The following is a 1,153,433-nucleotide window of genomic DNA, read 5'->3' on the forward strand; positions in this document are numbered from 1 at the left end:
TGAAGCTTGACCACTACCTCACACCATACACAAAAACCATCTCAAAATGGATTAAAGAACTAGACATAAGACCTGAAACCATAAAATACATAGAAGGAAATATAGGCGAAACACTACGTGATTTGCACATCAAAGACATCTTTACAGACACATCACCCAAAGCAGTGATAGTGAAGGCAAAGATAAACAGCCGGGACTACATCAAATTAAAGAGCTTCTGCACAGCAAAAGAGACAATAACCAAAACAAAGAGAAACCCCATGGACTGGGAGAACATTTTTGCACACAACAGTAATGATAAATGACTGATCACAAAAATCTATAATGAGCTGATGAGACTCAACAAAAACAAAGAAAATAATCCAGTCAATAAATGGGCAGAAGAGCTAAAAAGAAATTTCTCTGAAGAGGAAATGCAAATGGCCAACAGGCGTATGAAAAAAATGTTCAACATCACTTGTAATCAGGGAAATGCAAATCAAAACTACAATGAGATACCATCTTACACCAGTGAGAATGGCACATATTAAAAAAACTAGCAACAACAAATGTTGGCGAGGTTGTGGAGAAAAAGGAACTCTCCTGAACTGTTGGTGGGAGTGCAAACTGGTCCAGCCACTATGGAGAGCTGTGTGGAGATTTCTTGACCTACTAAACATATGATCCAGCAATTCCACTCCTAGGTATTTACCCAAAGGGCACAGAAACATCAATCCCAAAGAGCACCTGCACCCCTATGTTTATAGCAGCACTCTTTACAATAGCTAATCTATGGAAACAACCCAAATGCACAAAAATAGATGACTGGATCAAGAAGATGTGGTACATATACACCATGGAATATTATTCAGCATTCAAAAAAGATAAACACATGCAATTTGCAGCAACATGGATGGCGCTGGAAGGGATCATGCTCAGCGAAATAAGCCAAAAAGAAAAAGAAAAATACCGGATGGTCTCACTCATAGCAGGAATCTAGAAAACTTAAATAAGGGACCAGGAAAAAGAATAACTATAAGAAAGGAAATATCAAAATCAACAAAAAACTGTGAACCAGAGACACTCTATGGGTGGGGGGGGGGCGGGGAAAGGAGGGCTTGGGGTCAAAATAAGGGGGTTGTAATTGTATGGGGAATATAAAAATAAAATTTAAATTAAAAAAACATAAAGAAAAGAATTGCTTATCCTGCAAACTGCCCTTCTTATATAAGGAAAAAATAAGGACATTCTCAGACAACCAAAATCTTCAGAAATTCACTACTACTAGCCCCCACTCCAAGAAATATTACAATGAGCATTAGAATCTAAACCCACAGAGGAATGAACATGAAGAACTGAACAAGATACTGAATAGAACCACAAAACAATGAACAAATGGCAGTAACAGACTTGTATGTATCATAATAACCCTAATATTGAATGATCTAAACTCACCAATAAAAAGAAATGGAGGACCAGAGACACTCTAAGGGGAAGGGCGCTAGGATGGGGAGGGATTGGGGTCAAAATAAGGGGGTTGCAATTGTATGGGGAATATAAAAACAGAATTTATTTTTTAAAAAAAGTGTTTTAGCTGAACTCACAATGTAGAATTCAGTATATTTTCTTGATATGTCTACTTTTATACTCATTCATTTAGAATAATGAAACAGAAATCTGGAAAAAAATCAAAAAAAAAAAAAAGAAAGAAAGAAATGGAGGGCTTCCCTGGTGGCACAAGGGGTTAAGAAGCAACCTTGAAGCTATCTGCAGCCACTGCACCACGAGTTCGACCCCCAGCCAGGGAGCTACTCACATGGTGCAGCAGACACTCCTGACTTGCCTACTGCTCCCCTTAGCAGCGTATTTCAGTCAGTCTGCCTGTTGTGCTCCCCACTCTCTCTGATGAATCCTCTCAGGCCCCCCCACCTCTGGCTTGTACCCCAGTTCTTGTATGCATAAATAAATAAATCTTTTAAAAATGATTTCAAGCTAAAAAAAGGTGAAAAGAGACATAGAGGGATACTATATAACAATAAAGGGGAAAATACACCAGAAAAATATAACATTCATCAATACATACTCACCAAATGTACGAGCAACAAAATAAATTTGACAATTACCATAATCTCTGAAAACAGACATTGGAGAAAATACATATGTGGTAGGAGACCACATTCAACACCTCGTTCACACAAGTGGAAAGATCTGCAAGACAGAAAGTAAATAAGGACACAACAAATCTATACTATATGGGCATAACAGACACCTATGGGACACTGCACTCACAAGAAAACCCAATATACATTTTTCTCAATTGTACACAGGTCATTCTCCAGCACTGACCACATATTGGATCAAAAGACAAATATCAATAAGCACATATAAATCAAAATCATACTAAGTATCTCCTCTGACCATCAGGTATCAGACTAGAAATCACAAGAACAATGAGGATATTCCGCCATTATGTGCAGACTGTAAACACACTGCTGAAAGATGATTGGGCTAATGAATAAATGAAGGAAAAATTTAAAAAAAAAGTACTTTGAAAAAAATAATGTGGATATAACATTCCTGAATGTTTGGGACATAGTAAAAGCAGTATGTAGAGAAGAGTATATATTGGGCCTTCCAGGTGGTGCAGGGGTTTGAGCACAGCACTCTGAAGCTGTCCGCAGCCTCTGCAGCATAGTTTCTATTCCCGGCCAGACAGGGAGATACACACATGGTGCGGCAGACCTCTCCTGTCTCGCCCGCTGCTCCTCTCGGCAGTGCTTTCAGTCTGTCTGCCTGTTCTGTTCCCCTCTCTGTCTCTAGTGAATCCTGTCACCCAACCATGCCCCTGGCCTGCACCCCAGTTCTTGTATAAATAAAATTAAAAATCTTAAAAAAAAAAAGAGGAAAGTATATAGCAACATAGTCCCACATCAGCAAACAAGAAAGAACCCAGAGAAATATTCTCATCTCCATTTCAAGGAACTAGAAAGTGAAGGGGGGGAAACCTGAAATAGAAAGTGAAGGGGGGGAAACCTGAAAGCCAATAAAAGAAGGGAAGTAACAAAAATTATAGCAGAAATAAAGAAAAGTTGAATAAAATCAATAGTTGCTTCTTTGAAAATAAATAAACAAAACAGACAAACCCCTAGCTAAGCTCATAAATATAAAAGGAGAAAACTCAAATAAATAATATCATGAACAAAAGTGGAGAAATCACAACAGATGCTACAGAAACCGGGAGGATAGTAAGAGATTACTATGAACATTTATATGCAAACAATTTTGACAATCTAGTTGATATGGACAAATTCTTAGAATTAAACAATCATCCAAAGCTGAGTGAATAAGAAATGGAAAACTAAAGCAAACCAATTGCAAGCAACAAAACTGAAACAGTAATCAAAACCCTCCCAAAAGACAGAAGTCCAGGACCAGATGGTTTCAAAACTGAGTTCTATGAAACATTCAAAGATGAATTGGTGCCTACCCTACAAAAACTCTTTCAAAAAATTAAGTAAGAAGGAATCCTACCAAATAGTTTTACAAATCCAACATCACACTAAAATCAAAACCAAACAAATATAAAAAATAACATTATAGACCAATCCTCCTGATGAACATTGATGCTAAAATCCTCAGTAAAATCTTAGCAAACAGAATCTAACAATGCATCAAAAGGATTATTCACCATGATCAAGTGGGATTTATACCAGGGACACAGGACAGTTCAACATCTGAAAATCAGTGAACACAATTCATCACATCAACAAATAGAAAAATAAAAACCATGTGATCATATCAATAGATGCCAAGAAATCATTTTTTAAAATTCAGCATCCATTTATGATGAAAGCCCTTGAAAAACATGAGAAAAAGGAACATATCTTAACATAATAAGAACCATGTATCATAAACCTACAGCTAACATCATCTCAATGTAAAAACCTGAAACTTTCCCATTAAAATCTGGAACAAGACAAGGATGTCCACTCTCTTAACACTTTTCAATATAATGCTGGAAGTCCTAGCTAAAGCAATTAGACAAAAGAAAACTATAAAAGGAATCCAAATTGAGAAAGAAGTAATGCTATCATTTTCAGACAACATAATAATATAGAGAGAATTCTAAAAATTCCATGGAAAATCTAGTTAAAACAATAAACCAGGTTAGTAAAGTAGCATGTTACAAAATCAATACACGAAAGTCAGCGGCCTTCCAAAATGCAAACAATCAATTAGAAGAGTAAGATATGAAGAAAACCATTCCATTTACAATTGAACCCAAAATAATTAAATACTGGAAATATACTTAATAAAGTTGGTGAAAGAGCTTTACATGGAAAATTATAAAACATTTTAAAAGAAATAGCAGACATGGCCTCCCCGGTGGTGCAGCATGTTGAACGCAGTGCTGTGAATGTGTTAGCAGCCTCTGCAGTGCGTGTTCAACTCCCAGCCAGCCAGGGAGATTCCCACATGGCGTGGCAGACCTCTCCTGTCAATGCCTGTTACTCCCCTCAGCAGTGCTTTCGGTCCGTCTGCCTGGTCTGCTCCCCACTCTGTCTCTGGTGAATCCTCTCACCCTCCCATGCCTCTGGCCTGTACCTCAACTATTGTATAAATAAAAAATAAATCTTAAAAAGAAAAGAAAAGAAATATATCACTTCATTTAAAAAGAAAAAGAAAAAAAGAAACAGAAGACACAAAGAAATGGAAAGACAGTCCCTCCTCATAGATCAGAAAAATCAACATTATTAAAAATGACCATCCTCACAAAAGAAATAACAAATTACAATTTCAATAAAAACCTCATTGGCATTCTGCAAAGAAATGGAGCAAATATTGCTGAAATTCATATGGAATAACAACAACAAAAAAAAGCCAAAACTCTACTGACAAAAAGGGGAAGAAGGGAAGCATTACACTTCAGTCTTTAAACTATACTACAAATTTGGAGCCTCCCTGGTGGCGCAGGGGTTAAAGACAGGCTATCAAGCTATCGCCAGCCACTGCAGCGTGAGTTCGATCCCTGGCTGGCCAGGTAGCAACCCACATGGCACAGCAGACCTCTCCTGCCTCGCCCGCTGCTACAATCAGCAGTGTATTTCAGTAGATCTGTCTGTTCTGCTCCCCACTCTATCTGGTGAATCCTCTCACCCCCTGCACCTCTGGCTTGCACCCCAGTTCTTGTATGCATAAATAAATAAATCTTTTAAAAAATAAACTATACTACAAAATCATAATAATAACAACATGGAATTGGAACACAAACAGACACACAGACCAATGGAATAGGAATGAAAGCCCAGAAATAAAACAATACATGCATGTTCAACTAAGAAAAGCCTATTCAGTAAGTGGTACTGGGAAACTGGATTGCCATATGAAAAAGGGTGAAACTAGATTACTATATTACACCATACACTAAAAGGAAATCAAATTTTATAAAAGACTTGAATATAAGATCTGAAACTAAGTCTTCCTTGTGGTGCAAGGGGTTAAGCACAGCACTGTAAAGCTATTCACAGCCTCTACAGCACAAGTTTGATCCCCACCTGGCCAGGGAGCTACCCACATGGCGCAGCAGATCTCTCCTGTCTTGCCCATTGCTCCCCTCAGCAGCGTATTTCAGTCAGTCTGCCTGTTCTGTTCCCCACTCTGCCTCTGGTGAACCCTCTCACCGCACCCCCATGCCTCTGGCCTGTATCCCAGTTCTTGTATGCATAAATAAATAAATCTTTTTAAATAAAGACCTGAAACTATAAAATATATAAAAGAAAGCACAGAAAAACATTCCATGACTTAAACCTCAGAAATATCTTTGAAGACTCATCTCCAGAAGCAAGGATTCCTTTTATGTCTTTCTCTTCTCAAAGGAGAAGATAAATCACTGGGACAACATCAATTTAAAAAGCTTCTGTACAGCAAAAGAGACAGCAGCCAAACAGTCACCGTACTGAATGAGAGAGAATATTTGCGTACTATAAAATTGTTAAGGGATTGATATCAAGAGCTACAAAGAATGTACACAACTCAACAACACAAAGCAAACAACCCAATCAAAAGATGAGCAGAAAGCTAAAAAGATACTTCACCAAAGAAGAAATGCAAACAACTAATAGGTATATGAAAAAATGTTTGACATTACTTATCAGGGACATGCATATCAAAACCACAATGAGATGCACTCTCACACCTGAGAGAATGATCCATATTAAAAAAACAACAACAACAACAACCAAGCCAAAACTAGAAACAGCAAATGCTGGTAAGGATGAGGTGAAAAAGGAACCCTCTTACACCACTGGTGGGAATGTAAACTTGTGCACCACCATGGATTTCTGTGTGGAGTTTCCTCAAGACACTAAAAATGAAGCTACTGATTCCACTCATAGGAATTTACTCAAAAAACACTAATTCAAAGGGAAATGTGCACTCCTGTTTATTGAAGCAATATTTATAATAGTTAAAATATGGAAACAATTCAAATGCCTCCATACAGATGAGTGAGTCAAGAAGATTTGGTATATATTCATAATGGAATACTACTCAGTAATCAAAAAAGACAAACTCACACCATTGGCAACAACATAGATGGAACTGGAAGCGATTATGCTAAGTGAACTAAGTCAGAAAGAAAAAGATAAATATCAGATGCTTTCACATATATGTGGAATATAGAGAAATAAAGCAAAGGGTGAGGAAAAGACAAAAGGTGCAAGCAAATCATAGATCTTAGGCATACAGCAGGGGAGGGGCAAAGAAAAGGGGTCAAAATAGGGGAGCAAAGAGCACACAGACTAGGGTGATGGATCACAGGTGCTATAGTGGTGGGAAAACTATGGGGACTACAACTGTGGGAAGATATCAAATACTGTCCAAAATTTAACAATAATGTAAGAAAACAGGGGCCTCCCTGGTGGTGCAAGGGTTAAAGACATAGCGCTCTCAAGTTATTCCCAGCCACTGTAGCACAAGTTCGATCCCAGGCTGGCCAGGGAGCTAACCCACATGGCATAGAAGACCTCTTCTGTCTTGTCTGCTGCTCTCCTCAACAGGGGAGCTGTGTTTCTCCCCACTCTGTCTCTGATGAATCCTCTCATCACCCCGCCCCCCACACCTCTGGGCTATACCCCAGTTCTTGTATGCATATATAAATAAATGTTAAAAGATAATGTAAGAAAATAAAGTTAATTAAGAAAATTTCTCTTCTATTTCATTTTTTGTATAAATAAGTGATTAATTTTTGTGTATTGATTTTGTCACCAATCACTGTGACGAACTGATTTATTGTTTCAATTAGTTTTTCTTGATGTCTTCAGTGTTCTCTTGCATATTATCATATTGTCTGTGAATAACTTCATTTCTTCTCTAATTAGCATTTCATTTATATCCTTCTCTTGTCTAATTTCTCTACCTATGACTTTCAGTACTATGTAATAGTTGTGGTGAGAGCACACATCTTTATTTTGTAACAGATGTTAGTGGAAAATACTTCAGTTTTTCAACAGTGAGAATGATACTAATTGTGGGTTTGTCATGCATGTCCATTACCATGTAGAAATATGTTCCTTTTATCCCAAGTTTTTTGAGGGCCTTTATCATAAATAAATGTTGGATATTGTCAAATGGTTTTTCAGCATATATTTATATGATCGTGTGGTTTTTACATTTTCTTTTATTGATGTGGTGAATCATAAGTGTGTTTAATAGAACTCACTTGTGAAAAACCATCTGGTCCTGGGGTTTTATTTTCTGGGGAGTCTTTTAATTTCTGTTTTAATTTCTTTGCTTGTGATTGCTCTATTCATGTTTTCTATTTCTTCCCTATTCAGTCATGATTGATTATATAATTCTTAGAATGTGCCCATCTCTTCTAGGTTATTGTACTTATTAGTTCATAGTAATCGCTTGTTATCCTCTGAATTTCTACTATATCTGTGTGACTTCTCTTTTCTTTCTGATCCTTTTTATTCCTCTTTTTTTAGTGCTCTTAGTTAAATGTTTGTCTATTTTGTTTATTTTTTCAAAAAAACTAGCTTTTCTTTTCATCAATTCATTGGACGGTCTTTGTAATTTCTATTTCATTGTTTTCTGCTATATTTTTATTAATTCCTTTCTTCTGTTGGCTTTTGGTTTCATTGTCCTTTTTCTAATTCCTCAGATTGAGAGTAAACATTTATTTGTGGATTTTCTTGTTTCTTGACATAGGCTCTACTGCTATACGCTTTCCTCTTATTACTGCTTGTTTATGTCTCATAAGTTCTGGAGTGTTATGGCCTCATTGTCATTTGTTTCAAGGTACATTTTTATTTTGTCTCTGATTCCTTCATTAACCCAGTAGTCTTTCAGTAGTGTGTTGTTCAATTTCCATGGTTTTCCTTGTACTCTTTTTGTGGTTGATTTCTAATTTGATAATTTTATGGGCAGAGAGGATGTTTGGTATGGTTTCGATCTTTTTGAATTTGCTGATACTTATGTTGTGACCCAAAATGTGATCAGTTTTGAAGAATGTCCCATGAACACTTGAGAAGAATGTTCATTCATTCAGGATTTTGGGTGGCGCAATGTCATATAAATATCTATTAGTCCCCTGTGGTCTAATTACTTTATAGGTTATCTGTTTCTTCCCCCTAACAGCTTCAATATTCTTTCCTTGTCTTAAACCCTTGAAAAATTTAGTATACTAAATGTCTTGGGGTAAGCCTCATTTGTTTAAGTATCCTGGGGTTTTTTTAGCTTCTGGATTTGTACATTTGTTCCATTTTCTAGTTTTGGAAAGTTTCTATGTTATTTCTTTAAATACATATTTGTTCCCTTCTTTCTCGCTTCTCCCTCTGATATTCCCGTTATTCTTATATTGTCTATCTTCATGGAGTTAGATAATTCTCAGAGTGTTTCTTCATTTTTTCACTGTTTCTCCTTTTTTGATTTCTACCCAGATTATTTGCATCTTCAAGTATACTGATTCATTTTCCATTTTGTCCATTCCACCACCATACTTATTATATTTTTCATCTCTTCTAATTTTCTTTTTTGCACTCTGAATCTCATTCCTTTTTCCTAGTTAAAACTTCAATTTCTGTCTTCTGTTCATTGGTCTTATTTCTCATGACATTTACTTGCTTTTCTGTATTTTCTTTGTAATCTTCCAATTCTTTAATTTTCTTTATCACAGCAAATTTGAGTTCTTCGCTGGTAAGAAGATTATCTCTTCCATTTTTTGTGGTTTGTTTGGGAGATTTGTTCTCTGTTATGTTTTGTTCCCCTGAGAACATGTGTAGCACTTTGTTGTTTTTCCCCCTCCCAATTTTTAGTTTTCATGTTACCTGGCTGTGGATGTGGTTTCTGCTCCTCTTTCTCAGCTTGCTGTGCTCTAATCAGGTCCTACTCCTCTGACTCTGGGTTTTGTGCTAGTGGTTATAGTAGGAGATTCTTATAATTCCTCCTAATCTTATGCCATGTTGTTGGTCTCACCTGGTGCCTTGTAGGGTGACAGGAACTACCTGCAATAGGAGCAGTGGGAGGTGGAGGAAAGGAGATACTGACATTTCCTTCTCCTGTGAGGTCTGGCATGTAATGCTCACTTGGCACCCTGTGGATTGGAGGGATTCAGGCAGCAATGGCAGAAATGGTGGGGGGATGACATTTTTTATTTTGCATATTATGCTTTTCATTTATTTCAAGTTGTAAAGATAATATGTCATTACTGCATACAAATCAAATAATCTATAAAATTATGTAAAATAGTTTTTCTTTTTAGGTAAAGCAGCATGTGACTGACTTCAGGTCTGGCAGGAGTCAGTAGCAATCTACTTTTTTTTTTTAAGATTTATTTATGCATAAGAGCTAGGGTATAGGCCAGAGGTATAGGGGACTTGGGGGGTAGGTGGTGGAGGGAGGTGAGAGGGTTCACCAAAGACAGAGTGGGGAACAGAACAGGTAGATCTATTGAAATACACTGCTGAGGGGAGTAGCAGGTGAGACAGGAGAGGTCTTCTGTGCCATGTGGGTAGCTCCCTGGCAGGGGATCTGTCTCATGCTGCAGTGGCTGTGGAGAGCTTTATAGTGCTGAGGCAACCCCTTAAGCCACCAGGGAGGTCCCCAGCGATCTACTTTTATTAACATATTTTAATTAAAAATTCCTTCCTAGAAGAAGAATCAGTGGAAAGGTGTTTTTAGTTTTCATTTTTAATATATTACCCGTTTCCATGGAGACCAAGGTGAAGCTGCAGCACATGTTTTTCTTGCAGATGCCAAAATGACATCATATGCCTTAGAAGGGATTCACACCTCTGTCTTCCTGCTTCCTTTTCAATCTACTGCCCTTCCTTTCATCCCATCCAGGAAATAAGCACCATGTTTGAAGATCAAGATTCAGACACTACTGGAGTGGGTGTTGGGTCAGAGCCAACAATAATTTGCAGGACATAATGCAAAATAAAAATGCAGCATTCTTGTTCAAAAATCCATGAAAAAGGTGCTATTAAAAATGCTAAAGTAGAAACCTTTATCTTTCGTTTCACAGTCCCTCTCTGCTTGTAATAGTGCTTTTTTTTTATTTGCAATTTAAGATTGTTCTAAGTAAAACAAAATTAAAGCTTAAAATTAATAGGATTAATTAAACTGTTTATCTTCATATCATTCATCTTATTGTAGAATTACAGTTTTAAAAGCAAACAAAAGAGAATTTAACTAATACAGAGTCACATAGATTTTACAATTTTTTCATAGCTCAGGCATACATGAGATCCATGTATTGTCTTATCTGAACAGTAGAAAGGCTGCACAAAATTAACTCAATTGTCTCTTTTTCATTTCTTGGTATGTGCTCATTTGACCAACACAACCTAGCTTAAATTTAATGATGAGGAAGGAAAGGTAGAAAGGAAAAGAGCTACAGGTTGTCTAATCTTTGTCTCTTCTTCTATAAAATAGGACCCTGAATCTCCACCACCACCCCCATTTGCCATCCTACACCCCATTTTCCTATTCTCCTAGTCAGCCTCCAAGAATCACAATCACTAGGTGTAATACCATTTTTTTTTTCCTCCAGGTAAATACAGGACCATTTTATCTCCTGACCTTTTAATTAAGACTCTTGCAGTGAGCAATAGAAAATTCTTTCAAAGATGTCCATTTTAAACAAAACTTACTGCTCATCTACCCAAAGGACTGATAAACCCACATAATATTCACAAGACCCCCATGATCTGTGCAATGCATAGTACAAAAGGTGGCAAACTCAGGAATGGACAAAGGCACAGTGGCAGAAATGGTTATCGTTTATTAGCAGGACAATACAGAGACTACTGCTTCACCATGTGAGGTTTTAGGTGACAAATAGCCTCACTGTAGGTCACAATGAAAATATCAAATCATGCTGTCATCCAAACTAGCTTCTGGCACTAGCAGCATAAGAGCCTGAAAGGCTTTTTTACTTTAAATCAAAACAAAATTCAATTGAAATTTCTTACAGATTAAACCTCTATACAACCGAATTGTTCAATTTATTTTTCCCTTCTCTTTGACTTGCAATGTAGGTAAAAGCTACTCCATCTTAAACAAACTAGTCCATTGGGCAAAACTGTAAGTGCTTCAGCAGAAGAAAATCAGTAAAGTAGGTTATTTGGTTCCCTCTTGTAAAGATAAACACTGATTGACTGAATGTTTCACTTTAAAACCAATTGTAGAGAACCCATGTAGACATAGCTTAAGATTGTTGTTTGCCTATGTCCCTTCTCAGCTGGTAATGCCTTCAGAATACTAAAACCTGTTTCAAAGTAATCAATACTGAAAAACGAAAAGGATGGTGATCGAGTAGAATGCATTCCCTTTGCACAGTTCCTGATTTAAGCACAGATTTGAAATTCGATCATCATTGAAAATAGAATCTGTGGCTGCCCACTTCCCCAAATAATGATTCTTTCTTAAGTCATGTGGGAGAAATCACTAGAAGAATTCTTACCAATTTGGCAATAAAGATTGTGGTTTTTCCTTAAATGCAATAGTTATGCTTTCCTTGCAAGTGTGTGGTATATGAGTTAAGGAAGGGGTGGTGATTCATAAAAATTATTGCATAATTAGGAGAAAAACAAACCCCCAGGCAAACATTTTTGGGTGCATTGTGATGATAAACCTCTTATAGTAGGACAAAGATTAAACCTTCCATGAAACCCTATTTAGGTTATTATTAACATAGCTTTACTACTTACATAGAATGGTGATTCCTTTGCACCTCTGTACTTTTGTTGGAGAAGAGCAGTAGTTAGCTATCAAAACTACAACCATAATTTTGCTCCTTCATGCTATAACGTTTGACCTTCATTCATCTAGCTATAGACTTAAAGCTAAAATTTATGGGAAACAGAAACACAATAAAGAGAGGCTTACTTTTATAGCTTGATTGTACTATTTTCCCAGAGTGAAAGTTATTATCTCAATAAATTTCTGAAGTTTTGTTTTAGTACTAAATAAATATTGTGAATTTACAAATACTGACTTGGCAGAAACTTCCGTAATGCCATACTTAGCTTGTATTCAAATCTGATGGTTTTGTTGCCAGTTTGTTCTTTTGGAGAATGTTACATAACTGCATTTACTCTATTTCTAGGCTTGTAGTAGCAGTTTGAAGTTTTATAATAATTAAGTCTAAGTACCCTGTAACAGCTGTTGGATTATTTCATTTGCTCAATGCTTAAATTTCGCCCCAAATCCTAACAAATTTCCTATTCTTGACAATGTTTTTCTGACAATAAAGAAGGACCATTCTTTCAACAAATATTGATCTCCTACTAGGTGGAGTTGCTATTTTAAATATAACAGGATATACAAAGATGAAGAAAATAAAGTATTTTATGTTCTAGTAAAGGGAAGCAAAATAAATAAGTAAACAAATTTATTAATTTCAGATAGACATAAATACTATGAAAATAATATGGGGTGAGTTTAAAAGTGGTTTTCAAATGTGTTCACATGATGATATACATAAGACTTGATATACATAAGACTTGCAGAGAACTGAAGTACAGACACAATACTGAACATAACTGGAAACAACCAGTCCTGGACCCTGGCTTCCCTATACCTGCTTAGGGCTGGCTACCATTTTCACTCATTAGCAGCACACACATGCATAGAGGTTCCCTGGTCAGGGGAAGCTCCCCTCTAACAGGTGAGTAAGGTGGGGTGCGTGGTTAAGTAGGATAGTCAAGGAAAGTCTTTCTGAGGAGGTGACATTTGAACTGAAATGATAAAGAACATCCCAAGCAGAGGATGCAGCACATAAGAATGCCCAAGGCAAGAAAGCAATTGGAAAATTTAGGAAAGAAGAGTAATCTGCTGAAGGAATGTGAGCAAGCTGGGAAGCTGTAGCCGGAGGTCAGTTCACCCAAGAGCATGTAAACCATTGCAAGGACTAGGGACAGATCAGCCCCACAATGGGGAAGTATTGGGGAGTTTCAAAGAGAGAATGAATGGTCTGATTTATATTTTGCAAAAGTACTGTTGTATGGAAACTGGATTTTAAAAGGACAAGAATGGAAACTGGGAGACCATCTAGTAAAAATGAACACTCAACTCAGATAATATGGTTTTTAATCCTGTCTCCTCTATAAAATTTGTCCAAGTTACTTAAGTACTAACTGTATGTTTTGTAAAATGGTAATAAAGACAATTATGTATATATCATTTAGGACTATTGTTAGAACCAAATGAAAGTTTATAAGTGGGAAGTTCTTGAAAAGTATAAGACATTTCATTCATCTAAGGATTGAGTCATCCATTTCAACCTCTTGCAGCTTCTTGACACACCATCTGACACTATTTCTTACTCTATACTCATCGAGACCCCTATACATGAATTCTTTTAGAGATGTTGTTAGGTACTATAATAATTTATAGCAGAAGGTATGTGCTGGAAAAACATAATCATGAAACACAGTCCCAATTTGCATTGCTTAAAGTATGTCTCTGCCAGGAAGTTTCGTGTTAGTTTGCTTTACAATATAAAATTTGAGATGACCCAAAAATGCCATTCTGAACCATAAAATAATGGGAAACATGTACATTATGCATACATGCCTTTATGTACACAAATGTCTTAGAGATCCATAAAAGTAAGCATAACTGAAATCAATTGTGTAAAATACAATCCAGCAATCAAAAAAATTCATAATGCCTGTCTTAGTTCTGTCACTAAGCCATACTTGAAACTCACTCATCTGCAGTTTTTTCTATTCAACTATCATTAATTTGGTGACTGTTTTGTGCAGTATACTTCCTCATTTAACTTTCATATAACCCTCTCGTGAGTGACATAATTGTCATTTTCTCCAGGCAAAAGCAACAAAGCTTTCAGGAGACAAATGACTTGCCAAAATATCTGGCTGGCTAGTGTACTACTATTGATAGTTACTGGTAGAACTGAACTTCACTTTCAGGTACCCATGACCCAACTCCAGTGTTTGACCTTCTGGAAGATATAGAATACACATCTGTAGCTTCTTGTTTCTACTAATGGAGGCAGGAAGAAGTGTCAAGCACCTCAAAATGAATTTCAAAACAAAGATAAATCGAAACCACAGGAAAACTAAGATACAAGAGTTAGTCATTGAACCAAACACGTTCTATGAAGCCAACATTACACTAATACCAAAACCGAACAAGGACAACACAAAAAAGGAAAACTACAGGCCAATCTCCCTAATGAACACTGATGCAAAAATCCTCAATAAAATTTTAGCTATCAGAATCCAACAATGTATCCATAAGATAATTCGCCAAGACCAAGTAGGATTCATTCCAAGGACACAAGGATGGTTTAACATCCGAAAATCAATCAACGTTATCCAACACATCAACAAAAAGAAATATAAAAACCATATGATAATATCAATAGATGCTGAGAAGCTTTTGACAAAGTGCAACATCCATTCATGATAAAAGCCCTTGAAATTCTTGGGATACAAAGAACATACCTCAACATCATAAAGGCCATCTATGACAAGCCAACAGCCAGTATCATTCTCAATGGTGAAAAGCTGAAAGCAATTCCATTAAGATCTGGAACAAGACAAGGATGCCCACTCTCACCACTGCTTTTCAATATAATACTGGAAGTCCTAGCCAGAGCAATAAGACAAGAGAAAGACATACAAGAAATCCAAATAGGAAAAGAAGAAGACAAACTATCACTATTTCCAGATGATATGATAATATACTTAGAGAACCCCAAAAACTCCACAGAAAAACTAATTCAACTCATCAATCAGTTCAGTAAAGTGGCAGGATACAAAATCAAAAGCAAAAGTCAGCAGCCTTCCTATACAAAAACAATAAATCTGAAGAAGAAGAAATCAAAAAAACCATCCCTTTTATTATTGAAACAAAAAAATCAAATATTTGGGAATAAATCTAACAAAAGAGGTAAAGGACCTATACAAAGAAAACTATAAAACACTGTTAAAAGAAATAGAAGAAGACACAAAGAAATGGAAAGACATCCCCTGCTCATGGATTGGAAGAAACATTATTAAAATGGCCATCCTACCAAAAGCAATATACAGATTCAATGCTATTCCAATCAAAATTTCAATGTCATTCTTCAAAGAAATAGAACAATTATTGATGAAATTCATATGGAATCACAAAAAAACCCGAATAGCCAAAGCTCTCCTGAAAAAAAAAGAAGGGAATGGAGGCATCACACTCCCAGACTTCAAACTATACTACAAAGCCATAATCATCAACACTGCATGGTACTGGAACAAGAACAGACATACAGACCAATGGAATCGAATAGAAAATCCAGAAATAAACCCACAGATTTATGGTCCACTTATCTTTGACAAAGGAGCAAAGACTATGCATTGGAGCAAAGAAAGTTTGTTCAATAAATGGTGCTGGGAAAACTGGGTCGCTACATGCAAAAGAATGAAGCTTGACCACCACCTCACACCATACACAAAAATCAACTCAAAATGGATTAAAGAACTAGACATAAGACCTGAAACCATAAAATACATAGAAGGAAATATAGGCGAAACACTACGTGATTTGCACATCAAAGACATCTTTACAGACACATCACCCAAAGCAGTGATAGTGAAGGCAAAGATAAACAACTGGGACTACATCAAATTAAAGAGCTTCTGCACAGCAAAAGAGACAATAACAAAAACAGAGAAACCCCACCAACTGGGAGAACATTTTTGCACACAACACTAATGTTAAAGGACTGATCACAAAAATCTGCAAAGAGCTGATGAGACTCAACAACAACAAAGAAAATAATCCCGTCAAAAAATGGGCAGAAGAGCTAAAAAGAAACTTCTCTGAAGAGGAAATGCGAATGGCCAATGGGCATATGAAAAAATGTTCAACATCACTTGCAATCAGGGAAATGCAAATCAAAACTACCATGAGATACCATCTTACACCAGTGAGAATGGCACATATTAAAAAAACTAGCAACAACAAATGTTGGCGAGGGTGTGGAGAAAAAGGAACTCTTCTGCACTGTTGGTGGGAGTGCAAACTGGTCCAACTACTATGGAGAGCTGTGTGGAGATTTCTGGACCTACTAAACATAGAGCTTCCATATGATCCAGCAATTCCACTCCTAGGTATTTACCCAAAGGACACAGAAACATCAATTCCAAAGAGCACCTGCATCCCTATGTTTATAGCAGCACTATTTACAATAGCTAAGCTTTGGAAACAGCCCAAATGTCCAAAAAGAGATGACTGGATCAAGAAGATGTGGTACATATATACCATGGAATATTACTCAGCATTCAAAAAAGATAAACACATGCCATTTGCAGCAACATGGATGGCGCTGGAAGGGATCATGCTCAGCGAAATAAGCCAAAAAGAAAAAGAGAAATACCAGATGGTCTCACTCATAGTAGGACTCTAGAAAACTTAAATAAGGGACCAGGAAAATGAATAACTATAAGAAAGTGAAAATCAAAATCAACAAAAAACTGTGAACCAGAGACACTTTTTGGGGGTTGGTGGGATGTGAGGGGAGGGATTGGGGTCCGAATGGGGGGTTGCAATTATATGGGGAATATAAAAATAAAATTTATTATTTAAAAAAAAAAGAGTTAGTCATTGAAAAACATTGCTGTGTATTTCTTCACTGATGTGCAGAGTACTGTAAGAATCTAAAAATGAATCAACCACATTTACCCAGCTCTTAAGAAAATGTAATTTACTTTATATTTCCTGCATTCTTCTTTCAAGTGAATGATCACAGGGAATAGCTTCATGAAACAATCCTGTGCAATTGGGGTTGATATTAGGGGTGGATATTAACCAAACTTTTCAGGATGGAGAAGATTCTGCCAATAACAGCCTGCCTCCTGGCACTGCAGTGCTCAAATGCCTCACCTTCTTCAAATTTCCAAAGTGAGAAGCTCACAGATGCAGAGATAAATCAAGAAGTAAAGTTTAACTTCTGTAGCTCTGCTGCCCTTTTTTAGTTACATCCCATCTGCTCCCAGGGGCCAGGGACCTCCATTTTTAATGTGAAAGCAGAGAAGAACTGAACACTCATTCAAATGGAGTCATCAGTGACAAGCAGGTTTAAAACATGAGGTCTTATCAAGTCTCCTTCTTCTTCTTCTTTTTTTTTTTTTTTTTGCTTTTTCAGAAATCAGACACTTAAGGGAAATTGACCAATAAGAGGGAAATGATTGAGCATAACTGAACCCTGAGAATAAAACCATGATGGTGATGTTAGTCCTTTTCTGGTTTTGCTTACCTTGCAAGAACAGAAAAGCAGGCTTGAGAAAATGAAATATTGAGACAAAAATAACCCATTTAAAAAAAAAACAACAATTTTTTCATAAGTTGACAATTTGTTTTTCAGAACACAGGCCCAGAAGACAAATCGCTGTCCTCTGGGTAACCTCTCACTACCAAACAAACAACTACAAAAAAAATAGCCATAGAAAATGGAACTAAAATTTCCAGTTCATTTTTAAAGAATAACATTCAGAAGTGAAGAGTGTTCAGCTTTGTTGCAGTTCTGGACCCAAATTCAATTTGCATCATGACTCAGCAGAAAGCAACCAGCCCAGCTCTACCAATTAACAGTACTTTTATATATTTTTTGCTCCCCAATCCCTCAAATACTTTCCAAAGTCCCACCCTCAGGGAGGCAAATTGGAGGTTTCTCTTGCATCTTTGCCAGTTAGCTTGTAAGAAAGCTCTCTTTTATTTTTAAGCCCTGGTGTCATACAATAATCAGCTATTTTCACATCATGCAACAAACTCATTGCTCAGTAACAAAAACACTGTGTTAAGTAGTTGCTCTGGATAATAATCCATAGACCAGCATGTTTGAGATGCCCATTTAAGGAGACAATTGCAGGATTACACAGTTCCTAAGATTCTTCTTAACCATCTGCCTAAATCTGTTGTATAAATCTTTTTTTTTAAAGATTTATTTATTTTTATACAAGAGCTGGGGTACAGGCCAGAGGCACGGGAGGGTGAGAAGATTCACCAGAGATAGAGCAGGGAGCAGAACAGGCAGATGACAGAAATACACTGTTGAGGGGAGCAGCAGGCATGACAGGAGAGGTCTGCCCCACCATGTGGGATTCTCGCCAGCCAGAGGGCATAGAACCATCACTGCAGAGGCTGCGGGCAGCTTCACAGCGCAGCGTTCAACCCGCAGCATCACCAGGGAGGCCCCCTGTTGTATAAATCTTTCAGAAAAATAAATTCTTCAGAAAAACAGAGGAAAGCATCCCTCTCTTGACATCCCCTCCTTTCCCTTCCCATACACACTCATACAAAATCATAGATATGTTTTGGGAAAAAACTAATTTTCCTCTACCTTACTATGTCCGTATGGTTGGAAAATAAGTTGACAGAAAACAGATTAACAGGAGAAAAAGACCAATTTACTATTATACACATGGAATACCATGCAAATAAGAGATATCAGATCTGAACAGAGAAACACTCATAAATAGTTTGAAGTATTTAAGAACAAAGAAATTCTTGACATTTTTACTTTGAACATTAATTCAGTGGGCTTAAAATCTTCATCTGTAGTGATAAGATGTCTCTTTCATGGTTCTTCCTCCTTTCAGAACACCTGCCATGAAAGAGATTTATTTTCAGTTTGAGAAGAAACAGAGAAAAGGGTCATAGAAAATTTCTACTACAACTATTTCTAAAAGAAATTTCAATTTAAAACAATCAAGGTGCCATATTTGGTAAATTATGGGGTGGCTTTCCCTAAGCCCTGACAATACCAAAAGTGTTTCAAGATACGCAAGTCTATGTTACTTCAAAGTACATTGATTAAATTTCTCCAGAGAAGAGGAAAAAAAGCAATCAGTCATCCTATTTAGTTTTTTCACTCCTAGACTACACACCTAAATATTTTAAAATTGTACATGCCCTTGTAGAGAGCATTCATCATTTTGGCCATTCCAGAATTATTTTAGCCTTTAGTATGCTACATAAAATTATCTTGTAGAGTTCACCACACTGACGTTCCTATTTCTGACCCACATTTTTTCACTAGTACTTTAAAGGTGATGAAATTTAAAAATAACCCCAAAGACCCAAAAGACTGAAAACTCGATTATTTTGCAGTAATATGTTTGCTTAGAGACTGAATTTCTTGTACCGGTCATTTAAAAGGATATCCCTCTCAATGGAAGTTCTGCCATTAGTTAGGTCACCTGGGATAATTGTGTGAGAACAGTTAGTACTGAGTGTTTGTATCATTTGTGTGAAAATGTTTCTGGATAATCAGTACTATACCTGATATTTCTTCCCACCCTCTCTAACTAGTCCAACAAATATCTTCCATTTAATATTTTTTCAAGTTTCCTTAAATAATTTTTATTGGCACGAGAGTGATTTTAGCTGTACATACTTTCTCCTCCCAAGTCAAAGACACCATTTTTTCAAGAGGAAGTTTAACCAGAACAATATACCATCTGTCCTTGGACCTTGTTTTTCAAGTCCTTCTACAACCTGCACTTCCCTCGCTATATAATTTACCCTCTTTTCACTTAGTTACCCCAAGAAATATTTTATGGGCACTTCCCATATAGCAGACTTTGCACAGCTGTGAACCATGAAAACTAATCATCAATGATCTTTAGACACTTAGAGTCTAGCAAAGGAAATAGATATGAAACTACCCAAATAACACAGCACAACTAAAGAAGGTTGTGCCATGAGATGCACTGGGACCACATGAAGAAGAAATCAACTCAGCCTGGGTAGGTCAAGAAAGTCCTCTCAGAGGAGGTGGTGAGAGATTTTATTTATTGTGAAACTGAGGAAAACATGGATATTTACCAAGTAGAAATATGGAGAATGGAAAGGGAACCAATAGTGATTGGTGATAATTACAGCCAGTCACAAGACATTCTCACCACCTTAGTTCTAGCATCAGACCAAATACCAGGTGGTCTCTACCAAGTCATTGCACTTGTCTAAGTCTCTGTTCATTGAGACATTGAGAATCATGGATCTGCCCTTTCAGGAAGCTCCTCATTTAAGCAGGAAAGGGCTGCCTCTCCTGCTAGAGAGAGCAAGCTTGGTTTTTATTCTCCCCTTTTCTTCCTACTCTCCCTCAAAATAAAACAAAGCCTTCTGAAGTATCCTGAGTCTTAACTTGAAAGTTCCCCTTCCCAAAAGAAAAGCATCCAGGGCCTCCCTGGTGGCACAAGGGGTTAAGACACAACCTATGAAGCTGTCCACAGCCTCTGCAGCATGAGTTTGATCCCCCCAGCCACCAGGGAGCAAACCGACTTGGTGCAGCAGACCTCTCCTGTCTCGCGGGCTGCTCCCCTCAATAGTGTACTTCAGTCAATCTGCCTGTTTCACTTCCCACTCTGGTGAATCCTCTCACCCCCCACACCTCTGGCCTGTATCCCAGCTCTTGTATGCATAAATATATAAGTCATTTTTTTAAAAAGCTTTAAAAAAAAGAAAAAGAAAAGCATCCAAACATCTAAAGATTTATAAGAAACAATAGAAGCAATATGTCAGCAAGAAATGTGTATAAACTTATAAGAGTATTCACACTATCATATTTAGAAATAAAGAAAAAAACAAAATCTAACCAATGAGATACTTTTTCCCTCAAAATCACCAGTACATGTTCATAGCCAACTAATATGATTCAGGAGAACACAGGATAGAATACGCCATCCATGGCCAGAGTGTCAAATTCTAGGACAGTAGTTCTCAGCACAGACTCCACACTAAAACCACCTGGGAGCATGTTATAAAGAATGGATGCTTCAAAATAAGGGAAACCAGACTCTAGAAATTGGGTCTATGATTCTCCCCAGGGAGAACTGGTCCTGAGGTTAGTGGGGTACCATTGGTCTTAGAGAACACTGGCCCAGGAGTGAGAAGGCCAGAAATATGCTGCTGTTCATAAATTGATAATGCATAAACCCTCCCTTTCTGTTGAGCACAGGTTTCCTGATATGTAAAATGGGAAGATATCTAATAGTTTACAAGGTTATTGTCTGAGTCATAAGAGAGAGTTAGGTAGAAATGCTTTATAATTGTCAAAAATCCTTTAGAGAAAAGGGGGCACTGTTAATCTGTAACAACCCTTTAAATTTATGTCTTGGGACTGGGGACAACAATTGCCATTACTATTTCTAGTATGATTGATCCCCAACTTACAACCGTCAACTCTTCAATTGCATAAAAGTGATAAGCCTTCAATAGAAATCATAATTTGAATTTTGATCATTTCCTGAACTAGCTATCTGATGCTCTCTCAAGATGCAGGGCAGTGGCAGTGAGCTACAGTTTCCAATCAGCCATGTAATCACCAGGGTTGTTGTCATTTCTTATTCAAGTCCATCGGCAAAGTTGAGAATTAAAAAAATAAATAAATAAACATCCAGAACTTACAGAATTTTCTACACAGCCTCCTAAAATCCATTCATTGTTGCACCATCAGGTTGGGCGGGCTTTGTTTATACAATTAAAAGAAAAGATCCAAGTTACATTGAGATAATGGTTTTTGAAACAAGAAGCTCCAACTTTAGCAGCAGCTCCACAGCAAGGAAAACTACTTCTTTAGAGTTTTCCATTTTTTTTTTTAATTTTAAGATGCTAGATAGTTTAAATGCAAGTAGGAGGCATAAAGAAGTTTATTTTGTGGTGGAAAAATCCAGATAAATACTTAAATGCCTTTTCCATTTTCTTTTACCTGGCTAATATCTTATTCATGTTAATGCCTCTGAAGATTAATGTCAGCAAGAAAAAAGTTAGTCTGTCTTACAGATGCTGTAATTTACATACCTTGAAAGCCCTAAGCCCACACATTTCTGAAGTACCTGAAGCTAGAAATGTTGGTCACTGAGACTGAAGTCCCCACAATAGGGAGCGAGGGCCCTAAAGTGGACAGAGTGGAGTGCCAAGAGATCAGTGGGAGGCCCAGGGAGAGGAGCTCCCCAGTGCTACCCAAGCTAAGCCTGGGGACTTCAGAAAAGAAGGAACGTCTTCAGGATGCTGCAGTATCCATTATCAACCAGTCACAATAGTTTTTCAGCTAGTCATGCATAGCCAGCTAGAGTTATGAGATGCTGTGTGCATTGCTGAGGTTTTCTATAGAAAAGATGACACTTCAGTTGAGAAAGGGTAATTAGCTCAAATCACAGAGCTAAAGTGATGGAGGCAGAAAGGAAACCCCAGGTGTCCTATGATGGTGTCTATGCTCTTGACTCACTACTCTATTTTGGATCTTTTTTGGCTATATTGTGGGTCTGCTAGACTTAAGCAGCTGTTAGACTTCAGCGGCCTGTTCAGCCACCATTACAGTTGCCTGAAGTTCTGTATTCCTACATAAAGGTCAGAACTGCCCAGTCACAGTCACATGAGCCAAACCTTACAAGGTGGCTTTCATATCAATCAAGAGCAGAAAGCTTGATCACTCTGGGAAGAGTATGTATCAAGAAGTATGACCAGGAACACCCGGGGAGCTGAGGATGGATGCATAAACTTAATCCTGACTTACACATCATGAGGTATGACCGGGAATATCCGGGGGGCCGAGGACCAATGTATGATCAGGGACCCCAGAAGCTGATCAGTGGAATGCCTTGTTAATAAGATCAGGACCATGGCCGGGAGTCTGCGGTCTAGTTTTGATTACATCACCTGGTCATCAAGCTGATAACATGGTCGGCAGACTCATGTCCCCCAAGCCTTAGATAACATTCTTAAGTTTCACCCATTCTTTTCTCCTTGTCCTCCTAACACATGAAGCTGATGCTCTATGATTATTCGATCAATAAAAATGGCCAGGATCTTGCTCTCAGCAGCATCCTGCCTTGTGCAGCCTGCTCCACGACTCACGTGTCTTTATCAGTGTGGTGTTTCATGACGCAACACTATATAGAATTACTGGTTATTCTAGATTTTACTCCTTGGAGTTTCCCTTACCTTGCATTTGCTTACATCAGTCCCCAAAAACCTCTTCCAAATCTGGCTCAACTTTCAAAGTCAGAGTCAAATGCCACCTCTTTTCATGCTCAGCCTCTTCCAGTCCCTTAAACAGTACTCTGTGCTCTGTCTCTTTCTGACTTCTCAGCACTTTACCTCACTCACTATACAAGATGGATTCTGCTTGGCATGAAAACTGGGTAGATACATCCAGTCTCCTCTACTAACTGAAGTTCTCCAGGGCGACTTTTTTGTACATCTTCTGCTTTCCCCCACCCTAACACACATACTACCTCCACCACCACCAGGATATTGCCTGTAACAAGCACTCAAAAACAGACTATAATTAAGGTCTGGGGATCCAATGAACAGCCTGGTGACTACAGCTAATAATGCTGTATTGTGTACTTGAAATTTGCAGAGAGAGTTGATCTTCAGTGTTGTTATCAGACACACAAAAATATAGTAGCCATGTGAGGTGATAGCTGTATTGATTATAGTAACCATTTCACAGTGTGTACATTATACAATTATCACATTGTATACTTGAAACATGTGCAACGTATTTTTGTCAATTGTACCTCAATATAGCTAGAAGGGAAGAGAACTATCTATTGAAACTTCAAACAATCACAAAGCCACAGCTTCAGAGGAAATGACAGGAGTCCATGCTCCAGCTTCCGTCCCTCATGCTACAAGTAAGCAAGTCTGAGACAACCAGTTTCGCTATCTGTACAAGAACAGTTAATTTGTTATCTAACTTAAATGCACGCAAAAGAAACGGGAATGAAGACAGTCTCTGTGTTGCCCTGGTGGAATCAATAGAATTTACCGCATCTACTGTGGTAATTTACTGCGGGGCCAACTTGGTAAAGTACACACGTTCCCAACTTCACATGCCTCCAGCTCCTTTTCAGCAGTGCCCAGCGCCCCCTCGTGGCAACGGGGTTAAATGCTTGCTTCTGAGGAGAGGCACCTCTGCTCTCCTGCCCCTGGATTACTGCAGCTTCTCAACTTCCCACACTCTGAGTCTCAGTCCATGGAGAACTCTACCTAGTTCGGGAAGTAAAGTATCTTTTTTTAAGTGTGGGAAATGGAGTACATTTAAATAAATACTACATTATACCTCATTAACTCTTGTCAATGGGCTGAAAAATGGTGCCTCTGAGAATGTGTTCCACAAAGTCAGAATGAAAACAATCTGAGTAAGCAACGTCAGCCTCAGTTTAGTTTAATTGTGCTGCTGTTAAAGTTACACATTCATTTATAGGGTTATTGCAAAATTGCAAGACAAGAAATAACCAAAGAAGTGAAATGAAGCTTTACACTGGTGGGCAAATCTGGATTTTCACAAGGGCAGCAGCCTCTCAGTTAAGTGGGTTCAGGCAAACCTCCTGAGCCCACATCATAGTGCTGTGTCTTTAACCCCTGCACCACCAGGGAGACCACATGAAATATCTACTGCTGGTGAAGTTGTATTCTAAGAGTTTAATGAAACATTTCTTAGCTCAAAGTTCTTCAGGTAGATGTTAATTCACTGTTGTTGCACTCAGCTTATATCTGGTGGATATAGGTTTATGCAGAGATTGAATTCTCTCATCCTTTTATTTGCTTGGAAATGTCAGGAGGTAAATGACTTTTTTGTTCACAGAGTTGTTCATCAATGACTAACCCAAATAAATCAGTTCTTTATTTCCAATCTCTTTCAACTCTATCAAAAATATTATACCAAAGCCCAGTAACTGGACCTCTACTCCCTTGAAAGGATATTTTTCATAGCACACTCTCAGGATTACCCATAAACCATCTCCCAAATTTAGGATTAACTGTTTGTGAGGGTTCCAAGCAATTGCTCTAACAAAAAATCTTATTGCCTATCTAGATTTTCTCGATAGATACTCCTTTGGTAAAGAGAAAGGAGGCAAACCAAAGTGCAATTGTGGTTTACAGTTCAAGTCAGAGCTGCAGGAAGTCTTAGCTTGTAGGCTGTAGTGGCTACAGAACTCAGAAATAAAGAGAAATAAATGAAGTTAAATAGTCAGGAACACATGGTTGGAAGACTGGACTTGAACTGAAACTAGAATAATGAACAGGTTACAGGTCAGCAGAATAGTATGGGTGAAAAAAATATTCTAGGAGAGGGAGATATAAGGATGGTAAAGAATTTAGTGAGTTCATAAGACTATGAGAACATCTGAAAACTGAAAAGGGATGCTGTTCCATCATAGGGAATGAGTTTTGGGAAAAGAGCCCAATTCAGAAGTATCTTGAAAATGTTCTTGGTGATTTAAGGTAGATATATAGACTTTTCAAAGATTCCTCATCTCTTTGCCCAAATGGAGACATTTTTTACATTTTTATCTACTTTTTACATTTTTATCTAGTTATTTTTTAACTTAAATATCAGATGCCTAACTAAAACTTTAGAAAACATTTATTGAGTGCTACCTGTTAGGTACCCAAGCCAGGGCTGTGAATTCATAGGTAAGTCCTGATCAAATGCTCAAGGAATTCTCATGTGTATGAAGGAAGTCACATCAACCATTTACAAGCAGAGGTTATATTTATGTGGTAGACTTACAAGTAGTTTTTATTTTTTCATTTTTAAGTTCCTATTTTTTTGCAATTTTCTGCAAGAAAAAAGATTATATTGTTAAAATAATGTCTTCATGAATTAACTGGTGTTATGAATAATATAAAGAATTAAGAAATGGGTTGCTTGGGAAAAGGGGATGACATTTCCCTTACACCAAGAACAAAAAATAAAACTGAAAAACTTGAGCCAAACTATTTTGGAGATGAGATTATTTTCAAATATATTCATAGGGAGATACCATAGAGGAAGATTCTGAAGTTTCCCAAGAGAAAATGATGCAGGTGAGTGCTCTCAATAAACAAGTCCCTGAAACAGTGCTCCATGGATCCACCACTTGTGCAGCTCGTTAGGCCTTTGATCTCACTGTGAGAAGGCAGCATGTGAAGGCAGAGACAGAGTCCTTATTTCCTTTCTTCTCCTTGTTCCCCTGGAAGCAATTTCTTCCATTCATCTGCCTTCTTACAGCAATCTCTAAACCCAGAACTCTCTATATCACATCTTGCCACAAAGTCTCTTGACAATACCTGGAATTTCAAGAGGAAATCACTTTCAAAGAATGTCTTCATGTCTGTTGCCCACTCCCTTTCCTATTCTGTCTTACTTTTCTAGAAGCAAAAGAGGACGCTAGGTTTTAGAGTAAGGTTATTGGTGTTAATGAGTGGGGTTCTTAGATTCCCTCTGAAAAAGATTTCAGCAGAGTTTCCTGTTCAGTTGCCCATAGTGAAGTTATTATGGCATGGCAAGTTTCTAAAGGAAAATGATGTTTGCATAGACAGAACAGGCAAAGGCTAAATTTTAAATGGCAAATTTATTAGGAAAAAGAGATATCTGCATAGACACAGGCAGGCGAAGAGTCACATTTTAAAGGGGCAGGCTTATTAACAAAAAAAGATACATGCATTGTCTTAGGACAAGATCTGCATTTTGCCAGAGCACGAGGCCTCCTTATGTAATGTTCTTTGCAAGTATTCATTCCTTTGTTCAATTTTATCACTTTGGGGTCAGGTTGGGTTGGTTTTCTGTAATGACAAATGATCCTTTCTGGCGCGCGCGCGCGCACACACACACACACCCCTTTGATTCCTGGAAACTTCCATGGTTTAATGACTCATTAATCATCCATACTTCCACCTCTGGTTTTTGACCTTGTGAAAATTTCCATCCTAAATTTTCTACCCTAACTTTCCATCAACCTCCCCAATCATATTCAGCTCAAAATAATTTGGGGAGTAGAAGCAGGGGATGTCAGTCTTTCACAACTGCTTCAGGCCAGAGCAGAGACTAGAGCTTTTGCTACCTAGGGACCTGGGATATGGTCTTTCTCATGCTAGCCCCTGAACTGACTGGTAATTGTTTCTTCATACTGGTTCTGGAAGCAGGTATAGGTGGAGTCCAAAAGTGTTTTGACTAGTTGTCATTTCTCTTGGAGAAAGAGTTGGAATTTAACTTTCTCTAAATACGAAGAAATAAATTTAACAATGAAACTGAATATGAAATGTCCAAAGAGGAGAATAAGAAATATAGCAGTTCAGGCCCCAGAGAAGGCAGTATTCATAGGGATACTTGAGGCTTTGTGTTGGACTTTACCTGTCCACTCTGCTTCTCATAACATTGCTCCTCTAGATAAAGTCATGTTCCCACCAGGTGGCATATCTCACTCGGGAGGAAACCCATTTCTCAGGTGCTATGTTCTCAAGAGGAATCCAGCAATTCCACTTCTAGGTATTTACCCAAAGGACACAGAAACATTAATTCCAAAGGGCACCTGCACCCCTATGTTTATAGCAGCACTATTTACAATAGCTAAGCTATGGAAACAACCCAAATGCCCCAAAATAGATGATTGGATCAAGAAGATGTGGTACATATACATCATGGAATATTATTCAGCAATCAAAGAAGATAAACACATGCAATTTGCAGCAACATGGATGGAGCTAGAAGGGATCATGCTCAGCAAAATAAGTCAGAAAGAAAAAGAAAAATACTGGATGGTCTCACTCATAGCAGAAAAAGACTAATTAATAGAAAGTAAAAATGAAAATCAACAAGCAGCTATGGACCAGAGACACTGCAGGTGTGAGGAGGGGGAGAGGGTCGGGGAGAGGAAGGATTAGAGTCAAAATAAGAGGGGGTGCAATTGTATGGGGAATATAACCAAAATGAAAATTCATACATTGTGCAAAAATGAAAAATGATGCAAGAATTATATAAAAAAATATATATAAATATATATTTTTTTTGTGGGACCCTCGCCAGCGGCCAGGGAACGAACCGACACTGCAAAGGCTGTGGGCAGCCTCGCAGCCCAGGCTCAACCGTTGCACCACCAGGGTAGGCATATAAAATAAAATATTTTTTTAAAAAAAGGAATGTAGGTGGGATATTTGCTCCCAGCAAATGGGAGCTGTTTTAAAGTAATGAGTCGCTGGCAAGGGCAACACCCACCAAGGAGCTCTGAAATGCTGGAGTAGAACATAAGACCACAAATTCAGCAGGAAATTTCGTTTGCTGTCTGCTTAGGTTTGAACACACCAGAGAAAAAGATTAGCTCCCAGTTTTGTCAGGGACAGAAAGAATATCATGAGCATGGGCCTCCCCGGGTGGTGCAGCGGTTGAGCGCTGGGCTGCGTAGCTGCCGACAGCCTCTGCAGTGCCGGTTTGATCCCCGGCTGCAGGCGAGGGTCCCACATGGTGAGACAGATCTCTCCTGTCTCACCCACTGCTCCCCTCAGCAGTGTATTTCGTCATTCTGCCTGTTCTGTTCCCCACTCTGGCTCAGGTGAATTCTCTCACCCTCCCGCGCTTCTGACTGTACCCAGTGTTTGTATAAATAAATAAATAAATCTTTAAAAAAAAAAAAAGAATATCATGAGGAAGGATTATTGTGATCTCTGCTTCGGGAAAGTTTGGTGAGCTTTAAAGCTAAGTCAGAAGTAGGGACTTCAGGCCACTTTCTTAAATGGTGGGGTTTTACACAAGTGTGATGAATCCAAGTTTTTCTTCCAATTTTAGGACACAATATGTGATAGGAAGGACAATATAAGGTCCTCCTTATGCCTCAGGATGATGATACAGGCCAGTTTTCAGAAGTACCCAATCATCAGAGAGTAGTTATTCAAAGGGATGTCTGTGGGATGTGCAGCCTGTTATAAGTAAACTTATGCAAAATATTTAGATATTAAAATTGTTAAGATCTAGTCTTATTTGTTGACTCAAGGGAACAAAAAAAAACTGATATTGAAAGTCACTGAAACAGAACTTTCTCTCCACCTTCACTCTAGTACTGCCAAACAACGACAGTAAATTTCATTTGCAAGTCTAATTTTAGTAAGTAGACATTTCTTTTGCAAAAGCACAAGAACAAAATATAGCTATGTGCTTTTGAGAATAGATTTACAAAGAATCTCAGGCTGAGCTCTTAACAGTTTGCTTCTCAGGGCAGGAGACTGTGGTCTCATCACCAGATCTTACCTGTAAATTACCTGCATCTTTGGGTAAGTTCCTCTCCTCAAGCTTCCAATATGTCATGGAGTCTTTGTGTCTCTCAAGTGGAGGTGACATTCTTTACCCTCCCTGGTATACCCATAACTCTAAAGGTATTAGGCTGTCCTTTGTTCATAGGCGCTAAAATTTGTAGATTCCTGAAAGCACACTGGTTTCCAGTCAAAGTGTCGGTCATTTTACTATAGAGGAAAAGGAGGCTCATTGGATTTATGCAAACAAACACAGTGCCGTGAGGGAGTACCATTAGTTACTACAAGTTTATATTTTGGGGTGAGTGATAGAGAAAACAAATGTTTCAGTTTGCTCATAAAAAGATGCAATTTGCCGTTGCTATAGACCATAGCACAGTTCAAAGAGAAACCTTCTGAAAATAAAAGCAAAATATTAAAAGACAAAACTATTTTAACAATAACCAGTTATTTTTTAACATTTATTTATTTATACAAGAACTGGGGTACAGATCAGAGGTGCAGGAGGGTGAGAGAATTCACCAGAGATGGAGCAGGAAGCAAAACAGGCAGATGGACCAAAGACACTGCTGAGGGGAGCAGGTGCCATGTGGGAATCTCCCTGACTGGCCGGGAATTGAACCTGTGCTGCAGAGGCTGTGGACAGCTTCACAGAGCAGCGCTCAACCCACTGTGCCACCGGGGAGGCCCTAAAAGACAAAAATTTTAGAAGTCATTCAAAATTATATTAGTCATTTTCAAGGAACTCATACATAAATATAGTCATATTTAATTCTGTTCACATTTTTTTTAATTTTCCTCAGTTCCATGACAAATATGTATTACAAATATTATTGTCAGTTCTTTTTTCTGTGATTTTTTCTGATTATAAAGTTTAGTAAGTAACCTCTGCAAATAGCAAAAAGACTTCAATAATAACCATACTTAATTTTTTAGTGTAAAGCACTAGACAATGATTATTTGTTTAATTTGGTGACATAGATATTTTAGAATATTCTGAATTTGACAATAACATTATACCAGAATATATTAGGTTTTAACAAGTCTTACATAGGGCCTCCCCGGTGGCGCAGAGGTTGAGTGCTGGGTTGCGAAGCTGCCCGCAGCCTCTGCAACACCGGTTCGATCCCCGGCCACCTGCAAGGGTCCCACATGGCGCGCAGACCTCTCCTGCTGCCCACTGCTCCCCTCAGCAGTGTACTTCGTCAGTCTGCCTGCTCTACTCTTCTCTCACCCTCCCGCGCCTCTGACTGTACCCAGTGCTTGTATAAATAAATAAATCAATCTTTAAAAAAAAAGTCTTACATATTTAAAAATACTCCTATTAATTTGCATATATGCTGAAAGGTATAACCATTTCTTCCTATAACAATACTTATAATTTTAGAACTTTGATGTCAGGGAAATTTTGTTACAGGTTTAACAAACTTATACAAATTAGTGTAAAAATTATAAATTAGTGTAATTACCCAGAGTAACAAATAAAGGTTTCTCTGAGGAAGCTCATCAATGCTGACAGGACTATATTTCCCTCAGTTAACCAAGCCAATTGCAGCTTTGGTATTTTCTAGGACTGGAATTTCTAATTTAAATATGGGGCATAGAGGAAATCACCCTGTACTCCTAAGTTATTATGGGTTGGTGAATAATGAAATAAGCATTAGACAAATTGATAATTTTTTAAAAAATGTAGATGCTTAAATATTGTGTATATCTCCTCTCTCTCTCTCTCTCTCTCATATATATATATATATATATATATATATATGAGAGAGCCATTATGACTGAGTAACTTGTCCATGTGACCTTAGATGCCATCTTAATTCCTTAGCTTAGACAAGCAGAAAGAAAGGAGCTAGTTAGGGTGTTTACTGGGAAAAACAAAAGTAAATAGTTCTTCACTCTTCCAGATAAGAAACCATTCCTTAAATTTGCATTTTTAAGAATAAATTTTTTGTTCTAAAGATGGTATGGGAAGTTTTAAATTAGTTTTCTAAGGCCAGAATTTTCTTAAATCCCTAGAAGAGGCTTAGAGTCACACCTTAATAACTTGGTTTAAAAAAATAAGTTAGGTTTTAGCCCTTATGTAAAGCTTAATATATATTTTTAACTAAGTTTGGGCTCAAGGGGACCACATAAAGCCTTAAACCAGCACAACCCAGAGGACAGTCCACAGGGATGGACTTGGAAAATCACATCATGGATAAGTGCCTCATGCAGAGTGGGGGGTGGTCACGGGTATGCCCTTCAGGGGAATCTGCCTATTACTGTGGGCATCCCCACTTGAGGAGCAACTCAGCCTGGGCATCCGCAGAATTTATTAGTTGATTCCCTCCAATTGTCTCTTCTCTAGGGAGAGGGGGATTGTAATCTGAGTTTAGTGTCCAAATCCCCCCACCCCCATGATCATAAGAGCAGTCTAAGAGCAAAGGAAGATTTGCTGACTGACAACCTTCTTCCTTAAATCTAGATACTCTTTGATTAGATTTAATTTACATTCGGTTCATGTGTGACTGATCTTATTACCAGCCAATGTGTAGACTCTGTAGCACTGGACAAGAAGGCTTAGAAGACAGTTCTAAGAGTCTGCCACATCAGGGTCCAAGGTGTCTGTGAGGAATTGTTCCTGTCCTTCTAGAGTTTTAAAGTTAAGACATATCTTAAATTAAAAACTCAAGCCCACTCATCAACTAAAGAGAGAAAATCGGGTCCCCACAATAAAGGAGAGTATGAAAAACCAGTGATTGAGGAAAGGGCTCAAAAGCCACAATGCATCAGGGAAGGAGTCAGAGGCATAGGGTGCGCAAGGGAGATTGTTCTTAGCACCAGAGAAAAAGAAGGAATGAGTGCTACAGAGAAACCGAAAAAGGTAAACAATCCACAACCCACACATAGAGAAAAGAGGCAGAGAAGGCAGGTTTTGTACTAAAATTCTAAAAATTGGAAAGTCACAGAGTGGGAGGTCATGGAGTGTTTAATACAGTTCCTGAGGTGTTACGCCCTTTGTCTTCCAGCTGGCAGGACTAGAAGTAACCTGAGGTGAAATCAATTTATCCTGTCATGGGAGTTTTCTAGAAAGTGACAGCTTCTCTAACAGGTTTTAACTGGCTTTCCTGTGCCCATGATTTTAGTGGCAAAAGACACCTGTTGTGAGAAAAGAAAAGTCTGGGAGTCTAACACATTTTCCAGGAAGAGGGAGGGAATGCCTGTTCTCCTGAAAACCAAGGGAGCTTGGAGAGGTAGAGAAAGCAGGTATTCACCTTTCTTGGGCTGTGGACAACTGAAAGATAAGCCCTTGCTCTCTGCAATCCACACAGAGTAGCTACAGCCAGGAATCCTCAGTTCCAGGGGAGCAATCAAAGCGTTATTGAACACCAGCTGCCTCCTGGAAATGGACAAGCAGCAATGGGCCCTGGCTGCCCTCGCTGCATTCCTTTCAACAGAGTATGGGAAAGGACAAAGAAACAGACAAAAGAGGCTTAAAACTGCTGTCACCCCAAGTTGAACACCAGATGTTGGGGTTCAGTGAGTGGGATCCCCAGGTTCCTTCTGAGAAAGACTCCAGAAGTTTCCTCAGCAGGTTGACTAAGGACAAAGAAACTTGCATAGACACAAAGGCAAAGGCTGCATTTGCAACAGGCAGGTTTATTGGGAAAGAGGTACCTGCATAGACACAGGCAAGTGAAGGCCTGCATTTGAAAGGGACAGGTTTATTAAGAAAAATAGATGCTTGCTTAGATTCAGGCATCCATTCCTAGGACAAGATCTGCATTTTGCCAGAGCAAGAGGTGTCCTTATATAGAGTTCTTGGCAGCTAAGCATTCCTCTGTGATATTTTATTGCTTTGGGATAAGGTTGGGTTGGTTTTTTGTAACAACAGATAATTATTTCTGACCCCACTCCTGATTCCTAGAAACTTTCAGTTTAAATCAGTTTAATGACTTGTTAATCATCCCTACCCCCACCTCTAGCTTTTTACCCTGTGTAAACTACCATTTTTTTTTTTAAAGCTTCATAAAGACTGCTTTGTGGCTCCTCCCTCTGCTGACTCAGTGAACATGGGCTACTTATTAACGTCTCTAAGCCCCTTCTACTTCATTTTCACTGTCTATAAAATGGGTGTAGGAATAGATGGATACATTGACTAAATACTACTAAATATTCTCCATGGTTCTGGGAGGACATTGCAGCACAATGCTCAAAAGGCCAAGTAGCCTCCTAATGAGTTTGTTCCAGGGGAAATAGGTAACGTGGGTGTCAGGCCTTACCCACACATGTAAGAACTTGGAGAAAACCCAAAAACAGGCACACAGAGAAAGAAAATTTGAAGGTGTGTTTACAAGGAGAATAGAAGAGGGAGAGCTGAGAGAGAGAGAGTTTAACTGGTGGACACATCTCACTGTTATAGGGAAGCCACAGGTGACAACGGGATGACATAGATGTAAATCCCTACCCGCGAACTTAAGAATTCAGTTCAAGACACAAAAGCAGACATGCAGAGAAAAAATTCTTAAAAGGTTTATTTACAAGGGCAATTGGAAGAGGGAGAAGAAAGAAAGGGGACAGGGGAGGGAGAGATTACTTGATTGATGCAATTTACCAGTAGCCTGTCTGAGCCCCCAGGATACAAGCCAAAGTCAGAAAAACAAGAAAAAGAGACCATCATGTCCACATGTGTGCAGTTTTACACCAACCATGGCTGCTTAACTCCACCTGAGTCCCCACAATCCCCCTTCCACAAATCAGAGTCATGACATGCTTGGAGTTATAGTCTTCGGTGCCTTATACTTCTTCAATATGAAGATGTGAGTGAAATTCATACAAACATCAGGGGGTGGAGTTCATTCAGGTCAGACAGTTCCTCCAACAATTTCACCCTTTCAATTTTTGTCACCGTTTCTATGGTGATGAAAGTCAAATGTGTGGGTGCTGGGGTGAAGGCTCATAAGACAGTCCTTTCTGGGATTCCAGAGTATTCAAAGGAAAATAGCAATCAGTCAGAGGGTATTGTCCATGGATAGCAAATGTGGCAAAGTCATCCATTTTTAGAAAGCAGTCAATCAACTTAAGAAAAAAGAATAAAGCTACAGACATTAGTCAAACAAGTAGCAATCAGAAAACCTCATAAGAAAAATCTTAAAAAATGGATCTAAATAAGGGACCAGGAAAAAGACTAATTATAATAAAGTAAAAATCAAAATCAACAAGCAACTATCCAACTATAAACCAGAGACACACTACTACAGGGTCAGGGGAGGGGGTGTGGAGGAGGGAGTAGAATCAAAGCAAGGGGGGGTGGGAATTGTCTGGGGACTATAACCAAGATGAAAATGCATACATTGTGCAAAAGTGAAAAATGATGTAAAAAGTATATAAAATTTAAAAATAATAATAAAGAAAACAAAATGATAAATCACAGACTGTGAGAAAATATTTGCAATAAGTATGTGATGGTTAATTTCATGTGTCCTCCTGTTTGAGTTCAGATAAACCCAAATAATAAAACATTACTTCTGGATGGGAAAAAAAAATCATTTTCTCTCCACCTTCATTTCAATTATATTTTACATAGCAAAATGTTTATGTAAAATGAATCTAATTTCAAACCATTTGATTTGTTATTGCTTAAAATCACAAGGCAATTTTGTTAGTTTTGTTGGAATTTCTCTCTGAGGGACCTTAGATTGAGCTCTCGATCTTGGGCATGAATGGATTTGAGGAGCCAAACTATGGTACGGTCTTACCAGACTGTGCCTCCAACATTTGTATCTTTGGGTAATTTCGTCTTCTTAAAGTCGCCAAGGTTTTTCTCTGGAGTATCCAGCCCTTCAAACTGAGATAACTTTCCCTTCCTTTATTGGAGGTCCCTGAAACCCTACAGCAACAAGTCAGGCTCCTTTCAGCATGTCTACTCACTTTCAGTTCCCAAAAGACACTCCAATCAAAGCTTGGCTAATGAATCATGTTTCCATTTCTCTATTTTAAGGAGAGAAAAATAAAATTAGCTATTGAAATTACGCAAAGATAGACACATTGCCCTGAGTAACAAGAATACTTATTACCATTTTTCTATAATATAATGATATCAAGGAGAGAGATAAAAATGTAAACACAAGTTAGTTCTGCTTTCAAAAATACAAGTTGACATTGCTGCTAGTCCAAGACAACAAAAGAAAAAGTATTTATTTCACTCAAAACAAAACAAAATAAAAAATGTATCATTTCAAAAACTTATCCAAATTATGTTTATTTCTTTTAGTCCATTCAGTCCTATATAGAATATTCTTACTCTTGAGTTGCATTAATAGCATTAGTCAAGATCTTTCTTCTCTTAATTTCTCCAGAAACAATTTCTGCAGATGCCAAGTCTTTGAAATACCCAAAATTAATATCTTACAATAACATAACAGACAAGGAAATGTTTTCTACATTATAAGTGACAATATTACAGAACAATATCAATCAAAATTGACAAGTAATTTACATATCAGACATTTGAAAGTTTTCATATAAACTTTAGAACAACAGTGTTAATATCTATGTATATGCCAATAGTAAGCATTTCTCCCAAGACAATGTTTCATATCAAATTCCACTTTACCAGATAAATACCAAATAAGTTGATTTCATCTAATATATTTCCCGTAAGGAAAGGGTAAAAGTTTATGGAGAAGCTCAGAAGCTCTGCTGAAGTCCCATAAAATTTTATCTGATTAATCAAATAAAAGTCTACCAATTTTTAATTTCTGCTTCTGTGAAGTTTTGTCATAAATATTTTTAAAACCCATTTAATTATAATCAATATTGACTGTCAAAACTTAACCTTTTATTTTGATCTCATAACTGTAAAATTTAACTTTTGAAATAAAAACTCCCATTTTACCTGACATTAAATGACCCAACATCAATAATCCAGATAGAAGAAAAAATTACACTCAGTAAAACATTATATAAACAGGTATTTCAAAACAACACATTAAATTCCAAATGAGTTCTTATTAACCCAAATTGCCCTACATCATGCTTCCCGTAAGCACATTTTTCAGTTCCCAATATATTTCTCAGCTCAGAATTTCTATCAGTGTCATAAAACCAATTTTAAATATTCTAGAGCCTACGATAATTAGATACAAAGTGTAAGATACATACACATACAACTTATAAATACAGGCAGCTCCCTTAGTTTTCATTTAATCCACATGAAATATCTGATGCAACTGTGCTTTACTCATATTCACAAAGACCCAAAGCTATTTCCTTTCTTCCTTAAAAAAACACAAAATTTCTTAACCACTGCCTCCTAGAAATGCAATTCTACAACTTATTTAAACGATCAGGTTTTTTGGTCACCTTAACCACACATGCACCTGGAGAAAAAAAAAAAAAAAAGTCTGCAAAAGGAGAAAAGAAAACATAAGCCAAAAAAAGAACCTCATAAAAAATCAAGACAGCAAGCAATATCAGGAGTTAAAAGGACAAAATCAAGACCAAGTTCATTCCATGAAGTCAAAATAAAACTACTAAAAGCTGTGAAGTGTTATCAGCAGAACCCACAGGGTCCCACATGACATGTTACATATTTGAGACTTTGGGAAGAGAAAAGTTTAGTTAGGGCAATTAAGAAGGGAGACTCATGGTCTTATTCAACAACTCAGGGTTTCTGACAACCCCCCAGAAAGTTAATCCTGGGAAATAGTGAAGCAATAGCTGGAAAACAAACAGATAACATTTAAGTTTTGCCTTTTTCTTAAACAATCTCTCAGGTCTTCCACGGGCTCGCAAGACAAATAGTTTTTAGGTCTCTGAGTCATTGCCTTCTGGATATTTCTTCACTCTGGAGTGATGCAATAGTTTTACCTCTGCCAGTTGAAAGAAGAGGGAGTGCTAAGCAAACCCTCATAAGGACCAGACCTTGTCTCTGTCAGTTAAGCTTGGGTATCTCCACTCTGCTGAGCCTTGTGTAAGATACAATCAGCAGGATTGGGGCGGAGCAACATGGCGGCGAGGAGACGCTGCGAGTAAGATCTCCCATTAAAAAAAGTTAATAGGGAGGAAAAGCGGCAGGTCCCAGTGAGAACCGGGACACGAAAGATAAAAGGGTGACGCCAGCAAACTGCCCGAAGAAGAAAGTGGCCATAAAAGAGGACCAGAAGGGAGGGAAGCGCAGAACCCTGCTCCCCTCCCCCGCCCACAGAGGCGGCACTCTCCGACGGCAGAGAGGAGGGAAACAACAAACCAGAACGGCCAACAAGAACAAACGACGCAGCAAGCGGGACTGGGAGTGGAAAGGAACTATTGCAGCCACCACACCCTGTGAACGGAAGCTGTGGAGAACCCTGCAGGATCCGCCGCGAAGGTGAGCTCCAGGCGCCATTGAAGAGAGACCCCGCCCCCGAGAAGGAGACCAGCCCCAGCACACAGCCCCGGGCCTCCCGGTAAGCCTGCGGGAAAAGCGGCGCGCTGGAAAAGCAGGCGCGGATCGCGGTCAGGATTGCACGGAAAAGCGGCGCGCTGGAAAACCAAGTGCGGATCAGAATCGGGATCGCGCGTGGAAAAGCAGTGCAGTTGAAAAGCAAACGCGGATCCAGATCGCAGCTGCCCAGGTCCCTGCGCCTGCGACCTAGGCTTGCGGGGAGACGCGCGGAGGCCCTCACTGAGTGAGCAGGAACCAGGCGCCCAGGCACGGGAGCGGGATTCAAAAGGCGCCATTCCCGCGCCACTGAACTGGGCTACAGCCTGAGTCCTGGAACGGAGGGCTTTGGAACTGACACCCGGGACACGAAATTAGGGGCGTGGGTTCCCCACGACGGTGGGGCACAAAGCAGACACAGCACCCCAAAGCCGTTGAGGTGTACCCTACCATTCCCGCTCTATTCCCTGTCCCACGGGGTGGAAAATCAGCTCCCCAAGGGCTCCAGGAGAGATCTCTGGCGCCACCTAGCGACTTGAAGCCAGCAGAGGAGCCTAGAGGAGCCAGTGGCCAGCTGGGGAGTTAGCCCATGCCGGGCCCCTTCTGACCAGTAGTCTGAGCCCACAGGGGGAGAGAGCACCCACAGCCGGGGCAGACCAGGCGCGCAGAAGAGTGTGCCTGAGACCGGACGTGCAGGGAGTGTGTCCCACATCACCATCTTAGAACAGGGACATTTCTTCAGTAAAGACTACCTGCAGAAGGCTTCCTCAGGAGCCAGAGGTGAGCGGGGGAAGTTCGCCCACGCCAGACCCCATCTGGCCTGCAGTCCAAGCCCAGAGGGGGAGCAGGAACCCACCACTGGGGCAGACCAGGCGCACAGGGGAGTGTGTCCCCACATCGGCATTTTAGAACAGGGACCTTTCTCCAGTAAAGACTGCTTGAAACTGACAGATGACTCCTGGAGGAACCAGAGGAGAGCAGAGAAGCTCACCCAAGATGCCGGCCAGTCCCAACTACACAGTGTCCCAACGCATACGGCAAATTAGAAAACAGACAGTAGGGAGGAGAAGAACCACACGCAACCTAGCAACTCCCCAGGGAAAAAGCACACCACAAAGAGAAAAGCAGCCCCCAGATTGCAACGACAGTAACTTGGAAGAACTTCTGAGCCTTCCAGAAAGAGAATTTAAAATTGCCGTGATTAAAAAACTGACAGAAGTCATAAAGGAAAACAATGATAAGGGAAAAATAATCAACGATCAGAAGAATGCAATTGAGTCCCTAGAGAGGGAAAACAATGGTCAGAAGAATGAAATTGAGTCCCTAAAGAGGGAAGTAAAAGAAATGCAGGAGATCAAAGAATTAATTAAGAACTAAAGAATTCTGGGAAAAGCAATGAAAGCAGAAAGATGAAATGGAAGAACGAATAAGTAATCTTGAAGACACAGAAATAAAAAGAACCAAAACAGAAAAGGAAAGAGAAGTACGAAGGAAAAAGAACGAAGAAAGACTTCGGGAACTATCTGACTCCATGAGGAAAGGAAATATAAGAGTTATAGGAATACCAGAAGGAGAGGAGAGGAACAGAGAAAATATTCAAAGAGATAATTGAAGAGAACTTCCCAAATGAGAAGAAGGAGCTGAAAATTGATATACAAGAAGCAAGAAGAACACCAAACGTCCACGACAAAAGGAAAAATACAGCAAGACACATAAGAGTAAAGCTCCCAAGAATCCAGGACAAGGAAAAAATAATGAAGCTGGCAAGAGGGAAGAAACAGATAACATTCAAAGGAAAACCAATCAGGCTGACATCAGACTTCTCCGAAGAAACACTACGGGCAAGGAGAGAGTGGAGGGACATAGTCAACAGACTCCAAGAAAACAGATGCCAACCAAGAATTCTCTATCCCGCAAAGCTCTCCTTCCTCTTTGAAGAAAGAATATGGACCTTCCCAGACAAACAGAAACTCCGGAATTTCATTACAACTAAACCCTCACTCCAAAAAATACTACAAGGAGTCCTAAAGCCAGAACCTCAGAGGGACGAATAACAATGAAAGAAGGCCAAAAAAAAAAAAAAAAAAAAGTTATTAAAAGAATAAATAAAATCAAAGGAAAGACAAACACAATGGCAAATACAGATGCTAACATATCAATATTAACTCTAAATGCAAATGGACTAAACTCTTCAATAAAAAGACACAGAGTTGCAGCCTGGATTAAGAAACAAAACCCAAACTTTTGCTGTCTCCAGGAAACACATTTAGCTACAAAAGATAAAAATAGGCTCAAAGTTAAAGGATGGAAAACAATCCTACAAGCAAATGGACCAAAAAAGAAAGCAGGAACAGCTATACTTATATCAGATAAAACAGATTTCAAACTCAAAAAGATAAAAAGAGACCCCAATGGTCACTACATTATGATCAAGGGGACAATACTTCAAGAAGAAATAACACTCATTAACATATACTCACCAAACGAAGGAGCACCAAAATATATCAGACAACTGTTGTCCTCTCTGAAAACAGACATCAGAGAAAACACATACGTAGTGGGAGACTTCAACACACCACTATCAACAATGGATAGATCAACAAGACAAAAAATAAGTAAAGAAACCAAAGCTCTAAATAAGGACCTAGAGCAATTGGGCTTAACAGACATCTATAGAACACTAAACCCCAAAAAAATGGAGTACACATTTTTCTCAAGTGCACACGGATCATTCTCCAGGATCGATCACATACTGGGGCACAAGACAAACATCAACAGATACACCAAGATTGAAATCATATCAACCATCTTTTCTGACCATGAAGGCATCAAACTAGAAATAAACCATAAAAAGGGCCTCCCCGGTGGCGCAGCGGTTGAGCGCTGGGTTGCGAAGCTGCCGGCCTCTGCGGCAACGTTCGATCTGCTCACCAGAGGAGGGTCACATGGCGCGCAGACAGCAGTGATCTGCCTGGCTCTGGTGAATTCTCTCACCCTCCTGTGCTTCTGACTGTACCCAGTGCATGTATAAACAAAACAAACAAATAAAGAAAGAAGAAAGAAACATGCCTCTATATAAATAAAAGAAATAAACCATAAAAAGAAGACAAGGAACTTTCCTACCTCATGGAGATTAAAAACCACACTACTGGAAGACCACTGGACTAATGAGGAGATCAAAGAAGAAATTAAAAAATTCTTTGAATTGAACGACAAGGAGGACACCAATATCCTAAATGTATGGGATGCAGCAAAAGCAGTAATAAGAGGAAAATATATAGCAATAGAAGCTCACATCAAGAAACAAGAAAGAACTCAAAGAAACAACCTAATCTCGAAGCTCAAAGATCTAGAAAAAGAACAACAAAAAAACCCCAAAACCAGTAGAAGAAAAGAAATAATAAAAACAAAAGCAGAAATAAATGAAATTGAAACTAAAAAAACAATCCAAAAGATCAATGAAACCAAGAGCTGGTTCTTTGAAAAAATCAATAAAATAGACAAACCCCTAGCCAGGCTCACAAAGGAAAAAGGGAGAAAGCACAAATAAACAGGATCATCAGTGAAAGAGGAGAAATCACAACGGACACAGCAGAAATCAAAAGAATAATCAGTAACTACTATGAACAGTTATATGGAAACAAGTTTAACAATCTAGAGGAGATGGACAAATTCCTACAACTCTACAATCACCCAAAGCTAGATAAAGAAGAAATAGAACACCTAAACAGACCAATTACAAGCAGCGAAATTGAAATGGTAATCAAAAACCTCCCCAAAAACAAAAGCCCAGGACCTGATGGATTTACAAATGAATTCTACCAAACATTCAGAGACGAATTAGTGCCTATCCTTCACAAACTCTTCCAAAAAATTGAGAAGGAAGGGACAATACCAAACACGTTCTATGAAGCCAACATTACACTAATACCAAAACTGAACAAAGACAACACAAAAAAAGAAAACTACAGGCCAATCTCCCTAATGAACACTGATGCAAAAATCCTCAATAAAATTTTAGCTACCAGAATCCAACAATGTATCCATAAGATAATTCACCACGACCAAGGAGGATTCATTCCAGGGACACAAGGATGGTTCAACATCCGAAAATCAGTCAACGTTATCCAACACATCAACAAAAAGAAATATAAAAACCATATGATAATATCAATAGATGCTGAGAAAGCTTTCGACAAAGTGCAACACCCATTCATGATAAAAGCCCTTGAAATTCTGGGGATACAAGGAACATACCTCAACATCATTAAGGTCATCTACGACAAGCCAACAGCCACTATCATTCTCAATGGTGAAAAGCTGAAAGCAATTCCATTAAGATCTGGAACAAGACAAGGATGTCCACTCTCACCACTGCTTTTCAATATAATACTGGAAGTCCTAGCCAGAGCAATAAGACAAGAGAAAGACATCCAAGGAATCCAAATAGGAAAAGAAGAAGTCAAACTATCACTATTTGCAGATGATATGATAATATACATAATATACCCCAAAAAGTCCACAGAAAAACTAATTCAACTCATCAATCAGTTCAGTAAAGTGGCAGGATACAAAATCAACACGCAAAAGTCAGTAGCCTTCCTATACACAAACAATAAATCTGAAGAAGAAGAAATCAAAAAACCATCCGTTTTATTATTGAAACAAAAAAATCAAATATTTGGGAATAAATCTAACAAAAGAGGTAAAGGACCTATACAAAGAAAACTATAAAACACTGTTAAAAGAAATAGAAGAAGACACAAAGAAATGGAAAGACATCCCCTGCTCATGGATTGGAAGAATAAACATTATTAAAATGGCCATCCTACCAAAAGCAATATACAGATTCAATGCTATTCCAATCAAAATCTCAATGTAATTCTTCAAAGAAATAGAACAATTATTGATGAAATTCATATGGAATCACAAAAAAACCCGAATAGCCAAAGCTCTCCTGAAAAAAAAAGAAGGGAATGGAGGCATCACACTCCCAGTCTTCAAACTATACTACAAAGCCATAATCATCAACACTGCATGGTATTGGAACAAGAACAGACATACAGACCAATGGAATCGAATAGAAAATCCAGAAATAAACCCACAGATTTATGGTCAACTAATCTTTGACAAAGGAGCAAAGACTATGCATTGGAGCAAAGAAATTTTGTTCAATAAATGGTGCTGGGAAAACTGGGTCGCTACATGCAAAAGAATGAAGCTTGACCACTACCTCACACCATACACAAAAATCAACTCAAAATGGATTAAAGAACTAGACATAAGACCTGAAACCATAAAATATATAGAAGGAAACATAGGCGAAACACTACGTGATTTGCACATCAAAGACATCTTTACAGACACATCACCCAAAGCAGTGATAGTGAAGGCAAAGATAAACAGCTGGGACTACATCAAATTAAAGAGCTTCTGCACAGCAAAAGAGACAATAACAAAAACAAAGAGAAACCCCACCAACTGGGAGAACATTTTTGCACCCAACACTAATGATAAAGGACTGATCACAAAAATCTGCAAAGAGCTGATGAGACTCAACAACAACAAAGAAAATAATCCAGTCAAAAAATGGGCAGAAGAGCTAAAAAGAAACTTCTCTGACGAGGAAATGCAAATGGCCAACAGGCATATGAAAAAATGTTCAACATCACTTGTCATCAGGGAAATGCAAATCAAAACTACCATGAGATACCATCTTACACCAGTGAGAATGGCACATATTAAAAAAACTAGCAACAACAAATATTGGCGAGGGTGTGGAGAAAAAGGAACTCTTCTGCACTGTTGGTGGGAGTGCAAACTGGTCCAACCACTGTGGAGAGCTGTGTGGAGATTTCTGGACCTACTAAACATAGAGCTTCCATATGATCCAGCAATTCCACTCCTAGGTATTTACCCAAAGGACACAGAAACATCAATTCCAAAGAACACCTGCACCCCTATGTTTATAGCAGCACTCTTTACAATAGCTAAGCTTTGGAAACAGCCCAAATGCCCAAAAATAGATGACTGGATCAAGAAGATGTGGTACATATATACCATGGAATATTACTCAGCATTCAAAAAAGATAAACACATGCAATTTGCAGCAACATGGATGGCACTGGAAGGGATCATGCTCAGCGAAATAAGCCAAAAAGAAAAAGAAAAATACCGGATGGTCTCACTCATAGCAGGAATCTAGAAAACTTAAATAAGGGACCAGGAAAACGAATAACTATAAGAAAGTGAAAATCAAAGTCAACAAAAAACTACGAACCAGAGACACTTTTAAGGGGGCGGGGGTGGGAGGGGAGAGATTGGGGTCAGAATGGGGGGGCTGCAATTGTATGGGGAATATAAAAATAAAATTTATTATTAAAAAAAAAAAAAGATACAATCAGCAGGCCTGAAAGAATGCACTGCTTCATATGGAGGCACAGAAAACCTAGAAAGCACAAAGGTATGAGTTACAGCTAGAATTTGCTGGATGTTTTACAAACAGTTTGATCCTACATCCTTGTTCTGTATGTGGTGCAGTATTCAGAATGGTCTTCTGAAAGCAATTTCAATAGGTCTCAAATTTCTAGGAGCCACTCTCATCCAAAAAAGAATGATGAACGAGATCTGACCCCATACAGATGGTTTCCTTGGGAGAGTTTCACCCAGGCCTTCTTTAAATTATGATATTTTGCCCTTTGTCCCATAACTTGTGGTCTCCGGGCAGCAGGTAACTTCCAGGCAATCTAAAACTTTACTCAGTGACAGACTTCTAAAATAAACATAGGTCCAGTAGGGCAGTCCAAAACAAGGAAACATTTCTTGCAGCAATAGATTTGCAATCTCTGAAGCTTTTTCCATCCTGGTGGGAAATGCTTCCATCCATCCTCAGAAGGTATCCACAAAGAGACCAAAAGACACTTATAATTGCCGGCGGTCCTGGATATTCACATAAAATCCACTTGCCAGTCTTCAAAAGGGCACATAACCAATATTGAAATCCCAGTAGCTTTAGGGTATGAGTCAGTCTTGAGGTTGTTCTTGGTGCATAAATAACAACCTTGGGTGATTTGTTGCGCTATTCTATATAAATAGGAACCCTTTGAAAATGAGTGCATGGACTCTAACAAGGCAACTTGTTGCCTTCTGCAATTTCAGACCCATCCTTTTGGTGACCAGAACAATGTGTCAGCTCTATGGCTAATGGCAAAGCTACTGCTGTTAGCAAGACTAAGATCTCAGGGTGCTTAATGTCTTTATTTCTGGCTGTGAGGAGCCCCCTTTCTTTCCATAAGCACCATGGGGATGTAGTATCATGATTAAATATTTGAATAGTAGTATATTTTTGCCCTCTTACCTTGAGATAGTTGTAGGTGTCTGGTCAGGACTATCAATTCAGCCTGATGTTATGACATCACTTCTGGGAGGGCCTTGGCTTCTATAATGTACTAAAGCATCCCCACTGCATATTCTAGATCCATAACACTGCTCCCATCTATATACATAGCTATTCCACCTGGATATGGCAGGGTCTGGTCAGAAATCAGGTTCACTACCATATAGTTTCAATGGTTTCCAGTTATATGTTAAAATGCCATCCATGACATGGAAGCAAGATAGCTTGATTTAAGAGTTAATAAAATGAAGCCACACATAAGGACTATCTAATAGTGCTTCATGATATTTTCCAGGCATCCAACAGTCAACCAAGTCCACCCTTCTATACTAACAATGTCAAGCTTTATACACAGTGGTGGGTTGACCTAATGTAAACATCTCTGCTTCATGTAGAAGATCACAAGTGACAGCTACAGCACACACAGTTGGTTGGTCCACTGCTGCGCAGATGCATCATGGGCTGCATCTCTGGTACTACAATTGGATTAGTACCCCTAGGTAAACTCATGCACAGAGTTTGTAAGTTTTCCTTGGGTCTGACAGCCCTAAGGCTTATGATGAAGTAAAACTTCCTTTTACTTTGTCAAAGTCTTGTGGGCATTTCAGACGACAAACCAAGCGTTCTGAATCCAGGAGTTCAGGGACTTGGTTCAGGAGTTTGCTCTCAACCCAAATCAGGGATCCAAATTCTACAAAACCCAGTCATTCCCAAAACCCACATAATTGGCTTTGATTGCCAGGGACTTTGAGTGCTGAAATTACCTGTTTTCTCTAGATCATGAGCTTCATTTGCTTTCTTGTTATCAAATCCCAAGTATGTCACCTTTGCTTACAAAGCCTTTTGGGTGACACTTTGTAACCACATTCTGCCAGGTGTTTCAAGACCAATATATTATTCTCCAGACAAATTCGGAGTCCAGGTTGAAATTAATAAATTGTGCACACATTGGAGTAAAATGTCCTATTTTAGTTGGACTATGATCCCCTTTATTTCCCTGAAAATAGTTGGGGAATTCTTATATCCTTGCAGAACAGTCTGGTAATATTGCGGAGTGCTTTTGGATGTTGGGTCCTGACACTCAAAAGAAAAGATCAGATGATCTTGGGTATATATTGGGATGGGAAAAAAGGTATCTTTCATGTCCAATACTAAGAACTAGCCAAAGTCCCCATCTATGGCATTTAGTAGTGAATAAGGACTTTGCACACTTGGATGTATGTCCTGGACAATGCTATTAATGACCCTCAAATCCTGATAAATTGGTACTCATTTATGTGAGTTTCTTTACTGGTAAACAAGAGGTTGTAGGGGAGTGGCAGGGCAGAATGAGGCCAGATTGAAGACTTTTGCAGTACTGGCTGAATTCACTTCCAGCCTTCCTCATTCAAAGGATACTGCTTCCTCCTGGGGGTTTTGTTCTTTTACACCATTTCTAAACTCTCAAGATCCGTGTTTTGGCACATACTAGGATTCCTCAGTACTTGTAGGTGCTGTCTCTGGACTTGAGTGAGAAAGTAATCTGTGTATCCTTTACTTAAAAATCACAATCAAAGAGGGCAATTAGATGATCTTCCATATATAAGAATCAAAGTTAGATGCTTGTTTTGCTAAATTGGCATTCCAGGGGTTGTAGGAAGACTTCCTGGTGTTCTTCCACAATGCCATGAATGGTGCAGTCTTTGTGTTGACTTGAGCCAATTTAGAATCAAAATCTAATAGGTTTCTCCAGTGTCTACCAAAAAAAATCAATCAGATGATTCCCCCATGATCAGTGTTACTGGTCTCCAAAGGAGTTATCCTAATGGGTTTTATCAGAGTGAATGAAGCCCCCCTATTCTTCATGTGAATCCCCACTCTGTAGTACATTTATCTCCTTTCCTTCCTTCCAACTTGCATCTTCATTCCTCTTACTCTGCCTGTATTCCTTTCTGTGACCCCTGCCTGAATCATTCTGTGCCACTATCTGCTTCCTTTGCTTCCTTTCCTTTCCTCTTTTCTCATTCCCTCTTCTCTCTCTTGCTTCCATTTTGGTACCTCTGTGTCCAGAGCCGTCCGGAGCATGCGCCGTGTTGCACATGCGTGCCATGAGTTAAGTTTCGCTTTACCGTTTCGCTTTCAGAAAACCACAGGTTTTTCCTGTAAATCACATGAGACTGGGAGGTAGTGGGGAGGAGCTACCAGGATATAAGAGGAGAACAAGGCAGAGAGAGGGGTGACGGAAAGAGATTTAAGAGGAGAACCGCGAGAGAGGAGCGTGAGGCGAGAGGAGCAGAGAGAAGACCAGGGAAGAAAGAGAGAGAGAGAGAAAAAATAAAGAAGAATCTGCTAGTGTCAAGTTGTCTCAAGCCCCTCATTTCAATCCTCAGCCCTTCTCTTTTCGTGCCTACGAATCCCACGGGTCAGGACACCTCTGTCCTTCCAATGTCCCTCTTCCTTACAATAAGCACTCTGATTGTACCTTAGGAGTTCACTTCTACTTCCTCTCTACCTCCTTTCTCTCTTCTTCCTAAACTCTGCCCTGTATTCTCTCTGAAGAGTTGCTGGCTTAGATCTTCCTTGCTCTCTGACTTTGCATACTCTACAGGTTATATCCACCAATTGGGAAGAACTCATCTCTACAGCACCTTCTACCCTGGCTAATTTCCTCCTTAAATCCAGAGTGCTCTGCTCTGTGAATGTCATTTTAATCATCCAAGCATTCTCTAGATTCACATTGGCGTGAGTGATTATGTTTGGATAATCTTTTAAGAAGCACAGATCCTCATTGTCCTTTTGTTGGAGTTCTACTATCTTACAGCAATTCTTATGCTTCAGTATTCATTGCCACAGCCCAACAAATAAGCACCTCTTATACTGTTCTAGCCTTTCCACTTCCTCATTATTGAGGTTCTAGTTAGGATATGCCATTGGGACAGTCTCTTCTGATTTCAGGGTTGCCAGATCCTCCTGGTGAAGACAATGAGTTGTCTTACTAGCCTTCCTTAAAATTATTCTCCATTCATCTGATGTTAGCATTGTTGTAACATGGATTATATATCTGTCTAGGTAGACTGATGGGAGCCAAAAATAGAACCAAACATATTAAACATCCTTCTCTGATCCCGCCAGTGTTGAGGGACAGAATTTCTCTAATTCAGGATGTTCCTAGTGGAAAGAGTGTCATGTGACCAATGTATCTGACAAATTGCCCCTATCCATTTAATCCATACATTGGGAACTGGAAAATTGAGAACTGTCCTACCTCAGAGCATATCCTTTAACCAAATTGGGTGCCCCATCTGGCACGAGGAAACCAAGGGGTGTCAGCAAGGCCTATGGAGCCTTTGCAACCTGGGTGGGAAGCACTGGCTTCTTGAAAGAGATTATTTCCTGGTTTGTACAAAGTTTCGAGTAAATGATGGGCCTTCTCTTCTGCTCTTCCTTTACACGGTATCAGGATAAGGGAAAGGCATCTCCCCTCTTCTTTCTTCCAACAAGTAGGCCTCTGCCCTTTATAAATCTAATTTATGGCAGTCTAGATTCATTCCTGCAGATTCTCAGTGGTTAAAGTAAAAGGCTCACCTCGCCTCACCTTAAACCAATGTTATGAAACACTTAAACACACCCCAAAAGGACCCCAGAAGCACAAGGTCTAAACTAGAGTTTAAAAATGAGCTCCATACATATGTCCAGAGGAACAAAATAAATTCCCATATACCAGACTTTATCAGATTACCCACACAAAGAAAACTTCAAGAAAAAGATGAAGGAGGAGAACTGCCTAAATGAATGGTTGGAACTTTGGAACTTTGTTTAAATGAGAGAGAGAGAGAGAGAGAGAGAGAGAGAGGTTTATCAAAGTAAAATCAATTACCTCTAAATTAAAGACAAAAAAATCCCATTGCATATCCCACAACTGTTATATGCTTACAGTAACCAACACAAATTAAGGGTCCTTTGGGCTGGTCAACCATGGGTTTAATGTCCTCACATTTTGTGCCGTGATATTGCAGGACAGCCCCAAAGGGGAAAGAGGTGACCTGGACATGAGTCTCATCTATGTGCTTAAGAACTATGGACAAAACAGTCATGCAAAGAGAATTTTTTTAAGATTTATGAGATGAGAAGAGGGAGAGCAGTGAGAGAGAAAGCAGAGTAACTGATCAACACATACTACCAGTAATACCATCTGAACTAAGATATCTTTTTGAAAGTTGCAAGCTGGAAAAGTAAGAGTCCAAGCCCGTATGTGTTTGTTGTAAGCCAGTAATGGTTGCTTAATGCCACCCCTAGTTCCCAGCAGCACTCCCATGAGGATATCAGATTCACAGCGTGCTAGGAGTGGCAGTTGACCAGTGTCTGACATCTATTCATCATGGAATTGGGGGAGCAATCCACAAATCTTCCAGGGAAGAGCTCATTGAGGACACCATTCATGGGCTTGGATTTTGCTCCTTACACCAACAAGTTATTTTCATTTTGTTGTGTTGTGCTTTATCACACCTATTGATTTTCTTAGGTCCCAACAACATTTTTTAGCCAAATGTTTCTATTTTATAGGATTCTACTCCTGATTCATAGATACAATACATTTTCAAAATCTCTTTTAAGTAAATTAACAATAGAGAATTTTTTATTTGATTTTATATTTTCTTTTCCTTATATGGAAAGATTCTATGCCACTTTAATTTTCTTGTTTATTTGTTCCTTGTGCCTCTTATATTTATATTTCATACAATAATGCTAAAAAATAGAGCCAAATATCTGATGATACTTAGCATTCTTTGAATGTTTAAGTGGGGATAAAAAATGGGTGAGAAATTTATTACACAAGGCAGGCATTTAACTAAGCACATAACTATGATCGTATACACAAGTAGATTTATTGTGACTATTTCCTTGGGAAGTTCCATTTTAATATTTTATGTCTTCTCTTAGACTAGCAAAATTCCCCCAGTGAGAGGTTTCCCAGTATCCTGACTGAGAGGCATTGTTAGAGGAACAATCCAACCCTGAAATTTTTAGACTCAGCCCCTGTCTCCATGCCAAAGAGATCTCAAGTACATAAAATTACAAATCCCAGAAGGCCATGAATCTGACTTCTTGAATGGTGGACGGCTGGGAACGAGGGGCAGAATTAAGTGGATGTACTTGGCTTATAAATACACACATGTGTGTATTTGTGTTCTCTTGCTCTTGTGGCCCTGAATTGCACCCTGCTATTCCTTGGAGTATACACATGGAGGACACATATATATAGATACTTGGACACATAAGTATAGATATACATATGTAAAGACATGGGGAGTCTGCCCCTGCTCCTTGTAAGAGACAATAGCAGTGTTTATCTTGACCTCATGTTGGACTATGTGTTATAGTTTGAGTTTTGAGCCTCCTGTTCCAGGTCTCTGGATCCTGCCTAACCCCTTTCTTGTGGTTCTTTGCAGAGGATATCATAGACTGTGGCAAGGTTTCAGTCCTCAGCATCCCAGTTTAGGCCAAGTCTGTTTGGCTGTGCATTTGTCCATGAGGGGATAGGTAATTAGGAAACCATTATTTGTAATCCTTTCTTCTCCTCTCTCTCTATGCATACAAGTTCTATTATAATCTTTCATTGAGTCTTCCTCTTTTGCCTTTATGCATGTAGAAGGTCAAATCCCTTTTAAAGCATGTACCCCTTAACAGCTTGAGGTCCTTGGTACCCCTCCCTGGTCACACACTAACAAATTTGGTTCCCTGACTGGGAAAAAGCCATCCACAGTAAATAGGTCCTATGGGGGCTGGATTTCCCTATGGCACTGACTACCAAAATCACAAGTGTATTTTGTTTTTTTCACTAATGTGTTTGTAGGCATTGTTGATTCAGATATGTGTGATTTTTCTCCAGATGCTTAGATTAGAAAAATTGCCTTTTACCTTGTGGAGATTTTGTACAAGTACAATATGCTTCTAGGGTCATTCAGAGCTTGATTTTATGGAAATTATTCTGTTTGGGAGTAAGTGGATTTTGTGTTCTTTCTCTCTAAGTTCTCTCAGGATGTGTTTGAAACCACATGGGTAGGTCAAGGATGTACCTTACAAAGTAACTTGTTTTTCCCCTTCAGAGTTGTAAAGTCTTCAAAATGGTGTCTGAGGCCACATGCTGGACATCTCTAAACTTGGAAGTTTGATTCTTTCCCCTTTGGCTTCCAAATATTTTTGCTTTTGAGCTTCTGCCTTTCTTTGTTAGCATATGTTAAGCGTCTGTGACATTGGGTTTTAAGTGTGACTATCACCTGATCTCAGATCTAACTACCCTAATGGGATTTTTGCTGAAGATACTATTGGCTGAAGCTGACAATGGTACTTTGATAATTTGAATTAGAAAATTCATGCTTGGGGTTGGGAGTAAGTCAGGTAGATGAAACCTCAAGGTTCAGAGGTAGTTGGTGATTGTTATGACAGCACTAAATGAATTTTAAAGTGACTGGGTTTTATGAGGTCTGGATCAGAAAAAATGAAGTGTTTTTATCTGGATTAAATGTGAAGGGGAATTTTCATCTAAACCATTACTAAGAGACATTTGTCATTTGAATTTTTGGATTTGTTTACCAGTGAATGACAAGAGTATAAATCCCCCGCTCCCTACTAAGTAAAGTCTATTTGGGGAAGCACTCTATTTGATTTGATTAAAACCACCTGGAGGCACCAGACATGCAGTCCAGAAGCAGATCTGTAGCTGGCCACTTGTGACATATTCTAGCATGAAGGAGCTACACCTGGTGTGATAACTATATAGCATGATATGTGGTTGGATATATTGGTTTTAATAACTATATAGTGGTTTGGTACTACCAGGCTCAAGACAAAATTTATGACTGCTGCTGTTGCCATGCCTAGTTTTGGGAAATGAATTTGTACTTTGATTTTGATGTTTGCTCTTACAAACTCTGTTCCAGAACATAGCAGAAAAGATGGATATTGGGACCCCTGAGAGGTTGAATGAGGCCATGAGTCTCACTTGAAAATTGATGTAAATAAACTTTTTTTTCTCTTTTAAAGTCTAAGGTAGGTAGGTTTTTACAAGTTCCAACTCAAAAGAGTGGTTCTTTTCCTTCTAGGGAACAAATTCAGGGAGACAAGGTATAGTTTAACTAAGCAAGACTTTATTAGACTCACGCATGGGGGAGCCATGTGGGAAAGGAGAATTTTGCCAGGTTCCTTGAAGGGAAAGTCCACAGGGCAGAGAACAGCCTCATAGCTTGTGCTGGGTTGAATTACTCCAGGACATGCACAGACTGCTTACACTGTGACTGAGCATGTGGGTTCTAGGCCCCTCCCTCCAGAAAACTGTGAGATAATAATTAGTCAGGATCTAAAGGTTTTTCTCTATCATGGTGTCTCATGGTCAGGTCAGTGTCATGGCCAAATTGTTCGGACAGAGCTTGCCAGTCCATGATTCACTTCACTTGTTCAACAGGATGTGGGGTAACATACCCTACTAGCTCAAAATTTTTTTTATCTAGGCTGTCTCTAGATGGCATCTGGGAAGGTATGAATTCTGCCTATAACACAGTCTTAGTCATTCATTTTGACTCAACATCATGCCTGTTTCTGCAATAGAGGCTAAATAGTTCAATTGTTCTCAGACCCTAAAGAACAAGAAAAAAAAAAAAAGCTTATCTATTTTCTGGGACCATGGGTCCATGGGTCTCTTTACTCCAGGGGTTCTGACAGTTACTCTCATCCTCCTAACGGTGGGGTCTTCTCTGCAGCAGCTGCACACAATGGCCTGTTCAATGTCTGGAGGCCGATGTCTCTCTTCTCCTTCTCTCTCCCTCTACCCCTCCTTCTTTCCTCCCCTCCCTCTTTCTTCCTCTCTCAGGCTGAGACAGAACTTCACTTCTCACACCTGCAGATAGTACTTCAGCAGGAAGTAGCTACAAAAGGTTGATACTAAAGCTCATATACGCCTTTAAGCAAGAAACAGGGTGAAAGTTCTCTTAGGGGAAATGAGGCAGGAAGGGTCCCTTGACAGAGCTAGAGGGAGAGGGCTCAGTGATGTAACTTTGCTTTTCCCATTGTTATTTTAGACTGGTAAATAAGAGGTTAAATAAATGTAAAAGGAACTGAAATCTCTGAGGGGAGAATGATATAAATGGGACTCTCCCCATCCAGTAACTCTGTAATAACATCTGTGAATTTCTGGGACAAGATAACTCAAACTCTACTTGTCAAAACTGCCTGTATCTTGTTTAACCTCTGAGGTTCTGTTATGGTTTAACTGTGTTGCTAAACAGAAACCTGGTCAGAAGTAGTTAAAAATGCCACATGTGAGCCCCTTACTATACAGGCGAAAGAAAGAAAGAAAGAAAGAAAGAAAGAAAGAAAGAAAGAAAGAAAGAAAGAAAGAAAGAAAGAAAGAAAGAAAGAAAGAAAGAAAGAAGAAAGAAAGAAAGAAAGAAAGAAGAAAGAAAGAAAGAAAGAAAGAAAGAAAGAAGAAAGAAAGAAGAAAAAGAAAAGAAAGAAGAAAGAAAAGAAAGAAAGAAAGAAAGAAAGAAAGAAAGAAAGAAAGAAAGAAAGAAAGAAAGAAAGAAAGAAAGAAAGAAAGAAAGAAAGAAAGAAAGAAAGAAAGAAAGAAAGAAAGAAAGAAAGAAAGAAAGAAAGAAAGAAAGAAAGAAAGAAAGAAAGAAAGAAAGAAAGAGGGCCTCCCTGGTGGCGCAGCGGTTGAGCCCTGGGTTGCAAAGCTGCCCGCAGCCTCTGCGGTGCCGGTTCGATCCCCGGCTGCTCCCCCGCCACCGGAGAAGGGTCCCACATGGCGCGCAGACCTCTCCTGCCGCCCGCTGCTCCCCTCAGCAGTGTACTTCAGTCCTTCTGCCTGCTCTGCTCCCCGCTCTGGCTCTGGTGAATTCTCTCACCCTCCCGCGCTTCTAACTGTACCCAGTGCGTGTATAAATAAATAAATAAATAAATCTTTAAAAAAAAAAAAAAAAAAAAAAAAAAAAAGAAAGGAAGGAAGGAAGGAAGGAAGGAAGGAAGGAGCCTCAAACCCAGGGCATGATTGTCCCTTGCGTCTGCTCAGTCTTGCTCACATGTGTACTATCACTTGCAATAAAATCTTCATTTCTATTTCACCCACTCTGATCCCCACATGAATTCCTTCATGTCCAAGGTCAAGAATCTCCAGGATCACTCACAGCCCAGACCCCCAACATTTCCACCTCGCTTCCTTTGTACTTATTAGTCGTTCTGTCGGGAAGGCTTTCTCTTAGATCTTTGGCAAGCTGCTTTCGGTCATTCAAATCTCAGTTTAAGTGGCATTTCCTCACAAAGACATTTCTTGATCATTAAATCTAAAAATCTCCAATTACTATTAACCCTTCTTTTTTGAATTATTCTTTGTGAATCACATTTTTGATCTTCATTGGATAACTTTCCTTTCACAAATTTGTTTGCCATCCCGACCCGCGGGATTCAGAGGCACGAAAAGAGAAGGGCTGAGGATTGAAATGAGGGGCTTGAGACAACTTGACGCTAGTGGTTGCTTCTTTATTTTTTCTTTACCTTCTCTTACTTTTCTGGACTTTTCTCTCTGCTCCTCTCGCAGTACCACCCTCTCTTGTGGTTCTCCTCTTAAATCTTTTTTCTTCTCCTCCCCTCTCTCTCCCGCATTCTCCTCTTATATCCTGGTAGCTCCTCCCATCTACCTCCCAGTCTCATTTGATTAACAGGAAAAACCTGTGGTTTCTCAGCAGGCGAAACGGTAGTGAAACTTAATTGATGGCACGTGTTGCGCAACACTGCGCATGCTCCGGACAGTTTGCTTTGCTTATTATTAGAACCTAGCTTAGATAGAAGTTGCCAGTTTCAACTCAGTAATCCCTCCTCATGCTCGGCAAAGCCATTGAACTAGACAAGAGCATTAGAAGGGAGGGTTTGACACCTCTGAATTTAAGAAGGTAACTTCTGCAGGAATGAAGGAGGCCTTCTGAACAGAAAAGACTTAAAATAATTGAAGGGCCTCCCTGGTGGCGCAAGGGGTTAAGACGCAACCTATGAAGCTACTCACATCCACTGCAGTACGAGTTCGATCCCCAGCCAGGGAGCTATGCACATGGCACAGCAGACTTCTCCTGACTCGACCACTGCTCCCCTCAGCAGTGTATTGCAGCAGATCTGCCTGTTCTGGTCCCCACTCTATCTCTGGTGAATGCTCTCACCCTCCACACCTCTGGCTTGTACCCCAGTTCTTGTATGCATAAATAAATAAATCTTTCAAAAAAATAAATAATAAATAAATAAATAAATAAATAAATAAAATAATTGAAAATGTTACTTCCATGCTACCATGAACTAGAGTGTGGACAGCTACCCCCCACAGAATTCACCAAAACTACCACCAAAGGATATCTCTTTCCATAAGAGACGGGAAATGTACATCTAGGGAAAGCAACTAATGGGCAGGGCAACTCTCTCCCATGATGCTTACAAACTGATGTGCCATATAATCAGTTCCTCTCTTCTGGGTATCTTGTTTAAAGGAATTCTAACCCTTAAACCTGTAAAAGCACTGATCAAAGCAACACAGTCTAGGCACAGTGATAATAATGTATAAAATAAATTGTGATGACAAAGATAAAATGAAGCCTTGTTGGGGCACAGGGAATGATGTCTTGAACAGGTCCCACCCCCATGTCCATACCAACATGGGGCCATAACACTGTGGTTGTGATGTCAGGCACTGAGGACTAAAACTCACATGGCATGAACCTGATTTCCTGAACAAGGGGCCACTGGGAACTAGGAGTGGAGATAAGCAGCCATGGTGGACTTAAAACTAAATACACACATGCTCTCACTCTTGTTTTTTGTAGCTTCAACTCACACCTTGGTGGCTCAGGGCAAATGGCATTCCTGGTAGGTAATGTGGGCCAATTAATTGCATACTCTCTTTTCTCCTGTTTTCACTCTCCTTGTAAATAAGCATTTTTAAAAATTTCTCTCTGCATGTCTGCTTTTTGGTTTTTTCTTAAGATCTTTCAGAGTATGGATGAAGACTCACAACCCAAATCACCTTCATTTCCCCCCAGGGTTGCTCTATAAAAATTTGGCACCCAACATGGGGCAATCACACTTGTGGTTGACCAGCTCCAGGGTAGGACTGGAATGACTTCTCCTTCTCATATCATACAGGGCACCCAATTTGATCGAAGAAGTTACCATGAGGAGTAGTATAGTTTCCCCTTTGGCAATTCCTAGTGGGTGGATTGAACAAATGGGCAAACCTATGCAACACTATTGGTCATGAACTTCTTTTTCTACCAGTGATGTCCTGAATTGCAGAAATTCTATTCCTCCACAAGACCTCCCATAAGACTGAAATCAACTTCCATAGACCAGGCCTTTTAGACAGGATCATAAAAGGATGGTGGACTTTTTTGCATCTGTTTTTGCATCAGGTTACCTTGTGGACGCATATTGTTAAATATGCTGTGAATGTCAGATAAGCAGAGAATGGTTTTTAGAGAAGGTAGGGAAACCTAAGTCGATTGACAGGCCTGGAGTCCCCAGAGAAAAGCCGAGGGACCTTGAGCAAAGGAAATCTTTTCAAAGTAACAGATGTTGGAGGTGCAGTCTGGTGATGAGACCCTACCATGGCCCATCTCACAAAGTCTGTATATGCCAAATGATCAAAGCTCAGACTAAGGTCCCTTATGTAATGTTCTAACAAAGCCAATAAAATTTCTTCTTGGTTATTATACCCTTTGAGTTTATGCAAAAAAATGAAATTGATTGAAATTAGTTTTAGTTTACAAAAAACATTTTCTGTGCTATTTATAGAATTTGCATGAAAATAAATAGAAAATTATTTTTAACAGAACTATTTTTAATACTTTTATTGTTTCTTCTCAGTTTCTGATAATCTAATTTCTATTTGTTTGACTAAAGTCTCTAGCTTTGTTTTTTGTTTGTTTGTTTTTTTGCCTAAACTAATTTACTATTTTCTCAAAATACAGGACTTTGCCACATTCACTATCGATGAACAATAACTCATGACCAATTATTATTCTTTTGTATAAACTCTAATCCCATTAAACACTGCCCCATTAAATACCTCAGTACCCACACATTTGGCTTTTATCATCACAGAAATGTTGACAAAAAAATGAAAGGAAGGAATTTTTTAGAGGAACAGTAAGGACCAACTCTGAACCAGTAAGTAACATCTTGAAAGAATTCCATTCCCTGATGACTGAGAGACTTCACGTCCCTTCTTCATGCTGGTGAGATATCAGGAGCCAAAGGAGGAATACAAATTCCATAAACATAACTCCCTGGGTAGTTGGCACTGGGAACAAGGGGAGACTTATGCAGCCATGCTTGGCTTATAATTGATCACATGTAGGCTCTGACTCTTTTGCTTTTCCAGATTCAACTTGTACCCTGATGTCTCAGTTCACAAGGGTTTGTTTAGGAAGTGTCCATTAATTAATCTTTCTCTTTGTTTGCCCTCTTCTCAGTCTGATAAATAAAACTTAAAATTTTTCTTTCATCTATGTGTCTGCTTTTGGAATTTGTTCTGGTTGTTTAGTACAAAGATGAGAACTCATAACTGGTCATCACTGCTGTCCTGATTTGCCCTGTAACTATTTTCCTTTGGCTCATTGAAGGTCAAAATAAAGATCTCTCAGTCAAGGCAAGAACAAATATTAGCTTTCTAATGTTTATTTCTAATCACCTGATGTCACTGCTTTAATTCCATGAATTTGTTTAGTCTGTTTGTTTGTTTAGTCTCCATGAATATTTTCTTCATGGGTACCAAATGGATTGTGATAAAAAGTCTGAAACATGAGGCAATCTGCAATCACCAAATTCAGCAATAGGAAAACTTACCTAAAGAGCAAACCCCATTTGCATTTCATGGTCCCTTTAGTACCTGCTTGAAGGTTTTAAAGATGTAGAGCATGCTGCTATTATTGGCTGTTGGCAGGATTTTGCTTAACCAGTCATTCATTAGGAAAGGTGCAAAGACCAAAAATCACTATAGTCTGGACTTTGGAGACAGAAACCACCCAGGGAAATGGAACTTAGCTAAATGCTGTGCCAATGCTAATGTTTCAGGTCAGCAGGTCAGACCCATTGGTGACTCAAACCTGAATTAGAAATGGATGCATGAAAGTCAGTGAGCATCAAAAAAAATTGTGGAAAAACTGTTTGAACCAGGGCTGTCATTTAAACCATTTCATATGTCCAGCTGAATGACTGACTCTTGTCATAGTTAACTTGTGTGCATTTGCAGTGTGTGATTAAAGGGAGGATAGGATTAATGTTGTTTGACAACACCATCCAGCCATATGAGACTAAGGTATATTTCTTAAGAGTATACTATAAATCTAAGTGTGATTTGGTGTTGACTTTCCAATCCAACTGTAAACTTCAGGAAAAGCCCATCTAAACTTGGTAACAAATACCATCTTTGCCTTGAAGATACCAAAGTCAGTTCAATAGTAGTCAGGGAGGGGGCGGAGCAACATGGCGGCGAGGAGACGCTGCGAGTAAGATCTCCCATTAAAAAAAGTGAATAGGGAGGAAAAGCGGCAGGTCCCAGTGAGAACTGGGACACGGAAGATAAACGGGTGACGCCAGCGAACTGCCCGAAGAAGAAAGTGGCCATAAAAGAGGACTAGAAGGGAGGGAAGCACAGAACCCTGCTCCCCTCCCCCGCCCACAGAGGCGGCACTCTCCGACCGGCAGAGAGGAGGAAACAACAAACCAAAACGGCCCACAAGAACAAACGACGCAGCAAGCAGGACTGTGCGTGGAAAGGAACTATTGCAGCCACCACACCCCGTGAACGGGAGCTGAGGCGAACCCTGCAGGATCCGCCGCGGCGGTGAGCGAACGGCTCCGGGCGCCAATAGAGAAGAACAAAGACCCCCCCGGGAGACGCGCACCCAGCCCAGGCTGCCGGTAAGCTGGCGCGGAAACGCGGCGCACTCGGCGCACTTGAAAAGCAAGTGCAGACCTGGATCGCGGCTGCCCAGGTCCCCGCGCCTGCGACCTAGGCTTGCGGGGAGACTACCTAGGCTTGCGGGGAGATGCGCGGAGGTCCTCACTGAGGTGAAGGTCCCTCCCTGAGTGAGCAGGAACCAGGCGCCCGGGCACGGGAGCGGTGCAAAAGGCGCCATTCCCGCGCCACTGAACTGGGCTACAGCCCGCGTCCTGGAACTGAGGGCTTTGAACTGAGACCCGGGGCACGAAAATTCGGGGCGTGGTTTCTCCACGACGGTGGGGCACAAGGCAGACACAGCACCCCAAAGCTGTTGAGGTGTACCCTACCATTCCCGCTCTGTTCTCTGTCCCACGGGGTGGGGGGAGGCGAAAAACAGCCCCCCAAGGACAATAGGAGAGATCTCTGGCGCCACCTAGCGACCAGGAAAAAAAAAAAGTCACTAACACCCTATAAAACAGGACATTTCTTAAGACTGCTTGAAAAGGGCAGAAGGTTTCTGGAGGACCCAGTGGCCAGCCGGGAAGTTATTCCACGCCAGGCCCCTTCCGACCAGCAGTCTGAGCCCACAGAGGGAGCAGGCACCCACGTCCGGGGCAGACCGGGTGCGCAGAAGAGTGTGCCTGAAACCGGAGGCGCAGGGACTGCATCCCGCTTCGCCATTTGAGAACAGGGACATTTCTTCAGTAAAAACTGCCTAAAACCAGCAGAAAGCTCCCCCAGAAGACAGAGATGGCTCCTGGAAGAGCCAGAGGGGAGCGGAGAAGTTCACCCAAGATGTCAGTCAGTCCGAGCAACACAGTGTCCCAACGCATACGACAAATTAGAAAACAGACAGTAGGGAGTAGAAGAACCACACGCAACCTAAAAACTCCTCAGGAAAGAAGCACACCACAAAAAGAAAACCACTCCCCAGATTGCAACGACAGCAACTTGGAAGAACTTCTGAGCCTTCCAGAAAGAGAATTTAAAATTGCCATGATTAAAAAAGTGATAGATCAGAAGAAGGAAATTGAGTCCCTAAAGAGGGAAGTAAGAGAAATGCAGGAGATCAAAGAATTAATGGAGGAACTAAAGAACTCTGGGAAAAGCAATGAAAGCAGAATAGATGAAATGGAAGAACGAGTAAGTAATCTTGAAGACACAGAAATAAAAAGAACCAAAACAGAAAAGGAAAGAGAAGTACGAAGGAAAAAGAATGAAGAAAGACTTCGGGAACTATCTGACTCCATGAGGAAAGGAAATATAAGAGTTATAGGAATTCCAGAAGGAGAGGAGAGAGATGTAGGAACAGAGAAAATATTCATGGATATAATTGAAGAGAACTTCCCAAATGAGAAGAAGGAGCTGAAAATTGATATACAAGAAGCAAGAAGAACACCAAACTTCCACGACGAAAGGAAAAACACAGCAAGACACATAATAGTAAAGCTCCCAAGAATCCAGGACAAGGAAAAAATAATGAAGCTGACAAGAGGGAAGAAACAGATAACATTCAAAGGAAAACCAATCAGGCTGACATCAGACTTCTCTGAAGAAACACTACGGGCAAGGAGAGAGTGGAGGGACATAGTCAACAGACTCCAAGAAAACAGATGCCAACCAAGAATACTCTATCCCGCAAAGCTCTCTTTCCTCCATGAAGAAAGAATATGGACCTTCCCAGACAAAGAGAAACTCCGGAATTTCATTGCGACTAAACCCCCACTCCAAAAAATACTACAAGGAATCCTAAAGCCAGAACCTCAGAGGGACGAATAACAACGAAAGAAGACCAAAAAAAAAAAAAAAGTTATTAAAAGAATAAATAAATAAAATCAAAGGAAAGACAAACATAATGGCAAATACAGATGCTAACATATCAATATTAACTCTAAATGTAAATGGACTAAACTCTTCAATAAAAAGACACAGAGTTGCAGCCTGGATTAAGAAACAAAACCCAACCTTTTGCTGTCTCCAGGAAACACATTTAGCTACAAAAGATAAAAATAGGCTCAAAGTCAAAGGATGGAAAACAATCCTACAAGCAAATGGGCCAAAAAAGAAAGCAGGAACAGCTATACTTATATCAGATAAAACAGACTTCAAACTCAAAAAAATAAAAAGAGACCCCAATGGTCACTACATTATGATTAAGGGGACAATACTTCAAGAAGAAATAACACTCATTAACATATACTCACCAAACGAAAGAGCACCAAAATATATCAGACAACTGTTGTCCTCTCTGAAAACAGACATCAGAGAAAACACATATGTAGTGGGAGACTTCAACACACCACTATCAACAATGGATAGATCAACAAGACAAAAAATAGGTAAAGAAACTAAAGCTCTAAATAAGGACCTAGAGCATTTGGGCTTAACAGACATCTATAGAACACTAAACCCAAAAAAAACGGAGTACACATTCTTCTCAAGCGCACACGGATCATTCTCCAGGATCGATCACATACTGGGGCACAAGACAAACATCAACAGATACACCAAGATTGAAATCATACCAACCATCTTTTCTGACCACGAAGGCATCAAACTAGAAATAAATCATAAAAAGAAGACAAGGAACTATCCTACCTCATGGAGATTAAAAGCCACACTACTGGAAGACCACTGGACTAACGAGGAGATCAAAGAAGAAATTAAAAAATTCTTTGAATTGAATGACAAGGAGGACACCAATATCCTAAATGTATGGGATGCAGCAAAAGCAGTAATAAGAGGAAAATATATAGCAATAGAAGCTCACATCAAAAAACAAGAAAGAACTCAAAGAAACAACCTAATCTCGAAGCTCAAAGATCTAGAAAAAGAACAACAAAAAAACCCAGAACCAGTAGAAGAAAAGAAATAATAAAAACCAAAGCAGAAATAAATGAAATTGAAACTAAAAAAACAATCCAAAAGATCAATGAAACCAAGAGCTGGTTCTTTGAAAAAATAAATAAAATAGACAAACCCCTAGCCAGGCTCACAAAGGAAAAAAGGGAGAAAGCACAAATACACAGAATCATAAATGAAAGAGGAGAAATCACAACGGACACAGCAGAAATCAAAAGAATAATCAGTAACTACTATGAACAGTTATATGGAAACAAGTTCAACAATCTAGAGGAGATGGACAAATTCCTACAACTCTACAATCACCCAAAGCTAGATAAAGAAGAAATAGAACACCTAAACAGACCAATTACAAGCAGCGAAATTGAAATGGTAATTAAAAACCTCCCCAAAAACAAAAGCCCAGGACCTGATGGATTTACAAATGAATTCTACCAAACATTCAGAGACGAATTAGTGCCTATCCTTCACAAACTCTTCCAAAAAATTGAGAAGGAAGGGACAATACCAAACACGTTCTATGAAGCCAATATTACACTAATACCAAAACTGAATAAGGACAACACAAAAAAGGAAAACTATAGGCCAATCTCCCTAATGAACACTGATGCAAAAATCCTCAATAAAATTTTAGCTATCAGAATCCAACAATGTATCCATAAGATAATTCACCACGACCAAGTTGGATTCATTCCAGGGGCACAAGGATGGTTTAACATCCGAAAATCAATCAACGTTATCCAACACATCAACAAAAAGAAATATAAAAACCATATGATAATATCAATAGATGCTGAGAAAGCTTTCGACAAAGTGCAACACCCATTCATGATAAAAGCCCTTGAAATTCTTGGGATACAAGGAACATACCTCAACATCATAAAGGCCATCTATGACAAGCCAACAGCCAGTATCATTCTCAATGGTGAAAAGCTGAGAGCAATTCCATTAAGATCTGGAACAAGACAAGGATGTCCACTCTCACCACTGCTTTTCAATATAATACTAGAAGTCCTAGCCAGAGCAATAAGACAAGAGAAAGACATCCAAGGAATCCAAATAGGAAAAGAAGAAGTCAAACTATCACTATTTGCAGATGATATGATAATATACATAGAGAACCCCAAAATCTCCACAGAAAAACTAATTCAACTCATCAATCAGTTCAGTAAAGTGGCAGGATACAAAATCAACACGCAAAAGTCAGTAGCCTTCCTATACACAAACAATAAATCTGAAGAAGAAGAAATCAAAAAAACCACCCCTTTTATTATCGAAACAAAAAAAATCAAATATTTGGGAATAAATCTAACAAAAGAGGTAAAGGACCTATACAAAGAAAACTATAAAACACTGTTAAAAGAAATAGAAGAAGACACAAAGAAATGGAAAGACATCCCCTGCTCATGGATTGGAAGAATAAACATTATTAAAATGGCCATCCTACCAAAAGCAATATACAGATTCAATGCTATTCCAATCAAAATCTCAATGGCATTCTTCAAAGAAATAGAACAATTATTGATGAAATTCATATGGAATCACCAAAAACCCCGAATAGCCAAAGCTCTACTGAAAAAAAAAGAAGGAAATGGAGGCATCACACTCCCAGACTTCAAACTATACTACAAAGCCATAATCATCAAAACTGCATGGTATTGGAACAAGAACAGACATACAGACCAATGGAATCGAATAGAAAATCCAGAAATAAACCCACAGATTTATGGTCAACTAATCTTTGACAAAGGAGCAAAGACTATGCATTGGAGCAAAGAAAGTTTGTTCAATAAATGGTGCTGGGAAAACTGGGTCGCTACATGCAAAAGAATGAAGCTTGACCACTACCTCACACCATACACAAAAATCAACTCAAAATGGATTAAAGAACTAGACATAAGACCTGAAACCATAAAATACATAGAAGGAAATATAGGCGAAACACTACGGGATTTGCACAGCAAAGACATCTTTACAGACACATCACCCAAAGCAGTGATAGTGAAGAGAAAGATAAACAGCTGGGACTACATCAAATTAAAGAGCTTCTGCACAGCAAAAGAGACAATAACAAAAACAAAGAGAAACCCCACCAACTGGGAGAACATTTTTGCACCCAACACTAATGATAAAGGACTGATCACAAAAATCTGCCAAGAGCTGATGAGACTCAGCAACAACAAAGAAAATAATCCAGTCAAAAAATGGGCAGAAGAGCTAAAAAGAAACTTCTCTGAAGAGGAAATGCAAATGGCCAACAGACATATGAAAAAATGTTCAACATCACTTGTAATCAGGGAAATGCAAATCAAAACTACCATGAGATACCATCTCACACCAGTGAGAATGGCACATATTAAAAAAACTAGCAACAACAAATGTTGGCGAGGATGTGGAGAAAAAGGAACTCTTGTGCACTGTTGGTGGGAGTGCAAACTGGTCCAACCACTATGGAGAGCTGTGTGGAGATTTCTGGACCTACTAAACATAGAGCTTCCATATGATCCAGCAATTCCACTCCTAGGTATTTACCCAAAGGACACAGAAACATCAATTCCAAAGAGCACCTGCACTCCTATGTTTATAGCAGCACTGTTTACAATAGCTAAGCTTTGGAAACAACCCAAATGCCCAAAAATAGATGACTGGATCAAGAAGATGTGGTACATATATACCATGGAATATTACTCAGCATTCAAAAAAGATAAACACATGCAATTTGCAGCAACATGGATGGCACTGGAAGGGATCATGCTCAGCGAAATAAGCCAAAAAGAAAAAGAAAAATACCGGATGGTCTCACTCATAGCAGGAATCTAGAAAACTTAAATAAGGGACCAGGAAAATGAATATAAGAAAGTGAAAATCAAAATCAACAAAAACTATGAACCAGAGACACTTTTTGGGGGGTGGGGGGCGGGAGGGGAAGGATTGGGGTCAGAATGGGGCGTTTGCAATTGTATGGGGGAATATAAAAATAAAATTTAATATTTAAAAAAAAAAAAAAAATAGTAGTCAGAAGGTAAAATACCTCAGTGCCTCTTTTCAGACCATAAGACTTTGAGCATAGAAACGCACAAACAATTGTATGGGAATATAACCAAAACAAAAATGCATACATTGTGCAAAGATGAAAAAAGATGTAAGAATTACATAAAATAAAATATTTAAATTAAAAAAAAAAGAACAGGATGAAAAGCAAGGACTAGCTCTGTTCTTCACTCAACCCCTGACATCTGGCACCTATCCTGGCATGTAATAAATACCCCACAACAACTAAAAAATAAATGATTATAATAAAAGATTGGGTAGAAAATGTAAATTATTTGACATTTATGCTAAAGTTTATTTGAAAGTTTAATAGTAAAGTAAAATCCAAATACTTGTATTACTTATTCTTACCTGAAAAGATTCCCTGAGGGTAAAGAAAAATATGAGGCACTATAAGGAGAGAATATGACACCTTGTTCTATGAAAATAGGCCTTAGTTTTGTCTGGTCAAAAGCAATGCTTTTCAAATCCAGTAACCACTAAAAAGAACAAGGGATATTTTTTAAGAAATAGATTCTTTATAACACCCACATAATCTTAACTTACTGGTTTGCAATGTAACCCATTAATTTGAAATTAAAAAAAAAAAAACTCTGACATATTATATTAAAGAGTTCGATACTGGGAACTACTGATTTAATATGGGCCACCTTCCCAAAGAATGTATATAGAGCTCTGTTCTGTTTTGGGTTTCTTTGTTTTTAATCTGGGCAGTGGCAACATTTTAACACTAATAGGACTAAGGATAAAAGACAAGTAGATGTTAAAGTGAAAGTTATAAAATAAATGAGATCTGTCTGCTATATCTTGCTTCCTCTTTGTTATGTGTTGGCTTAGGATTCTCTTCCAGCCTTATGCATGGCTGTATCTTCATTCTCATCCTAGATTGTAAACAATTTGGGGTAGTATTCAAAGCCAAATTATCTTATTTACCAAGAACAGAAATTCTAAGACTGGACCTTATCACTTAGCTACTTGTTTCCCTTGCTTTTCCCAAATGCTCAGTATTGTTCTACAACAGCCAGAGTGGGTACAAGTAAAAATGTTGGTCTTAATGGTCTAAGTCCGAAAAAAAATGTTAATTATGAGGTTTTGGTTCAGAGTAGATTTCATTTTACATTATTTTCTGCTGTATTATAATATATTGAATGATTTGTGCTACCGTGATCTGATTAAGTTGTTTTTCTCATTATGCTTTTGATTTAAAAATGAAATAGATGAATCATGGGAATAATCTAATACATGGTTTACAGAATGCCAGAGAACTTGAATGTCTATGGAACTTTTGTAATTAGATAATTGTGCTTACACAAGGTTTAGCGTGTTCATTAAAATGTTCCTTTGTTTTGTAGTTTTATTCTTTTCTAAATTCATCGCTTTTGACAGAGTTGCTGTCTTATTTGGATTACAGAATTCAACTGTTATTCTGCTTGAAAGAAAGGGAATGTGTATTATTCAATGTTGTATTCAAACACTTGGCACAGGGCCCAGCACAACAAGATACTCATGGATAGTTATTCCACTTATTTTGGAATTCTAGGATATTTAGCTCCTTCCTGAAGTCACCTAGAAAAAGTAGATACTGAGCCCCGTCATAGGCTAGTGTCAGCAGTTCCCACTTATATTTTTATGTTTGTTGCCTTGTATTGAATCTTTAAATTCATCTCATAATTTCAAGTCATCAGAAAATCTCTGGACCCTCTGGTGGCATGAAGAGTTTAATCTGAGAGCAAGTTATGTTCTATACTCTCCACTGGTATGGGAGTAACTCATTGAGTCTGTATTCCTGAAAAATAGAATCTCTTCTTATTCAACTTCGTAATTATTTGGCACAGTCCTGGGTATGCAGCAAGTACTCAATGTGTTTGTGAATGGCAGTGAATGAAATCATGACCAGAGAAGGAGATATAGGAGTTATATTGGTTCCATGATTGCAATTTCTGGAGCAATAAGTAGTCAAACTTGTAGAGATTTGCTTCTTGCACAAAGTTGGCTTCTCCATATTGTTGTTAGATGGTGAAAATACTGTCTAGAAAAGTAGCCATTTAGGGGACTAAATTTCATCAGTCCAAGGTGATCATGTGGTTTCCTGGGGTTGAACTCCCTTCTTTTAAATAGGGGGGAAAGCCATTTGCTTGGAGGATACTGCTCGAAAGGTTCCTCACTGTGTCAGTGATAACAGGTTATTTTGGCCATTTCCAGAATCTGCTACAGAGATCCAGCTGTCTGACTTTGAAAATAAAAATGTTCTACAACTCTAGAGGAAATTTTTGTAGGCACGATCAGAACAAGAACAAGTCATCTTTGTAGTATGAACTGTCATGATGCCATGATCAGTGTGGCAGTCCCCAAATACCCAATAATATCTCCCCTGTGCAACAGACTTTGCAACTGTGATATTTAAGTAAAAGCAGTTAAACCCATATAACAAAATTTTAGTTATGAGGAAATTTATGAAATTTTTACTCTTCTGATTTTATTCCCTTAAGCATGCATTTTGTTAATTTCCTCCTTTCTTTACCCATAAAACACTTATTAACCAGTCTCAGAGGAAATATAAGGAATGAGTCACCTACAAAAAGGAGATACTGAGCCTCATCACAGGCTAGTGTCAGCACTTAAGAAAAAAAATTGTGACTCAGACAATGGGACAAAGATAATACCAAAAAAGTGCAGCATGGCAAAAATACATCTACTTCCTCATTTCAAATCTCTTTAAGTTTCCCTCTCCCTACCCTGAGGTTGAGATCATGTATTGGGGCACTAATGCTGACCCTAGAAAAAACCTGATTTTCTTTTCCTTTTTTATAAGATTTATTTATTTATTTTACACAAGAACCGGGGTACAGGCCAGATGCTTGGGAAGGTGAGAGTATTCACCAGAGACAGAGTGGGGAATAGAACAGGCAGACTGATGAAATACACTGCTGAGGGGAGCAGTGGGTGCAACAGGAGAGGTCTGCTGTGCCATGTGGGACCCTCGCCGCCAGCCGGAATCAAACCAGTGATGCAGAGGCTGGGACAGCTTCACAGCGCGGTGCTCAACCGCCTGCGCCACCAGGGGAGGCCCCCAAAAAACTGATTTTCCTGACCTCCTTGTTATGTGACTGAGGTTCCCAGGGGCACCACATGTTAAGGAGTGATGTTCTAAAGTGTCTAGCCATCTACATGTACAAAGACAGAGTAAGCATACTCTTAGCATGAAAGGTTTTGATCTCCCCACATGTCTCTCACTAATGTGTCTCTCTTCCAGGTGTCTTTCCTCCAGGTGAGTGTCCTCAACATCCAAATCCAAAGCCATCCCCTGAAAAGAAATCTATGCACCAAAATCTCCAATGAATATTGGTGGAAAAATCCTCAACAAAATATTAACAAGGTGAAAATAGCAACTAATACAAAGTATGACATACTAAGACGAAGTTGAATTTATCCTAGGAATACAAGGTTGGCTGAAAATCTAAAATCAGCTTATGTAATAAACCATATCAAAAGAACAAAAGCAAAATGTACACAATCATCTTAATAGAGATAGAATTTGACAAAATTCAGCATTCTTTCATGATAAAGATATTTTACATATGAGCAATAAAAGGGAGTTTATTCAATGCGATAAAGGACATTTATCAAAACATTTGCAGCTAACATCATACTTAATGGTGAAAAACTATATGTTTTCCCCTAAGATCAGGAAAAAAATCAAGGTTATCTAACTTTCAGCATTTCATTTAAAATTGTGCCTGAGTTTCTAACCAGGGAAATTTGGCAAAAAATGAAATAAATGCTTTCTGTGCCTGAGCAGTCTAATCCGGGTAGGTTGGTAACAATAGTAGTTTTATTCATAACAGCTGAATTTATCAAAAATGGAAACATCCAAAATGTCTATCCGTTGATAAATGTATAAATAAAATGTGGTTTATCTATAAAATGCACTATTTGGCATAAAGGATGCTTAAAAACTACTGACACATACTAAAACATTATTAAGTGAACATTAAAGACATTATGCAAAGTGAAAGATGTCAGTCATGGAGGACCACATATTATGATTCCATTTATATGGAAATGTGTAGAATAAATAAATCTTTAGAGACAGAAAGACAGAAAATAGATTAGTGACTGCCTATTGGTGAGGATGATGGAAGAATTATAAAATGATAGCTAAAAGGACTTTTGTTTCTCTCCCCTCCAGGTACTTTATACCTGGGAGTCTTTTTTCTTTGTCCTTTCTTTCCTAAATAAATCTTTCTTTACTCTCTTAAAAAAAAAAAAAAGATAGCTAAAAGGCATTAGTTTCTTTATGGAGTGATGAAAATATTATGAAATTGATTATGGTAATAGCTGTGTAACACTTAATATACTGAAACTTATTTAACCTTACACCCTAAATGGGTAAATTGAATGGCTTACAAATTATACCTCAGTAAAGCTGTTAGTAAAAATAATAACTTGAGAATTTAGGGATTTAAATAGAACTTACTACATAAATAAGTGTATAGATCACATCATACAAATCCAAATTCTGTAACAGAGTAATCTACATAGGGGCGGTTCCATATCCCCTTATCCAACTAATGAAGGGTAAATCTGAGCAGAGAGGAAGCTAAAGAGAACTTGAAAGAGGAGACTAGGAGAGAAGACTTAGAGGAGGCATGTGGATCGAGAGAAATGTGAAGAAGAAGCCACACTTGCTTAGCAGCCTTCAACTTGCACCAGGGATTTGGGGGACATAGAAGGTGACACTTGGAAAAGACACGGTGAGAAGAGACCCATGGGGAAGCTGACTACGGTAGGCTTTTATCTTGACTTGCACTTTGATTTTGCTCCTTTCCTTCCAGACTTGCCTGCCCCCTTCTACTCTTTTCCTATTGTCCCCTACTAGAAGGTACCTTAGACTTGTGGCAACATTTCAGACCTCAATTGACCCCACTTTGGCTGGCATTTACCCAAGAGGGGATGGGTAAGTTTCATTGGGAAACTGTTATCCTTTCTCTCTCTGTGTGCTATGCACATGAATTCTATTAAATTTCTCTTATATTCAAGGTCTTACACACTAAGAACAAGCTTTGTCTTTATGCAATAGACAGGAGAACACATTTAGAGCATGCAAAGTTTGGGGGTCCCAGGGTGCCCCTCAGTCTGCTTGCTAACAGTTCCACAAGAAATCACAAGTTTCTCCGTCACTGAAAAAAATCATCTATCAGAATTGCATTATATTTATTCAAAAGTCATTGTCCAACACTCATATTCTATGGAAATAAATTTTAAGCAAGAATCTCTTATTAGCCAATATTGAAAAAAAGTAAAACGGCATGATGTATTTAAATGCATTTCCAAATGCATTTCGACTTGACTAAAACTGTGACAACCTTTTAAATTCATACAAAACAGAGCTCCCTGGTGGCAGAGTACAGCATTCACTGGACCATCAAGCTGACATCCAACAACAATATTTGAAAAGCAATTTCAATATTATGAATAATTCCCTAAATCATTCTTAATACAGAGCATTAAAAATCTCTTTTCAGTGTTGGGACTCAAAGGAAATCATCCCAGATCCCTCTGGGTTCTACCAGGCTAACAAAGAAAGAAGCATCAGACAGATTGATGAAAAAAGGCAAAAAAAAAAAAAAAGTTTAACAATAACATATATGCCTTCTATATACCTGGGAGACACAATATGACAGAGGTACTCACCCATATGCCTTTACATACCATCTTAAACATCTTAGCTAAGACAAGAGAGGCAGGGGAAGAAAGAAAAGTTAAGGACAGTTAGAAAAGGAAAAAAAAGATATGTACATTTAAATTCTGCATTCTCCATTAAATAGAGATGAGCAGATAAGATTTTCCTGGGAGAGGTCCATACAGAGAGAAGCTTAAGTATAAATATCAGAAGCAAATTCCAACCAGTCTTCAGATCCTCTTCCATTAAATAAACTTCTCACCAATGCACCTGTGCACCATCACCTTAGTCCCCTGTGCTTCTCCCTCCCTCCAGGAAACTCTATGGGGACTATACCTGAGGGGGTGGAGGGAAGCATATATTGTTTAAAAATGAACAATGATGTAAAAAATAAAGAATAATTAAAAATAATAATAAAGCAACAGAACAATAAAAAAAATAAAAAATAAACTTCTTGCAAAAAAAAATTATTTTGATGAGCATATTTTTGCTCCCCTTCTGTCAGCAACTCATGAACATGAAAACAATTCTAAAACTGTTTTTCCTTGCCTCAACTTGCTAACCTTTTTCCCCTCAAAAGCTTTTTCTAGTTGTTAACTGAAAAATAAAGACTCAAGAAAGTTAGAAAGGAGTTTATGAGATAATTAAAGTTAGCATTTGAATCTGGGAAGCAGCCTAAAAGGTCTTATTCTGTGAAACTCTTTTGACAAACTTAAGATTGAATTGAGTTTATATAGCTAGAAACAGTGAGTCAATGACATTAAGAATGTAATTATTCTTGATAAGAGCAACTTCTTATTCCAAATTGTCCTCATTTAAAGATATGCTGATGCTAGGGGAAGGCAATGAAGGATTTAATCTCTTCGTTCTTTCTGAAGAACGCCTTGCAGAGCTGCAGAGTCTGACAGACACTCAGGCAGCAGATCCCTGCAAACATGCTTAAGCAAGGAAAGATGTGTTGTCGGCCAGATCACATTGGGGTCCCCAGAAAATTTTATATTATGATTACACAACTCTGCCCTGATGACTTTTGCTTCCCTTCCCATCTTATCTTCTATTCATAGTCTATACTCATAGACCAACAATTTGCTGTCATTTCAGTGTAACTCAATCCAGCCCCTACAATGAATTCACTTAACAGGCAAAAGAAGGGAAGAGATTGCTATATCATCTTTTCTGGTTACGTTGCCCAACACACCTAAAAATGTAGAGATGACATTAAGACTTCTGGAAAGGGAAAGACGCATGACTCCTATACTCACATTTGTCATCTCAATTGGACTGACCCCAAGACTTTAAAGTTCACCAAATTATAAAGCATCTTTTTTTTTGTTTGATGTAATTCCAGCTGTTTATCTTTTCCTTCACTTTCTTTGTTATATGGATGGATCTAGAAGAGATTATACTCAGAGAAATAAGCCAGAAAGGAAAAAAATATCAGATGGTTTCACATATAGGAGGAATACAGGGAAACCAGAAAAAGGATCAGGGGAAAATAACAATAATAATAAATTTTAAGAAATACAAAATTAGCAGGCAACCATAAATCAGAGACATTCTGCAAGGGAGGGGGAGGAAGAGAGATGAAAACAGGGGAGAGAAGAGCGCAAGGGACTGCGGTGATGGTTCATGGGTGAATTGGTATTGGGCATTTTACAGGGAATACACCTGAGAGGAGAAAACATACAAGCATACACTGTACAAAAATGAACAATATATATATGCAGAGCGAGAACTAAGGAAATTGTTAAGAAACTAAAAGAATCTAAATGACCCTATTCTGAGGTTAATTTTTAGGTTAGAATGACACTAACCAGAGGAGTATTTTGATTTTTCAAATTACTTGCATGTCAATGGCCTTTATTGTGTATCAAGCACCAAATTAGACTTTAAATTGCAAGTTTTGCAGAGTACACTCTGTGGTGGAGAGAATCTGAGTGAGGCCAGAGACAAAGGGGTACAAAAATTCACCAGAGACAGGAGAACAGAAAAGGCAGATTTATTGAACACACTGCTGAGAGGAGCAGCAGATGAGACAGAAAATGTTGTTTGCTCTGGGGGAGGGTCTTGAGCCGATAGTTATACTCTGACTTTCTAACTCAGTTTATACCAGTGATCTGCCTGGATGTCTGCTCTTGGGTGCTGGCCTTTGAATGTGTACTGCTCCTACTACTGCATTCCTGGAGCTGAGCTGGCTCTTTTGGTCAAGGTTATCAGTCTTATGATCTGGTTCCCATAGCAACCTTATGGATCCCTTTATCTATTCAAGACTCACAGATGTGCATGCTGGGCAAGGATTGGAGGCATGGTTTTTAATAATGATACCCCAACACTGTCCCCCACCTCTTGGCAGGGTAAGTCTATCTTTCTTTGCAAACAAATTGCATCTAGGAATTTCCCAATATTCTGCATGCCTCTGCACAAGAGTTAAAGTGGTTGGTGCTCTAATTTCACATAAACAGATAAAGCAGCCTGTCTTCCCATTTTGGCAGAAGTGATGCTCCAGCTCTTTTGAGAGACTATGTCAGTAGCCATCTTTTTTGTATTTTTTTTATTATTATTATTATTTTAATTTTATATATTTTTACATCATTTTTCATTTTTTGCTGCATTTTCATCTTGGTTATAGTCCCCATACAATCCCCACCCCTCCCTTTTGATCCTACTCCCTCCCCCGCAACCATAGTGTGTCTCTGGTTTATAGTTGCTTGTTGATTTTGGATCAAGAAGGTGTTGTACATATGCACAAAGGAATATTACTCAGCAATCAAAAAAGATAAATTCATGCAATTTGCAGTAACATGGATGGAGCTGGCAGGGATCATGCTCAGCGAAATAAGCCAGAAAGAAAAAGAAAAATACCAGATGGTCTCACTCATAGCAGGAATTTAGAAAGCCTAAATAAGGAAAAAGTCGAGGAAAAAGACTAATTATAATAAAGTAGCCATCTTGACACTCTGCTGGACTCAGCTTCTGAAGTACATCATGGACTTAGGCTCTCTCTTTCTCTCCCAGCACTCTGGGCCCTCATCATTCTCTTGCTGGTGTTCCCTGCCATGAAGTGCCTTGAATTCTTTCTCCTGGTGTCTTCGCTTTTGGGGCTTGGCCACCCCATGCTCAGCCTTGTCTGTCAGGGTTTTTGCTGATGAAGGGTATAGGTGATTTCAGAATTTGATTAGGAGTCTATATTTAGAAAATCCTTCTCTCCCCCACTTCACTTCTCCCTCTTTTCCCTCTGAACCTCCCAGCAATTAAAAATCTATGAACACACTAGAGTTTTATTACTTTGCTTTAATGTATGTGAGTGCCACAAAGCCTTAGAATGGGCAACATGTTTTCCTTCTCAACAGATTTGGGTCCCTGGGCACCCCTCAGTTTTGCCTGATACCAGTTTTGGTTCCCTGACAGCTTTACCTATTATCGATATTAGTTGTTCTCTGAGAGAAGATGCCAGCTAAGGTGCAATCAATCAGTTAATTCATCTAAAGTCATTTGGTATTGTCTGGGCACAAAGGAAATTATCCCATGCTACTCTACGTTCTTGTTGGGCTGGGCAAATAATCAGAAGAGCACCAAATGGGTTACAAAGGAAAAAATCAATTTAGTAGCAGATGTATGAAGAATTAGTATAACAGGTTGGTCCCAGGAAAAGGGAAGGTTCCGGGTTCCCTGCCGCACCCAAAGGAGGATGGAGCTGAGCAGGGGGGAGAATAAGCTGAAGAGGAGACTGGAGAAGGAAGGAAGCAGGATGGAGAGCCAGAAGGAGACCTGGAAGAGGCATATGGAGCAGAGACATGTGAAGAAACTGCACTTGCCTTTTGGTTGGGGGCTGGGTGACACAGATGGGGGTGAGAGACCCAGGGGGAGGTGACAATGGCAGTATTTGTCTTGATTTTGATTTTGCTCTTTTCCTCCCAGACTTGTCTGGCTGATTCTGACCCTTTTCTGTGGGGCCCTGCCCAAAGGTGCTTTAGACTTGTGGCAGGCTTTGGAACCTTGCTCTGGGCCAATCCCATTTGTGGGGAATTTTACCCATGAAGGGACAGGTAACTTTGGGTGCTTGATTTAGAAATTACATTCTTTGTCTTTTCTGCATTGTTCACTAATTGTATTAAAATTCCTTTCCATTGAAGGTCTTATACGTTTTGTCTTGATGCGGCAAATGGCAGAACCTATTTAGAGCAGACAGGTTTGGGGGTTCTGGGGTGCCCCTCTCCCTGCCCTGTAACATTAGCATAGCTGAAAATTCTAAAGAATAATGGAAGAGACTGGAGATATTTATCCTGCATTTAGGAATCTAGGGTGTCAAGAAGAGAAAGGGAGATACTTTACCTGACAGGCAAAAAAAAAAAAAAATGTTATCTCACTTTTATTAGGAGAATAAAGATGAGAGTCTTTATTGAAGATGTGAGGAAGAGGCACGCCTCCAATTACATTTTTCTAAGTCATAAAAGGAGGGAGGGAGCAGTGACTGTTACTTTGAACTTGATGATCTCTTCTCCTATTAGGGAAGGATTTATGCAAAGACAGAAATTTCTCCTATACTCAGAGCCTTCACTACTCTTAACTGAAATAATCTGTCTTCCTTAAGTAACAAAAGATCCAGTGGCTCACAGGACCTCAATTTGTTGGGGGAACAGTATGTCCTGAATGGACTCCACCCACTGATGTTTTATGGACTCCACCCCCACCTCATGCCAAAGAGAGCCCAGTCACCAAAGGCTAGAAATCCCATCATGCCATGAATATGCCGTAATTCCTGACTTCCTGAAGGGGGAATTGCTGGGAACTAAGGGTGGAGTTAAGCAGCAGTGCATGGTATATAAGCAAACACATATGGGCCTGTGATCACTTGGTTTGGGCTGTCTTCAGCATGCACCTGGGGTCCCAGCTTAGAGAGCATTACTGGTGGGGCACATTGACCAATTATCCCTCCCTATCTGGATTCCTCCTCTTTTCATTTACTTTGTAAGTGAATCCATTATTAACATTTTCTATGTGTACCTGCCTTGGGTCTTGTTCTGAGGTGTTTTTTAAGTGTGTGGGTGAGGCCATCATACCACACCCAGGCCATCCCATGTCCAAGGGTTTGCCCTGTAACATATTGACTTCCTGTTCCTATACCAAGGTAACAAGTGCCATTCTCTGGGCACATTGAAAAGAGCCTATCTGATTCTTTTGGGGGTAACCAAGCCCACTTTGTTTACATTTATGGAGAAAATAACTTTTTAAGGGGAAAGTAATAACTACTTTCCTTTGAGCTCTTTTATCTTCTATTTTCTTTCCTTAACCCCACACTTGGCTGTTTTTGAATTTGTTAGCATCAGTGAATAAATGTTAAGGGAAAGGAAGAGAAAAGCATATCCTGCTAGTCATACTCAAGTAAAATGTTATGGGAGGTATAATTTGAAACATGTGGGAGAGTTAAAAAGATACCCATGACTTTTATGCTTCAAGTGTTTGGATAATGAAGGGCAGCAATAAGTAGCACAACTGAGATATCTGACTTTCCATGTTGGTGTAGGCCACCATCTGCACATTGCCGGGCTTATTTCTCCCAGAAAATTTTTGTAAATCTTTTGTATAGTGCAGGAATGCTACTTTTATTATCTAAAAATGCCTAACTGCTGGAAAATTTTGACTTACATATCTCTCATATTATTTGCTTAGCAGATTTTTTAAGACCATTTATTTTTATTATATTTTTACATTCTATTTATACATATATATATATATATACACACACACATATATATACAAATTTTATTTTTGTATTACTGAAGTAAGCTCAATGGGTTCATTGTTCAGAAGTGTCCAAATAGATCAGAACCAAGTTTTGTCAGAAAGAGTTTGTTATCTGCAGATAATGTGGACAAACACTATGAATTTCTTCATAGACTATCTTGCTGGGTAAGGCCTGAAAAGTTCCTTAAGGAGAAGGAAGGTAAATGGAGACAAAGGAGATTTTGATGAGAGGGTGTTAGAGACCCTGCCTTTGTTGGCCATCTGCCAGGTATCTAAACATGCTCAAATGGGGTTCAAGGGTCCACATATATCACATGTTCAGAAAACAGCAACTCAACTACTCTACTAGATGGAAATTTTAGTATGATGAGCCTGATGTCAATTTTTGAATCATAAAGGAAGGCTTTGCATAAGCTCTGAATCTTTTATGGCCAGTGGATTATTCAAACTAGTAGAGGGTTACTTTGACAGACTGAAATATGTGGTTTAGTTAAACAACAGTGCTTTTGAGTAAATCACATAAGAATTCTACTGCCCTGCTGGACTCAGCAATGAATGGCCTTAACCCTTTTTTTCCTGGTATTTTGAGATCCTGTAATTAAATGTCTTAACTCTTTGTTTTCCAGTTATTTGAGGTCCTGGTTTGGCAATTATTACAATCTACATATAACATTATTTTACTTTCAGGTATACAACATAATGAACCAGTATTTGTATACATTGCAAAATGATCTGCTATAAGTCTATTAAACATCCATCACCACACATCTACTCTTACTAATTTTCAAATATACAACACAGTATTCTGAACTAGTCACCAAGCTATAGATTACATTGTCATAACTTACTTTAGAACTGGAATTTTGTGCATTTTCACCTCTGTTATCCATTTCTCCAAGGGAAATTTATACACTAAGAGGTTCTACTTTTAATGTCCGTAAGTTGAAATGTGCCTTGCTTAGCCTTGATGACTTTAGGAAGTAGGAGGGAGGAAAGCATCTGAGAAGGAAGTAGAATGAATCTCATATTCAAGTCTAGTGATCTTGTTTCCTTGTCAAAAAATAGAAGGTAAAGCCTTATCTGCAATCCAGCAGAAACTATCTTGGTAGACAGACTTCACAACTGGAGGCTGGATATCAAGTTAAATCATTCCTGTGAAACTTCTCAGCTGCCTGAACAAGATAAGATTCTATATAATTGTAAAGTCCAAGCCCAAGGTAAGGGCTGATTTATGTCCCAAATTGTGCTTTTCTAACATCCCAAGAATTTTGACCTTGGTTGGATGTGCAATGGAAAAATAATGGTGTTAAATCTTCAGGTCTAATAAAATAGATGTCACAGGAATTAAGTTGCTGGGAAAATAGGACATTCTTTTTTAATGACTATAAGATATGTCTTGGTGAAATAGGAAGATTATTAAAAAAGAAACTTGTCAAAATTTTAGAACAGACAAGCAGTTTTTACTTTTGGGCACTGAACAAGTTTTGCTTGGAATTAGGAAATATCTGGGAGAGATTGCACACCGATTCTCCTTCATATAGTAGAATATGAGCAGCACGGTAGTGTGAAGTACACTGCAATCATTGCGAATGTTTGGGTGTTGCCAAGGTAATGATTATTCCTTCGAAATAGTCTGTGTTCTGGGATCAGGAGGAGGTAGGAAGAGAGAATAAAATTATTGCAAAATATTTGAGTGCTTATCATGACTCAAATGACTCAAATGTGTGGGTTTGTTTTGGGGAAGTTGATATAGTGGAGGGAAATCACAGTGTTATTGTTGGGGTTCACGTGATAAAGTTCAATGTGTGGGGTTTTTAGGTCCCTCTGAGAAAAAATTCAGCAATGTTCCCATTCATCAGCACGTGGCATGTTTATTAAGGTAAACGGAAAAAGGAAAAGGAAACTTCTGCATAGACACAGGCAGGCGAGCTGCATTTTGCCAGAGCAAGGGGTGCTCTTTTAGAGTGTTCTTGGATGGAATTATTAGGGAAATTATCACTTAAGGTCAAGTTGGGCTGGTCTTCTATGATTGATAATTCTCTGCCCCCACTTCTGGCTAATTACCTGTTCTGATGCTACCTTATATTGCTTGAAACTTCCATAGAGATTTAGTTTAAGTTAAGATCATCCCTATCCCATCTCTGGTGCTTGCCCTTGTGGACCTTCCATCTTAATTTTTTCTACTCTAGCTTCCATCATTATCATGACTGTCCTGTTATATTTCCCATTCCCACAATCACAAAAAGGATCTGTATTTTCTAAAGCACTTTAAAATAAAACACATGATTTCTGACAAATGCTATTTCGATTTTCCATAATGTGACTAACACATGCAGACTACTATAGTTGATTAATAGCTACTTATTATTTCTAAGAACATATAAAATAGTTAACTTTATATACCTAATTAGTATTATATAACTATTTGTAGGATGCCAAATGTTTTATTCTTCACAATTTTATTATTGGTTATTGCCTAGATTCACTGTAGGAATTATTAATTATTAATTAATTCTTAAATATTTATTCCAGCTATTATAATATATAAGCCACAGCATGTGTTCTCAGGAGCTCATACTCAGGAGAGGCAAAAAATGGACAAATAACCTATGCAATAAAGAAATGATGTGCTAAGAGTATGAATAAAGTACTGTTCAAAGTAAAAGTCACAGGAAAGTTGCTTCCTAGGGGACTTAAATGACTGGAACTCTCCATTGAAAACAGTATGTAGGAATGCCTGGACCATCAGGGAAGAATATTTGCTCATTCAGAACATAATGCTAGAATCCTAGCTTCCTCACCAAAATGCCCAAGTTAGCATTGCTACTAATCCTGATCAGCTAAAAGAAGAAAAAGAAATTTTCCTTGAATTAAAACAACAAAAAGTGACATTTCAAATAGAAACTTAACAAATTATGTCCATTCACTACAGTCCATTCATGGGTCTTTTCCTCATCTTGGTCAGGATATTCAGTGATGAACTGAGATAAATCCATGAAAGGGATGAGTGTTCCCCAGAGAGCAGGATGAGTAGCAGCCTTGGCCATAGAGTTGGCTGCCTTGTTGCCTTCTTCAATTTCAGACCCATCCTTTTGGTGACCAGAACAATGTGTCAGCTCTATGACTAATGGCAAAGCTACTGCTCTTAGCAAGACCAAGATCTCAGGGTGCTTAATGTCTTTATTTCTGGCTGTGAGGAGCCCCCTTTCTTTCTATAGATTTCATGGAGATATAGGAGCATCAATGCATATTGTCAGGTAGTGTAAATATTTGCCCTCTTATCTTAATAGAACTCAGGCCTATAATCAGGGCTATCAATTTGACCTTGAGTGCTGACATCTCTGGAGAGGGCATAAACTTCTGTGGTGTCCTGAATTGTCACCACTGCATATTCTGCACATCGGCAGCTCTCTTCAATAAAACTGCTCCTATCTGTAAACAGTTCCCTCTCTGGATTTGATAGGGGTTGGTCAGTCAAATCTGGTTGGCTAGCATGCACTGTTTCAATAGTTTCCAGAAACTTATGGGTTAAGTTTCTATCCTCAAACCTCTCTACATTGATTAGGAGCAAAAGCAACCTGTATTTAAAGAGGTAATGACTGAAACTACAGATTATCTAATAGAGCTGCTTGATGTTTCCCCATGTGCCTAGCAGTCAACCAAAGTCCACGCTTTTGTTCTAACAATGTCAAAATCAGGTGTGGCAAATATACAGTGATGAGCTGAACTAAAGTAAATTTCTCTGCCTCATGTAGCTACAAACCACAATCACAGAGGCCATCCCTTAGTGGTGTGGGCCTGTTGTATGGATAGGTATACAGTGGACTGCATTTTTGATCCTAAGGAATTGTTTAATTATTGAATTAAAACTTAGGCCAACCCCATTACTTTCAAGCACATAGAGCTGGAAAGGCTTCCTGGTATCTGGCAACCCTAAGGGTCTTTCTGAGAGAAGTCTTCCCTGTATTTATTCAAAAGCTTTTTGATGTTTCAGAGTCTAAAATCAATGCTTGCAGTCCAGACCTTTGAGGGTTTTAGGAGTTTAGATATTATCCCAATTTAGGGATCCAAATTCTTCAAATACAGTCATTCCCAAAATTCATGCAATTGCCTTCAATTGCTGTGAACTTGAGAGCTGCAATCACCTATTTTCTCTCAGTTTTGAGGTTTGCTTTGTATTTCTTAATCTCAAGTTTCAAATATGTCACTTCTACTAGCATATCTGAACCTTCTGAAGTGACACCTCGTAATCACATTCTGCCAAGTCATTTATAATCAAGATGGTATTCTCTAGGCAAGATTCATAGTCAGGACTGTCAATTAGTAAGTCATCCACATATTTGTAGTAGGATACCTTGTTTTGATTGGGCCTTTCTGAGATCCCTGGCCATATTACCTCCCAAAAAATTGGGGAATTCCTTATAGAAGCAGAGTTCATCAATATTGGAGAGTGCTGTTAGACTCATCTGCATTTCTAAACCAAAGAGAAGATGAGCCCAGGCATCTACTGGGATGCAGAAAAGGTGTCTTGCAAGTCCAATACTAAGAACCAGTCAAAAACCCCAGGTATGACAGGTAGGATGTAAGTTTTTTCACAGTTGGATGTATTTCCAGGCAATCTCATCAATGACCCTCAGATTCTGAGCTCATTTGTGTGGGGTTTCTTCATTAGCAAAATTAGAGTGTTTAAGTGGAATGGCATGGACAAGTGAGACCAGACTGAAGACACTTTTGCAATACTGTCTGAACTCCCTCAAGGCCTCCTCTTTCAAAGAGTACTGCTTCGTCTCTGGGGCACTGCACCTTCTACCACTTCTATTCTTATAAGACCTGTATTTATGGCACATAAATTAGCCCAAATGACACTTACTCTTTCAAAGATTTCTTGGGGTAGCACTTCCTCTTTGGGTAGAATATCCAGAATGTCTACCATCTGAAATCACAGGGCATCTTCTGGGGATATTGGTAGGGGCCATCTCTAATCCTGGAGTGAAAAATATTCTGTGCACTATGTTTAATAAAGAGGCCATGACCAAGAAGTTGTATTGGATGCTATTTCATGCATAGAAAGCTATGATGGAGGTTTTCATTGCTAAACTGGCATTCCTGTGGTTGTAGTAAAGCTTTCTGTATGGCCTTTCCATAACTCCTGTCACTTGCAGTCTTCTTGTTGACCCAAGACAATTGAAAATTAAATTGTTCCAGTGTCTACTGAAACATCAATCAAGAGGTCCCCCATGGTTAGTGTTACCTGAGGCTCCAATGGGACTATCAGAATAGACTTTTTCAGATCAGGTGGAACCCCTGGGCTTCCCTCCACTTCATACAAATTCCTCTCTGGACGGTCATTTGTTTCCTTTACACTCTCCTTGCTTCTTCATTCCTTTTATTCTGCTTTTGTTCCTTCTGCAACCCTTTTCTGAATCCTGCGCCAACATCTCTTGCTCTGCCTGGGCTTTCCTCCTACTTTCTCATTCCTTTCCTCTTTCTCGCTCTCAGTCTGAGAAACCTATCTTTCCAGTGGCCTCTTCCTTGCAATATGCACACTGATTCTTCCTCAAAGTGTCACTGCTCCTCGACCTCTCCTGCCACCCGCTGCTCCCCTCAGCGTGTACTTCGTCAGTCTGCCTGTTCTGCTCCCCGCTTTGGCTCCGGTGGATCCTCTCATCCCCGCACCTCTGATCTGTGCCCCAGCTCTTGTATGCATCAATAAATAAAACACATATTTTTGTTTATATATATTTTACATCATTGTTCATTTTTAAGCAATGTTTGCTCCCCCGCCCCCAGGTAAAAAATATATATTTTTTTGAAAGAACTCAGGAAAAGATCCAAAAACAGACATAGAGAGAAAACATTTTTTTAATTTATTTACAGGTAGAATGGGAAAAATGGGAAAAGGGAGGAGAGGAGGGAGAGAGGAGGAGAACAAGGAGGAGGAGGAGGGAGGGGGAGGAAGGTGGAAAAGGAAAGAGGAGGAGGAGGAGGGGGAGGAGGGGGAAGAAGGAGGACTAGGAGGAGGAGGAGGGAGGGGAGGAGGAAGGGGAGGAGGGAGGGGAGGAGGGAGAAGGAGGGGAAGAGGAGGGAGGGGAGAGGGGAGGAGGAGGGGAGGGGGAGGGGAGAGGGAGGAGAACAAGGAGTAGGCGGAGGGAGGAGGTGGAGGAGGAAGGAGGAGGAAGAGGAGGAGGAAGAGGAAGGAGGAAGGGGGAGAAGGTGGAAAAGGAAAGAGGAGGAGGAGGAGGAGGGGGAGGAGGAGAGGGGGGAGGAGGAAGGAGGACTAGGAGGGTAGGAGGGGGAGGAGGGCGGGGAGGAGGGAGGAGGAGGGGAAGAGGAGGGGGAGAGGAGTGGGAGGAGCAGTGGGAGGGGAGGAGGGGAGGGGGAGGAGGAGGGGAGGGGGAAGGAGGGGAGGGGGAGGAGGGGAGGGGGAAGGAGGGGAGGGGAAGGAGGGGAGGGGGAAGGGGAGGAAGGAGGTGGAGGAGGAGTGGAAGGGGAGGAGGGGAGGGGGAGGTGGGAGGGGGAGGGGAGGTGGGGAGGGGAGGGGAAGGAAGGAAGAGGGGGGGAGGAGAGGAAGGGGGAGGGAGAAGAGGGGAGGGGAGGGAGATGAGGGGAGGGGGAGGGGAGAAGAGGGGAGGGGGGAGGGAAGGGGAGGGGGGGCTGTCTAGTCAGGGACACCATCTCCGCGGAGTCCCGGGCGCGGGCCACGCTGGGCGTCGCAGCGGGCACACGTCACGCACAACTCAGCCCGGCGGGGACGCCTGACCCGGAACTCGTCCCGGGGCGCCCGGCCGGCCGTGGGCCCGGGCGCGCTTGGTGTCCCTCCGGCCCCGAATCCCAGCACGGCTCAGAGCCTGCGCCTCCCCGTTCCTCTGGCAAAATGACTGCCCACGGGACACGGGGGACACGAGCGTGTCCGCTGTGCCGGGACCTCGCCTGCTGCGCGGTCAGTGAGAGGCTTGTCTGCCCACGGCCCTGATGTGATTCAAATCCTTCTGCGCCGCAGACGGGCTGGCCCCGCGCACGTGAGGGCCTCCCAGCGGGCGCGGGAATCGGGCCCTGAGCAGAGATTGGGACATTCACGCCCAGCCTGCGAGCTTTGAAAATAACACGTTGTTTTCCATTTTAAAGCCCCACTTACTCGGCAGAACTCGTAACAGTAAATTATAATAATAAGGACCTGCCCTCCTAAGGTAGAAAATGGGCAATTGATAACAAGCACAGACACTACTGCTAGTTAAATTCATTTATTTTCTAATCTCAGTATCCTTTAATTATCAGAGCTTGGACTCAGGAGAATAATAAGGTCAAAAAGATAAAAAGAATCGTCAGCTGAAATTACACAGGTCTATGATGGTAACAAAACAGCAAAATATGCTCCCTGTCATTTAATATTCAGAAATGCAACTAACAATCTCAAGGATTAAACAAGTTAGGAAATATTGAAGATGATTAACATCTCTGTGAACAAATGAATTTTATTATGACATAAGATGGTGTGATTATAAATTGAGGAAATAAACTGCATTCACATATCCCAGTTACAGGGTTAAACCTGGGAAGCAAATCTCCCCATATTTGCGTTTTTGAGTGCAATGGGAGCTTACAGTAGAATAACTGCCTAGTTTGGGGGTTTATTTTGGTTTTTGTTTCTTTTTTTTAATTACAGGAAAAAGAGAAAGAGAATGGAAAGGAAATAAACCAAAGCCCACTGTTCTTTGAAAGGCAGTTCACAAAACATACAGAACAATGTTTTTCTTGGCTGTGTCAATTTTTATAGAACTAAGCACTCATGAGTTTGACTTTTACTAAGAAATGTGTCAACCTGCCTATCAAGCAGAAAGAAAAGAAAGATTTGTTTAAGAACCTGAGCCATAAAATTTTAAGTCACATTTAAAAGAAATGTTTTTTAAAGATACTCAGTTTTCATGTTGATTCACCTACATGGACAATGATCCAAGTAGCTCTCTAACATTTTTTCCTGAAACTTCTTAAACCAAGGGCAGAGGATTAGCATTCAGGATTGTGAAATGAACTCTACAGGGACTTCCACTCTGACTCAGGATGTGAAAAGTCAAAAAATAATGTCACTCCCTCCCCAACAACGATAAGCCATGGGGCTACAAAAGAGTGACATCTCTCAGCTTCTCAAAGAACAGAGGTTGTAAAATATCTGAATGATTTAAAATCATGCTGCTGCAAGAAGAGAAAACATACAACTATCCACTGCTTGCTGGTAAACCATAAGTGGAGACAATGGCAAAAGAACAAGGAAAGAAGCCAAAACTCCAGTAGGTTTGGTCAATATTTCAGAACTTCTCATCAAGCTAAACTTTTCAAAAAATCTGTTAGTCATTGACAATTGTTTATTAATAAATAATAATAGCCGATGTTTAGCATTTTCTGTGCAAATTTTGCACACTTTGTGACTTCCAATTATTGATTCAACCTCTGCAGTAGATAACCATTCTTTAAAGGTAAGGAGGTCAAAATGTGGCCATAGCTAAGTAATTTTCTCAGTGGAATCCAGATCTGCTATTCTGGAAAGTCTTTATTTAGTCTTTGGAAATGTCACTCTTTTCTACCTGCTTAAGATCAAAATGAAGACCAGGAAATGCTAAAATTTTCTGAATACATGGAGCAGATTTTCATTTACATCCTAAGAAATCACAGTGACAATCACAAGGAAATGAAAAAAACATGAAGTTTTGAAACATATGCTTTCACTGACTAAATCATCCAAACTGATTATTTTAATTCCTGAAGGAATTGTGCAGGAAAATTAAAGATACATGAAGACTAAATGTTCCTTGAAAGAAACATTTGGATGTCTCATTGCATAACCCGTTTTGACTTTTTTTCCCCTACAGTGGTACGTTTCTGAAATTATTACAAAAACTATTTAAAGTTGGTAGAATTTAAGATGTAAATACTTCCACATGTTTTCTAAGGAATGTTACAAACATTTAAAAGAAGATATAATTTTATATAGTTAGTATTTAATACAATTTCTTTCAACAAACAGGATCAGGATAGTATCATCTGCTCTACTCACATAAATAAGTTCAAATGATAAAATATTTCCTAATATAGATTCAAAACAAATATTTTGTGCCTGTTTTAAATGATTGGCATATTTTTGCAGCTTTATATCTTTATTAGTTTTATAACTTCCTCCGATTATTTGTTGGGAAACAAGGACTCAGAGATCCTGAATGGGAATTACTGAGAATGTGAGTTATCTTACCACTGATTATCTACAAAGATGATGTTGGCATCTCACTCAAAGCCATCAGTACCTCAGAGAATGATGCTCCCCACCTTGAGCCCCACAGGGCCTGGTTCTATATCAGGGACCTTCAGCAAGCCCCCTGTAAGCACTCCTGACTCTTCATCCACACACCAGCACCTCAGGACATAAGCCCCAGCACACCTCAGTCCTCACTGTGCAGAGCTTAGGCCCTCACTGTAGGCATCTAGACACACCCAGAAAGTTCATCCCACTCAGAGTTCAGCCACCAGCACCTCAAGAACATATGAGTGCCCCAACATGGGGCACGCAGGGCCTCACTCTATATCATGGTTCTTCAGCAACCCTCTAGCCATTCAGCCTCTGAAAACAGTCCCAGAACAGGTACATGAGGTCCCAGAAACTCAGTCTTTTAAACCAGCACTCCCTTCCATCAGCCATCATAAGCACCAGAACTGGGCCCAGAAGTGCTTTGAGGAAAGCTCTAGCATCACCCCAGATCCTACAAAACCATGGTAGTTGTGCCCACCTTAAGCAAATGGGAGAGAAGTAATTCCATACAACAAAAGCCCAAACTACAGCAGAGCAAAACTAAAGCAAACAATGGGGAGAAAGAAAAAAACAAGTGTCCAAACAAGCCCGTAGGGGAACAGTAAACTACAAAGAGAAAAAAAAACAGACCACAAAAACATGATAGAGCTTTTTTATTTTATCAGAAATAGAATTCAGGGCCACCCCTGGTGGTGCAGGCAGTTGAGCACCATACTGTGAAGCTCTCCGCAGCCTCTGAAGTGCCGGTTTGATTCCGGCCAGCCAGCAAGGGTCCCCCATGGAGCAGCAGACTTCTGCCGCACCCACTGCTCCCTTCAGCAGTGTATTTCATCAATCTGCCTGTTCTGTTCCCCACTCTGTCTCTGGTGAATCCTCTTACCCTCCTGCACATCTGGCCTGTACCCGGGTTCCTGTATAAATAAATAAATAAATAAATCTTAAAAAAAAAATAGAATTCAAAATAGCTGTGATTAAAAACATTAAAGAAGTGGAACAATGCAAAGAAAACTCAGAAAAAGGAAATAAATACTCTGAGAAACACAATCAAGAAACAAAAGATTGAAATTGAAACTTAAAGCTAGTTAATAACAGATTTGGAGGAGGAGGCAAAAAATTTGGGAGAAATGGAAGAATCAGTAATCTCAAAGATGAAAAATGGTAAGAAGTAAAGTAGAAAAAGAAAAAGAGATACAAAGGAAAAAGAAAGAACAAATGCTTCAAGAATTGTCTGATAGTATGAGAAAATGAAATATAAGAACATAGGAATCCCAGAAAAAATAAATGAATAAAGACAGTAACTGAAAAAATATTTGAACAAAATATGGAAGAAAATATTCCAAGCTTGAAGAGGGAAATGAATATAGAAATACAGAAGGATGAAGATTACCGAACTACCTAGATTTAAGGAATAACTAAAGCAAAACACATAACATTAAAATGTCCAATATGCCAAGACAAAGAAAAAATAATGAAGCTTACAATAACCTATAACATACAAAGGAACACAGATTTGGCTAACATAGAGCTTCTCCGAATTAACACTTTGGGCAAGAAGAGAATGGAGCACCATATTTAAAAGACTCTAAGGAAAAATAATGCAGCCAAGAACACTCTTTCAAATTTCTTCTTTAAGTATGAAAGAAAAAGTGCCTCACTGGTAGTGCAAGGGGTTAAGAGATGCAGCCTATGAAGCTATCTGCAGCCACTGCAGCATGAGTTCAATCCCTGACCAGGGAGCCACCCACATGGCGCAGCTGACCTCTCCTGACTCAACCGCTGCTCCCCTCAGCAGTGTATTTCACTTCGTCTGCCTGTTCTGCTTCCCACTCTGTCTCTGATGAACCCTCTCACCCCCAACACCTCTGGCCTATACCCCAGTTCTTGTATGAATAAATACATAAATCTTTAAAAAAAAAATAAGTATGAGAGAAAAAAATGACCTCAGACAAAGAAAATTTTAGGGAATTTGCATCTAAAAAACTCCACTGCAAGTAATATTTAAAAAAAGGAAACAACTTTATGATTTAGACCAAAGAGAGACATGAGCACAAATAACTGAATAAGGAATTAAATAAAAGCTAGGAACACTGGGCCTCCCCGGTGGCGCAGTGGTTGAGCGCTGGGTTGCGAAGCTGCCCGTGGCCTCTGCGGTGCCTGTTCGATCCCCGGCTGCTCCCCGGCCACCGGAGGAGAGTCCCACATGGCACGCAGACCTCTCCTGCCGCCCGCTGCTCCCCTCAGCAGTGTACTTCGGTCCTTCTGCCTGCTCTGCTCCCGCTCTGGCTCTGGTGAATTCTCTCACCCTCTCGTGCTTCTGACTGTACCCAGTGCTTGTATAAATAAATAAATAAATAAAATAAATCTTTAAAAAAAAAAAAGCTAGGAACAAATTGACAATAATGGACCTTTACCTATTGATAATCTAAACATCAGTGGACTAAACTCACCAATAAAAAGACACAGAATATCTCATTCCACCTTCTGTTGCTTCCAGGAAACACACTGAAACACCAAGGATAAACATAGACCAAAAGTAAAGTGATTGAAAAAAACAATCCTACATGCAAATGGCACCCAAAGGAAAACACAAATTAGACTTCCAGCTTGAAAAGGTTAACAAAAGACAGGGATGGACACTGTATAATGATCAAGGGAACAATACAACAGAAGATATAACACTCATCAATATGTACTCACCAAACAAAGAGGCACCAAAATAATCAGACAACTACTGTCAAATTTGAAAACACACATTGGAGAAAATACAAATTTGATTAGAGACTTCAACACCACACTCACCAATTGACAGATCAATAAGACAGAAAATAAATAAGGACATAATCTCCCTAAGCAAAGAAGTAGGCCACATGGGTCTAATGAACATTTAGAGAGCACAGTACCTTAAAAAAAAGCTGAATACACATTTTTCTCAAATGCACGTGGGCCATTTCCTGGGATTCACCACATACTGTATCATAAGACAAACTTCAACAAATTCAGGATTGAAATCATACCAAGCATCTTCTGAGATCATTTAGGTACAGAACTACAAATCAACTACAAGAAGAAAAGAAGGATATACTTTAATAGGTGGAGACTGAACAATACACTATTTAAAGACCACTAGGTAACAAAAACATCAAACAAGATATCAAAAAATACCTCCAGGAAAATGATAATGATGATAAAACATTTCAAATGAATGAAACACAGCAAGGGAGTTCTAAAAGGGAAGGATATAGCAATAAAGGCCCACATTAAGAAACTAGATATAGCCCAAACAAAGAACCTTGTTTTTCATCTCAAAGAACTAGAAAAAGAGCAAAGAAATCCAAAAGCCAGTAGTAGGAAGGAAATAATAAAAATTAGAGCAGAAATAAATGAAATAGAAGTAAAATGACAGTCCAAAAGATCAATGAAACAAAAAGCTCTTTCTTTGAAAAATTAAACAAAACAGACAAACTATTAGCTGCCTTCCTATATGAAAAATGAACTAAAAGAAGAAATTAAAGAAAGCCACTCCATTTATAATCACACTGTAAAAAATCTAAATACCTGGTGATACATATAACAAATGAGGTGAAGGAAATTTACAAGGAAAACTATAAAACATTGTTCAAAGAAATAGAAGATGCAAAGAAATTGAAAGATAGTCCCTGTTCATAGATAGGAAGAACCAATATTATCAAAATGGGCATCCCGCCTAAAGCAATTTATAGTTTCAATGCAATCCCAATAAAAATCTTAATGGCATTATTCAAAGAAAAAACAAAGATTACTGAAATTCATCTGGAATTAAGGGAACCTCAAAAAACCCTGAATATCCAAATTTCTCCTGACTAAAAAGGGGAAAAACTGAAGACATCATACTTCTGGACCTCACACTCTACTACAAAACCTTAATTGTTAAAACAGCATGGCACTGGAAGAAAAACAGACCCACAGACTAATGAAATCAAACTGAAAGCCCAGAAACAAAACCACACATTTATGGTAGACAACTAATAATTGACAAAGGATCAAAGTATATACAAGAACAAGCAAATAAATGGTATTGGGAAAATTAGAGAGTCACATACAAAAGAATGAAACTAGATCACTATCTCACACTATACATGAAAATCAAATCAAAATGGATAAACACTAGGATGTAAGAGCTAAAACCAAAAAGTTCATAGAAGAAAACATAGGTAAAAGTCTGTATGAAATCAACTTCAGAAACATCTTTGCTGACTCATCTCCAGCAGCAAGGAAAACAAAGGAGAAAATAAACAACTGGGAGTATATTAAACTAAAAATCTTCTGTACAGCAAAAGAGACAGTGATCAAAACAAAGAGACACTCTATTAAATGGGAGAAAATATTTGCATACCATACATCTTATAAAAGCTTTATATCTAAGATTCACAAAGAACATATACAAATCAATCAAAAGAAAACAATCCCAATCAAAAAATGGGAAGAAGAGCTAAATAGGCACTTCTCCAAGGAAGACATGTAGATGGCCAACAGAAATATTTTAAAAAGCACTTATCATCACTTATCATCAGGGAAATGGAAATCAAAACAACAGTGAGATACCACCTCACACCTGTGAGAATGGCCCATATCATAAAAACCTGAAACCACAATTGCTGGTAAGGGCATTAAAAAGAAAAAGAACCCTATTGCACTGTTTGTGGGAATGTAGATGGTCCAGCCCCTAAGGAAACTGTGTGGAGGTTCCTCAAAAGACTAAAAATGGCCCTACCATATGACCCAGAATTTCCTCTCCTTGGTATCTACCCAAAGAACACAAAAACACTAATTTGAAAGGAAACCTACACTCCTATGTTTATAGCAGCACTATTTTCAGTAGCCAAGATAGGGAAACAACCTAAATGCTCCAAAGCAGATGAGTATATCAAGAAGATATAATATATAGGGCCTCCCTGGTGGTGCAGGCAGTTGAGCGCAGGGCTGTGAAGCTGTCCACAGCCTCTGCAGTGCGGGTTTGATCCCAACCAGCTGCAGAGATACCCACATAGCACCACAGACCTCTCCTGTCTTGTCTGCTGCTCCCCTCAGCAGTGTATTTCAGTCAGTCTGCCTGTTCTGTTCCCTGTTCTGTCTCTGGTGAATCTTCTCCCCCTCCTGCACATCCAGCCTGTACCCCAGTTCTTATATGCATAAATAAATAAATTTAAAAAAGAAAGGTTTAAACAAACAAAAAAAGAAGATATGCTATATATACACACAATGGACTCCTACTCTGCAATCATAAAAAGATAAACTCATGCCATTTGTGGCAATACAGATAGAGCTGGAAGGGATTATTCTCAGTGACATTGCCAGAAGGGGAAAGATAAATACCAGGTGGTCTCACTTGTATGTGGAATCTAGTAAAACCAAACCAAGGATTAGACAAAAACAAACTGTAAGAAGACCCTTGATGGCCTTCCCGGTGGCACAGCGGGTTGAGCACCGCACTGGAAGCTGTCTGCGGCCTCTGCAGTGCAGGTTCGATTCCCAGCTGGGCAGAGAGAAACCCACATGGTGCGGCAGACCTCTTCTGAATCGCCCACTACTACCCTCAGCAGTGTCTTTGGTCTGTCTGCCTGTTCTGCTTCCCACTCTGTCTCTGGTGAATTCTTTCACCCTCCCACGCCTCTGACTGTACCCCAGTTCTTGTATAAATAAATAAATCTTTAAAAAAAAGAAGACCCTTGAAAGCATACAGTAGGTCTGAGACATTCAGGAGGGGAGCAGGATGGGGACAGAGAGGGGGAGAGTGGAAAACAGGGGGAGAAGAGAGCACAATGGGCTATGGGAGTACTGTGGGTGCTCTGTTGGTGGGAAAACTATAGTGACCACACCTGAGGGAAGAAATCCTATACTGTGAAAAAATAACTAAGGATGTTAAAAAAATAAATTAAGTTAATTAAAATTAATAACTTTTTAAAAAGAAAGATAATACTGATGGTGAAGTAAGTATTGATTATTATCAAATATTCACTAAGTGTGTAATATTAGATCATCTTATTTAATAGTCACAGTGGCTTTATGGAGAAGATATTATGATTGTTACTCTAGTTATACAAGTGCCAAACAGAACAGAAAGAATTTACACCTGTTGGTCAAAAATCTCACAGGTAAAGAATAGTGAGTGATTCATAGAAACAAATCTAAGTCCAACAGCAGGGCTATGTCTTTACTCCCCTAGTGCTTCTAAGCCACTGGAGCTCACCATAATGAACACAATCTCTGAAACTTCTTGTGGTAACATGTTAAATGAGAATTTTGGACTACTACCTCAAGATTCTGGGATCCTAGCAAACACTATCCATGAAAATAAAGGGTGTGGAGAAGTAAAATACAATGGAATTGGAATAATCCATTTTCTTCCACCAACTGAATCAATTGATCAGCAAGCACCAGTATGGAGCCAGCATTGAGGGAGTCCTGAGGAATAGTCCTAGCTCAGGTCTTTAGTATCTGCTTAGAAATAACCATTTTTCTATTGTTCTGTAAATTAGAGGTTAGTAGGAGCTACTTTCTTAGGCAAGCCCATGCCATCAAAACAAAAATCAGACATCAAAAAGGAATTTTTTGAAGCATAATTCTGTTCTTTAAAAGGAATATAAGGGCCTCCCCAGTGGCGCAGGCGGTAGAGCACTGGGCTGCAAAGCTGCCTGCAGCCTCTGCAGCGCCAGTTCGATCCCGAGCCGCCGGTGAGGGTCCCACATGGCGCACAGATCTCTCCTGCCACCCGATGATCCCCTCAGCAGTGTACTTCGTCGGTCTGCCTGTTCTGCTCCCAGCTCTGTCTCTGGTTGATTCTCTCCCCCTCCCGCACTTCTGACTGTACCCAGTGCTTGTATAAATAAATAAACAAATAAATAAATAAATGGAACATAAAAACTTGAACAGTTATCAACTGATGTCCGATGTTGACCTGCATAGCCACCTGCTCCATGCTGCCCCACTCTGGATCATTTTGAAGCAAAGCTTAGATACTAAAATATCTCATTTGTAAATATTTCAGCATTGATATGAAGTCAAGAAAAAAAAAAACACAGAACTGAACCTAATTAATACACTTAAAATAAATAAATAGGTTATTAACATCAAATGGTTGATCAGTATTCAAATTTCTCTGATTGACTCCTATTTTTTTGTAAAATTTGTTTGAATACCATGTTCTTCTTTATAGTATTTATAGGTCATCATTTTCTAAAGTGCCTTCCTGACACATTATCTGTTGCTATGCACTTTAAAAATATATAATTTTTTTTTAAATAATAAATTTTATTTTTATATTCCCCCATACAATTGCAAACGCCCCATTCTGACCCCAATCCCTCCCCTCCCGCCCCCCACCCCCCAAAAAGTGTCTCTGGTTCATAGTTTTTTGTTGATTTTGATTTTCACTTTCTTATAGTTATTCATTTTCCTGGTCCCTTATTTAAGTTTTCTAGATTCCTGCTATGAGTGAGACGATCATGCTCAGCGAAAAATATATAATTTATGAAGCAATAAATTTAGCAAAACCTGATTAAACAAAGTTAAACAGATTTCTTTACTGCAAGCTGTTCTTACCTTTCATATGGTAATGTGCTCTGAGGCCCTCCAAAAGAGGGACCTGCTGCAGTATCATCAAATCTGTTGGGACATGGATTTCTTTTCCTGATAAACACCTAGGAAATACTACCAGAGGCAATTCAATTAATATATGTGTCAGTTTTCTTTCCCCTGTGAACTTTAATGGGGTTGGTTTTCTCCCCCCAGAAATGTTAATGGGGATCAACATAGTCCTCTCAAAGCCTGAATTCTGTTAACTAGCTGAATTCCTAATCTATGATTACTAATAAGAGGTAGTATGTGAGCAAAACAATGACCACAACATAGTTGGGGGGGAAACATTTAATATATGTTGGACTAATCCAGGGTCTGAATACATGGCCTAGCAAAAGTGCAGAGAACATAACCAGCCCTGTTCTTGGAATTCATGAACATGAAGTCAGACTTTCTGATAAAATGAGGTTATATCAGGGAAATAGCCCATTCCCTGCAGTAATGTCCATGGTGACAATGCTTTCCAAAAACTAATACAACTCATCATATTAAAAAGTTTTGTGTCAGGCCTCCCTCATGGTGCAAGGGGTTAAAATGCAACCTATGAAGCTATTAGCAGCCTCTGCAGCACAAGTTTGATTCCCGGCCAGGGAGCTACCCACACGGCACAGCAGAACTCTCCTGTCTTGCCCACTGCTCCCCTCAGAAGTGTATTTCAGTTAATCCACCTGTTCTGCACCCCACTCTGTCTCTGGAGAATCCATGCCTCTGGACTGTAATCCAGTTCTTGTATGCACAAATAAATGAATCTTTTTAAAAAAAAAAGTTTTATGTCACAAGGAGTTGGAGAGCAGCTATTTGAGTAACATAGTATCAATTTTGCAGAAAAGGATTATCCAGGACATTTAATCAGTTTATAGGACAAAGCAGAGCATTTCAAATTAGAAGTCTCCAAGAGATTTGAGAGACACTATTTTTTAATGAGCAATGGTCACATAGACTTACCTCAGCACTTCTCTGTTGCTCCTGAGTTACAGTCTGTTCTAACACTCACCCATAATTCTATTAGTGATGTATAGAAAAATTGATTCAAATTATATTTCCAAATGAAGAAGGGGGCATCAGCACCAAGAAAACTATTCTTTCCATCTCTTGGGACTCAGGGACAGAATGGAAAGCAGAGAATATTGGATTAAGATTGCTCATAATTGGTCCAGGTTACCCTAATGTTTTTATGAAATCCACAGAAACTCATGCTCCACCAAGGCTAATCTTGGAAATACCTATATAATGGAATGGTGTATACCTGCCAAGAATCCAAAAATCTTCATATTTTAGCACAATAAGAGTTCAGCACCCCAGGGGATACATCTTGCTTCAGTATTCACTTAGCTGATTTGCTTCCACTTGGGCAGAAGCAGCAATCAACATGAGTGATGCTAATTGGAATACTGGCTGACTTCTGTTTTCTTTTGCCTTAACTGCTCTGGGAGCAAAGTTAGAAGGGTTTGTTTTTGCTGGCAGTCATCAGGAACATGACTACAATTACCACCCACTGGTTGCCAGGGCCATTACGAATGAAGGATGTCAATACCTCCTTCCCCTCCAGTGATACTTTCAGAATCTCTAGTTTGTGTGTTTCTCTCCTGCCTCCTAGATAATGACTACAGAGCTGTAAGGGGGCATTACTGCCAGAAACTTTCTGGGTGCAGGCACCGCGCTTGGTGTAGGAGCTCAATGGGTACACACAATTATAAATTGTTCTGCTTGTAATCCCCTTTCCCACTTTTTATTATGAAAAATGTCAGCAGTCAGAAAAGCTGAACGAATAATATATACTGAGCACCTAAATATTCATCACCTCCTTAAAAAAAAACATTCCCCATGACTTGCCATATGTGTGTTTGTATATAAGAGAGAGAGAGCAAGGTTGCTGGACAGTTTGAAAGTGTTACATATAGTGACACTTAAAGCCCCTAAGTCAGTCATTTCTCTTACAAATAAGAAGATTCACCTGCCAGTTAGCCATAGCATTAATACCATATCTAAGAAATCTTATAATAGTTCCCACCACGATCTAATATCCAATGTTTATTTTAATAGCCCAATTTGTCCCCCAAATTTTTTTCAATGCTGTTTTTTTTTTAATTCTAGCCAGGATCCAATTAATATTTATGCACTAGATTTGATAGTTATGTTTCTTTAGTATTCTTCAAACTAAAATAGCTATCACCATCCCTCCTTTTATTCAAGTTTGGGTCACTGACTTTTTTAATAAATCAGGTCAGCTATAAGAATGTCCCACTTTCTGGAATTTTCTGATTGCTTCCTCATGCTGTACCTTAACTTTCTCTCAGTCAGTGTCTCATGTAAACTGAAAGATAGGTATAAAGGCTAGACTAAACATGTTTGACAAGTAAACTTCAGACTTTTATAAATTGCTGTTATAAATGTAAGTCCATATAGCCACTCTGGATAACAGTCTGGCACTTCCTCAAAATATTAAATATATTAGGAAATATATTAAAATATTATTAAATATTTAATATTAAAATATTAAATATATTAGGAACATGGTAAATATGTCTGCTCGCAGTATTCCTTTTCAGCTTTCTACTGGAAGTCCTAGCAACAAGCCAAGAAAGGAAATAAATGGTATCCAGATTGGAAAGGAAGAAATAAATCTATCTTTGTTCCCAGATGACATAATCATCTATGCAGAAAATCCAAAAGAATCAACCAAAAAACTCCTGGTGATTTTAGTCAAGATTCAGGATACAAAGTTAAGACAAAGTCTATTACACTTCTCTATTGCAAAAATGAACAAGCAGAATTTGAAATTAAAAACATAATACAATTTAAATTAGCTCTTTCCTAAATAAAATACTTAGCTATAAGTCTACAAAATATGTATGTATGTATGTATGTATGTATATATGTATGAGGAAAACAACAAAAACCTGATGAATGAAATCAAAGAACTAAATAAGTAGTTATTCCATGTGCATGGATAGGAAGATTCAACATTGTCAAAAGCTCAGCTCTTTCTAACTTTATGTATAGATTTAATGCAATCCCAATCAAAACCCCAGGAAGTTAAAGCTACTCTTTCAGGGATAATTCAAGTTAGATATAAACAAACTGACGCTATCTTATTTGGAATAGCTAATGAAATAATGAAGTAGAAGAACATGTTGAAGGACAGATGCTCCTTGACTTCAAGACTTCTACAAAGCTATATAACCAAGGCAGTGCAGTATTGGTGAAACAAGGACAAATGGATCAATAAAATAGAATATCAAGCCCAGAAATAGACTCATAAATATAGTGAACTGATCTTTGGCAAACACATGAATCAAGCAAAGACAGCCTTTTCAACAAATGGTGCTAGGAACAGCTGGACATCTACATGCCAAAAAAAAAAAGAAAAAAAGAATCTAGATATAGACCTTACACCTCTCATAAAAATTAATTCTTAACTGATCATGCACCTTAATGTACAATGCAAACTATAAAACAACTAGAAGATAACATAGAAGAAAGCCTACATGAGCTTTGGCATAGTGATGTTTTTTAGATATACTATCAAGACATGATCTAAGAAAGAAGTAATTGTTTTAAAAAATTAAAATCCAAAATATCTGGGGTCTCCCTGGTGGTACAAGGGGTTAAGCACAGCACTGTGATGCTGTCTGCAGCTTCTACAGCACGAGTTCAATCCTGGCCAGCCAGGGAGCTACCCACATGGCGCAGCAGACCTCTCCAGTCTTGCCCCCTGCTCCCCTCAGCAGTGTACTTCAGTCTATCTGCCTTTTCTGTTCCCCACTCTGTCTACGGTGAATCCTCTCACCTCCCTCACCTCTGACCTGTACCCAGTTCTTGTATGCATAAATAAATAAATAAATCTTTAAAAAAATCCAAAACATCTGCCCTATGAAAGACAATCTCAAGATAAAAGAGGACAAGTCACAGAGTGGGAGAAAATATTTGCAAATGACAGTTCTAAAAAACAACTGTTAACCAAATTATACAAAGGACACTTAAAATCTAACAAGAAAATGAATGACACAATTAAAAAAATAGATAATTAATACATTCCTCACCAATGAATATATATATACAGATGGCAAATTCTTACATATAAGAATATCCTCCACCTCATATAACAGCAGGAAAATGCAAATAAAAGAACAGTAGATACTTCTAAACACCTGTTAGAATGATCATAATCCACAACACTGACACCACCAAGTGCTGGCAAAGAAGTGGAATAACAGGGAGTCCCATTCATTACTGGTGGGAATGTAACATGGTATAGCCACTTTGGAAAACAGTTTTTTACAACAGTACATATGACTCAGCTATTGTGATCCTCAGTAATTACCCAAAGGTGTTAAAAACTTAGGTCCTTTAAAAAATCTACATGCTTAATAGCAACTTTCTTGATAATTGTCCAAACTTGGAAGCAATCAAGATGCCCTTGAGAAGGTGAATGGATAAATAACTGCAGTAATCCAGACAATTAAATATTATCCAACGCAGAAAAGAGGTGAGCTAGCAAGCCACAAAAAGACACGAAGGAACTTTATTTTTTTAAAAGATATATTTATTTATTTATACAAGCACTGGGTACAGTCAGAAGCGCGGGAGGGTGAGAGAATTCACCAGAGGCAGAGCGGGGAGCAGAACAGGCAGAAAGACCGAAGTGCACTGCTGAGGGGAGCAGCGGGCGGCAGGGGAGATCTGCGCGCCATGTGGGACCCTCCCCGGTGGCCGGGGATGGAACTGGCGCTGCAGAGGCTGTGGGCAGCTTCGCAGCCCAGCGCTGCACCACCAGGGGTGGCCCCATGAAGGAACTTTAAATGTGTATTACTAAGTGAAAAAGTCCAACTTGAAAAGGCCCCATACTATATAATTCTAATCATATTAAGAATATCAGTGGTTGCCAAGGGTTAGAGGAGAAGAAATGAATAGTTGGGGCACAGAAGATATTTACAGCAATAAAAATACCACGAAGTTCCTCCCCTGGTGGTGCACGATTGAGCACCGTGCTATGAGGCTGTCCAAAGTCTCTGCAGTGCTAGTTCGATCCCAGCCGGCCAGTGAGGGTCCCACATGGCACAGCAGGCCTCTCCTGCCTCACCCACTGCTCCCGTCAGCAGTGTATTTCATCAGTCTGCCTGTTCTGTTCCCCGCTCTGTTTCTGGTGAATCCTCTCCCCCTCCCACACATCTGGCCTGTACCCCGGTTCTTGTATAAATAAATAAATATTTTTTTAAAATACCATGTAATACTATCAATATAATGATGTATGCATGTCATTCATTATACATTTGCTCAGTATATTGAATGTATGAGACCCAGAGGGAACCAAAATGTGCACTATGGACTTTGTGTTAGTAAGGATAGTCAATTTTTTTTTTTTTTTTTTTTTTAAAGATTTATTTATTGATTGATTGATACATACATACATACAAGCACTGGGTACAGTCAGAAGCGCGGGAGGGTGAGAGAATTCACCAGAGCCAGAGCGGGGAGCAGAGCAGGCAGAAGGACCGAAGCACACTGCTGAGGGGAGCAGCGGGCGGCAGGAGAGGTCTGCACGCCATGTGGGATCCTCCTCCGGTGGCCAGGGAGCAGCCGGGGATCGAACCGGCGCTGTAGAGGCCGCGGGCAGCTTCGCAACCCAGCGCTCAATCGCTGCGCCACCGGGGAGGCCCAAGGATAGTCAATTTTAACAATGTATTGATGTTGTATGGAGGCAAGGAGATATAGAGATATATGGAAAATCTTTTAATTTTGCTAAAACTGCTGTCTTTAAAAAAATACTGTAATAATGTACAACATTAACAGAATAAACAAGAAAAATGTTAATTCATTCAAAATGTGTATATATATTATATATATATATATATAAAAAACATACAGCTACTATATACAATCCAGCAATTCCAAGCTGAGATAAAAACCCAAGGAAATGAAAAAAATATGTCTACAGTACAATTCATATTTGAGTGTAGAGTCACATTATTCATAAAGGCTAAAAAGTGGGTCCAACTCAGGTGTCCATCAGCTGATAGAAAAACAGAATGTGGAATTAATGTTTCTATGTCCTTTGGGTAAATACCTAGGAGTGGAATTGCTGGATCATATGGAAGCTCTATCTTTAGTAGGTTGAGGAATCTCCACACAGCTCTCCATAGTGGTTGGACCAGTTTGCACTTCCACCAGCAGTGCAGGAGAGTTCCTTTTTTCCACACCCTCGCCAACATTTGTTGTTGCTAGCTTTTTTTAATATGTGCCATTCTCACTGGTGTAAGATGGCGTCTCAATGTAGTTTTGATTTGCATTTCCCTGATTACAAGTAATGTTGATCATTTTTTCATAGGCCTGTTAGACATATGCATTTTCTCTCTGGAGAAGTTTCTTTTTTAACTCTTCTGCCCATTTTTTGACAGGATTATTTTCTTTGTTTTTGTTGAGTCTCATCAGCTCTTTGTAGATTTTTGTGATCAGGCCTTTATCATTAGTGCTGTGTGCAAAAATTTTCTCCCGGTTGGTGGAGTTTCTCTTTGTTTTTGTTATTGTCTCTTTTGCTGTGCAGAAGCTCTTTAATTTGATGTAGTCCCAGCTATTTATCTTTGCCTTCACTATCATTGCTTTGGGTGATGTGTCTGTAAAGATGTCTTTGAGGTGCATGTCATGTAGTGTTTCGCCTATATTTCTTTCTATGTATTTTATGGTTTCAGGTCTTATAAGGGCACCTGCACCCCTATATTCATAGCAGTACTATTTACAATAGAAAAGCTATGGAAACAACACAAATGCCCAAAAATAAATAACTGGATCAAGAAGATGTGGTACATATACATAATGGAATAATACTCAGCAGTCAAAAAAGACAAACACATGCAGTTTGCAGCAACATAGATGAGCTAGAAATAAGTCAGAAAGAAAAAGAAAAATACCAAATGGTCTCACTCATAGCAGGAATTTAGAAAACCTAAATGAGGGACCAGGAAAAAGACTAATTAAAACAAAGTAAAAATCAAAATCAACAAGCAACTATAAACCAAAGACACACTATGGGGGGGAGGGGGCAAGGAGAGGAAGGATTAGGGTCAAAATAAGGGGGAGTGCAATTGTATGGGGAATATAACCAAAATGAAAATGCTACATTGTGCAAAAATGATAAATGATGTAAGAATTATATCAAATAAAATATTAAAAAAATAAAAATGGGCAAAAAAAAAAAACCAGAATATGGTACATAACATTCCATACAATGGGATATTATTAGAACATAAAAAGGAATGCAGCAGATATGTTGGTGAACCTTGAAAACATACTAGGCAAAAAAAAGTCAGTCACAAATATCTCATATTATCTTTTTTTTTGAAGATTTATTTATTTATAAAAGAACCAGGTTACAGGTCAGATGTGTGGGAGGGTGAGAGGATTCACCAGAGACAGAGAGGGGAACAGAACAGGCAGATTGATGAAATACACTGCTGAGGGGAGCAGCGGGTGAGACAGGAGAGGTCTGCCCTGCCATGCGGTTATCTCGCCAGCTGGCTGGGAACAAACCCATGATGCAGAGGCTGTGGACAGCTTCACAGTGCTAAGCTCAACCGCTTGCACCACCAGGGAGGCCCTCATATTATTTTATTCCATTCTATGAAATAGCCAGAATAGTGGTTTACTAAGGCTGGGGGCAGAAGTAAAGGAATATGGGGTGACTGCTAATGGATACAGAGCTTCTTTTGGGAGTGATGAAAATGTTCTAAAATTAGATTCTGGTGATGGCTTATAATTTTATGAATATGAAAAATTTTGAATTCTGTATGTTAAGGGGGTGGATTATAAGGCATATGAATTGAATCTCAATAAAAATTTTTTAAAAGAGTAAATTTCATAGATGATTTTCCGCATTTCATATTGTATTTCATTAAGAGGGTGATAATTTCAGGTTGTTCCTGATTTAACAATGCTCAGTTTGACCTCTTGGTTAAGACGGTGTTCTCAAATCCTAAGTATGCTTTCCCTTTGCAAATAATAAGTAATCTGTGGAGTAATAGATTAGAAGCATACAAAAACCTATCCCCAAACACCTTTTCACCTAATGCTTCAGTATACGCTGACAAGTCTTGCCTGAGTCAATACATTCTTGCAGAAAACACAACGCTGCTTTCACAGACTGAAAAGTTCAGCTGGAATAATGATTTCCAGGGTCACTTGGCACAACAGGAACTGGCCAGGCTCTCCCTTTTGCCATTGCTCATGCCATTGCCTCAGGCTATACTTCACCTAAGTGTACAGAAGGCTTATGCTGCAGTGAGGGTTAGGAAAGGGCTATATGAGGATCTGCTAGGACCTGGGAGAAAAATTACTACTTTACAACCAAAAGGGAGTCCAGGGAGACTTTTGGTTAGATTTGCCATGGGTCCTAAAGTTAATTAAGAGTTCACAGGAGTCCAGGCTGGGGCAGAGAACAAGCAAAGAACCCCTTAAGCACAAAAAGGAAAAACACTGTTGGTGAGCATAATTACAACTAGTAATAGCCTGGTGTTAAAGAGCGTGAATTGTAGATCCAATTTGCTGGGATTTGAACACCAGCGTTGGCCACTTACTAACTATGCAAACTTAGGCAAGTTATATAACCTTTCTAAACCTGAATTCCTAGGTTGTAAAAAGAGAATCAAAATAAAAACAAGCTCATTGGCTTTTTGCCAATTCTTACTTTATCTGTAACTTAACTAAAGGAATATTTGGCCAGAAATCAGAATTTATGGGGGAAAACTAAAAGTCTTTGGTTTCACTATGGTTTCTTTGATGCTCATAAGTACATAATAAGAAGCATAGCTAAATATATTAATTGTATGATTGAGAGACATCAGGTGGAAACCAATAAATTTGGTGTACTCTCAGGTAGACATTTCATATAGAATGGGAAAACGGGCTGGAAAGATGTCTCAAAGCTTATCCATTAATAATAATCATTAAAGATAATGGCAGATATTTTTCTTTTTCCTTCTGACTTATTTCACTGAGCATAATCCTTTCTAGCTCCATCCATGTTGCTGCAAATGGCATGAGTTTTTGATGGTTTCACTAAAAGGATGAATATAGGGGAATCAAGTAAACATTAGGGAAAAAGTAACAGCTATAAATAAAAAAAAAGGAAACTATAAATCAGAGACATTCTCAATGGAGGTGGAGGTATCAAAACAGGGAAGGGAAGAGCACAAGGAACTATGGCAATGGTGCAGGGGTGAGCTGGTGGTAGAAATTCTATGGGGACTACAGCTGAGAGGAGAAAGCAAACATTATACAAAAATGAACAATGATGTAAAATATAGATAAATAAATTAGTTAGATTTAAAAGATTTAATGACAGATATATACTGTTTAAACTGTTTGTTGTTTTCTTCTGGACCTTCAGTACCAGAACCGTATCTAGTGCAGAGGGTCCTATGTAAACAGGGCATGCTATGATAGTTTTAAAATACATCCACAATTTATTTGAGGCTTTTCCTTTCAAGAGGTGGAACTTAATTCTTCTCCATTTGAATGTGGACTGGATTTACTGACTCACTTCTAATGAATAGAATAAAGCAGAAGTGATGGTGCATGATTTCAGGAACTAGATCATTAAAGAAACTGTGACTTCCTTCTCAACCATTCTCTCTGGAATCCCTCTCTCAGGGTGAAATTGGCTGATATGTCACAAGTAGCAGGACTGAGGGACTCTTGCCAGCAGCTTTGTGGGCATGCAATCTTAGCATTGGGTAGTCCAGCCACAGTCAAGCCTTCAGATGCCTGCAGGCCAAACAACATCCTGACTGCACCCTCATGCATGATAGACTCTGAGTCAGTATCATTCAGTTAAGTCATGCCCAGATTCCTGAACTTCAGAAACTTTGTGAGCTAATGAATATTGTAAGCTACCAAAGTTCAGAATAACATTTTATTTAGCAGTAGGTAACTAACATAGATGCAAAGTGAAGAAAAAATCTTTTGCATATAAAAGTACTGGAGGGGAGGGCAGATCAACAGGGCTATGAGGAAACACTGCAAGTAAGATCTCCCATTAAAAAAAAGTTAACAGGGAGGAAAAGCGGCAAGTCCCAGTGAGAACTGGGACACGGAAAATAAATGTGTGACTCCAGCAAACTACCCAAAGAAGAAAGTTGCCATAAAAGAGGACTAGAAGGGAGGAAAGTTCAGAACCCTGCTACCTTCCCCCACTCACAAAGTCAGCACTCTCCAACCAACAGAAAGGAGGAAAAAAAAAAAAAAAAAACTGAAACATCCAACAAGAACAAGCTACGCATCAAGTGGGACTGTGAGTGGAAAGGAACTATTTCAGCCACCACACCCCGTGAACTGGAGCTGTGGAGAACCCTGCAGGATTCGCTATGGAGGTGAGTGAACGGCTCCAGGTGCCATTAGAAAACAACAAAGACTCCTGGAGACCTATAAATAGCCCCAGGCCAGCTGGTAAACTTGTGCGGCAAAGCAGAGCTCTTAAAATGGATACGAGGATCACGGCTGCCCAGGTCCCCGACATGCGACCTAGGCTTGCAGGGAGATGCGCAGGGGCCCTCGCTGAGGTGAATGTCCCTCACTGAGTAATCAGAAACCAGGCACCCAGACATGGGAGCTGGGTGCAAAAGGATCCATTTCTGCGGACACTGAACTGGGCTACAGCCCACATCCTGGACCTGAGGGCTTTGGAACTGAGACCTGGGGCACAAAATTGAGGGTGTGAGATCCCCACAACGGTGGGGCACAAGGCAGACACAGCACCCCAAAGCCATTGAGGCTTTCCCCACCACTTCCACTCTGTTCCCCTGTCCCACGGGGTGAAAAAAACAGCCCCCCAAGGACACTAGGAGAGATCTCTGGTGCCACCTAGCGACCAGAAAAAAAAATCACCAACACCCCATAGAATAGGGACCTTTCTTCATTAAAGACTGCTTGAAACCCTCAGAAGTCTCCCTGAGGAGTCAGAGGAGAGCTGGGAAGTTCGCCCAAGCCAGGCCCCTTCTGACCAGCAGTCCGAGCCCAGAGGGGGAGCGGGCACCCGGGGCCGGGCAGACCGGGTGCGCAGAAGAGTGTGCCTGTCTCCGAATCACCATTTTTAGAACAGGGACCATTCTTCAATAAAGACTGCTTGAAATGGGCAGAAGGCTCCCGGAGGAGCCAGAGGTAAGCTGGGAAGTTCAACCAACACCAGGCCCCTTCTGGTTAGCAGTCCGAGCCCAGAGGGGAAGCGGGCACCCAAGGCCGGGGCAGACTGGGCGCGCAGGGGTGTGCGTACATGCATCGCCTTTTTAGAACAGGGACCTTTCTTCAATAAAGACTGTTTGAAAACGGCAGAAGGCTCCTGGAGGAGCCAAAGGGGAGCTGGGAAGTTCGCCCAGGCCAGACCCCTTCTGGCCAGCAGTCCGAATCCAGAGGGGGAGTGGGCACCCAGGGCCGGGGCAGACCAGGTGCACGGAAGAGTGTGCCTGTCTCCAAAGTGCCATTTTAGAACAGGGACCTTTCTTCAATAAAGACTGCTTGAATATGGCAGAAGGCTCCCCGTGGAGCCAGAGGGAGAAGGTTCCCTACGCAGTCAGAGATGAGCTGAAGGCCCCCACAAGCCTGGTCCCACCTGGCAGGAAGTCGGAGCCCAGAGGAGGATCCAGAGATTTGGAACCCAGAGTGCAATACAGCTGCCCCACCTCCAGGGAAGTCTGTGGGACTTCAAGATGCACTTTTGTAACTAAACACAGAAGAAGGAGAGATTCTGTGACAGTGACCATTAACATACTCAAAGTACCATTGTCTCACTAGACTCTGGCATAACATTTTTTGACTCATTTGGATTGCCAGTTTCTGAAACTCCCAAAAGAACACACCAAAAAAGATGTCAGCCAGTACCAGGAGCACAATGTCCCAACACATAAGGCAAATTAGAAGACAGGCAGCAGGGAAAAGAAAAACTACAAGCAAAGTAGCAATGCCTAAGAAAAAAGACACACCACAAAAAAAAAAAAAAAAAAAACCCCACCTACCAGCTTGCAACTATGGTGACTTGGAAGAACTTCTGCGCTTTCCAGAAAAAATATTAAAATTGCCGTGATGAAAAAACTGATGGAAGTCATTAAAGAAAACAATGGTCAGAAGAATGAAATTGAGCCCGTAAAGAGGGAAGTAAAAGAAATGCAGGAGATTAAAGAATTAATGGAAGCCCTAAAGAACTCTGGGAAAAGCAGTGAAAGCAGAATAGATGAAATGGAAGAACAAATAAGTACTCTTGAAGACACAGAAATAAAAAGAATCAAAACAGAAAAGGAAAGAGAAGTATGAAGGAAAAAGACTGAAGAAAGACTTCGGGAACTATCTGTCCCCATGAGGAAAGGAAATATAAGAGTTATAGGAATCCCAGAAGGAGAAGAGAGAGATATAGGAGCAGAGAAAATATTCAAGGAAATAATTGAAGAGAACTTCCCAAACGTGAAGAAGGAGCTGAAAATTGATATACAAGAAGCAAGAAGAACACCAAACTTCCATGACGAAAGGAAAAATACAGCAAGACACATAATAGTAAAGATCCCAAGAATCCAAGACATGGAAAAAATAATGAAGCTGACAAGAGGGAAGAAACAGATAACATTCAAAGGAAAACCAATCAGACTGACATCAGACTTCTCTGAAGAAACACTATGGGCAAGGAGAGAGTGGAGGGACATAGTCAACAGACTCCGGGAAAACAGATGCCAAGCAAGAATACTCTATCCCGCAAAGCTCTCCTTCTTCTATGAAGAAAGAATAAGGACCTTCCCAGACAAACAGAAACTCTGGAATTTCATTATGACTAAACCCCCACTCCAAAAAATACTACAAGGAGTCCTAAAGCCAGAACCTCAAGGGGACGAATAACAACAAAAGAAGGCCAAAAAAAAAAAAAAGTTATTAAAAAATAAATAAATAAAATCAAAGAAAAGACAAACACAATGGCAAATACAGATGCCAACATATCAATATTAACTCTAAATGTAAATGGACTAAACTCTTCAATAAAAAGACACAGAGTTGCAGCCTGGATTAAGAAACAAAACCCAACTTTTTGCTGTCTCCAGGAAACACAATTAAATACAAAAGATAAAAATAGACTCAAAGTTAAAGGATGGAAAACAATCCTACAAGCAAATGGACCAAAAAAGAAAGCAGGAACAGCTATACTTATATCAGATAAAACAGATTTAAAACTCAAAAAGGTAAAAAGAGACCCCAGCGGTCACTACATTATGATCAAGGGGACAATACATCAAGAAGAAATAGCATTCATTAACATATATTCACCAAACGAAGGGGCACCAAAATATATCAGACAACTATTATCATCTTTGAAAACAGACATCAGAGAAAACACATACATAGTGGGAGACTTCAACACACCACTATCAACAATGGATAGATCAACAAGACAAAAAATAAATAAAGACACTAACGCTCTAAATAAGGATCTAGAGCGCTTGGGCTTAACAGACATCTATCGAACACTAAACCCAAAAAAATCTGAGTACACATTTTTCTCAAGCGTACACAGATCATTTTCCAGGATGTATCACATACTGGGACACAAGACAAACATCAACAGATACACCAAGATTGAAATCATACCAACCATCTTTTCTGACCATGAAGGCATCAAACTAGAAATAAACCATAAAAAGAAGTCAAGGAAATCTCCTAACTCATGGAGATTGAAAACCACTCCTACCAAAAGCAATACTCACATTCAATGCTATTCCAATTAAAATTTCAATGTCATTCTTCAAAGAAATAGAACAATTATTGATGAAATTCATATGGAATCACCAAAAACCCCAAATAGCCAAAGCTCTCCTGAAAAAAAAAGAAGGGAATTGAGGCATCACACTCCCTGACTTCAGACTATACTACAAAGCCATAATTATCAAAACTGCATGGTATTGGAACAAGAACAGACACACAGACCAATGGAATAGAATAGAAAATCCAGAAATAAACCCACAGATTTATGGTCAACTAATCTTTGACTAAGGAGCAAAGAAAGTTTGTTCAATAAATGGTGCTGGGATATCTGGGTCGCTACATGCAAAAGAATGAAGCTTGACCACTACCTCACACAATGCACAAAAACCAACTCAAAATGGATTAAAGAACTAGACATAAGACCTGAAACTATAAAATACATGGAAGGAAATATAGGTGAAACACTACATGATTTGCACATCAAAGACATCTTTACAGACACATCACCCAAAGCAGTGATAGTGAGGGCAAAGATAAACAGCTGGGACTACATCAAATTAAAGAGCTTCTGCACAGCAAAAGAGACAATAACAAAAACAAAGAGAAACCCCACCAACTGGGAGAATATTTTTGCACACAACACTAATGATAAAGGACTGATCACAAAAATCTACAAAGAGCTGATGAAACTCAACAAAAACAAAGAAAATAATCCAGTCAAAAAATGGGCAGAAGAGCTAAAAAGAAACTTCTCTGAAGAGAAAATGCAAATGGCCAACAGGCATATGAAAAAATGTTCAACACCACTTGTAATCAGGGAAATGCAAATCAAAACTACCATGAGATACCATCTCACACCAGTGAGAATGGCACATATTAAAAAACTAGCAACAACAAATGTTGGCGAGGTTGTGGAGAAAAAGGAACTTTCCTGCACTGTTGGTGGGAGTGCAAACTGGTCCAGCCACTATGGAGAGCTGTGTGGAGATTTCTGGGCCTACTAAACATAGACTTCCATATGATCCAGCAATTCCACTCCTAGGTATTTACCCAAAGGACACAGAAATATCAATCCCAAAGAGCACCTGCACCCCTATGTTTATAGCAGCACTCTTTACAATAGCTAAGCTTTGGAAACAACCCAAATGCCCAAAAATAGATGACTGGATCAAGAAGATGTGGTACATATACACCATGGAATATTACTCAGCAATCAAAAAAGATAAACTCATGCAGTTTGCAGCAACATGGATGGAGCTGGAAGGGATCATGCTCAGCGAAATAAGCCAGAAAGAAAAAGAAAAATACCGGATGGTCTCACTCATAGCAGGAATCTAGAAAACTTAAATAAGGGACCAGGAAAAAGAACAACTATAAGAAAGAAAATATCAAAATCAAAAACAACTATGAACCAGAGACATTCTATGGGGGATGGGGAGCAGGGTAAGGAGGGTTTGGGGTCAAAATAAGGGGGTTGTAACTGTATGGGGAATATAAAAATAAAATTTAAATTAAAAAAATAAGTACTGGAGGAATGTCAATAAACATACTTCTTTTAAATTATCATTTTATTCCTTATTATTTATTCCTTTATTATTATTGTTATTATTATTTATTCCTTATTATTCCCAGTTATATTTTTATTTGATTTATTTTATTGCAATCACATAGTTATTTTTGTGGCAAAACTATTAAAAGTGACAATAAAAATATAATGAACTATGATGTGATTTGATTAAGGCTGAGTTAGAGATGTGGAAAGTACAGCTAATGGGAGGAATGGCACTGAAAAATCACACTGACGAGAGACAAATACTTTCTCTGCTTTGTCTTTTCCACAGTCATGTATAAACTGTCCTCTTTTCCATCTCTATATAGAGATTAAACTTGCTTCCTGCTTCTTCCTTTTTGCTTAGGGAAAAAAAAAAGGCACGTTGCTGAATTTTAGCAGCAGCAGCCAACTGTAGAGTAAACCATATTAACTATGAGAAACATTAACATTTTAATCAAGGCTAAAATGATTTCTTTAAGGAATAGGAGCCAAATATATCTCAAATGGAATTTTCCAGGAGAAGAGCATATTGAGAGTCTAGCTCCCAAATTAGCTGATTGTCTAGTAGACTGAGAAGCCAGATTACTACTTATATCATTTCAGACTGGTGGCTAATTTGATTGGCTTGGCTAATAAATCCAAACTTTTGAGTTTATAATTGCAGTATTAGAGTTAACAGTTAGTGCTTCAGCAACAAAAAAAGCTAACCCCCAAATACATAATGGTTTGAACGTAAGAGAAGTTTCACATAAAGTCTAAACCACACGATACTGTTGAGCAGAAGGCTCTCCTGAGTCACTGACCCAGCACCTTCCGTCTTGCAGCTTCACATTTACAAACTTTAGTTTCCAGTTTACTGACTTGATCTGAGACAAGCTGACAGATGAAGGAAGTACACAAATAATCACATTAGAGAATTTGTGGCTCAGCCTTAACTGGCACATATCACTTCTCTTATTTTATTAGCTAAAACTCAGTCATGTGACCTCCTGACCACAAAAAGGGCTGATATGATAAGGAAGTAAAGGAAACAGATTTTTGAAAAACTAGCCATTGTCTATCACAGTTAAAACATTATTTCACTAATGCACATGCTCAATGATGACCTCCTTCACTGAACAATCCACTTCCCTTCCAGCTCCCCCTACCCAAGACAGATTAACCTCCTTCCTTTCTGCTTATAGAAAACTTTGCATTTATCTCCATTGTACTGAGTCCTAGGGCAACGAATAGCCTCTAGGGTCAGAATAGAATAGGAAAAAGTCTCTGAGGAATAAAGAAGGCTCCAGAGATAAGAGCAACAAATTCCAAAAGGGATTAATGAAACCCTTTCCAAAAGACACCCACACACATACACTCACACTCCACCCCCACCTCCCACACCCTTCCCACCCCCCACAAGAGCAATAAAAAAAGGACTCTAAAATAAGGACTGTGAAGCAAGATGTAATTCTGGGCACAGAGGCATTAAGACAGTGAGAGAGACCACCAAGAACTAACCAATCACAAAGGGACTGCCAGGGCCTTAGCATAATTAGGGAAAGAAGGTGTATATTCCCTGAGGCAGGAAGGACTCCACAGTTAGTGGCTTCCTTGCCCCTCCCTGGACCTGGGAGCCCTATTTTGTTTCACGTCTTTTTCTCCTTACTAAACTTTTCCTTATCTCTACTCTCTAAACGAATTTGCTTCCTTTTGCTTTCTTGCCTGAGAGTCAGCGAAGTTTCTTCTGCGGCTTCGTGAGACAGCAACCCGTGGTGGTCTAATGGCTGGGACTCAGCATTGCCACTGCAGCCTGGGACCAACTCTTGGCTGGGAGACTAGGCCTGAAAACATGAAATTATGGAACAGTATTAACTATCACCCAGTTACCATCATTTATGGGCCTGTGTTTCCACTTCTCCGTTAGCATCTAGAAAACATATCTTTTTTGTCTATGTATCCACATGATGTGGCTAAGAAGAGGGACTCATTTTGAACATTTTGAACAACAAATGATTAGACTGGAAAATGAATAAATAAAAAGAGTAATTTGCATGCCATGATCACTCTCTTAACAGAACGTGAAAAGGCAATAAAGGGAATAGCTCAGCAATTCCATGTTTATGTACAAAGAACAGTTTTTTTATAGCCCATCTGTAAAGTATTTATAAGTACCCCCAAACAATAAGAATTCTAAGATTTATTAAAGTTCAGTTCAGCAGTGGGCAATCTCATTTCAATACTCATGTTTTAAAAGGAGCCAGTATTTACTGCCAGAGGCCATGACAGGAAGAAAGTTGGACCCATAGGAAAAATTACAGGGAAGGGACTTGGTCGCAGTTTAAGAAAGGAAGGGACACTGGAGTAGATACCAAGATCTCTGAACTTTCAGGATTGACTGAACTTAACTAGTAATAAGCCCTTGGATAAATCATTTGATCTCTCTATTCCTCAGATTTCTTGCCTGTGAACTAACAAGGTTAAACTAATTGGTTTCTCATATCTAGGATTCAAAGATTCCTTGAACTAGAGCTTTCCAACAAGGTATTTTATGAGGTAGTTATCTTCCCATCTCTGAAAGCATTTGAGCAAAGATGAGATGATCTTCCTAACAATAATGTGTGCACTTTGCATTTTTTTGCATATTTTTCCTGGAGAATACTAGGAGGCAGGTACTAACATTACTCTCATTTTATAGATAAGGACACCAATGTTTACAGAAGTTGTCACTTCATAAAAGTCATTCTGCTGCGAGGGGTAGTGCCAAGGTCTGGGCCCAGACAAGCCCTGTAGCTCTGTGTCCTGGATTTCCAGGCTTAGCTTAAAAATCTGACTAAATGCCAACAGGGATGTTCCTTACTTAAAGATTTTATACAATAAGAACTTGAATGGCTGACTTAGGAAGGAGAGAGGGGAAAACTTTTATTAAACTGCTCTTATTTCTAGGGCCTCTAAGCACTCTATAAAAAAAAATCTTTTTATAACTGCACTTCGGTTATCAAGTAAGGCCATTATGGGTCTAAAGGAGCTTTCTCAGCCGGGCGAAGGAATTGTTCTGTCTCTCTAACAAATAAACCACAAGTGTTTCTGGAAAGTTTTCCGCTCAGTTACAGTATGTGAAGCAACCACACCTCAATTAAATTGATGTGAAACAAACAGGAGACAAATTGGCTCTATCCCAGCATTGTGTTTATTGGTTTATTTATTTATTTTACTTATTTGATTTTTTTTTTTAATAAATTTTATTGTTATATTCCCCATACAATTGCAACCCCCCCATTCTGACCCCATACTTATTTGATTTTTAATGAACAAAATTAACTTTTGAGGGAGCTACATAAGGTGACTTAGCAGCGTAAGCCAGGAAGAATCTCTGGTCCTGTGTATGTAAGGGTTCCTGCCACACATAAGCAACCCTTCATAAGGGAGGCAGTGACAGGGGTTTGTGAGGAGCCCAGGACCTGGTAGCTGCCTGGGATCGTGTTTGACTATGTACTTTTTGGCCAGTAACCTATCCTCTTGGTAACTCACCTTCACTAGCAAAGCAACAATAGTGACAGGACCAGACTCATTGGGGTTGTTACGAGGATAACATGTTATAAAACATGTAAGGTGCAACAAGACATGTCACTGGCACATAATAAACATTTATTGCCACCATTCCTTTCAGAAGGCTCAAGTTCTTGATTTTTTTTTTCAATTTAGGACCAAGAATACAAGAAAAAAAGTCATCTCAACATCATGAAAACTAAAGAATTATAAGAGTGGGTGGGCAAGAACTAACTCAGCAGCAGAACTGGCCCCAGAAGCTAGTATTATTCCAAAGTCACCTGAACTCAGCTTCACAGGCATCACTAAAGGGGTCAGTCTTGGTTCTAAGTCCCAAGCCCAGAAAGTCCTTCCAAACAGCCTCTACTTTGTGAAGCAATTCACAATGCAGCAGAGAGTGTTTTTAAAGAGTCTTCCAACAGAATATATAGCATTCTATTGAAACTGTCTTCATTATCTTATGGAACACAAAAATGTCTAGAGATGTATTAATGAATACTTGGATGACAGGCACATAGCTATAAAATAATATCAGTCATTATCTTTATATATTAATGCAAGTGAGTTTCAGAGACAGAGAACATTCCCAGAGGGAGCTGTCCCACTTTATTATTTTTATGTAGGTTCAGAAGTTATTTATTTCTTGGAAGAGGTGTAAAATGATACTTTATTCTGTCAAGCATAACCAAAACACACAAAGTCATCCCAGTTCCCAAAGCAATACAAGTAAATAGACCTACTGGCAACAAATGAAAATGTATTCTCTCTTCTCTCCCAGCTTTCTTTTGTAGAACAGAATTGGTATCTGTTATCTTAGACCATATCCTCTACCCCTAAAAGAACAAAATAAAATCAGGTCCTCCAGATATTTCAAAGTTCAGGGTCTTTTAATTCACTGAGATTTAAGAGGACTCAATAAAGGCAAACTGAAATAGTGTCAAAAGACAATGCCGAGGAGGGCCTCCCCGGTGGCGCAGCGGTTGAGCACTGGGTTGCGAAGCTGCCCGCACCTCTGCAGCACCGGCTCGATCCCTGGCTGCTCCCCGGCCACCAGAGGAGGGTCCCACATGGCGCGCAGACCTCTCCTGCCGCCCGCTGCTCCCCTCAGCAGTGTACTTCGGTCCTTCTGCCTGCTCTGCTCTCTGCTCTGGCTCTGGTGAATTCTCTCACCCTCCCACACTTCTGCTTGTACCCAGTCCTTGTATAAATAAATAAATAAATAATAAAATCTTTAAAAAAAAAAAAAAAGGACACTTAAGCTAAGGGTACAACTACAACAGGGCATATTTAACAAATAGAAAATTGAGAAAACAAGAATTTCTATGGCCACAAGTGCCTAGCTGTCTCACTCTAGAGTGTCCATAGTGTCTAGTAGTCCTAAAGAATGTCTGCTCTGGTAAGATGATGCTGCAGTGGTGAGGGCCTGGATCTGGTGGTACACCGGTGAACAGTGGGCCATGATACAACTCATGGTGGCAGCAGGAGGTGCTCAAAGGTAGAGCTGCTGAGGTGACACTGAGTAGCCTACAGCAACAACCAGAACACTGGGCTGTTCAACACCAGATGCTAAATAGGACAGCAATGGAGACAACGGCACTAGGAGGCAGTGTCCAAAAATGGTGATTAGTACTGGTCAGCAGTGCCAGTCACCACTGGTCACCAAGTGGCAGGGTTAGAAATGCCAGTCAGTGTTACTGCTTTTTGTGAGCTACTCACATAAACCAATAGCAACCTACAATTTGAGACACCTTGCTGGGGCCTGCAGTGCTCCTTGTAAGTGATGGCAAAGGCAGGGCTGGAGGCAGGTTCTGAGGCCAGGTCTCTACAAAGGTGTACAGAGGTCTGGAGGTGATGGAGATCTGGAGGTCTGTGGAGTTCCTGGAGTTGGCAGACATCATCTGCTTGATGCTTCTTCTTTGGACCCTATCTGCTGAACATTCTCCTCATTTCAGGAGCTGTCTGCTCAATGAATCAAGCTGGCTTCTTGCTCCTACTTATAGCCTCTTCAGGGTTCCCACCCTATAAGCCTGACTGGACCATTTTTCAATCCTGCCTGTTTGATTGGCACCAATCAAACTACTCCACTTTCAATTTACATTATGAGTATTATTAAGTCCTTGACTGACACCCGGAGACTGAGAACCTAACTGGTCCATTTACAACCCCAGCACCAGATACAAAAAGGTAAACTCCACCTACCTGTATTCAACCTGTACCTACCTGTACTCAACCTGCTCTGCAGCTAAAGCAGGTTTATGGGCCAAAACTGGCCTCGGTGAGGACAGAGGCACATTGCACCTGGCCACCCTCAACAGGACCAGGTTTAAGAATTCAGGGCCCTGCATCGGTGCTGGGACACAGATCCCAATGTCTAAAGGGTGGACTGCCGCTGGGAGTCAGCCAGATTAGCCCAGCATCCTGCAGGCCTTTTGGGAGCTGCAACACTGAGCTGCCCCAGCAGGGCCCAGTGCTCCTCCCCATGGCCACAAACCAGGAATTGCAGAGCTTGAGGGTATCCTCCAGTGTTGGACCTGCCAGGGCTGGCCTGGAGGCTGCTGCTGTGCAGCCCAGGCCTACGCCACTGGAGCCCAGGGGCCACCCAAAGCCATTAGAGCAGCTGGATGCTGCCCACAGGCAGTGTGCTTGCATGGGAGATGGGCTGCCCACAGGTGGTGGTCTGAGGCTGCCAAATCCTCCTGCCAAAGCCCCAATATGGCTTCTTGTGCTGGGTGAGGGTGGCGCACGTTGAAAATCCTGCCACTCCTGCCACTCTCAGAGCATCCCGGCACCAGCTGGTCCACAGGCTGTTTGCACCAGGGCTGGTGGCACCAACAAAGCCAGTCTTGCCTGCAGCTTGTGCACTGGGATTCAGTGTCAATTCTATTCAATTTTTTGAAGACTCAATGGAGATGATTATTTTGCACAATGTAAAACCAAATACTCAAATGTCAACCTTTATGCATTTGATACCATAGATATAAAGTTAAGAGACTTAGATTAAAACCCAAATTGGTGGTGGAAATTCTGTGGGGACTACATCTGAGAAAAGAAAGCAAACATTGTTAAAAAATGAACAACAATGTACAATATATATAAATAAAGACTTTAAAAAACCTCCAAATTTCTTAGTCCATTTTGAGCATTATTGTTGAGTAGTTAAGAGCCCCTGGGCATAGCCTGAACATTTTGAAATCTCAGTCAAAGGACAGAGCAGTAATGACATGACACTTATATAAACTTCCTTGTCACTTGGTCTCTTTGGAACTTTTTTTAGTTAGTTCTAAAAAATTCACTAGATTCTATTGGTAAAAACAAAAGGTCATATGATGGATTCAAGAAAATAAGTTATTCCCCAAATGGACCATGTAGGTCAGGAGTGGAAATAAATGGGAATTTCAATCCTTGCTCAACCCAATCTAAAGCAAAAACACATACAAAATTAATATCTATAGTTTATGTCATCCACTGTGCTCATACAAAAATGCCAAGAACTTTGACAAATGCTCACATGTGGACCCTTTTTTTACTGGATCAGATGCTCTGATATCTGAGTCTCATTGACATCCTCTGATTGAATCAATAATTTGATGTGCTGCTTTCATTGGCTCCCATGATAAAACAGTATGTAAAAATTCATATTTTTTCACACCAGATGTGGCTGTATTGTTCATAACCAATGTTTGTTTGCTGGCAAGAAATCCAAAAGCAGGCCTACAAAATATTTTTCATTGCTATTCTTCCACATTTTAGCAGCAAGAGAAATGTGAGTAGAAAGCAAACCTGTGACCCTACACCTAAGACCTGGTGCTACCAAAGGCCATCACTGGTAGGTTTGTTAATATGCAGCCTGAGAAGTACCCTGGGACCCCCAAATTTGCATACTCTAAAGAAGTTCTGCCATCCACTACCGAAAGACAAAGCATACTCTCAGTGTGAAAGAACTTTAATAGAACAGCGTGCATAGAGAAAGAGGAGAAGGGTAATAGTTTCCCAGTGAGACACCCAAAGTTACCCATCCCCTTATAGGTAAATGTCCAGTCAAATAGGGTTGGCCCAAAGCAGGGCCACTGAGGCCCAAAAGCTTGCCACAAGCCAAAGTTACCTTTGGGAGAAAACCGTAGGAAAGTGACAGAAGGGGCCAGGCAAGTCTGGGGCAAAAGGAGCAAAATCAAAGTAGAAATCAAGGTAATGGCTGCCATTGTCAGCCTCGCCAGGGGTCTCTCACCCATGTCTTTACATGTTCCAACTCCATGTGTCTCCTTTCATGCCCCCCAAGTCTCTGATGCAAGTCCAAAGCTGAGAAGCCAACATAAGTTCTTCACATCTTTGCACAGCTCTGTGTGTCTCTTCCAGGTCTTCTCTGGCTTCCCCTTGCCCATCACATCTCTCTTTGTGGCCAGGCAGGGAGCGTGGAATTTCCCCCTTTTTTTTTCTTTTTATTTATTTATTTATTTTTTATTATAAATTTTATTTTTATATTCCCCATACAATTGCAACCCCCTTATTTTGACCCCAATTCCTCCCCTCCCCAACCCCCCCCCACATAGAGTGTCTCTGTTTCATAGTTTTATGTTGATTTTGATTTTCATTTTCTTATAGTTATTCATTTTCCTGGTCCCTTATTTAAGTTTTCTAGATTCCTGCTATGAATGAGACCATCCGGTATTTTTCTTTTTCTTTCTGGCTTATTTCGCTGAGCATGATCCCTTCCAGCGCCATCCATGTTGCTGCAAAATGCATGTGTTTATCTTTTTTGAAAGCTAAGTAATATTCTCTGTAAGTTTCCTGCCCCCAAACAGGGTCAACTGTGGTTACTCGGAAAAACTGTGATCCTCCACTTTCTTCATGACTGCTTGTTGGTCCTTCAACTGGGTTTAGATACTCCTACCCAGGGAAGAAGGGGAAAGATTTCAGAGCTGAAATTTCCATTTTCCCAATATTCCCATTGCTCCCATTTTGCAAGTCCATGGGCAAAACATTCTGGACTTGGAGACGTTCCATTCCAACCTCCATCAGTTTCCCACTTCTTCCATCCTGGAGTGAGGGTGAAAAAGCCTGTCTGCTGTTGGTTTCAAGTCCTTTGATTTGTAAATAGGTAATCATATTTTCCCTCTGACATCAATTGCTTGAAACAATTCAGTTTTAAGTACTGACAGATCTTCCTTCCTGGATACACAAAAAACATAAGCAAATTCCAGAAAGAAGACTCAACTACTGAGTCTGATAAACTGATAGTATTATCTCTGTCCAAGCCTGCAAAAGGGGGACCACACAACTACTTCAGCCCCTAGCTTCTGTTTGCTCAGATACATAAAGCCCCTTCACCACTCAGGGATTTGCACCTAATTAGGGTGTCATTGTTTTGTTTTTATCTAATCTAATCACATTTGTCCTGTGGGAATATTCTCCATCCAGTGGGAATGTTCTCTACATAATATTGTCCCAGCCCTGATAAATTTACCAGGCAATGAAATGTATTTAATTTGACCCCTACTGGAATCTCCTTCTAAAACAAAAAGCACACAGCACGGAATGCTTCAAGATGGTTAGGGTCTGTTTAAATTCCCTGTGGTCCAGAGAACAAAGGCTCACCCTGACCTTACCTCCTTCTTTGCTTGTCTCTTTTTATTATCTTTCATCCCAGTGTCAGCCCTCAGATAGCCTACTGCTTTGCTACCTCCAGCAGGGTGAGGAATGGACTCTCAATCAGAAGTTTCTCCTGGGGGAAAAAAGCTCTTATCTTGCAATCAACATCTGTGCTTCTGGCCTGCCAGCCATTCCGTTGTAGTGCACCATGGTGGGGGGTGAATTATCTGAAGCTTTTAAGAATTTGAGTGAAATCACCTCTGACAGTGGGGAAGGGTTTTAATAAAAGAGCCGATCATCTTCTACTCTGGATTTCAAAGGAAATTTCTATTTTGCCTCTGAATTGGCCATTGGCAATAATAAAAAGTCCTTAGAGGATCCTGGATCTGTTAAAAACAGTTGGGCATTCAAAAGGTCATGGCTCACCTGGCTAAAGTGGGACAGCCCACAGGGCTACTGAAGCCAGGGGACTGGACAAGCCCAGGAAACTGTCGCAAATGCAGGAGCTGATTAACAGGAACTGATTAACAGGTAAGACAGTGGTAAGAATCTGAATCAAAACTTCCTGTGGTGAATACTTAGTATCCACTTACCCAACTTTTGGGAAAAGCCCCCATTTTCATTTAGAAATATACCATTATGATATATGTTTTTGAAGGCGCTATCTGTTTTTGTAAGCTAGCTAACTACCCCCACATCCTGATCAATCAGAGTCATTTGTCCTCTTGAACTCTGTGACTAACTCATCGATGCCCAGTTGACACCCTGAGAATCTATAAGACTCACAATTGTTGAGAATCTATGAGATGAGAATTGTAGATTTGAATTTTTTGCCAGACCTGAATCCCCTAAGTGTACAAGGTCAAGAGAGAGTCCCTGAACCATTATGTGACCATAGATTCAATCCTTTTTTGAGAATGGAACAAACATGTAAGAGAGTGCAACCAGGTGAGGAGGCTGAGAAAAATTGCTTTTTAGTATCAGAGTGTATGCCCTTATATCAAATCATGCTGTTACAAAAATGCTTTCCTGCAAAAGGAACATCAAAGGAGGAGGAACATCAAAGCAGAGTGAACAGCACCATTATCCATGCCCACACTCACATGCAGCTACCCTGAACTGCAAGCACCAACAAGGCAGACACTTTCTGAGTTGGGGGAAAAGGGGATGGCAGCTGGAAAGGAGTGAGGTACATAGATGGAAGTGGGACAAAAGAAACGGAGAAGACATGTGAAGGAGAGACTCGTAGAGTCACTTGGAAGAAACAAGTGGGTGAGAGCCACATGGAGAGCCTGAGACAATAGAAGCTGGTGTTGGCAGAGACAATAGAAGCTGTCTCTTGACTTCATGGTGAATTAAGAGGTTGATTTTGAATTTTGGATCCTTCCTTCTGTCTTCCCTTCTAATCCCTTTCTTGTGATTCCCCACCAGAAGGTAACTTCAAGATGTGGCAAGGTTTTGGGCCTCAAAAACCCTACTTTAAGGACCTCCCTGGTGGCGCAAGGGGTTAAGACACAACCTATGAAGCTATCCGCAGCCACTGCCTCACGAGTTCAATCCCCAGCCAGGGAAATAACCACATGGTGCAGCAGACCTCTCCTGTCTCACCTGCTGCTCCCGTCAGCAGTGTATTTCAGTCACTCTGCCTGTTCTGTTCCCTACTCTGTCTCTGGTGAATCCTCTCACCCCCCACATCTCTGGCCTGTACCCCAGTTCTTGTATGCATAAATAAATAAATCTTTAAAAAAAGAATCTCTACTTTAAGCTGAGCCTGTTTGGCTGGGTATTTTGGAGTTTTGTTGGGAAACTATTACTTGAAATCCCCTATCTCCTCCTCTCTCTCTCATTTTCTCTCTTTCTCTCCTCATACCAATTCCATTAAAAAATATTTCACATACTGAGAGTCTGATTTCTTTATCTTTGTGCACATGGATGGCTGGGTCCCCTTTAAAAGTATGTACCCCCTAACAGCTTGGGGGTCACTGGGTACCCCTCAGTGACCTGCTAATAACACTTGACATTTATTTATTCTTGAATGTTCATAGTAAACATTCTTTTTGCTTAAAACATTTTGGATTTGGTTTTGTTCACTCATAAGTAAAAGGACACTAAAGATATAAGAGAATGCAAGAGGAGTTTCAGAGACCTAGAAGTGGGGAGTGTTTACCAGCAGAGCCGAACAGAGAGCATCTGAAAGGTCTATGTTTAGCCTCCATACTCTCACTCAGCAGTGTTAAAACTTTAAAGAGCACAAGAGTCACATGGAGAGCTTAACAGCATAGAGTCCCAATCATTTCCACAGCCAATTTTGATCCACAAGTCTGGATCTCAGGGAGCTTTTTTAAAAATCAGTATCGAAGGAAAATAGAAGACATATGATGTAGGGAACACACTTTGATAAGAATTCCCATACTCTGAGTTAGGAATTAAAGGGCAGGTTTCTGGTCCTGAGGTGGGCAGTGGCAAGAGCGACATGAAAGAGAAGAACAGTAGGTGAGCACTCAGAACAGGATGGCAGAAATATGAACATGGTGCTAGCAGCTCAGTTAGTTACCTGTGGTGTACAGTTGGCCTCTGGCTCACAAGCAATGAATGTAGAGCTGAAATTTTAAAAAGCAAATTGAAGAAGTGAGAATAATGGCTTGATCATAAATGTCATGTGAACACATGACCTAGAAATAAGTAAACCAAACTGACCTTGAAATTAGTAAACTGAAAACTTAAAGCCTCTGGGTGAATACACAAATGCACACAGCGAACTATTTGAATAGCCTAGCAAGTCCTAGTCTGTCTGATGCTCCACATTTATGTTCAGGGCAGAGCTAGATCTCAAGAAATGCCAGCCCATCTATGACAAAAAGAAAGTGTATAGAAGGTAGCAATGAGTGAGAAGATTCTGCTCATCAGGACCAGCTACAAAAATAATTGCTCCACCTGACTGTGCAGGAATGCAGACCCACTTTCATGTTGAAACATACCCTCGTTAGGGTATGGACCCCAGGGGAAGGTAGGATGACCAGAATTTGGGGAAAATTCAGATAATTATTTTTTATCATTCTGATTCAGTCCCTGGCATGGGATGAGCCACATTGGAGCTCTTGATTCTTTTTTTTGAGTCGAAGAAATGGATTCTGCTCTCAGTAATGTTGAAAGTCAACCTGATCTTCAACACTGAGTACATAAAATAGATTTGGCTGTATAACATTTTCTTTTTAAATGAAAATATTGTAAAATCAATAATGAGTCAATATAAGGAAAATGTAATAATTAATCTCAAAATTGAACTCAGTATGATTGTGTATCAGAAGGTTTTATTTACAAACACATTTGTGGGCCTCCCCAGTGGTGCAGCAGTTGAGTGCTGGGTTGCGAATCTGCCCGTGGCCTCTGCGGTGCTTATTCCATCCCCGGCTGCTCCCTGGCCACCGGAGGAGGGTCCTGTGCGCATGGTGCGTAGACCTCTCCTGCCACCCGCTGCTCCCCTCAGCAGTGTACTTCGGTCCTTCTGCCTGCTCTGCTCCCCGCTCTGGCTCTGGTGAATTCTCTCACTCTCCCGCGCTTCTGACTGTACCCAGTGCTTGAATGAATGAATGAATGAATGATTAAATAAATAAATAAATCTAAAAAAAAAAAACACATTCGCTATGACTTTTTTAAAGATTTATTCATTCATGCATATGAGAGCTGGAGTACAGGCCAGAGGTGCAGGGGATGAGAGGATTCACCAATACAGAGTGGAGAGCACAACAGGCAGATCTACTGAAATACACTGCTGAGGGGAACAGCTGGCGAGGAGAGAGTTCTGCTCTGCTATATGGATTAGCTCCCTAGCCGGCAGGGAATCAAACTCATGCTGCAGTGGCTGCAGATAGCTTCACAGTGTTGAGACTTAACCTCTTGCACCCCCAGGTAGGCCCTGCTATGACATTTTTTGTGAAATGCCTTTTTATACATGTAGGAAAAATAATCACCAAAGTTTGCACACAACTGTGGAAGAAAATAAGCAAAGTTTGGAACATAGGGAAAAAAAGAACTTGAATGACTGATTCAGCATATCAGAGAGATTCACAGTGAAAAAGCACCCTGCAGACAGCTTTGCCCATCACCATCAGCCCTCAGGAGTCCACTGTTTGAAAATCTGGAGCCCTCTGAAACAACCCACAGCATCCAACTGAAACAGGTATTTCGTTATGATATGTTTTTTTATCATTAAAAGTTCTTGCCTTCCTCACACAGAGATTGCATCTATCACAGATATAGTAATACCCCAGTTTAAAGTATACATACATCTTTTTGTGTCAAGATGTTAGGAAATCGTCATATGTTCACAAAAACAAATATTGCATTTTTCTAATATGCTTAACTTAACATGACTTTTTTTTTTTTACTAAAAATAATTACACCTGTAAACACTGGATCCTATCTCATAGGAGAGAGGGTAGGAGGTGGGGAAGTGTGAGGGGGTGGTGAAGATAGCAGCTGATCAGGGCTATTTTCCCACCTTGCTACTCTCTTATGGGCTAATCCCCTTTTTTTTTTTTTTACTTCAAAATTAAAGCTTTCCTTTTCTCCACACTGTGGTGATTATCTTTAAGCTTACATATATTTAATATAATCACATTTTCATGTCAAATATTTAAATGCAAACAAATGTTAATACTTAAGTAATATTTTACATATCATTAAACAATATCTTATTGATAAATATTCAGATTATTTCTTTTTTGTACTACATTTCTATGTATCCTTAATTAGAAGAGAAATTCCTAAAAATTTTATCTTGGGGTCAAATGGCTTTGGTATTTTTTACAGTCCAGTTTTTTTTTTTTTTTTTTTTTTTTTTTGCATCCTGTAGAAGAGAATTATTTCCTGATTTATTTATTTAGTTAGCTATTTATTTTTGTTTTTTTTCCTTAGTTTTATTGTTTGCCACAAGTTTAAATAACTGTATAATTTGAGGAATACCACCTCACAACTCCATATGTGAACATGCCTCACTCACCATCCACCAAAACTCCAATGTCACATCCTGTCACCATTGTTCCCCTGTGACCTTCTCCCTCCCCCTCATTCCCTCTGGTAGCTTGTATATTATCCATAGAGTCTTAAGAATTATTCTTGAGGATTTATGGAAAAGATGGTATCAGAGGAGTTCCCTGCTCTACTCCCAGGAAGATAATCTGAAAGTGGTTCAGAGTGGCACTGAACCCAGAGGTTGCCATGACTTGAAGTGAAATGAGACCACTGCTTGGACATCAGAGACCAGCACTGACTGTCCCCAAAGGGTCAATGAAGACATTCAACTCCATAAAATAAAGCTGGGTAAAAAGAGACACCTAAAGTTGGCAGATGGAGCAAGAGCCTACAGAGTAAACCTCAGAGCTGTGCCCTGTGTTTGGTTGGTGGCCCTGTAGAGGGGAGACTGAGAGGTTTGAAGCACATCACAGACTGAAAGGAGATTATGTATGGAGGATGTGAAGTGTGCCATGTGGGCCAGGTTCCCAGTGAGAAAGACATGTCCCTGGACTATACCTCCACTGTCCCACCATGGGACAAGTACTAGTGAAGCACACTGTGGAGCACCCTGACAGCATGAACACTGCAGAGGAAAGGGATCTGGAAACCCAAGGAGAAGAACAATTAGATGTACCACAAACATTGGAAGCCCCCACAAACCAACTTTCACCAGTGTAGGGACCTCTCAAGGCCACTTCCTCACTCTGACTCAGCAGCTTCAGGTCAATTCTCCATGACATACAAGGGATGGAATCACCGAGATTGGAAAGCAGTAAAAAAAAAAAAATAGAGTGCCATCTGCTTGGAAAAAAAGGAAGTTATGAACCCTCTATCCTTCCATTGTACTCCTAAGGACAGTTTTTGAAAAAAATAGAAGACTATATAACTACAAAAAAGGGCAAATGGGAATATACAATAGATAGCACCTTGAGTCCTGGAGGAAATATGTCATCACAAAGAAAGCACAACTTTGCAGATTCCATCCACTAAGTACATGGAAGATATTTTTCTTCTTACCCAATACAGGGTTCAAAACTGTCATGATAATAAATTCACAGAAATGGAAGAAAACACAGAAAAGCTGATCAAAGATATGCAAGTAAACTTAGGAAATCAAAAAATGTCCTAAGAAATAAAATTAATGACCAGATGATAGAAATTGAAACTTTAAATAAGAAAATAATGTAGGGCCTCCCTGGTGGCACAGGTGGTTGAGCGCAGTGTTATGAAGCTGTCCGCAGCATCTGCAGTGCTGGTTTATTCCCTGCCGGCCGCAGAGCAACCCATATGGCACAGAAGACCTCTCCTGTCTCACCTGCTGCTCCCCTCAGCAGTGTATTTTGACCGGTCTGCCTGTTCGGTTCCCTGCTCTGTCTCTGGTAAATCCTCTCACCTTCCCTCACATCTGGCCTGTACCCTGGTTCTTGTATAAATAAATAAATCTTTTAAAAAAAAGAAAATAATGGAGATGCAGGATGTAAAAGATCAATAAAGAAGATAAAAAGAAGGCTGGAGAAAGCTATGGATGCAGAATAGAGCAAATGGAAATTTAAATCAGTGACCTTAATGATGATAATGCACAAGGAATCCAGAAGGAAGAAGAAAAAGAAACACAAAGAAAAAAATGAACAAACACTTCAAGAATTATTCACCTCCATTAGGAAAGGAAATATAAGAATGAGTATCCCAGAGGGGAAGAGAAAGAGAAAGGAACAAAGAACTTATTCAAAGAAATAATAGAGAAAAATTTCCTAAACTTTGGGAAAGAAATAAATATACAAGTCCATAAAGCTGAAAGAATAGTTGGTTACTTAAATACAATGAGACCTACACCAAGACACATAGTTGCATAACTTCCAAGAGTTCAAGAAAAGAACAGTATATTGAAGGTGGCTAGGGGGAAGAAGCAGATAACCTGTGACGGTACCACTACCAGGCTTACATCTGACTTCTCTGAGGAAATAGTATGAATAAGGGAAAAAATAGAAATATGCAATCAAATTTAGTCTAAGATAAAAACTGCCAGCAAAGAATATTCTATCCTATAAGAAATTTTTTCACATATGAGATAAATAAAGGCCTTCTCAGACAAACAGAAACTGAAGGAGTTTAAAAGCACTAGACCTTCCCACCAGGAAATGTTGAAAGGAGCTCTCCTATCTCAAAGAGAAGAACATCCACCAAAAAAACTGAACAGGGAAATAGAACTAGAAAAATTAGGGGGAAATGGCAGTAGCAGACACTCACATATTAATAACAATCCTAAATGTAAATGGACTAAATTCATCAATCAAAAGACACAGAGTGACTGGTTAGATTAGAAAACAGAATCCAACTTTCAGCTGTCTCCAGGAAATGCATCACAGCTCCAAAGATAAATATAGATTCAGAGTAAAGTGTTAGAAAACAATCATACAAACAAATAGGACCCGCAAAGAGACAAGGATGGCCATACATATATCAGATAAAATAGATTGAAGATTAAAAAAGGTAACAAGAGATAGTAATGGACACTAAAAAATGATTAAGTTCCAACCCTCTAATCATGTGGTTGGCTCCCCTGGCAACCAGCCTTTATCCTTGTTATCTATGGGCTTTCATAGAGTTACCTTATTAATAAGACCTAACAACACTTAGGAAATTCCAATGATTTTAGGAGCCCTATGCTAGGACCAAATATATTTCTTACTATAAACCACTCAGTTAAATTTCTTTTCTTGTGATGAGAAATTTTAAGATCTACTCTCCTACTAACTTTAAATATAAATTATTGTGACTATAGTCACTATACTGTACATTATATCCCCAGGACTTATTTACCTTATAACTGGAAATACATACATTTTGTCTACCTGTTTTAGTGTTTCTTTTTTTGTTGTTCTTTTATTCCTGCAGACTGATTCTCTGTTGGCGCCTTACCTCGTGGCATCAGGATACTTCCCCCTTCCGTGATTGGCTGTGCTTCTTTCAGCCCAGTGCACATGAGACCTCCGGCACACCAAATAAGGGCATGTGCCCTTCCGGGATTAGCTGTGCTTCTTTTGGCCCAGTGCGCATGACGGCCTCTGGCGCACCAAATAAGGTTATGTGTTTAATCATTGGCTAGGCACTGTTGGCCTGCTTCTTCCGCTTCCGGTCCCCAGCTATAAAGCCCCGCCGAAACCGAAAGTAAAAGAGACCTGCGATAGCTGAACCAAGAGTGTACGTGTCTCCCTCCGTGGCGTACCCCTGTTCTTCAGGTCGCTGCTCTCCCCTCGAGAACCTCATTGAACAGTCCGCGGGCTTGGACAGGTGGCGCCCAACGTGGCGCTCGAGGTACGAGAGATTTCCAGTAGACCCAGACGCGGCGCACAGCGCGAGTTACTCAGGCCCCGACGCACCGGCGGGACAGTCATTAGGTAAGTTTTGGCGTCTGATTTGTTTAAAAATGGGACAGGCACTTAGTGAGCACCAGCTTTATGTTTCCCAGCTCAAGAAAGCTCTTAGGACACGCGGAGTTAGGGTTAAGTCCAAGGACCTCTTTTTATTCTTTGATTTTGTACAAGAAACATGCCCGTGGTTCCCTAAAGAAGGAACTATTGATGAAAAACGCTGGCAGAGAGTGGGAGATGCTCTCAATGAGTTTTACCGAGTTTTTGGGCCTGAAAAGTTTCCCGTAACGGCCTTTTCATATTGGAATCTTATTAATGATCTGTTGGCTAAGCGAAAAACTGATCCTGGCTTACAACATGCTATCTCCCATACTGAAAATATCCTTAAAAGTGCCCCCTTCAGTGTAGCTGAGGCTCCCCCTTCCAGGGCTTGCGGTGAGGACCTAATTTCATCCCATAGTGAGGATGAAGAAATTTCGCCCCCAAAACATGCGACAGGGGTCCCCAACCCTTGTGATGAGACTAATCCCCAAAATAATGTGCCCCCAGTGCGAGATGGTGCCCCCCAACCTGCCGGCACCCCCGTAAAGGAGCCCCTTCCAAATACACTTCCCCATGCAAAAGCCTCTACCCTTCTCTGCCGCGACCCCGCCGTGGGTCTCCTCCGGCTTCCGAGGTGGACTGGGACGAGTTGGCAGAACAAGAGGGCTGCTATCGGCACCCCCCCTCTATTGCCAAGGACCCCGTAAAAAAGCCTGTTTTAATACAAACGCTTGAGACCTTGGGAAACCAAATTAATACTCTTGTTAACCGTTTTGATAAATTATGTGCAGCCTTCCCCGTGTCTGCTGACGGCCCTTCTGCTCCTCCCCCACAAGTTAATCTGCCGTCATTTTGTCCTTCTTCTGTTCCCGCCTTGCCGCCATTTTGCCCTCCTTCTTCCTCCCTTGTTGCCTTGCCGCCTTTTTCTTTGACTCCTCCCACTCAGCCGCCCTCTCCGTCCCTCCCTCCTCCTTCGCGTCCTGCTCCATTACATCTCTTTCTGGTGGTTGAAACCACCAACGCCCAGGGCTTGTTCAACGTCATCATGAGCCTCATAATTTCCGCAACGTTAAAGAACTAAAAGAGGCGGTGTCCCTTTATGGAGCCACGGCGCCCTTCACCCTCACTGTTTTGGATACCTTAGCCCAATCCTCTCTCACTCCGTCGGATTGGTACTCCCTGGCAAAGGCCACCCTTTCTGGGGGCGATCACCTCCTTTGGAAGGCTGAGTTTATTGATAATTGTAAGGTTTTTGAAAGACAAAACCCCTCATTCCTCGGCCCAGCTTGTAGAGCTTGAGGCGGTGATCACTGTTCTTTCTTCCTTTGCCCATCAACCTCTTAATTTATATACGAATAGTGCTTACATCACCCAGTCGGTCCCCCTACTTGAAACCGCCCCATTTATCAAAACATCCTCCATGGCTGCGACCCTTTTTCAATGCTGCCAGGAGGCCATACGAGACCGCACTGCCCCTTTCTTCCTCGGTCATCTTCGGGCCCTTTCGGGTCTTCCGGGACCCTTGACACACGGAAACAACTTGGCCGATGCGGCCACTCAGACAATTCACGTTCTTTAGGTCACCCAGGCCCAACAAGCCCATGACCTCCATCATCTCGATGCCCGGTCCCTGCGTGTGTTGTTCCGTCTCACCCGAGACCAAGCCACGCACATTGTTCGCTCCTGCCCAACGTGTGCTACTTCCCTTCCTGTCCCTCACTTGGGTGTCAACCCTCGTGGTTTGGCTCCTTGAGACCTCTGGCAAATGGACGTCACCCATGTTTCTGAGTTTGGTAATCTCAAGTATGTCCATGTTTCCATTGATACCTTCAGTGGATTTTTAGTGGCTTCTCCCCATGCTGGGGAGGCCACCAAACATATTATCTCCCATCTCCTTTATGCCTTCTCTGTTTTAGGCATGCCTAAGGCCCTTAAGACTGATAATGGACCGGGCTACACTTCCAAGGCATTTTCTGAATTCTGTGCCACCCTTTCCATTACTCATACTACTGGCATACCATATAATCCCCAGGGACAGGGCATCGTTGAAAGAGCCCACCAGGCACTCAAAACCGTTATTCACAAAATCCGCCAATCTTCCTGGTACCCCTCCCGGTTGGCGCCCTGCAATGTCCTGTGTCATGCCTTGTTTATTTTAAATTTCCTCCGCCTGGATGATGCTGGTAAAAGTGCAGCCGACCGCTTTTGGCACTCCTCCACCTCCACTCAGTTTGCGTTGGTCAAATGGAAGGACCCACTTACCGGCTCTTGGAATGGTCCAGACCCTGTTTTGATTTGGGCTCGTGGAGCAGTTTGTGTCTACCCCCACGATGCTGACTCTCCTCGCTGGCTCCTAGAGCGCTTGGTTCGCGCTGTACCTGCGCCACCCAGCACCACTACAAAACCTCCGGACGCCGCCGAGGCGCCCCGTCAACCCCTTCTGCCCAGGGTGGCTGAGTCCCTCTGAGGCGTCTCTTTTTGTTTCCTTTTCAGGATGCCTGTGGCCACCTGGATTCTCCTGGTTCTTCTACAGTACCCTGTCGCCCGTGTCTTAGCCGGCCTCGGACCCCCCGCCTCTCTTGCATCTACGTCTTCTTCCTTGGATTCGCCCTGCAACTTCAAGGCATTACCTCTGCCCTGGCCATGGGTGCCTCCGGTTTGGCCATCTCCATTTCCAGGAACTTGCAACCAACCCCTTATAGACTTGCCTTAATGGACTTTTGCCGTATTTGCTTCCCCTGTTGGGTCCCTCCTGTTATCTCTTTTATTGTTACTTGCTATAGGTCCTTGTGTTTTAAACAAAATTGTTGGGTTTGTAAGGCAACAAACACAGTCCCTTCAGGCGAGACCTATCCAGGTGCACTATCACCGCCTGGAAATGCTGGAAAGCGGGGCGCATATACGGATCTCCGGTTGCCGTCTGCGCCTGGCCAGTAGGTAGCACAGCCTACATGCTATGGGAGTCCCACCGTCCTGACCTTTGGCAGCCTTTTAACTTCAGTCATCATCCAGCTTCCTGGCTGGGCCCCCTTGAGGATGCTGGAATGGATAGCCAATGACGGGTAAGATGGAATGCGGGACAAGACCAACCTAAGACAGCCCGCACGCCCTTTCCATCTAGGACTGTCGGGTGATGACGGGTAAGGCTCGTCCCTGCAATTCACAACCTAAGACAGGCACATTCCTCCTCACTAATAAAGAGAAAAGGGGGATCTGTTGGCGCCTTACCTTGTGGCATCAGGATACTCCCCCTTTCCGTGATTGGCTGTGCTTCTTTTGGCCCAGTGCGCATGACGACCTCCGGCGCACCAAATAAAGGCATGTGCCCTTCCGGGATTAGCTGTGCTTCTTTTGGCCCAGTGCGCATGACGGCCTCCAGCGCACCAAATAAGGTTATGTGTTTAATCATTGGCTAGGCACTGTTGGCCTGCTTCTTCCGCTTCCGGTCCCCAGCTATAAAGCCCCGCCGAAACCGAAAGTAAAAGAGACCTGCGATAGCTGAACCAAGAGTGTACGTGTCTCCCTCCGTGGCGTACCCCTGTTCTTCAGGTCGCTGCTCTCCCCTCGAGAACCTCGTTGACCAGTCCGCGGGCTTGGGCAATTCTCTGCTCACTCACCCATTTCTGGACCCTTCAAAAGTTCCTCCAAAATGGCATTCTAACCACTGAAATCAGTAAAACCTTCCAGTCAACACCCCACCACCTCCCAATTCCCTATCATCAGGAGAAGGCATGTGCCCAAATCAGCTCAGGTGTCCATCCTGAATCAATCAAGAGTACTCAGGTATGGCTTACCAGGCACACATGGTTGGGATCACTGTTGTTGACAGAGCAGCTTCTTTAAGAAGAATAGGGTGGGGAGAGGAAGGACTAGGGTCAAAATAAGGGCGAGTGCAATTGTATGGGGAATATAACCAAAATGAAAATGCATATATTGTGCAAAAATGAAAAATGATGTAAGAATTATATTAAATAAAATATTTTTAAAAAGAATAGGCTGGTGTGGAAGAGAAGAGGTTAAAAGAGAAAACATTACAATTGAATGAGAACTGCCAGGTCCTTAGGGAGCCCATTTTAATACTTTGTCTTTTCCAAATTTTCCCAGCAGAGGACCTGTTTGAGCTTAATGAATAGAAAAATCTAGGGTAACCTCCTTAATGCTTCTTGACACTCATAGGAGCAGGGTAATCTGCCACACTGGTATGGAAAGGGAAGTGAGCTCACTCAGGTGAGAATATTTAACTCCTAATCTTGCAAGTTCCCCCTCCACAAACTTTTGAAAGCCATGTATGGAAACCACCACTTACAGGAGCCTTTTCTGAGAAATGGAGAGTGATGGACCTTTCTTTGTCCATTTGGCTCTCTCCCCTATGAGCCTATATAGCAAGCACTTTAGCAGTATCCTTTTTATCTTTTATTACTAATGGCTCTATTTTGAGTCAGGGCATGTAAAAATTCTTTTAAGATTCCAGAAGAAGATGAGATATACAAAGCACAATTATAGAATTATCATTGTTACCATTATCACCAGTCAGCAAATGATTCACAGTGACAGTGTCTAAGAGCTTTTTATGGGAAAAGTACAATCTCTTGTGTATATCAAGGGCTGCCAATACTGCTCCTTTAGGAAAACCAATGCGGCATCATCTACACCATGTTGTCCCCTGTATTATCAAACCAGGACCTCAGAAAACCAAGGAACAGATGGTTAAGACAATGTAGGGTAACGTAAAAAGTATCAGGCTTTTCTGCCCTCCCACCATTGGTATTGATGATGGATCCTTGCGGTCCTGAATGCATGCCTGATGGTGAGCACCTGGAGTAGGGTGTGGGCATATGTAGATGGGATTCACCTGGGCTAAGACTGGGCTTTTAAGGGCGGCATCACGGGGACGCCAGCAGAAGAACAGTAGAAGAAGAACCACAAGAGCAGCAGAGACCGCCAGAGAAGGCCGGAGAGCCCAGAGACAGTGAAGACTTGCTGGGGCCGGGAGGTCTGCCAGCCTCCTGGCTCCCCAGCACCCCTGCTTGCTGTGTACCTGGTAAATCCCAATAAAAGCCTGAAAAGCCACTGAGGGCTCCAGGACTCTCGCCTCCTTTACCCCATCTGCTCGGGTCATAGAGATCCTGCTCCGTGTCCTCCTGCCAGATAGTTGGGGCACTTCAGAATCCTAGGAAACAAAGGGTTAAAATTACTAGTTAACACAGCAGAGCAGTTAGAATTTACTGAAGACTACACTATTTGACTAATTTGTGTTAAACTGACTTCCCAAGAACAGTTTGAGACCCCACCTGGTTGCCCAATGAAGATTATATCACTATGCCACATCCATTTGACTTACTCAGAGGCAGAAATGTTTAACTGGCCCTTGGTCCAGCAGGAAGGACACAGTGAGCAAAGAGAGACAGAGGCCCTGAGGTACTAGGGGAGGGGCAGAGCTACAGCTACAGAGTGTCTGTGACTGAAGCCAAGAAAGTGAAAATGGCCACCAAATCAAGCTCCAAGTGTGGCCAACATACTGCTGTTGCATGTAAGTCTTGTTCCTGTGGCTGATAGGGGTTTGGGAGCAAGGAAAAGCACTGTACCTAGTATAGGAATCTGCATGCACACACAGAATAGGCTTCAGCCTAACACTGTGTGATTGATAATCTGTTTTCTTTGAACAAAACTCTTGTTTTGATCTGAGAGTCCTGCCCCAGTGATGCCCAAAGAAGTATCGACAAAGACACCATTGGAAAACAGGATGTTTTTCCCAGGCCCAGGAAAACCGGATCTGCCTGAGTCAAAATGACCAAGGAGGTGACATCAAACTCTGGGAATACGATGAAGGCCAGGATACCATGTGATAGGCTGGGAGCCCGCTTATATATATATATATATATATATATATATATATATAACTTCATTTTGTCCACTAGAAAAGGGCTGTCCTGAGATGAGACATCAGAACAGGTTTTTGAGTTAAAATACCCCCATTCTCTCAGATCACTGGTTTTCTGACAATAAAGTAAGTGTTCTAGATTCAATTCCTTTCTCTGTTTAACAGACTTCCAGCAGCAACAGGCAGCCCAGTTAAATGGCTACGTATTTACTAACAGAAAACTTTTAAATGCAAAACACCCAGAGAAAGCACCACCTTCTACAGAAAACAAGAACGAGGCCAAGAAAAGGTAGAGTTAGGCGAGAGAAGAAAAATTCTACAGTAAATAAGATTTTAGACAGCAGAAAGATGTCTAAAAGTAGCAGTCATTTAAATCATATCAGATGAGAAAGAGGAAGACGTGAAAATGCATCTACCAAAAATCATGAAGACAAATGAGAGAAACAGGGAAAAGGAAATTAACATCTATGCTAACCTCTATGATGTAAAGATTTTTGTGTTTTCGGTTACCTTAGCAGAAATAAATAGAAAAGTTATCAGTGGTTTTCTCTGATACGTGTCTGCAAAATATGATACAAGATTATATAAGCAAATTCTCAAACAGCTACGGACTTTCAGGAGCATTCTGACCACATTAATAAGGGTCATTGATTTTGTTTTGCTCTATCATTTTTTGGTGCCCAGGGGTTCTATGAGACCCCAAGGTTTTTGACTCTTCATGTAACAGGCTAGTGCCCAGGAAAAGGGCAAGTTCAGGTTTCCTGCCTGGAGGGTAAGGTAAAAAGTATCAGGCTTTCTGCCCTCCCGCCATTAGGATAGATGACGGAACACTGTGGTCCCGAATGCGTGCTTGATAGTGGGCACCTGGAGTAGGGTGTGGGCATATGTAGATGGGATTCACCTGGGCTAAGACTGGGCTTTTAAGGCCAGCGTCATGGGGACACCAGCAGAAGCAGAGAAGAGAAGCAGAGAAGAAGCTGAGAGGGAGAGAATGCCAGAAAACGCTGGAGAGCCCAGATAAAGACTTGCTGGGGCCTGGGAGTCCTGCCAGCCTCCTGGCCCCCCAGCACCCCGGCCTGCTGCTTACCCAGTAAATCCCAATAAAAACCTGCAAAAGCCACTGAGGACTCCTCCTTTAGCCTGTCTACTGGATCAGAAAACCTGCTCTGGCCCATTCCTGCCTTTACACTGTCCCACCCAAACGAGGGTGGAGCTGAGCAGGGAGAAGAAGCTGTAAAGGAAACTGAGGAAGGGAGGAAGCAGGATGGAGAGCCAGAAGAAGACCTGGAGGAGGCACATTGAACATGTGAAGAAACTATCCTTGCCTTTTGGTCCTGGACCGGGTGAAACAGATGCGGGTGAGAGACCCGTGGGGAGGATAACAATGGCAGCTTTTATCTTGATTTTGATTTTGCTGTTTTTTTTTTCCCCAGGCTTATCTGCCTGTTTCTGACCCTTTCTATGTGTCTGTACTTGGAAGGTGCTTTAGACTTGTGGCAGACTTTCAGGCATTGCTCAAGGCCAATCCCATTTGGGGTGACTTTCACCCACAAGGGGATGGGCAACTTTGGGTGCTTGATTTAGAAACTATTATTCTTTTTCTTTTCTGTATTGTTCACTAATCATATTAAAGTTCCTTTCCATTAAAGGTCTTACATGTTTTTTTTTTTTTAAAAAAAAAAAGGTCTTACATGTTTTGTGTTGATGTGGCAGACGGCAGAACCTATTTAGAGCAGGCAGGTTTGGGGGTTCTGGGGTGCCCCTCTCCCTGCCCTGTAATATACACAGGAAAAGGGAGTCAGAGAGTTACTATAGATGAAAGTATACACTCTAGAATGAGTGTGGGCAGATTCAGAGAATTGCCTTGGGTCTTAAGACTACTGAGATAAATACTTGCTTGGTGTGAGGGGCAGAGGCTCAAAGATGTGATCCTCAATGAGTTTTGACAACTTTTGCTTAACAAGTGTCAGGACTTTTAGGATGGGTGAATGGATTTTGTTTAAAAAGGGCAGGAATTTATAGACTGGGATGATGAGATTAGGCCAATTTTGTTTATCAAAAGCACCTGACTCCTAACCTCCTGTTAGACAAAATAGAAATTTTACAACTAGTGGTACCCGGTATGATATAAACTAATAGGGTTTGAGTCACTTTATTCTGAAATGTGCTAAATTCCTGTTCTACCTCAATTTTACTTCTGTCACATTTTGAGAAAACACTGTAGCTTGGACTGTCCTGGTGTCTCCTTGTTTACCAAGAAATATTGTCACTTTTAGTGCCAGCATGCATAGGGAAGGTTCACTATCAATTTGAGCAGATGGATAAAGAGAGTCCTGGAGCCCTTGATAGATTTGATAGGCCTTTAATGCTGAATCAGGGGACCAGGCACACAGGCACACCAGGCAGGGAGGCTGGCATGCAAGGAGTTAGGCACAGGCCAAGCGGGGCTGCTAGGAGGCAGTCAAGCAACAGAGACTCCCAGGCCCCTGAGAGTCTCATGTCTCTCATGGTCATGCCTCAAAGTGGTCCTTCCACAGCTGAAGTCTACCTGAGTGATGCTGCCGTGTTTTCCCTGGCCTCTGGGCACAGGTGCCCATACTTACACATGTGTACCCCGTGTTTCCTTGGGCCCAGGTGTCCACAATCAAAGGCACAGATGCCCCGAGTCCTCAGCCGCTGCATCCAGGCTAGTGACAGAGGGGTGGAAAAAGTCCTGATTTTTACTTCATTTACCCTACACACTAAATTGTATTTAGGATATACGTGTATTTACCCCCTCGCCCCCCAAAAATTCTGGATGACAGTTAAAGTATAAAAGGGAAGGGGTGGGAGTGGAAGTATGAAAAGTAGAGAAATAAAATGCTTGATAGTTTTCAGGTTTGCCACTGAAATACAGTATTTTAAATACTTTCAAAGGGAGTGACTTAAAAGACATGTATTTTAGAATTTTAGTAATAAGAGATTGCTTACATAAAGTTCATTTACTATTAATGAATTAATAATTGATATTTTCTTGAATGAACATTAAGACTATAAACTGTAAATTGTCTTAAGTTGATGTTTTCTTGGTCTTTATTTTTATGACTTAAGGTATGAAATATATTTTGGGAAATACTTTCTATATAGTTTGGAGTTTTGGGTGTTATATAAAAAAATTAAGGATTTATCATGCTTCTGATATAAACATCTTATTTCCTTAAATTTTATTTATTGGCCAAAAAAGAGTTTTGAACAAAAAATATATTTACTAAATGAAAAGTATAAACCTTAATATTAAAGCTAATAGCTTAAATAGTGTGTTATTATTACTGAATGCCACTCCCAGTTTCCCTCAGCCAATAAAAGGAAACCGTTTGAGGAGAAGGAAAGTAATTTAATTTGTCGACAAATTGAGGAGAGCTGCAGACTCATGTCTGAAAGACCACTCTTGGCAGAGGACAGGGGTATTTATCCAGTGTTATAAGGGCATTGAAGGGGACACTAGGCAAAGGTCAGCCTGTCCATCCTTGTAACAAGGATGGACTAAAATAGTCTCTCTGTCTTCGTTTGCTCATATTAATAATTTGGGTCGGTCATTCTCTATACTCCCACCACTCTACACATATTATTTGTGGTATTCATGAAGTGTGCTGCATTTATTAGGATGTACATGCATCCTCATAATAGACTAAGAACTCTTATTCATCTTCTCTTCCTAGCTCCTGGCTCAGTATCTGGAAATTACTTTTTACTAGAAAGAAATACCTCTTGAATGAATGGACTAAGTAAGAAAGATAGGAAATGTTTGAATGACAAAATGTAGGTCCTAACAGGAAGAAATCCCAGAAATTCAGTCTGTACCTCCTATCATCTCTCTGCAGTTAGGACAACCATGGTATAAACTGAAACCCCTAGTAAATGTCAAATTTCTGTTGGGCTCTGCAGACTGAATGCCCACACAAGTCTGGACTGTTAGACAACTCCTCTGGCCCCACACAAAGCAGGATGAAGCCTGAGCAATCATTCCAAGAGACTCTTGGCTCGGGTGCCTCTCTTTTTTCTCTTTATATACACTATTGTTCAGTTCCTGCCCCAAAATATCATTTGATTTTCAGAATTGACTTACCAAAGTCATGGTTTTCAAGTACTGTTCCAAAGAAGCTTAATTGCCTATAAAGTACACTGAAGATTATTATCAGATACCCTCTGATTTCAAGCCCTACATCCCCCGGTATCCATCAATGCAGGCATAGCAGCTCCTACAATATGCATTATTAATTATGGTCATCCATTAATGGTCATCCATTAATGATTTTATTAAGAAGAGTATTCCATTGTCATAGATTATTTGACCATATATGTGTGGCTTTATTTCTGGGTTTACAGTTCAATTCCACTGGTCTGTATGTCTTTTTGTTCTAGTACCATGCTGTTTTAATTATTATGGCTTTGTAGTACAGTTTGAAGTCTGGGAATGTTGTTCCACCATTCTTCCCATTGTTGATCAGGCAAGCTTTGGCTAATCAAGGTATTTTTTGTGATTTCATATGAATTTCAGCAACACGATTCTATTGCTTTGAAACTGGACTACTGGATGCAAACTGCTTTAAACCATACACAAAAATCAACACAAAATGGATAAAAAAACATGAATGTAAGACCTGAAACCATAAAATATATAGAAGAAAATATAAACACAACACTCCATGACATACATTTCAGAAACATCTTTGAGTACTCATCTTCAGGAGCAAAGAAAGAGAAGAAGAAGATAAACAGTTGGGACTACATCAAACCAAAAAGCTTCTGTGCAGCAAAAGAGACAAAACAAAGAGACAACCAGACAACCCACAGATTGGGAGAAAATATTTGCAATCCATATAATTGGTAAGGGACTGATATTAAAAATCTACAAAGAACTTACACAACTCAACAAAACAAAGCAACAACCCAGTCAAAAAATGGGCAGAAGAAACTAAAAAGTTACTTCTCCAAAGAAGAAATGCAAATGGCCAATAGGTATATGAAAAAATTCTCAGAATCACTGATAATCAAGGAAATGCATATCAAAACAACAATGAGATGCTGCCTTACACCAGTGAGAATGGCACATATAAAAAAAAAAAAACTGGCAACAACAAATGCTGGCAAGGATATGGAGAAAAAGGAACCCTTGTACACTGCTAGTAGAAATACAAACAGCTCCAACCACTATGGAAAGCTGTGGAGGACCCTCAAATTACTAAAAGTGGATCTACCATATGACCCAGCAATTCCACTCCTAGGAATCTACCAAAAGGACACAAAAGCATTAATTTGAAAGGAAAACCTGAACTATGTTTATTGCAACACTGTTTGCAAAAGATAAGATATGTAAACAACCTAAATGACCCAAAACAGATAAATGGATCAAGTATACACAATGAAATACTATTCAGCAATCAAAAAAGATAAACTCATGTCATTTGCAGCAATGTGGATGGAGCTAGAAGGGATTATGCTAAGTGAAATAAATAAGTCAGAAGGAAAAGGAAAAAATATCAGATGCTTTCCCTTATATGAAAATATAGGAGGAATATAGCAAGACCAAAGTGTCAAAAAAAAAAAAAAAAACAAGGACAAAACATGCAGGAAAACTATAGATCTGAGTCATACAGCAGGGGAGGTGGAAGGAAAGGGGTCAAAATGGGAGGAACAACACAAGGGACTATGGTGATGGTTAATGGGTGATGTGATGGTGGGAGATTAATGGGGTCTCCACCTGAGGGGAGAAATCAAATATTGTACAAAAATGAACAACAATATAAGAAAATAAAAATATTTAATCAAAAAAAAAAAAAAAACTGGGGCTAATAATAACCACCTTGAATGGTCTGAACATACAAACCAAAAACTTGATGATTGGATCATCTGTCAGTATAAAAAAAAAAAGAGTCCTGATTTTTTCATTGTCTTTTTTAACCACTGTGCTAAAAGAACATTATCTCATTGTCTCCAATAAATTGAAAGCTGCAGCTTCAGAAGATGAACCACTATTTACTGACCTCTCACTGCACTTTTTGTCCCTTAATCCTCTGAGGCAGGCATGAATATTCTCATTGCAGGCATCAGAACCAAGGCTAAAGAAGTTACGTTTATTTCAGTTTCAGGTGTGTCAGATTGTTGCCTATAGAGCTAGCATGGAAACCCGGGTCTAACACCAACAGGAATGAGGGGAAAAGAGAGCAAAGAAATAGAAATTCTTGTGTACAAAAAAAGGCATTGTTTATGGAGACAGCACTTTTTAAAAACAGTTTTTGCTTATGGATATAATCATTGAATGACTCAAACTTTTCTAGTAAAAGAAGATCTTACATTAAAACCAAGAGGTGATTTTTCTACTAACAGTGTGTGTACTTTTTGTGCCAAAAGGATTTCAAATAAGAACACTGAGGGCCTCTCCAGTGGCGCAGCGGTTGAGTGCTGGGTTACGAAGCTGCCCGCAGCCTCTGCAGCTCCAGTTCTATCCCCTGCTGCTCCCCGGCCACCAGAGGAGGGTCCCACATGGCGCGCAGACCTCTCCTGCCACCCGCTGCTCCCCTCAGCAGTGTACTTCGGTCCTTCTGCCTGCTCTGCTCCCCGCTCTGGCTCTGGTGAATTCTCTCACCCTTCCGCACTTCTGACTGTACCCAGTGCTTGTATGAATGAATGAATGAATAAATAAATAAATAAATAAATAAAATCTTTAAAAAAAAAATAAGAACACTGAGACACTCAACTCAAGCACAGTGTTGGACATTTGAACGTCACCTGTTGTCTGCTGACCTTTGCACAACTTCAACAATGGTTTCCAATATTTCCGTTAAAATCACTGGGGCTAAGGTATGAAATCAGTTCCCCCTAAAACTTCCCTGATGTCTAAACAATAATTATTAGCATAACTGTGACAGGGAGACTCTTGAATTTGAAATATATTGACCATTCACAACATATTTTACAAGCCATCTCAGGATCTCTTAGCAATAAAATTACGCTCAATCATTATATTCTCTTCATTCCAGACCCACCAGACAAGACTTAGATTTCCCCTGCCAGCTTAGTATGGATCATTCAAAATGATCATTTTTCCTTTGGTCCCAATGACGGGGTTCACTGAGTGGGGATAGTGGGTTTTCTCTAAGAAAGGTTTCAGCAAAATTTGCCATTCAGTGGCATATGGCAAGTTTGCCAAAATATGCCAAGTTCATTAAGGTCAAAGACATCTAGATAGAGACAAACAGGCAAAAGCTGAATTTTTAAAATGCAGGTTTATTAGGAAAAATTGGTACCAGTATATATACAGGCAGGTAGTGCTGGGGCACAATCTGCATTTTGCCAGAGCAGGGGTTAACTTTAGGGGAATTCATTCCTTTGTGAAATTTTTCATTGTTCTTGGTTTGCTGAGAAGATTATTAACTTTTTATATTCCTACCTCCAGTTCTTGACCTTGTGAAGTTTTCTACAGCTGGTTTAATAACTATGTTAATCATTCCTCTCTCCACCTCTGGCTAGTCCAGGAGGCAGGCAGTCTAAGGACAGAAGTCAAGGTCTTTGTCTTCTAGGGTACCTTCAGAATTAGATGTCTCGGACACCACTAACAACTCCAGAGGGACAGAGAATTCATTAAGAATGTAACACGATCAATTTGCACCAGGTGTGCATTTGGACCCAATAGTGGTTTCTCCTTAGGAGGAAATACAATTTGGTGGTCAGAGTTTAATTTTTCTGTTTCCTAAGTTTTCTGCTCTAAGCTTCCATCACCACTACCAAAACTGTATCAACAGCCAGATTATTTTCTTAGATGGGACTCAGTCATTGAATGTAAGATACCAGATAACTCTTCTGATATAGAACTCGGTCTTTTTCTTTGTAAAGCAGTATTTCTCAAAATACTTTGCTGAGAATATAATTTTTATCATGCACTACACTAAAAGAAAATTCTATAATGTAATGAATTTGGGAAGTTGCAAAATGTATTTACAGTAGCCACTCAGCTTATTACACACCACATACACACTGCAGTATTTGCCTATTTTTGAATGATATCTATTAGCATCTAGATGAGTGTTCTATGAAATGAATTTTGGAAAACCTATTATTAAAAAGTTTCTGGAGCATAAAATTTGCTTACAACAAATCCACTCACAAAATCCCACCAAATATCTGAATCATACAAAAAAATTCCTGTAAATATGTTGAATTAGCCACTGCAGAAATAAGGTGGTTTTGAATTAATAATTAATGCTTAGTGAACAACTATTATCTCATTTTATCCTAAGAGCCACCTCACAAAATAAGTGTTTGTTTGTTTGTTTGTTTGTTTGTTTTTTCCATTAAGCAGATGAGGAAAGAGGCCCAGAGAGTTTAAGTAATTCACTCAAGACCACACTGCAGAGAAGAATGCAAACCAAGCCATCAAATGCTGTACTTTTGTTGAACTCTCATTACTAGAACAGATGTTCCCTTGGAATAAAGAATGTCCATTCCTCAGAGAACCTGGCCAGGTCTCCACTCCAGGAGATATCACCAAACAGAGTGCATCCCTCATGTTCCTCCAGTCAAAGACGAGCCTGGGTGCTGCCAAGATTTCCCACAACTTTCCCTCCCTTGGACAATCTACAGTCAAGGTCCACACTCAGCAAATTCCCAGTGAAAAAGCAAACGATGAAAAACAGCAATCCCCTTTATCATGATGGGGAATAAGTCAGCAAACTCAAGAAAAACACACAGCATAGCTCAAGGCCCTGCTTAAAGCTCCTGGATTTTTTTATATTCATTGTATTCATGATAAGTTTCTTTTTCCCAGTCATCTTGCCCAGAGGGATGATGACCACAACACTCTTTATCATGCAATAAATACATAGTGAGCCCCGATTATATGTTAGAGACTATGGTAGTTACTAGAAATACCAGTGAATGTGACAGAGATAGTTCAGCTTTCACAGATCTTTTCAAATAGGTTGGCAGTTTGATAAAAGAGGCAGGAGAGAGAAAATGAGATGGGTGAACAGCCACTAAAGTCCCTTCTGGCACTAAAAAATATTTATTATATATTTTTGTCTGACACATCACCTTTAGAGAAGTCCAAAAAGTTATTAATAAGAATGTTTTCTATCTAATCTTTTTAGTAAAGAAACTGAGGCAAAGTAATGTGCTTACAAAGTATTGTGACTTACTATAGAAAATTAATAGTTATGTTGGTGATCAATGTGATTACTTATAAGGCAGCATCAGGAAAAACATGAAATCACTTTTGAAAAATAGAAGAGTGATTTCCCGCTGTTAAAATAAAGTTCATTATACTTGAAGCTTCCACTAATTAAAAAATCAGAACTAATGATATTTAAACACTACAGTTAAAATGGTATAACTCTAAATTGGCTTAATGAATCCCCGATGGAATAGACTCTAAAATGTTACCCCTAATAATCCATGGAATACAATCTTACTTGATATATTATGAACTTTACAATTAAATTTTTTAAGGTCACTATTTGCATTCTATTTTATAGATTGCTTTTTTGTTCAGAAGAAATCAAATTCTGCCTCCCTGACTTATATATGCAATTCATTAACCAGAAGGAAAATGTTTTATTTAAAATTGACAGTTATTGATGGTTTTAGTTTGATTTTGAGACTAAATCTTGATCATCGATAATAAAACCTCATATGTTGGTCACTCCCTTACCTACCTCTTCTCCTATCAACACCACCTCCACACCTATATTCTATACCCAGATAGCTACATGAACAAGATGTAGGCATTTCAGTTTCTAAAAGGCATTGGACTTTTCAGTTATTTATTTCTATGTAAAACCACCTAAAAACCAACCAAATGATTGACTTTTTACCTGGGTTCCCTCATTTGACTATGTTTGGTACAAGGGTTGATGGGGCGGGCAGGTCCAAGAAGACCTCACTCACTTGACTGGTAGTTGACTGGAAGACACAGTTCTCTTATATTGACCTCTCATCCTCCAGTAGGCTACACCATCTTACTAACAGTGAGTCTCAGAAGCATTTGAAAATAATAAAGGCAGAAGCCCCAAGGCCTCTTATGCTCTAGCCTCAAAAATCACCTAACATTGTTTCCTCCAAGTTTTATTGCCAAATCAAGTTGCAAGACTTACCCAGATTTCATTAAGTAGACTCCTTCTCTTAAAAAAGGACTGAGGGGAAGGTCACATATGTGTGCCCAAGAAAAGATATTTACAGACAAGTTTAGGAGGAAAATACCACTGCATTTTCCAATTTATGAAATGGAGATAAACTGAAGGATTCCTAAAGAGAAAAAAAAAAAATAAAAGGGACTTTGACCATTCCATTGGCCCTAATCAAATTCAGGAAGCTTATGAGTATGGCTAACCTGAAGCAGAAAGTGGGTCAAATGTAGGATAAAACGGACCTACATGGCTCACATATGAAGGTAGCATGGGTTTCTTAATAATCACTAGTCTTAAAGGGCTGTGAGCCAAGATAGCTACCAGGAATAATAGAAAGGAAGTAAACAGGATGTTCATTAAGTTTCTGAAATGTAATTAAATCATGCAGAACCGCTTTGAGATTTAAAACTCCCAGGGGTTAAGAAATGAGAGCAGTGTCACTCTCTGATGAGCACCTCAAATCCCAGACCAAGCTGCCAGTACTGTAGGAGTTTGCACACACTCCAGACAAGGTCACAAAAGGCCCTAAATGTCACCAGTGATGCACAAACACCCTCTGGTAAGTAACTGTTGCCCTGGGCCCAGACACCAGTGCCACAGGAGATGAAACAAACACCCCAGACAAGGCTGCACAAGGAGCCACCTGGCACCAGTGAGTCCCAGTCACCCACCATGAGATTCCTGGTCCAAGACCTAGCTGCCAATGATGCAGGAGGAGGCAAGTCTGCACAAGTCTCCACATTCACAAGCATCTGCTGGTGAGCTCGAACCTGATTGGTCAATTCACAAACCTCACTCTGGATTTAAAAGGGAGAACCCTGGCACCTGCCCAGACTCAACCTGCACTGAGGTCAAGACAGGCTCATGGACTGGTGGATTCCGGGTAGCCATGGCCAGAGCCCTGCTCACTGGTGCCAGGGACATACTCCACCCAGCACCCTTCAGCGGGGCAATGTGAACAGTGCAGGGTGTTCTGCGGCAGTGCTGGGACACAGGTTCCAGTGGCTGCAGGGCAGTCTGCCACTGGGTCCACCATGATGGCCCAGGACGTGAGGGGCTTTCCTCCCTGCAGCTTCAGGGAGCCACAGCACCAAGGCTGTCTCCACAGGGCCAGATGCTCTTTCTAGCAGCCCAAACCAGAAGATACAGGGTTCAAGGGTTGCCTCAGCTGCAGGAGCCCCAGGGTTAGCTTGCTCTGGGGCAGGATGGTCACCACTGCTGCAGCTGCTACAGCTACCCACTGTTGGGATGGCCTGGAGCTATCTACTCTGAGCCTGCTGAGGAAGCAGGTGGGGAAACTGTGCTTTTGGAACTCAGCACCTGAGGACAAAACTGAGACGACTATATGGGGGGAGAGAGGGGTCCCAATGAAGCCTGGTGGTAGATTATTGGGGCACTGGTGGTTGACCATGTGAAAATATAGGTTTGTTGAGGTTTAAACAATAATCTCTAGATACAATGGTATAAACCAACTTTATCTCAATAAACTTAATTTGAAAAAAATTAATAAAGTAAAATAAAATTACATCTACTTTTCTTCCCCACTAGATTTGGTTATTGTCTGCATTTCATCGATATCTGCATAGTCAACTTTAAAGTAGAATTTCAGCCTATTAGCAAATGCATTGGTTGATGGACTACTGAGCTTTGAAGCAACAAGTTCTACAATACTCCTAAAGCCACAATGTTAGGAAAACCTGAACATTTTGCTCCAGTAACTTATAAGCTTTCTTATGCCTGGGATCACATGTGAGGAGTGCTACTGTTTCCAGTAGCTGGATCAAAGCTAAGGGCTCTGCCACTGCAGCCTTGGAAGGCACAGCCCACTCATGGCTGGAGGTGACATTCTGAAATAGCAACCTCAACTCCACAGAATCTGGCCAGTTTATCAACCAATGGGTAGCTATCAACTTTGAAGTAGATATCAACTTCAAAGTACATTGTATCTGCCGAAGAGAAAAATTTTCACAAATTTGAGTGAGGGACCATATTTGGAAGAATTTTCCTCCCAGGAGCTGCTGCACCTCCTTGGAACTCTGCATAGCCTGTAGGACTCCAGAAGCTATAATATTCTACCTGCAGGGGGCCTAAAGGCTGGCTCCCACTTAGTCACAGGGTGTTGAGGGAAGAGACCTGTGCAGATCAGCAAAGCGTTTACCAAGTAATCATGTGAGATCTGCTGATAAGTACAGTGGCTCCTAGATGGATTTGCAAGTGCTTTTCTAACCTGGAGACATCACCTGGAAGAGACATTTTAATTCAATAGATACATATTATAATTCACAGATGTCAGTTTATCATTGAAGGAATTATTACCCTATCTATCCGGGGCCATGGCAGGCTATTGCATAGCTTGAAATGCATATAGTTAACAGGCAGCCAGCAAAAGATGCACACGAGACACTAGGGCCAAACAGAGAAAGCCACATAGCCCAAGCATGCGGAACAGGCAAAGCGCAGGCGCAGCATAAGGTACTGAAGGATAGGTGGAGAGGAAATAAAGTTCCTTTTTTGCAGCTTCTCATCAAGTGTGTCAGCCTCTCATCTCATCCCCAGCCCCTCTTCGTGCCTCTCAAATCCCGCGGGTCGGGACAGGTGGCGCCCAACGTGGGGCACGGACACGAGGGAATCGCTGAGGGACCAGTCTCCGGGTAGGCTGGCTGTGTTTTGAAGGTAAGTAAGGGGAGACTGGGAATCATGGGCACTAGTGTGTCCAAGGGGCAGCTGGTGCGTGCTTTACAGGTCTTGCTCGAAAATTATGGCAGCCCAGTTAAAGTGCGAGCTGTATGGCTCTTAGTTGAAACATTGAGTCAAACCAGCCTCTGGTTCCTGAAACAGGTTAGTGTGATGTTGGACAGTTGGATGAAGGTGGGTGGCGACCTACAGCTACATAGAGATCTGTATGGAAAGGATGCGGTCCCCCCGAAGGTTGAAAGTCTATGGCGACTAATTAGAGATGCCTTGCAGACGGGCGGCAGGGGGGCTTGCGCCGCGGCTACTGCTGCCCTTTGTTCTGCCCGGGAGTCAGAGAGCGACACCGGTGGGGCGCAGCCAAGACGGGCTCCTGAGGTGACAGGGCTGACAGAAAAAGGGCCCCGGAGGCCCCGAAAGGCGATCTAATCTGATGATTCCTCCTCCGAATCCGGTTTGGAGAAGGAATCAGATGCGGAAGAGACGTGGCCACCGCCCAAATTAGAGCCTGGGCAGCCGCCGCCATCTTATGTTCCCCCTCCGCATCAGCCGCCATTTGCCACACCTAGTGCAACCAAATCCCGACACCACATAAATCTGCGCAGCTGGTAGAGGCCGTGCCATTATCCACGCGCTGCAGCATTTTTCAAACACGCCTATGAACCTTTACACTGACAGTAAACATTTGGCCGTGTCAGTCCCGCTGTTAGAGACCCTGGCATGCATTTCCTCGCAGAGCTCCGTTCAATCTCTACTCCACGAAATTCAGCTTCTCGTAGGGGAGAGAGCTCACCCCCTCTTCATTGGGCACATTCGTAGCCGTTTGACCATCCCTGGTCCTCTCACTGAAGGTAACCGTATTGCGGACTCTCTCATTCATTTCCACTGCCTGGGTTACAGAGCGCGCTTGAAGAGCACAACCGCATGCCCACCAATGCCCGCTCACTGGCCGTTCGTTACAGTCTTACCAGAGCACAGGCGCTGGTGAGCAGTCCGCGCCCGTGAACAGGGTGCTCCTTATACTCCTGCCCCCCAGAGTCAATGAGGGGCAAACCCTCGTGGGCTCTTGCCAAATGATCTGTGGCACATGGACGTAACGCACTTTTCTGCTTTCGGCCGTTTGGCTTTCATCCATGTATCTGTTGACACCTTCTCCGGGTTCATTTTCGCCACGCTCCATGCTGGCGAGGCGACCAAGGATGTTATATCTCACTTGCTCACCACCTTTGTAGCCCTCGGCCGCCCTAGGGTTCTGAAGACCGACAGTGGCCCTGGTTATACCAGCAAGGCTTTTGCTACCTTTTGCAGTCAGCATGCTATACGACGTCGCACTGGCATTCCTTGCAATCCCCAGGGTCAGGCTATCGTGGAGCGCATGCATGCCTCCCTAAAGTCCATGCTTGAAAAACAAAAGGGGGAGTACTGATCCCCCACGGACAGATTAACTTTAGCGTTATTTACCCTAAATTTTTTAATGCTGGACTCTTCTTCCCGCTCGGCAGCAGATCGTCATTGGATGCTGGATGGCCAGCCTCCCTTACGTACCACCAGGTGGAAAGACCCGTCCTCAAGGGATTGGCAACCGCCCGTGCCGGTGTTAACCCAAACACCAGGCAGTGTTTGTCTTTTCCCTAGGTCGGCTGACCGCCCCTGCCCCCCCCCCCCCCGGTGATTCATGAAGATGCAGCCTGTGCACCCGCAGATCCTGACGTTGCTCTTGATGACCCTGACCGTGATGGTGTCGGGGGAGATCCGCTGGGCAGTGACACACCATCTGCCGTTCCTGCTTCCTGTCCATCTACATAGTGGCATGTTTCCCCAGATTTATGCCACAAACCTATCCACCGGCCTTCCCTCTGTTCCTTTTGACTCCTTGGCTGCAAATGTCACAGGGGTTTGGAACTTCACGAATGCCCTCTGCTTCCAGATGATGTTGCCTCAGGTGAACTGGACTGCAGACATGCTGATACTAATTCATCGCCCGCCGTGAAAGAAGAGCTGAATTGTTCCGATGTTCCGTGTCAGCTTCAATCATGCTGGAACGTGTCGCGAGGACAACTGGTGGTAATCATGAGGATCCCTGGCACACTGCTACTGCCAGTCAATGTCAGCAACCCGGCCACAGCGGTCATCATCCGTAACAAAAGGGATGTTGGCATTACAGCGGCAGTGGTCGTTGTTGCTGCCGTTGCTACGGCGGCGGCAGCGGGAGCAGCTCAAATTCTGCATCTCAAATTCTGTGGCCACTGCAAATGCCATCAATACCTTGTCGTCGGAGGTCGCTGCCGCATTAACTACCCAAAACGCACTCAACAATCATATTCATGTAGGGATGCTAAACCTGAATCAGCAGATAGCCTTGCTTCAAGAAGAAATTGATACGTTTATGTTGACCTCTCATATTGCATGCATGCCTACCTACCAATACTCTTGTGTTACGCCGGTTGTTTTGCATAATCATTCAGCAGTGGTACAAAGCCTTAATGCTGCCCTGCGTGGCCCCTGGAGCCAGCAATTTCTTAACTATACCTTGCAATTGGCAGAACAGGTTGTCACGATCCACTCCACCAGGGCTGAAGAAATGCAGCCTGGAATCTTCACGTCTTGGCTCTCGAAATCCCTGTCTTTTGCTAAGGTTTGGAGTGGTCTCGGTCTTTTGGCATCCGTGCTGTTTGGCAGCCTGGTCATAGCGCAATGCCTTCTTGTCCGCTATGTGTGTCGCTGCCCCATCCTGCGCCTTGCCTTATGGCAGGCGCAATGGGCCCCTGGACAGCAGGAGCCAATATGGATAAACATAGCTCTCTGCGCCCTGTGAGCCAATGACGGGTAAGAAGGCATTGCGGGCATACCAACCTAAGACAGCGCCGCTGTGCAGACACAGCGGTTGCGATGGTGGGTAAGGATGATACTGTGAACGCCTCAACATAAGACAGGCCAGGTTCGCACATAAATAAAGAACGGGGAGATGTCCAGGGCTGTGGCAGGCTACTGCGTAGCTTGAAATGCATATAGTTAACAGGCAGCCAGTAAAAGATGCACACAAGACACTAGGGCCAAACAGAGAAAGCCACACGGTCCAAGCATGCAGAACAGGCAAAGCGCAGGCGCAGCATAAGGTACTTAAGGTTAGGCAGAGAGGAAATAAAGTTCCTTTTTTGCAGCTTCTCATCAAGTGTGTCAGCCTCTCATCTCATCTCCAGCCCCTCTTCCGTGCCTCTTGAATCCTGCGGGTCGGGACACCTATCTATACAAAATGAAGTTCTAAATGAAATATAGGTGAAAAAATTTAAAAATCAACCTAAAAATATCCTCAGGTAATTTAGAACAAACATGGTCTTTATAACCACATAAGAGTAAAAGTGAAAGAAAAGTTGAAAAGATATGGGATTTAATGTGACCATTAAAAAAGTCACAAAACACTAAATAAATCAAGATGCAATTGGAGAAGAACTTGTAATTAAAAAAAAAAAAACATAGCAGCATTATTTACATCTTCCACATGAAAGCAGCCTACATGTCCAGTAGACTATTGCATCAAGACAATGTGTACATCTACAATTTGAAGTACTATTCAGTCATAATAAAGGATGAAATGCAGCCATTTTCAATAAAATGTAAGTAGTTTGAGAGAAACATGTTCATTAAAGCAAGTCAGAATGATTAAAACATTTAGTGTACATTTCTACATAGAGAATTTCATAACATAAGATACTTTCAAAAACTAGCGGATATTAATAAACCCTATGAAGACTTGGATTAAGATGGTGCAGGGGAGATAAAAAGACAAACAGGTATCAGGAACGGTGGTGGGGCAAAAAAAGAAGTCTTAGTATATTAATATTTGGAAACAATGCTCTAACAAGAACCAACTATTGGTTGCCTAGAGGATGATTATGTATTCATTTGTTGTTTCTAGTAGCTTTTAGATGGAGTCTTCAGGTTTTTCTACCTATAGCATTATATCATCTGCAATTAATGATCGCTTCACTGCTTTTTCAATCTGGATCCTTTTATTTCCTGTTGCTGTCAGATTTCTCTAGTTAAAATCTTCAATAAAACCTTCAATACTAGGGCCTCCCCAGTGGCTCAGCAGTTGAGCTGCCCACAGCCTCTGCAGCGCGGGTTCGATCCCCGGTCCCCCGGGCAAGGATCCCACATGGCGCGCAGACCTCTCCTGCCACCTGCTGCTCCCCTCAGCAGTGTACTTCGTCAGTCTGCCTGTTCTGTTCCTGGCTCTGGTGAATTCTCTCACCCTTCTGCGCTTCTGACTGTACCCAGTGCTTGTATAAATAAATAAATCTTTTAAAAAAAAAAAAACCTTCAATACTAACTTAAATAGTGGTGAAAATCGGCATCATTTTGTTGCTTCTGATCTTAAATGGAGAGCTTTCAGTTTTTCACCATTATATTCTATGTTGGCTACAGGTTTGTGATCTATGACTTTACTATGTCAAGGTACATTCCTTCTATTTCCATCTTATTAAGAGTATCATAATTGGGTTCTGAATCTTGTCAAATGCTTTTTCTGCACCTATTGATATTAGCACATGGTTTTTATCTTTGCTTATTTGAGGTATTATATTTTGCTGTATTGATTGTGGTTATGTAATGTATTGATTACTTACATATATTAAACCATTTTGTATCCCTGGAATAAATCCCACTTGATCATGGTGCATAACTCTAGTGATGTACTGTTGAATTCAATTTGCTAGTATTTTGCTTAATATTTTTCAGATCAATATTAATCAGGGATATTGGTCTGTAATATTCTTTTCTGTCTTTATCTGGTTTCAGTATTCAGGTAATGCTTACATTTCATACTAATTACTATTATTTTAGAAGTAATTTGAGCAATATTAGCATAATTTCATCTTTAAAGTATGGTAGAAATTTGTATGATCATCTGGCCCTAGACTTTTGTTTGGGGGTAGACTTTTGATTACTGCTTCAGTTCGCATGATGATTATTGCTTTATTCAAGTCTTCTGTTCATTCCTGATTTAGTCTTGGTGAACTATGTAGTTCTAGAAATGTGTCCATTTTTCAGTTTTTTAATTTTTTTGGTGTGTAATTATTCATAGTGATCTCTTATGATTCTATTTGTATAATTCTATTTAAGAAAGTTTTCTCTCTTCTTTTTTACACTAGCTATAGGTTTGTCAAGTTTTGATTATTTTTTTGAAGAACCAGTTTCTGGCTTCATTGCTCTTTTGTAATGGTTTATTTCCTGGAATAACCAAATCTTAGTTTCATTGATTTTTTTGTAGGTTGATTTTTATTTCTGTTTTGTTTATCTCCACTCTTATTTCTATTATTTCCTCCCTCCTGCTACCTTTGGGACTTGTTTGTTTCTCCAAGTTGATTTAGGTGTAATAGTAAATCATTTAGTTTGGATGTTTTTTCTTCATTCTGCGGTCATGTATTGCAATTATCTTCCCTCTGAAGATAAATTTTGCTGCATCCAATAAATTCTCATAGGTTTTACCCTCATCTTCGCTAGCAAAACACTTCAGTCAGAATGTCACAAAAAGTATCATTCTAGCATCAATATGTGATTGACCAATAGATAATCACATTGGGTGATAATTATAGCTGCAACAGGCTGACAAGTTGGGAGTTGTTCTCTTTACTTTTTGAGTATAGAGACTTGGCTTGTTGTTATGGTCCAGGTGCTTCAAACTCTAGTTAATTATAGTATTTAATTGTTGTCTCTGTTGGTCTTGGGTGGAAGTACACAGATGTTTTGTGTATCACAGTCACAGTCTGTGGCTACAAATAATAGTCTTCTGTAATGAGATAGGTGATTAGATCTGGCTCTCACATCCCATTCAGGCTCCAACTGTTCTCTCTTAGGAATCATAAGCTCAAGTCAATAATCACCACTTTGCATCCTCCCTCCTACAACTCTCCTGTGGTGCACCCTCTGTCCAGCACACCAACTCTTTTCACCCCTGTTCTGCAACCATCCCGAGTTAGGTAGGCTCATTGTCGATTCTCCCAGACAAAAAGAGAATTTTTGGAGCCCTCAGTACATTTTATAGGTCTAAAGTGCTGAATTAGGGGACAGATCAGCAGGTAGGGAGACAGCAACTGAGCCCACTAGACTCACAGAGAAGCTGCTGCTGTCCCTTGCTAGAGCTGAAGAACTCTTGTTAGCCCTCTGCTTGGCGCATTGTCCATATCAACATATGTGCACACCTCTTGCTTTCCCAGCCCAGGTGTCCATAGTCATAGGTGAAAGTGTCCAATGTCTACCCCTCTTGGTCCCAGGCATCCACACGCAATCCAGGAGTGCAAGACCACAGGCGGTGGGCATAGAGGCTAACAGCAGAAAGGTGGAAAGAGCCTGATTTAGCTCCATTTTCCCTACAACTCCCTTCTCCAATTTAGTCCCTGGTTGTTTTTTTATTTTTTAAGTCCCCAGTGTGGGTATATGCCCTTGAGTTAACAACAGCAGAAAGGCTCCATGTGGGAACCACTCTTTCCACCCATGGGTTGTACTACCCTGGCATCTCTCCAAGCATAGTTCAATTGCAGTTTTTTTCTATCCCTTTCCACCATGTCATCACTGTTGGTGTAAACAATAGTCATTGGTTTATCTTTTATGGGCTGCTGTTATTTTTTTTTAAGATTTATTTATTTATTTATATAAGCACTGGGTACAGTCAGAAGCATGGGAGGGTGAGAGAATTCACCAGACCCAGAGCGGAGGGCAGAACAGGCAGACTGACGAAGTACACTGCTGAGGGGAGCAGCGGGCGGCAGGAGAGGTCTGCGCCATGTGGGACCCTTGCCCAGTGATCAGGCATCGAACCGGCACTGCAGAGGCTGTGGGCAGCTTCGCAACCCAGCGCTCAACTGCTGCGCCACTGAGGAGGCCCTGTTGTTTTGTTTTAATTGTGATATGATTGTGAATATGTGGAGGAAGCAAGCCCTGCATCTTCATTGTGCTGTCATCTTCCAGAGTCCCCAGGTTGCTTTTTGAACCAGGGGTTCCCCTGAGCCTTAGTCTTCCAGATGATTTCATGCAGAGAACATATTCATTTTTCTTTTACTGCTACTGCTACCGACTCATTACAACTTTTTAAAATTATCTTTATCCAAGAACATACTTTCTAGAAATGTGTACCTGTATTCCTCCAGCCACACTGACATCAACTGCAGCAGAGAAGAGAAGCCTCAACATTACTGAGACATGGCAGGTTAGTGTATTGAGGTGAAGGTCTTTATAAAACATAAATTAAAAAATCAGGTCTTTTTCCTCCTTCCTACCATTAGCCTCTACAGCTAGCACCTGTGATCATGCACAGGCACCTGTAACTAGGGACACCTGGGCCCAGAGAGCATGGAGCATGCACATTTATAAATGGGGATGCCTGTGCCGAGGGTGATATAAGGACAGCATTACACTGAGCTGGGACTACAGAGAGAGGAGACAGTCAGGGAAATACTGAGAAAGAAAGCTGGTCTGTCCCCTGACTCAGCATTAAAGGCCTGTAAAAATCTACTGAAGGCTCCAAAATTATCTTTTTATCTGTGAGAACTGACAATAAGCCTACCTAGTCCGGGATGGTTGCAAAGCAAAAGGTCATGTAAATGCTATCAGGAAGCTACCTGGGCACCTGTATTCCCCCAGACACAATGAGACCAACTGCAGCAGAGAAGACTTGACATTACTGAGGCATGGCAGATTAGTGTATTGAGCTGAAGGTCTTTATAAACATGATTTTCTGTTGGTGTTCATTTCTGCTGTAGTGGCATTTAGTAAATATCATTATCAGAAACTGACCAAATGTGGCCATTTGACTTCATAAGAAATGAGTCTCCTTAAAACTGAGGATGCCTTTTTCCTCACATTTAGCACATTAGAAAGCAAGAAGGGGTACTTAATTATTATCATCATAGGAGAAATGCACTGATATGCCTTAAGTAACAGGTTTTTAAAAAAAATTAATAAATATCAGCATGTGTGTGTGTTAAATAAGTCAAGTTTCAGGAGAAATGTTTCTCCTGTATTCAGGAGAAATGTTCCTAAGACCCAAACAAAACAAAATTAAATGCCACTGTTGACAACCTCAGTATCCTCATGATTGCTTTTAAAGTCATTGCTTCCTTATGTGCCCATTGTAAGCACAAAACCATTTGGTTCCTAGATTTTGGTTCTTAGATTATCCTGTGCAAAATCTGGAAAATAATGACAAATATTCAATAATGACATTTCTCAGTTGAAAAGAACAAATAGCCAGGCCTCCCTAGTGGCCTAGGGGTTAGGTCTCAGTGCTATCACCACTATGACCTGAATATGATCCCTGACCAGGTAGCTAAAACACACATGGCACAGCAGACCTCTCCTGTCTCGCCTGCTGCTCCCCTCAGCAGTGTATTTTAGTAAACCCACCTGTTCTGCTCCCCATTCTGTCACTGGTGAATCCTCTCATCACCCCCACACCTCTGACCTATACCCCAGCTCTTCTATACAATAATAAACAAAATCTTAAAAAAAAATTTAAAAAAGCAGTTATCAAATTCTCAAATTGTTTTCTTGTTTCTCTTTAATCAAATATAAATATTTACTAAATTATGTTTTAAATTTTTTCTCCCAGGAAATAGATGCCTGAATCTACATTGCTGCATGGCATCCAGATCAGTTGTAGAATTTCATGTGAAAGTGAGTTTTGGTTAATACATCAATGTAAACTTGGAGGGGAAAATTTGGTGAAATGGCATAGGATTCTCCCCTTGATCACATGTGGTTTATGTTTTTACTGAAAGTATACAGAAATCGCAAGACTAGAAGATTACCTTCACTGGCATTATAAAGTTTTAACTTTGACTCTTAAACTTGTATGAAAAAGCAGATTTATCCAAATCTGGAAAAGGATGACTAGAAGTGAAGTCAGCACAGATTTTCCATACATAAAATTATGTATATAATCAAGGTTCCAATTTATTAAGTTATATTTAGATTTTTGCAGGAACAGGGGCTGAAATATTAGCATTGTCATGCTTCTAGCATTGCACATTTTCTCCCTGCAAATAGGATTATTTGGGATGTTGGGTCACAATCAAAATAATGTTTGGTGAGCAAGGAACCACAACAAGGGAAGTTAACTGGAAAAATTTCTAGAAACCTGCTTTAGCCAAAATAGCCTAAGGCAATGTCCCTCACAATAGGGATAAATCTGCCCAAGGGGATGGTAAGACTGAGACATACGAGTGACCTCTCTGCTCTGTATCATTTCTACTCTCCCACTTTCCATTAGCCTTCTATTAAGTCTCAGACAAGACCAGAGATGAATTTATCATTTTAAAGTGACTTTCCATATTCTTTTCTGACTCTGAGATTCATAGTGTTCAGGATACTATGTCAGATGTTTCCTGGAGTGGGTGGCTGTTCAGAGTTCATTATTATCATTAGTAACCTTGAGATCCTGATTCCTAATCAAGTTTCTCTCTGGAATTTTAAAACCGTGCTCTTAACACCAGGCCAGATCAGAGTTAAGAGAAATAAAATTCTTTACAAAAGGTAAAATCCAAAGGTTATGTACAAAAAAAATGCATGATTTTGAATGCATAAAAATTTCATAAAAACTGGTCCAACCACTGTGGAAAGCTGTGTGGAGATTTCTGGACCTACTAAACATAGAGCTTCCATATGATCCAGCAATTCCACTCCTAGGTATTTACCCAAGGACACAGAAACATCAATTCCAAAGAACACCTGCACCCCTATGTTTATAGCAGCACTGTTTACAATAGCTAAGCTTTGGAAACAACCCAAATGCCCAAAAATAGATGACTGGATCAAGAAGATGTGGTCCATATATACCATGGAATATTACTCAGCATTCAAAAAAGATAAACACATGCAATTTGCAGCAACATGGATGGCGCTGGAAGGGATCATGCTCAGCGAAATAAGCCAAAAGAAAAAGAAAAATACCGGATGGTCTCACTCATAGCAGGAATCTAGAAAACTTAAATAAGGGACCAGGAAACGAATAACTATAAGAAAGTGAAAATCAAAATCAACAAAAAACTATGAACCAGAGACACTTTTAGGGGGTGGGGGCGGGAGGGGAGGGATTGGGGTCAGAATGGGGGGGCTGCAATTGTATGGGGAATACAACAATAAAATTTATTATTTAAAAATAAATAAATAAATAAATAAATAAATTTAAAAAAAAATTTCATAAAGAAAATATCAAGAAATACAAAATATATTGAAAGAAAAATGATGGTGAGACATTACCCTAGTGTCTAATCCTATGGTAGACAAAGAAGGAACTGGAGAAAATAAATAGAGGCATATGCATAAAACTATATAGTAAACTCTATAACCAGAAAATGACCCATGATATATTTACAAAGTTGAATGCAATTGATCACCCTTCCAAAAAAATATATGAGCAATGTAAGGAGGGATATAAATGCTACAGATGTTATTCTTTGATAATTATATAATAAAGCTAAAATTTACAACATGGGAATTTCAGAGGTTTCTCAAATAATTCTTGTGTCTAATTAAAACACAATTTGCTCAGTAATATTCCATTGTGTATCATTGTGTATATGTACCACATCTTCTTGATTCAGTCATCTATTTTTGGGCATTTGGGTTGTTTCCAAAGCTTAGCTATTGTAAATAGTGCTGCTATAAACATAGGGATGCAGGTGCCCTTTGGAATTAATGTTTCTGTGTCATTTGTGTAAGTACCTAGGAGTGGAATTGCTGAATCATATGGAAGCTCTATCTTTAGTAGGTTGAGGAATCTCCACACAGCTCTCCATAGTGGTTGGACCAGTTTGCACTCCCACCAGCAGTGCAGGAGAGTTCCTTTTTCTCCACATCCTCACCAACATTTGTTGTTGCTAGTTTTTTTAATATGTGCCATTCTCATTGGTGTAAGATAGTATCTCATTGTAGTTTTGATTTTCATTTCCCTGATTACAGGTGATGTTGAACATTTTTTCATATGCCTGTTGGCCATTTGCATTTCCTCTTTGGAGAAGTTTCTTTTTAGCTCTTCAATGGAATATTACTCAGCAATCAAAAAAGATAAACACATGCAATTTGCAGCAACATGGGTGGAGCTGGAAGGGATCATGCTCAGCGAAATAAGCCAGAAAGAAAAAGAAAAATACCGGATGGTCTCACTCATAGCAGGAATCTAGAAAACCTAAACAAGGGACCAGGAAAAACAATAACTATAAGAAAGAAAAAATCAAAATCAACAAAAAACTATGAAACAGAGACACACTATGGGGGTGGGGGGTGGGGAAAGGAGGGCTTGGGGTCATAATAAGGGGGTTGCAATGTATGGGGAATATAAAAATAAAATTTAAAAAAAAGAAAAAAAGAAAATCTGATTAGCTAAAACTCTAATGGAGAGAAAAATGTCTTCTATCCAACATCTCTCAAAAATTGTTGTGGCTAATATCTATAGGTTACTCTCATTTTACTTAATAAAGTCAACTCTTGAAAAATGTAAAAAAAGTGTGTCAAAGTCATGAGAACTAAGGGAAACTGGAAAATTGTTCTATACTAAAGGAGATTAAAACTACATTAAATCTAAATGCATAAATCTCAACTTGATCTTTTTGATGCAGACGACATTGTTGGGACTATTGATGAAATGGAGTCTGAGGACTATTGAATGGAGTCTGAGGTGTGGATGGTAGAAGTAATTGAAAGTTAATTTCCTGATTTTAATGGTGGGTCTGTGGTTTTGTAGAATTATCTTGTTTATAGTTAATGCATGCTATTCAAGGATTATAAACTATCATGTCATATGAAAAAATGTTCAACATCACTTGCAATCAGGGAAATGAAAATCAAAACTACCATGAGATACCATCTTATACCAGTGAGAATGGCACATATTAATAAAACTAGCAACAACAAATGTTGGCGAGGTTGTGGAGAAAAAGGAACTCTCCTGCACTGTTGGTGGGAGTGCAAACTGGTCCAACCACTATGGAGAGCTGTGTGGAGATTTCTGGACCTACTAAACATAGAGCTTCCATATGATCCAGCAATTCCACTCCTAGGTATTTACCCAAAGGACACAGAAACATCCATTCCAAAGAACACCTGCACCCCTATGTTTATAGCAGCACTATTTACAATAGCTAAGCTTTGGAAACAGCCCAAATGCCCAAAAATAGATGACTGGATCAAGAAGATGTGGTACATATATACCATGGAATATTACTCAGCATTCAAAAAAGATAAACACATGCAATTTGCAGCAACATGGATGGCGCTGGAAGGGATCATGCTCAGCGAAATAAGCCAAAAAGAAAAAGAAAAATACCGGATGGTCTCACTCATAGCAGGAATCTAGAAAACTTAAATAAGGGACCAGGAAAATGAATAACTATAAGAAAGTGAAAATCAAAATCAACAGAAAACTATGAACCAGAGACACTTTTGGGGGGGGGGGGGGCGGGAGGGGAGGGATTGGGGTCAGAATGGGGGGTTTGCAATTGTATGGGGGAATATAAAAATAAAATTTATTATTTTAAAAAAATAAAAAATAAATAAACTATCATGTCAGCAGCTTACTCTCAAATGGTTCACAGTTAGAGTCCTTTGTATTATCATTGCAAATTTCTGTAAGGTTGTCTCTCTAAAAAGTGAGAACCTTCCAGGGCTTCCCCTAGTGGCGCAATGGGTTGAAAGTAGCGCTGTGAGGCTATCTGCAGCCTCTGCAGTGCAGGTTCGATCCCACCTGTCGAGAATCCCACATGGTGCAGCAGATCTCTCCTGCCTCGCCCGTGCTCCCCTCAGTAGTGTATTTCAGTCGTCTGCCTGTTCTGCTTCCCCCTCTGTCTCTGGTGAATCCTCTCACTCTCCCGCACCTCTGGCCTGTACCCCAGTTCTTGTATAAAAATAAATAAATCTTAAAAAAAAAAAAAGTGAGAACCTTCCAAAATGATGAAAAGTATCAAGTCAGAGATATCCAAAGGTTAAGATATTCATTTTTCAACATTTCTAGCTTTCTGATTCCCAGGGGTTATAAAGCTACATCGAAAATCTAACATTCCTCATCACAGAGCTCCTTGTGTTGAGTTAAAGAGAATATCAGACTGAAATAACTCTATTACAATATTTCAGCGTGCTTTGTACCCAGGATCAAATTCTTAAGTAAGACAAAAAAAGCAAACCTTAATATCAAGCAATAATTTTTCAGAGATAAGTAAAGCAACCATTGATCTCAGTTTGCTCAGGACAGTCTAATTTACATGTAAAATTCCAGCACCAACTTTCACTCTTATAATTTGTACTACAAGCTACAAGCTTACTGGTTATAGCATAGAGTAAAACAAAACTTTGAGGGAAAATTTTGTGTATATTTGGTAGTTGATATTTGAAGTTCTTTGTTTGGTTCATTGATTGTTTATTGTTTTCATGATTTTCCCAGACTCTGAAAGTCATTTGTTCTTTGGCAAACCAACCATTCTATGCCTTAGAGGAAGGCAGTGTGTAGATAGTTGTGTTCATGACACAAGCTTGGTAAATTATGGCATATTTGCCAGAAATTCAAATCAAGAATAAATGATAGGGAAGCTTTTGTTAGGCCTTATTCTGGTGGTGAGACTGACAACCTCCAGTAACTACCATACAAAGTAACTCTGCAGTGGTTAAACCTACTGGTCAAAATGGACTTCTTAAACAAGGTGTTCTTGTGTCATGGCTGGTCTGTGATGTCAGCTACATAACTTTTTGTAATTCTTGGATATTTATTTTTTGAGCTTGGTAATTTTATCTTTGCATCAATTTTAGAAGCTCCCTGATTTTCATCCCATTTATTTTCTTCTAATGCTCACAAGATTTGGTATCTATTATTTTTAACCAAGAAAGTGAATACATCCAACTTACAATAAAAAAAGAGGACTCATAACTTATTTTCCCTTCCAGCTCAGATCACAGATAGACACTTTTGTTTTTATTATTATTATTATTTTTTTTTTGTGGGACCCTCGCGGGCGGCCGGGGAATGAACTGGCACTGCAGAGGCTGCGGGCAGCCTCGCAGCCCAGCGCTCAACCGCTGTGCCACCAGGGGAGGCCCAAAAACTTTTAAATGGTAGTCACCTGGAATTTTAAAATTCATTCCCAATTAAGTACCATTAAGCACCATTAATTTCACAAATGTAATATTCTGAGACATTTTCATTAACAACATAAGATGGGAGAATTGATTCGTTTTGCTTTATTATTTGATTTCAGTTGTTTTATGTTGCTTGTTTGAGTCTTTACTAAAACATCCATAGGAAAAGGGAACATATTTTTCACTTTAAGAGGATATAAATCATCACTCTCTTCTCCCACCAGTGTACACACAGGTGCATGTATACACACATGCACATAAGAAATTTTTTAAAGACATTTGACTTAGGTACAGCAAGTTATTTTGGCTTAGGCAGATTCTAATATTTCTCTAAGCTGAAGTTATCTTCCCAGACAAAAATGCTCTCTCTCCATGGAACATAGATCTGTCTAAAGTGCAGAAGACTTCGTCTCCCATCAAAAATTGATGTCACTCTATCAGGAAATTCTCTGTGAAGCCAGAAAAAAATAGGATAAGAATTCTTAAACTGATAACACTTTCTAAATTAATATTCTGATATTGATTGTCCATCATAACCCTCTTGGTTAATCAAATTCCTCTCAAGCTCTCCACTTGTTCCTGGACTACTGAAAATACTCTGAGTATGTCTCACTTGCCAATAACTGTGGAAAGTAAGTTTGTTTTGAAATATGGAACGCTTCCATCTTTGGATGTTCATGACATTCACAGATTTTGAAAACAATGGCCTTTCTTCATATCTTATTTAGGTTTATTATCCTGTTCCCATATGATGTCATTCCCACTAGCAGCCCTTTAGAACTATATGAGTCCTGACACCCCCAATGTCCTGTCAAACAGCATAGTAGGAAAAGATTATTTCCTGTCTATTACACTAACAGCTAGTTTAGGACTTAGTTTCTTCTCGGCTCTTGAATCCAGGGTTATGTGATTTTTCCTCCTGTCTTCTATTCTGCCCCTCCTGTCTAATACAAATAAAATCAAGAGAAAGAAGAGGCAAAGAAATACAATTCATTTTCTTACAACATTCATTAGGCATAAGTTTCTTATCAAGGTTATATGATCATATTTAACAATATTATCATTTCTTTTCCAGCTACTATAGAAAGTACTTTATATATGTTAAGGTAATAGAATTTAATCTTCTTAACAACTCCAAAAATAGATATTATTATCATATCCTCATTTCACAAATAAGGAAGTGTTGAGAAAAATGTTTCATGTTTCATACAAGGCAGTTAAGTCTCTGAAATCCTTGTTCTAAACTTCCCCAGGCTATTCAGTATAACAAAAACATAGCGTGTGGTAAATGCTATATGTATGTTGGCACAAAGTACCACAGGAGCAGCAAAGACACTGTGCCCATTTTTTAATGTATATTATCTCTTGTAATACTAATACTAAGTTACTATTATTTTCATGTGCCAGGTGGAGAAAATAAGATTCAAGAAGCTAGAAATAGATTTCCCATGGTCACAGAGATAATTGTCAGAACTGTGACTCAGTTCTAGTAGAGGAAATGTTAGGATAGAAAGGAAATCATCCCACACCCCTCTAGGTTCTTCTTGGGCTGGATGAATAATCAAAACAACATCAAATGAGTTTGCAAAGGAAAAAATCAATTTAATAACATATAATTGGAGAATTTTTATCGTTGTAAATTATAATCAATAAATAGAGTGGACTGGAGATATCTTATGTTTTGGGACATGGGGTGTTAAGGAAAGAGGAGAGATTTCACATGACAGACAAGAAGGGAGTTACCTCATCCTTCCTCTGAGAATAAAGATGAGGTTCTTAGATAGAGAGGACATGTGCACAGATAAGCCTAAACTGGATAAGTTTCTCCCAGACTGCGTTATTCTAGAAAAAAAGGAGAGCAGTGATTGCTTCTCTGATTAGAAAAAAGAGCAGAGTCATAGGATACATAGGATACAGCTTGAGGAGACCAGCTCTAAAAAATCTTAGGGTCATCTGTTTTGGGCACCTTCTGAACAAAGATTATATTTATTTCAAACAAATTTCTTTCTGCCCACATTACTACTCATCGTGTTTGATGTGCGAATAGGAAAAAGTGCTTTATGATGATGTTCAACAGACAATGCAAAATACAATCTGAAAGTGAGATCTGGACTGCAGATTTAAAGAAATTAGTCCTCATCATCTGCATACAGGTTCAGCATGGCTGAACTTGTACAAAAAAAAACTAGAACTGCAGCAAGAACCCTGAGGACAGATTGTTTAAGGGATCGGACAAAGAAAATAAGGCAGTTTAAGAAGCCGAGGTATGCCAGAGACCTAGGGTAAAACACAAACCAGAGTCATGTCACATGTTAAATGGGAGTGTCACCTATGGAAAACCCTCACAAGCTTGTATTGGTGAAATATAATTACAATACGAAATCTTTTCACAACCCAGAAATCCTCTTCTCAAAGAAAGTATGGAAAGAAAATATTTTATTATTGAGATATGGTACACATTTTAAGCAATCTGATAAGCGATTGCAAAAACAAGAAATCTCACCATTTGATGAAATCAAGGAGATACAACTTGTTATATTATGTCATGGGGCGGGGGGAATTTTGCCATCCTTCTGGGGTCTTCTCAGGCTAGATGAAAAAATAAAGTAACAGACAGATTAGTGGGAGAAAAGTCCAAATTTAACTACAGACATATGGAGAATTTACATGACTATAAATTCTAAGTAAATGGGACAAGCCAAGGGTTTATATCCTGAACAAAGTAATGTAATGGGGTCTGGAGCATCAAAATGAGGGAAGGAATCTCAAGTGATGAGGAGGGGATTATTTTACATAACAAAACCTTTTTTCTAGAGTGCTCTGACCCTCAATATTTATAGGCCGAGGAGAGGGCTCATAGGTCCGAGGGCTCATAACTCCTAGGCCACAAAGCTGAAAAAAATAGTCTATCTACTCTTGAAAGGGATTTATAGACATTTCCAAGAAAACAGAAAGGACTTACAAATTTTCTAAAGTAAATGAAAAATATAAATAAAGGAAATTTTTTTTAAAAAAGAAGGGAGGAAAGTCTCTTATTTTCAACAGAAAAAAATGAACCTTTTACTTATAATTTGTACTTGTCCTTACATATGAATGGGAAGCCTCCAAGCAGTCAAGTAAGGTATAAACTTAAATGCTATTGGTATTTATATTGTTTTGGTTTGGTTTTGAAGATTTAGCAGTTAGAAGTTAGCAATTGTGTTGGGTTGAGGAGACAGGGGTAGGAGATTGAGAAAGAATGGAGAGCTGTGGCACTTTGCAAGAAGTTTGGTCAAGAAGAAAAATAAGAGAGATCACATTTCCACTAGACAGTAAGGTTTCTGGCTGCAACCAGCTGATAATGGCATGAAGGTAATGGACGAGACCGATTTCAGGGGCCAGGAGAGAGAGCGTATGGACGATGGTGTAGAGTTTTAGAGGGAATGAGAAGACAAGTGGCCAAAAATCAGGTAGAGGAATTCATCTTGGCCAGAAGGAGAAACTGATAGCTCTTCCTTTGAGTCTAGAATGTGAGGAATAAAAAGGAGAGGAGGTATGGGATTAAGCAGGGTTGAATGAAAATGTGTGCATTAAACATTCTCTATAGTCTTCAGTACACTGAAGAGAAAAATCTATATAGCTTGAGAAAGTTAAGGGCAGGCAGTATGGTACCTGTAGTTTAAAAGCCAAAGAGGGGCCTCCCCGGTGGCGCAGCGGTTGAGCGCTGGGTTGCGAAGCTGCCTGCAGCCTCTGCAGCGCCAGTTCTTCCCCGGCCGCGGAGCGAGGGCCCCACATAGCGCGCAGACCTCTCCTGCCACCCGCTGCTCCCCTCAGCAGTGTACTTCATCACTCTGCCTGTTCTGCTCCCTGCTCTGGTTCTGGTGAATTCTCTCATCCTCCCGCACCTCTGACTGTACCCAGTGCTTGTATAAATAAATAAATAAATCTTTAAAAAATAAATAAATAAATACATGAATAAAAGCCAAAGAGATGAGATTCCCAGATTGACATTATAGGATTGTTGCTATAGGTTCATCAGAGGCTGAAATTATGTGATGCTTATTGTATGTCCTGCACCACTGGGCAGTCAGGATGTTTTAGCTGCTAATGGTACTTGAAGTCAGACAAGCACATGCTGAAGCCCAAACTGGTCTATCTACCCTCACAAGGGCACAAAATTGACAAAAGTTCCACATGCCATACTACGTTTTGCCATCTGGGTGACCCAGACCACTTGTTTAATTTCTCTGGATCTCTGTTTCTTGCAAAGTGAGAGGATTTACCTATTGATCTAATTCTCTTAATCCTGTTGAATCTATTATTGGGTAGAAATCCATCAGCTAATCAGCAGAGGAGCACTGCAAGTAGGTACATGGTGATGATGGAAGCCAAAAGTAGAAAATTTAAGAGGGTAGGGGTAGAAATGATTAACATAGTCATTAAACAAGCTATGTAGAAAAACAGACTAACAGGAGGTACAGTCTGAGGTGCAGACCAGGTGGGGATATGAAGGTTGAGGGCCATTGTAAAAGAATCAACAGTCCTTCCAAATTAACCTAGACAAACCAAATATAGAAAAAAATCCTTAGGTGCCAACACTAAAAATAATTAATTTAACAGCATTTAATAATCCCACAAAGGAATAAACCCCTCCCAAAGAGAAGAAGACTATATCAGTGCAATTTCTGCACTGGCAAGAGTCAGCTCTTCTACCTGCCTGTGACTATGCAGGCCTCTCTTTTAACAAACCTGTCCCTTTCAGGGGTGGCTCTTTCTGCCTGCTTGTCTCTGTGCAAGCATCCTTTCCTTCCCTTTTTATAATAAACCTGACATTTTAAATATAACTAAACATTTCTGCCTCATGGGGAAACTCAGAGTGTGCAACTGAAAGGGAAACTGATGAAACTTTTCTCAGAGGTAACCCAAGGACCCTGCTCTCTGAACCCAACACCTCTCTGAATTGGATCAATGAGGCTTGTCAATCAATAAAATAGAGCAAAACAACAGAAACAAAGAGATCCTGGTGCAGAAGTAAACTCCCTTTGCTGTTCAGTCTAGACAAAATTGCTCATCACACACTATATTCTATGTACTCTGCCGGGAACTTTGTAATTACTATCTAATTTGATTCTCTCGGCCATATAAATTAGGTTTCACTATTTATTTAACAGATAAAGCACAGAAATAATGTGACTTTCCCAAAATCACTTAGCAAGTATGAGAGAATGAAGATTCAGACCCAGCAATGAGTGTAGCAATGATGTTATTTTTATGACTTCAGATCTAAGAAGTTTCTGTAAACATAATACAAAATTTTCTGGGGACCCTGCCTTAGTCTGGCAGACAAGCAAACAAAGAAATTTCATAGGGTACTTTCTGAATGCAGGAATCTGCTACCTAAAGGTGAGTCAGACTTTTCATATTAAAAATAATTAATAGGCACCCAGCCCTTGCATTTCTGTAGTACATTCATCAGAATGGAAGAGATTAGATTCTTCCTTGTATACCACTAGCATCAACATATCTTTAGATAGGACATCTTTGAATTAGAAGCCCCCCTTTCAAGAATAATTATATATTTTTTAATTTTATTTTATTTTTTATATTATTTTTATAGTCCCCATACAATTGCAAGCCCCTTATTTTCACCTCAACCCTCCCTGTCCCCCCTGCAAAGTGTGTCTCTGGTTCATAGTTGTTCGTTGATTTTGATTTTTTCTTTCTTATAGTTATTCTTTTTCCTGGTCCCTTATTTAGGTTTTCTAGATTCCTGCTATGAGTGAGACCATCCGGTATTTTTCTTTTTCTTTCTGGCTTATTTCACTGAGTATGATCCCTTCCAGCTCCATCCATGTTGCTGTAAACTGCATGAGTTTATCTTTTTTGATTGCTGAGTAATACTCCATGGTGTATATGGACCACATCTTCTTGATCCAGCCATCTATTTTTGGGCATTTGGGTTGTTTCCAAAGCTTAGCTATTGTAAAGAGTGCTGCTATAAACATAGGGGTGCAGGTGCTCTTTGGAATTGATGTTTCTGTGTCCTTTGGGTGAATACCTAGGAGTGGAATTGCTGGATCGTATGGAAGCTCTATCTTTAGTAGGATGAAGAATCTCCAGCCAGCTTTCCATAGTGGTTGGACCAGTTTGCACTCCCACCAGCAGTATAGAATAATTATATTCTTAATGACCCACTGTTTCTATCTTTCTAAACTATATTTAAACTTGTATTTACTGGAACAGCTTTCAGACTACTGCTTCCCGGGTTCAAATCCTCATTTTGGTTATTTAAAATCAAATAAATGAAATAACTATTGTTGAAAGTTTACTTTAGTTAACACTTCTTAAATAGTAGTTCTTGAAGAAAAAGTAACACATTATATGAAAGTTCAAATTAAGGCCTGGAGGTGATTGAAAGGGTGGGAAAACACCTGCAATAAAACACCTGCAATAAGTAGTACATTTAATATTTGCAGCTGTTAAAAAAATTGAGATTTACTGAATATCCTAACTCGCTAATCCAGCTGGGTTTTTCTCCAACTGTTATTGTGTTTGAGGGGTTATGTTTCAACCCTGTGGAGATGGAAATTAACTGTAGAAACCAAACGGTAATCAAATAATTCCCATCAAAGGAAATAAAAATTCTGTTCCAAGAAAGTGAATTGGCTACCCTCCCCCTTCATGGCAAAAAACAATTCATCCTTTTTTCTCTCCTTAAAGCAAACAATTTCTACATTCTTCATGACCTACTATTGTGTCTGTTACTTACATAACAATTTTCTGGTTCTCTTAAAACAATTTTTCTATTCTCATTAGTGAGTTAAAACCTTTAATATTTATGTATTCATTTTAGTATTTGTATGAGTCATGATTTTTTTCCTTTTAAAACTGTATTTTCATCCTTTGTAGTACCTATTTTCAAATTATCCCTAAGCATTACATTTATTGTACCCAAGTCATTTTATCTGCCTAGTGTCACATAAAGACATAGCCTGTGTGTCCAAAGTATGTGTCCCTGGAGAAAGGAAACTACAGAAGGGAATGGAAGAAGTAATCCTGATCTTTCTTCCATGATGAAATGGTAAAAAGTGAAGAGAGATGGATTGCGCCTGTCACGGGGTAGAGTGAGAGGTACACCCAAACCTGCCTTCTTTAAATAGGTTCTGCCAGCGGCAGCATCAAGAGAAAACATACTCTAGTGCGTAAGACCTTTAATGGAAAGGATCTTTAACACAATTAGTGTCCAATAAAGACAGGAGAAGGGAAAGAATAGATAAGATAGTTTTTCACATGAAACACCCAAAGTCACCCATCCCCTCTTGAATAAATGCTCAACCAAATAGGGTTGACCCAAAACAAGACCTCTGAGACCCAAAAGCCTGCCACAATTCTAAGGCACTTTGTGGTGGGGAACCACAGGAAAAGGGCAGAAGGGGCCAGAGAAATCTAGAAGAAAAAAATCAAAAGCAAAATCAATATAAAAGTTTCCATTTGTTAACCTCCCCGGGGGTCTCTCACCCACATCTGTGTCAAGTGTTGTCTTCCATGTTCCCCAAGTCCCTGGTTCAAGTCCAAGGCCAAGAAGCAAGTGCAGCTTCTTCACATGTCTCTCTGCTCCATGTGCCTCCTCCAGGTCTTTGTTGTGATCTCCTTTTCCTTTCTGCTCAGCTCCACACTTTCTTGGGTGGGACAGGGAACCTGGAACCTCCCCTTCACCTGGGGACCACCCAGTTACAATCTTAATGTGGGAATGGGACTGAGAAAATAGTGAGATAGGTACAAAAATACCTAAGGCAATTTGCCCTTTCTCTGCAGTATGAGTGAAAATCAACAAGTTTGGTATAACAGAAAAAAAGGACTAAGAGAGACAAAAGTCAGCAGATCAAAGTGAATTGCTGTGAAAGCACCCAGCAATCAGCCCTGCCCATTGACACAGATCAATAGAAATTCATGGAGCCTCTGTTACTCTGTCTGGAACTTAACACATACCCACATAAATAGATGTCCAAGAAATGAATCCTTTGTGTTTGGCTTCTATATCTATTAACAATCCTTGTGTTTGGCTCTTCCCCTTTTTCTGAGAAACTCTACCTATCTCAACACTTTTTAAGCCAAATCTTCTGGGAAGGAGGGTTTGAAAAAGGAAAAAAGTGACTGACTGGAAGATTTTCCACCAGTTTATTTTCCTAGGATTGAATCCTTTGATTATTTAATAATTACTTTGTAACTATCATTGACTCTTTTATTTCAGTTAATAGCATGATGGAGAGACAATTGTTTCCTGGAAATCTTGTGCTCACTTTCACAAGGGAGCTAGGAAATGGCACAGAGGAAGCAGAGGCTGGCTCTCCCTCCATCTATGCTTGGGGAGCTGAGGATCCAGAACTACGCACCAATCTCCATGAGGGAAAACAAAAATGCTGCGAGGTTGTCAGATAAAATATAGGATGATTACTAAAATTTGAATTTCAGATTGAAGGTATTTCAGAACAGGCCTTCCCTGAATTTGCTGCTATGGCATGAGGATTATTAAATTTTTGTAACCAATATGTATGCAGTATAAAGAAACAACTGTACACCCACATGCATTATGTTTGAAAGGTAAGAACTTACAATGTTATGACTTTGGGAAACATACTAGACCAGGGCACTGCTAAACCAGAGTTAATCCCATTGAAATGTTCTTACCTTGAAAAAAAGATAAGATATTTTCTATTTTTGCAAGAGCTTTTTAACTTGGTGTATTCCCATTTGTTTAATTTTCATTTCCCTTGCTGTTGAGGTTAAGTCCCTAAAGACATTTCTATCAGTGATGTCAGGTAATGTATCAACTATATTTTCTTCTTGTATTTTGTTTCTTTCAGGTTTTACATCCAAGTCCTCAATTCACTTTGAATTTACTTTTCTCCATGGAGTTAGAGAATGATTCAGTTTCATTCTTTCACACGTGACAGTCCAATTTTCTCAGCACCATTCGTTGAAGATATTTTCTTTACTCACTTATATGTTGTGACTTGTATGCATATGTATTTCTGCATTTTCAATTCTGGGTTCCATTGATCCATGTATTTATTTTCATTCTAATATCACATACTCCTATTTACTGTAGCTTTACAATATGATTTAAAATTGGGTTACGTGATACTTCCTTTTTTTCCCCTCAAAATTGCTGCAGCTATTCAGGTTCTTTTCTGGTTCCATAAATATTTTAGTTCTCATTTCTTGAAAAATACCCTGGGAATTGCTTTGAATCTGTACATTGTCTTTGGTAGAATAGTCCTTTTGAATAAGTTAATTCTCCCATTATACCAACATGCAATATCATTCCATCTTTTTGTGTCTTGTTCTATATCTATTAACAGTGTCATAGTTTTCACCTGCTTTGTTAAATTTATACCTAGGCATTTAATTCTTATGATGCAATTATAAATGAGATTATTTTCTTAATTTCTTTTCCTTCTCGATCATTATGAACATAAAGGAATGCAATTGATTTTTCTGTGTTAATTTTTAATTATACACATTACTGTGCTCAATTATTGCTTCTAGTAGTTTCTTGGTGGAGTATTTAGGGTTTTCTAACTGAATTATCATATTATCTGCAATTAATGATAATTGCACTTCTTTTCCAACATGGATTGTGTTTGTTTCGTGTTTCATTGTTCTAAGACATCTACTTCTAAATTAAAGAGAAATGGATATTCTTGCCTTGTTCCTTATTTTAAAGGAAAAGTTTTCAGTTTTCCACTGTTAAGTATGGCATGGGTTTGTAGCTTTGTAGTATGTAATCTTTATTATGTTGGGGTAGATCACATCTATCCATTTTGTTAAGTTTATTTATTATCCATAGCTTCTCTATCTTGTTAAATACTTTCTCTATATGTGATCCCATGTGATCATATGATTTTTGACCTTACTTTTGTTGATGAGGTATATTACTTGATTTGCATAAATTAAATCATCCTTGCAACCATGGAATAAATCCCACTTGGTGATAATAGATTATCCTTTAATATATTGTCAAATTTTGTTTGATAGTATTTTGTTGATACTTTTCACATCTATGTTCATGAAAGCTATTTGTAATTTTCTTTTTTTATTATGCCCAGTTTGGTTTCACAATTAGAATAATTTTGGCTTGCTAGAATGTGGCAGAAATATAACCTCTTCAATTTCTTTTAAAGAGTTTGAGTAAAAGATATATATATATGTATATATAATTGTTTGAGGTTTTTTTGGGTCTGATCCTATCTCTTTGTATGATTCCTCATTTCAACTGACTTTTTTTTTAGTTATATTTATTGAGGTAATATTGATTTACATCACAATATATCTCATAGTAGTACAGATTTATACCTCTATAATTGTATGTTATTTCACCACACCCACCATCAAAGCCCCAGTAATACTTTATGAGACACCCCTCTTCCCTTTGCTTCCATTACAACCACATCCCCCTTCTATTAGCCTTAGTCATAATCCAATGTATTATTTCCCCTACTGTTTTCACTCCTCCAACTCTCCTTTCCCTCCCCCTACCTTCTGGGATACCTCAACCTATGGTCAGCTTTCAAGATTTGTCTAACCTTTGTTTGGTTTCTTTATATTCCATATAGAAAAGAAATCATCCAGTATTTATCTTTCTCCTTCTGACTTACTTTGTTTAGTATAATCCCTTCCACCTTCATCCACATTACTGTAAATTGCACGAGTTTATCTTTTTTGATTGCTGAGTACTATTCTATGTGTATATATATCACAACTTCTTTTTTATCTGTAAAATATTTATTTATTTATATTTTAGATCATTGTTCTTTTTGTTTTTTTTTAATATTTTATATAATTCTTACATCTTTTTTCATCTTTGCACAATGTATGCATTTTCATTTTGGTTATATTCCCCATACAATTGCACCCCCCCTTCCTTTCCCCGCACCCCTGCTATGAGTGAGACCATCCAGTATTTTTCTTTTTCTTTCTGGCTTATTTTGCTGAGCATGATCCCTTCTAGCTTCATCCATGTTGCTGTAAACTGCATGTATTTATCTTTTTTGATTGTTGAGTAATATTCCATGGTGTATATGGACCACATCTTCTTGATCCAGTCATCTATTTTTGGGCATTTGGGTTGTTTCCATAGCTTAGCTATTGTAAATGATGCTGCTATAAACATAGGCGTGCAGGTGCCCTTTGGAATTACTGTTTCTGAGTCCTTTGGGTAAATACCTAGGAGTGGAATTGCTGGATCATATGGAAGCTCTATGTTTAGTAGCTCAAGAAATCTCCACACAGCTTTCCACAGTGGTTGGACCAGTGTGCACTCCCACCAGCAGTGCAGGAGAGTTCCTTTTTCTTCACAACCTTGCCAACATTTGTTGTTGCTAGTTTTTTTTAATATGTGCCATTGTCACTGGTGTGAGATGGTATCTCCTGGTAGTTTTGATTTGCATTTCCCTGATTACAAGTGATGTTGAACATTTTTTCATATGCCTGTTGGCCATTTGCATTTCTTCTTCAGAGAAGTTTCTTTTTAGCTCTTCTGCCCATTTTTTGACTGGATTATTTTCTTTATTTTTGTTGAGTTTCATCAGCTCTTTGTAGATTTTTGTGATCACTCCTTTATCATTAGTGTTGGGTGCAAAATGTTCTCCCAGTCTGTGGGGTTTCCTCTTTGTTTTGGTTATTGTCCCTTTTGCTGTGCAGAAGCTCTTTAATTTGATGTAGTCCCAGATGTTTATCTTTGTCTTCACTATCACTGCTTTGGGTGATGTGTTTGTAAAGATGTCTTTGATGTGCATGTCATGTAGTGTTTCACCTATATTTTCTTCTATGTATTTTATGGTTTCAGGTCTTATGTCTAGTTCTTTAATCCATTTTGAGTTGGTTTTTGTGCATTGTTTGAGGCAGTGGTCAAGCTTCATTCTTTTGCATGTAGCGACCCAGTTTTCCCAGCACCATTTATTGAACAAACTTTCTTTGCTCCAGTGCATATTCTTTGCTCCTTTGTCAAATATTAGTTGACCATAGATCTGTGGGTTTATTTCTGGATTTTCTATTCAATTCCATTGGTCTGTGTGTCTGTTCTTGCTCCAAAACCATGCAGTTTTGATGATTATGGCTTTGTAGTATAGTTTGAAATGTGGGAGTATGATGCCTCCATTTCCTTCCTTTTTTTTTTTTTGCAGAAAAGCTTTGGCTATTCGGGATTTTTGGTGATTCCATATGCATTTCATCAATAATTGTTATATTTCTTTGAAGAATGTCATTCAGATTTTTATTGGAATAGCATTGAATCTCTATATTGCTTTTGGTAGGATGGCCATTTTGATAATGTTAATTCTTCCAATACACGAGAAGGGGATGTCTTTCCATTTCTTTGTGTCTTCTTCTATTTCTTTTAACAGTGTTTTATAGTTTTCTTTGTATAGGTCCATTACCTCTTTTGTTAGATTTATTCCCAAGTATTTGATTTTTTTGTTGTTTCAATAATAAAAGGGATTTTTTTTTTATTTCTTCTTCTTCAGATTTATTGTTTGTGTATAGGAAGGCTACTGACTTTTGCGTGTTGATTTTGTATCCTGCCACTTTACTGAACTGATTGATGAGTTGAATTAGTTTTTCTGTGGAGTTTTTGGGGTTCTCTATGTACATTATCATAGCATCTGCAAATAGTGATAGTTTAACTTCTTCTTTTCCTATTTGGATTCCTTGTATGTCTTTCTCTTGTCTTATTGTTCTGGCTAGGACTTCCAGTATTATATTGAAAAGCAGTGGTGAGAGTGGACACCCTGTCTTGTTCCAGAACTTAATGGAAATGCTTTTAGCTTTTCTCCATTGAGAATGATACTGGCTGTTGGCTTGTCATATATGGCCTTTATGATGTTGAGGTATGTTCCTAGTATCCCAAGAATTTCAAGGGCTTTTTTTATTTATTTGAATTTAATTTTTATATTCCCCATACAATTCCAATCCCCTTATTTAGACTCCAATCCCTCCTTTCCACATCCCCCACCCCACATAGAGTGTCTCTTGTTCATAATTGTTTCTTGATTTTTTTATATTTTCTTTCTTATACTTATTCTTTTTCCTGGTCCATTATTTAAGTTTTCTACATCCCTGCTATGAGAGAGACCATCCGGTATTTTTCTTTTTCTTTCTGGCTTATTTCGCTGAGCATGATCCCTTCCAGCTCCATCCATGTTGCTGCAAATTGCACGTGTTTATCTTTTTTGTGTGCTGAGTAATATTCCATGGTGTATATGTACCACATCTTCTTTTTTTTTTTTTTTTTTTTTTTTTCAGGCAGACAACTTGACTTTTATTGAACTCATTACGGAGTTTCCCTGAACTGATCAACACAACTGCCATGGGCACTATGTACAGACAAGAGGGAGGAGTTTTATTTCTTGGTCTCTTCCTCCTTGGACAGAGTCTTAATGATCTCCTCCTTCTTGGCCTGGAGCCGCTCCTCACGGCGTTTGCGGGCTTCCTTGGTCTTAGACCTGCGGGCCTCAGCCTGGTCCGCCAAGAGCTTCTTGCGAGCCTTGTCTGCCTTCAGCTTGTGAATGTGTTCCATGAGAATCCTCTTGTTTTTGAACACGTTTCCCTTCACTTTCAGGTACAGGCTGTGATACATGTGGCAGTCAATCTTCTTAGATTCACGGTATCTTCTGAGCAGCCGGCGCAGAATCCTCATCCTCCTCATCCAGGTCACCTTCTCTGGCATTCGAGCATTGGCAGTACCCTTTCTCTTACCGATGCCCATATGCCTGCCCTTCCGGCGAGCCAAGGTGTTTTTCCGGCATCTAGCCCGGGAATGGACAGCTACAGGCTTCCGGATGATCAGCCCATCTTTGATCAGCTTCCGTATCTGCTGACGGGAGTTGGCATTGGCAATTTCATTGGTCTCATTGGGATCCAACCAGACCTTCTTTTTGCCACAGCGAAGGACACTGGAGGCGAGCCTCTTCTGAAGCCTGAGCATACTCATGGCTGCGGCCGCAGCGCCGAAAGGAAAAGCTGTACCACATCTTCTTGATCCAGTCAAGGGCTTTTATCATGAATGGGTGTTGTACTTTGTTGAAAGCTTTCTCAGCATCTATTGATATTATCATATGGTTTTTGTATTTCTTTTTGTTGATGTGTTTGATGATGTTGATTGATTTTCTGATGTTAAACCATCCTTGTGTCCCTGGAATGAATCCTACTTGGTCGTGGTGAATTATCTTATGGATTCTGATAGCTAAAATTTTATTGAGGATTTTTGCATCAGTGTTCATTAGGGAGATTGGCCTGTAGTTTTCTTTTTTTGTGTTGTCCTTTTTCGGTTTTGGTATTAGTGCAATTTTGGCTTCATAGAACGTGTTTTGTATTATCCCTTCCTTCTCAATTTTTTGGAAGAGTTTGTGAAGGATAGGTACTAATTTGTCTCTGAATGTTTGGTAGAATTCATTTGTAAATCCATCAGGTCCTGGGCTTTTGTTTTTGGGGAGGTTTTTGATTACCATTTCAATTTTGCTGCTTGTAATTGGTCTGTTTAGGTGTTCTATTTCTTTTTTAACTAGCTTTGGGTGATTGTAGAGTTGTAGGAATTTGTCCATCTCTTCTAGATTGTTAAACTTGTTTCCATATAACTGTTCATAGTAGTTTCTGATTATTCCTTTGCTTTCTGCTGTGTCCATTGTGATTTCTCCTCTTTCATTTGTGTTCCTGTTTATTTGTGCTTTCTCCCATTTTTCCTTTGTGAGCCTGGCTAGGGATTTGTCTATTTTATTTATTTTTCGAAGAACCAGCTTTTGGTTTCATTGATCTTTTGGATTGTTTTTTTAGTCTCGATTTCATTTATTTCTGCTTTGGTTTTTATTATTTCTTTTCTTCTGCTGGTTTTAGGGTTTTTTGTTGTTCTTTTTCTAGTTCTTTGAGCTTTGAGATTAGGTTGTTTCTTTGAGTTCTTTCTTGTTTCTTGATGTGAGCCTCTATTGCTATCTATTTTCCTCTTATTACTGCTTTTGCTGCATCCCATACATTTAGGAAATTGTTGTCATCCTTGTCATTCAATTCAAAAAATTTTTTAATTTCTTCTTTGATCTCCTCATTAGTCCAGTGGTCTTCCAGTAGCGTGGGTTTCAATCTCCATGAGGTAGGAGAGTTCCTTGCCTTCTTTTTATGGTTCATTTCTAGCTTGATGCCTTCATGGTAAGAGAAGATGGTTGGTATAATTTCAATCTTGGTGTATCTGTTGATGTTTGTCTTGTGTCCCAGTATGTGATCGATCCTGGAGAATGATCCTTGTGTTCTTGGAAAAATGTATACTCAAGATTTTTTTGGGTTTAGTGTTTTATAGATGACTGTTAAACCCAAGCATTCTAGATCCTTATTTAGAGCTTTAGTGTCTTTAGTTATTTTTTTGTCTCATTGATCTTTCCATTGTTGATAGTGGTGTGTTGAAGTCTCCTACTACATCTGTGTTTTCTCTGATGTCTGTTTTCAAAGATGATAATAGTTGTCTGATATATTTTGCTGTTCCTTCATTTATTGAGTATATGTTAATGAGTGTTATTTCTTCTTGAAGTATTGTCCCCTTGATCATAAAGTAGTGACGCTGGGGTCTCTTTTTACCTTTTTGAGTTTGAAATCTGTTTTATTTGATATAAGTATAGCTGTTCCTGCTTTCTTTTCTGGTCCATTTGCTTGTAGGATTTTTTTCCATCCTTTAACTTTAAGTCTATTTTTATCTTTTGTAGTTAAATATGTTTCCTGGAGACAGGAAAAGTTGGGTTTTGTTTCTTAATGCAGACTGTAACTCTGTGTCTTTTTTTTGAAGAGTTCAGCCCATTTACATTTAGAGTTAATATTGATATGTTAGCATCTGTATTTGCCATTCTGTTTGTCTTTCCTTTGATTTTATTTATTTATTCTTTTAATAACTTTTTTTTTTTTTTGGCTTTCTTCCATTGTTATTCGTCCCTCTGAGGTTCTGGCTTTAGGACTCCTTGTAGTATTTTTTGGAGTGGGGGTTTAGTCATAATGAAATTCCAGAGTTTCTGTTCATCTGGGCAGGTCCTTATTCTTTCTTCATAGAGGAAGGAAAGCTTTGCAGGATAGAGTATTCTTGGTTGGCATTTGTTGTCTTGGAGTCTGTTGACTATGTCCCTCCACTCTCTCCTTGCCCATAGTATTTCTTCGGAGAAGTCTGATAATGAAGTCTCATTGGTTTTCCTTTGAATGTTATCTGTTTCTTCCCTCTGTCAACTTCATTATTTTTTCCTTGTCTTGGATTCTTGGAAGAAAAGCAAGCTCTCTTGAACCAGTTAGTCACTTTGTGAATGCAAAGAAAAAAATTCTTGAAGGAAATTAAATGTGATAGTTCAGTGAGCACACCATTGATAAAGTGAAACAGTCTCGTTGCTGAGATAAAGTTTTAGTGTTTTGGATAGATCAAACCAGTCACAACATTCTTTTAAACCAAAACTTAATACAGAGCGAGTCTCTAACTCTTGTCAAATCTAGGAAGGCTGAGAGAGGTGAGGAAATTGAAGAAGAAAAGTTTGAAGCTGACAAAGATTGGTTCATAAGGTATTATTATTATTATTTTTTGGTTCATAAAGTTTAAGGAAAGAAGCCATCTCCATAACATCAAAGTTCAAGGTGAAGCAGAAAGTGCTGTTGTAGAACATAGTGGTAGCAAGAATTTTAGAAGATCTAGATAACTGATGAAAGTAGCTATCCTAAACAGGTTTTCAATATTTTCTAATTGCACTATGTAGATTTTTTACAAATAATACTGTTGCACATTTAGTATATTACAGTATAAAATAAATGTAACTTTTATATACACTGGGAAACTCCCCAAAATTGTGACTCACTATATTATGATATTTGCTTAATTGCTGTGGTCTGGGAACAAAACTTGCAATATATCTGAGATATGCCTGTACTAATTTTGAATTAATCCATTTTTCCCTGGGTTTTTAACACTTTGTGCTTTTTCATTTCTGAATAAAATGTATATGTACTACATTTTTTTTATTAAATGTTACAGATAATGACTTCTCAAACAGCCTGTTTTCCAAAGGGAAGGCAATGTGTGCAGAGTTCTAGCTAACCAGCGCTGGCCAGGTAGCATGAATCAGAAATGAACCTTTGTGTGTAAGTCACAGGAGTCATAGAGTAATCTATCCTAACTGATCTATAGTTGCCTTTTTACTGAATGATATTTCACATGCATCTAGCAAGAGTTTTGCATGTAGTAAGTCCCTAAGAAATATTTGTTGAATGAACAAATGTGTAGGAATGTGACTAAAGATGTGTCAGTAATATTTCTAATGCCCAAGTATCATCCCTCAGACTGATTTCTGAAGCTTGTAACTTTGTTATGAGATTTGTACTCTTTTAGGGTAAGCATTATTACCTATTAAATGTTTTTTTAAAAGTCTGCTATTTTTGAATTCATTAATATTTTTAATACAAAGAGTATGCTAATTCAAAACAAAGAGGGAAAAAAATATTTGAATTGTGAAAGAAACCCTGGTAATTGGAAAGAGGGAAAAAGAGTCATCCATTTGTAGGTCAGATTATATTGAAGTAAATACCTTTGTTCTAGACTCTGGAACATGAAAGAGTTGGGCATCTGTCTCTAAAATCTTATTACACAAATTATCTATGATCATGGAAATTCTGTCAGCATTAGCATGATTTTTTTTAGTTTTATTATTTTAAAATAGCTTTACTGAGATATGACTTGCATAAAATAAAATTAACTAATTTTAAGTGGATGGCCTCATAGTTTTTAATGTTTGTAGTCAATCACATAAGCTACCACAATCAAGATATAGAAGAATTCTACCCTCCATTTAAAGTTTCATAATGGATTTTTGCAGTCAATCCTCTTCCCCTACCCCAACCAAGAGCAACCAGTAAGTTTTTTGTCTCTGTATTTTACTGCCTCTAAAAGTTCACATAAAGAGAATCTTACTATTTATGTCTCTTGTTTTTGTTCTTTTGTTTAATAATACTATTTTGATAAAACCACACATATATGGTCAATTAATCTACAACAAAGGAGCAAAGAATATACGCTGGAACAAGAAAGCCTCTTCAATAAATGGTGTTGAGAAAACTGGACTGCAACATGCAAAAGAATGAAATTAGATTACTACCTCACACCATACACACACTCAAAAAAAAAAAAAAAAAAAACAAGTGAAGATGGATAAAAAACTTGAATGAATGACCTAACACCATAAAATATATAAAAGAAAGCATTGGCAAAACACTCCAAGACATACACCTCAGAAAAATCTTCAAGGATTCTTCTCCAGAAGCAAGGAAACAAAGGAGAAGAAAAACAGCTAGGACTATATCAAACTAAAAAGCTCTGTACAGCAAAAGAGACAATAATCAAAATGAAGAGACATCCTACCGAATGGGAGAAAATATTTGTAGATCATGTGATGGAAAAGGGACTGATATCAAAGATTTACAAAGAACTTACACAACTCAACAAATAAAAAGTAAACAACCTAGTCAAACATAGGCAAAAGAACTAAGAAGACCTTTCTCCAAAGAAGAAATGCAAATGACCAACAGGCATATGAAAAAGTGTTCAACATCACCAGTTATCAGGTAAATGCAAGTCAAAACCACAATGAAATACCACCTCACTCCAGAAGAATGGCCCACATTAAAAAACAAAAAACAAAAAACTGGAAACAACAAATGCTGAAGAGGATATGGAGATAAAGGAACACACTTACAATGCTGGTAGGAATGTAACTGGTCAAGCCACTATAGAATGCTGTGTAGAGGTTCCTCAGAACATTTAAAATGGATGATCCAGCAATTCCACTCCTAGGAATCCACCCCCAAGCACAAAAACACAATTCAAAAGTAAATCTGCACTTCTGTGTTGTCTGCAGCACTACTTACAATAGCAAGATATGGAAACAACACAAATGCCCCCAAATAGACTAATGAATCAAAAAGTTGTGGTATATTTACGCATGGAATATTACTCAGTGGTCAAAAAATTCAAAGTCAAGTCATTTGCAGCCACATGGATGGAGCTGGAAGGAATTAGGCTAACCGAACTTAGTCAGAAGGAAAAAGATTAGTACTGGATGGTCTCACTTATATGTTGAATATAGAGAAACAAACAAAAGGTAAAGAATAGGTCAAAACTAACAAGTTGACCACAGAACTGAGGCATACAGCAGAGAAGGAAGGGGGGCAAAAGGTAGGAGGAATGAACACAGAAATATGGTGATGATTCACAGGGATATGGTGGTGGGAAAACTATGAGGACTACAGAAATGTAAGAAAAATAATTTACTTATAAAAAATACTATTTTGAACCGATGGTATTTTTGAGTAATATATTTTTTTATTTTATTGCTCAGTAGTATTCCAAAGTATGCACTTGCACAATTTGTTTATACATTTACAAACAGATGAACAATTGGGTGGTTGATAGTTACTGTTTGATAACTTTAGTGTATTAAAATAAACATAACATAAAATCTACCCTCTTACCAATTTTCAATTATACAATTCAGTGACATTTACTACAGTCACAATGTTGTACAACAACCACTACAATATGTTTCCAGAAGTTATCATTGTCCCAAACAGACTATTATTTCCACTCTTTGATTTTATTATTGCAATGTTCAACTCTCTATCTAATAGGTAGATAAAATCGTTCATGTCTGTGGTTGGATTGTGGAGAATCATTCTCATCTTGTGTATTCCTTTGAGTCCTCAAGGTATCATGCATTATAATTTTTTGTCTGCCCATTTTGCTAATTTAGATTTCCTCATTTTAATTTTTTTAAAAAAGATTTATTTTATTTATTTATACATGGAACTGGGCTGTAGACCAGAGTTGCGGGGGGAAGGGTGAGAGGATTCAACAGCGACAGAGTGGGAAGTAGAACAGGCAGATCTATTGAACACACTGCTGAGGGAGCAGTGGGTGAGACAGGAGAGGTCTGCTAAGCCATTGGGTTAGCTCCCTGATCTGGGATAGAACTCACGCTACAGTGGTTGGTGAGAACTTGATAGTGCTGAGACTTTAATCCTTCATGACCAGGGAGGCCCTTTTTTTTTTTTTCAAAGTTTCTAGCAGTACCTTAGAAATTTGAAATACTTCCACTTTTCCAGTAGGTTGGATTTTTAGATTTTTTTTGGTTTTGTTGGCTTCTGATCCTGCAGCTGCTGAATCAGTTGGTGGGAAAGGGACCTATATAGGTGCCAATGTGCTGGGGAGGGACTGGCTTGTGTTTGTGGCCAATATCCTTGATGTCTAGGATTCTAGACCCAAATCATTGCCATCTGTGCATTATCACTGTATTTCATGAGGTCAGTGGAGAGGAGGGAAGCATACTCCAGTGCACTGTACTTGTTCTTTTTTTAATGGCGACTTGTCCTGTGGGGATTACCCAAGTTCCTCTGTATTTTTATCCCCTTTGTTTAAGGTGTGCACTTCCACACATTAAGCTTTCTCCTCCTCAGGGTTGTTGGCTGAACAATAGCACTCCCATATTTATGAAAGTCTCCATTCCATAACCACAGCATCCAAGAATTTCTCTCTTCTCACCTCTTGTTAGATGAATTTTCATGTCCTCCATGTACCCTCTTGTACAGTTTCTGCTAGTCTGTGATGTGCAAGTGGTGTCCCAGTTTTGCCACAAGCTATGGGACTCAGGGTGTAGTGTCCTTCTTGTTAACTTGTATGATTTTCTTAGGAGCAAGTAGTGGGTTGTCCTCTAATGCCATCTTCACCCTCTCTCAACTTCCGTATAAAATTTAAAACCCCCAAGGTCAGATGTCCTACATCCCTCTGTGCCTAGATGAATATGAGTGAACAGACACTGTGTGGAGGGCAAGTTCTCCAAGCAGCTCTCCAGTTCCTTGCACCATAGCTCCTTGAATCTTACAAAACACACTGACAGTACATAGGTGGCAAATGTTGGGTCTAGAATCCTAGAAAGGAGGGATATTGGAGATGTCATGGATATAATATTTAATTTCTTTTAGCATGCTCTTTAGGTTTTTTTTGTTTTGTTTTGTTTTTGTGCCCAAGTCTTTTGCCTGTCTGGTGATATTTATTCCTACATATTGTGTGTGTGTGTGTATATATATATATATATATATATATTCCTGTAATTTTGTTGAACTAATTTATTAACTCCAATAACGTGTGTGTTTGTGCACATGAAGCCTCTCGTGTTTCTACATATGTCAACATGTCATCTGCAAACAAAAATAATTTTGCTCCATTATTTCCAATTTAGATTCTTTGTATTTCTGTTTCTGACCCAACTTCTTGAACTATAATTTTGATACTGTGCTGAATAGAAGTGGTAAAGCAATAATCCTTGTTTTGTTTATAGTTTTTCACTGTTTTGAATAAAAATGGACATTTATCTTATGTGGGCATATATTTTATTTCTCCTGGGTGATACCTGAGTCAGATTGATGGGCCCATTGAAAGTATGTACTTAATTTCAAAATATGTGATCAGACTCTTTTCTAAAGTGGGTGCAACATATTTCTTCCTTACAGTTGGGATGAAATATTGTACATTCTCATCAGCTCTTGGTTTTGTCAGTCTTGCTTGGTTAGACAATTATAATTGTAAATTTTTGTTTTTTCAATAAGTTCTTGTGTCATATTTTCTTGCATTTCCTATGAGTTGTGATTCTGACCATATCATTTATTAAAATAAAACAAACAGGAATGGATATAAAATTGGGAACTTTTTTTGTCATGTACCCTCTACTGTGAGCTTTCCAAAAAAATAGATTTTTAGGTCATATTTTACCAAATTATTAGCCAATTTTTAGCAAAAATTAAGAGTGAACAAGGTAAAATTGTACTTTTGGTATTCCATTCTCTTCAATTCTCCTTTCCTTACCATTTTTCCTTGTTGTCCTTTTATATAAATATGATTTTTTTTGGAAATGTATCTTATTCCTTTTGTAAAGTAACTAGTTCTAATAGTTCTAAAAATTATTTTAAATTTTACATATAATTATAGAGTGAAAGATTTTTGCTTTTGCTAAAGAAATAGAAGGGGGAAAAAAAGGTAGAATGAATTTTGTTAAATGAAAATCATGCCGGGTATTGTGGCACAAAGGAAATTATCACATACACTTTTATCACACATTAATTGTATTAAAGTTCTTTTCTATTAAAGGTTTTTATTCGCTAGAGTATGTTTTGTCTTGATGTGGTGGATGGCAGAACCTATTTAGAGTAGGCAGGTTTGGGGTTCTGGGATCCCCTCTCCCTGCCCAGTAATGGTACCCACTGCTTAGGCAGCGATGGAGAAAGAGCTGGTCTTGCCTGATGGCTTGTGCTGTGAGGCTCTAGTTCAGAACCAGAAATATGGAAGCTAGGCATGGAATGTACAATGTGATGAAAGTTCTTTGATAGGGAGAGGCTGAGCATCCACAAATGCACTACATCAAGTTCTGCTTCTTTCCTGTGTTTTCCCCTGATTCCAGTAGATATGTTTAATTTTCCTTACAAGTCCTTGAATTGTTAAACATTTATTTCCTTACATTACACTTAGATGTTTATTTGAATCTCTTGTGAGTAGGGTGTGAATTGTTTTTAAGATTCATTTATTTATGCATACAAGAGTTCTGGGGTGTAAGCCAGAGGTGGGAAAGTGAGAGGATTCACCAGAGACAGAGTTGGGAGCAGAACAGGCGGATCCACTGAAATACACTGCTGAGGGGAGCAATGAGCGAGACAGGCAAGGTCTGGTGTGTAATATGGTTTAGCTCCCTGACTGGGGATCAAACTCATACTGCAGTGGCTGCAGATAACTTCATAGTGCTTATTTCACTGAGCATAATTCCTTCTAGCTCCGTCCACATTGCTGTGAATGGCATGAGTTTCTCTTTTTTGATTGCTGAATAATATTCCATTGTGTATATATACCACATCTTCCTGATTCAGTCATCTATTTTTGGGCATTTGGGTTGTTTCCAGGTTTTACCAATTGTAAATGGTGCTGTAATAAACATGGGGGTACAGGTATTCTTTTGAATCACTGTTTTTGTGTCCTGTGGGTAGATCCCTAATGCGGATTTGCTGGGTAATATGGTAGCTCCATTTTTAGTAGACTGAGGAACCTCCAGACAGCTTTCCATAGGTTTGGACCAGTTTGCACTCCCACCAGCAATGTAGGAGAGTTCCTTTTTCACCACATCCTTGCCAACATTTGTTGTTGCTTGTCTTTTTGATATGTGCCATTCTTCCTAGTGTAAGGTGGTATCTCAGTGTGGTTTTGATTTGCATTTCCCTGATTACAGGTGATGTTGAACATTTTTTCATATGCCTGTTGGCCATTTGCATTTTCTCTTTGGAGAAATGTCTTTTGAGTTCTTCTGCCCATTTTTTGACTGGATTGTTTATTTTGTTTTTGTTGAGCCGTGTGAATTTTTTGTATATCGTTGTGATCAGTCCCTTATCAGTTGAATGGAGTGCAAAGATTTTTTTCCCAATCAGTGGGGTGTCCCTCTGTTTTTGTTAATTTCTCTTTTTCTGTACAGAAGTTTTTTAGTTTGATGTGATCCCAGGTGTTTATCTCTGCCTTCACTATCACTGCTTTGGGTGATGAATCTTTAAAGATGTTTCTGAGATGTATGTCTTGTAGTGTTTTACCTATATTTTCTTCTATATATTTTATGGTTTCAGGTCTTATGTCCAGTTCTTTTTTTTTAATAGAATTTTTTTTTTTAGATTTATTTATTTATTTATATAAGCACTGGGTACAGTAGGAAGCACAGGAGGGTGAGAGAATTTACCAGAGCCAGAGCAGGGAACAGAACAGGCAGACCAACGAAATACACTGCTGAGGGGAGCAGCGGGCGCGGCAGGAGAGGTCTGCGTGCCATGTGGGACCCTCACCAGGCCGCGGAGGATTGAACCGGTGCTGCAGAGGCTGCCGGCAGCTTTGCAGCCCCATGCTCAACCGCTGCGCCACCAGGGGAGGCCCGAGTTCTTTTATACAATATGGGGAGAATTTTCTTGGCAGAGACAATGGTGGTTTTTATCTTGTGTATTTTTGTGTCTCTCCTTCTGTCCAATACCTACCTAACACCTTTCTTGCTGTTCCTAGCCAGAAGTTTCCTTAGATTTGTAGCAAGCTTTTGGGTCTCAGTAGTCCCAATTTAGTCTGAGCCTATTGGGTTGACCATTTTCCCACAAGAGGATGGGTAATTTTGGAAGTTTTATTAGAAAAGTACTAAGAAAATCCTTTCTTTTTTCTCTGTGCACATTAATTCTATTAAAGATCTCTCCCACTAAGAGTGTGCTTCCTTTGCCTTCACATGCATGGATGACTGAATCCCTTTTAGAGTCTGTACCTTTTAACAGTTTGTGATCGCTGGGTGCCTCTTGGTCACAAGAAAACAGGAATTGGAGTTAAGACTGGGGGAAATAAAAATCAATGGATTAATCTTTAACAGAAAAAATTCTTTTATTTTTTTTTTAAGATTTATTTATTTTTATACAAGAACTGGGGCATAGGCCAAATGTGTGGGAGGGTGAGATAATTCACCAGAGACAGAGAGGGGAGCAGAACAGGCATATGGACTGAAAACACTGCTAAGGGGAGCAGAGTGTGAGACAGGAGAGGTCTGCTGCACCATGTGATTATCTCCCTGGCAGGTAGGGAATAGAACCCGTGCCCAGCGCTGCAGAGGCTGCAGACAGCTTCACAGTGCTGCACTCAACCGCCTATGTCACCAGGGAGGCCCACCACAATAAAAATTAATAAAAGTAAATATAATGACTTTTAGAATTAAAAAAACAAAGCAAAATGTTTGGGACAGAAAAGTTCCATATTACTCAACTAAGACCAAGCAATGAGGTTTGAAATCAATGTCTTTAATTTTTTTTTTCTTACATCATTGTTCATTTTTGTACAATATTTGATTTCCCCCCTCAGGTGTAGTCCTCATAATTCTCCCACCAGCATGACTACCATGAACCACCACCAGAGTTCCTTATGCTCTTCCCTCTGTTACATTTACCCCATCTCTCCCCCTTTCCCCTGCTGTATGCCTCAGATCTATGGTTTGCCTATAAGTTTTGTCTTTTTCCTGATCCTTTATTTCCCTAGATTCCCCTTACAAATGAGACCATCTGATATTTTTCTTTTTCCTTCTGACTTACTTTGCTGAGACTAAACCTTCCCAGCTCCAACCATGTTATTACAAATGGAATGAGTAATATTCCATTGTTTATATACACCATGTCTTCTTTATCTATTCTTCTGTTTGGGGGCATTTGGGTTATTTCCATATCTTAGCTTTTGCAGTTAAACATATGAATGCAGTTTACTTTTGAATTAGTGTTTTTGTGTTCTTTGGGTAGATTCCTAGGAGTGGGACCACTGGGTAACTCCATTTTTAGTGTTTTGAGGAAGCTCCCCACAGCTTTCCATAGTGGCTTGACCAGTTTGTATTCCCCACCAGCAGTGTAAGAAGGTTCCTTTTTTTTTTTTTTTTTTTTTTTTGTGGGACCCTCTCTGGTGGCCTGGAACAAACCAGCGCAGCAGGGGCTGTGGACAGCCTCGCAGCCCAGCGCTCAACCGCTGCGCCACCAGAGGAGGCCAAAAAGTTCCTTTTTCACTACATCTTTGCCAAAATATGTTGTTTTTGTTTTTGTTTTTGATTATGGGCCTTTCTTACAGGTGTGAGGTGATATCTCATTGTATTTTTGATTTGCATTTCCATGATAATTAGTTATGTTGAGCATTTTTTTTTTTTTCATGTGCCTTTTGGTCATTTGAATTTCTTCTTTGTAATAGTGTTGCTTTAGCTCTTGTACCCTTTTTAAAAAATATTTATTTATTTATGCATACAAGAACTGGGATACAGTCCAGAGGTGTGGGGTGAGAGGATTCACCAGAGACAGGTGGGGAACAGAACAGGTGAAATGACTGAAATACACACTGAGGGGAGCAGCAGGCGAGTCAGGAGGGGTCTGCTGTGCCATGCGGGTACCTCCCTGGCCGGGGATCAAACTTGTGCTGCAGTGGATGCCCATAGCTTCATAGGTTGCATCTTAACCCCTTGTGCCACCAGGGAGGCCCTCTTCTACCCATTTTTTGATTGGGTTGTTTGCTTTGTTGAGTTGTGTAAGCTCTTTGTAGATCTTTGATATCAGTACTTTGTCAGATTATGTTGTGCAAATATTTTCTCCCATTCAGTAGGGTGTCTTTTCACTTAGGTTGCAGTCTCTTTTGCTGTACAGAAGTTTTTCAGTTTGATGCAGCCCAGCTGCTTATCTTTTCCTTTATTTTCTTTGCTTCTGGAGATGAGTTCTTAAAGATGTTTCTGAAGTTTATATCATGGAGTGTTTTCCTTTGTATATTTTATGGGTTCAGTTCTTATATCCAAGTCTTTTAACCATTATGAGTTGATATTTGTATAAGGTATGAGACAGTAGTTTAGATTCATTCTTTTGCATATGGAAGTCCAGTTTTCCTAGCACCATTTATTGAAGAGTTTTTCCTTGTCCTGGTGTATATTCTTTCCTCCTTTGTAATAGATTAGTTGACATTATATGTGTGGTTTTATTTCTGGGCTTTCAATTCAGTTCCATTGGTGTATGTCCATTTTTGTTCCAGTGCTATACTGTTTTATTATTAAGGCTATGTAGTAATTTGAAGTCTGAGAGTGTAATACCTCTATTCTTCCTCTTTTAGTCAGGAAGGTTTTGGCTATTTGGGTCTTTTTGTGGTTCCATATTAATTTCAGTTATATTTGCTTCATTTAATTGAAGAATGACTTTTTTTAAAATTGGAATTGCATTGTGTTGGGTAAGATGGCCATTTTGACAATGTTCTTCTGATCCATGAACAGGGAATGTCTTTCCATTTCATGTGTCTTCTATTTCTTTTAACAGTGTTTTGTAGTTTTATTTGTATAGGTCTTTCAACTTTGTTAGATTTATTCCCAGTTATTTAAATTTTTTGGGTACTATTGTAAAGGGGATGATTTTCTTAATTTCTTCCTCTTCTGACTCATCACATATAGGAAGGGTACTGCTTTTTATGTATTGATTTTGTAACCTGCTACTTTACTGAGCTGGTTTATTGTTTGGACTAGTGTTCCATTGATTTTTTTTTTTTTTTAGTGTTCTTTACATATTTTATCATCTCCTCTACGAATAGTGATAGCTTTACTTCTTGAATTTGAATTCTTTTTATGTCTATCTCTTGCCTAATTGCTCTTGCTAGGACTTCCAGTATTGAAAGCAGTGGTGAGATTGTACATCCTTACCTTGTCCCAGAACTCAATGGAAAGGCTTTCAGTTTTTCCACCATCGTGAATGATGTTAGCTGTGGGTTTGTCATATATGACTTTAATTATGTTAAGATATATTCCTTTTGTCTCAAGTTTTTTGGGGACCTTTATCATAAATTGATGAACTTTTATCAAATACTTTTTTAGTGCCTATTGATGTGATCATATGGTTTTAGTTATTCTTTTTGTTGATGTGATGAATTACATTATTGATTTTCAGATGTTTAACCATCCTTGTGTCTCTGGAATAAATTCCACTTGTTCATGTGTATAATCCTTTTAATGCTTTGTTGGATTCAGTTTGCTAAGATTTTATTGATGATTTTATCATCATTGTTCATTGGGGAGATTGGTCTGTAGTTTCTTTTTTGTGTGTTGTCTCTATTTTTGTCATTAGTGTGATGTTGGCTTCATAAAATGTATTTGGTAGTATTCCTTCTTTCTCAATACTTTGAAAAAGGGCCTCCCTGGTGGCGCAAGGGGTTAAGCTCAGCACTGTGAAGCTATCCACAGCCCAGCCTAGGTAGCAGGAATTCGATCTCTGGCCAGCCAGGAAGCTACCCACATGGCACAGCAGACTTCTCCTGTCTCACTCACTGCTCCCTCCCCTCAGCAGTGTAATTCAGTCAATCTGCCTGTTCTGCTTCCTTCTCTGTCTCTGGTGAATTCTTTCACCCCCCTGCACCTCTGGCCTGTACCCCAGTTCTTGTATGAATGAATAAATAAATCTTTAAAAAAGTATTTTGACAGAGTTTTAGCAGGATAGGCATTAGTTCATCTTTGAATATTTGGTTGAACTCTCTTGTGAAACAATCTGGCTCCAGGCTTTTGTTCTTTGGGAGGTCTGTGATTCCTGTTCCAATTTCCATGCTTATAATTGGTTTGTTCAAATTTCCTGTATGAGTCTAGAAATTTGTCTGTTTCCTCTATGTTATTGAATTTGTTTATATTAAATGTTTATAGTAATCTGTAATAATCCTCTGGATTTCTGCTGATCAGTTGTAATTTATTCTCTTTTATTTATGTTCCTGTTTATTTGAATGTTCTCCCTTTTTCTTTTCGAGCCTGGCTAGAGGTTTGTCTTTTTTTATTTTCTTTAAGAACCAGCTTTTGGTTTTAATGATCTTTTGTATTCTCTCATTTCTTTTTCATTTATTTCTGTTTTGATTTTTTAATTACTTTCTTCTACTGGCTCTTGAGTAGAAGAGTTTTGGGTTTTGTCTTGTTTTGTGTTTTGTTTTGTGTTGTTATAACTTCTTTGAAATGGGACATTAGATTATTTCTTTGGGTACTTTCTTGTTTCTTAATATATGCCTGTATTGTTATATTATATCCTCTTAATATTGCTTTTGTTGTGTTCCGTATGTTCTGGGAGGTTTGATCTCATTGTCATTAGTCTCAAGGGTCTCAAGGTATTTTTTTATTTCTTGTTTGATTTCTTATTAACTCAGTAATCTTTCACTAGCATGTTGTTCAGTCTCCATATAATGAGTGATCTCCTTACTTTCTTTTTGTGATAATTTATAATTTTTTACCTTTATTGTCAGAGAAGATACTTGGTATGATTTCAATCCTTATGTATTTGATGTTTGTCCTATGGCCCTGTACATGGTTGATCTTGGAGAATGATCCAAGTGTACTTGAAAAAATAAGAACTATTTTTTAGGGTATAGTGTCCTATATGTATCTATTAGGCCTATATGGTCTAGATCTTTGTTTAGGGCTATTGTGATTTTGTTTGTTTTCTGTCTGATTGATCTATCCATTATTGAGATTGGGGTGTTGAGGACTCCCACCACATATGCATTTTCTCCAATGTCTGTTTTCAGAGATGATAGTAATTTTCTAACCTATTTCATTACCCCCTCATTTGGTGAATATATATTGATAAATGTTATGTGTTCATGATTTATTGTCACCTTGATCATTATATGTGTACATTCTTGCCTCCTGTCATTTTTTGTAGCTTTAAGTTTTATTTAATGTGATAGAATTATGGCTGCCCTGACTTCTTTTGTGTATCTCTTGCTTATGGGTTTGTTTCCCAACGTTTTACTTTCAGTCTATGTTTATTTCTGGAACAAATGTGCATTTCCTGGAGGCAGCAGAAGTTTTGATTCTGTTTTCTAATCCAACCTGCTACACTGTGTCTTTTTATTGGTACATTTAATACATTAACTTTAAGGGTAAGTGTTGATGTGTAGAAGTCTGTTATTGCCATTTTGTTCATTATTTTGTGGTTCTATTTAATTTCTTGTTCAGTTCTTTATATTCATTTCTCTATCGGTTGAGATCCTAATATTACTTGGAGTGAGGGATTAGTTGTGGTAAATTCCTGAAGATTTTGTTTGCTGAGAAAAGTCCTTATTTTTCCTTCATAGATGAAGGAGAGCTTTGCAAGATAGAATATTCTTGGTTGGCATTTTTTTTGTCTTGGAGTTTTTTGAAAATGTCACTTCATTCTCTTCTTGTCTGTAGTGTTTCTTCAGATAAGTCCAATGTTAGACCAATTGGTTTTCCTTTATAAGTTATCTGTTTCTTCCTTCTCATCAGCTTCATTATGCTTTCTTTGTCTTGGACTCTTGGAAGATTTACTACTCTGTATCTTGCTGTAATTTTCCTTTCATTGTAATATGTAGTTACCCTTCTAACTTCCTTTATGTCTATTTTCATCTCCTTCAAGGTTGGGAAGTTTTCTTCAATTATTTTCTTTTATAACTTTTCAATTTCCTTCTCTCTCTTCTCCTTCAGGGATGCCAATGACTCACATTTCCTTTTCTCATGGAGTCAGATAATTCTTAAAGTTTTTTTTATTCTTTTTACTTTGTCTTTTTTCTTTTTTCTGTTTGTATCTGTTTCTTCAAGATTACTGATTCATTCTTCCATTTAGTCTATTCTGTTTTCATGGCTCCACACCCCCCCCCCAAGTTTTTCACCTCCTCCATTGATTTTTTAATGTCATACAGTTTTTTTTATTTTCTTATTTAACATTTCCTTCTTGACCTTCTGTTTATTGATTATGCTTCTCATTGCATCATTTCTTTTTTTTTTTTTTGCCTTTTCTCATAGACATCTAATGTTTTTCAAATTCTTTGACTTATTGACTTATTCTTCACCTGCCAAGCTGAATAATTTTTCTGTGACAGTTGGGTTCTAGAAACTGATTTTCTTTTTTTGATGTATTGTTCCCAAGCAGGCTTGCTTGACTATATGTATTTTTTGTCTTCCTTTTGTTTGGTTTCAGGTTTGTTCTAGCATGTGCTAGTCTTCCAAACTGCTTAGCCTGGTAGGCAGGCCTCCCATGTTTGCCACCTAGTGTCAGTGGGTGGGATTTCCTGGCACTCCTACTGAGGCCTAGGTTATCTGGGTGTCCAGGTCACTGGGGCTGGTGGGTGAGAGCTCCTGTGACTTCCTCCTAGGCACAGGTCCACCAGGCTGCTGCTGGTGGTGGGCAGGATAGCTGGGATATCTTACTGGGGCATGGGTAGTCCTGCTGGGTGTCCAGGCCACTGGGGCTGGTGCTCAGGTGCTCCTGTAGCTCCCATCTAAGTGCCTGTCCACCAGACTGCCGGTGCCTGTGGGTGGGATATCAGACACTAAAATCTCAATTATTTTTGTGTGAATTTGTATGGACTCATTAAAAAAAACCTTCATGGCCTTAACAGACATCAATAGAACACTAAACCCAAAAAAATCTGAGTACACATTTTTCTCAAGTGCACACGGATCATTCTCCAGGATCAATCATATACTGGGACACAAGACAAACATCAACAGATACACCAAGATTGAAATCATACCAACCATCTTTTATGACCATGAAGGCATCAAACTGGAAATAAACCATAAAAAGAAGGCAAGGAACTCTACTACCTCATGGAGATTGAAACCCACACTACTGGGAAACCATTGGACACAACTCTAATGGCAAGGACAACAAAAGCAAAAACAAACAAATGGGACTACATCAACTTATAAAGGTTTTGTAATGTCAAAAATACCAATATAAAAACCATAAGGGACCGTGTGGACTGGGAGATTATAGTTGCACATCTCACATCTGACAAAAGTTTAATTTCCAATATATAAAAATAAATCATAAAACTCAAAAACCAAAAGCTAAGCAATTAAAAAAAAATTGGTCTAAAATACCAAAGACTTACATAGATAATTCTCAAAGATGACATTCAGATAGCCTATGGGGACATGAAAAACTGCTCATCATCACTTATTATGAGGCCAATACAGATGAAAACCTCAATGAAATAACTTCTCACCTCTGTTAGAATGACCTATAACAGGGAATCTTGATACCACAAATGCTGGTGAAATGTGGAAAAATAGGCATACTCATTCACTGTTGCTGAGAATGTAATTTGATGTGTCATCTGTGGAAAATCTTATGGAGATGTGAAAAAATGGAAATACAATATAATCAATCAATACGACTGCCAAGTAATTACCCAAAGAATATAAAACACTGATACAAAAAGATTTATGTGTTTCTGTGTTCATAGATGCATTATTCACAATAGCAAATTCACGGAACCCACATAAGTGCCCATCAATAAATGACTAGACAATGAAATTGTGAAATATGCACTCAATGAAATACTACTCAGTTATTAAAAAAGATGAAGCCATACATTTTGAGACAAAATAGATGGATCTTGAGTTGAATATACTAAGTGAAATAAGTCAAAAATTCAAAGTTACTTGATGCTCTCGTTTATCTGTGCAATATAAATAACTGAAGAAAATATATGGACAAAACAACAAGAATAATTCTTAGACTCTGAAGAGTATACTGGTTATCAGAGGGTATAGTGGTGAAGGGAGGAAGAAATAGGGGAAGGCAGGTGATAGAATTGTGGCACTAGAATCTTGCTGGAGGGTGAATGAGGCATGTAAACATTTTGAGGCATGAAGCTCTACTCCCAAAATTATATAGTTGTATAAACAAGTGGCAAATCAATAAATCTTCAAAAAGGAGAAAACCCAAAAAAACTTTATATTCCCCTTTTTGTCATTTTTTCTAATGCTTTTCTATGTGATATGTAGCTGCTAGCCACATGTGGTTCCTTAAATTTAAATTAATTATAATTAAGTACAATTTAAAATTCAGTTCCATGTCACAATAGCCCATTTTATGTGCTCAATATATATATGTAGCAGGTAGCTTCTGTGTAGGAAAGGACTGCTCTCGTTTATTCAGGTCTAGAGTAAATCATTAACACACTTATGTAAATCCTTAGTAATGCAAATCTTCACAAATTTCTAAAATATGCAATGTAGTCACTATTATCCAGAATTATCAAATATCTTTGAGGACATCAATTTATTAATATTCATAAAAGCTTTGTGAAGTACTAAGCATAATTTCTTCCTGCAGAGAGGACCTCAGATGTTTTCATTTAAGGGACATTTTATTGCTGGATTTAATTTAATAGCTCAATTAGTCATTTTTAAATGTTCCCTGAGGTCCCCTGAATGATTATGCGAAAAAGCAACGAACATTCAAAATATAGACCATTTTCTAACAGAAAGTGGGGAAACCACATGTTTTCTGGGTACCCTGACAAGTACAAATAGGATTGGGATGTAGCATTTGCTTCAGATCTTGGTGTATAGCTTGAGGCTTGAGCACTCCTCTCAGTGGGTATTTGGCCTTGGTGTTAGGAATTGTTCATATTTCTACCTGTGTACCCAAATACACTTTTGTGGATGATGGCCAAGAATATATCGCCTATGTTTTCTCCTGTGTTTTATGGTTTTAGCTTTTACATATGAGGCTGTAATCCATTTTTCATTAATTTTTTAAAAGACTTGTTTATGCATACAAGAACTGGGGTACAGGTCAGAGGTGTGGGGGTGAGAGGATTCACCAGAGACAGAGTGGGGAACAGAACAGGTGGATTGACTAAAGTACACTGCTGAGGGGAGCAGCAGGCAAGTCAGGAGAGGTCTGCTGCACCATGTGGTTTGCTCACAGGCCAGCCGGGGATCAAACTCATACTGAAGTGGCTGCAGATTGCTTCATAGGTTGTATCTTAACCCCTTGTATCACCAAGGAGGCTCATTTTTCATTAATTTTTGCATATGGCATTAAGAAATATAAAGGGTGTGAGAACTTTGGAAATTATCTGTTAATATATCCTGTTTATAAATATGACTCAACTGAATAAAAGGAGATTCACTAAAGACTAAAAGATCGGTTGTTTTTGGAAACCTGCTGTTAAATACAAATAGGTTGTGAATGGAGGCCATGATAACTTCTTTTTATGGAACCAATATCTGTTAGTAAAAATTAAGTTTTCTTCAGTCTTTGTTGAACTTGAGTCTTAGCACTCTGACGCTCAGTCATTGGGTCCCACATTAAAATGTATTTCAAATCAAAGATGTAGTAGAAAGGACTATCAGTTAAGTTTAGCTGACATGGTAACCCTAAGCTTTAACTGCAGAGTAACATAATTACTTTTAGAGTCTAAAGATGACTCTGAATCTTAAGTCATATGTCATAGTTTTCTCCCAATGTTCTTTTTAATTTTTAAAAATTGATATGGAAATGTGTAGTCTAATGTATAGTAATAATTTTATGACAAATCTGTTCATTTCTTTACTATCTCCACCAGGAAATGGAATTTTATGGGCCTTAACAAGTTTTATGAAACTTGATACTGTAATTGCATTGGTATTTCAAAGCAAAAAAAGTACTGGGTTCAACTATGTTAACAGGACTTCTTTGACATGCCACATGGTGGCCACTAGATGATGCAAAATGCAACCAAAAGATTGACACAGAATAAAATCAAGTGACAAGGGTTTTCAAAAAATAACCCTATAAAGTGTGTGTGAGTTTTTTTTTAATTTAAAGTCAATTGTATTTTACATCTTAAATTTCTAAAAAACATTTTTATAATTATTTTTAGTAAAATTTTTCTTAAGATTTCATATACTGGTTTCTACAATTTATATTTGAAATTTCTCAGTGTTAATGTAAAGAGTGAAGGAAAGCATTGATTTGTTTCAAACCATAATGTTTCTATAACAAGCTTTTATGCCCTACCTTCCAGGTTGATCCTACCCCATTATCTTACAAAATCTTTTATCTGTAGATGAGAAAATCATTTGTTTATCTTTGAGTTATACTAATTAACAGTGCCAAATTCTTTTAAAAAGTAAGTCTTGTAAGAAAATGACATAGCTTTACACAGTGTATTGGATTAGTGCCAGTAACGACAAAATTATTTTTTTTGACTTGGTAGTCTGCATAATTGAAGAATTGTACTCAGTTTGGGTTTTTGTATATTCTTAAAAAGCTACTGAAGTTTATATTCTTATTAGGTCAAAAAATAATGAACCATAAGCTTATGTCCTCACTTGGACAATTTCTCTTTAAAAAGTTATTTTTTTCTTTATACAGATTTTAAAAGAATCTTCTCTTAAACTAGGTCTAATGCATGTAGTACTATAAAAATATTTTAAAATGACATTTTTACTAGTGCGAAAAAGTCATGTAAACATTGAAAAGTTTGGTAACATGTTAGTAAATGGGTATTGTTACCAAATGTTTTTGTTTTCCACCAAAATATCTTTACTAACAAGTGCTTCATGTAGTTTAACATCTAAGTGCCGTCATTTATTTTTACAAAACAAGTATCTGTGAAAAAGAGGTTTGAAAAATAGGCATATTTGAAAATAAAGCTATCAATTAACACTTCAGTTTGTGCCAGCAGTTATTCCATCCCTTGTTTGTAAGCATATATTTCTATACTGAACAAAGTTATTATTTTGTTTTAAATTGAATTTTGAGCTATAAAAGATGAATAATGTTTCATTTTAATATTGATAAAATCATAAGCCTAGTGCATTATAGTCTCAGTCATGTAAAACTTTATATATTTTCTGTGAAAGTTTTAACTACAAATTATCTAAACTTCAAGTAAAGGTCTGATTAATATTTTAAACATTAATGTGACGAGCAAATATTTTTAATGACAAAATCTTCATTTACTTGTCTAAGGAGTCAATTAAAAGGTTTTTAGTAATTGCCTCTAGCTATTTGCTTATTTTCTTTGGCGTATGAATCTTTAGTATGCAAAAAATGTCATTTTGTCCTGCTGTTGTGTGTATCAGTGTATATGTATAAAAAACTGAGAATTGCTACTTTATGGGCAATAAATACATATTTTCATTAAAAAAAAAAAAGAAATATTCATTTCATTTTTTTTGCATGGATCTGTTAAAATTTCCCCACACCATTTGTTGAAAAGCCTTTCTTTGTACAATTGTATAGCAGTTGATGATTAATTTTCCGTACTTGTGTGGGCTCTAAGTTTATGTTTTTGTCCCAATACCATACTATTTTGATTACTATTGTTGTGCAGTATAATTTGAAACCTGAGAAGGAAGGGATAATACCAAACAAGTTCTATGAAGCCAATGTTACACTAATACCAAGGAACATACCTCAACATCATAAAGGCCATATATGACAAGCCAACAGCCAGTATCATTCTCATGGAGAAAAGCTGAAAGCATTTCCATTAAGATCTGGAATAAGACAAGGATGTTCACTCTCACCATTGCTTTTCAATATAATACTGGAAGTCCGAGCCAGAACAGTAAGACAAGAGAAAGACATACAAGGGATCCAAATAGGAAAAGAAGTTAAACTATCACTATTTGCAGATGATATGATAATATACATAGAGAACCCCAAAAACTCCACAGAAAAACTAATTCAACTAATCAATCAGTTTAGTAAAGTGGCAGGATACAAAATCAACATGCAAAAATCAGTAACCTTCCTATACACAAACAATAAATCTGAAGAAGAAGAAATTAAAAAAAATCCCTTTTATTATTGAAACAACAAAAAAATCAAATACTTGGGAATAAATCTAACAAAAGAGGTAAAGGACCTATACAAAAAAAAGTATAAAACACTGTTAAAAGAAATAGAAGAAGACACAAAGAAATGGAACGCCATCCCCTGGTCATGGATTGGAAGAGTTAACATTATCACAATGGCCATGCTACCGAAAGCAACATAGAGGTTCAATGCTATTCCAATAAAAATTACAATGACATTCTTCAAAGAAATAGATCAATTATTGATGAAATTCATATGGATTCACCAAAAATCCCGAATAGTCAAAGCTCTTCTGAAAAAAAAGAAGGGAATGGAGGCATCACACTCCCATACTTCAAACTATACTACAAAGCCATAATCATCAAAACTGCATGGTATTAGAACAAGAACAGACACACAGGCCAATGGAATCAATAGAAAATCCAGAAACAAACCCACAGATCTATGGTCAACTAATCTTTGACAAAGGATCAAAGAATATGCACTGGAGCAAAGAAAGTTTGTTCAATAAATGGTGCTGGGAAAACTGGGTTGCTACATGCAAAAGAATGAAGTTTGACCACTACCTCATACAATGCACAAAAACCAACTCAAAATGGATTAAAGAACTAGACATAAGACCCGAAACCATAAAATACATAGAAGAAAAAATAGGCGAAACACTACATGACATGCACATCAAAGACATCTTTACAGACACATCACCCAAAGCAGTGATAGTGAAGGCAAAGATAAACAGCTGGGACTACATCAAATTAAAGAGCTTCTGCACAGCAAAAGAGACAATAACAAAAACAAAGAGAAACCCCACCGACTGGGAGAACATTTTTGCACACAACACTAATGATAAAGGACTAATCACAAAAATCTACAAAGAGCTGGTGAAACTCAACAAAAATAAAGAAAATAATCCAGTCAAAAAATGGGCAGAAGAGCTAAAAAGAAACTTCTCTGAAGAGGAAATGCAAATGGCCAACAGGCATAGGAAAAAATGTTCAACATCACCTGTAATCAGGGAAATGCAAATCAAAACTACCATGAGATACCATCTCACACCAGTGAGAATGGCACATATTAATAAAACTAGCAACAACAAATGTTGGCAAGGTTGTGGAGAAAAAGGAACTCTCCTGCACTGCTGGTGGGAGTGCAAACTGGTCCAACCACTATGGAAAGCAGTGTGGAGATTTCTTTACCTACTAAAGATAGAGCTTCCATATGATCCAGTAATTCCACTCCTAGGTATTTACCCAAAGGTCACAGAAACAGTAATTCCAAAGGGCCTCTTGTACCCCTGTGTTTATAGCAGCACTATTTCCAATAGCTAAGCTTTGGAAACAACCCAAATGCCCAAAAATAGATGACTGGATCAAGACGATGTGGTGCATATACACCATGGAATATTACTCAGCAATCAAAAAAGATAAACTCATGCATTTTGCAGCAACATGGATGGAGCTAGAAGGGATCATGCTCAGCGAAATAAGCCAAAAAGAAAAAGAAAAATACCGGATGGTCTCACTCATAGCAGGAATCTAGAAAACCTAAATAGGAGACCAGGAAAAATACTAACCAATACAAAGTAAAAATCAAAATCAACAAGCAACTATAAACCAGAGACACACTGGGTGGGGGGTGCGGGGGGGGAAAGGAAGGACTAGAGTCAAAATAAGGGGGGGGTGCAATTGTATGGGGAATATAACCAAAATGAAAATGCATACATTGTGCAAAGATGAAAAAAGATGTAAGAATTATATAAAGTAAAATATTTAAATAAATAAAGAGAGCTTGCTTTTGATATGCTTTCCTCACTAAACAATCATTTCTAGCTTTTGATATAAAGCAAGAGATATGCGACTCCTCTTTTCACTTGAATACTTAGAGGTTATTGTAAGATGAATTGACCTAATTTCAATATTGTTGTATATCAGGGAATAGGGAGGTCCAAGAAGAGGGAGTAAGACAAGGTGAAGCAGGCAGAATGCACACATTTATTGATGAAACTCGCAGTTTATATGGGCATAGTTAGTGGGGCTCCAAAACAATTACAAAGATCATTGATCATAGAATCACCATAACAGATATAATAATGATGGAAACGTTTTAAATAGTGTGAAAATTACCAAAATGTGATACAGAAACACAATATGATCACATGCTTTTGGAAAAATGGTGCTACTTACTTGAAGCAGTGTTGCGACAAACCTTCAATTTGTAAAAAAACAACAACAACAAAATATCTGCAAAGCTAATTGAAGTGCAATAAAAAGAAGTATTCCTGTATTGTTAAGTGATAGAATAAAAGGCAAAAGACATCATAGAAGAAGTATGGCAGACCATATGCTGAATCTAAAACTTCTGCCTGGAAGTGGCAGATAGAATGCACTTGTCATCAATTGAAGAATGATGACATCAATGTGATAGGCTATGTATAGTCCTCCAGGGAGTGCCAGAGAACATATCTGAATAGTAATAAAGTTTACGTGTTATATTATGTTATAATAATACTACTACTGAAGGAAATAAGGGTGTTAGAAAAAAAGGAGTGGATCAAAGTAAGGAGGATCAGGTTCAATGGAATGGAGCAAAAGGCAGTAGTAAAGAGCTCTCAAGGCAACCCTTGGGAGCTGGCCAAGCATGATCTGAGGAAGAGCATTGCAAAGAGATTGAACATCAAAAGGAAAGGATCTGAAGAACATGCCTGGAATTCTGGAATTCTGAATGGACTGTTAGGTAGTCAGTGTGACTAGAGTGGAAAAGAGAATGTAGTAGGATTGAAGGTGATAAAGGCCCTGGGGTGGGAAAAAGCACACGGGACTTTGTGGTAGTTGTAAGGATTTGAGCTTTTATGCTGAGTGAAATGAGGAGCCAGTGCAACGTATTTGGGAGAAAAATATCTGATCTGTCTTATGACCTAAAATCACTTTGTCTATTATACTGGTGACACAGGGAAGAAGCAGATAGATCATTTAGGAGATTAAGAATCCATGCAACTGATGAGTGCGACTCAGATCAGATTGGTAACTCTAGGTGTGGTGAGAAGTAGCCAGATTCTGGATATTTTCAAGGTAAAATATTTTCAAGGTAAAAAGAATTTTGCCATATATTGAATACAAATGTGAGAGAAAGAGACAAGACAAGGATGATTTCAATGACTTTTTGTTTGCTGGGCAACTGCAAGAATGGGTTTGTCTTAGCTGAGATGGGAACCCTGACTTAGGAGCAGGTTTAGTGTAGGGAGCTATGGGGTTTAATTTAAAACACTTAAATCTGAAATTTGATGGTATATAGGTAGATTTCTGTTCCACCCTGGCTAAAGCAGGCCTTACTTTCTTGTTGTCAACTACCCTAGAACTCCCACTGGACCACAGTCAACAGACCCAGATGGCAATGCTGGTCTTACTACTTAGAAGCTTTTTGACCTTGGAAAGTTTGCTCTGTTTTCCTCATCTATGAGTGAACAATAAAACTTATTTACAGGGTTATTATAAGATTTAGGTGTTACATTTCTGTGGCAAGCCAATTTAAAAATGAAATAAGAAGGAAAAATATCTCATTGTTCTAGTAGCTACTGAGATTAACATTTGGTATGAAACACACCAAATAAGTTCTACCAGAGTCTTAAGACCCCAGGTATCTTAAATCATAACTGGGAAACTGAGTTAGTGAATGTTTTTCTTCCTTTGATAGGCTAGTTTTTCTCTCCAACCTACTCCATTCTGGGATAAAACCCTGTTGAATGCCTTGAGAAAAGTAAGATCTTTAGATGACTCATAAAATCAGAAATGACAAATGCCCTTGACCTTGGCCAGAAGATGGCCAGCTGGCCACCAGGACATGGTCCCAGACCCTCAGCACTAGGTTCACACTATGCCCAAGTACTGCTGAGTCTCCCGCTCCATGTCCTGGAGAGGAGCGGGACACAAAGGGTGAGTCGGCACTAGTGTGGTCTGAGCAGTGGGAAGACACTGAGACAAATGGACCTGCAAGTGAGAAACTCCTTTCTCCTATAACCATTATGACTTGAGTATCCATGCATTACCTGGATTTTTTAATCTACTAAACAGATTATAACTCTATCCCATATATTCTGCTGGTGAAAAGAACCCTCTAAATTTCTTATTAAAGCTTAAAATAATTCTGCCAGTTATTTTCTTTGAAAACTACCTTACACAAGCCTCTTAGGGGTTTCCCGTCATTCTAGAAACATGTGGGTTTAGTGTATCCATGCAGGTTCCCTGTAATCTGAAAGATGTGCTTTCTCAGTCTTTCCAAGAATCCAATATGTATAACAAGTACACAGGTGCACACGTGCCCAGTATTGACATTTTTAGTAGGTTATTACAGCCATTTCTAAGATAGCTTTAACTGTAGGTTTTTTATTATGATCTTGAAGTATAAGCGAAAAAATATATATTCAGATAATTTGCTCTTTCTGCAACTTAAGAAGGGTGAATTTTGGCTACCTACATAATCCAAAGTTGAATGTTGAGATAAGAAATACAGTGTAAGCAAAAGCTGTCTTAATTAAGTCTATCATTATTAACCTATGACATAAAATATGAAGGCGAAATATTTCCTTTTCTGCTTATCATATTAAGAATGAAATAACCCTAATGAACTTTAATGAATGTACTGGCACACTCTTGAGGGATTTGGAGTGGATTTACCACTTCTCTGAAAACCAGGGCACAAATTAGTTCATATAACATTGTTTTTATTCATGCATATAGGAATGAAAATAATAACTAGTAGAGTTAAGTTATCAACATTGATGTATAATTCTGCTCCCTGAACAATCAGATGAGAACATGGGCTTGCTTAGTATTATTTCTTGTATGATTGAAAATGGATATATTTAGTGAGTTTTAACTTCTAACAATCAGGAAGATTGTCATTTTGGCAGAGACTACCTGTAAGGGCCAAAATGTGTGCCTTGCCTCACATCTTCTTGGTCCACCTCCTGCTACAGCCATTGCTGCAACAACCAGCTTTGAGCAGATGTAACCTGGCATACCTCCTGTCTGCTGCAGTATATCTTGCTTTTTGACACCACACCATGGAACACCTGCATGGGTCAACCCAGCACTCACACATGTATCACTTGAGTTTGCAAGAGAGTTAATTCTCAAAAGGACAACCTCTGAACAGTGAGAGGTACAAGCTAGTGAATAAATGTTATTTTACTGCTTTGAATATTATTATACTCCAAATCACAGCCCACACATCTTATTAGATGGTCTCAATGGGATCAAACCCCACTTGCCTATAAAGATGACACTCAAAAGAGATGGCCTAAGAGTGTTTCATTATTAAATTTCCCTCTTTTTTCTTGTTGCGCTCTTTCTAATACCTTACTCCTATTTCCTAGCACATTTCCCAAAATTAGAAAACTCAGCAAATTACAAGTCAATTAAGACAATAAACTAGGCAATTATGTTAGGTAACCACGTGGCTGGACTAACAATAGACTCTGGGAGAGGTAATCTAGTTCATCCCTTGCATCTAATTGAAACCACAGTTAAGCCATTGATCAAAAAAATGTTGCATTTAAAAGAAAAGATTCTCAGAAAAATGGAATTCTAAAATCTTCTTTAGAAATACCACTAGGGGGGCCTCCCTGGTGGCACAGCAGTTGGGCGCTGGGTTGCCAAGCTGCCCACACCCTCTGCAGCACCAGTTTGATCCCCGGCCACTAGAAGAGGGTCCCACATGGTGCGCAGACCTCTCCTGCTGCACCTGCTGCTCCCCTCAGCAGTGTATTTCGTCAGTCTGGCTGTTCTGTTCCCCGCTCTGGCTCTGGTGAATTCTCTCACCCTCCCATGCCTCTGATTGTACCCAATGCTTGTATAAATAAATAAATAAATATAAAAAAAATTCCACTAGATATTCAGATCTTCATTGCATACAGATTTTTTTCTGACTAGAAGGCAGAGGATAGAGAGGTCTGGGTATTGTAGGTCTGGTATTGTCTGACCTTGTGTCTATAATTGCAGGGGCCAATGAGTAAGGAAAGATGATTTTGATCTTTTCAGCCTTTTTTTTTAAATATTTTGTCTCCTTCAAGTGTATGACAGTAGCTCTAATTACTCACCTTGTTAGACATGCCAGAAATATTGTCAAATTCAATATTTTAACTTAATTGAGATCCTTCATGCATAAATCTAATGAGAGGAAACAAAACTATATCTTAACACATTCTTTTCAAACTTGAAATGATTCAGGTATATAGAAAAACCACAAAAAATAAAAAATTCTATGGCATACAGTCAAGATGAGGACAGTTATCAATACTTTATTTTATTTTTTCAAATATCTTTTTTATAAACAAATGCTATTTTAATAAAATACTATAGACTAGCTAAAGTTCCATCAAGGTCCATCTCTTTCCTTTGCTCTCCATCTTCATGAATAACTTTATATAGCAATTAGTATGTCATCCCCAAATATACTTCTGTACAACGGCACTAATATGCACCATAAAAAATATATTAGCTCCTGCATTCTAGATCTTATTTAGCTAGAGTTATTGAGAAGTCTAGTTGTAATTCTTGATAGAATCAAAGAACTCTATTAGCTTTGATTTTGTCTTTGACTTTGGTGTTCTATAATTTTACTACAAAGTAACCAAGTATTTTAGAAAAATGTGGCATGCTTGAGACTCATGATTTTTAAATCTCATGTCTAAATTTCTGGAAAAAGACCCTCTATTTTCTCCTCAAACATCTTTTTTCCATGTCAAGACACTCTGTTTCTGGGTGGCTCATGTAACAATCTCAGTTTTGACTTCCTACCAGGTATGCACATATAGCTTCCTTTCCCTGCATGAAGTAAAGGTCAAGAACTTAGTCATCAAGAACCAGTGACCAGTAAGCAAGAACACAGAATCAGTTCATCTTTATCTGATTCCTTTTTAATTCAGGTCTCTGGGAATTTGTTAATGCAGTTTTGCTATTAAAAATGTTTGTTAAATTTTGTCCAGTTTTTCTAGATTTAAAGGAGGAGAAGGATTGATATCACTATCAATATGGTTGATATTGCTGGAGTTAGAAGGCCAGGAAACATAAGCTAAAAATATAGCTTCTTATGGATTCCAACTGTTAAAGGAACAAACTCCAAGCCAGTGGGGGATGCTCCTAGATAGGGCAAAGCCTTTTGGACTTCATCTCCTCACCACCAAGATCTCATTACAACTCCCAGCATGCCATGAATCTGACTTCCTGAATGAGGTGGAGGGCAGATGCTGGGAACTACGGGTGGCGCTGAGAGGCCATGTTGAACTCAAAAGACTGAAAACATGTGTGCTCAGTCTTTCTTTTTTGGCTGGCTCTGAAAGGTACTCTTTTATTTGCCCAGCTGATGCCATTTGCAGATAAGACAAATTGCATTTGACAATGGGCCAACCTGTAAGTTTTTCCTCTATCTCTCAGCTCTCTTTTCTATTGTAAACCAATCCTTTTTGTTTCTCTCTCTGTCTCCTGCATTCTTAAGCAAGCAGGGGAGGACTCACCAACCAGATCATTCTCTTCATTTTCAGATTTGCCCTATTTCACTCTCTCCCTCAGGATATCTTGATGATGCAACCAGAATCTTAATAAAATGCAATAGCTTAAAAGTCAGAAGTGAAGTTTAGGAGTATTTGCTGATTCACTGGTTATAGATTATGAATATAAAATGCTGGCATTTCAGGTCAAAGCATCTTTCTCCCTGAAGATTTCCAAGTGGAACTGTTCAATGAATAACTAAAATCTATAGAACAGTTAGGAAAAGTGTTTATTAAATAATTAAAGTGAGGGTTTGAACCCAGGAAGCAGTTCAACAGATTATACTCTTAAAGCTGTTCCACCAAACACAAACTTGAATTTTATTTACGTAGGTAAAAAAGAGTGACTCATTGACATTAAGGATGTAAGTATTATTGATAGGAGGGGTTTCTGTTTCTAAATTGTCTTGATCTAAAGATATGCTGTTGTGAGAGGAAGGCAATGCAGGATTTAATCCTTCATTTTTGAAAAACACCCGGCAGAGATTTAAAGGTGCACATTGTTAAATCTTACATCTTCAGGCAGCAGATTTCGGCATACAGGATGGGCTTGTAAAGATGACTTGTATATTTGCTGCCAGGAGCTTGGAATCCTCATAAGTTTTTATATATTTACAGAACCTTTCTATAGGGCCTGCAATAAACTCAAGCTGGTGCCTAGAGGAGATATGGGTTTGGTTCCAGAAATTACTAAGTGACTGGTTGGGAGCATTGGGAGGAAAAGCATGAGGAGGACAAGAGTCCCTGATATTCGGAACTCTCTGCAGTTCAGAAACCTCTGAGTTGCTTTGTAAGCTTTGACAATTTTCTGTCAGGACTGATGGTGGATTAGAAAGCTAAACTTCAATGTGTGACAGCCTAGAAAGTTCCAGAAAGTCAGAAATTTTTTTGAATCCTTATTTGTAGTCCAGTACCAATAAGAGTGCCTACAGTAAGTATATATTCATTAAATATTCCCTGAATGAATATCTAATCTGGCACATTTTCAGAAGGCTGAAAAGTTTTGGCTTGAGAAGCGTGGGGAAAGGAAAACAGGGACAAGCTCAAGGCTGACTTACAGTGACTGCAAAAAAACTTTTGACATCAAGAGCTTCCACCTCCACTGGTCCCCTCGAAGCTCTGGATGGACCTAGTAATGTATCTTTTGTGTAAAATTTTGCAATCATCTATGTCTTTACATTCTCAACTACCATTCCCCAACCCATAATTATAATGTCGGATGAGGTCAGTGTGACCTTTGACATTTTGGAGATACTGATAAGGGAATTGAGTTGAGAATAAATTTTGTTTGGGTTTATTAGGATATAATTATGTGGTTCAGTCTTTTCTTTAATACTTAAGAGGCAGTTGTTGCTACCTGCTCCAGTTGCACATATACCCAGGAATGATCTCCAGAAATCCTCTTCCCAGCCACAGGCCCAACTCATCCTGCTCTGTGATGTCATGATGCAGATAGATACAAACATGTTCAACAGCACCTTCCACCAGCAAGATGTGGTAGGGAGAGAAATATAGTTGCAATGTATAAAGTTGGGAGCTGGCCTGTGGAATAGTCTATCAAGCATCTGATATATAAAGTGTATGTGGAGGAATATGTTTTCATTGACACCTAGTCAAAAATCATAATTTCTGTCATCAGGAATGTGTTTCTGAATGTATCACAAATAATTATAAATATACTACTTACTGGTTTTCTTTCTTTATGATAATGGAAAAAAAAAAGGAATTTATCAAATTCCTGGTCTTATAGGTTATGAACTTACAGTCATACTGCCAACAGTAAGTTCACCTATGTGTGAAGTCTCCTGAGCACCACAATGATTAAAAAGGTAAACTTGGTCTATCACAATGGAGGAAAAGCTAAAATATCTTTCTAGTAACTGTAGACAGTATTACTACAAAATTGTCATCACATGGAGTGGTCATTGAAGACACAGTCAAAAAATACTGCAGAGGTTTTTCCATTTTTCTGAATTTGTGATGATGTGGCATTTTTCTCCCAACTTTTGAAATTTGTAATTAGTTTTGCTCTTATTTCAATCTAAATAAACATTCAATTCAGTACCAAATTTTGCATTTGTGATTTTGTATCCCTTGTCTTTAAAATGGCTCCCTGAATAGTACAGGGCTCAGCTCACAAAACTTGTACCACTCCTGGCAAAGGCAGATTGATCCTGGGGTACTACTAAACCTAAACATACCTCTCCTCTCCCAACTCTCACCTGGAGCCTGACACCACCACCCTTGTGGCAGGTTTTCTGAGCATGCTCAGCCATGGAGGGAAGGGGGTGCTGAACAACCATCTCCTTGTGTGGCCACATCCTCCACGGTGTGCATGGCCCCTTCGCTTGCGCGCCTCAATACTCATTCTTTACTTTTGAGAATGAGGCAGCAGGCGAGATGGAGAGCAGCGCAGACATCAACCCTGGCTGAACGCTTAATTTGTCATCCAAATAAAGACACTCTAGGGAATGAGAGGGGCGTTACTACTAATTCTCCAAGACTGTCCTACATGAACTGTCTGGGCACAGACCCTGACTTTGCTTCTGCTAGCTGTGTGTGTTTGGTTAAGGATAAATAACCAAATCTGCAATGTGGCAATAAAAATTACCCACCACATAACATGTACGGGTTCCAACATAATAACATAAAAGGCTGAATCCTATCTATAGCCTTATATACACATATAAACTTATGGAGGGAGGGAGTGGGAAAGGAAGTGGGGGATGGGACATGGATTATAGCTAGCTAGTAGTTACCAGTTTACAACACATAAACTTGGATAGGCAAGAAATTTCACATTTTCTCTAACTAGTTTAATTTTCCTTCAAGTTCCCAGTCACTGCAGTGGGGAGGAAATTTGACCTCAGTCTGGTCTGAGATAGCGCCATCCCCAGGGCATGCTAGAGAATTCCACACCTTGTCTGCTGTCTATAGAAGTTAGCTCTGAGGGGACTACTGTCCTGGGAGTCTGATCATTTGGTCCTAAGGCTCTGCTGCTTCTGGGAAAGATCAAGTCAAGGGGAACTTTCCAGGTAGCTCTAGTCCCATCTGAGAAGACACACTGCCCTGTATTTTTCCTGGGCAATGTTGACACCTCCTAGGGTTCCCCCTCTCTGTAGTGACCCAGGGTCCTCATTTTCTAGTATTTTTAATTCTCTCTTTAAATTCACACTAAGGCATTTTGTCAAAGCCTGAGAGAATCTGCTTTGGTTCTCTAAAAATCACATAAATTACCATAAGTTCTTTGATCTTGAAAGCCTCCAAGCTAGAGAAAATTATCAAGTTTTGCTTTCAGTTTTGCCGTATTTATCCCAGAGACTATGAATTGGACTGGCCAAAGGGAGCAAGATGTAGAAAAACAAACTCTCATAATATTGCTATGACTACACAGCAGCTGCCATATAAAAAGTGTTTAGGAAGTGCTAGACACCACTACCTGGAAAATGGTGCTACAATCATTGGACACCCCATTTCAATTCAAACCACTGGTAGCGTTTATGGGGGCAAAGGTGCACTGAGAAAAATATGGTGAAGGGATAGAACTGGAAGATTTCTGGGGAAAGGAATTTAATAACAATGTATGAGTGAAAGAGTGAGGGTCTAGCTCATCATTTATTAAGGACAGGAAGAAAGGCAGATTTACAGTAAAGATAGCAAAATGTTTCTGCCACAGATCTGGGGGAAGAGAACCAAGTGTATAATATATGTACATCAGAGAATAAAAATTAATGGTAGGTAGATATTTTAGCAATCAATTCATCAATCCCCCTACCCCTCCATTACAGATGATAAAACTTAGTGTTGAAATCACTTTCCCAAAGCCAGTAATACATTATGTTGCAGGTTTTCCAATTCCACTGAGTGATTTTTCTACTATGCTGTCTCTTTATGACTGAAAATAAGGAGGATTAATCAGTTAAACTGGGTTTAAATCCTGAATCTAATGTTAATGATCCAGAACCTCTTATTTGCCTGAATGCTCTACTCTTATGAAATGGCAGTAGTTTAGTACAACCTGGTTAGAAATACTTTCTCACTAAGCACTATATTATACTTGTGCCTCAATTACTTCAAGTATGGATGAGGGAATTGAACTACATGTCTATTATTTTTATATCTAATATACTATTTTCTCAAAATTAAAAGAATATTCATCTTTAATGTTATATGCCTTAGAGTAGTAAGCAAGTTGTAAATTTATAGAAATGTTTCTATAATATTTTGATCCATTAAAAATGTCAAACATTTCAGTAGGTACAACTGTTCTAAGAGTATTAAATATTGAACAAAAGTTAAATTCCAGGTAGTAAAATATGCTAGACAAATTGAGTGGGGCAGCATGAAGCTCTTCCTTGTCAAGATTCAGGAAATGAAGCAATGGGGGTGGGTATGAGGCTAACAAACTGTATTTGAAGGAAAGAGGGGAACACAGGATGCATTAAGGGAAGATTAGCCAAGGCTTTGAATTGAGAGTTGGAGTTCAGATACTCAGTTGTAATTTCTTTGTACTGGTCATTCTAACATCCAAATAAAGCAAATTTCTCCACCTTTACTAAGTTTCACCTGCATAATGGGGGTCCCTCGGACATCTGACAGCAGCGCAGGATGGGAGAGGCCTTTTCGTACCTTACCTAAAACCCAGTGTTAAACTGTGCAATAAAAATGACTTTCAGATGCCTCAGGAGACTATAGGTCTAACTACAGCAAAGAAGGGAGTCAAGGGCACACAGTACATTGGAAGTCAGACCACACAAGGTTCTTGGAGACCAGAATGAAAATGTATTTACTTAAAGTTTATTAAGTGGCATGTACTTATTTTTAAGAAACTGTTTATAGGGAGGTAGCTATGTAAATAATTCACTGGGAAGTAAAGCAAAATGTGATTTGACATCAACTTAGTTTCTATCGTTATTCTACACTAGAAAGGAAAGGTCTGTAAAGCCAAGTTTATTCTGCTCACTGCCAGTTACCTCAGTGCCTCGATATGTTAGGCATGTAGTACATATTTGTTGGACAGTGTCTGTGCTATAAATGAGCACAGAGGTTATGTGATCACTTGGACTGGAAGAAACTTGGAATGATGATGTTCTCATTTTGCAGATGGTGAACCACATTTTTAATTAACGAGGAATGGATCTGAATCCTAAGCTTGTCTGGTTTCCTTTCAAAAGTTAAGATCTTGTCAGGCAGAGATAAAACAAGTAAATCCAAAGACAGATGGAGGCAAAATGGCATAGATGTTTGAATAGATTATTTTGGTGATTTAGAACAAATGTGTGTATATGAAGTGAGGGCAGGGAAAGTGTAAATATATGCTGTAAAGTATACTTCTTTACTGTGGCCCCGTTAAGTAAGGGAAGCTTTATGAAGAGGTTAGTGAACCCTGAAGAATGGAAGGAATGCAGATAAGCAGGAAGCAGGGGGAAGCAGCAGCAAGTGCACAGAGGGTTAAGAAGCTGAAGACTGTCAGGAACTTGTACAGAGACTATATTTTGCAGACACATAATAAAAGGGTTAGATAATGGAAAGCCTCCAAAGGTCAAGTTGAGAAACAGATAGTGAACAGTAACAGAGGCAGATATTAAAGATTCTTGAGTATGAATGATACGTGAAGAAAACGAATATAAATTGATAGTTCTCAAGTTTAGAATGTCCACGATATTTTAAATTTCTTTTTTGTTCCTCATATATAACAGTGACATAAATCTGTTTCAAAAGGCCATCTAAAAATAAAGCCTTGTGTGTATATATCAGAGAATGAAGCTAATTATATTTACTATAATTTGCAAAGAAAATATTTTTTGTTAGTAGAACCAGTATGAAATTTCACAAGTATCACATTAATCAGAATTGTAGGAGTACTTATTTTACTAAGCATTAGGAAATGGTGTATATAGTTATGTTATATAAATGAAGTCAGATGGTAGAAGAAATAAAATGTACAATCTTTGTATAAAGTTCCAGAAACACTTTATTTAAAAATGGAGTTGTGTAAATGCATAACAAAATAAGTAATAAATGTAACAAAAATAAATAAGGAGAATAATGTATTCATACAAAATAAAGACAACATAGTAAAAGGCCAAATGTTTATAATTAAACAAAACTGTGTAAACAATTAAGCGATAATGTAAGCAGAGTAGATGCTAACATGTTCCTAAACAAACTTCACTCTCTACCCCATGTGGATATAATCAGTACCCAAACATTAGTAAAAGAGGGAACAATGGTGATTATTTTGTTCTACTTTTTCTTCAAATGGATTGACCCTGTTTTAATATTTCATTTATTCCTTCAAAGCATTTATCTGTCCATTCATATTTTTTAAAACCTTTTTTAATCTTCCTTTATTATTAGATAGAAAGGGGAATTGAGTTTTATAAGGAGTATAGTTCATTTGCCATTTTTCTAATTTAAAGAAAAATATGAGCTCCATTATACAACAGGCGTTTGTTTTTATATCTCTAAAAATTTTTTTTCTTGCATCTTTTTTAACTGGCCCAACCATACAGAATTTTAAAAATCCTGTAAAGTTTTTAAGTGTGCAGAGTTAGTTTCTTAAAACAAATGTAGTATAGGATTATTGCTGAAATATTAAAGATTGTTTCATAGAAGTTGCAAAAGTTTCAGTTTTAACCTTTATAGACAGATGGGGTCATGGGGAAAATCTGAGTCTACTACGAATATTTAACTGAATTAATAGTCACCCAAATTATAGTGTTCTGGAAACACAAAGATAATTACTTTCTTTTAAAACTTACCCAAATGTGAACTTATTGGAAAGAGAAAAAACAAGTTTAGAGAAGATTTTTTTTCATAGGCTTCCTGTTTAGCAGTGTATGCCCAAAACCACTGTAGTCTTGTAGGGTCCTTATAAATGTAAAAGACAGAGAGGATTTACTATTGGGTCCTACAGGGAAATACACAGAAGCAATTCATTGCTTGGGAGTGAAACTATCAACTAATCTTATGACTACTAGTTCTCCAAATTGCCTAATGAAGAAAATTTTAACTTCATGATCATATCAAGAGAAAAAAATTTTAAACTGTCACATATAAACTCAGTAACACAGGACCAATATACATGTTTGTAGGTTTAAAAATATACTCCACCTAAACTATCTGTCTAATCATTCTAGTTATCATTTATCCTAAAATGAGAGACAAAAATCTTACTTCCATTAAAAAAAATTGAAAAAAGTGCCAAATTGATCTTTTTTTGAAAGTGGAGTAAGACATTGTAGAGTTAAAACAAATACAGTATTATGAATCTCCTATGTACAAAAAGATGGTTAGTCCTTATTCATATATAGATATGTCCACCTACTTACTCCCAGCAAATGTTAGTGCAAACATAATAGTTCATCTCTGTAAATCCCAAGACAATTTAATTTATGTAGCAACAAAGTTATATAAATCAAATATGTGCTGCAAAATTTTATAACATAAGAATGACTGTTTTGAAAGGTCAGTTTGACTGTGGGGAGTCATATGCAATTGTATCCAATGGTAATAAATCCTACTGTTAAGAAGCAAATAAGTGTTTAACAAATCTGTACAGATGAAGTCCACTTCAGGGAGCAGCTTGGCACAGGAGACATGGGGGTCAGAAATATTGGGTATTTAGTTTGCTTGTAGGTCACAGCGTGGCTTAAAGAAAGAAGAAAAAAGAAGATCTATGAAGGGAAAGGATGTAACCGTATATTTCTATTTGAAAATCTAAAAACCACAAAAAGTGACTGCCACAATATGCTTTTTCCTATATGTGCAATAAGTGGTTATCTAAATGGCTTAAAAGGATTAGTATGACACCACATTATAGGTAAAAAATAAATAAATTAAGATGACAGAGATAACAAGATTGTAGTTGACCAAGCTGTCTTATTTTGTGTAAGTCAACACTATGCTGCTTCCAATATTCCTAGTTATTCCACAGGTAATTATTTTCTAACAATCAAAAAAGAAAGTCATTCATGTACTGTAACATCTTCCTCTTCCCCTTCAGGGTTGAACCTATTAAAATGTATACTGAAATCAGCCTCAGATTCGGTATTCTCAAATTCAGCTGAGGCTGAGGTAGCAGCAGGATGAAGACCCCTAGCTTCTGGTTGGCAAAGTGTTGGTGTCTGACCCGGGCTGCTGTGGTTATTCACAGGACTGGTTTTCTGTTTTGGTGGAGATGGCAAGATGGCACTGGGAAATCCCATGTTGTTCAGAGCCTCCAAGGTTCCATCGGGGTCAATCATAGCATTGATTGCTGAAGGTAAGAAAGAAAAGGGAGATACAGATGTAACTGTAGATGTAATTAAGTTTGAATATAAACGTTTATGAAATTCAACCACTGATACTTGAGCTTAAATTTGGCTAATCTTTTCTATGCTGTATTTAAAACCCCATTCAATAATTCTGAAGCTGGTTTATATTGTAGATTAATCAGACCTGAATGCTTTCGTGGATTCCTTGAGTAGGCTCACTTATGGGCATTCTTTAGCCACTAGAGGACTGGGAGTTGGCAACGTGGAAATTAGGAAAGATCTCTTTAAAATTTGTTCTTATTGTGAGAGTACTGTGAAATATTGGTTATGACTGTAATAAACACTTTAAGGCATATTTTCCACTCAGATGATTAAAGATTCTTACTAGGATGAGATTCAGAGTAACTTGAGGGCTGAGGAGGCCAGAAGAATGAAAGTGCTATGTGTTCGCCATGTGCAAGTGTGTAGTATCACTGAGTTGTAAGGATCCCCTAACAGTCTAGATGAAAATATCTCACAGCAGCTCAAAAGTTCCTTGGGTAGATGAGTGAAATTTTAGGCAGTGATTTTTAACTTTGCAGTGGGTAGAACTGGGAGTTGGAGAAAGAAGGGCCATAGATGTAAGAATCATTTAAAATCCTTTTGAAAGTATATCCCCATTCTACCATCTAACAGTTACTGTAAGCCACTTTCACTCATGGTGTATATGATGACCATTAGCAATGCTGATGCTAAATAGTGTCAAGAAACACTTAACTAGGACCAACATGTTATGTCTATGATAATCAAGCAGTGAAGTCTGAGTAGAATTGGCAGTTGACTCAAATCTATGTATTGCATCTTTGGGGATATCTAAGTCAAGACATACGTAGGCATTAATGCATGATTAAAATTTGACACAAACCCAAACAATGTCACTTAAATTTAGAGGGCACTTTCTTTTCCTTCTTTCCCTCCTCTTCTGGTCACTATGGTCTATATGCACTCATATATTGTAGTATATCCAAACAACTATTACTGTATTAGAATGCAATATAATTTGGGTTATACCACAAACATAATTTAAGTATTGTCAAATCAAATAAAGAATGCTTGCTGATTATCAAACATTTTCAGCTACATTTTAATACATTATCATGCATTTTTATATATTAGCCTGTATATATATGAAAGATGATAAATGTAATATTGAAAATTAATTTATAGTATACTATATATTCGATGTTTAATTTTATTATCTTTTTTTTTCTTTTTAAAATACTTATTTATTTATTTATACAAGCACTGGGTACAGTCAGAAGTGCGGGGGAGGTGAGAGAATTCACCAGAGCCAGAGGGGGGAGCAGAGCAGGCAGACCAACGAAGCACACTGCTGAGGGGAGCAGCGGGCGGCAGGAGAGGTCTGCGTGCCATGTGGGACCCTCACCCAGCAGCAGGGTATTGAACCAGCGCTGCAGAGGCTGCGGGCAGCTTCGCAACCCAGTGCTCAACCACTGCGCCACTGGAGAGGCCCCTAATTTTATTATCTTTTAAAATTATTTATACTGAGTTTTAAAACTTGTTATGAGTAATTTGGATTATGGAGAACTCTACTTTTTTTTTTCTATATTTCATTACATTTAACCAAATAGCATCCTATAGTATTTTAAGCTATATCACTAATATCATTTGTCTTAAACTGTTAGCTCTTTATACTTAATTCATTGTCAGTTTACCTTGTAGCTGCTTTTCAACTCTTTTCAGCTCTTGTAAGATAGAAGAAATCTCCTATAGGAAAAGCAATGATAAAAATTAGCTCACTTTAAGACATTTTTATGTGATAAGAATGACTGTCACATTCATCTTATCTGAAATTAACATTGCTCCAAGGTACTATTTTTGTAGCAATAAGACACAAAGTAATTATCCTATCCAGTAAACAAAATTCAAATTTTGAAACTTTAATGTTAAAATAGAATTATTTCTTCAGTCAGGTAAGATGAAAAATTCACAACAATACAACTATAAAAGCCAAGATTCTGAAAAACTTGCATTGATAAAACTTGCAACAACTTGGTGAAAGTGTCTAAGGAAAGTGTCTTCAAGAAAATATATAAACCGCAACTTCAGTTTTAGAATAATTCCCTAAACCATGAAAACTGGTACAATTTTTTGAGGAGTGAACAAGGAATCTATCAAGTAAATGGAAATAACTTATATTTGCGTTTCCTTTTAAGATTGCCCTAAGTTATAATGGGTAACGATTACAAAAACAAGCATGTACAAAAGTGAAAAACATAAAAAGATTCCTTTTCCTTTAACCCTTTGCAACTTTGAAGCAATCAACATTTTTAATGCTCAGTAAGAGATAGCTGAAGACATAAAATTTCCTGAATTTGTGCATTTCTTTTATAATATTTAAAAACCAAACAGTTCAAAAATACACATATTTCTCCTGAAATAAGACCCTGCTATTAAAATGTTTCAATATTCAAGAAAAATTACCATACCATGCTTGAGGTTTTCACAATAGGGACTTCACTTTCAGCTCTTAACTTGCTTTCTATTTCATCCCAATTCCGATCTTTGTCTTTAAATAATATTCTATATATCAAAAAATATATGCACTTTAAAAATTTTAAAAACCAATTACATTTTAAACAATAATACAAAATAAAATATCTATTGAAAGCTATACAAGTATAAAGAAACCACTAAACTTTACATGAACTGCAAATCCAGTACTGACCTATTACTTCCAATAAACTCATTTACATGAGAGATCTGTATTTTAAAAGTGACTGGCAAGAACACATACACAAATCTTTTAATATCTCTTTACTGAAAAGAAAACCATATATAAACCAAATGTAGGTGATGTGTTATATCTAACAGCAACATTTTATCTAATAATTGCAATTTAACACATAAACCACCACTCAAAACAAAAACACAGCTATGCTCAGATAAAATATATGCATACTAAACACAACATAGAATTAAATTAAATTAGCTATGAGCAACTGTGTTCATTAAGATGTCTTTATACTAGAAAAGGCATCTTATTGACTGAGCAAAGTGTGAACATCATTTTTAAAGGTTGACAATTAGAGTACTTAGTGTGCTTTTTGGGAAAATCTTTATTCATGTTAGTTCATGTGTACATAAAAGACTATTAAGAGTTAAGACATTATCTTTTTGGGCCTCCAGGGTGGCTCAAGGGGTTAAGCACTGCCCTATGAAGCAATTCGCAGCTTCTGCAGCACAAGTTCGATCCCGGCTGGCCAGGGAGCAACCCACATGGTGCAGCAGACCTCTCCTGTCTCGCCTGCTGCTCCCCTCAGCAGTGTATTTCAGTCAGTCTGCTTGTTCTGTTCCCTACTCTGTCTCTGGTAAATCCTTTCACCCCCAGTATCTCTGGCCTGTATCCCAGCTCTTGTATGCATAAATAAATAACTCTTAAAAAAAAAAAGGGAAAAAAGGCATTATCTTTTTGATAAAAACAATTGCCAATAAAAATAAGGATACTTAAGTTAGAAGTTAAAATCAAATATGAAATAAAAAATTTAGATTTGTCTTTCAAATGTGGTATCCTTCCCTTCCTAAAACTTTGGAATCTGCAAGACATAATGCATCAGTTTTAGAGATGTAAATGTAAGACACCATTTTATGGTCATTATAGATCTTCAGAAAAAAAAAAAAATCATAGCTTTCTAGAAATCATCTTATTATATATGGATTCAAAATACTTAGTAGTTTGACTAAATGTCACCATAGAACACATTAAGTTCCAAAGCTAATTTCATTCAATTATTTAACTTTTTAAAAAAAGATTCATTCATTCATTCATTCATTCATTCATTCATTCATTCATTCATTCATTTATACAATCATTGGGTACAGTCAGAAGTGCGGGAGGGTGAGAGGGCTCGCCAGAGTGGGGAACAGAACAGGCAGACTGACGAAATACACTGCTGAGGGGAGCAGCGGGCGGCAGGAGAGGTCTGCGCACCATGTGGGACCCTCACCGGCGGCCGGGGATTGAAACAGCGCTGCAGAGGCTGTGGGCAGCTTCGCAGCCCAGCGCTCAACCGCTGCGCCTCCAGGGGAGGCCCCAATTATTTAACTTTCAAACTAAAATTTCTTTTTGATAAAGAAGTTGGTTTTAGGAAAAAAAAGTCTTATAACTAAGTTTTTCAACAATCTATCTACTGGCACTATTCGTCAATATATACAAACTAGGGGTTGCCAACTAGTAGTCTACCAATATAGGGCCATGTCCTGTTATTGTTATATAATTTGAGGGGGTAACTTTGACATGGAATACAATGAGAAAAATCACAAAATAGTAATTGTTTATTTTTTATTGAACCCACAGAAAGTAACTGAACAAGAGGCATTCCCATAGCCTTGGGTAGGCATTTGCATTTATACCTCTGGCACAGAGTTTAAAGACTAGATTTCCCCACACAACCTAGGCAATATCCTATAAGAGGGTCAGACCTCTAACCTCTTATAAAAAATTCTGCTTATCAAAAATTACTGAGGTATGTTTACTTATTTTTTATTTAACTTACTATTTTCTGAGAGCAAGGCCAAGCAATGTGTTCTTTGGTCTCACTTATAATTAAAATGTTAAAGATACAAAAATATTTTTCTTAGGAGGAAACTAGAGATGAATTCAGTGCAGATTGAGAAACATACTCTTTCATAAGGAAAAGTCAACAGAAAGAGAGAATACTCACTGAATGAGGATCCTGTTACAGGGGAAGGACTTGTATTTCAGTAGGATGAAATAACATGGGATGGCCATTTATAAGTAAGGAAACCTTAAGGTTTTCCAGTTGGCAGTTTGATATAATTACATGGTATTTTTATAGATAAATTTGGTATAAGAGGGCCCAAATCTGTTGAATTACCTTCCCATGATGTTTTATATTAAAAGTACAAACTCCTTAATAAAGTCTCCCTAAGCTGACCATTCCTTATCATTCCAGTGTCATCCTTATCATCTTAGACTTCATTACACCTAATACCATGTAGAATTTGCCCATATAGGTAACGGTTTACAAATTTACTCAGAGAAAAAAGAACCTGAAAAACAATTTTAAATGTTGCTTTTAAGGAGCAACACAGTACTCAAACACAGTACTTTAAAAAGATACTTTTGAGACAATTTTTAATTTTATCTAAAAGATTTTTCAAATTAGTTATCTTGCAATTAAATAAAAATGATGTCCTCTGTGTTTCTGCCACTATTACTGGCTCTCACTCGGATAAACATATACAATTCTATTTGAATAGAATATAACAATTCACAAACTATATTTGGGCATGGTTTTATTATGTTTCAAGATCCTAATTACAGAAATTAGAAATAAATTAAGCTATACTATATTAATTTTTGAAGTATATTTGCATAAAGGTGCTTTGAACTTTCTTTTGTGCCATGATCCTGTATATTTATATTCTTAAAAATGTACCAGATTCTCTGCTCACTTTTGATGTTCACTTTGTTCCTATTTTTTCAGTTTTTAAATTTGTATTTTACATAAAATACAGAACTTTACTTAAAAAATACATATCTAATATCTATCATGATTGTGTTTGTATATGCATTTATTATATATTTATTTTTCACCTTCAGGTTCATTTCTCAAAAGTTTATACAAATGAGATCATAACACATGCTCTACAACTTGGTCTTTTCACTTAATAAGATCTTTACTTTTTCAAAAAAAGTATCAGTGATGTGTAAGTCCTCCAAATTTGGTTGGAATATGAGGCATCATGCCATAACAGTTAAAAAGAAAATGAATGCTTAGCTTAAGGAGGCGCTATACATATACATAATTTTATAAATTATTTTAGTGACTACCATTATGTTACCATCCACTCTTTTTTTCAAGGTATTTTACACTTTATCAATTCTCACATATCCTTAAAATTTTAAATATATTTGGTTTCCTATAGAATAATAATCTAATGTTCACTAATTCAGAAACCATTATATTGTAAATTCTAGGTACTTTGTAATTAGACAAGGACACTTGCTCTCATGAAATTTACATTTTACCTCATTTATTTGAGAACAAGCCAACCTGGATTAAGTTTGCTATTTCTGTTAATTAAGTTAGTGGGTTTTGCTACCTATGTGATTTGCCTTAATTTTATTATCTGTTTTAATATTTTCTGTAATTTGCCATTAATAATTTCTATTCCATACAAGCACAATCATTTCTTTTTCTGTTTGCATATTAAAGCGACTAACTACATAGAAAATATAAAAAAGTATAACAACAATTAAAAAATATATAAATGTTAAGGTTCACATTTGATTTTAGAGAAATTAAATTAGTTGCATGTTATTCATAATATTTTATAATTTCTGTCTGGGATTTTATTGTAATCATACTCAGTGATTATTTTAGGTGAAGTATCATGTATATGTTCCCTTCATGATCACATCACTCCCAAGTTTGCCAGTCCTATCTTCTTTCACAAATAAGAGAGCTTTCCTTCACCGTGACAACCTATCCTCCTATATGAACTCCTAATCGAACCTGCGGTCACATACAGATGTAGTCCACCTTTCCTCTTGTGGGGGACTCAACTGATTTTGCAGGGGAGAAAATACTTAAGCTTACCCTATTAGTTATTACACGATTTAAGAAACTTGCTCCGTCTCAGTCATATACAGGCTTATTAGTACCAGGAACTGTGCCTCAAATTTGGTTCAAATACACAATGCAATTGAAGGTAACATATAAATCACTCTGAATTTAATTATACTAGAATTATATTCTAAAACTAGGGTGTACAAGGAGGATTATTAACAAAGAAATAAATAAGTGAAATAAACACTGATTAAAAGAACCTTATATGGAAAGTCTCCCAACTAGATCACCATTTGAATGATTTTTGACTAAATGTTATTTGTCCAGCACTGTTTTGATGCCCTCACAATTGAGGAAAGAAGACAGGCAAGTAAATAATAATTACAATTCACTATGATGAATACAAGAAGAGAAATATAGGATGGCATACTTTGGGAGGCTGCAGCAAAGGCACTTGAGGAAATTCAGAGCATTCTTGAGAAACTGGCATGCAATTTAAGTTCTGAAGAATAGGTACATGATAGACAACTGGGTCAACTGAGAGGGCTAGGGGATGAGATGACAATGGACATACATGAAAGGGAACTGAAGAAAATAAACTTTAATATAACACCGTCCCTATTTCACCCAAGATAAAGGTTACTGAAGGGGTAAGATACTAAAAAGATTATTATAATTACCACAAATAGCAAAGGAAAGTAAAAATCTAGTTTTCAACTATCTAATATTCCTTCATATAACTTTTCTGCATCTAACAAGGGTACACATACAGTCCCATTTACTGATGAGAAGGATGAAACAAGTTTGACATCTTATTTAAAAGAAGACCCAAAATCTGTTAATTCAAAATATTTTGTTTAAGAGAAAATTGTTTCTAGTTATTAATAAAAATTGATGTATGCAATTATAGTTATTAACTCTCATTTATGAAGGGGCTATTATCTAGTACACTTGTTTCTTTTTGTGTCCCTTTCATAGTCTAGTTATGACTACTGCTTATTTCTAAAAAGGAAGGACTATGGTTAGCAGAAAGATTCAATACCATTGACTTCACTAGTTCCTAATATCTTTGGTAGGAGACTTGAAAAACAGTAGAACAGCTGACTCTAGTAATATAAATTTGAGTACAAAATAATACCTGATTTTTCCAGCTGTTTTATCTATAGACTGTCTTATCTTCTTAGAGAACTGAAAAACGGATGACAGCAGCAGATTATCTCCCATGACCTGAAACATCCAAGGGAAAAAAGTACACATTAAAATATCACCTCTGTATTACCACAAACACTATCCATATTTATGGGAATTTAGTATTTATGCCAATTTTAGTGATAAATCAATGAAGAATATAATGTGTTATGCAACTAAATTAAGAGAAATAAACATCAACAAAGGAATTACTTTTTGTTTTTTTTTAAGATTGATTTATTTATGCATATAAGAACTGGGGTGTAGGCCAGAGGTGTGGGGGTGAGAGGAGTCAACAGAGACAGAGCGGGGAACAGAAAAGGCAGATCTACTGAAATACACTGCTGAGGAGAGCAGCTGGTGAGAGAGAAGAGGTCTGCTGTGCCATGTGGGTAGCTCCCTGGTCGAGGATCAAACTCATGCTGCAGTGCCCGGTTATAGCTTGATAATGATGAGACTTTAACCCCTGTGCCACCAGGGAGGCCCAGGAATTACTTTTTGTTTAAAAACTTCCCAAGTTTCTATATTATTTTGGTTATATCACTTTTTTCAAAAACAATCCATATTATCTTATCTTCAATTACTATCATGATACTGTCTTTCATACCTCCATTTCAAATTATCATAAAAGGGAGAAAGTGATTTAGAATACTAAGCTTATCATGTATTCTTTCATTAAATAATATAAATATGGGAGGCAAAAATAATTACAACCCAACCTCTATTTTGGAGTCTTAATGGGAGACATACATTTTAAAAATTAATATCGTAAGTTTTTATGATGAGGGTTAGGATCACTCCAGTTGAAACTCATAGACAAAACTGGGGGGTGGAAAACATCTATAAAGGGTCAGAGTAAAGAATTTAGTCCCTGTGGCTTCTGTCACAACCACTCAACTCTCACATCATAGCAAAAGCAGATATTGATAGTATGCAAACTGGTAGACATGGTTGTGTTGTAAAAAAACTTTACTTACAAAAACAGGTGGCAGGCTGGATTTAGCCTGTTAGCTGAAGTTTGCCAAGGACTAAATCATGAAAGGCATAGCTAGTGTAGAACGCTAGAAGAAGGACTGAAGTTGGGACTAGATGTGGGTTCCAAAATCAGCTCCTTATATTGTCAGAACTGTATTGAACTCTATAAGAAAATCCAGAAAATAAGATGTTGCCTTGGATGTTAAGCTTCAAAGACTAGTGGGGGAGATAATAGTAATATAAATAGGAAATATTTTATAAGAAAGAAGGTAAGTAAGTACTAAATTCTGTAATTCAGTACTATATGTATTCTAATGAAAGGGAGTTCAATGAGGGGTGGCATAAATAAGGAAGGCTTCATGGGAAACCAGAACTTGAGAATGACAAAGATTTTAATTTAGTGGGGGAATAAAGGGTTATTTAGGATATTGAAAAGCAACATAAAGGCAAAGAAGGGCTGATTAAATAAGTATAGTGGTATTTTGTGAACTGTGATGAACCAAGTTAAGAAGAATGCTACACATACTCATTACAAAGTAGTGAGAAAGGTTGAGATAGTCTAAGAAAAAAATTCTAATACAGAAAAGGGTATCTCTCATCCCTACCCTTATATATTATACCTTACAACATTGTAATATACCTTATATTAAAAGAATGTTATGAACCTTGAAATAAATTACTCTATATTTCCATTTTCTTTAAAAACATAAACTTCTCCCATATAATTTTACTACATTTGGAGGATTTATCTTTCCAGACCTCAGGACAGAATGAATATGGGAAATAGATAAGACTGGGCCCTTTCTGATACAAGAACAGTAAATCAATATGAAGCCAGTTCAGAGAAAGTGTGCTGTAAAACTATCTAATATGTTGCAAATGTAACTATGGAGCTAGCTAGCTACAACCTTTTCCATCAGGGAGATTTTTTTTCTACTGTGTGTGTGTCTAGACACACACTGACATACTATCTTTTAGCTCATTCCATAAATCCATTGATCCATAAATGCCAACCTATTACTGAATCCTCCTTTCTATATTCTCCTTCTACCCATTCCCCTAAACCTGTACCACCTCAACTCTCATTATAGCAACAGCTATAATATATTTTATTCCTCAATTAGTTCTTTCCATGATGATATTTGAAGTAATTTCTTTTGTGAATTTCATTATATTCTTCAACTTTTCCCACACTCACTTCATCTAGATTTCATTACCATAAGCCTTTCCAAAAGGCATCTTTCCCTGATTTCTCAATGCTATATTAATATTTTTTTAACAACAAGTTAATAACTTCTATCTGAATTGGTCCACAGGTTCACAGAATTAACCATAATTCTTGATTCATGACATACATCACTGGTCCAACTTGAGACTTTTTCTTCTTTCTCTTTATTAATATAACAAGCACTAATGAATCTACTACAAATCTAAACTAGTACCTAATAATAACCATTGTGACAGAACAGGTTAAAAAATACTCATTCTCCCTATTTTCTCTACACCATGCCTTTGACCTCAGCCATGGGTTTTATTTCATCAATGGGAAATATTCTTGGTACTTGTGTTATCTGACAACTGTGACAAAGTAAGCACAACTTAGCCCACAAGTCCAAGTAATATGGACACACAGAGAAAACCTGGATTAAATCCGTAACTTTTAATTGTCCAGCTGAGCCAGTTAAACCACAGATGTGTGATAAGTACTTAATGCTCTATGCTACTGATAGTTTTGTAGTTTGTTAGGAAGAAATAGCTGACACACAATCAATATCTAGTAATATGTTACCTTCTACCCTATATTCCTGCCTCCCTCTATCCAAGGTAATGATACCCAGAATTCCATTCATCACTGCTTTGCTTTCCTTTATCATTCATTGTATCTATTCCTGTACTAACTAATATATATATACATGTGTATATATTTACCTTTTTTAAATTTTATGAATGAACTATATAATCCTTAGAGAACTTTTTTCATTTAATGGTATACTGTTAAAATTCACACATATTGCATTTTGCTTTAGTTTTGATTGCTCCATAACTGTTTGATTTGTGAAAACAGCAGTTTATACATTCACTTTTGTTCTGATATAAACAGAGATTATTTTCAAGTTTTCATTACTGCCCATAGTGCTACTACTGTAAATATTCTTTTGCATGCTGTCTTGGGAGATTGTCCTTGGGCATATACTAGCAGAAAAACTGCCAGATCATGTGATATGTTTATGTTCAACTTCAGAAATAATGTTAAACTGTTTTCCAAAGTAATTGCATTAACTTAACATCCACAAGCATTACAGCATTAATTAGCCAGTATTACATTAACATCCACAGCATATTACTGTGAATGTACGTAAGAAAATCTATGTATTCGTATCTTCTCCAATACTTAATATTTCTATTTTTTATTTTGTTGCAAAGTGAATGAATATAAAATAATTCATTGAAGGCTTGAAATGTATTTCTCTGAACACTCATGAAGTGGAACAACTTTTTGTGTATTGTAAGCCACAGGAATATTTCAGTGAAATGTTCATGTCTTTGCATTTTTCTATTGAGTTGTTTTGCCTTTTTAATTTATTGATATACGTTCTTTATTCTCTATACTTATTCTTTGCAGGTGGCATGTTTTGCAAGTCTTTTAATTAGTCAAATGTAAAAATCTTTTGTTTTAAAGTGAAAACTTCAGGTGTCTTTTTTGTTTTCTCTTTTGAAAAACTCTTCCTACTTCGTTTAAATCATTACCTATATTTTTTACTGAAAGTTTTAAAATTTTGCTTTCATCCTTTAGGAACTTAATTCAAACGGAATAATTTGTTTACAATGTGATGTCAGGATGCAATTTCATTGTACCCATGAGGACAAGCTTTTCTTCCGAGTCCTATTTGCTGAAAAGTTTCTCTTTTTCCCACTGATGGGACAGGTCATATCTGCCATTCATGAAGTTTTATAAGTTTACTTACTTCATCCCTGCTCCATGTTCTCCGTCTTGTAATTGTTAAGTGATCAGGAGGCTCTGTTGATTGAGGCCTTAAATCATTAGAGTGACAGTTGTTTCCTTCTGGTGTTTTAGAATGAACTAATGGAGGGATCTTTCGGAAGTTGAGGCTTTCATCAAAAACACGATCAACCAACTACATAAGACAGAAGCAAATCCTTATGAGAATAATTTGTAAAAGTATAGACAGTGGCATTGTAATTTTTATTTTTATGATTAGACAGATGTCATTCCATTCTCAGGAATAAAAGCATGGTATCTTCAATAAACCAATTACTCTTTTTATAAACACATCAAAGGTGTCTTTTTATAGAAGATGTTCATCTGTATAGATTTTATTTTCAAAATCCAAAATATATAACTGTTAAATTCAATTCTTCCATGGATAAGATTTCCCCCAAATGGAAAACAGATGGTAAATAGAAAAAGCTGAGCCATGTAGATGGACAAGGAGCTCATTTTACTCACATCGCCTTACCAGTGTAAAATAATGTTTCTTTTTCGTTTAGTTTCCTATCTTGTTTTTTCCTCCCCAAATCCAGGTGCCAAATTTCTTCAGATAGATAAATTGCAAACTCCAATTAAGTTTACAAAAGGAAAACAATTTTAAATCCACAAAATAAACATTTTGGTGTTAATCAGTTACATTTTAACAATGCTACAGAAATGACATATTCCAGTAAAAGTGATAATACTGCCATCTATAGTGCAAAGTATACACACACAATACAAAGTAACTCAGGTTTACTGAAGAACAAGCTCTAGTACAAGATTCAGAAGTAAAACAAAAAGGAAAAATGAAAGTCTATTCAATGAAACTCTTGAATAATTTATTGGATCTTAGGTGAGTATATGATCATGTTAGGTAAAAGTTGAGAGCAGAGAAAATAATAACCTCTTTATTTTAAATGTACTAGAATTGTGTGTGTCTTGACACCAAGGAGATCCTTTTGTTTTTCACCAATAAGGATGATTTTATATACATTTACAATTGATCTATGTGATAACAAAATTCTACATAGAATGATGAAACCATTTCTCAAATTACACAATACATGAAGGGGAAATCAACAAGCAAAAAATGACCATTAAAAAACTTGGTAATAAAGGAATGTGGCAAAAAGCAACCAAAGAAAATATATTATTAGCACAGTATTAGAATTAAATTTACTAAAAAGGCTAGTCATTTTTGGCTACTATTGAAAGCATTATTTTGTAAAATTAAAGTAGTGGAATTATCAATACTAAAGGCTGGCAAATATTTTTTCTGCAAAGGGCAAGATAATAAATATTTTAGACTTTGTAACTACAGTCTCCCTCCAACTACTCAATTCTGACACTGTAGAACAAAGCAGACAGACAATAATTAAGAGTGTGGCTTTGTAGTAATAAAACTTTTCTTTTTTTTTTTTTTTTTTGGTGGGACCCTCACCAGTGGCTGGGGAACAAACCAGCGCTGCAGAGGCTGTGGGCAGCCTCGCAGCCCAGCGCTCAACCGCTGCGCCACCAGGGGATGCCCTGTATTAATAAAACTTTAATTCATTATTTCAAATATCAATTTTTTTGCTTGCATTTCTGAATTGACAGAGAAGGAACAGAGTACCTACCACTAATCCTACATGTTAAAGGAACCCACTCAAACAATGCTATGCAAATGGTGCCCTCTAGAGGTAGAAGGGTAACAGTCTATGTACGCTAACTTGCATTCCAGAGTTTACAAGAAAATACTAAAATGGCATATATATGTATTTGTGTGTGTGTATTTCAATTTTCAAAATACTGTATCCTGGCATATAAATATATTTTGTATATTCATTAACAAAATTATAGAAAGTAGTGAAAACTATGTACTTTTTTTCTTTGCTACTAGAGATAATCTCTAGTCAGCTAGCTATGAAAATATTCTTTAATTGCAGTTGTTTTCATAGCCAAACGTTTTTGAAACTTTGTATATTAATTTACCAAATTGCAGTTTGCTTTTCAGATATTATTTCAATTTACATTTTAAGTAAAACTATCAACCAATAATTATCAAAGTACTTATTCTGAATACTTTTATAGCTGTGTGTTAATAGTAGACCAAGAGTTATAGCCTTTATTACTTTTGTTATAAAAACATAAAAGAAATTTGTTAAAGCAAAGTTGGAAAATGCAAAGCTTCATGCAAACAGGGAGGGTGAAGAAACTAAAATAAACTAAGCAAAAAGCTAAAAGCAAAAGAAATAAAGAAAAGAAAGAACCTTATGCATTTCTCCATGAAGATCTCCTACCTCTTCTCTAGTGTCTATGGCAGAGCCAGGGGTGGTGGCAGCAGTGCTTACTGTGGTACTAGGGGCAGTGCCTGATGAAGTCACTGAATCTATCTCTCCTGCTACATCGTTGATTTCCCGAGCAATGAGTGCAAGATCTTGGCTGATCCTGGTAATAATTTTAAAAAACAAGTTTAATTCCTTTTAAATAACAGCTCTAGAAATGATCATTTATGACAAAATCAGTTACTTAAGTTGTACATCTCCGGAAAGATGTGTACCAGACCTTAAGATTCTTTGGCAATGCCATGAACTATTTTTATACTATGTCTTAAACTTTAATTTCAAAAATTAAGCGTACTAAATTCAACAAACATTACAAACTGACACATTTTGAAAAAATACAGGATATGTCTTTTAAAATGTACTATTAATGCTGATGATTAATATTAATATACTATAGGAATTTTTAAACTTAGGGATGGTGGACAGAATTCAAGGAGTCTGCAAACTTGAATAAGAAAGAACCTGTAAACTTGAATGAGAAAGAGTACTTTATTTTCACTAACCTCTAAATGAAGTACAACAGCAACAAACAGTAATGCTATTAACAATATTGGTGCTTTTTGTTGCCAACAGAAATTACATTACAGTTGCTAAAGGTATCGCCAAACATTTACAGTCATCACTACAAAATTACTGTAGTCATTAAACCCACAGCAGTAACATTCTATTTAGTGTATTAACAGGGAACCATATATTACTATACTACTTAAAATTTAATAAGTGCATTTCAGTATGATTGCACTTTGTTGCAATTCTAAGTATTTTTATGCTTATGCATTTAGAAACATTATTCCAAGAGTTTCGTAACCTCCCTCAGGTGACCAAAGAGGTCTAAGGTATCAAGAGATTAGAAACTCTGATCTAGCACTTTATACTACGCATAGCACTTGGTAGCATACACTATGCCATTTGAGGGCTGCAAAGTGATACAGCTTATTTAACTGACTATGAACATGGACATATTTTCAGAGAAGCTGAGTGGCTGCTAATAACCACATAACAAAAGTAGTAGCTAAGGTAGGGCCAGATTCCAGGTTTAGCATTTATTTCCATTAAGTTGTTTAATTTAGCTATATGGTTTGGCAAGTGAAAAAATAGCTATCAGTGATAATCAAAGAAGAAAACAGAATTTTCTCTTTTACTGCTATTTTTTAAAAAGGAATAATCTTATAAAATCTAACTTTGATAATCCTGTTTTTTCTCAAAATATTTTCAATGAGACTGGGAGTTTTCTAAATTATTCATCTGTTAAGCATGAATTTATCTCTGCTACTTCTACATGGAAGGTTGTGGGATGAGGTAACATTCTTTGAAGTATATGTGAAAGTTTCTGCAACTTTAAAATTCAAAGTAAATACAAAATATTATTTTTTAATGGGCAAAATGTGAATTTGAAAAACTTTCAAGGAATGTATAAAAATTTAACCACAAATTATAAAAAATTTAAGTATAGTAATTGTATAAAAAAATTAGAGGTTTAAAAAGAGTAGCTAAGTTAAATTGAAGCCTATGATATAAGAGAATCAATATGTGGTCAGTATATTTTGCATTTTCCAATACCAACAGGTACTAAGAACACCAATAAATGTTTCTTGATCCTCTTTATGTGCCAGGTACTATGTTAGGTCCTAAGGGCTACAATGTGAAGCAGACCTGGGCCCTGCCCTCATAAACATGCTAACTGTTGATAATTCTTTTGAGAAAGAGCTTAAAGTATTCTCTTAGATAATATCTTTAATTCTTACAATTCCTTGACATGAATGAACTAGGATGAGAATCACAATAACTTCAATGAGATAAAAAATAACTAAGTATTAGCTTATCAAAAATTGTTTTTTCCTAAAAGTATTTTTATGCAGACACTTGTACAATTAAGTTCCGATATTTGCAGAAAGCAACATGACTTAATTAGCAAAACACAGACAATGGTAAACTCAACATGTTATATAGTAAACATTATACCAAAATGAACAACTTTTATTGTATACACCACATGTATTGTTCAGTTAGCAAGAATCCAAAATGTTTCCTTTATTTTCCAGAATGTTACATGACAGATGTTTCTTTGCATGGCAATTTCTATCTTAAAGTCAATGCAACAATAGATGATTAAATTAACTTAAATCCACATTGTTTAGAAATCTCAGCACCTACTAAAACCAGTATTAGGGATTCTAAAAGGCATAAAAATCAAGAAAAAAAGTGAAATTATTAATATATTCAAGTAGAAGTAGCAGTGTTATGATTCAATATAGAGTATGGATCTTTAATGGATGTTAAATCTAAGCTAGAAATTAATTCAATAATGTGTCTAGATTATGGCTATTGAGACATTTTACGATAATGTATTACTTTCTAGCTCTTGTGTTTGTACTTTTTCTTTAAACTCCAAGTTTATAATCCCTGTTCTCATTCTCAAATTTCCACTGTGAGAGAAAGAATTCTAAAATGACAAAACCACATTTTATTTGGACATTTGCAATACATCTGCTCCCTTTGCAAAACTAGTGAAATTCCCAATCAGAGCAGTTGTATAAGGTACTCTTATGCAAGAGAATATGATGAAGACATAGCCTTAGGGAAAAAAGTCTAGAGACTAAAATGTAACTTAAGTTGAACTTGTGCACAAATGGTTTATTACAACTTTTGCTGCCTGGGTCTGGCCTAGCCCCAACAGAGTTAACAAAAACAAGTTGGGGAAGCAACATGGCGGCGAGGAGAAGCTGCGAGTAAGATCTCCCATTAAAAAAAAGTTAATAGGGAGGAAAAGCGGCAGGTCCCAGTGAGAACTGGGACACGGAAGATAAACGGACGACTCCAGCAAACTACCCGAAGAAGAAAGTTGCCATAAAAGAGGACTAGAAGGGAGGAAAGCTCAGAACCCTGCTACCCTCCCCCACCCACAAAGTCGGCACTCTCCGAACAACAGAAAGGAGGCAAAAAACAAACTAAAACGACCAACAAGAACAAACTACACATCAAGCTGGACTGGGAGTGGAAAGGAACTATTTCAGCCACCACACCCCGTAACTGGAGCTGTGGAGAACCCTGCAGGATTCGCCATGGCAGTGAGCGAACGGGTCCAGGCGCCATTAGAGAACAACAGAGACTCTGGAGACCTGCACACAGCCCCGGGCCGGCTGGTAAGCTTGTGCGGAAAAGCCACGCACTTGAAAAGCAAACGCGGATTGCAGCTGCTCAGGTCCCAGCACCTGTGACCTAGGCTTCCAGGGAGACGCACGGAGGCCCTCACTGAGGTGAAAGTCCCTCACTGAGTAAGCAGGAACCAGGCGCCCAGGCACGGGAGCAGGGTACAAAAGGTGCCATTCCTGCGGTCACTGAACTGGACTACAGCCCACGTCCTGGACCTGAGGGCTTTGGAACTGAGACCCAGGGCATGAAATTCGGGGCGTGGGTTCTTCATGACGGTGGGGCACAAGGCAGACACAGCACCCCAAAGCCGTTGAGGTTTACCCTACCATTCCCGCTCTGTTCCCTGTCCCACGGGGGAAAAAACAGCCCCCCAAGGACAATAGGAGAGATCTCTGGCGCCACCTAGCGGCTAGAAAAAAAAGTCACTAACACCCCATAGAACAGGGAAATTTCTTCAGAATAAGACTGCTTGAAAAGGGCAGAAGGCTCCCAGAGGAGCCAGTGGCCAGCTGGGAAGTTAGCCCACACCAGGCCCCTTCCGACAACAGTCTGAGCCCACAGGGGGAGCGGGCACCCACGGCCGGGGCAGACCGGGCATGCAGAAGAGTGTGCCTGAGACCGGATGTGCAAGGACTGTGTCCCACATCGCCATTTTAGAACAGGGACATTTCTTCAGTAAAGACTGCCTGAAACCAGCAGAAAGCTCCCTCAGAAGCCAGAGATGGCTCCTGGAGGAGCCAGAAGGGAGTGGAGAAGTTCACCCAAGATGCCGGCCAGTCCCAGCAACACAGTGTCCCAATGCATACGACAAATTAGAAAACAGACAGTAGGGAGTAGAAGAACCACACGCAACCTAACAACTCCTCAGGAAAAAAAAGCACACAACAAAAAGAAAACCACCCCCCAGATTGCAACGACAGTAACTTGGAAGAACTTCTGAGCCTTCCAGAAAGATAATTTAAAATTGCCATGATTAAAAAAGTGACAGAACTCATAAAGGAAAACAATGATATGAGAAAAATAATCAACGATCAGAAGAATGAAATTGAGTCCCTAAAGGGGGAAGCAAAAGAAAAGCAGGAGATCAAAGAATCAATGGAGGAACTAAAGAACTCTGGGAAAAGCAATGAAAGCAGAATAGATGAAATGGAAGAACGAATAAGTACTCTTGAAGACACAGAAATAAGAACCAAAACAGAAAAGGAAAGAGAAGTACTAAGGAAAAAGACCGAAGAAAGACTTCGGGAACTATCTGACTCCATGAAGAAAGGAAATATAAGAGTTATAGGAATTCCAGAAGGAGAGGAGAGAGAAGTAGGAACAGAGAAAATATTCAAAGAGATAATTGAAGAGAACTTCCCAAACGTGAAGAAGGAGCTGAAAATTGATATACAAGAAGCAAGAAGAACATCAAACTTCCACGACGAAAGGAAAAATACAGCAAGACACATAATAGAAAAGAATCCAGGACAAGGAAAAAATAATGAAGCTGACAAGAGGGAAGAAACAGATAACATTCAAAGGAAAACCAATCAGGCTGACATCAGACTTCTCTGAAGAAACACTACGGGCAAGGAGAGAGTGGAGGAACATAGTCAACAGACTCCAAGAAAACAGATGCCAACCAAGAATACTCTATCCTGGAAAGTTCTCCTTCCTCTACGAAGAAAGAATAAGGACCTTCCCAGACAAACAGAAACTCTGGATTTTCATTACGACTAAACCCCCACTCCAAAAAATACTACAAGGAATCCTAAAGCCAGAACCTCAGAGGGACGATAACAATGAAAGAAGACCCCAAAAAAAAGTTATTAAAAGAATAAATAAAATCAAAGGAAAGACAAACACAATGGCAAATACAGATGCTAACATATCAATATTAACTCTAAATGTAAATGGACCAAACTCTTCAATGAAAAGACACAGAGTTGCAGCCTGGATTAAGAAACAAAACCCAACCTTTTGCTGTCTCCAGGAAACACATTTAGCTACAAAAGATAAAAATTGATTCAAAGTTAAAGGATGGAAACCAATCCTACAAGCACATGGACCAAAAAAGAAAGCAGGAACAGCTATACTTATATCAGATAAAACAGATTTCAAACTCAAAAAAATAAAAAGAGACCCCAATGGTCACTACATTATGATCAAGGGGCCAATACTTCAAGAAGAAATAACACTCATTAACATGTATTCACCAAACGAAGGAGCACCAAAATATATCAGACAACTGTTGTCCTCTCTAAAAACAGACATCAGAGAAAACACATACGCAGTGGGAGACTTCAACACACCACTATCAACAACGAATAGATCAACAAGACAAAAAATAAGTAAAGAAACTAAAGCTCTAAATAAGGACCAAGAGCATTTGGGCTTAACAGATATCTATAGAACACTAAACCCCCAAAAAACAGAGTACACATTTTTCTCAAGCGCACACGGATTATTCTCCAGGATCGATCATATACTGGGGCACAAGACAAACATCAACAGATACACCAAGATTGAAATCATACCAACCATCTTTTCTGACCATGAAGGCATCAAACTAGAAATAAACCATAAAAAGAAGGCAAGGAACTTTCCTACCTCATGGAGATTAAAAACCACACTATTGGAAGACCACTGGACTAATGAGGAGATCAAAGAAGAAATTAAAAATTCTTTGAATTGAATGACAAGGAGGACACCAATATCCTAAATGTATGGGATGCAGCAAAAGCAGTAATAAGAGGAAAATACATAGCAATAGAAGCTCACATCAAGAAACAAGAAAGAACTCAAAGAAACAACCTAATCTCGAAGCTCAAAGATCTAGAAAAAGAACAACAAAAAAAACCCAAAACCAGTAGAAGAAAAGAAATAATAAACCAAAGAAACCAAAGCAGAAATAAATGAAATTGAAACTAAAAAAACAATCCAAAAGATCAATGAAACCAAGAGCTGGTTCTTCAAAAAAATCAATAAAATAGACAAACCACTAGCCAGGCTCACAAAAGAAAAAAGGGAGAAAGCACAAATAAACAGGATCATAAATGAAAGAGGAGAAATCACAATGGACACAGCAGAAATCAAAAGAATAATCAGTAACTACTATGAAATGTTATATGGAAACAAGTTCAACAATCTAGAGGAAATGGACAAATTCCTACAACTCTACAATCACCCAAAGCTAGATAAAGAAGAAATAGAACACCTAAACAGACCAATTACAAGCAGCGAAATTGAAATGGTAATCAAAAACCTCCCCCAAAACAAAAGCCCAGGAACTGATGGATTTACAAATGAATTCTACCAAACATTCAGAGACTAATTAGTGCCTATCCTTCACAAACTCTTCCAAAAAATGGAGAAGGAAGGGACAATACTAAACACGTTCTATGAAGCCAACATTACAATAATACCAAAAACGAACAAGGACAACCCAAAAAAGGAAAACTACAGGCCAATCTCCCTAATGAACACTGATGCAAAAATCCTCAATAAAATTTTAGCTATCAGAATCCAACAATGTATCCATAAGATAATTCACCACGACCAAGTAGGATTCATTCCAGGGACACAAGGATGGTTCAACATCCGAAAATCAATCAACATTATCTAACACATCAACAAAAAGAAATATAAAAACCATATGATAATATCAATAGATGCTGATAAAGCTTTTGACAAAGTGCAACACCCATTCATGATAAAAGCCCTTGAAATTCTTGGGATACAAGGAACGTACCTCAACATCATAAAGGCCATCTATGACAAGCCAACAGCCAGTATCATTCTTAATGGTGAAAAGCTAAAAGCAATTCCATTAAGATCTGGAACAAGACAAGGATGTCCGCTCTCACCACTACTTTTCAATATAATACTGGAAGTCCTAGCCAGAGCAATAAGACAAGAGAAAGACATACAAGGAATCCAAATAGGAAAAGAAGAAGTCAAACTATCACTATTTGCAGATGATATGATAATATACATAGAGAACCCCAAAAAGTCCACAGAAAAACTAATTCAACTCATCAATCAGTTCAGTAAAGTGGCAGGATACAAAATCAACACGCAAAAGTCAGTAGTCTTCCTATACACAAACAATAAATCTGAAGAAGAAGAAATTAAAAAAAACCATCCCTTTTATTATCGAAACAAAAAAAATCAAATATTTGGGAATAAATCTAACAAAAGAGGTAAAGGACCTATACAAAGAAAACTATAAAACACTGTTAAAAGAAATTGAAGAAGACACAAAGAAATGGAAAGACATCCCCTGGTCATGGATTGGAAGAATAAACATTATTAAAATGGCCATCCTACCAAAAGCAATATACAGATTCAATCCTATTCCAATAAAAATCTCAATGGCATTCTTCAAAGAAATAGAACAATTATTGATGAAATTCATATGGAATCACAAAAAAACCCAAATAGCCAAAGCTCTCCTGAAAAAAAAAGAAGGGAATGGAGGCATCACACTCCCAGACTTCAAACTATACTACAAAGCCATAATCATCAAAACTGCATGGTATTGGAACAAGAACAGACACACAGACCAATGGAATCGAATAGAAAATCCAGAAATAAACCCACAGATTTATGGTCAACTGATCTTTGACAAAGGAGCAAAGACTATGCATTGGAGCAAAGAAAGTTTATTCAATAAATGGTGCTGGGAAAACTGGGTCGCTACATGCAAAAGAATGAAGCTTGACCACTACCTCACACCATACACAAAAATCAACTCAAAATGGATTAAAGAACTAGACATAAGACCTGAAACCATAAAATACATATTAGGAAATATAGGCGAAGCACTACGGGATATGCACATCAAAAACATCTTTACAGACACATCACCCAAAGCAGTGATAGTGAAGGCAAAGATAAACAGCTGGGACTACATCAAATTAAAGAGCTTCTGCACAGCAAAAGAGACAATAACAAAAACAAAGAGAAACCCCACCAACTGGGAGAACATTTTTGCACACAACACTAACAATAAAGGACTGATCACAAAAAATCTACAAAGAGCTGATGAGACTCAACAACAACAAAGCAAACAATCCTGTCAAAAAATGGGTAGAAGAGCTAAAAAGAAACTTCTCTGAAGAGGAAATGCAAATCGCCAACGGGCATATGAAAAAATGTTCAACATCACTTGTAATCAGGGAAATGCAAATCAAAACTACCATGAGATACCATCTTACACCAGTGAGAATGGCACATATTAAAAAAAACTAGCAACAACAAATGTTGGCAAGGGTGTGGAGAAAAAGGAAGTCTTCTGCACTGTTGGTGGGAGTGCAAACTGGTCCAACCACTATGGAGAGCTGTGTGGAGATTTCTGGACCTACTAAACATAGAGCTTCCATATGATCCAGCAAATCCACTCCTAGGTATTTACCCAAAGGACACAGAAACATCAATTCCAAAGAACACCTGCACCCCTATGTTTATAGCAGCACTATTTACAATAGCTAAGCTTTGGAAACAGCCCAAATGCCCAAAAATTGATGACTGGATCAAGAAGATGTGGTATATATGTATACCATGGAATATTACTCAGCATTCAAAAAAGATAAACACATGCAATTTGCAGCAGCATGGATGGCGCTGGAAGGGATCATGCTCAGCGAAATAAGCCAGAAAGAAAAAGAAAAATACCGGATGGTCTCACTCATAGCAGGAATCTAGAAAACTTAAATAAGGGACCAGGAAAATGAATAACTATAAGAAAGTGAAAATCAAAATCAACAAAAAACTATGAACCAGAGACACTTTTTGGGGGTTGGGGGGCAGGAGGGGAGGGATTGGGGTCAGAATGGGAGGGTTGTAATTGTATGGGGAATATAAAAATAAAATTTATTATTAAAAAAAAACAAGTTGGATATAGACTCAAGTTATTTTGAACTAATAAAATAAAATAAAGGTATTTTGAACCAATTAAGCTATTTTGAACCAATAAAATAAAACTAACTGAGCCTTACTCCTTGATAAAGTAAGTTTTATCTCCATAGCCTTATCTCCAAAATAAAAAATACTTTAGTATTATCAAAGCTCACTTCTACCCACATTCCCAATGTGGTATATCTTTTAATTATATTGCAATTAATAGACTTTCAAACTAAAATAAATGCAGTGGGTAGGTATGTTTCATTATATTACTTAATAGATGATAAAGAAACCCACACCATTTATTCTGGCCTCTAAATCAAGCTGGCTTTAATCACACTCACACAAAATAAAACTGTTATAACTAACATCAGTAGTTTACTAAATATCAAGCAGTAGGTTAAAAGCATGCATTAAAGTTGGCATGGTTATGAAGTCCATTTGACATAAAAGGTCACTAAATAACAGTTACTTAACTTGTGCAGGGTCATACGGACCTTTGGTAGACCTGGGTTTGAACCTAGGTATGATTCTAGAGTCCATGCTCCCAGCAGTTTGACAATACTGCATCTTTATAATTTAGGTATTCCTCAGCATTCAGCACTATTCTCTCAGTTCACTTACCATTTCCTGGCAATATCATCTACTGCTATAGCTTCAAGAATTTCCTCATAATGTGATTTCCAAAACTATGATTCTAGCTCTCATCAGCTTCCTATGTTGAAGAGTCATTGTTCAGCTGTCTGCTAGACTTTTTGTCACATGGGTGTCCTATAAGTACCTCACAAATCCAGAACTTGTCACCGTCTTTCTCTTTGTCTCTTATGGTCCTTATTCATTAGAACAGTTGTGCAATCATTTTAAATTTTGCCTTACCATTCTGGGAATCATCAAATGTTGTATTGTATTCCTCCTCATCTTGAGGGGTTTGATCACATTTGTACCCTCACTAACACATGTCTCAGCTCTTCAAATTCCTTGCATATTAAATTTTGGAACAATCATTAATCTTTCTCTAGGCTCTCATCTCTTCCAAACAATTCTATACATTTTTTTTCAGAGTTACCTCCCTTTAGTATACATTTAGAGTTATTTTTCTGTTTTGTTTTGTTTTTTTAAAAAAACTTCTAAGCTTCAAAGCACATAAAGTAATATGCACAGTCCTTAGCTGGAGTCTTTTTTTATGTTGCAGGCTTTGTGCAAAACTTTGGTTCAATTTGGTCATCCATTAACTACATACTGTCAAGTCTTAAACTGGAGCATACCTTCATACTTGGATAAACCCTTTATATCTCCGCTTTATATCATTTATATACATCTTGTTTCCTTTTTTTGACTCTGAACTTTTTGAGGACATGTGTAATTCACCTCCACAATCCACTCAACCTAAACACTATATTATGTATACAGGAATTATTTACACAATGTATATAACATAAATTTGATCCAAAAGAAAACTGCAGGACTATACACACCCTGCAAAAGTATATTACCTTTGCAAACAACACTTTCAGTAAACATTCGAGTAAAATATGAGAGTCTTTATAAATTAATTAATGCTTACATCTAACATATCTATAATGGACTGAATAAGTCTTGAAACAAAATATTTGTTAACTAGAAATCTCTATCAAAAAATTTAATGTTATAAATTATATGTAATAAAGAATCCAAAATACTGAGTATATTTAAGTGTGTTTTGATTCAAGTGGAAATTATATAAACTTCCAGTGTAATTTTTAGGTTAAATATATTTTTATTTGGTCACCTATAAAGGTAAAGGTGGTGGTGTTAACTTTGCTTAACCTAAAATTCATAAAACCAGTATAATTCATCAAACTTTTACTAGAAGGAAATCTGCATCTATGTTGTAATAAAGAACAAGGAGGGAAGGAAGGACAATAGTCTGTGGTAGTAGAATATGGGTAAGTTGGCAGTGGGTACACTATGGTGGTATTAACGAATGGAGGTATCCCAATATTACTTCAGCTAAAAATAAGTCAAAAAGAAACAGAGGCAGGAGCTACAAAAAGCACATTTATCAGAGGTAATTGCAAAAAAGGGTTCCATTTCCAACTGAAAGGTCAAATATACTATATTTGCTTATAGACTTTATATTAAATAAACCTTGTTTTTGTGCCATAAGTTTCAATGCAAGTAAAAGAATATTGTGTGTAGATTTACAAAGTGTTGGTAAGTGATATAAGCTCCAACTCCTAAACAAAAAGAATATGCCAAAGCATAAAACATTTTGTAATAAATTAAAATGACCATTATACTTTTAAATAAAAATATCTCTACCCATTAACTCTTCAAAAACTATTTGATCTCAGATTGAGTTTTCCTAAATGATGGTGGTAGCTGTTTAAAGAAATAAAACTATTTCTTACTTTCTATATAGTTTGTGATTCAGTTATTTTAAAATAAATTCGCATGTTAAGCAACACATAAGGAACATAAAATACCAACATCAACTTTCTTCCACATTATCAAACCCTCCCCATTTTTAGTTCCTTAAAAAATAAAAATTGAATAAAAAAACTCATCCCTGGTTTTGAGATAAATGGTTTAAAAATGTACCTTGAAAAATTAAAATCCCAGAAGTAAGTTTTATTAGCAGTGTTATGGCAAATTTAAAGGCATAAAATCATGGTTAAATGACCTAGTCTTAAAAGACCTAGTCTTAGATTTTATAGATAATAAAATGTGTTACAGATAACAAAATGTTATAATTAAATACACATAAAATAATGAAATGCAAAAATATAACATACAATTCCTCTTCACTTGCTCCTTTGTGTTACAACTCTTTTCTGTTTGGGGGCAGGGAAATGGGTTTGGCTCAGAGGGTGTGTCGTCATTCTAGTTTAGGGTAAAGAGTTTGAGAGGAGAACAACCAAAGGGAAGCCGATACAATCTCTAGTTTCCCTCAGATTCCACTTGACCTTGTGCAGCAGGACATCTCCTTCATGAGGAAAGGCAAAATGGGACAAGAACAAATCTGCTGTTTCTAACAGTTCCCACATGAATTAAAAAATAGGTCAAGATTCTCTTACTACAAACATTTTGTGAGTTCATAATATCAACAAATCATGGATCCCAAAGCACATACATGTCCTTCCTCTAAGTAGAACTGGCTTACAACGCTTCAATAATTCTTCTCATAATAATGCCACTTGTATCGAAAAATGAAAATGTCTAAGCAAAACAATGTCATGTTCTCTAAGAATTTTAAACCAAAGCAATTACAACTGAAAAGTTATTTAAGACAAAACCTAAACATAAAACTAATGAGCCTGAATAAATACAGTTCACAAGTCAAGAGTAAAAAGATAAAACATGAAATTATGGTAAAAGCTTATTGTCTTTTTTTTTAAAAGTTCTTTAATAATGTGCTAAGTATAAAATTTGAAGATTCGGGTCTTTAAAAAGGCAGAAATAATTTTAGCACGTATGTAATATAAAAAGGTAAGATATGGGATACATCCACAAAATTTAATAACTTACAAACTTATCAAAGAACTTATATTTCGACTACTGTAGCATATGTTTAAGTATACAGCTTCTCTTTAGTTTTCAACCACAACAAGATATCAAATAAAAATCACATATGTGGAATTTTTATTACAGGTCTCCCCTACAATCTGAATGTAGCACATCTTATTTGGTATGATTTGGCACGCTATTTTGTGGTCCTTAAAAATGCCTGAAAATTTTTCCATACAAACTGATAGTAATAGTCTTCCCAGACACCCAAAATAACTTACCAAATCATAGCAAATGGGAATGTTCTACTTTTGGATAGCAGGGAAACCTGTGTACAATCTAAAGACTATAATAAACATTTAATACTCAAAATAATTGTATTTTGATTTAGTTATCAAGGAATTGAACTAAATACTTACTGAACTCCTAATTGAGTTTGTAAAAATCTACTTACTCTAATTCTCCCCAGAGAACATTAAAACATATCTCTAACAAGTATACTGTTACTTCCTTGGAAGGTAAAATAATATTTAGCTGCACGATTCCTAATCAAGTAACGCTGACACTGACAATCTTTCAAAAAGTATATGAATTTATCAGCAGCTCTACTAGAATAAGAAAAGGGGGACAGTAACTGAAATAACTCCATAGTAGTAGCACTGACATTAAAAGTACAAAAGGGAAAGAATGGATGGAGAGAAGCATTACCTACAAAACTAAATTCATGGAACTAAAGTTAACAAAAGTTAAACTTTGTTATCAGGTTGAAACATTGCAAAAAAAATTTCAATTATTAAAGATAATCTCAATAAACCAACCTGGCTATCTCTTCTCGATGAGCTGTCCAATCTCGGATGTAGTCTTCCTGCTCTTTTATCCGGTGCTTGAATGAAGAACTAGTAGGCATTGCTGACCCAGAGCTCTGCAATCGAGTCGTTTTCAGGGCTGGAGAAGTACGTAGACGAGTATGTTTAGGGGAATTACGGTTTGATCCAAATTCATCTTCTGAGGTGGAAGCATAATCAGTAGGAAAGCGCCTCCATCTTGAATTTACTAAATTAGTTTAATTATTAAAAAAAGAATTATTATTTTATCTTTTAGAGGAGATAAAAATAAAAATCATGATTTCAAAAACACTGTGAGAGCACACACAACACAATTTTCCATAACTGACATACACATAATCTCACAAAAACTGTTCAAGTCTACTATTTGTTAAACATATAAATATTATACTTTGGTGAATTAAAACAATGAATAATTAAAATAATCAAAAGATTGTATTCTTTTGTAGTATGGTGAATAAGCATTCAGATGAAAAATCCACTAATGATAAACAACTAAGCAAGCTCTAGCTGTTATTTATAAATGTTTAACTAGGGAACTTTTCCATTGCAAGTATTTCTCACTTGAGTGAAGATATGTATTTTATAAAAAATGACAACAATAACAAAAATAAAAATATGGGAAAAGATTTCCTCATGCCAAATGGAGTTTCAACATGGAAATGATAAAAGCCCTCTTTTCCCAACATACAAATGTGCAGAATTCCTACTGTGGAAATTATGTTTTTATGGCAGGAAAAAGACATTACCTCGTCATTCAACATCCTGTTATGCTATGATTGGAAAAAATCTTTTTACATGGTAAAAACACAACAAAGCATCTTCAGTACAACTTTCTGCTGTTTTGACACTGAAAGCATATGGTGAAAATAGACAATGGCAGAAAAACTACAAGGACCAAAACTCCAACAAGCAATTCTCACAACCATTGACATTTCAGGCACAGAAAATACTATGAATAGCCACATTAAAGAAAGTGGCAATCACTTTCTTATTTAAGGTTAGTAGAGACATTGAAAAATGGTACTGCTGACATATTTGAAAAATCTGAAGTTAATGCAGATACTTCACACTACAACTGTTAAAATGAGAATCATACAATTAAGCCAAGAAGCATAAATAGTGGCAACAAAGGGAAATAACAGCTAATTCATGGTAAACTTCACAGGAGCTGTACCTGTTTAATATACTAATGTATACCTTATACTTAGCAGAGTCTAACTAGAAATTTTCCACACATTTTCTTGAATAATTGAATTCCTGAATATTGACCATTTGCTCTACCCAAATTAGTAAAAATCTATTTTTAAAAATGAGATTATTTTGGCGATTAAAATGACAAAATCTTAGTATGTGTTCTGAGTTCCAATTATTGTTAATACTGAGATCCTTCTCTTCCTCTCTTCCCACCTCTCCAACTTTTAAAACAGAAAGTGAGACCTAAACTCCTTAGGCTGGTAAAGTTTAGAATTCCTTCATCCTACCCCACCAGATCTTTGTAACCTTCCTGTAGTTTCTTATCCTAAGTGCATTTTTGCCACGGCTCTATCAAGGCCCAGTTGGCATGTAGATAAAACTGATATACCTTGTCACTACAGTTGGCTTAAGAAACAGAGTAATCAGTAATCAGGAATATGTCACAAATCAATCTACCCATTTACTTTGACTAACATTCTTATGGGTATGAGAAAATGAAGATATGCAGATACTACACAGCTTTCTGTAAATGTACACAAATACATATACAGAATTCTAGGTAATTACTTAAAAGGGTTATTGAAGAGGGTGTTAAATAAATTAACATTGTATTTCATTAGCATAGAAAATACATTGCCATTGTACAGATTTACTCATTTCTAGGCAAGTTTAGGAACAATAGTAAAGAGAGTTGAGAAAACAGAGATAAGCAAGTCAATTAGAAAACTATTAAATACAGAAATATGGCCAAAAAAAATCTGTACTTTTCAATAAAGGCATTTCATTTAATGCTAAGTATTTACTTTCCCACCTATGGAAGGCAATTTCATAAATAAGAAAAGGATCATTTGTTAGATTAAATTTCCTGATTTTTGATTTGGAAACCTAGTAACTATACTGATAAGTAAAAATTATTTAACAAGAAAACAAAACTAGTAAGATTTGAATAAACTGAAAAAGTTATAAAAATATAAGCAAGTATATGGAACTAAGTAGTTAATTGAGAAAGAATGGCATCAATGGTTGATATATTTTATAAGCAGCAGAGTACATGAAAGCATATGATAAATTAAGAACCAAGTGTTACTAATGTATGCCCAGTAACAGGTGACAACATATAAGTAGAATCATATTAATTTTAGTAGTCTTGAAATCAGAAATATTTAGGAAAAAACAAAGACAAAAATTCCTTTTCAAAAGAAATTCATAAACTTTCCACCTATTTTTACAGGTCTAACTAGAAACCAGATAAGAATAGTAAAGTTTCTACTAAAATCTTTAAAAAGAAAAACATTCAAAGAATAAAGCTTATTTTAAAAACTGAAAGGTAGTGGTTTTACTTCCAGGCTTGTTCTTTTAAGATAGAGGACAAATGATAGATAAAATAAGTAGAGTATAGCAGAGATATGGAAATATGATTAATAAGTATTCAAATAATTAAGGATTATCTTTACCAATGGAAAGTATATCATATGCAGTGTCTATGAAGCAGAACTGAAGTTACCTCTGAATGACATTTAGACTGTGTAACAACAAAGAGTAGAGTTCAGACAAATTAAAAGGAAAGGGAGTGTAATGTCAGAACTGGCAACCTGTTATTTCAAAGGTCTCTCAATGCTATTTGTTTTCTTAATCTTTGCTTCTGAGCATAGAAGCTATACATTTTATCTGAAGAAAAGTCCCTATAATCTGCCAGTTACTGCAGAAGAAACTTCAAATCAGTGTTTTTAATAGAATTTTCGAACATAATGATCTTAGACACTGGATAATCTAAATTCTTCAATTTACCAAGAAGAAACAGGTTGGGACAGGCCAAGAGAGGTTTTGCTTTGTGTAAAGTTTAAGCCAGGTCTACTGACTTCCCAGATTCGAAAACTCATTCCTTGTTACTCCAACTGCTACAATTAAATGTTACAAAGTCTCTGCTTTCTACATTTCCAATTAGACTAATTTTTAAAAAAGATATCTTCAATTTCTCAAAATGATAATTTTTGTAATTTCTGTGAAAAAAAATTTTGCATCTTCCCTAGAGTTTATTCTGTTTAGTTAAAATCATTTATAGAATTAAATTTATCATTAGGTTTATTTCATATATTAGTACTATTAAGGCATTTTCAGGTATATCATTAAATTGAAAATTTACATTGACAGTATCTGAAATTCTAATCTGTAGAAGTCTTCTTTGTTGGCGAAAATACTAGATGGCACATAAAATTATAGAAAGTTCTCAGATGGGCTTAATTTTGTAGCTAACTGAAAATAATTTGTGATATTATAATGCCTATTTTAGTTATAAAATTATGTAGCTCTCCCTCTTGTGGAAAATAGTAAACCACTAATAAACACAGTACCCATGATGTAAAGAATTTAAAAGGGGAAAAGTTATTAGGATCATATTATCTGTGAATTCTTAGATTTTTTTTTTTTAATGTCAACCAAAACTCTTTGCCATTAAAGGACATCAACATGTACAGATGCAATAAATATATTTCAGAAAATAAGCAAGGTTTCTTCACACCTTATATAAGAATATTTTCATGGGAAATTAAACCACAAATAAGTTTTACATTTATATTATGAGCATGTAGCAATAAGATAATTAGGAGGGAAAAATCCATGACAATTCTCTGTATTGGTCTTTTTTCTAGATGAACAAATAACTCAAATCATGCATGCCCAACATTTAACTCTTACATCTGTTAATTCTGAGGATTAGAATAAAACAGGGAAAGCAAACAATCTAAAAATAAGTCTAATGATGGTACCAAGATGTTCTATTTTTTATAATGTGCACTTAAAATATAATGATAATGCTTTATCTTGACAATTCAGAGTACTTAGTTTGAATGTCTTATTTCAAAACCTTTTGAAATAAGGTCTTCAATAAGACCAAAGAGAGGCCTTTTGCCCTCTTTTTTTTTTTTTTGCATTCAAGATACTGTAACTATCAAAAGTAGAAAAGTCATAATATAAAAGATTCCTCAATTAGCTAAACAAAAAAAAAATTAAGCTTTTTTGAAACTACCTATGCTATGTAATTATTTCAGTATGTTACTAGTGTCTGAAAGATGCTGGCAATTGTCTTTCTAGAAATGGCAGAATACCATAAAATGGACATCGTAAGAGAATACAATCCTTGATTACAATGTGGTTTTTCCTGGATTACAATGTGGTTTTAGGCTCATAAGATGGGATAGAGAACCTGAAGTTGGTGCAGATCAGAATGAAAAGATAACAGTTGAATAATACCAAAATCTTTAAATTATGTATGTGCTTTGTACACATTACTGATGATAAATTCAGTAGTTTCTAGCTGCCCTTGGGAAGCTTGCGTACAAATAGAGGCTAATTCTCAGAGCTAGACTAGATGTGGTAGAAAAGCAACACGCTGGCAATTTAAAGCTTTGGATTCTCATCCTGTCTTTACCATAGCATGTGACCAGGGCAGGTTATTTTGTCTCTTGGCCTTGTTCACTAAACTAAATAACCCTTCCAGCTTTTAAATTCAATGATTCTAAATATTTAATATAATGTTATTAAGTATTACAAAGGCCAAAATCATGTACCTCAATTTGCCCGAGGGGATTTCATTTAACAATTCAAGTTCTTTTGGGACATTCTTAGAGATTTGCAATTTATCAAATTCTGTATCCAGAAAAGAAGAAAATACAATTTATCTTTAAAGACATATAACAACTTTTTAGAATTGTTGATGTAGTTATATTTGGTTTTTATCTAGAATAATTCCCTTATGTTAACCACTGAGGAATAAAGCCAGATTACTCATATGTTAAGAGTCATTACAGAAAGAATTGTTCCATGCTACTTGGTAACACACAGCTTATATTAAGATAGACTACTTAAGCACTTTTATATACTTAGAGATGAGGTAACAAAACAAGTGACAGGGCAGAAGAAATTTGCCAGAATACACACTGAAGATGTGGCACCAAGGAAATATGAATTAAAGAGGTAAAGTCATAAAGGACAACAGGATAACAACAATGGGTAAATATAACCCAAAATATAGTAATAAGTTTTAGAATACTGGGCAATAAATCCATCAATGACCAACCAAAGTGATGGGGAGTATTAGAGAAAGTGTCCCCTATTCTTTTTGGAATCATGATAAAATGCTATGTATCTTCAGCTTACATTCACTCCTATCACAGTTATGACCATCATCATCTTACCCACTGAACAGGAGAAAGACAGAAATGTGACTGGAGTGGAGAACAGTAGTAGTGAAGAGGAGGATAAAAAAGTTTAAAAATACATATGCAAAATACTATTAATTTTTGGTCTTGCAGGCTACATTGTGGTATATGTAAAAATAAAAGGTAAAGACTGCGTGATGGGGAGTATTAGAGAAAATGTCCCCTATTCTTTTTGGAATCATGATTAAATGCTATGTATCTTCAGCTTACATTCACTCCTATCACAGTTATGACCATCATCATCTTACCCACTGAACAGGAGAAAGACAGAAATGTGACTGGAGTGGAGAACAGTATTAGTGAAGAGGAGGATAAAAAAGTTTAAAAATACATATGCAAAATACTATTAATTTTTGGTCTTGCAGGCTACATTGTGGTATATGTAAAAATAAAAGGTAAAGACTGCGTGATGGGGAGTATTAGAGAAAATGTCCCCTATTCTTTTTGGAATCATGATTAAATGCTATGTATCTTCAGCTTACATTCACTCCTATCACAGTTATGACCATCATCATCTTACCCACTGAACAGGAGAAAGACAGAAATGTGACTGGAGTGGAGAACAGTAGTAGTGAAGAGGAGGATAAAAAAGTTTAAAAATACATATGCAAAATACTATTAATTTTTGGTCTTGCAGGCTATATTGTGGTATACGTAAAAATAAAAGGTAAAGACTGCGTACCAACTCTATTTCTTTCACTCTTAATTGAGGACGTAGAGCTCTTAGATGCTTGCTGACAATAATAAATCTTCAAATGTATTAACTCCTGGTCTACCCCTTCCCCCCACTGGCATTTTCAGCCACACCCACATATGAGGGTGATTATGAAGTAATGAGACTATGTTTATAGAGTATACAGCAATATTTATCTTACTGGCTTTAGCTCTGAATGTGAAGTACATGCCAGAAGTATTTAAATTCTGGTGGGGAGAAAATGGTTCTGTAATTATTATATTTAATGCCAGCTAATTACTATAGTTGTTAAATGATGGAACAGCATTTTATGAGATAATGTTCATCACCAGTAAATTTCTACAGCCCGGTATGACTGATCTGTGACTAGTGATTGTCTCACGAATCCATCTTCTTCCACTGAAATAAAGATTAATATTTACCTAATATACTTTTAACTGTTAGAAGTATATGAAGTGTTTCAAAATGGGGGAAAAAAGGTAAAATATAAATTTATTTATTTTACTTCAGATGATAAAGGCTTTGAATTATGAGACTATTCAAAAGTTAAAACACATCCTTTAACATGCACAGTATTAACTTCTAATTATAACACATAAATTCTAATAATTCACCAGCTAGCTAATTAAAGTTGAACTGATTTGTTTAACATACTTCTAATTTTGAAATAACTAATTTGCCTCAGGACATTAATTGGAAATGTGCATAACTTCTGAATTTTCCATTTTAAAAGCTTAAATAAAATAATTTTTGTAGGTAAAAAACCTTTGAAATATAACCTTTCAATTTTGGAAGCAATATTAGAAAACCATATATTTAAAAAGGGAATCTGAAAACATAAAAGAAATATACTAATATTATAAAAAGTCTGGATCCAATTTACCTGGAGAGCCATGTGCTGAGGTCATACTTTTGACCTTGGAGTCTGATAGTCGAGAGATACTGTTAGCTCTAAGCCTAGGAGTAAATTTATCTGAAGGTACTAATCTGGCTCCACTTCTAATTATGGCTTCTGCATTTCGTGAAGAGGCACTACTTCTAGAGATTGTTGCTTCAGAGTCACTGCGAGCTGATAATGAGCCAAGTCTTGTTCTACGAGGCTGAGCCAATAAATCAATCCTAGAGATATTACGCCTTCCTGTGGGAGGTTTTGATGTGGAACTTGTTGTGGAGACTTCAGAAGCAACAGATGCTTTGTCAGCATCAGCGAGTTCACTGTCTGAAGCTTCACCAAGTCGTGCTCTACGCAAGAGTGAAGTCCTGGTAGGTCGTGGCCTTGGAAGAGTGGTTGATTTACTGGATGAACCAGGTGCTACAGGAGAAGTCTTAGATTTAGTTGTTTTACTTCCTTCCAGTTTAGAATGTGCATGCTCATCAGTTGAGGTAAGTGGAGTTCTTCCATGAGATTTAGAAGAGTATGCTTCCTGATCAGATGACATAATATCAGAGATAGCAGAATGAGGTACACTAGAGGTTTGGTCATCATCTGTTAAATCTACTGAAGGCTGTCTTATTCTTCCACCAGATTGCACAAATTTACGACCATCTGCCCTTGACCCTATATCTGTGGAACGACTTTTTGTTTTCTTTTCTATTTTCTCCCTAGCACCTGAAGAGGATGATTTTGTGACATCTTTGGAAGGAGAACCTGTGGAACACCTATCTTTATAGAGAGTAGTGAAACTTTTTCGCTTTTGGGTTGACTTTCTTTCAGTCTCCCCAGTAACGAGACTAATTGTACTAGCTGTATCCACGTCAGATTCCGGTGAAATGGAGTTGTCTCTATTATAGCTGGGAGTATCTGGGCCTTCATCAGTTTTATTATCTTCACGCAGCTTAGCTTCTAAGAAAGCCATTACTGCTTCAGTATCTTTTAGAATGAGAGTTGTGTCCATACTAGAATCAGTATCCATGGAGTCACTTCTTTCTCGTAGTCTGCTGGCAGATGCTAATGCTAATGAAGCAGGTGTAGAAGAAGTCTGCTTATTTATATGAGGAATAAGTTCTATGGGTATGTTTGGGCTAGGTTTTTCTATGGTGAAGCTTCCTTGTCGCACTAATGACTTGGAAGCTTCTTTCTTGTCTCCTACCTTGGAAGTTTGACTTTTCAGAATTTCCTCAGCTTTTCTTCGCTTGCTCTCATTTTGTATTACCCTTTCTCCTTTACTTGTTGAATGTCCTGAAGTTTTTTCTTGTGGTTGTGACTCTTGTTTAAAAGATTCCTCCCTACATTTATCTATCTGACCTGCAATATTTTTTGAAGAAGATAATTTAGTAGGTGTCCATTGCGCTTGCTCCTTCTGTTCTTGCTGAAGTTTAGTTAATGCTTGCTTTACCAAAGAAGCTTCCTTATCAGTGTCATTTTTCTCCTTTTCAGAACTGCCTAAATTAAGCTGGGTTTTATTATCTACTCCAGTTTTGGAAGCCTCACCATTCACTGCCCTGTTCACTTTATTCAGTGATCTGTCAGCATCTTGGGTCTCTTTTTGGTATGCCTGTGTAGGTGCTTCTTTCTCCTGAAGTTCTGTATCCTGTTTTTCTCCTATCTCTGACCTCTGTGTAAGAACCTTTGCTCTGAAGCTCTCAAGAGATTTTTCTTCATTTGGAAGCTGGGGAAGGGTTCTCCTCCTTCTCTCACTCTGACTAGCCAGAGAAGTTGTTGAGCCAGTACTTCTCACTGAAATGCCAGATTCACTGATATCTGCATCTATAAAATAAAACCACAAGGAAGGAATTTATTGGGGAAAAAAATAAAAACAATATTATATATATTTTATTTTTTTAAATTTTTTTCTTTTTATTTATATATTTTTTACATCATTATTCATTTTTAATCAATATTTGCTTCTCCCCCAGTTGTAGTTCCCATCAATGCACCTGTGCACCATAGCCACAGTTCCCTGTGTTCCTCCCTTCCTCCGTCCCTCTGATCCTGATTGGGAAAAAAATCTTTGCACTGTATACAACTGATAAGGGACTGATCACAAAGATATACAAAGGACTCACATGACTCAATAAAAACAAAGTTAACAATCCAGTCAAGAAATGGGCAGAAGAATTTACAAAACCCTTCTCCAAAGAGGAAATAGGAAGTAGAATCCAGCAATATATTGAGAATTATACCATGACCAAGTGTGATTTACTCTAAGAATGCAAAACTGGTTCAATTTTCAAATACTGATCATTTTAATCCATATAAATAGGCAGAAGATAAATCACATGACCACATCAGTTGATACACAAAAAGCAATTTTGTTGGCAAAATATTATATATATTTTAAAAGTTTATGTTAAGAAATGGCTTAAGTATAAAGTAAAATTCCAAATAAGTCAGCAGTGTGACAAAGTAATTTAAAAAGAACAAGGCTAAGCCACACAAATGAACAGATTACTAAGAGAAGTGTCTAGAAAACAAATGGCATGAGATGAAAATTAGGGTTATCTCATTTTCAATTTACATTTCTTATTCTCTTTCATTTATTTTTTTAAAGATTTATTTTTATTTATGCATATAAGAACTGGGGTGTAGGTCAGAGGTGCGGGGGTGAGAAGAGTCACAAGTGACAGAGTAGGGAGCAGAAAGGTAGATCTACTGAAATACACTCCTGAAGGGAGCAGCGGGCGAGACAGGAGAGGTCTGCTGTGCCATATGGGTCAGTTCCCTGGCTGGGGATCGAACTCATGCCCCAGTGGCTGGCTAAAGCTTGATAGCACTGGGACTTTAACCCCTGTACCACCAGGGAGGCCCTATTGTTCTCTTTCTTTTAGTGTTTATGACAGGGAATTTCATTGTGTTCATTCTTGCGTTTAAGTTTTATCCCATCTTCAAACATCTGTTCAAGAAAACAGACTCTAACTAGATTACAGAATTGCACAAAGAATGCATAATAAACACCAATTATTTGCTACACTTTCAATTACATAGTTAAGAATAATACACTTGCTTTTTAATAAGCATTATCATCTACCTGAAAGAATGACAGGAAGCCAATGAATGAATATAGGCTAATTGAATATAGATTAATGAGAGTGGAATCTATTTCTTAGAAAAGGGATATACCTTTGTAAGGAAATATAAATTAACATATACCTCATTCTAATATTTGGTGACTAAGTGGAAAAAGAGATTAGATATATCTTCTGTGGGTCTTTTGTTGCTTTTTTAATTCTAAAAGTTTAGCATTTAGGGCCTCCCCAGTGGCGCAGCGGTTGAGCGCTGGGTTGCGAAGCTGCCCGCGGCCTCTGCGGCGCCGGTTCGATCCCCGGCTGCTCCCCGGCCACCGGAGGAGGGTCCCACATGGCGCGCAGACCTCTCCTGCCGCCCGCTGCTCCCCTCAGCAGTGTACTTCGGTCCTTCTGCCTGCTCTGCTCCCCGCTCTGGCTCTGGTGAATTCTCTCACCCTCCCGCGCTTCTGACTATTACCCAGTGCTTGTATAAATAAATAAATAAATCTTTTAAAAAAAAATAAATAAATAAAAGTTTAGCATTTAAATTACCTAACAACACAATGGATATACAGGAACATACCTATTAAACTTACTGATTTAGCTTTAATTTAGCAACTAGTAATCTTATATTTATATATCTTCTCTCCTTAGTGCTACTTGAAGCAGTTAAAATATTGATTTTCTGTTACTGGTTTTTTTTTTTAAGCATTCTACATGTCTTGCTTCTAACACATACATGCTCAATGACTATTTAACAAGAAGATTTTAGGATTTAAGTAAATTTAGCAGTTTATCTAAATAAATTCTTTAGAACATGATGAAACAATAATGATGAAGGCTAGGTGGTGTATTATTTTTTTATATCAAGGGTAGAAATTTTCTTCCACAGCTAATACTTTATAATTTTAGAATACATTTTTTGGTAAATTTATCTGAACCCTGTATGATTTCTTTGTTTCTCAGTGACCAATTCATGTGATTCAATCTGCAAATCACTTTATCTTTCCAAAAAATTTGTTAATACTGTCAATTACTTCAAATTTCTATGATAAATGGTAAGTTTTTATATAGTAAATTGCTGTGTATACTGCTCCATTACTTGCTGATATTACACAATACCTAACCTCGATTTTTGAGATGCCACAAAGCCAGAGACAAAATGTTTCCATTTCCAATAACAAAATTAAGAACATAGATTAAGTCATGTGCAAATTTTCCTTGAGGATTTTATTTTTAATTATAAATGTAACTAACAGAATCAAATAATAAAATAATTACAAAGTAAAAATCAAAATCAACAAGCAACTATAAACCAGAGACACACTATGGGTGGGAGTAGAGGGAAGCGGGGAGAGGAAGGATTAGGGTCAAAATAAGGGGGGGGTGCAATTATATGGGGACTATAACCAAAATGAAAATGCATACATTGTGTAAAAATGAAAAAATGATATAAGAATTATATAAAATAAAACATTAAAAAATTAGGACCATAATTTCACTTTTTAAACTTTTTGAATTCACAGAAATATAATTAAAAGGCAATAAAAATCATATTACACAGATTTGCATAAAATGTATTAAGTATGCATTAAGCAAATTTTTTTCATCGAATGTATGGCATAAAATGGTACTTTGACATTTGTTGTGCTAATGAATGGGATAATTTATAATAGTGTTTTGCCTATGATTAAATTTTCATTTATATATGTTATACATGAAAATTCATATATATGTATATACATTTGTGTATATATGTGTGTTCATTTGCAAATTATTTCCTCTAACTCCTGTTAGGGCTGTTAGGGCTAACTTTTGTTAGGGCTATATTTTGAAGATATATGCATTAATAGTGGAAATCAAATCATATATACAGAATAAGCATGAGAAAATGAATGTTTACTTAATTCTTCTCACTGTACAGATATAGCCTGTTTTTAAGGAACTGATGTGTGAGTCACAAAAGAAGTCTATAAAAGATCTTTCGTTAGTGTTACATTTTAATGATATACATTATTTGTGAAAATCAACTCATAATGTAGAATAAACATAAGAATATATGAATAATTATTTAAGTTTAATTCTTCTCAATGTATAGATTTAGCTTGCTTTTAAAAAACTGATGTGTGACTCCTAAAAAAAAAAAAACCCAAAGAAAGAAAGAAGAAAAATACCATTCTCTAAGGGAACGGTTACAGACAATTCCATTATCCTTTCTTCTTGATCATGCTTTGTGTGATTAGCAGCCAAACTAGCCCACTGTGAAACCCAACGTTTGTTTCCAGATGAAGATGTACCTTCCTAAAGGAAGAAAATACAGGAGAAAAATGAAGAGAATGAGCTAATATAATCTGGTGAAATCGGATTATCATGAAAAAGAATTCTGTTTAGTAATGTTATCCTACCAAATGAAGAAACATATGAACTTCACATTACTATAATATCATTTATTAAATTTCCCACATACATATTAAATACATAATAATGAAGATTCTCTAGATGGCTCTTTTAACTATATTTTATTGTCACTATAATAGCGTATAAATTTCTCTACTGATTAAATAATAACAATGATATTAAAATAAACTCTTGGAGCTAGATAAACTTAGGTATATTATCACAGTTTGCAGCTAAGACAGTAGAGTTAGTTTACTCTATTCTGTGAACAACAAATCTAAAGGTCTAGCCCCAAGCTAGTATATTTCTAGGAATCAGAGAAGTTCCAGAGTATCAAGGAGTATTAAATCTGTCAGCTCAATTCTTCAGGGATTTCAAAAATAAACCCATAATTTTCGACTTCTTTCTTTAATACCTTACTATTTCCAGGAGCTAGAAATCACTCCATCTTTAAGATATTTTCTCTAAACAGTCTGAGACTACACCTACCCATATTTAGATCTATGTTCTTTGAACCCTTACAGCGAAGTATGAAATGGAATTTAAGTTATGATGTTCCATAGACTTACGGACATATATTGGTATTTCTTAAGACCCCCCACGAGTAATCTAGGCATTTAATATGGAAGATCTAGGGACTATAGAAAAAATTGTTTCCTCACTAAAAATCTAAGCAAGGCTTAATATTGAATTTGAAACAACTACTAGAAAGGAATGGAAAGCAAATGAACAAAAATTTATTTGAATTATTCAAAACAATTTTTAAAATTTATTTACTTATTATTTTAATTGAATTATAGTGGTTATTTCATTGTATATGAATCAAAGGCATATCACACTTCTTCATATACATGTCACAATACCACACCCACTACCAACGTATCCTCAGCTGTCCAGCATATTCCATTGTGTCCCCTGTTTTCCCACTCCACATCCTATTTTTTAGCCACAATTCACAATCATATTTTTCAGGTTCAAAACAATTTTTAAGTGTCAGATTTATTGTAGGAATGATGACAAGCTAGATTATGAATAAATGTTTGATACACACTGTAAGTTATATTATTTCAAGAAAGATAGGTTAAAGTAGTACTTGTACATAATGAGGTACACACAGTGAAGCTTAAAGACACCAAAACCTGTTGAATCCTGGATTTTCTATTCAAGATTTTATGGTAGCTGCCCACATTTCTAAGCATCCACACCATGGTAGGAATACCAACAGAGTGGTTTACATTGACACACAATTATGTAGAACCAATCTCTGAAGATTGTTCTAAAGATCTGTTTAAGGTGACTTCTTTAAAGGCAGGTATATACTGGCCTTTTACTTGACATGCATATATGGTATAAAGAGAGGAGGTAGTCTGGTAAGTTCACCTTTACCATGACCATTCTACATTAAACAGAATACCAAAATATTGCCTAAAATAAGTATCACTTGTTTTTAATATGAAAATTAATTATTAGAAACCAGATATAAACAAGGAGATAAAAGGAAGATACAATGCAATAATTGTTTTCAGGAAAAAAACATAATGGGGCAACTTTAAAATTAATAAACAAATATATAGATGTATTTACCTGTATGTAAAAATATTTGATTTAAATGTCATGCAAGTGTTAACATATTATTTATATTTGGCTTTATTTAATATCTTAAGATTTTATTAAACATTTCATACTTATTTACTATTTGTATATTTTAAATTAACTTTTTTCATGAGAGGCAGTACAATATAATGACAAGAGACTCACTTAAGAAATCAAGGTTGCTTATTATGGTTCAAATTCTGGCTAAACAAGTCATAGTTTAGGACCTTGGCCAAGTTAACCTCTACATTAACTTAAGTTTCCTCATCTGTAAAATGGCACACAGAAAACTTCCATTAAATGAGAGCTCTTAGGGCCTCCCTGGTGGCACAAGGGGTTAAGCACCACACTATGAAGCAATCCGAAGCCTCTGCAGCACGAGTTCAATTCCCAGCCAGCCAGGGAGCAACCCATATGGCAAAACAGACCTCTCCTGTCTCACCCGCTGCTCCCCTCAGCAATGTGTTTCAGTCAGCCTGCCTGTTCTGTTTCCCACTCTGTCTCTGGTGAATCCTCTCACCCCCGTGTCTCTGGTCTGTACCCCAGCTCTTGTATGCATAAATAAATAGATATTTTTAAAAATGAGAGCTCTTATCTGAATAAATTATAATTAATACTTATTTTTTACATTTATTTTTGGCATATCAGTGTCCAATGAATTATATTATCTTTTCATATAAATAATTATTGAGTACATAAATCTCAGACAATTACTACATAGGGTGCTTTTACATACTTTATAAAAGTCTCCTCATAAATGGATTATATCAAAATACTATTTGTATATCTGAGAAAACTGAAGATAAGAATATGGATTGAAGTGACTCCACTCACAACATGGCCAAAGTAGGAAGGTTTGGATTACCTTCACCCCTAAAAAACAACTATAAAATAAAAATACTATTTGCTCAAAGGAAGATTAATTTGTTGCTTGACTTTCCCACAGAAGACTAATACCAAGGTTGCTGGCTTCTGCAGGGAAGGAGGGGAAGGAGGTAATGGGGAAAGTAGATACACCAGCCCACAGAGCAGGCTCAGAGATGGCCATGGGGCATGATGAATTTCACCAGTGGGACACCTGTGGGCACAGGAGCAGCCCAATCACTGGGGTTATATACTGGTGCAAGAAAGTTCCTCCCACCTCCCTCCTAGCAGAAAGAAAAGAAAGAGATTTCAGGAGGAGTCTTGCAGGACTTGGTCAGAATTCTAACAGAAGCGGAAAATATCACCACTCCCTTTGGGAAAAAAATCAAAGGGGCAAGTGGCAGGGCTTGCAGGCCAGATCCCTCACATACAGTGATGGTGGTTGACAGTAAATGGCAAACTAAGTCTAAAAGCTTGAGCCCTGTGGACCATGCCCAGCCCTCCTTGCCAGAAGACATAAGCTTGGTCAAAAGGATCTACCATGCAATGGGACAGCAAGAAGTTTGAGCAAGAAGTTTGATAACTGAAGCACTGAGCAGAGGTTGCTTTGGAGAAAGAAGAGGGGAGGCAGAGGTGATCTACTAGCATGTAGCCACTCTCCCTCCTCAACAAAACTGAGTATTTAAGCTCCAGTCTCCACATCTGTCCCCACCTCGTACTATGGCAAACAAAGAATAGAAACAAACAAAAAGCCTGTAGCACCCCAATTACAAAAAAAGCAAATAAGGTGACACAAGTGCCAGGGAAAAAAAGAACATCTGAAAAAAAGATGAAAAAATAAGATGACATATAAAGTACACAGAAACTGATAACCTAGCAAAGACATTAAAACAACAATATTAAAAATGCTAAATGAATTATTTATTGGAAGGTCAGTGAAAGGCAGATAGGCAGGCACAAGATATCAGAAAAGAAAAGAGATCCAGGAACAAAAAGAGTTCTTCGCTAAAGATATGAGACTAAAGATATGAAAGAACACAAAAGGAGACTGAATGAAATAAAGACAAATATAAAAGGCATTGTAAATAAAATTAAAATAGACAAAGACAAAATTTTAGAAATAGAAGACTCAAATGTACAAATCACCCAACAAGAAAGAACAAACAATATTCAAGAAAAAAGAAGAAACCTCTATGAGGAATATCATACTCAACTAGAAGAAGAAAAGTAAGGATAGTGGGTATTCCAGAAAGTTAAGAGAGGGTAGCAAAGACTCTATTCAAGAAATAATAGCTGAGAAATTCTTGAACCTAAAGAATGAAATTAGAAAGAATTTACAAGAAGCAGAAAGGACACCAACATTTCTAAACGTAAATTGACTTGCACCAAGGCACGTGATTGTTAAATTATCAAAAACAAAAATAAAGAAAAAATACTACAGGCAATCGGAAAGAAAAAAAGATAAATTGCAAAGGAGTACAAATTAGATTTTCACTCCAGTCATCCTCCAAACAAGAAGAGATAGAATGAGTGTTCCCAGTCCTAACAGAGAAGAACTGCCAGCCAATAATATTCTATTCTGCAAAACAATCATTCACATATGAAGGTGAAATAAAGGCCTTTCCAGACAAAGATAACTAATGGAGTTTACCAAGAGATCTGTTCTACAAGAAAGACTGAATGGAGTTTTTCAGCTAAAGAAAAAATATGAGACAAAAACCCCTAGCAAAGTGACACAGGTAAACAAAACTGGAAGTATAATAATGACTATTATGAGCCAACAACAAAACACTAAAGAGTAGAAAGAAAAGGGAGAATTAGTTAAGCACCAGCTCATAAGGGACTTTTTGGGAAATAATAAATTTGGTATAAGACACGTGGTAATCACCAACCAAAAATCTAGATCAGAGGCACAATGAAGAAGAAATGAAGAAACAGAGAGAATCAGTAGGGAAAGCAAGGCAAGTGAAAAAGAAGAGAGAAACCAATGGGCAAAAACAAACAAACAAACAAACAAACAAACAAACAAAAACAAAACAGAATACAAAATGGTAGTAAATAACTCCCAAATATCAATAATCACCTTAAATGTGAATGGTCTGAACTCACCAATTAAAAGGCACAGAATGAAAAATTGGGTAAAAAAGTCTCAGTGATCCATATATTGTTTACAGTGTATACACTGAAACACATTTAAAACCAAAAAAACTGAAACAAAACAAGATGCATACTGGAGCCAAAAAAAGGTAAACAAGGACAAAGATAAACACTACATAATCATCAAGGGTAAATTCATCAAGAAGCTATAACTGTCATTAATATCAATGTACCTAACACAGGGTCACCTAGTTACATAAAGCAACTATTAAAAGACTTAAAACAACACTGACAAAAAGACATTTATTTTCTTTTTCTTTTTCTTTTTTTAAAAGATTTATTTATTTATTTATACAAGCACTGGGTACAGTCAGAAGCTCGGGAGGGTGAGAGAATTCACCAGAGCCAGAGCGGGGAGCAGAACAGACAGACTGACGAAATACACTGCTGAGGGAGCAGTGGACAGCAGGAGAGGTCTGAGCACCATGTGGGACCCTCGTTGGCGGCCGGGGATCGAACCGGTGCTGCAGAGGCTGCAGGCAGCCTCGCAGCCCAGTGCTCAATCGCTGAGCCACCAGGGGAGGCCCAAAGACAATTATTTTCTGACGTAAAGGGCTGGATCATCTAGAATAAAATTAACAAGTAAATAAAAGTTTTAAGTGAAGTGCTGGACCAGAAGGACTTAACAGAGCCTTCTATCCCCAAAGAAATGAATACAAATTCTTCCAAAGTACACATGGAGCATATGCAAGAATAGAACATATGCTGGGACACAAAATACATTTCAGAAAATAAATCAAAATAGAAATATCAAGCATCCTCTCTGATCACCAGGGTATAGAGTGAGACACTAGCCACAATAAGCATTTGGCATAAAACAAAACATGCAGAGACTAAACAAAGTATTTCTGAAGAACTCCCAGGTCAAAGAAGAAACCAAAAAGTATCAATAGACTAACAAAAATGGAGAAATAAGATACCAGAATTTATGACATGTTCTAATCTAAAATCAGTACTATAAGGGAAGAAAATATAGGCCCACATCATAAAAAAGAAGAGGAAAATCTCGAATAAACAATTCAACTCTAAGCAGAAGGAAAAGGAAAAAAAGAACAACAAAAGAAACTAAGAATCATTAGAAAGATATAATATAAATTAGAGCAGAAATAAACAAAATAGAAAACAAACAAGTCCAAAAGATCAGTAAAAGTTGAACGGTTCTTTGAAAAATAAGTAAAATATTCAGAGGACAAGATACTATACATAGAGAACCCAAATAACTCTACCAAAATTTCTTAAAATAGTAAATGAATACAGTACAGTATCAGTATACAATATCAGTATACAATACAACAGAAATTAGTTGCATTTCTATACATAAACAACGAATTTGAAGATGGAGAAATAGAAAAATAACCCCATTTACAATCACACAAAAAAGAATGATTGGGAAGGCCCTGCTCAGTGAATACTCTAAGGTTCTGCCAAAGCAAATAAAAGAAGATACAAAGATATGGAAAGATATACTCTGCTCCAGGACTGGAAAAGAAACACTGTTAAAATGGCCATATTACCTAAAGCAATTTAAAGATTCCGTGTAATACTTATCAAAATCCCAATACCTTTTTTTCAAGGAAACAGAACAATTATAAAAGTTGTATGGCATCAAAAAACTCCTAAATAGTCAAAGCACTCCTGAGAGAAAGAAGAAAAATGAAAGTATCACACTTACTGACTTCAAATGATAGGGCACAGCAATAATAATCATAACATTAATGGTATTCACAAAAACAAAAACAAAGACTGATAGACTAGGACAGAAAGCACCAAGATAAACCCAAACAAATGTGGACAGTTAATCTTTGACAAAGGAAAGCCTCTTTAACAAATGACATTGGTAAACATGAATAGCCCAAGCAAAATAATGAAACTACATACACACTTAACTCCATATATAAAAATTAACTGAAGATGAATTAAGGATTTGGATTTGAGAACTGAAACTACAAAATATTTAAAAGAAAATAGAGAGCATATACTACAGGAAATCCACCACAAAGCTGTATTTGTGGACTTACCCCGATGGCAGGCGAAACAAAAGCAAAAATAAACAAGTGGGAATACATCAAACTATAACACTTTCGTACCTCAAAAGAATCCACCATGAAAACAAAAAGCAACCTAAAGACTAGAAGAAGATGTTTGCAAATCACAATTCTGATGATTTTCAAAATAAAGTACTTATTTCAAGAATAAGGTAACAAACAACCCAATCAAAAAATGATCAAAAGACCTAAATGGACACTTTTCTAAAGACAATTAGATAACCTACAGGCACACGAAAAATTGTTCAACATCCCTTCTTAAAATGAAAATTGAAAGGACAATGAAATATAATCTCATCCCTCTGAGAATGGCATGTATCAGAAGAGTGGAAACAAATGTTGGAAGGAGGTCAAACAAGTATGATTTAGCAACACCTCTGGTAGGTATTTACCAAAAGAATAACAAAACACTAAGATGGAAAGACTTATGTACACCTATGTTCATATCAGCAATTTCCATAAATGCCAAGTCATGGAACCAATCTAAGTGCCCAATGACAGACAACTGATTAAAAAAAAAAAAAAACAACTAAGGACTGAGGAATACTACTCAGTTATTAAAAGAAATAGTGCCTTTTGGGACAAAATGGATGGACCTAGAGGTGATTATGCTAAATCAGAGTGTGAGAGATTATGTTAAGTGAAAGTGAGGGACAGAGAGCAGATGGTTCCATTTATCTGTGGAATATAAATCACAAAAAATATATATTGGCAAAGCACAGCGAAAACAATTCTTAGACTTAGTGAAAAATATACTGGTTACCAGAGGAAATATAGGTGGAAGGAGAAGGGGGTAGGGGAAGGATGGAGATAGGGGCACTAGCATGGGAAGTTTGGTAGGTGAGTGAAGCATATGTATATATGGAGGAATATAAAATGCAACCTCAAAGTTTAGAGACATGTAAATGACTGACAAATTAACTAAAAATTGTAATAAAAAAAAGAGAGGAGAAGTGACTAACTCAAAGGTACTTGTTCAACTTGGCAGTTCCAGGCTTTGCATTCTGGTGTTTCCAGTTCTACTATATACCATTATGCCACTGAAACTACTGTCATCAAGCCATCCCCTTCATTAACTTCACATTAATCTAATTATATCCTGGGCTGTACTAGACTGTGAATTTTTTAGATATACAGTCTTATCTATCAAGTACAACCTTGCTTATATTTCCTGGCATGATAAATTTTTCTATCCCAAATGCTACAAGGTATAATCTTATATATTTTTTGCTTTATCTTGTAACGCCAATTAGAGCAGTGAACAATTAGAGCTCATTAACTGCCTATTTGAAATTTCACATTTCCCCTTATTGACAAAAGAGTATTAATTAAAAAGAATCAAAACCTGAATTGGAAGTATGGCAAAACTCCTTTAGGCTTTTACAAGAAAGATAATAAAAATTTAGTTTTTAGAAGTATTTTACAAGGTAATATATTACTTAATTACAATTTATAAAAATTTACATTTTGTGCATAATTTACATTTTGTGCAGAAGAGACATATACCTCTAAACTGTGAAATCCAGATATAGTCAGTGATTTTCTTCCTTCCATTCCTTCTGTAGCAGAATTGAGAGTCCAATCTTTTATCAGATCTTTATGTTTTTCATTGATAATAGGTCTATTATAATCCTGATTGTCATCTACTCCAAATACCTAGGAGGAGAAAATTATTTTATAAATGAAAACTTGATAACCATCAGCAACTTTAGAGGCAAATAAAAATATTCTAAATTAATTTAAATAGGTAATTTCAATAATGAGGATAACTTTAATGACAAGGTTACATCCAACTGGTATAATATGCTAGAGAGAAAAATTAGGCAGTGGACGCTTATGCAAGTGTAACTATCCTTTTCAAATATTTACTAAATGCACTCTTTGATAAAAAATAAGAAATATTCAGGACATAACATTCATTAAAAGATATTTATGATGTTAAACATTATAATAAAGTAGAGTACCAGTTCAGTTTCTCTTTTTTGTCTCTGTTGTTATTTTTCAGTTGAACTGTAAAAATATGCCTGATTTTGTGGTCCTTCCCTAACAAATGTTCAATATTTACGTGAGTTAAATTTACACACAGTAATTTCTAAGGTTCCAAATAAGAGATATCATTGTATAATCTTTGTAAATGGTATAGCCTAATTCTCTAAGCTCATTTGCCTAAAAACCATACAAAGGCCTTTGCTGGAAATGTAGTTCCTGGGTCTACTTATACAGATTAGCATTTTCAGTATCCAGGTTGTGTACGGTCTATATTCTGAAATATTCTAAATAGAAAGACCAACAATCATATACCTTTAAGGACAGGTCCTGAGTCTTACTTTTTTCCTAGTATATAATAGGCCCTGATTGTTGCACCAAATTACAGAAAGGTTGTAACCACATAAATTTTGACATTCCACTTTACTATTAAGTCTCTATTTGTTTTCAATGCTTAGTTTTTATAGGTATTAGTTGTGGATGTAATAATTATTATCAAGTAAATACTATGTGTACAAAGTAGCACTTTGTAGAAAGGATCGTGAGTCTTCGTTTTCTATAAAAAGGGAAAAATACCTTAAGTTAAACTATTTTCTAGAAAACTTTTAAATGATCCTAGAGTAGAACACTACCTGATGACCTCTGAAGTTCTCATCAGTAAAGCATTCATGCTATTTTCAAATCATTAAAACTTGGAAAATTAACCACTAGATAGCCTTATTGTTTACAATTTAATTCAAATATAACTAGAATTATGATTTTAATTCTGTTTAACTCAATGTTCAAATTATCACAGGAATTATTTCTAACTCAAGTTACTGACCTCCAAATCTATCAAAGCTTATTTGCTTGATTTTATAATTATCAGAAAAAAATTTAACTGGTTTGGAAGTATAAGTTGAAAACAGCCAAGTGATTATTTGCAAGTTGTTTCTCTATGGTATGTTAATTTAATTATTACCTTAAAAGATTTTTGCATTTGGCATTATTTCATTTTAATTTATATGCAAAATGTATTTCCAAAGTTTGATTTCCTCAAACATCTAAGAACTAGCAGTTTTTCAAATAAAATATAACAAATTTCTCCAAGTCACTTCTGACACTACTTTGAAATAACAACAAAAGACATGCACACAAAAGACCTACTGCTTTTGGGGAAGGGGAACTGAAGTTATATAGAGTACTCAAAAGACTTTCTACACATTACTTTAAAGCATTATAGATAGCTCAAATATATGGCAGAGAAGTAACAATCTTATCACCCATAAAAGTGATAAGGTGTGAAGCATTATTATATGGGGGGGGGGGAAGAGCCTTCAAATCCATACCTGTACTTTCTGTTACCTCTCTGTAAATTTAGTAATAGCAACGACTAGCTTACCTTTAAATCCATATCATCATTTTTGTGACTAGGTACAAAAACATCCATTTGGACAACATTCATGTGAAAACAAAGAGGGCATAAAGAGCTTATACTCTTATGCACTTTAAGCTATTATGCTTTTCGCGTTTAAAAAATAACATCTAATGAAATTTCCATCTAATGGCTGGAAACAACTTGAGAGATCTACAGATCAGGGACAAAGTTTGCTAGATTTTTCTGTTTTCATTTTAGATTTTGTCCCTTGCTTATTTCACCTTATTTCAAGGTTTCACTTCAATTTCCAACTTAAGACCGGTGCCCATCTGTCTGTCGTTTCTATTAGATGGCACAAGATATTTAAAATGCACTATGTTAAAGCAGACTCATGATTCTCTTTTCTTCCCCACTGTGATCTGGGCTCAAATATAACATAGCAAACACAAAAATCAGGATCTCTTATTCAGATAATGGTATGGTATAGGGTATGATAATTACTATTTGCAAGCTACTGGACCAGTCAACAATGGGGATTTAAAAAGAAATACATAACTAAGCTCTGACTCTAACGGAGCTTAAGTCTAACATAGGAACTAATGAAAAAGGAGAATGTCACCTGACCCATGCCAGAGTACTAACTCTGCAGTTAAACAAAATTTCTGTAAGAACCAGATTTTAAATTTGAATTTAGAGAAATTAAAAAGAGGAATCTGGCAAGATGGTGGAGGAGTAAAGACATTGTGTTCACTTCCTCTATATACGCACAGCTAGAGTGCTGTGAACAAATCCAAACCCCCCCACCCCTCCCACCAAGGGAAAAACAGATAATAACAGCACACACTAGCAGCAAAGGTGCAATGAAAAAGTGTAGGAAAACCTTTAAATGTTCATAGTGACATAGGGGCAGTAAAACCCATAAAAGGCAAAAGCAACTGCTGTTCAGAACTCCCCACACTTGTTGATTAAGGGACACAAGACAACACCAGGGACTAGAGATCTGCCACTGCAACAGATAAGGGAGTGTGTAGAATTGGCATCCAGGATAAGGGTGCACTGCTGGAGAGCTATAGGTGTAACAGTGCAGAGAAAGGATTACTGACTTTATTTTTTATTTTTATTTTTTTAAAGATTTATTTATTTATTTATACAAGCACTGGGTACAGTCAGAAGCACGGGAGGGTGACAGAATTCACCAGAGTCAGAGTGGAGAGCAGAGCAGGCAGACTGACGAAATACAATGCTGAGGGGAGCAGAGGGCGGCAGGAGAGGTCTACACGCCATGTGGGACCCTCGCCCGGCAGCTGGGGATCGAACCAGCGCTGCAGAGGCTGTGGGCAGCTTTGCAACCCAGTGCTCAACCGCTGTGCCACCGGGGAGGCCCTAAACTAAGGCTCTTAATATAGAATAGCTGGAGCCTGAACCAGCAAGGAGAAATAGGTCAGAACATCTATGTCACTATAGAAGAGGTTACTACTGAAAGCCAAGGGGACATATTCAAAACACCAACCACCCCTTGCTACAGGAATAAAACCAAAATATGGAATGAACCCTTCCATAAACTAGAGCTCAAGCACCTGTTAACAACAGGTGCAAATACCCCTAGGTTTTATACTAGAAAAAACAACTTCTGGCCTGTGACCTCATATCAACTAAAATCCTTGCCCAGCACTGCATCTAGTGCATAAAGACAGCCTTGATATGGAAGTGCATATAAGAATATAAGAGGCAGTAAGACCAAGGAGCTGGCCTACAGGAGGGGCTCACTATAGATGGCCACCACACAGCTCTGGTACACAAAGCAAAGAAGGGTATTTGAATCCCTGATGCTCCCTGGCTTTGATACTTTGATGCACTACTGTCCAGGTCCTCCTTATACCTACTGTGCATTAAAAAAGATAAACTCATGCCATTCGCAGCAACGTGGATAGAGCTAGAAGGAATTATGCTCAGTGAAATAAGCCAGAAGGAAAAAGAAAAATATCGGATGGTTTTGCATATAGCAGGAATATAGGGGAAAGAAATAAGACATCAATATAAAAAAAATAATAACAGTACAAAACACAACAAAGCAAAAACAGACAATTATAAACCAGAGACATACTGCAGGGGAGGAGGAGGGAGAGGGATCAGAGGGAGGGAGAGAGGAGCACAGAGGACTGTGGTGATGACGCATGGGTGCCTTGGGGAAGGAAATTTTATGTGGACTCAATCTGAGGGTGTGGGGGGAAACAAATATTGTCTTAAGTGTTTTTTTTTTAAATGATAAATGTTAAAATAAAAAATCAAAAGAAAGAAAGAAACAAACAAAACTTTAGCTAGGATAACAAAGAAAATATTTAAAAGAGAAAATATTAATAAACAGAATCACAAGTGAACAATGACAAATAATGACAGCACAGAAATACAAAGGATAATAAGAGATTACTATGAATGGTAATATGCAATAAATTGATAACCCTGAAGAAACTAATTTCTAGATCAATAAAGTCTACCAGGACTAACCCAAGAAGAAACAGATGAGCTGAACAAAACAATCACAATCATCGAAATTAAAGCAGCAATTAAAAAAATCTCAAAAATGAAAGTCCATGGCACGCAGACCTCTCCTGCCGCCCGCTGCTCCCCTCCGCAGTGTACTTCAGTCCTTCTGCCTGCTCTGCTCCCCGCTCTGACTCTGGTGAGTTCTCTCGCCCTCCCGCGCTTCTGACTACCCAGTGCTTGTATAAACAAACAAACAAACAAATAAATAAATCTTTAAAAAAAAAAAAAAAGTCCAGTATCAGACAGCTTAATAATGTCTATATTACTCAAATTATTTTTAAAAATACAAGAATAAAGAAACTCTCAAATACAATTTATAGTGACAAACCCTAATACTGAAACTGATAGACATTTGAAGAAAAAAAAATCATAGATAAATATCCCTGTTGAACATTAATGCAAAATCTTCAACAAAATACTAGCAAATTGAATTCAACAGTATATCATAAGGATTATACATCAAGATCAAGTGGGAATTATTCCAGGGATGTAAAGATGCTATAATATATGTAAAGAAATCAATGAAATATATGAACAAACAAAGATAAAATTATGATAGTATCCACAGATACAGAAAAAGCATTTGATAAAATTCATTTATAAAACTATAAGATAAAAATGGAAGGAATTCACCTTTAATATAATATAGCCCCTATACACCATAAGCCAATAACCAATATTATACCTCATGGTAAAAAACAGAAAGCTTTCCCCTTTAGGTCAGGGTCAACACAAGGATGCCCACTGTTACCTCTTCAGTTTAACTTAGTATTAGAGGTTTTGGTCAGTGCTATCAGACAAGTACAGAAAAATAAAGGGAATACAAGTCAGACAAGAAGTGTAATTATCACTATTTACAGATGATATGATGTTATATACAGAAAAACCTAAGGACTACACCAAAATTTATCAGTACCCAATCTATGATAAAGAAGCTATCACGATACAATGGAAAAAAGACAATCTCTAATAACTGGTGATGGGAAAATTGGAAAGTTACACATAAAAGAATGAAGTTGAATCACTGACTAAACACAAACACACACACACACACAGACCTCCAAATCGATTAAAGATGTACATATAAAATCTACAACAATAAAATAAATAGAAGAAAACACTGGTGATAGGTTCTATGCCATCAACAATAAAGATTTTTTTGTGACTCAACCCTTATGACAAGGGAAATAAAACCAAAAAGAAACAATAGGGATTTTTAAAATAAAAGAGAATATCAGATTAAAAGACATCTTAATGAAAGGGAGAAAACATTCACACAATATATACCTGACAAAGGATTAATATCCAAGATATATAAAAACCTACACAATTCAGGGCTTCCCTGGTGGCACAGGGTTTAAGTTAAAGACAGTGCTATCAAGCTATTGCCAGTTACTACAGCACAAGTTCAACCCCTGGCCAGCCAGGGAGCAACCCACATAGCACAGCAGACCTTTCCTGCCTCGCTTGCTGCTCCCCTCAGCAGTGTATTTCAGTAGATCTGCCTGTTTTGCTCACCACTCTCTCTGGTGAATGCTCTCACCACCTGCACCTCTGACTTGCACCCCAGTTCTTGTATTTACAAATAAATAAATCTTTAAAAAAACCCCACACAATTCACAATAAGAAAACATATGGGCAGCAGATGTGGACAAATCCAACGAATTTATCGAGAAAGTCAACAGACATACGAAAAAATATTCATTTCCAATAAGAGAGATGCAGGTTACAATCACAATGAAATTCCATGTCATGTCTGTGAGAATGGTACATATTAAAAAAGGCCTCTAAGAAGTGCTGGAGTATATGGAAAGAAAGAGGGGCTCCATTATACTGCATTAGGGAATGTAAAAATAGTGCAACCATTATGGAAAATAATCTGAATTTTCCTTAAAAAACTAAAAATCAAAATATCATCATCACCCAGAAATCATATATTCTTGGGCATATATACAGTGAATATGAAACTATCAACACAAAAGCCCCTTTGTTCCACAATCTTCATAGCAGCATTATTTACAGTAGGTAGCATAAGGAAGCAGCCTAAATTTGTCCAGTAGATGCTTGGATCAAGAAGATGTGGTACATCCGTACTATGGAGTACTATTTAGCCATATTAAAGGATGAAATTTAACCATTTGATTTTGACATCAGAATGACACAAACAATTAGTGGACATTTGCACTCAGGCAACTCAGTAACAAATACTTATAAAAAACAATTTTAAATAATTAATAAATATAGTGAGGTTCTGATTTTACGAGGGAGGGTCCAGAGAAAAGGACAAGAGGATAGAAGGGATTACGGTAGGGGAAAAATATAAGATATATAAAAATAAAGAAGCTAAACTTTCTTTACTAGATAAAAGACTACTAGGTACACTATATATCAAGTCTATGAAAAATCTGACTTTGGCTTTTTCACTACCATATTATCTTAATCATTGTCATTATTTAAAAGCTCAGACGGGGCCTCCCCTGGTGGCGCAGGCGGTTAAGCTCCACACTGTGAAGCTGTCCACAGCCTCTGCAGCATGGGTTCGATCCCAGCCCGCCGGTGAGCAGACCTCTCCTGTCTCGCCTGCTGCTCCCGTCAGCAGTGTATTTCGTCAGTCTGCCTGTTCTATTCCCCGCTCTGTCTCCAGTGAATCCCTTCACCCTCCCGCGCATCTGGCCTGTACCCCTGTTCTTGTATAAATAAATGAATCTTTAAAAAATAAAAATAAAAAAAATAAAAGCTCAGATGGTACAGAAAATATCCATAGTTTCTAATTCTAAAATTGGAGCATTAAGGAGACAGGAATAACAGTATATTAAAGCATGGGATACAGGATCAACTTTCATAAAGCTAAGTATCTCATCTACTGGATACTTGTAATGAGATGTCAAAATTAAAGTGGTAACATCAGATGTAGGTCACTTGTTTATTATGATGAAAATAGAGACCAGTGTGAAAAAAGGTGGGGGAAAGAGGACAGACGTATAAATATGGTAATGTAAATGTTGAGCAAAATGGAAATTAAAATAGCAAGTTAAATATTAGTTATAAAGAATTCCTCAAATCTTTGTATCTTGAATTCCTCAAATTGAAATTCAGAATCTACAGAATTTGAAAAACATCAACAGTAGGGTAAATATTAAGCTTTTGTAGATTTATTTTAAAATAACTGAAGAATCATGTGTGATCAGAATGCTGATGATATAAAAGTGTGAGAAAAAAAAAGTACTCAAGTTCTAACCTCAGATGACCAGTACATCTCTTTACTCACCGAGCCAGGGATTTTCTGAGGAGAGCAGGTCTTTAGCAGTTCAAATCAATATTAGAGGTTTGCATGGCCCAAGAAAATCATTTGATACATAAATACATTAAGAACAATGCAAAATCCTAGCCACTAATGTTAGGGATCAAAATCAGGATGATTTAACAGAGGAAAATTTTTTTAATCTGTAATTTCCCATCAAAGTACAATTTAATTTTTAAAATGAAAAATTAAAATCAATAAATACATGATTATGATATATGAAATTGCTATATGATATATGTGATATTTTTTTAAATTTAATATTCAGATAAAAGTTTTTAGGAAAAAAAGCTCAGAATAAGAGTGGACAGGCATTTTATAATTTATCATGGCATGTAAAAAAACAAGTACATTTATGTTCATAGTTGCATTATTCTTGATAGAAAAAGGATGGAAACAATGCAAAGATTCATCACTTGATGAACAGTGGTATATCTACACAAAGTTTTATTACTCACTCATAAAAAGGAATGAACACTGATATATGGTACAACATAAATGGGCCTTAAAAACATTATGTTAACTGAAAATAGCCATCACAAAAGACCATATATTATATGATCCCCTTTATATGACTTGTCCAGAATAAGCAAATCCACAGATGCAGAAAGTAGACTACTAAGTAGCTGCCAGGGGCTGAGGGAAGGGAATGCTTAGTGGGTATGGGATTTCTTTTTGAGGCAATGTAAATGTCCCAGAGTTCAAAAGCGCAGATGACTGCACAATTTGACTATACTAAATTGACTACACTAAAGCCAATGAACTGTATACTTTAAATGGCTAACATGGTGAATGTGACTTTTACCTCATTAAAAAATAAAAAAGCCCCATCTGGTGTTATCATATTCCCTATCGCCTGTCAGGGTAAAATACTCTCTCGAATTTTTGCCTTCTCCCTGAATCTATACTTTGTTCTTAATTCTTTCCATTATTTAGGAGTCTTTTATTCACAATCTCTTCCCTTCTTGTTAATTTAGCATTCTTTTTCTATTTGCTCATTCTTTTATATCTTCAAATTATGCTCAGGTCTACTCTAATGCCCCTACATTTAAATCATACAGTTTCCCTCCTGTTTATGGTTCATTTCCCTCCTTTCATCCTGGAATTAGACTGCACATTAATAGTTACTTCACCTTTTCCTTGCCAAGCAGATTTTTTTTTTTAATATGCAGTACTTTTTTCTCACATAGTTGTTAATTTTTAGACAATGTATGAATTCTCTCCCCAGGGGTAGCCACCACAGTGCCAAGCAGTTCTTTAAGCACTAAAAGGTGTTAATTAGGTACTTCTAGAAACAAGGTAGCACTAATTTTCAACTAATCCGAGGCAATTCCACCGGAACTTGCACATTTCTTCTGATAAATCCTAAATATTTTGTAGCTCTCATTCTTATTACAGAGTTAAGATTATAATACGTAGGTTTCAAACAATACATTTTAATAAGCTATTTTAGGAGAACTAATCATAGTGAATAAAAATATATAAAAATCTGTTTGTGCAGGCCTGGCTATATATAATTAATAAATCAGCTAAATAACCTAGCTAATAGATAATCACATTCACATATTGACAAAAATGAAAAAGGATGCCATATATTTTTCTTTCTTATTCATTCATTCATACAAAGGATACTGAGTATCTACTACATGCCAGGCACTGTTTCAGGTCTAAGAAATAAAAAAGTGTTCAAGAGAAATAAGATAATTCTACAAAAACTGACAGAAGTAAACTGGGTAGAAGTGAGTCCTTTAAAGATAGTAAGACAAGGTAATCTGATGGAGAAATACAAGAAGTGAATGCTCAGTGCTGAGGTAACCTTAGATTAGGTGGCTTACATAAAGCCTCTGAAAGTGAATTATGAGGAGGTAGGCAGGCAAACTCAATAATAAACATCTTATTGGACAAAGACACAGTAAGAAGAAAATTACTTAAGCTGGAAAATAAGTAAGATTTCACATAATAATAGAGAAAGGAAAGTGGAGGCAAACTTATTATAGCTTTGAACCAAAAAAAAAAAAAAAAAGGTAAAGCTATGGGAAATTAATATGAAGCTGTAGGAATATAGCAGGCATGGTTCCTATTCCTAAGAAGGACATGAGAGGCTAACAAAGAAGACAAGAAGAAAGGAGCATCAAACAGGTTGACCAAAAGTTCTGATAAAAACTTTTTTTTTTAATTGTCAGCTAGCAGAGGGCAATAAAGATTAGGATAACAATGGGGTGGGGGGGACAGAGGTGTCAGAATTCCAGTTTAGTACTGCTATATGCTTTATTAACTCAGATAGTTTTGGAATTGGCAAGAATCCGAAAAAAATGTTAACTCCAAATTAAAATGCCACCTATTATTAAGCTTCTCTCCTGCTGCTCGAAGGTCCTGTTTGACCTCCTGTTTCCACACACATCTCACTTTATATTTGAGTGGATTTGGACATACTGCCTTCCTCTGTGTTCTATGTAGCACTGTCTACCTGACTTCACTCTGGTTTATAAAGGGTCCCTCGGCTGTCAGAAAAAGCCAGGGGGTGGGTCTAATCTAAAATCTTGGAATATCCCATTCCCAAACTGCTTACACCTAGATCTAGGTTCTCTGCACTGACTTTCCTTGGGTTGAAGGACTCACTGCTACGTAAGTTCTTCAGTCCTTTTCTTTTTTCCCATTGTCCCGATTTATTTAATTTTTAAAATTTATTTTCTTACATCATTGTTAATTTTTGGACAATATTTGATTTCTCCCCTCAGGTGTAGCCCATGTAGCTCTTCCACCACTATAACACCTGTGATCTATCACCATAGTCTTTTGTGATCTTCCCTCTCCTATTTTGACTCCTCTCTTAGCCTCCCCCATCCCTGCTACATGTCTCAGATCTATAGTCAGTTTGCAATTTTTGTCTTTTTCTTGACTCTTTGTTCAGTTTCTCTATATTCCACCTATGAGTGAAACAATCAGATATCTATCTGCCTCCTTCTGACTTACTTTGCTTAGCATAATCCCTTCTAGCTCCATCCATGTGGTCACAAATGGCATGGGTTTATATTTTTTGAACGCTGAGAAGTATTCCATTGTGTATATACATCATATCTTCTTGATCCATTTATCTGTTTGGGGGCATTTAAGTTGTTTCTGTATCTTAGCTATTGTAAATAATGCTGCAATAAACATAGGAGTTCAGGTTTCCTTTTGAAGTAGTGTTTTTGTGTTCTTTGGGTAGATTCCTAGGAATGGAATCACTGGATCTAATGGTATATTACTTTTTAGTGTTTTGAGGAACCACCACCCAACTTTCGTTTGTGGTTGGACCAGTTTACATTCCCACCAGTAGTTAAGAGAGTTCCTTTTACACCTTATCCTCACCAGCATTTGCTGTTTTTAGTTTTTTTGATATGGGCCATTCTTGCAGTTATCTTCATTGTTTTTCTATTCCTATTATTATATTGCAGTTTTCCTGGTTCTGGATTCTTTCCTACCATCTGGTGAAAAAGAACAAGCACTGATAGATACAAGGACCCATCAAGGAAGAGAATATGCTAATCAGAGGCAGTTGAGGGGAGATACATTGTTACAGTGGACAGGAATCAAACCCAGGACAGGGTAAGTATCTAAAAGCATTGGTCTATGATATGAAATTTATGGAGCAGAAAATACTTTTTTCCAAAGATAGAGTCATGTCTCTCTACAATGACCACCTTTTTTCTTGTTAATTTAATATCTGTCTTACTGTTTTCACTACAAGTTCTTTTTCAGTTGGATTGGAAGGGTAGGAAGTAGTCCTGACAACCTACTCCTCTTTTGTCACAAAACCTGTTTGATGGAGGAGTGACTATAATGGGTTCTGGTACTATAATGGGTTCTCCAGGTAGCATAGAGACATCAAAGGATTGAGAAAGAGGGGAAATTATTACTATGGAAGATAATTACTGTTAATCTAGACAGCTAATGCATTTTCCTGTTATAGCAAATCTCCATATGAGCTAAGATATAAAACTTTGCAGGTCTTTATAAATAATAGGCATTTGTGTTAATACTTTAAGAAGTAAATTTGAGGACAATGCACAAAATAAGATTATTTACTGACAAACACATAGCACGAAAATGCAAACCAAAGTCCTGTAATCTTAAAATGTGGGCATTAGGGAGGGGATATCTCAGTATCTTTTAACTACAGCCACCACAGAAAAACAAAAATGGCATTTCAGGTTGGTCATCGCTTTAAAGAGATCCTATTTTAACTGTATGAAACTTCTTCCCAATTAAGATGCAAATATATGCTCTATTTTGGGCCTTTAAACCTAAAAATGTAATGCAAGTTTGGGAAAAATTGAAAAAAATATTTATTGTTCATCATATTTAACATCAGTGTATTCTACTTTTGATTCTAAGATGCTATTTTCTTTTGTTTTTTCTTTTCTGTTTAATATGTTTCAGCCTACTCTGTTCATGTTCATTTCTTTGACCACCAATGTTGATATTGCTAAGAAATTCCTATTCAGAAATTCCTATTCTGTCTCCACTCATTTAATACATTCTTTCTAGGTGATCTCATCTAATATTATGCATTCAGCTACACCCTATAAAGTCATAAGTTAGTATTTTAGCTCAGAGCTTTTACCTAAGGTCCAGATTGACTAATGAACATGTCAACAGCAGCTTTTTAACAGCCATCTCTGCTTCCAGCCTTAACAATTTTTAGTCCACTCTACATTTATGCCAATGACTAGATACTCACCACCTACCTTCACAGTATTCAGTGATTGTAATGCATTTAATATTAAAAAATCTAAAGTATTTAAGTTTGATACACAAACATGTGTGTATATTTATACATTTGCATACACATATCTACATATCTTCTTACTATGATACTTCAATATGTAGCCCAATATCATCTCTCTAAAGTAACTGCTCCTAATCTTTTGAACTAGTTGCTCCATATTTTTAGAAAATCCGCTTTACCATTACTTATTATTAGACTACTTCTACATATTTCAAAATGAGGAGAAGTGGCAATTAAATTCAAAAATTATCGAGGCCATTCTATGACAGGCATTAGGTTCATCTTCATAGTTTGGCCAGGCTATTTCCTTGCACTATAACCTACACACGGGGCTGTAAGAATCTTCTAGGTTTTCTCAGTACCTTATGTAGAGATTCATATATGAAAACTTTCAGTAAGAACAAGTAATAAACATAGTTAACATTTACACACCCTTTATTATAAGATAGATATTTTAAGTCCTTAACATATTTCATTCAATTCTTTATATAGCCGACTGAAAAGTATTCCATTTTAGAGAAAAAAAGAAATGAAGCCTTTTAACCAGGTTAATTTACTCAAAGGTACATGTAGAGTTCATACTTAATCCCAGCTCTGTCTGAGTACAAATGTCCATGTTCTTAAATAGTAAATATAACCCCTCACCGTAAAATAAATGTTTTAATATACATATATGAAACAAAGGCATAACAGGATAAAAATTAATATTCATCTGAATTTTAAAACCTCTTATCATTTTCTTTTTTTAAAATCTATTATTTTATATTTGACAGTATATTAAAGAACAGCATATTTGTTCTCAATAACAGAAGGAAAATTATGAACTTTTATAATCTGAAAGAAATGTCATCATTAATTCCACGATGAAAATATTTAAAATCACCAACAGTGGCTTTCTATTCTAACAGTGTGTCCATAGACATCCTTTCATATAATCAGAAAACTCACTTTATTCTTCAGTTTTTTAATTACTATGTTTCTCTTATTAACCACTATCACAATATTGCTCACTTAACATCTATTTCTTAGACTAATGAGTCTCCAAATGTTTGGAGTTGTAACCCCAACAGAGAAAATATTATGTTTTCAATAAATGTATGTCCAGAAATTATATATGTATGCCAATGTGAAAAGATTGTTTACACTACAGAACACACTTCTGAATGGAAATAAAAACTGTGAGATTAAAAAATAAATATAAATCCTTATAATTTTCCTTCATCCCAAATGGTTTCCTTGTCCTGTCCCCAAAACTCATCAGCTAAACTAGTGCATCTCAAATGGTAATGTGCATACAAATTACCTAGAATTCTTGTTTTTAAATGAGATTCTAATTCAGTATGTTTCAAATGGGCCTGAGAGTATTTATTTCTAAAAAGCTGCCAAGTGATACTAATGCTGCACACATGCTAAGTAGCAAGAACTTGTTTTAAACAAGAGATTTATGTTTAGCCAAATTTATGCTGCTATGTTCCATGGGGTAAAATAAACAACTGATTCTAATGTCAACTTTCACCACCATGGCAAAAGTGAGGAAAACTGCACTTTAAACCATACAACAATCATTATATACAAAGAACAATTCTGAAATGTGGATAATTATAAGACTGGGCGTATACTTGGCTAAACTCAGAATAACAAACTGATTTTGTTTTCATACACTTCTATCACCAAAGAGAGCAGTGAATAGAAATTAAGAAAACAAAATTGATTAAAACATGTAGTTTTATGTGCTTTCCAAGATGAAATTAGTAGGCAGAAACTCGTGGCTAATTATTATGAGCTAACATTTATGTTTATGTTAAGAGTAATTAGCAATCTGGTTTTTTAAAGCTTTTAAATAAATACAAAGTGAGAGTGGCGAAAGACTTTTAAAATCCTATTTTAAATTTACACAATTTTAACAGGTCCAAATAGCTTAAATTTATGGGACTGTATATATGGAACTCAGGTAAATTAGGAATATAGCAGAGTAAAATCAGAAAGCATTTTGGTCTTACTATTAGTTTTCAGTTCCCTAAAAATTCTAGAGTTCCAATAATAGTAACTGTATGAGTACATTTCATGCTGACTCTCCAATAATTTCCAATAGTCAAAAAACCACATTAAAACTAGCATCATACCCAAACTTCAGTTATTTACCTTGTCAATCATTTTTCTTGCTTCCACTTCCTCACTGTTGGGATTCTCTAACTCAATGGTATAAGTACCCTTGTCACTTTGGTCATCATCATTATCCTTTTCAGAAGTAGCAGAAGTAGCTTGATTTTTTAACATTTTATCCATCTCCTGGCTTGGTCTGTGCCCAAGACTCCCTGAACTTCTTAATAATGCAGTTTGTAGGAAGGGAATTGACACCGATGGCTCCTCTGATTTCTGTTTTAGCAATTTCCCATGTGGAACACCATGCCCCCCTCTGTGATGCGCAGAGCTAGTCTGTAAAGACAAAGAAACCACTTTGGCATCTGCTGTTGGAGATTTTTTTTCAAGTTTTGTATGTGGTGTTGAATAAGTATTGATAGTTTCCTGACATAAGATCCCCACATTCTGATTAAAAGAACATGACCTTCGTTTTCTGGAACTGTCTTCATCAAAGAATGCAATCATAAAAGCAGTTTGACTTACAACAGCTTGGTCTTGATGTCTTTCAGCAGCCTGGACCTTGTGAAGCTTTTTCTGTTCTGAATGGTGACGTCTTAAGTGTTCCTCAAGAGTTGCACGTTTGCTACAGCGCCTGTGAGTCCCAGCATTTTCTGAATCACTCTGTGTACCGTCGTCATGTTTATTTCCTGGACATAAAAAGGAAACAACATAATAAAGAAGGAAAAACAAAACCCATGCAGAAAATAAAAGCATATATGAAAGTGCTGTCTGCTTTGTCCCTTCCCATTTCAATCTAAAGTCTTATGTTTGTTTTTTTTTTTTTTTTCAGTAACAGGTTCTACAAACTCTCAATTGCAATGCTTACATTCAAATTTTATGAACCAACAATAAGGTCCATTACAAACACATAAACAGGACTATGTTTCCTACTTCAAAAATGACTTTATAATGACTCATCAATGACTTAAAGATAAAGCAATGTGATATCATCTGTAAGTCTCTATCAGTTACAAAAAATATTGATCCATCCTTTAAACTTTATACCTTATTTAAGCAATTAAAAATTTGTCTCTAGCATTATAAAAAAGAGGCAAGAGAAAGGGTGACAACATTACAGTTTATCACTACACAGGAAAAGGGAAGGTAAATGCCATAAAAATGTGATGAACTGATGAACATTATATACTTACAATGACATTCAATTAAAAGGGGGCATAAAAAAGATGCTATTTTTTTTATTTTCCATCAATTATTGTATAATTGTTTATAAATGTCTTCTTAGCCATGACAGATCTAAGAATTTGTATTTGTGCTCTCTGAATTCTGATGGCTGTAGAGTTAAATCTTGCTAAAAGGCCCAGCATGGAAAAGCAGTCTATGAAATCCTATATAAATCTTTTTTTTTTTAAAGAATTATTTTTATTTATTTATACAAGCACTGGGTACAGTCAGAAGCGCGGGAGGGTGAGGGAATCCACCAGAGCCAGAGTGGGGAGCAGAGCAGGCAGAAGGACCAAAGTACACTGCTGAGGGGAGCAGCGGGCGGCAGGAGAGGTCCATGCGCCATGTGGGACCTCCCCTCCGGTGGTCGGGGAGCAGCTGGGGATTGAACCAGCGCTGCAGAGGCTGCGGGCAGCTTCGCAACCCAGAGCTCAACCGCTGCGCCACCGGGGAGGCCCTATAAATCTAAGCATCTACTGGGCAAAGGGCATGGTGCTAAATACAATCAGATAAAAATCTGTCTTATCCATAAACCACATTGAGTCAAGTTAGAACATATCTGAATTTCAAAATAATCAGCTTCCTTACAGATTTTTTTGTTATCCTTCATAGTTCTATTAGGGATTAAATGTGAAACTTAGGGAAAATTATTTGATCTTTTCCACTGACTAGGTATTCTCATTATCTAAATAATAATTAGAATAATCAAATGATAATTAATATAACATGAAGTTATTCATAAGTCAAGCGTTATTCTATACATGTTTTATGGTTAACCACAAATATGGGCTTAAAAGATAACTTCTTTAGAAGAAAGATATAAATAATTCCAGTTTACTATATGAATTTCAATGCTTGCAGGACTAAATCTAATATTTACATTTTCCTGGGCTACAAATTTTAATATGAATATCTGCTGAATAATGTGGCATCATTAAGTTGATGATTGGAACTGAAAGACTTGGGGTATGAGAGGAGGCAAAGGACACATGTCCAAGGAAAAAGTTGAGTTTTAATACTCATGGGTTTCAAATGAATTTAGAGAATACCAATTGGTTCTAATGATTTCACACATAAGGACTAGTTGTAAAAATGTGTTATAAGAAAAGGGTGTTTTGGAAAGGTGGTACGGGAAGCAAAGGGAGTGAATAAGACCAAAAAGAGGGGTTTTCAGGGAGAACTCCCAGCAGTAACAGATGGTAATTATCATAAACATCACATATGACAAGAATAAATCTGAAAATTTTCTAATTTGTAACATTCAAAATGTAATCTGAAATGAAAAAAAAAAAAAGCTGTTTATTTATGGAACCTTGCCTCTGGACATTAAGCTAGAAATAATAGAAGGAACTGAAAACCAAACAAAGCCATTTATTCAAACACAACACTCACTTTAAAAAAAGGGCATTTCTAACCTATTTCTTGCATTGAATATACTGAAAAGAAATTTTGTTTGTAACTAAACTCAAATGTACTGGATAAGAAGATCATATAACCCACCTTACACAAACACACAACATAAAAACATCTTTAAAAAGTTTAGTAGTTCTTTAACCAATGCATCAAAGTTAGTTCATAAGTGGCATCAGGTCCTTTCAGCATTTTTTTCTTTAAGTTAAAGTTATAAAACATTCCTTTGTAGATTAGTCATTTTTTTAATGGAAATTATTATTCCTTCTTGTATTCCTCAGTATTACACAAGGTAAGAAATCTGATGAGAACTACAGTTTCTGTTTTCACTTACACACAAATAAAATTCAGTAGGAACCTCTCCCCACCAAGTCAGTCTTTCTTGTTTTGTCTATCATTAGCCATGCCTAATCTGATCAACTTCTTGTGGTAATTTTTAGGGTATGTTAGCTGTACCAAGTCAGTAGCTATAGATAAAAGAAGCTGCTGCTCTCCTAAAGGGTAAAAGTGTATGGGCTTTGTGAACATTATTTTCTTCACTGTCCCAAAACACATGCACTTTACTCTTGTAGGAGCAAAGATTTTTGTTTTTGTTTTGCTTTACATAATTACACTGAACTAAACAGTTACTAAAAGTCTACTATCATAAAATTGTTATTTGCTAAAATTACATTTATTTAGAAACTACACATATAATCTTGATAAACTAAATTTTTGAAAATCTTTAATGATGGCAGCTTTGACTTAACATGTGCATTAATGCCTATATTTGGATTTAGGTTTATTAATGGGCCTTGTTCAAGAACAGAGACTATCTTAAAATTATGACCTCAAAATTAACAGTTAATATAGAAATAGTTATAATAGCTATAAAAGTTATGATCAAAGGGTTTAATAAAGACATTTTTTAATTATAGCTTTTAAGAGAATCTTTTAACTAATTTTTTGTTATTATGAGGTTTAAAAAAGACCATATAACTTCTAACTTTTGAAGATTTACATTACCTATTATATTGTACTACAATATCAGTACTATTTATCCAATTCTAAAAATACTCAGTTTACAAATGGGCAGTTTTTATTTGTGAGTTTTAATCTATAAATACATATGTAGGTCTCAAATATGTATTTAGGATTACCAAACAGAAATCAAAGATATGTCAAAAGTAGACATTATGATTATAAATAAACAATAATAATAGGCCCCAGTGAAAAATTAGGTAATCATACCATCTCATCATCCTGAAATGGCTTAGAAGAAAATCAGAAATAGGGATGGGTTAAGCCAGGGTCAGACTTATTTCTGACAGTGAAGCCATTCACAGTTTATTCGATTTACTAAATAATCACATACTAAAATCCCAGGTGAAGTGTTTGGGCTACATAGGAATACATAGTAATATATATTGAGGTTTCTGACCTCAACAAGCATTTTATACAGCTTATTAAAACTCCTTGTATGGTTAACAGAATGGTCAGATTATTACGCACTCAATTCCCTTATCAAGAGCTTACTAACTAAAATTTAGAGTAATATAAATTTGTATTCAGTAAATTCTAAAATAAGTACAATTAACAAACCAGTAGAAAAATGATCAGCAATATGAAGAACAATAAACATTTTAATAATTATTTCATAAATTGTGATTTTTAGTTTACTTCAAATTGATTTTTATGAAAATCAACTATGATTATTTCAGAAAAGTCCTAACACTCAAAGGTTTTAATTTGATTAAATTAATCCAAGTAAGTATCTCCAAACAAAAAACTTTTGTTACATGAGTAACTGCTAAAAACAGTTGAAAACAGAAGCAAAGTCAAACTCCTGGCCCACTACCAAATGGCTTAAATTATTTTTCAAAATGTAGATACTGATATTTTATTCGAAGTGTCACACAGCGAAGACAACTGAATATATCTTTTTCTTAAGCCACAAAATCATGAAAATTGCCTTCTGGAAAATCTCACTTGAGAACTCAAAGAATCTTTTTATTTCCATTGGGAAAATAAACATTAAATGGCATAAATATCAATTCACAAAACCAATCCAGTATTGGTAAGAAAATGAAGACAGACTACTTTAAATAAGATGGATATGGCAGCATGGTCTGCTTTTTAGTTTTAAAATCAAATATAAACTTTGCAAAAGCAGAATTTTTCTACTGCATAATTATCTAAGTTTGGTAACTCTGAACAATGATTTTTTCTTTAGCATATATAGGAAGTTCTGAAATGATCAATTCACTTTACCTTTCAACCTTTTCAAGTAAACTGGAACATCACTTTTAATACTTTTGGAATCCTCTTCTGTTCTTTCCCATACCATTTGAGGAGGGTTGTTCTGTGCTAGCCAGTCAGCTACTTTGTTTTCTGGTGCCATCATTCCTGTTTGAATCCCTGGCAGGTCTTGAGTTCCAGAAGACTTCTTTGACTTGTGGCGCTGATCAGAAGTAAATTTTGTCACATGGTCTCTAATAGTTACCTTCCCTGGGGTACTATCATCAAATTCAATGGTAAATGAAGCATGCCCTGCACCTGTTGTATGTGAACTTGGTGTGTCTTTTGTTGGGATTTCATGAATAGTGCTCTCTGTTATTTGTGATGGTTGCTGAAATTCTTTTGTAGGGATTTCAAAATAACTTGGTTCCCTACAGAAAGGAAAAAGTACTTCTTCATTTGTAGCTGCAGACTGTTCCTCAGCTTGCTTGGCATCTATGCTGCATCCTAATGAAAAAATAAGAAAAAATTCAAAATACTTTGGAGCTTTTAGCACTTGATGGAGTATAGTAATGGCCATCTGTATTACTCCATGAGAATCAGAAGGCAGATCACAGTCTAGATGAAAAACAATGGAAATGTCATAGAGAAGAAGTAATTCTGATTATAAACATGTCAATCAGTTACCTATTAGGAAATGCAAGACAAGCAATAACAATGGAAAGGATAGCAAATCAGTTAAAGGATGGACCTCGCATGCCTAGGTACCTATTTTTTCTGACTTGGATAAGAAATCACCAAGGTGCAAAAGAACTAAAATCAAATATAAATGAAGATTCATGTTTACTGTACATAACTAGAGTGATAAGAAAAAATATGAATTTCCTTATCAAGTCAGGAGGATGAAGTATCTGAAATATCTATGAACACAATAGAGCTCCAAAGGAGAACACATGCTGAAATGAGGAAGTACACACAAAGTCAGTATGTAAGCAATGTTTTAGTAGTAACAATTTCACTTACCATTCTTCACCATCATATTCAGAGACAATACTTTAAGAATGGCAAAAAAAATAATATACTGATATGATTCTTGCAAGAGAGAGATACATTTTATAAAGAATGAATGATTAAAGATAAAACGTGTGGTTTGCTTGCAGCATTGCAATCCAAGCAGCAGTGTGAAAGAAATGAGGTAAAAATAGAAAATTCAGTAGCCAGCCAATAATTCCAGAAGAAAATTCGTGTACATTTCTATACAAGAGAATATGCACAAGTGTCAAAACTCTATGGAGTAAGTCTAAGATCAACAACAACAAAAGTTGGCAGGAAAAGCAAGCAATCCTGGAAGACTTTCACTATCTGCTGCCTCAGAAATAAATGTAAAGGAATAAAAATAAGGTATTTATGCATAAACTATGTACATGAAAGCAATAAATATATAAATGAAAGTGATAACTGACATTTTTCTTTTAAACATGCATTGTAATTGCAAATGTGAAATAAAAACAAAAATTAAACTTGCCTAAGTTTTTCAGGAAGCAAAGAAACATCAATTCTCAAGATGGTAAAGAATAAGTTCAAATGAATAATATTTCCCTTAAACTCAATAAAGTCGTCCGTTTTTAAGTACATTATTAGAAAAAAACACTGATAAGTAGCAAGAAAAGGCAATACAGGGAGACTAGGTAGTTTCTAATCATTTTCTAATTAAGTGAAGTATTTCATCTTCTGAAACACTTTTTAAAATATCAAATCTTGATGGGACTTTCCAACTGCTAAAATTTCTCAGCAGTACTGAGTATTAAACAGCCATTAAACTGTTTGCCATTAGAGTATAATGATGTGACAGCAAATCTATATAATTAAATGTATAGAAGACAAGCTCCACTTCCAAAAAGAGTAAAATAAAATCTACACAGAAGGTAAAGAGAATGTCTAACAAAAAGAATTTTCAATCTAAAAACTATTCTCTTTAAAATCTAATACCAAAGTTTTTCTTAGAACTGAAAACATTTAGAGAATACTAGAAATTGCACATTATCAAAGCAATAATTTTAATGCTATCTGAAGAATAGGTTATACAAGAATTTTTTTTTAAAGATTTATTTATTATACAAGAACCGGGGCACAGGCCAGATGTGTGGGATGGTGAGAGGATTCACCAGAAACAGAGTGGGGAACAGAACAGGCAGACTGATGAAACATACTGCTGAAGGGAGCAGCAGGTAGAACGAGAGGTCTGCCCCGGCATGTGGGACCCTTGCCGGCCGGCCGGGATCGAACCGCCACTGCAGAGGCTGCGAACAGCTTCACAGCACAGCGCTCAACCACCTGTGCCACCAGGGGAGGCCCAGTTACATAAGATTCTTAACCTGAAGTCACATTTTCAATTTCTTCATCAAAGAGCTCTTGATTTTTTCTTTATAATAAAATATCATATGGATTCTGGGTGTATACTCTGAAGGTCTATCACGTAAAATTTCCCTGAGTATAAAATGTATTAACCATTCCCCATATACTAAGAAACTCATGACTAAATGTTAAACATTGATTTATTTATCAGATACAATGAACTGTACTCAACCAATTTCACACAGTATAACTGGTCTATAAACCTGTCTTATCAGTCTTGTCTACCTACCTACCTTCCTTCCTACCTACCTACTTAGACACACACACACACACACACACACACACACACACACAACATTCTTTATCCTTCAGGTAACAGAGTAATGCTGGGGACAAGGGTGGAACTACAAAAGTGTGTGTAGGAAACTACCACCACTTGGATATCCAAATAAAATAATGTGGCTGAATTATGAAGCAAGAAACACGAAGAACTAGTCCAGGGTACAGCATTTTATCACCAATTGTCACTCATGAGTCAAAGAAACATTTACACATTTTTTCTCCCATGAGAAAGAAAAATTCAGTTACTGTTAACATACTTTCAACATGTTTTCACATTATTTAAAACTGCAGATTACCTGCATACCACTGTTTTGAAGCTTATCCTTCATCCTATCACAAATTACCTTTACTTCTACTTCTAGAAATCTGTGACTTAATATAAATTAATTCCTATTTTATCTAGAAATCAGTTATCTACAATATCACATAGCATAACAGTGTGGGAAGGCAGCATGTTATGATCTGATGATTTTATAACCAGACAACCTGGTTTTGAGGAAACGAGATAAAATTTGAAATCAGATAAATTATGGCTCTATCAATATTTAATCTTTATTTTCCTCACTGTAAAATGGGGAAGTAGTCCTATATATCCAGAAGCTTGTGAAGATTTAGGGAGATAAGTATTGAGATAAATTTAAGTTACCCAGAACAAAGCCTTGACAAAGTAGGCACACAAATCAACATTTCTCTTTTATTCCCCTAACTCTCCAACACAGCTACAAATTAGGGAAACCAAAACCAAAAACCTAACTCTAAAAAGCCCATCAGAAATGACAATGCCTATAATCTAATATTCATGAGCTTTACTAACAGAGAAGGTCCTCATTAAGAATCTTTTACTATGAGATTACAAATTTAGAGGAGTAGAAATGAGGATTAAGGGTCAGACACATTGCACTAAAAGTCAAGTAACAGAGATAAGACAAAATACGATGAAGAGTAGACACATTGTTTAAAAACACAGTCACCCAAGATCACTCAGCATATAAAGCAAATAGTCTTACATACTTCAAAGTCTCCCAAGGACATCAATATAATGTACCAGAGTTCAATGACTGATATTCATAATAATAATTCTGAATCATAATGCAAAACCTTAATTTATATTCAGACTTCTCTGCTTTAAAAAGCATTCAAGGCAATTCATCTAACAGAAATTCAGGAAATGGTTAAACTTCTAAAAACAACTATGAGTTGTAAAATTCAGTCATCTGTAAAATTCATTATACAGAGGAATTCATTTTTCTAAAGATGATAGAAACAGATTAAGTGTGGGTCTACTTGGGAATAAGGCCTAGTAGAAAATTATTTAATAGGGTTTTCTAAATTAATACAGAAAAATAAAATAGCTTTTCTCTTTCAGAACACTGATAGAACATACTCCAGAATTCATGGGTTTAATATTCTCTTCAAAACCAATTTTTACTAAATTTAAATAATACACTAATATTTCATTTTTATTAAATTATGTTATTACTTTCAATCATTAGATATTTAAAATTAATAACTGCCTATGCTAGAATTAATTGCATATATCTAAATCAGAAGAATTGGTGATAATATGCTTAGGTTAAGGTACTTTCTAATTGTGTGACCATTCAGGAATATTTTTAATATATCAATACATAATCCAGAGTGATACTTTCAACCTTCTGTATTAAATTAAGTGAAATACTGAACTAATTTGAGATGAAAATTATTTAATTATGAAGGTTTATTCTGCTTAAAACATCCATCCAACCCAGTACTCCAAATTACAAAGACTGGGAAATTCCTTTTGCTAATAAAGGAGTTACAAGGGCTTTCCTGGTGGCCTATGGGTTAAGTCTCAATGCTATCACCCCTATGGTCTGAGTTCAATTCTGGCCAGGGATCTAATGGCACATGGCACAGCAAACCTCTCCTATCTTGCCTGCTGCTACTCCCCTTAGCTGTGTATTTCAGTGGATCTGCCTATTCTGCTCCCCACTTTGTCTCAGGTGAATCCTCTCATCCCTGTCCTCTGGCCTACATCACCCTAGTTCTTCTACACAAAGAATAAACAAAAAAAGTGTGTTATAAAAAAAGGAGTTACAATTTCTAAGTTTCTAAATTTGGTTTGACTACCTTAAAAAATTAAGGTTAAAGAATCCAAAATCAATTCCTAATAGTTGCACACAACTTTTCAAATGTATGCAACACTTAAGAATCTTTCACTGTAACTTAAACAAATGTTTAAAACAAGCTAGCAGGTAGCAAGAGCACACCTGTAGCTAAAATAAGGACAAATTCCTCTTCTTAATAGGATTCAGAATATTCATACAATTTCAGGAGAACTTCAATGCTCTACTTTAAATTCTGGCTTCCAGTGTTTTTTATGCTATATGGTAAATCTAGAGGAGCTTCTGGAAACGTGGACCCATAGAGAAGAACAGAATAGAATTACTAGGTAGTAGATAATCTATCATTTTTAGAATGTTTACACTCCATAATTAATACTAATATTTTACATTCTATAAATCGGTAACCAAGAAGCAAAAGTTTCTTTTATAAATGCCTTTAATTTCAAAATGATCAAATGAAATAACATTTACTATACTTTTTCAAATATGATTCTATAATTTCTTCTGGCTTCATAAATTATTGCAGGTCAGTATACTTTTTCCTCATCTTATATCTTGAGAAACTTCAAGAGATAAATCTTAAAATGTCTTTACTGCAAAAATGCAGAAGAGACTTCTCATAAGGGTATCAAGCTGTTTAATCTGACAGGATAGTGTAAGCTATTTAACAGAAGACTTAAATCACTTAATTTCTTCTTACTCAAAAATAATCCCAAGATAATGAGACAGTTTTAGTCATTCAGTAGAAATTATAGTCAATGAGATAAGCAACAAAAGACTATAATCATTTAAGAATTTAATTTCATATGCATTAATGAAATTACTGCTAGATGCTTCACAGTTTGAAATTTGTTTTATTATGTTAAGATATAAGGGATCAATTTTTTAATGCCATCTGTTTTTAAGCCTTTTTAATTTGTGAAGTATATCCTTTAGGACTGACTGTGCTTATATGTGTGTGTAGTCACTGCTAAAACGCTAACTACATGTGGTAAAGAGCATGGACTCTGGAATCAAGCTACCTGGGTTCAAATTCTATCTCCACTATTTGTTAGTTGGGTGACCTTGGCTGGTGAATTCACATCACCGAATCTCTGTTTTCTGATTGACAAAATGGGGAAAGTGATAACAACTTTAAGTTACTACTATGATGATGAAAAGATTAAACATATGCAGGACACTGAGAAGAGTGTCTGCATAGAGTAAGCACCACAGAATTTGGCCAATCATTACATTCTGTTGTGTTTTCATTTGAACTACCCACCTAATTAGTACATTTTTCCCCCTTTCTCTCCCACTCTTTAGGGTGGTTCTAGTGCACAACAGTAATATGTAATCCTTGAATTAAGGAACTTAACATTTTAGATGATAAGGCATACTTATGATAAATCAAATAGTGTTACACTAGATATAGATAGATCATTTACAATTTCATATTACCTATGTGTGTGTGTACACAGGAATTAGTGTAATTTATGTGGGGATGTATGGGAAACAGTCTAAAAACAACTGGTAGTAGAACATAAGGCTTCCTAAAGAAAGTAGACAAAATTAGCAAGAACTTTGACATGAAAGACTTAAAATCTAGCTGGCAGACAACAGGCAGTCACTATAATTTCTTGCAAAAAAGGAAATAAAGACCGATTTATTTTGCAACATGAACCGTAGGGAGGTTGAAACTGGAAGTACGAAGTTCAATTGTGACTCAACAAGAGGAAAAAAGGGCAAAAGCAGCAGGTAATATAGTAGATAGATGAGGTAAAGAAAGGAATACACAAAGATTTTAAAGAGTAAACATTATTAACTCTTCCAATGCCCATTTTCTGTTTCTCCCTCCAAAAACAACTCCAACATTCCAAGTATCTACTCTTCTCTGACACCTGTGCCATAGGGGAAAACTAACCACCCTTACACTATTTCAGAGTGGACAAGATTCATTTAAGGATAATACCATTACCTTGCAAAGGATTGGTACAGAAATTAGCAAGTGACCTATCCTGAAGAACTTGTGAGAAGCCAATGAGATGAGATGCGTTGAGAGCATTTGGTAAAGTTTTGCTTCTAATTTCTAAGGAATCTTCTAGAAGTAACCTTTACTATTTTCTGTAATATGCATCCCTCAATTTTGCTGGCAGGCAGCCAATAAGAATGAGGGGAAACTCCCCCCTTACACAGCCACTACTGTGACTAAAAGGGCTAACAAAAGGAAAAGAAACTAGGAGGCTGATGATAATGTAGAGATTCTGTGTTAACCAACTCTGATGAGGTTATTTAAGACTTCCTGCTTAAGTTTCCTTCTAAAGTCAGGTAACACTCTAGTTATTTACATTTGAAGGTATAATAACACTAAACTCTTGAGCTTGGGCATGAAGAAAATTACTTGGTAACAGAAATAAAGAAGTCTTGATGAGAATTTATTTGTACAGTTGACACTCTTCACTTCGGGGCACTGAAAGATCATGTTGGTAAGGCCAGCTTCCTTTAACTTGTCTCCTGATAAAGTTAGAGTTATATTTAAAGAACCAGTGCTCTTATTCTCCCACTAAGAAAACTGTCTTATCTTGGAGAACTAGAATCACAGGTAGAAAACTGAGAAGATTTCTGATGGAATCTACCCTGACTCAAAGCCAGACTTAGAGTTCCACACTGTTCCCTGGTTTCTGCATTTTATCCTTCACTTCTGGCTCCTTTATTTGCCATTTCATGGAAAGAGGCTGCTTCATCCATCAATGTTGATGTCTTTGCCAAGTCTTTATGTGACAAATAATATCTCCATTTATTTCCTGGAAATTTTTATTTTTTTTATGGTTTGATTTATTATTAAAAGGCTCCAACAAAAGAATATGTTCCTTGATTATTAATTGCAGAAAGTGACTTGGAACTGCTTCTTCATTCTGGCTGCTGAATTCAGCTAATCTTGTTGTTACCATATCCAAATTGAGGACTTAAAGAAATTAAAACTTTCTATCACGTTTCTAAACACAATAGAAACTGTTTATTTAAAAATAATATTGTCAATTAATGAAAAAATTAACTTCTACCTAATTAATATATTTCAATGATATTTCTAAATAGTTAAAATGCCCAATTCTACTGTTAATCTAATTTCCAAGTTTTAAATAATCTCATAAGCGGGAAAAAAACATTTTATATAACTGTGATTTACAATAATTGGGATTAATAATTTCTGTGAGAATACTCATAAATAAGTTTCAATTAAAGTGACCATGTCATTGAAATATTCATCAACTATTCGTTTTTATCAAATTAAAGAGTAGTAGAAATATCTCCTCAGGGTAGACAGAATTTTGTTTAGGCATAAATTCTTCCCTTAATATCTACTTAATGTCATTGTCTGAGACTTTTTACCTGATGTTCCAGTTTCATGATTTTTTCCTTCATATTTCCCATTTGACTTGAAAGCTCGTTGGTCATCAACTTCATCATCCCCCCACCATGATGGCTGCCCATATAAAGGTGTACCACGAGGCACTGCAGAAACATCTGGAAAGAGGGAAAAATCTGTCTAAAGCATCTGAAACACAAATAATACACTTTTGCAGACTACTAGAATTACCTGGTGATTCATTAAATGAAAAACAAAGCATATTGTGGATTAATAGAAAGTATTTATAGCAATGTTATAAGGCCAAATTCAATGTTGGACTTGATTAAATAAATGTTGGACTTGACTAAATAAATAAATGAAATTCTACATTGGTTAGTATCTAAGTAAAGCAAACTGCTATATCCCAACAGCTTTTTTAGTTAAAGAGGAATCAGTTCTTTGTACATAGAAATGACTCCTAAATCTTAAATATGAAAGAGAAAATTAAAGTAAATGTTAATCAACTTAAAAAACGGCTTTTGTTGGAGTAGGGTTATTTGTGTAGAGCATATTCAAGCGCTTAGAACAAGATATAAATATTAATTATGATGCTGTTGTATTATTAGATATTTCTTTTTAATTCATTTGTTATAATTCAGATGAAAAAAGCAAAGGTGAAATAATGAAAATATTGTAAGGTAAACTACATTTACCTTTCTTAAATATTTAAACATATTAAACATGACTACATACAAATGCCACATATAATTGTGTGTTTTATAATGCTTTTTGGCTACATTACAACCTACTCTGAAATTGTCATTATTATATATTATTTTTAATAAGGACAGAGACAAGAGTTTTCAATTTTTTCACAATCAGACATATAGATACTATTTTCAAATAGATTAACTCACCCATACTTTTTTCCTCAGATTTCAGCGATTCAGTAGCTTTGTGCGGCACTTCTGTTGTCGTATCGACTATCTTTGAATCTATGCTTTTGGCACATGCAGATTTTGCTAGTTCTGATTCTGAAGATTTTTGGGACAGCTGCAGTTGGATGGTAAACTTCTCATGCTATAAAACATTTTAAAAATGGAAGTTAAACACCCATAAGTACAATCAACCTCAGTACATCACAGGTTTATCAAAGAAATAACTAAAACCCTTTTACCTTTAGAGCTTCTTCAGGGACTCTCATTTCTCCTCGAACTACAGTAAAAAGATTTGTATGTAAACAGAGCTAAGGAAAAATATAATTTCAAAATTCTGAAACTCAAAATGATCAGAGATAATTTAGAAACTGTCACATTTTTAAGAGGTAGTCACTGCGCAGGTAGTATAAATATTTAAATATTTAAACATATTAAACATGACTACATACAAAATGTCATTAAACATGACTACATACAAAATGTCACATATTTTAACAGTTGTTAAAATATGCTTCTAAATGTAAAATTGTTGTTTTTAAATATATTTAAAAATATTTAAATACATTTTAAACATTAAAATCTAGCTATAATTTTAACCATCAGTAATAATGGTTTTCAAGAAGCAAAAAACTGGGTAATTAATCACAATACAAAGGATATTTTTAGTTTTTACTACAAAGTAAAAACACCTGAATCCAAACATACAGATAACTGTCACAAAATTGTAAATGGAAGTATCTCTTGGCTACTCAGTAGTAAATCGTGAAGATATTCAAATAGTAAGACATCATAAGCATTGGCAAAAATGAAATTGTTTTGAAAGTACAAAAGAAATGCTATAATCGGGGTCATTACATCAACCACAACTATCCCTTTCTGCTTGGAATTGCAATCAGGGTCATATCGCATTATCAAACAACTGATTCTATAAAGAATTGAACCAAGTGCTAGATATAATGAATGCTTTCATTATGTGCCTGAAAGAACAATGCCTCTGTATATGAAAAAGATCTTTCACTAAACAGCAGAGGTCACATTTCCCACCATTACTAAGCCCTGGAATTAAAGAACTTTTGCAGCCCTGTACTAAATTCTAATCTTCTTTACTATTACGAAACACCCATTACTCCGAAGGTAGAAAGCTGTAATTACCACAACTACTTGGATAAAGAAAAGTGAACTTGTTAATGAGCAATGTATATGTCTGCTCGTTAAAATAAAAAGAATTATTTTAGATTTATAAGAAGTTTTGGGAAATACCCAGTTTAATTTAACCTGTTCAATTTCATAACCCAGTTTAATTTCATTAACGTTTTGTTAAACTAAGTTCCATAGAATAGAAACTTGAAGATTACAGGGGCAGAACCCAAGACAACAACCCAATCAACTGAATCCCAGTCTAGGCTTCCTTATCTTACATTACTTCCCATAGCTTTGAAATATTAAAAAAATCCCTTTTTCATTAGTGTGTGTGTATGTGTGTGTATATATATATATATATATATATATATATATATATATATATAGTCACACATATTTGTTCATAGATGTTTGCTGGCATATATGGAAATACTATTAAATATTTCATAACTAAGTATATTTAATAAAAAAAAAAGGTCGAGTCACTGTTTTACCCCCAAGAAACTCATTAACAGCTAGAATGCATAATATCCCCACATTTTCCAAGGAAAATACTGCATCTTAAAAAATTAAGAGCCATTTCTATTTTTTCCATAAGAAATACAAATGATTTTTAGCTTGCGGTGAGGATTATCTATTATTTCAAGTTTATTCCTGGAGTATTCAGATTATTCCCCAAGGATAGTGTGTACTATCCTTGTGACTTAGATTCCTCTAAACTCAAGGAACACTTGAGAGACTACATTCCTTAAGATCAAGCACTTTACCTTCCAAGAAGTCTCCTATGTACGGGACTCAAGAATTCAAAAAGCCTATTGATTAGATCATGAATTTACCTGAGTACTCATATGACCATGAGATTTTTCAGACTGTCCTAATACTAGCTTTTACTACCAAAGCTACCATTGTCATAGTGGTGCAAACCTAGGTAACTGCTTTTAACTTGCTGATTAAAAAAAATGACAAATTGAGGTACAATTACTCATGATGTCAATAAGTTAAAAATATACAATTAGTATTATTAATAATAATAATGTCATTTCTGAAAAACATGCAAAAATTTTAAATATTGTATTATTTGTTATTTCATTTTCTTACATAAGAAACTGAGTGCTATTCTTACTCATCCCTATGCTCAACTTATTTATGGAATGTGTATATAAAAGCAGGATCATTGAAACTAAACTTGCCTGCATATTAGCAATGCACTCTATGACATTCTACTTAAGGAGAACAAGAGAGCAAACTCTAAATGTTTTACTCTTGGAGTATGGCCTTAAAATATCAAGTGTAAAATATCATTGTGAACACATCTTTCAAAAATCATCTAAAAAATTGTCATTAGGTTGTTTCACTGGGGAGATACTAAACACTTAGTAAAACAAAGGTAAGAAATTGAAAAATATTTTCCAAATATTATATAATGAGTTTTAATTGCTTGGAAGGAGATTTTCTGTGTCACAATTTAGATATATATTAATACAACAGTCTCTGAAAAAGTATATTACTAAAAGTAACTATGGCCACATAAATGAGAATACTTGAATAAAATTATTTTATGCAATGAAAAAATGGGGAAAACTAATTTTCTAATTATATTTTGTATGTGCAATTTTACACATATGTGCATGTACATACATATGCAAATATATACATATTTATGAGGCTATTCTAAAGTTCTCCTTACCTTTGTTTGGCTCTTCTCACTAGGAATACTGGAAATTCCCTTTATTTCATTGTTTGATAATGATATATACAAGTGTATTAAATCAGATTCCAACTATAGTAACAAGGCAGATCCTAAGAAATGCCAAAGATTTAAAAATGTTAATGCTGGGCCTCCCCTGCTGGCGCAGGCTGTTGAGCACAGTGCTGTGAAGATGTCCACAGCCTCTGCAGCACCAGTTCTATCCCGGCTGGCTTGCGAGGGTCCCACATGGCACTGCAGACCTCTCCTGTCTCACCCGCTGCTCCCCTCAGCAGTGTACTTTGTCAGTCTGCCTGTTCTGTTCCCCACTCTGGCTCTGGTGAATCCTCTCACCCTCCTGCAAATCTGGCCTGTACCCCAGTTCTTGTATAAATAAATAAATAAATCTTTAAAGAAATAATAAAAATAAAAATGTTAATGCCAAAAAACAAAATTTGTATCTATTAGCTTAATTTTGACTATACCCTCAGGACAATAAGTCATTTTAAAATAACAATGACAAACAGTAATAGAGGACTACCTTATCCAATTTGGAAAGTACTTTATCCAGCTTGTCACTGTACTATAGAAGAACGTAAGTTTTAAGCAACAATTTTAACTTTTCTTACATCATTTTATTCTTTAACAGCTTCTTTTAATTTTTTAATTCAGTTCTTTCAGGATTTGAGAGATATGCTCTATCTTTGAAATTTGGAAAAATGTGTGTTATATTTGCTGTGGATATCAAATACATTAGGAAAAAACCATGGAATGGAGAGTCCTTAATTTTTAACTATGTTTATCCCTTCTTCCTGGCTTGATCTTTTAGCACTCATTATTTGTGCTGCCAAGTAAACTGTAGTATATGTAGTGTTCCACGCATAGATAATGACCTTTCAAGCTATGACAATAATGTTTAGCTTGTTTCTATGTGATTAACCCAATTATTTTGTGGGCCAATTTGGCAGAAGCAGACAACTTCTTTTTTTTAATAATTCTGTTAATATTTTTTTTTTAAGATTTATTTTTATTTATTTATACAAGCACTGGGTACAGTAAGAAGTGTGGAGGGTGAGAGACTTCACCAGAGCCAGAGTGGGGAGCAGAGCAGGCAGAAGGACCGAAGTACACTGCTGAGGGGAGCAGCGGGCGGCAGGAGAGATCTGCGCGCCATGTGGGACCCTCCTCCAGTGGCCGGGGAGCAGCCGGGGATCGAACCGGCGCTGCAGAGGCTGCGGGCAGCTTCGCAACCCAGCGCTCAACCGCTGTGCCACCGGGGAGGCCCAAGACAACTTCTTTGAGAAAAGATACAAATCCCATTTTTAAAAATTAAGGTTGTGGGCCTCCCTGGTTGCGCAAGGGGTTAAGATGCAATCTATGAAGCTATCCACAGCCACTGCAGCATGAGTTCGATCCACGGTCAGGGAGCAACCCACATGGAGCAGCACACCTCTCCTGACTTGCCCGCTGCTCCCCTCAGCAGTGTATTTAAATCTGTCTGTTCTGTTCCCCACTCTGTCTCTGGTGAATCCTTTCACCCCCCCACACACACCTCTGGCCTGTACCCCAGTTCTTATATGCATAAATAAATAAATCTTTAAAAAATAAAACATAAATAAATAAAAATAAAATAAAAAATAAAATAAATGAAAAATAAAAAAATAAAAGGTTGAGTATTTATAATGTCTCATATAAAGGAGAACAGTAAGAGGGAGAATTTAAGATTAAAGATATTTAAGTAATGTTTAAATCATTTTTTAATACACATGAAAATCATACCATACTGATATTTCTAGCTGATTAATGGTTCCGTTTACTGGTTTTTCATCTCACCTATCTTTTATATTGAAATGTAGCAAGTTTAAGTTCTTGGACCTCACAAATCTATATGTACTCTCTTAGTTATTGCAAGGTTTTAAATATTATTTATACAATGAAAAATTCCAAGTTTTTGTTTCTAGTCTATAACTCTACCCCAGCTTCAACGTGTATATTCCAAACATCCAAAATGAAATTTTTAGACATCTGTTTCCAGTATGACAGAGTAAAAGCACCACATTTACTATCCCAATTGAACAATCCAAAAATGTACAAAATAAGTAAACAATGCACTTCACAACTATCAAAATCAGGCAACAAATGACAGTGATTCCTGAAAGAAGAGAAATAAATCAAGGTGAGTACAATGACTGTTTCAATTCATTCCACTACCAGTCACTCTACAAAGAGATGTAACCCAGGTAGACCTGGCAGGCTCTCTAAGGTTGACTACTGAAGACACCTGCAGAGAAAGAGAATTCCAGAGATTATAAGAGAATCCTACTCAGTAAGATCAGTATTTAGCTGAGTACTGACTGCACATGCAGGTGAGAAAATTACTACCTAGGGCTAGGGTGAGAACCATCTGACAGTATTAAAGGTAATAGTTTCCAGGGCTCACACTGGGCTAGTAATAATATTTATTTCTAACAGCAAAGATGGAAAAACTCATGAATCATGAGTCATTTGGATAAAGCAGAGATCAGCAAATTTTTTCCTATAAAGAACCACATAGTAAATATTTTAGAAGTTTTCCAGTTGATATGATTTCTGTTGCAACAATTCAATTTTATTGTGGTAGCAGAAAAGCAGCTACAACAATATGTAAATGATTGGGTTTGACACTGTGCCAACAAAACTTTATTTAAAAATATACATTGAGACAAACTTGTCATTGGGTTTGCTGACTCATAGTAGAGTACACAGAAAAGCCTTGCCTCTGTATGGAGAGGCAGCTAATTTAAGCTAATCTAAGAAGCCTAACAAATCATGAAAGAAAACCCACAGAGATTAAAAAAAAACTTTTCAAGTAACCTATGTTATAGAACAAAGCTCAAAGGAATTCTTAAAATAATTAAAAATAGGGCCTCCCCAGTGGCACAGTGGTCAAGTGCTGGGTTGTGAAGCTGCTCGCAGCCTCTGCAGTGCCGGTTTGATCCCCGGCCACCAGGCAAGGGTCCCACATGGCGTGTGTACTTCGTCGGTCTGCCTGTTCTGTTTCCCGCTCTGGCTCTGGTGAATTCTCTCACCCTCCCGCGCTTCTGACCATACCCAGTGCTTGTATAAATAAATCTTTAAAAAAAATTAAAAATAAAATCAAGGCAAATTTCATAATGTATATCATACAATGAAATCACCATGTATACAAAATCAATAATTGAAACTGACCCAGAATGAACGCAGACATTAAATGTCAACAAAGACATTAAACCAATTCTTATAACCAGATTCCATTTGTTCACAAAGTAGAAACCTGGAAGGTATAAAAAAATCAAAATCCAAGCTGAGCTTTTGCATATGAAAACTATACTAGATGGGTTAACAACAGATTAGATATTGCCAAAGATTAGTACACTTAAAATTCTAGCAGAACAGTCAAAATTCAAAAAGAGAAGAGATAATTTGTTTTAAAAATTAGCGTATCAGAAAACTGAGAGATGACTTCAGTTAATTTACATTTAATTGAAGTCCCTGAAGGAAAAGTATGGAGGATAGAAAAACATATTTGCAGAAATAAATATTATTTTTTCTAAATTTGATTAAAACTCTAAATACAGATTCCAGAACCTCACCAAACTCAAGCACAAGAAATATGAACAAAACTAAAATACGGCATATCATAGGTGAACTGTTTAAAACCAAAAGCAAAGGGAGACAACACAAAAATACAGTGGAGGGGTCTCCGTAGTGGTGTAAGGGTTAAGTCTCAGCATTATCACCACTAAGGCTTTAGTTCCATCCCTGTCCAGGGAGCTAACCCACGTGGTACAGCAGACCTAACCTGTCTTGCCCACTGCTCCCCTTAGCAGTAAATTTCAGTCAATCCACCTATTCTGCTCCCCACTCTGTCCTGGGGAATCCTCTTAACCCCCACACCTCTGGCCTACATCCCAGTTATTCTACACATACAAAAAAATAGAAATCTTACAATAAAGGAATAATTCTTTAAAAAAAAAACAAAAAAACCCAAGAATACAGTGGAGCAAAATCTTTACTGAAAGAACAGAAATGTCACCTAAAATTCTATACCCAACAACAATAACTTTAAGTAATTTAGATGAAATATTTTTCTACAGATATAAACTCTGAAAGTATTCATCACTAACAAAGCCATACTATAAGAAATGTTAGAGGAAGCTGTTTAGGCAGAAAAAAATATATAATAGAGGAAAATAGGGATCTATAAAAGGAATGAAAAGTATAAATCATAGTTACATCAGTAAGTTATGAGTAAAAGAGGCATAAAAGCTTAAGAATCTTTTATTATTACTTAAATCTCTTTAAAAAATAATTGACCCTGCATCTCCAAGGCTACAGAGAAAATCAATGAGAAAATTATATGTGTGCATTTGCATGTGTGCATAATTTTATAATTTGATGTCTTTAAAAAAGTTAAATAAAATTGGATAAACCACTTAAAAAAAAATTGACTTCCAGGCCTCCCCTGGTGGCTCAGCGGTTGAGCACTGGGCTGCAAAGCTGCCAGAAGCCTCTGCAGCGCTGGTTCGATCCCCGGCTGCCAGCAAGGGTCCCACATGGTGCGCAGCCCTCTCCTGCTGCCTGATGCTCCCCTCAGCAGTGTATTTCGGTCCATCTGCCTGTTCTGTTCCCCACTATGGCTCTGGTAAATTCTCTCACCCTCCCATGCTTCTGACTGTACCCAGTGCTTGTATAAATAAATAAATAAATCTTTTAAGAAAAAATTGACTTTGTACTAATAATAATGTAGTATGGTGTTTGTAACATACCTAAAAATAAAATATTTGAAGGTCAGAAAGAAGAAATGAAAGTTTACTATATATTATAAGGTTTTTATACTATATGGGAAATGGTATAATGTCTTTTGAAGATATAACTTGAAATTAAAGATTCAATTATAAATCTTACGGTAACCGTTTAAAAAAAGTTAAATTTAAGTCAACAAAGATAGAATTATAAAATGTGTTCAAATAATCCAAAAGAAATTAAGAGAAATAGGGACCATAAAGTGAGGAGGCAAATAGAACTCTACTATCAAGATGATGGATATAAACTTAACCACATTTATAATTGCATTAAATGTAAATGATCTAAATAGTCAAATAAAGGCAGAATAAGACTGAATAAAAAGTAAGACTAAGTATATATGGCCTACTTTAAATATACAGACACAAATAAGTTTAAGTTAAAGGATATAAAAGATACATCAAGTTAACCCTAGTTAAAAAAAAATATCGGGCCTCCCCTGGTGGCACAGCAGTTGAGCGCTGGGCTGTGAGGCTGCCCACAGCCTCTGCAGCTCCGGTTCATTCCCTGGCCGCCAGCGAGGGTCCCACAAAAAAAAAAAAAAAAAAAAAAAAAAAAAAGATCAATATCAAGACATCAGAATTTAGAGCAAAGAATAGTATCATGGATATAAAGCAGGTTATTCAACGATGATAAATGGAGCAATAGGACACAATAATGCTGTATGTTTATATACTTAATAAGAGTTTTAAATTAAATTGAGTAAAAATGTCTACAAGAAGAAACAAATACCCAACTATAGTCTGACATTTCAATACCTTTTCAATAATTGATAGAACAAGTAGACTACGAATCAACAAAATACAAAAGATGCAAACCACACTATAAACCAACTTGGCCTAACTGACATTAACAGAACATTCAACCCCAAAAACAGAAGAAAGCATATTCACCTCAAGTATACATAGAATATTTACTAAGAAACACCAGATACATTCTGGGCCATAGAAAGTTATCAATAAATTTAAAAGGATTTTAGACATACAATATATGTCCTCTGACAACAGTGAAATTAAATTAGAAATTAGTAACAGAAAATCTCTGGAGAAAAACGTCTAAATATTTCAGAAACTAAATAATAAACAAATAACCTGTGACTCAAAGAAAAATCACAAAGTAATTTGGATATTAGGGTAGTACTGGGCCTCCCCGGTGGCGCAGCGGTTGAGCGCTGGGCTGCAAAGCTGCCCGCAGCCTCTGCAGCGCCAGTTCGATCCCTGGCCACCGGCGAGGGTCCCACATGGCACGCAGACCTCTCCTGCAGTGTACTTTGGTCTTTCTACCTGTTCTGCTCCCCGCTCTGGCTCTGGTGAATACTCTCACCCTCCCATGCTTGTATAAATAAATAAATAAATAAATAAATAAATCTTTAAAAAAAAAAAAAAAAGTAGTACTGAGGGGAAATTTGATAGCACTAAGCTCTAATATTAAAAAAGAAAGGTCTCCGACCTCCCTCGTGGTGCAGGCTATTGGGCACCTCACTGTGAAGCTGTTCGAAGCCTCTGCAGTGCTGATTCAATCCCAGCTGGCCAGCGAGGGTCCCACATGGCGCAGCAGACCTCTCCTATCTCGGCCGCTGCTCCCTTCAGCAGTGTATTTCGTTAACCTGCCTGTTCTGTTCCCCACTCTGTCTCTGGTGAATCCTCTCACCCTCCCACACATCTGGCCTTTACCCCAATTCTTGTATAAATAAATAAATCTTAAAAAAAAAAGAAAGGTCTCAAATGAAGGATCTCATCTTTCACCTAGAAGAAATAAATTAACTAAGACAGCAAAAATCAAACACAAAGCAGAATAACAATAAAGAAAAATCAATTAATGAAAAAGCTTGCTTTTGAGATTGTTCTCATTTTTTTTAATAAAAACTAATTCACAGAATTTTTTGTCATAACTGTTGACTCTGTTTCTCTAATTGTTCTCTATTTGTTCTATTCTTTTCTCTAATTGTTCTCTAATATTCCATAGTAAATCAGTTGCAAAATCTTGGGTTCATCATGACTCTCCTCCTTCCTAACTTTACACCCAATCTAATCAATACTGTATTGGTTCATTTAAAAAACACCCAGAAGCCTACTATTACTTACCATCTCCACTTCTTTTACACTGATACAAACCTCCATTGTCAATGACTTGCGACTACTGTACCGACTGTTAATAGGTCTCCCTCCTTTCAACCCCACTCAAGTCTACCCTTGTCTTTGAATAGCAGCCAGAAGGTCTTTTTAAACAAGTCATTACCATGCTGTTCCGCCAATCAAAACCTGCAATGATACCTCATTTCACTTAGAAAAAAAGTTAGTCCTTATAATGGCCTATTAGAACTGATACATTTAGGTCCCCCCACTCTACCACTGCCAATATTCTCCTATTCCTCACTGACTCAAGTCACACTCACTTTTAATAGTACTCCTCAAACATGCTAAACATGTTCCTAGTTCAAAGCTTTTGTACTTAAACTGTTTTATTGACTTGAAGAGCAATTTCTCCAGATAGCTATAGGGTCAGTTCCTTAACTTTTCAGACATCTTTGCTCCAATGTATGCTTCTCAGTGAGGCCTTTATAAATATCCTTTTTCAATTGTACATTCTCACTCAGCACCTATAACTCTCTGCATCCCATTCACATTTTTTCTCCATGTAAATTATCACACTCATTATCCTTTCAGTGTGTGTTATCAGCTCTCCAACCCCAATAAAGTATTAGCTCCAGGAGGACAGATACTGTTGTCTGCTTTATTCTCTACTGTAACCCTAGACCATGGGGACCATGCCTGGCACCAAGACTCTTAAAAAATAACTGCAAAATAAATTAATTTAGGCTTGCTTATCTGACAAATTTGTGGTCTCCTAGAGATTTAATAGTTCTTTGTGAAATTTATCTTGATTACTGCACATTTTATTACTCCTCAAGAGTTCCATGCTCATTTTTATTTATTTTTAAATATTTATTTTTTATTTATTTATTTTATTTATTTATTTATACAAGCACTGGGTATAGTCAGAAGTGCGGGAGGGTGAGAGAATTCACCAGAGCCAGAGCGGGGAGCAGATCAGGCAGAAGGACTGAAGTACACTGCTGAGGGGAGCAGCAGGCGGCAGGAGAGGTCTGCACGCCATGCAGGACCCTCCTCCGGTGGCCGGGGAGCAGCCGGAGATCGAACTGGCGCTGCAGAGGCTGTGGGCAGCTTCGAAACCTAGCGCTCAACCGCTGTGCCACTGGGGAGGCCCCCATGCTCATTTTTAAACCTGAATATTTCACGACTAGCTATTCTTCCAGTTAAAAAATATAATACTTTTAACACATACATTTTGCTTCCTACTTCTTTATATTGCTGTGGTATTTTCTTTAGTTTTCGATTCCAAGGTATAGCTGTTTGCTGTTTGCTGACTGCTAGTATTGATCTTATTGTTAATATCAATAAAGCATATTACTTCTTTTAGTATAGCTAACTACAAGTAAAATAAATAGTATTTTTAAAATTCCATACTAAATACTAAAGTTTTTCAATCACTGTAACAGCCCAGTGTTGATGTATGCATAATGCTCAGAAAATTAATCAATATGAGATGCTATTTTAAAATAGTAAAATTAGCTCAGCCTAACCAGAGGGTTTAAATTAGTAGTTCTGGTTGATACTACCTTATAACCCTTAAAAAGTTATTCCTCAAACATGCCTGTATAGAATAACTACATTTTAAATAAATATAAAGTGCTTTTTTTTTACACAGCTTTTTGTCATATATAAATAGAAGTATATTTATTCTTCTTCAACCAATCTTTCGCTTCTCTTCACTTAAATCCTATCAATGGTAGTAGGTAACACTCATGTCCCTGTACAATTCTTAAAATTCTGTTTTTCAAACAAAGTACTTTTAAATACACATTGAATGCATAAAGTACTTAAACAGGAAGCATGAATCACAGAAGACAAAGGATATCCAAAGTATGAAAAACAGGCAACAGAGATGGGAAGCATAAAATGCAGCAAAAGTAGGGATGGAAGGAAAGACAGGGTTAAATTCTTACATTTCTCCTAGGAAGTTTGTGCCATTATCATCCACCTTCCTCCTCCCCCCAAAAAAAACAAAAAAAACTTTAGCCTGGGCTAATATTAAACACTACCCAACCCTCTGCGTAGTTACACTCTTTAATACCCAAATTACATATGTAATAGCACTGCAAAGAGATCTCTGCTCAAACTATATACAGAGAGGGGTGGGGATATTTTAAGTTCATCAACTTTTTCTAAGATTATTTTTAGGACTAGTAACTAAAATAGATATATATTATTTTCAAGCATGCACTTTAGTATGGGAAAGCAGAGAAACTACTAGCATATCTATATTGTGAACTATCATGTTTCAAGAAATGTAAATTTACACCAGAGTAAAAATTTTTGAATAAATTTAATTTATGTACAAAATCATATAAGGATATCATATCCAAATCTCAGCTTATCTTCAAGTTTCAATGTTATATAAGTCTGTTCTGGGATCCTTACATCATTCACAAAAGTCTACAAAAAAAAAAAGATATAGGTTATATAGGAAGTATGAAATATTAAATTTCAGACAACCAAATACACATGTCTCTGACAAGCACATATTTTATGGTGGTTAATACAGCATACATCTTATATTTTGATAAATACATTCTAAGCCCGATATCAGTATTACCAGTAACATACAAACATCACCAAAACAAATTTAGGCACCTAAAAATGATGCCAGAAAAGCACCAACCAAAACTGGCAAATTTTAAAGGACATTTATCTCTCAATACATCATCAAGATTCATTAGACTCAATTTTAGCTTTTTGGAACAATTTCAAGTTTTTGTGAGGACTGATATTTCATTACTTTTATTATTAAATTATTCCAAAGACTGAAATGCATAAGTACTTTTAAAAATGTATAAATCTCGTTCTGTTTTATAACTACCATATGAGTTCTTTGTTTCTTTTTATGCATGTAAGATATTATGAAATTTTAATCTATTTTTCCTCTATCTTGAAATATTCTGCCATTTCATCATCCCATAATTCATCTTTGCTCATCAATATTTCTACCTATGCTGAACAAAATAATGAGAATGGAATTATCTAGAATATCATTATTCAACAAAAATATACTACAAGTTACCAAAGTTAGTCATACACATACTACTAATTTTTTAGTAGTCATATTAAAAGGTGAAAAGATTAGTGTTAATAATACATTTTTACTTTAATCTATACATCCACAATAGCACTATTTCAACAAATTATCAACATAAAATTAATAAGATATTTTACATTTTTTTATTTTGCACTTTTTTTAGACTACTCATAATTCAAGTGTTGGACAGCCACACATGGTAGCAGCTATCAAAGTGTAAAAAGTGCAGAGCTGGAAGGATGATGCAATCATGAATAAATCACAGCTTGTTGCATCAACTTTCAGTTATCTTACGGTTTTGTCCAAAATATTGTACCATATTTCCAAGAAGACATAAAAGACATCTGGAGACAGGAGAAACTATGTTTTTTTTCTTCTTTTTAGTTATAAAAAAGCACACTTAAGAACTTAGAATTTTTCACTTAATATAAAGGCAAAGAGAAGAAAACTGACAAGAAGATATTTCATAATTATAATAGGAATACAAAAAGACAGCTCTACTTTAGACTATAACAACAATGATAAAAGTGATAGTTAAAGTAAGCAACATATCAGAGAATGTATTTTCAAAAGAAATTAATCCTAAATGACTTTTCTCTGATGGAATAATTGATGACAGAGAGTATGTTTCCAGGGACAAAAATAAAAAGGATCTTTTATGTCCAACTAGTTATTCAGTAAGAATCACACTATTATTTTTCAACAATAACCTGAACAATTCTGTATTTTAAAAGAAGTTTTGACAGAGTATTTTCATTTATTGATGTTAAGGTTTTGACACTTATTTAATTTTTAAGAGGACCAATGCTCAAGAAAAGTATCCATAAAAAAGTAAATAGAAGGAAAGAGATGAAGTAGAAATGAAATTACTGTACTGACCACAACTTGTTATAAATCTACAAATAAAAAAATTGCAATTATAGAAAAAATAAGATCATCTTAATAAAATTTTAAGCTGTCAAAGTCTTAAAAGTAATGCAGTTTGACAATACAAGTGCAAGAAGTAGAAATAATAAGCTAGAATGAGCTAAAAGTGCATTTGAAATCTAGAATCAACATTTATAAATTAGATATTATCACAGGTGAATGCATGATCACTGATGGGCAGTTAGTGGCACTCAAAGATAACCATTTTGTGTACTATGCTTATTATGTACCTTGGAAACCAGGAAAATCTGGGCAAAATTTTCAAGTTGTTTTTCATTATCCTTTTATTTTTATTTCCATAAATTGTTTGTGAAAAGACTTAAAGGTTCCACTGAATACAAAGAGTAAATGGTGTCTACTTTGCTTGGAATTTTAATTGGAATTAAAGAACTAAATTTGCTAGATTTATAGAATATATTGATAGAACAATTTTTATATTTGACAGTCAAAAATGCCAATATCATATAAACACTCAACAAGTTTTTCTTAGAGAAGCTCTAACTTTTAAGTATTACTATACTCTTTCTTTTTGAATTCCATTTTTTCTTTCCTTTTTTCTTTTTCTTTTTTTTTTTTTTGTGGGACCCTCGCCAGTGGCAGAGGAACGAACCGGCACCAGCGCTCAACCACTGTGCCACCAGGGGAGACCCGAATTCCATTTTTTCTATCCTCTATTTTGTTGGATTTGAGATGGGAGTAATACCTTATATGGACATCTCCCTTCTATGATGGGGAAGTTTAGGAAAGTGCTGAATGATGGCAAGGGGGTTATGGTATTATGGACTCAATTAAGAAAAACTAGAAGCTGCAATCTTAATATCAAGCACATGTTAGGGCATTTTAAAATTTTTATCTTGATTTTACCAAATATTCTATAGATAATTACAAAACAGAAAAGGTGAGGAAAGTGATGGAAAAAAAATTTAAAAAAATAATTCACTGATTTTGGTGTGCAGAAGATAACCAAATACACTGTGTAAGAGAAATGCCACAGTTCTAAGTTAATTCTCAATACATCATGTTTACTCAAAAAACTTTTGCTGAGTCCAAATAAAAGTTTAAATAAATAAAACTTTTGCTGAGTCCAAATAAAGTCCAAATAAAGTTTAAGATTGCTTAAAGTATAACCTATTCCCCTAAATCATACACACTGTCAATAAACTAGTGTTATCTCAATAAACATTTATAAAAGTAAAAAAATGTATTAAAGCCAAAAAAAGCTTATCATATCTTAAAAATCAAATACTGTGTGTTTAACATATGTACTAGGTACTTTCAGATATGAAATAAGATATAAATTTAGCATGCTGGCATTTGTGACAGAAATATTCCCTAATGTCTAAAACTACTTATAAGTAGGATAGATGAACCAAATATAAAATTTCAGCTCACAAAATTGCAAATGCAAAATCTGGGGGTGAAAAAGTCTCCTCATGGTATAAAATACCTCATATAAATATAAAAGGAGAAGAGTACATTTCAAAGAGCAACAGGAAAAACATTTTAACAAATAAGCTATTAAGCAATTAAATGAATTAAATGTGGAAAGAAAATTAGTTTTCATTTCTTATATATCAACATTATTTGATGATCTTGACATCCATCTGATTTTCACCAAATGAAGGTAATGAGGCACAGAGAGTAAATCAATGATCAATATCTGATAGTTCTGAAATGAAATTGCTGGCTTTCAAGTTCACGTCTCTGAACTTTAAATGTCATGTTCTCTCCACATAAGGAATCTTGGGTCCCCATACCAGGTCAGCTTTCCAACCTACCACATTCAAACCACTAATTTCACAGAATCAAACCAAACTATATAAATACCTATTTAAGTCACATGAACTAAACTGTGTAAATGGTAATATAAAATTATATAACTATTTTGCATTATACTGAGAAATTTAAGCAGAGTGGCTATAAACACAACTACCTCAAAGCATGTTGCCAGTGACGAGTCTCCTCTTTTTCCCTAACCATTCACTTTACACATTGCTTCACTCTCTGCCACATTGGTCTGAAGCCAGTTGGAACTCCAGAGTGAAAAAGGGATAGAGCAGGGGCTGGGACACAGGGTACTGAGAGGACAGGCTGCGAACAAAAAACAGAGTTGGAATGGCTTGAAAGTAGTGAAGCAGCAGCTATGGCGGCTCTCAGAAGGACAACAGCTCCAGCAGAGGGAGAAAGCAGGATGAACTGAAGTCAAACAAAGAGAAAGTGAATTTTGAGGGGCTTACAGGGAAAGGACCCACTATGACACAGCTACAGAACCAGTTCCAGCCTTCCCAAAAAGTATAACCTCATTTCCGGTAGCAATAACAACAAGTGCAGATCTATATCCTTCAGTAGTAAAAGTAGAAGTAGTCACAGGAATTTGTATAAACTGAATTTAGTAGATTAAGTGCTTAAAAAAAAAAAGTAATAATGTATTCATTGAAACGTGTGTGTGTGTGTGTGTGTGTGGCGGGGGGCTACAGATGCTAACCTTGTTTTAAATACTTTTCTTACCATGACATGACAGCACTTCTTAAATGTTCACTTTATACTGTTCTAAGCATCTTAAATTATTAACTTATTTATAGTTTTACAACCTTCTGAGAGGAGTACAATTTTACTATTTCTATTTTAAAAACTGAGGAACAGGAAAATAATTTGTCCAAAGTTACATTACGGAAAGCATTCAGGCTGGACTTACAGCCACAACATTGTGTCTCCTTACTTTTGACATTACTATTAACCTGATGCCCTAACTTCTATAATATGAAGATTAAGAAAAAAGATTGTGAAAAACAGTCTAAAAGTTCTATGAATAAAATGCATGGCAGTTGGTAGTTTACAGACTTTGATTACCAAAATCCATTTTCGTATGTCCTACACCCATCCATTTAGGTAATGGTTCATTTGTCATCTGTGTAATGTTTTGAAGTCCTATAGCAGGTTCATACTCACATGCATTGTTGTCATTAATGCTCACAACAACACTGAAGAGCAGGAATTATAATTCTAAACTGAATTCTAAAACTGAAACTAGTCAACTAAATTTTACATTGAATCTTCACACTGATTAACTTCAACTCCTTACATTACTAAAGAACTTTGGAAACCAATATGAATATATAAGAGAAAATGGAATTTCAGGGAGGTTTTAAGTGATTTGTCCCAGGTTAGGCTGTTGGTAAATTACAGACTGGGATGCAAATCCAGATTCTGATTTCAAGTTCAAAATGCAGATGTTGCTCCCTATGAGTTATTATATTTCATAAAATTGGGTATAATCAAATTCTAAGAAAGGTCAATCTAGAGAAACATGTTAATCTGAGTTTTTTTCAACTAAGAATAAATAATTTTTATATCTGATCACAGTCTTTTAAAGGGCTAAAACACTAATAAAATTCTCATTGAATTTTTACCAAAATAATAATGTAAAGATACCTATAAACAGCATTGTGATCATAATAGAACTTTCTAGGCTTATAAACAGAATGTAACATTGTTAAAATAGTCCATGAACAGAACTAGATTAAAATTTTACTGTAAAATTTCTCTAAGCAAGCACTGTGATGTATATACAGAAGCAAAAGTTACATGTGAAATGTTTAAGAGGTCATAATCCAGCACAGTGACAGATGTGTAAAAGCAGATTATATGCAAGGTTTGCAAAACAGCCAAAATAAGAGACTTTGGAAACATTTGTTGGTGTGGAAAAGAAAGAGAAAAATTCAACAAGGAGGAGTTAGGGATCAAAATTGCTTAATTTTCAGAATTTCAATAGCATGTACAAACCAACACTATATTTGCTGATGTTAGCAGACTCTAAGAAAATGAAGAATGAAAACCTCAAGCATTCACTTGTTCTGTGACAATTCTACACATAGTCTAATATAAAAGAATATATATCCATTATAATTCTATTTATATTTATATCTTATGACTGTGGAAACTGAAGAATTAGGAAACAATTCACTACAACTATACAAAACTATCTTCAAAGTAGGAATCTAAGAAAATGAAAACTGGTATTTATTTAAATCACACACCATATTTGCTGCTAAGGTAAACATATGTGTTTCATTTCTTTTTAAACTTATTTAGGTTCACAGCCATCTGGCATCAAGCTTTGCTTCTACCTTTATTTTCTAAAGTTAACCCACACTTCTGTCTCCATGAGTGCTATTTTGCATTCTTATTGCTGTGGCTTTCTACTGTCCAGTCATTCAGTGAGGTCAGACTTTCACGTCTTAAAGAGGCCTTTTTTGTTTAAGACTTCTTGTCATATCAGTGTTGTATCAGTACAAATAATAACAACCAAAAACGTTTGAATTTCTATAAGCATTTATTGCCTACAGAGGTTCATGGGAACATACGCTATTTTCCTATTCTACTGTGATATCCAGAGTACCAACTGCTAATAAGCATTTAAATATAAAATGCAAACTGAAGAGAAAGAAATATAATATAAACAGGAAATGTAATCTGACTGTTTTTCTTATAATACTAAACATATTCAAATAAAACAAAAAATAAACAATTAACTTACCCCATTTAAACTGCCCAAATCTTTCACCAAATGTTCATCTGTAGAGGCATCATAATTGATTACAGCATGTTGCTTATCCACACTACGAGACTGAAAATAATTTTATAAATTTAATAAATACAAGAAAATACTAGAATAAGGAAACACAAAGATTACTGACCAAATACTTTGTTAATAGGATAGTAAGCAAACAGAGGGAAATATCAAAGTAAAAGTGGATTAAAGGAATTTAAACTGTGTTACTATGTAACACATGTTTGGCATCATTCCCCAAAGAAGAAAGCAGCCAAAATTTTAAGACAGTCTTTCTACCAAATTCATATTTCTACCTTTCGGAGAAATTACGTCAGCTGACATTGTTGAATATATCAAATGACAGTTTTTTTTTTTTTTTTTTACAATTCAAAACTTACATGGAAATTGTGTGAATCAAAATTTTGTCATGTTTTAAGTATCCCATTGTAAACGTTACCCTAAAGGATTTTCTTTTTTAAATACTAAAAACTGAACTTAAATTGTATTAGGAGTCTAATGATTTGAGGAAAGGGATACAATGTTGTATATTCCTGAATAAACTTATTCTCACTTAAAACATGAGTTTTAAAATTGGATTTTATGTAAGAGCCTATCTGAGGGAAAGAGAAAGTCAGATAAGTAGAAATAAAATGGCAAACAGAATTTTGAAAACTGCTTTCAGTCTCTTTAAATTTCTTTCTCATACTCTTGTTTTTCTTCAGATCCTATAAATCTTTAGCTTTTTAAAGTTCCTTCTTTTCTGTTCCCCTCCCTTCTCTTGCCCCTCTCCTCTCTATCTCTATACTTCCTTTCTCTGACTTAATGAGTTGTTTGCAGATGGAAGCAAATGAAAGATTAATGGTATGCCGATGGGCATATTTATTGCAAGGAATTATCACTTTAGTTATGAGAAGAGATAGTTTCAGACCCAATGAATCTAAACTCCATGACCATTTATTAGATGGTTACAATATGAACCTGACAGACTAAAACCAAAGGAAATATGCAAAATGGGGAAGAGATATATAAAAGAACATTTTTTTAGTCCTATTAGGGTGAAAGGAAAAGAAATCATTTGGATATACACCCAGAGCAGTCTGTATTCCTCATCAACTGCCTGCTGTCTAGGGAAACAATTTTACCAGAACTCATTACGTATGACTTTTACTAGCACTTTAGTGACATGGGGGAATGGAATACCCAGCTCCAGTCTCTTCTAGCCTTCTAGTCTTACTGAAGGAAGAGGGCCAAAAAAAGTTTCAGAAGTATTTGTGGGGGCTATAATCACTAAAAGAGTATTAATCATACCATTATATAATTCTTCCCCTCCCCACAAACCTCAGTTAGCATCACATCAACAGGGATTTACATATACACATAACATTGACAAAGGGTTACAATGGGAAAAAAATTGTGAAGCTCAGACTATTAAGAAGGAGTCTCTAGGAAAACTCAAAGAAAACAGGAGAAACAAAGAAACTAAAAGAAATGTTAATCCCTGACACTTTAGTTACATCTAACAGTAAATACAGTTTAACTTTTCGCCATATAACCAAAATGCGGAAATCAGTAATAAATAGTCAATAAAAAATGAAATTGTAGTTGAAACTATCCTTTCCAAGTATTACTAAAATTAAAACAAGTTATTAACTTAATTAAAGTTAGCTTAAATTTTATATTGAAAAGTTTTGGTCTTTCCTTCTAAAATACAAAACTCTATATTAAAGTAACTGACATAAAACTCATTCATCTTGTAAGTTTCAAAGGTTTTTTTTTTTGTGGTTTTTTTTTTTTTTGGTGTTACTTTCTTTTCTCTGAAATCTCAAATTTTTTCTAGGAGAGAAATTACAAATCTCAGAATTAAGAGTAACTTTAGGAATAGTAGTATTACTGCTACTTCTCTACAGCTTAGTAGAAAAACCATCTATTATGGCAAATTACAATGATACACATTATAAAACATCTGCATTAAATTTATTTTTTTAATTTTTTAAAATATTTTATTTTATATAATTCTTACATCATTTTTCATCTTTGTACAATGTATGCATTTTCATTTTGGTTATATTCCCCATAAAATTGCATCCCCCCCTTATTTTGACTCTAGTTCTTCCTCTCACCACCCCTTCTTAATCCCCCCCATCCCCCACTGTGTCTCTGGTTTGTAGTTGCTTGTTGATTTTGATTATTACTTTGCATTGATTAGTCTTTTTCCTGGTCTCTTATTTAGGTTTTCTAAATTCCTGCTATGAGTGAGACCATCCAGTATTAAATTTATAAGTTACTTATACTCTATTTTCATTTTTATGGTTTAACATGTTATTCTAAGTACTAAATCCAGTCATTAGGATGACAAGAAGAGAACACAGCACTCCTATGAAAATAGTTTATCTTATTATGGTTTTATTTGCTTTTTTCCCCTAAAGTTTTATTTATTTATTTATGCATATAAGAACTGGGGTACAAGCCAGAGGTGTGAGGGGATGACAGGATTCACCAGAGACAGAGTGGGGAACAGAACAGGCAGAGTGACCGAAATACACTCCTGGGGGGAGCAGCGGGAGAGACAGGAGAGGTTGGCTGCACAATGTGGGTATCTCCCTGGCCGGCCAGGGATTGAACTCATGCTGCAGAGGCTGCAGATAGCTTCACAGGGCTGTGCTTTAACCCCCTGCACCACTAGGGAGGCCCTTTTTATGGTTTTATTCAGTTGAATTAACCTAATGATAAAAATCTCTCTAGCTTGTAAACAAGTGAGATTTCACTTGTGTAGGCTCTTGACAAATGTTAAATGGATCTTGACAAATAATTTCTCAGTGGAGAAGAGTGTAGAGAAACATCAGAAATCCTTTACAGGGTCTCCCCGGTGGCGCAGCGGTTGAGCACTGGGTTGCGAAGCTGCCCTCAGCCTGTGCAGCGCCAGTTCGATCCAGTTCGATCCCCAGCTGCTCCCTGGCCACCGGAGGAGGGTCAGGGTCCCACATGGCCCTCAGAGCGCTTCTGCCACCTGCTGCTCCCCTCAGCAGTGTACTTCGGTCCTTCTGCCTGCTCTGCTCCCCGCTCTGGCTCTGGTGCATTCTCTCACCCTCCCATGCTTCTGACTGTACCCAGTGCTTGCATAAATAAATAAATAAATAAATAAATAAATAAATAAATAAATAAATAAACAAATAAATATCATTTAAAAAAAAAGAAATCCTTTACAACAGTGTACTGAAATTCAAGGGGAAAAATCTGAAGGAGTGTAGAGAAACAAACTCACAAAGAAAAGTGAAAAGTTCTTATATATGGGAAATAAGTCAATGGCTGCTCATGGAAGCCTGGAATAACCTGGAATAACCTGAATCTGACATGTACCCCACCCTCAAGCAATTTACGGGAAGGAATAGTAACAAGAACACCTACTACAAAATTTAGAGTACACATTAAGACATAAGAAGGACCGAGTCCTTTCAGTCTACATGCAGTTCCAACCTTGGAGGTAACTGAGCAAATCACTGAAGATGTTGTATGCGATCAGAAAAAGTATTTTTGCTCATTTTAAATTTATAATAAATAGATGTAATTTAGTGGGGAGCCAGTTGTTAAACATTTGCCAGAATACCAATGGGTTAGCTCCATGATTTTTTTTTTTTTTTTTAATACAGAGAGAAGAAGTTTTCAAAAGAATAGTTTTATGAGTTAAGGGAAAGGTTTCAGTTACGATTCACAAAACAAGTCATTCATATTTGTGTGACTCTTAAAAAAAAACTCAATCAAAGCAAATAAAAACTCAATCAAAGCAAATAAAAATTGATTTTTAATTATCAAATATATTCATGGGAGATATATGTTTCAATAGCCATAATGGAAAGAAAGCAGAAAACCAAGGCTATAGAATGTAACACTTCATGTGATTGTTCAAGACAAGTTAAGGGACTAAGAAAAGATTCATTATTTACATCTAACAAATAAGGATTAATAAAATCATTTTCATTTCCAGATCATCAAACTGATGTTTCCTCTAGACTAAACTAAGCCAGAAAAAGATGTTCTACCACTTAATTTTCACAACACATTTGGATATTTTGATGAAAATTCAATAATCTCTACAAACATGTAATTTAAACCCTGACAAAGACTATTAACTTCATCAAGTTTCTGATACAAATGGGAAAACTTTAGCTAATCCAGTTAAATCACAGACTCAGTTTCTATCAGGGATCTTACTGTTGTTATCTTTAAGCCTCTGGTAAGACTATAAGAATCTCAGACTCTTAAGTCACTGCTCCCTTATAGTCTATTGTGCCTCTAGAACTATGCTGCATCCCTCTTGATTTTTTCTTTGGTAAAAACCCTCCTTCCAATGCTTTGCACTGAACTGTTGAGAATCTGCCTTACTTCAGACTCCTCTTCATTCTCAGGCACAACTGCCTTTAACTTAAATCTGGCTTTCCCCTTGAGAAAATGACTTTCACTTTCTTTAAAGTGAAAGTTGTATACCTATATCCAACGTCCTATTTATTCACCCAGATGAATTCCTACTTCAGCATGACTGAGTTTAAATACCTATATAGATGACTCATAAAAATCTAGTCTTCTCAAGTCCCACAAACAAAATCCTTATCATATCTTAGCATACCACTCATATTGTTAGAGCTTATGTGAAAATGACTCTACCTCTGAAATATAAACCATGGTATTTTTCTATGACCACTTTCTCCTATTCTTCCAGTTCTCACAATTATAACACTTACTAGAGTACTACGCTTCCTTTCTTTGATAGCAGTAAGATACCTAATACTCTCCTTCTTGTACTCCCCCAAGCAGTTATAACATATTGTCCGGACTTTACTTCCTTCTTTGAATATTCTACAGACCTCTGGTTTCAGGTATCTCTGAAATTATACTGATAATTCCCAAATCTGTCTTTTGCTCAGATTATTCTATTGAGCTTCATATATTTATTTCCAGCTTTCTTTTTTTTAATATATAATTTTTTTTATTTTTATATTCCCCATACAATTGCAACCCCCTTATTTTGACCCCAATCCCTCCCCTCCCTTCCCTTCCCCTCACCCTCCATAGAGTGTCTCTGGTTCATAGTTGTTTGTTGATTTTGATTTTTACTTTCTTATAGTTATTATTTTTCCTGGTTCCTTATTTAAGTTTTTTAGATTCCAGCTTTTTTTTTTTTTTAAAAGATTTATTTATTTATGCATACAAGAGCTGGGTACAGGCCAGAGATACGGGGGGTAAGAGGATTCACCAGAGACAGAATGGGAACAGAACAGGCAGACTGACTGAAATACACTGCTGAGGGGTGCAGCAGATGAGTCAGGAAAGGTCTGCTGCGCCATGTGGGTTGCTTCTCTGGACGGCCAGGGAGCGAATTTGTGCCACAGAGGCTGCAAACTGCTTCACAGTGCGGTGCTTAACCACTTGCGCCACCAGGGAGGCCACCCCAGCTTTCTTTTGAATACATCACTCTGGATGTCTCTGAGAAACTTCAAACTCATGATCTTATTCCCCAAAAGTATGCTTATGAACCACTATTTTAGTTACTTTCAATGCCAAAAATTCTTAGATTCTTTTTCTCTCCCTCATTCATTCCTAATTCTCTTTTAATCATTCAAGAAGCAGATGCATTCTTCTTTAGAAATTCACAATCTCTATCTGGAAAATCCCCTAACTGCTTATCCCATTTAAACTTGCAATTTCGTAGCACTATTATAGAATAGCAGAATAAAACAAAGGTAGAGTCCAAAAAAGTGGACCAGTCATTTGTCAGCTGTGAGGTCTTCAAAAAAGTTAGAAATGTTTCTTTAATTATCTACAGAAAAAGATATACCTATTTCACACATTGTGTATGTATGTGAGAACTAAATGACAATGCATGGGAAGTATATGAAAGCAGTATCACTTTCATGACCAAGTGCTATGCAAGCTTCACTACCATGTACTCAATCACACGTTAATGTTTCAGAACCACCTACTCTTTTAAATTATTGAACTCACTCAGCTCTCAGCAACCAGCACCTCGGGAGCATACACAAGCCCCATTCTGAGCCTTAAAGGGTCAGACTTTTCACTGTGGGCACCCAGCTGCACTCCAGAAGTGCATCCCATTCAGTGCTCAGCAACCAGTTGAGCTTGGGAGCATAAACAAGAGGCAGTATGAGCCATGCAGGGCCTAACTTTTCACTGCTGGCCGCCAGCTGCATCTGAGAAGGGTATCTGACTCAACACTCAGCAACCAGTGCCTCAGGAGCAGACTCAAACACCAATCTGTGCCACAAAAGGCCTCACTCTATATCACAGTTCTTAGCAACCCTCTGCCCTCCTGCCATAAGAAACGGGTCCTGAGCCACTGATTCTGTGCTAGGTGAGGACCCAGTGACAAGCCTCTTGAACCAAAGCCTCCGTTATTCTCCCCCAGTCACAAGACGAAGGCCTGGAAGTGCCTCAGGTGAGGCTCAAGAAAACACCCCAGACAAGACCCCGGAAGCTGTGCTACCATCAAATAAACACCCAGAACAGTAGGAAAGAAGGACTCACACACAACAAAAGCCTCAAGTACAGCACAGCAAACTCAAAACAGTGGGGAGAAAGAAAATTACAAATGGCAAATCAAGCCCGCATGGTAATAATATATCACACAGAGAAACTAAACCCCAGAATCAAACCACAAAGACATGGAAGAGCTTCTTTACCTATCCATAGAAATCAAGATGACCATTATTTAAGAAAGCTAAAGAATTAAAAAAAAAAAAACACAAAGAAAACTCTGAAAATGAAATGAATACTGTTAAAAACAAAATCAACGAGCAGAAGATTGAAATTCAACCTTTATAAATGGAACTGCAGGAAAAGCAAAAATTCAGGACAAAGCCATGTAAGTAGATTAAATCAAATGGATGAATAAGTGCAGTGATTTCAAAGATTAAAAAAAAAAAAGGTAAGAAGAAAGAAACAGAAGAAACACTTCAAGCATGCTCTGATACCATAAGGTCAGGAAATACAAGAACCAGAGGAATCCCAGAAGGAGAAGAGACAAAGAGAAATGAGAATCTACACAGAAACAGTAGAATACTTCCTGAACTTAAAGAAGGAAATGAACACAAATATACAGGAAGCAAAAAGAACACCTAACTACCTAGATGAAAGGAAAACTAGAGCAAAATGCATGATAATAAAACTGCCAAAAGTCCAAGACAAAGAAAAAATAATGAAACTGATGAGGTGGAAGAAACAGATACCTATAAAGGAATTAGACTAACATCAAATCTATCTAAAGAAACAACAAGGGCAAGAAGAGCAAGGTATGACATATTCAAAATACTCCAAGAAAAAAATGTCAATCAAGTACACTCTATCCTGCAAGGCTCTCCCTTCTGTGTGATAGAAAGATAAGGACCTTCTCAGACAAAGAAAATCCTAGGGAGTGTGTATCTACTAAGCCTCCCTCCCCCCATCCAAGAAATATTAAAAGAAGCCTTAGAATCTAAACCAGAGAGAGGAGCAAACACAAAGATTTGAATAAGAAATTAAACAGAACCACAAAACTAGGAACAAAGTGGCAATGATCAACATTTACATGCCAATAATGACTCTAAATGTAAATGTTCTGACTCACCAACAAAAAGGAAACACACCTAAGTACCAAGCATAAACACACACTGAAAGAAAAGTGATAGAAAAGCATCCTGCAAGCAACTGGCACTCAAGGGAAGGCAGGAACAGTGATAATCCTACCAGATAAAATAGAATTCCAGCATCAAAAAGTAACAAAGGACAGGGATGGACATTACAAATAATCAAGGAAACAATACACAGGAAGACATAATGCTCATCAGTATATACTCACCAAGTGAAGGAACGCAAAAATAAATCAGACAATTACTATCAAATTTGAAAACAGACACTAGAAAAAATATGTGGTTGGAGACTTCAATAACCCACTCTCACCAGTGGACAGAAAATAAATAAGGACACAATGGCCCTAAACAAAGAAGTAAGCCACACAGGGATTATACTGTAAAAAAAAAAAAAAAAAAGATGAACACACATTTTTCTCAAACACACATGGGTCATTCTCCAGACTAACCACATATTGGGTCACAAGATAAAATCAATAATTCATGAAGGTAGAAATCAAACTAAGTATCTTCTCTGAAGTAAAAGGTACTGAACAAATCAACTACAAAAAGAAAACAAATATTTTAATGTGTGGAGACTGAATAATACACTACTGAATGAGGAAAGCAAAGAGAAACAAACAAACAAAAAAAATACCTAGAGGCAAATGATAACAAGGACACAACTTTTCAGAATGTATGGGACACAGCAAAAGCAGTTCTAAGAAGGATGTATATAGCAACATAGACCCACATTAAGAAACTAGAAAGAACCCAACCAACCAACCTTGCCTCTCATCTCAAAGAACTAGAAAAAGGGGAACAAAAAAAAAAATCACAGACCAGTAAGAGGAAGGAAATTATAAAAGGTAGAGGAGACATAAATTATTGGGTTGTCGGAAAAGTCATGATATATTTTTTCTATGTTGTTCAAGCAAAAATGCGTCGTTTTTCCAAACACCCAGTAAATAAATTCAAAAGACAGTCCAAAAGATCAATGAAACCGAAAGCCGATTCTTTGAAAAAATAAACAAAATAGACAAACATTTAGCTAGGCTCCTAAGGAAAAAAGGTAGAAAACTTAAATAAATAGAATAAAAAATGAAAGTGACGTTACAACATGCAGGAATTCAGAGGGTAATACAACCTAGACAAAATGAACAGAAAATTAGAATCACACAATTATCCAAGACTGAAAAAGAAAGAAGCAAAAAACCTGAATAAACCAATCACAAGAAAGGAAAGTGACAGTAATCAAAACTGTGCGGGTTCCATTTCCGGCCCTCCTGGGAATCTCCCACATGGAGATTCCCACATGGCGTGGCAGACCTTTGCTGTCTCGCCCGCTGCTCCCCTCAACAGTGCCTTAGGTCTTTCTGCCTGTTTTGCTTCCCACTCTGTCTCTGGTGAATTCTTTCACCCTCCCGCATCTCTGATCTGTACCCTAGCTCTTGCATAAATAAATAAAATCTTTAAAAAAAATACATGATATACAAAGTGAGATATATACTAGGAACACAAGGATGGTTCAATATCTGAAAATTAATCAGTGTAATAAACCACATCAACAAAAAGGACAAAAAAATAGGGCTATATCAGTAGATGCTGAGAGAGCATTTGGTAAATTTCAGCATCCATTTATGATGAAAACTGAGGATAAATGGAATGTATTTAACATAATAAAAGCCATATAAGACAAACCCACAGCTATTCTACTATCATTCCTAATGGTGAAAAAACTGAAAGTCTTTCCACTCAGATCTGGACAAGACAAGGATGTCCACTATCACCACTAATACTCAATATAGTATTAAAAGTCCTAGCTAGAGCAAATAGTCAAGAGAAAGCCATAAAAGGAATACAAATTGTGGAAGAAAAAGTAAAGCTATCATTATTTGCAGATGATAAAAGTAAAGCTTTTATTTGCAGATGATAAAAGTAAAGCTATCATTATTTGCAGACCTCTTCTGCCGTGCCCGCTGCTCCCCTCAGCAGTGTATTTCGTCAGTCTGCCTGTTCTGTTCCCCACTCTGGCTCTGGTGAATTCTCTCACCCTCCTGTGCTTCTGACTGTACCCAATGCTTGCATAAATAAATAAATCAATCTTTAAAAAAACAGCCATAATAATTAAAGAGCATGGTACTAGAACAAAACTAGACCCACAGGCCAATGGAATAGAACTGAAAACCCAGAATTAAAACCACGCATTTATGGACAACTAACATATGACAAAGGAGTAAAGAACATATATGGAAATAAGGAAAGCCTCCAACAGAATGAAACTAGACTATTATCTCACACCATACACAAAAATCAACTCATAGTGGATCAAAGACTTGGATGTAAAACATGAAATCATAAATATATAGAAGAAACACAGACAAAATACTCCATGACATAAACTTCAGAAACAGCTTTGAGAACTTGTCTCCAGAAGCACAAAAAACAAGGATTACATCAAACTAAAAAGTGTCTGTATAGCAAGAGAGACAATAATCGAAACAAGAGACACCCTATGGAATGCAAGAAAATATTTGCATACTAGACATCTGATAAAGGATGATACTGAAGATCTACAAGGTGCTTATATAATTCAACTAAGAGAAAACCACCCAATCAAAACATGGGCAGAAGAGCTAAGAAAAAGCTCTTATCATCACTTATCATCAGGGAAATGAAAATCAAAACCATAATGAGATACCACTTTATGTGATAATAGTCCATATTAAAAAACCCAGACACTAGTGCAGGCAAGGGTGTGGAGAAAAAGGATCTCTCTTACACTGGTGGGAATGTAGACTGGAGACCCTAAGAAAAAAGTGTGGAGACTCCTCAAAGAATGGATTTACTATGTGACCCAGCAATTCTACTCCTAGATATCTACCCAAACTGGCCACTCCTATGACTACTGCAGCACTATTTACATTAGCTAAACTGCCAGCATAAGTGCCCCAAACCAGATGAACAGATCAAGAAGATGTGGTGTGTATATATACAATGGAATAGTACTCAGCATTCAAAAAAGATAAACTCATGCCATTTGTGGCAACATGGATGAAGCTGGGAAGGGATTATATTAAACAAAGTAAGTCAGAAGGTGAAAGATAAATACCGGATAGTTTCTTTTCTATATAGAGAAACCAAACAAAAGGCTAGACAAAGGCCACCCTGAAAGCTGAACAAAAATCTGAGGCATCTAGGAGGGCATGGGGAGAAGGAGAAGGAGAAGGAGGAGAAGAGTGAAAACAGTAATGGGGAAGAGCACGCTGGACAATGACTAAGGCTAACAGATGGGGATGCGATGGGGTGGGAGCAAAGGGGTAAGGAGGGTTTACTAGAGGATTACCAAGGCTTTGGTGGTGGGTTTGGTAAAAAAAACACACAATTGTAGAGGTGTAAACCTACACTCCATATTCTGTGATGTAAATCAACTGTACCTCAATAAATAGAACTTAAAAAGAAATGTACTGATACATATGCTAAGGACCTAAAGAGAGAAAAAAACATTGTTACTGTGCACCATCACCATTTAAAAATCTTTTTAGGGCCTCCCCTGGCGTTGCAGTGGTTGAGTGCTGGGCTGCAAAGCTGCCTCAGCCTCTGCAGCACTGGTTCGATCCCCGACCTCTGGTGAGGGTCCCACATGGTGTGACAGACCTCTCCTGCCTCGCCTGCTGCTCCCCTCAGCAGTGTATTTCATCAGTCTGCCTGTTTTGTCAGTCTGCCTGTTCTGTTCCCCACTCTGGTTCTGGTGAATTTTCTCACCATGCCATGCTTCTGACTGTACCCAGTGCTTGTATAAATAAATAAATCTTTAAAATAAAATAAATAAATAAAAATCTTTTCTAAAAAGTACTATAGCTGAGGGGAGAGGGAGGTTAAAAAAAAAAACCACTACTAGGCCTCACCTGGTGGTGCAGCGGTTGAGCGCTGGGCTGTGTAGCTGCCCACAGCCTCTGCAGTGCTGGTTCAATTCCTGGCCACTGGTGAGGGTCCCACATGGTGCAACAGAACTCTCCTGCCTGCGCCCACTGCTCCCCTCAGCAGTGTATATCATCAGTCTGCCAGTTCTGTTCCCCGCTCTGGCTCTGGTGAATTCTCTCACCCTCCCACGCTTCTGACTGTACCCAGTGCTTGCATAAATAAATAAATAAATAAATAAATAAATAAATAAATCTTTTTTAAAAAATACTATTTTCTTTAAAAGCCCCATTAAATTTTCACAATCATACTAATAAATAGATGTATTCTTTGCCAAGTGTCCCAAAGAATGGACAAAAATAAGTCACCTATCTTCTATATAACATATTTCATTGTCATTTATCATATTAAAATTGAAATTGTAAACAAAATATAATTTCTCTATTCTTTTATTATGCAGCAGGACTAAAAAACGTTTTTCCCCCAAAATAAAGCAAAATCTAGCATTTGGTATACTTTAATTTTTATGAAAATTAGAATTTATAGATGAACTTTTTTCAAAACATAACTCTGTTTGTACATAGAGATATTCAAAATATTGTAACAAAAGTTTGACCACATTTATTGACATGAGAATTAAGTTTGACCACATTTATTCACATGAGAATTAAGTTATCAAACAATGCTATCTATTCTATATGGCAGGAGCAGAGTGAGGGAATGGATAGACACATCGTTTTGAGTTTGAACCAAAATTACCAACTTCTACTACTTAACAGTAACTAACTCTTTTGAATCTTAATTTTCTCATCTATAAATGGGGATGATAACTGCTCAGGAAACTATTGAGAGGAGTATATGAAATAATACAAATGGATATTGTGAATTAGAAAGTGCTTGTCATATGCAAAGTAATTTTAATAGCAGTAACATTAAATATGTACTACTCAAAACAAAGGAAGTACAATTTTCATGCAATATTAAATTTAATGCCTTTTATTCATGGCCAAGATTAATTTTTTTTTACATATTTATTATATGAAACACAGTATAATCATCTTTCATATAAACATATGCAAATTTGAGTCTCCTTAGCATAGTATAGCGTTTCTCAATCGTAACACTAATAATATTTTGGGTCAGATAATTCTTTTTTGTATGTATATGGAGATAGAGGAGGGAAAAATATGCTCTACATTGCAGGTGTTAGCAACAATTCTAATCTCTTGTTCTTTATCTACTAGATACTAGTAATTACCTCCAATCCCCTACCATTTGAAATGATCAAAATGTTTTCAGTTATTGCCAAATTCCTTATGAAGAGAGACAGAATTGATTCAGCTGAGTACTGAGCTAAAGAATAAACATTTCTAACCTAAGTGCTTGTTTATGGTTTTCATAAAACCATTCTAGATTGCTAGTATCTACTAATAGGATTAAATCTACAAAAATTTGGATATACATTTTTCTGCTTATTATCTTACTCAAAGATATCTTAAAAATATATTTTAAAGTAAGTACTCTTCTATAGACAGTTTAGTAAATACCAACAATCTTTAATTAAGCTCAAATTATTGAAAAGTGTCATAATGAGTATCTCTGAAGGGAACAGTAAAACTAATTTCAGTATCACTAAGGTAGTCACAATTAAAATTCAATTTTACTTCATGCTATGCTAATTTTCTGAATTACTTGAAAGTCTTATTTTAAAAGTGTATCATGTGAAACTTCGGCTTCAACTTCTCTGCACTGAGATCTCATTCTCAAAATATAATCCCTAAGACTTAAATTATTTACAGACAATTAAAGGGAGAGAATATTAATTATACTAGTAGCTAGAACTACAAGAGGAGGAGCCAGAAATTTCAAATCTAACTAGTGTTACTTTTCAAAGTGAAGAAAAATATTTTATAGCAATTCCAGCTGTTGAGCATAAACATATGGAAGGCTGATGTAATTACCTGCAACATGAGCTCACAGTCATCTCTTCCAACAAAAATCATTTCTCGTGGCAGCCTGTGGCGAGTGCCTCCACTGCTCACCAAAAACCAAGATGTTAAGCTCATTTTCTGCTTCGCTTCTAAGTCTTTGGCAAAGTTACATCATCCTGCAGAAAGATATTCAGAAAAACATACATTTAGATAATTTTAGTTTAGTATCTATTCACCAAACTTAAGTGCATTCAACATTTACTCTTGACTAAATAAATGCAGTCCACAAAGTCCCACCAAAGAACTTATCTACTAAATTCTTATCAGTAAAGTTAATCCACAGACTCTAATTATGTGTTCATCAAAAAGGAAATGATTAGGCAATTAAGTAGGTTGACAACATTCATGAAACTCCTGAAAGGTTTTAAACATAAAGTCTATAATCCTTAAGTAAAAAATTATATATTAACCTCAGTAAACATTAACATTAACATGTAAATATCAGGGCCTCCCTGGTGTTGCAGCAGGTTGAGTACAGTGCTGTGAAGCTGTCTGCAGCATCTGCAGTGCCAGTTCAATTCCTGGCTGGCCAGGGAGCTACCCACATGGTGTGGCAGACCTCTCCTGTCTTGCCCACTGCTCCCCTCAGCAGTGCCTTCAGTCCATCTGCCTGTCCTGCTCCCTGCTCTGTCTCTGGTGAAACCTCTCACCCTCCCGTGCCTCTGACCTGTACCCCAGCTCTTGTATAAATAATCTTTAAAAAAATATATGTAAATGTCTAATTTATAAATGGTTTGGAAAAGACAGACAAAAGGTCTTGTTTCTTGCAGTGATTCTGGATTAGTCAAGAAAACATGGTGTAGAGTAGATTTTTCTGAGTTATAATCTTGTACTTTCTAAGTGGTTCTAAGAAAATACACATTTAGATATCCTATCTGGAAAAAGAAAAAGAGAGATAAAATGAGATATAGATATAATATCTCATAGTACCCAACATTTAGGGCCCTAGCTGTTCATTTTCATTTCTTGCTCTCTTTCCAGTATTTTCTGCCAAATAATACCCTGAGGACATATTTTGAGACTGGTAAGAAATCTATCAGACAATGAACATATAACCTTTGTCAATACTCAAAGTATTCATAAGGGAATATTTTAATATAAAAATTATGACATACAATATGATTGATGGCCACTCATAAAATTAAAGTGTTAACTTTTATTTCATGCATATTCAATTCTCAAGCAACAAATTTAATGTGTCACTGATTAAAATTCTCACATTTTCTCAAAGAAACAGACTGCAGGGTAACAATGCGGATCTTAAGTCTGAACTGTATGGAAAATCATTGATTTGTATGAGGATTTCAGTTGTAGGCCTTCTTATGTGCTCAAATACAACCGGAAACCTTTGTCCTGTGACTCTGCAAGTCTTCTATTAAAGGCAGGGTATACTTTCCAACTCCAGAATTCCGGGATCTGCCACATGACTAGTTTGGGCAAATAGGATAACGATTGTAGCTGCGATGCAAGAAGAAGGTAAAGTGAACGTGAACAACTGGGCTTGCATTTTTTGCATCTCTGTTATCACTGAAAAAAAGAACATGTTCTAGCTACTCTTGGTTCACTGAGAATGAAAGATATGAAGAATAAGGAGGGACCTAACACAACTTGAGCAAGGCCCTGAGAATACCATCTAATATCAAGCAGAACAACAGATTTCTGAGCAAGAATAAAGATCACTGTTGTTCTAAGCCACTGAGCAATGTGGGGTGATTTGCTTCATCATTGACTAATGTACAATGTCTTAAAAAGTCATTCACAGTCCTATATACTCACTTGATTATTTTTAGAAATAATAAACAAATGGAATTTTTGTTGAAGTTGTCCCCCTTTCCCCAGTTTACTCTTTTCATGATAGTAACAACTATTTGCATAATTAAATGTAAAGATGTTATATATTACAGAACTACAAACTGTAAATGAGGGAAGCTCTCTGTTTAAGAATGAGCCTAACAACTATAGAATCCAGCAGTGGATTCTAACAACTATAGAATCCAGCAGTGGAGCCTAACAACTATAGAATCCAGCAGATGCAAAAGGACCTTATTTGGCAAAAAGGTCAACATTTTTATTTTTTTCTTCTATGCAACAGTTCAATTTATCCATAAGAAATCCCCCACTCTTACCCCATACTGGGCAACAAACACACTACTGCTGTTGTAGGAGCTGAGCCAAGGCGTGGTGGGGGGAATTCACCATTCCCTATGCATAGTTTCTACATAGTAAACTCCTTGGTTAAACACAGCATTTTACCCCAAGACTGAGAAAACCAAAAAAACAGCCTGGACAAGTGAGTTTATGAAGGCACGTGAGGAAAGTAAGGCCGAGGAAATGTTCACACAGCCAAGACCAGTGTTCTAACCCACACTGTCTGATTTAGATTTACTGGACAGCTCACAGCATCTTTTATTTGTCCTCTGCATCCTCCCAGCAGGAGCTATTGTCAATTTATTTGTTTTTGCAAAATAACTTGAAATTAAAAGCAAGTTACCCAATCTTACCCTCCTCAGATCTGATCCCATTTTTTAATGTTTCTTCTGATGATTACCTCCATCCTCATAAATAGAATTCGTATTCTATCAATTTTATTTTTATGTATTTAGCCTACAACGATCCTTTATATCCTCTTATCCTTTTCCTACCCCCACCCCCTTAACCTCAGAGCACTCAATGTTTTCTGATGTTCACTTGTTTTTTTAATTGAATCATCTATTTTGTAAATTTGTTCAATACTTGTTTTTACTATTCTGACTTGCTTTTCCACATATAATTCTCTCAAATTCTTTCCATTATGTTGAAAATGGCTGCATTATCTTCTCTCATACTATAAAGTGCTCCATGGTGTGAATATACCACATCTTCTTGATCCAAGAAATGCCTGCTGATGGGCATTGAGGCTGCTTCCAAGTAGTAACTATTTAAATGATGTATGAACACTGTGGAACATAAGGGTTCCTACGTTGATGGTTTAGTATCCTTCGGCTATATGCCAAGAGGAAGACTGCTGATGGATCATAGAATATTTGCATTTTTAGTTTTTTAAAGGTTAATCAAGATTGTTTCCCAGTTTACATTCCACCTAAGTGTACTTTATATGGACTTTTAACTGATCTTCTTTTCATTCCATACCTGATTCCTGCCTTCCAAGGTGGCTGGTATCTCATACTGCACATTAAAAGGATGGTTCATCATACAAAAGTCATAGTAAGAGACAATATTAATAGAATGTATAAAAAGAAGAAACTCACATGATAATTTCAACTGTTGCAGAAAAACATCTGACAAAATTGTAAACCCTTTCATGATGAAAACAGTAAACTGAAATTGGAGGGGACTTCCTAAACATGATAAAGGACAAATACTTTAAAAAGTCCAGAGTTAACATCATACTCAATGACTAAAGACTGAAACTTTTAGCCCTAAAATCAGGAACAGGCCAATAACATCTACTTTCACCATATCTATTTAACGTAACACTGGAAGTCCTAATCAGACTAATTAGGTAAGAAAGAAAAATTAAAGGCACCAAAATTGTAATAGAAGTAAAATCAGTCTCTCAAAGGAATTCAGAAAAGTGATAGGGTATGATATCAAGTGAAACATCAGTCATGTTTCTTTTTATCAGTAAAAAACAATCCAAAAAGGAAATTAAAGGGAAAAATCCATTTATAGCAGCACCAAAAAAGAATACTTAGGGATATACATACCGTAATGGCCCAAAGATTTGTACACAAAACACTGCTGACTATTTTGAATGTCATAAATTAATGTAAAGAGCTTTAGTTATCACGGATTTGAAGGCTTAATACTGTTAAGATGACAAGGCTACCCAAAGCAATCTAAAGATTCAATGCATTCTTCACCATATTCCCAACAGCACTGTTTGAAGAAATAGAAAAATGTATCAAAAAATTCATATGGAATCTCAAGGGAGCCCACACAACCAAAATCATCTTTAAAAAGAAAAACAAAGTTGAAGGACACATATTTTTTGGTTTTAAAACTTGCTACAAAGCTACAATAATTAAAATAGTGATGCTGGCATAAATGCATATGTACATATACACTAAGAGAATAGACTTGAAAGCCTGGAAATAAACTTTTACATATATGGTCTATTAATATTTGACAAGGATGCCCATACCACTTAATGGGACAAAGGCAGTCTTTTCAACAAATTGTACTGGGAAAACTGAATATCTACATGCAAATGAAATAAAGTTGGACTCTTACCTAATACTATGTACAAAAGTTAATTCAAAATGGATCAAGTTCTTAAACATAGAAAGTAAAACTGTCTAAAACTCTTAGGGAAAAAAAAAGGAAAATCTGCATGACCTTGTATTTGGTAAAACCTTCTGAAAGATGACACTAAAAATTTTAAAACTTTTGTGCAACAATGAACTGATCATGAGTGATAAGGGATTAACATCCAGAATATTAATCATTGAGGAAATCAAAATCAAAATGACAGATACTATTTCACATCCACTAGGATGGCTATTATCAAAAAATGAAAATATATGTTGGCAAAGATGTGGAGAATTTAGAATCCTTATGCATTTATGGTGGGGATATAAAGAGGTAAAGCCACTGCAGTTTTACAAAACAGTAAACAGAATTTCTGTATCATTCAGCAATACCACTCCTGGCTATATACTCAAAAGAATTAAAAAGCATGGACTCAGATACTTGCACACCAATGTTCACTGCAGCACTTTTCACAAAAGTTAAAAGGTGAAAGCAACCCAATACCCATGTACAAATGAATAAACAAACTGTGCTTACATACATACAATATATTATTCAGTCATAAATTGAATGATTCTGGAGCAGATTCTGCTAAGTGAAATAACTGAGATACAAAAGGACTCTACTTACATGTAACACTGAAATAGCAATTTCATACAGACAGTTAAGAAGGGGCTGGGGAGAGGAGAATGGGAAGTTACAATTGAATTTGTACGAAGTTTCCATTTGGGATGATGAGAATGCTGTAGAAATAGTAATAGCATTTGCACACTGTGAATGAATTATTGTCACTGAATTGTACACCTAAAAGTAGTTAATATGGTAAATTTTATATTATGTATATTATACCATGCGTAACAAAAAAGTGGATAAAACAAGTCACTCTGCCTTCATTTCTCTGTTTTGACGTTGAAGACATAAACAATTATTTTGTTTACTTTGGTATTTGTTTTTATAGTGAAGCAAACTATTCCAGAAATTCAAGTTTTTGATGAACAAAGAGTTTTTTCCCCTTACAGGAGGGACTGGCAACTTTGATCTTCTGCCTAATTTTGTGAAAAGTTTTACTGGAATACAGACAAGACTTACGCATTATCACAGCCAGCTAGAGTAGGCTTTTCTGGTTCTTTACAGAAAAACTTTGCCACCCCTGCATTAAAAAGTGTCAATGCCAGGGACTCCCCGGTGGCGCAGTGGTTGAGAGCTGGGTTGCGAAGCTGCCCTCAGCCTCTGCAGCACTGGTATGATCCCCGGCAGCCAGGCGAGGGTCCCACATGGCGCACAGACCTCTCCTGCTGCCCGCTGCTCCCCTCAGCAGTGTACTTCGTCAGTCTGCCTGTTGTGCTCTCTGCTCTGGCTCTGGTGAATTCTCTCACCTTCCCGCACTACTGACTGTACCCAGTGCTTGTATATATAAATAAAAATAAATCTTAAAAAAAAAAAAGTGTCAATACCAGTTTTTAGTTTTACAATTTGGATTTGAAAGTATTTTAGAACATATTTCATATTTACTCACCCTTTACAATTCAAAAGACTGAACATTATATTTAACTATTAGTGGCTCATGATTTGTACTATTACCACATTAAACTACCTTGTAAAAATCATGATCCTTATAACTTAGAAATATATTAAGTAAGGAAATGGATATATCTGTCCTAATTCTATCTAGTTTTACTTTTCTGAGACCCTGTACTCACATTCTTTATGTTTTTTCTGTCTTCTTCCTTCTTATCAGTAGTCATTATTCATTGTAATAACCCCACTACTTCCTTCAAGGCTTTGAAAACAACCTAGTAAGTATATTGCAGCTAGATTCAAATGTACAAATACAATCTGAATGAGAGGTCTTTTGAATGAACAATGTGTATTTTCACTAACAGCCTTTGAAATTCTGTCATGCTGATGGCTTTGGGATCTTTAGTTAGTAGGCAGAATTCCACAGGTGACACACTATTGTGAAAGTGGTATTTTCCAAATTAAAAATTAAATTAAATAATACTGGAATTCTTTTTTTTAAAGATTTATTTATTTATACAAGAACCGGGGTATAGGCCGGATGCACAGGAGGGTGAGAAGATTCACCAGAGACAGAGCAGGGAACAGAACAGGCAGACTGACGAAATACACTGCTGAGGGGAGCAGTGGGCACAACAGGAGAGGTCTGCTGCACCATATGGGATTCTCGCCAGCCGGCTGAGATAGAACCCGCGCTGCAGAGGCTGCGGACAGCTTCACAGTGAGGCGCTCAACTGACTGTGCCACCGGGAAGGCCCAATACTGGAATTCTTTTAATTAAAAGAGTAATTTGATATACCCAGGGAACTGTTATATACTATCGGACATAACAGAAGAATTTTATCTAATGGGGAATTTAACAGACTAAAAGATTAGCCAAAAACTTACAAAGTTTTCATGGATTAGACTGTACGGCATATGTTGCTCCACTGATCATGAAATATATAGTCAACATTTGTATATATGACTTAGGTTTAAAAAAAAAAAAACAAATTAGTGGCCTCCTTGGTGGTGCAAGGGGCCAAGCATCACACTATGAAGCAGTCTGCAGCCTCTGCAGCACAAGTTCGATCCCTGGCCAGCCAGGGAGCAACCCACATGGCAGCAGACCTTTCCTGACTTGCCCGCTGCTCCCCTCAGCAGCCTACTTCAGTCAATCTGCCTGTTTTGTTCCCCACTCTGTCTCTGGTGATTCTTCTCACCCCCTGCATCTCTGGCCTGTATCCCAGCTCTTGTATTCATAAATAAGCAAATCTTTAAATAAATAAATAAATAAAACAAGATTAGAGTCCTAATAATGTTGTATACATAATTCTGGGGAAAAAAAAAAAATCTCTAAATATACATGTGTGCTGGGTTTTAATTATAAATAGTAAAAATTCCATGAAATCTCACTTGAGAATTAGAAATATTAAAGACTTTCTATCATTGAGCAATTAATACAATTTTCTTTGCTTCACTTAAAACGATTAACAATATAACTAAAGCACAACTCCAAATTCTTTCATTTTCCACATCAGCAATCCTATTTTTTCTAACACTGTAATAACTCCATCTTAAAAGCCTACAATCTTAGATATGCAGACTAAATACGAAATTATATTAATGTCTACTTTCTGTGCTGATTGATTTCAGAATATAAGAAATCCCAGAATATGACAAAGTACAAACCTAATAGACCTTGCCTTTCTTTTAAGTCTTTCCCCTTAGTAGAGGAAGCCAGTCTTTTCTATGTGCCCTACAACACTTTGTTCAAACACCTACTACTACACTGTTTTTTAAACTACAATTTATTGCACTGATGATTTTTCATTTTTACTATATGGCTATGTCTCCAGTTGGTTAACGTTCTGAAGACAGGAAAAGTCTATCTTCCTCAAGACCCCCTCTCTTCTTTCAGTAAATACTTATTGAGAACCCAGTACCTGGAGCATTTGGGTTATAACAAAGATGAAAAACCTTGTCACAAAGAACCAGGTCCTTAAGAAATGCTGATCAGGGCCTCTCCTGGTGGCACAGGCGGTTGAGCACCACACTGTGAAGCTGTCTGCAGCCTCTGCAGTGTGGTTTCGATCCCCCACGACAGCGAGAGTCCCACAGGGCGCTGCAGATCTCTCCTGTGGTACCCGATGCTCCCCTCAGCACTGTATTTCGTCAGTCTGCCTGTTCTGTTCCCTGCTTTGTCTCTGGTGAATCCTCTCACCCTCCCACGATTCTGCCCTGCACCCTGGTTCTTGTATAAATAAATAAATCTTAAAAAAAAAAAAAAATGCTGATCAGTAGGTGCAATGACTAAGCTATGTATAGAGTAATACCCAACCAAAGAGCAACTTGTCATTACTCCAGACTGGGATAAGGACACTGGGGTATCATTCCAAGTCAGTAAAGACCTGAAATACAGAAACATTTGTTCATCTCTGTATTCACCTCTAGTGAGTGAGTGACAGGATTTTTTAAAAAATAGATTTATTTATTCATGCATACAAAAACCAGGGTATAGGCCAGATGTGTGCGGGAGGGCGAGAGGATTCACCAGAGACAGAGCAGGGAACAGAACAGGCAGACTGACCAAAATACACTGCTGAGGGGAGCAGTGGGCAAGACAGGAGAGGTCTGCTGTGCCAAGTGGGTATCTTGCCTGCTGGCCAGTATTGAACTCGCACTGCAGAGACTGCTGTCATCTTCACAGGCTGCCTGCGCCACCAAGGAGGCCCTGACAGGATATTTTCAATGCATTAATGAATAGTTCTGGAGCTGCTACAAATCTAGAGATAAGAATAATATGGAAATCACCAGTGAAAGAAAGTGAGAAATTGTTTAACCTTTGCTAAAATTAAATCTTGCTAGTAAGTCCTAATTATTCCTTCTGTTCAGCTGCCTAGCTCATATTCTTTATCTCCTTTTCACTTATGTTTCTCTTTAGAGCTCTTGAAAAAATGTTGAAGTTCTGACATTCGGAGGTTAGACGGAAAGTAAACTGGCCCAATGTAACAGTCTAATTTCCATGCTCCTGGTACCTATAATTAGCTTTTAAAATGGACTCCCCTGTTGGATCAGAACTCACTTCAGGACCCAGTGAACTAAAAATTTAATGTGCAACCTTTAAATTAAAAAAAAAAAAATTAAAACTCTATAGATTTTCAATGGTGCACACAGCTTGACTATACTTCTAAAGTTTCAACATTATGTATATTTTACTGCTGCTGTTTATATTAGAAAATGCTGTTTCCAGTCACTTATAATTCAGACTGACCCTTGATGGCAAAAAAGAGTCAAAATGACCTTAAAGTATTAAAATGTTAGAGCTGTGAGACAGTCAACAATGAGGCAGTAGACATAGAATAACATCACAATAGAACTTAGAAATAATGCATCACATAACACAAGGCAAAGAACTGGTTTTCTCAAATTATTAGCTTTTAGGGGAAAAAACTACTATATAAATGATCACCAGTGTATGCAATTATTGGAGCTAAAACACATGTTAAGGGCAGTCTATCCTTATGCTTCTGGCAATCAGTTGGCTGATTCATCGCCAGATGGCTTTACAAAGAATTAACTTCTTTCTACACCACAATTCCAGCTATTGCAGAGTAGGAATAACTGGCCTCACTTTAAGATTATGAAACTGTACAGGTGAAAATGCTTTCCTCTAACCTGTGCAATTCTTATTTTAATAAAATAGTACCTTTTTTAAAAAGATTTATTTATTTATGCATATAAGAACTGGGGTATAGGCCAGAGGTGTGGAGGGTGAGAGTATTCGCCAAAGACAGAGTGGGGAACAAAACAGGCAGACTGACTGAAATACACTGCTGAGGGGAGCAGCAGGTGAGTCAGGAGAGGTCTCCTGTGCCATCTGGGCCGCTCCCTGGCCGGGGATCGAACTCATGCTGCAGTGGTTGCAGATTGCTTCAGAGATCATGTCTAACCCCTTGCGCCACCAGGGAGGCCCTAAAATCATACCTATTTTTACATACATGTGACAATCTTTTTTCTAGTACCAGGAGGTATGAAAGGATGACAATAATCTCCAGGGTGTTAGCTCAGTCCCTAGCTGTTTCCTGAGTGAATAAATAATAGGAGAAAGAAGATATGATTCAATTAAGAAAACAAATGAAGGAAAAGTGAAAAACTCCACCTCCTGAAATTGTCACTTGAGCCAAGAGAAAGTTTATATATTAAAATAAACTGAACAATTACATCAACTACTATACAGGTCTTCATAACTTGTACCATGTCTTCTTAAAAAGTTTCCTTAAGGTTTGTTTTTATTTTAAAATTTACGTTCCCAAATATGTGAGGAGGGGATGAAATAGAGATTTCCTAATACCTTCAGTCCCCACACATACGTAGCTTCCACCTGTGAGCAGCATCCCCCATCAGAATAATGCAGTGTTTTATAATTATTGAAGCTACACTGATACAGTTATCACACAAAGTCTACAGTTAACATCACTGTTGGTACTGTGCATTCTATGGGTTCAGACAATTGTATGATGGTGGGTATTCACCATCATGGTACCAAGAGTATTTTCATCACCCTAAAAATTCTCTGTGCTCTGTGTATTCATTTCTTCCCCAAACAGCTTCCAATCTTTTTACTGTTACCATAATTTTGCTTTTTCTAGAATGTCATATAATTGGGATAATATGTAGACTTTTCAGACTGACATCTTTCACTTAGTAATATACATTTAGTATTCCTCTATGTCTTTTCAAGCCCTGATAGCTCATTTTATTTCAGCACTGAATAATATAGTTTATTGTTTAGATGTACTATAGTTTATTCATCTTGGTGGCTTTCAAGTTTAGGCAACTGAATAAGGCCATTATATATACAATGTGTTTTTATCCCAGCATATCAAGTACACAAAAGATACATGAATAAAATTGCAACAAATATATACATTCTGGATACAGATTTCTTATTTCACCCCTACCAAACTCCTAACAGAATAAATCTTCAACACTAAACAAAGTCTCTGAAAACTTCTGACAACATATTTTCCTGAACATGAAAAAAAGAATTGGGGTTGCATTTTAGCTAATGACTTCAGATAAGGAAGATGCATATATGACTGATTAATCATACTTATAAAAACAAATAGACATAATTTTTTATATTTTATGTATAAAAGGATATACTGATTATTTACTATCTGTCAGAAACTTCACACACACACACACACTCTCTCTCACTGAAAAGTTATGTAAATCTTGAAAAATGGATATAAACATTTTATATAGTACTAAGCCATATAGATAACAGGGAGATTGGTGATCAAGACAAAATATTCCTGATCACAGAGAACAAACAATTGCTAAGTAAATGAATAAAAAAAACTTCAGTAATAATGGAAAGCTAGGAAGCAACATGTAAAAAACAAAGGAAACTGAATGATGTAAGTTTTAGGGTGGTGCTATTCAGGCTGGGTGGTCCAAGGAGACATCTCTGAGAAATGACATACATTAGATTATATTTAAAAAAAAAATCAGCTCTGCCGTATAATTAACTTGACCTGGAACAGATAATAAAATACACTCTTGGGAAAGCATTCTTTTAAATCCTCACTCCCACTTGAAACTGTATGGTTAATCCAAAAAAACAAATGCACAGCTGTGCTTTTTTTGGATACCTACCAAGATGCTTATTTCACGCTCATGTGAATAAACTCTGTATTGGGAAAATTTCTGCTTCACATACTCATGGTCATTGTGGAATGAGTGTACCAAATCTTACCTCTCTCATTTACATGCATATTACATAATAATATACATTATTAATTAAATCCATTTAAAGAACAGCAAAGCAAACATGTAGTGAGGAAAATTTATAATTTACCTGAAACAGCATTAAAGTGCAAAAGATTTTTCCATTAAAAAAAAATAAAGATGGTGTGCTTAGGTGCCTGAGCTACTGAGGGTCTATGTCTGGGCAGCCGAAGAGTATGGTTAGCAAGATGAACAAAGATGCGCAGATGAGAGCAGCAATTAACCAAAAGTTGATAGAAACTGGAGAAAGAGAACGCCTCAAAGAGTTGCTGAGAGCTAAATTAATTGAATGTGGCTGGAAATATCAATTGAAAGCACACTGTAAAGAGGTAATTAAAGAAAAAGGACTAGAACACGTTACTGTTGATGACTTGGTGACTGAAATCACACCAAAAGGCAGAGCCCTGGTACATGACAGTGTAAAGAAGGAACTTCTACAAAGAATAAGAACATTCCTTGCGCAGCATGCCAGCCTTTAAGATTGAATTAGATTGTGTTGTTTTGTGGTTTTATTTCTGAAAGTAAAACTTGACATAAATTAGGAATCATTTTCCAAAATAAAATCCTTTTTTGTATAATGGTATACATTTTTCAGTAATGATGTATACATTGTATTGATTTTTTTCCCTAAATGTGTTATTTTAATAAATATCTCATGAATGAAAAAAAAAATAAAGATGACACCCCAAATATAAAGCCATCTAGTATTATATATCTGAGTTTATCATACATTTTCAAGGAAGAATTAGATTTATTGGGGATGCCAGTGATTTACCAAAGTATTACTTGTTTATAAAAATTATCTTATAAAGTATTGAAAAACAAGCTATTTTTTCCTGTAAATTAGAGAGGCATTCAATTTCTTGCCAAATTTTCTCTGTCAATTTGTGAAAAATGTAATGGTTGACTTGAATTGTTTTGTAGATACATACACCTTCTTAAAAGATAATTTGTATTACACCAACAAATCAATTAAGTTTTAGATTCAAACATTTATCAAGTACTTCCTTTGTACTGTTGCTTACATCACCATTCTTTCATTTAATTCCCAAAACAAACATAGATAAAACCTTTTTACTTTCAAGCAACTGAAGTCAACAGACTTACCCAAGGTTAAATCTAATCAAATGTCATCTGGATTCAAACAGTGTGTTGAGCTTTTTCAATAAACACCCACATCTCCTTCACATTTTCTCAACTATACCTTAAAACAATGGAAGTGATACTTCCCACACACAAAGATTTTACCAAAAAAGTGTGAATAATCTCTGAAACTGTCCTTTTGAAAAATAAACTAAGACTTCATGCAAAATGCAGACTATTTCCAATCTAATTCTTACCCTCTAAAATTGTCTCCCTGAGAAGTACATAGACTATAGGAGTCAATCATTTTTTTTTTTAAATTTCTTTATTTATGCATACAAGAGCTGGGGGGCAGGACAGGGGTTGGAGGGCGTGAGAGGATTCACCAGAGACAGAGTGGGGGACAGAACTGGCAGATTGAAATACACTGCTGAGGGGAGCAGCAGGTGAGACAGAAGAGGTCTGCTGTGCCATGTGGGTCACCTCCCTGGCTGGGGGTCGAACTTATGCTGCAGTGGCTGAGGATAGCTTCATAGTACCACCAGGGAGGCCCAGGAGTCAATCAATTTATATTAAAATTAGACACCAAAAATCAGCTAATCCATAAAGAGGAAAGAAGCAAATCACATAAATTAGGAGAGAGTCTGTAAAATCTAGAATTTTAAAGGCAGTAAAGTATCTCCAGGCTTAGTGAATAACTGTATATGAGAAATTCTATTAGGCCATGTATCAGTTGAAGCAGGAAAAGTACACAAAACTGTCTCAAAGAACTGAAAAAAGAATCTACAGAAGGGAGTGACAGTGGGAATAAAACAGCATGAGTTTAGGATCTATAAGATCCTGAAAACTAAACATTTTTGGTTCACCTTTCTTAATTCATGCTATAACAATTCTACTTTTGCCATTTGTCAATGACAAATTAGCATATCGCTACCTAATATGCCCACTGAAACTAGTTTCTGTTTATAATCACTACCTTTTCTCCTTCACTCCATACACATTAACTATTTGTGGGGTATGTATAAATTATGCCCATCACATGTATAAGCACAATGTATGAAAACTGAAATCAAACTTTAAAGTGGAGAATAATGATAAAGCCTGTTTTCAGCAAAGATATATTTTATCAATATATACCCAAAAAATCACTTATTTCTTAAGAATAAGTTGCTAATTATTAGTCAAAATTATGCAATATTTCTTTTTACCTTCATGTTAAACTATAGTGCACATAAATACCTCTATAGATTGAATACTGGGATCAAGATGGTGACATAACATGTTTCTTGCTTTGCTCCTGCAAGTATTAGCATCAATGAACACATCAATAATGAGACAAAATTCAACAAGGAATCAGAACACTTTATAGGACACTGTATCCAAATAATCTGAGCAGAAATTCTTAAGTGCACACAGAACATTCTTGAGGACAGACCACATACTGAATCACAAAACATGTGTCAATGAATTAAGGAAGCTTGACATTACCACTTACTAAGCTTGACTATAATGCCATCAATTAGAAATTAACCACAAAAGCAGGAAAAACTTGTAATATTTTGAAACTAAAAATTATTACTGAATGTCTACTTGTCATGAAAAAATCAAAAGAGAATAAAATTATAGCTGGAGCGAAACAATAAAGACACGAGCTACCAGAATCTATGGGACTAAATAAAAGGAGTGCTAAGAGGAAAGTATCTATTAAGCCCACATCAAAAAACAGGAAGAGCTCAAACAAATCATCTAAACATAAACCTTAAGGAACTATAAAAAGATGAGCCAAACCAAAAATTAGAAGGAAGAAAATTATAAAAATTAGAGATATAAGTGAGTCAGAAATAAAAGACAATCCAAAAGATTAATGAAATTAAAAGCTGATTCTTTGAAAAAGTGAAGGAAAAAAAAAATTAAAAAAAAAAAAAAACACCAGGCAAAACTCTGGCTAGAAACACTAGGAAAATAAAAAGCTTCAAAATTGAAGAAGTTACAAAAGACACCTCATAAGTACAGTGAACATAGGAGACTACCATGAAGGTCTTAATTTCAACAAACTGGAAAATCTGGAAGGAACAGACAAATTCTTAAAAGCATAAAAAACTCCAAGAGTATACCTGTTAGAGGATAATCCAGAAGAATTAACCAAGAAAAAAGGTGAATTAGGAAGAAAATTCTGAGCCCAGTACAAGATGGTTTCACAAGTGAAATCTATCGAACTTTCAAAGACAAACTAATACTTATCCCTCTCAAAAGCTTCCAAAACAAGAGAAGAGGAAATGCTGCCTAACACATTCTATGAGGTTAGTATTACTGATATCAAAGGCAAAAAAGGACATCACAAAAAAAGAAAATTAGACCACTATTCCTGAAGAAAATCTTTGCAAAAATACCCCATAAATTATTAGCAAACCAAATCCAACAATACATTAAAAGGAACCATAACAAAGTGGAATTTATTCCAGGAAGCAAGGATGGTTCAACATCTGCAAAACTACAGCATTCACCACATCAACAAGAGGAAAGATAAATATCACATGATTATATTAGCAGATACAGAGAAAACATCTGACAAGATTCAGCATTCATTTATTATAAAATCTCTTACAACAGGGCTACAAGGAACATACCTAAATACACGAATGGCCATATACAAGAAATCTACAACTAATAACAGTTAATGGTGAAAAACTGAAAGTTTGTACTCTAAGATCATATACAAGACAAGGATGGCCACTTTCACAAATACTATTCAACAAAATATTAGAAGTACTACTTGAACAATTAGGCAATAGAAAGATATAGAAGAAATCCAAGCTGGGAAAGAAGTAATAGCTATCACTATTTGTAGATAAAATGATAATATACCTAGAAAACACTACAAACACCACTGAAAAATTTTACTAGAAATCACCAGTAAAGTGGCAAGCTACAAAATCAATATATAAAAATCAAAGGCATCCCTATATGCAGAGAAAGAGAAAAAATAACAAACAAACTCATTTACAATCACACAAAAAAAGAAAAACCTGGTAATAAACTTAATAAAGGAGGTGAAATACCTACATAAGGCATAGTATATTACACTGCTGAAAGAAACAGACTACACTGAAAATGAAAATATATTTCCTCCACATGAATTGGAAGATTTTTTTTTAAAGATTTATTTATTTATTTATACAAGCACTGGGTACAGTCAGAAGCATGGGAGGGTGAGAGAATTCACCAGAGCTAGAGCGGGGAGCAGAGCAGGCAGAGGACCAAAGCACACTGCTGAGGGGACAAGCGGGTGGCAGGAGCGCTCTGAGCGCCATGTGGGACACTCGCCCAGCGGCAGGGGATTGAACTGGCGTTGCAGAGGCTGCGGGCAGCTTTGCAACCCAGTGCTCAACCACTGCGCCACCGGAGAGGCCCTGAATTGGAAGATTTAAGTGTTAAAATGGCCATCTTATCCAAATCAATATACTGGTACAATGCAATTCCTGTTCCTATCCAGTGCAAAGTTTTAAAGTTATGTTTCACAAATATAGAATTTAAATTGGAATGGAAATTCATATTAAACCACAAAAGACATCAAATAGCCAAAGCAATCCTGACATAAAAGAATGGAGGCATCACACTGCCAGACTTCAAACTATACTACCAAGTTACAGTAATCAAAACACTATCGCATTGGAATGAAAAGACATGCACAGATCAGTGGAACAGAATGGAGAGCCCAAAAATAAGCCACACTATATGAACAGTTAATCTAAAACAGAAGAGACAAGATTATACACTGGAGAAAAGAAAGTCTCTTTAATAATGGATATTGGTGGGCCTTCCCTGGTGGCACAGGCGGTTGAGCAATGGGCTGTGAAGCTGTCCGCAGCCTCTGCAGCACCGGTTCGATTCTGGCTGGCCTGCCAGGGTCCCACATGGTGAAGCAGACCTCTCCTCTCTCGCCCGCTGCTCCCCTCAGCAGTATATTTCATCAGTCTGCCTGTTCTGTTCCCCACTCTGTCTCTGGTGAATCCTCTCACCCTACTGTGCATCTGGCCTGTACCCCAGTTCTTGTATAAATAAATAAATAAATCTTTAAAAAAAATGGATACTGGGAAAACTAGACAGTCATATGCAAAATGAAACGAGACCACCATCTCACACTATATACAAAAATTAACTCAAAATGGATTAAAGACATGGATGGATTAAAAAACTGTAACCACGGAATATGTAGAAGAAAATATAGGCCAAAAAAAAGCTTCAATACAAAGACATCCCAAAGCCAATGACTCTAATGGCAAAAAAATAAGTAAAATTAAAGAGACTAAAAAGCTTCTGTACAACAAGAGAAATCATCATTGAAATGAAAAAACACTCCACCAAATGGCAGAAAATACTGCCTATTATACATCAAAGATACACGAAAAACTCATACACTCAACAAAAAGAATAACCCAATCAAAACACGGGCAGGAGAGCTGTATAGACACTTCATCAAAGATGACATCAGCTGTCCAAAAGGTATATGAAAAAAATGCTAATTAAATTAACACTTTTCATCATGAAAATACAAATCAAAGTCACAATGAGACACATCAGACCCATAAGAAGGGCCCAATCAAAAAGGCCAGAAACAACAAATATACAAGAAAAGGAATGCTTGTCCACTGTTGGTAGGAATAGAGTAGGTCAATCTCCATGGAAAACATTATGGAGATCTCTCAAAACAGCAAATATAGATCAACCATGTGATCCAGCAATTTCACTCATGAAAGATTCCCTAAGAATACAAAAAACCTAATTCAAAGGAACATGTGTACTCTTATGTTCACTGCATTATTTATAAGACCCAAGTTATGGAAACAATCTAAAGTGTAATGACAGTGGATTAAGAAGACATGCCATACATATAAAAGACTACTACTCAGCTGTAACAAAAGATGGTATCTTGCTATTTGATACAATATGGGTGGACCTAGAGGGCATTATGCTAAGCAAAATAATGAGAAGGAAAAAGACAAATGCAAGATTTCACTCGTGGAAATCAGAGAAACAAAACAAAGGAACTGAAAAAACTCAACCTAAGACATAAAGATATGACCATAGAATTAAGGAAACCAGAGAGGGAGGGAGAAGGCTAAGGCAAAACAGACACTGGTGAAGGATTATGAGTGTTTTGATGGTGGGTATAGTGCAGAAGCATACATCTGAGCAGGTAAGAACCTATACCTCTAAATCAAATGCAGTGTGATAAGCCATGTTACATCAATAAATATTATTACAATAGAAAATATCCCTATAACACTACTGTTCGAACTATGATGATGATGGGCCTCCCTGGTGGCACAAGGGATTAAGACAGCCTATGAAGCTATCTGAAGTCACTGCAGAACAAGTTAGATTCCAGGCCAGGGAGACATGGCAGAGCAGACTTCTGACTTGCCCGCTGCTCCCCTCAGCAGTGTATTTCAGTCAATCTGCCTGTTCTGTTCCCCACTGTTTCTAGTGAATCCTCTCACCCCCACACCTCTGGGTTATACCCCAGTTCTTGTATGCATAAATAAATAAATCTTAAAAAAAAAACACAAACAAGAGAAATATGATGAAGTAAAGTGTCTACATCTATAACGCCCAATACTTCAGCCACATGTGAACTATTAAACACTTGAAACATTGCAAATACATCTGAGAAGGCTTTTTATTTTAATTAATTCAAATTTAAATATTCACATAGTGGCTAGTGGCTAGCTCAGCTTTACAGAAACAGAAACCACATGGTTATTTACATTAACTGAGGATGGCTTTAGTTAAATTTTACCTACAGATTATAAACATGCAATTCATACCTACAGAATATAAACATGCAAAATATATTGATATAAAAATTTATGTTGGAGGGCCTCCCTTGGTGGCGCAGCGGTTGAGTGCTGGGCTACGAGGCTGCCCGCAGCCTCTGAAGTGCTGGTTCGATCCCCGGCCGGCCGCTGGCTAGGATCCCACGTGGCGCCACAGACCTCTCCTGCCACGCCCGCTGCTCCCCTCAGTGGTGTATTTCGTCACTCTGTCTGTTCTGTTCCCTGCTCTGGCTCTGGTGGGTTCTCTCACCCTCCCACGCTTCTGACTGTACCCAGTGCTTGTGTAGATAAATAAATTCTTGAAAAAAATTATGTTGGAAAGATAACTGTGATCCAATCAAAAGAACAGAAAGTTTTATCCTTATAAAGGCACATAACATTCATATAAATCAATAAATTACACATATTATCAAAAAGCTAACTCTAATGACAAAATGTTAAGAATTAAACCAGAAAAGGGAAGAATAAAAAACAATGGTGTAACTATTTATTTGGCCATGATATTTACTAAATTTTCTACAATGCACAATAATTCTGTAATTAAAAAAAAAGTATGAAAAATAAGGTGGTCTTCAATTGCCAATGCATTATTTATTCAACGGGAAGTATTTACTGGGAATCTAGAACAAATAATATCATACAAGGTCCTCAAGATAGATGTTGAAGTTAAAGTACTACTGCCTCAAAAAGCTTACCACAGAAAGCCCTCTATTTGCAATGTTCCTTTTTCACCAAAATATCTTACTCTTTCTCCTACATCATCATGTCAGGGCACTTCCTCAATTCTTTGTTTGCCCAAGAAAGGCTGCCTGGAGTTGCAGACCCCCAGTCAAGCTATTTTATATAATACAAGCTATTGTATTTTCTCAATTTTATATAACATACAGCAAACTTATCCAGTAAAAAAATCTTCCCAAACTAAAGCAGTAAAATAAAGAAAATCCCCCTTATTGATCTAGGAAAAAAAGTAAGTTGGCATGCTTCCTTTTTTTCTGCTTTCATTATTATGTAGACACTACTACAGAAATAAAAGATGAGATCAGCCTTAGAGGAAGTTACTATCTCCAGCATCTTTCCAGTGTCATGACCTTTCCACAATCCCCAACAATTCTTTAAGATGATGTGAAAAATGCATGAGGAATGGAATACACAAGAAGTAACAAACTATTTCTACAGTCAGAATGAAGAAAAAAAAAAAAAAAAACCCTTCACTCCAATCACAATATTTCTTCAAATCAAACACTATGAAGTGATACCATGGGGTCATGGGGGAAGTAGATCCCTCCCTGCAATTATACCTTTCATGTGTCTTTTAATCTACTTTGTTTTTTGTTTTTTTTTTTTAAAACCCTGAGGTAGTTGGACTATAACTACCTTTATTTTATAGATAAAGAAATTGGGCTTCTGAAATTAATTGAAATACTCAAGATCCCATAATTAGTGATTCTCAGGCAATACATGATCACTCTAATGCAACTTTTTTTTTTTCATGTATTTTTTAATTAATTTATTTATTTATACATGCACTGGGTACAGTCAGAAGCGCGGGAGGGTGAGAGAATCCACCAGAGCCAGAGCGGGGAGCAGAGCAGGCAGAAGGACCGAAGTACACTGCTGAGGGGAGCAGCGGGCGGCAGGAGAGGTCTGCGCGCCATGTGGGACCCTCCTCCGGTGGCCGGGGAGCAGCCGGGGATCGAACCGGCGCTGCAGAGGCTGCGGGCAGCTTCGCAACCCGGCGCTCAACCGCTGCGCCACCGGGGAGGCCCTCTAATGCAACTTTTGATAGCAAATTCTCAATGGTCAGTACTGTCTCCTGTTCAAAATTCAGTAACAGCCACAGTAGCAGCCAAGTCTGCCACCTAAGACAACAGCTGGACCAATCCATGAATAAAACTTTGTTCACAGCTTTAGATTTCGTAGTTTCTGGAGGAAATTGTGAACATCCCCATTGATAAACTAAATAAAGAAAACCTAATGCAGTTGTTTTTTCAGTTTATAAAGAAAGGATATTATTTGAATGACTACTTAAAAATAAATAAAAAATAGCAATACTCTACTATCACTATACTAATTTATTTTTCTTATCACCTATGCTAATTTGATTCTATGTAATTATACAATTATCCATATTCCCCATCAGTACAAGAGGATATAATGGTTTTTCTCCTTAATTAAAAACAAGCAAAAAGCATTCAAGTTTTCATTATCTTTGTGTGTCTATTTTCTCCAGCACATTTTATTTATATTACATTGATTCTATTTATAAATCTGCATGGCTTTGCCCTTAGTTATATCTAGTAAATGGCCGGGATAAAGACATAAGACGTTATATAAATGTTCAAAAAGTCAAGAAGGGAAGCTAATCCCCTTGAATGACAGAATCATGATTCAAAAAGTTATCAACAAGTTATCTAAAGCTACATTCATGGAAACAATATTTAAGAGTTAAAGATAAATTTTATTTCAAAAACATCATTTTTGTGTATATGGAGAATGGGACAGATCTTAACCTAAGAAAGATATGCATTTATGTAGACTACTGTCAATGGTTTCCAGAAATTTTTTTCAAAAAACAAAATGAGAAACAACATTAAGGCTGACAATTTTTTATTGTTATTTTAAAACACTAAAAACAAATGCAAGACAAAAATAGCACCTACCATTATACTATCATTTCATAAAGAAAGGTCACTTTAACATTAGAAAAGTACAAATACAGAAGCTCAAAAAAAAAAACCCTTGAATTACATAAATATAAAATGAAAAGTCACATATTTCCCCCTCATTTCCTTGTAAATAGCAAGGATATTATTGCTATAAAAGAGTTAACACACTTTCATATCATAAAAAGAAGTGAACGACTCAAATTAAGGAAATGGATAATTTCACTACACTATATTCAGATATAACTACAGAATTAATAATAGAAACCAGATCAGAAGAACAATAAACACACTAAAAATACTTACTGAATCTAGCTGACAAAGATAAGAAACCTAAAGGGAATGTCATCATATGTAATTGTAAGGGTTGTAATATTTAATTTAGGAAAGAGAAAAACTATCATGGAATATATTAAGTGAAACCTATTACTTCGGAAGACAGAAGTGCAACCAATGGGAAGAAGTTATATAGTAATGGAGATACTAATTTCAGTTCTATCAATACTTTTCATAAGTTATATGAACAATCTTTTGCCATTTGCTCATAGAAGTGATGTTCACAGAGAAGGAGGATCCAATAAGATATCAGTGACATTAATACTAAGTGGCACATTGTAAAAGATGACTTCTAAAGTCTCCTCCACTAATTTTAAAATTTTGTGAATCAGAAAGGAATAAATGTAGTCTTTTCAACATACTGAAAAATGAGTAGAGAGATTTCAACTAGAGTCAAAAAACAATGGTTCACCCACTGACTGGGAGAAAATTTTTGCACACAACACTAATGATAAAGGACTGAACACAAAAATCTACAAAGAGCTGATGAGACTCAACAAAAACAAAGAAAATAATCCAGTCAAAAAATGGGCAGAAGACCTAAAAAGAAACTACTCCAAAGAGGAAATACAAATGGCCAACAGGCATATGAAAAAATGTTCAATATCACTTGCAATCAGGGAAATGCAAAGCAAAACTACAATGAGATACCATCTCACACCAGTGAGCATGGCACATATTAAAAAAAACTAGCAACAACAAATGTTGGTGAGGTTGTGGAGAAAAAGGAACTCTCCTGCACTGTTGGTGGGAGTGCAAACTGGTCCAACCACTATGGAAAGCTGTGTGGAGATTCCTCAACCTACTAAAAATAGAGCTTCCATATGATCCAGCAATTCCACTCCTAGGTATTTATCCAAAGGACACAGAAACATTAATTCCAAAGAGCACCTGCACCCCTATGTTTATAGCAGCACTCTTTACAATAGCTAAGCTTTGGAAACAACCCAAATGCCCAAAAACAGATGACTGGATCAAGAAGATATGGTACATATACACCATGGAATATTACTCAGCAATCAAAAAAGATAAACACATGCAATTTGCAGCAACATGGATGGAGCTGGAGGGATCATGCTCAGCGAAATAAGCCAGAAAGAAAAAGAAAAATACCGGATGGTCTCACTTATAGCAGGAATTTAGAAAACCTAAATAATCTTTTCTATAGTATTCATTAATAATACACTTAAAAAGAATGAGTTGTTCCCCGCTACACCTCATTTTTTTTCCCTCCAAATTAAGTAATGAATGCTTGGGATTCTTTTCCACTTCCATGCTTTGCACAATCCCAATTATATATTTTTTTTTTCCCCCTCTCTGTTTCTTTTTTTTTTTTTTTAAGATTTATTTTATTTATACAAGAACTGGGGTACAGGGCAGATGCGCGGGAAGGTGAGAGGATTCACCAGAGACAGAGCGGGGAACAGAACTGGCAGACTGATGAAATACACTGCTAAGGGGAGCAGCGGGCGAGACAGGAGAGGTCTGCTTGCCATGTGGGTTGCTCCAAGGCCAGCGGGGATTGAACCGGCATTGCAGAGGCTGCAGACAGCTTCACAGCACAGCGCTCAACCCACTGCGCTACCAGGAAGGCCCCAATCCCAATTATATACGATTTTTGCACGGTTTTCTTTTCTTTTTTTTTTTTTTTATTGATACACCACTGGTTTACATACTGCAACGTTTACTTTAACATTGCTTTTGCTGGTTTCCTTCTACCTTAGTTTTATGTAGAAGTGGGATTAACCTTTAGTACATACTGGCTATGACATTTAATTTGACCCAAAAAATTAAAATGTTTTCAAACGTCATTTCAACTAAACTGAACTTTTTAAAATCTAGTTCAATCAACTATTGCCAGACAGATGTTTTGTTATTCTGTTTTATTGACCTCACTGGCTAGCTCATTGCTGAGCACATTCAAGAAATATTTGAATAAATAAAATCCATTTCACCAGAGTAGTTGATTTGAAATCTTAGCTATTAACAAAAGTTTATGAAATAAAAGTGGTTTGAGATTTGTTCCTTTAAAGAGAAATTCATTTCTTACTGAAACAAATCAATAGTTAATGGTCTGGCCAATATTATCGATCCACTAAGCGTTTTTCAGATGGTATGTAACTGTTCTTTTGTTAGAAATCCAGAATAATTTGCAACTGTATTTCAGTTGGCAATTCAGTATCAAGCAGTTACATAGTATTAGAATAGCACACTGCTTAACAGCCCAATGTTCAAGAAAAGGGGAAAAATCATTTAAGTAGAAAAATTATTTTTCAGAAACAGAATTTTGTTGAATAGAAAACATTGATAAGTTTAAACATTTACAGTATTCAGTGCTAGGTGAAACAGTATCTGATTACTATCAGAAACAACAATTACTTTTTTCAGTGATAAACTGATACTTGAAACAAATCACTTAGCACATAATTTTTAAAAGTACCTTGATATCTGCATTAACTTTCAGAATGAATGAGAACTTTATAGCGTAAATTTCACTACTCTAGTGCTAAGACAGAAAACAGAAGGTTATTTCCATACAAAGTAATTTTAGAACACCATGAAATTTACCAGTAAAATACATTTGACATTTGATTTAATAGAATTCCACGTGCTGAATTCAATTAAAAATTATGTGTAAGTTGGAATTTAAGAGATATTTATAAATACATATATGTGTGTATATATGTATCTATAAAACGTCTACTAACTATATATATGTATATATAAAAAGTCTACTAAGATACAACAAACACTGCTAAACAATCCTTGCTTTTACTTGTTTCGGTCTTTCATCAGTAGTTTGGCTTGGGCAGACAAATCAGTTAACTTTCCAAGTGCAGGATTCTTCAGTTTTAAAACTCCAACATTCTACAATATCAACAAAGTTGTGTAGTAGCCCTGAGTTTTACTTTCTAAAAAATTTCTAAAAATAATGGCAGAAAAAGATAAAATGGTTTGTAATTTGTAATATTTCAAAAGATGAATTCCTAAATCTCTGAAGCATACCCCGCTAGAGTTAAATGAGGAAGATCTAAATACTGTCTTCACAATGTGACTCCCCTCACACTATTCCTTCACCAGCTCCTCCCCACCCCTTTTCATTATCCCCACCCTCCTCATTTTAATGCCAGCAAACAGTAGTAAGCATTGTAAGCTTAAGAATCCTTTCAGTTTAAAAGATGTATTTTCCATCAAGTGGGTCATCTGCTTCATCACATTTCTCCCAAAAAGGGGAATTTTCACGAAGAGAATACCACTATGAATAAACAAATTCACCAGCAGATGTGTACTAGGCCTATTTTTTATTCTGATTGCTTTAAAACACAAAACGGAAAGAGGTATCTTCATCTCTTCACTTAGGAACAAGAATGTATTGCCCACCCAATAAAAAAAAACAAATCTGCTGGCTCACTTCCCTGCTACACAACAGCTTCGTTGTCAGGGCCGTCCCGATTCATTCTTCATCGTCACGTAGTAATTCAATATTGATCCCCTTGGTTGAGCCAGCACTGCCCCTGTCTTCCAGGAGCTTACGTTCTTCAAATAAATAAAACTCAACCAATTACCAGAAACTCAGCGATTCTGCATTAGGATACAAATCCCAAGTCTTCCCGCCCTGGGGTAGGCAGCTGCTAATATTTTTCTTTCCTTGCATACATGAAGGGAATAACCAAAATCCTACAACTGAACCTTAGGACAATGAAGTCGACAGGAAGGCACTTTCCTCCCCGGGTTTCCTAAGGGGCCAGAGCCAACGCCGGGTGCAGTCGCCAGGCAGGGTGCGTGACACCGGCTTCCACGCCCTCCAACCAGGTCCAAAAGGCCCCTCATCCGATCTCCCACAAACCGCTGCACATCCCCGAACCAACCACACAAAAAGGACAGGCACAGTTAGCTGCTCCGATGGGGGAAAAATCCCTTCTCCAGCGGAAGCGCAGCCATTCCAATGAGCTGCCCTTACCCCTCGAAAACTGCCATGGCGGAGGAGGACGCCTCACAAAGCAGGGAGAGCTGAACACGGTTCAAGACATGGAGGGGGCGAGAAGGCAGCCGCGGCGGGCCTGGGCGAGCAGCAGGCCACAGGCTCGGAGGGCTGGGGCTGGGGCGGGGGCTGGGTGGGGGAGGGGAAGGGCGACCCAGCCGAACCCTGGTCGGGTGCGGTGGGGGCGGCACTGCCGCGCGGAGCGCCCAGAAAGCGCCCCTTCGCGGCCCGGCCGCGCACCCCCGCCCCGCCGCAGGCCGCGCCCGCGTCCCGGCCGCGAACCAGGATGTGGAAAAGCCGCGGCGGCGGCGGTATCGGCAGCGCCTAACCCGGGCAGCCCAGCGCATCACTTACCCCTCACGGCTGAGAGGGAGCAGGACGGGGGGGGCGGGGCGCGTCACGTCCCGCGAGTCCCTAGCACGCCGTCATCCCCCACCGCCACCCCGCTGTCGTAGTCGCCGCTGGGATCGTCGTCGCCGCCGACGCGGCCGCGCTCCCGGAACCCTCAGCTCCGCTGGGCAATAACGTTATTCCACACACGCCCTACACATAGCGGTAACGGCAAAGAGCGGCCGCCCAGTGCGCAGGCGCCTGGGAAAAGGGCGAGGAGCCGGGCCTTATCCCCCTCCTCCGTCCCAGTCCCAACGATCTCGTACTGCGCAGGCGCTAAATAGAGACAATGAAAATGGGTTGTACGAGGGGTCTCAACCCTGAGGCTTTTCCAGTTGCCCACTGCGCAGGCGTGCCCCAAAGACTGGCTTGAACAATGAAGAGGACCCCGCCATTAGGGTGGGGGACCGCAGCCAACCAGGACTACAGTTCCCAGCGGGCATCACGCCAACTCCAAGGGGCAGTCGGGTTGCTGGGCATGCTAGGAGTTGTAGTGTCAGTCGCCTTCGTAATCTAGGCTGCTCAAAAGATTTAGAGCTTTTTCTTCATATTTTATTGGGGCAATTTGACAAATACCGTGGCTGACGGGCTCGGTGCTTGTTATTTGCGTCCTTGAGAAACTTAACGTTCAACTGCATATTAGCAAATTTAAAAGAGGAAGGCCTGTAGTGAGCCTTTTCTTTCTGTTAGGTGATCCCAACAGAAGGTTGGGGTGAAGGGTGGGGGGGGGGTACAGAAAAAGGGCGGGGCCTCCAAGCAGTCTACTGGCAACCAATCTGGCAACCAAACCGCCTAAGACTGCGTCTGGAGCGCGGTCCCTTCTGGGAATTGTAGTGTTGTTGGAAATGATCTTAAGAAGCTCCACACGGCAGGCCCTGGGCCTGCGGACTACAACTCCCAGCGTCCTCCCTGAGGGCCGTTGGGTGGGAAGAGCCTTCGCGAGCTCGCGCCTGGGTTCAACGCTCGCTAACGACAGCAACGGCTGGCGGGTGTTTCGCTGACTCTGAGTTGTTTGGGTCTCTGAGGGGGGAACACTGGACGTTTCCCCATGTAACTCCCATCTCTAGGTCCCGAGTCCGTGCATGGCGAAGTGCCCGGAGAACTCTACCCGGGAGGAGATTCTGGGGCAAGATCAAGGGCGTCCCCGGGGTGAGTTCCCCCGAACCTCTTGTGCTCGCCCCTACTACCAGGGCCCAGTGGGCAGCAGCTCACCCAGCTCTTCCCCTAACGCCTGGTTTTGGTCCCAGCCAGGATGAGGGAGAAGATGGATGTTGCTATGTTCTTTGAGGAGAGATGAAATAGTTTGTGTTTGTTTTTACTGCTTTTCGGCGTTGTTTTCCTTGACTCCGTAGTTACTTGAAGTAACTCGTTGGTTTTGACTTGGGCAGCGTTCTCACCCCAAGCCAGCAGAAACTTTTGGACGGCCCTTTGCCACTTCTGCCCATTTACCACACTTTGTTCGTTACTCCAAGAAGTTCCTAATTCACACTTGTTACACATTCATTTTATGTAATGGATTGAATGTGATTTGCTAGACCAAGGGAAAAAAGCACACTAATAATTATTTTAAACACAGCAGTTTCTATTTAGTGATCTAGGCTCTTTAGGGACATTAAATCATTTAAAACTTAAGCATATGAATATTCCTCTTTTCTGGGGGAAATCGAGGCGCACAGATTTTAAGTTACAGGACAAAGCCCATACAAACTGTCAGTAATAGAGCCAACCATTACATTTAGTCAGGCCTATCTCCTTCAGATTAAGCCTACTGATGTTTCAGAGCTATAGATATAGAAATAAGCATTTCTAACTTTTCATTTGAAAGCAAAAAAAAAAAAAAACTACAATGCATAATGATAATAAGAGTAATTTGGTTTAATTAAATGTACAAGCTTATTTTTATTAATCATGTCCCATTACTATTACTGAAACCTTATTTAGTCAATTCAAATTATGTGAATATCTGTAGCAGTGATTATGTGAATATCTGTAGCAGTGATGTTGGTATTTGTAAATAGCTGTGTCATTTCGAACATCATAGGTAACATCCAGAACTTGAGTTGTGCTATTTTAAGGGGTATTGTCGACAAGGTTATTGTGAGGGGAAAAAATGAAATAATCCACTTAACAGCAGTGATTCATACTTTTTTTTTTTTACCATTAGACATAAGAAATACGTTTTATAGGGGTATATGTATACAAACTAAAAGAAATGTTTCATTAAAGAATTTTTATTCTATTAGATGCAATAAACTTTTCGTTCTGTTGCATTTTCTTAACCCTGTAGATCATGACCAACAGTTTTAAGAATTATTTGAAACATTTACAATTGTGGCTCATTTATTCATCCAATGCCTACTATGTGTTAGACATACTTGGTACTGGGGATAAAATCAGAAACGATACAAAGTTCATGTCCCCATGGAACTTCTGGAAAGAGAAAGACAGTAAACAACTAGCCATTACTTTATATAATAGAAAATAAGGGTAAAGAAGCACTCAAGTGCTTAGTCACTACATTTTGTAGGGGCTATTATTTCTTTTCACATGTCAACAGTGTTAAACTGTCAACATCCTCAGTATTCAAACTGCAAGAGTAAAATAATTGATCTTGAAAACCTTCAGCCTACTGATGTTTCAGATCTATCAGATATAGACATAACTGCTGCTAACTTTTCATTTGAAAGCAAGACAACTACATGCACATGATAATATGAGTGATTTTTATTTTTGAGCATGGTGAAAATTTTTTTCATTATCAATTTCTTCTAATGTTTTCCCTCTTCTGACCTTATTTTGAACTTTCATGTAAGCATTAGAGCCTATTTAATACTAGGCATTTTGATGCAATAAAATGGTTCATATTAAACTCAATGGTAGTAATTTTAATGCCAGTGATAATACTTTCAGTAATTATGGAGTGAAGAGCTTTCACTTAAAGATAATACATTTTTAGATAGATTTTAAATTTAAAAAAATCTTAGCAATAGTTTTTTAAAAGTGAATAGAGATTAGAAACTAAAATTTTTCATGGGTTTTTTCAGACTTATTTATTTAGTACCATTTTCATTTTTTATGTGTTAATTTATTAAATAGCTTGTATAAGGAAACAAAACTAACCCTGAAATGAAGTACAATCAGAATTTCTTTGCTTCATACATCTAAATTACCACTTTTAAAAAAGATAATTCCCTTAAAGTCAGATTGTGTTTTTGAATAAACAAAGTATGTTAGCATTATTTTATAAGTGAAACTTTATTAAGTGCTTGTTCCTGAGACCCTAACAACTTGAGAATTCTATAATATGTAATCATATAAAATACAATTTAAAGTTCTTTTATCTTGGTTTGGTTTGGTTTTGTCTATTCACCATTGCTTCCCAAAAATGTCTTCCCTAGTACATGCTTAAAGAAAGGTTCCAGGGCCTTCCCCGTGGCGCAGCCGTTGAGCACTGGGTTGCAAAGCTGCCCGCAGCCTCTACAGTGCCCGCTTGATCCCCAGCTCAGGATCCCCAGCCACTGGGCGAGGGTCCCACATGGCGCACAGACCTTTCCTGCCGCCCGCTGCTCCCCTCAGCAGTGTACTTCAGTCCTTCTGCCTGTTCTGTTCCCCACTCTGGCTCTGGTGAGTTCTGTCACCCTCCCCCACTTCTGACTATACCCAGTGCTTGTATTAATAAATAAATAAATCTTAAAAAAAAAAAAATATATATATATATATATATACTTTTTAAAAAAAAAAAAAAGGTTACAAAACATTCTTGATCTTTCCCCACAATTATTTCTCTGGTTTTAAAAAACTGTATATAGCTTCATTTATATTTAGTGAGGAAGTAAACATATGAAAATACAAATACTTTAATAAACTTTCTTGATAATCCCTCATTTTTCTTTAAATATAATTTTGTAATTATGGTATATTAAGAATTTGAAGTTCTGGTGTCTAAAGCAGAGTAAGTACTCATTTTCTTGCTTTTAATATTTGAGTGAATTTTTTTCCTCTCCTTAACTGATGAGCCTAGAGCAGCCATGGTAATAGGATGCCACCCTTTACTTTCTTTTTTTTACATTTTTTACATATATTCACTCTTTGTCTCCTCCAAGTATACCTCCTGCTTTATCTATGCCTCCACTACAAGAAATTGGAGAGATTTAATGACTCTCCTTCAAAGTAGGAATTCTGGCAGAAAAACTAAACTTCATTGTCAGAGTTTTCTAAAGTTCTTACATAGCAAATGATCTGAAATTTTCCACTGGGCATATCACAATTAGATACCCCGGGAATCACAGAGTTTAATGTAGAACTGGAAATGACTTGGTAGGTATAGCAGTATGGTTAGTTGTTTATTTTACTCTGTAAGTGACTATAACTCAGAACTCAAAATGGCTGATAAGCTATGTTGGTAACTGGGAAAAACAGCAAATGACCCTCCTTTAATTCAAATTAGACAAATCATTATACAAAATCATGTGTTACAAAAGAAACTAGTTTAAGAGAGGGTCAGAAAAACAAGACTAACAAGTAATTCAGGCTGTTGTATGTTTTGGGCACTTAAATGTGAATATATGATTAGACAGGAGAGAACTTGCTAGAAATACATTGTCCGGACCTTAATAACAGAATCATCAAAAGACAAGTGTCTTTTGTTGCAATCTTGGTTGTGGAAATAGTTTACCAACAATAGCTTACCTGTGTACATGACTCCTCTATTCACCTGTCCCTAGCCACCTTTGCTTAGATGGGCATAAAGAAAATAAAACATTCTTACACTGTGACAGGAATATATCATTTATTTTCAATATACATTTTATATCCTGGCTTACCCTTTTAACATTTGGGTTGAAGTGTTCTAGATTGAATTTGTGGGAAAAAATGATGGAGTCGGAAAATACGCAACTAGTAGTCAGGTCAACAACCTTACTGTTGCTTTGTTGATCAACTGCTGTGCTACCTTAATTAACTGTACTTGAATTCTTGTTTCCTCATCTTTAAAATGAAAAGTTTGGACTAGGTGTGGGAATTATTGCCAGTAGATGATGAAGTGTGTGATGTAGTCAGTAGATGACACTAGGGAATGATGTTAATATAGGTAGCTTATGCTTTTTGTAAAAACATTGCTGTTTCTTTCTTGCTCCCTCCCTCTTTCCTTCCTTACTTTTTCTTTTTTCTTCTCCTCTGCACACTGGACTGACCAAACAAATTTCCCCTGAGAGCCCGATTCCCCCTCCAGGCACCATCCCCATTCCCTAAATCACTAATGTCCCTTTCATAAACATTGGACTGGGCAATGCAATTGATAAAAGTTGTTTCTAACTTATAAAAATGAAAGTGAGGAGTGCAGCTGGGTTCACAAGAGAGGTTGAATATTGGAGGAAAATATACAATTTGAAGGTAATTTTTTTTTTGTAAATTGATCTAGTTTGAGAAAAGTGAAGATAATGTTGATATTCTATATTTGTACACAATTGGCACATCTCCCCAGCTCTTCATGTTGGCTTAAATTGAGCAAAGGTAAGTTTATTAAAGAATTAAAACTGAGGATTCAAGCCCAGGAACAGCCTCCAGAAAGTTTTGGGAAAGCTGTCTGAATTCTGAGCCTCACAATGAGAATTTTTTATAGTCTGAAAGGATAGCATTATCTATTTTAACGAATTTTTACAGAGAAAGTCTGAGCATCTGGTTAATGTATATATTTGATATTGTCTATGTGTTGAGGGAAAGAAAGTTTATTAAAATTTACCCTGTCTATTTAAAGCCTTTTCTTTTGGGGACTGGGAGTTTTAGCAATGCCCATAAACCTTGAAGTCTTGCCTTTCTTTGAAATTACTGATTTGCCTGGAAATAACTTTTCTATTCTTGACACAGCTTCTTCACAAGCCAGTCCACCTGTGCCATTGCTCTTTGACTTGATTCCTTAGTTGAAACCAGTGAGAGTGGTACTTTTAGTTGTTGATTTTGTTATATACTAGGAAGTGTTCACATCTATAGGAGGCCTATGTTAATCATACTAGTAAATAATTTCATTACTGAGTTAGTCAGCAGTGATACCAATTGAACCTTTGTCAAACTTAAAAATGTATATGCATAACTTAAGTAAAAGTTTTTCTTTACTCAGTTTCACTCACCAAACTTATCTTTGCTATTTTTTTGCTTTTGCTGGTCTCAAATATGTTCTGAGTATTTTTTATACTCTGTGATATACAGTATGTGTATATATGTATATTGTATATACACACACACGGTCTCCACAGCTAATGTTTGCTGTATATTTTGTGTTATTATCAACCTCGTAGAGATGAAGACAGGCAATGTGATAAAGTCTCTGGAAACATTTCTTATGAAATGAGAAAATTATTCTCATATTTCAGTGCATACTTTTTTTTTTAATATTAGTAGTTTGCTTTTATTTATTTTTTAAAGATTTATTTATTAATACGAGCACTGGGTACAGTCAGAAGCACGAGAGGGTGACAGAATTCACCAGCGCCAGAGCGGGGAACAGAACAGACAGAAGGACTGAAGTACACTGCTGAGGGAAGCAGCGGGCGGCAGGAGAGGTCTGTGTGCCATGTGGGACCCTCCTCCGGTGGCTGCGGAGCAGCCTGGGATCTAGTGGGCGCTGCAGAGGGTGCGGGCAGCTTTGCAACCCAGTGCTCAACCGCTGCACCACCGGGGAGGCCCCAGTGCAAACTGTTTTATAGTTCTCATTACTAAAATTAAAGAAATGGAATGATTTGGCTATAAATAATTAAGATTGGTAATGGAAAATTAAATTTATAAACATCTAAGTTTATAATTTTGCTGATAAAATTTTAAATTTCATATGTTCATTTTTGTTTTATGTACTAATGACTTTTCTTAATAGTTTAAGAAAACTATTGTAGAGGCAGGACTGGGCACAGTGCAGGTTCTCTGATCCCATGCAGACCGGGTAAAGGAGGAGTCAGAATCCTCAGTAGTTTTGCAGGTGTTTTATTGCAGTTCACAAGGCATATGGCAGGCAGGGGTGCTGGCTGGGGGGCTGGGAGGCTGGCAGGCCTCCCAGCCCCCAGCAAGTCTTCACTCTATCTGGGCTCTCTAGCGTTCGTTCTGCTGCTTCTCGGCTTCTCTTTCGGCTTCTGCTTCGACTTCTGCTTCGGCTTCTACTACTACTGCTGCTGCTGCTGCTGCTGCTGGAGTCCCCGTGACGCCGCCCTTAAAAGCACAGTCTTAGCTCAGCTGAATCCCATCTACCTATGCCCACACCCTATTCCAAGTGCCCACCATCAGGCATGCATTCAGGACAAGGATCCATCATCTATCCTGATGGCGGAAGGGCAGAAAAGCCTGATATTTTCTTTACCCTACAGTCCACCCCCTCAGGGTTTTCTGCCATACAGTCTATACATATATATATACAATTTTCTAAGCAAACAAACAATGCAGCCATGGCCCACAAAAGCAAATACATCAAATATAACAAAATACAATATAACAAAATACAACAGAACACAAATAAGTCCAGGCAGGGCACCAACCTAGTGCAAAAGACAATTATTGGTACCAGCAGATGAGCCACCAAATCTGCTGAAGGCACTGCTCATACGAGGGAGGGGAACCATTCACGGCATCCACTATAACACACAAGGAACCATCAGGCTTCCTGGCCTTCTCTGGCTGTAGTCTCGACTACAAGGCACACACAGCATCCACCCCCAGGATGCACTAGCTCTGGGATTGGCAATTTTATTCTGTTGGGGGTAATCGCCAATCCTCAGGGTTTCTGTCTGCAGTCGCTCCAACACTCGGCCTTCATGGCCACCAATGCGACTCGCAGACCCCTGCACTCAAGCCAACCCACTGCACAAGCACATGGGTCGGGGATCCAAACTCTACATTTGGCTTGGGCTCCATCCCAAGCCACGTTCCCCACCCGTCCCCCAAGGACGGGTTCCTCAGCTCCTCACCCTCACTCAAGAATGAGCAGGGCATCACCCACAGGTGATTTTACGAGACTCACAGGGCTTCAGCATACCCAGGCTGCTTAACAGCCCCTTAGGGCTTCTCAGCTTAGCCTCAGTACCAGCTTTTTTGCCTTCTTAGTTGGCTTTTCTCCTCCACCTGGCTGCTGGGCATGCACAGGCTGCTTTTGGCCATCAAGGCCCACTGGCTACCCCCAGATTCTCAAAAAAAAAAACATAACCTGCCAAGGTCCTCCGCCTTCTGGCGGGATTGCCAGTCCAAGTCCATCAGTTCATCAGTTAAAGTCCATTGGCCTCTCCCTGCGTCAGCAGCAGCCTGCTGCCTCAGGGGTCATTGGCTGGTCCTTTCTGGTGTCGTTGCCTGGTCCTTTCCAGTGTCGTTGCCTGGTCCTTTCCGGTGTTGTTGCCTGGTCCTCTCGGGCGTCTCCTCCATGCGAGGTCTCGTCCCAAAGCTCCGGACCGTATCCACCTTCTGTGCTGCCATGGTGCCTCCAGCGTCATCACAGGCAAACAGTCTGTTCTCCTTAGTCCCTTCAGGTCTTCGGAGGGCTCCAATACCCGTCTACATGGATCCTGCCGACTACGCCAATTGTAGAGGCAGGACTGGGCACAGTGCAGGTTCTCTGATCCCATGCAGACCGGGTAAAGGAGGAGTCAGAATCCTCAGTAGTTTTGCAGGTCTTTTATTGGGGTTCACCAGGCATATGGCAGGCAGGGGTGCTGGCTGAGGGGCTGGGAGGCCTGCCAGCCTCCCAGCCCCCCAGCAAGTCTTCACTCTATCTGGGCTCTCTAGCGTTCGTTCTGCTGCTTCTCGGCTTCTCTTTCGGCTTCTGCTTCGGCTTCTGCTTTGGCTTCTACTGCTGCTGCTGCTGCTGCTGCTGCTGCTGCTGCTGCTGCTGCTGCTGCTGGCGTCCCCGTGACGCCGCCCTTAAAAGCACAGTCTTAGCTCAGCTGAATCCCATCTACCTATGCCCACACCCTATTCCAGGTGCCCGCCATCAGGCATGCATTCAGGACAAGGATCCATCATCTATCCTGATGGCGGAAGGGCAGAAAAGCCTGACATTTTCTTTATCCTACACTATTATGATCACTTGTTTTACCAGAAAAACAAAAAACCATTAGAATTCCAACTTTCCTTTCCTTCTACTGATGAAGAAAATATAGGCAAAATACAGGATTTGGCAACCAGAAAAGAGTGATTACAAGAACATGGTCTTTCTGGAATAATAGAGAAACAAAAAGAATGGTTCATTGTTATGAAATTAGAAGGACATTTCCACATATTCTTCGACCAAAAAAAGAGGGAGATTTTGTTTTTCTCAAGCTGTAGAGATACTGAGAATAATTATATCCTCTCTTGGGATGTTTAAAAGACATATGCTCTGACCACTACATCAGCTTGAGCTAAGAATTTCCACATTTTCAATTAATGATACTCCTTTCAGGGTCAAAAAGTAAAGAAAGTAACTTGAGATGTACTTGTGCACTTGCCATGCAACCTTCATTGTGGGAGTAGAAGTGGAGGCATCTACTAAGTAGAGATAAGGATGTATGACATAGCCCCTTAACACAAAGAATTATCAGATTCAAAATGTTAGTAGTGTTGGAGTTGGGAAACCATGACCTTGAAGTAACAAGACTACAAGAGTCATAGTTGAGTTATTTAATTAAGGATACAGGTTGTATTAGTTGGCGATTTAACCTACTTTCTGCCAGTCTAGCTAGGATTACTTATTTATCAATGAAAGGCGACAGGTGTATAAGTCCTTTTTTACCTGGTGCAAAAAAAAAAAAAAAAAAGTGCCAGGTGTTATCTCTCATGACGCATATTGCCAGTCTCCTTGATTTGCCAACATCCATCACCATTAATGATCTTCAGGACACTGCTTTAAGATGTCTTCATTCTTGTTTATTTTTTTAAAGATTTATTTACTTATGCATACAAGAACTGGGGTACAGCCCAGAGGTGCTAGGGGTGAGAGGATTCACCAGAGACAGAGTGGGGAACAGAACAGGCAGACTGACTGAAATGCACTGCTGAGGGGAGCGGCAGGGAGGACGGGAGATGTTTGCTGTGCCATGTGGATAGCTCCCTGGCTGGCCAGGGATCAAACTTGTGCTGCAGAGGCTGCGGATAGCTTCACAGTGCTGTGCTTAACCCCTTGTGCCACCAGGGAGGCCCATCATTTTTGTTTAAATTATCTTTCACTCCTGGTGTCACCCACTTTAACACTTTTTAGACTATTAGAGTCTTGCAGTCTTGCAGTAGTATTCTTTTTTTGGCATATATTTTCAGTTTCTGCATACAACTTTAAATCTCTTCATCGTTGTCATTGCCATTTAAAAAGTTTGTTTTGTCTGATTTTGAATTACGATTTTCTTATCTTGGGCATACTACCTGTCAGTCCCTAGTAAAGAGTGACAGCAATCTACTGAACTAGGCTGAGACCCAGTCAAGTGTGGATGGATACATATATCTCATATCTCGCTATGGTTTCATTTTTCTGATTGTCTGCCATACTCTTAGCTGTTTTGTGAACTGCAGTGCTTCTTGTGTGTCAGCCTAGGAAGTTATAGTTCATTGTGCGTTTTCTCAGACAGCTGGGCACTGCACAAGGTGTGGCTGCCCCTCCCTGTCACCAGGATAATTCTCATTCACATCTCCCACTACAGATGGAGAATAAGGAAATTAATAATTCAGAGTACATATATAAGTGATCTTTCCTAGACTGGGGCCGATTTGCCTTTTGTTCAAAAACATTTTAATGAAGAGATGCCCAATGGTGAGCTAGGAGTGAGAAGATAGGGAAACTGGGTTAAGAACTTAATTTTGTCAACAAACAGCAGCTCCATAACCTTTTCAGTGCTCTAGGTATTAACTTGTGTTTAAATAGTGGACTTACAGAAGTAACTGTCTCCTTATATTTTTGTGATTTTGTAAAACTCAAAATTCTTTTGTGTTTATATCAATAATTAACTTTATGTTCAGCCTGTGACTGTTGACAAAAAGAAGAAATCAAGATTCTTTGTGAAGAATCCCTTACTGTCCTCTCAAGAGAGAAGAGGAAATAAGTTTCATTGGAGATAGATAAAACTATGCCCATTAGCAGTGGGACAGGAAATAACTGTATCCTCCTGTCTAATCAATTTTCGTTTGTATAAGCAGCATCTAACTGCATTTGGCAAATAGTGTTCTTAATAGGGCTTATGGGGCTTCCGGTTTCAATGACTCTGGTTGAAGAGTGATAGAATTTCTTCCCTTTTGAACCATGTGTTACTATTCCTCAGGATTAATTCTGTTTATAGTAAGTTTATAGTAAGTTGCTGTGTATATATTTGAAAAGATTTAGCATGTTTTGGAACGTAGTATTGACATACTTAGAAACATCGCTGTATGGGCAGGACAGGACACTGAGCAGGTTTTCTATGATCCAGCAGACAGGGTAAAGGAGGAATCAGAGTCCTCAGTGGTATTTTGCAGCTCTTTTATTGGGATTTAATGGGCACATGGCAGGCACGGGTGCTGGGGGGCTGGGAGGCTGGCAGTCCTCCCAGCCCCCAGCAAATCTTCACTCTATCTGGGCTCTCTGGCATTCTCTCTGCTTCTCTTCTTTTGGCTTCCGTTCGTTCTTGGCTTCTGCTGGCATCCATGGGACACCCCCCTTAAAAAGCACAGTCTTAACCCAGGTGAATCCCATCTGCCTATGCCCACACCCTGTTCCAGGTGCCCGCCATCAGGCATGCATTCAGGACTGCAAGGATCCATCATCTATCCTGATGGCGGGAGAGCAGAAAAGCCTGACATTTTTTCCTTACCCTACAATCGCCTACCTCCTTAGTTTTAGTTTTTGGACACATTTCTTGCAAATTCCTTTTCTTCCTTTCTGAGGCTAGTATGTGAAGTCTGTGGTTGTGAAAAATCCCAAGTCTTGTATGTCACTTTTCTTTGGGATAGTTGTTGACTTTAGTATTCAGTATCTCAAATAAAACAATTTTGATAGTACAACTTAGAACATAATATTTAAATCTTACAAATTCTAAAAGATTAAACAAAAATGTTAGAAGAAGTATTAAATAGGCTCACAAAACAGCCAGTTTGTAATCTGATAAAAGAACTCTACTGTAGGGTAAGGAAAAATGTCAGGCTTTTCTGCCCTCCCGCCATCAGGATAGATGATGGATCCTTGCGGTCCTGAATGCATGCCTGATGGCGGGCACCTGGAGTAGGGTGTGGGCATAGGTAGATGGGATTCACCTGGGCTAAGACTGTGCTTTTAAGGGCGGCGTCGCGGGGACACCAGCAGAGGCGGAAGAGAAGCCAAGCAGAAGCTGAGAGAAGGCCGTAGAGCCTTCTCTATGTGAGGATTTGCTGGGGGCTGGGAGGACTGCCAGCCTCCCGGCACCCCAGCACCCCTGCCTGCCGTGTGCCTGGTGAACCCCAATGGAAGACCTGCGGGACCACTGGGGACTACCATTCCTTCTTTACCCGGTCTGCATGGGATCCTAGGGAACCTGCTCAGTGTCGTTCCTGCCTTTACATCTACCCATAGGGATTTTTAACTACACAGCTTTTTTTTTTTTAGATGCCCCCCTTCTCTTTCCTAAGAGCTTATTAGCTTCTAGTCTGGTTAGGTATAAATAAATTATCCTTTTTCTTAGTGGTGAAGTCATTTGACAACTCTATAAAACATATTTTTATTGTTAGTAAAACCCTCAGTTTCTTTTTTTTTTTGTGGGACCCTCACCGGTGGCCTGGAATCGAGCTAGTGCGGCAGAGGCTGCGAGCAGCCTCACAACCCAGCGTGCAACCGCTGCGCCACCAGGGGAGGTGTAAAGGCAGGACTGGACACAGTGCAGGTTTTCCGATCCCATGCAGACCGGGTAAAGGAGGAGTCAGAGTCCTCAGTAGTTTTGCAGGTTTTTTATTTGGGGTTCACCAGGCATGTGGCAGGCAGGGGTGCTGGCTGGGGGGCTGGGAGGCAAGTCTTTACTCTATCTGGGCTCTCTGGCGTTCTTTCTGCTGCTTCTCGACTTCTCTTTCGGCTTCTGCTTCGGCTTCTGCTGCTGCTGCTGCTGCTGGCGTCCCCGTGACGCCGCCCTTAAAAGCACAGTCTTAGCTCAGCTGAATCCCATCTACCTATGCCCACACCCTACTCCAGGTGCCCGCCATCAGGCATGCATTCAGGACAAGGATCCATCATCTATCCTGATGGCGGAAGGGCAGAAAAGCCTGATATTTTCTTTACCCTACAGTCCACCCCCTCAGGGTTTTCTGCCATACAGTCTATACACATATATATACAATTTTCTAAGCAAACAAACAATGCAGCCATGGCCCACAAAAGCAAATACATCAAATATAACAAAATACAATATAACAAAATACAACAGAACACAAATAAGTCCAGGCAGGGCACCAACCTAGTGCAAAAGACAATTATTGGTACCAGCAGATGAGCCACCAAATCTGCTGCCAAAGGTACTGCTCATACAAGGGAGGGGAACCACTCACGGCATCTATTGCAACACGCCAGGAGCCGTCAGGCTTCCTGGCCTTCTCTGGCTGTAGTCTTGGCCACAAGCCACACACAGCATCCATCCCCAGGATGCACTAACTCTGGGACTGGCAATTTTATTCTGTTGGGGGTAATCGCCAACCCTCAGGGTTTCTGTCTGCAGTCGCTCCAACACTCGGCCTTCATAGCCACCCATGCGACTCGCAGACCCCTGCACTCAAGCCAACCCACTGCACAAGCACATGGGTCGGGGATCCAAACTCTACATTTGACTTGGGCTCCACCCCAAGCCACATTCCCCACCCGTCCCCCAAGGACAGGTTCCTCAGCTCCTCACCCTCACTCAAGAATGAGCAGGGCATCACCCACAGGTGATTTTACGAGACTCACAGGGCTTCAGCATACTCAGGCTGCTTAACAGCCGCTTAGGGCTTCTCAACTTAGCATCAGTACCAGCTTTTGCCTTCTTAGTTGGCTTTTCTCCTCCACCTGGCTGCTGGGCATGCACAGGCTGCTTTTGGCCATCAAGGCCCACTGGCCACCCCCAGATTCTCAAAAAAAAAAACATAACCTGCCAAGTTCCTCCGCCTTCTGGCGGGATTGTCAGTCCAAGTTTATATGTCCATCAGTTGAAGTCCATTGGCCTCTCCCTGCATCAGCACCGGCGGGCTCCAAATCCTGGTCCTCTCTTCCCGACTATTCTTGCTGCCTCAGGGGTCATTGGCTGGTCCTTTCCGGTGTTGTTGGCTGGTCCTTTCCGGTGTCGTTTTCTGGTCCTCTCGGGTATCTCCTCCATGCTAGGTCTCGTCCCACAGTTCCGGACCGTATCCACCTTCTGTGCCGCCATGGCGCCTCCAGCGTCGTCACAGGCAAGCAGCCTGTTCTCCTTAGTCCCTCCAGGTCTTCGGAGGGCTCCAATACCCATCTACATGGATCCTGCTGACTACGCCAATTGTAGAGGCAGGACTGGACACAGTGCAGGTTTTCCGATCCCATGCAGACCGGGTAAAGGAGGAGTCAGAGTCCTCAGTAGTTTTGCAGGTTTTTTATTTGGGGTTCACCAGGCATATGGCAGGCAGGGGTGCTGGCTGGGGTCTGGGAGGCTGGCAGGCCTCCCAGCCCCCCAGCAAGTCTTTACTCTATCTGGGCTCTCTGGCGTTCGTTCTGCTGCTTCTCGGCTTCTCTTTCAGCTTCTGCTTTGGCTTCTGCTGCTTCTGCTGCTTCTGCTGCTTCTGCTGCTGCTGCTGCTGCTGCTGCTGCTGGCGTCCCCATGATGCCGCCCTTAAAAGCACAGTCTTATCTCAGCTGAATCCCATCTACCTATGCCTACACCCTACTCCAGGTGCCCGCCATCAGGCATGCATTCAGGACAAGGATCCATCATCTATCCTGATGGCGGAAGGGCAGAAAAGCCTGATATTTTCTTTACCCTACAGGAGGGCTCCTCAGTTTCTTTTTTAATGGATGCAATGAAGACTTAAGTGCAATGCATTCATAGACTTAATTGTAAAAGCTAAAGCTCTGTGATCTAAATTGCTTATCAGGTAACACTGATTTTCCTTCCATTAGTAAATTTCCTAGAAAATATTATGGAAAGCCATTGCTGCTTTATTTTGCTAAAACTAGGAATGCATCTTTTCTGGTCTTAAACTTCTGAAGAGTAAGAGAAGGCCAGGCTTGGTTATTAATCAACACTAAATTCCTGTCAGAGAAAAACCTGTGTGGAAAGAGGACTGGTGTGTTGCGGGGGGGCGGGGGGGGATTAGGGATACATTAACTGGGTCTCTTTTGTAATTGAGTAACAGAATTTCCTTCTTGAAATTTAACCTAAAAGACATATTGTCTTTAGTTTAATCAAGGTAGAAAATGAGTGGCTTAAAGTGAAGAACTTATATCAGATGTTTTGTACCACGATTTTTTATTTTAATTATTTTTATTTTTATTTATTTATTTATTTATTTATTTATTTATTTATGCAAGCTTTGGGTACAGTCAGAAGCGCAGGAGGGTGAGAGGATTCACCAAAGCCAGAGCGGGGAGCAGAGCAGGCAGAAGGACCGAAGTACACTGCTGAGGGGAGCAGCAGGCGGCAGGAGAGTTCTGCGCGCCATGTGGGACCCTCCTCCGGTGGCCAGGGAGCAGCCGGGGATCGAACCGGCGCTGCAGAGGCAGCGGGCAGCTTCACAACCCAGCGCTCAACCGCTGCGCCACCAGGGGAGGCCCTGTACCACGATTTTTTTAAATTAAGCTGTAGTTATTAATGAACCTGGAGAAAATGGAATCAAATCTGTTGTTTATAAATATGTTTCTATTCATGTTCAGTAATGAATATCATAGGTGTTTTTTAGCTTTCTTAGTGTTCACATATAGGTAGTAAAGAACAGGAGTTTTTTATTTTTAAAGATTTATTTATTTATGTATACAAGAACCGGGATACAGGCCAGAGGTGTGGGGGATGAGAGGATTCACCAGAGAGACAGAGTGGGGAGCAGCAGGCAAGACAGGTCTACTGTGCCACGTGGGTAGCTCCCTGGCTGGGGATCAAACTCATGCTGCAGCGGCTGCAGTCAGCTTCATGTTATGTCTTAACCCCTTGTGCCACCTGGGAGGCCCACAGGAGTATTTTCTTCAGACGACACAAGACAAATTCCCAAAGAATGCCTAGATTAGAAGAGAGTTAATAGCTTCACCGGCCATTGGTGTTAAGAGTTGTGACTCTATTAGGGATGGTACCGTCGCTTCTGATGATTTTAAGGCTTATTTAAATGAAATCTATTTTAAATAGTTAGATAATAGCTATATCTGAACTTTCATGGGAATTCATCCTTTTCTAACAAATTTCTGTATATGGATATTGTAATGGCAGGAAGGCAGTGAGCAGGTTCTCTGGATCTGAGCAGACGGGTAAAGGAGAGTATAGGAGCCCTCAGTGGCTTTTTCAGGCTTTTAATGATCTTTCCATACCATTTATAGTGAGACAACCAGGTGCAGGGCAGACCTTCCAGTCCCTGATGAATCTTTATCTCAACTCTCTGGTGAGTTTTCTCTCTCATGGCCTCCGCTGCACTCCACCTATTCTGCCAACCTTATATGTTCAGACTCTTGGTTCAGATGTACACACTCACTGTAAAGGGCAGGAATGGACACAGTGCAAGTTTTCTAGGATCTAGCAGACTGGGTAAAGGAGGAGTCAGAGTCCTCAGTGGTTTTTTGCAGGTCTTTTATTGGGATTTACCCAGTACACAGCAGGCAGAGGTGCTGGGGGGCCGGAAGGCTGGCAGGCCTCCCAGCCCCCAGCAAGTCTTCATTCTATCTGGGCTCTCCGGCCTTCTCTCAGCTTCTGCTTCTCTTGCTTCTCTCTCAGCTTCTGTTGGCGCCCCCGTGACGCCTCCCTTAAAAGCCCAGTCTTAGCCAGGAGAATCCCATCTACTTATGCCCACACCCCATCCAGGTGCCCACCATCAGGCATGCGTTCAGGACCTCAAGGATCCATCATCTATCCTGATGGCGGGAGGGCAGAAAAGCCTGACATTTTCTTCACTCTACACTCACACACACCCATACCACACTCCAGGTGTCCACCATCAGGCATACATGCTATGTGCCCACACTCCCAAGCGCCTCCTGCATTCAAGGCTGCAGGTGATAACCACAGAGGCCAATTGCGCAAAAGCCTGAACAATGTTCATTTACCTACGTGAAGGGTAAGTGATTATCAGGCTTTTCTGCCTTCCTGCCATTAGCATTTATGATGGATCCCTGGGTCCTAGATGCATGCCTGATGGTGGACACCTGGAGTAGGGTATGGGCATGCATAGGTGGGCACACCTGGGCTGAGACCAGGCTTATAAGGGCGGCATCATGGGGAAGCCAGGAGGAATGAGAGCAAGAGAAAAAGAGAGAGTAGCAGAGTAGAAGGAGAACAAGACAAACCAATGGAATGAAAGAACACTAGAAAGCCCAAACAGCATGTAGACTCGCTTGCCAGCCTCCCAATCCCCCAGCCCCCTACCTGCTGTGTACCTGGTTGCCATATCACATGTAAAAGCTCAATAAAAGCCACCAAGGATTCCAGGACTCTGGTTTACGCATCTGCTTGGATCATAGAGATCCTGCTCTATGCCATCCTGCCCCTACACTATAGGTACACAGAGATTTTTTAGAAATCTCATATATATAGTAAAAATTTAGTAAATTAATGAACTAAATGTCAAAATTTTAAAATAGTGACTGAAATCAAGGTCCCAACTCCAGTGCTTAAGGAAAAACTTTTGCTAGTGCTTTCTAGATTGGAACTGCTAAATTTAATTATAACAGGTTAACAATTGATTACCTGTTTTGCCAGTTGTCATACATTAAAAATAGTGTAAAATTGGTAGTAATATAGTTCTGTCATCTACATGTAAGACTTGCATCATTTGCTGAAAATGTTTTTGGGTAATGATTTCACAGAATAATTTTTTTTCTAATTTTATTCATTTATTATTTTTATTTTTCATTGATTTACAGCATTGTGTATGATTTAAGGAAACAGGTTCACTCATCACCCACAGTCCTTCACCATAGACCATTTGGACTCCTCCCCACTGTGTTCTCACCTCTACTCTCTCTCCCTCTAGTAGCCTCAGTTGTGCTAAGGCTATCTATTTTTGTTATTTCAGTTATCTATTGCTATGTACCAAGCCATCCTAAAACTTGGTGGCTGAAAGCAAGAAGTAAAAGGATTTTAGTATTTTTCACAGCTCTGTACAGTTCTTTGGGCATCTTTCTTGCCACTGCAGTTAGGTGGTCTTTGGGACCGGAGTCACCTGGGAGGCTCCTTTGGGTTTTGCTTGCAGCTGGCCTTCTCTCCTCGATGTCATCAATCTCATCGTCTCTTCTCTGTACATGACCTCGTCACAATCTCTCTTGCAGGGTAGTCAGACTTCCTACTTAGTAGCTTAGGGCTCACAAACAAGCATTCCAAGATGGAGGAAGCAAAAAATACCAGACTTTTAAAGGTGAGGCCTGATGTGGCATAGTGTCATTTCCACAACATTCTATTGGTTAAATGAAAATTGCAAACCCACTCACATTTCAACCAGATAGGCAGGAAGTTGGGTTATCTGGGGACTATTTTTAGAACTGAACTAATATAGTCATATACCTTAAAATTTCTTTTTTAAAAAAAGATTTATTTATTTATACAAGCACTGGGTACAGTCAGAAGCACAGAAGGGTGAGAGAATTCACCAGAGCCAGAGCGGGGAACAGAACAGGCAGACCGACAAAATACACTGCTGAGGGGAGCAGCAGGCGTGGCAGGAGAGGTCTGCGTGCCATGTGGGGACCCTTGCCGGCGGCCGGGGATGGAACCAGCACTGCAGAGGCTGGGGGCAGCTTCGCAGCCCAGCGTTCAACCACTTTGCCACCAGGGGAGGCCCAATATACCTTAAAATTTCATTTTAGACTGTTTATATTAAGTATATGCTGGTAAGCATAAGCTTCATTACAGATGTAAGTCAGGCTACTAGGAATTTCTGTGTGAAAATTTAGTTGGCTGGCAGTACATGACAGGACTGTGCTACAGAGGTTGCTGCATAAGTACTTAAGGTCTTTGAACCTTTATCAAAACTAGAATGTGTGCGTCACATTACCCCCACGGGGACAGGAGGGTTCCCTGGGCTGAGAGTTTGGTTTGGTGGGGTCCTTTCCCATTCTGCCCACCCACTCCAGTGTCCAGTGTAGAGGAGTCTTAGACATGAAAGGGAAGGAGAATGCTTCCACTTGGGGTTATTATTTGGGTGTGGGGCGGGGCTGGGAAAATATGGGATTAACTATCTACTCTTCCTTGATGGTAATGTTATGCAGAGTTAGAGATCAAGTCTAACCTCTGGAGTTAGAGATCAAGTCTAACTTCTAGGCATGGACATTATCTCTTAATTCCTCTCATACATGCCACAGTAAGCTAGAAACAAATCTACTTTTATCCATAAAGTATCAGAAATAATTGCTTCTCCTTTAGAAAATAACTTCTTACATAATTGTATATGTAATTGTCCTGGTTTCACTGCCCTGACTTTATTGCATTGTTGCAGACTGTGTGATTAGAAGCATTCACCCACTGGGATGTGCCCAGAGAGACAGTGATGTCACTTGGGGAAGATGCACTGGAGCCTTCTTTCAGCACCAGTGTAGGAAATGAGGACATTGAGACTACCTGGCATGAGCTGCAGAACAGCTCTGCTGGTGAGTGTGACTGTCAGTCCTAACCTGAGTGATACATAGTGAATTCTTTAAACACCACACAGTCATGTCTCCGTTCTGTTTCCTACTCTACTGCTAGGATTTTTCCCTAAAACGCAAATCAGCTAATATAATTCCTTTGCTTTTTAAAAATTTTTATTTGACTGCCAGTACTGTAGGCTATAGTCCAAACTTCTTAGTAGGTCATAACAATATTTTCTTAAAGTTAATTCAAGCTCCCTCTTCCCCCATTTTTCTATCCTTTCCCCAACCATCCAGCTTGCAAGCCATGTTATACCAACCTCCTGACTGTGCTTACTTTAGCATATGCCATGTATTCTAACTAGAATTTTTTGTATCCTTTTCTGCTTGACCTCTAGTGATCCTACACAGTGTTGTCTCCTCTGTGAGAATAGGCATCATTAGGTGCTTCCTCTTGCAGTACTAGTATAACTCTGGTTTACATATGAACATCCTTTATTGTTTCACATCTATCAGTGCATCTCTCTTGCTCATTGGGTTCTTAAGTGGTAGAGGTTTTCTCAATGTCTGTCTTCATAGCCACAGTCAATAGGACAATTCTTGATGCATAAGCTATGTGTAAGTAATACTTGTTAGGAGGATGGATGGGTGATGTTAAACTCAGGATCACAAATAAGATTAATAAATCTATTGATTTTGCTCAGTAGTTAATCAGCTCCAAGCTTTGTTGCGCCAACAATCAACTAAGGAAAGTGAAGTATCACCATCAAGAGGGCAAAAAGAGTCTCCTTTAGTAAGTATAAATTTTTTGCAAACTGACAAAAACATTATTTTTCTGGCTATGTTTTAACTTTATAGTGTCATTTAGTAGTACATGTTATAGTCAAATTCTGAGTATAGCATGCTAATAGCTAAAAGGGTTCAAAGAAATTATTTTCCCTTTGATTATTTTAACTGAAGAAGAGAGTCTTCTATGGCAAAAAGAATCCTAATCTTTTGATTTATGCTTTTATTATTTTTCACTTGAAAATATATGGTTATAACTTGATGTGCGAAATAAAAAGTTACACTGTATTTCTTCTGAAGTTGCTTGTTTTCTTATTGCTATTGCTTTGGTAGAGTGTGTTATTCCTGACTGAAGCAATGGCATAAGCTAGCGACTGAGATTGATGCAAGGGAAAGAGAGGTGTGAGGGGACGTCTTAACCAGGCTAAAATGCCAAAATAATAGTTAAGGCTTTAGGTCTAGCTAGAATTTGTCACATGCTCTCTAGAAGGGTATGATACCTTGCAGGATTTTTGTAATAATTAGATGAGATTGTAATGTTTAAAATTTTTTTAGAAAATATATGAAATGAGACAAATATAATATGTTGTAGTAGCAGTAATCACCTTGCATTTTCACTGTGAGTGACAGTTGGATACCAAGGCTACATGCTGAAAACTACAGAGACATATCACTTTGTTTGCCTCACAAGCTAAAGTTTTTTTTTTTTTCTTTTAAAGATTTATTTATTCATTCATACAAGAACTGGGATATAGGGGTATGACAGTACTCCCATGTTCACACTTCATTTCCACCTGACACATACTCTCATACTTAATTTCCACCTCGGAGAAATGTACTTAATATTCCAATTCAATGTTTATTGGTGTAAGTTACTGTTTTACTAAAGCATTTCATCATTCAGTTAATTTATTACTGTTGATACCTATTTTCTAGAATGCTTTTAAGATTTATTTATTTATTTATACAAGCACTGGGTACAATCAGAAGCATGGGAGGGTGAGAGAATTCACCAGAGACAGCGGGGAGCAGAACAGACAGGCGAAGTACACTGCTGAGGGGAGCAGCAGGCGCAGCAGGAGAGGTCTGCATGCCATGTGGGACCCTCGCCCTGTGGCCGGGGATTGAACTGGCACTGCAGAGGCTGCGGGCAGCTTTGCAACCCAGCGCTCAACCACTGCGCCACTGGGGAGGCCCCTAGAATGCTTTTAAACAAACACAGTGGGTGGAGTATGTTTAAATTTGTTATTTGAAGTTGCTGTACCTGTGAAATGCTGAGACTTGCTTAGCATTCTAAAGAAAAAACTGAGCAATGATATTATGGTGCTAATTGAACCAAGCTATGCAGTAAGACCTTCATCGAGAGCATCAGTTCATTATGGAGTTATATGAAAGATTAGAACTTAGACTTTAAAATCTATTCTGTATATGTAATGATTATAAACCAAGAGTAGTAAGTAGTTCTTGAAGACTGCAGCTTTTTAAATGGACTTTGATAGCCAATTGACACACACTTACCTCAAGAATCTTTTCTTTAGCATGCTATTCTGTGTTTTAGGTAGCAATTCTTTGTTATAGTGATTTCTTGAAGAGAATTGTCCCTTGATCTCTGCATTATTTAAGGGATGTCACATTTTCAGATGATTCAAATAGGCAGTCCTTCCCAATCCAATTAAACTACACCAGTATTTGCCCATTAGCCATGTGCTTTTTATCTAAACTTACTTTCACTTTCCATCTTTATTGAATGGTATTCAGATCCCCGAATCTTAACTATTTGCGGAATACAGGATAGAGAAATAAATACTGTTAGCCACATTGTGATCTAGTATTCTTTTTCTTTGACATATATGTTAAATTTATGATGGATATAGTGTTCATCAACCCTTTGCTAAATCCAAATACTTAATTTTTTTTTTCCTGTTTTGTAGAGGTCATTGGGATACAAGGAAACCAGTTTACTTACTATACAAGATTGTCTTCCACTCATCACGGACCATTCTCAACACATTCATAAGTTAGACACAGAACTTAATTTATACAAAGTAAGTTTATCATGAAGAATTTAAACTTATCTAAATTCAAGCTTGTATTAATTATACTTTGTATGAAAAGATGCTAGTTTACTGGTCTTCATGTTTATAGTGATACACTGATGTTTGGTGTTTTTATATGATTAAAAATACTCATGTGTTACAGGTTCTTCTCAGGCTTGGGAATGCTATATTTGACCTGGCTATTTTTGATTGTTTAATTTCCCAGTAGTCTGTGTCTAATAATTTGATGGTATGGCTTGTGTTTCGAATTTTCCCTTTCTACCCCATTTACTATAGCCCATCTAATGGCAAATGCTATTGGAATATTAATACCAATCATTCCTCTACCTTTGTCAACTTATTGACGCTGTGGTACAAAATCTCTGCTTAAAGATTGTTTTTTTTTTTTTCAGGTTTTTAAAAATATTTATTTTGTTATATCATTGTTCATTTTTTAATTTTTTATACATTTTTAACATCATTGTTCATTTTTAAACAATGTTTGCTTCCCCCCACCTCAGGTGTAGTCCCCATAGAATTTCCTTTACCAGTGCACCCATGTACCATCACCACAGTCCCCTGAGCTCCTCCCTACCTCCCTCTGTTCCCTCTTCCTCCTCCTCCCCTGTAGGATGTCTCTGGTTTCTAACTGTCTGTTTGTTTTTGTTTTGTTTTATATTATTATTTCCCCTGATGTCTTATTTGGGTCCCCTATATTCCTCCTATAAGTGAAGCCGTTGGATATTTTTCTTTTTTTGTATGACTTATTTCACTGAGGATAATTCCTTTTAACTCCATCCATGTTGCTGCAAATGGCATGAGTTTATCTTTTTTGATTGCTGAATAGTATTCCATTGTATATACATATACCACATCTTCTTGATCCAGTCCTCTATTTTTGGGCATTAGGGTTGTTTCCAGGATTTACCTATTATAAATAGTGCTGAAATAAACGTAAGGGTACAGGTATTCTTTTGAATCAATGTTTTTATGTCCTTTGGGTAGATCCCTAGGAGTGGAGTTGCTGGGTCATAATGTAGCTCCATTTTTAGTAGACTGAGGAACCTCCAGACAGCTTTCCATAGTGGTGGACCAGGTGCACTCCCAACAGCACAGTAGGAAAGTTCCTTATTCACCATATCCTCGCCAACATTTGTTGTTGCTAATTTGTTTGATATGTGCCATTCTTACTGGTATAAGGTGGTATTTCATTGTGGTTTTTATTTGCTTTTCCCTGATGATAAGGGACATTCAACATATTTTCATATGCCTGTTGGCCATTTGTATTTCCTCTTTGGAGAAATGTCTTTTAAGTTCTCCTGTCCATTTCTTGACTAATTGTTTACTTTGCTTTTGTTGAGTCCTGTGAGTTCTTTGTATATCTTTGTGATAAGTCCCTTATCAGTTGTATGGTGCATAAAGATTTTTTTCCTGATCAGTGGGGTGTGTCTCTGTATTTTGGTTAATGTCTCTTTTGCTGTACAGAAGCTTTTCAGTTTGATGTGATCCCAGGTGTTTATCTTTTCTTTGACTTTCTTTGCTTTGGGTGATGAGTCTTTAAAGATGTTACTGAGATGTATATCTTGTAGTGTTTTACCTATATTTTCTTCTATATAATTTATGGTTTCAGGTCTTATGTCCAGATCTTTTATCCACTTTGAGTTGAGAGGTAATGGTCTAGTTTAATTCTTTTGCATGTGGTGGTCCAGTTTTCCCAGCACCATTTATTGAACAAACTGTCCTCGTTCCATTGCATATTCTTTGCTGCTTTGTCAAAGATTAGTTTTCTATATATGTGTAGCTTTATTTCTGGGCTTTCTATTTGGTTCCATTGGTCTGTGTGTCTGTTTTTGTTCCAATACTATACTGTTTTAGTTATTATGGCTTTGTAGTATAGTTTGAAGTTTGGAGTGTGATACCTCCCTTCTCCTTTGTTTTTATCTGTAGGGTTTTGGCTATTCGTGTATTTTTTTGTCGTTCCATATGAATGTCATTAGTATTTGTTCTGTTTCTTCGAAGAATGCCATTGAGATTTTTTATTGGAATACCGTTGAATCTATTTCTTTTAATAGTATTTCTGCTTAAAGATCCTAAGCTATTAGACTAAATTTGCTCCTTTGTCTGTATAAAGGTACTTGCCATGACTTTGAATTATAATAAATTTACTGTCTAGCTAGAAGATAGTAATATTATCTCTGAACACCACAACAGCTATATAGAGAATATGATATAGTCCTTTACTCTATGGTATAAAGTATATTATAAAAAAGAAAGTTATGATAATACTAGAGTCTTTGGGAATATTTTTTTATGGGAGAGGAAATTCTTTTTTTAAAGATTTATTTATTTATGCACACAAGAACTGGGGTACAGGACAGAGTTGTGGAGGGTGAAAAGATTTACCAGAGACAGAATGGGGAACAGAATAAGCAGATTGACTGAAATAAAGTGCTGAGGGGAACAGCGGTTTAGTCAGGAGAGATTTGCATCACCATGTGGGTAACTCCTTGGCTGGGGATCAAACACATGCTGCAGTGCCTGCAGATATCTTCATAGGTTGCGTCTTAACCCCTTGCGCCACCAGGGAGGCCTGGGAGAGGAAATTCTTAAAAAGGAATAAGATAATTTAGATCAACAGAGGAAAATGAGAGTTTTGTGAAGAGAAGAGCAAAAATGAAAGGACTATTTCAGTGTGAATATGATTTATTTGTAGAGGTTAAGAGTCATGTATTCTAAATTTCTAGAATGGAATAAAAATAATAATGTTGAACTAGTAAAATAGAAGATTACAGAGGCATTAAGATCAGTGTAAATTTGAGATATAGTAACAAGGAAGTAACATAATAATGTGTAAGAGGCTTGGAAATATTTTATTTAGTTAGTTAATAGACTTTACTTTCTAAACCTGTTTTTGGTTACAAAAAAATTGAATGAAAAGTAGGTAGAGTTCCCATATACTTACTTTAATACCTCCTCAATAGTTTCCTCTGTTATTGTCATGTTATCTTTGTTGTAATTGTTAACCCAATATTGTTACATTATTATTTACTAACTTCCAATTAACATTAGTATTCACTCATTTTGTTATATATTATAGAGGTCTTGAAAAATGTGTAATGATATGTATACACCATTACGGTAGCAAAGTATACTTTCCACTAATTCTGTATATTGTTTATTCATCCTTTCTTCCGCACTCACCAAACCACTGACAACCACGGATATTTTCACTGTCTCCATAGTTTTGATCTTCCCAGGATGTCACACAGTTGGAATTGTGCAGTATGCATCCTTTTCAGATTGACTTTGTTCATTTAATAATATGCATTTAATAGCACCTCATGTCTTTTCCATAACTTGAGAATTCATTTGTTGTTATTACTGAGTAATATTCTATTTTATGATTATAGGATAGCTTGTTTATTCATTCATCCATTGAAGGAAATCTTGTGTACTCCCAGATTTGACAATTATCAATAAAACTGCTATAAATAGTCATGTATAGATTTTTTTGTGTACATAAATTTTAACTCATTTAACTCACTGGGCAAATACCAAAAATCACAGTTGCTGGATAACATGTTAAGAATATATTTAGTTTGGGCCTCCCCAGTGGCGCAGCGGTTGAGTGCTGGGTTGCGAAGCTGCCCGCAGCCTCTGCACCGCCGGTTCGATCCCCGGCCTCTGGGTGAGGGTCTCACATGGTGCGCAGACCTCTCTTGCCGCCTGCTGCTCCCCTCAGCAGTGTACTTTGGTCCTTCTGCCTGTTCTGCTCCCAGCTCTGGCTCTGGTGAATTCTCTCACCCTCCCGTGCTTCTGACTACCCAGTGCTTGTATAAATAAATAAATCTTAAAAAAAAAAAAGAGAGAGAGATCCTTAGGAAAGCATTTAAAAAAAAAAAAGGAATATATTTAGTTTTATAAGAAATTGCCAAACTGACTTCCGAAGTGCCTCCATCTTTTTGCTTTCTCTCTAGCAATGAATGAATGTTCCTAAAGTTTCCCATCCTTGACAGCTTTTGGTGTTGTCAGTGTTTGGTTTTTTACCATATTGGAAAGGATATTTGAATTTCAGTGAAATTCAATAAAATTAAAGATTCTAAGCTGTTAGAGTAAATTTGCTCCATTGTCAGTATAAAGTTACTTGCCATGGCTTTATAATAAATTTACTATCTGGTTAGAAGATAGTAATATTACCTCTGAACACCACATTTCATTGAAATTCAAATACACTTTTTCCCTAAAAACATATAATGTTAAGCCTTTTTAAAAAAAATAAAGCTTATTTTTCATTTATACGCCTCTTTTGGTGAGCTATCTGTTTAGTTCTCTTGCTTATTGGTTAATCAGGTTCTTCATTTTCTATTGTTGAGCTTAAGGAGTACTTTGGATAAGAGGCTCTACCAATAACATGTTGGAATAGGGATGGTTTGATAAACCTCTCCCCTAAGTACAACTAAAAAAAAATTATTGTTCACAGGAAATTTTGTGACTTCATCATTGACTTTGGGGGACTGACCCACAGATATTTCACTAAAGGTTGATGACTTGTTGTAGAAGTGAGACAGAGAGAAGGAGGAAGAGTTGTGGCCAGTGCAGCATCCATTGTAGTCAGCATAAAACTAGGTACCAGGGACAGGCAGGGAATTGAATCTTTTCATAAAGGGTGAAGAGCAAATCTGTATGTATGCACTTGGGCAGTGGGTCCTTCGATTCACTTGTGAAAAATCTGATTATGAGCCACTTAGGTAGCAAGTCCCATTCTACCTCCCTTCGGGGAGATAGGACAGAGACTTCTGCTGCAACCCAGCAATGACAAAGATGTGTGCACTAGAATCTGGGCTGTGTGCAATAGTGAACAGTGCTTGCTTTGGATTAAAGAGGAGAACAACCAGTGTAAAACTGTTCACATGGTATAGCACTTCCTCCCCACAGAGACTTGTACTAAGTATAAAAACTCTAGCTCTAGCTTCCCCTCTCTCCCTCAACCACAGTGAAGAAGTTAAGAAGACAAACAAATCTAAAGCCACAGTGCCCATATCAGAAAAGACAAATTAAGAAACTTGCCAAGGAAACAAGGAACATTTAAACACAAGATGGAAAAGGTGAAAAAAAAAGAAAAGTCCAAATATGTAAATAAATGACAAAATTCAAGGACATAACAGGCAGCCATTTTAAAATAGCAATTATAAAGAAACTTAATGAAATCCTAGAAGTTCAATCAATGACAGAAAAACAGGTTCAGGATTTCAGAAAAAAAGATTCAGTAACAGACTGAGGCCATAAAAAAACAACAACATAAAAATAGACACAGAATGAAATGAGAACACCATGGGAAGCATACTAAATAGAGTTAAGCTGATTGAAGAGAGAATTTCAGAAACTGAAGATACAAATGTACGAATGAATGAACTGGAAGAAGAGAGAGAATTAAGATCTAGGAAAAATGCAGAAACTCTATGATTGATATCAGACTCCATTAGAAGAGGAAGCACAGGATATCAGGTATTCCTGAAGGGAGAAAGAGGCAAGGGCCCAGGTATGGGAGGTAGATGAGAAGCAGAGACTCTGTTCAAAGAAATAATAGATGACAGTATCCCTAACCTAAGGAATTTACTAACTCTTAATGTTCAGGAAACCAAAAAAAAAAAAAAGAACACCCAAATTTCTAACTGCAAAAAAACTTATGCCAGGGCACATCATTGTTAAAAAAAAAAAAAAATGTAGAGAAAAAAGAAGGTAAGATACAAAGGCACCTTGATCAGACTATCATCAGATTTCTCAAAGACATCCTCAAGTGTACAATACAATTGCAAAATATTAGAATTACAAGCCAATAATACTCTATCCTAATTATTCAAATGTGATAGAGAAATAAAAACCTGCCCAGACAAAAACAACAATAACGAAAGCTAAAGTTTACTACCACCAGATGTACCCTATAAGAAATGTGGAAAGAAGTTCTTTAAGAAAAGAAAACATAAAAGAGTATAAAATCTTGACAATGGTGATGAATAGTAATACAAAATCAGAAGTATAACTAAGAATAATATGAGATAGCAAAAAGCATGTAAAGGATAGGAAGAAAGGGACAATCTGTATAGCCAAATGGCAAGAACTCAATACCAGCACAAAAAGGACTATTTCAAATATAGACTATTTGAAGCAATCCTCATAGTAACCTCAAAGCAAAAATCTGGAATCAAGACAATTAGAAGAAATGAAGGAGTTGAGAGAATCACCAGGGGAAACCTTCCCAATGAAGAGGCAATTCGAAGCACATGGAAAAAGAAATAGCAGAATGATAAAACAACCCCCCCCCAAAAAAAATCACACCCAAAAGATGAAATGGCAATAAATAAGACTCATCTAGCAATAATCACCATAAATGTGAATGTTCTGAACCCACCAATCAAAGGCAATCAAAGGTCACAGAATGACAGGTTGGATAAAAATGTATTACTCTTCTAGATTATGCATCCAAAGTCTTAATATAGATACACATAGACTTAAATTGAAAGACTAGAGCAGGAGGGGGCGGAGCAACATGGCGGCGAGGAGACGCTGCGAGTAAGATCTCCCATTAAAAAAAGTTAATAGGGAGGAAAAGCGGCAGGACCCAGTGAGAAGTGGGACACGAAGATAAACGGGTGACTCCAGCAAACTACCCGAAGAAGAAAGTTGCATAAAAGAGGACTAGAAGGGAGGAAAGCGCAGAACCCTGCTCCCCTCCCCCGCCCACAGAGTCTGCACTCTCAGACCGTCAGAGAGGAGGAAAACAAACTAAAACGACCAACAAGAACAAACGACGGGCTTTGAACTGAGACCCGGGGCACGAAATTCGGGGCGTGGGTTCTCCACGACGGTGGGGCACAAGGCAGACACAGCACCCCAAAGCCGTTGAGGTTTACCCTACCATTCTCGCTCTGCTCCCTGTCCCACGGGGGGGGGGGTTGAAAAACAGCCCCCCAAGGAGAGTAGGAGAGATCTCTGGCGCCACCTAGCGACCAGAAAAAAAAAAGTCACTAACACCCCATAGAACAGGGAAACTTCTTAAGAAAAGAATTGAAAAGGGCAGAAGGCTTGTGGAGGACCCAGTGGCCAGCTGGAAAGTTAGCCCACGCCAGGCCCCTTCCGACCAGCAGTCTGAGCCCACAGAGGGAGCAGGCACCCACGTCCGGGGCAGACCGGGCGTGCAGAAGAGTGTGCCTGAGACCGGAGGCGCAGGGACTGCATCCCACTTCACCATTTTAGAACAGGGACATTTCTTCAGTAAAGACTGCCTAAAACCAGCAGAAAGCTCCCCCAGAAGCCAGAGATGGCTCCTGGAGGAGCCAGAGGGGAGCGGAGAAGTTCACCCAAGATCCCAGCCAGTCCGAGCAACACAGTGTCCCAAGGCATATGACAAATTATAAAACAGACAGTAGGGAGTAGAAGAACCACACGCAACCTAACAACTCCTCAGGAAAGAAGCACACCACAAAAAGAAAACCACTCCCCAGATTGCAACGACAGCAACTTGGAAGAACTTCTGAGCCTTCCAGAAAGAGAATTTAAAATTGCCATGATTAAAAAAGTGACAGAACTCATAAAGGAAAACAATGATCAGTAGAAGGAAATTGAGTCCCTAAAGAGGGAAAACAATGGTCAGAAGAATGAAATTGAGTCCCTAAAGAGGGAAGTAAAAGAAATGCAGGAGATCAAAGAATTAATGGAGGAACTAAAAATTCTGGGAAAAGCAATGAAAGCAGAATAGATGAAATGGAAGAACGAATAAGTACTCTTGAAGACACAGAAATAAAAAGAACCAAAACAGAAAAGGAAAGAGAAGTACGAAGGAAAAAGAATGAAGAAAGACTTCGGGAACTATCTGACTCCATGAGGAAAGGAAATATAAGAGTTATAGGAATTCCAGAAGGAGAGGAGAGAGATGTAGGAACAGAGAAAATATTCCAGGAGATAATTGAAGAGAACTTCCCAAATGAGACGGAGCTGAAAATTGATATACAAGAAGCAAGAAGAACAGCAAACTTCCACGACGAAAGGAAAAACACAGCAAGACACATAATAGTAAAACTCCCAAGAATCCAGGACAAGGAAAAAATAATGAAGCTGACAAGAGGGAAGAAACAGATAACATTCAAAGGAAAACCAATCAGGCTGACATCAGACTTCTCTGAAGAAACACTACGGGCAAGGAGAGAGTGGAGGGACATAGTCAACAGACTCCAAGAAAACAGATGCCAACCAAGAATACTCTATTCCCCAAAGCTCTCCTTCCTCTATGAAGAAAGAATAAGGATCTTCCCAGACAAACAGAAACTCCGGAATTTCATTACGACTAAACCCCCACTCCAAAAAATAGTACAAGGAATCCTAAAGCCAGAACCTCAGAGGGACGAATAACAACGAAAGAAGGCCAAAAAAAAAAAAGTTATTAAAAGAATAAATAAATAAAATCAAAGGAAAGACAAACACAATGGCAAATACGGATGCTAACATATCAATATTAACTCTAAATGTAAATGGACTAAACTCTTCAATAAAAAGACACAGAGTTGCAGCCTGGATTAAGAAACAAAACCCAACCTTTTGCTGTCTCCAGGAAACACATTTAGCTACAAAAGATAAAAATAGGCTCAAAGATAAAGGATGGAAAACAATCCTACAAGCAAATGGACCAAAAAAGAAAGCAGAAACAGCTATACTTATATCAGATAAAACAGACTTCAAACTCAAAAAAATAAAAAGAGACGCCAATGGTCACTACATTATGATCAAGGGAACAATACTTCAAGAAGAAATAACACTCATTAACATATACTCACCAAACGAAGGAGCACCAAAATATATCAGACAACTGTTGTCCTCTCTGAAAACAGACATCAGAGAAAACACATACGTAGTGTGAGACTTCAACACACCACTATCAACAATGGATAGATCAACAAGACAAAAAATAAGTAAAGAAACTAAAGCTTTAAATAAGGACCTAGAGCATTTGGGCTTAACAGACATCTATAGAACACTAAACCCCAAAAAAAAACGGAGTACACATTTTTCTCAAGCGCACACGGATCATTCTCCAGGATCGATCACATACTGGGGCACAAGACAAACATCAACAGATACACCAAGATTGAAATCATACCAACCATCTTTTCTGACCATGAAGGCATCAAACTAGAAATAAACCATAAAAAGAAGGCAAGGAACTATCCTACCTCATGGAGATTAAAAACCACACTACTGGAAGACCATTGGACTAACGAGGAGATCAAAGAAGAAATTAAAAAATTCTTTGAATTGAATGACAAGGAGGACACCAATATCCTAAATGTATGGGATGCAGCAAAAGCAGTAATAAGAGGGAAATATATAGCAATAGAAGCTCACATCAAAAAACAAGAAAGAACTCAAAGAAACAACCTAATCTCGAAGCTCAAAGATCTAGAAAAAGAACAACAAAAAAACCCCAAAACCAGTAGAAGAAAAGAAATAATAAAAACCAAAGCAGAAATAAATGAAATTGAAACTAAAAAAACAATCCAAAAGATCAATGAAACCAAGAACTGGTTCTTTGAAAAAATAAATAAAAAAGACAAACCCCTAGCCAGGCTCACAAAGGAAAAAAGGGAGAAAGCACAAATAAACAGGATCATAAATGAAAGAGGAGAAATCACAACAGACACAGCAGAAATCAAAAGAATAATCAGTAACTACTATGAAATGTTATATGGAAACAAGTTCAACAATCTAGAGGAGATGGACAAATTCCTACAACTCTACAATCACCCAAAGCTAGATAAAGAAGAAATAGAACACCTAAACAGACCAAGTACAAGCAGCGAAATTGAAATGGTAATCAAAATCCTCCCCAAAAACAAAAGCCCAGGACCTGATGGATTTACAAATGAATTCTACCAAACATTCAGAGAGGAATTAGTGCCTATCCTTCACAAACTCTTCCAAAAAATTGAGAAGGAAGGGACAATACGAAACACGTTCTATGAAGCCAATATTACACTAATACCAAAACCGAATAAGGACAACACAAAAAAGGAAAACTACAGGCCAATCTCCCTAATGAACACTGATGGAAAAATCCTCAATAAAATTTTAGCTATCAGAATCCAACAATGTATCCATAAGATAATTCACCACGACCAAGTTGGATTCATTCCAGGGATACAAGGATGGTTTAACATCCGAAAATCAATCAACGTTATCCAACACATCAACAAAAAGAAATATAAAAACCATATGATAATATCAATAGATGCTGAGAAAGCTTTCGACAAAGTGCAACATGCATTCATGATAAAAGCCCTTGAAATTCTTGGGATACAAGGAACATACCTCAACATTATAAAGGCCATCTATGACAAGCCAACAGCCAGTATCATTCTCAATGGTGAAAAGCTGAAAGCAATTAAGATCTGGGACAAGACAAGGATGTCCAATCTCACCACTGCTTTTCAATATAATACTGGAAGTCCTAGCCAGAGCAATAAGACAAGAGATAGACATACAAGGATTCCAAATAGGAAAAGAAGAAGTCAAACTATCACTATTTGCAGATGATATGATAATATACATAGAGAACCCCAAAAACTCCACAGAAAAACTAATTCAACTCATCAATCAATTCAGTAAAGTGGCAGGATACAAAATCAACAGGCAAAAGTCAGTAGCCTTCCTATACACAAACAATAAATCTGAAGAAGAAATTAAAAAAACCTTCCCTTTTATTATCGAAACAAAAAAAATCAAATATTTGGGAATAAATCTAACAAAAGAGGTAAAGGACCTATACAAAGAAAACTATAAAACACTGTTAAAAGAAATAGAAGAAGACACAAAGAAATGGAAAGACATCCCCTGCTCATGGATTGGAAGAATAAACATTATTAAAATGGCCATCCTACCAAAAGCAATATACAGATTCAATGCTTTTCCAATCAAAATTTCAATGTCATTCTTCAAAGAAATAGAACAATTATTGATGAAATTCATATGGAATCACCAAAAACCCCGAATAGCCAAAGCTCTACTGAAAAAAAAAGAAGGAAATGGAGGCATCACACTCCCAGACTTCAAACTCTACTACAAAGCCATAATCATCAAAACTGCATGGTATTGGAACAAGAACAGACATACAGACCAATGGAATCGAATAGAAAATCCAGAAATAAACCCACAGATTTATGGTCAACTAATCTTTGACAAAGGAGCAAAGACTATGCATTGGAGGAAAGAAAGTTTGTTCAATAAATGGTGCTGGGAAAACTGGGTCGCTACATGCAAAAGTGACCCCAATGAAGCTTGACCACTACCTCACACCATAAACAAAAATCAACTCAAAATGGATTAAAGAACTAGACATAAGACCTGAAACCATAAAATACATAGAAGGAAATATAGGCGAAACACTACGGGACTTGCACATCAAAGACATCTTTACAGACACATCACCCAAAGCAGTGATAGTGAAGGCAAAGATAAACAGCTGGGACTACATCAAATTAAAGAGCTTCTGCACAGCAAAAGAGACAATAACAAAAACAAAGAGAAACCCCACCAACTCGGAGAACATTTTTGCACCCAACACTAATGATAAAGGACTGATCACAAAAATCTGCAAAGAGCTGATGAGACTCAACAAAAACAAAGAAAATAATCCAGTCAAAAAATGGGCAGAAGAGCTAAAAAGAAACTTCTATGAAGAGGAAATGCAAATGGCCAACAGACATATGAAAAAATGTTCAACATCACTTGTAATCAGGGAAATGCAAATCAAAACTACCATGAGATACCATCTCACACCAGTGAGAATGGCACATATTAAAAAATCTAGCAACAACAAATGTTGGCGAGGGTGTGGAGAAAAAGGTACTCTTCTGCACTGTTGGTGGGAGTGCAAACTGGTCCAACCACTATGGAGAGCTGTGTGGAGATTTCTGGACCTACTAAACATAGAGCTTCCATATGATCCAGCAATTCCACTCCTAGGTATTTACCCAAAGGACACAGAAACATCCATTCCAAAGAACACCTGCACCCCTATGTTTATAGCAGCACTGTTTACAATAGCTAAGCTTTGGAAACAACCCAAATGCCCAAAAATAGATGACTGGATCAAGAAGATGTGGTACATATATACCATGGAATATTACTCAGCATTCAAAAAAGATAAACACATGCAATTTGCAGCAACATGGATGGCGCTGGAAGGGATCATGCTCAGTGAAATAAGCCAAAAAGAAAAAGAAAAATACCGGATGGTCTCACTCATAGCAGGAATCTAGAAAACTTAAATAAGGGACCAGGAAAATGAATATAAGAAAGTGAAAATCAAAATCAACAAAAAACTATGAACCAGAGACACTTTTTGGGGGTGGGGGCGGGAGGGGAGGGATTGGGGTCAGAATGAGGGGTTTGCAATTGTATGGGGGAATATAAAAATAAAATTTATTATTTAAATAAAAAAAAGACTAGAGCAAAGTATTTAAAACCAATAACAGAGAAAAAAGGCAGAAACTGCTAGTCTCATATCTGACAAATTAGACTGCAGCCAAAAAAGGTATCCATTGCCATTAAAGCTCTATATAATGATAATTAGGACAATTCATAAAGAAAATCAGAAAATCAAGTTCTAATGTAGTCAACACAGGTGCACCCAAATGTGTAAAACAATTATTAATAGACCCACAAAACAATAATAGTAGGGGATCTCAAACACCACTTGCAACAATGAATGGATCACCCAGGCAAGAAGTAAATGAAGAAACAATGCCCATAAGAGAAGTAATGAATTTGATAGGCATATACAGAGTTTTGTATCCATAAAGAAATAAACACACATTCTTTTCAATTACATATGGAACATTCTCAACAATAGATCATATGCTGGGATGCAAAACAAAGTTAAAAATATGAAAATTGAAATTACATCAAGCATCTTTTCTGATCACAATGGCATAAAGCTTAAAATCTATCACTATAAGGAGCCTGGAAAAAATCTAGACATGTGGGGACTAAGCAACATGCCTTTGAATGATCAGTGACGAAATCAAAGGGGTAATAAAAAATTATGCAGAGACCAAAGAAGATGAAGAGATAGGCTACCAGATTTTATAGGATGCTCTAAAAGTAGTACCAAGAGGGAAATACATAACAGTACAGACTCCCCCATCAATAAACGACAAAAGTTTTAAATAAAGAATTTAAATTTAGATCTAAAGGAACTAGAAAAAGAATAACAAATGAAACAGAAAAAATTTGGAGGAAGGAAATAAAAATCATAACAAGTAAATGAAATAAAGATTATGAAAAAAGACTGGTGAAAAAAGAGCTTGTTTTTTGCAATGACAAACAAATTGTTAAAATTTTAGCTAGGCTGTCTATGAAGAGAGAAAACCCAAGTGAAAGAAATAGAAATGAAAGATACAAAATTACAACAGATACCATGGGAATACAACAGGAGACTGTTATGGACATGTATATACAAACAAGTGTTCACAAAGTAGAAGAAATGACTCTATGTTAGAACTATAAAAATTTCCAAGACTAAAACAGGATTGCAATTGTATGGGGAATATAAAAATAAAATTTATTAATTAAAAAAAAAAATTTGTGAAAGACGAGCATGAACTGAAATAGAGGGCATCCAAATGATTGATGTATATATCACACTCAGTAGTAGTTAGAACTATGTAAATTAAACCATATGTGTGTATATATATAATGTATATAAGATATAATATGTATATACAGGTATATATGTGTGTATATAATCATGAGTGCCAAACATTAAAATGTCTGTCAACAGCAAATGTCAAAAAAAAAAAAAAAAACAGGATAAAATAGCTTGAATAGACCAGTTACATGCATAGAAATTGATAGAGTAATCAAGTATACTTTACTAGTTCAACATTGTTCTGATCCCCAAAGCAGACAAGGACAGCACAAAAAAAGAAAACTATAGAATGATGTCCCTGATGAATATAGATGCAAAAATCCTCAACAACATCTTGGCAAATAAGATACAACACTATATTAAGAGGATAATATATCATGATCAAGTGGGATTCATCCCAGTGAAGCAAAGATGGTTCAAACATATACAACATTCACTAAATCAACAAAAAAGAAAGGTAAAAATCACATGATCATATCAATAGAGGCAAAAAAAAATCATTTTCCAAGCTGCTAAAACCTTTTATGATTTTAAAACAAATGTCAATAATTTGGAAATACAAGAAACATATTTCAACATAAATAAAGGCCATGTATAAAAGACTCACAGGTAATATACTCAGTGGTGAAAAATTGACAGTGTTTTCCCAAAGATCAGGAAGCAAACAAGGATGTCCATTCTCACCACTACTGTTCCACATAATATTAAAAGTCCTTCTGAAAGCAATTAGCAAGCAAAAGATGTGAAAGGAATACAGATTGGGAAAAGAAGTAAAGCTATGACTATTTTCAGATAACATGATAATATACAAATGTAATCCAGAAGATTCCAACAAAAGCAACAACAGCAATACACGAACAACTAGAAATAATAAAGGAATATAATGATTTGGCAGGATACAATATCACTATACAAAAATATGTTATGTCTAGATGTAAACAAGTTGAGAAAAGAGAAATTAAAGTAATCCTATTTGCAATTGTAACGTAAGAAGGAAATACATGGGAGTAAACTTTAAAAGAAAGCTAAGAACCTATACACTGAAAACAATCTCAAAAGAAATAAAAGAAGATACAAAGAAATAAAAAGGACCCCATGCTCATAGATCAGAAGAATAAACATTGTTAAAATGGCCATACCACCTAAAGGAATTTACAAATTTAGTGCCATAGCTATCAAATCCCAATAACATTTTTCCAGTAAATTGGACCAATAATTCTAAAATTTGTATAGAAACATAAAAGACTCCAAATAGTTAAACTAATCCTGGGATAAATGAAGAAAAGTGGAGGTATTGTGGGCCCTGATTTCAAACTATACTACAAAGTGATAATCAAAACACTATGGTATTATAATCCAAATAGAAACACAGACTAATGGAATTGAGAGCCCAGAAATAAACTCAAACAATATGGGTAGCAAATCTATGTGAAAGGAGCCAAGATTTGCAAAGGAAGGTTTCTTTAACAAATGGTGTTGTGAAACTTGGAAAGCCAAATCTAAAAACAAAAAAACAAACAAACAAAAAAAACTTGATTATTGTTTAATGCCATCAACAAAAAAAGTAATGCAAAATGGTTTAAAAATACAGATAGAGGACCTGAAACTGTAAAATGGATATGCTCCTGGACATCAACCTCAGAGATGTTCAGTAACATCTAAACATCAACTCTAGAGATGTTCAGAGAGATTCAGCTCCAACAGCAAGTGAATCAAAAGCAAAAATAAACAAATGGGACTATGTCAAACTAAAAAGCTTTTGTCCAGGGTCAATAACCACCACAAAACCAAAAAGGCACCCTTACAAACTGGGAGGATAAATATTTGTACATTATACATCTGACAAGAGGTTAATTTCCAAAATATATAAAGAACTCCTACTATTAAGTAACCAAAAAAAAAAAAATTAAAAGATGGACAAAAGTCCTAAGGAGACACTACTCACCTCTGCAAAGATGAAATGTAGATGGCCCGTAGGCACATGAGAAAAAAGTGCTCAGCATCACATTTATTTATTTTTAAAGATTTATTTATTTATGCATACAAGAGCTGGGGTACAGGCTGGATGAATGGGGGGTGAGAGGATTCACCAGAGACAGTGGGGAACAGAACAGGCAGATGGACCTGAAGTACACTGCTGAGAGTATTAGCGGGCAAGTCAGGAGAGGACTGCTGCGCCATGTGGGTTGCTCCCTGGCAGGCCAGGGGATCAAAGTCATGCTGCAGAGGCTATGGACAGCTTCATAGGTTGTGTCTTAACCCCTTGTGCCTCCAGGGAGGCCCAGCATCACATATTTAAAAGAAAATGCAAATCAGTACCACAATTGCCTATGCGAATGGCCTGTATCAAAAAGAGTAGAAACAACAAATATTGGAGAGGATATGAAGTAAAAGATGTGGGTTCTATGTGGAAATGGTATGGAGATTCCTCAAAAATAGAGAAATGTAACTACTACGTTATCAAGTAATTCCACTTCTAGGCATTTGCCCACAGAATATGAAAACACTAATACTGGAAGATATATGCAATCCTATGTTCACAGCAGCATTATTCATTATAACCAAGGTTTAGAACCAAACTAAATGCCATTGACAGATGACTGGATAAAGAAATTGTAGTATGCAAGTGAGATCTACCAAATATTCAAAGATGAACTAATACCAACCTTCCTGGTAGTGTACAGGTTAAGTCTCAGCACTATCATGCTATCACCATTGTGATCTGAGTTTGATCCCCAGCCAGGGAGCTAACCATATGGTGCAGCAGACCTCTCCTGTCTCACCCGCTGCTCCCCTTAGCAGTGTATTTCAGTAGATCCACCTGTTCTGCTCCCCACTCTGTCTCTGTGCATCCTCTCACCCTCTGCACCCCTGGCCTACACCCCAGTTCTTATATGCATAAATAAATGAATCTTAAAAAAAATAAACTAATACCTACCCTGCTAAAACTCTTTCAAATAATTGAGAAAGAAGAAATACTACCACATACATTTATGAGACCAATATCACACCAATACCAAAACCAAAGACAACACAAAAGACGAAAGCTACAGAACTATCTCCCTAGTGAACATAGATGCTAAAATACTCAATAAAATCTTAGCAAACCAATTCTAACAATGCATCAAACAGGCTATATATCATGGACAAGTGGGATTTATTACAAGGCCATAAAGATGATACAACATCCAAAAATCAATTAACTTAATTCACCACATCAACAAAAGAATTATTAAAAAAAACCTATGATCATATCAGTACATGCTGATAAAGCATTTGATGAAGTTCAGCATCCATTTATGACATCGGCCTTTGAAAAACTTGGGATAAAAGGAATACAGCTTAACATCAGAAAACTATATAGGACAGACCCACAACTAGCAGCATTTTTTTTAAGAGCATCTTTTTTCTTTCATTTGCTTTTACATAGAACTGGGGTGTAAGCTAGAGGTGTGGGGGTGGGAGGATAACAGTATTTATTTAGCAGAACAGGCAGATTTATGAAATAAGTTGCTAAGGGGAACATCGGACGAAACAGGAGAGGTCTGCTGTGCCATGTGGGTGAACTCCCTGGCCGGGAATCAAACTCAGGCCATAGTGGTGATAGCCCTGAGACTTAAGCACTGGACCACCAAAGAGGCTATAACATCATTCATTTTTCTTTTAAGATTTTATTTATTTTTGTGCAGAAGAACTAGGGTATAGGCCAGAGGTGGGGATGGGGGATGGTGAGGGGATTTACCAGAGACAGGGTGGGGAGCAGAACAAGCAGATGCACTGAAATACACTGCTAAGGGGAACAGTGGGCAAAACAGGAGAGATCTGCTGTACCATGTGGGTTAGCTTCCTGGCCAGGGATCAAACTCAGGCCACCCTTGCTGTGTTAACCCTGAGATTTAACCCCTGTGCCACCAGGGAGGCCTCTAACATTTTTCTTTTTCTTTATGCATACAAGAGCTGGGGTACAGACCAGAGATGTAGGGGGTGAGAGGATTCACCAGAGACAGAGTGGGTAACAGAACAGGCAGACTGACTGAAGTACACTGCTGAGGGAAGCAGTGGGCGAGACCAGAGAGGTGTGTGTGGGTTACTCCCTGACTGGCTGTGGATCGAACACATGATACAGAGGCAGCAGATTGCTTCATAGTGCGGTGCTTAACCCCTTGTGCCAACAGGGAGGCCCTCTAACATTATTCTTAATGGTGAAAAACTAAAAACCTTTTCACTAAGATGTGGGCACAAGACAGGATATATTGCTTTTCAGTATAATACTGGAAGTCCTAGCTAGAGCAATTACCAAGAGAAAGACAATAAAGGGATCTGAATTGGGAAAGAAAAAGTAAACATCATTATTTATAGATGATATGATAATATATGGAGAGAACCCTAAAAAACTCCTCATTAAAACAATAAACCAGCACAGTAAAGTAGCAGGTTACAAAATCAGTACACAAAAATCAGTAGCCTTCCTGTATACAATCAGTCTGAAGTGGAAGAAAGCAAGAAAATCATCCCAATTACAATTGTAACACACAAAAAAAACAAATACCTGGAATAAACCTAACAAAGGAGGTGAAAGATTTATACAAGGAAAATCATAAAACGCTGTTAAAAGAAATAGAAGATACAGAGAAATGGATACTGATCATGGATTGGAAGAATCAACATCAAAACGGCCTTCCTACCCAACACAATTTACAGATTTGGTGCAATTCCAATAAAAATATAAATTGCAATCTTCAAGGAAATGGAAGAAATGTTACTGAAATTCATATGGAATCACAAAAGTACTGAATAGCTAAAGCTCTCCTCACCCAAAAAGGAGAACAGGGGTATCACCTGTGCAGACTTCAAACTACATTACAAAGCCAAAATAATAAAAACATCATTGTATTGAACAAAAACAGATGCACATACCTGTGGAATGCTGTTTTTATACACTGGAGCAAGGAAAGCCTCTTCAAGAAATGGTGCTGGGAAAATTGGACTGCCACATGCAAAAGAATGAAACTAGTTTACTATCTCACACAGTACACAAAAATCATCTCAAAATGGATAAAAGACTTGGATGCACACCTGAAACCATAAAATATTTAGAAAAAAAGGTAGGCAAAACACTCCATGGTGTAAACTTCGGAAGTATCTTTGAGGACTCATCACTAGAAGCAAGGAAAATAAGGAGATCATAAATAGCTGGACTGTATCCTACTAAAAAGCTGTACAGCAAAAGAGATAGTGACTAAAACAAAGAGACACCCTACTGAATGGGAGAAAATATTTGCACACCATACATCTAATAAGAAACTGATAACAAAGATCTACAAAGAGGTCACACAACTCAACAAAAACAAAGCAAATAACCCATTCAAAAAGTGGGCAGAAGAGTTACACATGCTTCTTCAAAGAAGTGCAAATAGCCAACAGGCATATGCGAAAATGCTCAACATCACTTATTATCAGGGAAATGTAAATCAAAACAGCAAGATACCACTTCACACCCATTTGACTGGCACAGATTAAAAAAAATAACAAGTGCTGGGAAGGATGGGGTGAAAAAGGAACCCTCTTACATTGCTTATGGAAGTGTAAACTGGTCCATCTACTATGGAAAGCAGTGTTGAGGTTCCTCAAAATACTAAAAGTTCATCTACCATATGATCCAGTGATTCCACTTTCTCAGAACAACAAAAGAACTATTAAGACTCTGTTTAAAATATAGTGGTTACCAGAGGGGAGGGGATTGGTGAGTAGAAAATACCTTTAAGGTAATGTGCTAGGGTATTGATAATGGTGTAGAGTGAATGAAGCATTTGCACATGTTGAGATGTGAGGTGCTGTTCCCAAATTATATAGTTACATAAATGACAAATCAATAAAATTTGGAAAAAATGGAATGTGAAAATGAGTTCTTTATGTATTTTGGATACCAGTCATTTATCAGATAGTTCTTTTGTGATTATTTTTTCCAGTCTGTGGCATATTTTTTGATTCTTTTAACTGTCTTTCACAGGGCAAAAACACTCATTTATTGAAATCCAACTTAATTATTTTTCATGGATTGCATTGTTCGTGCTATATTTAATAATGATTGCCAAACCCAGTGTCACTAATATCACCCCCCCTATTTATGATTGTTTTATGATTTTCTATTCTATGTTTAGATCTGTGCTTCTTTTTAATTTTTGTGTCATGTGTGTTTAAGGTGTAAGTTTGTGTGATTTCCTTTTTTCTACATATTACTGACAGCATCCGTCCTTTATCTTTCTCCTTCTGGCTTATTTCACTTAGCATTATCCCTTCCAGCTCCACCCATGTTGCCACAAATGTCATGTTGCCACAAATTGTCACTGAGTAATATTCCACGTGTGTATGTATACCTTATCTTCTTTATCCACTTATCTGTTTTAGGGCATTTAGATTGTTTCCATTATTTGGCTATTGTAAATAATGTTGCAGTTAAACAGAGGAGCATAAGTCTCCTTTTGAATTAGTATTTTTTAATTTTTCAGGTAAATGCCTAGGAGTGGAATTTCTGGGTCTTATGGCGGATCCATTTTTAATCTTTCTAGATACTTCCATACTGTTTTCCATAAGGGATGGGTCAGTCTACTTTCTTACCAGCAGTGTAGGAGGAGTACCTTTACTCCACATCCTCACTAGCACTTGTTTCTGGTCTTTTTAATATGGGTCATGCTTACAGGAGTGGGGTTATATTGCATTGTGATATTGATTTCATTTGCTTCATGATAAGTGATGATGAACATTTTTCACGTGCCTTTTGCATCTGTATGTCTCCTTGTTTGATTTCTTTTTATAATTTATTTTCTTTCTTCATTTCCTTTAGTTCTTTGTCCATGTTTCCTCTTAACTTTTTGAGCATATTTAAAACAGTTGCTTTTAAGATTTTGTTTAGTAAGACTTACGTCTACAGTTTGAGGATGTTTTATCTCATCTCATTTTGTTCCTTTGAGTGAATCATGTTCCACTCTCTTTGTATATTTTGCAATTATTTTTGATGTTAAAATTAGGAATTGAATTAAACTATTACAGTGTGCTAACTCCAGTCAAGTATCCTATTTTCTAATTTCCACCAAGGTTTGCTGTCTTTTTTTTTTTTTAAATTTATTTATTTATGCATACAAGAGCTGGGGTGCAGGCAGAGATGCAGGTGGGTGAGAGGATTCACCAGAGACAGAGTGGGGAGCAGAACAGGCAGACTGACTGAAATACACTGCTGAGGGGAGCAGCAGGCGAGATAGGAGAGATCTGCTGTGCCATGTGGGTTGCTGCCTGGCCGGCAGGGGATAGAACTCCTGCTACAGAGGCTGCGGATTGCTTCATAGCACGGTGCTTAACCCCTTATGCCACCAGGGAGGCCCAGTTTGCTGTCTTATTTATTGAAGTCTCTAATATTCCTTTTGTCAAGATAGTTCTAAACTGTTTTTGTAAAGACCTATATAGCTTATCTGTATCACTGAAGTAATTCTTTGACTGGCTTATGCATCATATTCAGCTAATGTTTGATGCAGATATTCTTGAATCCCAGAAGCTAAAACAAACATACAACCAGTCACCCAGAACACACAGATCTCTGCATGCCATTCCTTATCTTCTGTAGCTTTTTACAATAGACATTATTTGATCATGCCATCCTCCTTTCATAAGAATTTCCTAAATATTTTCCATAAATACTCCAGTTAATTTCTGCCTGTTTTCAAAAAAATATTACCTAAACATAAATTTTTATTCTTTTTTATCTGGCTTATTTTTTCAACATTATATTTGTTAAATTTATAACATGTTGAATGTAGCAGAAGTTTGTTCATTTTCATTGGTGGATCAACTTATATATGAATAGAATACTTTTTGTGTCCTATATAAAAAGTCTTTACCTAGACAAAAGTTGTGAGGATATCATCTTATATTATCTTTTTTTTTAAGATTTATTTATTTATGCATAGAATTGGGGTACAGGCCAGAGGTGTGGAGGGTGAGAGGATTCACCAGAGACAGAGTGGGGAACAGAACAGGCAGACTGACTGAAATACACTGTTGAGGGGAGCAGCAGGCAAGTCAGGAGAGGTCTGCTATGCCATGTGGGTCAGCTCCCTGGCTGGGAATCGAACTCGTGCTGCAGTGCCTGTGGATTGCTTCATAGGCTGCGACTCTTAACCCCTTGTGCCACCAGAGAGGCCCGTCATCTTATCTTATAGAAATTTTATAGTTTTTCTTTTTATTTTAGGGGTTTTTTTGTTTTGTTTTGTTTTGTTTTTACTAGGGTACAGGCCAGAGGTGTAGGAGTGAGAGTATTCACCAATGACAGAGTGGGAGCAGAACAGCTTGGATTTATAGAAATACACTGCTATGGGAGCAGTGGGAGAGACAGGAGAGGTCTGTTGCGCCATATGTGGGCTAGCGCTCTGGTCAGGGATGGAACTCAGGCCATAGCAGTGATAGCACAGAGACTTAACCCCTAGGCCAGCCAGGAGACTCCTAGGTTTGCTTTTTAAATTTAGATCTATAATCTACCTGGTATTGTTTTTTGTACATTATAAACTATAGATGGCCACATTTTGTTCTTTTCCAATATGAATGGATGCACACACACACACATGTGCATCCCAGCACCATTTGTTGAAAAGACAATCTTTACAGTATTAGGTCATCTAATCCTTTAAAATTATATATCACTATGTTTATTGAAGTCATCTTTAATTTTTGGCAGTAACCTTTCACAGTTTATTAGTAAAGTTTTTGCACATATTTCATTAGACTTATTCCTAGATTAGTTATTTTTAATACTATCATAAATGGTATACATTTTGAAACTTTCATTTTCAACCTTCTCACTGCTGGTATAGGGAAAAGCACACAGTTTTCATATTTAGACTGACTGTCACTTTCTTTTAATTATTGTTACCTGCTGTATTTTCTTCTGTCTTTTTGTTTTCAACATATTTGTATCTTCATATTTTAAATGGGTTTCTTGTATATTGCATACATAATTGAGTTTGTTTTTTTTCCTCTAATCTAGCAATACCTTCCTTTTAATATTATGTTTATACAATTTGATTTAAATTTTACTGTCTTGCTTTTTGATTTACTGCCTATCTACATTGTTCTCCTTTTCTTCTTGTTTTAATGTCTTTAATATCAGTTGAATATTTTTATGATTTCATTTTACCTCATTTTATCAGTGAGAAAATCTTTAGAACCAGAATTCACCTGGTTGCTAACTCAGACACTCAGCGTTAGTTTTAATGTTCTTTCTCCCACATAGGTATTCAATCATAACATTCTATCAGTTTGTCTTTTTTATAGTTACATATGAAAGTCTTTTTTTAATTGATGTTTAATTGACTTACAACTTTATATTCATTTCAACATAATGATTTGTATATACAGATCTTGCTTAACTTAAAATGGCATGTTCTGATAAACCCATCATAAATTGAAAGTGTCATAATTCAAAACTGCATTTAATGTACCTAACTACAGAACCACAGAACATTGTAGCTTAGCCTAGCCTATATTAAACATACTCAGAACACTTATATTAGCAAACAGTTGGACAAAATCATCTAACACAGTGTATTTTGTAATGAAGTGTTTACCTCATGTGATTTATTGAATTCTGTCCTGAAAGTGAAAAAGACTCCATAGAATACTCTTGAGCCATGTGATGGTGTGAATGACTGGAAGCTGCTGCTGTCCAGGTTCAAGAGAGAGCATCACACTGCTTATCATTAGCCTGGAAACAAGCAAAATTCAGAATTTGAGGTGCAATTTTTACTGAATGTGTATCACTTTCACACCATCAGAAAGTCAAAAAAATATAAATTGAACCATTGTAAACTGGGGACTATCTGTATTTTGAAATGATCACCACAATATGTCTAGTTAGCATTTATCCCCCCCATATATAGTTACAAAAACGTTTTTTCTTGTGATGAGAACTTTTTAGATCTACTCTCTTAGCAACTGTCAAATATTCTTTCTTCTCCACCCTTTACTGCTTCTTTACTGTTGTTCATGGGATTATCTCTTATCTGGATATTTACAGTTCTTTTTTGACTGATCTCCCTGTTTCCATACTTCAGAGTGATTTAAGCTCTGATTTCATTTTATCTGCTGTATACCTCACTAGAGTAATTATATGTAATTGTAATTGCTCATATACCTTTGTTTTCTTATCTAATTTATAAACTCCTTGAGGTTAGAGGCATCTTCATCTTCAACACCCAACAAATATGTGTTGAATGAAATAATATTTAGATACCAGAAGAAACTCGTAGATAGAATATCTTTCATCATGTGATTTATAACTGTCCTTTTATCATTCATCCATGAATATTTTTGTCAAATATGCAGCAGTCACAATGGGGGAATCCAAGGTTTGATCCTTGCCCAATGCACCTTACAAGTTATAACTGATTTTTCCTAGTTACGCTTTAAAAATGAAACCTGATTTATGAAATTTTGAAAATAAATAGTAATCACTATTTTATGACTCAGTAGTTCTGCAGGAATTCACTTAGTAAAAATAGAAAACTTGGGGTGTATTATGGAAAGTGTAAGAGACACTGTTTTTCCTCTTGGTTTAAAAAATATTGAGGTTAATATTAATAATTAAAATTTGCTAGTAAAGCACAGGATATGAAAAAAATGTTCTTTTTTCCTTTTCTAAAGGAGAGACTAAAACTTATTTATGAGGAAAGGAAAGAAATCCTGGATTCTCAATTGACGTTTTTGAGGTAAAATATTATCATCCATTTAAAGTCAAAGCAAAAGTATTAAATGTATTTGAATGCTTGTTGAAATGCCTATTTTATTCAATATAAGAATTACTTGATGATATTTTATATGCAATCTGAAAAATTTCTGCACGTTATTAAAGCATAAGGGACATAAAATTTTAAAGTCCTTTCCCAAATACCATTTCAAAGAACTGTCCACTAAATTATCACTTGTATCCCTTCATTAGTTGCAAAACATGTGTGTTTTCTCATAAAGGTAAAAATCATTAGCTATTCTTACAGAAATTATGCTTTTAAATTAAATAATAAAAATGAAGCACTCTAGTTTTCAAATTGCAAGAATTTCCCTCTTCAGATATTCTTAATTTAATTTTAAAACTCAACAATAACTTTATAGCTTGAGTACTTTTGTATATGTAATTAACTTGAATATACATAATGGGGTTTTATATAATTTCTTCCCCCTTTTTCCATGTATTTTTTTAAAAGATTTATATATTTATTTATACAAGCACTGGGTACAGTTAGAAGTGCGGGAGGGTGAGAGAATTCACCAGAGCCAGAGCGGGGAGCAGAACAGGCAGAAGGACCGAAGTACACTGCTGAGGGGAGCAGCGGGCAGCAGGAGAGGTCTGTGCGCCATGTGGGACCCTCACTGGTGGCCGGGGATCGAACCAGCGCTGCAGAGGCTGTGGGCAGCTTCGCAGCCCAGCGCTCAACTGCTGCGGCACCAGGGGAGGCCCCCTTTTTCATGTATTTTTTGATGTTTTTTAAAAACCCTATAAAGTCTATATATTATAGATTAATTGCTAGTGATTTATTATATATTATGAATAGAAAAAGAAACCAGGTAATATTTTTTGTGTTAAAGGTTATTTTAAATAATGGTAATGAAATATTTTCAAATCAAACTTTAAAATACTTTTTATAATTTTACTTTAATAAGTCTAATTAGAAAAATGTGGGTCTCCCCGATGGTGTGGCGGGTTGAGCACAGCACTGTGAATCTGTCTGCAGCCTCTGCAGTGTGGATTCCTGGCAAGCCAGGGAGATACCCACATGGCGCAGCAGACCTCTCCTATCTCACCCACTACTCCCCTCAGCAGTGCTTTCGGTCTGTCTGCCGGTTCTGCTCCCTGCTGTGTCTCTGGTGAATTCTCTCACCCTCCTGTGCCTCTGGCCTGTACCCTCATTTTGTATAAATAAATAAATCTTTTTTAAAAAAAGAAAAAAAAACAAAAATGTATACAAAATTTTCCAAGTCATATGTTGTCTAGAGAATTAGCTAGAGCGATACAAAAAACCAGAACTCTTGACTTGTAGAGACAAGTTATTGTTCATCTATTTTAATATGTTTTTATATTTTTCATACCTTATTCTGATTTCTGTAGAGATTTTTTTATGAAGAAATCTAATATCTAAAAATGATCTATTGTTGATTTCTTTTTGTCTTGTTATATTTTAATAACCACTATGTTTTAAAACTTCAGTTTTTAAAGTAATATATTTAATAATACATATGGAGTGTGCCATTTTTAGTCTCATAGAATTTTAAATTCTATGAGAATTTAAAATTTAAAATTCTATGAATTTTAAATTCATCTTTAATTACATTAACTATCACCTTGCAATGAGCTAGACTTGTTCCTTGCAGTCTTCTATTTCTTTATTTTCCTTTAGTAGAAATAATCCTTTAAGATTATTAAAAGAGGCATTTTCTCACCAAAAGAAATAAAATTGCTACTCTCAGAAACTATAACTATTTCTTTTCAGTTTTTTTTGTTGGCATTTCAAATAATCTTATCTACTTTGAGTGTTTTCTCTTTACATCTGACAAAAATAATATTGGAGACCATTTGACTTCGGAATGTGCTTCTGAAGTTCTTTTCCCAAATCCTTTGAAAGTCAGAAAAGAATGAAAGCTTATTATGTTGGAGAAATTATCTTGAGTATGAGTATGGGGGAAATAAAGTTCCTTTTTTCCAACAACAAAATGTACTGGAGGTAAAGTGCCTGGCTTTAGTTGTTCAAGATTTTATTTTATTTTTTTTTATTTTTTTTTTTTTAAAGATTTATTTTATTTATTTATTATATAAGCACTGGGTACAGTCAGAAGCGTGGGAGGGTGAGAGAATTCACCAGAGCCAGAGCGGGGAGCAGAGCAGGCAGAAGGACCGAAGTACACTGCTGAGGGGAGCAGCGGGCAGCAGGAGAGGTCTGCGCGCCATGCTGCGCCATGCGGGACCCTCCTCCGGTGGACGGGGAGCAGCCGGGGATCGAACTGCTGCAGAGGCTGCGGGCAGCTTCGCAACCCAGCGCTCAACCGCTGCGCCACCGGGGAGGCCCTGTTCAAGATTTTAAGGTCAACTTTCTCCTTTTTCATCTATTTAGTATTTTATGTATATATTAATATAAGTATATGTATATTTATATATATATATCAATGTGGGAGGGTGTATGTGTATACACACACACACACACACACACACACACATACACTCTACAAAAATAATGTCTGTGCGATGGAAGTTGACTTTACCAAAACTTGCTTGGGGTGGGAACAGAAAATATAATGTATAAGCTGTATAATCCTTAAAAAGTCAACTTACAGAAAAATTTCATCCAAAAGCTATTCCATAAAAGTAAAAACAAATAAAGAAAACATGCAGGGCCTCCCCGGTGGCGCAGCGGTTGAGCGCTGGGTTGCGAAGCTGCCCGCGGCCTCTGCGGCGCTGGTTCGATCCCCGGCTGCTCCCCGGCCACCAGAGGAGGGTCCCACATGGCGCGCAGACCTCTCCTGCCGCCCGCTGCTCCCCTCAGCAGTGTACTTCGGTCCTTCTGCCTGCTCTGCTCCCCGCTCTGACTCTGGTGAATTCTCTCACCCTCCCGCGCTTCTGACTGTACCCAGTGCATGTATAAACAAAACAAACAAACAAACCAGCAAACAAATAAATAAAGCATGCCTCTATTAAAAAAAAAAAAAAAAAAAAAGAAAACATGCACATGCACATACACACGCATACACATATACTCAAGCAATTCCTCAACTGTTTTTCTTTAGCAAGCTGCACATTTTCACATGTAGCTAGTACTTAATTAACTCTTATGATGAACAAGTTCCATATAACTTTCGTAGGGGGCCTCCTTGGTGGCGCAATGGGTTGGGACGCAACCTATGAAGCTGTCCATAGCCACCACAGCACTAGTTCGATCCCTGGCCGGCCAGGAAGCTACCCACATGGCAAAGCAGACCTCTCCTGACTCGCTCACTGCTCCCCTCAGTAGTGTATTTCAGTCAATCTGACTGTTCTGTTCCTCACACCTCTGACCTGTACCCCAGTTCTTGTATGCATAAATAAATAAATCTTTAAAAAAATAAATTTTGTGGTGTTGGTCTTCCCAAAAGGGTCAGATAAGTTTTTCTCAATAGGCCAGGAGTAAGCATACCTTGGCACCTTGATGAGAAACTGGAGATCAGTCAAAACCCTGTGAGCCTTTTTTTAAATCACTTTTTACTATTACTTAAAGAATGCAGATTATTTTAGGTTGAGACCAGAGAGGACCCTTAAGGCTAGGAGGAGCTTCTATCCTTAGCTAAATCTTTAGAAGAAATACCGTGAAGAAAGTAGTTTGGAGGGTCTCAAACAGTTGTAGATTTATCAGTGAACATTACCTCTTTACCTAAACTCTCAGGTTTACTTTCAGAGTAAGGATGAGCTATGCACTCCCACCCCTTGTCTGCCATGTGAAGTCTCCTACGCTTTCTCCTTAACACTGCAGGTCCCTAAATGCAGGATCAATATCCCTGATCTCCTCCATTATTCTTTAGAATTGGCAACCATGTACATTCTCCATATGTATGTTATTAAATCGATTGTTTTTTCTTTGCTAGCTCACATGATGGTATTTTGATTATTCATTCAATCCAACAAAAACCCAGATGAATATATGATTTCCTTTGAGCCTCTATACTTTGTATAACCCGCTGTCTTTTAAAATGGTTCTTTGTAGAGCCTCCCCGGTGGTGCAGTTCGATCCCCGGCTGCTCCCCAGCCACCGGAGGAGGGTCCCACATGGCGTGCAGACCTCTTCTGCCGCCCGCTGCTCCCCTCAGCAGTGTACTTCAGTCCTTCTGCCTGCTCTGCTCCCCGCTCTGGCTCTGGTGAATTCTGTCACCCTCCCGTGCTTCTGACTGTACCCAGTGCATGTATAAACAAAAACAAACAAATAAATAAATAAATAAAACATGCCTCTATTAAAAAAAAAATTTAAAAAAATAAATAAATAAATAAATAAAATGGTTCTTTGTAGAACTTTGTGGTTAAATAATTTTTTTTAATATTTATTTTTATTTATGTATACACAAGAGCTGGGGTATAGGCAGGGGGGCGGGTGAGAGGATTCACCAGACACAGTGCAGAGCAGAACAGGCAGATCCACTGAAATACACTGCTGAGGGGAGCAGCAGGCGAGACAGGAGAGGTCTGCTGTGCCATGTGGATTAGCTTCCTGGCAGGGGATCAAACTGGTGCTGCAATGGCTGCAGATAACTTCATAGTGCTGATACTTAACCCCCTGTGCCACAGGGACACCCTGGTTAGATAATTTGTTAATTTTTTTTTAAAGATCTATTTATTTATACAAGAACTGGGATACAGGCCAGAGACGTGGGAGGGTGAGAGAATTCACCAGAGACAGAGCGGGGAGCAGAACTGGCAGACAGACTGAAAGCACTGCTAAGGGAAGCAGCAGGCAAGACAGGAGAGGTCTGCCGCTCTATGTGGGTATCTCCCTGGCCGGCCCTGTGCTGCAGAGGCTGCGGAGAGCTTCACAACTATGCACTCAACCCACTGCGCCACCAGGGAGGCCCTTAATGTTTTTTGTCCTGAAGAAAAACGGGCTATAGCAAATTAATCATGTATAAAATCCATGTTCTGTATCTGATCTATTAAGTACTCTTCACAAAGAGGTTTATCACTTCCTTCAATTCAGGGATATTATATAATGTTGCTCCATTCCTTAGTTAAAAGAAACATTTATATTTGAGGTTTTATTTTTGTTCTATGGGTAATGCAATGGAGATGAGATCCTACAAAAATAAAATATGATATGTGGCACCTCAAGACCCCCTAACTTTTATGCTCCAAAGAGGTTCTGCCATCCACCACATAAAGATAAAGCATGCTCTTAGTGTGTAAGATTTTTAATGGAATGATTGTGCATAGGAAGGGAAGAAGAGAAAGGACATAGTTTCCTAATGAAACACACAAAGTTATCCATCTCCTCATGCATAAATGCTCAGTCAATCAGCGGGGCTACTCAACCCCAAAAGTTAAGCTCCCTTCTGATGGGGAACCATAGGAAAGGGTCAAAAGGGGGTAGGCAATTCTGGGATGAAAGGAACAAAATTTAAATAAAATCAGGGTAAAGGCTTCCTTTATTAGCTTTCCCAACTGTATCACTCATGTCTCTTTCAAGTGTCTCTACGTGTCTTGACTCCACACGTCACTTCCATGTCCCCCAGTTCCCCGATGTAAGTTCAAAACTGAGAAGCAGGTGCACCTTCATTCACATCTCTCTGCTTCATGTGTCTCCTCTAAATCTTCTGTATCTTCACCTGGGTGCTCAGCATCACCCTTCACTAGGTGTGGTAGAGAACCTGGAACCTCCCCAATATGTGTCAAAATCTTATAAGAACTTAATCTAGTGTAAACAACCAAACCTAATCTTTCACTCATGTCCACTAAGCCAATGCATGAACCATAAGAATGTCTTTGCAAAGAGTATTGGCCACCAAAGGAGGATTGCCACCAAAGGAGTCCACAATTGGCTTAACACCCTAAGGAAGCCATTTCCCTGCAAGGCAGGAGTACTGTGATTATATAAGGGGGAGAAGGAATGTGAGAGAAATGTGGGGCTTTGCATTTCCAGGTCCAAGGAGGTGCCTGGCAGTTTAGGGGATATGAGTTAAAGTGTTTGACTTTCCCAGTAAGGCATTTTCTCAGCAATCAACAGATGTGTTTCTGCTGTCACTATCAACTTCAAAAGAGCACAGAGAATTTTTATTAGGATATAACACAACCAGTTTTCTAAGTTTCCAGGAGCAAGTTATTGGTTAGTCACAATGAGGTGCACAAAAAGAAAGAACAAAGGGTATTTAGAATATAATTTCACTTATTCCTAATTTTTAATCTAGAGTAGTTTTTGTGGTAAAATGGAGATGATCTGTCTCTATTAATTATTTCATGCAGTCAAGCCTCATATTTTAAGTGTAAATTAAAATAATCATACTTACATTTCAGGGTTGTGATAAGAATTACTGAGATAGTATATGTAAAGCACCTCATAAAGTAAATTAGATAGTTATCACTATCACAATGATCATAGTTTTTACTGTAGTGATACATTTGAAAATAGTGTACTTTTACTTCACCTTTTGCTGAAAATTCTCCTTTCTTTTAGGAAAGACTTAGCTGAGTATCAGAAAAAATGTGCAGATCTTGAAGAGCAACTAAGGCATAAAGAGTCTCTTCTTGTCGCTAATATTTCTAAGTCTGTTGGTGGTATTTGTTTGAAATGTGCTCAACATGAAGCTGTTATTTCCAAAACCCATAATAATGTTCACATGCAGACCATTGAAAGATTGACTAAGTAAGTATGCCTCTGTGGAATTTTGGCGTCACGGAAAAGTATGTTTTTCAAGAGATCCTTTTATCCCACATAAATAACATGAAGTTAGTTAAGCTTCATGTATAAATCACATGAAGTTAGTTAAGCTTCAGATAAGGTGAATTTTTAAAATGTCTTTCACTGTAGTTTTCTTAAAGATAGAATAGGTAGGTTCTGCAGATTGTGATGTGGGATTTGTTTTCCAGAAGGGTCAGATAGGCTTTTTCCAGATGTCCAGATAAGGTCTTTTGTAATACTTCTCACTATGATATGGGAAACTAAAGTTAATTGATGCCCTGTGGGCCTCTAGAAGAAACTTTATCATTAAAGAATAGAGATTATTTTGAGTTGAGAGCAATGAATACCTTAAAGACTAAACAGAAACTCATCTTTCCATATACTTTGTCCTTCCCTAATTGAAGAGGAGATCGTCACCCCCTAACCTTTTGTTCTTCCCTGATCAAAGAAACAATCACTGGTCCCTGTCTTATGACTTTTCCCATCATAAAATGACTAGTCCCCATTTTATACTCATTTTATACTCTTTTCTGAGTAAAAATGAGATTATTCCCTCCTTGTCATGTGAAGTGTCCCCCTCCTCTCTCTTCTGTGCCCCAGGATTTGTACTTTAGGAGTTATACCTCTTTCTCACTGACCAAAATCAGGTACTGCTTAATAATAATAGCTACCCCATCCTGGCATGTTATTAAATTGATATTCCCTTTGCTGACCCATCTGATTCTGTTTTGACTACTTGTTCAGCCTAAAAAGAACCCAGGAGATGGGGGATTTTCTCTTGAACCCTGACAATGGATAACCACATCATTTCAGACAAGTAACTTTTTCTTGCTTAAATGTACACATACTTTTGAGTGGTATCAATGTATTACTGATTTTTGTTAAATTCCTTTCGGTAGCTCATACTGCATTGGAGAAGTTTCTCCTTTTCAGAAAGGAGAAATGATTTCTACTGTATTATCCTGGTGAGACAACCTACGTAAAAGAAATTGTGAGCTGATAGGTTGAGTTGCCTCAGTTCTGTTTGAACAGGTGGACTAAGTCATAGATTGGCGACTTCTGTCCAAACAATTCAGCTCACCACCCTAACCATTGGGCACCATGCTAGATTATAACCCTTAGATGCTGACTAGTGATTATCTCATAATTTCCTGGAAGGAGAAAGATGAGAGCCCAAATGCGTAGTAGGAATGTAACCTATCTAAGCATTCATGGGTATAGATCCACCCAGAACAAGCAATTATGTTGCCCTTCTGCTGCCCGCCTTGTGAACATAACTTTTAAATATCTTCTGCTAACTCCCTTTGAGGAACCAGGTTATATTCTCCTTTCCCAAGCTGACACCCTCATGCATGAATCTCTCTAAGAAAGCCTTGCCTGGTTTAGCTATAACTAGTACTGCCTGGAGGGCAAAACCCCTGTAACACTGGGGCTTTAGTTTAGCTAGTAATTTGGGGGTGGCTTATTCATTCAGTTTTATAGTTGACTTTGAAAGACTATGTTAGAAACTTCCCAGAAATGAGGAATAAGGAAATGTTGTACTCAGTTTACTAGACTTTCTTTTTAAATACAGTGATACTAATAATACTTATTAATATACCTAAAAATACTTAAAACTGATAGCGGAGAGAAGTATGGAATAACTTAGGAACGAAAAGCATTTCTTAAGCACTCCATATTTCAAGATGAAGCTCATGCATATGTATCAGACCAGCTTTCTCTTTTCCTTATTTTATTCATTTGGCCAAGAATATTCAGGGATTTTCTCATTCCTTTTTGCTCTGTTTTTTTTTTTTTTCCCCACTAAGTTTCTTAAATACTATTGATACATGTTTGGAGTCTTTTTTTGTTCATTTTTCTTTTGTCATTTATTTCATTGAATACTTTGTGGAAATATGCTTTTAACAAGAGGATATGCAGACTGATAAGCAATGAAGAGGATTAAACATAAGTCTCCCATAAGAATCAAATGTGTTAGCTTTTGATCTTGTTACAATCTGTTTGTTAACTAGTTAATAAGCACCGAGCTTTTTTGTTAATGTGTTTTTTTGAAACTTTGACTTTGATGGAGACATAATATCAGGAATAGACAAGATAATCATTGAATAGTAACTTGTTTTTTGTAGGTCTTAGAACTTTAAGGAAGATGACTATATCATGCCCCTCCTTACTTATCTGTAAAGATTGTATTTTAATTTTCTTCTAATCTCACAAGTTTTAGTTGGGGTGCATGTCATCAACAAAGCTACTCCCCTTTTATGTTAATGTGATTTTTTGAAATACAAATAAATACAAATTCAGTTTTGCTTGTACTTAATTTATATTTTATTTAAGTAGAATAATTAGTCTTGCTTTGATCTACTTTTTCACATAATCATTTGAGTATATTTGATCAAAATAATTAACTCCTTTTTTCATTATCTATAAAACAACAAAAAACCTTTCTCAATTAAAAACAATAAACAGAAAATTCTAAAATGAAGACCTCTATGCTCCCATGAATTTTGTAGTGATCTTATTTACAGTTTTATGAACTAGTAATAATTGCAACTTTGTTCAATATTACATGTTTCTTACAACATGACTGCTTTCCAAATGCCACAATTTTTTTAAATTACTTTACCTCTCAGACATATTTATGTCATTGTCTTATGCTGAAAGCTTTTCAAACTCAGTTTATCATTTTTTCAATTATGATTCCTTAAAGTTTATTAAATTTTTAAAAACCACAGTTGGCCCTTTTCTGATAATTTTGAACTTGGCAATGAAATAGAAATTGCAGGCAGTTACTTCAAATGATTTTGGTTTAAAACTTGAACTCTTTAACAAAGCATGGAATAAAATAGCATAGTTAATAGTCCAACATTACATTTTTTGCCTTCTGTGTATAGAAAGTTTCCCACCCACTTTATATTTGGTTCTACGTCACTTTTATCCTTTGTGTAAGTTCCATATATCATATAATCTTTTTGAAATGGATCAAAACCTGTGGAAACTGGTTGGCCCAGTTGGTGAGTCCTTACCTGCATGCTTAAGAACACAGGGCATGACCCAAGAGTAGATACATGGTGAGAAACAACAACAATAGGATTTATTTACATAGGGAGTGAGTAAAGGGAGAGGGAACATTTAAAGGATGACACATGGCCAGATGCCCTTTGTCCTATTCCTGATAGCATTTGCTGAGCAGAGACTGACATCCCATGCTAAAGCTGCATGGGTATCGCCACAGATAGCCATCCTCACTGGTTGCCTAACTATGGAAGCCCCAGCCATTCAATTGCCAATCTCATGGATACATGCTATCTTACATGCTATGCTATAACATTTTGGCATTTGGTTCAATTATTTTTTTTTAAAGATTTTATTTATTTATTCATACAGGAACTGGATTACAGGCCAGAGGTGGGTGATAGGATTCACCAGAGACAGAGCGGGGAACAGAACAGGCAGATTGACTGAAATACACTGCTGAGGGGAGCAGCGGGCGAGTCAGGAGTGGTCTGCAGCACCATGTGTGTATCTCCCTGGCCAGGGATCAAACTTGTGCTGCACTGGCTGGAGATAGCTTCATAGGTTGCGTCTTAACCTCTTGCGCCACCAGGGAGGCCCTGGTTCACTTCTGTCCCCCAAGAAATAGCTTAGTTTAGGCTACTTCTAAGAATTACTGAGGAGCTGGTTTAGACAGTCATCAGACCCGTGGGCTTTGTTAAATTGTAAGCATTATGTATGTTACCAGGGCATTTGAGTAATTCAACATGGAAAGTTCTATCCATGGAAAGACAAAATCTGTTCCTAAGTAGGTGAAGAATTTAACTGAAAGAGAAGGGGAAAGGATATATTTGTTCAAGTTACTGAGAGGAGAATCAACAGCATAAACCAAACCTCAGTAACCCCTTCTTAACACATTTACTTTTACTTTGAGGTATAGTTTTTTTCTACTTTGTTGCTTTTTCCCAACATCCTCCTCCTCCCCACTTTATATTAAACTAATTTTCTGTTTTATGGGCTTTAAACTACAACCCTCCATGTGCTAGTCCTCCCCACAATAGGTTATTATCCCATACAGATACAGTTTTGCCATGAATGTGCATGGCCTTTCTGCCTGCCCCTCACCAAATGAGGATAGAGGATCTCCATAGTGTGTGTTGTAATATGTGCTATGTTGACTCATACTCTTCTACTGTGTATTAATGCATTTTTCTTCCTGACTTAAAAATATATAATTGTTTGATCATTTCTTGTTGTGAATGTTCTTTTTGTACTGACAGAGAAAGAGATGACTTAATGTCTGTACTAGTTTGCATAAGGAGCAGCATGACAGATGTGCAGCAAAGAGAAGCAAGTGCTTATAAGCAGGTGAAACGAGCTGTGCAAATGACTGAAGAAGCCAATTTTGAAAAAACAAGGCAAGTCTAATACAATTAAAATAAAAGCATGCCATAATTGCTCTTTTTTCCCCTGAGTATTTCTTTGATTGTTGTTCTGTAACTAAACTCCTTTTTTCAGTTGAACTCTTTCCACACAAAGTGAATACCAATCTGTTATGTTGACTTTTCTGAATTAGACAAATTTGCTATTTGGAGAATTCTTACTCCTTCTCAAACACGTCTGTTTATCACTATTCAGAGAATGTAGTACAATGTGGTAAGGTATTTTGAGACTTGTGTGCTTAAACTTGTTATTTGCTGATAGTTTTTGAAGCTGTGAATATTTTCATATCCATAATCACTTCCATGTGCTCCCCCTGGAAGATGGCTGCTGCACTCATCCCCCTTGTCTGGCAGATTCCCACTGGAAGTTCATTATATAAACCTTACATATCAGGTAGATCCAGCATACATGGGCAGAGTGAGAACAAGTACAGCAGTGTTTTTTCTGAAGAAGTCTGGGTGCTCAGATATTCTTGGGAAGATATGGGACTTCGCCAACCCAGATGATAAAGGGTTCTTGGACAAACAGGGTTTCTCTGTTGCTTGAGACAAGTGGCTTGTGAGCAGAGTGGCCATGAAGTTACCTTGAGCAATCTGAATTTGAATATGCCACCTCCTAAATTTCATGATAACTAGCAGCATTTTGATCATCACACTGCTGTCTACAGAAGCAAACTGGCTATGCTCAATGGACTCTTTGAAAGCCTGGTTGGCTCTCTGGAGATAATGTCAAGCCAGTCCATATGAACTCCAACCTGCCTCTTTTTTTTAAAAAAAAGATTTATTTATTTATGCATACAAGAATTGGGGTATAGGCCAGAGGTTGGGGGGTCAGAGGATTCACCAGAGACAGAGTGGGGAGCAGAACAAGCAGACTGGCTGAAATACACTGTTGAGGGGCGCAGCAGGCGGAACAGGAGAGGTCTGCTGCACCATGGGGGTAGCTCCCTGGCCAGTGGGGCATCAAACTTGTGCTACAGATACTGCCAATAGCTTCACAGTGCTGTGCTTAACCACTTGCATCACCAGGGAGGCCCACCAACCTACCTCTTGACAGCATAGGCAGTGTCTGGACAAATATAAGATTCCTCAGGTGATGCACTTAGTGTACCAAGCCTGTACCCTCCCTTCTGCCTCCATTCCTCATGCCCCCTTCAAGAGAAAGAACAAAGTGCTCTGGAGACTGTGCCTAAACTGTCAGCCAGTATACCACTGAAAGGCAGCCTGTGTGCCATGCCTTTCCAGCAGCCTGGAACCTTGTCTCCATAGTGCAGCATCAAGTAGCATAGCCCACAGTGAACAGTCAGTGGCAGACAATATGTGGTTTGACAAGCTGTTCCTGAAGACTAAGCTGGACCTAGACAGAAACATGAGTGGCCAGGGGGTGAAAGAGATCATGCATGCTGGCCTAACCCAGAACCTTCCAGCACATTTATTGGCCCTGGCTGGTACCAGCAAATGGGGAGATTAAGCAAAGATGAGTTTATATTAGCTATGTATTTCATTCAGCAGGTCAGTAGAACACTGACCCCCCCCCCCTCAACTCCTATCACAGAACTTGGTCCCACACTCAGAGAGAGGTGTACCCATATAAGAAAGCTCCAGTAATCCTGGCTCAGGGGTGGTCAGTGGTGTGAAGGAGCGGAGTGACTTAAGTCAGGAGGTTGCCTGGTTACAGAGAGAAATACTGGAATAAGATGTTAGAGAGAAAGAAGAGGTCATCAGTAAGAAAGCTAATGACATCCAGAAATAATAAAACTGTCTAGACAAGGAAACAAGCAGTCGCAAAAGCTGCAAGTTCAGAATCAGGACCACCTGGATGAAATGAACCAGTAGAAAGCCAAGCTCCATTATTTGCTGAGCGACACCAGGCAGAAATGCCAGGACCAGACCCAGAAGATATCCTCATTGAAGACCCAGATCAAGACCCAGGAATCCAACCTCAAGCTCCAGGAATTTGATCTGACAACCAAATCAAAGCTAAATATGGTGCAGAATTGAATTAACACAGCTGGAGCAGAGCTTCCAGGTTGGGGAGGTCCAGTTGGAAACTATCATCAAGTTCTTCAAATTCACGCAGGACAAAATCAACCAGGCAAGAAACAAGCTCTCCCAGCTGCAAAACACACACTAGAAAGCCCAAAAGCAGTTCTCCCAGGTGCTTGATACCCAAGGCACCAGCCTGACCAACCAATCTGACCTGAGCAAGGCCAACTCCCTGACAGACAGGGTCAGTATGGGAGCTGTAATCCATTCTTTCAAAAATAAGACATTATTTAGCAACAACACACAAGAATTGCATTTAGATCCTTTCCAAGCTAAAGATACCTTCAAATCCAACTCATGTAAAGGAGCCGATCCTTTTAAAGGTGACCTGTTCCAGAGTGACCCCATTGCAGAACACAGATGACTTCAACAGATCCATTTGGAGGGGACCCTTTCAAAGAGACTCTTTCGAGGTTCTGCCTCCATGACTTTGAGAAAGGCAAAGAATGACCCATTCACCTCAGACCCTTTCACAGAAAAACCCCATCATTACCTTCAAAGCCCCCAAGTTCTGGCCCTTTCATCTCCTTCTTTGGAGAGGTAGAATTATGAAATATACCTTTAAAAGTAAAACTGCCCAGCGGAGCCTGCTTGGTTCCTCAGACTTTGCTGAGCCTCCACCACCTCCTCTGATACCTCCCTCCGTTCCAGCCATGTGGGACTGACAGGAGTGACACATTACAAAATAACAAGGGGCTCTGGGACCCCCATTAGTGAAAAAGATCCATTTGCTCCATCCTCTTCAGCTAAACTTTCTAAAGCATCTTTCTTGGGCTTTGCAGACTTCACTTCTGTAAGTTGAGTCCCCCCTGCTTGCCACTCCTTATACCCCGCCTCCACTTCCAGCTTCTTTGGTGTTGCCCCTCCCTAGCTTCTGTCTCCTGGTACCTTGTTATTCTATATTGCTGCTTTCTGTAAGAAAAACCATTTCTTAATAAAATGAAATAAAATAAAATGGTTTAGATACCCCTTAAAAAATCCATAGTTTTCTCTATAGATGGGAAATTTTGAGACTACCCAAATATGCCATAGATAATAATAATTTTGTATTTAGTAGCATCTTTAGTTATGATTCTGTATCTATTGTAGTCCCTTCTTAACATGTTTATTTAACATATTAATGACAAATCAGCCATACTTTTTTTTTTAAATAAAATTTTATTTTTATATTCCCCCATACAATTGCAAAAGCCCAATTCTGACCCCAATCCTTCCCTTCCCGCCCCCAACCCCCAAAAAGGGTCTCTGGTTCATAGTTTTTTGTTGATTTTGATTTTCACTTTCTTATATTCATTTTCCTGGTCCCTTATTTAAGTTTTCTAGATTCCTGCTATGAGTGAGACCATCCGGTATTTTTCTTTTCTTTTTGGCTTATTTCACTGAGCATGATCCCTTCCAGCGCCATCCATGTTGCTGCAAATTGCATGTGTTTATCTTTTTTGAATGCTGAGTAATATTCCATGGTATATATGTACCACATCTTCTTGATCCAGTCATCTATTTTTGGGCATTTGGGTTGTTTCCAAAGCTTAGCTATTGTAAACAGTGCTGCTATAAACATAGGGGTGCAGGTGTTCTTTGGAATTGATGTTTCTGTGTCCTTTGGGTAAATACCTAGGAGTGGAATTGCTGGATCATATGGAAGCTCTATGTTTAGTAGGTCCAGAAATCTCCACACAGCTCTCCATAGTGGTTGGACCAGTTTGCACTCCCACCAACAGTGCAGAAGAGTACCTTTTTCTCCACACCCTCGCCAACATTTGTTGTTGCTAGTTTTTTTAATATGTGCCATTCTCACTGGTGTGAGATGGTATCTCATGGTAGTTTTGATTTGCATTTCCCTGATTACAAGTGATGTTGAACATTTTTTCATATGCCTGTTGGCCATTTGCATTTCCTCTTCATAGAAGTTTCTTTTTAGCTCTTCTGCCCATTTTTTGACTGGATTATTTTCTTTGTTTTGTTGAGTCTCATCAGCTCTTTGCAGATTTTGTGATCAGTCCTTTATCATTAGTGTTGGGTGCAAAAATGTTCTCCCAGTTGGTGGGGTTTCTCTTTGTTTTTGTTATTGTCTCTTTTGCTGTGCAGAAGCTCTTTAATTTGATGTAGTCCCAGCTGTTTATCTTTGCCTTCACTATCACTGCTTTGGGTGATGTGTCTGTAAAGATGTCTTTGATGTGCAAATCCCGTAGTGTTTCGCCTATATTTCCTTCTATGTATTTTATGGTTTCAGGTCTTATGTCTAGTTCTTTAATCCATTTTGAGTTGATTTTTGTGTATGGTGTGAGGTAGTGGTCAAGCTTCATTCTTTTGCATGTAGCGACCCAGTTTCCCAGCACCATTTATTGAACAAACTTTCTTTGCTCCAATGCATAGTCTTTGCTCCTTTGTCAAAGATTAGTTGACCATAAATCTGTGGGTTTATTTCTGGATTTTCTATTCGATTCCATTGGTCTGTATGTCTGTTCTTGTTCCAATACCATGCAGTTTTGATGATTATGGCTTTGTAGTAGAGTTTGAAGTCTGGGAGTGTGATGCCTCCATTTCCTTCTTTTTTTTTCAGTAGAGCTTTGGCTATTCGGGGTTTTTGGTGATTCCATATGAATTTCATCAATAATTGTTCTATTTCTTTGAAGAATGACATTGAAATTTTGATTGGAATAGCATTGAATCTGTATATTGCTTTTGGTAGGATGGCCATTTTAATAATGTTTATTCTTCCAATCCATGAGCAGGGGATGTCTTTCCATTTCTTTGTGTCTTCTTCTATTTCTTTTAACAGTGTGTTATAGTTTTCTTTGTATAGGTCCTTTACCTCTTTTGTTAGATTTATTCCCAAATATTTGATTTTTTTGTTTCGATAATAAAAGGCATGGTTTTTTTGATTTCTTCTTCTTCAGATTTGTTGTTTGTGTATAGGAAGGCTACTGACTTTTGCGTGTTGATTTTGTATCCTGCCACTTTACTGAATTGATTGATGAGTTGAATTAGTTTTTCTGTGGAGATTTTGGGGTTCTCTATGTATATTATCATATCATCTGCAAATAGTGATAGTTTGACTTCTTCTTTTCCTATTTGGATTCCTTGGATGTCTTTCTCTTGTCTTATTGCTCTGGCTAGGACTTCCAGTATTATATTGAAAAGCAGTGGTGAGAGTGGACATCCTTGTCTTGTTCCAGATCTTAATGGAATTGCTTTCAGCTTTTCACCATTGAGAATGATACTGGCAAATCAGCCATACTTAATTGTGGTGACATTAATAGTTAACATGTAGTGATTCAGATGGTATTCTAGGCCTTTTAAATAATAGGTTACTTTTGTGATTCATTGCCTTATGTAGGGGTCACACTATAATCCATTAAGTTATTTGTATTTTCCTTAGACACACTACCCACATTTCAAGTGCTTAATAACCACATTTAGCTAGTGATTATTGTATTGGACAGTAGAGATATAGAATATTTCCACCATAACAAAAAGTTCTTTTGTTTAACATTGACCCAAGCCATATAGCAGTGTCAGTGTTTTGTTACAACATTGGGCTATTCAATTCTATCTTAGGTCTTTCTTAGTCATTGTCTTAACATTGTCTTAACATTATTGCTAATGTCCCTTGACTTCTAAAACTTACTCTCAGTCCTGACCAAATCTGCTTAAATATTGTTTCCTCAAACACTTCTATTTTTTTTTCATTTGTACTCAGCTATAGCTGTCCATTGATGATATCATGACCCTCAAAACCTCCAGTGAATACCTTTGTACTGATTCCATCTTATCTAGCCAGGATGGGGTAATCAGCATTCACTTTAGTCCTTACTGTCATTTTCAGGCCTTTGCTTTTAATTTTTAACTTCACATTTACTGTCAGTTACTAATACTTTTTGAAATCTAGTCTCTCCTCATCCTAATCTTAATATAAACAATCTAGAGAATACTATTAAACACTTTTTTTATAAGACTTTTTTTTTTAAAAAAGTCTTTTTTTTAAAGATTTATTTATTTATACAAGAACCGGGTTACAAGCCAGATGTGCGGGAGGGTGAGAGTATTCACCAGAGACAGAGTGGGAACAGAACAGGTAGACTGACCAAAATACACTGCTGAGGGGAGCAGTGGGAGAGACAGGAGAGGTCTGCCACGCCATGTGGGTTGCTCCACAGCCGGTGGGGATCGAACTGGCACTGCATAGGCTATGGACAGCTCCACAGCTCTGCGCTCCACTGCCTGCGCCAACAGGGAGGCCCAAAAGTCATCTGTTTTATTATGTTAGTTTATAAAACAGTTGTGGGGTTGTTGATGCTTTTTAAGAGCATTAGCATCTGAACATTTTCCCCTTTATCTTCTCCATTCAGGCTGCTATAACAAAAATATAGACTGGGTAAACAACAAATATTTGTTCCTTACGGTTCATGCTGAAAAGACTGAGATCAAGGCCCTGGCAGATTAGTTGTCTTATGAGAGCTCACTTTCTGGTTCATAAACAGCTATCTCTCAGTGCCCCACATGACAGAAGGCAAGGGAGCTCTCAGGGGCCTCTTTCATGCAGGTACTAATTCTGATCATGAGGGTACCACACACCAATGTGTTGCATATAATAACAAGGATTTTGAAACTATAGCTGTAATCACCCACCTTCAAATACCATCACATTGGAGGTTAGGTTTCAAAATATGAATTTTGGAGGGGCACAAACATTCAGTTCTTAGTATCCTCCACCTTATCTTCTTTCACCAGCCTTAAAGTTTTATTAGTATGCAGACTGAGGGGCACCCTTGACAGAAGCCTGCATACTTTAAGGAGGTTCTGCCATCCCCTGCATAAAGACAAATCATATGCTTAGTGTGAAAGAACTTTAATAAGATAGTGTGCAGAGAGAGAAGTGAAGAAAGATAATAGTTTTCCAATAAAACACCCAAAATTATCCATTCCCTCATGGGTTAATGTCCAGCCAAACAGGGTTGGTCCAAAGCATGCCACTGAAGTCCAAAAGCCTTCCTCAAGTTTAACACACCTTCTGGCAGGGAATCCACAGAAAAAGAAAAATCAGTACAAGTGTAAGTAATGGCTCCTTTGCCAGCTTCCCCACCTAAGTCTCTTCCAATTGTCTCTTATGTGTCTCTTTCCATGTTCCCCCATTCCCTGGTGCAAGTCCAAAGCTGAGAAGCAAATGTACCCTTTTTCCTCACATATTTCTGATTCCCATGAATCCTCCATATTTCTTCCAGGTCTCTTCCCAGTTCTCTTCAGCTTCTCCCTGCTCAGCTCCACCTTTATTAGGTGTGGCAGGAAACATGGAAACTTACTTTTTATGGAGCTTAATTACACTGTTACATTTTCAACATCCTTTTGAAAATATATATGCAACATTTTGACTACTGTAATTCTAATCTTTTGGCCCTTACTCTGCCTTATGTAACTCTCACATGACCTGAAGCATCTAGATCTCAGACTCTGGAACTGCTTTCTCTGACTAGAAATTTTTCTTCCATCACCTAGTTAAATATACCCAGTATTCTCTTTCCAGACTAGTTTTTCAGCTTTCTCTCATATCTCTCTATCTTTTGTAACCAGACAGGTTTTCTTCACTTTCCATTTAAATATGAATTTTACAATTAAGTTTACTCCTCCAAAACTCTGTGTTTTCTACTCACTGAATGGTCCCTTTGTCCCCTAATGTTACAGGGCAACTCCAGAGGAGTGGGGGTGACCTGGATGAGAGTTCTCAACCCCAAGCTTATGAGCTAGGGCCTGAACACCTGAAGGCAGACCTGAAGGCAGACTCACAGAGAGAAATAAAGTTTTATTTACAAGGGGAGAGTGAAGGGGTGGGGAGAGAGAGAGAGAAATTAAGAGTTTAATTGACTGTGAACTGAAACACCAGGTTACAAGTCAAGGCAGGAAATAAGAGAAGGAGCACACTTGTTCAGTTTTAAAACAAGCATGGTTGCTTAACTCCACCCTAGTTCCCAGCAGGCCTCAATTCAGGAAGTCAAGCTCATAGCAAACTGGGAATTGTAATCCCAGGATATTTTGTTGGCATGGAGATGAGGGTGGAGTCTGTTCAGAACATCACTGGCTAGGGATTTGCTCCTTACTGTTCCTCTAGCACTAATACTCCCTGACCAGAAACCCGGTTGTCCATGTCCTTTCCTTTGTGCTTAATTTCCAACTAATCACTTCATTTCTTAACTTTTCTTAAATTCTTTCCCCATTGTTAGCTTTCTTATTTAGGCCTCTCTTGGTTGTGAATTACAATGCTTGATTCCCCTTCCCTCACTCTATTCCTCACACTGCAATCAGAAATGACTTCTTTCAATTTTTATATACTTTATTTATATATATTTTACATCAGTACTGATTTTTTAAAAGTAGATTGATCATGTGACTTTGCAATTTAAAATCCTTCTGTGATTTTCCCATTACCTTCAGTATAATCTCAAATTCCTTCACATGTTGATACAGTCTTTCAGATTATTCTTCCTTTACCCTTCTGTGTCAGTCTTTAGTACTCTCCTTTTATACCCTGTCCTCAAACACTGACTTGGCAAGGCAGTGAATTTTAGAGTTTGGACATGGGCTTAACTAAAGTTAGTAGCCATAGATTCAGCTTTCAGTATTACTTGCCTTGTGTATGCTAGGGTAAGTTATTTACTTCTCTGTACTTCAGTTTCTCCTCATCTGTGAAATGGAAATAATATCTGATTCATAGAATTGTTCCTAAAGACTACTTTTTAAAGTATATATTAGTTATCCCAGAGAAAAGACAAACAAAATGGCCAATACAGACGCTAACATATCAATATTTACTCTAAATGTAAATGGACTAAACACTTCAATAAAAAAACACAGAGTCACAGGCTGGATTAAGAAACAAAACCCAACCTTTTGCTGTCTCCAGGAAACACATTTAACTACAAAAGATAAAAATAGGCTGAAAGTAAAAGGATGGAAAACAATCCTACAAGCAAATGGACCAAAAAAGAAGGGCAGGAATAGCTATACTTATATCAGATAAAACAGATTTCAAACTCAAAAAAGGTAAAAAGAGACCCAGATGGTCACTCCGTTATGATCAAGGGGATGATACATCATGAAGACATAACACTCATTAACTTATAACCAAATGAAGGAGCACCAAAATATATCAGACAAGTATTATCATCTCTGAAAACAGACATCAGTAGCCTTCCTATACACAAATAATAAATCTGAAGAAGAAATCATCAAGAAAACCATCCCTTTTATTACTGAAACAAAAACCCAAATCTAATACTTGGGAATAAACCTAACAAAAGAGGTAAAGGACTTATACAAAGAAAACTCTAAAACACTGTTAAAAGAAATAGAAGAAGACAAAAAGAAATGGAAAGGCATCCCCTGCTCATGGATTGGAAGAATTAACATTATCAAAATGGCCATCCTGCCAAATGCAATTTACAGGTTCAATGCTATTCCAATAAAATTTTCAATGACGTTCTTCAAAGAAATAGAACAAATGTCAATGAAGTTCATATGGAGCCACCAAAACCCCAAATAGCCAGAGCTCTCCTAAAATAAAAAAAGAAGGGAATGGAGGTTATCACACTTCCAGACTTCAAACTATACTACAAAGCCATAGTAATCAAAACTGCATGGTATTGGAACAAGAACAGACACACGGATCAATGGAACTGAATAGAAAATCCAGAAATAAACACACAGATTTACAGTCAACTAATCTTTGACAAAGGAGCAAAGACTATGCAACGGAGCAAAGAAAGTTTGTTCAATAAATGGTGCTGGGAAAACTGGGTTACTACATGCAAAAGTTTGAAGCTTGACTACTACCTCACATCATGCACAAAAACCAACTCAAAATGGATTAAAGAACTAGACATAGCAGGAATTTAGAAAATCTAAATAAGGGACCAGGAAAAAGACTAATTATAATAAACTAAAAATCAAAATCAACAAGCAACTATAAACCAGAGAAACACTACGTGGGTGGTGGGGGGAGGGAATAGGATCAAACAAGGGGGGTGAAAATTGTATGGGGACTATAACCAAGGTGAAAATGCATACATTGTGCAAAAGTGGAAAATGATGTAAAAATGTATAAAATTAAAAAATTAAAAATTTTAAAAAGTAAATATTGATTATGCAACTGCATGATATATATTTAAGTTATGTATGCTAAACAAATGCCATTCTAATAAATGCCATACAAGAAAAAAAATAAAGTGTATATTAGTTATCCTATAGAAATTAATATGAAATGTTTCCTTCATAAATGGTGGCTGTGGTAGTGGTTATTAATCTCCTTGCTTATGCTATGCTTTTGTCATCAGTCTTTGTGCCTGCCATACAAACTCTTACTCACTCTGTTGTCTGGATACATTTCCCATCCTTCATGTCCTAGCTTTACATGATCCCTTCTCCAGAAATTTTCTGATCTTCCATGTGTAGAATTGTGTACTTTTATGCCTTTATAGAAGAGTTTCTCAACTTTGCAGCACTGACATTTTGGGCTATACACTTCTTTGTTTTGAGATTGTTCTGAACATTGGATGATGTTAGGCAGCATTTCTGGCCTTTACATACTGGATTCCAATAGCATACCTCCCTCCCCCAAGTTCCAACAACCAAAGATGTCTACAGACATTACCAAATCGCCCTTGAGGAATGGATTGACCTCACTCCTCATTATGGCATTTAGCAAATTGTTTTATTATTGCTTATTTCTACATAGTAAGTATTCACTGAATATCTACTAAGGGAATTGCAATCTTTTCTCAGTAATACTTTATAATTCCTTTATTCTTACCTTTCCAGGTTACATTCTTTGTCAACATTCAGTGAAGGTTAAACCCAACCACACATTATTTTTCTCTATCTTACTTTGCAACCTTTAGTCATTGCTGAAAGCCATTTAAGAAAGTCACTGAGGGAAGGAAGGGCTAGGGGAGAGGTAAGAACAAAAAGGGAAGGAAGCACAGTGTGTGGTGCAGTGAAATATGGGTGATTTATGGTGGGTGCACTACAGTGGTAATACCTGGTGGGGATACCACAATACTACCTTAGTTAAAAATAAATGAATTACAAAAGAAAAAGAAAACCATTGAACAAATTCCACAGGAGAGTAATACTGGTCACCTTCAGTATAAGCAAAAATCTACAACCCCCAAATAGAACTTTTTGACATAAGCTTGATTTCAGGGAGAGGCTGTGGGTTGCTTTGGATATAAACTTCTCAGCATAAGGGTCTCTCCCTCGAGAAGACCTAATTTTATCTTTTGTCCAGAGAGAAAGCAGAATTTAATCTGCATGCCTTTTGCTTGCTTGCTTTTCTTATAAATTCCCTAATTGATCTTCCCTTTTCCTCCAACTCCACTAAGCCCCTTCCCCCTCCACCCCTTCTATATGGTCTCCAACTTCTCCTTTCTTAGCTCAACTATTTAAGATGGTATCTAAAGCTATGTGAATGAGTTAGGCATGCTGGGTCTCTCCCATGTTTACAGGAGATACACATGTTATCATTAAACTTCTTTTTGGCTTTTGTCTTTGTCAGTCTGTCTGATAACTTGTTTCATTATTTGCCAGCCTGAGGTATTTCCTTTGCACACTGATAGTTCTGTCCAACAGTTCTTTTCTCTGCATAGTTATATACTTCATTAATCAGTTCCAATCTTAACACCTCACTCCCAATAGATGATATATTCTTCTGTGATGGTAAGCAGCTGACAAGCATCTCCTTAACTCTTTCTTTTGGCTTATATCTGTCTTCTACTCACTTTTTCTTGCTTATCTTGATGTCTTCCCAAGATGAGTCTTTTCTCTAAGTTCCTTATATCCCCTACTACAGGGGCTTCAGGGATCTTGAGCAATTTATCATCCCACCTTTCTTGTAACTTTTGTCTTCTCTACTATTTTTCTCCCTAGCCCTATCTATAGCTGTTATTTTATTTAATGAACAGCAAAAACAGCCTTCAATAAATCATCTTTCACTTAAATTTACTAACTTACCACCGTAATTTCACTGAAAGACCTTTTGAAACAATTGTCTACCCTGATAGCTTTCAATTCACTTATGAGCACATTGTAGTCATTTATGAAAATGTCTAATATCTACTTTCCCACTTCTCTGCAAGCTTTATAAGGAAATTGCATTGGTCCTGTGACTAACCACATTCCTAGGCCCTCCATTTAACATGTATTGGTGCTTAATGAAGACAGGAGAGAAACGTATAGGAGCAATGCTAGAAAGCATGAAAGGAATCATAGCATGAAATCTACTGTAAATTATAGTCTAATCCAGTAGTTTTGTAGGGCTGGTAGTTTTTATTTCCAAGATACAATGAAACATTAGCTTTATTTTCTTCTGAGCATGAAAAGTAAGTTGGCACATGAATTTAAATTTTAAAATCAACTATTTAGGGGCTATGAAATGGTTACTTTGTTTTTATGGTTCCTTGACATTTGTTGCCATCTAGTGTTCCATTTTGCATATTGCATACTAAATAAGGAGAAAGAATTATATTTGTCTACATTTATAGTGGCAGTGAAAACATCTGAGGATTTTATAATAATATCAATCTATAACTTTAGAAAATATAATGATGTGCATACATTCAGTTATGGAAAACTGCTCTGCCACTTTCTAGGTCTGTGATCTGGACAGTTACTATAATGTCTCAACCTCAGTTTCTTCAACTGAATAATAAGAGCCACGTAAATTTTAGTGAGGGTGTTAAGTAATCTAATGCTTACAAACTATTTAAGAAAGTATCTGATGCATAGTAAATGCTCAATAAATGTTTTCATTGTCTTTGAAAATTATGAGTTATTACAATTGGCACTAATTTTAAAAGAGAAAAAAAAAATGACCTGGAAGTGACAATTGAAAAATAAAAGCTTTCATAGTGTTGTCTTAGAACAGCTATAAGATGAAAGTGTTATCAAGGCCTTAGACCTGCCTCTTTCTATTTATGGAAATATATGGAAATTTCCTTCTATTTAAGGAAAATTATGACTTCAGCATGAAGTTACCTTTAGCAAGTTATAATAAGATAACTTGCTAAAAAAATTATTTTTAATATAGCAATCCATGAATAGATTGAACAAATATCCCCGATGTTTTTCCCTTATAGTTGTACAAATTATTCTTTTCTTGTAGTACAGCAGAATCAGAAAGTCAAAATTAGAAATCTGAATTGAAAAAGAAAATAAAAATGCATTGAATATTTGATTGCAGGCACAGTCAGAAAATAATATTTCTTGATATGTATATTATCTTTCATCAAAACATTTACAAGTCAAATATACTGAAAACAGGACTTAGGAGTATACCAAGATTCTAGTAAGTTTTTTATAAATTAAAAATTAATTGTTTGCATTATTGGTAAGTGCTTAAAATGTGTTCATAGTCATTTTTATTCTGTAAGCTTTATTTTGTAAACATACATTTTTATAAGTTTTAAAATTTGCATGCATAAGTATGAACTCTGTATTTCTCATGAAATGTTTAATTATTTAATCACTAATTTCATCACAAAGGTTACTAGAAACCTAATCCTAGCAATTTTGAAGGACTTTTATGTTTCCTAATATAGGTTTCCTATTTTAAAAATTGAGTTGACTATATGTTTTAGAAAATGTTTCGAACCCACTAAAGATATTAAACATAGTCTTTGGTTTACTAAAACTAGGACTAGGGATATCAAGTCCCTTAAATAATGTTTTTAAAAATGTGTTAATGTGGCCAGCATAAAATGACCGCAAATAAAGGAATTTCCTTTGAAGACTGATTATATTGGGTGGGAGAAAAGTATAATTCCCTAGTTTCCTAAGACCTACTTCTATTCCCACCAAGAAAGGTAAAGGGGAAAGCTACTGTCTTGGGAACTAATAGAAGAAATGACAATTGCAGGCCCAAAATTAATGGGTCACCCAAGAATATCTATCAGTTAATTTTAATTGCCCCTTTATTAACCCAGGCTTTGAGAATTCAATTATGCTTTTACTGAATGCTTAGATAACTATAATCAGGAATTACTGAATCAACTTGAATATATTGTACACTCAGAAAGGGAGCCCCGGAATTTAGTGGAAATAATGTACAAATATTTGTCTTCCAGATTTTGCGATCCATTGTAAGAAAGAGATCTTAAAAAGATCAATTTTTGATTTTGGTATTTTCTTTCTTATAGTTATTCTTTTTCCTATTCCTTATTTAAGTTTTCTAGATTCCTGCTATGAGTGAGACCATCTGGTATTTTTTTTTCTTTTGGCTTATTTCACTGAGCATGATCCCTTCCAACTCCATCCATGTTGCTACAAATTGCATGTGTTTATCTTTTTTGAATGCTGAGTAATATTCCATTGTGTATATGTACCACATCTTCTTGATCCAGTCATCTATTTTTGGGCATTTGTGTTGTTTCCAAAGCTTAGCTATTGTAAATAGTGCTGCTATAAACATAGGGGTGCAGGTGCTCTTTGGAATTGATGTTTCTGCGTCCTTTGGGTAAATAAATACCTAGGAGTGGAATTGCTGGATCATATGGAAGCTCTATGTTTAGTAGGTCCAGAAATCTCCACACAGCTCTCCATAGTGGTTGGGCCAGTTTGCACTCCCACCAACATTGCAGGAGAGTTCCTTTTTCTCCACAACCTCACCAACATTTGTTGTTGCTAGTTTTTTTAATATGTGCCATTCTCACTGGTGTGAGATAGTATCTCATTGTAGTTTTGATCTGCATTTGGGGGTGGGGTGGGGAAAGGAGGGCTTGGGGTCAAAATAAGGGGGTTGTAATTGTATGGGGAATATAAAATAAAATTTAAATTAAAAATTAGTAGTTCTTTAGAAACTAATTTTTGGCTAATAAATTAATCTGTTAATAAATAATAAATTAATGATTAAAAAAGATCAAATTTCTTTTCTAATTCCAACTGTGATTAAGCCTTAACATTTTCTTCATTGTGACTGGACATACAAAAAATAAGTAAATGCTATTTTATAAGGAATCATTAGTCACACACCAATGCTCATTAGTAACAAATTTTATTCTAATCTTTTTATTTAGTGATTCTTTATTGAATTTCATTTACTAGCTATCACCTATTAGTGGTGCAAACCAAGGTTTCAGGTATAGATTTGTTCATTGTTTTAGAATTTATTATTTATATTTTTTTCTTTATATCGTCTTGGCACTAGGCCTTTTATCCAGTCATCATCATCATATACTTACTGTCTTTGTTCTACAATTTATTGAATTCTTTGAATTGATCACTTTTGCCCCGATCTTTTTGTCTTTCAGCCACCCCTTCTACTGTTCCTACCCTTAACAGTGTTGACTCTTGAATTTATGTTCAATTAAAACCTTCTGACTACATATGTTAGCTTATATTCAATAGTCATTTTATTCTTTCATACCAGTAGTATTCATTATATCAGTGAAATTAAGAACACTGCTATTTATGTTCATATAAAATATTTTTCACAGAAACAATTGTATTTTGAAGCACAAAAGTCTTTAATTTGTATTTCAATTTCCAAGGACTAAAATTATAGAAAAGGGGCCTCCCGGTGGCGCAGCGGTTGAGCGCTGGGTTGCGAAGCTGCCCGCGGCCTCTGCGGCGCCGGTTCGATCCCCGGCTGCTTCCCGGCCACCGGAGGAGGGTCCCGCATGGCGCGCAGACCTCTCCTGCCGCCCGCTGCTCCCCTCAGCAGTGTACTTAGGTCCTTCTGCCTGCTCTGCTCCCTGCTCTGGCTCTGGTGAATTCTCTCACCCTCCCGCGCTTCTGACTGTACCCAGTGCATGTATAAACAAAGAAAGAAAGAAAGAAAGAAAACATGCCTCTATAAAAAAAAAAAAAAAAAAAAAAAAAAAATTATAGAAAAGTATGCTTTTTCATCTCTTTTGAAATCTAATTAAAGATTTGTCTTCTAAACATTCTCAACCAGAATTGGACTTGGGATTAATTCTCTAAGAGAATTATTTTTTAGTCATTGTTTTTGCTTATAAATTAATCTGAGACAATTGAATTTTAAAACCTCATACCTCATGTTTCTCATGTCTAGTAATACAGAAACTTTCAAAACGTGTTAGAGGAATTTGGATTTAATGCTTTCCAGATGAAGGAGGAACACTCACATATCCCAGATTTATTGTCTGTATTTATTATAGCTTTCACCAGAGGGAAGCATAACTATGCATAAAACTCAGTGCTTAATAAGACCATTTGCATCTCTGGTAGCAACAAATCTGTCAAATTTGTAATCACACAGTATATAAGTCACATGAGACTTGGATTTCTTTCTAACAATTCAGGGGAAAATAGAGGTTGGGTGAGGTAGCCCTCGAATAAGATTAAGACACCAGAGAAATGACTCAGATCTTCTTTAAGTACCTTAATTTGATGGGGATTTTTCCTTATAAGTGTGATTTTGAAGTGACAGTTTATTATTAGAGTATTGTAAATTTAATCAAAAGGAAGTCACAGATTTTTTTTTTTTTTTTTACTTACAACATAGAATGGAAAATTCAAAGTACAGGGCAATTAGGACTTTTAAATGATCAGAAATAGCAGATGAAAAATTCTCATTTTTCACACTAGGTAGTAAATACTGTTTTGAATAAATACTCTCCTTATCTAAAATACTGTTTTGAGTAAATACTCTCCTTATCTAAACATTTATTAGTTATATATGTAAGGGGAGTGAACTAAATTAGTATTAAATAACTATATATTTGTGCAGATATGTATATTACATAATGTTAAAAATAGATACCTATGTGTTATAATACATTTGCTATTTCATTTTAAAGTTTTGACAGTTATTCAAAATATTCAAATAATTTTAACATTGAGCAAATAAAAATTCAGATAAATTGGATACTTATGTGTTTCATATTGTATAAACATATACATAATTGAAAGTACTAGAGTACTTCATTTTTCTCATTCCTTTTCAAAATTCTGATTCATCTGTGCCTCTCACAAGATCTAGTATCTGAATTTTCTTAGTTGATTAGTTAATACAGCCCTAATTATGAAAAGTGAATATGTAAATAAATGTTATCTTTGAATACCGTTTTAGATCAGTGAGTGGGGTTGACAAACAAATATAAAATTATTTCAATGGACATTGCAGGAAGTTTTAACTATTTTAATAAAAGTAAGGATTAATTGTCTCATTTCCTCTTATTTTTCCCCAAATTCCAAGCTCCCATTTCACTCTGTTTTTGCAGGCTTTAATGCAGTGTAAGCAGTTGAAGAGTGAACTTGAGAGACAGACAGAGCGACTTAAAAAAGAACTTGCATCTCAGCAAGAGAAAAGGGCCTTTGAGAAAGAGATGATGAAGAAAGAAACTGAGAAAGAAAAGGAGGACATGGGATCAAAGGTACTTAAGAATTTAGTGTGTTATCCACCTTGCAGAAAAAAATGTTTGTGGTAATGACATTAATGATTTTCTAGGTTGCAATTCTTGAAAGAATTTTACATTTTAACACCTTGTCAAATTTCTTATAACTAAGAGCCTATAAAATATTTCTATTTTTCATGTATTTCTCAATAAAAGTTATATTGTCTGGCTTCCTCAAGTAAAATAATCAGAGTCTTATTATGAAGTTATGATATTTACTTTGATCATGGCATTCTTTTTTTTAAAGATTTATTTATTTTTATATAAGAGCTGGGGTACAGGCCAGAGGCACGGGAGTGTGAGAGGATTCACCAGAGACAGAGCGGGGAACAGAACTGGCAGACTGATGAAATACACTGCTGAGGGGAGCAGCGGGTGCCACAGGAGAGGTCTGTTGTACCATGTGAGACCCTCGCCAGCCAGCCGAAATCAAACCGGCACTGCAGAGGCTGCGGACAGCTTCACAGCACTGTGCTCATCCGCCTGCGCCACCAGGGGAGGCCCGGTCATGGCTTTCTGATTGATTCCCTCTCTCATGTTTGTCAGAGGAGAGTAGGTGGTCTTCAGATACTCAGACTTTATTTCAACTTCTGTTAAGTCAAGGAGAGATTACTACACATCCCCCGCTTCATCCCTGGATTAATTGTCAAAAATAAATCATTTGTAAGAAACTGAATAACCACATAGAAGAGATTATATGCACTGTGCAAAATTAGTTCTAACAAATTACATTATAAATAATGACTATAACCAGATGAATAATTGGAAGAGAGAACTGAAGGGCAAAAGGAATAAGTGACATGAAATGGATAGTGAAAAAACAGTAACAAACTAGAAAACAGAGTTGAGTGGAACCTTACTTTAAAGTAGGCACAACCTTGCTTTAAAGTTGATTCATATGTGGTCTATGAAGTAACCAAAGCAACATATTTTTAAAAATAGGGCATGTAACCTAAATGCTGTGTAATTATAATATTCCAGTGATTATTAACTCATTTAGTAAGTAACACAGGCTATCTTCTATGTGCAAGGTAATGTGCAAGTCTGAGTATGTGTAAAGAAAAGTCACATATTAAGCCCAGTGAGTTTTTTTTTTTATTAAAGATTTATTTTATTTGTTCATGCATACAAGGACTAGGGTACAGGCCAGATGTGTGGGAGGGTGAGAGGATTCACCAGAGACAGAGCAGGGAACAGAACAGGCAGCTTGACTGAAAATACACTGCTGAGGGAAGCAGCAGGCGAGACAGGAGAAGTCTGCACGCCATGTGGGTATCTCCCCGGCTGGCCGGGATTGAACCCACGCTGCCGAGGCTGCACACAGCTTCACAGCACTGTGTTCAACTGCCTGCACTACCAGGGAGGCTCCCCAGTGTGTTTTAACTCTATGGGTAATGAGACATTTACTATAAGCTTTCCTGTCCTTATATCATTTCTTAAAAATTGTGCCTGTTAGGCATATGAAAAAATGTTCAATGCCTCTTATAATCAGGGGAATGCAAATCAAAACCACATTGAGATACCACCTTACACCAGTTAGAATGGCACATATCAAAAAAAAAAAAAAACTAGCAACAACGAATGTTGGCAAGGATGTGGTGAAAAAGGATGTGGTGGGAGTGCAAACTGGTCCAACCACTATGGAAAGCTGTCTGGAGGTTCCTCAGTCTACTAAAAATGGAGCTACCATATGACCCAGCAATTCTACTCCTAGGGATCTACCCAAAGGATTCAAAAACATTGATTCAAGGGCCTCCCCGGTGGCGCAGCGGTTGAGCGCTGGGTTGCGAAGCTGCCCGCAGCCTCTGCAGCGCCGGTTCGATCCCCGGCTGCTCCCTGGCCACCGGCGGAGGGTCCCACATGGCGTGCAGACCTCTCCTGCCGCCCGCTGCTCCCCTCAGCAGTGTACTTCGGTCCTTCTGCCTGCTCTGCTCCCCGCTCTGGCTGTGGTGAACTCTCTCACCCTCCCGCGCTTCTGACTGTACCCAGCGCTTGTATAAATAAATAAATAAATATTAAAAAAAAAATTGATTCAAAAGAACACCTGTACCCCTATGTTTATTGCAGCGGTATTTACAATAGATAAAACCTGGAAACAACCCAAATGCCCAAAAATAGATGACTGGATCAAGAAGATGTGGTATATATACACAATGGAATACTGTTCAGCAATCAGAAGAGAGAAACTCATACTATTTGCAGCAACATGGATGGAGCTAGAAGGAATTATGCTCAGTGAAATAAGTCAGAAGGAAAAAGAAAAATATTGGATGGTTTCACTTATAGGAGGAATATAGGGGAACCAAATCAGTGTAAAAATAATAACAATACATAACACACAAAGCAAAACTGGACAATTATAAACCAGAGACATACTACAGGGGAGGAGGAGGGCAAGGGATCAGAGGCAGGGAGGAAGGAGCACAGGAGTCTGTGTTGATGGTGCACAGGTGCATTGGTGAAGGAAATTCTAAGGGGGGTGGGGGCAAGCACATATTGTTTAAAAATGACTAATGATGTAAAAAATTAAAAAATAAAAGAAAAAATAAATTTAAAAAAATCACTGCCTGAAAAAAAAAATTGTGCCGTTAAAACCCTGCTATAGGCCAATCTAATCATTTGTATTTTCTTCCCATCATTGGTGATCTCAATTTGTGAAAATCCCACAACCTTGCAGTTGACTTCATTGACACTACTCATCGTCTTCAGTATCTACTGTTCTTTTTGTGTTTTCTAGTAACCCTCCTATGCATTCCTCTTATTCCCATTCATAGATATAAATTGGAGAGCCTAGAAATGTGGTTGGTTACAGGACCAGCACAAATACATCATGAAGCTTATACACTAGCAGGAGAAGTAGAAATTAGACACATACTTCTATAGATACGTTTTTAATTGTCATTGTGATAAACACATGAAAGTATAGTGTAGAGTACTATAAGAATATAAACAGACAAATATGAACTAGTCTCGGCAGTTGTGAAAGATTATGCTAAGGAAAAGACTTTGAAAATGAGATTTGAAAGGGCTATGTAGCAGTGTAGCAGTCATTGGACGAAGAATTGAGGAGAAAAGAGTTTCAGACCTGGGAAAACAATACTCCTAAGACTTTAAAGCTAGTAGAAAGCATCATACTTACTAAGAAGCTAGAGAAGGCCCAGATGGCTGAAACATAGAAAGTAAGGGGCAGAGTAGTGGAATATGAGTTCAGAGAAGTATACAAAGATCAAATCATGCATGGCCTAAAAATTCATGTGAAGAATTTTAAATCTTATACCAAAAGTGATGGAAAACCACTGGATGGCATTAAACTGGAAAGTGTTATGATGCCATTTATAAATGATTCATTAATAGATGATTGGAAGGAAAACAATAAATGCCTGGGATAGATGGGAGATAATAATCGCACTCTAGGTCAGAAGTGATGGAATGTTGCAACCATTTTTCAAGGACTTTTTTGAATTACTTTTATTCTCCTCAAATTCCCTACATTATTGCCATTCCCCTCATGCTCAAAAGAGATCCTTACTTATCTAACAAAGAAAATGGACACCTCTAGGTGGTACCCACCTCAACTATTTATCTTCTCCTCATCTCTGCCTTAAAATAAATTGTCACCTGCATCCTAACCCTGTCAGAATGGAAGAGGTGTGATGCTAATCTTTTCTGCTTGCTCTGGGTCCCAACCTTTTCCACCACCTCAGGGACCTCATTATCTCTGAATCTTTAATCTTTCCATCATTCAGCCTCTTATGATCAGAAAAGTGCTCTCAAATGTTTAAAGAATAGTCTTTCTTCTGATCTATTGGTTCTCCATCTTGGCTATCCAAATATCTGAAAAATTAGCATCACCTCATCGACATTCCAAACAAATGGCATCGAAATATCTTAGGGTAGGTCTGGGTATCAGTTTAAAGTTGCCCAGATGATTCCAATTTACAGCCAAGGTTGAAAGCCACCTCAGTAATTCCATAACCCTTCTTATTCTTCCCATTAATAGTCAAGTTATTAGAAGGTTTGTCCATACTTATCTTTATTTTCTTACCTCCTATTCACTCTTCATCCCATTGCATTTCAACATTTTTGTCCATAGCCAGAAATTTAATTACCTCTGCTATGTTCACTGAAACCTTCTTTTGTTGTAGTTAGTAACTATTTTTTAGTTCATATTCTTAAAATCTTTCCTTGATTTCCTGAGGCTATGTTCTTGATTTGGGGGAATGATTATGTGTGTCTTTTATGTTTCTGTGAATTTAAAGTGCCTTTGAGACAATGAGGGAGGAAGAAGTTTCTGGAATTTATCAGAGAATTATGAATTGCGATCTCTTTAGCACTATAGTGGCTTTAATACCATATATAGTGTTGATACCTAAATCTTTAGCTATCTAAATCTTTAGCTAAAGTGATTCTTAGCTATCTAGTGAGTTCTCAAACTAGCCTCACTTCCATGATCCCTCTCCCAGTGGAACCACTTACCCAACTCAGAAATCCTGCTGTTTTCTGTCTTCTCCCTCTCCCTCACCCATATGTCATAAAGTTACCAAGTTCTAGAGTTTCAGGTCCCTAGGAATTTTATATTTCCCTGTCTCTCCATCATGGTGCTCCCCATATCTTACCACTGAATGATTCCTGGAACCGCAAGTCATCTCTTTACTTCCAGTCTCACCTCCATCCCATCTGTTTTCTAAACCACAGTCAAAATGACCTTGCTAAAATGAAGATATCAATATATCAGTCTCTTACATTAAAAATCTTTCATGTCACCTTGGATAAAGTTGAATATCATTTAGCATATCATAAATTTTGTATTTTTTCTTTTATATTCTGCCCCTCCTGAGCATGGGATGTCCTCCCATCTCATTATGTCACCATCTAGGTCCTTTAATCGTATCTCGTAGTTCTCATTTTATAGGTCTTTTATCTCCTTGGTTAGGTGAATTCCTAGGTATTTCTTTCTTTTGGGAGCAATTGCAAATGGAATTCTTTTCTTCACATTAATTTTTTGTACATAAATATGCTATGGGTTTTGTATGTTTATTTTGTGCTCTGCTTTGATGCATACCTTTTATTTTGTTAATATATTGCACTGGTTGATTTATGTATATTAAACCATCCTTGTATCCATGGGATAAATCCCACTTGATTGTGATGTACCCAAACCCCTATGATATATTGTTGACTTTGATTTGCTAGTATTTTGTTGAAGATTTTTGTATCAATGTTCGCTGGGAAATTGATGTATCAGTTTCTTGTGTTATCTTTCTGGTTTCAGTATTAAGGTGATATTAGCATCATAAAATGTGTTAGAGAGTGTTCCCCCTTCTTGGATTTTTAAAAGTAATTTGAGCAAGATGGGCATAAGTTCTTCTTTAAAGGTTCAAAAAAAATTTTTTGTGAAGCTGTCTGCCCTTCAGCTTTTTTTTGGGTGGGGGGATTGTTTTATTACTGTTCCAATATCCATGCTTGTGATCAGTTTATTCAGCACCTCTATTTCTTCTTGGTTTTGTTATGATAGACAATATTGATCAAGAAATCTGTCCATTTCTTCAGGGTTATCAAATTTATTGGTTTATCGTTGTTCAGAATAATCTCTTATAGTCCTTTGTATTTCTGTGCCGGTTGTGGTAATTTCTTTTCTGTTTATTAGCTGCTCCATATTGGGATCCTCAGGGGCAAATCAGTAGTCATCATTCTGTACTCCTGCTCATATAGACATATGGTAGTGTACCCTCTGTTTAGCTGCCAACTCTGTTTACCTACTTATCCAGTACAGTGATAGGTCTCTAAAGTCTCTGAAGAGGATATGGAGGGTATGTGTCCCCGAGTTAGCAACTGTACTGGATTCAGAAGCAACCACTCTTTGCTCTTGTGGGTTTTTCTGCCCCACTATATCTGTGAACACAATTCAATTAATGGTGTTTCCTGCTCCTATCTGCCAGACCATTGCTCTGATATACAGTCATACCTTTTACTTTCAGGGGTTATTGACTTTGTCCTGTTGTAATTTAGTTGTGAGTCTATGGAATAAATAGTTGAACCAATGTCTTCACTCTGTGGCTGTTTTGCTGGACTCCAAAAGAACCTCTTTCTTATATTGACAATTACTTCATGAATAAAGGTGGTGACAGAAATACAATGTATTTGTGAGTTTAGTCATTCCTTTGACCTCTACTTACACTTGGCTGATTTTTAATATAAAGGACCCACTCTAAATAAAGATGTATGAATAAAGCATGAAAGTAGTCCTAGTACTGAGGCAAATGCTCTCACAAGGAAATGGCAGAAAGTGGCTTTTCAGTAAAAGGATTTAGGGTTGAATTCAATTGATCTTTTTGTGACCTAAAACAATTCATTTAATCTCCCTAAATTTCAGAGGAGTAAAAAATTGAATTTGATCTACTTCAAGGACTTGATAGGATTATATGATATAATGTCTTGAAGGTTCTAATATAATGCCTAGTTTAGAATGGACATTTAATAAATTTTAACTTGTGGCTATTATCATTCTTACTCTATAGAAAGAGAGTAGCCTTACTGGATAGATTTCTTGAACCTTCATGTTAGTAGGAGCAGATTTGAATATAAAACCCAGCTTTAATTTTTATTAATTAACTTGCAAGAACTCATAGAAGTTACTTAATTTTTCTGAATCTCATTTTGTTCAACTGAAAATTGATCCCATATAATTCCGTTTCCAAGAGTATTAAACGGGAGAATGTACATCATACTGTCAGTTACAGCAACTTAGTCTAACAGAGAAACTGAACAATTAATCATAGTATTGCTCTGTCATAGTATTGCTCTGTCATTAAAGCATTCTTGCTTTACAAACTTTAAGGAATGCTATGAGACTTTCAGATTTTTCTTTCTTTTATTTATTTTCCTCTCTTTTTAAAATCTTGTTTGCGTGAAAAAATCTAGGAATGTATATCTTCTACTTAGACAGGTTTTGAGTCATTCCCCAATGATTAGTATTTGCTGTGAATTTATTATCTTCACTAATAGTCCACAGTTGCATTGGGCTCTAAATTTGTTATTTCAATCAGTCATTAGTATTTTATTGATTGACCACCGAATACATAAATAAAATAAAATAAATAAAATCCAAGGATTTTCCCAGTTGATTCCCTTGATAATAACCAGTTACTTAGAATCCTTAATTCTTGTACCTCCTGTATAGGGAGTACTGCTTAATACCTTGTTTAGTACACTAGGGACTGCTTTAATTAGGACTTTCTATGACACTCTCCCAACCTGGGCGTCCTTGTCTCTTGCTTGCCCCTGTCAAAGTTTAAAGGACTTACCTGATGTCAATGCCCTGGACATCCAGCAGTGTTGCAGCTGTCTGTGTTACTTCTGTGTCTGCAACAGATGTGGATGGAGAAGCTCCTGCAGTGTAATGTTGACTTCCAGATGGTGGGCATGGGGAAAAAGAAGGTGTGACAACAGGAGGGGAGGCCCTAGGAAATGGGTGACAGGAGGGAAGAGACAGCTACTGGGCAAAGAAAAAAAATGATGGGTGGCAGAGGGAGGTTATCGTATGGATGGAATATGATTTGTCACATGTCTTACAGTAGAAACTGACTCGGAATTTATAATTAGCAAAATAAGTGACTGCATATTTACTTTAAAAAACAGGCCATGTTACCATAATATTTATCTCTACATATTTTTTTTAATAAATGGTAATTAAAATTAGTTGTGTGGTTCTAGGAAAGCTATATTAATACATTGATAACATAGATACTTACGAACTTGAATTTTTAGTTAAGGAAATAACATTTTTGATTTATTATATGTAACCTCTTTGAAATTTAGTTGTATGTTCAGATTATTAGATGCTAAAGAATAGTTGGTAGATTAGTATTAGTAAAAGTAGTTCCATATGCAAATTAAATTTATAACCAATCTTTTGTTAAGAAGGACATGTAAGCAGCCATAAGCCTAATATATAATTTTCCATAGTGCCCAGCAAACATAATTAATATACCTGCCATCTAAGTTAGAATATTCTCCCATGGCTTGTTGTTTTCATATATGTCAACCTTAGCTAGTTATAGAATTCAAAGTCATTCTTGATGTTTTAGCACAAAACTTGATTGATTTTATTTATTTATTTATTTATTTTTTTTTTTTTTATAGAGGCATGCTTTATTTATTTGTTTGCTGGTTTGTTTGTTTGTTTTTTTGTTTATACATGCACTGGGTACAGTCAGAAGCGCGGGAGGGTGAGAGAATTCACCAGAGCCAGAGCGGGGAGCAGAACAGGCAGAAGGACCGAAGTACACTGCTGAGGGGAGCAGCGGGCGGCAGGAGAGGTCTGCGCGCCATGTGGGACCCTCCTCTGGTGGCCGGGGAGCAGCCGGGGATCGAACCGGCGCCGCAGAGGCCGCGGGCAGCTTCGCAACCCAGCGCTCAACCGCTGCGCCACCGGGGAGGCCCTGATTTTATTTTTTTAAAGATTTATTTATTTATGCATAAAAGAGCTGGAGTACAGGCCAGAGATGGGGTGGTGAGAGGATTCACCAGAGACAGAGCGGGGAACAGAACAGGCAGACGGACCGAAGTACACTGCTGAGGGGAGCAGCAGGTGAGAGGAGAGGTCTGCTTCGCTATGTGGGTTTCTCTCTGGCTGGCCAGGGATCAAACTCATGCTGCAGAGGCTGCAGATTGCTTTATAGTGCAGTGCTTAAAAGCCCTTGTGCTACCACGGAGACCCAAAACTTGATTAATTTTAATCGTCAAACTGAATTCACACCTATTTCAGAATATTTCAGTATACAGTGATAGATTTCAAATATTTCAAATACATTATCAGTTCTCATTCTGATTCAAAATTGGTAGCTATTCTTATGTTTGCCCTAGGATAAGGTAGCATTTCTTCTTCATTTTAATACTGCTAATACAAATATAAAATTAATAGCCTAAAAAATTTGATCTGTTGGAATAGAGTAAAAAGTAACTGAAAACATAATAGATTATACTTTTTAACCTATTTTTTTATTTACAGATTAAATCTAAGAGTTGAAAAACATTTTTTTTTTTTGAGAATTTTGGAGCCCATGGCATCATCATCACAGGTTTTATTTATTTATTTTTTTTAGAAGTCGGGTACAGGCCAGAGTCGTGACAAGATTCACCAGAGAGAGCAGGGAGCAGAACAGGCAGATGTACCCAAACACTGCTGAGGGGAGCAGCAGGCATGCCGCACCATGTGGGTTGCTCCCGGCTGGGGCTCGAACTCGCACCACAAAGGCAGAAGGCTGCGGACAGCTTCACAGAGCTGTGCTCAACCTCCTGCGCCACCAGGGAGGCCCAGAATTGGAAAACATTTCTAACCTCTGAAAGAAACTGTTATTTATTGAGTCCCAAAGAAAGCCATTTATTATAATTATTTATTCATTCATCTAACATTTATTGCCTCTCGAGTAACATGCCCTTGAGGAACTTCTAGTCTAGTGAGGAAACAGACAAAACTGGTGTAATAAGTACTGTGCCAGAAGTATGTAGAGGTTGGGGTGCAGTAGATGTACATAGAGCACATGCCAGATAATGAACAAAATATTGAATCACCAGAATAGCATGGGCGACGATCAATGAGGATAGATAGATCAATGAGGACAATCAATGACGATCAATGTGAACAGCTGACATAACCTAGTGCATGATAACTGAATACTAACACTGAATATAGGAAGGAGCTCTTATTTTGTGCTGGGATCTGAGAATCAATTCTTCCTGGAGTTGAGAAGATAACGGTTTTGTAGAATCTTAGAAGAGGAATAAAGATAACTAGATAATGGGAGGACAGGTGAAATTTTACAAAGGGAACTGCAGAGTCTTCTCTTTGTTAGTGTTGGTGGAAGGGAAATGGGATTCATAGTACACAAGTTGCTCTCTAAAAATGTCTGCCTTTCCAACTGGAGCAATAGATCTTGTATGCCATATATGTGGAAGAAGGGTTTAAGGGTTGTCTGACTGTAGTGGCAGGAGGGGCACTGAGCAGATTGCCTCTGATTCAAGCAGGTCGGGTAAAGGAGAGTCCTGGAGCCCTCAGTGGCTTTCTCAGGCTTTTATTGGGCATTTACATGTAATGCAGCAACCAGGTACATGGCAGGCAGGGTTGCTGGGGCGGGGTGGCCAGGAGGCCAGTAGGACTCCAAGCGCCCCACCCCCTTCTCTTGGGGAATATCTCAATATTGCTCCCATGGCCCAGAGAAGTAAACAACATAACTTAAAACAATGTTACAAAATGCAGGTGCCCCACCAGGCAGGGCAATCCTAATGGCAAAGGGCAGAAAAGCCTGAAAATCACTTACCGTACAGTGATTTTTCAACAATTTCTATTCATGCTATTTTCTTCCATAACTTATATGGGTGTCTGATATCTGTCACCTTAGAGTTTCAAACAAAGCTTATTTTTATTAGTGATCTTGTCCAGTGTTTTTTCAAAATCATGGGTAGAGATCAGAATAAATAAGAGCAAAGTACTTTCAAGTCATGGGACATGGCTGAGTTAAAGAGGTAGAGAAATGTACCTATGCAATCCACTGAGAAATTACTTATAACTAGAGCCCAGTGATCATGCTAAAATTCTATTAATAAAAGATACTGTAATATTTTTTCTGTCAAGTGACATTATCATGTAGGATTTTTACTTCCTCTTATAGATGTTGATCCTGTCTCAGAATATTGCCCAGCTGGAGGCCAAGGTGGAAAAGGCTGTAAGAGAGAAGATTTCAGCTGTTAATCAATTAGAGGAAATTAAAAACCAGCTTACTTCCCAGGAAATGGATGCCACAAAGGTACAAAGAAATAGTTTTAATAAGTACTGAAAAAGTTAGTTTGAAAAAATATTTGCTAATGTAGAGCTCAGAAGAAAGTTTGGGGTAGAAAAGTTTTATTATTTCAAGATAATAAAAATGTACTTAACGGTCGTTCCATAAACATTTACATAGTATTGGCAGGCCCTTTACAGGGTGCTGCAAATACAAGGATGAATTAAATACAAATAATGTCCTCAAAGACATTAAGTTTTATTAATTACCTAATATTGATGAAACTTGTATTTCTGAGTTTACTAAGACTATTAGAAGTAACATAGATTTAGTTTTCACAATGATACAAAAAGGTACATATTCCCAATATTAAAAGTATGCTTACTAAAAAAAATCCTCCACTTCCGAGCCTTTTCAGATCTCGTATCTATAATCAAGATTATCATACTACAACTTCTTATTTTTTTGGCCCTTGAAATTCATATTTTAAATACTACATTGTCTTCCCTATGGGTATCATAAACTTGTGAACCATCAGCTAAAATTGTCATAATTGTCTAAGTAAGGTACATATAAGAAACACTACAAGTTCATATAGATTTGAGTAATTGATTGCTTTTTAAATTGTGTCTTTCTTTTTTTGAGGTAATATTGTTTTACAACACTTTATGTGATTTAGGGGTATAAATTCACACCTCTCAAGATCTATGTCACTACAAAACACCCACCACTAGAGCAATTGTTTTAAAACAAAGAAACTAAATATGGGCATGCGCAATGTTATAAATTAAATTGAGTATGTTTAACCAATACATGCACAGATAATTTTGTTTAAAATGCATATCATTTCCATATTGTATGTTACTAAACGTTTTGTTATATTTTGGTACATTGTTAATGCCATTGTTGCTTTATAATTCAGAAATTAAAATTAACTTTATGTTTAAGGTAAGGGACCCTATCTTTTCTTCTCCTTACTTTGTTCCCTTAACTACAACTCTCCCTTTGCTTTCTAAAATTCAAGTTTTAGCTAATGTAGAAGTTTTAAAATATCCTATTTGCCAATATAGGTAATGTATTTGTATGGAGGTAGGAGTTAGAAATAAGGGAACTGATGCAGAGGGATGGAAATGGTTAACCTAGATTAATGGGTGAAAATTATGGTGAGAGCGTTTTTTTCTTTATAAGGGAAAGAACTTTCTATTGAAATGAGTACTCTTGTCTTTACAACTGTCCAAAATGACTCAGTAATCAGAAGAGTAACAAGGTTACTTCCAACTAAATAAAATATTCTAGTTCAATTTGATTTTTTGATTAATTTTAGATGAAGTTTAGTCTTATCGATAAATTTAGTAAATGCTAAACTGGAAGTAGTAAGATGAAGGAACATTAAAAATAAAATTAATGATAAAATAATTTTAACATAACCTATTGCTTAGACATTTATTACATATAATATTTTTGTATTGATGATCGTTTTTAAATACCATCATTGTATAATTATTATTTTTGATATTATCAATGGGGATTTTTTAATTCATTCATACATGTAAATCAGATTAGATTAGATTAGTGAAGAACTAAGAAAGAAAGCTAGTTAGTGCCCTTTTAGTTTTTTCCTTTACTCTTAATTTTTAAATTTTATTTAACTTTAAAATTAAAAATTTTAATTGCTATTTTTTAATTGGTACACTCAACTCACACATTGAGGTATTTGAATTTCAAATAGAAGTTTTTGTAATATTGTTTTTACGGATTTTTGAAGACCACTGTGGAGAAATTTACTGTTTTCACTGTAAGTTTTGAACCCAGATTAGCTTATTGGTCAGAGTATTTTTATTTAAACATAGGATATGCATATCTGTTGAGAAGATTCTAATTCTAAATTCTAATGATGAAACTAATTTATAAAGTTCTAATAATTTTTCTGCAACAACAAAGTTAAAGTTTAAAGCAAGTATAACCATTGGATTCATGATTTACAAAAGTTTGTATTTGTGTATTAGAAACTGACTTAGCAGAATTCTCTGGAGATTCTCAGAATTTCAGATAACATCATTCTATAGGTTCTCAGTAATTTCAAAGACTCATAGTTTTTCTATGTAGTTTTATCTGCTCATTCAGTTTTAAAATACATTTATCTGTTTGTATTGAAAAATAAATTGGGTACAGGATGATACACAAAACTTTAAGATACCATATGTGTATATTAATCACATATTAAAATCATTTCACTTAAATGTATATTGCCCTTTTATGTTAAATGCTTCGATATAAATGCAGTGTGTATAGTTCCTGTGACTTTTGCCAAACACTCTTTCTTAACTTAAAATATATATTATTTTGCATGATAAGTTTGATACTATTTACTAGTCTTATAGTAAATATTTGATACTCCTGTATACCTCAATATCAATAATATAATCTATCAGTAGAGAGAAAAATTACTTTATGTGCTTTAAATAAAAGTCTAACTGATAAAATCTTTAAAGGAAAATTTTATAATGTAGAGTGTTATTTAAATATAGCAATTTTGGGGTCTCCCCGGTGGCACAGCAGTTGAACGCTGGGTTGCGAAGCTGCCCGCGGCCTCTGCGGCGCCGGTTCGATCCCCGGCTGCTCCCCGGCCACCAGAGGAGCGTCCCACATGGCGCGCAGACCTCTCCTGCCGCCCGCTGCTCTCCTCAGCAGTGTACTTCTGTCCTTCTGCCTGCTCTGCTCCCCCGCTCTGGCTCTGGTGAATTCTCTCACCCTCCTGTGCTTCTGACTGTACCCAGTGCATGTATAAACAAACAAACAAACAAACAAACAAATAAATAAAACATGCCTCTATTAAAAAATAAATAAATAAATATAGCAATTTTAATAAATAATTACATTGGTTAATATTTTAATTAATAATTTTACCTAGTTAAAATTGAGATGATAGTGCTTTTTGGTGATAATATGCAATAGAAATTATTTGTTTATATTAGAAATCTTGGGTACATATTTAAATTTTCATAATTATGTACTTCTTTATCTGTAATTTTTAATTATTAGACACAATCCCAGATATTGCCTGCACATCTTAACAGAATGTGTTGAATAAACTAATAGAAAATGTCACTTAAGAAAGTGATCTTGTATTTTATTTATATGACCTCTAGGGGGCACTGAAAGATTTAATTGCAGGCTCTGTCTGCTAGATTCCAGCAGCTATTGATCTAGTTTTTATAATCTAACAGGTGTGTGGGGAAATGCGCTATCAATTGAATAAAACCAAATTGGAGAAGGATGAGGCAGAAAAGGAGCACAGAGAGTACAGAACAAAAACTAAAAGGAATCTTGAAATTAAAGATCAGGTAAGAGATGGCACAAGTGTAACTACAGCAGTTAAAGACAAAAACTAACGTTCTTTCTAAAGTTAATGTGGTTTTATTCCTAAGTCATTTATTTCTATTATATTGTTTCTAACTAATGGAACTATCCAGTTTATTCTATTAAAAGAATTTCATTTATAGTTGCCTAAAATTATCACCTTTCATATGAAATTGTGAGAATACAACTGCATGCATATAAAATTCCAATATGACAGGTCATAAATATACATTTGGATATGTGTATCTATTACTTACAAAAGTAAAAAACATGTTCTAATGCACAGTTTGAACCTAAAATATACGTGCATAAAGTTCTTGAAAGATGCCAACTGGAATCCAATTTTAAATAAAAAAGTTTAAAATTTGTAAGATGAGATGAGTTGATATGTAAATACGTCAATCAAATTGATTGTTGGCAGAGTGAAACCAGTTTTAACTAAGATAACCATGAATATGTTTCCTTAGGAAGCCTAAATACAGCGAAATTAGAAATGTTGGGGGGGGGAAATGCAGCTTACTTCAATTTCAGTTTGAACAGATGTTTTATGTTATATGTTTGTTGAGATCATGTAGACACTCCAATTTTAATTGGCATTATGGATAAAGTTTTCAGAAAGACAGTTCTAATAGGCTGACTTTAGATTTTCTATTTTTATGTTATAATACAGAAAGAACATTGAAGGCTTTTATTCTTTATTTTCAAAGAAAACATGTTGATAAATCTATTTAATTGAAATAAGACCTTTCTGCATTTTAATATTTTAGAGAAGTCACTACAATTTTAAAATGCAGATATCTACAAGTAAAGTTTACTGAAACTGTATTTCTAGTCCAAAGCTTTATATTGTATTTTCTAACATATTTTCCCTTTCAACAAAATCAATTATCTATGCAAATTATGCAAAGAAAATTGAGAAACCTATTGAAAATGAAAGTAATAGGTTTAGTATAAAAATGTTTTAAGACATAAATGAAATCCCTGGCACTAACTAAAATCTAAACAACCAAAATCAAATTCTGCTTTTGTACCACTGTATTTAGAGTGTTATAACAAGTTTTTAATTTTCAGAATATTTTCATTAACATGTACAAATAATGAAACTATTTTATTCCATCCAGTTGGGGGCGTGCCTGATAGTGGAATTGACGATTCTTTTTATCAGGGACTGATAGTCTAGTACTAACAAATCAAACACAGAACTTTCTTTTCTTGATGTATTACGACTTTTTAAAAAAACCTATGATTTTGACATGCTCACTAGTATTACCATATATCTCTCTACTATTCTGTAGTATCTGCCAACATAATATTTTGGACCAACTCAAAAAAAACAGCAAGGAGTATCTCTGACTTACTTAAAATTACAGTGTAATGTTCTGGAGGAAAAAAAAATGCACTATAGGAACAATAAGAGAATACCATTCACTTGTATATCAATTAGCCTATGTAAAAATATTTGTAAATTTCTCTTTAATTGCTATATGTCATTTTAATTATGATTTGGCAGACTAAAGTTGCAGTATCTTGAAAGAGTAGTTTTCATGTGTAAACATTTCCTGATAGTGAAACATTAACAATTTTCACAATGATTTTTAATGTTTTTAGATAGAGATGTGCCTTTAGAAGGTCACAGAGTTAGGAATAAAACCTCTGAACAGTTACAAGATGTTCATGATGTGATATGCTTGTTAATATTTTTTTCCTTGGGCACAATGTGAGGAAATATTATAGGTCATTTTTGTAACTATTTTGTATTGAACAGACAGTTTCAGAAAAGAAAGTCGTGGTATCTCATTCCATAGGTGATCTGGTGTAGCAAAGCAGCAATTGTTCTTTGGTCTTTCAACCATGACATGACCTTCTGTCTGTCAGAGTGAGGAAGTTACTTTGCTAGGCCACCATGTATATTTGAAAGAAATTTACATTTAACTTTTAAAAGCTGGGATCTGAGATACCCATAATATATGCAATGCATACAACTTTTAGGTGTTCTGCAATTCAGAGTAACAAGACTGTCTCTAGGTTTACAGCAAGGTATTCCTTGTAACAAGTCAATTTTTGTTCATATTTTTGTTAATCTGTCTACTTGATACATTTGTAAGTAGATGGGAAACTGAGATTAGAATTTTGTGAAAACAACTTTTTTGATGTGCACAAAATAGGGCAAATGGTTGGGCGCCAAAATTATTTTCCTTGTGACTCAAGCTTTGACTGGCATAATTAGAAAAAAAATATTGGGAAAGTAATAATGGCAGTGTCTTCTACCTACTTTCTCCTTTTCTTTTTTATAGTGTGTTAGGATTATCCTCCCATCAATTCATTTGTATCCCTTCTGTTTAGAAAGCTCCTGTCAGTCTCAGAGGATGCTTCTTGTATCAAAACAAAGTAGCAAATTTGTTATGGAGGAGAATGAAAACACTGTACCCTGATTTTTACTACAAATTTTTTCATAGGTTGCAAGGATACATTCACAAGCACATACAACACAATTATGGGAATTTAATATATATATATATATATATATAAGCATAAAGAGAATATTATAATGAATTCCCACATTTCTATAAGTTTCATCACTTTGCTCATTCTATTCTATATAACAGTTTTTCTCTCCTTTATCTTCACTTGTCATCTTCATCTTATTCATCATCTCTATTTTTTGTCATCATGTTTTTCTTCTCCATTTTCTTTTTGTCTTCCCCTTTCAACTCTTCTGTCTTGTTCTCCCATTTCTTCTTTGACTGAAGTATTTAAAGCATATCTCAGACATTGTTTTTCACCCATAAATATTTTGGTATGCATCTATGAAGGATATTTTTTCATCACTACCATATCATTATTATAGCTGATGATATTAGCAATAATTAATTTATCTCATATAATGCCCAACCCATATTCATGATTCTTTGACCATCTCAACAGTCTTTGCTGTAAAGTTGTTTCTATGAATCAGGAAAACATATGTTTTATATAAAATGTCATAGTATTACCTTCCTTAATAGGAAATAAAGGACATCTTAGAACTTTTCAAATTTCTTTGTCGTCTTTGTATTACTAAAATTTCATGTATAATGTTTTGATTATGTTTTCTATTTATAAGATACCATATCATCATTCTAAAAATATTATTAATAAATACTGTAACAAACTATTTGAGGGAAATGGCTGCCAGCCAGTAACCACAATCATATTCTGAACAGAGCCCATTAGAGCTGAAACTCAAAATACGTAATTTCCGAACCTGACATTTCAAAGTTAGGAATACTTCAAGAGTCTCTGTTATTGCCCTGGCTTTACAAAGGCTTTTACTTTGGAGTGAGTGATGCTAGCATGGAATTTTCTTTGTCAACTACCATTTGGTAAATTATTTTCAGAAGATGATTTTTTAATAGAACCTAACCTCTGTACCATTCTAACCAGTGCAAAATGGAAAATACAGGATCCTTTGTTCAAAAAGCAGGGGAAAAGTGATGTCAACCTTCAAAAAAAAGTTTTTATAGAATGTTTTCCTTTTTCTACAATCTCTGTTTCAGCCTGTCATGATGTCATGCTATTTAATGCTTGGGATCCTCCAGCACAGGGTTACTAGTGGGAGAAGGTAGATTCCTATAAGTCCCTATGTTGTGCACATGGTCTATGACTTCTCCCTACCATCAACCACAGGACCTACACTCAGTGCCCCATGGGAGAGGAGAAGGAGTAAGTCTTCCATGTCTGAAGATGGTCAGATGGGCAACTTTCTAGAGATTGCTGCCTGCACAAGGAGGCACACTTTGTAGCTGGTTCAGGGTGAGCAGACGCTCCATATGAAGTCTGCTGAGTTTGCTGTGGTGCTGTCAGCCTAAGGCAAGGATGGTGACTACTGTCACTTTCTCTGAGAACCTAGAAAAATACATTTAACCAAACATTGTTTGGGTTTATACCCAGGCTCCTGCAGGGACAAAAGACAATAGCAGAACACATGCCTCCACCTCATGCTACCATGACTTGGTCCCACTCAAGTCAGGGTCTGGCAAGAGGTAGCTGGAGGGGAATAAATATCTGCTTTTGCTCTGCTGTCATGTAGCAGTGGGGAGACAAGACCACACGTGTCATCCAGGGCTCCATTCTACCATCATATTTAACTTACAAAACACAAATTCCAATATATAATCATTAAGGATTTTAAGACATGGTCCAGGAGCATTAAACTGCAAGCTCAGAGCCCTTCTAAGCACAGGGACCTCAGTGACTACAGTGATCACATGCCCATGAAGCCTCTATGGCTAGGCAATATACAAATAGGGATTTGCACATGGGCTGATTCACATATATACAGTCTCACTTACATATACAGATATGTTTGCATGTTTAACATGCCCACATGATCCATAAAAGAGGACTGGCCAGCCACAGCCCATGATCCAAATATGACATGCTTTTTTTACAAATAAAGTTTCACTGAATTTACTGTCTGCTTTTGTGCTACAAAGGCAGAGTGGAAGTGATGTGGCAGAGATCAGAGAGCCCACGAAGACTAAAATATTTACTATTTTAGCCTTCGTCAGAAAAATTTGCCAAACCCCCCCTAAATATTAGATATATAGTTGTATGTTTTATGTTTTCTCTGCCTTACTAGCAAGTGGAACTTTTTGTTTTAAGACTCATCAATGTTAAATAACTTAGTGGTTTTAGATCATTTTTCAGTACAGCAAATTTGTCACATCCCTGGTCTCTTAATTACTTAATGGCATCGCCAAGTGAGTGGATTACAGGTCCTAGGGTCATTATCGTATTAAGCACACAGTTTGATAAATGGTTTGGATCTTAGTATAAATATTAAAAACTGGCTTTTATTATAATTTTTTAATTTTTTTAAAGATTTATTTATTTATTTATACAAGCACTGGGTACAGTCAGAAGCGCGGGAGGGTGAGAGAATTCACCAGAGCCAGAGCAGGGATCAGAACAGGCAGACTGACGAAGTACACTGCTGAGGGGAGCAGCGGACGTGGCAGGTGAGGTCTGCACCCCATGTGGGACCCTCACCCGGTGGCTGGGGATCGAACCAGTGCTGCAGAGGCTGCGGGTAGCTTTGCAGCCCAGCGCCCAACCACTGCACCACTGGGGAGGCCCCCATTATAATTTTTTAGACTGGAATTATTTTTTTCAGAGATAAGACTTATACTCACCGGTATTATATAAGTTGTAACTTTGGAGTTGTCACTACTATTGAGTAGGAAGCAGTGAGGTTCAAAATACCTGATGGAGTTGTCAAAGCAAATATTTAAGAGTAGAGAACATATACAAAAGAAATAGAACAGAACATTTTGGCTAGAAAAATTAATGCCGAAAGAGGATTTGAGAGTTGCTTATCTCTATAGCAATTTGATTCACACTTTAATACTAACTCTAAACTAAGGAATAATTTCCTAATTTCAATGAACGATTGTTGGAAAAAGTGCCTCTATTATGTATGGCTTTGTGTAAAGATGAAAGGAAATCCTGAAAGTCCTAAAACTAAGTTCTATCTATGACCAGAAAACAAAAGCATTTTTTAAAAGTGAGGGATTTTATCCTTTTTCTTAGAGGAGAGTGAAATGTTTCATTGTCATCTAGGATTTGACAGGTTATTTCAAAGAAAATGTTAAACACCTGTTCTTAATCTCAATATGGGAAGTCGGTCGAAGAGGACGGCCTTCCCCGAATAGAGACAGACCGGTCTTCGGTAAGACCGAGGGTATAGGAGTAGCTGCGCTCCCCTGCTAGAACCTCCAAACAAGCTCTCAATATGGGAAGAATAAGAGCAAAGCAACTTAGTCAAGCAACTCAATATCACAATAGGCTAAAATAAGAACTTTCTACAGTAAGAAGTTTGAAAGTTTGAAATAGATTGCTGCAACAACCATGATACTTTTTCTTCCCTGAAATTTTAGTTTTAAAGAGCAGCAACAATATGCTTTACCTGAAGACCCAGCTAATGGACCTTTGAGGTATTTCTTCTATTTGATTCTGTAAACATCCTTGAAATATTTCACTGTATCTGTTAAAGTGGCCAGTAGTTTTATTAGTCTTTTCTATTTGTAACTGAACACCCACAGATTAAAGTAAAATTCTATTGAGCTATATGCTCTGCTTTGTGTCTGTAATGTTGTGTACTTTCTTCAAAAGGCTTTTGAAGAATGTACTGAGATAATGAATGGCTTCATGAGACCTAGACTGCAGAGATTTATTCAACTACCACCTGCAGTCTCACATCTATGCCTAAAAAATGACTGGGAGAGGGGCCACTTGGGCATGCCGTTAGCACATGTAATCACTCTGTCCTGGTGATGACAGAGTTGCTCTCCAATGTTCTTCACACCCTCTTTAAGTGCTGAAGTCTTTGCACATTACTTTCCCTGCTCCTCATAGATAAGAGCAGTTCAAGAGTGCTTGGCTTACCCAGACCAGCATAGTAGACACTGTGGGAGTGATAACTAAAAGCCCCAGGTCCTGCCCTTAGGGAGTTTATATTCTAGTTGAGGAGATAGAGTACACATTCAAACATGCCTTAAAAATACTTGCAAAGCAGCATATCGGCAAGTGCAAATTAATGTAGTGTGAACTTCATTCTGGCTACAGCCCATGAGAGGGAGAATCTGGTTCCATGTGTGTGATGCAATAAAGCTTTTTTTTTAATAGAATCTTCTCTAAATATGCCCTAAAGCATTGTTCAGCATACTTAGATAAATTTGTGTTCTTATCACGGCCTAACCAAGAATTCTGAGAAAATTCTTCAGACTGGCGTATGTCTAATAAATTAGCCTCTTTTGTTCTTGTTCTGTATGATGCTGAAATGAGACAAATAAAATTATGCAAATAATTTAAAATATTTTCATTTAATAAAAGATGATTGAACTGACCATTTTTCTAAAACACTTTATGCCAAGTTAATTTCTTCACTTTAAATAATAATTGTTTGTAAAGTCAAAAAGTTAGCAGTAAAAAAGATAAGATTAGTTTTTTTACACAAATGAATAGTTCCAAATCAATCCAATGAACAATACCAAGAATAAATGTACACCACATTTATAGAAATATTGTAGAAATTTATATGCTCAAAAATGAGTCATTTTATTTTCTAGGAAAGGTGATTATGCCATTTACCACAATAATTTATGTTTTAAAATCAAATGTACATGAGAAACAATATACCTGAAGATAGAGATTTAAGACTATTTAGGAGATGAGGAAACAAGCCCACTTAGAAGTAATATACCTTATGGGATAAATATTTATAAATAAGTGTTTATTCCCTTGTATAAGAATGTAAAACTGTAAACTGAAATCAAGGAATGTTTTTGTGCTTTAAGGAAGTCATAAGATGAATCTATTACTGGTCGTGGAATTTATAAAGTCTTATAACACACATATATAGTATTATGAAATTATATGTTGTAATATAAAATGTTACAAATATATGTTACTATAAAGAAATATAATTTTTACTACATTTTCAATTTCAGTGGATGATAAGTAGTTGTACCTTAAAAATATTGCATGCTTACTCTGACTTTCAAAGTGGGACTCAAAAGGCCAACCTGCCAGTCTTGCAGAGTATATTCCAAGGTACTAAGTCTACAATTCTGAAAGTTTTAGGTAGCAACAGTTGTATGAATGTGTGTCCATGCAGGTTGGCATTAGACATTGCACAGCTACGTAAGCTTTTTCTTACAGTTCATAAACATTCATACTATATCCTGTGTAAATATTACTACATTACTACATGTGTATACATTTTAAAATATTTATTGTATAAACGTAAGCACATTCACAGAAGCCAATAATTTCATCTTCAAATTATTTCCCTTTTTGTTTTACCTTCCACTTTTTATCCATATGCATATGTAATATTTACAAGTAGTAAACATAGCCTAGACATAATTTTGGGTTTTGCTTTTTTCACTTAACACTGTCTTAAGCATTTTTATGTCCTATTGCCTGTTCTTCATAGTGATCATTTTTATATGGCTATTTAAAGAAAAACAACTCAGTGTTTAAAAAGAACAGATCTGGTTACAAACTTACAGTCTTTTTGTCCTGAACTTTACTTATTGCTTAAATTCAACAACTGTACATTACTTGCTCTATGCTAGCCTGGGATAAATCTCTGTCCTTAAAGAAGGGACTATATTAGACAGGTATGCAAATAAGTATATGCAAAGAGAACTTAGTAACTATCCTCAGTAAATTTAAAAAGGATATGGGGATTTATAAGAGGGAAATATGTTACATCCTTGAAGGATGGATAGGATGTTGCCTGACAAACATGGGAGAAGGTTTTTTGGCTGAAAGGCCCAATATGTTAGCATGAGTAAAGGAATGGGGGTGAGGGAATGGGAGGAAGAAAGATATGTTCAAGGAGCATATATATCTTTGGATTTCATGATATTTTTGTATGATTTGACCTCAGTATATCAATGTGTCATATCTTTTAAAAGATTGCCCATAGAAATTGGTCTTCTTCAAGGTTTGGAATCCCAGATTAATTGCCTACTTACTCTGCATGTCCTGTATTGAGGTATATAAATCATATTATATTGGGAATATTTTCAGAGGTCCTTTGTATTGTTTTATATGTAATTGAGCAATTTTTAGAATTTTAATTGCAGTTAACATCAAAAATACTATTTTACTAACAATACTAAAATCAAGTAGGACTAGTTATCTAGAAATAAGTAATTGGCAGTTATTTTAATGATTTATGATGACTAATGATGGAAGGTAAAAGACAGAGTATGCTATTTTACCTATGAACTGTGAGTAGAAATACTTTACCTCTTGATTTAGCTTTTCAGCTGTTGCTCACTTATTGAGCAAACCTCTTAGATCCTCATTTGTTTCCAAGTGAAGTGAGAAGCTTGGATAAGGGATAGCTAAGCTTTATTTCAACTCTTAATTTCCTATTTCTAGAATCAGTAAATATTTCTCTGTGTTAATATAAATTAAGTGTTAATAAAATGAATAAAAATACATAATTATGTATATGCATAATTATAATTATATGTAGTCTCAAGTGTTATTCCAAATTTTCTAGTTATTCACTGTTTTAGAAGAAGGATACTTTTGTTAGATGTAATAAATTTTACTGTCATCAGCAATTTTAGAACATTCTTTTCATTGTGATTAATTATAGAACAATAAAATTTTAAGCCTTTTAAATAGTAGAATTTAATTACAAGGCAGACATCATTTAATTTGCAATAAGTAGTAAAACTACTCTGAATTAAGAATTAAGTTCTACTGGAAAGATTTTAGGCAATAGCAAACTGTCCAAATTAGTATTTTGGAAGAATATGCAGCTTTCATGAAACTTGTGAAATTAAATGTTTTTAGTAAGGGTTTTAGATCCATGTGAAAGCATGATTCCCAGGAATACATTATTGTACTCCTGTTGAAGTAACTCAGCATAACAGTTAATGCTTTCACTTTAAATTTTCACTTGGTACTCTCATAAATGTAGATATATATGAAGTTGGGCAGTTCTAGATACCCAAGTTGGGCAGTTCTAGGTATCACAGATGACCCAGGATATACTGATATTTAGTATCTGGGTGTTTTTTTTTTTAAGCATCAGAATTAAAAAACAGCAACAACCATCCTTAATTCTAATAGGGACTTCACATATCCCTGGCATATTTTCCTGACTTTCATTGGAGTCCAGTGTGACAGACTGCCCTAGACAGAGATTCTAGATGTAATTAGGTTGCTCATGATTATTACAAAATTGCAAGGTGTTTAAATTTTCTTATTACTCCTCTTAACAGATGGTCAACATAATTTAATCCTTTTCAGTGTTAACATCTGTACTTAAGCAGATCAGTTACACTAACATTTAATTTTTAGAGGAATAAAAAGTAGCATATCCTTATTTCTGGCCTGCCTTCTGCCATTCCTTAGAGTTTCTGAATGAGAGTCATTCTTCTGCAAGAGAAATAGAAAAGTCTTTATATAAAATATCTCGACTTAGATCTGAAATTCTGATATTTTCTTTTCCCCCATCTTTCCTCCATGGTAATAAATTATACAAGTAATAGCATTTACCTGGTTTTAGGAATCCTAAGTCAAATTGGGGTTTGAAAGTTCCCATTAAATTGCAAAGGAGTGTTCATGTCTTAAAGAGAATGGCAGCCACAGCAAAATAAGCCAGAAAGAAAAAGAAAAATACCGGATGGTCTCACTCATAGCAGGAATCTAGAGAACTTAAATAAGGGACCAGGAAAATGAATAACTATAAGAAACTGAAAATCAAAATCAACAAAAAACTATGAACCAGAGACAGTTTTTGGGGAGTGGGGGGCGGGAGGGGAGGGAATGGGGGGTTGCAAATGTATGGGGAATATAAAAATAAAATTTATTATTTAAAAAAATAAAAAAATAAAAATAAAAGAGAGAATGGCAGCCAACAATACGAGAGGTAAAACATTGTAGTGAGATCTTAAGAATACAGAGGAGAAAGAATAGTTTATTGAAAAAAATGACCTATTATGTACCAATCTCAAATAGGTATATGGGTTTTAACAAGAAAAAAAAATAGATATTGTTCATTCAACTCTTATAGTCTGGTGAGGAAGTTAAATTTGATAAGGATTCAATAAAGTGGTGAGCATTTAAAAAAAGATTGTATTCAATAGTCAAATCAATTTTCAACAAGGATAACAAGAAAAATTAATAAGGAAAGAATAGTTTTTCTACAAATGTTGCTGGGAAAACAAGATATCCACATGTAAATGAATGAAGTTGGTCCCCTACCTATAAGTATACAAAAATCAACTCAGAGTGGATGAAGACCCAAATGTAAGACAGATAAACTTATAAAACACTTGAAAAAGAACATAAAAATAGATCTTCATGAGCTTGGATGAGGCAATGGATTCTTATATTTGACACCAAAACACAACACTAAAAATATATAAGTTGGGCATCATAAAATTAAAGAACTTTTGTGCTTCAAAGCAAATGGAAAGAAAACCCACAGAGTGAGAGAAAAGTTTTTGCAAATAGTATATCTAAAAGATTTTGTATCTATGATTTATAAAGGATGCTTGCAATGTTTTGTTGGAGTAAAATTGGTTGATAACATTTCATAAGTTTCAGATAGACAGCTTTATATTTAAGTATCTTTTTAGCCTACATTATGATCACTACCAAAAATCTAGTTTCTATTTACTACCATACAATTTATTCCTTTTACTTATTTTACTGACCTCCTGTACCATTCCCCTCTGGTGATTACCATTCTGCTGTCAGAATCTAAGAGTTTGTTTTTTGCTTTATCTGTTAATTTGCTTTGTTTCTTTATCTTGTAGCTAAGGGAAATCATACTGTTTTTGTCTTTCTCTACTTGTCCTAATCACTTTTGAATATGATCTTCTCAAGGCTTATGCATATGTTGTTGTAAATGGCAAGATTTCATTATTTTTATGGCTGAATAATATTCCTTTGTGGATATACATTATATAATACATATAGGCATATACCTATATGTATATGTACATATACAATATATGTGTATGCGTGTGTATTTATCTCACCTGTTCTTTATCCATTCACTCATCAATGGACATTTAAGTTGTTTCACTATCTTAGGGCTATGGTAAATATTTCTTCAGCAAGCATAAAGTTTTATTTTTCCTTTCAAATTAGTGTTCTGTTTTCTTTATATAAATACCTCAAAGTGGAATTGCTTAGTCATATGGCAATTCTATTTTAACATTTTGAGGAATTGTTATACTGCTTTTCAGTGTGGTTGTTCCAGTCACTCATCAACAATGCACAAATGTTCACTTTTGTCCACATCTTCATCAACACTTGTTATTACTTGACTTTTTGATAACTATTCTAACAAGTGTGAGGTGATAGCTCACTTGTTTGTCTTTCATTCCCTTGTTGATAAGTGATGTTGAACATTTTTTCATATACCTGTTGGCCATTTGCATTTCTTCTTTCAAGAAGTGTCTGTTTAACTCATCTGCAATTTTTTTAAGAATTTATTTCTTTTTGCATAGAAGAGCTGGGGTGTAGGCCAGAGGTCCTAGGGCGGGGCAGTGAGAGGATTCACCAGAGACAGAGTGGGGAGCATAACAGGCAGATCTACTGAAATACACTGCTGAGGGCAGCAGTGGGCGAGACAGAGATCTGCTGTGCCATGTGGGTTAGCTCCTTGGCCGGGGATTGAAGCTGTGCCACAGTGGCTGGTGATGGCTTGATAGTGCTGAGAGTTAACCCCTAGGCCACCATCTGTCCATTTTTTTACTGAATTATTTATTTTGCTTTTGTTGAGTCCTGTGAGCTATTTGTAGATCTTTGTGATCAATCCCTTATCACTTGTATGGGGTAAAAAAATTTTCTCCCAATCAGTAAGGTTTCTCTTTGTATTGGTTAATGTCTCCTTTGGTATACAGACGCTTTTTAGTTTGCTGTAATCACAGCTATTTATCTTTTCCTTCACTTTTTTTGTTTGGGGGAAGAGTCGTTAAAGATGTTACTGAGATATATGTCATGTAGTGTTTTGCTTATATTTTCTTCGATATACTTTATGTATTCAGGTCTTATGTCCAGTTCTTTTATCCATCTTGAGTTGGTTTTTGTGCATGGTGTGAGACAGTAATCTAATTTCATTCTTTTGCAAATAGTGGTCCAGTTTTCCCAGCACAACTTGTTGAACAAACTATCCCTTTTTCCACTGCATAGTCTTTTTGCTCTTTTGTCAGAGATTAGTTGTCCACGTGTGTGACTTTATCTCTGGGAATTCTATTTGATTCCATTGGTCTGTGCGTTTTTGTTTCAGCACAATACTCTTTTAATTATTAGGGTTTGTAGTAGAGTTTGAAGTTTGGGAGTGTGATATCTCCATTCTCCTTCTATTTAGACCGGAGAGTTTTGCCTATTCAAGGTTTTTTGTGGCTCCCTATGAATTTCATCAATATTTATTCTTATTTTTTTGAAGTATGTCATTGACATTTTTATGGGGATTGTATTGAATTTATAAATTGCGTTCAATAGGATGGCCATTTTAACAATGTTACTTCTTCCAGTCCATGAGCAGGGGTTGTCTTTCCATTTCTTTGTGTCTATTTCTTTTAATGATGTTTTATTATTTTCTTTTATAGGTCACTCACGTCCTTTTCTTAGGTTTATTCCCAGGTATTTGACATTTGTAGTTTCAATTGTAAATGGAATGTTTTCCTAATTTCTTTATCTTCAGATTGATTGTTTGCATATAGGGGGGCTACTGATTTTTGTGTTTTGATTTTGTATCCTGCTACTTTACTAAACTAGTTTATTAATTTAACTAGTTTTTCTGTGGAGTTTTTGGTGTTCTCTATGTATATTATCATATTGTCTGCAAATAGTGATAATTTACTTCTTCTTTCCCTATTTGGATTGCTTGTATGTCTTTCTCTTGTCTTAGTACTCTGGGTCGGACCTCCAGTATTATATTGAAAAACAGTCGCTAGAGTAGACATTCTTGTCCCTGATCTTAAAGGAAAGGCCTTCAGCTTTTCACCATTGAGAATAATATTGGCTGTGGGTTTGTTGTTTATGGCTTTTTTTTTTAATATTTTAAATTTTTTTAATTTTATTTTTAATTTAATTTTATTTTTTAAAAGTCTGCATTTTTTTAAAGATTTATTTATACAAGCCCTGGGTACAGTCAGAAGTGCGGGAGGGTGAGAGAATTCACCAGAGCCAGAGCAGGGAGCAGAGCAGGCAGAAGGATCAAAGTACACTGCTGAGGGGAGCAGCTGGCAGCAGGAGAGGTCTGTGCGCCATGTGGGACCCTCCTCCAGTGGCCAGGGAGCGGCCGGGGATCAAACCGGTGCCACAGAGGCTGCGGGCAGCTTTGCAACCCAGAGCTCAACTGCTGTGCCACCGGGGAGGCCCTATTTATTTTTACTTTTTAAAAATATTTGCTTCCCCCCACCACCTCAGGTTGTCCCCAAAGAATTTCCTTCCCCAAGGCACCCGTGCACCATCATCACAGTCCCCTGTGCTCCTCCATACCTCTGATTCCTCTCCCTTCTCCTCCCCTGCAGTATGTCTCTGATTTATAATTGTCTGTTTTTGCTTTGTTGTGTTTTGTACTGTTATTTTTCTTTTTTACACTGATGTCTTATTTGGTTTCCCTATATTCCTGTTATAAGTGAAACCATCCGATATTTTTCTTTTTCTGTCTGGCTTTTTTCACTGAGCATAATTCCTTCTAGCTCCATCCACGTTGCTGCAAATGGCATAAGTTTATCTTTTTGATTGCTGAATAATATTCCATTATGTATATATACCACATCTTCTTGATCCAGTCATCTATTTTTGGGCATTTAGGTTATTTCCAGGTTTTACCTATTGTAAATAGTGCTTCAGTAAACATAGATGGACAGGTGTTCTTTTGAATCAGTGTTTTTGAGTCCTTTGGGTAGATCCCTAGTAGTGGAATTGCCGAGTCGTATGGCAGCTTCATTTTTAGTAGACTGAGGAACCTCCAGACAGCTTTCCATAGTGGTTGGACCAGTTTGCACTCCTACCAGCAATGTAGGAGAATTGCTTTTCACCACATCCTCGCCAACATTTGTTGTTGCTTGTGTTTTTGATATGTGCCATTATTAATGGTGTAAGGTGATATCACAGTGTGGTTTTGATTTGCGTTTTCCTGATTATAAGGGATGTTGAACATTTTTTCACATGCCTGTTGGCCATTTGCGTTTCTTCTTTGGAGAAATGTCTTTTAAGTTCTTCTGCCCATTTCTTGACAGGATTGTTTATTTTTGTTGTTGTTGTTGAGCCATGTGAGTTATTTGTATATCTTTGTGACCAGTCCCTTATCAGTATGGCTTTTTATGTTAGGGTATATTCCTTCTATCCTGAGAATTTCTGAACATTTGGTAGAATTCATTTGTGAAGCTGTTTGTTTCCTTTGTCTTTCTCCTCACTTTCTGGGATTACTGTAACTCTTACATTTCTTTTCCTTATGGTGTCAGATAGTTCTTAAAGTGTTTCTTCATTCTTTTTCCTTTGTATTTCTTTCTTTTTCTTTTTTTGGTTATTTCATATCTGTATCTTCAAGAGTCTGATTCGTTCTTCCATTTCATCAATCCTGTTTTTGTTACTTTTCCCAGAGCTCTTTAGCTCCTCCATTAATCATTTAATATCCCACATCTTCTTCATTTCCTTCTTTCTTTAAAGTTCTTCAGTTCATTCCCAAAATCTCCACAGAAAAACTAATTCAACTCATCAATCAATTCAGTAAAGTGGCAGGATACAAAATCAACACGCAAAAGTCAGTAGCCTTCCTATACACAAACAACAAATCTGAAGAAGAACAAATCAAAAAAAAATCCCTTTTATTATCAAAACAAAAAAAATCAAATATTTGGGAATAAATCTAACAAAAGAGGTAAAGGACCTATACAAAGAAAACTATAAAACACTGTTAAAAGAAATAGAAGAAGACACAAAGAAATGGAAAGAAATCCCTGCTCATGGATTGGAAGAATAAACATTATTAAAATGGCCATCCTACCAAAAGCAATATACAGATTCAATGCTATTCCAATCAAAATTTCAATGTCATTCTTCAAAGAAATAGAACAATTATTGATGAAATTCATATGGAATCACCAAAAACCCCGAATAGCCAAAGCTCTACTGAAAAAAAAAGAAGGAAATGGAGGCATCACACTCCCAGACTTCAAACTCTACTACAAAGCCATAATCATCAAAACTGCATGGTATTGGAACAAGAACAGACATACAGACCAATGGAATCGAATAGAAAATCCAGAAATAAACCCACAGATTTATGGTCAACTAATCTTTGACAAAGGAGCAAAGACTATGCATTGGAGCAAAGAAAGTTTGTTCAATAAATGGTGCTGGGAAAACTGGGTCGCTACATGCAAAAGAATGAAGCTTGACCACTACCTCACACCATACACAAAAATCAACTCAAAATGGATTAAAGAACTAGACATAAGACCTGAAACCATAAAATATATAGAAGGAAATATAGGCAAAACACTACGGGATTTGCACATCAAAGACATCTTTACAGACACATCACCCAAAGCAGTGATAGTGAAGGCAAAGATAAACAGCTGGGACTACATCAAATTAAAGAGCTTCTGCACAGCAAAAGAGACAATAACAAAAACAAAGAGAAACCCCGCCAACTGGGAGAACATTTTTGCACCCAACACTAATGATAAAGAACTGATCACAAAAATCTGCAAAGAGCTGATGAGGCTCAGCAACAACAAAGAAAATAATCCAGTCAAAAAATGGGCAGAAGAGCTAAAAAGAAACTTCTCTGAAGAGGAAATGCAAATGGCCAACAGACATATGAAAAAATGTTCAACATCACTTGTAATCAGGGAAATGCAAATCAAAACTACCATGAGATACCATCTCACACCAGTGAGAATGGCACATATTAAAAAAACTAGCAACAACAAATGTTGGCGAGGGTGTGGAGAAAAAGGAACTCTTCTGCACTGTTGGTGGGAGTGCAAACTGGTCCAACCACTATGGAGAGCTGTGTGGAGATTTCTGGACCTACTAAACATAGAGCTTCCATATGATCCAGCAATTCCACTCCTAGGTATTTACCCAAAGGACACAGAAACATCAGTTCCAAAGAACACCTGCACCCCTATGTTTATAGCAGCACTATTTACAATAGCTAAGCTTTGGAAACAGCCCAAATGCCCAAAAATAGATGACTGGATCAAGAAGATGTGGTACATATATACCATGGAATATTACTCAGCATTCCAAAAAGATAAACACATGCAATTTGCAGCAACATGGATGGCGCTGGAAGGGATCATGCTCAGTGAAATAAGCCAAAAAGAAAAAGAAAAATACCGGATGGTATCACTCATAGCAGGAATCTAGAAAACTTAAATAAGGGACCAGGAAAATGAATATAAGAAAGTGAAAATCAAAATCAACAAAAAACTATGAACCAGAGACACTTTTTGGGGGGTGGGGGGCGGGAAGGGAAGGATTGGGGTCAGAATGGGGCTTTTGCAATTGTATGGGGGAATATAAAAATAAAATTTATTATTTAAAAATAAATAAATAAAAGATGTATTAACTGGAAAAAAAAAAGTTCTTCAGTTCATTAATTATATTTCTCGTATTTTTTTTTCCTTTTCATCTTCTTTATATTTTTTAACCATAGCAATTCTTAATTCTGTATTTGGAAAACAGAGATCTTCCATGCCATTGTTGATGAGTTTGGGGGCTGATTTTCTTTTTGTGGCATGTCCTTCCCCAGAAGGCTTGCTTGGTTATTTGTATTTTTCCTTCTCCATGTTGTTTGTTTTGGAATCTGTTCTATGCACTGGGCCACTGGGCCACTGGTAGTGATGGGCATTTCTTTGGGGTGCTTCTACAGGGACCTCAGGGACTGCTGGCCAGGTCTAATACTGCACTATCCCACCAGACTTCATAAAGATTGTGATTCTATGGATTGGTTGATTGGCCCTATCCCTGAAGATCACTGAGTCACTGTATGCTGCTTATCTATTCCCTTTCATGTGTGTTTTAACCTACAATGCTGGGCATGGTCTGTGCATATGGTAGGGGTTTATGCAGACTCTAATGCTGTATATGGGCCAAAGGTACTCTCCCAAGCAGTTGCTGCTCCCCATGGGGCCTGGGCCCTCCCTGAGCCTTCCTGACTTTACTTGCTGTTTCAGATGGGGTGCATAGGTGCAGGCAGACCTATGATTTCCTGTGACTGCTGCTTACCATTGTTTTCAGAGCCCTTCCTCTGCCTTCACTCAGTTCCAAAAGCAGGGCACAGGGTTGCCAGCCTCCAACAGTGCTGAAGGCAGAACTACACTTTCCTAGGACAGGCTGTTCACCATCAAGAGCCTTGTAGGAAGCCCGTGATTTCCTGGGACTAGCTGCTCACCTTTGTTTGCTGAGCCCTCACTCTGCTTTCACTCAGTTCCTGAAGGGGAACACAAGGTTGCTGGGCTCCAACTGCTTACCTTTATTTGCAGAGCCTGCCCTCTTCCTTTGTCCCCTTTTATTTTTTAAATTTATTGTATTATTTTTGAGTTAGTAGTAGTTTACAATACTGTAAATGGTTTGAGATATTAGTTTTTGCCTCTTTCTCTTCTTTTGAAATCATTTCGATGCAAATATTGTTCTTGATGCTAATCCCATAAGTCCTGATATTGTCATCATTTTTTAAAATTCCTCTTTCTTTTTGCTGGTCTTTTTGAATGATTTCTGCTACCCTGTCTTCTGTCTCACTGATTTGTTTCTCAGCCTCATAGAGTCTAGTGATGAGCCTCTCTATTGGATTTTTCTTTTTTTGAAAGATTTATTTATTTATGCATATAAGAACCAGGGTACGGGCCAGAGGTGTGGGGGTTGAGAGGATTCACCAGAGACAGAGTGGGGAGCAGAACAGGTAGATCAATGGAAATACACTGCTGAGGGGAGCAGCGGGCGAGTCAGGAGAGGTCCACTGTGCCATGTGGGTAGCACCCTGGCTGGGGATAGAATTTGTGTTGCAGTGGCTGTGGATATGTTTCATAGGTTGTGTCTTAACCTCTTGCGCCACCAGGGAGACCCTTTACAGGTTTTGCATTTCAACTTACATCATTCTTTCTCTCTGTGACTTTTGTTTGGAACTTCTTCATATTTCCCCTATAATTGTTCTCTGTTCATTTTGTTCATTGCTTGTTCTCTTTATTTCAGTGAGCATCGTTAAGACAATTCCTCTGATCACTGAAGTAGGGTTTTGTCTTGATCCATGATTGGGATGAATTCCTGTGCATCTTCATTCTGTTTGGTACTTTGTGATTGTTTCTATGACATAAAGTAGACCTCTTTCCTTCCCAGCCTACTGTAACTGTCTTTAGTTAAAATTTTAGATCAAAAGGTATTCACTATCATGTTTACCTTGGATACTCAGTTTTCTATTATAGTGTTGATTGAATCCACGTCTCCAATCAGAATAACTGGAGATAAGAGTCAGCTTGCAGGAGGGCTCCAACAGTCTGGCCTTCGCTGAGTGCACTAAGGATATAGATGTGTGGAGATTGCTGCCGATTTCCAATGGCCATGAGCTTCCCTCAGTGCTGCTGTGCCTGTGTGAGAGGAGGGAATGATCTGCATACAACCACTGTTGGTTAAGCAGATCAAGGTAGACTCCCCTAGTGGTGCTCCTCTGGAAGCCACAACCTGCAACTAACTCTGGCTATAGCCTCATTCTGAATTCTGCAGGTTTGGTGGGTAGTGCCTTTCCCTTGAGGCTGAGGCTGAGGTTCAGGTACATGAAGGAGTAGAGGGGGAGAGTTGTAGATCCCAGTGCCAGGCAAGGTACTATAGGTAGCTGTGCAATATGTAGCTATTCAGGCTGTCCAGGGTACTGCCAGAACCAAATAGGTCTAGCTGTTATTTTTCAGATCGCTGCTTGTAGCTCTCTGTAATACTGTGCCTCTTGCTCAGCAGGATGTTTTCCTGGGGAGTCATGTTCTGTCAGGCTGCACTGGCTGGGAGATGAAGCCTGGAGGTTGTGTAGGGAAGAGGTGGCACTTTTCCTGGCCAATGAGATCAGCCCTAAGTATCCAGGGTGCCCCTGTCTTAGCAGACTGTGATTTCTCCCCTCTCCCAACTCCCAAAGCCAGGCACAGGCAACCTGTTTACCCTTTGCTTAGCAGGCAGTATTCTTCAGGGGAAACTTGAACTATATTCTCTGGCTGCTCTACCTGGGAGCCACAGGGAAGCAGAGAAGTTTGGGGGGTTGGGTAAGGGAGAGGCAGAAACTGCTGATCACATAAGCCATGCTAGGTAACCTTTGCTCATCAGCCTGTGATCTTCCTAGACGACCTTTACTCTCCAGCCTTAGCAAGTTGAGAGCTTCTGAAATGTCTGATAGAGCATGTTAGAGGAGTTCAGAACCTTTCCTGACTCCCCAAACCAGCCATAAGCAACCCAGTTGCCCTTTTGTTCAGCAGGCTGTGCTCTTTTGGGATGCTTGCACTTTCTGACTGCATGAGCTGGGAGGTGGCCTAGAGGTCATTCATAGGGAGAGCTAGATGCTTCTCCTGGTCACTGCAGTCTTGCTCAGGAGACTGATTTCTTCAAGCACCAGCAGTCACTGACTATAGCAGGGAAGCATTAGAGATAGGGATAGGTGGGCACATCTTCTGACTCCTTAGGATGGACACGGACAACCTGGGTACGCTTTGTTTAGTAGGCTGTGCTCTCTGGGGAGGTTTGCATTCTCTGGCTGCGCATGGTAGGAACTACTAGGAAGCGCAGAAATTGCTTGGGGGCAGGAAGAAGATGAGTTCTTCTCTCTACTGCTGAAATTAGTTACAGACCACTCTTGTGCTCTTTGTTCTGAAGGCTATGCTCTCACAGGGAAGTGTGCACTCACTGACCTTGCTGTGGGCCATGGGAAAGCTTAGGATTTCTGATGGGTGAAGGACTGGTATCCTTCTCAGTGTTTTTGCGCAGTTCCTAACTCACTGTGTCTTAGTTTTAGTCTTTCCTACCCTTTCTGATTGTCTCTATTTCTCCTCCTAGCAGATACACTGGTCTTCCTGTCTCCAGATCTGCTGCAGATGTGGCTGCTCTCACCTGATGCTGATCCATTCCAGTGCTACCATTTTTTAATTAGGTTGTTATTTTGTTGTTGAGTTACATTCCTTTTTTGTATATTTTGGATGTTAACCCCTTTATCTGATATGTAATTTGCAAATAATTTCTTTTATTCTGCAGAGCTTTTTCATTCTGTTGATGATTTTTTTCCTGTGTAAAAGAATTTCAGTTTGATGTAGCTTCACTTGTTTATTTTTTTTTTTAAGATTTATTTATTTATGCATACAAGAATTGGGGTACAGGCCAGAAGTGCAGGACAGGTGGTAGTGAGAGGATTCACCAGAGACAAAGTAGGGAACAGAACAGGCAGACTGACTGAAACACACTGCTGAGGGGAGCAGCAGGCGTGACAGGAGAGGTCTGCTGCACCATGTGTGTTGCTCCCTGGCCTGTCAGGGATCGAATTTATGCTGCAGAGGCTGCAGACTGCTTCATAGTGCTGCGCTTAACCCCTTGCACCACCAGGGAGGCCCTTTAGGGTTTTTTAATATAAAATGTCATGTACAAACAGTGGCACTTTTGCTTCTTGCTTTCCAATGTTGCTATCTTTTATTTCTTCTTCTGACTTAATTGCTTTGCCTAAAAGTGTTGAGAGCTGGTATCCTTGTCTTAGAGGATCCTTGTCCTTAGTGTCTTAGAGGAAAATCTTCCAGCATTCACTGTTACATAGGATATCAGCTGCAGGCTTATCATATGTGGCCTTAAAAATTTTCCCTCTATACTCATTTTGTTGAGGATTTTATCATAAATGACTGTTGAATTTTGTCAAATGTTTTTTCAGCATCTGTTGAGATGATCATGATTTTTATCCTTTCTTTAATGTAGCATATCAAATTGGTTGACTTAGAAATGTTGAACCATCCTTTGCATCTTTGCAATAAATCCTACTTGATCATGGTTTAGAATCTTTCTCATGTATTGTTGAATTTTTTTACTAATAATTTGGTTGAGGATTTTTGCATCTATTTTTTATCAAGGATATTGACCTGTAATATCCCTTTGGCCTTTTCTTGTAGCTTCTTCACTGTTTTTTTTTTTTAAGATTGATTGATTGATTGATTGATTGATTGATTTGTACAAGCACTGAGTACAGTCAGAAGCCGGGAGGGTGAGAGAATTCACCAGAGCCAGAGGGGAGAGCAGAGCAGGCAGAAGGACTGAAGTACACTGCTGAGGGGAGCAGCGGGCGGCAGAAGAGGTCTGCACGCCATGTGGGACCCTCCTCCGGTGGCTGGGGAGCAGCCGGGGATCGAACCGGCGCCGCAGAGGCTGCGGGCAGCTTCGCAATCCAGCGCTCAACCGCTGCGCCACCGGGGAGGCCCCTTCACTGGTTTTTATATCAGGACAAGGGGCTTCATAAATAAATGAGTTTGGAAGTATTTCATCCACTTTTATTTTCTGGAAAAGTTTGAGAAAAGATTGGTATTCTTTAAATGTTTGGTAGAATTAATAAGTAAACTTCCTGGCCTTTTTTGGGGGGGGAAGTTTTTGATAATTGATACAATACCCTTAAATGTTCAGATTTCCTATTTTTCATGATTCAGTCTTGGTAGTTGTGTTTCTAGAATTGATCCATTTCCTTTAGGCTGTGCGGTTCGTTTTTTATATTGGTCATAGTGGTTTATGTTTATCCTTTGTATTTCTGTGATATCAGTTTTAATGTCTCCTTTTTACTTCTGGTTTTACTGATTTGAGTCCTTTTTTAAAGTGTGTAGGTAAGTCTAAAATGTCTGTCTTTTCAAAGAAATAACTTCTCTATTATGTTTTTTTCTTTATTTCATTTATTTCTGCTCTGATCTTGTTATTGTCTCCTTTCTACTAACTCTGGGAACTGTTTTATTCTAATTTCTTGAGTTGTTAAATTAGGTTGTATATTTGTGATATTTTTCTTTTTCCTGAGTGTTGGCATTTATTGACATGAACTTCTCTCTTAGAATTGTTTTTGTTGCCTCTGTCACCTAATTTCTGATATATTGTATTGTCATTTTTCCTGGTTGCAAGGTTTTTATTTTTTAATAGTATTTTTATTTCAGTAATAATGTTTGCTTGCTATGTTTAATGACTTTTTTATTTTATGTTTTGTGATTCTAAGAAGTATATAATGACATAATGATTATGGTTTTAGTTTGTATTTCCTTAATTTTATGATAGTATACATCTTCACACATGCTTACTTGCCATCCATTTATCTTTTATAGTTGTGTCCACTGTTGTACTCTGTCCAAGGTTCTTTCATCTTCAGTGTTATTGCAATAATGTCCAGTCAGGACTTCCCTTCTCCTTCTTCCCATTTTAGTCCCCTCACAACAAGTGAGATCCTGTTAAAAGCTGTGTCATATCTTGACACTCTTGATTACACCAATTTAGTGGGTACTATGATCTTGCAAGTCAATGCTATCCAGTGATCTATTAAGTGCTGAATAGTCTGACCCTCTCTGCCCTTATCTGCTTTTCTCTTCCTCACTATATTCCAGCTACACTGACTTTCTTGATGATTCTCAAATACATCAGATACACTCCTACTCAGGACCTTTGTATTTGTTCCACACTCCCCATGTTACCAATAGAACAGAAGTTCAATACCCTTAAGTCATTGCCCTGATGTCATATATGTGATCCCTTCCCTGACCACCTTGTTTTAAACCTACATTATTCCTCCAGTCATCCCTATCCATCTTTCTGTTATATTTTACTCAATACTGTATTCATTTGTTTATTCTCTCCCTTCCCTCGCCATAACATTAAATTCATGAAGGCATACCCCCCTCAGTCCATAGGTAACACATAAGCAAAAGTAAAATGTTAATTGAATTGAATTGTTTTCCCAATTAACAATTTGAAGTGACTTTCTCATTTACATGTATTTTTCTTTTTTTATGGTAAATCTTTTTTTTTCATCATTCTTTAAAACTTTACATTTAGAAATATAAATCCAGACTTCTTACCACAGTTTTGGAGACCCTGTATAATCTGTTTTTTTCTCTTCTCACCTATTTCTATCTCCATTCACTGGAACTTCCATAGTTTTCCTTTAGCTTCTTAAATAAGCCAGGGTTTGGGGCAGACATATACTTTACATATTCATATCCACTATTCCTGTTCTCATTATCTTTATTTGGTTTCCACTCAAATGTTCCCACTCTCTAACTACTAATGTATTATTCCTCTACTCCCTATTATTCATTTGCACTGCTTCTGTTACCTTCATGGAATTTGTTATAATTTTATGTTATTTGTTTAGTTTAAAATATCTTATTTCTGGGCATCCCTGGTGGCATAAGGGGTTAAGCACAGCACTGTGAAGCTATCCACAGCCTCTGCAGCACAAGTTAGATCCCCATCCTTCAGGGAGCTACCCACATGGGACAGCAGACCTCTTCTGTCTCCCTGCTGCTCCCCTCAGCAGTGTATTTCAGTCAGTCTGCCTGTTCTGTTCTCCATTCTGACTCTGGTGATCCTCATATCCTCCACACCTCTGCCCTGTACCCCAGTTCTTTGTTTTTAAATGTTTATTTATTTATACACGCAAGAACTGGAGGTACAGGCCAGAGTTGTGGGAGGTGAGAGGATTCACCAGAAATAGAGTGGGGATCAGAACAGGCAGATTGACTGAAATGCACTGCTGAGGGGAGCAGTGGGCAAGACAGGAGAGGTTTGCTGTGCCCTGTGGGTACCTCCCGGACCAGGGATCAAACTCATGCTGCAGTGGCTATGGCAAGCTTCATAGGCTGTGTCTTAACCCTTGTTCCACAAGAGAGGCTCTGTACCCCAGTTCTTATAGACATAAATAAATAGATCTTAAAAAAATAAAGTATCTTGTTTCTTCCATTTGACTATGTTATTTTAAGTTATATACTCTTACTTCTCCTTTGTATTCCAATGTTTTGAGTGCCTAACATTCATTTAGGTTCACAGTGATTAGATCTATTGGTGGGTGGGTGGATAAGTAGACAAGAGTTTAGGTCCTGAATGTAGACTATCTGAGATCAAATTCTCACTTCACTGCCTACTACCTGGCAAACTTGGGCAAATTCCTTTATTTCTTATTTCAAAAGGAGGTTAGATACAATTCCCATTTGATAAGACTTTGAAAATTTTGAGCTATCTGTGTTAACCATATATTATTAACAAATAATAATCTATACATATGAAAATTATTATTTTATTAAGATTTTTACTAATGTTATGATTATTATTCACACTCTCCATCCTCATCTCTCTTGCCAATGTTTTATTTTATTTACTTGCTTCCAGAGTCATATGATAGCTAAATATTATGTTTTGATATGACCTAACTGGTATATAGAAGTGGGACTATCAACTAAGCTTTTTACATTTTTCTGGTTTCAGTGCTAGTTGTCATTTGGGTTATGTACTTGTTGAAAATATCTCATTGTGAACTCTTACAGAGCTTAAATATAGTTAATATTCCTCATGGCATGTTTATTGTGTTGGATCTAAATACAGGTATTTACATTTATTCTTCGAAATGTAATCACTTATAATATGGACCTACACTTTTGGATTTTTTTTTACATCTTACCGTAATAAATCATTTGTTTTAGGTTTTTGTCAGAGGCAAGTTTTTTTTTTAATTTATTTTATTTATGCATACAAGGACTGGGGTACAGGCCAGAGGTGAAGGGGGTGAGAGTGTTCACCAGAGACAGGGTGGGGAAGAGCAGGCAGACTGACTGAAGTACACTGCTGAGGGGAGCAGCAGGCGAGACAGGAGAGGTCTGCTGAGCCATGTGGGTTGCTCCCTGGCCAGCCGGAGATCGAACTTGTGCTGCAGTGGCTGTGGATACTTCATAGTTTGCGTCTTAACGCCTTCTGACACCAGGGAGGCCCCTGTCAGAGGCAAATTTAATCACTGTATCATTGATGTCCTCAATAAAGTTTAAACAGTATAGGATAGGGCAGAGCCTTGTGACCTGTAGCTAAAGACCTCCTTATAAATTAAATATTCCATTCTGTCTTCCGTTGTTGTTTTTATTTTTTTACATGTGTTGTTTAAGAACTAGTCTATTATCCTTCTTCAGAATAATTAGTTGAATCAGGATATTTACTTTTGTAACTACTATATTTAAGTAGTGTACTTAGGTATTACTAACCCATGTAACCGAAGTTTGATGGCAAATAGTGATGATACTAGGTCTGGATGACTAAGAAATCAAAGTGTCTTTGTAAATATGGAGCAGATTTATAGTTGGCAGGATTTAAACATATGTTGGGAAACTCCTGACTGAAGGAAATGGTCTTGACTGAGATATTCCAATTTCTTCATCTAAGTAATCTGGATAAATGAATTATATTGCCTATTTGAGGACCTGGAGTCTCACTTTTTGAGACTTCTTAGTCTATTCATTAAATCCATCTACTCTCCTTTTAAAAGTGTTATCCATGTACATATGTCAAATGAGTTTTATATACCTAAAGTTCACTAACTTTATATTATGTTAATTATATCTCAATTTTAATGTGTGCTGTCCTAACCATTACTCTTTATTATGATCATAGCATATAAATTTTGTACTATTGATTAAAATGTTTTCTGAACTATGAAAGCTGTACACACTAAAGAATTGTTATGATGGAATAGATGGTCAATAAATTGAGCAGGTGAATTTATCCCTTTGTATGTAGATGCTGTTAATTTGAAAGAAACATTTATAATGTTAAGTAATGAAAGCATCTTTACATTGCATGATTCTTGCTGAAATTAATTAGAAAATATAGGTTATTTTTTAGTTAAAGTGAAATGCAATGAATTTTTTAATTACCCCAAATAGAATTTTACAGAAATATTTATATAGCCCACAGCTAAGTGAATTTTTTAAAAACTCCCCATAAGGTGAGATCACGTACACCATTGTCTCAGTACAGAAGATTTTTTTTTTTCAATCAGTTATATGTTTGAAAATAGACCTAGTTTTTTTGTTAAAATTTGCTTTTTCCTCCTCATATAAGAACATTTCATTAATTTTGGTGAAAACCTTCCAGCAAGATAAGGTTAAATTGTCCAGTTTTCCAGTGGAATAAGATACATTTTTGTGTAACCTATAGCAGCTAAGAGGTGAGTTGAATACAGACGTGCCGTTTTAATGCTAAGAATATTTTCAAACCAAACATAAGTGTTGCGAGGTGTGCTTTCAGTAATATTCCCTCTTATTCTCTTTAGATGGTTAGAGCCTGAGCACTGAGGTTGTTGTCTTGTCATCAGGAACACCACGGGTAACAAAAACTGAGTATCAAAGAGATGTTCCCTCACAGAGACTCAGTACTCTTTAGAGGCTCAGTACTATTAAGTGGTTTATACGTAGATACTGGTTTTATTAGTCATTTGAAACTGATTTAGTAAAAGCTAAAATGTGATTTCCTATAAAATGAGATCATTCCACTTGAAATGAAATGCTAGAAGATCTTGAATGGCTCTAAATTAGGTTTTCTTCATTTAAAAGAAAAATTTTATTTTGCCCTAGGATCTGTGCTTAACAGTAATATTGATAAAAATAAGGCCAAATGAAAAAAATATTTTTCTATATTAAGAAATATGTTTGGTCTTATAAAATGTTTATAAAAGGGGGGGTGGCTGAGTCTTACTACATTTGTTCTGATTGTCAGAGATTGACAGAATTTTACTAATAAGAAAGTGCACAGACCAAAAAGAAAAACCTCTCATTAAATAACAGTTGTCAAAGGAGAAACAGATTATGTGTTTTCTTTATTGTGCCTTAAAAATTAATTACTGCCAATAGAAACTTGTTTGTGCTTGTAACTGAGTTAGCATTGTGCTTTGGCATTATTCCACATTTGAATATAAATAGGTATCAGGAAGAGTCTGAAATCTGGGTTCTAGTTCCATTGAGTGGACATGAGGGAGTCCTTTAATCTCAATGGACCCAGTGTTTCCTTCTGTAAAAAAGAATGTAAATATGATGACAGAGTAATCTTCTATTCCTCAAGCTATCTTTTTGTGTTTAAACCTTTTGGTATTTTTATTAAGTAAAGTGTTAATGTAAACATGGGAGTTAACTCCCAAATGTTTTATGGTCTTCCCAGATGTTTTAGCGTCCTCTCGGTAGGTACACCGAAAGAAATATAGTAGAAATATATGTAGAAATATAGTCAGCATGATATTTAAAGAAGAGGAATTTTATTTAATAAATCAAAAATGTACTTCAATGTCTTGAAAGTTAGGTGTAAAATTGCCCAAAATATTCCTTGTAATTTACCTTTAGGAATCAACATGTAACTGATTTTTTTTGACAACTCATAAGAAAGTAACATTAATAATGAGTTTAAAGGGCCTCCCCTGGTGGTGCAGCGGTTGAGAGCTGGGCTGCATAGCTGCCTGCAGCCTCTGCAGCACGGTTCGATCCCGGCCACCAGCGTGGGTCCCAGATGGTGCAACAGACCTCTCCTGCTGCACCCATTGCTCACCTCAGCAGTGTATTTCATCAGTCGCCTATTCTGCTCCCCACTCTGGCTCTGGTGAATTCTCTCACCCTCTTGTGAATTTTCTGAGACAAAATAGTTTTGCCAGTTTTATTCCTGACTAAAAGTAAATGGGCCAAAACTTTATTTTTTTTTTAGATTTTTTTTTTATTTATGCATACAAGAACTGGGGTATAGGCCAGAGGTGTGGGGGGTGAGAGGATTCACCAGAGACAAGTGGGGAACAGAACAGGCAGACTGACTAAAATACACTGCTGAGGGGAGCAGCAGGTGAGACAGGAGAGGTCTGCTGCACCATGTGGTTCACCTCCCTGGCCGGGGATCGAACTCATGCTGCAGTGGCTGTGAGTAGTTTCATAGTGCTAAGTCTCAACCCCTTGTGCCACCAGGGAGGCCCCGGGCCAACTTTATTTTTACACAATTTTTAATAAAATGATACAATAACTGAATAACTATGATTATTATTAGAGTAGTAGATTTGTTAACCAGTTTTCTTTGGAAATTGTGATTTTATAGTTTTCAGTACTTTTTTTATCTACCTTAAAAATATTTAACTTTGAAAAGTATACTTGAATATTTTATTAGTATACTAATAAATAAAGTATCTGCAAAAATATGACACTTGCAACATAATCGGAAAATAGAAGAAATTATGGAAATTCTCTAAGTAATGACTTGCATTATTCAAATCATTTAAGGTAGTAGTATCAATTTTGAACAAACTTCTAAAACTAATTTATTATTATAAATGCTGTATTTGACATCTTTTAAGATTTTTGACTCATACTGAGAAACTGAAGGCATTATAAACACATTTAAAATAAAAGAGGTATTTTTAAACCCTAAGTGCATAATAAACTTCATATGTTTAAATTTATTAAGTTTTCATGTAGTTAAATCACATAAAACATTAGGAATAGCAATATTCTCAATTCATTTAAATTTATTTATATTTATATAGATAGTGAAAACATCTTTATCTTACTTGAAAGAGCTTTCATTTTCTTGTTTATTAAAATTGTTTAGTTTTCTTGAAGCTTTATATTTAGCTTGATTTTTCATTTGTGTTTAGTGATATTTCTTCACATGAAGAATGTTAAAATAACAACATGATGCAATTAGTTATGGGTAATATGCCAATTTATACATTAATTTTATATTTCTATGTATTTAAAAAATTTATTGAGGTAATATTTTATATCATTGTTTGTGTTTTGGGGATATGGGATCCCCACACTCCATTAAAGCACCAACAAACGAAGCACCTGTTGCCCACCACAATGGTCCATTGTGTTCCCTCCCTACTTTTCTTTCACCCCTTTCCCTCCTCTACTCCTCTATGTTCCTCAGTTCTATAATCAAGTTTGGCTTTATCTTTTCCTTTGATTAATTTCTCTATATTTCATTTATAAGTGACACCATCCAGTGTTTGTCTTTCTCCTTCTGACTTACCTCACTTATCATAATGCCAGCTCTAACCATGTTGCTGTGAATGGCATGAGATCGTCTTTCTTAATTGCCGAGTAGTATTCCATTGTGTATAAATGCCACATTTTTTTTTAAGATTTATTTATTTATACAAGATCCGGTGTATAGGCCAGATGCGCGGAAGGGTGAGGGGATTCACCAGAGACAGAGCGGGAAACAGAACAGACAGACTGACAAAATACACTGTTGAGGAGAGCAATGGGTGAGACAGGAGAGATCTGCCTTGCCATGTGGGATTCTCTCTGGCCTGCCGGGATCAAACCCGCACTGCAGATGCTGCAGACAGCTCCACAGTGTGGAGCTCAACTGCCGGCACCACCAGGGAGGCCCCAATGCCACATCTTCTTGATCCACTCATCCATTTAGGGGCATTTAGGTTGTTTCCATATTATGTCTATTGTAAATAGGGCTGCAATGAACACAGGAGTAAAATCTTCCCTTTGGGTAAATGCCTAGGAGTGGGATTGCTGGGTCATACTGGAGATCCATTTTTAATATTTTGAGGAACCTCCATAAGGGCTGAACCAGTCTACAGAACCACCAATAGTGTAAGAGGCTTCCTATTTCTCCACATACGTGCCAGCATTTGTTGTTTCTAGGCTTTGTAATATGGGCCATTCTCACAGAAGTGATGTGATTTTGATTTGTATTTTGCTAATAATAAGTAATAATGACCATTATTTTCATGTGCCTGTTTGCCATCTATTTGTGTTCCTTGGAGAAGTGTCTATTTAATGCTTCTGTCCATTTTTTAATCGGGTTCTTTGTTTTCTTTTTGTTGATTTGCATGCATTTTTTATAGATCTTTGCTATGAATCCCTTGTCAAATGTATGGTATGCAAATAAACTCACCCATTCAGTAGAATGTCTTTTCGTTTTAGTTATGGTTACTTTTGCTGTGAAGAAGCTTTTTATTTTCAGTTTGAAGTAGTCCCAATTGTTCATGTTCTTTTTGCTGTTGGGGATGAATTCAAAAAGACGTTACTGAGGCCCATGTTATGAAGTGTTTTGCCTATTTTTTTTTCTATGTATTATATGACTTCAGGTATTGGCTCCTAGTCTATTCATTTTGAGCAGATTTTTGTATATGGTGTGAGACAGTGGTCTAGTTTCATTCTTTTGCATGTGGCTGTCTAGTTTTCCTAGCACCATTTATAGAAGAGGCTTTCTTTGCTCCAGTGTATGTACTTGTGGCTCCTTTGTTGAAGATTTGCTGTCTACATGCATGTGTGCTTATTTCTGGGCCCTTGACTCTATTTCATTGGTTTGGATGTCTGTATGCCATTTCCATAATGTTTTAATCACTATAGTTTTATAGTATAGTTTGAAGTCTGGAAGTGTAATGCCTCTGTTTCCCCCTCTTAGTCAGGATTGCTTTGGCTATTCAGATTTTTGTTGTTCCATATGAATTTTAGTGATGTTTGTTCCATTTCTTTGAAGATTGCTGTTGAAATTTTTGTTGGATTGCACTAATAGATATATTGCTTAGGCATTTTGGTTAGATGGCCATTTTGACAATGGTGATTCTTCCAATCCATGAACAGGGGGTATCTTTCCATTTTATGTGTAACTTCTATTTTCTTTTAACAATGTCTTATAGTTTTCTTTGCATAGATGTTTCACCTCCTTGGTTATGTCTAGACATAGATATTATTTTTTTCTCTGTGTGATTATAAATAGGATCATTTTGTTAATTTTCTTTTCTTCTAGTTCAATTTTTACATATAGGAAGGCAACTGATTTGTGTATACTGATTTTATAACCTGCTACTTTGTTTAACTGATTTATTTTTTCAATTAGTTTTACAGTGGAATCTTAAGGATTTTTGAAGTATATTATCATGTCTGCAAATAATGTTAGCTTTTCTTCTCTCCAAATTTGAATTCCTTTTATATTCTTTCCTTCTCTTGCCTAATTGGTCTAGCTAGTACTTCCATTATTATGTGGAACAACAGCGGTAAGAATGAACATCACCCTGTCTTGTAATAGATCTTAGTGGAAAAGCTTTCAGTTTTCACCAATGAAAATGATGTTAGCTGTGATTTTGTAATATATACCATTTTTTTTAAGGTAAGTTCCATTTACCTCAATGTTCAATGGGTGTTGGATCTTATTAAATGTTTTCTTGGCATATATTGGTATAATCACATGGTCTTTTTCTCTTTTTTGTTGTTGATATATTGAATTACATTGATTGACTTCCAGATTTTGAACCATCCTTCGTTTTTTTTTTTTTTTTTTTAAGATTTATTTATTTATTTATACAAACACTGGGTACACTCAGAAGCGCAGGAGGGTGAGAGAATTCACCAGAGCCAGAGCAGGGAACAGAACAGGCAGACTGCTGAAGAAATACACTGCTGAGGGGAGCAGCGGGCGTGGCAGGAGAGGTCTGTGCGCCATGTGGGACCCTCGCCAGCGGTCGGGGATTGAACCGGTGCTGCAGAGGCTGCAGGCAGCTTTGCAGCCTAGCGCTCAACTGCTGCGCCATCAGGGAGGCCCTGAACCATCCTTGTTTACCTGGTATAAATCCCATTTGGTCATGGTGTCATCTTTTAATGCATTGTTGGATTCAGTTTGCTAAAATTTTATTAAGGATATTTGTATCTGTGTTCTTTAGGTAAATTGCTCTATAGTTATCTCCTTTTGTGTGTTGTCTTTGTTTGGCTTTGGTATTGTCATAATGTTGACAAAAATGTTTTTGGAGGTATTCATTTGCTCAATTTTTGGGGCAAAGTTTGAGCAGGTTTATGTCATCCTTTAAGGTTTGTTAGAGTTCACATGTGAAGCTGTCTGGTCCTCGACTTTAGTTTTTTAGGAGAATTTTGATTAATCTTTGACTATCCTTGCTTGTGATTGGTCTATTCAGATTTTCTAATTTTTCCCTGTTCAGTCTTAGATGGTTGTATAATTTTACAACCTGTCCATCTCTTCAAGACTATTTTGTACCTACTGGGATATAACTCATGGTGGTCTCTTATTATTTCTTGAATTTTGGCAGTGTCTGTTGTAACCTCCCCACTTTCATTTCTGATCCTGTTTATTTGCATTTTTTCATTTTATGTTCTTAGTGAATTAGCCAGAGTTTTGTGTCTTTGGTTTATGTTTTTAAAGAAACAGCTTTTGGTTTCATTAATCTTTCGGGCTATCATTTCATTTATTTCTGCTCTAATTTGTATTATTTCTTTTCTTTTACCTTCTGGCTTTTGGTTCTGTTGGTTCTTCTTTTACTAGTTCCTCAAGATGGGAGATAAAGCTATTTATTTGAATTCTTTCTTATTTCTTTTTTTAAATTTTTTTAAGATTTATTTATTTATGCATACAAGAGCTAGAGTACAGGCCAGAGATGTGGGGGGGCGGGTGAGAGAATTCACCAGAGACAGAGTGGGGAACAGAACAGGAGACTGACTGAAATACACTGCTGAGGGGAGCAGCAGGCAAGACTGAGAGGTCTGCTGTGACATGGGTTTCTCTCTGGCTGGCCGGGTATTGAACTCATGCTGCAGAGGCTGCGGATTGCTTTATAGTGTGGTGCTTAACCCCTTGCACCACCACGAAGGCCCCTCTTTCTATTTCTTAATATGTCCTTGAATTGCTTAGTACCACATTTGCTGTGTCCCATACATTCTGAAAGATTGTGTCCTCATTGTCATTTGTCTCTCAGTGTTTTTTTGTTTTTTTTTAATTTCTAATTTGATTTCCTCATTAACTCAGTCTTTCAGTAATCTGTGGTTCAGTTTTCATGTGTTGGAGGATTTCCCTGCTTTCTTTTTATAATTTTTAGTTTTTTACCTTTATGCTCATAGAAGGTGCTTATAATTTTGACATTCATATGAATCCATGGTACTTGACTTGTGACCCAATATGTGGTCAATTTTGGAGAATGTCTCGAGCACTTGAAAAGAATTCAGCCTTTTTGATGAGCAGTGCCCTATAATTGTCTATTCAGCCAGTGTTGTCTAGTTCTTTGTTTAAGTCTGTTATGTCCCTATTTATTTTCTGCCTAGTTGATCTGTCCATTGCTGAGTGTGGGGTATTGAAGTCTCCTACCACAGAGGATGTGGAGAAAAAGGAACTCTCCTGCACTGCTGGTGGGAGTGAAAACTGGTCCAACCACTATGGAAAGCTGTGTGGAGATTCCTCAACCTACTAAAGATAGAGCTTCCATATGATCCAGCAGTTCCACTCCTAGGTATTTACCCAAAGGACACAGAAACATTAATTCCAAAGAGCACCTGTACCCCTGTTTATAGCAGCACTATTTACAATAGCTAAGCTTTGGAAACAACCCAAATGTCCAAAAATAGATGACTGGATCAAGAAGATGTGGTACATATACACCATGGAATATTACTCAGCAATCAAAAAAGATAAACACATGCTATTTGCAGCAACATGGATGGAGCTGGAAGTGAACATTTATTTTAGCTGAGAATTACTTTAGCTCTGAGGAAGTACTTTTTTATATATTGATTAAACTTTTTTTTTTATTTTCTTACATTTTGGTACGATATTTGATTTCTCCCCTCAGGTGTAGTCCCCAAAATCTCCCAACACAACATCACCTGTGAACTATCACCATAGTCCCTTGTGCTCTTTCCTCTCTTGCTTTGAACTCTCTCACTCCCCCTCCCCTGCTATATACCTCTGATCTATATTTTGCCTGCAAGTTTTGTCTCTTTTTTTATTGACCGTGTTCAATTTCCCTATATTCCTCCTATACATGAAACCATCTGATATTTTTCTTTTTCCTCCTCCACATCTTTTTTATCCAGTCATCTGTTTTGGGGCATTTAGGTTGTTTCCATATCTTAGCTATTGTAAATACTGCTACATTAAACACAGGAATGCAGATTTCCTTTAAATTAATGTTTTGTATGCTTTGGGTAAATTCCTAGGAGTGGGATAGCTTGGTTATATGGTAGATGCATTTTTAGTAATTTGGGGAACCTTCACATAGCTTTCCATAGTGGAGGGATCAGTTTGCATCCCACCAGCAGTGTAAGAGGATTCCCTTTTCTCCACATTATCTCCAGCATTTGTGGTTGCCAGTAATTTTTTTTTTTTTAACATGAGCCATTCTCACCATTGTGAGATGGTTTTGATTTGCATTTTGCTGGTTATTATGATGTTGAGCAGAACAGGCAGATGGACTGAAGACATTGCTGTGGGGAGCAGCGGGCAAGGCAGGAGAGTCTGCCACGCCATGTGGGTCTCTCCCTGGCTGGCTGAGAATTGAACCCGCACTGTAGAGGCTGCGGACAGCTTCACAGTGCTGCCTGCGCTCAACCCGCTGTGCCACTGGGGAGGCCAAGTAGGTTTTTTTATATAGTGTGAGGAAGTAATGTAGTTTCATTCTTTTGTATGTCCAGTTCCCAGCATTACTATTGGAGAGACTCATTGTTCCAGTGCACATTCTTTGCTCCTTTGTCATAGATTAGTTGACCATATACATGTGGCTTTGTTTCTTTTTTTTTTTTAAGATTTATTTATTCATACAAGAACTGGAGTACAGGCCAGAGGTGTGGGGGTTGAGAGGATTCACCAGACAGAGTGGGGAGCAGAACAGGCAGATTGACTGAAAAACACCGCTGAGGGGAGCAGCAGGCAAGGCAGGAGAGGCCTGCTACACTATGTAGGTAGCTCCCTGGCTTGCCAGGGATCGAACTCATGCTGCAGAGGCTAAGGATAGCTTCATGATGCTGTGCTTAATCCCTTGCGCCACCAGGGAGGCCCTATTTCTGGGTTTTCAATTTGATTCCATTCAATTTGATTCCGTTTTTTGTTCCATGCTGTTTTAATTACTATAGCTGTTTTAATTACTATGGCTTTGTAGTGTAGTTTGAAGTTTGGGCGTATAATACCTCCATTCTTGAGGAAGTACTTTTGAATTTGACTCATCAGTAAATGTTACTTTGGTTAATAATAAAGAAAAACATTAAGAGAAATAATTTTCTTAAAATTCTTTAAAGAATGTTTGTTTAGAATAAGTATTGACCTCAATACCCATATTCAAAGCAATAAAACTGAAGTCTATCATGACAATTTTGAACTTATATGAAAGGAAGATTAATCCTTCCATGTAATTATGATTGGATTCCAGAGAGTTATTCTCTCCTTGTGATATCAAAATGTCAGGGAAATCAAATGATTATAAATGATTTTAGGGGGAAAAAGAAAAAAGACAGACCAAGTATTAAGAATCAGAATGCCATAAGACTTTTCAATTATAATGGTAGAATCTTGAAGGCAAGTAGTTCCTTAAAAATTCTCAGTGAATTTATTTTTGTGCATGGTGAGAGGTAATGGTCTAGTTTCATTCTCTTGCATGTGGTGGTCCAGTTTTCCCAGCACCATTTATTGAACAAAATGTCCATGTTCCATTGCATATTCTTTGCTCCTTTGTCAAAGATTAGTTGTCCATATAAGTGTGGCTTTATTTCTGTGCTCTTATTCAGTTCCATTTGTCTGTATGTCTGTTTTTGTTCCAATACCATACTGTTTTAATTATTATGGCTTTGCAGTATAGTTTGAAGTTTAGAAGTTTGATACCTCCCTTCTCCTTTGTTTTCATGTTTGGCTCTCCATGTTTTTTTTTTTTGTGGCCCCATATGCATTTCATCAGTATTTGTTTTATTTCTTTGAAGAATGTCATTGAGATTTTTATTGAAATAGTTGAATCTGTAAATTGCTTTTGGTAGGATGGCCATTTTAATAACTGGACATAAGAAACCATAAAATATATAGAAGAAAATATAGGTAAAACACTATAAGACATACATCTCAGTAACATCTTTAAAGACTGATAACCCAAAGCAAAGAAAGTTAAGGAAAAGATAAACACCTGGGGGTACATCAAACTGAAAAACTTTTATACAGCAAAATAGGCATTAACCAAAACAAAGAGACACCCCACTGATTGGGAAAAAAAATTTTGTACTCCATACAACTGTTAAGGGACTGATCACAAAGATATACAAAGAACTCACAAGACTCAACAAAAGCAAAGTAAACAATCCAGTCAAGAAATGGGCAGAAGAACTTAAAAGACATTTCTTCAAAGAGGAATGCAAATGGCCAACAGGCATATGAAAAAATGTTCAACATCCCTTATAATCAGGGAAATGCAAATCAAAATCAAACTGAGATACCACCTTACACCAGTAAGAATGGCACATATCAAAAAAAACAAGCAACAACAAATGTTGGGGAGGATGTGATAAAGAAGGAATGCTCCTTCATTGCTGGTGGTTGTGCAAACTGGTCCAACCACTATGGAAAGCTATATGGTGGTTCCTCAGTCTACTTAAAACAGAGTTACCATGTGACCCGGCAATTCCATTCCTAGGGATCTACCCAAAGGATACAAAAATATTGATTCAAAAGGCCGCCTGTCGGGCCACCCTGGTGGCGCAAGGGGTTAAGACTCAACCTGTGCAGTTGTCCACACCCTCTGCAGCATGAGTTCTATCCCTCTAGCCAGCCAGGGAGCAATCCACATGGTGCTGCAGACCTCTCCTGACTCGCCCACTGCTCCCGTCAGCAGTGTACTTTGGTCAATCTGCCTGTTCTGTTCCCCACTCTGTTCTGGTGAATCCTCTCACCCTCCACACCTCTGGCCTGTACCAGCTCTTGTATACATACATAAATAAATCTTTAAAAAAAAGACCATCTGTACCCCTATGTTTATTGCAGCACTATTTATAATAGGTAAAACCTGGAAACAAGCCAAATGCCCAAAAATAGATGAGTGGATCAAGAAGATGTGGTATATATACACAATGGAATATTATTCAGCAATCAAAATGATAAACTCATGCCATTGGCAGCAATATGGATGGAGCTAGAAGGAATTATGCTCAGTGAAATAAGTCAGAAAGAAAAAGAAAAATATCGGATGGTCTCACTTATAGCAGGAATACAGGGAACGCAAATAAGATATCAGTGTTTAAAAAAATAACAATACAAAACACAACAAAACAAAACAGACAATTATAAATCAGACATAATGCAGGGGAGGAGGAGGGAGAGGGATCAGAGGGATGGAGGGAGGGGTACAGGGGACTGTGGTGATGGTGCATGGGTGCATTGGTGAAGGAAATTCTATGGGGACTATACATGAGGGTGTGGGGGAAGCCAATATTGTTTAAAAGTGAACAATGATGTCAAAGTTTTAAAAAAGTTTTAAAAATTCTGAATAAAAATTAATTTCAAAATAATTTTATACCTAGTCAAACTGTTGAGAGTATGCATAGAATAACAGCATTTACAGACATGCAAATATTTTTAAATGTATTATTCATGTATCATTTCTGAGAAAAGTTACCAGGAGAACTCCCTAAAAAAGGGAGTGAATTAAAAAATAGGATGACTTATTGGCACCCACAAAACAGGGAATTCTAATTGAAACATGGGTGATGCTTGACTCAAGACATTAACATACTAGGCATAGGTACCAAGAAGAATATATCTAGGGAAAAATTTAAAGAAACATATCTAATGTGTTTCATTATTGAAAATATTATTCATGGGTATTTGACAGATCTGTTTGAACATTTGGGAAAAATATGTCCATTACCTAGAAATGTAAACTATTAAAAACTAGGCAGTTAGTTCCAGAAATAATAAAATACTGTACAAGAAAATTAAGCAAATGAATGATTGTTTCAGTAGTGAACAGTATTTCCATAATTATCAGAATGTATAAAATGGCCAGCAGGCACATGAAAAAATGTTCATAATCACTTATTATTAGAGAAATGCAAATGAAGACCACAGTGAGATACCATCTTACACCTGTGAAAATGGCCCAGCCCTTATAGAAAGCAGTATGGAGGTGTCTCAAACATTAAATATGGATCTGCCATTTAACCCAGTAATTCCACTCCTAGGCATCTACCCCAAAATTTCAAAAACACTAGTTCTAAAGGAAACTTGCTCTGCCGTGTTTATTGCAGCACTGTTTACTATAGCTAAACTATGGAAACAATCTAAGTGCCCCAGAACAAATGAGTGGATTAAGAAATTGTAGTATGTATACATGATGGAATATTACTCAGTGACCCAGAAAGATAAACTCATGCCATTTGTGGCAAAATGGATGGAACTTGAAAGGATAATGCTAAGTGAAATAAGTCAGAAGGAGAAAGGTAAATACCTGATGGTGTCATTAATATGTGGAATAGAGAGTAAATTAATAGTCAGATGAAGACAAGCTAAACAACTAACACTTGATAGCTTACGACAGAACTGAAGCACCAAGGGAAGGAAAGGGTAGGAGAGAGTAAAGAACAAAGAGGGAAGGATGCATAACGATTTGTAGTAAGTGAATATGAGTGAGTTGTTGGTGTGTGCACTATGGTTGTAATACCTGACAGGTACCCCAATATTACTTCAGTTAAAGATTAATTAATTATGGGCCTCCCCAGTGGCACAGAGGGTTGAGCTCAGCTCTGTGAAGCTGTCCACAGCCTCTGCAGTGTGGGTTCTATACTTGGCCAGCTAGGGAGATACCCACGTGGCACGGCAGACCTCTCCTGTCTCACCCGCTGCTCCCCTCAGCAGTGTATTTCAGTCAGTCTGCCTGTTCTGTTCCCTAATTTGTCTCTGGTGAATCCCCTTACCCTCCCATGCCTCTGGCCTGTACCCCAGTTCTTGTATAAATAAATCTTTAAAAATTTAATTGTAAGAAATTATAACTCATTATTTTCTATGAAAAAAAAAATCATCACAATGTAATAAACTGCTACCAAGTAATGGTTTAGCCAAAATTGTTACATGGTGTTCAGTACTTTGAGTGGGTGGTATTAGACCTAAATGTTTATCCTATGTTTACTAACATAAGATGTCAGGAAATTATGTCTAATGTTGCAAAATCAAGAGGTAACATATTAGTATGTGATTTAAAATTATGAGAATAAATTCCATAAGAGTAATATGTGCCCTCAAGGATTAGATTTGGAGATAGGTGATGATACATTGATACTGCCCTTATTTGTTATGAACAGTTTAGTATTATATAACTTAAATTAGGTACATTGATCTGATATGAAAATATAATAAAAATAGTTACATATGTCCATGAGTAAGAAAAAAAAAATCTTAAGTTTATAGATGAACATTTCTGCTACTCTCCTGAGTAAACTCTAACAGTTTCTATTTATAGTTGTTCTGATGGTCAAGTACATGATTTGAAGAATTAGTAAAGTGTAAAAGCATCTGAACTTATCTTTGCACAGTTAACCAAAAGATGGCTTTATCAAGTTGCATTATAGACATCACTAGTTAATTGTGTCATCGAAAGTAATGCACAATTGAACTCTGACTGTTGGTCTTTCATTTGAACCAAAGAAGCAGTCCTGACCTAGTTGGGTGAGGCAAAGAGTTATCCTGCCAGTGTGAGCATGGTATTTCTGGCAAGAGATTACTTTTCTAACAGTTGGGGTTGGTGCCATAGCAGATTTTCCTGACTCAGGGAGTGTTGAACCTTGGTCCCTCTGGTTAGATTATTTGTTTGATTATGATTATCTACAACAATAAGCTCTTTTGTTGTCATAGGTTATCAGAAGCAGGCAGTACTTTTCCATCTTTCCTAGCAAAAATACCTTTTTGCATTTGAAATTATAATAGTTTTATTTAGTTTTCACTAAAATGGTATTGTATGGGGATATTTTATTAAATTTTATCAAGAACTCCAGTGCCCATTGATAGCATATATCCACAGGCAGTTAATTTTTTTTCTATTTTTTTAAAGATTTATTTATTTATACAAGTGCTGGGGTACAGGCCAGAGGCATAGGGTGAGAGGATTCACCAGAGACAGAGAAGGGAGCAGAACAGGCAGACTGACCAAAAGCACTGCTGAGGGGAGCAGCAGGCAAGCAAGACAGGAGAGATCTGCTGTGCCATGTGGGTATCCTCCTGTCTGGCCAGGAATCGAACCCGCGCTGCAGAGGTTGCAGACAGCTTCACAGTGCTGCGCTCAACCTGCTATACCACCGGGGAGGCCCAATTTTTTTTGTCATTTGTCATTTATCTTTTTTTATTTTTTAAAGATTTTTATTATTTATTTATTTATACAAGGACTAGGTACAGTCAGAAGCGTGGGAGGATGAGAGAATTCACCAGAGCCAGAGCGGGGAGCAGAGCAGGCAGAAGGACCGAAGCACACTGCTGAGGGGAGCAGCAGGCGTCAGGAGAGGTCTGCATGCCATGTGGGACCCTCCTCCGGTGGCCAGAAGCAGCCAGGGATTGAACGGCGCATCAGAGGCTGCGGGTAGCTTCACAACCTGGCGCTCAACCGCTGCGCCACCGGGGAGGCCCAATTTGTCATTTATCTTGAGCAATAGCTAGAGGGGAAAAATAATCAATTATAGTGATACTGTATTTTATGCAGCTCTTACTATATCAATATATGTCAGGCAATCTGCTACCTACTCAACACCTCAATTTTTATGATAGTTTTAGAAGCCTGCTATAGTTTTATCACTACCATTTTATATCTAAGAAAATGGGTAACAGTTGAATGAGTTGGCCATGGTTACAGAGCTGGAATGTGACTGAGCTATGTTTGAAACCCTGATGAGTGTTGACTCTGGTGCCTGTGTTTTTTAGGTTTGAGTACCGGCCTTTCAGTGCATCCCTCACTTTTTATTTCATGAGAATAAGAAAGTAGTTGATTTGTATTTAAAACCTAGTTACTGATATAATAGTGTCTATAATTGTTGCATCTTTTCTATTTATGCCATTCTGTATCTTCTCAGTTCAAAAATCTGGAGTAATCTTTGCAGAATCCAATATCTCTCCTTTTGTTTTCTATTTACTTACCATGTTCTCTATAGTTTTCTGTTTTAAGTGTTCTACTCCTATCTGGACTATTGCGACTATCTGTAGTCTTCCTTCAACCAGTGTCTGCCATCTTAAATATACTGTCAGCATTGATCTGGTTTTTAACACTCAGCTTGTATCATACCTGTTTAAAGCACTAACATCTCCCCATTATCTATAAGAAAAACACCATTTATTTGTCTAGAATTCAAGACCTTTCATAAAAGCTGTCAGTATGTCATTTCACCAGGTTATATGCCTTTACTTTCCTTCTTTTACAGTTTTCTTGCCCATGTTAATAAAGCCCTGAGTTTGCCTATTGAAACATAGATTTTCTCTACTATCATTTGGTGTTTTTTTTTTTTTTTAAGATTTTGTTGATTTATTTTTGCATAGAAGAACTGGGATATAGGCCCGAGGTCCAGGGAGGTGTGGGGGAATTGAGAGGATTTACCAGAGACAAAGGGGAGCAGAGCAGGCAGATATACTGAAATATACTGCTAAGGGGAGCAGCAAGACTGGAGAGGTCTGCTGCATCATGTATCGGTTAGCTCCCTGGGCGGTGGGCCATGGTAGTGATAGCTCTGAGACTTAACTCCTAGGCCACCAGGGAGGCCCTCATGTGGTGTTTTTTAATATGCTTCACATATTGATAGTATTTTTGTGTTTGCATGTCTCATTTCCCAAATGGATTATTAACTCCAGAGTATAGAGATGAAAACTTTATATTTAAATAGTATTTAGTGCAGTTTTTTCCTGTAACTGTGTAAAAAATATAATGAATTACTGAAGTTTTAAAGTCAACATAAAATTCCAATTGTATGCTTGCTTGCTTTTGTTGATTTCATAAATATTCGATAAATAAAACTTTTAATAGACTTTTATATTATGTTTTTCCATCTGTTTAATTATATTTAACTATATGATTGGAAATATATTGGTATAACTTTTAATATACTTTTATATTATGTCTTTCCATCTCTTTAATTATATTTAACATATGATTGAAATATATAGGTATAACTTTAGTAGTTTAAAATATTTTTTAAAATAATTTTCATTTAGTATTGTAATCTGAAAGCTACAGAAAATCTATTCCAAATGAAAATGATATACTCATTATTGCATAGTTTTTAAGAAAATAAACAATTCATGAGAAATTATGAGTTGTTTTATTATATTGCTGTTTTATTATATTATTTGTAGTAGATAGTTTTGATGGAGTTAAATTGAATATAAATATTATTGTGTCATAAATGTTGAATATGAATTATTTTGTTTCTCTTAACTGATGTGTTAAATATTCAAAATTACATGGGGAAATTTGAAATGTACTTAAATGCTAAGTATAAAATACTCTGCTTAGACATGATTTTGTTTTCCAAAAGGGGATTATGTATATTTTTGTGTATTAAAATTGATTATTGCTTTCTGCTGAATTTGAAGTTTTCTGACCTTTATTTTCCCCTTTTTTATCTTTATTTTAATAATTTAAATTTTTATCTTTTATCAAAATTATGTATTTTGATATTTCCACTTTAATGTAAAAATTATTTAAAATTATATTCTACACAAGATATTTTTACTTTGAAATATTCAAATTTCAGTAAGATAATGATAATTTCATCCTGAGACCAAAGAATAAATAATCATGTATATTTATAAACTTTAGACATTCATATTTATTAATCTTAGAGTGCTTTTGTTGCCTTTTTAAAACATATATATTTTAGCTCAGAAAATAATGCATTCTAAATATCTAAAAATTCTCATGCTATCTTTTCCCCTAAATTATCCTTTCAAGATAATTTTGAACATCATAATGATGTCTTCTTTTACACTTCACATTTTTTAAGACATCTCAAATTATTTTATTCTTTAATTTGGTTTTCAAAACATCCAAACTAAACCATAAATATATCTTTCAGAATAAGAGTCATACATTTGTTATATATTCACTACGTGTGTATGACAGAATCTCAGAAACAAACAAATAAAAAATGTTGCATTTTAAAAGTAGTGAAATTTTAAGTTAATTTTATTTTTAATGGGACTGAGCCCTATATTGAAATAGCAGATTATCCATTTTGACTGCTCTCATTTAATCATTTCATTTTTAAAATTAGACTTCATTTTACGATCCAAAAATACCTCACTAATGTGCATTTTTGGCTGTGTTAATTCCCTTTGTCATAAGATGGAAGCTAGCCTAAATTTTCTAATAATTTTTCATCACATTAAAATTCATGGCAAAAATAAAAATGAGATAATTTTGAATTCAAGTGAATACATTTTATACGGATCCCTTCTCCCTCTTCTCTCTACCTAAGGAAATAGAGATATTGAGATCAGAATTAAGTGAAAGCAAGCAGCACTTGGAACAGGAGCAGCAGAAGGCAGTCAAGGCCGGAGAGGAGTGCCTGAAACTGACAGAACTGCTGCGCGAGTCCGAGCACCAACTGCACCTCACCAGGTACTCCCTAATCTCATTATGGACCGTAGCACCAATTTTATTCCACAGATTTCTGCCACAGGCTTCCAAACAGTTGTTAGAGTTAGTCTTAGTCATTCAATTCACACACAGCTTTCAGACATATTAAGAAAAGTGGAGATGTGGTAAGCAAAACACCCAGACATGTGAATGATAAGTGTGGCAGGGAATTACTGATATATTACAAAACCTTTCATCTACAATGCTCAAATATTTAGGTACCCTCTATCAATGTAAGCAAAATGACATATTTCTCTTACTATCACAACTACCTCGTCTGTTAATTCTATGTTTAATAAAAACGTTGAACTGAAGAAACTGAGAAATATATGTAAGGAAATAATCAGATCTTATCAGTGGGAAAACACCAAAGAAAATATATCCTATGATCCAAAATGAGAGGGAACTGAAAATAAATAAGGAATCTGAATGCTAAGGAAGTGTAAAATTTAGAGATGAAATTGATTGGCACTATTTCTGTTTAAACCATTATTATAATCAGGCTCACACCATCATGGTTTCAATTTACATTGTTTCTGACATGAGATATTATGATGTGATCACCATTTTCATATAAAACTTTAGTAAGCAGTTAGCTCAGCCATCAGTTGTAATAAGATATTTTAGGTAGCAAGGATTGTGTATTTTGCTATATTGAAAACACACACACACACGCATATATACACAGAGAGAAAAATTCAAATATAGGTATTTCATGTTACCTGAAAGTAAATTCCCACGTTCAGTTTTAGTAAATTTTTCAACCATCAGTTCAGCCTTTAGATTTGTTCAATTCTTAGAGTTTTAAAGTTTTTGAGACAACTTTGTATAAATACATATATAAGTATGATATTTGGTTTGGTGCATAAATTAGAAAAACACTGGTCTTCTAATCATAGTAATATGTTGAATTCAAACTATGAAAGGGAACTGATCCCTTTTACATTAAATATGACAATGTAATTCTAAGCACGATATGATAACAGATGGAGAAAAGCACCACTTGAACAGCCTGCATTTGGAGAAAAAATATTCAGAGGTTGGTGAACCTCCCAAAGTTTTGGGTTGGTGTTACGATACCTCTAGTTCTATTAAAATCAAACTTTTTTTTTACAAAACATTTTGTTATGATCATATCCAAAAGGTTTGCCAACTTTCCTTCTAAACAATGAAAGAAAAAGGGGAGCGGAGAGAGTGAGAGTGAGAGAGAGGAAGAGAGAAAAGAAAGTAAATCATTTCTACCTGTCTGATATCTGGAAAAAAGCTCCAATAGATGAAACACTTTTATGAGAAAACATTTCAAAATAATAACTGTTTTTTTAATGGCCATTTAAAGTTTTATCATTGTAGAGCTGAGGACGTTATGATGATACAGTGTTCCTACGGTTATTTGATCTTAGGAGTTTTGGAATTTAGCTTCATCATGATAGTTAATAGCATTTTTTTCTCTGGCAGACTTCTGTTGAGAACCAACCATTTGTGTGCTAACCACTACTAAACACAGAAATGGGACAGCTTTTAAAGTCTCAGTGTGACTGAGCTTCAGTAAATAAATAGTAATGCTGTTTTGCCTCTTTCGCCATTCTGTCTTATTCGGAGAGTTAATTTCTGAAGTTAAAGTTTGTAGATTGTTTTCTTGTGCAGTATCAATCTGTACTATCTGACAAGACAGTTTCTTGCAAGTAATGCATATTAAGATACAGTAATTGCTGATAATAGAGTAATGGTAGTTAATTCCTTTGTTGTTAAGAAAAAGTGGTTTTGCTTCATTACATACAAAGCTTTTCTATTACCCCTTATTTATACCAAGTCTACACAAATTTAAACCTAGTTTAGAAAACTTAAATAAGGGACCAGGAAAATGAATATAAGAAAGTGAAAATCAAAATCAACAAAAAAACTATGAACCAGAGACACTTTTTGGGGGGTTGGGGGGCGGGAGGGGAAGGATTGGGGTCAGAATGGGGCGTTTGCAATTGTATGGGGGAATATAAAAATAAAATTTAATATTTAAAAAAAAAAAATAAACCTAGTTTTATAGAAAGTAAAATTTAATTACCAATATATTGAGTGCAGTACTCTTTCATAAACATTTTCTCTTAGTGTATGTCTATATTTTATAAAATACACATTCATAAATTTTAAAGATGACAGTTATAAATGCAAGGAAATATGTATATCTCTTTTGGCATGACTATTGGACTAAGCATTACTCACGTTCTTTTGGGGGGGGGGGTTTCTCTCTTAGAGTTTGCATTTCCTCACCATTCTTTCTTGATTTAGGATATTCTTGTGTGTGACTGAGAAGCACTATGTCTTTCTTTTTCAGTATAGATCAGCTGAAATAAATAAATCCCACACAGGGATTTTATTTGGCTTCAATATTTTGAATGGCATATTCTATACAAAGTGTAAAATTACATATTAAATCCATGTTATAAAGTAATGACAAAATAAGGATCCAGATTTTCAAGAGCAAAAATAATTAAAAACTGGAGTAGAAATTTATAGATCAAATTGAAAGAATGGCTATTCACTTTTTTGATATCCCCATATATTGTCTAATTGGACTTCAAATTAGAAAGTAGAAAATAGAAAAATGGAAAGTAGAAATGGAAAAGTAAGTTGAAGGACCCAAATAATGCATATAGTATTTTGCAATTGAGCATCTACTATCTTTAAAATATGTTTACTTGATCCCAGGTGTAGAGAAAATAAGTAAGATTTAGTTCCTACCCTAAGATACTCACACTCTATTAAAGGGGCCAGATCTAAATATGCAGTTATAGTAGTATGTGGTAGTAGAATAGTGGTGGAGCACATAAGAAAGAGAATTGGTTCATTCTGCATTGTGGGTAAAGGTGATGGTCAGGTAAAGTTTTCTGGAGGAGGAAATGTTTGGTAGCAATGCTGATTAATTAATTCATGATCAGGAATTCTCAAAGTGGAAAAAGTTGGAATCAGTACCCAAAGTAAAGGGAACAATATATACAAAGACATAAATATTGGAGAGAACATGAACTCTACAATCAGGTTAGGTATTTGGCAGGAGATAAGTCTGGGGAGGGAAGCAGGGACCAGAGGGAAGGACCTTGTGGGCCACATCCTGGATTTTTAGTCATTCTAAGAGTGATGAGTTACATAATATAATTTAAGCAGACTGCCAACATGTTTAAATATTTGGGTTGGGATCCTGACTTAAATAGCAGTGTTGAGTGTGCAATTGGAGAGTTGATGTATAAGAAACAGAAAGACCTGTTAGGACAGTCAGCAACTACAGCCCGTAGGCCAAATCTGGTTCATCAATTCATGAGCTAGGAATGGTTTCTGTATGATTCTTGAGCTAATAACAGTTTTATGGTTTTTAATAGTTGGACAAAAAAAAACAAGAAAGATAATATTTTGTGACACATAAAAATAATGCATCTTTAAATAAAGTTTTATTGTACACAGTCACAATAGTCCTTTATGAGTTGTGTATGGGATTGGCACAGCAGAATGAATATGGCCCTCAAAATCTAAAATATTTACTGTCTTATCCTTTACAGAAAAAGTTTTAGCTAACCTTTCCAGAGGCTGTTTAATTCAAGTAAGAAATCATTTGAACATGTAAAAATTGAGAGATTCAAATATGTATGTGAAGAAGGAAATTGAAAGGCACTGTGAATATAGATTGACTGAAGGAGAGATAATTAGTGGGGGATTCAATAAGAATATATGCTCAGTAGTCCGGGTGAATGAGACTGAATTCCTAGGCAGTGGCCTGTAAAACAGAAAGGGAACAACATTCACAAGAGGCATTTAGGTAGAAAATAAGATGCCTCCAATGTTTCTAGCTTATATTAACTGGATGACCCATTAATCCAAATAGGGGACTTAAAAGGAGTAACAGAGGAAAACAATACACTTTGTTTTGGAACTCTGGGGTCTGGTGTAAGTCTAGTGTGAGGAGAAAGTTCATGACTAGAGGCTTAGATCTGGATGCTTTCACATAAAGTTACTGGTTATAGCCAAGAGAGTGGGTAAAAGCTCAGAGAGAAGATTCTGTTTTTACAGTAGGATGGCAAAAGAGCCAAAGAGTCAAAGAGACTACAGGAGGACATAAGAATGAATAAAAATGCATCAAAGGATGCTTTAGTGATGTAACAATTAAAACTGCATTTTTCTTGGAGAGGGCCCCACACATCCTAGGGCTGAGGAAACGGATCTTTGGTATCTTCTCCCAGGCTTTCACTATCTTTGCAGCTTTTAACCAGTTATTTAATTCTTTGAACCTGCTTATTTACCTGTAAAATGAGGTTTGACTAGAAGATTCCTAAGTTTCCTTCTAACTGACACTCAATGATTTTAACAATGATTTCAGACAACCCATCACTGAGTTCCTATTTTCAGACATTAGGCATTTGAATTGCTTGGCATCTCATTTATCTAAGGTGTTACCTTAGCTTGAACTTCAGAGAGATTTCATAGAAATATCCTATATACCTGTCATTTACATTCATCACAATTTAGGCTCTGCTGATCTCTCACAAGGGTTATAAAAATAATCTCCCAATATGTCTTCCAGTCTCTCCTGCTAAACCACACCCAGTGAATATTCATAAGCACTGCTTTGACTCTGTCACCTGTTGTGAAAACCTTTCATGGCACCATGCCACGTTGACGATTATGGAAGGTCCAAAGTACTCAGCACTTCAGGCTCACTTTAAGATTCCCAGTCTTCTACTTTCATATTATCACTACCAACTTCTAGTTTCCTGTTATCTTCTTACATGCCGATTCCAGTCAAATTTAAGCAGATGCAACCCCTCTTTGTACTTTTGGATTTTCCTCTCCTTCTGCTGTTCTCTACACACTGAATATCCCCTTTACCCTTTCTCACCCTGTTATAATTTCACCTTTCCCAAGTCTCCCTAAAATCCTACATTTTCTACCTCGTCCTCCCTGATAACCCCAACCAGAAGTGAGCATGTCTTCGTTGGACTCCTCCTTCCTGCATATAGTTAAAGGTGCTTTCTATTTCCCCAAAGCAAGAAAAGTGAAAATCTGAAAAAATGAATTAATACTCTGAAGTTTTTATGTACCTACTTTTCTTCCCTCTTGGAAGGTATTTTTCACATGGTGGGAGAGGTCTTTGTTAATATTGTATTTCTCATAGCACCTAGCTCAGCACTTTGCAAAGAGTCAGAATTCAATACATCATTGTAGGAGTGGTGAATATAATTGTAAACTTATGACTGACTGTTCATTCAAAGCCCACTATTGACATGTAAATAAATATACATATACACATATAAGTCTCATATATATCCAGAGTAAAAAAATGTGAGCTGGAGATAAGACTGAAAGTTTTGATTGGGAATTTTTTTTATTCATGTGATATTATATTATGATTTTGTAATAGTTTTATCATTTTTAACTTTGTTTACACATATATGGGTAAGTATAGTAGAATTAAATGATAATCATTCTGATAATACAAGTAGGGTTAATAAAATGCACCACACTTGTCACTAAAATATGCTCACTTAAAAACCACACACACACACACACACACACACACACACACACACACATATACGGCTAAGAATGATAGAAGATAGAATCAAAATAGCTTCAGATGCTGCCTTTCAGGAGTTCTTCACTGGTGGGGAAGAAAACACATAAAATAAATGATAAGATCCAGAAGGAAGACTCTAGATAAAGCATTACAGAACAGAGGGACAGATCACTTTGTGCTCATTCTGGTGGCATTTGGACACAGTAAGTTGGAAATGAACTGCATTCAATATAGGGGTATAATGGCAGTTGGGAGGAGCACATGTACAAAAGAGAATTGGTTAGGTACATACAACCTATAATATAAATATGCAAAATACCAGTCTCTGAGGTTAAGGATACGTTCATCTTCAGATCTGTTATATGTAGTAGTTCTTTAAATCATAACAACAGAGGTAGTAGTTAATGTATTAATAGGTAGTAGCAGTAGTGTTCATCATTGACTAAACCCCTACTGAGCTGAGTACTCCCAATAGCTTTCTAAGGTGCAGACTTAGAAAGTCTGTTTAACTGCTGAGGTTCAAAACATGTTATAGAAGCAGATTTTGAAACCCAGCAATTTTCCTGCAAGCCCTCTCCCCTTATCCATCAGGCTATAATTCTATGTAAATTACTAAGAAAATGGATTAATGCAATTGTTTTTAAAAAGACAACTGGGAAAATCACTAACATAAATTTATAATAGAAATGTGTTAACTGCTCCTTCATACACTGATATAAACACATGTGTGTGAATTTTAGTCTTAGCCTTTTCCTAACAAACTGTTCTTTGGATCATTATTTGCCTTATTCCTTAAATTTTTTACTTCATTTTTACCGGATAGAAAGAGACTTTTGTTAAAGACTAGAAATTTTTTCAGATACTTGTTTTGACATGTCCAAACATCTTTAAAGAACTACAGGATTTAAATCCCTCTAAGACTGTCACTTACATGCATGTGGACAGATTACTTTCTGATATGACATAATGAAACAACTATTTCTGAATGTTTATATGACTTGCTAACTACTTATCGAAGCACTCTTTTCCATACCACCATGTTTATCAAAACATATTCTTTTGAATTCTGATTCTTTTTCAGATATCTGATTTAGAAGGGAATGACTGTAGGAAGCTTTCTTTTGTTTATCTTCCAGAAACTTTATAACTTGAATTGTCTAAGTAGAAAGAGGAGACTGGCCTGCCATCAAATCTGCAAACTCTGGCTTAAATCAGCAGAGCTACCATTAAAACTTTTATTCTCCCTTATATACAAATTTTTTTTTTTTTTAAGATTTATTTATTTATTTATACAAGCACTGGGTACAGTCAGAAGCATGGGAGGGTGAGAGAATTCATCAGAGCCAGAGCGGGGAACAGAACAGGCAGACTGACGAAGAAATACACTGCTGAGGGGAGCAGTGGGCGCAGCAGGAGAGGTCTGTCGCGCCATGTGGGACCCTCGCTGGCAGCCGGGGATAAAACTGGCGCTGCAGAGGCTGCGGGCAGCTTCGCAGCCTAGCGCTCAACTACTGCGCCACCAGGGGAGGCCCTGCCTACAAATGGTGTTTTAAAATGATATGTAATTTGAAGAATTTTTCAGGAATCTAATAATCTAAGTGAAGTCCATAAAACTAGTAGTACTGCTCTAACCTCCTTTTGTGATGCAAATGGAAGATCTGACCTGTGACCTAGAGGGGTAGCAACTTGAACTATAGTATAAGTATCTTTTTGAAAAGGAGAAAGGGGTATAACAGAGGAGCTACCCTTTTATTCCACTATGCTATGTAGTTTACATGGTGAGATGGTTAAATACTTCTTTACATAACCTGGCAAACATTTAGCTTCCACATAATAATGATTGTAAATGCTTACTTGAATTTAGTTATTTGGTGTCTCAGATTTCCAGTGAATCAGGACTCTTGGGTTGAGGTAAAAGAAACTCAAATAGGAATTGATTAGATTGATAACCAGACCATGTAAACCAGGTGCACCTGGTCTCAGGGGTTCTTTGACTAGGAACTCAAAGCAGCACCAATCTGCTATTGTTTTCTGTCAATCACGGGTTTCAGCTTCTATCAATATTTGTTGGCGCTTTCAGGTCCTTCCATGCCATAGAATCATATACTTCAGTCTGAACTGAAGATAAAGAAGATGCTCTTGAGTTCAAACTGTAAGAATGTGACTTCCACTAGCAACTCCACTACCAACTTCAAAACCTTCTGTTCCACAACTACCCTCAGGTGCAAACTGGGTCATGTGTACACACACCCTCTTGGGAGCTGTGGCTGGCAGCCTCAGCAGAAGCACGAACGTAAGAGATTTGTACTATGCAAAGGGAGGTTCTGTTACAAGGGAAAGTGTGTCAGGGAACTAAAACAATAGGTGTCCTCTCCATTGTCTTTTTAAAAATACTTGATTAGAAATGCTTTAAAGTAGATGTATTCTCCAATGTCAACATAAGACCAAGGAGGTATGATGGAGTCTTCACAGGGTCACTTCGTGCTTTTCTTTAGCAAACTCTCAGAATGTGAAAAGATAAATGTAAAGGATACATCAGGGCCTCCCCGATGGTGCAGCGGTTGAGCGCTGGGTTGCGAAGCTGCCCGCAGCCTCTGCCGTGCCGGTTTGATCCCTGCTGCTCCCCAGCCACCAGAGGAGGGTCCCACATGGCGCGCAGACCTCTCCTGCCGCCCGCTGCTCCCCTCAGCAGTGTACTTCGGTCCTTCTGCCTGCTCTGCTCCCCGCTCTGGCTCTGGTGAATTCTCTCACCCTCCTGCGCTTCTGACTGTACCCAGTGCTTGTATAAATAAATAAATAAATCTTTAAAAAAATAAAATAAAATAAAGGCATAGACAACCAAAAATGTTTAAAAAAAACAAAAGATTACATCAGTGAACATCTGGTAAGTGCCAAGCATGATGCATAATTTCCTACAGCAGTGGTATACTAAGTGTATTCCATCATGGCCTGCATGTTACTATTTTGTAAAGATATTGATATAAAAACTGAGTGTGTTTGGTAACTGTTGTATTAATTTTAAAGATTTCTTTTTTTTTTTAAACTAATCCCAAGACTAGTTTGTTTGTTTATTTATTTATACAAGCATTGGGTACAGTCAGAAGCGAGGGAGGGCGCGAGAACTCACCAGAGCAGACAGCAGAGCAGGCAGACTGACGAAGTACACTGCTGAGGGGAGCAGCTGGCGGCAGGAGAGGTCTGCACACCATGTGGGACCCTTGCCGATGACCGGGGATCAAACTGGGATTGAACCGGCGCTGCAGAGGCTGCGGGCAGCTTTGCAACCCAACCCTGCGTTCAACCACTGCGCCATCAGGGAGGCCCTGTTGTATTAATTTTAAATTGCCACAGTATCCTAGCACATTATCTAGGGCTTTTTTTTCTCTTTCAAAATTTAAATTTTTCTAGTAATTCACTTTTATTTCATTTTGCAAAGCTTATGTGTTGCAAAGGGTTATAAAATGAAAAAAAAAAAAAGATTTCTTACACAAAAAGTTTGAGTTTCCCTGCTTTCTGAGGTCTTGCAATACACTTGAGGAAGCTGAGTCTTAGAAAGGGTGAAGCATGAAAGGGAAGGAGTGAGTAGAGGAGGCAAGGTTTAAACTGGGTCCATCAGTCCCAGAAACTATGCTCTGTAGCACACACTTGTGAATACGTGCAAAAACATATTTCAAAGCTGAATAGAAGTAATTTTGGATTTTAAATCTCAGTTCATTGACCAAAAATCAGACAGGCCTCTTTCATTTCTGTATCTCCAGTACCACGTTTGCCATCAGACTAATTTCCCAAGATTCTCTATAAATGTCAAATAAATTTGCCTCTGCCCTTTATTGTTAAGCAAAATTAAGCTTGGGTCAAAAGACCAAACTTTAAATTTCTCTTCATTTGAGGAGGGTAGTATAACATTGACATGTATTCTTGCTATTTCATAGTGAACTTCGTATTTTTTTCTTCTGAGTCTTATTGAATTTTTAGCCTAGAGTTTCATGTAAAAGTTAAGCTCATTTTCCCTTGTACTCCTTTCATGAATAAATTAAGCAGAGAACGTGTCAAAAATAATTTTAAATGGATATATGTGCAACCAACATCTTCAAGTCTTGAAATAGATGGCCTTGGTACTGTTTTAAATTGCGTCCTCTTTTCCTTCCCCCACCCGGTATCAGACAGAACAGACTGTCAGAGCCAGGAAAGAAAAGACATTTCATTTTGCTATGATGGATGCCACATTTCCTGAGCCCACTCTGCTCCACCTGTTTGAATTGCTAAGAACCCTGGTCTTGGTGTGTCCCAAAGTGGGAGAGGTTAGAGTCAAAGGCTGCCAGGGAATGTGTCTCTGCTGGTTCTGCTTAATGTTCCCTGGCTTGCTACAGTCAGTTCTGTGGAGCCCAAATGTGAGCTCAATGAAAATCTATGCTGAGGATATACTCTTCTCCCCTGCCACATAGGCCCACATCCTGGAGCATGGTGGTGGCTGCCGCCAATTCATTTTCTGAAGAAGCCCAGAGGAAACTGAAAGCATGTTGCCCAGATCAGTTGCCTGACTCAACGACAATGATTATAAGTTTAGTGAAAACAGGAGAAAAAGAAAAAACAGTTCTTTTCCTAATATCCCCTAGTTGGAGTATTTATCTGAAAGAAAGCTCTGATATCAAATATTAATTTAAAGTTAAAAGATGTATTAAAAAATCTTGATTTTAAATTTCTTCTTAAATACCTCTTCCTAATTGAATTGTTAATTATTAGGGATTATTCACTTAATTATTTAATCTTTGATACCCACAAGTAGGTTATATAATGACTCATTGACTGATAAATGCTAGAGCCAAAGCTCATTTTAAGAATACTGAGAAGAGAAGAGGCTTAAAGAATTTCCAGTCTCTTTAGTGCCCATATCAGGCCCTGTTCATGGAACAGGTCCCAGTATAAATAAACAAATTTTTATTAAGCTGCTACTCTGTTAGATTGGTCAAACAGAGGATATAATTCCCTGAGCTCAGGAACTCAGAGTGGGCATCAAATGGGTCAGAAAACATTTGGAAGCAGCCTGTAAAGCTGATGTCCAGCTGAGGCAAAGACTGCTTCATTCTGGCTCTGTGTGGCCTCTCCACAGCAAGCAAAGGTCACCTGTGGGAGGACTGAGCATCTTCTGTTCTGACCAAGTGGTGTGGAGTGCGGAGGAGAGAAATGTTGGGGAGGCGGTTAAAGGCCAGGCAGAGTATCAAAAGGATTCTTTCCAAGTCGGTACTAGTGTCTAAGTAATGTATTCCTCTGATTACCTACATTCTATTTACCTCCAAGAAGGTTATTTCTGACTAGATTCACCCTATGTTGAGGGAGTATTTATTATCAATATAATTATACCGACAAAAGAAGTATATAAAGTAAAATAACGAGTCATTATTGGAATTTATAGAAAGGGTGGAGGTATAAGGATTGTTCAAGAGGAAGCATTAAAAGTGTGTTTTAGCAGTGTTCAGGATCTGCTGGTTTTCTAATAGCTGATTTGAAGTGTGGCTTACCAGTCTGGACATCACTTGATCTTGACACTTGTCCTAGTTCTATGTGTGATTAATTGTCATATTTGGAAAAATCTCCTACTGTGTTTTATTTCCCACAGAACTTAACTGGAATTGTGATGATACACACACAGAGACACACACACACACATATGAGTATGAAAATGATTGAAACTCATTCAGGGTTCTATAAATCTCAGATGTTGATCATTTATTCAGGGAATACAATGCTATTATTATGAATTCATGTGAAATTAGTTAATTAGCAGTCTCAATGCATTGATCAATCTCGAAGACTTAGGGCAACTGAGGCATGATCTAATCACTCAAGTACTTTTTGGCAAATTGGTGGTGTTCACAAATTAGGGACACAGAGTGTATTATTTAAATATGTGACTTCTTTTTCTCTAGGCCAAATGGCCTTCTTTGTCTTTAGAGAAAAAAACACCTTGCCATTCCTGATAGTAACTATATGCCAAACAAGAAGTATCTCTGCAGCTGAAGGGCTCTTCTCTGCTTTGTTGTACTTGTGGCAGTTCCCTATTCTTACCTTATTTCTAAAGGCATTTATTCAGAATCATTTGCTATGAATTAGACCATAATGTTTGGTTGAGGAAAGATGATGATTATATTAAGGAACAATAAAATTCATCTACAATGAAAATGGAACCAATATCAGAACTGTAGAAGAACCCAAATTCCCACCCTGCGCTCAGACTGATTTAACACAAAGAATCATTTGTTAAAAGTGGAAGAAAGAATGACAGCATGAGACAACTCCTGTAACTAATAAACTTTTTAGATGCTGTTTCATATGTTTGCTTTTCATTAAATTCAGGAATCGTTGTAACTACGTTGTTGTGATTCAGTCAACATTTATTCCTATCTGTTTTTCATATACAAAGGCTAAGGGATGCCAGAAAATAAACTGTTAACGGAGAATTAACTTCTTTGGCATGCTTTCATACTTATCTTCCAAATTAAAGAAAATGAAATGGGCAGAAACAGAGTGTAGATTACCTCCTTTTTGTCAAAAATGGTGGGAATTTGAAAATTAATAATAAAAAAGGGAACAGATGCAGTAACATGCCAGAGGGAGATTAATGTGGAGAGTAAAATCTGTGAGCAACAAAACTGAAGCAAACTGAATCAGTGGGAGGTGGTTGTACAATCAAAATCAGGATAAAAGAGAAATTACAAACAACCCTGCACTTGTCAAAGTAGTAGTAATGAAATCCTGACTCTGCCAGCAGTGAGAACCTGTGTTAGCACTTTGGGGTAAGGATGGTAGCCGGGTGCCAGGTAGGAGGGCAGTGTTAGGTTGCTGGGCAGCAGCCATCTTGTGTAGAACAGATGGCACCGAAAGCTGGCATGGGAGGGGCTCCTTAGCAGAACTAATCAGACAGTAACAGATAGGGCAGCTGGGAAGACTGACCACAGAGAGGGAGTCTGCGGGTTGCTGAGTGCCATGATGTTTGCAGTGGTGTGCCCATTGGTCTGAGATAAGACCTTGCAATGTCTTTCCCATCTACAGTAGAACTGAAACTTTTCTTCAAAAAGAAAAAATTGAGTTGAATTGTATTACAATGAGGGTGGGGTGAAATGGGTATTGGGGTATAGGTTGAGAAAGGAAGAATCTTGAAATTTGTTGTATGAGTTGTCTATCCCAGCCCCATGGAGCTTTGGTTTTTGCTGTTTGTGTGGTTCGGCTGTCCTAATGTGTACACTGTGGCACACAGCATTATCAGTTTATATATTTTATGTATCAAAGAGTTTGTTATATCAAGACTGTACTTAAAATTAGAAAAGATTTTTTGATATAATTTCTACCACACGTGTCTCACAAATGAAAACCAAAACAACCATATGATAGATACTTGCATTTGTCCTCAATAATTTTTCATAACCTAATTTAAGCTTTGTTTGATTCACAACCACTTGCCTTCTTTTTTCCCGTGTAACTGTGGATTGAACATCAAAATGTAAACATAATTCAGAGCCCAAAACCTTAAAATAAGAATCAAATTAAGTAATCCTGAGAGAAATGAAAGAGAAAACTGATGTGTTAAATTTTATAACTTATTATGGAGTCATGATTTATTAAATATAGAATTGGGAAATTAATTCTAAAAACATTACTTTAACAAAGAAATCCAGATCCCTTACATCTGTTTTTGGACTAGTTTATTTTTCTTTCTATCTTTCTTTCTTTCTATCTTTCTTTCTTTCTTTCTTTTTTTTTTTTTTATAGAAGGTTTGTAGCTTGGCGCAATTTATTCATTCTGAAGGGGGAGGGGGAAACATTACCAGGATTTGAAATAGGTGGTATAACATAGCCATATGCTATTTATGCAGCAGTTTCTGCAATAAATCTAATTTGGTGCTGTCAAAAAATTAGACTTATTTGATGTAGCAGCACATTAGTAAATGATTGTGGCAGATTTAAAGTTGTCATTTAGACTCTTCTTACTCTTAACAGAATCTTGTAAATCTGTTGTACCCCTTTGATCAACTCTATGAAAATGTCTCAGTTCTTTGTCCTGCAGTCCTGCAAATATTTCCACATCTGAAAGAAGGTCTTGCCTTAAGGTAATTGAGGAAGGGGGTGGAAGAATGAATATCCTGTTGTTAAAAGGCTTCATGAATATATAGAAGAAAAACAATAAACTAGAGAAAAATTAACGTATTTTCAGTTCTTAGAAAAGTGAAACTGTTAGTCTCATTCAGAATGTAGATAAATTAAGGTCAATTCTTTATTGGGTTTAAATATTTTACCTTCCACCTCTGTCCATATGCTGTTTTAGAAAACTAATATTAAAGAATGTGAAGTACATCAGCTCTTCATCTTCACCTAGCAGTCCCTTAGAATGGCTTTACTGCTCTTTAATGCAACCTTGAAACTTTGCTTCAGTGCCTCTTTATTTTTTCTGTAAGATTTTGTTCAGGTGTTGTTATCAAACTATCTAAAACTTTTTCCTATTTTTTTTTTTACTTAAAAGATAAAAGAGGCATCTTACATATTAGGCAGATAAATATTAACAGTATTCTCTGAATTCCTTAGTCCATTTATATTATTTAGTTAGTCCATTTATATTATTTCCCTTTTCTTATGTATTTAAGGAGAGGAAAGGGGTGTATGTGTGTGTGTGTATGCACATTCATGCTGCTGTGTGTGACTATAAATGATGTAAAATGAAGTTTTTTTAATTTATGTTCTTATCATATAAATTTTCCCAAACAAGCCTGTTAGTGTGGTTTTGCAATGGCAGTTTACTAGGAAGTACGTGTTTCTTCACGGTGTTTTAAACAGCCTCTATTAAACTGCATTTTGTAATACTTCTTTTATATCACAAATCAGACCACAGAAGTGATCAAATTACCAGTACTTTTTCCATGCAATTCAGAAGCAGGGAATCAGGTAACTGCTATCAAGCACAGCTCATTCTTAAGGGAAAAAAAAAACAGAAAAAGTATAATCAAGTTTGTTGGAGATATGAGATCATTTTTTTTGAAATTTTTCCACATGAAAGAAAGTATTTAGACATTATTTTTTAAAAGATGAGAGAGCACCTCTTAGAATTCATATTTTATGTTCAAAACTCATACATTGTATCTTTTTATGGGAAATTTATAGAATATAGTGCATTTTAAAGATTAGTATTCTAAATGAAATTAGAACTAAAAAGTGTTATCTCTGCACTTGGGTTTTAAACTGTATTTTTAGTTTTTGCTGTTGCTTTTATATTTAGCATCACAATTTTCTTTGAACATACCTGAAAAACTGCTTTCATAAAATATTTTATAAATTGTAAATATTTAATCAATCAAAACCATAAACATCAAATTTTAAATTACATGTTTTTAGACTGCTTTATTAATAAGCACTGCTTTCAACTTTGTGGTAATTATAAAACTTTAATGTCTCTCTCTATAAAGAATTTCTAAAATTTTACAGATGAATAATTTTACTTAACAAAAGCATATATAATAAGATTAAATCTTGGAATAACTCCTCAAAATACATTATGAGTAAAGTCCTATTTAGGTTCACATTTAGTTAACATTTATAACACTGCTTTGGTTAAAATTTTTCCCATATATATTTTTTTGAGAAGTGATCTTCCATTTTCTTATAACAAATTTGAGCAAGTGAATGGTTTGCCTTTTTCTTAAAGAATATGATTTTGTTAAATGCCGGTAAGTAAACATAAAGTGATTCATGTCTGATTTACGAGGAAAGCACTCAATAGCTGTAGATGTTACAAAGTCAATTCAACTCAGACTATATTCTTCACTTAATTTCTATTAGTTTGTTTCTTTCATGGAAATGACCTATTGATACAAGTAATATTTCTTGAGATAGATTATGTGTTTTATTTGACAGCATATGCTTGGATATTATTTCAATTATTTTTAAATGTTAAAATTTAAACTATACATGAACTGATTTGTATATTATGAGTTACATTTTTCAAAATAGTAATAAAACACATTAATGTTTTAATATAAAGCTTATACATTAAAATGTATATTATGAACATGCTACATTTTAATGTTGCATTTCAGCATAAAATTTCTTGATTGGAATATTCTTTCCCTTGGCTAATTCATTAGTGACAATATTTATTCCTCAAGTTAATGCTATATAGCATGAAGCAATTTTACATAGTGTAAACTTGTTTATGATATCGTGATTTCATTTTAAAACTTTTATTTTGCTTCTTGTACATATAGTTCATTCTCAATATAATAAGAAGTGCAGACACACATGAAAGAAATATGTATCAGCTGTCTCGTTTTACAAGTGATCATTAAAACACCATATCTTACTACTTTGACTCCAAATTATTGTCTTCCCGAACCCAAAAGTAATTTTCACAAGTACATTACACAACAGAACTTCATCTTCTGCTGGTTAGCAGTAGAGGATTTAAATCCATGCCGACAGTTCATTTGACAATGACCTTGAGGGGCTTTGCTTCTTGAAGAAGAAAGCAGAAGCTTGCGGTAAACAAAGTTCACTTCTGACAGATGGATTGAATGACAGAAAGGTTGCGAGTGCCAGAATAGCCCTGGCAGAGGAGGAAATGTTCAGTGGAATCCAACAGGAGAGGAGGTGTGAACAGGTGCAGGGTTGCTGACGGAAGGGGAACCAGATGGAAGGAGCCAGAGCCAGTTTATTTAAAGGAAAAGGCAGAAAACATTGAAAGGCTGTGCGATCAGTGGCTAAAAATGTTCATAGAGGAAGGTAAAAATTCACAAAGCAAAACTGCACAGTGGGGTAGCTAACACTTAGCATAATGGTAGTAATTTGTGAGTTTAGTTTGGAAGTTGTGATTGAAATACATTCATCTTGGCTCTTGACACCATCAAGTATAGATATAATTTGAAAGTTGTTTATTTTTTTTAAATTTCTAAGCCTTTTTTATCCATCCATTAATTTAATTTTTCCAGCAAGAAGCTCCCTTGTGATAATACTAAAATTGTGTCATCAGCTAGGAAAAGGAAAAAAAAAATTAAAATGAAGGTTAACATTCCATTCAGATTTATCTTGTGATGCCTCAGTTTTGTTCACATATGGGAAAGAAATGCACACACTGTTGGGTGACATCTGTAATATCTAAGAAATTTACCACGTTAGAATAGATGCTGTTGGTTGCTTTGTTGTTTCAAGTCTTTGTTCATTTTGTAAAGTCCAGTTTGGTTGTTTTAGTTGAAATATTGCTCTCTGAAATATATGTTTGCCTACCAAGGTCTGCAGATTAATTTCTGCTGCTGAGGTTGCTCTGATTTTCATTGACTTTTAGTGATCTCCCTCCAGGCAAATACCTTCAAACTCAAGTACCATTTACAATAGAAACAGTACACAGTGGTGCAAAGAAGGAGAATATATGTTTATGTTCTTAGACATATTAAAATTAAGTTTCACCTCTGAAAACCAAAGACAGTCTTGCTAATCTTAGTCTGACTGGTCATTTCATACATGCCATTAATGTGGCCCTTGTCTGCTACAGTTGTCCTTGAAGATATTCCCACATTGCATTACTGATAAAGAGAGGCAAAAAGAGGAAGAGCTGTTATGAAGCAATCACCAAGAAAAGTAATGAAAATGCCCAATTGTTTTGAGATTTTGCAGATCTAGCAATTTACCCATAAGAGTATTCACTTTTCACAAATATTAAGTATTCTGGGTATATTAGTGAGCACTGTATTTGCATTTCCCATCTCAGAGGAACTGAGATCAAATAGATTTACATTTAATGAGGACAGGCTGCTTTAGGATGTTTTAATTTTAGAGATAATACCTACATTCCATTTCATGCCTCTGTCAGTAAAATGAAAAAAACTGAGATTTGATTAGCAGTTTTACACCTATCTTGTCTATGAAGATCAAGACTTTTGGTCATTTTTTAAAAAGAACTGGGTGACTATATTTTGAAAAATAGTAATTTCTTTTAATAAGAAGAAATTATTAACTTTTATTTAAAATCAGGTCCAAAATCAGGTTAAAATCTGGGCTAAAATATTTTCCTCCACTTGTTTTGAGGTTTTCATCTAATAGATATTCCGAATCTAAAAATGTATATACAACTGATTGGTGCATATTTCTTTAACTGTAATGTACTGATTTTACCATCTCCTCCATCTTAGTTACTAGATGCCTTAATATAGCTATGCTACTAGCATGTTTGCTGCTATGCAAAATAACAACATAAATCTCACCTGAATTAAGAGATTAAAATTTAAGGTAGTAAGAAACTGCAACAACTAGTGGCATCGTTTGATACCCATGCCACAAATTAAATTATAAACTCTTTATAAGTAGGTCTAGTAGTTCTCCAGAAATATGTAAACTTAGTTGTACCCAGCATATTTTTTACATCATTGTGGTTTTTAATATTTTTCAATGAAGCAATAAGGAGTTTGTTGCTATTAAACAGGCATTCATTCAACATTTAATTAGTGCATATTCTATTGCAACTATATTAAGCACTCTACATTTTTTAAATGAAAAAGTCATGATCTTTCTTTATAGGTATCCTACAACCTAAAGGACAAGATTTATGTAAGAGTGTGCATGCACGCGTGCGTGTGTGTGTGTGTGTGTGTGTGTGTGTGAATGAGTGTAAAATCTAGAAAAGAATACTTCTAAATCTTCCCTTACCTCAAGATCATCTTGAATGAAGTAAGGAAATGACCCTTCTTAGCCCAACACTCATGCGTTCTCTGAGGTGCTAACTAAGGTCAACAGTTACAATATTTAGTGGACGCTAAAATCTCCATCTCCTTGCTCTTAATCTAATGTTCCTCCCTCTGCTCCACATGGTACTCCTTTCTTTTTATTGCTAGTATGACTTGTCTGAATAAACCCATTGAAATATTTCTCTAGAAGCCTTCTAATAGTATTTGTTGCTGAAAGGCAGAATGATTTTGGACGTTAGAACATAGTTACTAGTTATTGAAACAAAAGAGCAAAGACCTTTAGCTTACAAACTAAAGCAATTATCACTCCTGAAACACTTTTCCTCGTGGGGAGTGGGAGTGATAAAGACAGCTTCCTGAAACATTGCTTACTCCATGATGGGCACAATATGCACATTAACTCAAAACTCCCTTATCACCCTTGAAGGTAGATTTCTCCTATAAGTCCCATTTTACAGAGAAAGAAACTGAAGAGGTATATGTAGGTACATAGTACCTTGACCAAGGTCACAGCACTACTAAATTGTGGGACTGGGATTCAAGCCAACACAGATAGGCTCCAGAATATACTTTCACCAATTATATTATATTGCCTCTGGTGTTGGGTGTTTGATCAATTTCTTTTGAAAAGGTAAATAGGGTTCTTTATAATAGGACTTCCCTGAGTCTTTAATATACTAATATACTGTGAATCTCAGAAAAGAGTAGTTTTCAGTGTTCCCCAAATCTGTATGACTAATAGAAATGTTTGTATCAAATCTCTACATATCTCTCAGGAAAAGTTTTTTAAGACTATAAATTTGTGAAAATTTGAGGTAGGACACTTGAGAATTATCACGTATGTGGGAATTACTTAATTTCTTATCAGTGCCTCTAAAACATTGCATCCCCCATGCAAGCCCAGTTCACTTTATTACAACTCAAATGATTCATGAAGAGAATAGTTAGGTAGCTTTCAATTTACATTTGGTCAATGCTCTAAAGTGGGGAACATCTTTGACCATTACTTGAAGAGTTAGTTAGTTGTGCCAGAGTCACATTATATTAAGTTCTCCCCAATCTACTGTTCCATCATTATCTTTTTGTGTTAGTAGGTTTTGCAAATCTAACAATTAAATAGTTGCTGAGCAGCAAATTGAATTTTGGCACCTTTCTAAACTTAACTTTGGAAAATATATCATAAGAAAAAATGCTGTGGCCACTTTTAGATATAGGTTATCTTGCAAATTTAAATAATGGGTCTCTAAGCCAGACTACAATATATTTTATTCTCCTTATAGCTTTGGAATGCCAAATAATCCTTTCCGCTATGTGTACCCTTTCCATACTCTGAAGAAATAAGGCAACTCAAAATGAAGCATCCCTATTATAATAATTTTTCATTAAATACACTTAGAGGTGCCCTCAATTCATATTTCAAACAGCTTCTATTTTCTATAAATTGATGAGATTTATTTATTGGTGAGATTTTCTGTAATTTGTAATAATAATGATGACTGGAATTATGACTCTCAAGAGGGTTTATTATGTGTGGTCCTGGTTCCCTTAATCCCACTTTCTTTTTGATTTCTCAAATTATATATATATATATATATATATATTAAAGATTTATTTATTTATGCATACAAGAGCTGGGGCACAGGCCAGAGATGCAGGGGGTGAGATGATCCACCAGACAGAGTGGGGAGCAGAACAGGGGGATTGACTGAAATACACTGCTGAGAGGAGCAGTGGGCAAGACAGGAGAGGTCTGTCTCACCATGTGGGTTGCTCCCTGGCTGGTCGTGGATCGAACTTGTGCTGCAGAGGCTGCGGATTGCTTCATAGTGCAGTGCTTAACCCCTTGCACCACCAGGGAGACCCTCAAATTATATTTTTTTACAACAAATCAACTTAAGCAACTTGAAACCAGTTGAAATCATTTATCCGCTTATTTGTATTCTACAAAGTATAGCTAATGTTTTGTGGTGAGAAAGTCAAAGGTAGCAGATTAATTGACTAGGCAGTGAGGTAGTTTATTAAATTGGTTGACGGATTGACTGGCTGACTAATAAGACTACATGATACTCTTGATAAACTTTCAAAGTGTGTCTTTCTAGAATTAAATAGTGAATTTTGAAAGCATGTCTTTCTAGAAATAAGTAATGAGTGATAGTGATATGTGGATTATTAGTAGAGAGCCAGGAAAGAAATCTGGGGGGGGGGGGAATCATAGAGAATCTACTATTTCCCACTTGACAATTATAGAAAGATATTAAATAATATTGATTTTCCAATTTTGTGTACATTAATTTACTAGGAGTCTTTACTTCACAAACATAACTGGAACATTTTCTATAATTTGCCAACTTGACTGTATGGATTGATTTTATAACTTAATTATAAATATGAATATATAGTTTGGAAGTTTCTTCAAGCTAGACCTGATTAAAAAGAAAGGGTATACCACTTAGTTCATATTATTATGGTGACTACTTTGGCTCCAACTAAGTTTCCTGTCAGAATTCTCCTTTGTTATGATAACTGACTGACTTAATGAGAAATGCATCAAGATAAAAAAATGTTATTTTAGGTGTTTTTGCTTATTATAAAAATTGTAAACTTTGGTATCTTCGTAAGACTTTGAAATTAACAGTTTTAGCATCATGGTTATTTTGATTTGTGAAACATCAATATTTAAAATGTTACTTTGCTATAGGGAAATAGGCAGAGGAATAGTCTCAGACCAGCACTGTCCATGAGGGCCTGGTAAATGCAAACCACATATGTAGTTTACAATTTGCAAATCACCATATTTAAAAAAGTAAAAAGAAACAAGTGAATTTAGTTTTAATAACATACATAGTTTATTTAGCTCGCTATATAGAAAATAGCATTGTTGCAACATAGAATCAATATAATTGAATATTTTTATTCTTTTAAATAATTCTTCATTTATTCTTTTAACTAGTTCTTCAAATCTAGCATATGTTTACACTTATAGTACACCTCAATTTAATCTAGCCACATTTCATGTGCTAAGTAGCCACATAGGGTCAGAGGCTGTTGTACAAATTATGGCAACACTAAGCATTTTTCACCTGATTTTGCTAGCTTTCCCACAATTCCCATTGTAGATGAAATTGGTTTCTCATGAACATGAGCCTTAAGTTTTAAGCATTCTATAGAAGCAAGGGAATCATGTCAGCCAGGACAAAACTTGATTATTTTTTTTCTAAAGAACTGTCACTTGGAGGAGGTGGAGAATATCAGAAGCTGCCTCTTACTGGCGGTTACTTGAAGCGGAGCTAAGCAATAGCTCAACCAGTAGCATAGTACAATAAGTTCTTCAATGTCTTACTGTGTCATCTTTTCCTTTTTGTGTTAGAGTTATTGAAAATAAATTTGACAAGTAGTTAGAAGCCTGTCTATTAAAATACATTTCAAATGATGTTCTGGCCTGGACATTGCAGTTTGCATTATGTAGAGTATCTCATGTATCCTGATTATATCATTTTAATAAATGAGCCTTAGACTAAAGTGCTGCACTATTTTTGAAGATTTATTTTTTATTTATTTATGCATACAAGAACTGGGGTGTTGGCCAGAGGTTCCACCGGGGTGCGGGCCGGTGGGGTGAGTATTCACTAGAGACAGAATGGGAAGCAGAACGGGTGGATTTACAGAAATACACTGCTGAGGGGAGCAGCAGGGGTTGGGGGAGAGACAGGAGAGGTCTGCTGCACCATATGGTGGGTTAGCTCCCAGGTGGGGATTGGCTGGCAGTTACTTTATAGGGCTGAGATTTTAACCGCTGCGCCACCAGGGAGGCCCTAGTGCATGGAGCCAAGGGTCAAATTAGATCTGTGTGTGTCCAAAGCACAAGGTTGCACTCACTGTGTAATACTACCTGCCCAAGTTGCTTTTATCAATATATGGAAGAAATTTACTATTCTTTGCTCAAGTTTGTTTGTCTTTGGGACAATTATCTTGATTGTTATACTTTTGAGGAATCATTCTAGGAAATAGTAACATTAATTATAGCAATGTTACAAGTGATTATTTGATAATAATTACTGTGTTGGGACTGTTCTAAGTATACCTTACATACAAAATGCCAGGATACAGTATCTTCCTAGTCCTGTGAAAAGAGGTACTATTATTAACTTCATTTCACATTCCAGAAAACTGAGTCATAGGATAAGTCACTCAGTGTATCCAGCTAGTGAGTGAGGGAATTGTGACTCTGATGCCAAATCTGTCAGATACCAATATCTAGACTTCTCTTTCCTTGTGTACATGTGAGTGACTCAGTCCCACTGGCAGTGGTACTTAGGGGTATAGGTCCCAAAGTGAAACCTTGGTTTATTTTGGGGGGGGAGGTACTTTACAATTTTAGTTGCTTGTATTCCTTTTCTCAGACAAAAAGTCTCCTACTCTGGGTAGGTTCAAAGAAGGCTCTCTGATAGAAATGAGTTTTTAATTTGTTAAGTTTTTGTTATTTTTGTTTCTTTGTTAAAAATTGGTTTTGCTTTTTTTAATAATTTTTAAAAAATTTTTACATCATTGTTCATTTTTAAATAATATTTGCTTCCCTCCACCTCCTCAGGTGTAGTCCCCATGGATTTTCCTTCACCAATGCACCCTGCACCATCACCTCAGTGCCCTGTGCTCCTCCCTCCCTCCCTCTGATCCCTCTCCCCCCTCCTTCCCTGCAGTATGTCTCTGATTTATAATTTTCTGTTTTTGCTTTGTTGTGTTTTGTACTGCTATTATTTTTTTACCCAAATACCCAAAAATATATGACTGGATCAGGAAGATGTGGTATATATACACAATGGAATATTATTCAGCAATCAAAAAAGATAAACTCATGCCATTCACAGCAACATGGATGGAGCTAGAAGGGATCATGCTCATTGAAATAAGCCAGAAGGAAAAAGAGAAATATCAGATGATTTCACTTACAGCAGAAATATAGGGGGACCAAATATGACATCTGTTCTGCTTTTGAAAAAAGATTTATTTAGGGTCTGCCCTGGTGGCACAGCGGTTGAGCGCTGGGCTGCAAAGCTGCCCGCAGACTGCAGCGCCAGTTTGATCCCTGGCCACCAGCGAGGGTCCACATGGCACACAGAACTCTCCTGCCGCGCCAGCTGCTCCCCTCAGCAGTGTACTTCGTCAGTTTGCCTGTTCTGTTCCCCGCGCTGGCTCTGGTGAATTCTCTCACCCTCCCACGCTTCTGACTGTACCCAGTGCATGTATAAATAAATAAATACATAAATCTTTAAAAAGAAATGAGTTTTGGAATATTGATTCAGAATAAAGGAAGCAACAGGTCTACAGAATGGAAAGGCCAGCTCTGTAGCTATAGAAATGGTGAGGATGATGGCTTATAAATAGCTCTAGAAAGAAGATGTTACTGAAGCAAAGGAAATAGTTAAGAATCTAGATAAGAGATATGGAAGTGTTTCAAATCAAGTTGAAATAATGTTAAATCATTTTTATATTAAAAAACAAAAACATTCAAAAGAAAACAAAAAAACATGGCAGCAAATCATAGCAAAACAACGAATAAAAATGATAAGTAGATATTCTGTATGCTTTTTGGTTCCTTAGAATAGCACCTGAAACTTTTCATGCAATAAATATTATTGAGTACCCTCTGACCCTCTATTCCAGTCACCCTGTGAGACAAGAAAATACAACAATGAGCCATGATCCTTGGGAACTTCCTAGCAGTGGGAATAGCAACAGCAAGTAGACTACCTCACTTGAAACTATGAACCATGATTATCACAATAATTGTGTTCTGTGTAGTGTTATTTAAAGAAACAGCGACATAATATATCTTAGATGTGTTTTTGCTGCAAATAGTCAGTATTGTATGGGTCTAATACCTGGAAATTTCTCTCAGATGGAACACCTCATTTCCCAGCATTCCATATAAATGAAACATTACTCCATTTATTCATGAGAAATAAAATATTATTAACATTTAATAATTATAATTCTTGCATATTATAGCATATTTATGAATAAATTTGCTAGGCACAAAGTAGCACACGTTTCCCATTTCATAATGGATCTTAGAAGTTAATTTCAAAACATTTTTTATTGTTTAAGCTTTGTTATTATTTTATTAAGCCACATGCTTTCTTTTTTTAATTATTATTTTTTAATATATTTTTACATCATTCTTCATATTTTTACAATGTGTGGTTTCTCATCTCAGTTATATTCCCTGTGAAATTCCCACCACCAATTCATCCTTGCACCACCACCATAGTCCCTTGTGCTCTACCCACCCCTGTTTTGATCCTGTTCCCTTCTCCCCCCTGCAGAATGTCTTTGTTTTATACTTGCTTGTTGATTTTGATTTTCACTTTATTATAATAACTTTTTTTCCCTGTTCCCTTATCTGGATCCTCTACATTCCTCCTATAAGTGAAACCATCCAATATTTTTCTTCTTCTTTCTGGGTTATTTCACTGAACATGATCCCTTCCAGCTCCACCCATGTTGCTGCAACTTGTATAAGTTTATCTTTTTTGATTGCTGAGTAATATTCCATTGTGTATATGTACCACATCTTCTTGATCCAGTCATCGATTTGGGGGCATTTAGGTTGTTTTCATAGCTTACCTGTTGTAAATAGTGCTGCTAAAACATAGAGGTGCAGGTGTCCTTTTGAATTAATGTTTTTGTGACCTTTGGGTAGATCCCTAGGAGTGTAATTGCTGGATCATGAGAAAGCTCTATTTTTAGCAGTTTGAGAAAGCTCCACATAGCTTTCCATATTGGTTGCAACAGTTTACATTTATACCAGCCGTGTAGGAGAGTTCCTTTTTCTCCACATCCTCACCAACATTTGTTGTTGCTAGTTTTTTTGATATGTGCTATTCTCACTGATGTAACATGGTATCTCATTGTGATTGTGGATTTGATTTGCATTTCCCTGATTCAAGTGATGTTGAAAATTTTTTCAAAATGCTGGCCATTTGCATTTCCTCTTTGGAGAAGTGTCTTTTTAGCTCTTCTGCCCATTTTTTGACTGGGTTGTTTACTTTATTTTTGTTGAGTTTTATCAGCTCTTTGCAGGTCTTTGTGATCAGTCCCTTATCTCCAGTCATTGGGGTGTCTCTTTGTTTCGCTTAATGTGTCTTTTGCTGTACAAATGTAGTTCCACCTGTTTATCATTTCCTTCACTGTCTTTGCTTTGTGTGATATGTCTTTAAAGATGTTATTGAGGTGTATGTCATGTAATGTTTCACCTATTTTTTCTTCTATATATTTTATGGTTTCAGGTCTTATGTCTAGTTCTTTAATGCGTTTTGAGCTGATTTTTGTGCATGGTGTGAGGTAGTAGTGAAGCTTCATTTTTTTGCATGTAGCCACCCAGTTTTCCCAGCATCATTTATTGAACAGACTTTCTTTGTTCCATTGCATATTCTATGCTCCTTTGTCAAAGATTAGTTGTCCGTCAAACTGTGGGTTTATTTCTGGGTTTTCTATTGATTCCATTAGTCTCTGTGTATGTTCTTGTTGTAGTGCAATGCAGTTTTGATTATTATGGCTTTGTAGAACAGTTTGATCTGGGAGTGTGATACCTCCATTCCCTTCCTTTTTTTTTATTTTCTTATGTTTTATTATTTTTTTTTAATAATAAATTTTATTTTTATATTCCCCATACAATTGCAACCCCCCCATTCTGACCCCAATCCCACCCCTCCCGCCCCCCAAAAAGTGTCTCTGGTTCATAGTTTTTTGTTGATTTTGATTTTCACTTTCTTATAGTTATTCATTTTCCTGGTCCCTTATTTAAGTTTTCTAGATTCCTGCTATGAGTGAGACCATCCAGTATTTTTCTTTTTCTTTCTGGCTTATTTCGCTGAGCATGATCCCTTCCAGTGCCATCTATGTTGCTGCAAATTGCATGTGTTTATCTTTTTTGAATGCTGAGTAATATTCCATGGTATATATGTACCACATCTTCTTGATCCAGTCATCTATTTTTGGGCATTTGTGTTGTTTCCAAAGCTTAGCTATTGTAAATAGTGCTGCTATAAACATAGGGGTGCAGGTGTTCTTTGGAATTGATGTTTCTGTGTCCTTTGGGTAAATACCCAGGAGTGGAATTGCTGGATCATATGGAAGCTCTATGTTTAGTAGGTCCAGAAATCTCCACACAGCTCTCCTTAGTGGTGCACGTCAAAGACATCTTTACAGACACATCACCCAAAGCAGTGATAGTGAAGGCAAAGATAAACAGCTGGGACTACATCAAATTAAAGAACTTCTGCACAGCAAAAGAGACAATAACAAAAACAAAGAGAAACCCCACCGACTGGGAGAACATTTTTGCACACAACACTAATGATAAAGGACTGATCACAAAAATCTACAAAGAGCTGATGAGACTCAACAACAACAAAGAAAATAATCCCGTCAAAAAATGGGCAGAAGAGCTAAAAAGAAACTTCTCTGAAGAGGAAATGCAAATGGCCAACAGGCATATGAAAAAATGTTCAGCATCACTTGTAATCAGGGAAATGCAAATCAAAACTACCATGAGATACCATCTTACACCAGTGAGAATGGCACATATTAAAAAAACTAGCAACAACAAATGTTGGCGAGGGTGTGGAGAAAAAGGAACTCTCATTCCCTTCCTTTTTAGTCAGGAATGCGCTGGTTATTCGTTTTTTGGTTTTTTTTTCTTTTTTTTTTTTTGTGGTTCCGTATGAATTTCATCAAAACATTTTTATTTATTTATTTATTTATGCATACAAGAGGTGGGGTGTAGGCCAGAGGTGCGGGGGGTGAGAGGATTCACCAGAGTGGGGAGCAGAACAGGCAGATTGACAGAAATACACTGCTGAGGGGAGCAGCGGGTGAGACAAGAGAGGTCTGCTGCACCATGTGATTCACCTCCCTGGCCAGGGATCAAACTCATTCTGCAATAACTGCAGATTATTGCCCATAGTGTTGAGGCTTAACCCCTTGCACCACCCGGGAGGTCCCAAATTTCAAAACATTTTAATAATGGAATAGAAACTATCAATGTAACAATGATTCATGTTCATTGATAGATTACAGAATTGCCATTATTCTATATCTTTGCCCTAATGCTGTCTGATTTGAAATTTCTCATCAGAAGGATTATGAGAAATATGTATGTTTAATTGGTATTTTTTTTAGAAAGGACAGGCAAGAATGAACCACATAAAAGTTTTAGGTTACTATGATGGAAAATATTTTGTCAATATAAACATGCAAAGTTAAAAAATTATCCTCTTGTATATTTTATACAATAGCAGTTTAGACCTTAGTCTAGAATTAGGCTCTGTCTTTATTCTGGTGAATTGGACCTATGGTGTATAAAATAGTATAGAAGAGGCTTTACTACCTCAAAGGAATGTTGCTCCATACAAGCATTTAATGCATCAGAGACCTCTTGAGTCTCTGAAAATTCTTTTCTAAAAAAAGATTTATTTTATTTATGCATATAGGAATTGGGGTATAGGCCAGAGGTGTGAGGGTGTGAGGATTCACCAGAGAGAGTGGGGAGCAGAACAGGTGATTACTGAAATACACTACTGACAGGGGGCAGCGGGCAAGATAGGAAAGGTCTGCTGTGCCATGTGGGCTGCTCCCTCGCCAGTCAGGAATCAAACTGGTGCTGCATTGGCTACCAATTGCTTGGCAGCACTGTCTTTAACCCCTGCGCTTCCAGAGAAGCCCCCAAATCTTAAGCTTGAAGATGTGGTACATGTATGTGATGGAATACTACACAGCTATTAAAAAAGGATTAACTCTTGGTCATTTATGACAAGATCAATAGAATTGGAGGGCATTATGCTAAATGTAATAAGTCAAATGAAAAAAAGTAAAACAGGGTGATATCACTTCTATATACAAGATCGAGAAAGAAAACAAAATAACTGGCAAAACTTAACCAAAGCAAAACCTAAAAATATGATTGCAGAATTGAGGCTACTAGAGGGATGGGTAGGTGGGAGTGGCAACAAAGGGGGAAGGGACCCAGTGGTCTAGGGTAAAGGACTATGGGTGCTTGGTGGTAGGGGTGATTTAGTGACATATATTTGAATAGGTGAGAACCTATTCCCCTAAATCATTTGCAGTGTTATAAACAGTGTTACTTAAATCAAAACAAAAACAGAACTCCCGACAACAACAAAAGAGAAAGTATCTTAAGTTTGAAAATTAGTGAAATGTTCATTTGGTGGCAGTTCAGTCTCTGTATCTACCTATTGTTTCTCCTGTGTCTAAGAAGCAGTGATAGAAATTGCTTTTGCTATTGCTGTAGTGCTAAGTACTCCTCTTGCTTATCCCTCCCACATCTGTTTCCCACAATGCAGCCTGAGTGATCTTTTTAAAGCACTAGTGTGAATGCAACAGTCCCCTACTTAAAACCCTCCGTTAGATCCCTATTTCTCTATGGATGAAGTCCTTAAAAATAACTTCATGTTCTGTCTACTGCCTACATCTCCAGTCTCATCTCTTCTTTTCCCTCCACCAACTGCTTACTTCTACCCCAAGCATGTATACCTACCCTCCTATCATGCTAAAACTATTTGCAGTTTTCAAAAGGCATCTGGTTCTCTCTCACTTCCCTGTATCTTTGCACACAGCGTCCACCACACTTGAAACAATATTCTCATTTGTATTAATAATTACTACTTATTTTAACCCTTTCCGTTTTTAAGCCTTCTGAAATCCTCACTGGGTTTAGCCATCCACCAACTCCAGTCCTATCACCCTGTAGTAGTGGGGATTTAGCCCTATTTTAATATTTACTGTCTATTTTAGTCATTCTTCCTCGTTTTGTTTTGTTTTGTTTTTTCCCTTACTAGACCGCAAGTTCCTTGAGGACATTGCAACGGTCTGTGTCATAGATACTGATGTGTTAGGCGTAAAGTATTCATTGACTGCATAGGCAATAGGACTTTGACTAGCACCCTCCTCCATGTGAGGCAATGCCATGGAATGGAAAGAACACTAAACTTGGAATGGAATAACATGGTTTCTAACTCTAGCTCTTCTGCTTACTACTAGCTGTTTGGCATTGAACAAATCCTTTAAATCACTGAGCTTGAGAAGTCTCATCTGTTCAAGAGGGTATCTGATCCATCTCCCTGCCTTACAGAATTGTTATGATGAATAAAGGTTAATGCAGTCTTGAATGTACTTTGTGTACATCCAAGTGGAGGATAAGATGGTAAGAGTCTGTGATTTTAAGAAAGATATAATAGAAGTAGGCAATATCTAGTGAGGCATACCTCCTTTGTCTTGAAGGTCAGAGTTTTATATTACTAGCTATAAAATTAGCTTGGAGATATTGTAAGAGAACATTTTTGGAGGGAAAGTTAATTTTAGGGATTTTCTGTTCATTGTTTCCTTTCTTTTGTATTTATTCCTTCTCTTCTGTTTCTGCTTCCTTTCCTAGAAGTGACTCATCCTCTGATCTGATAACTCATCTTTCAACATTGTACTTAAAATTCTGATATACTTTTCAGGGAAGAAAACAGACATAATTTGCTGCCGGGGATATGTTTGGTGACTTTAAGTGAAACCTAATCCGGTTGTATTTTCCTTTCCCTCTTTGTTCTTTCCCAGTATTCTATATTGGTTCAAATATAAAAATGCCATCCCTGTATTACAGGCCTGAATCCCAAAGAGTGGGTCCTTTGCCTTCTAGGGAAATGATTCAGCAGAGGGTGCTAGTTATATAACCAGGCAAAGTTTTATGACTTTCATGCACAAGAGAGCCAGTTTGGGAAAGGAGGGTATAATCTGGCTCCCAAAGGGAGTTTGGAAGATATTTTGAAAGGACAAATTCACAAGGTGGGGAGGAGGAGAGCAAGCTTCATTGTTTCTTCTGGGTTGGGCCACACTCAGGTATGCACCAACAGGTTACACTCCAGCTGTGCATGTGGGCTCTCAGCTTCCCCCGCAACCCACTCCAGGAATTATGAGATAATCACTTGTCAGGATCTAATGCTTTTTTATCTATCATGGTCCCTCATGGTCAGTTAGTGGCTGAATTGTTTCGACAGGTCTTGCCAGTCCTTGATGGGACAGGGAGAACTCATTCTATTGCTTGCATTTTCTTGCATTGATTTATTTATTTGTTTGTTTGTTTATTTATTTATTTATACAAGCACTGGGTACAGTCAGAAGCGCGGGAGAGTGAGAGAATTCACCAGAGCCAGAGCGGGGAGCAGAACAGGCAGACTGACGAAGAAATACACTGCTGAGGGGAGCAGCAGGCGGCAGGAGAGGTCTGGCGCCATGTGGGACCCTCCTCTGGTGGCAGGGGAGCAGCCGGGTATCGAACCGGGGATGCAGAGGCTGCGGGCAGCTTCACAACCCAGCGTTCAACCGCTGCGCCACCGGGGAGGCCCTATTGCTTGCATTTTCATTTACCTCGACTATCTCTATTTCTTGAGAGTTCATCCATTTGTTAAATTTTTCTCAAAAATTTGTTGACCAGTGGACTCTTTCTGTGCTGTTGGATTAGAATCAGAAGCATCACTGTGAATGTAAATGCATATGTATATTCATATCAATATATGTGGACAAATATTTATATTTATATATATGTATATATATATATATATATATGTACATATCCTGGCTCTGTCTATTAAGGTGACCTAGAAGTAGGCCTAGTTATACCACCTAGTTACAGATCTTGGTTTCTAAGTACCATTTTCCACTAAAAAGCACAAAACTCTTGAACAAATGCTGATTCCAGAATTGGTACGAGGACAGTACAACCTGAGTCTGGAATATCTTGTGAGGAAATGCACAAAGATAATGGACACATACATGTCATATAGGAACCAGCTTGAAGGGTTCCCAATGGCCAAATCTAGGATGTGTTGAATATGAAAAAATAATGGTCATAATAGATAATACCCCACTGAATGAAATAAGAACATGATGACTTTATGCCACTGTCAATAAATTACTAAATGGAAAAGAACAATCTTCCTACAACACATTGTTAACTAATAAATAAAAAGAATGTTGAAGTAGAGAAGTCACCATTGGATGAAAAGCTAGTCAGTGAGAGTTTGATGAAGGATAGGATATTTACACTTTATTAGCATGTTCCAACAAATTATCTATTAATTGCTAGGAGGGAGATACTAACTTTACAATAGAGCAACCTGGGGAAAAACAAAACAAAACAAAACAAAAAAACACCTAACCAGAGGTAAGTTAAGACTGTCTCATAGCAGTTGTGTACATTTTTTCCCAACTCTCTGTTCAGTGATATCACCTTAGTACTCTTAAACCAGCCATGATAGAAGTATTTACACTAAAATTCAGGAAACACTGTAAATGAACAACTTTCTCCCTGAAGACCAGTGTTAAATCATTTGCAGTACACCAATGATATTAACCAACTAATCAGAGTTAATTTGGGGATAATTGTATATCATGTTCCTTAACTGGCAACGCACCCAGCTCCTATCTGCTACTTTTGTCTGTTTCTATCAAGAATGACTTGGCTAGTAAGCATGTTATAAATGACTTCATAAATTTTTTCACACCAGTATGATACTATCTTGAAGCTCTCGATCTTGTATTTTAAAAATAAACACCTTTTAACCTAAAGGGTTGCATGTCTAATATTGGAAACTTAAGTCAGCAGTAAGAAGGCATATAAAAGTTGTAAAAAAAAAAAAAAAAAAAAAAAACAACTTCAAATCACTGCACTAGAAGGTCCTTGTTCTTGGGTTAGGTTTTAGGCTTTTCTCATTTCTGTCCTAGACTCAATGATGAACCTTCAAATCATCAGAAGGTTTTAGTCCTTTATTGTAGCTGTAAAATTTCAAATGTACATTAAAAATCTATTTAATAAGTCATTTTGATCCATGACATGGGACATGGGGATTTTTAAAATAGTAAGACTGAAAATAAAAAATAGTAAACATGGAAAATTTAAGATTCAGAAGCATGAAGTCAGTTAGTCAGCCCAATTTTGTTTGTTTTTTTTTTAAGTTAGGTTTATTGAGGACTGATTTACTTACAGTATACAATTTTATCAACTTTTTTAATTGAAGCAACATCAGTTTACAACACTATATAGGAAGCAGACTTGTAAGATCATACCTCTTCAGATGTATGTCATCACACCACACCCACCACCAAGGCACTCAAAGCTCATCATAGTCCATAGGTTCCCCTAAACTTTGCTTTTCACCTCTTTCCCCCTCTGTGGTAGCCTTTTTTATATTTTAAATTTTATTTTATATATTTTTACATCATTTTTCATTTTTGCACAATGTATGCATTTTCATCTTGGTTATAGCCCCCAAACAATTTCCACCCACCTTGTTTTGATCCTACTCACCTTCTCCTCATTCCTCCACCACAACCACCCCACTCCCCGTAGTGTGTCTCTGGTTTATAGTTGCTTGTTGATTTTGATTTTTACTTTGTATTAATCAGTCTTTTTCCTGGTCCCTTATTTAGGTTTTCTAAATTCCTGCTATGAATGAGACCATCCATGTATTTTTCTTTTTCTTTCTGGCTTATTTCGCTGAGCATGATCCCTTCCAGCTCTATCCATGTTGCTGCAAATTGCATGAGTTTATCTTTTTTTTAAAATATTTATTTATTTTTATACATGAGCTGAGGTATAGGCCAGAGGCGCGGGAGGGTGAGAGGATTCACCAGAGACAGAGCAGGGAGCAGAACAGGCAGACGACCAAAATATACTGCTGAGGGGAGCAGCAGGCGAGACAGGAGAGGTCTGCCACGCCATGTGGGCTTCTCACTGGCTTGCTGGGATCGAACCCGCGCTGCGGAGGCTGCAGACAGCTTCACAGTGCTGCACTCAACCCGCTGTGCCACCGGGGACGGCCCACATGAGTTTATCTTTTTTGATTGCTAAGTAATATTCCATTGTGTATATGTACCATATCTTCTTGATCCAGTCATTTATTTTGGGACATTTGTATTGTTTCCATAGCTTAGCTATTGTAAATAGTGCTGCTATAAACATAGGGGTGCAGGTGCCCTTTTGAATTAATGTTTCTGTGTCCTTTGGGTAAATACCTAGGAGTGGAATTTCTAGGGTTTGTTATTGGTTTGGTTTTGTTTGACCCTTTGTTTTGTTTCTCAATATTCAGCATATAAATAAATCCATCTGATATATGTCTTTCTCCTTCTTATTTCACTTAGCATTATCCCCGCCAGTTATATCCATGTTATCAGAAATAGCAAGAGTTCATCATTTTTATCACTGAGTAGCAATGCATTGTGTAGCTATATCATTTCTTCTCCTCTGTCCTTGGGTGCTTGTGTTCTTTCCATAATTTATCTACTCAAAATTGTGTTGCAATGAACATGGAGTCATATATCCCTTCTAATTAATGTTTTTGCATTCTTTGGGTAGATACCTCAGAGTGGAATTGCTTAGCTATATAGCAGACTATTTTGAGAAATTGCTATACCATTTTCCACAAGGGTTAGACCATTCTACATTCCCACCAACAGAGTAAGAGGGTTTATTTTTCTCTACATCCTCAGTGAGATAAGCCAGAAAGAAAAAGAAAAATGGCCATTTTAAACAGTGTCAGTTCTTCCTCTACATGAGTAGAGAATATCTTTCCATTTCTTTTTGTCACCTTCTATTTCTTTTATTTCTACTCTAAAATTCATTCCCTTCCTTCTACTCCATTTTTTCCTAATTTCCCTAAAGTGAGCAGTAAGATCATTTTTTGATCTCTTTCTTGTTCTTCAGCTGAGCTTTTACTGCTATATACCTCCCTCTTAGTACTACTTTCACTGTGTCCCGTAAGTTCTGATAGATTGTGTCTTCATTTTCACTTTACTTCAGGTATTTTTTTTTTTTAATTTCTCCTTTGATTTCATTGTTAATCTAATAACCATTCAGTAGTTTGTTGTTTAGTCTTCATGTATTAAAGGATTTTCTTACTTTCTTTTAGTGGTTGTTTTCTAGTTTGATACCATTGTGGTCAGAGAAAATGCCTGATATAGTTTCAATATTTATGAGTTTTTTGACTTCTATTTTATGACCCAACACATGGTAGTCTATCCTGGAGAATGTTCTGTTTGCAATGTATAGAATGTATACTCAGCTTTTTTGTGTTGCAGTATTCTGTAAATATCTATTAAGCCTCTGTGCTCTGTGGTCTAATTCTTTGTTAAGGGCTATTGTTTCTTTGTTGTTTTTTCCTGTCCAGCGGATATATTTCCATAGTTACAGTGGGGGATTGAAGATTTTTTACTACTACTGTGTTGTGCCTGTGTCTGATTTCAGATTATATAAGAGTTGCCTTATAAATTTTGATGCTCTTTGTTTGGTGCTATATGTTGATTAAAATTATGTCTTCCTGATATAGTGATCTCCTAATTATTATTTAATATCTATCTCTGTCTCTTGTTACCTTCTTTGGTTATAAGTCTATTTTATCTGATATGAATTTAGCCATCCTTCTCTTTTTAAGGTCCAATTTGCTTGTGGAATTGTTTTCCCACCTTTTACTTTTAGACTGTGTTTATCTTGGAGCTCAACTATGTCTCCTAGTGACAGCAGAAATTGAGGCTTTGTTTTCTGATCCAGCCATCAATCTGTGACTTTTGTTTAGTGTGTTCATTACATTTCATTTAGGGTGATTATCCATATATGATTATTTCATACTCCTATTTTGTCTTTTGTTATCTGGTTCTATCTAGTTAATTATTCAGTTAATTATGAATTTTCTTCTCTTCAATTCTGATTGGAACACCCATTTCAGTATTTTTTGTAGAGGTCTCTATTTTTGGCAAACTCACTCAGCTTCTGCTTGTCTGGGAAGTTCATTATTTCTCCCTCATTTTTGAAGGAGAGTCTCTCAAAGTATAGCATTCTTGGCTAACTTTTTTGTCATTAAGTATTTTGAATTTATCATTCCATTCTCTCCTTGACTGTAGAGTTCTCAGAGAAGTCTAATGTAAGCTTGGTGTGAGAATCTTGTTGGTTTCTTCCTTTTTTTTCTCTCGCCACGTTCAGTATTTTTTTCTTTGTCTAAACTCTTGATAGTTTCATGACTATGTGTCTTTGTGTAGTCTCTATTATTTCTTTGAATCAGTTCTCATTTCCTTCTCTCTATCTTCCCTTTCTGGGATACATTGCCCTTATGTTGCCTTTCTTAGTGGAGTAGGATAGTTCTCACAGTGTTTCCTCATGTTTTTTTTTCTTTGTATTTCTCTTTCTTCTTTAACCTGAACCCTTTGTGCATTAGTATCTTGAGGGTCACTGATTTGTTCATGCATGTGGTCTAGACTGCTTCCATAGCTAAAACCTCCCTACTATAGCTTGGCATGTAGGCTTCTAAGCTACATTCTAATACCTCAAGCTACTGAGCAAGATGCTCCTGGACTAGCATCAGAGGCCATGGGTAAACCTGCTTCTCCCCACTTCACAGTCTTTGTGCCAGCTGCTTGTGTGTATAGCCAGAGACTGCAAGTCTCGCCATTGAGCCCAACATGTGAAACAAAGGAATCTGAGATTTTCTGTGCCCAATTTGGGGGGGTCAAGAGAGGTGCTTGCCTAAATCTAACATGATCTCTATCATTTCTCTAATTCTATTGGAGAGTTTAGGCCTCCTTAGATCTCTTTGGTACATCTAATCTTATTTAGCAAGGGGTTCTTGGACAAGTTTTAGAGGTGTCCCTCTCCCTTGTGTGACCTTTTATCCAGCTACCAGCTTGTACAGCCAAAGAGCACATCTTACTGAACAAAGGGCATCCTGGGTGCATGCATCCTGGGTGCATGTGGCCAGTGTGGGAATATAGGTGAGATACCCACCTTTCCCAGCATGCTTTCTCAGACTTGTCCTGATGGTCCCAACGTGCTACTGCCAGAGAGTGCAAATCTCCTAGGGGGAAGATCTAAAACACCAAATGGGCATACAAAAAACACAACACTTGGCAACTAGTGACCTCAAATGAATATGATACCATAAGGAGGCAACCTTCCAGAGTCCAACCACAATGATATAGAAGATCTTATCTTCCTATCAGATAGAGAGTTCAAAATTGCCATGAAAAAAGAAAAATAAAAGAAATAAAAGAAAATGCAGAAAAGCAAATCAGTATATGGTCATAGATAATATGGATACCTTGGAGAAGAGAGTCAATGGTCCATTCTTGTACATTTGCTCCTTTTAAAAATCTTTCTATACAGGTAAATTTAAGCATATTTAAAACCACTAATTTTAAGTGAGCAATTAAATGAATTTTGACAAATGTGATCAGTTGTGGGGCCATCAATCATAGTAAGAACATCTCTCTCAACCCCCAAATTTCCCTTATCCCTCTTTGTTCCCTTGTGCCTGTCCCTTACTTCCAGGTTCTGGCTGAATGTTGTCTGGCTTCTTTAAGCGTAGTGCTTTTGATTGTTGTATGTAACAGTACCTTGTTCTTTTATATTGCTACTATTTCTAATGTTCCACTATAAGCTTATAACCCAATTTATCCATTTAGCAGTTAATGGACATTTAGGCTGTTTCCAGTTTTTAGCTATTATGAATAAATATTTATGCTTCGTTTTATTAACAACCAAGAAATTATGGCCATTTTTTTAATTCCAATTTGTAAAATATGGTAAGTTTGGTTATAGAGATGACCAATGGTTTGAGTCAGAAGTGAAAGAAAACCAGTTAGGGAAGACTCAGTTATCTGAGCTTTATGAAACTGTCATCAGCTAAATTGGCCTCTCATTTTTCAATGCTTTGATTGTTTTTTCTCTTGTACCTTTTTTTTTTGGCGGTATTCTTTGCCTCTTCTATTTTGGCTACTTTGAATTCTTTTTTTTTTTTTTTAATTCCATAGTTATCTTTATTTGATTCAGTGTCTTACAGAATATGTTTCACTTAACAGAGTTATGACAAATGTTAAGTGAATTGATAGGTGTTCTCTAATTCCTTTTTCAGATATCTAGGTGTTTTTTAAATCATTTTAATCCATTTTTGCAATGTTTTCTAGGGTGTTATATTTCCCTAAATCAAAATATTTCAGATCCAATCTCTGCCTTTATATCACTTAAGTGTAACCTTTGTGCAGATTTTTAATTCTTTATAACCCTCATTATTTTCAACTATAATGTGAAAACATTTGGTTAAAGAAATATGAGATTCCCCTTTAGCTCTATCATTGTTAGGTTTTATAAAAAGCTACCAAGTCAGGGCCTCCTTGTGGCGCAGTGGTTGAGCGCTGGGCTGCAAAGCTGCCTGCAGCCTCTGCAGCACTGGTTTTATCCCCAGCCCGGTGGCGAAGGTCCCACATGGCACACAGATCTCTCCTGCCGCCCGCTGCTCCCCTCAGCAGTGTACTTCATCAGTCTGCCTGTTCTGTTCCCAGCTCTGTCTCTGGTGAATTCTCTCACCCTCCCGCACTTCTAACTGTACCCAGTGCTTGTATAAATAAATAAATAATTCTTAAAAAAAAAACTTAAAAAACAAAAACTGCCAAGTCAGAAAGAAGCTGCACATCAGAGGAATGGGGAAGAGGTAGGAAAGCAAGAATATGTTTTTATGCAAAGCAAAAATAATGTGCAGTTTCTTCAGTAGAGTGAATGTTGAGGTAGGATTTAAGAAACAAAAGTGATGTGTAACTCAACATTTGTTGGTAGAGCATTGTTTTAAATTGTTTTATTTTTAAGGAGTAATGTAATAAGGCAGTAGTTCTTTTTTGTAAATAGAGAACAGCAGTAATTAGGCAGCATCTCATCCTAAAATGTATGGTGAGACTGGAAATTCCTTTATTTACAGAAACTGTAAGTCTCAGTTTACAAAATGTAGTACAATTATGACTGTTTTCTCAGAATAATTATTAATAGTGCTTTTTTTCACTCTCAAGTGGATATTCGTTTTGAAAAATGTATTTTATTTTATGGTCACTTGATTATTTGGAATCTCAGGAGTCCAGGTTTTTCTGCCTATATTCTTTGTACTTGGGGATGGGTACTGGTGAATGAATCCACAGTGCTCTTTATAGGCTGACATTTTAGGCAACATTGTCTCTACCGGCAAAACCATTAGAGCCTCTTCTAGGCACTCTTCTTTTTTAAACTTAAGTAGATTTTCCAGCTTCATTTATTTTTTAAAAATATTTATTTATTTATTTAAATACTTAGTTTTAAAATATTTATTTATTTATTTATTTATTTATTTATTTATTTATTTATTTATTTATTTATAAAAGAACTGGGGTACAGGCCAGAGGCACAGGAGGGTGAGAGAATTCACCAGAGACAGAGTGGGGAGCAGAACAAGCATACGGACCAAAGACACTGCTGAGGGGAGCAGCGGGCAAGGCATAGAGGTCTGCCGCACCATGTGGGAATCTCCCTGGCCAGCCAGGAATTGAACCCACAGTGCAGAGGCTGCGGACAGCTTCACAGAGTGGCGCTCAACCTGCTGCGCCACCAGGGAGGCCCTCCAGCTTCATTGCTTCATTTAAAGACTGCAGTGTTCTTTATCCCTATGGCAGGGGTATAAGAATATTTATCCATCCAACACTCACTGCCATCTTCTGTGTGCCAAGTACTGAGCTGGAATCAGAGCACAAAGAGACAAAGATGACAAAAGAAGACAAACATATAGCTAAAGTGGGAGGAGTGGTAGTCTAGTACTATGTATACATACACAAATGCAGTGAAGTCACTGAGGAAATAATAGTTAATTTAGGAAAGAGAGGAAAAAGAGGGGGGAAATTTTGAACAGAAAGGAGTAGTATGTATTAAGCAAGGGGCAGAGGTTGGTGAGGATTGAAAGATAGTCCAGGAAAACAAAAAGACATGTCCAAAGAGCCATGGCCAGAAAATACATGGTATTGAGTGTGGGGGAGATGGGACAAAATGTGACCCAATCTGATTATCCATTTGTTGCAAATACCAGGTTGGAACTGAGTGTGAAGCAAGATTTTGGAACAAATCCAAGGAGGTATTGTTATTAGAAATACCAGAAGGGACCTTATTTCACATTTAGTGTGGACCCCTGATGATTCCTTGAGTGCAGTGTGGGTATATTTTCATTCTGTAATTTTATACTACAACATTAATGCATGCATTGACCAATTTCAATACAGACTTTCCTTATGTTACTTTATAATTAGAAGCCAGTGAATTGAAGTTCCACAGCGGTACATAGACTAGTGGTGATAGCTTTATGAAATTGTTTATTTTTAGTTTGGCAAAGGCAAGGCAGTAAATATCTCAATTAGTAAACTAAAGCAGCATGGATGAGAAATGCCCACAAGGAGACCGGGAGTTAGAAATAACTAAGTCAATTAGTTGAAGGAAGCCCTCATATCACCCATATTTAGTGTATGAAGAACCAACCTAATGTGTGTGAGCACACAGTGTCAGTATCTACAGTGCTGCCTGTGAGGAGGTATTTTTCAGGTTCTAATTGCTTAAGAAAAACAATTTGAAAAATGTAAAGCAAAATCAATTTAAATGTATTTATCTCTTTAAGAACCACTGTGATTGGCTGTTGTTGGATGATCCATTCATTGGGTAAATACACAATCATAGTGGCATGGGATATTGTAAACTATGGAAGCTTCTCATCCTGCGATTTCTTTTTGTGTGACCCAAAGGGGATTTTTTTTCTCTTTATGAAGATCTGGGAAAGTTATTCATATCTGTCTATATTTATATTCACATTACATGGCCTAATGTGTGAAAATATTTAATGAAAACATGCCTGTAGTACAGAATCACTTACAGACTCAAGATAGACTTGCCTATATTGTATTTTAGACTATTTGAAGTTTAAAAGGAAAAACAGACGTGGTCTACAAAGCTTAGTTTGAAGAATTTAATACTTAGTATATTCTTCCTATAACTCCAGGATCTTTAGGAAATGTTAACCATTCAGAAGACAAAGATTATTTGGTAGTTTAAAACATTAAGAGTAGTATTACAGAAAAACATATATGTGTTTTACGATGAAATATAAAGTACCATTATTCAGTTTTGTCATGATTTTTTGATTTCCAAAGTTGTATAGTGTAGTCTATTTGGAATGATGGCGTGTATTGTAACATTGTAATGAAGGCAAATCTTTGGGTTCTCCCCTTAAAGGGAAGAATGGGGGCTGTGGAAAGATTGTTGCCCTCTTAGGCTTAACAATATCTATATATTAGACTCTCTGTGATCTATAGGTGAAATGATAGGGGCTCATGCATCTATAGATTAAATATCTGTCTGTCTCCTCTTTGCTTTGTAGACTGGAAAAAGATAACATTCAGCAGAGCTTTAACAACAAAGCAAAGGCCCAAGCTCTTCAGGCCCAGCAAAGAGAGCAGGAGCTGACACAGAAGATACAGCAAATGGAGGCCCAGCATGACAAAATTGGTAGGTGGTAGGGAAAGATTAGAGCCTGGGCACTTGCTCACAAGCCAGGCCCACGCCTTACTGTGAAATGACATCAGGAACACCTGTAACCTTTGGCTGGCCGAAGGGAGCAGATGCTAACTACACCGGAGATTTCGAATTACATATTAGTTAGCGTTTAAAAGAGAAAATGGAAAGTATTGCCCACTGTCTGTTGATTTCAGAGTGCTGCTCTCACATCTGTTGCACCATCTGGATTATGAGTTTATTTACCTGTGTTCAAGAAACGTAAAGCTGAGAGAGACCACAACAAAGTAGAAAAACAAAGGGCTTGTTTTTGGCTGGGTTTTCAGGCACACATGTTATATAAAGAAAATAGCATCAGAAGCTCTGCGGGAAATGCTCTGAGCTTACAGTTAGAGTCTCCTGAATAGCATTGAACAGTTCCCACAGTACACACATTATAGCTACTCTAAAAGCCTAATGAGTTTGCTTCAGCATCCAAACTGGAGAAAAGCTTTAGCCATTAATCGGTTCTTAATTCACTGTCGCAGCTGGATGTAATTCAGTGGCTCCAAATTGATATGTTCCTTTATTTAATCTTTGCAGCTTCGAACATTTTTAGCATTTGTATGATTTCCCCCTCCCCAACCCAATCTAGAGTGATGTTTAATCCTTTGCATTCTTCAAGTTCTCACAACTGCTGTTAAAATTCACTAATACAAGACATTGACCACAGCTGGCAGCTTGGCTAAAAATTGCCATCTTTCATCACATTGGCGCTATTCTGTAGACTGAGTTGGCCAGTAACTCTTTACCTTTAATTTAAAAGTAAAATGCACTTTGAAAATAGGCAGTTTGATTTGTTTAGTTGGAGCATTATGTGGTTCCTTTCACTTGTGAGTTGTGTGTTCACAGACAGTGATAGTCAAAACAAGACAGTGTCAGTCATTATAATTCCACACCACATACTCCAAGCTGATTGTACTATTAAAACAAAAGTTTAATTGATCCTGTCTGTTCCAGAAAAATGGTGCTTAATTTTTAGTGCCTTCATTTATTTTGCTTTGCATGCTATATGCTTTTTTGCCAATCTTTAGCTAAAATGGAAAAGGAATAAAAGAAGTTATTAAACCTTACACTTAAAGATAATTTTCATGTGAGTCAATGCATACTGTATTTGATCCCATGATAATTTTTTTTTAACTTTATCCTATAGGTGAAAGACAGCTAATGTAAAATTCATTAAATAATCTGTTTACTTATAAAGAAGCAAATGTCATATTTATGCTCACAGTTCCCTCCAGCAATTTTAGTAGTGATTTTTTTCTACCACTATTTGTTCAGAGATGAAAGTTCATCAGACTTAGTGGTTGTTTTCCTCTACAAAGAAAAGGAGGAAATTATGGGATTAATTATTGTTTGCCCCCACTTGTTAGCAGGATCCTAGTGATTAAGAAGTGTGGCATTTTCTCTTAATGCTAGATAAGGAATATTTACCATTAGAGTCACCTTAACAGCACTCCTTTATATTTTGAACAGAAATATCACTGTATTAAATTTCTTGGACCAGATCTTTATTGAAGTTTATACTTGACAATGAAGTAAAAATTCTAAAGAAAATTAAGTATTTTATCTTTACAACTAAAGATGTATATGCAAGATGGGGGTTAGTACAATATGTTAGCAAATATGAAATGTCAAAAATGCAGTATAGTAGAGAAGACAATTTCTCAATGATTTTACTTTTGCATTATCTGGTTGGGATAATTTTTGACACTGCTTAAAATAAAATTGTCAAAATAAAAATTTAATATCTTGTATATTGCAAAATTAAAAGCATCCATGATTCCAGTTGAGGTATTTGACAATTTATCAACATGTTTAAACATTCAACCAAGCTGGTATGATCAAAAATGTTTCTGGCATAAAATTATTAGGAAAATAAATGTTCCACATGATTTATTGTCTTTCCAGGTGAGTTATCCTTTGACTTAGGACATAGAAAATGATCTAGTGATTTATGAGAAATATGTAATGGTCTTAGTACTTTTACCACTCTCCATATGGAAGCATTGCAGAGCTGCAAGCATAAACATCTTATGTTGGTGGGGCACTTATTATTTCTAGAAAACGAACAGTATTCTTTGATGGCCTCCCAGGACACACTTTTGAAAAAGTACAAGGAAGAGGGCAATACAATAGTCAAGAAACTGGAAGAAATCTCTCAAAAAAGCAGGTAAGTAATATTATACTATAGTTTTAAAAATGTGTGAATTCTGTAATTTCCCCTTATAAATAGCATTTCCACCCATTAATTGTCTAGTGTCAAAATTAGAAATGTGTTGACATATTTCCTGTGAAAATATTTTTCTTAGTTGTCCATAAAGACACGTTTTTGTTTTTTCATGGTTATGTATACATACTATTATTTGGCTTTTTTTTTTTTTTGATGTTTAGAGTTGACAAACTATGAATTTTCAGATGCAAAGGAAGGATGATAATTGTTCTAATAAAGAATGCAGATAAATCAAGCAGACTTTAGATCAAATCACAATAGATGAAGTGTGTATATATAAAATGAAAGTAGAAGATACTTTAAAAAAAGCAAACCACAACTATCCTTTCCTTCTCTTAAAGTTGTTTTTATTTTAATACAATAGTCATCATTTCATAAACACACTGCTCTTTTGTAAATCCATTGATTGGGGTCTTAATGATTTTTTTCTGCATGTTTAATATGGTTTCTTTACTAAATTAATTATTTTATATTCTAAGTTGTAAAAAAAAAAACACCTAGTTTTCATCTTAGTTTTGACAGTAACTGCAATCTTCTGCAAATTTATTTGACCTATTTGAGCTGTGGGATTCTTTGATATCTGACAGAAAATGATATCTGACAAAATCACTTTGAAGTGAGTTATAAAAAGCAATATTCATGTAACTAGCTATATATCAACTCTCATATTACAATATAAGCTAATGGAACAATAACCTGTATATTGTATCTTTTGTATTTTTCTGAGGTTCACATAGATCTACACAAAGTAAGCAGTATGGCTCAGCGGGCAAACTCATTCAGAGAGCATTTGCAGGAGGGTTATAGATCTCTCATTGGTCTGATCTTCTTGGTTCCTGCATCTATAAGCTGGCTTAGAAGATGGGATCTTTGGGGGTAATCAGAGGGTTTATGAATCCATTTTTTTTCTGCTCACAGCAAGACACAGTCTCTTAGAATCACTCAGAATGTGCTCCAACATGTACCTTCTTAGCAGATACCAATTAAATATCTTATTTAGATAGCAGAAAAGCTCAGGGTGACAAACATCAGATGCTTTCAGGAAATTTTACAAGAAACCTAAATGATTTTGTTATGAAAGACACCCTCATAAAATAGTAACAGTAACTATCCTTTACCTGAAATATTTTATTTGCTTCACATAGATTCTAAAATAAGTATTTAGTTAGAAACAAGCAAGCTATATTATATCACTTCAGATAAATTTATATTGATCTGGAGTGTATGATATTGTAGTGTCTTAAGATTGCTTTATGATTTATTATTCATTATCTAGCTCCTAAGGACATATAATTCAGATAAATTAAATGCATAAAAGAGAAAGGGCTGCTATGTGCTTGGTAAATATTATTTAGCTTTCACAACAACTTGACACAGGAATTATTAGTTTAGTTTATAGATGAGGAAACCAATACTCAAAGTGTTTAGCTGGTACAGAGGAAAGCTAAAGTTTTAGCTTAATCTATGATCTATCTACAAGAAGTGTCATACTTTACATCTACCACAGAAAATATCCAGGCCAAAGTAGTTATGAGGTAATGTATGGGCCAGAAAGATAAGCCTTTAAATTCACATGGAGAACTAGGCATAGTTGGCATTTGAGGCTTAATTGATAACCCTGGGTTAACCTGTGCCCTGTGGCTCTGGCCACATTTTTCCTGCTCCAGATCTACCCTATACTGGTCCAGTGAATTTGAAACTCAGCTCTTCTTCTGTTCCTCTAACTCCTGACAACTACTTTGCAAATTGAATATGTTCCTTTATGTCTAGCATAATAAATATTTATTGAATGAATGAATGAAACCAATAAGTGAAGTGTCGCCCCAAAACACCACCCGTTTGAATCCGGTTACAGACTGTTCTTTGTTAAGGTCAGGCAGTGTGCAATAAAATATACTTCGAAATTTAGAAAGAACTAGGTTTGAATTTCACTTTGCCATTTACCTTGGTAATCGTAGGTCCACTTCTTAATCTCAAACCTCAGTTTCTCTGTCTCTGAAAACATTTCCGAATGTTACAGGATTATCGTGAGAGTAACACACAACACACACACACACACAAACAAACATACATGTAAAATACCTCGCACAAGGCTTGACACAGAAGTATACAGCTGCTATTGTCGTTAATGGCATTTTTTTAAGGGTCTGTACTAGCAGTTTGGTTTATCACTTCCCGCAGCTATTATTGCTTTAGCTATTTCGGGTCTGAGTGACAAATTTCTGACAGATATAAAATGTATAGTACAATTAAAACCTTTTTAAAGGCAGAGAAGGATCAGTAAAATGTGTATCTGGTTGCCTTGTTTTGTCTTGTTCTGGTGCTTTGTTTTATAAATCTGAAGAATTGAAATTGACATCTACTATAACTTTATAATTTGATCCAAACCTCAGGAGTGACAAATAGTAAATACTCAATTAATTATTACTTATTATTGTTAAAATTTTGAGAGCCCCTCCAATTTACAAAATACACATTTTGTGCATCTCATAAGAAAGTAGTAGATAGGATAAATTGTGGCTTTTTCAGTGTTTTGTTTATTTCTTTGTTCTTCCTTTCCTGTCATTTCCCTCTGCTCTCTACGTGAAGAAAATGACATTTTCAATGACTCATTTATCCAAAATTTAACTTTCCATTTTAATATTACCTTTTGCTTTGAAAACACCTGTAAAATTTCAGGGGCTCAGAGTATTTCTTAAGTAAAAATTATAAGCTTATTAACTCCTATGGAAGCTCTCCAGAAGTGTACCTCTACACATTCATTACTAAACTTTTGAGAGTGGTTATTTCCCCTGTGCTTTGAAATGAGAAATACTGTGGAGTTTCTTAAGATTTCTGAAGTGTTGCCATTGTGGAAACTCAGATTTCATTTAAACAATATAATAATAGTGATCCAGGTTTTCCTCCAATTACTACAGTATTTTTTTTCCTCAAAAGTGCATATGTTTATTTTATATTGATCAACAATTTAAAACACATTTTCTGCTCCCCTTTTCTTACTAGTGACATTTCTTTGAGTTTCGTGTTATTCAAAATAGCATAAACAAATGGATTCGTACCATTTTAAAGAAGCTTTTTTACTCACAGATCTAGTCATTTGACTAGAGTCCATGCAGAATCCCTAGGAAAACTGCAATCTGGGCTCACCATTCCCATACACTCTTACACAAGCTTCATGCTAGACTTCTCTGAAAGTGTTTAGAAATGGTTGCTCTGTGTGTGTGTCTGTGGTATGTGTTTTCTCCCCAACTAAAAGAAAGTCGCAGTATGGCAGTGCCTTATTGCTTCTGTTCTCTGGAAGCCCTCCACAGTGATTTGCACAGTGTTTCCTGCAAATTGTGCGTCCACACACCAAGTGGCATTGTAACTCCAGGTTCTGTGAATGGCACATCCCATTTTAAAATTAAAAATAAACTGCTGATTCTGTGCATTTTACGTAGCTTATATTTGACCATCAGACAAGAGATTTAATTCCATTTTGCTTTTAATTGGCACCAGGAAGACATTCTGGCTGATTTTGGTTGAAGCTCACATAAACTTTAGCTACACTTTCATCTTTATTCCCTAGAACTCTGAGAGCTTATTATAGTTACAGGATTGTTTTTGAGATAGGTAAATGGAGATGTTTAAATAGCTTTGGTGCAAGTGTGATTTTTCTTTATCAAAGCGAAGGAAGTAGTCCCTCTCCCCAGGTGCTTAGATGAATCAGCAATAAAATGTTTGCAATGTAATCTAAAATGTGCCCTGGGAAGTACTCAGAAATGTTGAGCACTGCCTAGGAGTGCACTTCTGCCAGCTGCAGAATGGAGAGCAGGCATGTTTTGTGTTTTAGCCTGTCAACACTTGTGCTTTGAAATGAACAGGATACAGAGCACAGAACCAGGATCGAAGTGGTTTTGTGTCTCTTCTTTCTTTTTCATCGTTGTCACTTTCTGAGTACTAGGCTTGTGGATTGATGTCTAACACTGCCCACTGTGTATTTGTGATTTGAGTTTTGTAATTAAGAAGAACAATGGGAGTCCATTGGGTCTCCTTATATATAATGGTTGGTTTAATTTGTTTCACTTCTATCTTGTTAATTGTAAATTGATCATTAAGATTTGAATTCTAATCTGTCACCAGGGTTGTGGGTATTGAGGCTAGAGCAATGATCCTGGTTTTAATCACTGATGATGAGAAACAAATTTTATAATTTTGGTACATATTGCAGTTCATATATTTTAACACTGTATTTTATGGTGTTATAAATATTGTTAAATGACTTTTAGTGTAGTTTTACTGTGTGAACTATAATGTATAAATTATATTACTGTTTTGGCAACAGTAGGTATCCAACTGTGTGAATTTAATTGAAGTAAAGAACACACGCCCGCTTGGACTGTTTTTTTTTTTTTTTTCCCTTGCATGTTTAGATGATATTAGGTTAGAATACTGCAAAAATTATCTTCAACAAGAAGAAGCTGATATTGGCTTCTACTAATAGTTACCAAAAGTCAAATAAGAAACCAAAAGAATTTTAAAAAGTGGTCTTTTTTTTTCCCTTAAAAAGCAATTATCACTATAAACCTAATTATAGTAATAAAATATTAGACTTCATGCAAGTGTAATTATACAATATAACTGGAATATAAAAATGCAGGGGAAAGTTCATGCTTCTGTAAAGTCAGAAATTATCAAAATTTTCTAGGAAAGTGTATTAGAGTCAGTTATCCTTTTATGAAATTCTGGGAAAATCATGCCATAAATGTAATCTCAAACTAATGTAGAAACTTAAAGTTTTCCCTTTGAACTTTGCAAACTGCTAGTTCTTTCAGCATGTTGTGGTTTCTACACTGCTGTCCTTGTACATTTACCAAATTTTTATTGAACATTGTGAGTTATAGGCAAATTACCATTATAAACAAATAAAAAGAAACCAAAGCTATGCAATACAGAAAAAAATAATATAGCATGTATAGCATATATCTAATAGTAATATGTACTTTACAAAGTGCATTTATATTTTTTGTGATTAAGTTAAGGCATCCTCAGTATAGGACATTTGTATATAACTACTAAGAAGAAATAGGGGAAACATATGCTGTCACATTATCATCCAGCTTACTATGGTTAACTTTTGACATATTTCCTTTCAGTCATTACCATTTGTATATAAATGTGTATGTACACATACATTTGTATTGTGAGTAAAATTATACCATAGTTAGTTTTGCATCCTATTTTTAACTTAATATTATCTAATGAACATTTTTATACATCATTAAATATTCCGGAAACATAACTTTAATTGAATCACTTGCATGCACAATAATTCTTTGGACATTTAAAATGTTCCCAGTTTTAACAGTTATGAATAATATGATAATAAGTTTGTACATAAATCTGAATTTTTGATGATTCCTAGTCAAGATGCTTAAAAGAGTTTTGCTGATCCAAAGACTGTGCACACCTTTAAGGCTATCAGTATGTATTACTTTGTTCAAATGCTAAATTCTGCTGAGTATATATGTATACATATCAGTGTGTGACCAAAAAAAGTGAAAGATTATAAACAATAAAGGAGTGAGAGATGATATAGCACAATGGATAGAACAACCCCTTTAGCATTGGGTGGACCAGTGTTTGTATCTGGGATTGGCTAATCACATTTGGGTGGCCTGAAGCACATCATTAAAGCTTGTATATACCTCACAGGTATAAGTAGAATACACACTTAGTTTGTAGGACTGAGATGACAGGAATGCATCCAAGATATTGTGGGTTCAATTCCAGACTGCTACAATAAGCCAAAACTTACAGGGGTCCTCCCTGATGGCCTAGGGGGTTAACACACAACCTATGAAGCTATCTGCAGCCACTGCAGCATGAATTCGATCCCCGGCTGGCCAGAGAGCAACCCACATGGCGCAGTGGAACTCTTCTGTCTTGCCCGCTCCTCCCCTCAGCAGTGTACTTCAGTCAATCTGCCTGTTCTGTCCCCATCTTTGTCTCTGGTGAATCCTCTCACCCCCCATACCTCTGGCCTGTACCCAGCTCCTGTATGCATAAATAAATCTTTGGGAAAAAATAAAAATAAATAAAAAAAGACAAAACTTACAATAAAACATGTCACATGAGCTTTTTGGTTTCATATTGCATATACAAATTATGGTTAACCTGCAGTAGCCTATTAAGTATGCAATATCATTGTATATTGTAAAAATGTACACACCTTAATTTCAAAATACTTTACTGCTAAAACACGCTAATCATCATCTGAGCCTTCAGTGAGTAGTAATATTTTTTTGCTACCAACCTTCAGTTTGAAAAAAACAGTATCTGTGATGCACAATAGTGACACACTATAAAATTAGGTATACCTGTATTAAGGTAAAAGATGGAGGCTACTAATAGGCGTACAATCAATGTTTGTGCATAATCTGATTTTATTATGCATTTTTTTGAATAATAGAAATTGAAGTTTTGGTAAATGTTTATTGTACATATAAGTTACTTCCTACTGAATTGTTTCATACTTCTTATATTTTTTAATTGGAATTTTGATAAGAGAGTAGGGATAGCACTTTATTAAATGAAGCTTCTAAACTTCACTTTTTAAATGTGTTCTTAGTTTTTTTATTATGAAAATTTTATTCCTAGTACTTTTTGTTTTTTATGAATTTTTCAAAATCAAAGTAATTTTATTTTTTACATGTGATCGTGGTAAAATGAATATGGAAAAGGTAAATGTTTTCTAATTCTTAATCTGATACCTAGAGATAATATTAATATGTGCCATGTATGTCAGAATATTTTAAGTTATAAAATGGAATCACTTTATATATGTACTGATTTTTAATATTTTCTTTATTAATATGTAATATTTTAGGTCAATAATAACATTGATAGCCACATAACATACGTAATAGGCAAGCATCTTGATATTCCTATGTATACTTGATGCATTCAGTCTTCTGTTGACAAATTTCTGGGTTGTTTGCAGATATTGGGTTGCAAAGCAAGGTTGCTTAAAGAAACAATACAACAATGAACATTCTCATGAAAACGTGATTTTTCTTGTACATTTTTATGTTGTAACATTTATAGTTCCTTTGTGATTTTTCTTTTAAAAAGTGATCTTGAGGGGAGGATGTATCTGAGAACAGTAAATATTGTTCTACTTTTCAAAAAACTGGTTTAGGATAACTTTCATCCTTTTAGAATTAATTTTAGTGCATAGTGTGTATTGTGATAGGAGATAGTAATCTTGGAATAATGCCAAATTAATAGTTTTTAAACTACCCCTAAATTCTTTTGAAAGGAAAAACCTAAGTTAATAATTAACTGATTTATAATTTCAAATTTAAAGCCTTAGTGAGACAAATGCTTGATCTGAGCTTGGAAAAAAAAAATTCATGCCCTCATGTATAATCTAGTAAGAAGAATGAGGCATAGAGCACAATTCAGAGGAACGAATTATAAGATAATGTATGCGTGCAGCTAGAGATATTTTTTAAAAATGTGCTTGTATATTGTGAACTGCAAGGTATTAGAGCAAATTTCCTTTGAGATGACATTTGAACCACAATAAAAACAAAATGATAAATGAGGTAAACTAAAAGTGAAAGAGTGCTTCATATATGTGAGATGGGTTGGTAGTGGGATGTATTCCCTTAGCAAATCCAAATTTTTTCTTGACTGAAAATAAAGGACTAGCTCACTTAATGGAGGAATCCTTTACTTGGAGGGAAATAATTTTACATAAAGAGCCTTACTTAAATTTCAAGAGACAAATCAATCATCAACTGCTAGAATTTCAATATGCCAGAGGTATAAACTTTCAGTTGTAACCTGTGATGCATCCAGAGATGGTGATAGTGGCAGCACTGTTTAATTAAAACAAGGCAGGGATACAATTTTTCTTGAATAGACAACTTTATTTTTTTTAAGATATATTTATTTATGCATACAAGAACTGGGGTACAAGTCAGAGGTGTGGGGAGTGAGAAGATTCACCAGAGACAGAGTGGGGAGCAGAACGGGCAGATTGACTGAAATATACTGCTGAAGGGAGCAGTGAGTGAGAAAAAAGAGGTCTGCTGCACCATGTGGGTAGCTCCCTGGCTGGGGATTGAACTCGTGCTGCAGAGGCTGTGGATAGCTTCATAGGTCTTAACCCCTTGCGCCACTAGGGAGGCCCCTTGAATAGACAACTTTCTAATCTTGAAATTTTGAGACTCAACTTAGTCACCCAAGGCACTGAAGAGGTAGCATATTTCCTGAGAGACCTTAACAGTCACCAAAATGGATAAATATGATCCTAACTGGTTTATGAATGAAATAAGACAGAAAAGGAGATTGAGGGGATCATATCTGACTTAGCAAACAGAGGAAGGTGAATCATTTATTTAATTCATTTTATTAAGGTATTATTGGTTTATGAAACTGTGTATGATTCAGAAATATAGGATCCCACCTCTTCAGATGTATGTTACCACAACACACCTATCACCAAGGCAGTCATAATCCTTCATTATAACCCATTGCACTTCCTCACATCTTTATTCTCCCAACTCCTTACTTCTTGGTGGCCTCAGTTGTACAGTCAGATTTCTAGGGTTTGATTTTGTGTTGGTTTTGTCTGACACTGTTTTGTTTCTCTGTGTTCCACATATGAGCAAAGTCATTCAGTATTTGTCTCTCTCAGGAAGGCGAATCTTAAGTGTCTACAGTGGTGGATACTTATGCATGAAGCAAGTTGATCTATTCTAAGATTCCAGAAGAAAAAAATGGAAGACAGGGAGAACACAGGACTGAAAACAAAATGGACAGTTCCCTCCCCACCTCATGCAGACCACCACCCAGAAATCTAGGGGTTTTCTCGTGAAGAAATTAAATCATCAGGCACTGGTTAATCTAATAACTAGATTATATTGGAGACTAACAGAAAGTCTGCATTTTGAGAGGTGAGATTTATTTCCAACCAGCTCATTCAGGTTAGGTTTGCACACAAATAAACAGGAAACTGGGGATCCTTCTCTTCTGATTGCCTCAGAAGAACCAAAGGATCCATCTCTTTTGAAATAGAATAGTTACAGAAGCAAGAATTACAGATACTAATGCTGGAACTCTCACATAGGAAAAGATGATTTGCTATTCAGTCACTAAAGCCCACTTATTTGGGTAAAATAAATGTACACAGTGAAAACGTAATCATAATATACTACTTAGACAGCAAGAGACAACATTTAGATAGTCTTCATAATGTAATTACAGATAGTGATTTAGCAACAAGTTGAAATACTAGTAACAATTACTTTGACAAGCTGGAGATGGGGGAGGGTAACGTAAGATAATTTAATTTTCATCTACCATAATGAATCAGTAGACATTTTTTTATTGATGAAGCAAGAAATATTGATGTGTAAGTATATTTAGAAATACAGAGGTAAATACCAGGAGAAATAACTTTAAAAAATTAAAAGTTATTTGTCACTGCTTAGCAGGATTGGGAATCAGGGAGCAGAGGACTGCCATTTTTCATTATTATGCCTTTTAGAACTCTATTATTTTAATCAGGTGCCTGTAAATTAGCTATGCTAATTAAAATATATAACTCTCTGTTATAAATATTAGACCTGGGATTTCTCCTTTAACACCATGATAGGCCTACAGTAAATATTTGGTTAATGGATAATAGTCTTTTTATAAAAGGAATTTGATCATTGTCATTTTTGTCTCATTCCTTGGAGAAGCCATTTCTATTATGGTAAGTTATTACTTTGTCTACCACTTGAGACCCTATAGCATATATCACTATACTATATGTTTTGTGATTTCTAAAATATTTCACTTAAATCAATTTTTATTTACACCATCATGTCTCAGTAAAAAGTTTAAAATGTTGAAGTTATATAACATCGTTTTTGTGTTTTCACCTCTCTAGGTCTAAGATAGCTCAGCTTAGTCAAGAAAAAAAGTATCTATCTGACAAACTAGAAAAGTTACAGAGAAGAAATAATGAATTGGAAGAACAGTGTGTCCAACATGGGAGACTACATGTGCTAATGAAGCAAAGGTAATAGAGGTTTGATAATCAACTAATGTATCATATGTTGAATGTGTTTGGTACAAAACATTGGAAATTGCTGTGAAATGAATCGAATTTATGACTACTATGGTACTCAAAGGACATGCTCAAATTCTAATACTTTTATATTTTTATGCTTTCTTAATTTAGATTTTTCTGTACACAAAGAAGAAAGTACATGCCCTCTGCTAGTCTCTAAAGACAGAGAATTAGATTTAAAGTACAAGTAGTATTGTAACATGGAAAAATTTATTTTTTTAAAGATTTATTTTTTATTTATACAATAGCTGGGGGTACAGGCCAGAGGCACGGGAGGGTGAGAGGATTCACCAGAGACAAAGTGGGGAGCAGAACAGGCAGACAGAACGAAAGTACTGCTGAGAAGAGCAGCTGGCACGACAGGAGAGGGCTGCCATGCCGTGAGGGAATCTCCCTGGCCGGCTGGGAATCGAACCCGTGCTCCAGAGGCTGTGGACAGCTTCACAGCTCTGTGCTCAACCTGCTGTGCCACCTGGGAGGCCCCTAACATGGAAAAATTTAAAAACTTCTTTTATAAATTAGATTTTGTAAGAGAAAGCATTTAATAAGTTCAAGGAGGCCAAATATCTTAGCCACAGTTTATAATAACAGTATTTTGAGAGTCAGGATTTGACTCCAAACCCTTTGCTTTTCACTTAGTGTTACTTCGAGCATTGTTTCCTTTTTCACCTTTATATTGGATTAGGCTAATAATATCCACTTTGTGATTTGAACTTGGGTGTAAGCCAGAGAGTTAGGGGGTGAGAGGATTCACCAGAGACAGAGTGGAGAACAGAACAGGTGGATTTACTGAAATACACTGCTGAGGAAAGCAGTGGGCAAGACATGTGCCATATTTGGGTTATCTCCCTGGCCAGGCATTGAACTAAGGCTGTAGTGGTGATAGCTCTGAGACTTAACCCCTAAGCCACCTGGGAAGCCCAATTACTTAGTTTTTTTATTTATTGTTTTTTTATTTTTAATATATTTTTTTACATCATTGTTCATTTTTAAATAATATTTGCTTCCCTCCACCTCCTTACGTGTAGTCCCCATAGAATTTCCTTCCCCAAGGCACCCGGGCACATCACCTCAGTACCCTGTGCTCCTCCTTCCCGCCCTCTGATCCCTCTCCCTCCTCCTCCCCTGCAGGATATCTCTGATTTATAATTGTCTGTTTTTGTTTTATTGTGTTTTGTATTATTATTTTTTAACACTGATGTCTTATTTGGTTTCCCTATATTCCTCCTATAAGTGAAACCATCCAATATTTTTCTTTTTCCTTTTGACTTATTTCACTGAGCATAATTCCTTCTAGCTCCATCCATGTTGCTGCGAATGGTATGAGTTTATCATTTTAGATTGCTGTTGTGTATATATGCCACACCTTCTTGATCCAGTCATCTATTTTTGGGCATTTGGGTTGTTTCCAGGTTTTACCTATTATAAATAGCGCTGCAGTAATCATGGGGGTACAGGTATTCTTTTGAGTCAATGGTTTTGTGTCCTTTGAGTAGATACCTAGAGGTGGAATAGTTGGGTCATATGTAACTCCATTTTTAGTAGACTGAGAAACCTCCAGACAGCTTTCCATAGTAGTTGGACCAGTTTGCACTCCCACCAGCAATGTAAGAGAGTTCGTTTTTCACCACATCCTCGCTAACATTTGTTGTTGCTAGTTTTTGTTTTTTTTTTTTTTTTTTTATGTGCCATTCTTACTGGTGTAAGGTAGTGTCTCAGTGTGGTTTTGATTTGCATTTCCCTGATTATAAAGGATGCTGAACAGTTTTTTCATATTCCTGTTGGCATTTGCATTTCTTCTTTGGAGAAGTGTCTTTTAAGTTATTCTGCCCATTTCTTGACTGGATTGTTTACTTTGCTTTTGTTGAGTCATGTGAGTTCTTTGTATATTTTTGTGATCAGTCCCTTATCAGTTGTATGAAAAGCAAGTATTTTTTTCCCAATCAGTGGGGCGTCTCTTTGTTTTGGTTAATGTTTCTTGCTGTACAGAAGATTTTCATTTTGATGTAATCCCAGGTGTTTATCTTTTCCTTGATTTTCTTTTCTTTGGGGAAAAGTCTTTAAAGACGTTTCTGAGATGTGTGTCTTGTAGTATTTTACCTATATTTCCTTCTGTATATTTTATGGTCAGGTCTTATGTCCAGAACTTTTATCCATTTTAAGTTGATATTTGTGTATGGTGAGAGGTAGTGATCTGGTTTCATTCTTTTGCATGTGGTGGTCCAGTTTTCCCAGCAACATTTATTGAACAAACTGTCCTTGTTCCATTGCATATTCTTTGCTCCTTTGTCAAAGATTAGTTGTCCATATATGTTTGGCTTTATTTCTGGCCTTTCTATCCCATTCCATGGTCTGTGTGTCTGTTTTTGTTCCAATACCATACTGTTTTAATTATTATTATGGCTTTTGTAGTATATTTGAAGTTTGAAAGTGTGATACCTCCTTTCTCCTTTGTTTTCATGAGTAGGGCTTTGGCTATTTGCAGTTTTTTTGTGGTTCCATGTGAAGGTCATCAGTATTTGTTCTATTTCTTTGAAAAAAATATCATTGAAATTTTTATTGGAATAGGGTTGAATCTGTAAATTACTTTTGATAGGATGGCCATTTTAACAATGTTAATTCTTCCAATCCATGAGCAGGCAGGGGATGTCTTTCCATTTCTTTGTGTCTTTTTCTATTTCTTTTAACAGTGTTTTATAATTTTCTTTGTATAGGTCCTTTACCTCTTTTGTTAGGTTTATTCCCAAGTATTTGATTTTTTTGTTTCAATTATAAAAGGGATGGTTTTCTTGATTTCCTCTTCTTCATATTGATTGTGTATAGGAAGGCTACTGATATTTGTGTGTTGATTTTGTATCCTGCTACTTTATACTAAACTAGTTGATTATTTTGATTAGTTTTTCTGTGGTGTTTTAGTGTTCTCTCAATATATTATCATATCATCTGTAAATAGTGATAGTCTTACTTCTTCTTTCCCTATTTGAATTCCTTATGTCTTATTTTTGTCTTATTGCTTGGGCTAGGACCTCCAGTATTATAATGAATAGCAGTGGTGAAAGAGGACCTTGTTCCTTATCTTAAAGGAAAGACCTCAGCTTTTCATCACAGAATAATATTGGCTGTGGGTTTGTCGTATATCATGCTATCATGTTAAGGTATGTTCTGTCTATCCCAAGAATTTCAAGGGCCTTCATCATAAATGGATGTTGGATTCTGTTCAATGCTTTCTCAGTATCTATTGATATGATCATATTTTTTTTTCCTTTTTGTTGATGTGTTGGATTACACTGATCAATTTTCGTAAGTTGAACCATCCTTGTGCCCATGGGTGGTATATTATCCCTTTGATGCATTATTGGATTCTGTTGGCAAGGATTTGTTGAGGATTTTTGCATAAGTGTTCGTTAGGGAGATTGGCCTGTAGTTTTCTTTTTTTGTGTTGTCTTTGTTTGGTTTCGGTATTAGTGTAATGTTGGCTTCGTAGAACGTATTTGGTAGTATTCCTTCTTTTTCAATTTTTTGAAGGAGTTTGTATTGGATAGGCACTAATTCATTGCTGAACATTTCGTAGAATTCATTTGTGAAGCCATCTAGGTCTGGGCTTTTGTTTTTCAGAAGTGTTTTGCGTACCGCCTCAATTTTGCTGCTTGTAATTGGAGTGTTTAGGTGTTCTATTTCTTCTTTATCTAGCTTTGCATGATAATATCATTCTAGGGATTTGTCCATCTCTCTAGAATGTTGAATTTGTTTTCATATAAGTGTTCATAGTAATCTCTGATTATTCTTTTGATTTCAATATAGTCTGTTGTGATTTCTCCTCTTTCACTTATAATCCTATTTATATGTGTTTTCTGTTTTTTCTTTGTGAGCCTGGCTAGAGGTTTGTCTATTTTGTTTATTTTTTTGAAGAACCAACTTTTGGTTTCCCTGATCTTTTGGATTGTTCTTTTAATTTCTATTTTGTTAATTTCTGCTTTGATTTTTTATATCCTTTCATCTATTGGTTTTATGGGGTTTTTTTGATGTTCTTTTTCTAATTCTTTGACATGTGAGATTAGGTTGTTTCTTTGAGTTCTTTCTTATTTCTCAGTGTGAGCCAGTATTGTTGTATATTTTCCTCTTATTACTGCTTTTGCGGCATCCCACACATTCTGGAAATTAGTGTCATCATTGTCATTCAACACAAAGTATTTTATTTATTTTTTTAAAGATTTATTTATACAAGAACTGGGGTACAGGCCAGATGTGTGGGAGGGTGAGAGGATTCACCAGAGACAGAGAGGGCAACGGAACAGTCAGAATGACCGAAATACACTGCTGAGGGGAGCGGCAAATTAGACAGGAGAGGTCTGCCTCACCGTGTGGCTTGCTCTGTGGCTGGCGGAGATCGAACCAGCACTGCAGAGGCTGCGGAAATCTTCTGTGCTTAACCTCCTGCACCACCAGGGAGGCCCAACACACAGTATTTTAAATTTCTTCTTTGATCTCCTCATTTGTCCAGTGGTCTACCAATAGTTTGGATTTCAATCTCTATGAAGTAGGAGGGTTCCTTGTTTTCTTTTCATGGTTTATTTCTAGTTTGATGCCTTTATGATCTGAGAAGGTAGTTGGGATGATTTTGATCTTCACGTATCTGTTGATGTTTGTCCTGTGGTCCAGTATGTAGATTCTAGAGAATGACCCGTGCATGCTTGAGAAAAATGTATACTCGGATTTTGGGGGATGCAGTGTCCTGTAGATGCCTATTAGGCCTATGAGTTCTATGTCTTTATTTAGGTCTCTAGTGTCTTTATTTTTTGTCTCATTGATCTGTCCATTGGTGAGAGTGGAGTGTTGAAGTCTCCTATCATATATGCATTTTCTTTAATGTCTGTTCTCAGAGATGAAATTTTCTAATGTATTTTGGTTTGCCTTCATTTAATGAATATATGTCGTTGAGTGTTATATCTTCCTGATGTATTGTGCCCTTGATCACAATGGAGGGTCTATCTATGTCTCTTTTTACCTTTTTTTTTTTTAAATTTGAAGTCTATTTCATCTGATATAAGTATGGCTGTTACTGCCTTCTTTTCTAGTCCATTTGCTTGTAGGATTGTTTTCCAACCTTTTTCTTTTAGTCTATGTTTATCTTTTGTAGTTAAATGTGTTTCTGGAGACGACAGAAGGTTGGCCAATTACTTACTTTTTAAATAGGAGAAAGGCAGTTTGAAAATGGCACTGATTTTTCAGTCACCAAAATATTAAAATAGGGTTATATTTGCAGAGTAATAATAACTCATTTATTCACTCACTAAAATATTTATTTTCATCCAAACACTGTACTTGGCTTCGTGGGTCACAAGTGATCTCTGTCATAGTCTGTTTTGTTTTGTTTTTGCAGCCCTTTTTCAAAAAAGCTAACCCATGCTTATCTGGAGGGTTGACAAAAAGGACAGATCAATTTGACCCTTGGGCTTCATTTGCTCCTATACTATGTATCCAATTTATCCTTGTAATTAATACTTATTTTCTTACATTTGTGTGTTGTTTAGAACCCACAAAATGCACTAACAAATTTTATCTTGAAACAAACCTAGGAAGTAGCTGTTAATATCATCTCTATTTCCAGAAGGAAACTAAGGCTCAGAAAGATAAAGTTGCCAACTGAAGGTCAGATAGCAAATTAGTCATTCATTCAACAAATACTTATTGATTGCTACTATGTATCATGTTCGCTACCACATGCTGGGAATAAAAGAGCAAAGTAAATATAGTTCCCAGTCTAATGGAGTTTACAGCCTTAAAAGGAAGATAGATATTGACAAAAGACTTTTACAAGTACCTGATTAATTATAGTATCTCTCAGTTCTATGAAAGCAAAATACACAAATGTACAAGCACATTTAATGAGGGGACTTACCCTGATCAGCAAAGATTTCAATGATAAAATGACACTTGAAAAGTACCAGTAAGCAATAGGGTAGTGATTATTAGCATTTTAAAGTAGAAGTTGGCAAACTGTGTCCCAGCTCACAGCCCATTTTCCATGGGTCCAGAACATAGTTATGCTCATTTGTTTACATATTGTCCTTGCCTCCTTTTGCGCTATATGTTAGAGTTGTATGGTTGAGTCACAGACTGACCTGTTGACCCACAAAGCTTAAAATATTTATATCCTGCCCCAATCCTTTTAAAAGTTGCTGAGTCCTGTTCTACAGAAAGGAAAAATATAAAATTAAAGGTTTAGTGTAGAAATGTTAAGGATGGGGGGAAAATAACATATCTGCTGAATTTAAAGTATAAGGGGGGATGGCATGTAACTAGATTAAAGATGTAGATGATGACCAGACCTAAACATAAGATTTTTGAGGTTTTATTGTGGACATTTTATCATAATACTAAAGTGAAAACATTAAAAGACTTTTAAAACAGAAAAATGATGTGGCAGAATTTGCATTTAAAAATAGCATTCCATATAGAGAAACCAAACAATGACAATGACAAACTTTATTATTTTTTTACTTATACATATATATTGTTTGTATCTTTGTTCATTTTTTTTATAATGTTTGATTCCTCCTCTTAGGTGTAATCCCCATAAAATTCCGCTCACCAAGTTACCCATGGTCTCCTTCTGGCTGTCCATCCTTCCTCATCCTTCTCCGTCTCTTCTCTCGCTTCTTTTCTTCCCTGCGCAACTCCACCATCTCTTGGGTGGGTCAGGGAACCTGGAACCTCCCCTTTCCCTGGGGATCACCCTCTTACATTTAGACCAGTTTGCACTCCCACCAGCAGCCTAAGAGAATTCCTTTTTCTCCACATCCTTTCTATCATTTGTTTTTTAATAGGGGCTGTTCTCACTGGCGTGAGGTGGTATCTCATTATGGTTTTGATTTGCATTTTCCTGATTATAAGTGATGTTGAGCATTTTTTCATATTCCTGTTGGCCATTTGCATTTCCTCTTTGGAGAGGGCTTTTCTGCTCATTTTTTTTGACTGGATTTTTGCTTTTTTGTTGTTGAGTCATGTGAAGTCCTTGTAAATGAATCCTTGAAAACTCACCATATATCTGAAGCATCCAGAAGGGGAGGGGAAGGGAGAGGAGAAGAAGAGAAAAAATGGCAGTGGGAGGGTGATCACAATGGGCTCTGGTGGAGGATTATGGGTGATTTGATAGTGGGAGAATTGTAGTGACCTTATTGTTTAAAAAAATAAACAAGGATATAAAATAATGGCAGTTCAATACAAACATTTCATATATTAAAATATGAAAAACAAATAAAGCTGGAAAAAATGGCATTCTGGCTCTGAGGAGTTAATGTATTAGAGTAGAGCCATAGTGTTTACACAAGATCAATTTTAAAAATAGCATTCCATATAGAGAAACCAAACAATGACAATGACAAACAATGATAAAGACTTCGTCTTGAGGTGATAATAATGGTGCCAGAGAGAAGTAAACCAATTAGTAAAATACATAGGAGGTAAAATCAACAGGACTTAATATTTCATTGGCTTTGTTGGTGGAGAAGGGAGGCATGCCAAGGATAACACCCATTTGACTCTGTTGAATTTAATGATGAAATGCATTTTACAAATGGAGATGTTGAACAAGCTGGTGGGCATAAGGGACTAAGCTCAGGCCATATGTCTGTGCTGGAGATAGAAATCTCCATTGACTAATGAAGATATTTGAAACTGTGGGAACTAATAGGTCACTTAGAGCAAGAAGAAGAAGGAAGGACTTACTGAAGCCTAAAGAGCACCAAGAGTTATAAAGAGGTTAGCAGAAGAGATTGAGACAAATAACCTCTGAGAAATAATAGGAAACTGGGAGAACATGTTATGCCTGTAGATGGATGTAAAGTCTTAAGAAAAAAAGCAGTGATCAACCAGATGCTGCTGAATGATTAAAACTGAAAAACATCCATTGGACTTAATGACACTGGTTATGCTAACAAAAATATTTTTAGTAAAAGAGTGGGTGCAGAAACTATATTAGAGTGGATTGAAAAGTTAATGTAAGTTGAAAAACTGAAATAGCAAATTTAAGCTACTTTTTTCTTTGAGATTTAGCTGCAAAGATAAACAGGAAATGAAAGACTGACCAACTAACTGATGGGGGTGATAGAGGGAGCATTTTGGGGGGCCATCTAGGAACAGAGAAATTTTTGTTTTAAGTTGAAATAAAAGCAAATGTATTAAATTCTGATTGTCAAGACTGTAAAGTCAGAAAAGCTGTATTTTCTACTGGGTGTTTAAGCCTCTGTATCCACAAAAGCTATCCAGGGAATTCATATGAAAGACAACAATGACATTTTTTTTTTCTGTTTATGTTTTAAAACATGCACTTAATGTGGTCAAGTACTATGTCACTAATGCCTAACAATTCTGGTTGTTCTGTGAGTTACACAGTTCACATAGTATTTGTTCTTTTTTTATATTAAGACATTATTTATATACATAAAAGCTATTGACTGAAGGGCCTCCCTGGTGGTACAGGGGGTTAAGACGCAACCTATGGAGCTGTCCGCAGCCACTGCAGCAGGAGTTCGATCCCTGGCCAGGGAGCTTCCCACATGGCGCAGCAGACCTCTCCTGACTCGCCTGCTGCTCCCCTCAGCACTGTATTTCAGTCAGACAGCTTATTCTGTTCCCCACTCTGTCTCTGGTGGATCCTCTCACCCTCCACGCCTCTGGCCTGTACCCCAGTTCTTGTATGCATAAATAAATAAATCTTTAAAAACAAAACAAAAACTATTGACTGAAGACATGGAACTAATAATTTAAATGTAATTAATTATGAACAGATAATTCTTTCAATAAAGTAACCTCAGGATGATCTTTGCCAAATCTTAAGTTGTATTTTTCTAATAACTTTATTCCTTGAGAATGAATGTTAAAAATAGTAAATGTAGTAATGATTCTTAACTAGTTTGATATTTCTTTCTTTTTTGAAATTAAGACTACTTTCTATTTTTAAACAAATACTTGAAAATAGAAGCCTGAAATCTTAATCATTACTTAATCATTTAAAAACAAAATAAGAAAAACATAGTGGCAAATAGAACCCAATAGTATGTAAAAAGAATATGTACCACAACCAAGTAGATATATCCCAGAGATGCAAGCCTGGGTCAGTATTCAAAAATGGATCTTAAAAAGAAAGTTCTAAAAGTAACATCTGATCTTTAAATTGAAAAACAGGAATTCAAAGGAGATCATTAAGCTTCTATGTTTTTGATTCTATAACAGAGCTACGGTTTTAATTTCAAACTTGCATTTTACAGCACATTTTATTCCCAGGACACATTATTGTCCAATCATGCTTTTTTCCTCACATAATTCATTCATTATTTGTATCATTATCAATTGTGTCATTATTAATTCATAATTCATTATTTATTTAAATTATAGAAATTAAGTATTTGGTATGATTTGTTGCATAGGAAGTTTGATCCTTTAAAGTTTTTAATTGGAAATACTTTGAGACCTATAGAAAATTATAAAAATTTTTAAAAAATTGTTTACCTTTCACCCAGCTGTCACCAATGTCACCTTATATAACCACAATAAAGTTATTTGACTAGGAAATTAACATTGATGTAATCCTAGCAACTAATCTGTATACTTTATTGGTATTTCACCACATTTTTCCCTATTATCACAACATTTTCATTGTGATCTAGGATCCTGTATGATATTTAGACCTCATATCTCTTTAGTGGTCTTTAAACACCTAATAATTTCTCTCAAATATAGAAACCTCCTCTGTGACAATCCTTCAGTGTTTCCTCATTACCCACCATCTTGATCTTTCTTCTGAGAATTGCTCAATTGTTTTATAGAATGCCCTTCAATTTTAGCATGTCCCATGTTTCCTCATGACTAGACATAGGTTATACATTTTTAGCAGAAATCCCATAGAAGCAGTGTTGTGTGTCTTTCTCGAAGGAATGAATAAGTGCTATGAGTGTTAACTATCAATGGTAGTGTTGATTTTGATCACTTTGTCAAGGTGAGGTCTGCCACATGCCTTAGCTCAAGAAAATGGAGTTATCTTCTGAGGAAATACTAAGAGACTTTGCAAATACCTTGTTTCTCATCATATTTTTTAAGTGGAATTCCTTTTTTGGAGTAGTTTTAGCTTAGGCAAATATTTTTTTTAAAGATTTATTTATTTATTTACACAAAAATCGGGGTACAGGCCAGATACGTGGGAGGATGAGAGGATTCACCAGAGACAGAGCAGGGAACAGAACAGGTAGATTGACCGAAATACACTGCTGAGAGGAGCAGTAGGCGCGGCAAGAGAGGTCTGCTGCGCCATGTGGGACCCTCGCCGGCCGGCCGGCATCTAACCAGCGCTGCAGAGGCTGCGGGCAGCTTCACAGCACAGCGCTCAACTGTCTGCACCACTGGGGGAGGCCCAAATAACTTAAATTTTTAATTGCTATATAACATTTTCCATATACAACATTTTACATATACAACATAATTATTCAGTATTATTATACTTTTCAAAATATTCACCACAGTAAACCTATTTGTCCATCACCATACACAGTTAAAAAGAAACATTTTTTCTTGTAGTGAAACTTTTAATTTTTTTTCTTTTTATTTAATTTTTTTTTTATTGAGGTAACATTGGTTTGTAACACTACATATGATTCAGAGGTAGAAGGGTACTATCTCTTCAGACAATGTTACCACATCCATTCCTACACCCAAGGCACCCATAGTCTTCCACCATAGACAATGGGCCCCTCTCTCCTTTGTTCCCCAGCCTTTTTCTCTGATAGCCTCAATTCTACAGTCAGATTACTATGGTTTGTTTTGGTTTGGTTTCGCCTGTTCCTTTGTTTTGTGTCTGTACGTTCCAAATGCGTGAAATCATCCAGTATTTGTCTTTCTCTTCTGTTTTACTTTGCTTAGCATAATCCCCTTCATTCCCATCCATGTTTTCCCAAAATCATGACAATTCATCTATTTTTATAGCTGCATAGTATTCTATTGTGTATGTATACCACAGCTTCTTCCTTAATCCACTCATCTGTCATTGGGTACTTAACAATAGCCAAGTTGTTTCCATAACTTGGCAATTGTAAATAGTACTATAGTGAACCTTTGAAGGTATATATCCCTTCAAATTAGTGTTTTTGCTAATTAGGTAGGTACCTAGGAGTGGAATTGCTGGATTGTGTGGTAGATCTATTTTTAATATTTTGAGAAACCTCCATATTGTTTTCTATAGGGTTTGAACCAATCTATTTTCCCACTAGCAGTGTACAAAGACTCCTTTTTCTTGATGAAAACATTTAAGATCTACTCTGTTGGCAACTTTAAAATATTCAGTACAGTATTGTTAGCTCTAGTTCCTGTCCTGTGCATTACATTTCCATGATTTACTTATAAGTGGAAGTTTATACCTTTTAACTCCCTTCATTACTTTTCTCCCCACTACCCCTCCTCCTCTGGCAACCAGCTTTTTTTCTATTTATGAGCTTGGTTTCTTTGTTTTTTAGATTCCACATATAAATGAGAAAATATGGTATGTGTCTCTTTTATCTGACTGACTTCATTTATAATGTTCTAAATGTCCATCCTTGTTATTATAAATGGTAGGAAAATTACTTATAAAATATCATATTACAATATTTAAATATAGCTTTATTTCAAATGAAATGTCTTTATTTAAAAATTCTCTCATCATCTCATACAAATATAATGATATTATATAATGAATTCCTATGGTTGTTAATAAAACTATATATTTCTGAAAACTGCATTTCTAAAACTATATATATATATTCTGAAGGGGGTCTAAGAATCAAAAGGTAACAGTCATTGTACTAAGGTAGAAAATAGGAAAATGGAAAAAGTCTACTCCTCTGCCTCACTCTTGTGGTACCTCACCCCTCTCTACTTGGGTTGGTCAAAGCACTGAGTCCGTATCAGTGGTGACACTACCTGCTATCTCCCTCCTGGTCCCACCCATGCCTACAGAAATCCAAGAGGCAAAGTGAAAGTATGTCTTGTGGACCAACCTCCGTTGGCAGTCTGGGCAGGAGTTGGTTACTCTGGAGGTTTTTTCTGGTCTCTTGTTCTCTCTGTTTTATATAAATCAAAAGCCTATTACTATCAGAGTAAGGGTGTATAGTAATAAAACTTTCCCTACCCTGAGGAAATTCCTTAGAGTTGATCATTCCTCATTTAGAAGAATATCAAAAGCACACCCAGAGCTTGCTGGGTAGTGATCACCAGAAGACTGACCAAGTTATAGATTCTTTCTGCCATTCTTGTGGGCAGCTTTAAAACCTAATTAGTGAATGTTTTAAAAGTACTAAAATTTGGTTTTTACAAGCCAGAGCAGTTTATCAACAATGCTGATGAAACATTCCATTGGTCACTTCCATATCTCACAAGCTGTAATAGTTTGACTTCAGATGATTTAGGGGAAGGCCATTCAATTATTATTACCTTATCAGTTATATTGAATGCATCTTGACTTTTTATTGCTACCATTCTTTTAATTGTAAATTGCTCTTAATTTAGCTTTATGATAATTAATCCCATTTGTTGTGAGTTTTCTTGTTAACCCCCTATAGTAATATTGCATATTTGCATCAGCAGTGTATTGGTTTCTCAGTAACTGTATTTCAAGTCTTTTAAGACTTATAATTCAGAAGTTAATTATTTGCATCTCCTTCGCTAATGCAAATTTGTACATATTCCTTCCTCCCCTCTCTCCTGCCCCATATCAGTTTGCCTTAGAGAGGCATTCCTTTAGTGACCATGCTGCTTAGAAATCTGGTTTTAAATAACTGATAACATATTATTAAAAGAGAACTAACAAAATGGCTGTATTATTCTAGATTTATATGCCATTATTTAATAATATCAAGGTGATAAGTAATCCACATTTCTAAATAAAAAGAAACTGATTCCAGCTTGTCTATTTTGAAATTTTTCTGTGTTAACACTAGTTTTCATTTCACTAAACCATAGAAATATATGGATTAGGTAGGATGCCTTCCCTCGGAGTCTCCCTAAGAGTATTATATAAATAAAAGCAGGAGGCCATAAAAACCAGGAAGAGCTTATAAAATGTGACCTGTCTCCCTCAAGTGAACCCAAAATTTAAAAGCCAAATAGACAATCTCTTTAAAATCCAACATCTCTATGCATTATGAATAAATCCTAAGGAGGACTAGAGCCATGTTGGATTATGTTTTATTCGGAAAAGCTAAAGTCAGGTCACTTTCTCCCAATAACAGCTCTAACAGAAACTGGATCCCACCCTCCATCCCGCACCCCTTGACTTACCCCCTCCCCCCAGGTTATGACCTGCTCCTTTCTGCCCACTAAGCTGCTAAATAGGCAGCATTGTTGGTGCTACTGGATCCTGGCCCCTGCCCCAGAATACAGTTGGAGGGCTAGCTAGGGGAGGCCTCTGAAAGTGGCCTGGCAACATCAGTGGCAGTTTCCTGCCCTACTGCTACATTAACTTCCAGGGTCCTCTAAAACCAGCAGTGGGATTTGGGAGTTACTGCTAGCCACTGGGTGTGCAACTTGTGAGCAGCCACTTCCCTTGAAAGCCAGGTTTGCATGTCCAGCCCCTAAGGCTCTGGCAGCAGTAATGGAAGTTTCCTGGGGGCTGCCCAAAGCACTGCCTATGGGCAACACTTAAGCTGCCCTGAAGCAGGGGAGACTGCACTGTGGCTACACAGAGGCTCACCTCCAAGGGCCAGGGTTGATGGAGATCTTAGTGCTTGCCCAGTTTGAGCACCGCCCCTTCTCCACCCCCACCCCACCTCACCCCCATTCAGGTCTCCTGCCCCAGAAACTCATTTCAAGCAGTGCAACCTTCAGCTGGTAGCAGCATTTTACTGCCTGCCACAAGTGGCCTCATTGGGGTGCAGGCTGCTTGCAGAGGCCAGCAATGACAGAGGGAGGGAGTGGTTCTACCATGTTGCCCCAGTAGGGCTGCTGTCTCAAGGTTGCCCTACATGGGAGTAAGCCTGGGTACTCTGGTTCAAGGCTGCGGGGAGGAACATGGGGCCCCACTGGGGCTTCATGGCAGTAGAGAGGCCTGTGGAGTCCCTGTCTAACATGTCCCAGTGTGCTGCAGCATCCCCCACCCCCAACACACACACTTTACAATTTTACACCTGGTCCCACTGAAGAGGTACCAGGTACAAAGTGCCTCTGGCCCCAAAAATGTTAGCTCTGCCTATCACTCCTCAGAGCAGATCAGCCCATGTGTCTGCCCTGAGGTCAGAGCATGTAGATCTGTATTGGCACCAAGTTTTCCCTTGTATATTTGATGTCTGGATCATAGAATAGACCAATCAAGTGTGAGCTAAATGAACCAATCAGGTTCAAGCCCAGCTCATTAATTATTAAGATCAAAAACAAGAATGAGCTGATTGGACTAAATGGAAAGGATTGAAAATGGTCGAATCAGGCTTATAGGGCAGAGAAAGAAGATATTTCTTTCTGAAAGAAGATATTTGGCAGAGCAGGAGCCTGCTTAAGAATTTTGTTCCCAGCAGCCAAGGAAAGAAGAAGAATCCAGCAGGCAAACTCCTAAGAAAGAAGAGATGCAGAGGACCTTCACAGAGACCTAGTTGCTTTACCTGCCTCTAGCCCTGCCCTTGGCATCTCAAAAAAGGAACACCATAGGCCTTGGCCTGGTGTCTCAAAGAGCTGTTTGTTGTTGGTATAGTCCAACAACTCACAAAGAAATATCAACACTGATGTTTCTGACAACATCTCCTGATGACCAGTGGTGACCAGCATGACTAATAGGTGCTGTCCATCACTATTGACAGGTGACTGGCAATCTGTGTCTGGCCGCCTTTGAGTGGATAGTGCCATCTTGAATGAGTAGCCTTTTGTTTATGGCTTCTCGACACTGAATACAATCTGGGGTGAAATAGTCAGCCATTTGTGGCCTCAGAAAGTTTCTGTTTCCCATGTTTCTTAAATAAACACCAATGTTGTTCCCTAAACCTGAGTGGTCTTGCAATTGTGCACATAGGTGAAAAGCCGTAGACAATGACCTGTCCTTGATGTATTATGTATAGCACTGCTATAGGACTGTTTCATAACTACAGGAATTAGTATTTTAATCTGAAAGTAGATAATACATTATTTAAACAATCTGTGTAGTTTCCATAGTTGGAATAAGGAAAAATATCTTCTGAATTTTCAATAACTAACTTACAGAAGATCATGTGAACCATATGTGGGATAAGCCTATGATTGTTTAAATGTTTATATGTGAACTCATGTGTCTGTTTGAGTGTGTTCTCTTCAGTGATGTAAGTTTTCTATATGAGCCCCAAATAAAATTTAAAGAAGTATATATTTACCTAGTTGTTTAAAATAATCATATTTTTGGGCCTCCCTGGTGGCGCAAGGGGTTAAACACCACACTACGAAGCAATCCACAGCCTCTGCAGCAAGAGTTCGATCCCAGGCCTGGGAGAAACCCACATGGCGCAGCAGACCTCTCCTGCCTCACCCACTGCTCCCCTCAGCAGTGTACTTCAGTCAGTCTGCCTGTTCTGTTCCCCACTCTGTCTCTGCTGAATTCTCTCACCTCCCACACCTCTGGCCTGTACCCCAGCTCTTGTATGCATAAATAAATAAATCTTTCAAAAAATAAAATAATAAAATAAAATAATCATATTTTCAACACTGACAAGAGAGTCACTCTTTGAATCCCCAATCATAACTTCACCACTCTTTGAATTCCCAGTTGTAACTTCATCTGTTAGTTGTTTTCTTTAGATTTTTGCTTCCATTCCTACAAGGGAAAAATGCTACAGCATATAAAGGTAAAAAAAAAGAAGAAGAAGAACATGGGTACCAGGAGTTAGTAAATGGCTTTTAAGAGAAAATATTCTGACAAACTTCATCTCACCAGTTTTGATATTTTTATAATGCTTTTTTTTTTTAATTTTTCCACAGCTAAATCTGGCTTATCCATTACAAACCTCTTTGCATAAATGCACTCTTTAAAGACAAATTTCTCTTCCTGTTTTTTGTTCTTTAGGTAGAGTTAGGACTTCTGATTAATATTTTCATTACCCTAACACAATTTCAATTTAGCACTTTAAGTTATTATTTTTTAAGATTTATTTATGCATACAAGAACTGGGGTACAGGCCAGAGGTGTGGGGGGTGAGAGGATTCACCAGAGACAGAATGGGGAACAGAACAAGCAAACTGATTGAAATACACTGCTGGGTGGGCCTCCCCGGTGGCGCAGCGGTTGAGCGCTGGGTTGTGAAGCCTCTGCGGCCTCTGCGGCGCCGGTTCGATCCCCGGCTGCTCCCCGGCCACCGCAGGAGGGTCCCACATGGCGCGCAGACCTCTCCTGCCGCCCGCTGCTCCCCTCAGCAGTGTACTTCGGTCCTTCTGCCTGCTCTGCTCCCCGCTCTGGCTCTGGTGAATTCTCTCACCCTCCCGTGCTTCTGACTGTACCCAGTGCATGTATAAACAAACAAACAAATAAATAAATAAAAAATTCATGCCTCTAAAAAAAAAAAAAAGAAATACACTGCTGGGGAGAGCAGCTGGTGAGAAAGGAGAGGTTTGCTGTGCCATGTGGGTAGCTCCCTGGCCTGGGATCCAAATTGTGCTGCAGTGGCTGCAGATAGCTTCATAGGTTGCGTCTTAACCCCTTGCACCACCAGGGAGGCCCTAGCACTCTAAGTTAAATGAGCTTATTTTTCATTTTTGTAGTTATATTTGTTGCTCAGCTTTAGACTCTTTACAAATGTTAACATTGCATGTAGAATGTGGAAAACAAAACTATATAGCTGGGATTGTATTTTATTTTGTATTTTCTAGCTTATTAATGAGTACCTATTTTTAATAATATTTATTAAGCATTGAACCACACAAAAACAAAAAGTGTGTTCTCCACTCAGGCGTTTCCATTTCTGTGGGCAGGACACATGGTTATCACATGGGTATAATATGCTATGGTGAGAGTAAACCAATATGGTCTGGGGTACACAAAAGTGGCACTTCCCCCAGTTTGGAGGGGCTGGCTATAGTTCCTTAAATAAATAAGTCCTGAAAAGAAGTGGGAGTAATCTTAACAGAGGAAAAGTAATACATGTTTGAAGATCCTGGGGGTCAAAGAAAATGTTTTCTCCAAGAAATAAATATGGCTTTAAAATATAAAAAAGGGATAGACTGACACTAAGCAATACTCCTACATCATAATGGTGTTGTAAACCAACATTACCTTAATAAAAATTAAAACTAAAGAAAACTATTTTCCTTTGTTCAGTTAAACAGGTATATTTAGGGAGGAAAAGCAATTTTGTGAAATACCTTTGCCATGTATAATATGCAGATTGCTGGTGATAGAAATTTAACAGAGAAAAGAGAATGTTTGGTTTTGTTTTCCAAAAATTAGTTTTAAAAATGACTATTAGTCATGAAACTGTGTGTGTGTGTGTGTGTGTGTGTGTGTGTGTGTGTGTGTGTGTGTGAAAAGTAGTGGAACCATTTTCTCATTAACTGTGGAAAATATGCAGCAGTTTAAAGAACAGGTATTTTAAAGGCATTTTGTAGAAATATAGAATAATAGCATTGAAGTGACTTTTGAGTCACTCTTTTCTATTAAATGGAAATCTTCTTTTTTTTATAATAAATTTTATTTTTATATTCCCCATACAATTGCAACCCAATCCCTCCCCTCCCACCCCCCACCCCCCAAAAAGTGTCTCTGGTTCATAGTTTTTTGTTGATTTTGATTTTCACTTTTTTATAGTTATTCATTTCCCTGGTCCCTTATTTAAGTTTTCTAGATTCCTGCTATGAGTGAGACCATCCGGTATTTTTCTTTTTCTTTCTGGCTTATTTCACTGAGCATGATCCCTTCCAGTGCCATCCATGTTGCTGCAAATTGCATGTGTTTATCTTTTTTGAATGCTGAGTAATATTCCATGGTATATATGTACCACATCTTCTTGATCCAGTCATCTATTTTGGGGCATTTGGGCTGTTTCCAAAGCTTAGCTATTGTAAACAGTGCTGCTATAGAAAAAGGAACTCTCCTGCACTGTTGGTGGGAGTGCAAACTGGTCCAACCACTATGGAGAGCTGTGTGGAGATTTCTTGACCTACTAAACATAGAGCTCATATGATCCAGTAATTCCACTCCTAGGTATTTACCCAAAGGACACAGAAACATCAATTCCAAAGAGCACCTGCACACCTATGTTTAAATGGAAATCTTAATGTTTAAAGCTTGCAAATGTATCATTTAGAGAAAGTAGACATGTATATAACTGATGCACTGCTGACTCAGGCTACTAAGTGAAACTCAGCCCTTGCTCTGCAAATGTGGGGGTAGGTGATGAATGGGTATTGAGATGCCAAACATGCCGTTCATGCAAAATTGGTTTCTAACCAGCCAGACTACTTATCTGCTAATTCTTAATCATCTTCTTTGTCTGGTACTCCCTTAACTTTACATTCCTTTCCCTCTCTCCTGCCATCGTTCTCTTGCTTTGCTTTTACTCTTTCTTCGTGGATACCCACTTATGGCCATATTCCATGCAGCAAAATAGTGTGCCTTGGAAATGGCATTTTATTAGTCACATTTTTAGGTTGTATTATGCAATATCTGAAACTTACTAATTATAAATCATGGGACTTCAATCAAATTTCTAGTTGGCACAGAACAGTGTGTTCTTGAAAAGGACATATAGAAATTGAACTATCTTAACATTGAGGTTGTTTTCTACAAGTCAGATCTCTACTTCGGAAGAAATCAATCAAAACTGCGATTGAAATAATTTATTGTCCTCTCTGGACTTTCTGAACTTCGTTATGGAAAGAAATATCTTGTATTCAGTTTGATTTTTGTCATCATAGAAATTCATTCAGATAAGTTGGATGAACTAGATATAAAAATCTTTATTCACTGGCCCAAATCTTAATTTATATTCTGCACATAGCATCAATATGTATGTTAAGATTACTAATGCCAGTTTTCATGAATAAAAGAGGCTCTTATTAGATTGATATGATTAAAACCTTATTTTTCATTACTAAAATGTTTCCAATAGAGAGCCATTAAAATCAATCTATGATAGTTTATGGGTTTTACAGTATAGTAAATTGTTCACCATATTATAACCAAAGTTGATTTTTATGCCTGTATCAATAGTGCTTATGGAAGCTGATGGTATAAGAAAAAGATCTTAGAAAGCTAGCAATTTTAGGCAGATGTGTATCTACACCTCCAGCTCTGCTGGTTGTGATTTAACTATAAAATGTTGCAACCTCAGCCAAAACCACTGAGGTCGGCTCTTGCCCGTGATTGTAAGTATGGAGGATGTTTGTTTGACTTCATAGACACCGACTTTATAAAACGGAGCTATGTCAAGCATTAACTGTGTGGCACTGCACAGGGAGATGTCTGCAGCCAACTTCCAGGGATGACCTTCCCTGTGTGACAGTGCCTTGGCATTTTATGTTGGTTCTCCCTGATTTTCATAGATACTCTAATCTGTAGAAAGAAGGAACATTTTAAAATAGCATAGCCTTAGGAATCCTTTCTTCTAGAAGTTTTTCAGAGAGAGAAAAATCAACTTATAGTCTCACTGTCACAGTCTTCCAACATTAAAAGTTACCGATTGATTCCTTCACAGAGAAAAGCTTACTAACTGTCTGAACTAACTTAGGATCAATTCTCCAGAGTGCACCATCCTTCCCAATGTATACAAATGTCTGGCTGTGTACCTTTAACTGAACAGTTAAAGCTTTCAGAGTTTTTGCTGATTTGCTTGGCACATCTCCAGCACAGTAGTCCATTAAAATTCAATTCCTTTCTCAATAATTGAGACAATCAATTTACATTAAACAAGGCACAATTATAATTTCATGTACAATTTAAATTCTATAGAAAATAATCAGTGTGCAATAAAAGAGACACTTATTTTGATGCAAAGAGATGTTTGTATAGTCTGCATAAACAAATCTTTCCTATTTTCTAAATAATTCCCTCATTATCTTTGGTGTAGGGAAGTTCTATTATGTTTTATTTAGATGTAGGGACAAGTGTGTGTCTATGGCTGCAGTTTTGATAAGCACTATGACTTTGTCTCAGAAGCATTTGAATGGAAAGAGTTAAGATAGAATAAGGTAGGTACTTGGTTGCTATTTAACATGAAATCACTCATGAAAAGAACAATAAGGATATATGTTGTGAGTGTGTTGCCTTCCTGAAATGGCATCACACATTCTTCTTTACCTGTGTAATAGATAAGGTACCTAGTGCTCTACCAGGGATCCTGTGACCCATAGTAGTAAAAAAATTGGGGAAGGGATTTGTGGGGTATACATAGTTGCCACAGTCCTATGCCTTCCTGGGGAAGAGTTCCTGGGAAAGCTTCAAACTGCTCACAAGGCAGTCGGGCTAGTGAATGTGCCCAAATTCTCATTTATAAGCTTTTACTGAGATCGGTACTGTTGGTTCAGGAAATCTAGACCACAGGAAAAATATTATTAGGGAGAGTATAGTAAAATTAATGACAAGATAGAAAACAAATCCTGTCAGAGCCGGAGAATATATTTGGCTTCCGCTTGGTGTGTCTGTCTGTTTCTATAAACGGTCCAGAATAGAAACCGGATGTTTAAAATCTCCATTTCACATGCTCTCCTCCCCCTCCTGTCTTCCTTCCTCTTCATATTGTAGACTTACTATTTTTATTATTTTTTATTTATATTCCTATTTTTCAATATTTGCCATTTGTGTGGATAACACATTAATTTTTAATGAAATATTTCCAGACTCTTGGGATAGCTGAATCATGAAAGAAAACTTGAAATTGATACAGACTCCAAGGCAGCATATAAATGGAATATTACACTGTTACTGATCCCACTCACAAATGGAAATGGATAATTTTAAAAGATATGTACGCAGATTTAACTCTTCTCTTTGTGTATGAGTCTAGTTTGTATCATTTTTGTATACAAGTGTAATTCAGGCACCATTTTAATGAATAATTAAAATGTGAGAAATATCAAAACAATATGTTACACAGTAGTACTTTCTTATGAATTTATTTTTATCAAGAAATACATCGTTTGAAAACCTTCATAGCTGTTAAATTCAGTTTTCACTTAAATTGAGTCTTGGGCTTAATTTTTCATTTTCATTCTGTTGTAGAACTGAAAGATTTTGAAGAAGGTGGAATTTGTTAATTTGGGTAATTTATTTTCTTCAATCTGTAGTTATTTATAGTGCTGTGTTTGTGACATTATAACTTAATATTTAAAAATATACAAACAATTTTATATTTTTTGAGACTGCAGAACCACAGCTTTTTGATCCACTTTGGTACTCTAAACTAAAGAATAGTTTCTTACTAAATTTGAATTTACAAAGCATTTGATATTTGAGATGTACTGTCTTAGAGATTTTTTTCCCATTCTCAATTTATAAGGATATCAATTATTAATTTTATGCTGGTAAGGTAAATCTTATTTAGAAATTATATATGTTTAACATGTATAAATACATATATTTCTAAAAAATTCTAAGCTCATCTCATTTGTATCTGTACTTTTGGAAAAACTACTCTCTATATATACATATCTAATTAATATTATTAAATAATATAAATCTAAAATTTTATTGTATAATGTATGTTCAGTGAATATTTAATAAGTATTAATCACAGCTATGAAGTATGTTTTGATATTAAACAAGAATGACTTCCTCGCTCTATTGAGGCCACTTAACTACTCATAGTGTTACGAGTTTGTCCTTATTTTATAGGGTTTGTGGGTCATGTTTAATGGTGCTGCTTATTAAGATTCTTAGCAGATACACATATGACTGACTTCACAAATTTTCTGACAGTCATTTGGAATGAATTATATATTTTCTAAGGTTTTGGTTTCCCCAGTGGCCTGATATATTAAAGAGTGATAGTTAAGTTGCAAATTTTGTTAGAAATTCTTTTTAATCAGCTTAATTTGATTTTTTACATAGTGGTTTCTATACATAAATAAAGGGGATAATACAGAACTGAGGTTAGGAAATACTTCTTTCCTAAGACCAGGGAGAATAGCCCTTTGAACATGATGTTCAGAAAGAGATCGTATGATCACTTCTTGTTAAAACCAAGTATACTTCCGTGTCTTTCCCACTTTAAAATCATCATTTTTGTGATTCTTGTCTGAAAGTCCAGTTTTTCCACATGGCTTTCAAAATATATTGTTAGTGTTGTATTTTATCTTGATTTGAATTATGCTACTGTGTTCACCTGCCAGGTTATCTCCTGCTCAGCTTGGCTATATAATAGTCTTGGTCTCCTCTTAGATTTTATTTTATTTCTTTTTTTCCTTTTTTCTTTTTTGTATTTTTTTAATATTCGTTTTTTATTTTTATTTTTATTTTTTAATTTTATTTATTTTTTTTTGGGGGACCCTCGCTGGCGGCCAGGGAACGAACCTACGCTGCAGAGGTTGTGGGCAGCCTCGCAGCCCAGCGCTCAACCGCTGCGCCACCAGGGGAGGCCCTCTTTTTTTTATTTTTTACATCATTGTTCATTTTAAAACAGTATTTTCTTCCCCCCACCCCCTCAGGTGTAGTCCCCATAGTTTCCTTCACCAATGCACCCGTGCACCATCACCTCAGTCCCCTGTGCTGCTCCCTCCCTCCCTCTGATCCCTCTTCTGCCTCCTGCCCTGCAGTATGTCTCTGATTTATTATTATCCGTTTTTGCTTTGTTGTGTTTTGTATTGTATTTGTTATTATTTTTTTACACTGATGTCTTATTTGGTTTCCCTGTATTCCTGCTATAGGTGAAACCATCCAATATTTTTCTTTCTCCTTCTGGCTTATTTCACTGAGCATAATTCCTTCTAGTTCCATCCACGTTGCTGCAAATGGCAATATGACCTGGCATTTCCACTACTAGGGATCTGCCCAAAGGACACAAAAACATGGATTCAAAAGAACACCTGTACACCAAAGTTTGTTGAAGCACTATTTACAATAGCTAAAACCTGGAAACAACCCAAATGCCCAAAAATAGATGACTGGATCTAGAAGATGTGGCATCTATATACAATGGAATATTATTCAGCAATCAAAAAAGATAAACTCATGCCATTCGCAGCAACATGGATGGAACTAGAAGGAATTATGCTTAGTGAAATAAATCCTCTTAGCTTTTAATGTAGAACAGGGAGATCTATGCAACTGCAAATGAGGCAGCCCAGGCCACACTCCCATCTTGTGGTTCTAGATCTCTCCCACTTCTATATGAAGAGTAAGTGACTCTAGAAAAGAGTTGATCTCCAGATATTCCAGAGGAAAACTACTTCCAGGGTAGAATTTGGGGGGCTGGGTAGGGGTGGTACAAACAAAAAATTTGAGCTCTTACTGGAGTCTAAATTCTAGTTTGTCACTCCCTGTTGTTTCTGTAGTCCATGTTTCTGTTTTCTAGCATTTTAGGGCATTGTATTTGTAGCATTTTATGTTCTTCTCTCTCAGATTGTGAAGTCTTCCAAATGAATCACGATTTATTAATCTCTAAAGTTCCAGTGTTTTAATGAATGATTCTCCAAAAAACTGAAATTATTTTATTTTAAAAGTTATTTGCTAGTGATTAGGATCTATATATGTAGAGTCCAGATGTGTCTTCAGTTCTTTCCACCAAGCCATTAGGATTTGAATTCACCTGGTCTTTTAAGTTATTTTTCAACTCTTTTAAGCTACTGTATTGTTTGGTCCATTCAACACAGAACAAAAAAAATACAAACGAAAGTGACTGAATAACTATTACATGATAGGAAATCTGCAAGCCATGGAGTTATGGAAATTAAATTAGGCAATCACTGGCCTCTAGAGATTCTTGTTCTCTGGAGAGAGTTACAGGCCCTCAATCTACCCCAACCAGCTATTAATGGCTTTAGTGGAGCTGTGCGTGTAGCAGCTTAGGATCACTGAAGAGAGGCACATGTTCAGCTTGGGAGGCATTGGGGAATTTTTTGCAGGAAGGAATGCCAGAACTTAACTTTTAGAAGACGTGTGAGGCTGGGTGTCAGGCAGAGAGGAAAACTGGAGAAAAGCTCTGGGAGAGAAGTGGCATGTGGTGGAGCAGCTACAAACAGGTCAGTGTTGATGGAGTGGAAGATAGGAAGGAGAAATGCCTTGTAAATCTATGCCAGGGATCCAACCCCATCCTGTAGGCACAGGGCAAACAATGAAGGATTTTCAACCATGTATCATAACAGATGTATGCTTCCAATAGCTCACTCTGGTGGCAGCATGAAGGAAGGGTTATAGGATGCTAGTCAGGAAAACTAAATAGAAAATGAGGATCTGAAATAGAGATAAAGAAGAGAGAATGAAGAATTGCATGGGAGGTAAAACTGGCCAAAAATTGATGGGATATGAGACATGAGGAAAAGGGAAGAATAAAGTAGTTTTTTGTTTTGTTTTGTTTTTTTGTTTTTTTATTTCTGCTAGCACCTGTTTCTTTGGTCTAAGTTCCAGAGTCAATTTTTGTGAGCCCCACTCTGCAGGGAATGAATCTGTAAAATGCCTTAAAAGCTAGTGATTTGAAAAGTTGTGCAATGGGGCCTCCCCAGTGGTGCAGCAGGTTGAGCGTAGCGCTGTGAATCTGTCCACATCTTCTGCAGCGAGGGTTCAATTCTCGGCTAGCCAGGGAGATACCCACATGGCATGACAGACCTCTCCTGTTGCACCCACTGCTCCCCTCAGCAGTGTTTTCAGTCAGTCTGCCTGTTCTGCTCCCCAATCTGTCTCTGATGAATCCTGTCACCCTCCCGCCCCTCTGGCCTATATCCAGGTTCTTGTATGCATGAATAAATAAGTCTTTAAAGAAAAAGTTGTATGTTGGTCCTGTGTTCGTTCTGTTTGAATTTTCCCTAAAGCAAGTCTACATGTTTGTTTTCAGATTTATGTAGCTCTTATTTTGATGACCATTTAAACTTATTTAGTGACATTCCTTATTTAGCATTAGTTAAATTATTCCTTATTTAGTGATATTTAGATTGTATTCAGCTGTCTTCCTGCTGCCATCCCTTGTGCCCCTTTGATCTTTTCTTCCTTCCCCCACTAACATCAGAAACTTCACTACATTTTTTCGTATCCATTAGTTTTTATGAGTATTTTGCTTTGTCAAGTTGTCTACTATGTAAATGTGCAATATTCATCCTTGTCATTTTGATTTTATTACACAAAACTTCCTTGTCCATTTTGCTATAAGTAGGAATATTTTATCTTTCCTTATGACCAAATAGTGTTCTGTGGTGTGGATATACTACATTTTCTTGAGCCAGTTTTCTATCAGTGAACATTTAAATTGTTTCCATATCTTACTATTGCAAATAACATTGCAGCAAGCATTGTGGTGCATATAATTATTTGAGTTGAAGTTTAAATGACCAGCAGTGGTATTGCTAGATTATATGGTATCTCCATTATCATTTTTTTAATGTAAAACCAGACACTTTAAAAAATATCTACATGAGTTTGCAGTTCCATCAACACTATACTAGAGCTCCTCTTCTCTGTATCCTCTTCAGAACCTGCTGGTGGGAGTTGGTGGGGGGACTGTATTTAAAAGGTGCCATTCTTTTGTGTGTGAGATATCTCATTGTGGTTTTAACCTGAATCTCTCTTATTCGAAACAATGATGAGCATTTTCCCATGTTAACCTATTGCTGGATATCCTCTTTGGTGAAAACCTCCAGATCTGCTACCCATTTATTAATAGGGCTGCTTGCTTTTTTGTTGTTGTTCAATTGTATAAATTTTTTATATATCTTGAATATTAACCTCTTGTCAGTATGTAATTTATAAGTATTTCCTTCCATTCACTGGGATATCTTTTTAATACATTTATATTTTCTTTCCTGGTGTAAAAGTTTGTTGTTTTTAAAATTTGAAGTGATCCTGATTGTTTTTGCTTTTGTTACCCTACATAGTGCAAGTTCTACAAAAAAAAAAAAAAAAGTTGTCATTAATGTCATAAAACATATCACCGTGTTTTCTTCTATATATTTTATTGTTGCAGGACTTATATCTCAGACTTTAACCGAATTTGAGTTTCTTTTTGTGCATGGAGTTAGAGAATGAGCCAACTTCATTGTTTTATATGTGGCCATCTAGTTTTTCCAGCACCATTTGTTAAAGAGACTCTTCTTTGCCCCACTGTATGGTTGTGGTACTTTATCATGAATTAAATATTGATATAAATATGGATGTATTTCTGGGCTTTTAATTCTATTCTGTTGACCCAAGTGTCTATTTTTTTATGCCAATACTATATGGGTTTAATTGCTGCTGCTTTATATCATAGTTCAAAGTCAGGTAACATAATGCTTTCATTTCTTCTTTCCTCAGGATTGCTTTTTGCTATTTGAGGCCTTTAATGATCCCATTAATTTGATGTTTTTGTTTGATTTCCTTCAAGAAAACTGTTAGTATTTTAATGAGGATTGCATTAAATTTATGTTTTTTCTTTGGTAGAATAGTCATTTTGACTATATTGTTTCTTTCCATCCATGAGCATGGAATTTTTTTACATCACTTTATGTCATAATCTAATTCCTTTAATTTTATACAATAAAATAAGATTTTGATGTATAACTCCTTTGGCTCCTAGGTTAATTCCTAGGTATTTAATTATTTTTGAAGCAATTATGAATTGAATTATTTTCTTAATTTCTTTTTCTTCTATGTTGTTGTTTGTATATTAAAATACCACACATTTTTGTATGTTGATTTTTTAACCTTCCACTTTGCTATATTCATTTAGTAATTCTAGTAACACTCTTGTGGAATGTTTAGGGCTTTATCTATTTAGTATCATATAATTTGTGAGTAACAGTAGTTTTACTTTTTCTTTGCCAACCTGGAATTCATGTATTTCCTTTTTTTATTTGACTGTTCTGGCTAAAATGTCTACTACTAAATTAAACAGAAGAGGTGGCATTGGGCCTCCTTGTCTTTTACCTGATCTTAAAGGGAAAGCATTTAGTTTTCTCCCCATAGGTGCTATATTAGTTAGGATTGTGATATATAGCCTTTATTATGTTGATGTAGGTGCCTTCTCTGCCCATCTTGTTTAGAATTTTTGTCATAGGACCTCCGCGGTGGCGCAGTGGTTGAGCACTGGGTTGCGAAGCTGCTCACAGCCTCTGTAGCGCTGGTTCGATTCCCGACTGCTCCCCAGCCACCAGAGGAGGGTCCCACATGGCGCGCAGACCTCTCCTGCCGCCTGCTGCTCCCCTCAGCAGTGTACTTCGGTCCTTCTGCCGGCTCTGCTCCCCGCTCTGGCTCTGGTGAATTCTCTCACCCTCCCGTGCTTCTGACTGTACCCAGTGCTTGTATAAATAAATAAATAAATAAATAAATCTTAAAAAAAAATAATTTTTGTCCTAAATGGGTGCTTATCAAATGCTTCTCAGCACCTATTGATATGATTATACTTTCTTTGTTGATGTAATATATCTTACTGATTGATTTATGTATATTAAACCATATTTACTTCCCTAGGATAAATGTTTCTTGATCATTATATATAATCCTTGTAATGTATTGTAGATTTCTATTTGTTAGAATTTTATTGATTTTTTCATAATACTCATCGAATATTGGTTATGTAGCTTTCTTTTCTTGTGCTGTCTTTATCTGGTTTTGATATTTGGCTAATATTGTCGACATTCTCTTTTTGGATTTTTAGAAATAATTTGAGCAAGATGAACATAATTTCTTGATAGACTTTGCTTGTAAAGTTGTCTAGTTTTGTGTTTGAAAGATTTTTTATTAGTTTATTTTTTTAATTCTTGTTTGTTTATTTATTTATGCATAGAAGAGGGCCTCCCCTATGGTGCATTGGTTGAGTGCTGGGTTGTGAAGCTGCCCGCAGCCTCTGCAGCGCTGGTTCGATCCCCAGCCACCTGTGAGGGTCCCACAGGCACAGAGGTCCCGCAGACCTCTCCTCCCGCCCACTGCTCCCCTCAGCAGTGTACTTCGTCAGTCTGCCTGCTCTGTTCTCCGCTCTGGCTCTGGTGAATTCTCTCACCCTCCCGCGCTTCTGACTGTACCCCAGTGCTTGTATAGATAAATAAATAAATCTTAAATTAAAAAAATCTAGCTATTTATGCATAGAAGAACTGGGGTATAGGCCAGAGATACAGGGGGTGAGAAGATTCAGACAGAGTTGCAGAACAGGTGGATCTACTGGAAAACACTGCTAAGGGGAACAGGAGACAAGACAGGAGAGGTCTGCTGTGCCATATGTGGTCAGCTTCCTGGCCATGGATTAAACTCAGGCAATGGTGTTGATAGCACTGAGACTTAACCCCTACCCCACCAGGGAGACCCTTTTTATTGCTGTTTCAATTTCCATGATTGTGATCAATTTAGTCAACTCTTCTGTTTCTTCCTGATTTAGTCCTGATAAACTATATTGTCCTAGAAATTTGTCCATTCCTTCATTGAATTTATTGGCATATACTTGTTCATAATAAACTCTTGTGATTCTTTGTATTTCTGTGTAATTCCTCCTCATGTCTGAGTCTATTAATATTTTTTCTCTTTTCTTGTTAACCTAACCAGCGACTTAAGAATGTTGTCTATCTTCTTAATGAACCAACTCTTAGTCTCACTGATCTTTTGTGTTTTTTTTTTTATTTCTGCTCATTTATTTGTTCTGATTTTTATTTCCCCTCTATTACCTTTTAGGTCTTGTTTGTTACTCTTTTTCAAGTAGTTTTAACTGTCATATTGTTTATTTGGGACTTTTGTTGCTTATTATGTGGACCTGGTTGCAATTATCTTCCTTGTGTTGCTGCATGCCATAGATACTGGTAGCTTGTATCTTCTTTTTCGTTAGTCTTAAGGTAATTTTTGGTTTATGATTTTATTTACTCCTCAGTCCAATAGCTATTAAGCAGCACATTATTTATTCTCTATATATTTATGGCTTGTTTTTTTTTTTAATAGTTGGTTTAGTTTTGTGGCATGGTCAGAAAGAGCAGTTGGTATCACTTCAATCTTCATAATTTATTGGCAATTTTCTTGAGTCCCAAAAAATTGAGTATCCTTGAAAATGTTCCATGTACACTTGAAAAATGTATATGTAGTATTAAGGGGTGGAGAGTTCTATAGATATCTGTTAAGCATATGGTATAGCTTCTGATTTAAGGCTAATGTTCCTGACTCTGTATTGTTGATATGTCCGAAGATGTGAGTAGACTATTAAAACTCCTCTGAGATTATTGTACTGTCAATATCTCTCTTTAGTGCTTCTAATAATTGTCTAATATATTTGTGCTCCATCATTTTGGAGCATATATATATGCATATATATAAAGAGTTGTATATATATATATATATATATATATATAAAGAGTCTTATTATTTCTTGTTGTATTAGGCATTTAATCATACTATCTCTTATTACCTTGTTTAATCAGGAATCTATATAAATATAATGGTTTCTTAAGTTTTCTGATAGTCATTTCCTTTTAGTATCATGTTTCAGCCTTTCACTCTATTTCTATGCCTTTTTTCTTATTGTTGGTAAGATGGGTTTCCTGTAAACAGCTTAAGATTGGATATATTTTAACTGGTGAATTCAAGTCATTTACATTTAAGGTGATTATTGAAAAGTGCTCATTGCCATTTTGTTATTTACAATGTCTTTTTAGTTTGTCTTTATTTATTATTTGGGATCTTTAATGTTTTGTTTAGGTTCCATTTCATTTTCTTTTGTTTCACTTATGTTGATTTTTTTCTTGAAGCTTCTACTGAGGTTAGTATATAGTTGGCTATTTTTTTGTGATGTTAGGCAATCTTGCTGCAAACTTGTTCTGATGGACCACATACTTGCTCTCCCCCTCTACATTGTATGATTTAAGTGTCAGTTGTATCTAAATGTGTTTTGTTCTTGTTGTAGTTGTTGCTTATAGCTGCCCCTTTAGTATTTTCTTTATATCTAAGTTTCTGTTGACAAATTCTTGGAATTTTTGTTTTTCTGTGAAACTCTTTACTTTTGCTTTGGTATGGAATGATAATCTGACAGAGTTAAGTATTCTAGGCTTGAAATCTTTGTCTTTGAGTACTTTAAATATCTTCTGCCATTCCCTGCTTGCCTGTAAGTTTGCTACTCAAAGTCCCACATACAGTTTATTTGGCGTTGTGTTTTAAGTTACTCTTCTTCCCCTATATGTTTTAAATACTCTGTCATTATCTTTCAACAGTTTTATTATGTTTCTTGGAGTGTTTTGGTCTATTATTATTTTGTTTGGATCTCTTGGATCAGAATATCAGATTCAGTTCACATGTTGAAATGATTGTCATCAATTGATTCTCAAAATAAAATTTCTGTGCCTTTCTCTTTCTGTGCTCTGTCTGGGACCCCTGTGATATGAATGTTATTTCTCTTTATCTCAAATAGTTGTTTACATTTTTAAATTCTTTTTGCACTTTGTTGTTCCATTTTTGTGTTCTCTACAACTATGCATTCAAGCCGTTGAGGCCCTCTATTATACAATATTATACAATACAATTATAACATTTTTTATATATACTAATTCTTGTGGTAGTCAGCTCATATTTTCACGGTCTTTGTTTTGTTCCTATTTTACATCATCCATTGTTTTTCCTAATCCAGCAGTCATGGTTACAACTGTTACCTTAAATGCCTATTCAGGTATATTCCACAATTCTGCTGAATTCAGACTTGTTGGGGAGAAGACTGTTGTTGAAGCATTTGTGCTGTGTTTGTTTTTCTCTTCATTTTTAGATTCTGTGAGTTGTAATGGAGACTGTCCTTTTCATATCTTAGCAAGTTGGTTTCATACCCCTCTTACGAAATGCTAATGTAATCCATCATCTTTATGTCTATTATTTCATATACTGCTGTCTTTGCTTATGTTCAGATGGCAGGTACACTGTAGTAATAGGTAGGAAGGAACCAGACAATAGTGCAACAAAAAGTAACCTCCAGTGAGCTTCAAGGAATCAAGCTTCCTATTGTTCTGTGGGTGTCTGAGTTGTGTAATGGAAATACGTAGTGATACCCTCCCGTAAGCTAACTACTCAGCAAAAATGTCTCTCATATACTTTCATGTTAGCTGTGGTTGTGCACTTGATGTAGCTCTGGATGAGGACCATATTTGTGACAAAACCACTAGTTCAGATTGTTTACTTTGCTTTTGAAGTATGTGTAACCTTACTCTGGGTCACTTGCTCTTTTTAAGAACTTGTTTAGTGAGAACATTTAGTTGTTTTCTTGGTATTGGTGTTGGCCCTGGGTTGAGATAAGGCAGTTGGTTTCTATATCACAGCCTCAGGCTGCAAATAGTATCATCTTCTATTGGAGATACAAGTGATCCAATCTGGCTTCTGTGCAAGTCCATACTCCCAGTGTTCTAAATTGAGAGCCTCAGGCTCAAGTCAATAATCTTCACTCTGCACCCTGACTCTTCTAATTCCCCAGTATTGCATCCTCTGCCTTACATGTCAACTCTCAGCTACCCCTTTTCTAGTGCAGTGCCAGGTTGCCAAAGTCTCTGAAGTAGGGGTGTGCCCCTGAGTTAACAACAGAAGGGGCACTCCATATAGCTACGGTTGCACTGCCCCAGTGTAGCCAACAACAATTTAATTACAGTTTTTCCTACCCCTTCTCACTGCAATGTTGATCTTGATTTATGTGGTTATCATCCACTTATCTTTCAGGAATTGTTGACTTTGTTCTGTTGTTATTTATTTGTGAATATGTGGAAGAAGAGAGCCTGGTATCTTTACCACCTTCTTGGTAGAATAGATTTATAGTTGTTACAATAAGTATTTAAAGTCAAACAAATGGGTGTCAAGAATTATAGAAGAGAAACTGTAGCTGACTTCCAACCTAACATTGCCAATGTTTAACCTTCCCTACCTTCTAAAACAAAGTGAACATAAACAGTGCCAAGACTCGAGGAGAGATCACTGTCCGTGGGTTCTCAACTATGATCTCACATTTGCAAGGCACAAAGTACAACAACAGGGCTTATTAACAAACAAGGGATTGGGGAAAAGGAAAAAAGTTTCTAAGGTCACAAGTGGCTGGCTATCTCACCACAGTATCCAGTGTCTAGTAGTCACAGCAATGACTAGTCATTCAAAATGGTGCCATCCCTTCCACAATGTTCACCAGCAAGTGGTGGACCTCAAGATTTAACTCACAACAGCAGGTGGGATTGCAGTGCAGCTGAAGTGGTTCCACATTAGCCAGCCACCTATTTGAAGGTGGAGATGGCCAATGCCAGCCACCAGACCTGACAGTGCCAGAGGCTACAACATCAGGACATGGTGCTGGAGGATCAGAAGTCATAGACAGTTCTTAAGAGGTAGCTGAACACAGGTCAACAGTGCCTACAGTGCCAGAGTACAGGCACTAATGTACCCCTTTGATCAAAAATACCCCCTTTGATCAAGAGGGAAAACCCTAGCCTGCACATTCAGATCCAACCTACAGTGAAGTCCAGGTCATCCTGTTGACTGTGCACTCGGGAAAGCCTTGGCCAGGGCTGGACACTCAGCCTATGGCCCTAAACCAAGTTCATGATGCCAGCCGTTAAGCCTATTCATGCCCTAAATAGCAGCAGCCAAGCACTGTCCTTGACTCTACATGAAATGGTCATCAGTTACAGGATATACATCTAAATAGATAATAAAATAGAGTGTAATAATTATAGCAATACTTCTCTTTGGCTAGTTTCTCTATGACTCCAAACAGTAGTAGTATTTCTAAGGGGGAAAATAAAGTAATCAAAGATATTAAATCAAATAATCAAAATGTCCAATATCAGGAAATTAGTTCCACAAATTCCCTAAAATGGAATTCTAAAATGCCAAATAATCACTTGTTGGAAAAAAGATGGTTTCTGACATAACAAAATATTCAATATATATCTCTAAGAGGAAGTAGGATAAATCATATACTATATGATTCTGTTTTACTGCAAAAATAAAAAAAAAAAAGTAGCTTGTATTTCCCACACTTGTAGACTCAGATTTTGCCTATACCAACATGTATGTACAATTCAGCTTTTTCTCCTTGAGTACCCCAAAAGCCTTCATATGCACAAAACACTACTGATCCCATGGATTTTACTGACAATATTGTAAGAAGTTGGAGAATATTTGTACCCTCATCCCATAGAAACAATGTAACAATCTCCATTGATACTTTGTCTCTTTCAAAGACCTCTCCAGGTTATGTTTCCACTCTAGAACTTTTGTCCTCATTCTTGCTTCCCCCTTTCCCAGTAACTTTCAAATTACTCTGGGGACTGCAAATTCCTTACCTCCCTATTATACAGAATAATCCAACTCTGCCCTAGCTTGCCTTAAACATACATACATTCAAGCTAGCTTGGCTCACAGTAAAAAGTAGATTTAACATTGCAGCCTTATACATGAGCATATGCACATGCACACAGACACACACAAACAGATATGTTTTAGCTGTCTCTAGAGAGTAGGAATATTGGTGAGTTTTCTTCCTTCACATTTTCCAATACTTTGTTAAGTTTTTTGCACTGAGCATGTATTACTTTTATAAAAGGAAATATAAAACAATAGTAAAAAAACTTTGCTCAGTTCAAGTTTTCCCCCTTCTGGGAAACCTTTCCTGACAAATCCCTTCCAGAATGTTAGATTCCTTTCTCTTTCCATTTGGCCCTATTGGTTTCTCTCATCTTACATTCATTGCTGTAGAATCATCTGTTTTCCTCCTACTTCTCAGACCCTTCTTACTCTTTGGTTCATCATAATCATAGACTACTTCTCCCTTCTCTCTACAACAAGATTCTTAAACTAAAATCCATAGATGGGCTGTGACTCTCCAGAAAATGTTTGCAAAATTTTACTGTGTTTTTCATTTATGTTTTAAAAGATTTATTTATTTATTTATGCATACTATAACTGGGATACAGGCCATAGGTGTGGGGGTGGGTGAGAGGATTCACCAGAGACAGAGTGGGGAACAGAACAGGCAGATTGACTGAAATACACTGCTGAGGGCAGCAGCGGGCGAGTTAGGAGAGGTCTGCTCCGCCATGTGGGTATCTCCCTGGCCAGGGATCAACCTTGTGCTGCAGTGGCTGTAGATAGCATCATAGATTGCATCTTAATCCCTTGCACCACCAGGGAGGCCCTGTGTTTTCATTTATTTTCTGGGAAGCATATCCAATTAGTCTTTGGCTATTTACATTGTATCAGGCAAGGTTCTAGGTCTGATCCTTCATCAGACTTTCAAAACACCACAGAATTTCTGACCAGCTGTTTCTATACTCACCCTATTTGTTTTCCTTGTTTAGAATATGCCATGAGGTGAGGATTGTCTTGTCTTGCACATCACTGTTTTCCTACTGCCAGTAAGAGTGACTGGAATATAGGGAACATTCAAAAGTGTATCATTTTGAAAGATGGGCATTATGAGGTAGAAAAGATTTATTTCAGTTTCAGAGTTTGTTGTATATAAGCTGCAGCTTTAGGAAGCAGGAAGTAATCAAAAGCACTCTAAGACTAGGAAGTCAGACTAGGGCTATGCTCAGTCTTATTAAAAATTGGTCTTAAAGCAGAGTATGATTTGGGGCCTCCCCTGGTGGTGCAGCGGTTGAGCACTGGGCTGTGAAGTTGCCCGCAGCCTCTGCAACGCCAGTTCAATCCCCGGCCACCGGCGAGGGTCCCACATGGCACGCAGACCTCTCCTGCCGCGCCTGCTGCTCCCCTCAGCAGTGTATTTCATCAGTCTACCTGTTCTGTTCCCCTCTCTGGCTCTCACCCTCCCCCACTTCTGACTGTGCCCAGTGCGTGTATAAATAAATAAATAAATCTTAAAAAAAAAAAACCAGAGTATGGTTTGGCACCCAAGTGGGCATCTGTCTCCTTGTCTTTTAGGCTAGATTCTGTGGTTATCTCACCCATTTTTAACTCTGTTATTGGCTGCCCAGCCTAAGTCCACAGGGCCAGTTCAGTATACAGACCCAGGTCTCCTACTTCTTAGGTTAGAGAATATGTAGGGAAAAAGCAGCTTGACTTTCACTCGGCTTCATGTAATATGATTCACTTTGTTGAAGGTAGTTTGTTCTATAGAAATTAGAAAGGGTGTTGTTTAGATAGTATGCTGATGTCTTAGTGCAACATATTGACCCACGAGATCTATGAGACATGAGATCTACGTGAGCGTGTGTTGCAAAATTGCCTCTGTGCATTTCTGCTATAGTGTAAAATAGTCTGGATATAAGAAAGAAAATCCTTTAAGAATCATCAGGGCCTCCCCGGTGGCACAGTGGTTGAGCGCTGGGTTGCAAAGCTGCCCGCAGCCTCTGCGGTGCCGGTTCGATCCCTGGCTGCTCTCCGGCCGCCAGGGAGGGTCCCACATGGCGCGCAGACCTCTCCTGCCGCCCTCTGCTCCCCTCAGCAGTGTACTTCGGTCCTTCTGCCTGCTCTGTTCCCCGCTCTGGCTCTGGTGAATTCTCTCACCCTCCCCTGCTTCTGACTGTACCCAGTGCTTGTATAAATAAATAAATAAATCTTAAAGAATTGCTAAAAAAAAAAAAAGAATCATCAGGTTATCTCATTTTGCCATCAATTATATTTTGAACTGTGAAGTTGGTAGAATAACTAATGTTTCTGGCTAAGTAGATTCCCTCAACAACAATAAAATATTTTAAAGTCAGGTAATTCAGTCTAATTCAAACTGTATTTGTTTTATTTTCTTTGGAATTTATATATCTATATCTATCTCTCTATCTATCTATCCATATATGACTGGAACTGGGTGTTTACAGTTCAACTTGCGTGTGGTATTCCTATAATAATTTCAGTATATAAAATAAAATGTTTACAAAAACCAACCCGAGACAGATATTATGCAGCAGTTTAGCAGCAAATTTCTATTCTGGGCATTTAACAATAATTGAGATCTTTCTATTGGCTTTTACATAAACTCAGATTAGTAGTAAAATATAAGTACCAGCCCATTTGGCAAACTCTGATGCTTCAAGCAGTCACAAATTTGCTTCTGATTGTGCTTTTCATTCACACCTATCTCAGATTTTTGCCTGATGCTTTTTTAAATCCTCTAATTTACATACTGTGGTAAATTTAAAATGAGAACAGATGAATGCTACTAAAATTTCCTATTTCACTGATGAATATGGTATTTTGCTTTAGCTATCTAGTTGTGATATATTCAACAACCTTTAAAACATGAAATAGATACTTCTTTTCAAATATACTGTGCAAGGTGCATTACTAGTATTGTCTTTCCTATGCAACCTTGAGTCTGAGCCACAGAAGCTAATTTGAGCATCTGGGAATGCATGGCTAAAATTCAGAGTATCCTGTTCACAGGCTTACACCTAGTCATTTGGATAGAGAGGCCTCTTTCACTTTGGTTATCTTAGAGCCATGGGCGGTGATACATCCATTCTACATCCACTCATTCACTCTACAGTTCTTCGTGCTCTGAAATCCTAGTGCACCACAGGGATTAACTATTAACAATGGTTAATAATAGTTAATATTATTAACTGTTAATAGTTAATCCCATTTGGGAGTGTTACAACATATTTTTTTTTGAGTGGCTAATATGCATTTGACTCTAGCTAAGTATAATATGTTATCTCATTTACTATAATAATAATCTCATTTCCCAAACACACAGTGAGTCTTGGTGAGGTGTCAAAGAAAAACAGATCCTGGTAGCAGTTAAAGCAGTAAAATCAGGGCCTCCCGGTGGCACAGCAGTTGAGCGCAAAGCTTCCCGCAGCCTCTGCAGTGCCAGTGCCGGTTCGATCCCGGGCTGCTCCCTGGCCACTGGAGGAGGGCCGCTCCCCGCTCTGGCTCTGGTGAATTCTCTCACCCTCCCGCGCTTCTGACTGTACCCAGTGCTTGTACAAATAAATAAATAAGCAAACAAACAAACAAACAAATAAATAAATCTTTAAAAAAAAAGGCAGTAAAAGCAGATTTTATTCAGGAACCATTTCAATAAGGAGAGAGGGACCTCGGTATAGTATTGGACTCAATTCCAAATACAACAAGGAAAAGTGGAGTTTGATAACCAAGCAGCAGGATGGGAGAGGGGAATCAGTGCATAAAAAATTACTAGGAAGAAACATCAGGGGTATGGATAGATTCTGGGCTTCCAGGGTTATTTCTGAAGGGAGGTCAGTATGATTAGACATCACCAGGGAATGATAAAGGATGAGGAATTTTGATCATAAATTGAAGACTCGGGATTCTCTCTAAACTGATAAAACACATGCTAAAAGTGGGCAGCACAGACTTAGCAGGGCAGACACTGAAGCCTGAGTTCCAAGTCCAGTTAGAAAGAGAGCTTAGATGGAACCTGATTAGTTTGGTCAAGGAAAGCGACTTTGGCAAAGATTTCTAAAACCCGTGTTCTTTCAGTAATCTGCATTGTCTTCCTGGTATCATAGACCTGTGTCCCCTACTAGACAGTGAATAACTGGAGAGAAGATTTTCTCATTTGTTTCTGCATTTTGCATACTGAGCAATAAAGCACTTTGTAACTGGAGGGGTCATCTATCTGGTGATAACAAATGTACCATACACTGTGCTGGGTGCATGGGTAGAGAGACCTAGAGAAAGCGGGAAGAAATGCTTGAGTTGCTGAATAGAATCCACCATCTCAAACTTTGTAACAATGTTCATTTTAGTTTCAATAACCAAAATCAGGTTTGTTTGTTTTTTTTTGTTTGTTTTTGTTTTGTTTTTTGTTTTTGTTTTGTTTTTGTTTTGTTTTTGTTTTTGTGGGACCCTCGCCAGTGGCAGGGGATCAAAGTGGGCACTGCAGAGGCTGCGGGCAGCCTCGCAACCCAGTGCTCAACTGCTGCGCCACCAGGGGAGGCCCACCAAAATCAGTTTTAAAGTTATACACACCACTTAGGACAAAACTGCCATAGTCATCTAAAGCAGTTAATCAAGGGTACATGTTAAAAGTAAAATTGACAAAAAATCTTTCTATTTCAAAATGAAGGACAAAATGTTTCAAAAGCTGTAACAAAAATTCCTGGGGAATTTTGAGGTTCTATTTTACCCTAACATAAGAAGCTGGACAATTGCTAAACACTTAATTGCTGCTTTTCATTCTATCTTAATCATACTTGGTTGTGCTAAGAGATTGGAGTCTGGGAAATTTAATAAACGACCCAAATTCAAAATGTTTAACTCCAAATTCAGCTTAATAGAAAGCCAAGCTGCTGTCACTATTTCTCATGTTAGGCGAACCCAATATATAAATCCAAATTTACAAAATGGATTATTAGTTAAGTGGTAATTCTTCACTTAGCAACATAATTCATTGTAGCAAGTTCCCCTTGTAATGCTTGCAAATGTGCTCAGTTTATTAGAACCCTCTGAGCCACATTTTAAGGGCAGAATACATTTGATAATTTTATTGAACAAGCCAGCGATTTCAAATTTGTCACAATATTTGGTTGTGTGCTGTCCTGGACCCTGAGAAACAAACAATGGGTGAGAATGTTCTCTGCACTCAGTGCAGTGAGGAGGCTGGGGGAGCTCAGCACGCAGGTCCCCCTGTCTGGTCTTCATCTTTTTAGTTTTCTGTCTCCTTATCCAATGGATGAATCAGAAACATGCAGTTTATCTTCATGGAAAACACTGTTCCTCAGCTATTTCTTGCTTTGGTTCACTGAAAGGGAAAGTCTGACATAATCTGGGCTGAGAAGAGTGGTCAGCTTCTGTTTTCATCTTCAATCCTGCCCTGACCTTTGGTGAAATTTCCTTATTAACACCATGGCTGGCCTGGGCTATGCCAGGTCACTGAGCCACGGAGGTTACTGAAAGCTAAAAGTTGTGGGGTATTTCAGGGGATTAGTTTTAATGAACTGGCAGAATTGTAGTCAGATGACAAATTGGGGGACATTGTGGCAAAATAAATAACATTTAAAAAAAGGGTAGATGCCTCCAATTGTCATGAAACCATATAGCAGAATCTGCTTAATGGAAACAATAAGAGAAATTCAAATGAACGGTGAACTGTTTCTAATTCGTTTCATGTAAAAACACAAGGAAAACTAGTCTTAACGTTTTTATACCACTACACCTAGATATAAGTTGATGAATGCCAGGATTTTTATTTAAAGTCAAGGGAGGTAGTTTATTTTTCCTATTTGGTGATGGGGAAGGTTATTTACTTCTTATTTGTGGGGAAGGCACTCTTCCATCTTTATCCCCCCTTTAATATTGTGATTTTCCTGGACCTTTTACTCTCCTTTTCTTTCTACTGTAGAATTAGACTAGGAGAACTAGAGTTCAGCTTGGAGATCTTTTGGTAGGTGCTATATTTCTAATAAATGTTGAATACACTCACTATACTGTCTGTTAAAGCACATTTGTTTGTCAAGGGTCTTTATGCATTTATCTAGGGAAGAATAAACAACCAAACCTGCTGTATTCAAATTCCAAATTCTAGTGTAGCAAATTGTCAAAATATACAATAATGAATTTCCAAAATAAAATTTGGTAGTAGAATCAGGTATTTATTACATAAGTTAGAAACATTAATGCTTTGTGGGTATTAAATGGACCTGCTATTCTTTCTTGGTCAGATACATCTTGCTTTGTAACAGTTTATTGGTTATTTCATGAATTTTTCTTTATGGGAAAAATCTTATCATCAAATTCAGCATTATCCAATCTGTTGATTCTGAAGACCTGAGAGAATTTTATTACTCAGTGTCACATCAAAGGGTGAACATGATCACAAAACTAGAAATAATTCATATAAATATCCATATCGTTTAATGGTTTTGCGTTCAAGGCATAATCCTTTCTATTAAAATTTATAATTTATAGCTGATAACATATAATGTAGAAGACCTATAGAAAAGATAAGGAAAGAATATAGCCCTTAAATAAAAATGTGTTTGCTTTACTTGGCTTATCAATTTCTGTATTGTGGTGGCTTCCCTTTGGGATAATGATTGAGAAAAAGTTTTCCAAAGATAGGTGTATTTATTTCGAACTGTCTGCTTGTAACAATACTTGTGCAAATGTGATGCCTGATAATAAAGTACTGCATGTAACTCCAATTTTCATGAGTTTTTATAAAGTTTTTGTTGATTTAAGTCATTCAAAATTGATCCTTAAAAAAATAATTTCTGTATTTACATAATTACAACTTCAAGCATGTTTTATGAAGTTGGGTTAGCACTCCAACCCCTTTTCTAAGTGGTTACCAAGAGTGGTTATATGTGAAACAGCATTGTTGCTAGACTGTTGTTTTGTGATTTCTTCTTTTTTTGGCTGTAATACCCAAGGTATCTCTCTGTCAGAAGTGTAATCTTCAAGTATTCTGGTATGAAGAATGATCTCCCAGTTAGGAAAGTTTGGATCCATCCTGAAGTGTGAGGGCTCAGGAGGTATAAGACAAGGATCTGCTTGATCTTAATTCTTATGTGGTTCTGAGCAAGTTACTAGCTTTTGGAGCATAGTGCTTATGAAGAAGTCTCACTAATCAACAAAGATCTTTGCTATAAGAGAAGAGAAATTCATCCACACCTATTGTACCTGCCAAAGACTCTGTCTCCGCTTTCATTTCATGCTTCAAGGTTTCTTGGGTGCTGGCTCTCTTCCTTATTCCCCAATTTCCATAGATTGATAGACATTGAACAGTGTATTAAATTTCTTGCTACTACCATATACAAGTTTTCTGACACTTATGATAATAATAATTGTTATTATGTGGTACATAATTATAGGACATATATTAAATCATAATGATAGTTATTGTAAGTATATCATTATTATAGCATCAGTTAACTTTCTATAATACTTACTATACAGCCATTGTTCTACTCTAAGCTTTTTTTTTAATAAATTTTATTTTTATATTCCCCATACAATTGCAACCCCCCCCCATTCTGACCCCAATCCCTCCCCTCCCCCACCAAAAAAAAGTGTCTCTGGTTCATAGTTTTTTGTTGATTTTGATTTTCACTTTCTTATAGTTATTCATTTTCCTGGTCCCTTATTTCAGTTTTCTAGATTCCTGCTATGAGTGAGACCATCCGGTATTTTTCTTTTTCTTTTTGGCTTATTTTCACTGATGCTGCAAATTGCATGTGTTTATCTTTTTTGAATGCTGAGTAATATTCCATGGTACATATGTACCACATCTTCTTGATCCAGTCATCTATTTTTGGGCATTTGGGCTGTTTCCAAAGCTTAGCTATTGTAAACAGTGCTGCTATAAACATAGGTGTGCAGGTGCTCTTTGGAATTGATGTTTCTGTGTCCTTTGGGTAAATACCTAGGAGTGGAATTGCTGGATCATATGGAAGCTCTATGTTTAGTAGGTCCAGAAATCTCCACACAGCTCTCCATAGTGGTTGGACCAGTTTGCACTCCCACCAACAGTGCAGAAGAGTTCCTTTTTCTCCACATCCTCGCCAACATTTGTTGTTGCTAGTTTTTTTAATATGTGCCATTCTCACTGGTGTAAGATGGTATCTCATGGTAGTTTTGATCTGCATTTCCCTGATTACAAGTGATGTTGAACATTTTTTCATATGCCTGTTGGCCATTTGCATTTCCTCTTCAGAGAAGTTTCTTTTCAGCTCTTCTGCCCATTTTTTGACTGGGTTATTTTCTTTGTTGTTGTTGAGTCTCACCAGCTCTAAAAATATGGAACGCTTCACGAATTTGCGTGTCATCCTTGCGCAGGGGCCATGCTAATCTTCTCTGTATCGTTCCAATTTTAGTATATGTGCTGCCGAAGCGAGCACTACTCTAAGCTTTTTTAATTCTTATAACAACCTTATGTGGCAAGTACTAGCACTGTCTCCATTTTTTTTTTTTAAGATTTATTTATTTTTCCATACAAGCACCGGGCACAGTCAGAAGCGTGGGAGGGTGAGAGAATTCACCAGAGCCAGAGCAGAGAGCAGAACAGGCAGACTGATGAAGTACACTGCTGAGGAGAGCAGCGGTCAGCAGGAGAGGTCTGCATGCCTTGTGGGACCCTCGCCCGGCAGCCGGGGATCGAACCGGCGCTGCAGAGGCTGCGGGCAGCCTCGCACCCCAGCGCTCAACAGCTGCGCCACCGGGGAGGCCCTAGCACTGTCTCCATTTTATCAATGAGGAAACTGAGGCAGAATGAGGTTAAATAACGGCTCAAGATCACACAGCTACCACAAGGCATAGGCAGAACTTGAACCCAAGTAATATTGCTCCAAGTCTATCAGAAGGATGCTGACATAAAAAAATCTTAGAATTAGCTCCCATAACAGCAATACTTTTAAATTTTTCTACTATGGAGAAAGACAAATATAATTAGATTGGTTTAATTTATATGTGGAATATGAATAATAAAAAAGTAACAAACAAAACCAAAGGAAAACAAACCCTGAAATCTGACTGCAGAACTGAAATATGATAACATACGTTTGTAGAGATATGAACACATTCCCCTAAAACACAATATTTTAAGTCAATGTTAATTACCTCAATAAATATAATTTAAAAACGAAACTTCCCCTGTGGTTTTCATCAGTTATGGCATCGATATATGTTCCCATTTTCCATGCTCTCTGAACAGCTTTTCTGGCTCTTTACTACTAAAGTCCCGCAAGAGCATCTGATTAGTTTCTCAATTGAGTCCTAAGATATAAACCCCCAGCTGTTGCATACGTATCTTAAACATGAGTATTCCCTTTTTCCGTGTTGAAAATAAGTTCTGATGGAAGAAGACATGGTACAGAGAGTAAAATATTAAGTTTCAAAGATGTTTGTGTTACCTTAAATTGAAGGCAGATTGGTGAAAAGTGAGGAGAAAAAGAAAACTAATAATTTGAAAGAAGAGAATAGCAGGAAGAGCAACTCAGTAAAATCTTTTCTTCCCATAAAATAATTCTTTGTTTTTTGACAGTTTACTTTTATTAGGTATTCTGCAAAAGCTCTCCATGGCTTTACCCCAATTTACAAATGAGGGAACTGAGGCCCAGGAGGAAGAAAGTGAGCACAGTTGCTACCAATATCAGAGGAGTTAGAATTCAAACTGGTTTGCCTGACTCCTAAATCTGTGCTCTCTCTACAATAATGCATCACTGTCTTTCTGTAAAGAGATGATGGTTCTAAAGGACCCGGAAAATTAGTGGCTTTCAGGATGATTGTCAAGATATAGTCATATACAAGTCTGAGAAGTGCCGCTTGGAAAGTCACTAAATAATTAGAGAAGTATTACAAAAAGACTAAGGGGGATAGATAGAAATAAAAGGAAATAAAGTGCACAATCTTTTGTAAGAGTAGGAATGGATAGTGATGATAAAATACTAAGGGAGTTGGGCCTCCCCTGGTGGCGCAGGCAGTTGAGCGCCGCGCTGTGAAGCTGTCCGCAGCCTCTTCAGCGCCAGTTCAATCCTGGCCAGCTGGTGAGGGTCCCACATGGCGCAACAGACCTCTCCTGCCGCGCCCCCCCGCTGCTCCCCTCAGCAGTGTATTTCATCAGTCTGCCTGTTCTGTTCCCCGCTCTGTCTCTGGTGAATCCTCTCACCCTTCCGTGCATCTGACCTGTACCCTGGTTCTTGTATAAATAAATAAATAAAATCTTAAAAAAAAAATACTTAGAGAGTTAATGTTTCTAATCAGTCTACATATTTTTTTTAAAGATTTTATTTATTTTTGCATAGAAGAATTGGGGTCTAGGCCAGGGGTGCGGGGGCTAAGAAGATTCACTAGAGACACAGTGGAGGGGGTGCAGAACAGGTGGATCTACTGAAATACACTGCTGAGGGCAGCAGCGGGTGAGACAGGAGAGATCTGCTTGCCATGTGTGGGTTAGTTTCCTGGCCGGGGATGGAACTCAGGCCAAGGTAATGACAGTGCTGAGACTTAACCCCCAGGACCACCAGGGAGGCCCATACTTTGAGTATGTTAATGCTTTTCTTTTATTACAACTCTGTAAATGATGAGGTAATTCCAAACTTTTTAGGAAAACTTTATACCACAAAATATCACAGTCGCATCAGGGTTTATTGCATGTATGTTGTGTTTTGTTATTTTTTTAAGATTTATTTATTTATTTATACATACATACATACAAGCACTGGGTACAGTCAGAAGCGCAGAAGGGTGAAAGAATTCACCAGAGCCAGAGTGGGGAGCAGAGCAGGCAGAAGGACCGAAGCACACTGCTGAGGGGAGCAGCGGGCGGCAGGAGAGGTCGGCACGCCATGCGGGACCCTCCTCTGGTGGCCGAGGAGCATCTGGAGATCGAACCAGTGGTGCAGAGGCTGAGGGCGGCTTAGCAACCCAGCGCTCAACCACTGAGCCACCGCAGAGGCCCTGTTTTGTTATTTTTTTGTAGGTGTTATCTGCCTTACTCCTGTTATCACAGCAGTATTACTTTTAGTGATCTAGATAGAGCATATTATTCACCACTGTGAATAATAGACTGAAAAACTAATAGAAAATTTATCAGTGTTATTGTACTTATACACACACACAAATACATGTATTTTGATCAACCAATATAGAGACCTGTACTTGAGATAATGAATAAAGAAGCACATTTTTTTTCCACAAAATTCTTGCTTATTTTAAGCACAAAATTTGTGCAATGAGCATTCCTTTATATAGGAAGATCTATGGGAGGATCTGTAGTAGTAGGTTTGTCACTTATTCTGAGCCTGTGGAGAATGAGGTCCACGCCAGTCAGGAATGGCCACTCTGAGCTGGTAAAGTGATTGATCACCATCTCAATATTGGAAAAACTGGATATTTCTTCTTCTCAGAAGTTGAAGAAGCGTAGTCTTGAAGAACATTTAATTAGACTTTTAACACAGGCAAAGATGATTCAGGCGATAAATAGCTCAGCTCTCCATTTTCACAAGAACAGCTATTACAGCTCTAACTGGTGGAAGCAAAGTGTGAAGGATGCACGCTCATTGTGAAGAAATGGGTGAAAGACTGGAGGTGAAAGCTTGTTTAACTTCCTTTCAGTAATGTCATGGCCATACAAATAAGCGCCCAGTTTTTCATCTCTCTGGATAGTGTTTTCTCCTTTTTTTCTGTTTGCATGCATTTCCACCAGTAAGTTCTTATGCTTGCTGCATTTATCAGATGATTGGAGTCAGAGATTCTTTAGCCTGTGGCTCCCAGCACACCTGAGGGGAACCACAACTCCCAGCAAGACACTGCCCGTTATATGTTATTGCTTAATTATTATACCTATTTAATGCCACTAAGAACATTGTCAGCTGTTGAGAAAAGGTAATTATCATGAGTCAAATGAAAAACACTTTTTTTGGCTGCCTTACTGATACACATTTTACTGGTACCTTGATACATAATGAAGCCTGATAGCAAAACTTTTGCTTGTCTCTTCTTCAAGCCACAGCTGTTTCCCTGCTAAATTCATCCCATCTGTCTCTCCTTCCGTAAAGCTGTAGGCAGTATAGCATAAGTACAGAAGCAGTTCAGTGCTATTTTGGATAAACATAGCTGAAATTTGAATCTTTGCCATTTGCGATGCACACATTTTGTTTTACTGCTGTAAAGAGAGCTGTCAAAATACAACTACATGGATAATTTACTAAAATACGGTAAAATATAAGGTTGATCAAAGAGAAAGTACATTGGGTCAGTCTGACTGTTCCTGTGTGTGCCCTGGAAGGCATCCCTGACCTTGTGATCCCATGAATCCTGGCTGGGGAGAGGGGCTCTGAGGCTTTGTTTGATTCCTGCCGCCTAGTTTTCAGGAGTTACCAGTTCTTTGTAACTGTCTGTGGCATGACTTGCAGAGTCTTTGAGAGACTTTAGAACTCCACTTTCTTACTCTCCAAAAAAATTTGCATCAATGGGAAACATTTTGTCTTTCTTGGCACATTCACTCAGATTTGAGCTACATTACCATTCTACTGTGTTTTGAAATGTATTGCATTGAAACCTTTGTCACCAGTAAGACATTCATTTTCATTTCCATTCCCATTCCTATTTCCGGATTATTGGTGCATATAAATGTAGCATTGCATTTTTATCAATAATATGCAATGCTTTAGAACCAGTGCAAAAATTTTCTTGAATGAATGCCTCTTCTGAATTCTAAGACCATTCACTTACACCTGAATCACTCCCCTCACACACGTTTACTGCCTTGTTTTTCCCTGGTGCAGTTTTTTTTCCTAGGTCCAGGTGGATTGTGACTTCTTTGAGGGGAAACCCAGTATTTAACGTATTTTGGTAGGCACTGTGACCAGAGCTCATAAAATATGTTTGAATTTTTGTTTAAACAAGGGTAAGGAACCACATCATCTTTGGAATGACTTTCAAGTGATTCCGTTATCTAAAGTTGCCTACTTTCCACCAGTGAGGTTCTCTCCTACCACTTTCCTAGAAATAACTTTGTAAAATTCCCACAAATGTGAATCCTGTTAACAATTACATTGGCTGCTTGGCGTCAAACCTTTAAGAATTGTTCTCCACTGTTTCCCTATGCATAGTAGAAAAAACATTGTAGGCGATCAGTAAATATTTGTTGAACAAATGAATGAACAAATAATAGAACAAATGAATATATTGTGCTGTTTTCTTTGCATTGCCTTAAAGTCCCTGCCTTTTGGTCAACATTTAAACAGTTTTAGCAAAATCATAGTGCTGCTGGGTCCCCAGCTGCTGTCAATCAATTTTTTTTTTTCCCTAGAAAATTCCCAAGACCTTTTCTGCATGGAGGCATTGGCCTCTTTTATATACTTTTGTTTTAGTCCCGCACATCTGGACTGTACCCCAGTTCTTGTATAAATAAATAAATCTTTAAAAAAACAAACAAACAAACAAAAAACCCAGGCTCTTTGGAAGGGACTTTTGCAACAAAAATGCAACCAACTCTACTTTAACTGAAAGTAGAAGTGGCAGCTGTAGGGTAAGGTAAAACGTGTCAGGCTTTTCTGCCCTCCCGCCATTAGGATAGATGACGGAACCCTGTGGTCCCCAATGCATGCCTGATGGCGGGCACCTGGAATAGGGTGTGGCCATAGGTAGATGGGATTCACCTGGGTTGAGACTGGGTTTTTAGGGGCGGCGTTGCGCCGCCAGCGGAAGCCGGGAGAAGAAGAAGAAGCAGAGAAGCAGAACAGAACCAGAGAGAGAGAGAGAGAGAGAGAGAGAGAGACAGAATGAATGCCAGAGAGCCCAGCACCCCTGCCTGCTTTGTACCTGGTAAATCCCAATAAAAGCTTGCAAAAGCCACCGAGGGCTCCAGGACTCCTCTTTACCCGGTCTGCTGGATCAGAAAACCTGCCCTGTGTCTACAGCAGCTTTGCCAGGTTCTTTGAAACTCATCTGTATAAAAAGGAAACAAATAGGGCCTCCCCCATGGTGCAGCGGTTGAGCGCTGGGTTGTAAAGCTGCCCACAGCATCTGCAGCGCCAGTTCTATTCCTGGCTGCCAGGCGAGGGTCCCACATGGCACGCAGACCTCTCCTGCCACCCACTGCTCCCCTCAGCAGTGTACTTCGTCAGTCTGCCTACTCTGCTCTGCTCTCCGCTCTGACTCTGGTGAATTCTCTCACCCTCCCGCGCTTCTAACTGTACCCAGTGCTTGTATAAATAAATAAATAAATAAATAAATAAATAAATAAATAAATAAATGGAAACAAATATTAACATCGTGGTGACATCTGACCCTGGGCCAACATGTGCTTTTAGAAGCACAATCAAGTCCATTCTGATGTGTCATTACAATTCATTCTTTTATTTAGTGCCTTCCTATGTCAGACACTGTGCTAGATGCAGTGAGTACCACTAAGATTCAGCCCCTGCTTACTTACTAGAAGTTAACATTTTAGTGCAAAAAAAAGTCATGATATGATAAGACCCATAACATGGGATGCAGAAGAAGTAAGACAGATACTAGATCTGTAGAAGAGTGATACTTGACTCTTAAGAAGATGCAGATCTGTATGCGGGAATAGCCTGAGGCCTGGATCCCATGGTTTAGACGCCCATTTTAAACTTAAAATATAAAATGGGAAACAGTATATGACTTCTCACTGACTACTCTTACCTCCCCAATGTCATGGTATTGTTCTATGCCTTACTGGAAAATTTTTTTTAATTTTTTTAAAGATTTATTTATTCATGCATACAAGAACCGGGGTACAAGCCAGATGTGCAGGAGGGAGAGAGGACTCAGAGAGAGAGTGGGGATCAGAACAGGCAGACTAACCGAAATACACTGCTGAGGGGAGCAGTTGGCAAGACAGGAGAGGTCCGCCGCACCGTGTGGATATCTCCGTGGCCGGCCAGGATGGAACCCACACTGCAGAGGCTGCGGATAGCTTCATGGTGCTGCGCTCAACCGCCTGCACCACCAGGGAGGCCCCTTACTGGAACTTTTGATGGCCTAGCTGGCTGGCCTTGAGTGTTCCTTGGGCTCTCTAGCTCCTAGACATTACTAACTCAAACCTCTTATTATAATTCCTGAACAGCACAATGAAATCGCACATTTTCATCTTGAGAGGGAAAAATAATATGCATAACAAAAATGTTATCTATGGTAACATTACACATTTAGTACCCTTTGATGAGTTTTTACTAATCTGTTGGGACGTTCTTCCCATCTTTATAATCTAGTGCCTATGCTTTTGACTCCCCTTTAAATGAGAAGTTTTCTTTGCCATCTGTGGTAGGAATATTAGAGATCATTCTGCCAAATGGGTCCAGACTCCAGAGGTTACTTAGATGGTGATATATATCTCCTAGAAATACCCACCAAATAACCCATGTGCATTCTCAGTGTTTCTGTGAGAGTCAGCAGGTGTGGAGTACTATATATAGAAAAAGACTAACCCTTTATGCAGACCCTCATGAGGAAAGTTGAATTGCCATGGTCAAATCCTCTTGGCATCATTGGACAAAATAGTATTCACAGAGTGGAACAAATGTAGGTATTAAGAGCTAATGTGGCCCTGACTAACACTCGACCCTCAGAGTAATATTTATTTTTATAAATTCCAGTTTAAAACATGTGGTGTCATATAGGTGGTACTTATTTTTTTTTCCCTGAGTGTTGTACCTGTAGGCTTTTCAGTTATGCTAATGGTTTATGGGAAACTTATACACTGTACTATGCTGTGAACTTCAACCTTAGCAACTTTATTTTCATGGGAGGTCATCACTTAGAGATTTTTTCTAGTATTCAAGAAAATGACTAGCACATACTAGATTCATCTAATTATAATCTGACTTGAAAAGGACAAAGACTGATGAGTAGTTGGCATAGACTAAATATTTCATTGTGTAATTAAGCCTACTACCTTTAGTTAAGTGGAATGCCAGAAACTTACTAAAAAAATCCAATTAATACACATTCTTAAACATATTTACACACACTGAACTATTTCTAACCAGTAATGCTGGAATAAAGACAAAATAATACTGTGTATTTACATAACACCGTAACACCTTTCATTAGAAAAATCTCAAGCCTTCACTAACTTACTAAGCTGCACAACACCTCCTGAGATGTGTAGGAAGTAAGGTAAAACAATAAACAAGAAGTGGATAAAGGGAGAAGAACAAGTGCTCTTATGTAAGGTGATGAAGGGGAGACTCCTACTGGATAGCCCCTTGTCATTCAAGCTCAGGTCACCCCATAGTAAGGGGACATAGATGGAAAGTACCTATAAATATCATAGGGAATTATGGACTTCAGTATCCTTCTTTGTGTTGTTTTGTTGTATTTTGAATCTAGAGTGAAGTTTGTATTTTACTTGAATTGACTAGAGTGATAAACTGAAAAGATTCAGAGTTAAATCTACACTGAAGTATGACTGTGCCTCCTAATTTGATTATTTGATCCATTGTTTACTTTCCTGAGGCCCAACTAAATAGGATTTTAACTGTTTTTCTTAGCCAGTACTTTTTACTGGAATGTAAGAGAGGAAATGACTAGATGTGATCAAGCGCATGCTGCTCTGTGGAAAAGGCTTTGGTAAACCCATGTCTCCTCTGGGAGAGGTAGGGTTGATGAGAACAAATTTACACTCAGGCCTGCCTCAGTGGCTGTGCTGACCAGCACTCCCATAATAGGTCATTCCTGCTCGGCAAGCACAGACAACTTCTGGTGGCTTCTGTGCAGCACCTGGTTAGGCCTGGAGTGCCAAGAGAACCAATATGAATGCAAGAATATCAACAGACCAATGGGAATCATGAATTTTGCATTTAGATTTTTAAATAGCTTATATTAGCATCTCTGAATAAATTAATATTCGATTGGATTTCCAAAGTGCTACAACACTACTCATTCGGTACATCAGCTATCTGATGTACTGAATTTATCCACCTGAATCTTTGAGGAAAAAAAAGAACTTTCTCTCTAAATGTCTTTTTCACAGTGAAGTCTTTATTTTGGCTTAACCTTTCAGCTTTTTGCATAACTTAGGTTATCACAGCTACCCATGTTAGTTTTCAGACACTATCATTTATGTGTCTCTGAAATGTAATAAATAGAGCTTTGTCTGGGTTTTGGAAATAATGTTTTCTTCCCAAACAGCTGTTCATTTGTATTAACAATTTTCTCTATCTCTAGAAAAGCAGCATTTCTTTTTTATATATAATCTCATCACCTTTCAGCATGTTGGCTATGTTTAGTCAGTTCCTGTAATATTGTTTTTAATGTCTAAACCATGTGCAAACCTGACTGTAAGGGTTTAGACAGCAAACCTGACTGTAGGGGTTTCCAGAAGAAAAAATACGAGTCATTTTATCCCATTCTATTCCAGGTCAGATCATCACTTTATATCTCAGTGGGGCTGGCCAATCACACAAATTTTCAACTCATTTGAGGCTGTTTTGGAAAAAAAAACATTTAAACACCAAATGCAGTATGAGCAAGTCTATCTCCTTGTCTTTAATTGGCAAAGCAAATGATCCTTGTTTTTCTCATTTTGGGTGCCCCTGTTAGCACCCAATGGGCAGAAATTGATGAGGCTATAAAGATGGTAATATCTTGATAGCTATCATTATATATATATAATGATATATATATATATACACACACACACACACACACACACACATTAGACCTGCTAACAACTTTGTGAGATAAGTAGGACCAGTACTATGAAAACTCCCTTTTACTTTGAAAAAATGTAGATGTAGAGAAGCTAAATGTCACCAAGTTCCCTTGTCTGGTAGGCATAGTCTTTCTTGTTTACTGACATTCAGAGTCATCCTAAAGAAGGCTAGTTAAGAGTGTGACTTCTGAACCTGAGTTGCTTGGGTTCAAATCTACCACTTCTGTGCTGTGTAATTTGGGGCAAGCTACTTAAGTGTGGGCCTAAATTTCCGTGTCTGTAAAATTATGACAGTTGTGTTCTCTATTTCAGAGGGTTCTTGAGAGGATTGAATGAGTTACTACCAGAAATGTTCAAATTAGTGTCTAGCACAAAGTAAGTGATAATATCATCTATGTGAGTTGCTCAAGTGCTCAGCACAGAGAACAATGGGTAACAGGAAATCAAAACTTATGCTATGCTCCAAAGGGGGTGTTTTACACTCAAATCTGATAGAGGACTTCATCCTACTCATCTCTTTAGCTAAGTTAGAATAAAACAGTATTTTTGTTCTTGTGCCACAGGAGTACTCTAGTTTCTGAAATTATTGAAGGGCAAATAATTTAAAATGTCTGCCTTTGGGGAACCTAAGTCTCATTCACAAACCCCCACTCTCTTTGCTGGTCAGAGTGCTGCTGCATTCTGAGTATTCTCAATAAACCTCTAATATTTATATTCTTTAGGTTTGAAACAATGGGGGCACCTTGCAGTTATATAGCACTAAATTCCAAGTAACACTTCTCCATTCACAACCTATTCTGCTTAGACACTCTGCAAACTGTTATTGACCATTGACTAAAAAATACGTTCTCAAAGAGTTATAAATTTGGAAGTACTGGAGTGATAGCAAAGACTTGTTTGTTTGAAATCCTATCCCACCTTTTTAACTGGGTTGAATTCAGCAATGAAATTAGTAGCCTAAGCTGTGGTATTAGAAGAAAGAACCAGTAGGGGAGCTTGAATTTTGGAAATTTGTCCAGGTCCAATCAGATAAAGGAGATTCAGGAGGGAGAGAGCAGAGGGATGGAGAAAACCCACCTGAGATTACAGCTTTCCTGTCCTGATGCATCAGAAATAAGAAAATAAGAAATAAGAGAATAGTGGCAGCTCAGTGGCTTTATTTGGAGAGAATTGTCTGATTAAGCACATATGTGCATCATAAATCCAGATTTTAGTTGCACCCAATCCCACTTCCTCATGTTAACAACTGATTGGCAACCTCCAAATGTTCCAGCATCCCTAGCAAATAATTGATTTGGAAGCTTTCTATTGATAGTTAATTTTTATTGAAAGACAATTATCTTGATAAGATATTTCTGACAATTTCAGTGACGTTAAATTAGCTTCCAAATACATGACAGCTTTGTTGGTATGTGTTTATATGTGCAATGCCTTCACATGCATATGCCATGTCCTGCCATCTTATAAAGAACACTGATTTAATTTTTCTCTAGGCAACAGGGAGCACACAGCATTCGGCCTCTCGATGAGTGAGCATAAACATGCATATGGTATCTGGATCATGAACCCTGTAGTACTTGGTAGCACATGTGGAAATTTGGTGAGAACAAGGATTTTTGTGCTGGGAAATTTCCCTGTCAAATGTCCATAACATTAGGAAAGTTCCAACTAAGGACAATTTGCAATGGGCAAAAGGGCACCTGATTTGAAACAGACAGCATACTGTTAGTCCTTTTTCACTAGTTTAAAGTTATTGTTAGAATCATGCATTTAGTAGATAGACTTGTTCCAGATCCTCTAGTTCCTACCTTTGTAAATTCAGGCAAGATATTGGCAGCATCACTGAGCCTCAGTTTCCTTATCTATAAAATGAATCATAATAATATCATTAAAACTCTCACCGTGCACAAAAATCAACTCAAAATGGATAAAAGAACTGGACATAAGACCTGAAACCATAAAATATATAGAAGAAAATATAGGTAAAACACTACAAAACATACATCTCAGAAATATCTTTAAAGACTCATCACCCAAAGCAGTGATAGTGAAAGGGATTACATCAAACTGAAAAGCTTCTGTACAGCACAAGAGACATTAACCAAAACAGAGAGACACCCCGTGGATCGGGAAAAAATCTTTGCACTCCAGTCAACTGATAAGGGACTGATCACAAAGACATACAAAGAACTCACAGGGCTCAACAAAAACAAAATAAACAATCCAGTCAAGAAACGGACAGAACAACTTAAAAGACATTTCTCCAAAGAAGAAATGCAAATGGCCAACAGGCATATGAAAAAACGTCCAACATCCCTTATCATCAGGAAAATGCAAATGAAAACCACACTGAGATACCACCTTACACCAGTAAGAATGGCACATATCAAAAAAAATCAACAACACATGTTGGTGAGGATGTGGTGAAAAAGGAACTCTCCTACATTGCTGGTGGGAGTGCAAACTGGTCCAACCACTGTGGAAAGCTGTGTGGAGGTTCCTCAGTCTACTAAAAATGGAGCTACCATACGACCCGGCAATTTCACTATGAGGGATCTACCCAAAGGACACAAAAACATTGATTCAAATAGCACCTGTACACCCATGTTTATTGCAGCACTATTTACAATAGGTAAAAGTTGGAAACAACCCAAATGCCCAAAAAATAGGTGACTGGATCAAGAAGATGTGGTATATGTATACAATGGAATATTATTCAGCAATCCAAAAAGATAAACTCATGTCATTTGCAGCAACGTGGATGGAGCTAGAAGGAATTATGCTCAGTGAAATGAGCCAGAAGGAAAAAGAAAAATATCGGATGGTTTCACTTATAACAGGAACATAAGGAAACCAAATAAGACATCACTGTAACAATAATAATAACAGGGCCTCCCCTGGTGGCACAGAGGTTGAGCGCTGGGCTTCGAAGCTGCCCGCAGCCTCTGCAGCGTAGGTTCAATCCCCAGGCACAGGGTGAGGGTCCCACATGGCATGACAGACCTCTCCTGTCTCACCTGCTGCTCCCCTCGGCAGTGTGTTTCGTGGGTCTACCTTTTCTATTCCCCACTCTGGCTCTGGTGAATTCTCTCGCCCTCCAGTGCTTCTGACTGTACCCAGTGCTTGTATAAATAAATAAATAAATCTTAAAATAATAATAACAGTACAAAACACAACAAAGCAAAAAGCCAGTTATAAACCAGAGACATCCTAGAGGGGAGGAGGAGGGAGAGGGATCAGAGGGAGGGAGGGAGGGAGGAGCACAGGGGACTGTGGTGATGGTGCACCGGTGCCTTGGGGAAGGAAATTCTATGGGGACTCAAACTGAGGGGGTGGGGGGAAGCAAATATTGTTTTAAAAAATAATAAAATAATTATAATAATAAAAAATCGAAGATAAAAAATAAATAAAACCTTCCTCAAGGTATTACAGTTAGGGTTAAAACATGGATGCGAAGCACTTAGCACTGTAACTTCAAGTAGAAAGGGCACAATGCATATTGTTTACAGTTTTTATTACTTCATTGCTGAATATCAATTACCTCATTCATTAGATAGAAAAAACACTTCCTCCATTACAGGGCTATTTTTCAGAGTTGAGTGAGCTAATGTATATGATAGCACTTTGTATATGTTCTGAAGCATGCTACTGAAGATAATAACGATGATTGTGTTTTCAGTTATTGAACGCTGTATCTACTGAGTAATAATCATTTTACATACTTACTGTGATTCTCACAATAATCCTGTGGGGTAGATAGTATTACTTCTAGCAAATGAAGTAGGCTTAAAAGAATTTGCTTAGATCATGCACAAATTTTAACTTCTCTTTTATTTTTAATTCAGAAACAGCTACATGCCAAATAAGGGAATTGTTAATAATAGCTTGTTGTTTCTATAGATAATAGAATCTGTGCTGTTGTGTCATCACTAGTATACTGTTCACTACATACATTTTATAGTAAAACATGATTTTTATAAAATGCATTTAATGCATAAACTTATACGTGTACCCAACCATTAAATTGTAGGCTATAAAGGTAATCCCAGAAAGGAGGATCATGTCAACAATCTCTAAGGCAATGGCATTGTGATTGGAATACCTATGATTCTCCAAGGCCAATAATTTAAAGGGCATACTTTTTGAAAGGATAAATTCTGGTATTTTTATTATAATCTTCAATGTTTTTTAAGTCACTCCTCATGTTTCTACATTTCAATTGCATGAATTTTCATTTATATTGTAGATACAAATAAATGGAATTTATAATTTGCTGCCCCTGCCTTCTTTCTAACCATTAGCTCTTACTTACCAGCTAACAGCAATCTGCTCAGATCGGAATAATGGAACCTGGCTGATCTATAGGGTACTTTTTTATAGATAAATTTCCCTTATACCTGGAGTCTACCCGGCTGTATGAGGATTGAGCTTTGAATTAGGCACTGAAGTTGCATAGCTTTGCTAAATTTATATTTTGTTTCTTTTTTTAAAAACTTTCCAAGCCACAGTTTCCTCATCTATTAAATGGGAATAACGTATCTTATATATGTATGGGCAAGTAAAGGAATATTCCATTTAACATGCTCCATACAACATATGCAGTTTCGCTTCCCACTCTTCTTTGACTTAAAAAAAAGGCTGCTTTTATAATGATGGTATATTTCCTTTGCTTCTTTGCTCTTCCATAGACATGAAAACCATGTATGGTTAACCAGCACAAGATTCAAACAAATTTACCAGAAGATCAGACATTTAACTTTTCCCTGTCCTGTCACATATGGCCCTCCTTCCAGTGCAGAGTGTATGTCCCTGCTGGCCTGTGTGATCAAGACTCTAATGACAGCCCGGTACCCTGCTTTTCAGGATTTTACTCCTGAAAGCAACATGCTGGCTTTGCTCTTTCACATATACCTACTGGTTTTAACTTTTAGTTCTGAAGAAATGAATAATTTTCACCTGTGTCTTTTTGACTCCTGGCCTGAGAGAATATTATTTAATTCCTCTCCTTTCCCCAACTGCTCTAAGTTACAAATGGCCAGATTTCAGTCATCAGGAGAGTAGAATGTATTAGTTTTTTGCAGCCTGTCTTACTGGGGGCCAGATTCCAAGGAGGCAGCTCGTGTGCTCACAGGCCAGGAGAGCCAGGATTTCAACAGTGTCAACAATCTTTGCTCATCATACCAAAAAAAAAAAAAAAAAAAAAAAAACTGTGTGTCAGTGCCGACTCATTAGCATACAGCCGTGCAGTGCTTGCTAACAAAGCAGGCTCCGGTATCTGCTAGTTTCTCAGCTTGTCTATCTTCCTTGACCAAAAAGAAGAGGAGAAATAACTTCAGGCAAGGGTGAAGTCCCTTTCCCCTAGCAAGAAAGCAAAGTAATCAGCCTTTGGAGAAAGGAAACCATCCATCCTTTGTTTTTTCTAATTTTTTCTAATCTTGTTTTAAATCATTGACAAGCAAATCAACTGCCTTGTTGTCTGAGCCCTGAATGCTTCCCAATCAATTCCTTTAATAGTTTTGTTTAGAGTGCTTAAAAGGAAATAACTGTATAGGCAGAGGTATACATGCATGCCCGCCTCTCAGTTTGTCTCTCTATCCCTCTTTTGTTGGGGGGATGGAGGGAAGAAATGTACAAGCAGATGTGCTGCTAGATCTACAGGCTTCTGCCAACCATATGGCATCTTAAAGAAAGATGGTTGGAGCGTCTGGATTAGCAAAGAGTCGGGATGGGAAGCCATGTGTCGTGTTGGTACAGGCAGTTGTTTGAGCTCTCTCTAAATGGCTTCAGGAGATTGTGTAATGGAACAAATGGTCCTGTGAGCCCAGGAACAGCCTTGCCGCTGCTGGAGAGGCAATTGGCCCTCCGGCGGGTACTGCTTCTCCCCCCTCCCCCCCAGCATTATGTATTCTTCTTTTAATGTTCTTCGAACTCTGAGAATTGACTCAGAACTTTCCAACTTATAATTATGCTCCTGAGCTCTCCCCGCCTCTCCTCTCCCTGCCTAAACTCCCCTTTCTCTCAGATCCAGCAATTAATATGCTCTGGTCCTGCTCTGTGTCCTCTCCCTTATCTCTGCGGGGGTCCAGGCTTAGCAAACCAACCTCAGTAAAGCCTCACAAAAGCCATTCTCCAGGAGGTTGCCCAGCTATGGGGAGAGATCTACCCTCTCACCAGAATTCCCAGAAACCCCAGGAAATGGAAAATCTTCCATTTCTTAGTGAATTAGCTGAGAGCTTTATGTGTCCCAAGTGTTGGAACACCTGAGGGATGTGTCCCTTCACTGTTTTAGACCTTAAGCGTGGCATTTAAGAATATTATACTAATTTAGCAATGAACTCTGGCCTTTTAGGTTGGGTCATACAAGCTATTCAGTCAGAAATTTGCAATCTTAAATTCTACTCCCTTATGCAAAATTAAATGTAATTTCACCTGTGGTCAAGTTTTCTGAACAAATAACAAAATAGTATGTTTTAAGATACTGAGGTAGAAGGTCTTTTAAGTCTGTCCTCATAGCTAATCTCTTTGGACATTTCAGCTACATACTCAGGTAAACAAGTCTTATTTTGTTGTTGTGCCAGGGTCATTGCACATATCTTCAACTGGTGGAAAAGGTTAGGTCTGCCTCCTCAATGGAGCAGATAACTAGTTCTGAGGCTCCAGGTAGATCATAAATCAGGGCTAATGGAAGGTGAAATGAGTAGCTGGTTTAGTCAAAGAACTGGCTGTCTGACCAAATCATCAAAACAGTTTGAGTGAAGTCTGTTTGGTTGATGGGAGGGGGGTTGGCAGTGCCTGGTTTATGCTGCACACCTGGGAGCAGAATGCACCAAACAGCACCACCCCCCTTAAGGCTCTAGTTGCTACCTCCCTTCTCACAATGAGTCCAATTCTGCAGGTGCCAGAAAATGGCATTGCGGTGAAAATTGAGTTAGCTGTGATCTACTATAGGGAATAAGCTACCTTTCCTATTACAACTTCTATCAAAGATACTTTGAATATTGAAAATAGAGTCTAATTTACTGTGCTGGGTAATGATGCAAAGACACCCCCTGAAATGAGAATTGAAACTTAAAACCCGTGTGACTGGGCTCCTATAGAACAGGGCACAGAGTGCAGAAATCTCTATGTGTTTTCAAACTTTCATTATTTTTATGAACTTGTGGTTCAGGCAAAAAAAAAAAAAGATTTTTATTACCTTTTATTACAAGTTCACCTGAGAATCATTTGGGAATTGTTAACTTCTTTAATAAATATTTTCTGCAAGGACAACAATGCCACTCAGAAAATTCAGATAAAGTACTACTATATTTTTGTGAATTCTTTGTATTTCTATTAAAATATGCTTATCTAATATGCATAGATTAGAGATACATTTCTGAGTTTTCAAAGCCCCTTTCATGATGAACACGTTATAACAGGATGTCCTTTGTTTTCTGAATTTAGGATGGGGGTTTCTGTGGGAAGCATATTTTGATGGCTGTCTACCAATCAGAAGTTACCACTTTAATCCCTTTACCTTCCAAGGGTGCAGGGTCCCAAATTTGTCAGCATTAGAATTTCTTTAAACAGTGCAATTAAACCGCAACATATTTCCTAACATTCTTAATTAAGACAGTAACTGGAAAATGTAGATTAACAGAAGTTACTGTTTTTATCAACATATTTTCTCTTTCTTTCTCTCTACCATCACATCACTCTACCACCACCCCGCTCTGCTTTAAATGTCTGATGTCAGTTTCGTCCACATGTACATTATGCACATGGCACGGAAGAAACAAAGTAAAAAAATCTCTTTTAATTCTGAGCTGCATGCCTAGCGCCACATGCACTGTCTGTTACATGTCGCTTCTTATGAGGCTCATGCTGGGAGTTTCTTTTTAAAGGCAAAATGTTTCTGAAGGAAGGAGTTCAGGTTGCGCAGATTGTGTTAGAAAAATCTCACTGTCTCTGAGTGGAATTAATATACTGATTATTCTGTGCAGGCTCAAACTGGCAGTCTGTGCAAAAGTTCAAGAGTGTCTGGGAATTGAAATATGGAGGAGAATTCGGGAGAATGAGCAGGGACAAAAAGAATTGGAAGTAGGGCTTAGAACTGAAAGGAACGATAACTTTGTAAAGAGGGAGAGGGAATTCAAATATGAGCAACTGTGTCATAATGCAGCACTCGCTTAAAATATTTTTATGGAATCAGGAAGTCCTGTTTTCCATGGCACATTTTAGGATTGATCATAAAAATCAGTTTAGTATTAGACCGGAATGGGGAAAAAAGAAATGTCATATCCAGCATCTTTTAATTTTCACTTCTTTGAGTCCTAAGATCTTTGCCAGTTTCAATTAAGTCACATGAAAAGCTTAATCGCTAACACAGAAATTAAAACGAGTTGTAGTATTTTTTTGGTCTATTAGTCAAGACTTTTCTTGTGTGTTTAATTAAATTTGAGCCCTCCATGATCATCAACAATGATTTTTTTTTCTTACAAATAAGTAATTAAACTATAAGAAAAGCAAATACAATCACACAGCACTTTTCCCCATGACAAGGGAAACAAACTTTTTTCTCATCGCTTGTCAGGGGAAAGAAACTGGGACGTGAGCTTGGAATTAATGAAGCTTTCACTCATCCCCCTTCCTTCAACTGCCACCTCGGTTTAATCCTTTTCTTCTGCCAAAGTCCAGAGGCCCTGGAGCCCCCGCGGAGTCACCGAGCCAGATGCTTCTCAGCCGGCCTCCCCCTGCCCAGGGCGGGCCGGCTGGAGCTGCCGCCCTCCAGGTGCCGGCGCCTCTGGGAGGCCGCGGGCTCTCCCGCGGGGCAGCTGGACGCTGGGCCGAGCCGGGGCCGAGCCGCCGGGGGGTCGCTGGGGTGGGCTGGAGGCCGCTGCGCCGCGGGCGGGGCTGGCGCCGCCTGGAGCGGGGCGCGGGAGCGGGGCGCCGCCTGCTCGGGGCGGCTCGCGGGGGACGAGCGCAGCCGCGGGCGCACGGAGAGCTCCGCGGGCTGTTAACCCGCCGGGGCGCGCGGCCCGGGCCTGGGGTGGGGACCGGCCGCTCGAGCAGGGGCGCGCCCGGCGCGGGCGAGCTTGGCGTGGAGGGGTCTCCGAGCCAGCCGGGCGCCCGCGAAGGCGCGTCCCACGCGCACAGGGGCGCCTAGCTCCGTCAGCGGAATTTCACTAAAACCAAAAGACGCCTTTTGTTAGCACCTAGGAGAGAGAGAGAGAGAAAATTGCCTTCTGTTTGGTAGTCTCTGGGAATGACTGAGTACACTGGAAACGCCCATTGCCTTAAGGGTCAGGGGTGAGGATGTCAGAGTCCTGCCCGCACCCCTCTTGAAAGCTGGCAAGCGGCCGTGAGGAGAGGCGCTGGCAGGCTAAGACTGCCCCGACTCTTCCCACCACCTCCCCCCGACATACACCCCGCTAGTTCTGTGCCCTAGAACCCCGCCCCCCTGGTGTAAGGGGCTATCAGGGCAGTTGTTTCTGCCGCTAGGAATCCTTGTTTCTCTCATCACAAGAACCAAGGAACTGGCATGCGGAGATTAAATGCTTTATGTATTATTTAGCGTGTCTGGTTTGTTCTTAAAATCTGGGCACTGTTGCCTACAGGGGATTCTTGGTCTACACAGTAGGTGCAAACCGGGAGTGGGGCTATGACTGGCAGCTGAGCCCCATGTTGTGAAGTGGCCAAGGTGTGCTGCCTGTTGTCATCCAGACTGGCCCCCAGAAATGTCCTGCCTTCCCCTTCTCGTCCGCCTCTCTTGTTTAGGAAATCTTATTTTAGGAAAGATGTATATTTGCTCTCTCAGGAGTGTCCACCAATGCCTGCTCAGAGAAGCCCTGCCCCCTCTGAGAACACACACACACACACACACACACACAACACCCTCTGTGGTGATGCTCCCAGCCCTCAGAGTTAAAGGGCCTTTCCCTGCCTGAGGACAGCTTGTCTTGTGCACAGAGATGACTTCTGCTTGGAGTTCCTGAAAGTTGACTGACAACAAAGAGATGGGTCTAGACTTTCTTATTCCAAAGCAAATTTAATCATGTTCTCTTTGTTGAAAGAGATTAGTATTAGAGTTTAGTATTAGAGAGTTTAGTATTAGACCGGAATGGGAAAAAAGAAATGTCATATCCAGCATCTGGATATGATGAGAGAGAAAGTTTTCTCAAGGCCACAATGGTTTTTTTGGTGGGATTTCATGTGATCTACAGGGGCCATTTTGTTTACTTGTGCTACTTTTTAAGTGGAGTAAGGAGTGTTGGAAACCCAGACTTGTTCTCTAACCACTTCTTAAAATTAAAAATCTCACATCCCTAACATTAAGCAATCGACGTAGTTGGTTCCTTCTCCCCCTGGGGTGGCATGTAACTGGGCAGGATATAGCTCTTCTGCTGCTTTAGTCCACTAGCAAGCAAATGAGCACTCCAGCAGACCTAATCACTCTTATCTGCCATGGACCCTCTAGCTGGAAGAGTTATGCCATCATATTATCCTAACGCTCATCACCGTGCGGAGGACCCCCTTTTACTAAATGATTTATTACTTTTTGCAGAATTCCTTTGGCTGCAGATTTTATTTCTGAGTCACTCTGTTCAGCTCAATTGGTTGCCTTCAGTTACCGTGGCAACCAGCAGATGGGGTTCTTTGACAAGGGTCAGCAGGGAGGCTGCCTCAGTCTAGATGGAAGAGGAGGTAAATAGAAAGCTTTGGGCACTGACAGTTCTGTAGTGGATGGCCAGGAGTAGTTATCAAATTACTTGCATTAAAACCTAATTAAGATGTGTGCCAATAAGTGCACCATCGTGATTGAATCTGGTTTCTTATCTGCCATGGGCTCACTCATTTTTGATCATACCTCTGACCAATTTGACTATCTCAAGGATGGGCAGACTTGAAGGAAATAGAGGGGAACCTTACAACTATGTGGAACCTACTCCAGGACCACCCTCCAAGGGTTGTGGTCTCTGGAAGCACCAGGAGGACCTCCTCACAACAGAATCTCCCTAAAAATGCTCCACTCCTCTGCCGCTAAAACCTGAGAGGGCAACTGGGCGAGATGCCCTTGCATTCTGGTAGTTCCCTGGCTTCCTTTAAGACTGTGGCTGCTGTTATTATAAATAGCACTCATCAAAATAAAACTGGTCTTTTCATTGTTCCAGATTAAAGAGGACTAAATAGACATACCAACTAAGTGCAATGGATCTTTCCTGGAGGGAGGAAAAGGACATCATTAGGTGGATTGACAAAATTGGAATTCAAAAGGTCAGATAGAGGCAGTATATCAATTATTAAAGATACTGTAGTTTGACTATATGCCATGGCTATGTGAGAGTGCCTTCATCCTTAGGAAATAGACACTGAGGTGTGAGAAAGCAGCAAAGTGGCGGTGTATGCCACTTACATTAAATGGTTCAGAAAAAATATATATATTGCATTCTGGGAATTTGAGAGAATGAAAAACTAAGGAGATACTACAAGAGTTTAAGTCCTCTTTATTGAAGCTGTAAATACATATATATAATATGTTGTAAATATACATTCACATGTTATAAATATGTATATTTTGTGTTGTAAGTTTTATATATGTATATAATTATATATATATATATATATATATATATACACACACACACACACACATATATATAATAAATAATCAAGAAATCAAATGACCAAAAGAACAATACATAAATTTGGGCAAAGAAGACTGTGTAGGTATTCTTTGTACTATTCTTTCAACTTTTTAAAACTTTGAAATTATTTTCAAATATATAGCTTTCTACAAGAGGAATGTTTAAATTGAAGTTGAGATGAGACGTGGGCTGAGGGGCAGTTTCGGGCTGCTGCAAGCACTTATCTGTGACGTTAAACCAGATGTGGCCTGGATTCTACTCTGCAAAGATTTTGATTTTCAGCACTTTTGATCCTTCAGTCCTGCTTTTCTTTGCATAGTGGGGATGTGCACTCCATGACTTTGTTTTGTTTTGTTTTGACTTCTCCATAATTTATTGTTTTAGTTATGTCTGCAGAAAATTCCATCACATGGAAGTTATGAATGTCATGCTCATATCCTTGTGTATATGCATTGTTTCATCAACACATCACAGAATTAAAATGACATTCTCTTTTGGGGAAGAGGGAATAATAAGTAATGCCAAAGAAAATTTAAGGATGTGTATATGTTTATGTACAGATTATTAATCAAGAAATAATAAAATAGCTATTATTAAGGATTTAGATTTTGCAATGAAAATATTCAGTGCCCTCAAGTAAAATACAAAGTAATATTAAAATTCAAAGTCACTCTGGTTAAAATGTGCCAATTAGACTCAAGGCAAATCATTTCCTAGATTCTTCAGTCTAGGATTCTGGACATGTCAACTCCTGTCCTTGCTGTCCTATGGTGCTGAGATCCTATATTTATGCCCAGCTCTCCAAGGGCATCACAAATTCAGCCTGGGTCAGATAGCACTTACACTTTTAGAGACAGGGAGTGATGCAGCTGGTGTTCCTGAGTAAAACTGGTCTTTTCACCTTCACCTTGACAAAATTGTAATTTAATAGGTAAGATAAATTATTTATCAATGTGCTATATTTCTAATTTTTTGGAGCAGTTTCCAATGGATGTTCTATTTTAAGCAGTAGCTTCTTGAGATCACCTGGATGACATTGTCAGAGGCTCAAAGGGTTGCTGGAGGCAGCTGCACTGCCCTGGAGAGCCCAAGTTCACTGAGAGTGCCCTAGCATGGGGGAGTCTCCAGTAACGAACTACCTGAGTTGGTCTTGGGAACTTCTGGCCTCCCATTTCTGCATCCTTCAGGCCAGGCCAGCACCAGTCTGTGTGTTAGGTCAGTTCTGCTCAAGTGTGGTTTCCAGACCAGAGTCCTCACACTGGTCAATGACAAGGTAGCAACAGAAATGGAGAGCTTAGAAACTTTTACTACAATTAGATGGTGTGACAGCATTTTTTTTTTTTTTTTTTTTTTTATACAAGCACTGGGTACAGTCAGAAGTGCGGGAGGGTGAGAGAATTCACCAGAGCCAGAGCGGGGAACAGAACAGGCAGAATGAGGAAGAACACTGCTGAGGGGAGCAAGCGGGCATGGCAGGCGAGGTCTGCGCGCCATGTGGGACCCTTGCCAGCGGCCGGGGATCGAACTGGAGCTGCAGAGGCTGTGGGCTGCTTCGCAGCCCAGTGCTCAAACACTGCTCCACCAGGGGAGGCCCTGTGACAGCATTTTTACTGCACTTTGCAAAACCATCAGTCTGTTAGAATGGAAGTTAAAAAAAAAAGAACAACAACAACAAAAATAACTGCTTCTCTTCACTGAGGAACTCCAATTGGAAAGGCATTAGTCTAGGGGTTTTCTCTTCCCTCCTCACCCCCAGGTCTCAGAAAATGAATCTGAGTCAGCTGTTTCCCAGTGAGTTGCCCAGTGTGTTCCCTTTCTGTGGGCCTTTCCCTTAAATCTTTTCTTTTTCTTTTTTTATTTTTTTATTATAGAATAGAAAGCATGTCTTTCAAGAGCACTGGGTATGGAATCATTCATGGTTAAGTCATCTGGGCTCAAGTTCACCATAATCGACTGCACTGAATGGCCCTTCAGCTTTAACACTACCAGATTCTTTTGAAGAGTAGGGTTTTTTCCCCCAAAAACATCATCACTGCACCTCTGCAGCTCCAATTCTACCTCTGCAGGCAGACAAGACTGGGAATTTGAGAGAATGAAAAATTAAAGGGGAAGTACAGGAATATAAGTTCTTTTTATTGAAAGCATAAATGCTCCCCAGAATTGTGTGATCCTTAGAATGAATTACTTTGTTGAAATCATTGTTGAATAGGGTGAATTTGAGCAAAGGAAATTTAAAGGACAAACCAGCCTTTGAAACTGACTTAATTTTCTAAGTGAGAATAACTGGTTAAAATATGTTCCAGATTCCTATGCACATGGCTTATTCTGTATGACCACATCAATGAGATGGAATTATGTAAAATGCAGCAATTTTAAAGTATCAGAACAACATGTACAACTTTAAACCAATAGGAATTACTCACCAAAATTAATTATTTAGAGCTTAATTAGGATAATTAGCTTTTCAAAACATCATCTTGAGCAACCTAGGTATATTGTTATGACTAGTTATTTCCAGTATTTGAAGACAGGAACATACTAAAATTCTGTAAAGTCATATCATTGTAGAAGTTTGGAGCTAGAAGAGAACTTAATCATATTCTAAAACACAGACTAACAAATGTTTTCTCTAAAGGGTTAAGTATTATTAACTATTTCAGACTCTGTGACTATAGGTCTTTCTTACAGCAACCCAGGTCTGCTGGAATAGTGCAGAAGCAGTCACAGACATCATGTGAATGAGAGCATGACTGTGTGCAATCAGTTTATTTAGGGGCAGTGGAATTTTAATTTCATATAAATTTCATGTCACAAAATACTATTTTTAATGTTTTTTCAAAAATCAATCATTTCAGAATATAGCAACCATTCTTATTTAAATTGCAATAACATTGGCATACAATACTGTCCATAATTCGGAGGTATAGGTTCACACTTCTTCAGGCATATCTTACCATACCACACCCACCGCCAAGGCACCCGTAGGCCTCTTCTACAGACCACTGGGCCCCTTCCCACCCCACCCTCATCACTCTCCACCTGGTAGCCTCAATGCTACAGTCAGATTTCTAGGATTCCGTTTGGTTTGTTTTGTCTATTCCTTGGTTTTGTTTCTCAGTATTCCACATGTAAGTGAAGTCATCTGGTGTGTCTTTCTCCTTCTGACTGATTTTGCTTAGCTCAACTTGCAGATGGTACAGAAACAGTCTGTGGATTTAGCTGGATTTGACCTGTAGTTTAAAGTTTCAGACTTTGGCTTATCTTCCCATTCCATGTGAGGGAACTGAGATTCAAAGTGACCCCATGATTTTCTTAATTCTTAAAAGTTACACCAAAACTTATAGCTTTCATTTGGAGAGTTGGCTGTTTTAGTAATTAGAATTGGAACCACTAAAGAAATTATTCTCCAGAAGAGCTCATTTTGTATGTGTAATCAATATTGTGAATTATAGCATAATATTGTGAAACTTGAGAAGTCCTTAGAACTACCCAGAAAGCTGTTAAAACCTATACTGGTGGTCCCACACCCAGTATAAGTAGTTTATGGTCAGATTGAGAGCCTGCATCTCCTTTCCAGTCTAGCATTCCATGTACTCTAGGATTCTTTTGACTAAATGGTAAAGTCCAATATCATACTGAATATTATGTAATTTGTATGTTATGTTCATTCAGGAGCAAAGTTATTACATATTAATACTTGTTAATTATCATAGTTACACGGCAGATGAAATTACAGTTCTTCTATTTCTATAAAGTGTTCTTTCATAAATTATTTACCCATTCTGATGAATTTATCCAGTACAGTTTAAATCTCAGGCACATTGCTAAGTGCCAGAAGTAGAGAGCCGAACAAGAAACTATTCCTATGTTTAGAAAGTTCATGGTCCAGTGAGAGACAGAGCTACATTTTGTGTATGTAATCATTTCCCAATGATTATGGGAAAGGTGGATGGAAACTGGTAGAAATATGCATGGTCACATGGACACACAGGAATGGTCTGGAAGAACTTTGTAAGAATGGGGCAGTCAGATTGAGTCTGAAGAACCAGAAGATTCAGACTTCAGGACTAGGCCAGAAGGCGTGCTTGGCAGAGGGTCAAGCATGACTGTGATGGCAGGAGGCAATGGGACATTTCTACAGGGTGATTCAGAGAAATGTGGGATATCCCAGAAATGTGGCTGGGATATACCATGGCAGAGGGTGGGGTAGGTTGTGGCAAGAGTCACATAGAAAAGGGCCTTGTCACTATGGCAAAGGAGTTTGTCTTTATGCTTAGAGCTACAGCCATCAAACAGCCATAACTGGAGTTTTGTTTCAGAGAGCTTGTTCTGGTCTAGCTGTTGTGGGGAATATGTTTCTTAGTGGGCCAAAGAGAAGCCACAGTCCCAGGAGAAGATGGCAGGCATTTGGGTGAGGAAGAATGATAGTTTGCCTTAGGGAGGAAAGATGGATGAATGGATGGGATGGAATGGGCTGCCCAGAGGTTTAGCAGTTTTGGGGGTGCTGAGCTACAGAATTGGCAGTGGAGTGGAACGATATGGAGGCTGAAGGAGGAGATAGAGGCAAGAGTGACTTGAGATGGTTGATCAAAGGTGTCCCCACACATGCAAGAGGCACACAGAGGGAAGAGCACTGGCAGAGGAGGCCGGTGCTGCAGGTAGTGAACATGAAGCGCTGGGTGGGTCCAGCTGGATGACTGTCACAGGGAAGGGGCCTAAGGCAGAAATCAAGTTTGGAGGTGCCTCAGCCTCTACCCATTCATACTAGGAGTCTTTAGTCTAAATAAAAGATCCCCCAGGGTGAGGGTTTAAAGTAAGAGGAGGGAACCCAGTCCTGGCATGCCAGCGTTTGAAGGTCTAAAGAAGAAGCAAGGCCTGAGAGGCAGACCAAAGTGGTTGGGGAGTGAGAGAACAGGAGGAAGTTGTGCCACAGAAGCAAAGACGAGCATGAGGCAGGCTTGCAGCCCCGGGCAGCTCTGAAATCCCGACTTTACTTCTTCTGGTTGTGCGGGCAAAGGGCTAATTCTCTGGGCCTTGTTTTTCTCATGCACAAAATGTAGGTGAAAAAACACTTAGCACCAGGTATTATTGTGAGAATTAAATTACTTAATGAATGTAAAATACGTATAATATTTAGTGGCTTGTAAATGCCAGTACATATAAGAAGGCTCAAATGGGGGAAATAGAGAACCGAGTGCGTATTTTATAACCCATTGGTTGACAAATGTTTATTTCCATGTGGAGGCCAGCTCTTCCAGGGAAATTTTGGATCTGAGCGTTTTGAGGGCATTCATCTAAGACCGGGAAGGGAAAACTTTAGCTGGAGTCACCAGAGGAAGGGCCTCTCCTCTGAAAACATTTCAGGACAAAAGACATTTTAACCACCACCCAAACAATCCCCCCCACTCCCCACCCCCCACAATACTCAGTAAGATGCTCCCAGTGGAATTGTGTGAAACTAAAACCTCCAATTAAAAAACATGTATTCATGGGATAAGGAGGGCACTGGCCTAGAGAAAATACAGAGGAATATCTCTGTGGTACTGGTACCAAGTTCAAGAGTGTTCTTTTCATTATTATACCTCATAACATTTATAAGCTGCATATATTTTGTATGTATCACATACAACATAAAAAATTTGAATATATGTATTCGCTTGCTTTCACAGTATTCATAGCAAATGAATGTCTGAAGCACAGGACCGGAGCTGGCAGCTTGCACGGCTTCTGTTTTGCATAAGATATTTTCCCCAGCCCACTCAGCTCTACAAAGTTGTTTTGTATTTCACCACTTGCTCCATCTTATCTTGAAGTCTTGCATATTTAAAAAGAAATGTTGGTTCTGATCATGCCTGCTGGGTGTGGTAGAGAGGGTCGCTGTTGGACCAATAGAGATCTGCCTGTGCAACATATCAGCTCCTGTTAATTTTATGTGTGTCTCGAGCTTTAGAAACCTGGGCTTGCTTGTTCCCATGGTGACCGCCGCCCCCACATGCCTGTCGTTCCTGGTGAGCTTTTGCACAGGTGAACGTGTATCCTAGCTTGGGTGCTGCGGCTCTTTTTCCCCAAAGATGCCCCAGCTCTGCCCAAGAGCCTTGATTGTGTACGAGCAGACTCTTGAGGAAATGACTCTGTGCCCAGAATCAAGATAGTGAGCCCCGTCTGGGAGGTGGGTGTCCTGGCAGTGCCCTTCCTCATGGACCACCTGACCCCACTGTGTTCTGAAAGGACAGGGGAGCACCTTCTTCTCAGACTTGTGCCAACAGTACCATGCTATCTTTGGAAGCCCGGCTCCCTTTGCCTGGAGGAGCGCCACCCTCCTCCAGGGCCTCCTGCCCCTTGGCTCAAGTCTGTCCTGTCCTCTGAATCCCTTTGCCACTGTACTTGAGTAGGCCCCTCTCTAGAGCAGCCTTTCCCTGCTGTCCCTGTAATCAGACTTCAGCCACACCTCCCTACTAAACTAAAGAGCAAGCCGACTCGCCAGGCACAGCCCGTCATATTGCACCACCGGCAGCATTTCAGATGTGTTGCCCACTCCTCCTGCAAAGCACAGGCTTTCCTCGAGCTCCTGGTTCTCTTACTTTCCGGCTATCCATCACAGCGTCCTGATGGCTTCCTGACCTCCGTCAGCCTTTAAATGTGGCTGTTTCCCAAGGCCCTCTCCCAGGTCTTGCAATAGAGGCCAGTTTGGCCAGTAGGTTGCGGGCACCTAGGATAGCTATGTTTATATATACTTTTTTTAAAAAAAGATTTTTATTTATTTATACAAGAACTGGGGTACAGGCCAGAGGCGTGGGAGGGTGAGAAGATTCACCAGAGACAGAGCGGGAGCAGAACAGGTAGACTGACGAAATACACTGCTGAGGGAAGCAGCGGGCGAGACAGGAGAGGTCTGCCGCGCCATGTGGGAATCTCCCTGGCCGGCCAGGAATTGAACCTGCGCTGCAGAGGCTGCAGACAGCTTCACAGCGCTGCGCTCAACCCACTGTGCCACCAGGGAGGCCCCTGGGAAAGCTATATTTTAAACAAACAGCAACAGCTGAAAATCCCTGCCAGGCTTCCCTGGGTGAATCTTGCCCCATGTTCGTGGCTTCCACTCAGCAGGTTTGGCCCATTCAGCTGAAGATCCAACCAGAGCCTGCCTAGGCCTTACGCCACTTAACTGCTCAGTGGGTAGATGGGGGTCCCACAGGAACATTACCCTGTCCCCAGAACTGCTACCCCAGAGCCATCTCTCCTCCCATCCTCTCCTTCTTGGTAAATGGCACTGCCACTCCTGGAAGGGCGATATGCATGTTTGTTGGTTTGGCTACAAAGTTCACTGGGTCCGTGTTAACTCCCTGTGAGCCCGCAGCTTCCATTTGAGCCCACCACACTGCTTCGCTTCCAGATACCACCCTCGTAGCTCCCCCTCCCATGTGGCAAGGCCCAGACCTGGTCCCTGCCAGACTGGCACCCACTTATCACACCCCGACTTGCCAGCAAAGTGACTTTGGCCTAGTTACTTATCCTGTCAGCGTCTTAGTTTTGTTATCTTTAAAGTGGGGTTAATAATTCCTGCCTCATGGGATTGTCATGAGCACCACAAAGTTAATTAAGTGATAAGCCCTTAGCACAGCACCTGGCACCTAGCAAGCTCTCAACAGATGCGGGTGGGATGGAGACCCAGTTCCTAAGTGGGCACGAGTCTTCTTGCACTTTGCACGGACTACAGTGCAGATCAGTTTCACACCTTTGCCCTGACTCAATGTGGCACCATTTTATGTCCAAGCTGCTTTCTCTTTAACTGGCTGTGGACCTTCTGAAGGCAGGACCATTTGTAATTCTTGATGTCCCCCAGTGTCTGTCTCTGTACTTTACCCCTGGGAAGTGCTTACCAGCCGTTATCTGCTTCGCTGAAATGACTCCCCGTTTCAACCCACTTAACACTGGCTCAGAACAGCCGGCGCTGCTGGGATTCACTTGCTTCTCATGCGTCTTCATGCAAGGCAATCGGATGTCTTCGCTTCAGTTTTCTTCCCTGTGAATAAGAGGCTAATGCTGCCCCCACCTCACACGATTGTAGGGAGCTTTTATTTAACTAATCGGCATGAAGGGGTAGCACAGGTGTTCCCGTTAGTGGCTGTCAGTGGTGGCTGAAGACATGGACTTGGAAGGACAACAGAATGTCTTTTCTTCCACTGCGGGGGAAAAAAAAAGACATCGCGTGCGTCAGCAGGACACCCCAAGAAACCATCTAACTGATGGTGATGGAACATCCATGAACAGCCAGCGTGTGGGCTGGTCTGTCCTGGGGTTTATGGAAGGCTGTTCCCAAATTAACTTATTATGGAAAAAAATCTGTTTCCCCAATATTCGAAATAGGCCTTGGAAGAGCTGCCATAGTTCCTTTTATCTAAAATCGGGTTTTTGTTTCTCGTAACAGATACGGGTTTGGGCTTGTTGTTACTGTTTTTACCTTTTCAGAGGTTGTGATTGACATCAGTCCTCATGTGGAGTGACAGAATAGGGCTGTCTTTGAAAAAGGAGGGAATATGTTGTTTAAAGAGAGAAAAACACTCGAGAGAGACTGCTCAGAATGTTCAGGATGGTTCAAGTTGAGAGTCAGAGTGAATCCACCCTTAGCTGTGAACCGAGCAGGCCTCCCCTTGGGCGGGAAGGCAGAGTCTCCCTGCGGCGCCCCTGCCGCCCTGCTGGAGGCCGCGCTTGCATGTGGGACTTGGTTCAGTTGACCTGGATGGGGCCTGGGTGCTCCCTAATAACTGCTGCAGGGACCTGGGGCCCACAGTTTGTAAAACGCCACCAACAGCCTCATCCAGGTTCTGAGAGCTCCGTAGGAGGAGGCTCTAGGAAGGCCTGGGCCCCGTCCCTCACTGGCTTTTCATGCCTCGAGAGCTGGCTTTGACTCTGCCCGGGGTTCTGGACCCGGCGTCCGCCTCTTTTCAGGAGCCCAAAACACAGACTGAGCCCATCAGTTCACAGGAACATTATCCTACCCCATGAAGCTCGTGGCAGGAACCACGAGAAGAACCACCATTCCTGGTGACATCTTGCTTTAAGCCGCCCCGATGTCATCTGCCCCTTGCTTCTGTCCCACTGGTTCCCAGCAAGCTGAAGCCAGCGGGCTACCACCTCGGCAGCTAGTGGCCCTCTCTGCTGCCTGGATTTGTTTGGAGGATGAAACTTCAACTGCTAATGATGATGCTTTCCACTGATTTAAATATCAAAGCATTAGATTTAATGCTGATTTAAATATCAAAGCATTAGAATTGCCTGTCTCTCAAGGAAAAAGGTTACCAGCTCTGAATTTTCAGACCACTCCAGTGTGGACAGCAGAGCAGGTGCTCCAGTGAGCACGCTGCCTGTCTTTGTCAGCAGTCACCAAAAGGCCCCTGGCCTTTCCTGGTCCCAGCCTGCTGGTGAGGGAGGCTCTCTGTAGGCCGGGGCATCCTCGCCATCCCAGCTGCTCCGCGCCCTGGAGACTGTGCAAGGAAGCTGCTGTTTGGTCTCCCAGGCTTGGGGTGAGTCTTGGGGTTTTGAGTCTCTGTTCTCAGAAAAAATGTCCCCATGTGACAGTGTGATGGGTTGACTGTGGGGACAGATTGACCTCTCCAAACTTCTTACAAGCTATGGCTTCACCGGAGGAAATGCAGTTTTCCCCTAAGATCAGGGGAAGGGTAGTGGGGCAAAAGAAACAAGGCTATATCATTAATATGGTACAGAAGCAGGAAAAGACTCACATTGGAGAAAAGAAAAGATCCTTGGTGTCCAGCTCAGCCCCATCCTGATCCTCGACAGCAGCCCTTAACAGCTACAGACACAGGAAGAAAGAGCTAAGTCGTGCCCTTGGTCCTTACACTTTCTCCAAACCAGTAGAAAGATGGAGCCGGTGGCGGGGCCTGCGCCTGTGGGCTTGGTCCAGTTTGGAGGTCTGTGTGGCCTGTGGGAGTGTGCCCAGTGCTTCCTCCACTCCGGTGTTGGGCCTACTGTTTCCTCCCCTTCTCCCCTCGTACCCTTATGTGACACAGGGGACAAAGAACAGCAGAAAACTGGGTATGATTGAAAATCGGTAGCCCACAGAGTGTTCTGAGTCACTGAGGACGAGGACTGCACGATGCCTTTTGGGGCAGCTTGAACAAAGTTGCCCTTGAAATCCAGCCCAGGTTGAGAAGGGCAGAGGCGGTGGTGGTTGTGCCACCTCAATTGCAGTTCTCAGAGGATGCTGCTCAAATATTGTTGGGCTTCCTAAAATGCAGTTTTACCAGTCTCTAGATGCTTCATCATTTTGAGTCAATGAATCTGCCCAGGGGCCTCCTGGTGGCGCAAGGGGTTAAGAGGCAGTGCTATGAGGCTATCGGCAACCACCGCAGCAGGAGTTCGCTCCCCGGCCAGGGAGATAACGCAGCAGACTTGTCCTGTCTCGCCTATTGCTCCCCTCAGCAGTGTATTTCAGTACATCTGTTCTGTTCTGCTCCCCACTCTGTCTCTGGTGAATCCTCTCACCCTCCTCATCTCTTATCTGCACCCCAGCTCTTTTAAGCAAAAATAAATAAACCTTAAAAAATTAAAAAAAAAAAAATGAATCTGCCCCACTGTTAATCCCAAATCTCTTTCCTAGTAGCAGCTTAGTTGTGCCCAAAGCCCACAAGAAACATGGCTCCAGTGAGTAGGAACTGAGGGCAGCCTGAGGCCAGTGTCTGCAGAACAGAGTCCGAGAGGTCTCTGACTTAGTATTGGACATGCAGCTTGGAGTTTGAAATGCATCTTGGCTTATAAAATCCTTTTTATTGTTGTTGTTGTTGTTGAATACATGTTAGTTTCACTACTGGTGCTGTTGGTTGGTGAGGACTGTGAGGAAGGTGCATGAGACATCAAGCCTCTTTCCAGAACAGTTCTGGATTGTTGTTCAACTCTAAATTTAATCCAAAGCCCACATTTCCACAGTGAGTGTGCCACTGGCTGTAGGGAGCTGTCTGTGGACAAATGAGGATAATGGTTTGAGTGAATTAGCAAGTCTGGAGAGGAGAGCCCATCAGCAGAATGATAAATTTAGGATCTTTAAAGACATCTGGTCAGCGATGCCGATGCCGGAGCTCGTGATTGACTGAGTGATTAATAATGGAAAACCCTGAGTTCAGTGTTTCCATCATCCCTCGCCCACTTCCCCAGCCAGGGCCAGCCGTCTGCTCCAGCCTGCCGGGCTGTTTCCAGATGAACAATGGGGCATTTAGGCCCTTCATCTTTGACCTCTGTGAGTTTAAAGTTTCAGTTTTTCTCTTACTTATGTTTTCTAATTGACAGCTCGTTAAGAAGTCTTCCGACTCCATTTCAAATTTGATGCAATCCATTCAACTTAGCACATGCCTTCCATGGGCCCAGTGCTTGTGGATGCCTCACCTTTGTGCCCTCCTAGGCTTCCAGCTCACTGTCAGGAGCTTCCCTCGAATACACTGTGCAAAGGGCTGATGATGGCTTCGTCCCCCCTGCTCGCTACAGCCTACAGCTGCCAACCCTCAGGACCCAGCTCTAATTGTGTGGTGGATTTCTCTCTAGGCTAAAGCAGCTGGACGAGCACAGTCAGGCCACAGCCCGGCAGCTGGCACAGCTCCTCAGCAAGCAGGACCAGCTCCTGCTGGAGAGACAGAGCTTGACGGAAGAGGTGGGACGTCTGAGATCCCAGGTACTGTGCCACAGCCAGGGTGGGGTGTGAGTCCTCGAGACTGGCTCAGCCTGCAGAGAACACCCTGGGGGCTGTATATGGTGGGTTTCACCGGCCTGTTTCCAGAGCTGCATCTTACTTGGCAAAAACCCCAGGCACAGTGGGGAAGTGAAAGTCACGGATCTAAACTCCTGTGGGAGAACGGGCCTGTGAATCAACAGGCCACATGGAGTGCTAAGTTGCACCACGCAGGCACCAATGTGGAGGGGACAGCAGTGTGGCGGACTGCACTGGTCAGGGGGTCTACTGGAAGGTCCTCTTTGAACCGCTCCCGGAGGGTGTGTACGGCTTGAATTGGTTGAGGAAAGAGGTGCTTCCATAGGGAAGTCATTTTGAATGGAATGTGAAAGGAGTCTCCTCCTAACTGAGTTGAGAGATAATTGAGATGCTATTTCAGCAGAGAGAGCGCAGAGGGCAGGGGAGTTAAGCAAGGTACTGCATCAATTCTTTTTACCCTTGAACAAGCCAGCAAGATTGAGCTTATTGTTTCCATTTTTCAGATGGAAACTAAAGCTTAAACAAAGTATACAGCTAGCAAGCAGGGCAATGCAAATGGAACCTAACTCTGACTCCATAGCCAGGCTTTCCCGGTTCAGGGCTAGATCTGGAGCATCCAGCAGGCATAATTGGAGAACAGAAAGTGTCCAGTCTGGGAAATGGAATGAAATGTGCTTTTTCTGAGTTGCTCCTGCTCCTGTCAGAGAGGTTGTGCTTTTTGCCCATCAAGCAACTTGCTAGAATGAGGTGGCCAATAGGCTGACTGTGGCCTCACCTTTAATAATTAGGATGACACCCAGGTGCCCCGCAAGTCCCTGGAGATGTCACGCACTATGTGCTTGGAATTGTTAATGGAAAAAATTCATTCGAAAGTGAAAATGATGAGAAGTGGTCCCTCACCTTGCAAATTAACCATTCGCTGAGGGAATATCAGGAACCCGTTCCCTCTGAGTGATTTTTCCCTCAGCCCGCCTCAAACAGTAAGTGAAACAAACCCCCAGGGTGCCAGTCGGGGAGGGAAGGCCAGAGGGCCACTCGCCTGTGCTGTGTCCCCACAGGGCCTCCCAAGATGCACACAGGGAAGGGGTCGTGTCCTCTCGAGTCACACAACACACACACACCACAGGGTCCGGGATGCTTGTAAAGAGACAAATTAAAGGAGCGTGAATTCCAAGACCTCTCCTCACACACACACAGCGAGCTGCTCTGGGGCAGGGCCCAGGAATCTGCATTTTTGCAAATGGGTCAATTCTGGGTGACACTAAATTCTGAGAACCTTTGACGTCTTTGGCAGCAGAAAGAACAGAGAATGACTCCGGAGGCCCTGGCAGGTCAGTGAGGTCCGTTCTAAGCCTCAACGTGTACATCTGCACGATGGGCACCATCCCAGCCTGACTCGGAGGAACAGTGGGCGTGTACGGGAGTGCCCGTGAGATGCTCTGGCGGGGTCTCTTGCACAGTAGGTCAAAGAAATGTTTGGGATTTTCTTTTTCTCTCCTCCCCAAACTTGAGAGAGTCCAGGAAGAAATACAGGGAAGGAAGAGGCCCATGGAGTCAGCAGTGCCGGGACCATACTACCCACCTTATTTGTCTCTCCGTCTCTCCTCTTGAAGTTCCAAGCACGTGGCAGTTTCCTCTCCACTCTGGCCCCAATCGTTATTATGTGGGTTTCGCCTTTGAACTCACCATCTGTCTACCTCACAGCACACTCAGATCTTAACATGGACAGTTGATGCTTAGAAACGTCTTCCAGGGTTTTAAAAACCTGATAATTGCCAAATGGATTGCAAAATTTTCATGAAATGCATTTAAAACAAACCCCCCCCCCCAAAAAAAAACAAAAACAAACCTCAGAAAAACTAGCAAGTCTTTTTTCCCTTGCCTGAAGCAACAGAAACAGTTTGACCATCCTGTGCTAGCTGATACTGGCCCATCTGGCTCATCTCTAAAGGGATCCTTCAGATGCAGATATTACATTTGGAGTTATTTTAATAAGAACATGACAAAAGAAATTTGGTGGAGGGAATTTTGGCTTTTAGAAGCAAATACCAGCATTCAAAGAGGATGCAGGGATCCTATTTTGGATCTGTCTGAGGGTCCCAAACTGAAGACCTGCTCTTTCCTCCCTGGTGTGGCGTTGCCGCTAGAAAGAGGCGGCCAGTGTCCTGTGGCTATGGAATAAACTTGAATTGTGAGTTTAGCTTCCAGTGAGCTCTTGCAGGAAGGCCACCGCTTACTATTTGCCCTGCGGTTACTTTGGGGACACTGCATTCTGAAGGTTCTGGAGTGATCAGCCACACTCACTGTTTTCCTGGAGAGTCCTCTGTTTCATCTATGCTGTAGGGATGGTTTAGCTAAAGATATCCCTTTTCTCAGCCCATCTGAATTAAGCATAATAACTTAATTTTGCATATCAAACTCTCAAAATCTCCAGGCACCCAAAGGAGAATGAGTATTTTCTAGCCTGGGCAGCTGATCTTAAACGGAGTCACATTCCTTGGATTCCACCTGTGTAGCCAGCCTCGCGTCCTGAAGCAGACAGCGGGGCTGGGGGTGGCCTGTGGCCTTTGACAGCAAACAAGAAGACTTGATTATTCTCAATCATTTCTGCTTAAATTCTGAAATGTGTACAACAACATGTCTGGCAGAGGGAGCTGGTCACAGTCTTAATGATGCCGCAGTGACATTTCTGGCTGTGAGAATTCCTATCTTCCCCTGCAAGGATACTGTTGTGCCCTGAGCCAGGCTGGCGAGAGCCGGGTGGGCCTGCGGGCTGACCCGGTGGGCGAGGCTCGGGAAACTTAGCACGAAGCTCACGGCTTTTTGTTAGACTTGCTCTGAGTTTACAAATGACTAAAAAAATGGCTTTATTAACCTTCTGCCTATTCTGGAGGAAATAATAAAACAAGAAAATGGCTTTTAAAACCTCGCAAAAAAGGGCCTCCCCGGTGGCGCAGCGGTTGAGCGCTGGGTTGCGAAGCTGCCCGCAGCCTCTGCGGCGCCGGTTCGATCCCCGGCTGCTCCCCGGCCACCGGAGGAGGGTCCCACATGGCGCGCAGACCTCTCCTGCCACCCGCTGCTCCCCTCAGCAGTGTACTTTGGTCCTTCTGCCTGCTCTGCTCCCCGCTCTGGCTCTGGGGAATTCTCTCACCCTCCCGCGCTTCTGACTGTACCCAGTGCATGTATAAATAAATAAATAAATAAATAAATCTTTAAAAAAAAAAAAAAAAAAAAAACCTCGCAAAATGGCTGTGCTAGCACTTACGGAGAAATGGAGACATGAAAGTGTGCCAGTGTGCTGCAAACACGGTTTCCCTCCACTCCGTCCTCCCCGGTGTCTGCTGGTGGAGGGCTGTGCTGCTCTCCCGCTTCTCCAGAGGCGGGCCATGGCCAGGCAGGACCGAGACCCCGGGAGCTGCGTGGGGATGGTGTCTCTGGTTAGCCACTTGGGTCCCAGAGGAGTGGAGGTGAGGACCGACAGGAGCAGGGTCGGGGGCTGAGGCCCAGTGCCGTGGGCGCTAACCCCTGGCCAGGAAAGGTAGCACCAGCTGGCGAGGAAATTAGTCTTTTCTTAGAGAGATGGCATCTGAGAGCTGGCAAGGGAGAAGATGGGTCCACCTAGAGGATCTTTAGACCTGGGATTCCTTTGTTTATATATATTTTGGGGGGGTGAATAGGGTTTCAGCTGATTTCTATTTTCTGATTGCCACCGGCCCAACAGCCTGGTTTCATCCTCAGTCTTCAGTTTCGGGGGGATAGTCCTTCTTAGTCCCTTTAGATGAATCACTTTTACAGTTTTGAAAACCACGTCTGAGACTGATTTATCAGTGGTTAATCAATTGGCCCTATGACTTTTGAGCATTCTTGGCAGAAAATTTACTTTCTAATTTGATTTGAACTTGTGCACGGGTCCAGCAGCCATATGTGATTCAGAATCATGGACATTATCTCATTACGCCAAGGGCCTCATGGAAGAGAGCTGAAAACAAACCCAAGAAGCAAAGACAAAAAAGATGATAAGGGGAGGAAAGGCCTGTTAGTGACCGGAAGCGATCCAGGAAGAGAAGCTTTGCAAAAGTAGCTCTAGGGAGACCAGCACAGGAGAGTGGGGGGCAGCTGAGGAGGGGGCACCTGCAGGAGCCACACAAGTTGCCCAGCTGGGACCTGGAGATGCTTGTGTGGTATATGGTGTCCTTCCCCGAGCCCCAGGGGTTCTGCCCAGTTGTTCCGTGAAGACAGCTACCTGCAAAACAGATGGTGCTTGAATAGAACAGCAAATACACTGAATAAAATAAATTAAAACGCCTCCTCCTCAACCAAGATTTTTTGGAAAGAATTCTAAATAGATGAAAACAAACAATTTGATTTCAACCAAATTGTTGTTTTTTTGTTTTTATCCTGATTTTCACCCGAATTGTCAGTCTCAAAAATAAACACTGATACATTCCCAGAAAATATTTTTCAAATAAAAACTGACTCTGTTAAAGTTTGCCCTGATTCTTTCAAAACTGTGTACAAGACACTGTCAACCAAAGTGACTTGCATATTTTTTTAAATAAACTTGAACATATGCAGCTAAAATGTCATTAACTCCCTGCTGCCTGAGTGTTTTTAAAGGATGACATAAGACCCCAGTGCTGCATTTCAGACATAAGGGTCTTCTGGCCCTCTGAGAAGCTCCCCCAAGCCACCCAAATAGCGTCGTTTAACTTTGTGTTTTTAACTAGAGGCCCTGCGCATAATTAATATTGGAAAGCACAGAAAGCTTCATTTAAGCCAAACCTGCTCTTCCCTTAACAGTTCACTTTGTCCAAGAGTGAATAATTTCAGAATAAGACTCATGGAAGAAAAATAAATTGAATTTTATATTGCTTCAGATACATTTGCTCCACTTATACTTCCCGAGTCAGACATTACATTTTGCGATATAAATTCACAATCAAGATTTTAAAGGGAGCTAAATATTTTAATCCAATTAGACAAGTGAACAAAACACTGAATATTACATGTAGTGTAGATAAGTGGTTCTTGACTTTAAAAGACTGTAATTCCGTCACATTACAACCCCAAATGTCAGTGTTGTCTTTATTTTTAACGCTTTCAAACATGAGGCAGCCAGAGGCTCCACTCTCTGCTGTTGGTGACACTGTCTGTCCTTTGGGAATTCTTAAAATCTATTTACCATGGAAACATGGTTCATGTAAAACACAGACACCTGCCCATGTGCAGAGGAAGCTCTTGTGACTTCTGGGGTTGGAGACAGCTGGGAGATCACGAACTCAGGCTCCCAGGAGCTGGAGAAGGCGCCCTTGGGTTTGTGCTCAGGAGGCCCCACAGCTGCCAGAGCCTGGGGCCAGCGTGGCCTCCAGCTTCCTCCCTGCACCCCTGTGCACTGGGCTTCTGTCTCCCCAAGGTCACAAGTCTCAAGCCCTGCTTGAGATGCTGTTTTCCAGAAAGCCAAGGAATCATATTCCCCACTTTGTTTCTGCAAGGAAGCTTTTCCTGCTCTCTACCTTTTCATTCTTGCGACTTCTACAGTTCTTTTTCTTTCTTTTCTTTTTCTGCACAGAGGCAAAAAGTCAGATCTCAAAGTCAGACTGGCTATGGAGAAATGCGCTTTGAACTCAGATTGCCCTAGAGTTTTCACTGTAGAGACCCAACAGGCGTTTAGCTGGAGAGTATAAATCGCTGGGTCTGTGGTGACCTGGCCATGAACTCTGCTCCGCATTGCAGCTGCCAACAGCCAGATTCCAAGAAAGGCCCTGCCCATCCGGCAGGGTCTGAGGCAACTCAGCTAGAGGTGCAGTTACTTGTCCTGGGGAGGGCAGAGGGAGGCCTGTGGAGAAGGGTTGCCTGCTAAGAGGTCATCATTCCTATCTGACGGCCATAGTTCCACAAAGTTCTGCAGAGGCTTGGTGAGGGCAACTTCCTCTGGAACAAACTGGTGATCACCCATAGTTCACTTGGTGTCTTTACTGCAGGTGGACTTTCAAATCTGACCTCCACTTACTTTGACAAATATCGACTTGGTTGCTTAAGTGCCCTTCACTCAGCTGGCTGGACAATGTTAAAGGTCCTCGTCTCTGAAGTCAAACTGCCCAGCTTCAAATCTCAGCTTTGTAACTACGTGGGCTACTTTTAGCTTCTGTAACACTAAGTTTCTGGCTTGAAAACAAATCAAAACAGCCCCTTCCCCAGCTCCCAGCTTCCCTTTAAAAGGAAGCTCCTGCCTTACCCAGAGCCCAGCAGAGATGACCATGGAGCCAGCTGGGCTGGCACTAACATCACGTTAGGTTGGAAAGGGCAACTCAGACCAATCATTGAAAACCTTTTTTGTACACATAGAAAAATAAGATGCAGAGAAATGAAGTCAATAGATCTGGAAGTACACGGGCAGGGAAACGAACTTAGAGATAGACACTTGTTCCGTGGGCCACACAGTGGGCGGAAGGCAGTGGGTGTGCATCCTGACGGGTCAGGAGGCTCCGCTTGCCAGGGCAGCAGCCTGAGCCGGACCCTGCCCAGGAAAACTACAGAACGGGGCCCTTCCTCCCCAGACACGGCAGGGGAGTGGTGCGCCACACGAGGGCAGGGACTGGTGGATTCCCTGGAGCTCTGTCAACTGAGGGAAATTTTGAAATGCCCCAGATGGATGTGGGGCATTTAACTTTCTACTTAAAAAATGGACGCTTTCTTGCTAGAAGCCCAAGGCACAGGACCATCTTTTGATGTGGTCACACAGACAGAAAATGTGGGTGTGATCAGGACAGAGAGCATGAGGAGGGTGTGTTCCATTTGGAAGGGCTGCTTAGAGAAGGGGAGAGGGAGGAGGAGCAAATGGAAAGAGGCCCTACTGTGGCGGGGAGCACCCCTGTGAGCAGGGGCCCAGCGGAGTATGATATCCCCAGGCTGCAGACTTGGGAACAAAGCAAAAGCAAAGTCTCAGTTGGACCCCACAGAGTGGTTGCCTGGGGAACAATTCAGAAACTCAATTTTTTTTTTAACTCTGAATTTAAAATCACACTTCAGAAATAAATTAGACACAAAAGTCAGGGTTTGTGGAGAGAAGGTTCTGTTAGGATTTAAAAAGAGAACAAAGAAAATGGGCTAGCAACAGTAGGCTTGCAGATGGGGAGCATTTATATCCTCTCTGGACAGCATTTCAGCAGAGCAGCTGCCAGGCACCCCGTGGGCCCTCCTGTCTTTGGAGGCAGCCACAGGCGACTGCAGATGTGGCCACACCACCTGGGAGGACCCCCGGCAAGGGGCCTTGGTGACCAGCTGAAGGGCGGGAGGATGAAAAGATGCTGGCCAAGGGCTCAAGCCGCGGTTCAAACTGGCGGATGTGCACTGGCACCCGCGCCTCTCCTGTGCCCTGTGCTTGGATGATGGCGCCAGCTCGCTGGAAACAAGCGTGGCGAGTATCCCTAAGAAGTGATGGCAGACAAGCCCGATCTGCGCAGTTTCTCTCTGGACATGCTATCGGACAGGGGGACACATTGAGAAAGGTTAATTAAAGATTCAGCCAATTGAGGGTAAGACTGAACGCTGCATTGAGCAGACCACAGACAGAATGTCAATCAAATATGTACCCAGCGCTTACCAGGAGCAGGGCACGTGGGGGCACGGGCGCACCGCGCTGCGCACGATGAGTCGTGCAATGTAAAGGTGAGGACAGCTGGAGAGAGAGTGATAGCTGAGTTGCTACAGGAAGAGAAATTCGGATGACTCCTTTGTTCACATTGAGGCTCTCCCATCTGTGTTGCTCCTGAGCGGGCCCGTGGAGCTGGAGGCCACGCGTGTCAGCGGAGCAGCCTGAGTGCCAGCTGGGAAGGGATGGAATGATGATAAATGACTCGATGGCCCTGGAGCCTATAGGCTCTGCAGACTCATGAGAAATGCCCATTTCCTGGAGCTGGTTTAAAAAACAAATCACGCAGTCCGTTCTCCTAGTTCAGGTCTTTACCGCTTTTCTGTATTAATCATGGTGTGGCTGTGTGTGTCTTCTACCTGAAATTCAGTTAAGTCTTTCACTTAAAATATGTTTGTTGTGGGTCCTGCTTATCCATCTATGGAAAGACAACCTTGAATCTCTAAAGTTAGAAAATCGTCCAGTGTCCAGAGCACTCAGGTCTTGGGGTAGCTCCCTGTCCATGGAGCGGGAGGGTTCTGCAAGCCTGTCCTCAGGCAGGACCCCCCTGGGCCCATGCAGTCAAAACGGGAAGACCCATCAGTTCTAGGTGGAGACTGTATAGGGTTTGATGGGTAGACCTGAGCGGCGGCAGCCTGTGCGTGTGCCCACGGTCAGAATGGGGCTCTTCCTGCAGAGGCACAATGGACACCCCACGGCCCATTCCAGAAGGGCCCACCCACTTCCCCCTCCTAGAGGGCTGTGCATACTCTACCACAAGGTCAGTCAGGTCGCACGAGGCCTGCTGCTGTGGCCCTACCTGGGTTCAGTGTGAAGGGGCCCACCCATAATTAGAATTACTCTGTGTCGCAACCATTCTACTCAGGCTCATTCATTGCGAGTCATGATCAATGTCTCATACACACTGGGAAATGTACTTGAAATGTAACATTACCTTTCTTGTCAAAAACAAAAGCAAAAACGAAAAACCAACAGACTGATTTCTAGACATTTCCTTTTTTTGGGAGTTCTGATCTTGGTAACCCTCAACGAGTACATTTGGCTGAAACTGAGTTGATAGGAACCCTCCCTCTGATTCTAGCTCAGGAATTCGGTACTGGGGAGTACAAAGGCCCACCTGTCTGCCTTGAAGATGATTCCCCCTAAAGACAGAACAGAGTGGTCTGTATCTCTGCAACACAACCCACTTACCTGCTGATAGATATAAAAAATGAGATTTGGAAGATACCATCTTAGTTCTCTATCTAGTCTCATTTTAGGAACTTTCCACTCCTAGAAAGCAAAGATGGTGTCTTATTCATTTTCCCACATGTTGTGTAATAGGTTTCGTGGGATGCTAACTATTTCCAGTAGCTTCCGCCACCACTTGATGACATGGTTTAATTTGAAAAGTCGATTTGGTAGTTTTCTAACTTGTGACTCCCCCAACTCAATTCTCATAAACTAGGCTTGGAACATTTATACCTTTGTAAAACTAGGAGACCACACACATCTAATTCCCTCTTTCGGCAAGTGGGAGGCGGTTTCCATGTGAAAATGCCCTAAATAAATGGTAGCAAAATGTGGAGGTTTCGGTGAGTATCATTTCACTGGGAAGTTCTTAGGAACACTTGGCCTATATCCTGTTTTTGTTCTAGCTTTACTTGGTGTGATGTCTGAGCAATTTTTAGGAAACAGATTGATATAAATCAGGGTCTCCTTTTTTGGACAGGGGGACAGATGTCTCTCTGGCCATGACCTGTAATCAGATGGCCCTTATTCAACAGGCACACACATAAATGTCTGAAATGCGGTTGTTTTCAGATTTAAAGCAATAAAACAAAAGCGGTCACCCTATATTCTTATTCAGCAAGGCCTTTGAGCTGTGGTCAGGTCAAGACTCAAACTTTCATACAATTGGTTATATACAATTTCTACTGTTTTTTTTTTTTTTTTTGCAAGGGAATTTTCTCCAAAAACTTGAGAGGTAAAACTAAACCAGGAAGAAGACAAATCACATAGAAGAACATGATCTATTTAAACTTATTTTTATTATCATTTTTTTCCAGTTACCCAGCATGCCACAATCTGATTGCTGACCTGGATGAAACAGTGAAATAAATGATTTACAAAGAGATATTTACATTCATCTGATTTGTACGTTATATGCCACAATGCACCGAGACCTTCCCCGTGGACACCACATGGGGCTGTAGCGAGCTGCGCTGTCATCACCACATGTTTGCTAAGTGCTCCCTGCGCATGGACAGGCCAGCACTGAAGTCTGATACTAGATGAGGCGACCTCCTGGCGTATGTTCTCAGAAATGGTTTGAAGTTATGAACTTAAATCTGCTCATTTGTATGCTATGTTACAAATATGAGTTTCAATAAACCAACCGTTTAAAGACTTGAGTTATAATATTTCCTTTTTACCTTGTAGTGATGAACCAAACACACCAAAAAGGCACATATTTTAACTAGGCCAAAGGGTATTTAAGGACCAGACTTTTTTCCTGCCATTCATGTTTCTTTCTCTCTGTGATCTACAGATCATCCTTCAGCTTTACTTGCTTTTAATCAACATCCAGTAACACTCCATTATTTATCATCCTGCTACTTTGTGCACAAACAGGAGACACCAGGAAGCACTAAGCATTATCCTTTCCACTCTGTTAACAACAAAAACAAACAAAAAAGCATCTTTGGCTCGGTGGTGTCAGGTTTCTTCAATAAGCCGCATTTGAGGAGTCTAGAAACGTACTTAGTGAAATTACAAAATTTACTTAACAGTTCTATCAAATATCTGTACACAGATCATTATTTTAGTTTAAAATAGTATTTTACTATACACAGTTAAGCCCTCAAGTGCTTTAAAGTAATAAAAATGGGCATTGAAAATGTGTCGTCTTTAAGGATGACAGTGAAACACTATAGGCAAGGCTGCAGTTGGGACAAGTCCCTGACCTTAGAATGTTCTCCCTGGCCAGCGAGCTATCATCATCATCATCATCATCATCATCATCATCATCACCAGCATCAGCATCAGCATCATCATGGCCTCTCAGAATGGAAGTGGCTTAGGCTTTGGAGGTGGCGGGATGACACGCATGAAAAGACCATCGAGTTTCTCGAGCATGGAAAGCTCATGCCTGAAAGCAGAACTTCTTTTCAGATTTCAGATGTTTCTGATTTCATCAAATGTGCTAGACGTAAAGGCTGTCACAGAAAATGTTAATTGTCCCTAATTCTGTTTTAGGAATACAGTAAATAAATTATATAATATTCTAAAAATAGCACCTTTAAAGAATTATAGAGGTCACTTTATTTTAGCCTCCTGGATCTGTCAACCCCAGTGGTTTTGAGAAAAGAGCAAATGTAAGAATGCCCTCAATTTGGCTATGTGACTGACACATACATACGTGACTAACTTTGGTCCCAAAGCCATTCCTCTATCTGGCTCAGCCATAGGAGCAAAGCCAAGTTTCTACAATAGTAGGTTTATGAGGTAAAATCAGAAAAAGGCCCCATCCAAAATGATTCTAGGTAAATCAGATTGTAGTCCAACCACCCTACCCATCTATTACCCATGTCTAAGTTTGTTCATTTACCATGAAGTTTCAAAAATATACTCTAAGAAAGGAAGTGTACAGAGCAACACATTATCAGGAAGACATTACTGATGAGCTACACTCCTCAAGAAATCTGGGTCCAAACCATTTGGAGTGAAGATTATTAGGGTCTTAAACAAATCTCTAAGGAGCTCTATTTTATCCCTAGCTTCACAGTAGATCTGTTCTAAACCCAGTGCCAAGAAATCAGGATCCCCTTGGGAAGTAGCCCTTCATCCAAGTTTGGACAACTGCACTGTTGCCATTTACTGAAAGTAATAAAATATCCCGTGTGTGTTTGGAGATATAAGAAATTTACATATTTTTTCTATCACATTTTATACAGGATAGGTTAATACCAGGTGGAGCTATTACAAATCTTTTTTTTTTTTCCAGAAAAGAATAATATTTAATTTTCTGAGACTATAGAACCACATCCAACAACAATAAACAGAGAAGTAGCAGATTGACATAGTGCTTTATTTAAGCTGTCTGTACGAAGGAAAATAATGTGCATCCCTATCATATACGTGTAAAAATACTAAGGATGTACAGTGTACAAAAACAGTTTCTTTTAGTTATTTCACATCCTTGTGGGTCATATACTTAAGGAAATAAACAGTTTTAGTATGACCAACAGTAATAGTAATACAGTTCTTGGGTTCATAGTTGCGTCTGCTTAAAATCCTTAACCAGATGACTAGATCTTGTGCAGATCTAATGAAGAACTAGCAAGGTCAAGAAATGTCACAAACTATAAAGCTACAGGGAGGTAATTCAATTACCAATTTAGAGGTTTTCTTTTTATTTAAATAAATACTTTACATTTCATGCTTGCCTGTAATGCACTACAAGGAGCAAGATAAGGAGATTCTACTGTAGACAGTACAAACAGTAGCAGCAAAGTGTGGACACTGAGGTGTAATATAGAGACCCTGCAGTTAGGAAGGAAGGCCCTCACTTGAGTACTCTAGGAGAAGCAAGTGGCCCCTGCAAGAACAGTCAGCTTTACGAAGCCAGAAATCAGATATGGGAAATGAAAAAAAATACTGGAATAATGCTATGTAATTAGTGTAAGCTGTGCACAACCCTGCCAGAAATCCATGCAGAAATGGCCAGTTTCCTTCAAGATGGCTGCATTATGACAAGAGGGCAAACTTCACGAAAGAACAGGATGGAGTCCGCAATGTCTAAACTGTATTCTGATAGAATGATTTCAGGTTTCCCATCTGCCAGAATCGAAAATTACCCCCATAGGCAGAAACAAGGGAAGTTTTAGCAATCTCTTACACACATTTCTGTTTCTATTATTCTCCAGACCAATGGATTGATCTGGGAGTGAAAGGAAGGGGTTCTCAAAGTTGAAGACAAGAAAACACCTTGTGTGATGCTAACAGAAAGGATAGGGAGAAGTGACTGAGCCCTGGACCCCAGGGCATGGGCTGGGGACTGAGAGCCAGCTGTAAGGAGTGGCCAGCCTGGGGCACTGTCAATGCTGTCATTAATCTTTAGGAAGTGTCCTTGGCCAAGGTTATGGAAATCACTTTAAGATCTGAGAGAAAAAACAAAGGCTTTCAGTATGCTTAGTGTTATGTTGTCACACTTTCCCTCTAAAAGGACAAACTCTGAACATCAGCCAGTCTCAGTTTCCTTCTCTTTCTCTCACCTGCTTCTTTTTTATATAATGGATGCAAGACAACTTACAGGACATACCTTCTAGTCTACTTTCTTGTCAAAGTGAAGCAGTCAACATAATTTCAAGTGAAAAAAAAAAAAAAAAGGTTAAGCTAGATGCATAAGAATGAATTACCATTTACTGTAACTTCCTATTTGATACTAAGGATGAATTTCACTTAGGTAGAAATAATGAAAACTTAGGATAAAATCTATGTCTGAATATGTCTTAGCTGCCTTAGTAAAATGCCCTTTAACCCCCCTGCAGTTCCAGTGGTTCCCCCCACCGCCAGCAGTGGTTTCAGATCTATAATCAACACTTCCAGATCAAGAGGCTAAGACATCTGCATATGAATAGGATTCATCCTACTTAGAAAGTCACTTGCTCTTTCATACAATGCAATCATAATACTACATCATGCTGTAGTCTTCCATTTGGGAGCTGTCAGATAGTTTAACTAAAATACATTTCCATGATCACTCCAAGGAGCGGGATGGCCTCCTGCTAGCTGCAAGAAGGGCCCCCAGTTCCTTGGACTTCATAGGCTGCTTTGGAAAATGTCAGCTCCTAGCACCAAAGGGTTTAATCTGAAGATCATTAATGAAGGAGAAAGATGAGGTTTGCATACATGTCCCCTTTAAGTGAGAAATGTTGGAATTTGGGGACATGAGTATATACAGAAAAAGAAAAGTTGGAGGTGTTCTTTTTATGTTTTGTTTTTTTCCCTGATGGCTTAATTCAGTGATAAATGTACCATGATCAGAATAAACACACCAGGTTCTTATCCTTTACTGCCTACTTCATAAATACTCAAGATGGGTTCATTTTGTCAAGTAAAGATCATTTTTTATCATCACTCAGGTCTCAGTTTTCTTCTCTACCTTATCTTGCCAGGTGGTCAAATATTTCAATTCTCAAATGAGCAAACATCAACATCCACTTGTTGCATTAACCCCTTGGCATGGATAGTTGGGGATTTTCTAATTTTTAGCACCAAGGGGTTAAACGATGCATTAGCATCTCTTCTCCCAAAGCCAAATTCTAACAAGTAAGTACAATTTCAGAGCCTCATCAAAAACTTATCACACAGGAGAAAAAGTGCATGATTCTTATCAGCATGTACATTCCTTGCACATGGGTCAAATAAACTGCAGTAAGTCTATTTTATGTAAGTTGGAGATGCATTTGCTAACATGACATACAATCCTTATCACTAAAAAATAAATACTACTGCAATATAAACAAAATCATAAAAGGACATTCAAAGTTTTAACAGCTGAGAAAAAGCTAATTCACGTAAAATGAAAGTAAAAAATTAAAACGAAGGCAAACACCTGTTTACCTTGGTGCACACATTTTGGTGAAAAGCAGGACCATTAAACCTGTCTACATTCTTCAGCCATCAGAGGTGATAAATATCAAGAAGGGGAAAGGTTTCCAAGCACAGGGGAAAAAATGCTCTCTGGTGCAAATTGTATCAGAAGACTCGGTAAGTGACCTTGACTCTGCTGTGCACACGCCTCCTCCTTGGTAGAATAATGTGCAGTTGCCCACAACTGCCTTGAAATCTGGATGTCCATGTAAATACAGGGCTTCCCCTGAAGTATCCAACAGGAATTTAAACCCCTCTATATCTTGACGGTTGTTCAGTCCTTCTCTGGAATGCTCCCTAATGAATTCCAGCCAGATCTTAGCAACTTACACCTACTTTGTGCATTGATCTGATAAACTTCACTGACATTTTGCATATGCACATCACCACCCTCCCACAATTGCTTGTTCTGAATATTAAACTAAATCTTCTTAGTCTAATTAGTTTTTGATTTATCTTCTAGAAAGTTAAAAAGTGTACCTAGAATCAGTGTTTCCCATTTAGCCTTCACTGTTAGGGAAAAAGAAAAACTAAAGATAAAAGATGACAATAGGTGCACAAATGAACAGGGCAGGCTCATGACTTCCAAAGATTGTAAAATTACCTCTTAAAGTTGCTATAATTGTAAGACAGTAGCAGCAACAGCATGAGACCTTAGACTGAGATACAATTTCATGCAAAAACAAAAAAGTCAAGTGTATTTGTGTATATGTGTGTTCTCTTGTGGGTGAAAGATGGCCAGGGGTGAAGACCTTTGATTGGTCTGGGATGTCTGAAGGTGCTCCTGCTATTTGTAAGAGCTAGGACTGCTGTGATGTCCAGGGATCATTTTCAGTAATAAATCTAAGATGACAGTGAAGTAGCAGAATGAAAGAGACTTATTCTCGTCCACTTGCAGAGTAGGAAAATTGAGGGAAGTGCGGTCGTCTCTCATTGTCCATGCAGTCCATACCATCCTCATCATCTGTGGGCAGGAAATAGCTATTTTAGTTTTACATTTATATTCTGCAACATTATTGCAGTCAGTATATGTCTAATTTGAGACATAATAAGATCAATAGAGGCAACAGCTTCCAGAAATTTGTTTATCAATACTACATACTTGAAAGATATCATCTCATTTCAAACACATGATCTTTGAAGAAATGATACTATCAAACCTCCTTCAAGACGTTAGTGTTTCAACCCTCAATAATGTGAAAAAATACTATGGAAGACAAGTTTTGTTTTTTTTTTTTAAATAAGAAGGAGCAATCTTCAGTAACCTTTAATTTCATGAAACTTTCATGTCAAAATTGCAGAAGTATGAATCCTAAGGCACCCAAAGTGTCTATCTGGAACTCATTATTAAATATCTTCAAATGCCTGTATTTTTCTTCATAGTACTTTAGGTGTGATTGCAAAATAAAGCTGCATGTGATTCTAGTCCATTTCAGTCCCTGATAATAGCTTTAAGATTCTACATTCATTATTATCTAGTATCTGCCTTAACTCACCACTCCCAATTTTCCTCAAATAAAATTTTACAGTAGAAAAAAAGAATAACACCAAAAAAAAAAAAAAAAAAAAAGGCAGAAAGATGTTAGCACATAAATACTAGCTTCATCAAGGACAAATAGGGAGAAGACACTTGAAAGGCATGGGGAGAGGCTGCTTCCACTTACGCTGTTCTTCCCATTCATCTTTCCTTTTTACTGTATTTAAAAAATTACAAATCATCACCCAAAATCTCCCCGTAACAGCTCTAATGACTAAAATCCTGCACTGCCAGATGTTCTTTCTTATATGTGGTTTGGTGCTCGACCCTCAGTCCACAAAGACTCTCCCATCTGCTCTGGGCTCTGAGCATATAGCACGTGTGCCCTCCGGCCTTCCTGTGTGGGGGGAGATATCCCATTAAATCCCTCCTGCTCAACTTGAAATGCCTGTGATTGTAAGTGATCCTACTGTAAAATAAGTCAAATACCCACCCTCCTTTTATTCAAGAGAAGTAATCCCGTTACGTCACATACAGTAAGCATGCTACCAATTCCCTTAATTTTCCAGCTTGTGAAGAGAGCACCAATTTCATGTAATATGAGAAAGAACACAAGTCAGATTCCACTGTAACGTGTGCTGGGCCCTGTCACACTACAAAGACTTTTCTAACTTTCTAACTTTTCTAACTTTCCTTCTTTTTGGTATTCTGTTTTTAATACAGCCAAACATGAGAACAAGTTGCTAACCAAAATTCATAGCCTCAAGTATACTTAAGAAAATATTATTGTATTAGGTGGGAATAAGTCTATCAAGAAGCATGTGTGACTTCCTACTCTGGGCAAACCACTGAACTCCAAGGGCTTCCATCCCTTTGCAAATAGACCTTGTAAAAAGTCAACATTTCTAGATAGTACCGAGGTTTGGGGAAATCTCTGTTTCATTATAAAATACTAGTTTGGTACCTAAGAAACCACAGATCAAATATCTTCTGCAGTATTTTCAGGTAAGCTGAAGATGCTAGGTGCAGTGGATTGCTTATCTGTTGTTGAATCACAGAGTATAAAAACTTACTAAGAGAAAAGGCAGCTGAAATCTTATTGTTCAGTTTCAGACATGTGCCAATCACAATTGAAAGAAACAGCTTTTCCCACTAACAGCTTTGTTTTGCTGAATGTGTCTCTGCACAGCAAATGCGCAAAAAGCCCTGGACAGCACATGTGGGAAGCCGGTGCTTGTGCAGCCTCAGCCACAGGCAGGCAGCAGCCACCTTGGCTTTCTGGGCCACATCAGGCCTTGGCCAGGCTGGTTAGGCATGGAGCCCAAGTCAGTTGGGCTCTCAAAAGGTGTGATAGGGTTTTTTTTCTAAGGAGCATCTACTGCCATGAGCCTGCATGTCAGTTGAGAATTAAAAGAGAGCCTTCATTCCATCACTTCAACAAAAAATTCATCACATTTTTGAATATAAAAAAAATCTAAATCTCACAGATAACCAAGGGAGGGTCCCACTCCTTGATAGCCTTTCAAAACCATGGTATCTGTCCTGCTCCTCCTATTCTTTCATGTCTGGTAACAGGGAGGGCAAGTGTCTGATCATGGATACAAGATAAGCCAAGAGCCTAGAGAGGTTCTGGGACAGGGAAAGGGGCTTCCCAGGGCCCCCTGTGCTGCAAAGTAGGTAGGGCTGTGGGTGATGAAGTGAGAGGTGGTGACCACTGGCACTTAGCTGCCTAAGTCAGAGCTTGTCACACCCAGTCGATGGATGTAAATAGGTTCCTGGTCTGAAAGGCGGTCATAGGGAATGATGATCATCAACTTGAACTACACTAAAAAACAAAACAAAATACACATCTGGAAAAGAAAACAGAACTATCAATTCTACATCCACGGAAGCAGCATCATCCCTGCAAGAAGCATTAGTTGTTTACTTTTCATAGAACATTTGACAAATGTAATTATATGGCAGTAAAAGCTACTAGATCTCAAAGAAATCATCTTTTTCTATACAATGGAGGCAGAGGACCATTAATGGATATAATACAAGACAACACATTCCAAAATCTGTTCAATTAATTAACACCATGTTACTGCAGCTGTTTGTAGAAAAGGAACATTTTGTCTTTTTAACTGTCGATTTGTTCTAAAAAAAAAAAACAAAACTCCATTCTGTTTTACACAATCAAGGTGGCAAGTGGGAAGACAATTGCTAACTATATTGCTGTGAACTTTCATGAACAAAATCTCTTTGCTTTAGTAGCAAGAGAGCTGTGGTGGTTTCTCATCAGCAACACTATTCAAAGCTGCAAAAAGAAAAGACTATGTTAAATATAATCACATTTCTCTTTTGACCTGCCTTTTAAAGGAATCTAGGATATATACACAGACATTTACATTCAAAACACAGCCCTTGTGCCCTGGAAGAACACAGGAGCTGCAGTTCACAATTACTGATACAAACACAACTCACATGAGAGCCCAGAGGCCCTGACACTACAGAGAGTGCTAGGCTGGACACAGAGGACAGGCTGTGGGTGGCGAGCTAGGCCATGGCCCACTTGCTGAGCTCTTCCACTCATGTTCCTCTCCAGACACCCAAGTTCAGCAAGTCAGGAGACAAGTCTACAGTGTCCTCCTGGCGTGCCCTGTTAGACAGATGATAATGCTGGACTGACACTCTGGGCTGTCCAGAGCCCAGCACCAAAGAACGGTCACATTCAAATTCTGATGCCCAAAAAAGCCAGACTTTCACAGGCTGAAATTGTAAGTGGGTCCTGACACTCACCTAGGAAGTTACTAAAATGTATGTGCCCCTACAGACTTAAAGACAGTGGGTTGCTGGGCTTACACAGAGCTACACATATCAGAAAACATATTTTTCTCTCAACAAGAGAGCCACTATTAGTGAACTAGTAGTGATGAAATGTAACATGTCATGATATTCTACCTTTTTTATATTCTTGATAAAGGAGTTGAAACACTAGATTTGGATTATAATCTAGAAACTGTTGGGTGACTTGAAATACCTTTTAACATTCAATCTCATTTGAGAACAATAAATGCTTATTAATAACATAATCTTATCATGACATCTACCATGTGAGTCTGGAGTTAGGGATGAAGCAGGAAAGATTAACCGGGAAGAGATTCTGGTTCTTGACAGGTGAGATTTTGAAGTCATGAAAACAGATCTGATGGCTAATGAGGTATATATTTAAAGGCTTTTAATTAAACTTATTGATAATCAAATCCTTGCATCATATTTCAGTTAGTCGCTTCCGTACATCCCTCCTTTCATGTCTATTTTTTTTTTTTTTTTTTTTGCTAAGTATTTACTGTACTGAGCCTGTCATTACTCTTAGAGTAGTTGGTCACAGAACAAAGATCTGTATACACTGGTTAATCAGGTGCTTAAAATTAAAAATAGGATTATTTAAGCTTGGAGAACTATAGGTGCCTTTCCTTTCCTAAAGAGATGGTTTCTCAGGCACACAGCAGGGAAAAGACAGGATTCCTAGAGGTTACCAAGTCTTGTTCTAGAGGACAGAGTAGCCTGAACCCAGGGCTTTTCTCAAGTCCATTTTGGATTTTTTTTAAACTGTTAATTTTCTGAAGCAAAATATGCAAACATGACTTTGCATTTAAGGATCTTAAGTATTTCTTTGACTTCCAAAATAACATATTTAATTGTCCTAATGAAGATTCCACAAATGCCAAAGCTCTATTTAAGAAAGGACACTCTTGGGCCTCCCCTGGTTGTGCAGTGGTTGAGCACTGGGCTGCGAAGCTGCCCATAGCCTCTACAGCGCTGGTTCAATCCCTGCCCACCTGCAAGGGTCCCACATGGCGAGAAAGACCTCTCCTGCTGCACCCACTGCCCCCCTCAGCAGTGTATTTTGTCCGTCTGCCTGTTCTATTCCCCACTCTGGCTCTGGTGAATCCTCTCACCCTCCCTCGCTTCTGACTGTACCCAGTGCTTATATGAATAAATAAATAAATCTTAAAAAAAAAAAGGACACACTCAAAGAGGTTGCTGCTGAGGCTGAGAACAGACATGTCAGGACCTTCCTCTCCCAGCACCCACTGTGGATCTTGCGGGTGTCAAGACAAACCCTAACAAGCAACAGTACAATCTGTTAAGAATTTGGATCCTTCTAGTCCTGAAACTAGTAGGCCACTGGCATAACTTGTTTATTCTTTCATATAACACATCTTTACTGAATACCTATGCTGGGCAAAGCACCTAGTTAGGAGCTGGGGTTAGTAGTGAACAAAACAAATCAGATCCTTCCTCTCAAGGCCACGGAATTCTAGTTGGAAAAACTGACAGTAAACAAAGAAATAAGCAAATTAACTAGAAGAATATCAACAAGTAAAGGTGTCAGTGTAGAGAACTAGGCTGCAGTAGGAAGGGTATCTGACGGGCTTTAGACTCATCTTCAGATTGGGAAGCTGAAGAACAGTCATGCTCTGATGAAGTGACATGTGAGCTGAGATCTAAAGAAGTAGGTCTTCATGAAAATAGCTGGGAAAAGAGCACTTCAGGCAGACAGAACAGTACATGCACACGTCCCAAGATATAGTGAAGAAAGGTAGGTCAAGGTGTGGCTGAAACATATAAAGTCAAAGAAATGGATGGAACATGAATCCAACAGGGCTGTGTAAGCCAGTGTGAAAAGTCTGGGCTGAGACTGCAATGGGAACCCACCAGGGGAAGAAGGTGATTTGATTACACTTGAGATTCTATCCAAGTGATGAGTCCTAGCAAATAAATGCTTCATGGTGCGAAGTATTCACGGAATTTACCCAATACGTTCCTAGTGTTGCCTGTCATTTTTATATATTGCCATAGTCCATGCCGGGGTCAGGGGAAAGTAGGCCGAGGCCTGTGTCCACTGTTTCTACTCAGTCAGTCCTTAGCTAGTTACCCACAACTTTCTAACATTACCTTTGATTCTCAGCATTTCTAAGATTCTAGCAATGGCACACTGGACGGAGTGGAAGTCCATAGACCCATGACCGGTGATATGCTGTAAGCAGCTCTTCAACACACTGTGCTTTGCAACTTAAACTGGGCACAGACCAGCTGGTGATGCTGTTCCTGCCTCTGGCTGAAACTAACTGTGGAAATTCAGGAAGCTCAATTTCTCTCTGGGTTTTAATTTCTTCCTTTATAAAATGAAAGTTAAAATGTTTTTAACTACTTTTAAGTCTAAAGAAAGAAAAGTACATGAAGCATACATAATTGTGTATTTAATCTCAGGGTGTTCACAATCACTTGATGTCATCCAGGGGCCCCAGGCTAAACAGACTCAGCATAATGACGCCGACTTTGTCTTTCATGCTATAATCAGTGACTGTATCCAGAGTTGGAATAGCACTTCCATCTTCCCCCTCATGGACACTGAATGTACACTATGCTGTCCACAAATATGCCTTTTAAAAATAAAGAGAGGAAAGGAAATGTGGGAAAGCATATGAAAGAAAAGGAGAGAAAAACTAATATATTACTTTGAGTGAAAAGTGTGCAACTTGGTAAGACTTTTATTTGTTCAAGTTATGTTCCTGCAACTCAGTTTTATTGTCATTCCTAAGCTAATGATGACAGATACATTCCAAACCTAATGTTGCCAGTATATGAGTATTTATAAGTTCTATTTGATAATCTTTTTTTCATTAAAGTTCATCTATTGAGGGTATTTACCAACATGTAAGGCACACCTTAGCATATGTGGAAAGATTTTAAGTGATGCATGAATGTTAAAAGTAAGCACTTTATGTGTATCAAAAAATTACTAGCAAACTGAACTGTGCCTTCACAGATATTACTTAAGACAAAGCTAAGTAAAAGACTGACTCAATTTAATGTGAATTTAAAAACTATTAAGTGAGTAGGAGACCAGAATTAGCAAAATTCTGAAGGTGGTATTTGAATGAGATGTTGGGAAACATAGCAGGTCTCTATTTCAGAATTTTCAGCTGATGTCAAAAGAATCTATTTGAGAACAGTAAAAAAGGACTAATGAGTCTATAATCCAGCATATAATTCTCAGTCTACAGTTTTCCTATAAATTATTCTTCCTACCCAGAAAGGCTTTTTTTTTTTAGCTACCTGTCTTCTGGTGTTTTCATTTTGGGAACTCCACATTCTTGAGAGGAATGGAATACAACACTGTGGAATTTGAGCTTGAAAATAGCCAATAAAAAAATGACTATTTTCTTCTATGATATTGGAATGTTATTGACTTCAAGATTTACTTACATTTTTCAGGTGGTGTTATTGTAATAGTTTGAGCTGTAAATTCTTCATCAAAATATCTAGTATCTGTTTCAGATGTTACTTGAGGCTTAAAAGGAGGTATAAGCTGTAAGAAGAAAAACGAAACACTGTTAGCATATCTCAATTTAGGAAAATAAATTTCTCAGACAATATTAGAGAATAAATAACTAAATAAACAGAGTAAAAGATGACTGTTGAGTCACTGTGTAGAGTAGATTTGCTTCCTAGTTAGCAGTCTAAATGTACAACAGTGGGTACTTGGTTGTTCTGTTAAAATTTGAAGGATTACATAAAGCAGAACAAGCAAGAACCATAGAACAGGACAAGGATGCTGAAGGAGTATCCTAATTGCTTTCCCAATAAAAACATACATATACAAAATGCAAGCTCTTTTTAATGCAACAAAAGCAAAACTTTGTTGGCTTCCGTTTACCTCTATTCCTACTACCTCGTTGAATAACATAATAACATAATTTTCGAGGTCACAGACAGAGTGTCACCTTTGTACTGAATTACTTGTGTCACCTTTAACTCTGAATTACTTGAGATGGGCATTAATGTTTGTCCCTGTTCTGGAACAAAAGTTCTTAGCAGTTCTGGAAGTTATACATAAATATTTTGTCCATAGTTTTCATTAGTCCTTAAAGGCGGTCAAGACTCCAAAAAGGCTAAGAGTAATTGCTTCCAGACTGACAGACCTGAACTCATTTTATCAGACCTACAGCAAACATGAGGGGAGGTGGAGCCTTGGGTTGCTGAAGGCAACAGGAGAGAGGAAGGGGCTCTGGCCTGTTTCTTTCTAACAGTAAGAAGTCAGTCCCAGGGCCTGGAGTCAGAGTATGTGTCCTGAGGAGCACCATTCAGAACAGGATATGCTGCTTTAGATAAAATTAGTTTATTTAATAAAGTTTTTACACAGAAATACACATTTGTTTTCTGATCAATGTACTTTCTTTCTCTTACACCAAGTTTATGTTAATAAAGTAAAATATGGAAATTATTAGCTAGACAGAGTATAACTTATAAAACCAGGGATGACCAGAATTAAAATATGTTTTCATAACAAAGGATCATATTTCAGATTATGGCACATGATAGAGGGCACTTTTAATTTCTTTCCTTTTTATAGTTCTTTCTGTTTGCCCTCAATATGCAGCTATTTTAAAGTGTCTATATAGTAGCAAGCACTCTTTTGGGGATGGAACCAAATTCAGGTTTCAATTGTCAGCTAGTGACAGCTGTTACGGAATACCATTGCTCCTCTCTCAGTACCTTTAATCCCACTTGAAACAAGTTCCTCTGCTGCTGTTGAGAAGAAACCTACAGCAGTGATGAAACATGTTTCTTTCTAGTTGCTGTACGGTAGTGGACATAAGCAAACAGTTCACTCAACTGAGGAAAAACTTCCCTCTTCCATTTGAACACAAGTGCATTCTTTACACCAGCATCACACACATGGACATAAGGAAAACACTAACTGTGAGAGAATGGAATATTTTCAGTTTTCCCTTCAGAAAACTGAGGGTAACTGCCTCTAACTGGCAGGAACTCAGGGGTAGTGATTCTGGTTATGACCTTCTTTCTGACTCACCATTCAATATTCAAAAACTAGTCTTCATTGTTCCAATCAAATAATTTGTCACTAGAAATTCTTTTAGCAGAATTGGGCTTCTGTTGAGCATGTGGAGTAGGTTTTGCTTATCTCTGCCCACCCTTCCCATCTGTTTCCTTCGTATGGCAAAAACTTAAAATCTACCTTCAAGTTAGGGAGAAAGCTGCTATCTTTTTAGATGAGAATAGCCACTTGTAACTTTAAAAAACTGAAACAGATCTGAAAATAGTTTTGAAAAGATTACAAGGGGGATTAAAATAGGTTCTGTTCAAATATCACAATATTACAAAAGCCTTACTTGATCTCCTCGCTCAGTCACCCTCCCTATTTCTTATCTTCACACTTCATTTTTCTTTAAGACATTTCAGTAGCTGACAACTATACATACCTACATACACACATGCAAAATATATGTGCATTTGCTTATTATCTACTTTTCTCCAATAAAACCTAAATTTCCTGAGGACAACTGCAATGTAAGAACAGTTTTATTGAGATATGACTGACATACAATAAATTGCACATGCCATAAGTGTACAATTTTCTGTCTTGACAAATGTAGACAATCACGAAATTATCACCACAGTCAAGATGATGAATGTGTCCCTCACTCACGTCCACTTAGTTTTCTAAAAACACCATGTGATCATGCCCTTTCTCCAATCCCCCTGTAGGCGGTGACTCACATGCTTTCTGCCATGATAGATTTGTATTTTCTAGAGTCTTATGTAAATGAATTGCATGGTACATATTCTTTGTCTTTTGTTTTTTTTTCATTTAGCATGATTATTCTGACAGTTATCCCTGTTATTGCAAGAAGTTATCCATTTTACCACTGTCTAATACTCCATCACAACAATACCACAGTTTGTTCATTCCTTCAGTTGGTGATATTTGGGTTGCTTCCAGTTGAGGTTAATTACAAATAAAGCTGCTAGGAATCCTTATGTCCAAGTCTCTGCTTGGAAATGATTTATTTTGCACAAATATGAAGGAGTAGAATGGCTAGGACATAGTGTAACTGTACATTTAAATGTAAGAAACCACTACAAGCAGAAAGTAGCTGCATTGTTTTATATTACTACCAACAGGTTTCATAGTATCACATTCTTGCCAACATTGATTTGATCAGTCTTTTCAATATTAGACATTCTAATGTGTGGTGCTATTTCACAATGGTTTTAATTTATATTTTCCAAATGATTAATATGTACTATAATGATCTTAGCTTACAAATTTATTTCTTTGGTGAAGTGTCAGTTCAAATATTTGCCCTTTTTTTGTCATTAATTTTAGAGTTTTCGTATACTCTATTTCCTTTTCAGATTTGCGATTTGCAAATATTTTTGCATTTTGTGATTTTTCCCTTTGCTTCTCCTAACAGTGCTTTTTGAAGAAAAGACATTCTGAATTTTGATATGACAGTTTTTTTTTAACAGATATGCTTTATCTAAGAATTCTTTGCTTATTAATCTAATGACACAAAGCTTTTATCCTTTGTTTTCTTATAAAGACCTTACATTTAGGATTATGATCCATTTCGAGTTAATTTTGTGTGTCTTGTAAATTTTTTTTAAATGCTGTTCAATTATTTTAGCACCATTTGTTTAACTGAACTATCTCTGCACTTTGAAAGTTAATTAACCATATCACACGTGGGTCCTATTTCCAGATTTTCTATTCTGTTGCATTGATCTCAACCAGTCTTTATGGGAAAATAAAGATGTTATTTGTTCACAATAAGCTTGATTACAATAAGTCTTGAAGGGTAGTGTGGACCTCTCACATTTTTTTTTTTTTTTGTCTAAGTTGTTGTTTTGGCTATTCTGGCTATTCTGTTGTTTTGGCTATTTGACTATTGCACTGCATGTGAATTTTAGAATCAACCTAACAATTTCTACAAAATAATCTTCAAGAACCTTAATTATAGGGCCTCCCTGACAGTTTAGGGGTTAAGTCTCAGTGCTGTCATACTATCGCCGCTGCAGCGTGAGTTCAATTCCCAGCCAGGGAGCTGAGCCACATGGCGCAGCAAACCTCTCCTGTCTTGCCTACTGCTCCCCTCAGCAGTGTAGTTCAGTAGATCTGCCAGTTCTGCTCCCCACTCTGTCTTTGGTGAATCCTCTCACCCCTACCACACCTCTGGCCTACACTCCAGTTCTTGTATGCATAAATAAATAAAAAATAAATCTTAAAAAATATCTTGATTAGGATTGTGCAGTATTTATATATCACTTTGATAGTACTGTTATTTAATCATAAACTCAGTATATCTCTTCATTGTTTAGTTTTTTTTTTAATTTCTCTCTCTTTTTAACTTTCAGTATATAGGTCTTTCAAATCATTTGTCAAAAGTATCCCTAAGTAGTTTATATTTCTGTTGCTAATGTATTTTTATTAATTTTCATTTTTGATTGTATTGCTGTTGTGAAAAATTAGAACTCTTTTTATATCTTGCCATTTTTTGCATATTTACTTATCAATTAACCCAGGGGATAAATGTTAGTAGCATTATGATCTCATATGATTTTCTACACAGATAACTGTGCTGTCCACAATTAGATGTGTTTACTTCTTTCTTTCCAGCCTATGCAATTTATTTATTTATTTATTTAGCCTTATCTCACTAGACAGAACCTCTGGAACAATACTGAATTAAAAATAATCTTATGAATCTAATCCTATTGCCTCACTTTAACATAACACTGAGAACTCAAATTTTCATATTAGTCAGTTACCCAAAATATCATGTGAGGGCCTCCCTGGTGGCACAGCGGATTGAGCGCCTCACTGTGAAGCTGACTGCAGCCTCTGCAGCACGGGTTTGATTCCTCGCTGGCCAGGGAGATACCCACATATGGCATACCTCTCCTGCCTCGCCTGCTGCTCCTAACAGCAGTGTCTTTGGTCCATCTTCCTGTTCTGCTCCCTGCTCTGTCTCTGGTGAATTTTCTCACCCTCCCACGCCTCTGATCTGTACCCCAGTTCTTGTATAAATAAATAAATCTTTAAAAAAATCATGTGAATAAAATTCCAACTAATTTTAAACCAACACCCAAATGTAGGCTTCACTTTAGGTATCCTTGAAAATACTATTATTTTTGAAACACGGCACTGATTACACAGAAACATAAACTGTCTCTTTATCTGTCTCCTCTAGTAAATTGTGGGTGACTTGAGGATAGGGATCTTATATATCTGCCCAGCATACGCTTGACACAAAGTATGTGAACAGAAAATAGTTGTGACTAAACACTGGAAAATATTCATACAAGATTCTTTGGTCTTTCAGCCTTGATGACTGTTCAACATCAAAAATCAATGAAAATGACACATTTCCTAAAATAGTTTGAGTTTGTTAAAGAGACCTTGGACAAATGAGGAAGGGAATAATCTTGAATTGCCTTGTTAGAATGCACTGAACTCTTAACTACAGCATTCACTGGCAATTCATAGAGCTTAAATAAACTCTTCCATATATACAAACTCTTTAGAATGTTGTATAGATAAGAGTTTGTGGCATACTTCATTGCATAAACAGAAAACATCACCATGTCACCAAAAGAAAAGAAATATTTTAATTATAAAATTTAATTATAATTATATGCACTGAAATATACTCAAAATCTCATTTCTTTGTTCTCCTGTAGGAACAAAGGAACAGAGAATTTCAGATAATTTAGTCATATTTGGCATGCAGTAATACATTATCAAGAACAAATTGCCAAGTTGTGCTCCTGTTAATAGCCAAGCAATTCCAATTGGATCAACCCTCCTATAGATAATAATGAATTGCAAAAATATGAAAAACTAGAAACTATGGATAAATCTGAAGGTTCCAGTAGCAACTGGAAGTAAGTATCGACCAAAGGGCAGCTGGACAGTAAATGAGAATGGCACTGGATGAACATCTAATTTTTGTGACTTTTAGTCAAAAGTGGGCCCAGCCTATATCATGCAAAGGTAAAATCTAAATTAGAAACCTTTAGTCTTTCTGCCATGAAGAACTAAAGGATATAATTTGGAATAGGCACAGACGCTTGGACTGACTCCTGAACAATGCATTCACAGGGTAGATGCCATACCCCCTGAAAAAGTCTAAATAAACTAACCTAAAATTTTAATTGTTGTTTGATTCTAGCCACGATAAACTGACAACACATTTTTTGTTGTTGCAATCTAACAATTCATAAGAACTACTATTTATTAATTGCAGTGTCCAGAATAAATTAAAAAATGTCTGAACAGAAAATGAAGAAATGGCCAAAAAAGAGTCAATGGAGAATGATGCTGAGATGACTTGGATTTTGGAATTAGTAAATGAGGGTTGTAAATTAACTTTCAAAACTGTGATCAATGATATGAAATAAAATATCCACTTAATGAATAAAGAGGTAAGAAATCTAAGCAGAGAAATGGAAATTAATAGACATACAGATCAATGATCAAAATTGAGAGCCCAGCAATAAACCTACACATAGGGACAATATATAATTCATGACACATATAATTCGCTACACATATAATTCATGTGTAAATTGGCGAAGGGAATGGAGAAGGGAAAGTTTCTTCAATAAATGGTGTTGGTAAAAGTTGGAAAGTACATGCAAAAGAATAAAAGAAGAGCACTATCTCATAACACACAAAACAATTAATTCAAAATAGATTAGAGGCTTGATGTAAGACCTGAAATCATAAAATAGAAGAAATACAAGGAATCAGTGGTAAGTTGTTCAACAACCTTATTTTTTGTAGTTTTGAATCCAATGACAAGGGTAACAAAAGCAACAAGAAAAGTTTCTGCACAGCAAAATCAATCAATCAATCAATCAGTCAATCAAACATTGCCAAAATAGGAACCTATTGAATTGGAGAAGCTAACTGTAAACCATGTATCCAGTAAGGGCTGGACATCCCAAATATATAAGCAATGCATACAACTCAACAACAACAAACAAACAACATAATAAAAAATGGGCAGAGCATATAAATAGATATGTCTCCAAAGAAGACATACAAATTGCTAATAACAAGCCCGTGAAAAGATGTTCATCATCACTTATTAAGGAAATACAAATCAAAACCACAATGAATTATTACTTCACACCAATCAGAATTACTATTATCCAAAAGACAAGTAAGAACAAAGTGTTGACAGATGTGTCACTCTTATACACATATAGGGCATTGTACCAGCTCTAAAACTGAATTCATATTTGTCTCAAGTGCATTTGGGACATTCCCAAGGATTGGCCACATATTGAGTTACAAGACAAGTATCAACAAATTCAAGAAGATTGCCAAGTCATATCAAGCATCTCCTCTGACTATAAAGGTATTAAACTAGGAATCAACTGATTGACTATGAGTAAATGAGGAAACCAAAGAAGAAATAAAAAATACCTTGAGACAAATGATAATGGGAACACAACCTTTGAGAATTCAGCATACACAGCAAAAGCAGTATAAAGAGGGACGTAAACAACAATATAGGCACACATGAAGAAACAAGAATGGACTCAAATAAATAATCTCATCTCTTATCACAGGCAACTATAAAGAGAATAAAAGCAAAGGCTGATAGAAGAAAAGAAATAATAAAAATGAGTGCAGATATTAATGAAATAGAAGTCAAAATGACAGTTCAAAGGCTTGTTGAAAACAAAAGTTGGTTCTTTGAAAAAATAAAACAAAACTCTTAACAAGGCTCACAAAAAAATGGATAAAACTCAAATATTCTAAGAAACAAAAAGGGCAAAGTTACAAAAGACATCAAAGAAACTTAAAGAAAAATGAGATTACTATCACCACTTATATGCTGGTAGGTATAATGAGCTAGAAAAAAACGGACAAATTCTTAGCATTATATAAGATCCAAGACTGAAATAGAAAACCTGACAGATCAATCACAAGAAAGTAAAATGAAACATTTATCGAAACTCTCACAAAAAACATAAGTCTAGGACCAGACAGCTTCACATGTGAGTTCTACTCAATCTTCAAAGAGAAGCTAATACCTATCCCACTCAAAATCTTTCAAACAACTGAGACAGAGGGAATTTTCTCAAACATACTTTATGAGGCCAACATTACTCTAATATCAAAACCAAAGACAACACACAAAAAAGAAAATCACAGAGTGATTTCCCCAATGAACAGGTTGCAAAAATCCTAAGCAAAATCTTAGCAAATCCAATCAAACAATGCATTACAAGGATTATACAACACAACAAAGTGAGATTTATTCCAGGGACACAAGAATGGTTTAACATCTGAAAACCATAAATGTAATTCACCACATCAATAAAAGGAAGCAAAACACCATACGATTATACCAACAGATTCCAAACAAACATTGATAAATGTCAATATCTATGATGAAAACCCTTAAACAACTGTGAATAAATGGAACATAGCTCAACATAATGAAAGCCCACAGATAACATCATTCTCAGTGGTGAAAAACTAAAATATTTTCCAATTAGATCTGGCACAAGACAAGACTGTTCACTTTCACCACCAGTGAAAGAAGTAAATGTATCGTTATTTCCAGACAACATAATAATACACATAGAAAATCCTGAAGATGCCACTGAACAACCAATTCAAACAATGAATCAGTTCAGTAAACTGGCAAGTTACAAAATTAGGATACAGAAATCAGTTGCCTTCCTATACAAAAACAATGACTCAGAAAAGAATTTTTAACAACAAAAAAGTTAATATTTAGGATTAAATTTTTAAAAGAAGGAGATGGACTGAACACTGTAAGATATTGTTCAAATAAACAGAAGACACATGGGTAGGAAAAATTAATGTTGTCAAAATGGTCATCCTACCCAAAGCTATATAAAGTTTCAATGCAATATCTATGAAAGTTTCAATAGTATTATTCAGAGAAACAGAATAAAAACTAATGGAATTCATATGGAAACACAAAAGACCCTGAAGAACCAAAACAATCCTAACAAAAAAGATAAAGAATTGAAGAATCATACTTCCAGACTTCAAACTATACTACAAAGCTATAAAAATTGCAACCGCATGGTTTCTAGAGCAAGAACAGAAACAAATCAATGGAATAGAATTGAGAATCCAGAAATAAACCCACACCTATATAGTCAGTTAACCTATGAGAAAGGTGCCAAGAATATATACTGGGACAAGGAAAGCCTCAATAAATGATCTTGGGTAAACTGTACACAATTGCATGCAAAAGAATGAAATTAGACAACTCTTTCACTTCACACACAAATTATCAACTAAAAATGGATAAAAGACTTGGATGTCAGACCAGAAACCACAAAATATATAGAAGAAAACAGGCAAAACACTCCATGACATAGGATTCAGAGGTGTCTTTGTGGATTGATCTCCAGCAGCAAGGAAAACAAGAAAACAATTGGGACTACATGATATTGAAACGCTTCTAAAGAATTAAAGAAACTGTCTCTTAAACCAAGAGAAGAAGAGAATATATTTGCAAGAATATATTGAACAAGAGAATATATGAACAAGAGAATACATCTGACAAGATTTTGGTATCCAAGACCTACAACAAAATGACAGAGCTCAACAAAAAGAAATAACCCAATCAAAAAATGGTCAGATGAGCTAAGTAGGCACTTTTCCAAAGAGGACATAGACAGCCAACGGGCATCTAAAATATCTATCAACATTTATTGTCAGGGGGCCTCTCCAGTGGCGCAGCCAGTTGAGCGCCGTGATGTGAAGCTGTCTGTAGCCTTGGCAGTGTGGGTTTGATCCTGGCTGGCCAGGGAGAATCCCACATGGTGCCACAGACCTCTCCTGTCACGCCCACTGCTCCCCTCATCAGTGTATTTCTGTCATCTGCCTGTTCTGCTCCCTGCTCTCTGGTGAATCCTCTCACCCTCCTGCACCTCTAGCCTGTACCCCAGCTCTTGTATAAAAATAAATAAATCTTAAAAAAAAACAACATTTATTGTCAGGGAAATGCAAACCAAAACTACAATGAGATACCACCTGGCACCTGTGAGAATGGCCAGTAAAAAGAAGACTTGAAACAAGGTGCTGGCAAGGATGTGGAGAAAAAGGAACCTTCTACACTGGGTAGGAGTGTAGATTGGTCCAGCCCCAATGGAAAAAAATGTATGAATGTTTCTCAAAAGATTAAAAATGGATCTGCCATAGGACCCAACAATTCCACTCCTAGGTAACTATGTGAAGAAACCAAAAACACTAATTCAAAGGGAAACGTGTACTTTCATGTTAATTTCAGCACTATTTACAGTAGTCAAGCTATGGAATAAAACCTAAGTGCTCAAATATGAGTGGATCAGGAAGATGTGGTATAAATATACACAATAGACTTATTACTCAGCTATCGAAAGTGAAAAACTCTTGCTATTTGTAGCAACATGGAAGAAGCTCAGGGAATTATGTAAGAAAAGTACATCAGAAGGAGAAAGACAAACACTGAATGGTGTCACTTATATGGGGAATTTAGAGAAACCAAGGGTCAGATAAAGCCAAACCAACAGGCAAAACCTAGAAAGTTGACTACAGAACTCAGGCTACCAGAGGGGTAGGTGGAAGGGAGGGAGCACAATGGCCTATGGTGGTTTGGTGGTAGGTGTGGTGCAGTAACGACACCTGAACGGGATCTCATACTTCTAAAACACGAACAATGTGGTAAACTTGCGACACCAATAAAACAAATGAGAATAAACCAATATAGTTAATATGCTAGAACATTAAAATAATTTAGAAAAAAAGAAAAATGGAGTAATCATATTATCTGATTTTACTATAAAGTGATAGTATTAAAAACAATGTGGCATTGGGACAAAAGTGGATACAAGGATGCCTCCTGCAGAAATGTCCATGCATGTGCTATGCCTGGCAGCACTGAGCTTTCCCCTGCAATAGAGCAAGACACATGCCAGTGTTTACAGTTTCCTTGCGGAGCACGAGTCAGAAGTCATACATGGGTGGAGAGGGGCAGTGGTGGGCATGCCCACAGGCTCCAGGAAGCTTGTGGTCTAGAAGCCTGTGCACAAAAATCTACAAGTGCTGTATGCCCTGTGGTGGCCCTGAACAAGCGTAATAAGCAGACCAAGTTTACTGCGGCCTCTTGTGTTCTCCCTGGGAGTATACACTGGAGACCTGTGAGTTGGGGGAGGAGGGTTAAGTGTCTTCTTGGGCTCCCCAGAGTGATCACCAACACTCCTGAGAGCCCGAAGACCATGCCAGAAATGACCCTGTGGTTTTCTCCACTGCCAAGCCCAGTTTCTGGTCAACACAGTATCTTTTGTTGAACTGCGGAACAGGCTATGCACTCACAGCAAATGATGACTTCTTCACAGGCTGGGGGGAGCCATTGAGGAAGGGATAATAGCCCTTCCAGTGAATGGTACAGTTCCTGATTTACTGTTTCTCAGGCTTCCCTTCCCTTTTGGATAGCCCTGGCTGATACACTGGTCTCCACTTCTCCAGTTCCACTGTAGATGTGGCTGCTCCCTCTGAGCACCTATCCTCAGTATTCAGAAGGGAATCAGTGATTCAAGGATCCATTCTGTCTGCCATCTTCTTCCAGGAGGCTTACTTTCTTCCCATTTAATGGCCCATTCTTCTGTTCCAGGATCTGTCACATCCAGGTGACCTGTTTCTTGCAGGTGCCAGGATGAGAAATTCCTTCTGAAATGCCTGAACCAAAATTTTCAAGAAATTGTATTTCTATCAGCTCTCCTGGCATTTCTAATTGTGTTTGTTTTGTGCATTTAGATCTGCCATATGGTGCAAAAGTCTTACTTTTTAATTGAGGATTATACCGAAAATGACTTTTCACATTTAATGTTCATGTATTGAAATCTACTTAGCCCTAAATAATTATTGTTGTCTCCATTTACTCTTTTTTTTTTAACACTTGACTATTACCCTTCTATTAATCTTGCCATTGTCCCCTACTTTTTTGTGTAATTTGTTTTAGGGGAGATTCTCGCAAGGAACATGTATTTTGTTTTTGACCAAATTTAAGGGTTTTAGCTCTTAAACTGTCTGCATTTCATACTGTAACTAATGCTGGCTTTTGACAGTTGTCTGTGTTTATCCTCATGCCTCATGAGGAAGAGAGTAATTTTAATGTTAAAATATCAGAATGTTTGGTAGATACTTGAAGTTCTTCTTTTAACAAAGTATAAAAATGTGATTAGGATTGATAAAGATAATATCAGTGTGAAGCAACTTAGAAGTGTTCATGCCATATTTGTCTTGCTTCACTTAATAATCGCTAATATTTGCACAATGGCTTTTAATCACTAAACTCTTCACGCTAAACAGAAAATGATGATTCAGTCAGAAAAACGCCACTGCAGGGGCCTCCCTGGTAGCTCAAGGGGTTAAGCACAGCACTTTGAGTCTATGTGCAGCCTCTGCAGCACAAGTTTGATCCCGGCCAGTCAGGGAGCTACCCACATGGCATAGCAGACCTCTCCTGCCTTGCCCACTGCTCCCTTAGTAGTGTACTTAGGTCAGTCCACCTGTTCTGTTCCCCGCTCTGTCTCTGGTGAATCCTCCACACTCCTGCACCTCTAGCCTGCACTGTTCTTGTATGCACAAATATTAAAAAAAGAAAATTGCCACTGCAGCTTTAGCATACTTCACAAAGGATTTTGATACACCATATAAAGATGTTCCTTCAAATCAGCTTCCATTCCTGACTATGACTATTTTCCAATACGCATCAATAATCAACACTCAATCCTAATTCTTGATGTTTTCATGCCTTCCTTCTCTCCATTCCTCCCACTCTCTTTCTTTTTGCAAATTCTTTCTCATCCTTCTCCTCATTATAGAGGATTTCCATTCTCATAATTCTAATTTTGCTGAATTTTCACATACCCATTCCCTGCTTTCACTTCCAGATGTATTTCTAGTCCTGAATAATTAGAATTAAATATTACCAAACCAGCTATAATTTCCCCCATATCCCCAGCATTGCCAGACTAGATTACTAATTCTCATTTCTTGATAGTATCTATGTAATTCACAATTTTTCCTTTCTCATTGCCTCTTTTCTGCTTCAATGTAGTCTGTAGGAGCCTTGTAATGTGATTCTCTTTTCTGGACATTTGACCTTAAAGTCTATGTCAACAAAACTTGATAAAGATAATCTCGTATTCCCTACCTTAGGATTTCTAAGTCGAATAAATAGGTGGATCAAACTATCATAAAACAAATTTTCAAGAAACTGTATCAGATAACTTCTTTAACATGTTTGCATTTATTCTCTGTCCACTAGGAATTGCTGGTTTTCCCCAGCAATTTCTGTATTTTACACACCACACCTTTCCTTTTCCCTTCACATTGGTTCTCCCTTCTGTAATGTCACAACAGCATCAATTCCAATCTATTATTTCATTCAAACACATTCTTTTTTCCAAGAAAATTTCCAAGCACAAGAGGTCATTTCTTAGAAGCACAGCAAATGAGCCATTAAGACTAAAAAAGAAAAATAAAACAAAACGAAAAATGTCACTTACAAGAATGGAGCTACATAAAAAAATGTGGATTTATAACAAGAGAACTAGTAGTAAATATTTAGCATTTTCATTCATATTAAAATACAGATGTGTAAATAAAAACTTACTTGCCATTTATTGTGATATTTATAACACAAATAAAGTAAATGTATGAAAATGACTGTATAAAAGTAGAAAAGGAAAGACACATACACTGTTGAAATTGATGTGGTTATAAAAGCAATTGAAGATAAACTGATAAATTACACATTTGTAAGATAAATCTAGAAACAACCTTAAAACAATAAAACAAATATGTGTAGCTAACAAAACAACAGCTGAGATAAAATGGAATCATAAAAATATACAATAAAGTAAAAAAAGGCAGCCAAGAAACAAGAAAAATAGAATAATGAAAAACAAATTAAAAGGTAACATTTGAAAATGAAAATGGGCTATATATTCCATTAAAAGTCATTTATTATTATCTGGTGAACAAGAAAGAAAACAAGGCACAGTGCGACCTCTAGGGTCTTCTTCCTCCTCCTATGATGGTGCCAGATCCACTAACAATTTCTAACTCTGCTAAAGTCTGTCTGGTGTCACTTGTCTCTGTAGTGCCACCCAAAAATCAAGCTAGGGTCAGCAAAAGAGCATAAAAGGAAGGAAGTTAAACAATAAAACCTAACTACACATTGTCTACAAGAAACTCCAATAAGCTGCAAAGAAAAACACAGTCTTGGGGTCTCCCTGGTGGCGCAGGCGGTAGAGCGCAGTGCTGTGAAGCTGTCCGCAGCCTTTGCAGCGCCAGTTCCATTCCCCGCTGGCCTCGGAGCTACCCACATGGCAAGCAGACCTCTCCTATCTCTCCTGCTGCTCCCCTCAGCAATGTATTTCATCAGTCACCTGTTCTGTTCCCCGCTCTGTTTCTGGTGAGTCCTCTCACCCTCCCTTGCGTCTGGCCTATACCCCAGCTCTTGTATTAAAAAAAAAAAAAGAAATAGAAAAACACAAGCTTAAACGGAAGGGTTGAAAACTGGTACTCAAAGCCATTGGAAAAAGAACCACAGGGATCACTATACTTACAGCAGACAAAAAAATTTCTAGCCAAAAAAGGCAGCAAGAGACACAAAGTGACATTGTAGAATGATAAAGGAATCAATACAGGCAGAATATAAAGCACTTATTAATATCTATGTATACAACACAGGAGCAACAAAATATTTCAAGCAAATTTTGACAAGACCTAAAAGAAAACATTGAGAGAAACACAATAATAGTAAGGGACATTGACACCCTACTTATGGCAATGAACAGTTCATTCAAACAGAAAATCAACAAGGAAACACAGGCATTAAATGACAAATTAGATGAACAATTTAATTTATATTTACAGAGCATTCCACACAAAACATGCTATTCTTCACTGCAAATGGCACATTCTCAAAGACAGATGATATGTTAGGGCACAAAATAATCTCAAAAACTGGAATCTTATCAAACATTGTTTTGGTATGAAACTAGAAATCAATCAAAACAAAGAGGGAAAAAACACAAATACATGGGGATTAAATATTGGGTCAGGTCAACAAGAAAAGCAAAGGAGAAATAACAAAATGCTTATAGACAAATGAAAACGAAGACATGAGTTTTCAGAACCTGTAGGATGCAGCGAAAGTGATACTGAAAGGGAATTTATAGCAATCCACAGCTACCCTCAGGAAATGAGAAAAGGAAGTGAAAACCCCAACTTTACACCTATAGGCACTAGATTAACAAGAAAAATTCAAAAGTCAGTAAAGGAAGTAAAACAAATAAGAATGAAAAGAAATGAAACATAGATCAAAAAAGCAATTCAGGGCCTCCCCGGTGGCGCAGCGGGTTGAACACTGCGCTGTGAAGCTGTCCGCAGCCTCTGCAGCGCGGGTTCGACTCCCAGTCGGCCAGGGAGCAACCCACATGGCGCGGCAGATCTCTCCTGCCTTGCCCGCTGCTCCCCTCAGCAGTGTCTTCAGTCTGTCTGCCTGTTCTGCTCCCCGCTCTCTCTGGTGAATTCTCTTGCCCTCCTGCGCCTCTGACCTGTATCCCAGTTCTTGTATAAATAAATAAATCTTTAAAAAGAAAAAAGCAATTCATATGATCAGTGAAACTAAGAGCTGGTTCTTTTAAAAAGATAAATAACAGACAAATTTAGCCAGACTCACAAGGAAGAAAGAAAATTCAAATGATGTAAATCAGAAATGAAAGGGAAGTTACAAAAAAATACTACAGAAATACAAAGGATCATATAATAGCATTAGGAACATCTAAGGTGCAACAAAATACAACCTAGAAGAAATGCATATATTTGTAATATTTACAGTATTCCAGAACTGAATGAGGAAGAAAATCTGGACAGATTGTTTATGAACAAAGAAAATAAAACAGCAATGAAAACACTCCCAAAAGACAAATGCCCAGGATGAGATAGCTTCATTACTTCATTACCAAACATTCGATGAATAATTAATATCTATCCTTCTCAAAGTCTCCATAAACTTGAATAAAGTCAGAAGATACATTTCATGAAGCCAACATTACCCTGATTCCACAACCAGATGAGGATAATCAAAAAAGAAACCTATAGATCAATCTCTCTGCTGAACATAGATGCCAAAATTCTCAACAGAATACAAGCTAACCAAATTCAACAATACATGGAAAGAATTATATACCATGATCAACTGGGATTTATTCCAGCAATGCAAGGACAGCTCAACATACGCAAGTAAATAAATATGATACACCACATCAACAAAAGGAAAGACAAAAATCAGACCATCATCTAAATAGATGCAGAAAAGCCCACTAATACACTCAACATCTATTTATGATAAGATTCCTCAACCCAAATGGATATAAAAGGATTGTATCATGACATAATAAAGATATGTAAAAAAAACGTACAATTAGCATAAAACTCAGTGGTAAAAAAACACAACTCTTTCCTCTAAGATCAGGAACAAGACAAGGATGTCCACTATCACCTCAATTTTTCAATATATTATGGAAGTCCTAGCCAGATCAATTAGACAAGAAAATAATATAAAAGGCAATCAAATTAGAAAGGAAGAAGTAAAAGTACTGCTATTTGTACACAACATGCTAATATACATAAAGAAATCCCAGAGATTGCAAGTAAACACTCTGGTACAAATAATAAACAAATACAGTAAAGTGGCAGGCTACAAAATTAATATACAAAAAGCTGTGGGATTTCTATATGCAGTGATAGAAAAATCAGGAAATAATTCTGTTTACTATTTAATCAAAAGGAATTTTACACCTAGAAATAAATTCAACCAATTTGGTGTTTGAGCTGTACACTGAATACTGAAGACATTGTTGAGAAAAATGAAAGACATGAAGAGGTGGAAAAATACTCCTTGCTCACAGATTGGAAGAATTAACAGTTAAAAGAGTGATATTACCTAAATAAATACAGATTCAATGCATACTCTATCAAAATTACAACAGCATTCTTCACAGAACAAAAAAAAAATCACCAAAATGGAGGTATCACACTCCCTGACTTCAGTTACTACAAAGTGATAGTAATCAAAACAACATGGTATTGGAATAAAGACGTATAAACAGATCAGTGGAACAAACCTGAGCTCAGAAATAAACGCAAACATATATAGACCACTCATTTATAATAAAAGAGCCACAAGCTCATAATGAACAAAGAAATATATCCTCAATAAATGGTTTTGGGAAAGCTGAACAAACAGTTTCAAGAGAAAACTAGACCACTCCATACACAAAATTAATTCAAACTGGATTAAACAACTGAAATGATAACATAAACAAAAAAAAATGTAGGCAATATGCTCCCTAATATTAGACTTAGAGATGTCTTTGGGGACATGACTCCAATTTCAAGGAAAACAAAGGCAAATATAACCAAATAGGACTACATCAAGTGAAAAAGCTATTGCAGGGCCTCCCCGGTGGCGCAGCGGTTGAGCGCTGGGTTGCGAAGCTGCTCCGCGGCCTCTGCGGCGCCGGTTCGATCCCCGGCTGCTCCCCGGCCACCGGAGGAGGGTCCCACATGGCGCGCAGACCTCTCCTGCCGCCCGCTGCTCCCCTCAGCAGTGTGCTTCGGTCCTTCTGCCTGCTCTGCTCCCCGCTCTGGCTCTGGTGAATTCTCTCACCCTCCCACGCTTCTGACTGTACCCAGTGCATGTATAAACAAAACAAACAAGCAAACCAGCAAACAAATAAATAAAGCATGCCTCTATTAAAAAAAAAAAAAAAAGAAAAAGCTATTGCACAATGAAAGAAACTATCATCTAAAGGAGCAGATAATTGAGTGAATGAGACATGATATTTGAAAATCGTATTTGAGACATGGGGATAATATCCAAGTATAGAACAAACGATACAGCAACAAAAAAATCAATCTCATTAAAAAAGGGCAGAGAATGCTGAATAGACACTTCTCCATAGATGACATTCAGAAAGTTAGTATGTATGTGAAAATACATTCAAAATCTCCTGTTATTAAGGAAATGCAAATCAAAATTATAATGTGACATCAACTCATACCTGTGTAAATAGCAATAATCCAAAATACCAAAACAGCAAGTGTTGGTAGTGATATGGAGAGAAGGGATCCCTTCTATCCTATTGTTAGGAATGTAAATTGGTGCAGCCATTATAGAAAGTAGTATAATAATTTCTCAAAAACAATTAAAATAGAAGTTCTATATGGTTCAGTTATCCCAATTCTGGGTATTTAACTAAAAAATGCAAAAACACTAATTTGAAGAGATACACACACCCCTATGTTTACTGCAACATTATTTACTATAGCCCAAAAGTTGGAAACAACCTATATGGCTCACTGACAAGACTGGATATGGATGTGGTGTATATATGCAATGGAATATTATTCAGCAAAGATGATGAATAACAACATGGATATACCTAGAGTTATTAAACTTAGTGAAATAAATCAGAGGAGACCAACATATTTCACTTATATGTGGTACATAAAGAGACAAAACAAATGACTCAACTAGAAAATAAGGCCATACCAAACTAATGGTTACCAGAAAACAAAAAAGGGGAAGGTAAATCATAAAAGGGGTCAATTTTATGGTGAAGGATGGAATTAAATATTTAATGGTGACCATAATGTAGTATATACAAGATGTGATACTGATGCATACCAGAAACCTATATAATACTCTAACAAAAGTTACTTCACTAAAATATAAACAACATTTTTACCTGATAGATCAAAAGCAACTTAAGGCTAAAAGTAAATCACAAATCAAAATTCCAAAAAGATAGTAAATAAAATTGCATTTATATCGGGGGGGGGGGAATGAGAAAGATTCCTGAAGACTTAACTGTCTTCAACAGAAGTTTGTGAACGGTATCACTGAAGTTCATTTCAGTTTGGTCCAAAAAATAAATCTACATCAGATTCTCTAAACTGAAGCTGAAAATAAATTAAAGATGAAAAACAGACTAAGCGAGAGGGAAAAGATAAATATCAATGGTTTCACTTATATGTGGAATATAGAGAAACTGAACAAAGGGTCAGGAAGAAGACAAAACTTGCAAGCTGACCATGGATATGAGACACACAGCAGGGGAGGGCAAAGAGAGGAGTCCTAACAGGGGAAGGAAGAGTACAAGGGCCATGGTGATGGATTACAGGTGCCATAGCACTGGGAGAAATATGGGAACTGCACCTGAGGGGAGAAATCAAATACTGTCCAAAAATTAACAATGATGTAAAAAATTAATGAAAATAAAAAAATAATAAGCAAATATTCTAAATCCATGGTCTATGTGTTCTTCAAGCCAGGGCAAAGTAGTAAAGGAGATAAGTGTAAGGTCTATCATGATTTGACTATGGAGTGAAAATGTGACAAAAAAGATGAAATATTAGAAAAGATACTACAATTCGGACAGGAAAAAAATGAAAGAAGTGAACAAGAACCATGGTTAGGTGAGGGGAAATGAAAAAACACTCAAACACTGTGCAAACATTTCCTTGAAGCTATTGAAAGAAAGTATCTAATATGGCTAGATATAGGTATACCCTGGAGGGGGTGATATTTGTATCTATCATCAAGTATTTCTTCCTGCATTTGTGTGGGAGAAGATAAGAAGACAGAATAGAGAAAGAGAAAGAAGAGGAAGAAAATTAAATTCCATTAAAAGATTTAGAGTCAAAATAAGGAGGGGGTGCAATTGTATGGGGAATATAACCATAATGAAAATGCACACATTGTGCAAAGATGAAAAATGACGTAAGAATTATATAAACTATCAAAAAAAAATAAAGGCTACTACATAGGAAAAAAAAAATAAAAGATTTAACTGAAAGAGAGCATTCAGCCTAGGTACCTAGATCACTCTAGAATCTTTTCAAGGGAGAAAAGGAAAAGACAGGAAAACACTGACAAATTTGTGCAAGGTATTCAGAGAAGTAAAGCAGACTTTAAACTGGGGAAAGCAGCTAGTGATTAGTGATCATATGTTTGTTAATTTTTTCCTGAATTGGTTAATGATAATGAGGAGGAATGAGCAGATGCCTGTTATACTTAGGATTCTTGATTCAGTGATTATAAATGACATAGATTTAACCTGTACATCCCAAGATAAGTAGATGAGTCAGGTATTATGCAACTAGTTTTGAAAGATTTAGCACATATGCTTCAGGAAAAGATGGAAACAATTAAGTGGAGGTTTGGGAGATAGGACTAAAAATAATTAAAGAAGTGATTTGGATGAAGATGAAGGAGAAGAGACAGAAAAATGGAACCACTGATAGTCCCACTGATGAAAATTTTTTTCTTGGGAAAGATTTAATGAAAAAGAATAGTAATTAAATATACTTAATTTATAAGAATTAAGTTAATGAAAAATGTCATTTCAGCATAAGTTGAAAGTGATGGCATTAATTTTTTTCAGCTAAAATGTTTAAACAGGACGTTTAATTCTGGAGGACTTCACCTCCTCCAAAAGTTCTTCTTCCTGACTTTGTCTATATCTCATAGCAAGTTCAGAGTAGTTCATGATAAACTGAACAGATCTTTGCAGAAAATGATCAACTGATGTAACTGTTCACCAGAGAAAAAAATTTAACTATCCCTTTTAATTTTCTTTGGGTATGTGTTATTACAAGGACAACAAAAAATTAAGTGTAAATACCTTTCACTCAACTCAGTTTTTAATGATTGATTTCATTCCTATTGTATTTGTATGGTTAAAAATCTGCCTTAAATATGAGTACTGTTCTTCATAAAGAAAACTACACATGCAAATTCATTTGCAAAGCATTGTAAATCTTTGGACAATTAGATGAACATTTTAAATGTTCACCTGCAACACCCTATGCTAAAAACTCTGTTTTTTGCCAGTAAAGTTGTAAATAAAGACCATATTACATTAACCACTGCCCAACTCAAAAAAAAAAAAAAAATTACATGATGTTTAAAAGAAAATCAACTTAAACATGACAGATAAAAAGTAACATGATGGCAAAAGATACACTATAAAGTAAATGAAAGATGGAGAAAATATATTAATACTAAAGTAGATTTCAAAATGAAGATTAAATATATTATGGATATAGAGGATCAGCTCAAAGATAAAGAGGTAAATTCACAAGGAAGACAAGATAATCCTAAATGTGTATGCAACTAACAGTGAAGCTCAAAATACATGAAACAAAACTGAAACAAAACTGAAACAAAACAAAACAGGTGCATTTACCGTTGAAAATTTGAACATCCTCTTTTAGTAACTGACTAAACAAAAAAATTACTTAAGAGGGGAATATTACACACATATTTTTTAAGCCAATAAATTAGAAACTAACAAATTCCTTGCAAGCCATAAAATATCAAAACTCATTCAAAATGAAATACATAGGCACAATAGTTCCATTACAAGAAATTGAGCTAAGAGTTTAAAGCCTCCCAACAAAGACAAAACTTCAGGGGTAAGTGATTTTGCTGGTAAATTCTACCAAAGACTTAAGAGAATACAAATTATGCACGCAAAAATTTGCATACTTTGAAGAGGAAAGAATACTTCCCAGTCAATTTTTAAAATGCAAACTTGATCCTGAAATGAAAAAATGGAAAATGAAATAAGGGAAAATCCTAGAATTGTTCATGATTTAAAGATGCGAAAACCCTTTTAAAAAACTGCATCACAGCCAGCTATATATATTATATATAAAACAAGGTTGAAACATGGTGAGTAGGTGGGATTTCTCAACGTTCATTCAATATTAGAAAATCAAGCAATATAATTCATCATTTTATTAGAATATAAATAAGAAAAGCTATATGATCCTTTACTAAAAGCAGAAAAAGCTCTGATTAAAACTCAACTCCTAGCATTTTAGGAATTGAAGGGAATTTCCTCAAACTATTGATAAATTAGACATAAAAAAATCTATAACAACTTCATATTTTTACTGAAATCATTTTAGATTTAGAGACTTAACAAAAATAACACAAACAGTTCCTGTATGCCCTTCACCTTCTCCAAGTGCTAACATCTTACATAATCATAGAACAATTATCAAAACTAATAAATTAACATTGGTACAGAACTATTAACTACTGACTTTTTCACATTTCACAATTTTTCCTACTCATGTCCCTTTGCTGTTCCAGATGAAATCCAGAGCCCCACACTGTATTTTGTGACCATGCTGCTACCTGAGTTTCTTTCAGTCAGTGAAGTTCCACAATCTTTCCTTTCTATTAATAAAGTTGACACTTTTTAAACCATTCGGCCAGTTATTTTGAGGAATGTCCCTTTATGTGAGTTCTTCAAGTTTTCTCTTGATTAGACTGGGCTACATAAGACACATGACACTCTTCCAAGTGATCATATCAAAGATTAGATGATGACATTAAGTCTTATTGCTGGTGATGTCAATATTGATCATTTGGCTTAGATATGTCAGCCAGTTTTCTCCATTGTAAAGTTACCTTTCCCCCCAAATTAAGTATCATCTATCTTACTGCAATGTGTTATTTCATCTGAGTCAATCATAATGATAGTCTAATGTGGAAGTCTATAAATCTATGCACTGCCTATTTTTCAGCTTTACATTAAATGACTTTGATCCACTTTTCCCCTTTCTACTAACGACTTTATTTACATTCTTATATATGAAGAAACATTTTAAATATTTTAATATACAATTATATTTTTATTTTTTCCTATAACATTGGCTTACATCATTGTGCTTTAGAAGTAGAGGACCTGCCCCCATAGTAGAGGACCTGCCCCCTACCATATTGCACCCACCACCAAGACACCCACAGTCCACAAGCACAGTCCTTTGTGTTCCCTCCCCACCTTTTTGTGCCCCTCCCCCTCCCTTTGCCCCTCTGGTAATTTCAGTTCTATAGTCTGCTTTCTAGTGTTGTTTCTAAGATTGGCTTTATCTGATTCTGTTTGGTTTCTCCACCTTCCACATATAAATGACATTATCTGGTATTTTTCTTTCTGACTTATTTTGCTTAGCATAATCTCTCCCTCTAGCTCCATCCATGGCGCCAAAAAATGGCAAGAGTTTATCTTTTATGATAGTTGAGTAGTATTCCACTGTATATGTGTGTGTGTTTATTTATCACATCTTCCAGATACACTCATCTGTATCTGGGCATGTAAAGTTACTCTATTAGTCTTTGACAATAATAAATGCTTTGGGAGAGACCTTTTGAGACTATACAAACATCCTCTTTCTTAAACATTTGCTCTCTACTTATACTCTGGTGTTCTAATGGTGATTTTCTAATTCCCTTAACCTCCCTACATTTATTAGCTGGAATCATCTGTAAGGAAGACATATTCCTTTTCAATATTTATTTGTTTGTCAATAATTTACTTCTGCAGTATGAACTCATGGATATGAATTTTATTCTTTGGGCCATAATAATGTATTTTTTTTAAATTAAATACTTTGCACTTTCACTACTGGAAATTATGGCTTCTGTGTCCTTGTAACATGCCTCTTTATATCTGTCTTTCCTTTGTGTTTTATCTCTGATGCAAAATTCTTTGGGATCATCTTATTTTTCCCTTTCCAGTTCTGGAATCAACCACTTTCCAAGTAGTGTTGGTTCTTTTTTATTGGAAAATGACATTTAAAAGCTAAAAATTAGCAGCAGATGTGAGATCATTAATACCATATTTAATGGTAAGAGATGTTTTCTTCCTAAGATCAGGAACAATGAATGTCAGGATGCTCACACTCATTTCTATTCAACACTGTAGTTGTTAAGTCCTAAATATTGAAAACAATTAGAAAATACTGACAGAATAAAAGATGAGCTAAATAAATGGAGAAATACATAATGCTTACTACCGTTCAAATGTTAATTCTCTTTAATCTCACATAAAATTTCAGCATTTATGTAGAGTTATAGAAATGAGTGTAAGACCTATGTAAAAATTTTTGATAAATTTGTATTATAAAATGCCCTGTCAGGGAATCTTAAAACTTGAAGACACTTCAGGTTATTATTATATATATGAGTGAAACCACTGGTCCTTGTCCACAGAGGAAGGAAGACCCAAATCTAGGATGAAGATTTCTACATTTCAGTACTGTCCTCTTCAAGGTCTCATATCATGATGCTCACAATTAAGATTTGTTCATTTTTTACTTTCCCTAGGTAAAAATCTAGATTTTTCCTGAAGATACCAGTATCTGGATTTATGTGCCTTCATCTCTAGATTTGTCACAATATATAGAAAAATAATCAACAATCAGGTAATAAGAAATCAACAAAATCACAAGTCTCCCTAAATATACCAATAAAACTAATAAACAATAACCTGGTTGAATTAACCTCTTATAAATTACACATTTTAAGTACATAAGGATCCCACAAAAATGTTTGACTTTACAATGTATTTCAAAATTTATACTATCCAAAACACAAGAATTATAACTGGATTCATTAAAACAGCTCCTGGCATCAGCATTTCCAAAATAATTTGCTTGTTAGGAACTGATTAGGGATTGATACAATCCCAAACAGACCGTATCATGTTTTCTTTCACAGCCTTTTAGAAAGAGACTCAAAATTTAAGGATGCTGCCATTCTTCAAGTAAGATCGGACAGCTGAAAATACCTGTGCCTCATCTGAGATTCAGGATAGCCCAAATAAACCTGTTGGAGGTGTCGGACAATGATGAGTTCTATTGCTTATGAGAAGTTTGTTATTTTAGTGATTATGTGACTTTATGCAAGATACTGAACACCTTTGTTCATATTAAGTGGTGTACGTTTTTATCAATGACAACAACTTAAAATTATTTCCCCATATGTTTCATTGAAAGCTATGTTTTGGCAGCTCCATCTCCCTGCCCTATTTGCTGGCTCTTTCACTTCTATTCACAACAAGAAGCTAGCTGCCTGGGAATCTTCCTATTTCAACTCTGGGCATATTTAGACCTATGGAACTGAAACAAATTAGCTTTGATTCTTCATTTGTGTGCTCACTGTAGTCTCAGGAGTTTCCTTCAGGTGATACCTAACAGCCACTTAACGTGAAGAAGCAAACACTGATGCAAAAATTTTTGTGCATATTTTAGTCTCCTAACAGGACTAAAGAAAGTCAATGTTTGCCTCTCTGATGGTCCAAAACGGTCTCCTACAGAAACTTACTCTTTCTTTCCCTCCAATCCCCAATCCATCTTTTTAAAAACTGAGTTCTCTGGGAAACTATTTTTTTAAAGATTTATTTATTTATTAATACAAGCACTGGGTACAGTCGGAAGCGTGGGAGGGTGACATAATTCACCAGAGCCAGAGCGGGGAACAGAACAGGCAGACTGACGAAATACACTGCTGAGGGGAGCAGCAGGCGTGCAGGAGAGGTCTGCACAACATGTGGGACCCTGGCTAGTGGCCAGGGATTGAACCGGTGCTGCAAAGGCTGCGGGCAGCTTCGCAGCCCAGCGCTCAACAGCTGTGCCACCAGGGGAGGCCCCTCTGGGAAACTATTTTAACTATATTCCTTTTCTAGTAAAAACTGCTGACCAGGTATTATTTCTGCGGGACATTAGAAGACTTTGACCTTTTTCAGGTTCTTTAGCAGTGTACTGATATGACAACAGGATGTAGGGTTATATATAGAAGTGACTCATAAGCAATATCATCACTAATAAAGTGTATGTACAATTGTATACATGAAGTTAATAAACATTAAGCGCATTTAAGAATGGTCAGCTTTTCAGAAGGGTTAAAAAGAACCCAGTACTGAGAACATTTTTGCACACAACACCAATGATAAAGGACTGATCACAAAAATCTGTGCAGAGCTGATGAGACTCAACAACAACAAAGAAAATAATCCAGTCAAAAAATGGGCAGAAGAGCTAAAAAGAAACTTCTCTGAAGAAGAAATGCAAATGGCTAACAGGCATATGAAAAAATGTTCAACATCACTTGTAATCAGGGAAATGCAAATCAAAACTACCATGAGAAACCATCTTACACCAGTGAGAATGGTACATATTAAAAAAACTAGCAACAACAAATGTTGGCGAGGATGTGGAGAAAAAGGAACTCTCCTGCACTGTTGGTGGGAGTGCAAACTGGTCCAACCATTATGGAGAGCTGTGTGGAGATTTCTGGACCTACTAAACATAGAGCTTCCATATGATCCAGCAATTCCACTCCTAGGTATTTACCCAAAGGACACAGAAACATCAATTCCAAAGAGCACCTGCACCCCTATGTTTATAGCAGCTCTATTTACAATAGCTAAGCTTTGGAAACAGCCCAAATGCCCAAAAATAGATGACTGGATCAAGAAGATGTGGTACATATATACCATGGAATATTACTCAGCATTCAAAAAAGATAAACACATGCAATTTGCAGCAACATGGATGGCGCTGGAAGGGATTATGCTCAGCGAAATAAGCCAAAAAGAAAAAGAAAAATACCGGATGGTCTCACTCATAGCAGGAATCTAGATAACTTAAATAAGGGACCAGGAAAATGAATAACTGTAAGAAAGTGAAAATCAAAATCAACAAAAAACTATGAACCAGAGACACTTTTCAGGGGGTGGGGGGGTGGGAGGGGAAGGATTGGGGTCAGAATGGGGGGGTTGAAATTGTATGGGGAATATAAAAATAAAATTTATTATTTAAAAAAAAAAAAAAGAACCCAGTACTTACTTCAGTGTTTATACATGGTAGAAACTCTAGGGATGTGAGTTTTAATTAAGTTTGAATAGAGGTGTTTAATAGTGTGCACTATTTTAAGCATCTAGTACTAAGAAATGCTTAGAAAGATACACAATACAGAAATGAAGATTCTTATGACTCATGCCATCCTATCTTTCCTTTTGGGTTTAACAGAAAAGACTACATGGCACACAATATATACCACATAAATGCTGATTTATATGTTTCAAAGAAAAAGATAAAAAACTGGAAAAAGCTAAAAGGACTAAAAAATTAGATATAAATTCTAAGCAAATACCAAATTACATAAAAATTTCACAGTGAAACTTTTGTATGAGCATTTGAAAAACAAAAAAATTAAATCAATGTCTGTACTAACAATACCTGAAGCAATAAAAACAAAATAAACAAAAATTTTAAAGTTGGAAGAGACAATAATTACCTGTTGATAAACTTAAGTAAATATTTAAAAACATAAGCAAAAACTAAAGACAAGTAATAAGCAAACAACAACAACAAAAAAGTTACATAATTAGTGGCATCCATTTTGTGGACATTAAAGTTCTGTTTCAAATAATAGAAACATTCCAAATAGGTCAAGTAAATGCTTTCCTTTGTTAAGTATTAAAAATAAATTGCTTTTTAAAAAAGATTTATTTATATATGCATACAAGAGCTGGGGTGTTGGCCAGAGGTGTGGGGGAGGGGTGGTAGTGAGAGAATTCACCAGAGGCAGTGGGGAGCAGAACTGGCAGACTGATTGTAATACACTGTTGAGGGGAGCAGCAGATAAGACAAGAGAGGTCTGCTGCACCATGTGGGTCACCTCCCTGGGCAGGGATTGAACTCTTGCTGAAGTAGTTGCAGCTTACTTCATTCACAGTGCTGACACTTGACCCCTTGCACCACCAGGTGCAAATAAATTGCTTTATATTCCTTTTAAAAACAAACTGCTTTATATTCCTTTTAAAGACAAGGACTTGTACAAATAAATCTGAACAGTTCACTGGAAAATTAAAGGCATAAAGAGAAATTTTTAAATTAAAATTTTCTAGAGAATAACTTAACACTGGTGTCTTTATTTTTTCTCAGTAAAGGAAAATGAGAAACTAACAAACCATTGTGATATTAAAAAAAGTCAATGCCTTGACATATTGAATAAAATTTTAAGATGCATTTTGGGAGTCTAAATTGCCAATAAAATTTTGTTTTAAGTTGCTTAATATTTGACTGATAGAGGTAAATGAAAAATATCATTATATCATTAAATTTTATCTATCCTTTGCTGTTAATGTCTTTTAGCCAAAATATATAAACACTATGCTATGAAGATAACATACCTTTTTATCATATACATCTTGCCAGTTAACTCCAGAAAAGAAACTGTGTCTCATAATTTCTTTTGCATCATCTGGTCCTCCACCAAGGCTAAAAGTTCAGAAATAAAATTAAATGAGTATAAAACATTTGCATGAGTCCAACACCGAACAACAAAGCTGTTGTGAAATACAATTTTCTGTGTGATAAGTAGACCGTATGATAAAAGCTATAAAAATAAAATGGCTTTTGTTGTAAGATCTAGTATCCTTAATCTACTCTGTATAGCATGTTTTTTGAAACAAGCTTAGAGTCTGGAGACAAACTTGAAAAGGTCAGTCAGTTATGAAATTTATGAAATACGTAACAATGAAAACTTGCTTAATCTCAATTTGTTCATCAATAGAGTTCAGATAATATTATCAGTCTGGGGGGGGTTACTGCAAGGTTTAGAAATAAATAGGCAAGTACCCCGTACAATGAATAGTAATTATTATATTGTCAATTCTATAAACCAAACTTAGAATGACTTAAGTCAAAGTATATCCTTGTTAAAAAAAAATCTGAAATAACTAGTTAGAAAAAATAATTTGCAGAACATTGCTAATAAAAACTCATGAACTCTTTACAAATCTGAAATAAATTTCTGAGGAAATGATATTGTTAATCTGTAAGTTATCATCAAAATATAATTTGCTACACAAGTTGAAATATCTATTAAAACTTTTTTAATACACCTCATCTAATGCTTTAACTGGTAGATGTAGTATGACTTACATTTGTAGAAGTAAACACCTATACCCTAAAACATGTACAATGTTGTAAATCATTATTACCACAATAAATGTAATTTTAGAAAGTAAGTAAAATACTCTGCCATCTTTGAAGGTACTCTTATTTAACTGATAGGTGACACAAAATGAAATTCAAGTTTTTTGTGACTTCCTCAGTTTCAGAAAGTCCATACCAGTAACCACAAAGAAAGAATGAGAAGAGGAAAAAAGGGAGATGTAGGAGGGAAGAAAGAAGGGGAAACAAAAAAGAACAGAGAAAGAATGATGATGAGAAAGTAAAGAAAGTATTTAAATCTGAATTTGATATAATAAGCTCTATTTGGACTTGTTCATGATTAGGAATGATATATGTTTGCAAATCCTTAACCAGCAATCTGGAAGAAATTATACATATATATTCATGATAAATACATTATGTCTTTATAATGAATAAATATAAAATTTTATCATGAATTTTATTGATATAGAGGCTATAAAGCACAAAATTGACAAATAATAAAATATACAACGTTCTTTATTGTAAATTAACCAATTGATTTTTCACAGAAAACTTCTGTTAATTTTTGATGAACTCCAAACCTACAGACTGACTTATGAGTACTTCTAAAATGACTACTGAATGATTATTTAGTCCATGGGAAAGACAGAGATGAAGGTGACATCACAGAGACATGCATCAGAACTTCACTTGTCAGTTATATGAATAAATTTTTTGCTGAATAGTTAATTGTACTTGAACAGTAGAAGAATATTTCTTTAGTTTTTTTGGTGCTGCTCACAATGGAATGGACACAGACACAACAAATGTTAAAATTTAATCTGTGGGGCTTCCCCGGTGGCGCAGCGGTTGAGCGCTGGGTTGCGAAGCTGCCCGCGGCCTCTGCCGCGCCGGTTCGATCCCCGGCTGCTCCCCGGCCACCGGAGGAGGGGCCCACATGGCGCGCAGACCTCTCCTGCCGCCCGCTGCTCCCCTCAGCAGTGTACTTCGGTCCTTCTGCCTGCTCTGCTCCCCGCTCTGGCTCTGGTGAATTCTCTCACCCTCCCGCGCTTCTGACTGTACCCAGTGCTTGTATAAACAAAACAAACAAACAAACAAATAAATAAAAATGCCTCTAAAAAAAAAATTTAATCTGTGATATTAACATTTTCTATGTTACTTTCTTAATTAAGTCTGAGCAACAAGACAATAAACTAAGTCTGACTTACAATGTTTGCTAATGTTGGTGTTGTAAGTAACCCCACAATAACCAATTCAGATTATCAAAATGATGCTGATCAATACAGAAATAGGAAGAGGTGTGCTGTAGCAAATCATTCTACAACGTATTTCTATATTGATACAATGGATACATGTAACCTCAAAAGCATAGATAATGGCAAAATGTTATAAAGTTAAGGAGAAATGAGTTTTGAGTGATTATTACCTTTGATTTTAGTATCATTGATTAAATCTGTAAATTTAATTAATTAGATTATTAATTATGCCTGTAATTAAATAACCAGCTCACAAATTCTTGAAATTTAACAGTTAGCTCCCATAAGCTAGTACATGCCAACTCCAACACCTCTCTGGGTAAGAAGAAAAATATGTCACAGAAAACAAATTTACAATTTTAGTAGATTCTGACTATTATTAGGTATAAAGAATAAAATACGTGAGGAATCCAGAGTCCTCTGAATATTTCCAGAATGGAAATTTCAAAATGTACAAATATTAGCTGATATTTACATATCTCTAGGGATTATCCACACTTCCTCCCATCTAGTATTCCTATCCCCAGATCCACACAGAATGAACCACCTCTGAGATTCAGTCAGTTCACTGTAACAATATTCACCCACTAGCAATTATGTACTTATTCTCAGCATTCTTCTTCCTAACCTTAAGTTTATTTTACTCTATTTCAAATTGTGTTTCTCTCTCCCCCAGTGGACTACACATTCTTTTGAGGGCAGATTACTACTAGAATTTCCAAAATGCATTTTAAGGTTGTAAGGGAACCAAAAGCAGAAACACCAAAACATGTTTTTGAAGAACTTAACATTTCAACATATGCATCAAAATAGTCTGCCTGACAAAAATTAGAAGCTCGTTGTATTTTATTAATTACACTTATGCCACTTATTTCAATATTATTTTCATGTTAATTATATGTGAGACAGTGGGTGAGGTGGGAGTTGGAGTGGAGAGCCATAATCATTTTGTAAATAAAAGGTTTATAAATCAACCTCGGTTATTCATTTTTGTCACCGCTCAGTTCTCTAGCAATAGTTTGGCTTTGGATATAGCTAGCATTTAATCTATATTTATCAAATGCATACAAAATTAAAGTATCGCCATGGATACTATGCAAAGTCTAAGAATAATCTTAGACTGCCATTTTAGAAGCTGAGAGAGATTCTTTAACACAAGCTTCTTCACAGTGTGAAACAGTAAAAAATGTCAATAACAATTACTTCCTAATATATGACATAAAGTAATATCAAACTATGATCTGTACTAAGGTATTTATGTCCAGGAATCCTAAATTCCAACTGGAGAATGCCAAATAAAGTTTCAGCTACTAGATTCTTTATTATTATGAACATTATGAAATCCACATTTTCCTAGTGTTCCTGAATGCAACATGAGGTCATGCTTTTCCTGTAATTATATATAGGACCATCCATTAAGCAGATACTAGAAAATGATTGCAAAATAACCGAGAATAGAAAATAGAAGCAAAAATATATTTAATCTTTTGACAGAAGTGACAGCAAATTCAGTAGAGTACCAGAAAAATTTAGAGCAGTATTTAAAAAAGTTGAATAGGGATAACGAAGAGGAATATTATAAGCTACCTTTGATTATGCTACCTAAGACTTTTCAGGACTTTTTTGTTGGATCTTTCTCTTCTTAGAATCTGATGTTTCCTGGGATTTTGTCCTAGCCTTTCCTCTCTTTATATACTTATCGCTCTACCATTCTCAGGGCTCAAGCTATCTCCTAGATGCCTTTGCATCCCAAATCTATATATTCAGTTATTGTTGTTCTACTAAACACTATGTTCAACTGCTTGCTTGACATTGTCATCTCAGTTTTCGATAGATATCTTAAACTTGATACAGTCACAGTAAATATCAACCTCCACTCCATAAACCCTCCTTCTTTGCCTTTACTCCCATCTTAATTATAATCCGTACTCCAAACTAGTCACTCATTTGGAAAGCTCAGAGGTATTCCAGGCTCCTTATACTTCCTCATCATTCTTATTTAATCATTCATAAACTTCTCTTTCCTGCTCTTTTACCATTTAAGAAGGACCCCCATCTCCTATCTGGAAAATTCTACACACGTTCTTTATTGTTCTGCCTAACCTGTCCCAGTCCCATGCTGTACTAATCTATCCATGCCATTATAGTTACCTTTTCATAATACATATTTGATTATACTTTTATAATACATGTATGAATATACATGATTATACTTTCGTAATACATATATGATTATTATACATTCCTTACTTTTAATAATTCAGTGATTTCTCATCCTCTTCTAAATAAGTTTAAACATTTTCTAAGAAATATAAGGTCCTTATAATCTAAACCTAATATAAGGTCCTTATAATCAATCTAGCAATTGACAAACTTTAATTGAAGTAACATTTGTTTATAACATTATAGGTTTCAGGTGCATATCATGATAAATCAACATTTATATCTACTGTATTATATTCGCCACTAAAAGTCTAATTCCATCTGACCCCTTTTTCCTGTTTTACCCACCAGTCCTCCTGTTTCTTTCTTCTAACCACTAATTAATCTTATAGTCTAAAAGTATATTTTTTTTTGTTTTCAGTTTGCTCTTCTTCTTCATGTACTACATGAGTGAAATCATACAGTGCTTGTCTTTCTCTGTATGAATGCTACCGTAAATTCTAGCTCTCCAAAAATCAGCTCAAATCTTATAATTCCTTAACAGAGCTAATAATTATAATAGAAATTTGTATGAGGTTTAGCCTAAGCATTTGGGAATATATTTTTTATACCCCACATTAGTCTATGAACATCAAGAGACTATTTTTCTTGTTCATTCTTTCCCCAGTATTTTCACATAGTGGTGTGTGTGTGCATGCACACGTGTGTGTATATGGAAGGGGTGTAGCTGACACACTAAAGATAATTGAAAATAATACATTTTCTTTTTAGATAAAACTAACCTCTAGGTGGAAAAGCCTTTCAAAATTTACCCAGATAACAGGCACTAATATTCTAGAAATATACTTCACATTTATTCAACAATTACTATGTACCTACGATGTGTTATTCACTGGGGGGGGAGGTAAAGGTTTTCTGGGATGTAGTAGGCAGGATGACAATTAAAAAATGAAATGTAGACATGAAAACTACAATTACATTTGTAGCAGGAGACACACACACACACACACACACACACATGCATGGTCATCAAAGTTATCTGGAGAAGTCAGGCAAGGATAGGATAAAAATTCAATGCCCTTGAAACCCAAGACAAATAACAGATCCCAGAATCAACTACAGCAGATAAAATGGAAATCTTAGCTTGTTTAAAAATTACCTATTGCCAGTATAGCTTATAACATTAACTGTGTAACAATTACATTAAATGAAACACATTTCCAATTTGAATCAATTGAAAAATTGATGTACTAAAAAATCAGAGAAATATCAAATAGACAAGAAATGTGATTTTTACTTTTATTCTATATAAATTTTTTGTGAGGCAGAAGATAAATCACTTAACCTTTCTGGGCCTCTGCCCTCTCAATCAGATGGAAATGAGAATAATATATACACTATCTAAGCTATAAGATAGGGGAAAAAAAACAGGGCGATCATCGCTATTCAAATGCCTAAAAAAGAAAAAATCTGTTTACAAATATAAGTTACAAGGATAATGAAAGTAATTTTGAAGAGTTCTTCACCAAGTAAAAAGATATCTCTTTATGTTTGCATATTTCTGCTGAAGGTAAAATCATGTTCCTAATAAAGTTAAAAGCTAGAAATATGTAATGGAAACCATCTTTAATGTAGGCTAACTTCACAGTTTAGAATGAATTTATTTTTTCATTCATTAATTCAGTCTCTCAACAAATACATATTGAGTATTAATAATAAACAGAAATATTATAAAATAAACGTGAATTATTATGAAAGGTTCAATAAATGTAAAATGGCCTATCAAGATACAGATCCAAGAGATGTTCAGAGAAATAATAATATGCATGCTATGCATGGAAGGAGAGATATATACATATACACTTGAATACATATTAAGAGACATTTTAAAATTAGTGACAGTTTCATATATGATTTCTAAAGTGTATCTGTAAACAAATATATAAACTTGAACAAAGAAAACTGTACTTCATTAAACAAAACAGCAGCGGTATAGGATTCTTCAAGTCATAGCTGTAGATACAGAAGTAGAAATACAGACTATGTAAACATCTTTCTTTTGCTATTGATCCTTTTAGGATTTTGCCATTAATCCTTCATGCACAGAAAAGATGATCTTCAAATGACACAAAAAGTAGTTAGACATGTTAGCATAGGTTAGAGTGGGAGAAGAGTACAGAAAAAGCTTTATTCATTTTATAATGCCTATCAGCAGAAATATAAACACCTGTATGCTGAAAGGAAAAGAAAGGGATCCTCCTATTCCCACAATAGTAAGTACCAGCTAATAAAACCCTCTTTTTTTTTTTTTTGGATAATATCTGAATAAAATGTCCGTGTTAGAAAAGAATGGAAGGAAGTTTTTAAATGTTCTATATTATGCAGTTAAAAATAAGTCAATATCACAGAGGGGACGATGTCTACACCAAATACATTGCTTCTTGGAGTTAATCATATTTGAATTAATTTTTGTATCACAATTTCTAGCCATATTCATCATAACTCACTGAGTACTATTTGTGGCTTACCGTTTATTTGGATCTTTTATCAAGAGCCCTGAAAGCAATGATTTTGCATCTGAAGAGAGTGTTCGAGGAAATTTAATGTCTTCCATTAGTATAAGTTCAAAAAGTTTCTCATGATCCTGATTGTAGAAAGGTAACCTCCCACACATCATTTCATACATGACAACCCCTAGGCCCCACCAATCCACGGCTCGACCATAGTCATTATCTTCTAACACCTAAAAGTAAGACCAGGAAAAAGATTAATTACTACACATTAACTTAAAGCTTTACTTAACAAATCAAAAGATTTTTTCATACAAATGAATGCTAAGATTCAACCTTTAGGTATGATATTCTGAAATCTTGACATTAAAACTATAAAGCATCCTATAAAAGATATTAATCACACCAAATATGTGAAATATTATACATATGTGTATTTAGTATTTCCTTAGTATGTATTTATGTAGTATGTTGCAGGTGTGTATAAAAATAAATGGTCAGTGCACAGAAAAGTCAGGGGTCATACAACAAATTCCAAGTAGATGCGTATTATGAGTACATTAAGAATCAAATGAAAACCATTAGCTTATTTATAGCTTTTCTCTTAGGCTTACTTAATTTCTCATTCTGGTTCTAATCACGTGGATTTTAATAATTTAGAGCTAAGCCATGATGATTATAGAGCATGTAAGTGTCTTACACATTCTTACACTAAAAACTACAAAGTAATGCAAATTAAACAGTGAAAGATAGAGTGGGCAAGTGAACAAGAGAGGAGTATAGAATATTAAAATTAATTTGAAAAATTTTGGAAGCCCCTATATGTTTAAACTATTTCAGGACATATGTAGCAAGTCAAGTGAATACAAACAATTTTTGCTTGAGTTGTAATAAACGTTAGTATCCAAGGATCTTAACAAAAAATTCTGTTAAATACAAAAAACAAAAGTCATGGACTCAATATCTGTGTAGGATATGCCTATGTGGTATAAATTTGTTTCCTAAATACATTACATGCAAAATAAACTTGGTAAGAAAAGATATGTAAGCACCAGTTAGGCCATGTTAGAGCAACCTGTTTAAATTGGAACATAACTTGCCATTTGCCCCCCAAAATTTGCCTTTTCCTTTTTATAGGATTTAACCTTTTTGCTAGAATTTTTTTCATCACTTTGGGACTTTCAATATTTGATCTTAACTTATTATATATGAATAATCTTAAAGTTTACTTTATCTGATCCTTTTAGCTATGGGAAAAACAAACAAAGAAACAAATACCCATGAAGGTTATCAAGAAAAAAGTTCATATAACTGATTATATGAGACAATGTGATTTAAAAAAAAAAAGTGGTACTCATGTTCCAAACTTTCTTAGTGTGAATTAAATATTTTTTGAAGATTACTCATATTTGACTTTAATTTAAAGCTTACCAATTACATCATAGAATTACACATGATATTTTTCTCAACTATATTATGACTACTATGAAAACTGGAAAGTACTTTGATAGGGTATTAAAGATGGAGATATAATTTCAAGAAAAACCTATGTTACTTAGTAAGATACACAGCAGTGTTTCTAAAATGCTATAAAAAGGGTTTTAACTCAATTGTATCACTGTTTTGTGGTTAAAGAAACTACAAACTGCATTGCCAAGATATTTATACAAGTTCAGTTCCTATGTTTTTCTAAAATCTTTTGTAAATCAAAAACTAAGCAAAAGTATTTTCAGTAAAAACAAATTCTTATTTTCATCTTTAGGCAAATATATTTCAAATTATCACTTGATTGAAATGATTAATATGAAAACATACAGAAAATAACCTAAAGAAGCAGAAGTTCTACTTGTTACATAAGTAAAGGGAAATACCATATATATAATATTTTAAATACCAGTGACTTTTGATTATTCAAGAAATCTGTATCATGGCCAATTAGTAGACTATTCTTTGTGGGCCTTTATCTAATAATTCCATTAGGATTAGGATTTTACCTAATAACAAAATATTTAAAAATTGAAGTAACCTTTTACATCATTCCTACAACACCAACAAAACAGAGGCACACATGAATAAGAGCCAAATGTGGTTTTTAACCTCTTTTTTTGTGAAACCATAAAAAGCATAAAAGCTGGATTAACTGCCTCCTGAACCCACATTTCACCAGCCGGGTTCTCATCCCCAGCTGGCAAAACTGGCAATCCTTTATTTTTGTTTAAATACCTGGTTTGCAGCCAGAAGGGAAAGGGAGTACATAAAAAAGGTTTTTATTTTTGAAGAGAAATAAGCAACTGAAAAATACTGCATTGTAAAAAAAAAGTCTGTTTAATCAAGTAATATGTATTTTATTTTGTTTTGTAAAACCAATACTGATTCTCAAATAAGTGTTTCTGCTGCTGAACATGTGCTTTAATCAATGTATACAGATATATACAGAGATACATAATGCTACCACAAATGTTAGCTGTATCACATTGTACTGAACAAAACTGATGTTATCTTACTGACACATAAACTCAATCCATGTTAAGACAACTTCTTTATCTAAGAGTGTTTACTAGCAATTAAAAACAAAGATTTCTTTTCAACCCCTACTTTTAAGAAGAAATACATATTAAATAAAAACAGAATATTTTTGGTATACTGAACATACAATATGAACTACAAATATGAATTACTTCAAAAAACAGTACTTTGAAATATTCTAGAAATTCCAGATAGAGTTAAAATCCATAGCTTCTTTTATATTATCTTTGGAGATAACTTCCCCCCCTTACTCAAAGCAATTCTTTTCCTAAAATTACAGTAACATGTAAAATTTACATTGTTTAACTAGTTGCAATTCTCTATCTCTGAGGACTTTTTTTCTAGCAAGAAGGCTAATTTACGTCATGGTTATCATGAGGATTGAGCCACGAGATATGTTAAATGGTAACATAGAGGTACAACAATGTTTAAGTACATTTCAACTCCATTATAATGCAACTTATTATGTAACTTGGATACAATTGCACATTAATATCTGCTTCTAAAAAATACTCCAGTAAAGTTTATTTTGAAGGAATTAATTTATCTAAGGAAATCGTCTCTTTTTCCATGAAATCAACATTTACTGACATTTAAACTAAACTCAAGGTTTAAATAGCAATGTAGACATTTGGTATTTCTGTTTCTACATTTTGTAATTTTCAAAAAATATTAATTTCAAATTAATTTTCAAATTATGATAGAGATTTTCTAATCTGTAATCCCAATATCATTTGTTATTATCCTTCTAAACATATTGTTCTTTGTAGCTTTACTTGTAACTACACTTCACACAAATGCTCAAACGGAGATAAAGGCAAGAGAGAACTGGGAACATTAAAATGCAAATGCTAAAAAATAACGGGTCATGTCAAACCAACACCTAATACAGAGCTCTAGGAAATAAGATTTAGTTTCAGTTTTTCCACAAGTAGCCAGACATGTCTTTACTTTTTGATGTAATGAAGACTGGGACTCAGGGAGGCACAGCAGAAAACAATTACAAAGAAATATTCTGGTAATGTTGGTTTAATATTTGGTCATATTTAGTGTATAGTCATTTCCATTTATAAAACAAGTGAATTAAAAAAATCACTACCAATACGTTTTCAGTAGTTACTAATATTAAAGAAAATATTAATAATTAAAAAATAATATTTTAAAATTATACCACCAACTGAAGCTTCTAATGTAAATATTTATGTGGCTAATGAATACTTTCAGAAAACATATTCATTCCAATATTCTTCTAGCAATTAGGATTTACCGGGGGATTGAGGGGACACCTCTCTCAGCTTGTTCGCCAGGCCACAAAATGCACCCAAGGCAAGCAATTATTAGGAGGGTATGTATGCCCTGGAGTGGCTTACTGCTCAATCAATAATCCTGACAGAACAGATGGGGGAAAAAATTAAACATCTAAACAAACTGTCTGTACACCTATGTTGTGAAAGTAAACTGCGAACTTGGATGAACCAATGTACTGCTAATTCAATTTTTTTTTTTTTCCTGGTAACCTTATATCCCAGGTAACTGCTATGTGAGTATTTTATATACAAGCACACATGTGTATACCTCATCATTTTTGGAAATTCTTTACGTTTTCTTAGCACCACAAGTATTTGATAAAATAAGTCCTATAAATCTTCTAATTCAGTTTAAGAAGTACACATTTAATTCACAAGAATTACAAATCTCGTAGTTTCTTGGTATTTTCTCCATAAATACATATTTTACAGCCAGGTCTCAATTACTCTAATAATTCTTATGAGACAGAAACTGTAAATGCCATTTTCTGTCAATTTATGGCTATTTCCTGGCATGTACATTCCAACACTTGCATACAGCTAACATCGTACTTGTAAAAAGCAATCTGGCTAGAACAGACAAAATTACTGAGTATGAAAAAAGCTCTATGTACACAACACCAATGATTAAATTATACTTGCTTATATCTTCCCAGAGACTTCTATATATATTTTTTTATCCTGAAGCAACAATCATTATAGAATTCCAAGAAAATGGGTCTTTAAATCCAAGTAAATATAACCATTGTAAAACACTAGAGGTAATAGTAAGTATATATTCCCTTGATTACTGTATATATTCTTATGTTTCAGAGAATTTAAAATTAAACTTTGGGTTTAAACTATAATTATTCTAAGTAATTAATGGAAATATCCTCTCTGATAAAGCCAAAAGACCAAGAAGTTCCAGTAAAAAATAGCTACTATATGAACTGACAGACCTCTAGCAAAGTAAAAGTCACTACTTAACAAACACTGAGACATTATCATTTAACTAAAAAAATATCATTTTCGTTCCTTCTTAAATAATACCAGTCTGGGGACAAAATGAAATAGTTTTTAATATTATCCAGAATCAGTATAAATAGTAAGCCAACATGTATGACAATAAGACGTTCTTAAAAATGAATTCTAACTATGATCTGCTTTACAGAACATTTTTCTCTGAAGTAATCACTGTGTTCATTTTCTTATTTCCTTCTTAATATTGGTGGCAAGACATCTTCAGAACCACCAGGAAGATGAAGGTATTAAAAAATACCTTCAGAGGACAGGCACTTCAAGATACATTAATAACTAAATATTAAGGATATACACCGTTTTAGAAAGGCTACTACAGCAACTTTTCATTTTAACAAAAAGCTTAGAAGTTTTAAGACTTACTTTCAGAATTCGTTTAAAAAAAAAAGGTAGAATTTTGTCCAAGGGTTTATCAAAATGTAACTATGTGAACTACTATTTTTACTTACAGATTAAATACTCAAACATACGTAACTTTGGTCTCACATATATCTCTAAAGATATCCTAAAGACAACATTGACAGAGCCCATAAAATGAGGTACTTTACATTTATTCTTTGGTATATTTAAAATAAAGTTCTATTTAATACATTTATATCAAGTTAGGTTCAGACTCCCTCCAGCTACACTAGCCCATACTAACATCAAGCTCTACACCCTTAATTTATGACCTCTCAACATTTATGAAGTTAATGTATATCTTTAGTTTTAAATTTATATGGAATTTAATTACCATCTGTACTATTATCTACACAGCATCACAAACAACTTTGAACAAATCTTCGTATCAAAATAGTTATCAAATTTCTGGTATATTTCAGCTATCTTCAAAATACATATTATACAAAAATGTTAAAGAAATTAAGGACAGTAGGGTTCAAAAAAAGTGACTTAAACGACAGCGAGTGAATATTTTCTGCACTTTCAGCCACTGAAAAATTTTTTTTACGCTTATATGAAATAAAACTATACTTCTTTTTCCTGAATAGCAAACAAAACTAGATTCTATATGTTTTCTATCAATCAAGTCATTTTTTACAATCTTTTTGTCAGTTCTAACTTGATTATCAAATAATTTTTATTTTTACACTATTACAGAAGTGCATTTCTCTAGGTTTCCAAAACCACCTTATTCAACCTTCCCCATCTGTCACCATCTGCTTCTTTTTAGCATGTACTTTTTGTGTGATCACATAAGCATGTGAAAAATAACTAACATTCAGATGATTATCTGCTGGTACATTTGAGGACTGGGCATAATAAAAGTGAACTGCCAAAACGTACTTAACACTTTTAATTTTGTTGGGTCTTGCATGTAAGCTACATTTGATTTTCAAACTGTTTTACAGTTGGAAAGTTGATCAGGTACTGCTAACTCAAGAGCAAAGCTGAGACTCTAAATAATTAGCACTGCATAAAATGGTTTTGATTCAATGAGAGCCAAATCAAATAATAAAATTCAACAGTAAGATTTTAAATGTGATTTTTATGTTCTTTTTAAAACTCTAGGTATGAAAATAGAGCATAGATTACAAAAACAAAGTCTCTTCAAAATATCTCTGGTACAGCAGGTTAAGTTTATTTATTTGTATTATAAGAAAAAACAAAGATTTATTTAATACTATATATACTATTGCCTTATGTCTGGTAGGACTGTGTCTTTGTAACCTCTCAAAAAAAAAAAAAAACATTTTTTCCCCCTTTTTTCTGGTGGTTTGCACAAAAATAATGTTAAGTACATTTAAAATATTCATTTAAAAAACCAGCTTTGAGTCTCAGATAAAGGACAGCTAAATAGCCAATTTTAAATTAATTTCCAACATACTTTTTATGTTTTAAATTCCCTTCATCTATCTCCAAACAGCAAAGGATTTCTATCAGATGAAAATAATTTAAGAGATAAAGGAGGACCACTGCTAAAATGAAGTATAAGTTGCAGTAAAATCTCCATAATTTGTAAACAAGTCTTCTGCAAGCAGAGAAGGGAAAATACTGAGAGTGAGTCATTCACAAGAAAAGCAATACTCAAGAATATACCTAGGTCTGGTAAACAACTACTACATATATGCTATAAATAAGACAGACCATTTGAAGTAAAGGGAAGAGACTAATTTTAGCTTTGACAATTCCTCTCTAAGTCTGACCATGTCTAACCATGACACTACTGCCTTGCTCTCAATCAAAAGTAAGTTTCCCTTATCTGTGATAACAAATCTAAACTCTTGATCTGTGTGTCCAGTGTTCTCCCTCCTTCCATTTATAGTCCCTAGACTCCTACTGGCCCCTAACTAAGCAGGCCTCCATCCTTTTTATTTTCCTTTTATTACACTCTACATAACCCCAACAAAGATATTATTTTCTTGCACTATAATAATTATTTTCCATACCATATCATGTTAGTAAACAGCAAGCTACTTGAGGACAAAAATAATTCACTATATTTGTATTCACAGCAGATTAATACAATACTTGACATTTAATGAATATTAAATATTTCTCTAATGACTAAATGAGAGTTCTTCAGGGAAACAGCCCACAATTTGAGATCAGAAAAAAGGACTTAAATTCTTGTTTTTAAAAGTAAGAGTAAGCACATTTAAAGTTACCCTGATGTTTAAAATAGGCAGTGTTTGACACAAATACTTTAAGGATTGAAACTGCATGAGAATGTAGTTTTAAGATTTGTCATGTTCAAATAATAACTGCAATGATCATGCTACCCTATAAGAAGAAAGTATTCATATTTTAATTAATTATGAATCAACATATATCCACTATGGTTATATAAACTGATTTTAAAGACCAGACATTTGCAATATCAAAAATAAAAAGGTACACAGAAATGTTTGCTTACTTGTCTTTTAAAGGAAATGGATATTTTTTTTTTGTGAATTGTAAACTTTCTATTTAGAAATAATTAGACTCTTCTTGCATTAAATTCTTGGTTTTGTTCTTCAGTTGATGAATTTGCATATAAAACAATCTTTGTTTCTTAGGAGATCATCTGCTTCTGAAATGAGATGTGTTTATCTTCTTCAGAAATAATTTCCCCTAATTGAGACAAAACTAATTTTGTTATTCCAAAAATGGGATATCCACGGCAAATATATAGCGGGGATAATTGAACTTCAAAGAAGAACAAAGAATTTGTTTTTCATGACATTTACAAAAACAATCTTAGTCTGGAAAATATGATCTTGTATTTGAATAAACAAGGAACAATATTAAAATTTTATCTAATCCAGTTACAAAAATGGAGAATTTTAAGCTCTAGATTTTGTAACAGAAAAAATATTTTTAGCAGTCCTTGAGAAAGTAATAGCTGGAAATTTACTCTATTTCAAGTTATTAGCACTTGAAAATCATTCAACGTTCTTGAAATGTAAAGTTAATCTCTATTTGGTAAAAACTATTATAACAACAAACTGGCATTAGTTATTATATTTATAAGGAATACTAATAATCATTTTGAATACATTCCTACTTCTAAATTTATCTTTACCTTTTCTTATACATTTATACAGCATCCATTTTTAAAATTACAGTTATTTACATTTATAAGTGGCACTGAAATTGTGATGTTTTGGGGACATGATATACATAGTTTAAAAAGTAAAAATGACTTTTTTATGATGAACACAGTTAGAAAAATGATACCTCCTAGCTGTATACAGAACATTAAAAAAAAAAACAAAACTCTGATCCTTAGTTGTCTCACATTAAAAAATAACAGGTTTGCTCTTAGGAAAAGTTTATTTCATGTATGCAAATGTGCACTAATACAGGATGTGGCACAAAGTAGATGCTCAATAAATAACAATCTTCAGCCACAAAAATGATTGCTTCAGTATTTGATTCTAGCTATATTAACATTCTGAGAGTTTGAAGGAAAAATTATTTTGTTCCTGCCTCAGGGTTTTTAGAGTAGCTACTCTCTGGAAAACACTTTCTGCAGTTATTATAACTACCTCCTCCTTAACATTCCAGGTCACTGGCCAAATTCATCCTATTTGTAGAAGAATCTATTTTCTAAAGATAGATGCAACCATATCTCCCTTTGTGTATACTCTTCTACAATAGAGAGGTAGAGGATGTTTGTTACTATCCCTTAAAACTATATACACTTAGGTTATGTGCCACATGCTGTAATAGTGCATTGCATATATGAAGTAACCATTCCTGACAGCAAACCTGATTTCTTTAATGTGAAGGAATAAGGGTCAGAATTTTTTTAATATATTCTTAACATAGCTAGGAGGTGTGGATAATCATGTTTCTAACTAGGTTAATCAATAAGCATAGACCAGAAATGATGTTTTAAGATCTGAAACTAGGCCAGAAAAGAAGATGCTTATATGGATGTTCACAGCAGCATTACAGCCAAAAAGTGGAAGCAACCCACATGTCCATCAAAAGCCTAATGGAGAAACAAAATGTGGTATATTGAGACAATGAAATATTATTTGCCATAAAAAGGAATGAAGTACCACTACCATGCTAACATGTATTTGAATCCTGATAACATAACGGTAAGTGAAAGAAGCCAGACACAACAGGTGACATTATCATATGACTCCATTAATATGAAATGTACAGATGGGCATATCTATAGGGAAAGCAGATTAGTAGCTGCCTGAGGAGAGTGAAGATTACAGAGGAGCTAATGGGTATTGGGTTTATTTGTAGGAGGGATAAAAATATTCTGTAATTAGACAACTGCACAACTCTGTACAAACTACTACTGTGCACTTTGAAGGGCTGAATTTTATGGTGTGTAATATAAACTTCCACAAAATTATAAAAAATATGCTATGCTATTTTCAAAAAACTAATGAAACATTTCGTGATGGCTTACTAGGAGAGGGGGGTGGAAAGGAGGCCGCTTCCAACTTACTCCTTAGCACACCCACATTTAGAACACAGAGCCAAAGCAGTCTAAACACCCTGAAACCTTAGGTTATGACAAAGTGCAGGTACAGGGAAAGGCTAAGGATGTGTAAAAGGCACCTGCTCAGTCCTGTGAGGTACTAGTTTATAACTAGCACCAGCAGTCAGACATATGAGTAAAGAAACTTTTCAGATTTTAGCTCCAGCCACAAAGTCACTCCCCTATGGTAAAGTCTTTTGCTGAAGCCCCAAAATCTAAGGAGTAGAGCTAAACCATTAGTACTGTAGGATCTACCCTGTGTGTACTACTGACATAGAAATACACAATCACATGAAATGATTGTTTTTACCATTAGGTTGTAAGAGGGGTATGTTGCACAGCAATAGTAACTGGAAACTACCTAAAAATAGTCTCCACACCACACTCTTCTCTTTAACCATTTTCTTTTTTTTTAATCCTTTCTGATTCTTATTCACTATATGATACTTTGTTATTTACTTATTTTTATGATACTTTGTTATTTACTTATTTTTATTCGGTCTCTCTGCACTTGAAGTAAGTACCCCTTGTTCCTGTAACCACCCAGAAAAATTCTCAATACATAGTATGTGCATAACAAATATTTGTGAGATAAACACATCAATACTTGCTTTGACATAACTCCAAAATGTTACTATTTTGCCATTTCACTAATTTGAAATACTTTCTAATAATTAAGCATTAAAATCCCTTGATAGTGAGAGTGGCTAGTGACATACACCTGAAGAAGAATGATCTTATACCTCTGAATCATGTACAGAGCTGTAAAAAAAGATTACCTCAATAAATTAAATATAAAATAAAATCTACAACCTACAAATCCTTGTTTCTTAGGAAAATCCAAAATGGTTTATGGAACTGTAAATATTCTTTCTGAAATCATTCTATTTTTAAAAAAATGAATCAAAATTGGCGTAAATAAAATGCATAAAGCGAAGATATAAAAACTGACTTACTGTACTTTTGGGCTCATAAAGTTTATTATTTTTATATACTCTTGCCCCATAATACCACATTAAACAAGTAGGAACAAAACAGATTTGATTTATGCTGAATCCACATAAAAGTAGTCGGCACTGTTTTTGTTTTTATTTTTTTTAAAGCTTTTGTAAAACATTGTGTCAAAGCATTTTTCCTATAAATGGAACAGTAACTTACCTCTGGGGCCAGATATTCTGGTGTACCACAGAACGTTTTCATGGTGGCTGCATCTGTGATCCCTTCTTTGCAAAGTCCAAAATCTGTAATTTTTATGTGGCCATCTTTATCCAGCATCAGGTTCTCCAACTGTGTGTTAAGAAAAATGACATGATTTGTTATGTAGTGTTCAAAGATAGAAAAATGCTGCTTTAGAAAAATGCTGAATAAGATATTTTGAAAAAGGATATAAACGTACTTAATGGAATTTTCAGTACTTCCAAACTATGTAGCCCCCTAATTCAAGTGTAAAAAAAGCAAGACTTTTATCAATTACTTTGACAATAAAAACATTGATTTTTAAGCCAATGTGAGTAAAAGTCATTACTTTGTAAGTTTTGAGAGCAACAGTCTAACTGTTCAAAGAAAACATTAATTGTGATCCAATCATTCCCAAAGAGGTGAGTATCTTCTATATATACCTACAGATAGTTTTCAAAAATTTCTCTTAGGAATCTATAACTATTATGAAATACTAACTTACAGAATTGTTTTTTGGCAGTAGTTGTAAATCAGAAATAAATCTTATTTGTAAGGTAAGCCAATATTCTGTTTTGCAGTTCTCCTAAAGTAAGACTGAACCCTTTAAACATAAAACAATTTTGAAAGTCAGTCATTCATATATATTAATAATGAATATTATAGAGTTGGAAATTCTTTGAACCCATTATAAAACATCAGAGAGACACAAATATTTAACTGAGTAGTAAGATTATCTAATCCGTGAAAATTATGAAACACAGGGGGGAAGAAATTTGTGCAAAACCATTTAAAACAGTAACTATTTAACTGATCATTTTTTCTCTCCAAATTTCAACTTCAAATCACTATTATCATCACAATGATACATGTGCTCTGAGTTGTGATTTTGTAGCCTTATACAGATGGGGTCTCTACCCTTGCCAAAAGGTACACATAAGAACTATATATAAGAAGCACATGTTAAAAATGTATTAGCAAGATAAATAACTTATTTCAAAAGCACTTATTTACCACCTAATGGAATGACATATGAAAGCATTCCTGAACACTTAATTAAGCATTATCAAATTTAACAGAATCCACATAAAAACACATACCAACACCAATCATTAAATATGATGACATCCTATGTTGTCACATTATCCAGTGTCTTATAAATTGTAAACTAAATGCAGGTAAGCATGTTGTGCTCACTGAAGGAAAGATCAGAACAGACACTGATTCCTTGGGTACAGTATATAGACATGTTAAACAAATGAACTAAATGTTCAATATATGTTTCCTATTATTCCTCAGAGAAATGTGTCTGTCTTTGACTTGTCTACCAAAAACTGAATGTACTATATATGTATCATATGTATATATACACATATATATATTTATTTATTTAACCTTTTCATAATAAAAGTATTTTATCCAAATTCAGGTGTTATGATTTTTTGTAATGTTTCTCCACTAGGCAAAACCTAAAAATCAAGGCTAATATGCACAAATGGCAACACGTCCTGATTAGTGAAAGCAACCAGAAACATTAAGACTATAGGAAAAATTAAAAATAAAAGGTAAAAAAAAAAGTAGATATGTGCAAGTCATAAGGTGAAATACTTAGAAATAAACTAATTCAAAGCAAAGAAGGATAATGAGACAAGCTAAAAAGCCACATAGAAAATGGAGGCCCAAAATGCACTGTCTTTGAAACCCATTTAAGTTTTACATGTAGGGGCACTCTGTTATGGTTGTCAGCTTGACACCATTTTAGAAGGTAAATCATCTCCAGTATCAGAAAGCTAGCAGGCACATTGGTGTCTCTTGTATCTTCAGTTTAAACTCTTGAACTCCCTAAAATAGGACAGGTTTTCTTCAAATCTTTTTTGTTCATTTCTTTTTAATTATTGTGGTTTCATTAAGAATGCCTGTAACTGAAACATATTTATTTTTATATCTTCCATCACGTCAACACTTCAGCAAAGCCAGCTTATTAGTTGATTCAAGAAATATTTAAATCTTTCCTGTGGGCTCAGATATATCAAATATAGCAGTACACAAAACAGATAGAAATGCTTGTCTTCCTAGATGTGCTTAAAGTTTTGTTGTATTTCCTAATTTTGTTCATGAGAATTGACATTCTAGGAGTCATCTGTTAGTGTTTTGTCACACAAATCACAAGCCCAAAGCAGCTACTCTAAGCACTTCAGAAGCTTTTCCTATTCATGCAGGTGTTAGAAATGGGCATTCATCAGTGAAACAGGTGGCACTGGACACATGTGAACAGCTAAATATTTAGGGGATATATTTGCCTTCCTGTAGAAATAGGCCTACACCTCATAAAACGATACATCCTTTACCTTTTATTTTTTTAAAGATTTATTTATGCATATAAGAGCTGGGGTACAGGCCAGAGGTGTGGAGGGTGAGCGGATTCACCAGAGACAGAGTGGGGAACAGAACAGCAGACTGACCAAAGTACACTGCTGAGGGGAGAAGTGGGTGAGTCAGGAGAGGTCTGCTGCACCGTGTGGGTTGCTCCCTGGCTGGCTGGGGGAATCGAACTCATGCTGCAAAGGCTGCAGACAGCTTCATAGGTTGCGTCTTAACCCCTTGTGCCACCAGGGAGGCCCTACCTTTTATTTTGTGTGTGTGTGTGTGCGTGTGTGTGTTTGTGGTTTATTTTGTAAATTTTTTTTCTTTTTTTAAAAAAATATTTTTTACATCATTGTTCATTTTTAAACAATATTTGCTCCCCCCTCCAGGGTGTAGTCCCCATAGAATTTCCTTTACCAATCCACCTGTGCATCATCACCATAGTGTCCTGTGCAACTCCCTCCCTCCCCCTACAGGATCCCTCACCCTCCCCTACAGGATGTCTCTGATTTATAATTGTCTCTTTTTGTCTTGTTGTGTTTGGTATTATTATAATTTTTTACACTGATGTTTACCTTTTGGAATGGCATTTGGGTTAAAATGCATCATTGGGAAGTGATTGATTTTTAGATTATTTTAAGGCTAACGATTATGCCTCTGAAGTATTGTTTCATCTACCCAAAGAGAATCTTTTTTTTTAAAGATTTATTTTTTATTTATACAAGTGCTGGGGTACGGGCCAGATGCATGGGAGGGTGAGAGGATTCACGAGAGACAGAGTGGGGAACAGAACAGGCACACTGACGAAACACACTGCTGAGGGAAGCAGCGGGTGCAACAGGAGAGGTCTGCCACACCATGTGGGATTCTCGCCAACTGGCTGGGATGGAACCCATGCTGCAGAGGCTGCTGACAGCTTCACAGAGTGGCACTCAACCGCTACGCCACTGGGAAGGCCCTACCCAAAGAGAATCTTGAATAAGATGGAAATATCTAGAAAAACACAAAACTGACATTTCATTGAGTACACCAGATTGTATGAACACTATTTGTGCTGTTTGCTAATAATTTTGTCTGATAAATGTTTATTGCATAGCTTAAAATAGGTAAATAAACAAAATGATACCTCCAAATCTAATCTTGTATAAAGATATATCATAAGGCAATTACATATCCAATCTTGTTAAAAAATAATTTTACAAATATGCATAATAAACTTTCTATAAAATATGGAGCCAATAGTGGTGTGATTCACAAATGTGAAGGAAGCATGGAGTCATAGGGAGATTTTTTCAAACCAGGGCAATGGCTCAGATATAGCAAAAACATCTGGAAATCACTTGCTTTTAGTACATCAAACACAAACATTTTGTCAAAAATTTTTAAGATCCCTTCTACTACGTAAAGGGAGAATCAAAATATTAAAAAATAATCTTTCTTTGGTTCTCCTAAATCTCAAAGCCTTCCCTCTTTTGTTAGTCATAAAATGTAAAATGCATACTATCACTGACTATTCAGCTACTCTCTATAAAGTTTTACTTGCATCTGTTTTATCTCCAAAGTCAATTTCAGTTTCCAAGATTGAGAGTGGGCAGCAAGTTAGGCTTAACCACTACATCACAGATAAAAGGAAAATATTACATATTAAAAATCTGGGTAATACTTAATATTTCTATCAACTACTGAGCTGTTAGCTAGCTTAGAGGAAAGGAAACACACACACACACACACACTCAAACACACACACACTCATCTCATAGTGATTCCATAAAAAAGGTCTGAAGTGGACAGGCATTATTTGACAGAGAATCCTGGGTATGGGTATGTATGGAAAAAAAGGGTAGATTTTGCAATCTTTTTTCCTGTGTGCTTTGTGAGCAAGAAATTTTAAGAAGAAATTACTACGCTTTTTCCTATTTTTGCTGGTACCTAAAATAAAATTAAACTCTGAAAACCCTAGCTCTGATATAGTACTTTCCAATCTTTTGCATTTATAGTAGAATAAAAAATGATCCTGGTATACAGGTAATGTAGCTTGAGTATAGAAACTGATTGGAGACTCCTCCAGGCATTTTGTGGTCTGAGGGGAGTCATGATTTGGTCACACCTATAACCCATTTCTGGCACTTAGGCTGGGAAGCTCTGCTCTACTATACACCAAGCTTATGTTAGAAAGTTTTAAAAGGCCAAACATATCTATCTAGGAATTTTTTTTTTAAAAGGTTGATATTACAATTAAATAAAAAATTGAAAATCGCTGTTCCTAAGGGCTCTGAAGACTATCATAGGATTAAAAACAAACAATTCTTTTATGTGTATACTGAAAATATGGAAAGGAAAACACACTTTCAACCCTTGAAGCAAGTAAAGGATTCCTAATGTACAACAGCAGAAATTCTACTTAGGTTGCTGAGGCATTTGACAATTTATTATAAATAAGGAATATAGTATGACAGCATGCTTTACTTTTAGAGGTGGAAGGGGTTCTTAACAGCCATGGCATATTTGTATGAAAGAGGGAATTCTAGAGTTACTGTCAAGGTAGAAGTGGGAGTTAGAGGATGTGTACTAAGTTCCAGTATGTAAAGCAAGTAAGACATTTTCACTTAAAATGTGGGTTTATTTGGGATGAACATCAGGGAGCTATTGAAGATTGGGAGGGAGGACAGAGGTAAAAAAAAAACAAAAAAAAAAACCTGTTTGAAACCACCTCTGTGCCATGACTGAATGTTAGATATCACACAGACAGACAGACAGACATACACACACACACACACACACACACACACACACACACACACACACACTAAACTCTCGGATCAGAAAAGATTAGGTTTTCCACAAATAGAATAGATGACCATGCAACTTAAAAAGGAAGGTTACACTTGCAAAATAAGAACTAAGAAGAGCAGATATTCATGACACAGATTTTGCTGTACTTTTACTTCTTTGCCTAAATTTACCCCAAGGTATTTCATTCTTCAGATGTAAATGGGGTTGTTCTCCTGATTTCTTTTCCTGCATGTTCATTCTTTGTGTATAGGAATGCAGATTTTTATACATTACTTTTGTAGCCTCTCACATTACTGTAATCATTTATTGATTCTAATGACTTTTTACTGGTATCTGAAAATGTCTACATACACCATCATGTCATCTGCAAAAATTAATTTTATTTCTTTCCAATTTGCATACCTTTTATATCCTTTCTTTTGTAACTGTTCTTGCTAGGACTTCAAAACTATATTGAATAGTGGTGGTTAGAGTGAACATCCTTGTCTTATTCCTCATCTTAGAGGAAAAGCTTTCAGTTTTTTCCCACAGAGTATAATGTTGACTGTGCATTTTTAGTATTATGGCCCTTATGATATTGAAGTATGTTTTTTTCAAACCCACTTGTTGAGTGTTTTATCATAAAATTATCATAATATCTAATGTTTTTTCTGCATCTATTGAAAAATGATCACATGACTTTATTTTTCTTTTGTTGGTATGGTCTATGTTTATGGCTTTTCATATATTTAATCATCCTTGCATCCCTGGAATAAATCTCACTGATCATGGTGTAGTGTTCTTTTCATGTATTGCTGAATTTGGTTTGCTAGTATTTCTGTTGAAGGTTTTTTAATCTATTCGTTTACAGTTCTCTCTCTTTTTTTTTTTTTTGATGTTTTTGTCTGGTTTTGGAATCATGGGGATGTTGGATTCACAGAATGCATTTGGAAGGTTTACCCTCTTTTTCAGTTTTATGGAAGAATTTCAGAAGAATAATGATTAATTATTCTTTGAAAGCTTGGTAGATTTTACTACTGAAGACATCTTGTCTTGGGCTTTTATTTTTGGGAGGTTTTTGGATCACTATTTTATTTTATTACTTCCAAAAGGTCTTGTTTAGGTTTTCTGTATCTTCCTCATTCAGTCTTGGATGTTGTATGTTTCAAGTATTTGTCCATTTCCGCTAGGTTGTACAATTTGTTGTCATACAACTATTCACAGTACTTTCTTAAAGTTCATTGCATTTTTATAATATCCACTTTTACTGTTCTTTCAAACTATGATTTTATTTGTATTTTCTCTCTCCTTCATGAATCTAGATAAAGGTTTGTCTACTATATTTTGTTAATCTTTTCAAAGAATCAGCCCTTATCAGGTTATTTTTTTGGTCTCTATTTTGTTAGTTCTGATCTAATCTTTATTATTTCCATCAATCTACTGACTTTTGGTTTTGCTTTCTCTTCTTTCTTAGTTCATTTATATGTGATCTTAAACTTTTTATTCATGATTGTTCTTGCTTTGTAAGGAATGCCTGCATTGCTATAAATTTTCCTTTTATCACTGTTTTGGCTGCATCCCATAGGTTCTGAGAAGTTGTGTGTCTTTATAATCATTCACCTGTGGGTTTTTCCTTTTTTTTTCTTTACATTTCACCTTTGATTTCCTCATTGTTTCAACAGTCATTCAGTAACACTTCTACATTTTTTATATTTATATTTCTCTCCAACTCTTCTTTTGGTTGATTTCTAGTTTTATAACATTATGATTGGAAAAGATGCTTGATACAATTATAGTCTTCATAAATTCACTGAGACTTGTTTAGTGCCCTGACATATATGTCCTATTGGTAGAATGCTATGTAAATATATATGAAGTCCATCTCATTTATCATTTAATGCCATTGTTTCCTTGGTGATTTTCTATCTGGATGATCTGTCCATTGCTGATAAGTGCCCCCTATATTATTGTGATGCTGCCAATCTCTCCCTTTAGGTCAGTTTAATATTTGCTTTTCATAGTTCAGTGCACCAATGTAGAGGCATATATATTGATAATTGTTATGTCTTCCTGCTTCGTAGATTATTTGATCACTATATAATGTCCATCTTTTCTCCTCTCTCTCGGCTGGAAATCTATTTTATCTGATAAAAGTACAGTAATTCCTGCCATTTAAAATTTTTTCATTGGCTTGGAATATCAGTTTTTATCACTTTGTCTATATTTTTCATTGTAGTTTAATCACTCTCTCTTGTATGGAACATATAGTTGGGTTTTGTTTTTCAATACATCTGTTGTACACCTGCATCCTTTGATTGGTGAGTTCAGTACATTTATGCTAAGGGTAATAACTGAGGAATTACTATTGCTACTTTGTCATTAATTTTCTGATTCTGTCTATTTCCCTATTTGTGTATGTGTGTGTGTGTGTGTTTCTATTTAGATTGGAGATTTTTTTCAACATTTCTCGAAAGGGAGGTCTAGTGTTGGCAAACTCCAGATACTGCACTACTGATGAGTTCTTAGAAGAGATTTCTTCAAATTTTTATGCTATCATGCAGCAACACTGATTTTCAAAGTAATCATGAAGAATTTGGGTCCTTACTGAAACAAAATTTCAAATCATGATGAATCAAGCCAACATTTTAAAGTGCAACAAAATTTGTAGTAACTTCTCTGTTACAAATACCACGTTATTAGGAAATATGGAATGATAAAATGTCTTTTATTAACTTGCATATAAAATGAGGCTTTGCCTCAAATGATGAGGCAGTGGCAAACAGGTATTCATTACTTGGGAGGAGTAGCTACCACAGGCACTCATATGGATTCACATTTGAATAATGCAAGGTCATTAGGATTTGATAGAGACAAATCTGAGACTGGTCAATCAAAGTGGGTCTAAATCAGTTTCAATGATGTTTTTAATAAATCTGGAATAAATATATTTAAAACATTCACTGACTTTTAAGTTTACAAAGCTCTCTCAGAGTTAATCCAATGTATTTCATCTAGATTTTATTTCAGCTCTAGAAAGACAGAGTAATATAATGAAAAGATCACTAGACTGGAACTAGGATTCCCATGATACTGACTATGTCACCATTACTTTGAGTAAGTAATTTATTAAGCTTCTAGATTTCAATGACCTCAGCTATAAATATGGAGTAGTTCAAAATTTCTATGATCCTGCCTAAAGGAGCTTATTATGCATAATCCTGTGTAGATAACAAGTAACACTTCCATAAATTATAAATATTTGCTTTTTGCAGTATATGTATTCTTCTTGGTGTGTTCATGGTTTTTACTATTGTATACATTAACTTAGATTTTGAAGTTGTGACTAATTTTAAAAAATAAACCTAGAAAGTAAGGGGGCCTAGTGGTGGCTCAAGGGTTGTTAAGTCTCAACACTATGAAGCTATTGGCAGCCATTGCAGCACAAGTTTGATCCCAGGCCAGGTAACTGACCCACATGGCACAGCATTCCTCTCCTGTCTTGCCTGCTTGCTCCCCTCAGCAGTGCATTTCTGTAGATCTGCCTGTTCTGCTCCCTGCTCTGTCTCTTGTGAATCATCTCATTTCCCACATCTCTGGTCTGTACCTCAGTTCTTCTATATAAAAGCAAATAAAATCTTAAAAAAAATAAACTTAGAAAGTAAAAAACACTTAATTGTCTAGTAGAGTTAATGATCTATCCATGCACATGATAACTGCATGATTAGTATTCCTGTGTAAAGTAGGAACTTTATACCACAGTTCAACAAATTTGGTGTAATTTCATCATCAGAAAGGATGGGACATAGACAACTGCTTAAGCAACTGGATAACAATATTTATAAAAAGTGAGATGGAAATGAAGGGATAATTGTGATTTCTTTCATATGTCACAATATGTAAATATATAATTTATTTCATAAAAACAATTCAATAAAGATTCATATAACTTCTATATCTAGCAAATTATATTTTAAATTAACTAGTTTTTGATAAGATAGTGTTGTCAAATTTAACAGATTATGATAACCAGATCATTTACTTTTTGTGAAAGTAAGATGTTCACATTTACAATTTGTTTGAAATGTGTCACAAGACAAATTTCTTAGGACAGCCACTCTAAATCATAACAGTATCATAGAAATTACTACTGCCTTTTATAAGGCACTCCTAGAATCAGCAAACATAGGCCCGTGGGCAAATTCAACAAAAACATAGGCCTGTGTTTGTTAAGTAAAGTCTGACCAACATAGCCATTTATGTATTGTGTGGGGCTACTATCATTCTACAACTGCCGACTTGAGGATTTGTAAAAGAAACTGCAATGACAACAAAGTTTTTGTTGTGGTTGTCTGGTCTTCACAGAATATTTGCTATCTGGACATTACAGAAAAATTGTCAGTCCTTGAGCTATTATTAGGGTTTAGGATAGAAACTTCAGAAGTCACTATAACTGCTAAAACAAATACAGAATTTTTAAAAATAGAAACAGAAAAATAAAGGAGTATATATTAAATTGCTTTAGGTATTTAAAGCTACCAAAGATTTCATCAAAATCAAGAAAAAAATTTATTTTCTTTTTTTTTTTAAATTTTTTTTATAGAGGCATGTTTTTATTTATTTATTTATTTGTTTGTTTGTTTGTTTGTTTATACATGCACTAGGTACAGTCAGAAGTGAGGGAGGGTGAGAGAATTCACCAGAGCCAGAGCGGGGAGCAGAGCAGGCAGAAGGACCGAGGTACACTGCTGAGGGGAGCAGCAGGTGGCAGGAGAGGTCTGCGCGCCATGTGGGACCCTCCTCCGGTGGCCGGGGAGCAGCCGGGGATCGAACCGGCGCCGCAGAGGCCGCGGGCAGCTTCGCAACCCAGCACTCAACCACTGCGCCACCGGGGAGGCCCAAGAAAAAAATTTATTTTCAACAAATAATCTTGCTTATTATAAAGATTTCTTTATAACACATCACAGGATATTAGAATATAGTAATGAAACATTTTAAAATGTCATTGGCCTACTGACTTGACTTTTAAACAGATGCTTAACATTAATAACATTTATAGAACAATGAATCTATTATTGGTAAATTATATTTGATCAGAGTAGTAAAGCAGAAATTGTTTTGCAATCAAAAATTCAGACATAAAGGAAGTACAAACATATCAATAAATGAAATTTCCTGTCAAATGCAAAGAATACATTCTTAAGCACAGCACTCCCCCCACCCCCAACATAACTGGCCTTTCTTTAAACTGTACTACTTTGTTAATGTGGTCTCTATTGTCTCCATAAAAATAAATTTTGATTACTTTTTTTTTTTTACCTTGAGATCACGGTACACAATCTTTCCAGAATGTAGATAGTCCAAAGCAGACACAATTTCTGCACCATAGAAACGTGTGCGGTCCTCAGAGAACACCCGCTCTCTCGACAAATGGAAAAACAGCTGCAGAGTAAACAGCAGGGACAGGATTGTAATAATTACTGATTTAGTGGGGGAAATTAACACAAACATAAAACACCTCTCATCACCATATTGTGATGATAGATAGTGTGCTCTCAGTGGACATGAGCACTCTTAGACAGCAGCTGGCTTATCTTTTCCAGGTTTCCAAGGGGAGACAGCGAGCTGTTAAATCAGCGTTTTAATCAATATACCAATCTTGTTTAAGGCATTCTGCTTGCTACCCATTTAACCTTCAGTTACCAGAGGAAAAAAAGTATGCATTATCAGACTGTATTTCCCTCTCACTATACTGTTGCTTTACTCCTTCAAGAATTAGATATTGAGACATTATTGAAATAAATGAAGAGAAGCATAGACATAAAATCCCTACTCAATTATTTGATTGCAATGGTAAGCTGCTGATTTGCTGAAAGTGATTTTTGTGAACATGTTATATTCTATGTTTGTAGATTCATCATTGTATCTCTAGAAATATTTTCAAAATGTGAATATCTGTTTTCTATGGTGAAAAACATAAGGCTTTAAGTTGCTCATTTACTATAGTAATACCCAAAATGAACTCCCATCAGTCCCCTCATAGTTCTCAATATATATTGTTTTCACTAAGAGTTAACTATAACACCAACATTTTCTCATAAAATCACTTAAAACTATAAGGCTACCCATTCCTAGTTAATCATCTAGAAGATTTACCACTCAAGAGTAAACAAATGCTTATGGGAGGCTCACTATTGCAGAGCAGCAAGCACTTCATTTTGGTTAGTTTTTAATGAAAGAAACTGCCTATATTATTTTTAATTCTGACAATGCATCTGAGGAACAAGCAGGTTTCTTCTTCCTCAAAGAAGACTTCAGTTGTACTAGTTCACTGTATTAAGAACTCCGTCAACCTGTTGGGACCATTAACAAAGAAATCAGCCATGTGTACCAGTTTTCAATAGAATGGTAAACTAATACATTTGTGTTGTTTCAAGTTAAAAAAAGGAGAAATCTGCCAAGAACAATGGACAGAGCCAAAGATATTGCCAGGTATCATAGTGCTACTTAATACATGTCTATGATTAACGATACTTATCTTTGACTTCAATGTCAGACATTCACTCTACCTTCACATGGGGTACTAACTCTTACTGTTCCCACACAGTTGTAAGAACACACCAGGTCATACTGTAGGTAATGTAATAAAGGTTCCCTACAGATTCCTTTCCACACCTTTACGTAAGTCTACAACTGTTTTAAGATAAACTTTATGCACAACACAGTCACAGTAAAAATGAGAAAACATCATGTAACCCAAAAAGAGACTGCTTCACAGCTGCATTAAAAAAAAAAAAAAAGAAATTAGACCATGCTCTCACAACATACACCAAAATCAACTAAAATGGATCAAAGACTTGGATGTAAAACCTGAAATCATAAAATACACAAAAGAACACAGAGGCAAAACATTTCATGACATAAGTTTTAGTGGTGTCTTTAGGGATTTATCCCCAACAGCAAGGAAAACAAGAGAACATAAACAGCTGGGACTACATCAAACTAAAAAGATTTTGCACAGCAAAACAAATCATAACTAACACAAAAATACACTGTGCTTAATGGGAGAACATATTTGTACACCATACATCTAACAAAGAACTGCTATCAAAGATCTACAAAGAACTCATAAAACTATATAAAAACCAAACAAATAACCAAATCAAAAAATGATCAAAAGAACTAACAGATACCTCTCCAAATAAGACATTAAAACAACCAGCAGGCACACAAAAAATTGCTCACAATTACTTATTATTAAAGAAATGCAAATCAAAACCACAACTGGATACCACCTCACACAGTGAAAATGACCCATATACAAAAGATCAGAAACAACAAGAGCTGGCGAGGACGTGGAGAAAAAGGAACCCTCCTACACTGCTGGTGGGAATGCAAACTGGTCCAGCACCTATGGAAAGCAGCATTGAGGTATCTCAAAACATCAAACATTCCACTCCTACACAACTATCAAAAAAATTCAGAAACACTAATTTGAAGGGAAACTTGCACTCCCATGTTTACTGCAGCACTATTGACTCTAGCTAAACTATGGAAACAACCTAAGTGCTCTAGAACACATGAGTAGATCAAGAAGGTATAGTATAGGGGCTCCCTGGTGGCGCAGCAGGTTGAGCACCGTGCTGTGAAGCTTTCCGCAGTCTCTGCAGCATGGGTTCAATCCCCGCCAGCTGGTGAGAATCCCACATGGTGTGGCGGACCTCTCCTGTCTGGCCCACTGCTCCCCTCAGCAGTGTATTTCTGTCGTCTGCCTGTGCTGCTGCCTGCTCTGTCTCTGGTGAATCCTCTCACCCTCCCGCGCATCTGGCCTATACCCCAGCTCTTGGATATAAAAATAAATAAATCTTTAAAAAAAAAAAGAAGGTGTAGTATATACACACAATGGAATACTAATCAGTGATCAAAAAAGATAAAAGCACGCCATTTGCAGCAACATGGATGGAGCTTGAAAGGGAAATAAGTCAGAAAGAAAAAGATAAATATTGGATGGCGCCACCAATATGTGGACTATAAACTAACTACAACAACAGTTAGATAAAGACAAGCTGAAAACTAACCCTTGGTAACTGACTATAGAACTAAAACACCAAGGATGGAGAGGAAAGCACAGAGAGAAGGATGTACAATGGTCTTTGGTGGTGGAATGTGAGTGAGTTGGTAGTGGGTGCACTGTAGTGGTAACACCTGATAGCGGCACCCCAATGTTACCTTAGTTAAATGTAAATTTAATTTTTTAATTAATTAAAAATTAGGAAAAAAGAGATGGGCTGAACATTGCTTATAAAAAAACCTAAAATACTAGGCAGAAAATCTCTAGTATAATGTTCCCTACTTTGTCGTTATATTTTATTCTACCAAATATGGCATTTACTGAAACTATATAGTCATTTAATGTTAACACCATTAAAGAAAAAAATGTCAACAATTAAAAACTATAACATATCATCAAATTAAAAAAAAGGCATTCTGATTGCAGAAAATGTTAGATGTGTCTTACAAATGATAGACATAGTATGCCAGGAATCAAACTGATATACACAGTTATTCAGGAATACTTTTTAAAAATTATATGTATGTATCTCTCTCTCTATCATTATTATTAATGCATTACCTCTCAGGGAGGACAGGGAGTTGAAAGAAACATGGATCATTTACTAAAAGTATCCAAAAATTTTTTTCTGTGAAGAAATAATTTCTACCATGTTTTATTAAAAATATCACCAACTTTTATCAAGTTAGTGATCTTTATGTAGATTTATGGTAGTCCTATGGTAGTCTTCTAATGGGATGAAAGTATTGTAGAAGTTTGTAAATTTTCTTAACCTAATGTCAAACCTACTACCAATTCAACTAACTACACAAAGGATATAAATCCTCCCTAAATCGATAAAACACAGAATTCTAGATTATTATTTAGACCATATATCTTCAATCTGTCTCCAACTATGTGTCTATAAAAATACCAGCTAAAAAATTATATTTAAGGAGAAGGATTCTATTTATTTCTCAATCTGCTGTCCTCTGTCTTATTCTTGGTAAGATAACTAAGCCTCTCTTGTCAAATCCAATGATATTCGTATAGTTTAAACCCCCTTTCCTGTTCTATCAGATTATAAGGCCACCTTTTGCCCTTTCATTCTGGAAACAAAGTCTTTGGGCTTAGTAATACTACACTCTGATTTTACACTAACACTGTATATTCCTTATCAGTTTCTACCTTGAATTTCAGCCAATCTTCCATTAGTGATCATTAATTACTTTAAAGATACCATGTTGGGAAACGGGAGAGAAAGAAAGGGAATACAGTGGTAATTAAGACATAATCCTTGATCTTAAGAAATTCATGCCAATAAATGAGATACAAGCAGGTACTTAAAAAAACAAGAAAGCTGTGTTAATTTATAATTCTGATATTTAAAATGCTTTATAGACAGTAATTTTACTGAAACAATCTGTACACTGAACTAAACAGCTAATATAGTTCTTGTACATAGTAGGTTATTAATAAATATTGGCAGAAATAATAAATTCTATTGAAAAAAATAACAGTCATAGAAAGGAAACACAAGCTTGGAACACATGTAGCTTATGAATAATACACATTAATTTTTTTTACATCATTGTTCATTTTTAAACAATGTTTGCTTCCCCCCACCCCCTCAGGTGTAGTCCCCATAGAGTTTCCTTCACCATTGCACCTGTGCACCATCACCTCAGTCCCCTGTGCCCCTCCCCCCATCTCTCTCCCTCCTCCTCCCCTGCAGGATGTCTCTGATTTATAATTGTCTGTTTTTGCTTTGTTGTGCTTTGTACTGTCATTATTTTTTCTCACTGATGTCTTATTTGGTTCCCCTATAGTCCTGCTATAAGTGAAATCATGTGATATTTTTCTTTTTCCTTCTGCCTTATTTCACTGAGCATAATTCTTTCTAGCTCCATCCCGTTGCTGCGAATGGCATGGGTTTAACTTTTTTGATTGTTGGGTAATATTCCATTGTTTACATGTGCATCTTCTTGATCCATTCATCTATTTTTTGGCATTTGGGTTGTTTCCTGGTTTTACCTATTATAAACGGTGCTAAAATAAAATAGTGGAAAAAAATAATGACCCTAAACAAAGGTAACTGTACCCAGGGAAATAATGTATGAAGACAGTTCAGACAGGCCATGCTAAAAATCAAAGATGTGACATTTGTGAAGTCCAAACTACTTGCTGAATGAGATCACTCATATAATCATCACTGCAATGAGCAGTGACTACATGCCCATATTTTATCCCTCATTAAAAAGATATGCTCTGCTTTTCAATAAACTATTATTTCCTTATTAAAAAAATACACAATCCTAGGATGCAAAAAAATAAAAAGCTGGGTCAAACTGTTTAGGACCTTGACTGCCAAAATACGTGTTTGAGATTTATTCTGTAGATAAGGGGTGTCAAAGAGTTTTGGATTAAAAAAATATAGTACAGTTTTGAAAATACAACCCTGGCAGCAACTAGAGAATCAGTGAAGTCTGTGATTATAATCAGGTAAAAAAATTTATAATATACAACCTTGTGAACATCTCCTTAGTACAACTGTTGTGACAACCTACAGACACAATGAGAGGCAAGGATACTAATCTGCGTATCATTATCTATCCAAAGAATTATTTGGTTAGAAGAACCAGATTCTCTCTCTCTCTCTTTCTCTCTCTCTCTCTCTCTCTCTCTCTCTCTCTTTGCTCTCTCTCTCTCTCTCTCTCACACACACACATACACACACACACACACACACACACACACACACCCCTACTAAAAATGTGGTAGTTATAAACAGAGATCACATTTAATGAAATAAATATGTTTGGGTATATCAGAAGTTGCATGAGGTACAACTAGAATGATAGCAACAGACATTTCAAGAGTGTCAATATTAACGAGGGAACTAGCTTGCACCATTTGGGGCAAGGAACAGACAAAAAATTTGAGGTTTCCCTGTGAATGGTTGCTGAGGGCAGTAAAAAGGAAAAGAATGTGGTTAAGAACATAAAACAGAATAGTGTGCCTGAGACCAGAAGCGCAGGGAGTGTGTCCCACATCACCATTTTAGAACAGGGACATTTCTTCAGTAAAGACTACCTGCAGAAGGCTTCCTCAGGAGCCAGAGGTGAGCGGGGGAAGTTCGCCCACGCCAGACCCCCTCTGGCCTGCAGTCCAAGCCCAGAGGGGAGCAGGAACCCACCGCCGGGACAGACCAGGCGCACAGGGGAGTGTGTCCCCACATCGGCATTTTAGAACAGGGACCTTTCTCCAGTAAAGGCTGCTTGAAACTGACAGATGACTCCTGGAAGAACCAGAGGGGAACAGAGAAGCCCACCCAAGATGCCGGCAAGTCCCAACAACACAGTGTCCCAACGCATACGGCAAATTAGAAAACAGACAGTAGGGAGGAGAAGAACCACACGCAACCTAGCAACTCTCCAGAGAAAAAGCACACCACAAAAAGAAAGCCAGCCCCCAGATTGCAACGACAATAACTTGGAAGAATTTCTGAGCCTTCCAGAAAGAATTTAAAATTGCCGTGATTAAAAAACTGACAGAAGTCATAAAGGAAAACAATGATAAGGGAAAAATAATCAACGATCAGAAGAATGCAATTGAGTCCCTAGAGAGGGAAAACAATGGTCAGAAGAAGAAATTGAGTCCTAAAGAGGGAAGTAAAAGAAATGCAGGAGATCAAAGAATTAATGGAAGAACTAAAGAATTCTGGGAAAAGCAATGAAAGCAGAATAGATGAAATGGAAGAACGAATAAGTAATCTTGAAGACACAGAAATAAAAAGAACCAAAACAGAGAAGGAAAGAGAAGTACGAAGGAAAAAGAACGAAGAAAGACTTCGGGAACTATCGGACTCCATGAGGAAAGGAAATATAAGAGTTATAGGAATACCAGAAGGAGAGGAGAGAGATGTAGGAACAGAGAAAATATTCAAAGAGATAATTGAAGAGAACTTCCCAAATGTGAAGAAGGAGCTGAAAATTGATATACAAGAAGCAAGAAGAACACCAAACTTCCACGACGAAAGGAAAAATACAGCAAGACACATAATAGTAAAGCTCCCAAGAATCCAGGACAAGGAAAAAATAATGAAGCTGGCAAGAGGGAAGAAACAGATAACATTCAAAGGAAAACCAATCAGGCTGACATCAGACTTCTCCGAAGAAACACTACGGGCAAGGAGAGAGTGGAGGGACATAGTCAACAGACTCCAAGAAAACAGATGCCAACCAAGAATACTCTATCCCGCAAAGCTCTCCTTCCTCTTTGAAGAAAGAATATGGACCTTCCCAGACAAACAGAAACTCCGGAATTTCATTGCAACTAAACCCCCACTCCAAAAAATACTACAAGGAGTTCTAAAGCCAGAACCTCAGAGCGACGAATAACAATGAAAGGCCCAAAAAAAAAAAAAAAAAGTTAAAAGAATAAATAAATAAAATCAAAGGAAAGACAACACAATGGCAAATACAGATGTTAACATATCAATATTAACTCTAAATGTAAATGGACTAAACTCTTCAATAAAAAGACACAGAGTTGCAGCCTGGATTAAGAAACAAAACCCAACCTTTTGCTGTCTCCAGGAAACACATTTAGCTACAAAAGATAAAAATAGGCTCAAAGTTAAAGGATGGAAAACAATCCTACAAGCAAATGGACCAAAAAGAAAGCAGGAACAGCTATACTTATATCAGATAAAACAGATTTCAAACTCAAAAAGTAAAAAGAGACCCCAATGGTCACTACATTATGATCAAGGGACAATACTTCAAGAAGAAATAACACTCATTAACATATACTCACCAAACGAAAGAGCACCAAAATATATCAGACAACTGTTGTCCTCTCTGAAAACAGACATCAGAGAAACACATACGTAGTGGGAGACTTCAACACACCACTATCAACAATGGATAGATCAACAAGACAAAAAATAAGTAAAGAAACCAAAGCTCTAAATAAAGACCTAGAGCAATTGGGCTTAACAGACATCTATAGAACACTAAACCCCAAAAAAACGGAGTACACATTTTTCTCAAGCGCACACGGATCATTCTCCAGGATCGATCACATACTGGGGCACAAGACAAACATCAACAGATACACCAGATTGAAATCATATCAACCATCTTTTCTGACCATGAAGGCATCAAACTAGAAATAAACCATAAAAAGAAGGCAAGGAACTTTCCTACCTCATGGAGATTAAAAACCACACTACTGGAAGACCATTGGACTAATGAGGAGATCAAAGAAGAAATTAAAAAATTTTTTGAATTGAACGACAAGGAGGACACCAATATCCTAAATGTATGGGATGCAGCAAAAGCAGTAATAAGAGGAAAATATATAGCAATAGAAGCTCACATCAAGAAACAAGAAAGAACGCAAAGAAACAACCTAATCTCGAAGCTCAAAGATCTAGAAAAAGAACAACAAAAAAACCCCAAAACCAGTAGAAGAAAAGAAATAATAAAAACCAAAGCAGAAATAAATGAAATTGAAACTAAAAAAACAATCCAAAAGATCAATGAAACCAAGAGCTGGTTCTTTGAAAAAATCAATAAAATAGACAAACCCCTAGCCAGGCTCACAAAGGAAAAAAGGGAGAAAGCACAAATAAACAGGATCATCAATGAAAGAGGAGAAATCACAACGGACACAGCAGAAATCAAAAGAATAATCAGTAACTACTATGAACAGTTATATGGAAACAAGTTTAACAATCTAGAGGAGATGGACAAATTCCTACAACTCTACAATCACCCAAAGCTAGATAAAGAAGAAATAGAACACCTAAACAGACCAATTACAATTAGCGAAATTGAAATGGTAATCAAAAACCTCCCCAAAAACAAAAGCCCAGGACCTGATGGATTTACAAATGAATTCTACCAAACATTCAGAGACGATTAGTGCCTATCCTTCACAAACTCTTCCAAAAAATTGAGAAGGAAGGGACAATACCAAACACGTTCTATGAAGCCAACATTACACTAATACCAAAACCGAACAAGGACACACAAAAAAGGAAAAACTACAGGCCAATCTCCCTAATGAACACTGATGCAAAAATCCTCAATAAAATTTTAGCTATCAGAATCCAACAATGTATCCATAAGATAATTCACCACGACCAAGTTGGATTCATTCCAGGGGCACAAGGATGGTTTAACATCCGAAAATCAATCAACGTTATCCAACACATCAACAAAAAGAAATATAAAAACCATATGATAATATCAATAGATGCTGAGAAAGCTTTCGACAAAGTGCAACACCCATTCATGATAAAAGCCCTTGAAGTTCTTGGGATACAAGGAACATACCTCAACATCATAAAGGCCATCTATGACAAGCCAACAGCCAGTATCATTCTCAATGGTGAAAAGCTGAAAGCAATTCCATTAAGATCTGGAACAAGACAAGGATGTCCACTCTCACCATTGCTTTTCAATATAATACTGGAAGTCCTAGCCAGGGCAATAAGACAAGAGAAAGACATCCAAGGAATCCAAATAGGAAAAGAAGAAGTCAAACTATCACTATTTGCAGACGATATGATATTATACATAGAGAACCCCAAAAACTCCACAGAAAAGCTAATTCAACTCATCAATCAGTTCAGTAAAGTGGCAGGATACAAAATCAACACGCAAAAGTCAGTAGCCTTCCTATACACAAACAATAAATCTGAAGAAGAAGAAATCGAAAAAGACCATCCCTTTTGTTATTGAAACAAAAAAAATCAAATATTTGGAATAAATCTAACAAAAGAGGTAAAGGACCTATACAAAGAAAACTATAAAACACTGTTAAAAGAAATAGAAGAAGACACAAAGAAATGGAGAGACATCCCCTGCTCATGGATTGGAAGAATAAACATTATTAAAATGGCCATCCTTCCAAAAGCAATATACAGATTCAATGCTATTCCAATCAAAATTTCAATGTCATTCTTCAAAGAAATAGAAAAATTATTGATGAAATTCATATGGAATCACAAAAAACCCCGAATAGCCAAAGCTCTACTGAAAAAAAAAGAAGGGAATGGAGGCATCAGACTCCCAGACTTCAAACTATACTACAAAGCCATAATCATCAAAACTGCATGGTATTGGAACAAGAACAGACATACAGACCAATGGAATCGAATAGAAAATCCAGAAATAAACCCACAGATTTATGGTCAACTAATCTTTGACAAAGGAGCGAAGACTATGCATTGGAGCAAAGAAAGTTTGTTCAATAAATGGTGCTGGGAAAACTGGGTCGCTACATGCAAAAGAATGAAACTTGACCACCACCTCACACCATACACAAAAATCAACTCAAAATGGATTAAAGAACTAGACATAAGACCTGAAACCATAAAATATATAGAAGGAAATATAGGCGAAACACTACGTGATTTGCACATCAAAGACATCTTTACAGACACATCACCCAAAGCAGTGATAGTGAAGGCAAAGATAAACAGCTGGGACTATATCAAATTAAAGAGCTTTTGCACAGCAAAAGAGACAATAACAAAAACAAAGAGAAACCCCACCAACTGGGAGAACATTTTTGCACCCAACACTAATGATAAAGGACTGATCACAAAAATCTACAAAGAGCTGATGAGACTCAACAACAACAAAGAAAATAACCCAGTCAAAAAATGGGCAGAAGAGCTTAAAAGAAACTTCTCTGAAGAGGAAATGCAAATGGCCAACAGGCATATGAAAAAATGTTCAACATCACTTGTAATCAGGGAAATGCAAATCAAAACTACCATGAGATACCATCTTACACCAGTGAGAATGGCACATATTAAAAAAACTAGCAACAACAAATGTTGGCGAGGGTGTGGAGAAAAAGGAACTCTTCTGCACTGTTGGTGGGAGTGCAAACTGGTCCAACCTCTCTGGAAAGCTGTGTGGAGATTTCTGGACCTACTAAACATAGAGCTTCCATATGACCCAGCAATTCCACTCCTAGGTATTTACCCAAAGGACACAGAAACATCAATTCCAAAGAGCACCTGCACCCCTATGTTTATAGCAGCACTCTTTACAATAGCTAAGCTTTGGAAACAACCCAAATGCCCAAAAATAGATGACTGGATCAAGAAGATGTGGTACATATATACCATGGAATATTACTCAGCATTCAAAAAAGATAAACACATGCAATTTGCTGCAACATGGATGGCGCTGGAAGGGATCATGCTCAGCGAAATAAGCCAAAAAGAAAAAGAAAAATACCGGATGGTCTCACTCATAGCAGGAATCTAGAAAACTTAAATAATGGACCAGGAAAATGAAAAACTATAAGAAAGTGAAAATCAAAATCAACAAAAAACTATGAACCAGAGACACTTTTAGGGGGGCGGGGGCGGGAGGGGAGGGATTGGGGTCAGAATGGGGGGCGGCAATTGTATGGGGAATATAACAATAAAATTTATAAAAAAAAAAAAAAATAAAAAAAAAAAAAGAACATAAAACAATGGATTTAATCTTGAACCAATGAGATTTAAGTTGGTACTTGGTAGCACAATTTTGTAACTATAAAACACAAGGGCATAGAGATAAATGAGAGTGATTTATATAAATTATATTGTTAACACCAAAAAAATAGAGTAGAGGCCAGGATTTCACTAAAAACTGAAAACAAAGCTAAGGTCAGAATCTTACAGTACCAACACATATAAGGAAAAGAAAAAAGAGGGAGAAGATATAGAGATGGACCCCAAAAAAGTAGCATGAAAGGGTAATATTTGAAGAATGAAGGAAACAAAAGTTTTAGGTTTGCCAGGTATAGGAATTAGGACATTTGTTACCTTTCAGGGGGAAAATGTGATACTTAAGTGGACTCAAAAGACTATAAAGTGAAGGTAGCAATGACACATGTCTCCTTCAGAAAAACTGAATTGAGATTAAGACAAGATATCAATGAAACCAAAGATTATTACAGCAATGTGTTAAATAATGCTTTCAGAAAACTTTTGCTTAAAGAAGCTGAGAGATACTATAAAGCATATGAAGTAGACACATTAATTAAAGGAAAGAGAAATGAAATCAGGATGGCAGAAAAGAGGTTATGAAGGAATTTAATATATGATGAAGTTGATGATGACAGTATATGATAAAGTATATGGGAAAAATGACATGAATGGTGCCACATTAATTACTTAACTTTGGAGAAAAGTAAAATTCAATTTTCATCTCACCTCTTTAATAAAATTAATGTTACATGTAGTTAATAGAAAATGTGAAACTTTTTTAAACTGGAAAACATGAATCAATAGCTATATGATTTTAGAACGAATGATTTTCTAAGCAGAGTAGTAGAACAAATCATAAGAGGAAAATTGGTAAAATCAACAACTTAGATAAAGAAATGGATTGAATATAACAAATGTGAAAAAGTTCATATTCTTAATATATAAAGAAATCATATGAAAAACTAAAATACAAAAACAAACGGGAAATGACAAATTTAACATAAGAGGAACACAATTATTATAGTATTTGAAAGCATATAATAGTAATATTTAAAACCTTATAATAATCAATAAAGTAGAGTTCAAAACATAAATGAGATGATTTAATACATCAAAAATTAGCACTGGTAGTGAACATGGTGAAAAAAGCATCTTTAACACTGGTAGCTGGTATATAAACAGAAGTCAATGGCAACAGATACCAAGATAATTTGTAGTTTCTTTTCTAGAAATATACTTTAAAAATAAAGAAATGTAGAAGTCTTCCTCACAAGAATATTCTCTGCAGCAATATATATAACAAAAATGTGAAAACAGCCTTGTGACCATGTTGAAAAATAAAATTAGATTTTTATCTCAGATCATTACAAAAGCATTTCAGATGCAATCAATAGTTAAATATAAAATTTAAAAAAATAAACTAGAAAGTAGACCAGAACTACCTTCTTTCTCTAAATAACTAGACATAAAATAACAAAAAATGAAAACTTGAGCAAGTATATAACAACTCATTTTAGATACTGGGCAACAGGTATTATAGGACTCTGATCTCTGTAAAAACAAATGAGGTTAGTGCAAAAACACCCACCTTATATCTGGGACTCTTTCTGGCATATTATGCAGGATAGGAAATAGCATAATAAATAGTATAATTCACAGGTCTCACTTTTGGAGAGATATTTATCCAACTTTGGGGAGGATGAGGTAGTTGGCATTTGGAGAACAGAACAACAAATATGAAAGGAACCAGCTATTTGGAATTTGCATGGCAAAGTCTGCTACTGAATACTATGTAGTGCATGTGTAAGGTTAAATTCTACAAGGAAAAGCAGAGAAGGGATAGGGATCTGTATGTCAAATGATTCCCAGAGCTCACCACAGAGAAGTGAGACACATTCAATTTCTAACCAGTCAGAGAAGTGTTGTTAATGAAGCCATTCAGTAGATATTTCAAAGATGTCAGAGTGAAAGTTAAACTTGCATTAACAAAATGATCTAACTTCCAATCAAAAATTAAGACAAGAGAAGATGTAGACAATATGACCTATTACCAAAAGAAAAATCAGAAATAATGAAATGAATAGACAAGTGACTTTAAAACAGTATATGAACATAACAGTAAACTGGGAAAAAGGGATAAAAAAGAAAATAGAAACAAGTAAGATTTCTAGAAGCAAAACATATATCTGAAATTAAACATTCATTAGATGGGATTAATGACGCATTCGATGCCATAAGAGAAAAGACTAATGAACATGAAATTATAGCAAGCAAAACTATACAAATTGCAACTGGAAAATAAAAAGGACCTCAGTGACCTGTTAGACAGTATCAAGGAGTCTACATAAGTAAACGGCAGTTCCAGAAAGGGGGAGGTGTTATTTGCAAAATGATGCCTGAAATTTTCCAAGTTTAGTTAAAAGATAGTATAGATGTAATGATGAAAACTCACAGATATCGCTTCTCGGCCTTTTGGCTAAGATCAAGTGAAAACTCACAGATATACCAAAACACTCAGACTACAACAAGTCAGAGTATATTCAAATTTTGAGAAAACCAGCGAGACAGAGAAAGTCTTTTAAAAAATCTGATGGGAAAATTAGATACAGAGGAATAAATAGGAGAATATTTCCAAATTTCTCCTCAGAGATTATACAGACAAGAGAAAGATGGAATATGTCCAAATTGTGAAAAGAAAAACAAAAAGGAATTCTAAACTTCTGCATCCAGTGGAAATACCCCCAAATATGAAGTTTTTGTAAAAGACTTTTGCTTTGACCATGATTAACATTTAAAAGATTTGCACTCCCTTCATCAACTAAAAACCACATAAAACAAATGAAACAAGGATTTCCATACATTAAACATTAAGCTTCAAAGCACAATGTTTTTAGAAACAAAATAATAATTATGATTGTTATGATTATCCCAGCTTGCTGCCTGGAGAGACTCCAAGCTATTAATATGGGGAAAGAAAAAAATAAAACAGAGCCCTTTGGGATCTTTGAATTAGGGATATTTTAGAGATTTGGTAGTAGGAATAAGTCACAGGGCAAAGAACCATGGGATAGATCCAGGGAACCTAAACTACCTTCACATAAAACCAGCATATCTATGTATGGAAAATTCTGAGGACAGGGAAAGTACCACTGGTTCAGATAAAATAATCAAAGGCACACACAAAATTAAAAAAAAAAAAACATAATTTTTTGATTTCATCAGGCAAATGGAAAGACTTCTAGGAAATATGAGTCGCAGTAGAGTTCTTGAGACTATTGTCCCTGTAGTGTAATACTATTAGTGCTAGAGTAGAGACTACACTTATATGACAAATTCATTTTCAAAAAAAGTGTCAAAGTCATTCAGTCGGACAAAGAATAGTCTTTCCAACAAAAATGCTAGAAGAAATGCATAGTCATATGGGGAATAAAATGAACCTTAATCCTTAGCTTACAGCACACAGAAAAATGAACTTAAAATATTATAAACCACAGGCTTTAATGTAGTAGTTACAACTCTAAAAGGTTTAAGAGAATATATAAGAGATGATATCTGTGACCGAGGGTAAACAAAAATTTCTTGGTCTACAAAAAATACCCAGAAAAGACAACTGACAAACTGGACTTCAAAATAAAAAAAGTTTCATTGCCCAAACAACATCACTGAGACAATAAAAGGCAAGGTACAATCTGGGAAAAACTATTTAGAATATCTACATTTGGTAAACAATTTGTAACTAACACATATAAAGAACTCTTTTAAATCAGTAGTAAGATAACACAATAAATAGGTAAAATATCTGGAAAGTTCATGAGAAATGGATGCAAATAATAAATAACTATGTGAAAAGTTAGCATCATTAGTCATCAGAAATGTCAACTTAAAACTACAATAAATTACATCTATATACTCACCAAAAGGACTAAAATGAAAGAGTGACTACACCAACTCTTATGAGAAAGGGGAACAACTAAAATTCTCTTAACATTGATACCAGGAATGTAAAATATTAGTGGGAATGTAAAATGATAGCTAGGAATGTAAAATGATACAACTACTTTAGAAAGCAGTTTGGGAACACCTTAAAATGTAACCCATTGCTATAAACCCAACATGCATATTCTTTAGTATTAATCAAGAGAAAAGAAAATGTGTACCTGATTGTGCATAACAGCTCTCATATTAGGAAATGACTGGAACCAACATAAATGAATACCAAAGGCATTGTTTATTAACAAATGTCAATACAGCCATGCAATGGATCAGCAATCAGCAATAAAAGGAACAAACTACCGAGAAATGCAATGGAATCTGTAATTTCAAAAACATTAGAATGAAGAAACGTAGCAGATATAAAAGATTACTGGTGTAGTCTTGTATTATTTTGATCCATTTGTATAATCCATTTCTACACAATTTTAGAAAAGTCAATCAAATCTTCAGTGTCAGAATGGAGATAAGCAGTTGCCTAGGAGGAGGTAACAGAAGGGAATGGCAAAGACACTGCAAAGAAGCATGGCAGAATTTTGAAAAAGGCAATGGAAATGCTCTTTGTCTTTATCTTAATGCACATATTTATCAAAATGCATATAATTATATACTTAATGTGAGTGCATCTTATTGTAGATTATACCTAAATTTAAAATGGTGGTAATGAATTAAATATTAAAAAATTTGGTAAAAATTTAATAAGTTATAGTATATCCACATAATGATTAGGCAACTGGTATATATTTTACAATATTAAATAAAAAGGCATAAACTCAGCTAGTAAAGTACTAACAATTACTGCTCTCTTATATCCTGAAAATCACTTACAATTATTTATTTAATAGTGGTTCCTCAGAAAACTATGCTTTCCTTAAATACGGAGACCTTTCTTAAGACCCCCCTCTTGTTCACATAATATATTATGCACACAGCACAGTGGTAAGCTGGTAGCAAGTAGTCAAAAATATTACTTCAATTGAATTGAAACAACTTATTGGGTTTTCCATATACTCTACAAGGAACATGTACCAATGTTTTTGTTTCAAAAGAATGAGTTATTTTCTGCTTAAGCAAGGGGCTTATCTTTAGAAATTTCAATTCCTTCAGGCAAAACTAAATATTGTGAGTGTGTGTTGTATCTAGGCACACTGTAAGAATATAGTAATGTAAATAAATTATCCTAAACTACTAAGTATACAAGCTTGTATTTCATAATCAATCCAGAATGCTTATTTTGAAAACAAATTGCTATATTAAAAAAGTTACATTCTTTTTTCTTTTAGAGATTGATATATTTATGTATACAAGAGCTGGGGTGTAAGGCCAGAAGTGCAGGACTGGGAGGGGATTTACCAGAGAAACAGATTTGGGAGCAGAACAGGCAGTTTGACTGAAATACACTGCTGAGGGGAGCAGCTGGCAAGACAGGAAAGATCTGCTGAGCCATGTGGGTTAGCTCCCTGGCCTGTGGGGGATTAAACTAATGCTGCAGATAGCTTTATAGTGATGAAACTTAACCCTCTGTGCCACCAGGGAGGCCCCTCCCCCCTTCAAAAACAGTTAATGTTCTTTTTTTTTTTTTTTTTCAAAGATTTATTTTTTTTTTATACAAGCACTGGGCACAGTCAGAAGCGAGGGAGGGTGAGAGAATTCACCAGAGCCAGAGCGGGGAGCAGAGCAGGCAGAAGGACCCAAGTACACTGCTGAGGGGAGCAGCAGAAGGCAGGAAAGGTCTGTGCGCCATGTGGGACCATCGCCCGGTGGCCAGGGAGCCGCTGGGGATCGAAATGGCGCTGCAGAGGCTGCAGGCAGCTTCGCAGCCCAGCGCTCAACTGCTGCGTCACTGGGGAGGCCCCATCTCCTTTATTTTTAATTGTGGGGCTTCGTATTTATTAATGCTCTTTAAAATTATTCTAGTTAAAAGTACTTTTAAGGGTTGGGTCAGTCGGGATGAGGCAAAAAAAAAAAAAAAAGTACTTTTAGAATTACTAGATAAATACCTCAAGCCCTAATCCCTTCATTTCTTGCCATCTTCTTACAAGTATGAAAATGAAAAAAGAATTCTAGATGACCAATTAGGTGCCTGATATCTGAAAAATAACATGTAAAATGGCAATTTTTAATGAAATGATCCAAAAACACAGAGAAGGAAGCACAATGGACTACAGTGGTGGAGTATGGGTAATTTGGTGGTGGGTACACTATGGTGCTGATACCTGATGGGGAGAATCCTGTCACCTCAATTAAAAAAAATAAAGTTAGGAAAATTATATAGGATTAAAAGTCATCAAATAAAAATACTTCATATATAAAAATAGTTCCTATCAATTAAAAAAAATAATTCATCTTATATTTTACATTATTTTATTAAATATTTTACTGAAGATATAGCAGCAACATTAAAGTGACTGCTTAGTTCTACCACATTATAATAATATTCTTCATTTAGAGCATGAAATATGCTTATAAATGGGTAAAAATTCTCATGATAATTATTTTTAAATATTTAAATCTAATAAGATTTATATGAAATACATGGGCTATTTATAAAACATTCAGTAACAGTACAATAAAAAGAATTAAAATTTGTTTTTGAGGATTAAGGGCATTATATTCTAAATCAATCATAAAAAGTTGCATAATGCTATCTCTGTATTACAGATGCTTAAATATAACATAAATTATTACTATTTACTAATACAATAGTCACTATCTTTGAGTGCAGATACTTGTCTGGCAGTCTGTAAGTTAAATGCATTATATAATTTAATCCTTAAAACAAATTTATAAAATAAGGCTTAGGGCCTCCCCGGTGGCGCACTGGTTGAGTGCTGGGCTGCGAAGCTGCCAGCAGCCTCTGCAGCGTCGGTTCTATCCCCGGCTGCTGGCGAGGGTCCCACATGGCACGCAGATCTCTTTTGGTGTGCCCACTGCTCCCCTCAGCAGTGTACTTCGTCAATCTGCCTATTCTGCTCCCTGCTCTGGCTCTGGTGAATTCTCTCACCCTCCCGCACTTCTGACTATACCCAGTGCTCGTATAAATAAATAAATCTTTAAAAAAATAAAATAATAATAAAATAAGGCATAGTGATTATCTCCATCACTTAGATGAGAAAACTAAGGTGTACAGATGTAGTAAAACTTGTCTTGCATCACACAACTATTAAGTGGTAGACTCAAGATTCAAACTTCAGTCTCTAAAGCATGTAATCTAGTAAACTAAATACAGTTCTTATTAATTTGACACAATAAATGTATAAATTATTCCATTAAGGAGAAATTTCATTCATAGGACTCCATTATAGTTGCATAACAAGAACTGCATTAGAGGACCCTATCTAGAATCAGCTACCTTCTCAGGATCAAGAACTGAGTAAGAATTCAGTGAGTCTTTGCTAAAAGATAAAAGCATCTATAGCTATGTATTACATTTGATTAGACAATTCAAAAAATTTCTTTCATCAGGGCCTCTGGATATGCAGTTCCTTTTCTAGTACTCTCACCATCAAACTTGTTGCTATCAAGTCTCAATCTAAATGATATTTCCTCAGCTGCCTCCATGGGCAGGACTGGACAACCCAGAAAAAGAAAAAGCCCTGGTACCCTCAAGAAGAGGAAGTCCAGGTGGAGTCTGAAGAGACCAACTTTGTTCTTGAAGCCTACATGGACTGGATGCCAACAAAGCCAGCTAAAATTGCTGTTTAGCTATTCTGCCCTGTGATTTTATGCAAAAATAGGTAATATTCTTTAAAAGTAGATTTGATTTGTAAACTTATTTTTTTAAAAGATTTATTTTATTTATACAAGAACCAGAGTACAGGCCAGAGGCACGGGAGGGTGAGAGGATTCACCAGAGACAGAGCAAGAAACAGAACAGGCAGACTGACTGAAATACACTGCTGAGGGGAGCAGTGGGCGAGACAGGAGCGGTCTGCTCGCAATGTGGGTTGCTTGGAGGGGACTGAACCAGCGCTGCAGAGGCTGCGGACAGCTTCACAGCATGGCGCTCAACCACCTGTGCCACCAGGGAGGCCCTGGTTTTCAAACTTTTGCTATGCTGTTGAAACAATTTGGGATCAAGGTTGATAGAACCTGTTTTTGCATAAGTTGAATCAATTGTAATCTTTTTCCTGTGGCTTAATATCTTTGCTGTTTTGTTTTGGCTAATGCCTCCAGATTTTTTTTTTTTTGGCTTGGACTGAATAAAGTATTTCTCAGGAATGGAGGACTTTTGCTTTCCACAATGGACAATACCTGGAGAGACTGGTTTACTTTCCAATGGGAACCCTGAGAAAAATTTTCATCTGAGACTGTACCCCAGCATCCATACATTTGATTTTCAACACCATGGAAATGGCGGCAAAAAGTGAAAGGGGGAATTGTGAAGGGGAAAGATGTCCTGAGCTAATTCCATACAGGCGTTTCTGGATGCCACCCCTTATTCCATCAAGACACCGGGAACTACAAAGCCCAGGATCCCCAAAGGGAAGTTGTGAGGCCCTAACGGTGGAGTTAAGCTGCCATTTTCTCTGTTTGTAAATAAAAACCAGCCATGTTAGTGGGGCTGGACACACTTGGCTCATGCTCTTGGCCAGGCAGGTATGGTCTTGGCGGGTCATTAGGGATTCCAGGTTAGTGGAATGGGTAGGACACATTTAAGAATTTATCTCCCTCTTTTCTCCCTGAGTTGTACATTTCCTCATTCCCCTTCCCTTGTAAATAAACCTTTTGTCAACCTTAAAAAAAAGTAAAAAAATAAAAAAATAAATGATATTTCTTTAAAGAGATAACTCAATTTATAGTAGCTGATCATTATTCTCTGTCCTTTGCTATTATATAATACACTTATATGGCTTATTTTAAAATTACTATTTTATCATTCCAGTGTACTATCTTAAGACACAGAATATTCAATAAACACTTTTCAGTGAACAAACCAACCTCATTTGGAGAACACACAAAGATTTAGTACACAAATGTAGTTCTGCACCTAAATCTTCAGGGCAGGTGAAAACTTGTGAAGATGAAAGATATGTTTTCTATCTTAACTACATGATGCTTTCAAAGAATGAAAGCTATTAAATTACATATTTCAAATGTGCAATTTATTATATATCTTTGTAATTCAATAAAGTTTAAAAAAGGAAGAAATTTAATACAACAGATTTTTTCTCAAACAAGCAAAAGCTGAGGAAAGTATGGCTAGCAGACTGATATTACAAATAAATGATAACATAAATTATCAGGAAAAAGAAAAATGTGACAGATGGAATGAAGAGCACTAGAAATAGTAACTGTGATGACTGTATTTTTGTATAGATGTTTTTTTAAAGATAATTGTTTCAAATAAAAATAACAGCACAATGTGGAGGTTACAACATAAGTAGAAGCAAAATATAGAACAGCAGTAGTACTAAAAACAAGTTAGGAAAATGGGTGCATGTGCTTATAAATTTCTTATAAGGGAAGTGATATTCTATTGTCTAAAATCAAACTGTTAAAAGAAAAGGTTGCTACAAATCCTCAATGCTACCACTATTAAAAAAAGAGGCATCAGAGTTCATCCAAAATTGAATATGCAATGGAAAACTGTGAAAATAATGTAAAAGGCAGGAAAAGATTTTTTTTAACATTAAGAAATGACATGTGGGGCAAATAAAAGAAATAGCAACATTTAACTCAAACTATGCATAAACATATTAAATGTGAATGCTCTAAACACTTCAAATTTAAAAGGCAGAACTAATCAGGTTGGATTTTAGAACTACATCCTAACTATAGACTGCTTATAAGAAAATAAACAGATAATGCCATATTTGTTGGAGATTTCAACCCTAGTCTTTCAATAATTGGTTTTAAAATTCTAAAAAATCAATAAGGGCATAGAATACTTGAACAATATTACATTATCAAACAACTTGACCTAGTTAATATTTATAGCATATTCAACCCAATGCAACAAAATCATATTTTTTCTAAGAACACACAGTACAGGTCCTAGATAAAACATATCTGGGCCAAAAATACATTCTAAATAAATTTAAAGTGATGCAAACTATTTGCTATATTTTCTGACCATAAATAAAAACATAAATAAAAATCCATGTGGAAAGTAAACAATATACCTGTAAAACAGTCCAATGGTCAAAAAAATTGTGACAAGAGAGATTAGTAAATTTGAGAAAAGAATTACAAGATGTTGAATTACAATGCAGAAACATGCTACAAATATTTACATATATAATAAAAACTGGTGTTCAGAGAGAAATTTATTACATTAAATACTCACATTAGATAAGAAACATATATTTAAATAAGTGCTTTAAGTTTCCATATTAAGAAATAGGGAAAAAGAAAAGCAAATCCAAAGTAAGCAGAACGGAGGAAGTAACAACAATAAGAGCAAAATTCAATGAAACAGAAAATCCAAAAGTGAAAGAAGAAAAGTCAATGAAACCTGCAGCAGAAAATCTAACAATGAAAATTATTAATCTTGGGATGATTAATCAGAAATGAAAAATAGGAAATGCAAATAGCAATATCAGAAATAGGAGAGAAAAGTTTACTAATACTACAGGCATTAATGCCATAATAAGGGAATATTATCATAGAAATCTCTACATACTGTGTGTGAGTGTGTGTGTGTGTGTATTTCTCTTGGTCACCAAATTTCACTATGAAATACACCTTACAAATGTTTATCAAACTAGATCCAACAATATATAAAAAAGGATACTATATCATAACCAAGTTGAGTTTGTCTAAAAGATGCAATATTGGGTTAACATCAAAAAAATCAAACACTGAAATTCAAAATAGCAGAATTAAGAAAGAAAAAAAATATGACATATGACCTTCCCAATATATCCAGAAAAATCACTTGACAAAATTTTACAACTTATCATGAGTTTAAAAAAAAAAAAAAAAAAAAACAACTCAGAAAACTAGGTATATAACAAAGAATTTATTTAACTGGATAAAAGATGTAAGATAAATCTACAGCTAACAACACAGTTAATGGTAAACTTATGAATGTAGTTATGTAAAACAAGGTGGTACTGATCATAATTCCAAAAGATACAGGCTTGAAAGCAATGATTCCAAACACTGAAATTGCCAAAGATCCTGACTACTGGATCTTTGCAGTCCAGGATACTGGCTATAAATCTGGACTATTACAACATGAGGAAGAAGCACAGTGTACTATGGTGGACTATGGTACTTTGGTTGTGGTAGTGCTACAAAACAGCACCAGAAGTAGGAACCCCTATACTTCCAAAATGCAAACAATAATGTAAACCAACATTATCTCAATTAAAAACAATGCTTATTTGAAGAGTTGTTGGGCATTGCAGAAGAAAATGGATTTCAAGTGAATCAGAAAACCGTAATGACAGATTTGGATTAGGTATCAAGGACTCTAAAACTGAACTTTAAAAAATCACTAATAAATTTTTTTTTTCCATTTAGCTCAATGTATTTGGCAGAAAATTCAGATGAATGCATTGGACATGCAAAACAGCAACAATGATGCTTAAACATGTTTAAAGATGTTTTTGTTTGCAGCAGCATTCCCTCCAGGTAATGAAATTACAGGAACTTTTTTTTAATGGTTTTAAACCACATTTGATATACTCAAAAAGTTCAGGAACAACAGTGTTGGTGAGGATGTATAGAAAAACAAACATACACTGTTGGTGGGAATGTAGACTCATCCAGCCCCTACGGAAAACAGTATGGAGATTTCTCAAAATAATAAAAATAGATATACTATATGATCCTGCAATTCCATTCCTAAGTATCTACTTGAACACAAAACATTAATTTGAAGGGATATATGCACTTGTATGTTCATTGTAGCACTAATTTACAATACCCAAGTTATAAAAGCAACATAAGTGACTAATGATAGATGAGTGGATTAAGATGATGTTGTATATATACACAATGGAATACTAATCAGCTATCAAAAAAAGATGAAACACGGCAGGACAAAGATAAAAATACCAGATGGTTTTGCTCATATATGGAATATTGAGAAACAAAAAAGAGACTAAGACACCACCAAGACAAAAACAAACCTTAGGCACTGACTGTAAAACTACCAGAGGCTACCAAAGGAAGAACAGAAAGATGGTATAGAAAGGATATAGGGGCCCACTGTACTATGGTGGAGGAATATGAGTGCCTTGGCAGTTGTTGTGGTGTGGTAACATACACCTGAAGACATGGGAATCTATATTTCTGAGTCATATACAGTGTCGTAAGCCAATGCTACATTAATAAAAAATATATTAAAAATATAAGTGGTATCATGGCAGAGACCCTGGACGTATTGTTAAATTCTGTAACTACAGCATTTAAAAGTTCCTTCCACACAGTAACTATGCAATAACATTTTACTTATTTTTTTAGAAGATATATTTATTTATACAAGCACGGGGGCACAGGCCAGAGGTGTGGGAGGGTGAGAGAATTCACCAGAGACAGAGTGGGGAGCAGAACACGTAGAAGGATGGAAGTGTACTACTCAGGGGAGCAGCGGGGGAGACAGGAGAGGTCTTCCATGCCATGTGGGAATCTCCCTATTGGCCAGGAATTGAACCAGTGCTTCAGAGGCTGCGGACAGCTTCACAGTGCAGAGCTCAACCTGCTGCGTCACTGGGGAGGCCGGCAATAAATTTTTAAAACAAACAAATCACTGAATAGATTATAAAAATAAAATTAAATAAAACCACATTTACCTAAAGAAGCCAGCAAACTAGTATGAACACCTATGTGCCAATACATTCAATAATTTAGAAGAAATGGATAGATTCTTGGAACTTACATAACCATTAAAATATTACTTCAATAAAGAAGATATATAAATCTCAAACTAGCCCTGGAAAAGATGTTGAGAAATTCAAATTAAAACTACAAGATACCATTTATACACTACTATGATAAGTAAAATTCAAAAACTAATTATGTGAAGTGTTGTGATTAATGGTAACATCCTAGAAACGTAAAATGGTACAACTTGGTAGCTTCTTATGAACTTGAACATATCAAATGACAAGAAAATTCATTCCTAGATATTGACTTAAGATAAATGAAAAATGTATGTGCACACAAAGATTTGTTCTGGAATAGTCACAAGATCTTTTTTTCATAACTGGTGTGATCTGCAAAGAACCCACATTAGTGATTGTATAAACACATAATGATACACTTGTAGAACAGTATAAAGTAAAAAAAAAGTAAAAAACCACTAATAAATGCAACAATTTTAAAAGTATCATGCTAACTGAAATATAAAGTACACAAATGACTATATGCTTTGGCTTTTTTCTTTTTAACATTTAATTAATAATTTTACTCCACTGTCCCATTTGCAAGATCTCCAATTATACATATATTGTGTCATCTATTTTCAATCACCTGAAATGCTCACTCTGGGGTAATCCAATCTTTGTTTTTGTGTTGGATTGATTTGTGAAATTACTACACTCTACCATAACCATAAGGAGAGGAATTGTGGAAACAGAAAAATGCCCAGTCAGTTCCTCATCTGAAATTCTAGACAGTAGTAGGATCCTAGATGTTGAGAATGTGTTAAGTCTTAGGATTACTATCTTAGATGTAGTGATATATTGGTTTAATGGTTTATTTTGTTACGCTGTAGACATCTTTATTTTTTTATTTTTTATAATAAATTTTATTTTTATATCCCCATACGATTCCAACCCCCCCATTCTGACCCCAATCCCTCCCCTCCCGCCCCCCACCCCCAAAAGAGTGTCTCTGGTTCATAGTTTTTTGTTGATTTTGATTTTCACTTTCTTATAGTTATTCATTTTCCTGGTCCCTTATTTAAGTTTTCTAGATTCCTGATATGAGTGAGACCATCCGGTATTTTTCTTTTTCTTTTTGGCTTATTTCACTGAGCATGATCCCTTCCAGTGCCATCCATGTTGCTGCAAATTGCATGTGTTTATCTTTTTTGAATGCTGAGTAATATTCCATGGTATATATGTACCACATCTTCTTGATCCAGTCATCTATTTTTGGGCATTTGGGCTGTTTCCAAAGCTTAGCTATTGTAAATAGTGCTGCTATAAACATAGGGGTGCAGGTGTTCTTTGGAATTGATGTTTCTGTGTCCTTTGGGTAAATACCTAGGAGTGGAATTGCTGGATCATATGGAAGCTCTATGTTTAGTAGGTCCAGAAATCTCCACACAGCTCTCCATAGTGGTTGAACCAGTTTGCACTCCCACCAACAGTGCAGAAGAGTTCCTTTTTCTCCACAACCTCGCCAACATTTGTTGTTGCTAGTTTTTTTAATATGTGCCATTCTCACTGGTGTAAGATGGTATCTCATGGTAGTTTTGATTTGCATTTCCCTGATTACAAGTGATGTTGAACATTTTTTCATATGCCTGTTGGCCATTTGCATTTCCTCTTCAGAGAAGTTTCTTTTTAGCTCTTCTGCCCATTTTTTGACTGGGTTATTTCCTTGTTGTTGTTGAGTCTCATCAGCTCTTTGCAGATTTTTGTGATCAGTCCTTTATCATTAGTGTTGGGTGCAAAAATGTTCTCCCAGTTGGTGGGGTTTCTATTTGTTTTTGTTATTGTCTCTTTTGCTGTGCAGAAGCTCTTTAATTTGATGTAGTCCCAGCTGTTTATCTTTGCCTTCACTATAACTGCTTTGGGTGATGTATCTGTAAAGATGTCTTTGATATGCAAATCACGTAGTGTTTCGTCTATATTTCCTTCTATATATGTTATGGTTTCAGATCTTAAGTCTAGTTCTTTAATCCATTTTGAGTTGATTTTTGTGTATGGTGTGAAGTAGTGGTCAAGCTTCATTCTTTTGCATGTAGCGACCCAGTTTTCCCAGCACCATTTATTGAACAAACTTTCTTTGCTCCAATGCATAGTCTTTGCTCCTTTGTCAAAGATTAGTTGACCATAAATCTGTGGGTTTATTTCTGGATTTTCTATTTGATTCCATTGGTCTGTATGTCTGTTCTTGTTCCAATACCATGCAGTTTTGATGATTATGGCTTTCTAGTATAGTTTGAAGTCTGGGAGTGTGATGCCTCCATTCCCTTCTTTCTTTTTCAGTAGAGCTTTGGCAATTCGGGGTTTTTTTGTGATTCCATATGAATTTCATCAATAATTGTTCTATTTCTTTGAAGAATGACATTGAAATTTTGATTGGAAAAGCATTGAATCTGTATATTGCTTTTGGTAGGATGGCCATTTTAATAATGTTTATTCTTCCAATCTATGAGCAGGGAATGTCTTTCCATTTCTTTGTGTCTTCTTCTATTTCTTTTAACAGTGTTTTATAGTTTTCTTTGTATAGGTCCTTTACCTCTTTTGTTAGATCTATTCCCAAATATTTGATTTTTTTGTTTCAATAATAAAAGGGATGGTTTTTTTGATTTCTTCTTCTTCAGATTTATTGTTTGTGTATAGAAAGGCTACTGACTTTTGTGTGTTGATTTTGTATCCTGCCACTTTACTGAACTGATTGATGAGTTGAATTAGTTTTTCTGTGGAGTTTTTGGGGTTCTCTATGTATATTATCATATTATCTGCAAATAGTGATAGTTTGACTTCTTCTTTTCCTATTTGGATTCCTTGGATGTCTTTCCCTTGTCTTATTGCTCTGGCTAGGACTGCCAGTATTATTTCTCTTGTCTTATTGCTCTGGCTAGGACTTCCAGTATTATATTGAAAAGCAGTGGTGAGAGTGGGCATCCTTGTCTTGTTCCAGATCTTAATGGAATTGCTTTCAGCTTTTCACCATTGAGAATGATACTAGCTGTTGGCTTCTCATAGATGGCCTATATGATGTTGAGGTATGTTCCTTGTATCCCGAGAATTTCAAGGGCTTTTATCATGAATGGGTGTTGCACTTTGTCGAAAGCTTTCTCAGCATCTATTGATATTATCATATGGTTTTTATATTTCTTTTTGTTGATGTGTTGGATAACGTTGATTGATTTTCGGATGTTAAACCATCCTTGTGTCCCTGGAATGAGTCCTACTTGGTCGTGGTGAATTATCTTATGGATACATTGTTGGATTCTGATAGCTAAAATTTTGTTGAGGATTTTTGCATCAGTGTTCATTAGGGAGATTGGCCTGTAGTTTTCCATTTTTGTGTTGTCCTTGTTCGGTTTTGGTATTAGTATAATGTTGGCTTCATAGAACGTGTTTGGTATTGTCTCTTCCTTCTCAATTTTTTGGAAGAGTTTGTGAAGGATAGGCACCAATTCATCTCTCAATGTTTGGTAGAATTCGTTTGTAAATCCATCAGGTCCTGGGCTTTTGTTTTTGGGGAGGTTTTTGATTACCATTTCAATTTTGCTGCTTGTAATTGGTCTGTTTAGGTGTTCTATTTCTTCTTTATCTAGCTTTGGGTGATTGTAGAGTTGTAGGAATTTGTCCATCTCCTCTAGACTGTTGAACTTGTTTCCATACAACTCTTCATAGTAGTTACTGATTATTCTTTTTATTTCTGCTGTGTCCGTTGAGATTTCTCCTCTTTCATTTCTGATCCTGTTTATTTGTGCTTTTTACCTTTTTTCCTTTGTGAGCCTGGCTACGGGTTTGTCTACTTTACTGATTTTTTCGAAGAACCAGCTCTTGGTTTCATTAATCTTTTGGATTGTTTTTTTAGTTTCAATTTCATTTATTTCTGCTTTGGTTTTTATTATTTCTTTACTTCTACTGGTTTTGGGGTATTTTTGTTGTTCTTTTTCTAGATCTTTGAGCTTCGAGTTTGTTGTTCTTTTTCTAGATCTTTGAGCTTCGAGATTAGGTTGTTTCTTTGAGTTCTTTCTTGTTTCTTGATGTGAGCTTCTATTGCTATATATTTTCCTCTTATTACTGCTTTTGCTGCGTCCCATACATTTAGGATATTGGTGTCCTCCTTGTCATTCAATTCAAAGAATTTTTTAATTTCCTCTTTGATCTCCTCATTAGTCCAGTGGTCTTCCAGTAGTGTGGTTTTTAGTCTCCATGAGGTAGGAAAGTTCCTTGCCTTCTTTTTATGGTTTACTTCTAGCTTGATGCCTTCATGGTCAGAAAAGATGGTTGGTATGATTTCAATCTTGGTGTATCTGTTGATGTTTGTCTTGTGCCCCAGTATGTGATCGATCCTGGAGAATGATCCGTGTGCGCTTGAGAAAAATGTGTACTCCGTTTTTTTGGGGGTTTAGTGTTCTATAGATGTCTTTTAAGCCAAATGCTCTAGGTCCTTATTTAGAGCTTTAATTTCTTTACTTATTTTTGTCTTGTTGATCTATCCATTGTTGATAGTGGTGTGATGAAGTCTCCCACTACATATGTGTTTTCTCTGATGTCTGTTTTCAGAGATGACAACAGTTGCCTGATATATTTTGGTGCTCCTTCGTTTGGTGAGTATATGTTAATTAGTGTTATTTCTTCTTGAATTATTGTCCCTTTGATCATAATGTAGTGACCGTTGGGATCCCTTTTTATTTTTTTGAGTTTGAATCTGTTTTATCTGATATAAGTATAGCTGTTCCTGTTTCTTTTTTGGTCCATTTGCTTGTAGGATTGTTTTCCATCCTTTGACTTTGAGCCTATTTTTATCTTTTGTAGCTAAATGTGTTTCCTGGAGACAGCAAAAGGTTGGGTTTTGTTTCTTAATCCAGGCTGCAACTCTGTGTCTTTTTATTGAAGAGTTTAGTCCATTTACATTTAGGGTTAATATTGATATGTTAGCATCTGTATTTGCCATTGTGTTTGTCTTTCCTTTGATTTTATTTATTCTTTTAATATCTTTTTTTTTTCCTTGCCTTCTTTCGTTGTTATTCGTCCCTCTGAGGTTCTGGCTTTAGGATTCCTTGTAGTATTTTTTGAAGTGGGGATTTATTGGTAATGAAGTTCCATAGTTTCTGTTTGTCTGGGAAGGTCCTTATTCTTTCTTCATAGAGGAAGGAAAGCTTTGCGGGATAGAGTATTCTTGGTTGACATCTGTTTTCTTGGAGTCTGTTGACTATGTCCTTCCACTCTCTCCTTGCCCGTAGTGTTTCTTCAGAGAAGTCTGATGTCAGCCTGATTGGTTTTCCTTTGAATGTTATTTGTTTCTTCCCTCTTGTCAGCTTCATTATTTTTTCCTTGTCCTGGATTCTTGGGAGCTTCACTATTATGTGTCTTGCTGTATTTTTCCTTTCGTCATGGAAGTTTGGTGTTCTTCTTGCTTCTTGTACATCAATTTTCAGCTCCTTCTTCACGTTTGGGAAGTTCTCTTTAATTATCTCCTGGAATATTTTCTCTGTTCCTACATCTCTCTCCTCTCCTTCTGGTATTCCTATAACTCTTATATTTCCTTTCCTCATGGTGTCAGATAGTTCCCGAAGTCTTTCTTCGTTCTTTTTCCTTCGTACTTCTCTTTCCTTTTCTGTTTTGATTCTTTTTATTTCTGTGTCTTCAAGAGAACTTATTCGTTCTTCCATTTCATATACTCTGCTTTCATTGCTTTTCCCAGAATTCTTTAGTTCTTCCATTAATTCTTTGATCTCCTGCATTTCTTTTACTTCCCTCTTTAGGGACTCAATTTCATTCTTCTGATCATTGATTATTTTTCCCTTATCATTGTTTTCCTTTATGAGTTCTGTCATTTTTTTAATCATGGCGATTTTAAATTCTCTTTCTGGAAGGCTCAGAAGTTCTTCCAAGTTACTGTCGTTGCAATCTGGGGGCTGGTTTTCTTTTTGTGGTGTGCTTCTTCCCTGAGGAGTTGCTATGTTGCATGTGGTTCTTCTACTCCCTACTGTCTGTTTTCTAATTTGCCGTATGCGTTGGGACACTGTGTTGCTGGGACTGGCCGGCATCTTGGGTGAGCTTCCATGCTCCCCTCTGTCTCCTCCAGGAGCCATCTGTCAGTTTCAAGCAGTCTTTACTGAAGAAAGGTCCCTGTTCTAAAATGCCGATGTGGGGACACACTCCCCTGTGCTCCTGGTCTGCCCCGGCGGTGGGTTCCCTCTCCCCCTCTGGGCTTGGACTGCAGGCCAGAGGTGTTCTGGTGTGGGCGAACTTCCCCAGCTCACCTCTGGCTCCTGAGGGAGCCTTCTGCAGGCAGTCTTTACTGAAGAAATGTCCCTGTTCTAAAATGGCGATGCGGGACACACTCCCTGCGTGTCCAGTCTCAGGCACACTCTTCTGCGCACCTGGTCTGCCCCGGCTTTGGGTACTAGCTCCCCCTGTGGGCTCAGACTACTGGTCAGCAGGGGCCCGGCATGGGCTAACTTCCCAGCTGGCCACTGGCTCCTCCAGGAGTCTCTGTTGGTTTCAAGTCGCTAGGTGGCGCCAGAGATCTCTCCTAGAGCCCTTGGGGAGCTGTTTTTTTTTTTTTTTTCACCCCGTGGGACAGGAAACAGAGCGGGAATGGTAGGGTAAACCTCAACGGCTTTGGGGTGCTGTGTCTGCCTTGTGCCCCACCATCGTGGAGAACCCACGCCCCGAATTTTGTGCCCCGGATCTCAGTTCCAAAGCCCCCAGGTCCAGGACACGGGCTGTAGCCCAGTTCAGTGTCCACAGAATGGCGTCTTTTGCACCCCGCTCCTGTGCCTAGGTGCCTGGTTCCTGGATACTCAGTGAGGGACTTTCACCTCAGTGAGGGTCTTTGCGCGCGTCTCCCTGCAAGCCTAGGTCGCAGGCGCGGGGACCTGGGCAGCCGCGATCCCAATCCACGTTTGCTTTTCAACCGAGATGCTTTTCCGCGCTATCCCGATCCCGATCCGCGTTTGCTTTTCCAGCCCACTGCTTTTCCGTGCAATCCCGATCCGCGTTTGCTTTTCCAGCGAGCAGCTTTTCTGCCCGTGGCTGTGTGCTGGTCCTGGCCTCCTCCTGGGGGGCGGGGTCTCTGCTTAATGGCGCCCAGAGCTCACCTCCGCGGCGAATCCTGCAGGGTTCTCCACAGCTCCCGTTCACAGGGTGTGGTGGCTGCAATAGTTCCTTTCCACTCACAGTCCCGCTTGCTGCGTAGTTTGTTCTTGTTGGTCGTTTTAGTTTGTTTTTTTCCTCCTCTCTGCCGGTCGGAGAGTGCCGACTCTGTGGATGGGGGAGGGGAGCAGGGTTCTGTGCTTTCCTCCCTTCTAGTCCTCTTTTATGGCCACTTTCTTCTTCAGGCAGTTTGCTGGAGTCACCCGTTTATCTTCCGTGTCCCAGTTCTCACTGGGACCTGCTGCTTTTCCTCCCTATTAAATTTTTTTAATGGGAGATCTTACTCGCAGCATCTCCTCGCCGCCATGTTGCTCCGCCCTCTCTAATGGTTTATTTTAGAAACCTAGCCTTGAACTACTCTAAAAGTATATACTAAAAGGATACAATAAAATTCATTTTGGCTTGAACTTCAAATGGTGATGGGAATAATATAATGAATCCTTTTTTGCTTGGGAATTTTTTTTTTTAAAGTTTCAGGTGAAGATAAGAGCATTCTACCAGACTCTATCAAATATATTAATAACCAAAATTGTTACCAAAGAAATTAGCTTGTCAGAATCCTGACAATAATGATATGTGTGTATATATATGTATGTAAGTTCATAAACTTAATAAAATTAAAATCATTACTATGAATATTAAATGATACCTTTAATTTAAAAATTTACCCAAATCATACCTCCATAAATTAGTAAACAGAACTAGAATCCCTACTGCTGGCACCTTTATAGTATATGAATTTAAAATAAGATGATATTGGTTAACTGAAAACAAAATGCCAGCCAAATAATGAGTATTTGAAATTTGTACAACATGATCTTAAGATTGGCATGAAACAAAGTCATATGCTTGAAAGGAAATGAATTTAATCAAAGATAATAATATAGAGTGTACAATGTGTAAATTATGAATAAGAATAGTAAATAACCTAGAGCTCAGCCAAGGCACCTCAGGAGCAGACACAAGTCGCAGTCCAGGCCTTGCAGGGCCTAGTCTGCTCTGTGGCCCCCCAGCTCCCCCAAGGGAAGGGCATCCCACTCACCACTCAGGGATCAGTGTCTCAATAGCAGAATGTATCCCAGCCTGCCTGGGCTGCACAGGGTGCAGTTCTACATCTGGGGTGCTGAGCTACATCCCCTAGTAGGCACCCTTGACTTGAGACCCAGCCATCAGCAACTTAGGAACAGATGCACAGCCCACCCTGAGACTTAAAGGGCCTAGCCCCTCACCATGAGCCCCCGCCACAACCACAAAGTGTTTCCCACTTAGTGTTCAGTAATCAGCAACTCAGGAGCAGACACAAGGCCCAGCCCTTCACCATGGGCTCCCAGTTGCATGTGGGAAGCTCATCCTATCAATGCTCAGCCACAAATAACTTGGGAGCAGACACTGAGCCACTCTGTCTTGCATAGATCAGAGATCTTCAGCAACCACCCCTGAAAGCACCCCTGATTTCAGGCCCAACTACCAGGACCTTGGAAGCAGACATGTGACCCAGCCCAGGAAGCTTTGGGCCTTACTCCGTCCTTTTAGCCAATGGAAACAGATGCAAAATTGCCTCTCCTGGAGTGGGGTGAGGTACCAGCTATTCAGACACTCTATCCAGCATACACCCCTGTCCTCCCAGTCACGAGAACACTTTGGGGGAAGCTTTAACACCAATCCAGTTACTAGAAGACCCCAGTAATTGTGCCCAAATCAAGTAAACGCCCAAAACATTGGGAGGGAAAGGCTCATATACAACAAAATCCCAACTACAGCAGGAGAACTTCCTGAATCTAAAGAAGGAAATGATCATAGAAATATGAGAAGGAGAGCCTCCCCTGGAGGCGCAGGTGGGTTGAGCACGGCCCTGTGAAGCTGTCCGCAGCCTCTGCAGCACCAGTTCAATCCCAGCTGGCCTGCAAGAATCCCACATGGCTCGGCAGACCTCGCTTGTCTTGCCTGCTGCACCTCTCAGCAGTGTATTTCAGTCAGTCTGCCTGATGTGTTCCCCACTCTGTCTCTGGTGATTCCCCTCCCCATCCTGCACTTAGGGCCTTACACCCCAGCTCTTGTATGCATGAATAAAAAAATCTTAAAAAAAAAAAAAGAAATATGAGAAGGAAAAAAAGAACACAAAGCTACTTAGGAAAAAGGAAAACTACAACAATACACATAATAGTAAAACTTCCAAGACATAATGACGATGAAAAAATAATGAAGCTGAGGAGGTGGAAGAAACAGATAACCTGTAAAGGAATACCAATTAGGCTACCAATGAATTTATTTGAAGAAACACTATCCGGGCCTCCCCTGGTGGCACAGTGGTTGAGCGCTGGGCTGCAAAGCTGCCTGCTGCCTCTGCAGCGCCGGTTCAATCTCCGGCCACTGGCGAGGGCCCTAATTGGCACGCATACCTCTCCTGCCATGCCCACTGCTTCCCTTAGCAGTGTATTTCGTCAGTCTGCCTGTTCTGTTCCCCGCTCTGGTGAATTCTCTCACCCTCCCGTGCTTGTATAAATAAATCTTTAAAAAAGAAAAAAAGAAACACTATTGGCAAGAGAATGACAATATGTAACAACATATTCAAAATACTCCAAGAAAAAAAATGCCAGCCAAGAGTACTCTATCATACAAGGCTCTCTTTTCTTTATGAGAAAGATAAGGACCTTCTAAACCAATAAAATTTTAGGCACTTTGTATCTAACAAAACCCTCCAGAAATATTTATTTTTTTTAGGACATCTTAGTTTTAATGGGAAAATTATTTAACAACACCTGGTCTCATTTTCTCATCTATAAATGAGGCAACAAAATACTATCTACTGATAGGATTGAGAGAGATTTAGTGAGAACTAAATAAACACTTACTGACACATGGTAAGTAATAAATTTTAGTTACAGTATTATTTTCATTGATGACAAGATATACAAGATATGTCCATTTATACTTGGCTTAATTAACATAATCTTTTCAAGGCTAATCCCTCCAGAAATATTAAAAGCTTTAGGAACTAAACCAAAGAGAAGGAAACAAAAACATTTGAATAAGGAATTAAACAGAACCACAAAGTTAGCAACAATATGTCAGGGACATTTACATGTCAATAAATCACTCTATATGCCAATAGACTGAACTCACTGAAGAGTATAGAGCTGGATTAAGAAACAGAATCCAGCCTCCTCATGTGTCCAGGAAATGCCTTTAAATACCAAGATAAACATAGACTGAAAGGGATGAAAACAATCTTGAAGCAAATGGTACCCAGAGGAAGGCAGGGACACCCATACTTATATCTGACAAAATAGACTTCCAGCTTAAAATAGTAACAAGAGACAGTGATGAACACTACAGAGTGATCTAGGGGATAATAAAACAGGAAGCTGTAACACTCATCAATATATACTCACCAAACAAAGGAGCACCAAAACACCATCAGACAACTACTATCAAATCTGAAAACAGACACTGGAGAAAACACAGATGTGGCAGAAGACTTCAATACCCCACTCTCACCAATGAAAAGATCAACAGAACAGAAAATAAATAAGGACATAATCACACTAAACAAAGAATGAAAAAGCATGGCCGTAGTAGACATTTACAGAGCACCACACACAAAAATACCCAAATACACATTTTTCTCAAGTACATATGGGTCATTCTCTGGACTGAACATACAGTGGATCACAACAAAAATATCAACAAATTCATGAAGATAGAAATCTACCAAGTGTCTTCTTTGACCATAATGGTACTGAACTAAAGTTAACTACAAAAAGAAAACAAAGAAATACTTCAATATATAGAGACTGGGCAATACACTAAAGAACCACCACTGGGTTAATGAATAAATCAAAAAATACCTCAAGACAAATTATAATGAGGATACAACCTTTCAGAATGTACAGGACACAGCAAAAGCAGTTCTAAGAGGAAAGTGTACAGGCCCATATTATGAAACCAAGAAGAGTCCAAATAAACAAACTTGTCTCTTATTTCAAGTAACTAGAAAAAGAACAACAACAACAAAAAATCCAAGTACCAGGAAAAGGAGAGAAACTAATAAGGCTTTGAGCAGAAATAAATGAAACAGAAACAAAAAAGACAGCCCAAAAGATCAATGAAATCAAAGTCTGGTTCTTTGAAAAAGTAAACAAAACAGATAAACCTTTAGCTAGGCTAAGAAAAAAACAGGAGAAAACTCATATAAATAAGAACAAATATGAAAGTGGAGAAGATACAACAGCCACTTCAGAAATTCACAAGAGATTATGCAAATATTTATAGCAAACAAATTTAACAAGCTAGATGAAATGGAGAGATTTTTAGAATTATACAATCATTCAAGACTGAATAGGGAAGAAATGGAAACCTGAACAAACCAATCAATCACAAGCAAGAAAATTAAAACAATAATCAAAACTCTACTGTAAAACAAAAGCCCATGACCAGATGGCTTCATGACCAAACTCATGAGTGTGTTCTACCAAACTTTGAAAGAGTTCTACCAAACCTGTAAAATATCTATCCTGCTTACAGTGTTAAAAAATATTAAAAAGAATTCTTCTAAACACATTTTGAGGCCAACACCACTCTAATGCCAAAACCAAAGACAACACAAAGAAAGAAAACTATACACCAATCTCCTTAGTGAACAGACACAAAAATCTTCAATACAATCTTAGCAAATTTAACAACGCATTAAAAAGATAATACATCTTGACCAAGTGGATTTATATCAGGAAAACAATGATGTTCAACATTTGAAAAATCAGTGAATGAACATGGCATATCAACAAAAAGGGAAAACCACATGTTCATAGCATGAGGTGCTGAAAAAGAATTTGATTAAATCCAGAATCCTTGGCCTCCCTGGTGGTGCAGGCGGTTGGGCTCAGTGCTGTGAAGCCATCTGTAGACACTGCAGTGACCGTTCAACCCCAGCCAGCCTCGGTGCAACCCACATGGTGAGCAGACCACTCCTGTCTCACCCGTTGCTGCCCTCAGCAGTGTATTTTGTCAGTCTGCCTGTTATATTCCCCACTCTGTCTCTGGTGAATCCTCTCACCCTCCTGCTCATTTGGCCTGTACCCCAGTTCTTCTTTAAAAATAAAATAAATTTTTAAAAAAATAAAAAAATAAATAAAATAAAATTCGGAATCCTTTTATGATGAAAATCCTTGAAATATTAGGGATAAATGAAAAGTATCTTAACATAGTAAAACCCACAGCTAATATCATTCTCAATGGTGAAAAACTGAAGGTCTTTCCATTCCACTAAGATATAGTGCAAGATAAGGATGTCTAATGTCATCTACTATTCAACACAGTATTAGAAGGCCTAACTAGAGCAATTAGGCAAAATAGAAAGCAATAAAAGGAATCCAAATTTAGAAAGAAGAAGTAAAGCTATCATTATTTGTAGATGAGATGAACCCCAAAGAGTCCATGGAAAAACTGATAAAATAAACGAGGTCAGCAAAGTAGCAGGATACAAAAACAACAAACAAAAATCAGCTGCCTTCCTATTTATAAATAATGAATTAGAGAAAGAAATTAAGAAAACCATCTCATTTATGATCTCTTCAAAAAAATTAAGTACCTGGGAATAAACCTAAGAGAGGAGGTGAAGGAACTATACAAGAAAAACTATAAAATTTTTAACATTGTTAAAAGAAACAGAAGGCACAAAGAAGGAGCCCTGCTGATGGGTAGAAAGACTCAACATTGTAAAAATGGCTATCCTACCTAAAGCAATTTATTACTTCAATACAATCACAATAAAAATTCCAATGGCATTTGTCAAAGAAGTAGAATAACATTATTGAAATTCATATGGAATCACAAAAGACCCCAAATAGACAAAGTTCCCCTGACTAAAAGGGGAACTTGTAATCATTACACTTTTGGACTTCAAACTATACTATAAGGCCATAATAATTAAAGCAGCATGATACTGGAACAAAAACAGACACACAGACCAATGGGATAGAATTGAGAGCCCAGAAATAAACCCAAACATTTATGGACAACTAATATACGACAAAGGAGCAAAGCATATACACTGGAACATACAAAGCCTCTTCAATAAATGATGCTGGGAAAACTGGACTGCCACATGCCAACAATTAAAACTAGACTACTACCTCATGCCATACACAAATACCAGTACAAAATGGATAAAGGACTTGAATATAAGACCTGAATCCATAAAATATGTAAAAGAAAACATAGGCAAAACACTCCATGACATGTACCTCAGAAACTTGTTGGAGGACTCATCTCCAGAAGCAAAGAAAATGAAGGAAAAGATAAACAGTTGGGACTGCATCAAGCTGAAAATGAAAAGCTTCTGTACAGTGAAAGAGACAGTCACCAAAAAAGATAACCTATGGAATGGGAGAAAACAGTTTCATATTGCACAACTGATAAGGAATTAATATTGAAGGTCTACAGAGAGCTTATAAAACTCAACAAAAACAACCAACCAAATCAAAAAATGGGCATAACACTATCACTGCTTTGGGCAATGTGTCTATAAAGATGTCTTTGAGGTGCATGTCATGTAGTGTTTCGCCTATATTTTCTTCTATGTATTTTATAGTTTCAGGTCTTATGTCTAGTTCTTTAATCCATTTTGAGTTGGTTTTTGAGCATGGTGTGAGGTAGTAGTCAAGCTTCATTCTTTTGCATGTAGTGACCCAGTTTTCCCATTTATTGAACAAACTTTCTTTGCTCCAATGCATATTCTTTGCTCCTTTGTCAAAGATCAGTTGACCATAAATCTGTGGGTTTATTTCTGGATTTTCTATTCTGTTCCATTGGTCTGTGTGTTCTTGTTCTGTTCTTGTTCCAATACCATGGTCTGTTCTTGTTCCAATACCATGCAGTTTTGATGATCATGGTTTTGTAGTATAATTTGAAGTCTGGGCGTGTGATGCCTCCATTCCCTTTTCTTTTAGGAGAGCTTTGGCTATTCAGGGTTTTTGGTGCTTCCATATGAATTTCATCAATAATTGTTCTATTTCTTTGAAGAATGTCATTGAAATTTTTATTGGAATAGCATTGAATCTATGAATTGCTTTTGCTGGATGGCCATTTTAATAATGTTAATTCTTCCAACCCATGATTTTAAAGAGCTTCTGCACAGCAAAAGAGACAATAACCAAAACAAAGAGAAACCCCACCAACTGGGAGAAAATTTTTGCACACAACACTAATGATAAAGGACTGATCATAAAAATCCACAAAGAGCTGATGAGACTCAACAAAATCAATGAAAATAATCCAGTCAAAAAATGGGCAGAAGAACTAAAAAGAAACTTCTCCAAAGAGGAAATGCAAATGGCCAACAGGCCTATGAAAAAATGTTCAACATCACTTGTAATCAGGGAAATGCAAATCAAAACTATAATGAGATACCATCTTACACCAGTGAGAATGGCACATATTAAAAAAACTAGCAACAACAAATGCTGGCGAGGTTGTGGAGAAAAAGGAACTCTCCTACATTGCTGGTGGGAGTGCAAACTGGTCCAACCACTATGGAGAGCTGTGTGGAGATTTCTTGACTTACTAAAGACAGAGCTTCCATATGATCCAGAAATTCCACTCCTAGGTATTTACCCAAATGACACAGAAACAGTAATTCCAAAGAGCACCTGCATCCCTATGTTTATAGCAGCCTGATTTACAATAGCTAAGTTATGGAAACCACCCAAATGCCCAAAAATAAATGACTGGATCAAGAAGATGTGGTACATATACACAAGGGAATATTACTCAGCAATCAAAAAAGATAAACGCATGTCGTTTGCAGCAACATGGATGGAGCTATAAGGGATCATGCTCAGCGAAATAAGTCAGAAAGAAAAAGAAAAATACCGGATTGTCTCACCCATTGCAGAAATTTAGAAAACCTAAATAAGGGACCAGGAAAAAGACTAATTAATACAGAGTAAATATTAAAATCAACAAGCAACTATAAACCAGAGACACACCACAGGGGCGGGGAGGAGGAAAGGGGAGAGGAAGGACTAGGGTCAAAATAAGGGGGGGCTGCAATTCTATGGGGAATATAACCAAAATGATAATGCATACATTGTGCATTATGAAAAATGATGTAATATAAAATATTAATTTAAAAAATGGGCATAACAGCTAAATAGGCATTTCTCCAAGGACACAGAGATGGCCAACAGACAAATGAAAAAATTCTCAACATCACTTTATGATCAAGGAAATGGAATCAAAACCACAATGAGATACCACCTCACATTTGTGAGAACGACAAACATATCAATAAAACTACAAACAGTAAGTGCTGGTGAGGGTGTGGATAAAAAGGAACCTTCCTCTTCTTACACTGTTGGTGGTAATACAGATTGGTCTCCTATGGGAAAAAAGTGTGGAGATTCCTCAAAATAGTAAAAATGGATATTCCATATGACCAAGAAATTCCTCTCTTGGGTATCTCCAAAGACCACAATGACACTAATTCAAAAGGAAACCTGCACTCCTATGTTTATAGCAGCATTATTACAATAGCCAAGGTAGGGAAACAACCTTAATGCTCCTGAACAGATAAATGGATCAACAATATGTGGTATGCATGCACAACAGAATACCACTCAGAGATTTAAAAAAAAAACAAAACACTCAGGTCATTTGCAGTAATATGGATGGAATGGGAAAGGATTATTCTAAGTGAAGTCAGTCAGAAGGAAAATGATAAATACCGATGGTTTCACTTACATATGGGATCTAGAGAAACCAAAGGACTGGACAGAGACATACTGTAAGACTGACCCTGATAATCAGAACATAGATCTGATACATTCAGTAAGGAAGGGGACGGGGTAGGAAAAAAGGGTGTAGAGAACAGGGTGGGAAGACAGCATGGTGGAGTGTAGTGGAGAACCATGGGCAAACTGGTGGTGGAAAAACTACCATGATCACACCTGAGTGGAGAAATCCTATATTGTGAAAAATCCACAAGGAGGTTTTAAAAAATAAAAATAATAGGGAAAAATAAATAAATGTATTAGGTACATTTGCATGCACATAAAGAATAGAAAGGAATGTCGAAGAAATTATCAGAAAAATAAAATTATCCATAATGATTTTCCTTTACCCTCTGATGAATTGTTTTAATTTTTAGATTTCAACCTGAAGAGAGTTTTATAAAGATCCAACTTATGAGTCTGAGGAAGACTATGAGTAATATCTTGGAAAAGAATTCTAAGTGTGGACATTCTAAACCAAACTAAACACATTTGTCACTTTTTAGCTTATGTTTTTTTCCAGACTATTTTTCTAGTTCTTATGGAAATTTGGTAATACCAGCCTACAAAAAGAGTGGCTTTGATACGTTGGCAGCAATGTGCTTGATTACAGTATAGAGTGTCTTTATAATTAGAGCTCTAGATGTTGATTTACTGTGCACCAAAGGCTGCACTGAACTCAATTTCACAACCTTGTTCTAGTGTGTTTCAAGCCAACCCTTATATGTCCTGTACTAGAGCCAAGGTGCAGACCTCCAAAACCCCAGAAAAAAGGGGGAATCCATGGTACTCTGCATAGGAAGTAGTAGATGTCAAATCTAATGAATATTTTATTTCACTTGTTACATTGCAGTATTTATTACACTCTGTGATACTTAATATATTCTAGTTAACGTCTAAGTTTTTTCTTGTCTGATTTCCCCAGGAGTCATTAGGATTCTTTCATCACTAACATGTCTGATGTTGGTAACTCCAGGTACTCTTCCTGGCCAAATGTAATTCTATAGGCTTTTTCCACACTTCCTTGGTTTTAACATTGCCCACTAGGTGGTTCAAATATGGGATGACCATACCAGAAGTCATTCCTCTCCTTATGTATCTGGCCTTTATGAATAATAAAGCAAAGGAGATTCTCTCTTTCACTCTCCCCCCTCCCCCTCCATTTACTTAAATCCTGGAAACTATTACCTTAACATCATTAGAATTTAATTCCTTCTCACAAATATTTTCTCAATCATTATCATTTTATATTCTGATTATAAAAACCTAATTACAGCAGTCTTCAAAGTAGTTTCTCTGATTCTTTTTTTCTTTTTGAGGAAGAACTGGGATGTAGGCCAGAGGTGTGGTGGTGAGAGGATTCACCAGAGACAGAGTAGGGAGCAGAACAGGTGAATTACTGAAATACACTGCTAAGGGGAGCAGCAGGCGAGACATTAGTGGTCCGCTGCACCATACGTTGGTTAGTTCCTGGCCTGGGATTGAACTCAGGCTGTAGAGGTGGGTGATAGTGCTAAGACTTAACCCCTATGCCACTAAGGAGGCCCCAGTTTCTCTGATTTTAATTATTGTCTTTAACCCAAACTTCATACTGCTATAAGGTATTCTTTCTAAAACATTTCTTTCAGAAATCTTTATATGGTGCACCACTGACTTCAGGATAAAATCTAAATTACTTGGGAGAGAAGATAATGCCCTAAAATGACCCCGCTTATAGATTTAGACTCTTCTGGCTTTCCTCTTATGGGACTTGAAGTATCATGCACACTTGGGGAGAAATGGCATACTCCTGTACATTCTACATATTCTACTTCCAATGCGTAGGAATGCTCTTCTCATTATTACTGATCTAACTTACTTGTATCTTAGCTTACCAATCACTTTTAGAAATGTGTCCCACCCTGGAATACCCCCTTCTTTTTCTCTCTCTGGGATTGAGTCAAGTGCCCATACTCTACTAAAGCAACCATAGAATACCATAGAATAATGAAACTATAAATTATATGCAATTCTCTGGTCTACCTCAATTAGATGCTTATCTCCTAAAGGAAAATGCCATGTTTTCCTCATCTCTGCATCCTCTGAGGTTCAGCTCATAGTAGTTGTTCACTATTTTTTAAAGATATTTATATTTATGCACAGAAGAATTGGGGTGAAGGCTAAAGGTATAGAGGGGTGAGAGGATTCACCAGAGACAAAGTGGGGAGCAGAACAAGTGGATCTACTGAAATACACTGCTAAGGGGAGCAGCAGGCAAGACAGGAGAGGTCTGCTGCAACATATGTGGGTCAGCTCTCTGGCCGGGGATCGAATTTAGGTCACAATGGTGATAGCATGACAGCAGTGAGACTTAACCCCTATGCCATCAGGGAGGTCCCTGTTTACTAACTATTTAATAGGCAAATGTACTATAATGGAGCTAACACATAAATTACTAAGTATAATAAATCAAACTCACCTTGTAAATTACTTAGGAAGGTACTACATTGAAGAGCAACATAGTCCCAACATAGTTACTCCCTGCACAGTTTCTCCTCCAGCATTGACAGCATTGAAAGAATACTTTCGTTAGATGAGCATCTGTTGTTATCATGCACTTAATGAAAATATTTTATGGAAACTATGTATTTTTCAGAACTATAATTTATATTCTCCCTCAAAGGAGGCAAGTCAGTACTGACATGAATAAAAGAACAGTACATTCACTTTCTCATCTTTAAGTCACTCTGTGAATCACCTCCCTCACTCCCTTCCATTCATCCATCCATCCATCCTATTTTTTGCTGTGTCTATTTCTTCGAATTTATACAAATTAAATGCAATTAAGATATGGAATCCATTGTACTGATAGGCCTTTAAGGAACCACAAATGTTTTTTCACAATGTGTGAATTGATTTCCCTCACGATTCAATTCCATCAAAATTATTTAGTATTTTAAGTAATACTGGCAAACAAAAGATAGTAAAACAAGCATGACAATGAGCATGCTTAACTCCTGTACAGTCTATCAGACTGAACAAAGACTAGATGATAAAAACATAAAGAAAAAATAAGGAAATGGAAGTATCAGTTGTATTTATATTTCAGGATAAACAACCCTGAACTCAAGTTGAAGGAAGTTATTGCTAATTAAAAATCAATAAGCAGGGGCCTCCCCTGGTGGCACAGTGGTTGAGCGCTGGGCTGTGAAGCTGCCCGCAGCCTCTGCAATGCCGGTTCAAACCCCGGCCACCCGTGAGGGTCCCACGTGGCGCGACAGACCTCTCCTCCTGCCACGCCCGCTGCTCCCCTCAGCAGTGTATTTCATCAGCTGCCTGTTCTATTCCCTGCTCTGGTTCTGGTGAATTCTCTCACCCTCCCGCGCTTCTGACTGTATCCAGTGCTTGCATAAATAAATAAATAAATAAATAAATAAATACATAAATACATAAATCTTGAAAAAAAATCAATAAGAAAATAGGAACTGAGTGAAAATTGAGTTCCTTATATGACTTTAGTGATCCCACTAATGAGGTTTATTTCAGGACAAAAGTTGGACATGAAGATTTGCGAACGCTGCCATTTAGCTCAGTGTCATCAATTTATCAGGGTTTACTTTTCAATGGTCCAGTTTCACCTATTCAAGTCTCCTACACAAAACAGATATGCCCAATTGGGTAACTCATAGTCTCTATAGGCATTGGTGTGTGTTTCAGTTTGAGTTTATAGCTTTATTTATTTTACTGCCTTCTGCTTCAATTTTATTTGAAAAACAAATTCTATGTTAGTATTTTTTCTGTAGCAACTGAGTTTTCTGTATTTCTAGGAAGCACCCTGTGCATAATAAACTGTATGGTGAACTGGAAATAAAATCAATTTAAATAAGTTCCAAAAGGATAATCTACACATATACTACCTGCCCAGAAATAATAAATGTAGTAATTAAAACAATCCTATTAAGTTCAAGAAGCAATTATACTGTATTTATACAGTACATTCAAAATGAATGTAGGGGCAGCATTCCTGGTGGCCTATGGGTTAAGTCTAAAAGCTACCACTGCTATGTTCTGAGATTGATCCCTGGCTTGGGCGCTAACCCAAATATGATAGGGTGCAGCAGACCTCTGCTGTCTCACCTGCTGCTCTCCTTTGCAGTGTATATCACTAAATCTGCCTGTACTGCTCCCCACTCTGTCTCTGGTAAATCCTCTCATCCCTGTACTCTGGCCTAAACCCCAGTTCTTCTATGCCAAAAAAAAAAGTAAAATGAATGTAAAAGTACATTTGATAACCCAAAAGAATAAAAAATTGGAAATTACATATATAAAACTTACAATTTACTAAAGTTGCTTCAACATAATTAAATTTTCATTTTTCTGTTATAGAAATGCCATAATTACATTTTTATATAATTTATAATTATGCTATAGACAATGCTATAATTATTCATGTACTTTAAAATATCACATATACTTCAAAATATTAAAAATTTAGTTTTCATCTATAGCACACTCCTAAAACAAAAATCCTAAAAAAAGGGGAAAAAATGCCAAGCAAGAAAATAATGTAGGGATTTCAATGCTACAGAAACCACCCAGCTTGTCTGAAAATCTACTTTTCTGTTTAAATTTTTTTTGAACAATTATCAGTTAATAAATCTTGTAAGCACTCTTAGAATAGTAAGTTGTAGGGGCCAGTTTGCTCCCTCTAGAAAGCCTCTTTTCACCCCACCTTGCAAAATTCTCATGTTTCTATGAAGTTACATGGCCCTTGACATGTACTCTGACAGTGATAACTATCACTTTAAACTTTGTGAAAATTTTGTTTTTTTTTTTTTTTTTGGGACCCTCTCCGGTGGCCGGGGATCGAACTGGCGCTGCAGAGGCTGCAGGCAGCCTTGCAACCCAGCGCTGAACAGCTGTGCCACCAGGGGAGGCCCAAAAATTTTGTATTTTATCTTTCTCTTTTGACAATAAATGCTTCATGGGTAAGAGACCTATGCTTCATCAGATTTTTATGCCCCATGATATCTAGCAGAGTGTCTTGCAGCAAAAATGACTAAGTAAATACATATTTTATACTCAAAAATATTCCTAAAAATGAGATTTTTACTTCTTTCCAAAATAAACTAACAGTAGATTACTTCCCGTGTTTCTTCCTACTTCTCAGCAGTTACTGGTTTACCACTTTTAATACTTTTTTCCCTGTTCCCTGAGAAAATTTGTTTGTCTATTCACTTACTCAATCGAATCATTCAAAAAATATTTGTCAAGTTCTGACTATGTGCCAAGTAGAGTATAAGGTGTTGGGCTTATATCAGTGAATAAATCCTTTAGGGAGTTCAGAGTCTAGTGGGAAAGACAGGCAAGTAAATAATCATAAAACAAACAATATGAAATTATTATAATAAATGTAAATATGTGATTCTAAGTAAGACTAATTCTCAAATTTAAGAGTGTTTCTCCAAGTTTTTATATGCAGCATTTCAATTTCCCTATACTTTTCTCTCCCTTGACCACCCATCCATCCATCTGCCTGCCTATCATCTTTCCTTCACTTTTTTGAAATAGGTAATATATACAAAAGCTACACAAAAATATAGAAGCGAAAAATAAATCTTCTCCCCACCTAGTTCCCATTAGTTTACCTTCCCAAAAGCACTAATGTTCAATACATAACTCCAAAGATACTTAGTACACATATAAACACATATGTGTGGTCTTACTTTCTTTTAACACAATGGTAATAAGCTTTATATTCTGGCTATACCTTGTTTGTTTCACTTTATAACACAGAAATTGTTCTGACAGTCAGCATTGTGTTGTCTCATTCTTTGTAATGAATATTAAGTATTCCACTGCCAGATATAATACAATGTATTTAAGTAACTCCTTATTGAATGTTCATTTAATATACTGCCATATGCAATTAATATATTTATCTATATATCATTCTATGGCACAATTTTTTAGGATAAATTTCTTGAAGTGAAAATGCTGTGCTGAGGAATATGTGCATTTTTAATTTTGACAGATACAAACATAGGGCTTCCATCACTTTAATTAAATATCCATATATACAACTTAAATTATAACCACTATGTGAATGACTTCTAATTTTGCAACCACAGTGCTGCCCCCTTATTTATTCCCTATCATATTTCCACAAATGTAGTTCTGAGACACCTTAAAAATCTTTTCTAAAACTTAATTTATAAGCTCAGCCTTAACACATTCCTATAACTTGCCTATATCAATTAATTCTGATTCCAACCCAAAAGCACTTTTGATACTTCCTTCTATCCACATCCAATTAATTGGTCATAAAGCTATATCAATCCTTCAAAATTCTATAATGTCTATTTTCTTTGTAATTTCTCAGATGGAATCTGATTGCAAGGGCCCAGTTCTGAATGTTTGAACTATAATTAATTACTCAAGTTCTTTTTCTATGCTCACCCACCAGTGATTCTGCTCATATCACCTCCCCTGCCAGAAATATCTTTCCAAATCAGCTGCCTGTTGAAATCTCACTAGGTATTGAAGGACCACAATAAATGCTAGATCATTCAAAAAGGATCTTATGAACTTACAGTATTTAGTCATTCACTATACAATTTGATTTTTAATATATTCATAAGATAAACTGTAAACTCTTTCATATTAAGGATAAAGTCTTAATAATACATTTGATAATACCATATTGCGTATGCTACTTAAAATGTATTTAATTAATCCAATGAATTTGCAATGAATCCTTATAAATCACATAATCCTTATAAATCACATAAAATTTTCTACAAAGGTTATCCAATTTTCTTACAAAATAAGGTATTTGCAAATCTATGACATAAAAACGTATCATAGGATTAATTTATAATAGAATTAAATATCAAATGATTGAATTTACTTCAGAAAGTCCACGATGTAGATATTTCAAGTTAATTACATTTTCTCTTCACATTGATTTTGATGAGAAATTGGGAAGAGAAAGGATAAGCAATTAATGAATAGGTAAAAATTAAAAATAAAATGATTTAGTTTCTCTTCATAGTGACAAGATCCCTTAAAAATTCTTAAATATAGGTAAGGTTACTCTACTATGTAGAACAGAAAACTGCTACAATGGGCCTATGAACTATTCAATCACATTTAAAATGGGTAAAATACTTTTACAAGTTTAACAAAAACTTGAGTAAGGACACTGTAAGAATCATCATAAACCCTATGTATTCTGAATAAAGTGATTTTTAAATCATACTTGTAAATGTTACTCACCTCTCCCCCATTTACTCCCCATTTACTCACCTCTCCCCCATTAACATATTCCATCACAAAACACAAACGGTCTTTTGTCTGGAAGGAATATTTCAAGGACTAGAAATAAAAAAGAGAAAAAGTTTTTAATTTATAAGCCCTTTTTTTTTATAATGGTACCAAAAATAGAAAACTTAGAAACAGCAAGCCTGACAGGTGAAATGAATGGTTACTATTCCTTAGAATCTCTTCATTCCCTTAAGAGTTTCTGAACATAAAACATATTTTGTTTCAATCAACCATGGGTGTCATTAGGGGAAAATTTTGAACTACAATTTTAAGTAAAAATAAACAGTATAGCAAGTACTTCTCAATCTATTGTGCTATCTATTTGAAACTAGAGTTCTTGTCCATGTGACCCGAAAGCAAGATATACAAATTACTGTATCAGAAACTTTAAGAAAACAGTTATAGTACTTATAGTCAGGTTTCCTAATACAGTGTCAATATCACTCTTTGCTCTAAGTCATGCATAACATCACCCAACAGTCTGTTCATGTAAATCGGAAGGTTGTAAAGATAGCAAAATTTATGACACTGGATGACAATCATAATAAAGTAGTAATGCAATAAGCCTAGGTATTTGATGATACCTCTGAAAATTCTAACTTCAATTCTAAATCTTTAAAAGGTTCTCCCCACATCTGAAAGTCTAGTGAATATATTCAATTGTTATAAAATTATTCTGTTGCTTTAAAAGTATTCTAAAAGTATTCTATTCGATTTGATTGCTATTAAGTGTTCTATAGCTATACTAAATATTAAGTAAAGATTTCTGCCTTTCATGGTAAAGACAATGCTGCCTGAACATTTAACTATCAGAAGTCAATAAACAAAAGGTATATAAAAATTCACATTTAATACAAGGAATCTTTTTTAAGCCTACTATTTTCTCAGTGGTCTACTTAAAATGTCATAGATCAGTCTTTTACTCTATGGTACTTGTTTTTCTAAGGCAGTGAAATTCTTGGAAGAAAAACGTCTCAAAATTTAATATGTATGCAATGGAAGGGATTACATATACATGCATATTTTAAACTTAATCCAAACATCCCAATATCTTCAAATATATACAACTTATATTATTTTCACAAAGAATATGGCATAACTAAATGAATGCTATCTAAAATGTTATTTTTCAGAACTTAGTTTCTGTAATAAAAAGCCCCTTAATTTTAAATGTTAGGATGATATATCTGTCCTCTAGTCACTTACTGTTAAAAAGGGATGTCTAGTGTTCTTTAATACCCTGCTTTCAGTTAGAGTGTGTGCCACTTCATCCTATGAAAGAAAAAGGAAAATCATTAATATATGTTATAAGCTCTAATTATATAAAAATTTCAACATTTCTGTAAGACCAGGAAGAATTTAAACCCAGAGACAGATAAAGGTATTAAAACACAGTGACATTCTCTTTCATCAATAAGTTTCTCCTCCACCAAAAATAAAGACCAAATTAATGATTTAAATTAGATGGCTATAAGGTATAAACTCATGTAAACTAAGTTATCATGAAATACTACAATTTTTGTTGACACAAAAACCACTGAAAATTATGAGGAACCTAGAACATTAAGTAGTACTTTCTCCATGAAAAGAATGCCTTATCAGGTAATATTTAGGCATAGAATAGTTACTATTTTCATGTTTATATTTTATTCAGAGGCATTTAAGAATATATTTAAGTAGAGGTTATAAAATTTGCAAGCCTCCCACTCAAAACAAAAATCAGTTACTGGAAACAGGTACACAAAATACATAAAAAAAAATTTAATTCTAAATTTTACATTTTAGAAACAGGAACTAAGTACGAAAGTTATGTCATTTCATGTATAATTTTTTTAAGATGCCTCTTTAAAACAAATTAACTCTGGGTGTATTCCAACTAAAAATACACTAAGAATCTATTTCCCCAATTTTGTACATAATCTCATCTTGACATTGAAAGTGAACTAAGATTCTCTTCAACATATGGAGAACTAGAAAAATGTTTCACATTTCAAAAATAACACCATATTAAAGAAGAAAGAAAAGGAACATAACTGCTGAAACTAACAGCTTTTCTTATCTCTGCTTTTGGTAATATCACACACAGAGGTCTTGCTGGATCAATTTCCTAACACTATCAAATCACAATCAGATATTAAGTTATAGGTGGATGCAAAATATTACAACACAGCAACATATTTATTATCTTTACAAAAGTTTCTGACCTTAGATAGACCTAGAGGATAAATGACAAATAGACTTATCAGAGATTCTAAGGTCAGAAACTCAACTCAAAAGGGTGAGACGAATTATATCTAAACAAAAGTAAAATATAATTAATGACAGAGTATTTGAACACAATGACCAAAGTAGGAGTATGAAACTACCAGAATTAACTACTCATTAAGAGCCAAGTTACATGTTCAAAAGGTTCAAAAAGCCCGTCATATCATATAACTTCCAGAATAATTATAACAGCAAACTACTTAATACAAAATAAATTAGAAATAAATCAAACTATAACTTAGAAATTCTACACCCAGTGCCTAGCATAATGATTATCAGTTGGTAGTCAATAACAGTTTCAGTTAAAGTGTTGATCACGGAAAGGAATTCTAAGATTTAAGGTACAGAGAATTTCACTTACTCCATCATTCACTACTTCAACAAATACATTCTAGACAATGTCCCAGATAAGCACTCAGGGCACTGAACAGCACAGACAAGAGTCCCTACCTACCCTTATACCCTTAAAGAACCTTCATTTTAGTCAGACAGTGCTCAGTGTTAATGGGAAAAACAAAGTAGTGAGAGGATATTGTAGTTTATGAGCATCATATAATAAATATGAAAATACATTAGTATTTTCCTTACCATTCGGGTCAAGCCCTAAAAAGAAATTTCTGAAACCAATGTGAGGTGTTTTGCCTGTTTTCCTCTATGCATTTTATGGTTTCTGATATGACATCCAAATCTATATTCCATTTTCTGATAATGTTTGTGGATGGCATGAGTGATCTAACTGCATTTTTCTGCACGTGACTGTCCAGTTTTCCCAGCACCATTTGTTGAAGAGACTTTCCTTTCTCCAATGTATATTCATGGCCCTTTGTTATAGACTAAGTGTCCATATAAATGTGGGTTTGTTCCTGGGATCTCAATTCTACTCTTTGTAGTATACTTTGAAGTCTACTACTTAATGCTAAGGACTATGCAGGTATAAAACAGTTTCTATGGACCCTTGAAGGAAGTATTTGCTGAAGAGTGGGTGAAAGAATCTGCTTAGCTCCTGGGAGGATAATCTAAGGTGGTCCTGGGGAGAACTGAGTTCAGAGGAACCTGTGACTTGGGGCAAAACCGGAGCACCTCCTAAACATCAGAGATCAACACTAACTATGACAGCAGGGACACTGAGGAAATTCAACTCTATAAACAAAAGGTAAGTGAGTAAAATCATATAGTATTTGTCTTATTTTTCAATAATAATTTAATGTTACCCCCACACAGTGTGATAAAGTTCAAAATATTACCATAAAATTGGAAGTGGCTGGTACTGTATAAACTTATCTCATTGTACATATATACCAGTTCTTCTTAATTCAGTCATGTGTCTTTGAGTAATAAGACTGTATCTATAACTTGGTTATTGTAAATAGTGATGCAATGAACACATGAATGCATTCAATTTAGTGCTGTTGCATTCTTTGGGGATATACCTAGAAAAGAAATTGCTGGATTGCTTAATAGATCTATTTTTTTTTTTTAAATATTAAATTTTATTTTTATATTCCCCCATACAATTGCAAACGCCCCATTCTGACCCAATCCTTCCCCTCCCGCCCCACACCCCCAAAAAGTGTCTCTGGTTCATAGTTTTTGTTGATTTTGATTTTCACTTTCTTATATTCATTTCCTGGTCCCTTATTTAAGTTTTCTAGATTCCTGCTATGAGTGAGACCATCCGGTATTTTTCTTTTTCTTTTTGGCTTATTTCGCTGAGCATGATCCCTTCCAGTGCCATCCATGTTGCTGCAAATTGCATGTGTTTATCTTTTTTGAATGCTGAGTAATATTCCATGGTATATATGTACCACATCTTCTTGATCCAGTCATCTATTTTGGGGCATTTGGGTTGTTTCCAAAGCTTAGCTATTGTAAACAGTGCTGCTATAAACATAGGAGTGCAGGTGCTCTTTGGAATTGATGTTTCTGTGTCCTTTGGGTAAATACCTAGGAGTGGAATTGCTGGATCATATGGAAGCTCTATGTTTAGTAGGTCCAGAAATCTCCACACAGCTCTCCATAGTGGTGGACCAGTTTGCACTCCCACCAACAGTGCACAAGAGTTCCTTTTTCTCCACATCCTCGCCAACATTTGTTGTTGCTAGTTTTTTTAATATGTGCCATTCTCACTGGTGTGAGATGGTATCTCATGGTAGTTTTGATTTGCATTCCCTGATTACAAGTGATGTTGAACGTTTTTTCATATGTCTGTTGGCCATTTGCATTTCCTCTTCAGAGAAGTTTCTTTTTAGCTCTTCTGCCCATTTTTTGACTGGATTATTTTCTTTGTTGTTGCTGAGTCTCATCAGCTCTTTGCAGATTTTTGTGATCAGTCCTTATCATTAGTGTTGGGTGCAAAAATTTCTCCCAGTTGGTGGGTTCTCTTTGTTTTTGTTATTGTCTCTTTTGCTGTGCAGAAGCTCTTTAATTTGATGTAGTCCCAGCTGTTTATCTTTCTCTTCACTATCACTGCTTTGGGTGATGTGTCTGTAAAGATGTCTTTGATGTGCAAATCCGTAGTGTTTCGCCTATATTTCCTTCTATGTATTTTATGGTTTCAGGTCTTATGTCTAGTTCTTTAATCCATTTTGAGTTGATTTTTGTGTATGGTGTGAGGTAGTGGTCAAGCTTTCTTTTGCATGTAGCGACCCAGTTTTCCCAGCACCATTTATTGAACAAACTTTCTTTGCTCCAATGCATAGTCTTCGCTCCTTTGTCAAAGATTAGTTGACCATAAATCTGTGGGTTTATTTCTGGATTTCTATTCGATTCCATTGGTCTGTATGTCTGTTCTTGTTCCAATACCATGCAGTTTTGATGATTATGGCTTTGTAGTATAGTTTGAAGTCTGGGAGTGTGATGCCTCCATTTCCTTCTTTTTTTTTCAGTAGAGCTTTGGCTATTCGGGGTTTTTGGTGATTCCATATGAATTTCATCAATAATTGTTCTATTTCTTGAAGAATGCCATTGAGATTTGATTGGAATAGCATTGAATCTGTATATTGCTTTTGGTAGGATGGCCATTTTAATAATGTTTATTCTTCCAATCCATGAGCAGGGGATGTCTTTCCATTTCTTTGTGTCTTCTTCTATTTCTTTTAACAGTGTTTTATAGTTTTCTTTGTATAGGTCCTTTACCTCTTTTGTTAGATTTATTCCCAAATATTTGATTTTTTTTGTTTCGATAATAAAAGGGGTGGTTTTTTTGATTTCTTCTTCTTCAGATTTATTGTTTGTGTATAGGAAGGCTACTGACTTTTGCGTGTTGATTTTGTATCCTGCCACTTTACTGAATTGATTGATGAGTTGAATTAGTTTTTCTGTGGAGATTTTGGGGTTCTCTATGTATATTATCATATCATCTGCAAATAGTGATAGTTTGACTTCTTCTTTTCCTATTTGGATTCCTTGGATGTCTTTCTCTTGTCTTATTGCTCTGGCTAGGACTTCCAGTATTATATTGAAAAGCAGTGGTGAGAGTGGACATCCTTGTCTTGTTCCAGATCTTAATGGAATTGCTTTCAGCTTTTCACCATTGAGAATGATACTGGCTGTTGGCTTGTCATAGATGGCCTTTATGATGTTGAGGTATGTTCCTTGTATCCCAAGAATTTCAAGGGCTTTTATCATGAATGGGTGTTGCACTTTGTCGAAAGCTTCTCAGCATCTATTGATATTATCATATGGTTTTTATATTTCTTTTTGTTGATGTGTTGGATAACGTTGATTGATTTTCGGATGTTAACCATCCTTGTGCCCTGGAATGAATCCAACTTGGTCGTGGTGAATTATCTTATGGATACATTGTTGGATTCTGATAGCTAAAATTTTATTGAGGATTTTGCATCAGTGTTCATTAGGGAGATTGGCCTATAGTTTTCCTTTTTTGTGTTGTCCTTATTCGGTTTTGGTATTAGTGTAATATTGGCTTCATAGAACGTGTTTGGTATTGTCCCTTCCTTCTCAATTTTTTGGAAGAGTTTGTGAAGGATAGGCACTAATTCGTCTCTGAATGTTTGGTAGAATTCATTTGTAAATCCATCAGGTCCTGGGCTTTTGTTTTTGGGGAGGTTTTTAATTACCATTTCAATTTCGCTGCTTGTAATTGGTCTGTTTAGGTGTTCTATTTCTTCTTTATCTAGCGTTGGGTGATTGTAGAGTTGTAGGAATTTGTCCATCTCCTCTAGATTGTTGAACTTGTTTCCATATAACTGTTCATAGTAGTTACTGATTATTCTTTTGATTTCTGCTGTGTCCGTTGTGATTTCTCCTCTTTCATTTATGATTCTGTGTATTTGTGCTTTCTTTTTTCCTTTGTGAGCCTGGCTAGGGGTTTGTCTATTTATTTATTTTTTCAAAGAACCAGCTCTTGGTTTCATTGATCTTTGGATTGTTTTTTTAGTTTCAATTTCATTTATTTCTGCTTTGGTTTTTATTATTTCTTTTCTTCTACTGGTTCTGGGGTTTTTTGTTGTTCTTTTTCTAGATCTTTGAGCTTCGAGATTAGGTTGTTTCTTTGAGTTCCTTTCTTTGATGTGAGCTTCTATTGCTATATATTTCCTCTTATGACTGCTTTTGCTGCATCCATACATTTAGGATATTGGTGTCCTCCTTGTCATTCAATTCAAAGAATTTTTTAATTTCTTCTTTGATCTCCTCGTTAGTCAGTGGTCTTCCAGTGTGTGGCTTTAATCTCCATGAGGTAGGATAGTTCCTTGCCTTTTTATGATTATTTCTAGTTTGATGCCTTCGTGGTCAAAAGATGGTTGTATGATTTCAATCTTGTGTATCTGTTGATGTTTGTCTTGTGCCCCAGTATGTGATCGATCCTGGAGAATGATCCGTGTGCGCTTGAGAAAAATGTGTACTCCGTTTTTTGGGTTTAGTGTTCTATAGATGTCTGTTAAGCCCAAATGCTCTAGGTCCTTATTTAGAGCTTTAGTTTCTTACTTATTTTTGTCTTGTTGATCTATCCATTGTTGATGTGTGTGTTGAAGTCTCCCACTACATAGTGTTTTCTCTGATGTCTGTTTTCAGAGAGGACAACAGTTGTCTGATATTTTGGTGCTTTTCGTTTGGTGAGTATATGTTAATGAGTGTTATTTCTTCTTGAAGTATTGTCCCCTTAATCATAATGTAGTGACCATGGGGTCTCTTTTTATTTTTTGAGTTGAAGTCTGTTATCTGATATAAGTATAGCTGTTCCTGCTTTCTTTTTGGCCCATTTGCTTGTGGATTGTTTCCATCCTTGACTTTGAGCCTATTTTTATCTTTTGTAGCTAAATTCCTGGAGACAGAAAAGGTTGGGTTTGTTTCTTAATCCAGGCTGCAACTCTGTGTCTTTTATTGAAGAGTTTAGTCCATTTACATTTAGTTAATATGATATGTTGCATCTGTATTTGCATTATGTTTGTCTTTCCTTGATTTTATTTATTTTTCTTTTTATAACTTTTTTTTTTTTTTTTTTTGGTCTTCTTTCGTTGTTATTCGTCCTCTGAGGTTCTGGCTTTAGGATTCCTTGTAGTATTTTTTGGAGTGGGGTTTAGTCGCAATGAAATTCGGGTTTCTCTTTGTCTGGGAAGGTCCATATTCTTTCTTCATGGAGGAAAGAGAGCTTTGCGGGATAGAGTTTCTTGGTTGGCATGTTTTCTTGGAGTCTGTTGACTATGTCCCTCCACTCTCTCCTTGCCCGTAGTGTTTCTTCAGAGAAGTCTGATGTCAGCCTGATTGGTTTCCTTTGAATGTTATCTGTTTCTTCCCTCTTGTCAGCTTCATTATTTTTTCCTTGTCCTGGATTCTTGGGAGCTTTACTATTATGTGTCTTGCTGTGTTTTTCCTTTCGTCGTGGAAGTTTGGTGTTCTTCTTGCTTCTTGTATATCAATTTTCAGCTCCTTCTTCTCATTTGGGAAGTTCTCTTCAATTATATCCATGAATATTTTCTCTGTTCCTACATCTCTCTCCTCTCCTTCTGGAATTCCTATAACTCTTATATTTCCTTTCCTCATGGAGTCAGATAGTCCCGAAGTCTTTCTTCATTCTTTTTCCTTCGTACTTCTCTTTCCTTTCTGTTTTGGTTCTTTTTATTTCTGTGTCTTCAAGATTACTTATTCGTTCTTCCATTTCATCTATTCTGCTTTCATTGCTTTTCCCAGAGTTCTTTAGTTCCTCCATTAATTCTTTGATCTCCTGCATTTCTCTTACTTCCCTCTTTAGGGACTCAATTTTCTTCTTCTGATCTATCACTTTTTTAATCATGGCAATTTTAAATTCTCTTTCTGGAAGGCTCAGAAGTTCTTCCAAGTCGCTGTCTTTGCAATCTGGGGAGTGGTTTCTTTTTGTGGTGTGCTTCTTTCCTGAGGAGTTTTTAGGTTGCGTGTGGTTCTTCTACTCCCTACTGTCTGTTTTCTAATTTGTCGTATGCGTTGGGACACTGTGTTGCTCGGACTGACTGACATCTTGGGTGAACTTCTCCGCTCCCCTCTGGCTCTTCCAGGAGCCATCTCTGTCTTCTGGGGGAGCTTTCTGCTGGTTTTAGGCAGTTTTTACTGAAGAATGTCCCTGTTCTCAAATGGCGAAGCGGGATGCAGTCCCTGCGCCTCCGGTTTCAGGAACACTCTTCTGCGCACCCGGTCTGCCCCGGACGTGGGTGCCTGCTCCCTCTGTGGGCTCAGACTGCTGGTCGGAAGGGGCCTGGCGTGGAATAACTTCCCGGCTGGCCACTGGGTCCTCCAGAAACCTTCTGCCCTTTTCAAGCAGTCTTAAGAAATGTCCTGTTTTATAGGGTGTTAGTGACTTTTTTTTTTCCTGGTCGCTAGGTGGCGCCAGAGATCTCTCCTATTGTCCTTGGGGGGCTGTTTTTTGCCTCCCCCCACCCCGTGGGACAGAGAACAGAGCGGGAATGGTAGGGTACACCTCAACAGCTTTGGGGTGCTGTGTCTGCCTTGTGCCCCACCGTCGTGGAGAAACCACGCCCCGAATTTTCGTGCCCCGGGTCTCAGTTCAAAGCCCTCAGTTCCAGGACGCGGGCTGTAGCCCAGTTCAGTGGCGCGGGAATGGCGCCTTTTGCACTGCTCCTGTGCCTGGGCGCCTGGTTCCTGCTCACTCAGGGAGGGACCTTCACCTCAGTGAGGACTTCCGTGCGTCTCCCCGCAAGCCTAGGTCGTCTCCCCGCAAGCCTAGGTCGCAGGCGCGGGGACCTGGGCTGCCGCGATCCAGGTCTGCACTGCGAGCGCGCCGCTTTCCCGCGCCAGCTTACGGGCAGCCCGGGCTGTGTGCGTGTCTCCCGGGGTCTTTGTTCTTCTCTAATGGCGCCCGGAGCCGTTCGCTCACCGCTGCGGCGGATCCTGCAGGGTTCGCCTCAGCTCCCGTTCACGGGGTGTGGTGGCTGCAATAGTTCCTTTCCACTCACAGTCCCGCTTGTTCTTGTTGGCCGTTTTGGTTTGTTGTTTCCTCCTCTCTGCCGGTCGGAGAGTGCCGCCTCTGTGGGCGGGGGAGGGGAGCAGGGTTCTGCGCTTCCCTCCTCTAGTCCTCTTTTAGGGCCACTTCTTCTTCGGGCAGTTCGCTGGTGTCACCCGTTTATCTTCCGTGTCCCAGTTCTCACTGGGACCTGCCGCTTTTCCTCCCTATTCACTTTTTTTAATGGGAGATCTTACTTGCAGCGTCTCCTCGCCGCCATGTTGCTCCGCCCCAATAGATCTATTTTTAATAATTTGAAAGAAACCCATACTGTTTCTGGTAGGAGCTGGACCAATCCACATTCACAACAGTGAACAAGGGATCCTTTTACGTCATACCACACCCCCACTTGTTATTTCTGGTCTTTTTGATATGGATCATTTTCACAGGAAAGAGATAGTATAAAATTGTGGTTTTTATTTGCATCATTCTGACAGTGATGAGAATTTTGTCATGTACCTATTAGCCATCTGGATATATTCTTTGGAGAAGTGTCTAGTTTGCTCTTCTGTCCATTTTTGAATGTGTTGTACGTTTTGTTGTTATTGAATTGTATGAGTTCTTTGTAGAGACTGATATTAACCCTTTTATGTATGCATAAAACGCAAATATTTTCGCACATTCATCAGGGTGTCTTTTCATTTTTTTAAAGATTTATTTATTTATGAATACAAGAGCTAGGATATAGGCCAGAGGTGCAGGGGGTAAGAGGATTCACCAGAGACAGAGTGGGGAGCAGAACAGGCAGCCTCACTGAAATACACTGCTGAAGGGAGCAGCAGGCATGTCAAGAGAGGCCTGTTGCGCCATGTGGGTCACCTCGCTGGCCAGGGACTGAACTCCTGCTGCAGCAGCTGCGGATTGCTTTATAGTGCTGATGCCCAAACCTTTGCGCCACCAGGGAAGCCCCTCTTTTCATTTTAATGATTTTTTTCCCACTGAGCAGAAGAATTGTAGTTTGATATGTAGTCCCATTTGTTAATTTTTGTTTTTGTTTCCATTGCTGTTGGAGTCCAATTCCCAAAGATATCACGTAAGCCAGTGTCATGCGGTGTCTTAGCTATGTTTTCTTCTAAGTATTTTATGGTTTCATTCTTATATTCAAGTCTTTTATCAATTTTGAATTAGTTTTTGTACAAGGTGTGAGATAGTGATATAGCTTCATTCTTTTACATGTGCTTGTCCAGTTTTCTTAACACTATTGAAGACACTTTCCTTTCTCCAATTTATGGAACTCTTGAGTGTAATGTACATTTGGTTAACTTTTAGATGATTCTCTCAGGAGTAAAGCAAGGAACCTCCTCTGATGTTATTTCACAATCCTAATCTTTGCACCATCATTGTACACTCTTAAGGACAATGTGATATACATACATATGTGCATAAAATCAATTATTCAACATTAATCCTGTAAACTAAAATTAATGTGGAGAATTTTTTACCAATTGACATAAGCTGGAAACCTCCTAAGGGGTTTAGAGCCCAACATTTAATCTTCCATTTAATACTGCTTTATCAAAATAAACCCAGCAACTGGTTACATCTTAATAACTCCATGGCTACTATCCTAGAGCAAATCACTATCATCAGTTGTTTGGACTATGGCAAGTAACTCCTAATATGTTCCCCGTTTGTAAACCAGTCTATTCTCAAAACTCATGCACGCGAGGTGCTATTCCCGATCATGCTGTTATTCTGCCTAAAACCTTCCAATAACTTCCCAGTTCACTCAGAGAGGAGAGCAACAGTCTTACAACATTTACAAATAACTATGCAATCCTGTGCTATCCTTAGTCTAAATGGGACTAAGCTATTTTAAGAATATGCTAAATATACTACTTCCTCAGGACCTTACCTTTTCAACTGTGATTTCCTTTAAGTGGAATATTCATCCTCCTAAATACCTGAATGGCTTGCTTTCTCACCAACTTTAAATGTTCACTGAAATGTCAACTTCTCTGCCAGGCTTTCCATGGCCATTCTATTTAAAACTGCAAAAACCAGAAAAATCACTACTTCACTACCACCACTATTGCTCATTTTCCTATCCTAGTTAACCTTTCTCCTGAGCATGTTTTAGTTGCTTATATACCATATGATTTGCTCATTTATTATGTGTATTGTTATTTTTCTGTATCCTGACTACAATGAAGTGGGGAAAAATTTTTGTTAGTCTTATTTGTTCAGATAATCTCAGTGTGTAGAGGAGTACCTAGCAAATAATTTTGTGTTTAATTCATATTTATTGGAAGAATGAGTTAATGAATTAGTAGGTAGCAAATGATAACCCTGGCATATGTTGTGGAAGAATAACAGAAACTTCACAAACTGTAAGAAGCAACACCAGAACACAAATGAATCAAATTGTACCTCAAAAAGCATAATGACAGCTGATGAAGGTATAGCAGATCAAAGGAAATACACTCAACATCTGCTTCCTACAGAAAACAACAATCACTGGCATAGTGTTTAATACAGAGGTTCAAGAGTATCTGCGGAATGGATAGAAAAACTTGGCAGAAGATGTTAAGAGCTTCTGATTAGGGTCCATTTATAATAACTTAGACTGAAAATAGGTATAAAATATTAATGGTCAAGCCAAAACACTGGGTTGATATTTTATTGGGCACACATGCAAGAAAGGATTAACTTAGGAGGCCTGGGTTGCTGAAACACTGCACATTCACAAGGAAAGCCAGGATTGGCCATTGGCCAGCTCATAGGAAATAAATGCTTACTCTTTAAAATATGCATTATAGGAGTGGTTTTGTATGCCAGAGATGTTGGGCCACATGATACCAGTTTGACTAAACAGTTCATGGAAACAACAGGAATAATGATGAATGCTGTCTGATTTGGTTCAAGGTAGCTATAATGCTTCTTGCCTATATGAATGACCTACAATAAAATCCTGGACACCCTTTCGGTAAGCCTCCATAACATTCTGCACATGCTATGATACACGGTTGCCAAGAGAATTAATAAATTCAACAATTGATCTCCACTAAGGAAAGGACACCAGAAAGTTTACACACGGATTTTATCTAATACACCTTTCCCTTTCCTAATTTTAATCTGTATTTTTTCAATACAATAAACCATAATCAAGAGTAAATCAGTTTTTCGGAATACTATGAGTCCTAATGAAATATTGAGCCCAAGCAAGACCTCAGGAATTGATCATTAACACAATCAGAAGTAGGACTTGTTAAGGGTGATGTCAGCAAGATGGAGAGTAAGAACTTCCAATGCTATACTCCCTCACAGAAACAATAAACAAACAACTATAAACTGACAAAAAGCTCAAGACTATGAAATCTGCACAAAACAAGGAATAAAAAATATTTGTAGAGTAAAACAATTACATCTGAATAGAAAATATAAGAAATATTTTATCTGCAATACTCCACCAATTCATCTTAAGTCAGGGCTTTAAGCCACTATACAGGACTTATACTGTGCCTGCTGCTTGGCACCCTGCCCTCTATGTCAAGTCGGGGCTCTAAACTGGCATATGAAGCTGTGCTGCTATTTTCTGTGTCTAATGCTCTGGACCCTATTGCAGCACTGATCTGCCAAAACAGGACTGTAGTACCACTCTACACCACCCCTGAGGCCCATGCTACCAATACAACTGTACCGTAGGGCCAGAATCAATATTTTCACTACTATATAAAGTGTTCACTACTATAAACTGCTTCCAAGCCAACCTATACTATCTCCCAGGGATCCTGCTGCTGCTGTATACCCCACTATGCAGGTCCTAAGCCATAGTTGTTATCCCCAGAAACCCAAACCCTCAGTCCATGGGAAATCTTCAAATGCCTGCACCTCAGACACCAGTAACACTACTGCAGTATCTACAGTATGTGTACATGCAGTCGAGAACCCAGGTGCTGTTACAGTAGCAACACACCTATCCAAGGACGAAGGATTTCAGAATTGGCACAAAGAGAAATTCCCTCAACTAGGCTTTCCTCCCATGGGCAAGAAATAAAAGGAGGCCTTCAGCAAACCTCCTGTCCAAGGAATCTAAGAGGTCTAACCATGACTTTCACCTGCATTACCTCATAGGGTTGGCCACAAAAGATATGCAGACTTTACTGATGTTGACCTTAGTTGATGGATCTGCATGGAAATATCTTCATTGTGCCCTCCCATGAACTACTTCGCACCCTACCCAGCAGATATGTTTATAATCATCTTCAAGTGAAAGACTTCTCCATAGAATTCAGTCTGAAAGGCAGGAAGAGGTGACAACTCCCTCAAAACAAAAGTAAAAACACTAAAAGTGAAAACAAAAACAAAAAATTCCAGTATATCTGACACCAAAGAAATGGATTTGAGAGGTTCCTGAAAAAGAATGTAAAATAATCAAGATCAGCAATATTCAAATCACAGATAAATAATTCAATGAGAAGAGTGAACATAAAAATAATTCATGGACAAAATGAAACGTTCAACAAAGAAAAATCGTAAGACAGAACCAAACTGACATTCTGGAACTCACAAATACAATAAATGAAAATAAATGCAAGAGAGCATCAAAACAGGCTTGAGCAAGTAGAAAACAGAAATGTACAAAGCTGAAGTCAGATCTTTTGACATTATCCAGTCAGAGGAGAAAACAGATTTAAGAATGAAATGAGTGAAGAAGGCCCATGTAAGTTATGGAAAAACACAAAATGAAACAATAGTCACGTTATAGGAAACAACCAAGTGAAAGGATAAGAAGTCACTTAAAGAAATAATGCTTGGAAAATCCCCCAAACTGGGTATGATATGTCTATCTAACATATCAAGAAGCACAATGATCCCCAAACACAATCAACAAAAAGAAATCTTTACTGAGATGTTATAATTAAGCTCAAAAATTTTAAGACAAAAAGAGAATATGTGTTCATCACATAAAAGACAAACCCAAAAAAGTTATTAGCAGATTTCTCAGAAACTTTACAGCTGGAGGAGAGTGAGATGGGAGATATTTAACATGCTGAATGAAAAAATTTGCCAACTGAGAATATTTTACCCAGCAAAACTGTCCTTCAAAAAAAATGGAGCAATAAATTTCCCCCAAAAAATTGAAATGAGGGAATTTATCATATCTAGTCTACCTTACATGAAATGTCAAAGGGAGTTCTATAAGCTGAAAATAAATGGATGCTAACTAGTAACATGATGCTAACTAGTAACTAGTATGCTAATTAATTACACAGTATAAAATTATCCAGTTAAGCTAAATATAGTCAATTTCAAAACACTCTAATAACACAATGGTAATGTGTGTATCATTTTGATCTCTAGGTTGAAAGAGGAGAATGTTTAAAACACTATAGCTAAAATATTTTGTTGAATACACAATATAAAAAGTTTTGAATTGGGTTATCAGGACAAAATGTTGGGGATGAAAGTTAAAAATGTGTAGAACTTTTCTATGCCAATGAAATTAAGTTGTTATTACCTTAAAATTGACTATATAAAATGTAGGGTGTATTATAAATGCTGTAGCAATCACAAATCAAAAACCTCTGCTAGATAAATGACAAGGAGAAAATAATCAAAGTATGCTATTACAAAAAACAATCTATTAACAAAGAGAGCAAGAAGAAAAAAAGGATCAAAGGTACTATAAAACAAACAGAAAGAAACTAAATGGTGATTTTTAAGACTTAAATTACAGTAATTGCTCAAATGTAAATGATTCAAATTCTGTACGTAAACATACAGCGTGATTGAATGAATTTAAAAAAAGCAAGACCTAACCATATGCAGTCTAGGAGACTTAAAGCTTAAGGGCATTCACATGCTGCTATTGTGATAGGATGGAGAATTACATTCCACATAATAAAAAACAAAAGAAAGTAGGCATGGATATACTTTTATCAGAAAAATAGGCTCTAAGAAAAAGTGATTAAAAAGACAAAACTATAAAAGTCGTAAAGATATATTCATTCAATATCAGACACCAATATACATTAACAATTATCAAAAGATGTGAAGGGGAAAATACACTGAAATGTGAAATAGCAGAGAATTTTAATACACCAATTTCAAAAATGGATAGTCATATAGAAAGAAAATAATAAAAATATTACTTTAGAACAATCAATAAATTCCATTGACTAGCATCACAGTATATATTGTTCTCAAGTACATACGGAACATTCTCAAGAACAGAATGTTATATCCAAAATATATTTCAACAAATTTAAGACTGAAATTATACCAATGTATATATTCTAACTATAATGGTATAAAACAAAAAAACTTCATAATAGGTAATGGACTGGAAAATTCACAAATATATGGAAATTAAAAAAATATTTTCTTTGTTAAAAACTCTTGCTTATTAAGAAAACATTGATTTGGAGCTCCTCTGATTGCACAAGGGTTAAGCACAGCACTTTGAAGCTATCTACGGCCTGTGCAACAGGAGTTCAATCCCCGGCCGGCCAGGGAGCTACCCACATGGCCCAGCAGACCTTTCCTCACCCGCTGTTCCCCTCAGCAGTGCATTTTCAGTCAGTCTGCCTGTTTTGTTCTCCACTCTGTCTCTGGTGAATTCTCACCTCCTGCACCTATAGTCTGTACCCCAGTTCTTGTATTCATAATAAAGACATCTTTTTCAAAGAAAGAAAACATTGATTTACAAATTGTCTCTGTTTTAGAGGTATAGGTTCACGCCTATACAAATGAACATTATCACTAATGGGGGGTTAAAATTAATGTTAAGTGAAACTAATTAAGAAAAAAAAATAGAAGACATTAACTACTAAAATGTAAGTTAAGGAGGAAACATTACAACTGATTTTTCAGAAACACAATGAATCAAAACAGACTACTGTAAAATTGTATGCCAACAAATTAGATAACTCAGAAGAAATGAACAAATTCCTAAAAAAATACAATTTACTAAGACTGAATTATGGAATGTTAATAATAAATCACTGAACAAATAAAAAACCAGGAGCAGAGGACTTCACTGGTGAATTGTATCAACCCTGTAAAGAAGAATTACTACTAATTCCTCTGAAACACTCCCAAAAAGTTCAAGAGAAGGGTGTACTTCCAAATTCATTTAACCAGGCCAGCATTACCCAAAGTCAACAAAGGATACTATAAAAAGGTACAGGTTAATATATGAATGAATATATTGATACTACAGGTCAATATATGAATGAATATACTGAATGCAAATTGGTACAATTACTACAGAAAACAGTATGGCAGCTCCTCAAAAGAATTAAATAGAATAAATACTGTGTGATTCAGAAATCCCACTCCTGTGCATAAATTAAAAAGTAATGACATCAGGGCCTCCCTGGTGGTGGAGTGGTTGAGCGCTGGGTTGCAAGGCTGCCTGCAGCCTCTGCAGTACTGATTCGATCCCCAGCCGCGGGGCAAGGGTCCCACATGGTGTGCAGACCTTTCCTGCCGCCTGCTGCTCCCCTCAGCAGTATACTTTGTCAGTCTGTCTGCTCTGCTCCCCACTCTGGCTCTGGTGAATTCTCTCATCCTCCCATGCTTCTGACTATACCTGGTGCTTATATAAACAAACAAACAAACAAACAAATAAATAAATAAATGAAAAATAAATAAATAATCTTTTAAAAAATGTAATGACATCAATTTTTCAGAGAGATGTTTATACTCTCATGTTCACTGCAGCATTGTTCACAATAACCAAAAATATGAAAAACCTAAAGGGCTCCTGACAGATGAATGAATTAGGAAAATGTGATAAAAACAAAGACACAGAGGAATACTACTCAATCAAAAAAAAAAAAAAAAAAGAAGGAAATCTTACCATTCGGGATGAAATGGATGAACTTGGAAGGTGTTATCCTAAATTATAAAAGCCAGATAGAAACACAAATACTGTATGGTATCATTTACATGTAAAATCTAAAAAACAAGTGAATGAATATAAAATGAATAATGAATAAAAATAAAGCTGATGTCATAGAAAGAGGGAACAGAACAGTAGTTGTCAATGGGTTAGGGAGGAGAAAATGGGAAGATTAAGTCTCAGGGTACAAAACTTAAGTTATATGAAAGTAAGTTCTGAGGCTTAATACATATAGCATGGTGACTATAGTTAATGTTGCGTAAGATATTATTTAGTTGAAAGTAGATGTTAAGAGTTCTTACATGCAAAAGAGTACACACATGTGGGAAAAAATTTAACTGTATGAGGTGACAGAACTTTTAACTGTTTTGATGGCAATCATTTTACAATGTATAGCAAAACAAGATATTGTATACTTTATTTTGTCAATTATTTCTCAAGGTTGGGAGAAAAAAGATATAGGATTTGTAAGAACAATTCTGACTCTATTAAACATAGCAAAAACTTTATTAGAGAAAAGGAAGGATGATAAGGCAAGAAATGATAAGCCCTTGATGTCTATATCCGGATTGGTATTAAGTCACTCATGATATGAAACAACAACTATGTTAAGTGATTGCACATTAAAGTTGTCAATGGATATAAATTACAGGCTCAAATTAGAGACAAGAAGATAATGCAAGGTAATATACAATTCATTCATTAATTTTGTATTTATAATAGCAAAAATGAAAATAGGGGAAATTGTTGGGATGAATCCTGGCATTCAAAAAGCTAGAATTTTGGTTAATCTGGGGTATGATCATTAACATCTGGCTACTGCCAAAGGGAAACATTATGCTGAAACAATAGGCAGCATGACTGTGGACTCTAGTCACCAAAAAAATAGCCCAGGGGGCAGGGTATAAGATAAACACTATTGAGGGGCCTCCCTGGTGGCGCAGCAGTTGAGTGCTGGGTTGCGGGGCTGCCTGCGGCCTCTGCGGCACCAGTTCGATCCCCGGCCACTGGGCTAGGGTCCCACGTGGCGCACAGACCTCTCCTGCCACCTACTGCTCCCCTCAGCAGTGTACTTTGTCGCTCTGCCTGCTCTGCTCTCCCCTCTGGCTCTGGTGAATTCTCTCGCCATCCTGCGCTTCTGACTGTACCCAGCGCTTAAATAAATAAATAAATCCTTAAAAAAAAAGATAAACACTATTGAAACCAGAGATAAAGTGTGAATAACTTATCCTTATCTCAATTTATGTGTTGGTATCTGGTAAAATTAATTCTGAGTTACTCATTTAGGGATAATAGCTTTGAATGATTTAGAATGGAGAGGGATTTGGGGGGCTGGTATAGGACCCACAGTCTACTACTGAACAATTACGCAATGGCTGTATCTGACCCCAAAACCCAGAGGATTGTTACCCAAGGAGACAGCAAACTTTTTGGACAGGATAAAAGCTGCTGTATAGTTTGTTTACTGTGAAAAGTTTATTACCCTTCCCATCTTTTAAATGCCAAGTAGCACTCTTGAAATGAAGTGAGTGATAGGTAAGTTATATATGCAAGTCAAGCTGAATTGGTTTTAGATGATCATGATATTTACTGACTGAACATGCCCTTTATCTTTTCAGGTCATTGTGAAACTATGTCTAAGGGGGACCTTTTAACACAGGTGTTCCATGCAACCTACTACTCTAAAGTCAAGCAATGATCCAAGAAGTCATATCAAATTTTTTTGTCTCAGCATCTTCAGATCAGTCTTATAGATGCTAAAGAAAATGTGAATGATTCAAAAGTGTGGGGAAAGGAAAAGGGATGTTGAAAAGGAGTTATTCTGGTAACAAGACAATTTACAAATGTTACTAAGAAACAAGATGAATAAAAGGAACATTGTTGGTAGTTGACATAAATGCCTTTATGCAGCACTATTAGAGGTTAAATGTACTAAAGGGAATCTTTGCGAGCCACCAACACTGAAAAAAACCTACCCTAATATATTCTGCTAATTTGAAGGAATGAAAAATTGGGAGGCAAAGATGACCCTGAAGATTTTGACTTCATATCACCAGAGTCCTCCTATATGACTAAGGGACATAATCTTGAAACCAGAAATTCTTATATGTGTTGAATAATATCAGAAAAACACTTTAAGAAGAAAGGAAGAGCCTAGCAGAGCCTATAATAAAATGGAAATTGGTTGAACATGGTATTGATATGGGCACCAGTACTGGTCAAGGAGGAATTCAAGGATTTATTCATTGTATTCAGAAGCAGGTAATTTCTAAGCCAATTTTGGAATTACTTGAGAAGCTGCTAAATCCTATTACTACAGTCTACTGTTCATTGGACAGTATTCTATGAATAGTTTTCAAGTGACCAACAAAAAGATTACTGATGGCAGTTTAAAGATAGCATCCTTCTTGGAAGACAACCACACTGATGAATGACATAAAACTCTGATTAAAGAAAAGAATATCAAATCCGCTCAGGGGCTCAAGTGCATACCATTTCTTTACAGTGCTAGTAGATATGCTAAACAACAATGTTCAGGTGTACTGAGGTGTAAACTGATGATTGAGCAGTAGCTGCCCTGCTATATGGTCAGGCTGATGGGCAATGGAAACTACACTATTAAAGGGCTGGATTATTAATGAGGCACAGTAGTATGAAAATCATTATGGGAATTTAAGTGGTACATTAAAGCAGGACATGGTGATAGCTATCAGAAGAACTTCGAGGATCAAAAAATTAGAATCATCAAGGGGGCATCATAGACTGCTTGCTTGAGAAGGTCACCTGGGTTCATAAATTCACTACACATGAGAGAACTGCAGCAATGCAGAGATCTGTTGACTGTCAACATATTCCTTTTATACCCTATTACACAAAATGTCAGGCAGAATCACCCAAGCTACCAAATAGAGAGAGAGTGCAGTTGACTACAGGCAGATTCCCTGGGAAGAAATCCCCTCCCCTTGCACATACTGGACCACTACCAGTATTCTCCAGGAGTTATAAATGGGCCCTGACAGAGACAGACACTTGCTCTGGCTGGCCTTTGCATACTCAATGCTAGATAAAAGTTCAAAGGACTATTTACAAGATTGGAACACATTATACCATACTAATTTACCATACACATTATACCATACAAGTTACATGGGATTGGACTAAGGAAAATGTTTTACAGTCCACAGTATAAAAGCACGAAAAAAGAGGTATTGTGAATCTGGAAATTCACTTTGCACATATCCTCAGAGCAATAATCTGATAAAGAAATGGAATGGGGAAACGAAATATTACTTAAAATGGGGGAGATAAAGACATGATGAAGAGTTGGTACTTGTGCCTTCACAAGTGCCCACGCTGATCACAAAGAGGAAGCTGAGTCCCCATTTGGCAGATTCCTCCATTTTTCAGGAGGACATAGGAAAAGGTGGGAAAAGATACTGTATGATTTACAATTCTTTCTAACATCTTTACAACTTTTTTTTTTAACCTGATTCAGTGATACTGGAACCTGGACTATAATTATGGGGGCTGGCAGCAGGGCTGTTACCTTAGCAAGAAGTTGTACCCATGCTTTTAAACCATTATGCCAAAATTCCCAAGAGCCAGTGGAATGGCTTGTATCTTCACCCCATGTAGAAAAATTGTTATTAACAGTGAATATAGCAGCATTATTAAGTGGTCAAGATGTTCACTAGTTCTGTAGCTATGTAACCACATCTGAATATGAATGAAGTAAGGAAGGAATAGTTGGTTGTACTATTACTATAGTCAGAATGATTTTGCATATTCTTTAAAAAGATAGAAAAGTTCCTTTTTGGGGTACTTGATTGCATTAGTTTGCTGTGACTGCTGTAATGAATTACCACAAACTTCAGGGTTCAGAACAACAGAAACATTCTCTCTCAGTTCTGGAGACCAGAACTCTAAAATAAGGTTTGGCAAAAGTGTGTTCCCTCCTGGGGATCTGAGGGAAGAACTTATTTAATGCTTATCACTTAGATCCTGATGCCTGCCAGTAGCTCCTTGTCTTAAAGTCACATCAATTTCTGCATCACCTTCTCTTTCTCCTCCTTGTGGATCAAATTTACCTCTGTCTTATTTTAATGACAAACACCTGCAATTGGCTAAGCCTATTTGGATAACTAAAGACAATCTTATTTTTTTATAGATTTATTTATTTATATAAGCACCAGGTACAGTCAGAAGTGCAGGAGGGTGAGAGAATTCACCAGAGTCAGAGTGGGGAGCAGAACAGGCAGACTGATGAAGTTACACTGCTGAGGGGAGCAGCAGGCACAGGAGGGGAGATCTGCACGCCATGTGGGACCCTCACCAGGGGCCGGGGATTGAACTGGCGCTGCAGAGGCTGCTCGCAGCTTCGCAGCCCAGCACTCAACTGCTGCCCCACTGGGGAGGCCCCACTGAACACAATCTTATCTCAAGATTTTTAGCTTGGTATCTTCAAATATCCTTTTTTCCAAATAAGGGAATATTTAACAGGTTCTAAGAATAGGGTGTATGACATAATGTCTTTCAGGAAGGGTCATAATTCAACCCATAACAATTCAATTTTAGAGTCCCAAATTTCACTTTTGGCTCTTACATAAAACACACCTACCCATCTCAACTTGCCACAAAATCTTCAATCATTATTCTAGCAGCTTTAAGTTTACAATATAATTCAAGTATCAGCTCAAAAATGTAAATCTCATCACCAAAATTAGGAATGTGGGAGAGATAGTGCTTATGATACATTCCAGGACAAAATTCCTCTATATCCGTGAATCTCTTAAGCCAGAAAACAAATTATCTGCTTCTAAAATATAATGATGTGACAGGCATAAGATAGACATTCCCATTCAGAATGAGAGAAATCAAAAAAAGGGATCAGAAATCTACGGAGTTTTACCAGGTAGAAAAACTCCCACTTCAGCAACATTCCTTTCTTTTCCCTGATCTAGACTGTGGTATATTCTACCCTGTTACTACTATCCCAGGTGATCTCAATGTCCATGAAATCATAATATTTCTATTACTGTAAAATATAAGGAATTCAAAGCAGGAGAAATTCTGAATCCAAGGATGGAGTGGGGAAAAATATAGTAAGACCAGAAAGAATCTTGTGGTGTCCAGGGTCTCCCTAGTGGCTCAGGGGTTAAAGACAGTACTATCAAGCTATCACCAGCCACTGCAGTAGGAGTTCTACTTCCAGCCAGCCAGGGAGCAACCCACGTGGCACAGCAGACCTCTTCTGTCTCACCCACTGCTCCCCTCAGCAGTGTATTTCAGTAAATCTGTCTGTTCTGCTCCCAACTCTCTCTGGTGAGTCCTCTCACCCCCCACATATCTGGCTTGTACCCCAGTTCTTATATGCATAAATAAAAAATCTTTAAAAAATTAATCTTGTGGTATCAAAAGGTAAGGAGTAGTGAAGTATATCAAAAGCATATAGAGACAACCTAATGAACTCCAAATGGCTAAAATTAGAATAGGGGATTTTTATTTGTAGAATAAAATAAATATCCATGATTCTATACTAATATACATAAAGGAATAATTAAGTGAAGGAAAAAAAAAAAAAACTATGTAAAAGTAGGAAACGCCAGGAATCTGCATCCCAAACACAGACAACAATTGGCAGAAACCAAATGACTTAACAATTCTGCAGTTCTGGAGTATATTAAAGGCTTTTGACATCCAGGGCAAGACTTGAATGATAAGTTGCAGTAAATTACAGCTTTTTACAGGTTTGTGGCTCTCCATCCTCCATCCATCCCTGTAATGGGCATTCATTGGTGGATTCCTAATACAGTTTGAGCACAGTTTGTGAGAACCAGAGAGGATAATTAGAACCTGTTTTTCAAATAAGGGGTATCTATGTTCTCATCATTGGCTACTGCTTTTAATCAAGACATGCAGATATACAGGGAGATGGCTGTTACTGAAAGCTCATCCCTCTCCAACAAATGCCTTCCAAGGATTTCTTCCTTGTTTATTTTTTTTCTTTCCCCCTGCTTGTAACCAGACATTTATGTACTATGGCACTAAAAAGTAACATACGTAAAAAGGAATTTAGGCACTCACTGTGCATGTCAAGGAAAAGTCACAGGCTCAGAAAAAGCAAAACTGTAAGTTCACATTTTAGTATGATTCCAACAAAACTTGGAGGGGAGGAAGAATGTGATCTCTAGAATCATTAAAACCTCCTAGTAATAACAAACCTCACAAAAGACAAAAGTTCAGAACCATATGGTTTCAGTAGTAATTCTACCAGACCTTCAAGAATTATTAATGGGCCTCCCTGGTGGTACAAGGGGTTAAGACACAACCTATGAAGTTGCACAGCCTCTGCAGCATGAGTTCAATCCCTGGCCGGCCAGGGAATAACCCACATGGCACAGCAGACCTCACCTGTCTCGCCTGCTGCTCCCCTCAGCAGTGTATTTCAGTCAGTCTGCCTGTTCTGTTCCCCACTGTGTCTCTGGTGAATCCTCTCACCCTCTCACACCTCTGGCCTATACCCCAGTTCTTGTATGCATAAATAAATAAATCCTTAAAAAATTAGTAGTAACACTTCTAAAATTTCCAAAAAATAGAAAAGGAGGAAACACTTCCAAACTCACCATACAGTGTCAGCATTACCCTGATTAAATAAATAAATAAATAAATAAAAACCAAGGATACCACAAGAAAATTACAGGCCTAAAGAACTCAGTTCAAAAATCATCAAAAAAATAACAGCAAACCAGCATCAATCCCACTGCCCACCTGTGACTATGCAGGCGCCTCCTTTCACCAGCTCTCTCTCTTTATAGGTTAGCAGCCTTTCCTGCTGCCCGTGACCTGTCAAGACCACCTGCCTGCAATCATGCAGGCCTCTCTTAGCAAACTGGTCCTTTCTGGGACAGCTCTTCCTGCCCACTTGTGTCTATGCAAGTGTACTTTATTTTCCTTCCCCTTTTCCTAATAAACCTGCCCTTTAAATATAAAAATAAAACAGCAAACCAATTAAACAATACATTCAAAGGATCATACATCAGGGCCAAATGGGATTTATTCCAGGGATGCAAGGTTCAACATGTACAAATCAGTCAACAGGATATAAAACATTAACAAAATTAAGGGTAAAAATCACAAGAGAATCACAATAGATGCAGAAAAAAATGACAAAATTCAACATTCATTTATGATTAAAGATGTAAGTCAGAAAGAAAAAGAAAAATATTGGATGGTTTCACTTATAAGAGGGATATAGGGAATCCGAACAAAGGGTCAGAAAAAAAGAGACAAAAATTGCAGGTAAGCTATACATCTGAGGCATACAGCAGGTGAGAGAAAGACATGGGTCAAAATAAGGTAGGGAAGAGCACAAGGAACCATGTGATGGTTCACAGGTGATGTGGTAGGAGATTTATGAGAACTACACATGAACAGAGAAATAAAATATTGTACAAAATAAACAACAATGTAAGAAAGTTATTAAATAAAATAAAAATAAAATTCTCAAAAAGGTGTGTACAGAGAAAAGGTACTTCAAAATAATAAAGACCATATATGACAACAACACAACTAACATCATACACAATGACAAAAATTTGAAAGTTTCTCCTCTAACATCAGGAACAAGAAAAGGATGTCCATTCTTAGCACTTTTATTCACCTGAGTATTGGAAGTCCTACACTGAACAATTAAGCTAGAAAAAGAAATAAAAGTCATTTATATTATAAAGAATGAAGTAAATCTGTTTCTATTTTCAGCTGACATGATATTATATAGAGGAAATCCTAAGAAATTTATTTTAAAAAATCTGTCAGAACTAATAAATTCAGCAAAGTTTCAGGACACAAAAATCAATATACAAAATTCAGCTGCATTTATCTACACTAGTTACAAAATATCTAAAAAAGATATTTTACAAAATATCTAAAAAAGATATTTAAGACAGCAATCCCATTTACAACTGTATCAAAAAGAATGAAATACCTAGGAATACATTTTACCGAGATGGGGAAAGACGTATTACACTGAAAATATAAGATCTTAATGAATGAAACCAAAGAAAGGATTGAAAAAAATCAATGTTGTTATAATGTCCCTGCTACCCAAAGCAATGTACAAATTTAGTCAGATCCCTCAAATTCAAACGGTATTTTTTTAAAAAAAGAACAAAAATCCTAAAATGTTTATGGAAACATAAAAGACCCTAGGAATAACCAAAGCAATCATGAGCTGGGGGAAAAAAAAAGGAACAAAGCTGGACATATTTCCTTTTTTAAAATTATATTACAACAACACTATATTAATCAAAATAATATAATAGAGGGTAAAAAAATGACATATAGCTCAACGAAATGGGAGACCAGAAATAAACCCATGTATATATGGTCAGTTAATTTTATAACAAAAGAGCTCAGGATATACATGGAGAAAGGAGATTCTATCCAAAAATTCTGTAATTGAAACTGGACATCTACATCTGCAAAAAAAAGAAATAAGGCTACTATCTTATACTATATATAAAAATAACCCCAAAATGGTTTATAGACTTGAAACTACAAACACATAAAAGGAAGCACAGACAGTAAGTTCCTTGACATTGGCTTCAGAAATATCTGTGGTGAGTCAACTGCAATGGTAGGAGAGAAGCAAGCAAAAAATAAACAAATGGGACTACATCAAACTAAACATCTGCACAGCAAAATAAACCATTATCAAAACAAAATGGTAACCTACTGAATGAGAGAAGGTTCTGTAAGCCATCTGAAAAGGGGTTAACAGGCAAAATATATTAACAACTCATACATTTCAACAAAAAGCAATCAACCTGATTAAAAAATTGGCAGAAGACTGAAACAGACTTTTACCATAGAAGACTTATACTGATGTTAAACAGCAAAAGATGTTAGTTACCACATACTGCTAAGAAAATGCAAATACCAGTTAGAAGGGTTATTATCACAAAAACCAGAAACAACCAATGTGGTGACAAAGTAAAGATAAGGGAAATCACCTCATAAGTTGTCAGTGGGAATGCAAATTGGTACATCCACTATCGAAACCAGTATAGGGAATTCTCAAAAAATCAAGAATATAATCACCATTTGATCCAGCTATCCTACCTATGAGTATTTATCTGAAAAATATGAATATACTAATTTGAAAAAATATACATGCCCCTATGCTCACTGCAGTGTTATTCATAATATCCAAGATACAGAAACAACCTAACTGCCCGTTGATACATGAATGGATAAAGAAGATGTGATTAAACACACACACACACACACACACACAAGAAAACTATTAGGCTATAAAAAAGATGAAATCTTGCCATTTGCAACAACATGGATGGACCTGGAGAGTATTATGCTAAGGAAATAATTTAAACAAAAAAGACAAATACCTGTATGATTCCATATGGAAGATAAAAAGCAAAACAAATGAACAAACTGAACAAAACAGAAACAAACAAATTCTGGCAATGGAATGGTGGTATCCGGGAGGAAGGGGATAGGAGTGCATTTCTGCTCCCCACTCTCTCTGGTGAATCCTCTCACCCCCCACACCTCTGGCTTATACCCCAGTTCTTGTATGCATGAATAAATAAATCTTTAAAAATACCCATAGAATTAGACAGTAATGCAAGCAAGAATGGACATAAATACTATGAAACATATAGGAAATAAATAGCAAAGTGACAAAAGTTTCCTCTTTATTAATATTTGCTTTAATTCTGAGTTAAACTCTATGAACAAATGGTAAAAACTTGGCAGAAAGGGCTAAAAAAAGATACAACTATTGATAAATGAGATCTACAAGAGACTCAACTTAGATCCAAATGACACAAATATGTTGAAATGAAAGGATGGAAAAATTAGCCTGTGCAAATAATACCTGAGAGCAAAAGACATAAAAGGATATTATATGTTTACTATATTATACTAATAAAAGGTTCATATACAAGAAGAAATAACAATTATAACCACTTATATAGCTAATAAAAGACCACCAAAATATATGGAGCAAGAAATGGACAGAACTGACAAAAGAAACAGACAGATTTACAGTAACAGTAGAAGACTTCGATATCATGCTTTAAATGGGATGGGAGAAAAAAAAAACAGAAAATAAGTAAGGGAACAGAGGATTTAACAAAATAAACCAATTAGTTTGCAAGGACACACAGAACACACTACATTCTTCTGAAGTGTACATGGAACATTCTTCAGGATACAGCATATATTAAGCCACAAACTAAGTCTTACTACTCTTACAAAGATAAATATAATACAAAGTAAATTCTCTAACCACATTGGAATTAAGTCAGAAATCAAATACTGGGACAGAGGGTGGAGCAACATGGCAGCGAGGAGACTCTGCGAGTAAGATCTCCCATTAAAAAAAGTTAATAGGGAGGAAAAGCGGCAGGTCCCAGTGAGAACTGGGACACGGAAGATAAACGGACGACTCCAGCAAACTACCCGAAGAAGAAAGTTGCCATAAAAGAGGACTAGAAGGGAGGAAAGCGCAGAACCCTGCTCCCCTCCCCCACCCACAGAGTCTGCCCTCTCCGACCAGCAGAAAGGAGGAAAAAAAACAAACTAAAACGACCAACAAGAACAAACTACGCATCAAGCGGGACTGGGAGTGGAAAGGAACTATTTCAGCCACCACACCCCGTGAACAGGAGCTGTGGAGAACCCTGCAGGATTCGCTGCAGCAGTGAGGAAATGGCTCCAGGCACCATTAGAGAACAAAGAGACTCTGGAGACCTGCACACAGCCCTGGGCTGGCTGGTAAGCTTGCGCAGAAAAGCGGCAGGCTTGAAAAGCAAACCTGGATGTGGCTGCCCAGGTCCCCGCTCCTGCGACCTAGGCTTGCGGGGAGACGGGCGGGGGCCCTCACTGAGGTGAAAGTCCCTCACTGAGTAATCAGGAAACAGGCACCCGGACACTGGAGCGGGGTGCAAAAGGCACCATTCCGGCAGCCACTGAACTGGGCTACAGCCCACGTCCTGGAACTGAGACCCAGGGCACGAAATTCGGGGTGTGGCTCCTCCACGTCGGTGGGACACAAGGCAGACACAGCACCCCAAAGCCGTTGAGGTTTTCCCTACCATTCCCACTCTGTTCCCTGTCCCACGGGGTGAAAAAGGCAGCTCCCCAAGAACAATAGGAGAGATCTCTGGCGCCACCTAGCAACCAGAAAAATAGTCACTAACACCTTTCTTCAGAAAAGTCTGCTTGAAAGCGGCTTGGCCAGCTGGGAAGTTAGCACACCCCAGGCCCCTTCAGACCAGCAGTCTGAGCCCAAAGGGGGAGGGGACACCCATGGCCAGGGCAGACCGGGCGCGCAAGGAGTGCGTCTCACATTGCCACTTTAGAACAGGGACATTTCTTCAGTAATGACTGCCTGCAGAAGGCTCCCTCAGGAGCCAGAGGTGAGCGGGGAAGCTCTGCCACGCTAGGGCCCTTCTGGCCTGCAGTCCAAACCCAGAGAAGGAGCAGGAACCCACCGCCGGGGCAGACCAAGTGCACAGGGGAGTGTGTCCCCACATCGGCATTTTAGAACAGGGACCTTTCTTCAGTAAAGACTGCTTGAAACCAAACGATGGCTCCTGGAGGAGCCAGAGGGGAGCAGAGAAGCTAACCCAAGCTGCCGGCCAGTCCCAGCAACACAGTGTCCCAATGCATACGACAAATTAGAAAACAGACAGTTGGGAATAGAAGAACCACACGGAACCTAACAACTACTCCGGAAAAAAGCACACCACAAAAAGAAAACCTTCCCCCAAAATGCAACGACAGTAACTTGGAAGAACTTCTGAACCTTCCAGAGAGAGAATTTAAAATTGCCGTGATTAAAAAAAATGACAGAACTCATAAAGGAAAACAATGATCAGAAGAAGGAAATTGAGTCCCTAAAGAGGGAAAACAATGGTCAGAAGAGTGAAATTGAGTCCCTAAAGAGGGAAGCAAAAGAAACGCAGGAGATCAAAGAATTAATGGAGGAACTAAAGAACTCTGGGAAACGCAATGAAAGCAGAATAGATGAAATGGAAGAACAAATAAGTACTCTTGAAGACACAGAAATAAAAATAACCAAAACAGAAAAGGAAAGAGAAGTACGAAGGAAAAAGAACGAAGAAAGACTTCGGGAACTATCTGACTCCATGAGGAAAGGAAATATAAGAGTTATAGGAATACCAGAAGGAGAGGAGAAAGATGTAGGAACAGAGAAAATATTCAAAGAGATAATTGAAGAGAACTTCCCAAATGTGAAGAATGAAGCCAACATTACACTAATACCAAAACTGAACAAGGACAACACAAAAAAGGAAAACTACAGGCCAATCTCCCTAATGAGCACTGATGCAAAAATCCTCAATAAAATTTTAGCTATCAGAATCCAACAATGTATCCATAAGATAATTCACCACGACCAAGTAGGATTCATGCCAGGGACACAAGGATGGTTTAACATCCGAAAATCAATCGACATTATCCAACACATCAACAAAAAGAAATATAAAAACCATATGATAATATCAATAGATGCTGAGAAAGCTTTCGACAAAGTGCAACACCCATTCATGATAAAAGCCCTTGAAATTCTTGGGATACAAGGAACGTACCTCAACATCATAAAGGCCATCTATGACAAGCCAACAGCCAGTAACATTCTCAATGGTGAAAAGCTGAAAGCAATTCCATTAAGATCTGGAACAAGACAAGGATGTCCACTCTCACCACTGCTTTTCAATATAATACTGGATGTCCTAGCCAGAGCAATAAGACAAGAGAAAGACATACAAGGAATCCAAATACGAAAAGAAGAAGTCAAACTATCACTATTTGCAGATGATAAGATAATATACATAGAGAACCCCAAAAACTCCACAGAAAAACTAATTCAATTCATCAATCAGTTCAGTAAAGTGGCAGGATACAAAATCAACACGCAAAAGTCAGTAGCCTTCCTATACACAAACAATAAATCTGAAGAAGAAGAAATAAAAAAACCCATCCCTTTTATTATCGAAACAAAAAAAAAAATCAAATATTTGGGAATAAATCTAACAAAAGAGGTAAAGGACCTATACAAAGAAAACTATAAAACACTGTTAAAAGAAATAGAAGAAGACACAAAGAAATGGAAAGACATCCCCTGCTCATGGATTGGAAGAATAAACATTATTAAAATGGCCATCCTACCAAAAGCAATATACAGATTCAATGCTTTTCCAATCAAAATCTCAATGTCATTCTTCAAAGAAATAGAACAATTATTGATGAAATTCATATGGAATCACAAAAAACCCCGAATAGCAAAGCTCTCCTGAAAAAAAAAAGAAGGGAATGGAGGCATCACACTCCCAGACTGCAAACTATACTACAAAGCCATAATCATCAAAACTGCATGGTATTGGAACAAGAACAGACAAACAGACCAATGGAATCGAATAGAAAATCCAGAAATAAACCCACAGATTTATGATCAACTAATCTTTGACAAAGGAGCAAAGACTATGCATTGGAGCAAAGAAAGTTTGTTCAATAAATGGTGCTGGGAAAACTGGGTCGCTACATGCAAAAGAATGAAGCTTGACCACTACCTCACACCATATACAAAAATCAACTCAAAATGGATTAAAGTACTAGACATAAGACCTGAAACCATAAAATACATAGAAGGAAATATAGGCGAAACACTACATGATATGCACATCAAAGACATCTTTACAGACACATCACCCAAAGCAGTGATAGTGAAGGCAAAGATAAACAACTGAGACTACATCAAATTAAAGAGCTTCTACACAGCAAAAGAGACAATAACAAAAACAAAGAGAAACCCCACCAACTGGGAGAACATTTATGCACCCAACACTAATGATAAAGGACTGATCACACAAATCTACAAAGAGCTGATGAGACTCAACCACAACAAAGAGAATAATCCAGTCAAAAAATGGGCAGAAGAGCTAAAAAGAAACTTCTCTGAAGAGGAAGTGGAAATGGCCAACAGGCATATGAAAAAATGTTCAACATCACTTGTAATCAGGGAAATGCAAATCACAACTACCATGAGATACCATCTTACACCAGTGAGAATGGCACATATTAAAAAATCTAGCAACAACAAATGTTGGCAAGGGTGTGGAGAAAAAGGAATTCTTCTGCACTGTTGGTGGGAGTGCAAACTGGTCCAACCACTATGGAGAGCTGTGTGGAGATTTCTGGACCTACTAAACATAGAGCTTCCATATGATCCAGCAATTCCACTCCTAGGTATTTACCCAAAGGACACAGAAACATCAATTCCAAAGAACACCTGCACCCCTATGTTTATAACAGCTCTATTTACAATAGCTAAGCTTTGGAAACAGCCCAAATGCCCCAAAATAGATGACTGGATCAAGAAGATGTGGTACATATATACCATGGAATATTACTCAGCATTCCAAAAAGATAAACACATGCAATTTGCAGCAACATGGATGGCACTGGAAGGAATCATGCTCAGCGAAATAAGCCAGAAAGAAAAAGAAAAATACCAGATGGTCTCACTCATAGCAGGAATCTAGAATACTTAAATAAGGGACCAGGAAAATGAAAAACTGTAAGAAAATGAAAATCAAAATCACCAAAAAACTATGAACCAGAGACAGTTTTTGGGGAGTGGGGGGTGGGAGCGGAGGGATTGGGGTCAGAATGGGGGGATTGCAAATGTATGGGGAATATAAAAATAAAATTTATTATTTAAAAAATAAGTTAGACACATAGTTAAAAAAAAAAAAACAAATACTGAAGGAAAACTGGAAAATTCACGAGTTTGTGAAAATTCAACACAGATTCTAAAATAACCAATGGATCAAAGAAGCCACAAGGGGAATTGAAATAGAAAATACTGAATAAAAACTAAGCACAGAAAATCAAATTTTATGGGACATCGTGAAAGCAGTGCTAAGGGAGAAATTACAATCTTATATGCTTACTTATATAAAAATGTAGGAAGACCTCAAATCTACAAACTAACCTTGCAACTTAAGGAACAAGAGAAAGAGAACAAACTAAACCTACAGCTAGCAGAAGGGAGGAAACAGAGATAGAGTGCAGAAAAACAGAGAAAACTAGTGAAACCAAAACCTAATTCTTTGAGAAGACTGAAAAAAATGGCAAACCTTAATTAGACTAAAAATAAATGTATAAAGAACGATAGAAACAGAAAATCACCATTAGTAAAAGTTTAAGAAAAAAAATTTGTACAAACTCAAAAGTATTCCTCAAAGTATTTACTAGTTACAAAGGGGGGAATAGTAAACATACAGTGGGGAAACCTGGCAAACAATACCTTAATCAAGTGATCATTGTAAACAACAATAGTAATAAGATATATGGACATCATTTAATCCTGGATAAGGTACTCTGAGAAGGACATATCAGGATTCAAATCCTTGGGCTTGGCTTGTCTGACTCTAAATATCAAACTGTTAATCATTAAATTATGACACCTATTTTCATTTAAGAAGCTTATACATGGATTCGTATGGAAAAAAGAAAGGAACTATTATTAGCCTATCCCATTCATTTGTGAAATATACCCAGTTTTGTACAGTTACTCAAAAACGTATAATTAGTGAGATAAAACAGGACCCAAGTAAGGCTAATACATAAAAGAAAAAAATGGAATGGAACTATGTTTTCCTCGAAGCTATTATGATAAAAAAATAAGATCCTACCCTCCATCTCCCCCACAAAAAAATCTTAATATGTACCTATGGAAGAAATACTCCCCCCAAAATTTAATGTAAATGTCACTAGGTGGTTAAGACGCAAAGCTGGAATATGAACCTAAACCTCTATGACTCTAAGGACAACATTATTTTCAGTATCAGACAATGACTTGAAGGAGTAAGACTGAAACAAATGAAGAAAAACAGGGGGAGCACAGCTTCACAAAATGTGTGAAGCAACACAATCCACATGAGGAAATTATACTTGCACATGACTGAAAGTAAAAGTAGTTAATTAAGATATAAAGCCTCGACCAATTTGTAACATATCTCATATTTGTTGACTGAGGTAATTGGGATTCAACTCCAAACTAAAAAGTGACATTATTAAGATGTTAATTATTTCTATCAGTATAAACTGAATAAAGTTATGGATGTGAGAATTAAAATTTCTTGTCCTGAAATAATTTCAAAGGCTATAATTTCATTTATTATGTTTAAATCTCTAAGGTTGCCTTTCCATCCAACGTCAAAAGTTGTATAATCAAAAGGTAAAAAATCATCTATACTATCCCAATCACTTTAATTTAATAATAGGAAATAAGAAATTCAGAAAGTTGGGGGGAAACTTTAAAAACAATACTAGTGTAATAATTATATAGTATATAGTATATAGTTTTATATAGTAAAAACAGTCATGCAAACATACAAACATTGAAATAAATACCTCTATCTCTTCAAGGGAATAAAATAGTTCAGTATATAATATTCATATGATATTAGAAGCTTTTTGAATGTTGTAATATTATAAACATTAAAATACAGATTACTATAAAAGTACAATCAACATTTAGCATATTTAATAGAATTTCTATATTTTAATCAAATGCATGTATGAGTATATAAGTGTTTGTGCGCTGTAAACAAAAATTTTAGTAATCTCTAGTTATCAGTTACCTTTGCAATAATAACTTCTTTCTTCAGAATCTTCATAGCATAATATTTCCCACTTGCTTTTTCTCGAACCAAAATAACTTTTCCAAAAGTGCCTTTACCTAGCAGTTTCAAATAGTCAAAATCATTCATTGTCTGAAAAAAATTGAAAAATAATATTAAATATTTGATGCAATTTATTTGTAAACATATATGTATATGTTTGTAACATCGACATAAAAGCAAATTTTACCATTGTCTAAGCACCCGGACATTGACTGCCTCGTGCAATCATGAAAGCTGGAAATAATTTTAGCTATTTCAAACCCTGGAGAAAGTTACTCAAAACCTAGAATTTCTTGGAGCCTCCCTGGTGGTGCAGGCGGTTGAATACAGCGCTGTGAAGTGGTCTGCAGCCTCTGCAATCTCTTAGCCTCTGCCGGGTGAGATCCCGGCAGGCCTGGGAGATACCCACAGGGCGTGGCAGACCTCTCCCATCTCACCAACTGCTTCCCTCATCAGTGTATTTCAGTAGGTCCATCTGTTCTGCTATACATTATGTCTCTGATGAATCCTCTAGCCCACCTCTGGCCTACACCCCAGTTCTGTATGCATAAATAAGTAACAATAAATCTTGAGAACAAAACAAAACCTAGAATTTCTTAGCTGGTCAAATTAGCAGTCAAGTATATGGGCAAAGGAAAAATAAAATCATATTCACACACTTTCAAGGACTCATGTTTTTAAGAATTTAGTAGTGCCACTACCTCCAGACATTGTGATAACAAAAATGTCCCCCCAAAACACTCCTAAATTCATCTAAGGCAGCAATACTTTTGAAGGGAAATATTTGAGAATATATTCTAGCAAAATAAAGATGTACCCTCAAAGAGATAGATGTGTGTGTAAGCTGAAAACAATCTTGGAGAGGAGTGAAAAGAAATCTAAGAAAGACAGCTGTACAACTTCTCAGAAAGCAACTTATAAATACAGAACAGGAAACCAGGAAGCGCTAAGAATGTATTTAATTAATTTGCAAACTGCACTTTCATTTCTCATTCCCATTTCTGAGTCCCAAAATTTTTCCAAGCAGAACCTACTATTTGTTCTCTATTATCCTCTATGTTATGTTTCCTTCTCACCTGTATCTATTAACATTCTTCACAAACTTACAAAATTTTTATATTGCTTGTCCACTAATGTGCCTATCTCACCAGTTTTCCATTTTTGTGGACTTCTCCCTTTTGAAAAATCAGTTACGTTTCAATGGGCTTTTAGATGAAAGGAGAGACAACACGGTATGATCAATTCAACATTTTGAACTTAAATTCAGTTTATTTTTGATATGTGCCATTCTTACTGGTGTTATCTCAATGTGGTTTTGATTAGCATTTCCCTGTTTATAAGGGATGTGGAACATTTATTCATTTTGCATTTCCTCTTTGGAGAAATATCTTTTAAGTTCTTCTGCCCATTTCTTGACTCAATTGTTTGTTTTTGTTGAGTATTGTGAGTTCTTTGTATATCTTTTTCTACATTGCTGGTTGGAGTGCAAACTGGTCCAACCACTATGGAAGCTGTCTGAAGGTTCTTTACTTTAGTCTACTAAAAATGGAGCTACCATAAGACCCAGCAATTCCACTCCTAGGGATCTACCCAAAGGACACAAAAACACTGATCGAACGGAACACCTATACACCTATGTTTATTTTTTTTAATTTAATTTATTTTTTTAATATTTTATTTTACATAATTCTTACATCATTTTTCATCTTTGTACAAAGTATGCATTTTCATTTTGGGTATATTCCCCATACAATTGCACCCACCCCCTTATTTTGACTCTAGTTCTTCCTCTTCCCGCCCCTCCCCCCCCATAGTGTGTCTCTGGTTTATAATTGCTTGTTGATTTTAATTATTACTTTGTATTGATTAGTGTTTTTCCTGGTCTCTTATTTAGGTTTTCTAAATTCTTGCTATGAGTGAGACCATCTGGTATTTTTCTTTTTCTTTCTGACTTATTTCGCTGAGCATGATCCCTTCTAGCTCCATCCATGTTGCTGCAAACAGCATGTGTTTATCTTTTTGATTGCTGAGTGATATTCCATTGTGTATAGGTGCCACATCTTCTTGATCCAGTCATCTATTTTTGGGCATTTGGGTTGTTTCCATAGCTTAGCTATTGTAAATAGTGCTGCTATAAACATAGGCGTGCAGGTGCCCTTTGGAATTACTGTTTCTGTGTCATTTGGGTAAATACCTAGGAGTGGAATTGCTGGATCATATGGAAGCTCTATGTTTAGTAGGTCAAGAAATATCCGCACAGCTCTCCATATTGGTTGGACCAGTTTGCACTCCCACCAGCAGTGCAGGAGAGTTCCTTTTTCTCCACAACCTCGCCAACATTTGTTGCTGCTTTTAAAAAAGCAACATTTGTGGGCCTCCCCTGGTGGCGCAGCGGTTGAGCGCTGGGCTGTGAAGCTGCCCGCAGCCTCTGCAGCGCCGGTTCTATCCCTGGCCGCGAGAGAGGGTCCCACAGGCGTGCAGACCTCTCCTGCCGCCCGCTGCTCCCCTCAGCAATGTACTTTGGTCCTTCTGCCTCTTCTGCTCCCTGCTCTGGCTCTGGTGAATTCTCTCACCAGAGAGAATTCTGACTGTACCCAGTGCTTGTACAAATAAATAAATAAATCTTTAAAATAAATAAATAAATCAACAATTTTTTTTTTTTTTTAATATGTGCCATTCTCACTGGTGTAAGATGGTATCTCATGGTAGTTGTGATTTGCATTTCCCTGATTACAAGTGATGTTGAACATTTTTTCATATGCCTGTTGGCCACTTGCACTTCCTCTTCAGAGAAGTTTCTTTTTAGCTCTTCTGCCCATTTTTTGACTGGATTATTCTCTTTGTTGTGGTTGAGTCTCATCAGCTCTTTGTAGATTTTTGTGATCAGTCCTTTATCATTAGTGTTGTGTGCAAAAATGTTCTCCCAGTTGGAGGGGTTTCTCTTTGTTTTTGTTATTGTCTCTTTTGCTGTGTAGAAGTTCTTTAATTTGATGTAGTCCCAGCTGTTTATCTTTGCCTTCACTGTCACTGCTTTGGGTGATGTGTCTGCAAAGATGTCTTTGATGTGCATGTTATGTAGTGTTTCGCCTATATTTCCTTCTATGTATTTTATGGTTTCAGGTCTTATGTCTAATTCTTTAAATCCAGACACCTATGTTTATTGCAGCACTATTTAAAATAGACAAAACCTGGAAACAACCCAAATGCCCTAAAATAGATGACTGGATCCGGAAGATATGGTATATATATACACAATGGAATATTATTCAGCAATCAAAAAAAGATAAATTGATGTCATTCACAGCAACATGGATGGAGTTAGAAGGAAATATGCTCAGTGAAATAAGCCAGAAGGAAAAAGAAAAATATCAGATGGCTTCACTGATAGCAGGAATATAGGGGAACCAAATAAGACATCAGTGCAAAAAAATAGTAACAGTACAAAACACAACAAAGCAAAAACAGACAATTATATATCAGAGACATCCTGCAGGGGAGGAGGAGGGAGAGGGATCAGAGGGCAGGAGGGAGAAGCACAGGGGACTGAAGTGATGGTGCACGGGTGCATTGGTAAAGGAAACTATGGGGCCTACACCTGAGGGGGTGGGGGGGAAGCAAATATTGTTTAAAAATGAACAATCATGTAAAAAATAAAAAAGAAATTAAAAAATAAAAATACACTTAGCTCAAAAAAAAAAATAAATAAATTCAATTTAAAGGAGTCCATGAGTAAGAAATTAAAGATCTGCCTTTTACTCTACAGACAATGAAACGTTACTGAAGATTTTTCATGCTTTTTATATCAGAAATGTCATAAGCTAATGACCCCACCTTCTACCTTAAACAAGAAAAAGAGAAAATTAAAAAAAAAATAGAAGGAAATAAAAAAATTGAAGCATAAATCAATTCAATTTCAAAAAAAAGAAACACTACAAAATACAATTTAGCAATGCAATTGCTAAATCGCTAGCCAGATTACTCAGGAAAATAAAGAGGGCAAAAGTGCTCAATATTAGGAAAGAGAGAGGCAACATTAGTACAGATTCTACAGATATTAAAAGGATCGCAAGAGAATGCTATAAACAACTTTATAATAAAATCAACAACTTACATGAGATGAACAGATTTCTTGAATGTTTCAACTGTGAAAACTCACTCAAAAATAAATAGATAACTTGAATATCTCTGAATACCTACTATATTGTAGAAATTGAACAGTCTCCTTCCCTTGAGAAAGAACACCAGAGAAAGTGGGCTAAGAGATGAACTTCTTGAGAGCTCCTGCCCCTTTCATAGTTGCTCAATAGGACTTTATTTTGTAAAACAAATAAATTTGTGTTGTAAAATTATGTGGAATTTTTCTTTCCTGACCAGATATGCTAAAACCATGCATTATTTTTTTGAGAGTCTTATTGCAATCCTCTCCAATAATATGTTCATATTTTAATCTAATTTTTGAGCCTGTCTTTTTTTTTTACTCTAGTGGCAGACCTCTCCTGTGGTGCCTGCTGCTACTCTCAACAGTGTATTTTGGTCATCTGGCTGTTCTGCTCCCTGCTCTGTCTCTGGTGAATCCTCTTACCCTCCCGCACCTCTGGCCTGTACCCCAGCTCTTGTATAAAAATAAATAAATCTTTAAAAAAGAGAACTCATTTAAAATAAATAAATAAGTAAATAAAAATTAGGTAGAATTTTGATTTTCACTTGGCTATTATAGATCCTTGTAGGTTGTGCCACTTCACATTCCTGACAGGGCATAGAAAAAGAATGGCAATGGCAGCTTGGCAGAACTAGTTCAAGCACTTATTAAGTCTTCTAGTCAATTTCCTTTGAAATATCATTATTTATGGGGGGCAGTGGTTTACAATACTGTATATGATACAGAAAAATAGGTTTATAACTCTACAGTTATACATGCTACCACAAAAACATCCATTTACCTTTACCATAGACTATTGGGACTTCTCCACACTTTATTTCCACTCTTCCCCTGCCCTATCCCATTAGCCTAATTCTGCAGTGACATTTCTAGATTTTTGAAACAGCACCTTTCACTTTAAACAGAACAGTGCTTAAATGTGTTTGAAAGATCTTTGGTATTTTCTCTCTACCACCTGTATCTTTTCCTTTCCAAGAGAACTTTTTATTTATATAACTACTTATTTTCTTACATCATTGCTCATTTCTGTACAATACTGATTTCTCCCCTCAGGTGTAGTCCCCATAGTTACCCCACCACCACAGCACCCATGAACTATTGCCATAGTCTCTTATGCTCTTCCTAGAGAATATTGAAGCATGCAGAGCAAATACTGTGGAACTACTCTGCAGCTAAGGTATGTAACCACTTGCGTGTTCCATGCAGAAGAGTTTAGGAAAACTCTCAGCATCGCTAAGGTAATAGTAACTATTTACTTTATTCTCCTGCCCAGTTTTTTATATATATAAAATTACTTAACAGAAAAAAAAATTCCATATTTTCCCGTTTTACATCCTTCAAAATATTTCCTTCTCTCATTCAAAATTCTGGCAAATTTCCATATTAATTTCCACATTTCTATCATCCAACAAAAAGTATTTCTAGCTAGTATTTCTAAGCTTCTCACTTTCATCCTCTAACATCCTCAACAGTACCTTATTATTAATCTTTTTTATTCACAAGAATTTTAAGAACTCCACAGAATTAAACAGGGTATAGCTTGTTGCGGAAAAGAGCAGTTTATAAAAGGGATTAATTGGAACCTGATTTTAAATTTACAACCACAGTCAAATTTCAAATTAACTATGCACATGAGCCCATGCAAAAGAAACTTCATTTCTAAGTAATTGATAAAGCTAGATTGTGTTTTTATTTTTGCAATAACTAAGGAACAAGATGGCTTAAGAAGCTGGCTTCAGAAAATGCAAAACTCTTAATCACTGTACTAATACAAATTATATGGAAAATTACCTTAAAAATTACTGTTTTTCTACCTGAGATTTACAATCTACAATACCAAATATATTTTAACATTATAAATGGCATGTCCATCTATCTTGAACATATACCTTTAATCTTAAAATATGATTTTTAACATATGGAAGTTGCTTTTCAATTTTTATAGCAATGAAAATCAATTAAAATTTCCCATACACATATAAATTAGCATGTATTATTCTGGTGCACTGAGGGAAGGAAAAGTTTGTGCTCCTGACTGGTTCAAGAGTCACTATAGAGGATATCATCAAATAAAAGACCATTATTTCCAAGATTGTTCATTGCTGACATTAAGTAAGACTAGGGTATTACCAAGAAAGTGAACCAGAGTCACTTCTGCTTCTGCTTTCAGGAGCATACAGAATGCCAAATGAAAGAGGACTTAATCATTAAGGGAAAATATTTAATTTCAAAGTTTCTAAAATGGTATTGAAAAGAATAAGGAAAAATGTAAATTATGGGCCTCCCTGGTGGCGCAAGAGCTCAAGATAGCACTATCAAGCTATTGGCAGTCACTGCAGCAGGATTTTGATCCCAGCAGGTGTTTGATCCCAGGGAGCAACACACATGGCACTGCAGACCTCTCTGGTCTAACCTGCTGCTCCCCTTAGCAGCGTATTTCAGTAGATCTTCCTGTTCTGCTCCCCAGTCTCTCTGGTGAATCCTCTCACCCCCCACACACCTCTGGCCTGTACCCCAGTACTTGAATGCATAAATAAATAAATCTTTAAAAATGCAAATTACAAAGTAGTATGATGGCATATCAGTCACAATGCCCTAAGAAGTCCTATCAACATTCAGTGAATGCTCAGCCACAGAAATAATGGGACTCAATTTACTGGGTTTTAATTACAACAGGTATTTCAGATTTACCTGAATAAACACAACTCACACCCATGTATTTCTATATTTTGACTGGCTGACATCTTTGCAAAGGGCAGTTTTTAACATATTTCTTCTACATATATAACTGTTTTGTGTAGGGTAATAAGCTATTGTATTTACCTTTCTTTTATGATGAGTTGTAGAAGCATCCATCTCTTCCTCCCCTATATTATCAATTTGTGAAGTTGGACTACAATTCATTCTCTCCTCTTCTTGCCTCTGAAGTCTGTCTGCTACAGCCTGGATGGCTTCTGTCCATTCTTCCCTATAGAAATAAGCAAAAGATCCCATAAATAGAAGATGATAAACAAATCAAATATAGCCCATTTATAAAATATGAAACCAGTACAACCTATTCCTGGGTAATACACACACACACACACACACACACACACACACACAAACATATTCATCCTTATTCCAAGAAATAAATCCTGAAAGCAATTTATATTAGAGGCCTATCATTAGCATTTATTATTATTAGATATATAAATGAGAAAATAAGGAAAGGATTATAAGACAACAACTAATACTATTAAAAATAGTCAAATTTTAATTGTAAACATTTTAGCTATAAATTGACTCACAAACATTTGCTGCGCATTTTATTTAGTCATTAAAAGAACCATTATCAAACTCGGCTTTTGAACAGTTGTGATATAATATCACAGAACATTTATTTTAACATAAACGTGAAAATCAGCTTGTTGGTTTCTTTTTAAAAAGTCTGTTAAACTTTAGAATAATTGGATGAAACCTATATATCAATTTGGAGAAAATTTCCACTTTAAAAATTCCAATCTATGAACATGGTATAGGCCTCAATTTATTTAGTTCTTTAATTTACAAATGCAATGTTTTACAATTTTCTGTGAAAGTCTTAACTATAATTGAATATATTTCTAAGTATGCTTTCATGATATTTTATAGAATTTTTTAAAAATTCATTTTTAAATTTGTTTGCTACTATTTAGAAATAGTTCCTTTTTTAGTATGTTGAGCTAGTACCTTGAATTCTTACTAAATGTATTTATTAGTTCTAGTAGTTTTTATTTTTTCTGTGTTTTCTATACATGCAACTATGCTGCCCACAAATAAGGGTAATTTTATTATTTCCTTTCCAATCGGTTTGCCTTTTACTTTTTCTTGCTTAGATCACCCAATCAGCACAGTGTTAACTAATTAGTAAGTGCAATTTTTGTTTTGTTCTAAGGTTAGATAGAAAGTATTAAGCCTTTCATCTTTAAGTGTTATGTCACTTGTAGGATTTTTAAGATATCCTTAATCAAGTTGAGTAAGTCCCCTTACATCCCTCACCAGTTCAGTGTTGTTTTTTTTTATCATGCTTATTCTTTTTTTTTCTTTTTTCATTTTTTAAACATTTATCATTTTTTACATTTTTTAGACAATATTTGCTTCCCCCCACCCCCTCAGATTGAGTCCCCATAGAATCTCCTTCCCCAAGGCACCTGTGCACCATCACCACAGTCCCCTGTGCTCCTCCCTCCCTCCCTCTGATCCCTCTCCCTCCTCCTTCCCTGCAGTATGTCTCTGGTTTATAATTATCTGTTTTTGCTTTGTTGTGTTTTGTACTGTTATTATATTTTTTACACTTATGTCTTATTTGGTTCCCCTATATTCCTGCTATAAGTGAAACCATCTGATATTTTCCTTTTTCCTTCTGGCTTATTTCACTGAGCATAATTCCTTCTAGCTCCATCCATGTTGCTGCGAATGACATGAGTTTATCTTTTTTGATTGCTGAACAATATTCCATTGTGTATATATACCATATCTTCTTGATCCAGTCATGTATTTTTGGGCATTTGGGTTATTTTTTTAAACCAAGGGTACTGAAATTTTGCCAAAAACTTTTTCTGAATCTATTGAAATGACCATGTAGTTTTTCCTCCTTTAATATTCCTCCTTTAATGTCATATTAAAGTAATACATTTTATCTGAATAATTTCCATATGGTAATGCAGTTTTGAAGTCTCAAGATAAACTCCAGTTGCTCATGATGCATTTTTAAATAAAATATTTGAATTTAATTGCCAAAATGTTTCTATGAATTCTGCATCTATATTCACAAGCATATTGGGAAATAGTTCTCATTTCTTATGATAGCTTTGTTGGAATTTAGAATTAAGGGATCGTTACAAAGTTGCCTAGGTTTTGGAACACAGGAATTATTTAAAGTTAGTAGGGAAATGGTCTTTCCTCCATTACTTACTGAAATAAATTTTATAGGCTTGGTAATATGTGTTCTTTAAATGTTTGACAGAAATTATCAATAAAGTCATGTGAGGAAGGATTTTTAGTTACTAATTCAATTGCATTCATTCATAGTTTGCTGTTCAAGTTTTCTAATTTGGATCAGTATTGCTAATTAATTTCTTTTCTCTCCTTTTTTTCATCAACAATATTCCAATACATATTTGAATTCCATCCTTTCTTTTTTTCCCTAAATAAATAGCTTTGGATTATTATTTTTCTATTTCAGCAATGTTTGATCTTGATTATTTCCTTCTGTTTGTTTTACATTTGATTTATTCTACTTTTATAGCTCTTTAAGATGAAAACTTAGGGCCTCCCTAGTTGCGCAAGTGGTTAAGCACAGTACTGTGAAGCTGTCCACAGCCTACAGCAGAAGTTCAAGCCCCAGATGGCCAGCGAGCTATCCACATGGCATGGCAGACCTATCCTGTCTCGCCCGCTGTTCCCCTCAGCAGTGTATTTCAGTAGATCTGCCTGTTCTGTTCCCTGCTCTGTCTCCGGTGAATTCTCTCACCCCCTGCACCTCTGGCTTGTACCCCAGTTCTTGTATGCATAAATAAATCTTTTTTAAAAAAAGATGAAAACTTAGGTTATTAACTTGCAGACTTATCAAATGCAGGCATTGAAATCTATAAACTTTCATCTAAGCACTTTGTTAATTACACACATCAAGACTTGATATGGTTTATTTTCATTATTATTTATGAATAATAAATTCATTAATTTAATGGGTCATTTGAATTTTGACCCAATGACTATTAGGAGGATTATTTTTTTTAGGACTCTGGCAAGATAGTGGAAGAATGAAGATGAAGGGAACTGTCTATTCACATATTTATAACAAAACAAAGTGAACAACCCCTGAAAGATAAACAGAATGCTACCACATATATCAGGTACACAGGTGATTATTACTCAAGGGATAGAAATTTTTAATTAGGGGCCTCCCTGGTGGTGCAAGGGGTCAGGGCACAACACTATGAAGCTATCTGCAGCCACTGCAACATGAGTTCAATCCCAGGCCAAGGAGGTGACTCACATGGTGCAGCAGACCTGTCCTGACTCAACTGCTGCTCCCCTCAGCAGTGTATTTCACTAGATCCACCTGTTCTGTTTCCCACTCTGTCTCTGGTGAATCCTCTCACCCCCACATCTGGCCTGTACCCCAGTTCTTGTATGCATAAATAAAAATCTTTCAAAAAAATAAATTTGTAATTAAATTGTATTTGCAGTGCTAGGGGACAGCAGAATCCATCAGAGAAAGAAGGGAAGCTGCTATACAAAAACCGTTACTGTAGTCAACTCAGGGACACAAGTCAAGATGAAGGTCTTAAGTATGAATCTGACTGCCTCTCCAAATGCCCCTTCAAGCTCCTCCTCTACAGATCCTCCTCCAGGCTACACACACATACCCCCAATGTGGTTAGAACCTAGCTTAAACACTCTCCAGGGTGTCTTTGAATCTGATTGGTCCATTTTGTTGGTTGGTAGCCAAGGGAGCTCCAATTAGATTGGAAGCTTTATCAATCCTATATTTGCATAATGCCGTGGATGGGCCAATCAGATTGGCAGGTTTCAATCTTATGTTTCTATAAAGCCATAAAGGGGGCTGGGGAGGTGGAGAACTGCATTAGTTGCTAATACTAGGAGTAGGGATAGGAGGGGGGGCCTCCAATTGCATGTTTGATTTGTACTGATCAAGCTCCAATCAAATTGGCCCATTCTTAATATATCATGGTCCCTGCCCAGAATGCTCCTACTTTGAGGTCAGGGCAGCCTCCTGGGCTCCAGGGCTCTAAGGAACTTAGTAGAGCTGGAGGCAAACTGCACCACATGCCCCTAAGCGCAGCTGTGTTTAATAATTTAGGGGACCCTGCTTCAAGGGTCCTGCTTCAGAATTAGAATGAAGCAAAGGTAAGAACAAATGATTGCACTTAAAGATGAGAATAAACAAAGAATCCAGGCAGAAGAAAGAGAAAAGCAAGTAAAAGAAAAAAGAAAAAAATACTTGAAGTGTTATCCGACTCCCTGAGGAAAGACAATAAAAAAAATGAGCATCCCAGTGGACGAAGAGAGAGAGAAAAGGTACAGAGAATTTGTTTTAAAAAAAATAAAGGAGAGGGAGAGAGATCAACATGGCAGCTAGGAAATGCTGAGATTAACTCCTCCCATAAAAACAAAGTTAATAGGAAGGAAAAGAGGCAGATCCCTGCAAAAACTAGGACATAGAACATAAACGGGACACTCTGGCAAACTGCCCAAAAAGGAAAGTTGCCATAAAAGAGGACAAAAAGAGAGGAAAGCTCAAAATCCTGCTACTCCCCCCACCCACAAAGCTAGTACACTCCAAACAATAGAAAGGAAACAACAAGAAGAAGAACAGACTACAGATCAAGCAGGACAGTAAGTGGAAAGTAACTACTGGAGGCCACCGCACCCATGAACAGGAACTGTGGAGAACCATGAGGGAATCACCATGGAGGTAAGCAAATTGTTCCAGGCACCATTAGAGGAAGATAAGGACTCCACAGGGAGACCTACAAATAGCCCAAGGCCAGCTGGTAAACTTGTGCTGAAAAGCACACCCACTCAAAAAGCATATGCGGATCTCAGCTGCCCAGGTCCCAGTGCCTGAGACCTAGGTTCGTGGGAGATACGTGGGAACCATCACTGAGGTGAATGACCCTCACTGAGTAACCAAAAACCAGGCGCTAGGGCACCAGGAGTAGGTTGCAAAAGGCGCCATTTTTGCGGACACTGAATTGTCCTACTCCCTGCATCCCAGATCTCAGGGCTTCAGAACTGAGACATGGGGCACAAAATTCCAGGTGTGAGATCCCCACGACGCATGGCACAGGGCAGACACAGCACCCCATGCCATTGAGCCATTCCACACCACCCCCACTCAGTTCCCCGGAGAGCCACGCGGAAAAAAAGCAAGCTCAGGAAGGATACTGGGAAAGATCTCTGGTGCCACCTAGAGATTAGAACAAAATCACCATCTTCCTAATAGTTGGAAGCCAGGGTTTCCAAAACCACCCTCAGGCTCTGAGAAGGGGTGGGTCATGCAAACCGGGGTAAGAAAGGAAACAAGGCATGGAGTAAGACCCCATTCTGGAACTGAGAGCCAGGCACAGGATTCTGGGCATGGGATGCGCCATAACAGTGGGCCCTGTACAGGGTGGCAGCCATTTTGGATCTGAGACCTGGAGACTGAGAACTAGAGTGCAAAATTCAGGGCACAGGATCCACACAGCTGCAGGCAAAGCACTGAGTGAACACCGGGCTGACACAGCACCCAGGGTGAGCAATGGCCCCCGTGTGGAGTAGCTCCCCTCTCCACCTCCACTTCTCAGAGAACTACAGGAGAAAAGCTCAGGTCAGCAAGTACAAGTCTCTAGCACCACCTAGTGACCAGCACAAAATCCCCACTAAGTGATTCCCTGCTGGAACTGAGTAAATACAGAGGGAGTAAATATAGGGATGGAACTGTAAGAGACAGTGCCCAGCAACACAGCCACAGCATCAACACCCTGGTGGATTATTGGCCTACCAGTGCTGGTTTCAGTCTGGTAAACAGTTTCCGACACTCCTGAAGGAGCAATCCAAAGAGATGCCTGCCAACACCAGTAGCACAATGTCTCAATGCATAGAACAAATTAGAAAGAAAACAGCAGGGGGAAGGAAAAATACAAATAACCAAGCAAGCCCGCAGGAGAAGGAGACACCACAAAAAGAAAATCAGTCACCAGAACTCAACAACAATGACATGGAAGAATTTCTAGGCCTGTCAGATAGAGAATTAATAATCATCATGAATAAAAAGTATAATGAGATGAGACATATAATCAATGAACTGAAGAACAAAAATGAAACCTTAAGAAAGGAAATAAAAGAAAAGAAGGAGACTAAAAGATTACTGGAAGAGACAAAGAGCTCTTGGAAAAGCACTGAAAACAGAACCGAGTAAATGGAAGAACGGATCAGAACTCTAGAAGATACAGAAACAGAAAGAACCAAAAGAGAGAGAGAGAAGTGCAAAGGAAGAAGAATGAGAATACCCTTAGACAGTTACCAGACTCCACAAAGAGAGGAAATATAAGAGTTATCGGCATTCCAGAAGGTAAGGAGACGAAGGATCTGAGAAATTATTCAAGGAGATAACTGAATAAAACTTCCCAACCATGAAAAAGGAAAAAAATTCAGACATACAAGAAGCAAGAACACCCAATTACCACAATGAAAAGAAAACTATAGCAAGACACATAATAGTAATTTTTGCAAGAGTCCAAGACAAAGAAAAAATAATGAAACTGGCAAGGGGGAAGAAACAGATAACTTACAGGGGAAAATCAATCAGGTTAACCTCAGACTTCTCCAAGAAACACTACGGGCAAGAAGAGAATGGAGTACCATATTAAACAAACTTCAAGACAGCAAATGCCAACCAAGAATAATTTACCCTGCAAAGCTTTCCTTCCTCTATGAAGAAAAAATATGGACCTTCTCAGACAAACAGAAACTCCAGAAATTCATTACAACAAAAAATCCCCACTCCAAAAAACTCTACCAGAAGTACTAAAGCCAAAACCAACACAGGAATGATCGAGAAGAACAGAATAAAATCACAAAAATGACAAACAAAATGGCAAATACAGATGCCAACATATCAATATTAACTCTAAATGTAAATGTATTAAATTTATCAATAAAGGGCCTCCCCTGGTGGCACAGGCAATTGAGCAATGTGCTGTGAAGCTGTCCTCAGCCTTTGTAGCACTAGTTTGATCCCGTCGGACAGGCGAGGGTCCCACATGGCACGGCAAACCTCTCCTGTCATTCCCGCTGCTCCCCTCAGCAGTGTATTTAGTCAGTCTGCCTTTTCTGTTCCCCACTCTGTCTCTGGTGAATTCTCTCACCTTCCCATGCATCTGGCTTGTATCCCAGTTCTTATATAAATAAATAAATAAATCTTAAAAAAAATTTTATCAATAAAAAGAAACAGAGTAGCACGCTGGATTAAAAAACAAAATCCAGCCTCCTGCTGTCTCCAGGAAACACATTTAACCACAAAAGATAAACAAAGACTGAAAGCAAAAGGTTGGGAAAACAATCCTACAAGCAAATGGACCAAAAAAGAAGGCAGGAACAGCCATACTTATATCAGATGAAATAGACTCCAAATTAAGTAAAAAGAGACATAGACGGATACTACATTATGATCAAAGGGACAATACATCAGGATGATATAACACTCATCAACATATACTCACCAAATGAAGGGGCACCAAAATATATTAAAACAGTTATCATCAGCTCTGAAAATGGACATTAAAAGAAATACATATATAGTAGGAGACTTCAACACCCCACTTTTACCAATGGACAGATCAACGAGACAAAAAATAAAGAAAAACACTAGAGCCCTAAATAAACACATAGAACTCATGGACTTAACAGACATCTATAGCACACTGCACACAAAAAAATCCGAGCACACATTTTTCTCAAGCGTGCACGGGTTATTTTCCAGAACTGATCACATACTGAGACACAAGACAAACATCAACAGATACATGAAGATCAAAATAATTCCAAATATCGTCTCTGATCATAAAGGTATCAAACCAGAAATAAGTCATGAAAACAAGGAACCCTCCCATTTCATGGAGATTGACATCCACAGTACTGGAAAACCACTGGACTAATGAGGAGATCAAAGAAGAAATTAAAAAATACTTTGAGTTGAACAACAAGGAGGACACCATTTTCCAGAATGTATAAGATGCAGCAAAAGCAGTACTAAGAGGAAATTATATAGCAATACAGGCTCACATCAAACAAGAAAGAACTCAAAGAAACAACCTAATCTCACATGTCAAAGAGCTAGAAAAAGAACAACAAAAAGCCTAAAGTCAGTAGAAGAAAGGAAATAATAAGAATCAAAGCAGAAATAAATGAAATGGAAATTAAAAAATCCAAAAAAATCAATGAACCAAAAGTTGGTTCTTTGAAAAAATAAACAAAATAGACAAACCTCTAGCCAGGCTCACAAAGAAAAAAACGAGAGAAAACACATATAAATAGGATTATAAATGAAAGGGGAGAAATCACAACAGACTCAGTAGAAATCAAAAGAATAATCAGAGATTATGATGAACACTTATATACAAACAAATTCAACAACCTAGAGGAGATGGACAAATTCCTAGAATGATATAATCATCCAAAGCTGGACAAAGAAAAAATAGAACTAAACAAACCAATTACAAGCAGCAAAATTGAGGCAGTAATCAAAGCACTCCCCAAAAACAAAAGCCCAGGCCCAGACGGCTTCACAAATGAATTCTACCAAACGTTCAGCAGTGAATTAGTGTCTATCCTACACAAACTCTTTTAAAAAATTGAAAAAGGAATACTACCAAACACGTTCTACGAAGCGAACATTACACTAATACTAAAACCAAACAAAGACAGCACAAAAAAACGAAAATTACAGGCCAATCTCCCTAATGAACAATGATGTAAAAATCCTCAACAAAATCCTTGCCAACAGAATCTAACAATGCATCAAAGGCTTAATACACCACGATCAAGTGGGAATCATCCCAGAGGCACAAGGATGGTTCAACATGCAAAAATTGATCAGTGTAATCCAACACATCAACAAAATGAAAAATAAAAACTATATGATTGTATCACCAGATGCTGAAAAAGCTTCGACGAAGTCCAACATCCATTTATGATGAAGGTCCTTGAAATTCTTGGGACAGAAGAAACATATCTTAACATGATAAAAGCCATATACAACAAACCCACCATAAATATTATTCTCAATGGTGAAAAGCTGAAGGCTTTTCCTTTAAGATCAGGAACAAGACAAGGATGTCCTCTCTCACCACTGCTCTTTAATATAATACTAGATGTCCTAGCCAGGGCAATAAGACAAGAAAAAGACATACAAGGACTCCAGATACGGAAAGAAAAGTAAAACTATCACTATTTGCAGATGACAGGATAATACATATAGAGAACCCTAAAAACTCCACAGAAAAACTACTCAAAAAAATCAACCATTTCAGTAAAGTAGCAGGATACAAAATCAACACACAAAAAACAGTAGTCTTCCTATACACAATCAATCAATCTAAGGAAGAAGAAGAAATCAAGAAAACCATCCCTTTTATTATAATTGAAACAAAAAAAAAAAAAACCTCAAATACTTGGGAATAAACTTAACAAAACAAGTGAAAGACCTATACAAAGAAAATTATAAAACATTGTTAAAAGAAATAGAAGACCAAAGAAATGGAAAGACATCCCCTGCTCATGGATTGGAAGAATTAATATTATTAAAATGTTCATCCTACCAAAAGCAATATACAGATTCAACTCTACTCCAGTAACAGTCTCAAAGACATTCTTCAAAGAAATAGAACAAATACTGATAAAATTCATATGCAACCACAAAAAACCACAAATAGCCAAAGTCCTACTGATGAAAACAAAGGAGAAAGGAGGTATCACATTTCCAAACTTCAAGCTATACTAGAAAGCCATAATAATTAAAAGTTTGGTATGGGAACAAAAACAGACACACAGACCAATGGAACCAAACAGAGTGCCCAGAAATAAAACTACACTTACATAGACTGATCTTTGACAAAGGAGCAAAGAACATGCAATGGAACATGGACAGTTTGTTAAATAAATAGTGCTGGGAAAACTGGACCACCACATGCAAAAAAATGAAACTAGACCACTACCTCTCACTGTGCAAAAAAATCAACTCTAAATTGATAAGAGAACTGGACATAAGACCTGAAACCATAAAAATATATAGAAGAAAATATAGGTAAAACACTACAACACAAACATCTCGGAAACATCTTTAAAGACTCATCACAAAAGCAGTGATAGTGAAGGCAAAGATAAAAACTTGGGATTACATCAAACTGAAAAGCTTCTGCACAGCGAAAGAGACATTAACCAAAACAGAGAGACACCCCACTGAATGGGAAAAAAATCTTTGTACTCCAGTCAACTGATAAAGGACTGATTACAAAGATATACAAAGAACTCACACAACTCAACAAAAGCAAACAATCCAGTCAAGATATGGGCAGAACTTAAAAGACAGGGCCTCCCTGGTGGCGCAGGTGGTTGAACACTGTGCTATGAAGCTGTCTGCAGCCTCTGCAGCGTGGGTTTGATCCCAGCCAGCCGGCGAGAAGCCCACATGGCGCAGCAGACCTCTCCTGTCTCACCTGCTGCTCCTCTCAGCAGTGTATTTCATCAGTCTGCCTGTTCTGTTCCCCTCTCTGTCTCTGGTGAATCCTCTCACCCTCCTACGCATCTGGCCTGTACCCCGGTTCTTGTATAAATAAATCTTTAAAAAAAAAAAAAAACTTAAAAGACATTTCTCCAAAGATGAAATGCAAAAGGCCAACAGGCATATGAAAAAATGTTCAGCATCCCTTACAATCAGGGAAATGCAAATTAAAACCACACTGAGATACCTCCTTACACCAGTAAGAATGGCACATATCAAAAAAACAAACAACACATGTTGATGAGGATGTGGTGAAAAAGGAACTCTCCTACATTGCTGGTGGGAGTGAAAACTGGTCCAACCACTATGGAAAGATGTCTGGAGGTTCCTCAGTCTACTAAAAATGGAGCTACCATACGTTCCGTCAATTCCACTACTAGGGATCAACCCAAGGACACAAAAGCATTGATTCAAAAGAGCACCTGTCCACCTATGTTTATTGCAGCACCATTTACAATAGGTAAAACCTGGAAACGACCCAAATGCCAAAAAAAAAACGATGAGTGGATCAAGAAGATGTGGCATATATACACAATGGAATAATATTCAGTGATCAAAAAAGATAAATTCATGCCATTCACAGCAATGTGGATGGAACTAGAAGGAATTACGCTCAGTGAAATAGGCCAGAAGGAAAAAGTATCGCATGGTTCACTTATAGCAGGAATATAGGGGACTCAAATAAGACATTTGTGTAAAAAAATAGTAACAATACAAAACACAACAAAACAAAAACAGACTTATAAATCAGAGACATACTGCAGGGGAGGAGGAGGGAGAGGGATCAGAGGTAGAGAGAGAGGTGCAAAGGGGATTGAGGTGATGGTGCAGTGGTGAAGGAAACTCTATGAGGACTACACCTGAGGAGGTGGGGGGAAGCAAATATTGTTTAAAAATGAAAAATGATGTAAAAATAAAAAAAATAAAGGAAAGTGAGTTCCCCAAACCTGGAAAAGGAAATAAACATACAAACCCATGAAGAACAAAAAAAAAAAAAAAAACAACAACAACAAAAAAAAAAGTAATGAAACAAGATGAGCTCAACCCAAAGACAGAGTAGTAAAAACTCCCAAGAATTCAAGACAAAGAAAGGATACTGAAGAAGGCAAGGGGAATAAAGCAGTTAACATTTGAAGGAACCATGACCAGGCTAACTCAGATCTCTCTGAAGAAACACTACATACAAGGAGAGAATGGAGAATGCGAAGATGTCATCAAGATACTTAAAGGTAAAAATTGGCAACCAAGAATATGCTATCCTCTAAAAGTTAAATCCAGATATGACAGAGAACTAAAGGTGCCTAGAAAAACATAAACTGAATAATACTGCAAATATTAGCCCCACTCCCACCCCATCCATCAAATATTGAAAGTTCTTGAGTGTAAAACAAAGTGTTTATGCACAAAGAACTAAACAAAGCAATAGATAGAAACACAAAGTGAAGGATAAAAAGGTAGCAATAGCTCTTCATATCTCAATAATCACTCTAAAGGCAAATAGACTGAACTCACCAGTTAATAGACACAGAGTATCAGAGTATATAGTTGGATCAGGAAACAGAATCCAACCTTCTGCTGTCTCCAGAAAACACACCTAAATTCCAAAGATAAACACAGGTTCAAAGTAAAGGGCTGAAAAACAATCCTGCAAGCAAATGGGACCCTAAGGAAAGCAGAAAATGCCATACTTACATTAGACAGAATAGATTTCTAGCTAAAAGAGGTAAGAAGAGACACAGAGAGACACTATATATGTCAGGAAGACCTAACATTCATCACTGTACACTCACTAAACAAAGGAGCATCAAAATATATTAGGCAACTACTATCAACTCTTAAAATAGACTTTGGAATAAACATTAATGGCAAATGACTTTAACAAACCCACTTTCATCAATGGACAGATTAAGGAGACAGAAAACAAACAGGGACAAAACCACCTTAAAGAAAAGCCTACATGGACCCAGTAGACATTTATAGGGTACTGGCACCCTAGAAAACCAGAAAAAAACATTTTTCTCAAATGCAAATGGGACATTCTCTATAATAAGCCACATACAAGGTCACACAACAAATATCACCAAATTCGAAAAGACTGAAAATATAACTAGATGCTTTCTCTGACCATAAAAGTATCATATTAGAAATCTACTATAGGGCCTCCCCTGGTGGCAAAGCGGTTGAGGCCTGAGCAGCGAGGCTGCCCACAGCCTCTACAGCGCCGGTTCGTTCCCTGGCCGCCGGCGAGGGTCCCACAAAAAAAAATACTACAAAAGAAAGCAGGGAAATTCCTCAATACCTGGAGACTGAACAACACTATAATGAAAGAACAACGGGTTAATGAGAAAATCAAAGATGTGATAAAAAAATACCTCAAGTCAAATGGTAATGAGGACACAATATTCCAGAACTGGAACATAGAAAGCCTCTTTAACAAATGGTGCTGGGAAAATGGAACAGCTTCATGCAGAAGAATGAAAGTAGAACACTATCTCACACCATATACAAAAATCAGTTCAAATTGATGAAGACGTGGATTTAAGTACTGAAACCATAAAATACATAGAGGAAAACACAAGCAAAACATTCTATGACATAAGCTTTAGTGATGACTTTAAGGGTTCATCTCTAACAGCAAGGAAAAAAGAAAATATAAACAAATGGGACTACATCAAATTTAAAAGGTTCTGAACAGCAAAAGAAACCCTAACTAAAATCAAAATACACCCTACTGAGGGGGGAAAATATTTACATACCAAACATGTGACAAGGGACTGATATTGAAAGATCTACAAAGAACTCACTGTGGCTTAACAAAAAGGAAACAATAAACCCAATCCAAAAAAAAAAAGGGAAAAAATGGGAAGAAGACCTAAATAGCATTTTTCTACAAAGAAAAATAAAGACAAAAATAAAGAACGTGAAAAAAAAAAAGGTTCACCATCATTTATTTATTTTTTTTTTTAGAGGCATGTTTTATTTATTTATTTGTTTGTTTGTGTGTTTATACAAGCACTGGGTACAGTCAGAAGCGCGGGAGGGTGAGAGAATTCACCAGAGCCAGAGCGGGGAGCAGAGCAGGCAGAAGGACCGAAGCACACTGCTGAGGGGAGCAGCGGGCGGCAGGAGAGGTCTGCATGCCATGTGGGACCCTCCTCCGGTGGCCGGGGAGCAGCCGGGATTCGAACCAGTGCCGCAGAGGCCGCAGGCAGCTTCGCAACCCAGCGCTCAACCACTGCGCCACCGGGGAGGCCCTCACCATCATTTATTAACAGAGAAATGAAAATCAAAACTACGAAGAGAGACCACCTCACACCAGTGAGAATGACCCATGTTGAAAAGGTTGAAACATTAAATGCCAGTGAGGACGTGGAGAAAAGGGAACCTTCTACATTGTTGATGGGAATGCAGACTGATCCAGCACCTATAGAAAGTAGTTTAAAGCATCTCCAAAGATTAAAAATCTACCTGCTATCCAACCCAGTAATCCCACTGCTAGGTATTTGTAAAGTCCAAGAACGGACACAGTGCAGGTTTTCTGATCCCATGCAGACCGGGTAAAGGAGGAGTCAGAGCCCTCAGGGGTTTTTCAGGTCTTTTATTGGGGTTCACCAGGCATATGGCAGGCAGGGGTGCTGGGGGGCAGGGAGGCTGCAGGCCTCCCAGCCCCCAGCAAATCTTCACTCTATCTGGGCTCTCTGGCGTTCTCTGCTTCTGCTTCTTCTCTGCTTCTGCTGCTGCTTCTACTGGCGTCCCCATGACGCCGCCCTTAAAAGCCCAGTCTCAGCCCAGGTGAATCCCATCTACCTATGCCCCACCCTACTCCAGGTGCCCGCCATCAGGCATGCATTCAGGACCACAAGGATCCGTCATCTATCCTGATGGCAGGAGGGCAGAAAAGCCTGACATTTTTCCTTACCCTACAGTCCACCCCCTCAGGGTTTTCTGCCAGATAGTCTACATATATACAATTTAGCAAACATAAACACTGCAGCCATGGCCCACAAAAGCAAACACATCACAACAACAAAATACAACAGAACACAAATAAGTCCAGGCAGGGCCCCAACCTAGTGCAAAAGACAATTATTGGTACCAGCAGATGAGCCACCAAATCTGCTGCCGAAGGCACTGTTCATACAAGGGAGGGGAATCACTCACGGCATCTACTGTAACACACCAGGAGCCGTCAGGCTTCCTGGCCTTTTCTGGCTGTAGTCTCGGCTACAAGCCACACACCGCATCCACCCCCAGGATGCACTAGCTCTGGGATTGGCGATTCTGTTCTGTTGGGGGTAATCGCCAACCCTCAGGGTTTCTGTCTGCAGTTGCTCCAACACTTGGCTTTCATAGCCACCCATGCGACTCGCAGACCCCTGCACTCAGGCCAACCCACTGCACAAGCACATGGGTTGGGGATCCAAACTCTATATTCGGCTTGGGCTCCACCCCAAGCCACGTTCCCCACCTGACCCCAAGGACGGGTTCCTCAGCTCCTCACCCTCACTCGAGAACGAGCAGGGCATCACCCACAGGTGATTTTACGAGACTCACTGTCCTTCCTCAGCTTAACAGGCACTTAGTGCTTAACAGGCACTCAGGGCTTCCCAAACTTAGCATCAGCACCAGCTTTTGCCTTCTCAGTTGGCTTTTTTCCTCTGCTTAGCTGCTGGGCATACACAGGCTGCTTTTGGCCATCAAAGGCCACTGGCCAGCCCCAGATTCCAAAAAAAAGGTAACCTGCCAAGGTCCTCCGCCTTCTGGCAGGATTGTCAGTCCAAGTTCATCAGTCCAAGTCCATCAGTCGAGGTCCATTGGCCTCTCCCTGCATCAGCACTGGCAAGCTCCGAATCGTGGTCCTCTCCTCCCCGACGATTCTGCTGCCTAAGGGGTCATTGGCTGGTCCTCTCGGGCATCTCCTCCACCACATGAGGTCTCGTCCCGTAGCTCCCAGACCTTGTCTACCCTCTGTGCCGCCATGGCGCCTCCAGCATCGTCACAGGCAAACACAGTCTGTTACTCCTTAATCCCTCCAGGTCTTCGGAGGGCTCCATACCCATCTGATGGATCATCTTGCCGACTTACGCCAATTATAATGGCAGGACTGGACAGTGCAGGTTTTCTAGGATCCCATGCAGACCAGGTGAAAGAGCAGTCAGAGCCCTCAGGGGTATTGCAGGTCTTTTATTGGGGTTCACCAGGCATATGGCAGGCAGGGGTGCTGGGGGGCCGGGAGGCTGGCAGGTCTCTCAGCCCCCAGCAAATCTTCACTCTCTCTGGGCTCTCTGGCGTTCTCTGCTTCTGCTTCTTCTTCTCTGCTTCTCTCTCGGCTTCTCTTTCAGCTTCTGCTGCTGCTTCTACTGGCGTCCCCGTGACGCCGCCCTTAAAAGCCCAGTCTCAGCCCAGGTGAATCCCATCTACCTATGCCCACACCCTACTCCAGATGCCCACCATCAGGCATGCATTCAGAACCACAAGGATCCGTAATCTATCCTGATGGCGGGAGGGCAGAAAAGCCTGACATTTTTCCTTACCCTACAGTATTCACTCAAAATTTTCAAATATAATAATTTGAAAGGAAACTTGCAATGGTTATTGCAGCACTGTTCCAATGGCTTAACTATGGAAACAGCTTAAGTGTCCAAAAACAGTTGACTGTATCAAGAATATTCAGTATATGTACACAGTATACGATAACTCAGTGATTAAGTAAGATAAACTCATGCCATTCACGGTAACATGGATGGAGTTGGAAGGGATAAGGCTAAGTGAAATAAGTCAGAGGAGAAAGATAAATACCATGTGGTGTCACTTAAAGGTGTAATACAGAGAAACCAAAATAAGGTTCTGAGAAAGACAAGCTTAAAAACTAACCTTTTGAAAGCTGACTACAGAACTGAAGCATCCAGAGGGAGAGGGACTGAAGCAGGGATGAGAATAAAGAGGGAAGGGAGCACCATGGACTATGAGGGTAGACTACGGATGATTTGGTAGCAGATATACTAGCTACAGTGGCAACAGCTGATGGGAGATACTATAATTCCAAAATACCAACAGAGGATCCCATATTTCCAAAATAAACAATAATGTAAGGCAAACTCACCTGAATAAAATAGAAAAAAAAAATGGATGCTAGACAACAGGAAAATATTAAAGACCACCTAAGAAAATCTAAGACTGTTATAACTAAAACAGATGTGTCTAAAAAAAAAAAAAATACAACCAAACTGTATTATAAAACACAATAGAGCATCTCAGCAATAGATAAATGGAATACTGGAGAAAATCAGCAAGCTGGAAAACACAGCAGTATAAATATACCAACAAAACAATAAAGTGAAGGAAACACAAAAAAACCTGAAAACAGCCTCAAAGCTCTTTGGGATTAACAAAAGAAAAGCAACATCCATGTCATGGGGGTCCCAGAAGGAGATGTGAAAGATAAAGACTTAATTGCTGCGAATCATCTCAATAAGACAAGTGAACAATCTGATCCAAAAGTTCCAAAAAATTCTGAACAAAATACTAGACTGAAGATCATCATTAAAAACAAAACAAAACAAAAAAACCTCTTGAAAGCTAATGACAAGTCCAGAATATTAAAGCATCAGAGAAAAGAATAGTCACTTATATGGGAAAACCAACTGACTGCTACCTTTTCTGTAGAAACTTCACAGGTAATAAGGCAATGGCTGGAGATACTTAAGTATTCAAAGAAAATGGAAACTATATTAACCTGAGGATTACCACTTGACAGTTTGGGAGTGTATGTATGGAGCGTCATTATAAGGCAAAAACTGAAAAATTTATCAGTACCAAGAAGGACATGAAAAATATTAAAGGAATTATTATAAAGTGACAAAAACAAAACAAATATAGAAGGAAATGACACCTAAATTATATACGTAGAGAAGGAGGAAAGTAAAAATGTGGAAGATCAGATATCCAACAGGACACGAAATAATTCTCTCTACACTAAGTTCAGTAGACCTTCAAACTAAAATCAATACATGTAAGGCATAAAACAATGGAAATGGAACCTAAATAAGACATAAATGAAGATGTCAAAAGTCAAGACTAGAAAAAAATGGCAGTAAGCACTATGTTTCAACAATAACCTTAAATTTAAACTGTTTGAATTCACCATTTAAAAGGTATACAGTAAGTAGATTTTAAAACAAACTCTCCTTTACTGTTTACAGAAAACTAATCTTAGTAACAAAGACAAAGACTTAATGACAGGAAGACAATTATACAAACAAATGACAAGAGAGAAAAAGCTGTACTTATATCAGATAAAATAGACTTCTAATTAAAAAAGGTATTAAGGGATAAAGTCTGATATTACATTATGATTAAAGTCTTAATACAACAAGTAACGTATTAATATATATGCACCAAATGATGGACCACCAAGATGCATAAGATAATTATTGATTAATTAAAAAGAGATGTTGGGCCTCCCTGGTAGCCTAGGCATTAAGTCTCACTGCTACCACCGCAAAGGCTCACTGCATATGCCTGGCGTGAGTTTGATCCCCAGCCAGGGAGCTAATCCAATGGCGCAGAAGACCTCTCCTGTTTCACCTGCTGCTCCCCTTAGTGTATTTCAGTAGATCTGAACAAGACAGAGGAAAATAAGGAAATAGCTGTTTTAAATGAGAAGCTATAAAAAAAAATAGATTTAACAGACATCTATCGACTACTCCAACCAAAAACCACTGCCTATACATTTTTTTTTTCAATTCACATAGAACCATTTTAAAAACAAAACAAACATTCAGACACACATCAATTCATTCAAAAACTAAAGGACCAAATCACATGAAGTATACGTTTTCTGACCACTATACCATAAAGCTAAAAATCAAGTCTAAAAGTAAAAAAAAAGAAATTGTTTAAATACATGGAGGCTAAATAACATTTCGCTTAATAGCCACTGGATCAAAGAAATTAAAGTAGAAACCAAAAAATACCAGAAGACTACTGAAAATGAGGGTAACAAGCTAACAGAAACTATCAGATGCATCAGAAGTGGTCCTAAGAGGTAAGGTAAATTGCAATACAGATCAACACTAAGAAGAAAAATCCCAAGTAAGCAACTTAATGCTATACCTAAAACAACTTGGAAAGGAGGAACAAACAAGACCTAAAGTTAGTAGAAGGAAGGAAATATAATAAAAAACACAAGCAGAAATCAAAGAAATAGGTATCACAAATTCACCATGAAAGAACAACAAAATTAAGTTTTGGTTCTTCCAAAAGACAGAATGGAGAAATTACGAGCTAGGTTGATAAAGAAGAGAGAAAACATTAGTAAACAGAATCAGAAATTAAAATGGAGAAATTATCAAAGATGACATGGAAATATAAAGGATCTTTAGAGCTTACAATGAAACAAATATACATCAAAAGTGTGATAATCTTGAAGATGTAAAAAATTTGTAGTACTATATAGTTTACCAAGCACAGAGCAGGAAGAAACAGAAGACTTGAATAAACCAATTACAATTATGGAAATTAATATAGTTAATAAAAAATCTCCACAAAAACAAAAACCAAGGGTGAGAAGGCTTTACAAACAAATACCATTAAACCTAAAAGAATTTATGCCTATCTTATTTTAATTATTTCTAAAACTACAGGGCAGAATGCTCCCTAGTACATTTACAATGCCAACATTACCCTAATACTTACACAAGAAAAAGACGGGATGAGAAAAGAAAACTACAGAGCAACTCCTTGGTGAATACTGATATAAAAATTTTCAAAATATACTAACAAACCAAATTCAGCAACACAGTATAAGGATTACACATCACCATCAAGTGGAATTTATCTCAGCGATGCAAGGATGGCTTAATATACATAAATCAATATGATAAATGTATCAACAAAATATAAGTAAAAATAAGATGATAAAGGATACAGAGAAAGCTTCTGACAAGATTGAACAACCATTTATGATGAAAATGCTGAACAGAGAAGAAACTTACCTTAATATAATAAAAAACATGTATCACAAATATACATCAATATGATACATAATGATGAAAATTCAAAGTTTTCCTGTTAAGGGCAGGAACAGACAGGCATGGCCCATTGTCTACATGCTGTTTAATTTAGTATTAGAGGTTTTTAAAGTAACCAGATATAAAAAGGAAATAAAAGGAATTCAGTTTGGAAAAGAGGTGAAAATATCATCATTCGCAGGTAATACTGTATGTCGAAATCTCTAAATACTCATGAAAAATCTACAAAACTTAAACACTAAACTTAAACACAGCAAAGTGACAAGTTCACAAAATTAACACACAAGAAAGTGTGGCATTTTTATATACAGTAAAGAAGAAGAAAAAAAATAATTCCATTCACAACTGCTTAAAAAATAAACAAATTCTTAGGAATTAACCAAGAAAATGAAGAACTTACACAATGAAAAGTATAAGATGTAATTAAAGAGTTTAGATCATGACACAAGACAAAATATTCCACTCTAATGGATAAGGAAAAAGCAATGTTAAAATGCCTATTCGACCAAAAGCAATATATAAATTTAACACAATTCCCATCCAAATGGTAATAGTTAATAGGCTAATAGAAAATACTAATGTAGTCTTCTAACAAATGGAACAAAAATATTAAAATTTATATAGAATCATAAAAGATCTCAAATTGAAAAAATGAATCCTGGAAAGGAGAAAGATGGAGGCATCATGTTTTCTGACTCCATACTACAAAGCAAAAGCAACTAAAACAATGTAATATTATAAAAATGGACACATGGATCATTAGTATAAAAACAAATCTAGCCATATGTAATTGCTCATTTTATGATAGGGAGGCATGACCATGCAATAGAGAGGACAGTTGTTTTAATAAACGGTGCTGGATAAACTGGACACCCACATGTAAAAGAAGTGGGGTCACTTTTTAACTCCATACACAAAAACCAATTAAAAATTGATTAAAGTCATATATCAGACCAGCAACAATAAAATATATAGAAGAAAATACTGGTGATATGTTTCATCACCTCAATAATAAAGATGATTTTGGAGAATGAATCCCAAGATAAGGGTTATAAAAGGCAAAATCAAGCAGCTAGGATTATCTCAACAAGTTTTTACATAAGTGATAGAATATATATGTAGATTGAAAAGACATTCCACTGAGAGGGAGAAAATATTTACAGATTACTCAACTGAAATGGGTTAATATCCAAGTTATATTGAAAGCTTATACAATTTAACAATAAAAAACAACTGAAAAGCCCCAATGAACAAACGGGTAGCAGATCAAAACAAACAACTCACCAAAATAGATATCCAGAAGGTTAATAAATAATACATGCATCAAAAAAAGTTCATCACTTTTAATAAAGGAGGGGCAGGTCAAAACCACAGTAAGGCATCATCTCACACCTGTGAGATGGTACATATTAAAACCCAACAAGTATGGAGAGGATGAGGAAAAAGAGGAACCCTATTACACTGCTGGTAGAAAAGTGATGTAGATTCAAGTATCATATGTATAACCCAGCAAACTCATCCCTGGGCATTCAACCAACTGCATCAACCCCCAAAACTGCATAATCTACAATGTTTATCGCAGCATTATTCACAAAAAATTGTTTTTTTAATGTTCACTGACAAGAGGACTGGATCAAGATGTGATATATCCACACAATGGAATCCTATTAGGGCATACAACAAAATGTCACATTTATAGCAAAATGGAAGGAGTCTGTCTGAGAGAATTTTGTGTAGTAAAGCATTTCACAACAACAAAGACAAAAAATGTTTTCTAGAATTTGCTAAGATGGAAAACTGAAGATAAACAAAGACGAGTTTTCAGTGATTAACTCAGACTGGTCTCTATAGTATTTTCACTATATACTTATTACTTACCTTTGGTAATCCCTGTTATAGTCCCAATTGTCTCTTCTAATTATTGTCATCAATAAATTATTTTGAAAAATTAATAATAAAAATAATTTTATTTATTTTTAAAAGCATGTCTATTGTTTAATTTAAATAGGAATTATTTTGGTTATCTTACAGTTACTGATTTATAACCAATTCTACCAAGGTTAGAGACAGTATCCTGTTTAATTTTAATTTTTCTAGATATAGTGTGTTTTATGATCCAGAATATGTCCTATTTCTGTATAATTATGTGTATTCTGCCACTTTTGGGTGAAGAGAATTTTAAATATCAATACATCAAAGTGACAGTGTCAACTCTATGTCTTTGCTCAGTTTTTGTACCGCTGCTCTATCAATTTCTGAAAAAAAGAATTTTTAATCTTCAAATATGGTTGTGGGATTTTTAATTTAGTGATTGCATACATGCATAATAATGATTTAAATCATCCGCTTCAACTGTCCGCTTTATTATTACAAAGTGTCCTGGCACTCCGTAATAACAGTTTATTTTAAATCCAATGCAACACAGTAAATATCCTTCTTACACTTATTTTTTGCCACAATCTATCTTTTCAATCCATTTATTTTCAACCTGTGTCTGTATTTCAGGAGCTCTCTTAACAACATATAAGTCGGTCTTGTATCTTCATCAATTCTGAAACTCTGTCTATGAATTGCAGTGTTTAATTTATTAATACATAATGCAATTATTTATACATTTGCACTTGAGTCTACCATTTTATCTTTTCTAATTGTCTTTTCTTTTTCTGGCTTTTTTTGTTTTAACATTTTGAACATCCTTCTTTAGAAGATGTTTTATATAAGCCAAAGGTTACCAACATATACACCATAAAGAAACACCAAAGGAAATAAGGAATCAAAGTATGTTACTACAAAAAAAAATCAAAACACAAGGGAAGAGAGCAAGAGAGTAGAAGAGGCACAATGTAGTAACAAGGCAAACAAAACAATTAACAAAATGGAAATAATAACTCCTTCCCTATCAGTAACAACCTTAAATGTAAATGAATTATACTTATAATGACATAAAGTGATGTGGCTAAAAAAGAAGACCCACTGATATGTTGTCAAAAAGATTCACTTTCAATTTAAGGATCTACATAGATTAAAATGCAGGGATGAATAATATTTTCCAAGCAAATGGTAATAAAAATAGCAGAGGTTACCACAGTATATCAGACAAAATAAGTATCTGTTCAAAAACTGTCAGAAGAAATAATGGGGATTATGTAAGGATAAAAGGGTAAATTTACCAGGAAGTTATAACCAAGGAGTTATAACAGTTGTAAGTATATATACCCAACATGAGAGAATGTAAATATATGAAACATACACCAAAGTAACTGAAGGCAGGAATAACAACATGTTGATAGACTTCAAAATTCCATTTTTAATAATGGATAAAATATCTAGCCATAATGTCAATAAGACTTGAAAAAATGCATGGCAGATCAAATGAATCTAAGGGACATAAAGAATACTCCACAAAACAGCTGCAGAATACACATTTTTTACAAGTATACATGGAACATTTGCCAGGGATACAAAATTAACATACAAAACCTAGGTTTATTTCTATACAGTGACAATGACATCTGGAAAGAACACCATTTATATTATTTATAATTTCAAAAAAAAAGAAATACTTAGGGATAAACTTAAGCAAGGTGCATGTTGGGTGAGACATACACTAACAACTACAAAACACTACGAAAGAAGTTAAATAAATAAATAATGGAAATGGAAAGACAGTCTGTGTCTGATGATTAGATTTAATACTATTAAAATGTCCATACTAACCAAAGTGATCTATAGATTCAGTGTTATCCCTATCAAAATCAAATGGTATTCTTTGCAGAAATAGAAAAGTAATCCTAAAACCCGCATGGCACCATAAAGGATCCCAAAGAGCCAAAAAGAATTAAAAAAAAAAAAAAAAAAAAAAAACCTACCTGGAAACATCAGTTTCTGACTTTAAAAAATATTAGAAAGCTTCAGTAATGAAAACAGTGTCCAGAAATAAACCCATAAAATATTATAGTCAAATGATCTTCAACAAGAATGTCAAGAATATACACAATTGGGCCTCCCTGGTGGCACAAAGGGTTAAGACGAAACCTATAAAGCTATTCCCAGCCACTGCAGCACAAGTTAGATCCCTGGCCACGTAGCTACCCACATGGCACAGCAGACCTCTCCTGACTCTCCCTCTGCTTCCCTCAGCAGTCTATTTCAGTCATTCTGCCTGTTCTGTTCCCTACTCTTTTTCTGGTGAATCCTCTCACCACCCTCACACCTCTAGCCTGTATCCCAGTTCTTGTATGCATAAATAAATAAATCTTTCAAAAAAAAAGAATATGCACAATTCAGAAAGGATTCTCTTTTCAATAAGTAATGCTGAAAAAAACTGGATCTCTGCATGCAAAATAATGAAATGGGATTTCTTTTACACTATTCACAAAGACAACCATAAGACGTGAAACTCTAAAATGCCTAATTTTTTTTATAAATAATTTTTTAAAGATTTATTTATTTATACATACAAGAACCGGGGTACAGTCCAGATATGCAGGAGAGTGAGAGGATTCACCAGAGACAGAGCAGGGAACAGAACAGACAGAATACACTGAAATACACTGCTGAGGGTAGCAGCCGGCAAGACAGGAGAGGTCTGCCACGCCCTGTGGGTATCTCCCAGGCCTGCTGGGATCTCACCCGCATTGCGGGGGCAGCGGACAGCTTTACAGCGCTGTATTCAACCGCCTGCACCGCCAGGAAGGCCCTAAAACTCCTAACTTTTTAATACCAGTTTTAGCAATAGTTTCCTTGCAACAAAAGCAAAAATCAAACTACATCAAACTAAAAAGCTTCTACAGAGCAAAACAATCAACAGTGAAAAGGCAACATATAGGATGAGACAACCCATGTAACAAATAAGGGCTTAATTTTCGAAATACAGAAGGAAATCCTACAATTCAATAGCAAAAAAACAAGTAACCTCATCTAAAAATGTACAAATGACTTGAATAGTCACTTCTCAAAGAAATCATACTAATGATAAATATATGAAAAGATGCTCATTAATCACCAAGAAATTGCAAATCAAAACTACATGAGGTATCACCTCACACCTGTGAGAATGGTGGTTACCTTATATATATATTCCTAAATGTTGAATGTATTTTATATGTGGGTGTGGAAATACATGTATAGTAAGATAGACCAATGAGGATTTCTCACTTTGCTTATACTTCCACACATAACTGAGCTTGGATTACTATCTCTACCTATCTCAGATCTAAGCTTTAAATGTCATACTTCCTACAAAACCCAATGTGATTCTTACAGACTAGGTAGATGTTACTGCTATATAATTATGTATCTCCTTGTATCTTTTCAATCAATTGTATCACTAATGTTTGTAATCTTTGCCTTTTTTAGTAGCTAAAAGGTTTTGTTTTTTTTTCCTGGCAAGGATCATAACTTTGCTCATTATTTTATCTTTAGCATATAGCCAGGACTTAACACTCCATTTGCTGATTGGATGAATGAGTGCAATTTTTGTACGTCAAAAGATATTCTTTGAAAATATTGTCCTTAAGTGGACTGGTAACATCCCACTGACTCATGATTAGTTTTGCCATTTATGTTTGCAGAGCTGGAATTCAGTCTTTATCTTAAGACTTTAAAAAAGTTTGCTGTTCCTGTAATAATATCACATTGTTTTATGAACAATCAGTTTTAACTTGTTTTTATGATTACAAGAAAACATTTTTATACTTGCCATTGAAATATGTTTTTCTGTATTCATCTAGAATCTAGTGTTTGGAGATTTTACATAATTTTAATTTTAATGAAGATTTAAAAAGATGTAATGAGAGCAAGAAAAACTATTTTCTGCATGCTGCCTACAAGACTAAAATTTTTATACTGGGGAAGGAGAACAATAAAATCATGTATATATTAAAGATCTAAATGCATTCATACAGTGTAAGATTATAAATGTATTAAAAAGACATAATCAGTGCTTAATTCTGGTAAGAGAATTATAATTAACTTTCTAGTTCTTTTTTATATGTCCTAAAGTAATCACATTACCATTTACTGTATATTGATCAAAAATGTATATTAAAATAATACTAATAATTTATCATGTTTGGGGTGATTTTTTTTCATTTTTGTTCTTTTAAATCTTAGCCAAGTAAAAAATAAGGATATAACATTTAACTTCACTAAGTTGCTGATTTGGGTCAAATATGGTAACATGTGTACAGGAAAATGATTTAATAGTAGTTACTGGACCTAACAGTATTAGAGCCACCAGATAAAAGGCAATTAAGAGAGAAATGGAGAGTAGGGAGGTGGCTACAAGAATCGATAGTTTGGAAGGGTAAAAATGTGGCGCTTACTTGAGTTGGTTAGCAATGTGTTGCCATGGTCCTCTTTGGCACTGATGATACTTCATGCCAATGAATCCTGCTATGTTTTTTTAACCTCAGGGATCTCAGACCTGATAAAAATCCTTCTCAACATAATGCTCCAGTCAGCCACTTGTGAACTGGCATTCTAGTTCTTTTGCTATCAATAGTCTTGGAATTTCAAACATAGAATACACATCTACATTTTTTTAAAAAGAGATTTGTGTTATAAAAATGTCTAATTTATATTTTATCTTTTAAAATGCTCTTTATTTTTTCTTAAAAAGTTTATGTTACAGCAGTTTTCAAGGTCTTGACTTAGCATTCTGCAAGTCTCTATTATTTCTCTATTATGTCAGAAACTAAGGAACCGTAGTTTTTAAAAAATATATTCATAAATGGTGAAGTCAGATACAAATCCATCTTTAAACTGATGATTGCTTTTTCACAAAATGAAAAAAAACAAGTTTCTTACCTTTCCTCTGGAGTATCTACATGAAATGTTCTCTCTATAACAGTGGTCCACTGAAGACATCTTATAATAAATGTGTTTGGCTTTGGTCGTTCTGTTTTCATTAACTGGCATTCTAGAAATAAAATAAAATGTCTCTTTGAATAGACTTATATTTAATCCAAGAAGGAAATGAGAACTACAGAGTTGCATTACAAACAAAAACACTGCAACCTCAGAGTTTTCTATGGATTTCCACTCACCTGACCTCAGTGTTCCGTTCCAATCCATTGCCCATTCTAATGACCTCCTCTATTTATCAGCTAAACTAGACTGCTTACCTTTCCCCCAAATATTTCTTGCTCTTTTCTATAGCTATACCTTTGCTACAGCAGTTCTTGCTATCTGGGTATTTCCCATTTGTTTTAGCCCTATTCATATGCAATCATGAACAGTCAAAAGAATACCTATCCTTTAAGATCCAGATGGAAACTCCTTTCACAAAGCTTTTATTAAAAACTTGGCCCTAGGCTTCTAATCCCATTTATTCTTATTAATTATTGTTGTTTACCTTATTTTCCCCTCAGCCTAAACAAGTAACTTCATTCATCATTCTAGAAAGATATCCATACCCTTATCTAACTATAAGCCTTTGACAGTGTATACTACCCCTAGAGCTAGTCAACTGAAAAGTGGTGAATTCTGTTGAGCAACACTTATGAAGACCACAAAGAAAAGGGGCACAGTACAGTGATTAAAAGCAAGGATTTTAATACTGGTATGCCTTGATACAATTTATTTCTCTTAGCACATTTACTATATGCAACATTGGACAAGTTAATTGATTCCTCTGACCTTCAAGTGAAAAATAGGAAACATAAGAGTATCTACATTATAAAATTGGTGTGAGGACTAAAAGTAAACAGTATACTACTTAGCATAGTGTGTGACATATACTAGGTTTTCAATAAATGTAAGCTGTTTTTATTAGGCATTATATTTTAAGGATTACGTGGTACTGGAGAGTAAGTGTAATAACAGGGTTAGCTACTGTAACTCCTCTTTTGAAAGAAACTAATTTAACACTAGGAGACAAATTGACAGTGTTTTCCCAGTTATCAGTTAATCATTAGCAGCTAACATTTCTATGTTTTGATAGGATCAAGTCATTAAACACATTAGACTAATTTTTTATTGACTCTTTATACTAAAAGAGGTAATTCCTCCAAGGGGCTCTGCTTAGTCATCTTCTCTTTGCTTTTACCTTTTTCATGGTTTCAGTCATCATCTCTCAGCTTTCTAATATAAAAATCCAAGTTTCTTTCCATCTTAGATCTCTAGTTTATGACATAAACATCTGGCTATACAGAGGCTATTTTTACCTAGCTGAATTATGGGTACTACACCAAAAACCAAACTATCTTTCCCCCAAAATCTGTTCCTTATCCTGGATTTCCTAATTTTTCCATCATTTAGACTGAAATCAGAGGGTGACATCTTTCATATTTGTAATGTCTGCCATATTATATTTTCTTTTATTTTTTCAAAAGATTTATTTATTTATATAAGCACTGGGTACAGTCAGAAGCACGGGAGGGTAAGAGAATTCACCAGACCCAGAGCAGGGAGCAGAACAGGCAGAAGGACCGAAGAACACTGCTGAGGGGAACAGCAGGTGCGGCAGGAGAGGTCTGCGCGCCATGTGGTACCCTCGCCCGGGGATCAAACTGGCGCTGCAGAGGCTTCAGGCCGCATAGCAACCCAGCGCTCAACCGCTGTGCCACCACAGAGGCCCCGCCATATTATCTTTTCTACTGATATAATTCTCCTTCAAACTCCCACTGTCCAAGGCTTAGTCCTCCCCAGGTGCCATAAAACCAAAAATTCCAGATGTGGAAAGGCTAGAGGTCTTCTAAGAATATCTGAACTTGCCCAAAAAGTGAACTCCTTATTTCATCCACCCTATCTCCCCCATGTCAACCTTTTCTATAGCTTTTTCCATCTCATATGATGGTACCTACATCATTGCTCAAGTCAAAAACCATGAAATCATCCATAAGTCCTATCTTATATCTCATTCTGTAAATCCTGTTTCCTCAGTTTAAAAATATATCTAGTGTCTTATTAATTGCTCCACTACCTCAAAGCATCCATTATTATCTCCTACATGAATACTGCAAATCCTAAACCAGTTCTCCACTGGTCCTCATTGCAGTTTGGCCTCAAAAAAACCAGAATTGTTCTTAGAATGAACACATACAAAACAAACAAACAAAACATCTCTGCAATTATTCCAATTCACTAAGAACAGAGGAACCTTAAATGATCAAAAAGAGTTCATTGTGATCTAGGTCCTCTACCCACCCTACTTTAACTCCATGCCACACTGTGAGCTACCACATTGTAATGACTATATTCCTCAACAATACACTGCACTTTCCTAAGGATGTTTTGGCTAGTTGTACCCACTATTTGGCATTCCCCGCCCCCCCCACACACACCTTTATAACTAATTCCCTCACCTCCTTAAATTTAGATCAAATTTAAGCTTTACACTGAAACCTACAACATGGCCATCTAAATTAACATTCTAAGCTATATTCCTGACCCATCTTACCTCTTCTACTTTTTATTTCCCATAGTTTGTTCTCATTTTTAAACATATGAGATGAATAACTTAATAGCTTTCTGCTTACTTATACCATTCTGAACCAGAGAATCCAAGCTGAAAGCTAGATCAAATGATGCCAGCTAAAACAAATATGTAACAAAAAATAGAATTATTTAGGTTATCATTGCTTCAGTTTTTATCAAAAAAGATCAGATTTTATTTCAACCATTAATACTTTAAATACTACTTCTAGTCTTTTAAAAATAAATTCTACAAACTGTGAAAAACAAAGGCACAAAAACAGAATTATTTATTAAGTTGCATTATGAAATAATACATTGAGTTATAATGATCATGACGAGTTTACTTTTAAGGCCCCAGATACAATACTATTGAAAAGGGAAAAAAAGTACTTCTCTTATAAAGTTTTTGTTCTCCAGAGGTAAAAAAGCATAGTGCCAGCAATTGTGACTGGAAGGGAGGAGTCTTAAATATGGCATGTGCCCTAGTGGAGAGCAAAGACCAATGGAGGGCACCTGTTCAATAATCATTATATGACACGATTTGTACTCAGTGATGGTTTCTAACTGTTATCTTATCCAAACATCAAACCTACAGGTATTATTCTCCATTTTATAAATGAGAGAACTGAGACTGAGGCCAGGTATATAACAGTTCTGCCCAAAACACACATGCTGTGAAAGTATTTACCCTCAAGTTTACCTGAATTCAAATTCATGCTCTTCAGGAAAAAATATACTGCTAGGAAAATTTCCTTTAAAAAAATCAGCAATTGCATGTCCAAGTAATGGGAATATCTACATCCTATCCTGTAACTTTCCTATCTCTTTCATATACTGGGCCATTTTCCTTTCCTCCTACAAAGAAATCCAGGGTACTCTTCACTTAATAACAATATTTAAGTGGGGCAAGGGCCCTGATGTGTCTGCTGCTGGGTCTAAAGACAGCATAGAGATACATAGCAATGAGAGTTACATGCCTGTAGGATTCTGATCCTGGCATTTTCTGTTTCTCCAAGCAGGCATGTAGGGTGGAATGTGATACAGAATGAGGGGTGAAGGGAAAGAAGGTAGTAAGGAGGGGAATGGAGGTTCTGGGTTCTTTCACTGCTCCTTCTAAAACCCTGCAATAATAAGAAAGCTACTGATGATAAAAAAAAAATAATTATTAATGATGTATCTATCCAGCTTAATGTTTCTAATTATTTATTTGGGTCTGAACCACTTACTACCCAAAGTCAACACATCCTTCTCCATATAAGAAAATAGAAGAGAAAACAAAAAATAAGCTCCTACATTTTATTTGACAGTATAAATTCTATAAGTAAGAGGAGCAAGTTGTGTCACTACCATACTCCACTCCAGAATACATTTTTCAACCACTGCCAGAAGAGCACCTACCCCAGCCTCCAGTGGAGTACTCCAATGGACTGTCAACTGGAATATCCCACATGCGGCTATTGGAGACATTCCAATATCCCCCCCAGACTTCATAAGGCCCTAGATGCTAAGGCTCCATCAACAAAAAAACACCTAGAAGAGAGGGAGAGAAGAACCCAAATACAACAAAATCCCCATGTTCAGCAGTGCAAATCCAAAGGAAACAATGGGGAAAAGAAAAATACAAATGGCCAAGCAAATCATCAGAGTAACAATGTACCACAGAGAAAACAAAACTCTAGAACCAACAGACACAGAATTCAAAATTACCATGATTAAAAAATTAAAGAGTTGGAACAACACAAGGAAAACTCAGAAAAGCAAACGAATGTTGTGAGAAACACAATCAAGGAACAGAAAATCAAAATTCAAATCTTAAGAAAGTAATGGAAATAGGCCTCCCTGGTGGCGCAAGGGGTAAAGATGCAACCTATGAAGCAATCAGCAGCCTCTGCAGCAAGAGTTCGATTCCCTGGCCAGCCAGGTAGCAACCCACATGGTGCAGCAGCAACCCACATGGTAGAGCAGACTTCTCCTGACTCACCTGCTGCTCCCCTCCGCAGTGTACTTCAGACAGTCTGCCTGTTCTGTTGCCCACTCTGTCTCTGGCGAATCCTCTCACCCCCCCCACACTTCTGGCCTGAACCCCAGCTCTTGTATGCATAAATAAATGTTTTTTTAAAAGGAAAAGAATGGAAATGCAGGCTGTAGAAAAAGCAACAAAGATGAAAAATTCTTTAGAAAGCCAAAGAAATAGAATAAAGCAAAGAAGAGCAAGTCAGTGATCATAAAGATGAAAAAGAAGAAACAAAATATTAAAGAAAAATGCAAAGGGAAAAAATGAAGCAACACTTTGAGAATTAACATCATGGGGAAAGGAAATACAAGACTCTTCATCATCCCAGAAAAAGAAGCAAAAGAGAAATAAAAAATTTCATGAAGAAATAATAGAAGAAAACACCCCAAAGTTGAAGAAGGAGCTGAATATAGAAATACAGGAAGCTATAAGAACACCAAGCTACCTAAACAATAGGAAACCTACAGAAAGATATATAGTAGTAAAACTTTCCAGAGGAAAGTTTTTTCCAAGGAAAAAAATAATGACGCTGAAAAAGGGGAAAAACAGATAAACAATAAGTTAGATTTTTGAAGGTCTTGTGAAATTAGAGGCAGGATATTATGGAAAGATGAGATGGAAAATATTGATGGCCAAAACGTTGACTCTGAAAATGTATTTTTGATAAGATGTGGTGACCATATTTGTTAAAGAAAAATGTATTAGGAGAAGTTTACATTAACATGATTTAAATCTAAATCCATAAATAATAGTACATGCTAAATGCAAAATTGTAAGTTTCATGATATTTAAAATGGCAGAAATTGAAGTATGTATCATAAAGTAAAAATATATTTTGCTTTTTGTGGGACCCTCGCCTCTGGAGCACTGGTTCTATCCCCGGCATCCAGGCAAGGGTCCCACATGGTGCGCAGATCTCTCCTGCCTCCCCTTGCTCCCCTCAGCAGTATACTTTGTTAGTCTGCCTGTTCTGCTCCCCGCTCTGGCTCTGGTGAATTCTCTCACCCTCCCGCACTTCTGACTATACCCAGTATTTGTATAAATAAACAAATCTTTAAAAAAAAAATAGTCATGGGCTTATTTTCACAGTTGTGATAATGAAAAAAAAATTCCACATAAGGTAGACTTTACCATTTTTAATTGTGCAGTTCTATGGCAATTTATTTTCATTGTACAAATTATCCATGCTTACTGCAAAAAACTTCACATATTGGTATAAGCAAATGAAAGAAAAACTACCCACAACATGGGTATACACATTACATATTAATGTATACTCTTTCATATCTATTTTATGCATTTTTCAAAATAAAAATGAGGCCAAAATATATGGGACATATTGCATAATTGCTTTGCTCTTTTAATGTGTTATGAGTATTTTCCACTTTAATAAAGATCTACATCACATTTAATAGTGACATAGAATTCCATTTTACCTGTAAACTAGAGTAAGTAGTTTATTTATGATCATAATCCATGAAACAAATACAAGTAAATTATCTGGATGTAAATAGCATGCTATCTAACCATTTCAACATAGCATAATATTGAGTGCTGTGTTAAAATCTGAAAATCAATTGTGTGCACTACTTTTGTTTTAATTAAACAAGAATTTTTTTTATTTTAAATATGATGAAACCATGATTGGATAACAAAAGTTTTCAAAAATCCAATAAGCACATACATTAGAGATTGCAATTTCCCTGAAGGCAAGGTCCAATCTATTTCATGACCTAGTACTGTGACTATATAGAGATCTCAAATACAGAAATAAACATAATAAAACATATTTGAACAAATCAAACTGAACAAAAACAAATTCTTCAATTATGACAACAAACTGGTAGTTACAAGGAAGGGAATGGAGTTAGGAGACAGGTAAAACAGGTTAAGGGGGTGGGCATTTCTGGTCACACAAGGGGTTAAGATGCAACCTAGGAGGCTATCAGCAGCCACTGCAGCACAAGTTCAATGCCCAACCAGGGAGCAACCCACATGGTGCAGCAGACTTCTCCTGACTCACCCGCTGCTCCCCTCAGCAGTGTATTTCAGTCAATCTGCCTGTTGTGTTCCCCACTGTCTCTGGTGGACCCTTTCACCCCCTGCACCTCTGGCCTGTAACCCAGTTCTTGTATGCATGAATGGATGAATCTTTAAAAAAAAAAACACAGGTTAAGGGGGTTAGGTGTTTGGTGGATGGAAATAAAATATTCTGTGTTAAACATAAGAAAAGGTGGATGGGGGAGTGGGCAAATTGGTCAATTGTATGGTGGTGAATCAAAACCAGACTTTAGGTGGAGATAATATAGCATACAAAGATGTTGAACTATATAATCTACACACCTGAAACATATTAAAAGCTGTAAACTAATGATAATTCAAAAAAAATTTTAAAAATGTGTAAATAACACTAGCCATTTTAGTTTAAAAAACTATGTCCTGGTTAACACTACATAGAAGATAACCCATACCTAAAAAAAAAATTGACTTAGACAAGAATCATCAATGGATACTAAAATATTAGGTAAGTAACTGATGAAGAACTGAATATTAAATGATGCCAAGAACTGAATTAAAGGTGTCAAGTCAGATTATCCTCCAGTTACAAGGGAGAAAACTTAACTTTATAATGAAGAGATCAAGCTGTCATGCCCTAAACCAGCGAACAATGATACAATCACTAATAGTTGGTCAACCAACTATTAACTTCTTTAACATATTGATAAAATACATAATAAGGAAAAACAGAATGTAAATCTAATAGAAACTGTAGATCTATTTCATTGTACAGGAAGCACAGAGGTAGAGGAAAAAGTTAAATGATGCTCATAGAAACAATTATCAGAGAACTTTCTACAGAACTCTGGTCTCTTTAATAAGTGAAAGTAACGAGAGTGGTATTGGACATAGAATTCTTCTAAACTAGGAAAGACTTAAGAGACATACTCATCCAATGCAACATGTAGTCCTCAATGTATTCTCTTTTAAATAAGTCATTTTGTGAAAGATATTTTAGGTGACAACTGAGGAATTATGAATATGCGTTTCTATTAAATCACATTAAAGATTTCTAATTTTTAAAAATATGACAGTGGTACTATGATTATGTAAGAAAGTATCCTTATATTTTAGAGATTCACACTCAAGAATTTAGGGATAAAAATATATAATTTGCTTGAAATATTTTAACAAAATGATATAAATTAGCAAATCTAGGTAATGGATAAATGAAAATTTAATAAGCTATTTTTCCATCCGTATATCCAAAAATTTTGATAATAAAAAGTCAAAAACAGAAAATCTCTCAAAATAGTAATAGATTCTTTCCTCAAAGTATGTAGCAAGATAAATTAAAGAAGAAAAACAACTGAATGTGGAATAGGATATTATTCTTTTAAATGATAGATACAAAATATCTAAAATAGACACTTCTATTAAAACTCATGTAATGCAAATTAAATTTCAGAATCTTTCACTAGGATGCTATTTAAAGGTATCTGCTGGAAAAATCTGTTTATTTTGTGTCAACTTTAAATTACAGCTTAAATGCCTCAAGCTTCCGTTCATATAATTGGGACAATTTTTAATCCTTTAGCTTTATAGACAGATCAATACACACCAGAGTGAATAAATAATATACACACAAACCAAGATGCACTTGACCACAAGCTGCTTTCCCTTCCCTTAATTACTGGGTTACCTAAAACCATTATGTGCAAGAGTAATCTTTGTTACCTATTTCTTAACCAACTAGTTAAGTTGTGGTTTCTAGTACTCTCCTGAAATTTCCCTTTCATCAGAATTTTTTTCCTAGTTCTCATTTCATTTTTTTGCTGCATCTGATGTTCTAAGCTCTTAGTCACTCCTCCTTAGCCTCCATGAAATAAACTTATCTGATTTTACTTTCAAATCCCCAACCTTTTTACGTAGGGCCTTTCATGTTAAAATGAGTTACTCCCTTGAGTTCAGATCTTTCTGCTATGCTTTCATTTGATGGAAAATTTTGTGCTTAGTAAATTTAGACATTCATTAACAAATATTCATTGTGTGCCTATAGTATGCCAAGTAACAACCTAGGCATGGGGGTGGGGAGTAGTAGTAAACAAAACAAAATTCATCTTACTGTGTTTTACTGAAGGGGGTGACTGATCAAGCAATAACAAATAAAGTAACTAATTTATAACATCATAGATGCTTATAAATACTATGAAGAAAATTATATGTGGCAACAAGTTAGAAAGATAGGGAACTGATACTAATTTAGAAAGAATATAGTGTTTTTTAATGAAATGAAATTATAGAATTCTGTGGGAAGAGTGATTTTGGTAGAAGGAACTGAAAGTGTATAAAGACCAACAGCTAAAAAAATGTGTTTGAGATTTCCACATATGTGTTTGAGAAATAGCAGAGAGTCCAATATAACTAGAGTAAAGTAAGTAAGGGGAATGGTAGAAAAGGAGATCAGAAAAAAGACTTGATAAAGATTCTGGATATAATTTGGGAGTGGCTCTCCCATGGCTTTGCCTCAATGATCACCTGATGTTTGTTAAGTCTCAAACCTACACTTCCAATGTCAGACCCTCCATCTGCTCCATTTCTGTATAGCAAACTGGCATCTCACTTTCAAGGCCCTATAATTGCTCCAGTCTCACTTTATCTAAAAAGGCTTTTTCCTGTTGATCTTCCACACTGACAACCTTCACATCAACAAAGTTTCTATTAATTTTATATCTGCGTCATTTTTTTAATTACCTAAGAAATACATCTTTGACTCTGAAGATGTATTTGACATTTTTGAGATCCTCAAGACATCTTTGACTCGCTAGCAACATTCACCCTAACAATTCTGTCATAACAGCTCTTGCAACCATCCTCCCTTTTCACGATACCCAATCAGAAAACTTACTGCCAAATCATGGAGCCCTAAAATCACTTCTCAGATGGGCTCCCCTTCTCAGACCTCCTTCTTATACACTCCTAACTTGATTAGTTTTACTCAAACTTATTCTACAGGTCATTCTCCTTGAAAATATACGCTCAACAAGACAAAGTTCAATTTCTGTAGCTTGACTGTCAAAGCTATCGAGAAACAAGTCCCAATCTTTGTCTAACTTTATTCCTTGCCACAGAAACAATGGGTATTTCTTGTTGATGTATGTATCTATTCATTTTCCCTAAATATTCCCTGTCTTTAACTTCAGTATTTAATCACGTTTCCCTCACCAGAAACACTGTCCCCTTCCCTCCCACAGAGATTCTAGTCATTCAAAATCTTCTGTAATCCTTAACTCTTGACTCCTGAACATCTACTGCACTTAGTATTTATATCTCACATATTGGTACTTGAACATATACTGCTATTTGACTTTTATGAGCATCTCCTTTATTATGCTGCAAGTTTCAGAGAATTTGGAATACTTCTTATCTTTTTTTTTTAAACATCACAATTTTAAGTACAGACAACCTGAATAAAAAAAAAAAAAAAACAAAAACAGAAAATGCTTCAGGAAACATTTCTATAGAAACAGAGCTTATCACAACTAAGTTTTTTTTTTTTTTTCTTGTAAAATGATCTCAACATAAATTTCTCACTCCTTAAAGAAAAAAAAAATTTAGGGCCTCCCCTGGTGGCACAGTGGTTGAGCACCAGGCTGCAAAGCTGCCCGCAGCCTCTGTAGTGCCAGTTAAATACCCTGCCGCCGGTGAGGGTCCCACATGGAGCGACAGACCTCTCCTGCGGCACCCGCTGCTCTCCTCAGCAGTGAATTTCGTCAGTCTGCCTGTTCTGTTCCACTCTCTGGCTCTCGTAAATTCTCTCACCCTCCCGCACTTCTGACTGTACCCAGGTTCTTGTATAAATAAATAAATAAATCTTTTTAAAAAAGAAACAAAATTTACTTTATGATTTCTTTCTTTGTAAAACCCACAATATTTATTTCTTCAAAAACCTAAATGGGGCCTCCCCGGTGGCGCAGCGGTTGAGCGCTGGGTTGCGAAGCTGCCTGCAACCTCTGCAGCCGGTTCGATCCCCGGCTGCTCCCCGGCCACCGGAGGAGGGTCCCACATGGCGCGCAGACCTCTCCTGCCGCCCGCTGCTCCCCTCAGCAGTGTCCTTCGGTCCTTCTGCCTGCTCTGCTCCCCGCTCTGGCTCTGGTGAATTCTCTCACCCTCCCGCGCTTCTGACTGTACCCAATGCATGTATAAACCAAACAAACAAACAAATAATAAATAAATAAATAAGACATGCCTCTAGAAAATTAAAAAAAAAAAAAAAAAAAAAAAAAAACCTAAATGTCCAATTGAGATCATCTCTGATAACATTAGTAATAAATATTATTAAAAAGTGATACATGATTTAAGCCTAGACACACATACATCAGCAAATGTTAATATCATTTTGAAAAAAATATTTAAAGCTTAATCAAACTCGTCACTACACAGCTACAGCTCTAACACTTAAGAATTTCCTTCCTGGGGCCTCCCCTGGTGGCACAGTGGTTGAGCGCTGGGCTGTGAAGCTACCTGCAGCCTCTGCACCACCAGTTCGATCCCCGGCCACCTATGAGAGTCCCACATGGCACGCAGGCCTCTCCTGCCACGCCTGCTGCTCCCCTCAGCAGTGTACTTCGTCAGTCTGCCTGCTCTGCTCTCCACTCTGACTCTGGTGAATTCTGTCACCCTCCCGCATTTCTGACTATACCCAGTGCTTGTATAAATAAATAAATAAATAAATAAATCTTTAAAAAAAAATTTCCTTCCTTCCTTCCTTCCTTCCTCCCTCCCTCCCTTCTTTCTTCCTTTCCTTAAGAAAAGTGGTAGAAAGGATTGGATTTATAGAATAAAGAATTTATTTCCTTGGAGAAAAACAAAAAGATATGTTTACCCATTCAGAGTACAGCACAAAATGTACAAAAGAACAATGAATTTTGGAATATTATAAACAAATTATCCTAAACATTTTTATTAAAAACAAATACAGAGATAACCAAAGAGTCCTTATTAGAATCTGATCTATCTGGAAAACACTCTCTAACTTAAAGCTTCAAAGAGAAGAAATTGATGTCTCTCTTCCTATTTAGAAACCATGACTCCTAATAATATCCTGACTTTAAAGGCATTTAGACATAGCCAAAGTCATGTCATTTACTATTTATGTACTGAAAATAATACAGATCTTTTCTATATTACAAAACAGTTCACTTTAAAATCTGGTTTAACTGATGGATTGCAAACAAGTTGAAGAGCATATTCTGGAATAATCAGCTCATTCATCTCCAGAAGAACAAAAAATAATCTCATCTTAAATATTTTGTCAATTTAAGTCAGTTGGGAACAATGCTTTCCATTATATTTTTCTCCAAAATCTGTTTTAGATAGTCATTGCTAAGTATATTCCAGTTATTTCACAACAGTAGGAGATTTATATGCATTACTTCTTTAATTGTCCCAATAAAGCTCTGAAGCATTTTCCTTTCCATTTCACAAAAAAATAGAAGTTATATGATTTTAAGTCACTTATTAAAAATCATTTAGTTATTAAGCTTTAAAAACTGTGTCTCTAATCAAGGTTTTTTAATTCTTGGGTCTTCTTAGTATGTCTCAGACTGTTACAGGAATGTGAGCTGCTTATGAGAAAGGAAGTTTTATTTTTTATAATGAGTTTTACATACTTCATCATTTTCAGCAAGTTGATAGAAACATGTGACATATAGAGTACTGAAATAGCTCCCCCCAAAGAAAACTGACAAATTTGGTCTTTTGGTATTCATACACAAAGAGTAATTATTATCATCTGTGGTAAGAATATTGCATACAAAAGCACCAATGAATTTTGATCAGATCAATACAAGGCATGGGAAGTTCTAGATGACAAGATAACAAGAAATATTACTGTTTCAGGATTTCTTATAGAAATTACATTTAAAAAATGTCTTTCTGTCAATATTAGATCATTAGTACAAAGATGAGAAAACATTTGAAATATTTATTGGCCAAAATGTTAAAAAAAAACTAATGTGAATTAACATGTAATTACAGTTGCTTGGAATCTGATATCAGGAGTTATACAGACATACCAATCTAAGCCAACCTTATTGATTCCTTAAGTCATAATAAAATAATCTATCTGTAAGAATAAAGAGCCAACAGGGTAGGAAAGCAATAGAAACAGAATTTCTTAAAGTCAAAAAAATTCCAAAAACTTCATGAAGTGAACAGAAATTTCTAAATAACACAGTTAAACAGTATTTTAACAAAATGTCCTATTTCTACAGGATAAGGTGAAATTCAAAGGAAAAAAATGTACATGAAAAAACACTATAAACAGTATATGTTTATTTTTAATTACTTTTTCAAAATTTCCTACAGAAACAGAAAGTTTATCAGTGTGCTTTTGGAAGCAATAGTCATTGCGAGTTGGATGATTCAATTATCAAGAACTATTCTGGCATGTTTCAAAAGCACTGCCATTTTTAAACATAAAAAAAATATCTAAAAATGCAACCGTAGTAATAGATTCTGAGTGCATGGATTGGGGGTGAGGGAGAAAAACAATGACAAATTGGTCCAAAAGGACACTGAGACTTCAATAGTTGGACAACTATTGTGCTGACAATTAGTGACAGGAAGCAGAGCACAAAACAAATGAATGACAAAAGCTGGATGAAAGACCTTATTATAGTGCAGAAACATGATTATAATAAAGGAGCAATGTACTCTCCTCTATAAAACTTTCAAACAGGCACCCTACTCTCCTTTCTCTTTCCCTGAATTTCATCTTTTCATTAACATCTGCTTGATTATGTATTATTTCCAACCAAAAAGAATGCCTTTATATCATTCCTGAATTCCAAGGCTTAAAAGGTCCTTCTCTCCACTGTGGCCTTGGGCCCTCATTTAACTTTACTCAAATATAATAAATGCTTTTAAATTTAACATAAATATATAGAGGGAGGAACAGAAACAGTGATTTAGCATACAAATGCAGAATGCAGAGAGAAAACAAAGTACGCATCCCTCAAGTTCAATTTGTCAAACATGTAATGATCATATAATTCATAGTAAATATCCAGATGATTCTGGCTCTAAAAATTAGCATTTCTCCTATGATTTCTGTTATAATTAGAAAAAGACTAAAATCTTCACATACTAGTTAATCCTCTGCATTAAGGTTTAGTTTACTTAAATGTAAGTATCCAAAGATCTGATATCACATATTAGTTGATGATTTGATTCATGACACATATAAAACTAGTCTAGAGGCATGAAAAGCTGATCCCTTTTGAACTGCCTATGCTAGCAAACCTCTTACCTCAAGACCCTGAGGTAGTCAGACATGATTTAGTTAAGCAGTGGTCTGGAAAAGCACTAGCCTTGAAAGTTGAAAGCTGGTTGATTTAAATTCTAGCTTTAAAGTTGGTTTAATTTCTAGCTTTTAATTTAATTTAAAGCTGGTTTAAATTCTAGCTCCATTACTTAATAGATGCATGACCACTGACGAAATCCGTAGTCTAGTTTTCCAGCTGTAGATATAATATGCATCCTGCAAAAATGTTAGCGGGAATAACAATATGTATGTAAAGGACAGAGGTGCTTAACAAGTAGTAATTATTATTATGACTATTAATTCTCAATGGACTGTTTCAAGAAATTATTACAAGCAAATCATTTAATTTTAGATGGAAAGTCCTTTCCATCTTTTCAGATCTTTTATTATAACTCCCTATTGCTACAGATGGTAAAATTCTGAGTTCCAGTGTGGTAAAATAACCAGTCCAATATTACATAATAATCTATGTAAATTTCTATCAAATAATCAGTTACTTGGCTACCATCTCCATACTTTACATATAGCACAAATGAGTACCACTGCACATAAAGTACACCTCTTGGAAATAATAGGTCTGCTATTAAGCTACTGTGTATAATACTTGGCATACCACTAAGTTTTGTGGGTACAAATAAATACTGCCTAAAGACAGCTGTCACTTGTAAATCTCATATATAATTAAATGCATTTGAATCAGGTGTTAGACCAAAGTATAAACCACAGTTCTACCATATATATGCTTTGAGACCCTGGGAAAGTTTCTTAATCTCTCTAGGACTTGTTTCATTTTCTACTTCTTTTAGCAATTCATTAGTTTATTTTTAACTGAAGTCATATGGGGTACCCCCATTAGGTATTACCGCCATAGCACACCTACCACCAACTCACATTCTACCCCAGAAGACCGCTGTGCCTCCTTCCCTCTTCGTTCCTTCTCCTCCCAAGCCCCTTCCCACTGGTGTCTCAGGTCTGCAGGCAGCAATCAGGGTTAGTTTTTTAGTTCGTCTTTCTCTGACTGTTAATTTAGTTACTTTATCCACATTTAGTGACACCATCTGGTATTTATCTTTCTGATTCTGACTTATTTCACTTAACTTTATCCTTTTAAGCACCATCCATGTTGCTGCAAAAGGCAAGATTTTATGTTTTTGGATCACTAATATTCTATCGTGTATATATACCACATTTTCTTAATCCACTTATTTGTTCTGGGGCCCTTAGGTTGTTTCCATAGTTTAGCTATAGTAAATAGTGCTGCAATAAACATGGGAGTGCAAGTATCCTTTTAAATTTGTGTTCTTAAAATTCTGGGGTAGACGCCTAGAAGTGGAATTATTCGGTCGAATGGCAGATCCATGTTTAATGTATTGAGAGACCTCCATACTGCTTTCCATAAGGGCCTGACCAGTTTGCATTCCCACCAACAGTGTAGAAAGTTTCCCTTTTCTCCACATCTTCACCAGCTCTTGTTTCCAGTCTTTTTGATATGTTTCATTGTCACAGATGTGAGAGGATATCTCACTGAGGTCTTGACTTGCATTTCTCTAATAGTAACATTTTTTAATGCACCAGCTGGCATTTTTAAGGTATTATTTACTGTATGTTATTCTCATTATGACAAAATGTGATCAAATAAATAAAATATTTCATACACAGTAGGCTCTTAAAAACTATCAATTCTTTTTCCTCACTTCCTTAAATCCCTCTCCATTTCCTGTGTGAATTATAAGTGTGATGAAGTAAAGCAACAAATACAATTCACTTTTTTATATTAGAATCTAAGAACTAATTACACTGAAATATCTACTATCTCTACTATCTGGAAACTAAAAGTTTAACTTAAAAAAATAAAGATATCCTAAAAGTAAATATGAAGCAACTCTATCAGTTAAATATCTACATTTAACTTAACCAAAAAGAATCTATAAGTTTAAATAGGCCATAAATGAGTATAGTCAGAGAGGTGTGAAAAAAGAATTACTTTACCCTTCAGATATGGTACAGTGTCATGGAAGAAAATGATAGGGTCAGTAAAAAGCTAAAACAACAATACAATAACTCTTGGCATCAAAAGCTGGTTGGTGTTGGGGAGGCTGGTTTTTACCTGAGATGAATATTATACAGAGATGAATATTAACATGTTAATAATTAACATTATGTACAAAAAACACAGAATAACCCAACAAGGCTGCTTATCTCACACAGGCTGCAGGTGTCTGTCCTCTACCCCTCCCCCACACACACAAACACATACAATCTATTTCCCATCCATACCACCATCTCTCCCCTACAAAAGAGAAGTTGAGTTTAAAAAAAGAGATTACCCTAATCCCTCCTCCTCCCCCCAAACCCCACAGTGTTTCTCTGGTTTATAGTTGCTTGTTTATTTTGATTTACTTTATTATAATTAGTTTTTTTCCTGGTCCCTTATTTAGGTTTTCTAAATTCCTGCATACATTGTGCAAAAATGAAAAATGACGTAAAAATATATAAAATAAAACTTTAAAAAATATATGCTTAGGGGATACTGGAAACCAAACTATCAAGTAGAACACCAATAAAGAATCTCCACCCAAGGGGAAAAAAAAAAACACACACACACACACAAAAAAAGAGAGATACTGAACATAACCACTTCCAAGCTAAGAGCTAAAATTCAAAACTTTCAGGTAAGAAAACAATTACCTTTAAAGTAGGATTTGAAAATGGAATATTTACTTACATTAGTAAAATCATTTTACATTCTATTAGAAGATGAACAGCAGTATTCCTACAGAAACTACACCACCAGGTAAGCTAACGGGACTAGTGTCTAACTCTGATGCTGAGAAAACGAAATATCTCGTATGATTACAGCAGTCTCCCAAATATTTCAAATACAATATTTATGCCTATCATTTTTCCTCTTTTCTTCTCAGACATTTTTCAGTCATTTAGTGAAGGGGGCTAGGGCAAAAGGGAAACTAGTGAAGAAACCATTCCTTGTTCCAACTGTTCCCTCTCTTAATGTCTCATTAAAACATTTTTTCACCTTATTCCTGAAATATTCTTCTCCTCTATTTTAATTTTTTTAACATCTATTCACTCTTCCAGGGCCTCCTCAAACCCCCACGCAGAGAATAATAAGGTCTTACAAATTCATTGCATCCAAGTGTTTCCACTATGCTGTCTAAATACCAGACAGTTCAAAGGTCATATTTATGGACTGTGCCAGGGCCCATTTCACTGGACTCATTATTTCCTCAGGCAATTATTATAAAATTTAGCTTGCAATAAGTCAAACTAATAATAATCCATTTAATATATAAGATCCATGTTATTTAATATACTTCTGCAAAATAACAATCTATAACAACTTGAATATACAAGTGAAGATTACAGATGTCAACTAATATTGATTTCATGGATAAGTTGACTGTCAGTCACGAAAGAGAATATCTCCCCAAGAGTGCAGCATTTATTTCAGCCTCTGCCAGTGGAAGTGTTGGAGCAGATGTTGGCAGACTGTGACATACAGTATGTCTTTAAAACTTGTTGGGGTGTGAAATTTCATAAGGTCAAAAAATGCTGCATTTTGATCAGGAGATACAGGAGTTTTGAATTTTATAAATTATTTCAGACAAACCAATAACATTTGCTAGTAAAAGAGTGTGTGTGTGTATATATATATATATATATACTCTTTTATATATAATATATATACTTATATATATACTTATACACATATATATACTTATATACTTATATATATATACTTATATATATATATTATATATATATATATATATATGGCTTTAGGTAGGATATAATAATACATCCTGCTAATGTTTGAAAAGCCAATTTCTATCACTTTCTAAAGCAATACTACCCCAAAAGATCTTTAGGAAAAAATGAGTTCTTAAGTCAATACAAAATACAAGACATATTTCAATTAAAAACAGGATCTTAAAAACAGGTTTCTACTGAAAGTGATAAATAGCATTTCATGGAGGGGGATAATTTCCTTAACTTTATACATTTCCTTAACTATATACATTTATATATGTATATAAATGTTCTCACTTTTAAAGAAATGAAATCTCTACTAAAGCATTTAGTCATATCAGTGAGGGTTTTTTAAAGTTAGCAACCTTATCATGGAAATGATTTCACAAACCCTTTGGTTTATTGTTTTATTCTTTAAAAATATTAACAGATGCTATCCATAAAATAGACTTGGTCTCTAAACAATAGTAAAATGACTTTCATAACATTTAAGGACCTACCTTTGTTATCTTGTATATGCAATACTTTATCATATTTTATTGTATATTTTTGCTTCAGTTTTTCCTATCTTCTCAAAATGTGGCTAAACATACAATCATAATTTAACTCAAGATTTTATTTCAATGGTTTAACTTTTTATGAAAGACTTTAACTTTCACGGTAGTTCATTTAACTTTCCGGTAGTTCACAGGAAGTTCAACTTCCTGTAACTTTTAGAATGCTTTACTTATGAATAATCACAGAAAAAGTTTTGCACTGATTAACCAGTAGTTTGAACAGTGTGAAAAGTCTGTATAGACTATAACAATAATTTTCATCGTTATCATGTTTTGTGCTATGTTCAAGCAAATACATAATTTCTAGATGAGTTTAAATCACAGATTTGTTAGCTAGTCATAAAGAAGAAAAATTTACCTGCAAACATTAAATCTCCCAATAATGAAAGTCACTTATTCTCATCATACAATTAAACAAAAGAGCTAAGATTATGATAGGAACATTTATTAGAAACGCACTAAGTACTGCAACATCTTACAATCAAGTTTAACCTAGCAACCAAGTTCAAAGGTCTTTTTTTCACATTTTATAAAGAAAAACTTGATATACATATCTGGGAAATTATATTCATTACATTCAAGTTCTAACTAAAAAGAAATTCAACATTATATAAGACCATATATTATCAATAATACCTATGCTAAGGAATTGAAATTGTCTTAAGTTAAAAATTTATCTCCTATTTTAGAAAAACTGAAACTTTTTCATTTGCCTTCTTATATACCCTAAGATATATGACACAAAAGGTCATAGAAATAAATAAATTCAAGGTGAATCGGCAATTATATTTAACTTACTTGCCACTGAAAAGTTGTTGAGGGGATAAGGTAAATCCACATCTTGAGGTTTCTCTTTATATCCTATGAATGAGCCATCTGTCTTCAAAAGGAAATATCTTGGCCTCCAGTTTTTTATATATTCTCCTACATGAGGAAAGCATGCATGTTAATGTTGAACAAAAAGGAAGAGCAGTTTTTATGTGAAAACTAAATTACTGTACAATACAAGTCCTACAACACTGTCCTCCAAAAATTTAGGCATATTTTCATAACTTACATAATAAAATACGTAAGCCTGCAATTAAGATTCAATAAAAACCCAAACATGTTTTGTTTTTAATGATTTTACACTTTGATAATTCATTTGCACCATTACTTCTTCAGAGAATCATTCATCTGAGTACACATTTTGTTCAGTTTTTCATATCATCAGATGCTTGTTACAGCTTATTTTCAGCAGTTTTGAAAGACTTAGTATATCATCCACAAAGTGTCAAGGAATTTCAGTGAAAAATACACCCTAAGAGGGATATGAAATAAATGTTTCTTTTCCATGTCCTACTAGTAGTATCAGTTCTTTAAAATGAGTATCAGTTCTTTAAAATGGGGAGGAATCTATTTTTATTGATAAATCTTGATAACTTATTAAAAAACATTTTATTTTTCTACATAGTAAAATAACCTGTACAAAGCTGTAAATAAGTCAAGGAAATGAAAGAAATGTGCTTGTAGAGTTGAAAGACATACACACACTCACACAAACATGGTAACTGTAAGAACTTGGTACAGTGTCATAAACATAATAGTAAGTGCATTTTATCAGATTTTGATATGTTATCACCTAAGCTATCAAAATATAAAATTATGACAACACAGATCACCATCTGTTGACCTCATACAGGACTGATTTTAAGTAACAGAAGCATTCCATGATACCAAAAAAAGCTAAAAGACCACCTCATCTCAGTTTTCAGTTCTCTACTAAAAATTTCTGCCTATCATTAAATTTCAAATGCTTTATAGTACTACCAAATATTACTACAAAAATCTGAACACAGTTCAACATTCCCTATAATTCAGTTTGTTCTCTTGACCCCAGTTATCCAACTTCAAATATAGCATTTGCCGATTCCTCTCCTTATCCTATCAGAATCAAGGTCAATGACTCCACAAGGATTTCTCATTTAGTTCATGCTAAAGCATATCCTAACTTCTCACACCTACCCTTCTGCTAACGTGCTGTGTCCATTCTGCCATTCTATGCATCCCCTACTAACCTAATGCCTCTACCATTTCCAGTTTAATCATCCAGTTGGGAGTCCGCCACTTTGATTACCACACAAATTCTGTATCTGCTTGCCTAAATAAATTATAATAAAGTTAAAAACATTTGTGTGATCTATAGCAAGATTTATGGTTGTCAAAATGTTACCAGAACCCAGCGGCCTCAGCGGTGGGAGCCGGCAGGAGCCGCGGTGCCCCACCACAAGTCGGTTGTGGCAGTTGCTCCTCAGAGACCTTTTATGTAACAGTGTACTTCCTGGATTGTGGAATGGACCAATCAGGTGCTAGCTATAAGTTGATTGGTGCTATATGGTCTGATCAGACTTTTGTTACCAGGACCCAGCCTCTCTCTACAAGGCAGTTGTGGCAGTTTCTCCTCAGAACTGTTCGATGTAAAGCATATTCCTAGGTTGAGGAATGGACAAATCAGGTGCGATTGGCTGATTGGTAAATGGTCCAATCAATCACAGGATTGAAAAATGGTCCAATCAGACTTGTGGGTGGGGCACCCTGAGAGCGAGTATAAGCCAGGGTTGGAGGGCGCTGAGGAGAAACGACGCCAGCCCAGAGATGAGGACGCCAGCTCCTGAAGAAAAAAAGATGGTTCCAGGCTCCAAAAAAGAAGAAAAGAAGCATCCAGCAGCAGCCCTCCAAGGAGGGAAGAGAAGCCGAAGGACTGTCACAGACTGGGCCTCCATTCTATCTCTGACATTACCTGAAAGGAGCACCAAAGGCCCTAAGCCTGGTGTCTCAGAGAGCTGTTTGTTGGTGGCATATATATACATGTTTGAGGACACATTAATATAAATGTGTGTGTTTGTGTGCGCGCGCGCGAGAGAGACTTTCAGGCTAAAGTTTAAAAAAAAAGAGAGGGGAGATGGTATGAATTTAAATGTATACTTCCCATCTAAAATTCATACTTTTGACAGAATATTGAAATGGATCATCTTCATTGGGGATAATGTGTGTGCAACTCAGGGTTACTAAACAAGGGAAACACCTCAGTTCCAATTACATTTTTATCTATAATCTTCAACCTAAATTGATCCTCACATACTTTTTAATGTATTTCACTAACACTACTGAGAATTAGAGTTAGTACATCAAAGAACTAAAAATGGATTGATTAAAATGTTAAAATTTTCTTACATCTAGAATAACTTAGGGAATTCTAGATATGTCCAGACATACAAATAGCATTACAAATAATTCAGCTTATGTCCTCACAAATGAATTATACTGATGAATTCTAAATTCCATTTTAAGGCTAACTTTATATCTGCTCCTAACTGTAATCTCATGAGAAACAGAAACACTGACGTGCAGTTAAGTATGCAGTGGCTGAGGACACAGCAGAAATACTGATTAGTTTCCTAAATGTCTAGCCTCATTTTTTTGATTGGGTTGCTTGTTTTTTTGTGGCTGAATTGTCTAAGTTCTTCATAGATTTTGAAAATTAACCCCTTGTTAGATGTGAGGTGTGCAAATGTCTTCTCCCAGTTCATAGGATGTTTTGTTGCTGGGATGGTTACTTTTGTGGTACACAAATTTTTTAGCTTGATGTAACCACATTTGTTCAATGTTGTGTTTTTTGTACTTGCCCTTGCAGTTGTATACCCTACATACATTTCTGGTTGCTGTCCAGAAATCACCTATGTCTTTTTTAAAGTTTTTCATGATTTCACATCTTACAATGGATGAAAACTGCATATTTTTTTGTGTGTGTGAAAGCATAATGCACTTTATTATTCTTTTTTTGCAAATGGCTGTTTCCAAACAGCATTTATTGTAGAGGCACTCCTTTCTCCATTTTACGGTCATGGCTCTTTTATCAAAGATTAATTGTCCATATTTGTTTGAGTTTATTTTTGGACTATTCTATCCCATCAGCCTTGGTTCTGCTTGTTTCAATACAATTTTTATCTCTACTGCTGTATAGTACAGTTTGTAGTCACAGAGTTTTCTCCATTTTTCTTTTCTTTTGGGGTTATTTTTTCTAATTTTGTCTTTCTGGTTAAATACAAATTTTAGTCTTTGTTCCATTTCCTTGAAAAACATCAGAGTTTTGAGAAGTACTACACTGAAACTAAACTTATTTCAGGTAATGTGGCCATTGTTACATTTATTCTCCTAGTCCTTGCCTTTCCATTTTGTTCTGTCCTATTATTTCCTTTCACAGTGTCTGACGATTTTCAGTGTTTCAGTCCTTCACCTCCTTTATAAAGTTTATTCCCAGGTATTTCATCCTTTTACGTGTAAATTTTAAATGTGACTGATATCTAAACTTCACTTTCTTCTGATACATTGTTTGCATATAGAAATGTAACAGATACATACATGTTGATTTGGTATCCTACAACTTCACTGTATTCATTTATAATTTCTAGTATTTTGGGGGAGCCTTTTGGCCCTTCTATGTGTATTTAGCATTTTACCTGTGAATAATGATAGTTCCACTTTTTTCTTGATTAGGACTTCTTTTGTATCTTTTCTTGCCTAACTGCTCTGATATGGACTTTCTACACTATGTCCAATAGCAGTGGTGAAAGACATCCTTGTTTCTGATCTCAGGGGACAGGAGTTCAGTTTTTCACCAGTGACTATGATATTGGCTGTGGGTTTGCCATATATAGACTTTATTATGTTGAGATAAGTTCCCTGCATCCCCATTTATTGGGGATGTTGAAACTCATTTTATCTTAAATGGATGTTGAAACTCATTTAATGCTTTTCTGCATCTACTACAATTACCATGTAATTTTATCCTTCTTTGTTAGGTGTGGTGAATTACATTGATGTATATATGTTGTACAAAATCTGCACGCTGGGAAAAACCCCCCTTAGTCATGATGGATGAGTCTCTCAATATTTTGGATTCAATTTGCCAAGATTGTGCTCAGGATTTTTTATCTATGTTTGCCAGAGATACTGACCTGTAGTTTTCCTTTGTTGGTTGTTCTTATTTGGTTTCAGAATCAAAGTAATGTTGGCCTTCTAAAATGAGTTTGGAAGTGTACCTCAACATAAAATTTTTTTAAGAGTTGGGGAAAAATGGTATTAAATCTTCTTTGAAGGTTTGGTATAATTCACCAATGAAGTCATCTGGTCCTGGGCTTTAGTTCTTAGGGATACCCATTCCATTCCAGTATTTGTGACTGGTCTGTTCAAGTTATCTATTTCATCTGGTTCAAGCCTATATGTTGTAAGGTTCTAAGAATATGTCCATATCTTCTAGGCTATAAAATCTGCTTGCATGTATATGTCCACAGTAGTCCCTTATGATCCATTATATTTCTGCAGCATCTTTTGTAATTCCATCTCTTTCATTTTATTTTATTTAGGTCTTCTATTTTCTTAGAGAGCTAATGGTATGTCAATTTTGTTCATTCTTTCAAAGAACCATCTGATCATTTTATCATCTCTTTGGTTTCTGTTCATTTCTGCTCTAATATTATTTCATTCCTCTTACTGATTTTGCTTTTGACTATTCTTTCCCTAATTCCTTCAGATATAAATTTAGTTTATTTGAAATTTCTGTTGCTCATAGATGTTGGCCTGTATTGTTATGTATTTCCCTCTTAATACTGCTTTTAATGCATCACACAGGATCTGGCAGCTTGTCTCATAAATCTCCAGGAAATATTTTATTTCACCTTTTATTTCTTCATCTACCTAGGAGTTATCAAAATATTGTTTAGTTTCCAAGTTTGTTTTTCTCTGTGTTTGTGTTTTATTTAAAACTTTATACCACTGTTATACAAAGAAAACAACTTAATGTATTTTCTATATTCATGCATCTTTGAAGAAATATTTTGTGTCCCAGCATATGACCTATCCTTGAGAATGGTCCATGTGCACCTAAGAATGTGTATTCATTTTTTGTTATAGGAGGCGCTGTAAATTTCTTTTAAATTCATCTGATCCATTATTACTTTATAAGGTAATTATGTCCTTGTTTACTTTGTCTAGATGGTCTAGCTGATGATTAAGTAGTGTGTTTATATCTCCTATTATAACTGTGTTGCTTTAGGTCTGCAAATAGTTGGTTTATATATGGCAGTCCTCTTCTACTGGGTTCACTTTTTTCCAACTGAATAATCTTTTTCTTCTTTAGGTAATCTCTGACTCGTCTAGATAATGAAATGTATAAGGGATCCACTTACTATAAGGCACCATTATAAGCAAGCTCTTTCACTTTACTTAAACTCAGAATTGACTTAATTATGTTTTATATTCCAGCCCCAGAAGCAGTCTGTGGAAGTTATCCAAAAATAGTCTTACACTATCCAGGAGTGGGCTACACCCAGGCTGCAGCTTCTCCAGGGATACTATACAGGATGAATTTAAATGCTATAAAAATTAAGAAAGCTTATCTCAAATGAGCTTAAAAGTATTCTTTTTTTTTTTAATTTATCCATTTATTTATACAAGCACTGGGTACATTTAGAAGCACGGGAGGTTGAAAGAATCCACCAGAGCCAGAGCGGGGAACAGAACAGGCAAACTGACGAAATACACTGCTGAGGGGAGCAGTGGGCGTGGCAGGAGAGGTCTGCACGCCATATGGGACCCTCGCTGGTGGCTGGGGATTGAAGCGGCACTGCAGAGGCTGCGGGCAGCTTCGCAGCCCAGTGCTCAACCGCTGCGCCAGCGGGGGAGGCCCATTAAAAGCATTCATTTTTAAACAATCTACAAATAAGTCTTTTAGGGTTCAGAAACATTAATGATATATATTTTTTCACACTCACAGATTTATTTTATTAGTTTTGAATAGGTGTGCTCACTACACAGTTCTCCCAACACCAAAACACCAACAGTCATTCATCATATTCCGTTGCATTCTTCTCTCCACCCATTCACTCATGGATGCCTTACATCTATGGCCAGCTTTCAAGGTTTGTCTGTCTGACCCTTTATACGTTTTTCCTTTATTCCATGTATAAGTAAAACCATCCAATATTCATCATTTTTTTCCTGACTTGTTTCACCTAGCATAATCCATTCTCATCCATTTTGCCACAAATGGCATGAGCTATTTTTTTTTTTATCACAGAACAGTATTCCATTGCATATACATACCACATCTTCATGATATATTCATCTGTTTTGGGGTGTTAGGTTGTTTCCATTTTGGTTATTGTAGGACTGCTATAAACACAGGAATGAAGGTTTCCTTTTGAATTAATATTGTGGTGTTCTTTGGGTTGATTACTAGGATCAGAATAGCTGGGTTGTATGGAGGAACCATTTCTAGTGTTTTGAGAATCCTCCATACAGCTTTCATAATGGCTGGACCAGTTTCATTTTCCATCAGCAGTTTAAGAGGGTTCCTCCTTTTTCTCCACATCGTCACCAGCACTTGTTCTTTTTTTTTCCTAATTTCTTTATATATATATATATATAAATCACTGTCCATTTTTAAACAATGTTTTCTTCTCCACCCCCCTCAGGTGTAGTCCCCATAGAATTTCCTTCACCAATTCACCCATGCACCATCACCACAGTCCCCTGTGCTCCTTCCTCCCTCCTTCTTCTTCCTCATCCCATTCTTTGTTTTTGTGTTGTTGTTGTTGTTGTTGTTTTAATATGGGCCATCCTCACTGGTGTGAGGTGGTCTCTAATTGTGGTTTTGATTCACATTTCCCTGATAAGAAGTGATGATAAATATTTTTTCATATGCCTGTTGACCATTTATTTGCCTTTCTTCTTTGAAGAAGTGCCTACTTAGTTCTTTGCCCACTTTTTGATAAGGTTGTTTAATGTTTTTGTTGAGTTCTTTGTAGAGCTTTGACACCATCCCCTTATGAAATAATTAGTGTGCAAATATATTCTACTATTCAGTAGGATGTCTCTTCATTTTGATTACTGTCTCCTCCTTTGTACAGATTTTTTTTTTTTTAAATTTGGTAGAGTCCCAGCTGTTTATATCCTCTTTTGTTTTCCTTTCTTCTGGTGATGAGTTCTGGAGATATTTCTGAGTTTATGTCATGGAGTGTTTCATGGTTTCAGGCCTTACATCCAAGTCTTTTCTCCATTTTGAGTTGATTTTTGTGCATGATGAGATAGCAATCTAGCTTCATCCATTTACATATGCCAGTCCAATTTTCCCAACATTTGTTGAAGACACTTTCCTTGTTCCAGTGTATATTCTTTGTCCCTTTGTCTTAAATTAGTTGACCATATAAGTGTGGTTTATTTCTGGAGTTTCAATACAATTTTATTGGTGCTGTTTTTACTATTATAGCTTTATTGTATAGTCTGAACCCTGCAAGTGTAATCCCCCATTCTTCCCATTTTTAGTCAGGAAAGCTTTGGCTATTTGGAGTCTTTTGTGAGTCCATATAAATTTCAGCACTGTTTGCTTCATTTCTTTGAAGAATGTCATTGAGATTTTTTTTGGCATTGTATTGATGTAAATTGCTTTGGTTAGGATGATCATTTTGGTAATTCTGATTGTTCCAATTCACAAGCAGGGGATATATTTCCATTTTTTTGTGTCTTCTTCTATTGTAACAGTGTTTTATAATTTTCCTTGCACAGATCCTCCACCCTTTGGTAGGTCCCTTTGTTAGGTTTATTCCCAAGTATTTAATTTTGAGGGGTATATTTATAAATGGGATAGTTTACTTAATTTCTTCCTTTTCAGGATGATTGTCTGCATATAGGAGGGTAACTGACCTTTGTGTATTGATTTTGTAACTTGCTACTTTACTGAACTTGTTTATTGGTTTTTCTTTCTCGAATTTTTTAGGGTTCTCTTTATATTATCACCCGCCAATAGTGATAGATTTACTACTTTTTTCCCATTTTATTTTTTCATCATTTTTCATTTTTGTACAATGTATGCATTTTCATCTTGGTTATAGTCCCCATAAATTTCCCACCACCCTTGTTTTGATCCTACTCCCTTCTCTCCCCCTGTAGTGTGTCTCTGGTTTATAGTTGCCTGTTGATTTTGACTTTCACTTTGGTATAGTCTTTTTCCTTTTATATCTTTTACCTCACTATTAGCTAGGACTTCCAGTATTATGTTTAATAGCAGTAGTTAGAATGGACATCCTTGTCTTGTACCGGAACTTAGTGGAAGGCTTTCAGTTTTCTCCACTTAGAATGACACTAGCTATAAGTGCATCGTATGACTTTTATTCTGTTGAGATATACTCTTTTCCCCAAGATTTTTCAATGACCTTCATAATAAATGGATGTTTAATTTTATCCAAAGATATGGCATTTATCTTTCTGTTGATGTGTTGAATTACATTGAATTTCAGATGTTGAACCATCCATGTGTCCCTGGAATAAATCCCACATGGTCATGATGTATAATCCTTTGGATGCAATGTTGGACTGGGGTTGCTAATATTTTACTAAGGAATGTGGTGCTCTTGTTCATTAGGGAGACTGGCCTGTAGGTTTTTGTATTAGTGTAATGTTGACTCATAAAAGGTATTGGGAAGTATTCCTTCTATCTCAAACTTTTGAATGAATGTGGACAAGATGGAAATTACTTCATCTTTGAATGTTTGGTAGAACTCACTAAAAAACCATTTTATACTGGGCTTTTGATTTTTGGGAAAGTTTTGATTTGTTTCAATTTCCTTGCTTGTTAATTGATCTGTTCAAGTTTTCTACTTGTAATTCAGTACTGAGTGATTGAATAATCTAGGAATGTGTCCATTTAATCTAGATTGTTGAACTGGTTTACCTAAATAGTCAAAGTAATCTCTTACTATTCTTTGAACTTCTGCTGTGTCTGTTGTAATTTCTTCACTTTCTATGATTCTATTTATTTGCGTTTTCTCCCTCTTCTTATTAAGCCTGGTAAGTGCTGGTCTATATTGCTTCCTTTTTTAAGAATCACCCTTTCATTTCATCGATGATTTGACTTCTATTTCATTTATTTCTGCTTTAAACTAAATGATTTCCTTCCTCCTTCTTTTGGATTTTTTGTTATTTTTCTAGTCCCTAGATAAAAAAATAGATTGTATTTTTTTTTTTTTTGGTTCTTTTTCTTGACGCAGACCTGTATTGCTCTATACTCCCTTCTTAGTACTGCTTTTACTGTGTCCTATACAATCTGAAAGGTTGTGTCCTTATTATCATTTGCCTCGAGATGTTTATATTTCCTCTTTGATTTCCTCCTTAATCCATTATCTTTCAGTAGTGTGTTGTTCAGTCTTCAAATATTGGAGGATGTCCTTACCTTCTTTTTGTAATCTTCTAGTTTGATACATTTATTTGATACATTTATTATGGTCAGAGAAGACAGTTGGTATTATTTCTATATTCCTGTACTTGTTAATATTTGTCTTGTGACAGGGTATATGGTTCATCCTGGAGAACAATCCATGTTTAACTGATAACAATATGTATTCAGTTTCTTTGTCGTGCAATGTCCTATAAATATTTGTTAAGCCCATGTAGCCAAGATCTCTATTTAGGGCTATTGTACCCTTGTGTATTTTTTGTCATGTTTATCTGTCCATTGCTGGGAGTTTGTTGTTTAATTGTCAACCACATATTTAGTACTCCAGTGTCTGATTCTAGATACAAAAGTAATTGTCTAATGTATTTTGATGCTCCTTCATTTGGTGAGTATATATTGATGAGCACTATATCCCCTTGCTAATTATATAGACTCTATCCCTGTCTTGTCATTGTTTTTGGTGGAAGTCTTTTTTACCTGATGTTAAGACATTAACTGACAAGTTTCTGCCTTCATTTGGATGCTATTTGCCTGTAGAACTGTTTTCCAACCTTTTGCTTTCAGTTTATGTTTGTCTTTGGAACTTAGGTGCATTTCCTGGATGCAGCAGCAGACTGAATTCTCTTTCCTAATCCTACGTGATACTGTGTCTTTTTATTGTGGTGTTCAGCTTAGGTTGATTACTGATATTTGGAAATGCTCTGCTGCCATTTTGTTCACATGTTGTGGTTCTGTTCAATTCCTTGTTCAATTTTTCATATTCACCCCTCTTTGTTTAAATCTTGAAGTTCCTTTTAATATTTCTTGGAGGAGGTTTGCTATTGGTTGCAAATCCCTTGAAGATTTTGTTTGTATGAGAAGGTTCTTATTTTTCCCTCATATAGGAAGGAGAACTCTCCAGAATAAAGTATTCTTGGTTGGTATTTCTTTTTCTAGAAGTAGTTTGAATACGCCACTCCATTGTGTTCTTGCTTATAACGTTTTACAGAGAAGCCTGATATTAGCCTAAAAAGTGTTCCTTTATAATTTGCTTCATCCCCCTTGTTAGCTTCATTATTTTTAATTTGTCTTGGACTTTTAAGAGTTACTACTATGTGTCTTGCTGTAGATTATTTATGTAGTTTGGTGTCCTGTTAGCTTCATGTATTTCTATGTTCCTTTCCTTCTTCAAGTTTGGGATGTTTTCTTCAATTATTTTCTTAAATGGGTTTTTAGCTCCTTTCTCTCTTTCTTCTCCTTCTGGGATTCCCATGACTCATATTTGCTTTCCTTATGGAGTCAGAAAATGCTCGAAGTGATTCTTCAATTATTTTGTCTCTGTATCTCTCCTTTTCTAGCTCTTCATCTTTTCATGTTTGCATCTTTGAGATTACTGGTTTATTATTCTATTTGGCCTATTCTATTTTCATAACTTTTTCCACAATTTTTTACCTCCTCCATTGATCTTTCTATATCCTGCAGTTCCATTATTTTTTTCTTTTCCATTTTTTTTTAATTTTAACAATCATCTTTTTTTTTTACATTTTTAGACCATATTTCTATTATTTTCTAATTTAGAGATTCAATCTCAATCTTCTATTCTTTGTGTTTTTCATTGTTTCATTTTCCTTTTCTAAGTTTTCTCATATCTCTGATCTATTTTTCTGAGGTTTCATTGTATTGTTATAATTTTTGTGGTAATTCTTCAATTTTCTTGAAAATGGCTGTTTTGAATTATTTATCTGATAAAAGAAAAGCTCTTCCATATTTATGTTACTGGCTCCGGAGACTGTTTTTCTTCCTGTAGTGTATTATTCCTGAGGACATGCTTGGTTATTTATATTTTAGTTCTCCCCATTGTTTGCTTTTGGGTTTACTCTGTTGTAGATAGGGTTTCTAATGGGCATGGGTCTTCCTTTACTACTGTTCTGGGTATTTACCAAGTGGTGAGTAAGTAGGTGCAACCTTCTTCCAAGCAGATCTGGGCGTGTACATGCAGTGCAGTGCGGTCCTGGTTAGGGAGGTAGGGGCCAGTGGATGGAATCTCCAGTGTGGCTCTTCCCCACTCCTTATGCAGATCTGGGTGTGCAGTATGATGGCAGTCCTGGCCATCTGGGTGAGAAGCTAACAATTTCTTATGGGAAGTTGTAAGGTCACTAACCACTTGGGCTTACTCCCTGATATGGATCCAGGGTCTCACCAGTCAGTGTGGGTGCTAAAGCATATTTTGTGGAAGATCTTAAGGCCTCTGTGCATCTGGGAGACCTCTGACAACCTAGGCAGCCACTGGTGGGGTCTTATAGAAAGTCAAGAGGCCTCTACAGGTTCAGGGAGGTGCTGGCAAGGTCTTTTGGGTGTATGCAAAGACTCTGCTGGTCTGGGTGGGGACTGCCCTGCTCTCCAAGAGCTGTATCTTTTGATGAATTGTTCCTATGAATATTATTGATATACAGTAACTGTCTTTGTCACAGGTAACCTTTTTTGACTGAAAGTCTTATTTATCATATATAAGAATACTAGTTTCTGCCTTTTTCTCTATGTTACTGAGTTAACATTGTTCTAATCTTTCACTGAAGTGAGATTCTTGTATGCATAATACAGATCAGCCATGCTTTTTATTTATCTAATCTGTCATTTGTTATCTTTTAATTGTTGTCTTTTAAAACTCACTAATTAAAGTTTTGGGACAATTATTGATATTTGGGAGTTACTACCAGTCTATCTTTTGGAGATTTTTTTGGGGGGGTTGTTTCATAGTTCTGTTTATTTTTGTTTCTAAATGTCTCTATTTTAGATGTTTGGTGGTTACCATGAGGGTTGTATTAAACTTTATCAAAATAGTTGCTTGTATTTCTGATTTTGTGATACTACTTATCACCATGCTTAATGTTAATTGTTTTTGTGTTTATTTCTTTTCATGTAAATAACTGCTTTCAATGTTTCTGTTAAGGCATGCTAGTAATGGTAAACTCCACTAGTTTTTGTTTGTCTGGGGAAGTGTTTTTCCATCATTTTTGAATAATAATTTTGCAACAGTGTTCTTGGCTGGCAGGTTTTTTTTTTTTTCTTTCCCAGAATTCTAAATATATCACTGCACTAGCTCTAGCCCTTTGTGTTTCTGCTGCGAAGTTTGATAGAAGTGTAATTGAGATGCCTTAGAATGTTACATACTATTTCCCTTAACTTTATTAATTTTTAATAATTATCTTTCATTATTGCTTTTTTTTTAAAGAAAGGTCATTTTGCATTTAAAGGTTCACCTGATCTTTCAGCTTCTAGGACATCTATGTTCAATTCTTTACTTAAGTTTTGGAAGTTCTATTACATATTAGGTTTGGGAAGAGCTATTATTTCTCTATTCACTTCTCTCTCTTCTCACCTTATGGAATACCAATTGTGTTCATGTTTCCTCTTCTAGTGGAGTCTAAATATCTGTCATAAACTTCCTTAATTTTCTTGTATCTTACTTCTCTCTCACCTTCCACTGGGTAATTTGTACTTTCATACCTTCAATATCCAAAGTTATCTCTTCTGCCAGCTTAATTCTTCTTAAGATGCTTTCTGCTTTCTCATGTTATTCACCATCTTTTTTTTTTTTTTTTAATATCTTCAATCTGTGGTGAAGAACTCTTCTTGTTTATGGATCTCTTTCCTAAGAACCAGAACCTACCTTTCTATGTTCAATTGCCCTTTGAAGACTTCATTGAGTTCTTCAATGATTTTTATTCTATATTCTTTGTTAGGTCCTTTAATCATCAGTCCTTTGCAAAAGCTTCAGAACTTGGTTTCATCTCTTTCATTTGTTCCACCTTGTGATCAGATAATCTTTACTTCTTAGGCATGTGTGTTGCCTTACTTGCTTTTTTCCTGTTGAGACACTGTCTTTAATTTCTGTTTCTTTGTTACCTTGGTTGCTATGAGGGAGGAATGGGATGTTAAGAGTCTATAAACTCAGTATCAATTTTGGTGGGTAGGGTGCACTATTTTTGGCAGATGCCTCTTCTCCCCTTTCTCCAAAACAAGTTTTGTTCACCATTTCAAGAAGTCCAAGTTCCAGGGCCTCATCTGCTGCTCCTCCATGGCACAGAGCAGTTCTCTTTCCCTGATATCCCAGCAGGTGAAAGGAAGGGTTTTGTCAACTGTGCTGTCACTAGCCAAATTTTGTTTCTAAATGAAGGCCCTAATCTGTAACCTCTCCCCTGCCATGGGAAGCTTTACTGAAAAACTTTACTGGACCTGGCTCTTATATGACACTTTTTGTATCTGGTTTCCAGTTTATTTGGCTGAATGGAAAGACTACTACCATGGCTGCAGTCCTCTTTTCTTCTCCCTGCTCTGCTCCCAGAGCTAACCACCGACTCAGTGGAATATGTCTCTGGGTTAGTTTCCCTTCACTGGCAATGAACTGATGAAATTTCCTATGAGCTAAATTTAGTTATTTATAATTGTAGTTATGGGATAATTTTGTCAAAATTGCCCCATTCTGCCATGTTGTGGGTAGATCTGTCATTACCCTTTTGTTAAATCCTTTCAAATGTTATTTCCTTACCGTTGGGAAAAATTAAAATGTTAAATGCAGTGGTGAACTGGCCAATTGTCAACAGCTATCAACCATCTTTGGATGTATATCAATAAATTGAAAATTGAATGATGTCTACAAAACTTGACAAATGCATTACAGACTCCTGCCCCACTGATTCTTTTTTAGCTACTGGTCAATGAGCATATCAAAGAAGAAGGTTCATTCAATATTTTTAGAATTGGGGAAAATGGGCTTCTAACAAATTCATTCACTCAAAAATACTGAGCGTCAATATATGCAGCAATGACTTATACAGGCATAGTGCCTGCCCTCATGGAGCGTTTAAGTATATAAGCAGATGTAAGAATAGAGACCTGATAAAAATGGGATGATATTAACTATTATAATCATAATATAAACTCCCAATTTTTTAAACATTCTTATTTACCAAGGTAGTTCATAGTGAGGGATGGCAATATCTCCTATACTTTGACAATTCCAAATAGCATATTGGGTGCCTTGTGAAAAAAGGAACTGAATAATATTTGCCGTTTGATACTGTGAGGGAAGGCTCAAGAGAAAACCAGTATATGATCACTCAGTATTTCATGAAAGAACCAGTTTGTAACTGTGTTGCTTACAAGATGAGGTTCTACACCCATTACGCTTTGTATTCTTGTGACAATACCAAGCAGAAACATGAAATATAGTTATTGATACTACTTTCATCAAACATATCTAACCTCATTTAACCTAACTTTCATCTAACCTGAGCCTTTCAAGTTTTAACATGCTTGTCTTTTTCTGTTTTTCTGCCTAATGTTATTTAATCAGGTCATATTGCAAAAGACTCAAAATTTTAAGGTGACTTCCTTCACCCAGGTTGCCAGGCTATCACATAAAATCACTAAGATTTGTCTGATCAATGTTACCACTGCAACTGCTGGATGGAAGGTGTTTTCAATTGTGGTGATTTCATGTTGTGCTTTAAGATGTCCTAAAGGCTTTCCAGATGTACCTACATTCTTCTACTTTACCACATATGTTCCTTCATGACTATACTGAAAAATACACTATAGTCAAGAAAGTTTGGTCCAACTGCATAATGCATAAACATGTCGTTTTTACATTAAATATAGTTTTCATCTCTATTTCCTATAGATGGCTGAAGTCCATGTTTTCTACTTTGAAGTTGAAGCAATGATTTAAAAAAAAAAAGTACATGTGCATCAATGTGATATTCATATAACACTTACAGATGTTGTTATAATGCCACCTTTTCTAATATCTCAGAATGGCTGGTCTGTCAATACTTCATTGACTTTACAATTATCGTTCCTTATCCAAAAATCGCACAATTATCAACTATCTTTAAGCATTCTGGTATTTGCTTCAAGGTATTCTGCAAATTAAATTAAATCAAAATCGGGTTCCTTTTGATTTTAGGAAATATACTTTAACCACAAAATGTGACACTTTTTAATATTTTAAACGTAAGAACATCTTTACAGTGTTAAAAGTGTGGGTCTGTGTGCATGGTCTTACACTGAGAGACAAAAGTAAGTGGGATAGGAAAAGAAACGGTGGGTGGAGGAAGAGAAAGAAAACAAAGCATTCATAAAACTAACCAACAGAAAAATAGCATCTTGGTAATTTAATGAAGAACAATTCATGAGATTACATAGCCGTAGATATGTTGTAGAGAATTACTCAATCTTTACTCAGCTTCCTGCTGGGTTAAATGTGAGCTAAATTATTATTTTGCTTGCATTTACGCCCTTGTAGATTCTGAAAGCAGAGGCTTCTTTTTAATCTGCTTTTTATATTACAGCATAAATTCTACAACTCTACATACTGCACTGAACACGAAGCCATGCCTGTACTGTTTCAATATACCTAGAACCAAAAATGTACAAACTATTTAAAAGAAATGGATCGATTTAAAAACATAACTTCATTAGAAATTTCACAATTTCAGTTACTGTAGATGTTTTTGATTTTACAACATAGCCTCAAAACGTTTAAATCAATGTAATATCCTATATTAATTATACATTTACTCATTCACTGAATGCATAAATAGAACTACCACAATCCAATGTGATCAGCAAAGCTATCACAAACAGAAATTTTACTATACCACAACTCTGTAAACCTCAATCCAATTTTTTGTTGAAAAACACTTGATGGTGGGCCTCCTCAGTGGCGCAGCAGGTTGAGCGCAGCGCTATGAAGCTGTCCGCAGCCTCTGCAGCACGAGTTCGATTCCCGGCCAGTCAAGGAGATACCCACATGGCATGGTAGACCTCTCCTGTCTCGCCTGTTGCTCCCCTCAGCAGTGTTCTCAGTCTTCTGCCTGTTCTGCTCCCCGCTCTGTCTCTGGTGAATTCTCTCACCCTCCCATGCCTCTGGTCTGTACCCCAGCACTTGTATAAATAAATAAATCTTAAAAAAAAAAAAACACACACCTGATGGAAATGATATATAAGAATAGTGTCTCACTATGGTAGTTGTCAGCGTTTGGCAGAGAAGGATGTAGGGCTTGCACATCAGGAAGAGACGTGTGCCATTTGAAAAAACCCTTAGGTGATGCAACCCTACCACTCCAACATTAAAACACTGCACTTCAATGCAACAAAATTGAATAGTGTTTTATCTTGGACTCTCACCAATGGAGTCACTCCTATAATAAGTTACCAGTAGCATGGGACCCAAAAAGGAACTATATCAAGCCATAAACTCTAAATATCCTTAGGTTGAATTCATTACCTTCATTACTCCTCTATCTTATTCTTTGGTGTTTTTATAGACTTGCATCATACTATGTTAACAGTTGAAAGAAGTGGTGAAAGCAAGAAAGAAAAGGACACTTGAACATAATGAGATATGAGCTCAGGTTTTACCCACAAATCACTTTAAAGTTACAGGGAAAGTTTAGTGCTAGAATGTCTTCACTATGACCATACAGCCAGGCTGGGGCTTGAGACACTGGCAACAAGTGAGAACAGACTTGAGATATGAATAGAGATTTACTGAAATCAACAAAACTCTGTTCTGCCACATTTTTAAGGTTTCAAAATGAGGCTATGTATTACAGTATTTGGGAGCACATAGTCTGAAGTCCAGAGTTCAAATGTCAACTTGGCTGCTCTACTAGCTGTGTGACACTGGGGATGTTTAATTTCACTGTTTTAGCTTCTTCTTGAAAATGAGGACAGTGATAGTGAAGAAATAAATTAATGTAAGCAAAGAGCACAGAATACCACCTAGCTCATAGTAAGCATTATGCAAACATTTGTTAATAAAACACCTTAAAAGATGACAAGCCAAAAAAAGATTTAGTGTCTAAATCTTTTTAGCATATTAAACTATAAAAATGTAAATTAAGTATTTAAAATAAAATGCAATTTAACTTTTCAGAATACCACTGACAAAGTAGGTTATGATTTGATTTTTGTAGATAAAACTTCAATTTTTGTCATTCATTTTGTTCATGTCCATTTTCATCCTATTACTGATGGATTATTTATGCGAGGCCAATTGAAATCATTAAAAACTGATAATTCTATCACAGAAATGGTCTTTCTCCACTCAATATCAAGTAATCCGAAGAGTGAGAAATCAAGCACTCCATTGGATTTACTGTTACACATCTTAAAGTTTCTTTCAAATTGTCACATAAGAAAATTACTGCTAAGGAAAGCAAAAGCAAAAGTAGATAAATCATTTTCACATCAGGCTTAAGTCCTCCTTTTATATTTGCTGAAGTTAACAATCATTTAATATAGGTACTTTGAACTCAGAAACACATTAACCATGCATTAATTTCAGGTTTATATAAATGCTTAGGAATAGTTGTATATTTCAATTTCTGGTATATTTCATATTTACATATAAAAATTATATTTCCAGTGAAGTAAATTTTTCTGACTTTTTTTTTTTTTGGAAAAAAAACCTTGTCTCTATTTTTTACTTTTTAAGATTTATTTATTTATTTATTTATACAAGCACTGGGTACAGTCAGAAGTGCAGGAGGGTGAGAGAATTCACCAGAGCCAGAGCGGAGAGCAGAGGAGAGCAGGCAGACTGACAAAGTACATTGCTGAGGGGAGCAGCTGGCTGCAGGAGAGGTCTGCACACCATGTGGGATCCTCGTCCAGTGGCGAGGGATTGAACCGGCATTGCATAGGCTGCGGGCAGCTTCACAACCCAGTGCTCAACTGCTGCACCACCGGGGAGGCCTAATTTTTCTGACTTTCATTGTATTTTATTTTTGTTATTATTTATTTATTTATTTATTTTGGTGGGACCCTCACCGGCAGCCAGGGATCGAACCGGCGCTGCAGAAGCTGCGGGCAGCCTTGCAGCCCAGGGCTCAACCACTGCGCCACCAGGGGAGGCCCTTTATTGTATTTTAAAGATGTGATTATGTTTAAGATTGAAGGTAATATAATGTTTACATTTTTGTGAATGTTGCTATATTTTCAAGAGTACAGTTCAAATAATTTTTGAATATCAGAATATCTGTTATCAAAGAGAAAATATGTAAAAAACACCTAAATAATATCATCTTAACTTTCCCAGGTAATTTTTTTATCCTCTTTCAAAAGTGATCTAATTCAGAAATTTGTGGTCAGTCATCTGTTATCATTTTCTTAGAAAAGAATTGAATGCGCTTAACTGTTATCATCAGACTGAAGTGCATAGATAAAATCTAACATTTTTAAAAAGAACAAAATAAACCAAATAAATGCAACTAAAAATCAAGTACTATTCAAGTATTCAGAGAAGTCAATTTCTCAAACCCAAAACAAGTTTATAGAGCAAGATAAATTGCAGAAATGCTACTTCTCAATGTAAAAAATGAATTTACTTACCTTGGCCCTCTGAGGGCAGTATTACCTAATTCATAGACAGAAATTTCAGAAAAAGTTTTTCACCTAAGAATCATTCTAAAAATATATAGATTTAAAAAATAAACCCAAGATGAGTATATTTTCTCATTACATATAGTATTGCTTTTCTCACCATTACTCATTATCTCTTTAAGCATGTTTTCAAAATTTCTGACTTTAAAAGAAATTTTTTTCTTTTTCTTAATCGAGAGAACATTGGTTTGCAACATTGTACATGGCTTAGAAAAACAGGTTCACACTTCCTCATAAGATTGTCAACACACTATACTCATTACCAAAGCACCCGGTCCTTTACCATAAACCAATGGGTCCCCTCCTCTCCTTTGTCCCTAACCCCATTTTTTATTTCCCATCTAGTAAGCTCAATTCTGTAGTCATAAGAAAATATTTTCTTAAAACCACAGTACCACAAAGGAAAATGACTTGAAGCTTCAATATCACGATGGTCATTAAAAATACAAAGAGGGGTCTCCCCAATGGCGCAGCGGTTGAGCACTGGGTTGCGGGGCAGCCCGTGGCCTCTGCAGTGCTCGTTTGATCCCTGGCTGCTCCCCGGCCACCGGAGGAGGGTCCCACGTGGCGCAGGCCTCTCCTGCCGCCCGCTGCTCCCCTCAGCAGTGTGCCTTGGTCCTTCTGCCTGCTCTGCTCCCTGCTCTGGCTCTGGTGGGTTCTCTCCCCCTCCCATGCTTCTGACTGTGCCCAGTGCTTGTATAAGTAAATAATAAACAAATCTTTAAATAAAATAAAATAAAATAAAAAATACAAAGAGATGATAAGTTATTGTAAAGATTATTCACTGTGCAAATATTCTAATAAGTTCCTTTTATAATGGTCTGTGTACGTTTTTAATTGCAGGGCATCAGGACATACAAATATTGCTAAAGATAAAATAATTCAGAGTTTAACACTCACACCCAAACTATGGGTGATTGGGTTTCAGGCAGTTTGTTACAAATCATTTATTAATAATAAAATACTGTACAAATGACAAATTGAAAGTGTAGGGTCAAAGCATCCAATTTTCATACTGATTCTGAAACTGCAAACATCTTCATAAAGCATAAGGATTATCAATTCACTTTCTAGAATCCAATGCAATGTTCTGTGCTTAATTCTTTTTCCTCAGAAAGTACCTATTTCATGTAAATGGCCGACAGGCATATGAAAAAATGTTCAACATTTATAATCAGGGAAATGCAAATTAAAACCACATTGAGATACCACCTTACTTAGTAAGAATGGCACATATAAAAAAAAAACAAGCAACAACAAACGTTAGCGAGGATGTGGTGAAAAAGGAACTCTCCTACATTGCTGGTGGGAGTGAAAACTCGTCCAACCACTATGGAAAGATGTCTGGAGGTTCCCCAGTCTACTAAAAATGGAGCTACCATACGACCTGGCTATTTCACTATGAGGGATCTACCCAAAGGACACAAAAACATTGATTCAAAAGAACACCTGTACCCCTATGTTTATTGCAGCACTATTTACAACAGGTAAAACCTGGAAACAACCCAAAGGCCCAGAAATAGATGACTGGATCATGAAGATGTAGCATATATACACAATGGAATAGTATTCAGCAATCAAAAAAAGATAAACTCATGTCATTCGCAGAAAAGTGGATGGAACTAGAAGGAATTATGCTCAGTGAAATAAGCCAGAAGAAGAAAGAAAAATATTGGATGGTTTCACTTATAGCAGGGATATAGGTGAACCAAGTAAGACATCACTATAAAAATTAACAGTACAAAACACAACAAAGCAAAAACAGACCATTATAAATCAGAGACATCATGCAGGGGAGGAGGAGGGAGAGGGATCAGAGGGCAGGCAGGAGGAGCACAGGGGACTGAGGTTATGGTGCATGGGTGCATTGGTGAAGGAAACTCTATGGGGACTACACTGAGGGGGTGGGGGGAAGCAAATATTGTTTAATAATGAACAATGATGTAAAAAATAAAAAAATATAAAAAATAAAGTACCTATTTCATACACAGTAGGAAAAAGACTGTAATTCATATGTCAAAGATCTTTTAAGTGTGCAAAAAACTGAATCACTAATCCTATCCTGTAGTCCAGTAGCATCACAGAATTTTAATTTAAGAATATAAAAAGTACAATACTCATATCAAAGTTTTATGTCTGGGTAGTTGTTCTCCAAGTCTAAACTTCACACCACCACCACCATTACCTCTAAAGTAAAGCCAGCCTTAAAAAAAAAAAAAAAGCTACTATCTATTGAATAACCTATATGAAGTGAGATAAAAATTATTGCAAGCAGTTAAGTAACAAAATTTATTTTCATACAGTAAAATCTCCTGACATGATTTTCATTCAGTAAAAATATAATTTTATTTACAATTTATATATATATATATACATATATAAATTCTTGCTTCTATAACTTCTGTAACTTAAGGTATAATTCTCTATTCAGGAACTATACCATTACCTGGAAAAACTGAGTAAAACTAGATTTTTAAATGATGTACTACTAGAACTAAGTAAAAACTTTCTAAATTAAATTTCAAATACTATTTTACTGAAGCAAAAAGTACAGAGTCAGTTTGTTAACAGAGTTAGCTGAACATAATGCAAATGCAGAGAAAGAAAAGAAGGTCATTTCATAAAATTCTTTTCTATAATAAATATATATACTTAAGTTTAAATATCTTGTCAGAAAGATGCCAGGAAACAACAGCTGTTGTTCTATGTGCTTTCACTTAAAAGTATAAAATTATGAACTTTGATGCTGTGTTCCAGTCTCAAGCAAATAAGTGTCTTGCCTAGCCAAAAAAATATAAGAACTTCATGGTTTATTCCTTTCTGCCTTTGTATCTTAATCATCTTCTGTTCTAAAAAGTGCTACCAAGTTTACCAACATCTTTAATCAGATTTTCATGAAACTAAAACACATTAAAAATTTTAAGCCAAAACATTTAGCAAGATGCCTTAAAGAATATGTCAGACAGTGAAATACTCTTCTGTTTTCAACATACTGGCCAATATTTTTAAAAATTACTATTCATGCAGAATTTTTCTGAGGCACAATTCAAATACATCTATATACCATTAAAGATAGAAGTTGCTAAAGGTTTTCTGAATTATCCTGAAAATATACCAAGTAGAGTTTAATTCATAAATGAAAATATTCTTGTTAAGTAGTTTAATCCTAATCTATGAAGCAGTTCATAGGTTATTTCCACTTCTTGGTAGAAAAGATATCTTTTGGTAAACAATTTTTAAAACAAAATTAGACTACAATATTTAACTGTCTATGAATATTGTCACCCAAAACTATGTATTATTAAACATTAAAATACCCTTATAATAAGCTATCAATGCATTTATAATATACATATTGCTGATTTTGTAAGTGTAACTGAATTATTCTTCTAAACCAGAATAAAATTGTCACCGTACTCCAGTGCTAGTGACCATTCTTAGAAATTGGAGCAGGCCCCTCTTCCCGGCTTCAACATCTCTTCATCCAAACTTACTGATTCATATTTAGTAAAAACAGATGTTTGACAGAAACAACAAAGTGAAAAGGAAAATCTTAAAGGACCATCTATACCTGTGTGGAAATTATGCTATACTGAATTGATTATCTCAGGTCAATGTAAATCCCTCTTTACTGGGAAAACACTTCTGCTTATCCCAGCATTATTTTCATCACTATATGAGCCTGATCAATTTCTTTGTCTGCAAAATAAAGAGTCGTGACAATCAAATAACACTCTACTACTCCACATAGAGATAAACATTATTTCTAGTGTTGTTTGTTCACTACAATCGTTATATTTATTACCTACAATGGAATCTAAAACCTTACTGTAAAAATAATTAAAATCCAAATACAACTTAAGTATCGGTGATAGTAGAGAAAAATGTAGTTGCAAAATAAGTAGATTAATACTGAATTAATAGATTGAATACAACTTTGAGCAATCTCATGCTGATTTTTTAAGTGGAAAAATGATTTTATAGTATACTACATAATATTACCACTAAATAATCACTATATAGTCCAAAAATACATTCAACAATTTTCTTTGTAATTTCTCTAAACAACTGATTTTGCAAATTTATGAAACTATCATAAATCACTAAAAAATGCAATACCATAAGAAAACCACTTTATATTAGAATTTTGTATGCTCACTTTGCAACAAAGCATAATATAAATATTCTAATTACAATAGTTACAGAACTTTAGATGTACACATCACATTTTTTTAGAAGTTAAAAAGAACTAACAGCTGTACTGCATGGGTTCCAGACATTCTAAATATATTATCTCATTTAGTCCTCATGAGATCTTTAATAGTTGTTCTTTCATTTAACAGATGAAGAAATTGATAGTTAAATAGCTTAAGAGACTTTTATGAAGTCACTCATCTAACATAAATGATACTTAATTCTGTTCTGTGTAACTGCATAGACATTCTACCTCTATCTATCACTCTAGTATGTATCCTTGCCCATATACCGAGGACTGGCATATAGCTCTAAAGAAATGATAAGTAGTACGATATGATAAATACAGCAGAGGAATGCAAGCCTTTTACACAAGCTTTCTTTTGTTCAGTCACTCACTAATATCCCCATTGATGTCAACCACTCTTTCAATTTTATAATGCTTCTACCTGGAAAATGGTATGTTACCTGCCCCCAAATTTAGCAGGGATATAAAGATAGACTATGAAACTACAAGTAATGCATATAATTCCACATACAAAATTATGGATCTTCCAAATATAAGAGAAAAAGTAAATATACAAGACAAAAGAAAGGTCCAGTGTAGATTCTCTTTGCCTTTTCAGCAAATACGGATTACAGGCATTTGAGGAAAATTAAGTTAGATACAGTTTTCCTAAATAGACTTGACCTCTATTTCTTTATGAAGAGTACAAAAAAACAGACAATCTTCCTTTAGTCCTTTCAGAAAGACATTACTCTGGACACAAAGCTCTGTGGGTGTGTTTGTCTTTCAACCACACTTTAGGCATTTTTGCTTGATTGATTATGCCACAAAACCCTAAATATTTTGGGAAAGTCAAAATAAAAAGTCCTTAATTCCTTGCATTAAAAATCCACATAGCAAAAAAAGAAAAGAAAAAGGGAAAGAAAAGTAAGGGCTTCTTTTGTTTCTAGAAATTTCACTCATATTGTAAATGACCTGGATATTTTACAAAAATTTGAGGCATTCTGAATTTAAGTACCTTTGAGAAATTTTACTTAACATCAGTTTCTTTGTAATTATTTAATGTCAAAGTAATAAAAGACATTTATATAAACATTCATTTCAACCTAAGTATGTATTATCACAGCATTTAAAAACATTAGAAATATAATCTCTAACATGTAATGACAAGAATTGTATCAGAAAGAAATAAACAGCCAATTGTTTTCTGTATTTTATAGAATCAGCATCCAAGAGAAAAAGTGTATTAACAAAGAAGACCAGGTTCCCCATATAACTTTGTTTCACAACTTGTAAAAAGTTGATGGAACTGCTGAGTAAAATAAACTTGGCCCTCTCTACCTCACTCCCAGTGGCAGACTATATTATGTATGTTACATTATAATGTATTATATTAACTTACTCCAGTTTCAAAAAATAGTTTACATACTGACTAATGTTAAACTGTTAATATATGTATCAAAAACAAGGCAATTCACTTGAGGATTCCCTAATCAAAATCAGTTAACAGTTAACCCAATAGATTAGCTCCCCTCTATATGGAGAAATAAAAAAGTTTGTATTATCATTTAAAGAAGTTGCTTTCCAAAACTAGACTTGAACAAGAGAAGAAAAGAGGAAGTATTAAGTCCCTAAACTAATTAACAAAATAAGGGGGGGGGGCATGCAGGAAAACAATGATAATTAGTATGTACCCTTGGTTAACCAAATCCACACATACATTCATTCTGTATATGCACAAACATCAGCAGCATCATAAACCGTCTCAAGTTTTAGCCATTATTCAGTTCGACATCTGCACATGTTTATGCGTCTCTCCAAACAACCTCTTGAACACCCTGCTGGAGCTGTCATTTTTTTCTTCTCCCTATCTGGCAGATGGCAAGTCAACAATCGGCATCAACAGCAGCCGAGTATCTCCCCCTCCAACCTACCCCCCCTAAACAGACACAATAATAACTTCTTTGTGCTTTCCTACAATGCAGCTGCTTAAACCATTTCGCTACAAGGCTGCTTTGCCTTAATAAAAAAAAAAAAAATCCCTTCTGTCAAGTCTAAAAAGCAGCATAATGTTAAGCAAGCTAAAGCCACAGCACAGCTGCAAACGGGCAGACACATTGACAGCTCCTCCCTTAACAAAGCCCTGTGAATTGAAGGGGGTTCATCTGAGGCTCACACAGTAATTAGTATAAAAAAGTCCGACAGCCTCTATTATGCTAAAGGAAAAAAAAACTGGACAGAACTGGGCTGCTGTTTTGCGTCAAGAGTTCTGCTGCAGAGTAGATAAATCATGTTGGGTTTTTTCCTCTCTTTTTAAAGACAGTAATAAGGAGGATGAGAAAAGCTAATTTGAAAACTTGGACACAGTAATTGTACCATATGGTGAGCATTTATCCTTTCTGAAATGCACGCTAACAGTCACTTACATGCACAGTGCTTTGTTTTACAGTTGTTATTCTCTCTACCATATTCATAAAATGAATTTGAATATCTGATACTCAAGAGAAGTTGTGTGTAATTAGCAACAGAACTGCCTGGATTTAATTTATTGGCCTTGCACTGCAATCTTGTAAATGCAAAACAAAATTAAACAATGTGTCCACTTTGTAAAATGTTTTTTCTTTAACTCAATAAAAAAGAATGAATGCAGGTTCATTGGAGTGTTACTAAGTTAAAGTTCTGTATGTTTTAAAAATTCTAAAAGAATAAGCAGAAAGATTTTCACTGACCTATTTCAAAGTTATTACCAAGAGAATGACCTTTCATTAAACCCTGATTCAATTCTATACTTCATTGAAGCAGATAAAACTCTTCCCCATATATCAGTAAAGCTAGACTTAACAATTTCCTAGTATGTGTCCTAACTTCCTTACAAGAAATTCTTGTAAAGATTTATATAGTTACTAAGTTATTAAGTACTTATTATAAACTTACTAAGTATTATGTGGGAAGCACCAAAGTAGGCACAGGGCAGAGATATAAAATAAAAAAGTTTTCACATTTCTAAAATAAGATCTGAAAATAAATTACTCAGTATTTTTTGTCTACTTTGAAATTCTGTGAAAATCTCTGGGAAAAAAGACTTCACTAGTATTAGGGCATTACTTATCAAGATCCAACATGTACCAAAGTGACATTTTTCTGTCAAAAGTTTCTAGAAAAAATATAAGATTGTTTTTTTCCTAATGAGAGGTAAATTCATTTTAATGCCAGCTGTGTGCCTCTTTAGACAAAAATGTAAATTGTTTACCTACATTTCATGAGCTACATTATGTACACTGAAATATTCAAGTAGAACTCATAATGAGTCATTGAAATTTCAAATAGAGTGAAACCACAAATCTGAATTTCTACATTTTTCTTATATCCATTAGTACTTTTCTGATCAATATTCCAGGGACATGAAATAATAAAATATTTTAAGGAATTACTAACTCAACATAGAACTCAAGACACCCTACTCAAACATGAAGTAACCAATGTCTTTAAATATATTTTAATTATAATAATGGCCCATTACTACATTAGAAGAATGTGAAGGAAGCAGGAATAGTTGGTCAGAGAAATGGTTCTCCTACCCCAGTTCCATAAGTACCACCAATAATTTTCTATGATAAATCTCTATCTTGACTCAGATGACACAAACTTCATTATTCATTACTGGTACAGTGGTTACCTACCATGCTATACTAGCATTGGGCCACAGCACAGGACCAATTTAAGACAAATATACTTTACAGATTTTAAATATTTTGAAGTATTGAAATGGGTCTTTACAGCTCATTATGCTACAGTAGAATTTGGCTTAACATACATCGATGTTTTGTTTGGGTCTATTTCATCAGCAACTATATCTGAATCGGTGCACCTTCAAACCAAGTGAATCCCATGTTGGTCTTAAGCAAAAAATGGCTCAATCTCCAGTGGGGGAAGAGGAGCAAACTTTTCTAGAGCAATGGAGAGTTATACAATAACATATCCTAGAAAATGAACAAAAGAAATAAGACTAATATTTTTTGGAAAATAGGTTCAAAGTGACCATCAAATCATTGATGTCTTTCTCACACAACAATAAAAAAAACAAGGATTTGATTCTATTTTAGAAAACCAAGTTGATTAAATATTTTAAGCTGAAAACTCCATTTATTTATAATACTTATGATGTTGGATATTAAAAGAATATCTATGAATAAAAAGATCTAAAAACTGATAGGTGTGACTTCAGAAAAATTACAGCATCAATTTTTTCTAACTATACCTATCAACAATTTCTAAACTATCTAAAACATACTGCATGTCAATGATAATAATGCAAAAGAAATCTAATTCATTATGGGATAAATTAAGAGTATTTTAAATAACTTTTAATAAGAAGCATTTGTCATAAGTACAAATAGTAATTTAAGAAGAATGCCTCCTTTGTGTAATCAAAATTCTGAAGACTATCACTTATCAAAGAGAGGATGCGATAAATTCAAAAAGATCTAAGAAAATATTTATAAATTAGATTTACAGAATCAAGTGAAACTAGTATGTCTAGTAAGCATTTGCATTTTGATTTCTTACAACATGTCATTGTTTTTTTAAGATTTATTTATACAAGCACTGGGTACAGTCAGGAGTGCGGGAGGGTGAGAGAATTCACCAGAGACAGAGCGGGGAACAGAACAGGCAGAGTGACGAAATACACTGCTGAGGGGAGCAGCGGGCGGCAGGAGAGGTCTATCACGCCATGTGGGACCCTCGCTGGGTGGCTGGGGATCAAACCGGCGCTGCAGAGGCTGCGGACAGCTTAGCAACCCAGTGTTCAACCGCTGCGCCACCGGGGAGGCCCACAACATGTCATTTTAACAGCTCATATATGCCACCATCACTGGCTTTTTCCTGTTAAATGCAAATAACTGAAGTCTTCACAACAGATTAAATAGATAAGATACCAAAGACAATGTAAAATATATGGGATGCTCTTAAGTAATTGCAAATATCTGGTCAAAGTCTGTGACACAATACTAAGGAAACAATGCACTGGTTTACTGATGCCCTAACAATGGTTGCTAACCTAATCCAAGACTTCAAAATCAAAACTAGGGACATATTCGTATGGATTTCCTCAGCGAAAGTAAAAGCAATGCATCAGTTTACAACAAACTTCTCATTACTATTATAAAAGCAACTCAAGCAGTAAGAATACCTATCACAGAATTTCAAATTAAGGAGGCTTAGAAGTTAAAAAGGAATGGTTATTTAATATATTATGACAATGTAAAAAACAAATAGAAGAAAAGAGTTGTATCTAGAATAGTGTCCAGAAGCAGGACTTAACCAAAGATATATCTTTAATATTTTTTCTTTACTGTTAATGTTTAGGGTTCTTGCAAGGAACAATGACTCATTGAAGCAGGGTTATTTACTGTAAGAATACAAACACTTCATCTAAGGAAAAGAGCTGTACAGGTGTAACTTAAGCAAATAGGGACTTGAAGACATTCTCTTCAAGGACTGTCCATGGTCTTTGAGCGCTCTCCCTCTCTCCCACTCCCTACCTCTCTGCATCATTCTCAGTTGTCTGTGGCTTTTCCCACACACTCTCTACCCACTAGCTCTTCGGCTTCTTCACAGGTTATGTTCCTTCCTCAGTTCAGTGGCAATTCTAACCTTGATACCCCTCTATCTCTTAGCTTCAGTCTTTTACCTCTTGCATTGCTCAGAGGTCTTGGATAATATATTCACCAGTCAGCTTGACTGGGCAGGGGTGCCTATTCCAAATAACTGGACAGGAGAGTAGTCTCCCTTACCAAATAACTGTGAGTAGGACAATAAATACTTAGCACCTCTACTCCTCTTATCAAAAAACAGGTTCCTATTTTGCTATATTAGTTTCAGCAATTGGAAAAATTACTAAGAATTAACACTCTGCATCTTTGCTTATGTTTAAAAAAAAAATTCCCCCCATCCCTTGTTTGGTTTCCCTATAATCCTCCTATAAGTGAAACCATTTCATATTTTTCTTCTTTCTTCTGACTTATTTCACTGAGTATAATCCCTTCCATATCCATCCATATTGCTGCAAATGCCTTGGGTTTATCTTTTTTGATTGCTGAATAATATTCCATTGTGTATATATATCACATATTTTTTTTTTTTTTTAAAGAGGCACGTATTTTATTTATTTGTTTGTTTATACATGCACTGGGTACAGTCAGAAGCACGGGAGGGTGAGAGAATTCACCAGAGCCAGAGCGGGGAGCAGAGCAGGCAGAAGGACCGAAGTACACTGCTGAGGGGAGCAGCGGGCGGCAGGAGAGGTCTGCGCACCGTGTGGGACCCTCCTCCAGTGGCCGGGGAGCAGCCAGGGATTGAACCGGCGCCGCAGAGGCCGCGGGGAGCTTCGCAACCCAGCGCTCAACCGCTGCGCCACCGGGGAGGCCCTATATCACATATTCTTGATCCATCACATATTTTTGGGCATTTGGATTGTTTCCATATCTTAGTTATTGTAAATAGTGCTGCAATAAATATAGGAGTGCAGGTTTCCTTTCAGAACAATGATGTAAAAAAATCTGTATAAATAAATGTATTTAAAAAACAAAAAAACTTACCTTAAAACCACTTTATAGTTTGTATCACTATTAGATGAAACTATTTTTTAATTCGTTTATTCTCTTATATCATTGTTAGTTTTTGGACAGTATTTGATTTCTCCCCTCAGGTGTAGTCCCTGTAGTTGTCCCACCACCACAGCACCTGTGATCCATCTCCACTGCCCCTTGTGCTCTCTCCTCCCATTTCGATCCTTCTCCCTCCTCCTCCCATGACATATTCCTCAAATCTATGATCAGCTTGCAAGTTTTGTCTTTTTCCTGACTTCTCTGTATTCTACATATAAGCAAAGCCATCTGATATTTACACTTTTGACTTATTTCATTTACCTTCCAGCTCCATCCACGTTGCTGCAAATGGCATGAGTTTGTCATTCTGATCGTATTTCATTCACACAAAACTCTTAAGGAATCTAAGCCTGCCATTCACTATCAATATATAAAATACAAACTTTTATATTAGTAAATTATTTTTCACCATTTGTTCAAGAAAAACACTAATCTTGTGGTGGAAGTATACATGTGACTTCCATATAACTATAATACAAGTTCAATTTGTACTACCGTCTTTTAGTGACTACTAGTATATTGTATTATAGTAACTATATATACATACATATATATATATATATACACACACATACATATATATATATATATATATATATAGCCAAGAAAAGTCTTGTCTGGTAGTTTTAAAATTATGCATCAAGATTTTTAATTTTCAAAGACCAAAAGTATGTCAACCTCAAAAATTAACAACAATGTAAGAAAATAAATTAAAAAAAAGTTTTGTGTAAAATCTGCAAAGAGCTGATGAGACTCAACAACAACAAAGAAAATAATCCTGTCAAAAAATGGGCAGAAGAGCTGAAAAGAAACTTCTCTTAAGAGGAAATGCAAATGGCCAACAGACATATGGAAAAATGTTCAACATCACTTGTAATCAGGGAAATGCAAATCAAAACTACCATGAGATACCATCTTACACCAGTGAGAATGGCACATATTAAAAAATCTAGCAACAACAAATGTTGGCAAGGATGTGGAGAAAAAGGAACTCTCCTGCACTGCTGGTGGGAGTGCAAACTGGTCCAACCACTATGGAGAGCTGTGTGGAGATTTCTGGAACTACTAAACATAGAGCTTCCATATGATCCAGCAATTCCACTCCTAGGTATTTGCCCAAAGGACACAGGAACATCAATTCCAAAGAGCACCTGTACCCCTTTGTTTATAGCAGCACTGTTTACAATAGCTAAGCTTTGGAAATAACACAAATGCTCAAAAGTAGATGACTGGATCAAGAAGATGTGGTACATATATACACCATGGAATATTACTCAGCATTCAAAAAAGATAAACACATGCAATTTGCAGCAACATGGATGGCGCTGGAAGGGATCATGCTCAGCAAAATAAGCCAGAAAGAAAAAGAAAAATACCAGATGGTCTCACTCATAGCAGGAATCTAGAAAACTTAAATAAGGGACCAGGAAAATGAATAACTATAAGAAAGTGAAAATCAAAATCACCAAAAAACTATGAACCAGAGACACTCTATGGGGGGGTGGGGGCAGGGAGGGGAGGGACTGGGGTCAAAATAAGGGGGTTGCAATTGTATGGGGAATATAAAAACAAAAATTATTTAAAAAAAGTTTTGTGTAGTAGTGATATAAACTAAAAACTGGTTTATAGGTAAGTTTTTGTTTTTTTTAACATATGCACAAAACACAAAATTTGCAAGATTTAGAATTATGATCACCACTAGTCCATTCTTTTGTCTGGTTAGCTCAGAGTGTATCACTCAGAAAAATAGCATATATTCCCTTCTTTTAAATTATGTGCTGCCATGCATTCCACTGGCAAATAGAGCTACCAAAGACAAGTAAGTAGTACTCTTAAAATTCTTTTATTTTCTTTATATTTTTTATATCATGGAGAGAAAAGGGAACTAATAACTGAGCAATTTATCATTCTACAGTAATCCTATCTATTTGATGCCTACTATAAGAAGGTATCAGTATATTCACGGACTCAAGGAACGTTAGTGTTAAAAGGAAAAAGATTAGAGTGTAGTATTAGATAATGCCTTTTGTTGCTCCTGGACAAGGTATATCAAAGATGAGATTATCTAGAGATCACTTGTTTTTAAAAGATAAAAGAAATCTAGGCATTATGATACCCTTCAACTTTTATAACAGATTTAAATCTCTTCATATTACATAATAAAATTTCTAAAAGAGTCATGCATAAATCATTCCAAATAATTTCTAAACACATTTTAGGAATGAATACATTATAATTGTTCAGTAACTAAAATTTAAATAGCTTAAAAGGTCACAGCAGGTGTTATGCTATTCTCATGAACAAAATGTTTAACATTAAGAACAATACATACATTTTGAAACATCTGCTAAAATCATGTTACAAGAAGTGTAACTGCTGACTTAAGTTTTTATTGTTATGCTTACATTTGAACTTGTTACTATAAGAGAAAAATGTTGTAATACAAAGCTTTGAAGTAAAGAATACAGGAATTGAAATAACAACATCCTAAATTTACAATATGAAGTTATAATTTCCTCATAGTAGTTCTATTTAATTTTTTACATTTCTTAAACATATTCTACACACATTTTGAGTTAATGCATGTGAATAAAATGCTAAGGAGAAAGCAATAAAATAACCAAACTTTGTTTTACCAAAGATATTCCTCAATAACTTCATCTATTCCAGCGAAAATTACACGCCCAGGTCAAAGCCTTTAGATAAAGTCAGAGTACACTATACGTAATCAGTAGGTTGTTTTAAACTAATACGAAGAACAAATTCTAAACTGGGAACCCTGTATAAGAACGCTCTGTCTAATCCCCAATGGAAAAGGAAAATTTCTTCCTCAATGCAAAGAGATGAACTAAAGACAACATGTCTTCAAGAAAACACTGATTAACTCAAGAAAAGAAATATAATAACAAATCACACCTTAAATTTTATGTCAGTCACAAGTAATATAAAAAAATACCCTGTAAATATCCTGGTTAGAGAGCAATTAATTTTTCCCAAGAAGTGGATGAAATAAATAAGGGCGCTCTTTTTCAAAGTGTCAGAGCTACTTTTCACTCAACATAATTTCACTTAAAATGTTCAAAGTGAAATTGCTGACATGTACATGTAGCATTTTTTTTTACTACATAGTTTTCAAGTAGTAATATGATCTAGAAGACAATTTATAAAGATGATTATATGTTGTTATACTCAAAATAAACAATTCATAAATATCTGATCCAGTTCCTACCAGGTCCTTTATCAAGAGGCACTATTACAAAGCAGTTAAAATCTCAATCCCAATATAACGAAAATAAAGTTGGCTGGCATAGGAGAGTGTTGTGAAGTGCTTTCTGAATACCTCAGTCTCACACTCAAATCAGAAGCATCTGTCCACCAACTGTTAAGATAATATCTAGCCTAGGAGATATCCTGAATTCATCACTATTCATAGATGCCTGTCAGTATTTAAAAAAAAGAAAGAAAGAAAAATGAAAAATGAAAAAAAAAAAAAAGACCATACTTTCAAAGCTATTTTTTTCTGTATGTCACAGTAGAGATAAAGAATTTATCACTCCAACTCAACCACTCCTCCACCTCAGATCTAAGAATTCAAGTTAAATGCTTTCTAGGAGATAACTCACTAAAATGAAAATACTTTACATTTTACATTGTAACCAATTCTAAGATTTGATCCCTATACTCCAAGTCTCTACACCTCACCTCACAAATAGATATGAGATAAAAGCACCCATCAGCTACCAACTTGTAAAGAAGAGGGTACAATAAAGAATAAAAGTCAAGTTAAAGTTGTTTCAAGAAGCTTCACTTAAAATTTTCATGAAATGTACAGCCTTTTTTCCAAATCAGATAAACAAAGTTCACTTTCTAACAAACATAAATCCTCAAATAATTCAGAAAGGCTTTTCTGAGTCATTGTACCAATGCTGTGTGAGTTCCTCAAAGAAACATGTCTACCTGCAGGAAATAAATGAAACAACAGAAAACAGGACAAAATCAAGAACAATTTAAGAGGGAAACATTAAGAAAACATTAAGAGAAAGGTAAGATTATCCCTTACTGAATAGAGGTTGTGCTATTTTCTACTTCACACAGTACAAAATCATTTGGTTAGGTCTCTATGTTTAGTTGTATAAATATAAATCCATTAGACAAATATTATATCAATATATAATATATAAAAAAGGATAAAGATTTTAAAAATGAAAATAGGAAGTTAATTTTCATAGACAAAATTTTTTCAAATAACAAAAATGATAAAATATTTCTATATGATAAACCTTACAGTATCTTAGTGTTAGTTACATAAATTGACAAAATTATGTATTAAACATTTCTAAGCTGAAATGCTTTCTTATTGATTTCCATCACAGTTTAAGAGAATGATCCCTAAATTATAATGTACATATTAATTACCAGGGGTACTTAATGCAACTATAGAAATCTTGCAGGATTGCAAACTTAGAAATTCTAATTCCAGTTTCTGAAAAACTGTATTTTTAATAAGCATCCTAACAGATTCTAACACAAGTAGGTTATGGCCCATCCTATAACGTTAAGTACTACATTTCTATTTGAAGATATTTTAAATTAAAATCTACATTTCAGCAAATCATTCATTGGTCAATAAAACAAGGGAAAAATATGACAAAGGCAACTACTATTCTGAAATACCTTATAATATAAAAGGGAAACTTACATATACAAGTAATAAAATTACAATAAGCACATAAGAAAAGTTCTGAAAAACTATATAGAGTTCCAGAAGAGAGAATTCATTTTCACAAGTGGAGAAGGGAAAACTGGATGAAAGAGAGGAAACTTGATTACACCTTGAAGGAGTAATGGTTAGGATCTTCACCAGAGTGAAGACAGCAATCCACGAGGAGAGAATACTATACTAAAGGTGAAGGGAAAAAAAACAAAAAACAAAAAAAAACTACATGCCATTTGTCCAGGAAAAGGTGACCAATCTAGCTGGATTATAGTCACAGAGGTCAGCATTTTTTTTCTTTTTGCTTCAAGGACAAGAATACACTCCAACAGCAACTGCTCATTTCACACGTGATTCGCAAAGGCTGGAAATTGGCACATTAACCAAAGAATGTATATCTTCAGTGTCAATTAAACAGCAGAAAAAATAGCATGTGTAAGAGATCATGCATGTCTACCTACTGAAGTCCACTTTGGTATTTCAATATACAGTTCAAATATATGCTTTTCTTCTAAAACATCAACACAAGAAAAATTAATGCAAGAGGCAGTAATTTGCTTATAAGATTTGATTGTATTAATGAAAATAATGCATATGCCATAGTATATATGGCTAAGAGATGCCACAATTGTTTCAAAATGAACAGTCAACACTCTACTACAATTTTCAAAATAAAACAGAAATATGATTATGTATATTCACTTCTCAAGCGGTTAGCAAAGGATCAGGAAGGTCCAAGTCTCTTCTCAAAGGTCAGTGCTCATAAAAGTACTAATACAGGACAGGTTTGGAGTTTTGCAACTCCAACATTAATGTGTCTTATTATGCTGGTAGGTGCTAATGGTCTTTTAAAATCTGTTTTGATTATTTTATTACCATTCATTATAATGGATCTTAAGTTTGATAAATGTGGAGTCCCAAATGGGAATAATGTACTCCCAAACATATAGAGCAAATCCACTTCAATTATTTATAAAAGGCAGATAATTTAAAAATTTGATTATTATATGTGTTAGAGGATATTTAAGTATAGTCCAATAATAACATCTGGGAAAATTCTCTGAATGAGGAGTTCGTTTTTATTTTTTTAAAGGAAATAATTTTTTAAAGATTTATTTATGCATACAAGAACTGGGGTACAGGCCAGAGGTATGGGGGGTAAGAGGATTCACCAGAGACAGATTAGGGAACAGAACCAGCAGATCCACTGAAATACACTGCTGAGGGGAGCAGAAGGCGAGATAGGAAAGGACTGTTGCGCCATGTGGGTCACCTCCCTGGCCGGGGATCGAACTCCTGCTGCAGTGGCTGTGGATAGCTTCATAGTGCTGTGACTTAACCCCTTGCACCACCAGGGAGGCCCTTAATTTTTTTTTTAAAGATTTATTTATTTATTTATACAAGCACTGGGTACAGTCAGAAGAGCGGGTGGGTGAGAGAATTCACCAGAGCTAGAGGGGAGAGCAGAGTAGGCAGAATGATGAAGTACACTGCTGAGGGGAGCAGTGGGCGGCAGGAGAGGTCTGTGCGCCATGTGGGACCCTCGCCCGGTGGCCGGGGATAGAACTGGCACTGCAGAGGCTGCGGGCAGCTTCGCAACCCAGCGCTCAACCGCTGCGCCACCGGGGAGGCCCATGGCCCTTAATTTTTTTAATTTAAAAAATTGGGGTTAACATCCTTTACCTATCTACTAAATGTAAAAATATTCCAAGCATGTAACATATGCTCAACTAATGCAAATAACAATATACCAAAATTCTAAGATAGCCTTTAGTAATATCTAAGTTCAGTTTCTATAACTTCAAACAGTAATTTCTCAAAGAAACAGACAACAATACTTCTAAAAAACTTTGTAGCTGCTCAATTTAGCAATCAACATGCTTTTTCTTAGCGCAAGAGGAAGTTCTTTATACATGGACAAACATTCAGTTCCATTACCTCAAAGAATTTTCAAAACAAGGTAAGAATAAAATGGAACCAGAGTGTAACATATAAAGTTCAAAATGGGTATGAATGCTCAAATTAGAGTCAAATTTCTCTTCTTTTATGGTTTCTAGACCTTAAAGGCCAAGGCATTCTCAATAAACAGCAGTAATTTGGAAGGGGTAGAAAGTAAAAAGAAATTCGTTTTACCCAAACATCTGGCATCCTTCAACAAATCTCGCCAATATAAAGTCAAAGTTAAGGCAGACAAGACTCTGCCAATCCATCCAGTGAGGCTGTTGCATAGGTGTCCTCGCCAAGACTCCCTGCCAGAGCTGAGCAGAGAGATGTCAGCACTGGCAAAACCTGCCTCCTGACATGGACAGTCAATAAATTCCTTCCACTCCCCCAGGTTATGACAGAAAATGAGCAATTCACACAAGTATGTTTTCAGTTAAGGTGAACACATTAACACTTAAAAGGAACCCAACATATAAAATACATACTGAGACTGAATATGTAACATCACTCAAAATCAGAACAAGGAAGCTTAACCTAACATCTCTTAAAGGAGAAACAAATGTCAGGCATTTAACTAGAGTCAGTCTTCACAAATCAGCCAAGAATAACAACTTTATTATTACAGGGATCCTAGCCCTTAATTACAATTTACAGGTTAAAGCATGCAGCTGAAACAATACCCTATGGTATTCAGAATTCATAAAAACAAATTTCAAATCCTCTTGTCTACAGAAACAGAACCCATACCCTCATATTTCAAAGAATTTCTAGTGAACAAAATAAGCAGAAAGAAAATGAAGCATTTTAAGTATTTTATAAACATCATTTAATTTTTTTGCCCTAAAATTTTCCTAAATTAAATTTTTCCAGCTTCATCTCTCTCTCTCCTTTTTCTTTTTTTTTTAATTTTTATTTTTAAATATCCTTGTTTATTTTTTCACAATGTAAGATTTCTCCCCTCAGGTATGGTTACCATAGTTTTCCCACCACCAAAGTGTCCACAGTTCTCTACCACTCTACCCTTTGCTGCACTCTGCTCCCCTTATTCTCTACACTTCCCCTCCCTCTCTCCTCCTGATTGTCTCAGATCTATGGTTTGCTTTAAAAGGCCAGTCTTATCAATATGTAATAGATCTGACCCTGACCTGAGTTTTAAAAAAACAGAAAATAATAATACTTATTTAATAATTACCAACGGGGGAATATTGGTATTATATAAGAACTGACTAATTATCACTCTCCCACATCTCTTTAAAGTAAGTGAAAATTTGCTTAAGGTGAAATGTAATAAGCTATGATATTAATAACTGAATGAAAACCACATCTAACTAAGGATAGTAAAGACTGAATTATCAACTCCCTTTCTACTTTCACAGGACTTTACTATAGCTGGAGACTCTGGCCCTGGCAAATGGTCTGACTATTGACTTCCTGAACACCCATCAATGTAAAGTATCCAACAGACAGAACAGTTCATGCTAAGATTGTGTGAATCTTCTACAGTCTATCATCATACCTTAATAATCTTAATCTCCCTTAAATCTCTCTCTCAAACACATAAATTCATACACAGCCATTACAAGCACATACTGTACTGTCGCACCTTAAACCAAACTACTACATACAGATTTTGTCTCCTTCTCTCTATGATACTGCTTTTCCTGGTGCTGTTAACCTTTACTACAGAAAGCAATAAACTCATTTTTGTCTCATCAACACATTCTGAAAGATATTTGGAAAACCAGCACTTAACCCTATGTCAAGTATAAATTTTAATTATTTCAGGAAAAAAAAATCAAAGAATTCTTAGTGACTTCAGCTTATTAATGCATCATACCAGAAATTACAGATTGGGATTATAAAACTTATTTGACCTAATACTTTTAGAGAATGGTTAGTGTCTGACAGGCAATCACAATGCTCTCTTAGCTATTCTGATCATATGTTGTCAAATAATAACCATTTGAAAGAAAACCTCAAAAACCTAAAATCTTAAAGCATTCTACAATTAATGAGTGTAGGGTAAGTGTAGGGTAAAGAAAGTATCAGGCTTTTCTGTCCTTCCGCCATCAGGATAGATGATGGATCCTTGTCCTGAATGCATGCCTGATGGCGGGCACCTGGAGTAGGGTGTGGGCATAGGTAGATGGGATTCAGCTGAGCTAAGATTGTGCTTTTTAAGGGCGGCGTCACGGGGACGCCAGCAGCAGCAGCAGCACCAGCAGCAGCAGTAGAAGCAGCAGCAGAAGCCGAAAGAAGCCGAGAAGCAGCAGAACGAACGCCAGAGAGTCCAGATAGAGTGAAGACTTGCTGGGGGCTGGGAGGCCTGCCAGCCTCACAGCCCCCCAGCCAGCACCCCTGCCTGCCATATGCCTGATGAACCCCAATAAAAGACCTGCAAAACTACTGAGGACTCTGACTCCTCCTTTACCCGGTCTGCATGGGATCAGAAAACCTGCACTGTGGCCAGTCCTGGCCTTACAGTAAGGAAAAATGTCAGGCTTTTCTGCCCTCCCACCATCAGGATAGATGATGGATCCTTGCGGTCCTAAATGCATGCCTGATGGCGGGCACCTGGAATAGGGTGTGGGCATAGGTAGATGGGATTCACCTGGGCTAAGACTGGGCTTTTAAGGGCGGCGCCATGGGGACGCCAGCAGCAGCAGAAGCTGAAATAGAAGCCGAAGAGAAGCCAAGAGAGAAGCAAAGAAGCAGAAGCAGAGAACGCCAGTGAGCCCAGATAGAATGAAGACTCGCTGGGGGCCGGGAGGCTTGCCAGCCTCCCGGCCCCCCAGCACCCCTGCCTGCCGTGTACCTGGTAATCCCAATAAAAGCCTGCAAAACCACTGAAGACTCTGACTCCTCCTTTACCCGGTCTGCATGGGATCAGAAAACCTGCACTGTGCCCATTCCTGTCCTTACAATGAGCTTTCAAGGAAAAAAGTATGTATCTTAAAATTACAAGCCCATTTACAGTCTATACACTTGAAGGCAGGAGTCTAAAACCAGAATTATCAAGAAAGGAGGGGAATGATTAGGGGGAAAACATCTAAGGGAAATCTTGTTTTTCTTTAGAGAATGAGTAACAAGGTCCTATAATATTTAGACACTAAGGAGAGTTTCAAGAGTTAAGGAAGGATCAAAAAGGGATGATCAATGAGGAAAGACAAAGATAAGAAAATGTTTCAATAAGGACTAGCTGCTAATTGTGCTGAGTCCTATGAGGAAATGCACTAAAGATAAGCAGGGAAAAAATGTTCAAAGGATTGGGAAACTTGGATACAATTCATGATTATATGAGAACCATTTGACTAGGATGGTTTCGAAAATAGAAAGGTAAATATGAGCAGAAAAAAATCACAAGTTAGAAACAAAGCAAATCATTAAAGGCATTTTATTGAAAAGCAGAAATAGAAGTTGTAGCTGGAATGAGAAAAAAAGTGTCAAGGGAAGGCCTTATTTTTTTTAAGATGGAAATGCTAGTGCATGTTTATGTGTTGATGAGAATGATAAAAATAGTGAGGGAGAAACCAGCTATGCAAGAGAGGGATAACTAAAATTGGGATGTCTGAGAAGATGAAAAGGGATGGAATCCAAAACACATGTGAAAGGCAGAGAATACTCAGTAATTTAAACATTGAAATATGAAAGAAACATAAGTTGGTACAACTTTTTCAGAAAAAAAAATCAAGAACTTATAAAGAGCCATGAAAATAATTATACCCATAGTCCAGCAATTTTACTTGTAAAATTCTATCTTAAAAAAAAATCCAAAATCTGTATTAAGTATTTCCTGATTAAGGAGAACTGTTGTTAGGTGTAATATAGGAGGCTTATGAAAAGTGTATACTGACATGGGAGAATGTTTACAATATCAAATACAAAAAAGCAGAATATAAAATTTCAAATATTGAATTTCAAATATATATACAAATATGTACATAGACAAAAAATAAGACATATAAAATATTAGCAATACATCTGAGTAGCAAAACTATTTAAAAATCATAATTTTATCTTCACATATTTTTTAATTTTTTTTTAATAGAGGCATGTTTTATTTATTTATTTATTTGTTTTGTTTGTTTGTTTATACATGCACTGGGTACAGTCAGAAGCGCGCAAGGGTGAGAGAATTCACCAGAGCCAGAGCGGGGAGCAGAGCAGGCAGAAGGACCGAAGTACACTGCTGAGGGGAGCAGCGGGCGGCAGGAGAGGTCTGCGCACCATGTGGGACCCTCCTCCGGTGGCCGAGGAGCAGCCGGGGATCCAACCGGTGCCGCAGAGGCCGCGGGCAGCTTTGCAACCCAGTGCTCAACCGCTGCGCCACCGGGGAGGCCCTCTTCACATATTTTTTAATTTCCCCCCAATAAGTATGAGTCATTTTGGAGAACATGTGGCTTGAACTAAAGGAGCAAGAAGTCATGGGCAAGACATGAGTCATTCTTACTGAGTGATCTGGGTGATGGTAACAGAACAGTAGTAACAAGGTTTAGTCAGTTTCCTCTAACAAGAAGTACATGTAACCAACCACACACTTAAAAACTAGAAATCAAGAGACATACTACAGGGGGGAGAAGGGAGTAGGATCAAAACAAGGGTGGGAAAAGCACAAAGGACTATGGTGATAGTTCACAGATGAATGAATGGGTGGTGGGATTTTTATGGGGAATATAACCAAGATGAAGATGCATACATTGGGGCCTCCCTGGTGGCACAAGGGGTTAAGATGCAACCTATGAAGCTATCCGTAGCCACTGCAGCACAAGTTCAATCCCCAGCCAGGGAGCTACCCACATGGTGTAGCAGACCATTCCTGACTCGCCCGCTGATCCCCTCAGTAGTGTATTTCAGTCAATCTGCCTATTCTGCTCCCTACTCTGTCTCTGGTGAATCCTCTCACCCCCCCACACACATCTGGCCTGTACCCCAGTTCTTGTACACATAATAAATCTTTTTTAAAAAAGAAAATGCATACATTGTACAAAAATGAAAAATGATGTAAAAATATATAAAAATAAATTTAACACACACAAAAAAGCAGCCACAAATACTTAACCAACAATGAATAACTGTTTAGACCTCCTTTATCCAATAAAGGATGCTGTGTGAAGAAAACTAGAAAAATGAAGGTACTAAATGTGGGACAATGAAATTCAGACACCTTTTAAATACCCAAGTAAACTAAGAGCTCATGCCTCTCTTTAGAGTAACACCTTTCAAGTCAGAAATCTCTAGGTAAAAATTCTAGCACTAGTTACGTAACCTTTATTCTTATTTAAAAGATTTATTTATTTATGTATTTATGTATTTATTTATTTATACAAGCACTGGGTACAGTCAGAAGTGCGGGAGGGTGAGAGAATTCACCAGAGCCAGAGCGGAGAGCAGAACAGGCAGACTGATGAAGTACACTGCTGAGGGGAGCAGCGGTCGGCAGGAGAGGTCTGCATGCCTCACCGGGCTGCCGGGGATCAAACTGGTGCTGGAGAGGCTGCGGGCAGCTTCACAGCCCAGCACTCAACCGCTGTGCCACCAGGGAGGCCCTAGTTATATAACCTTTAACCAGAATTCTTATTTTAAATTCTGAAGCTCAGATATTCTCTCGTAGGGCAACTAAGATGAAACAAAATAAAAATGACAAATAGTAAATGCCTGAAACATAATTATAACTTAACAATTTTTAGTTTTCATCCCTAATTTATTCATTTACTACGGTCAAAATTTTTGTCATCTTCCCCACAATGCCATCAATATTATCTATTTAATATTCTTCTTTACATAGGTTTACATATTTTTTCCTTAACAGACTTAGTCTTATCTTAACAATACTACTTATTTAGAGGCTTAAAATGAAAACCCAACAGAACTCTGGCCTGCAGCCTCAATAAACCAGCACATGAAGACAAAATCACAAAGTTCTGCAGCATGCCTACACTGGTCAAAACTTGATAACCACCCTCCAAAATTTTTTAAAGATTTATTTTATTTATTTTTGCATACAAGAAATGGGGTGTAGGCCAGAGGTGCAGGGGGTGATAGGATTCACCAGAGACAGAGCGGGGAGCAAAACAGGCAGATGTACTGAAATACACTGCTGAGGGCAGCAGAGGGCTAGAAAGGAGAGGTCTGTTGTGCCATGGGGGTTAGCTCCCTGGCAGGGATCAAACTTTGCTGCAGTGGCTGCCAATAGCTTTAGAGTGCTGAGACTTAACCCCCTGATCCACAAGAGAGGCCTCACCCTCCAACTTTTTGCCCCTGCTTCCAGTTCGGACCAGTAACAGAAAAATAAAAATGTTCTCCAAACCAATCACATAAGATGACCAACAATCTCCAGTGAACGCACACCTGAAGTCGTTACAGTTTTTTTTTTTTTAATAAAGCTTTGGAGTTACTCTCTGCTTTTGAGTATCAGTCAAATAAAAGTTAAGGGGGCTGAATCCCTTGCTATGTAAGCTCTGAATAAAATTGACCCAGTTAAGTGAAGGTAATCTGTGTTGATTTCCACTCCCCAAAAGAACATGGTGATATATTCTTCAAAAACATACAAATATTTAGATAACAAAATTTAAAATGATCCCACAAGTACCACCTAAAAAAATCTCACATGTCACACTTTGGGAAATTGTATTTGCTATAAACTGGCCAACATGATAACCTTCAGGGAGATAAAGTTAATAAGCTACCTTTCTAATCTATATTAAAAAGTGTATTCTTCATTAACTCTACAAAATCAGAACTTCTGAAATCTGACAGTGCTATTAGAATGTTTCATGGAGGGAGAAAAAAAAAAAACCACAACACTCAGACCTTTAGAATGCTGAGTTATGAAGTGAGCATAGTCCACATCTTTATATGCAGAAACAAGGTATAGCATTTAAGTGCAGTGGGAATGTGAAAAGAAAACAACTACCAAAGTCAAAATAGTTTTTATGGAAGGTTGTTTGAAATGCCTCTAACCCTCCATTGACCCATATTTCAAGATGCAAAGTTGAAGGTCTAAATATTCCTATCACAGAGCTATTTATTCAACAATGTGAAAAGCTTTAACATTAGGAATTAAGATATTTTGTTTCTTTGTTGATATATGAATGCATCTTAAACTTACATTTTAAAAAAAAACGGTCTAAAAACCCTCTAATATGAATTAAATTAGCTATTCATTAGGCTTGAATGTTTCTCAATCTCTGGAATTACTAAAATGCCAGATGCATTTTTAAACATTTTTAAATAATAACCTCAGGTTCAAGTTGGTCTAGAAATTTGAAACACTTGATACCAGTTCATGAAAAAGAACAAGGGTTTCAGTACTGATAATAAAAACTTAATTCAAGTTCAGTAAAATAAAGACTATCAATGAACAAACAAGTTTCGGCACCAACTATATGGTCATACATGTATTGTTTCATGCTTTTGCCAATCAGTATTGTTATGGTTCTACAAAGAATCCAGTGCACCAGACTGTAGCTAATTATGTATATTCAAGTGATTAGCAAGCACTTGTTGCTCTTTCACACCACCCTCCAAACAGCAGCCTTTGAGAGGAGAATAGACTGCAAATTTATTGAGAGAACACTGTTAATCCTTTGGGGAGAATGTAAATGTAAACAGGACTACTCTACATCAAGGTGCTTTGACAACAACAATCATCTGCATAAACACATGCTCAACAACAAACAGGTGTTCTATTTCACAACTAGCACCCATTTGATGCTTTCAAGTAAGCATTATGCACAAACTGTTAGAAGTACTTTGAAACCAGCTGCAATTACTATAATTAGCTATTTTCCTACACTTTGTTTTTACCTGTTCAGTACTGTACTATACCAACTCCTGCATTCTAAGTAAAATGACCATTTCTGGGCTTTTGTTCTTAAGGTACAGAAATAAAACAGAATAGAGTCAATTTAAACAACTTTAAGTGGAAGCCTCTGTAAAACAGCTTAATCAAAAATACTACAGACAAAACTCTGAACTTATGTTTTGTAGCAAACACTAATGAGACGAAAGTTTTTCCCAAAAAAACTAAAGTTTTGGCTCAGAAGAGATCCAAATTATTGTAGTATTAATTAAATGGAAGGGGAAATATTCTAAATTTCATCAGTTAAAGAGTAAGTTAAATGTGGTGCTACTGATTCAAATGGAATACCGTACAGCATTTAAAAGACAAGATCTACCAATAGCCATTACTGTAACTACATTAATATAAATACAGCACAAAAACATAATACCAAGTAAAAAAAATTCAGAATGCCAAGAGGGTAAGGAGCATGAAAAATAGAGTACTAAATATTTATAAATATATACTTATATAGAATCATAAACACAATTCTTAAGTCAAGACTTTCAAATGTATCAATATAAAGTCCTAAAATCATAAGTCAATTTATGGCAGAACCTCTCGATAGGAAAAATTTAGCTGGGTTAATCCTCCTAAATTTCAGTGATAAATACAATGTCATGTACATGAGGAAGAGACTGTCAGTCCCCTGTGTCAGTGTATCTCCTGTACCTAGCTACCACTTCCATTAAACAATGGCAGATCACTGACACTTTGGTAGTGGGAATGGTATAGAAATATACATTTAAAGAAATATGAGAACCTATGCCTACAAAATACATGTGTTATGAGCTGAGCATTACCTCAATAAACATAATTTAATAAAAAAGAACATATATTGAATTTCTTAAAATGTCATTTTAGTAAGATATTTGAATCTTTTTTATTTTTTTTTATAGAGGCATGTTTTATTTATTTATTTTGTTTGTTTGTTTGTTTTGTTTATACATGCACTGGGTACAGTCAGAAGCGCGGGAGGGTGAGAGAATTCACCAGAGCCAGAGTGGGTAGCAGAGCAGGCAGAAGGACCGAAGTACACTGCTGAGGGGAGCAGCGGGCGGCAGGAGAGGTCTGCACGCCATGTGGGATCCTCCGCCGGTGGCCGGGGAGCAGCCGGGGATCGAACCGGCGCCGCAGAGGCCGCGGGCAGCTTCGCAACCCAGCGCTCAACCGCTGCGCCACTGGGGAGGCCCATTTTAGTAAGATATTTGAAACTTTAGCAGGGTAGTCATACTGAAAATATTTGTCAGAAAAATGTTTTTTTCTATTTCCACTTATTTTTACCATTTTCTTCACTACTAGAGACTACTGTAGCATACAGAGACACTTTAGAGTATGAGTGTCAAATCATCACTGTTGTCATCATTGTCCTGATTACCAATTTTTCCAGCTGTTTCCATGCTTTTTAATTAGTCTGAGCTACAAATGTAAATGCATACTTGATACAGTAACATATGTAAAACAAATGTATATTCAATAAAAGTTACAGAACCTTTTGAAGTTTTGAGAAGGAGAGAGAGAGAGAGAGAGAGATGAGAGTGCTATGCAAAAATAAGTAGGATGGAAAAATGAATTTGTGGCTGAAAATAAATTCATATTAAAAAATGAAATTAGGGCCTCCCTGGTGGCACAAGAGATTAAGATGCAACCTATGAAACTGTCCACAGCCACTGCAGCACGAGTTCAATCCCAGGCTAGGGAGCTACCCACATGGCACACCAGATCTCTCCTGACTTGCCCGCTGCTCCCCTCAGCAGTGTATTTTAGTGGATTTGCCTGTTCTGTTCCCCACTCTGTCTCTGGTGAATCCTCTCATCCCCCCCCCCAGAACCTCTGGCCTGTACCCCAGTTCTTGTATGCATAGTTTTTTAAAAAAATGAAATTACTTCCATTTGCTAGGTACAAAACATATCCCAAGTAAATATTAAGTATAGTGGTTGGTAATGGGGGAGGAGGTAAGGCAGAAAGGGGCAGATATTAACTTTTGGTTATCTTTAGCCTAAGCTATCTGCCACATATTATTTATACACACACACACACACATACACACACACACACTTTAGTAACATTACAACATGTAAGTTCACGTGTACATCATTATTTATCAGTTATCTGCATATACCACATTAAGTTCAACACTGAAAGACCAAATCTATCCTTCACCATAACCCTGACTCCTTTTAACCAATTTACCCATGCTCCTTCCCCTTCATAAGCATAAGAAAATGAATGTATTAGTGAGAAGGCTTGAAGTGATGGCAAAAAGTACTATGTAGTCAGGCATGGGCTAAACCCAGGCACTCCAATTTTGAATGTAGTCCAGATAAAGCTAATATCAGAGGGTCCACTTTTTTTCCACTATGAAAATGGATAATGTAATTACGGCTGTCACATAAAATAGTTATAAAGCTCAGTTGTACAAAATTAAGCAATCAGGTCGAAGCTGGAATATACTGTGGTGAGTGATCAATTTATGTTAGAAATTAAATCATTAATTATCAGTTGTGATAACCAATGTTCAGATTCAGAAAACTGAGGCCAAGGAAACAAAAGACAAGACTTCAAATCGATGCACTTGAAAATTTACTAGAAAACAAAGATACCAAAGGAGCCTGAAGAAAGCACAGTCCTGAAGACAATGAAAAGCAATTATTAGGAAGAAAATATCTCTATAGATAAAAGTTTAAAAAGTCAGGAAAATGCCAGCCATAGTACACTTTTGTTCTTAAAGATATTTCTTTTTTTTTAAAGATTTATTCATTTATTTATTTATTTATACAATCACTGGGTACAGTCAGAAGCGCGGGAGGGTGAGAGAATTCACCAGAGCCAGAGCGGGGAGCAGAGCAGGCAGAAGGACCCAAGTACACTGCTGAGGGGAGCAGTGGGCAGCAGGAGAGGTCTGCGCGCCATGTGGGACCCTGCTCCAGTGGCCGGGGAGCAGCCTGGGATCGAACCAGCTCTGCAGAGGCTGCAGGCAGCTTCGCAACCCAGCTTTCAACCGCTGCGCCACCAGGGAGGCCCTTAAAGATATTTCAAAAGCAAAACAAAACTAGAATAAACAGTAATTAGACAGTCTTAACTTTGTTGCCTTAGAAAGAGCTAAGTGCTAAAATAAAGAAAAGGATACTTAACTAAAAAAAAGAGAATGTTGAGGCATATGCCTGTTTAAAATAAAATAGAGCAAGACAAATACCTTGCTCAAGATTCATTACTATTAAAAAAAAAAACCATCAAAGTTCATCGGATTCCGTTCAAACAGATAATACCCATATTTTTACCATTTTCTTTTCAATTTCATTAATACCCACAACATGCATATTCATAGACACTTCAGTATTTGCTCAATAAGTGAACTGTGGCTATGTAAAATATGTAAATATTATCTGAACACTGTGGTTCTCTCTCCAGCATCATTTCTCACCAGGGCTATAGATTCCATTCTGGCACAATTCCCTTCATATTATAGCAGGTTAACTACTGTCCTTTAGGTCTTAGCTTTATCTTCACTTTCTTGAAAGTGAAGAGTCTTTAGAAAGCCTTTCCTGACCCCATGGCATACAAAGTGTTAGCCTGGACAAGCCACTTTATTTCTCTGTGCCTCAGTCTACTCATCTACAAAATGAGAACGGTAGCATTATCTCTAAGCCTGTTGTGAAATTAAATGAGATAATTCATGTGAAGTACCTAGAACAGTGATTGGCCAAGAATTAACTGCGTACGGAAACAGAACAACCTTTGTTATTTCAGCACCCACACGTCTAGGTTAATACTTCCTTTCACATGTTTTATTATCATCTCTTTCCCTACTATTTACCAAAAGGTATAGAATCCATTATATTTTGCTAAAGATGAAAAGTAAAAATAAATAAATAAAATGTGGTCACTAATGACAGGAATGAAGATGGTAAAAGAGGTTAAGGAAAACATTTCCTTACTAAGATGTTAGTTAATTAAAATTAAACTCCTATTTTGAGGATTTCAATACTTTCCTCTTGAGACTTAGAGGATTCTAAACGAAATAAGGTGATAATCAGAGTCCATTATGGGTGTCAATGATGAGAACAGTATTTTGCTACAAAATAGATGAAATGAAATCAAGAGCCAAAAGGATTACTCATATAAATTGGGAATAAAAGACACATAAAAATTAATGTAGGCTAAAGTAGGATATACTTATAAATTATGAAAAGATTCCAGAACACTGAAGTGCTCTGGTCTCATTCTACAAATTTGCTGCTTAAAATAATATGGAATAGCATTATGACAAGAAACTAAGGTAACTAATATACTCAAATTGCAGCAAGTAATCTATAGCTCAGAGAAGTTAAACAGAAGAAAGTAACAATGAATAGACTCTTCACCGAAAATGAAATGTTTGTTTTTGCAGGTTAGCTTCACCATTTTTTTCACATTTGCATCCTAATAGTTCTACTTGGTCTCCCCATTATGCAACAGTTCTTTACAATACAGCCAGCTACCCTGACAACTGAGTTCCTTTGCCAGAGTGGCTTTGTCTAAATCCTAAAGCTGTGCTTGGCTTTACACTGAGCCCAGTGGCTGCCTGTGATCTGAATGCCAATGAAGAGTACAGACCCTGTTGTCTAACAAGCCAGAGACTAAAAGGTCTCTTTGGGGTCAACAAACTGTCTCGACTACTTTCATAAGCTTAAAAGACTGTAAAATGAAGCTAGAAATGCATCCTATTTCTTAGGAGGACAACAGAAAAAGGTATTAAACATTTAACATTCACCAGATACTTTAAGGTTTCAACCTTAAATTAGAGGGGTCCAGTAAACCATCATATGTAAATAAAGTGCTTGCTATTTTAAAAAAGCTTAATCTTAAATAAATTTCCATAATCACGTATTTGAAGACGTTTAGAGAATTTATGATGGTCAAAATTATATTAAAAATATTGTACCTCATTTCCTACTTGGTAATTGAGCAAAGGAGGTGAATGGCACAGCTATAAAGATGGTAAACTATTGCACTGTAAAATTTATTGTTCAGCTACAATCTCAGAAACACAAAACTATGTAATTCTCATTATAAAACTTAGAGACCCAATTCCTACTAAAAGCAAGCATTCTAAATATTTTAAAAACATTTAAAATGTTAAAAAGCACAACAGCAGTAGCAGGAAAAAATACAATTTTAAGTACATAATTTTAGTTCAATTTTCAATTAAAAACAAAACACTTTTTTTTTTAATTTACTATTCAGTTGCTACTACACATTTGTACTTGAAGGTACTCTTTTTCCTCCTTATAAATAATTCACCACTTTTTATTTAATCAAATGCCAAATCCTTTATTTTAACTCTTAGTTCTCAGCCTCAAGTTTCTATTTTACCCTGCTACCACACACTAACTCAGATTATGAAGTCTCACCTGGATTCCCACAAGAGCCTCCTAACATATACCTGGCCAGAATAAACCAATAAATACATAATGTAAGTCATGCACATTAAGTTTAATTTTTAAAAACCACATTTAAAAGGGTAAAAAGAAGGGCCTCCCCTGGTGGCTCAGCGGTTGAGCATTGGGCTGCGAAGCTGCCCACAACCTCTGCAGCACCAGTTCAATTCCTGGCCGCCATTCCTGGCCGCCGGCAAGGGTCCACATAGTGCCACAGACCTCTCCTTTCTCACCTGCTGCAGTGTATTTCGTCAGTCTGCCTGTTCTTTTCCCCGCTCTGGCTCTGGTGAATTCTCTCACCCTCCTGGCTTCTGACTGTACCCAGTGCTTATATAAATAAATAAATCTTAAAAAAAGGGGTAAAATAAAACAGGTAAAACTGTTTTAATACATACATTTTACTTTTATCAAAAAATTATTCACATATTGTACATTTTTCTGAAGCATGAATCTAGTATACCATGTGTATTCAAAATCTGGTGTGTATTCTACATAGGCAGTGCATTTCAATTTAGACACTACACTTTTCCTTTCTATTGAGGTAACATTGGTTTATACCACTATGTATGATTTATTAGAGTTACAGGATCTCCCCCTTCAGAAGCATGTTACCACACCATGCCCATCACCAAGGCACTCTAAGTTCTCAACCACAGTCCATTATGCTGCCTCTCCATTGTTCTCCCCCTTTTGCCTCCTCCTCTGGTAGCCTCAATTTTACAAAGATGTTACATTTTCAACAGTTCAAATGAAATGTAGTACTACTAACACAATATAGGAAAATTATTCTATGTTGCTTCAGTTTTCAAATTAAAATTAAAGAAAACTTAAAATCTAGTTATTCAGCCACACTAGCCACATTTCAAGTGTTCAATAACCCACATGTGGCTTATGGCTACTGTGTTTCGACAGCACCGTTGGAGGGCTTCAGTCATTGACTCTTTTAATTCAGACAAAACACATTCAAAAATGCCAACTCTTGGCATCATCCTATGGCTTAGAACCCTGTGACCATTTCTCAGTGTTCTTCTAACAAAACTCAACTCTTAGGACATTGGAATCCTCCTCCTTTTCCAGCCTCATCTGTCTCCAGTTTCTCTTCTGCACTCTGTTTTCCTCAAACAATGCTTCTTAAGGGGACATGCTGAGCCATTTTGGCCTGTGCTTCTGGTGCTGTTGAACCCTCTTCTTTTCTTCCCCTATCCCTGCTGACTGGCCACCTCCAGCTCCTCCTTCAATTTTTAACTTAGAAATCACTTTCTCTGCTCAGATCCTTTTCTGTTACTCTACACAAGCTCTTATGAGGGCAGGAACCAAGTCACTCTTGTTCATTGTTTTATCCCTAGCATTTATCAAAAGTCTTGGCACTTTGTAGGCACTCAATAAATATGAATCAATCAACAGAGTAATCTGAGCTATCTTAAGTGAGCCAAAGTCATGCCCTCATGTCAACACACAGCAAGAAGCAACCTCCTCTATGTTTATTACATGGTTTCACTATCACTAGCCAAAATTAAACTGAACATGAGAAACTAAATACCAAAACTCTGAAGGTAAAGTAACACTTTATGCTTAACAGATTCGTGTCCACCAGAAGGGTAGTATAACTGAAAATCAAAATAAGAATGGAGAAAACAGTTTTTCCACTTATTATAAAAAGGTGTCTTTCTCTCTTTATTCTGATTCTGGTGAGATAGAGATGAATAAATGTGAGAGGAAAACCTTTTGAAAACATAATGATGTGATTTAACTAAAATCTTTGGCCAATAACAATTCTAAAACACACACTTGTGAAAATTTACATGCAAGTTACATTTGTGCAAATAATTTTAAGATAAATGATTGAAAAGGATTTTATTTTTCTAAATATTTTCATCTCTCTTGAAGACAAAGAGTTTTTTCATAGTCTTTCAATATTCTATGACATGTGCCTTCTGTTACCGTCTTAAGTTGAAAGTTAAAAGAAATACAACGAAAACAATGAAAGTAACACGAGTCCATGCAAATGATCAATATGAATCTTTGATATTCAGAAACTTCATTTGTTTTTACCTTTTCTACTTATTTGGTAGTATAGTAGAGCAAACTTTATCTTCTACAATTTTCCCATCAGAAATCTATTTCTACTCATAAAAATATTCACTTAACTCTGGTATTTAAGAAAGATGCCACTCTGCTCACAAAAATCACATACATGAAAATATTTTAGAGTTTTCAGGGCATCTTCTTTAAAAGTGTGGCCCATTTACTGAAATGAAACTTTATTAGGTTACTTAATACTTAATGACAAGCACTGCCTGGCTACATATATAAACTTTGGTTTACATACCCTTTAAGGTCATCCACATTAAGATTAAAGATCAGGGCCTCCCTGATGGGTGGGTTGAGCACAGCACTGTGAAACTGTCTGAGCCTCTGCAGCACCGGTTCGATTCCCGGCTGGCCAGGGAGATTCCCACATGGCGCAGCAGACCTCTCCTGTCCCGCTCACTGCTCCCCTCTGCAATGTAGTTCGGTCCTTCTTTCCTGTTCTGCTCCCTGCTCTGTCTCTGGTGAATTCTCTCACCCTCCTGTGCCTCCGACCTATATCCAGTGTTTGTATAAATAAATAAATCTTTTTAAAAAAAATCAAAGATCAAAGAAGGAAGCATGACTTCAGCCCATAATATATATTTTCATCACAATCCACTGCTGCATGGAAAGCTGGAACATGTAGAAGGAACACATGGAAAACTTGGTCCCGACCTGAGAAACAGTTCTAAATCACAGTTCAAAAAAATTCCAAACTCTGTATTAAAATATAAGGCTGGAATTAGGGGCCTCCCTGGTGGCTCAAGGGGTTAAACACCACACTATGAAGCAATCTGCAGCCTCTGCAGCATGAGTTCGATCCCCAGCCAGGCATGGTGCAACCCACATGGTGCAGCAGACCTCTTGTGTCTCACTGGCTGCTCCCCTCACAGTGTATGTCGGTCAGTCTGCCTGTTCTGTTCCCCACTCTGCCTACCCCCCACATCTCTAGCCTGTACCTCAGCTCTTGTATTCATAAATAAATAAATCTTTATATATGGCTGGAATTAACCACTAAAACTAAAATTAGACTATAGCAACTTAAAATTACGATTTCTACTACATCTGGTATTTTTTTCCCTGCTAAGAGAAAAACACTGATACTATTGTTTAAATGACTTCATTGTATAAGAAATGTCAATAATCGTAAAAACACTTAAGAGATAAACAAAATTATTTTTATTGTTTGAAATGGAGAGTAGTATTATGTTAGAAAATTTTTTGAAAGGATTGAAAATTTTGCAAGTGATTATGCCAAATGTTTTAGCTATCCAATTTACAATGTCCTTTCTTAACGGAAGGGAGTTTAATTTGTTTAAATGCAGTGTCAGAAAATTATTTTAGTACTTCAAATAAATAACAAACACAAAAAAAGAGGGCACAAGTTCAGGAGAGTTCAGGAAAATGCAAATTAAAACCACAATGCCCCATCGGTACACATCCACCAGAATGACTAAAATGAAAAAGATAATCTCAAATGTTGCTGCAGACAGAGAACAAGTGAAAGTCATAAACTGCTGCTGGAAATAGAAAGAATACTACTTCAGGAAAGTAACAGCATCTATAATCCTATGACCCAGCAGTCCCACTTACATATATCCGAAAGACATAACCAGAAAGTAAAAACAATCCAAATATCCAACACTAGAACAGATAAATTGTGGCATAGTCATACAATGGAAACACCACATAGCAATGGACTATTTTAGAAGTGACATGGATATTCTCACAAATATATGCTGAAAAAAAGTCATGATTCCAAATTTAAAAGCAGGCAAAATTAATCTATAGTGCATTAGTTTGGTGAGGGATAGTAACTGGAGAAGGAGGAGATGAGACTTGGAAGGTAATAGCAATGTTCTACTTTTTTATATGGGTATTAGTCACATAGTGTGCTCATTTTGTGAAAATTCAGAGAGGTATTCATAAATCTTTCACTTTTCAATATGTATAGCAAACTTTAAGAAAAGGTTTAAAGTAATAACTGTAATAGAAAAAAAACTCTTGATTTATTGTATTTTACATGATCATCTATTAATTCCAAATGCCCTTATTACATTTAATTTTTTTTAATTTTATTTTTTTTATAGAGGCATGTTTTATTTATTTATTTGTTTGTTTTTGTTTATACATGCACTGGGTACAGTCAGAAGCGCGGGAGGGTGAGAGAATTCACCAGAGCCAGAACGGGGAGCAGAGCAGGCAGAAGGACCGAAGTACACTGCTGAGGGGAGCAGCGGGCGGCAGGAGAGGTCTGCGCGCCATGTGGGACCCTCCTCCGGAGGCCGGGTAGCAGCCGGGGATTGAACCGGCACCACAGAGGCTGCGTGCAGCTTCTCAACCCAGCGCTCAACCGCTGTGCCACCAGGGAGGCCCCCTTATTACATTTAGCACCATATCCAAACTCTGAAGGATGAAATACCACGCAAGGACCTTTACCCACTCTAAATAATCCTGTTCAAATGTCTTCAGGACGTTGTGGAGTTTCCACCAATGCCTGGTGGCCACCATTCTTACCATAAAGTTAACTGGACAAAGAGATAAAACTGCTTCTTGTAGCACCTATATATGTAAATGAATGCATACATAAAAAGTTCTGGTTTCACTACTTTATGTTTTAATTTATTTATGCATACAAGAGCTAGGGGGTACAGGCTAGAAGTGCAGGGGGGTTAGAGGATTCACCAGAAACAGAGTGAGGAATAGAACAGGCAGATCGACCGAGGTATACACTGCTGAGGGGAGCAGCGGGCAAGCCAGGAGAGGTCTGCTGCACCATGTGGGTTGCTCCCTGGCCGGCTGGGGATCGAACACATGCTGTAGAGGCTGTGTACTGCTTCACAGTGCTGTGCTTAATGCCTTGCGCCTCGAGGGAGGCCCCAGATTTCACTACCTTTAGATGGTGTTCAGAAAGAACAACACTTGTACCTCTCAGAGAAGATAGCTATGTTTTATACTTAAATAAATAATTTGTCAGAGGATACATTCAGATAAAAACATAAAAGAAAATCATTCAAATGTGATTTTTCTTGGCTTTTGTGGAAAGTAAGATGATAAATTATATTGAATAGCTCTTGTTTAAACAAATTGTTAAACTGTTTAAATTATGAAACAATACACACTCAAAAATTTAAGATAATGAGGATTGTTGTTGTAATCTGCAACCTCGTTGGGAAATTATTTCAAATCACATTTCCCCTAAATAAACACACTTGAAAACCCCCAAAAATGAAATCTGACACCAAAATGTTGTTTTTCAAATATCTCTCCATGCCAAGACATGAAGGGATTTTTACAAAAAGCAAGTAAAGTGATTTGTCTGTGCTATTGAAAATAGCAGAAACAGGTATTAGTACTCAGTTCTCCAGAACATACTTATTACTCTTACTTCTAGACTATTCTCTTTCCCACTCAATCACTGGCCTTACAAGTGAATGTTTCACCTTGAAATGGGACTCCTAGAGGATGCCTCTGAAGTTGGATTTAATGAAGTCAAGACATACAGTAATTACATAAAATGAGTATCTGCAAGTATTAGTAGCACTCACCTTGAAAAGAGCTTTTAAAAAGCAATGCATTAAACTTTTTGTGGCAATCATTTCATAATCTATACAAATATTAAATTATGTTGCACATCATAAACAAGTAGACGTCAAGCATCTCAATAAAAAACTCATTAGCTAGATTTCCAAGAAGTAATTTAGCAAACAGTGCATTAACCCCAGAATATAACTTTTATACAAGTGTCAACATATTGTAAAAATACAAATTCCTTTTGCAGAACCAAAATGAAAATGTCTTCCAGAATTTATTAAAAGATCTTCCAAATTCATTATACAGTTGTTCAGTTTGATGTTTCCCCTTGGTCCTAGTTCAAAACTAATTTTACTAAATACAAACATAGGTAATACTACACATTCACATTGTTTCTTTCTACAATTTTTTTCCAGCAGTGTTAACAGCCATCTCCATCTTGGCCCGTCAGTTTCATGTCTTTTTAGAGCTTCTCAATTATTGCTGTTACATATTTTCATGAACTCATATTTATTCACTTAAAATGTGTTCCATCTTAAATTTCAGTGAATGAAACACAATTATCTTAATATTTTCTTATAAATAACAGTATAAGCCTATATCTGATAAAGCTAAACAAAAAATCTTCAGAGGCAATTTCCTGTTAGCCAGTATGCCATTGAGTTAATAAAATCATTAACTGCCACTTGCTTGGGTTATCTGTAGTCTGCTTTTTCAAAAGAAAACATAGTAAGAGATGAAGAAAGTTCAAATTTTGATAAGCAGACAAAACGAACTGCAGGCTAAATTTCAATTCCTGGCATTTCTCAAGCTAATACACTACAGAGAAAAGGAAGAGTCCCCTAACTTCTGTATATTTATTGATATTGATATTTTGTAAATTTTTTAAAGAAAGTAAAGACAGCAAGTCATGAAAGCAGACAGAGAGTGAGAGCAAAAGGGTGAGAGAGGTGTAGAGGGACCTTTCTCTTAACAATCTCAAGTAGACTTCATGATATGCTTACAATGGAAGAGAACTCAGAGAAACAGAGGATAAAGAAGGCATCAGAAAATATCAATCCTGTATTTTATCTTTGGAGAATTTTTATCATCTTGAAGAACATGAACACAGAGGTGTGGAGGAGGTACCATTTCATTACAGGAAAGGAACAACTGCAGGCTGCCATGCTGAGCTTAGAAAACAATCATCGAAAGGGACTTTGGGAGCCCACCAGCTGCAAAGTTTCTGTATTAGGCTGTTAGTTCATTGGGAGGATGGAAACCCCTAAATAATGAAGTGGAAAGGATTTTTACATGCTCAGGAAGCTATTTCAAACAAGTGAAAATCTGCATTTGTTACTAATGGAGGTTAAGGCCTTTGGGGATTAGAGACAGAGTGGAATGGCTGTCATCTAAAGCAACTTAATGTTCCTAGCACAATAAAGGAAAACAGAAATATAGAGTATTTTCACTGTAAAGCTCCAAACAGAGAAATGAACACTCTTTGCATGTACCAACAAAAATGTCAGCTGTTTCACTTTGAAAATTACATGGCAAACTGAATTTAAGAAAAAGGAATTATAGAATAACTTCCAAAGGAATTTCATTTAATGGGGGATTTTTGTATCATACTTTAAATGTTTTTTCTCATAGAAGCTTTTGAGAAAGCAGAATTTTGATACTATTAGGAAGTTTGTCCTGAGCTCCTCTCCTGTTTTAGCATGCTGCACAGTATACCTCAGTAAATGCAACATGATCATGTTCACTTGCCCAAAAAGCAAAATGATTTCCACCCTAAAAGACCAAGAAAGATATAATCAATTAATAGACCAAAATATTACCTAACAAAATCTGGTCTTAAAAATCAACAAAAAAGTAATTGTTTTTCCCAGTCAAGGGAAAATGTTACGTACAATTCTCAAAGTAAGCTGCCGTAGCATTTTCTGCCTATTTCCAGTTATTCCAAGTAACACTCATTTTCTTCTTTGTGGCTTACCAAATTTGTACCACAGATTCTACTCCTGTCCACTTGATGCAAAGGGCTTTCCTGATTAATACTTGTTTTTATACAAACTAAGTAATTTTAGCAAACTGGTACCTTTCCAAATGAAAGTATCAATATTGCATGGGGAAATACCACAGAAAAGCACCTTAAAATATAAATTGACTTTGCCCATATACACAATAAAATTCAAATGAGATAATTAAGACAATTTATTTAAGACATAATGTAGGTTCTTTGCACCTATACTACAAACATGACTAACAATGGTTTCAAATTGTAATAGATCACAAGCTAAGGATCAGCAATGAAATGAGGTATGAAAAAAATGCTGACAGCCAGAATATTGTTTATATATGAGTTTCAAGATGAAGTCAACATGGTTTGTCAATTTTTTGCTTGCTTATTTAGTAATTATAGTTCATCAATGACCAAAACTGATCACAGGTTTTTCAAGAACCAAATTGAAAACCTCCTGTTTAGGCAGAAATTCTGACACACTTTCTAAATATCACTTCCTTTATTTATATATAAAGATAAAGAGGCAAAGCAATACTTTGTGATCCTGTACAGTTGAGATTAAAAAAAAAAAAACAGTAAGAGGGTTAATTAAAAAAAGCTAGACAGTCACAATGTTCTTACAGTTGAGGGCAGAAAGGTTACATAAAGAGAACTTGACACTCACAACTATGGTGTAGACTTGTACACATGTACACAAGTCTTGACTACTTACAAATAAGCAGCTTCATTAGTGTTTATAAAAATCAATTCATCCCTGTAAAGCCAGAACCAATCTAGCATACATTTAACTAAAATAAAATACTATTTAAGAAGAAAACAACTTTACAAAATTCAATGTAAAATTTTAAAAAGTTTTAAAGTTCACTAGAGGAATATTATGACTTACCGTAATTAACTTAGTAAAAAAATGAGTCAACAATGCAAACCATTATTGGCCACATGCAACTTTCAGATTTTGCTTTTGTTCTAAATGACGTGTATTCTCAAGATGTAGTTGTAGAAATAAGATACCTGGATAATAAAGAATCAATTTGATGCTCTCTTTCAGTGCATATACCAAAATCAATACAATACATATCGGCATGGCCCTATACAATGATATAACACAAATTCATAGAGAAGCCCATGTTTAATTCAATCTAAAAATCTATCTGCATGTAGACATGCTCAATCTTAAAGACTGCCTTTTTATGTATGTCTGACTTCCAAAGTTCTGTATCTTGAGTGTGTCAAGGCTCGTCTTGCCATATGAATAAGACTGACATCTAGTGGCAACTCCACTGAACAGTGCATATTTGGTACTACATCTCTTGTAACTGCAAATGAATATCTAGTACATGGTAGGCACTAAAACTACATTAAAAAACTACACGGCCTTCAATATTTTAAGTTTACATTCCAATTTCTTCACCCCTACTGAAGTTCCTCCTTCCTTTTCCTAGCCATTTCTAATCTGTCATTTTCTCCCTATTTTTCCTATCCATAAGCGCCATCTACTCTCATCTCACCTCTTTAGTCAGTCTGTATTTTTCTTTCATTGTACACAATTTATCAATTTTCACCCTATGTATGTTATGATTTTCTGTGTAATTGTTCTGAGTATTGCTATATTATACATGAAACTAAACTAAATAAACCTACCATAAATAATGTAATCCTGGGAAGTTATTTAACTCATCCCTAGTTGACTTGCTCATCATAAATGATTATTTAACAAAAGCAATCATGCCACATCTTCTTTGCCCTCTTGAAACCCCTCTCTCCAAGGCCCTCTCTCTCTAAAATAACCTTACTCCTAGAAAATATGAATGCTACCTGGCCTCCCTGGTGGCGCAAGGGGTTAAGTTGCAGCACTATGAACCTATCTCCAGCCACTGCAGCAGAAGTTCAATCCCCAGCCAGGGAGCTAACACACATGGCACAGCAGACCTTTCCTGTCTCACCCGCTGCTGCCCTCAGCAGTGTATTTCAGTCAATCTGCCTGTTCTTCTCCCCACTCTGTCTCTGGCTCTCTACCCCCACACTTCTGGCCTGTACCCCAGTTCTTGTACACATAAATAAATCTTAAAAAAAAAAAAGAAAATATGGATGCTACTTAATGTAAATAACCTCAAATTCCTAACTCCGTTGGAGGCAGTATCTTATTTGGAATATCTCTGCTTATATCAAAGATTATATCACTCTTGGGCCTTCAGAATCCCTGCTACATTGTAACCCCTTCCATACAACCTATGAACATGCTCACTTCATCCATATGTGTTATCTTTCTTTGACCTGCTATAATCAACTCTTTCCATTTATGGGGAATATAAAGCTCAAAAGAATAATGTATGGCTTTCTCCATTTTATCAGTATTTTCTCACTCTTTAACTCTTTTGCAATTTACTTTTTATCATCATTACTTTAGGAAATTAATTTCCAAAGGTCACTAATGAGGCCATCAAAGGCCTCTTTTAAGGTCACATTTTCCTTAAATCCTTACATGATGTCGTGATGATAGCTTTCACTTAGTTTCCATATTACAGCAATTTTTTTATTATTTATCTATTCCATAACTCTTTTCCTGCCTACTTCTCCTCATATTGCCAAAATGCAGTATGGCCTCATATATACTTCCAAATAATATGACAAAAATATTCTATGAAGAAAGTAGTTTAGTTAGTGGAAGTTAATTTGCCTATAACTTTAGCCCAGATTTACATTCTGCTAATTTGCCTTCCAATATTGTTTTAACATTATTTAAATTTTCTCATTATTTCCAATTATAATTCATTGTCCCTAATAAATTTTAAATCATATTAACATGTATTTTATGTCTTCTTTACATATGTTATAAGGTCTTTCATTTCATACCATAATGCTCACTTGCAACTACGAGTATACGCACACACACCCCAACCTCCCTCTCCACCTTACCATCACATTCTGTGTTTTATAAGGAATATCAATACCCTTGCCCTCCAGTTTTGGATATTTCTTCAAAATGCTTTGAATCTAAAGCACTAGTTTTTTATTAAACATTGTTGGCTAAGTATGTCTAATACTTGAATACTAGTTAATTCACTGAAAATAACAAAATTCCTATTTTTAAAAAAAGTAAACTGACTTTCTTTTGTTTTAGTTGCTGGTGCTCATACTTAGGTTACAAACACATATATGGAAAGCTGAGCCAATTTTACTTGTGAAAATTGCTCTGACACAATTCTAACATACACAAAAACAGATATTAAGTTTTAAATGTTTCTCAAAAAAAAAAACTACTAAAGAAAAAACTTCTAGATAACTATAGAATCATGAAGAACAACACATATTAAGAGTCTATGCAAATTCTTTCGTATGAAGACATTTGCCACAAGGCAAATTTTAGTGTGTACAAAGAATCATTCACAGACCAACTCTCACACTGTTTAAACTATATACTAGGCAATATAAATGAAGAGGCATTCCAGGCAAACACTTGGGTTTAGATTTAAATATCAAATAGAAAGCATAAGTTAGTCTTACATGTTATTCTTACAAAATGTAATTGTATCTAAATTTTATACTGTATACAATGTTCTCTCATTTTCTTTTACTAGAGGGGAGATTGCTATTACTAAGCTTCAAAAATGATAAATTCTTTGTGTTTTGTTATTTTCTCTTTCTCGTTAGCCTAATCAAGAGAGAGATTCTGTTACGGAACTTTTCTAAAGGGCCCTGGCAAATCTAGTCCACTGTTAAAGAGAGAAGACTGCTTTGATCCACATGGTACATGGTGATCCAAAATTCAGATTTGCAAATAGGGAGGAAAGGTAGGAACATATGCTACTCAACAAACTTTTATCTACAGTAATAAGCCTTTGATGTGTGCATGGAAGACATGTAAGAACTGAAATATAACACAGCCCACAGGGAAACGGGGGTGGAAGGTTGGTGGTGGTTCAGGGGGAACCACAAAGAAAAGAGGACCTAGATAGGTGAAGAAAACTAAGACCCTACTAAAATCCAAGGGGATTTTCAGGAGGTTTGTCTGGCCTTTAGGAACTTTAACTCTGGGACCTACAACTGCCTAAGACCACTCTGATCAGCCAATCTGTTTTCACTGATACCTGACCAAACTCACTGGCTCCAGAGAAAGGTGTGAGAACTTGTCTGTGGAAGTCTGGTTAACACAGCCAGCTACCAAGCCAGGGTAAATGTACACAGTCTGAATTAAGGCTTATACAAACTGTATAAAGGGTATGAAACACTAGTAAATTTTGGAGTCTTCTGCTTTATTATTTAACATAATTGGAAGTTTCATCATTTTTGGTATAAAAAAACTAATTGAATAAGAGAACATTTCATCTAAAACAAAAAATCTACTCAATAACAGAAAGTACCAAATACGTGACTTTTATCCAAAATCAAGCATCTAAGCATTTGAAAGGTATATCAAGTCAAAGACATAATATTTTAAACAGTCTTGAAACGTTGAATTATAGTAACCATGAACAGAGCTTTCAGAACAGCTTTGATTGTGAAATGAACATTCTTTGTATTTGATGATACTAATTCAGTCTTTTTTGTGGTCGATGCTATAAATATTACGGAAATTATGTACTGCCCATGTTCATTACCTAAATTTCACATAATAATAGGTCTGTCAAATTAATTTTCCCCTAAAATAGATAAAACAATTATTCTTTATTAAGGATTAATCACATGCCAAATTTAATTTTCTAAAACATCATTTTAAGTATATACAAGTCTTAGATTTGGTGTTTTTTCAAATGCAAAGAGACTTTAAATTTTAATATAGCAGAAACACTGCACATAGTCCTTTGTTTATGGTGTTCTGTGCTCTTTAAGTTCACTAGTAGCTTTTAGGTACTCTGAACGCATTGTCCCAGATTACTAATCTATAAATAGTTGTTAAATTTGAGGATGTCATCACAAATGTCTATTTAATACAGTTAAACAGTATTATTTATAGTAATAGTCAGCAGCAGCTTAACCTGCCTTAAATCTAGGTCCTTGGAATGGAAGGGTAGAGGAAAAGAAGTTAAAGTTTTCCTACCATTTCCCAGGCACAGAATTGGCCTTAAGCAAATATTTGAAATCGGCATGCACACCTCTGGCATATTTCCAAATATATACTTTTTCCCACATTCTGTTGTTGTTTCAAGTTTCAAGGTGTTCATCATTTCTTCTACCATGTCATACCATCTTTATCTGGCTTAACTTTCCCAAATGCCTCATCTTTTAAAATTTACTGTCTTCTCACAACCAACATCTGATCTCATATGACAAGAACGCAAACTCATTCAAAAGACTAAGTGAAGACATGCCCAAACCTTTCAAAAAGATAATTTAAAATTTTAAATAACATGACTACTAACTTAAATTTATAATTTGTGTTATATTAGGTAGCATAAGAATGAATCTAGGAAATCAGTTAAGAGCTTTACATATATTTGGTTTAATGTAGGAAAGAATTTTTCTTTCAGTATATGATTGATAGTTGCATGATACTGTTCTTTTGTAACACAATGTTGATACTATCAAGACTGTTAGAGAAATGAATAGTATCTTCCAGGAGATAGAATCATTTCATCATGTTACATTCCTCATCAAGTCTCTACAGTGGTTCTCTTTTTTTTCTGCTTTATCAAGTTCAAACTCTTTAACAGTTTAGATGATTATGTAGCAGTATAAAAACTGAATACTAATATTTGAGTCATGTCAGGGAGAACCTCAAGAGCAAACTAGAAGAGTTGGAATACCATTTATGTCAATGAGCCTTCTATAAAGTCAAGATGGAGAAATCCTTGAAATATTCCAATTAGTAATAAATAGATTAGCTGGTAAAAAAGCCAAATAATTAGCTAAATAAGATTCCTGTTAATCATGTTCTCCATGTTGTCAGAATTATAAAGAAAATTATCAAAATCCCCCAAACCATTTTCTTATATATTATGGTGCTTATATATTGTAACTAACTCTGCTTTAAGAGGTCCATTAGATAAATTCAGAATATTGCAAATAATGAAAATAAATTCCAAGATGTAAAATTACTCATATCCTGCCCCTCATCAAAGATGGAAAGTTAGGAAAACACTGAGAGAATCCCTTATTATGAGGAAATTTAAATCTAAAAACTCATTCATTACATGAGTCTACAGAATTCCAAAGTATGTATTAATATGTGAAAGCACTTTTATTCCTCCTTCAGTCATTAGGCGTGGCCAAGGGAATTTATAGGTAAGTGCCCATAGGAGTGGTGGTCAGTAGATTATGAGATTAGTTACATACAGGACACATAAGGAATATATTAAAGATAATTGGAACCAAATTTCTCACTTGAAGTTGTAAATATAGAAAAGGCAAAGCTAGAATCAACCCTGTGGTAATAAAGAGTAATCGAGGGCCTCCCCGGTGGCGCAGCGGTTGAGCACTGGGTTGCGAAGCTGCCCGCGGCCTCTGAGGCGCCGGTTCGATCCCCGGCTGCTCCCCGGCCACCGGAGGAGGGTCCCACATGGCGCGCAGACCTCTCCTGCCGCCCGCTGCTCCCCTCAGCAGTGTACTTCGGTCCTTCTGTCTGCTCTGCTCCCCGCTCTGGCTCTGGTGAATTCTCTCACCCTCGCGCGCTTCTGACTGTACCCAGTGCTTGTATAAATAAATAAATAAACCAAAAAAAAAAAAAAAAAAGAGTAATCGAGACACTGATGTAAAGTCAGTTTTTCAATATAAATATGCGAATATTAATATACATGAATGTGTATTTGTATACATGTATTTCCTAACTATGTGCCAAAAGAGCCTGAGAATAGCAACACCCAGTATGAATGAATGAATGAATGAATGAATAAAATTCTAGTTTAAAATCCTGTAAAATTATCCTCAAGAATGTAAACAAGGGGCCCTCCCCGGTGGCTCAGCAGTTGAGTGCTGGGTTGCGAAGCTGCCCGCAGCCTCTGCAGCGCCGGTTCGATCCCTGGGCTAGGGTCCTACATGGCGCGCAGACCTCTCCTGCCGCACCTGCTGCTCCCCTCAACAGTGTTCTTCGGTCCTTCTGCCTGTTCTGCTCCCTGCTCTGGGTCTGGTGAATTCTCTCACCCTCTCGCGCTTCTGATTGTACCCAGTGCTTGCATAAATAAATAAATAAATCTTAAAAAAAAAAAAAAAAGAATGTAAACAAGGGCCTCCCTGGTGGCACAAAGGGTTAAGACGCAGCACTATGAAGCTATCCACAAGGGTTAGATCCCCAGCGAGCCAGGGTGCAACTCACATGACACAGCAGACCTCTCCTGATTCGCCCGCTGCTCCCCTCAACAGTGTATTTCAGTCTGTCTGCCTGTTCTGTTCCCCGCTCTGTCTCTGGTGAATCCTCTCACCACCACCCCCACATCTCTGGCTTGTGCCCCAGCTCTTGAATAAATTAATAAATAAATCTTTAAAAAAAAGTAGACAAAAAGAAGCTGAAAGGCATTGACAACTGAATGGATAAACAAATGTAGTATACACACAGAATTTCAATTTTGCAAAGTGAAAGGAAGTCTAAAGATGGATGGTAGTGATGACTACACAAAAATGTCAATGTACTTTTTGCCACTGAACTGTACACTTTAAAATGATGACTTTCATGAAAGGTATATTTTGCCATTAAAAAAATGAAAGTTTGCCACCAGTCAACTGTGCTAAAGGATTCAGGATATATACTTCAAGGTAAAAAAATACAACCTTGGGTAAAACATACAAGAAGAAAAGTAAGATGAGAATTGAATTATAACTAAAAATAATAAGATATTAATATGTGTGCACATGCATGCACACACGCACACACACACACCCCCCATACTGGCAAAAATTAGAAGTATGGATAATAACAAAGGATGGAGACAATACTGAGCAAACACTGTTGGCAATGAATGTAAAGTAGCACATTTACTTTCGAGAACACTTTGACATGATCAAAGAAGTGGAGGATATGTTTACCCTTTGAGTTAGTAATTCCACTCCCGGACATAAACTCTTAGAGAAATGTATGCATATATTTACCAAAAGACAAGCAGAAGAATGTGCAGAGTAGCACTGTTTATAATAGCAAGAAACCAGAAACATCTCAATGCCCAGCGATAGTAGAATGAAGAAAAAAAAACCTGTGGTACATTCACCCAATGGAATATTGGTGGATTATGAAATTAATGGATTGAAAGAAAATTAATGGATTAAAAGCTACACTAAATGTAGATGAATCTTACCAGCCTAATATTGAGTGAAAAAAAGACACAAAAGAATACATAAAATACTATCACAATTTATGTAAACTTTAAACACAAAAAAACATTGTATTGTTTACAGATACACCTATATTTGCAGTGTAATATAATTAAACTATTATTAAACTATAATTAAAACTATAATTAAAAAATAGGTAATTAACATCATAAAAGAAGGTGTAGATACAAATAAGAAGTTATATGCGGGTGGCTCCTAGTACACTGGTAATGTTCTATTTGTTCATTTGCATGCTGACCAGATACTAGTTCACTTTATTATCTTTCATCCTACTAAAAATCTATGTTTGATGTATTCATTTGGCCTCAATGTATTACATTTTAAACACAGCAACTATTTTAAAATGAGAAAGAGAATATTAGAAACAGGAGGGAGGGGGAAAATAAAACTAGACTAAGAATCCTAAGGGGTAATAAAGAGCTGATTTAATGTGTAACATAAGAAAATAAGTCTCTATTTTGTAATCACTTCTACCAACAAAGTAGCCAGACTTACATGATATAAATATACTTCTATGGATTAAATGTTATTTCTTCTGACAACATACAGTGTGGCTTGAATGAATATATGCACATAAATACTATACCACAGTTTTGTTTTTTTTAGTATTTGTTTATTTATGTATACAAGAGCTGGGTGCAGACCAGAGATGCCAGGGCTTAGAGGATTCACCACAGAGAGTGAGGAGCAGAACAGGAAGATCTACTGAAATACACAACTGAGGGGAGCACCGGGTGAGACAAGAGAGGTCTGCTGCGCCATGTGGGTCACTTCCCTGGCTGAGGATAGAACTCATGCTGCATTGGCTGCAGATAGCTTCATAGTGCTGTCTTAAGCCCTTGTGCCACCATGAAAGCCCTATACCAACTTCTTTTATACATGTTATCCCATACTCTTAAAATGCACTGCAAGTATGTAATGTGATTTTACATGTAGGCATTCCATCCTGCTAACGGATGAATTGGCTGTGTCTAGAAATATACATTCCTAGATATGAAGAACCAGAGTTACATGGCCTGCCTAACCACCTGCACAAACCAAAGAAGCCCAGTTACTGGAGGACTAGACTTTGCTCACTGATAAGCCCACCATTACAGTTGTTGCACCTATCACGTTAAACCTGTTCCCTGGCCCATGTTATTCACCTGAGGTAAAACAGGCTAAGGTGAAGTGCACTCAGAGTTACTTAGGGCAACCCTGCAGGAATCATTCTTGAGACAGGTTTCCACCTCAGGGCCCATACACTAGCTAACTCCTCTTTTGGGGGTGGTTGTCCCTCACCATGTGGTTAGTGTTCGTTTACATCCTTCAGGCCATCCTATGTAAAATTTCAATCTATACGGCCCTTGCCAACTTGAAAATTTGTACCTTCTTTCCAAGCCACAATCCTTTTTTTCTTATTGTCTGACATACCATATGCTTTGTGTATTTATCTTCCTTTATTTGCCATCTCTCTCTTTTGTATGTAAGAACCCGAAACATGGTAGGTATTCAATAAACACTTTTTGATGGAATGGATGAATGAATGGAGGGAGAACAGCTGGCTGAGGCTCCCATTTGGGTAAGTACTTATTGAAATCCAAATTTTAAGTGTAAAGCTTAGAGTTGATAGAACATCTTCCCTGGCTCCTGAAACACAGTCATGAAATTACAATAGTAGTTTAGGAGGATTTCCCACCTCCACAGAAATATCTGACAGTCAGCTGAAACATCAATATGGATAAATGCAGGGCCTGTCCCACTTATGATATCTCTAAGTACAAATGCAATAGACTATCTTCATGATTACAGTCAAGAGATCTAATGAGCTTTCTCTGCTCTATCCTTAACCATTAAAACACATTAAATAGGGCCTCCCCGGTGGCGCAGCAGTTGAGCACTGGGTTGCAAGGCTGCCCGCAGCCTCTGCAGCGCCGGTTCGATCCCCTGCCACTGGGCTAGGGTCCCACATGGCCCACAGACCTCTCCTGCTGTCTGCTGCTCCCCTAAGCAGTGTATTTCGTCAGTCTGCCTGTTCTGTTCCCTGCTCCAGCTCTGGTGAATTCTCTCACCCTCCCGTGCTTCTGACTGTACCCAGTGCTTGTATAAACAAATAAAATCTTTAAAAAAAAACACACACATTCTGCTTGCTCTGCTCCCCGCTCTGGCTCTGGTGAATTCTCTCACCCTCCCGCGCTTCTGATTGTACCCAGTGCTTATATAAATAAATAAATAAATCTTTAAAAAAAAAAAAACCAAAACACACACATTAAATAACATACTGATAGAACTACTCCCAATACATAGTTGGGATTTATGTTAACTAGAAAGAGATAACCAATTAACTTGATTTCTTCAAAGAAAACAATGTATTTTAAGAAATATATATGCATTTTAAGAAATATAAGTACTTTATTGTTGAAGCCAAAATATAGGGAATTTTATTCCTTTATCCCAAAATCTTTCTTGCTGGTCAACTGTTACTAATCCAAAGCCAGTATCTCATAGATAATTGAGATAATATAATTTCTAAAAGTCAAAATAACACCTTGTGTCAGTATACCTGCTAATTATAAATGAATACTCTATCTACAATTCCTCCCAAATTTTTGAAGAATAAATTTAGTATCTCCAAAGTAAATTTGAGTTTCTGAGATGTTCTAGCAGATAGGGAGGGAAGGAGGGAGGGAGGGACGGAGGGAAGGAAAAAGAGACAGACAGACAGAGAGAGCTGAAATTATGTGAAATGGATCTAATCTCTCACTCCTGGAGACAAATAATCATTTATTCTCAGTTAAGGTTGTTGATCATTATTCTTAATATTTTTCATGTCAATAGAAAATGTTGAAAGTAAACATACTGCATATATATTACATGTAACTGCCCACTCTAAAATGCCTTTCTATTGATTTGATCAACCTAAAACACCATTTTACAGAAGCCAGGTATTTAGGAATGATATTGTCAAAAATCTTCTTTTCTATCTTACTTATGTATAATCAATGATCCATCCTCTACAGATGGCTATGAAAGCATCCAAAAAAAATGTTTCTATGTGACAGTTCATCATGCTCCACAAAATGGACTACTTTCCATACTATTAATAAAACTATTAACATACTTTCTCTCCAACCCTTTTTTTTCAATCACAAGTCCCTTCAAGACTTACTAAATAATTTCAGGAAACAAGAAAGATATGTAAACAGTTAAAACACCATCCTCAGCACAACTGGCAATACAAATTATGTATGGCAAGGTAAAAATTGTTGACACCATATTTAAAATGTAAATTTCTAATCTCCAAAATGTTCCAGAAACATTCTAGAATGAACCATAGCTTTCAGAATTGGGGCCAAGTATATTATAGGAAATTTTAATGCTGGCTTATAGACCTGATATCTGTCACTTACTTTACTTATGACACAAAGACAGACTTATCTGAACAGAAAATATTTTACAAGCTTATGAAAGCAGAAAAAAAAAAGCTATTTCTAAGTGAAATTACCAATTATGAAATCAAATACCAAATTTTCCTACTAAATGAAAAATGATCATCTTTCCATTCTTCATTAAGTACTACCTACTAGCTACACAGAACTGTGCAGATTAATAAAGGAAAAGAATCCCATTTATACTTTATTTTATTACTACTGATATTAATAAAACCAATTAGTTAATTTCTAAATCATCCATCCGATGATGTTGTTCCTGGATATTTAAATCGCTACAAAGATCCAAAATAAATCTGTCAAACTAATTTTTCAAACTGGTCAGCTGTAATTTCAGAGAATCATGCTATCTTTAAAAGTGAGTCGTCACAGTTAACTAGGTAATAACCCAAATTTCACTGAATGAATGAGAAACTAGTGCTTTCCTGAGAATCATTTCAAATTTCACCTTTATCATTTAACTTAAGATTTGAATTAAAAAACCAGCAGAGACAAAAAGAAGTCTTCTCATGGATATTTGTCTTTATCACCATTAATTAAAATGCACGGCAACTGACAAGAAAATTTTTTGCAATAGATTAAGAATAAGTTAGAACCAATAGTAAATTCACATCAAAATTCTCAGTAGGATCCTTAAACTCAAATTAAAACAATTATGATAATATAATAAATATCAATTTACATTCTCAAACTATACGCTAATTTGTAATATATTAAAAATAAAGTAACATTCTCAATATTGTACAGAGTAGAAACCATAAGGATGTTATAATTTTCTTAATAATTCTGAAATTTATGCATCCTCTCTCCTGTAATGTTTAAAATTAAATTCCCTTTTAGTTTATGTCACTTTAAACACAAACACTACTTTTGTTTCACTATCAGAAGACAAGGAAATGCACAGTCTTCACTTACTTTTTCATTTCATCAATGTCATCAGCAGAATTTGAAACTGAGAGAAATTAACTTGAACACCCCCAGTGGCTGACTCTGCAGCAAAGCACAAGCACTTCCATCACAAACTTTTATTGCACTGTGAATACTTTTGAATGATAGAAAACTTTAGACTAACATATCAGATAACAGTAACAAAATCATGGTAAAAATCCAGACTTGAAAAAAAATTGAAAGATAAACCGTCACTACTCAAAATATCTCCATTTGCAAAATTCTAAACTCAAAATTTCTTCTACCCCATGGAATTAGATAGTATTTTAAAAATAGAACAGTTAGTTCCTTTTTTAAATCTATTGTCATAAGCAAGGAATAGTAAGATTGGAAGAAATTAATCAAGATGCAAGTAGTATATCCCTATAAAAGAAAAAAACAGTTAAAATTTAAAAAAAAATACGTTTAACTATATGGTGCACTATAGCAAAGATAACCACATGACATTTTTTTTTTTTGGTCCTCATTAAAAGGTAACCTGATTAAAACAATTTGTATTAAGAGTACAAATTCCCAAATATTGGATTCATTTAGTCACATAAATATAATACATGTGCATGCCTCAGGAAAAAAAAAATGATGTGCCAAGAAAATAATTTATGCCAATTTAGAATAAAATTACATATCCATGTTAACATTTTAAATATAAATCATTAAATCCTGAATGCTGACCTCTGGAAAACAAAATTAGTTTAAAAATACACAGTAACAAAGAATGGTAATGAAAGAAAAACATCAAAAAGTCTATATTTAAGTGGCTGCTCAGTCATTAGAAAGGTGCCTCATAACTACCATATGTTACTCAAATATGTTATCACACCTACATTTTCATCATATGTCTCCCAAGAAATTAATTAGCTCTAACTTTTTCAACTTTGACAAAAATGTCTGCATCAGTCAGATTACTAGCTGTTGCAAACATTTCAAAATTCAAAGCTTTCTTCAGCTTATATTTAACCTTTTAATTACTATTAATCATTTAGCAACATTTAGAACAGCATTCATTAGACAGATGTCTAATTCTAGAATTTTGAATAATAGAAAGTCATTTATACATATATTTACTTTTGGTGCACATTTGCTTATTAAAAAATAAAAATGATCTAATGTTCAAAACCAGTTATTGATATATCACTTCACAGCTGATTTAGGTTAAAAAAGCACACACCTAAGCATTTCATTTTCTCTGAAAATCAAAAAAAATCATAAGAAACTAAGATCAGATAACTTATAGATATAAATTTAATGATCACAAATCTTCCATTAATCTGAAAAAAGAAACCTAAGAAGACATGCTAATTTAAAAAGAATTTTACACTTTCTATGATTATAAAGCTGGGAGATCCTAACTGGTCCTAGGATGCTGAATGGTTTATCAGTTCTTAGAGTCTCCCCTGAAACTCCTCAAAAAATTGGTTTGATCCCCTCATACTTCTGTGTCACATACAATGTTGTAAACCAAACTTACCTCAGTTTAGGAAAAAAAATACAAAAAGAGACATTCGTCTGTTAAGAATAAAACAAGGGGGCCTCCCCGGTGGCACAGCGGTTGAGCGCTGGGTTGCGAAGCTGCCCGCGGCCTCTGCGGCGCCGGTTCGATCCCCGGCTGCTCCGCGGCCACCTGAGGAGGGTCCCACATGGCGCGCAGACCTCTCCTGCCGCCCGCTGCTCCCCTCAGCAGTGTACTTCGGTCCTTCTGCCTGCTCTGCTCCCCGCTCTGGCTCTGGTGAATTCTCTCACCCTCCCGTACTTCTGACTGTACCCAGTGCATGTGTAAACAGAACAAACAAACAAAACAAATAAATAAAGAAATAAACATGCCTCTATAAAAAAAAAAAAAAAAAAAAAAGAATAAAACAAGGATTCAACTCTCAGGTTTGTAACTATGGTGTTATTATTTATGTATAAGCACTGTCCCAACTGCGGCAGGAGAGTACCCATTCATATATATTTAATAAATATTTTAATGAGGTCACGCCATGGTAAGGTTATATGAAAGGACACAAAAATATGTAAAAGTGACAGGGTCCCAACCATCCAAGAGGTACACCAAGGGAGAGAAATCAAAGAAAATGATAATTTTAGATTGCAAAAAGTTCTCTGAAGAAAATTTACAGGGTACATTGATAGAGATTCCATTGCTTTCATTAGATGCTAAAAGAGCTTAGATATTTGCGGGAATATAGGTAAAGCAATTAGGACTTAATTCAATTAATATTTAATGAATGCTACAAGGTCATGAGCTATGGTGTATAAGCATGAATAAAACGCAATCTTAGCCTCTGAGGAGCTTGAATTCCAATACACAAGGAAGAGAAACGTAAATAGATCATCTTGACTGTGTAGAATACGTGTCGTTTACGGAATCACAGAGAAGAGCACTTAGCTGACCTAAAAGTATTTAGGAAACTTCATAAAGGAAGAAAATGCCTTGAAGAGGCAACATAATAAAATTGCAGAACAAATTAACGGGACAATAGTGTATGCATAGGAGACTGAAGGAAGAGGGAGATATGAGTATTTCTAGCCTAGTGATTGATTAGTTAAAAAGCATGAAACTGAGGGATAAATTAGGTTAACTTATTTCAGAGAACAAATTAATTAGAAGTACAGAAAGAACCAGAATTCAGTTCTGCTAACTTCTGATGCAGATCTTTTTGCATAATACCACGCAGCTTTTCAAGAAAACCAAATTGCTTTACCATCTCCCAATGTGCCTATGAGAACCAGCATGTTCATATATCAGAAAAAGATAAGCATGTACATGAATAATCATATAGAGACACTTCTGCATCGATGGTGTCCGAGACCAATTTCCAACAGGTGTGTGGAGGCTTCCCCAAACAAACAAGCAGGGTATCTGAGAACTCAACTCACTTGACATTGTACTTGGAGACAGCATCAGATTCCACAGGTTAAAGACTTAATACCCAAGGCAGCCCCGCTACTTCAGATATAAGTAATATGCCCCAGGCAAGCAATGCTTCTGACCAATGGTCCACAGATCAGAGGTCCGCATGGTCCGCCAGTCTCAAACCCAGATTATCTGTGCTTCTAGCTTACTATAAATAAGAGGTTCCCAGGTACCTTCCTCAAATTCTACTAATGTGCTAAACTAGCACACAAGAATTCAGGGAGCACAGCATAACTCATCAAAGTCTTATAACCAAAATGAGTGAGAAAATAATATGCCATCTAATAGAACGTTTCCCTTTAGAACTGTACTCTAACTTTTCAGCACAAGATCTAGTGGTAAAGGTAAAAGACTAATAAAAGTCCTGATTTTACCATATGCCTCCATTGTGACCTCTTTAGGAAGGTTACTTCATCTTTCTGTGCCTCTTTCAGTTCCTCTTTTACAAAAAAAAATGAGTAAGATTATCAATATTGCAAGCATTCTGTAAGGATCAAATGATATTATGTAAATAAGAGCCTAGCACAGATTCCCAGACACTAGCATATAAAAGGAGTGTAACTTGCTAACTCCTTTCCCACCTGACAATAGGTTTTGACTTAAGGAGCAGTCAAAACACTCTTCCCTAAAAATATTTTCCCCAACAGATGTTTGCAGTTTTGTCATAAAGAAATTGTTTAGATTTCCAAAAGCACCAAATGAATGTGAAGTAATCTGCCATTTAGTGTGCCTATTCACAGATGCCCTGCCAAGGTCCAAAGGTACAGAGGATCACTTTTGACAGTGATAAAACAGGGAAAAGCCTATAGAGGATGACCACTAACTGAGGAGGTTGAAGAAAAAAGGAAGAAAAGCAGTAAGAAGATGCTGAAGACAAACTTTCACTACTTGGTAATATTATAGTCAGTCTTATCTAACCCATACCACCACATACATTCATAGAAAATTCATAAATTCACCAGTAAACCAGAACAACAATTGAAGGTCATTTTTATACTAAGAAATATAAATACCTGCCATAAATATAGACCCACACACTTTTCTCTTCTTTCATATGGTTCCACTTTTACAGGGTCCATTCCTTCATAATTTTGATGTACTACCTTTTTTGTTTTGTTTATATCACTGCTACAATATTGATTTTATTGCATAAAATCACAGCTTTGCATTTATATAACATATGCTATAATAAAGCTGATCTTGGGCACAGATAACATTTTTACTGAATGAAAATGTCACTGGATAGTAATCATTTTGTGTAAATGTTAATTATGTGTCTTCCTGTAAGTTTTCTTACTCTCAAGTTTGACTTCTGTAGTTTCAGAAACATAATTTAGAATTTATTATTTAGAATTCTAATTTCTGTTAATGAAACAAAAAAGAGCCCCAAACTTCAATCTAATGATGTATCTTTAATTATCAAAGAAAATATGTATCTAGAATAAACTATCTGTCCCATGTTTCTACAAACTGTCAATTGTGTGCTGAGTCACTGTGTGAATTTTGGTAAAAATCATAGTTCAGATGGCATGATAGTTATGCCATATACATTATTTATAAAATATAAAGAAAATACTCAAAACCATTACATTGCTTTCATAGACCTCTGTAAGACAATGTAATGTCCAAACTTACAATTTAATAGGAATATTCACATAATATTCCTATTATTAAGGAGAAACCACTACCCTTTTTTTTCCTCAAAGTTTCAGCCCAAATTCTCAGTCACTCACCCGCCCGCCATCTTATGAATCCTGTGTTTCCTCTCCGCCTGTGGGCTCCACCAAAGAGGGCTCTATAAAGTAAATGTGGAGATAATTATTGCCAAAAGTGGAAGAATTAAAGATTCTTAGTAGTTCTAGAAAGGCTAACAAAGTCCTTGATTCATTAACCTAGAGAGGAAAAAGCCTAAATCCAAAAATATAGAGTAGGGGTAGATTATACTCTGATTTTAAGATCTCAAAATAGATCTTCGATTCAAAGATCTTTGATTTATGATTCAAAATGTCTGAAACAGAATTTTTCAAAATCCAGCAGAAGGAGTTTAGTATTATTTTGTGGATAAAGATCAAAATTGTATTTCTGCTTTCCAGAACTCACAAAAAAAACCCAAGATATCAATGAAATTGGAGCCAAAAAAAAAATAGATTTGAATAAAAACAAGTTTTACAAACTGTATTTTAAGAGTCACATACATATAAGAATATTAAAGTCCTGTTTTTCTTCTATTGTTAGCTTAGTTAAGCTACATCTATAATCCCGATAATCTAATCCATCCTCTTTTTCTCTCTTGATAAAGAATGTACTTTCACCAGCATGCATGCCATCTTGCTATTCTTCCTACATTTTCTTTTCCAATGTGTTCACATATTCTCCATCAGTATAGCACAAAAATCATCAACTCATTTCTAATTTTCCTCCACTACCTCTTATGCAAAATACCAACTCAAAATGATAATGATAAGCGATTATTAAATAGGTTAAATAAGCACAGTACTGTTTATGTTAGAGATAAAGTACTAAATGCTTTCCATAAATTGGCATAACTACTATATAAGACAGTTATGAACTAAATATCTGTATCTCCCACAAAATTCATGTTGAAGTCCCAGTGTGATGGTACAGGAGGTGAAGTCTTTGGAATGTAATTAGGTTTAGATGAAGTTACAATGATAGGACTGTCATGACAAAAGTTGTGCTCTTATAAGAGATACTAGAGAGCTTATTCTATGTCTCTCTATAAGGTGAGGGCACAACAAGAAGGTGCTGTCTACAAGGAAGACAGCTCTCACCAGAAACCAACTATGCTGACACCTTATATCTGAGACTTCCCAAACTCCAGAACTGTGAAAAATAACTTCCTGTTGTTTAAGCTAACCAACGTATGGTATTTTTGGTATAGTGACCGAAGTAGATTAATTTCCCATTTTATAGAAGAGAAAATTATGGCTTATGTAGGCTAATTATCTTCTCTAGAGTGTACCAGATAACAGGAGTAGATTCAGACTTAAATCTGGCATTTAACCAATACTGTTCCAGTGATAACTCAACATTACTGAATGCCTAATTTGTATTACTGACTGGGCAAGGTACAAGAAGTCAAAATAAAGTTTCCCCTAAAGAAATCATGCATCTGATTATGTATTAGAAACAAACATATAGAATGCCAAAGTATGAATTCCTCAAGATTTGGTACCCAGCAAATGTTTGGTGAAACAAAAAGAAAAACCATCTAACATTAACAATTTGGTAATATAATGAATACATGGGTCAGAATACAACACAGGAGTTTCCAGGAGGAAGGAATTAAGCTGGTGGTGACTAAGACAAGCAACATTTTATAGGTATTTAGAAAGTTAAGAAATACATGAAATGCAATCAGAACAAGTAAAATTACTTACATTCATGGGGAATCTAACATAGACTACTAGTAGAAGTAACATAAAGCAAGCTGTCTCTTCAAAGATGAATGAGTTAGAATTGGTTGTATTGAGAGATAATTCTAGACTGAATGGAATGTATGAACAAAAACATGTAGTATAAAAATGTAGCTAGTTATTCCTTTTTTGATCCTACATTCAATGCTATAACTAACAGCATAAGATATCTTAACAGATTCCCTGCAAATCACCCTACACAGAGCATAAAAATAACCATCCTAAAACATAGATCACACTAATTCTTTATTCAAAAGTATTCAATAGTCCTACTTTGCCTATAAGATAGTTAAAATTCCATAGACTAAAATGTTAGGCCTCTCACAAACTGTCCTGTTCTTTTCCTTTTCTTCCCAATCCATGTTGAGTCACGTCTCCATCTGAACTCTGGCCCATCTTCAGACCCAAGTAAAAGACTTCCTTTGGAAACATTACCTTGCCTATTATTTCACTTATTACATCCTGTCTTATGCTAACTACATTCCTGCATGGCTTTCTCCATTAAAGAGTATAAACTATTTAAGGAATGATCTACAGGCAAAGATATTAAAAAATGAATATAATTCAACATTTTTAATTATAAAGTATAATTTATAAAGTATAAAGTATAAAATATAAAATATAAATATAAAGTATAATTCAACATTTTTATAAGCCACATTATGATTTCCACCAGTTTACATCTACCACCACACAAGTGACCCCCTTTAACCAATTTGTTCACCTATATCCCTTGCCCCTCTGGTATTCACCATTGTGTTCTTATAATCTGAGAGTTTGCTTTACTTTAAGTTTCAAGTATACAGCTTTATATTTCAATATACGCATATACTACCTTATGATCACCATAAACAGGTAGTTTTTGTTAGATGTTTAAAACCAAACCTATTAAAAAGGTACAAAGTAGTTTTTGTTAGATGTTTAAAACCAAACCTATTAAAAGGGTACAAAACCAAACCTATTAAAAAGGTACAAAGGTGCCATCTTACCCTGCTTTCTGAAGTGTTAATTTCTTTTTTCATTCCAGTTCATGTTGATAGAAGCAAATACAATTACAAAATCGTATTTCCTCTACTTGACACAAATAATAAGGTATAACATATTTACACCTTGTTCTTTTCCTTTTTAATTGCAGCCATTTTCCCATGATTTGCAATATAAAAACCATTCCCCCCTACTTTTTTCAACTGCATTTCCACTATATTGCACTATAATAATTTACTTAAACCAATCCACAACTCATGGACATTTGGGGTTTTAAAAAGTATGTATGTAATATGTTGTTTTGGTTGGTATATGTGAAGAAAATGCAGCCTCATACAGATGAGTTTAAAAAAAGGAAGAAAAACATTAATAAGCTCTGCAAATTATTGTGGATAATCTCCAAATCTTTTGCTATTACAAAAGCATGTGTATGAACATCCCTATAGATAGATATGACTGCAAAAGGCATAAATATAACTGAGTGAGCACATCTGAAATTCACATATACATATATGTATAATGATGTATATATATGATATATACACACACATATATGTCATATATATAATCAAATTACCACCAGAGGGATGAAACCAGTGTAGAAACCTCTATCAGCAATGTCTGAGCAGTGACAGTGCCCAGTTACCAGAGCAAGGTCAGAATCCTAGGGAACTCTACCTTTTGAAAACCTAATCTAGGAATAAAAATTTTGCAGAATGAGATAAAGAGATCAAGGGGGAAAACATGGAATTATGGGGTTCGAGAGGGCAAGCAAAAAAAGATGATTGCTTACCAGTGTCAAATGTAACACAGAAGAGATCTAATAAGACAATTAATTATAAAACAAAATAAATATGAGGGCCTCTCTGGGGGTACAAGGGGTTAAGCACCACACTATGAAGCAATCCGCAGCCTCTGCAGCATGTGTTTGATCGTGGGCCAGCCAGGAAGAAACCTACATGGTGCAGCAGACCTCTCCTGTCTTGCCCACTGCTCCCCTCAGCTGTGTATTTCAGTCAGTCTGCCTGTTCTGTTCCCCACTCTGTCTCTGGTAAATCCTCTCACCCCCCGCCCCCACATCTCTGTTCTATACCCAGGCTCTTGTATGCATAAATAAATAAATCTTTAAAAAAGAATGATATTTATGTAAAAACAGAATGGATCAGGATAGTGGCACACAATATATACAGTAAAGAATAAAGATAATTAAGAATAAGAAAAGTTAAGAATAAAAAAAGGATATACTATTCTCCACTAAAGGGAAGCAGAGCTCCCTGGGGAAATAGCTAATTGTAGAGCTAGGAAAGGAGAACTAGATATGAACCTGAAATATTTTATTGGGTTAGAATGTCAAAAAGTCTCCACAAATGATGGGACCATGTCTAAAGAACAGAGCTAGCTTGAAAGGGCTTTCATTGGCCAAATCGAGGATAACTTGAGCATTTCAAAATTAATGGCAGTAAAGATTACAAGCTGCTCAACAAAACAGAATTTGTGAGAAAGAAATTTGTTTTTATAGTAAAAAGTTAACTGAAATAAAAAAAATCTAATAGCAGAATTAGACAGTCACCATGAATCAGTAATAACAGATTCAAACAAGAATAGATGCTGATATTGGTGGACAAAATCTAAGAAGCAGTCAAATGTTCATATACTCACAAAGCATCATCCCACAAGAGTCACAACTGCAAAGGGACAAGCACTAACTTTACAAATAGAAGAAACAGTACAAACCGCTTATAACCAATAATCAAAGCTATCATCACCAAGATTGAGTAAAATCAGCAGTGTCTCCTGATTAAGGGAAATGAGAGAGATGACAACTGAAGTCTGTTATGTTATGACACATCATGGTATTGAATAATGAGATTTGCAAGATAACTCAAGAATTTTTTGGAGAGGGAGTTTATAAAGTTTATTATTGGCCATACCTAAAATATCATTATAAATTTCTTAATTTTGATAACTTCTTTAATTCTGAAAGCTTATGCCTTGTTTTAGGAAACACACTAAAGTACGGAAGTATAAAAATGGCATCATGTCAAATTTACTCTCAAATAAATCAGAAAACTACATTTTAATATAAGCATACTTAAATGTCTGTAAGTATATTTATAACATCTCATGTAAATATAAGTATATATGTGAAGAGGAGGAAGAGAGACAAATCAAGGGGATAGAGAAGCAAAGGAGCAAGAGAAAAAACTGATGACACAAATGTGGAAAAATGTTACATTTGAGGGCTGGGCATGCAGACTTTGTTGTAATTCTCAAAACTTCTGTGTATGACTCAAATTATGCCAAGATAAAACTTCCAGTGGGTCTGCAATTACAAATCATACTGATACTACTCCAGTTTACACTCTCAAAAATTCCACTGAATGAATTCTTCCAGTGAATTCAATATTCAATTCAATGTAAGGCACAAAATTGCATCTGTCTATATATTATACCAGTGTAAAAAATAAACATATTTCAAGGGAAAAAATACACTGTAGGAAATTATACCAAAAAAATGTTTTTCACTGCAAAGTGGGGCATAATTCTAAAAAATTCAAATACAAAGCTACTATCTCTTCTCTCCACACATGCATATTCCAGGGTAACTACTACTAATTATACATCTTTCTAAAATGTTTTTTAATGGATGAATATATGAATATGTATATTTATATTCATTTACTTATATAAACCTGTATAATTTTTTTAAAAACAACAACACAACAAATTATAGAAATTATTCCTTCACTTTATAATTTTACTCAACATTGTACCTGAAACATTCTTTCTTGTTAGCATATAATAAAGCAATCTTTTTTGAATGCTTGCTGAAAATTCCATAGCATATATATACTTATTAAATCACTCCTATTTGAATGGGTACTTAAGGTGGTTTCCATCTTTTTCCATTTCATACATAATTCTATATAAATGGGGAAATACTAGCTTGTTCCACATTTTTCCAATATTTTTTATTTGTTCTTAGCTATTTGTATACCATCTTCTCTCAGACTGTTCATACTCTTTTTTTTATTTTTTAAAAGATTTTTTTACTTTTATTTATACAAGAGCTGGGGTACAGGCCAGAGGCACAGGAGAGTGAGAGAATTCACCAGAGACAGAGTGGGGAGCAGAACAGGCAGATCTACTGGAATGCGCTGCTAAGGGGAGCAGTAGACAAAACAGGAGAGGTATGCTAAGCCATGTGGGTCACCTCCCTGGCTGGGGACTGAATTCAGGCTATAGCAGCGGGCCAGGGACTGAATTCAGGTTATAGTAGCGAGCCACCCGGAAGGCCACCCTGACTGTTCCTATTTTTTGTCCATTTTTCTATTGGGTTATTTATCATTTTCTTAATAATTTATGAAAGTACACTATATAGTTAGAATGGTGATTCTTGTTTTTCCCAATATATGGTAGAAAAACTATGGTGACCTCACCTGAGGGGAGAAATCCTATAATGTGAAAAAATACAGATTTTAAAAAAAAAAATGAAAACATACTAGTTCTACACTATATGTGTGCATTTACACTTAAGGAAATTTTTTAAATATAAATAAATGCATGAGAATTTTGTTTGCTTGAATATTCTAAAACAAAATATTTAACCAAAATATAATGGCTAATAGTAAAATTAAACAATTTATGGCAGAAATAATCAAAAGAAAAGTTACACAAATTGATAAAAACAACCCAGCATCATATTCAGTACATAAGTGAAAAACAAAAACATGAACAAAATAAGAAATTGTAGTACCAAATAAATGCAAGGCAAAATGTACAAGTTCAAGCTCATTAGTAAACGTTTTATTCAATAAATATCCACTACTGAGTGCCTAGCTAGTCCCAGGCATTATTGTGGAAACCTAACAGCTATATCAGCTCGAAATTCTCATATATTGAGCTTATATCTAAATTGTAGAGACAGTCAATAAAAATATAAACAAACAATAAGTCAGATGTTGGCAAATGCAATGAAAAGAAAATATGACATGGTAGAAGAACGAAAAAAAAGGGAATTTTAGATTGGCTTGTCAAAGACTCTGAACACACCTGCCCTGAGAAATAAATAATGAAAACTTCTTTGAAAAGTTAAGGAACTAGGGCCTCCCCGGTGGCGCAGCAGTTGAGTGCTGGGTTGCGAAGCTGCTAGCAGCCTCTGCAGTGCCAGTTCGATCCCCAGCCACCCGCGAGAGTCCCACAGGGCGCGCAGACCTCTCTTGCCACCCACTGCTCCCTTCAGCAGTGTACTTCATCACTCTGCCTGTTCCACTCTCCGCTCTGGCTTTGGTGAATTCTCTCACCCTCCCATGCCTCTGACTGTACCCAATGCTTGCATAAGTAAATAAATCTTTAAAAAAAAAAAAGTTAAGGAACTAGTGTAACAGACAAGTATATAAGGGCTGCCATGAGAACGAACAATTCATTTGAAAATAAAGAATATGTCTATTTAGCTCTTCTGCCCATCTCTGAAGAGGAAATACAAATGGTCAACAGACATATGGAAAAATGTTCAACATCACTTGTAATCAGGGAAATGCAAATCAAAACTACCATGAGATACCATCTTACACCAGTGAGAGTGGCACATATTAAAAAAAACTAGCAACAACAAATGTTGGCGAGGTTGTGGAGAAAAAGGAACTCTCCTGCACTGCTGGTGGGAGTGCAAACTGGTCTAACAACTATGGAGAACTGTGTGGAGATTTCTGGACCTACTAAACATAGAGCTTCCATATGATCCAGCAATTCCACTCCTAGGTATTTGCCCAAAGGACACAGAAACATCAATTCCAAAGAGCACCTGCATCCCTATGTTTATAGCAGCACTATTTACAATAGCTAAGCTTTGGAAACAACCCAAATGCCCAAAAATAGATGACTGGATCAAGATGTGGTACATATACACCATGGAATATTACTCAGCATTCAAAAAAAAATAAACACATGCAATTTGCAGCAACATGGATGGCGCTGGAAGGGATCATCCTCAGCGAAATAAGCCAAAAAGGAAAAGAAAAATACCGGACGGTCTCACTCATAGCAGGAAATCTAGAAAACTTAAATAAGGTACCAGGAAAAAGAATAACTATAAGAAAAAAAAAATCAAAATCAACAAACAACTATGCACCAGAGACACTCTATGGGGGGTGGGGGGTGGGGAAAGGAGGGATTGGGGTCAAAATAAGGGGGTTGTAATTGTATGGGGAATATAACAATAAAATTTTAATAAAAAAATAAGGGGAGTGGGAATTGTATGAGGACTATAACCAAGATGAGAATGCATACATTGTGCAAAAATGAAAAATGATGTAAGAAATATATAATATAAAATTAAAAAAAAAAGAATATGTCTAAACTGTGATGATAGAGGGACTGAGTATATGAGATGACGTTAAAAGGGCAGACAAGAGGAAATCCAGAGGAAAATTCAGGTTTTAAGTTTATATTATCTCAAGAAAAGGAATATAAAAACTATGAAAACAAAATTAGGTCCTAAATTGAGTATTTTAAGAGAAACAAAATTATACTGAATTACAAATATTTCAAGGTTGTCAACCACATCAAAAAATCCTAAATAATACTTCTGATAACAGATTTCCTACCACACTTTTACAATAATTTTTCCTGCATGTATGAACTGTATAGTAGTTGAGTAATTAATTGCCTCTTTATATAATGATTTTGTAGTATCATTTTCCTTTTTTTTTAAACAACATGTGTTACTGTTTTCTTTTTTGTTTGTTTGTTTTAAAGATTTATTTATTTATGTTATATAAGAACCAGGGTACAGGCCAGATGCGTGGGAGAGTGAGAGGATTCACCAGAGACAGAGCGGGGAACCGAATAGGCAGACTGACGAAATACACTGCTGAGGGGAGCAGTGGGCCGGGCATGACAGGAGAGGTCTGCTACGCCATGTGGGACCCTCGCTGGCCGGCTGGGATCCAACCGAGGCTGTGGACAGTTTCACAGAGCAGCACTCAACCGACTGCGCCACCAGGGTAGGCCCTGTAGTATCATTTTCTATAGGAGAAAAGGTTGGTCTTAAATGGAGAGTAGAGGGTGAAAATTTGTTTTTTCAACAAAATTTGATAATTTCACAACTTTCAGCTTTACAACTATTGGTGATCCCACATAAAATTTCAAGTTATCAAATTTGTGGAACATTCTTTCGCATTTTTTTCACATATGAAATTAAAAGAATGTTCAACAAACTTACAAATGGTCAATGTGAGTTTCTCCTGCATTGCCCACACTCCTCTGGTGTCAGCTAGGTGCCACAAGACAAGTGTGGGAATTCTGGCCCTGTACCTTCATATGAGGATGCCAGTTGGGAGGCCTTATTACACTAGATAGGCTGACAATAATTATGCATGAAAGTGACTATAAATTACATAACTGTATCCCATACACCTCTACTTAGCATTACAAAACTGCCTACTTCACCAACATAACCTAAAAGGATGGAAAGTGTGACAGGAGGAAGTTAGAGTGCAAATCAGTGGTCTTAACCAATACAGGTCCAGTTTAGAAAATGGCCTGCAGAATCAGGCCATTACACCTCAATCAGTTTCATGGTAAATCCCCTCTGTCCACGTCATTCTGAGTTTTAAAGTTTATCAAAATAGCAGGATTTTTTTTCCACAGGAGACAATAAACCATATTTTAATCAAGAGATCTGAATATGCTATAGTAAGAGCACCCAGAGAAATGCACTGACCTAATGTTATCCTTTAACCCTTCTCAAAAAAGGGGCATACAAGCAAAAAGTATACCAGAATTACATTTCTATCTTTTGAAAATGTTTTCTTTTTCTCTCCATCTCTGGATTAAAACCTCAGGAGATACAAATCCAGTTTCCCATCATTTCCCCCACAATGACTTTCTACTTCAAAAGAAAAATAATCATTTCTCAATTTACAAGTTTAAAGGGTATAAAGAACTACAGGTGCTTGTTGGTGGGTGTGGTGGTGTGACATACATCTATGAAGGCATGAACCTATTCCCCTATATCACATATAGGGAAAACCAAGATCACCTCAATATAAATAAATAAAATAACATGCCAATAATTCTGAGTATTTGGAATTCTTGTCTAAGAGTATAATGAACATATTTTCTTAATTAGAAAACTCTGGTGGTGGGAAAACTATGGTGACCATACTTGAGGGGAGAAATTCTTCACTGTGAAAAAATAAACAAGGATGTATAAAAATAAAAAAACAAATAAAATAAAAATGTTTTTTTAAAAGCTTTCAGAGAATTTTGTGCAAAATACATTTGTAGCTCAAATATTTTTTCTTCTCAAAACACAGTATAAAAACTGTATTAATGTAGTAAAAAAGTTAGTCTTCAAAATCAGTTTACTCAGTTACTGAGTGTTCTTTCTTCTATTGTTATCTGAGGAATGGAAACACTATTCCCAACTAAGTAGCCCTAGTCCTCACAGCATTGCCTTGGCTCATGAAGACATCTAGTACTCTTGATAAATCACCTTTCTGCTTACATTAGCAAAATTTAATTAGCCACTTAATTTTTTTAAAGATTTATTTATATATGCACACAAAAACTGGGTCAGAGGTGTGGGGGGTGAGAGGATTCACCAGAGACAGAATGGGGAACAGAACAGGCGGATTGACTGAAATACACTGCTAAGGGGAGCAGCTGCAAGTCAGGAGAGATCTGCTGTGCCATATTGGTCACCTCCCTGGCCAGGGTTAGAACTCGTACTGCAGTAGCTGCAGATAGCTTCATAATGTTGAGTCTTAACCCCTTGTGCCACTAGGGAGGCCCCTACTAACTTAATTTGTACAAACAGTTAAGGACTCTGAATCTAAGGGATAATAAGTGTGTAATAAGAAAATAATACCAAACCAATAACCATGATCTCTCCATGGAGGGTAGCAATGGAAAAAATGATTAGAAACTGTTCAACCACAAGTGCTGTAGGGTGATGACATTTCTCAGCCCTTGGAACTCACCTAAGGTCTCCTGTTCAATTCATGCTTTGGGGAAAAGTTCTAGGAGAGGAACTTACAGTTTCTCACCACAGTTATTCCTGCTACTGAAATACTTAAAAAACAGAAGATGCAAAGACAATGCAATTAAAGAATGCAAAAAAGTATGTGTGTGGAAGCCCATATGATAAATGATTTGAGAACACAGTATAATACAACATGCACAGAAGAATATAAAACAAATATAATAATTATTTATTTAGAAGTGGGAGACAGAGAATAGAAGTATTGTATGATTAGGTTAATCTGGAAATGTTGGTCCTAGAATGGCTGATGTGAAAGAACTACCAACCATCACTTCTAAGTCTTTGGAGGTAAATAATAAAGACAATGACAAAAGTAGGTTTATAGTAATGCTGCCCTGCTCTGTACTGCCCCTTATCTGCAGTTTCACTTTCTATGGTTTCTATTACCTCTAGCCAACTGAGCCCAAAAGTATCATAGACAACACTTGAGGCCACATTCACATAACTTTTATTACACTAGAGAATTATAGTAGTTCTATCTTATTAGTTATTGTTGCTAATCTTACTCTGCCTAATATATAAACTAAACTTTATCATAGGTATGTATGTTCAGGAAAAAAACACCATAAATATATAGGGTTCTGTACCATCTGAGCTATCAGGCATCCCCTAGGGGTCTTGGAACACATCCCCCACACAATAAGGGAGACTCTGTACATATTTTAAGTTCAAGTATATTCACCTAAGATAACATTTAAGTGAGAAGTTAAAATAACTGAAAAACGTATGACCTAAAAAAAATTGCTAAAGTTAATAATTTCTCCAAAATCTAGCTTCAGTATATGCAATATTACACAGCCAGGGTTTCAAAAAATCAACTAGATCTATAAGGCTTGTTAAGAAAAACTTATCTCTAGTCCCTTTCCCAACATTTTCCTTTCCTCCAAAATTTACTTTATAGTTAGTTATTCTGGAATTCACCTCCATATCCCTAAGTAATGTAACATATTTCTATTAGTATTCTTAAATGGCCAGTTTGATTATGTAATGATTACCTGCTGATGAAATTTGAAATTTGGTTGTTTCCTGAATCCTGCCACACTCCACACTTACCGCCCCTTTTGCTTCAGTATTTTGGTTAAATCAATATTTAAGGCTTATATCATGACAACTGGGATTTTCAGAGCTCAGCCAAGCAGTAAACAATAATTACCTTTCCCTTCATGCATAACAATTTGTCTTCCTTGGAATTAATAATTGTCTGGTTTCTCATTTACTTAGTTTTCTATATACTTATCCCTATATACTTATCTACTATATATTTATCTTTAATTAATCCCAGACTACCCAGTCTGACCAATCTGCCTTGAAAATATTCATTCATATCAGGTTTCTATCCTTTTCATCTTCTTAAAGAAGTCTCCCTATCTTTTGACTAGGCCCAGTCTGGACTGTTACCCTGGACCAGCTACCTGCACAGTTACCATCCTGGGGTTCCTTTCACCCTCTCCTGAACCTGAAATCTGCTTTAATCTCTCTTAGGTCCTTGTCTTTCTTGATAAGAGTACATTGCTCAGCTTCCTGAGGTTTTGTGAGGAATGAAATTTATGAAACACTGTCTCTCTGAAATTTTTACTGTCAAACTTGATTGATAATTAGATAAGTCTGGATATCATTTTCCTTCAGAATTTTAAAGGTACTGCTGTTCCATAACCTTTCTACTACTACTGTTGGAAAGTCTAAAAGGTACTGACTCCTGATCTTTATATATGAGTCTAGTTCAATTCACAATGATGTGGCTAGATGTGCATCAATGATCAACCATTATACTGTGTACTCAAGGGGCCCTTACAATCTGGGGAAAAAAAAAATCATGTCCTCAGTTCTAGAATACATTCTTCATTTATTTCATTTATTTTATTCCTGTTTCTTCTAATTTCTTTCTTAAAGTCTATAACTAAGATGCAGAAAACTTCTGCACTGGTCTTCTAAATTTTCCTAGTCTTTTCTCCTATATTTTCTTGTTCTTTTACTACCTCCTAAAAGATTTTCCTATTTTCAGCCTCTTCAAAAGTACAGTTCATTCTTCTTTCCAAGTGTCTTTATGAAATACCCAATTTTTAAGAATAAAAGAATTTAGTGTAGTATAATTTTGAGCTCTGGCATAGGTACATTTCTTTATCATTCTCATCATACTATTAATTAAAAAGAATTATGTATGACACAAGAAACTCCTTAAATTATCCAAGTTTAACTTCATTTAATATTCATTAAATAAACACCTATACAACAAAGATGTAAGATATTTTGCTAAAATTTGAGTAATTATTATATGACAAGTATTTCATACCTACATTTTTAGTTAAATCTCACAGATGAAAAGAAAAATAACTGTCCAAGATCACAGAGCTAGAAAGTGCTAGAACCAGAATTAAAGTCCAGGTTTATCTGACATAAGAACACAAGCTCTTAAGCACTTTGTTTAACTGCTTTGTATTCACAAAACCTCTTCTTCCTCAGCATTTTCCCAGTCCCCCTTATAAGCAAATATGGTCATTTGCTGAGTTCCTGTTAATGAAGTATGAAAGTAAAGGATGTCAAAAAAAAAAAAAAGTAAAGGATGTCATTTTCAAGTCTGAGCCACTAAAAACCACCCCCAGATAATCATCCCATGTTTTTTTGTCCCCTTTAGGCTCCATGCAGATGAGGAGTACATGTTTTAGATTTTACAAACAAGAAACAAAATTCAAATTAAATTAATCCACTGAGAGTTGCAGGTTTATCTGTTATAACTCTCACACTCTATATACCACATGGCCTCTGGAAACCTCAAAGTTTAGAGGAGGCAAGCCAGGTATATTAACATATATCAGTAACTCATCAGAACACGACCAAAACAGTGGAATAAAGTTATTTTTAAAGATTAATATGATCAGAAAAACAATAACACTATCAGCTATAGAGATCATATAGGTATCAGTATTTTTTTTTTAAGATTTATTTATTTATTTATACAAGCACTGGGTACAGTCAGAAGTGCGGGAGGGTGAGAGAATTCACCAGAGCCAGAGAGGGGAGCAGAGCAGGCAGAAGGGCCAAAGTACACTGCTGAAGGGAGCAGCGGGCGGCAGGAGAGGTCTGTGCGCCATGTGGGACCCTCCTCAGGTGCCGGGGAGCAGCTGGGAATTGAACCTGCACTGCAGAAGCTGCGGGCAGCTTCGCAACCCAGTGCTCAACCGCTGCGCCTCCGGGGAGGCCCCAGTATTTTTTTCTTGATGGATAAGATTTAGGTAATTAAATGTGGCTGAAAAGGGCATTTCCTATAGAAGGAATAACATGCCATCAGATAGAAGGTGTAAAAGGAGGCATTTCCTGGGAAATGGTGAGCAGTAGTATTAATGGTAGGAATGTATAATATAAATCAAAAAGTAGTGAGGTTTAGGCTGGAATAAGCAGACTGGTTGGTGTCAAACAATAGCACAAGGTTAAGACAGACATCTGGACCACTGTCCCAGACAACAGCTAGCTACTGAGCATTTAGAGACGAAATCTACTATAAACCACACAGTGCAGCATAAACAAAATGGTATAGGGTTGAAAAGAACAGGGAATGCTTGGAAGTACATTTGCATATCCACCGCACCTAACATAGAAGGAAACACAGAAAAACAATGTATTCTGAAACAATCATTTAGGTCATTTTCCAAAAGCTATTCTAAAAAGCCAAGGAACATTCTAGGTATTCTATAAAAGTTTTTTCTATATATACCTCATAAAATCTCTACAATAAGTTCATTAGGTTAGTAAAGCTATTATTCCAACACCACTGGCTATAGCATATTTCTCTTTGCTACCAAAACTATGTCTATCCTCAAAATGCAACACACCTGAAGACACTTCTGACTTATATTACTCAAACCAGAACATAAAATGACTTTGTAAACACTATAAAATACTGTATGGCAGAACATTACTATTCAAATATTCAGCCCATTATAGTGGAACACTGGATGAAAAGCATTAAGTTTTGTGTTAATTATAAGAATTAAAATAGGTGAAATGAAGGTTATGGTGAAGAAATCTATTTTCTCCTCTTGTAAACAATTCAGGTGAACCTAAATAAAAGGGAGTCACTTATTCCAGTTCCCTGCCCTCAATAGGGAGAAGAGGAAGAAAAACATTCTGCCACTGGGTGGGGGAAAGAACAAACTGTGCCCCTCCAGGCGTCACTTAGTAGCTTTGGACCAAATGAATCAACATGTTTATCTGCTACTACAGCTGAGCTCATTTTAAAGTGTTATGCACTTGAAAGGAAACAAACTTTCTAAAACCAGAACAAGTAAAAATTATAAAGTTTTTGATTTTTGTTTTAGCAAATTTAGTTAAGTTCTTTATGAAGATCAAAAATAAAAGGATAAATCTTTCATTGTACCAAAATGTTTATTCCAGGTGAAGATGATTTAAGGAAACTTGGACTCTAAAACATTTGATCTAAGTAAGGGTCAAGGACAGTCTGACTTCTTAGTTCTGCCAGCAGTATTTAAAAGTTGCTTCCTGGACTAGGGAATGTTCACTGTTCTTACACAAACAATAATAAAAGTCATCTTATACAACCACCTTGATATTCTTTCCTTTCCTTTTTAATAAACTGTTTGGTAATAGTAAAGACTAGTTATAAATTCTAGTAAGAACTTTGAGCTTTTAATTATTCATTCAATATCTTTACTAAGTAGTATCAGTTTATTCATTTATTTAAAAAATATGCCTTGAGTGTCATTCTTCTGCCAAACATTATAGCTGGAAATCAGCAAGGGATATAATCATTGCCCACCAAGAATTTTAAATCTAGCTGAGAAAATACTGGGAAATTATATAATATATATGTGTGTGTGTGTGTGTATGTGTGTGTAATATATGTATTATTTATATACATAAATAACCCAGACTATTAAAAGTGAAAAGTACCCTGTAAACAAATTAACATGATTTGACTGAGGGATCTGAGGATTCCTTTAGTAGTATCAACTGAACTGAGATAAACATAACAAACATGATTTAAACACACACACACACACGGAATAAGAATGTCCCCAATTATTGGGAAGAAAAGGACTTGTAAGAGCAATGATAAAAAACTCACATGACTGAAAATAATGGTGACAGTTTCACGTAATCAGCACCAAGACATCACTTTCCTTTATAAGGAAGAAAAGCAATGGCTACTCCTGGTATACTTCCACTCAAAAACAGATTTCTATCTAGAACTATTTTCCAAAGAAAAAGCCAAACATCAACTATTGGTCTAGTAATATCTAATCACCTCAAGTCATCCAAACACATTAAACAGAGTGAATGATAACTGTATTCCCAAGCTTCAATATTCCATAAATTTCAGGTTGCCAAAAAAAAGTCTCTGCCTTCACAGATCACAAGATCATATATTAGAAGAGAAACAAACTTTTAGAAATTACCTTGCAGTAAAACTCTTTCATTTTTCAAATCAGTAGACTCAAGGTGAGGAAATGACATATTCCGCATTATTCATCACTAATAGTAACATACAAGACTAACTAGACCCTGGATCTCCTGAGTCCTGTTCCTATGCTCTGGAATTGCAATAGCAAAAATACCGAATGGCAAGGAATACATATCAAGTGCGACAAATAAATCAGGCAAAATGTTACAACATATGAATTCCATTTCAAAATTTGATATACCTTCAATTCATCTGCATTTGCCTTAAACCCTGGATGGGAGGTGGGAAGGGGATGTTTCCACCTACCACATAAAACAAAAGAGCCAAAACGAAGGTGACTAACATGCTGACACAGTAGGGTCCAAGAGCTATGTTGAGCATTTTGCCTTATTTTAATTTCACTTAATCATCACAACTAACCTCTGAGTTAGATATTATTAGTTTCATTTTACTTAGAAACGAGTAATTTATCCAAGGCTAAACAGTTGGAAAAAGGCAGAGGGGGGGCCAACCCGGTGGCGCAATGGGTTGAACACCACCCTGTGAAGCTGTCTCACTGCCTCTGCAGTGCAGGTTTGATCCTGGCGGCCAGGGAGATTCCCACATGGCGAAGTCGACCTCTCCTGCCTCGCCCACTGTTCCCTTCAGCAGTGTATTTTGTCAGTCTGCCTGTTCTGCTCCCCACTCTGTCTCTGGTGAATTCTCTCATCCCCCGTGCCTCCGACTGTACCCCAGTTCTTGTATAAATACATCTTTAAAAAAAGAAAAATGGCAGAGGTATAATGTAGGTATGATTTGATTTCAAGTCTGCTGGATTCCAAATCTAATATAGTCACTTTACTACAAAACAGGTATTACTGTCATAGGAAAATACTACAAAAGGCAATTAGATCTGAGAACTCAATCATGCTCATTTATTGCTGAGGAAAGGTTTTCTAAAGTTTGGTCTACGAATTAATAACTACTTATTTTATTACTTCCAAAAGAAGTAGCAATTTATAAACTGTTTTATAAACAAAATTTAGAATACACTTTTAAATATTGCTTATATTTTCTTTCAAGCATCTTTTTCAACCCCATTGTCACTGCCATCCACAAAAGCATTAGTTATCCACTCTATGTAACAACTGTTGGCATATTAACAATAAGGAAAAATGGTTTAATGCATGACCACTTAAGAGAAACATAAGAAAAAAGAACTACTGTACTTTTTAATAATTATGCTTTCTCCAGTGGTGGATAGTTCATTAACAGCTTCATGTGGAAGAGAGTATACTGCCCAAAATTTAAGAACTAGTAGTCCAAATTTATAGCAAAGCACTTGATAATTAAAGAAATATCCGTTTTTGATAGTGCAACTACCCATTCCATAGGACTATCTGCTTTTTCAGTTCTGATAAATCAGTTACCACTCATGCATCAATTTTTCAATCTGCAATGTTTAGGTGTTTTCTGTCTGCCCTCAATCTCTTTGCCTTCAGGATTTATGCTTTTACTATCATTTATGATTTCACTATCATTTTGTAGGAAAAAAATTATACATCTTCTCTAATAATATTATCAGAGGATACCTTTTTTTTTTTACATATTCTTTTGATACATAAGGTTTCTGTTTTCTTCCAGTACTCCAAGGAATGATGAGTATTCCCTCATCTTTATTTCTATTTGCTTATTTAAAAATGGTTTTGGTCACACAGGTGGGGAGAGGGTAGGGTCAAAACAAGGGGGGGTGGGAATTGTATGGGGACTATAACCAAGATGAAAATGCACACATTGTGCAAAAATGAAAAATGATGTAAAAAAATATATAAAATACAATTTAAAAAAATGGTCTTCATTTTTAAGAATGAGGTTCTGAAAAGAACTCATTAAAATTCTTTTTAGAGGAACAGAGCTTCTCAACTGGTAGAATTCAGTTACAGTGTTGTGGTAGTGAGCTTATCAGTACCTTAAAGATAATTCAGTTTTCTGCACATAAGCAGAACAAGCATGACTAGAGTTCAGAAACGACAATTGAAGACATGCTAGTAGATTCAAAGTTCAGATGTAGATTTCCCTTAATCTCCTTGTTGGAAATCAGTCAGTCATCTACTGCCTCTGTTTTCAAAGCAGACACTTCTTTAATTTTGTAATGAATAAACCTTATCCATCCTGACCCTTTCTTTGGTTTCTCTATATTCCACATATAAGTGAAACTACCTGATATGTTGCTGCAAATGGCATGAGTCTGTACTTTTTGATCACTGAATAATACACACACACACACTGTGTATATATACCACATCTTCTTGATCCATTTATCTGCTTTGGAACATTTGGGTTGTTTCTTACTTATTGTTGTATCTTACTTATTGTAAATAGGTAATAAACATAAATAGGCAATAAACGTAAGAGTTCAGGTTTCCTTCGGAATTAGTGTTTTAAGTGTTCTTTGGGTAGATTCCTAGGAGTGGAACTGCTAGGTCATATGGAAGCCCCATTTTTAGTAGTTTGAGGAACCTCCACACAGCTTTCCATAGAGACTGGACCAGTTTACATTCTCACCAGCAGTGTAAGGAGAGTTTGTTTGTTGTTTGTTTGTTTGTTTTTTCCACATCCTTGCCAGCATTTGTTTCCAGTTTTTTTAATATGGGCCATTCTCACCAGTGTGAGGTGCTATCTTCTCATGTATGTTTTGACACATAAAGCAGAAGGGAGAGGAGTCAAAATAGGGCAGGGAAGAGCACAAGTGACTATGGTGATGGATCACATGTGCTATCGTGGTGGGATAACTACAGGGACTACAATGGAGGGTAGAAATCAAATTCTGTACAAAAATGAACTAAGATATAAGAAAATCAATTTAATTTGGAAAAAAGAATAAACTTTACTTCGGAGACTGGGGATTGATGGTGTAAGGGGTCTACAAGGACACACAGGAAGACAATCTAAGGATTTCACTTTCGGGTGTACAGGTATTCCAACTAACTCCGATTTTTAGCTTCCCTCTTGGGAGCTTCAGAAAGCATCATTCTTCAAAAAATTAACAGCACTGGATTTCTTGTGGCTAAATGTGTTTTGATGATCATGAAGGAAAGTACTCCTAGAATATAAAAATAACAATAGTAGCTAATGCATATGGAAAATACTACACCAAAAGTCTTACAAACATTTCCTTAGGTCTTTGCAACAATTTAAGAGATACCGGGTTTGATTATGGGAATCTTTGTAGATCCATAGCCAGAACTTATGTCCAAATGTCTAGTGGGGATTTTCTTTATGTGAAAGTTTATAAACTGTTTTGCTTACATAATTTACCTTTTGTCAGGTATATTCCAATACAATCCACTACTGAGCTTTATTACTAGCAAGGTAGCTCATCATAAAGTGCTCAAACCCATACAAAAGCTCCATATGAACTCTACACAACATGATCTCAAAGGGAAGCATGTCACAGGCATAATATTGCTGTGACAGAAGTCACATTTTTAACTATAATCTGTAATTAATAGTAATCATCTTAGCTAGAATTTAAGAGAAAAGATAAAAGAAGTAAATACTACATTGCAAAAATAATTTCAAATGTCAAATATTGGAGCTAAAAGGACCTTCACAAATACTAATCAAAGTAAAATTTCATTGAGTACAAATCAAATGCATTTCTATTATTAGACTTTAGAGCAGATTATTCTTAGTACTGCCATTCTTTACATGAAGAGACAAGATATAGCAATTTGCCCATGTTCACATAAGAGGTGAGTAGTCAGAATTTAAACACATATCTGTCTTAACACTAAAACTAAAATCATTAATTTTCTTTATGGTATACTAAGATTCCTCTTATTTTATATTTTTCTGTAACCCAAATTACTTTCTTAGGAACATTTAGAGCTAGAAATTCAAAGCTAGATAAGATCTCAAATCCACTTATTTATGTTATAGGCCCAGTAATAAACACACAGTTGGCTATGGAATGTTAAAATTAAAACAGAGAATTTCTACTAGATTCACATCTAATTCTTTTCAGCATCATAAAAGATAATGTTTATCAATAAGAATTATAATAGCTACCATTTGTCAAGCACCTACTATGACCCTATCACAATTCTGAGAACTATTTAAGATCTTATCTTGAATCTTCCCAACAATCTTAAAAGTATGTATACATTTGACTCCAAAGCCAGCTACATTTTCTCTTCCATCATACTGCTTTATTAATACTAATCAGAAACCCAGATTTGTGTTGGTGTGTATATGTGTGTGTGTTCTTTCTGCTTGTTTTTGCTTCTACTGAAACTGACCCATGTACAAATTTGTGAAGATCTAAAAACATTGTGATGTCACATGAAAATCACATATCATATAAAAGTGATGTCGCTTATTTAAAAAAGGCTTTTACAAAATCTTTATGAAATTGTAGACTTAAAAAGCTGTTGACTTATTTATTAGCAATCAAAGGGTGATTCTGCCCTCAGGAATTTGATTTCAACACAAGGCTCTCATTAGACTACTACTATGTTTGTTATGAAACAACTATACATATGCACACATACATACATATACACATATATAAGACTGAAAGAAAGTATGCCAAAACTTTAGAGTCACCACTCCTTCAATACATAATCATGGTATACTCAGTCGCAAAATGATTGCATAACCCAGGTTCTACATTACCAGAGTATGTATGCCCCTGGCCTTAGTGATAATTAGACATGGATAAATGATACAAACAGAATCTACTTGGATATTTACTATAGAGCTGGTGGGAAAGAATCTCCCTTCTTTTTGGATAGTGAGTCGTCATGTCCAGGAGCTACCAGAAGCCACATGCCAACTACAGAGAAGAAGCCTGCTTGAAAATGAGATCATCAATGAAGGAAACAGCAAAATGAAGCAGAAGAGAGAAATGCTTGATATCATCAACAGAATTTCTGCATTCAGGCATACCTGAAATCAGTCCAGCTTGGATTCCCCATTTTTTTATAATCTAATAAATCCAACCCTTCTTTCAATTTTTTCTTCATTGTTTAAGTTTGTGTTGGGTTCTCATTGCTTGAAATTGTAAAAGTCCTCAAAACAAAGGGTCAGACAAAACCAAACCCTTGACATCTGACTGAAAACTGAGGCAACCATAAGGGGAGGGTGGCGGGGGAAGAGCAGGGGAGGAGCAGGGGAGGAAGGAAGCCTAATGGACATGGTAGAAGATTTACTGGTGGTTTGGTAGTGGGCATGGTGTAAAAACATAGTTTTAGGGTTTGAACATATAACCCCTAAAACAAATACAAAGATGTAAACCAACTTTACCTCAATAAATGTAATTTGGGGAAAAAAGTATTCTGATTACATCCATGTTGTCACAAATGACAAGATTTCATTATATTTACAGCTGAGTACATTATATATATGTACTACATGTTCTTTATTCACTCATCTGTCCTTGGACATTTAGGTTGTTTCCATAGCTTTTGTACTGTTTAAAAAAAAAGAAAAAAGAAAAAAAGTTGCTGCAAAGAACACAAAAGTTCATATATTTCTTCAAATTAGTGTGTCAATATTCTTCAGACACATACCTAAGGGTAGAATTGCTGGATCACATGGTAGATCTATAGTTAATGTTTTGAGAAACCTCCATACTATTTCCCAGAGAGGATGAACTAGGCTACATTCTCACTAACAGTGTATGAGGGTTCCTTTTTCTCCTTACCCTACACATCACTTTTTTCTGGTCTTTTTGATATGGGTCATTCATTCTCACTGTTGTGAGGTGATAACTCATTGTGGTTTTGATTTGCATTTCCCTGATAATAAGTGATAATACGCATGCAAAATATACTTTTAATTTAAATACTAGTAAAACCTTCAATATTAAGTCCAGTAATACATTTAGTGTTTCTATATAAGGTGATTTAAAATCTTTATATATTAACAGTAATTGAATTCTAAAATAATTGTACAGTATTTTGGTGTTCAATGTTTTCTTAGTATTAAAATTCTTCTAATGGTATCATACACAACTCTCCAAATAGATTTTGCTGGAAGGATGGGGACTTCCTCCATACAAGCTCCCAGGATACATAAATAGAAGAGGAAATTCTAAAACCAAGATAACTTTGCATTCTACAAATGCACAGAGAAAATAACAGGCATCACATGAAAGTCCCTTCTTTCCTTTTCTCTTCCTTAGCAACCAGACTTTCTGCCCTTCCTTCAGCTTACTTAACTTTGGGTAACTGTAACTTTCTTTCCTCCTTTCCAAAATTAATCCTTTCTCCTATGTTCCCATCTCCTCCCAGACTTTTGCTCTATTATTCTTTCTGTGCAACTGTAGTATATTCTGTTCCATTAGCTAGTTCCCTTCCACCATCATACACTACATTTCTCAAGAGTCCCTGATGTCCTTGATGCTGTTTAAGTCAGCAACTATAGGGGGTCTGCAGAGCAGCCACTCCTCCCTCTAATGGTTACACTATCCTGATAGTACTGTAAACAAAGTTCGCTTAAAGTTTTTCCTACTCTTTTCTGCTTGACCATTTATCCTAATGTGTACTATGGTTATCTGTTTTTCCTTCAGGTGTTTTGGCTTTATTCTGTGGCATTCTAGATGTGAGTACATATGGAGGAGGTGAGTCCAGCATCTTCAATTGGCTATGATCATGCCAGATGCCCCCAAAATACCAGTGACATCTTTAGATATTTCCTATACCTACACTGCTTTGCACATGTCAAAGTGGTATCTCTGGACACTGGTCATTTGGCACTTTTGTTTTCCTGCTGTGAATATTCATATATTTTTATATGCATCTGCGTAAGTACTTGAGGGCTACAAGTTTGTATTGAAGTTGAGTACATTATACTATATGGTGTGATTCCCTGCACTTCAACAAGTATTCATTTCCTATCATATGACTACTCAAAAAGCCTCATTATTAGGAATTCTAAAAACTACTCAATTGTTCTGTTATTAACTTATTATTTAATTCGAAGTTTTTTAAAATTACTCACTAAGGAAAAAAAAATACATGGAATTCAGATGATAACTATCTTCAGGTCTGCAGTCCAAATAAGATATTTAATTTTTATTTTATATTTTTAGAATGACATCTAATTTTATTTTATTTTATTTTTTAATTTTATATATTTTTACATCATTTTTCACTTTTGTACAATGTATGCATTTTCATCTTGGTTACAGTCCCCGAAAAATTCCTACCTCCCCTTGATTTGATCCTACTCCCTTCTTTCCCCTGTAGTGTGTCTCTGGTTTATAGCTGCCTGTTGATTTTGATTTTTACTTTATTATAATTAGTCTTTTTCCTGATCCCTTATTTGGGTTTTCTAAATTCCTGCTATGAGTGAGACCATCTGGTACTCATGCCATTTGCAGAAACATGGATGGAGCTGGAAGGGATCATGCTCAGTGAAATAAGCCAGAAAGAAAAAGAAAAAGATATTTAACTTTCAAAAGCAACAAATGGTTCTTACAGTCATGGTAAGGTATCTTTCCTTGCAAATATGGTTCTAGCACATCTGGCAGTTAAAAAGCAGTTATCTTTAGAACTCACAGTGTAAAAATTGGTTCAGGCAAGCATCATTGATGGAAGTATAAAATGAAAATGAAAAACTGCTGGAAAATAGGACCCCACATATTTTTAAATGGAAGAAAATACATTTTTATAGTAAAGAGATCCAGAAGTCACTCATTATCTACCAATGCTATTTGGTAGCACTGTCTCCAAAAAAAGGTTCAACCTTAATGTAATGTTGAAGAAAAATTACAGAATGTAGGACATGTATGTACAGGACAACTTAAAGCAGAGAATTACCAAAAAATTAAAATCTTATTCTTAAGAGAATTAGGCTAAAAAAAACTTTTGAGATACTGTGATACTTGTAATTTCATTTCAAGCAATTCAACTAAAAGTAAATTAACAAAAACAACATGGTAACTATTTGAGGGGATGGGTATGCTAACTAGCTTGACTATGATAATCATTCTACAATATACAGGTATATCAAAACACCATGTTATATACCTCAAACATATATAAGTTTTACTTGTCTCGTTTTACCTCAATAAAGTTGGTCATAAAAGTATACATAAAGTGTGGCAAAACATTAAGGAATGTGTGCTCATTTAACTGTATATACTTTAGCTTTGCTATAGTTTTAGATTTCTCAAAATAAAAATTTTGAAAATATTTCCTTTTTTCCATTCACTTAAAAAATAAGTACATTTTACAGAATCCTACTGTATCTTTTATTCATAGCAAATACTTCACAAAATAAGTTAACCTGGTAACATATACTACGTAAACATAACTTTTCTGACTTAGAATAAAGGCTAAATTATGAAAATAAATGCAAAATAAGGAGAAAAGTTCTTCCCCATTATAAACATAAAACTCTACCTCTTAAAAATAATTACTGGTCAGATCACTCCTTTCCAATGTTTAATAGGACATATCTGTGAATAGTTTGCATTTACATCTCTTTCCATTTCAGGATTCTAAGAGTTAATGATCTTTGAAAGTGAGATTTTGGAGTCTTATTTTTCCACTGCATTCATGTTCCCTCCCATCTCCTGCTATATTTACAAGGTTATTTTCTCAGACTTCTAATTTCAACTTAATTGCCACGGCAAAGTTATCACTGCAAAACAGATTACCACAAAACTTAGTGCTTTAAAATAACAATAATCTTCTATTATCTCAGTTTCTGTGGGTCAGAAACTCAGAATCAATGGTGCAGAAGTCACAGAGAAAAAATTATAGCACTGCTGCTCAGTAAAGCAGGTGATGCATGTGAGTCACTGGCTCAGAGCAATTCTGAAATCCAGCAAGGCACAGGCAATTCTGAATTCAAGGCCCAGTTCTGTCTTATAGGGTTTTGGTAATTTCTGAGTCTTCCTTTCTTTACCATTTAGAGTAGCCCAGGTTTGAAGCTATGTAGTTTTCCTATCATGTTTCTTGACTGTAGAAGTTGAGAGATCCAAAGACTTATTTTCATTTATTCTATCTCTGTTCCATTCAGTACAAGCTGACAATGCCTCTGCCAATCCAATTTTCTTTGAGAAAGAGAAAAGAAAAAATTTTGTGGGCCTCCTGTAAATCACCATATAACTCTGATACAAAAGTCACACCTATGTATCTCTGCAAGACAAGCATTTCTATATCTTGAGCTTCAGCTGAGATTGCCCAGAAAACTTTCTAATCATTCTTAGAACCCGTATTGTTTTACTAGAGTTCTTTGAGGCAATACTTTGGATTTTTGGGGAATCTTAAAGGGTTTTAATGTAATATCTCAGCTTCAATCAGGTTTTCCTGAGTGTCTCAGATTTTGTCTTTCTCAGACTCTACTTAATTTAGCACTGGTCACATGAAAAGGCTTATACATTTTCAACCTCAACTGCCCTATGCTCCTTTTGTTTAAAGTACTTTTATCATACTTAACACTGGTTTCTCTCTCTCTCACACACACACACATTTTGCATAGGAATAGCAAGAAGAAACCATGGTATATTCAACATTCTTCTGAGAAACTTCCTTAGCCAGATCACCTAATTCATGTATACTTTTCTACTTTCCATTATTGCAGGTGACAGAGATGTCAAACTTTCTGGTGCTACAGGACAAAGATTCCCTTTCCACAAATTTCTCAAAGTCCATCAAAGCTCTACTAACAGTCTCTTCATGGTTCTTGAGGCCTCAAAATCTTTCCAGTTTGTATGTGCCACTGAGTTCCAAAGAAAGGCCTCCACTTTAGGCTACTGTTAAAACAACGCAAAACCATCCTGATACCAAAAATCTATACTATCAATTGTTAAATAACAACCCCAAAAGTTAGCAATTAAATTAAAAAACAATTAAATTTTACTGCATAGATGACATGATAATATACACAGAGAACCCCAAAAACTCCAAAGAAAAACTAATTCAACTAATCGATCAGTTTAGTAAAGAGACAGGATTCAAAAATCAAGATGCAAAAATCAGTAGCTTTCCTATACACAAACAATAAATCTGAAGAAAAAGAAAAAAAAAATCCCTTTTATTATTGAACCAAAAAAAATCAAATACATGGGAATAAATCTAACAAAAGAGGTAAAGGACCTACACAAAGAAAACTATAAAACACTGTTAAAAGAAATAGAAGAAGACACGAAGAAATGGAAACCATCCCATGCTCATGGATTGGAAGAATTAACATTATTAAAATGGCCATCCTACCAAAAGAAGGAATGGAGGCATCATACTCCCAGACTCCAAACTATACTACAAAGTCATAATCATCAAAACTGTATGGTATTGGAACAAGAACAGACACATGGACCAATGGAACTGAACAGAAAACCCAAAAATAAACCCACAGATTTATGGTCAACTAATCTTTGACAAAGGAGCAAAGAATATGCACTGGAGGAAAGAAAGTTTGTTCAATAAATGCTGCTGGGGAAACTGGGTCGCTACACGCAAAAGAATGAAGCTTGACTACTACCTCACACCATGCACAAAAACCAACTCAAAATGGATTAAAGAACTAGACATAAGACCTGAAACCATAAAATACATAGAAGGAAATATAGGCAAAACACTACATGGCATGTACCTCAAAGACATCTTCACCGACACATCACCCAAAGCAGTGATAGTGAAGGCAAAGATAAACAGCTGGGACTACATCAAATTAAAGAGCTTCTGCACAGCAAAAGAGACAATGGCCAAAACAAAGAGAAACCCCACCAACTGGGAGAAAATTTTTGCACCCAACACTAATGATAAAGGACTGATCACAAAAATCTACAAAGACCTGATGAGACTCAACAAAAACAAAGAAAATAATCCAGTCAAAAAATGGGCAGAAGAGCTAAAAAGAAACTTCTCCAAAGAGGAAATGCAAATGGCCAACAGACATGAAAAAATGTTCAACATCACTTGTAATCAGAGAAATGCAAATTAAAACTACAATGAGATATCATCTTATACCAGTGAGAATGGCACATATTAAAAAAACTAGCAACAACATATGTTGGAGAGGTTGTGGAGAAAAAGGAACTCCCCTGCATTGCTGGTGGGAGTGCAAACTGGTCCAACCACTATGGAGAGCTGTGTGGAGATTTCTTGACCTACTAAAGACAGAGCTTCCATATGATCCAGCAATTCCACTCCTAGGTATTTACCCAAATGACACAGAAACAGTAATTCCAAAGGGCACCTGCACGCCTATGTTTATAGCAGCACTATTTACAATAGCTAAGCTTTTGGAAACAACCCAAATGCCCAAAAATAGATGACTGGATCAAGAAGAAGTGGTACATATACACCATGGAATATTACTCAGCAATCAAAAAAGATAAATGCATGCCGTTTGTAGCAACATGGATGGAGCTAAAAGGGATCATGCTCAGCGAAATAAGCCAGAAAGAAAAAGAAAAATACCAGATAGTCTCACTCATAGCAGAAATTTAGAAAACCTAAATAAGGGACCAGGAAAAAGACTAATTAATAGAAAGTAAAAATCAAAATCAACAAGCAACTATAAACCAGAGACACACTACGGAGGGTGGGGGGGAGGGGTGAGGAGAGAAAGGACTAGGGTCAAAATAAGGGGGGGTAACACAATTGTATGGGGAATATAACCAAAATGAAAATGCATACATTGTGCAAAAATGAAAAATGATGTAAGAATTATATAAAATAAAATATTAAAAAAAATGACTGCACAGTTTCAATAGGGCAGGAGTGGCTTAGGTGACTGGTTCTGGATTAGAGTACAGGCATTATGTTAACCATAGGAATGGTCATCAGAAAGATTTACTATGGTTCACTCACATAGCTAACAAGTTAATGATGGCTTTTGGCTTATAATTACATAGTCTTAATGGAAAAAGACATTCAGTGGCCACTCCACCTTTACATAGCTCTAGCTTTTTAAAGATATGTACCAGGTTGAAGTACCTTCTCAACTGGCTTATCAACAGCTAATCTTACAAGTTTGAATCACAAAATTTGACAATTTAATTTTATTGCAATTTATTATGTAACCTGCTGAAAACATTTTTATAACATGTAAAAACTCAGTAACTATCAAAGCTGAGGACTGTCTCAGTCAAAATGAACTATCTGGTCATCTTTCACTAGATTCCTAAACCAAAGATTCAGGTCCTAATGTCTATAACATAATAAGACAGTCAGCAACCCACTATTTCTGACATTACCACAACTATGATTTATGTTGTGAATGGAAAACTCTTAACAGAACACATGAAATAAAAATATATAAAAAAAAGAGATGGTGAAAATATTGGATACATTAAAAGAAAATCACCCCTTGGAATTAACCCAACAAAAGATATGAAAGATCTATACAAAGAAAATTATAAAACACCGTTAAAATAAATAAAGACACAAAGAAATAGAACAATATTCCCTGCTCATGGATCAGAAGAATTAACATTATCAAAAAGGCCATCCTATCAAAAGCAATTTACAGATTCAATGCAATTCCAATAAAAATATCAATGGCATTCTTCAAAGAAATAAATATTGCTGAAATTCATAGGGAATCACAAATGAACCTTGAATAGCCAAACCTCTTCTGACTAAAAAGAGGAAGAATGGAGGTATTACACTCCCAGACTTCAAACTATACTATAAGGCTATATAATTGAAACAGCATGGCACTGTAACAAAAACAGACACGCACACCAATAGAACTGAAAGCCCAGAAATAAAACTAAACTTACATGGTCAAGTAATCTATGACAAAAGATCAAAGACTAAACGCTGGAAAAAGGAAAGTCTCTTCAATAAATATGGTTGGGAAAATTGGACAGCCACATGCAAAGAATGAAATCAGACTACTGTCTCACACCATACACAAAAGTTAACTCACAATGGATAAAAACTTGAATCTAAGACCTGAAGCTGTGAAATATATAGAAGAGAACATAGACAAAACACACCATGACGTAAGCAGAAACATCTCTGAGTACACATCCAGAAACAAGGAACATGAAGGAGAAGATAAACATCTGGGACCACATCACACGAAAATGCTTCCGTATAGCAAAGGAGAGAGTAAACAAAATGAAGAGACACCCTAGTAAAAAGAAAATATGTGCACACCATACAACTGATAAAAGACTGATATCAACTATCTACAGAGCACTTACATACTTCAACAAAAACAAAGCAAATAACCCAGTCAAAAAAAATGGTTCAGATAAACAACACTCCCCCAAAAAATTTAATTATAAAAGATACTCCAAAAGGAAGAATTGCAAATGGCCAACAGGCATAAGAAAAAATGATCAATATCACTAATTATCAGGGATATGCAACTCAAAACCACAATGAGATACCACCTCACCCATGTGAGAAAGGCCCATATTAAAGATAATGGAAACAAATGCTGATAAAGATATGGCAAAAAAGGAATCCTTATAGAATAATGGTGGGAATGTAAACAAGTCCAGTTCTTATGGAAATCTGTGTGCAGGTTCCTCAAAACACTAAAAATGCATCCACTATATGATCCAGTGATTCCACTCCCAGGAATCTACCCAAAGAACAGAAATCTGCACTCCCATGTTTACTGCAGCACTATTTACAACAGGTAAGATATGGACACAGGGCCTCCACTGGTGGCGCAGCGGTTGAGCGCTGGGCTGCGGGGCTGCCCGCAGCCTCTGCAGCGCTGGTTCGATCCCCAGCCACCGGCGAGGGTCCCACATGGCATGCAGACCTCTCCTGCTGCGCCCGATGCTCCCCTCAGCAGTGTACTTCATCAGTCTACCTGTTCTGTTCCCCGCTCTAGCTCTGGTGAATTCTCTCACCCTCCCGTGCTTCTGACTGTGCCCAGTGCTTATATAAATAAATAAATAAATCTTAAAAAAAAATATATATATAGACACAACCCAAATGTTCCAAAACAGCTGAATGGATCAAGATGTGATGTATATATATACACACAGTGGAATAATACTCAGTGATCAAAAAACATACACTCATGCCATTTGCAGCAACATGGAGCTGGAATGGATTATACTAAGAGAACTAAGTCAGAAGGAAAAGGAAAAATATTGAATGGTTTCACTTATATGTGGCATATAGTGAAACCAAACAAAAGGTCAAGAAAATGATTAATGTGCAAGCTGACTATAGATCTGAGGCATACAGGAAGCAGGAGGGAGAGTGGTCAAACCGGGGCACAAAGGAGCATGGTGACAGTTCACAGGTGATAGGAGAACTACAGGGACTACAACTGAGGGGAGAAATCGAATAGTATACAAAAACGAACAACAATGTAAGAAAATAATTTTTCTAATAAATAAAATTAGAATAAGAAACTGGCAAAGTAAGAAGAAAGCAAACCAAAATCCACACTATAGATATTAAGTTTGTTTCAAAACAACAGAAACCTGAATCAGTGAAACAGAAGACAAAGTAAAAATTCACTGAGAATGAAAGAAAAAGAGAAAACATAAAAAGAAATGATAAATGAAAGGAGTAGGATGAAAGAAAATATCATCTAATCGAAAGTATTAAGGCACTATCCTACTATCAAGGATTAAAGCTGACCACATATTCTGTGTCATCATTTCCATCAAGAGATGGACTCTGAATCTCCTCCCCTCAAATGTAGGCCAGTGTTGTGACTTCTTTGACCAATAAAATAAAACTGTGACAGTTCCAGAACTAGTTCTTAGGAGGGCTGACAGCTTGCATCCTCAGAAGCCAATCACATGCTTTAAAGTGGCCCAGGTTGTCCTGCTGGAAACTTGAGCACTCTGAGTCAACATTAAGTACCAAGGACCCAAATTTGGAAGAAAGGTATTCTTGGTTTTTCAGTTCAGTTCAGTTACCTTTTAAATGTACCCACATAAATGACCCCAAGTGAGATCACTTGAAGAACTAACTACCAAGTCAAACCACTGAATCATTACAAATAATAAATCATTGTTGGGCCTCCCTTGGTGGCACAGCGGATGAGCCCTGGGCTGCGAAGCTGCCCGCAGCCTCTGCAGTGCCAGTTCGATCCCGGGCCACCTGTGAGGGTCCCACATGTCGTGCAGACCTCTCCTGCCGCACCTGCGGGTCCCACATGGCGCGCAGACCTCTCCTGCCGCACCTGCTGCTCCCCTCAGCAGTGTATTTTGTCACTCTGCCTGTTCTGTTCCCCGCTCTGGCTCTGGTGAATTCTCTCACCCTCCCACGCTTCTGACTGTACCCATTGCTTCAATAAATAAATAAATAAATCTAAAAAAAATAAATAAATCATTGTTTTAAGCAACTAAGTCTTGGATGGTCTGTTATATAGTAGGAGATAAATGATGGAGCCATACTGATCTAAGACAACACAATACTGTCAAAATATATATGGATCTATCTGTTATCTCCATGTAAGAAATCTACATCCCAACTCTCTGCTAGAAAACATTATCTTAAGCTGTTAGGAAAAAGTTTGTTTCGAATATCTGGTTGAAAGTAATAATTTTTCTATTTTTTAAATTATCTTCTATTATTTAATGACTTGAAAAAAATATTCTATACTGGGATTAAGTCAGACATGGAAGATTGGACAATAAATTTTAATATCTTCAAATTTTATGACGTCTACTTTAAAATGTTTCAAGAAAATTCCACTTATTCTCATTCTCCTAATGATTCATTCATTCACTCCAAAGTTTTTGAGGACTTCCTAAGCATTACTGACAAAGATAGATAAGGAACTATAAAATAGAATTAAAGGCAGGAAAAATATTTTATCGGTCCCCTAACTTTTACAGAAATTTAATCCCTGCCTATTCTGTGCTCCCAAAGCAATTTGTAAAAATCTCTACTTTGTATTAATAATATTGTAATTATTAACACTTATGAAGCTATATACCTGGCATGATTTTAAGTCTTTCCCATGACTTAGCTCACTTAATCCTCGTAACAAACCTCATGAGGTATCTAAGAACTACCATTGTCCCCGTTTCATTTCATATCCTCTGCAGTCTCTGACACATCAGATATTTCTCTATAAAGAAATTAGTTTCTCCAAATACTAGAAATGAAAATGCTCATATACAAATATAATGTTTTACTTCTCAAAAGCATAAGGCAATTTTGGACTAAGAAAAAATGAATCAGGACTAAATACCTCTGGTTAACTCATAAGAAAAATTAACACCAAAGCCATTAATATTTTTATACATTCCTTCCAATCAATTTGTACACAAAACTATGCTTTTTTATTTTCAAATATTGTGGTCATACAGGATGTAAACTTATTACTATTATGAACTAATACTGAAATTGTTTCTTTCACCATTCCCATACACAAAAATTCTGAATATTTAAAAGCGCTTATAAATCATAGGGATATATAAAAATTATACACAAGGTAAAGACATGGGCCTCATATTTATAAATTTAATAAGGACAGTTTATTTGAGAAAAAATGGTCGAAGTATTAACAACAAAATTAAACCTCAGTAACAAAGCAATGTTAAAAAAAGAAAAGGAATATAATTACAAAAACTAAAGAGTGTAACAATGATGGCAATGGTATGAGGAAGAGAAATCTTTACCTACCAGTGATACAGACATAAATCAGTAATAACTGGACAACAAACTAGCATAGGTTAATGATTTGCATGAAAAAAATATAATAAAAATTCCTTTTTAAGGGAAAACTGAAAAAAATTACTTCAGCCTTAGATTACAGTGACAGCCCTACCTTGACAAACTGTGAGAGCTGACAGTCCTGTTACATTCTTTCCTGTACTGGCTACATCTGCAGTATTATGTTCACTTCTGGGTACTACATTTTAAGATAAACAATGGCAACCTGAAATATATCCACTTTAGGACTCTAAGGGTATGCATGGGAATGCTGGAAACTATGTTATATAATAAAGAACAGAAAATATTTTGCTTAAAATGTTAGGGAAGACAAAGCAAGTGTGAAGTATTTGAAGGCCTATGACACAGAAAACAGATCTTGTTTTGTTCAGGAGAGCAAAGCACTACAGAGCTTAGAGGTATTAAATTATCAAACAGTATATCTTATACATTGAAATTTTAGTTGTCCACAGTATCTAATGGAATGATCCACTGGAAAACAGTAAAAAAGAATCTTCTTATAGAACTGAAAAGTTAGATTTAATGAACTTGGAAGCACTTTGCAGTTCTCAGGATAAAGAAAAATTACTCTTAAAATATGGCTCATCTTCCAGAAGTATTACCACTACACTATTTTCAAATTATAGTGTCACACTTACCTAATTTAGATACCTAACTAATAAGCCAATAGTACAGATAAATGGAATGGTTAAAAAAAATACTAAACCCAAAAGAATACAAGAATATAGAAACAAGGAACAAAGAACACAAGGCAAATAGAAGCCCATCCATAAATATTTACATTAAATATGAATGATCTAAATAAGCATGCCCAATTAAAAGGCAAAGGTTGTCAAGTATGCTGAATGTTAAAGGAAAGATATAAAAACTCTGGAGTGCTTATATTAATATAAGTCACAAGACATAGTATCACCAGAGATAAAGATCCTTACACTAAGCATAAAACATGTAATACCTTAAGAAGATAAACATAAATACAGATGCACCTAATAGAGGAGTTTCAAGATATATAAAGCAAAACAGGCAGAATAAAAACAGATGGATTCACAATTTAAAGATTGTAGTCCTATCTCAGTAACTGCTAGAACAAAAGAGGAAAAAAAAAACAGTAAATATATAAGATATGACTCACTATCCACCAGCTTGACCAGACATTACAAAACAATACATCTACAACAGCAGAAAATCATAATAGACCATAAAAAATTACAAAAATTTCTAATGACTCAAATTTTACAGTGAATATTCTGTGATTATAATCAAATATGAAAGAGAAATCAGTAACACTGATATCTATAAACCCCTGTATGTTCTGAAATTAAACAACGCTTCTAAATAATCCATGGTTCAGAGCAGAAATTACATGGGAAGTTAGAAAACATTTTGCACTAAATGACAACAAAAAAAAAAATTGTATCAATATTTAAAGGTTACAGTTAAACAGTAAAGATAAATCTATAACATTAAATGCTTATATTTTAAAAAAATATTTAAACTCAATTACATACTATTTAACCTTTAAGAAGACAAGAAAATTAAAATAAAAAACAAAAGCAGTAAAGTAGAAAACAAAGGATGAAGAAAACTAACACTGCAAAACGTTGCCTTTTTTAAAAGATTAATAACATGTATAAACTCCCAGTAAGACTGATCCAAAAAAGAGAAAGGCAGAACACATAATTTACCAGTATCAGAATTTAAATATCCTGAGGGCATTTATCAAAAAAGGGACTATTAAGAACCTTTGCCCAGTAAATCAATAACTTAGATGAAATGGGACAATTTCTTTTAAAAAAACACAACTTACCCAAATCAACACAAGATGAAATAGAAAATCTCAATAGCCCTATATGGTAAGAAAACTGATTATTAAAAATCTCACAAAGCTCCAACCCAGATGGCTTCACTAATGCATTTTATCAAAAACGTAATGAAGAAATAAAACCAAATTATACAAATTCCTTCAAAACTTGAGGGAATACTTCCCAACCTATTTATAAGTCCAGCATCGATTACACCAAAATCTGCAACTAAAATTATAGATCAACATTCCAGCAAATGTAAAAAAAAGAATAAACAAAATATTTGTAAATCATAACTTGGCAATATATTAAAAGTAATATTTTCTAACCAAATGGGATTCATTCCAGCAATTAAAATAATATTCACTATTAAAATTATTAACAGAATAATGGGGGAAATCAAAACATTTCAAAAAATGCAGGAAAATATTTTGAATAACCATTAACAACTATTCATGATAAAAACCAACAAACTAAGAATAGAAGTGAACTTTCTCAACCTGATAAAGGACAGCAAAAACAAAAAAAATCTACAAATGATATGAAACTAAGTGGTAAAATGATTTCCCAGTAAGATGAGAAATGAGGCAAAACTGTGCATTCTAACTACTTATACTAGAGGTCTTAATCAGTGAAATAAAACCAGAAAGGGGAAAAAGGCATAAAGATTGGAAAGGAAAAAGCAGAAATTTGGTTCTTTACAGATGACTTTTTACATGGAAAATTAAAAAGTAAACTAACATTAAGAAGTGTTATGTGGATCTCCCTGGTGGCCCAAGGGGTTAAGAGTCAGCACTATGAAGCAATCCACAGCTACTGCAGCAGCAGTTAGATCCCCCAGCCAGTGAGCTAACCCACATTGCACAGCAGACCTCTCCTGTCTTGCCTGCTGCTCCCCTCAGCAGTATATTTCAGTCAATCTGCCTGTTCGGTTCCCCACTCTGTCTCTGCTGAATCCTCTTACACTCAGCATCCGCTGGCCTATACCTCAGCTCTTGTATGCATGAATAAATCTTTTTTTTAAAAAAGTGTCATGTTTAACAAGATACAAAGTCAACATGGAAAACTCAACTGCTAATTGGAAAGAGGCATGTTTGTTTATGTGTGTTTCCATATAAGTAGAGCAGGAACTTTATAATTTTCTAACTCTATAAAGCATATGAAAGCTTACCACTTGATGGTTCTCTCCATATGGATTTCTTAAAATTTTTTAAACAAATACTTTGAAACTCTAAGACAGACAAACCTCATAAACATTAAATCTCAAAGTTTCAATGCAATTGGAATATCGATTTAATTTTACCATGTGTATTCTCCATTTATAACATCAATAATCAAAATAAGCTTCTCTAATCTATCAGGTGTTTACGCAGTCACTACCACAGTACTTTTACTCAATGTGGAAAATGCTTCCTTTTGAGTACTAAACAGAAAATCATACCATCATTTTCTTTCTCCTTAATCACTTTGTAATTTATTTTGAAAATAATGGTAAATAAATCATGAATACAAATTTTACAAGTACAAAAAAGAGGGGCCTCCCTGGTGGCACAGCAGGTTGAGTGCAGTGTTGTAAAGCTGTCTGCAGTCTCTGCATCATGGGTTCGATTCCCAGCTGGCCAGGGAGATTTCCACGTGGTGCAGCAAACCTCTCCTGTCTTGCCCACTGCTCCTCTCAGCAGTGCTTTTGGTCCCTTTGGCTGTTATGCCCCCCGTTCTGTCTCTGGTGAATCCTCTCACCCTCCCATGCCTCTGGCCTGTACCCCAGCTCTTGTATAAATAAAAAAAATCTTAAAAAAAAAAAAAAGTACAAAAGAGAAAAGGCTCTTGGACTGATATTCCAAGGTGAGCACCCAAAGAACAGTGCATTTTGGATTATATTAACAAATTATAGTGGGATTATAGTCAATTTATGGTCAAATTATAGTCAATAGTGGAGTTATGCTATTTTGTGAGATAACGCAAAGACATAAAATTATAGCTTTTTGGAATTACCCAATAGTACCATTCTAGATAATTTAAACAATTTCATAGATATATGACAAACATCATTCAAAAGACATATTGTGGATATCCCTGAGTTAAAAATTTTAAGTATAAAACAAAAAGATTTTGAAAAGCACAAACTAGTTACCTTCACAGAACATAGCACAAAAGTCTAAGATGTTAACATAACAAGAAGAATGAGAAATTAATACATGCATGCATTTTGACTAATCAAACGTTTTTGAAAGATGCTTTATTTATGCATGCAAGAACTGGGGTACAGTTCATAGGTGCAGGGTGAGAGGATTCACCAGAGACAGAGCGGGGAACAGAACAGGCAGACCCACTGAAATACACTGCTGAGGGGAGCAGTGGGCGAGTCAAGAGAGGCCTGCTGTGCCATGTGGGTCACCTTGGTGGCTGGGGATCGAACACGTGCTGCAGTGGCTGTGGATTGCTATATAGTGCTGTGACTTAACCCCATGTGCCACCAGTGGGCCCCTCTCAAACACTTTTAATGATAAAACCACCTTAGACTTATATCAATTTCAAAGCAGTAAGAGTATGCACTGATGAGTAATACATTACAGATTTTAATCTGTTATCAGGAAATTGGTTTTTCACATTTATAGAAGACAATTTAGATTTTTAAGAAAGAGTTTTAAGCAAACGGAATTTTAGAAATTACAATATGCCCTTGATTAATATTACTATCTACTTAATCTATTTAATTCCACAATTTACATCTCTCAAGTTAAATTTCCCCTTTAATTAATGCAGTAAGTTTATTCAGAACAATTATTACCACTAGTCATAATGGAACAAACTAAGAAAGCAAACCATTTGACATCTAGTGTAGAGAATGTTGAGTCACTTAAAGCACACCTACGGGTTGGTCTTTGAAGGAGAAAATTTAACAAACATCTAACACATATGATGAGGCATCCTATGTTTATGTACAGCCAACTTGTGAGATACTCTCCAGGATCAAAGAAGAAGAAAATGTAGACAATAGTTTGCTCCATGATGTTTCTTTTATTGTCATTTCTAACGCCAGCAATACTATATCAATGTTACCTAAATTAATATCATTCAATATTGAACATAGTATAAGAACAAAGTTAGGAAAGCATTTATCCTATACTGTATCAACAATTATCTTTAAGTCTTTCTTCTCCAGGAAGAAAGAGTAATTTAATCACATTAAAAGTACAAACAAGAAAACATTATAATTGGCTAGATGCAAACAAGAACTGATTTATAAATATAGCTTAAAGGACTGATATTCCAAGTAAGAACTTAACAGTCTTATAACTTTTTCATATCAATACCCCTTAGTAATAATTTAATCATAGCTTATATTAATAGTTTCATAGTCTACACACATTTTCTCACAATGCTAACAAGCATATGTAAGTAGAGTAGGCAATAATATCATTATTTATTTTCAGAAGAGTATAGCGAAGTCAGGTGATGACAATCTGCCCAGGGTAAACAGGCAGCAAATATTAATACTCTTTTAGAAGAAAGTTTGAAGCAAAATACAGCCAAACAAACAATGGACTTTATAATAAAATTTGACTGAAACACAAAATTAGAATTTAAATACCAAAAATCTCTAAAGAAGTAAACTAAGAATGATGGAGAAAAAAAGTCCAATTTGGTTGCTCTAGTATCTCAACTATTTTTTTTTTTTTGTGGGACCGAACCGGCACTGCAGAGGCTGCGGGCAGCCTCTCAGCCCAGCACTAAACCACTGTGTCACCAGGGGAGGCCCTCAACTATGTTTCTAATGCTTAAAGATTTTTATTTATTTATTTATTTGTTTGTTTGTTTGTTTGTTTGTTTATTTATTTATTTATTTGTACAAGGACCAGGGTACAGGCCAGATGCACAGGAGGGTGAGAGTATTCACCAGAGACAGAGCAGGGAACAGAACAGGCAGACTGACGAAATACACTGCTAAGGGGAGCAGCAGGCGAGACAGGAGAAGTCTGCTCCACCATGTGGGACCCTAGCTGGCAGGGATCGAACCGGTGCTGCAGAGGCTGCGGACAGCTTCACAGTGTGGGGCTCAACCACCTGCACCACCGGGGAGGCCCTGTTTCTAATGCTTTTAAGAAAATAGTTAAATATAATACTACCACAAATCCTCATTCAGTAAACCTAACTTGTCATAAATACAGCAAAAAATCACAAATTTTAGAAAGAGAGGATACTATCAGTAACCTCAATTTTTCATTCACTAATATAGATGGACAAATAGAAAATACCTGACACGTGAAGAAAACAAAGTCACCAAAGTAAACAAATTGAAAGAATTCTTCAAAGAGGAAAGAAAATGTGAAAATAAGAACTAATAAGTGTCCCACGGTTAAAGATAGTATACCTGTTAAATAGGAGCAGGTGGCCATGAACTAGAAAGAGCTACCAGAAATATGAATAGCTGAAATAAAAAACAATGTACTAAAAGAAATCACAGAACTCTTCCACAAAAAAGAGGAAAAATGAAAGTGTGGAAAATGAAAGAAAACTTTTAAAAGAGCATCGACATATAAATTTTAGGTAAAATAACCATTAAAAAAATTCACAGAAGGTAAGAAATAATGAAAGAAATACATAAGATTTCGCAGAACTGCAGAAAGAGAGAGGCTGTATATTCAAAGTTTCCATCAATGCTTTATCAGCCGAGTGAAAAAGGACTAACTCATCCTCCTTAAGTTTCATAATGCCAAAATGGGCCTCCCTGGTGGCGCAGGCGGTTGAGCACAGTGCTGTGAGGCTGTCCGCAGCCTCTGCAGTGCCGGTTCAATCCCCGCCAGCCTCAGAGCAACCCACATGGCAAGCAGACCTCTCCTGTCCCACCCGCTGCTCCCCTCAGCAGTGTATTTTGTCAGTCTGCCTGTTCTGTTCCCCGCTCTGTCTCTGGTGAATCCTCTCACCCTCTCGCACATCTGACCTGTACCCCAGCACTTGTATAAATAAAAAATAAATCTTTAAAAAAACATTCATAACGCCAAGTATAAAGACGCATCACAACAGAAAGCTTCCGGCAAACAATAACAGGTTACCTATAAAGAAATAATTCATAATAAAACCAAATCTCTTATCATAGAACTGGCTACTAAGTGGAATAAAATATAACCTTCCAAATTCTGTATGAAAATTATTTTAAGTCTGTATTCTATACCTATCCAATTTATATATCAAGTGTTAAAGTGAAAAAGAAATTTCCAAACATATGACAAGTACCCACACACATTTTTCCTGAAAAAAAAAAAAATCATTTCAAGAGGTACTCTACAAAACTGTAAAATAAGTCCAAAGAAAAAAGACATGAAATTTAATTATCAAACTTGTCTGAAAATGCAATTAAATAACATGACATTAGCTGAATAATACCCCCAAAAATATCAGTTTATATTAGATCTTCAACATATAGTATGATTTAAAAGCTGAATAAACAAGTAATATAAAGAAGGCATTCACTTTTCTACCAATAGGGAGGAAACATGACAATTAGAAAATCCAGAAAAAAGCTACAACCTAAACAGACTAAAGTATGGCATGATGTTGAATACCAAAAGTGTATAAGAAATCCATTTATTCTCCATGGTTTTATACTCATCCTAACACTTTTATCACAATGAATATTACTTATATAATCATATTTTTTACTGCTTTTCAGAATCAACAAAGTGTACATTATAAACCTTAACAACATAAAATAAAATGCTCAAGTTGACATAAATTGGGTATGGAATGTGATGAATGCAAAGAAAATATTGTGAGGGGTACAAAATTTTCTGAACTTATAAAGTGGTAAGTTTAGAAACATATCTAAATACTCTCTAGAGTAAATGGTGTAAGAGCTAGAAGTTTAACCATAAAGGCAACCAAAAAATAAAAAAGGAAGAACAGAGGTACTAAAAAGTCAAATTCTTCATTACTCACTATGTGGACATATTAGATTACTTAAGATTAGTTTAAAATATGGTTTAAAGATTATATAGGGCCTCCCGCTGGCACAGCAAGTTGAGTGCAGTGCCCTGAAGCTGTCTGCAGCCTCTGCGGCGTGGGTTCAATACGGCAGGCCAGGGAGATACCCACATGGTGCGCAGACCTCTCCTATCTCGCAGGTTCCCCCCAGCAGCGTTTTTGGTGGGTCTGCCTGTTCTGTCCCCCACTCTCTCTCTGGTGAATTCTCTCACTCTCTCGCGCCGCTAGCCTGTATCCCAGCTCTTGTATAAATAAATCTTTAAAAAAATAAATATTATATATAAATTACATATATAATCGGAATATATAAAATTAGGATAATAGTAATAAAAACTAAAAAGATCTAAAGGGGTCACTTCTGAGGAAAGAAACTAGTTGGAAGATAGAATGATTTTTTACTTTTCCTCTTATAACTTTGTATACTATTCACATTGCTGGTTTATTCTTGCTTATATGACTATAACTTCCAGAAATAAATACGTAGACACTCACATTATTATTACCCTTCTCTAGCCAATGCAGGAAAAAAACTGAAGAATTATTTTCACTTCTTTTTAATCTCATACAATATATACCAACCTTCTACAATGGATATTTCACTCAAGACCCAATTATACTCAAAAATCACCCTATAACCTTCAAAAATCCGGTGAAATGAATAGCTCACATTTTTTACAATTATCAAAACACAATCATGTCCATTATCTCATCTAATCCTCATAACAATCTTAGAGAACAGATTTTAGAGATTATTCAAGTAAAACTCTAAAAGGTTTAAGTGATTTGCAGTCAAAAATAAAATAGAGAAATGATGTAAACAGATTAAGTTTAAAAAAATACTCATACAACACTGAAATCTGAAAATGCTTCCCAACTGTGCAGTACTAGAAATAACATGAAGGAAATAAATCTTAATATAAACAGTTGCCCACCCTGGAAAATAGCTAGGCAGTTTTAGTTAAACATACACTTACCATAGTACTCAGAAATCTCATTCCTAGATTATTGCCCAAGAAGAATGAAAACACAACATACAATGACGTGCACTCAAATGTTAAAGCAGCTTTATTCTTAATAGCTCAAAACTAGAAACAACCCACATGTACATCAACTGGTAAAGAAATTAAAAAACTGTGGTATTTAAGATAGGAAATGTTATTCAATAATAAAAAGAAAAAAATAATATACACAAAACATGTATTGCACAATATAAAAAATACTGGGTTGTCAGAAAAGCCCTAACATTTTTTTTCTATGCGTCATGACTTTTCCGACAACCCAATAACTAGAAAGGACTATCTACTTCCTACATATCTATTTATATCAAATTATCCAAAGGCAAAATTACAGTAATCATAGTTGCCAAGGTTGAGGAAAGAGGACTGACTACATAGGGGAAGTTTTGGAGATAACAGTAATGTCCTATATAATGATTCCAGGGTTTGTTACACTGCTGTATAAATTTGGTAAAATTCATCAAATTCACTTAAAATTTTGATTATTATTACATATATTACAACTGAGGCCTATTAAAAATTCAATTATACATGATCACATTTAGCTACTGACAACTTTTTAGCATAGGTAATAAATACAAACCTTCAAGAAAAAAGTTAAAACCACTATTTAAAAGCTAATTTTTAACTATACAGTAAGTATATAGGAACTTAAAACTATTGAGAATGGAACAGTCTTTAATCTACTCAATTTGGTCCTATGCATAAATAATAGTTCCCCGGCAACTAGTCAAAACTCTAGATTGCTAGTAAACACATTGGCCACATTCATAGGTAATCTTCTGGAAAACAAACTAAGTTTTACACTAAAGAATTCTCCCTTTAATACTAAAAAAGGTAATTATGCATTTGAGTTTTTTATATAATGCAGGAGTGAATAATACTAAAAGTATACCACGAAAAATAAAAATACAAAATTAAACACGCGCACACACACACACACACACACACACACACACAAACCCTTTCCTCATGTAGTCTTTAACTTCAAAGACTTTACTTACCTAATTTATGAGATTGTTGACTATATCAGTTAGTGAGTGAACTCTTCCCCTTTCTACTTTAAAAGTCCTTGCCTTGCTACCACACAAACTGGTTTAATATAATTGAACACTTCCATTTATATATTTACATGTCTTTAAATGTATACTAGTTAATACTTTTTTCTAGGTGTTAAATCATTCTAAAGGCATCTCTGGATAGCAGAATCTGTGGACAACACAGGAAAAATACCTCACGAATTTCTGTAACAAGCATTCATTCACATTTTATACCAGAAAGCCAAACCTTCATAAGCTGATTATAACATGATCAAAATCAAGAATTACAAAGAACCTCTAAATAGCATGCAAATTCCTAATAACTGTGTTAAATATTATTTATTTTTTTACTGGACATAGTATGTCAGAGTTTACGTTGTTAACAGCACCAGAAAAAAATGCTTCCAGGACACCACTGTTCAGCACACTTACCAACCATATTGTTTTTGGTTTTGTTGAACACTTACCCCTCTTCTGAACCCAACCTTCTTTCACAATGGTAACATCGCTCATGTTGGCTCCCCTCTGAGCCCCCAACTTGGAGAAATGGTACTTTGTTATCAGCTTTGGGGTTTGGATTCTCTGCTGCTGCCCTTCCCACTCTCTAGTGATGACTCAGCCTGGAAGGAAGTATTGAAGAAAGAATTTCTTTTTTTCCATTCTTGCAACTCACATAGCAATAACAAACAACTAATTCTTTGTAAATGTCTTTAACTGGCCTAACTTCACAAAAAATGTCTAGTCCTTCAAACTAGGGAACTTATTTATTAAATAGTTCCATAATGAATGCACTTCCTTGGTCTTATGACAGATTTCAAATGCTAGTGTAACTTTTAATCTAAGAGGTTGCAATGAAAAATGTCCTAAGAAAACCACTGCCAAACCTACACAAATAATAAAGAAAAATGTATTTGGTGGTATGTGTTTGAAATGCAGGACAACAAGAATTAAAGTGGACTAAATCTTCGTACATGTTTACTTTCAAAATTCTTATAAATTCATTATGTTATGACATGCAATTGTGAATCTTTTTAGCTGCTATTTTATGTAAAATACAATATGCTAAAACAAAAACAAAAACACTAGGTCTGCTTTATTATGGCTTGTTCCAAGAAATATTTTAAGTACATTATAAGAAATAAAATATTACAAATAATATATAATCAATTATTTTCAGAGTTAGACAAAATGAAACAAGGGTGAAAAAATGGCCTATTGAAGATGTTTCAAGAACTACTGTTAAAAAAAAAAAGGAACAACTGTATATAAGTGCTCACATCTACTATTCTCAGATAATCTTCACAACAACTCTTTAAGAGTACTATAAACCCCATTTTAAAGATGGGTAAAACTTAAGCTCACAAAGGAAAAAAACAACCTGCCCAATTTCAAACAACTAATAAATGATGGAGCAAAGATCTGAACCCAGCCTGTCTAACTTTAGAGCCTGCATTCTTAACTCCAAAACTATTTTATTGTCTTAACGAAAGATAAAAAGAAGCCAGAGTAAAAGTCCACATGTTTGTGAAAGATGGATCACAAATCTTGTAAAATGTTTTCAGGAAGCAATGCAAGTAAGGAAACTATCTGTTTCAATATTTACAGTATCTGTAAATATTTATAAAAAGGAAAAAAAGTTGTTCGAAAGTTTTTCTGGGACAAAAATCAGAAATTCATCCCATGGATCTTTAAAAGATATCTCACACAGTGTAATAAACAAAGCCCTCAAAAATATCCTCACATATAAACAGGAATGACTTTTACAGGGCTGTTTCTTATTGTCCCTCTCAACTTAAGAAGGAAAATGCCAAGATTAAAAAAAAAAAACCTGAGTTAAAGCATATACACAGAATGGGACCAAAAATATGGTGCAGTTACATTAGTGTATGTGGCTCAGAAACACAGACATAAATTTTAGGTAACCACAAATTTTACTAAATAATGCATATAAATATAGTTGGAGACTCCCTAGCTAATACTGAACTTAATTACAGCTACAAAAAAGTACACAGTCTAATCACTTAGCAATCAGGAATTAAGACTAACATCCTCTGAAGAAAGCAGACAAAGTTTGTGTGGCTGAATAGAAGATCACATCCCACCACACCCCTCATGTACATTAGGTTGAGGAAGTACCATCAGGTAGGGACAAGACTGTCCTCAAAATCATGGAGGCTGGACATTACATAGTTAAAAAGGGATTTAAAATCCAGGGTATTTCCCCAAAATACACTGGACAGAATAAGAGAAATTTCAGAAAAGGATGAAAAAAGATTAAAAAAAAAAAAGTCTTTGGTCAATTCCACAAAACATGTTTTTCTCCTGAAATGTTACTATTAACATACTAAAAGTACAATATATATGTAACCTATTTATCTCAGCAAATCCTAAACATATTTAACTCCACAAGGATCTTTATTTTCCTCTCCTCTCTCTCATGTATACAATGGAAAACACATCTTGGGGAACAGCCATGGAAAATGGCTATATAATTCAAGAAAAGTTCCATTTTACCAACAAAAACAGGCAAAAGAAACTTCAATAAAAATGCAAACATTTCAATTTGATTCATGTAACTTTCTGAAGAACTGAACATTGTCAGCTGCTATATAATGTAGCTGAAAGAGTTAACTACATAATTATAAGGAAGCTAAATATTGGGTAGTTTAGTGCAAAATATCTTTAGTTGAGCTGCACCATAGGTCTTCTTTTTGGTAGTACCTGAAGCAAGCAGCCTCACACCACTTAAATCCATTCTCAGTTTCTGACTAAAAAACTATATAATCTGGGTAAAACAAAATTCTTATCTTAATATTAATGACATTGACTGTAGAAGAGATCAAAGAGCAACACTTAGAAATAACGAAAAAATAACACATTACCAATAACTTTATATCTACTGTACCATGAATAATTTACATTAGAATACCCCTATATAAAGAACACTTGAAAAACAAAAGTATTTTCGAAGTTGACTTTATTTTTTAAGTGGATATTCCTCTGTTAGAATCTTAAAGCCGGAAAGCTTGGTCATTTAATGGCTGAAGAAACAGATCAAAAGATGTGACTTGTCCAAGGTCACAGAGATACTTTCACAAGTAGCTCTTTTACAAGAACTAAGGACAGAGAAGCAGACACATGCTCTTTCCACTATCACTGCTTCTTCGTTACAAAACAAGAAACCAAAACATTCAATTCAACCCAAGGAGAATGGATTTTGTTTTATAATGAAACTGTTATTCCAAAAACTAGTATCATCGAGAAGATATAAATAAATGCTCTCTCTTGTGCATGAAACAATGCTATTGATGCTTAAACAATAAACCAACCACTTTGGTTTAATTTTCCTACAGTGGCAAAACTCTTGTACCAAGTCATCTACACTTTCCCACTGGAGTCTTCCAAAAAACAAAATGATGAAGTGGACTTCAGGTTTGTAGTATGTACTCTAAGGTAGGGTGAACTTCTCCCCCTCCTACATTCCTAACTTCTCTAAAACTGTGTAGTATCCAACGACGATAAAAGACAAAATCTGGAGTAATTTCCTTTTAAACCTATTACTTTAAAATATTCATTGCTAGATAATCAAGTTCTTCCCATTCTTATAAAAAATTTCACACAAGATTTTTGGTAGATTTAACTGAGATCTTATGCAAAGCAATTATAACAAAGGTACTTTCATTCAGAACTATTTGAAAAACTGATAATTGTATTTGAATGTCATTTTACAATTTATAAAATACTTTCACATCTTTTATCTAACTCATTATCATTATTACTTAATAAAGCAACTTGAGTGTGTCTGGCACATAAGAAATGCTCAATAAATATAGAAAACATGAGTGAGTGAAGGAAGGAACAAAGATGCAGCTTTAGATAATAAAGAACAGACTAAGCAAAATAAAGTTAACTCAAAAGAGAATGATATTAAGGAATCTTTTATAAAGATAAAGTGGGGGGGAGGGGCAGAACCCTGAACTGAAAGATTATGTAAAAATCTTAATAGTTAAAATTATAATGAAAAGTTATTCCCTATTCATTAAAGTATCTTTACTATAGAGCTCTATTAATTATAAGAACACACTTTTTTTTCCCTGGACATCTTTTGACATTTTGCTGAGATGGTCAAATCAAGCACCACCACCAGCCAAAATTATCCACTATGACAGGAAAAAGAGGAAAAACAAGCTATTTTCTTAATGACATGTGTAAGAATGTTTAAAAGATATTTATTTACTCAGAGCAACCAGCCATTCAATTTTAAGTAGTAATATGCTTCTTAAACATTGTTTAAAAATATCATTTACTCAAAAATCACATTACAGTCATCTATTTGTCAGTGAGTCAATGAATATGTATTGGTTATCTACTCTATGACAAGGACTATGTTGAGCACACAGAGAGGCAAATATTTAAAATCTTTTCCAAGTTTATAATTTGTTATCAAAGTGAATATATATATTTATATCATCTCACCTGACTCTTAAAAAAAAATCTGTGCCATAGACACTGCATCCACAATTTTGAACCTAGGAAAACTGTCACCAACTAATATTGATGACGTTGCTTCCTCACAGGTACAATAACATGTTAATGACGAATAGCAAGAGTGACTACCTGCAATTCTATCAGTGTGACAGGTGTTCTACCAAATAACACAACCTGAACTATCAAGAATATGTGTAACATTTGTGAATAGTTCTTAACATTTTTTTCTGTATCAAATTATTTTTCAGATGTCTAGTAAAACACAATGTTTTTAAATAAATTAAAAAACAAACACACCTATGGCAGCACAAATCAAATTAAGTGTGTTAACAAAGTTAAAAGTTACCCCCATTCTCTTTTTCACAAATAAGGAAATTCATAGGTTAATAACTTCCTACACATTAATTTCTAAGCTAAAGTTATAATACAATTCTATAATACAACTTTGTCTAAGCTATAAACTTGACTATAGTTAATATTATATACAATATATTCACATCATAATTTCTGTATTTTAGATGTTAGTCAAAATGAATTAAAGAAGAACAATATTCAAATATAATAGAATATTGCTTTGAAATACACATGATGGCCAAGAATAACCATAATATAACTCCATAGTATTTACTGATTTCAAGATATAGGTAAAAACAATCTGTGCCATAATAAAAGTATAAGGCTAACCATAACTTTTAAAAGGATTTGAGAAAAAGGAAAAATACTGAAATGGAAGCAAAATTCAAGGCATCTCACTCTATACATCAAATAACTCCAAGTCAGAGTGTACCTTTGGGTTATTATCCTGTTTCAAAAAACATCTCACATAGGGAAGCCACAAAAACAATGCATTTTTTGACACCTTTGGGCACCTTTCCTCTCATCAGAGTAAAATATTAAACTTAATGGATTTGGATTTTCTTAAAACGCTTCCTCTCTAAATGCCTTCACTGATTTTTACACTATGGCAAAATACCTGAACAAATATAGACAGCATTTCTAACTTTCACACAAATTGCCAAATTTTCAATTTTTAAAAACCAACTTTGCAATATATAGTCAAAAACATAAGGTAGGTATGTTCCCCCTCTTTCCTACTCCTGGTTGGGGCATGTGAATGTCATTGCAGCCAATACATACAATTAATCAAATAAAAATGCAAATCATTAAATTCCTCTGGCTTACCTAAATCATTGAAAAGCTACTGACAAATTATTCCCTACGTTTCTCATGTAAAAAGTGGTCTGTGTCTTTTTGAAGGCACCTATAACACAGGCAGGTTTAAAGATTGCTACCCAAAAAATTTCTTTTGCATGGCTGGTACTGTGTCTCCAATACACATCCTTCTTTTAGAACATGACTTGGGGGCCTTCCTGATTATAAAATGAAAAAAAAAATCCCTCATTAACACACAAAACACAACTGGCATATGAACCATTAAATGCCAAGAATCAGCTTGGTAGATTTTACCCATGTTAAACTGACAGCTAACCAATAGGTACTGAATTCTATAAACCAAAGTTAATGACAAAGGTGCATTAGAAAGAGCACTGGATAGGTGGAGATTTGAGTCCCTATTTACAACTCTACCCCACCCAGAGTAATACTGCATAAGGTCTATTAATTCTCTATGCCTCAGTTTCCTCATCATAAAAGTGCAGCATCAGATGAATTTTAGATAGCTCTGCAGCACTTCTAGAGTTAGTATTTATGATTTTTAATCTACTAAGATGGCATATTAGGTGACATTATGATAACATAGTTCTTAGCCTCAAAAGTTTAACATATAGTTGGGAGGATAAAACATTCAAATATTAATTGCACTCAATCAAAATTTGGACTGTACGCCAATATTAGCATAATACCATCTTCCTGCCCCTCCAAGCCTTCAGCCTCCTAACCGTAGTCAGAGGCTTTCTAAATTAACATAGGAGAGCAACATTCTCATTTGAAAGTCTTCTAGTAATTGTTCTTATCTAGTATACCTTTTTATTTTTCCCTCTGAATATCAGCAAAATGTACTCACAAATATGAAATATCTGCAGCTGGTGATACACAGATCAAAAAGAAAAATAAAGAAAAGGCAAATCTACAGGTCAAGAAACACATCAATTTATCTGCGGACTACTATTTAAAGATTACCTGCAAAGGACATGTGTTTACATGTATTTGTTGAAAGGCTTTGTACTACAATAAAATATGTAAACAATTGAGGCATTAATTAGGCATTTCAAAGAACTAAAATGAAAATGAATGCTAATCATTATTTTTACTATCTTAACTTTATATCCTTTGAAATTATTGAACTATATTATCAAGATTTAAGATCATCAGTAACAGGAACGAACAAGTTAGGAAAAACACTAAAATAAAATGTGCCTTAGAATTAGGAAAAATACAATGAAATGGATTTTTATTAAGCCAGAATAAGTGTTTGCTCATGTGAAAATCACTTTAAAAAGTGTAGTTGGGCTGTTATGAATATTAAATGAATTTGTACAATTAAAGCACTTATAAGTGTGTCTGGCACATGGCAAGTGTTCAGTAGGTAATGGCTAGCCTTAACTCTAAACTGAATCTAGCTCTATCAGACATAAAAGACAGTGGTAAAATATTTAAGTTAACATTAGAAAATTCAGGGGTATCTTTCCAGGTAACTACAGAGAAAAGCACATGCTCAAGCCAGGATTTAGAATCCTGATGCACACCCTGAACGTTAGAGTCAAAAACATATTTAAATATTCTGACACAAATCTACAAAAATTATTTCATTAACTTTTTAAGTTTATATTAACTTAAGAGAAACTGAAATGCAAGTCAAATTACAAGAATGGTTTGGTCAAAACAAAATGAAAATGGTTTATTTTTCTATAATGCATCTCACATTATTCAAATCTAAATGACTTTAAATTACTTTTTTAATGCTTCAAATTTAATCATGCTAGAAAGACAAGACCCTACCAAATCAACCATGTCAATAAACAATAATCGCCTTACTTTCCCAAGGTGGAATTCTTTATAACTAAAAGGTATAACAACAAAGAAAGTATAGCTATCTTGTCTTAAAATATGGAAAGTTTAAGTAAACTCTAAACTGCCACTAAATCAATTCATAAAACAAGTACCTCTCTTAAAAAAAAATGGAAATTTCCATCAAATTCCTGTATGAAAGAAAAATCATGTTTAAATCAAATGCTTGCATTTAAATAGCTTTAAATCTCTACTTTGCACAAGGCTCTATCTCTATGCTAAGTATATCTGTCCCATGTTCCATTTAATCAACACATTTATATTTACTGTGATCCTGAAAATAAATTCTCCAACAGTAGAGATCTTCTGGACTAACTGCAAACCAGTAAAAGTTTACTCAAACTGGTCCCAAGCACACAGGTAAGACTAATATGTGTTAAATGAATAGAACTTACTTAAAATTTTAGTTATAAAATTATATAAACAAAAAATATTCAAAACAGAATCCATAAGTACTCTGATATAAACAAAACTGAGTCAATGTCAAACTTGCATTAATTTTAATTTGGAAAACAATTCACTAACCACATCCAAAAGCTAAGGTAGGGCGCACAGTGCATGAACAAGTTCATAACATGTTTTCTCAGAATTACTTTATATTACATATGACAAATACTGCAAGAAAACATACTACTGCAAACACAAACAGTATATATACAACTGAAGACTGAAAGTCTACATTCATCTAAATTCCAATGTTGCCTCATTCCTGTGATATATGCACTTCCTCACTTTAAAATTAGAAGTCCAAACCAATCAATGATATTAGGGTCAAACCTAGCAGGACAAGCAAAAAGATTTTCAAATACAGTCTCCTTGGTAAAGATAAAAAAAAAAAAAAATCAAGCCCTGTTATAGCTGGCATATAATTAAACATTCAGTAATATACTCTGGAAAACTAGCAATACTAATAAGTAGATATTTTCATTTTAAAAAAGGTTTGTGTTTTAGACAACCAACTCCTGAATATGTGTGTGTGTGTGTGTGTGTGTGTGTGTCCGTATCCTACCTCCTGGAATAGTCTTACTCATTTATACACATTTAGCAACGATAAGTTCTAACGCCAACCTTGTCTAAACTACCTTTATTGGACTCTTCCAACTTTGGCTTTTTCCAGTATTTCCTAATATACAACCTAATTTAATGATTTTCCAACAAAAACAAAACCTAGTGATAATGGTTTATAGTCTACTTTAAAAAATACATGACCATGCTTTTCCTGATGTCGAACACACATGGCAAGTAATGGCAAAAAGTCATTCTATATCTTTTAAATAAGATGAACTTATTTAAAAGTGTCAACATTTTATTAGCACTAAGCAATTAATCAATATAATACACCGGACTGCTGATTTGATTGGAAATGCTGTCAATCACAAACGACTGGCGTTTGAACCAGTTACCACACTAGCAAAGTGAGTTTTCAGAACATTATTTTGATGGAAATGTGAGTGCAGCCTAACCACGACGTGTGGGTAATGATTTCTAATGCTGTCAGAAGATGAGCAGTGAGTACCAGGATGGAAAACTTGGACCCTCAAAAATTCAATCTAGCCCGACTGTAGGACCCGGGGAAATCCCCAACAAGGGACGACCGGTCCGTGAGTCGGGGTGGCCTCCAACTCTGGGCCGCAGGGCCCCGCCAGCGTCATGGCTGATGCGACCGCTGCGCAGGAGGTGGCCGAGGAAGAGGTTGGTTTGTTTACTTGCAGCGGGAGCCGCCGCCGCCAGCAGCGACAGCATCACTGGATCCGCCAAACCCAGCATCTTCCGCACATTTTCTATTCTTAGCACACAACTCCCAAGCGGATCAAAACCCCACTACTATTAAAAACACAGACAAGCACGTTACCCACTTCACGCGCGCGCACGCGCGCACACGCGCACACACACACGCGCGCACACAGACACACGCGCACACACAGACACACGCGCACACACAACCCCACCCCGGCAGCGCCGTCTCTCTCCGGGCGCCAGCGGCGGGGCCGGGCGGGGGAGGAAGGAGACCCCGGGGACGCCGGAGCATCCTCGCCCCCGCCCCGCCCGCGCGCTGACAGCCCCGGCGCCCGCGAGCGCGCAGACAGCCGCCTCCCCCCAACCCAAACACACCGGCACGGGCGCCCGGCGCGTTATATAACCCGCCGCCGCCCCCGGCCGGACGGCGCCCCCTCCTCACGCCCCGCGGCCGGGCGGGGGGCGGGGGAGCGAGAGCTGCGCGGAGGCCGGAGCCGCCAGGGCCGGGGCCGCCCAGACGCCGACGGTACCGCTAGGCCGGGAACACCCACCCCGGCCCCGCGCGCGCCGCCGCCCCCCAGCCAACCCCGGGCAGTGAGGGGCGCGGAGTCGCCGCGGCGGGCGTCCCGCGGCCTCCCACCCACACCCACCGCCGCGGGGAGCCGGCCCCCGCCCCCGCCCCCGGCGCTGACAACCCGACGCCCACGCCCCCCCGCCGCCGACCCCGCCCGGGGCGCGCGAGAGGGGCTGGGCCCGGGCCCGGGGCGCGGCGGGAGCGGCGCGAGCGCGGGGCGGCGGCTGTTACCTGCAAGGCGGCGGCGGCGGCCCCACAGCTGCTCGGGCGGCGGCGGAGGATGGAGCCGGGGGGGCGGGGGGAGGAGAGGGGCGACTCGGGGGTCCCCCCTCCCTCCTCCTCCCCTCCTAGCCTCCCCCCACCCCGCAGAGCCTCTGGCCCCCCTGGAGCCCGGTGCGGCCGGCGGGCGGCGGGCGGCGGGCGGGCGAGGGCTGCCGGGGAGGGAGGAGGGAGGGAGCCGGCCGGGCCGGGCCGCGGAGCTGGAGCGGGCGGCGGCGGCGGCGGGCGGGGGCCGGCGGCGGGAGGCGGCGGCGGGGGAGGAGGCGGAGACTACATGGGAATCGGATATCGGCTACAAATTCAATTCATCACCAGAGCGCTCCGCTAGGGCGGGGGCTGGGCTCGCGCGCGCGGCGGCCGGGCCGGAGGCTCGGGCCCCGGGCGCGCCCCGCGCGCGTCAGGCCCCGCGGCCTCCTCTCCCGGGCGCGGCCGGGCCCGGGGCGCCTCCCCGCCCCTCCTGCCTCGCCGCCGGGGCCGCCGCCGCCGTTCGGTCCCCGCCGCCGCCGCCGCCGCCGCCGCGGGGCTTGTTGTTGACTTTGAGGAAAACTCCTGACGTCAGGAGCTGGCTCTCGGCGACTGGCGGGAGCGGCTTCCCCGCGTCCCGGTCCTGCCCGCCGCCGCGCCACCCCGCCCAGCCGAGCCCTCGTCCTCAGGATTCCCTCGCGCCCCCCGAGCCCGCGCTGCCCCGCGCCCCTCTCCTCTCGCGAGAACATCCCCAGCCCGCCGGGGCCGGGAGGGGGCCGCGTTCCCGGGCGGGAAGTTCTGGGCTTCTCCCGCGCCCTCGCGGCCGGGGACGCGGCCCGAGGCCCGCGGGCGGGGGCGGCGGCCCGGGGTGGGGGGCCCGCAGCCGGCCGCCGCCCCCCGCCCACCGCGTCCACTGGGGATGCCGGCGCGCTAGGGGCGCTCACCTGGGCGCCCCCGAAGTGGGCGGTGACCTCCGTGGAGGCGACCCTGAGGGCTTGAAGCCCGGGGAGGGGTCCCCCGCCGCCCGGCGCCGTTAGGGCCAGTCCCACACATAAACCCTTTCCTGACCATCCAGACCTGGAGGTCCAGTCCGGGGACCTCGCCACAGAGCCCTGCACAGCGCTTCCTGCAGAGCGGTCCTAGGCGCACGTAGTACACAGGTTGCAACCCGGTGTTCACCCTTTAAATTACACCTTTTCAGGAGTATTGCCACTGATTTGGAGGGAACCATGATGTAGTCCACTCACTCTGAAGAAGATACTATTTCTTTTGAAGTTCCTGGCTCCTAAGAATATTTGCAGTGGAGACACTGTTTTTGCAAAATGAATATATATTGCCCTACCACGTTATAAAAAGTTTATTTTTTTCGTGACTGTTTTCTCACCTCTGGAACACTGGTGGGGGGGGAGGGGAAACCATATTATTCTGCCACGTGGCTTTAACCTTGTTGGTACACCCGTTACTGTCTCGCAATGCAAGAGTCTCCTTGCTGCCTTTGGCTGCTTACTGTAGAGTTCCTCCTCCTTGACAACCATTGTCTTCTCTGCTTTTCCATACCCTGACAGCACTGTGGTGGTAACTACTTTTTTATACTGTATCGCTGTTATTTATATAGTGAGTTGTATTTATACCTAGAGAGCCACATCTTTTCTCCTTTAAAACGCACCTCTCTTGGGATTGTGGACAGGAATATGAAACCTAAATTAAAAAGTAAAGCATTTTTTACCTTTTTTGAAGTTAGATTTCTCCAATTTGAGAAAGGTATGGAAACATTTTTCTGACAAGTCTGGAACAAAATTTGTCATTTTAAGATACACAATTCAGCTCAGAGAAAAGTCCTCCGTTGATGCTTGTCCCCAGCATATCGTCCTAAACTGATTTATATCAGAGACTATTCTAACTCAATTCAGTTTATTTATGTATAAATATACATAGTTTATTCCCATAGTTATCAGACCTCTAACTGTCCCTAGTGGTAAAATGATTTGGTTACAAGTTCCTTGCTGTAAGACACAAAAAAATGGGTCAGATTTTTATTCTATAGTAGAAGAGTAACCCAACCCACTTTTTATTTTTAAGAAAATAACAGGGTCTTATACCAACGCTAGTGTCTCTGAAGCTCCCTTAAATACTAAACTCTGACACCTGTGTTCTGAATTACTCCATATCTTTTATCAATTGAAACTTTGATTTCCAACTTTAACCGCGAAATATGTAAGAACAAATTGTCTTATGAGCCATCCACCTCAAAATATTTCTCCTAATCTCATCAGATTGTACTATGCCGTAGATACATTAAACCCTAAAATTAAGTACTGTGCAAACTAAAATGCATCATATATTCTAGGATTCATGTGTTGGAAAAAAATGTAAACTTTTGTTTCTGCTCTAATTTGTTCTTTTTTAGTAGCTTCATAAATTCCATAAGATAAGCATGTCAACTTTCATTATATAATTATGATAAATTATTTATTTATTTAAATAGCATTGTTTTTTCTCTTAGTACCATTATGAATTTGGCAGAATCTGTCAATTGTGTTTTAACCATATTCCATAGAGTTTACACTAGATTTCTCCTGTTCTTCATTGTCAGGGCTTCCCAATTACAGGGAACAGCAGCATGTTCATCCATAGGATCCTAAGTTTGGAGGGCGAGCCCTCCCTTTTTTTATTAAGTCAACTGTTCTTTAGGATAAGTTTTCTCAGTAATAGCAATTCGCGCATTTTAAGAGAAGGGTTCACTCTTCCTATCAATGAGTAAATTGAGTACTAAGTGGTATTTCTTAGTACTTCCACCATTTCTTGGGAGTGATTTAAACTGGAAGGTACATTTAGTATATCTGTACATCGGGTAACAAAAATTGAGTTACTGCCTCTCTGTGTTGACTGAAAGGATGTCTTGTCTCCAGTGCCTAGGATAGGACATGGCATCAAGTACACACAGAATAAAAGTTGAATGAATGAATGGACAAAGAAATCTGTGTCCTAAGTGCACATTCCTCTTGAGATATAAAATGGCTTATTGGGAAGGTCATGACCACACACTGGAGACTTGCAAACTGAGTTCAAGTCCTCTCTCAGCAGAATTTTATCTCAGGCAAGTTACTTAACTTTTCTGACTTATTTTCCTCATTTGTGACATGACAGTTACAACTACTTTGACTGCTTATTATGCAAATTGTCTGTGATGAAGTATAGGTCATATTGGTCAGCAAGCTAAAATTCCTTTAATGTAAATATGAATGTATTTGTCAATACTGGTTACTATCACAAATAAATACAAGAATTTATATAGGCACACAACATTAGTTGTTTGTTGCTCATACATGTGAAGTTCTGAATGACAGGAAAATCTGTAAGTATTTAATTTTGGGACTAAGTTTCATCCACATTAGGGTTCCGAAATGTTAACATACAATCATATCAAGCTGGCAGAACAGAGAAATGCATGAAGGATCACTCAAGGAAGGTTTTAATGCATCTCACTTCCATTTACATTCCACTGGCTTGAGCTCTCCCAAGCCACCTAACTACAAGGCAGGCCATAAAACAAATTCCAGTCCAGGAAGGTGAAGAAATAATTTTGATGAACAGCCATTCAGTCTCTGTCACAGTTGGTTTCTGATATGACAATATAAGTCTACAGCTATAATTAATGAATATCCTAGATGATTAATAAAGCAATTTCCAAAGAGTTTAGTTTAAATCTAGGTTAGTAGTAGAAGCGTCCATTGCTATTGTTTTCAGTACTAATTGTCTCTTCCTTTTTTCACAAATGTCTTAAGTTGTAAGCCAAAATGTTTGTATTAATAACACATAAGGATACCTGTTCTGATGCCATGTTCTGATGCCACCTGAAACTGGAATACTTAAAGTACTCTGGAAAGTTTCCTCTTATTTCACTGTCAGATTTGTTTCCTACTACATTACCTATGTATGAATAAATTTTTTTTCATTCATGTTGTCACTCTTAGTCAAGTCTATTAGCAACTTAATCTCTGGACATTATATTTAGCATTTCAGGATACTGTGTCTTGAGACATTACTGACCATAATTAACTGCCCCTGGGGCACAGAGCCAGAAATCATGTTCTAATTCCAAAGAAACAACAAACATAATTATTATTCCTGGTTGTGCAAGAAAACAAGATATTCAATAAAACTAATGCCTATATATTGTAATCCCAGAACGTCAATTTAGGATATAATCTTAATTTCCTAAAATGGTGAGCATTATTAGTTGTTTCAGAACCTGTTCTGTGGGATTAAACTTTTTACCACAACAGCTAACAGTGAAATAATGATAATAGATTTCCAACCCTCACCTAAGTAATTACCTTAACTCTTCCTCAGTTATTTCAAGTAAATACAGTGACTCCAGAAAATGTCCCCATCCATTTTAAAACATAGTTTATACTACTAATGAAAATACATTCAAAATCAACTGAATAGTTTTAAATCTACAACTGACTTTCTTTTTTTACCAGATATGATTTCCCTCCATTGCTTACTTTGTAATATTTCACTAAATAATAATGGTTTGTCTTTTTAATACCAGGAAGAATTTAAGTCTCACAGTGTTTCTGTTGACCTTTAATAATTGTACAGAACTATGGCTACTGTAAGTTGCAAACACTAACTCAATTCAGAAATATGAATTTAATCAAAATCCTGAATTTAAGTCAAGCTTTCTTTAGGTTGAAAGCAGCAAGCTCAGTATCCCTATTTCATCTTGTTTTCCTCTTCCATCCCCCAAGTCAGTCTCCGCATGAAGGACAAAACAGTTCTTATCCAACTGGTACCATTGTAAGCAAGCTTTGCCCTCTCTCAGTCTGGCACACAGAACCAGTTATGTTATTTGTAGGGCCCACTGCAAAACAAAAATGAAAAATAGGTCCCTTGCTGAAAAAGAATCTAAAATGTCAAGGCAGCAGCAGCAGAGTATTAAACAAGTGTGCACAGGTCATCAGGTGCCCATGAACTTGCTGGCTTTTTTAAGGCTGATTTCTCCAAGAGTTCTTTGGAGATTCATTTCTGAGGTCCCCTGACTGCTGCTCCCATGACAAGGTGATGCAGCTTTTTCTTCAACTGGCTGCTCCTGCTCACTGTTCAGCTTCAGTTTTCCTCAGACCTACTGTTGTCTTCCCACTGGAATCCTCTCACCCTCTGGCAGAAGGTCTTCTCTGCTGGAGTCAAGAGGGCTCCAGGTCAGTTCTGTCTCTCCCATGGGACTTTATCTGGAGCACAGGAAGCACTCAATACCTCTTGCCCTGCAGCTCATTCTCTCCCTCTTGGTCCTGCCATAGAAGCAGATGGGCAGTCTATTTTAGAGTTTTCATAATCTCAAACTCTCTACAAGATCCAATAGAAAACCACAGAAGCCTCCCAGCATGAACTGAAGAAGCATCCTCCACTTCCTCCCCACTGGAAATCGTGAACCCAAACTTCCCCAATATAAATCTCTAGCTCAAATATTTCCCAGTATTTTATATTCTTAAAGTGAATGAGAATATTTGAATCAAAGGATAGATTTTGAACTATTTCCTTCATAATAGTGACCAAACCTGAAATTTCATGCTTTTTATATATTAGTATCTCGGTTTTAAATTCCTACTTAAAAAGCATATTCTCTGTATTATAGCTGAACTTAGTGTGGTAATCATTTCATAATATATATAAATCAAACCATGCTATATGGCTTAAATTTATACAGTCATGTATATCAATTATTTCTCAAAACTGGGATAGTAAAAGCATATTATCTCTGGTATAAATATTTTCCATTTCATATTTAGATGGGTATAAAATTATAGCTACTACCAATATATATTTAGGTTAATAGATGTTCAAGGCACAAAAAGTAATTAAAATAGTATCTTCTCTATATTTGTGTTTCTGTTGAACAAATATGTGACAAAAATTGTTTTTTTCATGCATAGTTACCTTAGTGATAGTGATATTAAGTGTTTAGATTCTGGCCCTTGGTTAACTTCTCAAAATTTTCTCTTAAAAAATTGAAATCATAAAACTTAGCTCTAAAGAACCTATTATAGATAAACATGACACAAAATCAAGAATAAAAAAACGAAAGTACAATTTGTACCTAGAGTTCGTCACTTGGACACAGGTTACATTGAAAACCACTGGCTACTGGCATGAATGTCAAATTAGATGAACAAAAACTTTAAGATGTAAGACTGTCTTGATTTCCCTTTAATGTCTGTTGTTAACAAAGAGAAGGTGCCTTCCTTTTTTCCATGTCAAAGTATAAAAAAATTCAACAAAATAACGGGACTCTGGGGTTTAGCTGAAACTCCTTAACTGTTTCTTGCTCTACTTAAAGAGCTATTGTAAGCCTTGAGTATATAAGTCACAGAATAACAATTTGCTAAATACATGCCATAATTGCCCAACAGTAGGTCTTCTGCCACCTCTCATCTTCTGAAAAGTTACTACCTTATCAATATCTTCTAAGTATCCAAAAAAGTCCTTGAGTTACATGAAATCTAGAAACCTTATTGATGAACAAATGCTTCTTTAGGTGACTCACAAGGGAAGATGCATAAAGTGTAAGGAAAAAGACCAAATTACCAATTTTTGTTTAAGCATTATACGCATTCTCCTTAATGATAGATTATCATAACCTCTGTTTCTTAAATCTTCAGTCAGGGTTTGATACAGCTTGTTTGCATATTTTCCTAGTCCTATTGTCTTTCCTGATAAAATATTTTACACTTCAGATGATACGGTTCACATTTTTTTAAACAGCCCAGATTTGTATTATTTAATACATAATAAAGGAAGCAACAACAAAAACAACAAATTATATCATGCATAGGGGGGTGGGAGGAGAGGAAATTCCAATATGTTAATAATGCTTATTGCTAAATAGTAACTTTAGAGATAATTCAATTTTTCTAAAAAGCAAACATTACTTTAAAATACTTTTAGGGGAATGAATTAGTCAGTAAAGGTTTTGGGAAACGGTTCACATTTTAACTTAAGTTCACACGTGAACTTAATTCCACAAACTCTCGCTGACTCTTGAGCGCACAAATATTTTCAGAGAGATATGAGTGAAACCCAGTGCCTACTTTCAAGATTTTAGAAGACCAACATGAATAACCAACTGTAATACAGTATGTGTGACAATAGAAAAACGAACAAGGGCTAAGAGAATATACCATGGGAACAATTAACAATAATGAGAGAGGATGAGTCAGGTCAACCTGAAGAAAAGCTAATGACATTTTAACAAGCTTTAAAAGGAAGTCAGAAGTTGATCAGGCAGGAGATTTTCCAGGCCATGAAAGGAATACAGAGAAAAGCAAGAGAAAGTAACTTCAGGGACTCCAAGAAAGAAAATGTGTGCAGGGTACATTTCAGTAACATGAAATCATTTGAGCTGAACTTGAAGAATAATCATGAGAGGGAAAAAAGTTTACACTTAATGCAAAAGCCATGGAAATAGAGAAGAAGGAAGAATCTCCAAAGTACCTTAATGATGTAGAATTATCAGGACTAAAGATCAATCATATGGGGATACCAGGTGTGCTGCAAAAAGAGAAATAAAGGATGATGCCCAGAATTCTATTCTGCTCTCTCAACGCTGTGAGGAGGATTAGTGTGTGAGTGAGTATGTGTATGTGTGTGTGTGAACCTGCACACATTATGGTGTTTGTTGTTCATTCTAGAGAGTGGGATTGACAAGAAACCAGGTTAAGAAGGAGGAAAGAGAAAATGAATCACTTTGGAAATGTTAAAATTGATGTACACCGGTGAGGCTCTCAGATAGATACAGTAATCAACACAATAGCTGCAAGATTGAATGTTTGCTTTCTGCCAACCACTATACTAAACTTTCTATAGGAATGAATGGATTTGGGGATAGGAAAATGTGGAGGTCTCACTAAAAGCTTCATCTGTAGATACAGGTCAGTATCACAGCAGGGAGTAATTGCACAGGGTAGCAATGTGATATAAGAACTGAACTTTGGGTCAAGGAGATGGAGCAAAAATAGCCAAATGAATAAGGAGAGAAACAGAAGGAACTATGAAAGTCAAGGTAGGAGAGAACTTCAAAACAGGGGTGTGCTGACCAGCGGAAAAGCTGTAAAGGTTGTCAAGTCAGGAAGAAAATCTGACAAGTGCCTACTAAATTTTACAACTGGGGAGTCATTGATTACTTTTGTGGATTTAATATCATGGTGTAAGAGGGTGAAAAACATTATTGAACAACTCAGCTCAATGGACAATTGAGGAAGAGGGAATAATGGAATGATGCAGAACTAATATTTTCCAAAACGTAAAACTTACTATGCACTAGCTGGCACTTTGCTTATATGGTAGAATGCTATTTTGAAACATTAATCATCGGTTTCAGATTTCCAGTAGTTTATTCCCACCATTTAGAGCTAAGAGATCTTTGCATCTGGAAAGTCCTAGCAGGGCATATGATTCAGAAAGAATCCTTTCCTGGCTTTTAAATTTCAAAAGTCTAATCATCAGGGGGAAATGGAGATGACTCTAGGGCTTAAAAGACTGGATTTGGGAGAATATGTAATGCCAGGAACAAGGCTTCTCATGCTTGCACATAGTTACCACCACTACAAAGCTCTCCTAGCTAGCAGGAAGAGGAGCATGCAGGAGTAGATGACTTGGCTTCTGGGCACGGCCAGTCCTATACCCAGCCCTATAGGGCCAGTCAGAATGGAAAATGAATAAATTGACCGCCTTCTGGGATTCAAAAACAGATGGGAGGAGAAGAAAAGTTGCGTGTTTCTTTTTGTGATGAGAACCTGAAGTTTGACTTGTCCTTGTGGTTAATGTAGACATTCAGACCCCAGAGACCTTTCTGGGGCCTAGAATACCTGGGGGAGCAACACGGTGATTCCTGTGTGACCAGGATTTCTGAAGATGCACAGGATTTTAGGCAGACATTTGAGATTTCCACGCTCAACAATAGTGCAGGATCAGCATTACAGTTTTAGCACATCAGCGAACGACACTAAAGGGACTGAGGGACAGCTCAGCACTAACTTTCAAGGACTAACAACCAAAGGGCAATTGACATGACCGCATCTCAGAAGAGACTAATGCACACAGACAACCAAGACCAACAGCCATTTTTACTACCACAAATCGTCACCATGTAAGCCAACCTATCCATGGCTTGCCTCAGAACTTCATCACAATCTCAGTCATAAGGAAGTTTCTACCAGAGAAATGGAGACTCAAATAAAATAAGATTGAGCCTAGAAATAAAGTTACATTCTGACACATCTGAATTAAGTTCATGCTTACCATATCTACTGTGGGTCTGCTAATGTAGCATATGAAACCCTGCAAGGCTCCTTTCAAATTAAACAAGAGCAGGATATTTGATTGCCCTGAGGCAATAGTCATACATTACCAGGTATGACCGGGAACTGATGTAATTTGTATCCCAGAGACTGATCAGTGGAACACCTTGTTAATAAGATAGAAGCCATGGGTGGGGGTCCAGAGTATGATTTACCTGATTGGTCAACTCACCCTCCCTAAAGTGCTAGATTAAAAAAAAAAAAAAAAAAATCAGGGCCTCCCCTGGTGGCGCAGCAGTTGAGCACTGGGCCGCGAAGCTGCTCGCAGCCTCTGCAGCACCAGTTCTATCCCTTGCCACCCCGAGGGTCCCATATGGTGTGCAGACCTCTCCTGCCACCCGCTGCTCCCCTCAGCAGTGTATTTAGTCAGTCTGCCTGTTCTGTTCCCCACTCTGGCTCTGGTGAATTCTCTCACCCTCCTGCGCTTCTGACTGTACCAGAGCTTGTATAAATAAACAAATAAATCTTTTTTTAAAAATCATATTTTAAGTTTGACCCACCCTTTTCTCTTTGTTCTCCTATCAATAAAGCCAGGATCTTGCTCTTCCAGAAGAATCCTGCATCGTATAGCCTGCTCCACGACTCTTGTTTCTTTTCTTTACCAGTGCAGTGTTGCTGACACAACAATCTACTGTATGACATTTAATCTCTATCATATCTTCATTAAATTCCTACATTACAGATGATGATTTATGCTTAGAGAGAACAAGGGACTTTCCCAGCTTAGCAAGGGGCTATGTCAGGGCACTCACCTAGCTATCTTACAGCATGGCCAATGTTCTTCCCACCTAACTACTTGCTTCTTTCAAAAAGTTTGACAGAGAAAAGGAGTGATGCCAGATTTAGAGTGATGAGACTTTTTTGAAGAATGAGAGAAATTAGACAATATAAATGGGGAAAAGGGAGAGTCAGTTGAGGAGAAGAGATTGAAAGTGAAGGAAAAAGGATATGATCTTGAAGGCAAGGTTGGTACTTCTCCAAGGTAAGTAAGAGTGAACCAACAAAAGGATTTGCTGTAGAGGTTTTTTGTTGTGTTTTTTTTTTAAGATTTTATTTTATTTTATTTTATTTTTGCATAGAAAAACTGGGATATAGGTCAGAGGTGCAGGGGGTGAGAAGATTCCCCAAAGACAAACTGGAGCACAGAACAGGCAGATCTACTGAAATACACTGCTAAGGGGAGCAGCGGGTAAGACAGAAGAGGTCTGCTGTGCCATATGTGGGTTAGCTCCCTGGCAGGTGTTGGAACTCAGGCCTGGTGGTGATAATGCTGAGACTTAACCCCTAGGCCACAAGGGAGGGCCACTGCCATAGATAGAGTTTTATAGACAGGTGAGAGAAATTAGACAGTGATGGTTCTTCTTGGCATGAAGGAGGAAGAAACAAGTGGCAATATTGTAGGATGCAAGTGGGACTAAGACTGAATCCTAACACCTTGCCTCCAGCATCAGTTGTCATGCATGTGATTGGATTCCATCAACACTGTAGTGGCATTATGCCTGGGTCTGAAACCACTTTTTTCACATTAGACATTTCCCCAGCCGTTGGTCACTGACACTTCTTAATTAAGTCCCTTTTCTGGAAGTTGCCCTTTACTGAAATCTGCTTTCAGCCCAATTATACTCTCTCTCCAGTTACTCTCAATCCTTTGATGTAAAGTCCAGCCCCTTGATTCACTCTACAGGACTACACTCTCTCCAGCCAGTCTGTCCGGACCAATCACACACACACACACACACACACACACACACACACACACACACACACACACACACACACACACACACACAGCTGAGCTCTTTGCTGTGATTGCACTGCACTTCTCCCCCTGCCGGATGCTGTTCCCTTCTTTCCCACACAGCATTTTTCCTAAGAGTATTTCCTAATAACTTCCGACAGGTCACTCTCTATCTCAGAGACTGTATCACTAGGAATCCAACCTGAGGGCGAAAATATTCCAGCATGCCTTGGGAGAATTATAGTTTAGTGAATGAACATGTCTGTGGTGGGGAACAACTTGGTTTCAGTTGCATTAAACTTACACCCATACCTCCTCCTTCCCTTACTCCTTGCTCCCTAGGAATTTCTCTGATTGGAGAGTTGGGGGGTGGGTTAAGTAACTAGGTACTTAGCCCATTCTGGGGACACTGTGTTTGGGGGACAAGTCTGCTTTCCCCCTCTACCAAACCAAAAAAGACCTACCCCTTGGAATTTTCTGGTTCTGGAACAAAGTATTAGCGAACTTATTTGTCTGCAGCCTAATGCATTCTCCAACCCATTTTTAGCAATGTAAAGCTGATATTTTCTTAATCAACAACTATCTTTTGTATTGTGTTTCTCAACTGGGATACAAATTCACAAGGAGAGAGGAGAGTTGGTTTATTCTCACAGTCTTTACCCCTTCAGCACTTTTGGAAGGAAAAGAAACACCATAACTGTTTAGGTGAACTTTTACAGTGAGAAAAGGAAAAATAAGAATGATATGGTGTATCAAGAGGTAATTTCTTAGAAAATGTCCGTAAACTGTGGTCCTATATGCAAAGCAGTTCCTGTCTGAGAGATGAATCTACCCAGGTTCCAAGTCATTAGATTTAAATAATTGTTCTTTATTCTCCAAATTTTTGGCTTACTTCAAAAGATTTATAAAGAAAGAAGAGTATTGGCTCTGTTGCAAAGAAGAACTTTGTTTTTTTTCGCTAAAAATCAGTTTTACCATTAGCTTAATTACATTTTATTACCAAAAGATAGGTATGCTAAATGGATTCACATATCAAAATATCTACTACATGTTTGTAGAAGTGATAGTAAGGATGGCTCCAGTTTTATTATATGTGCTGCCGAAGCAAACACTGGCTCCAGTTTTATTAATGCCTATTTTAAAATTATTTAATTTAACCTTATTTTACCCCAAATTGCACTATGGAGTAATTTTTCAGGCTTAGCCGCACATTAAGGATGGTTCTGAAAGTTTTTCTGTAGCAAGAAATTAGGTAAGATTTGGTTTATGAATAAATAAGGTTAAGAAAGAGACATTTTAGACCCAGTTGAGTATTTCAGGTGTCATATTTTACAGATTCACATTTAATATACTTTTACATCTGATATTCATTTTGAGATTTCAAGATCTAGAAAGTATGCATGTGACTCTTTGTATTTGTCTGCGTGAATGCTAGAATTTCCAAAGTACCATGAAGTATTGATGAAATAAATCCATAAATCATTTGCCAGTTGTAATGCTGATCAACAATGCTATTATTAGCTTACCAGCATCTATATTTATCAAAAAACACAAGACATGCAATTGTAATTTTTCACATTTTATAACAAAATTATGGGGTACAGGAAATAGGACAGAGACCTTCTTCAACATCTCCATTCCACTGCTATTCCTTGGCATCTATGAGATGAAGAATGGAAAACATAACAGAAGGACTCTGCTCAGAGGTGATGATAGGTTTGCTCAGAGCTATCGACACTTACACCTATGCTTCTGTGATCAATGACACACAATTTGGAGATGGCTGACTGGGGTTAATGGTGCAATCTGTGGCTTTGGAACAGAGTTCTTCTCTATGTGAAACTAATTGGCCCATATGGGAAATAAACTGGTAACAGTGTCCTCATTTGTCAACGCATCTAATCAGTGTTTGAATGCTATACTTGAGTATTACCTCAAATTCAACCAATATATTTTCAGACACTAATGTAACTTCAGAAAGGGGAAGAGGTAATTTCTTAAAAATATACTAACTATTTATCAACCTAAGTCACCGTAAGAAAATCATTGAAAATTAAGTAATAATTATCCTATTGCCAATTATTCTTTTTTAAAAAAGATTTATTTATTGATTGATACAAGCTCTGGGTACAGTCAGAAGTGCGGGAGGGTGAGAGAATTCACCAGAGCCAGAGCGGGGAGCAGAGCAGGCAGAAGGACCGAAGTACACTGCTGAGGGGAGCAGCGGGCGGCAGGAGAGGTCTGCTCGCCATGCGGGACTCTCACCTGGCAGCCGGGGATCAAACTGGCGCTGCAGAGGCTGCGGGCAGCTTCGCAACCCAGCACTCAACCTCTGTGCCACCGGGGAGGCCCTCCCAGAGTTTCCTTTTAAATTCATTTACCAATTACATGATTCAGACTTCAACTGAGCATATAACTCAACAATACAACATATTTAAATTTAAAAGTTCTTTTACCATCAACTTAGATTTTCTCTCTCAATTTTAATCATGATTAACCTGATACCTCCCTCTAATTCAAATGATGCTTGATATCTGACTACTGTACATAAAACAAGCCCAAGTTGTCAATTAAATACTCTATGATAGAGCCTAATGCATAGTGGAAATGAAAAGGTTAAATAGGATACCCACAGTTTGGTTGAGGGTGTGAAGGTGACCACATTTATATGCAATAAAAAAAATTTTCTCTACTTAAACCTTCAGTTACAAGCTGATTTTTCCTGCCAAAAAAATCTGTAAGATAAGTAAATTTTGAGTGGTTATAGAAATAACCAGCATTTCCCACAAAAACCATTACATGAATATATCAAGAGGTTTAAGGAGTTTGTCTATTTAATCTAAACTCTCAATTTTAATCACAATGTTTTAAAATATTATCCTCTTATTTCCTTTTTAATGTCTAAAGAGTCTGTAATGTTATTTTCTTATTGTCCCTAGTACTGGTTATTCAAGTGCACTCTCACTCTCTCCCACCCACCATTTAATTCTCACCACAGGTTGTCAATTTTACCAATATTTAAAAAATATTTTGGGGTTAGTTGACTATTTTACACTTGTGTAATATATTAATTGACTTTATCTTTATTATTTTCTATCTTCTAACTTTATTTTTGTTCTTTTTCTAACTTCATCAGAAGAATGATTTGTTCATTCATTTTCAGCTTACCTTCTTTCTCAATAATGTCCTTGAACCAGAGCATGAAGTTCATTTACATTTCATATAACAGTTGAAAAAATTGGGTTAAAAAAATCTATCCCGGCCTCCCTGGTGGCACAGGTGTTAAAGTCTCAGCGCTATCAAGCTATCACCAGCCACTGAGGCATGAGTTTGATTCTGGGCCAGGGAGCTAACCCACATGGTGCAGCAGAACTCTCCTGGCTCCTGGGCTGCTCCCCTCAGCAGTGTATTTCAGTAGATCTGTCTGTTCTGTTCCCTACTCTGTCTCTGGTGAATCACCCCATATGTCTGGACTATACCCCAGTTCTTGTATACATAAATAAATAAAAATAAATCTCAAAAAAAATCTATCTTATTTAATGATTTCTTTCTTTTTTTTTTTTTTTGCCTACTTTCTGAAACTTAATAAGAAGCTCACTCAGCAGATCCTAGATCAATGGAACCACAATAAAGCCATTTTCTTAACAGGGGTTCCCACTGTTATAGAACAGAACTGATGTCACCTATCTCCTTCCAAGTAATGCACAAATGTATAGAACCACATAGGACAGGATCCTTCCATCAGAACTCTGCTCTCAAGCTTGCCTATCTTTGAGATAAAAGTTCTGAGGAGCTGATGTACAGCATGATAACTATATTTACAATAATGTATTTGGTACTTGAAAGTTGCTGAAAGTAGATACTAAGCTTTCTTAACACAAGCAAAAGATGTGAACTATGTAAGATGTAAAAGTGCTAATCAACATTTTATATATTTTTTATTCTTTAGTTACATTATAGAGGTTTGAACCTTGGACTCTGGAAATAATAATAGCACTTGCATCAATGGTTGTTGTGAATTTAGCATGAGAGATTTAGACCTTGGTGAACTATAGCGCAGAATTTTGTGTCACCGATTTATTACTTTAGTCTTATTTTCCTAAAGGTTGTAATTAGCTGTCACAGTTATTAAAATTTACATTTCCAGTCCCTTTTCTAAAAAATCCACTTTATTCAGATATTATTTACCCCAAATGTGTATTTTATGTGTGCAGTTCCAATAGATTTGTACATATGTGTAGAACCACATGTGTATTGCACTGTGGTTTTGATTTGCAGTTCCCTTAAGATAAGTGATGATGAATATTTTTTCATGTGCCTGTTGGCTGTGTGTGTGTCATTTTCAGAGAAGTGCCTATTTTGCTTCCCTGCCCATTTTTTGATTATTTGTTTCCTTTTTGTTGAGATGTATGAATTTTTTGTAGATCTCTGATATCAGTCCCTTGTCAGATATAAGGAGTGAAATATCTTCTCCCATTCTATAGGGTGATTTCTTATTTTAGTTACAGTCTCCTTGACTGTGCAGTACTTTTTTAATTTGATGTAGTCCCAAGTTTTATATTCTCTTTCATTATTTTGCTGCTAGAGATGAATCTGTAGAGGTATCCCTGAGGTTTATGTCTTGGAATATTTTTTTAATTATTATTATTTTTTTTTTATAGAGGCATGTTTTTTTTTATTTATTTATTTGTTTATTTGTTTGTTTGTTTTGTTTATATATGCACTGGGTACAGTCAGAAGCGCGGGAGGGTGAGAGAATTCACCAGAGCCAGAGCGGGGAGCAGAGCAGGCAGAAGCACCGAAGTACACTGCTGAGGGGAGCAGCGGGCGGCAGGAGAGGTCTGCGCGCCATGTGGGACCCTCCACCGGTGGCCGGGGAGCAGCCGGGGATCGAACCGGCGCTGCAGAGGCTCGGGCAGCTTCGCAACCCAGCGCTCAACCGCTGCACCACCGGGGAGGCCACTTGGAATATTTTTTAAAGATTGATTTTTAAAGATTTATTTATTTATGCATACAAGAACTGGGGTGCAGGCCAAAGGTCTGGGGGTGAGAGGATTCACCAGAGACAGAGTGGGGAGCAGAACAGGCAGATCTACCTCTGTCTTGGAATATTTTGTCAATGTTTTCTTCTATAAATTTTATGGTGTCAAACCTTACATAAAAATCCTTTGTCCATTTTGAGTTGATCATCACATATGGTATGAGATAGATGTTTAGTTTCATCCTCTTGCATTTGGCATTCCAATTTTCTGAACACCATTTATTGAAAAGGCTTTCCATGTTCCAGTGTATATTCTCATCTTTTTGTCATAGATAGCCATCCTTTTATGTGTGAGTTTATTTCTGGGTTCTTGATTATATTCCATTGATCTGTGTGTCTGTTTTTGCTTTGGTGCCATACTGCTCTAATTAGTATGGCTTTATAGTATAGTTTGAAATCTGGACATGTGTTACCACCATTTTTCTTCTTTTTTGTCAGGATACCTTTGGCTATTTGGGGTCTTTTTGTGGCTTCATATGAATTTCAATTATGTTTGTTCCATTTCTTTGAAGAATGCTATTGAGATTAATAAAAACTGACAAATGTCTAGTTACCCATTAAGTCAGACTCTCTGAAGTTTAGGCTGGGGGGGGGAAGGGAAGATTTCTACATTTAAAATATAAGTTTCTCAAAATAATTCTAAAGTCTGAGAAATACTGATGTAAAGGATATGATCTATATCCCAGAATAGATTTAAGTAAAAATGGAAAGCAGAGACATCTTACTTAAAAAACTGAAGGGTATTTCTAAGATCCTAATATAGCTGTTGTCTTGCCATAGACACCACCTCCCTGTAGCCACCACTTGCCCTCATCAGCCATCCATTCAATCAAAAATGAACATATATGTATAAAGAGAAATTATATTTGTAGCCAATCATAATAGAATATAAACATATGCTCATATTTTTATGGAAAAATGTATAGATACATAAAAGCAAGTTTGGAGAACTACACATAAAAATGTAAACAATGAAAAGGAAAGAATAATTCTAAAGAAAACACAAAAAAGCATTACAATATATAGGATATATGTACAATAAAAGTAAAAGTAACTAAAATCCTTTATTTTAAACTCTTATGTGTACTTTCTATATTCTCTATTTTTTTTTTGAAACTAGAAAAATACACCTTAATCCAGTTCATTGGAAGTGTAACTGATCAATCACATTCAGACTTTCAAATGGTTGGTTCTTTCAGACTTTCCCAAAACACTATATGCAAAATTTTAAAAATTACAGGAATTTTGATCAGTGACACTTTCCTGAATATCAAATTAAGAGATATGGTCAGCAACAAGGATTATAATGTCTTCTTAATGAATTGGTCTTTATCATTATGAATGCCTCTTTTTATTGATGGGACAGTAAATTAAGGAATATATTTATTTATATTTATTCATTTTAAACAAAACTTGAGTGCCCTTATAAGGGCACTGTGTGTGTGTGTGTGTGTGTAAAAATGTGAAAGTAACTTATAAACAAATATATGACATCCCTACTGTAGGGCAACTGGTTTTCAGTCTTTTCTGCCAGCCCACCATTAGGATTGCCTTGCCTGATGGGGCACCTGCAGTTGTTACATTGTTGCAAACTATCTTGTTTACTTCTGTGGGCCATGGGAGGAGTATTGAGATAGTCTAGTCACCAGGAGAAGCGGAGAGAGAAGAAGCAGGAGAAGCAGAAGCAGGAGAGAGGCAGGAGAGAGAAGGAGAAAAAGAGGCCAGAGAAGCCCAGAGTGAAGACTTGCCTCCTGGCCCCCAGGCACCACTGCATGCCCTGTACCTGGTTACTGCAATACATGTAAAGCTCAATGAAAGCGTGAGAAAGCCACCGGGGGCTCTAAGACTCTTTCTTTACCCATCTGTTGGATCAGAAAACCTACTTAGTGGCCATTCCTGCCCCTACACCCACCAAAAGCACAAGAGGATTTTTCTCTCTTACATTAACTGAGAACCAGGTTGAGCTATGGGAAGTAAGTTTCATAATGTTGTGGGGGTACTCCTAGAGTTTTTAAACTCTCAGACTTGTCCACACTAAGGCTCCTGCAAATCATCCATTTCAGATCAGGTTTCCTGCTCTTAACACTGCTGCTCATGAGTGTCTGCTCTAGTAAGCTGTGACTCTTCTCCTGTCTTTCTCTCCAGTCTTGGGGGTTTTGATTTACGTTATGTTATAAGGTCCAGTAAGAGCTGTTGAACTTTCCATCTCTTCAGCTTTTTACTTATTATTAGGACGGAGTGGGGACTTCCATGCTTTTAGTAAACAGAACTGGAAGCCAGAAGTCTCTAGTTGTTTTATTCAATTGATGAGAAAGGAGTATAGAAATTGTGGGTTTGTCAGTTTCTCCTTTTAGCTCTGCATTTTTTCCCTATATTTTCAGTTTCTTGTTTTTGGATGCATTAATGTCTTCTTAATGAGTTGGTCTTTATAATTAAGAATGTCCCTTTTTATTGATGGTAATATGCTTGATCATGAGGTTTACTTTGACATTAATATAGCTACTTCAGATGCCATGGGACTCGTGTTTGCATGGTATATTTTTATTCTTCTACTTAGCACATTTAAATAGCTATATTTAATGTGCATTTCTTGTAGACAACATATAGTTAGGTCTTGCTTTTTATCCCATCTAATAACCTTTGCCTTTAAATTGGAGAGTTTAGGCCAAAGGTTACTAATATATAGTCTATGGACCCTTGGAAGTACCCAAGACACTTTGGATTTTGGAAAACTTGTATTTGCTATTGTGAGGTTGCCAGCTTGCAAAATAAGATGAGCTAAAATGAGCAGTGATAATAGCATTAGTAATTTTTTCTAATGTTTTATATAGAAATACACCAAACATTTGGAAAGTCTGAAAAATTCAGCGAACCAATACCTGCCTGATGCATGATGTTATGTGAGTAAAAGAACCATTCAAAGTGCTGGACAGACAAATGGATTTTAATGTATTTGATAGTAAAAAGTTCATTAACATGATTTCATTTTCCAAATTGCAACTAGCTTCAAGTAAGTACCATTTGTCAAATTTTGGTGTGCATTAAAATACAACTTTGCATTCACTTATCTGTGTAGGGTCAGATTTTTTTCATATCTATAAATCAAGAGAATACATTATAGCAGATTACTTGTAGAAATAGTGTACATCTATTTTTTATCAAGTCAGATATTAAAGGTTTCAAAAAATGTAATGTTATTCTTCTCATTAAATAGGTTTTTTTCAGAAGCTGTAATTATCATAAAATATGTTATTTGTTTTACTTTTTATATTTTATTGAGATATAATTCACATACTATACAGTTCACTGTGAAATGGATACAACTCAGCAGTTTCTAATACATTGACAGGTGGCTGCAAACCTTCAAATTAGTCAATTTTTTAATATCTTTATCATCTCAAAAACAAATTAGCATCCTGCAGTATTCCCCTCCTCTATAACTAAACAATCACAAATCTCTTTTCCCTCTTTCTAGATTTCTGTCTTCTGGACTTGCATATGAATGAAGTTTAGTATGAGGTTTTTGTATATTGGCTTCTTTCAGTGTGCATAATAAAAAAGTATGTTATTTTAAATGAATGAACATGTGATTGACATTTCTTATTTTCAATAACTAATGTTACATATATTTGGATAATATTTATATACATATACTTATATGTAAGGAAATAAATATTGGAATCCTCAGTATTTTTTACAGGGCAAAGTCTCTTGAGACCACAAGTTCGTGATTGCTAGCTTTGACTTTATAGTTAATGTAATTATGTGGTTGGGTTAAAGATTACCTTTTGCTGTTTGTTTACAATTTGTGTCATCTATTTTTAGTTCTTCTGTTACTCCTGCCTTTTTAAAAATTACTTAAGAAATTGTCAGTGTTTTCTTTTTCCTCTATGATCGTTTTATTAGCTATACTTCATTGTTTCCAAATAGCATTCACCCATTGATGGATTAGTAATGGTTGTCCCCTACAGAAGGGGCTCATTCCTCCATTTTGCCACAGTCTTTGACTGCTGCATGTTACCTGTCATCTTCTGTAGGCAATTGAGTTAGGAGCCACTGCTGCAAAGTCTTATGCCAATATTAGTTTAGGAATTCTGTTTAAGGATATGACTAGGAATTCACCATAATATAGCAGGTACACTTTACTTGTTTCAGAAAAATTAGAAAATAAAGAAAGTATACAAAAGAGTTTAAAATAAAGGATTTTAATTAGTTTTACTTTTATTGTACATATATATACTATAAACTTATCATGCATTTTAAATATTTTCCTTGGAATTATTCACCCAAAAAAAAAAAAAGAAAGGTAGAAAGTGGACTGGAATGTTTGGGGTACTGTAGTACTGAAGCAGCTCTGAATGGATATATACAATCTAGAGATTATGAAATTATGAAAAATATAAGGAGTGTTTATATCTGGTTAAATGTATTTTTCCCTCTTCCTCTCAAAACACCACTAAAATGACATTATATAAGTAAAAGCAATATATGCCAAAAAGGGCAATGAAGAGATTAAATTAGTAAATGAAAGAGAATTCATTCAAAAAAATGGTGGAAAAGGAGAAATCTGAGTTAGTGAAACTGAGTCAGCTAACACATAGTTGAAAGGGGAATTCTAAGGAGAAGCTAGGAACTTGGCTCCCCCAAGTTGTCTTGACATGACAATAGCTGACTTCTTTACTGTGGTCTTGTGAGAGCCACCAATCTTAAGCCATCAGCTAAGGCCTGCCTACATTCTGACCCATACACGCTGTGAGATAATAAATATTGGTTGTTTTAAGACATTAGTATATGGGATAATTCGTTACACAGTCATCAACAACTAGTATTGAGTAGTTTGCTTCATTTTCATTTGATTACAAAATCAGACTTTGTAATTATTTATTCTACTGTTTTTTAGCTTTCTGATATTAATTTCTGCTTTTATTTTTATTAATTGCTTCTTTCTGGTTTTTTTGGCTTACTATTTTTGATCTTTTACGACGTTTTTTGAGTTGGGCTTTTATTTATGTTTAAAAGATCATATTTATTGGTATAGATATTTAATGTTTTAAGATTCCATTAACGACAGTTGTATAACAGGTTTTGATGTCTTTGTACTATCATCATTATTTAAAATAAATTGTGCAATTTCTCACTTTATTTACCCTTTGACTCAAATGTTGTTTACTGGTATGTTTTAAATTTTTCAGGAGGAAAGGATTTTTGGTTCTTTTAAAAGCTTACATTTTTATTTGGATTTCATTATTGTGAGATAATTCTTTGGAATTAATTGAGAATTTCTTTATGGCTTTAAGATAGCATCAGTTTTCAAGAATATTGATGTACACTTAAGAAGTAGATAAGTTCTCTAGTCCTGTTTTTTATATATTATGTGTGTGTATATATATATATATATATATATATATATATATCAATGAGGTAAGGATAGATATATATATATTTACCTTACCTCACTGATGGTTTTTATATCGATCTCTTGGTCTTGGTCCCTAATAATTTTTTTTATCTACTTGATCTATATTGGTTTGAGAAATGTGTTAAATTATTGGTAGCTCTGTCTTGAATCTCCTTTTATTACCAGAGATATGCTTTATGAAAAGAGAGTTCTATTTGGTACCTAAATATTAATAACTACTATCTTTTCATTGTGATTATAGCCTTTAGTGTAATAAAATGTTTTTCTCTATAACTGTTTCATCTGTATGTTGTTCTAAATTCAATATTGTTAGACATACCATGTATCCTATCTTTTAATCTTAGTTTTGTATGTTAATATTTATTTATATAATGCTCAACACTAACACTTGTTTTGATATCTTTTTAGTCTTTTTTTTTTAAATTGAGACATAATTGACATATAATATTGTATTAGTTTTAGGTATACAGCACACTGATTTGATATTTATATGTATTATAAAATAATTACCACAATGAGTCTAGTAATTATTCATCACCACACATACTTACAATTTTCTCTGTGTGTGTGTGTGTGATAAGAACTTTCAAGATTTATTGTCCTTTGAGGCTACTAGGGAAGAGGAAGGAAGGGAGAAGGGAGAGGAAAGGGAGGGGAGAGGGGGGCGGGAAGGTGGATATATGGTAAAGAACTATGTGTGCCTTGGTGGTGAGCGTGGTGTAGTAAAATACATCTAAGACAGTACAAACCTATTTTCGTACCTAAATCATAATACAGTATTGTAAACCAGTGTTATGTCAAAAAGAAAATCTATTCTCTTAGTAACTTTCACATTATACTATACAGCATTACTATAGTCACTGTTGTAAATTACATCACCTCTCTTTAGTCTTTCTGATTCTTTGAGGCTCTAGTAGAATTTTCTGGAGTCCTATGGAAATAATATAATGTGAATTATTGCATGTTTATAACACTTTATCTGTGACCTTCGTATTTGAAGTTGATCAATAATTTCCATTTTCTTCTGAATGTCTTAAAAATGTAACCCCTCTATATTCTGGCATAAAAATTGTATAGATAAGTCTGATGAAAATCTGCCTTTTTGTTCGTTGTTATAAGATGCTATTATAAAATATTATGTTGTATATTATAATTTTAACATTTGTTTTGTTCCATTGTTGGCTCTTCTGATCTACCTTCTATATCATTATGTCTTCCTTTAAGTTTTATTTTTATTTCTAAAATTAGTTTTCTTTCTTCTAATTCTTTCTTGAATTCTGACTCGTGTCTTCTTGAATATTTTCATCTACCACGTGGTTTTCTCATAATTTCTATCATGTTTTTAGCTATTATTGTTTTAAAATATTAAATTATATATTTTTATTCTATTTATTTCCTTTCTTTCTTCCAATGTTTGTTTTCTTTTCTCCACTGTAGTCCCCATAGAGTTTCTACCACCAGTTCCCCTGCGCACCATCACCATAGTCCCTTGTGCTCTTCCTGTCTTCGTTTTGATCCTGGTCCCTCCCCTCCCCTGCAGAATTTCTCTGATTTATAGTTGTCTGTTTATTTTTGTTGTGTTGTGTTTTTTGTTGTTGTCATTATTATTTTTTTCCCTTGATCCACTATATTCCTCCTATATGCAATGGAACAAAGACAGTTTGTTCAATAAATGGTGCTGGGAAAACTGGATTACTACATGCAAAAGAATGAGACTAGATTACTACCTCACACCATACACAAAAAACAACACAAAATGGGTCAAAGACTTAGACATAAGATCTGAAACCATAAAATATATAGAAGAAAATATAGGCAAAACACTACATGACATACATGTCAGTAACATCTTTAAAGACACATCACCTGAAGCAAAGAAAGTGAAGGAAAAGATAAATAGCTATGACTACATCAAATTAAAGAGCTTTTGTACAGCAAAAAAAGAGACATTAACCAAAACAAAGAGACACACTAGTGACTGTGAGAAAATTTTTGCACTCTATACAACTGATAAGGGACTGATGACAAAGATCTACAAAGAACTCATGCAACTCAATGAAACAAAGTAAACAATCCAGTTAAAAAATGAGCAGAAGAACTTAAAAGACACTTCTCCAAAGAGGAAATTCAAATGGCCAACAGGCATGTGAAAAAATATATTTTCATTTTAAAAGGATTTTTATTTTTGCTAAATTTTATTCTCATTTTAATAATGAATATTCTTATATTAACTTTATATGATGTTCACCCATGATCTTTTTTTCTAATGTTCATTTCATAATGTAATGAGATTTCTTACACTGTCAGGCCATCAGGAGAGACACAAAAAAAATTTTCTTGCTTTATCAAGCTGTAGTTCTAGAATGCTGTCTTCTGTGGGGTTTTACTTCTGGGTAATTTAAATTAATATGTTTGTCTCTTGTTTGCCTTCCCAACTTTTTAACTAAATCTTCTTTTTTGTTTGCCCTTAATGTTTGTAGCCTGCTCAATTTTGATTCTTTTTGAGCAGTTTGGACTTATGGTGAGACTTTGTCTTATAGGGGAGATTTGTTTTATTAATTTTGAGAGTTTATATAACTCAGATCCATTTGACCTATTATATTCAGACTTTTTTTTAAAAGTCTTCAACTAACCCATGCATTTTATCCTATAGAACCTCCTCTCAGTTACAGCAGGCATTCTTAGATTGACCCTTGTTTTGTTGTGAATGTCACATGGTGTTTTTGAGGTTCTTTGTCCTTCAACTCAGTTCCCTTAAAAGTTCATTTGTCATTGCTCTGTTTTCTTCAATACAAATGATGATATTGTTCAGATCTTTTAGGTGTTGGTGTTATACACTAGGTATCATAAGATGCCTTGTCATTTATGTTGTAAGTATTGTCCATAGGTTTTGTTTTTGCTATGCTAGTTGCTGTTCATGTTTTTAGGGGAAGATCAGGAAGTTAAAACTATACTGTTTCATTTAGAAAACCTAAATAAGAAACCAGGAAAAAGACTAATCAATACAAAGTGGAAATCAAAATCAATAAGCAACTATAAACCAGAGACACATGGGGGCAGGGGGGGAGCTGGGAAAGGAAGGGCTAGAGTCAAAATAAGTGTGGGGGTGCAATTGTATGGGGAATAGAACCAAAATGAAAATGCATACATTGTGCAAAGATGAAAAGATGTAAGAATTATATAAAATAAAATATTTAAATAATAATAAAAAAAGTATACTGTCTCTCTTGCCACTTTCTCACTCATTCTTTTTGATTCTCCAGTTGTGCCAGTGAGGACAGTGGAAATGCATACAACTGAACTTCTTTTCTTATAGACACTATTAGTCCTTGATAGTTTTTTACTTAAAGTAAAAAAAGTGAAGATACTCCAAATTTACCTTAGACATTTTTGCCCTAGACTTTGAATCAACATTTCTACAAAGAAATCTAATACCAAGCTTTCTTTTTAAAAATAGGTTTGAGTAGTATCCCAATGTATATATATACTACATATTCTTAATGCACTCATCTCTTGGGCATTTAAGTTTTTTCCATAACTATGGTATTGTAAATAGTGCTACAATGAACATAGGAGTGCATCTATACCTCTGAAAAAAGTGTTCTGGCATTCTTTGGGTAGATATCTAGGAATGGAATTGCTGGATCAAAGGGTATATCTATTCTTAATATTTTGAAAAGCCTCTGTACTGTTTCCTATAGGGACTGGACTAGTCTACACTGACATCAACAGTATCTTTTTTCTCCACACCCTCCCCAACACTTGTTCAATCTTATCTTTTTGATATGGTTCATTCTCAAATAGTGAGGAAGTAACACCTAGTGGTTTTGATTTATATTTACTTGATGATCAGTGCTGATAAGCAGTTTTTCATGTGACTGTTGGTCATTTGTATGTATGTCTTCTTTGTAAATGTCTATTTAGCTGTTCTGCCCATTTTTTAATTGGGTTATTTGTTTTTTTTTGTTGTTGTTGAGTTGTATGTGCTCTTCATAGACATTTTATGTTAGTCCCTTGTTGGATGTATGATGTGCAATATTTTCTTGCATTAAGTAGTATATCTTTTTGTTTTAATGATATAGTTTCTTTTGCTGTGTAGAAGCTTTTTAGTTTGATATAGTCCATTTGTTCATTTTTGCTTTTGATTTTCTTGCCATTGTACTTGAGTCTCCAATGACATCAGTGAAACCAATATTGGGGAGTGTTTTGCTTATGTTTTCTTCTATGCATTTTATGGCTTCAGGTCTTACATCCAGGTCGTTAATCCATTTTGAATTAATTTTTATGTCTGATGTGAGTAAATATGTGTGCATATGGGTGTTCCGTTTTACCAATACCATTTGTTGAAGAGACTTCCTTTTCTTCATTGCATACTCTGGTATCTTTCTCATAAAGTAATTGTCAATAAAAGTGTGGGTTTATTTCTGTGCTCTCAATTCTATTCCATTAGGCTCTGTGTCTATTTTTATGCCACCACCACATTCTTTTGATTAGTATAGCTTTGTAGTACAGTGTGAAGTCTAGGGATGTGATACCTATATCCTTTTAGTCAGATGTGCTTTGGGTATTTGGGCTCTTTTGTGGTTCCACATAAATTTCAAGGATTTTTTGTTCTATTTCTTGAAGAATACCATTGAAATTTGGATAGACATTACACTGAATCTGTGGTTTTTTTTTGGGGGGGGTACAGGAGTAAACTGGCCATTTTGATAATATTCATTCTTCCAGTCCAAAAGCACAAAATATCTGTATTTTTTATCTTCCTTGATGTCTTTTAATGTCTTATATTTTCTGTACAATTCTTTCACTTCTTTTGTTTATTCCTAGATACTTCCTTCTTCACATATAAGAATAGAACCATTTTTTGTATAGTGGTTTTGCACCCTGTCACCTAACTGTACAGATTTACTGCTTTTAATAGTTTTTGGTACAGTCTTTAGGGTTTCTATATATATAATCATGTCATTTGCAAATTGTGATTGTTTTCCTCTTTCTTTATAATTTGGATTCCTTTTATATCTTTATCTTGCCTAATTGTTCTAGCTAGAACTATCCTTTCAATGATGAATAGTAAAGAAACAGTGAATATCCTTGTCTGGTACCTAATCTTAGAAGAAAAATTTTCTTTTTTTAATATTTCAGTATGATGTTAGCTATAAGTTTGCAATATGCATTATGTTGAGATTGTTCCTCTATCTCTATTTCTGATAGTTTTTATCATAAATGAATGTTAAATCTTGTCAAACATTTTCTATTGATATGATTGATATCTATTGATACCTATTGATATGATTATCTAATTTTCTTTTTTTTTTTTGATGTGGCAAATTACATTGACCAGTTTTCTGCTGCTGAACTATCCTTGGCCCTGGAATAAATACTACTTGGTCGTGGTGTTTTCTTCTTTTAATGTATTGTTGGATTTGGTTTGCTAAAATTTTGTTGAGGATTTTTACATCTCTGTTAATCGGGATGTTAGTCTATATCTTTCTTTTTTAAAAGATTATTTATTTATGCATACAAGAACTGGGGTGTAAGCGAGAGGTGGGGGGGTGAGAGTATTGACCCCAGAGAGAGTGGGAGAGCAGAACAGGCAGATCTACTGAAATATACTGCTGAGGAGAGCAGCGGGTGAGCAGGAGAGGTCTGCTGCACCATGTGGGTTGCTCCCTGGTTGGCCTGGGGCAGAACTCATGCTGCAGTGACTGGTGATAGCTTGATAGCATTGTCTTTTAACACCTGCACCATGAGGGAGACCCAGCTTTCTTTTTTTGTGTCATATTCTTGCCAGCTTTTGGCATTGTAATAATAATGTTGGTCTCATAAAATGTGTTTGGAAGCATTTCTTCTTCAGTTATTTGGAAGATTTTGAGAAGAATAGGTATTAGTTCATCTTTAAATATTTGGTAGAAATTACTAGTGCTATCAGATGGTACCAGAATTTTGTTTTTTTGGGACTGGCTTTGATTACTGTTTTAATTTCCTTGCTTGTAATTGGTCTGTTCAGATTTTCTAGTTCTTCCTGATTCAGTCTTTGAAGCATGTATATTTCTAAAACAATTATATATTTTCTTCTAGATTATCCAGTTTATTGGCATAAGGATGATCATGGTAGTTGCTTATGATCCTCTATTTCTATGATGTCTGTTCTTTCATTTCTGATGCTATTTATTAGCGTTTTCTCCCCCTTTTTCATCATGAGTCTAAGGAGACGTTTGTCTATTTTGTTTATCTTTTCAAGGAAATAACTTTTGATTTCACTGACTGTCCTTTTAGTTTCTGCTTCATTTACTGCCACTCTATTTTTCTTTAATTTCCTTTCTTCTAGTGGCTTTTGGTTTCAGTTATTCTTAATATTATAGTCCCTTACTGTGTAAGATTAGATCATTTATTCAAGATCTTTTTTTGTTTCTCAAAGTAGACCTGTTTTGCTACGTATTTCCCATACTAACAAAAATCATTACTGCTCTTGCTGCATCACATAGGTCCTGGTAACTCATGTCTTCATTTTGCTTCCTCCCCTGATATATTTTTAGGTTGTTTTTTATTTCCTCATTAACCCAATAGTCACTCAGTAGCACCTTATGTAGTCTCCACATATTAAAGTTTTTTTCTACTTTCTTTTTGTGGTTGATTTCTCATTTGATACCATTGTGCTCAGAGAAGATATTTAATGTTATTTCAATTTTCATGAATTTACTAACACTTGTTTTTTGACCCAACATGACTATCCTCAAGAATGTCCCATGTGTACTTGAGAAGAATGTATATTCACCTTTTTTTGGTATACAGAACCTGTAAAGGATAGTTCCTTTCAAAATATTTTTGTAAGAGAGCTCTAGCATTAGCTCTTTTTTTTGAAGACCTTTATTTATCCCTCATCTATAAAATATATTCTTGCAGTATATTGATTTGTTGGTGGCAGCTTTTATCATTGAGTATTTTGAATGTATCAGTTCATTCTCTCCTTGCCTATAAAGTTTTTGCTGAAAAGATGATATATCCTAGGAGCCTCCCTGGTGGTGCAAGGGGTTAAGCACCACCAGGGTGCTTAAGCAAGGGGTTAAGCATCCGCAGCCTCTGCAGCACGAGTTTAATCCCTGACCGGCCAGGGAGAAACCCACATGGTGAGGCAGACCTCTCCTGTCTCGCCCGCTGCTCCCCTCAGCAGTGTATTTCAGTCAGTCTGCCTGTTCTGCTCTCTACTGTGTCTCTGCTGGATCCTCTCACCCCCACATCTCTGGCCTGTACCCAAGCTCTTGTATGCATAAATAAATAAATCTTTTTTAAAAAAAGATGATATATCCTAGATGAGAATAACTTTGTAAGTTACCTTTTTTTTTCCCCTCCCTAGCTACCTTCAATAGCATTTCTTTTTCTTAAACTCTTGGTAGTTTCACTACTATATGTCTTGGCATAGTTCTCATCATGTCTAGATAACCAAATGTTCTTTCAGTTGCAAGGATTTGTATGTCTAGTTTCTTCCTTAAGTTTGGGAAATTTCCCACTTTTATTTCTTTGAATAAGCTCTCTGTAGCTCCCACCTGCCTCTCATGAGATACTTATTATCCTTGGTTTGATTTTCATGGAGTTACAATAGATCATGCTTGAAGTTCTTCTTTTTTTACTGCTTATTTCTCTCTTCTCCCACCTGTGTATTTGGTCTATTAATATCTCCCAGGTCAGTGGTTTTTAAAAAATATTTTATTGAGGTAACATTGTATTACCTTGTTCTTTGTGTATTAAAAATATAGAATCTCCCATGCCAGGTGTGTTTACCACATCTAACCCACCACCAGACCCAGGTCAGAAATTTGATTCTCCACTGAATCTATCTGCTTCCTTAGCTTTCTCTAGAATTCTTTATTTTATTTACTGATTTTTTTTGTATCTTGAATCTCTGTTGTTTTCTCAATTAAAGCTTCAATTTCTACTCTATTTTTTATTTTTGAGCTCATTAATTTTCACTATATCTCTTTAACTTTTTTGAATTCCCTTGTATCACTTTGATTTGCCTCTGTCTCCGTTTTTCTATCTCCTTGAAATTTGCTATTGTAACAATATGAAACTTTGTGTCTGATAGATATAGTCTTTGATATATTTGTGTTTGGATTCTGGAGAGTAGTTCTACCTTATGAAATCATATTCCCTTGATATCTCAATGTGCTGTTTTTTTTCTCTCTATCTATCTTACTGCTTTAAATTACCTTATTAAAAAAATCTTCATCTGGGCCTCCCCAGTGGCATAGCGGCTGAGGGCTGGGTTGTGAAGCTGTCTGCAGCCTCTGCAGCACCGGTTCGATCCCTGGGCACTGGGTGAGGGTCCCACATGGTGTGCAGACCTCTCCTGCTGCCCACTGCTCCCCTCAGCGGTGTACTTCGTCAGTCTGCCTATTCTGTTCTCTGCTCTGGCTCTGGTGAGTTCTTTCACCCTCCTCCACTTCTGACTGTACCCAGTGCTTGTATAAATAAATAAATAAATAAATAAATAAATCTTTAAAAAAAAAATCTTCATCCGTAACTTGGAGACTTGCACTACTTTTAAATTTCTTGCATGTGGTGCCAGCATTTTCTTTGCTTTGCTTTAATTCTTTTGGCCTCTGGCTTCTTAGGTACTGAGACTCCCCCCTCTTCCCATCCTGCTTCAGTTGCTGAGTCAGTAAGGTAGCATAAGGTCCTGGAGGAGTTCAGCTGCTATGCAAATATGCCAGAGAAGATAGTCCTGGTTTATTTTTCTGACATCACCAATATTCCTCCTCCCTGGTTATCTAGATCTGAGTTTCTGCAGTCTGTGCACTGTTATTGTGCCTCACAAACCAGTAACAGTTCCATGGTATTGGATCAGAGAATGTAGTCCAGAACACTGTCTGTGTTCTTTTTACCAGAAACTCGGTCTATGTATAGCACCTCAATGCTTCCACATGTGTTTTCCCTTTGTCAAGGATATGTACCTCCACACCATTCACTCTCCCTTCCCCAGGGTCCCTAGCTCTCAGCTCTTTCACTGACCACAACCTCCAATGTGTCTCTCTACCTATTTCCTGTTCAATGAAGGATACCAGTTCTTTGTGTAAACTGTGTTGGTCTCTGATGGCTAAGGGATGTTTCAGTTTTGTTTCTATGAACACTCGGTGTAGACTTACTTGGTGTAGTTTTCCTCTGTTTAGCTATTAGATGTTCCTGTCTCAAGTGAAGCAAGGACACTTCTATATTTTTTTTTATATTTTTTTTAAGATTAATTTTTATTTATTTATTTATTTATACAAGCACTGGGTACAGTCAGAAGCGCGGGAGGGTGAGAGAATTCACCAGAGCCAGAGCGGGGAGCAGAGCAGGCAGAAGGACCAAAGTACACTGCTGAGGGGAGCAGCGGGCGGCAGGAGAGGTCTGCGCGCCATGTGGGACCCTCCTCCGATGGCCGGGAAGCAGCCGGGGATCGAACCGGCGCCGCAGAGGCCGCGGGCTGCTTCGCAACCCAGCGCTCAACCGCTGCGCCACCGGGGAGGCCCAGACACTTCTATATTGACAGTTTGACTATATCTCCCAGTTATATGTGTATTAAATATTTCCTTTGAAACTTTCTTTTTGGGCCATAGATTTTATTTCTAAGTGTTTGTGTTTTAAATATTTCCTTTGAAATATTTGGCCCATTGATTTGGTTTCTAAATATTTGACAGTTTTCTTGTTATCTTTCTGTTACTGATTTCTACTTTGATTGCCAGTGTGTGCATTTAGTTCTTTAAAATTTTTGATGTTGTATAGCCCACAATAGGGTCTGTTTTGATTTTTGTTTTGTGAATGCTTGAAAAGTATGTCTATTTTGCTGTCTTTGACATTCTATAAATGTCAATCTGATCCATCCTTTTAATTAATGGCATTGTTGAATTTCTTTCTATCTTTGCTGATTTTATGTCTAACTGTGCTATCAGTTTTAAAGATAGGTGTCTTAAAATTTCCAAATACAATCATGGATTTGTCTGAATCTGATTGAAGCTCTATCAGTTATTTCTTCACATATTTTGTTGTTTGGTGCATATACATTTGGATTGCCCTGTCTTCTTGGTGGATTGTGTGTCCAATCACTACATAATGTCATTTCCTGGTTATTATCTTTGTAATGAAGTCCACTTGAATAGAATTTTATAAGTAATTATCTCTGAAGTCTACTTTAATTGCCTTTAATAGGTAATTTGTTCTGAAATCTTTATCTGATATTAATATGCTCATTCCAGCCTTCTTTTGACTGTTTATCTAGATATTTTTACCATCATTTTACTGTAAAAAAAACTACCTACTTATTATATTTGAGATGAACTTATTGCAGACAGCATTTAGTTTGTTATGTTTATTCATCTACTTGAACAATCTCTGGCTTTAATTAGTGTGTTTAGACAACTTACACTTAATGTATTTTATTGGTTTTTTTAGATTTATTTATGTATTTATACAAGAACCGGGGTACAGGCCAGATGCAGGGGAGGGTGAGAAGATTCACCAGAGACAGAGCAGGGAACAGAACAGGCAGACTGACGAAACACACTACTGAGGGGAGTAGTGGGCGAGACAGGAAAGGTCTGCCACACCATGTGGGACCCTCGCCGGCCGGCCGGGATCAAACTGACACTGCAGAGGCTGTGGACAGCTTCACAGCACTGTGCTCAACTACCTGTGCCACCAGGGGAGGCCCTATTTTATTGGTATTTTAAAGAAAGTTTACAATTTTTTTTAATATTCTCTCTTTGTTTATTTATTTTCTTTTCCCTGACTTCATGTGAGTTACTTGAATATTATGACTTAACTACAGTATTTTTGAGATATCTCTTTGTATAACTTTTCTAGCTCTACATGTTACATTACATATACTTAAAGTATCATTATTTACTTGTCTTGACATTTTTCTAGTTTGAGTGAAGTATTACCTTTTTGTATCTCTTCTGTAATAACTCTTAAATACTTACAATATATACACCAAGAAGCAAGTCAGGCAGTGTTATAATTATCATCACAATTTTATCCACTATTCACTATTTAGAAAACTCAAAATAGAAGGAAAATCTAATGTATTTTCCTTATTTTTATTTTTTCCATTTTTTTCTGATGTTCTAAGAATTTTTTAATCTTTCTTTTCTGTTTAAAGAAATTCACTTGGCCATATTTTAGGAAAGATCTGCTGATGACAAACTCCTTATTTTCCCTCTTTTCAAAATTTCTTGGTTTTTCTTTTATTTCTAAAGGTTTTCTTTTTGTCTCTGTGTGTGAGGATTTTGAACTGACAGTTTTTCCAATGCTTGCAAAATATTCCACTTCTTTAAAACCACCATGAATTCTGATGAGGAATCTCTATCTTTTGAGATGTTTAGCTCCTATATGTAAGATGATATTTCTCTTATTGCTTCCAAAAGTTTTTCTTTTGTTTAGTTTCAGAAGGTTGATTACGATGTATCTTTTTAAAAAAAATTATTAATTTATGCATACAAGAGCTGGGGTACAGGCCAAAGGTGTTGGGGATTCACCAGAGAGAGTGGGGGATTCACCAGAGAGAGTGGGGAGCAGAACAGGCAGATTGACTGAAATACTGCTGAGGGGGAGCAGACTGGAGAGGTCTGCTACACCATGTGGTTTGCTCGCTGGCAGGCCAGAATCTAACTCTTGCTGCATTGGCTGCCAACAGCTTGGTAGCACTGTCTTTAACCCCTGTGTCACCAGGGAGGTCCTATTACAATGTATCTTGATGTAAGTTTCTTTGGGTTATTTTGTTTGGGACTTAGCTTTTTGAATCAATAGATTTATGTCTTTTGTCAAATGTTGGAAGTTTTCTAGCATTATTACTTTGGATATTTTTCACCCTCATTCTCTCTCTCTTCTTTAGAACTCCGATGAGATGAATACTTAATATTTTGTCACAGTCACCACAGACCCTTGAGACTTTTCATCTTCAGTACATTTCCCTTCATTGTTTAGATAGGTTTATTCATATTGTTTTACATTCAAATTTGCTAATTATTTCCTCTGTCTTCTGTTATGTTGTTGAGCACATTGTTTGAGTCTTTTATTTTAGTTATATTTTTCAGTTTTAAGGCTAGTTTTTATTTATCTTATTTTTTAAATTTATTTTTATTTATTTATGCATACAAGAACTGGGGTGCAAGCCAGAGGTGCAGGGGGTAAGAGGATTCACGAGAAACAGAGTGGGAAGCAGAACAGGCAGATCTACTGAAATGCACAGCTGAGGGGAACAGCAGGCCAGACAGGGGAGGTCTGCTGCACCATGTGGGTTACCTCTCTGGCCATTGATTGAGCTCAGGCTGTTTGGGTAATAGTGCTTAGACTTAACCCCTATGCCACCAGGGAGGCCCTGAAGGCTAGTTTTTAACCTTCATTTGTTTGTTCTTTGTATTTCTTTGCTGAGATTTTTTCAATTCTCTATTGAGACTTTCTATCTTCTTTTATTGATGGGGGATGGGTTTTTCATTCTTGCTGAATAAGGGTGGTACTTCTCATCCCTCACTAGCCTCCTTCTGTCAGTACTAGGTGAGGCAGGAGTATCTTATTATTGCTCCCCATATGGCTTCCACCTCACACTGCAGGCCATAGAAGGTTGGTCTTGTTTGTAATGCATTTCAGTCTGCTTGGCTATCAAAATACAGTGCCATAGACTGGGTGACATAAATAACAAATTTATTTTCTCAGAGGTTCTATATTTCTGGAGCTTAGAAGTCCAAGTTCAATGTGCCAGCAGAGATCCTGGTGAAACTCTCTTCCTAAGCTGTCATTGGCTACATTCTTGATGTGTCTTTACATGTGAGAAATGGGGGGGGGGCACACAATCTGAGTATCTTTCTAAGGGGCATTAATTATATCGGGGCCCCACTCTTATGACCTCATTCAATTACCTCTTATAGACTTTATTTCCAAATACAGTCACACATCACAGTTAGGGCATCAGAATTTAGGGAGGGGGACACAATTCATTTCAGAATATGATGGTTGGTCATGGAAGTCCTGTATCCCTTGAGGCCTCCTTTGACACACCTCGAGAAGGGAGAGGGAGGAACATTTCATTACCACTTGGGAAATGGGGGGTTCCATTTTGCCAGCAGTGTTACAAAGGTGATGAGATAGTTATGATTAACTTAGGTTATATAAGGCTCTGACATATCAGAAAGGAATGATGTACTGTCCCTATGAGAGGGCCAATGAGGAGGCACATTTGGATAACTTGCAGGGCCTCTAGGAGTCAGAGTGGCTTTGCTGATAGTCAATAAGGGAATGGGGCCTCAACCCTATAGTTACAAAGAATGAAATTCTACCAACAACTACATAAGCTTGGAGAACCCTGAGTTCCAGAAAGGGAGAAGGCTAATGGACACCTTGATTGCAAGGTGTGAGACCCTGAAGAGGAAGCTTATCTAAAATGTGCCTAGATGCCTAACCTACAGAAATTGTGAGATAATGAATATATGCTCTTTTAAGCTGTTACATGAGTGGTAATTTGTTATAATGAAATAGATAACTAATATAGCATCTAATTTCCAAGTCTTTCCTTTATATCTGTGAATTCTTCTCCCCTACCCTGCACTTTGTATTACTGACATCAACAAGTGCTAAGTGTAAACGTTTTGTGGTACACTTAATGATTTGTCTATAGTGAAAGCTGATAATATTTCTTGTCATTTGAAGTAAATGGACTTATTGGAGAATAGTCACTTTTGCCAAAAAGTTGGAAGAAACAACAAAGGGTAATAAAATTTAATATCAGAGGAGAAGGTAACAGATGGATTGTAGGCTTTTAAAAAATGAATGTTGGAATCTCTAAGGTGAATAAATGACTAAAAATGTAAGACAGGTTTTATAAGTATATGGCAAAAAGAATAAGCAAATTTGAAGTACCATGAAGAATATGGAAAATAAAAGTTACAAGGAACAAATCCATGACTTGTATCAAAAAGTATATGTATGCCAACAAGTTAATCAAAGAATAAAACAAAACAATTTTAATATAAAAGAGAATAGTAACAAAATGTTTCATGTCAAGAAACTCAAAAGTCAAGACAAAATCACTATGGGGCAAATAATGATGAAGCTGGCACAGTTGCTAAAATATCACCAAAGAAACAAGCACAAACATGTCAGTCATTCTTGCCCATTTCCAAATTCCAAAAGAAGTCAGGTCCAAGATACACCATGAGTCTTATGCTAGCCAAACATCATATTATTTTCTCCTCAATTAAATCTTCTCAGTGAGCTGCAAATGTTTCTTTTGTTGCTAACCACTCCAGGTGGGCCTTGTTAGCTTCCAGTTTATTGCCAGATTGTTAAACCCACTGCTCAACTGAGTGCTGTCATTTCCTCCTCTTCACACATTTGCTACCTCCACTGTCTTAAATCACAACTGCTTACCACTCCCACTCTCCCCTTATACTTCCACCTCCGTGTGTGCTTCCACATGGCCTTATATGATAGGAACTAAATTCTCTTATCCATCTGACATACATAATCCTCCAACTAGTGTCCTCCTCCAAGAGTTCACCTCTTCTGGGCAGGTGGTTCTGAAACTATTTCAATGACAAATTTAAGTAACACATAATCTACTAGGCAAAATAATTTGTCTTTGAGCTCAAAGAGGTCCTTATTTCTCCCTGCCTTAATGCCCTTTCCTCCTTTCTATGTGACCCTGGGTCTTGACTGCTAAACGGATATGAATTATGAGTCCCAGAAGCAGACACTAAGCCCACAAGAATATATTTTAGGTAGTGTTCCTCCTGCTGTTAGAAAATAACAGACACAAATCTTAGCTAAATAGTAAAAAATGTGACTGGGAATTTATCCTCCCATTCTGAAAATTATATTATTTAATCGATTGATTTAATTATTTAAGTCAATAAATGATTCTTACTTGCTGATTATGTGCTGGGCAGTGCTCTGTGCTAAATGTGCATTGGGAGAAAAACAGACTGGAGTGTGGGAGGCAATCAAGACAAAAAATAAAGGAAAAATTCCAGATTGTGGTAAACATTTTGAAGGAAATGAAGAGATGGTGATGGGAATTAAGGTGAGAAGGGAATGAGGTGGTGGAGAAGTCTTCACTAAAATTATTTTCAGAAACAACATGTTTGCTATGTTCTATTCTTTTATTTTGGTCTCTGCTCTTTGTCTTTCTGTTCTTCACGGTTCTCATTCCTAGTCTACTTTATGCTCTTAGCCTGTATGAGCTTTCTCTCTATACTCAGAAGCCAGGATCCATCCGTTGTTTATACCTCAGAAAAGGAGATGAGCTGTGCTGTTGGGCCAGAGGAGTCAGCTCTCCTCTGGCCTGGAATTCTGGCTTCTTCACCTGCCAACCATGCAAACTTGTGCATATTTCTTCTCTTTCCTCATATAGAAGATGGTGATAATTAAGGTTCCTAGATTCTAAGGTAGTTGAGAACATTCATTAAAATATAACATGCGAAATGATTAATACTGGCCTGACATAAAGTAAAAATCAGCAGATGTTAGCTATTCCTGTTATTTCATCTTGCCTGCATTTAGATAAGCTGTCGTTGAGGGTGTGTGTGTGTGTGTGTGTGTGCCTGTGCTTGGGGCACTGGTATATGGCACTGTGACCCTTGGAGACGCAAGCATCCTATAAGCATAGCTAACTGAGTTAAAAAGATGATTAGTTTCAATCACATAGTTTTATACAAATGTTTTTCTGTGTTGCAGTGGCCTTATACATGTTAAAGAATAGTTGAGTCAGACTGTATTAGAGTAAAATTTAAAGGAATATAAATACTCAGGCAATTATAGCACTTTTTTTTTTTTTAAAGATTTATTTATTTATTTATACAAGCACTGGGTACAGTCAGAAGCGCGGGAGGGCGAGAGAATTCACCAGAGCCAGAGCGGGGAGCAGAGCAGGCAGAAGGACCGAAGTACACTGCTGAGGGGAGCAGCGGGCGGCAGGAGAGGTCTGCGCGCCATGCGGGACCCTCCTCCAGTGACCAGGAGCAGCCGGGGATCGAGCCGGCGTCGCCGAGGCTGCGGGCAGCTTCGCAACCCAGCGCTCGACCGCTGCGCCACCAGGGAGGCCCAATTATAGCACTTTTAAAATTAATCACTATCTTGCCTTAATTTTCCTTTAGAATTCAACAATAACCGGTAGAAGGAAGGCAATGAAACTCACTCAGAATCTCACTGGAGTCAGACCACTTTTTCAAAAGTGCTGAGACTTAAGCCAGGTTAGCATTAAAAGATTTCTGGGCTACAATGTTCAGCTGCTTTAATTAAAAGGTGACTTGACCTTGTGTACTCATTCCCTAGGTTTGTGTTAAATATACTTGAACTTCTACTCAGGTCCTAAACTTTGGTGTTAAAGTCCCTCTAGATTATTTGATAGCACTTGTAATATCCTCCCAGCTTCTAACTTAGTTTTGCTACTAAAGTGAGTCCCTGAGGACTTTTAGCATTTTTTCTTTGGACCTCAACTTTTCTCTTTAAGAAAATATTGTGACCACACTATTAATCTCTATATGTTGGTCATGACAATCTTGGTGCCATTGCTTCTTCAATGTAAAGAACATGCATCATCAGCTCAACTGCCATTTTTGATCTTAACTCTTTTACCCTTTGAAATTAGAGCCTTGTAATTTCCAATGATGCACAGTTTAGTCAGCAGCCATGTCTTTGTACTTTTGGAAACATTTACCATATGCCCCTGTGTCACATCAGTTTGCATGATGACCTCTATACAGGATGCATGTCCTTTTTCTTTGGTCACCACAGCACCTAGATCTTACTTTCAAAGATCTTAAACAGCCAGACACATAGTAGGTATTCAAGAATATTTGCTGAATGAATTAATCATACTTAAGTATATTCACATACTTGGTAAGTCTATGATAAGATTTCATTACTGTTTAGTAGTATTTAGATTACCAGCACAAACAATATTCTGGCCTTAAAGATTGTTAATTATTGAAATATTTCTCAAGTGCAGCAATAAAATATGGTGACCTGCCTGTACTTCTGAGTGAGTTAGAATATACTGTAGTATTGTATATCAGTATTATATTTCAAGGTCCATTCCATGTTGGACTCAACACTAGACTGTGCATTTATAAACACTATTACATACTGAAGAGTTGAAAAACATATAGGGAAAAGCTATTAACAAAAATTAGGCACAAAACTAATAAGCCTTAATAAATATTTTAAAAATAAAATACAGTCCATCTGGGAGAAGCATAAATTTTATTTTCATTCATTAGGGTGATCCGCTTACTGACTCATAGTTCTAACTTCCTTTGCTAATTTGAAAAATTAGTCACTCGATGCAGTGATGTGAACATTGCAACTAAAGGTCTATTATGTTTTTGATTTGCATAATTTGTGAATTCTATCTATAAATAATACTGTTTTCCTCAAAGTCAGAAGTTACATAATACCAAAAGAAAACTCAAACCAACTATTGGTGTCACATGCATAAATTTACTTTCAAAGATCTTAAACAGAGAGCAGCACTTTTTGACTAAGCAATGTTTTCTTTGAAAATGATTATATCAACATCTACTCTTTTATGACAACCTTTACCTTTTCCACCTCTACTTGCCTTTCCCTAAAATAGACCTCATATGAAAAAGGGTGTTCTAGAAAAATCTCGCTCTTTTCAAAGTTCTCAAGGTTTGCTCTCTTACTCATGTAGCCAGTTATTACAAAGAGAAGCAATAGTCTCCTGTATGCTTATTTTCCTTAACAAATATCCTTTTTTTATGTAGTCTTACTTGCAGAGGGTGGGATAGGCTATAGTTAATTTCTTCAAAGAAAAATTTTAATAGTCAAAATAGTTTTCTTAAGCTTTATATCACATATATTCCAGAATACTTTCTGAAAATTTTACTAAAGCTCTTCAATGTTATTGTCTTTTAGATGCACTTACTGAGAAGAGAACAGTGAGAGAAAGGACACAGGGGCAAGTTTCACTGAGCAACTAGGGACCAGGAGATTGGGTTTCTTGCAGAAAAAGGAACAGATGGAAATCAGGCTCATAATTATATTGTGTCTGAGGATTTGGTTCAAAATAGAAGAGACTGCCTGGCGCGTGCTCATTTTTCTCCATTGGGCCTGACAGAATAATGCATTTGATTCTGCATGTGGAGTGGTAGTATTGTGGGACCTGCAGCAAAGGACTTATTTGAAAATCTTCATTTGATGATGCCTTGGGTTTGTAGTTAGCGGCATTGTAATTTTCCTCAGAGGGAATTTAAGGGTGTGAAACTGAACTCCAGAGCTAGTTCTTTACTGCTAAATTACTTCCTCTGCAAGGAGAGGAAATATTGTAGAGCCATGGAATAAGTTACAGTAGCAGGAAAGCCAATTGCCAAAAGGCAACTTTCTCGAAATTCCCTGGTTTCAGATTATAGGACAGAGAAGAATGCTTGGGAAGGTATGAGTCATGATGTGCTCTTAGCAATTTGACTACAACACCAGGGGTGAGGTGCTTGATGTTGTATACTGCTTGCATCTGGATGGAATTAGAGCTTTTAGTGTTTCCTCAAGAAAGCTTATTAATAGCAGAGAACTAAAGTAATAAGCATGTGCCTTGTGTAGCACTTGAGGAAATGAGCAGTACCAGAGAAGGTGTATCAGGACTTGCTGTTTGTTCTCTAACCCTGGGGAAACAGATGTATTGATCAGATTTTTAGAGGAAAACAGGGTTTCCCTGAAACGGGTTTACTGTGTTGAGATATTATTAGCTAGGACTGTTTTTTATGACATTCCGGGAAATATCCTGCCAGAAAGACTCAAAGCACTGGTAACCTGAATGGCAAAGGGAAGGCTGTCACACAGAGGGGTGTAAAAGTTGTCAGGGTTGATTTCTGGTTTAAATTCTCTTAGCTTTTTAAGGTAACATTTCTGGCTTTGGATACATCTTACTCAAAATCATTATTTCCCAAACTTGAGGGAACACTGATAAAAATAGGATTACATAATAATTACCTTTTCTTAACCCATATGTAGGGTATATGGAAGTTATCAAGTTTTTTCTGCCCTTCAGTCATTAGCATCAATGATCGATGCCTGTGATCTTATATGCTGCCTGATGGCAGCACCTGGAGTGTGGTGTGGTCGTGGGTAAGGGCACACCTGAGCTAAGAGACTGAGCATGTAAGTATGGAAGAGGACAGTTTGGTGGGGGAGAGCGGTGGAAAGTGTCAGAGAATGGCTACTGCTACTAGAGGAGAGAGCAGAGCATATAGCAATTCGCAGGGGGCCCAAGTTGCTGTCTCCCTGCTGGCTTGTTTCTCTTGTGTACTATTAAAAAAAAATAATAATAATAATCCTGAGCCTCCCTAGTGGCATAAGGGGTTAAGCACAGCACTGTGAAGCTATCAGCAGCCTCTGCAGCACAAGTTCAATCCATGGACAGGGAGCTACCCACATGGCGCAGCAGACCTCTCCTGACTCACCCACTGCTCCCCTCAGCAGTGTATTTCAGTCAGTCTGCCTGTTCTGTTCCCCACTCTGTCTCTGATGAATCCTCTCAACCCCATACCTCTGGCCTGTACTTCAGTTCTTGTGTGCATAAAAAAATAAATGTTAACAAAAAAACTCCCCCCTATTTTGTCTCTGGTGAATCCTCTCACCCCTTGTACCTTTGACCTGTACCCCAGTTCTTATATAAAAAAAGGCAAATGATGTCAAGGGCTCCAAGATTATCTTTCAAGATGCCTGAACTGACGATGAACCTACCTGGCCTGGGATGGTTGCAGAACACCAAACTGCTGTATCTCCAGCACTATAAAATAGATAAAAAATTAAAAACATTTTCTCTAGCTATGATATTGAAAAATGAAAATCATTAAAGATGTAAGACTAAAACTGAATGGCAGTGTGATACAACATAAGCCACATTATGTTTGCATAAGCTGTAATATTTCCTTTTTCTCTCAACTGAACCCATTATATAAGGGAGAACTCACCTAAGTGGGTATATATAAAAAAAATTATTGGAACTCTTCCGCACTGCTGGTAGGAGTAAAAACTGGTCCAACCACTATGGAAAGCTGTGTGATGGTTCCTCAACCTGCTAAAGATGGAGCTTCCATATGATCCAGCAATTCCACTCCTAGGTATTTATCCAAAGGACACAGAAACATTACTTCAAAAGGGCACCTGCACTCCTATGTTTACAGCAGCACTATTTACAATAGCTAAGCTATGGAAACAACCAAAATGCCCAAAAAATAGATGACTGGATCAAGAAGACGTGGTACATATACACAATGGAATATTACTCAGCAATCAAAAAAGATAAACTCATGCAATTTGCAGCAACATGGATGGAGCTGGAAAGGATCATGCTCAGCGAAATAAGAAAGAAAAATAAGAAAGAAATAAAGAAAAAGAAAAATACCAGATGTTCTCACTCATACCAGGAATTTAGAAAACCTAAATAAGGGACCAGGAAAAAACCTAATTATAATAAAGTAAAAATCAAAATCAGAAGCAACTATAAACCAGAGACACACTAAGGGGGTGGGGAGGAGGGAGTAGGATCAAAACAAGGAAGGTGGGAATTGTATGGGGACTATAACCAAGATGAAAAAGCATATATGTGCAAAAAGGAAAAATGATGTAAAAAATATATAAAAAATAAAAATATTAAAAAACAGAAATAACGAAAAAAATGTAAAAAAATTACTGACTCATATAACTGAAAACTTCAGGGACCTGGCTTCATAGGCTGAATTGTATCTAATTACTAAGATGATGTCATCAGAATTCCCTATCTCCATCTTTTCAGCTCTGACGCACTGTGCATTGACTTCATTGTCAGCAAGTTCTCCTCATATGATGATTCCTAGCAGAGCAAGTTCACATTTTAAAAATGGGAACGCAGAAGTAAGCAAGTTTTTCCTTCCTAATAGTTTAAGTCCTGGAATTGAATCTCAGACTTGGATCCAAGGTCCATCCCTGAACAAACTGCTTTGGTCATAGTGATGGAATGTACTGGATTGTTTTGGTCTGTTATTTGGTCTGTTGTAGACCCTTACCCGGAACTAAATGGACTGAAAATGGGTGAGTTGCTCATTGGTAAATCTATCAGTGTGCTCTAAGGAGAAGAGGGAAAGATAGGTGCTGAGCAGACAAAAGTAATAGGGTTACACTTTAGTTGGTAAATATGTTGAGTTTATTTAAGGACATGTGATTTTTTTTAAAAAAAGACTCTGTCAGCCCTTTATACCCAAATGCAAGCAGCTCCCTTGAGAAGTTGTATACTTATTAAAATTGTGCTATCTTTTTCAGATTTTATTTTTCTTGGGGGTAACTCCATTTTTTTGCTGCTTCCAGTGTCAGTTTACAAACTATAAAATAAAATTTGTCTCATTAGTTTATAATTGCATAACATTTTTACATGAAATATCTAACCTTATTAAATGATTAGAATTCTTTCCCACTGTTTGAGAATGTATATGCAGAAACAATGCAAAGCAAAAATATAAAAAATGGAATTTTAAAAATTGATAGAATAAAAGAATTATTACACTAAGACTAGAACTCTATGAGGTGCCTATTTTGAAAGCAATAGTACTCCTGTGGGTAGATAAGTAATTTGAACCTGTCCTTGCCTTTCAAAAAACTTGGTTTCAATGTGGTTCTGGCTGTAATTGCAAAAGGAGGCACATTTTATATGAGCTTGTTCCTGAAATTGAGTTTCTTCATGTGTATTTGGAAGATGGAATGGTTAAATACTAAGGAGTGATCTACCAGCTTAAGTATCAAAAAGTACTGTGTTCCCCCATTCTCAATAATGACAAGATTTGAAAAGGGTGCTCCTGAGCAGATGGCTGGACAGACTAAAGCATTAGTTTGCTGAGCCTCCGTGCTTGCTAATTAATTCTTCAGTTTACTAGGATTTTAAATGATTGTTCAAAACAAGATATCCTTTAAAGTAAATGCTAGGTGAAAGTTGCAACATGGTATTGATTGTTAAGATGATTATTTCAAACAGCAGAGGATTGTAGTTAAATAACAGAATTACCTTACCTGCTCTGTTGAGTTAATTAAATAAACTGTTTTCATTTTACAGTCTACAGTTTTAATATTCATTTTCTCCTGGATTGTGTTTTCCAAATTTTTAGTTAAAATGGTAAATGGAATTTTGTAGCAGATTTCATTTTATAATTCAGATATATAATGTAATTGACATTTATTACTGGGAGAGCAGAATTTGCAGAACTGTGGCTTGGATACCCTGTGTTACAAGAATAAAAAAATATTAATTCTATTTTGACACAACTGCTCACCATGTTACCACATGTCACCTACCTTTTGGGTGTTGCTCCCTGGAAAATATGAGAACTGAATACTGACTATTGCATGCAAAGGAGTCAGGGCCAACTAATTATCCACAATTAAGGATACTGAGCTTTTGTAGTAGTTTTCACTTGACAAAAATTGTGGGGAAAAGGCTCTTAAGATTTATATTTTATTGAAGTTTTTTGATTTACTAAAGGGGGTTTGCAGTAGGTTTTTTTACATTGTAAAACAACTTGATATATTCCATATTTGCAAAAGCAAGCCATACAACTATTTATTTAGAATAGTGAAGGAAACCTCAAGAGAATTTTTTATAAGACAGGCTCTCCAATTGTATATTATTATTGCCTTAGAAAAATGAACATATTTTGAAAGATGTAATAATTTGAATAGCTTGAAGGAGCACTATAATCCAAAGACCTGAGATCTAAAATAATTGAGGGTACACTCAATTTTTAAAACATGGCATCAGATGCATATGATAAAAATAGGTTAGTAGGTGTAAATGAAGAAATGAGACATACTCTCTTTTCCTATTCCATTTTACATTATCATGAGCTTTTCTCTTTGGGAGGTAATTTCTGAGGATTTTTGTAGAAGCAGATTCTTTGTTCTCATAATCTGGTAAAGCAGAGGGGTAATGTAATGAGAATATTATGTTTACTAAATGCGAAAGTAATATGGTTTTTGTAGGTTCAATAAAACTTATATATTCTAATAATTTAAAATTATTAGAATGTTGGGCTATTGTAGCCCCAGCAGGCACAGAGCAGATTCTCTATGATCCGGGCAGATGGGTAAAGGAGAGTGCTGGAGCCCTCAGTGGCTTTTTCACATCATTTGTAGGGCGGCACCCAGGTACATGGCAGGCAGGGGAACCTGGAGGCTGGCAGGCCTCTAGTCCCCCGATGAATCGTCACTCTTTCTGGGCTCTCTGGGGTTCACTTGTGGTCTCTTTTCTCTGCTCTCTCTGCTTTTCTGCTACCTGCTGTCTCTGCTTCTACCACTGGTGTCCCCATGATGCCGCCCTTATATGCCAAGCCTCTCAGCCCAAGTGCACCCACTTACACATGCTCACACCCTACTCCAGGTGTCTACCATTAGGCACACGTGTAAGCCCACAGGTATGGATCTTAGATGCCAATGGCAGGAGGGTGGGAAAACCTGACAATTTCCATTTACCCTACAGTTACCAACAAGTAACTAGCTGTTATTATGATCTAAAACACCAAGTTGACTTTGTAACTAGTGGATGTTTTAAAATGGTTACTATACACTGAATTAGAGAAATTAATGCTCAGTATTTTATTGTATAGAGATCTTAAAGTTAATTAAAGCAGATCCATTGGATTCTTTTAATTTTGAAATTGTTATCACTGCTGGGTATGTTTGATACTGTTTGCCTAAGACTCTTTAAACTGTCCTGTAAGGGCAGGAATGATACAGTGCAGGTTTTCTATGATCCAGCAGACCGGGTAAAGGAGGAGTCAGAGTCCTTAGTGGCTTTTGCAGGTCTTTTATTGGGGTTCACCAGGCATATGGCAGGCAGGGGTGCTCCCAGCCCCCAGCAAGTCTTCACTCTAGCCGGGCTCTCCTGCGTTCTACTTCTCTCTCGGCTTCTGCTGCTTCTTTCTCAGCTTCTTTTTCGGCTTCTGCTGGCGTCCCTGTGACGCCGCCCTTAAAAGCCCAGTCTCAGCCCAGGTGAATCCGATCTACCTATGCCCACACCCTACTCCAGGAGCCCGCCATCAGGCATGCATTCAGGACTGCAAGGATCCATCATCTATCCTGATGGCGGGAGGGCAGAAAAGCCTGACATTTTTCCTTACCCTACATGTCCTGTTTGAACTATTGAACTGAATGTAAAATTTACTATAGACTCACATTGTCCAAAATGGAATTATTCATCTTACCTCAAACCTGTTCTTTACTCAGTGTTCCTATTTCTCTAAATAAAATCACCGTCCACCTAGTTGGGTCTAAATCTGAAACCTAGAATTCACTGACTTTCATCTCCCTTAACCCCTACTGTGTCAATCAGAGTTCAAATAGAGAAATGAACCACTAGTTGATACACATACGTTGCACATATATTTATCCATAAAGTAGACTGTAGGGTAAGTAAAAAATTACCAGGCTTTTCAGGTCACCCACCATTAACATAAATGATGGATCCCTGTGGTCCTACATGCATGCTTGATGCCAAAACCTGGAGTAGGGTGTGGGCATGCATAGGTGGGCGCACCTGGGCTGAGACTGGCTTATAAAGGCAGCATCATGGGGACGCCAGCAAAACAACAAAAAGAAGAGCAGAGAGAAAAAGAGTAGCAGTTGTGGAAGTAGCAGAGAAGCAGAGACAGTGGGAACACTACCAGAGAACACCAGGGAGCCCAGAAAGAGTGAAGACTTGCTGGGGACTGGGAGACCTGTCAGCCTCCCGGCCCCCAGGCACCCCTGTCTGCCATGTACCTAGTAAAAGATCAATAAAAGGCTGAAAAGCCACTGAGGGCTCTACGACTCTCCTTTACCCATCTGCCTGGGTAATGGAGATCCTACACTGTGCCTTCCTGGCACTACATAGATATACACATATATACATACATAACACATATTATGGGATTCACAACAGGAATTTGATCTTATATAATGTGTGCACTGGTTATGCAGTCTCTAAAAGGCTATTCTCTTTGCCTCTATTGTTGGAACTTGCAAGTTCACAGAATAGACAATCAGGAAGGAAGGATGGAGGTAAACAGGGAGAACAAGAAAAATCTGTAACTTATATGTGTGAATGAACTGGCATACCTAGGACACACTGAAGCCTTTGTCAAACTATTGTTGCCTCTGACCTTGATGTTGTGCGTATCCTGGTGAAGCCAGGTCCTGACGCCTATGGTGTTAAGGTCAGGAATGGGCCACTGAGCAGGTTTTCTGATCCAGCAGACCGGGTAAAGGAGGAGTCAGAGTCCTCAGTAGTTTTTGCAGGTCTTTTATTGGGATTTACCCGGTACAAAGCAGGCAGGAGTGCTGGCGGGCCGGGAGGCTGGCAGGCCTCCCAGCCCCCAGCAAGTCTTCACTCTATCTGGGCTCTCCAGTGATCTCTCTCTCTCTGGGCTTCTCTTTCGGCTTTTTCTGCTTCTGCTGGCATCCCTTTGATGCCGCCCTTAAAAGCACAGTCTTAGTCCAGGTGAATCCCATCTACCTATGCCCACACCCTATTCCAGGTGCCCGCCATCAGGCATGCATTCAGGACTGCAAGGATCCATCATCTATCCTGATGGCGGGAGGGCAGAAAAGCCTGACATTTTTCCTTACCCTACATATGGCTGGACCAGGAATGGGAGAAGCTGAAGGAGAATCTAGGCCAGGATGGAGCAGTGCAGGCTCCATGAGGTATTCAATATTGCCGATAAGTGAAAATATGTACAAGCTACTGTAGGGTAAGTGAAAATTATCAGGTTTTTTCACTTTCCCACCATTAGCATTAATGATAGATGACTGCCATCCTACATGCATGTCTGATGGCCTGGAGTAGGGTGTGGCATGCATAGGTGGGCACATCTGGGCTGAGAGACTGGGTTTATAAGGGTGGCGTCACAGGGATGCCAGCAGACAGAGTAGGAGAAACAGAAGAATGAGCAGCGGAACAAGAGTGGTGCGGAGTGGCATGGTGTGGAGTGGCGGTGGAGTACGGTGAAGTGTAGTGGAGAACGTCATGAGAATAGCTAAGACAACAAAGAGGCTGCTTGAACTGATGATGAGCCTACCCTGTCTGGGATGGTTGCAGGAAAGCTGCAAAGTGGCTTTTCTCTCACTTTGTTAAAAGATAAACTGAGGTATGATAAAACTCTAAAGAGTTTATTTGAGCATTTACAATTGGAGAGCCCCAAACTGGAAGGGGTTAGAAACACTCTGATAACAGGAACCAGGAGAAACAGAGAAGGTATGAAAGCAAATTACTTAGTGGCTACAGCTGAAAGCCCAGTTGACTGTGATTGGCTGTCCTTAGTGTTTTGATTTAGTAACCCCAAGACATTTAGCACTTAGATTTTGGTTTGCTTACATAGGCCACCAGGGCATTAGAGTCATTTCACTCTATTGGCTTCTTTGTTTAATTAATTTCACTACCTCCACCCACCAGATCTCCCACAGACATCTCTTGTGGCTTGTCTTAAGGGAAAACAGGCAGGAAAGGAAACTCTAACAACAGAAGTTCAGCACAGCCAAGTTGACACATTAAGTCATGCACCTCTGTGGAATCAGTCACCAAATGCTGATCATTCAACTTAATCAATTCTTAATCTCCCAGTTGCATTCATTTCTCTCACATCACCAATACTATAGCTTTCAACACATCCACTGATCTAGTCTGATGCTCTCTGATTCAGCTCCCTGCCTCTCCCCTCTGACTATTACTCAAAGTGTTTGAAAACCTTCACTGCTCTTAGAAGAAAATGCCTTGTTGATAGTTTGACCCTAGGGAGTGTTGACTGCTGTCCACCTGTGCCACCTCATCACCTCCTACTCACACTTGGGCACTCAAAGCTCCAAGGGACTTATTTTTTCTATGAATTTACCAAGTTTAATGGGATTTAAATGCTTTTTTTAAAAAGTTTTATTTATTTATGCATACAAGAGTTGGGGTATAGGCCAGAGGTGCAGGGCATGAGAGGATTCACCAGAGACAGAGTGGGGAGCAGAACAGGCAGATTGACTGAAATACACTACTGAGTCAGGGAGCAGTGGGAGAGTCAGGAGAGGTCTGGTGTGCCATGTGCGTCCCCTCCCTGGCCGGGGATCGAATTCATATTCATGCAGCAGTGGCTGGTGATAGCTTGATAGTGATGAGACTTAACCCCTTGTGCCACCAGGGAATCCCCTTAAATGCTACTTTCTTTTCTACTAATGTTTTCCTTTGTCCTTCTTTGTCTTCTTCCCTCAAAACTCTGACTCTTGCACCTTACTGAGAATATTACCAGGTCATGAAGGCCTTCTCCAAGTGTGTTTTTGCCTCCCATTGGACTCTGTTCTATCTTTGATATAATAACAATTACACTGTATTATTTTTTAAAGATTGATTTACTTATGCATACAAGAACTGGGGTAAAGGCCAGAGGTGCGGAAGGTGAGAGGATTCACCAGAGACAGAGTGGGGAGCAGAATAGGCAGATCTACTGAAATATACTGTGAGGGGAGCAGCAGGTGAGGCAGGAGAGATCTGCTGTGCTATGTGGATTAGCAACCTGGCCGGGAATCAAACTTGTGCTGCAGTGGCTACAGATAGCTTCGTAGTGCTAAGACTTAACCTCTTGCGCCACCAGGGAGGCCCTACACTGGATTATTTAATGCTGATCGTCCCTGCCAAGATCTGGGAGGGGCAAGATTGTGTCTGTTTTATTTATAATTGTATTGTCAGAATCTAGTGCATACATAGTGGGTGCCAAATAAGCAATTGCTCCATAAGGGGAAGAGTTAAAGACTGCTAGGAATTATAAAGTAAAGCCCTGCCTTCCCATCCTAGCTAGAGACAGACTAGTCACAAATTTGTGAATTTTAACAATGTATATGATAACTGCTTTCTTTAGAAGGTTTTAGAAGGCACTGTCTGGGAAATAGAAAAGGTGTTATTGAGCAAAAAAATGTGTAAGTTGATACTTGACAAATAAGTAACTATCAGGAGGACAAAGGTGAGGAGGAGATTCAGGCAGAGGGAAGAGAATCTTCATGGTATCATGTGGGAGATCACAGCATAGTTAGGGCTCACCTGGGTTAGTAAACAGAAGCTGAGCCAGGGAGACATGGCAGAACCAGACTTCGCAGCATGCTCAGGACTTGAGATTTTTGTCCCATAGGGAAAGTGAAAACTTAGAGTTGTAAGACAGAAATGCACTTCCATATCGTGTTTTACAGAATCATTTGAATCCACAAATTTGAAAGGGCTAGCAGTGTTAGGCCCTTTTAAGTTCTAAGTGATGCAGACTTGCTTAGCTCTGAGGGGACTGTAGAGAGGAATATTGAGGAAAGTGGGAAGACTTGTAACCATGTCGACCACGTAGACCTCATGAAAATCAGAATAACATTATTCCTGGTTCTGCACAGTCCAGGGTGCTGCATGCTCTTGTTTCCCATTCAGCTTCAGACCATCCCTGGTGCTTCCCCATAGAGAGACTTAACTGCTCTCTGAAGCATTTCTGTGTCTCAGCTAACCAAGCAGAAGGATTTCCTTGGCAGTCAGTTTTCATACAGTATGGCACACCCCCACCACCATTCACCCCCACCCCTCCCCTACTCCTGTGAGGCCAGGTTTCTGATGCCCTGCCTCTTTCCAGGTCTGTAACTAGCTGTCTTTGGGTTGGAGTCTTTCATGAGTTGTAGCCATTGATGTGCCTGTGATATAGCAGTAAGCGCTTTTGCTTAAGAAATATATAAAAGTAACCTCCACCATGAACTAAAAAAGGAAAAAAGAATCCTAGGAAGGATACTAAAGATGTGGCAGGTACGCTTAGGCTTTCTAAAGAAGAGGGGGAGCTGGGTCTGTGTACCTCAGGGGTTGGCCAGAGGTGAGAGATGAGTTGAAAGGCTTTTGCACCAGTGAGAGGGAATGAGGACCAGAACAGGGAGAGAGACATGAGTATGAAGAAGAGGTGAATTAAAACATATACTGGCAAGACAGAATTGCCAGAACTTGGTGACTTGATCACTTGGACTTGCACAGGAGAAAGCATGACTTCTAGGTAGCTACTGGCTGGTTTTATCTCATGCCACTTAGTGAATTCAGAAGCGTATAATGTGTTTGGAAGTGATCTGGATTGGCTGTACAGTCTGAGCATTCAGGAAAAAGTTCAAAGAAAGATCACAAATGGATCACTTAAACAGGCTATGCAGAATAAAAGAGAAACATCTGAGGAATAACCCAATAGACAATGCAGTGGAGGCTGAAGTAACCAGGCAATAACATCTCTGATAGAAACAGGATGTAATACAGCACTAATATTTTACCTGTCTGTGAGGAGGTAATTAATCAGTTAGTCTCTGAGAGTATTTAATAAGAGTTACATTTACAGTTCATATTTCTTTCTGCTGCTTTTTTCAAGGTTTGGATGCATGTCTGAATACGTCTAATATCAGGCATTAGCATCATCTTCATCTTCTCTTTAGTCTGTAAACGATGTAGTGTGCAAGTATGTTGAACAGATGTAGAACCGATTAAACTTAGTTAATTTTTTAACCATTCCTTTCCCCTCCCCAATTTACCACCATTTTCAGTATAATCAAGAGCTAAGATTCTCTTCCATTAATTAGTATCCTTTGGGATGCAATACTTTATTAGAGCTAAACTTATTGCTGCCAGATCAAAGAATGTTCCCTATCTTCCTGTGCTTAATATCTTCAGGCACATCAACTTACTTAGACTAAGATTATCATAGTAATGCCTATTATTTTTATTTTCAATATACTTCTTGAAAATTTTCTTGATATTTTTAGCTGCATGTGACCTATCCCAGACCACTGTTTCTCAAATTTGAGGTTGTGACAGTGGGCTGTGAAATCAATGTATTAATAGTTGGTCATGTCAGTCCTTCAAAAGTTCTGTAGAACTGAAAAAATTAAAGTCTATCACATGTAGGATGTGTTTGATTTGTGAAAATTTTCCTTCAGTTGACTGTTGGTTGCATGTGTACTTACCTGTGTGTGTATGAAGGTAGGTATATGAAACCAGGACTGGAATGTAAACTTAATTTTTTATGGTAGAGTGTAGAAAGAAAAGTATGATTTTGAGAAAACAAACTGACCACTTTGGGCTTCATACATGCTAACATTAGCTTCCATCACACCACGAACATTTTTTCTTTATCTTGGTAATTCCAGAATTTAGCACAGTGCCTTGCATGGGGTAGACAAAGTGAGTCAACGAATGAATATATGGACATTAAAGTATTATTGGTTAAATTCCCCTGAACTCGTTATCCTACATTCGCTAATTTCAGGATAGGTTGTGGAACAGGGAAAAAATAAGGACAAGAAATCAACTCAGTCCTTTCAGGAGCTTTAAAAAAGGAAACCTGGTTTTGACAGACATAATTATTATGCATTGCAGTCACTTCACTGGGCAGCGAATGCCTGAAACACTAAATGGAAGTGCTATGTTTAGCACATTTATGAAGTTTTGAAATATTATCGCACAGCCACAATTGTGTTCATTCCATTTTTTAGGAAAACCATCACTTATCTTAAAAAATCCTTTGTTCTGTTAAACAATTTATCCTGGTGCTTGAGTTTCCATATAAATTAGTCCAGCTTAGTTAACATCTTACTATGGCTCAGAAGAATAAAGACAGATATTTTTAAGATTTTTTTTGTCCTTCTTAATGGATAAAATTGTAGAACTTGGTAGTTCTCAGACACTGAGGTCATGAGACTTTTATCCAATGACTCCTTCCCAGTGGGAGGTGTTCTCTCTGGAATGATTTCTAAGTTTATTGAATTCTCAGATGAAACTCAAATGCAGAGAAACTCACAACTAATAGAAATAGAAAACAGAAGATGAATCCCACACTCCTGGCAAAGAACAACTGAAATCATTGATGCAACATCCTGAGAAACTGAGCCTTCCCCCTCATTCCACCTAGGGGAAAATGTCAAATGTCCTCTTTTACAATGTCTGAAATAGCTTGTGCAATTTTACCAATAGAGAAAATCTGCAATAGGTTTCTTTCAAATTTATTTTTTTCTGCTTGAATTTCTGTTAACTATTTAAGTGAACTCACTCAAAGAGTATTATGGTAAGTGACCAGAATTCAGTGATGAAAATATCAAACCATTTTTTTTAGCAAAACTCTGAGAGACAAAGGCTCTCAAAATTTGAAATTAGCCATGTAATTATTCATTTTAAAATATAAAATAAAAAAACACAAAATTTGAAATTAACTTTACAAATAGCTGCTCACAAACTCTAACCAAAAAGTATTGTTTTGTGCTCAAAGAATATGTCATATGTTTTAATATGTCTTTGTTATCACAATATCTCAAGGCTGAGAGGATTCCTATACTACTACCAAATATTGGTACAACTGGTGCTGGTTTCAGAGGAATCTTTTCTGGTGTGTGATAAAATGAGAACCGAAGAACAAGGGAATCATATTTTTCATTAAACTGAATGATTATATTTGCAGGACTGTTATTTATTCTGTGGGAATAACTGTCCCACTTCTTTCATGTGAAGATAACTCTTTTTTAAAGAACTGCAATTATGGTGATGATTTTTTCAACTTGTGGAAAAGAATGGAGAATTACCAGGAATTACTGATGTGGTCCACACCTCTATGTAGCATTTAAGTCTCCTCCCCCATTCTTCTGTGGTTACTTTGCTTAGCCTTTTACAGATCACAGCCAGAAACAGGGAATATTTTAATTCACTTCATTGAGAATGCATCTCTAGAAATCCCCTTCACGGTCCTGTTCTACATTTGGTGCCTAGGAAGAGTGATCTATCAGAAAATGTGTATAACTGCTCCATTGCTTTATGAGACCCTCTTACATATATTCTAGATCAGTGTAATCATCCTCTTTACACTATATGCATTATAAAAAATATTGTTAAAATGAAAATAGCTTTGTTGAACTAAATTACTTCTAGTCCCTACTAATGATTTTTCAGTAATAATTTCTCCAATGAAATGAAACCCAGAAAGAAAAACTGAAACATATGTTTCATTTATTGTAATAGTATTAACTTGTACTTGGGAAAATAAATTGACAATTTGAAGTGGCCATCCTCTGAACTGTGATCCTTAATCCTGAAAGCGGGTACTTTTCATAGTCACTGTGTTAAATTATTGCCATAGTTTCTAATCCCTTACATCATAAGCTATTCTATAGTTTACAATGCTTGTTCATATATTGGTCTTACTTAATCCTTATAATAATTTTGTAAAATAGATAGGGCAGGAATTTTAACTTTTGTTTAGGAAATGGTAATCTAAGGCTCAAAAAAGTAAATTACTTGCTTACATACACTGAAGCAATTTGTAACCAACAGGGTTAGGATTTTATTCTTGGTTCTCTGATTCCAAATCCATAGTTTTTCCACCAAGCTGGAAAAATTTCCATTCAAGTACAATGATTAATACTTTTCCTTTGTTCTTCAAGTTTGCTGATACCTAGTGTTAAATCCCCTAAAGAGTAGGTAAATCAAAGAATACATGATCAATGGTAAATCCCTAGTAAATAGATTTTAGATCAATTTGTTCCATTTAAATTGAGTCAGACAGTAAGATCAGTCTTCTACAGTTTTGTGTATGCATGAATTTTCAGTAAATATTCTTAACAGACTATAGTTACAAAGCTAACGCACGAAACTTAAATGATAACTAAAAAGTCATGATAATTTTGTATTGGCACAAACCCAAAGGCGGCTCAGTAAAGGTCTGGCAACAGATACATATATATTTAGTACATAGAATTTCTCCCAACTCAGCTTATGATTTTGAGTGACCATCCTAAAATAAGCTTGTCTCTCGTATTTTTTTTTCCTTTCACAAGAGAGATCAGTTCAGAATAGTAATAGCAATTAGTATTCTGTAAGCAGCAACCCATCTTCAGCTGCATTAGCAGAATCCAAATAGCCTAAACTAGAATCCATATGACAGGATCTCAGTTTATTTATTTATTTATTTATTGTAAACATATGTGGTCTCTGTGACCCAAGCCTTGTGATTGTGATTATAAAGTCAGGATGACAATTTCTGCAAGAAAAATGGTTATTTGCTTAGCTAAACTTTAAGGCTGACAGATTACTATGAAATGTAAAATTTGCTTCTACTTTTTACCTGCTGGTTCTAACAAGTCAGTTACATTCAACAGTGTCTCAAGGACAAGAGAGAATTCACGCTGGCTTTATATCAAGAAGCTAACTCCAAATAGACAAGAGAAACAAAAGCAAGAACAGGACCAATAGATAAAAGAGTCCTTGTTAGTGCACTAAAGCAGTTGCTACAAATAGGACAGCGGAAGGAGAGTTGGGAGGGGAAAGAGTGAGGCAAGGTCAAAGAAGGATGATATCAATAGAATATCTCCAAATAGCACAGAATGCAGCAAGAAGTAGCAGCAGATGTCAGTCCAGCCCAATGTCAACCCCCGTGGAGCTATGTAGAAAGACTTGGAAGGAAACAGATTCACTGCAGTTGGTGTTAGGAGTAAAGAGAGAGCAGATGATACTTTCTCCCCATGAATTGAAAGCCACGACTCGCCACTGGCCACAACGTGATCTCCTTTCTCACCGGTTCCATTCAAACTTTTAGGGTTTTTCCTCTTTATTTCAGATCTTTATTCCCCTCCTTTCCTTTTGATTTCCTTTATTCTGTCAGCCTTTCTCACTGCCAATTCTAACTCCAGTACTCACCCCACTGGCTTTCTCTTGCCTATGCCACCAGGTATTCTGATTCCAGATGCTTACCCTGGCCTCAGCAATGTTCCAGGACTGATGATGCTTTATCTAGGAGAATATATTAACTGCAGCACTCAGAAAATTCTCATCATGATCGTAGACATTATTGGCATGAATTGACTTTCATAACTGTGGAGGAAAGCCAAAAATGTATAAAGGAAGTCTGTTTTCAGAGTTCATATCCCTTAATTTTAGTGAATGAATGTGGGTGTGCTGAAAACTTAGTTACTTAAGAACTGCCTAAATTTCATAATTATTTCATTTCCATCCGTTCACAGATGGCTTTGCCCTGGGTGTAAAAATTGAAGCACCAATATAAAATGATGCTACCTTTACTCTGGGAGTTAAATCTTCAATTTGAAATGTTGGTTTTCAGAACCTTGGAGAGCATCAAACAACCCTTCATTTCCCTTATTGGATTCAGTTCAAGTGTGGGCTGATTTCTTCTGTAAAAATATGAAATAGGAAATAATGGGATATATTGACAGTGAAGCTAGTAAATCCTGTACCAGAAATTCCCTCTACAATAACTTGTTTTCATAGCTTAAGTTTTTGTTGTAGTGTTGTGCAGTTCTTCAGAGGGCGAACTTGGAGTCAATAAGACTTGGGTTCAAAGCCAAGTTCTCCCGTATCCTAATGAGGAACCTTAGCAATCTCCTCAAGCTTTATCTCTTCCCTTCTGAAAAATGAATTTATAGATAGAATCTACTTCATAGGGTTGTTCTGATGAATACATGAGACAATGCACATAAAACCTTTAGCATACAGTAATCACTCATTGCTTACTCCATGCTTTCAAGTGAGTTGTTTCTGACCTGGTTGGCAACAGTTATATTGACCATTACTGAGGATTTGGAGTGCTTCAGTGGCATTGTTTTCAGGGGAGAATGACACACTTAGAATTGAGGAAGCATCCCAGTCTCAACCTTGTAATTTTCAGTCATGTTCAGCTTAGTGATTTAACTCATCCCCTAAGCAGAACTTTCAATTGAGTGTGACTGTTTTTAAATGAACAGTTTGCCCATTTCAATGGTGTTATCAACAGTTGTTAATGTTTTCTTGCTTTGCTTTGTGCCTCTTCCAGAGTCAATTAGATGATGCATATTTTGGTCCATTTTCATATTTGTGTGTGTGTGTGTGTGTGTGTGTGTGTGTATATATATATATATATAAAACTTCTACTTAGTGTCAGTACTGTGCTAAATGGTTTACATATGGTGGTGAACAAAAATAAATGGTCCTTTTCCTCTTTGGTGGAATTTTATCAGTGTAGGAATCTTGGCACAAATTAGATCCCATCTCCCTCTATTGAAACTACTCATTTCTCAACCTGTCTGGTAGCTGGAGCCTAGAACATGCCCTAGGTTTAGCCTGCCCCAGACGTGTGCCCCAAACTTCTGACCAGTATCCAGTGAGCAAAAAAAAATCAGGTAGATTGAAAAATTCTGGTGGCAGTAATGGTAGCTGCAACAGGGCTCTGAGAACAGTTGTGCTGGCATCAATGTCTGGCGCCCAGTGCTAGCATTTGGGGGCTGCAAATTATTATAATTCATGTCTAATATGACTGCCCAGTGGAATAAGCTGAAGAGTTTAATCGCAGGATATTGTCTGTGGTTCTGCCTGGATAGTCTCCCTTTGTTCCTGATCATTTTTCCATGGCTCTTTCTGTAGCTCTCCTGGAAATTCTGTAAATAGTAAAAAAATAATTTTAATTATTTTTTATTTTTTATATAAGTGGCTGTTCAGTTTCTCTTTTTTTTGTAGCTAAGAGTTTTTGCTGCCCCATCAGCGATTCAAATCCTAGCTCCATACTTGAAAGATGAATGATCTGGGGCAAATGACTTATTCTTGATACATCTCAAAATTTTATCTAGAATGTAAAATACAACAGGTGAAATATATATATGTATATATATATATATATATATACACACACATATTTTTGGTCCATTTTCATATATATATATATATATAGTACTTACAATAGCATAGCTATAATAGTAGATACACATATGTTAGCTACTATTAACACATTTAGAAGACATAATTGAGGACATGAGAAAAATGGCAAAGCTTGTAAGTGAAGCTCTTAACTGTATATATGCTATTCAAATTTGAAAGAAAATGACCAATTTGTATTATTTCAGTGATAGAGAAGATCAGAAAGCTATAAGAAGACAGGCAAGTTTTAGGTCAGTAAACTCACTTCTTTGTGTATTCAAAACATTAAATGAGGTTTCCAAATGCCTGTATTTTTAGAACAATCTCAAATAGAGAATACATCAAAATGATTGAGTAAGTAAATTTCAACTTGATATTTAAGCAACACATGGACAGGTATTGAATCTTTAGGCGAGGATCCTAAAAAATTACCTATTAGAAGCTCCAAACCTTTGAAATTTTTTGTTCGTCTCTGCTGTTTGTAAATGCTTCTTTTTATGATTCTCACAACCTCACCCCAAAAGAAGTTAAGTGCCCACCTTTGGGTCCTTACTGTGCCACATGTTGCTGTAGTAGATTCTGTCATTTGCTTATACATTTATTATCAAAAACTTAGGTCTTATGTCTAGGAGCTAGTGGAACTAATGTAATTTATGTTGTTTATGGTTAAAATCAGCTTGGACCAATAAATGTTGGGCTTTTGGAATAGTTTATCATGAAAAACATGACACAGGGATAAACATGATAATCTTTCACTCAAAGCTGGCATCTTTTAATATTCCTTTTAAAAAATTAAAAATTTCAGTACAAGATTGTCTCTTTTTTGCCATATTATTTAGTCCTACAATTTGTAGAGCAATCACTAATTGTGCAGTTATTAATTATCAAACTAAAATGATAAAACATTTTGGAAGTTCCACAAATATCTTGACTTCAGCAAAATAACCAAAGTGTTCATTTCCCTGGAAGCATCCAGAGAGGCAGCATTCTTAATGGGTACCCACTACTTTTCACTCAAATGAATATCCTTTCCATAACTAGTCACCAAACCAAAAAAGTTTGATTAGTAAAAGCCTTAAAATGTATTAACAGAACTGAGAGCATGAAAATTTAAACAGCTGCAGAAATTGGTTGCTCAGAATGAAAGTCCTAGCTTATTGCCCATGTAAAAGTATTTCTAATTATAAAAACAATTAAATTTTTACAATGAGGAGATGGAGTGTGGAGCAGTATTAACAACAGAACCAAATGAATTTTGAGGAGTGAAATGGCGAGTGAATTTTAGAAAAAGAAACTTAAGGATATATTTACATACACTATAAAGGGTTGCTAAGAAATACGTTCTTTAGGAACAAGAGTTTCTTTCTATTTAATTAAGAAACTTGTTATGAGAGTTAATAAGAAACTTCCTTCTAAAGTCAACAACTGTTTTGGATCCTTAAAAAATAAAATCATAATGTGAAAACAAAGTAAAGGCTGCAGGTCAAAACTGTGTAGGAATAATTGGAATGGGGTGTGTAGATTTTTTACCTATGAACACAAACTATTTTACATTCAGTATATTTAGGGGTTAGAATATAACTTAAACTCTTATCTCTATTTATTTGAAATTAAAATTTTTATTAAAATTACTAATGGAAAAGCACTTATAATGAAGATTCCTATCTTCATTTTAGCTCTAGCAGTTGGTTCTCATCTTGAAATTCTAAAAAAAGTGATACTTCTTTCTTTTTAAAATTTATTTTTAACTGAGGTAATATTGGGGCATACTTATCAGGTATTACCACCACAGTGAACCCACTACCACTAATTCATATTTCACCTTCCCTCTTTGTTCTTAATCCTCCACCCCCTTTTCCCTTTGATGTTTTAGTTCTGACTATCAAGGGTTAATTTTTAAGTTTGTCCTTCAGTTGCTTTATATTCCACATACTAGTGACACCATAAAATATTTATCTTTTTCCTTCTGACTTATTTCACTTAGCATTATTCCTTCAAGCTCTATTTAAGTTTCTGTAAATGGCATGAGTTTATCTTTTTTGATTGCCTTGTAGTAGTCCATTGTGTATCTATAACACATCTTTTTTTTTTTTTTTAAGATTTATTTATTTATTTATACAAGCACTGGGTACAGTCAGAAGTGCGGGAGGGTGAGAGAATTCACCAGAGCCAGAGCGGGGAGCATAGCAGGCAGAAGGACCGAAGTACACTGCTGAGGGGAGCAGCGGGCGGCAGGAGAGGTCTGCGCGCCATGTGGGACCCTCCTCCAGTGGCCAGGGAGCAGCTGGGGATCGAACCGGCGCCGCAGAGGCCGCGGGCAGCTTCGCAACCCAGCGCTCAACCGCTGTGCCACCGGGGAGGCCCTCTATAACACATCTTGATCCAGTCATCAGTTCTGGGGTACATAGGTTGTTTCCATAATTTAGCCATAGTAAATAGTGCTGTTATAAACATGGGAATCCAAGTTTCCTTTAGAATTTTAGTATTTTTGAATTTGGAGGATAGACACCTAAGAATGTAATTACTCGGTTGAATGGCAGATCTGTTTTTAATGTTTGAGACATGGTAAAGGCTAGGTCAGTTTGCATTCCCACCAGCAATGTAAGGGGGTTCCCTTCTCTCCACATCCTTTTGTTTTCCTTGCTGTTGGGAAGGAATCATTAAGTTTATGTCAGGAAATGTTTTGTCTATGTTTTCTTCTATGTATATTATGATTTTAGGTTTTACATACAAATCTTTGATCCATTTTGAGTTGATTTTGGTGTAAGGAGTGAGATCCTGGTCTAGTTTCATTCTTTTCTATATAGCTGTCCAATTTTCAACACCATTTATTGAAGAGACTATCCATTCGAGTGCATGTTTTTGCTCCTTTGTCATAGATTAACTGTTCATGTGTATATGTGGTTTTACTTCTGGGCTCTCAATTCTGTTCCATTGGCCTTTGTGTATGTTTTTGTTCCAACACCAGGCTGTTTTAATTACCATGACTTTATAATATAGTTTGAGGTCTGAAAGTGTGATACCTTTATTCTCTTTCTTCCTTATCAAGATTTCCTTTGCTATTTGGGGTCTTTTATGATTCCATATGAATTTTAGTAGTATTTACTTCAGTTCTCTGAAATATGACATTGATGTATTTATTGGGATTGTGTTGATTCTGTATATTACTTTGGGTAGGAAGGCCATTTTGACAATGTTGATTCTTTTGAACCCATGAGCAGGAAATATTTTTTCATTTCTTTGTGTCTTCTATTTCTTTCAACAATGTCTCATATTTTTTTCTTTGTATAGGTCTTTTACCTCATTTGTTAGGTTTGCACCTAGGTCTTTAGTTTACTTTGGTGTAATTATTAAGTGGGATTACTTCTCAATGTCTACCTCTTCTATCTCATTGTTTTGTGGATAGAAAGATAACTGATTTATGTGTTGATTTTATACCCTGCCACTTTGCTAAATTGATTGTTTCATTTAGTTTTTCTGTAAAACCTCAAGGGTTGTCTATATATGCTATCATGTCATCTGCAAATAGCATTTGCTTTACTTCTTCTTTCCCAATTTGGATTCCTTTTATATCTTTTTCTTGTCTAATTGTTCTAGCTAGAAATTCCAATACTATGTTGAATAGCAATTGTCGTGTACAATACCTTAAAGGAAAAGCTGTCTGTTTTTTTGCATTGAGAATGATATTAGCTATGGGTTTGTTGTAGATGGCTTTTTATATGTTGTGTTTCAATTATTCCCAGTTTTTCAAGGGGATGAAAAACAACAGCACATGTTATTAAGATCATATGGTTTTTATCTTTCTTTTTGTTGATGTGGTTAATTATGTTGATTGATTTTCAGATATTGAACGATCCTTGTGATTCTGGTATTAATCCACTAAGTCATGGCATAATCCTTTTAATGCATTGTGGGATTTGGTTTGCTAGAATTTTTTAAAAAGATTTATTTATTTATGCATACAAGAGCTGGGGTACATGCCAGAGAGGCGCGGGGTGGGGGGGGGGTGAGAGTACTCACCAGAGTGGGGAACAGAACAGGCAGACTGACTGAAATACACTGCTGAGGGGAGCAGTGGGTGAGACAGGAGAGGTCTGCTATACTATGTGGGTTTCTTCCTGGCTGGTCAGAGATTGTACTTGTGTTGCAGAGGCTGTGGATTGCTTCATAGTGCTGTGCTTAGCCCCTTGCACCACCAGGGAGGCCCTGATTTGCTAGAATTTTATTCAGGATTTTTGCATCTGTGTTCATTAGGGAGATTGGTCTGTATTTTCTTCTTCTGTGTTGTCTTTGCTTGGCTTTGGTACTAGAGTAATGTTGGCCTCAAAAAGTATTTGGAAGTATCCCTTCTTTTTCAATTTTCTTGGAAGAGTTTGAGCAAACAAGAATTAGTTCTTTGAAAGTTTGTCAGAATTCATTTGTGAAGCCATCTGGTATTGGACTTTTGTTTTTTGGGAGAATTTTGATTACAGTTTGAAAGTCCTTACTTGTGATTGGTTTGTTCATGGTTTCTATTTCTTTCCTATTAAGTTTCAGATGATTATATAAGTCTATGAATTTGTCCATTTATCCTAGTTATTTAATTTGTAAGCATATGCATGTTCATAGTACTCTCTAATTATCCTCTGAATTTCTTCAGTATCTGTTGTGATTTCTCCTCTTTCATTTTTTATTCTATTTGAGATTTCTTTTATTTTCTTGGTGAGCCTTGTTAAGAGCTTTGTCTATTTTGTTAATTTTTTTTCAAAGAACCAGCTTATGGTTTCATTGATCTTTTGGAATAGCTTTTTAATTTCTATTTCATTTACTTGTGCTTTGATTTTATTGTTTCTGTTCTTCTACTGGTTTTGGGTTTTTTTTTTCTTTTTATAATTCCTCAAATTGAGAGAGAACGTTACTTATTTGAATGCTTTCTTGATGTGGACCTGTTTTGCTTTATATGCACCTATTAGTTCTGCTTTGTGTGACCCATAAGTTTTGGATGATTGTTTTGCTGTGTTCCATAAGTTTTGGATGATTGTGTTCTTGTTTTCATTTGTGTCAATGTATTTTAAAATTTCTTCTTTGATTTCCTCATTAACCCAGTGGTCTTTCAATGGTGTGTTGTTCAGTCTCCATGTAGTAAAAGATTTCTCTGCTTTCTTTTGATAGTTGACTTTTGTTTGATACCTTTGTGGTCTGAGAAGAGGCTGGGTGTGTTTTCAGTCTTGGTGAAATTATAGGTATTATTTTGTGTCCCAAAATGTGGTCTGTTCTGCAGAATGTCTCATTTGTGCTCCAAAAAAAAATGTGTATTCTGCCATTGGGGGTACAGCTCCAAGTATATGTCTTTAAGGTACAAGAGGTCTAATTATCTACTTAAAGCTATTTTATCCTTGTTTATTTTTTTCCTAGTTGATCTGTCCATTGGTAAGAGTGGGGTGTTGAAGTCTCCTGCCATAAATGTGTTTATTCTAATGTTTGTTTTCAGAGTTGGTAGTAGTTGCCGAATGTATTTTGGTGTTACATCATTTGGTGCATGTACATTGATAAGTGTTATGGCCTCTTGATGTATTGTTCCCATTATCATTATATAGTGTCCCTCCCTGTCATTCCCTTTTTTTAATAGAAATCTATTTTTCTGGTATAAATATGGCTTTCCCAGTCTTCTTTACAGTTCCATTTGCTTGTAGGATTGTTTTCCAATCTTTAGTTTGAGCTTATGTTTGTCTTTGGAATTTAGGTATGTTTCCTGGAGACAGCAGAAGGTTCAATTCTGGTTCCTAATCCAACTGGGTACACTGTGTCTTTTATTTTATTTTTTAATTTCTTTTTAAAAATTTATTTATTTATTTATACAATAACTTGGGTACAGGCCAGAAGCACGGGAGGGTGAGAGAATTCACCAGAGCCAGAGCCAGAAGCAGAATAGGCAGATGGACTGAAGACACTGCTGAGGGGAGCAGTGGGTGAGGTGAGAGCTCTGCGCCACCATGTGGTGTTCTCCCTGGCCGGCGGGGAATTGAACCAGTGCTGCAGAAGCTGTGGACAGCTTTGCAGCGTGGCCCTCAACCGCTGCACCACCGGGGAGGCCCCTCTGTGTCTTTTAATTGGTGAGATCAGTCCATTTATGTTTAAAGTGATTGACATGTGACTGTCTGACTGCCATTTTATTCTTAAGTTTTGTGCTATCTCCTTATTTAGTTCTTTGTGTTCCTCCTTTTGGTTCCAATGTGTAAGCTCCTCTCAATATTTCTTGGAGGAGTGGTTTAGTGTTTGCAAATGCCTTCACCTTCTCTGTATCTGAAAAGGCCTTTATTCTTCCTTTATAGCTGAAGGACATTCTTGCAGGATAGAATATTCTTGACTGGCAGTGTCTTTTTCTTTAAGCATTTAGAATATGCCATTCCATTCTCTCCTCTCTTGTAGTGTTTCTTCAGAGAACTCTGATATTAGCCCAATCAAGATACCTTTATAGGTTATCTGCTTCTTTCCCCCTGCCAGCTTCAGTATTCTTTCCTTGTCTTGAATTTTTGGCAGTTTCACTACTTTATGTCTTGATATTAATCTCATTTTTATCTAGGTATGCTGAGGTTCCTTTAAATTCCAGGATTTGTACATTTAATTCTCCCCTCTATGAGCTGGAAGATTTCCTCCATTATTTCTTTAAATATAATTTCTGTGCCTTTCTCTCTCTGCTCCCCTTATGGTATTCCCATTATTTAGAGGTTGCCTTTTTATCATGGAGTCACATAGTTTTCAGAGTGTTACTTCATTTTAAAAATTTTATTAATTTTTTTCTCTACCCAGTTTATTTATACACTTGCACCTTCAGTTATACTGATTTGTTGTTCCACTTGATCTATTCTACTTCTGAGCTTTTCTCCTGAAATTTTCATCTCCTGTATTTCTCTTTTGAAATCCTGAAACCCCATTTTTTTCTTATTTAGAACTTCATTTTTTTGTCTTCAGTTCATTGATTTAATTTCTAAGGATATTTATTTGTTATTCTAGGTTTTCTTCCATTTATTTGAATTTCTTTATCATTGCTATTCTAAAATCTGTCTCTGAAAGGGAGAACATAACTTCTATGTCTATGACTTGGGTTCTGGAAATTTGTTTTTTTTTTTTTTTTTCTGTGTTCTATTATTCACTTGAGGACTCATGTTGCCATTTTTGTGTTTTATTTCAGCCTAGTATTAACTTTGGTACCCAGCTAATATATGTGGGGTTTCCTCTGTTCATAGCTCCTCCCAGTCAGGATTCTCACCTATCTGGGCAAGCTGCTGGTGGGGCCTCATGGGAGGTCATGAGGCCTCTGGCTGCTCAGGCCTATTCCCTGATGCAGGCACATGGTCTCACCAGTCTGTGCATGTGCTGACAGAGATCATGGCAAGTCACAAGGCCTCTGTAGGTCCAGACTGGTACTGGTGTGGTCCCTTAGAAAGTCACAAGTCTCCTGCTGCTCTGGGAAGGTGCTGGCAGGGTCTTGGGGGAGGTCATGAGGTCTCTGCTGGTCTGGGCAGAGACTGGCAAGGTTTTATGGAAGGTTGTGAGGTCTCTTGCTGCTCTGACACCCTCTCTGATGTGAGTCTGGGGTCTCACTGATCCAGATGTGGTCGCAAGAGATACTTTTTCAAAAGGTGAAGTGACCAATTGAGTCACTTATCCTGTTTCATTAACATTGTCATGTCGTTTAATACACTCACAATTGGTTAAGAATGAAGGTAATATTTCATTTTGTACTTCTACCAAATGTTTAGATTTCATTCTCTTGATCTTTTCTAATTTTTAAAAAACATTTATTTCATTCAGGTGCTGTCTCTTTTACTCCAAAGCTCATTTTTCCTTTTTATTCCTGTTATTTGACAACTTTTTGAAGTGTGATTTGGAAGTACCCTCTTCCGTTAGACAAATTACTTTTGTTAAATATAAAAACTTCTTCAGGGTAGTGATTTGTCAAAATAGTATGCAGGAGGTAAAAGCACTGAGGCTGTTATTTATCAATGGAACTGCATGTCGACTAATGTAGAAAGATTTGAAAATTACCCTTAAAGAATAGTGGGCGTCTGTGCTGAATACAGCTATGAATCCATGTCAGCATGGTTACTACAGAAGGAATTCATTCAAATGCAATGCTGGCAAGAAAGAAAAAAAATTCATGGCATAAAGAAATGCTTGACAAATTCTCCATGTTTGCAACAGTCTATTCTGGGAAGATGTGGATTAAAAATAAACAAACTTCATTATGTGCAAAATTAAATATATAAAAAAAGTCAAATTAGTAGTCTCTCAGGTTTCTTGCAACAAAAGAGTGATTCCTTTTAAAGGGGACTTATTATAATGGCAAATGAAAATGATAAACAATATAGAAAGGACCTGCCTTGAACTGAGTACTCTTGATCTGCATATGTCACTTCTCTTTAACAACCTGTAAAATATATATTATCATCCCTGTGTATGGCTAACCCAGGTCTATCTCCCTATAACATCCACATTCTTTCTGGTCTGTGTGCATTTTAATAAAGTGAACCTAGAATAGAAGGGGGCGGAGCAACATGGAGGCGAGGAGATGCTGCGAGTAAGATCTCCCATTAAAAAAAAGTTAATAGGGAAGAAAAGCAGCAGGTCCCAGTGAGAACTGGGACACGGAAGATAAACGGACGACTCCAGCAAACTACCCGAAGAAGAAAGTGGCCACAAAAGAGGACTAGAAGGGAGGAAAGCGCAGAACCCTGCTCCCCTCCCCCACCCACAGAGTCGGCACTCTCCGACCAGCAGAGAGGAGGAAAACAACAAACTAAAACGACCAACAAGAACAAACTACGCAGCAAGCGGGACTGTGAGTGGAAAGGAACTATTGCAGCCACCACACCCCGTGAACGGGAGCTGTGGAGAACCCTGCAGGATTCTCGCAGCGGTGAGCGAACGGCTCCCGGCGCCATTAGAGAACAAAGACATTCTGGAGGAGACCTGCACACAGCCCAGGCTGCCGGTAAGCTTGCTCGGAAAAGCGGCGCGCTTGGTGTGCTTGAAAAGCTCACGCGGATCGGGATCGCGGCTGCCCAGGTCCCCGCGCCTGCGACCTAGGCTTGTGGGGAGACGCGCGCGGAGGCCCTCACTGAGGTGAAAGTCCCTCACTGAGTAAGCAGGAACCAGGCGCCCAGGCACGGGAGCAGGTGCAAAAGGCGCCATTCCCACGCCACTGAACTGGGCTACAGCCTGCGTCCTGGACCTGAGGGCTTTGGACTGAGACCAGGGGCACGAAATTCGGGGTGAGGGTTCTTCACGACGGTGGGGCACAAGGCAGACACAGCACCCCAAAGCCGTTGAGGTTTACCCTACCATTCTCACTCTGTTCCCTGGCCCACGGGGGTGGGGGGCTTGAAAAACAGCCCCCCAAGGACAATAGGAGAGATCTCTGGCGCCACCTAGCGACCAGAAAAAAAAGTCACTAACACCCCATAGAACAGGGAAATTTCTTAAGAAAAGACTTCTTGAAAAGGGCAGAAGGCTTCTGGAGGACCCAGTGGCCAGATGGGAAGTTAGCCCACGCCAGGCCCCTTCCGACCAGCAGTCTGAGCCCACAGAGGGAACAGGCACTCACGGCCGGGGAAGACCGGGTGCGCAGAAGAGTATGCCTGAGACCGGATGCTCAGGGACTGAGTCCCGCGTTGCCATTTTAGAACAGGGACATTTCTTCAGTAAAGACTTCCTGAAACCAGCAGAAAGCTCCCTCAGAAGCCAGAAATGGCTCCTGGAGGAGCCAGAGGGGAGCGGAGAAGTTCACCCAAGATGACGGCCAGCCCGAGCAACACAGTGTCCCAATGCATACGACAAATTAGAAAACAGACAGTAGGGAGTAGAAGAACCACACACAACCTAACAACGCCTCAGGAAAAAAGCACACCACAAAAATAAATCCACCCCCCAGATTGCAACAACAGTAACTTGGAAGAATATCTGAGCCTTCCAGAAAGAGAATTTAAAATTGCCGTGATTAAAAAAATGACAGAACTCATAAAGGAAAACAATGATCAGAAGAAGGAAATTGAGTCCCTAAAGAGGGAAGCAAAAGAAACGCAGGAGATCATAGAATTAATGGAGGAACTAAAGAACTCTGGGAAAAGCAATGAAAGCAGAATAGATGAAATGGAAGAACGAATAAGTACTCTTGAAGACACAGAAATAAAAAGAACCAAAACAGAAAAGGAAAGAGAAGTACGAAGGAAAAAGAACGAAGAAAGACTTCGGGAACTATCTGACTCCATGAGGAAAGGAAATATAAGAGTTATAGGAATTCCAGAAGGAGAGGAGAGAGATGTAGGACAGAGAAAATATTACAGGAGATAATTGAAGAGAAATTCCCAAACGTGAAGAAGGAGCTGAAAATTGAAATACAAGAAGCAAGAAGAACACCAAACTTCCACGACGAAAGGAAAAACACAGCAAGACACATAATAGTAAAGCTCCCAAGAATCCAGGACAAGTAAAAAATAATGAAGCTGACAAGAGGGAAGAAACAGATAACATTCAAGGGAAAACCAATCAGGCTGACATCAGACTTATCTGAAGAAACACTACGGGCAAGGAGAGAGTGGAGGGACATAGTCAACAGACTCCAAGAAAACAGATGCCAACCAAGAATACTTGATCCCACAAAGCTCTCCTTCCTCTATGAAGAAAAAATAAGCACCTTCCCAGACAAAGAGAAACTCTGGAATTTCATTACGACTAAATCCCCACTCCAAAAAATACTACAAGGAATCCTAAAGCCAGAACCTCAGAGGGACGAATAACAATGAAAGAAGGCCAAAAAAAAAAAAGTTATTAAAAGAATAAATAAATAAAATCAAAGGAAAGACAAACACAATGGCAAATACAGATGCTAATATATCAATATTAACTCTAAATGTAAATGGACTAAACTCTTCAATAAAAAGACATAGAGTTGCAGCCTGGATTAAGAAACAAAACCCAACCATTTGCTGTCTCCAGGAAACACATTTAGCTACAAAAGATAAAAAATAGGCTCAAAGTTAAAGGATGGAAAACAATCTTACTAGCAAATGGACCAAAAAAGAAAGCAGGAACAGCTATACTTATATCAGATAAAACAGACTTCAAATTCAAAAAAATAAAAAGAGACCCCAATGGTCACTACATTATGATCAAGGGGACAATATTTCAAGAAGAAATAACACTCATTAACATATACTCACCAAATGAAGGAGCACCAAAATATATCAGACAACTTTTGTCCTCTCTGAAAACAGACATCAGAGAAAACACATACGTAGTGGGAGACTTCAACACACCACTATCAACAATGGATAGATCAACAAGACAAAAAATAAGTAAAGAAACTAATGCTCTAAATAAGGACCTAGAGCATTTGGGCTTAACAGACATCTATAGAACACTAAACCCCAAAAAAACAGAGTACACATTTTTCTCAAGTGCACACGGATCATTCTCCAGGATCGATCACATACTGGGGCACAAGACAAACATCAACAGATACACCAAGATTGAAATCATATCAACTATCTTTTCTGACCATGAAGGCATCAAACTAGAAATAAACCATAAAAAGAAGGCAAGGAACTTTCCTACCTCATGGAGATTAAAAACCACACTACTGGAAGACCATTGGACTAATGAGGAGATCAAAGAAGAAATTAAAAAATTCTTTGAATTGAATGACAAGGAGGACACCAATATCCTAAATGTATGGGATGCAGCAAAAGCAGTAATAAGAGGAAAATATATAGCAATAGAAGCTCACATCAAGAAACAAGAAAGAACTCAAAGAAACAACCTAATCTCGAAGCTCAAAGATCTAGAAAAAGAACAACAAAACCCCAAAACCAGTAGAAGAAAAGAAATAATAAAACCAAAGCAGAAATAAATGAAATTGAAACTAAAAAAACAATCCAAAAGATCAATGAAACCAAGAGCTGGTTCTTTGAAAAAAAATAAAATAGACAAACCCCTAGCCAGGCTCACAAAGGAAAAAAGGGAGAAAGTACAAATAAACAGAATCACAAATGAAAGAGGAGAAATCACAACAGACACAGCAGAAATCAAAAGAATAATCAGTAACTACTATGAACAGTTGTATGGAAACAAGTTCAACAATCTAGAGGAGATGGACAAATTCCTACAACTCTACAATCACCCAAAGCTAGATAAAGAAGAAATAGAACACCTAAACAGACCAATTACAATTAGCGAAATTGAAATGGTAATAAAAAACCTCCCCAAAAACAAAAGCCCAGGACCTGATGGATTTCCAAATGAATTCTACCAAACATTCAGAGATGAATTAGTGCCTATCCTTCACAAACTCTTCCAAAAAATTGAGAAGGAAGGTATAATACCTAACACGTTCTATGAAGCCAACATTACACTAATACCAAAACCAAACAAGGACAACACAAAAAAGGAAAACTACAGGCCAATCTCCCTAATGAACACTGATGCAAAAATCCTCAGTAAAATTTTAGCTATCAGAATCCAACAATGTATCCCTAACATAATTCACCACGACCAAGTAGGATTCATTCCAGGGACACAAGGATGCTTCAACATCTGAAAATCAATCAACGTTATCCAACACATCAACAAAAAGAAATATAAAAACCATATGATAATATCAATAGATGCTGAGAAAGCTTTCGACAAAGTACAAAATGCATTCATGATAAAAGCCCTTGAAATTCTTGGGATACAAGGAACATACCTCAACATCATAAAGGCCATCTATGACAAGCCAACAGCCAGTATCATTCTCAATGGTGAAAAGCTGAAAGCAATTCCATTAAGATCTGGAACAAGACAAGGATGTCCACTCTCACCACTGCTCTTCAATATAATACTGGAAGTCCTAGCCAGAGCAATAAGACAAGAGAAAGACATCCAAGGAATCCAAATAGGAAAAGAAGAAGTCAAACTATCACTATTTGCAGATGATATGATAATATACATAGAGAACCCCAAAACCTCCACAGAAAAACTAATTCAACTCATCAATCAGTTCAGTAAAGTGGCAGGATACAAAATCAACACGCAGAAGTCAGTAGCCTTCCTATACACAAACAATAAATCTGAAGAAGAAGAAATCAAAAAAACCATCCCTTTTATTATCGAAACAAAAAAAATCAAATATTTGGGCATAAATCTAACAAAAGAGGTAAAGGACGTATACAAAGAAAACTATAAAACACTGTTAAAAGAAATAGAAGAAGACACAAAGAAATGGAAAGACATCCCCTGTTCATGGATTGGAAGAATAAACATTATTAAAATGGCCATCCTACCAAAAGCAATCTACAGATTCAGTGCTATTCCAATCAAAATTTCAATGTCATTCTTCAAAGAAATAGAACAATTATTGATGAAATTCGTATGGAATCACAAAAAATCCCGAATAGCCAAAGCTCTCCTGAAAAAAAAAGAAGGGAATGGAGGCATCACACTCCCAGACTTCAAACTCTACTACAAAGCCATAATCATCAAAACTGCATGGTATTGGAACAAGAACAGACATACAGACCAATGGAATCAAATAGAAAATCCAGAAATAAACCCACAGATTTATGGTCAACTAATCTTTGACAAAGGAACAAAGACTATGCATTGGAGCAAAGAAAGTCTGTTCAATAAATGGTGCTACATGCAAAAGAATGAAGCTGGGTCACTACATGCAAAAGAATGAAGCTTGACCACTACCTCACACCATACACAAAAATCAACTCAAAATGGATTAAAGAACTAGACATAAGACCTGAAACCATAAAATATATAGAAGGAAATATAGGTGAAACACTACGTGATTTGCACATCAAAGACATCTTTACAGACACATCACCCAAAGCAGTGATAGTGAAGGCAAAGATAAACAGCTGGGACTACATCAAATTAAAGAGCTTCTGTACAGCAAAAGAGACAATAACAAAAACAAAGAGAAACCCCACCAACTGGGAGAACATTTTTGCACCCAACACTAATGATAAAGGACTGATCACAAAAATCTGCAAAGAGCTGATGAGACTCAGCAACAACAAAGAAAATAACCCAGTCAAAAAATGGGCAGAAGAGCTAAAAAGAAACTTCTCTGAAGAGGAAATGCAAATGGCCAACAGGCATATGAAAAAATGTTCAACATCACTTGTAATCAGGGAAATGCAAATCAAAACTACCATGAGATACCATCCTACACCAGTGAGAATGGCACATATTAAAAAAACTAGCAACAACATATGTTGGCGAGGGTGTGGAGAAAAAGGAACTCTCCTGCACTGTTGGTGGGAGTGCAAACTGGTCCAACCACTATGGAGAGCTGTGTGGAGATTTCTGGACCTACTAAACATAGAGCTTCCATATGATCCAGCAATTCCACTCCTAGGTCTTTACCCAAAGGACACAGAAACATCCATTCCAAAGAACACCTGCACCCCTATGTTTATAGCAGCACTATTTACAATAGCTAAGTTTTGGAATCAGCTCAAATGCCCAAAAATAGATGACTGGATCAAGAAGATGTGGTACATATATACCATGGAATATTACTCAGCATTCAAAAAAGATAAACACATGCAATTTGCAGCAACATGGATGGCGCTGGAAGGGATCATGCTCAGCGAAATAAGCCAAAAAGAAAAAGAAAAATACCGGATGGTCTCACTCATAGCAGGAATCTAGAAAACTTAAATAAGGGACCAGGAAAATGAATAACTATAAGAAAGTGAAAATCAAAATCAACAAAAAACTATGAACCAGAGACACTTTTTGGGGGGTGAGGGGCGGGAGGGGAGGGATTGGTGTCAGAATGGGGGGCTGCAATTGTATGGGGAATATAAAAATAAAATTTATTATTTAAAAAAAAAGTGAACCTATATTTTAATTTTATATAAAGGAGTTTTTAATCTGTGTACACAGTGTCCTCTTCTGTGATTTAAATTGAATTTTTGCTTTATTTGTGTCATCAGAGCACATTTGTCAGACTACTCTTGGCTCATGCCCATGGTGGTATAACTGGAGAAAGTGACTACTCAGTGGGGAAAGAGAGAGAACTCCCATGTAGTGGAACCAGGCTGAGGATGAGTTTAATTCATATCCAGATAGCCATATATTAATTAGTTTCTAAAACATTTATTCATGCAATAAATTGAATTGGTGGCCCATATCCAGGCTCTGGGGAAACTATACTGAACCAGACAGACAATATATTTGCCTATGGAACTCATTTTCTTTTTCTCTCTTTTTTTTTTAAAGATTTATTTATTTATACAAGAACCGGGGTAGAGGCCATGTGTGTGGGAGGGTGAGAGGATTCATCAGAGATAGAGCAGGGAAGAGAACAAGTAGACTGACTGAAATATACTACTGAGGGGAGCAGTGGGTGAGACAGGAGAGGTCTGCCACGCCATGTGGGTTGCTCCGCAGCTCGAACCTGCACTGCAGACGCTGCGGACAGCTTCACAGTGCTGCACTCAACCACCTGGGCCCCAGGGAGGCCCTCTTTAAAAAAAAAAAAAGAGAGAGAGATTTGTTTATTTATGCATACCAGAACTGGGGTACAGGCCAGAGGTGGGTGGGGGGGGCAGGATGAGAGGATTCACTAGAGACAGAATGGAGAGCAGAACAGGCAGATGTACTGAAATACATACACTGCTGCGGGGAGCAACAGGCTAGACAGGCGAGGTCTGCTGTGCAATGTGGGTTGCTTCCTGGCCAGCCAGGGATTGAACTCATGCTGCAGTGGCTGCAGATAGTTTCATAGTGCTGTGCTTGCAGCACCCCTTGCACCACCAGGGAGCCTCTGGAACTCATTTTCTAGAGGGGAGACAGACAAGAAACAAGCAACATACCTGGAAGCATGGGTTACAGGTTGTAAAATACGTTGTTGATAACATTTGAGCGAAGGCCTTAAGGAATAGGGAACTGAAAGCTCAGTGAGAATCTGAACATGCAAATGATCGAAACAGTGGCACAATGACCCTGAGAGGAGGGTAAGCCTGCAGTGTGCAGGGCAGAAAGTTCTGTAAGGCTGTGTGGTGATTGGGAAGAGCAGGATGTCAAGGTTGAACTAAGAATCTGGCAGGTATAACTTACAGAACATGGGGATTGAGAAAAAAAGAGGAATTGAAAACAACTATGTTTTGGTGTAAGCAGCTGAGTGGATGGTAGAGCATCTACTATAACATGGATGACAAAGGGAAGAGTACATTTGGGGAGTAAAATCAAGAGCTCTATTTTGGATATATTAACTTTGAAATAGTTGTTAGGCACATAACTAGATTTGACAGGAGGTAGTTGACTCTGAATCTGAAGGTTGGGGGAGGGATTTGATAGAAAAAAAAACAATTTTAAAAGACAAATTTATTATGTAGTAATAAGTATGCTTCTTTGTTAATATAAGATCTAGCAGTGGGTTTACTAGTAATAACTTGTAATTTTGAAGTTGTGATGATATATAAATTGTAATTGGAGATATCTGCAAAATGGAGTATAATATCAAAACATCTGTGATTCCTGCTGTTGATAAAGCTAAAATGTCTTGCTAATACTACCGAGACTTGTTTGACAAGTGAAAATAAATATGTAATTTTTTTCCATTTAGTTCATGAAACTCCTGAATTGTCTCCATGGATTCCTTGTAGATCTATGGGCACTTCTAGCAAAGATGAAAACTGATGAATGCTGGTTTATGCATTTGTTGGGTTCTATTATCTTGAGGAATAAGAAGAAAGTCATCAGCTGAGAGTAGGGAAGATAGAAAGGGATAAGGAAGTATGAGGAATAAAATACTCAGTTGTGATACAGGAAATAAACTTGTAGGGAAGAGAAGAGTAAGAGGCTTGCTAGGCTTTTAGATCTGTTACTAGCACATGAACAACCTGTGTGGTTTGAATTCAGACTCTGTCACTTTTACTCTGTGACACTGAGAATGTTATTAAATGTCTATGGTCCTCTGTTTTCTTGAACTTACCATACAGAGTTGCCATCAGATTAAAATAGCAAGTACAGAGTATACATTGTATATGGGATAAGTTAAGTGCTCAATAAATGCAAATTTTTATTTTAATACTACAGTTGTAGCAGTGGTTATGAAAATAAATACCTGATTCAAAAGGCACTTGCCAAGTCTTAGTGATTAATTTACTATGAATGATGGAGAGGAAGGTGTCAAGTTTGTATGTTTGAGTATCCTAGTAGATGGTGGTGCCATTTTTTGCCCAAGAGAGTAGTGGAAGAACAGTTTATTATAGTGGTTGGGGAAGGTGTTGAGAAAAATTGTCGCTTTGCCCAGTGAGTCATCCTATAGCTAGAACAAAGACTCTGGGAACTAAAATGATGAGGTTAACAATCCTGCAGATTGCTCCATTCTTATATTCATAGTGATGGCTTAGGGGTTTTTTTTAATGAATTGGTTGGAAGCACATTCTTTTATTCTTTTAAATGATCTTTGTCCAGGTTGGATATAAGGAAATTGACTATTGACTTCTAAAGATTAACATTTTTGGCATGCCGTTTTGTTCACCAAAAATCCTGCATTGGCTTGTCCCTTTTGTAATCTCTTATTTTTTCCACTTTTATTGCCCCTTACTTATCCATTTCTAAGCAGGATTGAAGACAATTTAAAATAAAAATGATGGAGATTCCAAAGGAGCAGGAAGCATGCCAGTTTTATTCACTACTATTTCCCCTATGTCTAGCAAGTATTTTTTTATATATATAGTAGGAATCCATAAATAGCATTCCTAAAAAAAAGATTAAAAAGTAAAAATCAAATAGAATGGCAAGAAACTATATACCAAGATCTTAAGTTAAGAGTTAAGATTAGTCTCATACTTTAAAAAATTTAGAATAGTTTTTCACAGAAAATATCACCTGGTACCTTAATTTGAGTTGAGGGATCCTGAATATGTAAAATAGAATATTAATTTAGAACCTGTGTCTTTTTAATTCTCAAATGTTAAAAATAATTTATTCAAAATTTTGAAATAAATTTTATATATTTGCGTGTGTTAATTAGGGTTCTCCAGAAAAATAGGAGAGGAAATGAGAGAGAGAGAGAGAGAGAGAGAGAGAGAGAGAGAGAGAGAAAGGCTTATTATGAGGAAGTGATTTATAATTATGGAGACTGAGAAGTCTCATGATCTGCCATCTGCAGCTAAAGACTCAGAAAAACCAGTGGCATAATTCAGTTCTCAGTTCTAGACTGAGGCTGGAAAACCAGGGACGCGAAGGGATAAATCCTAGTCTGAAGGCAGGAGAAGATGAGATGTTCCAGTTCAAATAGTGAGGTAGACAAAAGGAAGTAATTCCTTCCTTTACTTTGTTTATTAAAACCCTTACATTTTACATTGGAGAGGAGGATGAACCACCATATATTTGACATCTGTAGAAAAACAAGTGAAAGTAGAGTTTTCTACTGGTTCTCAACACTCTCAGCAAGTTCTGGGAGCCAAGTTTAAACACCACTACTCTGAAGGGATTTCAGTACAGGAAAGTCAGTATGTAGAGCTGTTAAATGACATAAAAATCATCTGCAGATAAGGATTTATATAAAAGGTATTCCCAATGACCATTTCATTTTAAATCTAGATTGAAGCAAAGGATGTAACTTGAAAATGTAACTCAGCAAAGGTGTTTCTGTGAAAATACTAATTTAAAGAGATCAGTGTGCAAAAATAATGACCTGGAATGGAATATTACCATGCTAAGCATTCCTACTTAGCATTACTCCTTTCAGGAACACTGGACAATAAGCCCCTTACTCTTTCTTTGAATATGAGATATTTCCCCTGTTAGATGGACATTTTGACAAGGTTTGGACAATCCTAATGAAAGCCCGAGACCTCGATATATAATCCACGTTGTTGATTGAAGGACATTCTTGAACCGGATACCCATGTGACAAGATTCACATTCTATTATAGAAGTCATAAAGACTAAGAATATCTTTACCCAATTGGAGACAGAAAGGATGCTTTATGGGAGAAACAGAAACATTTGCTTATTTCTTAAACATAAACATTTTGATTTCTTTGTTACTCATATAATACATATTAGTTGAAAAATAACTTAAAAATAACAGAAAAACAGAAAGAAAATTAAGCACACTGATTGGTCATTAACATTTTGTATGCACTTCCATTTTCCCAGACATTTTCCCCCCAAAATTTACTATTATAGGCATTCTCTTTTAACATCTGCTTTAAAAAAAAATCGATCTATTACTTTGATTACTGTAACTTTGATTACTTTAACTTATTTCAGTCATTCACTATTGATTGACATCTAGATCTGTTTCCATTCTTTTGCTATTTTTGAACAGTGTTGTATTAAGTCTTCTATACAAATTATTTGGCACATTGTAATCTTTTACTTTATAATAAAACTTCATAAGTGGGACTTCTAGGTCAAAAATATGTATATTTTAAGGCTTTTGAGAAGAATTTTCAACCTTCTCTTGTAACTTTGCTCCGTCTACACCCCCAGTTTGTAGGAGTTGGCATATTCTATTTCATTAGACATTTTGGTTTGTTTTTGATCAGGTTAAAACTTGCTATCTCTTGCTGTTTAATTTCATTTCTCATATCACTTTTGAAAGTGAAACCCCCACCCTCCTTCTGCCACACAAACTTACTTAACCTGCCTCTAAACCTTAACAAATCTGCTTGGACTGTCTGGATTTTGTTCACTGCCTTATTTTCTGAATTATCAAATTATTCTTATATATAAAACACAATTTTGGGCATTTCCAGTATATCAAGATCACTGGGCACTAACTAAGAAATCCACATGGACCGCTTTTGTATTCATCTAATTGAAATGCATCTTGACATTTATTTATTTATTTATTTATTTATTTACTTATTTATTTATTTATCTGTTTTTGCATAGAAGAATTGGGGGTGGATGTAGGCTAGAGATGGGAGGATTCGCCAGAGACAGAGTGGGGAACAGAACAGGTAGATCTACTGAAAAACACTGCTGAGGGGAGCCGTGGGTGAAGCAGGAGAAGTCTGCTGCACCATGTGGGTTAGCTCCCTGGCTGGGGATCAACTCAGGTTGTAGAGATTTTAGTGCTGAGACTTACCCCTTAGGACACCAGGGAGGCCCGCACCTTCATTTTTGAACCCCCTTCTTAGGAAAAGACTTGTCTTCAAAGCTTGTAGAGAATCTAATACTGATGGAGATGGGGCTCTTGCTTACATAGGCAAGGGACCCTCTGTCCTGGCCAGTCTTTGCTGGTGAAAAATGCCCCGATAAATTGTAAACCTCCCTTTCCTCTTCCACTGTGATATTTTCTCCATTTGACTAACATGTGAGAACTCTGACTTTCTCTAAGAGACAGTTGAGATGGAACTACAGATATGTTTAATTCAGGACATCTCCCGAGTGCAGGTAATAGAATAATGCTATGCCAGTGACAGCCACAGCAACGTGTGGTATAGTGCTGAAGACCTGTGGTCCACGTCGAGTACCCCTAGGGCTGGCTTGTGCCTCAGTTTCTCATCTGTACAATGTCCTACCAGACAGCTGCTGTGACACTTAAATCCCGTACTCCCATTAAGGCTCTTACAGCATGGAATATTCAAAATGCTAAATGAAATGAGATTGGAAAAGGAAAGAGGAGCAGAAAGTATAAAAATTGGGGTACATCCCAGGTAGAACAAAGCAAGAGCTGGTTTGAGGGAAAAGATCAGCCTGATCAGTCTTGTGTGTCTCTTTTCTCAAAAACCCCACCACTGAGGAGATGGGAAAAGCATCTAGCTGTTTTCTTTCTTACTTGACTGCACCCAGCTCCACTTCTCCATGAAGTTGGTGTGCACGTGGAAGTAGAGCTGAGCAAGTGGGGCGAGGTCAGGCTGCCTGAGCGGGTGTCCTGTAGGCCCCAGGCCGCTTGGGGAGCTCAGCCGGTGCTTTGTGCAAGTGAGCTGAATGGAGCTGATATGTGTGCGCGCGGGGTTGCACGGATTAGTCTTGCTTTCCCATGAACTACAAAAGAACGCCCGAATCTGGGACATTTGTCATCAAGGGGCAGGCTGCTCAGGATGCAAGGTAACCAGAGCTCCCCCCCACCCTCCCAGACTGCTTCAGCCTTTTGGGACGTGGGGTCACTCTAATCCTTCCTGTTCATATTGTGAACGCTATGCAGTGAGGCTTAAGCTCAGAAATGGTAAATAAGAATTGCCATGCAGGCATTCCTAAACAGCTATGTCCTCTGGTTGATTTAAAACATTTTTTTTTTTTTTGGAAGGGGCACTGTTCCCTCTCATTTATTCAGGCCTCTCAGACAGCAGGGCAGCTGAAGTGCTAGGCAGAAATGTAACAAACGCTGCCTTTTTGCCCACCAAAACTCGATTTAGCTCTTGGATAGGGTAGTGCTCTGGCTTACACATTAATTTTTCTATTTTATTTTCTCTTTTTCCATGCAACTACTCTGCTTCCCTATTATTGTGAGTATTGCAGAAAATTGTTAGTAGATAATTGTCCATGCACATCCAATTCAACCATTAATTCTTAGAAAACAACAAGTATATTATGGTGTTTGTAGAAGCCAGGAGATTAAATATATTGGTAGAACCCTATCAAAATTTACTCAGAATTCTTCCCTAAATTACACTTGTTTCTTTTGCATTCAAACTTGACATATTTCAGTATCTGGAATCTCAAGTCTGCAATTTTGTGCAATTAGATGTTCATTGTTGGTGAAGTTTAATATTGCAACCCCAATCCTCATCAGAAGGATAGAAAAACCATTCAGAGAGTTGAGCTTGAAGTTAGGGCCCTTAGAAGAAGGGTCATCCATCTTGCTGAAGATGAGCGCCCACAGGAAAGAAGGAACATTGAAGGTCTTAGCAGACATACTTGAGTACCCACAGACAAGAATGCTAATATTTTCATTTTCAAAATTAATGAACCATTTTTCCTGACTTGTTCATTTATTAATTTATCCCACAAGTATGTAGGAATGATGACAATATTTTGAGTCTTGGACTTGGACTAGGAAGAGAAACATGATGGAGATCCTGCTTTGGAGTAGTTTTTAAGGGAAGAGAGAGGGTGAGACAGTGAAACACACCATTATAGCATAGTAAGTACTAAAATATAGGTGTAAAGTGTGTATAGGATGCTTGAGGTAACTGAGTGGGGAGTGGAGAGGCTTAGGCAAGGCTTCAAAGAGAAAGTGCTGGTAGTAATGGTTCACCAATTTGCCCCTGCCTTGAAATGACTTAAGGAGGTGACCAAAATTCATATACCCAAGTCTTACCCCACACCTACTGTATTTTACCATGCTGATTAGCTGATTCTGTAGCAGGCAGTTGAGACTTTGGTCCCATTGAAAGCAGAGTGATGCAAGTGGTGGGAAGGAGATCATTTGTGGCTAATGGATCAGCATTTGCAATTTGAACAAAGGTAAGAAATGCTTTATTTGGCCTATGGTGAATGTCTAAATCATTTGTTCCATAGCATGTAGTTGTTATTTCTGCAATAATTATATTGAAAGCCTTTATTTTGAGAATTTATTTGTTCCTTTAGCTTGACGTCTTTATTACCCTGGTAGAAATCAATGGAGGTAAACACATACTAGGATTAGGACCTTATCCAAAAATATACATATATGCATAAGTTCAAGTATGCATATGCACACATATCACTGCTGGGATGTATACAGCTAACATGTGTGATTATGAAATATCTGATACAAAGTGTTAGATAAAAAGTAAACTAATTTTTAAAAGGTACACTGGTATGTGAATATTTACTTATTAGTAAGTTTTTATTATTTACTTATAGTGTTATTTATTATTTATAAGTAAATGTGATTTTTTTGCAGATAATTTATTGAAAAACCCCATGTAACAATAAAGACATTCTATATAATCCACAGTGACAGAAAAAGCCTTCAGGATGCTGGTGGGAAAAAAATTCCTATACAGAACTGAATTGTGAACAATTGATTCACTTTATTTAAGCCTTTTAACCAATGACAAAGAGTGTTGAAATATAAGAGCAGGGAGATTTATTTCTTTTTTCTATTAAGGAGCTATTCAAATTTGATTTTCTGTTTTATAATTAAAGGTTCAAGTCTTTTGACAATCACCACATCACAGGTCATCTCTGATTATTGTCTCTTCATTATCCTTATTTCATTGCAGAATGTTTCAGAGAAATTCTTCCTGTGTCTACATTAACATTTTACTCCATACCTGCATGCAAAATTTCCTTAAATGTAACCTTCCAGTGGAACCTTTTCAAATTAAATTCAGGGAACTTCTACTCCCTCTTTGGCTCTTGGGTTAAGTAGCCCTTTGAGTAGTTCTTCCTCAGGGGAGCCTTTTTGGATCTCTCGACTGTCCCATCAGATCCAATGGACTCCATTAACATTTGCAATTTTTCTCTTCAATTACCCATCAAAGTAATTTTTATTTGTTTCATATTTGTCTTTTTCACTCTCTTATTCTCCTTGATGACAGAGCCCATGCATACTAAGTTCAGTAATGCCAGAATCTAGCCCATAGTAATTATTCAATAATATTTGCTAAACTCGTGAATAAACAGGGATTTTTCATAAATTGAAAATACTATACTTCCATTGACAAATAACTTTTGACCTTCAAATTTCAAAATTTCTTCATGTGGCTAGCATAGATCATGATCCAATCATCTTATTTTCTATGATAGATCATCTCCTCTCAGTAGGCCAGGAGACCTGCTTTTGTGTATTCTACCAGAGTGTGGGGAATAGATCACTCATTTTCTGTCTGTGATTAGCAAGCTGGGATTATATAATTTTTTTTAAGTCTTTTGTACCAGCGTCTGCTGCTTTTGTTTTACTCCACGCTCGACTAGTCAACTGAGCAATTGTCTATTAAGTGTATACTAAGACGCCTTCTGCTAGGCTAAAAATGCAGCTTTAGATTTGGTCCCTTTCCACAAGGAACTTATGATTTACCTGATAGATGTAAAAAAGAATCAGTGGAGAATCAACTAATAAAATGAATGCTATAGATGTTAAATTTAGGAGACTTCAGAAAAAAGGTAAAAATAAAGATGTGAAATAAAGCAGGTAGAAAAGATACCTTAATGATGTGGGATTTCAAATGGCTTTGGAGACCTAGAGAGGACCCTGCTAATTTGAGAGAAAGGTAGAGCATAAAGAAGCTCAGAACGAGAAGGGATGATGTGTGCTGGACATAGTGGAGTCACCGTTTGTCCAACTGGAAAAGCCAGAAAGAGTAGAGTGAGGTCTGAGTGGGAGTCACCGCCCAAAACCCTCTTCAAAATGGCCCAAAGCAAGGATGTGACCTCAGAATTATGGTTATTGAGCAGAATGCAAATATCACAAAACTTAACAACAATATCACCAATAGAGATGAAGAGGTAGGGATGGGGGGTGGTAATCACTGTGTCTATCAATCCTTATTGTCTAAAATGAAAAAACCTCTATTGAAAAATATAAGTACTCTAACTTCTTAAACAATTAGGTCTCCTCTTTCTAAATTTCTTAGCTATTTTAGGAAATTATGTATGTATTTTATGGCCAAGAAGTATTTTTCTAAAATTCCATGATACTTTCAGTGTCACTTTGGTGAATTTTTTCCTGTTGAGTAAAATTAAATGAAATATTTTTAATTATTAAAAAGAATATAGCATGCCATCTTAAATTATTTTTCCTATCTAATTCCCTTTTTCCATCTTCATGTCACATATACAACAAATTTTCAATTATGCCATCAAATGTTAACATTGTTAAAAATGGGCAATTATAAACCAGAGACATCCTGCAGGAGAGGAGGAGGGAGAGGGATCAGAGGGAGGGAGGGAGGAGCACAGGGGACTGAGGTGATGGTGCACGGGTGCCTTGGGGAAGGAAATTCTATGGGGACTACACCTGAGTGGGTGGGGAGAAGAAAATATTGTTTAAAAATGAACAATGATGTAAAAAATATATTTGAAAAAAAAGAAAAAAGTTAACATTGTTAGTAAGGGCAGTGAGGCTTCGGGTGGTTTTTTTTTTTTAAATTTTTTTGTTTTGCTTATTTAAAAAATAATTATACCTCATAATGAGGTAAACAGTTAAGTAATTATTTTTAAAAAATGAATATCTGGGCCTCCCCTGGTGGCGCAGCGGTTGAGCGCTGGGTTGCGAGGCTGCCCGCAGCCTCTGCAGCGCCAGTTCCATCCCCGGCCTACCGGCGAGGGGCCCACCAAAAAAAAAAAAAAAAGGATATCTGGCCAAATGAGACAGAAACTGGCTGGGGAGAGGGGCTACTCAAAAAGAGACAAACTTTTATAATGGCCAGTTTGCTGATAGAAGCTCCAAGTTCTTGTCTTCCCATCCCATTGCTATAGATCGCCAGTATGCTAGGTATTTTATTTACCCAGTGTTGGGGATTAAATTGATGGGAATCTTACATGTCTTAGACTGGAGATATTTTGGGTGGCATAGCAATCACAAATATTGGTCTGCTTTTTCTCTGGTGGCCTTATACTTAGGGAAGAGGTCCTCACTCACTCTTGGGGGGGAATCTTGACTGGTCCAAGCCATTCTTAGTTGTTTCATTACCCATAGCAGTGATTGGGTAAGCATGAGCATCTGGTACCATTCTAGATTATTAGCTGTGAAGGGAAGTTTGCTGAGTAGTGATCTTCTATGAAAAGGACTTCTTCCTTTCAACGGAAAAATTAGAGAAATTTCTCATTTTCCTACTTCCTTAAGTTATCGTGTAAGGATGAAATACTTGGAGCTACTGCAGTCACATCTTGAGAGGCTGAGGACACAAGCCTCAACTTGGGCACTGGAAGAATGGAAAGAAAGATTCTTGATTGCGTAGATTCTGTTGCTGGTTAACGCTAGAATGGTTCTACCTATAGTCTTGTGTGAATAACAAATGCTATATGGTTGAAAGTACACTTAGATTAGTTTACTGTTCTTGTGACTGAAAGCATCTTGGCAGTACATGTAGCCCTGAGAAGCCCTGTGATACGAATGACAAGTGGGGCATAAAGAGTCTCATAATTTGTTTTCTACAATTCAGGCTCAAGTAGAATTAGAGAAAAGTACCAGTGTTGCACGCATATGGGCTCCTTTTTGGCCATAACCCCATACATAGAAGGCTGTCATTTATTGAACACCTATTCTGTGCTAATTGTTTTATTTTTTTTAAGTCCTGTAGCAATGTAGACCTATTTTACAGATAAAAAGTCTGAAGCACAAAGATTTCAAGGGCAAGGCCCTGCTAATAAGTGGAAGAGCCAAGATTTGAATTCAGATCAAAGCTCTTTTTTAAGAGTTGGCATTGTTTTTCAGTGGCCAGATTTGCTGTGAGATATAATTGCCAATAATTTATTACTAAGAAACAGGCCCCCAAAGTCAAAAGAAATGCATAAGGGCAGATGCAGGGTTTTCCTCACACAAACTGCATCCCAGTAGCTCACTTTCTGTTGTGGATGGGAAAATGATGTGCTCTCTTCAGCCCCCAAGGATTTGTGCCCATCCTATAGTCTGCTTTTTTTGTGCTAGATCCCAAAGATTCTAGCAATCCATTCCTGTGCTGGGATAAATCTGTTCCTACAAAGGGTCTTTGTAGATATGCTCATTTTTTTTTTTTTAAAAGAAAGCCCAAGGCTAGCTGTTGTGTGTTTGTAGAATTATAGCTTGCTGCCAGGACAGCTCTTTTTTTTTTTGCTCTAGTCAGCCTCTCATGTTAAGATTTTACCCCAGAAAGGTCAGACATCACTTTACATTCCCCCTAATTGCAGAAGACCCTTTCTTGCTGGTGGGGTGGGTTTCTTGAATTCTTCTTTAACTCATGTATAAAATAAAGGAGAAACACTCTTTCTCTCTCCCATAAACCAGAGAGTATACCAATGATGTTCTAATACACAGTCCTTTGAACGCCTCTCCATCTCTCTTATGAGTCTAATGGGTAGGTAATGGGATAATGTGGCAGAGCCAGGGCCACAGGCTCCCAGTTTTTCCTGGACAAGTAGGTCAATGTCTCTAGGGTAGGTTTTCTCAAGCTCAATGATATTGACATTCGTGGCCACATTACCCCTTGCTTTAAGGTCTATTTGATGCCTTTGTAGGTGTACTGACTCATTAGATGTCAGTACTTTCACCCCAGTTGTAACAACCAAAATTGTCTTCAGGGGATACAAAATCACCCCAGGTTAAGAAGCACATCTTTAGAGTCTCTGGCCCTCCAGAGAGCCCCGATTTCATTGTTCTGGTGTAGTTAGCTTCTGATGTAAAAAGGTGAGCTTAGGGCCGGGCTGGAAGAGGACCCTAAGAAGACAATGAAGAAGCTACATTTGTAGTAAATGAAATCTTCTAGTTGTAACCTTTTCTGTTTATTTTAAATTTCTTGCCTGTTTAGAAAAGTCTTGATTATGTATAGTAACCTTTCCTCAGTTGTATGCAGGACATCCAGAGGAAATTGGAGGTGATGTCGTCTCCTTCCCACCTGCCCCCAGCTTGGATTATGGTAAGATTGATAATCAGAGAATATTCACAGAGAATAACCATGTCCAAGATCTCTTTCTTCAGAGAGAATCTCCCTTCACTGTCAACCACCAAGGCAGATCTGGATTTCTTGCTCTTCTTTTCTTTCCTCATTTTAGGAGCCAATGGTTTTCTTTTGAAGTTTTATTAAGACTGGACAAACAATAACAGCCACAGAGTATGGAGGAGAGCTGATTGTGCCTAGCTTTAGGTCAGGCTTGTTTCTGAGACTTAGTAGGTACCTGGCCCTGCCACAGGGGGAGGGACAGCAAGCAGCTGTTGATAACTGGACAGACTGAGGGGAATCTTTCTCTCAAAGAAAATTGTTTTATTTCCGACAAAATGTATCCATTAGTGGCATTAGATGTTCTGGAAGTTAATGGAGGAAGGGGCACTTGTAGCCAAGTGGGTCCCAGACAATACAGGCCAATAACGAGAACTGTCAGTGAATCCTGACCTCTGGCCTCCTATTCTTACAATGGCGGGAACTTGCCTTTTCTTGTCATCTCTGATTTCAGAAACTGAGGTAATAGCTTCAATACTATAGACTTGAATTTAGGAACTATAATCAGACTCCATGAATTTCTATTTTTAGGAAAACAGAGGTAGATTAGTAAATGGTACAAATGCAAGCTTATTCAAACATGGGAGGTGATAGGAGAGAAAGCTCAGAGACAAACACAAGAGCAACAAACAGAAGTTGCCAGAAGAAAAATGACATAATGAGAGCAGTATAATTATGAAAAATTATAGGAACGTGGCTGGAAAGGCAGAAAGAAAAGAGGTTTTAAATATAATATCCTATCTGGTGTGTAATCATCTTTCCTGGGCTATCTTCTTCATAAAGTCCAGTCCCTATGTGGTAGAGGTTTTGGAGAATGGAGAGTAGGGTGAGACCCAAATCCTTAGGATAGAGTGAATCATGATTGGCCTAAACCTGTTTTCACTGTCAGTAGTGATTGGTTCATGGACACATATGAGACCCAGTCCTGCCAATAGTACTTCCCTTCCTAAATGACAAGAGAGCCCAGGAAGAACAAAACACTTCCCTCTGTCCTTAATTCTTTCCTGGCATGCCGATGAGAAAACGTGGCATACCTAAAGTTCTGTTTGCAACTTTGGACTCTGAGTTAACTAATGGTAGAATGAAAAGTCAATTCACAGAGGATGACAGGACGAAACAATGGAGAAAGTGTGGGCCCTTGTATGTATCTTTGCACTGCTGAGTTACTCTTAAGTCACCCACTCATCCAGACTCTTATGAAGGCAACAGTAAACACTCCTTAGGCCTTAAGTCATGGCTATTTTCCCCTCATGATCTAACTTGTGCTAAAGTCTACACAACCAACACTTATATTATGTTCCTTATTTTTTCTTGGAGTGATTTATTAAACCAAGTTTATAGGAAGTAACTTACATTTCATTTTTTTTAAATCCTGAGAGCTAAGTGAAAGGTTATGCAAAAACGGAATTCTTTACAAAAATAACACACTGCATACATATTTGCTTGGTATTGTGAGAACCACTCAGGCTTAAAGAAACATTTTATAATATCTGGTTTTGTTGATCTTGGACATGGTTATCTTACTCTGTCAAATGATGGATTCCCACAGAGAAGCAGCGCTTACTCTCCCCCTACCCCTTTTGTTCTGATGATGTTGACGATCCTGGTGTGACAGAGAGAAAAGAATGCAGGAGACAAATGGGGAGATGCATTCAATTCACATAAACATTTAATGATTTCAAACCCTGGATTGCAAACCCTCATTGCCAAGGTTATATCTTTGTACTGATTTAGTCTCACCTTTTTCTATTACCATTTATTTTCTCAAAGCTAACTTGGTAGTCTCAGTTTAGTGACTTGTTTGTCAGTAGAGATTTATTGACCTGAGGTTTTGAGCTGTGGTTTTTGTGCTAACTAGATATTTTCATATAGTTTAGAGTAATAAAATATGAATGAATTTCTGGTATAGTGCATGTGCTCTGCTTTGCTCTTTGATTACATATTAATTACATGCATCTTCCTTGTGAAAAAGCAGACTCACCTATCTCTAAACTTTAACTTGTTTCCAGGTTTCCTGTGGATTTTTCCTCTATTCTTTTCTGTTTTTTTTTTTTTTTAAGGAGAAAATATATAATTTTAAAAAGGGAGCAGCATTTTGGCTTTTGTTGTTGCTAGTAACAGACAGTGGTAGGCACTTTCATCCTTCATTATGGGAAAGGATGATGCTAGCAAGTCCTGGGACAGGGGTCATGCTGCCTGGCTTTGTGGGGACAGATGGCCATTACTCATCATGTTAGCAAGATGCTTGATGTTGACTTCTGGATGTCAGCTGCTCACTATGTATATTAAGTGATAATTTAGCTTCAGGTGGCAAGAGCCCACGTGGTGTCTGGTCTCCTGCCCCCTTTCTCAGGCAATGTTTGGATAGTGGTACCTACTTTCCAGGACTCCATTTTGAGATAAAAGCAGACACTCTCATGTATCTAAAAATGATAATAATGGACAATGCTGCCTCTGATCAGTTGGATTTTGCTTTGCCAGCTAGGTATTCTGAACTTAGAATCCAAAGGGACAATTTTGTAAGATATCCAGGGGCAAGCAGACACGCCAAGCAAATAAAACTTAGTTGAAAATAAACCCACAGGAACACTGGGAGCGTGGTAGGAAGGCATCGAGAGCTAGACCATGCCTTGGGTTCAGAAGAATATTAAATTCCTTAGTTGTGGCTTTATTGATAAATTTCCTGCTTTGGAAGTAGCTTAAAGTTCTATGTTGCAGATATGTTGTTAACCCTCATTGAATTCCTATGAGCTGGTGTTCTCATAGATAAATGGAAAAGCCAGATGTGTAGCATGGGCAAATCTTCCTTAGGTAACATTTTTAATTTTCTCAGTAAAGGGGTGAAGAAAAATTAATTTATTTTAATCACTTATATTCCTTAACACATGCCACAATGATCTGGATACAGCATCTAGAATATTTAATAGTAGAGAAAATATAAATAAATAGCAGGTTGAGTGCAGCGCTGTGAAGCTATCTGCAGCCTCTCCAGCGTGGGTTCGATTCCTGGTTGGCCAGGGAGATTCCCACATGGTGCGGCAGACCTCTCCTGTCTCTCCCTCTGCTCCCCTCAGCAGTGTATTTTGGTCAGTCTGTGGGTTCTGCTCCCCGATCTGCCTCAGGTGAATTCTCTCACCCTCCCTTGCCTCTGGCCTGTGCCCCAGTTCTTGTATAAATAAAAATAAATCTTAAAAAAAATACAAGTTTGTGTCATTTAAAAAAAAAATCTTACACTGCCATTAAGGCTGACAGACTAATTTGGGTCTCAGTTTCCTGGTTACCAAAGGGCGGAGTGGGGGTGGTGTGGGGGGAAGAAAGAGAAAAAGAAAAAGAAAGGAAAAGAAAGAAAAGAAAAGAAATATGGTAACTTGCAAAATATTCTCAAGTTCAGAATTCACATTTTCATGGGAAAAATGCCACTTTTTAAAAAGTGCATAGTTTTTCTGACTTTAAGATCTGGTGTGCATCTTCATAGACCAGAGAAACTTATGTAATAAGCAATAGGCAACAATCTTAACTAATAATGAGTACAATAGCAGGCTTCTTACTGTGCATAACACACTACACACACATGTGCTTGATATTGTGAATATGTACCCTGTACCTATGCCACACTTTGCAGAAAGCATTTTTTCCAGAAGCACTCTTTTAAAGAGGGGCAGATCTTTATGCTGGGTCTAAGGAAGCGATGGCAGAAACAATAACATTTGCTTTTATCTTAGTTACAGAGAATATACCCCTCTCCACGGTCAGCTGTTAGGGCCTGGATGGTCCCTCCAGCGTTCTTGTGTTGAAGTCCTAAATCCTTAGTAACTCAAAATGTGACGTAATTGGGTGTAGCGTCTTTAAGGAAGTAATTTAGAATGAGGTCATTGGGGTGAGCCCAAATTTAATATGGCTGTCAGCATTTTAAGGGAAAGAGATTAGATTAGGACACAGACAGGCACAAAGACCCTGAGAAGACACGGAGAAGAGGGCTATGTATAAGCCAAGGAGAGGTGTGGGACACCTTTTTCTTTGATAGGCTTTGGAAGGAACCAATCCTGGGCCTCCCCAGTGGCACAAGGGGTTAAGCACAGCACTATGAAGCTATCCACAACTTCTGCAGTATGAGTTGGATCCCAGGCCAGCCAGGGAGCTACCCACATGGTGAGGCAGACCTCTCCTGTCTCGCCAGCTGCTCCCCTCAGCAGTGTATTTCAGTCAGTCTGCCTGTTCTATTCCCCACTCTGTCTCTGGTGAATTCTCTCACACTTCGCACCTCTGGCCTGTACTCCATTTCTTGTATGCATAAATAAAAATCAATCTTTAAAAAAAAAAAAAGGAAGGAACCAATCCTATTGATTCCTCACCCTCAGACTTCCAGTCTCAAAAGACTATGAGAAAATAAATTTCTGTTTTTTAAACACCCAATCTGTGGAACACAGTTAGAGCAGTTCTAGCAAACTAATATAGCAGCTATGTGCAGAATCTTCCATTCTACCTTTTCTTTCCTGAAGGACCTCCTTTAAGTTTTCCTGACAGTTTCAGATACTCCCTTATATAGCATTTCAAAAGCAGGAGTGGGCATGGGAAACCTCAATAGTAGCTGTGAAAGTTTCCAGAGGGCTAATGCGTATACATGGGTATTCTTCTCAGGCGGTAATCTAAGGCCTCTACTCCAGGTACTAGGGCCATATGAAATCATTTGTATTGGTAAGTACCTTCCACATTGCAAGCTACATACAGACATTATCTCATTTGATTTTTACAACAACATTCCTGAAAAGGTAACAATTATCACCCTGATTCCTGATAGAGAAACTGGTACTCAAGAGATTATGTGATTTGTCAAAGCAGTGGAACTAGAATTTACCTAAAAGCAGGTGAATTCCCAAGGCCTGCCAACTGGACTGGTTTTGCAAAATAGAAAAGGAACAGTACTAAGGGGAGTTCCTTACAGTTCTGGACCATGATTTTTGGCTCAAATTACCATCCAATCACAAGTTTGTTTAATACCTCTATGCTTTGGTGTCTTATCTGCAAACAGGAACAATAATATCATTTACCTGGGCCTCGGAGCATTGTGGTGAGATTAAATGACATACTGGGTTTGAGCAGTTTGGAAGGGCACCTGCCATGCAGATAGTATCCAATGAGGTTTTTTATTTTTACTGAGTCGTGGTTTTTCTACAGCATCCTCATCCTCAGAATCTTCTTTTCCCCCCTTCTTTTTACATACAGAATCCTAGGGAACAGTATAGTCATATCAGGGTATCCCCTGTCTTCTCCCCCCAGCCTATTCATATCCCTGGAATTTTGAAGCAATTCTTGGCATCCTGAGCAGTAAGTAAAACTGAAAGAGCTAATTCTAGTCCTTTCCCCTGGGAGCTTTCAGCATGGATTGTTTTTTGTTTGTTTGTTTTAAAGCAGAGCCACTTTCACTTTCAAGGAACTCGAAAAAATGCTTTCTTTCAAGGGCTCAGAAGGGAGGAGTCAGGCCCCGCTCTGGCCCCAGGATTTGGCTGGGCCACTTCCTCCATACTCATCAGCATGCAGCACCTCTCCCAGGTCTAGGAGTGTGGGAAGAGCCGCCCAGGCTCCATGGCGAGAAACTAGCTGCCCCAGCACACCAGAGCGGGGCTTAACAAGTGAGGTTGCTCCCCTGAGCTTCTCTGGACCTGGAAAAGGGAGAGGAATTCCAAATGACTCAGTGCCTGCTGAGAGCACAAAGAGGGGATTATGGCCCTGGCTGTGAAAGAGGGTGAGGACGGCTGATAATGTGCTGCTGTAACCTCAGCTCATTCCTCTCATTCCTTCAAAGATTTCTGCGGTGTGCGTTGCTCAGGAAAACAACCCCTATCTGGGGACTGCACACATCAGCCTGGGCAGGGCCCGCCGCCCCAGTGCCAGGCTCTCCTCCTACCTGCCAGACCTGCCACTCCCCAGGCGCTTTCCATTTCAGCCTTGGGAGGGAAGCCCTGTGCTCACTTCTTGTTCCTTCTCCAATTCTGGCTGCCCCCACCAGCTACGCAATATCTGATCTAAACTGCTCTTTTCAAGAGAGACTCTGAAAAAGGTAGACGAAGACATGCAAAAGGAAAACTCTATGCCTAAGTTTGAACTTTCTGAAACCAGATTCAGATCTGAAGGGATAGTGGCTTCTTTGCTCTCTTGCAATAAAGCAACATTTGGCACTGTCTGTATCTCATGTTGTTTTATAGATAAAGGGCCCAAGGCTGAGGAAACTTTTAAACAGGGCTAGGGTTGGAGTAGGGGTCTCTGGGGCCTCCCTGGTGGAGCAGGCGGTTGAGCACAGTTCTGTGAAGCTGTCCGCAGCCTCTGCAATACAGGTTCGATCCCAGCCAGCCACAGAGATACCGACAAGGAGCAGCAGACCCCTCCTGTCTTGCTCCCCTCAGCAGTGTATTTCAGTCTGCTTGTTCTGCTGCCCACTCTCTCTTTGGTGAATCCTCTCACGCTCCCGTACCTCTGTCCTGTACTCTGTTCTTGTATGTATGAATAAATCTTAAAAAAAAAGGGGTCTCTGGCTATTAAACCTATTAAAATACTGAATTTGAATACTGGGTGCTGGGAGCCATAGTAGTTCAGATCCTTTTTGCCTCTGTCAGTGTAACCTTGGTCATCATGAGCTTCGCATGGGTTATTGTTCCTTCATGGGAGTCATTGGGAGGGAGAGAAGAGGTGTGTATCTAAGGATTGGGATTCTTAATATTTTCTTCTTTTTAAGGTAACATTGGTTTACAACACTATATGGGATTCAGAGTTATGGGCTCACACCTCCTCAGATGCATGTCAGCATACCAAACTCACCAAGGCACCCACAGCCCCCCAACTATTGTGCCCTCCCTAATATGTTGTCTCTCCTTCCCCTCCCCGTCTTGTAGCCTCAATTTCACAGTCAGACTTATTTTGCATAATATTATACCCTCTAGTTCCATGTGTATTGTTACAAATGGCAAGGATTCATTTTCATTTTTTATAGCTGAATAATATTTTATTCTATAATATAGACATCCTATTTTTCAAATCCACTCCTCTGTCCTTGAGCACTTAGGTTGTTCTAAAACTTGACTATTGTAAATAATGCTGCAATGAACACATGATACAGGAGTGCAACTATCCCTTCAAATTAGTGTTTTTATCTTTCAGGTAGATACTTAAGGAGTGGACTTGATTTGGATTACATGGTAGATTTACTTTGAATATTTTGAGAAACATCTGTACACTATTAGTCTGCATTCCCACTAATAGTGTCCAAGGACTCCTTTTTCTCCACAGCCTCACCAACACTTGTTGTGTCTGTTTTTTTTTGATATGGGACATTCGCATAGTTGTGGGATGTTATCTCATTGTTGTTTTGATTGGCATTTCCCTGATGCTAAGTGATGATGAGCATTTCTTCTTGTGTCTGTTGGCCATTTGTATGTCTTCTTTGGAGAGGAGTCTATTTAGTTTTTCTGACCATTGTTTGATTGTTTTATTTGTTTTCAATTTGTTGACTTGTATGAGTTCTTTATAGATCTTGGACATCAGCCCTTTGTCAGATGTATGATGTGCAAATATTTTCTCCCATTCAGTAGGGTGTCTTTTGTTTTACTGATACTCTCTTTTGCTGAGCAGAAGCTTTTCAGTTTGATGTAGTCCCATTTGTTTATATTCACTTTTGTTTCTTTTGCCATTGGAGGTGAATCCACAAGACATCACTGAAGCTAATGTCATGTTGTGTTTTGCTTGTGTTTTTTTCAATATGTTTAATATTGTCAGGGCTTACATCTATTGTTTTTGACTCATTGTGAATTTTAGTTTAACATTTTCAATGTCTGTGCTGATAGGGTTAAAGATAAGTTGGTAACTTCCAACTATTGCTGCGTTTGGCAGTTCTTCTGAATTTCAAATACTTGTGAGCTAGGGTGTAGGGCAAGTGATTATAGGCTATGGGCAGGCAGGGGTGGCTTCACGGGTGTGCTGGGAGGGCTGAGACCACTGTTTATGGCTGGGTATTTGATTTGATCCTCTGTGCTGTGGGATGGTCAAAACCCCTATCCTCAGGGCCCTACTTCCCTAACCTCTGTTCCAAGTATAGCTAAGGAGTAGCACACTCCTGCTGAAGGCCAGATTCATTTGACATCTCAACAAATCAGGTTAATAAGAATCTTCACAGTTACCTACTGTGGCAGCACATTATTTACCAACCATAATTTTGTAGATTATTACACTGGAATTGTAAATTAGCTAAGTTGATTGTTTTTTTCTTTAATTCCTTTAAAAACATATGGATTGCCTACAAAAGGTCAGTTAAATTCCTCCTTAGTGTCTTTGTGGAAGGTATTTTAGAGGAGTTTAATTTTGAGTTCAGAATGTCTCAATCTTTGCTGGAGATAAGAGTCACCTTGCTAAAAGCTACAATCTGTGTCTAAAAACAAATTCAGGCAAAAGACTCATGGGCTGATTCTCTATATGCTTCCTTGGGACACACTGCGAAACGACAGAGAGAAATGGGTGTCACAGAACAAGAATGTGATGCTGGGCTTTCTTACATGCTTCCATTTTTATAAAGCCTTTTAGTGCTTTTTTTTTTTTAACATCAGACAATAACATGATTGTCATGTATTTGGCTCTATTTTGTTTAATCAATTATTTATTATAATTCCTATGTCATTTGCTTCTTTCTGCTAAAAAAGAGACAATAGACTCCAAATGGAATCACATGTGCTTAAGCCCATATGACCAAACCAAGGGTTTAATACCTAATTGTAGTTTCAGCCACTTTGAGAACTGTAATTTTAATAAGTTTTTATAGAATTTTCTGCCAATATTAGCAAGGCAAATGGCCTGGTACACACCACACTTTCTACTCCTCAAGGGAAGGTGACCTTGCTTGAATCAGAACACTCTTTTCCTTACCTCACCCCCTTACATCTATAAAAGGCTTCTGTTTTTGTATACTTCTTCAGAACTCTTTTCTTGCTGAATGGGATACTGCCCAATTCACGAATGATTTAATGAAGCCAATTAGGTCTTTACATTTACTGAGATGAGTTTTGTTAACTACTGTCTAGAAACTTTTTAAAAAAGATTTATTTTATTTTATTTATGCATACAAGAACTGGGATCTAAGCCAGAGGTACAGGAGATGAGAAGATTCACCAGAGACAGAGTGGGGAGCAGAACAGACAGATCTACTGAAATACACTGCTGAGGGGAGCAGAGGGCAAGACAGGAGAGGTCTGCTCCACCATGTAGTTTAGCTCCCTGCCCAGGGATCGAACTCATGCCTCAGTGGCTGGTGACAGCTTGATAGCACTGAGACTTTAACCCCTGCACCACCAAGGAGGCCCTCTAGAAACTTTTTGTGACAATTTAATTTTTGTTTGGTTAGAGCACTTCCTTCAATAAGTCTTTCAGAAAAAATAAAATGGGATACACTTAGAACCACTTTTTGAAAATATTTTTAGTTTCCTTTTATGAACAAATTATTGTCAGGGGCAGAAATCTTGGATTAAACCTTTTTTTCTAGAAAGTCTGAACATATTGCTCATTGTCTTCTGGTTTTAGGGCTGAATGTGAGATGGTGACACAATAATTCTCTTTATATTAAAAGAGGAGCACGCTCTGAAAATTGTCAGATTTTTACTGGAATGGAAAAATTGTCCCAAACTTTGTCTGAGTAGAACTTTTGGTGTGATATATTTCTCACCTTCCTTCTGGGAAGAAATTAATATCCCTGATAAATTGCTTAAGTAATATTAAAATAAACTTTAATGAACTTAAAGAGAGTCCACCTCTGGAAGATTAGTTTCCGTCCCACTCAGAGGACTGCCAGCTAAGAGTCTAAAGATTTTTAGCCAGAACTTCCTTTCCAGCCCTTTTTTTAAATAAAAGATTTATTTTATTTATGTATACGTGCAAGAACTGGGGTGTAGGCCAGAGGTGCAGGAGCAGTGAGAGGATTCACTAGAGACAGAGTGGGGAGCACAACAGGCGGATCTATTGAAATATACTGCTAAAGGGAGTAGTGGGCAAGACAGGAGAGGTTCTGCTGTGCCATGTGGGTTAGCTCTCTGGCTGGGGATTGAACTTAGCCAGTGGCTGGTGATCCCTTGATAGTGCTGAGACGTTAACCCCTGCGCCACCAGGGAGGCCCTTCAGCCCTTTTTATAACTCCCTACAAATGTGTCTACCAAATGAGGATTTTTTATTTATTCATTATTATTTTTTTAAGGATTTATTTATTTATGCATATAAGAACTGGGGTGGAAGCCAGAGGTGTGGGGGGTGAGAGGATTCACCAGAGAGTTGGGGAGCAGAACAGGCAGATCTACTGAAATACACTGCTGAGGGGAGCGGCCGGTGAGCAGGAGAGGTCTGATGTACCATGTGGGTTGTTCTCTGGCTGGCCTTGGATCCAATTCATGCTGATCCAACTCATCCTCCCTGGTGGCGCAGGGAGGCCCAAATGAGGGATTATTTATTTATTTTCATTTTTTTATATTTTTTTAAAGATTTACTTATTTATGCATACAAGAGCTGGGGTACAGGCCAGAGATGTGGAGGGTGAGAGGATCCATCAGAGACAGAGGGGGGAACAGAACAGGCAGACTGACTGAAATACACTGCTGAGGGGAGCAGTGGGCGTGACAGAAGAGGTGTGCCACGCCAAGTGGGAACCTCCCACTGGAATCCTTTTGGAAGCAAGTCCTTTTCTGGAGTCATTTTTGGAAGCAAGTGCTCATAACTCAAATTTCTGAACATTTTTTTCCTTTAATGTTTATTTTTGAAGTTAAGAAATTTCCCTGGAAAATGTCTAAGTATAAAGGATGACACTACTGTCAACAAATCACAAAAGAAGAAGGCCTATAAAAACCATCAATTTGTTCCAGGATTTTTAACATGCAAGTAATGGGGAGACACTAAGTTTATAGAGAAAGTTGAGGGAGACAACTCTGTAAGTGGCTTTCAGAGACAGAAAGCACAGAAACACGCATACTACAAAAACGTTCTACCAATTGCTTGTCAAAACACAGTAGACTTGATGAATCAGTGGTCTAGATCAGCTGAATCAAAATTTCAAGGGTTGGGATTCCAGCATCATGACTTAATTTTTTTAGGTCCCCAGGTGATTCTAAGTGTCACCAGAATTGCGACCCACTAGTACAAACATTTTCAGCTACTCTGGGCCCTATCCCTTATCTTCCCAGGCACAACCCCCAACTTTCTTCCTCTGTTTAAGTTTCCTCATATCTTATTGCCATAAAATATCTTCATTGACTTAGATGCATTACACTCCTTAGTCATCAAGGCAACAACTATTTGTAGAACTTTTTATGCTAGGACCATGCTAAGCAGTGGAGTGTCTCTACTTTTAGGGATCCGAGCCTGTCCAAATAAGCATCCTTTTCCCTCACATGGGTCCAAAAGCCCAGTTATGAGGGCTCACTGCCATCACCCCCTGGGACATAAAATACTTTGCTTGTCTCTGGATCCTTACAAGTAGTAACCTCCTGCTCTGACCCCAAATCATTTCCACTGCATCTCTGTCTTGGTGGAGGCAGTAAGATAGATAGGTTCCCAAACTGTCCATTATTGGGGAAAATTACTTTGAACTCAAACAGTCTTTGGTCTTCACAGTACATAATAACTAGAGACTCAGAATATACAAAATGCTCACATGAATGTAAAAGGAGAAAAAAATGCTACTATGATTGGCTCTAAAAACCTCTTAGTCCAGGGACATTCCTTCTTTCTCCAATCATTCCAGTGCTTTCTGCTGTCCTTTTTTTCATGAATAAGGCATTGGGTTCTTTTCTCCTTATCTTAGGGTAGTCAGAGCCAGGAGGCACAACAGAGCAATGAAGAATATAGTGTATATTTGGCTGAGAATAAAAGAAAACATAAGATTTTGTGGTCAATTTATTTTCACCTCATCCATTCTCAGTCGTACATGGTTTTCGCCTCATTGATTTTCTGTGTTCATTGACTTGAATCCTGCTGTGTATGGGAGGTTACTTCATGTCTTCTCAAGCCTTCTTTTTGTATTGTGTTGGCAACTGTCTGACTTAATCTTGAACTAGTTTGAACTATTCTCAGTGGTTTACCTACTTAATAGGACTCTTGCCTTTTTAGTAGAAATGCTATGCTATAGAATCTTTGTTCTCTAAATGTTAGAGATGAAAGGATTTTGACAGATCATTCTAGTTCAGTTCCTTCATTAAATACGAGGACACTGAAAAGAGGTTAAAGGTTGAAAGAATTGCCTCAGGTCATGCAGCTGGAAGAACTGAAGACCTAGACTGCTTCCTCAGAAAGGGAGGAAGGAAGATAGGGAGGAAGGAGTGTGAGGACAGAGGGAGGGAATGAGAGAGAGTTTTAGTCCATTTAGGATGATTTTGGTTGCAAGTAACAGAACATTTGACTCAAACTGGCTTAAATAATGAGGGCATTTATCATAGCACATATCAGGAAGTCTGAGGTAGGACAGCATGTAGGTGTGCAATGATTAGGATCTGACTCCACTTCTTGGGCATTCCATACCAAACCAATCTCCACATGTTGGCTTTGTTCTCCGAATGGCTTCCTTCATTGTTCTAAGATTACTACAGGCAGTAATAGTAGCCATATGCTTCCCTGTTCATGCTGGGGGCGGGGAGAGAGAGAGAGAGAGAGAGAGAGAGAGCGCAAAGGAAAGAAAATGTGCTTTCCTTCTTGCTTTGAGGAGACCAGCCTACGGGTGGCTGGGCCAGTGACCTTCTCTTAGCTGCCTACTTTTGTACAGGACAATTTTGAAACTTCACGCTGGGTGGGGATCCTTACTGTCATGAAGGATTTGATCTAGCACACTGAAGAGAAAGAAAATTAGAGGTTTCACCTGAAAATTTCCTCTTAACTATAGTTTTCTCCCCCCCACCCCAATTATCCTTTGTGAGTGGGACTGACAGTGTGTATCACCCATCCAAGTTATAATGAGACTCCCAATTAGCCATGTGCTTGTCCAATTCCTGACGGGCTTTTTCCTTCTTTCTGAAGTTTTTATTTATTACCATCCATGAATATTAGTGTCAGAGAAGAATTCCCTCCCAACCACGATGTACTGTTTCAACTTTAGGCCATTCCTAGAACTTTTTACTATTCTGGACACTACTCATCTCAATTTATTGTCCTGGCCTTCAGTGGCTGCCCCATTGGACATGTTTGATGGAGAGTGCTTTGAGGTTTGTGAAAAGCATTCTGGAGAAACTTGCAGTTAGATAACATCCCTGGGTCTCAGTGCTCCTTTTTAAAGCATCACCACCATCTACATTAATCATCCTGTTTTTGATGCTTACACAAAGGATGTGGAACTGTTTCTGTAGGGCTTAGGGAGGGGGACTGTTTCTAGGAGCTGTTTCTTCCAGTCTGGAGAGGCAGCTTCAGTCTGAGTTGTGGGGGCGGTGTGGAAAAGCTTTTGGCTCCTGAATTACAATAAGGATTTGAATCAAGAGAGCCCACAAAGATTCTGCCCATAAAGCTGTTTCACTCTCGTTTTCTTTTTTTGGAAGTGAGGCCCCAAGTATTAATGTTTTCTCCAACTGAATGCAATTATGTATGTAGAGTGCAAAAAAGAGGAGACTCAGAAATTATTTCATGTCTCTCTCTCTCTCTTTTCCTAAACCACTTACTTGAGTTCTCAGAATCTTGGGGAATGTGTGATGATGTGTTCAGAGTGTGGGTGATATTGTTTTATGGGGTTGGGTGTTCTGTCATTCTCTCAGGCTTATCTGCAGTATCTTTCTGTACTGAAATATTCTTCATCCCTCCAGCTGAATGCCCCCAATGACTGGCTCAGTCTGATCAGGTTCAGAATCAATCTTGAGGATAGAAAGATGCCGGCAAACTCAGCCCTATCCACCATCCAATAACTCTGAGGATGAAATCAAACACCCTGCAGACTCAGGATGCTATGTTACATTATATCTGCTAACTTTCCCTGCCCACCAATGGATTGTATTGTCAACCAGGTCCAAGGATAATCCCCGATCATTTTATGTACCCTGAATTTGTTGCAGATCCCCCACATCCTGTAATGCTAAAGCCATCAGCTGCCTGTCTTGCTCTAGTACTCCTACTACTAATAGCCTCTACTAAGTGAAGACCAGCCCTAGATCCTGACCTGCTGGGTGGATTTCTTCCTATTGTACATGACTTGCTAGCTTTCCTCCTCAGAGGTGATCCATGTCCTGTGCCTCTCCCAATTTGGCCAATAGTCTCAGCATCCACCCGGCTTCTGATTCCTGAGGGCATGACTGCTGCCTGGGTTTCTCACTCCCATTGACAAATGAAGGGTTAACCCTGTCTGAAGGGTTAACCTTTTGCTATTATCATGAACTAATGGTTAGAATATGAGGGCTCTGGGTGCCTGAAGTGCTGGGGTGTTCCAAGGGTTTAGGCATTCCTATGTCTATCATAGACTGAATATAGCCTGAATGCTGCATATTATATATAAAGACATACATTATGTCTTGAAAATGTATGTAGATGCTTCCATATCTAATTTCTTTAGCAATAAATCCATTTGAAGGATTTAATGAATTCATAGCACCTTTTTGTCATTATGTATCTTCTCAAGTCAATGGTTACCAAAAATACAAGTACAAGTCAGTATAATGTTGCGGTCCCAGAGAGACCTCGTTTGTAATCATTCTCGCAATAACCTGTTCTCACTGACTTGCTAACTGCCTGCAGTTGCATTACTCTCACTTTAGTGCAAAACCCCTCAGAAACAGTTCGTTCTGTCGCAAATGTGAACCTTTGCTGAGATTTTCCTGCCAGCTACCAGAGGAAGAGGTGTTGGGTTGACCCCTTCTGAGATATCTCCCTAGCTGTCTCAAGGCACATGGACTAGGGAGGGGCACCCCCCTCAGAACCACTTACCATCCTGCAGCCGAGGCATGAATGTTTCGGGGAGCAATACCTGTTTTTGAGCCTTGTTTTGACTCCACATCTCTGAAGATGTCCATACCCTTAAAGACTAATGGAAGACTGGGGTCTAAAGATTTCCAAGGCATTGAAGGGCCCTATTTCATTGTCATTAATGTAGAGGCAAGCACTAGCTTTTAAGCTTTTTGGCATCCATCTAGACCTTCCATCCTGTAGGAATGAGCAGAAGGAAAAAAATAGTCAGAACAAATGACTTTCAAGTTAATATTTTGTAAAGACTAACCCAGACAGGACCAGACTGTAAGCTGCCTCCCCCTGGGGACCTGCCACCCCTCCCCTGGCCACACTCCCTTCCCAGTGTGCTGAGTCGAAGTCTGAGATGTGGGATTCTAAAGGAAAGTCACTGAGCTCTGGAGCTGAGTGAAGCCCTTTTCATGGCTCATTAAACCTCTGATGTTACCAAGGAAGAGTGCCTCAAAACTATACAAAGGGACAGGTCAGGAGGCTGAATCCCAGAAACCTTGTTTAGTACTTGGGTACAAGAAGTCTCCTTGCATCCCTTAGGCTGGGGGAAGCTGTCCCTGGTGTTGAAGTGGATCATCAACCTCCTCTCCACTGCTGGTGGAGAATTCTATAAATAATGCTGGAGATGACTGTCCCAAGTTAAAGGATACCCTAGCTAGAACTTGGTAACAACTTTCTGTTCAACATGGTATTCATTGCCCTTGGTCTGCCCTTTTTGTGTCAGTAAGTGAGCATAGGAGAGCTAGTCAGTTGAGGAAATCACAGGAAAGGGAGGCCTCAAAGATGCCTCACCATCTAGGCTCTTCTCACCAACATCCTGTAACAACAGGTGTCACCGACAACACCTCCAAGGAAATTCCTGGGCTCTGAAAAAGGTGATGATGATAATAACAGCTTCCTTCCTGTCCATTCAGGAAGAACTCTTATATGAACCAGGGGAAGCATTCTATGCTTCTCTTGTCCAGACTATGAGGAAAGCTGAACAAGGAAGGTGATTAGACTTGTTGTCATGGCAATGACAAGCATTCCTTGGGCTGTACTTACAATGGAGAAAAAGATGGGTGTGGAGCTTATGGTTTGAAGGAAAGCATGAAAAACAAAAAAGAGTAAACTAACAAATAAATGTCAAGTAACATATTCTGATAAGGAAACAAAATGAGCAAAGGGAGAATGGCCACTTTAAACAGCCAGGAAAGAGCTCTTCAAGAGGTGATATTTATTATTGGGTTATGAAGTATGAAAAAGAATCAGCCTACTCATGAATACAGGATAAGAGTGCTGTGGGCCATGGGAAAAGTGGGTTCAATGTCCCTGGGCAAAAAAGAGTTTGGTACTTTAATGAATTTAAATATGGCTTCTATGAGATGAGAGCATAAGCGCTGCTTCCCTAACATCATCCACAGTCAGCAAGAAATGCTCAAGTGGAAATGGACTCACTGAACAACTGAAGTAACTAGTGGTCCAGAATCTAATTCAAGTTATCATTTCAAAGGGAGGCAAAAATACTCAGGAGAATGTCTTATCAGACTGTCCTTGAATTCTGCGCCCTAGTTTTACATGAAGACTTCCAATAGTGCTGTGATTTTTACCACCAAATTGAATTCTATTTTATACCATCACATTTAATGTGTCTTTAAAAGCAGAGAGAACTGTATTCTCAGTGGGGAAAAATGACGAGAAAAGGAAGTCTTAGAAAAAAACAAAGAGGCAGGCCAACACCGAGACAAAGCTCTTATCTGCACACCCCCAGATTCTGGTCAAGAAAGGCTCAGAGAGATCAGAGACAAGTCGGGTAATCTGTGATAAACAGATGGGGAGACAGAGAGAGCTGTTGTTTGTGGGAAGGGCCTAAGGGATTGGATTTGGGGAATGGAATTTTCTAGGCCAGGTCAGGCTGCCTGACAACATAGTTGGTCTGAGAAGAGTTGTTATTGTGCAGGGCTTACATGCGAGGCTAGAGACTGATCGGGGGTGAGGACAAAGTTTGTAGCTATATACGTGTATGCTTGTGAATACTTGCACACGTGTGAAGAACAATTCACAAGGACAAATGGAAGATTGCTAAGGGCCCTTCCAGAGTCCCAGAAGAATCCTCCATAGACAAAGGGCACTGAATCTTGTTCATTCATTCATGGTGCCTCTTCCTGTGTGCAAGTGTCCTCATTCAAGGCCCCATACAAGTTATGGCTTAACTTCACTAATCATAGGAAGAAGTCACCAAACTTAGATCATATGTTGACGTAGGAGAGAAATAAGCAGACAGGTCGAGTTTCATTGCCAGAGATGCCAGCCGGGCAAAACTGCATTTAGGTTGCTACCCTGTGGAAAAGGACAAAGTAAAAGAACCAAACTAGACAAGTGGTGGGTCTTCTGTCTCTTTTGCTAGTTGGCAGCAGGGATGCTTTCTTTACTCAGGGCCTTTGCTGAACTTAATCTTTGAAAAGGAATTGTCATCTGTCATCACTGTTGGTAATTACCATGTGACAGGTAGCATCTTACGTTATACAAAATACAAAGCATGAGAAATTCCTTTACTCTTGAACTATTCTGACTTGCTGAGAAGGGCAATAGTACAATCTTAAGTCACTTTGGAAAGTGGAGACATGCTTGTTTCAACTTCTATATTGTCTTGAAGTCTCTGCTCACATTTCTAGGCCCCCAGTTCCCTCAGGCAACCCAAGCAGTCAATCACACCATCTCACCCCTTTACCCTACCATGTTGATGACTGGAATTTACTATTATACCTATGCTTTTCTTAAGTCGATCCCTCAACTCTAACTTCATTCTTCCTTCTTTCCCTACAAAAATATTTGCACACACATCTTATCACATTCCCTTAGTGACTGGTGAGATAACGACTTAAATAAACTTCAATACAATGAATTTATACCCAGAGTGTAAAGGTAGCCTTCATGTACTATCCTTCCTAGAAATATCTTCCATTGAGCAAAGACTTACTGAGCACTTACCATATGCCAGACACTGAGTTAGACAGCAAGGTCCGGAGATGACTAAGGTGATCCCTGCCTGGGGCAGTCTGCCAATGAGAGGAAAGCACACTCAATGACCCAAGCGGTTAGGTGAGTGCTATGCAGAGCACAATGAAGATATCTGGGAAGAGGATTGGGGAGAAAATGAGTAGCCACTGCTAAAAGATAAGAATTTCAAATGCTGTTTCCTGCTGGAAAAATACTATAGAATAGACAAATTGTAGTGAAAGAGAGCAAAACTTGGAGATAGGTTACTGTGGATTCTGGCCCATTCACTCACACTTGCAAGACATGGCTCAATCTCAGGTGCAACAGCATGGTTTACTCACAAAGGGGTAACTGGGAAAAAGGAAAATATTCCCTCAGCCACAAATGGCCTACTGTCCTACCTCAGTAGTATCCAGTACCAGACCAAAAGCTGCTCAAGCAAGATGGCCTTCTGATGAGAGCCTGGAGCTGGTGGCACACTATTAAGTGGTGGACCATATATAAATAATCTATGGTGGGCCTTCCTGGTGGCCTAGGGGTTAAGTCTCAGTACTACCACCTCAAAGGCCCATGGCTTCATGACAGCCTGAGTTCTATCTCAGGCCACAGAGCTAACCCACATAGGGCTCAGCAGACCTTTCCTGTCTCGCCTACTGCTTCCCTCAGCAGTGTATTTCAGGCTCTCTTTTAAGCTGCAACTAAACTTTCCCTGCAGCCTCTGCTTATAAACCCCCTTCAGGTTACCCACCTTTCAAACCTGGTTGGCCTATTTTCCAAACCAGCTGTTCCCAAGACTTAATTGTTGCCAGTGCAAACCTGAACCTAAGTGGCCCATGGAAACCTTGACTTGGTCTGTTTTCAAAACCAGGTGACTGTAAATCCATTTGTTAAAGACTCCAGTATCCTGGGGCTAATCCTCACCCTTTTAATTCCATGAGAAAATGGTTATAAAAGTGACTGCCCAGACAAGGTGTGGTCTCATGAAACAAAATGCTGTAAATTTCTTTCTTTTTTTTTTTTTAAAGATTTATTTATTTACTTATACAAGCACTGGGTCCAGTCAGAAGCACGGGAGGGTGAGAGAATTCACCAGAGCCAGAGCGAGCGGGGAACAGAACAGGCAGACTGACAAAATACACTGCTGAGGGGAGCAGCGGGAGGCAGGAGAGGTCTGCACGCCATGTGGGACCCTTGCCTGGCGGCTGGGGATCTAACTGGCGCTGCAGAGGCTGCGAGCAGCTTCGCAGCCCAGTGCTCAATCGCTGCGCCACCAGGGGAGAGCCACAAAATGCTGTAAATTTCTTTGAAAACATTTTGCTGTGATGATCTGAATTGAGAGGTGATTGAACAATTTGGTTTTGCTGAAAGAAATAATTGTATAAAAGCCCAATATGGGGCCTCCCCGGTGGTGGCGTAGCGGTTGAGCGCTGGGTTGCGAAGCTGCCCGCGGCCTCTGCGGCGCCGGTTCGATCCCTGGCTGTTCCCCGGCCACAGGAGGAGGGTCCACATGGCGCGCAGACCTCTCCCGCCGCCCGCTGCTCCCCTCAGCAGTGTACTTCGGTCCTTCTGCCAGCTCTGCTCCCTGCTCTGGCTCTGGTGAATTCTCTCACCCTCTCGCACTTCTGACTGTACCCAGTGCATGTATAAACAAACAAACAAACAAATAAATAAATAAACAATACATGCCTCTATAAAAAATAAAAAAAAAAGCCCAATATGTATGGGAATTCTATTCAAAGCAGTTTTTGCTAATTTGCTATCTTTTTAAAGATTTATTAATTTATGCATACAAGAACTAGGGTGTAGGCTAGAGGTGCAGGGGGTGAGAGGGTTCACCAGAGACAGAGTGGGGAGCAGAATAGGCGGATCAACTGAAATACACTGCTGAGGGGAGCAGCGGGCGAGATAGGAGAGGTCTGCTGCGCCATGTGGGTAGCTCCCTGGATGGCTGGGATCAAACTCGTGCTGCAGAGGCTGTGGATAGCTTCATAGTGTTGTGCTTAAACCCTTGCGTCACCAGGGAGGTCCCAAGCTTTTGCTAATTTAGATCACAGATTTGGTTGGGACATCCATACCTCACATTTGTTTCCATGCGGTGTCGACTACATTTCTTGTGCATGATACAGGGTAGTTTGCCAGATTGCAAATATCTGTAACCTTAGTTTTCTGAGTCTATAAGCCATATTTCTGCAATAAGAGTCTTAAGTGTTTGAAATAACTGATAATCTCTGGAGGTGCTAAGAGCATTACTGCCCATGTGTGATCTTTGGGAAGCCAAAGAATTGTTTTCATTTCCACTTTCATATCTGCACTTTTATCTATGCAACTGCCATCCTGTAGTGTTCCTGCAAATCTTTATCCACCCTGTTAGCATGTTTGAAAGTTCAAAATAAACACAAATAATGCCAATAACATCTTCATATTTTTATATCTTTAAAATTTTTAGGATGTGTCTGAAATTATAATAAAAATTTCCTATTTCATATATCCTTAAAACACTTTTTTCTTAAATATTGTAGTATCCTGGGTTTATTAAAAAGGATTTTTATATCTCCTTTGACTGCAAAGACCAAAAGCCAAAAAGCTGTACTTTTCTTCTCTTATGAGTAGAATTGGACTTCTGAAAAGTTGTGTTCAAGTCATCACACCTGCTACCTGTGAACATGGTCTTATTTAGAAATTGGGTCTTTGTAAATGTAATCAAGTTAAGGTGTGGTCATACCAGATTTGGGTGGGTCCTAGTCCAATGATTGGTACACAACTAAATAAGGGAATTTGGACAGAGACTCAGACACAAAAAGAATGTCACATGACAACAGAGACAAGATGTGTCCATAAGCAAGGGGATGCTAAGGATTTCTGGCAATCCCCAGGAGAAAGATAAGGAAGAAGCCTCTCCTAGAGACTTTTTAGGGAGATGAGCTGACAACCATCTTTCAAATTGAAATTTTTCAATTCAACCAAATTGAAATTTTAAGGTCTCATAACTGTGGGAGAATATGTTTCTGTTGTTTCAAGATTCCAGCTTGTGGTACTTTATTGTGGTAGTCTTAAGACACTAACACACCTACCTTTCCCTAAACGTTTACATTAGACATTGGGTTCCTAAACGATGCTTGCCTTTTGAAGGATTAATGAATTCCTATGCTTATTTCTGTTACTAGCAAGTTGGACCAAACAGGTAAATTCTTACCTAATGGGTTGCATGAAATTTCAGAGGAATGTCAACATCCCAAAGCAAAAGTCTCAGTTTTGGGTGTTAGTGAAATGGGCTAAGGGATAGGCTAAGAGAAGGTTTCAGTATAATTTGTTATCAAATGTTGGGAACTCAGTCTCACAAAATTGTGTGGCTGTTTTGCATAATGGGAAATTCCATTATAAAGGATCTGATCATCTTGGAATACCCATGAAGAATGTGAGTTTAAGTAAGTTGTATCAACAAATGTTGCTTCGTTTATCTTCAAGAGATGTATCCCCATGGATTGACCATTAGTTTAATGAAATCAATGGTGGCAATTAATGTAGTCTTACTGTTTTATAATTTGTCATTTGTAAATTTTAGCAGGTAGTAAATTAGGCTTATAAATGGCTGGTGGTAACTTAGACCACAGTTGGAATCATAAACCATGTGTTTTGTCCAAGGTTATATTATAGTCACAGTTCATTATTTGTGCAAAATTAACCATTGTACAGTCAAACAAACATGCTGGTTACAAAACAGCTGAACAGATAATCTTATAGCAGAATAAACTCCACTTGACCATTTCGTCTTTTTATTTAACATGTTCCTAAGCTATATACATTTATTTAAGCCTCAGTCTTATACTCAGACTCAATTTTTTTTTTCACCTGTAATGAACTACTGCTTTGGAGACTAAGACTGGAATCATAAGAACACAGAACACAATTTTATCAACCCTAATAGTAAGATGCAGACTTTCTCCCAGGCGCAAAAAAACATGACTACACTATCAATAAATGTGAAAATATTCCATAACCCAATTAAACAGTCTGTCCATAGAAGGGACATGGTTGTATAGAAAAGAGAACTTGAGGAAGAGGAATTTGTCTGTAAAGTAACACTGATGATTTCTAAATGTATCTCCATGCTTAGTTGCTGCTTTGTGCTTGATGCATATTTAAAATTAGTTAAATGAACATTGCATAGGGATTCTAAGGAACCTCAAAATCACTGTCCCAAGCCAGCACTTATCAGGGTATAGTAAGTGCTAAAGAAATATTGTTGAAAGAGAAATGAATAAAATGGCTCATCTACCCCACCCTAAAGCTTATCTCTCGGATTTCTTTATCAGTTAATCATACTGATACTTAAATTGTCAAACTAGAAACCTCTGAGTTAATTGATTATTCCCTCTGATATTTCCCACGTTTAATTGATCATCACCCGCTTACCATATTTATGTACCTGAAGAAAGCACGCCCCATCTGGTCTGCCTCATGTGCAAAGGCTCTGTGGTTCCTAATTGCGTGGGCTGACCTCCTGAAGGTAGCTTGAATGTCGCTCTAGTGAGATTCTTACAACCATTTAGAGCATTAATTTCATCCATCTCCCTAGCCTGCTTATAATCTCATTCAGAAGCTCTTTTCTTACTCATCTCTAATTTCCCCAGTGCTCCATCACATAGAAGTGGAAGAGGAAGATGGAGACAATGAGTGGAAGGACGCCTGCTGGGGCCAGGGTTGTGTCGTGGATGTACAAAGTGTAGTCTATGGCTGCACCTGGTCTGAAAGTAAGCCCTGAGGTCACAGAGGCATTCAGAAATGGCCCAAAGCTGTCACCAGAGCAATCAAGTGTAAGTGGAAGATCTGAGAGGTGTCTGATCTAAACCGTCGCATTTTTTTTTTTTTGTGGGACCCTCGCCGGCGGCCGGGGAACAAACCTGCGCTAGAGGCTGCGGGCAGCCTCGCAGCCCAGAGTGCAACCGCTGCACCTCCAGGGGAGACCCCGTCACAATCATTTTAAGAAACAGATGGGTACCCACTTAAAATAAGTTGGCATCTGCACTGTGACACTCGGATGCACACTGCCCTGTGTGGTGCACTGTGATGCACACTCATGACAGGGGTGAGGAGGCAAGCCATTGGGAGAGAGATGCAACTCTTCCTTCCTCCCTTGCCACCTTGTACATTGGAGGGAAAGCTCCTGAAGGACTTCAGGGCTGTAGCACTCCCCTGGGAGGATAATTGGTACCCCTGTAGGGTCAGATAAAGACTTATCAGGCTTTTCTGCCCTCCCACCATTAGGATAGATGACAGAACCCTGCGGTCCTGAATGCATGCCTCATGGCGGGCACCTGGAGAAGGGTGTGGGCATATGTAAGTGGGTGCGCCTGGGCTGAGAAACTGGGCTTATAAGGGTGGTGTCACAGGGACGCCAGTGGAACAGCAGAGCAGAGCGAAAGAGATCAGAAGGAGAACAAGCAAGAGTGAAAGAGAAGCAGAGAACACGCAAGAACACGCGAGAGAGCCCAGAAAGAGTGAAGATTCGCAGGGGCCTAGGAGGCCTGCCAGTCTCCTGCTCCCCGGCACCCCTGCCTGCTGTGTACCTGGTAAATCCCAATAAAAGCCTGCAAAAGCCACCGAGGGCTGCAGGACTCTCCTCCTTTACCTGTCTGCTCGGGTCATAGAGATCCTGCTTCATCCCTTCCTGCCTCTACAAGCCCACAGAGAATGGTGGGTGAATCTGTGTTCTTCTGCATTAGGGACAAAATAATGGCCCTACCTAGAGCCTGTCTCTGGCCTGGATCTTGTGGTTATACTTATAATCCTAATTAGCATAGCTAAGGAAGTCACTTGAGGAAAGTCAGGATACTTTAAAAGAGTTTTTGGCTCAAGCTTGCATGTGTTTCTGTCTATTGTCCATGACTAAAAAGCTCTGTGACAAAGGGGTCTGTGATAATTACGAAGTTCCTGGCACTGTACAAGCTCATGAAGCAGGCAGGTGGGTGGCAGGCCTCACAGACTCTCTACCTTGCTTGTCTATAGATAGGGTCCTCAGCAAATCAGCAGAGATTAAATTCTTGTCTCTTTTTGTTAAATGTATAGTAAATGTTCAACCCAGCACATCTTACTTTGATCACAGACAATATTCAAGGTGAGGTCAGGCCATGTCAGCTTGCCAAACGTACTGGAATGAATCACTGTCCTCTTGCCCTAGAGGGAACACTGGCAGAACCTTAGGCCCAGCTTCTGAAGACCTGGCACCTTTCCCCACGATACCATTTGCGTAGATGGCACGTATGTTCTGGACTCATTCTATAGAATGGTGGTTATCTAATGCTGGCCTGTTGAAAGTGCCATCCTGTAACTAAGCTATTGGCCCTGCATGGGGAGTAAAATTGTGACTGTGAGAGCGTTTCTCCATTAAGTTCAAAGTATTCATATAGTCTAGATAGACCTTTCCTATATCTTCAGGAATTTGAAAATGTCCTTTTCTCCTGGACACTTGAGTAAACAGGTGTAGTGCCAGGAGGGCACGGAGAGGATCTCTATGATCCGGGCAGACAGGTAAAGAAGAGTCCTGGAGCTCTTGGTGGCTTTTTTAGGCTTTTATTGAGCTTTCACAAGGCAGGGGGTGGGGCTGCTGGGGAGCCAGGAGGCTGGCAGGCCTCCCAAACCCAGCGAATCTGGGCTCTTTGGCGTTCTCTCGTGGTCTCCACTTCTCTGCTGGTTCTACTCTCTTCCTGCTCTTTCTCTTGGTTCCGTTCCACTGGCGTCCCCATGATGCCACCCTTATAATCCCGGTCTCAGCCCAGGTGCGCCCACCTATGCATGCCCACACCCTACTCCAGGTGCCCGCCATCTGGCATGCATGTAGGCCCTCAGGGATCCATCATTAATGCTATGGTGGGAGGGCAGAAAAGCCTGATAATTTTGCACTTACTCTACAACACGTAAGTTCAGAGTGTGGAGCATTCTACAAGGCAACGTTCCTGATCGATTTTTCAAGAGTCAATGTCATAAAAGACAAACACTTTAGATTAAAGTATACAGAAGTAATACAACAAAATGCAATATATGAAATTGGATTGAATCTTGAATGAGAACAAAGTCTACAAAGGACACTTCTGAAACAACTGGGGGGGATTTGAATATAAACTATTAAATGACATTGACTTCCCACTAATGTTCTTAGGTGGGACAATTACTGTTGTGGTTGTTTTAAGGAATTGTTTTTCTTTATGGCGCACAACAAGGTATTTAGGGGTGGCATGCATGATGTCTGCATCTTTTAAGTGGTTCTGCAGAAGGATAAGTTAGACAGAGATAGAACAAATGTGGTCAAAAGCAAACAATTTGTGAATATAGGTAAAGGGGATATGGGTATTTGTGATGTCATTTCAGCAGGTTGGAAAAATTTCAAAATCAAAAAGGGAAGAAAAGTTTCAATTCCTCTTAATAAAATGTTTCAATCTACTTAAAAATGAAAGTGCTTAGGAACAAACAGTTCAGCAACCCCCTTTCTTTGAGGAAATGATAGCCACAGGTGGTCATTGCTTTGTATTAATAGCCAAGCTAAAACTTGGAAACTACACATTGATGCTTTGTGTGTGTGTGTGTGTGTGTGTGTGTGTATTACTGGTGCATGGAATCTGCAGGTCTAGAGCAAGCTGCCTCAGTGAGTGGCTTGTGCTAGTCTCTGTTCTGCAATATTCTTCGTCATGGCACATACAGAAAATGGTGACATTGAATGGCCAGTGGGTCAGGCTGCTAATGTCTGAATGTGATACCCAGAGTCTCTGGCTGCCCCCAGGCTGAAGAGGCCATTATCTAGCACACCCAGGACTGATCTGGGCCACACAAGTGTGTCATTCTTCACAGGCAGGGAGACTGCTTCCTTGCATAAAAATGCTGTGAATCATTTTAAACCTCATTTGAAATATTTGCTTGAAAAAATTCTGTATGTTCAGCATAGGTAGGTTCATATTTATGATACATCAATGAGATTGAGGTATCGATATATATATATATATATATATATATTTGTGATATCACTAAATACAAGCACAGCCATCTAATGCTAACACATTTTTATCTGTATCTTCACTCATCACAATGCTTCTTATGATGGATCTTGAATTGTAACAAGGTTAACAGCGAGGCAAACTCCTACAGGAGCATATGGAGCAAATTCAGGAGCTAATGTTCTATCTCTGGCTTTTGTGATTCAGTCCAACTTGAATGCATTGAAATGAGGCAAAAAATGAATCTGAAAACAGAAGCCTAGAAAGGGAAAGTTAACCCACTTTAATCCAAACCTTTTTAATGAAATAACATTTTTTGTTGTGCAACCATCCCAGGCAAGGTAGGTTCACCGTCAATTCTCCCAGCCTAAAAGAGAGTTTAGAGCCCTCAGCATCATTTTTACACATCTTTAATAGTGAACAAGGGAAACCAGCCGGCGGGGAGACAGCAACTTGAACTCCCCCGCACCCCAGTGTGACACTGCCCTTTTATGCCTCCCTTCTAGGCCCAGGTGAGCCCACCTACAGACCACAGGTGCTGGTTATAGAGGCTGGTGATGAGAGGGCATAAAAAAACCTGCTCTACTTCATTTACCCTACAGTGTTTAAAGCTCAAAATCCTGAAGTTCAAAATTACAAAATTGAATTAATTTAAATTTCTCTATTGGGAGGCTGCTAGTGGGCTTAGAAAAGTGGTCTCTTAATCCTCCTGGCATATCAGAATAGCATGCTGCATCTTAAAAGCAGACACTTGGTCTTTATCCCCAAGAGTGTCAGTCAGATTCAATAGACCTGGCATCTGATTTCTAAAACCCTCCCACCCAGGTGATTTAATGATCGTCAGATACTGCATTAGACGATGTGAGTAAAAAACTATCCCTTGATGAAATCTAGGATAAAGTGTTTTACAAATGAGACATTAGTTTTATTAGGTACCTACTATAATTTCCTTTCTGCCTTTTTCAAATTTCTCAATGTGGTTAAATTTTTCTATTTGGAGTAGGGTTTTTTCTTCGGGAAATACTTTGGCGGTGTTCTTTCTATTTCTCGGCAAGGTCTCTTAAATCTGTGACTGACACAAAAGAGGAAAATGGAAGTATCTGCATGAGTATATGTGAGTGTGCTACTGATTGCAAGTGTGTGCTTTCTTTTAAAACCAACACAAAAGGACATTACTTCTTTGCTGTCCTTTATTGGTCTAGATGAATCACGTCTCTGCTTCCTTCCATTATCAAAGACACCTCATTATTCTTTTATTTTTTTAATTTTTAATTTTTTTAAAAGATTTATTTATTTATACAAGCACTGGGTACGGTCAGAAGCACGGGAGGGTGAGAAAATTCACCAGAGCAAGAGCGGGGAACAGAACAGGCAGGCTGAGGAAGAAATACACTGCTGAGGGGAGCAGCGGGCGCACCATGTGGGACCCTCGCCGGAAGCCGCAGCCGGGGATCGAACCGGCACTGCAGAGGCTGCAGGCAGCTTCGCAGACCAGCGCTCAACCACTGCGCCACCAGGGGAGGCCCTCATTATTCTTTTAATTTCTGCTGTGTCCGTTGTGATTTCTCCTCTTTCATTTGTGATCCTGTTTATTTGTGTTTTCTCCCATTTTTCCTTTGTGAGCCTGGCTAGGGGTTTGCAAACTGGTCCAACCACTATGGAGAGCTGTGTGGAGATTTCTTGACCTACTGAACATGGAGCTTCCATATGATCCAGCAATTCCACTCCTAGGTATTTACCCAAAGGACACAGAAACAATAATTCTAAAGGGCACCTGCATGCCTATGTTTATAGCAGCACTATTTACAATAGCTAAGATATGGAGAAACCCAAATGCCCAAAAATAGATGACTGGATCAAGAAGATGTGGTACATATACATAATGGAATATTACTCAGCAAACAAAAAAAGGTAAACACATGCAGTTTGCAGCATCATGGATGGAGCTAGAAGGGATCATGCTCAGTGAAATAAGTCAGAAAGAAAAAGAAAAATACCGGATGGTCTCACTCATAGCAGGAATTTAGAAAACCTAAATAAGAGACCAGGAAAAAGACTAATCAATGCAAAGTAATAATCAAAATCAACAAGCAACTATAAAGCAGAGACACACTAGGGGCGGGGTGGGGGCGTGTCTGGGGGCGATTAGGGAGGGGCGGGGAGAGAAAGAACTAAAGTCAAAATAAGGGGAGGGGGAATGCAGTTGTATGGGGGATATTGCCAAAATGAAATGCATACATTGTACAAAGATGAAAAATGATGTAAGAATTATATAAAATAAAATATTAAAAAAAAATTACCTGACCCCCCAAAAAAAAGACACCTCAGAATTCCCTGCACTGACTCAATGTCTGCATCAAGGGCCAGCTAGGATATAGAAAATCAAGCACTGGGTCACTGCTTAGCTTTACACTTGTGTTCCAATTTCTTTCATAATACAAATTAGGTGGCAAAATAAAAACTTGGAAATAAGATGATTTATAGCTGAGGATAAAAAGTGACTTTAAATTGATTCTGAGATTTGCAAGATTCAACGTGGATGACCCTAGATAGGTAAAAATCATACAGGTTCAAGTATTTTGGTAATGATGATAGCGAAAATGCAGTGTTTACTACCTGTCAGACACTGTGCTAAATGCTTTACATCCATTAACTCCTTAATCTTCACAATTCAATGAGCTAAATACTATTATTATCACCTGCATTTTGTAGATGAAGAACTTGAGGACAAGTTGGTTCTAGATGATTTTATTTTACTTAGTTGTGTGAATTTGGATATGTCACTTTACCCCTGAGGACCTCAGTTTTTCTGATAGGATTAATGAGTCCCTACGGCTCCTTTCTACTTGATGGTTCAATAACTCTGAGTTCTTTCTTTCTAATAATCTCTGCTCTTCTTGTCTCTTTTAACCAAGGCAGACTACTTCTGCCCATTTATCTTACTGATTTGGTGCAGTGATTTATTCTTTTTATTTCTTTGCCCTACTTTGTTTCCTATTAATCTCTTGTCCTTTCTCAAACTTCTATGCATTTTGACAGACTACACTTCTAGATGTAGATAGCTTATCTAACTTTATCAGCGCTGGAGCTCATGGCTACCATTTAGAAACTGAATATAACAAGCTTTGGAACACAAATGAGTCAAGCAATATCATTTGCCTGGAAAAAAATACAGTGTAGCAATGAGTGAGAAAATGAAAATGACAACAATAGCACCAATTGAGCCAGTGTACCTCACTGTAAGTGATTGCGCTCTTTTATAATATTTCCATAAATGTTGACAATACAGCTGCTGGTATACTTAGGATTTAAAGAATTTACTGGTAGTAAATGAATGCACCTAATAATGATATAACTACAAAGTTGTACATTGCAAATTTGAATGTGTAGACAGTGATACTGAGGAAGTTTGTAGAAAAATACTCAAAACAAGAGGAACTTAGTCCTCTGTTTACTCTGAATGGCTAAGGTATCAATGGATAATATTCTCCATGGTGACTTACTCATTCAAGAGTGTTTTTCAACCACCCCAGGCCAGGTAGGCTCACTGTCACTTCTAGCAGTTTGAAGAAGAATTTTGGAGCCCTTGGCATCATTTGCACAGGTTTTAATTGTAAGAGGAGAAACAAGCCAGCAGGGAGACAGCAACTTGAGTCCCCTGTGAATCTCTATATGCTCTTTCCTCTGGGCTCTTTCTGGTTTTCTCTCATGGCTTCTTCTCTAGTAGCCATCGCTAGTCCTCTCATAGCTCCTAGATGCTTTGCTGCAGCCAGTTCCGAGTGACACTACCCTTATATTCCTGGCCTCTAGGCTCAGGTGTGCACACTTGCACATGTGCACATGTTCAGATGGCCATAGTCAGGCATGCATATCCCACCCCCACCCACGCCTTCTATGTTAACAAGATCAAGGGCACAAGTGATAGTCACAGAGGCCAATGGCATAAAAACCCGACCAATTTCATTTACCCTACAAAGAGAAACAACTATTTAGATAGGAAGTTAAATGCAACTTTCAGAAATCACTCAGGTCTTTTTCCCTGTTTCACCACTGGAAATTTGAAATGTGTGATTTCCTGTTCTTTATCTTCAAAGCTGGTGTTCCAATTGCCACCATATTAAGAACTCATGTAAAAGGGACTAGATAAATAAGAAGTATTCTCAGATACATATGCCTACCTGGCACTTCTAACATTCAAATCTCTATTTCACATGAAATCAGGAAGTTTATAGATTCCCCCACATACTCAAATGTCTTACATCATTGCAGGCATAAATATGTTGAGCCAAGATACCATTAGAAACGTCATTGTCAGCAAGGAACAGAAGTCATTCATATATGAATATGTATATATAGAATTTAATTTTAATTTTTTAAATTGAACTACCTTTATTTTATATCCTTGTTCATTGTTTTCACAAAAGAAAAAGAATTTCTTCCCTCAAGTGTGGTCACTATTGTTCTCCCACCACCAACTCACCCATAATCCTCCACCATAGTCCTTTGTGCTCACCCTCCTTTTTCCCTCTTCCCCTCTCCCTTACCTTTCCCCTCCTGGAAGCTTTAAATCTATGGTGAGCTTTCAGGATTGAATTTAAAATTTGTCTCTGTCTGACCTTTTGTTTTGTTTCTCTACATTCTACATACAAGTGAAACCATCTGGTATTTCCCATTCTGCTTCTGGCTTGTTTCAGTGAGCATAATCCCTTCCAGTTCTATCCATTTTCCTGCAAATGTCATGAATTTATCCTTTTTGATCACTGAGTAGTATTCTATTGTGTATATATACCACATTTTCTTGATCCACTCATCTATCCTGGAGCATTTTGGTTGTTTCCATATCTTGGCTATTATAAATAGTGCTGCTATTTATAAATATTTATAAATATGGGAGTGCATAAATATTTATAAATATTTATAAATATGGGAGTGCATATTTCTTTTCAAATTAGTGTTTTTATGGTCTTTGGTTAGATACATAGGAGTGGAATTGCTGGGTTATATGGAAGATCCATCTTTAGTCTTTTGAGGAACCTCCACACAGCTTTCCATAGGGACTGGACCAATCTGCATTCCCACCAATAGTGTAAGAGGGTTCCTTCTTCTCCACATCCTCACCAATACTTGTTGTGTCTGGTTGTTTGCTATGGGCCATACACAAGGTGTGAGATATTATCTCAGTGTGATTGTGATTTGCATTTCCTTGATGATAAGTGATGATGAACAATATTTTATGTGCTTATTGTCCATCTGCTTGTCTTCTTTGGAGAAATGCCTATCAAGATCTTCTGCCCATTTTTTGATTGGGTTGTTTAGTTTCTTTTTGTTGAGTTGTGTGAGCTCTTCGTAGATCTTTTTTATTTTTTTTTAAAAGATTTATTTATTTATTTATACAAGAACCAGGGTACAGGCCAGATTCATGGGAGGGTGAGAGGATTCACCAGAGATAGAGTGGTGAGCAGAACAGGCAGACTGACGAAATACACTGCTGAGGGAAGTAGCGGGCGAGACAGAAGAGGTCTGACACACCATGTGTGACCCTCGCCGGCCGGCTGGGATTGAACCAGTGCTGCAGAGACTGTGGACAGCTTCATAGTGTGGTGCTCAACCACCTGCACCACCAGGAGAGGTCCTCTTCGTAGATCTTTGATATCAGTTCCTTGTCAGATGTATGGTATGCAAATATTGTCTCCCATGCAGTAGGGTGCTTTTTGCTTTAGTTATTGTCCATTTCATGGTACAAAAGTTTTTTAGTTTGATGTAGTCTTAGTTAATATTCTCCTTTGTTTTCCTTGCTGCTAGAGATGAATCTGCAAAGATGTTTATGTTACAGATGTTTTGCCCATGTTTTCTTTTATGTATTTTATGGTTTCAGATCTTATATCCAAGTGTTCTATCCATTTTGAGTTGATTTTTGTGTGTTGTGTGAGATAGTGATCTAGGTCATCCTACCCAAAGTAATTTGAATCTGCAAATCACAAATGGCATTCTTCAAAGAAATAGAACAAATATTACTAAAATTCATATGGAACCACAAAAGACCCCAAATAGCCAAAAGTCTTCTGGTTAAAAGGGGGATTAATAGAGGTATTACTCTTTCAGACTTTATATTATAAAGTCATAATTAAAACAGTGTGGTGGGCCTTCCTGGTGGCCTACGGGTTAAGGCTCAGCGCTATCACCTCCATGGCCTGAGTTTGATCCCTGGTCAGGCAACGAACCCATATGGTACAGCAGACATCTCCTGTCTTGCCTGCTGCTCCCCTTAGCAGTGTATTTTGGTAGATTTGCCTGTTCTGCTCCCCACTCTGTCTCTGGTGAATCTTCTCACCCTCCACACCTCTGGCATATACCCCAGTTTTTCTATGCAAAAATAAAATAAATAAAAATCTATATAAAAAATAAAACAGCATGGTATGGAACGAAAACAATGGAATAGAATTGAGAGCCCAGAAATAAAACCACACATTTATGGACAACTAATATATGACAAAGGAATGAAGTGTATATACTGGGACAAGGAAAGTCTCTTCAATAAATGATGCTGGGAAAATTGGACTGCCATGTGCAAAACAATGAAATAAAAAGTTATATTAATTAAAATGTTCTGAGAAGGTACAAGGTGCACTCCCAATGAGTCAAAATTATTTTAATTTTTTTTGTGAATGTTCCCTTCTGGCATCTAGTAATGGAGAATCAATCAAAAGTTTATGGCATTTCTAGAAGTAGGATCAGCAGACTGAGATTGGATCCTTCCAACTAGATACTGTGCATATTTGATAGAAAGCTACCATTTTAATTAATTGATATCTATTCAATATCCTTTCTGTGTTCAGGGAAAATTAGGAAAATATACAGAGTGAAAGGTTCAGGGACAGAAAAATAGGTGGGAAGGAGAGCAGAAGACTTGGGATATCAAGAAGTAGTCATTTATCCATTAAGTTAAGAGTATGTTTGAGAGAAAGGTGTACTATCCAAACAGGAATACTGGCCAATACTGAAGCTACTGTCCTGTGGGTCTGGTACCTCAGCACACAGACACTTGTGTGGAAAGAAATAATGTTACGAGGATTTTAAGCCCTTGATCTAGATGAATTTATTCATTTTAAGGTAATTTGATGATTTACTGTGGAAGCTTAGTGTTTTTTGTGTGGATTTTGAAAAACCATAAAGCTATTGAGACATTTCCTAATTGAATCTCATCATACGTATAGACAGAATACAAATCTTTGGATGGATATATTTTTGATTATTTCCAAGCTTTAGTGAATAGATGCAATTTTTGTCATTAGAAAGGTTAAATTAAATAATCCAGGATGAATAAAGAGAAGCTAGCATTGTGTCCTCTACATCACAAATTCTTGGTAATACATCAGTTTTAAAATGACAAGATCTGTGTTCATCCTCCACATTGGAAAATTATTTGAGAGGGAAGTATTTGGGTTAAAATTCAGAGATTAAGTGATAGTGGTCTTTTAAAAGACTTTCCTGAATGAGAAAAGAGAAGAACACTACTTTTTTGGCTTTTGATTTGTGGTGATATAGAATATTGAGTTGTGGTTATGAAATTACTTTTTCAATTTAAAGCTGAAAGAACATTCTTGTTCACAGAATAAGACTCTGATAGAACTGAACTGGAGAGATGAGAGAGAAGCTAGCTTCTAACTGGAGGGCCAGTTGCAGAGCCTGCTTAGCTCTACCAAGAAGTGGCCAGCACAGTAGGTCTGGCCCTCTCACTAGTGTACACTCTTGGTTAATATTCTCTAGAGCAGAACCTAGAAAATGGGAATGTATGGCATACACATTAATACACATGTATAACTCTGTTAATTAAAAGACCAATACAGGCAGCTTAATAGAACATTGCCATAGATTATGTTAATCAGCTCAGTATGTTGATTTTTGAGCAACCTCAATTTATCAGAACAAAGTTTGTTCTTTTTAAATGTCTTTGTTAATGTACTGTTGTGTTCCATGACTTTTGCAATATTTGCTTCCATACAATTTTACATTGTAAGAAATACTTTATGATAATTAATGTTGAGTTGGTTATCTTGAACTGGTTTAAGATGACATTGACTGACTTTATGTTGTTAGATAAAGTTGTGGTGGCAAAAAAAGATGGATAGATAGATGTAAAATCATTGTGAGGGGGATTTTTGCCTGGATTCAATCTAAATACATCTCAAAAAATTGTAAAATAGAATCTACCAGCTAAAACTAATGAGCACAAAACTGCATTGATTTGGCCCAGGGTGGACAAATAGAACATCTGGCATATTTGGCACCAACGACACAGCTGGCATTGTTGGAAACGTTTCTACAGAAGGTACAGATGCAGAAATGGGAGAATTGGTACAAACAGTGCAGATGGAACAGTTGGAACAGATGACAGTGGGCAGAGCTGGCGATGCTGGCACAGGTGTCATAACCTCAACAGCTGGCACAAGTTGTGACAATCCTGGGATTTCTTAGTACAAGGCACATGTTCATTTTGGCTTTGGCTGCAGAGAGATAAGAGCATTTTATAATTAGTAAATGTGCCATTTAAAAAAGAACTTTTTCCCCCTCCATCCTTAAGGACATCCACCTCCAACTGTTAAAGCTTGGAATATGAAGCATTTTTGCAAATTAGAATTTCCCTGAGAAAGCCATAATTGATAAATACAGATTTCATAGAAGAGGCAATTAGATATTTTTGTTCTGATATAGATAAAATTCATGAATGGAATCTCTTCATAGGAGTTTTGTGGGAAATAAAGGTTAGATTTTTGGAAATAAAAGTATGCTTTGCTTTTAAACCAACATTTCTTATCAAATTAGAGGGCTATTTGTTTCTGAACTATAGTGAATATTTCCCAATTATATCAAATTTCCTGTAGAATCACACTTGAAGACATGTACAGAGTTGGAAACCTGTCTACAGAACAGGTTGGAGAAGGAGAAAAAAATGCTGGAATACATAATATGGAGAAATCATGATATTGCCACTTTCAAATACCAATGGGACTTGGCTCTAATTTCATCTAAAATGCTATAATTTGGGCTTGAATTAAAAAATACAATATAGTATAATCTTTTGGGCAATGACATTTAATACTAGAATAAAAGTTGAAAGGGCAAAACAACTTGTTTGTTAGTGGTTGAAAATCACTGCTCAGTCTAATATTTTTATTGTTAAAAAAAAGTCTCTTCATATTATGGGAAAGCCAAAAACTATTCCCTAATGATAAAATAATAAAAACATTACAAAGAATTAAATAAAGGGTTCTGAAATCCATCTGCAGATTGTCTTGAACTTAGTAAATGTCCCATATATTCTTGTTGAACAAATGAACCTAAGAATATCAATATTTAGAATTAAAAAACACATGTTAAGTGAATTAAATCAGAAGAAGAAAGACAAATGCCAGATGATTTTACTCATATGTGGTATATAGAGAAACAAAACAAAGGAACTGACAAGACCAAACCAAAACAAACCCTAGATATATGACTGCAGAATTGAGGTTACTAGAGGGGGCATGAAGAGTGGAGGGGTGGGAGCAAATGTGGGTAGGGGCCCCATGGTCAAGGGTAAAGCACTATGGCTGCTTTGGTTGTGGGTGTGGTGTGGTGACATGCATCTGGGGAGCAGTGAACCTGTTCACCTTAAGCATTTACAATATTTTAAACCAATGTTACCTCAATTAAAAAAATAAAAATTAATAAAATGAAGTAATGTCTTTAAAATGAAGTGATAATCTGTATTAGTGATTAATTTTTTATTAAAAGGGACCAACTGAATCAGGTCTGGGTCCTCCTTAAAGGCTCTAACTCGACACATACAATGTAGTCATCTTTATTCTCCCATGGGAAATCATAAATGAGAAAGGTTAGATGTCATCTACTTTATGTCCATGAGTAAATCCAAATTCTTTAGGTTTTTCTGTTTAATTTCAACTAAATTCAGTAAAATAAATCACATTCTATTTATAATCAATGCAAAACAGTGACGGTTGTGTATATGTTTTGAGACTTTAGAGAAATCACTACAATAAGGGTTAATTATTTCTTTCTAAAGGTAAAGTTCTTGACCATTAAAAAATACTCTCTTCTTTTCCAGATGGCCCTGCCTATTGCTACTTGTATTTAATAATAAAAGAAACTGTTTAAAGTCATTTAAATATATTTGATTTCAATTTCTCCATTACCTCTGTTTTGTTCTAACCTCATGCTGAACCCAACTAAACTATTCTTATCATTCAGAACTTTAATTCTATCATTTTAGTTCATTTCTTGACTGAGCTGACAAAATTTTCTGCTGAAAACAGATAAAATACCTTAATTTGTTAACTGTTCTTTTGTGACATAGAGCAACGAAGAGGCAGAGGAGGAGTCAAGAGGGCTTACTGTTCTCTCCAGGCACAAAGATGATGACAGATGAATCCGTTTACATAAACAGGCTAGAAATGCCCACCCTGCACCTCTTCACTTGGTCTGAAATACCTCTTTGTAGCTGAAACTCAGATTAACATTGCTTCGAAAGAATAAACACCTATGAAAAATAATCAGAGGAGTCACAAATAGGGGTATTTGTACTCTCTGGCATTTGAAAGGTCCGTAAAAGTTTTTCTGAAGGATGAGGGTGACGGTGAGTCATTCCTTTGAGCCTCTGCCTTCCTCAGGAATTAAATGAAAATTAAACATGAAAGATGCAATCTGCTGCAGCAGTGTGATTCCTCTGTCAATGTCCCAGCCACTATCTATTTCTAAGCACATTGAACTTTCCAATTTATTGGCATCTCATCTTATGTAAATATCCTTTTCCTTCTCTTAGCTCCAAGACATCAGGATGTGCTTTCATTCCACCCTTCAAACAGTTGCTCCACATTATGCCTCTCCGCTGTCCCCAGAGCAGCTTCTCTTTTCTGCACATGGCAACCTGGACCTATTTTTTCCCCAGGCTTAAAAAATTATCTGTTATGTTGGAGAGATGGTAAACAAAATTAAAACAGTCATCGAAAATACAACCATTTATAAATGTGAAACATTCAAGGAAAATTTATATATTAATTTCAAAAATAAGAAAATTTTGTCTTCAAATATTGTCTCCTACTTTCCTGCATTCTCCTGATGTATCAGTGACAGACTTCTAACGAAACCCCAGCCCCAGCTCCTCTTTGGGATCATGAGTGTCAACCTGTGCATTGGGTACAGACTAAGCTTGTTTGCATGAAGGCAGTTTTCTTCCCCAGCTCTACCACAGAGGGTTGTGTGATGCTTGTCAAATGTAATGACACAACAATGAAAGGACCCACTTTTGTGAATCTGTTGGAAATTGGGGAAGAAATGAGGGAAGAAGAGATGGGTAAGAATTAGGTGGGGTATTGTTTTTAAATGGAACCTAGTAGTCCTGTCTGAAGATTATTAGACTATTATTTCTTGGCAGCTAGAATTGAAGTTATTATTCTGACATGATTTAGAACTCACAAACATATCAAGATATAAGTTACAATTTATATCCCAAAATGGATTGTGCTGATACCTATCATTGTGTTATATGATTAAAGCATTAATTGATAATGTAGGTACATTTACTTTTTCAAAAATGTTTTAGTATGATAACATTTAAAACTTACTAAATAGGTATTTATACTAGAATAATGAACTATCAGGTACTCTTCACCTAGATTTAACAATTATTAACATTTTTCCAATTTTGTTTCATCTTTCCCCTACCATCCTCTCAATGTTTTTCCTTTCCCTTTTCTGGCATTTTCTAAAGCAAATTCAAAATGTCATTTCATCCTGAATTACTTCTATATTCATTCCTAGCTGACAAGGGCAATTTAAACACAATGACCAAAATTAACAATATTTCTTCATTATTATCTAACTCCTAATGCATCTTCCAGAGTCCCCTGCTTATCTCAGAGGTGTATTTACTTAGTTTACACAAACAACATTCTGATTACATCTCTTAAGTTCATTTCATTTTCTTTCTTCCCCCCCATTTCATTGCTTAGTTGGATGAAACAGGTCATCTTTCCTTGGAATGGCCTATATTCTGAGCATGACCAATTGTTTTCTTGTAAAGACATTTAACCTGTCCCTCATCCCCGTATTTCCTATAAACTGGTATTGGATTTAGGTTGAAATTTTTGGGAGGAACATTTCATAGTTGGTGCTGTGTCATTTCTTCCCATGGCATCATGTTATGAGGCATATACTACCTGACGGCCTCATTTTAGTAATGAGTTCAGAGAGTTCAGGTAGTACATGCTCTTGATCCTTAAGACTGTATTTATTATGAAACTTCTTTTTCATATATGATTCTCTTAGTATCTTTGTGTAATCAGTAGGGAGTCCTCCAATTATTACAAATATTCTTTAATCCACTCCTTGGTATTTTTTCCAGTAACACAAAATCTCTAATTCAAAGGCAGATATGCACCCCTCTTTTCATTGCAGCACTGTTTACAATAGCCAAGTTACACAACAAACGGAAGTGTTTAACAGATGAGTGGAGAAAGAAGATGTGGCACATAGACACAATAGAGTACTACTCAACTATAAAAAGAGATGAAAGTTTGCCATTTTGGACAATATGGATGACGCTGGAGGGGATTATGCTAAGGGAAATAAGTCTGTAAAAGAAAGATAAATACGGAATGATTTCACTCACATGTGGAGTATAGAGAAACAAAATCTTAGAATTATGGCAGAATTTATACTATTAGAGAGGGGAAATGGGAACAAAGAAGTATTCATTTTATTAGAGAACCACCAATGGGCAATATCAACTTCACACACACACACAACACACACACACACACACACACACACACACCTGCAATTTTTCCAGAACATATTTTGCATGTATTTGTCTTGCCTATACACTGTTAGAGGCTGAGTCTAAATTATATCATGCTTTGTGTATCCAAATGCACGGGATATTTGCAAGTTGATCAATGAATAGTAGGTCAGTGATCAATTAACAATTGCAGTATTCAGGGTAAATATTTTAGTCTGGTTAATTTCAGTCATAACCAAAGTGTGTCAACTGTTCAATAATACATAACCAATCTGTAAGGGACAGTTCCAGTTGTTTCAAGAATGTTAATGGAAAAACGAATTTAGCTATATTATTCATTGCTTACTAGTATATTATTCATTGCTTAGAAAGTCATCATTGTGAGTGTCAAATATTTGATAATTTCAATGTGGTAGATTCTGTTCAATGGAGAAGATATGTAACTTACAAGCACCCACAGAGTTTCAGTTATTTTGAAGCCTGGTTCTGTCCAAAGTGTTGTGTACAAACTCCCAGTTTGAACATGCTTCACTGCTTCAGGATTCCAATAATTTTTGATGTCAAAAGCTTTTCAGAATCTATTTTACATTTACTTGACAGAGGACATTTGATTGTCTTCAAAATTCTCACTTCTCTTGAACATCTCCCATCTACAAACCCTTTCCTCCTTTTTATTTTTTACTCACAGGGAAAAGTAGATTTTTGTATATTTTCTTCTTCTTTTTCTTTTATAAGAACAGAAGAAAAGCCAGAGAGAAATAAGGTACAAGACTTTTTAAAAAATACTCAGAAGAGGATCTCTCTGATGGTGTAAGTGGTTAAGATGCAACCTATGAAGCTAGCTGTAGTCACTGTAGCACGAGTTCGATCCCTGGCCAGGGAGCTACCTACATGGCCCTGCAGACCTCTCCTGTCCTGCCCACTGCTCCCCTCAGCAGTGTACTTCAGTTCATCTGCCTTTTCTGCTCCCCACTCTGTCTCTGGTGAATCCTCTCACCCCCCAGCACCTCTGGCCTGTACCCCAGTTCTTGTATATATAGATAAATCAATCTTTTTTTAAAATTTTTTAAGATTTATTGATTTTTTTTTTTAATACAAGAGCTGGGGTACAGGCAAGAGGCGTGGGATAGTGAGAGGATTCACCAGAGACAGAGCAGGGCACAGAACAGGCAGATGACAAATACACTGCTGAGGGGAGCAGCGAATGAAGCAGGAGAGGTCTGCCCCTCCATGTGGGAATCTCCCTGGCCGGCCGGGATTAAACCCTACTGCAAAGGTTGTGGACAGCTTTACAGCACTGTGCTCAACCCACTGCGCCACCAGGGAGGCCCAATAAATAAATCTTTAAAAAAATACTCAGAAGAAACTCTTTTGAGATTATTTTTCTCCCCCCAAATATGCAAATGTTTTCCCTGGTAAACATTTATGTTTCTCTTTCATTCCTGATGAATGACTAATCTATGTTGGGAAGGATTTCTTAAATTCCACTAATTTTCAATATGACTTCAAACCCTTGACCCAATTAAAAAAAGGTCCTTTCTTGTATTCATGCTCCCATATTTAAAAAATTACATTTGATTAGAAATCATTCTAACTAAATACATATTTAGATAGAGATACATATTTCTTCCAAGATTAAAAAAAATCTTATAAGAAAACTATGGCTATTAAGATTGAGAAATAATATTGCTCTATTGATTATTTTACCACTTGGAGGTGTTTTCCCTTGATGTCCTCTCCCCTTGATAAGGAAAGGACATCTCTTCAAAGCTCTATGGTGTGTAATCATCTTAAGAAATAAACTTCAATTATAGCAAAAATTTATAGCAAAAATTGGGAAGATAGAGAAGATATCGTAAGAATAACTATCAATACATGACATTATTTATTTTTAAAGATTTATTTATGCATACAAGAGCTGGGATACAGGCCACAGGTGTGTGTGTGGCGGGGTGGGCAGTGAGAGGATTCACCAGAGACAGAGTTGGGCACAGAACAGGCAGACTGACTGAAATACACTGCTGAGGGGAGCAGCAGGCGTGACAGGAGAGGTCTGCTGCGCCATGTGGGTCACCTCCCTTAGCTTCATAGTGCTGACGCTTAACCCCAATACATGACTTTAAGAAACTCTCCAAATCTTTAAGAACAACAAAAAGCAATTATTCACCTTTGATTACTAGAAGCCTGGGAGATGAACGGGAGGGTTACTGGAAGACCAGGTCCGCATTTTCATCTCCTCCAGTGTGGGGTCTCTTTGCTTTGCAGAAAGTGGGCCTATTTAGGCCCACTCCATCAATTGGCTGAGGTGTTTTAATCATCCGACTCAAAACTTGGACCTTTTCTTCTTTCCTCTTCCTCCTCTCAACCTCCATCTTCACAATGACAGACTGCATTCAGTAATTGCTGTCTTTTGTAATTGTTCTATCTCCAAATTGGCTGATTAGGGGAGAGGCCCAGCTGTCCATCAAAATGGTGTAGCGTGATTGAGGCAGCCATCCCCTGAGTTGGAGAAAGTTAATTGCACTTTCTGTGGTTGTCCCAGTAGAAGAGATGCTGAGAAGGGCTCTGGGAATCCCTGTTAGTGCTATTTTTTCTGAGCATGTCCATTTGTAACCTGGAAAAATGTAGTAAACAGCATGTTAATTAGATTTACAGATGAAATTAAATCAAGAAGCTTTGGAAACACACCAGTGAATAAAGAGAAACGTTACACAGAGTTTTTGAGGTTAAAAATATGGAAAGGATCAAATAAAATAAGAAATAAGGCAGAAAAATGTAACCTCAATGCAATGGAGAGGGAAAACAAGCTATAAAAGTAAAAAGCAAGAGGGAAAGATCCAGAAAACAGTAATGCCAGAGAGATTGGGAAGAGTGGACAACAAATTTGATGTATTTGCAATATGCCATGGAAGCTAATGTGATTTGGGGCTATATGTGTAGAGATATCACACCATGCGGGAGAGGTGGATTAATTTAATGCATTTGGCAGGAACACACCTGGAATATTGTGTTCAGGTCTGTGTATCCTGGGAGCAGAAAGATATAGAGGAACTAGAGGGAAATCAGCATAAAGCAACAAAAGTGATTAACAAGTGATAGGCTGATTTATGAGAAAAATGGATTGTGTGATTTGGTTTAGAAGAGTAGCAAGAATGGAATTTAAGAATTCCTAATATTTTACCAATGAGTCATGATTTATTAAAATGTAATTAGCATAAAAGTATATACTATAATTTAAAATGGAGGACTGAAATTTGCAAGAAGGAACTCTTCTGAATAAACGCCATGAGCATATTAAAGTATTTCTTTAGGGGAGTAAAAAGAAGGAATGGCTGGAAAAATATAGATTTGCATTGTTACCATACTTTTCATTCCAAAGCCAGTAGATCTGGCCATGACCCTTCAACACAAAGAACTGAGTGGAACAGTTCATCTGTCAGAGTCCCAGAAATCTCCCTGGGTGCCTGTTCCTCCACAGAGTTCCACTCAGAAGTGGACATTTTAAATATTGTTTTTAGCATACTCCTCGTATAAGTACTTGTGGCAGATGGCTTATCATTTCTATCTTTTTGGATGTTCCTGATCTCTACGAAGGCAGTGACCAAAAAGCAAGACTTGATCTCCCTGCCATATTATCTTTCTGTGTAACTGGAGGCTGTCATTTAATCTGAGGGTTGACTTCTGATGGCAAAGGAAAGATGAATCTAATTTTAAAAAATCTCAAAATGATAGCTGGAGGAACAGCATTTTGTACTAGCTAATGAGGTTAATTTGTTCTTAAAATACAAGTTGCTGTGCTTCCTAAATTAAAATTCACTTCTGATGTAAATACAGAAGATATAAATATAGAGAAGAGATGTATGCTGTATTTTTTTTTTTTTTATTTTGCAATTTGGAGCCCATTCTAAGAGGAACTGTTAGAAAAGTGATTTTATTCTTTGAATTTGGGGAAATCTTTACTTCCTGGCTGCAAGTACTTGAAAGGTCAATGATTAGCACTATTTTTACAAGGAAAAGAAGGTGAGATGGTTTCTTCTTGGCTAAAGATTTTAAAGTGCATTGTCCTAGAGATTATTTCCTAAATCATTGTGATTCTAAACTTTTACATCTGGAAAGTGAACACGAGGGAGTGTATTGCTTTCAATGTAATTAAATAGTCCACTGACAAATGCTTTATTAACATTTAGATATTTAATTAAATCTGCCTGAAAGGAAGTTCTTATTCTTAAATCAAGGGGGTTTCTCTTCTATTCACTGTAGTAGGGCAAATGATCATTTTCATGTGCTTTTGCTGTGAAGAGGATTTGCTTATTCTTTTCAACTTGAATGTTACAAACAAAAAGCAGAGGAGAATCTTTAGATAAATTAAAGAAATAATAAAATAACAGACCTTAAAAAGTAAATGGCATTAATTTTCTAAGTACTGTTTGAACAGCTATTTAAACATTGTTTGGACCACATTCTAGAAGAAATAGATATTCTCTTAATGGGGCAATAACATTTAATGTCTAAACAAACAAATTATACAGAGCAATTATCTGAACTATCATTAAATATCTAGTTTATCTGAGGGATTTATGCTACCCTTTTACTCCATGTTTTGCTTCATAACACTGGACCCTAATTTTTTGTCACATGCCAAGAAATTAGCTACCCCAGTCTTATTTCAATTCAAGCTCAGATCCAGAAACCAGCAGAAAGCTGTGTTATTTAATAGCTGAATTATGATAAATTAATTGATAAATAAATTTTATCTGGGATTTTGATGTGTCTTTAACAGATAAACTTTGCTATTTCTGATACTAATAATTTAAAGCAACTAAAACTGGGACCTCCCCGGTGGCGCAGTGGGTTGAACGCAGCGCAGTGAAGCAGTCCGCAGCCTCTGCAGTGCAGGTTCGATTCTCAGCCGGCCAGGAAGATACCCACATGGTGGGACAGACCTCGCCTGTCTCACCTGCTGCTCCCCTAAGCAGTGTTTTCTGTCTGTGTGCCTGTTCTACTCCCCACTTTGTCTCCGGTGAATTCTCTCACCCTCCCGCACCTCTGGCCTGTACCCCCGTTCTTGTATAAATAAATAAATCTTAAAAAAATAAAGCAACTAAAACTCTCACTCAAAAATACTTAAAATGCCGTTTAATGACCAATTTGTGTCTTCATAACAGGTCAAATGAGAAACATTGCAGCTTTAAAACTATGAGCACTTGGATTTATTCTTTTTCATTTTCCATCCAGATTTGATTCAAAACTTGCTTTTTCTTATGTTTTTTTCTTCTTTATTTCAGCATTGTTGAAAAATTGGTTGTAGCAAATGGCTGTTATAGCATATTTGATTATAGCAACATCAAGGTATCAGGATAAGTGATGTCAACTTCAGCAACTCATATGATATATATATATATATATATATATATATATATATATATATAAATGCATGCCAGGGTACCACAATTGGGGACCTAACAAAGGGATATAGTTGGCAGGTCTATGAGGTCAAGGGCCTTCATTTGAATGATTCTTTGGGATCCTCTAAAAAAAAAAATAGGATACAGAATACATCCACACCCTCTGAAATGGGAAGGCATGGAATGGAATATAGTCATGACAGGTAACAGGGATGACCAATGAGATGTGAAATAGGTTCTGCTTTTCAAAGAGCATGACCAGCACAAGGCATCTAGCATTGTCCTCTTGCCATTCCTAAACAGCAGAAACTTAAAAAGAGGGAAAAATCCATGGGTTCAAATTGGAGGACAAGTAAGTCAGATCAAAGGAAGGAAACGTCTTTGTATGGTGCTTAACATGCAATACAAGTCATTAACATGTCAGACATGTTTTCACCATTAAATGCAAGCTCCTTGCCTTGACCCTGAAGGCCTTGCCTGATATGGTCACTGTGGACATTTCCAACCTGATCGCTTTTCCTGGCTTCAGTTACACGAATGCCTCTTCTGACTTAAATGTCAAGCTCTTCTCTGCACTTGGGACTTTGCATTTACTGTTCCTTTGCTCAGAGTGCTCTTTCTCTAACTGAATCTCTCCTCTTTTAGGTCTCATCTGAAATATCACTGCTTCAAAAAGGACTTTCCCATGTTCTCAATCTCAGATACCCTCAGTTTGCCACCTTCTCTATGACTTGCTCTCTACCTCTCTCACCCTTTCTTCTCTGCTTCTTCCTCCTTTTCCTCAATAGCACTTGACACAAGTTATCTTGCTTGTTTAGTTACCTGTTTATTGTATGTGCCCTCCTCTAGAACTTATGTTCCACAAGAGCAGATTACCCACCTGTTTAGTTCTTGACATTTTCTACAGTGCTGAGATTAATACTTGGCCTGTAAATATGGACCAATATTTCTTAAATGTTAAACATTTTAGAGAAACATCTTGTTACATATTCCTAAACATTTGTACTTATATAAATAGAGAAGGAAGGAGGAAAGAGGCATTAGAAATAATTGTCTTAGAATGCACTCCAGCATGTTTGATTATAGAAACATCAAGATATCAGGATAGGGCCTCCCTGGTGGTACAGGCGGTTGAGCGCTGCACTGTGAAGCTGTCCACAGCCTCTGCAGCGCGGGTTCAATCCAGCCAGCCAGCAAGAATCCCACATGGTGCAGCAGACCTCTCCTGTCTCGCCTGCTGCTCCCTCAGCAGTGTATTTTGTCAGTCTGCCTGTTCTGTTCCCCACTGTCTCTGGTGAATCCTCTCATCCTCCCGCGTGTCTGGCCTGTACCCCGGTTCTTGTATAAAAATAAATAAATCTTTTTAAAAAGATATCAGGATAAGTGATGCCAACTTCAGCAACTCAGCAAATATATATATATATATATGTTGGGGTACTACAACTGGGGACCTAACAAAGGGATATAGCTGGCAGGTCTATGAGGTCAAGAGCCTTCATTTCAATGATTCTTTGGGATCCTCTAAAACAAATGTATGGTACAGAATACATCCACAACCTCTGAAATGGGAAGGAATGGAATGGAATATAGTCATGACAGATGTCAGGGAATGGATGACCAATGAGATGTGAAATAGGTTCTGCTCTTCAAAGCGCATGACCAGCACAAGGCATCTAGCATTGTCCTCTTGCCATTCCAAAACAGCATAAGCTTAAAAAGGGAAAAAATCAATGGGTTTAAAGGAAAGAACCCAGACCTGTGTCAAGTGTATGTAGGACAAAAAACCAAAAATTTTACTTTCTAAGCCCTTATGAGTGTAAGTATTCATAACGACATGACACAGTTCTAGGAGAAAAAAATTTCTCCCAGGTTCATTGCCACAAGTGCAAAGAGAAAAGTCTGCCTGCAGGCCAGCAACAGTTAAAAGCCATTTATAAGGGCCGGGTATCTTAAAGAGGTGCACACATTATTAATTCACTAAATCCCCAATTCATCCCTGTGAAAAAAAGTACCACTATTTCCAATTCTATGGATGAGAAGAGCAAGACACAGAAAAACGATTTTCGCAAGATCAATCAGAGAGTAAGTGGGAGAATTCCCTTTTGAACCCAGGCAAACTGATTCCAAAGACTGTGAAGACTGGAAACTCAAGTCCTTTACTCTGAAATCTTGATTTTGAAAAGGAATGTCTTTTGCAGTCCTGCTAGGTGTATCCTTCTATCTCTGGAAGCAGAAAAACCAGAATAATATATTAGGGAGTAGCTGAAGACCAACAGTACCTTATAGTGCCTGAGAAGGAAAGAATGTATAGTAATCCAAGTGTGCTCAGTCACCTCCAAAGAGTTTGATAAAGAGGAGCCTGTTTCATCTGTGAGCACCACATCAACATGTGTAGGGCAGAATGGAAAGCATTTATGACTTCTTCAACATGGTCCACATGGCTTTCCCTTTGGTCCCTCTCTAGATCATGCTTGATGGCAGCACTTGCCCACAGGCTCACTGGGAGAGACATGGATCTTGGGAAGAAGCAGTTCTGGATTGAAGTCCTGTGTCTGCCACTTATTAGCTTTATGACAGTTGGCAAATTATTGAAACTCTATGGCACAGTTTTTTCATTCACAAATTGAGGTTAGCAATCCTTTCCAGAGCTATTGTGAGCATAGTGAATGAGACAAGACCTGTGAAAACGTCTAGCACAGGGAAGGCACTCAATAACTGTTAGCTCCATATTGTGAAATCAGACCAAATCCTTACCTGTACATAACTGAAATAATGTTTAAGATCTTCCAAGGTATCAGAGTAAGCTTCTCAGCAGGGGGTAAGGAACATACCAAATTGGTTGAACAATTTGCATTTCTTGATAGCAATGGAGGGTGTTCAGGCAAGTTGAATTCTAAGACTGAAATCTATACTAGTTTACTATTGAAAGTACAGAACCACGTTTGGGGATATAGGCGGGGTGATGGAAGTGAAAATTTACCCTGCTGGCAACCAGAGAGTTAAGGCAATTAAACTGGATTTTACCCCTCCGGAGTCCAACACTTTTTTCCTCCAAGTAGAGTGAGTTACAGAGATAGCACATCATGTACCAATAATGAAAATAACTCTGTGAACAGCACGGAAGTAAGTTGGGGCTACTTCCACCCACACAGAGATGAATTTTATGTGCAGAAGCCCAGTGGAATATAAATGAACTGCTGTATATGAGAAATAAGAAACAAAAGACTGAAACTCTGGGATATATATCTCAAGAAGCAATCTACATACTGTTTCCTCTGTCTCCTAAAAGTAAGATAATGGACACAGGAATCCCTCCTTACAGGGGGATAACTGGTTGTAGTAAAATGTTATGCACAGTGGGACAGTGTGAATGAAAGACTGTGCTTGGAGGCACTCAGTCTCAAGAGCTTTTGGTTCTCAACATAAACTCCTTAGATGATCTTCTCTGTACCCTATTCAGGGCACGCTTCACTGGCAGCAGGTGTTTGTTCATTTTGATAAATGTCAGCTTCTTAACATTCACTATGGAGAGGGAAGGATGACAAACATCATCCTGCCCTTACTGAACTGAAGGCCCTTCAGTGGGTGCTAGAGAGGCGCAGTATACATAACTTTGGCCACATGGCTATAACTGGCCCAGCCTCCTCTCTCCTTGTCAGTGTAAGGTAACTCTGCATTGGCAGACATGCTCCAGATGTCCTGCCATCATCTGACTGATAGAGACTCTAGGGAGCCCCCAGCCTCCCATGATATACAAAGAGACAGGAAACCCAAGGCTTCCTATTGATGCCCTAAGGATTTCTGAAGTGCACTAATGCGCTAATTGTGTATCACTGTTTTGTTGTCTGTCATGCTGCTTCCATCCTGCCCATTTCTCTTTCCTTAGCTGTTTGCTTTCTGAAGGCTCACTTAATCAAATATCTCTGTCATTGAATGAGTGTTGAATCACACAACACATCAAGGCACTGTCCAAGGTACCACAACCTACACTTAGTTAACTGCAAATTGCTACCAGAGGGTATGTTTGCTATCAGGGGGCATGCGCCATTTTTGCTTCTGTGAAATCTCCTTCTTACAAATGTAAAGGGTAATTATGGGAAGAGAATAAAATGTTTAAACAATGTTGAGACATTTGAAATAAAATGTGATGAGATTTGTGATTTTCCATATGTTTATCTTTCCAATATTATGGTAAGTATCAAACCGAGGTATGTCCAAATAAATCCTTGTGTCACAGCACTGCTAAGAGTCTTAAGAGGGACTTTGAAATGTTTAGATATGAGTGAAGCTTTTAGGAAGCTTAAAATCAATATAGCTGGGAAGATGTAATACATAATGGAAATATGTGAAACAACCCAAGCAGTACACAGTTAAGTGAAAAATTTTTAAGGAAAAGTTACATAAATTATTTATATTTAAGCCCTTTACCCTTAAATTTTACCTTGGATAAAATAAAACCATATTTCCCCACTATTTTTGTTGTGGTATACACACACACAACTTCATCATAAAACTTTATCATTTTAGGGGCTACTGTTCTAAGACACAAGTGGTAAACTTTAAAGTGCAGACTTGAAGGATGGAGAAATTGGGAAAGGATGAAGATCAGAGAAGTCTGGTGCTCCCAAAGAACTTGAGTTCTTGATTAAGGAAGATGGCTAGGACTGGGATAGATAATGAAAGGAAGTGAAGGTATGTTTATGGCACACCAACAAGATTTACCTGAGTCTACATATAGTTTGGAATTTATGCAAAATATTTACTTACCCTCTGTGATTGCTTATATGTGAAAAGCTGAATGAAAAATAATAGTTGTGAAAAATATGGAATTTAGAATTAAAAATTTTAGTTTAAAGAAATGAAGAACCTGAGGGTCATTTTGCAATTACATTACAACTAAATTCAATACATTCAATAAAAAAGCCTGAAGCTACATTTCAAAGAATTGCTCATTAATAATTATTATTTATTCACTTCACTCACACCATGATGGAATAGAGAGATTAAAATCATCATTTTCCCTAGAAATAATAATAAAAAAATAATATTTGTTCAGAGGGAGATTTGGAAGTTCCCCCACATCATTACAGGAATTTTCCATGGAAGATGCACCCTGAAGTTGGTGACTTGCAGCAGGAAAAGGCAGGAGAGAGGTAAAGGAAGACATGGCAGGGAAAGCAGATACTTGAGCTGGCAGAATGGCTGGGAATGAGCTATCCACGACATGATGAGGCACTACATGGCACTGTGAATGCCCTTGAAGGGACTTTTTAGAAAGAGAGTTCATTCACACCAGTGGTAGTCCAGCCTGGGATACTGGGAAATCTGTGACCATCATTGGCAAGGAAATGTCTCCATCCAAGCCCTTCCCAGAAGCAAAGATCAAAGAGTTGCCAGACTGAACCAGGCCAGTCTCCAATCATTGGTCCAACAGCAGAGAAAAGAACTGGCGAGAGAGAACCTAACAACCCCTTAAAAAGTATCACGTGAACAACTATAGCTTATAGCCTGGCCCCTCAGACACACGGCAGAAGCAGTGGAGGTTGCTGTGGCTACCATCGTTTATGGCCACAGCCAGGAAATGGGACACAAATCCTGCTTGGGAGCCTCATAAATGCCAGGCCCAGCTGAGCCTCAGATCCCCATAAAACAGAGTGAGTCCTCCTCACCAGAAGACTCAGATTTCATGGATCACAATGCACAATACAAAGGAGCTTCAGGAAGGGGAAAACAGCACAAGCGAAGCACTGAACATAGTATGCTATAGAAAGAGGAGGGTAGGCAAATGTGACCAATCTACTCCTAAAGAAAACTGAGATAGAGAATTAAATCCCCAGACTACCCTTCTGCTCCCACCTCATGCCAATGTAAGCTAAGAAGAGAAACAAAATCAAACCTCAACACCCCAGACACGAGAGAGAGAGAGAGAGAGAGAGAGAGAGAGAGAGAGAGAGAGAGAAAGAGAGAGAGAGAGAGAGAAAGAGAGAGAGAAAGAAAGAAAGAAAGAAAGAAAGAAAGAAAGAAAGAAAGAAAGAAAGAAAGAAAGAAAGAAAGAAAGAAAGAAAGAAAGAAAGAAAGAAAGAAAGAAGAAAGAAAGAAGGAGAAGGAAGGAAGGAAGGAAGAAGATAGCACACATGGCTAGGAAGCAAGGACTATATTCATACAAGATGGAAAGGTAAAATGAGAAGAACATAAGTTCTGGGGTAAATGTAAAAGATACAGAAATAGAGGAGCTATCAGACCAAGACTTTAAAATAATATTTAAAATGCTCAATGAGCCACTAGAAGGTCAGTCAAAAGCAGATAGGCAGATTTTTTTAATGTTAGAAAGGAAATCCAAGAATAAAGAGAATGCTTCACTAAAGATATCAAAAATATTAGAAGAACAGAAAAAGAAACTCTGAATGAAATGGAAACAAATATAGAAAGTACTTTAAATAGAATTTAACTGGCACAAGAGAATATTTCAAAAATAGACAACTCAAATGCAGAAAAAAAGAGAAGAAACAAGACATAAGAAAAGGGAGGAAACAGTGTGATAAAAATTAGACTCACTAGTAGAGGAAACTTAATGATAACTGATGTTATAGAAGATGAAGAGAGAGAGAGAAAGAGAAGGAAACTGAGAACTCATTCAAAGAAATAATACCTGATATTTTCCCAAATATAAGGACTGGATTAAACATGGATGTCCAGGAAGCAGAGAGAACACCCAATTCATAAGAGCAAAGTGATCTACACCAATACACATCATTGTTAAATGATCAAAAATCAAGGATAAAGAAAAATTTTACAGGAAGCCAGGAAGAATAAGGTATTTTACAAAGGTATCCAATTTATGCTTTCCTCACATTTTGCCCAGTCACCCTCCAGTCAAGAAGAGAGTGGAATGACCTGTTCGCAATCTTAAAAGACAAGTGCTGCCAGCCAAGAAAACTCTATCTTACATAAATGAAGGTGAAATAAAAGCTTTCTCAGACAAACAGAAGCTAAAGGAGTTTATCACTACCAGACTTACCCTATAGGAAATGTTGAAAGCAGTTCTACAAGAAAAGAAAAAATGAACAAAAAAACCTGAACAAAATAATAGGAATACAAAATTAGAAGACTGTATAAGACTATTAAGAGTCAACTGCAAAACACTAAGTGGAAAGAAGAACCTGTGTGTTTAATTTAGAGTGGATACCAGCTGATGACAACTTTTTAGACCAAGTAAGTTAGGCATAATCTCCATGGTAAACACTAGCTAAAAGTCTAAAATATAGGCTCATAGATGAAGAAACAAAAAAACTGGTAGTCACTAGAGAAAGTGATCCAGAAAGACCAGAGATAAACACATAAAAAAGGAACAACAGAAATATTATAAAAATATTAAAAAAAACAATAACATAGTAAACAGTATATATCAATAACAACTGAAATGTCAATAGCCTAAACTTACCAATTAATGGGTTAGAAGTGTCAACCATCTATGTTTTGTGAATAAGAGACCTATTTAAAACTGAAAGACAAAACAAACTTAAAAAGAAAGGTTGGAGTAAGTTCTTACAAATCAATAAACAGAAAGTAAAGTAGGAATGGCTGTTCTCATATTAAATAAACCAAGCTTGGGCCTCCCCGGTGGCGCAGCGGTTGAGCGCTGGGTTGCGAAGCTGCCCGCGGCCTCGGCGGCGCCGGTTCGATCCCCGGCTGCTCCCCGGCCACCAGCGAGGGTCCCACATGGCGCGCAGACCTCTCCTGCCGCCCGCTGCTCCCCTCAGCAGTGTACTTTGGTCCTTCTGCCTGCTCTGCTTCCCGCTCTGGCTCTGGTGAATTCTCTCACCCTCCCGCGCTTCTGACTGTACCCAGTGCATGTATAAACAAAACAAACAAACAAATAAATAAATAAAAAAAAAACATGCCTCTATAAAAAAAAAAAAAAAAAAAACTTTATAAAAAAATAAATAAATAAATAAATAAACCAAGCTTTCAGCCAAAAACTGTAATCAGGAGCAAAGATGGATGACATATATAATAATCAAAGGAAAATTAATCAAGAAGATATAGCTGTTATCAATATTTATGCATCTAACATGGAGGTACCTAGTTATATAAAGCAACTACTAACAGCTAAAACACCATATTTACAAAAACACAATTATTGCCAGAGATCTCAACAGACCACTGATCAATAAAGGGTAGATCATCCTAGTGAAAAATTAGCAAGGAAAGAAAGAACTTAAATGAAGTTTTGGACCAGATAGATTTGATAAACGTTTAAGAGCTCTTCATCCCCAAAGAAATGAAAACACTTTCCACATAGAATACTCTCAAGAGTAGATCACAGGCACAAGACATGTCTCTGAAAATAGAAATTGTAGCAAACATCTTCTTAGATTAAATGGTATACAGCTAGAAATTGACCACAAAAAAAGAATCCTGGAATAAACAAAAATGCATGGAGGCTAAGCAAAATGCTTCTGATCAACTCCTGGGTAAACTAAGACATTGAAGGAGAAATCAAAAAGTATCTGGAGACTAATGAAAATGAAGAGATAAACTACCAGGTCATAAGGGATGCTCTAAAAGCAGTTCTAGGAAAAGACACAAAGAAATGGAAAGATAATCTCTGCTCATGAACTGGAAGAGTAAATGTAATTAAAATGGCCATATTACACAAATCAATTTACAGGTTCAATGAAATACCTATCAAAATCCTAATGAATTTTTAAGCAATTGAACAATTATCAAATATATATGGAACCAAAAAAGGGCTTGAATACCCGAAACAATCTTGTAGGAAAATAGATGCATCACACTTTCTGACTTCAAACTATACTACACTGCAACAGTAATCAAAATAGTACAGTATTGGAACAGAAACAGAGGACAGTTAATCTTTGACAAAAGCCACAAAACATGCAATGGAGAAAAGAAAACCTCTTAAACAGTACTGAGAAACATGGAGAGTCATGTGCAAAAAAAAAAAAAAAAAAAAAATGAAAAGACGAGAAAAGAAAAAGAAATTAAATCCAAAAGTAACTCCAGACACAAAAATTGCTTCAAGATAGGTTTATGATTTATAAGAAATATAAATTCCTTGAAAGAAAACATGGTGGACACATTATATGACATCTACCATAAAGATATTCTTGGAGATACGACTCCAATGGCAAGGGAAACAAAAGCAAATATAAAAAAGTGCACTACATGAAACAAATGCTTTTTACCACAAAAGAAACCATCACAAAAACAAAAAGTCAACCTATTGAATGGGAGAAAATATTTACACATTACACATCTGACAAGGGGAGATAAACAAGATACTTATATAATAAACAAAATAAACAAAATAAACAAAATATATAAGCCAACAACAAAAACCAAACAACCCTATCAAAATCCAATCAAAAAATAGGCAAAAGAACTAAATAGACTTTTTTTTAAAGAAAACATTCAAGTGGCCTACAGATACAAGAAAAATGGTTAAAAATTACTTATTATAAGGGAAATGCAAATTAAAACTATTATGAGCTATCACCTCACCTCTGTGAGAGTGATCCATATCAAAAAGATTGGAAACAACAAATATTCCTCAGGCAGTGGAGAGGAGTTCCTGTTCCCTGCTGGTGGAAATGCAAGTTGGTGCATCCTCTATAGAAAACAGTACGGAGATTTAAGAAAATAAAAATGGAAATTCCGTATTATCAGTAATACCTTTGCTAGGTATTCAACCAAAAAAATATGAAAATTCTAACATGAAAAGTACATCTATGTTCATAGTAGCACTGTCCACAATTGCCAAGTCACAGAACCAACCTAAGTGCCCATCAACAGACAAATGGGTAAAGAAATTGTGAGAAATACACTCAATGGAATGCCACACAGCTATTAGAAAAGATAAAATAGTGTCTTTTGAGACAAAGTGGATGGACCTCAAGATGATTATGTTAAATGAAAAGAGTCAGAAATTGAGAGACAGTTTATCAAAGGTTTCACTCATATGTGGAATATGAATAACAAAAAAATACACAGGCAAAATACAGCAGGAACAAATCTTGGACTTAGTGAATAATTTACTGGTTACCAGAGGGAAATGGGAGAGAGAGTGGGGGAGGGGAGGAGATAAGATATTGGCTTTGTGGTGGGCAAGTGAAATGCCGTACATATGGAGGAGAAAAATAGAACCCCAATATTATAATATTGAATAATAAATAAATTTTTCAAATGCCATTTTTCAAAAATAGTTCCAAACTTTTAGATTTTTTTGTGTAGTAAATGGCTCACTTCTATAAAGGTGACAGTTGCCCTGTCATCTGTGTGCAATGGACATGACTACTGGGAACTCCTTATTTCCAAAAGTAAAATGTTCTGTCGAGGTTGTCTTTCTAGCAGCATAAATGAGCCAATGAAGAATACACTGTTTGAAGAATATGATTCAGAGGACTAGCAGATATAATAAGAAAAATGCAAAGCAAAACTAAATACAACAAATTAAAACAGGTCCCATGACCACATCAGGAACTTTTGGGAAAAATTTATTTGAAAAAACACCAGGTAAAGCACAAAGAAGGAGGAGTCAAAACACCTAGTTCTGAGTCTAGTTTCTGGCACTTGATCACCTACGCAAGGAAACGCTCCCATGAGCTGGAGCCTCCTTTGCTGAGCCAGTTACATCAGCAGCACAACCTCCCTTTCCAATAAATGTTTGATGAACTTATGTAAAATGGAGATGATGCCTGTTCTTCCTAATCTGTAGGACTTTGTTAATTATCAAGTGGATCCTGGCATAATAATAAGATAGAAGATGCTATTATTGATACAGAAGCTATCGAGGGTAAATGACACTGACGATACAAAAAGCATCACTTTGAGTTATTTTTCACAAATTTGGATCACAGAAGTGAAGACTGGACTCTTATTATTCATGCTGGGCATAATTAAAAACTTCCCCCCATGTGACTTTGGGCATATTTTTTATTCTACTAGATAAGATTGTTTCTATGTGGGTTTTAACCGTGGCTCCACCATCATCTTTCTCTGTGCAAGGGCCCTTAGGTGGCATTTGCATTGAGCTGGTGTGATTTTTGTTTTCAGAAAGGGAAATTTTACAAATTGTGCTTCACTTTTATTTCAGCTTGAGCTGTTTTCTCCTGGGAAAACAGCTTTTTGCTTGGCAAAAATGGATGTGAAGCATTGGCGAAAACGAAAGGCCGTTTTTATTGCAAAGAAAACTGCCTTTTGCTTTTGCCAAAAAAAGCAAAACATATGAGACAAAACCACAAATATTTCCGTGTTTGCAAACCCTGTGAAAACGTGCTTTTTCACCAGTAGTGAGAATATTTTCCCACACTGCTCTTCCCATTTCTAAAAACTATGATTTCAATGACAAAAAGTCATATTTTATACATACACCACCTCATTCTATAATCAAATATCATGAATATTGTTATTAAACACGTTGAATATATTTTTCATCAACTGTAATATTGGAGGAGATACAAACCTTATCCAGCAAAATTATGTCTCAACCAAGTAACATGAAAAAGGTACTAAGCAAAGGTAGTGCAAAATACTGAGCAACAAAGTTTAAAAAGGTAAGGTGTCTGGGGTTCAATTTGAATTTAATATGAGGATGTGGCTGAATGAATAAGAATTAAGAGAAAGACAATGAAAGGGAATAAAAGAGTGGTAATAACATAACGTGGTAGAAAGAGCATTGAAATGGTCTTTGTGATAATTGAGTTCCGGCCCTGAGTGCACAGTTAACAGGCTGTGAAACTTTTGGGAAATAGCTCAACTACCTGGGTTTTCAGATTCCACTTGTGAAATGGTAGGATTCAATGAAATGACCCTTCAGATTCCTTTCGGATCTAAAACTTTGCAACATCCAGGTTGGAAATGCATTTGTAAAACAGCAACCGTGAATAGCAAGGGATCTCCACTAATTGACTCTCTTGCTTTCAAAATATTTCACTGAAGTCAGAGGGCTACTTCAGTGTCTTTGATGATGTATGTGTAGATACTCACATAACAAATTTAATTGGGAATTTCTTTGTGTTCATAGCTGCCCTTAATATAAGTGTGCTTTTCCTCATGCTTATACTAAGGCCTTCCTTCTATAATTAAGCTAATTTCTTTTCAGCTTCCCCAGTGAAATAGTAAGCATCCATTCACTATTTTTTATTAAAATATTTATACACATGTGACTGACTCAAAGCAACAGATTTATTCAGGAAAGGAGGTGTAAATAAATTTTTGATATTTGGAATGCTATTTTGAAAACTATTTTGTTAAAAAACAATCTATGGTGAATGTTTTATCAAGGAATCACTCTATCAATGAAGACATTTACCAAAAAGAATTTATTTTATTATAAATTATTTTCACGAATATTGTGGAGAACCCTTAGGAGTTCCTTGCTATCTTAACCCTCTAGCTTCAAACCTGGGTCTTCTGCTTCCCTCTTCCCCTAAGATCTGCATTTAATTGAATAAGAGCTGTGGGTCAGACACTGGACTAGGCACTTTTGTTCTTCATCCCTGTATCCTTGTTTAGTGACAACGAACCAGCCAGTATTAGGCACTTAAAGTGTGTGTTCTCATTTATATTATAGGGTAAATCCTAGAAGGAGTATTATGCCCTGCGTAACGAAGGCCGTCTTCTGCATCACTTGGGATGGTGACAAAGTGTTACTTATTTTGCAGGACCTCTGTTGAAATGTCCAACATTTCAACAAATGTTGAAAGAGCCAATAACTGATTTCATGTAAATAACATTTATTGTGGATCCCACAACAGGGGAGTGTCGGCACTGTCCTGAGTCACACATTGGTTTGAGAACAGTAGGGGTCCTGTGTTGTGGGGTTGGTCACCAGGCCCTGTAGCAGGGAGGTGGGGTCTTAGCTGGACTGAGAAGTTTGGTAGCTCTGGTTTCAGGACCTTTAAGCAACCACACATGCTTTACCTGCTTGCACATTTACCCCTCTCCACCACAATGGAGGAAAGTGCCTCCCAGTTCATTAGGGTTTCAACAACAGGAAGGTAACAAACGAGGATGACTAGGCCCCAGGGGCCCTGTAACATGTACTGCTACCCAGCCCCCTGAGACAGTGCACTGGCTGCGTGCTGAGTATATTGAGGCAGTGCACGACACCCTGTCCCTCCATGCTGACTTATATCTCTTGCCAAGGCTCTAAATCTCTCAGTAGGATTTCGGTGGAATTCCTGTGTGAGGGCCCTGTGATGGGGTCTGGGGGATCCCCATGTGCCTTCTGCTGCACAGATGCAATGCCTATAGGGAAGTGGCTGCTCTGGGAACTATATCCAGAGTGCAAAGTTGGTGAAGCCAATAACTTCTGTAGCAACTCTGGCTCCAAAGTGGTTTCCTTTAGTAAAACTATATTGCTAGGTGAGGAGAGTACCTTCCTTGCTGATAGAAGTCTAGCCACTGTACAGGGCTCTTGAAATGAAAGTGCTGTCAATCTTCTTGTCTTTATTTTGTGCAGTTTGGTGTTGAACTGGCCTGGCTCTTCAGGAGAAGTGGAGGGACAGACATTACTCACAAGTGCCAGTAGGGTGCGAGGTGGATGAGGCAGTTGGGATAGGGTCAGTCACGGTCAGGCAGCGATCAATGCTTGATGGAGCCAAAATTCTAGTGATAGGAAATAAACAAAAAATAAACAGAGAAATAAACAAGGAAAACATCTTTTCACCAATTAGTAAAATGATACCAGTTTTGGGTTAAGAGCAGTTGATCCTCAATTCCAAAACACAAAGCTCTTTAAAAACAAAATAGTTTGTAATTCTCCATTTACTATCTTGATATAAAATTTATAGAAAATATAGCATATCTACAAATATAATTTTAAAAGTGTACTAGGGCCTCCCCGGTGGCGCAGTGGTTGAGTGCTGGGTTCAATCCCCGGCTGCTCCCCGGCCACCGGAGGAAGGTCCCAAATGACGCGCAGACCTCTCCTGCTGCCTGCTGCTCCCCTCAGCAGTGGGTTTGTCAGTCTGCCTGTTCTGTACCCGCTCTGGCTCTGGTGAATTCTCTCACCCTCCCGCGCTTCTGACTGTACCCAGTGCTTGTATAAATAAATAAATAAATAAATAAATAAATAAATAAATAAATAAATAAATCTTTAAAAAATAATAATAAAATAAAAATGCACTATATAGTGCAATTTAAATATAAATATAAAGTGCATTTATACATGGATATTACATACATAAACAAAATAAAATATTTTAGTTTATATATGATTAAATATGTTATTGATACATAATATATAAATCATATTAATATATTTACTACATATAAAAAGGAAATAAAAATGAAAGTATCAATAATTATATATATTACAAAATGTTCAATTTTTTTTTTTTTTTTTAAAATATTAAATTTTATTTTTATATCCCCCATACAATTGCAAACCCCATTCTGACCCCAATCCTTCCCCTCCCGCCCCCCACCCCCCAAAAAGTGTCTCTGGTTCATAGTTTTTTTGTTGATTTTGATTTTCACTTCTTATATTCATTTTCCTGGTCCCTTATTTAAGTTTTCTAGATTCCTGCTATGAGTGAGACCATCCGGTATTTTTCTTTTTCTTTTTGGCTTATTTCGCTGAGCATGATCCCTTCCAGTGCCATCCATGTTGCTGCAAATTGCATGTGTTGATCTTTTTTGAATGCTGAGTAATATTCCATGGTATATATGTACCACATCTTCTTGATCCAGTCATCTATTTTGGGCATTGGGTTGTTTCCAAGCTTAGCTATTGTAAACAGTGCTGCTATAAACATAGGAGTGCAGGTGCTCTTTGGAATTGATGTTTCTGTGTCCTTTGGGTAAATACCTAGGAGTGGAATTGCTGGATCATATGGAAGCTCTATGTTTAGTAGGTCCAGAAATCTCCACACAGCTCTCCATAGTGGTTGGACCAGTTTGCACTCCCACCAACAGTGCAGGAAGAGTTCCTTTTTCTCCACATCCTCGCCAACATTTGTTGTTGCTAGTTTTTTAATATGTGCCATTCTCACTGGTGTGAGATGGTATCTCATGGTAGTTTTGATTTGCATTTCCCTGATTACAAGTGATGTTGAACATTTTTTCATATGTCTGTTGGCCATTTTCATTTCCTCTTCAGAGAAGTTTCTTTTTAGCTCTTCTGCCCATTTTTTGACTGGATTATTTTCTTTGTTGTTGCTGAGTCTCATCAGCTCTTTGCAGATTTTTTGTGATCAGTCCTTTATCATTAGTGTTGGGTGCAAAAATGTTCTCCCAGTTGGTGGGGTTTCTCTTTGTTTTTGTTATTGTCTCTTTTGCTGTGCAGAAGCTCTTTAATTTGATGTAGTCCCAGCTGTTTATCTTTCTCTTCACTATCACTGCTTTGGGTGATGTGTCTGTAAAGATGTCTTTGATGTGCAAATCCCGTAGTGTTTCGCCTATATTTCCTTCTATGTATTTTATGGTTTCAGGTCTTATGTCTAGTTCTTTAATCCATTTTGAGTTGATTTTTGTGTATGGTGTGAGGTAGTGGTCAAGCTTCATTCTTTTGCATGTAGCGACCCAGTTTTCCCAGCACCATTTATTGAACAAACTTTCTTTGCTCCAATGCATAGTCTTTGCTCCTTTGTCAAAGATTAGTTGACCATAAATCTGTGGGTTTATTTCTGGATTTTCTATTCGATTCCATTGGTCTGTATGTCTGTTCTTGTTCCAATACCATGCAGTTTTGATGATTATGGCTTTGTAGTAGAGTTTGAAGTCTGGGAGTGTGATGCCTCCATTTCCTTCTTTTTTTTTCAGTAGAGCTTTGGCTATTCGGGGTTTTTTGGTGATTCCATATGAATTTCATCAATAATGTTCTATTTCTTTGAAGAATGCCATTGAGATTTTGATTGGAATAGCATTGAATCTGTATATTGCTTTTGGTAGGATGGCCATTTTAATAATGTTTATTCTTCCAATCCATGAGCAGGGGATGTCTTTCCATTTCTTTGTGTCTTCTTCTATTTCTTTTAACAGTGTTTTATAGTTTTCTTTGTATAGGTCCTTTACCTCTTTTGTTAGATTTATTCCCAAATATTTGATTTTTTTTGTTTCAATAATAAAAGGGGTGGTTTTTTGATTTCTTCTTCTTCAGATTTATTGTTTGTGTATAGGAAGGCTACTGACTTTTGCGTGTTGATTTTGTATCCTGCCACTTTACTGAATTGATTGATGAGTTGAATTAGTTTTTCTGTGGAGATTTTGGGGTTCTCTATGTATATTATCATATCATCTGCAAATAGTGATAGTTTGACTTCTTCTTTTCCTATTTGGATTCCTTGGATGTCTTTCTCTTGTCTTATTGCTCTGGCTAGGACTTCCAGTATTATATTGAAAAGCAGTGGTGAGAGTGGACATCCTTGTCTTGTTCCAGATCTTAATGGAATTGCTTTCAGCTTTTCACCATTGAGAATGATACTGGCTGTTGGCTTGTCATAGATGGCCTTTATGATGTTGAGGTATGTTCCTTGTATCCCAAGAATTTCAAGGGCTTTTATCATGAATGGGTGTTGCACTTTGTCGAAAGCTTTCTCAGCATCTATTGATATTATCATATGGTTTTTATATTTCTTTTTGTTGATGTGTTGGATAACGTTGATTGATTTTCGGATGTTAAACCATCCTTGTGCCCCTGGAATGAATCCAACTTGGTCGTGGTGAATTATCTTATGGATACATTGTTGGATTCTGATAGCTAAAATTTTATTGAGGATTTTTGCATCAGTGTTCATTAGGGAGATTGGCCTATAGTTTTCCTTTTTTGTGTTGTCCTTATTCGGTTTTGGTATTAGTGTAATATTGGCTTCATAGAACGTGTTTGGTATTGTCCCTTCCTTCTCAATTTTTTGGAAGAGTTTGTGAAGGATAGGCACTAATTCGTCTCTGAATGTTTGGTAGAATTCATTTGTAAATCCATCAGGTCCTGGCTTTTGTTTTTGGGGAGGTTTTTAATTACCATTTCAATTTCGCTGCTTGTAATTGGTCTGTTTAGGTGTTCTATTTCTTCTTTATCTAGCTTTGGGTGATTGTAGAGTTGTAGGAATTTGTCCATCTCCTCTAGATTGTTGAACTTGTTTCCATATAACTGTTCATAGTAGTTACTGATTATTCTTTTGATTTCTGCTGTGTCCGTTGTGATTTCTCCTCTTTCATTTATGATTCTGTGTATTTGTGCTTTCTCCCTTTTTTCCTTTGTGAGCCTGGCTAGGGGTTTGTCTATTTTATTTATTTTTTCAAAGAACCAGCTCTTGGTTTCATTGATCTTTTGGATTGTTTTTTTAGTTTCAATTTCATTTATTTCTGCTTTGGTTTTTATTATTTCTTTTCTTCTACTGGTTCTGGGGTTTTTTTTGTTGTTTTTTTCTAGATCTTTGAGCTTTAAGATTAGGTTGTTTCTTTGAGTTCTTTCTTGTTTTTTGATGTGAGCTTCTATTGCTATATATTTTCCTCTTATTACTGCTTTTGCTGCATCCCATACATTTAGGATATTGGTGTCCTCCTTGTCATTCAATTCAAAGAATTTTTTTAATTTCTTCTTTGATCTCCTCGTTAGTCCAGTGGTCTTCCAGTAGTGTGGCTTTTAATCTCCATGAGGTAGGATAGTTCCTTGCCTTCTTTTTATGATTTATTTCTAGTTTGATGCCTTCGTGGTCAGAAAAGATGGTTGGTATGATTTCAATCTTGGTGTATCTGTTGATGTTTGTCTTGTGCCCCAGTATGTGATCGATCCTGGAGAATGATCCGTGTGCGCTTGAGAAAAATGTGTACTCCGTTTTTTGGGTTTAGTGTTCTATAGATGTCTGTTAAGCCCAAATGCTCTAGGTCCTTATTTAGAGCTTTAGTTTCTTTACTTATTTTTTGTCTTGTTGATCTATCCATTGTTGATAGTGGTGTGTTGAAGTCTCCCACTACATATGTGTTTTCTCTGATGTCTGTTTCAGAGAGGACAACAGTTGTCTGATATATTTTGGTGCTCTTTCGTTTGGTGAGTATATGTTAATGAGTGTTATTTCTTCTTGAAGTATTGTCCCCTTAATCATAATGTAGTGACCATTGGGGTCTCTTTTTATTTTTTTGAGTTTGAAGTCTGTTTTATCTGATATAAGTATAGCTGTTCCTGCTTTCTTTTTTGGCCCATTTGCTTGTAGGATTGTTTTCCATCCTTTGACTTTGAGCCTATTTTTATCTTTTGTAGCTAAATGTGTTTCCTGGAGACAGCAAAAGGTTGGGTTTTGTTTCTTAATCCAGGCTGCAACTCTGTGTCTTTTTATTGAAGAGTTTAGTCCATTTACATTTAGAGTTAATATTGATATGTTAGCATCTGTATTTGCCATTATGTTTGTCTTTCCTTTGATTTTATTTATTTATTCTTTTAATAACTTTTTTTTTTTTTGGTCTTCTTTCGTTGTTATTCGTCCCTCTGAGGTTCTGGCTTTAGGATTCCTTGTAGTATTTTTTGGAGTGGGGGTTTAGTCGCAATGAAATTCCGGAGTTTCTCTTTGTCTGGGAAGGTCCATATTCTTTCTTCATGGAGGAAAGAGAGCTTTGCGGGATAGAGTATTCTTGGTTGGCATCTGTTTTCTTGGAGTCTGTTGACTATGTCCCTCCACTCTCTCCTTGCCCGTAGTGTTTCTTCAGAGAAGTCTGATGTCAGCCTGATTGGTTTTCCTTTGAATGTTATCTGTTTCTTCCCTCTTGTCAGCTTCATTATTTTTTCCTTGTCCTGGATTCTTGGGAGCTTTACTATTATGTGTCTTGCTGTGTTTTTCCTTTCGTCGTGGAAGTTTGGTGTTCTTCTTGCTTCTTGTATATCAATTTTCAGCTCCTTCTTCTCATTTGGGAAGTTCTCTTCAATTATATCCATGAATATTTCTCTGTTCCTACATCTCTCTCCTCTCCTTCTGGAATTCCTATAACTCTTATATTTCCTTTCCTCATGGAGTCAGATAGTTCCCGAAGTCTTTCTTCATTCTTTTTCCTTCGTACTTCTCTTTCCTTTTCTGTTTTGGTTCTTTTTATTTCTGTGTCTTCAAGATTACTTATTCGTTCTTCCATTTCATCTATTCTGCTTTCATTGCTTTTCCCAGAGTTCTTTAGTTCCTCCATTAATTCTTTGATCTCCTGCATTTCTCTTACTTCCCTCTTTAGGGACTCAATTTCCTTCTTCTGATCTATCACTTTTTTAATCATGGCAATTTTAAATTCTCTTTCTGGAAGGCTCAGAAGTTCTTCCAAGTTGCTGTCGTTGCAATCTGGGGAGTGGTTTTCTTTTTGTGGTGTGCTTCTTTCCTGAGGAGTTTTTAGGTTGCGTGTGGTTCTTCTACTCCCTACTGTCTGTTTTCTAATTTGTCGTATGCGTTGGGACACTGTGTTGCTCGGACTGACTGACATCTTGGGTGAACTTCTCCGCTCCCTCTGGCTCTTCCAGGAGCCATCTCTGTCTTCTGGGGGAGCTTTCTGCTGGTTTTAGGCAGTTTTTACTGAAGAAATGTCCCTGTTCTCAAATGGCGAAGCGGGATGCAGTCCCTGCGCCTCCGGTTTCAGGCACACTCTTCTGCGCACCCGGTCTGCCCGGACGTGGGTGCCTGCTCCCTCTGTGGGCTCAGACTGCTGGTCGGAAGGGGCCTGGCGTGGAATAACTTCCCGGCTGGCCACTGGGTCCTCCAGAAACCTTCTGCCCTTTTCAAGCAGACTTAAGAAATGTCCTGTTTTATAGGGTGTTAGTGACTTTTTTTTCCTGGTCGCTAGGTGGCGCCAGAGATCTCTCCTATTGTCCTTGGGGGGCTGTTTTTCGCCTCCCCCCACCCCGTGGGACAGAGAACAGAGCGGGAATGGTAGGGTACACCTCAACAGCTTTGGGGTGCTGTGTCTGCCTTGTGCCCCACCGTCGTGGAGAAACCACGCCCCGAATTTTCGTGCCCCAGGTCTCAGTTCAAAGCCCTCAGGTCCAGGACGCGGGCTGTAGCCCAGTTCAGTGGCGCGGGAATGGCGCCTTTTGCACCAGGCTCCCGTGCCTGGCGCCTGGTTCCTGCTTACTCAGGGAGGGACCTTCACCTCAGTGAGGACCTCCGTGCGTCTCCCGCAAGCCTAGGTCGTCTCCCCGCAAGCCTAGGTCGCAGGCGCGGGGACCTGGGCAGCCGCGATCCCGGTCTGCACTTGCTTTTCAAGCGCGCCAGGCGCGCCGCGTTTCCCGCGCAGGCTTACCGGCAGCCCGGGCTGTGTGCGCGTCTCCCGGGGTCTTTGTTCTTCTCTAATGGCTCCCGGAGCCGTTCGCTCACCGCCGCGGCGGATCCTGCAGGGTTCGCCTCAGCTCCCGTTCACGGGTGTGGTGGTTGCAATAGTTCCTTTCCGCTCACAGTCCCGCTTGCTGTGTCGTTTGTTCTTGTCGGTTGTTTTGGTTTGTTGTTTCCTCCTCTCTGCCGGTCGGAGAGTGCCGCCTCTGTGGCGGGGGAGGGGAGCAGGGTTCTGCGCTTCCCTCCCTTCTAGTCCTCTTTTATGGCCACTTTCTTCTTCGGGCAGTTCGCTGGCGTCACCCGTTTATCTTCCGTGTCCCAGTTCTCACTGGGACCTGCCGCTTTTCCTCCCTATTCACTTTTTTTAATGGGAGATCTTACTCGCAGCGTCTCCTCGCCTCCATGTTGCTCCGCCCCCCTCCAATATGTCAATTTTTTAATGATTTTATTTACTTATTTTTGTGTAGAAGAACTGGGGTGTAGGCCAGAGGTGCAGGGGATAAGAGAATTCACCAGAGACAGAGTGGGGAGCAGAGCAGGTGGATTTACTGAAATACACTGCTGAGGGGAGCATGGGTAAGACAGGACAGGTGTGCTGTGCCATATGTGGGTTAGCTCCCTGCGCAGGGATTTAACTCAGGCTACAGTGGTGATAGTGCTTAGAATTAACCCCTATGCCACCAGGGAGGCCCAATATGTTTGAACTCAATTACGTTAGGTATTAAATTTCTCTGATGGTTACTCCAGCTTTATTGAGATATCTACTTATGTTTATTTTTCCCTAACAATGCTTAAATCTCATGCATATTTATGTCTTTCCCTTGAATAATAAAAAAGCTCTTAGTACGATTTTTGGTCTCCTCTTCCCCCACCCTCTCCTCCTACTACATTACAATTGTCTAGAGTTTAAAGTCTGAAATGTTACAGATATTTTGGCAGGATGCAGAGGAGAAATCACTTCTCTATTTTATTTTACTTATTTAATCTTTTTTTTTTTTGAGGTAGCATTGGTTTATAGAGCTTTACATGATTTAGGGGAATAGATTCATACCTCCTCAGATGTATGTTACCACATCACACTTGCCATCAAAGCACCCGCAGTCCTTTTATCATGTCCATTGGGCCACTCTTTTGTTTCCATACCAACTCTTCCTCTCCCTCTAATAGCCTCAATTTTATAGTCATTTTTCTAAGGCTCATTGTAGATTAGTTTTGTCAGTTTCTTTATATTTCCCATATGAGTAAAATTATCTACTATTTGTCTTTCTTCTTCTGACTTATTTGGCTTAGTACAAGCCCCTCCAGTTGCATCCATGTTGTCATAAATGGCAAGATTTCATCTTTGTTTTCATAACCGCGTAGTATTCCACTGTGTATATATGCCACATCTTACTCCACTCCTCTGCTTTAACTCATTGTTTCTGTAACTTGGCTATTATAAATAGTGCTGCAATGAATGTAGGGGTAACTATATTGCTTTGAATTAGTGTTTTTGCATTCTATGGGTCAATGCTGAGAAGCGCAATTGCTAGATTATATGGCATGTCTATTTTTAACATTTTGAGAAACTTCCAATCTGTCTTCCATAGGGAATGGATGGTCTACATCCTTATGACAGGTGTATGAGGAACAAGGGGGAGTGATGCAGTGTCTAGTATCTCACTGGGGTTTTGATTTGCATTTCCCAGATAAGAGATGGTCAACATTTTTTCATGTGCCTGTTGACCATCTGCATGTCTTCTTTGGAGAAGGAGTGGCATGGATCAATTGAACTGTCTCTTTTAGTTCTAGTTCCTTTTATTTCTGCTCTAATTTTGATTGTTTCCTTCCTTCCACTAACTTTTGGTTTCATCTATTCTTCTTTTAGTAGTTCCTTAAGGTGTAATGCTAGATTATTTATTAATTAAGAACTTTCTTGTTTCTTGATGTGTGCTAAATTGTGACATACTTGGGCCTCCCTGGTGGTGCAAGTGGTTAAGACGTAACCTATGAAAGCTATCCGTAGCCACTGAAGCATGAGTTCTATCCCTGCCAGGGAGCTTCTCCACATGGCGAGCTTCCTGACTTGCCTGCTGCTCCCCTCAGCAGTATATTTCAGTCAGTCTGCCTATTATGTTCCCCATTCTATCTCTGGTGAATCCCCTCACCCCCCACACTTCTGGCCTGTACCCCAGTTCTTGTATGCATAAATAAATAAATCTTCAAAAAAAATTGTGACAGACTTGCTGCATTTCAGCTTCTGGTAACTCATGTCTTGATTTTCATTTATCTCCAGGTATTTTTAAATGTCTTCATTAATCCCGTGATCATTCAGTTGTGTGGTGTTTGGTCATCACATTTTAGAGATTTTCCCAACTTTCTTTTTGGGGTTGACTTCTAGTTTCATCCCATTGTGCTCAGAGAAGATACTTTATATGATTTCACTCTTCAAGAATTAATTTACACCTCTGTGACTCAGTGTGTGGTTTGCTGGGGTCTCCTGGGGCCTACCACCTCAGGATCACTGGTTAGTTCTGCTCCACTGCTGGTAGGGCCTACTGAGCCTCTGGGGGACTCACTGCCTGGGTTACCTGCTTGGTTGTTCCACTACTTACTGGGCCTTTCCATATTTTCCTCCTAGTATAATTGCTCTTTTTAGAAAAAAAATGACTTTCTTAATATATATTTTTGTTTTGTTTTGTTTAAAAATTATTAAAAATATAGTTTAGTGGTTTTCAGTATGTTCATTATGTATAACCATCACCACCATATAATTACAGAATATTTTCATTATCCCAAAAAGGAAACCCCACATCCATTAATAATCACTTCTCACTATCCCCTACTCCCTAAAGCCATAGCCATCACCAATCTACTGTCTTTGTGGATTTTCCTATTCTGGACATTTCATATAAATAATTTAATATGTGTTCTTTTAGACTAGCTTCTTTCACTGCATAATATTTTCAAGATTCATCCATGTTACATCATATGTCAATACATATTTCTTTTTATTTCTTAATATCTTACTGCTGATTTCTGGATTAATTTACCTTCTTATAGTGTATCCCTTAAGAAGTTTCACAAAATCTGAGAGACTAAAATCTGAGACATAATTTTTTTTTTTTGCAATGAATAGTCTTCAATTATCTTCATTTGAAAAAGACCACAAACAAGTGTTGGCAAAGGTTTGGAGAAATAGGAACACTCATATACTGTTGGTAGAAATATTAACTGGTCCAGCCCCCATGGAAAACAGTGTGGAAGTTTCTCAAAATATTAAAAATAGATATGACATATTATACAGCAATTCCACTCCTCAATATTTATACAAAGAATACAAAAATCTAATTGAAAGGGATATACACATTCTTATGTTCATTGAAAACTATGTATGTGCCCAAGGACACATAAGTCAATTGAGAAGATCACAAACACACACACACACACACACACACACACACACAGAGGAATACTTCTCAGCTATAAAAATAAAAAAAGATGAAATATTGCCATTTGTGACAATGTGGGGGAACTGGAGGGGATTATGCTAAATAAAATTGGTCAGAAGGAGAAAGATAAATACCAGATGATTTCACTCATGTATGAATAAAGGAATAAAGCAAAGGAACTGACAAAACTAAACCAAAACAAACCCTAGAATATGACTGTAGAATTGAAGTTATCAGAGAGGGAGGGTGGGTGATGGGGAGCAAGGAGATCTAATGCACTCTGGTGAGGATTATTTGTGTTTTGGTTGTGGGTATTGGTTGACAACATACATTTAAAGAGGTGTGAACCTATTCCTCTAAATCATATACAGTGTTGTAAACCAATGTTACTTTAATAAACGACAATGCAATTAAAAAGATTCTCAATTCTGTACTTTCATTGTCCTTCATTTGGCTGAGCAGAAATGTTTAGATTTCAAGTTCCTTATATTCAATAACTGAAAGATAATTCTTGCCTGCTATCAAGAATCCTGTGGTGAGAACGCGGGTGCAAAAGTGCGATTCTGACTCTCCATTTTAGAATAGGGACCTTCGCTTCATCCAAGACTGCTTGGAACTGGGAGAGAGCTGCCCCCACAGCCAGAGGTGAGCTGGGAAGCACTCTCAAGCCAGGCCCCATCTGGCCACCAGTCGGAGCCCAGAGGAGCATTGGGCAGCAGCTGCCGAAGCAGACCAGGGGCGCAGGAAAGTGTGCTTCTGACTCACCATTTTAGAATAGGGACCTTTGATTCAACCAAGATTTTTTGGAACTGGGAGAGGACAACCCCTGCAGCCAGAGGTGAGCCGGAAAGTCCCCTCATGCCAGGCCCCTTCTGGCCACCAGGTGGAGCGCAGAGGGGGATTGGGCAACCACCTCTGGGCAGACTGTGGGCGCAGGAAAGTGTGCCTCCAACTCACCATTTTAGAATAGGGACCTTTGTTTCAACCAAGACTGCTTAGAACTGGGAGACGGCTGCCCCCAAAGCCAGAGGTGATCTGAAGGCCCCCACAAGCCAGGCCCCACCTGGCAGGGAGTTGGAGCCCAGAGGGGGATACAGCAATTTGGAGCCAAGTGAGGAATCCAGCCACCCCATCTCCAGGGCAGTCTGTGGGACTTCAAGACACACCTTTGGAATTAAACAAATACAGAAGGAGGAGATATTCTGTGACAGCAACCATTAACATATTCATAGTATTACTACCCTACTGGACTTCTGGCATAACAGTATTTGACTCGATTAGACCAGCAGTTTCTGACATCCCAGAAAGAGCTCACCAAAAAGATGCCAGCCAGTACCAGCAACACAGTGTCCCAATGCATAGGACAAATTAGAAAACAAGCATCTGGGAGAAGAAAAACTACAAGGAATCAAGCAAGTCCTCAGGGAAAAGACACACCGCAAAATGAAAATCACCCACCAGATTGCAACATCAGTGACTTGGAAGAACTTCTGAGCCTTCCAGAAAGATAATTTAAAATTGTCGTAATTAAAAAACTGACAGAAGCCATAAAGGAAGACAATGATAAGGAAAATAATCAGTGATCAGAACAATGAAATTGAATCCCTAAAGAGGGAGGTGAAAGAAATACAGGAGATCAAAGAATTAAAGGAGGAGCTAAAGAACTCTGGGAAAAGCAGTGATAGCAGAATAGATAAAATGGAAGAACGGATAAGTACTCTCGAAGACAGAAATAAAAAGAACCGAAACAGAAAAGGAAAGAGAAGTATGAATGAAAAGAATGAAGAAAGACTTTGGTAACTATTTGACTCCATGAGGAAAGGAAATACAAGAGTTACAGGAATCCCAGAAGGAGAGGAGAGAGACCTAGGAACAGAGAAAATATTCAAGGAAATAATTGAAGAAAAACTTCCCAAATGTAAAGAAGGAGCTGAAAATAGACATACAAGAAGCAAGAAGGACACCAAACTTCCATGATGCAAGGAAAAATACAGCAAGACACATAATAGTAAAGCTCCCAAGAATCCAAGACAAGGAAAAAATAATGAAGCTGACAAGAGGGAAGAAACAGATAACATACAAACAAAAGGCAATCAGGCTGACATCAGACTTCTCCAAAGAAACACTACAGGCAAGGAGAGAGTGGAGGGACATAGACAACAGACTCCATGACAACAAATGCCAACCAAGAATACTCTATCCCACAAAGCTTTCCTTCCTCTATGAAGAAAGAATAAGGACCTTCCCAGAAAAACAGAAACTCTGGAATTTCATTACAACTAAACCCCCACTCCAACAGAGGGATGAATAAGAACAAAACAAGATATATATATATATAAATGCTAACCTATCAATATTAACCCTAATTGTAAACGGACTAAACTCTTCAATAGAAAGACACAGGGTCGCAGGCTGGATTAAGAAACAAAACCCATACTTTTTGCTGTCTCCAGGAAACTGACTTAACTACAAAAGATAAAAATAGACTGAAAGTAAAAGGATGGAAAACAATTCTACCAGCAATGGACAAAAAAGAAGGCAGGAACAGCTATACTTATATCAGATAAAAGAGATTTCAAACTCAAAAAGGTAAAAAGAGACCCAGACGGTCACTACATTGTGATCAAGGGGACAATACTTCAAGAAGAAATAACACTCATTGACATATACTCACCAAATGAAGGAGCACCAAAATATATCAGACAACTATTATCAGCTCTGAAAACAGACATCAGAGAAAACATATGTAGTAGGAAACTTCAACACACCACTATCAAAAATGGATAGATCAATGAGACAAAAAATAAGTAAGGACACTAAAGCTCTAAATAAGGATCTAGAGCTCATGGCATTAACAGACATCTATAGAACACTAAACCCAAAAAAATCTGAGTACACATTTTTCTCAAGCGCACACAGAGCATTCTCCAGGATCGATCACATACTGGGACACAAGACAAATGTCAACAGATACACCAAGATTGAAATCATATCAACCATCTTCTCTGACCATGAAGGCATCAAACTAGAAATAAACCATAAAAAGAAGACAAGGAACTCTCCTACCTCATGGAGATTGAAACCCACACTACTGGAAGACCACTGGACTAATGAGGAGATCAAAGAAGAAATTAAAAGTACTTTGAATTGAATGACAGGGAGGACACGAATGTCCTAAATGTATGGGATGCAGCAAAAGCAGTAATAAGAGGAAAATATATAGCAATACAGGCTCACATCAAGAAACAAGAAAGACCTCAAACAAACAACCTAACCTCACAGCTCAAAACACTAGAAAAAGAACAACAAAAAACCCCTAAAATCAGTAGGAGAAAAGAAATAATGAAAACCAAAGCAGAAATAAATGAAATCGAAACTAAAAAAACAATCCAAAAGGTCAATGAAACCAAAAGTTGGTTCTTTGAAAAAATAAATAAAATGGACAAACCGCTAGCCAGGCTCACAAAGGAAAAACAGGAGAAAGCACAAATAAATAAGATCACAAATAAAAGAGGAGAAATCACAACAGACACAGCAGAAATCAAAAGAATAGTCAGACACTACTATGAACAGTTATGTGCAAACAAGCGCAACAATCTAGAAGAGATGGACAAATTCCTACAATCACCCAAAACTAGATAAAGAAGAAATATAACACCTAAACAGACCAATTATAAGCAGCAAAATTGAAATGGTAATCAAAACCCTCCCTAAAAACAAAAGCCCAGGACCAGATGGATTTACAAATGAATTCTACCAAACATTCAGAAATGAATTAGTGCCTATACTACACACATTCTTTCAAAAAATTGAGAAGGAAGGGATAATACCAAACACGTTCTATGAAGCCAGCATTACACTAATACCAAAACCGAACAAGGACAACACAAAAAAAGAAAACTACAGTCCAATCTTTCTAATGAACATGGATGCAAAAATCCTCAATAAAATTTTAGCTATCAGAATCCAACAATGTATCTATAAGATAATTCACCATGACCAAGTGGGATTTATTCCAGGGACACAAAGATGGTTCAACATCCAAAAATAAATCAATGTAATCCAACACCTCAACAAAAAGAAATATAAAAACCATATGATAATATCAATAGATGCTGAGAAAGCTTTCAACAAAGTACAACATCCATTTATGATAAATGCCCTTGAAATTCTAGGAGATACCTTGTATTCTCGGGATACCTCAACATCATAAAGGCCATATACGACAAGACCACAGCCAATATCATTCTCCATGGTGAAAAGCTGAAAGCATTTCCATTAAGATCTGGAACAAGACAAAGGATGTCCACTCTCACCACTGTTTTCAATAAAATAATGGAAGTCCTAGCCAGAGCAATAAGACAAGACAAAGACATACAAAGAATCAAAATAGGCAAGGAAGAAATCAAACTATCACTATTCTCAGATGATATGATAATATACATAGAGAACCCCAAAAACTCCACAGAAAAACTAATTAATCAATCAGGTTAGTAAAGTGGCAGGTTACAAAATCAATATACAAAAATCAGTAGTCTTCCTACACAAAAACAATAAATCTGAAGCAGAAATCAAGAAAACCATCCCTTTTATTATTGAAACAAAAGAGATCAAATACTCAGGAATAAATCTAACAAAAGAGTAAAGAACTTATACAGAGAAAACTATAAAACACTGTTAAAAGAAATAGAAGAAGACACAAAGAAATGGAAAAACATCCCCTGCTCATGGATTGGAAGAATTAACATTATCAAAATGGCCATCCTTCCAAAAGCAATTTATAGGTTCAATGCTATTCCAATAAAAATTTCAATTACATTCTTCAAATAAATAGAACAAATATTGATGAAATTCATATGGAGCCACCAAAAACCCCGAATAGGCAAAGCTCTCCTAAAAAAAAAAAAAAGAAGGGAATGGAGGGATCACACTCCCAGACTTCAAATTGTATTACAAAGCCATAATAATCAAAATTGCATGTATTGGAACAAGAACAGGCACACAGACCAATGGAATCGAATAGAAAACACAGAAATAAAACCACAGATTTACAGCCAACTAATCTTTTACAAAGGAGCAAATAATATGTAATGGAGCAAAGAAAGTTTGTTCAATAAATGGTGCTGGGAAAACTGGGTTGCTACATGCAAAAGAATGAAGCTTGACTGCTACCTCACACCATGCACAAAAACCAACTGAAAATGAATTAAAAAACTAGACATAAAACCTGAAGCCATAAAATATATAGAAGTAACATAGGCGAAACGCTACATGACATGCACCTCAAAAACATCTTCAAGACACATTACCCAAAGTAGTGATAGTGAAGGCAAAGATAGACAGTTGGGGCTACATCAAATTAAAGAGCTTCTGCACAACAAAAGAGACAATAACCAGGGCCTCCCTGGTGATGCAAGAGGTTAAGCACTGTACTATGAACAATCCGTAGCCTCTGCAGCACAAGTTCGATCCTCAGACAGCCAGGAAGCAACCCACATGGCGCAGCAGACCTCTCCTGACTCACCTGCTGCTCCTCTCAGCACTGTACTTCAGTCAATCTGCCTGTTCTTTTCCCCACTCTGTCTCTGGTGAATCCTTTCACCCCCCGCATCTCTGGACTGTACCCCAGCTCTTTTATGCATAAATAAATAAATCTTTAAAAAAAGAGAGAGACAACAACCAAAACAAAGAGAAACCCCACTGACTGGGAGAACATTTTTGCACCCAACACTATTGATAAAGGACTGATCACAAAAATCTACAAAGAGCTGATGAGACTCAACAAAAACAAAGAAAATAATCCAGTCAAAAAATGGGCAGAAGAGCTAAAAAGAAACTTCTCCCAAGAGGAAAGGCAAATGGCCAACAGGCATATGAAAAAATGTTCAACATCACTTGTAATCAGGGAAATGCAAATCAAAACTAATTGAGATACCATCTTACACCAGTGAGAATGGCGCATATTAAAAAAAACTAGCAACAATAAATGTTGGTGAGGATATGGAGAAAAAGGAACACCCTGCATTGCTGGTGGGAGTGCAAACTGGTCCAACCACTATGGAAAGCTGTATGGAGATTCCTCAACCTACTAAAGATAGAGCTTCCATATGATCCAGCAGTTTCACTCCTAGATATTTACACAAAGGACACAGAAACATTAATCCAAAATGGCACCTGCACCCCTATGTTTATAGCAGCACTATTTACAATAGCTAAGCTATGGAAACAACCCAAATGCCCAAAAATAGATGACTGGATCAAGCAGATGTAGCCATAATATGCAATGGAATATTACTCAGCGATCAAAAAAGATAAACACATGCAATTTGCAGCAACATGGATGGCGCTGGAAGGGATCATGCTCAGCGAAATAAGCCAGAAAGAAAAGGAAAAATACCGGATGGTCTCACTCATAACAGGAATTTAGAAAACATGAATAAGGGACCAGGAAAAAGACTAATTACAATAAGGAAAAAAATCAAAATCAACAAGCAACTATAAACCAGATACACACTATGGTGGAGGGGGAAAGGAGGGACTAGGGTCAAAATAAGGGGGATGCAGTTGTTTTTTTGTTTTTGTTTTTTTAAAGATTTATTTATTTATTTATACAAGCACTGGGTACAGTCAGAGGCGCAGGAGGGTGAAAGAATTCACCAGAACCAGAATGGAGAGCAGAACAGGCAGCGTGACAAAGTACATTGCTGAGGGGAGCAGTGGGCAGCAGGAGAGGTCTACGCGCCACGTGGAACCCTCGCCCAGTGGCCGGGGATCGAACCGGCACTGCAGAGGCTGCGGGCAGCTTCGCAGCCCAGCGTTCAACCACTGCGCCACCAGGAGGCCAAGGGGGCTGCAATTGTATGGGGAGTTATAGCCAACATGAAAATGTATATATTGTGTAAAAATGAAAATGATATAAGAATTATATAAAATAAAACATATTAAACATAAAAAAAATTATACTGAAAATGTGATATCATAAAAAAAAATAAAAAGAATCCTGTGGTGGGCCTCCTTGGTGGTGCAGGGGTTTATGATGCAAACTAAAAGCTGTCAGCAGCCACTGCAGCACAAGTTTCATCCCAGGCCAGGGAGCTACCCACAAGGCACAGCAGACCCCTCCTGACTCACCCACTGCTCCCCTCAGCAGTGTATTTCAGTCAGTCTGCCTGTTCTGTTCCCCACTCTGTCTCTGGTGAATCCTCTCACTACTCCCCCACACCTATAGCTTATATCCCTGCTCTTGTATGCCTAAATCCTGTGGTCAGTCTGATCTTGTTTCTTTTAAGGTGATTTGCTCTTTCCTTCTATAAGCTTTTGGATAGTCTCTTTAACTTTGTGTTTTTTATATCTCCTTATGATACACCTAATATTTTTTCTCACCCTTTTAAATTTTGTTTAGTACTGGTTGAGACATGATATTCTAAACATTCTATCGTCCTCTAATTCTGGGAAATTGTTTGCTCAAATATTTATTTTTTATTTTTTCTCTCCATTAGAAACCTCTACAACATGGTAATGACAGTTTTATGCCTGTTTTCCATATCTTTTAAATTTTTTGTCTTATTCTTTGATGACATTTTTCTGAACATTCCTTGGCTAATCTTCCAGGTTATTAAAGACTTCTTCAGGTATATCATTCTGATATTTAATCTACACATTAATTCCTTTAATCAGAAAGTTATATTTTTCTATATGCAGTATTTCTAATATCTTTATCTTCATAGTCACTTGTTCCTCATCGAAGTTTCCAATATCCTCCAATTATGCTAATTTAAAATTCTTCATTTGTCCTTTCCCATTACTTGTGCTTCCTTACATTTGTTTTGTTAGAGAACTATGAGTTCATTTCTTCTGTGGAGACTCTCAGTTCCATTGCCTTCCAACATTTGTCTTGAGACTAGGGGGGGAAACCTTCTTTGTGCTTTCCAGATTAGTGTAGATTTGGAGAATGGGACAAGATGAACAGGCCCTTGTATTTCTCTCTTGCTCAACTTTTTTTTTTTAAAGATTTCCTTATTCATGCATACAACAACCAGGGTACAGACCAGATGCGCAGGAGGGTGAGAGGATTCACCAGAGACAGAGCAGGAAACAGAACAGGCAGACTGATAAAATACACTGCTGAGGGGAGCAGCGGGCAGGACAGGAAAGATCTGCCACACCATGTGGGATTCTTGCCAGCTGGCTGGGATGGAACCCGTGCTGCAGAGGCTATGGAGAGCCTCACAGCTCTGTGTTCAACCACTTGTGCCACAAGGGGAGGCCTTTTTGCTCAACTTTAGACATCATCTGTTCCCTAGGGAGTCTCTTAGTACTTCTGTCCCAGAAAAAGGTGGGTGTCAGGGAGAAGATACTGGGACACCTGCCCACCTGCGTACCTATGTGTGGTATGTTTCCTATTCTGGCAGACACTAATGTTACCATCACATTACCTTTCCAACACTGTCTTTCTTAGGCACTGGGTGTTTGTTGCTGCACGAAATGATCTTCCCAGGCAATGCAGGAAGGGAAATGAAACAATCAGAAGGAATCTAGTGATTCTGGTCTTCAACTCTAGACCATACTCCTCTATACTAGCTATTGAGCTCAGCTCAGTGTTCGTCCAAACAGCCTCCCTACCTCAGCTGTGACTTCTACCTTCAGGATTACATTCAAAAGAGGGAGTCAACATCCCATATGGCTTTGGTATTTCCTTGTTTTAATATATTTTCATTTTTCTTTCCACATATAAAAGAAAGACATTAATTTTACTTTAACCAAGGCTATTCCAACATTTGTATGGTAAGGCATTCAGAGTAACATATGCAAGACAGTAGAATTCAAGTGTACTTCAATAGCTTTTATATACAAAAAGAAATCATTTCAAAACTCGATCTGATAAATATTTCATCTCTGCAGAAATTCACACACTCAATTTGACCGGGTAACTTCGGTCAGACAGGATTCAACTTGCTGATGTTTAGCCCTAGACTTCCAAGTAAAAAGAAAAAAATGGGAACATTATTTTGAATATATTTGTGCAATTGGCAATCCTAATTTTCAAAGGCAATTCATTAAAATACCTATTGGAAAGATTATTGAAAAGGACTTTGGTGAGGGAGAGCAAATTTGAATCTTTTTTCATTCAAAAAATATTTGCTGTGTATCTGTTCTGTTCCAGATTCTAAGATATTTATGAGATAGTCTTTTATGAGAGTGATACCTGATGTTTTTAAATATAAACTTACCACATGTTTTATGACAGTAAACATAGTCTAAAGAAAGAGTTCTGTTGTCTTCTTGCTCTATTAAAATTCTGCCTGTACTAAAATTTGTACTAAGTCAATCACGAAACTTTAGTTCAATAACACTCTGTTATTTTTAGAAATCAGAGAAAAGGCTATTTCCTTAGATTATACTTTTCAGACTCTAAAAAAAAATTAACATTCTCTGTGTCTGACACAGACCCTAGAACACAGAATCAACTGAGAAACTTGTAGGCAAATGCTAGAATAGGTTCTGTGGCTCTGTTGCAGCATAAAAATTTATCTGGAGACTTATTCAACGTAACTGGATTCTGGAATCCTTCCAATAGATACTGAAAAAATGAGAGTCTGTGATGTTGGTGGCATAGATATCTGAAAAATCCAGGCCCTCAGCTGTATGTGGGTCTCTCCTGTGAGTCTAGGACAGATCAGATGAGAACTGGCCATGTGGAAGAAAGAAAGGAGAATCTCAAGGGATAGAGAACATTAGAGAGAGCACAGGAGCCCTAAGAGAGAATTAAAAACATATTTGGAAGACAGTTGAGTTACTAAATCCTGAGAAATAAGATTATGTACTAAGATAAATATGAGATGATCAAATCATGGCCAAGATGGGTTGTGAAAAGGAAGCCAAGAGTTAGGTATGGAATGAGTGAAGAGGGTGCTTACGTAACTGAGATACAAAACATTGGGCCACAGTAGAACTGAACTTTTAATTAGAGCTTTGTGTCTGTTTTTATAGCATGAAGATCTCTTCAAGATTCTCTTTGTGGATAGAGGCATTATTTTGAAAAGCCTTAGGGGAAGGTGACATACTCCTTTATCTACTCATTCATTTATTTGTTCACTTAATTGGCATTTAGATGTGGCATATTCATTACTCAACAAATGTTGAGGGTCTCCAATGTACCAGGAACTGTAATGAAGGTAAGACTGGAAAGGTAGGTAGAGACAGGTCGTCCAAGGTTAGATAAAATTTTGTCAGCAGATAGATGACGTTGAATGATTGTGAGATATAACACAATCATATGACATGTTGAAAGTCTACTCTGCTGCTGTGTAGAGGAGAATTTAGAAGGGGACAGGCATGGCCATAGGCAAAGCAGATGGGAGGCTATCACAGTTTCCAGATGAAAGGCAATGGCTTGGTGGTGCTGAAGTAAAGGAAAATGGATGGATATGAGTGGCAGCTAAGTGGTAAAATTACTTTGGTAGGACATAATGCTAGGTTGAATGTGGGAAGGGTTTGATGGAGAGAGAGGTGCCAGGAATCATTACTGGTTTCTTGCCTAATGAACTAGATGAATGATGGATGCTATTCTCTGAAAGATGAAACACTGGAAGAAGCTAGGTTGTGAATTATGATACTTACAGTCTATCTTCTCCTTCTTTCTGTTGTTCCTTCTAGTTATCTCCAGTTTGATTAATTACCCACATTTGTCATTATTTAGGGCCCTGATCTAGTAGAAAATGGTTTGTGAAATAACTGGTGGCCAATATTAGGTAACATCACTGGGAGAGGCCATGAAACTATCAAATCCCACCCAGTGATGGTGGGAAAGGAACCTGGTGGTTTCATCTTGGCAGTGCTTCAGTATGGTCACTATGCCACTGGCAGCCAACTTTCTGGCTTTTGTAAGCCTTACCCCAACACACTTGTCAGAGTTGGCTAACAAGCACTGCCCATTTTGAGTGTCCATTCTTTTAGTTTTTCTGAACTCCTCTGGCTTACAAACAGAAAAATGTTAAAAGGCAGATAAAAGACATTATCGAGCCAGAAAATTTTATATATATATATATATACACACACACACACGCACACACATACATATATACATATATATATATACGATTTCACAAAGCACTATACAAGATTGTTATTTTTAAGGGAGGGGGGAAGAAATGACTCCCAAAAAAAGAAAAAGTGAAAAAAAAAAAAAAACACCTAAGTAGTCCACTATTTGTACAATCACTCTTTAGAAACAAAGGAGAACATGGTTGATTATCAAGTGGTTTCATAGACAAAAGTTCAATGAGGCAGAGACCAACCCCTTTGCATTGCTATTTTGGGGGGCTGGTAGTTTTCTTGAGCTACAGGGGGCAGGGGATCTTACAGAGTTTTACCACTTTTCTTCCTCTCTCCTCTTTATTGGAAAGGGTCATTAAACTCCCAATCAAATAAATGAGCCACTAATGTACATCACAAAATTTCAAACATCTTTCTGAAAAATTTTGATATTCTTTGTGTAACTTTAAAGAAAATAGAATTAATTACCTCTCTCTAACGGATGAATTGGTCATATAACTGTTTAAATAATGTTGAAAATAATTTTTACAGGGTGTTACAGTATAAATTAATTAGGTAAGTGCTTTCTCTCACATTAGGACTCAGATATGTAATGAAGGAGTCCATCCACATATGGGGTCTAGAGCTGCAGATGAATAATGTCATGAAACTGTATTGGAAACAATAGTGGGAAACTGGGGCAGGACTTGAAATATCATTTCCTGACTGCCTCAGTCAGCCACTGTAGGAGCCTCCTAGGCATTACCTCATTTAATCATCTCAACAACCTTATTAAGTGGATATTGTATCCCCTTTTCATAGAAAAGGAAACGAAGCACCAGAGACATTGGACAGACAGCCAGTACAGGAGAGAACTAGATGCAATGAGTTCTGTTGGGCTCCATAATATGTGTTCTCTTCACTGTTCCCTCCCACCCCTTTGATCTTTTCTGTTCAAACTATGGAGAATTACTCAATGTAAACTACTTAAGTTACATAAGGAAGTTCCCACAACTAGCATCTCTCCAAGGCTTCAGACCATAAAGGAATTGTTCTGAGGGGCCTCCCTGGTGGCACAAGGGGTTAAGCACCTCACTGTGAAGCAATCCAAAGCCTCTGCAGCACGAGTTCAATACCCAGCCGGCCAGGGAGCGACCCACATGGCACAGCAGACCTCTCCTGTCTTGCCTGCTGCTCCCGTCAGCAGTGTATTTCAGTCAGTCTGCCTGGTCTGTTCCCTGTTCTGTCCCTGGTGAATCCTCTCAACTGCCACATCTCTGGCCTGTACCCTAACTCTTGTATGCATAAATAAATAAATCTTTAAAATAAAATAAAAATAAAAAAAGAAAAGAAAAGAAATTGTTCCGAGGGCCTCCTCTGGTGGCACAGTGGTTGAGCACTGGGCTGCGAAGCTACCTGCAGCATCTGCAGCACTGGTTTGATCCCCGGCTCCCGGCGAAGGTCCCACATGGCACACAGACCTCTCCTGCTGCGCCTGCTGCTCCCCTCAGCAGTGTATTTCGTCAGTCTGCCTGCTCTGCTCTCCGCTCTGGCTCTGGTGAATTCTCTCACCCTCCCACGCTTCTGACTGTACCCAGTGCTTGCATAAATAAATAAATAAATCTTAAAAAAAAAAATTTGTTCCGAATGTGGTCCCAGGACCTGCAGCCCGTGACCTGGAACTTGTTTGACACACATGTATTAGACACAGATCTCAGGATCTGCCCCAGAAGTACTGAACATAAACTCTGGGGTGTGTCAGAATATCTGTATTATAACAAGCACCCCAGGGATTCTGAAGAAACCAGTGACTTAGAGGGATTGCCGGGAAACTTTGTGAGGGCATCTCAAAGAAATATTCTGGAGTCATTAGAGAAAGTGGCCAATAACTCTTCAGTGATTGACTATCAAATAATTTCTGGGAGGCCTCATTTCTGGTGTCCTATCCTTCAGGCACTTCTGCATGAGTCAAGGAGACAATGCCTCTCATCTTTGCCTGGCTGCATAGGAAAATCTGCAGGCTTTCACTTCTAGGCCATTTAACATTGGTTATAAAATAGGCCTACAAAAATAAACTTTTAAAGTAAAAGAACAAAATAGTGGCTACTGGAAGGGAAGGGGGAGGGAGATGGGTGAATCAAGTAAAAGGTATCAACTATTGTGATGGAAGGAAACTAGAATTCTTGTGTTGAACATAAGGTAGTACGTACAGATGCTGATTTAAAAGAGTGTTACCCGAAATCTACATGTTATAAACCAATATATGTCTGTGTCATAAACATAGACAAAAAACTATGTTAGACTTAAATGAAACACGCCAGCCAGGTTGACTATCACTGTCGCCAGACTTATCCCAGTCAAGAATCTCTGTCATAAGCCCCTGTGTGTTGGGTTCTCTTCCTGGAGGGGAGGCTGGGGCTGGAGAGGACAGCAAGCTGCTCTGCTGAGAGCTCTTCCAGGTGAGGCTGTGGGAAGAGGAAATACCCCACACCTATGTGTACTTGCTGAGAAACACGAAGAGAACCCAAGATGAGCCAGAGAAGAGTCTGGGTAGATCTCAACACCAAGGTGAAGGACAGATGTAGATGTGAATCCGTGACCTATGCAATGAAACTGAGAGCAGAAAGGGGGGAAGTCCTGGGATTTGTGCTGTGGTCCAGGGGCTGCATATTAGAATTATCGGGATAAAATGATTGATCTCAGAGCCCTTCCAAGTTTTTTTTTTTTTTTCCAAAGATCCTTGACTGATTGATTCATCGACTTCTGATATAGCTGTAGCTTTTCTAAAGACCATTCTTTTGAAACCGTTGCTGACTTTTACAATTTGCTGGAAGCCCACTGTATAAAGGCTAGAAATGGGGTGGGTCACCTGGGATTTGTATGCCCTTTCACGTTGTTATAGCTTGAACTTTTAAAAATTAATTATATTAGTTTGGCCATTTTCACAGAGATGAAAAAGAGTTAAACCAGACAGAGAATTTATTTCTCTTTTATATAAAGAGCTGGTGGGATAACCAGAGATCTGCTCCACAATGTTCTTCCAGAAGCCTCGGTATTCTTGTTACCTGCCATTCACTGGGATGCTGTACCTATCTACATGATCAAAACCAGCTGACAAGCACCATGTCAATGTTCCAGCCCTCAGGAAGAGGGGAAAAGGAAGGAAACATAGTACTTACATATGCTTCGGCTGTGTAAGGAACAGGGAGTGTCTCAGGTCCTTTTTTGTCTCCTGCCATGAGCCTCTGCAGCCACCTGCAGCTTTGCTTTCCTCCCAGGTTTCATTACCCACACATTGTATCCTGTTATTGTAAGAAAGTGTTTAGAAACGTGAGCACAGGTTATGTGCAAGTACAAATATGGACACCCGGGCTGAAAAGGATGAGCACAGGGCACATGACCTATGATCATGGACACCCAGGCTGAGAAGTGAGATCACTGGAGAGATCATTGGCGATTGCAGAGATCACAGGGTCTGGGAGGCTCAGTTGTTGCCTATTTGCCCCCCTGCCTGATATTCTGCTTGTGTACCTGGTCCTCTGCTTCAGCATGAAGATATGTCAGATATACCTAAAGTAGGGTAAGGAAAAATGTCAGGCTTTTCTGCCCTCCCGCCATCAGGATAGATGATGGATCCTTGTGGTCCTGAATGCATGCCTGATGGCGGGCACCTGGAGTAGGGTGTGGGCATAGGTAGATGGGATTCACCTGGGCTAAGACTGGGCTTTTAAGGGCAGCATCATGGGGACGCCAGTAGAAGCCGAAAGAGAAGCCGAGAAAGAAGTAGCAGAAGCCGAGAGAGAAGCAGAGAACACCGGAAAGCCCAGATAGAGTGAAGACTTGCTGGGGGCTGGGAGGCCTGCCAGCCTCCTGCCTGACATGTAACTGGTAATCCCAATAAAAGACCTGCAAAAACCACTGAGGACTCTGACTCCTCCTTTACCTGGTCTGCTGGATCAGAAAACCTGCACTGTGGCCTGTCCTAACCCTACAATTGGCGTAAGTCGGCAAGATGATCCATGCAGAGGGGTATGGAGCCCTCTGAAGACCTGGAGGGACTAAGGAGTAACAGACTATTTCCCTGTGACAACGCTGGAGGCACCACGGCGGCACAGGAGATGGACGAGGTCCGGAAGCTACAGGACGAGACCTTGCGTGAAGGAGACGCCCGAGAGGACCAGCCAACGACCCCTGAGGCAGCAAGAATCATCGGAAGAGAGGACCACGATTCAGAGCTCACCAGTGCTGATGCAGGGAGAGGCCAACGAACTTGGCCTAATGGACTTGGACTGATGGACTCGGACTGATGAACTTGGACTGACAATCCCGCCAGAAGGCGGAGAACCTTGCAGGTTGATATGTTTTGGGACCCTGGAGGTGGCCAGTGGGCCTTGATGGCCAAAAGCAGCCTGTGTATGCCCAGCAGCCAGGCAGAGGAGAAAAGCCAACTGGGAAGGCAAAAGCTGGAGCTGATGCTAAGTTGAGAAGCCCCTCATTTTATTGGGATTACCAGTTACAAGCAGCCTGAGTATGCTGAAGACCTGTGAGTCTCGTAAAATCACCTGTGGGTGATGCCCTGCTCATTCCTGAGTGAGGGTGAAGAGCTGAGGAACCCGTCCTTGGGGACGGGTGGGGAACGTGGCTTGGGGTGGAGCCCAAGCCGAATGTAGCGTTTTGATCCCTGACCCATGTGCTTGTGCAGTGGGTTGGCCTGAGTGCAGGGGTCTGCGAGTCGCATGGGTGGCTATGAAGGCCGAGTGTTGGAGCGACTGCAGACAGAAACCCTGAGGGTGGACGATTACCCCCAACAGAATAGAATCGCCAATCCCAGAGCTAGTGTATCCTGGGGGTGGATGCGGTGTGTGGCTTGTAGCTGAAACTACAGCCAGAGGAGGTCAGGAAGCCTGACGGCTCCTGGCATGTTACAGTAGATGCCGTGAGTGGTTCCCCTCCCTCGTATGAGCAGTGCCTTTGGCAGCAGATTTGGTGGCTCATCTGCTGGTACCAATAATTGCCTTTTGCCACTAGGTTGGGGCCCTGCCTGGACTTATTTGTGTTCTGTTGTATTTGTTGTATTTGTTATATTGTGATGTATTTGCTTTTGTGGGCCATGGCTGCAGTGTTTATGTTTGCTAAATTGTATATATGTAGACTATATGGCAGAAAACCCTGAGGGGGTGGACTGTAGGGTAAGGAAAAATGTCAGGCTTTTCTGCCCTCCTGCCATCAGGATAGATGATGGATCCTTGCGGTCCTGAATGCATGCCTGATGGCGGGCACCTGGAGTAGGGTGTGGGCATAGGTAGATGGGATTCACCTGGGCTAAGACTGAGCTTTTAAGGGCAGCATCATGGGGACACCAGTAGAAGCCGAAAGAGAAGCCGAGAAAGAAGTAGCAGAAACCAAGAGAGAAGCAGAGAACACTTAAGAGCCCAGACAGAGTGAAGACTTGCTGGGGGCTGGGAGGCTGGTAGGCATGTCAGGCACCCCTGCCTGACATGTAACTGGTAATCCCAATAAAAGACCTGCAAAACCCTGAGAACTCTGACTCCTCCTTTACCCGGTCTGCTGGATCAGAAAACCTGCTCAGTGTCCAGTCCTACCCTTACACTAAGGCTCCAAGATCCTTTATCCATTTGCCAAATCAACCATGAACAGCCTAGGATGGTTGCCCCAACAGGCTGCATATGACCTGTCCATGGACAGAAGTCTATGGACAATGTAGTTTAAACAACAGACATTTATTTTTCCTAGCATCAGAGGGTAGAAGTTTGAGATCATGGTGCCAGTATGACCCAGTGGGTTGGATTGTGATGAGGGCCCTCTTCCTCGCTTGTAGATAGCCATCTTCATACTGTGTCCTCACATAGCAGAAGATAGAAAGAGAATGAATTATGGTCTTTTTGTCTTTTTATAAGGGTTCCAGTTTCATCATGGACACCCTACCTTCATGATATCATCTAAACTGAATCATCTCCCAAAGAACCCATCTCCTAATACCATCACCTGGCAGGTAGGGGCACAAACATTCAGTCCATAACCCAGGGCAAACAACTTCCTTTAAATGATGTAACCTAAGAGCTGTAAATATCACTTTCATTCACACCCCATGGGCCAGAATCTGTTCATATGGCCATAGCTGTTGCTAAGAAAGTGGGGGATATAAAATCTCTATCTGGGCAGCTGCTCTGTTTGGGCAGCTTAAACTTAGTGAGTTTAAATGTTAAAAGGAAAAAGGAGGGCCTCCCTGGTGGCGCAAGAGGTGATGATATAAGACACAATCTATGAAAGCTGTCTGCAGCCACTGCAGCAGGAGTTGGATTCCCAACAAGAGAGCTACCCACATGGTAGCTCACCTGACTACCCACATGGTAGCTCCCTCAGCAGTGTATTTCAGCCAGTCTGCCTATTCTGTTCCCCACTCTGTCTCTGGTGAATCCTCTCACTCCCTGCACTTCTGGCCTGTACCTCAGCTCTTGTATGCATAAATAAATCTTAAAAAAAATAAAATAAAAGGAAAAAGGAGAGAATGGATATTGGGATTCAATCAAATGTCTTTCAGAATGACTTGGAGGCTCTGGCAGAAGAGTAAAGACACCTCCACACATTTACAACCAAATTATCCATAAGCAAAGGAACCAGTTCCTGGATGACCACCAGATGGCCAGAGGTACTATACAGCAGAGAGGGTAGAATCATTGAAATTTAATTGTTTTTATTGTATTAATTAGGGCAGTATAACCTAAGAGATGGTGAGGGTACTGCAATATTAAGCCTCTCTGTTGTTATTTACTGAAGAACTCATATACCGGGGATGTGAGAACCTGGGGATTTCCCAGAGAGGGACGTGCATACAGTTAGTGTGTGTGATGAAGGATTCTACCCCTATAGAACTATAGGAGTAGGTGAGTAGAAGCTACAATAGAATACTGGAGTAGTAAATCAGCATCTAAAAATGTGGATGATATACTGCTGGGTTAAAACTAGGTACCCAGAAGCAGAGAGTGAAACACCCTACACTCCCAAATAAAAGAGCTTGAAGACAGCCGACAACCTTGGCAGTTGCCAACTTGGGGTCTGTATAAGGTGGTGATCATTTGCTTGAGCTTGTGGCTCCTGGACATGAATAGCTGGAGCCCAAACCGGTGGGGAAGGCTAAATTGGCTCACCTATACCTCCATACAGAAGAGGCTCTTCTCTTCAGGTTGCAGCTGTGCAATGTGAAACACCTGCCTCACACACATCCAGGGCTGGAGCTGAGATAACACCTTTATATGGTGCATACTGCAATTAGCCAGAATTCAAAACACCTGGGTCCTAACAACAGGCATAAGTGCCTTAGGGTAAGGCTCTGTAGTGGAAAGGCAAAGGAAATAATACCTAGCCAGGACTCTACCCTAACCTCAGCCCCCTCCCAGTACCACAACTATTGAGAGAGGACTGAGAGAATTCTACAGGGGAGGCAGTCTTTTGTGGAAGGCATGTGCAAACCCACCCCCTCATTCATCTGTAATCAGAACTGGGACAGTAGCCTATCTACTTTGTGAACAAGAAGCTCTCAGATCATTCTGCTCTGCCCACTGCCCTGAGGAAAAATTACCTAGTGGGCACAGAACCACATACCAGAGCTGAACCACAGCCAAGAGGTTGACACTAGCTTGGGATTATTCAGAACACTTTAACAGAGGAATTGGCCTAGGGGATGGGGTCACTGTGGATTCCTCCCACCCAGCTCTGGCATGTTAATCAGTCTATGAAGCAATAAACACTCAAGGATCTTGGGTAAACAACCTCGGATTATATCCTGAAACCTATAAACACAATACAAGGCCAATTCACAAAGATGCGCGAAGAAAACTCTTTATCTCAAACCATAAAAACAAAAAATGAGAAGCCAGAGGAACGTACTACAAATGAGGCAACAAGAAGACCCTGAGAGAAGTGTGAATGCAGCAGAATGCATGGTTTGTCTGATGAGTTGAAGGTCAGTTATAACAATGCTTGTTGAACTAAGAAAACACAATAGATGGATAAAAGAAGGTATACAACAAGGATAAAGAAAACATGAGAATGACTCAAGTGGATTTAAAAACAGGATAAATGAACTAAAAAATGACAGAGGGCTTCCATAGTAGACAAACAGAGGTAACTGGTAGTGTTACAGGGCAGCGCCGATAAAAAACGGGTTGCCTGGCTGTGGGTCCTCACCTGCATGCTTAAAAGGGACTTAATACTCCACTGCAGGCACACACAAAAGGTTAATAAAAGGTTTATTTACAAGGGAAGGGGAAATGAGGAAATGTACAACTCAGGGAAAGAATAGTGAAATAAAGTCTTAAACATGTCCTACCCGATCTGCTGACTTGGAAATCCAATGGCACTCTGAGAGCTGGCTGAGAGCCACGAGCTGGTGGAGAGCCTAAAGGGGCCCCCCAAGGCCCACGTGTCTGGTTTTATACCAAATCTGGCTGCTTAACTCCACCCTCAGATTCCAGCCACCTTGCTTTGGTGGTGATGGGATTTGTCTTTCCCAATGTCCTGACGGCTTTGGTCTGGAGTGGGGGTGGAGTCCACAAAGCCTGTATGGAATTAGCTCAGAACATCCTTTCCCCCTAACAATAGTATTAGTGAGTGTGAATGTACATGGTTGGAAAACACACCAGCAAAAAGAAAAAAAAATGAAGACTGTAAACAGTATTAGAGCTCTTTGAGATAATTTAAAGAAACAATATCCCTATCACTGGGGTCATAGAAGGAGACGAGAGACAGCCTAGAAAATTTATTTAAAGAAATAATAGATGAGGTTCACCTTAATTTGGGAAACAGAACAGATATCCTGAAGGAGCCCAAAGACACCCAAACAAAATAATTCCAAACAGATACACCCAAACACATTGTAATCACACAACCAAGCACTTTGTAATTAAACAGCTAAAAATAAGAGACAAGGAAAGGATACTAAAAGTGCCCAGAAAAGCAAGAGTTATATATAACAGAACACCTATTAGACTGTGTACTTCTCATTGGAAACTTGCAGGCAAAAAAGAAATGGTAGGAAATATTTAAAACCCTCAAAGAAAATGATTTCCAATCTGGACATCAAAATAGTGAGCTTATCATTCAAGAGTGAAGGAGGGAAAAGGAGACTTACGGGGGAAAAAAAGTTAAAAGAATTGATCACCACCAAGCTGATCTTGAAAGAAATATTAAAGGAATCATTATAAAATAAGAAAAACCTTCATCTAGACAATTACATAATATTGAGGAGGAAGATAGTAATAATGTGGACAATTAGAATAAGTTTGAAATCTAACCCTCAAGTAGGTTATAAGTATATATCTTTATATATAAACTTCTGTATAACATCCACAATGCAGTATAACTTCCAAACAAAATTCAAGTAGTACATGAGACAATGGAAGTGAAACCCAAACAAAACATAAAAGGAATGCATCCTAAAATAAATAAATGAATAGAAAGGCAAAGGTAAACTATAAAAATACTAAAAAATTAAAATGAAAATAAACACATTTCAATAATCACCTTAAATGCAAATGGTTTTAATTCACCAGTTCAAAGATATAAAGCATCTGAATGAATCACATAACAAAGTTCAATATTTTATTTTTCACAGAAAACTCATCTTCCTGGGCCTCCCCTGGTGGTGCAGGCAGTTGGGCGCAGCGCAGCCTCTGCAGTGCCTATTCGATCCTGGCAGGCCGGCGAGGGTCCCACACGGTGAGCAGACCTCTCCTGTCTCACCCGGTGCTCCCCTCAGCAGTGTATTTTGTCAGTCTGCCTGTTCTTTTCCCTGCTCTGTCTCTGGTGAATCCTCTTGCCCTCCTGCACATCTGGCCTGTATCCTGGTTCTTGTATAAATAAATAAATAAATAAATAAATAAATAAATAAATCTTTAAAAAAAAAAATAAAAGAAAAAACTCATCTTCCTACTAAAACACAGGCTTAAAGTAAAAGGCTGAAAAACAGGTAATCCTGCAAGCAAATGGTAACTTTAAAAAGGCAGGAAAAGCTATACTAATATCAGATTGACTAGATTTACAGTTAAGAAATGTAATAAGAGACAGGGATGAAAAATTATAAATGTTAAAATAAAAAAAATTTAAAAAGACACAGGGATGAATATTAATGGTCTAATAAAACAAGAAGATATAATACTTTTTACAAATATATGCACAAAATGATGAAGAATCAAGATATATGAAGCAATTACTAATAGAATTAAGAAAAGATGGCAACAACAACATAATAATAATAGTAAGGAATTTCAGCACACCACCTATATCTATGAACAAATCAACAAGACAGAGAATAAATAAGGTAATAACAGTGACCTAAATGATGAGTTATATGACATAGGCTTTACAGTCAGGTACAAAACATTTCATCCCCAAACAGTAGCATATATATGCTTTTCAAGGGCATGTGAAACATTATCAAGAATAGAACATGTATTGGGATACCTATCAATTGTCAAATTTATGAAGACTGAAATTATACCAAATGTTCTTTCTGGTCATAATACCATGAAGCTAGAAATCAACTATCTAAAAAATCCTAGAAAAACCTTAAATACGTGGATATTAAATGACAAGCAGCTCTACAACCATTGGGTTAAAGAGGAAATTAAAGTAGAAATTAAAAAATACCTGGAGACTAATGATAACAGGGACACAAGCTATCAGCATTTATGAAATATAACAAAAGTGGTTTTAAGAGGGAAGTTAATTGCAGTACAAGCCTACAGTAAGAAGCAAGAAAATCCACTAAAGCAAAAAGATCAAACAAAAGAAAAAGTTAGTAGAAGGAAGGACATAAAAATTAAAGCAGATATAAATTACACAGAAATTAAAAAACATAAAAGGTCAAAGAAACAAAGTTCATTCTTCAAGAAGATAAAATTGATAAAGTTTTAACAAAGCTTATAAGAAAAAATGGAGGAGAGAAAACTTTAATAAATAAAAGTAGAAATGAAACAGGAGAAATTACTGCAGATAGAGAAATACAAGGGATCATAAGATATTATTATGAACAACTATATGCTAACAAATTCAATAATCTTGAATAAATGGGTAAATTCTTAGAACAATATATTTTACCATGACTAAACTATGAAGAAACAGATTTAAATAAACAAAGCACAATTATAGAAATTGAAACAATAATAAAAAAAAACTCTTCGAAAACAAAAACCGAAGACTACATCACTTTACAAGTGAATTTTATCATACCTTCAAAAGAGAAAAATTATGTTCATTTTACTCAAATTATTTCCAAAAATCCAAGAAGAGGGGATACTTCTTAACATATTCTATGATGCAAATACTACCTTAATATCAAAGCCAAAGATATCACAAAATGAGAAAACCAGAGAACTATCTCTGTGAATACTTATACAACTAAATACTGACAAATTAAATTTAACAATGCATTACAAGGATCATACACCATGGCCAAGTGAGATTTATTCCAAGGATGCATAGAAGGTTTAATATATATAAATCAAGCAACATAACACATCAACAAAAGAAAGGTAAAAACCATTTGATGATATTAATGCAGAGAAAGAATTTGATAAGATACAGTACAGTATGATTTAAAAAATAAGCTCTTAACAAGATAACAATAAAAGGATCCTATCTTAACATAATTAAGGCTGTATATTTCAAACCTACAGCCACCATTATACTTAACAGAGAAAAAACTGAAAGCTTTCCCTTTAAGATCAGGAGCAAGGCAAGAATGGCTTGTCTTGCCAGTTTTACTCAATCTAGCATTGGTGGTTTTAGCTAGAGCAATCATACAAGAAGAAGAAATAAAAGAAATTCAAATTGGAAATGGAAAAGTGATACTACCATTACTTGCAGATGATATGGTATTATATATAGAAAGCCCTAAAGACTCACAAAAATGCTATTTGAAACAATAAGTGAATATGGTAAAATGGAAGACTACAAAATTAACATCAGTTGCAATTTACATACAAATAATGAGAAAAAAGAAAAAGAAATTAAGTAAACAACATTTACAATCACATTAAAAAGAATTGCATAATTAGGAATTAAGGAGGAAAAGGATTTATACAATGAAAACTATAAGAAACTATTAAAAGATATAGAATAAGACATAAAGAGATGGGAAGATAGTCCATGTTCACAGACAGAATCAACAGAATCAAAGTGACTATTTTACCAAAAGCTATATATTTATATCTATTTATCTATTATATATTTATCTATATTTATTGCAATCCCCACTAAAACTCAGTGACATTCTTCAAATATAATACAACAAAAATGCCAAATTTATATGCAACCACAAAAAGCACAAATTAGCTAAAGTAATTCTGAGACTAAAAAAGAAAAATGGAGGACGTTTTACCATGTGTTACACTATATTATAAAGCAACAGTAATTGAAACAATATGGCATTGTCATAAGAATAGACGCATGGATGAAAGGAGCAGAGTCAAAAGCCCAGAAATAAATCCACACATAGCTAATTGATGATAAAGCACCACAATCATGTAATGGAGAAACAAACAGAAATCTCTTTAAATGCTGCTGGGAAAACTGAATGACGACTTGTAAAAGATTTAAGTTGAATCACTCTCTAACTCTTGCGCAAAAATGAATTCAAAATGTATCAAAGACTTAGATATAAAATCCATAACAATGAAATACATAGAGGAAGGCATTGGCTATCTGTTAAAGGTATTGATGATAGATATGTCTTTGGACATTCCACCCCTGAATGCAAGGAAAATAAAAGCAAAAATAAACAATTGGGATTACCTTAAACTAAAAGGGGGAAAATATTAGCACAGGGAAAGAAAATATTAGCAGATAAAAAGATACCCTATTGAATGGGAGTAGATACTCACACATCATACAACTGACAAGGGGTTAATATCCAAGGTAATCAAGAATTCATTCAACTTAAAAGCCAAAACCAGGGCCTCCCCGGTGGCATAGCGGTTGAACGCTGGGTTGCAAAGCTGCCCGCAGCCTCTGCAGCGCCGGTTTGATCCCTGGCCACTGGGCGAGGGTCCCACATGGCGTGCAGACCTCTCCTGCTGCACGCTGCCCCCCTCAGCAGTGTATTTCATCAGTCTGCCTGTTCTGTTCCCCACTCTGGCTCTGGTGAATTATCTCACCCTCCCGCGCTTCTGACTGTACCCAGTGCTTATATAAAGAAATAAAAAATCTTTAAAAAAAAAAAAAGCCAAAACCAACCAAATAAACAAATAGTTAAACACAATTAAATATGAAATTCAATTAAAATTAAATTAAACCCCATTAAAAACTGGGCAGGAGGTTGAAATAGACAATTTGCTAAATAAGATATAGAGAAGGCCAACATATACATGAAGAAATGCTCATCTCCACCTTTTAAAATTTTTTTTAAGATTTATTTATTTATGCATAAAGAACTGGGGTACAGACCAGAGGTGTGGTGGGGGGTTGAAAGAATTCACCAGAGACAGAGTGGGGAGCAGAAAAGGTGGATTGACTGAAATACACTGCTGAGGGAGCAGCAGGCGAGACAAGAGAGGTCTGCTACACCATGTGCGTCACTTCTCTGGCTGGGGATTGAACTCGTGCCGCAGTGGCTGTGGATAGCTTAATAGTACTGCATCTTAACCCCTCGCGCCACCAAGGAAGCCCCATCACCACTTTTAATAAAGGAAATACAAGTGAAAACTACAGTGAAATATTATCTCACACATGTCCTTTCTTGCTTGAGAGTCTATCTGTTCCATTGTATTACCTGGGTTGCGATATGACCTGCTTTCAGATGCTCTGCCATGCCCAGTTTGGCAGGATTGGAAACTACTACTCCATGGTGATGAATTTTGATGTTGTTATAATTGGGTTTCCTTATAAGATTCTTTTTAATTTTTTTATATTTTTTAAAGTTGAACTAATGTTGGTTTACAGCACTGTATGCCATTCAAAGGTATAGGATCACACATCCTCAGATGCATGGTACCACACCACATCCACCATCAAGGCACCCTCAACCCTCCAAAACCACTCTTCCCCTACTTTGTTTCCCTCCAAATTTCCCCCATCTTGTAACCTCAATTCCACAGTCAGATTTCTAGGGTTTGTTACTAGTTTGATTTTGTCTGACCCTTTGTTTCATTTCTCTATGTAGCCTCTACTTATGTCATTGTTATTGTTACTGCCTCTGGCCTGGGTTCTGGATCTTGTTCCATTTCTTGTGAGTACCAAGCTTGCCCCTAGTCGTAGTCTAGCTGCCCTTTTACCTGCTTCTTGTCACTCTACCCATTGGGAGCTGTTTCTACTGTATTATAATTTGAACTGTATTCCAGTCTTGAGAGCAAGATTCACTGCCTACCAAGAAGCAGCTCTGATATCACTTAACACCAAAAATCACTATGGCCTAGAAATTCCAACAAACCAGAGAGCAAGAGCAGCACTATCTCCTTTACAAAAAGAAAATGTATGGGAAAAATCCATAATCATTGCATTTATTTTATAAAGTAACAGGTTTACCCTAATTAAGAGTTCTTCTGAGAAATAGATCCAGTAGGATATCCATCAATCCATCCATCCATCATCATAAGGAATTGACTCATGTGATTATGGCTTCTGAGAACTCCCAAGATGTTCAGTTAGTGAGCTGGCAACCTGGAAGAACTGACAGTGTATTTCCAATTCCTGTCCAAAGGACTGAAACCCGGGAAAGCCAATGGTGTAAGTTCCAGTCCAAGTGTGCATCCAGTTCAAAGACAGTCAAGCAGATAGAGAGCAATTCTCACTTATTCACCCTTTTTGTTTGATTTGGGTCTTTGGCAGATTGAATAAGTCTCACCACAATGGGGAGGACTATCTACTTTATTCTATTGATTCAAATGTCAATCTTATCCAGAAACACCACACACATACCTAGAATGTTTAACTCAGTATCTGGGCGTCCTGTGACCCAATAAAGTTGATACATAAAATTAACAATTACACCCTAAACTTTTTAGATATTAGTTTTTACTTCCAATTGCCTTACTTGTCCATTTGTTAAATCTTGCAAGACATTTAGATTCACTTTCATTAATTCATTCAGCAGATATTTATTGAACAATTATTTCATGCAAGCAATGATATTTTAATGGTGAACAAGATAAATCAGTCTTGTCCTTAAGGTGTTTATAAACTAAGGAGGAAATCTGACATGGAAAAAGCAACTTAAAGTTCCTTAAGTGTGGCAAAGCCTGGGGAGGGGATACAAAAGGACCACTAATCTTGCTTGAGGATGGGAAAGTGAAAATTGATAGGGAAGACAGTGGTGAGATATCTAAGGGAAGACTGAGAACATAAGATGTGCAAATTGTGAAGATAAGATAGAGGATAGTATGTTCCAAAAACTGAGAGATGGCCAATCTGGTAGGAGATAAGAACTAACCTAGAGATACAGGCAGGTACCATATTCTAGGAGTCCTTGTGACTACTGGTGATCAGTTTAAGAGGCTGCTCGTGGATGACCCATCAATGCTGTGTGTGCACGCACTGATCTCTGGCTCACCTGATTCCTCAGGAACAACCTGGTTGTGCACTTCATCTGCATGTTGCCTGCTCAACTCCACACCTTTAATGTGATGGTGCCCTCCCATTTCTTGCCTGCTAGGGTCTCCAAATACCCTTCTGATCTCCTTTAAAAATCTGGTTCCAGTAGATACCCCTCCACTCACTCCATAGCCCTCAAGTTTTCTGTATACTGTCCCTGACATATGTGTCTAGCATTTCAAAATATGGCCCAACTGCTTTGTGCTGACAGTGTAGAATGCATGAGATCTAAACATGACTTTGCTGGTATCCAAATGTCATCCACTGGAATCATTAAATACCACACATCTCCACATAGAGAAAACAAGAGCAAGGCAGAGGCTTGGACATTCTAAAAGAACCTCCCCCACCTTCCCCCTTTCTCTGGGTTCAGTGTAGGCACATCCTGCTTCTTGAGGGTCATAATGGAACTTGTTCTCTCAGTGGTCGTGACCTTCATTATCTTTCAGTAGCTATAGCAGAACAAAAGACAAATGAAAACTTTCTCTGTTTGACACTGAAAAAATTGCTGGCATGTCATATGGTAATTCATTAAAGAATTCTCATTCATCAAAACAATTCATTTTTGTTTGAAGAGTCTGAATAAGCAGTTTCTTGCTGATTTCACTGTCTACCTCTCTGAACACATGTGGCTCCAGTTCATTTGCAGTAATTTTTCCCCCTAAAGATTAAGAGTTTTGGTAATTTATGTATAATATTTTATATCAAATTTGTCTCTTCTACTTAGATACCTCTAAATAATGAGTCATTTCTCCCAGTTACATTAATTTTTAAAACAATTTTAATACCAAGAATTTTAATCACTTTTTTGAAGTAGAGAGATATATACTAAATAGAATATTTCCTTTTCCAGAAGTTGAAATATACCTGTTGACTTGAATCCACTGATTCCATAGCATAGGAATCAGAACATAGGGTACTTTAAAAATATTTATTTACAATCATATCTTGAACTAGGGGAAATTATTCTTTCAGAGTTTCTTAGAATCCTGAGCCCTAATTAAACTCTGTAAATGTGTGCTTTACAGAAGCTGTCATTCGGAAGTACATCTAGTTCACTCTTTATGTCAGCTATGTTTAAGCACCAAAGAATGATAGCTCTTGGATTTCTCCCAAACATTTTCACAAAAATCTTGAGTCAGGATTATTTCTAATATCTAGTTTGCATTATTCATCAAAAAAATATATCTTGTATACAAAACTCTATTTTCCTTCCTTCAGTCTTTTAGCTGATTCTCCTGTGCGCCCAGGTCCTTTGTCAACTTCCTTAGCACCTCTTCATCTTACCTCTCGTCTTTGTTTTCTTTTCTCTCCTCCATAGAGCAAGGGTAGTAAGCTCAAAATGCTAACTGAAGTAATACAAATATTTTCAGTGAATGAATAGGTTGAAGACAATAGAAGGCTGTATAGGGACTCTGGGAAACCAGAGATCCCTGCCTAAGGAGAAGGTGGCTACATTCAGATCTAGCTCAGAATCCCCATGGGAAAATTCAGTCCCAGATTTGCCAGATTTCACACTTTCAAGAGAAACCAGAAGTCTATATTTTAGTGTGATATGTTCCACTTTTAGAAATCATCAGTTATAAAAAAAAAAAAATTAAGATATCCCTTTCCCAAAGGCTGTAAATGTTCTAAGGACCACTAGAAATTCTTATTGCTTATGCTTTCACCAAACTTGCTCTCATTAAAATCTGATTTTTGACCCTTCCTCATACCTTGAGCACTTAGCACAGAGTTTTGTAGGAACTTAAAAACCTACTACTATAGGGCAGCTATCCTCCCTAATGGTCACTTCAGGTATTGGGACCAGAGCATTTCCTGGAAAAGAGTAAATGCTCGGGCCTCCCTGGTAGTGCAGTGGGTTGAGTACAGCGCTGTGAAGCTGTCTGCGGCCTCTGCAGAGCTGGTTCGATTCCCGGCCTGCCAGGGAGATTCCCACATGGCGTGACAGACCTCCCCTGTCTTGCCCGCTGCTCCCTCAGCAATGTATTTCAGTCTGTCTGCCTGTTCTGCTCCCCACTCTGTCTCTGGTGAATCCTCTCACTCTCCTGCACATCTGGCTTATACCCTGGTTCTTGTATGCATAAATAAATAAATCTTTAAAAAAATAATTGCACCTTGGATTTATAGATTATAAGGTTTTACACAGATTTTTACAGTTATCATTTCATTTTTTAGTTTTACAAATAAACCCTTTGGCTCCAGTAGTGAGATCTTTGTCCTGTGATTTCAATGTCTTTAAAAAAAAAAAAGTGATTCATTTCCAATGTGTCTATACAGGTCATTGAATACGTTCAGTGTCCTTGACTATGGTGTCCAAATATTTGGTCTGGATAGTGACCAGTGTATTTAGAAGGTGTTTCAGACAATTAATAGGAGATCATTGATTAAAATTCATTTCTTGAATAGAATGACTTTTCTAATTAGAGCACACCAAGCAATACAGCAGGAAGGGCAAAAGTTAGGTTTTCAGGCAATGTACAAGCATACTATGCTAATTTTTAAAAAGCATTACACAGCTAACTTGTTGCTAACTTATATTCTAGCGAGGTCTTCTCCTGGAAAGCAAATATCAATTAGGATTTTTGGTCATACAAAAACTGAAAATCCAACTGACTAACGTATCAAACAAATCATCTCTCTTGATGGCCAAAGTTGAAACAAAATGAACAACAATATTAAATAGTATTGGATTATAATGCAAAGTATAAAGTAAATATCCACTATTATTTATGAGTCCAGTCATAAATAAATAGTTGAAGAAATAAGTGAAAAGACGAGAAGAGGTAAATCTTACAAAAGAAGGCCACATAATTTATGTAACTACTCTGCCATCAAGGAGCACGAGTTAACTCTTTACTCAAGTGTGGGACACAGTGATGTCCTTCAGGGGATGGCATGGAAAGGGCAGAAAGTAAATTGACTGTGGAGAAACCTGAAAAGCATTGCTTCAGGCAAGTAAGTGGCAGATGTCAATAATGATGCCTGCTGGTGGCATGTGCCCCTCTGTAGATGTGATGGCAATTGCAGTTTACCTCTGTGGTCTTCCCCCTCAACCCATAACTGCGGAATAATCATGATAAAAATGTCAGATAAATGCCTATAAAAGGGCAGCTTACAAAATACTAGTGCTCAGCAAAATTATGAAGGTCATAAAAAACAAGGCAAGACTGAGACTCTGCCATCACAGTCAATAGGAACCTACTAAGGATATGTGACAACAAAATGCAATGTGCCTTCCTCAGTGAGATCCCAGAACAGGTTTGACAGTTCAGAGTTAGTTAAGGAGCAGTTCAGTCCCACTGGCAACTCAGGTTCTTTCTATCTTGCTACTCTGTTCATCTGATATTGGTTGGTCTCAGCTCACCCACTTCCTGGTTTGTAAGATGACTGTTGCTGTGCCCATAATGTAGGCAGACATTACAACATATGAGGAAAGGAAAGGAATAGTTTTTCATTATGTTTCTTTATAAGTATAAAAGTTCTCTCCCTGAATATTCCAGGAGCTCTCCCCTGGAGATCACTGGCCAGAAGTGGTGACATGTGTTCTTGAGCCAAGCACTGATAAAGGAACAATGGACCACAAGGGTCCACAGGAACCAGGACTTCCCCTCTTGTGTGGGGACATCTGAATCCACTAGTCTCTTCCAATTCCTAGGAAGAGGTTGAGCAACTGGTCATGTTGCTTTACGAGCCAGAGCAAAACCAATGACTTTCCTATTTGTGTTATGTCTGCTTCCTCAGTTTGAATATACTACTCTGGTCCCTATTAAACTCCATCTTCTTTGTATATTCAATTCTCCAACTTGTGCAAAGTCATTTTGAAGGTTAATTTTTAGGGATTCCACATTAAACAACAGGCATATTAATTTTCAGTGACTGCTGAATGGCTTTCCACTCCTGTAAGTGTAATCATCTCTCAAGTTGAGTAGAGGAAGTTGCTTGGCTCCGTTACTTGCATTGGATTAGTGTAGAGGACTTAATTTACAGGGCTTTCTTGATAAGTCCAAAATATTTCTCCCCTTACTTTTCATGAGAAAAATGTTGAAGACACCTACATATAATAGATCCTCCATCAGAATCCCTAAACATCTTTCCAATGACTCAATCCTATTATGCTATGGTATCCTGTCAATTTTAGTTTCCCCAAATTGTGTAAATGATAAGATACCAGATTTTCTACTTATAATAACACCATTTCTAATAGGCTATGGAATAATTATATATATAATAGATTAAAAACCACTAACTTGTGCATTGCACTCTTTTATCAGAAATGATGTGGGGAGAAATTGTAAAAATAAAGTAGGTAACCTTTTTGCATATTCAAATGAGGACAGACATTTACAGAAACCACAGTTGCCATTTCTTCCCAAACTGAGAAACAAGAAGTCAGAGTGAGGGCCTCCCTGGTTGAGCGCAGTGCTGTGAAGCTGTCCACAGCCTCTACAGTGCCGGTTCGATCCCTGCCAGCCTCGGAGCACCCACATGGCGACAGACCTCTCCTGTCTCACCCGCTGCTCCCCTCAGCAGTGTATTTCGTCTGTCTGCTATTCTGTTTCCCGCTCTGTTTCTGGTGAATCATCTCACCCTCCCGCGCATCTGGCCTGTACCCCAGTTCTTGTATAAATAAAAATAAATCTTAAAAAAAAAAAGAAGTCAGAGTGAGAAGAGGAGTGAGTTGAAGATCTAGATGTTACAAGTGTTCTGCTCAGAGAGTGGTAAGCTCCATGATGATGTGACTATACTAGGGAAAGTCAAATTATATTCCTGGGAAGTAGAATTCTCTTGATAGTAGAATTTGCTCAAGAGGCAGGAAAATAAAAAGGGAAAGGCATTAAAAATCATATTATTGTCTAGCAAGGAATCAGATCCAGGACTTAATTACTAATGGAGCTCTAGAGAAGTGGGACTTCTCAATTCCATCAAGTTTGTTATGCCCAAATCATGGTCTTTAGCTGAGAGAAGTGGAACCTGGGACTTGGGATATGGACATCTGGGTTGGTCATTCATGCCTTCTGGAGTCCTCTGAATCTTAGTGGTCTACAGAGTGGTCCACTCCTCCCTGCTAAAGGACAAATTTCCCCCTTCTGTGAGGATGATGCAGCAGTCTCCACCTAGAAAGGCAACTTGAGCCTCTCATCATAGATATATCCCTACACTAATTTTCTGTTAGATGAATAGCAGGGATCAACTCAGCCTGGTGAGGGAGGGAGGGGATTAATAATATGTTGAAGAAGCTGTGGGAACAAGTAAACTTGCATTAGCAAAAGTTGGGAAAGTATATGGATAGTTAATCTTATGTGTCAATTTGACTGAGCTAAGGGATACTTAGATAGCTGGGAAACCTAGTTTGGGGTGTGTCTGTGTGGCTGTTTCCAAAAGATATTAACATTTGAATCAGTAGACTGAGTAAAGAAGATCACCCAAATCATCCATCTTGTTGATGGTTTAAAAAGAACAAAGAGGCAAAGTAAGGGTAAATTTGTTCTCTTTGTTTAAGGTGAGACATCAATCCTCCTCCTACTCTTGGACATTGGTCCTCCTGGTTGCTGGGACTTTAGCTCAGATTTATACTATTGGCTCCAGTGATTCATGGACCTTCAGATTTGGAATGAATTATGCTACCAGTTTTCTTGGTTCTCCAGTTCACAGGTGACAGATTGTGGAACTTCTTAACCTCTATAATTACGTGAATGAATTCCCACATATGTGTATAAGTCTTCCTACATATATGTATAAATATAATAACACTTATTGATTCTGTTTCTCTAGAGAACCCAAATATGATACATATGTAAGACTGGATCCTAAAGTGTTTGATCAAGAGGAATAGAATTGTAGTTAGATAAGAGAAAGTTTGTTGATATGGGAATGTTCTCCCATATTACAGAATTATATCCTCTGGCAAGAAGCCTGGGAGATTATCTTCTGGAAATTCATTGTCAGGTTGGCTCGCAGAAGCAGGGGAAGAGTGATGAGCCTTGCTAAGTGATATGGAACTACTAGAGCATCCATGGAAAATGATGGAGGAATGGCTCAAAGGCTCAGATAAGAGGGCATGCTTTTCATATATGAAAAGTCAGAAAATCTACCCATTGACAATATTATTTGACAGGCCTTTGGGAACAATACTACAGAGGGTAGGAGATAAATCTTATAATGATCCATAGCTACATCAATGAATATATAGGGAACCAGTATTCTGAGGCATGCGGGAACATGTTCACTAAAGCAGTATGGGAGCCATTGATGAAAGGGTTTTCAGGAATGTTGAGAAGCTCAGTATTGATTCTCTTCTATAGACTGTGGCTGATGGTGGGAGATGTTACAAAACTGGTTTCCTTGATAACATCAGAGATAATAAGATATCCAAATAGTAAAAGTGAGGTGATAGATTTAACCATCAGACTCAAATTGGGTACAATTTTCAAAAATAGCATCAAGGACAAAGTTGGGAGTAGGGTTACCTGCCAACTGTGATGATGGATAATAGAGCTTCGCATTCTTAGGAGCAAGATGCATGGGCAGCCAACAAGTATTCCTCAACCTAAACATCAAAAAAAAAAAAAAATCGAGGACAGATGATCAGTAGGCTGGGGGAAGTCATCCCAGTAAAATATCATGGTCCTTGTCCAGTTTCTATACTAGGTGATTTTCCAGACTTGAAGAGGCTAGGTCCTTAGAAGAAACCAATGTTATCTCAATGATTATCTGTGATAATAAGTTGCCCAGTCTTTCCCTACAGCAGAGAACAGTAAATACCTAGGCATTTCAAGGGTTTTTGACCAGATGGTCTGAGTTCACACTTATACTTGGATATCTGAAGCATTATCATGCTCCTTCTATTAGAAAAGGGCATATGGGGCAGATAATAAATGGAGAACTGAACCTCGAGTGATTCACAATGGGTTCACTGGGTCTGTGAACTCACCAAGTAATTATTCCTCAGTCTCTAACTGTGTAATTGGAATGGGCACACATGGTCATTGGCAGAACCCCACATTGAATCCTTAGTTTGTGGAATAATAACTATTAGAGTAGAGAAGGCCAAATAGGAAGTCTCTGAAACAGGCTTCCCTTTCCCAGCCAAAATACTAAATGAAAACAATATTGCATCTTAGGGAGAATAATAGAGATTGATGCTACCATTAAGATCTAACATATTTGGGAAGAGTAGTTCTAATCAAAGACCCCATTTCACCAGTCTGGTGCCCCACAAAAACCAGACAGACTCTGGAGTATATAAATTATTGCAAACTCAATCATGCAATAATCCCAATTCTCACTTTTATTCAACATTTTTTTTCATTGTTGTTGTTAGAGAGAAGAAACATAACTTAATGTGACCTCTATCTGGCAAATGTATTCATTTACATTCCTTTCAGTAGAGAGTACTAGAAGCAGTATACATTCAAGTGGAGGGGACAGCAGTATATATTTAGTCTTTCCATAGACCTGTTAGCTCTTCTGCTTGTTGCAATAACTTAGTGCTAAAGGAACTTGGACTACCTGGATATTTAAAGAAGATCAACACTGACCCACTAATTTGATGACATCAAGTTAATAAGTTCATATGAGCAAAACGTGGCAAGTAGTTATAGGCCTTAATGACACATGTCCTCCAGGGTAGAAGAGAAATCACACAAGGATTCAGGAGTCCATCATATCTGTGAACATTTCGTAAAAGAAAAGTGATTGCACTGAAAACGACCATTCGCTAAGAAGAAAGCACATCACTTGGCAAATTTTGTGGGTTTTGTAGGCAATATTTCCTCATTTGGAAATTTAGTCTGACATCAGCATCATCAAGTGACATGACTGTCAGCTTTGGGCCCATGGCAAGAAAGAACCTTGCATCAGGCTTAGATTGTAATGCAACTTGAACCATATGACTAGGAGATCCTGTTGTTAGAGGTGTCTGTAGTGGGAAAAGATGCCAGGTGGAGTTTATTGCAAGCCTAATAGCAAATTCACAGTGTAGACCCCTAGGGTTCTGGAGCAAGGCCATGCCATCTGCAGCAGAGAATTACATACCATCCAAATAATATAATAAAAAATAGCTCCTAGCACCCTAATGGGCTCTGGTTGAGATAGACTAACCAGAGGACATTGAGTGACAATGGGGCCAGAACTTCCCATGATAATTTGGGTTCTGTCTGACCCCCAAGTCAAAGGTCAAACAGGCCTAGAGTAATCCATCACAAGATAGAAGTAGCACATCCAGGATGAGTCATAAGCAGGGCAAGTGGGCACAAGAGAGCTTCATGAGCAGGTGACCCAGAAATGCATCTCAATCCCCCCGTCTCACTAGTTCTCCCTCAGCTCACATCTATGATGATCACTCGTATACTCATGAGAGTTACATGCTTTCTTATTAATCAACTCATAGGGGAGGAAAAAGGCCAAGCTTAATTTATAGGAAAGTCAGGGTATAAGCCAAAAATACCATAGCCCCTTCTAGGAGTGGTCTTGAAAGACAGAGGAAGAGGAAGTCTTCCTCCATAGCAGGAGCTTTGGACTATGAACTTGATCATCTACTTTTGAGAAAAAAGTAGCCCATGCAGAGACTCACAAGCAAAGGCAAAAAACTGGGCCAGGGGCCCAGAGAGAACAAGGTTGGAAATGTCAGGACAAAATTTTGGGCAAGAAGCCCCTATATAGAATTATGGGAATAGGTAAAGAGAGTGAGGAATTTTTCTTTTAGGATTTATTTATTTACTTTTAAAAGATATATTTATTTATGCATACAAGAACTGTGGTACAGGCCAGAGGTGTGTGGTGGGGGGAGGGTTTGAGGATTCACCAGAGACAGAGCAGGGAACAGAACAGGCAGATCTACTGAAATACACTGCTGAGGGGAGCAGCAGCGAGACAGGAGAGTTCTGCTGCGCCATGTGGGTATCTCCCTGGCCGGGGATCGAACTTGTGCTGCAGTGGCTGTGGGTAGCTTCATAGGTTGCGTCGAAACCCCTTGCACCACCAGGGAGGCCTGAGTGAGGAATTTTGTATCATCACTTACTGCCCTTGAGGAGGCACAAAGCAATCAAAAATGACAAAATGATTCACCAGTTGATATCAGCTAGTTTCTACCGTTGTCCACACAATGGCTAGTACAATTGGTACATAAACACTGTAGGTAATATCTCAGAATAGAAGCTATGTATTAACTCACCAGCATGGGTTTTCACTCATCAAGGCTGAATAAGTCATTATCATTCATGAATGTCCAACATGCATGTCACAGAGAGAGATGTTAAGCCCAGATAGAGCAGCACCCCCAACCAAACCATCTGTTTGATTTCAAGAAGTGAAATGCTAAGCCACTTGGTGAGAGGTTGATTACATCGCACCTTTTCCACTCCAGAAAGGGAAGTGATTTATCTAAACAGAATTGACAAATATTCCAAACATTAGCTTAATTTTCCTGCCTACAGGGCCTGCACTAATACAGAGGCCCACATAATATCACATTGGACCAAGCAATCCACTTGACACCAAAGAAGAGACAGCAGAAAGCATTTGACTATGGGGTCCACTAGTCCTGTCACATGATGCACCACCCAGAAGCTGCTGGCCTGATAGATATAAAAGACTTATAAAGGGATAATTAAGTTTCTAGCTTGAAGATAAGTCCTTTTAAGTATGGAACACCATACTGTAGGACCCTAAGTCATGGTAGTGTCCCCAATAGGTAGAATAAGTGGATTTGAAAAACACAGTGAAAAGAGGAATAGTTCCACTTACCAACACTCCCAGCGACCCGCTTGGGGAATTGGTGCTTCCCATCTCTTCTATCCTGGATTCTGCAGGGTCAGACACTTTGGTTCCCAGAATAGGAATGCTTCCACCAGGGGGCAGAGCAAGAACCTCATTAAATATTAAGCTAGAGTTGCCACCAGTTCTTCTGGGCTCCCGGGCTCCTTGTCCCCAGAGACTATTAGATAAGGGAAGGAGTTACCAATGTGGCAGGAGCAATTGATCATCAAAAGAAGAAGGGCCACTTCATATCTGGAGCAGGATAGAATTTAATTGCCACCTAGGTGATCTACATGCTTTCTATAGTGAGCCCTTGGCAAATTTTGATGATTATCAGACAAGCACAGAATGTGTAGCCTGAAAAGTACAGGGTGACCAGGAACTAAATACTAAGTTTCATCCCACTAGACAAAGCATCTGCATTAGCAGAGGTACCAGCTGAGAGTGAGAAGAATATAGAATGGAAATTAGGGGCATAGAATACAGAATGGGGGAGATGAGTAGCAGGTGTAGTCAAAACTAGCTATAGCCACCGGAACCATATTTTCTCACATTAACTGGTGCCCAGATGTAGTGGAGTTATTATATAAGTCAATGGATTAGAATGTGCAAGAACTAGATTGGAGTAGATGTGTGTTAACGCACCATTAACCACCACCGCCACCCCAGGGTTCCTCATTTCCCCAGACCTCAGAAGGGTTGGCTGCAGTCAGCTCTTGGAAATCCCCCAGTATACAGTGAGATACCTGACCCTAGCCTTTCTCCAGGGACAGTTTATGCCTTTTGCTTGCTTGATGTAGGGGCCAAAAGACACAAACCTTTGCCTCAAGTCACCTCAACCTTGAACAGCCTGAGGTTGACTGAGGCCTCTGCTGGAACTGCATAGTATACTTTTGCCCAGTCCTATCCTCCCTCTATCTACCATAGTTGTGGACCCCACAGCACCCTCTCCCCAAGCTTCCCGCAGGCACATTTCTGTCTCCTCAGTGTCTTCTTCCTAGGGAACATTAACTTAAGACAGCCTGAAATTGGATCTACAATAGATAATCAATATATAGCCAAATATAACAAACATGTACAAAATAAACATTTCTGTTTTAATTCGACATCAACGGCTCACTTTTCAGGGCTGTTTCAGTGTAAATTGGAACATTTAGGTGAATGATGAAGAATGAGATTTGCAGTTTATCATATGACAAACTTCTTCCAACTCAGGCCCATTGATCTCCACGCTGCCCATCTTGAAGTTTCTTGCCCCACAGTATCGCCATGTGTGCAGAAGTTGTTTAACAGAACAGCTTTGGTTCTGTGGCGCATTTATGTTGCACCAAAAAAAAAAAAAAAAAAAAAAAAAAAAAGGCAGAATCCCAAGCAGGGAAACAAAAAACAGTCTTTCTGACCAATCATGTAAACATCCCAACTTATCTCTTTTTGTAGAAGTTAAGGATTTTTATATTTAGACACCAATCACCAAAAAAGTGACAAGTAAGACTCCTGAAAAGTTAAAGGAAAGGCCCAAAACCCTTTTCAATAAACTTGGGTCCAATTCAGTTTTCTGTTATTTTTAATTAAATGTTGGGGAGAACAGAAAGAAAGAATGTTATTCTTTATAAGACAATCTCATTGTGAACAGGTATTTAAAATTCGCTGCCAGGTAGAATAGATAGATACACACTTGAAACTTTGAAGATGCATATTTCAAACTTCGACTTTTTTTTTGCTGACAGAACCTTGTTTTCCCCCCTTCTTTTTTTTTTTTTTTCCAGCAGGAAGGCACAATCATTCTACAATACTGCCAAATATAACAAACATCTACAGATGGGTTGGTCTGCAGCTGGAGGCTTTAACTTTGTAGTATTTATTTGAAATATCCAAGCCAGCAGAGCAGGGCTAAAGCACAGTGGGCACAATTCACAATGTTTTGGCTCTGGAGCAAATAGCAGTTGAACTTAGTTTTTTCAGCTAAAATGAAATTTATGCAGATGTGCTTTGCACTAAATTCATTAAACAATTACATCCTGGTGCAGTTTTCACATTTTTGTAAAGGATCTGCATAAGCACTAATTAGATCTAAAACAATGTTACTGGGCAAATTACAGTGCTGATTGTTTGCCTCGTCTTGCGTTCCGCATCTGCTTTGCAATGATGATGATAATTTAGGTGCAAGCAATACAAATGCTGGTTTTTGTTACATTTAATAGAAATATTTATTTAAAGCATACTATCGATTAATTGATAATGTAACCAGCTTTAAAGAGCCTCCAAATATTTTCTCACGAACATTTAGTGGTAAAATTGAATATGTGAAAATACAGTAGCTGAAACTTCGCACAATTGCTAACTGGCATTTCCTCTGTGAGGTTTGCAATTGAAAGGCAACTTTGCATTTCATTTGGCTTCAAGTACAAGCTGGGTTAGCTGATTACAGCAGTGCCTTTCAGAGTGCCGCATTTGACATAAAGGAATAAAGATTCCTAAACAGCTCCCAGTCATGGCTACCCTCTTTCTTCAGTCACCCTTTAAAAGAATGAGTTGGTATTGAAATGTGTTCAATTCTTAAGTATTTCAGACATAAGAGTGTGTTTTCTTTCTTCCATACTCATTTACCCTCTATTTCATATATCATTAAATGGAAAAAGGCGTATTAACACTTAAACATAAAATCAATTCTACAGAAGTGAGGATATTCAGACAGGGTTTCTATGGCAACTTTGAATGTACCGACTTAATTCAGGACTTGCTCTCACCCCGTCACCTCTTTTACTGCTCTCATCCTAGACATTTTTTAACTTGCCTGACCAATTGGGAATCTCACCAAGATAACACGCAGTTGGGAATCTCTCACCAAGATAACTCTTCTAGGACTACCTAGCATTGTTTTTATCCCTGAAAGGGGGCCAACTTGGTGAATCAGTTTAGCTGCTGGTTCCCTCAAAACTACGCTTGTTGTTTGACTTTTCAAATGGTTACCTTTATTGTTTGATGCAGCCAGCTGTAAAAGAGCAAACCCAGTGCCAGTGCTGACAAAGATTAAGAGGTAAAATTAAACTCCAGATTTAATCAATACAAAAGTTCAAGTTAGCAATATCTCATTTCCAGGCAGGACTACTAATTATTAATGCAAAGCACAGCAAGTATTAATGAGGCTCTCAAAATTTAACATCCAAGTTTCTTTACTGGATTGCTTCCCCAACCTTTATATGGGCCTTTGCATTTCATTCTTCAGTTTTTGCTAGGTAAGAAGAATTGTAACGAGAAAAGGGATAATTCCTTCTACAAACCTAATTGGTAAGCCTGAAAATGCTGTGCTGTTGGAATATGAAATTATATCCTCCCTGAAGGAAAACAAAACTGAGCACTGGGACCTTGAGTTGTTTAAATGTAAAGTGCCCCCATGCCTGTGCAAAAGGCAAAGTAAAATTTGTAACAAAATTGTTGTTTTTGAAGCTTCAGAAAAAAATAATATTTACTATTTTCTAAATTGAATCCTAAATTCTTGATCTAATCTAACTAGTTGTATATTTTATTTTTATTTTGTGTTTTTGGTAAAGGGGAAGTAATGATATTTCAATTAAAAATAATGTGAGAACTATTTCTCAAAAATTGAGAATATTTCTTCAAAATATTTCTTCAAAAATTGCCTTTGGGCCAATAAACAAATAGAGAAAGCTTTATCCCAAACAGTGAAATTGTAGAAAGTTATGAACAATGGGAAAAGGGCTATCATGACAATTTTTTAAAATAACAGCAGTGCTAATTTCTCTTGTACAATATGATGGATAAAATGTATAATAGTCCACACAACCTATGAATGAATAATTCAGTGAAGCAACAAAAGTCTTGGTAAGACTCATTTAATTCAATTTGTGTACCTTTTGACCAAAGGGAATCCCATTTATAGTTGGCTGTTATGGACGATGACATTTTCTGTTCCTAAAACTGGCCATCTCTTGGTTTTATTTTATTCATTTCCTCCTTCCTTGGCCTTCTTTCTTCAACTGGACAAGAAGTTTCAGGTTTTTCTTTTCTTTTTTTTTTTTTTAAAGATTTATTTATTTATACAAGAACCAAGGTACAGGCCAGATGTCCGGGAGGGTGAAGGGATTCACCAGAGACAGAGTGGGGAACAGAACAGCCAGACTGACTGAAATACACTGCTGAGGGGAGCAGCGGGCGAGGCAGGAGAGGCTTGCCACGCCATGTGGGTTGCTCCCTGGCAGGCTGGGGATCGAACTCTTACTGCAGAGCCTGTGGATTGCTTCATAGTGTGGTGCTTAATCCCTTGCGCCACCAGGGAGGCCCCTCAGGTTCTTTCTTAGGACCAAATGCCATATTAGGCACTAAAAGCCAACCATGAATATGAGTCCCAAACTCTGCCTTCATGGAATTCATAATGTAATGAGAAACATCATGTAATTCTGTTCAACATAGCACACTCTGGCCAATCCTGATTATTTTAGGCTTTATATAGGGAAAAATTCAGAAGTATTATATCACTATGGTTATTATGACATAGCCTGAACCATCCATAGGAACGAACTCATGAATAGTATTGATCAGAATGTATTCTCCTATACAATATTACATATTATTACTTGCATAATATTATATATATATGCACACCAATTAATGTCCATCAAGGAAAAATACAAATTAACTACAAGTGAAGATGCTGAAAGACTGCACTTTCTCACTCTTTGGGAAAGACCCAAAAGGTCTTTCCATTCAGCCTTGTGTTTCCATACAGCTGACATTTCTATTCATTATATTAAAATTTACTTTTAAATGAATCTTCTTTAAGGAATTTATCTATTTAAGCAGTTTTACTTTATATTAGCCAGATTTACTTTAAATCATAAGGACTTTGAAGAACTTCTGGTAGAAATTTGTTGTAGCCTAAATAGGCCAGTGGGGCTGGCTGTCCTGTCCTCTGTACATCCCAGACAGCAAGAGCTCCTGTTCTGACGGATCTCACACTTGGACTTCTGTATCAGTAAAGCAGACATTATAGGAAAAAGGAAAAGGAAAAGGAAAAAAGGAAAAAGCTAAAATTTAGGCTATGGATTGTTAAATGAGTTATTGTCTGACTGAAAAGAAATTCATTTATCTAACAAAACCATTTCTATCCCTTGCTTTGTAACAGAAGGAAGAAATATTGTGATGGAGAGAGAGCAAAGGCCAAGGGTAGCTAAGACAGTGTTGAATATCGCAGACTGATGGTCTCACAAAGTAATAGAGAAAACTGAAGGGTTACAAATATGCCTAAGAAGCACTATATAGTTTTACTCAGGTTTATTCTTACTAGCTCGAACTCCTCCTTTAAAATACTTAACAAAACATGTTTGGGAAGAAGTTCAGTACTGGGCCATACTGTCCTTTCTCTGCATATCAGATTTGGGTTGGTTCCACAACATTTTAAAGAGCACCTATTCTGTGCCAAGCATGTTTCATGCTTTGACAATATATAGAGGTACCAGAGATATAGGGCTCCTCTTTGCCTCCAACTTCTGCTTAGTGGGGGTTAGGGGCTATATTGGCCATTCTTTCCTATACCCTTGAAGCATAGACACTATCTGGTTCATAATGTTTTCTATATGTTCTTGGTTACAGATACTTGAACAGATAATTTCAATATAAAAAAGTAAGGAGGGAAGCAATAAAAGTCCTTAGGAGAGGCCCCTAACCCAAACTCTTTGAGTTCTAGAGGATCAGTACTTTTTTTTTTAAGATTTATTTATGCATACAAGAGCTGGGGTGTAGGCCAGAGATGTGGTGGGTGAGAAGATTCACCAGAGACAGAGTGGGGAGCAGAACAGGCGAATCGACTGAAATACACTGCTGAGAGGAGCAGCGGGCAAGTAAGAGAGGTCTGCTGTGTCATGTGTCCCTGGCCAGGGATCGAATTCATGCTGCAGTGACTGCAGATAGCTTCATAGTGCTGTGTCTTAACCCCTTGTGCCACAAAAGAGACCCCCAGGATCAGTACATATTAACTGGACCAAAACAAACAAATTGGAGTGAGCTTTCAGACAGGGAATAGCATGTGCAAGTTATGGAAATACAAACCCACATGGTATCTGCAACAACTACAAGCTCTTGAACTAAGAGCTCAACGTAGATCTCTGAAAGATAAAAGTTGAGCAGTAGAAACAGACCAGACATGTGCCCTGTGGTCCAGACTGAAGACCTTGGGTTTTACTCTCTAACCAATGAGAAGTCATTTAAAGTGTTTCAAGCACCAATTGTTAACAACTATGTTATTATTTCACCCTCTAGTAATAACAATAGCTAATATGTATTCAATCCTTACTGCTTGTTATCTGCATGTTTAATTAGTGTGTTATGTACCTTTTCTGATTTACAGAATAGAGAACACAGAGAGATTCAGTAACTTGCCCAAGGTTATGCTTGTAAGTGCAGAGTTTGGACTTGAACCCAGGTCTTTGTCTACAGTAAAAAGAAAGAAGAGCCTGTAGGATTTTACAGAGAAGTATTATGACACTGTACATTTTTTTTGCTTTTCCTTTCCCCTAAAAAATAACACTAGATTTTCAAAATCATGATTCTTTAAAATATGTTTCTGTTCTTTTTACTTCCTCATTCATATTTCTACCCTTCTTGAAGAGCACAGGGAGACCACTGATTGTAAATTCCTTTTTCTTCCTAACATCTCTGTGTTAGTTATGGATACAGGCAATAATTGGATCATCCTATCTACTGAATTTTTTTAAAGAATAATTTTTAATTGGAAGTATCATTTTCTCCTGTATTTCTTTCCAATCCAAAACTGTAGTTACCTAGTGATTGCATTACCAGAAACTCTAGAGTAACACAGAACTTTTAGTGATGTTGGAAGAATTTTATATTTATGTTATCTATTAATAGATATACATGGCTAGCAAGTACTTGAAATATGGATAGTGTGACTGAAGAACTTAAATTAAAATTTTTAATTTGATTTTAATTATTTTAAATCAAAATTTTTAAAGATTTATTTATGCATACAAAAACTAGGGTACAGGCCAGAAGTGTGGGGAGTGAGGATTCAACAGAGACAGATTGGGGAACAGAACAGGCAGATTGACTGAAATACACTGCTGAGGGGAGCAGCAGGCGAATCAGGAGAGGTCTGTTGTGCCATGTGGCAGCTCCCTGGCCAGGCATCGAAATCATGCTGCAGTGGCTGTGGGTAGCTTCATAGGTTGCATGTTAACCCCTTGTGCCACCAGGAAGGCCCTAAATCAAATTTTATTTAAATTTAGTAATCTTAAATTTAACTATCAACAGGTAGCCATTGGCTACTATTTTAGACAATGGAGATAAAACCATGTGGGTAGCTCCCTGGCCAAGAATCAAACTTGTGCTATAGAGGCTGCAGAAGCTTCATAGGTTGTGTCTTAACCCCTTGTACCACCAGGGAGGCCCTCTTCAAATTATTATTGATGGTTTTCAGATATTCTTCACCTTTTCAGTTAGATCTTGGGTCTCATATTAAGGTTTACTAAGGTAGTTAAATTATTCTCTGGAAACAAATCATGAGATCAGTGATACTCCATAAAACCAAGAAACTTCTAAGTTCTCATCCTAAAGAATCCACTAAAAAATCCTGTTCGAACTAATGAATGAATTTGGGAAGTTGTAGGATACAAGATCAACATACAAAAAAATCTATTGTATATCTATACACTAGGGATGAACAAAAAAACCCTAAAATGCAATTAAGAAAACAATTCAGTTCACTAGCATTAAAAAGAATAAAATATTTAGGCTACGAAGACCATTCAATGGAGAAAGAATATGCTTTCAATAAATGGTGGTAGAACAACTGGAGAGCCACAAACAAAAGAATGAAATTAGAGCTTTACCTCACACAACATACAAAAATAACTCAAATTGCATCCAAGAACTAAAGATAAGAACTAAACAATAAAACCGTTTTAAGAAATCTTCATGAGGGGCCTCCCCGGTGGTGCAGTGGTTGAGCGCTTGGTTGCGAAGCTGCCCACAGCCTCTGCAGGGCCGGTTAGATCCCCGGCCGCTGGGCGAGGGTTCCACATGGCGCGCAGACCTCTCCTGCCGCCCTCTGCTCCCCTCAGCAGTGTACTTCGTTAGTCTGCCTGTTCTGCTCTCCCCTCTGGCTCTGGTGGATTCTCTCACCCTCCTGCACTTCTGACTGTACCCAGTGCTTGTACAAATAAATAAATAAATAAATAAATAAATAAATCTGAAAAAAAAAAAAATAATAATAACTTTAAAAAAAAAAAAGAAATCTTCATGACCTTGGATTTGGTACAGGATTCTTAGAATTGATACCTAAAGAACAAGCAAAAATAACAAAAGAATAGATAAACTGGACTTCATCAAAGATAAATATTCTTCTGCTTCAAAGGATACCATCAAGAAAATGAAATAATAACCCACAGAATGGAAGAAAATGTATGAAAAGTATATATCTAAGGGTCTTGTGTCTAGAATATATAAATAACTTACAACTCAATACTGAAAAGATGTCTCACATTGACAATGAACAAAGGATCTGACTAGACAAGTTAATAGACGTTTCTCCAAGTGTTCAACAGACACATGAAAAGATGCTCAACATCATTAGTCAGCAGGAAGTACAAATCTTAATAGGAGAAGCCACACATTTAGATGGCTACAATCAAAAAGCCAGATAAGAACTAGTGTTGGAAAGGATGAGAGAAAATCAGAACCCTTATATATTGCTAGCGGGAATAAAAATGGTTCTACTACTTTGGAAAACAATCTGCCCATTCCCCAGAGTTTAAATATAGAATTACCGAATGATCCCAGAATTCTACTCCTAGGTATATATCCAAGATAAGTGAAAACTTATGTAAATGCCAAGATTTATACATAAATATTTATAACAGTATTATTAATAATAGCCAAAAGGTAGGGAAAAAATGTCTATTAGTGGACAAACAGGTAAGCGAATGTGGCGTATTCTTACAATTGAGTTTTATTTGACTATATATAAAGCATGAACTATTGATAAATGCTACAACATGGATGAACCTTGAAAGCATTATGCTAAGTGCAAGCAACCAATCACACATGATTATATACTATCAATATATGATTCCATTCGTGTGGAAGCTCAGAATAGGGAAATAAATAGTGACAGGAAGTTCAAGAAGTGGTTGCTTAGGGATGTGGGAAATAGCTAAAGGATACAAAGTTTCTTTTGGAGGTGATGAAAATGGTCTGAAATTGGCTATGGTGATAGTTGCTAATATCTGTGAGTCTACTAAAAGCTGTTGAACTAGGTGAATTTTATAGTAAATGAATTAATTCTCAAGAAAGCTATCAAAAAGAAGCTGAACTTCTCTGAAAGTAATCATATTCAAATGTTCTCAGGAGTCAACAAATTTTTAATTCTCCTCAAATGGGTCAGCTTGATTTGGAAGATGTTTTTCTTATAATGATTCATCCAAAGATAGATTCTTGAGTAGAAGTCAAATTATTTGGATTTAAATCCCATTTTCACAAGCTTTGTAATATTGGACAAGATACCTAACCTCTTTCTAAATTTCCTTTGTTCATCTGTCACCTGGGGACAAGCATTGACAGAAAGTATTTGCTTCATAGGGTTGTCGTGAGGACAGCAGATCAGCAAGTGTGACCTCTACTTATTATTACTAATAACAACTGATGTTCAAGTTAATTATTGTAGTAAACAGGATAAAATAAACAACTCAATAATCTCTACGGATTCAACAAAGAAAATAAATTAGTAAAAAAATATACTGAAATGTTTATTTGATTTTATCATGGAGATGAAAAACACATCCAGGATAATGGATACTATAAAAAAAAAAAACAAGAAAATCATAAACAACAACAACAAAAACACTAGAAAATAGCAAGCCATGGTGAAGATGTAGAGAAATTGGAGCCCTTCTGCACAACCTGGGGGAAAACACTATGGCAGTTCTTCAAACAATTAAAATAGAATCAGGGCCTCCCCAGTGGTGCAGCAGTTGAGCACTGGGCTGTGAAGCTGCCCGCAGCCTATGCAGTGCCGGATCAATCCCTGGCTGCTGGCAAGGGTCCCACATGGCACACAGACCTCTCCTGCTGCCCGCTGCTTCTCTCAGCAGTGTACTGCGTCAGTCTGCCTGTTCTGTTCTCTGCTCTGGCTCTGGTGAATTCTCTCACCCTCTTGCGCTTCTGACTGTACCCAGTGCTTGAATAAATAAATAAATAAATCTTTAAAAAAAAAAGTGTTTAAAATAGAATCACTATATGATTCAGTAGTTTCACTCTGAGTATATACTAAAAGAATTGAAAGCAGGGACTCAAACAGATATTTGTACATTCGTGTTCATGTTAGTATTATTCTCAGTAGCCAACAAGTAGGAACAACCGAAGAACCCATCAACAGATGAATAGTTAAAATATGGTGTAAACATACAATGAGATTTTATACAATCTTAAAAAGGAAGGAATTCTGAACAAGCTACAACATGGATGAACTTTGGAACATGATGATAAGTAAAATAAGCCAGTTGTTAAACAATAAATACCATGATTCCATTTTATAAGGTAGCTAGAGTAGTAAAATTCACAGAAACGAAATGTAGAATGGTAGTTGCCAGGGGCTAGGGGATGGGGAGCATGGAGATTTACTGTTTAATGGCTATAGAGTTTTAATTTTGCAAGATGCAAAGAATTCTGGAGATTGGTTATATGGCATTGTGAATGTAGTCACCACCATTGAACTGTTCACGTACACTACAGCAAAGGGAAAAGCAATGATTGCCTGCTCACTTGATTCCTGAGAGATGATGCAGGGTCATGGTTGGTAAGCAGGTTGAGGACACCCTCAGGCCTGGATCTGGATCTAACTCCACTATTAACTAGGAGACCCTGGATAAGTTGTTCCATACCCCATTTCTCTAAGAAGGAAACTCTGCAAGGATAAAAAAGACCTCTTTATTGCTGAGTAATATTCCATTGTGTATATGTACCACATCTTCTTGATCCAGTCATCTATTTTTGGGCATTTGGGTTGTTTGCAAAGCTTAGCTATTGTAAATAGTGTTGCTATAAACATAGGGGTGCAGGTGTCCTTTTGAGTTAATGTTTCTGTGTCCTTTGGGTAAATACCTAGGAGTGGAATTGCTGGATCATATGGAAGCAAAGATAAACTCATGCAATTTGCAGCAACATGGTTGGAGGTGGAAGGGAACATGCTCAGTGAAATAAGCCAGAAAGAAAAAGAGAAATACCGGATGGTCTCACTCATAGCAGGAATTTAGAAAACCTAAATAAGGGAGCAGGAAAAAGACTAATTATAATAAAGTAAAAATCAAAATCAGGGCCTCCCCGGTGGCGCAGCGGTTGAGCGCTGGGTTGCGAAGCTGCCCGCGGCCTCTGCAGCCCCGGTTCAATACCCAGCTGCTCCCCGGCCACTGGAGGAGGGTCCCACATGGCGTGCAGACCTCTCCTGCCGCCCGCTGCTCCCCTCAGCAGTGTACGTCGGTCCTTCTGCCTGCTCTGCTCCCCGCTCTGGCTCTGGTGAGTTCTCTCACCCTCCCACGCTTCAGACTGTACCCAGTGTTTGTATGAACAATAAATAAATAAATCTTAAAAAAAAAAAAAATCAAAATCAACAAGCAACTATAAACCAGAGACACACTACAGGGGGAGAGGAGGGAGTAGGATCAAAACAAGTGTGTGAATTTAATAAGCTGAATATTAATTTAAATGCCTAAATTAATAGGGGGGGGATTGTATGGGGAATACGACCAAGATGAAAATGCATACATTGTGCAAAAATGAAAAATTATGTAAAAAATATATAAAATTTAAAAAATAATAAAAAAGAAAACACCTTTTTATCCAACTGTGAAATGATAGCTAAAGAAGACTAAACCTGTGCTACATGTTTTTTTCTATTAAGCTAATTTGAAACACTATATATATATATATATATATATATATATATATATATATATATGACACATGCGTAAGCACAATGACCATACAGCTAGGATTGTCAGGTAGAATACAAAGACTTAGCGAAATAAACAATAAAATATATTTAATAATAATTTTATTACAAGTATGTCCTAAATATTGCTTTATGTCCCAGGCAATATTTGGGGTACATTTATGTTAAAATGTTATTTCTTTTTATCTGAAATCCAAAATGAATTGAGTGCTCTGGATTTTGTTTGTTAAGGCTAACAACCCTATATATAACATTATTATTTTTATCATTAAATGAGTGACAAAGGTTAGCATTTTGGGGGAGGAAAAAAACTGTTTTTCCTAGTATCATAACAATCCTACATTCTGCCCCAGTTTTTGTGTTCAACTATTATTAAATAGGCACGGTAGGCATATGGCTTGATGACTAAAATGACAACTGATAATGGGTCTGATTTATTAATCTTCTATTTTGTCTCCTAATTACAATTGGTTTGAAACAAACACAATTATGAATGAATTAACTGCTTTATTTTCTTTTCTGCTTCTTATTTAATTAAGCTTTTGTGAAATATCCTTTATTCTGCTGCACTTCCCTCTCTACCCCCATTTTTCTCAAAAGCAGAGTTTTATCTGTGAGCACTATTGGACCTGAATCACTGTAGGGAAGAGCTGCTTTGATAATATCAATTATGGTTAAGACAGACATTTAACAAAACTTTAATTCAGGATTCTTCGGTGTTGGAGTATTTATGAAGTTGAATGTGATTTAAATGCTATTGGCCCTACTTGCACTCACCAGATAGTCTCCTGCTGGGAACAGTTTGTGCATTAAACTGGAATCCACTGAGAGAGACAATAGTTGTATCCTTTGAATGGAAATACTAACCATCACGAGTATTTTTTAGGCTTTATCTCAAGATAGGTACATCACATATGCTTATGCATTTGTTTGATTTATTAACTAGGCCCCCTCTGCTTCTCCTCTAAAGTTCGCGTTTGAATGCTACAGATAATAGTGTGCTGGTGATGACATTAGAACTAGGAGCCAAGAGGCACAAGACCAGCTCAGACTCTGTTGCCTGTGGTCCTGGGACATGAGTGTATGTTGTAGACTAAATGTTTGTGTCCCTCTCGCCCCCAAATCAGTCCTAACCCCCAGTGTGATGTCCTAACCCCCATTTGGAGGTGGGTTTTGAGAGGCAATTAGATCATGACGGTGCTGTACTCATGAATGGGATTAGTCCTCTTATAAAAGGGACACCAGAGAGCTCCTTCAATCCTTCTACCACATGAGAAGATGATGAGGAAGAGGACTCTCACCAGACCCTGAACTGATAAGTGCCAAGATTTTGGACTTCCAGCTTCTAGAATTGTGAGAAATAAATGCTTGTTGTTTAGTCACCCATCTGTGGCCTTTTGTTATAACAATGTGAATAGACGAAGGCATGAAGATTTGTGGAGCTACAATTGAAGAAAATGAATGCTGTTGTGAGCCTGTGCGAAGGTACTGACAAAAGAGCTCTGAGGACAATGTCAAGTTCAAGTATATGTAGAAAGGCACTTTTGATAAAAGCCTCTTTCTGGCCTTCCTCAAATTTCACAGGGGTCAGAATTGGGTAGCCAATCTTCCTCTACTTCACTCCCTCTGTATTGCCCCAAAGGCCCCCTCCTTGTCTTCCTGTGGCATCACCAAGCCATCATTCACACTGGAAATGACTGTTGCCTTTCTTGACAAACTCAGCTATGGCCAATAGGGGACCATCATAGATGCTTAAAGTATGGATAAACTTCCCACCCTCTTCAAAGAACACAATAGATTTAGGCATTTAAATTAATATTCAGCTTATTAAATTCACACATTTGTAAAAGGTCGGCTTTCTAAAGCCTTTATGTTTATATTATAAGCCTAGTTTTTCTATTAACAAATTTAGTACATGTTATACACAATAAGAGGAAACACCTTTGATTAGTTTTTGTGTTTTTTTTAATAATTTTATTTATTTATTTTATTTATACAAGCACTGGGTACAGTCAGAAGCACGGGAGGGTGAGAGAATTCACCAGAGCCAGAGCGGGGAGCAGAGCAGGCAGACTGACGAAGTACACTGCTGAGGGGAGCAGCGGGCGGCAGGAGAGGTCTGCACGCCATGTGGGACCCTCCTCTGGTGGCCGGGGAGCAGCCAGGGATCGAACTGGCGCTGCAGAGGCTGCGGGCAGCTTCGCAACCCAGCGCTCAACTGCTGCACCACCGGGGAGGCCCTTTGATTAGTTTTTTCATCAACTCAAATGGAAAGGATTAAATTTCCTTTAAGCTGTTAGTGCCATTTACATTAATCATTACTTTCTCTTTAACGTTTTCTATTGCAGTGATAAATTTAACACACAACTTTCTTTCTAAGCAACTTCAAATGGCTGATCTCATAAGTTAATGACTATGACAAGCAAAACCTTCTAATGATTTTGAAGTTTGTAAATCTAGTAAATTGGGAGTTATAAATATTGTGACTCTCAAGTTCTATCAGACATCCAAATAGTGTTTACAAACTTAGTGAAATTATCTTCTTCATTCAACTTCTGATTATAAGTCTTGGAGCTATGCTTACAAACTATAGTCAGCAGGGTGTGGTGACTGGCAGGAAGTGGGCCCAGGAAGTTCAGGACAATGGCTTCAGAAGAGTTGGCACATGAGTGCATGTGAGTGTGCATGTGTATGCACGTGTGTGCATGGTAAAGAGTGTGGGGAGGGCAGGAGGAGAGAGGATTCTAGCAGGAATGTAGGGAAGCAGGCTGAAGGGTTGAGTGAAACTTTAGTAGCTAGTAGAGTATAGGGAAAGAAAAGAGCAAAAGCCCTATAAACCCAAAACTTAAGGTCCAGACAGAGGCTAAAGAGAAGCGAAGTTGGGAGAACAAGCGAGCAGTCCGTGGCTCCTACCCTGTTCTCTTAGCTTTTGGAGCTGAACTTCAGTAATTGTGGGCTCATCCTTGCAGCTTTGGTCTTACTGTGATATATCTTCCTCTTTTGGGCTTAAGTAAACCTGCTGCTGAGCCCTGCAGGTTTGACTATGCTTGTCTTCTGTGCCTTGATCCCCATATGGTCACCCCTTGTAAGTCTTTATTGCAAACATTGATGTAGCAGATTCATAATGATAAGAATAATTTCTAATATAAGAGGGAAAAAAATTGCTGTTGAACACCAAACTTACTTCTAAAGAAAGTGACTTTTAAAATAGAAAGCGACTTAGAGAAATATAATCCAGGCTATAGAACAGAGCTGGAGAAGTGCTTAGTATAATCAAAAGGAATTCAGAATTCTCTAGGACTATTTGTGGTGGTGGTGAACAAGATCTCAGAAAGAGGTGGGTGCATGGGGAGGACCAGCATGGACTTGGTTGGCCCAAAAAGACAGTCACGTGTAATTACTGAGCATTTGGAATGTGGCAAGTCAAGTTGAGATGTATTGGATGTGTAAAAAACACACTGTGATGGAAGACTATGAAAAAAAGAAGGTAAAAGATTTCATAATTACTTTAAATATATTGATTACATATTGAAATTCTAATAGTCTTTGTAATAATATTGGGTTAAATAGAATATAATAAAATTAATAAATTAATTTTTAAATGTGACTAGTAGAAAATGTTGAAATGGGAATGTGGATTATTTTTTCCATTCAATAGTGCTAGGCTAGAGTCATTAGTTAAGATTAAAAGAATAAAATCCCTACAATGGGATGAATGATTATATCTTTAATGCACATTAGTATTTAATATTCAATTGAACTTAAGTTGTAGCAATATAAATGTCCTCCTTGACTCCCTCCAGATCTTCACAGATGTCTGCTCTATATTTCTCTTGCTCTATGTGGGTGTGTTTTCTGACGAGAACTTACGTTTCACATGTGTGTCACTGACACAAGGCAGAGACAGCACGTATAGGAAGAATTTATCATGAGATAAATAGACCTTCACCAGGAATTCATGATGCTTTAGCGAGGGGTTTTGACTTCTACAGAGTGTGGACTTAGGGCTCTGAGTTTTAATCACCTAATTTTCCAGAGGTAGCATTACCTGGAGTTATCTGGGTAATATCATATGGAAAGGATTACGAATGTATAGTTGAAAAACTTTGATGATGTTCAGTCCAACCCCTAAAAGTGATTGACAATGACAGCCCGAAAATCCTCCTGGTGACTCTGAGGAATTCTTGGTCTATCACTTCAACTACTTGACTACTTTCTGGGATCTTCCAAGCCAGCAAGGAGGATAAGATTGGAGAAACACTTGGTGATCAAGGGCACACACAAACATGGCTTGGGAGGCAGCAGGGTCTTTCTATTAGACCACCCTGTGACTTTCATCTACCTGATGTCCACCTCACACTCTCCCTGGGAAGACCTTCTCACTCTCAGAGCCCATAGCTAACTGGTAGAGGGAGTGTGGCTGCTGCTGAGCTCTGCAGGTTTGACCATGCATGTCTTCTGTGCCCTGATCCCCATATGGTCACCCCTTGTAAATCTTTATTACAAACATTGATGTAGCAGTTTCAGGGAGAAGGGATTTCCCAAACAGCTCTAATATTTTGTCAAAGACTCCCTCTTTGGAGGCTTTTTTTTTTCACCTTCTGACCTTGAGTTCACAAAAGATCCCATGAAGCTCACATCTCAACACTGGAGACAGTGTAGACATTTGACAATAGTAGAATCAATTACCTTCCCAAGTCCGATCAGAAAGTATCATAGGTAAGAAGTTATGTGTCCATAATCCCTTCTATAATATCCTTGGAGCCAGATGGAATTTGTGACTCTGAAATTTTCAGATTTTAGGAAGGTAACGTTGTGCACAGTTTATAAAACTTCCTAGTGAGGTGTGGGCACACACCCATAAACAAATGCATAATTGTTTTGGTGTGAAACATGTGAATATTCACACTAAGAGGAATAAAAGCTACAAGTAGCCTCATCTTTGTTCAGGAGGAGTTTTGATGCCAAATGAGTTTGCTCTTCACTTATTAAAAAAATAAGCAATTAGCCTTTGGTTGTCAGTGCTATATGGATTCTGTAACTGAAGATGAGTGTGTATGGATCTCATTCCCACTGCTGGGACTCAGAGGGCACCTGGGCCAGGCTTGCTAGTGTGGGGTCCACTTCAACTCGCAGTTCTGCAGTAAATCCTGCTGACACTAGGAAATCTGTAGTTCAACCTTGGTGCATTTGAGAGTATAATTCACCATTATGTAATTACACAAAGTCTGAAAGTCATCTAAACTTGAATTTCCCAAACAACTAGTTGTTTTTTGGTGACTATCATGAGGGCTGGCATGGGAAACTGCTTTTCAGCATTCAACTTTGGAGCACTATGGAAAATCAAGGATTTGTATATCTTATCATTTTTTCCTACTTCACAGTTAGCTTATGAGTGATTTTTTTTTTAAGATTTATTTATTTATACAAACACTGGGCACAGTCAGAAGCATGAGAGGGTGAGAGAATTCACCAGAGCCAGTACAGGGAGCAGAACAGGCAGACTGACGAAATACACTGCTGAGGGGAGCGGTGGGCACAGCAGGAGAGGTCTGCACGCATTGTGGGACCCTTGCTGGTGGCCAGAGATTGAACCGGCGCTTCAGAGGCTGCCCGCGGTGCCACCAGGGAGGCCCATGAGTGATTTTTTAATTCAAAAAACACTATAATTATGTCTTATGTCAGGTACTGCTTTAAGATAGGGACCTTGTAAACCTCATTTAACACATAAAAGGGTTAACCTCTTTAAAGAGGGTACAGGAGGGCCTCCCCTGGTGGCGCAGCAGCGGTTGAGTGCTGGGCTGCGAAGTTGCATGCAGCCTCAGCAGCACCGGTTCGATCCCCGGCCGCCAGGTGAGGGTCACACATGGCGCGCAGACCTCTCCTGCCGCCTGCTGCTCCTCTCAGCAGTGTGCTTCGTCACTCTGCCTGTTCTACTCTCCGCTCTGGCTCTGGTGAATTCTCTCACCCTCCCGCGCTTCTGACTGTACCCAGTGCTTATATGAATAAATAAATAAATCTTTAAAAAAAAATAAAGAGGGTACAGGAGGGTTAAAGTACTTGGTGAAGTTAGGTGACTGAGAAGGAATCAAAACCCACGAGTCTAACTGCTAAGAATCTATACTCTTAATCCTTATACAACACCCCCTAGTAAACATTGGGTTTACAGTGGGTTAATTTACAGTACACACAAGAAATGTACTTAAAACCAAACAAAAAACAAACAACAAATTCAATGTGCTTCATCTAGAATGTTAAAAGATGCTTTGAAAATGTTGACTTTTCATCTGTGGCCACTTTTCTCTTACCCAAAGTTAGATTCAATGTAGTTTTATTTTGGTAGAAATAGCAATTAAATATGAAGCTTGTTGTCATAACAATTATTTATTTTAATAGAAGTATTTGAAATTAAGTAATGTTTATAAGGGTGAACTGAATTTCCAGAGCTTAGGAATAATTTACATTATAAAGAACTTCCTTACTCTCTTCTGTGCATGAATAGGCTTAAAATACAGTGATGACTATTATTTACAATACCATAGTTATTACTTTGAACACACAAAATATTTTAAAATCACAAATTAATTATTAATAAAAAGATTGCTCTTGAAAATTTATATAGTTCATAAGGAATATAATTGTTCATAGAAAGAATGTTTTATGTGTTGTCATGATTTTGGATGAAAAATACAGCTAGCATCTGGCCAAGTCATGCAGTGTTCCAGAATGCCTCTTTCTGTTTTAGGTGCGCCTTAACTAAATGGATTCAGGATGTGAGAATCAAAAAATAACCTGCCTATGTTTTAGAAAAAGAGGCCCAAATACAAATAGAATCAATGCTCAGCAAATCTATTTGTTCTTATACATTTGTACTTACTTTAGCTTAATTTCTTAGTAATAAAATTTTGCTTGGAAAATCCC

General features: G+C 37.3%; 5 protein-coding genes, 1 non-coding gene and 2 pseudogenes across 27 annotated transcripts; 4 read left to right on the forward strand and 4 right to left on the reverse strand.

Annotated features, from left to right (window-relative positions):
• The first annotated feature begins 129,474 nt into the window (after positions 1 to 129,474).
• Positions 129,475 to 132,775, forward strand: LOC119244126 (UPF0547 protein C16orf87 homolog; annotated as a pseudogene).
• Positions 132,776 to 172,538: 39,763 nt separating this feature from the next.
• Positions 172,539 to 173,186, reverse strand: LOC119245234 (60S ribosomal protein L19-like). Its single transcript, XM_037511468.2, has one exon. The coding sequence runs from the start codon at positions 173,158 to 173,160 to the stop codon at positions 172,570 to 172,572; it is 591 nt and encodes a 196-aa protein (XP_037367365.1). The 5' UTR covers positions 173,161 to 173,186; the 3' UTR covers positions 172,539 to 172,569.
• A 35,687-nt stretch (positions 173,187 to 208,873) lies between these two features.
• Positions 208,874 to 345,612, reverse strand: CEP170 (centrosomal protein 170). Of its 12 annotated transcripts, XM_054694932.1 has the most exons (21): positions 345,322 to 345,612; positions 319,493 to 319,638; positions 305,980 to 306,069; positions 299,794 to 299,875; positions 287,947 to 288,002; positions 287,687 to 287,849; positions 286,811 to 286,945; positions 278,673 to 279,146; positions 274,314 to 274,477; positions 273,831 to 274,124; positions 259,236 to 259,385; positions 250,848 to 250,974; positions 245,612 to 247,435; positions 238,594 to 238,828; positions 225,176 to 225,353; positions 222,901 to 223,071; positions 218,910 to 218,998; positions 213,665 to 213,758; positions 212,891 to 212,942; positions 211,052 to 211,177; positions 208,874 to 210,570 (listed from the first exon to the last, which is right to left on the reverse strand). In XM_054694932.1, the coding sequence occupies exons 2-21, from the start codon at positions 319,595 to 319,597 to the stop codon at positions 210,560 to 210,562; spliced, it is 4,620 nt and encodes a 1,539-aa protein (XP_054550907.1). In that variant the 5' UTR covers positions 319,598 to 319,638; positions 345,322 to 345,612; the 3' UTR covers positions 208,874 to 210,559. The 12 variants fall into 12 exon arrangements, with proteins under 12 accessions (XP_054550907.1, XP_054550906.1, XP_054550904.1 ...); XM_054694931.1 differs by having other exon boundaries at positions 208,874 to 211,177; positions 238,594 to 238,720; XM_054694929.1 differs by having other exon boundaries at positions 208,874 to 211,177; positions 225,257 to 225,353.
• On the forward strand, positions 331,196 to 331,722 carry LOC119244518 (transcription and mRNA export factor ENY2-like). Its single transcript, XM_037510298.2, has one exon. The coding sequence runs from the start codon at positions 331,222 to 331,224 to the stop codon at positions 331,543 to 331,545; it is 324 nt and encodes a 107-aa protein (XP_037366195.1). The 5' UTR covers positions 331,196 to 331,221; the 3' UTR covers positions 331,546 to 331,722.
• A 788-nt stretch (positions 345,613 to 346,400) lies between the features above and the next one.
• SDCCAG8 (SHH signaling and ciliogenesis regulator SDCCAG8) lies at positions 346,401 to 616,502 on the forward strand. Its single transcript, XM_037509815.2, is given in 17 exon segments — positions 346,401 to 346,506; positions 364,915 to 364,972; positions 364,974 to 365,065; positions 365,752 to 365,837; positions 367,762 to 367,875; positions 392,255 to 392,319; positions 398,785 to 398,973; positions 403,281 to 403,422; positions 420,719 to 420,871; positions 431,563 to 431,697; positions 434,898 to 435,014; positions 478,785 to 478,927; positions 519,484 to 519,611; positions 521,721 to 521,829; positions 531,815 to 531,946; positions 606,303 to 606,429; positions 616,165 to 616,502. Coding segments are annotated over 17 exon segments (1,887 nt in total). The 5' UTR covers positions 346,401 to 346,439; the 3' UTR covers positions 616,195 to 616,502.
• Positions 403,455 to 406,040, forward strand: LOC119245102 (epidermal growth factor receptor substrate 15-like 1; annotated as a pseudogene).
• On the reverse strand, positions 573,732 to 573,838 carry LOC119245440 (U6 spliceosomal RNA). Its single transcript, XR_005125358.1, has one exon. It is a non-coding gene; the product is annotated as a U6 spliceosomal RNA (small nuclear RNA).
• AKT3 (AKT serine/threonine kinase 3) lies at positions 616,112 to 946,475 on the reverse strand. 11 transcript variants are annotated; one of them, XM_054694944.1, is made up of 14 exons: positions 935,911 to 936,042; positions 892,837 to 892,898; positions 818,261 to 818,386; positions 799,189 to 799,300; positions 772,858 to 773,002; positions 765,834 to 765,965; positions 732,779 to 732,844; positions 731,555 to 731,623; positions 684,305 to 684,427; positions 673,835 to 673,963; positions 662,915 to 663,129; positions 656,199 to 656,286; positions 628,488 to 628,590; positions 616,112 to 617,246 (listed from the first exon to the last, which is right to left on the reverse strand). In XM_054694944.1, exons 4-14 carry the CDS (start codon positions 799,287 to 799,289, stop codon positions 617,149 to 617,151), a joined length of 1,269 nt encoding a protein of 422 aa, XP_054550919.1. In that variant the 5' UTR covers positions 799,290 to 799,300; positions 818,261 to 818,386; positions 892,837 to 892,898; positions 935,911 to 936,042; the 3' UTR covers positions 616,112 to 617,148. The 11 variants fall into 11 exon arrangements, 10 of the variants coding, with proteins under 10 accessions (XP_054550919.1, XP_054550917.1, XP_054550916.1 ...); XM_054694942.1 differs by lacking the exons at positions 892,837 to 892,898; positions 935,911 to 936,042 and adding exons at positions 888,157 to 888,231; positions 889,658 to 889,672; XM_054694940.1 differs by lacking the exon at positions 892,837 to 892,898 and adding an exon at positions 946,457 to 946,475 and having other exon boundaries at positions 616,113 to 617,246; positions 935,911 to 936,063.
• Between the last annotated feature and the right edge of the window lie 206,958 nt (positions 946,476 to 1,153,433).

Source organism: Talpa occidentalis, unplaced genomic scaffold, assembly GCF_014898055.3.
Source record: "Talpa occidentalis isolate TD23 unplaced genomic scaffold, MPIMG_talOcc4v2.1 talOcc4.14, whole genome shotgun sequence".
NCBI classification, from domain to species: domain Eukaryota; kingdom Metazoa; phylum Chordata; class Mammalia; order Eulipotyphla; family Talpidae; genus Talpa; species Talpa occidentalis.

Coding starts and splice junctions, on each gene's coding strand:
- LOC119244518 (XM_037510298.2), top strand. CDS start 331,222: ATGTCTGGGCAGCCGAAGAGTATGGTTAGCAAGATGAACAAAGATGCG.
- LOC119245234 (XM_037511468.2), bottom strand. CDS start 173,160: ATGAGTATGCTCAGGCTTCAGAAGAGGCTCGCCTCCAGTGTCCTTCGC.
- CEP170 (XM_054694924.1), bottom strand. CDS start 319,597: ATGAGCTTAACATCTTGGTTTTTGGTGAGCAGTGGAGGCACTCGCCAC. Junction 306,070..319,492: donor ACTGTGAGCTCATGTTGCAG/GTAATTACATCA, acceptor AATTATTTTCAG/TCTCGTAGTGTGGATAAGCA. Junction 218,999..222,900: donor GAACATGGAGCAGGGATGAA/GTAAGTAAACTT, acceptor TGGATGTTTCAG/GTCATGGGAGATAATCTGCT.
- AKT3 (XM_054694940.1), bottom strand. CDS start 935,956: ATGAGCGATGTTACCATTGTGAAAGAAGGTTGGGTTCAGAAGAGGG. Junction 773,003..799,188: donor GTAGATACTCCAGAGGAAAG/GTAAGAAACTTG, acceptor TTATTTCTATAG/GGAAGAATGGACAGAAGCCA. Junction 684,428..731,554: donor AATATGTTAATGGGGGAGAG/GTGAGTAAATGG, acceptor TTTACTCTGCAG/CTGTTTTTCCATTTGTCGAG.